This window comes from Meleagris gallopavo, chromosome 3, assembly GCF_905368555.1.
Source record: "Meleagris gallopavo chromosome 3, MGAL_WU_HG_1.1, whole genome shotgun sequence".
NCBI classification, from domain to species: domain Eukaryota; kingdom Metazoa; phylum Chordata; class Aves; order Galliformes; family Phasianidae; genus Meleagris; species Meleagris gallopavo.
The window spans coordinates 33,659,756-34,813,188 of record NC_139406.1 but is presented as its reverse complement, the minus strand read 5'-3'; the positions used below and the strand labels follow the sequence as shown (position 1 = coordinate 34,813,188).

General features: G+C 38.1%; 10 protein-coding genes and 4 long non-coding RNA genes across 30 annotated transcripts in view; 6 read left to right on the top strand and 8 right to left on the bottom strand.

The window, feature by feature from the left end:
* Positions 1–119,565, top strand: part of LOC100549719 (dynein axonemal heavy chain 5-like) — a 150,791-nt gene extending 31,226 nt beyond the window's left edge. For 2 of the 6 annotated variants that reach the window (XM_085220604.1, XM_085220602.1), the window contains exons 27-77: positions 464–667; positions 1,136–1,216; positions 1,299–1,703; positions 1,841–1,959; positions 2,867–3,003; positions 4,115–4,277; positions 7,292–7,403; positions 7,726–7,854; positions 9,090–9,289; positions 9,392–9,545; positions 10,205–10,471; positions 10,662–10,790; positions 11,223–11,438; positions 13,012–13,158; positions 15,318–15,490; positions 17,413–17,591; positions 25,639–25,826; positions 26,977–27,171; positions 31,299–31,433; positions 32,433–32,622; positions 34,745–34,962; positions 35,824–36,135; positions 40,403–40,492; positions 40,590–40,826; positions 41,347–41,514; positions 44,103–44,309; positions 45,292–45,621; positions 47,676–47,882; positions 47,970–48,212; positions 48,805–48,959; positions 51,159–51,823; positions 53,013–53,293; positions 53,637–53,852; positions 56,581–56,748; positions 63,432–63,650; positions 66,002–66,178; positions 70,256–70,450; positions 71,300–71,455; positions 71,723–71,905; positions 77,596–77,766; positions 78,178–78,556; positions 79,692–79,963; positions 81,231–81,395; positions 84,672–84,939; positions 89,809–89,930; positions 90,620–90,967; positions 93,957–94,145; positions 101,581–101,713; positions 112,193–112,401; positions 117,342–117,563; positions 118,863–119,565. In XM_085220604.1, the coding sequence (XP_085076730.1) occupies positions 464–667; positions 1,136–1,216; positions 1,299–1,703; positions 1,841–1,959; positions 2,867–3,003; positions 4,115–4,277; positions 7,292–7,403; positions 7,726–7,854; positions 9,090–9,289; positions 9,392–9,545; positions 10,205–10,471; positions 10,662–10,790; positions 11,223–11,438; positions 13,012–13,158; positions 15,318–15,490; positions 17,413–17,591; positions 25,639–25,826; positions 26,977–27,171; positions 31,299–31,433; positions 32,433–32,622; positions 34,745–34,962; positions 35,824–36,135; positions 40,403–40,492; positions 40,590–40,826; positions 41,347–41,514; positions 44,103–44,309; positions 45,292–45,621; positions 47,676–47,882; positions 47,970–48,212; positions 48,805–48,959; positions 51,159–51,823; positions 53,013–53,293; positions 53,637–53,852; positions 56,581–56,748; positions 63,432–63,650; positions 66,002–66,178; positions 70,256–70,450; positions 71,300–71,455; positions 71,723–71,905; positions 77,596–77,766; positions 78,178–78,556; positions 79,692–79,963; positions 81,231–81,395; positions 84,672–84,939; positions 89,809–89,930; positions 90,620–90,967; positions 93,957–94,145; positions 101,581–101,713; positions 112,193–112,401; positions 117,342–117,563; positions 118,863–119,084 (10,650 nt within the window). In that variant the 3' untranslated portion in view covers positions 119,085–119,565. Of the gene's footprint in view, positions 1–463; positions 668–1,135; positions 1,217–1,298; positions 1,704–1,840; positions 1,960–2,866; positions 3,004–4,114; positions 4,278–7,291; positions 7,404–7,725; positions 7,855–9,089; positions 9,290–9,391; positions 9,546–10,204; positions 10,472–10,661; positions 10,791–11,222; positions 11,439–13,011; positions 13,159–15,317; positions 15,491–17,412; positions 17,592–25,638; positions 25,827–26,976; positions 27,172–31,298; positions 31,434–32,432; positions 32,623–34,744; positions 34,963–35,823; positions 36,136–40,402; positions 40,493–40,589; positions 40,827–41,346; positions 41,515–44,102; positions 44,310–45,291; positions 45,622–47,675; positions 47,883–47,969; positions 48,213–48,804; positions 48,960–51,158; positions 51,824–53,012; positions 53,294–53,636; positions 53,853–56,580; positions 56,749–63,431; positions 63,651–66,001; positions 66,179–70,255; positions 70,451–71,299; positions 71,456–71,722; positions 71,906–77,595; positions 77,767–78,177; positions 78,557–79,691; positions 79,964–80,329; positions 80,520–81,230; positions 81,396–84,671; positions 84,940–89,808; positions 89,931–90,619; positions 90,968–93,956; positions 94,146–101,580; positions 101,714–112,192; positions 112,402–117,341; positions 117,564–118,862 lie in introns of those variants that run through there. The other 4 variants (XM_085220605.1, XM_085220606.1, XM_085220607.1 and 1 more) reach the window with 4 other exon arrangements.
* Positions 119,566–121,878: 2,313 nt separating this feature from the next.
* Positions 121,879–135,826, bottom strand: CAVIN4 (caveolae associated protein 4). Its single transcript, XM_003204890.5, has 2 exons — positions 134,660–135,826; positions 121,879–123,958 (listed from the first exon to the last, which is right to left on the bottom strand). The coding sequence occupies exons 1-2, from the start codon at positions 135,068–135,070 to the stop codon at positions 123,296–123,298; spliced, it is 1,074 nt and encodes a 357-aa protein (XP_003204938.1). The 5' UTR covers positions 135,071–135,826; the 3' UTR covers positions 121,879–123,295.
* A 152-nt stretch (positions 135,827–135,978) lies between these two features.
* On the bottom strand, positions 135,979–254,554 carry TMEFF1 (transmembrane protein with EGF like and two follistatin like domains 1). Of its 2 annotated transcripts, XM_085220600.1 has the most exons (10): positions 254,083–254,552; positions 185,244–185,353; positions 180,538–180,667; positions 172,824–172,850; positions 159,853–159,949; positions 146,744–146,892; positions 145,703–145,768; positions 142,069–142,192; positions 137,757–137,915; positions 135,979–136,835 (listed from the first exon to the last, which is right to left on the bottom strand). In XM_085220600.1, exons 1-10 carry the CDS (start codon positions 254,264–254,266, stop codon positions 136,751–136,753), a joined length of 1,131 nt encoding a protein of 376 aa, XP_085076726.1. In that variant the 5' UTR covers positions 254,267–254,552; the 3' UTR covers positions 135,979–136,750. The 2 variants fall into 2 exon arrangements, with proteins under 2 accessions (XP_085076726.1, XP_085076727.1); XM_085220601.1 differs by lacking the exon at positions 172,824–172,850 and having other exon boundaries at positions 254,083–254,554.
* Positions 254,555–258,236: 3,682 nt separating this feature from the next.
* LOC146544660 (uncharacterized) lies at positions 258,237–296,695 on the bottom strand. The gene is made up of 2 exons (XR_014882386.1): positions 295,779–296,695; positions 258,237–282,921 (listed from the first exon to the last, which is right to left on the bottom strand). It is a non-coding gene; the product is annotated as an uncharacterized LOC146544660 (long non-coding RNA).
* A 3,694-nt stretch (positions 296,696–300,389) lies between these two features.
* SLC39A6 (solute carrier family 39 member 6) lies at positions 300,390–319,769 on the top strand. 4 transcript variants are annotated; one of them, XM_019613895.3, is made up of 11 exons: positions 300,390–300,722; positions 300,809–300,887; positions 301,145–301,878; positions 303,152–303,332; positions 303,600–303,769; positions 304,775–304,987; positions 306,378–306,447; positions 307,658–308,035; positions 311,591–311,671; positions 313,959–314,149; positions 314,863–319,769. In XM_019613895.3, exons 3-11 carry the CDS (start codon positions 301,153–301,155, stop codon positions 315,013–315,015), a joined length of 2,163 nt encoding a protein of 720 aa, XP_019469440.1. In that variant the 5' UTR covers positions 300,390–300,722; positions 300,809–300,887; positions 301,145–301,152; the 3' UTR covers positions 315,016–319,769. The 4 variants fall into 4 exon arrangements, with proteins under 4 accessions (XP_019469440.1, XP_085076723.1, XP_019469439.1 ...); XM_085220597.1 differs by lacking the exon at positions 300,809–300,887 and having other exon boundaries at positions 300,390–300,569; XM_019613894.3 differs by lacking the exon at positions 300,809–300,887.
* Positions 319,770–320,280: 511 nt separating this feature from the next.
* On the top strand, positions 320,281–322,378 carry ABITRAM (actin binding transcription modulator). The gene is made up of 6 exons (XM_085220599.1): positions 320,281–320,424; positions 320,499–320,550; positions 320,843–320,972; positions 321,762–321,838; positions 321,911–321,980; positions 322,049–322,378. The coding sequence occupies exons 1-6, from the start codon at positions 320,367–320,369 to the stop codon at positions 322,181–322,183; spliced, it is 522 nt and encodes a 173-aa protein (XP_085076725.1). The 5' UTR covers positions 320,281–320,366; the 3' UTR covers positions 322,184–322,378.
* On the bottom strand, positions 321,990–381,619 carry CTNNAL1 (catenin alpha like 1). The gene is made up of 19 exons (XM_085220596.1): positions 381,375–381,619; positions 363,961–364,150; positions 357,040–357,227; positions 350,031–350,150; positions 347,427–347,516; positions 346,957–347,127; positions 345,895–346,095; positions 343,169–343,255; positions 339,907–340,065; positions 338,151–338,243; positions 337,691–337,841; positions 332,216–332,253; positions 329,191–329,241; positions 328,937–329,091; positions 327,511–327,559; positions 326,309–326,365; positions 326,055–326,174; positions 323,671–323,754; positions 321,990–323,570 (listed from the first exon to the last, which is right to left on the bottom strand). The coding sequence occupies exons 1-19, from the start codon at positions 381,498–381,500 to the stop codon at positions 323,409–323,411; spliced, it is 2,292 nt and encodes a 763-aa protein (XP_085076722.1). The 5' UTR covers positions 381,501–381,619; the 3' UTR covers positions 321,990–323,408.
* A 43,971-nt stretch (positions 381,620–425,590) lies between these two features.
* Positions 425,591–431,614, bottom strand: LOC116216503 (uncharacterized). The gene is made up of 2 exons (XR_014882385.1): positions 431,207–431,614; positions 425,591–429,775 (listed from the first exon to the last, which is right to left on the bottom strand). It is a non-coding gene; the product is annotated as an uncharacterized LOC116216503 (long non-coding RNA).
* A 16-nt stretch (positions 431,615–431,630) lies between these two features.
* On the top strand, positions 431,631–464,147 carry ELP2 (elongator acetyltransferase complex subunit 2). 2 transcript variants are annotated; one of them, XM_085220594.1, is made up of 22 exons: positions 431,631–431,796; positions 431,877–431,955; positions 433,537–433,622; positions 435,334–435,484; positions 436,727–436,804; positions 437,897–437,961; positions 441,748–441,814; positions 442,742–442,876; positions 443,773–443,868; positions 445,632–445,735; positions 446,884–447,015; positions 447,491–447,640; positions 450,694–450,882; positions 452,882–452,951; positions 455,142–455,237; positions 455,366–455,423; positions 459,558–459,630; positions 460,086–460,272; positions 461,835–461,956; positions 462,394–462,536; positions 462,890–463,003; positions 463,848–464,147. In XM_085220594.1, exons 1-22 carry the CDS (start codon positions 431,665–431,667, stop codon positions 464,002–464,004), a joined length of 2,484 nt encoding a protein of 827 aa, XP_085076720.1. In that variant the 5' UTR covers positions 431,631–431,664; the 3' UTR covers positions 464,005–464,147. The 2 variants fall into 2 exon arrangements, with proteins under 2 accessions (XP_085076720.1, XP_085076721.1); XM_085220595.1 differs by having other exon boundaries at positions 431,638–431,796; positions 445,635–445,735.
* A 32,514-nt stretch (positions 464,148–496,661) lies between these two features.
* GABBR2 (gamma-aminobutyric acid type B receptor subunit 2) lies at positions 496,662–941,553 on the bottom strand. The gene is made up of 19 exons (XM_085220593.1): positions 941,126–941,553; positions 837,890–838,027; positions 756,846–757,016; positions 728,670–728,771; positions 722,252–722,317; positions 715,550–715,741; positions 713,936–714,172; positions 682,982–683,042; positions 656,932–657,012; positions 653,902–654,052; positions 653,318–653,450; positions 642,631–642,738; positions 626,831–626,953; positions 533,857–533,967; positions 522,888–523,112; positions 517,829–518,011; positions 516,153–516,282; positions 506,404–506,521; positions 496,662–499,084 (listed from the first exon to the last, which is right to left on the bottom strand). The coding sequence occupies exons 1-19, from the start codon at positions 941,438–941,440 to the stop codon at positions 498,919–498,921; spliced, it is 2,811 nt and encodes a 936-aa protein (XP_085076719.1). The 5' UTR covers positions 941,441–941,553; the 3' UTR covers positions 496,662–498,918.
* On the top strand, positions 784,907–813,248 carry LOC146544659 (uncharacterized). 2 transcript variants are annotated; one of them, XR_014882383.1, is made up of 6 exons: positions 784,907–784,979; positions 785,094–785,185; positions 788,090–788,118; positions 793,513–793,817; positions 802,364–802,534; positions 810,666–813,248. It is a non-coding gene; the product is annotated as an uncharacterized LOC146544659 (long non-coding RNA). The 2 variants fall into 2 exon arrangements; XR_014882384.1 differs by lacking the exon at positions 793,513–793,817.
* Positions 909,391–914,009, bottom strand: LOC146544658 (uncharacterized). The gene is made up of 2 exons (XR_014882382.1): positions 913,880–914,009; positions 909,391–910,769 (listed from the first exon to the last, which is right to left on the bottom strand). It is a non-coding gene; the product is annotated as an uncharacterized LOC146544658 (long non-coding RNA).
* Positions 941,554–947,067: 5,514 nt separating the features above from the next.
* On the bottom strand, positions 947,068–991,602 carry GALNT12 (polypeptide N-acetylgalactosaminyltransferase 12). 3 transcript variants are annotated; one of them, XM_085220590.1, is made up of 10 exons: positions 991,027–991,600; positions 979,049–979,218; positions 978,182–978,371; positions 974,784–974,969; positions 972,367–972,484; positions 966,949–967,125; positions 964,470–964,601; positions 958,102–958,215; positions 951,326–951,481; positions 947,068–948,832 (listed from the first exon to the last, which is right to left on the bottom strand). In XM_085220590.1, exons 1-10 carry the CDS (start codon positions 991,407–991,409, stop codon positions 948,695–948,697), a joined length of 1,764 nt encoding a protein of 587 aa, XP_085076716.1. In that variant the 5' UTR covers positions 991,410–991,600; the 3' UTR covers positions 947,068–948,694. The 3 variants fall into 3 exon arrangements, 2 of the variants coding, with proteins under 2 accessions (XP_085076716.1, XP_085076717.1); XR_014882381.1 differs by lacking the exon at positions 947,068–948,832 and adding an exon at positions 955,290–955,446 and having other exon boundaries at positions 951,337–951,481; positions 991,027–991,602; XM_085220591.1 differs by lacking the exons at positions 947,068–948,832; positions 951,326–951,481 and adding an exon at positions 961,155–961,213 and having other exon boundaries at positions 991,027–991,602.
* Positions 991,603–1,000,106: 8,504 nt separating this feature from the next.
* ANKS6 (ankyrin repeat and sterile alpha motif domain containing 6) lies at positions 1,000,107–1,040,319 on the top strand. Of its 4 annotated transcripts, none has more exons than XR_014882379.1 (18): positions 1,000,107–1,000,564; positions 1,003,250–1,003,749; positions 1,007,320–1,007,364; positions 1,010,597–1,010,801; positions 1,012,826–1,012,932; positions 1,014,535–1,014,683; positions 1,019,778–1,019,982; positions 1,020,647–1,020,696; positions 1,021,713–1,021,916; positions 1,023,687–1,023,852; positions 1,024,489–1,024,658; positions 1,027,476–1,027,665; positions 1,028,989–1,029,105; positions 1,030,760–1,030,827; positions 1,031,985–1,032,101; positions 1,033,004–1,033,100; positions 1,036,531–1,036,638; positions 1,039,666–1,040,319. XR_014882379.1 is itself a non-coding variant. In XM_085220589.1 (18 exons), the coding sequence occupies exons 1-17, from the start codon at positions 1,000,218–1,000,220 to the stop codon at positions 1,036,575–1,036,577; spliced, it is 2,784 nt and encodes a 927-aa protein (XP_085076715.1). In that variant the 5' UTR covers positions 1,000,107–1,000,217; the 3' UTR covers positions 1,036,578–1,036,608; positions 1,039,666–1,040,319. The 4 variants fall into 4 exon arrangements, 2 of the variants coding, with proteins under 2 accessions (XP_085076715.1, XP_085076714.1); XM_085220589.1 differs by having other exon boundaries at positions 1,036,531–1,036,608; XR_014882380.1 differs by lacking the exon at positions 1,036,531–1,036,638 and adding an exon at positions 1,034,474–1,034,804 and having other exon boundaries at positions 1,000,108–1,000,564.
* Positions 1,040,320–1,153,433: the final 113,114 nt, after the last annotated feature.

Here is a 1,153,433-nt window from a genome sequence, read left to right as displayed (position 1 = left end):
CCTCATCCTGTCCCTACATGCCCTTATAAAAAGTCCCACCCCAGCTTTCCTGTTGGCCCCCTTCAGGTCCTGGAAGGCTATTATAAATTTCCCTGGAGCCTCTCTTTAGACTGAAGAGCACCAGCCCTTCCAGCCTGACTGTAGTACTCTACTAAAGAAAGGAAGACCTGAACATTTATATAGGAGGTGGAATCAGCACACCTGTACTTCCATGTGTTACATATTTGATTGAAGTCATTTGAGGATGATTAACAAGGAACTCCATGTGGCAATTAATTTTTAAAAATTATCATTAGCACTAGAGCTATAGCTCTGTAAAAATGAAAGCTAAGAGGAGGGAGTCTCCTTGTGGATTCTTCCTCTGCACTTTTCTATTTACTCATAGAAGTACCCACTGTATGTGTCTTATTGTGCATTCAATAATGTAAAATAAAACTAATGTATATATGTTTATTCTTGCTAGGCTGAACAATCTGTTGCCATAGAGTTAGGTGATGAGAACAAATTCACCAGGATGTTGGCACTGAAGCCTTTCGACAAGCAGATCATCGAGCATAAGGATGTAAACAAAGTGGTGATTCAACTAAATACAGTTATTTTGTCTCTCAAAGCTAGAGCATCGGATCTTCTGAACTGCTTTTCTGAATTTTCAGGCATCTGGAATAAGGTTAAATACATATTTAATGAAATATGTAGCTGTATTGTGAAATCTTCTAAATACTATTGCAGGTTTCATAAGGAGACTGTGCTCTTTGGGAAGCATTAGTTGTAGTTACTGTAGGTGAATGTCTCTGGGCTGGATAAAGATTAATTTTTTTGTAACTGAACCCATTATTTAGCCCATTTATTGAGACCCAGATGGCACTGAAGCTTTTACCTCTGCAGAGACTAAGGGATATCCTCATCAATGTCTGCATTTGAATTATAGATAAATTTCAAATGCTTTAATGAGTACTGTAAAAAGAATAAGAATCAGGAGAAGCAGATCAAGTGAAACAGCTGGAGCTTAATGCTTATACTTTGAGCTCTTTTAAGAGGGATTACTTGTGTTTGCATGGTACATCAGACAGCTGAGTCTTGGATAGATTAATGCAATACCAATGCTAAGTAATAATTAAAATAAACTTTTATTTAGGATCCAGAGGAAAAAGTGAAGGAATTCATAGAGACTAAACCAACAATGGCTGAATTCCAAACTCAAATTGGATACTTTTCTGTAAGTATCATGTCTTTAATAAGAAGGAACTGTTCAAAAAATTGTAGTGAAATTAAAAATTGATCACTTGTACTTTTCTTAGCAATTAGAACTGCAAATCAGAGAACTGCCGAATCACTTTGTTCTGGAATCAGTGGATATTGCGACAGAGTCATTGAAAATAGCCCTTGTTCAGGAGTGCCACTCAAGACAAAGAACATTTGGATTAGCTTTGAATGAAAGGTCTGCCACAGACATGGATGAAATTTATTCATTCATCGAAAACCTTAGCAAGAAATTAAACAGGCCTATCCATGACCTTGATGATGTACGGGGAGCAATGGAAGCACTAAAGGAAATTCGAGAGAATGAAGTTAAAATTGACATGACAGTTGGACCTATTGAAGAATCTTATTCTGTGCTTCAGAGATACAATCTGCTTTTTCAGGATGGAAACATGGAAAGAGTTGATGGATTGGCTTATGCCTGGAAGAACCTAAAAACACAGGTATCATTGGTGTACTGTTAATTTCTCAAATAACACCTAAGCAGTTATTGTCAGATAATTTATGTTGAAATACTGGAAATTTCTGTGGTTTCTTTCTTTTTCCTTTATGCCTGTTATTTCTCTTTGTCTGCATTTAGGCACTGCAGGTTGAGGATTTGCTACTGAAGGTACAGCCAAACATGAAAACAGATTTGCTGAGAGGTGTTCAGAGATTCCAGACTGATACTGCAGAGTTTTGCAAAGACTATAATGAAAAGTAGGTGAACTGTGGTACAGTACAGTTATGCTTAATTAGTGATTGTTCAAAATGGTGCATTTAAAGGGTTAAACACATCACAGTGTCAATGCTGATATGAGAATTGATTAAAAAGAGCCAGATTTCAGAATAATACAAGGTATTCTTGCAGCCACAGATCAGATTGCACAATTGCCGTGCTAGAGTTGATTCTCAATACAGATCCAAATTTGAAGTCTTTGAGGCGTTCCAGACACAACAAAGCACTAAAGCATATATTTTAAATACGTAGGTAGTGCTTTGGAAGTTAGCAGAGATTCCAATTCCAAATGTTTCTAAGTTCACAGATTGCTCTTTACAGGAATGTTTACTTGGACTTTTTAAATTTAAATTTTGGAGTACTTGTGCTTCATTACACGCTTCCGTTCTAGCAGCTAGTGTGGCACAAAGAAGGAAAAGACCAAAATTTGGTGATCTGTTGTGATTATGTGTGATAACACACATGCTTTTTATGTGTTTTAACAAGGAAATTAATGTCAGCTACTGAGTCTGGGCATGCACTGCTTGAAGTCATGCCAGTTCCCTTTTTAAGAATATAATTTCTTGTTTTACAGAAGAGAAAGAAAATAACAAAACAAAACATTTGTAGCTTTTTTTACTGTTTTTCATATGTATTGGTAAGCTGGAGCATATATATTATGACGAAATATATTGTGTTCAGATAATACTCAGTATGTTGTGTGGGCATGCATTTTCTCTTCTGGTAACTATTGTAAAAATTTCTAGAAAAAACAACCCAAAACATTAAAAAATGTTAAATACTATCCAGTAAATTGTTGAAATCCGTGTTCTGTTGTGCTTCTTCATGAAACCTGCATGGCTGATACTTGTACTTAATTGGAATTTTTTATTTTTTTTATTCTTGTAGGGGCCCCAGTGAAGAAAATGTTCCTCCCCATGAAGCAAGTGAGAGATTACAGCTCTTTCAAGCTAAATTTGATGAACTGTGGACAAAGTATATCTCTCTTTCTAGTGGGGAAGAATTATTTGGTCTTCCTGTTACAGGTACTTTCTCAGAAAATGTAGACACCTGGTCCAATAGGCTATTTATATATATATATATATATATATATATATATGAGAATATTTTTTGTCTGGGATCTGTGTAATGAATTCAGTGCCAAATTCATCACAGCAAAAAAAAAAAAAAAAAAAAAAAAAAGGAAAAAAATATTTGCAGTAAATTTTAGTTGTATTCCTTATGAGTTAAGTAAAACAGTGTCTGTCAGCCTGCACATACATAAACAAGTGGAAAATGAAATGCACTGTTCCATGCATCCCAGGAAGGGTGTATCTGCTTAGCTCTCTTGCTTTTTCTGCCTAGAGTCAAACACATTTCCTCTCTGCTTTCCTTCATATCCAGTTTTTGGGAATATGTTGATTAAATACTTAGATTGTTCCATCACTGGATATATAATTAATTCACTAGGATTGTGCAACTTGTCTATAATATACTTATGATTCCTAATCAGACACACTTCTAGTTTTGGATGCTACCATATGAACTAAAGTGTGATAAGTACTTCAAATTGTATGTACTGAATTCAGTGTTTTCTTGTCTGAAGACAGAAATGTGACATATTTAACTAGAAAGCCTCACAGATACGATAGAAACTAAGCAAAATGTTTCAGTTGAGGGGATCTTTTTAAATATTTCTATTGCCTAACATATGTCAAGCATCTTTTTTGAAAGTAATTCCTCTCCCCCACCCTCTTCAATCTCTGCCTCTTAATTAAATAGTGCAAACTGAGATGGGGGATATTTTAGTTCTAGTATAAAACCACAATATGCTCTTTTACCTTTTTGTCTACTTTTTCAACATTGTCTCCTTCATGTAGGTACGTGCAGTATCTTCCTTGTAAGATTACATTATACAGTTGTAAGGAATGTTAATTAAAAAAACCCACCAATTTAAATAATTGCTGTGCTTTAAAATCTGGTGTCCTTACATAATGCAACTACAAAAGTTTGCCTTTATAGACACTAAAAAACTGCAAATCTGATTTCATACAACTATTAAGTATCCATTTTAGAAATATGTGGATTTTTATGTTCATGTATATAGTTGTACTTTACTTACCATTAACGATTTTCACCTTCTAAAATCTGAAACAGAGTATCCCGAACTGCACAAAATTAAACGTGAGCTTTCATTGCTTCAAAAACTTTACAGTCTTTATAATTCAGTTATTGCTAGTATCAACGGATACAATGAAATGCTTTGGAGTGATTTGAATATTGAAAAAATTAACAACGAACTTCTGGATTTTCAAAACAAGTAAGTTGCTGTTTGGTGATATACATACTGTTATTTTTTCTCACTTGGTGTTAATTATCTTGTGAGAATTATCCTGGGTGGAAGAACTATTTTGAGTTACTTTAAACTCAGGGTTGCTTAAGTGCTCAGCACAAAGGTTTTTTTTTCTACTCTGCTGGTGAAGACGCATTCAGTTTTGAACAGCCCTGGCGGCGTCTGCAAGATGTCCTTGATCCAACTCATTACTCCACTGTTCATCCAGAGGCAAAGACTCCTGAATCAACAGGATTTGGCTTGCTTTCTCTTGGACAACTTCCTTTGTATTCTGATTTCTGTCCCTAGAATATGTACAGAGTTGCTAGAAAAGAAAAGATTTTTGTTACATGCAAAAGTAGAGAATAGCTGTGAAGACCTTAAGCATCCATTCCCTCAGAACAGTCTCTCTTTTGCTATTAATGGCAATTACAAACTGTACATCGGAGACATATATGTTGAAAGCAATTATGGAATATTTTTATCATATCATCTAGCGGGAAAGAAAGATGTTATGGTTTTCTTCTAGTGAAAGATTCTAGTGGATTAACTGTTTTCAGCCTTTTGTTAGATTTACATAAGCCTTTTCTTTATCTTTTTATGCAGTGGCTCTGATCACTTTCTCAGTGAATTCTGTCAAGGCAAGTTCATACTCAAGATAAAGACCCTTCTCTTCTGCAGGTCCTTTCTTCTGGAACATGCATAGTTCAGATCAGCTTTTGATTTTGTGTTCAAAATTTAACCTGAGAGACACTTGAGTAACTTCAGGTGTATTATTCAAGAGATCAAAACCATGCTTTTTATCTCATCCCAAGTCTTTGAAAAGCATGGAAACATTTTTTTTGTGTGTGTGTATGTGTGTTCAGACTTTTTAGTTGTATTTTGTGGTATTTTGAGCATGTGACCCTTTTATCAAGGGCCATTTGTGTAGACATTGGAGGGGTGTGGTAGAGATTTTTTTCCTTTTTTGGAAAAAAAGAATGAAGTGCTTTTCAGATTCGGGGCAAAAAGAACTCAGTTTTTTTTTGTGTTTTTTGTGTTTTTTTTTCGTTTTTTTTTTCATTTTTTTCTTTTTTTTTTTTTAACAATAGTAAATATATGTATGTAAAATTTATATACTTCTGCATTTCAATAATACCTAGAAGTCTTGGTTTCATTTCAGTAGAATTCTCATCTTGTTTTCTACAGTTACTTATTTTTCATGGAGTGGCATGACTTTTTTGTTTTCTTTTACTGGAACTACTCTAGGAAGCCACTGCATGGCAACATTTTTGAAAGTTATGTGTTTCTCTTTGCTTCACGTGTCTTTTTTTTTTTTTTTTTAACCCCTTCAAGTGCTGAGCTATCTTTGGAGCAGGGAGATCACCAAGAAGCAATAAACATCTTTTATAACAGTGGTTTAACCCAGTGCTATCCTTCCTTTGGCAGGCTTGTTAGCGTATTGAATCAAGCTATTGTCTTTAATTCTGGAGAGCTTTAAACAACCCACAGAACTAACTGAGAGAGTAGTGAGATGGTATGTTGTGTTTTGAAATGAGCAGGAATACTGGAAATGCAGTTAGTTTTTTCACATAATTCTAAATATCTGCGTAGTTCTTCAGTTTAATGTTTGCTAATTCTTTTAAAAATAGTATAACAGAAAAGATTACCATAGGAAGAAGAATCTTAAAGATGACTGTGGGTGCAAATAATTCCACTTTAAATAATTTAAATAGTAATAAATAATAAATACTTTAATATAAAAAGGAAAAAAAAAATAGAAAAGGAATGTGATGAGAAACACTATTGAAACTTTACAACTATATGGAAATTTCCCTTTATCTTTTACTGTAGTATAACTTAAAGAGAATGTCAAGTAATTCTAAGAATGTAATTTAAACCTGATTAATGGAATAGGTTCTTAATGTAGTACATATTTTGTGGAACTTGTTGTTGGAAGTTATTACTGAGATCAAAACAAAGGAAAATGTTATTTGTATTTAAACGATCATCAGTTTTCATGACCAAATGAAGAGATTCATTTTCCAATTGCTAGCCTAAGAAAACCATTGTAAGAAAGTTTCTTGTTGTGTCTCAGCATAGAAATAGCCTCTCAAAGCTTTATCCACACATCTGAATATAATTTTCCATCTGCAGTACTTTTTCTCTAGCACATTTGATATTGTCTATTGTTGGATTCAAGATGGAAGAGTACAGAGATCATTGCAGTGCTATGACAGTATGTGTATTTTATCTACCTCATAGCTGCAAGCAGTGAAGAATTCACACGTGCTCCGGTGTTGTGTAACAGATCCGTTTGATTTTGAGCTGTAAAAAATGAAAAATGTCGTTGGAGGGTCTTTTTGATATGGATTGGATTTATGCTGTATCTCTTTTCTGCCACTGAAGTGTAAAAGAACTGCTGTCAGTCTTTGGTCCATATCTTTTTAGATGAAAATTGCCATAACTTGTTGGAAGTAAACGGAGCAGTGACAATTCATCATGCTAGACATTCTTCATTTTCATTTATTTTTCACATTGAAATCATTCATAGAGGAAGACTGTTCTTTAAACATCTTTCATACAAACTAGGTGTAAAATAGGACTTATTTGATTGAAACTGAAGGATTTTTTTCTGCCTACAGGCAGGTCAGTTTTGTTTTAAGGTGTACTTTATTGAAAAAAATACATGCTTCTTAATCATTTATAAAAAAAGAGTGTATTTTCAATTTTTAAATAAATTAACAATACCATAAAAGCTTAAGTTCAAGCATGAGTTTGCAGGTAAAATGATCATTCTTTAATTTAACTGAAATGGAAACCAACCCAATCTAGTGTGAGTTTTTCCTGCCTTTAGCAGTGTTTCATGCCTGCAGTCAGAAATAATCAGCTATATTTTATGTTGCCAGCTTGTAACTGGATTTTTTTTTAACTGGTCAGAAAATGGGAGTGTATTGTACTATTAAATGTTGAATTGTGGTTGTGGGGAATCAAATATTTCTTCTTTTTTGTTCTTTTTAAAGAATTCGTAAGTTACCAAAAGCTCTGAAGGAATGGCAAGCATTTCGAGACCTAAAGAAGAAAATTGATGACTTCACAGAGAGCTGTCCTCTGCTTGAAATGATGGCAAACAAGGCATGTTCAGCATAATGATTTGGAGATAACATTAATTTGAAAAACTCTATTTATGACTTTACTGTCACACTGTAAGATGCTTTCTGTAATTCTTTTTTATAGATTAAAGCAACTTTATTTATGACAAAAATCTAGCTGGGATTGGTCACAGAAAAGTAAACCAAAAAGCTTCGTAATGAGATGAGGAAAAACTGTTAATGCTTTCAGTGGAATGGAAATCAAGATTCCTTTATTTAACAGATAAAATAAAAAATATGTGATCATTCTAGTCCTAAAATAATAGTTTTTAAAAACCTTTCCTAATTCTTATGGACTCTTCTAGGCAATGATGTCTCGACACTGGGGAAGAATTGCACAAGTAACTGGACATCGCTTTGAGGTTGACTCTGAAAATTTCTCTTTGAAAAACATAACAGATGCCTCCTTGTTAAAGCATAAAGAAGATATTGAGGTATATTTACTTTTCTGTCCTTTTATCTAGTCACCTTTGTAACCTAAACAAATTTGGCATCAGAGAATTTTTTTGTAGCATGGAGTTTGGTAGCTGATATCAGCAGTGATGGTGCATTTACTTCCTTTTATCCTGGAGAAAGATGAAATGAATAGATAATATTAAACTAGTCCCACCATAGAAGGAATTCTGTTGTTTTGAGAGTAGCATGATTCTGTCACGCTTCTGTTTTAAGATCTGCTTACTTATATTTTTTTAAAATTCCTTTTAAATGTCCCAGCAGAGAGAAAAAGTGGCTGTAAGTGTAATCCTGCTAAATGCTTGAAATCCTTGGAACACAGTAGAAGTAGGATATATGGAATTAAAGGGACACAAAGTTCATTTGTATTTCAAACATATTTCTCAAGGGAGCAGAGGAATGAGGATTGTGTAATGTGCACAAAGATATTGCCACATTCATTTTATGCCATTGTCATCTTTTGCAAGGATAAATTACAGCTAAAAATAAAGAAGGAAAACCCCAACTGTTTCAATCTTCATTTTTATTGTGAATCTGTTTTCTAATCCTTCTGTAGAAGTGACCTGATTTATCTTGTTCCAATTCTAAGAGAAAAACATGAAATCAAAACCAATCCAGGCAAGAATTTAAGCCTTTTAAAAGGATCAGAGTGGCAGCCTTATATTCAAAGGAAGATTTTAAACCTGTAATGGCAGTCAGTACATTTCTGAACCTGAATCTTCAGGGTACTTCGATCTAAGTACTTCTCCTTTTTTTTTTTTTTTTTTTTTTTTTTTTGCCAATGTTACAGCATTCTTGTCCTCGCTGTCTTCAAGAAGTAGCATACATTCAAGTTGCCCACACACTCTGCTCTTGGGCTGTTTCCTGATTTTGATTGATAATGTTTATTTTCCCTAACAGCCTCAGTAGATATATTGGACTCCAAATTTTATTTTGTTCAGAGAGGCAAATTCTGCATCCAGATTTACTAATTGAATTTTCAGAAGTATAAGGTGACTGAATGTCAACGATGATGGAGTATAGCCCATATGATATTTCAGTTGCCAATAATTCTATAATATAAACCAGTGTTGTAACTTAATTATTTTGGGGTTTTCATACATATATTTTCATTAGCTAAAGCTCACTCTGAAGTCAGAATCTAGCTAATAAATTTTAATTGCTTTTACAAGTGTTTATTGTAGTATTCTTTATTTACTATTTTAATCTTACATAGGATATCTGCATCAGCGCTGTTAAAGAAAAGGATATTGAAGCAAAATTGAAGCATGTCATCAGTGAATGGAGTACCCATGCTTTCAGTTTTGGCCAGTTCAAAACACGAGGAGAACTCCTTCTGAAAGGATCGGATACATTAGAGAAAATAGCTTTGGTGGAAGACAGTCTCATGATATTGGGGTCACTCATGAGCAACAGGTACAAAAGTTAATGTATGCATATATGGTTTAAATCTAATGAAAACCAAAAGTAAACAATTATATTTGACTTTTTTTTTTTTTTAAATTCTTGTTTGTACAGGTATAACACACCATTTAAGTCCACTATACAACACTGGGTCCAGAAGTTAGGCAATACAGCTGAAATAATTGAAAACTGGATTGCTGTACAAAACCTCTGGATTTACCTTGAAGCTGTGTTTGTTGGCGGAGACATTGCAAAACAACTACCTCAGGTGTGCTGATTTATAACTATACGTGAAAGACAGTATGTTGTGACAAGAGGTTATCCACATCACAGTTCACTTACAAATGTCTTTGATAATAAAGTATTGTGAGTTGTTCACAGGCAGGCTAGTAGAAATTTTGCCAGACTGAGGTCTGTCTGGTTGAACTGCATAGAACTTAACGATACCTACAGGAACATAATTGTTTATAATTTAGGTTCAGCTGTCCTTGTCAACCTGCAATATTAGTAAATCATATGATAGATAGTGCAGGGTTCAGTACTACGTAATGCAAAACTAATTTATCGTGTCTTTCATATATGTAAGTTTGACTTTCTCTGTATTTGCAGATGATTGTAGGCTATAAGTTACATGATAAAACAATGGCAGCTCTTCTGTATGAATTCCGTGTGTCTAGGACTCAGTCCCTAAGTCCCACAAAGAGATCCTGTGAGACTTGGGCAGCTGTATGTATGGTAATCTCTCTGAACTATTGCAGTCTCTTCAAAAGACTGCTATGAATTTCCATGATGGTAGATGAGAAAGATTTAGGAAGTGCTCTGACTTCTTCCAGAAGAGAAACTCTTTAAATTTTAAAAATTGACAGATATGAGGGAGAGATAAGACATGTTTTTTTTTTTTGTTTCTTTCTTTCTTTTTTACTTCAGGAAGCCAGAAGATTTCAGAACATTGATAAATCATGGCAGAAAATTATGCAGAAAGCTCATGAAACATCAAACGTAATACAGTGCTGTGTTGGAGATGAGACTTTGGCACAGCTATTGCCACATTTGCTGGAGCAATTGGAAATCTGTCAGAAATCACTGACTGGTTACTTGGAGAAAAAGCGGTTAAAATTTCCAAGATTTTTTTTTGTGTCTGATCCTGCTCTTCTGGAAATCCTTGGTCAAGCATCTGATTCCCACACTATTCAGGTACAAGTAAGAAAGCAGTAGTGCTCTTATGGTCAATATTAGTAAGTGGTGACTTTTGTTATTTAGTCAAGTGAATTTTTTTTCACCTGTGGAAAATCTGCAAAACCTTCTAATACATAATTTAAAGGCAGAATAAAAATACCATATCAGATCAGTTTGTGGAGCTTTTTATTTTCTGGTTCTATTGCAGGCACATTTATTAAGTTTGTTTGACAATGTTAACCGGGTTGGATTTCATGAAAAAAACTATGACCAGATTTTATTGTTTGAATCTCAAGAAGGAGAACGGGTCAATATTATTGAACCAGTTATAGCTCAGGTAATGGCAGTATATATTGCACTTTTTCATGACTTGATTTAGAATAGATTTATGTTGTAATGGCAAACAGTGTTGCATCATATTACTATTTGCCTACCTGAATGAAAACCTTCCAGTGTGAACAGCGTGATCAAGGCCGAAAAGGACAGGACAGTTGTGTCATTCTGTAACAATTACTTTAGCTGTTTTTTCTGCAACACTGATATGAAGTACCAAATCCATCACGCATAAGAGCATGCAGAAAGGCAGTGGAGCAGGGAAAGAGGAATCTTTTAGATTAGAGAATAACAAAAAATAACAAAGAGAATGGTAAAGAGGGAAATGGGAGTTTGAAGGACTGGGGGTGGGGAAAAAAGTCACGCAGGTCTTTTCTTCCTTGTAAATTATTCATAAACTAATTCTTTAAAAATACTTTCTTCTTTATTATTTCAGGGCAATGTGGAAATCTGGTTGGGTCAGCTGCTGAATGGGATTCGGAAAACAATCCACACTATCATTAGAGAGGCATCAGTAGCCATTAGCGACTCAGGTTTTAAGCTGTATGACTTTCAGGCAATGTTTCCTGCACAAATAGGACTTCTGGGAATTCAAATGATCTGGACCAGAGATGCAGAGAATGCATTGAACTGTACCAAAACAGACAAAAAGGTAGCATTTAATGAATCTCTGGGGATTAATTAAAGATTGTTATTTGGATCAGTACATATTGTGAAAAGTTACAAGTAATTTACAGCAAAAAGCACAAAATACTAATTAAGTAACCAGAATAACAAATAAACTAACGGGAAAGCAAATGATAAAATGCGTTACAAGGTCACACCTCCTCACAGATTGCCCTGTATATTCCTTAAAATTGTTTCTAATTTTGTGATTTTCTCTATCGTTCTGTCAGCACAGTCAAACTGAGAAGCGATTATTTGGGAATACGGTGAATCTCACGCTATTACTTTCCCCAGGACAGATTTGGAAAGAAATAAGAAATAATTGTACTTCATCAGCTTTTGTCTAGTGTAAAGTGACTTAGAATTTTCAGTTTGTGAGCTGTTTTTTTACAGGGAAAGGAAGGAATGGAAACTGTTTTACGAGCTGCTGTTTTAATCTCAATTGCTCAGAGAAGCTACTATTAACACCAAGGGTTATTAATTTAATAACACTGAATCTATGAAGTGGGAAGGAAGGAATATAAATGAAAAAGTTGGAAATAACTGTTAATCAGGAATATACAATGAAGTGGGTCTGAGAATTAAAAGCACCATCCTGAAGTAAAGGAAAAGTGAGGAGAAAGGTGCTATGCTGTACTTTCATAGTTAATTAAAACAAAGACTCTAGACTGTGGAAATGACCATTTAGTGCTGCCTTTTCTTGTATGAAATTTAAAAAGGGCACAGACCTGCTTTTAGTCCACTCCATTTCATATACTAACTAGACTCAGATTCTTTTTCATTTCCTGGAAAACAGTATTTGTTGTCTGGGGCAATCTCTCTATGTGTGTTTGGAGGGCAGGGAGATTGTTTAGCTCCATTAGTTTTGAGGTGGTTTTAGCAGCTTATTCTCATATATAATATGAGAATATATTCACAGGAAGCTAGTGTAATCCTTCTCTCACATATTTATAACAGGAATAAATATGAGCTGCTCTTTCTGACACCTTAGCACTTTGTGATTTTTTGTGTACCAGGAAAATCACTGACAGAAACTGATGGTGTTTACCTAAGTCACTGTTATGTAGTTATTTTTTATTTTTTAGATTTTGTAACAGAATCTGGTGCCACATAAGAAATTATTATTTCAGCATTAGCGTTGAAGATTACAGTACATTTTTTATCTTCTCTGGTTAGAAGATGGGATAGATCTCTAAGTTCCTGTTCACCTCCGAAGATACTGTTTGGGTGGATGTGCAATACCAACAAAAGGTTGATGGTTCTGAAAATATACAGGGATGCAATCAGCTGAAGAAGTGTCCAATCTAGGAATCAAATCGTATGTGACATGTTCACCCAGAAGCATAACCATATTGCACTTTGTTGGGCTATGACTATATATTTGGATATATGACTATATATATATGCAGCCCACATATTCAGAATTAGGATTCCAAACCTAATAAATACAAAGCAAAACAGACATTTCATGGGATCAAGGTGTTTGCAGATGTTTTTTTTTCTAAACATTGGGAAAGCAAATTGTGTTTATGTTAATATGACTGTTCTTGCTGTGTAAGGTAATGCACGCAACAAATCAGAAGTTTTTGGAACTTCTAAATGATTTGATTGACATGACTACACACAGTCTAACAAGAATGGAACGCACAAAATATGAAACTTTAATTACTATTCATGTACACCAGAAGGATATCTTTGATGATTTGGTAAGTTTCTGAAACCCATAAGAGACTTTCTGTATGCAAGCTTTTGCACCTACAGCTTATAAACAAATCTTACAATGTGATCTTTGTGAGTAGCTCTGACATTAGTGCTGTGATATTCTATTCTATTCAGTTTCATTTCATAGAGATGTCACACAAAGATAAGGATGAAGTATAAATAGATAAATTCATGGATTAAGACTTAGCGCTCTTCTGGTTTTTAAGTGGTTGTTGATTCTCCTGCACAGATTCATTGTTAGGATTAATATTTCTGAATTAAGATATTCTCTTAAATTGAAAATTTATTAAATTATTTAAGTGAAATGTAAGAAGAAAAAGCATGCCCTTAGCAATTCTATCAATTGTGTGATTTCCAACCTGAGCTCTGTGTTGATCTAAGGTGACAGTTATTTAAAGATTAAAGCAGTGAGGTTCTGCATGTTTGAAAAAGATAGCAACGATACCCAGAATAGATGTTTTGATGTTTTTTTTTGTTTTGTTTTATAACTGAATTGCATTTAGATAAGTTTTCTGAAAATATGAAACTACAGTCATAAAAATGGGAGTAAAATAACTTTTGAAAAGTCTGCATGTTGCAAAGGTCTGTAATTCCATACAGCACTGTTTGATTTATGCATATATATTGTACAGAAAAATAAGAAATGCATGTGTAGAGAGAAAATCATAAAGAAAAAGTAAAAGTTAGAAAGAAAACTGCCAACTTCTAAGTTAAGTGTGGAATTTTATTCTCTCATCATAATTTTGATGCATTTTCATCATTATTTTCTTAATTGGGCATTTCATTATGAATGAATTTAATGCTGTATTGTGATGAAATTACAAATTGAAATAACAGAAAATGGGATAATTTTCAAGGGCTTGTGTATAAAATAGAAAAAATCAGGAACAAGCCCAAAACTGGGGAATGGACTGGTTCATCCCTCCTATCAAAACATTCTATTTCTTGCTAAGCATGTTTTTTTGTTGTTGTTGTTTTTTGTTTGTTTGTGTGTGTGTGTGTGTGTGTGTGTGTGTGATTGTGAGAAAGCAAGCAAAGTGGTTGAGAATTTGGAACGTTTTCTTTATCTTAAAGTCTTTCTGTTGTCCCAACAACCAGGGCCACACATTCCTCTGGGGGCTAGCGGTTTGAGATCATGTGTCAAAAAAAAAATAGAATGGCCTGGGTTGAAAAGGACCACAATGCTCATCCAGTTCCAACCCCCTGCTATGTGCAGGGTCACCAACCACCAGACCAGGCTGCCCAGAGCCACATCCAGCCTGGCCTTGAATGCCTCCAGGGATGGGGCATCCACAGCCTCCTTGGGCAACCTGTTCCAGTGTCACCACCCTCTGTGAAAGACTTCCTCCTAATATCTAACCTAAACCTCTTCTGTCTCAGTTTAAAACCCATCCCCCTTGTCCTATCACTATCCACCCATGTAAACAGCTGTTCCTTCTTCTGTTGATATGCTCCCTTCAAGTACTGGAAGGCCAAAATGAGGTCTCCCTGGAGCCTTTTCTTCTCCAAGCTAAACAAGCCCAGCTCCCTCAGCTTGTCTTTCTAGGGGAGGTGCTTTAGCCCTCTGATCATCCTCATGGCCCTCCTCATGACCCTCTCCAAGAGCTGCATATCTTTCTATCTTTCTTGTATCGGGGTCCCAGGCCTGGACGCAGTACTCCAGATGGGGCTTCACATAATGAAACATCTATTAATTTGCTACAGCTCTGAACACGTGTGGTAACTTTGTCCTGAAAAATACTAAACAGGTGCACAGACGTATACAGCTCATTCCTTCTTTGTCCAACATTTAAAATTTTATGAGTAATGGAACCGTACAGTATAATCACTATTGCTAAATAGTTATTTTGATTAGGCTCCCTGTTATTGTTCTTTGATGTCTTTTTAAGACATAATCAATAATTTCTAAACAAAATTCAAAGGAAAATCAAAGTGCTTGGAAGGATCAGAAATGATGAAACTAAGTTATAAAGGGGTTTGAAAAGAACAATGTGTGTCTTGAATCCTGACTAATTCTATGCTCATTCTTTCACCTCTTGAATTTATGGTTAGCAGATGTTTCTTCTGTACGGAGAACAGAATTTAAGATGAATTTATTATATTGTTTGACTTCTGTATTAATGTTATTTCTCTTGCATCATAGGTCCGTATGAACATTAAATCTCCATCTGATTTTGAATGGCAAAAGCAATCTCGGTTTTATTTTCTTGAAGACTTGGATAAATGTGTTATCCAAATCACGGATGTAGAGTTCACCTACTGCAATGAATACTTAGGATGTACAGACAGACTCGTTATAACTCCTTTAACTGACAGGTTATTATAAAAAGATTACAATGCCTAGTACTTGGAGCCTTACTTGTTTCCTTTAACTTTCTTGTGAGTTGGAGCTCTTAGTCTGATTTGCAATACTGTGCTGCAGTATTGATGCTGAACAGCAGAGGCCAGTGCTCATATATAATTTAGTTAGGGAAAGCAGGCACCCCATGGAGAGGTCCTGACTTTTCTTTTGAGTGTTTGCTTAGGCTATCTATGCTGAAGTAGGTATTGAAAACTTACCTGTGTTCAAGGTGAATATAGGTGAACATAATACCGATCACTAAAGGAGAGTGGATCTGCAGTGTGTTGCTGCTTTCAGTCAATTAATAGTTGAATGTGAATTTGGGATTATGGCAAATAATTAATTTGAAGTTATTCTAGGGAGAAATCAGTAACTCAGGAAATTGCATCAAACAGCCAGTAGAGATATAAATTTAAAGCAAGAAACTGAGAATGACAAAACTGCAAACATGGGGAAAAAAAAACAAAAAACAAACAAACAAAAAAACAAAAACAAAAAAACCCCAACACTTTTAAATAAAATTTAAGGACAAATTCTTATTACTGGAGAATTATACAGTACAGTACAAACTCCATTATGTACATATTTTTCTGAAGTATTTGATAGTGCTTCACCATGGCAAGAAGCAGTTGTATTTGTGATGCCAAAGCTTGTTCTTTTAAGTGTAGATAGGAATGTCAAAATACTGTGTGTGTTTAGTTGTTTGTTATGTGAAGAATAGCTGCATACTGCTAAATTGATGCAGAATTGCCTCTGTGCTCTGTACTACAAGATTTTATTTACAAGTGATATTTTGGATTTTTGCCAATTTCTGAAACAAAATTTTGTCCAGTAAGCTGCTTAGAGAACTAAAATCATTTACTTGGATACCAGGCTTTTAAAATAAAACACACATCTGCCAAATTCTGTATATATACACTAAAAATTCACTTGATTTCTGAAGAGAATGAGTCTTTTAAGTGAGCTTAAGCTATAATAAGTAAATCCCAGAGTTGTCTGGGGTTACCTGCAAGATCCAAGCAGAGCTGCAGAGATTGGTAGCTATCTACTGAAAGAGTGTTTGAAGCAGGGATATTTTCTAGTGTTGGCGTGGGAAACTTTACGCATTGCGTGAAAACAGAATTTATTCCCCTCAGAAAATTTTTCCACTTTAATACCACTATATGGACTTACATGGGTTTATGATAATTTTCAGGCAGTGACATTTAAGCTTTGCACTAGTCACCTTGGAATCAAGTGCTGTTTGACTAATGATCTTGTGTTCAGAAACATTCCTGAATCACATGATAAATATACATTTGCTATCTTGCACGACTGAAATTGAGTGCTCCTAAACATCATGTCAGACACAGACCATAACATGGCAATTACCAAAAAGAAATGCAAGTGCTCTTTCTCAGGATTTGTACTATTCATGGACTTACCACAGTTTCAGTAGCAGAACAGTTAGGAATTATATTTTTTTCAGTTAACTGAGCATCTGTTAACTGTTTACTGGCTTATGAGGTGATAAAGCTTTATTACTGCTATTATGTTAGAATGAGCACTGTATTATTTTATAGGAAATGATACTGGTACCATTTGTCTCTTCCCAGATTTATCATAAAGCTATTGAGTATCACAGTGCTAACATTGTTGGACATAGGCTTACTGGAATTTTAGAGCTATAGGTTAGAACAGCAGTCATACTTCCCCATTTAGTAGTCTCCATACTATTTGGGGAGGCTGTGATCTAAGCCTGGAGATGTCAACACAGGATTTACTGCAGGGAAGCACACTCATTTCCCCTTTCCCCCTTTCCTCAGCCCTATATAATACAAGTGTTGTGGTTACATTAATGGACTTCAAGTAATTAAGAGTAGAAAAGGATTTATAGAAGTCTTTATTCTTTTCCTAGATGTTACATCACTCTGGCACAGGCCCTAGGCATGAGTATGGGTGGTGCACCTGCAGGACCTGCAGGGACAGGGAAAACAGAGACAACTAAAGATATGGGCAAATGCCTGGGAAAGTATGTTGTTGTTTTCAATTGTTCAGATCAAATGGACTACAGAGGATTGGGTCGTATCTATAAAGGTAAGAAATAATCTGACTTGTTCATTTTAAAATCATATGTTTCTGTCTCCTCACTAGTGACTTAGAAGTGATTAGTCAAATATTTCCTTCTCTATTTCCTGTTATTTCTAGATGCATATACGCTTTTTTTGATGTTTGATCGATTCTTCTTGTACTTCTTTTTTTTTTTTTTTTTTTGCCTTCACTCTTTCCAGTCTTTCTTAAATTCTTGAGGACTTCATCCTTGTTTTCTTTTCCCTTTTCATCCTTTCTACTGATTTTATTTATGCAACAATTCCTGTCATGGTTTTATGATTTTTGGTTATTGGTATTCCACATCATAATATCATGTAGTGCACTGGGAGTTAAAGTGTTAATGCTCAAGTTCCGGGTACCTGTCCAGAAGAGAAGAACTACATTCCCGAGAAGACTGTTCGCTGTGTTGTTGTCATTTCTGCTCAGGGTGAACAGATATAAGGCCTTGGTAAGTCATCTGACATGCTCTTCTTTGTCAGGCTCTCCTCCCTGCTGCTCATCCAGACTACACATCTCACCTCAGCTTTATGGTCAGGCCTATCCACCTTTCGGACACTCTCATTATATTTGACTTATTAACTTCAATTCTAATTATGTTGTATTATAGAGTGTTATCTTGCATTCTGATACCATATTTAGTAAACTAGTTTGTTCTCAGATCCTTGCCTCTATTTTTAATTATTTTGGGGTCCCATTTCCCTTTTCCGGAGGCGCGGATTCACGAAATCCATCCTCTCTCCTAGTCACGGAACTGGGCCGAACCAGCCCATAAACCGTTGACAATTCCAACCACCCTAAGGGAGAGTATTCAGCCCTCTCTTTCCCAATTCACATCAAACAAGAGAACAAATCTACAGTTCAGTGACATTGTACAAAGTAGGCAGACCAGCACAAAGTGCTGTACTGTTTTATTTCAAACTCGAGAAATTTTTTGAAACTTAGAAAATGAGACAGCAGCTAATGTGATGTTTTCATATTAAACAGAACTTGGAAGTCAGTTTTGCAAATCAAATTTGCAAAAAATTGGATCAAATGATCCATTGTTTGTGAACTCCATTATGCCTGTTTTCTTGTATGTGGTTGCAGTGGGTTATATGGACCCCAGAACAGCATCATTTTCTGTAAATGGTGGACAGTTAAATAAAAAACAGAAGGTATCATGAAAATAATTTTCACTATTGTGACATTTCCTGAAGGTTACAATATAATCTGGAGATCATTTCTATTTTTATTAAGCCAGAAATGTTGGCCAAAATGTTAATTGAAGTAACTTTTTTCTTTAGTTTTCTTTGTTAAAAGCTTAAGAGTATCCAGTTAAGGTTTTCTAATAGGGATAAAAAACACGTAAACTATTGGATTAAGATGATTTTGCATTTAATTGTGAAAATATTTTCCATTTTTCTGTCTTCCCTGTGGCCTTACTAGGTTTGTGTAAGGCTGAGTTAAATCAAGCTGACCAGTAGTCCATATTTAAAAACTGAGATAAAAGTAGTACTTGTTTTTGCTTCATTGGACTTCGTTGTTTTTTCTCCTAATCCTTTTGATTCTTTACAGACATTTTTTAGGCCTCATTAACTTGCTGATTTTCTTTAATGACAGTATCAAAAAAGAAAATGGAAATAGGCAGAACAGAGAATGAGGGAAAAATATTGATCTATTTGCCAGGTTCCTCTGATCGTGGCTCTGAAGTTTGTGTCTATCTGTGTTCTGCAGAATGTCTTTCTCAATAAGTGAACATTCAAAAACATTAGCAATGTTTACAAGAATGTGAACGTAGATAAGAAAGAATTATTCTTGCTTTGTCTGCCTCAGTCAGCCTCCATCCTCTCTCTATTCCTGTGAACCATGAGCCGGGACAGAAGTGATCAAAGATGCTGGTATATCTTAGCCTCTTTCAAGGTGAAGAAAGGCATTCATTGCCTTGAAGAAGGCTGAAACTGATCCTTTGGAGAGCGGAAGACAGAATCCCATTGTCACACAGAGATGCGGTTAAAAGTTCCCTAGAAGCTGATGACTTTTGTGTTGAGTACATTACATTATTATAGTGCTTATCCAAGGTATATACTGTGTATTTAACCAAGGCCAGATCATCGCATATGAAGATAGAAAACAGTCCCCTACTGATCAGGAGCTATGGAAAACTGCTCATTTATGTAGTGCCAAACAAATGCAGAAAGATTTCTAAGCTAGAGATTGAACTACCTGCACATACAAATACTTTCAGTATTTATAGGTCACAAATTTCTCTTGTAACTTCCAGATCCTTGAGCCAATTTTTAGTTGGATGACTTTTATTGTATATGTGAGAACTTGCAAATAGGATTATACACAGCTTTTAGTTTACCCAAATTATCTTGCTTCTTGAAAATAAACAGAAGTAGACTGGTACCAGTTTGCTTTCTGGTTGAGGATAAATATGTTAGTAGTTCGAAGCGCAGTCATTTACTGGGTCCATGCTGTACCTGCAACCATCAGTCAGGAGAAGGAATGTTAGTTTGGTTCTTCTTGAAGTGAGTTTAGCTTTGATATCACTGAGCTGTTGTCTTTTTCCTCTCTGCTCCTTTTGTGAGTTTATCTTCTTATACTTCCATATTTTTTCCCAATTCCTTGTTGATTAAGCTGTTACTGATCTCTCTACACTCAGCAATCTAACCTCTGTGTCATTGTGTTATTTCTGCCTTCTTATCCTAAGCAGTTTGGTAGCTTATCCTCTCCCAGTTCTTTTGAGGCAATAGTGACAACCGTATCTTTTTATTGTCATCTTTAAGTAAAACTGGGCACAATTTCTACATGTAAGAAAATGAGCAGTTTTAGGGCTCAAATTCCCTCATCTGCTGTTTTTCTGTGACCTGATAATTTTCCACGTAATATTGTTAAGCTAAGTAATGTTGTATAAGGTGTCCTTGTTAATCTGGATGGCTCATTTAATGGCATGCCAGTGTTAAATATGAGTTACAAGAGATCAACAGATTGGTGGTCAGATGACCATGATGCCTGTGAGTATCATATCATCAAATGGCCTGGGTTGAAAAGGACTCCATAGATCATCTAGTTTCAACCCCTCTGCTATGTACAGGGTCGCCAACTACTAGACCAGCTGCTCAGAGCTACATCCAGCCTGGCCTTGAATGCCTCCAGGGATGGGGCATCCACAGCCTCCTTGGGCAACCTGTTCCAGTGTGTCACCACCCTCTGTGAAAGACTTCCTCCTAATATCTAACCTAAACCTCCCCTGTCTCAGTTTAAGATCGTTCCCCCTTGTCCTATCACTATGCATCCGTGTAAACAGCCATTTCTCCTCCTGTTGATATGCTCCCTTCAAGTACTGGAAGGCCAAAATGAGGTCTCCCCGGAGCCTTTTCTTCTCCAAGCTAAACAAGCCCAGCTCCCTCAGCTTGTCTTTCTAGGGGAGGTGCTTCAGCCCTCTGATCATCTTTGTGGTCCTCCTCATGACCCTCTCCAAGAGCTGCATATCTTTGTATCGGGGTCCCAGGCCTGGACGCAGTACTCCAGATGGGTCCTCACAAGAGCCAAATAGAGGGGGACAATCACCTTCCTTTCCCTACTGGCCATCCTTTTTTAATGCAGTCCAGAGTGCCTCAGTCAATTTGTAAGTGGTACGTTGGCATACTTCTCAGGAAAATTGACTAGAAATGTGATAATGGATCTAGCTGAACAGAGTGATCTTTTCAGCGTTGATCAAGCTATTGTGTGTTTGGGGAAAAAAATGATCCTACTTGGGTCAGAACAACTTGGTGCAATGGAATAGGCTTGGAGAAGAGTGGCTGGAAAGTTGCATGGCGGAAAAGAATCTGGCTAGTGCTGGTCAACAGCCAAATGAACATGAGCCATCAGTACTCAGGTGACCAATGGCATCCTTGATTATATCAGAAACAGTGTGGCAAGCAGGACTAGGGAAGTGGTAGCCCTGTTGTATGTGATGCTTGTGAGACTGCATTTTGAATACTGTGTGTTTTGGGCTTCCTCACTATAAAAAGGATTTTGAGTTGTTTGAGTGCAGAGAAATAAGCCTAGTCCCTTCCCCAGATTCTGAGGAGTAACTGAGGGCATTGTTTAGTCTAGAGAAGAGGAGGCTGAGTGAAGACCTTATAGCTCTCTACAGCTACTGGAAAGGAGGTGCGGCAAGCAAGGTATCAATCACTTTTCTCAGATGATCAGTGATAAATTATAAGGAAGTGGTTGTGCCACAAGATGTTTAGATTGGACATCAGGAAGAATTTCTACACAAAGTGCGTGGTTAAGTATTGGAGTAGGCTGCCCAGGGAAGTGGTGGAGTTGTCATCCCTGTAGTTATTTAAGAGATGTGAGGACAAGGCAATAAGAGAGATGGTTTAGTGATAGGTCTTGGTAGGTCAAGGAGATGGTTGGACTTGATGATCTTAAAGATCTTTTCCAACCTAGACATTTCTATGATTTTTGAAATCATTTCTGAAGGCCAACAGTTATTTTAGGCTTATGGTTGCAGCTTGGAAGGGCCTGGCTTGGAATCACAATTTTTGGGTTGAAACATCTTTAACATATCTGATATTTCTCGAAGGATAGATGTGTTATCTCTGGGGAGGAATTGAGCTATTTTTTGGTTAATAGGAGGAGAAAGGTCAGGAGGGGAAAGATTCTTTGTTGCATGTTTGTGGAAATTCTTTCATGCAGGCTAACAAAACTGTTCTTGTGAAATATATTGCACTTTAAAGAGTACACACTGAGAAATTCTTCAGAATTTTCAAACATGTCTATGATAACCTTTATATTCCATCACCTTGTTGACTCAGAAATGAAGTTTTGTTTCCCTGTTTCTCTGTCTTCCTGTCTCTCTTTATCTGTTCACAGCCAGATAATCTAGCTGAGATATCCGGGACCCGGACTTCTACCTTTGATAGCTTTGATTTTTAAACTTGAAACACAACATAGGTTCTGATAAACTAGTGATTTGAGCTGGAATAGAGGTAATGCATCATTCTATTGAAGAGCAAAGAGGAGTTTTCAAGTTTTATATTATATCAAGTTCAATATTAAAATTGCCCAGGAACTGCAAATCAGACATACTTTATCACTACTGCAGAAAAGTGTCTGTGAATACACTTTAGGAAACCTTTCTGTAGTTGTCTGTGAATGAATATAAAAATCATGTTTGCTTAGGTTCTGTTTTTATAGAGTCAAGTAACTGCTGTGTTACCTGAGGTGCCTTTTTGTGATTTGATGGTTAATGCAATATTTAATGTAGGATTTGATCTTTATCTTAATTCAGAAGGTGAATACATTCATATGGAGCTCTGCATGGTCTGTGCTTTGGCTAGCCAGGATTCTGTTTTAGTGGAATTTGCTCTGAATTTCATCACTCCTGTGTGCTCTGCACTCTTAAAAGAGTGCCATTTCAGCGCAAAATAGAATTTATAGTTGTCATGATTAATTACTGCACTATCGCCCTATTTTTAGGTAGATGGAGTGATGTATGAGGCAGCACGTAGGATATGGACACCTGGCTTGCTGGGTCATCTGTCAGAACAGGGGTGGTTGTGGCAGGCTGCAGTTTTTGAGTGTGGGTTCTTAGTTCATGTACTAAGCAACATAGCTATGTTGTAGCATTCAGAGGTTGGGCCACCCAGCTGTGACTGGCCAGGAAAGGAATGTAACACTGCATGGCAGAGATACATTTTTAAGTCTCCCTGAGAGTACAGAAGATCGGGTGTGCCATTTCTTAGACCCACTTTGAGGACCAGGATATCTGTACTGATTTTATTCTTAAACTTAAGGAATAATCTCTCTGCTCTTGGTTTTTATATTCTACTTTTGCCCCTTTTCCGTATTTGATTAGCATATTATATTCTCTGAGTGGACAGAAATTAATGCCCATATGACAGAGCACAACAAAATTGAATTCTGTAAGCTGTTTTACAGTGGACAGTTTGCTTGCTGTGTTTTTTGCTTGGATGTTTGTGGGGTGTGTATGTATGTTTTTGTTCTTTCTTTCTATTTTTATTTTTATTTTTAAAGTGATTTTTTCTTAAACACCACCAGAATAAAATAGTTTTACTAGAACCAAATAACTCAAAGCTATTGAATACTGATATTGTCTGATTGTAAGATTTCCCAACTCCATACAGCAGATGGCATTACAGTGTTTTTTTCCTTCCCTGAGGAAAATTGCTTGTCTAAAACTGAACTTATATTATCATCCTATAGAGAAAGCAATTTCAGAAAGAATTTGATATACAGATAGTAAGTATAGGAGATGTTATGATATGGAACAGAGTCGCTGTTAGAGAATGTCCAGATTTAGGTCTTTTCCTTGTTGCATCCCAAAGAGCAGGTATTACTGTTTAATAAATACAGAAGCAAAACCACTCTTTTTTTTTTTTTTTTTTCTTTTTCTTTTCCTACCTGTTCATAATAGTTATGCAACACATTTGTAGCACTAGTTCAGGTGCTCATCTAAGACCTTGCTGGAACCATGTGGTAAGAAACACTGATCAGCTGTGGGTTTCAAGAAAGACAATTACAGTGAAAATTCCTGCATAGGCTCACTAACTTTTGTCTTGCGGTGTGGCTGTGGAATTAATTTTAGGGGATTACATTTTCACCAGCAATGAACAAGAGTCTGCATGCTGTGCTTGTAAAATCTGCACCACCGGAAGTGACCCACTGTTCACAGCTGCCATGATGGCATCATTGCTAGGAAAATGTTGCGTATGCAGTCCATCTTTCATTGGCTCAAATGGATGGAAGTCAGAAGGCGCCAAGTCTGGACTGCATGGTGGGTGTGGTAGGACAGTCCAGCCAAGATTGGCAGTGTGCTCCATGATCTTCAAACTGGTATGGGACTCGGTGTTATCGTGTTGCAAGAGAAAATTAACTGCTTCTCTGGCCTGACTGCAAGTTCAAGCCTTCAGAATAGTCAGCAAGATGATGATTTGTCCGAGTTCCAGAAAATCCATAAGGATCACCCCTTTCCTACCCCAAAAGACAGTGCACATCACATACCCACTGAGATATGCTTCCTGAACTTTTTCTTCACTGAAGAATTCACATGTCATCACTCCATAGACTGCCATTTTGATTCTGGCTTGTAATGGTGTCACCATGTCTTGTCACTGGTAACAATGTGTGGCAGGAAACTGTCACACCTGTATTGGTCAATAGGTCCCAAAAAACTTGCATATAGTTTTATTTCTGTTCCTGTGTGATCATTTGTGGGAGCCACCAAGGCACAACCTTTGTGACATGCCAACATTGCCACTATCATTTGCAATGCTGTGAAGCCATTATTCAGCTCAATCAACAGTTCTCTGGTCATAATCCACCAACCTGAATGGCTGAACTGATTGAGACACTCTTCATTTTGTTGTGTGACAGCTGTGCATGGCTATCCAGAATGTGGCTTGTCTTTCGCGTCACTGTTGTCACTGCTGAAACGCACCACCCCACTGCCTCACTGTGCTCACATCCACTGTTTGTTCTCCATAAACATTCAGCAAGTGTTGATGAATGTCTGTGGGTGCCATTTTTTTCTGCATGGAGGAATTCAATAACACACCTTTGCTTCATCCACACTTCCATGTCGGATGCCATTCTGTCAGACTGCCCCTCTGCTGCCTTCTGTCATATGGCAACAACATATAATGGGATATTGGAGGGAAGGTTCATCCCCTACTGTCCTATACCATGATGTCTTTAACATCATGGGACAACATGATAAAATAGGAAGGATTGCTTTTGGAGCACCCCTTGTATATACAATATTACTAGATGATTACCACCTTATGGTTACTGTAGAAATGTAAGATTCTTTGAGAGTAGTTTTATTTATCTTTCTTAGAAAGACTAATTTTTTTCTGAGTATCATTACAGCCTAATTTATTTTGAGTTTTTATTCCTCATTTTCTTCTGCGTTAATATTCTTTGTTTTTCTCATGTTACATTATGTTATATGGAATATATTTTACATGAAAATTCTTCTCACTTGGTCTGATACACTGTTTTGAATCAAATATTTTCCTTGTTTTCTCTTACTTAGGTTTAGCCCAGTCTGGTGCATGGGGTTGCTTTGATGAATTTAACCGCATTGAACTTCCAGTTTTATCAGTAGCTGCTCAGCAGATATATATTGTACTTCAGTGTAAGAAAAATAAGAAACCTCAGTTCATTTTCACTGATGGTGACGTTGTTGACATGGACAGAGAATTTGGCATATTTCTGACTATGGTACGTATATATGTATATAAATAATGTTAGTGTGGAAAATCTTTCCCATATCATTGTCCATAAAAGTATCCCTGATAAAATCACTGGAACTCTCTTAGAAAACAGTGAGTTTGAATAATAATTTTCTCAAATAATGATATTTTCGCTTGCCCATATTTTTAACTGGTTCTTAGGACTTGATTTATGCAGTCATAACTACATATTTTAAGGTTTTTTTTAGTTCAGTATTTGACAGTTTGAGATTAAATCCAGCCATCCAATATTTTTAGTCTAAGTCTATCAAAATAGAACAGAAGTAATTGGCTATTGGAAGGACTACTCTAGATGTTTCAGTCAGTATTTCACCACTTCTCAAGAGCTTTTAACTCCAATTTTTCCCTATGACAGCATGAAGGAAGTCACCTTCACTCTGATTCACTGACCTCCCTAAGATTTATCTTTGGTGCCTGTGGACTGGATTGTTTCTGTCAGTGCAGGCGGCAAAGAAACAAGAAAGTGTAAGAATGCCATAAAAGCTTCTTTGTACTCCCATCTCCTTAGCTTAGGCTACATATGGACAATTTGAAATTAAAACATTTTCCTTTATTCTCAGGTTTTCTATATTTGAAACGGTGTTAATGTTGTCCTTTTACTTTGGGGAAAAAAAAAAAACAAACAACTGACAAATTAACTTGTGACATACCAAGTCTAGAGAAAATGTTGTTTGAAAACTGCTGGAAGAATTTAAGAAGTTTCTACTGCATAGCCAGAGACTACTGTTCTCAGAGCTGACCCGTATGGTAGTCATAGAGACTTCTTTAGTGAAAGATCGGATGGGTCAATTGAAGTTAAGAAAGTAACTTTCAGCACTGCAATGCTATCAGGACCCTGAGGAGCTAACTGTTTAAAACAGTTCCAATATAATGTGTAAGCGGTTGCCTGTTTTGATCTGTGTGTCTTAGGCATCTCAAAATACCATATGTGATACCATGTACTTCATGAACTGCAATATTTGGACAGTTTAGTAGTAACGTGTAATTGTAACATGCTTCAGTTATCTGGTGTGATCTGGCATGTGCACCTGTGTTTGCAAAATAATTACGAAAAAAGATAAACCTTCCTATCCTGCTGTCATCAAGCAAGATTTTATTTTATATTTTTCATTTCTCAGAACCCTGGCTACGCAGGACGACAGGAGCTTCCAGAAAATCTGAAGATTCAGTTTCGTACAGTTGCTATGATGGTGCCTGACCGTGGCATTATTATGCGAGTCAAGCTGGCAAGTGCTGGTTTCCGAGACAACCAAATCCTTAGTCGAAAATTTTATACACTCTACAAGCTCTGTGAAGAGCAGTTATCTAAACAGGTAAAATAAATATTTGTCCAACTCTAAGCTGTCACTGGAAGGGAATGTGGAGAATATATTTTCATGGAATATATAATTATTTTGACTCTCAGAAATGTAGTCATTTTTTAAGGTTTTCAGTTTCAAGTTCCAGCATCAGAATTTGAAATTATTGTGTTATTTTTAGTTTTCAAACTAGTTTGATAGGATAGGAAGTTTAGTTTGTGATTTTAAACAGAATGCAGATAGTGATAAAGATAGGATGAATAGTGTACAGAGCTGTAAAGAGCTTTGTAAAGGACAGTTTTTTCAGTCTTCTCACTTACAAAGGCTAGATGTATTGGAGAGACAGTGTATGAATTTTAAATAACTGAAAACTGCCTGGTAGAAGCAAAGAACAAAGCTGCATTTAAGAGCAGAACTAGTATTTATCTTTTGAATGCTGAGTGCTGACTGTCCACTAGAGGGTCTCGAAGAGAAATGATACGAATAGTAGGTAAATTGCAGCTCAAATGAGAAGCCTGCTCCTCTTGAATCCTAATGTACCTGTACATACCGACTGTGTTCTCCACTATATTAGTCCACATCTATACCACATATTTACCAAAGACTTTGTTGGCTTCTGTGTAGAAATCTTCAACTACACCGGAATGAGATGGTAAAGCATCATATTGTCCGTATTATTTGAGAAGTAAAATAACAAAGTATAGATTTGGATTTTCTCATTCTTTTTCCATCCCTTGGTGATTTCACTGTGTCAGTATATATTGCCAACCAAACTAGATTCTCATTTTCATTTCTCTCTGGTTTCTTTTTTTCTGAGAGAGTTTGGCTCACCGGCTGCATGTTGTAGACTGTCTTCTGAAGAATCATATATTCACTACTGTCTTTGTAAATTGCCCAAGGTGATTCCATTTAGCCTTCAAATTAGTTTTTAGGCAATCTGAATCACCTTATATCTGTAGGGTATTGTAGCATCTATTTGTGTTAATTGATTTGTTGCTGTCCATCTTACTCCCTCAATTCTGTCCATGTTCATACATTTAGTAGTTATCAGGCTTATGGGCTGCATTTCTGAGAATAATTTTCTGAGGCCTCTCTCAAGCGGAATTTTTGGACATTGTTTAGAAAAACTTGTATAAGCACACAGTTTCAGCAGTTAGCAACGTAGATTTTCTCATGCATGTTGAATATGGACCTCTCTTTTCCCTCAAGCTTGTTTGTAATAGGATTAAAATTTCTCATTGTCTCAGTTTTTGTATTCATTTTGTCTTGGACATGTTTGTTTCCTCCTCTGTAGATGAGGCATTTGTGCAGGCATCACAGACTTCACCATCTACCTGAGCAAAAGTGCATTCCTTGTTTCTTGATGTCACACTGGAACTGCATAAAGGGAACAGTATTGGAACTATTGCACAGGCACACTTTGAGAGAGTGCTTAAAAACAAACCTGCCAAAACCACCAACAAAATCACCAACCTTCCCCTGCAAAACAAAACAAAACAAGCCCAAAACAGTCAACCAAGCAAGCACCCCACGAAACCGTATTGAGATGTTTTCATAACACTCACACAGTGAATCACTGAATGGCTCTCTTACAAGGGTTCTTGTAATGTAGTCCTTAGCTGAATCGAGTGAAACTTCCCTGAACAGGTGACTTCTGATCCTGTGTGATCATTACTGTGCTCAGACACAATGATCCGTTGCTACTGACTGTCTTAACTGTATATAAAATTTACTTTGATTGTCTCGTTTGTTTACAGTTTTTTTTTGTTTGTTTGTTTTGTTTTTTTTTTTCTATGTGACCATTGCTGCATCTGCAGAAAGTTTCTGTGTATAGTTATTTCTGCAGCAGAAACTGCCCTGGAGTTCTGGAGACAATGGGATTCTCCACTTAGCATGTTAATCAACATACTGAGTCATATAAGTGCTGCCTCTCAGTTGGCCTAGGTGTAGAGGGAACTGTTTGAAGGAGTCTGTCTTAGGTCAGTCCTTTGTCTCATCTACATTGATGCTAGCAAAGGCGTTCCTTACTGTTAATGAATATAATTACCAAGTATACTGGTTGTGCACACAGGCACAAATCTGAGACCCAGCCACACAACAATGATACATTTGAATGTTACCCTTTCATCGCACTTAATAACTTAAATTACATAGTTCTTATTTTAGCAGCTAGTGTATCCGTGGAAAACAATCTCCTGTGTGAATTTATAATTCCATCAGGACTCTCTAACATTTCTTCAGTAATGACCAGAGAAGCCTGCTACATTGATCTTTGGTCCTGGCAGTTTACTTCATGCATCATGATTCTGTACTCTGCAGTAGAAGCCAAGAAGCATAGCTTTGTACAAAACCATGGCAATGTGCTACTTTGTCATGCCTGTGCCTCTCAGAAGCCCTTCGGACATCCTGCTCATGTATAAATTATATACAATTATAAAGTCAAAGAAGATTTAAGTTTGGAAGGAGTCCTGTATCCATGCTGAAATAGGCTTAAATATATCCAAATTGCTCAGCACCTCATCGAGGTGGGCTTTGAGTATCTCCAAGGACAGAGACAGCACAACCTCTCTGGTCAAGCTGTTGAAGCGTCTGACTGCTATTGCAGTGGACGAAAAACTCTTCTGATATTGAACAGGAATTTCTTGGATTTCCATTTTTGCCTATTGCTTGTCGTCACTTGGCACCACTGAGGCTGTTTTCTTAGCTAAATAATTTGCTGTAAATATTTGTGACTCTCCTTAACATTTGCAATTGACAGACAGCATGCACTTTCCCAGGCAGTCTGTTCCAAAGTTTGATTTTCCTTATGGTCACAAAGTTTTCCATAAAGCTATAAAGCTGACTTGAATCTCCCATGCTGTAATTAAATACATTGCTTCTTTTCCTATCTATTCCTTCTGCTTTCCTCTTTGCAGAAATTGTTTGCACATTGAAGACTTTAATTGTAACTCTAACTATGTACTACATATTTACTCCTCCTACTTATAAAGCAAAGTTTTTTTTTACTTCTTCATGATATAGCATGTTTTATATTTGGCTAATATCTTTATTTTCTAGATAATCTTCAGTGTAGGTTCGACTACAACTGTGGAACCCAACTTTTGGGCACAGTATGAAAGTGCCAACTGCAATGGAAAGGTCTTTTTCAACCTTCCCAAAAGGATTGCTTGCATTGTTATTACCTTGTATAATTGTAGATTTATGTGACTGGTGAATCTGTGGTTTGAGTCCCATGACGCATACTTTCTTTCAGAAAGCTTTCTGCATCTGATTCATTTTCACCTCAATAAAGAAGAGTTTTTCCTCTCTTTTTTTTGCAGTTGGGTATCATCTTCCTTGCAGTATTTTTCACTTTTCTTTATTTAAATTCATCCTCTGTTGATCATTTGTTGAATTTTCTCAGTTATTTTGAATTGTAGTTATGGTATTTTTTACCATCTTGATATCCCCTACAACCTTAATGAGTAATAACCAGTTAACTGCTCACTGCTGAAGTTTTGAGTAGTACTCAGTGTGTTGTTCCAGTTTGTCAGTGATAACAATTGTGAATCCAACATTAAAAATAATTGTATATAGGTTAGAAGATATCTTATTTGTGGAGATACCTCAGTTGCTATGAAAATAACAGAACATGAATTGAGATTATTTATAGGATAAGATAGGCTTATGTATAAATAAATTGTACCTGTATAATTTCAGTGCATTCTTTTTATATCAGCAAGTGATGGGCTCTTTTAGTTACCAATCCCAATACCCCACGTGTCGAGATAATAGCAGTTCTTACGTGTGCAGGTAATGAAAAGTAGTCTGAAGACTTGTGGTTTACTGTTTGTGTATCTGACACATTATGAATTTAGGAAAATGATAGAAGCAGCAGCTTTGTTACAGATGATGCATGAATGTGGTAGTGTACCACCAAAAGGGAGACTTGGCAGGCGTTGACATGCAACACTGGAAAATATTTTCAGGATGAGATAGCAACAGAGCTGGAGTTTCAATTTAAAAGATGAAAAGCTGTGAAATTTGTAGTATTTAAAAGTTCAATATCTGAGATTTCTTTAGTTAATATACTTTTCAGCCCCTTCTTGATATTGAATTCTTCAGTGTTTGTGGTACCAATTGTACTTATATATCATTTCAAGGTTCACTATGACTTTGGACTAAGAAATATCCTGTCTGTTTTAAGAACACTTGGAGCAGTGAAAAGATCTAATCCCAAAGAGCCAGAGAAAACTGTAGTGATGAGAGTTCTGCGAGACATGAACCTTTCCAAACTGGTATTGTAACACTAATGTCTTTTCCAAAGCAGTACTTTATTAGACTTTGTGAAGTGCATTATGCATTTCAAAAAGCTCTTTTTCTTCAGCAGCTGGATACATTTCATTTTTTTCTACTAGATTATTTATTTTTATCCGAATACAGTTATAGTGAGAGCACTATTTCTTAAAGAGAGGAAAACACATCAGAAACATTAGGTGGAGAAATAATCAGAAATATCAATGTTCTAGGGGACTTGACTTCTTACTCTAACTGCCTTTTGTTTTTTCTTCTTTCTACCCCATCAAGGGAGAGAAAGGAAAAATACATTGTGTTACTTTTTTAATAATGTCATAGAAGATTCTTAATCCTGAGTTTCAATTTAAACATTTTTTGGGAGTCTGTTGTCTTTTTAGAATATTATAAGAATTACAATGAATGAAGTACCTGGAAGCAGCTAACACTTCCTTGTATAGTGTAGTTTGTCTTGTTATCACTATTTAAAGTATTAATCCTTTCTTTATATTGCTGTAATTGAAAGGTTATAGCATATCTAGAGTCCATGTATTTACACTGGCGGCCAGTCCTGTGATGGGAACCAATTACACTGTTTCTGATGTTAATCTGTTTAGCTCATTGGTACATGCAATCAAACCTATAGGCATGCTTCAGTGATTTACAGAATGAAAAAGATCATAAGAAATCTGAGGGAAAATACAATTTTAATAAATCTTTCTGACTTGTATAGCAAATTGAGAAACGTGTGTGATTATATTGATACAAACTGCATTATAATGTTAACATTTTTATGAGCCTTAAGTATTTAATTTAGAAATTGCTACTTGTGATTGCATTGTATGAAATTCACTTAATAAATCAGATGTGTAATATTTACTTTCGAAAATACACACTTTTCTACTACTGTCTTTTAAATGGCATGTTCTTGAATAGTGTTTACAGCTCTAATAAGAATTTCAGTTAATAAATAATATGTTTCCTCCCTACTTTATCCTTGACAGGTGGATGAAGATGAACCTTTATTTATGAGTCTCATTAATGACCTATTCCCTGGAATTACTCTGGATAAAGCAGTGTATCCTGAACTACAGTCAGCCATTCAGAAACAAGCAGAGAAAGCAGGGCTTATCCATCATCCACCGTGGATTCTTAAACTCATTCAGCTGTATGAAACTCAACGAGTCCGACATGGTTAGCATGAGAGAAGAGGTTTTGAGGCTACATAAAAGCAATAAAGTTTTTTATATTATCTGTACAGAGTGTAGATTATTTTCACAAAAAATGTATTTTGAAATTGGACAGATGTCATTTTTAAAGCTTATGTGGATAGGAAAGTATTAGGACTCTTTATCACTGTGCAATGCACACAGTGAATTTTTAGCTTTGTAGCATTACATTTTTATGGGAAATAAGAAGGTAGCCTTCAGAATGATTGAAATTTCTGTAGTACAAGTTAAAATGTAGAATATTTGTTCAAATTCAGAGATGTCTGAATTTGTTCAGTATTCTGAAAATCACAGTTGCTCTCAGTGGTCAGTCCTGAAGCTTATGTTTAACGTTACTGTGAAGTAGTGATACTGAGAAGATTACAAAAATAATTACTTAGGTCTTTAATTTCATAGATTCTAGTAGGCATGCACTATAATAATTCCAAGTGCTCTTTTTTTCAAATCTGGTCAGTGAGTCTGAGAAGAAATAAGCCTTCCACCTGCTTGAGCAGAGAGTTTGGACAAGATGGCCTCCACAGGTCCGTTCCAATGTCAGGCTTTCTATACTTGTCATGTTTATAGTCCACAAGAGGCTGTTGAATAAAACCCAGTCCTAAGAAGAATACCAAAGATGCTAATATGAACAGGTTTGCCATTCATAGTTGAAAAGAAATATTCTTCTTTTGAAATGCTTTCCAAGACTCTTAAAAATCTAGGCATTTTAGTCTATGAGGGAGAAAATATGAAGTAGCAAAGTAGCAAATCTACATTGAAGAAGCCATCCTTTTTATTCTTTTAGCGTGACAGTAAGTGAACAGTAAACTCAAGCAAATGGAACAAATAGAAGGAAATACTTGCTCACATATAGTCTGAGAGCTAATGCCTCAAAAGATTATTTCAGATTATGGATTAGATGAAGGAACTAGTAGTTAATACTTGGTTGAGTATATAATTTGCATCCAAACTGCTGGGTTCGGTGTTCCATATCAAATTATAACACTGATACAGGAATCATAAAAGTTTCCAGGATTTAAATTGTGATTAGATATACCTCTTGCTGGAAGAAGCTGTTTGAAGAACATCTCCACAGCAAGAAGATCCATGGGATCTCTGTGCTTTCTCCACTGTGGCATTCTGTCTAAATGCCTCTTTCCATGTATGCCTGCTATTCCATTGGTCATGCAGCTCCAATTGACCTAACAGTTAGATGCCAGGGCTTTTTTACTGCATAGTCTTGCTCATATTGGAAAAACACCATTGGATTTATGGATCCCCATAGGATTTTACGCAATGAAGAAAAATCTGTAAAACGTGGTTCCCCTTGGTTGGAATAGAGGCAATGTGTGCAAATAAAGAACCCACATGCACATACCAGGCATTCTGTATTGTGCAAGATTAGGACTGTAATTTGGGTTTGATGTTCCTTCATTCTATTGAAGATGTTTATAAAGCCAGCTAAGGTCTGTGTTGTCCATTTGCCACTAGGATTAACAGAAGTTACCAAGCTTCCATAGAAGGCTTTGGAAATTTCATTCTGAATGTTCATTTGCTTTTGAACAGACTCTGGAACTCTTAAATACTTCATGTAGAAAATAAACTAAAGAAGATCAGCTGTAGGCTTAATTTATTGTTGAAGACATGCTTCCTTAGACAATACGCATATATACTGATGAAATTAAAAGTGTGCCTACTATCATTATTTTTGTAAGAAAAAATGTATCATTATAGTCAAGAGTCATTGTAGATAGATGCAGGTGCATATTTTAGTTTTATGTGGTTCAGAAAGATTTTCTTGGTTTAGTGTATGTTGGGAACTACTCATTAAATGCATTTAGAAATTACTGGTTTTGTTTACCACCAGTCATGTCAATGTCATTGCATGTGAACATCAAAAGGCAGTTGTGTTTCCCAATTACAAAAAGGAACAGAACTGCCTGAGGGAGAATGCAGACCCACATAGACTTGCCTGTCATAATAGGCCAGGCATTTATAGAGAAACATCTTTTTTGTATTAGCTTTTGGATAAAACAAGGATTGCTAGTGGAAAGGATCATTAAATAGTAGCATGATATTTCATTTTAAACCATGTTTGTATTGTTTTTAAGGTATGATGACTCTAGGTCCAACTGGTGCAGGAAAGACCAAATGCATTAATGTTTTGATGAAAGCAATGACAGATTGTGGTGCTCCTCATAAAGAGATGAGAATGAACCCAAAGGCAATCACAGCTTCCCAGATGTTTGGTACCCTTGATGTTGCCACAAATGATTGGACAGATGGCATTTTCTCTACATTATGGAGAAAAACTTTAAAAGCAAAGAAGGTAATGGGTATTCTATTGTGATAGTTAATAAGGGCATTTATTGTTATTTCCATAAGATCTCATTATCTGTCATTTATGTGAAAAATCTTCTGTTACAAATTCAAATGGGAAAATGCAGTATTAGTTTTGCTTTGTATCTGAATAGCTGAATGTACCCCAAAGTCAGAATTATGTGTGTATGCCAAAGAGAAATGTGCTTCCCAAGCTCCAGAGGTTCCAGAATTGAAATATATTTTAAGAGTTTTGCTTCCTTCTGTAATCACGTAGTCCTACTGTTCAAATTCAAAAGCAAGAGCTACTCATGTTTTGACATGACAAGAAAGGTAATATTCTCCTGTCTGATTTTATGTCATTACTTCTCTATTTCCAAATCCTTTTATTGCACCTGCACATGAAGTTTCACTGTGTAATATAACACTCAAATCTTAAGAAGTTTCAGTTTTATTCAGTTCTCATTTATACAGTAGGAAGCCTTATATCAGAAAACTAAGTAGCATCCCATGAGGAGCATGTGCCTTGTCTGACTTAATTTAACTGGAAATGTTTTAATCCACCTTGATGAATGATGGGTTTGCTAATGCTTTTTTGTAGGAGAGAGGGAGAGCTTTATGTTTAGAGCAGTCCAAACTCTTGTTTTTCACAATTCTTTGATTTTTATTATTATTATTTTTTTTAATGTGGCACAGTTTAAAAAAAGAAAGGTTCAATCACTCAGCAGTTTATGAAAACTGCAGTACATACTGAGCCAGTCAGCAGCAAATTATGATTTTATATCCAAGAGCACATCCTCTGAGATTAAATGTCTATTTTTGATATTTTTGGTCAGTTTACATGAAGTTGCATGTGTGTCTCTTTCTTTAGGGTGAGCATATTTGGATAATTTTGGATGGGCCTGTTGATGCGATATGGATTGAAAACCTGAACTCAGTTCTGGATGACAATAAGACCCTGACTTTGGCCAATGGAGATCGTATTCCAATGTCCCCCAGTTGCAAAATTATTTTTGAACCTCACAACATTGACAATGCTTCCCCAGCAACAGTTTCTCGTAATGGCATGGTCTTCATGAGTTCTTCAGTGTTAGATTGGAAGCCTATTTTAATGGCTTGGCTGCAAACACTGCCTAGTACATACTCTGATGTTCTTTGGAATTGCTTTAGTGCTGTATTTCAGGTACTTAATCATTTTAGAAAAAAAAAAATGACATTCCTTATTCTTTATTAATGATGCATTGTTTAATCCTAAATGTTGTTTCGATTATTTACTTGTGTTTATTTATGTAATAAAATAAGAATGAAGGATTTAAAAACAAAAAAAGATCTCTAACATTAGTGAACAAGTGAGACTATATCAGATGAATAATCTGGATGTTTTGTTTTGTCTGCGTAGGATATTTGGCAGTGAATTTTTAAATCCATGATTATTTTATGGTGATGTCAAAACAGAAATGTTCTTTTTGTAATAGTTACTGCAATTTTAGTTCTTGTTAGGATACACCAAGGGAGTGGATATATTTATATACTTTTTTTTTAATGTGAAAAAGTAAGATCTAGAAGAAATTAAGCTTCATTCAAGCTATTGTAATCTTTCTCAATTTCAGTTGTAACAAGAATGCATTTGGTCCCTTATTTATTTTAATGTATTTTTAAATGAGATGTGGTAGCTCAAATTAATTGAGGGTGATTCGATGCTGTGTGATGTTCTAAACTTCTATAGAAGTGACTGCAGTATCCCTTCTGATTTCATAATCTGTGCATTTGTTCCAGAAGAGATTTTTGAGATGGCATCTCTTTGATACATTCTGTTACTAAGTTTGGTTTGATCAATAGATATGCAGGGAGAATTCAGAACATTCTTTCTCTCTATTTTACCCTAGCATACTGAGTATTTCAAAAGTTTTCATTAGTATGATGGACAAGAGCCCTAAAGAATAATCTTGGCAGTATAATTTTTTTCAGTTAGAAAAAATTACTAATTTTTCTTTGAAAAGGTTTATAGAAATAATTACTTTTTAATCTTTCAGCTCTGTAATCTTTTGATTTCCTCACTTAAAATCTGTGGAACAAATGCAGCTTGTTGATATCTCTTCTCTCCCCATTTGCTTTCTTCTTCAATCTTCTTGTGTGAGTTGAGTCAGATTTCACCAAGGCTTCTCCTGTAATATCTTTTTTCTTTGCTGGATTTTAAAAATGCTGTTTATAATGAACTTTGAGTGACATTTTCAGAAAGATTATTTTTGTGTTATGTTTTGGAATGCCTAGAATGCTAACAAACGTCTTCTCACAGATATGTTTCATTTTAATGTCTGTTCACTTCATAACTGATGTTTAACAAGCTATTCATTTTGTTCTACCTCAAAAACATAATGATATGACATAGTATTTACTGCAGCAGAAAGAGAATCAATTCTGATAATGAATTTTAAAATATGCTTCCAAAGTGATGTATATGTGGGTCAATTTACTGCTTCTTTGCTACAGTTCTGTTTATATTTTTTGCTAAAACTTGCTCTGAAAATATAATAACATTTAAAATACCCAAGCCTGAAGCAATAGCAATAAAGTCCTGAAAAATATGTATTTTATTAGATTGAGAGATGAAAATACAGTGAAATATGAAGTTAATTCTGTGCTGAAGGCTGCATTTGGAGCTATCGAAATGTAAATGAAAGCTGTCATGCTGTCAGCTTTTTTTCACTCCTAATGAGCTATCTTTGCTGCTCACATAATAGAAGCGATGACAGTGATTTTACAGATGAGGGTGACGCTACTTTTGTATTCAGATATCTCTTTTCACAGTTAGTATTTCCCTCCATGTATAAAAAAATGGATAACTAAATACTAAAAGAAAATTTGTGAAATAAGGTGCTTTAACAATGGTGTCAAAGCCCAAATACAGAGCCAAGTCAATTTAATGCTAGTATTAAGAAAAGCACATATATAAGCAGCTTCCAGATATCTTTTTTTTTTTTCTTCTTCTTCTTTTTTTGAAGAAAATGAAGATTAGGCTGTAGATGGAAATACAGTAACTAAGGAGAGTCAGATTTAAAGCATACCTATAGAGGTCTTGTGAAGACAACCTAAATTGGAAAAATTAACAAAATTGAGTAAGATACTTGCTTCAGTAATTCCAGTTTGCTTAAAAAAATCCCCAGTGATCATATTTGGTAATGAAAATAGAATTTGTTGTTGAAAGCCTATATACTGGACAAAATAATCATTAATAAAGGTAGAGCAAATAGCAGTTATGTAGGAGGAAGTCCCAGAGAATAATAGTTATGAATTAATGTAAAGAGTTTAATTCTTTTTATGAATAGTGAAATATTCCTGCAAGATACTAGCTTTTATGTAAAAGACAGCGATAAAGTGAAAAACAAAACAAACAAACAAACCAAAACAAAAAAAAAAAAAAGAAAGAAGCAAGGCTCCACCCTTATTGTGAGTTAAGATTATTTTTGAGTCCTTATTACTTCCATGGCATGTTTTATACTGGTCTCTGTGCTTCCTTCTCAGTAACATTCCCTGCTTGAGAGTAATTTCAATCACAGAATCATAGAGTGATTTCATGTTAACTTCCATTGCCTTCCAATGTCTCTGCTCTCTTAAAGTTATAGTACCATTGTTTTTTTAAATCTGCAAATGTTTCTGCTATCTGTAATCTATAGATCTTATCTGATTGAAATAATTATCCAAGACAGTTTTAAAGAATTGAAATAACTAACATAATTAAATTTACATTATTTTTTTTTAAATTTGATCACGCTCACTTTTTTTTTAATTTGATCACACTTTTTTTTTTTTTTTTTTTTTTTTTTAACTTTTATTTTTAAAATCTGTTATCCTGGATGCCTTATTGTCCTGTTCTAGGGAATTCCTAAAGTCCTCAAAATACCAGAGTGGACAGATACGACATCTCTTTCCATCCATGTTAAATCTCACCCTAATCACATCTGGGTAAAGGCTGCCATTACCTCTGGAGCGCAGAGCTGCATACATAATCCAGACTTTCCTATCTTTAATATTTAAAATTCTGATGTTTAAATTACTATTAGAAATGTTAATAACTTAACATAATTTAGTTGTTTTTGTCAAAACTTTGTGAGCATGTTACCAACTTCTTGTCCTAAAGAGTATTTCAGAGTCTTGTGAGTTCCACAGGAAATGGCAGTGGGATATTTTCTCATACAAGTTTTTACCATGTGATTTCATTTTTTAGTCTTTTGAAAGATAGCAAGTTCCTGATCCAAATTGTTTGCAATTTTTGTTTATTGAACATGGCCCAACTCATTTTTCCAGTCCTCCATCCAAACAAAATATTCTAATACACAGCTAACTCATGCTGATTGCTGTCTAGAACTAGACAGATCCTACTATCTGTCATATATTGTTTTAAAAATAGTAATAGTAAAGTGCTATTACTATTAGTGTATAGTGGTAAAGGTGTATATAGACCTAATGCTTTTCTTTTTTTTTTTTTTTCCCATAAACTCAAAGAACAAGGATAACACAAACCTCACTGGCATTTTAAGTAACATAAAACTCCTGGTGAAAACAGAGCTCCTTTAAATACAGACAACTTTGATTTATGAAATATCTTTATTTTGAGTGTCTCAAACCAACTATTAAGCAATTTGAGGTTCTCAATGTGACAGTTATCCTATTATACAGATGAAGAAGCTGAATCTCAGAGAGACTTAGTTCCGAGCTTTTAAGGTCTTTAGAACAGAATCTCCCACACTGCTTGCGTGTAGGTGGCAACTGATGTTTTAGAACAATTCTGCTCTTCTTAGAGTGGACTTTACATCAGTTTGCGACTTTGCTGAAGATCTTACAGAAAACTTGAGGCAGGCACAGTAGCTATCACCATGGAATAATCTGGAAAAGTCTGGATTAAATTTAAATTATTTGCAAAATTCCCTTTGGATATTTTCATAGTTCTACAGAAAAGAGTGTATTAGTTTAAAGAGGGTTAAGTACATTGTGGTACAGTGAGAACAGATCAGATATAAATTTATAGTGGTGAGGTCACGTGTTACATGCATATCACTGCAGCAGTTTGAGTACGTCTGTCTTCCCACTATACAATTGGCAATGGTAGATTAAAATCTCCAGTGGAGAGCAGAAATGGCAGATTTTTGATGTAACTGAAAAGCAATCTTCAAATTGCTCTTTAGAAAATTGCTGTGCAGCTTATGTGAATAATTCTGCTGGCTGTGGTAAATCAAATTTAAAGTATATTTTTGCTAGCCAATTTTCTTGTTTTGTTCACATATTAGTAATTCCAGAAATGGGGAAAACATTTGTTAGAAACATAGCGGAGAATATTGTTGAAATTAAGAAATTGGCCATGTCTAAGAATGAAGCATACCCTTGAAACAGAGAATGAAGCATGCCCTTGAAACAGGGAAACAGATTCCTAAAATGATATTTTTCCTTTCCAGGATATGATCAATTTTGTTTTCTCTGCTGTGACACCAAAAATGGCAGTCTTAGAATGTATGTACATCAAACAAGCTATTGACCTTCTACAGGTAGATAAGACATCAGTTTTTCTATCTGTCATTCTGTTATTTGTGCTGGGATGTTGTCCTGGGATGGTGGTTGTCACATATTGCATCTGCTTTGCAGGGCTTATTATCAGATCGAGATGAAAAGCAGCTCAGTGAGGAATGCATTGCTCGCTTGTTCATATTTGCTGTAATGTGGTCAATTGGAGCTCTTTTGGAACCAGATGACAGGTTGAAAATGGAGCTGTTCCTACGAAAGCATTCTGCAGTGAAAGAACTTCCAGCTGTGAATGGAGAAGAAACCATGTTTGAATTTGGTATTAGTACCAGTGGCCAGTGGGAGCACTGGTCAGAGAAGGTTCGTATGCTGTGACCTGATAAGCTTTCTTAATGAGTATAAAAGAAAGATGTATTTGGTAAGAGCCAGATTATTTTATCATTTGAAGCCCTTCATAATTCAGTTAAGGAGATTAACCCTATGAACTGCTCAAGAGTTTCCTTTTTGAACTACTTTTTTTTCTTTTCTCCATAAATATCTTTAGTGGAGAATGGAAACACACATTTAAAATAGCTTTAGAAAAGAAAAAGAAAAGTTACCTTAGGTTTGTCTGCTGTCTGTCACCCTAGTAACCTGTCTAGCACCCAGCAAGAAAAACCTATCTTCATGTAATAGAGAATAGTGAAATGAAAATATCCCGTTAGTATACTAACATCCTTTTACAAAAGCTTGGCAAGGTACTGCTTGGTTATAAATCAATGCTTAGCTTTTAGGAAGAAAGATTTTGCAAATGTAGTGCATTTGTTTTTGTGTTCTAATGTAGAGTGCCTGTGTGGCAATGTACAAAATCTTAAACATTTTTCATAACTTTCTTATGCAGGTCCCTGAATATATTTACCCTAAAGATTCAGTACCAGAATATACTTCCATTCTAGTTCCAAATGTAGACAGTGTTCGAACAGACTTTCTAATGTACACTATCATGAAGCAAGGAAAAGCTGTTCTACTAATTGGGGAACAGGGAACAGGAAAAACAGTTATGATTAAGGTAGGTGGAATGGAAAAACGAGTTATATCTTCGTATGATAACATTGCAATAAAAATAATTGACATTGGCAGAAGTGTTAAATTGAAGTGAAAGATCAATGCCTCCCACTGAGGCATTTTTCCAATACTCACATAGTCTACAATCAAAAAACCAAAAGTGTCTGTGCTTTAATACAAAGGGTTTATTTAAACTTTGCTAACCATGATCACAAGGTTGTGTGACTCGTAAATGCTCTTCTATCTTTCTTTTCTTAGGAGAAGCCAAATTGCTGATTTTGCTAAGGAAATATTAATTCCTGAAAGATTTAATTATTATTATTTCCATTTGCTTTCTCAGTGGTGAAATATGTGAATTGATTTTTTTTTTTACACGCTTGTTGCACCCTTGTTGCATTTCTTTACAAGCCACACTGAAAAGAAATAAGGAACGTCCTTCTTTACTTGGGATAATATTTCAAAGGGGAAATTTAGTGCTCAAAATCTGCTCTTTTATTTTCCTCAATGGAAAAGGTGAACTGCTCTTTCTGTGCAAAAAAATAAAAACACAATTGCTATTAAATTAATGTATGTACTAATGACATGTAAAAATTAGTAACTTACTAAGACAATAGAAGACAGTAAAAAAAAGAATGAGCAAACAAATTTCGCATCAAACTTGAAATCCATTTTTAAAAATCAAAATGTTATGGCTTTTAGCATGGTTTCTACAATTTTCAGGGAAATATGTATACTCTTTCATCAGTGAAGGATAGCTGCATAAGCCTAACTACTGTTAGGACAACTGAATTTACTATACAAGAATCTGTGCCTCTACTGAAGGATTTGTAGAGGCTTGCAAATTAAAAAATATTTGAAAAACACTGGCCTAAACTGACCTTTGGCTTTCGTAAAATCTGGAACTATTTTATGTCCTCCAGGAATGTGCCTTCTGAGCCCTGACATAAAGTGAATTGTACCAATGCCAGTTGCCATTAATACTACTTTTTCAGCTCAGCTGTTGATGCCAACATGCATGCCAGTGTAATGTCAACTTCTGTTCTTGGCACCAGCTGGAGAACTATTTTAACGGAGTGCACAGGCGGGGTCTGGATGGTGGTCTCGATATTCTGCATGCTGGATTTTGGCCAGATACTGGCAACCTTGATCCTTCAGCTGCCATTCCTGTCCCTAAAAATAATTGGAACTGATTCTTGGGTGTTGCTTACCTAAAGTCTATTCTATGGAGCAGAGCATGTTCCTTACACATGGGAGTTTAGTGTCAAAAAGTTCCAGTAGATATTTGATCTTATTTGAAGTCAAGACTGAAAATTAACTACCCTTACAAATGTTCCCCTTCTGCTTTCTCCTTCTGTAGAATTTTGCTTTTCAGTACCTTGAGAAGAAGAAATTTCCAGACATAAGCATCTACTTTCATAAGGAAGTAAAAAGATTTAATATAGAACTCTTCAGGTACTAATCTGAAGGCTAGAGTAAGGCATCAGTGTATTAAATAAATAACTTTTTTAAGATTTTTACTTTGCACTCTGTATTCTTAATTGGCGAATTGCAAAAGAACTGAATTTGACTTGAAACTTGCGTGACAACATTGAAAATTGCATACAGAATCTGATAATTAACTAACTAAAATAACCTAATTGAATAAACTTATTTTTCAAAGATATTTCTTTGCACAGGTGTATATTTAGAGTGGTTGTGGTGAGTTGGCCTTGGCTGCTTAATCAGCAATGATAGAGGCTTCCTTTTATGACATACCAAATTCTCATTATCACTTCTATAAAGATAAGAATGTGAAGGATATTCAACTTTGTCATCATGGTGGGAGAACTAAATCCTTAACAGAAATAATGTTGGAAATCCGGAATTTTTAGTACTAATTTATGTCCCAGGATTCTTACTAAACAAAACATTTCCCTTGTTTTATATGTATGTCTTGGTATGACTCCACAGTTACTTTTTTAATTTTATTTATTTATTTATTTATTTATTAAATTTCGTTATAAAACCACTCTAAATAAGAAGAATGAATCTCTTGTTGTTTCAGGGCATTAGCAGCTGCTGTGGGATTTGTATGCATTCATAAAACCCAAGGATTCCTTCATTAGGAGAAGATAAATATCAGTAAATTTGATCTGTGTTTAATCTTACACTACTCTTCCTTTACTCTGCTTTAGTTGTTAGGTATGGTGTTATGATGTAAGTGTAAAAATGTTTTTTTCACTCATTCCTTGAAGACTGCTGTAATGTGATTATTAATAACTTGAGTTTAGAAACCCCTCAGCAATTACTAATGCAAAATTTATTTGCATCCTGAGTTGTCATATGTTTATTTGTTAAGACACTTAGTGTCTAAGTATTAAAACTTTTATACTTAGAAACTTTATAGAAAACATGATTGGAGAGTTTGAATTTTAGGTGGGAGATAGTATATTTATTTTAAATAAACTGCTGCTTGACATTTTAAAGTTACTAGCAGGACTGAGGTTTTGTAGATGTTTGATTTTTGCAGGGCAGCTGGGCATCTCTGTTTCCTGGCAACTGAAATAACCTGGAGTTACCAATTTAATTTGCTTAGAATTGCTTATCTTACAGGATTACATGAGCAAGTATGATCCTGATGTTCACTTGTCCAAGTGTCTAAACTTTTCTTCTGCAACTCTACCAAATATGTTCCAAAGGAGCATAGAAAGTTACGTAGATAAAAGAATGGGTACCACTTATGGTCCTCCAGCAGGGAAGAAAATGACTGTCTTTATTGATGACATCAACATGCCCGTGATTAATGAATGGGGTGATCAGGTAAAAGGAAACTGCTTACATTTGAGAACTGATGGTCTTATCATTACTGATGGAAATAGTGACCTGCAGGTTTCAGAGGAAAGAAAATGTAGGAAAAAAGTATAATATGGACTAGATCAAATATGTCTCCTAAAAGCAATTTCCCCAAGGTAGTTTTTCTGTGGGTGATAAACTTCGGTGTCAACCCCAAAGGATTAGTGCCAGCATCAAGCCATTTGGTACAGATATTATAGATTCTAAATCTTTTGTTTTCTCTACAGACAAAACCTGCAGAATTTACAAACTATCCGTACTAAGAACAAGTTTGAGAAAAAATGTATGCAAATCCAGGTAGCAAACAGAAATTCTTTCCTTCCATCCACTCTGGACTTTAAAATACAGTTATTATTAGGTGAAATCTAATGCTACAGTTGACACACAAGTCTAGTGAGCTGTTTGGAGGTACTAATAAATGAATACTTTATTGACCTGTACTCCAAAACTGTGACTCTAAAAGACTTGCTGAGAAAGTCATATTCCTCCACATAATATAGCTCTGTAATCCTGTTCTTTTGCTACCTTTATACAGGTGGAAGTGTGACTATATTTTGTGTTGTACTAACCATTCTATGTCACTCATCTATGTGCCCATGTCAATCTGAAAAAATAGTCTGATAGGATGTAACTTTAAAGTTATGCATTTTTTTAGATTGATATTTTGGAAACTGAATTGGATGCCAGACCTCATGTTCACTACTACTTAGCTCACAAAGTTTAGATGCAGCTAATTCACTGCACTGGGGCTCTTCTTACTATTTTGTATAACTATAAATTGCTAAATGCCCGACAAAATACCTGAAATTCAGAAATATGGGAAATGTTTCCTTTTGATTACTGATTTGTTATATTATGTTTTCTCTTTTTTTTTTTTTTTTTTTTTTTTTTAAGTGGAAAACCCTGAAATACTTAACTGCTCCATTTCTTTTTTGGGGGGGATAACTAGATCACCAATGAGATTGTAAGACAATTGATGGAACAGAAAGGTTTCTACAACTTGGAGAAGCCAGGTGAATTTACGAACGTGGTTGATATTCAGTTTGTAGCTGCAATGATTCACCCTGGGGGAGGTCGGAATGACATCCCACAGCGCCTGAAACGCCAGTTCACCATCTACAACTGCACACTACCTTCCAGTTCATCTATTGACAAAATATTTCGAACAGTAGCTGAAGGCTATTTCTGTGAGCAACGAGGTTTTTCTGAGGAAATTTGTAAACTGGCTTCTGCGTTAGTATCTACAACACGAAAAGTATGGCAAACAACAAAAGCAAAGGTAAATTTATGTCCATTATGAAGTCTTTGAAGCATCTGACCATGACAAAATATTAAGACCCAGTAAAAGTAAAATTTTTTTTTTTTACTGCCATATGTGTTTATACTTCACAAGATACCTGTAGATATAACTGTTGTCTGAAGTTCCCATTATCAATTTTTTAATGTAAGTACCTCACTATTTGTCTAACAAAACTTAAGCATAATACAGAGAGCGTAGTTGATGAGAGCATTTAGATGTCTTCTATTTGAGAAAATGTCAAGGGCATAAGGAAGCATAAATTAAAAATCAAACAGGAATCTTCTAAAAGGATGTTTAGAATTATGAGAAAATTTAAAGATCTGACCAAGCCAATTTCAATAATTTACCAGCAGTCCTGGCTATCCGGGGAGGTCCTTGTTGACTGGAGGTTGGCAGATGTGGCCCAGTCTACAAGAAGAGCATGAAGGAGAATCCAGGGAATTAGAGGCCTATCTGTCTGACCTTGGTACCAGGAAATGTCATGGAGCAGATTGTCTTGAATGTCATCACATGGCACATATGGGACAAACAAATGATCAGAAGCAGCCTGCATATGTTTACAAAAGGCAGGTCCTTCCTAATTAACCTGCCTGACTAACTAACCCACTTAGTAAACGAGGGAGACACTGTGGATGTTGTTTACCTGGATTGTAGTAAAGAAGTTGTCATGTGTTTCCTTAGTATTCTCATGTCCAAGCTCATGGCTTGGATAGGTGAGTTCTCTAGGTAAAGAACTGGTTGGATGGCTGGGTTCAAAGAGTCATAGTGAATGGAGTTACATCCATTTGGTTGCTGATCACCTGTAGTGTTTTGCAGGAGTTAATATTGAGCCCATTTGTCTTTTGGCTTTCCAATTAGCTGACAGAGCTGATCTGTTTGGGGGTTGGAAGGTTTTGCAGAGGGATATGGATGGGCTAGGCCCATAGGATGAGTCCAGTTGTATGTCTAGAAAAGGACTTGAGGGTGCTGGTCAACAACTAGCTGAACATGAGCCAGCAGTGTGCCCAGGTGTCCTAGAAGACCAGTGTCATTCTGGCCAGAAATAGTGTGAATAAGGAAGTGGTTGTCCCTTGTACATGTCCACTGTGAGACTATGCTTCAAGTGGGCTCCTCACTATAACAAGAATATTTAATTTCTTGAGTCTGTCCAGAGAAGAGCAACAAAACAAGTGAAGGGACTAGAAATCAAGAGTCATGAACACTGACTGAGAAAATTAGGACTGTTTAGCTTGGAGAAGAGAAGCCTGCGAGGAGACCTCATCACACTCTCTGAACAACTACTTGAATGCAGGTTACAGCAAGGAAAATGTCTTTTTTTTTCCTCAGGTGAAATGAAAAGCTGGATAAATGCATGGAATGAAATTTGGAAAGTTAAAATCACAGCATAGAGATTCCCTTTTTTTTTTTTTAGTAAAAAAAGTGGAGGAGGGTAATGGAAAGGATAGATGTGAGTTTGATGCATAATCTGTTGATGTAAACTTGGCTTATATAGAGAAATAGTGAGTTCTAGTTTGAGTCTTCTTAGTACTAGTAAGTTTTGGTAAACTGTTCATTTTTTTTTCGAATCCTCTTTCCTCAACTTCTTCTCTTTTGTATGTGTGTGTGCTTTTTTTTTTTTTTTTTTTCTTACTGACTTCCTCATGTAGTCTTGGAAAGGATGAAAAAAGAGTGACAGAAATGATTTGGAAGAAAGAGTAAGAAAAATGCCACAGTTCAAGCAATATTGATGTTCTTACTGTGGCCTTTAATGCCATTGTTAACTAACTTTTCTTGACTACTCTCCAGTCTGTATTACTGGAACCTGAAAGATTCAAAGAAACTTGTGTGAAATTTATGTGAAATTAAAGAGCTGGTTATTAGTACTGTCATTTCTTCATTTTTACCTTTGCTTTTCAAATACCAAGTGTGCATTTCTGCTAAGGTGCAATATTGATGTTGAAGTTTGTGAAAATACACAGTATTAATTTAAGTCTAACTAGGAAATATTTTTATTTAGTAGTTATTTGAACGTAGATTATGATGTTCTTTTTCAGATCTTACCAACTCCAGCTAAATTTCATTACATCTTTAATTTACGAGACCTTAGTCGTATTTGGCAAGGAATGCTAACAGTGACTTCTGAAATCTGCCAGAGCATCAGTGTTTTGGTAGCCTTGTTCCAGCATGAATGCAGACGTGTTATTGCAGACAGGTTCATCAGCCAAAGTGATAAAGACTGGTTTGAAGTTATGATGAAAAAGGTAGGTAAATAGCATTAAAGTATTTGCTACAGAGAGGGACCAATAAAATGTTTCATAATTAAAATGATCCTTAATGTATTGTTGTAGACTGCTGCTGCAGAACACGATCAAAATCTATTTGAAGATGGATCTACAGAATTATACTTTGCAGATTTTTTGCGTGATGCCCCAGAAGCGACCGGAGATGAACCTGATGATGTAGAATTGAAGGCTCCTAAAATTTATGAGCCTATTCCATCTTTGGATTATTTGGCTGAAAGATTACAAATGTTCATGCAACAGTACAATGAAAGCATCAGAGGATCAAAGATGGATTTAGTATTTTTCAAGGTATTAGTGCTTCTAGTTATGTTATTACAAAACCACCTGGTCTTTTGCACTTTACCGATGCATGTGTTTTAAACTCTTCCATCAGATTATTCTTGGAGATAGCTCAAATGGCAAAACATGTATCCAGTGATCCTTATAGATATATAAAGATAAAAACCACAGTTGAATAAGAAATTTCTATAGTGTACTTGTACTTTTGGCAGCCTACTTAGACTGTAAGTAGCTCACCTAAAAAGTTGGAGGAGGGTGTTAATCTGCTTCCCTTCTAGTTTTCATCCAAACTCTTAAGGAGGCATATGTTTGATTCTGCTACTACAAATATGACATATGACAGCGTGTCATATGATCTTGATACAGAGATATTTCTCCTGGACTAGGTCTGCTGGTCATTGAAGAAAAGGGAAATCTCTTGTTGATTCTGTTGAGTACAGGACTGAGTATTCGGCAGTTGACTTCAAAGAAGGCCTCTAGCTGTTGTGAGACAGTTGCTCAGTTATGTGCTTTTAGATAAATATACACTGTATTATTTTTTATACCTTAACACCCCCCCCCTCCCCCCGCTCCCTTTTTTTTTTTTTTTTTCAATACATAGGATGCAATCACTCATTTGATTAAAATATCACGGATTATTCGTACTCCACAAGGAAATGCGTTGTTGGTTGGTGTGGGTGGATCTGGAAAACAGAGTCTGACCAGACTAGCATCACATATTGCTGGATATGAGAGCTTTCAGATTACTTTAACAAGGTAACACAATACAGTGTCCATAGATATTTCCTATAGAAATGAACTGCAAACATGCTTAAATCAATGCAAACCTGTCAAACATTTTATCCCTTACCGTAAACTTCATTTTCAACCAAAATCACCTGTGTAAATCGGCAATCTGTAGATGACTGACCCTGGGTCTTTGTTTTGGGGCCTTTAAGCCATTAAGTCTTCCTTTCCTTCAGCATTTGAGTTTGCAATGCATGCTTGTAAATTCCCGCTAAATCATTTTACACTAAAGATATCGCTGAGGGAAATAGTAACTTTTGTTACAGATGTCTACGGATCCAGATCGATTATTAGAACTGTTACTATTACTTAATAGTGGGTAGTACTGAAATTTAGTAATTTGTGGAAACTGAGGAGAAGAGAGGGGAACTGTTTATCTATCTATCTAATCTATTTGTTAGAGCCCTGTATTTTAAGTTGCATTTATTTGGTTTCTTTTCAGAGGGAAAAGGAGTCAGGGGGAAGATGAGTAAAGACAGATTAGGAAATAAGGTTTCCTCTGTCTTTATTCTGTAGATGTTGTTTTGAAACAGTCCCTGTCATTCATGATTAGAGAACTGGAAGAGATCTTTCCAATTAATTATTTGTCAGCGTTACCACTTAGTTGCCTGGAAGGTGTTCATTTAAATCTTCCTGAAGCAACTGGGAGTGTAATGACTGCCCTTCACCTGTTTATCTTTTTAAATAGCATTTACAGGGTTAAGAATCCATGATTGGCAGTGCATATTTCTCTGTTTCTGAGGGTGGATAGTGATAGGACAAAGGGGAATGGTTTTAAACTGAGACAGAAGAGGTTTAGGTTATATATTAGGAGGAAGTTTTTCACTTGGAGGGTGGTGATGCACTGGAACAGGTTGCCCAAAGAGGTTGTGGATGCCCCATCCCTGGAAGCGTTCAAGGCCAGGCTGGATGTGGCTCTGAGCAGCCTGGTCTAGTGGTTGGTGACCCTGCACATAGCAGGGGGGTTGAAACTAGATGATCTTTGAGATCCTTTTCAATCCAGGCCTTTCTATGATTCTTTTTCTCTTTGAAAACTATGGAACATTTTGAGAATTTTTCACTTGTATGTTCTTATCAGAATACCACAAATCACTGTAGTAATTATAGTTCACACTAGCAAATCAAGCAGTTAGATTGTTGCACAATTTCTACAGTACTTTCATTCAAGGTATTTGTAGAATTCTGTTAGATGGAGCTGCAAGGGCACTAGAAAATTTTCTGTATGGTATATTAAATTTCAAAACAGAGTTTTGTTTTCAAATAGTGAACAGTGTGTTGTCTGTATTACATTACATAGGACCCTTGGAAATTAACTGATTTCAAAGAATACAACTTTCTAATTCCAGCAATTTAATAGTATAAGGACGCAATGGACAAATTCCGGTGTTTTATTAACTTTACTTTACTTTTCTTGATATTTCTCAATCTGAATCATTAATTTGCATGGCATTCATCAGAATCATACTTCAACTGTATCTACAGTAAACTACATCAACTGTAAGAGGCATAAGGAATGAATCAACCCAAGTAATATGTTCAATATTACAAATATTGACAATATAATAACACAAATATCACAATAGAAAACTCCGTTGTGGTTATTCTTGTCTCTTAATGATTTTATTTAACTTTCTCTTAATATCTTTGAAAGATAATACATCTGTATTTAAGTTTAGCAGCAGTGGGCAACAGAACCTACTTGACAACTTTATCCAGCTATACTAACCTTCAGTTTGAACAAAGAGCTTAAGACTACAATCTGCAGGGATGCAAAACAGCTGTATCATGCATATGTTAAAGATAGCATTACTCTTACATTTTATTTTCTAGCACCTTATTCTATTGGTTTCACCTCCTCTCCTATGATTTATGGAACCAATCATTCACTTTGGGAAAATATTTAATTAAAAAAATCCCTGAAAAATGAAAGCAGAAGATACAGTGTCATAGTTTCATGAATTTTTGTTATCAGTAGTCAGCATCATAACATCACGTTTTTCCCCGTTAGTCACAGAATCGGGCTGAACCAGCCCATAAACCATGGACATACAGTATTTATTTCATATGTAGAATTTTATCCTGCCTAAAAAAACTGTGCCGTATGAAAGGTATTTCCCAGAATGATCTATCATTTTTCTTCTCTCTTTCTTTAATCCTTTTCTGTTCCAGAACATATGCCACCAATAACCTCTTGGATGATTTGAAAATCTTGTACCGCACTGCTGGGCAAAAAGGAAAGGGCATTGTCTTTATATTCACAGACAACGAAATCAGAGATGAATCTTTTCTTGAGTACCTGAACAATGTTTTGGCTTCAGGTGAAGTCTCAAATCTTTTTGCACGAGATGAAATAGGTGAAATCACACAAGATCTGATACCAGCAATGAGGAAAGAGTATCCAAAGCGTACTCCCACTGGTGAAAATCTTTATAATTACTTTCTTACTCGAGTTCGCAATAACTTGCATGTGGTACTTTGTTTTTCTCCTGTTGGGGAAAAGTTCAGAACACGTGCACTCAAATTTCCAGCTCTGATTTCAGGCTGTACCATGGACTGGTTCCAGCGCTGGCCTAAAGATGCTCTTGTAGCAGTTGCACAACATTTTTTAGTTTCCTACCCAATAGAGTGCACAGATGAAGTGAAACAAAGTGTTATTAACACCATGGGAACGTTTCAAGATATTGTAGCTGAAAAATGCGTTGAATACTTTGAACGATACAGACGCCGAACGTTTGTTACTCCAAAATCTTACCTGTCCTTCATTGGAGGCTACAAAGCTATTTATGAAGAGAAGTTTGCCAGTGTTGGAAGTTTGTCTGAACGTATGAGAACAGGTACTGTAAATTCTGGCTGTGTATTTTTTTATATATATTTATTTTTTAAGTTAAGAAGAATCTGAATGTTAAAGAGTTAAATCTTACATGTCTAGAGAGTTAGCTTATGGACTTGAACTGTGAGCTCACTTTCATTTGGAAGCAGGCTGTCCTATTTTCAGCTTTGTTGTGTATGATTACAAAACATATGGAGTTTTTGTTTTGAGGAACTTTGTGAATATTGCATATTGCAGATGAGTGTTTAAAATAGCACCAGTTAGCAGCTAAAATACTAAAATACCTAAAACTCCTGCTTCTATGTGCCTGTATGCCATAGAACTACTGGCTTTCTAGTCTTCACATTTAAACATGCTAAAATTAAATCCAAGGGAAAATATGTAATAATCAGGTTGAGTCACTATGAAGATTATTTTTAATAAACATTATAGAGCATGTGTAAAATTACTAAAATAGTGCACTGCATACACAGTTAACAAATGGTTTCTGAAATTGAATGGTGTTTAGAGCTGGACATAAACTTAAATCATTTCTTCTCCTACTGCTACCAACTTCAGAATAGTGCTATTTATACATATCTGCTTGGATAGATAGATGGTGACTGGATGGCTGGAAGGAACATTTGTGCTTTTTTTTTTTTTTTTTTTTTTTTAAGGTTAGAGAGATTTACATGATTTGTATGCATGCATTTACTAATAAGGATTTTTATACATATAGATACATGTAATTTTTTCATCCTTTGATAAAATTTTTGAAATATTACTCAAGAATCTAGCCTCCCTGATCATCTGGATCTTTATATGTTTAATGTAGAAGCTCAGCCTAATCTCACCTTCCCTTGCATTATTTGGGATGTCAGGTTCCTCTTCTCTGTTCTGTGGATCTTAGGAACAGTTTAGTAATTCATATAGTCTTGTGGATTTCGCACTGCTTGCATTTTTTAGCATCTCTCTCACATATAAAAATATAAATAAGTGATCAATGACAGATTCTGAGGACTTTTATCCATAAAATAATAATAATAAAATACATGAAATATTAAACGAATATTAATCCTGCTTTATCTAGGTGGGGATCACTCACTGGCATTTCTAAATGTGAATATAAGTGACTTATTTTCAGTATCCAGATCACTTCATTGAGATTTTTCTCTCATGTGCTCATATTGCTACATGGAATTTATTCTACACAGGTCTTGCAAAACTGATGGAAGCCGAGGTTTCAGTAAATCAGCTTTCCAAACAGCTGGTGATGAAGGAGAAAGATTTGGCTTTAGCTTCAAAAAAAGCTGATGAAGTTTTATTGGAAGTAACAATGAAAGCCCAAGCTGCTGAAAAGGTGAAAATGCAGGTGCAAAAGGTAAAAGACAAAGCTCAGATCATTGTGGATGAAATCGCCATTGATAAAGCAGCAGCAGAAGAGAAGCTTGAAGCTGCAAGACCTGCTCTGGAAGAAGCAGAGGCAGCCCTGCAGGTCAGAATCAAAGATACTCTGAACATACATGTATTTTGCAATTGCTGTTTGTGGAATATTGTGGTTGAAAAAATAAAATAATAGGAAAGGGATAGGAAAGCAGCGACCTGGTAGAAAAGAACTGAAAAGCAAGGTAGTAGAGTGGTAAGATAAGAAGTATCTCGTCTACCGTCAGGTAATAAAATGAATCAGTGGAATAAGCAGACTGGCCTTTCTGTAGTTCTACTTCTGGGTCACTTGCAAAACTGAAGCAGTGGCATTAAATATGCAGTCCCCTGCAAAACATCTTTCTCTATCATCAAGTAATGGCTTAAATAAATTGATTATTTTCTTCTCTTTACAGACAATAAAGCCCTCTGACATCGCAACTGTTCGCAAACTGGGTAAACCTCCTCACTTGATAATGCGAATTATGGATTGTGTGCTACTTTTATTCCAAAGGAAAATAGACTCAGTAACAATTGATCAAGAACGCCCATGTGTGAAGCCATCATGGACTGAGGCTCTGAAACTAATGAATAACTCTGGATTTCTTGGCATGTTGCTTAGTTTTCAGAAGGTAAGGAGTTGTTAATTGCATTATTACTCCCACAGCTATCTTAGATATCAGGTAAAATCATCCTCATATTTGTGTGTTATATCATCCACAGAACAAAAGGACATGGGTAGTCTGAAACACATTAGGTTTTGTGCATTTATTGTTGCTGATAACTGTTTTCCTCTCCATTGTCATGGTTCCCTATTTCAGCACTTTCTCCTGGACCATACAGTTATGATGGCAGACACAATTATTCCAAGCACTGAACCAAATCTTGAAAAGCTTGATTGTATCTTTATTCAAGCAGCTCTTACTTCTCAGTAGGAATTTGCTAAAAAGTGTTCACTGTTGATTTTTTGGTTGTTTTCTCATCTCTAGAGAAATGGTCTCCATCTACCAGACCTGTTTGCATATAAAATGCCCCAGAACACCATCTCCCAAATTGTTTGATGGGGAGGAAATACAAAAGAGAATGAAAATCCTGCAAAAATACAGAGCTACTGCAAACTTTTGGAACTATTATATTAGAATAGTAGTAAAGCACAGAATGATCAACCAAATGAAAATAATAATAATAAATATAAGTAAATAAATAAATAAATAAAATATATAAATAAAAATAATAAAAATAATAAAAACGGATTTTTATTTCTTTTAGGGGCAAAAGCCTGCCCTATTTACACCAAGATTCTCTAGACTGTGGTGCAAGGGAAATTTCTTGCCAGGGAAGAGAAGATGTACCTAGACATGTAGCTAGACCAGAAGAAGACCTGGGATGGATTATGGAATGGCAAAACTGGGGCTCAACTCCCAACAAAGCAGGTTTTGGCAAAACCTGTGTTTTCTGCAATGTTGCAGAAAACTGTTAATTTGTGCATGGATTCTTAAATCAGCTTCAGCTGTGCATTTTGCTGATGTCTTTTTAAGCTACTGGAGTTCTGTTGTGCAGATGTGGCTTGAAACTGCTACTCTTGCTATCCCCAGGAGTTGCTTCTCCCTGTGAGCCATATTGACATGGCAGCATGTGGAATACTTGTGCAGTCTCTGCAGATAGACTCCTTCTGGGGCTGTCAATCTGGCCACTTTTCCAAGTGCTGCCTTCTCTAAACAGATAGAGGAAGTGAGTTCAAAGATAATGGGGATCAATTATACACTCCTTACTCAAGCATATGAGGTTTCCAGTTTTAGCACTTATCTGTACTACATCTTCTTGCTGGAAGTTCGGAATACATTTAACTCTATTCAGAGCAATTTGAACAGCCTCAGTAAGGGTAAGCTCCTGCTGGAATTCATACTGATGAGTGTGACAAGGAATTCCAGATTCTATCTATCCCTGATGAAGTACTTTCTATGTCATCCCTTTGCCTTATTTCTTGTTTCCAATATTGACCATATGGGAGAAGTAAGGCTGTCATGTCTGGAGTTCTGAGTATACTGTACTGTTGGGTTTTTTTGTGAGATTTTTGATATTTTCTTATTTTTGTTATGCAAGGAAGATCAGTGGAAGAAGAAAGCTCCTTGGGTTTAAAATTTGTTCCTGAAAAGGAAAAGAATTACATTTGAATAGGATCTTAGGCCACTGTTGTTTGGTCTTTGCTGCACCCTTGTTGGCTTGCTATTTTATAATTTCGAGTAGGAGAATAAAAAAATGAAAATGTTTATCCAGCATTACTCTTCATATTAGCAAATATCATAATTAGAACATCATAATGTATGATTTTAGGAATAATGTAATTAATGTCTTTGTTATTATTATAGTAGCTAGGGATCAGACAGGTATAAGACTGTCCTTTCTGATCTATACCTCCAAAAAAAAAGGGTATCTTGCTTGATGCTATTAATGGAGGATCATTTTTAGATTCATTGCAAGAAACATGTTAATACATTGCCAATAAAAGGAAGATTCTTAATGCTTCTGTTGTTAAGCAACTATTATTACCCTGTATAATCTATTCTACTCTCTATATTGCTTAAGGAGATGAATTCCATTTTCTTCTGACACTTGTGTAATTATAGATTAACCACCGTCATCAAAGATCTGGCTTTTCATACTCTCTACAGAAGGGAGAAAAAAATGTAAGATTAGAATAATGAAGTGAAAAGCTGAAAGAAATCACATTTACAGTTAAGGAAAAGGCATGGTTTCAATGAAATCAGTGTTACAGAAATGAAAAGTTTCACCTTTTCCCTTTCCCAGGCTTCACACTGAACTCCCTCTGTTTACACTATGATTTGTATAATGTCATGGTGAGCTGGTTCAGGGAACTTGCCTAGGAGAAAACAGAACACTGTTGTGTGCTGTCTTGGATTTCTATCATATTGGCTTCCATACTAGCTTACTGAGAGCATTGAGATCTCATTAAAGATGTGGCAAGAACAGATCTTGAGGCTGAAAGGGAAAGAAGGTGCAGAGAGCTGTAATAGGAGTTAGACCAGCTTAGGTTGTCAGGAGCTACAGATGTGAGTAATATCTCTAAATATTATGGGCCAAATAAATGTATGAAATGTAAACTCTAGTCAAAGTTTTTTCAGAGGAATTAGGAGCTATTTTTACTTGAGTTCACAAAAAAACCCCAACAACTAATCTGTCCTTTCCAAGAGTAGAAAGCACTGTCTGTGTTCATGAACAATGTCTAGTTCATTTCTTTTGTAAGAAGTAGTAGTCATGTTTTTAAGAATAAAAGTGTTTTGGTGAAGCAGACTTTATTTTAACATCCATTCTCATGAATAATTTTTCCTTTCTGTGTAGGACTCAATTACAGGAGAAATTGTGGAGCTTTTAGAGCCTTATTTGGACATGGAGGATTATAATCTGGAGATGGCTAAAAAAGTGTGTGGAAACGTAGCAGGTCTATGCTCATGGACACAAGCAATGGCTTACTTCTATGGTATTAATAAAGAAGTCCTTCCTCTTAAGGTATTTCATATTATTAATTTCATTTTTCTGGGAGGTAACTATGGTTGAAGGCAAAAAATGTAGCAGTATTTTGGCTAAAAAAGATAGCGATTTGCAAGAGATTCTTATTTCTTCATTTCTTCAATTTTGAAGTCCAACACTGAAAAGTCAAAGAAGTCCTGCCATTTTTTCCCCTTACATAGCTACACTGTTGCACAGTTGCTACTTGTCTGCATGCAATCAATTTTCAGTGGGAGCCTTCAGCACACAGGTTCTTTATACAACTTGGCTATTGGCAAGTGAAAGTTACTATGTCTGTCCTTGACCTTGGTCCCAGGCACCACAGTTTCAAGAAAATTTCCCCTCTGTCTTATTGGCCTGGGAAGGAGCATGTTTGTCATGGCCTTGGGAGAGATCTTTCTTGACAAAGAAGCATTCTTTAGTGAATTTAGCTGGAATTGAATTATCCAAGAAAATTTCTGAGTGTCAAGTCGCTACAAGTGATTGTTTATGTAGTATGTAGTCACCTGGCACAGAATTCTTTAGGAACAGTGAAATTATTGTAAAATTAGAGTAGAAAGGAATCAGCTGCCATTATCTGCACTGCTAAAGATAGTTTTATTATCTTCGAAATGTTTAATAGATGAGCATATTAAAAAAAACCTGAATACTTACATAGTGATTTATAGTAACTGCTTAAATTGATAATTTTATTGTTTTTTTTTTAAATACATACCAATCAGTTATGCTTCCACAGTATTTATGCTCAGTCTCTTTTTGTGTAATTCAGTGTATCCACTGCATATTCAAAAGTCTTCACATGTGCTTTTAGTTTATCTGGATTGATCTAACTCAAATTCATTAAAACGTAATATTTTTGATCCAAATAGCCATTGACTGTATTTTTGTGATTTATATTTTTAAAAACAATAGAACATTCTCTAATGAAAATAGAATCTGATATGCACCTATTGAGATCTATAAAAGAAAAAAAAAAAAAAAAAAAAACCAACTAGGGGAAATACTGGCCTAATGCTCAGATGCAACTCTATGAAAGCTGTGGAAGTGCTCTTGCAGTTTTTAATTATACATGATTTAAAGTTACATATACATTTATCTTTATATTTGTATATTTACATCTTGCCACACTGGAACAGATACAAAGCTAAGCATGTATTTCTTGGCAAAGCGATACCTATTGTCAGGTATGGCAATAGTTTCCATTATTTTGAAATTGGAGATAATAGAGGAAGGAAAGGTTTACAGAAGATATTGTGGGAAGCAGTGGAGTGATGCTAAGAAAATAATTGAAAATAAGTGTACAATTAGATTTCATAAAGGACTAGCACAGGGTAAATCATCCAGTGCTAAAAGCAGGTTTACTGAATGAATTAATCAAATTGCTTTATCCTAACTGCAATTCTAGGACACAGACCCTCTTCAACACTTGCATAATCCAGCCAATGTAATTTTTAGTTGCATCTTAAATGGGACTCAGTGCCTCCTTAATCTTAAATGTGACACTTTATGAAAACTGACTAATAATGACTTACATTTTAGTAATTATTGTGTATAAGCATGCAAAAATGAATTCTTCCCTTGAAATCATTACCTACCTCTTTAGATATGTGGCTTGCAGCCTAAGTATCACTACTCAGAGTTGAACACAGTACAAAAAACAGTGCCTGCAAACATAGTGCAGTGTGGTTGTTTATCATAAAGCAGCCACCGTTTATTTACTGCTTTCCTGTAGACCCTCAATATGACCATGAGCAGTTCCCCTCTAGTTTGTTAACCAGTCAGCAAGCCTGCTGAATTAACCTGATAATTCTGAAACACCATCTTCTGTTTATTCACTAGTTGAAGAAAATAGCAGTAGAATGAGGAAGCCCTGGCTTTAGCTGTGACTGTGCTAGCATCCAATTAAAATAAGGAAATAATTTCCCTTGGAGATGTCTCCAGAGATTTTAATTAAGATCTCCTTAAGCTGTAATGATGATCAAGAAAAGTTTGTCTGTAGTTTATAAATTCTGTTTGATATGGGGAATTGTCCCTATCACATGCTGCTTTAAATATAGAACTTTATTGCCTTTTCTGCTTTTGCTTGCCAATGTTGAACTAAAACCCATAGGAGGCAACAACTGGAATTTCACCTTAGGAGGAACAGTATGAAAATTTGGTGCCAACCATTTAAATAAGAGTGTGCTTGTCAAGTAAATACCCACAAGTATTTGAGTATGAATTCAAGGAAGTAATTTATGTGAAGAGGGTGGAAGGGAGGATTAGATCACCTGTAACAAAACAGGTTAGAGTCAGGATATGTAACTTGGAAAGGAAGAAGTGAAGAATCTTTAATAGCTATTGAGGCTGCATAAAGCAGATAAGAGGCAGGATCTTGATGCCTTTCAAGGTTTTTTTAGTTCCCCCAAATGGCCACTGATAGTAAAAAATAGAGGACAAGATTTTATTAATGTCATTTTGCACAGATCTGTTTGCATGTATGTATATGCGTGTATGTATGTATGTATTTTTATGTGTGTGTGTGAGTAATAAATTTTAGACATGAAGAAAAGCCATTTTTTTTAAATGTCTGCAAAACCTATATATGTGTTTGCTTCTCTTATAATGTTTCCCTAAATTATCTCTGAGTCTAACCTTCTCATGATATTGAGCCTCTGATCAGGATGATACAAAAGCAGTGGGCCATCTGTGTGAAAAATCAGCAGTAAGCTGAAGCAGGAGCAGCTAGAGATTGCACTGCATGAAGCAATATCAGCCAGGTACCATATACCCAGGGAATGACTGCAAAAAGGAAAAAAGAAAAAAAGACCAATGTGGTCATCCAACGCATCCACAAAGCACTTCTAGTAATGTTTCTTGTATTTACTGAGCAATAGCTGCTCTTCATGGAGATCAGGTGCTGTTCTAGGCATTTCATTCATGAGCAGAGATAGCATTTAACAATATGAAGATTTTTATCAAATAAAGCATTTTTATTTATTTTTATTTAAATGCCTTCCTGGATCAGGACCAGTTATATTCAGTGGTAAGCAAAATTGAATTTGCAGTGAATAAGTGAGGAACTTGAGGCTATGGCAATGCTGATAAATTAAATAGTGTGACTGAACTTTAGACACTAGAAAATGAGCGTCTATGCTGTTAAATTGTTAGAATGGTCCCTAGTGTGTATTTGATCCTAGCCAGACAGCATTTTCTGAGTGGTCTCTGGGCACCTCTCAGGAGCTAGCCTGGCCAAAGAGCCCTTCTGCAGGTCTGTTTGCATGCAGTGTGATATTTTAGAGAATGGAAGAGTTTTACATGAGCTGCTTACTCTTATGGATTTCAGTGCCAGAGGAAGATTCTGGACATGTTAAATTTAACAGCATAGCTGTGGATTGTAATTACTTGTTTATTTTTCCAGTATTTTTGTGTAATGCACAAATGTTAAGAGGGGTAAAATCATCTCACCACCTGCTATGAAGGCCTCTTAGGTGGCCTCTTGGAATAAGGCAAAGTAGCTGCTCAACAGTTCAGTCTGTGTCAATTAATGACACTTGGCCTGTGCAGACAGATGTGGGGTGGAAGATGCAGAAAGACCAAATGAGGCACTGGTTGAAGCAGACATGAGGGTGTTGTGTGGTTCCTCACAGTGCCAGTGGCAAGGAAAGGCCAAAGACATGGCTCTTGCACAAGCCTCCAGGTGTTCTCATGTGACCCCCGTATCCAGGAGCTTGCAGTGTAGTTCTCATGTCCTCAATCCTCGTGATTTATTCACATAAAATCCATTTATCAGGCTTTCACACTGCATCCAACTGGAACAAATTCTGAATCGTTGCTTTGCTGCGTGACTCAGAGAGATGAAACGAAGGGTATGAATCTTGTTCGCATAGCAATGTCACTAAAATTAGAAAGGCCGCAATGGTTCTTTGTGGTTGGGAGACACATTTTCTTTCCTCTGTTAATTGGCTGGAAATCTTCATAAGAAGCTTCTTGTAACTCTAATAGCCTTCTTGGCAGAAAAACTTTCCTTCTGCTCTCAAGGCAAAACTGTACAGGAAGCTGCCAGCCAACGTGCTAGTGATGTCTATATGAAAGCAGTGTTTGTACCCATGTAATTTTGAAACATGGAATTGGAGAGAGAGGCAGAGTGATGATTTCCAGGGAGAACTGAAGCAAGTAGTCTCTGCCTTGGGGAGTCACATATATTGGTCACCCAGGTATACTAGCATTCATTCTTTTGCAACCAAGCATTGTTCATCACATATGATTAAGCATCCTACACATCAAACCAATACCAAAATGTACTAATACTTTATTATTACCCTAAACTTAGCTGAAAACCTTGGTTAAACTGTCTATAAAATTACTTATTATAATAAGTCTTCTGCTAGCAATCCTTGTAATGCCTAACTAATTTGGGGATTTTCCATGTTAGAGTGCAGTAGATTTTTTCTTTACATTCATCTGAAGTGTTTCTTAGTGAGATTTATTTATTTATTTTGATTGTGCCTACATCTTCAAGGCTGGTAGCCTTTTAGGAGCTTTTAAAAAGTAGGAAGTTTTATTCATATTTTGTACCTTTCTGTGCAGTTTATTGCTGTGTGGAGATATGGCCTTTCATATTTGTAAGGCACCACCACTTGTGTGTATCAGGCATTCTTTTTCACTATGGCTCACTGTGTATTCCTATGGTAAATGCCAATGGGAAATATGAATCCTCACAGCCAGGTTTAATTTTCCTATTCTTTCAGCTGTTCTTCCCAGCTTTCCAATGATATTTTTCCCTGTGTCACCTCACCGTTTGTAAGCTGTGATGAAGCAATGCATCATAACTTTTTTTTACTCTCATTCTTGGCTCTCATGGATTCAATGATAAAAGATGATCTGCACCAGAGGAGGAGGCTAGGTGGAAGAGAGAGGGATGCTGCAGTGTCCTCTCTGGATCTCAGTAAAAGATCCAACAACAAATAGCTTAATAAGACAATTGCTTTAGTAAGACAGAACAAAAAGAGGGGTATATGATAGCTTTAATGACCAAAAGAGAGCGGTCTTTCTCCATGAACAGGATCTGCTCTGCATGGCACACCATGGGAAAATTCATCTAGGCTCTGTCCAATGTTGCATGAACATGGAGTGCTCAGTATCTGAAGGGATATAAGATTTACTCACTACCTACACTTATGCTTGTTTTATTGGGGCATTTTTTTTCTTAAGACATCTGTTGTCATTCTTTTCTTATTGGGATCTAGAAAGGACCCTGCTCCATCTCTTTGCCTTCCTTGGTGTTGAGCAGAGGAATACTCCTGTAGTGTTTAAGCTTTTCCAGAGAGTCCAAGATTCACTAAAAGTAGTATCTGAGATTCTGAAATCTGCTTAGCTGAGTCTTATCAAGACTCACTGGTTTGCTGATTCAACAGTGTCTGTCTTTAGGAGATGTTCTTTAATATGCACCTCGAGAAATAAAAGTAGAATAAAAATATTTCAGCATCTTTACATGATAGATATTTTATGAATGGTCATTTTGCTGGCTTATCTCCATTATAAAATATTTGTTTATCTCTAGGATCTGTCAGCAGATGCAGTGGCTACAGTAAATTATATTTTTGCTGATAGTGCTGTTCTCTGCAAGTGTAACACTGAAGTGTTAAATTTGTGCTTCAATGATTATTGCAAATACGCTTCTCTAATTGCTGGCAGACCTATCTTGAAACACACTGGACTCCATGCTCTTTTTTATCATGCCTAATCTCAAAATGGGATTTGGTTCCTCTCTTTTAATTTTTTTTCCTATCCAGTGCAAGAATTTGCAGATTTTAGTGTAGTTCGGTAGGAATTAAATTTATCTCTTTAGTCAAGATTTAATGTCAAGAACCAGCCCAAGGTTATACTGTTTACTAGAAGTCATCCCAGAGATTCCTTGCTATGCTCTGATGTGATGTGAGATTCAAGTTTCATATTTGTAATAAAACATTTTTACAGATTCTTAGTTTCTATCTTTGTAACTCTTAGAGCAGGAAAAATAAAAATGCATGATATTTAAATATTTAGGTGCTTTAAATATTCAGAGCAAATGAGAACAAAGTTTACCTGTAAGTGTTTCATAAGCATTTTGTCAGTTTCTAATCTTTCACAAACAAGTATTTGGAAACACATTCTGGATTCACAGAATATATATATATTTTTCTTAGTAGTAATACAGAAATGAAGAGGCCAAGTTTTAGAGATGTCAGCTTATCATTCAAATTTTCATAGACACACATGAAATGTCTTTAGTCTCCACAGGAGTGTTTGTTACATTTTTATTGTAGAAGTAATTGATGAGGAAAGAAAGAAAAAGATTAGTTTCCATTATCATTGTTATTATTTTATAATCTGTGAGGCACAATCTTAATTTTCTTTTGCACTGAGAAGATATCACAGGAAATATTGTATGCAGTGCCTCATATATCTAGTATACAGCTATTTCAAGGGTATTGTGCTTATAAACCATTAATCGTTGTGTGATTAATGGATCATTCTGAAAATATTATTAAAACGTTTTAAGATTGCATTGAATAACAATAAAAAGGAAAAAAAACGTTTTTATCTTGTATATGTATTATTTTTAGAAATTCTCAATACAGTACAGTATATGCCACTAAATGAATGTACTTGACTTGCCAAATAACAAGTATTAATGACTGTTTACTTTGAAATGCTTCTAGGCAAATCTAGCCTTGCAAGAGGGAAGACTTGCAGCTGCCCAAACTGAACTGAATAATGCACAAAATCAGCTGGATGAGAAGCAGATGGAACTGGATCAAGTACAAGCCATGTATGATGCTGCTATGAAAGAGAAGCAGGCCTTACTTGATGATGCCGAGGCTTGCAGAAGGAAGATGAACAATGCCACAGCTCTGATAGAAGGCTTAGGTGGAGAAAAGGTGCTGGCACATTAGGAGTATAGTTCTAGCACAAAGTTGGTCCTCAGGTTTGATAACAAATATTAACAGTGCTGAAGAAATTCAAGGCAAGGTGATGTCTTGATATCATATGACACTATATTTTAGTTACACGTGGGCTTTTTTCTTTTTTTCTTGAAATCAGTGTATCTAACAAAGTAAAAACCATTTATTGTGTTAGCCAAATTCTTACATATAATGATCATATAGCTTGTATTGGGATAACGTTCGAAATGAAAGCCAAGGAGCCAAATTCCTTTTAACTTTACTAAGAAGAGGAATTAGGCTTAACCTAAATAATTACCCTAAAATATTCATAAGAAGGATTACTCTTTTTTTTCTCACCAACTATACAAGAATAGAAATTTGAAGCTTGACTAATATTCTGAATTATATTTTAAGTTCAGATTGCTACTGAAACCTTTTACAGAATTATGGGCTAATCTTTATCCTCTGTGCTAAGCTTTAAGTTTTACTTTCCTATGCAGATTTTTATAGCTTCAGCTTATAATAGAACCTGAGGGTTTCCAGAAAAAGCGGGATGGTCTTTTTTGTAATTGGCTGATTATTTGCTTTGAGAAGTCCTTGTTTGTAATCACACAGAATCAAAACTGATGAAAGCCTTGACTTTCAACCACTGAATCCTGTAAGATCTCAAGTGTTTGTACAGATGTGCTTCAAAATGTTTAGTCCAAAATATTAGATGCTTTGGCCTATTTTTGATTTCTCAGGACATTATCCAATAGAAGTTGGAGTATCTCCAAAGATAGAGATTCTGCAGGCTCTCTTGGCAACTATTCCAGTCCTCGACCACTCTCACTGTCTTTTTGTATATTTGAACGGAATTACCTGTATTTGAATTCCTGCCCACTGCCACTTGTCCTTTCACTGGGTACCATTTTAAAGAGTATGGCACCATCTTCTTTGCAATCAGTCATGACATATTAATACATTGCCAGAATTCCCCCCAAGAGTCTGCTCTCAAGCCTAAATAGTCTCTGTACACTCAGACTATTCTCATAAGACAGAGGCCCCATTTGGGCCCTTTGCTTAACTCTCTCTAATGTGTCCATATCTGGTCAGCTAAGACCTGAGCACAGTAGTCCAGAAGTGCTCTCACCAGTGATAACAGGAATAATCACCTCCCTGGATGTGTTTCCAGCAGTCTTCTGAAGGTAACCTAGAATGCTCTTGTCCATCTCTGCTGTGAGCATTTGTTACTGTCTCATGTTCCACGTGGTTTCTGTTAGCGCCTCCAGGCCTTTTTCTTCCCAACTGCACTCTAGCTGTCAGTTCCAGCTGGAACCATACTGTTGCATTGAGTTTTTCCTTCTCAGAGACTACCAACACTTTCCTTTGCTGAACTTGAGATTCCTGTTGGTCCATTTCTCCAGCCTGTTGAGTGCTCTCTGGATGGCAGCCCTTTTATCAAGTGTGTCAACTTGCTGAGAGTGCACTCTCTTCTATTTTCTATGGGTCATTCATTTTACCCCTATAGGAGTGATATTTGTATTCACTTTGTCCTCAGGAGTTTCTCTCAATCGTAGTGACCTTCCAAAGACTAATGGCCATCCAGAGATTTCAGATGCAGAACTCAATGCATTCCAGCTGCTTTCTCACAGAGGGAAACTACTTCTCACTGTTCCAGCCTGTCCTTCATAACAAGCCTATATATGTGTTGTAGCACTGTGATTGTGGGAACTTTCCTGCTGTGTCACAGTGATTCCCATGAGATCATGACTCTAGCTACTTGCAGACCTCTGATTCCTTGTTTGTTCTCTGTGCTGTGCACATTAGTGTATGAGCATTTCAGAGAGGAGTCCAGCTGTGCTGATTTCCCAGAATCAGTATGAAAACCATCCTGGGGTTCTGTCTGGTAGGCAGTACCTTGTTTATGTAGATATGCTTCAGATGGTCCTCTGTGTTATTGATTGTTAGGTTTCTACTGTATACATCACTCTACGCATTTTATTTGCCAGCCTGGTCCTTCAGTTCCTCACTGATTATTGTGTGTCCTCTCCCTCCCTTTCCATTCCTTCTTTAAAGGCCCCTCTACTGGTTTGGCCAGCTTGTTGGCAGAGATACTTATTCCCCACTTAGGTGGCTGCCATCTCTTCCAATAAAGCTTCTACTTCTACTTCTGAAAAGAACGATTTAAAGAAAAAAAAAGAAAGAAAGAAAGAAAGAAAGAAAGAAAGAAAGAAAGAAAGAAGATATTTGTGGTTCAAGAACAGTCACCTACTTGAAAGAAAGAGAGAGATTCTGAAATTGGATCTTCATGGTTAGGTTTGTGTCTGTTTAATCTAACTTGTTTATAATATTTTTACACACAGCTTCGTTGGACTGAAAGCAGCAAAAACTTTCAAAATCAAATTACTCATTTAGTGGGGAATGTCCTTTTGGCCACTGGATTTCTCTCCTACTCTGGACCTTTCAATCAGGAGTACAGGAATTTGCTGCTCCATTTGTGGAAGAAAGAGATGAACAGCAGCAAGATTCCATACAGTAATGTAAGTGTTCATACTTTGTTTTAACTTTATTGCCTTGCAGAGAAATAATGTTAAGAGCAATCAATTCCAGAAAAATACTTAATTGAAAAATTATCTATGGGCTGTCATATTCCATCATATTTTTAATAAATAAAAATTCTGAACAGTTGACAACTGAGCTTCTAAAAAATTCTCTTAAGACTTTCATGCATTGCAATATTAGTGCATAGGAAAAGGCCCTGGCAAATCTAAGTCAGAGAGGCTACCTGAGATCTGCTGTTCTGGAAGGAAATTGCATAAAATGGAAATTAAGTCAAAATTAGCAGTTTAGAACAGATCTACTGCAACACAAGGGGTTCCATCAGGTAGTCAGATTTTTCACCCATAATCATGTTTTTCACACATACCCTGTTGCATCCGTGATTTCAGTCATAGAATAAATCAACTACATCTAGCATTTACCAAAAGTAGAAAATACCTGTATCAAAGAGAACACCCATTGTAACCATCTCCTTCAACTTTTTAAGTTATCCTGTTATAAAGGTTAACTTCTATGCCCCTAGAGTTTTTCCAGGCAGTCTCCCAAGTTAGGCTCCCAGGACAGTGAAGAGATGGAGAGATTAGTCTGTGGCTTCTGGGCTAGCTGGGAGTTATGCCCCAGTCAACCACCTACCAGCATTTGCCCTATTTCCACTTTTACCACGTACAGTCTCATGTGTTGCCATTAATTTTTTTTTTCTTTTTCTAGATATCCACTTTTCACTCTGAACTGTGAATCTAAAATATAAAGAGGGAATTTGGAAGAAGGGTTTTTTTTTGCATCTATTTCATATTTCTGACAAATTCCATCATACATTCTTTAAATTACTGTTCTTAATAAGCAAAATTGTGAGCAGATGAAAATAGAATAGGAATAGAAGTTTCCATTATTTTCTTTTAGATTTATTGAAGTACAATGTTTTAATAATCTAACTTGCTACAAAATATCTGTAAAATGGAAACAGTCTTTCCTTTTTCAGACTTCACATTCCATATTTAGTCTTCATGTAGCTAGATTTTTGGTCAACATAAAAATACTCTTACACCCAATAATATGATAGACTATTACACATTTTTTATCAGAAATATTCCCTCTGCATCCTTATATGTTAGCAACCAATACTCTCCTGTTGCACCCTCTGCTGTTTCCTCACACTGTTTAATATAATTTAACTTCAAGTGTCTTGTTGAAACTATTAGGTTAAAAACAACCTCGTGTTTTTAAAAACTTGAATTTACACCAGTTCAGCTTGCTTCACTTTAAACTGTTAAACCGATGTAAGCCTGTCACCAGTAAGGTTGTTCTTTGTGAGTTTATACAGCTTCCCCTTAAGTGGCCCAAGTCTGTGCAGATATAGGTGGCCTAAAACGCAGCTGAAGTAATGACCATCATGGAGCTTCAGTTCCCTGAACACATCATATACTCTAATAAAGTGAGCAACCTCTGTGCCTGGACTACCGTACAGGGCAGGCTCCTTTCCTTGAAACAACGAGCAACCTGTGTACACCTGTGGCTGCACCACTACAAATATGTTGAAGGTAGATTACTATCCCTGCTGCATCTTATTGTCAGCTTCTTGGGGGATTTGACATTTAAAACCTATTTTAGGGGGACTGCATAGCCACAGGAGGTTTGTCATGCTCCTTATCTCATAGAAGTTATTTGTGAATCTTTTTTTTTCTTTTCTTTTCTTTTCTTTCCTTTCCTTTCCTTTCCTTTCCTTTCCTTTCCTTTCCTTTCCTTTCCTTTCCTTTCCTTTCCTTTCCTTTCCTTTCCTTTCCTTTCCTTTCCTTTCCTTTCCTTTCCTTTCCTTTCCTTTCCTTTCCTTTCCTTTCCTTTCCTTTCCTTTCCTTTCCTTTCCTTTCCTTTCCTTTCCTTTCCTTTCCTTTCCTTTCCTTTCCTTTCCTTTCCTTTCCTTTCCTTTCCTTTCCTTTCCTTTTCTTTTCTTTTCTTTTCTTTTCTTTTCTTTTCTTTTCTTTTCTTTTTTCATTTATCCATATGGTGGATAGTGCTTCTTATAACAGTGATTGACTTTGAGCTGGCAGAGTAAGCCTCACAGCCCAGCCCAATATATGGTATGACTTATGAAGATTAATGATTCTGACTTGCCCAGCAAAGCTTTTTGAGAGCTCTAGATGAAAAGTAATACGTAAGGCCTGGATGGATTTATTAATAAAGTACCAGTCACAGTGCAGTCTCAGGCAAGATTCTTCACCAGTGTGCTATGGGACTTATCCTACATATCTTTAATCCCAGGGAGGCTCTTTCTCAAACCCAGTGTACAAAATGTTCTTAAAAGCTGCTTACCTTGGAGAATATCTGTCAAGATTCCTGCTGTTTCACGATAAGAACTTGGATATATAATGTCTATAAAGTACAAGAAAGAAGGACCAAAATTTTGCCTCTGTGAAGATGTTTTGACCGCATTGCTACTAAGCTTCAGCCTTCAAAATTTGAGGAATACTTTTCGATTATTTTTGTGCTGCTCATGTTTATGCTTTTTTCCTATGGACGGGCTAGACACAGAATGTCATAATTAACATGAGTTTCAAGCCGTAATTACCATTCTGTTTAGATAGCTGCTGTTAAAGATAGAATTATGATTTCAATGACAGTATATGGAAGAGTGTTATAATTTTTTTCGGCAAATTAAGTACTCACAAAAGGCAGCAGATGGGCCTCTCTTGATACTTCACACCACAGGAAAAAAAAAGCTGCTTTGTAGTTCAAGGAAGAGGCTTGACATCTGCCTTACTTTGTCACAGACTAACTGGCTGTGGGTGTATGAGTCATTTAGGCATAACAATTTAAAGAGAGCTGTTTCAAATTAGCTGTCTGTTCGTGTAGCTAGGCACTTAAATAAGCTAAGTTTCAGAGTTGCAGAGTGGCTGAAACTCCCTACTGCAGTAAAAAAACAAAGAACAAAACAAAACAAAAACCTAAAAGCTGTTTAGATGCTACTCAGCTGCTTAGGATATTAAATATGACTTTATGTTCCAGTTGCTGAAAATTTTGGCCGTTACATTCTTTTATGTTCTTTTCACAACTGGAAAACAAGCTTTAATTTTCTCTGTTTTCTGAGAATAATTTCTGTTGTTTCATTCAGATTTTTCAACAATGAGAGTAGAAAAAAGAGAGTCAAAAAACCTTCTGAGTCTTTCAACCAGTGGTATTACTAATTTAGGATTATCACAGGTCTGACAGTACCTGAAATCTTGTTCTAGACTTCAGCTGCTACATTTTGTGTGTGTTTTTTTTTTTAAAGGTTTATAGGCTTTCTCTTTCTTTTTAGACAAGTTTGTAGAGAAAGGTTAAAAAATGAAAGTTCTTGAGTGAAAAATGAAAGGAACAAATATAAAATATTCAATTTTATTCTTTTAAAGCTCACATCATTATCATGATACTTTGAAAATATTTTTGAGAGCTTGATTTTCGATTTTAGATACTGTTTCCCTCACATACACATTTTTGAGAGGTCAGTCAGTGTTCCTAGTGAATAAAATGAAGCAAGCTGGTTGTTAGGTACAATCAAACTTTAGGAGAGTATATGAGCTGGGAAGAGTTTTGACCATAGCAGCAATATTTTTCCACGATAGCCCATAGTTATGGTCTGTAACATGTTTTTTCTTTCTCCACAAGCCACCCTGTACTCATATACGTGATTGGAGGGCACTTCATAATTTTATGACAGGAGGAAGCTCTTCTGACCAGTATGACCCTCATGAGGTAGCAAGAAAAGAATTTGGCAAGATCTAAATCAGCTTGCCATAAGATACTGAAGTGTCTTCAGAGTTTCTCCAACACTATTCCTCTCTTTCTTAGGTGCCATTCAGGTGCCATGTTAAGAATTAATGGACTTCAAAATTCAAATGGAATTCACTTTTATTATTGCCCCACTTTAAAATGTTTAGGCTTTGAAGAAAGAAAATATAAACAATTACTACCAAATACATTCCATCATTCATTGTGAGCAGAATAAGAAGGCAACCCTTCCACTGGCTATTTTAATATAATTCCTTCAACTGGTAGTAATTTTGTCATTACATATTTTCTATTAGGACTTGAATCTCACCAGTATGCTTGTTGACAATGCTACAGTCAGTGAATGGAACCTCCAGGGTCTTCCAAATGATGATCTTTCAATTCAGAATGGCATAATGGTCACCACAGCATCTAGATATCCTTTGCTGATTGATCCACAAGGTCAAGGAAAGATCTGGATTAAGAATAAAGAAAAGAATAATGGACTACAGGTAAATGCTTCATTTACTATGGTCTTGCTAGGATTACATTTCTGGTCAATCAGACTCTAACTTCATCCCTCAGTTTCACTTGGACTAAAAAGATGCTGTTATTGTTGAAACAGATACACCTATTTTACAGCGGAGCTAAAAATGCAGTGTGATGAGACATAATATACTGTTTAAAAACTGTGTTATATGCCTCTAGATATTTTAATTTTTTGAAAAATTGTAATTTAATTATTTTAATCTTAATCATTTTTCGAAAAGTAGTAGTGCCTGCAAGATGAAGTCTTCATTTTAAAAAACATATCTATCCCAGTTTGTTTTCTGGTAAGAAGCACCCCCAAACCATGTCATAACAGATGCTTGGAAAGACTGTTCAGTTCTAATCTCAAAGGCTTACATTAAATTTATTAAATTTATCAAATAAATGAAAAATAATCAATGTGATTCTTAGTAAGTTTAAGACTTGATATTGTGAAATGGAAACTGAATCGGCAATTCAGTATCTGATATGGAATATGGAAGATTGATACTTGACCAAACACTATTGATACCTGCTTTACATTAGTGTTTCAAGCATAAATCCACTAATGTTTAAAAGGTATTAAGAAAATACAGTAATAATATATATAGAGAGATAGTAGATAACTAAATATTCAGATAACAGTAAAGAAAACAAGCAAGAGTGATCCCCTGTTCTGTTAAGCTTTATGGTTCCTTCCATCTTCCAACTCAAGACATTCTATGATTCTATGATATCGTGGGATAAGTCTGATTTTTGAAAGCTGCAATACATTTTGCACTGTTATCAATGTGCTGATAAATGCATGCTATGTTGTGAACCAATCTTCCTAGGTTACAGCTATGAACCACAAGTTCTTCAGAAGTCATATAGAAGACAGCCTGTCCCTTGGCCGACCCTTGTTAATAGAAAACATTGGAGAGGAACTCGATCCTGCTCTAGATAACATCCTGGAAAAAAATTTCATAAAATCTGGTTCAACACACAAAGTAAGATGAATTGTGAACAATGAAAGTAAAAAACAAACAAACAAACATATAGGGCAGGTGCTGGGTATCTGAAAGTCTGGATGATACGAAGATTCATATCTTCACTATGCTTAAAAAGATAAGCAGTGAACTCATGAGTTTTCTTATTCGCTTAAAAAGTGTTCATGAAATAATAATGAAAAAAATTTAATCTGTTTTTTTGTGGATAAAATGACTTTTTCTGATTTTAGCTTTTAAAAACTAGGTTGTTTTTGTTATTATTTTCAGGTGAAAGTAGGTGACAAGGAGGTAGATCTCATGAAAGGGTTTACCCTTTATATGACAACGAAATTGGCTAATCCTGCCTATACACCAGAAATCAGTGCAAGAACAACAGTGATTGACTTTACTGTTACAGTGCGAGGGTTGGAAGATCAGCTCCTTGGTCGTGTCATCCTCACAGAAAAACAGGTATGAAGTAATTTGCAAGATTTGTGTAGAGGAAAGACTTGTTTGCACCATGAGTGTCTTGGCTGAAATAAAATGCAAGAACAAAAATGCCCATTTAAGTTTATTTTAGTGTTTTTTTTGAAGGATGGTGTGGAGCTGGTTCTTAATTGAATTGAAGGACCTAAACATTTGTTGTAAGATCTGGCATTGGAAAGAGAAAAAAGAAAATTATTCATTAAAAATACATCATGGGCATATGGGCATGACTTACATAAAGCATTTTTATTCCTTCATATACAGCAAATGCTCCTCTTTCAGTCAAAAACATCTTTTATTTCTGAATTCTTTTTTAAACTTAATTTGAATTACATGAATAAATGCTTATGAATTCAAACAACTTTTGCCAGCAAGCTCGAGTATGCAAGAAGATATGAAATTTTTAAGGAGCCCTCAAAACAGACTTGACCCTGCTTGTAATCAAATTTCCATTGATTATATGGAAACAAATATAAGAAAGAGTATTTTCTCATAGGTGTTTCTCAGAAATTTAATTTCATAATACAATATTTTAGACATCCTCCAAAACAATTCCTGTTCTTAAGTCATTCCTATTTCTTTCTGTATGTTCTAATTTAACTGACTACCCAAAAACTTGGAGGTCAATTCATCATAGACACTGGGGACAAATGTGGATTGTGGTTTGTTTTTTTTCATTTTTATTATTTTATATTTTACAGTGGCAGTCAGCCAATAAATACATTATATTGTTCTAACATGAAATATTTGCTTATTTTCCCATTAAAATGAAAGCATGGAAGTTGTATATTATAGCAAATGGAATGCCTTATATATTTCAAAATGAGTATTTCGTAATTATATTTTTGGTAAGAAAAAGTAACAAATTTTGGGTTAGCAGAACTGCTGCTTTCAAATTAAAAAGAAAAAAAATTGGTTTGCACAAAATAGTTTAGACTAGGTTACACATGAAAATGTCAAGGTAGGTTTTGAATATCTGAGACTCCACAGTGTCTCTGGGCAGGTTGTTCCAGCACTCTGTAGCCCTCAAAGTAAAAAAATTTTCCTCAAGTCCATGTGGAACTTCCTATATTTCAGTTTCTTCCCATCGCTCCTTGTTCTGTCACTGGGCAAAGCTGAAAAGAACCTGGCCCCATCCACTTTACTCCTGCCTTGTTGGGAGTAAAAGCCTAGTCATAAGGGAGATGTTTCAGGCCTCTAATGATCTTTGTATCTCTCCATTGGCCTCTTTCTAGAAGTTTTCTGTCTTTCCTGAACTGAGTACTCCCATTATAGCCTTACCAGGGCTGAATAGAGAGGGAAGAGAACCTCCCCCATCATGTTGGCCATGCTCTTTTTAATGCACCTTTGGATTGGATACCATTGGCCTTCTTGACCACAAGGGCACACTGCTGGCTCACGGTCAGCTTGTTGTCTACCAGAACACACAGGTTCCTTCTTTGCAGAGCTCCTGTCCAGCAGGTCAGCCCCTAACCTGTACTGATGTATACGATTATTCCTTCACTGATGCAGGGCTCTGCACTTGTGCTTGTTGAATTTCATCAAGTTCCTCTCCACCCAACTCTACAGTCTGTCCATGTCTCACTGCATGGCAGCACAGCTTTCTGGTGTGTCAGCCACTCTTCCCAGCTTTGCATCATCAGCAAACTTACTGAAGGTGGACTCTATGTTTTCATCTAGGTCACTGATGAACAAGACTAGACCCAGCACTAACCCCTGGGGAACACTGCTAGTTACAGGCCTCCAACTAATCTCTGTGCTGCTGATCACAAGCCTCTGAGTTCTGCCAGTCAGCCAGTTCTCAATCCACCTGAGTCCACTCATCGATCTCACACTTTCTAAGCTTATCTATGAGGATATTATGGGAGACAGCATCAAAAGCCTTGCTGAAGTCAAGGTACACAACTTCTGCTGCTCTCCCTTCATCTATCCAGCTTATCGTGACATAGAAGGCTACCATAGAATCATGGAATCTTTTGAGTTGGAATGGATGCTTCAAGGTCATCTAGTCCAACTCCCCTGCAAAGAACAGGGACACTTTCAGCTACATCTGGGTGCTCAGAGTCCAATCCAGCCCAGCTTTGAATGTCTCCAAAAATGGGGCTTCCACAACCTCTCTGGGCAACCTGTTCCAGTGCCTCAACACCCTTTCTGTAAAAAGCTTCTTCCTTATGTCCAATCTAAATCTCCCCTCTTTTCATTTGAAACTATTTCACCTTCTTCTATCACCTCTGAGCCTGCTAAAGAATCTGTCCCCTTCTTTCTTATGGCCCCCCTTTAGATACTCAAAGACTGCTTTCAGGTCTCCCCAGAGCCTTCTCTTCTCCAGGCTGAACAGCCCAAGCTCTCTCAGCCTGTTCCAATCAGTTCCAATCCTTGGATCATGTTTGCGGCTCTCCTCTGGGCATGCTCCAACAGGTCCATGCCTCTCCTGTACTGCAGACTGGCTGCAATATGCCAGGTGAGGTCTCGTAAGTGCAGAGTAAAGGGGCAGGACTACCTGCTGGCTACACTTTTTTTGATGCAGCCCAGGACACAATTGGTTTTCTCATAGGCTGTGAAGGCACACTTGCTGGCTCATGTCCAATTTACTATCCACCAGTACCCCCAAATCCTTTTTGCATGTCTGTGCTCCCTCCTTACATCCTTCAGCTTGTAATGATAATGCGGGTTGCCACGACTCAGGTGCAAGATCTTGTACTAGGATTTATTGAACCTCATGAAGTTCACCTGGACTACTTGAGCCTAGGTCTCTTGAATAGCATTGTGACCCTCAGGCATTTTGACTGCACCACACAGCTTGGTCAAGATGGTCAGATAGGTCAAGTATGATTTCCCTTTGGTGAATCCACGTTGACTACTCCTAATAATCTCCTTTTCTTCCACTTGGATGGAGACAACATCCAGAATAAGCTGCTCCATCACCTTCTCAAGGATGGAGGTGAAGATGACCTGCCTGTAGTCCCCTTTTTGAAGACTGGTGCAATCTTGGCAGTCCTCCAGTCCTCAGACACCTCTCTCATTCTCTACAACCTTTCAAAGATGGTAGGGAGTGGTTTGGCAATCACTTCTGAAAGTTCCCTCAGCACTCATGGGTATGTCCTATCGGGGACTATGTATTTCTGTGCATTGAGTTTATTCTCAACCAAGGAGAAGTTTTCCTTTCCCCAGACCCTCTCTCTTATCTCCAGGGTCTGGGATTTCTGAGGGGCAGTCTCAGCAGTAAAAACTGAAGCAAAAAAAAGTTTTCAGTAACTCCTCCCTCTCAGTGTACTTCATTATCTGAGAAGGCATCTACCTTAATCAGCAGTTGGCTCCAGTGCTTAACCCATGTGATACCTTCAGGTATGTCCTTGAAGAAGTCATTGTTGGCTTTCCTAAAATGCAGGGTTGCAACCCTACTTATTGCCTTGTTTCTTCCGTGTCAGATCCTGAACTCTGCTATCTTATGGTCTGCAACCAGGGCTGCCCCTGGCTTTCACATTCACAGCAAGTCCTTTGTAAGAACAAGGTCCAGCAGCACACATTTCATTATTGGCTGCTCCACCACCTGCATCAGAAAGTTATCTTCAGCTCATTGCAGGAACTTCCTGGGCTATATGTGCCTGGTCATGTTGTTTTTCCAGCACATACTGAGGCTGACTGAAGTCCCGTATGAGAACCAGTGCCTGTGGTCATGAAGCTACTTTCAGCTGTTGATAGAAGGTCTCATCAACTTCCTCCTCCTCATCAGGCAATTGGTGATTATAGATCTCTGATGAGAGAAGAAGGTTTCAATGTCTTTTCAAGACAGAAATGATTTCTCATGGCCTGCAGAAAAGCTTCTACTTTTAAATGCTCAGATAAAAAGTGGTGCAAGTACCCTTTAGTCGTGTTGTTTTTCTTTTCCTGGACAAAACCGTTACAGAATTTACACTGAATGTATATAGAAATACAGGCTAGAAATTATTTAATGAAAAATATTCATCCAGTGCAGTGTATCAGCCAAAGGGAGCTGCAAGGGTAACTATTTAGTATTAGCATTAATTACTGCGCAGGGACATCGTTGCAAGTGATCCACATTTATTAAGCCATTCCATTTAGCAGATATGAAGAAATCATGGTTATTCTGTCTCAGTAAGAAATGAATGTCCTGCCATGGATAGCCAAGGGAGCTCTGATAAATTTTATTCAAAGAAAAGACAGAGCATTAACAGAGAATCTGAAAAGCAGGTTTTCTATTAGAAACAAGAAGATGAATTCATGATCACTGAGCTAAAGAAGTAATAGATTTAAGGGACTGAGACATTCTTAATGATTGTTACAGTGATCAATGAAATACATGATCAAATAAGTTGTGTTTGTTGTTGTTGTTGTTGTTGGTTTTTTTTTGTTGTTGTTGTTTTTTTTTTTGCTTTAAAGATTGCTCCTCTAACTGTTTGGAAAAAAATATATCATCAGCATCTTTTTCTACTTTGATAAATAAATTGCTGCCAATGTTTGGGTTCAGAGCAGCCAGTCTTTATGTTACAAATGTGGTCATGAAATCCACTTGCAAGCAAAAGCTTGGCACCTGATATATTTGCTCATTTTTTGGAAGATACGCTTTAAAATCTTACAAATAGAATAGGTAGGGTACCTGTTCTTAAATAAGCATGGCCATAAATAGAATTTAAGCACATATGTAAATGCATATGTAATTATTCTGCAGAACTGGTTCTATTGTGTAATTCTAACCTTTTTTTGTGCGTTAATGAAAGAGGAGAAAATGCAGAAATGATTGAGGCTTTAGTTATTCTCTTCTTTTAGGGCTCATTTATTTGTAGCTTCTACAGAGCTACATTCTATAGCCTCAGAATATATTATAAACAGATTTCCAAATCAGAAGTTTGTGAGAGTGAAGAAATTTTTCAGTTCCTCTCTGAAATATAAGAGAGCTTTCCCTGTACTCTATAACTTCATACATCTCCTTGTTCTCTAACTTGTCACTTTGACAAGAATGAAAATAAACCAAAGCTGTAGGTTTAGGCAGGTATTATTAACTGCCTTTTTCTTACAGGAATGTTGACTTGATTGATTAAATAAAGCAAGGGTGTCTCTAAGCTGTGGAGGACTGTGCAATGCAGATGCCTCATTTCATTTGGCATTGTGTTGATTTGTCTGTTATTGTCACTTGCCATCACCTGTCTTGTAGAAATTGCATAAAAATTTCACATCACATAGATAATAATTGTTGTAGTATTTTCTGTTTTCTAAGCAGTGAAGGAGTGTATCTTGCAAAGTCACAGGATGATAAAAATTAGAAATGGAATAGGCCACCCAGTCAATTTCCTTAAAATGTAAAATCAGTCCATACAATGCATTTTTCAGTCCTTTGTCTGATTTAATTTTAAGTACTTAATTTAATGTGGCTTTTATCATTTCCCATTGGAAGCTAGTTTCAGTGCTTTGCGCATCTTACTCCGAGGAAGCTTGTTCATGTAATTCTGATGCATATTCACTCCTCAGTATGCAGCATTAATCAAACAAATATGGTATACATATAAATCACTCTAGCGTATAATGATTCTGTATTTTATAGAAAAAGTAGGAAACCCTCCAATTTCTCATGCATTAAATCAAATTTTCTGTGTCATTTTACAGTTTTTTGTTTTTTGTTTTTTAATTAATGAAAATGTTTGATTTTCTGAGTACAGGAACTTGAGGCAGAAAGAGTCAAACTGATGGAGGAAGTGACATCTAACAGGAGGAGAATGCAGGAGCTTGAAGATAACCTACTCTTTCGCCTAACGAGTACAGAGGGCTCTTTGGTTGAAGATGAGTCTCTAATAGAAGTCCTAAGAATCACTAAAACAACAGCAGAAGAGGTAAATTTTGAATACCTTGCAGATGCATTTTGTAATTGTAATTTGAAGATTATCTCTGGAAATATATTTTTTCTGTTTTTACTTTCCAATTTGCAGTTTCTATGCAGCATTGTACTTCGTCGTAAATAGTAGAAACTGTATCATTGTCCATTATAAAAATGTTGCAAAATTAAACTATTACCTGGATAATTTCCTATATTCCAGACATACCTTCCAAGTGTTCATTTGAATCAAATCATATTGTGCTTGGTGTTTGAGCACACGAAGACACAATTGCTTCTGTTGAAACACCAACAAAGCTTGACTAAAAATACCAATGTGATCTTAATCAAGACCTTTTCCTATTGCTTGTGCAGCATAAATTACAAATGACATGACTAAATCTGCATTGTCTTTTCAATTGATTTTAAGGTCAGTGAAAAATTAAGCATAGCAGCGGAGACAGAGGTGAAAATCAATACTGCACGTGAAGAGTATCGGCCAGTTGCTTGTCGTGGTAGCATTCTTTATTTCCTAATTGTGGAAATTAGCTTAGTGAATGTCATGTACCAAACATCCTTACGGCAGTTTCTTGGCATTTTTGACCTGTCAGTGGAAAGATCTCAGAAATCTCAGATCACAGGAAAAAGAGTGCTGTATATAATTGAGCATCTCACCTATGAAGTCTTCAAGTATACAGTTCGAGGGCTGTATGAAAATCACAGATTCCTGTTTACATTGCTGCTGGCGTTGAAGATTGACTTGCAGGCCAAGAAAATTTCACACAGTGAGTTTGAGACACTGATCAAAGGTAATTTCTCCATAAATATTCTCTATTTGCATGTCTGTGGACTAAAAAATTCAGATTTTGCAGTGCTTACACTAGCAGTATGTTCTATCCATTAGGAGTGGTGCTTTTTACCTGGTGAGTGAATACATGTATATTGCAAAAGAGAAGTTTACGATATAAAATTTGCAAAACAAACAACGTAGACTATTTGTTGTCAAAATAATGCTAAAATGAGTTTATTTGTTAAGTTTTATGTTTGATAAGAGGGAAAAAAAGGCTGTTACTTTGCAAAAGACAGTGTAATTTTCCCTTGCGTGCCTCTTTTTTTTTTTTTTTTTTGAGTTGGCGCATGCTTTCATCTGTGAGCTTGGAGACAGTCAGCAAAATCTGTTTTGATTGCTGGTGAGCAGGCATATGAAGGCATGGGTACTTTGTACCACATTTAAGTGTGATTGTAAAAGGAAAGTAGAAATTTGTTGGACATTGTAAAACATTGCTATGTATCACCTTCTCTACATTACGCTACCAGAGCATGTCACTGCTAAGACACAGTGACAAAATAAAAATTTTGTAAAGTTTATAAAATTCTTGTGGAGGCAGACACTGTCTCTGAGATAAGCTAAGCACAGTCACAAATGAAGATAAGTTCAATCAGGCTCTTGCATCCAATTATCTCAGCTTGCTCAGTGAACACCAGTTTAATATTCAACTGTGACTCAGTGCATTCAAAGTACAAGTGGGCATGATGGTGGAATGGTGGGTGAGCTGTTGAAGTTTCAGTCCTGGAAATGAACATACCATGTACTTTGTCATTCTGTTGTGTAGGTAAAGGGGGGCTGGACTAACCATAGATCCTTTCTACATCTGAACAGAACACTTGGGTTTAAGTATCATAGAACAAGTATTGCTCTAGCTTTCCAGATAGAGGAAAAGAAACTCAAATAATACTGAGATATCAGCTTTGGGAGGCATTGAGACCATTCATTGTTCATTAAATAAGTATTCTATGCGTAATTCTAGGTCTCTGTCCTGTTTTACAAAGATTTTTATCCCCCAAATAAAAAAATCAGTATTTTAGGTTACTTGTTATTTTTTCTGCTTTAACAATGTTTTGTTCGTTTGTTTGTATTCCCCATATAATTCTTTTGCTTTGCAGGAGGTGCCAGTTTGGATCTAAATTCTGTGGAACCGAAACCAAAAAAATGGATCCTTGACATGACATGGCTCAATCTTGTGCAGTTGTCTAGCTTGTGCCCTTTTAACGAACTTCTGGTACAAGTTGTTAGGAATGAGAAGGCCTGGAAAGCTTGGTTTGATGCAGAAGCACCTGAAAAAGCTGTTGTTCCTGATGGGTATGACAGCTTACTGGATCAATTCCGTAAGCTTCTCCTTGTCCGTAGCTGGTGCCCTGATCATACTGTTGCCCAAGTAAGATATGCTTTCCTATGGTGTTTATGCTATGTGGCATCTCCTCTATAACTACTAATTCTAAATTATGTTGAAAAAAAAAGAAGATATGATTATATCTCCTCTCCTCTCCTCTCCTCTTCTCTTCAGATGCACTGAAAAGTAGTACTTCTGATTTTGCAACCACTTCTGATCTAGTGGTTGGTGACCCTGCACATAGCAGGGGGGTTGAAACTAGGTTGATCTTTGAGGTCCTTTTCAACCCAGGCCATTCTAGATTCTATGATTCTAAGATTCTATGATTCTATGATTTTCTTCCATATCTCAGCTTTACGCATTACATGTTGTAATATCACACTGTATTTAGGGGCACTATTTTTTTTTCAGAAACCTTTTCTTCAAGAGAATCCACGTGGTTCCATCCTTCTTCCTTTCCTATACTTCAGCTGGTAAAGGAGAGAAATATGGGAACTCCACTTTCCACAGTCTAAACAGGCCAAAATAATAAAGCTGCTACTGCTCATCCAGCAATACTTACATCGTCTGGCACAACCACCTTTGAGAAAGAATGTCTCTGAACGGTGGTTTCAAATACTGTAATTATTTTAATTATTGAGGAAAGAGGAGATACTTTTCTATTACTATATTCTTTATCTCTTCTTTCCCTACTGTCTTTCCTAACACTATAAAATTTCACCTCTTTTCAGTAGGACAAAAGTCACAGTAGTGGATATCTTATTGATGGATGTATTTTTTCTGAATCTGGCATCTGGCTCAGTCTCCTTTGATCTTGGGTGTTTCTTTCCATAATGCACACGTCAGTTAGTTGTTTGCACAGTTGGAAAATCATGGCTTTCACGAAAATCTTTCATACACCTTAGAAAAAGTCCTTTATAACTTTATAACTTAGAAATCCTTTTAGAAAATGTCCTTGAAAAGAGGAAAATAGAGGCATAAAAAAGGCTGAGACTTTTAAGACTACGGTCTGAGCTGTATTTATTTTTTGTAGAAACAGATACTAAGCATAAGAAACTTGAATTGAGTAACCACTGGATAGGGGAACTTCTGTTTGCATTTCCAACATATATATGTAAGACTGTAACTCAGTCAGTTGAAAAATTTGTCCACTCTGCTATGCTGTAGATCCAATGTCAACAATACTTGCTCAGAGAAGCTAATGGGGCAGGTAACCAGCAGCTCTTTCACTTGGCTGTCTACCAACCCTGTAAATTAAAAATAAAATATTTATGGTTTTGGTAGCTTAGTTTTGTTTTGATTTGTTTTTCAGGCTCGACACTACATTGCAGAATCCCTTGGTGTGAAATACGCAGAAGGATTTATACTTGAAATGGAAGCAATGTGGTCAGAAAGTGACTGCCGAACACCTCTGACATGCTTTTTATCAGTGGGGTCTGACCCCACTGAAAATATAGAACGTCTTGCAAAATCAAAGGTATCCTAAACCGAGTTTGCTAGAACTGATAAAGACATTTAAAATGTCTCTCTGTTGAACTAGAAATGTTATTTCCATGTTTTATGTCTGTTCTAGTGGTGAAATTTTTATTCACACAATTGTTTTCTGAAGTTAATTTTAGACCCATTGCCAAAATGAATATTCTGAGGAAATGAAAACGTTACTTTCCTGCTTTTTCTGGGTGTTTTATTCCAATGAGCCCTCTGTCTTCATGCAGCAGACCAGGATACTCCATTACTTAGTGAAAACACTTAGCTATAAGAACAAAGCATTACTTGTGGTGAGTGCTGCATCCCATTCACTGCAGGAGATCACAGTAAAGACAGTTACAGGAAGAACAGAAATATAAATAAACAATATAAAAATTTAGTGATAGACAAAGTGATTTTGGAGACCCTATCCAATTCACTTGAAGGATAGATTCAACATTTCTTACAGCACTCTTTGCTTTGTGTTTTATAATTCACAGTGTAGACTGTGAATGCAAATATAATTGTCTTGAGAATAAGTTATTCACAGTTGTTCTCCATAACTTTTCATCCTTGATAGAATATATCTTCATTTACAAGTGCAGAATTTTTTACACACTTAGTAAAATTCACTTGCAAAAGTGAGAATTGCACACAAATCTCTGGGTTATTAATTAGAAAGTTCAGGTGCTCATCCTTGAAAACCAGGCTTCTCTTATTTTATTTATCTGATTGTTATATGGAATGTTTAAAGTTAGGATCCAACTCTGGCATCAGCGCTTAATGTTAGGAATCTTAGGTCAGGTTGTTGACATGACCTTTGTCCCAAAATCAGAGAACCAGCCAATGTATCAATGTAGGCAAGGGAAGAAAGGTAGTTGGTTCAGCAGGATTTTTAGACTCAGTGGAAGCAGTGTGTTGGAAGAACAATATTTTTCCTATTCATAAAATACTGACTGCAAGAATATTTATAAGTTGGAAATGAACAATTTTTGAGTCCCTTATATGTTAGTTGTTTCTGACTGGAGTATGTTTTGTTGTTTTTGTTTGTGGGTTTTTTTTTTTTTTTTTTCATGGCCTATGGCATGAATACCAATTTGTGTATCAGTTTTGTGATGGTGTTTTCTGTCACCTATTTTGCCCTTCAACGTGCATATCCTGCAAATCAGTTTCCTAGATAGGTACTTATGCTCTCTCTGATAGGAGTTATTTTTTGTAATCAATAAAGAGAGGTGCCTCTGAAAGCATTTCAGAGCACATGATTGAAATGTAACTCTGTCTTGCATCCAGGAGCTGAGCTTTTCTATCCCACTGGCCATGTATGGAGTGAAGTGTGCTAAACTCCCCACAGAGTCTCTTGAAGTCAGCTGGTCACTTAAGTCGGAGTCACTGAAGTCAGCAGTGGGGGGAACAAATCACTCTCCAATTCTGTCAAATCCTAAGCAAGACCTTAGTCAGTCTGGGTCAAATGCTCATAGAAACTGTTCTCTAATTCTGGCTGTCAAGAAAATAGGTTTTCTTGCCATTCTGAGAGTGTATTGCAGTGGGCAGTCTTAAAATGTTTTCATGTTTTAAGGAAGCATAGATAGAATAATAATAAGGCTGAAAATGATATTAACGACATAAAACAATTATCTACAGTTGGAAGTGTTCAAATTAATAACCAGAATTTATCTTTCACTCTAAAACTTTATTCTTCAGATGACCACTTCTCAAAAAAATGGAAACATTAGCTGTGACTCCTGAGCTGTATAATCAGCCTTATAAAGCTAGCTAGGTCTATTTTAAAACTAGTTGGATTTATGTCCCCAGTGCTTTCACTTGTACTTGAAGTGAAAATTCAACTTTCTGAATTAAAAAATGAAATTCACAACGCCTAGCATTTTAACTTTATTAGAAATAGATATTTTAATTGTTATACTATTTATTTCTTATTTGGGGATTGATGCATAGAACCTTCAGCAAAACTGTTAGGGACACTGGGATGACTAAAATTATAGTAATTTCATCAGCATTAAGATGACACTGATATACTGGTATGACTCACTATTTACAGAAACATTCTGTAGGCGAACATTTTGATAAAAGTCTTTTAGGAGGAATAAAAGAAGAACAGTCTGTAGTGAAAAAATATTTTTTCCTTCTCTTGATGTTTCTATAACCTTTAATGAGTGTACATTTGAGAAGTAACATTGCTAAGAGGAGCAAATTATGAGCTGATGCTTTGTTAAGGAATACTGAGCTAGCTGAATATCTATGCAGTCTGCAGGGGTGGTGGTAGCGTCTGACTTATAGGATTGCCAGCTGTACTCAGATACTCCTTAGAAAAGAGAAAGACTTTGTTCTTCTATATGTACCTTCACAGCTTATTCAGCTTTGCTTGTTTCACATTATTTAATTTTCTTTCTTTTGGCTGGAGTTTCATTTTCATACTGATCTGAGAGCAGGATATAACTACTTTCTAATCTTCAGTGTTTTCTTCTTAAATCTTTTTCCAGGATGAGGAGGATCATATACAGTAGCTGTGTTTATGCTATTCAGTAAAATCAGGTCAGGACCTGTTCACTGACCCCAAGGCGAAATGACCCATCACACCCTGTGTCCATATGGTTAAACTTTCTTACCTACAGCCTCATCCACACTGTTTAGGACTGGATGACTTTCTTCCTTCAGTTTTGTTTCATAATGGCAGTCCCTAGTAGGAAAACTTAACATTAACCTTTGCAGCTTTTAGCCAGATGAAGACAGGCCCAGACTGGTAAGTCTTTATGAAGCTCATAGCTCATGGCATGAGGGATAGTCAGCTGTATGTCATGGGCTGGAAACTATTCATGAAACTAAGTCTTTTCATCAATTCTCTTACCTCCAACTCCATCTGTATTTAGAATGTATGTGGAATAATGTATTCAAATGAATTTGGGAATTCTAATTTTCCTGGTTAGGAGCCAGGCAGCAAACCTAAGTCAGGGGATCGCTTATTAACAAGTAAGGACAGTAAGAAATATAAGCAAGAGGGAGTTTTTTCTGCATTTTGTTTACAGAATTGTGTAGTCCTAGTAGCAACCTGGCCAGTTTTTCTTTTTCAGATCCCTTCCTGAGGTCTTCTTTCATCTTATCCTTTTCTGTTTTCTCTGTTTTGATATAATCAGTTCCCACTGATGTTAGTGGTTTTCCTTGTGGCACAGTGTCACTATCTATTGGCTTATAGAAGCAGTAAATTATGTGGCCAATCATTGCAAAAAGCTATATTTTAAAAATTCCAAATAAAAACTTTTTTACTTTCCAGAATATTCCCTGTCGTGCCATTTCAATGGGTCAGGGCCAGGAAGTCCATGCAAGGCGCCTGTTAAATCAGTGCATGCAAGACGGAGGATGGCTCCTTCTACAGAACTGCCACCTTGGCTTAGTGTTTCTTAATGAATTAATGGACACCATCACAACAACAGAATCAATGAGTGAAGGTTTCAGGACCTGGATAACTACAGAGGCTCACCCAGAGTTTCCTATTAATCTTTTACAGTCATCTATCAAATTTACTAACGAACCACCTCAAGGTAGGAAACTATGCTTTTCTTGGGGGAGTGTAAAAAAGAGGGCTTAATTTTATTTCCTCTCTGTATCACTGAAATCCACACTATGTTTTAATCTTTATTCTCTCAAAGTGCTAAATACAGCACTTTGTAAGTCGGTCTTGCATTGTGTAAGGCATAATTGTTTTGGGGAGAAAATTGACTTTGTTTTGTAACAGAAATTGATTGTGTTTTGTTGTTTGGGTAGACCCTATGGATCTTGACAGTGGAACTTTCTTAAACTTAGTGCATGCTGCCACTTTTTTCTTGCCACCCTGTTGACCAAGGATGCAGAGGAGAACTGATCTTGTGCTCTTCTGGGCAATGAAATTGAAGGACACTTCTGAACACTTGACCTCAGAGTCCCACACTGCAGTACGTAGCTGTGGCTTGTTGCTTTTTCTTATGTCATCTGGCAGTGCTGCAAAGAGTCTGATCCCAGCATCCCTCTTATTGCCCTTCAAGTATTCGTTGATTGCCCTTTAGCTTCTGTAACCAACAAGAAAGTAAATATGAACTTCTGGTGGATCTGAATACAAGGGTTTACTGAAGAACCAGTGAGGTTAGAGCTGCTATGCAATATGATTGTTTTAGACTTTCTCATGTTCCAAACACTTTCTTGTGTTCCAAACACCTCAATGCTTCTTTTGTTTGGTCTTGATTTTCCTTCCCATTTGAGAGAACGCTGCTATCCAGGAAGCTCAGACAGAAAATCAGCAGAAAGTCAAGTCAGCTTCATGCTGTGTAGCTGCATGCAACAACTAGCCTTGAACATTACTGGCCTAAGTCTATGGGCATCCATTGGTATTTGTGTCCATGCATCTCCACCATCTTCAGGACCTTGCTCTATTCTGGGTTGTTTTCTCCAGCTAGGATATTTATCTTGCATTTTTTTGCACCCTTAATCTGCCAATTTCCCCAACCTTAGTCTACATGCACAAGCGCAGTGTGTGACCAGCTTTCTGACTGGTAGATCTAACTTACATCGTTCTGACTTGCATCATTCTGACTCACTCTGTTTTTGTAGCCTGTACCAATCACAGCTACCAAGTGACAGGTTTGTGCTTCAGAATTCAACTTTTCAGTTTTGGGCAGGCACTATCTCATGTATGCACACACTACTGCCCTTCAGTATTCACAGTTTAAATTGTTTTTTACATATCTGTTTTTGTAGGTCATGCACTCTTAGCTCCAAGCCACATTTATAGATTTCTCCTGTTTCTCCACATCTCCTTTGCATGCCAAAAGTGGACGTTGTTTCTGAAGGGGGAAGCCTGATCATTACTAAGGAGAAAATGATGATGACTTCATTTGATCTGCTGGCTATGCTCCTTTTAAGGTTGCCCACTATCTGATTTGCCTTATTTGCTATGAGTCCTTTAGCAGACCAGGCATCTGCAATAACCTTGAGATGCTTATCAGTAGGACTCAGGCAGTCATATCTCATCATATACAAAGTATGAGATTGTTCTGCCACAAATGCAGGACTTTTCTCTTCTTGTTGAACTTCAGATACTGTTTGTGAAGTCTTCAGCGCTCTAAAGATCCATCTGAATTGCTGCTCTGCTATTTAGTATGTGAACCACTCTTTATTATTATCTGCAAATTTGTTGCCTTTTATCTCCTTGTTCAAGCAACTGATGAAGACAATGAACAATATATGTCCTTGGTGTACTTGGCTTTTCGGTGTCTGCCAGGAAACCATAAGCCATTGATTACTTACTAATCTTTGAGACTAGTAGCCAACGTACTGGCTTTCTATGATGAAATGATGGGTTTACTGGATGAAGGACAGCAAAGAGTGTTGTTATCTTGACTTGAAAAAGGCTTTTGATACTACCGCCTATAGCATCCTTAGAGACACACTAATGAAGTGGGGATTTCACAAGTGTAGACTGACAATTGTATGAAGTGCTAGGCTCAAAATGTTGTGGTCAGCTGCACAAATCCAGCTGGAGAGCTGGACCCTGGGGGTTGATACTGGGGCCACTAATATTTTACATTTTCACTGATGACCTGGACAATGGGAGAGAGTGCACCCTCAACAAGTACATACAGATGATACAAAACGGTAAGAAAGCACTGATATATCAGATGGTCATGTTGTTGTTCAGTGGGAGGAAGACAGGCTGGAGAAATGGGATAACAGAAATCCGTTGAACTTCAACATCGGGAAATGCCAGACACTGCCTCTGGAGAGAAAGAACTCCATACACATATACATGACGGGTCCATGCAGCTGCTAATACAGCTTTGCAGAGAAGGACATGGAGCTCCTGATGGATATCAAGCGGAACATGAGCGAGCAATACACCCTTGGAGCAAGGATGGCCTGCAGCAGTACTATACTGCTTTAGGAAGATCATTTCTGGAAGGCTGAGGGAGGTGATATTTCTGTACTGAAAACATGCTGAAAGAATATCTAGAGTGGTCTGTCCAGGTCTGACATATGGACATATGGACATATGGACATATGGACATACTGGAACAAGTCCAGTGGGGGGTCGTATTCAGATACTGAATGAACTACAGCATTTGACGTATGAGGAAAGGCTGAGGGATCTATGATTGTTTAACGCTAAGAAGGGAAGGTTCAGAGACACCTCATCAATGCAAATATATATGTGATAGGAGGGAATAAAGAAAACAGCATGACTTTGCTTTGGTGCCAAGTGAAAGAAGGAAAGTGATGGACATAAGTAGAAATCCAGGCAATTTCTGTATAGAATAGAAAAAAGAACAAGTGTAAGGATGGTCTCTGTATGACTGGAACAGATTGTTCAGATTTTTTAAAGACTCCCTCCTCATAACCCACCTGGACAAAGTTCTGAGTGACAAGCTTTGGCTGATCCAGCTTTGAGAAGGAGTGTTGGGCAAGGCAATCTCGAGAGGCCCCTTCCAGCCTCACCTGTGTGGTGTAGTTCTGTCTGATATGAGATAATCCATCTTTTCTTAATCTCTAACCTATAGCTGTCCTATTCCTGACTGCCCCTCTCTTACTCAAACTATGCTGCTGTCTACAGGTGTCATTTTTATATTTATAGGAGCAACTTACCATGCTGCTAATGGTGTATGATGGGGAAGGGCTGTATTTGTACATGTCACTCTGAAAGTAACACCTCCTATTTTTTTCCATGGAAACTACAACAGATAAAAAAGCAGAATAGCACTATTTGATAGAGCAAAATCTCAGGTATAACACTATTTTTCAACATACTCAACCATCAGAAGGTGGCCTGTATTTCATGTCTCTGTCACCACCACTGAAATGCACTACCCACTACCTCATCATGTTCACATCATGTCCACTGTTTGATCTCCGTAAATGTTCAGTAAGTGCTGATGAATGTCAATGGGTGCCATTTTTTCTGCATGGAGGATTCAATAACACAACTTTGCTTCACATGCATTTCCATGTCAGTTGCCATTTTGTCAGACTGCCCCTCTGTCACATGGCGATATTGGAGTATTGGTGAGAAGATTCAACCTCTACTGCCACACACCAACATCCATCCTTGATATAGCAGGCCAACATAATAAAGTAGGAGGCATTACTTTCGAAGCAGACCTCATGTTTTGAACTCTAGCATAATGAATCCTCAATCTTAACACTTACTCTGTCTTGTAACTCCCTCATCTTTGACTGTGTAATGCATTAACTTGCCCTGCATTTATATGCATGTTAGCACTGATTTCAGTTAATGAAGTCAGTGGGGGCTGAAAATTTGTATCCAAGGTCAAATTTAATCCCTCAGACACTTAAAACTCTTATTTCAGTATTCATCCTTTGCATATTAGTAAGGTTTCTAACCAAAGTGTTTGATTGGAGTGAAAGGCATCCTTTCTCAGTGTACATACTTCATTCTCAAGAGCAGTTAGTCAGTCTCTTGATAAAAATTTCTCATCTCTTTCTCTTCTCCCCCACCCTTTTTTTATTCAGCACTCAGCATATTTTTGATTGTGCTGTGACCCCTCCTTATCATTCAAATCATAAATCCTATCAAATGATAAGGGCCTATAACTCCAAGAGGCAGTTTTATAATCCAGGCTATAGCCAATTTACAGCTTGCATTTAATAACAGAAATATGCCTGGGGTAACAATTTAAGTCAGGATGAAATATAAACAGTTGTAGTTTTCTGATACTGTCCCGCTATGTTCATAGCATGCTGTGATAATACGCTTAGTTTGATGAATTCCTATTAATTTTGGAGCTTTACTCTGATACATGTTGAAAATGCATTTGCTGGAATAGTGTTCTACAGGATCTTTGTGAAGTAGGAAAGAAGCACAAGGGCTTTTATTTTATCATTGGAAGTACTATGACCTCAGTATTCTATTTACTGCACTAGAAATCCATCTTTTTAGATTTGTGTTAAGCTATTTAGGTGGAAGTTATCATAGTAGGGAGTGAGTAACTCATGCTTGGTGTTGTATGGCTAATAAGAGACTCGTTTTATGTGTAATTATTGAAACACTCTTGGATGTTCAGTGCTGTATTTCATTTTACATGTTAGGTGTCTTTTCTATTGTTCGCCACTGAATAGCTATATTTGTATTTCAGTTGTGACTGGTAACATTTAGAATAAGTGTAAATTGAGTATAATTCCTTCTGTGTGCCAGAATTTAACACAATTTGGTCTATCGTCTTCTACCTGAAACAAAATGTAGTTGAACATTACCTGGCATGACCAGCTGAAAAGATCGTTGCTACAGAAGGGTTATTTGAAGCTACATATAAGATGAAACTGTAAATTGATGGAGTGAATCCTGTTTAACAGAAGTTGGAATTATTGGTTCCATACTTTTTTTTTTTTTTTTTCTCATCTTTTGCATTTTTATACTTATTTTCTAGGTGTGAAAGCTAGCTTAAAACGAACTTACTCTACTATCACTCAGGATCACCTAGAAATGAGCAACATGCCACAGTGGAAACCATTACTATATGCTGTAGCGTTTCTTCACACAACTGTTCAGGTTTCAAATCTTATTTCATATTCTTCTGTCATGAAGCCATGTTCATTTGTGAATGCACCTGTTAGTGAATGAAAAATATATTTAGATGTAAAGTCTGTGTTAGCAAATCAGTACAAACATTGTGGTCCAAATGACAGCCTGAAGTGTACTTGACTCATCTTCTTGGTGGAAGTTTAGAATGTGTGAATATCAGACACTGCCTTAGGATCCACACATTGCTAGCTGCATCTGTAAATGATTAGGTAAGAAGCAGCTTTTGCTTCCAGCCCCTACGCCATGCAGGGACTTCAGTGTTATGAATGTACCCAGACTGAAAAAGAACTATAAAAAATTACTGTGGCCAATGTGGTTTGGACATCCTTTCCTAAAACAGTACTTTCATTTCTGAAATTCAAAAATGACAGTTCTAGACTCACAGATGGACTACTTTAAAAAGGGGAATTCTTTTCTCTGTGAAAATGTTTATATTTCTCTTCTTTGTTTATCTGTCTCTACTGGTGATGATAAATGAAGAAAAATATTTAATTACTAGGTAATTAATCAAGCATTTGGACTCGTGAGTTATGTGAAGAACCATTTTTTAAAGTTAGTGGAATACAGCCCCAGCATATTTTATGTGTTCTTCTACACTCAACATATTCTCCAAAATTACAATCAGCCTTTTATGTTTAACTCTACCTATCTTGCAGGAAAGAAGAAAGTTTGGTCCACTGGGCTGGAACATTCCTTATGAATTTAATCAGGCAGACTTTACAGCCAGTGTGCAATTTGTTCAGAATCATTTGGATGATATGGACATTAAGCACGGAGTGAACTGGAGCTGTGTTCGCTATATGCTTGGAGAAGTGCAGTATGGAGGCCGTGTAACTGATGACCTCGACAAAGCTCTGCTGAATACATTTGCGAGAGTGTGGTTTGGAGAGCATATGTTTAGTGACAAATTTTGTTTCTACAAAGATTATGTGATTCCAAAAGGGAAAACAGTTGAAGACTATCTCCAGTACATAGAGCAATTGCCAGTGATTGATACACCTGAGGTAAAACATTTTAAAGTATTAAAGAGAGGTTTTGTCAGAGAAATTATTTTGTGGAGCCAGGAATGTATAGGCAGTATTAACAGGCAGACCAGTGTGAGTGCAATTGTAGTTGGTGTCTACTATAGGTCTGCTAATTAGGAAGACAAAATAGGTAAAGCCTTCTTCAAGCTCTCAGAAAAAAACCTCACATTCATGTGCTCTGATCCGCATGGGCAAGATAGTGAATTCAAGACAGGACTGTGAAGATGATGGACTGAAGCATCTTTCATATGAGGAAAGGCTGAGAGAGCTGGGACCCTTTAGCAGGAGAAGAGAAGGCTCATGGGGGATCTTATCAATACATTTAAATACCTATTGAAAGGGTGTAAAGAAGGCGGAGTCAGACTCTTTTCAGTAGCGTTGTTTTCAAATAGTGTTATTGTGCTCTTTGTATCTGTTGTAGTCTCTATGGAAAATAAATAGATTTTACTTTCAGAGTGACCTACATACATGACCCAGTGTGTGTATACTGCAGTGGTCACATTAATTGCAGAACTGGGACATCCTGCTCTCTCTAACACAGCTACATGTGTTGCAGTTAGCTAAAATTGAAATGGAAGTGAATGTTATGAGTTTCTGTCTCGTTGCTATTAAGTTGATAAATGCCTTTATGGGTAAGTTCTATTAAAATTAAATAGGCAGGATTGAATAGAAAAAACTGATTTTCTATTACTGATAATGTGCTAGAAAGGAGGCTGAGAACAATCCATGCTCATAAAACAAACTTGAAAAGGTTTGAATCTCTGAAGGTAGTGATAGCACATGCAAGGGCATCTGTGCTGACAGAGAGGCACCTTTTACCATTGACTTTTATGTAAATTGGATCAAATCCAAGAATGCAAACATCTTTTTCTCCTATAGCTGTCACAGGTTAGGAGGAACATGACTACTATCTTCAGTCATTCTAAAATCTGTCAAAATTGCTCATGGAAACTTTAACCTCTTAAGCTACTGGTCTTCTGTTCCACAAAGGATATTGTGCTAGTCAAAGCACAGTAAAAAAGCAGCGTATCTTTTATTTCCTCTCCTTTCTATTTTTGGTTGAAAAAGAAAGACTGCATAAGTCTGATTACAGCATCTTTGCTCTTTTGATGAAATTTCAACCTCTGATCAGAATAAACACTGACTTCTGAAGAGGGCTATTGAACTCAGAAATTCCTTTGAAAATGACTTTGATTTCAGAGGGGTGTAGAGTATTAGCAATTGGGTTTGAGGTTTTATCAGGCTAAATAAAAACCAACCAATAGAAATGCAGAATCTAGCATCCCTTTTAAAATCAAAATTCCAAGTTTTGAATCACAGAAAATGAGAAACTCTGTTTCTTGATTAATTTACAGGACACTGGTCCACCTGTTGGTTTGGTACTCTGATTTCTCAATACCTCACGTGTCGCTCTCATGAGCACCTAGGATCAGAGGGTCTTTTGCTTTTAACACCCCTGTCTTTGTCAATGTTATGCCAATTATGAAATTAGCCCTTGGATTAGCACTGCAGCAATTTACATTCACTATAGCAATGTTGTGTTTCTAACTTGGGCTATAGCACTGCCATAAAATCTGCCGGAACAAAACCAACAAAACAAAGCCTTATTCTGCAAGAGCAGAAGCAGAAAAGCGCATATCTTCAACTGTGTGTATCATTGCATGCTGATAAAAAGTGAGTGAAATAAAGTGTATTGATATTTTTGCTTTTTGTGTCTCTAAATATACAGATTGAGGTACCGCTGTCTGTAAAATGTGTTAAATCCTGCCAGGAAAATAATTATATGCTAGTTATGATCCCACTTTCTCTCTTGGGCAGCTTTAGGTCTGCACTGTCTTCTTTGTGCTGCTGTAAGGGTCAGTTCCACAGCTGGTGTAAATCAGTGCAGCTTTGCTAGCTTTGACACTGTTGCAGCCACTTCTATCCCTCTCCTCTAAGTTTCTAGATATCTAAATATAAAAATACTGCACATGGCCCTTTTTCCTCCATACTCAGAGTGTGTAAGTATTTATCAGTAGGAATGTCTTTTTAGAAGATGCTAGTTCTAATATTATGCACAAAAACACAAAACATGAGAACCACGTTGCTTGGCTTCAGTGCTTGGTTTAGTGGCAATCTTCCTCATTGCTGGATTAGTGGCTCAGTTTGTTAGAGGTAATTAATAGCTATAATTCAGTGAGGGCTTGTGAAATAAGTCACAATCCAATTCCTCCTGGAGAAAAGCTGCAATCAACCTGACAATTACAGACTTACTGATATTTCAGCAGAGGTTTGTGAGAAAGCCATTATCATTCAAACAAAGGGCAGCTTTGCAGTAATTCTGTGCAAGCTCTATCTTAAATAAAATTATTCAATTTCAAAAGAAGTAGAAGTAAAGAATAGGAGAGTTAAACCAAAAATAGCTCAAAACATAAAATGTCCTAAATATTATCACCAGTCATAAAATCTCTAGGTCCTTAAACTGTGAGCTGTTTTCTATTCTCTGAGCTCCAATGCTTTGTAAGCCTAAGAGACTGTGTGAAACAAAATGCATTAAAATGGCACTTGGTCTGATTGATAGGGGCATCTACTTGACCTGGTACAAAAGTAGTAGATCTACAGAGGGAAAAAGGTAGTGGTGAGAGGTCAGCGTTTGCACATGGCACATTCCCAGCAAGCTCTAGTCTGATCCAGTGTGTGCACAGCATGATCTAAACCCTGCTATATGGTGATAACCAGATAGTTCAAAACCACTCTCATCATCTGAATGAAAACGCTGTTGTAGACTTAACCTATGTTAATGTTTCTGTATAATTTGTGCTTGCTTCTTGGCCAGTTAAATGGATGTACTTCCATTGATTCTCTATTATTTTAGAGGGCTGTGGATTTTCTTCCTTGTTTATCAGTATCAGTGGGTTCTTTCACAGATAAAATTTAGAAGGAAAAATGCATTTCTCCCCTATATATTTTTTTTCCTTTTTCCTTTAAGGTATTTGGTCTGCACCCTAATGCAGATATAACTTATCAAACCAACCTCGCAAATGAGACACTGAATACAATAGTGAGCATCCAACCCAAAGACAGCAGCAGTGGAGGAGGGGAGACCCGAGAAGCAGTGGTGCAGCGCCTTGCTGATGAGATGCTGGAGAAGTTACCTCCAGATTACAACCCCCATGAGGTATATGCTCTTTTGATGCAGATGTTTTGTGTATGTGTTTTATTGTGCTTCTTTCTTACATTTAAATGTCAAGCGTTTTAAAAAGCTCTTAAATTTATTCATAGCGTTCTAGAAGACTGTTTGGGTTGATCATCTAAATTATTCTTTCATCAGATATATTGCAAATAGCTCAGTCTGCTGAATGAGCCACCTTGACACAGAACAGCTATCAGAAAGTCCTCTCTTCCCTCAGTAGATTAGAGGAAGATACCAGTGCTTTTATTTAGGGCATGTCCAATAGTCTTAGGACCTTGGCAGTATTTACAGTATTCTATTCTACAATTCATGTTACATTTAATATGTCTTCTATAAATAGCTGTAATAATTCAGTATAGAACTTCTCTTTTCCTCCCCCTCCTGGCACACTATTTAAATTCACAACTTTTCTTTTGTGAGTTTATCTAGCATCTTTCCCCATATAGTTATTTTTCCAGCTGTTCATGCTTGTATATCTCTTTTCTCTCACATGCCTATTGAGCAATTCCCAGTGGGAGTATTTTCATCATTTATTTATAGAACTTGTTTCAGGATGAAGTCAGCTTTCTAGTTTTCCTGTTGTTGTTTAGTAGCAGATAAGAAAATAAATAACTATGATAAATAGCAAATAAAATCAAAGAAGTGTATAATTATTATTAGCAACTATTGATTTAATACTTTTAATAATTAGCACCTTGGATCTATGCCTGTAGTCTACATGTTGGATTGTTCTCCATCCTTTTCCCTTTTCCTTCACATCAGATTTAAGCGGATTCACTGAACTAATGTCAAGTTTGGTTTAGTTCCTTAGAATTTTGTTCTCAATTTGGAATAGTAATTGAATGTTGAATACGTGTGTAGCTTATATAGTTTTGCCATATTTGTAATATGGATATTAAGCTATTTTTCACAAGGTATTTCCCAAATCCTCAAAATAGGAGGAAAATTTTTTTTTCCTTTGCTCCTCTTGAAGAATTTATAATATTTAAGAAGTTGTCTAGAATGTATAATTTGCTTTTATTGTGATCAGAGGATATTCTTGCACTCATATTCTATGCTTAGGAAATTCGTGCAGAGTGTTTTAATATTGTAAAATGCACCGTACTTGTTTCATACAAAATTCACTTCTATTTCATTGTTTGAACAAATGACTATTTTTGTCTTGCATTTATTCTGTTTAATTGTGATCTCGTTCACTCTCATTAAACCCTTGGTTTCATTCACTCAGATTGTCCATACAAAATGTGCATAGAATTGGCTTTTCCTTTTCTGTCACATCCTCACAAATCTTAGCTTTGCAGTCAACCAGCGATGGAGTCATGGATGGTAGTGAAAAACACAAAGCCTGGAGGGTTTTTTTTTTTTTTAAGTTCAGCCTTTCGTTTAACTTGTCTCTCTTTTGGTACCCTATCTGGGTACAATACATTCTTTCCTATGTGAATGTATTAAAAAATAAAAAATAATTATTTTCAGTGCCATTTCATCATCCAATAATAAGACAAGCTATTATCTTTTTTTCATGACCTGCCAGGTGTACATTCAAGATTTTATTTTCTCATAAGCAATCATGTCTATAATGATTATCACAATTAGATAGTTCTTTGCTTCTGTATTCCTTCTCTGACATCTCTAATCTTCAATTTGCTTGAGAGATTTTCTCTTGATTCAAGTAATAAGATTCACATTGTATCAGATGAGCCAATATTAGTTATTAATACTCTTAAATTATGTCTCCCAAACCTTTCTCACATTTTTTCTAACAAGCATAGTCAGAAAATGTCCAGTTGGATCTGCTTTTTCCCTCTGTCTTTCTTGTAAAGGTATTCTGAGCTCAGGGGGCAATTTTGTTTCATTATCTTATTAATAAGTGTAGATACTACCTCTTCCTGGTGATTTCTAGTTTTCTCAGACTATGCACATCTTGATATGTGAATTGCACTTCTCTTTGATTAATCACATCACTGTATTTGAGCACCATTTCTTCACATTGCTGATGGATGACACAGAACTTTTCCACCATCCAAAAAAAAAATATTTAGTTTCTCTATCATGGTGATGATGCCTTTGCTCTAAGTATCTGCAGAATATTTCTGGTCATTAGCTTCAAGTTTATTTTGACAGTAATATGTTCTTCTGTACATCTCTTTGGTTGTGTCTGTGGCACTGCAGCTTCAGATTCTGCCTCTTCAGTGTTATGAATTTTGTAATACTTGTTTTGCAGTTGCTGGTTCTTCAAAATTTCCTTTTTTTCCTTAACTAAAAGATTTACCTTTTTTGTCATTCTTTGTATCTTAAAACTAGTTTGGGTCTTCAATAATGCTTTCTTTGTCAGAAGGGAATTTGCCTTTTCTCCCACTAATCCCCAGTATGCATTAATATATGGTGCTGGAGTGTGGCCATCAAACGTTCTCATCTGAATTTAAGTTCTATTATTTGTAGAACTTTGTAGAAAGGGTGGAGAGAACAGGAGTAAGCTGTAAATCTGCATTTGTAAGTGTCAGCTTGCATAAACTGATAAAAAGAGAATACATAGAATCAAAGAATCAATCCTAGAATCACAGAATGGCCTGGGTTGAAAAGGACCACAATGATCATCGAGTTTCAGCCCCCTGCTATGTGCAGGGTCGCCAACCAGCAGACCAGGCTGCCCAGAGCCACATCCAGCCTGGCCTTGAATGCCTCCAAGGATGGGGCATCCACAGCCTCCTTGGGCAACCTGTTCCAGTGCATCACCACCCTCTGTGTGAAAATCTTCATCTAATATCAAACCTAAACCTTCCCTGTCTTAGTTTAAAACCATTCCCCCTTGTCCTATCACTATCCACCCTTGTAAACAGCCATTTCCTCTCCTGTTTGTGTGCTCCCTACAAGTACTGGAAGGCCACAATGAGGTCTCCCTGATGCCTTCCCTTCTCCAATCTAAACAAAATACCAAGATACCACATAGATTAGAATACCAAAAGTAAAAAAAGAATGTTCTCTAACATATAGCCAATAATTTTGTTAGAGCAGAAGGGAATGGAGAGATTTCAAATGTTCTTTGAGAGAAGAAGCTACAGATTTTAGCAGAACTTAGAATACAATAAGTGAAGGAGAAAAGTGAAATTATGCTCACAAGTATAAGAAGTGAAATGAATGATGCAGTTTCTTTCTGTGATATTTGAAAAAAAGAGATTGAGACAAATTCTGTTGTTTGTCAGTTTAAGTCAACATTTGGTCATTCAGGACATTACTACCTACTAAATCAGTTTAACAATCCTGAAACAAATAAAAATGATCTACTAAATGCTAAGAGACTGAAGGACTGTGTCAAAAAGAGTTCTTATGCACACCTCATTGGATAAAAGCAGCAAAGGAAAAACATTTAGTAGTCCTAGCAGTGCCATTTGCTTTCTTTTAGCAGAATATTGAGTTCCAGAAAGGCCATTATGTGGTAATCTTCAAAAATCTTGTTATAGATATACTGTCAATGCAGAAAAGAAGTGAGGAAATGAAAGAATTAGGAAACAAATGAAAGTAAGTAAAAGCAATTTCTCTTCAGAGAAAGTGGTAGGTGCCTCTGCAATCTTTGTCCAGTTCTTGTGACTCCAGTAAGAAAGTGTAGAGTTCATTTGTTTGGAGTGAAAGTCCCAATGTTGTAGGTTAGTGATGGATGGCAGTGAAACCAATTGTCTGCTGACACAGAGCTCTGGATGTACCTTCTCTTGATACAGTGTGAAATACAGGCTGCCACACAAGGGCTTTCATTTCCCAAGTATTAGCCTTTGATGTGCATGGCATTTGCAGTTTCTTTTGTTATGTTCTTGTAGTGATTCCTCTCCACAGTCGCACAACTGACCAAATGTCAGCTCAAAAGCCTATAAACAAGTCACTTTTGCATGCTTTATCAGACTCCAATATGACCCATGTGAAGCTAAAGCAAAATAAACCTTCCACCTGACCTAAAACTGTCTTCAGTTTTCTCATTCCAAAGGCAGAGGCAGGATGAAGCTTCTGCTTTCATAACCATTTTTGCATCTGGATTTTGCTTCTTAGAGAGATCAGTGGTAAAATTATTATGTCCAATCAATCCATGCAAGTGAAGATGGATGCAAGAGTAAATGTCAGCCTGTCACATGCAGAAATTTATAAGGAAAGCATTTTCTTGTAGCTCTGAAAAGCAGCTTACTAGGGAACAGACATGGAGACATTCCAGAAATATTGCACTTCATTAGCTTTTAACCCCGTAACAATGTTTTCTTCCTTAAATGTTTTCATAGTCATCATACCTTATCCTCCACTAAGGCTAAGATTACATTAGGAACTACTGTATGGCAGTTGGAGTTCATCTGAGGACCCCAGCCTGCATTAAGTGTTTTACTGGGGAGTTTGCTTTGGTCTAACTCTTGTCTGGGTCTGTAGGCTGAACACTTACCAGTGGCTGAACTACATCAGACTCACTGAAGCATACCTTTTGAGTTAGTTTTGAGTAATTTGAAGTCAATCCAGTTTGTACGCCTGGAATCTACTTATCAGTGCAGTATTTTGGCTAAAACAACAACAAACAAATGCAGAACATTCCTCATCTGAACTAAGGTGCCTTTGATTTAGTTACCAGCCCCGTCAGATACAGTGGTCATCTGACACAGTACGCAGTGGCAAAGGAGGTCAGACACAAAATGTGCACAGAGGAGGCTCATACAGTAGAAATACGCACTGCAAAATCTTACAGGGAAAACTATTAAGATTATGATTTTATTTCCTTCTTTCTTTATATCACCTCGTTTTATGTTAGCTGACAGCTGATTTCATGTTGAGAAGGAAATGTAAGTGGGCTTTATGGAATTAGTATATTAATCTCACAAAGGCTATTTTCGTTAGTGAGTTTTGTCTTGAAGTTTTTTTTCTGTCAGTCAGGATCCATCTCTTTATGTCATAATAAATACAGCACTGGCAGTAATTCATCTGATTGCTTGATAGGAATTCTAATACAAAATAGTCAATCATACCTCCAAGCTGGTATTTAAAACTAATCTTACCAGCAAGGTTTCCAAGAAAAGCACTATCTTACACCTAGTAAATCTCAGTGCAGATCAAGACTGATTTGTACGCAACAGGGTCATAAGTATGTCATTATTTCAGTTTTTATATCTAGTTATGCTTAGTGCTTCAGGCTGAGTGCTGTGAATTTATCTAGGATGGATTAAATTTTTTTTGCATTATTGGGTTGTTCCATTTTTCAAAACATTGCAGGTATTTTTAGGTACATAAAAAAATCAGATGTGTTTGGTTTTTTTTCCCCTGAGAATTCATTAGTTAAACTGTGCTGTTATCAATGCAGTAATATATTAGAATGCTTATTTTATCTTCTCTTTGTAATTTCTTAAATTACAACATTTTGGAAAATAACACCTTTAACAAGGTGTTTCATACAGTTTTCCTTCAGATAGGAAAAGTTTCTATTCTAAATTATGCCCTAAAGGAACACACACTTTGCAGGCTAGAAAAAAAAGTTTATTTCTTATTTAAAGCACAGAATGCATAAGATGTACTCTGTATAATTCCACTCTTATTAGTGTTATGCAGTAGAGATCTTCTAAATATTTCAGAAAAAAGAATCAAACTTTTTTTTTTGGTGTGTGTGTGTGATAAGTTTGGCTGTGAAACTGTCAGGAAGCAGCTTTCCCTGAATTTTGTCTGAAAAAAATGGTAAAGCTAGTTATATAAGCTATCCTCCCAAAAGTTTATTGTCCCTAGTCTAGTCTCATGATAGCTGATTTTAGGATTTTTTTTACAGGAAGAAATACACTAACTTAGTCACTAAAATGAACTGTCAGACTGCAAAGCATTAGTATAATTGGCTAGCACCTACTTCTTGGACATTTTGTCTGACAAACTCATGGGACTTTGTGATTAAAATATAATGAATAGCCTTCCTGATAACCGTCTCCCAAGGAGAATAGCATACAAAGTTAAAAATGTATTTTCTTCAGCTTAAGGTTGAAACTTGCAGAATGGAAACTGTCAAAGCATTTACTCATTTATACTAGCAGTTATAACTACTCAACTACTGCATTATATTTATCCTGCAGAGATTTGCTACTTGGTATAATAATAAGGTACGCTCCAATAGTGTTTCCTATGAGTATTGCACATAGATATATGACTGTATCTGGGAAAATACAAAGCAAAATCCAGAGGACTTATGAGCAAATTTTGTGGTTTCTATTTGGCTGCAGTAGAATTCCAATTATATTCTGTTCTTTCAAAGTAATAAACTTTCTTTCTTCGTCATCTTTTGTTAGTAAGCTCAAAATAAGCTCAGCAAGTCCAGACAGCAGGCCAATGCCTTTCTGAAAGATGAGTTACAACAGGGGGGAAAACACTTGAGAGTCTTACAGTCAAGAATTCTCTGAAAAGCATTATACTATATGAGCTGTAGCAGACATGATTTCGAATCATTGAATCATAGAATCATTTGAGTTGGAAGGGACCTTTACAGCGGCCCTGCAATGAGGAGAGACACCTACAGCTAGGTCAGAGTGCTCAGAGCCTGGACCTGACTTTGAATGTCTCCAATGATGAGGCTTCCACCACCTCTCTAGCAGGCTGTGCCAGTACTTCACTACCCTTCTTGTAAAAAAATTCTTCCTTATGTCCAATCTAAATATCCCCTCTTTTAGTTTGAGACCATTTCCCTTTATCCTATCACAAAAGACCCTGCTAAAGAGTCTGTCCCTTTCTTTCCTGTAGCTCCCCTTTAGATGCTGAAAGGCTGCAATCTGGTCTCTCTGAAGCCTTCTCCAGGCTGAACAGCCCCAGCTCTCTCAGCCTGTCCTCATTGTGAAGATTTTCTGGCTTTTGCTACTTTTTCTGTGATATGTCTTTAGGTAACATAGACAATTCAATTTTGAGAATGTTCTCTGAACACTGTGTGATACCATTATCCTTGAAAATTAAGAAGGCCAGAAGCTTCTACCTACAAAATGGTGCATATACTGCACTAGTTTTTATATTGTTCTGTTTTTGTATATCACTCTGCAGCATTATTTCAACCCAGCAGGGCAAGTAGAGCTGAGAATGTTCACCTAGAGCATGATCTGGAAATACAGAATTATCAGTAAGCACCCCTTTGTGATTTTCTTTTTTAAAGATCTAAGACTCTGTGGCCTAGCAAGGACTGAAGGAACTGCTGTGTTCCTTCCAAAAGAGGGAACTTTCCTTCATTAGACTGATGGAGCATCTCCTTTTGGTAAGCTGATGAGTCAGGTTGTGCTAAATCTTACTGCTGGCACATGTCTTGCCTGACCATCTGTTAAATAAAGAATTATTTTTTCTTGAATTATGGGTACATTTGAAAAAAACAACAATCTTTTGCTTTCAAGTTACTGCATGGGAAACAAGAGATTAAATCTTACAGAGTTTCACTATTCCTGTTTAGGTGAAAGCCCAGCTTCAAAAGATGGGAGCTATTCAACCCATGAATATATTTCTCCGTCAAGAAATTGACCGCATGCAGCATGTTATATCAAGTGTTCGAGCCACACTGACTGATCTCAAATTGGCTATAGATGGTGAGTTGCAATGTTAAGAATGATACTAATTAAGCTATAATTTTTTTTTTAATTACTAAAGGCTGTTCATGCTATTTTACTAATTAAATATTTTTCCTTTTTTTCTCTCCCTTTCTCCCTTTTTTCCCCCACTTCTCACTTTTTCTTTCTCTCTCCACCAATCCCTTTCTATCTCTTTGTCATAGTATAGCCTGTATAAATTCCTGTTTGCATCTCTAAGGACATTCCACCTTAATTTATTCTGTCTGCACATGTCCAGTATTGCAGTTCGATGTGTTCTGCAGTATTACTGTGCTTCCATAATTCTCTCTGGGATCTCTACAGAGCTCAGAGGAGTTGAATTGTGTGATCAGGGTGTGTGCCAGAATTATTTATGAAATTAAGCAGAGACATGATGATACTGAAGAAGGTACAGGCATTGCTGCTAAGTAATTGAGAGACAGAGTGGTCAGGCCAAATGACAAAGATTCTAATCTAAGATGGGATTTGTAATTTTCATGAAACTGGTCAAACCAAATAGAATGTCTCTAAATGGAATCTGAAGTGAGTAGGAGTGCCAGTCAGAAGAGAATGACAGGGTTCTGCTTCTGGCCATCAAAGGAGGAGGCAACAGTGCTCTGTCTCTCAGAGACAGGAGAATTTGGCTGAAAATCAGCAATGCTGAATGCATTTAATATAACTCAAGTGTGCTGATGACTAGAAGCAGATGGAGAATTTGATCAGGAGTGAGGGAAAAGAAGGAAGGATGATATCACTGTCTGCTTTTTGATTTCACTTCCTATTTTGCTCCTCTGTAAGAGTTAAAATATCCAGGAAATATCTTATAATGTTGCTTGAATGTTGCAAGAATTAACAGTAAATCAAAATGACGCTGGATGGGTTCAGTTCCAGTGGTTAAGATCTCACCCAATTCTCCTGTTCTCCAGCAAAGAGGTAGGAAATACCTGACAGAGAGCAAGCTGTCCCTGCAGGGAGAAGGTCAGAGTGCCTCAAACGCATCCCTTCTGGTACAGATGGCAGTGCACTGATCTGTCTAGCTGTACTTTCCAGTACAGCTAATTAGTTTCCTTATCCTGTAATAACCTATGCAGAGACCAAGCTAGAAGTAACAGTTGTCTTCTATTTCAAAATCGAGCTCAAGGTTCCCCTGTATATATGCATAGAGTCCCTTTTCAAGTAAATTAAAATAATGATTTCTATTCAAGAAATAATTAATCTTTCTTTGATCAAGACAGTCTCAAAATGTACAATATTATGCAGACAAGTGGTGAGTAACATAATTTCTTTGCACTTAGTATTCAGTTGCACAGTGGGCACAGTTCTCTACCAGGTGCTTAATCAAGTTAATGCTGTAACTTTTGTGCAATCCTCTAAAACATTATAATTTCTCAGGGAAAAGCAAGTTAAAGATAGTGAGAAATTGCTCTGAAAGCAAAATGGGATGTATGGTTAACAATACCTATTAATGGCTTCTGGCAGATTCATGATGCATCAGGTGCATGCCGTGGTGTGTTAATTAGGGGATGGAAAGAAAATGTAGGCTCTCTGTCTTGCTTCAGCAAAGGGGAAAAATGCTCTCTCTTGTAATAGATCTCCCAAAACTAGTCAACTGGAGCATCAAATCATCTCCTGTGCTCCTCTTTCTCTACACTGATGAGCCTGCTCAAATAAAATGTGTGCGTTTTGACATCTGTTTCTGTCATGCATCTGGCTCTGGCATCATGAACCCACTAAGACCCCAGCAGCTGCTTATAGCAGGTCTAAATTTTCAAATAAATATTGTTTCAGATTATAGTTTCAGTCTTCACGTACAGTGTGGCTTTGTAAAAGGAGGTCTGACTATTTATTTCTGCAGGTTGGATGTGAATAGATAGACTGTTGTTTTCTTGTTGCTCACTGTTTTATTTGGGGAAATACAAACCCCCCTCAGTGAGAGTCTGTGTGTTGCTGAACATGAGAGATGCTGAAGGAATTAGTAGAGCCAGCTTTGTTCCTCTTACTGGAGGGCAGATTAACAGTGTTCAGCTTTTGGGAGCGGTGAGGATGCTCAGCATGTGTCCAACATGTTTGTTGGCAACCATGCCAAAGCCTGCATCATCACCAGTGAACTTTGTTGCCTGGAGGGCTACTTTTTTTGGATCAGATTGTAATAATTAGATTGGAGCTGCACTTTGTACTCTCAGTTATGTCCCAACCAATAGTTCTGTTTTAATTACTTATTGATTGCCCAGAATTTATTTCACAGTTGGTGTAATACAGAGTTTCACATGAATCAGAAAACAGCAGTGATGATTGTCCTCTCAAGTGACCTAAATTGAGACTGTGCTGCAAATAGGGGCAACTGTTTAGAGACAAGGAAAGAGAGCTGTTTTCTCATCTTTTCATCTGGGGAGTAGTGAGGCATGGGGATTGAACCAAAACTCCAGATCCTAATGGGATATGAAGAGCAGATCTTAAGCCCCTGGCAGAGTGACAGTGTTCTTTGCAGAGCAATATAGAAGCTATAGAGTTGCTGTGTACGTGCCTTGCCTTCTTTTTGTGGAAGGGTATGTACCCCTGGCATGGCACAGTAACTCTGTAGCTGTTTACTAGGGACTGAGCACTTTCAGCCACCTCTGCCACTGAAGACAGTGTCCTTAAATAATAAAAGTGAACAGTAATAGCCTAAACAGTTATTTCTAGTCTCTGTTGCAGTTTGAGTGCAGGCAAATTTCGAGTTAACCTATCTGTAAGATTGGAGTGCAGGGAGGTCTGCATGTACCTCCATGCACTGAAGTAGCACTGGTAAGTGTCTCAATGGCACATATATGTGTCTTCTATCATTGACGAAAGTGAGGAGAGAGATTCTCTGAGAGTTATCCTTAGTCCTTCTTGAGTGGGTGAAGATGCCCACCATGTGTCTAACATGTTTGTTGGCAACCATGCCCAAGCCTGCATACCACCAATAAACTTTGCTGCCTGGAGAGATACTTTTTTTGATCATATTGTAATAATTAGATTGGAGCTGCACTTTGTACTCTCAATTATGTCCCAAGCAATTGTTCTGTTTTTGACTATTGATTGCCCAGGAAGTGGGAAGAGAGATTCTGTGATAGTCATCTCTAATTCCTCTTGAGCGATTTCCAGTGGAGCATGCTAGTAGTAGTATTGGAAGTTGATACTGAATCCTTTGCAGTGGAAATAAAAGCAGGTTTTTAGTGTGTTTTATTCACTGCGTTTTTACCTGCTCAGTTGTCTGTTTAAAAGCCTGTAGTGGGAAACAAATGCTTACCTCATTTATGTACAAGTATATCTAGATCTTGCTTTGATCAAAAGTCTGCATCCACTTGGCATTTTTTTTCAGTAGTGTATTCAAACTAAACCTTTACAACTGCCTACCTCATGAGAAGTTGAAGCCAGGTACAAAACTTTAGATTTGTTATACTTCCATGTCATATGTATGTGTATATGTATGTATGTGTATATGTATGTGTATATGTATGTGTATATGTCATTTGATCACGGAACTCCCATTATTATTTTTGCAAAGCTTGCAGAGTAAGATAGATAAGTCCCTTTCATGTTAACCATTTATCTGAGAATGCAAAAAACCCTCTAAAAGCTTTTACTATTAATATATAAAGATTTGTTTTCATGACTTGCTGGCCTGGGCTTTTTATTCCATTCATTTTACTTGGTACAAAAGACAAGCATTGTACAGGTAGCACTGGGAGTCATAAGCCATAAGGTCAACACAGAAAAGAAAGGAAGTGGAATCAATAGACGTAGTAACTTCAGAAGTCACCATAGCATCTGCCATGTAGATGTTCTATCAGCCTTAAGCAAACTATCCATTGCAACTACACTATGGCACTCACCATGTTACAAAGTTAACTTAAATTCATCATGTAATGCACACAGTGCATTGCCTACATACTCAGGCTTCATTTGCTTGATTTGATCTCAGTCATTAATTTACTACCTTATTAAAAACTTAATTACCTGCTTGTAGCTCCTCACTGTCCTCATACTTTCTTGATAGCCAGTGTGTTTGCCTCAGGTATTTCCTTATTGTCATTCATATGAGAACGTGTTGAAACACCAAAGACTTCACGTGGACATAAGGTAACACATAGTCCTGCATATATAGTAGGAATTTCTTAGAGTTCCTAGATTCCATACACAAACTCTTGTTAAGTCCCTGGAAGAATGAGGCAGATTCACTATTTTTGAAATTCAGAATACTGTGGTCTTTGTAGTAGTGTTTTTATCATGATGCTGCAAGTAATTTCTGTTCCTTGTACCTTACAATGGGAATGTAACTGATCTCCAAAAGAACTAGGCAATAATCTACTCTGCTCTATATAGTGAAAAACAGAAGCTTGGGAAACAAGTCTTGCTGGAGCGCACAGGAGAGACAGCCTCCAATGAAAGGAAAGAGTTTCTTCTTCCCACTGGCTGCAAAGATGAGAAGAGATTAAAATTGGTGGATTCCATTTAGATTAACAATGGTTTAGAACTGCTAAGACATAGAATTTTAGTTCGGCTTGTTGACCTTAGTCATAGACTTTTGGACTGAAAGATCTCAGGCTCCTACCTTACTGATCCTTACAGTGTGTGTGTAAGGCTTGCTGGGATCTGTGTTCCACTTTTGGATGAGGATTTTATCTGAAGATAAATAAGAGCACTCAGTGAAGATATTCATGGAATACAATACTGGGAAATTCATTTGAGGAATGGGAGGGATGAGTCTAATGTGTCCTAAGTTGTCGTTACTTTTGGCTCTCATCCATTATTTAGTTCTCATGCTCAGTGCCTTCTGTTGTCTTTTGCAAAGTGTGGCATATTGTTTCTAGACCTCTCAATAACTGTAATGTATGCTTGCTGGACAGGAAAACATTTTGTTTAGAAACACATTCAAGAGAAAATGCATAAAACAGTTTCCCTGCCTGTTCTATTACTCTAGCTTACGGTAATGATTTGTGTTGCTTTTTAGGATGTGCATATGTTCAATTTATTGATATTTATTTTCTGTCTTTTAGTGGATGTAGACAAGTGTATTTGGTACTGGAGTAAGTTTTCAGAACAGCTTGCAAGGCTAGGCTGTATGAGGCTACTTTGAAATTTTCTTTCTACTGACTGAAGGAATTTGCTGTTGCAGAAAACTGTGTATTTATATATATATATATATAAATACATATATATATATAAAAAGCCAAAAAAGAGCATGCAACTTAAGTTTCTTATTTCATCTTTCCTGAGTTGAAGAATTAAATCAAAGTATTCTCTACCAGAAAAGGAAAGTATGAAACAAACAGAAAGTAGAACAAGACAAAGGTTGGGTGCGGCTGGAGAGAATAATAGTCTAAAAGTAAAAAATGAAGAGTGTGTTATCCTCTGCAGGCTTGCCTGCCTGATTCACTCTTCCTATTCTGGGGACCAGAAGCAAAAGGAAGTGCTGAATTGTTGAGTGGCTCAGGATAAAAGCAGCACAGTGTAGTTAAATGAGCTTTGAGAGCTTCCTGGGAAGCATCTCCAAATGCTGAAGTTCCCAAGTGCTGCAAGTGAAGAAACAGGGAAATAGGAAAGATTGTCTGAAGCAGAGAAATTGATTTCTTTTAGTATAGCAGTAGTGGTCAGTCTGCTCATAGGAACTTACTACAACTTGCAAAGAAAAGATCAGATTTTAGGTGTGGAAAAAAATATATAACAGCTTTTTTTTTAATTATTTTATTTTAATCTACTCTGTGTATGTAGTACCTCTGGGTAGAATGATAAATAATGCATTCTTTGAGGAAAGCACCAGCCAGTTAGCTGATGCCATAAGGCAGAAATAGAAGAAGGCTTATAACGTTATGAGCAAATTGGGATTTTCTCCTCTACACATTCAACAGAGGGAGTTGCAACTTGGTGACAGAGACAAGGAATGAGTGTCTGGTCCATCCGGAATGATCTGACATTAACAAACCCAGCGGCTTGGGACATAGGCTTCAGTGGGGATTAAAGGCTGAAAAGACCAACTTGCTGTAGTTGTTACAGTGATAGTCAAGAACAGATTGATGCTCACGCTGAGCTCTCTCCTCTGTGTACTGTTAAGACTGGCTGTACAGGACAGTGCTCTGCCCAGATTCATTGTCTAGGAAGTATTGTTCTCGAGGGATGGTCTCCAACCCTATTATAATTGTGACAGCCACTGGCAAATTGTACTTGATGGAAAAGCTAACTCCTTCTCATCTCATTTATATCATATATAATTATTCTAGTTTTCTTGATTCACATCCTGTGCCTGTGGAAAGAATCAGTCAGTGAACTGAGGGTTATTTTGGTTCATGCTGGAGTTTAAGATCTTTCATTTCTAACTTTATCCAGTCATTTGTATGGAAAATTCATAATTTCTAATCCAGATAGAGATTTTCCTAAATGTAAAATTGAAAATGTAGATCCAAACTTTACAAATCCAAGCATTTTCAGATAGGCGTGGTAGTGGAAAGGACCAACTACGTGAAATAATACAATTCCTGATATAGTCCATAAACATCATTATGTCTATTGAATGAGTCACTCTAAATACAGATCAGTTTAAAAGAACAGACTACTTAATTAGCAATAAAACTAGTAATACTCAGAACCAAGTAGATTGATTGAACTCATTTGCTATATATACCAATTGGTTAAATTTAGATGTGATTTGAAAAAAGACAATAAATTTAGGGCAATGAAAAAATTCTGATTCCCAAGCTGCATGTACTCTGTGGACAGTGTAGTTACAGTAAGTATTGTTTTGGGAGTATCAAAATGTCCTAACATCTTTAACTGACCTGACCTTCCCTCAGCCATTTCAGATGAGATTTATTCCATTCAAGAGAGGGAATACTGTAAAGTAAAACCAAAAATAATTCAGTTATTAACAGCTGGCTTGATTCATAATACTTTCCAGCCTGTCACATTAAGTTCATAGGACATTCAGTTTCTTCATATGGTAACCAGGGCTTTGATCTTCTAAGAAGTTAAAGGTGAGAAGCGCGTGGTGTTGTACTACATACTCAGTTTATCAAATACAGTTTTCCAAATGCATTTATCACCCTTCTCCAAAAAGATACTGTTATTTTTCTCATCTGCTATCAATTTCATTTCTGACAATTACTTTATTTCTTACATTTTTATTTTTATCAGAGTATTATAGCTGCAGGAATGCATCCCGACACCCACAGATGTCATTCAGTGTGCTGTAGTGCTGAAATTCAAGCACTGTTTGCCTACTGCCAGGGCTGACACCCACTCACTAGGAATATTTATGCAACTATATGACTGAGGCCAGGGCTGTGAACATACCTCACCCTCAAGAACTCTTTGGCCTAACGCTCTCAGCAGCTGCTCTGAGTCATAACAGGCAGCCATCCTGAGAGGTTGCACCACACTTTGAGGCAGACTGGTTTTATGTACATACAAGAAAAGCTGCAGCCTGCCTGCAAGAATTGCAGAATGTCAGGTATTGGAAGGGACCTCAAAAGATCATCTAGTCCTGCCAGAGCAGGAATGCCTAGGTTAGGTGTTAATATTTATTGGTTTTTGTTTTTTTTTTTTTCTTTTGAGATCAGTTCAACAAGATATATTTAACATTATATCTAAACAGTTTCCTTTTCAGAAGCTCTCAGTAATATTTAGAATGCATTCAAAACTGTAGAATTCTATACACCTGTAATTTTCAAGGAAATTAAAGAACCAAGCAACAGTTAGCAGAGGTAACACCACTGGAACAAGACTCCAGATGATCATTCTTAGAAATCTTCCTCTTTCTGGGTTAGAAACTATTGTGCTCATCTGTAGATACGATTCAGCAGAGAAACATATGGTCTCCTGAACCACGTGTCATCTACACCTATGCTGAATAAACATTCCTCAAGTCTTTTCATAGAATCAAAGACTACTTTGAATTAGAAGGGACCTTAATGATCAAGTTATTCCAAACCTCCCTGTCATGTGCAGAGTTGCCACTCAGTAGACCAGGCTGTCCCATCCAGCCTGTCCTTGAATGCCACCAGTGATGGAGAATTCACAGCTCCTCTGGGCAACCTGTTATGCTGCCTCACAAACCTCTGAATGAAAAATTTCCTCCTGATATCTGATCTGCATCTCACTTCTTTTTGTTAGAAACCATTCCCTCTTGTCCTATCTGCCCATGAAAAATGTATGTCTCCTTGCTGATTACAAACTTCCTTCAAGAACTGGAAAGCCACAATGAAGTCTCCCCAGAGCCTTCTCTTCTACACACTAAACAATTCTGGCTCCCTCAACCTTTCTTTGTAGTAGACATGCACCAGCCTTCTGACCATCTTTGTGGCCCTCCTCTGGATCTACTCCAACAACAATGCATCTTTCTTGTACTGGGGGCCCCAGGCCTGGATGCAGTACTCCAGATGGAACCTTGCAGGAGCAGAGTAGAGGGAAACGATCACTTCCCTCTCCCTGCTGGCCACACCTCTTTTGACGCAGCCCAGGACATAGTTGGCCTTCCAGGATGCAAGTGCATGCTGCTGGCTCATGTCCTGCTTTTTACCCACCAGGAACTCAAAATCCCTCTTCACAGGGCTGCCTTCAGTCAGTTTTTCTTGCAGTCTCTACTCATGTTTGGGATTGCCCTGATCCAAGTGCAACACCAGGTGCTTGGCCTTCTTGAACCATGTTCTATTTGAATCATAGAATGGCTTCCCCAGAACTAGGAAGAAAATGTGGCTCTCTCATAAACCCTGTTTCAGGAGAAAGTTGGCTCTATCTGCCTGAAAAGAAGAATGAACCAAAGATGAAAGTGTTATTTCTCAGTTCAGATGGCAGTGATTCCGAGGAGAAGGGGATTCTGTTTACTTATTTTCCGCTCTCACTAAGGTTACTCTGAAATTGAAGCCAACATGTTTTGCATGATTTGTTTTTCACTTTTTCTGCCTCCAGAGGACTAATCAAGTGTACAATCTAATACTACATTTTTGTAGGCAAAGAAGAGATGACACAGAGTGACTTCTTCCTTAAATGTTTGTGCTTAGCGTTCTATTAGAGATGGTTTATACCAAATGAGGATGTTTACGAATTGTATAAAAGACCTTTTACATATCTGAGAACACAAATGTGAACCTGACTATGAAGCCATTACAGAGAATGCAGAATAGCTTGATATGTTTGCTAGTCTGTACTGCTGTAGCACTTTCTAATATTTGGGGTTTTGTAAAAGGTGATTTTTCTCATAGCATTTGCTGTATAGAAAGAGATGCATGTAAATAAGAGCAAGTCACTTGTGACTGTAAGGGACATAGTTTATTGATGGGATTCAATATGTCAGGTAGATGGTTGAACTCAGTGATCTTGAAGGCCTTTTCCAACCTAAATGATTCTATTATTATCTGCTAGAAAAAAATGAATATTTGACATATAGTTACAAAGCAACAGACTTGCACACTATTATACATGTGTTTAGAGTAGCTACTGCATTCACCTAAATTAAAAGCTGATGTTTGGTTTCTGGATATTTTCCTCTTTCTCCTCAACTGGGAACCTGCCATGGAAGCAAGGTATTTGAATACCTGCTTAATACAGGCCTCATTTCCATACAGATATGTCGGTATGGGCAAGTGCAGCTCATCTTTACAGTCACCAAATAACCCTTCTGGCAGTAACAACAGTTGCGTATATAATGATGTAGTGAACACTGATATTACAGGAACATATAATCAGAATGGGGGCTATCAGATCAGTTTCTCAGAAGATATTCTATCCTGTCCTATCCTATCCTGCCCTATCTCGCATCTGAGCCATGTGCTTGCTGTCAGTACTGCTGAGAGTACAGACCGGTAAGATGTAAGAACTTTTGGCACATGGAATGGCAAGTGTCATATAATAATCACATATTTGCCAATATTTTAATGGAGACAACAGTACTATGCATGGATAATATGAGCATACACTGCCAAAATATATAAAAACAAATAAATCTTGCCTCTAGCTTTATTCTGCATACTCTTTTCCTACTGGCAATCTTGATAATGGAAGTGTACAAAGTTGTCATTAATAGCAGTGCATTTCATGAATATAATAACTGTCAGTACATGCTGAGGATATAGATGAGTTATACTGTATATCTCTATCATTGATCATGTACTTGGGAGCTATTAAAATATATTAAAAAGTTTTAAATAATTAATCACATTCCAAAGACAGTGTCAATATAATGAATATAAATATTGTATGTGAAGGAGAAGGAGTTGTTTAAAAAAATCCTTATTTCTAATCAAAATAACAGAAGAAATATCTTTTATCTTGTCACATTTCCTTTGAATCGAGTCTTATAAATCTGTGCAAATTAACTACACACTGATAAGACTTTGGTGCAACAGGTGTGCAATTAAGGGACAACAAAAGAGGGTTTATTAGACTCAGGATGTCATTTGAAAATTTTAATTGCCTTTGTGAGCCGGGGGAAAGTTCATTCTGAGTGTTTTACTTATCTTCCAGGAACCATAATTATGTCAGAAGAACTGCGAGATGCATTGGATAGTATGTATGATGCCAGAATTCCCAAACTATGGTTTCGGATTTCCTGGGAGTCTACAACTTTAGGATTTTGGTTTACTGAGCTTCTTGAAAGAAACCAGCAGTTCAGCACTTGGCTCCTGGATGGCCGACCAAATCAGTTCTGGATGACAGGGTTCTTTAATCCACAGGTAGGTCTGCTGGATTGATACAGCTGATATGTAATAGATTACACAGTAAAAGAACTTCAAGCTAACTCCATCATGACTATCCTGAGTATAATCTAAATGCATTTTTAGCTTAAATATAACATAAATTAAGTTCAAAATCTAATGATTTTTTTGCTTGACAAAAAATGACACCATGAAATAATGGAATGCCCCATCCCTGCTTAAGGCCAGGTTGGATGGGGCCCTTGGCAGCTGAGCTGGTGGGGGGGCAGCCCTGCCCATGGCATGGGGTGGGCTTTGAGGTCCCTTTGAACCCAAACCATTCTGTGGTTTGATGATCTTCTGATTGTTTTGATTGCAGGATAGAAATGGCATTTTTTCTCCCATTTCCACATTTTCTGTTTTTATCCTCTCCTCTGCTACACTAATCTGTTTTTCATTCATTGTGTGAAAACCCCTTAAAGGACAAAACAAAATATGGTTGAAAACTTTGACGTAGGGTAAAGGGATCTGGATTTCACTCTCAATCCTTGTAAATCAGTTCCTTGAAATGGAAGGCTTGTTATTTATACCACCCCAGGCTTATGCCGGTCTTGATCCGGAGAGCCATATAAAACATACAGCCTCTACTCTGCACCCCAAAATAAAACACTGATACAGAGTGAAAAAACAAACAAACCAAAAAAAGGGAACAGCTGAGAGCAGAGTTAAAAGAGGTGAAGCACACTTACTTTGGTGATGTGCAGATCCCCTGCACAGATAACCACATTCATTAAAGCTTTTTGTGATTCACAGATGTTTATGGGAACTCTGAATTGTGGAAGTGAGTCATTGAGAGAGCATCCAGCCAACAGGTTGCCGTGGAGCCTTAGCAAAGAGCTATTTTAAAGATGTATTTTAATCTCAGTACTTGTTGGCAATGCAAAAGCTAGCTGAAACAGCTGCCTCGAAGAGGGAAAGCAACAGTGGCAAATATTCTTTAGTGCTACTGCTGAGAAATGCTCATCTATCATCTAGCCTGTCTGTCAGCTGTCTGCCCATACAACTTTAAAGCACAGAAGCGTGCTTATAAAATCCCTGAGTAAAGGGTTCCCAAGCAGAAGTATGAAAGAGAGAAGAAGTGGTTTTAATGAAACAATTATGCTTCTGTACTTGATTTGTTAAGAACACTAAAATATTCCTAAGTAACCATTGCAATGATCAGGTTGGATGCAATCCTGATGGGCTCTGGCTTTTGTTACTACTTTCTTTTGCTCTACAGATGAGGAAGAGCTGACACAGATTTTGTATTGACTGTTTTAGCTGGCTTTGTTTTTGCTGTCTGGGGTTGTGTCAGTCCTGAAATTTGGCCAGCCTGGTTGAGGCATTCTGTATTTCCTTCGGATCCATGTGTCTGGATTCCTCAAAAAAGCTGCCAAGTAATCAGAGTAAAATGTCCCCAGACAAGTCACGATTTAATATAGCATAGTAAGTGAGAAAGCCTCTACAAATTCTAAAATTAAACACTTCATGACATGTAGTTCCAGAAGTCCCTAAATACATACTGTGCAGAGAAATAAAAGTCCAGAAGAAGATCTGTTTACCTGACTTAAACAACCATTGGTGCTGACAATCACAGATTTCATAATCAGATGGTTATTTCTGTAGTCTCTATTTTCTGTAACCCAGCTGTGGGAACATTCTACAGGAAATTTGTCTGAACAAAGACATTTTCTATTTAGCTAAATATTATTTTTGTTAATAATGTTACTGTGCTTAAAACCATTATTTCAGTGTTAAGAAAATTGATTTCCATCTTTTCAAGCAAGCTGAAGTGATGAAGTGCTGGTTCTAATGGTTTAATGTCTTGTTTGTAACAGCTGAGAAACTCAGAAAAAAATCCTTTCATTTGGGAGAGAAAATGCAGCTCCTAAATAATTTGTAATTTGCCTACTTGCATAGATCTCACTGCTCACTTTATAGTCAATGGGTAAATGCCATGGGTAACAGAAGACAATAAAGTAGATTTATAGCACTGGGAAAATGAAACACGCCGGCAATAAGAAAAAAAAAAAAATAGGACCTGACTTTTCTTTCCTTGGATTGGTTATATACTGGGATCAATTCAGTGGTTGCACAGAAGTTAATTTTTATTCATGGTGATACAAATGAGGGCAGGCTGAGGCTTCTGTGTGAAAGAAAAAGTGATTCCCTTTGTGATTCTGCATTGGGCTAAGACAACTGCCAAACAAAGAGTGCCTCCTGGATGTAGTCCTCATCCCACAGCGCTACACATCTTCCACTTCTATCTTCCCATTGCCTTATTGTGCCGGATACTGCTTTATTGCTTCCTTGTTTGCACTGCTCTATCCAGCTGCTGTCACTTGTCCTATATGTGGATTATAAACCCTATGAGGCAGAACTGTCTTTCTGGTTGTAGAGTGCTCAGCGTAATGAACCCCCAGCCTATTTCCGAGAGCCTGAGATGCCAAAGTAATGTGAATACTAATAGGAAGATGAAGCGCAATGGCTCCATTGCTCAGAGCCTGCTTGATTCCATAGTAACCCTGCAATATTTTGCTCTCTGTAGGAAATACAAAATAAGTGACAAACAAGGAACCCCACAAGCAAGGTGAAAGAGATTATGTGATCTTGGAAACAATAGACATTGTTTTTTTTTACTTCTTGTCACAGCTTCCATGGGTGCCTGATTCTGGAAGGTTCAGAGTTAGTATGCATGGGTTGTTAGAAGGCAAAGGATCCAGTGTTTAGCAGACTTCAGTGAGTAGACCAGGGAGATGTTTGGGAAAAGGCAGGTGAGGGAAAGTAGAAATCATCTTCTGCAGTTCAAAATTTTAGCAACTTCCTGACTCAGAAACAAAACAACAACAAACAAAAAGCTCACCCAACCAAAAACAAAACAAAAAGCAACCCTTCAAAAACCAAAATCAAAACAAGAACAACAAGAAAAAGCAACTAACCAAACAGGACGAAGATACTAGAAATTAAAACAGGTTTCAATACTAGAAATCAAAACTGGGGCTCCTTGTTTCAGCTGCAGGCTTTAACACCATCTGGGATTCACTCTAATGGGAATATAGATGTTTCAAGTCCCACCGCAGAGAACATATAGGTTCAGCCATCTCTGCAAGAAGAGTCTGCTGACTAAATCTTATCCCTGAAGTCAACTTACAGATCTGAGCTTTCTTTTATATCTGTATTTCCACAGAGCCTTTGAACTGATTCCCTTAGAACAGTCACTGTTCTGTCCTGTCCTCTTCCTGCTCTTCTCCCTTTCATATTTGAGTAGATTTGGGTCTGGTGGTCCAGTGAGGCCTTCTGGCAATGAATAATGTGTGTTTTAAACTAACAGTACTTCATGCTTCCCCAAATTAAAATTCCACAAATTAACTACAAGGATTCTGCTTTCATTTAATGGCCATTCTGATAGAAGAACTTGGCCTTTAATCCTGTCTCCCTTAGCAGTGTGCAAGAGTTCTTAACTACTTCAAATGCAATTACAATTATCTTTGCTATCACAAAAGCTCTTTGCAATACTTGTCCTGGGGTTCCTGGAATGACATTAATGAGAAGCCACCAATGTCACTTAACTGAAATATCCAAGTTCATGAATGTCATCTCATAATGGAAAGGGTGCTGGGTTGCTGGGAGGTGCTAAGGCCTGCAGCAAAAGCACCAGGCTCAGCTGTCGGATGCTAGCCCTACACCAAGACCATGATGCTGCTGTTGCTGCATGTAGTTTCTTTTCCTTTCCTTCAGCCTCCACTATGAGTTGATGAATAAAAGCAAACTAAAAATTTTAATCAATTCCTTCATTACTACTGATTTCTTAGAATCACAGAATTGCTCAGGTTGGAAAAGACCTTAAAAATCATCTAGTCCAACTGCAACCTAACCATACTACTCTAACTCTAACAGCCCTCTGCTAAATCATGTCCCTGAACACCACGTCCAAACAGTTTTTAAACACATCCAGGGATGGTGACTCAACCACCTCCCTGGGGAGCCTATTCCAGTGCTTAACAACCCTTTCTGTAAAGAAGTTTTTCCTGATATCCAGCCTGAACTTCCCTTGGCACAACTTAAAGGCCATTTCCCCTCGTCCTGTCACCTGTCACCAGTGAAAAGAGATCAGCCCTGCTCTCACTGTAAGCACCTTACCAGTTGTCCTCCCAATAAATCCCTCTTGTTCTTTTATAACAGAGAATGAGTTTCTTAAAATCATAGAATGGTTTGGTTTGGAAAAGACCTTTAAGATCACATAGTTCCAATCCCCCTGCTATAAGCAAGACATCTCCCACTAGACCAGGTTGCTCAGAGTCTCATCCAGCCTGGCCTTCAATGCTTTCAAGGAGGGGGCATTCACTGGGCTGGGCAACCTGTTCCAGTATCTATTGCTGAAATGCTGAGTGTTCATCTTGCTGGTGTCTGTAGCAGTATGCCATGTAAGTGCGTTGAAGCTTTGCACTGAGTAGCAGCTATGTTTTGCCCTGCTGACAAGGGCATTTCAGCAGTTGATTACAGGATCCCAGTTTGTATTTCCTTTGTGGTCTGTAAAAGGCATTGGGAATTGTTGACTGAAAAGCATTTTTACAGTGTTCCTACAAGGAAAGGTAATATAGCGCATGAAAACGTGGTATTATTGGTGCCTCAGCAATTACCTGCATTTAAAATCTTACAAATCACATTTATTTGCTAGCTGTGTAAGCCTTTCTCCACTTCGGTGGAGGCCACTTTGGTGACTTCTTTGCCAACACAAGCATAGAAAGTGTATACAAATGCCTGGCACTGGGACAACATAGGAAAGCACTGGAGTTACACCACTGAAATTAGTTTTATACGTAGATGAGATTCTGTGGGTTGAGGTTTATACTGCTTGTGTCACGACTGTATAGGAAAACAGTTGGCAATGGGTGCGTTCAAGCTTCTTCAAAAGCCCGTATCATATTTGATCTCCTCAGGGATTCCTCACTGCCATGAGGCAGGAGACAACACGCTCAAACTTGGCAAAAGGATGGGCACTCGACAACGTTGTTTTGCACAACGAGGTGACCAAGATGATGAAAGAAGACGTGGCTGGCCCACCTCCAGCTGACATTGGTGGGGTCTATATATACGGCCTTATCCTCGAAGGGGCTGGTTGGGACCGCAGGAACAGCAAACTGGTCGAGTCAGCACCAAAGGTAAAGACTGATGGATCATCACTAACTGGAGTGTAACATGGTGTGTTCAGAGAAAACCAAAAAGTATTCCGAGTGCTTGCAGCATATGTTTCACAGCAGGTTGTAAGAGGGTAAAATAATAGCAGGACTGGGAAAAGGACTAGGTGTTTACCCACCACAGCAGACCAAAAAGCCTCTGTCAGAGGATGAGTTTGGGAGGTCTGGGCTCCTTGGCTTCAGGCACTGAACTATATCTGAATGAGTGCAACCCATGAATCCTTTGGACTGAGAGTGTGGACCCTGTCACTGTTCTCAGAATCCAGACCCGCTCTGATCGCAGTGTTTAGGTGACTAGAAGTCCCTGGCACTGCTTTTGAATTATTGGCATTAGTTCTGGACTTCTGCTCAAGTTATTCATGTATGAACTTACATTTTGCCGAGGCAACTGAGCACATTTAAAGCCTAGTTAAGGAGCAGTGATTGCATGCTCTGGTCAGTGCACAGGGAAAGCTGCCACTGTGTGTGCTAGCAAAGTTTTGTTCTCCCTTGAAAGTGGAGTCGAGGCCATTGCTCTCCGTAGGTAAAACACTTCTGTACCTTCTGTACACTTCTGTACCTGGCTGAGGGCAGTGTTTTCCAAACCAGATCTTGCCAGTGGCAGTTTCTGGTACTTATTTCCTGCTTTGTGAAAAGACATCCTTCATGTATGGTGTCTGCCATGTGCTCTGGCATCATCAGCAAGAGCTGTTGATTTGAGACCTTTCTCTGCCTCTGCTAATGAGTACTGTGTATTGCTAGAAGACCAGAGGGATCTCTTTGAATATAACGCAGGAGGCACCCTGGGCCTTTGGAGCTCCACTGCCAACAACATAGGTGTAACAGGGAGGCTTAAGGAATGCAGATGGGCCTCTGCAGCTCCAGCTTTGCCATTCAAGGAACAGGAGGTGGGGAAAGAATGGGGAACACCTCCTAGAGATGAAAAGGAGCAATGGGAGCAAAGGGAAAAAAAGCAATGGTCTCACTCCCTCCTAGAACCATGCTGCCATTTTTCATCCTTTGCCATGTTGCAGCTTTGCTGGTTTCTCTTACTTTCTGTTCCTTCCAAGGGTCCTGAAGTCTGCTCTCTCTGAGCTGCCAGTAGCTTAAAGACAGATTGGGGTCAGTGTAGTAATGAGCACAGGGGTTGGATTCTTCTGTGTGCTTCTGCTGAGGGGCTGCTGTTTTTGCTGCAGTCCACCAATGAGTCCAATGCCAGCATGCTGGAGTTTGGACACCCTATCCTGCTAATACTGAACCCAGTGTCTCTTTTAACATTTTCAGGTGCTATTCACAAGTCTTCCTGTAGTCCATGTGTATGCTGTCAGCACAACAGCATTACAGGACCCAAAGAAGCAACAAGGCAATGTGTACTACTCCTGTCCTGTCTACAAAAAGCCTCGGAGGACAGATCTGACATACATTTTCTCTTTGTACCTGAAAACAACACAGAATCCTGATCACTGGACTTTACGGGGTGTGGCACTGCTCTGCAGTTCAAAATGAGGACCAACAAATAGCTCTAAAATAAAAAAAATAGCCACCTAGGAAATAAGCTTGCAGCCAGTAGGAATTCCATTGTTATTTTCAGAGTGGTGTGGGAATTAGCAAGTGAGGTACAGAGATCGTGTTAATCATACATAGATCAGTTTACGCTCTTCACAGTGAATACACCTAAATGTATTTAACCTGGGAATGTGAAAGGGAAACAGGTACAGCAGCTGTTGTGGAGCAGGAATACATTCAGCTAGTTTGCTCATACGGGAAATGCTAGGGAAAACATGCTTATGCTTGTGATAACTGCTCTAACATTTATGGTGGTTCTTTTGTAAATGCTGTCCTTTCTTCCTAGTATAAGTCCTACTCACAGTACATTATGATTCTTTTTAAAATCAACTTTGTAGTTAAAAGCTTATCACGCATAGCATTATTAAAGCAGTAATGATGAGTGACTTAAACTCATAATAAAACTTCATCCTTTTCTGCACATATGTGAATGTATTTGATTTTCGCATTTGTAAACTTGCTGAGTGGTTTTACAGATGGATGCTGCTATTTCCTTGAGTAGTCCATTGTATATTGAAATAGAAGTGAGTTTATCTTTGCACAAGTTACTGCTTTTGCACGTTAGCTCATTACCAAACATATATCCCATTAGAAGGAAGATGCGCACACACCAAATTCTTAGTGAGAAGCAGTTCTGAAACCCTTCTCAGAGTAAACATACCTAAACACTGCTTTGGCCCAACTAATATTTGCTGTATTGGTGTTTGTATAATCGATGAATATAAAGATGTTATAATTATGAAATAAACAAGAGAGTTTGACAAAGCAGATTATAATAACAAAAAGAGAATAGATAAAACGCTTACCTGCATCCTGGGCTCACTGCAAAACTCCAGAGGAGGGATCTCTAGAAGAAACCCTTTCCCAGTGGTAGTCAGCTCTTAAATGGGTCTAGGAGAGGTGGAGCCAGGCTCCATCCCTTCTGGCAGCACAGGTGAATTGCCTTCACCTGTGCTCCTGTGGCTGATTCATTGCTCACCTCAGGTCAATCAGAGGTTCAGGCTGTGATTCAGCAATTCCCATACAGCTTACTGCCTTGAGTCCTGCGGCCTCAAACCTCTCAACTGCATTTTATGCTGTATTTTGCATTAGTCTACGTTGAGAAAAAGAAAGAAGAAAAAGAAACAATATATATATTTTTAAAAGGTAGAGGATACAGGAGCCATTTCTGGGAGTAGATTCACATGAAAAGATTGGTGTTATGTTGTCTATTGTCACCTCTGCAGTTTATGCTATGATTGAAGGGTGACTGCTGCTTCTCTTAATAGACAGCTATTGGCCAAAAATGTGTTTCACTTTTTTTCACTAGCACAAATTCAAAGCAAAATAAATTGCTGTTGGATGTTCTGAAAGAAACAGTGAGTGCTTCATTACTCACTTTTTTTTCTCCTTGTAAGCACTTGAAATCTTCTTTTCAGCCACTATCTAAGAAGGTAGTTCACCTTTCCCCACACCCAGTTTCACTCTGCTGTTAGCAGCCACAGGATTCTTTCCATGAGGAAGTTCGATATTCACAGTCCTACCCACTATTAAGCAGAAGGGGCCAAGTTTCTTCTTGGAAAACCGAGCAGCTGGAGCAGGATTCCTTTAGAACTTGCTTTACATGGGGTGGAGGTAGGATGGTCTTACCCAGTGACACCACCTGTTCCAAATATCTGCTCCAGGCCTCCTGCAGCACGGCTGTATGTCAGCGTGTCAGCTGACTCCACTGAGAATTCTGCTTATGGGAAAGGTGAAGAACTGGGCCTCCAGATCTTTGCCTTGCAAATCACGAAGAAGGTAAGAGAGACTTCCAATGGGGAATGCCTATGCTGTGGTATAGAAAATGAGGATTTAATCTGTAGAGTTCTTCCTGCTTCCTATCTCTTTGAGGGGTTATGGTGTTAATTTTAACCTCTTGGTGCATGCAAAACTCATGCCAGTGACACAGATAAAGCTTAAAATGAAGAGCATATGTTGAGTTACTTTGCACACCTGAAGTACCTACTACTTGTTATGAAAACAGTAAATCCTTTGAACAACTGAAATTAGAACTGCTCATTAAAAATATGTATGCAGTTGAGCTTATGTGTTGTGCTTCATGGAAACTGCATCATTTCCTTTCTTTGTCAAGTTGATTAAAAAATTAAACTCTGTGTAAAGAAAATCTATAGGTGCATGGTTCTAGCACATGGTGTCCTGAAGCAGAATAATAAAAAAAAAAAGATACAACACAAAATGATAGCTTCTTTGATCCTTTCATTTCAGCAACTAATGCCTATTTTGTCAATTCAGGAAGGCCTCAAATCTCACAGAGCAGAAGGCAGGTGATACCCCTGGGGAACCAGACTAATGGTACAGGGTTCCACTACAGGCAGAGACAGTTCTGTATCCAACAGGAAGAAGACCACGGCCACCTGCTTCCAGAAAATTCTGTAAAGTAGTTGAAAAACAAAACCTTCAATGTATCCCATCATTAAAATGTCTCTTTCCCTTTACCATGCAGTGAAGATGCACCACTGACAGTTGAAAAAGGTATCTTCCTCTGCCTGTTTCCCTCCCTCATCCCATTCTGTCCCTCCATGCAGTGGCATTACTCCTTTCAATCTGACAGCTCAATTTGCTTTGAGATGCCATTAACTTGGCATAACATTGACCCTTCCCAATCAGCATTTCTTAGTTATTATTGCTAAAGCTCTTTCACTTAAAATGTGATGTCCACCGGACTAAATGAAAGAAATGGAAGGCAGAAGAGTTGAAATCAAACTAATTATATTTAAATTCTAGATTAACAACAGGGAGTCCTCAAACAATGTATATAGATAATCAAGTTACGCTCTGCTGTTAAAATGAATCTGAGATATTAAACACATTGATACAGCTTTTGGCACTATCGTACAGGTTTCGCACAGACAATAACGCCTGACGTCGCTGTAGGTAAGCGCTTTGAAGGCAATGCCGTTTCAGAATGAAGAGAGCAATGCAGTCCAGCAACTCATGTCTGCATAGTGGCCATGTTTACAAACATATCTGGTTTCAGGACACTGAGGGTTGCAAATAAACAGCATTCCATACTCCAAAGGGTGTCCATCTCGTAATCCCTGAGGCTGTGGCTGTCCATAGTGATGGTGGTGGGACACAAAAAGCTGGGTTATGGCCCTTTACTTCAGCAGCTTTGTAGAATAGATTTTAATTGCAGTAAAGCTCAGAAAAACCACACAGTCATGGAAAACAAAACAATTCTCTTGTCTGGTCAGCTACATTCATAAACCCTATTATCCTCTGGATAGAGTAAAAATTCTTAAAAAGATCTTGAGGGAACAAACACAAACTCCAGTTTTTATCTCTGTTTATCCAGAACCCACACATTGATTTTATTCCTCTTTTACTTTTTCATGCCCTTGCATTTCTTACTAGCATGTCTTTCCATAGCATGAGTATAACTCATTCTCTTTTCCTCCCGGTATGTCATATTTAACATCCTCTGCTTTATTACTCTTACTCTATAAGTGCAGGAAATACCTTGCTTAAGCCTATCAATCCTTCCTCTTCCAGAACTCTAGAAATAACCTCTAAACACTTCAGAATCTTCTCTTTTCCACTGAGAAGAAATGCAAAAATCCTATTATTCCTCCTATGTTTTCTCCCACCCCGAATAAGGCAGGAATTTCCTCCTGCTGCTGCAATGAAGGCTCTAAAATGAAAAGATTTGTACTGCTGAATGGACATTTTTCATAGAGCTCTTCCTTCTGCTAATATGATGTAATAACGTCATTATCATTTTCTGAGTCAAAGAATTTGTATGAGATTATGGAAGATATTTTTATAATGTTGTACACAAAACTGAAGAGAGTAATTAGGCTGTTTAAATGAACGCTAATTCAGTCTTGGAAACAGAGCAGATTTCCATCTCCCTTTGCCACATTGCATGGGTTCTGTATCGGCTAATGCTGGCTGCTGGCACTCTCTGGGGGCAGTCCCTATGTTCAGCTGGTGTGGCTTCGCTCCTGTCAGGACAACAACACTACAGATACCCACGTAGGTGATAGAACAACATCAATACACGTTTCATGATAGAACAAAAATTCACACATTTTTCTAAAACTGAGGGCATACAGCCTGTATTCTCTAGTGTGCCTGAGGACAGTATGGGGTGTTTGTTCATCAATTCCTTACAATGATTGCTTCAAGTCTAGCAAGGGGACATCATCACCTCCACCCCCTCCTTCTTTTCCTTCCTGCTTAAGCACCACTTCTGGGATCGTCATCACTCCTCTTTCAGCTGTCTGGGCAGCACCTCTTGGTGTGCTGTTCTTGTCTTTCTTTACCTTCGTGATCACTTCTGTGTAGGAGATCTCCTCAGTGAAGGGCTCAGCGGCTGTGAGCTCGGTGGCTATGTGTACACCAGCCTCCTGACTCCCCTCCTGGCCCTCAGCTACCGTTCGCTCTTTGTTTTTTTTGTGGATCTTGAAAGTCTCCTTTGTCGGGGCTGCCTGTGAGATGGTTTTCTTGATCCTTATCCCAGATTGTTTCAGTCTCTCTCCTGACTGTCTGATCCTCTCCCTCCTTTCAGGGGTCACGATTCTAGTTCGAAGCCTGTTTACCTTCTTGCCAAAATTTTGCCTCGTCTTTTGGATATTTTCTCTTGAAAACGCCTTTTTGATATCATCTATGCGCCTCATGCCTGATTTCTTGAACTGAGCTGCTTTGCTCTCTTCAATATAGTATTCTTCATCAGAAGACAGATCATCAGGTGGGAGGAAATCATCCTCGAAAGTTTCACCAGCTGTATGCTCTTTGATAACAGAGAGAGATGAAGGGCACTCGGTTTCCTCCTGTGAACGAAAGCACAGAGTCATCTTCCAGCAAGTCTGTTTTAAAAGGGTTGAGAGTGAAGCATTCTGTTGTTGGCTTGCAGTGAATTACTGCTAACCAAATTGCAACTTTGTAACAAAATAAGGTAGGGTCATACTATCTCATGTAATCTTACAAGATACAAATGGCAGAAGAAGCCTTTGGCAAATTCTATAAAAACATTGTACCTAATCAAAATTTTCTTTTCAGAGTGGCTCTATCTAAAAATAATGAATGCATGGCTTCACATTTACTACTCCCTAATGGTTTTAGAGCAGATGTGTCCAGTTCAGAGAATCATAGAATTGTTCAGGATGGAAAGGACCAGTAAGATCATGTAGTCCAACCATCAATGCATCCCCACCGGGCCCATTGATTTCGTCCCTCAGTGCCACATCCATACAGTTCTTGAATACCTCCAGGGACAGTGATATCACCACCTTTCTGGGCAGCCTGTGCTACTGCCTCACCACTCTTCATGACAATTATCCCTAATATCCAACCTGAACCTCCCCTGGCACAACTTGAGGCTGCTCCCTTTTGTCCTGTTGCTGTTACCTGGGAGAAGAAGCTGACTTCACTTTCCTACCTCCTCCTTTCAAGTCATTGTACAGAGCAATAAGGTCATTCCTGAGCCTTCTCTTCTCCAGACTGAACAATTCCAACTCCCTCAGCTGCTCCTTATAAGCCTTGTGCTCCAGAAGATTCACAGTTTCATTGTCCTTCTTTATGGTTTTTGAAGCTGATACGCCTCTCTTATTTCTCACCAATAAAAGTAAAATATCAAATAGACAAAATAGGTACTTGTGCTTGTGCCAGATCTACCCTCCTGAAGAGAGGGCTGCAGCCCTTTATCACCATGAAGATAATTGCACATTCTTGACAAATTAGAACTCAGTGAACATTTCTGATGCTGACCAGAAAGGAAAGGACCCTAACATATTAATTTATGTGTGCTAGCTACACAAGAGGTCAAAGTCAGTAAGGAAACTAAACATTATTCAGTAAACCCAGTTCCACCCAATTCTCTCAAGACATGCACTATGAACTTGTCTTGCTCCATCTGGGAACACATACAAGAGTAATTTACAGCAAGCACCTCTCGTTTCCATGGTTGGCTCGGTAAGTAATATGATATGCTGCCTGCTTGGAAGTGATGAACTTCTCATGATACCTTAGCCCTAGGAACTGATGTAGCCCCTCCAGAGGAAGACTGATAAAAGCTTAAAGCTCAAAGATATGCATAGAAATTTCCAAAAGCTGTAATCAAACAATTTACCAAAAATTGCTAAAGAATTAAAGATGTGGAAAAAAATAACTTGTGAAAATGAAACGATCCAATAATCCAGTTTATCTGAACAGGAGAATCTCTCAAGAGAACAGACCCACTTGGCCCCTGATATGAAGCCTTCTGTCTGTACAGACTTCAGAGATGTGTGGCTCAGTGTCAATGTCACTTCTGCCTACAGCTGCTGAGAGATACAAAGTGGAAAGCCTGCAACTTGCTGGAGGTTCATGAGGCAGACATGGCTGATCCTTCCCTACCAGCTCTGTCCATGTTTTCGCACATCCTCTGTTCCCAGGAGGTGCAGCCCTTCAGGTGCAGATGTACAACACTACCTAAAGCTTCTGCAAGCTGTTTCCCATTTGCAGTAACCATTTCAGCTGCTTTCTGAGGCCTGCCAGTGTCAGCTCTATCCTTGCTACTGTAATCTCAATTCAGAAAGTAGGAGAGAGATCAGGAACTGTGAGTCACAAGGAATGGTCACTTTTGCTGTATACTTTACTGAAAACTTTTCACCCCAAAACGGTAGTTGTCATTTTTCACAGAGACTTGTTACTAGAAAGTCATGTTTAATGTTATTGTACAGGCTAATAGCACTATGTAAAATAAAATACATTAAACTTTTTTGCAAATAGCTTTGGCTTCATTAAAAACCCTCCAGTAAAATAGTTGTTAATGCTTACAAAAATTAGGAACAAATTGTGTTGCATTGATTACAGTGGAATGTTATTCAACTCATCTGTCAAAATCAGCAGGAACAAAACTACAATACTTTGCTAATAATCATCTGCATTAGCATGTGCAAATTAACATTAATTACATAAAGACTTCTATATATAAACATAATCCCTTCTTTTCTGAAAATGAACTAAAACACAGCTGGAGAACAGTTCCTCAAAGTTTCTAAATTACAGCTCACTCTTTCAGCTGAAATGGTAACAAAAATATTTCCATAATGACTGTTTGGAAATTTCAATACGTACAGAAATAAATACAATATGGTAGATGCAGAATGCTGTACTTATGAAGGACACTTGTTAAAAAAAAAAAGAGGACAGAGAGATGGTATTTTGTCTGCAGTAGTTGGACTGTGTCCTCCTCCAGAAGAAGAGTGAATGTGTCTGTACTTTTGGACAGCTGTTTCCCAGAGCTCTGCAGCACTCAGCCTTACAATCTGCTAGCTGAGGAAGAGTGCTTTAACTTTTACAGGTGTGTGTTGGAATTAAGACTTCTGAACAGTAACATCTGAGCTAAGACCCTATAGACTGGACACAGCAGCTGGAGTGGCTAAGTAGCATTTCTCATATCCTGTGGATGCTGACAGCGAGCTTTGCCAAGGCTTTGATGTTCCCTTTTCCTTTGGTTTCTGCACACATCTTGCAGAATCCAATGTAGGAAGACTGTAAATTAGGTTGAGGTTGCATCTCTTCTCCAGATTTCTGGATAGAAGATGTTAGCAAAATGGAAAGTATTAGTGAAACGGCATTATATCTTAATGAGGTTTTGTAATAGAAATACAGTGACTTAGTAGCTATGGGAGAGCTTTCTCCTTGACTCTCTCCTACCCTATCCCTCAAGCACTAGGCATACTCTATACCCCTTATCAGTGGGGTAAGGAGAAGCCATGACCTTTAATTCACAACAGAAGGTTTTTGAAAGGCCTTAGTACAAGTCCTTCTGACAGGGCTTTTGCTGTTCATGCTTTTCCACCAAAAAAATAAGGGGATATAAGGGCATTAAAATGGATGTGACCAGTTCAGCTTTACTCTCCTTCTCCTTTCTTGTTTGTTACACTTATCCTGGGTTTCAAACAGATATTTCAAAGCCCAAATGGAGTTTCTAGAGAGGGTAAAAAGGAAAAAATGAGCATTGTCTTATATGCTACAAACTTCATAAAATAGTTTTACACACTCTTTTTAAAAAGCCTCAAAGTAGAATTCTAACAATTATAAAGAGAACCATTATCAACACTCAACAGTTACTCAGTTTCAATTACAACTTTATCAGATTTTTTTTTAAATACAAGAAATAATTGCAGAGAAGAATAGAATGACCAAGTAAAGAATTATGATAGTACCTTCAATTAAACAAACAAATGAAACAATCACACACACACACACACACACAAAACATAAAACGTGCAAACATGTATGTATGTGTATATACAAAAATCAACATTCAAAATCCTAGAAAACCTATAGAACTCCTAAAGAGCTCCTAACAAACACATTTACACCAAAAGTAGAGAGGAGAGACAGCGGAAACCTCATAAATCGCTGTCATTGTTGCACAATGGAAAGGTGATGGAAAGAGAACTCAGCCTTGGGATGTGTGGCAGGCAGTGTGCCACTTATGGTATGGCTCCTGCACAGCTGGGACTGATGGTCACCTGGCAATAAGGAGTCGGTGCACAGAGCAGCAAAATGGTGAGAGGCCAGCCCCTGCCTGGTCTGGAGATGCTGTGGTATCTATGACAACCTGAGATACAAATGACTGGCAGCTGATAAGCAGGAAACTGTATCAAGAAAACATATTAAAAAAATCCTGGAAATTTGCATGTTAAATGAATGAGTTGTTATTCAAACCAGTAGCCAAGGTAAATTGCTAAAACATCTCCTTGTAACCGCTCTCTAAATCAATAAGAAACTGCTGATGAATAACCAATGACAAATCAATCTGTACTTTTACTCCTATTCTAACAGTTAAGAGTGAAGCTTTGTATATCTCGAGTGATCCCTTCATTTTTCCTGCAAATATGTCATTTCAAAATCTCTGCTATCAAGGCAAAAAGCTGCTCAAAGGAGGGAGAAATAGGATTATCTTAAAAGGGCATCAAAGGGATTTTATCAAGTAAAGTAGGAAGGGAATAAGCACTTCAGCACGTAGGACTTTATGGCCAAGTGCTGTTGCTTGTATTTAGAATTACTTTTACATAATGAAAAAGCAGCCTGATCAGAACAGACAATCCCTCTCATTTCCTCTTCTGTGAAGCCTGATATGCATCCCTTTTCTTTAAATTCTGTCAGAAATTCATTAATTTTGCCAGGACAGTAAAGAAACCCAGCTCATTCTCTCATTATCTGAGTGCAGCAAGCTCCAGGCTACGTGTTGCTGCCCAGTTGTACCCCAGCACGTGGAGAAGCTCTTGGCTCCATGCCACCACACGCTGCATAAATGGACTACTTGCAGCTCCTGAGGAAAATCAAACCTTCACGCTCACTTTGCTCTTATTTTATGGCCTAGAGAAAACTTCTGCAGGACAGTCAGCAGGTTTGCAATTTATCTGTACATACCAAATATTTGTGAGTGGAGGAGAAGGAGTGTTCACAAGAGGTGATGAGACAAACAAAATATGTTTTGTAATGTTTTCATTCATTGTTCCCTCACAACATGACTGCTCTTGCAAGTTACTGCAGAGGGGCAGTGCTGTCAAGTACAGAAACCCAACCATTCATCACTAGTTGCTGAACTTGTCTGCCCAAGCAACCATGTCTCCCCACAAATTAGCCTCTGGACTCCCTTTCAACTCAGTGGAGGGAAGAGGTACTTATCAAACAGAAACTGCATGGAGAAGCTGATATCTGCAGTAGGTCAGACAAATCAGCTTCCATGAATTTCTTTCTATTCTCTCAAAAGGAGTCTGCAAGCAAACATCTGTGTTCCTGATGTCCAACACCTGCTGCAGAAAGAATGCCATTCCAAATTTTGAAATTCCTGTTCATGGTTTCAGATATTCCTCACTTCTAGGTCTGCGCTGTCTTAGTCAGTGTTATTCCTGTACTAAAGGAATAATTGCAAGACCCAGCTCTTTTCAGCAGTGTTGAGAATTTCAGTCCTAACTGCTGTTATCGGGGTCAAGTCCATTTATTCTTAGAATTCTTCAGGAACAAGGCAGATTACTGAAATATATGTATTCTCAGTGGTCAGATACAGCCTTATGTCCATACATCTTTCTGGGAAGCCTCTAAGACCATGGGGAAGAGGCAAGCAGACTCATAACGCAGCTGCATTCTCCCACTGGTTTGCTGGCCAAACCCAGATAAAGACCTGAACCACAGCATCCAGTGTGAATGTAAATTTGGATCTGCTGTTTCCATCGCTCAACTTTAATAGGTGGAGAAAAATCAGTGGCAGCCCTTAGGAGAATGACTGCCCATCTCTTGTTAGGCACCTCCCAAAGGAATGGGTCGAAAGGCCCTGTTTACATCATGTCAGGGGGTATGGAGATAAGTATGCTGTGAGCACATGGTCCTGTGAAACAAGTAACCTTTCCCATTTTAAGAACATAAAAATGGCCCAGCAGCTGCTTTGTCTTTCTTTCTTTTTTTCCCCTGTTCTCTTTCTTTGAGAACACATCCCTAGAACTATAGTTTTCCTTCAGCTGGTTGAGCATGGTTGATTTTTCCCCCTCAAAATCACAGGTGATTTATGATCTTCCCCCAGTGTTTCAGCACTGCCTCTGCTCTGCCAGCCTGGCTGTTCACTGCATTGCACAGGGTGGCCCAGACCTCTGACCTGAAAGGCTGAATCCCACACTGGAAACAAAGGATCCTTGCTACACTCTTTGACACAACTGCTGTTTTTTTTTTTTTTATTCTCTGTAATTTCAGCCAAGGCAATTACCTGTTTCAGCTGTAAAAATATTTATATATACACCACAAGACTTGAATAAAGGCCCTGCGTGTTGAGACTTTGATGTTTGAGGTCTGTGCTTAGCAAGCACAATTAGTCAACCCATGCTATCTCTTGTTCATTAAGTTTTCATGCTCCATTTTGATAGGAAGAGGTTATGGACAGAGTTCATCCCCTCTCCCTGTGGAGTCAAGTAGAAGACCAGGCTCTTATGTCTCCAGCACTAAGAGTCCATCCCTGGTTTCTACTCGTTCAATTTACAGCCACTTCACATCTTTTTGCCAGCGTTCTTTACTGTACTTCTAATCTCTGTCCCAGCACATGCATAGAATCATAGAATGATTCTGATTGGAAAGAACCACTAAGATTATCAAGTCTAACCACCAGTCCATCCTCACCATGCTCAATGACCACGTCCCTCAGTGCCACATCCACACAGTTCACGAACATCCTCACCTCTCTGGGCAGCCCATTTCAGTGCCTCACCTCTCTTTTGCAGAAAATTTTTTTCCTAATATCCAACCTGAACCTCCCCTGATGCAACTTGAGGCCATTGCCTCTCATCCTGTAGAAAAGGCTGACTCCCACCTTACCACAACCTCCTTTCAGGTCATTGTAGAGAGTGCTAAGGTTTCCCCTGAGCCTCCTCTTCTTCAGATGAAACAATCCCAGTTCCCTCAACTGGATGAATGGCAACCATTCTCAATCATCTTTTGAGAAATAAATATATCCTTTTATGTCCTTCTCAAATCATGGGGCCTACAAAGACAAACTATCAGCGTGGGCTTCTGCTAAGTAGTGGAGCTGACTGTGCACACTTCAATTACCACTGCTCTAGCTCCAAAGATAATTCGCTTTCTTTTCTATACTTTTTTCTCTGGACTGACAGGCCATCACTTTGAGCGTATTTTATTAGCAACTGCATCACATTCTGTGCCAAGACCATTTACAAAAGTAGCATACAGTTGACAATGATGTCTGAAAAGCAAACTCTCTTAGAAACCTTTTATAAACCACGCGTCCCACAAAACAGTCCACTGCTATTTGTTCTTTTTCCAGATTGTCTGCTAAGAGCTGAGACATCAGATACAAAAACAGGAAAAAGAATAAGCTCTGCCATGTTTCTGTAACACATAAAAAGAATCACAAATGGGTTACCTAGAACAGTCTGTTCTTGGTGAGCTATTTAGCCTTATGGCGCTAAAGGTTTTGTTCTGCAGACAGCTGCCTAGAGCCTCTCCTAAGCTTGCCCTTCTCATGCCCAAATGACATCAGATGAATGGCAGTTGTTTCTTTTGTCTTTTTTAAATAGAAGCATTATATTCTCTACCTTTTAAGTCACGCTGACCCTCAGGTTTTTCTCAGCATAGGCATAATTGAAACTGTGTGCTGACAGGGGGTGTTTTTATGCACCAGGTCCATCAGAGCCCATGTTTGCAGCCTCACCCCTTGAGCCTATTACACCCCTACTGCATATGGAAGTGCTTCCTCTTCAGATTTTCAGATTATTGTCCCCATTTCAAGTTTACCATTTTTAATGTCCAGATAATCATGCAGCAAAAGGACAGAGGCCAGGAAAACCTCTTCTATTTTAATCTGTTTATGTATAATATGAGTGTTCCACACAAGGCTTCATCTGCTGGCCTCCCACCAAACCTGCAGTGGGGCAGTCCCCTCAGGGGATGCTGAAGACCAGCAGCTGTAACGTGGGCTTCCTGGAAGCTGCACATTCACATTCAGAGAGGAACTTGCAGAACATGAAAGAATGTAAATGAAGCAAGTTCTTTCAGGATTAAAATTATTCAGAAATTAGCTATTTCTGAATAATTTAGTCAGAATGAATCAAATTGTGAGGTGCTCTTTGACTGAAGAGAAATGACAGCTCTCACAGCTGGTTATTCAGAATAACACGAACAGAGGTGAACAGAGACCTGTACAACCTATAATGTACTCTGCGTATCTCGTTATACTCTGAGGACAGCTGGCACGCTGGAGTCAAAGACATCTCTAGAAAGTCTGACGTAACCAGGCAGTTTTAATGGTGCCATCAACCTGGACAGGAAAGCTGCCTGCCAATAAATCTTTTCCTCAACTGCATGGCCTTTTAAAAACGAATGCTCACTTTCCCCTAATCATTATCCTCACGGATGATCATTTCGTCTCTTTTTAATGTGAGGATATTTGCCAAATCTTTTCATCATGGCCGAGGTCTCTTGGGAATCTCCTCCAGCCAACGATCCTTTTCAACCTGCCTGCTCCTTCCATCAATGATGTGATCAAAGCCATCCACTTGAAAGAAAATCTTTAGGATTTAATTGGTGTTTCCTTTTTCCTCATAGGCCAATGTTCTGGCAGAAGTTAAAACTAAAACCCACAGGAGCATTCCACTGTGGCTACACATGGGTCACTGGCTCCACCACAGTGTCCCAAATGGCTCATAAAAAAAAAATGTCACTACAGAAGAGCTGTCACTCACAACCTCCAAGTAAACAACTTGGTTCCATCTATTTGTAAAATACAGTGAAGGGAGTGGGTGCCCCACACTGACTCACCAGCTATTAGCAGACTTCCCCTCATGGTAGCCAAGCTTCCGTCATTCAGGTCTTGGCAGTGCAACAGTGCGCTTACACCAGTGTAAATCAACAGTGTGAAAATGACTATGCTTGTGTGAAAGAGTCTTTCAGAAGTGCATTGGGCATTAAAACTCCATCACGCTCTTGAATACCTTGCTTTTGTGGAGCAAAACAGTTCTCCTCCTCCAGGAAAGTGTTAAATGTGAGACTGCAAAGGCAGCAGCATATAGTGCTCCTCTGCTGTGCATGAGGGGAAAGGTTTCTTCAATTCACCATATGAAAGTGATGGAAGTTACAGAGGAATTAATTCATGTGCTCAACCAGTCCTTAACTACCGCAGAAATAGAAAACTAGAAAGAGAGAAATCCTAAATTCTGTTTGCATTCCTGAAAAGTTCCAATTGAGGGTTAAACGTATGGAACATGGTGCAGGTTGTTCTTGTCCAGCAAAATGAGCAAAGATTCCAGAGACTCCACTGAAGGTGATTATCACAGAAAGTACACATGGTGAGAGCTGCCTTTGATGTGAAAGGTCTAAAAATAGCAACAGTTGTTCTTTACAGCTATGTGTAGATCTATTTCCATAACATTTTACTAAAAGAATAAGTGACAACTCAGGTCTTTCAGAGGTAAAAATTGCATTATGTCATGAATACTGTTTTAAGAACAAACATTTTCAAAGCATCGACTTTACTGCAATAATTATGCAATAATATATAAAGGGCTATCGATGAAATGGCACTATGCCATTAATCAGGAAAGTCAAAGATATTTATTATCTTTAGATGAGAAAAGATATGCAAGGAAAAAGCAGAATTGCCTGTTTGCTATTCCATCATGATAGTGCAGCTTGCAATAATTGTAATAATTGGCTGAATTCTGCCCACACTTTCTCCTGTGCAGCCGCAGTAAGTAATTCAGTCAAAAAAGCTGGGAGGCACAATTTGGCTGCATATGTTACTAACATTACATTAAAGAAGCAACATTCCCTACCTTCAGCTTTTACATTTTAAAAAAAAAAGCTATTTCTTTCCCAGAACTGGAAAATAAAATAGTTAAGAAAGCTGGATTATGCATAAGAATTTGTCAGCTAAATATTCTGGTGAATATACTCACTGAAACAAGTGGACCCATTAGTGCAAATAATGTTATTTATGAACAAATAGTTAGAAAATCAGGGTTCAAGACAAGGCAACGGGAGCACATCATGTTATTCACAAGGGCTGACATTCTCAAGACTGCCTAATGATGAATACGACTTGTTCTGAAAGAAGCTTTGGGGATTCACTGGTATGAAGGAGAAACTATGCTTCTGGCAAAAGATAAAACACTCACACTTTCTGTAGAGGAACTGGGAAGTTTCAGCAAATGAAGGATCAGGCCATTAAACAAATGAGTTTCACAGCACTTGCTTGTCTGTGACAGATCCCATGAACTGCCTGCACTAAGGGCTCTGTGTACGGGTGTCAGCAAAAGCCTGCCATTTCATGAAACTCCTCCTCAAATACTACCATTTGAAAGAACAAAGAACATCCTGGAATGAGGAATGATGAAAGAGTGTATAATTCACTCACCAAACATGATTGGAAGAACTGTGCTGTAGGAAACCATTGCCAAGGATAGCAATGCAAGGAACTATTTGCTGCAAGGAAGACATTGTGGTTCTGAGTTTATACACACAGTGCTGCAGACTGAGACAATGAAGAAAGTCCCCAAGCAAAAGCTTGGGTAACACTGCAAGTTAAATACACCATATGTTTTAAAGTTAATGTTAAAAGAAAGACACTCTAACAGAGAGCTTACAAACATTTGTTTGTTATTTGGTCTTCTACCTAATACGGTGAAAAAAATATGAGAGATGAATGTCAGGCATGGTTTGTATGACAAGATTTACAGGACCTGCCTCATATTACCTTTCAGAGAGGCAACAAATAGTCCTTGCTGATCTGCAGTTAATCTTACACTACTGGCTCTGAAACCCACCAACACTAATAATAGACTGCACGCACTGCCTCCCATGGGCTCTGCTGAAAGGCATGGAGAAGTGAAGCTCAGTGCTGAAGAAAGCATAAAACCACACTCCTGCTGGACAGGCTGCACCTTTTGGTTCACCATGTGATGCCTACCCACAGCTACCAAGGAGATGGCACAAAGACAGCACAGCAATGGTTATGACAGACAGGTTATGATTACCTGATAGATCACAACCCGGAATTTGTTTTTCCTCAGCATCTCCTCTTGCTTTGTCTGCACCTTCCGTACGTTGGCGCTCTGCCTTTCCACCCGCGCACGTACTTCCTTCATGGTGGAGCTGACCTTGTGGGTTTTCTCCAGCAGCTTGTTTACCGTGTAGCCAGTATTGCCGTGAGCTTGGGCAAGCTTTAAGATATCGATCTGTATGGTCTTGATGGCATTTTCCATCTCCCTGTGCCTCTCTTCTATTCTCTTCTGGCTCGCCTGCACGCTGTCCACGATGTTGGCCACTTTGTCCAGGACCGTCACGATGGTGTATGCCGCGTCCTGCTCTTCCTCGTCCTCAGTGACGCTCGACAGGCGGTTTTGGTGGAGTCTGTCAGCCTCCAGAGTGATCTCCCGGCGCTCCATTTTGCCTCTCTTTGGCAGGAGACTTTTGTCTGAATGCCCTGCAACCACTACTGCAGGCAACCGGTGTGACAGGCGGCCTCGGCCATGCTGAAGGGTGGGAGTGGAACGCCGCTCCCGGAGGTGGGTCAGATGCTTCTGCACACCAAATGTCCACACACGATGGCTCAGATGCTTTCAGCAACATGAAACCTCTAAAATTAGGAAGCAATGTCTGGAAAGGAGCACACATTTAAAGGGTCACGCTTCTGTGCTGATGAAGTTATTAGCGTTAATCCAGGGAAGTTAAGTAACTTACCAACTAAGCAGGCGAGCAAACTCGCATATTTTAAATGATCTACTGGTGTTTTTGTGTTCCTGAAGTGCTTGCACTGATGGAATTCAAACAGCACTCAGGAAAATGAGCACTGGCTGTTTTTGGAGCAAAACAAACTTCAGCTCTTCAGCTGGCTGCAATTGCCACGTGAGGTAACAAATAAACACACTAAACCAGAGGCAATATCGTGAAAACGCTGTATTGTGACATGCTTTTCCAGTTCAAAATGTTGAAAGCTTTTTTTTTTTTTAATTGAACAAATTATTAAATCCTACATGCAAAATTCTGAAAGCCTAAACTACATGTTAAAACAGCTGAACACGTCCTATTCACACTTTATCTCTGGATCTCTCGAACAACAACTAACAGTCTATTAATATAACTATGACCAGCAGACTAATTTGGATGGACTTTTCTTAGCTCTTGAAAATACTCTATACAAGAGCACTAGTAATTCATTCACTTTTATTTGTTCTTTTTTGTATTTTTTTAAATTATTATTTATTTGAATCACAAACACTATACAATCTGCATCGTAGGTGTTAAAACATGTATTTTCTTTAAAAAAGTTTAAGAAGTATTAAAACAGCTTCAGTAGTGATAAAGCAGGCTTTATTCCAATTATTTGTGTTCAATTATTCAACACCAATCTTTACAACCCCTAAATCTACCAAGACCTACTTCTTTTGGACCTGTGCCATCTGCTCTACCAGGCAACTTCCCAAATTAAGAAATTCATAATTTTGCCCTTTAAAAATAAATTGTCGGAATCATTAATGAAGATGGCAGTGCTTTGACCCAGCCCACGTTTCATAAATATGTTACAACTACACACAGCACACAGCTTCACAGTTCATGCGATAGGCAGTGTCTAAAAAATCAGTTACTAACTTTCAAAAACATTTAAATATCTACGGTATTTAAACACAGTGTTTTCTAGTTTCTCATAAGAAAAGTAAGCTGTAAACATTTTTACCTTTAGTTCATGCCTTGTTTGCTAGGTAATGTGGACTTTTTATTGTTGGTTGTTTTGTGTTTGTTTTTTTTTGTTCCCTTTTAAATCTACAACCATTGGTGGAATAAATCTGTGTTCCCAAAAATATTACATTCCATGAATAAAGCACAAGTCTATTATATAACCATGTGATACAGATACAGAAAATGAACTACTGTATTCAAAAACAGAAAAGCAAAGGTACTAAAACAGTCCATAGCTGTTAGAGCTGATGCTTTCAGAATACAGACCAACATTGTTACACTAAAAATGTTCAAAAATAAGGCCTCTGAAATAAATATTTCCATTCTTTAAAAAAAGATATAATAAAAATGTACATCACATGGTCAATGTAGGTATAAAAATCACTAAGTTAAACCATTCTGGATGATGTATCTGAAGTAAAATGGCCTAGGTTTTGCTTCTGCCGACGTCCTCTATTGTTTTTGGGGCATTTTCTGTTTAAAACAAAGAAAGAAAGAAAAAAAGACAAATGCTTTAATATATACCATATAAATTTAGACCTAGCAATAGTGAATTGACTTAACAACACCAAAGAGTGTAGGAACTGTGCTAGCTGAGTGGACATTCCTGCTGTTTGGTACCTGGCTGATGGTTATGGATATACGTGGGACACTTAGTCACTGAGAAAGGAGTTCTGCTTAACTTGAGAACCAAACCAGCAAGGTGCTATGCCCTTCAACCTTGATTGACAAATGCATGTATTAAGGTGAATAGCTATGTTGGCTTTACTTTTTACAATTTCATATTTAAAATCCAGGGGATGTTAAGACTGGATCAATTGGCCCTGGCAGTGCTGAACCTCCAGGTACTCTGCTGCTTGTTGGAGCTCCCCTGGCAGAGGCCACCTCTCATCCCCTTCCTGGGGATGGATACATATCTAAGAAAGAGTTATAAAAAAGACAGCAATTCTGACCAGGAAAGGACTTAGTCAGCCCACTGGAGAGTGGGCAATGCAAGATATAACACTATTTACAGCTGAACTGCAGGAAAACAGCAATGTGTCAACCGCTCTGGTTTCAGCGGGGGAGGGAGGGGATGGGGAACCATATCTTCTATAAGATAACATCAAAGCTTGAATAACTCCATGAAGGTCTAACACAATAGCTGACCTTCTGAATGTTTCAAGGCTGATCTCCTCTCATGTGTAGCTGTTCTGGGGATTCAGAGAGGATGCAGGTGGTTTGCAAATTGAAATGAATGTGTATTTTGTGACAAAAAGAGTAATAGATATCTTTTACGTGAGTATTTGAGAGTACTTGTTAATGCACATAAAAATCCAGAGGGGAAAAGATTTAAATATAGAAGAAGTATATAAGCACAATGTGTAATTTTTCACTCCTTTGGCTTTTACCCACCTTGTTATGCACATGACAATTGCAACTATAATGGCAATCTGTACGGCTCCAATTATTGCTGCAATAAGGACATGCGTAAGCTTTTGTCTACTTGGGACAACATAAAGAATACTAAAGTCTGTCTTTTCACAGTGCTGTCCAGTATATCCTGATTCACACCTGAAAAAGAAAAGGAACATTTAATGGAATACGTATTTTGACAGCAGCCCAGTCATTTTGTGGATGAAAGGAGTCCAAGACTTGGGATGAAAAAGCCCAGTAGTCACATCAGTGACAGCAGGAGAGAAACAGCCTCATCAGTGCTATCACTGCTGCTGCAGCAGCTCAGGTCACATCACTTTTCGAAGCCTAAAATGAAATTTAGAGAGCAGAAACACAAAAGAGCCGAGATTCTGCCTGTTCTGTGAATGAGTGAAGAGGTTTGGATGGTAGCTGAGAAAGAGCTGGGGAGAAGGTGGAGGTATGGTAGTGCCTGGGTTGGAGAAAGGTTTGGATTTCTGGGACAAGAGGAGAGGCAGAAAAGGTAGTCTCTTCTGTCCTGGATAGTGAGACACCTGGTTTGGCAAAATAAGTATGTGGGGTGGTTGTTAAGTTGGGGCAATTTTTAGGAAAAATAAAGCAACCAGACGGAACAAGTAAACAGACTAGATGAGACACAATGCAGTACGCTCAAGGAACTTGGCAGCAGTGTCGATATGAGCATGGAGTATAGAGAAGGAAGAAAAACCTTGAAAAAACAGGGAAAAAGGAAAATGCCTTTTGAAGCTGCAGCTTACTGATGTGGAATCCTGCAAAAATTATTGGACAAGAGCAGCTTCAAGACCCCACCTGCCGTGTCTCCAAACTACAGTCTTTTCCAGTTTTTCTCTTCACTATCAACCTCTTACCCTGAGCCACCAGGAATTTCAGGGTAAATCCGTTTCACAGAGGTCAGGTCATCTCCCTTGCTGACTGTGCAGAGGTCAAGGAGACTCACAGCTGGCTGCTCATCCAGATGACTCTCACAGTCCCCTGAGGGGAAACTGAGTTCCCTTGCAGGACGCTAATGGGAGAAAATCTGATAACCCCTGACTGTTTATGTGAGACTTTGTGGAAGAAGCCATGAAAGTTGGCCAGAGGTGGGGGATGAACAGCAGCAAAGAGAAGCAGCTGCTCTAAATGGTATCTTGCCTAAGCAAACCAGCAACTAGCTCAGTGAGAAACTCAGCAGAGACTGCTCCCAATCAATGACACATTTGTGCAGTGATAGTGACAGTGAGGTTTGCCAGTAATGAAGGTGGCAATGATAGAGTACCCTGGAGCACCTCATGTTGCAAGAAGAGAGAGGCTGAAGCTCAAAAAGGAAAGAAAGTGCTGGAGCCTGCAGAACCCAGGGCTACCACATACACATCCCTGAGCAAGGGCTTTTAATCCCTCCTCTTCTTGTCAGTGTAGGTGGGGAGAACTACTGAAAACTCTCAGCTTTCAGGTTGAAGTATGAATTCGTGAGTGCTTGTTTTAAAGGATCACTAACAAGTGCACGAGTAACAAGTTCCTTGTACAGCTATCCTTTAAAACCAACTGATGTGAGCACATCATTAAGGATACAGTAGAAAGCTGGAGAATTACCGCCACAGGCACAAAACCATTCCTTTTATAAAATGGATACAACACAGACTTGGTCTCATCCACACAAAAGCTTTGTGCTAGGGTTAGTTGTTAATTCTGTTTGGAGGGACAAAATAATTAGTTCCTAGACTTTCCTGCAACTGCTTAGATGGCTCCTAAACTCCCTTTCTGTGCAGGGATAACTGCTGGGGTTTTCATGTTCATATCTCCAGCCATGAGCAGCTATGTAAGATACTTATGTTCACATATGAAATAAGCTCCAGTAATAGCAGAAAAGCCTCAGCATATTGTAAGTAACCCTGGTAATGGCTAAGGATTGGAAAGGAATTGGGAGAAACGTGATTACATAGAAGAAGGAAGAGGAGAGGTATCACTGTTGATCATGCAAGAAGAAACAAGAAGAAAATGGTCTTCTTGCAAGTGAAGAGGATTGAATTCTTCTTTGCGACTTTGCTTTTATTTTTGTTAAGGAAAATAACAACAGCCAAAGTGTGATCAATGTGAGAATTGATTTATAGCATGAGGCAAAACAAAGCAAAGGAAGCACAAGTAATTCAAAAACATTTCCTATGAAACACTGAAGTGACAGGAAATTATTTCTAAGAAATACTGAATGGAAATTTAGGACTATTGAATTCCTGCAAAGCAGAACTCTTTGTGTTAAGAAATGTGTTGGTAGTGTGGGTGAAGTAGTAGGCGATAGTTTAAGCTGCCTGGTAAATGGGCAGAACAGATTTTAAGGCATTCTTCTGCATTAACATAAATCATGATAAACTTAGGTCAGTGAGAATTCATCAGACTATGCTGATCGGTCAATTAATGGAATTAGCAAAATGAAGATTAGATTTCTTTGCAAGGGATGAACTCTGCCTTCCTGAGGCAGCCTGCCATAAGGGCACAACTGCACTGCACCAGGGAGGCAGCAAGAGACAGATCAGATCCCAGTTGTGCAAAGACTACTAAACTGAGAATTGTGCAATTTACTACTACAAAGCCTTCCTCCAGTCTACCTGGTGGCAGTTCTGGAGGGCTGCTGTACAGTGACCATAGAGATTCATTGTTCTCAGTGAAAGCATAAGTCAGATCTGCTCTGAATAGGTATTTTCAGCAGTTTTGCAGGTCATCTGGTACATCTCATACACCATTCTTTGGAAATAAGGACCGTGAGTATTTAAATAGCCAAGCAAGTCCAAAGGACATTTGGTGCTTCAGGCTGAAAACTGACAGGCAGAAATTCTTGACTGCAACCCTGTGAGGTTTGCTGTGCTGTGCCAAATGCTGAGACTATTTCGGCTTAAATAATCAACCATTTAAATAAATAACTGAAAGTAGTAATAGTAAATGTAATTATAAAATAGAATTTAAAGAGGCAGTATATTAATTAAAAGCATTTAAGACATTAATTATCCGTACTTTAGATTAACAATAAATATTTAAACAATTGAATAGTAATTGAATTATAAATAAATAAATGACTATTTATAATAGTGCTAACCAGAATAAAATTCTGAGAAATTCATAATGTTTTTTTTGAAACACCGCTAACTTGAATATTTTGCAGATAAATCCATAATAAATTGTAATAAACACAACTCTGGATCAAAAGAACACTGTACTCAAATACTGCTGCCCACCAAGACAATGTTGGGGATGTAACCAGATAAACCAAAGCATGTTATCCTCTCTTGGTTTTGGCCAAAGAAAAGAGAAAAACAAATACAATCCCATCAGAGAGTTGAAAACAAGAAAGTGTCTCAGGCGGGTAAAGGAATACAAGCTTTCAATTGGTTAAGCCAACGGCTGGAAACCCTTACTGTGGAGAAATGTCTCACTTGATAAAGGTCAAGGGAGAAAGTATAAGACCTCATGGATTTATAGCTGAAGTTTCCAAAGCTAAGGATAAATAGCAAAGAGAAATAGCATCTTCAGCTACATTATTCTGGAGGTACAAATTTGCAAGATAAAATTCAGGAGTGAAAACTCCAAATAAGTAAGGTACTACATGTTATTAAGATGTAGCTGTTTTCTTAAACACATTTTTAAATGATTTCTTAATTTTTAAAGAAAACAAGACATAGGATTTAGTGACACTTAGAGAAAAAAAATACTTGCTAGCTAAGGAAATAAAAAGTTCACATTTCTTGGGTAATAGTAGCTTAATACTGAGCTGTTAAATAATGCTGTAGACAAAAAATGTGGATAAAGAATATCTTGCAATTTATGCCCTCTAAATAAAACATATTATTGTGAAGTAGGCAATAAATATTGAATATAATATTGATACTCCAGAGAATTTATGCCAAGAGCAATAAGATGTATAGATAACGCAAGAACAGATTTAGAGGTCAATAGGGCAATTGCAGTCAGACAGAAAAACCATGCAAGGAACAGGCAGTGGTTTCTAGGTTTTGCTTTTCTCTTGACAAGATCTAGCAGCTGAAAACAAGGAACCAACACTAAGGCCAGAGTCTTCAGAGGGATTCAGCTTCTGAACCACCTTGCATTCGAGCAGCTGAGTCCTTCCTCCGAACACTGGCTTCTGCATGACCACTGCAGCTGTGTGCTGCCCACAGCCCAGGCATGTGGCTTCTGTGCCACTGCTTAAGTAACTGCAAACAGATACATGCTGTAATTATGGCTAAGGAACATTCTGATTAGGCCTTATGGCAATTTCAAGCATATTTTGGAGGCGTTCAGGACTTACCGGCAGGAAGCCTTCTGAGTGGAATAAATGAATTCACATTTTCCATGTATACAGTAGCCATTAAAGCTTTCTGAACAAGGTATGTGGTTACCAATATAAATGTCTTCTCTTTGATCACTGGCGTCTTAAAAAAAAAAAAAAAAAACATAAAAAAATATAAATGCTGTACAGTATTTATTAAAAAATCTCAAGCAAGAATAGTTGAGAAACGCCCTGAAAGACTGATGGTGAGTAAAGAAATGCAGAACAGTGAAGCAAAGGCTTAAGGGTGAAGTTTCAGAAACACCTGCCATTATTTGGCAGGATGCATCACACTGAAAAATGATCCTCAGAGATATCCTAATATTCTTCTTATGTGAGCTTTCTTGAAAGGAGAAACGTATTTTTGATAGAAACAACCAAGTGAGGTAAGATCAGAAGTTTTGTCAGTGTCACTGTAGCACAGAGCAAACACATAGATACATAAAGCCCACTCCCATGTCTAAACAGAAGATCTGAAGGGTTGGAAAGAAACTAAAGCACATTTTATACTTACTGGGTAGAAAATTCTGTTCTGACTGGTATCACCAGTCATTACAGCTGAAATCAAACACATTACAACAGCTGTCTTCCTACAGAAATTCCTTTTCAGAGCAGGAATCTCAAAATACTGCAATGAGCTTAAAATACCAATTCTTTTAGAAAGTGTAATGATTCTGGCTGGAATGGAGTTAACTCTTTCATCACCACAGCCCCTATAGTTCTGGGTTCTGAATTTATAGTTGAAGTAGTGTTGATAACAAACCAGTATTGGCTGTTGCTGAAGGAATCTTGCAGAGCCAACAGGCTTTCTCTTTGTCCTACTCATCTCTGCTCCCCTTGAGCAACCTGGGGGTTTTCAAGAGCTTTGGAAGGGAGAGGACAACAGTCCCAAGGTGTACAGAAGGATATTCTGTACCATAGGATTCCATACTCAGCAATAGAATAGGGGTTTTGTCTTCCTTCCCAAAGTGGCAGTTGTTCAGAGATTGGTGGTATTGGTCAGCTTGTGGGAGATTGTGAGTGATGGCCTTTGTATCACTTGCTTTATTCTTTTTTTCTCCTTCATTTATTAAACTATTTTTACCTTGAGCAATTATTTTTTTCCTCACTTTTGCTCTTCCAATTTTCTCCCCTGTCCTCCTGAAGGAAAATAGTAGGTGAGTGAGCAACTGGTGGGTGCTTAGCTGCTGGCCAAAGCAGCCCAGCAGAGGAAGGCATTCCTGTTTGCCCAAGACCTGCTGCATCTGTCACTATCAAAAGTTGCATACATTTTATACCATTTCCCCAAAAAATTGTTCTGTAAAGAAGTCTTAAATACAGAAGTTGGTCTTTTGTAATGAACTTCTCTAAAGCGCAGGGATCAAAAGATGTGGTTGTAATTGTGGAATTATGTTCATTTCTAGGCAATAGACTGTAGCTTCCCAAATACAAGATTATAATGAACTGCAGGTGCAAAGTAAAAAGGGTCTGTGAAGAAGAATTCTCCTACACAATCACCGATTATTTCAAATAACACCAAAAAGAAAGAGAATGCGTTCATACACGGAGAAAAAAATTGGAAATGCATGCTGCTGTTTTAGGTTTCCCTTGAACATTTTCTGGAATATTAAGAAAAAAATTATCTAAACATTAGAGGTTTCAGAAGCCTCTAGTTTCCTAATAAGGAAACCTATTAGTTCAGGCTGTTCTTCAAAGTTACAGAAGACTTGACACAAATGAAAGTCATAGCCTTATATTGACAGTACACCTGATACTGCTCTGTTGGAATAGACTACATGGTGGTATGTCCAAGAGAAAGAAATTGGGTCATCCCAAAATTGTTCCCTCCCTCCTCCTCCAAGCAGTTAATTACTGTTGTATCTATCTCAATCAGGGGCTAGTAATAAGCAACATACATTAGTCTGTCCAGATGGCTGTGCTTGTCTGTTCTTATTGTATGTATGAATGCAGAAAGTGGGGCCCAGTGACAGATGCATCTCCTGGAAGGCAGCCAGGTAGCCAAAACTGCCCAAGCCGAATGTGGGCTGAGCAAAGTAAAATGGACATTTACCCATCCATTGATGGGAATCAATTTTTAACGTGAGAGGTCAACCAGACTTCTAAGTGAGAGATTTAACTGGTGTAGGAAAAGTGATCAATTAAAAAAAAATTAGATGTATTACCAGAAAGAAGAGGCCTGCGCAGCAACTGAAACTGATGTCCGTCTTAGCAGGACAAAAACAGAAATCCAGTTGCACCAGTGAAGTGAAATCATCCTGATTTAACTTTAGGTAGATACAATAGGTACTGCAGGAAGAGGAGACCATCCTGGCCATGATTCTAAGGACTGAGAGATACTATACAATCAGAGGAGAGGGTTTAACAAGAGTAATACACAGGATTCAAAAGTAAAATAGATAGAAGCCTGTTCTCTTCTGTCATTCATAGTACTTCACTTCAGGCTTTCGCTGTCTAAAAAACTTGACTACCACATTAAAAAAATTAGAACTATTTTTTTGCACAACACACTCCCTTCTTGCACATCATTTGCTGAACTTGAGACTGCACAAACTATATATTTAATCATAATTATTATATGCAGTTCTCTTCCCATTTACTTGATTTTAAGGACAATTTATGGGCAAGGAATAAAAGACAATAACTTCTTCCAAATAGGAACCAAAAGTGGTGTTTTATCAATCACATAATAAGATGTATATTGCATTTCATACCTTTTATGCCCCCACAATGTAAGTGAATATTGACATTACATCATTCCAATTGGTACTTAAAAAGAATGAAAATAAAAGAATTTGTGAAAAAGGAAAAAAGCACAGGGCTTTTTGGCAATGAATGGGTTCTCAAGATGAACACAGGGAATGTCTAAAGGCATGGTTGAATGCTTTTATTGTGGGTGGCCATGGGAGTGCAAAACAAGTATAATGACAGAAAAAAATTAAAGGTCAGTGCTAACAGAGAAGGTAAAATTGCTATTATCTGTGAGAGAAGAGGAGGCAAGGTTATCACCTATGCAGATCTGCTCTGAGAAAGCCAGGTGTTTTTCCTGGACAGCAACACTTTCAGCAAGGGCCGTGAGAAAAAATGAGGTGCTGACATATAAAATAATTCAGCAGAAAGTGAAACTCTATCTTCTTTTGTGTATACTAAGGAATTAATTCATATAGGTAAAACGTTTCCAACCAATGTGATTTAGCATTTTGGTTTACATAAAAGATATCAAAATGACCAAATACAGAATCTGCTTTTTTTTTTGCAGATGTTTTCAGAAATGAGAGGGTTGCAGGGGGCTTGTGTAATTTCATCTGTTATCTCAGAGCTTGATATCTTGCAGTAAAGGCATTTTCACAGCACTTGGCAGGGGTCTAATCCTGTGACTGTTGAGTAGGGGTGGTAGCAGCTGAGCATCTTGGAAGAATACAGCAAGGCAAAATTCACAAATCCTGCACATCTACTTCATGCCAGCCTTACAATGACAGTGCTGCAAGAAAGAAGCTGTTCACAGGTCTGTTTTGGCTACAGAAATCAAAGCTACAAGCAGATGAGAAAAGACCTGCTCACTGTCTTTTCTCATCTTGGGAAACCACAACCAAACAGCACAAAGGCAGCACGATACCTTTCACCTCTGGCCGATACTGCATGCCGTCGTCTTTCTTTCCAACTGCGTTTGTGTCATCTGCTTCTAGATGATAAATACATGCATGGATAGCTATTAGGAAAAGCTTAATTCCAAGCCACTGCATACACATCACTGAGAATAACAGTCAAAGAAAAAAGTGCAGTACAAGCACATACACTCGCATATTGTTCCTCCCATCCAACCATGGCAGGAGCATGTAGAGTCAATAATCCCAGACTCTAGCCTAACATAGGGCACACCTCAGGCTGTAGGTTTTGAACTTAAATCTCTTCCATTATATGGGCCTAGGTTATTTTGGTTGAGATATATATTCTTTTTCAAACTATTCAAATTACAGATTTTGTAACCAGCAAAGGGATGGTGGACAGCTGTTACTACAACAGGAAGGTCCTACAGGCAATTCACCTTGATCTGACTGACTGAAACTAAGACTCCAAAACTGTGGATGCCCCCTCCCTGGAAGTATTCAAGGCCAGGCTGAAGGTCCTTTAAAGGTTCCTTCCAACCCAAACCATTCTATGATTCTATGATCAACAGCACACATGGCAGTAGTCTGAGGGTTTTAGTGTACCTTTCCAGCACTGGAAAAGGGAATGGATAAACAGCAACGCAACTGAGGCCCAACTTTACTCACCTTGCAACTATATTTTACAGCCACCAGTAGCAACAGTGAGCATTTTCCACATTCCAGTATTCCCTTTTCTTTCCTACTTCTAACAGTACCCTCATGTAGGGATATTGCTTGCGTTCTCCTATAACCTTTTGTTATCTTTTCAGGTAATAGCAGCCAAAGGAAGAAAAGTTAATGGAAGTATACTACATCACATATATGCAGTGTAAACATACATTTATGTGGGGAAAACTAAAATACAGATGGTGAGTTCACTGATAGTGAGGAGAACTAAAATACAGTTCACTGATATCTGTATCAGCCAGTTCTAATTAAAAATGGAAGAGCTTTACCTAGCCTATTTATTTCAGAATTTACATTTGTTGGAGAAATAAAATTAAACCTACCTGAGCAGTGTCCAAGATGCCTGATGTCTATCTGCTCTTGCCTCAGACAGGATGCTTCTCTAACAAAGCAGGGGTTGTTATAAGAACTTCCATCAGAAGCACAGACAGGATTAAAACTGTATCCACTGCAGTCTATATTGCATACGCACCTGGAAATTGAAACAACAAAATTGACATCCAGAAAGCAAAGAGTAAGTAATGTTGAGTCTTGAGCAAACAATAGCTAATATGTTAATACCAGCCTCCTTCTGTCGCATGAGGATTCTGAAGAACTTGCTGATACCCCAGGTTTACAAGAAGAGTTTACAGAATCATGAATAAGTACCTCAGTGTTCTTTTTCAAAATGTATTGATATTTCTAGTTTTACAATGAGAACAGTCTCACTGATTAACAACCAAAAAAAGATGACACATTGCTAGGAAGATTCACAACATGAATAAAAGTATGTTTGTTGTTTTTCAAGAATTCTGCTTTTTCAAAAGCAAATGAATATTCCACTTTTTGGGGGGTGTCGGGATCCCTGAGGAGAAGCAAGAACAGGAGTTCCATTTCTGTTAAGCATTTAAGAAATTTTTTTTTTTTTATTTCAGAGGCTGAATGCAATCAGTATACTTGGACAACTGTGTCATTTCAACAATCCATTCATTCATATCTTTAAAAGTTAACAATGCAATTATTATATTGCATTTAAAACAGGATTATGTGATCTAACTATTTCATGTTACATCCACGTAATACTTCAGTTGCTAGACAAAGCATTTTCTGTATCATTTGCAAGAAGAGATCATAAACAAAAGTCAGGAAAAAGACCTACCATGTAGCAGGCTGCTATTGACCCAAACATAGTGGAGACCAAGACTTGTCTATGGCTGAGACTTACTCCTTTTTAGTTAGACAGTTCTGCTGCTCCCCCCAAAAAGTTCTGAAATTTGGCGTGTGTAAATGGCACTAGAAAACTTCCAACTTTCCAACCCCAGACTCTTACTTATTTCAGTCAATATACTACTTTTTATGTGAACCTCTGTTTTTTATTTTTTTAAATAAATTTTCATGTCACTCTGCAAGGTCCACAGAAGCAAGTGGTGTGGTTGCAGGATGGAGGAGGCAGGGGTGCTGTGAGAGCAGGATAGAGATGAGAGCTCTGCATCCTCTGAGGAGGACACACTGTCCTCTCACCAGAAACCTCCACACGGGACACATGGTCTGTCTGACTGCTGTTAGCGTAATTTGGATTCATTCTTGTAAGACACGGGGTGGAAAAAAAACAAACACAAGCTAGCTACATGTCAGGATTTTTAAGTTCTTTCCAGCTGTTCCAAATACAATTAAATGATTAAATAAATGTGTGTGTGTGCCTCAAGTCAGTAACAAATCTTGCAGCAGAACCTATTTCCATACTTTTTCTCTTCTCTCTTTCCATGAGCATATTTTGTTTCTTTTGTTATTTTTGGCTTTAAAGCTACTACACTTCCCAGTAATATTTCAAATCTGTAAACCTCAGATTATTGCTAGACAAACGAGCATCTCTAGCACAAACAGATTTTATGTGCATCTACAGACAATTAAAAACTGCCCCAGTAATGAGGCTATATACATCTTAGGGAGCTACCTCAAAGTTGTCTTGAAGCCCCTAGCATGTTACATTATTCTTTTTCTTACTAGAAATGGGAACTCAGCATGGTTGTAAACCTTAGACCTGGGAAAGGAAGTACTCTTTAATTTACATGCTCCCACCTGACTTTAAGCTCAATAAACCTAATGAGAGGTTTATTAGGATTTAGTACATGCAAATAAAAGGCTCACAGCTCAGCAGTTGTGTACATTTATTGAACCAAACTAAGAGAGAGCTAGTCCTCATTTGTGTGGCACTGGCTGTGTGCTTACTGATATCTTCCCTCAGCCATCAGGAATCTCTTCTACACCTGCATGCCCATCCTTGTCACATTTATTTATATCTCCAAGCAAATTCCATCTCTGTTTCTGTGTCCAAACAGCTCCACTTCTGCCTATAGTCATCATCCAAAGTCTGCAGCACCACAATTACTGTTAGCTCTTATCGTTGCTGGGGACAAACAAGGTGACTTTTGAAAATCATTTTTCCTTTCTCAAGTTAGTGTTGAAAGTGCTTGGAAACTGCTTAAATTTTCAAGCTCTGTTTAGTTCAGACTTAACACCTAGTGTTAAATGCATACTTACTTCAGAGTGCAAAATGCTTGTTCTGGGGGATAGTTGTGAATTCCTGTCTTCTTATTCTCAGATTACTGATAAACACTCCCAGCCTTAACTCCAACCCCGTAGCTCATGTACAAAAATTTATTTCAACATTTAAAAGTCTTACCTAGATGTTGGAAAAGAGGGGAAAAAAGGAAAAAAAAAAGCACAAAAAACCAAGAGCTCAGCGCTGTCCCTCCGCTCCCTGTGAGGAGCTGCAGCCGCCATGAGGCCTCCCCTCAGCTCTGGGCTGAGCCAACCCAGGGACCTCAGCTGCTCCTCATACCTCTTGCCCTCAAAAGACCCTTCCTCATCTTTGTAGCCTTCCTTTTTATGCTCTCTAAGAGTTTTATGTCCTTCTTATATTGTGCCACCCAGACTTGCACACTTGTGGTGAGGCTGCACAGCGTAGAGCAGAGTGGCACAATCCCTTCCCTTGGCTAGCGAGCAATGCCAGAGTATCATTGGGTAGGTCTTGACTGCCTTTCTCTGTGAAGAGGTTGGGCAGAAGGTGGTGCTAGTTCTTCCTCTGATGCTTTTTGCTATTACCAACCACTACTAGCCAAGGTGCTTGCAAATACAGCTGAGGTCCCAGGGCATCTCCCAGCACAGGCACGCCTGGTTCAGGATCTGCCCCTGCTTCCAGGATCATCCCATCCTCCTTCCAGCCCTCTTTCTCCTTTCTAAGACCACTTCCTTTTAGGACCCCTTTCTCTCCAGAACCTAAGCTTTTGCTTTCCCATTCTAGACTGTCTGCAAGAATGAAATGCACCATCAAGTTCCTAATTGATGACCTCGCCTCATGTCTCTTTATTAATTGGAGAACTCAGGACACGACACTTCCACTTAGCCTGTATTACCCCAAATTTACAAGCAGTTCGTGGTGGTTGCAGCTAGCAGGTAGCAAGCTTCTGCTCAAGAGTTCAGAAGTTTCATACATTCACTCACATGCACATAGTTATCTGCCTGAGGCTGTTAGCTGCTGCTTGCCTATGTCTGTGAGGCAAAATGATAACTCAGACTTTCACCTGGCAGTTCTGTTAATTGTAGAGATGCTTCAACCAAGCTGTCTGGCATGTAAAAGTAGGCAATTTACATTTACTGCTGGATAACGAAGGGGGCTGACATACTTCAAAAATTAAGATTATTGTGCTCTATTATTCAAAAGCAAAAATCTGAAGCCTTTCAGAGGGCTGGAAGGGAATGAGTTAAGGCTTTGGCTGGGGCATGATGGCATGAAGAGAAGAGGGCCTCTGTGGATGCAGCTGGTTATCAGAGAGGGAGCCAGGAGCACATATTAGGAAAGCACATGTGGGAGACTCTGGGCTGGGCATCAGGCAGAGGTGAGTGGTTTGACAGCATGCCTTCCAGCCCCAGCCCAGGAGAAGTGAGTGTAAACAGGAATGAAAAAAAAAAAAAGGAGGTAGGAGCATAATAAAAAATTGTTTGGCATGTTTGATACCAACTTGCACAGCCTGAAGTCTCCATGGTACTGCCTCATCTGCTATCTTTCTTCCTTTTCCTAATATGTCAAGTGTGAGCAGACTAGCAGAGGCCCACATTTCCACATGGTCCCATCCTATGAACTCAGCTTAAGGGACTGAACTTCCCAGTGAAGCTGAAATATGCTTTTGGTAGAAAACATGAAACAAAAAATGTTTTTAAATACTTGGTGTTTGCTAAGGAAGGTAAAACCATGGGAGAATGAATTGCTGCTCTGATGCTGTATATCGAAAAAACAAAGTTGGCAGCTGAATTCCTGAGAGAGGACAGGCTCACTACCACTGTCCGAAACCTAAAAGCAGCTCAGGAAAGTATTGTAAGATTCCCAAATGAGCCTTCTGTGAAATGCAGAAAATATGCTACATCCCGAAGTCAGAAAGCTACAGAGAACAGGACAATGGCTTGATGCTGTAGCAAGGACAGAAAATCCAACCACCTAAGGGTAACTGACCACCACCATGGGCTGGACTCCTAAAGTCAGGCAGACGTCAAAGCCTAGGACAACTAAACACAGCCCATGAAGAGGTGTAAATTATACACCTTGTTGATTTCAGCCCTTATTTTGTTACTTCAGGTCAGTGGCTTCCTGCTTTTGATTTTAACACCTTGTGCTTCAGAGGCTTTCTTTGCTTTTCAGTCTCCCAAATGGCAATACACCATGTGACCCTTCCTCCCCTTCCTTTTCCAGTAAAATAGCAGTGCAGTACTTTTCAGTGAGAGAAAATACATGCCTTAGCCTCTTGCCTCCTTACCCAGGACATCTGAAATTAAAAAAAAAAAATAGAATATAATTCTATGTGAACTCATCCCTGCCATGAAATGTTAGATAGTACAGTTAAATTACAGGGGAATGATTTGCAATAGAACATAATTTTATAAAGCAGGAAGCACTGGAAAGCCTATATCGATAAGGTTTAGGTTAAGATATTAACCACATTAAAAAAAAAAAGGTATTTCTAATAGAATTTTCCACTTTATTTCTACTCACTTAAAATATGTATTAAAGTACTATTCTGCAACTATTGAGACAGCATTACAGCTTTGATTCTAGCTTTTCATATTTTTAACTGATTTTTAGATAAAATTTTCATTCTATTTTTTATGGAAAAGAAAAGGAGCAAGATGCATTCAATTATGAGGTGTGCTTTGTGCATGTGCCTTCTGGTAAGCAAGTAGCTGCACGCTGAAATTACAACGTACCAGAACAGACATTTTAAGAAAAAAACAAAACAAAACAAAACAAAAAACAGTGCCTATCCTACAATACTTTATGTAATAATAGAAAATTACATATGGAAACTCAATCCTTGCATGTGAAATTAACCACAATTGCTTAGACACTGCCGTTTTGACCCCTTGGTATATTTTCATAAATGTTAAAGGTTGGTCCTATTCTGGATGACTGCCACAATCCTAGCTGCCCTGTGAGGATGTCAGTCATAAGTAACTGCAGAACAATATCTTGCTTATATGCTTCTAGTGTGGAAAACCTGATGTTAAAATAGCTTTCATGCTGAAAGTAGCCAGAAAATGCAATGACAGGACAACTGTGGCTGAAGTGAACTCCTAGTCTCCAGAGCAGAGCCAGTGACACGTCGAATCACATGTGACAAGGCTCAAATATGGATAGCAGAGAGGTTTGAGTCCTGTCTCTCAAGCAAGTGCCATGCTGACAGGTATGCTTATGCCTCACAAGTGATCTCACAAGGGAATCAGGAATTAGGAAAGAAAACCCTAAATTTTAACTAAGAATAATTATTCAAAAATTATTATATCAAAAGATTGCAAAAATGTTAAAGCACTTTTAAATTCCATAATATCATTCTCTTAGCTCTCAGTCAGTTATTCCTGAGAAACTTCCAGGAACCATTCTCTAAAGTCCAGCAGTGGTCCAAGCATAAATTACTGATGCTGATAAAAGCAAGTGCACAGAAGAGTGTGCATCAAAAATAATTTTAAAAAATGCTCTGCAAAAAAGGCTTCCCTGTTCTTCCAGTTGATTTTTACAAAACATCAGTCTTACTTTAGACTTGCCAAAGCCGTGCCTTGTTGAATAAACTGATCATCATATCCCAGCACAGGTTGAGAGAATGGCAAAACTTTTGATCTACTGTTAATTTTGGATGTTTTTGCACCACCACCTGGGGATTCCACAGTTCAAGCCCCACTGCTGCTCTCCTGTTGGCTTTTGTATATGCTTGCCAAATATGATCCTGCTTTTCACTCGTAAGAAAAATGAAAAGCTACCAAGTGGTGCCTTCTGCCTGACGTGTGGCTGCTCGGTGCAGCTTTCAGAAGAAGAAAGTTAATCACTTAAAGAGCAGCCACTTAACATACATTTCTACTAAGAATAACTTAAAAGTGTTTGATGCTTCATACCAGAAAGAAGTGAATGAGTGCTTTCAGTTTTTGCTGTAACAGCTTGCTATAGAAGTCATACTGGGATAAAAAGAGTCAGAGCACAACAAGAGTTTTTTCAAAACCCTTCCTATTGGTTTTCAAGCCAAGAGGCTTGAAACGGGTACTTAATTCTCCAAGCTGATGTCTTGCTGGAGACGGTTACTACTTAGTGTCTCTCAATTTAGGCCTGAAAAGTCAACAGGACATATCCAGATGTTTTCATGATGCAGTAGGGTATACACAAAGAAACTAAATTTTGTCACTTGTCATCAGAAAGCTGATGTCCTAAGAAAGAAGTTCAGTTTTCTTGTGAAAATGTGCTTTTGGAAGTTCATTCATTATATCATTCATTAACACCATTAGTTAAACAGAAAAGCATTTGAATATCAAGTGGTGATAAAATTGAACCAAGCAACAATAAAAAAAAGGTGCTTTCAATAAATAAGAAATGAGAACGTACCATTAATTTATAAGAGGTTACTAGGTGTAACAAGGAAAACTTGTTTAGTAAAATGACGTGACATATTTGAAACAAGCTCAGGCTGTAAGAGCACTTGCTGTTATCAGTAAATTAATTAGATCCCCAGAGACCACAACACATTTCAAGGCTCCTTTTCCTTTTCAGGCTTCAAGGGGCATGCAATTTCTTGGAAGTTCTGGCTGCTTAATAACTGTGACAGATTTGAAGAAAAGAGGAAAAACAGATTTGTGGAGTGGGTTTGACTGCTGGGAGAGGCCAGCCATTCCAAGTAGAGGGCAGGCCTTTGTGCCCATGTGGGATTTTCCAAGAATGTTTTTCTGGATGGGCATCATGGGGAGTACTGCTTGCCCCTCCTTTCCAGTAATAGAATACAACAGTAAGCATTCCCAGCTACTCACCTATTTATGACACATCTGTTTACAAGTATAGAATGAAAATAGCAGAATAAAACAGCACGTGAGATGCACACAAATGGATAAATGTAAGCTTGATGGAATAAATTTAGGTGAACAGAAATAGCTGGGGTGTTGCAATTGCAGTTAAGAAGATAACCAAGTGTGATAAAGGCAAATGAAGGATTACCTTTCGTTTGATGTTCATTCCCTTGTGTGCAATTCTCTCCAGATGAAACGTGAACTAAGAAAACCTGGGTTTCAAAGTGATTTCTCTACCTATTCAACTAACGTTGAATATTCATTATGTTTTTTTGGCGTCCTTTTTAAAATCCCTTTTTAGCACCGAGGAGATAAGTGCAAGTGAAATAGATTTCAATTCTGCAGGCTTCTCTATGCACTATTTGAACACCCTCTCAGCCTTTACTTCTGCCAGCAAAGTAGCACACCCTTTAAATACCATAAGCCTCAGCTACTTTCCAGCCATCCCTTCACCTCCTACTTTAAGTTTATGGCTTTCTCTGGTCACTTTAGAAATTAAGTCCCTAATCACAGTGAGCTTCTAGCAGCACATAGTGAATGATGCTTGTTCTCACAAGAGTGGCCTAACTCTTCCTCCATCCTCAAATAATATAAACCTTCAAAGACTTGGCACGCATTGCTGCAAAGATCTTTAAAACATACATTAAAGAAAAACAAGCCTGGATTATTATCCACTAGAACCTATTCAATTTCTTATTAGTTAGTATAACGAAGAGATCATTATACAATTCCTTTCATATCAGGATTTACCAGAGGACAATTGTACATAATTCACAACACAACTGCGAATTGTATGTAATCCCATATAAAAATCATAAATCCCTTGCTTAGGTTGATTTCCTTTATTTGTGTTTGTTTTCTGCCACACAGAGACTTAGGATTTCTGTTTTCTGCTGGACCAGAAAGCTGTGAACTGTGTTCACACAGGATTAAAATACCATTTCTCATGAATAGCAGCATGTAATATCATACCCTAAAAAGGTCATAAAATGTTGACTATGGTAACTGAGTGGAAAAGTGGTCCAAAGAGGCAAGTATGAACAAGAGTGCCATAACTTCAAACAGACCAATCCTTTCCCTGGAAGATTACATAGAGAAGAGAAAAAGCAGGATCTCATGATGTCCATATTGCTATTCCTAACTGTCAATAATTATACTTTTGAATTCCTGTTTTGGCCGTTGTGAAAACACACATTATATAAATCACGTGGCTGTTGAATCTGTGTGGCACTGAGATGCCTATTCTCTCAAAAGTAAATGTTGTAAAATGTTAATCTCAATAGGTTTACTTGGGGATCAGTTGTTGATCTTTATGGAAAAAAAAATCCACAATATGAGTCAAAATAGATTTTAGACAGCGTAGCACTCATTATTAAAAAAAGACTGCATATGCTCAGAATCTCATTTCTGTATTTCCTATGTTTATACTTTCCTGAAGTTACAACAATGCCTTCAGACGCTTACTAGACGCCTCATGTGGTTTAGAAGTTCTGTACGAGATTTACATTAAGTAAATCTATCTGAGAAAAAAAATATCTCAGTGTCCTTAACAGCCACAGTAGTATAAACATTGGTATATACTGCCTTTGTTGAAGAAAGATTTAAGTGCTACACCAATTAATATGATTGTGCAATCACATTTATGAATTTATTTTACATTTATACTGGATTAGTATGTGTGTTTCAATATTTATTAATAAACCATATTCTGATTGTGTACTGATAGGGTAACATGATCTGTAACATGACCAGTAGAGCTGAAAAGCCCAGTGCGCGCCAAGACGAAACTGCCAATAGAAAACTATATGTTTCTATCACTTCCCTACAGGGTTAGCTCACTTGCTTCCACCACATCAGCACTACTCTTGGTGGCCCCAAGCTGTGTGTTGCCATCTCCAGCCCCACTTCTCAACGGGAAGTCATTTATAGTTCCAAATTCAGGCAGAAAACACACACCACCCCCATGCTGCTTATATCTTTAGGCTTCTGGCCTGACTGTTTCTTCCACAAAAAGTTAAATTTACCAACCTCACCTGTCTTTTTTCATTCCCTTACTACAAGTTTTGTACCATTATGCTGCTTCTTCTAAGTAACAGAGCAAAGTTCTGACCAGAGAGACATTTTGATGGTCAGGACAGAAAGTGAAGTACAGACAGACCAGTCTCATATAATGGCTTCTCCATGAAGACTGCAATGCATGACTCAGTTTTGTTGGTAAAAAATCATATCTAATCTATGTGAAGTCTGTTCTCTGCAGGCTGTTGCTACCTACAGAAAGGTACAGAACAAATAAGGCATAGTAAGTCTTTATGTATCTTAAGACTAGTGCATTCACTAGTGATTGTTAATGGTCTTTAAAAGTCTGTCCATAAAGTCAAAATTATTTGAAATACTTATAAGTTGTATGAGAAAGAAAAAAAAAAGTATATTTCTGTGACGTTTCCTCAAATTGATTCCTTTTCACATTTATATAAGGAAATCTTATATAATATACTAATTTGCATACACTTGAACATTAATTTTCTAAGTATGGAATGCTGTTTATGACAACCATCTGCTCAGACTTCACTTCTTTCTCTTAGTCAGTCCACTTAAAATTAACATCCACAGTTTTTGAAAAGGCAATGCAAATGATAAAGTTGTTCATATTTTTGCATTCAATTTACCATGCATTGTAACCACTTCTGGTATAGATAATGTTTATGAGAAATCAAACAAAATGAAGATACAAATCACAAATGCTGTGCAAAGCTTTCATTTTTCAGACTATGTATGATCTTGTATAATAGAGGCATATATTGCAATTTTGATCAGAGACAGCTATCTTACTTCAATGCTTAGTCTAAAAACTAAAAACTTGTAACTGTAAGAGGAAGGATGGTTTAAGGAGCAACTAAAAATAAAATCACTACTCCACGGTGACACGGAGTACACCTCAGCTGCATACAACTGCACTTGTTTAAATTTGTTTTTAGAAAGCACTGGGATTTGATAACTACACAGAATCAGAGGGCTAGAGCACCTCCCCTACAAGGAGAGGATAAGGGAGCTGAGGCTCCTCAGTCTGGAGAAGAGAAGGCTCTAAGGAGACCTTATAGTGGCCTTCCAGTAGCTGAAGGGGCGTTACAGAAAGCTGGGGAGGGGTTTTTTATAAGGGCATGTAGTGACAGGACAAGGAGAAATGGCTTTAAACTGGAAGATAATAGATTTAGACTAGATATTAGGAAAAAATTCTTTACTGTGAGAGTGGTGAGACACTGGAACAGGTTACCCAGTTAGGTTATGGATGCCCCCTCCCTGGAAGCATTCAAGGCCAGGCTGGATGGGGCTCTGAGCAACCTGTTCTGGAGGGAGGTGTCCCTGCCTATAGCAGGGGGTTGGAACTAAATGATCTTAAAGGTCCCTCTCAACCCAAACCATTCTGTAATTCTATGAATCACATAATAATTTTGGCTTGAAAATATGTGCAGAGGTCAGCTATTCCAAAATTCTGCTCAAAGCTAGTAAAGTTGGACCAGGGTGTCCATGGCTGTGTCTTATCAGGTTCTGATCACATTCACTGGTCTGAACTCCACAGCTTCATCAGACACCTTCTTCTGGAGTCTGACCACCCTAAGGGAGAAATGTTTTCCATTTATCAAATTGGAATTTCCCATGCTCTGACACATCTTTCACCTTTATGCTATCACTGTGCAACTCCAAGAAGAAAGAACTTACTTAGACATCAGCAAGTCCAACTACAGGTATCAGAAAATGCCAAGTAGTTGCTACCACAGTATTGCTCCTGTTCCACTGTAGAAATAATCCTGTAGTTTTCACTTAATGATGTAATTATTTTTTGCATAGGACTGCCACATCTTTTGAGATCCAAAAGACAAACCACAGTCCATATGAAGTAAAACTGTCTTCAGCTGAATCATTCTGTCACCAGGAGAAAATCTGCCTGTGCTGCACTCCAGGCTGCTGTGGCTGCCCTGTTGGCAGGACTGGGGATTTCTCATTAGTGCTAGCTCATTTATCTCAAACCTCTCAACACTTTGTGGCATAGATGTCTCCCCTTCCACTAATTTACTGTCTGTCCGCAGGCTAATAATTTTATCCATAACTTAGTTTATTCATGAAATTGTAGTGCAGATGTCATTTCACATCTCAGGAGCACTCAGAACAGAAAGGAACTGATGTTTGCAATTTCTCAGATTGCAGCGTTTGGAAAAAGGATGCAAAAATGCATAATTTTATATTTACCATAAGTCTTAGATTGCATCTCATGAGTATGGCTTGAGATTATCTACTGAACAGTAGGAGACAGTTCAGTTAACTCATTCAGTTATTATCTTGAAAAAGAATCCTCCTAAAATGCCTTTTCTAATCACACCAATCGTTTTAGGTGTTTTAACGCCATGAAGTCCAAACAAGGGTTACCCAGACCTAAGAAATCTATCTGAATTAACATTTCAAAATGAAATTTTTGCTTATGATTCAATAGATATCACCCCGTTATGCCAAAAACATTACAGTGGTAATTCTCGTGGTTTAAAAATGAAAAAATCAGTAGTATATTTTTATAAATAGTATATTTTTATTACATTGAAGTGCTTGCATGGTTTGCTAGAATTGGGAGTGATAATGGCAGTAATACAGCACAAACTTATTCTATGATTCTATGGATGTCCCCTCCATGCAAGTGCTCAAAGCCAGGCTGGATGGGGCTTTGGGCAAGTAGGAGGTATCCCTGCCCTCTCTAGAGGGTTGGAACTGCATTATGTATTAACGCCCCTTCCAACCCAAACCATTCTAGAATACTAAGAAAGTTAAATAAAAATATGTCAAAATGAACCTTGCATAGGTAATCTAAGGTAGCAGGGCCCTACTTAGTCTGAATCCAAACTGACTGAATATCACTAAAGGATATACTCGTCAAAGGTAATGGGCAAAAAATGAAGTCATTTAGGTTGGAAAGCTGACAAAATTGAAAAAAATACAGATCTGACAAGTTGTAAGCAAGCCTCATAAGAATATTTTCTAACTTTTTATTATTTTCTATTTAAATATCTTCACATATTTTTTCAAAGAGCACTAATGAAATCTTAAAGAAAAAAAAACCACAACAAAACACTCTACTTTTATCAAGAAGGGGGAGCTTGGCTTCATTTATATAAGCAGAACACTGGGGAAAAATCTTCTACTTTCTTCAACTTTATCTTCTCTTATGGATACTATGAAGCCACAGAAATGCAAACTCTACCTGTATAGAATGAATAGGCAATCTTTTACTGAAATTGAATGCTCGAGAATTGATTTTCCAAAGCCAAGAGCACATCCCAGTGCATATAACAAACAAATCTATACCCATCTTGACAGTCATAAATGAAGCAGACCAAGGCAATACTGCAGAAAATTATAATTATTATGAAATATGGCTACAGTTCATTTGTCTCCCCATAAAAGAGCAAGCCTACTTCGGTGGTATGACATTTTAGGAAACCTAAAGTATTGGGCCACTATTCATGTGTACTATTATCATTTTGTTTTCACTTGTATATTCAAGATCAAGTTGTAGCATACATCTTGAATATTAGTGCTAAACCGCCTTACATCCTGAGATTTCCTTATGCTGATATTTGAGAATAAAATCTTGTGAACTTATGACACATTATATGTGAAATAGATCCCAGCTAGAAGATAAAAGAAAAGTATGCTTCCCACAGTAATACTGTACAGAAAAGCAGAACATACAGAAAATAGTCTGAGATGAATGATAGTATTTATTTTGTATTCTTGTGGTCTGTGTTGGGTTTTCTTTTTTTTTTTTTTTTTTCCCCAGAATGAAACAAATAAATATTCTTTCATTGAAAAAATATTTGACAAAGATTCTCCAATACGTTTCTGCATTGCTTTCCTCTCTATATCTTGCAACTGAAAAATAATTTTTTCTTCACTGCCACATATCAAACACATTATTATTGGACAGCGTTAAAACTTTTCAATTAAACTCAATTAATAGAAACAAGCATAGTCAAGATAATCACATACTTTTTCTTTTGTTCATTGACATTGTTAAGGAAAACTTGTTACTTACCCAACATTTTCTGCATCTTCATCACACTCAGCCCTATATTTGCAAACTCCACATTTTGAGTGTTTTCTCTGAACTTCTGTCCCAGATCCTTCATACTCTAAACAAAACAAGGTACTGTTAGCAGAAAGCGTGACTTCTATATTAAGCTCTGACTTTGCCTGCCTAAATTCATTTACCTTCAACTGTATTGTCAGCAGTTACCATATACTTACACTGGAGCTATAAACCTTAATAGAGCTCCCTCTTTCAAAATCCAGCAATTGGAGGTTTGTAGAACAGTAACAATGACAAGCATCCCAAAAAACACAACTGCTTCATTGATTGTCTCTTCCTTTATTGTTATTTCATTGTATTTATTCTCACTTCACCAGACACGCACGTTACTTACGTTACTTCTCACATTTTTTCTCCTTTTTATTTTTGATGACAGTCTTAGATTGTACTCATCTCTCATACATGTGGTATATTTTCTAGATTGGTACAAGACTAAAAGAAGAAAGTAATCTTAACAAGAAAATGGGACGAATGCAATGTCCCTAAAAAGTAAAATTTATACCCCAAATATTCTGAAAAACAAATGCACGTATCTTACTGTTGGCATAGACATCAAAACTCTTAGTTGAGTAAAAGAAATACAACTAAATGATAATTGTTTCAATACAATATTTTCTTAATATTTTTTATTTTAACAATGCAGTAATGGAGAGCTTGGAAAGAAGAAAAGGAAACAGAAATCTGCAGAGGGAGTCAAGAACTTCAATATACATTTGTGTAAGGCTGACTGCACAAGGCTGTCGAAAAGAGATCTAAACAAAGTGATTCCCTTCTCATAGTTTCATATGCTGAAGCAAGAGGAAATCAATCAACCATCAACAATTAAAAACTTGCTATATTCTTTATATTTCAATAGAAAAAAGGAATCCACAACAGTCGTTCCTAATCTTCCTCGATCTTATCTGAAGGGAATCTTTCCCTCTATCTGTGGGCTGAGCTTATATGGAAAGCACATGGTTAATCTCTCGACTTCACTTCTGTATAAAGCATGGCGCTCATTTTTTAAAGATGACTACCTACCCAAAATGTATTACAAAACTACATCACCGTAGGAATTCTATCACCACACTTACTAAATTGCAAAGAAAGTAGTTTTCTTTTATTTTTTACAGTTACAGCTTATTTATGTTTAGTTTTTAAATTTTATCGTATGCCTAGCATGCTAATTTTTAATGTTATTCTGCACTGACCATTCACCAAAGTGAATGCATTACCATTCACTTTATTATTCATTTTATTCCTCAATGAGTTCTCTTCAGAGACAACAGTCTGTTGCAAAGAGAGAGGCTGGCATCCAAGAAAGATGGTCAAGATCCTGGACACTCGAGGCAATAAAACCTTGCCTGCTTGGGCATATCATTAGCCTGATCAGTTCTGATTTGCACACAGTCCATTTCAAGGCCAAGAGTCCATAGAAAAACAATAATTTCATAAGGATTCTTTAACATTTATTGATTTCCTAACTTACATTAGATGTGCACTGTGTGGATTTTGTGTCCTCTATTTACTTAGACTTTTGTGAGATATTGCCTTTGGTTGCAGTGGTACACCTCAAAACCACTACTTTATATGAACTTCTTTTTTGAAAAAATAAATGGATAGATAGATTTTATATACCAGAAACTGATGATGACTGTCATTAAAAAAATGTGCCTCTCTCCCCTACCCCCTTAATTCTATTTTCAGTTGATTATTCCACTTTTCCATTCTATTGCTTTGCTTCTGACAGTTGCCAATATGAGAGGCAACAGCTCTCTAAATCATCACATTTATCCTTTCTCAAAATATCTGTACGTTACTTCTCATTGTTCTAATGACAAAAAATCAATATAAAGATATGAGTAGCCCACAAAATTCTTTATCAGTCATTTTTGAAGCTTTTAGGTGCAAACCAGACAGATCTGCAGATTACAAAACATCTGCCTTTGACATTTGGTCCTTAGTAACCTTCTGCTGTTCTGCTAGGATGGAAAATATTTCATCATTTCCTATATGAACTATCTGACTTAACTTGAAATACAACCAGAATGCCTTACAGAGCACTTTTGCTGCTCTATTAGCATTTCAGTATTCATAAACGGTAATCCACAACTACTAGGTAATTGTTTCTATAAGCTGTTCGGTGTGAACTTCTCTCCCTCCCTGCTAAAATTGCTTTCTCTATCTTCAATATTTTTTGCTTGTTTTAGAAAAAATGTGGTCTTCTTTTCTTAATTAAAATATGCAAATCCTAGTGCATATAGACTTATTTATCTGTACTTTATCCTGTTTGCACATAATAAATACATGCAAATCACAATTACCTGCACCTCAGGTACTGTTAATTTACACCTGTCAGGATGAAGTGTAGTGCAGATGAATGCATCTTGATACAACATTTCCAATTAGACAATGGTCATCTGTAATTTTTAGAAGCTTCTTTCATTACTAGCTGCATGATGTACCAGCAGCATGAAACACTGTGTATAATTTAGATTGAAGTCCTTCAAGAAAATGCAACTTTTCCCATCAACACAGAATATATAATAACTGTCTTTTCAGCCTGAATAGGTAGCAGACACATTCTGTACCCAACTTGTGTGCTGTTAAAATAAGTTCACCCATTAATATTTGAGGGCAATAGTTCCTCTGTTGCGAGTGTCTCCAGATTGGCAATGCACCTCTTGACAGATTGCCTCTCCCTTCTCCTTTCTTCTACATATTTGATTGTTCCTGAATAGGTTATAGCCATTAATTTTAATATTCCAATCAATCAAATCTTCCCAGCAGGTTTCAGTAATACCAATTAGGTCAAAATATGTTCCTAAACGAGCAATTCAAGTTCTTCTTGTTTATTATGCAGGCTTCTAATGTTGATGTATAAATGATTACAAAATTTCTTCTCCTCACTTTCTTTGGTATCTTGATTAATTCTGCTCTTGACATCTTAATTTCATGTTGAGTGAAAGCTCATTTTCCCTCTCTTTTCAGTTTCCTTTAGTGTTTCGGGTCAGCACCTCATTAATACCTGTCCTTCAAAGAAATGAGGCACAAGGATGGGATCTGTGACTCCCAGTTGTCTGAGCTGCACTGTCCACTAACACTTCTCCTTGAGTCATTATTTCCCTGCAGAAGTTGGCCAGCTCCACCTCAGGAGCCTGCAAATGGACAATTGCTCTGGAGGAACTGGCCAGCAGTAAATTGCTTCCCTTGACAACTCATTTGTGTGTTCCTACAATTGTAATACCTCTGGCTGGAAGAAAAAGTATTGATTTGTGTCAAGGTGAAGTTTGGACTGCCCCCAGGCATGGGCAGGAAAGAGAGCTTTGCCGTCATATATTTATCACTGCTCACAGTGAAATGGAAGGAGCCCATGGAGAGCTGTGGCTGCTCTGTAGCCATGTATCTATGCAACAACAACTCCCAGATCTGGGGAAGATCTTCTGAAAATCAATTCCTACCTGTATTTGAAGTACAGAGATTTTTTTACTGATGTGCAACCTCATTGAAGACAACTAAAATCAAAATGATTCGGGAAAAATAAGAAGGGCCACAGCAAATCCTATTCTGTATCCTTAAGATACCTCCTGAAGTCATACTAATCCCGTTGGTATGCCTAGCACTGAAAATTCCTCTCCTAACTACAGTCTACAGCATCACATGATATGGGTGGCAGTTCACTCAACTGTTCAGTAACTTAACCTCTCCTCCATTAATTCTTAGGGCAGCGATAATGATGGACTAGTTAAAATGGAGATTATTCTCATAATTTAAAACAAGGGTGCAAACTTGCTCTTTTGTCAACAAGTTTACATTTGAAGCAAGTGCAACAACTAATTTTAGCCATCCCAAATTTCTGGCAAGCAGTTTCTTGATCAATCTAGACCAAGCTGCTGGCTTATGCAAAAGTATTAGTTGCCAGCTGGATCAGGAGCAAAGCCTAGCTTGCTAGTCCAAGCTATACCTTGCTGTGCAAAACAGACAACATGGTGCAGCTGTAAGTGTGCTCCAGGAAAGACTCCAGCCTTTGAAATTCCATTTTTGGCATTGAAGATTTAATAAAAGGATGTCTGGACTATTTATCTGTGAGGTGCTTGAAGAGGTTGAGTTCGAAGTTGCTATCTTAATTGCAGGCCAGCCACGGCAATGTTTGTCGAGTTGTTATTATAATGATAGTGTGTGCAGAACTTGAGGATGTGCAGAAGCAAATGATTCAAGGCCACACATTGCAAGACTCCCTACCACCACTGCCTTTGTTGTTTCTCAGGTATTTTACACATTTGGCAATGATAACTTCTATGCATAATGATGCTATGGATAACAGTGGGGAAAACTAGCAAGAGCTGGATCAGCTCTCACTGCAAGACCCTCTGGCTAGAGAATATAAACACCAATTCACTCCACTGTCTTTCTTCAAAGATGGCCAAACTCCTTTTTTCTAAAGACACAACAGCTTTGGTGTAAGCACTAGGGAAATTATGCACGAGTGGAAGATGATAGAAAATGGAAAGGACAGGAAAGTCACTAGATGTCAAAGAAGATGTCCTGCAATTTCATAAAGATGCCAAATGTAGTTCTGTGAGCCCTATAAAGTCGCATAAGAAGAACCTGCTCTCATTTCTTATCTGTCACCCTGCACAAGAGCCAAGAAGAATCTGTCCTTCTGAGCCCCAGATCCCTGCATCACTGTGAACAAGCAGTAGCCCTTCTAAAATCCCTGCTAAGGGCAAGTTCTCATCGACACAACACCAGAACATGCAAGCTCTTTGTCTCTGTGTTGTTGAACCTCTGGTGAAATTATAGTAATTCTTGCAAGTTTTAGTTCAGTGGTAATTTTACCTACTGAGTATAGGACCTCAGAAATAAATAGAGCTGTTGGAAGTAACATTGATTCTCAGTGACAAACCATGTGATGGAATCAGCACTTACATCTCTCTAAATCACTCCCCATTATAGAAATATGCCTAAAAGACATGATGTTACCTCCTATCCAGGGCGTTAATCACCACCAAGCTCCTGCAGTCATATTAAAATACATTAAAATACATCAGTAGTATTAACAGAAATTTAAGAAAAAATTATTTGAGGTTCTAAATGGTGTCTGTTTATACCACCCTGACTGTGTGACAATTATTGGATAAGTGTTGTCCCCAATGAGGAGAAGGAACAGATGGCAGCCTGCTAAAAAGCACATACTGTATATCAATTTATTAATTACTAAATGCAATCTGCTAGACGTTCATCACAAGATACTTTCCCTATTAGGTTTCAGAGGGATTAGAAATTCAAAACAAATTATTTTAATAATAATTAACTTAGCTATATGTATTGCAAGCATGTTATTTCCTTAGCATAAAAGCCTGAAATGATTGGGTGCCATCTGTCTAACCACTACTACATCTTTTTTTTATATATCAAAAGTGCATTCTGCTTAGTTACAGATATTCTCTGAACAACAAGAATAAAAAATTAATGTAATGGGCATAGCAGGACAGTTAGACATGCTACCCTTGAAGGTTTCTTACTAATCAACAGGACCCGTCTCTTCAAGGACACTGATGCGTCTCTAAGAAGCTGGCTTGAAAAGCCACTGACATTTGTTAAATGTGTGGTGTCATTCATAACAGATGCTAACAGTTTTCAGTGCATCCTTGTAAAGGCCTAACTAAATCACGAAGTGAATATCACAACCAGCATTTGCTGGCTTTATCAAATCAAGAAACGAAGGGAGAAATGGAGCAAGGAAGAGAAGAGCCTTTACTTGCAGGAGACAGAAGGAACTGCTCAGAAGTTCATCTTTAGCAAAAGACAGGATCTGGGGACTCAGAAGAAATAAGGTTCTCCTTCAAAAGTTATTGCATCATGTCTGTGTGCCAGATGGAAAGTACTACCAAAGAAAAACCTTTCAAATAAGGACTACTGCCAGATGAAAGCAGATTATCTTCGTCCAATATCCTTGGAAAAAAAGAAAAAAGAAAAAAAAAAGGAAGCATCTTTGACTTCAGAAAGCGTTCCTTTCAGAATCAGTGGGACAACACTTCTTCTAAGAAGATAATGTGTAAAGGTAAGTCTGAGCAGAATTTAGAGTTGTTGGTAAAATTTACAGTTGTCTCACTATTACTTGGGCAGTCAACATGATTTTAAGAATATTGACAGAATAATGAATTAAAACAAGTCTGATCACTGAAGTCATTTCAGTTAAATGACAGGGTTTCTGCCTGGCTAAGACTCCTGGCTGCCAGCTCTATGCATAATGAGCAGGCATGAGGATCACTAAGATGATTGCTCCTCTATGGATCCTCTCAGCTGTATGAAGTTATGCAACTAAGGAAAAAAAATATATATTTTGACATGCAAAATACTTTGAAGGAAATACTGGAAAAGCCCACCCTTAATCACATTCACGTATTCTGAACTTTTTGCATGGGTAGATAGAAATAGGACAAGGGGGAATGGTTTCAAACTAAACAAAGGCTTAGATTAGATGTCAGGAAGTTCTTCACTGAAGTTCTGAAACAGGTTGATAAAAGAGATTGTGATGCCCCATCCCTGAAGATGTTCAAGGCCAGGTTAGATGGGGCCCTGGGCAAACTGAGCTGGTGGGGGGCAGCCCTGCCCACGGCAGGAGGTTGGAGCCAAGGGGTCTCTGAAGTGTCTTCCAACCAAAGCCATTGTGTGATTCTGTAAAACCTATCCAAGTTAATCTTCTGTAGGCTGCTTTACTGGGTCAAGACCGTTCTTTTTATTGGGAGAACATCGCAGGTTCCAACAGTAATAAAAATTTTAAAAGGAAAATTCATGTTGGAAAAAAGAAAATGTGGCATGTGAGCAAGCAATCTATCTCCTTTATGAATGCATGACAGTTTGTGTACATCAGTTTTTGTGCCCTGATCTATCAGTTTTGGAACTACATTCAACAGGCCGAAAAGCAATTTACAATTTGCTACTGGCAGAGACGAACATGAATCTGAGACTGTGACTTCTCTTTCACCAGTTCTGCCTCAAATAGTAACAAATCACACATTAAAGGAAATGGATCAGGAGTCGTTCTTATGAGTGTGTATTCTTCAGGGCATGGCCATTGCAGAATACAAGATTATAGCTCATGTCTTGGGATTCCACAGTCATCATCAATTAAGCAACATTTTTAGGGCTGAATCCCACTCTCTGATACTGTTTTCTATAGGGGTGAAACATAATGGCAGTACAACGAGATTTTTGAAATTTCTCTAATTTCTGAATTAACAATTCATACTCTTCCTAGAAGTGGCATCAAGATACTCACTGCTACAAGTAATCAACAGCTTGTTTTCATAACCATAATTTTTATTATGCTAATTGAAGGTTCAGGCTTCTGGACTGAGCAAAATGAGTGATTTTAATTGCAATTCTTTATGAATACCATGCCATCAGAGCATAGGAAATGGAAATCACTTACTGACAAAGTCAGAGGGCAACTAGACAATTGTGTCACCCTTAGAAGTGATAGTCTTTCACCTTCATTCAATTGTACTTAAGAAATTCTCCCACTCCTAATTCTTTTGCTGAAATCTCCTGTCTTTGTAAAAATAAATATGATTTGTGAGAGAATGTGGATCAGTAGTTTCAGAATTTACAGCATTTTTCTGACACATGACAACTAAGATTTTGTCTGAAGTAATCTTTGAGCAAGAGGGTTTTTTTCCTTTTTCTTTTTCTTTTTTTTTTTTTAAATCAGTTTCAAATGCACTTTTTTGACATTAAAATGAATGCATTCAGTATCACTCAGCTTTGGAGCAAGAGGGAAATTCTGCATGAAGTCAAGTTTCAGAATCATTAATGAGCTTGCAATGCATCTGGAAAATGAAACAGAACAATGTGAACCACTAGCACAAGTCTCAGCTGCACGGGAGGCACACAGCTAATTTAAGCAGTGCAGACTGTTGCCAGCAGATCTATAGCAACAGATCCTTTACCAATACTTTCTTTCAGATTTAAAAATCTACCAGCAAATGGTACATCTCCTGCATATTAGTGGCAGTGCTTCCTGAACACGTACAAGCAGCTGCACTCATCCATTTGGTGCGTGCCAGCATCGCTGGTGTGCGCACAATCCCACTAATTGCGTGTTTAAGAAACACAGCAAATACTGATTCTGTGATTAGCATCTGGAAATGTAAATCCTAAGAAGAAAACAGAATTTTCTAAACAATTATGTTCACTCACAGAATCCCGCTCTTTACCCTTGCATTTTTCCTCTTACAGTTCTTCTCACAAGCAGCATCTGCACTCAACAGGGCATATAAATCCCTGAACTTGTTTCCTATCTGTGCACCCTTAGCCAAGAGTCTGCTATGAAACTGTAAGAATGAAATGATTATTGTATCTCAGCAAGCCCAGGTTTCCTTTGGAAGAAAACAGAGAGGACTGCGCCAGGAAGGAACTGTGCCGTGCTCCTGTCAGTCCTGTAGCTGGTCTTTCTCTTGTTGGGATCCCAAACAATGCTCTTTCAACTTCATCTGGTTCAGCAGCCTTTCTAAGGTTTGTTTTATTCCTAAATTTCCTTAGCTTGTAATAAGTCTTTGATGTTTTTAATACCTCCTTGTAACATTTTTACAGTTACTTGAATAATGGAATAAAAACACTTCCAGATATGAAAACACTCTGAGTACAACAATCTTGATTTTTTTTTGGCCAGAGCAGAGTTTGATATCAAAACAACAGTGGGCTCCATTCTTTGAAGGGTTATTCCCAGACACAGAAAATATCTCAGTGCACTGAAGACAAGGTAGAGGAGTATGCCCAACACAGTGACAAAGGGGAGACTGCAGCAGCAATGTTTCATTGCATCATAAAGAGAATCATAGAATTCTTAGACTTGGAAGGGATCTCTGAGGGCCATCTAGTCCAACTCCCCTGCAGTGAACAGGGACACCACAGCTAGATCAGGCTGCCCAGGGCCTTATCCAGCCTCACCTTGAAAGTCTCCAGGGACATGGCATCAATCACATCACTAGGCAAAAAGTTCCAGTGCCCTATCACTCTCACTGTATAAAGATTTTTTACTTATATCCAACCTAAATCTACACTCTTTGAGCTTGAGACCATCTCCCCTTGTTCTGTCACAACAGACCCTGCTAAATTCTGTCCCGTTCTTTCTTGTAGCTCCCCTTTAGATACTGAAAGGCTGCTCTCAAGTCACCTCACAGCCTTCTCTTCCCCAGGCTGAACAGCCCCAGCTCTCTCAGTCTGTCCTCATAGGAGAGGTGTTCCATTCCATGGATAATTTTTATGGCCCTTCTCTGGATGCGCTCCAACAGGTCCATGCCCCTCCTGCACTGAGGATTCCACTTCTGTATGCAGTACTCCAAGTGATGCCTCACCATGGCAGAGTAGAGGGGCAGGATCACCTCCCTCACCCTGCTTGCCATGCATTTTTGATGTAGACCAGAATACAGTTGGCTTTCTGGGCTGTGAGGGCACATTACTGGCTCATGTTCAGCTCCACATCCACCTGTACCCCCAGCTCTTTTTTGGCAGGCCTGTGCTCAACTCTTTCATCCTCTAGCTTTTAATGGTAATGGGGATTGCCTTGACCCAGATGCAAGACCTTGCACCTGGATTTGCTGAAAGTCATGAGGATCACCCGGGACCATTCTTAAGCCTGTCTAGGTACCTCTGTATGACATCCCTTCTGGTGTGTTGACTGCACTCCATAGCTTGGTGGGGTGTTTTCATAAGCAAACTTGCTGAGAGTGCACTCAACCCCACTGTTGATGCCATTGATAAAGATATTAAAAAGTGTCATCCCCAGGGCCAATCCCTGAGGGACATCACTTGTCACTGATCTCTATCCAGACACTGAGGCACTGACCACCACTCTCTGGACTTGATCCTGCAGCCAGTTCTTCATCAAACAGTCCACCCATCAAATCCATATCTTTCCAATTTGGAGAGAAGTATGTTTTGGGATATTGTGTCAAAGGCCTTACTGAAGTTGAGATAGATGACATCAGTGGCTCTTCCCTTGTCCATTGATGCAGTGACACCATCATAGAAGATCACTAGGTTGGTTAAGCAAGATTTGCCCTTGGTGAAGCCATGCTGGTTCTCCCATATCACCTCTCTGCCTTCCATGTGCCTTAACAGAGCTTCCAAGAGGATCTGCTCCATGATCTTCCTGGTGAGACAGACAGGTTGGTAGTTCCTGGGATCATCCTTTTTACCCTTTTAAAAAATTGGTATGATGTTACATTTTTTCAAGTCACCAGGCATTTCACCTGATTGCCACAACTTTTCAAATATCATGGAGAGTGGCTTGACAACCACATCTTAGGAGTCTGGGATGCATCTCATCAGGATCCATAGACTTGAGGATGTTCAGGTTCCTCAGGTGGTCATAAACCTGATCTTTGCTCACAGTGGGAAGGATGTTGCTTCCCTGATCCCCTCCTACCAAGCCAAATATTTGAGGGCTGTGTGGTGAGCATTATCAGGAAAGACCAAAGCAAAAAGGTTGTTAAGTACCTTAAGCCTTCCCCTTGTCTGTTGCTACCATCCTGCCTGGGGTACACTCTCCAGGACTTTTCTTTTCTGGTTGAGGTACCTGTAGAAGCCTTTCTTGTTCTTCTTGGCATCCCTAGCCAAGTTCAGATCAAGCTGGGCTTTGGCTTTCCTGACTCTATCTCTATGCAGCTTAGCAGCTTCCTTAAACTCTTCCTACTATCATGGGAACACTGCACTTTAGACGCTACATGTGTCTAAAGCAAAGCAAAGGAAAACAAAACAAACAACAACAAAAAAATCCAGAAACCACGACAGGTGGGAATTACAATTTTTTGTGATTTAAAATATTTTTCTGCCTGAAATTAAGAATGATATCCAATGTTTTTCATAGTAGACAAAAGTGAGGACACTTCAGCTGACACAGAGAAAAGAGCCAGGTAAGTGAAAGACTAGTGTCACAAAACTGCTGGAGGAGGCAGTGATAGAGTATGCTGCCCCTTTTTCATAGAACACCCAGACAGTGTAGTTACTCACATGGGGTGAAGGGATTCGGACTGAATTTATTCCATTCTGCCTGATGTGAGCAGGCACACATATTCCACTCCCAAGACAAGACACTGCCCACTGCTGCAAAGCAGCCTGAATAGTCCACCAAATCTGTTCAGCAATGCCATCCTATTTTGCATAAATAATTAAAATTCAAGTCTCGACTAACAAAGCCTCCCTGAAGAATGTATCCTTCCAACCTCCAGGCTGTCTCCTTCTTCCCTGTCCCTTTGTCCCAGGCTCAATGAATATTTTAACTGAAAGCAGCTACAACAGTAGAGGCCAAGGGAGACGCAGTTTAGGACTCTTTTACCAAGAGATTGTGGGTTCAGTCTCCTGCCCCAAACCAAGCAACAAATGTATTTGAACTTGTATCTTTCATTTCATCACTGAGCAGCTTAGCCAACAAAAGACAGCATGTTCTGTCCTACTTTTCTTCAAACTTTTCATAAAATTACCAGAGAATCTCTGCATCTGTCAGTCATCTATTCCAGACCAACACAGTAAAATTTACAAGAGACTTTAACAGAGATCTTTGTATCTGATTAGGGAAATACTAGAAGAATTCCCAACAGCATTCAAGCAGTTCTAAAAACTGTAGCAAAAACAAAAGTCAGACATGGGCTAAATTACTGTCATCTGTCTCCTCTATAAAGTACAAGCAACTCTCAGCTTGCAGGAGCAGCTGCAGAGAATAACAAGCTAGGTAGCAAAGTAGAAAGCAGAAAGATCTGATCTTGCTACCCACTCCAACCCTAGAAAAGCACCAGAAGAGTCACTAGTGCAGGTAACAAGAGGCAGTGCTTGAGCAGGAAATTGGTTCCAATACTTCAAACTGTGTTAGAAAGGTGAAGGCAACTCAACGTCATGTCCTTGGAGATAGGAACTCATGTGAGCTAGTGAAATAACTCTTCAGACCGCCTTAGTGAGCACCACTTGCTGCATTTCTCATGGAAGCAACTGGGCTTGGGTTTGGCCCCACATGCTGCCCATCTACCTGTGCCTGGGCTGTGCAGAACTGATGTGGTGAAAGCAGGCATCATGAAGCCCCTTGCTGGTCATACAGGCCATTAGGAAATAGATACGAAAACCTAAGGCTCCTGAGAGGTTTGAGGGAATATTTTGTTTGGGTAATGTGCACTTAAATCAAGTTGTCAAACACAGTGACTTGTATATACTTCATCAGTATGCACTGCAGTGCTTCAGACAAACTAAACTCAGAAGCAAAATGGCTTTCCTGTGTCTTTACCTATATCTCACATTTTTTGTTCTATATGTATTCTTGCTACTAGCATCAGAGATAGAATTAAGTAAAATCATGTGTTTTTTTGATCATTGGAAGAAGGTTAAGATGTGCTCAAAGACAGGAATGCTTCCATTAGTACCTGCTGTGCTACTTGCCTTCTTTGAATACATAGCTTTGAACAGGAGCATTTAAAATATTCGTTAAAAACATATCATACTTTATATATCTCATGCAATGTGTTTGCCAAGGATAAAGTGAGAAATTGACATTGCAGGCACTGAGGAAATGAATGCAAGAAAACAAATTTATTATGAATAGACATTTTCAAGAGTGAAATAAAGGTGAAATACAGTGGTTTAGTAGAGATCTAAATAGCACACTACATCGCTGGCAATACTGTTTCAGCATGCATGAAACAAATGAAAAATGATGTAGGTCATATCTGAAAGAACAACATTAGTCAAATGCACACTACAAAATATTTCTGCAGAAATACTGTTCTGAGAGACTCAGAACACAGCATGCAAGCTTGTTTTTTAGTTGTTAGTTTAGTTGTTATACCTTTTCCTTAATTCCTGAGGCACAGCAGCACCTCACATAATGTAGACACAGATACATATATACTAAAAAACAGCACATGTAACTGGGGTTTAGTACTCACCTCCTTCTCCTGACCCAGAACCATTATCTGGAAAGGAAACAGAAGGAGAGAGGAAAAAGAAAAAAAAGAAAGCAAATGAAAATATTGCTCCAGGAGCAGCTGTTTGTTAGCAACTTGTCACTGTAAAACATTGTGCAGGTGTTACATTTCATGAGCCAGCTGTAAAAACAAACATCTTGCATAAAGGCTGGCATCCTCTCATAGGGTTTGTCATGGCCTATTGTGTCAGGACAGTTTTTATTCGAAGAGCAGCAATGCTTGGTATTGAGCAGCTTTCTTAGCCTTTTTTCAACTGTGATAGCTTCAGAGTTGTTAAACCTAAAACAGATGAAGAGCATACAGCCTGATTTTTTTTAATCTGTTTACGAAGGAAAGTAGGTTTACCCTCAGCCCCCTAGCCCTGAGAATGGCACATGAAGGAGTAATGCATAAACCACTTTGCTGCAAAAGCAACTGATCCTGAAAGTAAAGTTGGTTTAGGTCATCTACCTATAAAATAGCTCTTTTCAAGTGAGCTAATCACTTTGTGTAAGGATGCTCTAACAGCATAATTATTTAATTGGCATTAGGTTGACTGGATTAGCATCAGATGAGTGACTTTGCGTAGCTGCATCCCCTTTGCATTAATAGTTTGAGTACCTCATCACCATCCCGGGTCAACTCACTTCTCTTCAGAGCACTGTGATGAGGGTACAGGGATGTGCATCCCACTGTCCTCAGCTGGTGCTGCCCTTTGGAGTCACAGATCTCCCTTGGTCTTTCTTCGCTTAAGGGAGGTGAGAGGAGAGGCTGGGATGGCAATCGCTGCCAGTAAACTGCTCCTCTCCCTGGTTAACTTAGCCTTCTGAAAGATGAGGAGAGCTGCAGAGCACACACAGTGCTCATCCCACACCCCTCCTTTCATGCCCAGTCTGATGGCAGAGGAGGTAGCTGAATCTACTCCCACAAATCCAAAAGAACAAGGAGAACAGAGAGAGGAGGGGGGTTTGTACTCCCACCTACGAGCTCATTGCTCACATCAGAGGAAGAACCAAACCTCCATTTGTTCAGTTCCTCCCCCCCCACCTCTTCTTTAAGCAGCTATCTTTCTAAGAATAATTCCCTCTAATGCGTGGAGGAAAGTGAGAAATTCCACGTTACTGGGTCACTTTGCACATTAAAAATAATCTCCTGTCACACAGAATATCAGCAAGAGAGACTTTTCCCTAGACTAAATTCTCCTTTCTTTCCTCCTCTACCACTATTCTCCTCTACCATTATTCTGCCTAACAAACTGTGCTTAGTAACTTACAGAAATAAACGCAAAAACAGGACTCATGTTCCACCCGTAGTGACCCAATTTACTGACAAAGCAGACAATCCTGTATAAAATGTGTTGAATTGCTGAAAAAAATGCTTTATGATGTGTTAGTGCTTCATTAAGAAACTTGAAGGAGTGTAATTTACTTATATAATGTAAGTGTATATGCTTCTTTGAAGTGGTGAAATTGTGTCCTGAGCTGTTTTCAGGGGAGGAGATGCTGACCTACAAACATGAGAAAGCTCAGTGTGCAGTTCTTACAAAATCCAAAGGCTAAAATGCTTCAGAGGAACCTGAGTCGCTCCATGCTTACGTTGTTGGCCCTCACTCCCCAGCACACACCCAGCCTGAGGCAAGGAGCTACGAGAGCCATTTAAATGACAGAGGTGATGCTCAGCAGCGTTGGGCTGACCTGTGGAAAGTCTGCAGGCAACTCTGTGAAGAGCATCCTAGGAAAGGAATGGATACATTCTTTACTTGCTGGCCTTACAGATCTCAAGGTATCATTAAATTAAAAAAGTGGTATCCTGTATAACATTTGGCATCATTTTTGAGTGCTTCTCCCTGAGCCGGATGCTATGTTAGCATGTCTGTGTCCAGCGTGCTATACCAAACTGGTGTTCCTTTGTATTCCTGAGCCTTGGCTAGGTTCTCCCAAACAGCTGCCGGTTTTCAAAGTAGCATTTTCTACAGGCTTACTCAGATAAGCAGTCTTGCTCTTCTCAGGCCCTCAACCAATGCAGAATTTCCAAAGATAGTTTCCATGCTGCAGGACCTGGCAAGAAGAACACTCAGGCAAGAAAGCTGGACAGAAGCACCATCCCACCATCCTCAGCTCAGTAATTAAAGAGAGATTCCCAGTGGGACCAGCTTTTAACTTCAACTACCATGAAAATTGAACCGGCTTCTTCCTTGCTTTTGGAACATGCTCCAAACAGCTCCAAACAGAAGCACCAATGACCTGCTGACAACTTTAGAACAAGCAGACCCTTCTACTGAACCACATGGCCCAGCAGTGCCTTCAGAGCAAACTCACCAAATCCTGCTTGCATAAGAGTATGCAAAGAAGTGCCAAAAGGTGGCACCTTTTTAAGGTCTGTGTAAGAAACAGGTCAGTGGCTATTGTGTCATGGGCAGAACTAAATACCTCTTGACACATCAGAGGTAAAACTGTATGCATTCTCCAGGAAAAAATAATAATAATAAAAAAAAATCTGATGTATTTGTGGAATTTGGGTACTGCAAGGATTAGCTGACCGTTGAGAAGAGATTTCCAGCATTTGAACTTTGGCACTCTGGAGTTATTATACCCTTTATACCCAAGACCTGGATTTTCTCCTAAAGCTTTTGGGATATAGCTGGGTGTTAGGTGGGTGGCATGTGTTGGTTTTTTTTTAGTACAAAAACAGCATGTGCCACTTCCTTGCTAAGCAGATCTTGGTCTTTTGACACCAGCATTCCCAGAACTTCATTCCACAAATCCCAGATAATGTCAACTATTTTATTCAGTTGCTGTCGATTACTCATCCTATTAAGCCAAACTGGAAGACAGAAAGGGCAACTGCTCTTTCTACCACAATCCCCTGCTAGCTGGCAGCATGCAGTCTGGTTTTCCAGGCCAATACAGACCTGAGCAATAAGCAGCTCAGGAGGGACAGGGCAAACTTTCTGCCATTTAACCCTGGTTACACAGGATTGCTTCTGGGTGAAGAGCAGGTGCATCCCCACCCACAAAGCAAAGCAGCAGCAGATCAGTTAACTCCCCAGGCTGTGATCCAAAGGCCAGCATTTCAAAAGACTTCTGAAACCATCATAACCTGCTTAAAGCTGCCAACTAGAGTGAAACCAAATGCAGTGCCACCCCCAGGTCCTGCTGCTGGCCAAACACATGGGGACATTTGCTGTGCTGGGTGTCAATTCAACCACCCCACGCACCCATCAGCTCAGACCTGCTCCCACAGGGCTCCCATCCCCAGGAGCTGGGGTTCTGCTAGCAATTACCCCTGGTTTTGAAATCAGCAGCAGCTTTTGGGAAGGAATACTGACAAGTCTAATTGTCAGCAGCTGCAAGCCCACCCTCCCCCCACAGCTGGAGAGAAGCTGTTAATCTGTGCCTTGCCAGGCTGCACATAGGCAATGCTGGTTTATCTTGATGTCTTCTGGGGAAAGCATTTGCTATCATTTGATTCTTGTAGCCATTCCTGATAAATTATGGCATGCAAAAGAAGTTCAGAATATTAAATTCTGGAATGTGTTGACATGGTTTGTGTAAGCTTTGTTCTTCACTTCCAAACCATTTCCTTTCCAACGACAGACGGTGATGTTGTGCTGTCACCAGCTCTCCTTGAAGGCTGGACTGGAAAGCTCCTGCGTGGCACTGAAGCTAGGACTGTCTCAGTCAGCTGGCAAAATGCACACCTGTTTTTATAGCAGGTTTTCAGGTTTGTTACAGCTTTGTTGTAAAAGCATCAACAGTTATTTTCCCATTTTCTGAATCTAAAAGTGAGCCGCCTTGAACTTCTTCCACATCTCCCTCAAAAGGATTAAACTGAACTTATTATATTTCTTTTCAGGACAACGTGTACATCTAATTATGCTTCATATTAAGCCCTCTCACCAATAAATAAATGAATAAAATTCAGGGTAAGAGTTTGATTACTTCAGACTGAAGAACACAAAGTTTAAGCCACTTCTAAGAGTATCACTCCTTAAATCTAACAGAGCCATAATATCTGCAAATAATTAGTTTTTAACTTTAGAAATCTCAACACAGAAAGCAATTGACTGTGCCTTCCAAACCATACAGTATGCTGTATGAATACCCTGTAAATGTGGTATGTCAGAGACTGTGTCATGTGGTTTCATTTTCATGTGCATATATATAGTGTAAAATTGACAGCAGTCAAAATGCTGGCTTTGTGTATGAGCTAACAGGAACACACATTGGGAATAAATCATACAGGATTATTTTGTATTCACTGAATTAATGTATTTAAACCAAGCAATAAATTCACAGACAGATGGAGACAGAAGAAATCAAGGGTCTAGGTGATGGTTCTCTCTTCTCCTCTGACTGCGTCCCTCCCTGGCTTCTTAACCCCATTCTAGCAGGCCAGTTTGGGATAACCTCTTGTAGAGGAACCTCTGGTAGCATAACCAGTGTCAGTGTAACACCATCCCCTATGAGCTGCTGAAGGCCTCATGACAGCAGCTAGATGGCTGATGCTTTGAGATAGCAGCAATCCTGGTATAGGCCTTGCCACCTCCCCATGCTCAGTGCTCCCATCCCTGCATTTGTCAGTGGGCTGAACTGCAGATGGGAAACTGATCAGAGAGAAATAAATAATCATATAATCACCAGCTCAGCTGCCCAGGGCCCCATCCAATCCGGCCTTGAGCACCTTAAGGGATGGGGCACCACAGCTTCTCTGGAAAACAATAAGGAAAAAGCTGGGCTTGTGCTGTGTTCTAGTTCACAACTAGAACAATCCCACAGTTGGCCATCCAGCTTTTGCTAGGAGAAGGCCAATAAAGCACAAGGAAAGGTGGAGGAAGATGGGAAATGATCCCAAGAAGTACCCTTGTCAAGTCCCTTACATTACAGCCCTATTCCTCTCCACCTAGACTCCAACTCGACAATGCCTTCTTTATGAATACAGGTTAATTTGCTTGACTTTTAGCTAGCTTAAGGCTACTTTAAGATATATTTAGGTATTAAGCAAAGAGAGCACTAAAGCTGCATTTCACTCATTTTTCCAGTATCTCTGTATTCTGCAATGTGAGAATTGTATTGGCTAAAAACCATGGACCCTCATCATCCATAGCTCCTGCCAGGAGTGTTTAGGCATATAAACATCTTTGTAAAACCAGATATTTGGCAAAAAAAAACAAACCAAACCAAACCAAAACAAAAAAACCAACCAACCAACCAAATGAAAAAACAACCATCCCTACATAGAAAAATGGGCTTTTCAGATGTTGAGACCTCCATATGCAGTCCCCAAAGCTTCAGTCATACATTCTCTTATAATTCTCTAAAATGTCATCTTAACATCAAAACCTGCATTTTATTCACTCCTAACGCACCTATGATTTCCTTTCTTTTTTTAATGGTGCTTATTTTAGGATCTTGCCACTCTGATGGCTCCTAGACAAAGGAAATAAATATATAAATAAGCTGTTAAATCACCCATGACTGTGAAAAATTATTCACAGTGTTACCTGTCAAGAAATACATCTGATTAAATCATTCTGTGTACTGTTTTCCAGTGCTGTATCCTCAGAAGGCAGCAGACCCCAGCAAACGGGAAGATTTTCATTCTTGTATGAGCTTCAGAGCTCTCACGTACTTAAAATGAAATAGCTCTTACATAGCCACTGGGGGAATTCCTTGCTGTTGTCTTGTGTGCATCCCTCCAGGATAAAGCAGGCCTTTGCTTTGAAAAGCAGATTCTGATAGAAAAACAGTGAGTCTCTGCTTGGCTCCCAAAGACATCCCCAAACAGAAGGATTTTCACAGCAAATTCCGAGGCACTATGTGAAAAATAATGTGAGCCTATAAAGGATTTTTCCATTCAGGCATTTTATCCTAATATATATATAGATATAGAGAGAGAGAGAAAGAGGGAGAGAGATATGCTACAGATCAAGAGTACAAATACATTGACTCCACAATGACCTATTATCACCGGCAGGGAATAGGCTGGTTCCAGAGGATGGCTTTTATGATCCCATTTTCTCAGATCAATCAGAGTGTACCAGACACTCTGGGAGCTGGTAGAGCTGCACTGACTGGGCCACTGTAAGTGCAGTACAAAACCCAAATGGCATCCCTCGTTTCAGAAATGTTTTCAGTACTTTCCGCTCAATTGTGTCTCAGCACATCTTGATGTATTACGCTAAGTGCTAAAAATTGCACTGCATTTCCTGGGCTTGAAGTGGGACATAAGAAAAAAGGAGAGAAAGGCTACAAAAAAATATCTCAGATTAGCAGAGCAATGTTGTAATTGGCTGCCAGCAACCTGAATGTCTTTCTTAGTAAGTGGAGCAGAGTGCATATAAAATTAAAAAAAAGAAATCCACATACTTCTCGGATGTTGTTAGTGGAATACATGAATGCTCCAAAATGTTAATAGATCTTTTTTTGCTATTTCTATGTCTTCTGGAGATAATTTATAGGTGGCAGATTGAGAAAGAAGGTAACATTCCATTAGTGTCCTGTGGTCTGCTGGAAGATTCATCTGCAGCTCAGCCAGGCACAAGATGCTATAGATCATTTTGGACCTTAGTAAATAAAACCACATCTCAGTATAGGGCTGTGCTGCAGATGAAGGCATTAGAGCAGTCTATGAAAACACAGCTACCCTGCATTTAAACAAGCCATCTCTGAGACCAGCAATAGAACAGTAGCAATGAACTTGGCCTAAATAAACTGCCCAAATAACTCCCCTCGTTTCCAGACAGATGTTGCAGATACCAGCAAGTTCAAGGCTGCTGCCTCTAAATTGTCATTGGTATCTATAATTGACAATGCAAAGCTGGGCAGGAGTATGCACCTGATCCATAGCCACACTTTGTGCTACCATGGAGATGTAACCTAGTCACTACTAGTAAGATGAGAGATGTTCCACAAGCTTTTGTTTGTTTCTGTGTTATATATGTATATACATATATATGTATATGAAAGTATGCAGCTGTTTATGCTGTTAAGCCATATAGTTTAATTCTGGACAGCCAGCCATTTGTTTGACCTCACCAGCTTTGAAATCTTACCAGGTGTTCAGAAGACCTCTGATACCTAAAGCTTCTATGTCCAACAGCACATTGCAACATTCAGGACAGAGATAGTGAAAACTTGTCCTATGTATTTTAAGTGTTGGAAAACCTGTTTTACATGCGTGGAAACACCAGCCCACCAGAAATGTGAAGTACAATGATTTTGTAAGAGTTATGCATATCTTCAAGGTCATGACCAATGTGCAATTAGTAAAGATGATGGTTTGGTTGCAAGTACAGTGGTAATCGGGATGATCAGAATCCGGTTTTGGATGTCACACTAATCCTGTACATTCAAAAAACGTACATTCTAAAGACATGAATAATCTGGAATCTGTTCAATTTCACTGTGAGCCTTTTGAATGAATATCAAGGTTCCCTGATACATACATCAGAAGCATTCACACAGCATTTTCTAGATAAAGTACTTCTAGTTTCAGTGTTCATTTATTAACCTGTTAGGATATCAGAAAGTATATCAGCTTTCTTCTCTATATTTCATTGTTAAAGAGGACTTGTGGTTTGCACATAATTTCACTCAACAAAAAGCATGCAAATGAAAATCTCTAGATTTATGGGAAAAACAAAAGAGCTGATCATATACCATCATTCATTGGTGACGAAGAATGTTTTACGTACCAGAGTAACAAGGTCCCCTTGATACCATTGTTATCTCTTTCTGATGCTTGCAAGCAGCTCTCCTGAGGAAGCATTCATTTTGGTAAGTGTCTCCATTTGATCCACAAACAGGAATATAGTTTGTGTGACACTGAAAAAGAAATTACAAAGTAACTCACTCATACAAAAGCACATGGATCATCTCAATTGCATGTTAATGTATAGGAAGAGAGATGTGTAAATATAAAGTTGCCAGCAGCAAATTATAATTCTTATCACTGAAGGAAAATTATTTCACTGTATATATTCCTTTCAGATCGCTGAAATAATAGTCCATCTCCATATGGACTGAGCATAGAAATTCAGCAGGAAAGATTAAAATAACTAAATAACTCTGGATCTCAGAAATGTCTAAAGGGAATATGACAAACATCTACAATCATTTGAAAGATAAAAGCATGGGACTCAAAGGGAACTCTGTTGATCTTTTTGAGCAAAGAACAATCTTTCAAGGGAAATGGAAGACAACCACCATTAAATTTATGAGTATCATGAGTGTTATACATGGTCAACAACTATAATACTTCTTTTGTATAGCTGTACTGCCAAATTTTGAGTGCAACGTCTAAAGCAGGTACAATTTATAAGAAGAAAAGAAGAAAGAAAAATTGATCATTTGGAAAGGCTTTGGCAGGAGCAGCCTGTTTTTTGCTATTTTCTTACATTCTAAGAAAAATGGATTATATATCTCTTGTATGAATAACATGTACAGAAATGCAGTGAAACAGACTAAAACAGCCAGTCTGCCAGTGCCTATGAGTGCTACATGCTCCCTGCTGAACTGAGTATCCAAACCCCACCTCGCTGTTTGGAAGAAAACACATTGCCCTGTTGCGGCTTCAGTGGTAACTACAGTTCTAGACATCTTCTGCATCTTTAGAACTTCTAGGCAAACAAACAAACAAACAAAAACACCGAGAAACAATGAACAAAGACACAGACTAGCTGCCAAATTTCTTAAACATGTGAAGTGTATTATCAAACTGAGAAAGTTCAGCCAGTGACAGAAGGTACACACAGAAATAACAGTGGTAGTTAAGCTAAACTGCTCCAAAGGGACAGCAGCTTAGAGATACTATTAATGGTAAAGTTACTGTGTCATATTTTAAGCATTCAGGTTTCTATCCTGAGGATAGAAAATTAGAGATAAAGTGATATCTTTTTTAATACGTTGGTAATTCTTTAGTGAATTCTAAGATGCTAAGATGCAAGATTACTTGCTATCAATATTCCTTATTCTGTCTTACTAAAGCAGTTACCCTATTAAGCCATTTGTGGTTGAACCATTCTTACTGAGATCCAAAAAGAACCCTGCACCACCTCTGATGCAGAACACAACTGTCAGGTGTTGATGATTTTTTAATCCAGGCTTTGCAAAATGTCATACAAACTGCAGCAAGAGACCTTTTCAGAAGTTTGGTAAATGTGTTCTCTCCCTCCTCAGTTATAATAAAAAAGGAGTTAACCTTTTTTATGAGTAGGCCTGCTGAAAGTCAGGATATCACTAAGGTCAGTGAAACAGAGCACAACGGCATCCTCCAGCATCTCTCCTGCAGTCTGATCTATACATTTGTTGCTGGAGAGTCAAGCTCCAGTATCTCACTTTACATTAGGTGACTTTGTGAGAGAAAGCCCACGAGGTGTTCAAAGAGGTTACGGCCTGCAGTGCTCATGCTGCCATGCCACGATATGTGTTTCAATGGCAACATTGAAATTTCGGAACTTGTTTCCGAAGGGAATCCTAGGAGGAAAAGCAGGACTCATTAATATTTAAAGTTTTGGAAGACCAAATACTTAATAAATGCTGCTGGGCTAGGAATGGCCATACATGAGGAGGAAGAAAGAGTAAGGAAAAGGGAAAAGTAACTGAAATCTCTATGCATTTTCCTGAATACAAGGGAGTCTTTACCAGCCTTTGCCTTAAAAATAGTCTAAGTGTAATAGCAATGCCTCTTTCTTCTCCAAAACTGTCTGCACTCAGGCAGCCAGGGGAGCCAAATCCTGCAGCCCACAGCCAGTAACAGTCCTGCCCTCCAACAGGAGAAGCCTCAGCTGACCAGCAACGGACATGAGACTTTTAATTAGGCATCTCTCTTGCTAAAGTCAGTTTTCCTGAAAACTGCAGTTTGAGGAAGGAAAGAAATGTCTTACTGAATCAGACCAGTGGCCAATTTAGCCAAATGTCTTCAGTTGCGGGGAACAGAAAATTCTGTTCAGGGTTACCTCTGCATTTACACGCTGTAGGCACCTTACAGCTCGCAAATCTGATTTCATCATGTGGCAAAGGGGAAAAAAAACACACGTTCTACAGCAATCACCAAATTACTCTGAAAGTATAGTCTGAAGTCTTCAGAAGTATGCAGCTGCCAAAGTTTTACTGATATCCATAAGATTTTGGGGTTAGCCTCTTCTCAAGTGTAACTAGCAATAGGACTAGAGGGAATGGCCCCAAGTTGCACCAGTGGAGGTTGGATATTAGGAAAAATTTCTTCTCCAAAAGAGTGGTCAAGCTCTGGAATAGGCTGCCCAGAGAGGTGGAGGAGTCATCGTCCCTAGAGATGTTCAGGAAACATTTAGATGTGGTAATGAGGGACAAAGTTTAGCAGGGAAATATTGGTGGTAGGTGGATGGTTGGACTGAATAATCTTAGAGGTCTTTTCCAACCTTGGTGATTCTGTGATTCTGAGAGCAGGATTAGATCCCTGCTTCTTCCTTCCAGTGTTGGTTTAGTTGAAGCATTGTACACAAATTTCTTTAATTCTTTTGCACAGTCTTGTGCTATCAGCAATAAAATTAGCTGGTCCTCATACAGATTTGAACACAGAGAACCCAACAGTTTGGGCTGAGTATTCATTGCCTGGGGTATTTTGGTGGACCTAGCTTCTGCTGAATAACCAAGTTTGAAATTTACACAAAGAATTTAACCTGGTATGCCTGAAAAATATGACACCTTCTCCTCATGATTAGGCTTCTTTCTTTAAATATAGGATAAATTTTTCAAGAAGTACACATAAACTTATAATTAGCTTTAAAATAGCATTGGCTTTAAAAATGAGCTCCTAAAGAAAAACTATCAGCTTATCACATGAGACAGCTACTTATTTTAGCCCTCCTGACCTGGATATTGGGAGGTTATAAAATTTACCACCTACAGAAAATAAATGAAACCTTTGCTTAGCCTAGGGTTGAATTTCTTTCCATTTTTAAAACCATTATTGGGTTTTGATTTTATTGTTTTTCATAAATAACAGTTACAGCAAGAAGGAAGACTGATAAATAAAATTCTTCTCCTAAGATTTTTTTCTCACTTTAAAAGGCAATCAAATCTCATTTTTTTCTAGGGGATGCAAGCTGCAGGATGCCCTCAGTGTAGGTACCCAACTGAATGACACTACATCAAAAGCTAGCTCTGAAAGACCAGGATCCAAAACTGGAGTAAGATCAGACACACACAGTTGCTATTCTGGTTCCCCTTGATTTATTATTCATTGGAAACAGAACACAAAATTATTTTCAATGCACTGAATGATAGCCCACTCTAGCGCTGATTGGTAACACTGCTAACTCTTGTAGTTTTACCAGGAGTCTCAATATTTGATACCTTTGTCTTGGATATAAATCATAAATTTAAAGTATCTCATGAACATCATCAGAGGGCTAGAGCACTTCTCCTACGAAGAGCTGGGCGTGTTCAGCCTGGAGAAGATTCCAGACAGACCTCACTGTGGCCTTCCAGTACTTAAAAGGAGCGTATAAACAGGAGTGAGATCCAACTCTTTACATGGTCTGATAGCAACAGCACAAATGAGAATGGTTTTAAACTAAATAGAGAAAATCTAGATTAGATGTCAGGGGGAAATTTTTCACTCAAAAGGTGATGAGGCTCTGGCACAGCTGCCCAGAGAAGCTGTGGTGCCTCATCCTGGAGGGACTCAAGGCCAGGCTGGATGGGGCCCTGGGCAGATGAGCTGGTGGGGGGCAGCCCTGCCCATGGCATGGGGTGGGGCTGTGTGGACTTTGAGGTCCCTTCCAACCCAAACCATTCTGTTATTCTATGATTCATTCTATGATTATTCTCTTTTCTCTAAAATGTTCGGGGTAGGATTGCCATGATAGTCACAGAAAGTGTAAACTACAGGCATAAAAATCAATGGAGCAAATTGAACTTCTTATTCACTACTTTTTAAAGTTCATATGTTTTTTTAAAAATCAATTCTCACCACTTTTTTGTTTTCCTGAGTGGGAATAATTCACTCAATAAACTCATTTTCATTCAATAAACTTTATGACCACTGCTGGTGATCCTGTTACTATCTCATTTTCACTGCCCACTCAGTGTCAGAGTACATTTACATACCTTTGCTGTTTTTCCTGTTTGGACACAATTTAATTTAATTCTTATTATTGCTGTTGCTGTTATTATTTTCAGCCTGTGAGTATTAAAGGCCTGTGACTACCAAAAGAAGTAAATGAAATTTGGGGAGCGTGACTGGAGGCATCCTCTACCTATAATCCAGCTCTGAGTTGATTAGCAGACTGAGCTACAGATGTGGTGCCAAGCTCACCATCTCCCCAGGCAAGAAGTATGGGAAGAAAAATAAACAAGTTGCCTCTGGATTTTCCAGAGTCTGACACAAAAGGCAAATGGAAAAGTGAGCGCTCCTTACCTGGAACTGACAGGCACATTTCAGGCCATCGCCCTCTTCCTTACACACTCCCCCATATTTACACGATGATTCATCACACACTTTTACATCAGATTCTTTTACATTTAATTCTGTGAAAAAAAGTAGAGAAAGGAAACAGAAATTGAAACATGAGTAATTTTGAGGACTGTAGCCTCCTCCTCAGTGGCAGCTTCACCATATCGGTCAGCAGCCACAGCTCAGCTCCGCTTCACCACATGAGGAGCTGCCCAGCAGTGCCAAAATCACACTGCACACCCCCTCTGCCAGGGATGCCTGAAAACAAACCACAGTGTGTTTAAACTATTGTAATTTGCTTGCACTCTAGGAGGCAGAGTAATGAACCAGAGCCCTTCTGTCTTAGCTGCTGCATAAAGCTATGGCACAAAATATAACTCCTGCCCCAGTAAGCTTGTAACAGTGGTACAACCAGCAAACTGGCTTGTGCTGCATAGGGGACCAAGAGGCTGACACATCAGCTGCATAAGTTATATTTCCTAACACAACAGCTGCTTATACAGTGTCACATTTTTAAAGTGTATATTCTTTTGAAATATATATTTAATTTCAACCATATATAGGAGAAAGAAGAGTAGAAGGCATGGGAGGGATAATGGAAGGAGTCAGCGTTAGCCCAAACGTGACCTCGTGGCCTCAGTGCAGTGGTGCTGCTATTGCTATTGATCACAATAAAAAGGGGAAAACAGTACCACAGGCACTGGGAAAATCCACCGCAAATGTTTAAGAGTGCACTGAATGACAGACCTCAAAAGGATGTTCTGTGCTTGGGCTTGAGTCAGAAACTTGAACACTCTACAGCAACACAGCCCACTAAGAGATTCAATGACAGCAGTAGCTTTTAAAACGATGCCTGTAACTTGTAATAATTGTAATAATTGTTCTCCACAGAGAGCTGGCTTAAACAAAACACTAATACCAGCCATTCAGAAATGGGGACATGTAGGTCAAAACCAGAAGAGAGTAATTCTCCCTGCCACTTGCAGTCTGAAATAGGAAGTCGCCCTCCTACTCACAGTACTGACAAACACTTTGGTTTAGCAACAGCAGACACCATCCAAAACTGCTCCCGAGGGAATATATAGCATTATACTTCCCTCAAATTCATATTAATAAATATCTATTGCATAAAAATGTATCTCAAATGATACAATGTATTATGTTACAATGTATTATGTACCTCCATATTTAACACAATGCAACAGCATATTTTTCCACAGAACTAAAGCTGCAGGGGTATTACAGCCCAACACACGTCCCAGTTGCAATCCCCATGTTTTGTTAACTGCAACAAAAGATTGAAAAACTATTGATTTTTTTTTTTTTTCATATATGTCCATCACTCCCAAAGACATAAACGAGGAGGGCAAGGCATGTAACAATGAGTAGCCAGATATCGTCGTTGCCATCACAACCCCGTGCACGTGTTCTCTTTAATGCCACCATTTATCAAGTGTGATTGCTATGTTGTAGGACCCGAGTTAATGTGACAGAACATTGCAGCTTTTCAATTTAGTGTGTTCATAATTTGCTCCTGAAGGAAACGTGCATTTCTTTCTCCCTGTGAAGATCTGCTCTGTGAAGATGAACAAACTATCAAGATTAATTAAGAGGAAATGATTGTCATATCTGAAAGAAGAATCCACATTTTGGCAATACCATTTTTCAAAGAATGTACTTTATAAAAGGGAGTAACCAAGCCGACAAATTACAGTGCTAACAGCTTTTAAATTCCTCTTCTCAGGAGCTCAGAGCTCTGAACAGATGGGGGCTCCCCATTCTTAACTCCACTCCTCTTTAATTGAGCTCACAGTACTCTGGTGCTATGCACTCTCCAACATTCCGTATCACTGGAAGCAGTCACTCAGCAGCTGCAACTTGTGCTTGAAATCCTGAGGTCTACACACTGCCCAAGTGCCCAAGCAGCTTACTGAAGACTTTCCCCAGTCTCTGTATTCTCCCAACATAAGTTACAAATCACAGCATGGCTGAGGCAGGCAGGTCCCAGCCCATCTCCAGCAGGGCCACCCAGAGCAGGGTTCCCATGCCCATGGCCAGGTGGCCTCTGGAGATCTTCAAGGAGGAGAGCCCACAGCCTCTGGGCAGCCTGTGCCAGTACTCCAGCACCCACAAAGCACAAAAGTACTCCAGGTGTTTAGGCAAAACCTCCTATATTCCAGTTCATGCCCATTACCTTTGGCATTGGGCACCTCTGAAAAGAGCCTGGCTCTCTGCACCTTCCCTTCAGGTATTCATGGACATGGATGAGATGGCTGCTCAAGGCTGAGTATGCAATGAATTCAGGATAAAACCTATCAGGAGATAGAAAGATGATGGTGGAGAATGATTCCTTGTAAGCTTCCCTCCTCCCCAAGAAACAGACTTCATTTTTTAAAAAGTACTCAGGAGGAGGAATTAAGATGACAGAAACAACACAGTTATAACTCTGTCACTTAATTTTCTTAGAGGACTGCCTTTCTTTCTATATAAATCATAAATACTGATTACAAGCTTTTTGCATAAGCAATAAATCCCTAGCAGGAAAAGTAACTCAGAGACTTGGAGGCAAAGTGATTTTCCAAAACCGTATGAGAGACAAGATACCCCGGTGACTGGCTCTTGAATGTGACAGATGAACTTTATTCTCATAGAATGGCATCTAATCCCTGCTTCCATTCAGCAGCAAATTCAAGCGGCAGTAAAATCAGAGCTCTGACATGTGTATGATTATACTCGACAAAATCACAAGCACTGAGAAGTGTAGTAGCCATAATGACTTCCACATCTATAGCGTTTTGCTCAAAAGTGAATAAATGAGAATGGATGTTAAGAGGAGAAGTGATGTCTTGCATGTCTGAAATAAGCTCTCTCTTGAATGGACTCCCCATGGAGAAAGAATTAAAATGGAGTTTCTGCGATTATTTCCAGAAGAATGGAATGATTATCATCATATGTGAGAATAGACCTAGAAATGGATGAAGATCACGCAGCAAATGGTCTAAGATAATTTCTGACATGTTTCCTTAATACCTATTGCAACTCATTGCCTAGACTTTTAGCAGGTATAAATAAAAGGAAGCCTCACTATGATTCATTACATACAGGGGAAATACTGTAAGTAGGAATCTATCAGCTCCCAGGAGAAAATTAGCGCAATTAAATCAAGCTTCCAAATTTATGATAAAATTTATCTCCACAGACCTGAAATGAGGTATTACAAGTGACTTGCTGGTATCTGTTCAACCAGTACACTTCCATGCGGGGTGAGAAGGGACTTGTGCAGAGCAGGCTGCAGGCATCTGGCTGCACCACATCCAGGTCTTTTTGGTGGTTTTTTTGTTTGGTTGGGTTTTTTTCCTCCCCTTTTGAGAGAAATTTACTTTGTGACAATGTAACACATTAGTAAAAATAAGTAAAGTCTTTTCCACTTTGTCTCCTTTCAGAGAATTCAGAATACAGCTCAATACAAGTAGTTGGAGAATGGCTTTTTCCTGTGACCTCAAAGTGCACTCTCTGAGGCACAAACCTCTAGCACCAAGCTAAATTACATGTGTCAAAATTCTGAACCTGAAGATGAAATCCAATTTGTAATTTAAGTACACCACATGTGTTTCTTCCACCTGAACACCCAGAGAATAAAATAAAATCCTGGATGGGCAAATCTAGCAGCTTCATAAGCAATTTGTTTTTTCAAAACTCATGGTTCTCCTGGGGTTGGCAGCTGCACATGGTGACGGTGAACGGATATAAGGAAACAAAGAACACCCTTCTCACTTGGAAGTGAGTGTAGGTGCGGGGGTACAGGCAGTGCTTCCAGCTTCAGCTGAGTACTTCATCTGAGGCAGGAAAAACATTTTGTTACCCCATTGATTAAACAAATGAATTTTAAAGAATAGCTGGAGCAGGTCAACATTTACCTGGAAAAGAGTGTCCAAAGGAGAAATTATGTTATGTGAGGGTACACTAAAGTCCACAAAGTATACTGGAGATAGTACTGTTATGACTGGATGAGTTTTCAGCATCACAGATGAAAGTCAAAATCTGCATAAGTTCTACTACGTCCTTGACCTTATGACTCTGGAATGCCTTCTCTGGGTGGTGATTTTGGCAAACTACTTAGGAATGATTAGAGTGTATTGGGGGGAAAAAACACCAAAGAAACAAAAGAACACTTTCCCCTTAGGGATTATGAAGGTGAGCTGTTCATGTGACAAGTACAGTAACAACCTGGGTTTTAAATCTAACTCTCAAATAAAGCTTTACCTGCCAGTCACATCCTTTATCCCACTCCAAAGTTGACACTCAAGAGTCAAGCTTATACCTCAGATGTTGTTGTGTACAGCTTGTCCACTTAAATCACAAAGGGGACTTTGAGAGACATCACAAGCAAATAAAATTACTGCAAAAAAACATTCCCCCAGTATTTTGGATGCCTTTCAGACATCTTTGCTCGTCTTCAGCTGCCAGCTCAGAACAAAACAGCACTGCTCTCCCACAGATCCCACCAGTCCCATGAAGGAAGCATTATGTTATTCTCTATTTTACCAATAAATGCAAGTTACAGCCATATATGATGTAACTTGTTTCTATTTATTTCATTGTTGCTCTTCAGCTCCTTGTTGGTTCCTGCTTTGGAATGAGAAGTAATGGCCTTAAGTTGTGCCGTAAGAGATTCAGGTTGGGTATTAGGAAAAAGTCTTCTCATAAAGAACAGTAAGGCAGTGGCACAGGCTGCCAAGGGCGGTGATGGGGTCACCATCCTTGGAGATGTTCAAGAACTGTATGGATGCAGCACTGAGGGATGTGGTCAGTGGGCATGGTGGGGATGGGCTGGTGGTTGGACTTAAGGTGATCTTAGAGGTCCTTTCCAACCTTAATGATTCTATGATACTACACCTTCTACATCACTTCCACCCATTAGCCTGTTTTTACAGCTCATCCACTGGACTTTCTATGTGCCTTTCAAAACATCGGAGCAACATTCAAGAGGAAGCATGCTTCTGCTGCGCAGGTTGAAATAGGAAATTTAAGGAGAAAAACAACTCTAAAGCAGATATGACTGCAGAGACACTAAAGAAGCAAGGAGCAAGCCCTAGCAGTGTCTGAAAAGTAGAGATGACTTTACTCACATTTTGTTACTGGAACAATGCGATTTGCTAAGAATAGCTTTTTTTCTGGAGGCTTTGTGCTTCTTTTAAGATAGCAAAACTGTACACTGAAGATCTAATTCGTACAGGAAACATGAAACAGGAACACACAGTCTCTCCTCTTGGCTCTTCGCAAGACAAAGGAAGCAAAGGCTATTTTTGATACCACTGGTATGCAACATTCACCAGCACTTGGCTGACATCATTTTTCTCAACTCCTGTGCTCTGTTTCTGTAGCAAAAAGCAAAAGTAGAAGCAAAACTCACCAAATAATGTAAAGTTCTGAAGGTGAAGTGCCGTTCCACTTACTTCATGACTGTGTGGTGAAGGCGGTTTATTTTGAAACAAGCCAGCACGCAGTGCTCAGATGCGTATGTGTATACAAACAGTTCTACAGGAAAGAAAGCCCCAAGGTTTTGCATCACTTTCTTTGGCACTTACCACTGATGCAATTTTAGGAAAACATCTAGTATTCACTCCTGTCTTGTCTCCATCTTGTGTTCATAAAGTGCTTCACTAAGAGGCAGTTCATCCTACAAGACTGAGTGAGCAACCACTACTGCAAGTCCCTGACTTAGTAATTGATGAACAGCTCTGCATTCGATTATCCATTCCACTTTAGACTAGAACTAGACTAGACCAGAATAGATTATAACACTTCATTTGGAAGGGACCAACAAAGATCATTTGATCTGACTACTTGGCAACTTCAGGGCTAACCGAAAGTTAAAGCACGTACATGAGTGCACTGTCCAAACACCTACTGAACAGAGGCCTGGGGCATCAAACACTTCTGTGAAGGTTGTTTTTTGCTGTCTCCCATCAGTTTCAACAACTGTGGAATACAAAAATCATAGCAATTTGCATACTAGATTTATAACTGTTGAATCTCTTCTGAGGTTCTGTTCTGTGACTATGATGGAAGACTAAGGGAGCAATCAGACCTCTTAGACAAACTTACTATTACTTGTCCAGACAGATAATACTTGCTTGTGGCAGATAAGGCAAAGCAAGACACAATGGACTGTGCTATTTTGTTCATTTGAACAAGTTATTCAAATTCAGGACGAAAAAATAGAAATAAACAGAAAATTCTACATTTTCATTCCCGCTTCCATTAGAAGAAAACAATTCATTGGAATAGATTAGAAGTTATATGAGAAAAAATAAATGAAATACTTAGAATACTTAAAACCCTGACAGTTGTAGTCCAATGGAATTAAGGTCCTCCCAGACTTTTTAATTGATCAATGAATGGATGATTTGGGTGGCTGATAGCAAATCTGCTGCTTTCGAAGCAACCTTAAGCAGTACTATAGAACTAGTAAAATCTGTTTTGTTGTCTTGATGCAATATTTAAGAGTCAATTGTGCAGAAAAAAATGCTGTACTTTGGCTCTTGAGAATGCTAACTGAGCGAATAAAGCTTGAAATATTTCTCTAAAACTACTTTTACAAAACTGCATTAACATTTGATTGCTTAAGTGCAGTCCAATTTACCTAGGATGATTATACTTTTACATTTCCAGTCACGATAATCTCCTTCTAAAACACAGAGAAAACGAATGCATACGTGTTGCTAAAGTAATTAGTATTCTTGCACACAATAGGAAACCACAGCAAATTTTAACAACTAGCACTCACACAGCAAGGTAACAAGATTGGCTTTGAACCTGAAAGTCTCCCACACTGCAATTATTCGCATTGCAAGTATGCCTCAGACTAACTCTATTCAGTGTGAAAAAAAGTGAGGAAAGTGTCAGAGTGATGAGTGTTTGGATGACAGTTCTGTCAAAATATTGGATTCAGCCCATAGTGCATTTCTGTTTCCATCATACAAAGAAAAAAATGTATTTGTAGAGAAAGTTGAGGCACCTTTTGTTACATTAAGAGCTTTGACAATATTTCAGAAATTATGTATAATCTGTAGGTGAGCATTTCAGCAAATGGTACAAATTGACTAGCTGTGCAACTGCTTGGAGACAGCCAAAGATGCAGTAAGAACGTGAAATGTTTTTTTCTCTCGGAAACATATTTGTTGGTATCAGGGTCAGGTGGTGCAGCAATCTGGCACAGGGCACAGATTTTGTATGTGTTTCTGTTAGCAGCCACCCGGGACACTGCTTTCAAATCTTGTCTGCAAAGCAGAATCTCTGTCTTACTACAAAAAGTAGTGAACGTGATTATGCAAGGCTCTTACAAAGAAATTAGCATGTCACTGAATATTTTTACATAAAATTAAAAATATTGGGGGGGGGGGGGAAAAACGCAACATGGTCTTATAGCATATTTACAGGAAGATTACAACAGGTATTACCAATAGTAGCCTCTAGGGAAACTATTACTGTGCAGAGCAGTGACTTCCCAGAGCGTCTCAGCCAGTTTCCTCCAACAACTGTTGCACTCACTGGGCATTTTTGGCCAAATCTGACAGTGGTTGAAGCCTGAGACACTGACCTCCTTACAGGTTTATGAAAAATTAGTGGCTGCTTGGAAAAGGTTCCACATTTATATTAATTGGAGGAGCTGAGAGTACGTATACCAGAACAAGGCTCATGTGATCAAACCATGTGCGCACACGGAATGAGCAGTCACTGTTCTCTAGTAATGATGCCATTATGGTCCCTACGGTCCTTTGTGACTTGGAAATTGAAATCTGGATGATAAAAACACACTGAAACACATGTATTTTTAGGTGATGGTAAAATCAGGAATATTTCAACCAAAGATAGCTGTAGAATTAGTTTTCATGGGGGCTGAATGCTTGTAATAAGACTACTTCAGTATTTGTTTTCTAAAATTTTGAGATATTCCTACAAAATAAATGCCCCAAAATTTAATAGAGTAGCCAATCTCTAGGGACTGTGTTCCCTGTCATGGCTCTATCCTATGCCAAATATGACTTCTCAGCTTACTTTTAAGATCTGAAAAGCAATATTCTACAGCTGGTGAGAGTTTTACTTGGATTACCAAGGAAATGCATGGGATTACTAATGTGTTGCTGAACACCACTGCCTGTACTTATGGAGGCACTCTGATCAGTTCAAAAATAGTGCTTTTACACTTCATCAGCCCTCTTCAACTAGCAGGACTCCTATGAATTTTTTTGTTTGCATAAAGGAAACTGTTGACTTCTGACTGTTGTGTAGCACATGTATTACATGGTCAGGGGGAAAATATTATTTGTCCTCATTCTCTTAATGTCTACTTGCTCTCTTTCAGTCTGCGCTATAGATGGTCATATATCTAAAATATTTCCAAGTGCCTTGCTGTATCTCTTCTGCTGTATCTCTTCTCCCCTGATCGCCAAACTAGGGCTCTATGCCTGATTTCTAGCATCATTCCCAGTGCAGGAATCAAGCAGGCAAGCACACTGTTCCTAGGGAAGTTATAGCTTTGTCTTCCTGAAGAAATCTTTCCATGCCTAATTACAAATGAAAGTGAATATTTTAGTCAAGTTCATTAAGGAAATCAGAGAGTTATTTCCTAAGCATATAGACCAGTGACAATCTATTCAAACAGTCCCAAACAACACAGCGCTCACTGACACCTTGAGCAGTGTAAATCCCGAAATCTTGAAGGCCTAAACAAAGTAAAATGGCGTCAAAATCAACACCAAACCAGATAATTACCCTCCATGCATCACAGAGAATTTATTCTTTGATCTGTAGGTGACATGTAACTCAGGTTGAAACTCTGGTTTTGTAGCTGAAACATGAGCTGAAATGAGTGAAAGCTCAAGCACATCTGAAAGCATGTCCCTTTACCATAAGGCATGTATGTTTTTCTCACTCTTGAGCTCTTATCAACACAGGCTTCATTCAGCATCATGGAAGTCCCAACACAAAGATGGAATGGTTTCCACTTTCCTGCCAGGGCACAAAAAATCAGTAATTTTTAAGAAATCAGTTATTCCACCCCATATTTAGGATGTGACCTCCTAAATAAAGGGTATCTATCATTTTACCTCTGTGAAATTTGAATACCAAAGTATGCATAAAATGAAAGCATAAACCTTTCTGGAACAAAAAAGTGTGCTTAAAAATTCAGGCTCTGCACATAGATTTACACTTTCCTCTAATGAAAATTACAGAAGTTGCTTGGGTCCTGTCTGTTTGTTTTATTTTATTTTAAAGACATTTGGGAGCCTGGGAAATCAAAAGTGATTTGGTTTTTTTTTTTAATTCATTTTTTTTTAAATAAGTAATTTCCAAGGATAATGAAAACACTAGTGAAACCAACGCTTCTTCATGGACCTTTGGAGATGAACCAAGCCACAACACTGAGAAAGATTGTATAGCTTCAATCAGATTATTATGCAGGATCTGCATATTACACAGTTTATCAGTGACTGCAAAAAATACTTCACGGGGAAAAATGGAAATATTTTAAAAATGCAAAATGAATGTATACATGTATACAGATTCCAAAGTCAGTCTTTTCAGTAATTATATTTTCAGCGTTAATTATTGGCTCCAATGCTGCTCTTCTCCCGTTCTTCTTTCCCATTATTCTAAACATTTTTCCTTCAAGAATAAAAAGACAAAAGAAAAATACCTGGAATGCCAAGCCCTTTCATTTCTCAGATGTAAAGCCAAGAAAAAACAAGTGTTTTTGGCCGATTTTCTATAGTGTACATAGTGGCTTTCAGTGAGGAACTATACTGTTTGCAGTGACATTTGCCATTTATCACATAATTTATGGCTTCAGTCCTGTGAGCACTTGGACCAAGACTTAACCTTGAGCATCTCTATGATCTAAATAAATGAAATGGAACTTATCATGTGTAAGATTAAGAATGTCTTTAAGTGCTTGTAGGATGAAGGAACTTTTGAGGACCTAATTTTTATGCAAATAATAATTAACTTGATTAGGGCTTTGGTCTATTAGAGACAAATTAGTAGAATTAATTATAATCTGGAGGAGTATTTTAAGTTGCCATTTATTCTTATATTTGAAATCATCCTTTAAAAGTTGCAGAAAATATCTGACAAAGAGTTTTCAGATAGTGTATTAATCTGCCCTTAATTATTCACTCTCTAAGGGGAAAATGCTGCTGTCTGCAAGATGAGTTGATAGCAGAAATCTAAAACATGGCCTCTAAATAGCTTAAATTTTAAACATTACTCATTACTTCCAGTCATTATCATTAGCAACTACGTGAAATATTGCAATACCTAGAGGCTGCAACACAGATCTGATCCCCCTGCTGAAAGGCATGGATAACAGCCAGTCCATGACTTGCAGCACAAGCAGAGAAGTTATAGAAACTATGATACAAATTAGACATTATCATGCCCATTTTGATGGATGAGGAAGAAAAGCAGAGGGAGATAAAATGATTTATCAAAAGTTACAACAGAAGGCAAGGCAAGACGCCACATCAAGTTCATCCAATTGCTTAGCTACCAGCCTTAACCACCTTTTCTTTAACAGAAACACCTTCAGTATTACTACTAGAAAATGATGATGGTAACCAAAAATAAAGAAAACATAAACAATTTAAGGAATAAAATGAACACTGGCTCGTGAAGGCAACTTATGCAAGCTAAAGAGCTATGCTGCTGTATTAAAGCAGTTCATGTGACTCATCAGCTCTATCCAAGTAGCTTATAATTACTGCTCAAAAGTCATGGGATGGCTCGACTTGGAAGGGATCTCAAAAATCATCTAGTTCCAACCCCAGCTGTGTTCCAGCTGTATGGCTGTGACAGAGTTTAATGCAGATAGCACACCAGCAGTGTGTTTCTCACTCCTCCAAGGAAAACTCTTGTTTACTCGGAAACATGCAGCACACGGGGCTGCTTCTTGAGCAGAAGAGCATGGGAAAGGTGGGAAGTCCACACACACTTTTGAGGTGTGTTTTGCCCCAACCAGGGAGAGACAGAGGAGAAAAGAAGACTGGAAAGGAGAATATAGATTGGGCTTAAACCAAGAACAATACCTTTCTTCAAAAAGGAAACAGCTCTCGCCCATTCAGTTTTCTGTGAAAGAAGTCATAATTTCCAAGTACCAGTATTCTGATGGCAACGTCTCATCTCCTCTCTCTCTCTCTTTCCAGCCACATGAGGTTCTCCAGGAGGGATCCATGCCTCAGGTAGCTGTAAGAGAGATCATGTCTGCAAGCCTCTGCTCCTGGTGTTGCTCAAGGCTGACTGAACATGTGGAGAAAGCTGTTGGACTGGGACAGTCCAACTGACACTTTCCAAAAACATAAATTACCTGCCTTCTGACGGCAGTGAATGTGACTAAGATTTCTGAGAACACCATGAGACTTTAAACTGATAATAAATCTTATTTCTGAGTTCAGAAGAACGGAGGAACAGAACAAACTTACATGTGAAATTCTTAAACACACGCATAACCCCCCCAAGCTGCTGAAAACATGGAGAATAAAGATCCAACTTAATGATTGAGGCTGTGGTCACAGAACAGGAAGATATTCACCCCAGGACAAAATTTCAAATCTAATTCAAGTTAGCAGTGACTGAAACCCATCTGGAGGAAGTTGATTTGCCTTCACCAGAGAAATTCAACAAAACATTTCCCACATCTCAAGCACCCATGCAGTGCTACTCCTGCAAACAATTTAGGCAGCTCTGAAGAGATCGACCATCATCCCCAGTCTAATATCTGAGCAGATAGATTTGTGGATACAAGTAACACCATCTGTGGCGATGCATTTAACACTAAAAATGCCTGACTGCAAAGATATTTTCAGCATTGATAAAAACTGACAGAGCTGAGACAAAGAAAAATCTTACAGAAAACAGTCTTCTTGCAATGATAATGATTAGGGACTTTTTGAATAATCTTAGTCAAGCTCTTTTAGCAAGATCTTCATTAATGCTGCTGACTGATTCCTTGTATGCCGGATTGCTGAAGGGCCTGTGAAAACAAATAACTGGAAACATCTTCCCTGCAACTCCCAAATGCTGCTCACAACAGTTTCATATAAACACAACCTTACTTGTAACCAGGTGAGGGAAATCAGCAGGGCCTCCTGGCCATCTCTTACATGTTATATTCTGCTCCCAGCAGCTGTAAATTCAACACTTCACTGAGCATTAAATTTACTCTCAAGAAACATTTTCTAAGAGAGGTGACAGAGTTATTGCGCTGTTGTAGCTGTGGAGGCAGATGGCAGTGTGCCAAAACTCCAAGAAAATTTTAAATTAGAAATCTGACCATCTGCTACAGGTGGAAAAACAAAGGTCTTCACACTCACTCTCCTCCCTTAATTTTGTAATTTTCCTGCTACTGAAATGCACGATGTGGTGTGCAACAGATGCCATATGTTTCCTGACTACTCCTTATTTGCAGCTGATAAACACTGGAATGTATTAAACAAGAATGAATTCCTGAATCTCTTTCATAAGTTGCATTATGCTACAATATTATTACTCAGCCTGTATCAAGTAGGTTGCCCAGAGAGGTAGTGGATGCCCCATCCTTGGAGACTTTCAAAACCAGGCTGGATCAGGCTGTGGGCAACCTGATCTAGCTGTAGATGTTCCTGCTTATTTCAGGGGAGTGGGACTAGACGACCTTTGAATGTCCCTTCCAACTCAAACAATTCTATGATTCTAGTTCATCGAGTCTTGGTGTAGGACTCTTCACTTGCTTTTGTTGAACCTCATCAGGTTCCTCCCTGCCTAAGTCTCCATCCTGTCCAGGACCCACTGAATGACAGCACAACCTTCTTGTGTGTCCATCACTCCTCCCAGGTTTGATTTATCAGCAAACTTGCTGAGGGTGGACTCAATCCTATGCTCCAGATCACTGATGAAGATGTTGAGTAGTCACTGATGAAGGTGCTGAACAAAGGCATATATATAATAAGGCATATGTATTGTATGTAATTATTTTTATTATAAAATTAAAAATATAATTATATAACATATATAATGAAGCATAAATATTGACATTAAATTTCAATTGTATATGTTGTTATAATCCCTTATGCGCTATTTAACTCATCACTTTGATTCTATCTTGTCTATACCAAATGGGAAGAAGAACAAAACCTCTCAGCACATCTAGAGCCATCTACTGACGAAGTAGCTACTTCAAAGGTCAAGCTGCACTTGACAATATGGAAAAAAACTAAACTAAACTAAACTAAACTAAACTAAACTAGAACAGATTTTCACAGCAGATGAAAGACTTGCAGATGGTTCTGAGGCAATAAGACCAGCCTGTGGCCACCTTGTTCTTCGTAAGTCTCTGCTTCTCTCTGCACAATACTCTGTGAGGAAATGCTTTGTGCCTCTGGGTCCATCAAATGCACATATTTAAAGCAGACCACTTCTAAGGGCCCCGGGAACAGGCTGAAATACCTCCCTTCTCCAGTACTGGAGGATTCCAAAGATACCATAAGGTTGTCTAAATCCCAAGCACCCTATACCTCAGCCCCTTTCACGCACAGCAAAGACATTTGTAATGTCCCCCAGGCAGCACTGTGTTTTCCAGAATGAGCTTTGCAGTATGAAGATGCAGCTGATGCACTTTGAGCATACTAAAGAATTGCTAAAATGGTTATGAACAGACCAGATTGATTGTTTAGGGACAGAGAAGTCACGTTTCCACAGCTGTGACCTTTTAAGGATTACTACAGAGAAATACAAAGGAAACTTAGCCAAGTTTTATTTTTAGTGCATGGCTTTTATAAACAGATCAAACCTGATATGGCATCCTGATGGGTAATTATGCAGTCACTTTATCAACCTTGCACACTTCATAAATTTCTCTCACCTCTTGCAGGTTTCCCACAAAAGCCCTTTGGGGGCTAATCTCTTGGTGGTTTGGCTTTCGTTTAACTAAGGCCATCTGAGGTCTTGATACAATAAGATATTAAACACATAAATCTGCTATTTTGCCATCACAGGACTTCAGAAATATTATTAATAGGTACTCTGTAATTTAGAAGATATCTGAGGGACTTTAAAACTGATGAAAATATATTTCAAAACCAAGGTAAATAATAATGCAGTTAGATCAAAGTAGAGAAAAGAACAGACAATAAGAGAAGTGGAAAGAATCAGCAAAAGGATGGCAGAGATTATGAAAAATAAGAAAAAAAGTCTTGGAAGGCTTCAGTAACTACACTGAGCTGCCCCACATTATAGGAGTTTTTAGTATCACTCAGTGACCATGTAGTGTTTTCAAAATTGATTTCAAAACATAAATGTAACATCTTTATTTTAAATTTAGATTGGAGACCTTCATTAAAACGACTCAGAAATAGGTGCATTAGATAATTCTAAACACTCACTGTTTAGAACAGCGTGAGATGTATAAAATCTTTTACCCATGTCATGTAATTTTACATTTTTTCTTGCATGACCTTCCTCCAAGTTGGTGCACAGAGTTTACAAATAGACATTCAACACACTAAGATGAAAGCCAAATGCTTCATGTAGAATGCCATCATACAACACTCACTGGGATGCTCACGTAAAAACTTACTGCAGGTCTCTGAGGTTGTCTTGTTTTCCATGCCCAAGCTAGACATTCAAAGGACAGCAAGTAGCTCATCTGCTACATGTGCATGAAGTAAATCAGCCCCAGGTTCACTCTTGCAGCATGGAGGGGCAAAGGAACACTGGACCAAACTTAGAATCATGGTGTGGGTTGGAAGAGACCTCAAGGATCATTAAGTTCCAAAGCACTTGCCAATTGCTAGATCAAGTACTAGATCAGGTTGCCTAGCATCCCGTCCAAGCTGGCCTTGAACACCTCCACGGACAGAGCATCTACAACTTCTCCAGTTAGCCTGTTCCGGCACCTCACCACCCTCTCACTGAAAAACTTCCCTCTGACACTTAATCTAAATCTTCCCTCCTTCAGTTTAAAACCATTTGCTCTTGTCCTATCACTATCTACTTGTGTAAAAAGTTGATTTTCCTCCTGTTTGTAAATCTCCCTTTAAATACTGGAAGACCACAATGAGATTCCCTTCTCCAGACTGAACAAACCTAGCTCCTTCAGCCCATCTTCATAGAAGAAGTGCAACAGCCCTCTGATCATCTTCATGGCCCTACTCTGGTCCCTCTCCAAAAACTCAACGTCTTTGCTGTGCTGGAAGCCCCAAACATGGATGCAGTACTCCAGATGGGACCTCACAAGGGCAGAGTAGAGAGGAACAATCATCTCCCTTGCCCTGCTAGCTACCACTTTTCAGATGCTGCCCAGGATACCATTCCAGGCTATAGGCGCACAGTATGGGCTCACATTAAGTTTTTAATCTACCAGGACCCCTAAGTCTTTCTCAGAAGGGCTACTCTCGAGGATTTCTTCTCCCAGTCTGTGTACATATCTGAGATTACCCCAACCCAAGTACAAAACCTTGCATTTTGCTTTGATGAACCTCCTTAGTTTTACGTGGGCCACCTTTCTAATTTATCAAGGTCCCTCTGAATGCATTCCTTCTTCCTGATGTATCAACTGCACTACTCAGCTTGGTATCATCAACGAACTCAATCATCTATATCACTGATAAAGATGTTGAAGAGTCCCAAGACAGGCCCCTGGTGGACATCACTCATCATTAGCGTCCACCTGGACATATAGCCATTGACCACAAACCTCTGGCTGCGAGCTCCCAACCAATTCTTTATCCACTGAATTGTCAACCCTTCAAATCCATCTTTCTCCAATTTAAAGATAAGGATGTGGTGAGGAACCATGTCAAAGGTCCTGCACAAGTCCAGGTAAGTGACATCAGTTGTGTTCCTTTTGCCCACTGATGCCATCACTCCATCATACAAGGCCACTAGATTGTTCAGGCATGACCTTCCCTTGGTGAAGCCATGCTGGCTGTCCTGGATCACCTGCCCATCCTTCATGTGCCTTAACATGTCTTCCAGGAGGATCTGTTCAATGATCTTCTTGGGCACAGAGGTGAGTCTCACTGGCCTGTAGTTCCCTGAGTCCTCCTTTCTCCCTTTCTCATAAATAGGAGTGCCATTTCCCTTTTTCTAGTTACCGGGGACTTCACCACTTCTAAGTAGTTCAGAAGACATGAAGCCCATGACACAGCTAAAGAAATATGTTTTCAGTTACCATCCTTTAATTCTTCTTTCTAACCACTGAATATTACATGCAGTTGTTCTGCATTGCTCATCTGGATGGCATCCTCCTATGTTTGGAAAAGATCTTTAAAATAGCATACCTCAAAGTCTTTTTCAGAGTTCACTTGTCTTCTTCTCATTTCCACCTCTATTGTAAAGTGATGTGCCTCTTCCCCATTTTGGATGTATTGAAAAAAAACTTTTGACAAAGTCACATTTCCATGGATAATAGAGAAATGATCTTGCATTATAAGGCAACTGCAAAGATCCATAATTTAATGTTAGCATAAAAAAATAAGATATAAACAAAATGAGCTGAAAAAGTCCACTTTTAAGAAGTACAGTATATAAGTCACCAACTTAACAGCATAACAGTGGTGGGGAAATTTTATTTCATATTATCTGTGGGCAATCCCAACTTTTTTTGTTGACCTCTTATCCTTCTTTTCTTAGGCTTTCTAATTTTCATGTTAAGTGAGGGTCAGCTTTCAACATGGAACTTATAGTTAGCTTTGAGGTACACTACCCTCTGTAAGGGAAATTGGATCAGGGTGGGTATTACAAGAAGTATCATCCATATTCAGAATTTGTAAGTAAATATAACAATTTTAAATGAAATAAATAAGAAGCTGCATAAAAGTAATTATAGGTTATTGAGGATTATTCAAATGCCTTACAGTTTTAAACCAACTAGGGGAGTCATTGTTATTATGAACAAAGGCAGAGAATAAATACGGTGGTAAATCTGATGCAAAAAAAAAGCAATCATATAAGAACAATTACGCAACATAAGTCTACTTCATGTAGCAAACTCATAACAAGTGATAGGTCAGTAGATCTGTCTTTAGAAACAATATTGATAGTAAATAGAGTGTATTACATTTTCTACATGAGTGGATTTAAATGGGGCTCCAAAATGTCTTTTAAAAAGTTATTGAAAACAAATCTAACATTTCCCTTCATCTTTTGAAATCTAATTCTCTAACATTCTCTTACAGCAGAGATACATACAATATTGCACAAAATTCAGATATGAAAACATTACTTCAGTCATCATGGGAACATTTCCTACCTTTCAGAATGCCTGGATTTTGTATTTCTTACACCATTTTTTCATCATTATGCCATTTATGCTTCCTGTATCTGATATTTAAGATTTCTATTAAAGGATCAAGTCTTGTGCTCCTATTTTTTTAAAGGCAATTGAAGAGGACTTTTTCAAGGATGCTTAATCAGTGCATCTTTATTATTTATGCTATATCTTCTCTGTTAATGTGTTAATATCTTTTTGCATCTTCATAACTATCAATATTTTCTATGATAATCACAGATCTATGAGTAGGACTTATATTTAGTATAAACTCCATCCTCTGTATTTGAGTAAGTGCCCCAGACACATTTGAACTCCATAAGAAGGAAATGTGAGGATACAAAACTAGCATGTCTCAGTACTCTCCAACCAGTCCTGTAGACTGGACAACCAACATTTCATGGTGGCACAAGCTGTCATGAGCGCTTCTGCCCTGCTCTCTGGGTGCTGAAGCAAATGTTTTACCTCACCAAGAATTCCCTGTGACTTCTACAGATCATGGAAAGAGATGATGACAGGCTTTGGAACACTTGGTTGTTGTCTTTTAGACTACTTCAGATCCAAAAACCGTTATGTGAGGGTCCCTCCTATAGACTGTACATCACCCAGGACAGTGGATATGACAGAAGCAGTGATGAATACTACAGACTAAAGTGTTACGATTTTTAAATAATATTTAATATTGCTGCAACAAAAGTAGCATTACAGGATTGCAGACAGATTACTTTCTGCTGTGGATGCCTAAATGCTCATACGATAAAGGGCTTCATCAAAAATTCTAAATAACCTAATGCACCAAAGGACTGTCACACAGAGAAATAATTGACCAACACAAAGGAAACAGGGCACAGACAGTTGATTTTGACATTAAGGAAGTGTCGCTAGTGCAGCCACCTGTTCCTCTGTCTATTAATAAATGAGTAGAAAGACATATGAATAATAAGGTGAAAAGATTGTATGGTAGTATCAGGTTATTAACAGCGTTAGAAGAAATGCTGCAGAGAAACATGAAGTTGAGTGACTGGGATATAAAAGGGCTGATGTTATTCAATGCAGATAAATGTTAAATAACATATATAGAAAAATCAAACTTTTTATATGTATACATATTAACAAAAGATCCTGAGACTGTTATTACCATTTAAGAATATAACGCTGTCATTGTAATAGACAGCTTTTTAAAAATGTCAGCTCCAAACTTAACAATGATTTTAAAAAAAAGTAAATTGTATGTTATGGATTATTAGGAAGAGAACAAAGAACACTACTATAAACCAAAGAACACTACTATGCCACTATATAATCTAGAATGTACCCTGCCTTTTTAATAATGTGTGCTGTCTGGTCCATTATCACAAAAAGGATGTAGTAGAATGGAAACAAGTTCTGAGAGGACAAAAGGGAGATGAAAAGTATGGAACAGTTCCTTGCAACATAATTTTTTCCTTTTCTGAGATATTCCTGAATATATAACAAATGTCAACATTTTTTCTGCAGCTGCTCTACAATGTGACCCCTGTTGTTTACAGTTGTAAAGCAGTAACAGACATTCAAGTGAAAATCACTATATAGATAATGACATTATTCAGTGACTTTGAATTGGAGACTGGAAAACTCTTCAGAAAAATTCCGTAAAGACTTTGAGTTTTGTGTCACAAACTGAATTGGAAGGCATGATCTTCCAAATTATCCCTTGTAATTTGTGTTTTTGTCCACTGAGTCTCACATTTTCTAAAAAGTCTGTCCATTTTTCTTCTGAGATAAAGACCAAACCCCAAACCACTATTTCTATTCTTGTTCTACCAAATACACTCCTACAGCCCTGCTATGACCATCGTCATCACTCAGCACAACTCTGAGAAAAGCATTTTCTTGGCACAGATTTTAAAACAGAAAAACAATCCTTCCTAAGGAAATAATCCATGTCACTTTCTGGTCTCCTCCTGATATAATTTTGGAAGAATTTTGGCTGCCTACCAAGAGGAAATAAAATAATAAACTCAAACCTAGGGGTAGCGCACCATCACCCTGCTTCTTTAATCATGCAAAGCATCCAGATAGGCTGCTCAGATCTAGAATCCTTTTAATTAGGCTATTGGCTACTTTGGTCAGCCATGTCTTATAAATATTTGTGTCAGTCAGTGTGCTGATAAGCAGACATCACAACCCTTATCTTTCCACACCTTCCCCACCAGGAGCCTGACACAACCCATGTTGGTTTTCTATCTCCTCTGGTTCCTCCTAACTCAGGATCAGATCCTCACAACAAGAAGACAGACATATAGCCTTTTTCCAATATGCTGCTACTTGATAGGGCAATGGAAAGAGCAAACACAAATTTTCCCTTGCAGTACTGATTGCAACTTGTCAGTGTGACCTCCCAAAGCCGGCACTGAGATTTTTGACCAGAATGAATAGTGACAGGAAAAAGAAGAATGGTTTTAAACTAGAAGAGTGGAGATCAAGATTTGATACAATCAAGACATTCTTCAATGTGAGGGTGGTGAGGCACTGGAACAGGCCGCCCCAAGAAGCTGTGGATGACTCAGCCCTGGAAGTACTCAAGGCAAGGCTAGACTGGATGGGGCCCTAAGCCCCCTGGTCTAATGGAAGTGGAAATAAATAAAATAAAATAAAAAATCTGCTCTTATTTCCCAAGGCAGTGTTCAGGATTTCACGAGAATTTCAGTTGAGATACTGCATAATACTTCTTAAGTATAGCTCAGATACAAATTAATATATTTCTATAAAAAAAAATTGTGAGTATATTGAATAAATATAATTTTCCTTTTCTCATATATGTGGAAATTGAGGTCCAAGAAGGTTAAATGGCATGCGCAATGCATAGTCAAAACATTTAAGTCAAATTGTTGCAAAGTATTTCCAAACATTCCTTTGATGCTCTAGAGGAAATACTTGTAAATGGAAATGGCTCTTACTGTGTCCAACCCAAACCATTCAATGATCTATGTATCTAAGACAAAATAACCAGACTTGTGTTGTATGTGTCTAATAGCTTTAAGAACACAAGCCTGTTTCAAGAAGATAACCCTCTTTAGAAGTAAACAGAGGTACATTTGAGGAAACATCTGTACACCTCAAGTTTTCTCTGTATTTCATCTCTAAAATGGAGTCCAAGTAGCAAGGATGAAGAAATTATCTCAGCACCACTTTTCAGTGTAGGTTACTGTTGTGATTGGAGTATGATTTAAAATTGTAGGACAGAAAGTTGTAGAACAAAGAATACTAGACAATAGGACAGGTGGACCTATGAGATTTCTTTGTATAAAAACCCACCCTAAATGAAGCCATTTGAAATCTTCGGTATAAACAGCTTTTAGCCCAGAGGACAATTTTCTGAATGCTTGTAAGCACCTGATGACAAGGAGAATAAAACAAATAATGCTTCCTCAACCGTAATGGTAAAAGAGCTGGAGAGATGTTAAATAAAATTCTGTGACATTCTGTCGGGGGATAACAAATGCAATGCTATAAACCCTTTATTTTTTAACCTCTTGTTTTTGAGAGGGGCCTTCCCTCTGTGAGCCCAGCAGTGGTAAAGTCTCTTGACTAGCATTAGAAGGTGGCACAGTAACAGAATAAGCAACAAGAGCAGAATGGTGGTGGATCACTGGGCCACACAGGAGCAAATGCTGAAGGCTCCCCGCTGTCCAGAACCCCTGGTACCTGGAATGCTCCCCTACTGTCCTCAGTCAAGAGGCAGAGCTCCCTCCAAGGAAACAGACTCCTGGAGTGCTGGAGAAGCACTGCTTGGATATCCTGCAAAGCTAACATCAGGAGCTTCCCAGGAACTGTAAAGTCAGCACAGAAACAACTGGACGCAACAGAGAGCACTGAAATAAATAATGCATTGCCTTTATTTTTTCGGCAAACTGTTGGAGAAACATTCCATGGGGAATGATGGAGCATTTTTTCCTTCAGTTTTGAAGCTGCCATCAGAATGCATACGTATCTGCACATGTATTTTGCAACCCTAATATCAAAAAGATCCCTTTCTAACTACTTGCATTTCTTGAACATTAAATCATTTATCACGCTTTTTATCAGGAAGTGCTGGGGAATATTTTAATACCCAATAATATATATATTTTTTTTTCATTTTTTCCTATCAGCACAGAAGTTCAGTATTAGTCTGCTTTTGGGTTGCAGTGGGATTTTTGAGAGCTCTGTCTTCCCCCACTTACTCCCACTGACTTCATTAAAAGAATTAAGAAAACAATTGGCATGTTTGGAGAGCTTAACATAAAAGTATACATGACTGAAGGGGTAAGCTATTGAGCCAAATTTGGAAGGTGCATCCACTTACAGTAGAAATATATCTGGCATCCTGGTAACATTTATTTCCATATTTAACAGCTTGGGATGGGTGCTAGACTGAATTTTCTTTGTAAAATATAGGGATGGATACCACAAAGAGTATCTTGGATGCTCCGCTCTGAGAAAAAGTGCCAAAAAGTGCAGCAGTCCATTTCAAGAGCATGAGTGTCCCACCTTCTCCATTTATATGTATGGCTACATATAAATCAAGCAAATACAAATCATGCAAATAAGCTGCACCATTTTAAAAGCTCTAAAATGCCTGGTTTAGTGGTTGGCAACCCTGCACATAGCAGGGGGGTTGAAACTAGATGATCACTGTGGTTCTTTTCAACCCAGGCCATTCTATGATTCCACGAAAATATATGGCTTTGAATTCTATTTTTACTTTCTCCTATCTTAGACATGGAAACAAGAGCAAGCTTTCACAGATGCAGTGAAAGGAAACACTTTTGTCTCCTTCCTCCCTTTTGGTTCATTCTTCCTCATCCTCAGTAGGATTGGGAATTTGGGAAATTGGGATTCTTCTTTGGGGAAACATTCTGCACTCATTTCCTTGCCTAGCACTGCACAACTGAGAACAGAGGCAGACAGAAACTGAGGAAGAATTAGAAAGAACAAGTATTTCATCTCTTACCACATGGGTAACATTCAAGGGAAAGAATTAACTAGTCCTTATCAAAGGCCCAAGAGTCTGAAGAAGCAAAGGTCATAATTATTAAAAGGCTGAAGTGGATTGCACACTTCTCCAAAAGCTTAAGAAGTCTTTGCACTTAAAAAAAAAAAAAATTACAAATCATCACAATGCATTATAACTTGACCCCATCTAAATAATTCAATATTCACTGTGTCTGATGTAGGGCAGTCTTCCATTGCAAATGTATTAAATCCAAATTAATTAATGTTGAAACTTGTTCTTCAGTATATTAATACATTTGCATTTAGCATTTTTCCCACTGAAAATACAGGTATATTCCGATTACATACCAGTCTCTCCCAGGGAAATCTAGCCCTTCATTACAAGGTGTTATGTCAGCAGTGTATGCAGCTGAAATCAGAAATCTCATACACAATTATATAAATGGTAGTACTTGCTCAGGACTAGAAATAGCAGTGATATCTGTCTGAAAAATGAGATGTTTGTCTAAAGCTCTGGAGACTTCAAAGGCAGTGTTTATGTTCTTCAGAGGAAAGAATGACATTCTTCAGAAAGTTTCCTAGTAAGAACTTCTGCTTACTCCTAATTTTGGACTCAGATACCATGGTAGCAGTGGATGCTTCGTAAGAAAACTACCAAGTAGGTGTTCGAGTAAGTGACTAGGATGTGCCCAGATATCAAACATGGATTTAAGATTCCAGAGCCATTAGTATCCAACTACTGAGTTTTAATACCGCTCAATCTTAGCAAAGCAGAACGAAGTTAGGAACAGTTTCTTCTCTGAAAGAGAGTTGAGGCAGTGGCACAGGGTGCCCAGAAAGGTGGTGGAGTCACCATCCTTACCGCTGTTAGAAGCTGTGTGGATGTGGCACTGAGGGATGTGGTCAGTGGGTACCGTGGGGGTATGCTGACAGTTGGACTAGATGATCTCAGTGGTCTTTTCCAACCCTAATGGTTCTATGAAATTTATCCAAGTTATCTAGAAGCTTCTACGACATTATCAGTATTTAGCTTCACTTGATCACTGTCACTTAGGAATAAAGCCAAGAGGTACCTTGGCACACCGTATTTAATTCAGCTTTTTTTCCAGTTTTAAATGTGACAAACTATTACTCCTCCGCATACCCTAACTATAGAAAAAAAACCAGTTACTGCTGCCAACATTATTAACAAGAATTATCCAGCATTACTGTTAGAGGCTTGCATAGAAGTCAGGTTACTCAGGAAACTCCTCTAAGGCTCTGTTTCAACATACAGACCGTCGTTTTACAAACCCATATACAATTTACAGACTAAAAGACAATGCACTTAGGAGGATGAGACAAAGAAGTGGTGAGGATGACGGTATCCCTAAATTGCCATGAATGAGGGAGGGTGAGGACAGAAGCCTGAGATAAAACAATGGTACAAGAGGAGGGATTGAAGAGGGCTCCCTGAAGAGAGCACAACAGCAAGGTGGTGGTGCAGGACTCAAATACGAAATCCAAGCATCTGGCATGAATTGCTATTTGCATGAAAGACAGGGAACTAAAGGGGATTAAATGAGTAGATGGCTCGCAGTTTGCTATCCTGCTTCTTCTAAAAGCAGACAACACAGGCAGCATTGATACTGCCTAGCTCTGTTGAGGCAAAAGCTTTCCAAAATGTTATTCTAATCGTTCTTTGCAAGAGAAACTTAAATTCCAATTGAGAATATTGCATTGGTTCCATTTAATAGAAAGGAAGCTTGCCAGTTCATCCATCAGCAGAGTTATAAAGCATGTCCTAGGGAATTTCCAGTGGGAACAGAAGTAGGGCAGCCAAAAATCTGTAAATAAAATATGAAGAAAGATAAAAACCCCACTACTTGAAGGGCAAGACTTCACTGTGATTGCAATATCAGGCTTTCTTAAAAGAATGTGGTTTTGTTTCTGTTTTTGGCTTTGTTTTGTTTTTTTTTTTTGCTTAATTGTGCAAAATAATCTGTGTTGGGTGCGAGAAAAAGAAAATAGATTTGTTGTTGTCAAATCTTAACAAAGGGACCTGTGCTTCACCTGGTGCAACCAGAGCAGGCCCAGAAAGAGCTACAGGACTACAATACTGCAGCTCTTCTCTTAGTTTTCCCAGAAGATAGTATATGAAGAACTATTGTGAAAACATTGCAGAATTCCACATTTCCATGTGTATAAGGCAAGAAACTTAGAACAAAGTTAAAGGTTTCTTGGAAACACACAAGTCTGGGTAAAGCAATCCTTAACAAATGAGATAAAAATGTAGTTTTTTGCAAATAATGAATCACTCCTTGTACACACACTGATTGTGTGCAATGATTTTGAAAAGGAGCAGGTTCCTTTCAGATAAACCTCAGTCTGTATTTCTCAGCTTATGAAATATTAGCGAGTAGCACTGACAGTGTTTTGCCACACACTGAGATACTGGAAGCTGCTGAACTGACAAAGAGGACACCGACTGCCTCTTTGTTGCTTCTGAAGCACAATACCTGAAGCCACGAAATATCTGTCTCCATACAAATTGCCTTGTCAAAAGCAAGGGCTTTTTCCTTTTTCAAAAAGTATAATTCACAAAATGCTTTTAAATTGTAGCTTTTCATTTCCAATCACATTTAACTGACTCATCTGAAAGAACTGTCTGTGAACAACAACTTATTTTCTTTCACAAATATACAAGGCTCTAATATTTTGGCTTGGTCTTAGTTTACTGTACTGTAAATACAAAAGGAAGGGTTAAACCGAAACAACCACATGCCTATAAAATCCCAAGTTAAATCCATCAGGATTGCTTATGTTTATCTGTAAATAAAAAGATTTGTAGACATTAATACATTTTTAAACAAAAACCTATCATTCCAGTATTATACTATTATACATTGTATCTCTTAATTAGAAGGGAAAAGCTTACCATTTTATTTCAAAAATAAGGAAGCATTTTTGCTATATTCATGAGTGCAAAACAAATCTTTGTGTTTTATGATACAGAATTTACCCTATTATAATTACAGTAAAGTGAAAGAGATGCCTCTTTCTTATCTTGGGTAGATTACTATAATCTGATTGAAAATGCAATAGGTTTTCTATTCTCCATTTTATCCAGCTCCCCCAGCCCATTTCCTCAGTGTTAATTTGGAGTGCCATTTACAAATCTCTATTTCTTTATAAAGCTATCTTAACACAAAAATATAAAGGATAGCATTTTTGGAATAGTCTATGCAGCATGAAAATGACTCAAAATGGGGTTAGAGTACAAACAATACCTTTATTTGTGTTATCATGCCAATTATCAGGCTTTTGCAAATGCAACTAGAATTTTATTCAGCTCATGTCCCTATTTCTCAGGGCTGTGCATCAGACATTGCATTTTGTCCATTTGTGTAGTGCAGTGTAAGCCACTGCAATATTTATTGATATAAAATGGTAATATTTTTTTTTCTCATGATGGAAAACAAGAACATAAATTATCTGACGTTTTCTACAATAGCTATCAGATGTTTCCTAATAAACAGATTATATTAAACAATCACAGGCTCTGAAAAACTCATCATGTCGATGGATAAGGATGGCTCAGTAGGCATCCTAAATTTAAAATAACAGAGGCACAAACCTATGTTCTGCCAGTTGGCCATTGCTGTCGCCACAGTCTATTTGCATTGCAGCCGTGTGTTCACGTAAATTCAGGAAACACCCAAGCTATTCTGTCCCTTCCTACCACAAGAGATAGAATCATAGAATAACAGAATAGTTTGGGTTGGAAGGGCTCTCAAAGCCCACCCATTCCTACCTCCTGCTGCCCCCCATCAGCTCAGCTGCCCAGGGCCCCATCCAACCTGGCCTCAAGCACCTCCAGGGATGGGGCACCACAGCTTCTCTGAGCAGCTGTGCCAGCACCTCACTACACTCTGAGTAAATATATTTTCTCTAACATCTAAGCCTCTTTTTGTTTAGGATCTACCTTTCCAGCCAGCATTTGCCACGAGCCTAGGGGAAGAAGAATGAGGAGGGAAGCAAACAACAGATAATGCTTTACCAAACAAGGGTAATACCATCCATGCTTTTCAAATCTTGCATTTTGTAGTGCATTTGGCCCTACTGAAGTCAATTATGCCTGAACACAGGAGATGGCCAAATCTGCGGGTTGCCTTTATGTCTGCAGGTTTGGTGCACTGTGTGGTGCACTGTGTGGCTTGTGATGGCCAACAACACATCCCAGGTTCGCTTTCATGCTCCCCAGAGTTTCCAGGCATGTTCAGTATATGGTCTTCCTGATCTACCCTTGACTGAGAAGACCACATAATCTGACATGCCACAGTCCCAGTGCAGCAAGTTGGGTTCCACAAAAGAGGTTGGGGGCTGAAGCAGGACCCTCCTCCCTCCTGGACAACTTCAACAGCTGACAAGAAATCCTGGTTGAAAATCTGGGAGACTCCAAACTCCAGACTCCAAAACCTGAGCCATTAAGATCTTCCTCAGCTGCTGTTCAAAGAGGGGAACAGCAGCTCACGGGCTGCAGTCTACTTGGGCCACCTTCAAAGAATATCTGCTTACAGCTGGGACTAGCAATAAATTTCATACAATTACTTTTCCAGAACACATTAACACCTTTTTTTTTTTTTTTTTTTTTTTTTTTTTTTTTTTTTTTAAGAATATATCTATTCAGAGCTTTTGAAGTCATCTGTCTGGATCTGCTGATTCCTATACCTCACAGTCCCAACACTATGTAGCAAAACTTAAGATTCAACCCTCCAGTGTGTTTCAGGTTCAGCACAAACAGATAAATGTGTTTGTGTACTTTGGTGTAAAATACTGATGTGTTCAAAAGGCAAATACCAGCTGTAGAGATTTGTTGAGCTGGGATAAGCCTGATAAATTCATTTCCTCCCTCCTCACCATATTCAAAGAAGAGTACCCATAACATAAACGTACTTTATAACATTTCCCCTTTCTTTCTGTTAAAATAAACTTTGTTAGAAGTTGCTTTTAACTTTGAAATATCTCAATTAGTTTTGCTTTGTTTTCTTCCTTTTCACTGTCTTATAGCACATTATACATGCCTGATGAAATTACCAGTGGTCTTTCGCAATCTTGATGTGCTGTCAAATGATACCAGTATCACCGTAGCAGTAAAATATTTTCTTTCAGAAATGTTAGCAATACCATGAGAAACACCATTTATAAGGAGTACTTTCAGGAAAATTTAAGTAAATGCTCATCACTTCATTCTTACTTTAAGTTCTCTTAGGAATTTTTTAACTGACTGCAGCTGATCTTTGAGATAACACAAAAAAAGCATTTAAACTGAGAAAATAAAAAAATGCTAAGCTCTATTGCGAGTATGAAGTGGAAAAGAATTGCTGTCATTTGATCATGCTGCTAATAAGAGAACTGTAAATCCTGCATATTTTACAAGATCCATTTTAATTAAAAATTAATAATGTGAAAATCCAAATCAAGATATATATCTCCACAATTCCTTTCTTAAAGGTCTATTTTGGTTTATTTCGTCTACCTTTCTTTCTCTATCATCTTTCTCTATCCGCATGATATTTTTTCCACAGTCTTTTTTTATTTCTCTTATTACATTTTTATTTGCCTCCTCATGCTCTGATACTGTGCCCTTATTAGTTAGCTTGCTCTGTCTCCCACTTGTAAGGCAAAACGAATATTAGCTAACCTGCATATTCCCAGTGGCTGATTAACTGGAAGCCACAATAAAATGACTTTGTAAAGGGCAGAACTGGCTCTCACAGGTATGCATGGAAAGAAGCACACAGGAAGGAAGAAGCATCTGGAGGCAGTAGGCTGATACTTGAAACATGACTTCTAATGTTAAATGTGAATTGTACATGTTCTGGGAGGAATTCTTTTCCCTGAAATGTGACTTATTTTGTGACTACAGGACTACAGAAATATAGGGATCTTAAATATGAATTCTAGGGGTCTGTGAAAGACAAATTTGAAAAACACCATTGAAATACCTGAGATAGAGAAATCTTTATTTCTCTCTTTTTATATAGTGCCTGGGAACTTACCTGCAAAAAATCAAAGTTATTTGTGCATTTAATTGCAAGAAAAACTGTAATTTTCTAAAAATCTAGACCCCTACAAAATGAAACAGATGATCCAAATTAGTACTTTCTGCAAAATTTTCTTTTTAAGACCTTTCACTGTGATTGAAACAAGTTTTTTATTTTCCCTTACTGAAAAAGATAACTTGAATTTTATATCTTCACTACACCAGTGGAGACATATTCAGGAATGTGTGAACAGGCACACTCTGCAGTCACCAACACGTGTCCCATAAAGATACCATACAAATTTGTTGGGTATTAGGAAATGGTTCTTCACCAGAGGGCAGTGGGCATAGAACAGGCAGCCTAGGGCTATAGGCATGGCCCCAAGCTGCTGGAGTTCAAAGAGCATATGGACATCACCCTCAGACATAGGGTTTAAATTTTGGGTGGTCCTGTGTGGAGCCAGGATCTGCACTCGATGGTCCTTGTGGGTCCCTTCCAACTTTGGATATGCTATGATTCTATGATGTCTTGAAACAGCTCACTAAGCTGGGGTGTGCCAAGAGCTTGCTTAGATATATGATTATCTGTGTATGTCTAACATTTCTTCCCTCTATGACAGTCCTACCTTCTAATTCCCAGACTAAGCTCTGACCTCTCCCCCCCAGAGGTATGAGATGGAGAAGCAAAGGCAGCAGGTCTCCATGAGCGGGTGAAGTTACTGCTCTGTTTCCTTTCAGGAAGCACCATCTGCTACTTCAGCCAAGAAACGCTTTTAGCTTGTTTGACAGAGTCAGATGGCATGAACTTCGCCTAATATCCTGATGCTAGCAGTACATACCAGGGATATCCTGCTGCTACCAAGATATGTGTGACCCACTTGCAATGAGTGACCAGAGCTAGAAAGAAAACACACTATGTAATGCCTTGAGTTTGGGAAATTCAAGGAGAATCCTAGGAGAAAAAACCACTTTCTCTTGTAACACAGTCACTTTGATGCCCACATTGGGTATCCAGGAGATTGCATGGGGCTTAAAGATACAGTTTAAGTGCAGGTAGCACTTAATGACATGGTAGCATATGAAAGGGCATGGTGTATGATTAAATAGCAGGTTTAAATATTTAAATTATTGGCTGTCATACCTTGATACCTATACTTGCTGCTGAGTAGCAAGAAGGGATGTTGCTGTGACCACTACTGAAGTAGCCCCTTCGTGTGAGGTACTTCTCATCATTTTCCATATGTAACAAACATGAGGCAAGTTTCAGCCACAGGTCACGCAGAACCACTCAAGAGGTCCTGAAATTTTATAGCCCTTGTGCTGACAGGGTAAGCCAGCAAGTTGCAATTGTTCCCAGTAACGTTGGAAATTCTTTGTGCTGAGGGATGAACTTATTATCTCACATAGTAGACGTGACAGTCACGCTGTGTCTTGGAGTGCCTGCTACAGAAAATGCCCTGCCTGTCCTGCCAGAAGCAAAAACACCCATTCCAGGGCAGAAATCACAGAGAAAGTACTTGCTGTTCTCAACTGAAATGTGATATTACAACAAACCTGCAGCTTACAGATTGTCTTGGTAGCATAAAAGCTGTTGTCATATCTATAGCATTATTTCCAAGCCTGAGCTGTCAGACCTTTCTGCAGCTTTCCTCATATTAAACTCCTTGTTTCAAAAACACAAAGATGAGGCTTAACAGAGACAGATGAAGAAGTACACCGGAAGCAAAACTCGCAGGTTCAACAATGTAGGAGCTATGACTAGGACCCCATTTGCTTTTATTAGATCAGACTGTCTCAAATTTCAGTCTTCCAGAGTGACAGAACAGGAGGGTCTGCAATATAAAAACATTTGCTCTTAAGGACTTGCTGCCTACTACACATTCCCTCGGGGAGACGCCATTTCAGACTAGCTCTAGGCTGGCCCTGCATACTGACTTCCACTTCTGCAGCACGGTGGGTACAATCATAAAATGGTCTGGGTTGGAAGGGACCTCAAAGATCATCTGGTTCCACACAGGGTTGCCAACAACTAAACCAGGCTCCTGCCCAGGCTGCCCACGGCCCCATCCAACCTGGCCTCCAACACCTGCGGTGATGGGGCATTCACAATCCTGACTTCATTTCAATCCAGTTGTCTCTGAAATCGATCTCACTCCTGTTTGCCAAAACCACTCCACACAGAAAGCGGGTACAACAGGAGGTTCCCTTTGGATCAGGAGCACATTTCTGAACTCAAAGGCCAACTTCCAAAGCAAGCTCTCAGCCAATAGCCTCTCTCTCCAAGTTTCAGTTAACTGCCTTCACTGGGCCACCCCAGCTGCCCTCCCTCTCCCAGGAGATAGCCGCTTTCCTCTGAATGGTGGCCTGCCTGGGAACAGCTTTCATTCAGTTAATAATGATTTTCCAGCTGCAATCTATGCTGTCAGGAAACATCAGTTCTACAGTGAGAAAGAAAAAACAGGAAACACAAATATCTCTAGCTGCAGTGAAAACAAGGGATTTTACCTGTGCTTCTCCAAGTGTCAGGATTTTTATTATATTTTAAGACCTTTCCTTCAGAAGATCCAAAACAAAACTGGTACAGAAGATGATGCAGAAGGTCCTTCTGCTGCTCAGTCTCTCCACAAGCAGAAGGGATTGCAACATTAACAACTCTGTGCTGCTGACTTGCTCCTGGGAAGTTCATCATTTTATTGGCACTCTTGGATGCTCGTGACTATAGAAACGGATCAGAGAAACTGCACAAGTTCGAGAAGCAATCCATCCTGCCTGAATGGCAGGTATTCAGACTAGAGAAGATCTATTTGTGTCCATTCATATCCTCATTCAGAAGCATTTTTTCATCTCTAAACAGTATTTGTGACAAGATCATTAAAAAGCCAAATAATCAACGCGTAAGACATTTAATTCAAAGCTCAATCAAGAAGTACAGAGGGAGGTAAATTATGTGATGTTTCTTTCCAGGGAAACCCTCTCCTACCAGCAACTGATTTTCTCTACATTTTTGTACGAGTGTTCACCCAGAACTCAATAGTAGTTCTTCTCTGAGGATTAAAGACACATCTGCTTTCATGAGCTACTTCACCTCTTTGTAGCAGAATGCACAGCATTTGATTTCAAGAAAGAGAACGCGTTCAGAGAATGCTTTACTATTAATTAATTTATTTATTTAACAAAGAACTTAGAAGATGAAAATCAGTTTTTAAATATTAAGTACTGTTACCCCTGTGAGGCATGGAGTGTTTACAACCTAGGTATAGGGAAGAAAGCCAGAAAATTCTGAAGGCAAACCTGAGCAAAAAAAGAAGTTTCAGAAAGGATGAGATGGAAGTAGCTGATGTAGATTGTGTAGGAACCCCTCACAAATCTGAGTGTGAAAAAAGCAGAGAAGGATGTAAAAATGAAAGAAAAGCTAGTCAGTTAAGCTTTGCTAAGAAAAGATATGGACAGCAGAAAAGAGGAATGATTTAATGCTAGCTAACGTGATTACTGAGAACAAAAGGTCTCTTATAAATATACTGTGGCTGTGAAGGGGAAGATGCACCAGTGAGAAATTATGACTATTAATAAATAAGGGGAAAGACAATACAAAAGATTGCAATAAAGTGGCTGATCACAATGCCTATTTTTACAGTCCCAAGTCGTTGATAGAGACATGTTTTTCTAAAAGGTACAGGCAATTAGGAAATCAGTAGATTGCAAACAATGTTTCCAATAGATGAAAAAAATATGTAAAAAGTCATTTATGCCAGTGACTTAGGATAATTTCATCAAGGAACTCCTTATCAATGAGTGGTGGTTTTTAGCTCTACAAAACTGGACAGCATCCATGAAGTAATAATGTTGTTTTTGTTTAGATCAGTTTCTGTTTAGATGCCATTATCAGTTGCACGAAGCCACTGATAAAATACATATATATAAATAAAGAAAAAACAGAAGTACATCAATTGGTAATGCTGAACGTCATCCTGTCTCAATAAATCCCATTACCGTTGTAAAACACAATTAGTTTTCAAGAGTCCTGTGGAACATATCATTGAAGATTTTTAAATCAGTCTCCTAATACAGATCAAAACTAAACCAGAGGAGTAAATTTGCATTTGATAAAGTACAGACAGGATAATGTAATATTAGACATGCAGAATAAGCGTTGAAGATTCTGCTGCCCCAGTGAGCTCAGACAATGCTCCCTCCCCACTACCAGCATGATGCCACAGCTGAAACCCAAGATTTGAGCATGTTTTGTGTTTGCCAGTTGGCAGCCAGATGCTGTGGCAGACTAAAACACATATCGGATTTCTCCATCCAGTGACCAGACACACTGCCTATGCTGCCTGCTGTTGACTGCGACAACCAGCGGCAACCCTGCCAGGCATGCCAAGGAATGGGCATCCACCTTGCAGCAGCTCAACCAAACTGATAGTCACCCCTGGTCAGATTTGCAGATACAAAGCAGATAATATAACACAATACGATCTTACTGATGCCTCACACCAAAAAAAATCCAAGGAGCTAAGAGGAAAACATTTTAACTGCAGGTTACTACAGACTCTTAGTAAAGAGGAATAATAGCAAAACTTCAAGGAATTCAGAAGCTTGCTCTCTGACTTTTTCATTCACTCATCGAAGGAAGACCAAAAATAGTGGGAATTACTTGAAGCTGCTAAGATACTGAATTCTATCCACGCAGGGGAAGATACTGTGACCAAAAAGCACTATAAAACAGAATATGAGAACATTAATTTGAGTTCACTGTAATGAGTTTTAATAACTGAACTGTGATTTCTTAATGTAAACAGAATTACAATACATACAATGTGATTAGGATATTTTAGAGCATACAGAAAGCCATCTACCACTGAACTAAAAGGCTCCAAGTCAGTAAACACCATACAGACACAACAGTCGTGTCCTGGGCTAGAACACAGAGCAAGCAGCAGGGGAATCAGCTTCATCCCACAGACGACCAAATATGTGAAGCCAGAATAAATCCCTGGCATCTGTGTGTCTGAATTGCCATGATTAATTATTAAAGCTCCTTTCACACTGCCTGAGTGCCTATTAGTGGCCTCAAAGTACAGATGAAAAGAGACTCCTCTCCCTGAGCCCACGTGTGCTGTGACCATGAAGAGCTGTGGAGCAGGTGAGCAACACACGGGGTGACCAGGGCAGGCCTGAGAGCTGCCTCCAGTTATGGTACGGGGGAAGTGCAGAAAGAAAACAAGTCTTTCTTCCTTTGTCTGTCTGAAAAGAAGCAAGGCTTCTTACGAATGGATATAATCAGTGACAACAAACTGAGGCCCTTGCAGCCTAGATGAAGGGGAGATGAGTGGATGAGGAGGGGAAAGGAGAGAGTGAGTAACAGCAGTGTCAGAGCAGAGATGGGAGTAGGATGACACAGAAAGGAGCTCATTTGGCTAGGGGAAGAGTAAGGCAGGTCTGCAGACATAAGAACAAAAAATTTAAACCAGAGGCAGTCAAAGGTGTCAGCACAAGGATTGAGAGGGAAAGATAATAAGGTCCCAGTGATGGGGCAAGGACAGGGATTCTGACAGCTGCCTTTCGCAGGGCCTGACGTGGGAGGTGCAGGTGTCAGCAGAGACTACCATAAAGAGAAACAAGAGCCGGCACATAAATCTTATTTCCTCTGTTTGGGTAGGAAGAAAAGGCCAGCTGGGGTAAATCTTTTTTAGGAAATAATTATCAGGATTTAAAAAGCCCCTAAATGTGTAGGCCACGGAGGTGGCTGTAACAATGTGGAATTGCAGATACAACACACCAACAGAAGAGAGAAAGAGAGCTCCACTGTGCTTCCTGAAATTAGGTTTAGCGAGTTTTATTTGCACTTAAACAGTAATAGCAAACTAAGACCCACACCCACATCAAGCTTGAAGAGATCCAGATATGTGAGGTACGACAGACTGCTCACAGGGGTTCCAGTGTGGAAGAAAAAAACCTAGTCACAAACTTCTACAGATGACTGACGTCCCCTATATCCATGCAGTATTGTCTGCTGTAATTCTCAGAAAGATCATTACCAGAAAGTGTTGAGATCAGCAGAGAAAAGACACCGTATGAGAAAGAAAATTCAGGTAAGATAAGGATACTTTGTGGGAAAGAAACACAGTGAACATAAAGCACATAGCGTGACTGAGGGTTTGACTTGAGGAAATTGAAGCATGATGCTCACGTACAGGCAGCTGCGGGCAGATGGACAGATGGACAATTAACTAAAGACAAAGAGATCCAGGAGAAAACAAAAGTTTGGTTGGGGGAAGAAGGCTGTTCTCCAAAAAACCCACTTTTTATTTTTATTTATTTATTTTTTTTAAAGCAAAGGGGCATGTTAAAGTGATCACAAGCAACTACAATGAAGTAATTAATAACAGGTCTGAAGCTTGGTTGAGGCAATTTGTCCACATCATTCAAAACCTTACTGAGAAATCCACAGAGAAGAATGTAGAAAAGTAGTGTATTTGAACAAAATAAGGGGAAAATTGAAGCAATCTTTAAGGTATCAAAGACCAAAAGGATCTGTTACAGGAAATACTTGAGTGGAGGGGAAGGATTTTTGGAGGACAGAAGAAAACAGTGCCTGTTCTGTACAGGGATAACACTAAAGGATAAAAAGGAAAAGCAAATAAAGGAATAAGAAAGGAGAGAGGAGAATTAATAAATAAAAGGGCAGCAAAGGTGAGAGAGAGAAATAACAGCTCATGCTTCTAAATAGTTATAGCATCAGTCCTGTGGCTAGGAAAAGGAAAGAGTTTTATGGGAAGAGAAAGGAGACAGAAAGAGACCAAGCATGGGGAGAAAAACAGCTGTGGTTAATATCTGCCTACTCTTTGAAAAGCAGCATAACCTGGTAACTGGATCCTGAAAGAAGCTGAAGTGATGGACAGGAGAAAGAGGCTGCAGAAGGCAAGCTGTGATGGAAGAAAGAAGAAAAAGCAGGTCAGTATTTTCAGCAGTGAGTCTCAGGGTGGTCTTGAGATATCTTCTGGCACAAACCAGGTTTGGATGCTTTGAGCAAATTGTGCTGTGACAGGAAAATGGTAGCCCAGAGTTAAAGATAGAACAGAAATGAGGCAAGATGTGAATTGATGGAGCCAGGAACAGCAACTGGATGGATGTCAAGGCTTTTGATGGATGGGAGGTCACAGAAAGGCCAGGTGGGGACAGGCGGGTGGAAAGAGGATGAGTGGTCTGAGGAGAAAGAAGGCAGTGGTCAGAAAGAGGGAAATTCGCTGCTGGAGGGTTGGGGGAGACAGCAACCCAGCCTGAGGAGGGTGTCAATGTGTCATTTGTTCAGCGCTTCATGACCCCATGTCAAAGGGCAGGACCCTTAACTGCACAGATATTAAAATGTGTGGCAGATTGAGGTTTTAGGTGATATTTTTTAAAAAATTCTCCTTGGTTAAAATAGGCATTTTACATTCCTAATTTTTCAACAACCTAATATTAAGTCGCATTAAAACACACACACACACACACACACACACCTCCCTCCAAAAAAAAAACAAAAAAAAAAAACAAAAAAAACAAACCAAGTTTACATCTGAAAAAGATTGACACAGCCCACTTTAAAAGTCTCACAGCACTTTGAATGTCCTCAAGTTTTGGTGTGAATGAGTGAATTTTTTTTTAGGACTTTCACCATGTTCAGTGTTTTCAGCATTTACTATTGTGTCCTTTATACTTTTGCTAGATTTCCATTGCTATTCTCTTTATGCTCTTACTAGATTTCCATTGCATTCTATAAAAAGCTTGTCTTGAAATTTGGTATCTATGCACCTAGCACCTTTTTTTCTACAGAGAAGATGTGTTGATAAAACCTCTTGTCATCAAAAAAGTAAAATCTGGATACTGCACACAACCTCCTAGTTGCCTTATTTATAAGGAAAGTGAGCAAGCGGTCTCCCTAAGAGCATCTACGAGGCTCGCTGCTATGTTTCAATCAGAGGACAAGTTCAGCATGGCATCTGTCTCCATCTCTCAGCAGAGATGTGCTCAGGACAGGTGGGTGAGCAGGAGGATGCTAGGAAGCTCAGCTGGCATGTACGAGACATTTCAAACACGTGTAACTTGATTAAGCCATGGTTAAACTGTCTATTAGGATAGAAAGACATCTGTTAGAAGAAGGTTGAAGAAGACACAGGAAACACATTCAAATCTGCCGTTTTCTTCACACAGTTTTTGAATTTTAGCACTGCTCTAAGTTTGAGATTTAATCTTCAAAGCCTCATCTTTAAATACTGGCTGGTAAAAAGCAAGAACTTTGGACTCCAAATTCATAGCATGGTTTTACAAATGCTCTTTTCTGTTCTTGTTTACCAAATGCTAATTGCTTAACCGAACGCTGAATTTGTTTGGCAACCCTTTCTGGCCTTTTTCTCATAGTGCTCAATTTTTTGAGCCACCTCCATTATGTTCACAAGCGCTAACATGCAGACGTTCAATCCTGCAAGTAATAACACAGCAAAAATAAAAATAACCCTCATGATACACATTCCTCTGAACAAAGAGGAAGATGTTGATCGGTGACTTCACAGTTCTGTTTTGCCCTTTCATACATTTCCATGGGCTGGACTCACCTTTCCTAGCTTCGGGGTTTTTTTTGAAAAGCTCTCCCCAGTCCAAGCCATTTGTCTAGGTGTGAAAGGAGCCAAGATGTGAAATACAGAGACATTAAAGTATTCATGGGTAAAATTTAAGGGAGGCAAACACCATACACATCACTAACGTGAGGTGATGGTGGCAGGTGGGAAGGAGGGGAAAAAAATAAAAAAAATCATGAACAACTCAATTTCCTTCTAATACATCCATAAAATTCGCCACAAAAAAAAAGAATATCAAAATATGGCAAATTCCCCAAAGTAAAATTAAACTTATGCTTCCCACTTACACAACCTAGAAAGGGCCAGCAACTCCTTTGTTTTCTCTAGGAGCCTAGCTGATGGTTGGCTTGCCTACATTGGAAAAGCAGCAGCCTCTGCAGAAGCTAATCACTGCAATCACCAGCCATGTCTTATCAAACCCATACATGGGAAGATCTGTGTCTCCTATTTGAAAATTTAATTCCCTTAAAAGTATACATTTCAGTCTCAGGACATCAGTCACATCATTAAACCTATTAATAGATAAGCAAAATGCATAGCAGATGGCCTGTGCAGACAAGGATTTTAAGGCACGTTGCAAGACATTATGTCTTGTCTTAGAATCAGCCAACAATGACCTGGAACACACACTTGTGAATTTCCTATGTTAGTAATTGCAGCAGTAGTGCTGGCTATGAAGCATCAATTAGAAATCTTGTTGAAATATTCTAGTTTTGGTCAAATCAGAGAAGGTCAGTGCCCAGGCAGCTCTTGTGTACTTTCCTCATGCCATCAAAATACCCCAGAATAGTCTCCTTATTAAACTGATAGTTTAAAATATCTTTGCATAAATGTAAATGTTGGCTTTAAAGAAAAGTATTCAAGCTTTTTTGGAAAAGTCAGGGTGAATAGTTATGAAGAAAAAGAAAACAAAACATTTTGAAGAATAACGTTCAGTTTTTCAAGTGGAAATTAAAGTGCTAATTTGAACACACTGTCTTTCTTTTTATTGTTATTTCTATTATGCAAAAGAAAATTAAATTATAACTTGTATACAGGGGAGACATTTATAATTAACTTATTTTCCTGACAGGTTTATTTTTGTATTATATCTAAATATTCATTTAAGACTAATTCCTCTCTACTCTATGTTATGCTAAAGTAAATCGATACAGAACACTGGGAAGGGTGGGGAATGAGCCTAATAATCACTTTTTGTTATTTGCAAAGAGGGAAGAGCTTGTCTGGTTCATCATTTCAGCTGGCTTTTGTATTATTATTTTTTTAGGAGAGTCATAATTACTACTTAGAGGAAGACAGTTGTATAATGGAGAGTACTCATTTCACAGTCTTATTCCTTTCTGAAACACTTTCTGGCATCACAAGTTTCAAATTGCTCTAAAAAGACCCCGAGGAGTTCATTTATTTACCATCAAAGCTAAAGGAAAAAAAAACTACAAAAGCAAAAGCCATCCTTAGCTTAAAGGGACAAAGCTCTGTACATTTTGAAACTGTGAGTACAAGGACCCTTGTTAGACTTTACTCATCTCAAATAAATGAATTCACTGGAGAAGTTGCTTTGTAAAAAGAAAAAAGTAACAAATTCATAATTAAATTGTCTTGTTTTCTTTGTAGTTATTTTTAGCAAAACAATTCTCCCTACTCTTCTCCCCATCTCAAGTCTGATGATCTACTTGATATTCCAGCCCTGGAGATATTTAATACCTTCCAGGTCACAGAGTGATCAGAGAAGCCCACTTTTCCAGCTCCCTGATTCCTGACAATCTCCAGTTTCCAGAAATAAGAGTACATGTTTCTTTCCAGCTACTGTTAGACTAGAGAGCAAAGTAGGCTTCCTTAAGAAAGATGAAGGCAAAGAAAAATGGTAGCATTATCCATTACTGCCAACATCAAGCTTATAAAAATGTTTAGGCAAGCTTTCCATATTGGACTTAAAATAATGAGATGTTGTTTAGAGATAAAAGTTAAAGTTCCGTGCATTCGTGTTTGGATTCCTACATTCCCTAAGCTTTCTTGGCAATTATTGACCGTCTCTTCTGATCACGTACTTCTAGACCTGAGCCTTTCAAAACCTCATTATCTCAAACCTTGTCAGCATCTCTGGGCCAACATTTCCTTTTTAATCGACAGAAAAGCAACTGAGAGCATGAAGAGCTAATAGTGCATCTGAGGAGAAATTACTGCTGCTGTGCTTACAACAAATGGGCTTTGTAAAAGTGTCTTTGCTTAATTTATTCTGTGTTTGTAGGTCCGTATACTTCATTTTCCAGGCTTTCCTGAGGGCTAATTTTTTTTTTTTTTTTAAGTCTTGACAAAGTGGCTGACTAGCCAGAGATATAAGCTTATTCAAATGTTAAAATTAAGATGCAATATCCATATCACACCTAGCTATTACAACTCCAGGTCTTATTTGTTGTTGGCATTTGTTGGAAGTACTGGACAACTTTCTCATAAAATGTAGGGGATGGATTAGTATGCTTGGAGATCAATTCACACCAATTACAGAGGAAGGCTGGGTGGTTTTGAGTCTCTCTTTGCTCCTGGGAAGCCTAAGCAATATCCTAAGACATGGGTTTACATGCAGCATGGCTTTCTGTAGGCCTATCTGGCTGGTTATGTTACTTTGAACTGTGTCTTAATACGTTCACTTCTTCCATGTTCTACTTTCTTCTCATTTAAACTGATTATATCTGTATTGTCACTTTCCTGATAGCGCTCGAAGAATTCTGCAGGAAATATTGATTTCTGTCTGCTGGAACTGACTTGATGGCAAGGCTTTGTTCCCCCTCTGCCCCCTTGAGAACTGCACACGTGCTAGCTTCTTCAACAGAGATGCAGACAGGTATTCAAATGATGTGCCTGTTTGCTTTCCATCTGTCTGAGCGAGTGTTGTTGCTGTTGTTTCGCAAAAACTATCCTGATTCTGGGAAAATTCAAGCAGTGGCCTCTGATTAGGTCCTTCCTGTGAGTAGGAGGATCAGCTCAGTTTGCTGAAGCCAAGAAAGCTCAGGAGAGCAATCTTGTTTTTCTCCGGCAGAATGGAAATTAAGGCTAGGGCAAGCTAATCAAGAGAGACTGCAAAATAGATGCAGCTTCTTACACAGACAATTCTTCATCATCACTCCAAATAGTTCAGGTTAGGTAGGCCGATGATGTTGACTGTGAATGAAATCACACGACAGCATATGAGGAATGAAATGAAGTGAGCATGCTCTCACCTTTTTTTTTTTTTTTTTTTTTTAATTACTGTTTTTTTAATGCCCATCAACAGCTTTATGATGGCCAGCAAACTCAATGCTATTCTCTGGTGAGATTACTGTGACTTTGTGAAGGGTAACTATGATTGTAAAATAGACTTGCAAAGCACTTCAATTAGAATTATTAACAGAAAATCATGTACAGAAATCCATGACAATTATTGACTTCTAATTCAACAATAATTGTAAATTGGGAATTCTGTAAGGGCATTTTTAATGAGCTGCTCTGATGTCTATTGCTGGCCTGACACCATTCAATCCTTTTATCAGTGATCTGAGAGAAAATATAGTCTTTATCTGAATTAAGTTCACAGGTCATATAGCACATGAAAGAATGAATGATGAAGGAGACAGCCTGACCTACAGTGTGATCTATTTTGCCTGGTAGCGTAGGCTTGTTCAACTCCTGAATTGTGTTTAAAACCACAATGCCAAGTTGTAGCAATGGCAAGAAACAGACAAAGGAAAAAAGAAGTTGTTCACATCTACAGGACAAGAAGCTTTGTCATGGTAAAGCTGGCTCAGAAAAGGATTTAGACATCACAAAAATGAGTCTGAAAATCTGTAGCTAACAGGAACTGACACTCCTTTACCCACTTCCCCCAAAAGGGAAACCTTGTTAGAAGTCTAGGACAAGAAGTAGGGTGGAAATCTGAGAAACAAAAACCCTACTGAAGTGAGCTCAGTGTAGCTGGTTAGCTATGCACTGATTCCTAGATCAAAAGGCACAAAGATCTTGACATGATTTTCCAAGGTGATGTTAACTACTGCCTCATCTTGTGCACTGCTACAACAGTAATCCCATCTTCATTAAGAACCATTTGCATTTGTTAGGAGAGAACCCCAATTTTAAATACTGATGAAAGAAGTCTTAAAGATTTCCAGTTTTCAGAATTATTAAAGTTCAGCAATGATGGACACAGCTCCTTAATTGCCTATTTTAAAATTACCATCGGGTACAGCTTAAAATTCTCCCCAGTTAACTACCAAAAAGAATTTGTCTTCATTGTTTCTTTACATCATTTATCATTTGGCTTTTCTTGAATTTAGAAGGAAATATTTACTGAATGCTTATCTGAGTACTTTTCTGGCCATTTCCATTACCATCTCCGTGTGGTAATGAAACATCATCTTTGTTAGGGGTTTTCTTCATCCTTTTACACCTTGGGAACAGTCTGTGTTATTCTTACCTCTGCTGGGCATCGATTTCTTCTCATTTGTCCTCTTGTTTCCCTTATGTACATGCTGTTCTTCCTAGCATTGAACTTATATCATGCTCCTTTTTAGTTCCATGACATATATATACATACAACTGTGTATATGGATATACACACCCTAAATAGATAAGGTGTATTCTTGAAGTGGATCACAACATAAATATTCCTTGATTCTATGACTCCACACATGTATACATGTAAATAAAAATTTTAAATTGACTTCTTAACGTACATGTTAGAAGCTTTAATTTACCTGTTAACTTCTGCTTTTCTTGCCCCAGCTCTACATTGTGGGTGGATAAATATACTTGAGCATTTGGTAAAATATACGCGGAATTTAAATTTAAAAAATATATGAATGCTTGCTAAAAACACTTTTTCCTCAGAGCCTAACTAGAATTATCAGCTTTCTGAAACTGGCCCTTTTAAAAGCTTGAGTACGTATACACTAGTGAAAACATATTCAGTGCTATCAGATCTATGCTTTCCTTACATTAATAACATGTGAACAAAAATGATTATTTGTACCTCACCAGCAACTGCTTTTGTGAGGAGCTGCTTTTCTTCCACAAAGGGCAAATCTTTTCTGTGGTAGACAGCTCAGGCTGGGAAACTGCCCTTAGTTTTCAATGAGAGACAATCTCAAACCTATTTTGCATGGACTCTTTCATAGCATCAATAACATTTTCCACACGCATGCACGACCACACAGTTCCCCAGACCATGTGCGTCATCATCGCCTGACGGAGATTCACTCAGGCAGAAGAGAACCCCAGCACCCTGCTCCCAGCTTTCCCCCACCACCCTCATGCAATGCAGCCCAGGTTCCTCAGAACCCCTCAGCCACCTCAGCAACAGGCCATGCTCACCAGAGGTTCTGCTGAAGGCCCGAACAAGTGGCGACCTCCTAGTTTAAAAAGGCCCTCACTGCAAGAAAGACATTGAGGCCCTGGAACTTGTTCAAAGGAGGGCAACAAAGCCGGTGAGGGGTCTGGAACACAAGCCATATGAGGAGAGGCTGAAGGAGCTGGGAATGTTCAGCCTGGAGAAGAGGAGGCTTAGGGGAGACCTCATTGCTCTCTATAACTTCCTGAAGGGAGGTTGTAGTGAGTTGGGGGTCGGCCTCTTCTCTCATGTCGTTAGTGATAGGACCAGAGGGAATGGTTTCAAGCTACAGCAGGGGAGATTCAAGCTGGACATTAGGAAGTTTTACTTTTCAGAAAGGGTGGTCAGGCACTGGAATGGACTGCCCAGGGAGGTGGTGGAGTCACCGACTGTGGGGGTGTTCAAGGAAAGACTGGATGTTGTGTTGAGAGAGCTGGTTTAGTGGGAGCTATTGGTAATAGGTGAACAGTTGGACTGGATGATCTTTTAGGTCTTTTCCAACCTTGGTGATTCTATGATTCTATGTTTGTAAGGCTTACCTCAGACAGCCCTGATGCTAGGAGCAGAGAAACACTACTCTAGCTTAGTAGTGCTTTAGGATTTTTGAGGACCTCAGATTCTCGCATTAGAACAAAGCTTTTGCAGACACATGCAAAAAGAGCTACTCTCAGTCTTCCTCCACATCTTCCAGGATGTTCTGTAACGAACAGCTCAGGACAATGGTTAGAACACATCTGCAGACATTTAGGATCAATTAGACCTGTCTAACTTCCTCCCTAAGATTCCAGCTGAGAAGCTGAACTGATTACAGCATATCAAACACCTGGGCAGAAAGACGGCTACTGATAGCAGAGAGCACTTTGATGTAGGATGCAAAAGGAAAACAAGGGTTAGCTGCTGGGAGCAGGAACTCTGAGCAGTTTTAAACCACTATTGAGGAGCAGATTTGACATCGAGGAGAGTTAACCAATGTGGAAATGAACCCGAGGACCTGATGGATTTCCATGTCTTTGAAAATCAAGATAGAAATGTCTCTGTAAAGAATATGCTGTAGCTCAGCCAGAAATTATGAGCTTTTATGGGGCTTACTGACTGAACTAGACCGTGTGCATGCTCATCGTGTGTAAATACTGAAGTACTGCATGTTTTTATTTTAAAGTATCACTGTAGTAGTCCCCTCTGGCCTTAAAATTAATTTTCATGTTGTTTTTTCTCCATTTTACATTTTTTTGATGATTTAAAAATGTAACTCCTCCAGGCTTAAGAAAAAAAGTAATATATGCACACGTTTCGAATGACTCTTACTACAGCTTGTGTTTCTTATCCAACCTTAGTCTGAATTACACCACATAAGAGCTTCTCAATATTCAAATGCTGTTATTTTCTGGACAATTTTGCTGCTCTGCAACAATGCTCTGTTTCTGTTTCCCTTTACTTTTGAATGCCAACCTGCAAAAACCCAGCTTTAAAGTATTACTTTCTGTGAAGGACTAAGGTAGAAGAAACATGCAAAATTCTTTCCAATTCCCTTTGAATTTGTCTTTAAAGAGATAAAGTAGCAATAAAATACTGTGCAAATTTTAAAAGACAGAAAAGCAGTCTTTCCCCATGAACAATTAGTTTTACAAGGTCATTTGAAAACCAAGTAAGCTATAAAAAAGCTTCAGATGCTTTTGCAATACTTTCATTTTTTAATCATCCATTTAACACAAACTGCATTATATCATTCAGTAAGTATCTTTCCACATATTCTGTTGACAACTGAATTAATCTAGTACTTATATACCAGATACAACGATTTATAGAAACTGGAACTATATGTTAATTATCTAATAAATAAAAGCTCACTGGACAGCTGTGCCATGTAGTTTCTGCAAAAATATGTTCCCCCTGAAGTAGTTAGTAGACTGGCTATTTATTACATCATGAAATGATAACATTAGAAGGAAGAGTCAGAGAAAACAGATGCTTTACTACCTATATTTGAAAACTAATTTAGTAAACATTTTGGTATTCTTTTTTTTTAATTACCATTTTTTTCCTAAAGAAATCATTTGCATTTCTTCTTAAGCAAACAACACAGTTTTTACACAAGCTCTCTGTGAATACTTGCCACTCACAATTATTCACAATTCTCAATTCACAATTCTCTAGGCCTTGCTTTTTTCCTTACTTACACATACAAATATGTAAAAAAAGAAAGTAATTTTAGTACTTTGCAAAACAACAACAACAAAAAAAATGTAGACAATAACAAATACATCGCACCACAAACACAAAATATTAAAGTATTAAATGTGCTATTTTGAAATATGCCATCATACTTTAATCCAAACCTGTTTGAAAATCTGGTCTCCAGTGCTCCCATCCCCTCCCATAAATGATATTTCAAAATTGAAGATCTGTGATTTTTGTTTCTGGACTGTGAGGAAGAGGTCAATGAACAGCCTGACAGTTTTGCGTAGAGTATGAGAGCATTAAAGCCCTCTTAGAAAAAGCCTTCAAGGGGACACACGTCTGCTCATTCACACTTTTGAGGAGGCAGCGGCACTATTCTATGCCTGGGAAAGTTAAGGTTTAGACTGATGTAAATTTTGACTTTGTACTTTTAAAGAACTGACAGAATGCTCAGAGTATAGGAACAGGCGCTCTGTAGTTTCAGCTAGAAATAGCAGGAAAACTTGCCAAACTCATTGCTAAAATCTTTGCTGAAACTGGTCTTGAAATGTAAAGAAATCTGTTCACCTAACACTACATGCAGAGTCTATTATTTATGGTATACCAAAGGGCAACTGAGAGGCAGGGATCCTGAGCACCTTCAGAATGAAGAGTCCACATCTCCAAGCCAAGGCAACTCCAGTGACGTTTTCCAAAGGGGATCACCATAGTGAGTCAAACCAGTCCGAACCTCGCTCAGTTCTGGAGCAGAAGGAAAGACAGACAAGCCTAAGGAGGGAGCAGTTCAGTATGGCAGTGGTGGACAAACAGCTCCAAAAAATCCTATCTGACCAAACACCATCCCTGTAGAATCAAAATCAATTTCTGCTGACTGCTCAAAGCACTTGTATGTGCTTCATGCAGGGAACCATCAGTAAAAACAGGTCATGTAACCTCATACCACAGCTTTAGCAGGACTAAAAATGGCACTCAGGGTGGCTGAAGCTAACAATGATGGATCCAGGAAAACCCTTTGCTTTTTTATTCATCCTGGACTGAAGACTCTGTTCAGAGAAGGACATGAGTGTCCTTTCTCCTTACTGTTCCTAGCAGTAGGAAATAAAAAGTTGCTTGAAATTCCTGTGTTCTCATGATTGCTGGGACTTGCAGTTAAATATTTAGCACCAAAAAAGAAAAAAGAAAAAAAAAAGTTTTTGATATAGTTTATGAACAATTGTTGGTCTTTTCTCTGTCATGAGAAACAAAATGTAGAAATACAGGAGTATAAAATGAATGCAAAGAGTTCTTGGAAGATGTGAGTTCCTGTGTAGGAAGAAGACAACAGGACGCTTAGCCAATGCAGAGCATGACTGAGCACACAACCATTGGGAAACTGTCCCTGGTGTGGTGCTTGTGATGTCCTTGGACCTGGAACCAGCACAGGGAACTGGGAGAGCTCCACTCACCCAGCTGGAATGAGCTGGGTGCTGTCAGGCAGGTGCACACCACCTGAGAGACAGAGAAGCCTGCTGCTCCCATATTTCTACCCATGTCTGCATTCTCCTACTCCTCAACTTCTGCTCTACTAATAAACTCATTAAGTATAGCAATATAATCAGCATCCAATTTTCCCCAGGGGACGGAGAGAGAGAAGGAAAGGATCCCACATGACAAATGCTCATGCTCTGCTTAATGCACTATAGGTAGGTACTCACATAGCACGGCTGTGGACTTGTTATAACAACATATTGGCAGAACAGAATTAGGTGAAAGGTTCCTCTTTATCTTTTCAGTCTCTAAGCCTGCTATGAAATAATGCAATATCGCTAGGCTAAGGAGAATGCTGTGCATAGGAGGAATCTGGGCAAGGGAAAGGGTATCAAAAGCAAGAGAGCTGAAAAAATAAGAGCACAGATCCACAAGAAGAAGAAACCAACAGAATGCTTAGGAAGTTTCTGATGTCTGAATTGTGTCCACTGTGAAAAACTGGAAATCCTGGCTTGTTTCTCATGCACAGGAGGGCTGCAGAGGACAGTATACCCGACGGATTCAGCTCTGAGCTGCTTCCCAAGGGTTGCAAGACCATTTCTGCCAGAAATATTCTTGCTGAAGAAAATACACTATTCCTGAAGTAGTAAAGCTGTTAACACGCTGTTTCTACAGGAATAACTCTGTTAGCATTAGCAAACTAGCAATACTGGCACTGTTCTAATACTGCTGCAACAGGAGAGCATTTTGTATGGAATGCCTTTACAGGGACGAGGCCATCTAATTTTACAAAACCTGTATACATAACACATACACACTGTGTCCAGAACTAACCCGCTCTATCCAGTCACTTTTGATCAGTCAGATCCTTGCAGCAGTCATAGCAGCTCAATGTAAGAAGCTGAAAGCATAAAACCCCATGTTGACGCTCAGCAGAGCATAGAAGGGGGCAAGTGAAGACTTGCTTCCACTTTCATAACTGTCTGAACCACTCTGCCCTTAATCCCAGCCTGGCAGCTGATTTTCACACAAACCCTTCTTTAACAGTGGTTTTGTGCATTTTCATACATATATATTTCTTTTTACAAGTGCAATTATTAGGGGAAGGATTTTGAGACACTGCTCATACACAGATCATTCCTTGCTCACTGCCTGAGCTCTGTGAGACCTGGCTGCCTTCCTGTAGGAAAGATGTTCTGCACAGAAAGTATGCTCCTACACCTTTCCTGTCATATCTAGCTAACTAACCTCATTTCGCATTGGTAAATATAGCACATAATAATGTGAAGTAATAGCAAAACATATCCCAGCAGAAAGCTATCACTGGGGATTTTTTTAAGGTGTCACACAGGAGACAATGCAGCTCTTTTATTATCTTGAAATCTCCGAGCAGGTTTTTGCCAAACAAATCAAGCCCTAGCCCTCAGTGACTCCTACATCCATCCATCCATTCAAACCCAAACACCGCCCAAATGTCAGAGCACTGAAATCATGTCATGGAACGCCTTTGCATAAAAATCACTGCACGTACAAGATAAGGACAGCAACACAGCATTTGCTTTGTCTTTCTCCTAGTACTGAGCAAGAATTATGGAAGCAAAGTACGACCCAGATGACCTAGTGCTATAACAAAAAAAAACAGACACTCATCACAACATTGTCTTCCTATCCGCTTCCCGAACAGGTCAGCAAAGGTCCCCCAGAACTAGCAGGCCCTGCACTGGGGCAGGAAGGTGCAGACAAGGCAGGAATATTCAATTAGAAGACTTTCCGATTAATCCATTCCTGGCCTGTGCTGTGCCTCGGGCAGCACACCAGTGTACTGTATTTCCCTGGAGGACCAAGGGAGAAACCATGCCTCTCCCTGTATTTAATGCATGGTTTTCAAATACAACTGTAAATATTAGCTTTCACAAAAGGGTCTTGGAAACATTTATTGTAATCCGTTTTTCTCCAAAAACGTTTTCCCCCAAAACCTGTATTCTATTACACCTGTACTACACAACAAGATCTATCGTTTTTACTACGTCACCAAATCAAAGTGATACCAATAACATTTAATTAAGAGAAACACTAAATCTCTGCAAACATCCTGTGAAAATAATAATCCTTTCTGAATTGTGTCTTTCAAAAACAATTTGCATATTTAAACTCTATAATATACTTCTAAATACGTAAATAAACCCCAAGTGTTGGTAATGTAGTGATTTGAAAACTTATATCGGGATATGACATTTCATCACAGTATCTCTTGCAGTTGACAAGATAAAAGTTAATGAAGACCAGTATGTTTACACTAGGCTTAGACAGTGTAAGAATGTAATAATTTAACATTTATCATGTAACAGTAACTTTGTAAAATAAATAAATAAATAAATAAATAAATAAGAGAAGGATATGAATTATTTGTTGAAGTTACAGACACAGAATTAAAACATCATTTGTGCATTTTTCCATAAAAACTACAGGATAAAAACATAAGACTAGGCAACTGTGGAATGATCTCTAAATGAGCTTATAAACCTCTGTAGTATCACCCTCATTCACTCTGTCACGAAGTCTAGGAATAAAGTCAGAGCATGCAGAGAAAAACCTGACAATACAGCTTCATTCTTTTCAACCAGACAACACAACACAATGTTCCAGTGAAAAATCTCAACTAACAATTATTAATCAAATGTCATGAATGAATTAGCTGTGAATTATGAATCTTAGAATCACAGGGGTTGGAAGGGATCTCTGGAGATCATCAGTTCCAACCCCCAGCTAAAGCAGGTTCCCTACGATAGGTCACACAAGTAGGCGTCCAGACGGATCTCCATAGAAGGAGACTCCACAACCTCCCTGGCCGACCTGTTCTTCTTTTATGAAGATTAAACTCAGTTCATTCATGCTCCACATTTTAAATTCCAAAACAGGACAACACCTGTTTTTACCTTTCAGACCTGATCCAGTCATTGTAGATTGGGTCCAGCATCTCACTGATTTCATTTTGCATTTGAAGACATTTCGTTTTCTGAAATAAATTAGAAGGGGATTTCAAAGGTACCAATAAATATTAAGCAAATAACTTAGGCTTGCACCTTTGAAAATCTCATGAATGATAAATCTATGGAATCTACTGTTGTATAAAAATATGATCAAGATAAGAAAGTACACGTCTTTGAGGTTTTGTTGGCTTGGAGTTTTTTTGTTTGTTTTTTATTTTTAAGTATTATTGATCTAATATCCAAATCTGCTAAATCTGAAACAGTATTAAATCCTTTTGAAAGCATCTTTATTTTAACATACCAAAGCAGCTGAGTACTACAGCTCTGGTCTAACAACACAGTTAATAACATAAGTATATGACTTCAGAATTAAGCACGTGCGTATATTCAGGATTAGGGGTTTAATCTGTCAATTTTCCTCATGGTCTGTTAAACAGAGGAGTACAGAAAAAACACACATATATATATTTCTAATTGGAAACCACAATGACTGATGAAACTAATTAAATAAATATATGCTAACAGTGGAAGGATTGTTCTCATTGTTTTTTGTTCTACGGAAGACAGAAAATGGAAGAAAGAAATTAGCTTTTGATTATTTTCCCCCTCTTGCCTTTTAGTTTTTTCAGTGGAGTTTTTCCTCTAGAACGTTCAGTTCATTGCTCTTTCTCTGATGATAATTTCCCCTCACTAACTAGTCTGTCATCTAAATCCAAGACTTGTCCATCTCTCAAGGCCATATCTCCTGTTCCTTTTCCGGCACCTCCTGTGCTGCCCATGCCCCTCTTGCCATCCCACACCACCATGATCCTCTGTCCCCAGACAACCCAGCTCTGCTCTTCAACAGCAATGAAGAACTGCTACTCTCACCCTACGACCTTGTGTTTTTCCCTAAAGTCTAGCAAGACCTCTTTCCTTTCCAAGTCCATGTCTCAAAATCCCCTTTTAGGTATTCCTTCTGTTCTTGCATTTGCCTCTCCCTCTTCCTTTAACTTTTACTTTGAACTCAAGCAATTTCAATCTTCATTGACTTCTGACTGAAGACCTCTCCCTTCTTGCTCCTTTTAGCCTACCTCATCCATTTGACCTAGACTTAGTAATGAACTCTTCCTTCTGATCTTTTAATCTTTGAGTTCCTCTTCTCCATGAATAAGGTTTCTCATTCTACAGAGCTGGCTTTGCCATCCTGCCCCACCTTTTCTGACATCCAGCCAATTACCCTCTATAACTCCTCTTAGATACTAATCTTCACTGGATTCTTCCTACACAGAGAGACAGAAAATTTCATTGCCTCAGAAAGCTTTTGCTTCTCTTACTTTCCGGCTGCTCTCTCTGTTCCTGACTCCACACACCCAACTGTGTACACCTATCTCAGTAAGGTGTACCTACTCAGCAAGGTATCTGCAGTACTATGAAGTTCAGCATGAGATGAAAACTTCACCAAAAACAGGGTGAACAATCTGGCATTTGACCCACTCTGATCTCCTTACTATCAACATCCTCTTCCTGGGCAAATGAGAACACCATTACATCTTATTTTACAGTCCTTGTCCTCACCCGCCTCACTATCTCCTTCAGAAAAGTCACTGTATTTTTCCACACACACACCTTTATATTGCTCTGACTGTGCCCTGTCTTGCATTCACCTTTTTGGCAGCATGCCTTCTTGGCTGAGAGGAAGATTCTTAATGAACTGAAGGTACAGAAAGGGAGCACACAAGTGTAAACACAGGCTACAAAGGGGGAGAACAAAAGCATTGCCTGGGCACTCTGGTACAAAAATGGGAAAGAAAAAACCCAGCTGGAGCTATCAAGGGACATTAAGGTTAGAAAGAAACAATTCTTTGGGAATGCCATGTGCAAGTTGTTCAGGAAAAATGTATCTCTTGATGGATGGGGAAGAGAAAGGCAGCAGGCATCAAAGAAGAGGCTGAAGCACACTGTGTCTCTTTTGTCTTACAGGTCTTCATAGCCTGCTCCCAAATCACAGCAGGTGTCAACACCGTTCAGAAAAAAAAAGGACAGCCAACAGCAGAGCAATAGATTTGAGACTCCTTAGAAAAATCAGGTATGTTCAGCTCCATCTGGCCAGATGGGTCTCACTGGAGGATCTGAGAGGACTGACTGATGTGACGGTGAGGCTGGTGTCAATTACCCATGAAAGGCCAACATTGTTCTATCTTTAGGGAGGTCAGGGAAGAGGACCTGAAGTACAGTCAGTCAGCCATTCTCACCACAGCCCCTGGAAAACATCCTCTCAGAGTCCCTCTTCCAAGACAAGGCTAGTAGAAGCAGTCAGCATTCATTTGAAGGGCAGATCATGCTCATCCCAGCTGACTTTCTTCATGAAGGAAGGGCCTGAAGGGAGAGAGGAGGCAGAGGAATGCTTCATTCAGACCTCTGACATCATCTCTCACAGCAGTCTCTTTTATTAAGCTAAGGAAACACAGGTAGGACAGACAGACTGTTGGAGCTGGGCTGGAAAGGGCAGTAGCAGAGGACACTATGGCTACTGTGTCCTCAACTTCCCTGTAGCCTGGGAAGGCTATTTCCATAAACACAAGGGAAAAAGCTATATGCTTCCAGCCGTGCTGCCAATCAGCCACCTTGCTGAAGTGGAGAGAGCTCACACCGTTCTTAGAAATAGCCTGCTTTGTGCCCTGGGTTTCGTACTCATGAGCCAATCTGGCAGATGTAGATCTTGTAAGTTCAGGTGATGAAGCAGACCCCGAGAGATGCTGGGTTTGAACGGGTTAGGAATCATTAATCATTTCTATTTCTTGTTTGATTAGGTGATTAAAGTCTCCCACTGAGCCTGTTTCCAGAGAGGCTAACCCTGAAAAAAGAAGATTCCTCTGAGATAAAAGATTTATATTATGTTTTGTTTGGAGTTGTTTTGTTTTTGCCATCCAAGGTGAACCTGATTGCTCTTTTTCATTAGCTTGCATGCTTTTCTGATTTAATCCTGCTTTTTTTTTTTTTTCCCCTACAGCTGTGTTGTGCTTTCTTCGCTTGTTTTTGCTCCTCAAAGAAGATACAGTAAATTTAATAGCTCTGTGAGGCTTATGTACTTTGCTATTGTTTTGACTACATTATCACCACCGTTTAATGATAATGTATTCTCAGTATTTTGTTTGCCAAACATGCAACTGTTTTTAACTTGCAATAACTGCATAAGCTCATTAAGTGCTGCTTCCCATTATGTTACCGTATTACTTTACAGGTTTCAAGTTTGTCAGTGAAATAAGAAGTTTAATTGCTCTTTGATTTCAGGAAAGACGGTGCTTAACATCTTGCATTTGATTCCTGCCTAATGTTTTGCTGCTTCAATCTCTGTCTATAAAAGCTTTCTTGCACTTAAATTCCTTTCTTGAAGATAAATTCTGCCATGTGGAATAGCAGAAATAAAAGTAAGTATCTTCAGTGGAGTGTAACATGAAGAACAAAGCAAATTAAAGAAGAAAATGAATCATACACGGTACTTTCATGCTGGCTATGTAAGACTGAAAATGGGAATAAACCTTTTGTGTCTGACGGTCTTCAGTTACACCAAAAGTCTGCAGGAAATTTCTCTAGTAACTTGATCTCATGGACACACCACAGCATTTTCATCTTCAGACAGATCAGATCTTGAATCCACAAAATTTCTGCCCATTATGCAGAATCATAGAATGGCTTGGGTTGGAAAGGACTTCAGGGATCATGAAGTCCAAAGCAGGGACAGAGCTGCCCCCCATCAGCTCAGCTGCCTAGGGCCCCATCCAACCTGGCCTTGAGCACCTCCAGGTATGGGGCACCACAGCTTCTCTGGGCAGCTGTGCCAGTTCCTCACTGCCCACTCAGTGAAAAATTTCCCCAACACCTGACCTAAATCTCCCGAAATCCACTATTTCAAGGCAGTGTTGGAAATCTATAGCCTAACACATGTTTGCAGCCATAACGATTGCAGTGTATTTTTCTAGGTGTGGTGATGGTTTGGAAGACAGCTCGCTGGTACTGATGGGGACTAGTCTGCAGCTCTCCTCCTTATCTCTTCCTGCTCTCCACCTCACGGCACTGTCACTTCTGGTACGCATCACAACAGACACGAAGCCACTAATAACACCAGGAGAAGGTCAATGCAGTTGATAAAGAGTCTAAAGCACGAGACTTACATGGAGCAGCTGAGGGAACTGGGATTCTGTCATCTGGAGAAGAGGAGGCACAGGAGAGACCTCATCGCTCTCTACAACTGCCTGAAAGGAAGTTGCGGTGAGGTACAGGTTGGCCTCTTCTCCCAGGTAACAACAATAGGATGAGACGGAATGGCCTCAAGTTGCACCAGGAAAGGCTCAGGCTGGATATTAGGAAAAACTTATTCCCAGAAAGAGTAGTGAGGCACTAGAATGGGCTTCCCAGGGAGGGGATGGAGTCACCCTCCCTGGAAGTGTTCAGGAGCTGTCTAGATGCAGCACTGTGGGACACAGTTTGTGGGCATGGTGGGGCTGGGTTGGGGGTTGGACTTTGTGATCTTAGAGGTCTTTTCCAAATTTAATGATTTTATTATTGGTGGCCCATTATGTCCTAGTGAGGGGACTTGGCTGACAGTGGGGTTTGCTGAAGGTTGAAGTGGGCTAAAATCTGTGGTAGGATGCACAGCCAGCAGCAGGAGGGTGAAATCATGGGCAGAGGCAATTTTCGGCAGGACAAGGGAAAATGGTTTTAAGTTGAGGGAGGGGAGATTTAGATTGGACATCAGAGGGAAGTTCTTTACAGAGAGAGTGGTGAGGTGCTGGAACAGGCTGCCCAGAGAGGTTGTGGATGCCCTATCCCTGGAGGTGTTCAAGGCCAGGTTGGATGGGGCCCTGGGCAGCCTGGTCTAGCATTGAATGGGGAGGTTGGTGGCTCTGCATGTGGCAGGGGGGTTGGAGATTCATGACTCTTGAGGTCCCTTTCAACCCTGGCCGTTCTGAGATTCTGTGATATCCTAATCTGGACTGTTTTTCACATTTAAAACATAAGAATAATAAAAAACCCATAACTTTCCCTTCCTGTAAAAAAGCTCTGTAAAAGTGCTTTCCGGTGTTACTATTCAGCTGATTTTTTTCTACAAAACAAATAGCATTAATATTTGTTACATCTGTATTATTTTCTTTTCCATAACTATATACATATACTCTTACCTACCCAAGGAGAAAAGGCTGCACACAATGTTTTTGCAGGCTCCTTTGAGAGGAAATTTCAGGAACATTCTCACAAAGATGAGCAAGTGATGAGAAAGCAGTTCTTACCTATTTGAGCAAATGAGTCTGACCACCCAAGGACAATCCAAAGCATTCACATTTCCCAACTTCTGAACAACTTCTTGGGCAAAGGCAGAGTTCTTTAACTTGAATGCCACTTGCAAACTCCTAAACTGAAATAATACATAGAACTGGGACTGCGTGTTTAGTTAACACTGCGTAGCATCTTCCATCCTAATATCCTGTTTTGTTTATAGCACTCAGGCTTGTTGCTTAAATAGAAGATTTCCAGCCATGCTGTTCTTAACAATCAAACCAGAGCACATATTTGTTTTTTTGGGGCTTTTTTTTTTTTAAGCAATTGTATCACTTGTACCATTAAAGGCACTTGAGATTTTCCATGTCCTTACATAGGAGCTGAGGCACAAGCTGGAGTGATGGAGGTAAATTTTCTAAAGCTCAGACCATTGAATCCTCCTATGAAAAAATCCATCCAATCTACCTGAAAATGTAGGCTGCCAAAAGTGGCTGGAATATGCTTGACCCCAAGACTTAACAGAGAGATAGGGATTGCTGGGTCTTTGCTTTCATGTCAGTACATAGCAAAATTATCTGTTTTCATGTGCCTGGTTCACATAGGAGAACTATTTTCAATGGTATCCATTAAGCCATTAATTCAAGTGAGAAGTCTCTGCCAGTACGTAATGATTTTAACCTTTCTCACAGCTATTTAAAAAATCAGCCAGCCATGTGAGATTTCTGAATTTTCCCTACTTGTTGGTAGGGAGAGTCTTTTTTTTCTTTTTTTAAATAAAGGGAAGTTATGATAAGCCATAACAAAAGAGTAAACTAAATACTCCAATAGAAGATTCCAAAATTAATTTTATTTGTTGCAATTCTAATGCCCTTGTGCAATGCTAGACAAGTTACTCAAAACAGACTTTTCAGACATACTCAGCAACTGGGGATTTCTCATTGCCTGACTGGATTTTTCCCCACCCTCAAATAGGATGTAATAACTCACACCAGTGAAAGCTGTTCAGTAGTGCTTTCTTTTTGCTAACATCTAAGTTCATGCCCAAATTTTATTTTATAGAAAATGGCAAGGCAGTTTTCAGTCCACAGGTGACATAAGACATTTCTGAAAGTACATCAAAGTTTACTGATTCTTTTCTTGAAGAGGGAAATTTCTGAACACAGGTTTTAAGAGCAAGATATTCTTATAATAATGTCCGTAAAAATCTATTTTTTCCACTCCATTTTTTAAAATTAAGCTGCTTACTATGTTTTTTAAACAAAATTTGGATTTTCACTGATAAGAGATTGTTAAGCAAATAGTACATCAGATCAAAAAGAGGATCATGCTGAGAATAGGCTTCAGTGCAGAAGCAGCAACCAGAATGACATTGGAGATATTCTCCAGCCACATGGACAACAGACTATCAGCAAAGGCAGTCAGCCTGCATGGCAAGCTCCTTTCTGCAAATAGTACCTCGCTATCTAAAAGCATGGGAAGAAATGCCTATTTGTAAATGAGTTATAGAACTTTACTAGATATAGGAAATGAAACATGGACTTAAAAAAAGAAAAAAGTGAGTTATCTAAAAGAGAAGACTAAAGGATGTTGCAGTATTTGCATTCTGAAAGATTTAATCCCAACACTGATTGTTCTACAGCTTTTCCAAGAAGGAAAGAACAGTACAATTGAAAACTTACTTAGAGGGAATCATACCCCTCGATCTCTATGGTTTCTTCTAGCCTACATAAAATTCAAGAATTTATAAAAATACCTTAAGCAGTTGCTGATTTCAAATGAAACACAAGGTACTTTTTTTTATTTCCCAAATATTATACTGAAGCCAATTACAACAAGAGTATTTTCCACGCAGGAGATTGAAATGTAACTGTTACCAAATTAATACAAAAAACTCAGTTTCCTCTTGTGTTCCGTTTCATTAGAATCCCTTAATGGATCTATAAATTAAAATATTACTGCCGTGTATTCTTGTGATACACATGCCTATGTAAAAATAGCAATGGAATCCTATTCTGTATACAGAGAATGGAAATAAATTAACGCTTGTGTAATATCCATGAAACATAACACTCTGAATAGTACTGGAGAATAATTAGATTTGCATATACTCTCTCTTCCGAACACCCATACACTATACTATTTAGGGATGATTTTGAAAACCATAATTAAACAGTCAGGAAGACCCTGGAAAAGTAGCAGAACCACCAGAACCATAAAAGTCACAGGGAGAAAACAAACAAACAAGCCCTTGGCCGCTCATTTGGGCTACTTAATGAGTTCTGGTAATGCCAGTAAGTTATGGATCGGCAAAGAGCCGAGTCATAAGCTCTGCTGCTCTAAAACTTCAACAACTGCATCACACTTTTAACAAACAAATCACTGTTGACGACTTGTTCAGCTTACCGAAATGCATTTACCTCCCAGAGAGAGACTTGTCAGCTCAATCTATAGTTAATAATTCCTTTCTGCCTGCTCGTTTATCCTTCCCAAAACGCAAGGAGAAATATGATTCCCGAAGCTTCTGCTTAGCCCCTCTGACAGTCTCAAAGGGATTTTCAGGGGCTGGGAATTTATCACTGTGCTACAGTGTGGGATCCTTACTTTGTGCCTCGTTGCCATCAGGATTGCAGGTACAAAGAGGGCCTGGGTGAATGATTGAATGTGACCAACGCTGTGATGGCCAGAATCTGGGACAAAGAAATGCATTCTCTAAAATACAGCCAAGATGCTGCCTCTCCTCCGAATACGTTCATCGATCGCATCAGCTCTTGTCGTGCCACTCATGCAGCACAAAGCAGGTGGAAATTATTCGCTCTTCCCCACTGGGGATTCCCTCAGCAAATGTAACACCGGATTAGCCAGCTCATAAGTTGTCTTCCCAAGGTTCCCAGGGCTGAGGAGCACAGCCCGTGCCAAAATGCACCCGGTGTCAACTCACAGCTCTTAAGGGAGGCTTCCTAATTGCCATAAATTAGCTGCTGTTACTTGCTTTACAGCAGAGAAGCAGGAAAGTGGTTGGTTCTCATTTTGCCCTCAACTGGAAGTAGCAAAGGACACGCAGGTTTTGTCAGCATCCTCCAGTGCTTGGAGAGGAGCCCCTTATTCCTGCAAATCCAGCAGTCAGCCCGCAGAGAGGGGGGGCACATGACCAGGATCACAGATGCACAACTGTATCTGTTCTGAATCATCTCACTTCTAAGGCACTGACGGACCCCGTGCTGCAGCCATTCTGAATCTAACCCACGTCTTCTGCTCGAACGTGGGGCCACGGGCATCCTCAGCCCTCTTCAACAACATTGTGACCCTCTGAAACAACAGAAAGATACTTAATAAATACAGCCAGGGGAAACCCCTGTATGTAAATAGCCACATGACTAAATTCTGCCCTTCATCTCACACCCATACAACTGAGAGGAAAAAAAAGGCCAATTTCAGCCTCAAGGTAAACAACTGGTGATGGAAGTAGAGCTGCTATTTACACCAAGGTTGAGCCTGATGCACTGGAGCTACGTAAACACAACTCAGCACAGTATCAGAAGATATTCTGACAGGCTCTGCAAAATTTTAAGGTAAAACTGTCTCTCTGCCTAGGAGAAATACAGGCATTCAAGTCTATCCCTTTGCTATAGATTTTGCTACAGCTCCTGTAAAAGTCTATGGAATATCATCAAGTGTCTCTGCAGTCTTAACCAGTACAGCCATAAGGAACTAGTACTTGCAGGCTCCTCCTGGTTACTCTATCAGATAAATCTGTTTGTTTGTCGTTTTATACATAGATAAATCATTATTATAATCTAGTAGCCCCTCCTTGATATTAAGCAGTGATTAACACTCAAAAAATGCCTTAAGTAGGGGGTTTTACTCCTCTGGTTACATGGTCGAACAGTCAGATCCTTTCCACTTATCTTTATAGTAATATTTCTCCAGGCAACATTTAAAAACAAATAAACTAAACTAAACGTATAAATAATAAGTGAAAGAATTTGGGCAGTATGTTGACATGATAAACAGGAACACTCAACACTTCACTAGCTGTTTACCAAACTATCAAGAAAAACAGAAACCATATAAGAAACAAAATCGGAGGACAGTATGGCATCACAGTTTCCTACCTCTTTGACTGCGTTCAGAAATAAAGGACATTACTCACAAAGGACTCAGAAGAGCAGTTTAAGGCAGCTTTCTGTAACAGAAGAACCACGTTGCAACCTACTTCTTTCATGTGGTTTTCTGAAGTAGAAGAGAGAGACTTTCTAGACTGCTTATTTCAGCTACCAGCTCTTACAGAAGTCCCTTTGCTGCCTCAAGCTTCAGGTGGGATCCATTGCCAGGTCTCCACCTGTGTCAAGCCTCACAGCTGCCAGGCTCGGTCCTAATGCCCATGCACATCATCACCTCCCAGGAAGCCTAACCTGTGCCTGATCCTTAGAATTCAAAAATAGAAACAGACGTGGAAACTGAGCACAGGAGCCACCTTTTCTTAGTCTTCTCTATCTGGACTTCCCATGAAATGCCTGAGAAAAGTCAGAGCGATTTTGGTTGTAAGGATGGCGTTATGCTGAACTCTTTCACCCTGAGTTACTGAAAGGGACTAAGGAAACTTTTTCAGGATTTTAATAGAAATAAATATTTATTCCGTAAAGTAGCACTGGTCCCTTTTACGTAATCTTATTTAGATTAATCCAAGTCCACTGTATTATGACTGTAAATAGCATATAAATATATGCTACCAATAAATAATAAGTAATGGGTAATCTGTGACTCAACAGACTGTATATTTGGGGGAAAAAAATTGTGAAGAAGGTAAAATAACTTCACACTTGTACATTAACTCGTATTTCCAGGTTTTGATACCAAACAATTTCATCATTATGTTTATATAATTTGGGTTTGTTTTGTTTTGTTTTTTGTTTTTTTGTTTTTTTTTGAAATACACTGCTTTTGATTAGGTTTATCCAGTGTTTAACAAAGCATTATATTCATCTCTTTTGTCTTCTGTACGTCAGCCCTTTTATTACAGTATAGTATCTTTTTGTTTTAATGCCGCTCTGTTGCGGATTGCCAGCTCATTAATTTTTCTGCTATAACACCCAAATCCCTTTCCTGATCAGTGTGCTGGATGATTGATTCCTTGCTCCCAGACTAATTTTTTACGTTGGACTGCATTTACCATCTGGTAGATAAATCACCCAAAACGCTCAAATTCTGAGCCTGGTTCCACAGTTCCTCTTTGTTTGCTCAGTCAGCAGCGTGAATATCACTTGCAAATGTGGAGGTTGTGTTCTCTCACCTGGGTAACTCTTCTACATTACAGACAGGGGTTTAACAAAGAGCACCGAGATAATTATATACCTCTTCTCACTTAACAAGAACAAACAAAAATAAGGCAGCTGTTCTCCATATTTTCTAGCCAAAATTTCAGTTTCATACCTATGACAACTGCAAGATTCTGATGTGAGAAAGACTATTTGTTACAGCTCAGAACTGACTGCACATTTCAATCATATATGCATATTTCCACAAAAGCATTCCATGTAGACATACAAACAAAGGGACATCCTTTGCAGATAGCCATGGGAGAAATACAATTAAACATCCTTCCCGATCCACCTTTTGTACAAGAAAAAAAAAAATTCTCTAATCTTAACTTGAGCCTGTCTATTTTATTTTCACTTTTATAACCCTGAAATTCCAGTCAAGACAGGAAAAAGGGACTCTGCCTTACAGAATTATCTAGGTAAAACTATGTGAGAAATGGAGGATGAAGGAAAATCTATCCTAAAACACCATGTTTTAAGAAGGTGACAGCTCATCTGCCCACCGCTGCACCTGGTATTATTGCTCAGGGGGACCCCATTGGCTTTTCTAAGGATGTTTTGTTGCTCCCCTCTGCCCTGGAGAACCCACCTGGCACAATGAACTGACCTCTGCCTCTCCCACAGGGATGAGAGAGAGGCAGCACACAACCAGAGTCAATGCTAATTAGCAAAATGTAAAGATTTAATTAGATCAGCGCTTCCCTGAGTTTTAAAGCAACAAAATAGTAACTACATACCAATTTTTATCAATCTATCTATGGAAATGCCTGTTGAAAATGCTGTTTGAGATGTCTTCATCAACCAGCTACTGACTTTACATCTTGGCCCTGAGACTTATGGACACTTTAATGATTAAAACTTTTATTTCCAAAAGCTTTCCCACATTTTGTATGCCTAATCTTTTTTTTTTTTTTTCTGCATATGCACTGACACATTTGGCTAGCCCAGACCTCAAGCTTTTATGCTGCAGTTGGGAAGGTACTTGTTTGTACTAACATTTTAGAGAAAATTCAGCAACGTTTGCAAATGATGCTTATCTAATCATTCATTCTTGGTAGTTATGTGTGAAACTGTACGTGCAACCATGGAGAGCAAGTCAAACTCCCGTGAAGTACACCAAACACCTCCCTGTGCTTCAGGTTTTAGTAGTGGGGCACTTTCTCACCTGCTGCTGAAAGGGGTTTTTGGGTTTTCTACAGTCATATGTGAGTAGATGTGACAGCAAAACCTCACTGTGGGCCAGGTGCTCCTTCTCACATCATTAGATGCCATGTCATAGGAATTCAAGCAGTCTGAGGCAGGTTTTTTCATCTGCAATAGGCTGCTGAAACAGGGCCGAAATGTGCCAGTCTGGGAAATAAGCAGGGCTGGGCCCGGGGTGAGGCAATCAGAGTTCTGAAGGTTAAGCGTTTCATCCCAAACACACCATAGCACTCAAGGGCAGATTAACCGGAGCCAGCCGCCTCCATCTGCTCTGACACCGGTCCCATGTGGCTGGGTGAAGCGGAGGAGGCCCCGAGGCCTTGCCTGGAGGAGCTCAGCTGCCACCCGCCAGCAGGTCGAGCGCTGAGAAGGGGCAGCCCACCGCAGCCTCACGCTGTGCCTCCGGAGCAGACTGCAGAAGCCATCTCACAGCCTGAATGTCCTTACGCTGTCTTGCCAAGCACTCCTTTTTAAGATGTTGATGCGTGCAGCAAGGTCCCAGCCTGGCAGAAGTTGGCTGTTGTAGCTAAGGAAAGGATAATTTCCCTTCAGAAAACTTACTGACAGTTCTGTCTTGTTCTTGATTTTCTCCTCTTTCATTTCACATGTTTTCCTGCTGGTCTTAATTAACGCTATTTCTGAGGCGTGGATGAGGATCCTGCCAGCTTGAACACTGTTATATAAAGTGACTGTTTCAAGACTGTAATTGCAACTAAATTTATTTTTATAATACTAAGTCAAAAGAGAGGCATTACGGGGATTTAATTTTATTTTGAACCTGATCCTTTAAACACTGTTGCTGTAACACATAATCTATTACCAGAAAAGACTCGTCTTTTCAGTCCTTAGAAATTGTTGCCTATAATTAGAAATGAAATTATCCTAAAATAAATCCTGATTTGCTAGTTAAACACCACCTCCTCACAAAACCACACTGTGACTAGTAAGGCAGTTGCAGAGCAACTTAAAAAAAAAAAAAATGGAGCCTTGGAATTGGTTTAATAATAACTTTGTATCTAGAACAGAGGCATGCACCTCTGCAAAACCCATGCAAACCCCTGCTCAGTGTCCCAGCCCTACCCAGTTGGGCCTGGGGACATAACGGGCTCAGAAAGAATTCCTCTGGTCACCTTGCTGGGTACTCAATGAGCTTTGCAGGCATCATGCCCCAGCTTCACATAAAACAAATGTTCCATGGTAAGAATCTTAGAGGAGACACAGATCTGACCCTTTCTTTTCATAAATAAATACACGCACTGAAGAACATATGACCTGTGATTCCCAAACAAATAACTAATTGTGTTACTAGGTATCTACCTAATAATGAAAGATTAAAGAATTCTGCCCTCAGATCCTCTTGAAGCCAACTGTGAAGTAAATTGGAACTAAAGATATGTTGTAGTTGTTCATCAAGACAAAGAAGCAGATAATGAGGTTCTTCAGGTAATTTTAATTTCATCAGATCACATTTTGATTGCTGAACTTACCCCTAAACAATTTTTTCTGTATCTTTTTATCCTTTCTGGAGGAAAAATATTACAAAAAGGAGAAACATTTTATCAAGAAATGGCTTCAAATAATAAAATTTACTGTGGTTTTCTTTCGTACTATATGCTTTTCTCTACACTCTAACAATCTACAGAATACAACTCCACACTCATGCTTTTCCTTTTTTTCTTCCCATGTTTTTCCTGTATTTCTAAAAATTCAAGATGATCTAAGAATAAATTACAGCCATTAGAAGAGAGAATTATTTAGTCTATAGCTGATTATTTATTTATTTTTAATTGTTATTATCTAAAGCTATTCTTGTGATAGAATTATTTTTATTTATTTATTTATTTTTAAAAGAATAACAAACAGAATTTCCTTGGCCTTTAGCTCTATTAGATATCGCAGATAGCTTACAAAAAGACAGGCTTATTCCTCAAAAACATAACATATCCTCTATCACCACTTTTGTTCCACAGCATCTGTAGGGTCTTACCAGAAAGGATAAGCTGTCATCTCTACAGTCAGAAAAATAGATCCTTTTTCAACGTCCCTGGTGCTCATCATTTTTTCTTCCCAAAAAGTTACATCTATAGTTAATTTGGAAATTACTTCTCCTATATCCTATATGGACACATGCCAAAATCTGGTTATAGGATGGAAAAGTCACAAGCACTTTCAGCTTGCTGATCAGTGATGGAACACGATCATCTCTTTACAGGAAAAAGGAAAATCCAGCCTCCTGTCAATATCTGTGCTATTCTCTGCCTTTCTCCTTCTTCACTCAAAGACCCTGACCACAGATTTTCCTTTTTCCAAATCCAAGTAAATATTAACTTTTCCCTTTATCCAGTGCACTGTCAATTCTAGAAAAAAAAACCAACCATCAGACTCTAAGTACAAATGCTTATCCTTACATCAACAGCAATAAAAGTGCCTGACAGCTCTTAATAAAGATGGTTCTTGTTTTCCCTGTAACAGGAGTTATCAGGAAGGTCTCGGTACAGAAGGAAGGTTCTCTTGGCAACATTTTTCATGACAAATATTGCTGCTCTTTTCTCCATTTCAAGAAACAGTAAAGAAATTGGATCCCATCCAGTCTCTTCAGTCAAGCTTCACTTACTCCATAGCAGCCTCAGTTCCCACTAGTGACAATGATGGAGTGACACCTGTTATGAGATGATTTTCTGTTATTCTGACACTTTCAATTCCACTTTAATTACCTTTTCACTCTTAATTCAGCATAAGAATCTGCATCGCAAGGACATTCCATGGCTAAATAATTACACTATAGGGAAAGAAATACGTGCATGGTGTTCTCTGAGTATTAATTTCTCTTTTTAATCGTTCTCACTTTTTTCTTATAGCTGATTTGTATTCATGCCTTATGATAGTTTCTCAAAGTGATATGTAACCTGACTGAGTCTAGATCATTTACTTCAGAAGTTCAATTGGCACAAACACATATCACAGTTTACTTGGCTTGACTGTTGTAATTCATCTGCAGGAACATAAGTCATAGTCTCAGATAAAATAACCAATTATTCAAGTCCCATATACCATTTCAGATCAGGTTTGTCTATGCAAACAAACAAACAAACAAGACATGTATTACTTAGAACAGCTAGGCTAATTTACCTGAACTTGCATCCCCAAACCATCCCCTGCTTTTCCATTCTTGCCAATCTGACTTCACACTATTAACACAAATTGATTTGGTCTTGTATAACGTAGAATGACGCACTAGAACCAAAAACCCCACTTAGTTAATCTTTACAACAATCAAAGAAAAAAATAAATAAATAAATAAGGCACAGAGTATGCCTGTTCCAGCAGTTAAGCACAGATAAAAGCCAGGCTTGAGGCTACATCAGATTCTGGCTGACAGAGTCACGCAGAGCTCAGGCACAAACAAGGGCGAGCTCTGGCAACAGAGAGCGTCTGAGTGTTTATGTCATCCCACATTGCTTTCATGTGGACCAGGTGGACTGGGCACAGCTTTATGTTCTTCCCTTGCACAGTAGGGACAGAATGGATCCAAGCTTCGGATAGTGCAGAAGCCTAGACTGATAAAGAGTGTATACACAACTCATTTTGGCCAACCCACTCTTCAGCTCAGCTTTTCACTTTGCAGAGTAGATGTTATCAATGTGAATAGCTTTAGACTCCTGCCTATCCTAAAGAAAAAGGTGAAGTACTCAACTGCAACAGCTCATACATAATAGATAACACATCAGAAAATAGTGATATTTTATCCTGGTTTGAACTCAAAAACTGCAATTAGCCAATAAATGTAGACAGTGTTTTTGAAAGAGAGCCTATCCTGGATGTATCCTAGATGCTTCTGAGATTGAAAACCTTGCAAAGGCAACTGAGTAGTCACAAGCACCGAGTTTGTGCCTCAAACATTGTGCTCCTAACTCTAACAGATCCTTGTTTACTAAGTTTTTGGCACTTACTTTTTAAGCTTCTCAGTGTCTCATCCTGTTAACTATCAAACAGTTTTGGAAGGAAGGAGACATAGCAAAGGCAAGGGCCACGCTCAAGGAGAGAGCAAAGCAACATATTTCAAGCATTGCTACTTTGGTTTGGCTTCAGTGACCTTTGTTTTTACCACTTCCTACAATCCCCACAAGTTATTAAGCACTGAACAAGACAGCAGCCCTAGCAGTCCACACACAAACTACAGATGATGTGTTATTCTTCACTGCTGGTCCTTGATTACTGCAGGTAATTTAAAAAATACATTATTATTATTATTATATAACGTATTGAAAAAATACGTTACGTGCACCACATCAAAGTAGTAAAGAGATGACTTGTGCAGATCATTTTTTTCTTAATACGTTTATGCTGTGCCACTTCTGCTGACACAGCAATGATAATCTTGGGGATCCTTGCTATGGTGCCTGGAGAACAGACTTGATACCATCTAACAAAATAATGGAAATAAAGAGTGCCTAATTGAACAACCTCTGCTGCATGACAAGGATATGGGGAAACAACAATATCAGCAGGAGAGAACAAGGACAAAGACTTTCAAATTCTGAATGACGGCAGATTCATCAGTGCTAGAAAGCAAACAAGAGGAGAGGACCAAACAAAAAAGAGATCTTTTTTTATCTATGTTACTACACGCATCTCTAGCAACAGTGACAGAAGACATATTTTAAATGCACTGCTCCCTTGTTGAGTTTGTGCAAAAATCAACAATTAGTGTAATTTCTCTCCTTTGTTGTTATACTACTTGGAGTTATTATCATGTTCTGGGGATGTTCCTGCCTTATCTGCATGAGACTGCCATCTCCTGTTGCTCTTCCTGCTCACCTTCTGTGCCCTTCCCAAATCTTCTATCTCTAAAGCTCTGCTCACACAAGGAGCAAGCACGCAAGCACAAACACATTTTGAAAATGTACATAAACGTGGCTAATTCTTGTTATCCCTTGTGAGATGTTCCCATTCTCAGCTTTCTATCTTTTCTCATGCAGCTTCCTCACTCTCTCCTTCTCATGTACAGGTCAACCGACACTTTCCGCTCCCATCCCTTCTCAGGGCCCTCTTGTTGCTCAGCATCACGACACTTTCAATCCACTTCTGATGTCTACTCTTCCTTTCTCATCCTATCATAATGCATGAATTTTGCTTGTGCTTGCTGTACTCCTGATGTTTCACCAGTTGATGTTCCCTGCTTCACCGCTCTCTTTTGTCCATTTTCACATTCTCTGTCTAATTTACTCTGTGAATTATTCCAGGGTAGAAACCATTTTTCTAAAGCATACTGAAACTTAAGGTAATGTGTATGTGATAAAGGATTGCTCCCCTATAGCTTTCTCTGCTGTTCTGTCTAAAAATTTATAAGCTTTTTGACAGCTTATAGTTCTATGCTCAATAAACAGCGCATCATACTCTTCACTATCACCCTACACACAGGATGGATACTTTCCTTTGTCCAGCTCCCCCCCTTCCTCTCTCTAATCAGCATTTTCCATCTACTTCCATCTTCAAGCTATTTCAGAGACATTATGATTGTTCCAAAGAAAGACTTTAATGCTCCTCAGAAGGGTAATCCTGTGGAAGACCACGTGTCCTTTACTTTTCCTTGGCCTTATCCAGTCCTCAATAAGCTATTTTGAAACAATTTTATCTTTGCAGACATTGCTCAAAGAGACTTTAAGAAACCAAGGGCAGCATATGGCCTATAAGACTCATAGGAGGTGTGTGAAATCATCCCAACAAGCATATATGATCACATAAAGGAAGGAGCAGCTGAAGTACTTGCCAACAGAGATATATTGCTGCTAACTGGAATCCCGAGTGCTCAAATTTAAAGCAAATCTTACTGCAATGCACTGAATTTGGGCAGTTGCTATAAAATGAACCCCTGTGGCTGCAACACACCTCACACGGGGGATCCATCCAGACTGAAACTGAAGAGTGTAGCGTGGAGATTCCCAAATGCATCTTATAAACTAAATCTATCTTATACATCCTTTCCCAGTCCCTATTAAGAACAAGACTGACAGACTACCAGAGCAGATAAGCAGCTATCACACCATCCTGCTTACAGCCATTGAGTACCAGAAGCGCTGCACAAGATGACTACAAGTAAAGCTGGCAATAAGATAACACCTCTAAAACATCAACCCTAACATTTGGTGCCCGTTCTCTTTTACAGAAACAAAACAAAACAAAACCTACATCCCACCAACTTCTGTTTCATCCAGCATTCTAATTAAAATCAAGTTATTTCAGTTTTCTCACTTAGCGAAGTAGGGACCGACAGATAAACAAATGCACAGAAGTCCACATCACATCACCAATTAATGGCAGCAATGTCCTAATTCTCTGTTTCTTGCTCTAAATGCTTGATTATATGATCCTCCCTTGGCCAGTGATGATGCCATTATATCATAATTTAACAAAAGATGGAACTGCAATGCCTGGGCAGAAGGGAGAGAAACAAGGCTAGAAAAGCCATCTGAATTTTTATGTTATCTGCCTATGCTGTCCACCTTGCAGTGCTCTTTTGCTACAGCAAACTCTTTCTTTAGCAACATGCTCCAGAGGAATTAAGGAGAGGACTTCAGCATTTCCTAACAATTTAACAGAAAAAAAAGGTAGCTACATAACCGAGTGGTGAGGAAGTGCTACAGCCTCAGGGACCAACACAAAAAGTTTAAGAAACTGCTCCAGGGCATTCGGTCAACCTGATACAAGCATCAACATGACAAAGTAATAGTCAAGGTCTGGATTCTGCTTCTCTGAGCACGGGAAGTAATTATGTGAGTCCCAACTTTTGAAGAAAAAGCTGTCACAGAGTTCTAAATTCGTTGCTCTGTGCAAATAGCAAGCGGTGCAAGGCAGTCCACTGAGAACTGCTGATGCTCCACGTGTACATACAGGGAAGTCATCTCTGGCAGGGAGGGACCTACCAGGTAAAACTTAATGAAGCGATACTGGGATAAGCAAAGGGAAAACCTGCCCCAGACATCACATGTTGATATCAGGCTCTTTAAAATCAATGTGGAAAACCGAAACATCGCAATCACGTGTGAACCAATTACCACACAGCAGAACCCGACTATTGCTGCCTTTTTAAGCAGAATTTTTCTTCCACGTTTTTACAGTGACACCGCAACCGGTGCCTGCCATACGTGTTGTAGATGGCACGTATATCTGCTTCTGCCTTTTTGTACTTGATGGTGTCAGCCTGGATGCCCTCTTCCAGCAGTGTTTCCTGAACAGCAGTCTCCGCACATCCCACATTGTCTTAGAAACTTCCTCCGATGTTTCTGATATTTCACACTCGCCCTCGCTGATTTGTGCCCCTGCTCTGCTCCAAAGTCCCACACGTCTCTGACGGCTGAGCCGCTAATGCCGGCGACACATTGACCTATTAACCCCTCCTAAAGAACGACCACAGTATTTCTGCAAACACAATACAAAAGTCGGGCAGCCGCGCCGCGACGGCGTTGCGGTACAACGCGCGGACGACCAACCCGGATGAATTCGGACCAAATAAGCACACCGAGTGCGGGCGGCGGTGCGGTTTGTTCCCCACTTTGTCACGGTTGCGGTCCTTTGCCTCGAAGACGGAGCTCCCCGTGCCTGGGCTCAGTTCTGCGCCCGCTGCACACAATGGGGCGGGCGGCACGAAGCCGTTCATCGCCTCGGAGAAGGCACGGAGCGGCGCTTCGGCCCTTTGTGGGGAGCGGCGCTTGGGAGGGGGGGAAAGAGAACGACCTGCCCTCACCAGGAGGGGCTGGAGGGGAGAAACGAGCCCTGCTAGCGAAACGGAAACTTCATGCGGTATTTACTTTGCCCCGCTTTACAAACGCCATATCCCTCCCGATGCACGACAACGCGCTGCTGTCACGCCAAACCAACGCGCTGAAACCGCGCCGCGCCAGCATCTCCCCATCTGTCTATCTGTCTGTCCATCTATCTCCCCACGCACGGAGCCAACCCCATCCCAGCGGCGCTCGGCCGCCCGTCCCTCGCCCCGCGCAGCGCCCAGCGGAGCCCCCGGGGCAGCGGCTCCCCTTTGTTTTCCTCCGCGCCGCTCCGCTCCCCCACGTGCACGCGTGGGCAGGGCGGCGCGGTGCTTTACCTGAGCAGTTGCCGCCTTTCCCTTTGCCGCCGCCCTGGCACTCGCCGGCGGGCAGCGGGTGGGAGGCGCGGGCGGCGGGCAGCGCCGAGAGGGCGAGCAGCAGCAGGGCCGAAGCGCAGCACAGCCCCCGCGGGGGTCCCGCTCGCGGCGGCGGCCGGGCGGCGGCCGGGCTCTCCGCCACCATGGCGAGGGGCGGCGGGGGAGCGGCGGGATGGCGGCGGCAGGGCCCGCAGCCTCAAGCGGAGCCCGCGGCGCCGCCCGGGCGGGACCGTCCTTTCTCCGCCGCGCCGGAGCGCACCTTCAGCATCCCCGCGGGGAGCCGCCGCCGCCGGGCAGGGCCGGGCAGGGCCGGGCAGGGCGCTGCGGGACGCGGGAGAGGTACCCCGGCCGCGCTCCTTTGTGCGCGGCGCCCGCCGCTCCGCCTGCAACAAAGGGAGCGGAGCCCGGCGGTGCGCTGCCGCCGCCGCGCAGGGGGAGGAGGAGGAGGAGGAGGAGGAGGAGGAGAAGAAGAGGGGGGGGAGGGGGAGGAAGGAGCGGGTGGCACACGTGACGGCAGCCCCCTCCCCCGGCCGAGGGGAGCGAGGGGCTGCGCGGGAGGCGGGGGGAGGACGGCTGCTGTCCCACCGCGGGGAGCGGCCGGAGCGCTTCGCTGCGAGCCGTGGGGCAACGACGGGGTGCGGAGCCCCGCTCGCTTGGCGGGGGCGTTCCTGCAAAGCCGATGGCTTGGAGTCGGGGCAGGGACTCTTAATCCAGAGCTTTTAACCTCCTGCGTTGTTTTTTTTTTCCCGGTCACCTGCGCTCGGATGCTCGGCGGTCGGCAGCGCAGGACGGGTATCCCAAGAGCCGGCTCAGCGCCTTGCTGAAAGTTGGGGGTGAACTGACAGCGCCGTCACCATTTTTACATAGGGAAAGCGCAGACAGTATCTGTGCCTTCAACATGATGTGGTTTTTTTTTCGCTGTCACTTATATTGTATGCAAGTTTTTTAGCCCTCTGTGCAAACCGTCCCTTTGAGGCAGAGAGCTGCCCGTTTCTCTCTGTTGCTGCTGCTGCTGCACGCCGCCTTCTTGCCCCAAGACCTGTGTGGTGGGACCTAAGAGCAGTCTGCCATCAGAGCAGCCCCAAGTAAGGTCACAAACACAGCCACGGGTGCAAGGAAGTCAGGCTGTTGTCTTTTAAAATGTGATGATGATCTGCGTCCTGGACCACTAAGACTGAAAGAGAGGTTTCCTTCTAGCATACACAGAGCTCAGTGCCGACTGCCTCTGCCATGTAAACGTTTTTCTGTAATTATTCGCTCCCTTTGTTCGCTTTGATGCCAGTTGTCAGCAAACCCCCGCTCCTCAGTGAGGTGCAGCACGTTAACCTGCTCTGCTGGCACCAGGCGCCGTGCGAGGTTAGTTAAAGCTTGCTCAGATGTCTGCGTGCTGCAATCTGCTCTGCTAAGTGGGCAAACCCCTTGGATCATTAGGCTGTGGGGCTGGCACAGAACTCGTGTTTTGAGGCTAGCACTTTTTTCTACTGCTATCATAGAATCATAGAATCGTAGAATCATAGAATCATAGAATCATAGAATGGCCTGGGTTGAAAAGGACTACAATGATCATTGAGTTTCAACCCCCTGCTATGTGCAGGGTCACCGACCACCAGACCAGGCTGCCCAGAGCCACATCCAGCCTGGTCTTGAATGCCTCCAGGGATGGGGCATCCACAACCTCCTTGGGCAACCTGTTCCAGTGTGTCACCACCTGTGTGTAAAAAACTTCTTCCTAATATCTAACCTAAACCTCCCCTGTCTCAGTTTAAAACCATTCCCCCTTGTTCTATCACTATTCCTGGTCTCCTTCTATAGTTCTGTGACCGAGAGTTTGAATACAGTTTGAATTCAGCTTTCTTCCACACACAGCTGACATGAAATATAACATTTTTTTCACAGATTATTGCAATGAATGAAGTCTCTGCAATGTCTCCTCAGATTACTTTTTCTACATACGGGTAGTATGCTTTGTATATGCCCAAATCATAGCAATGTTCTGGGATCACGCTGTGAGCAACTAATACAGGCAACTACTTCTCCTTGTCTGTCATTCACAGTCTGTAATAAAAATGCTTTTTATAAATGCTTAAGTGCACGACCTTATTTTTTCCATTATTGAATTTCATCTCATTTTTTGTCCTTCCAGTTCCCAACATGATGTAGTCACTAGAAGGCTGAGCCCAGAGAGTGGTGATGAATGGAGTTTGTTAGATCTAGCTGGTGACTGAACACAAGTGGTGTTCCCCAGGAATCGGTACTGGGGCCTGTTGTGTTTAATATCTTTATTAATAACCAGAGACAAAGGGATTGGGTGCACCCTCAGTAATGGAGATGACACCAAGCTGGGAGGAAGTGTTGACCTGCCTGAGGGTAGGAAGATCCTACAGAGGGATGTGGACAGGCTGGATTGCTGGGCCGATGGCATCCTAGCTTGTGTCAGAAACAGTGCAGCTGGCAGGAGCAGGGAGATGATATCTCTCTGTACTTAACTCCAGTGAAGCCATGCCTCAGTACTATGTTCAGTTTTGGGCCTCTCAATACAAGAAAGACATGGAGGCCATGGGAGTGTGTTCTGAGATGAGCAATGAAGCTGTGAGGAGTCTGGAGCAAAGTCTTATGGGGAGCAGCTGGAAGAACTGGTATTGATCAGTCTGGAGAAGAGGAGGCTTAGGGGAGACCTTATAGCTCTCTACAGTCACCTGAAAGGAGGTGGTAGCAAGACAAGGTTGGCCTCTTCTTCCAGGTGGCAGTGATAGCACAAAAGGGAATGGCCTCAAATTGCACCAGGGGAGGTTCAAGTTGGATATTAGGAAAAATTTCTTCTCAGAAAGGCTGTCCAGGGAGGTGGTGGAGTCACTGTCCCTGGAGATGCTGAAGAACCATGTGGCTGTGGTACAGAGGGACATGGGTAGTGAGCATGGTGGGGATGGATCAGTGGTTGGGCTTAATGACCTTAGAGAATTTTTCCAGCCCTATTGATTCTTTGGTTCTATGATATCTTGGAGATGTTCTGAATCTCATTTGTCCTGACAGTCCTGCCCAGAGCATTCCGGCTTTCATGCTTATGCAAATACATGGAAATAAAAATTCTTGGTCCCAGGACAAACTTTAAGAAACAGTAATAGTGACTTTTCCCAGTTTACACTTTCCCCTTCCAGGGCTACGTGTTGTCATTTGCAGTGAAATCCCAGCTGAATTTGCAGCTTTGTTTCAGTTCCCCATCTCTTTCAGCTTAACTTGGCAATCCCTGTGTGGCATCACATGAAAGCTTTCAGCAAGTCCACACAGACTGTAAGTAAATCTCATGAGGTTTGTGGTTATTTGGTAGTTGAGTGGTTTTTTTTTTTCTTTCTTTCTTTTTTTTTTTTTTCCTGTTGTTGCTGTTGCTTTTTTTCTGGACTCCTGGGATAAAAGCTAGAAAAGCCATGCCTGAGTTTTGCTATCTGTCTGGAGACCTCTTTAGCTCAGCTTTAAGTGAGTGATACAGTCACGCTTGATTGGCAAATTCACACTGTGCCAGCTGGCTATTCATTCTTATTCTGTTCTCTGATATATATATTTGAAAAAAAAAAAAAAAATCCCAAACCCCCAAAAAACTAAAAAAATCTAAACACTTTCCTGCCAACCAAAGTAAAAGAGCTCTAGAAGACTTTGAACAAGCTGCTTTCGCAATACACATTTCAGGCTGAGGGAATGCCACATCATAGAAATGACAGCTCTGGTATTTCTTTGAGATCATGCTAAACTCTGATGCATTTGGTACCTTTCATCTTTGGCAAGTGAATACGACTTTATTGCAATTATACAACAATTCAACTTCTGCTCAACTCCAACTGCTCTCTTGCGAAAGGAGAAAGCTCCACAGATTGTCTAAAATTGTCATCCTCCACAAGCTCTTGAACACAAACAGCAGTTTTTCAGTCTGCTGCTGGTACATGTAGCATTTCTGCTCTCCCTTCTTTTTCTCCAGTAATTTTAAGAAGATGCACAACCAAATGGATGTGGGCAATATGCAAGAGCAGAGAGAAGCTGCCAGACCGGTGAGGGAGGTTGCATTTGCTAGAGATCTGGAAAAAAGTATTGACATGCGGAATCAAACTCCATAACCCACATAAGGCTATAAAGCAGGTATGTTTATTATGGTGCCTGGTGCGAGAGGGATAACTCCTCCTAACTCACACACTCACATACCAAAACTCCAAATCTAAATATGCACAGGATTACATAAACAGTGGGCTGTGCTTGTTTAAACAATTCCGAGAACTCATCATAAAATTCCAATTATGTTGGGGAAGTCATTATAACATGTTCCACCTCCACACGCATGCGTACTGCTCTCTGGTGGTTGTGGGCGAGGGTCTTCAAGTCTTCCTCATGAAGGCTTCCCAGTGTACTTTTCACCTTTGGCTCATCCGATGGTCTACATAACCGCAAGATTGCTATAAACTAGTTTACATCCTGGTCCTTACAGCAAAGTTCTTGCTGTGTCAAGTTATAGGCTACCACAGAGTTTCTGTTGCTGTTGTGTCTCTCTGCCTTTTACAGGTCAGTCAGTGTAGATACATTTAATTGTGACGGCACTGGTTTATTTTATCTTAGGCTACAATATGTAGAAGAAAGATCTGTAGTTTACTGAAATCGTTACACTGTTGTCTGAAGCCCCATCCACCCCAGTGCATGAGGCATTAAAATCCTGTCCTTGCCAGTCTTACAAATCTCAACTTTCATTCTTAGCAAAAATAAAAAATCCAGTTCCTGTACTTGTGAAGAAGATATAAAAAACGTTAACAGTGTAAACTAATTGTGTGTACAGAGTCCCAGCATGGCTGAAGAGGGCAGAGCCCTCTGGGCCCACCAGGTCCCCACCCCGCTCCAGCAGGGCTGCCCAGTGCAGGATGCCCAGGCTTGTGGCCAGGAGGTCTGGAGATCCCTGAGGAGGAGACCCCACAGCCTCTGGGCAGCCTGTGCCAGTGCTTGCTCATCCTTACAGCAAAACATTGTTTCCTGATGTTCAGATCTCAACTCCTGTGTTTCAGTTTGTGACCACTGCCTCTTATCCTGAACCAAAGACCTTGCTGTCTAACCAAATCTGGAGTCAGCATCAAGACACAGCAGTCCTCTCATGCAAACTGTTTCATTTTTGAATTTCATTAAAAATGCTCAGTTTGTCCAATAGTTGAAACCATTCATTTGTCCACATTTTTTTTCCGCTCTTCCTCGATGCCCAAAATTGCAACTGGTGCCTACACTCACAACTTGAAAACCAAAAGTAAGAATGTTCAGTATTTTGACCTCACTGCATTCTGACAATGTAAAATGAGTGCAAAATCAAAACAAGGATGAAGAGGTTATGTCATTTAGTGCCATATATAGTTAATTAGCTATTGAACTTCATATTCAATTGATTCACATAAAAATTATTTTTCAGCACTATTTTCTCTGCATTATTCCTGTGTGCTTCAGTAATCCAGCACATAGTCCACAATTTAGGGCGGGGTCCCTATGTAACACATAGGAATCCATCCACACAGGTTTGTGTTACCACAGCCTGCCAGGCCAACACCAGTTTGGTGAAGTTTCCTTGATTGGAAGATCCTTACTGAACTGAAAGCACATTCAGCAGGGTGCTTTTTCACTCCACCATGTCCATACTGGCCTCAGAGCAGTACTTGTCCTATGTTAAACTTTTGTATGTCCAACTCTTGACCCAGAACCTTGATCAAGCAATTCAGATATCAAACACCTCACACAGCCACTCCCATCCCATTTGTGCTAATCGTGGCTCTGGGACAAGTGACACTGACTGTGGGATATTGGACATTCTGCAGATCCCCCATCTAATTCCCATATTCCTTTTCCAACACACAAAGCTGCCCCAGTGCCTCACCAAATTCTGAGGCAGCAGCATCTCCAGGTTAGTTGTTCTTGGGAAGCTCTTGGTTTGCTCTGTCACTCTGTATGCTTCTTACACATCTCTCCTCTATTTCTTCTCTCTATTTCCCTTTTCTTCCCCTAATATTTCAGATGTTTACCAACATATTTTTTCTTCTCTAATTTTCTGCTTTTCACTTTTCCATTCTCCGTGGTGCCAGATCTTTTTCTCTTGCAGTTGTGTTGCCTCTTATTTCCCAGAATTTATTTTTTTTTTCAGCTTGAGGACTTCACTAAAAACCCATCTGGGTCAACAAGATGATTTTTAAGAACGATGATAGAGATACATTTCTTCTCGTATCCTGTCATTCTCATTTCACCTCATCCCTAATGTAACAAGTCCTTGTTCCCACACTGGCCTGCTGGCCCATACATGTCACTGAATTTGCTGTCACAACATCCGCATGTGAATCAAGAAATATTACTGAGCCCATTCTGCACTTTTCCATGTTGATTCACATGGGAAAGCTGAGACGCAAAGAGATTATTGGGGTTTCTTTCTACCCGTGGGTTGCTTTGTGTCATTTTTCCAGCAGTAGTCATGGGATGCAAAGAATTCCATAGCCTCTTCAAAACAAAGTGTTTATCCTTTAAAACCCAGTTTCAAATACATGATTTTCCTTCACATTTTAGTTCCTCCTGATACCAGTGCCTTTATTCTGAGAAGTGTCAGGAGCAGCAGTGGAAGCTGCAAAGATTGCCAGGGAAAAAATACGTTTGCCTGTTAGGTGTGCCCATCTTGCACTGTCATTGCACATGCATTGTTGATTCTCACTAGTCCATTCCAAACAATTTTTCTCCTCCTTTGGCTTCTACAATAAAATATGAGCTGTCATTTAGTGACTACACATCTTCACATATTCAGATCTTTTATTCTTTCCTCCTTGATCACATTAATCTTTTTTTTTTCTTTTTTTTTTCTCCACAATTTTCTCTGTTCCTTCTAATTTGTTGACACCTTTTTCTTTCTAAGAGATATTGCCAGACTGAAACTACTGATCAGTGAAAGTGATTTGTGATTTCCAGATGTTGATAAATGCTTTTGTCTCTTACTGATTGGAACTGTTTCAGTTCTTAATGAATGTGGACCCCAGTGAATCCTATCTAGACTGCAGATAATTCACAACACAGCAACCTATATGCTCCTAGGGGTACCAGGAAGGTCATATATTGTTCAGTTCTGCAGTTGCTACTGTATCCATAAAACAATGCAGATTTCTAGTTCCTCTTTCAGCTTTTGGCATCTTCAAATGTGGAAATACAAATATTCCACTGAACCTGGGCTGTACTGTCCCAACAGCTTTCTGTATTCTGAATCAAATGGGTATTTAGGTTTTTTTTTGAGTATAATGAGTTGCCAATTATGCCCTTTGCTTCAAGAAAACCCTTCATGCTGTTATCTGCAATTCTTAATCAAACTGTAAAAGCAGATTAAAGAGTGACATGAGTTATGCTGCAGTTAGCTGTCTCCAATGACAGTATGTTATATGGTAGAATGTTCTCAAACATTTTTGTCGTGGGGCTCTGTAATTTCAGTTTTATTTTGTTTTAGTTTCTGTTGCAGAAGCACACAGGCGAATGCAGCATACTACTTGTCAGCCCACTAAAGACGTGTGGAAAGGGAATATTACCTCCCTCTGCTGTGACAGCGTGTAATTCAGAATTGCATAAGCTTTTCTTTATTGCTATATTGCATTGCATTTCCCAGTCTAATTTTCTCCAGCCTTCTGCTGTTCTCACTCTCTAATTTTGCATAACTTTTCAAAACATTAACTATTTTTGTGATGCTGCAAGTTGATTTCTATTGTTACAAAACTGCATTCTTATCTATGGCTATATTTCTCTGGCTTGTGCTATTACCAAACTGCCCAGCCTTCATTTTCTTAGTTGTTTTAATGATGTTTTACACAAAAGAAATTGATTATGTTGTTCTTGCACCACATTATACATAATGCTTATAAGCACAGAAGCAATTACGTTATCTTTATGTTAATATGAAACTATACAAATAGAAAAAAAAAAATAGCCAAGGATAATGCAAGACAGAAAAGTTGTGTTTTTTTTTAACGTGCACCACAATTGCAGCATATAAAATAAGAATTAAGCAAGGTGCCAGCTCTAACTTAATGCATGCTCAGGTTAATGAGAGATTAGGTCTGGAATAATGACATTCTTAAATGATAACATACTCTTATCTTGTTTCCCCACAAAAATTCGGAAAGAATTTCCAAATCTCATGGAAGCCCAGTGTGTGCCCATTAACATAGTAATATGCTTTTTGCAGTGGAGCACATCACTAAGTATTTGCAAGCCATGACTTATAAATGGAGGTTTATTGGATTTCCAGAACCTTGTGAAATCTCCTTTGGTGGATAATAAAGGCAAATGAATAAATTTCCATAGGAACTTGTCTAATATGATTACATTTGTATCAAGAAATATGAGGCTATTAGGGATTTAAACTGGCCACAGCATCAGCTCTCCAGTTCTGTGCATTCCTGTCTATTTCCTGGAAGTTTTCAATGTAAGAACAAGGCTGTTTGTGGTGAGCTGTGGTGCTATCTGATGAGTGAGAGTTAGTGCCCTTGGAGAGGGCACACCTGGAAATATGGCACTTTTGCCAGACAGCTAATAGTGGTTTTACAGTGAATTAGGATGAATCATAGAATCATAGAATGGCTTGGGTTGAAAGGGACCTCAAGGATCATCAAGCTTCAACTACCATGCAGCAGGCAGGGCTGCTAACCTCCCCATTTGATACTAGACCAGGCTGCCCAGGGCCCCATCCGGCCTGGCCTTGAGCACTTCCAGGGATAGGGCATCCACAGCCTCTCTGGGCAGCCTGTTCCAGCACCTCACCACTCTCGTAGTAAAGAACTTCCTCCTGATATCCAACCTAAATCTTCCCTCCTTCAACTTAAAACCATTTCTCCTTATCTTGTTATTATCTACCCTTTCAAAGGGTTGAAAGTTGACTTCACATTGGTTTGCTTGCCTTAGTAAATTTCTATCTGAACCAAGCATTTCACAGAATCAGAGAATCATAGGGGTTGGAAGGGACCTTTGGAGATCATCAAGTCCAAACATGTGCTAAAGCAGGTTCCCTACAGCAGGTTACACAGGTAGGTGTTCAGGTGGATTTTGAGTATCTTCAGAGAAGGAGACTCCACAACTCTCAGGGCAGCCTGTGATAGTGCTCTGTTACTCTCACAGTAAAAAAGTTGCTCCTTCCACTGTGCAACTATAGTAAGTCTGTGAATTCAGCTTCAAGCTTCTTGACAAAGTGATTTAATAAGTAGTCCCTTAATATCGGTAGTGAAATTTCTACCTGGCAGAATAGCAAATGAATGTAACTTTCTGCTTGTAGCACAGATCACTTGATTTAGCGAATCATATGATTCAACTGCATGTGTCCATGCCACCTGCCTGAGTTCCCTCTCAAGAAATTTTATTTTTTTTCCCGTAGAAAGATGTATTGCTCAAATTTCCTCAAAGACCACCTGCTCCTGGCAGATAAGAAGTACTTGCTGATTAAAGATCAAGCTACTTTCTCAGAATACCCCACAAGTAGTGGTGCGCTGGCGATGAGGCTCTACAACAAGGCTTTTTCTGGCCACAGGGAGGCCACAGGCCTTTCCTTCTCTCACCTGTTCTGCCACCTCATGTGAGCACAGACTTTGTGTCTCCTAACGTGTCCAAGCATCTCGAATATTTGCCTGAGTGTAAGAACCCATCTTGTCCTTTTCAGAAGGACATAGCTGGTGCAAACATATTCAACATTCAGGGTTTGTTTATGCTTCTGAAGAAGCATTACTTTATATTTTATCATAGAAAAGCTTAGGTTGGAAGAGACCTCAATGCCCACCCAGCCCCATCCTGTGCTGTGGGCAGGGCTGCCCCCCACCAGCTCAGCTGCCCAGGGCCCCACCCAACTTGGCCTTGAGCACCTCCAGGGATGGGGCACTACAGCTTCTTTGAGCAATCTCTGCCAGGGTCTAACCACAGCCTCAGTGAAAAATTTCCCTGACATCCAATCTTAATCTATTTTAGTTTAGTTTAAAATCCTCCCCCCTTGTCCTATTAGTAGCTGTGGTTAGAAAATGTGGTAGGAAATGTGGTAGAAAATGCAGGAAGCAGGACGATGCAGATTCAGTAGGTTTTGGAGGATAGTATCAATTACACACAATTTTCCTGTATGGAACTTATGTCTGTATCACAAATGCTTCTGAAGCTGCAAGGTTCAAAGAAGTACTTCTCCCTGCCCTGGGATATGGGTCTTGTGTTGGGAAGTGGCACTAATTGCTTTTAAGTGGGGAGCACGCTTAATTGGCTGGTGTATATCAATCAGTATGAAAGCACTGACTAAAACTGTTAAGTGAGATGTACTACATCTCATGTAGAGGGAAATGCAGATATTATATGATTATTCAGTCCTAAGAGATGCAATTAAATGTTATTTTTATTTTATTACATCTCCTGTCTGTGAAAGACATGATTTTGTGGATGCCGACGTGAGTCATAGTTAACTTTCAGAGTATCGTTAATCCCTTTGTTCTTCATCAGGTCATGTATGCAACTGAGGCTTGAGAGGATGAAAGGAGTATTACTTCACAAGATCCTGAACTTGCTATACTCTTTGCTATTACAAAGGGAAAAATTGAATTGCATCAGGGCTGCAAAAACTGCAGGCATTGTGCTAAAAAGGCGTTTTTTTTACCAAAGCACTTTCTATGCCCAGTAGCATAATATGTAGTGGTCTTATTGTTGACACAGCTCTGGATATTTATATTCCTTCTGGAATAGCACAACATGATTCTGAATGTCGTGTGGAGATTGACAATAGGATTGCTGCTGAGAAAAAGAGAACTGGTTCTGGACTGTGTTCTGAATTTCAATCTGCATGCAATGAACTTTCATGTGGAGGCTGAGGGGAAACGAGAAAAACCTTGCTTTTATCAGCTGAGATGAATGTTATGGAGCATTTTTTAATCTCTCATTGATTAGTGACCAGTAGAACTGAAATAACTTCTTTTTAAAATAACATTTAAATGAATATGCAGTAATGAAGATAAGATGTAATACACTTTCAAGGCTGCATTCTTGGATAAGAAATGTTTTTGTTTATTCAGCATAATGTTTTAAATTGAGCGAAAGGAGATTTTGCATTTTTAAAAATCTATTTTTATCTCTTCAAAGGCTTGAGGTGTTTGAAATGTGCAACATCTGTATCACTTACATACACTACTTGGAAATACATTTTAGTATGCAGGAAAGTATGTTTTCCAGATAAATGTATTGGTTCCAGTATCTCAGCTATGCATCTGGCTTGCACCAGCTGTGGATAAGGAAGATATTGCTCAAAGATTTCCACAGAAGTGTCTTTGTCTTCCTGTACATACAATCTTTTCATGTTATACCCACTTTTAGCAAGAATCAGACCCTGGGAACAAATGGTAGAAAGGCTGTCAATGTCTCCTTATGCTGTACAATATCATAATTCCTCCAGTATAGGATGCTCATATCACTGGGTTGAGCTCAGTGCCAAAATATGGTCAGTGTAATCAAGGAGAAAACACAGACAGTGTTCTTACACTAAGAATTGGGGTGCTTTAATGTTATTTCCAGAGCGTGTATGCCCTTGTTCATAGCCTCTTCACACATGAAACTCCCACCCCACCAGGACACTTTCCATTCTTCATTCCAGTCTATACATCCTCTTTCAGGGTAAGACCCATATGTTGAGGTTGTGCTTCTCCACATCCTTGCAGATATGAAAGAAGACAGGCTTGCCACCCAGAGAACTGAAAAGGACAGATCAAGGCATACATCTGAGAGGTGGGTTTGATGTTGCTTTCCTACCACTGTGCACCGCCAGGCAGGCTCAGAACCCAACTTCTCTTTGCCTATTGGAAACCTACATTATCTAGAGCAGCTGAAGCCAGATCCTCCACTGCCTTTCTAAAAACTCTCTGCAAGACAGATGGTGGTCTAGGAAGGAAGAGGAAGCCTCATCTGCCATGCAGGCCTTTTTTTTTTTTTTTTTTTTTTTTTTTGAGCAGAGCAGAGCAGAGCAGAGTTTGAAAGCTCCTTGAAGGGCAGCTTGACAGACTGGCTGAGATGCCAGCCATAGCAAGGCTGGCACAGCAAGAGGCTCTGCAACTGGTGCTTGACAGAGCCTCCAGTTCTGACAAATCAGGATTTGTCACATCCTTGATGTATTTCAGTTTAAGATTCGAATGAAAGACTGTGAGAAACGTTGTAGTCATTGTGATGATAAACAGCACTGTGCATGTGAGCATGTGTTGCCGTGTATGTTTGTAATTTGCAGACTGACTCCCGTAGGTGATAAGCACTAGAAAAGTATCACTGTCTTGGTGGCAGATATTTTCTGCATTATTTTATTTTTCCACATTATTTCATTTTTCAGAATCTGCACCCAATAATCTGCTATGTGGACTTGGCTTTTTGCTTTTCAAAAAGATGCTGCAATTACCTACTTGAAAAAAATCTCAATTTCCCTTAGGTATTTAGAAGTTTATTTGAAAAGTAGTTTTAAAAAGTCTTGTTTTAATTTGTGCTTTCTTGGAGGAATGATGTGTAAGATGTCTCCACAAGAAAGGATTAGAACTGAAATAAAAAATTAATAAATTAATCTTTATTTTTGGTTCCAAATGTTCTTGTTTTTATGACTAGAGAAATGCACATGAATTACTAATGTTGAAAAGGCATTTTTTCACTAGAGGAGAGAAATAAAGCCATACAGCAGTACAATAGCATGATGTTGCTATTTCAAATTACAGAGTGCTTTGTTAGGGAATAGATCATCTTTTCTACACTACTAAATTTTGTCTAATTACACTAAATGTAGTTAGACAAAGGAAATGTAATATGAACTTAAGATAAATGTAATATGAAGACACAAAAATAGGCGCTTGTTATACACAGGCTCTAAGACATAACTAAAAATTTGTTTACTTGTGAGATACAAAAAGCCAGCCTCATCTAGAAAAAAAGCATGATGCCTTTGGAGATATCATGCTACGCCCATCAACATCCTCCCATGTCCAAGCCAGGATCTACTAACTACTGTGTATGTAGGCAATCACTGTGTACAGAGTACATACTAACATACAAACTGCTCCAGAAAACCTCATCAGAGAAGAATAAGTAGAAGAAAATATAGGAATGATTCTAGGAGTTAAGCCCTTGGACTAGAACTAGGCTTAGCAATATTTTACGAACAATACCAAATGCTTTGAGACCCAGGAGACTCTCATGCTCTGAAGAGCAAAGGACCCAAAAGTTTTCAGATCTGGGCTCTGTGGAAAACTTATCCAGCTTTCTGATGTCTAAGTGTTGATGGCTCACTGAACTCCTCTACAAAATGTAATGCTTAGAGACTACTTCATTTACTTAAAATAAAGTTGAGATGAAGACTGTTCTAACTAGCATAGAAGTGCAACTTCTATTATAGTATCTTCCCACCACCTTTCAATTGTTCCTAACTATGGTATATTAATTTATTCTGGGTGGTAATGTTCCAATTAGGCTTTCAGCACAGTAGCTTTTTCTCTTGAAGTGAATCAGCAAGCTCTGTTGCATTATTTTTAAACTCTGCATGATAAGGTAAGAAGTGGTGAGACCTGTATTTAAGATAACCAGAATTTTCCATTATAAAATGTCTTGCAGCAGTATTTAAAGAACCATTGTTTCTCCATGATTTACACTCTGGTGCCAGGGCTGGCTTTGAAAGACATTCCTTTTTTCTTTTTCTTCTTTTTTTTTTTTTAATCTTAATTAAAACCAGAAAAGGGCAAATTACCAGCTTCCAGGCCCTGACATTTTCCACATAGTTTTTTCATCCAACCTGAAACACTAGCAAAACCCCTTAAAATGCCAGAAAACTGCCTTTATGCAGCTCCAGAAGGAATCATATTCTTAAGCTTGGGACCCCTCTGAAGCGTGAATAGTCATTAAAGATGATAGAGAAATGCACTCTAGGATTGCATATCTAATCCAGTCTAAAGCAATAATGTAGATGCACTCAAGAGAGAGTAAATGGCTGGATTTTCTGTGTCTGAAAGGTGTTCTTTCTCTACAGGGAGCTTTGCTGTGCTTTCCTCTGCAGGGAGCTGTGTTTCCAGGAGGAAGATAATGAAAATGCAATACTGAGCAAAGAACTATGGCAGCAGAGCACTGCTGCTATTCCCCAGGTGACCTGGAGTGCCCAGGAGCTGTAGAGTAAAAGTAGGGAACAGAAGAGAAGAGCTGCTGGTGCTTACAAGCCAACACTACATCATAGAAGATATCAGTCTGAAATTTGCTTTATTTATTGAGCATTTATTAATAGTGCGGTGTGTGAACCTGAGGAAAGCAAATGGCAAACTCCTGAGCTTTATTCCCTGCTTTTGAGAGAATAGTAGGAACGGGATGGAGCACGCTATGAGCTTACAGAGCACTGTTAACTCAAGCACCCTTATCGATCACCTTGTAATTTAGAACTATGTAGCACAGTATTATTGATTTACCTTCTAGAAAGATCATCATGTTTCTGTTAAAATCAAAGCCCAGCATCTGGAAATGCAAACATGCTGCAGCAGTAGCTAAATATTTCTTCAAATTTGAGAGAACTATTGCAGTATCTTTTAGCCTGAGCTCTGGCCTAAAGGAAGTCATACAGACTCAACCCAGACGGAAATGATCAATCTTTGCTGCTAATTAGAAAAATACCTATGTGATCTACTTATAATTAGTCGCATTACAAAAACATTAGCAGATACATTCTCTAAAGGGCCTTGATAACAGAAAAGCAGCCACACATAGTCTATATAGACACATATTTTCCCGTTTGCCTGGAACGGTATCTTCCTGGATTATTGGCTCCTGTTTTTAGCATTTCCTCTCTCCGCACGTTAACTTTTCCAGTTATTCCTGTTGCGCTCACATGCTGATGTCTACCCATTATTTACCTTATGGTGATGCTTTGTGAAAAGAGGGAAACAAGGCATCACAGCCTTTTATTTCAGCAGCTGAAAAATGATGGAAAAGCATTCCAGGCAGAAACTGATGGCTTTTTTTAACAACTTTTGGGGTGTTTTGCCCTTTCGGGGTTTCTGAAGAGCATTGCTTGCAACTACTATAGTGCAGCAGACCTCCCTTCATGGTAGCAGAATCATGTTTGAGTCAGACTTTGATCTGCTTAATTTTTTGGGTAGTACATTACCACATGGGCATGAAAAATCCGTTCTCCGTTTTGACAAGATACTTACAGGATGACAAAATTCTGCTGATGTCCGGAGTGATCCTTCATCTTTTTCCCCACATATTGACTGTCTTTTCAGACTTGTGTCAGACTATGACATAAATGTAAACATTTCTACTGTCTTCTGTCAAAGCATTCAAGATTTGACTTTCCTGTCTAGTTCTGAATTCTAACAGGATCGTATGTAGGGGGCTGTATATGTTACTTAATACCCATGTAAAGGTAACTTATCTTGAGTTTTGTATATCAACTGTAGGATTCTTGAGCTATAATTCACCACTTACAGCAAGACCAAAGAATTTGAAATACTGACGTGTGAATGTGGGTGCCCAGGGCTGCTGGGCTCCTCTGAGGGGTGAGGCCGGGGCTGCCCTGTGCAGGGCCCAATGGCCCCACCATAGGGAATGGGTGGGACCCACTGCCAAGATGGGAATGCCCTGGGGAAGATCAGGGAAGAAAGAGCAAAATGCTGCTTGACAGCCAGGAAGAAGAGAGAGAAGCAGCCCCGCAAGTCTCCAAGGTAAAAGATGAAGGAGGAAAGGAATTGCTTCAGGCAGAGGAGCAGAGATCCCTTTGCAGCCCGTGGAGGACACCATGGTTGAGTAGAGATCACTCTATAGCCCTTGAAACACACCATGACAGAGCAGGTGGGTATTTCCCCAAGGAACTAGAGCTCATGAAGAACCAACACTAAAGCAGGTTTAATCTGAAGGACTGCAGCCTTAAAGAGGAACCATGCTGGAGCAGGGAGAAAGCATGAGAAGGCAGGAGAACAGAGAAGAGATGTTATGGACTGACCACAGCCTTCATTCCCCACTACCCCTTTGCAGCTCATAGAGAGGGAGGCAGAGGAGCTGGGAATTAAGGGCTGAAGCTGAGCCTGGGAAAAAGGAGGTAGTAATGGGAAGGTGTTTCATCTCTTGTTTTTGTTTCTTACCATCCAAATCTATTTTAACTGACAATAAGTCAAATGAATCTTTCGCAAGTTGATCCTGTTCTGCCCATGACTGTAATTGATCAGTGATTCTCCCTTGCCTTGTCTCTACCTACAAGCTACTCTCAACATATTTTCTCCCCCTGTCCTGTAAGGAGGGGGAGCAGGACAGAGCAGCTGGGTGAGTGCCTGGCAGATCAACCCATCTGAACAGCAGACATCCCTGTCTGAGTACAGAGTGGTAACCAGAAAAATTATGAAGCTGAGAACTGAGTCATGTGCTGTCTAGCAACCTGGGTTGAGGTTGGTTGCTCTCTTGAGCCTATGACTAGAAATACAGGCACTCTGAACAATCCAAGCTCCAGTAGTGCAGAGCATCTGAAGTGTTTTGTTATGAAATAAAGAATATTTTGAATTTTTCTAGCTGTAGTTCAGTCAAAAGGTTTAGTGTTTGTTATTGATGATATTAACAAAGCTTGAATAAACACATTAAAACTCTTAGAAAACTTAAGAAAAGCTTGCAAAAGCTTTTGGTGAAATCCGACAGTTTCCAGAAAAAAAAAAAAAGAACTTTAGACAGGCTTTTTCCATTCTTCTATGACAGGAGAGATCAGTTGTGGTTGACACACAATTTGTGGCTTGGTGAAAAATTCAAGAGCAATTCCTACACTGGAACTGCATGGATGTGACTGAAAGCTGACCAAGAAGAGCATGGAGTGCTCACCAAATGCTCAGCAGCTGGCAAACACCAAGCCCCTCCAGCACCCATCTGTACGCCCAGCCCACCCCGATTTCTCAGTATATCAGGAGGACCCCAGGGAAGCCACTGGTTGTCCTCTCTTTATGAAATACATCTGGATTTTCTGCAGCTCACGGTTCCACAAGTAAACAGCATGCAGGTGGCAATTGCTGCCCTTCTTCCAAGGCCTCAGAGGATTCAGTCAGATTTTGTTTACCACATGCACAAAATTGTTTGCATCTGTTTGCTTACTTTATACTTGACAGTGTTGCAGCTATGCTGGAAATCCAGCTTTTATATTGGTTGGATACTTCTGAATCCTCAGCGCTGAGTGTGAAAAATTATAGTGCTTTTGTATGAGTCATCATCAGTTTTAACATTTTAGATCAAAGAAAGCAAAACCATCTGGATTTTGTGTCTTACGTGACTTACAATATTATAATAAATCTACTGTCAGTTCATGCATACTTTAAGAAAGTTATATAGGCTTCTGTGGGATTTAGGTCATATGAAGTACAGTTTTCTTTAGCTATTTCCATCTTCCTGCTTCAGAAATTGATATTTGTGTATAATTCTGCATAGATTAGTGTGCCTTTTTTCACTGGATGTGGAATGTCAATCATCTCTGTGTTCAGTGCGGGTAAACAGTTCTGAAATTTTCTGTGGACTAACATATGAGACATTGTACAAACAATCTCTTCCATGTCCTGTCTAAAACGATCCATTTCTTCCAACAGTATGGATATACATAGGGCTTTCTGTGAACTAAGAAAAAACTTTGCAAAAGTATTTCATATTCAGAGAAGTAATTAAGCACTTGTAGCTACATGCAGGGAGTACATTACTGTAGCTACTGCTAACAGAGTATAAAACTTCATTTTAACAAATGAGAAGTTAGTCCAAACTGAGCAAAAAGTGAAAAAAGATTATTGATATCTGAGGCTAAACTTTGATGGTAGCCAATTGGTCAGCAATAACAGCTAGCATTTCACATACTTCCTAAATGAAATCCTACTAAGCGGGCAAGAACTAAGGAAGGATATGAAAAATCTCATTTCTCTATTGCTGAAATTTAAGTGATCAGAATCAATTGTTAGTAACTGCACACAGCAAGAGAAGTAAGTGACCTCTGATGGATTTCATTGGTTTGCTTTTTTCTGTAGTTGTGAAATTCAGGACTTAAACACAGGATATGATATCACTTAGGTGCACAGATTGTTACCGACTGCCATTTCAGCTACGTACATCAAAAGACTAGTTTCTCAGAGCTCAGCTGGTAATTAGTACCAGAGTTACATATAGAGTACTGCTACACTGGTAATTTGGATTGATCCTGCAGACTGTTTCACACGCTGTTAGGCCATTTCTTTTCCGTGTCACTCCTTAGTGGTAATCCACATCATTCTTCTGGCTGTTGGACCAGAAAATTGTTTTCGTTTCTGTGAATTGTTCTAGTTTCTACTTTCAGCCCCATCTCTGGTAATTGGTAAAAGAGAGGAAGTGAGTTTCTAAGATTAAGTATGGTACCTGATTTTACCAGGCATGTGGTGCATGATAATTTGGTTTGACAATGAAGAGAGTTGTGTGGACACATAATGAAAATGTATCCTGGTACTGCCCAGGGGTACATTCCTAGCCCATAGTAAATGTGAGATGCTTTCACTTGGAGGTGAACCGTCTTCTGTTTACCATCAGGTAATGTGAACAAGCATCGCTGTCACAGAGCAGTTGTTGCCTGATAACTTCTATCCTTCAGTAAATTGTTTCTGGACCTGTAATCTCCTCTCCCAAGGGTATAGCTGCTGGTTCCCACAACTATCAGCAAAACCGTATGTAGCAACAGCATTCATTCTGCCCATAGCGCTGTCAGTTAGAGCAGGGAGCTGGACTCTGCTCTTCCAGCTGTCTTCTGCATGCTCTAAAGCTTGTGATGTTCCTTGAGGTTTTGAGTAAAAGAGGCTGCACAACATGCTCCTTTTACAGCACTTTGATATAAAAAGGTGTTCTGCACCAAAGTTTTGAGTATTTTCAAAGAAGGAAAATACAGTATATGGAAGTGAGGGTCTTATAGATATCTCTACTTGGAAGTGAGGTATCTGAATTACCTAATGAACACCAGCAAACTGTGTGCAGCCTGTGCATTGCATCATTATGTTTGATGCTGGGTTCTGGCCTTGAGTGCATCTGAGTCCTTCAGAAAGGACTGGCACTTCTGCAGGCCATGTCCCTTTCAGTCTCCACAACTGCAGTTGTATGAGAAATGGCACCGAATATTTCTGATTTGCGGAGAATAATAGTCATACTTTAAAGAAGGAGTGCCTTCATAATAAAAATATTGTTATTGACATTTTAAAAGAAAAGCAATATTCACTTGAGAGCTGAGAAGCCGGCTATAATGGTTTTATTAAAACTCACAGCATGCTGAACTCATTGCTTTCAAAATGAGAGTCCTGATAGTGTATATGGACATTAGAAATTTTTTTGTGCATGTGAAAATAAAGAATATTTTGTCCCTGTACTAAATGATTAAAAAAAAAACCAGACAGCCAGCTTAATGAAACTACGAAACAACTGTTCAAACATTTCAATAAACAAATATAGCTCCTCTCATTGCTCCATTCTTCCACTGGCAAAAAATGGGAAATTTTGAACATTTTTTTCACTCATGAAAAATAATACTGTTTTCTTTGCTTTTATTTGCTTTTGATCTGTTTTGTTGTTTTTTTTTTTTTTACTTTATATGCAAATCCATGGTCTTCTGTAGTAATGTAGACTTCAGTTTGAGATCTAACACTGAGTGTTTTATTTAGGACATGAGAAGACAGAAACTAATTTCTCAGAATGTAACAGTTAAACAGCACACATTTCTGTGACTTTCTTACCCATAGCCCTTCTTCGAGTGTTTATTTTTCTCTCAAATTATGGGTAGGCCTTGTGCATTTCCTGCCCAAGAATATTCTGTACGAAGATTTAAAAGTGCTTTGTCTTGCACTTCATTTCATATATATGACAATAAATGCCATAATCTTTTCTGGAGGCAATGGGAAGGTGCAGTGGAAGGTCTGTACAATGGTGAGAATATTCTGACAGCATTGCCCAGCCCTCATTTGCTACTAGTTTCATACCACTCTAATTTTTCTAAGACTTAAGCATAGCAGTAGAATAAATTTAACGAAGGCAAGCAAGAAAACACAATGTTTGTTTGCTAATGATGCCATTAATCATTACAGAGCCTGTGTTACATTGACAACTGCAGCACAAAGCTCATTTCTTGAAGAAAAATTTTGGTATACCAGATATATCTTAGCACCAGCTAATCAACTCTCATAGAGATTTTCCCTTGATAAGCCTAGTACACTGCATTTCAGAATAGAGCTGAGGATCATTCTTTGGCTACGTGACCTGCAATGGCACAGCAAGCTTCATCTCTAGATGATTCTTTCTCCCCTCGCAAAAGTGTCCCCTCCTACTTCTGTCCCTCAGTGCGTGGCATCAGCTGGCAGAGAGCTCGCTGTCAGAGGCCAAAAATGTGCAAGGAGCACATAACAAACAGCGCTGATAATCTTAGGCCTCTGCTCTGGCATTCACTAATGAGTGTGGATGTGGCTATAGTGGATACTGAAGGAGTCCTTCTAGATCTTGGATATTTCACATATATTTATGTTATGGCTTTCCCCCTAATTTTTGATTGAGTTTCTATTGCTAGGGAAGAACTTGGATCAGACTAGGATGAAATGGTGGATTTTCATGTTTCTTTTGGTAGTTCAGTCATCTTGAATCAGACTTTCCTGGTTCTGCAGGGTATTATTTGTTATAATGCAAGGAACTCGACCTAAACTCACACATCTCTCTTCATCTGCACTCCATTCATACTCTGACAATGTCAGCAGCAAGAAATTGTGTAGGAGATTGAATTTTTCTATGACACCCTGCCTATTGTCCAGTGCCTGCTCCTGGGATCTAGGGTGTTTTCTAGATACTAGCAGAGCAGGGATTCAAATGCTGGTTGCATCCAAGGCTTAAATGTGTTCCTACAAAGATATGTGAGGATGCTAAAGCAGAATCCATTTGAATGTGCTCATGGATTTTGAGCCTTGGTTATTTCATGGGTCCCTCAGTCATAGGTCAGAGTTAACTACTTTTTACTCTCTCAGCAGTAACACTGGACTTTGTCCTTGTCTGGGTAAATCACACTGGTGGTTTGTACAGCAAGTGGCATTTTGGTTATAATTGAGCTACTGCAGCTGTTTGTGAGAGGTCTTTGCAACCATCTGTTAATCAGACAAGCTTTCAGAGGCAAGGGTAGCGTGAGATATTCCCTTATGTCTGCACAAACTGATCCCAAGCATACTGAAGTCACTGAAAGTCTTTTTATTGATTTTTGGTGCACTTTGGGTTGGACCTCAGGTATAGCTCAGTTACAGCAGACAGCAAGCATGGTTGCATGTATTAGTCATGTATGAGGTTGCAGTATTAGTCATCAAGTACTGTTGATACTATGTATAAGTAATGGATACTGTTCTATACCTTCTTCCCAGTGAAATTACATAAATGATAAACCATGCTTTTTTTTCATTTCCACAATACTCCTATTTCATAGTAATAAAAATGTAATTCTCTTTCAAAGCCTACTGGACTTTCTGACTCAATGACATTTATCAGTAACAGTGCTTATGTTGGCCACAATATATCATTTGTCACTTTTAAATATTCTGCTTCCACATTTTATGCTCTGCTTTGTTATTTTCTTGATACTTACCAAGTCTGCTTGCTTTACAATATTCAATATAGAGAACTTGCACAGTATTTCTTTTTTAAAACTCTTCTTATTATATACAGATTCTCTCCTCTCACACGTACATTTGTTTGATTTTCATCACTGCTGTCAAGCTTGTCAAGAAAAATAATCAAATCTGAACCAGAGATTCAAGCTGCAGATATGCTGTAGCAATATAGTAAATCACACTCCACATACATTTTGGTAGGTAAAGTCATGCCTACTGTTTATCCTGTAATGCCAAGTGGATTTTGATCTTCCTAATCACTATCAGGCATGGCAATATGTGTGTACAACGTGGTTATAGCAGAGCGCTGCCAGATGCTTCTGTCACAGAAAGGGAGAACACAGACCACTGTTGGAAAAGTCAGTATGTTATGTCCCCTATTATCTTCACGATTAACCCAGATTGCTCCCCAGCCCCACTAAAAATTGTGCAGGAGCTGCTTTCTTTCCATAACCTTGCCTGGGAAGACCTCACATTCTGTCTTCTCTATGTTGCTGCTCTCAGTAGAAGAGAAAAAAGAGCAACACCAGAATAAGTCAGAAGCAATTGCCTTTTCCTGTTGCCACTGCAGTTGCTCTTAGAGAGAAATGGCTGTGAAAAGCAACGCAGGAGAAAGAGCTTAGGAAAGACGACAGAGAGCACACGGCTCTGTAAAATTTAGGATGACTTCATCCTTGGCTTAATGTTTAACATCTTCTCCACTTCTATTCTTTGAAAGCACATGGCAGCTGACTCCATGAGAGCTCATTCCTGCACTGACTCCTCCATCAATCTCTGCTCAGCTTCAAAGTATGTGAGATCCTTGAAGAAAAGAGGGTTAGAACGGGCAGATATAAAAGGCAGAGTGCTGGGTAGGTGAGACATGGGAAGGAAGCAGATGGACAAAGGAGGGAGAAGACTGAAATACAACCACTGTTTCCTGTAATCAGTGCCAAAAGCTCCAGAAGCAGTGGAGAAAGACTGCAGGGTTGTGAAACATGGAAGTGACAAGAAATTAATTTGCAAAAGGAAATCATCTGTTTCAAAACTTCATGAATATACAATTTATAGTTACTCAATGATACACTAAGTTCTTCTAGAATCTCAAATGCATCTATGTTCCAACTTCTGATAAGAGAAAATATGAGGTATCACTACCCACAAACACAACTATCTCCTAACTCTGCAGGCAACACCAGAACAAGTCAAAAGCAGAGACCGTCCCTTTTCTTTTCTGTGAAACAGCATGTCAAGAGTGGAATATGTCGTGTCCCAGCTTTCAAGCAACACAGGCACAGCTGAGGTGCTGCTCACAACCTGCAGCTCACTGTTCTTTGCCTGTACTCTGGTACCAGGGCTGCTCCTGCTAAGTTAAATATTTCTATATGTTACCACTGTTTGTTGCTTCTTACAAACGTTCATTAAAGCATCACTTTCATCAATCTTTTAGTGACCTCCTCTGGACTTTTCCAAATAGAACATTTATCTTCTTCTTCAGGATCTTAACTCAGATGCAGCATTTGGTTAGGGTCAGTTATTGTACCTCAGTTCTCATCTGCTCTGAAATTCGTATGCTCCACTTTACTTAAACTTTACTTTTCTTACTTTCTTCATTCTGAAGCATTTTGATTTATTTTTATGTCTAGTTCTAAAGAGCGGAAATAACAGCCATATAATTCAGATACTTTCAGACTACGTTTGCTTATTCATCTTCCAGAGTCACCTGTTATTTTAGCAAGACTCTGAGTAAAAACTATATTCTTCAAATTTCATTCTAAGTATTATGTCACAGAAAATATTACAGAATAGCAGACTCATTTCTGTAAAATGACTTAATTCGGGTTATTTTTCAGTTCACAGTGTTTTTTACAGAGCTGTGTTTGGAGGGTACAATTAGATAAATAAATTTCCCTTTCTATGCTACAAGAAGCTGAGATTATTCAATTTTTGCTCAACTATTTGAAATGCAAAACTCTCTTCAGCAACTACTTAGGAATTCGATGGCACTTTCTTTGTACCCTGCCTGCATCTGCCGTTCCTCATTTCATATATTCTGTCAGAACAGACGGGATAAGATGAGCTGCTCTTCAGCAACACCATTTTTTCTTACTTCGAAACAGGGAATATAGATATTTTGAGAGAACATAACGAATATGCAACTTACTACTTTTTTTTCTCCTCGGTAACCATATAGCCATGTCTTTCAGCCAAACGCATATCCACTATAACAGCAGTCCACTGACAGACGCTAACAGACAGTATATTATCTTGAGCAGGGATAATCGTGGTTAACAATATTAATAGCAATAATTAATACGAAGGTCAACACAGTGTGCAAGTTTTTAGCAATGCCAATCTTTAGCCTGTCAGGAGATTAAAAAAAAGTCCAATAATAGCACTGGACTGCTGCCCTGAGGAAGCCATAAAACATTACTCCAGAAGGGAAATCAGGGAGACTTGGCCTTAGATTCTGCTCATGGAAAGAAATAAAGCACTTCACCCAGGGGTGGAAACGCCACACTCTGCAGTGCATTTCTTCCATGGAGACGGTGTTAATAGAGATCTGCTGCCAATGATCCCTGGCCAAGAGTCCAGGTGTGCCGGGAAAACTTTCTCCTTATCCACAGCCTTCACTCAATCTGTCTTAATTTGACAGGATTATTAGGCTCATAGCTATAGAAAATAAAAGTGCTTATGTACAAAGACAATGAATATTACTGCTTAAGATTTATGAGTCTCTTTCAGGAAAAGGAGAACAAAGTACCATGTTCTTATCCGAAAAGAAATTTGTCAATTCTCAGAAGTATAAAGGGCTTTTTCACTTGCTTACTGTGGATTATTTAACTGCTGATCTCTTTATATGGACATATATATTTTATACATGTATGTTTGGGTTACTAATATGGGCAGAATTCCAGATACAGTTTAAAAAGTTTTCTACAGAACAAAAAAAAAAAAAAAGGAACAAAAATCCGTTGGATGTATTTTGAGATTTCTTTAAAATAAAGGGGAAGGAGATTCTGCCACTGAGCATTACAAATGACTGGGTAAAGGTCCTACTTATTAAGCTGCTTCCAAATATCTTACTAATGACGTATACCTAGAGCTTTTTCATTATTATTATAACTTAGTTTTTCAAATGTCACAACGTGATATGACCTGCTAGAAATAGCAGCTGTGTGATTGCTTTTCTAAGCAACATTTGTGAAGCTGTGGTTGCATTTCCATCATTTTAGCTTCCAAATTTTTGTGACATTAGTTAAACTTCCAGGAAGTTTATATGTTTTCCTGGATTTTTATGTACTATATGCCCAGTCTTACTCTAGATCACCAGTGGTTTGGCCAATAAACATAATCAACATATTAAAATTTTCAAACAAAGTAAAAACTGATTTGAGTGTGGTTTGTGAATCTACGCTTCAGTTTCTTCTACTTGGTTTAGCAGTCACCAAAATAAGACAAGTCCAAATTTATTGTGTTGTAGTGACATAATGGATTATGTTAAATAGAGCTTAGAAAGATAAATAGCAAAAATTAAAGAAAACCTGTGACTGTTAAGATATGCTATAGCAAATAATGAAAAATAAATGAGAACGTAAAAAATGTTCAGTTATATACTCTCACAGAAAAATAAAAAAGAAAAAAGAAAAAGAAGAAAAAGAGGCAAAGGGAGAGAGCATAAAGTGATTTAAATCTGATTTTAGGTAGGTATTTCCAATTCCTGGCCAACTTGACAGAATAGCTAAGATGCCAGACACTAAAAATAAAACAAACAAACATAAAAATCCGAAGTACAAAGGGATAACCCTTCAGAGAGACTAACTCTACATTCATTTCACACCTTTAAATATTTGAAGCACTCAGACACATCATTTTAGGTTGTATCTGGACTGTAATATGAAATACATCTTTTATTTTGTATTTCAGTTGTTCATATACTTCATTTGTAAAGAATAATCATTTTGACTATTACTCAACAGTAATTGTCTAATAATGCTTTGCTTCATTTTTAAGTATTTCACATAAAGCTTTACTGTTCTTGGTGTGGAATTACAAATGTTGAGTTTGGGGCTAAATCCAGTCTATTTGATGAATTGATACGACCCATTATTACTTTTTCATGTCTTGAAAAATGTGATGTTTTAGAACAAAGTGATCCACATTGCAATGAGGAAAAAAAATGTGTACCTCAAAAACGTATTATCACTGAACAACATCAGGATGCTACAATTCATTTATAAATAATGCATGAAATTGCCTCATTTGAACAATTTCCAAATCTGTCACGGTGTCACAGTCTCTGACCAAGTTATTTCAGGCATTCTATGCAAGGAGAGTTTAATGCTTTTGATTTAGATGTGAGACAGAAACATGCTGAAATTGCCACATAAGCAATTACAGTTTAGCAATAGCAATATGCAGTTAAACTGCAATTGAAGCAGTGTGCCCATTGCCAGTCTCTGTGTGTCCCACTGGCATGATGCTAGGTGTTCCCAGTCTCTGGAAAGGAAGATACGGCCAGCAGATACCACAAGCCTCTTGCTCTCTTCGCTGCTCACTTGGTTTGTTGCTCACTTTTGGTGTCCTCTCTTGGGCCAAGTCATGTAGGCACCCTGTGCTGGTTTGGCCGTTTGATCAGCTCAGGGAGTGCCATTTGTAAGAACAGCTGACCAGCTTGGCTGTACAGACTTTTCTCTAAAACAAAGGCTGTATTCTGGTTTTCTCTGTGCTGAAAGAAGTGCAGTTTTGTTTATAACATCTGTGGCCACCTGCTACGTTTTCCCCTGAGCTTCATGAACGTATCATCTTGATACAGAATGTACCTTCAGTCAGTTTGTGGAGTCTCCCATCTTGTAGATATATAGGTATCTGGACATAGCTGTGGGCACCTTACTCTGGATGTCCTTGCTTGAGCAGGGAGTTGGCCCAGTCTCTGCCAGTCTCTGCCAACCTCAGCCATACTGTGACCTGTGTCCATCTCCTCTGAGACTTCTTCCACTATGCGGTGGAAGGAAGGAAGGGAGGAAGGGAGGAAGGGAGGGAGGAAGGAAGGGAGGGAGGGAGGAAGGAAGGAAGGAAGGAAGGAAGGAAGGAAGGAAGGAAGGAAGGAAGGAAGGAAGGAAGGAAGGAAGGAAGGAAGGAAGGAAGGAAGGAAGGAAGGAAGTCTGTTCTTCATGATCATTGTACCTTTATTTCACCAGTAACTATCATCTTTGAAAAGTCATGGCAGTCAGACATAAAATTGGTGGTGTGCAACATCAGGACAAGAGGCAACAAGCAAAAACTGTGACACAGGAAGTTCTATACAAATATACAGAAGAAATTATTTACTTTGAAGGTTACAGAGCACTGGGACAGGCTTCCCAGGGAGGCTGAGGAGTCTCCTTCTCTGGATACAGTAAAGATCTGCCTAGATGCTTTCCTGTAACCTCCAAGACAGCCTATATTTCTAAATCAGTGGTCATCTCTAATCCAGACTAATTTTCATTTAGGCCAAACAGAAACTATATCTAACAAGCAAAAACATTTGTTGCATTTGTCTGAGGGAGTAGAAACTAAACCTAGGAACTCAATTTCCCCTGTTTACGTAGTCCTCTCTAGTGAAATTTTCTGTTTGCCCAGCTCACTGATGACTGTTTTCAACATCCTGTTATCCTCTGGCTTGTGGTACACCATTCTCATACACAGACAATGAGACTCCCGGCCTCTGTTTCAGTTTATTCAATTTACTTCAATTATATTTCTACAAAACTTTCTGCTTGCCCTCTAACAACAGTTTGTCATTTCCCCCATCCAGTTCAACTTGGACAAAAGTTGAACTCAGCATCTTTTCCCTAAAACTCCCCAGCTCCTACTTTCTATATCTAATAACAGGGTTTCATTTTTTTTTACTTTAAATACCATACTGGATCATAGTCAGGGTTGAATATGACAGTGATCATCTTCAAATGCAATATTTGAAGACCTCTAGCTTCCTGACATTAACCACCAAAATATAAATCTTCCCTTTACTATCTGAACTCTATTAAAAATGAACCTTTTTGACCAAAATGTGATATCTCAGGCACACGAAATTGGCAGGATATTTTTTTTCAAAGAGTTTCTGTTTCTTTCAATCAACTGGCCAATAATCATATTTGAAAATAATATAGAACTTCACTGTATCTTAATAACAGAGACAGAAATGTATCACATCTTTGCCCTTATAGCATTCTCCGTGAGTGCAGCTTGGTAGTTCTTACACTGGTCACAACAGGTGAAGGGAATTCTACCTACAGCCTTCCTCTCTAATGTGAGAGAACCTTGCTTGGAATGATTAGTTGAAGAAAACTGAAGTGCAGGTATTAACTTCAAATTAATATTGCTTAAAAATTAATTGGAGATGTTAGTGCTGTTTTTCTCCTTTAATTAACAATGTATAACGCAACTTTAACTGCAAGTTAATTACATTATAAAGGCAGAAGATATCTTCTGGAAGCTTTTGAAGTTTTTTTTCTCTTGCTTTGGGGAATTAATCCCTTTAGTATTTATAGATTATCTGCTTAAGTTCCTCATATACTATTATGAGAATGGAGCTCAAAGTTTAACTATTCTAAGAAATGTAATGCTTGTAAATTAAACATGTTCTACTAAATCTTAGAGACATTAAAGTGAAAAGACATGTATGGAATTTCAATGTGATTTTGGCTGGCATGCTAGAAAAACTGGACTTTAACTGACCTCAAGAAATGCTGTGTTGAGTAAGATTATCAAATTTCTCAGACTGAAAATAACTACTGTACTACTTTCATGAAAGATTTTGATATTGACAGGAGACACCTCCTTTCTGTCTGAAGAGGAAGGTGTGAAAACTTTCCTATTCCTGATCCTATTCCTATTTCTATTCACCTTCCTAGACTTCTCAAAGGAACAAGCTGACTCTTCTCCTCTTGGTTAAAACAGGAAAGACGCCTCCTTAAGTCCTTGGTGTTCAGGTTCGGCTGGCCACATTCAGAGCCTTTTCTTGAAGGGGGAACTCCAAAGATGTGGCTTTTGGTGTTGGCCACTAATTGATATGAATGATGCAATTCACATCTCAAAGAAGCTTTTTCAGGCTTCTTTCCTGTTCAGTAGATACATTTCTTTGGTTATACATCAGCAATAGTTCCAACTGGCCTGTGGGCTGGATATTCACCTGTACAGAAAATAGAAAAAAGTTCACTCCCCAAATCTTCACTTTGTGATACAACTGTCTAACTCTCAGAAACAGCTCAAAAGGGGACAATTGATCTTAAAATTCATTTTGATTTAACCAACAGAGTAAACCCAGACATCCATAAAAGGCCATAAGCAGGTCATAGGAAAATCTATTGCATTCTCTCAGAGAAGAAATTTTAGAATGACCAGCAGAGACAAAAGAAAAGTAACAGGATCACAGCTGCAAATCTGTTTCCTTTAAATGTACAATATGCAACTGAATATTATGAATATTATGTGAATGTTGTCTGCGTTCTGAGTGCAAAGTTCAAACATAAATGTTGAGTTGTAGAAGCTGAGAAGTGGAGAAATAAGTATTTAAATTCTCTTGGACAAAGAGTGAGAAGCAAGCCTATGTCAGATTCTCTAGATGACATCAGCAAATCTAAAGAGGAAGAAGGTTGACCTGAATGCACACTCACTTTAAATATTGGAAATGGAAGATCTTGACACATTTTGTTGAGGAAATTGATGAAAACGAGTGCTTCCCACAAGAGTTTCTGAAAAGTAATTCCTATGAACGAAGCTGAAAGAGATCCATTCTTTTTTTGTATATGCAAAGAGATAAATACTATTACTGAGATGCTTATCCAGATAAACCTTTCCTTTAATTTCTCTAGACAGACTAGATTGCAACAAATGCAAGACTGTATTTGATGGAACACTAGGCTCTGAGAGAGGTTCAGAAATGAAGACAGATCTTTTTCCATGCTGTCAGGACTCTTTCTAAATTTCTGATTCCACTTTTGAGAAGCTTGTATGATAAATAATGCTGCAAGGTGAAGTAACAGATCAAAGAAAACTGATGATACCCCGCGCTTGCAGAGCACTTCTATAAAACTGAAATATTATGGACTAGGTGTGAAGCATCCTCCATTGAAAAGGGATGATGCCTGCAAGGAGGCATGTAGGCAGCTATGACTTTCATTGTCTTTGTCGAGCCCCCTTTTAAGGTGGAAGTTTTTACTACTCTGTATCTGAAGCTACATTGAATGAAAAAGGATAAGGATTAATTTTGTAGCTCTACAGAGCTGATTTTACCATTTCCAATTGCTGGTAATTTGACTGATACGTTTCCTATCTTTATCTTAGATACTGCGCAAGATTTTTTTATACATATTATTCTGCCCGTGTTTATTGGTAATCAAGGTCATAACTATCCACTAGAGGTCTCTAAACAGGGTGGATAGCAAAAGCTTCAGTGCATCAAGTACAACTGAAACTTAGAGGAACCAATCTGAGATTTGATTGCATAAAAAAACTATACTTTGAGTATACAAATGAGGTAGTTCATCAGATGAATCAAATTCGCATAAATTTTGGTAGCATAAAATTAAAATCTGGACTCAGTAAACTTAGCTCTGATTATTTCTGGATAGATATAAGGAAAAGACAAAATATAGAGCTAACAAAAGTAAAGGCTGGGTGCCTTAATACTTACAGATGACTGTACAGTCACAGTAAATACACGTACAAACATTTTATTTGCTGAGGGGAAAAGCCAGAACAGAAGAAATTCTAGGATTATGAATGCAATTTAATATTATTTACCTCATTTTAAATATTAGGAGTACATCATCAGAGATTCAAAGGGTAAAGCAAAGGAAAAAAGTATGATAGCTTTAAATTCAGAAGTAGAAACATTAACGAAAACAATCAAAGGAATTTTATTTTAATTAAACACCTGCAAAAAAAAATAATGAACTTTCTAGTAATTTGTGAATGACACACACGATCAGGTGCCATTTTTTTGGATTTTGTAACATTCTCATTGAGAAGAATCCAGCCATAAATGATGAAATTAATATGCACTTGTACAAACTGTCAGTGGCAGTGTTGGATTCAAGTGAGAAATGTGGAAATTTACTCACACACTTTACTTTGCTGCAAGAAAGAATTACTAAATTAACACCAATTTTTACTTGACTTTTTTGAATACAACTTCTTGATATTTCTATTACAATAGCCCATTTATCACTCGCTTTCCCTACACTACTTATAAACCCTCATTTCCACATTTATCTCTGTCCCCAAGCTACATTCCAATTTACCAGTAAGGTTATTTGGAGATATCACTTCTACCCTTTAATCTCTACAAAACTCCTTCACTGGCTCATCTCTGTACCACAATAGGGGTTCATAAAACTTTTGCCTTATGGAAATGAGATAAAACAAAGCAGCTGATACTGATTTTCTAGATATGTGAATATTGAAGAGAACCAGATTCAAAGGAGTACTAATGCTTCAATTTTTTATTTAGAAGCATTATTTCCTATAAGACTAGGAAGAGGATGATGTTAAATGAGAGTCAGATATGTAAATACCCATGAGCAAGAGGACTAGAAAGAATGGAGGTTATAATGCTTGAGACCCCTCCTCAGACTTTCTTCCACTCGTACTGATTTTGCCTATGTAACACTCAAATGGATTACTTAAACTTTTGGCCTAAAATTAGTTAGGGTATGGTTACGTCCTGCCTCTACTGCCACTTTACAAAAGCAATATGCATACTTAATCTGTTTCAATATCTACCTTTTCAGTTTCCTGATTCAAGTTTAATGAAAGCAGTATGTTTCATAGTACTTGTACTGACTAAAAGCAAAATTCCTATGTCAGATATTGCCTTCCACCCTGTTTACTGGAATGACAGATACAGTGCATTTTCTTTTCCAGCTTAACCTTTTGAAAATGTCGAAAGAGAGAATAATTTGTATTTCTCCTTGAGTTACATTTCAGAAATTAGCTTTTGAAAACAGTTCACTGAAGCAATTCGCTCTTATGTTTCAGGGAGAAATAACACATCTTTTTCTGTCATCTGGGAAGTTCAGAATTCAGTGCTCTGAGGGTTCCCTTGGTCTCTTACATTTTTAGCTTCAATCAAAGCTAAACAGACAGAGACAGTCAATCAAATCCCTGCTTAACTTTTACAATAAAAGGAAAAATAAACATTGAAAGGTCCTGAAGATTACAAGTTCTGGAACCCAAAGCAATGAAAATACTGGGAAAATGTCAACTGGATTTTGAATTTAGTGAATGGGTTAAAGTTAAGCACATTATAGTGAACGCTGAATATCAGCAGACATTTCCAATTAACAAGATCTATTAATGTGCATTTTCTTATGGGCAGAAAGGAAAAGTTCACCTCTGTAATTAAAACTTGACTAAAGTAGACAGAATGATTTCAGTAAATGAAAAGGAATAACATCACCTCCTCATTCTCCTACAATAATTAATTTTTATATTTTAAGAAAATTTTTAAAATACTTGTGCATACAGACTGTAAAATCCATAATTGAAAAAAGTGTAAGGGAAAATACCATGAGGTCCATTCTAGGGTAAAAATACTTTTCTACATAATAAACAGTAAGAGCTGAATTTTTGGAGAATCACAGAATTGTAGGGGTTGGAAAGGACCTCTAGAAGTCATCTAATCCAACCCTCAGTGAAGCATGACTGAGCCACAGAATGGGCTACTTGGATACCTACAGCTGTCTCCCAGATAGTTATGTCAGATAGATGCCAGTAGTCATTTCACTTAAGCACATATGTATCTTTGAGACTCTAACCCTAAGGAGGCAGAGAAAGGCCTGTCCAGACTTTCTGATACACCCCAGTGGGTTACTCTCATTGAAATCTATAAATTATGTCCATACTGTCTGAACACTTTTGAAAAATAACATCTCACCCCTCTGAATATTTCCGTGTCTCAGTGTAACTGGCTATTTGTCCCTCACCAATTCTCTAGGCCAGTGTATTTACATTTGAATGGGACTATCGTGTTTAATTAAATAGAACTGAGGCTGATCTGGTGACCTTAAACAGGACGCTGCAGGGAAGAAAAATGCGTTCAGTGTATCAGACAACAAAGCAACAGTGCAGAAGAGAAAACAACAAAGTCGCATTCTAGGTGAAGCAACATTATAAGCTCTATCTTTTCCAAATTCTGTGCCTCTGTAAACAACAAATGAACCCAAGAAAGGGTTTCTCAGTGAGTGAATTTGAGGCTAAGAGTTAATAATGTTTATAACAGCCAACAGAAAACTATTTTTTTTTCATTTGTATTAGTCTCCAAAAACTGGTGTGGCTTTTTTAACACAATGAATCTACTTAAGTAATGGTTTAGAGTAATTTAAAACTGCTTTAGTTGTAAAAAATGGATTCATTCAGGTATGAACGGTGCTCCCACTATTCAATACTTATCATTAACAATATAATCTGAGACAAAATATTTTTTATCTGCTCATATTTCATACAACTTCTTGTCATCATTTGCTGTTCTTTTACTTGCTACTTCTGGGGCTAAAAACGCTACACATTTAGCTTACATTTTAATTTATCTCAGGCATATTTTTAACACCCTTATCTCCTAGAACTACAGTTCTGACATCTACTGTGTTTGATTCTGTATTATATTACTTCACAACTGTCAGACTGATATCTAGCAGCTAGACACTTGATTGCCTTCCTACTACAGTCTAGGTACCGGTACATCCTTCCCAAGTGTTCCAGGAATCACAGATTTTGTATAAAATATATATAAAGTAAGAGTGCATTTCTGGGTAACACAGCACAGTGAACACCCAGAGGATTTGTAAGGTACTAAGGTGTTTTCCTAAAGATTGTTATGGCCTCCTCATGACAGTAACCTGCCTAAGTTCAAGGAGGCTGTGGATGCCCCATCCCTGGAGGCAGTCAAGGCCAGGCTGGATGTGGCTCTGGGCAGCCTGGTCTGGTGGTTGGTGACCCTGCACATAGCAGGGGGTTGAAACTGTGTGATGATTGTGGTCCTTTTCAACCCAAGCTGTTCTATGATTCTATGATTCTAAGTTATGCCAGTGAGCTACAGTTATTTTACAGTGATTCTATCCATTATATGGATAGGATATAAGGCAGCTCTACAGTTTCTTGACAGCATCATGACAATTACAAAAACCAAGTCCTGTCATTTGGGAAATCCACTCTGTATTCAGGTTATTGTTATTGCAGTTTTATTGACCAATATCTTGTCACGACATTAGACAGAAATTGTTCATTATGATGCATGGACTGACAAGTGTAGCTCAGATTTGTCTAAATGTCAGATTGATTTATAACAGACTGCTATCTTCTTAATCTTTTTTTTTTTTCCTAAAATTTATCTATCAGTAAACTTAGCATCTTGGTATTAGAAGAGTAAATAGTGGAATATATATAGAGAGCTTTGCCAAGGATGTTGATGATATTAGTTTCAGAGAGAAGAATAAATTACTATTTGTTCTGATGGGGGCTGTACAACAATTAATTGTTATATTCACAGATACAAAGCAGCTTCCAAGCCGCATTTTTTTTCCTTTTAAAATTATTGTTTATGCACGGCAAGTCATGTTTCAGTGGACTAAGCAATGAAGAAAGTTTAAGAACGTTTTCTTTGTCCAACCTAGAAGCTTTCCCTTTTCAATTTGTGCATAATCTTTATGAAGAGTCATTGTTTATTAATAGTGAGAGTAAAGGGTGCTGATCACAGTGAAGATGAAAAGTAAGGTACAGAGTGAATATGTTACTGGACCTGTTCCTATTCCCCACAGACTTTGTAAATAGAAGAGGAAGTTCATTTTCCCCACGATCCATTCAAACATTGACTTCTGTATGAAATGAAGATCCAGGATGCCTTCTTGATATACATGCAGTGCTATCAAGTATCAAGGGTTTTGATAAACCCCAATCAACACACCATACAGAGAAAATTACCATTTTTGACAGTTTATAATTAAGCCAAAATGTAGATTTTTTCATAATGGCAATAGCAAACCTATCTAATCCAATGACTATGTTCTGCCGAGCTTCCAAAATATGCAGTTGATCATGAAGGAACTGGAGCTGCAAAAATCATATTTTCATATTATAGAAAGCACTTAAACTGAGTTAGAGGCTTCCATTCCTTCTATCACAATGCCTAAAAAGTAATGAAGCTATTTTGTTAACCACTTTTCAAGAGAAAATAAGCTTGCAAATTTTGAAAATATAGTTCTAAAAAGCCATCAATATTGAAGACAGGCAGTATGGTGCTTACTTTTAATTTGACAAGGCACCAACGACTTAGAAGCTTCTGAGTCCCAAACAAATTATTTTTTCTGGAAAACAAAACAAAACAAAGCAAAAAACCTTCCATTCACACCAGTTTACCAGAGCAATTTTAGCAAAATTTTCTTCAGGAAATGTTTCTTACGCCCCCCAAAATAACTCTAAAAATACTTTCTTGAAAAGAGAGCTTAAGGAAGACACAATAGGTTTAAAATGAAACAGTAAATGGTGCCAAAAGGCACTAAAACTGTGATTTACATAAAAATATACAGAGAAAAAATGACAGCAGTACTGAGAATTGCAGATACGGATTGACAAACTGTAAGACAGCAGAAGTATCTTGGTAGAAAACTGAGTTGGAAGAAAGAGAAGACTGCTTTGTCTCTTTTAGGGAATGAGATCCGAAGTGTTAGGTATGACTTGTAAAAAACAAAGAAAATCAAATTTTAGGCATTAACAAAGGAAAGGGTCCAGATTTCTGCAGGAATGCCATATCTAATATATTAAGGATTGGCAGCAGCCCTTTTTTCTTCTTTTTGGTGGGCAATATTTATCTCTTATTCAGAAATATAACTTCAAATCTGACAAATTCAGTATCCTTTCTCAATTTTTGAAGTTTTCAAACATACCATCTCTTAAGGGATGCTCTTCGGTTTTTGCTTTTGATTACTATTTATCTACAAGGAAGTTGGTAGGCTTGTTTAAACTCTCTGCTTGTCAGTTCCTAATTATGAGTTTTTGTCTTGTTAAATCTTATTAAAATGTTTGTATACATGTTCTTTTCAGCATTTACCTGATTCAAAGTTACTATTAGATTTTTCCACAAAAAGACCATAAATATTAAAAATATTTTGTCCAGAATGTCTAAAATTTAGTTTAGTTTTTTTTTTTTTTTTAAATAATCTTCAAAACATCTATGAATAGACACAAGGAATATAGTGAACTTAAAATACTGTATTCTAAAAAGTAAAAGACTTTCCAGTAATGAATATGAACAGTATAATGAATGATAGTGTGATTTTGTGGCTGCATACTCAGCTTCCCATCATTAAAGTGAATAGTATATATGTAGAGAACAATAATTATTGAGAATCTGCCCCTACTTTGTGCCTCAGAATGCAGAGGGCTTCTTCTTACCTGCCAGCAGCACAACACTATAACCATGCTTTACAAAGCTACCTAGAAATTAATTAGGTATTACTAACATGCCTTTTATGCAGTGTAGCATCTTACAGTGTGGGACTCTCTTTCATTCTTATCTTGTGCCCAAAGGAAAGAAGGCAGTTGCACACAAAAGGGAACATTTGGGGTATTTTCAAGCCTGTAAAGCTTAATCTCTCAGGTTTTTTTCCTTCCAAAGGAAAAAAATGTGTATACAAGGAACATTTATGTTGTATTCCAGAATGTTAAATGCATAAAAAAGGCTCAGATGAAGAAATGCCTTTCTTAAGTACCAGAAAGTAGTAAGAAAATAAGATCAGCACATTCAGATCATAGGACAAAGTTATCAGGGAAGCATCTGCAGGAAATAGTACAACAACCAGTACTCTACATGCAGTGCTAGAAAAGTAGAATTGCACAACAGTTTGGGTTGGAATGGCTCTCAAAGCCCACCCACCCCACCTCGTGCCGTGGGCAGGGCTGCCCCCCACCAGCTCAGCTGCCCAGGGCCCCATCTCACCTGGCCTTGAGTGCCTCCAGTGATGGGGCACCACAGCTTCTCTGGGCAGCTGTGCCAGCGCCTCACCACATTTTGAGGAAAGGATTTCCTTCTAACATCTAACCCAAATATCCCTTCTTTTAGTTTACAGCCATTACCCCTTGTCCTATAACTATCAGACTGTGTAAAAAATGTGTTTTCCTCTCCCCTCAGGTACTGGAAGGTCACACAGTGAGATCTCCCCAGGGCCTTCTCAGCTTTTTGTTTCTTTCTATAGGACCCTCTACTGATCTATGACTGCAGCATCAGCAATTGTGCAGGTTTTATTGTGAGTCCAGAAATATATGACAAAATGTGAAATATGATCCAGCAATATCTGTTGTTCAGCTTTTCAAGTTATTTGAAAATGTCCATTTTGAGTTTCTGGGGCCCATGACTGGAAAAAACAAACCAAAACAAAACAAACCAAAACAACCTGAAAACAAATTGTTGTATCTCTAACATCAGAAAATTACTCTCATTATTATTTTATTCTTTAAACAGCATAGACTGCTCAGACCTGCTTTTAGCATTCAGCTCACTGTTTTTTAATACTTATGATCAGTGCATTAGTGATCCTTGGCCTGCTCTATTCGTTGCTTACTTTTGAAATGCTAAGCTGCATGTGGATTAATTTTTTTTTTTTTTTCTTTTTTCCCCCTCTGGAATGGAAAGAGCTAGAAATATATTTTAAAGAGATGAGCATGAAAATTCTCTTCTGAAGAGATGATTAAATAAACAGTATGTTAGGGCTCTAAAAAAACTTTACAAAATAAAATTAAATATGGAGTCATAAACAACAGCTATTTATTAAGCCCTCTCTACCAAATACATTTCATATAAATTCTTACATCTCTCCAATCCCTTCTGAATGACCTAAGCTGTAACTTCTTAGGAGACAGAGCACAGAGAATACCTGAAGGCTTTTCTGAACCCACAAAATTTGAGTTAGTGGTGTGAGACACAAAAATGATGAAATATCTTTATCCTTTCCCACAGCTGTACTTTTAGTTAAAACTTTCTCCCTGGAGAAAAGGACTTCTCTCGCTTCAGGTTTCACTTTTGTTCCATCCTTTCACCAACTGCAATAGTTAGTAACGTTAATCCTTGGGTGTTGGAGCAATGGCTTCAAGTAAAGCCTTAAGGATCTGAGCCAGCGAAAATTCAGAGTTACTAGAGCTCTGCTACACTGTATTAGCCAAAATTTCCACCATCCTGAGGTCAATTAGAGCAGATGGTATAGGAAATTGATTTCAGACATTTATGGATCTCTAACCCAGGGATACTGGAAGGACGATCTTTTCTCAGGGCACCACTTACCAAAGCAACTGCTTATTAGCGGGAGGTTCAGAGACTACAACTGACTTGTGTAACCACTACATCATTTTTTTTTCTTCCCTGTTAAAAATATTCTGGTGATTCTTTGAAGAAAATAATCTCTCCTAAGTTTTAGATGATGGGAAGAGATGTGACCATATGGTCATTGAGTATGTAATGCTCACAACCTGATTTACAAGGCACACTGAGAACTGTCACGGGATGATTTGTCATCAGTGCAAGTTTTGCTTTCTAACAAGAAATTAGAAAGCATTCTCTGAAAAACAAACAAACAAACAAACAAACAAAATAGCAAAAAAAGTCATTTGCTGGATGCCTAAGCTTGACTACTGTAATTTATTTTATTCTGATTTCTTCCCATGCAGCATTTCTGTAGCAGATCTCAGTGCTGACTGCATTTTGTATTGTGGAGAAAAACTAGTGGAACAACTCATCACAGCCAAAAAAAAAAAAAAAAAAAAAAGTTTGAACAAAAATGCTTACATATAGGAGAGTTCTTTTGCTGTCACTCATGCTCTACTTCCAATTTTGTTTCTCTGTTTTACTTTAAAATAGACATCTTGAAAACATAAATGATTTTGGAAACAGTATTTGCTATCATTATGGAGAGTTTTGTTATTTTTTGGACGTGAAAAGTAGTAATGCATTCTTAGTAACTTTGTGCTGATTGTGAATAGCATCTTCCAGTTGTACCACAGCAATAAGGTTACTCTGGAATTGTGCAAAGCAGTTTGCTCTCTAAATGAAGAAAAGAATCCAGGTGACTTTCTTACAACAAGAAAATTTAAAACTGAGTAGTAGTAGAGAACAATCATTCTGTTTACCAAAGGACAGAGAGCTGTACCTTCTGGAAGGGAGTGTTAAGAACTAAAATTGCAAGCAACAGTTGAAAGAGAAGAAAGAACTGCAGAATTTGACAGTTATGGCACTAAAAGTAGCCATGTACTTACATGCCTGAGGCAAATAATATTGCTACTTAAAAGGCTGAGTTAGGAGAGCAAGTGTTAGCTATAGCTTCTGGGCTATCAGATCACCTGAAGCAAGTTAGAATGAAAAAATCAGTGCAGCACAGCATTCAATGTGTTATCAGTGCCCAATAGCAGATATACTGCCTACTGAGCTGGGGTTTTGTTGTCATTGTCTAGCAGCAAGATCATTTGTTTTAATGACCTTCTGCCATCATGTAAAAGCAAAAGCTCTTTTGATTGGATGTGAGGTAAAATTAAAGGCTAATTGGTATTCCACTGACAGTATACAGTAGGTACCTCATTGTGCTGCTGACAAGATCTGATTGATGCTGCTTCAAGAACATACAGGTTTAAAGGAAATTAGTTTGATAGGAAAAGAATTGCAGCACCAAATTTTTGAGTTATCTACTAGTGTTCCATTTCACAAGAGATATTATACCATCCAAATTTAATACATACCAGGCAGAAGAAACCACAATGACAAAAATCCTGAACATTATTGTGGCATCTGTCATATGCTGCATGATGTTATCACGTCTTTGAAACAAGTGCACCTGAACGCAGCAATAGTTTAACAAGAGTGAAGATTTCTGAGTACCAGTTCATCAAAACAGGCGAGTCTTGCGGCCAACAGTAGGCATTCTACACAGAGATCCTTTTTCCTACTAGAAGTGTTACAGGAATTTCTGAATATTAATGCTGGGCTGCTAGACATCCAGAAACACTGCACATGCCACATAGTTCTGTGTTGTATTTGCAGTAGTGTAGAACACTGTTGTGTTAGAAGAGATACAGAGTTTGTCTTGTCACGCACAATTAATACAACACATTTTGGACACTGTCTACCCTGCAGAATATAAACATGAATTTGGAACATGCCCCAGGACCTACTTAATGCATACACTCCTCTTTCTTTCCAGAAAGCTCCAGAGAGAAATGTGGCAACAGTTTTAATGCATAGAATACACTGCAAATGCTTGTGACGTAGGCCTCGTGTCATTACAAGGTTGCTTTAGGTATTACCTTAACTGTAGCCATAAAAGCTTAATTCATCAGTAGTTAAACTGGTATTAAACCAGTTTAAAAAAAATATTTTTAAATGACAGAATGTGTCAAAGAGAAAGGTGGTCAGCCATAAATCCAATACTGCCTTCAGCACAAATGGAAGAACCACAGTAGAGGTCACTGATGCAATCTTTCTTTTGTAAGACACTGCACTTAAAAGTAGAGACAATATGCTTCTACCACAACCCTCATTCTTCAACATGAATTTTCTCAGCTCAATCAGAGCTGCTCAATCTTACATTGTTATCTCAAGTAAAGAAGTGAAGGCAATGGGTGTCATAAAGCCCAGTGCTATCTTGGTTAGAGTTGCAGCCCTGCTGTGCTGACTAGACCAGCTCTTATGGGATTCAGGTTTCTGTTCACACAGTCAAATAAGCAAAACAGGAACAGACAAAAGAGGAAGATATTACTTCTGTGTGGGAACTACAGCTATACATATTTGGTTATATAAATATTTGGTTTTTTTTTTTTGACAGAATACCTAACCTTCTGTGTTTTAGAGACATATAAAATGTACATGTTTGATGATGTTGGATCTCTTAGGCAACTTTCAGAAGTAAATAAAACTCTTGACTCCAGATGACAAACTGTACTCAGACACTTAAACCATTTTATTCCTAAGGCACAAAGGAATAGAATCTCCATCCTGGGATACCTTGTATTTATGTTGTAGTTTTCACTGTGAAGATATGTAATAACTTATGCTACTTAAAAGCATGTCACGCATGAATAAATACTCTTATTCTCTTGCTTAATCATCTTTCAGTCAATAGCATTTAAATTAATGTATAACATGATTTACATTGTGGACACTCAGTCTGCCCAGTAAGTGGCCTCTGATCTCCCGTTCCTCCAGCTGCTGGCACCTGGACATGTAAGCTCCCCAGGGCCATTGTTCCACACCAGCTGCTGGAGCCCAGACCCCCTCTTCCACGTATGCACACACTGTGAATCTCTCTGGTACCTGCCTCCTGAATCTCTGGGTCTTTAGTTGTCTCATGTAACACACATGCAGACAGGCTCTCTGACAGCTGGTCCCTCGATCCCTTGGGACTTTCCAGTACCTGTTCTGGACCTTCTGGTTCTTCCCATAGCCAACACTCACAGTGTTTAGGTCTCTCCAATATCCAGGCCAGGTCAGAACCAGTACGTGGCTCTCAAGCCTCTTATCCTACTATCCTGCTAGTCCGGCTTAATATTCACTTACAATTACACACATGGGTGAACACATCAACACAATATACATGCACTCAGCTCCCTGAATATGTCACTGGAATTTCATTGTCTGTCACTGCCTCTCTGTGCTCATGGAGATGAGTCTCTAATCACACAGCTTGTCACACAGAGCTTATACAATGGGTGGGGGTTTTTTGTGTCATTGTTATGTGTCATAGTAAAGTTTAACAATTTAGAAATTACTTTTTATTTTTTTACCTGTTGGCGTTATTTTAGTATAGCAAATCATTTGCATTTTCTCCATGACCGACTCACACTAAAATTGGGGCTTTTCTGCTGTGAATTCCAGTCATTTTCATCTGCATTCTGTACTGTTATTCTGGATACATCAATAGCATACATCAACACACACACCAATAAACAGAATCAAAACTACTGAAAAGAAGGATTGCAGCAGACCCAGACTGTAAAGTTCTTCTTTATAAATACCTGGTGATCACATGCTCAGTCACTAGGAGCTCTTCCACTGATCTCAGCAGCTGTTGGATCAGGCTAAAGGTAAAAGGTGTTCTGTGAAAAAAAAAATATATATATGGTGTAACCTTAATATTTTATTTCCATTCTTTAATATTTTAATCATTTCAAGGCTTATTCTTTTAAAGTGATTTGTAAACAGCTCAAAATGACATGCTTCAAAGATTTGCAAGAAAATGACTTGGGCCAATGCCCTACCCTAGCAGTTAGCTCTTCCCTAGACCCTTGTGCATTTAAGCACAGCACAAGAGGATCTAATGCTGTGCAACTTTTAAATTACTACTTCTTTTGTTTTCCCTCTTTTCTTATGAGAAGGAAGAGGAAAAGTATTCTTCGAAACGAGAACAAGCCACTACAGAGAGACAGGAACAGAGCAGAAGGCCCTTGCAATACTTACATAAGGAAACTGTTTGTGTACAATGCTTGTTACCATGTCTGCTGAAGGACGTATGCTTATTTATGTTTTGTTATTGCTCTGCACATATGCTAATAAAAACCACCAAAACTCAGCTTGCAGGTTGCTGAACATTCGCAGCCATATGGAAGCCATAACCAGTGATACTATTTTTTTCTAGATATAATGCTACGTATTTTGAAAACCAATAAGGAACACATAAATAAAATTAATGATATGACTACATTAAAATATAAGACTTAAAATATGATGCCATCAAATATGCGGTTGTTAAGTAGTTATTCGGTGTGCTACCAGACAGAGGAACATTTTGCAACAGGAACAGAAGGGATCATGGCTTTGGGGATTCCTTTACAATTTTGAAATTCTATCAGTAGTATACAAGCATTAGTGGAGATTTTAAAGAAACTACAGAGAATCACAACAGAAATAATGTGATAACAGCTGTGTAGCTTGAAACAAGTATGCTTTGGAACTTTCAGAGCAAATGTAATATTTCTTTTTGTGTAGCTGTCTAACTGAAAAGTTAAAATGCAAGGAAATGTCAGCCTTTTCAATTTTTAAGAAACTTTCAGATAAAAGCTGATATGTTGAATATTTTCTAAGAGGAACCTCAGCATCACACTCAAAATCCTTTCCCTATCCACCTATCATCACCTCCATTAAGTGTATAACATTGGGCTCATACAACACATTTTTGATGAAGCCCTGCAACAGCTAGAAATTGCAGGCATGTGAGAGACTAGAACTGAATTAAAACAGTCAGCATCTCATTGTTCCCAAAATACTACGGTTTTGGGGGGATCTGGAACAGGCTACCCAGAGCAGTGGGCATGGCCCCAAGCTGCCAGTGTGCAAGAAGTGTTTGGACACCACTCTCTGACACAGGGTTTGAATTTTGGGTAGTTGTGTATGAATCCAGGAGCTGGACTCAATGATCATTGTAGATCCCTTCCAACTTGGGATATTCTATGATTTTGTGATACATACTTGGCAAAACAATCAAGAAGTTTTGGAACAACATTATTGCCAATAGTTAAGCAGGTTATATTACCACTAAACATTTCTAATATAAATGCAGACTAGCTGGGAAAATAATTGTGATATTCACATGTCCGGGTAGGAACAAACCATCTGTAGGGACTGAGCAGTTGGCTAAGGAGTTAAGTTCACTGTTTCTCTACAATTCAATGAGAGCTCATTAACACTTCCTCTGATACAGCTCACACACTCCTTTCCTCACCTACCACTCACTGTTCTTGTCTCACACTACAGCTATTTAATTGGTTGATGCAATTGGATTAAAGATTTTGCTCATATTGACTACTGAAACAACCAACTGTTTGAGGCTATGCTTAAGGTTAGAGATTCAAGACCAGATGAGGCCTGACAGGTCCTTAAGTCTTTTTTTTTTTTTTTTTAATTGAAGGCCTGTTATATAAAACAACCACAATCTAGCTCAGCTAATGGCTGTTAATGGACTTTCTGACTTTAGCCAGAATAACATCTTAGCTACATGAGTACTATAGTTCAATTATAAAAGACATAATTGCTTGCGGAAGGCAAGCTTGCTTTCAGCCTGCTGCACTGACACTTAGAAGCCCTGCTCCTTGTGAGACTGAATCACCACTCCCTTCCCTGGGCTCCACAGCAGTTATTGCGTACATCCATTGTACTCCTCCTCATTCACCTTGTTTCCAAGGTGAAAAGATTGTTGCCTCCTGGAAGCCTCTCCAAACAGAACAAACAAAAGTGGCATTGAGGGTGGTCCTTCCCATCTCTGGTGCACCGTCGTGGAGGTCTGGAGTCACAGGTGGCGTTAGAGCTGCAGGCACACAACGGATCAGAAGCAGTTGAGGTGCCGCCTGATTTGCTCTCCGCTGTATCTCTAAATAATGTCTTATAATGTGTTATACATTCATTGAACAGTCCACAAGGGACACCAAGATACTTGTTTTATGTAGCCATCGCTATGATTTATATAGCTAGGTGTGGTCCAGAGCTCCTGGCTGGACATGTTTTCAGAATAAATCTTGAGACAACAACAAGAACAAAGACAATTCAGGTGCTTTGATTTTGGCATGAGGTAAACTTACTGAGATAATTTCAAGTATGATAAAAGAGATTTGGCTTCAAGTTTACTGCAAATAAGTTTGGTTTTTTTAAAGGATTGTTTTTACTACCCCCTTTTTATTATTTTTTTCCTCAGCTAACTACTCAAATTAAAATAGGAAGGAAAGGATAGTGTTTTAGCACTGAAGACCATTTCCCTGTGACCTAAGCTCTGATGCTTAAATCTGTAAATGACCTTGACAGGATGTGAGAGGAGATAGCAGATTTGACACAATGAAACAGCAGGAGACAGCACATACATTCAAGAGGCTGGAAAAACAGGCTTACCATTCAGCATCTGTATTTGGAAGTAATAATAGTAATAATAAATTATAACAAACAAATGTCTAACATTAGCAGCTTAGGCATAAATGTTATGTCACTGCAGCATCATAAAGGCTTATGGTCAGCAGTATTCATGCAAAGGGAATTCGCATTAATGAAAAAAAACACATCCCTCCTCCATTTTGCATCCTCTTGCTCACCCACTGGGGAAAAAATGAATAGGGCTGAGGGACACAGTATTTTCTCCATACTTCAAAGCTAGTACAAGGAATAAATTGCCTGATCTGCTGCTGTTTCTGGAACTGTTCACAACCCATAGCTCCATTCTGCCCTCCAGTCAGCCAAACCTTTGAACAAACATGTTTAATTCATCCAGGCTTGGAGGCATTAGGTATGGAGATCTGAAACGTGAATCATCTGACAAGCCAGGGGCACTGACAGTGGTAGCAGAAAACAGAAGGAGAAAGATGGCTGAGAAGGAACTGGATGTTAAGTTCAAGCTGCTGGCAATCAGCCAAGAGACACAAAAAAAACCTCGTATTCTAAGGCTGGATTTGGTACTACCTTCACACTCCAGGAAGCTGAGAGGCCTTGGCAATTGGTGACATGGGGGGGGGGGCAGATTCAAAGCCAACTAGGATGCGTTAGCAGAACGGCACCCAGTGCCGCAGCAGTATTAATGATGCAATGGCAGAAAGTACAGTTCTGGGAATGGTACAGGAAGAGAGGGGAAACACCAAGAGCCTATATATAAATGTTTTGGGGCTGCAGTCACTTAAGAGGGGTATTGCAAAGCAGAATTTGAGAAAAACAGGGCATCTATCAGCTTGCAGCAAGTTTCAAGCCCTTCCTGAGTGACCTCCATCCTTTCTTACTTTCTCTGTTCACTTGTGCATGAAGAGCAGTTTTCTTCTGCCAGATCGTTAATTATAATGACAGATTCAACCAGTGTTCACTGCAGTACCCTTGTGTATGTCACCAAAGAGTGACACTGCTTTCCATTTACCCAGGCCTTTTGCTTACAGCTCATCAGTCAATTTCTACTCCACGAACCAATTTCTCATCCATACCCTGTGCCAGTCCTCTTTGAGGACTGGGAGTCCTTGTGTGGAACCACTCCCAGGAATCTCAGGAATGCTGTTCTATCTGGTGCGTTTTCTTACACAGCAAGTATGATCAGGTATTAGGAAGAATTTCTTCTCTGGAAGAGCAGTGAGGCAGTGGCACAGGCTGCCCAGGAAGGCGGTGGAGTCTCCATTCCCGGCGGTGTTCAGGAACATGTGGATGTAGCACTGAGGAACATGGGTAGTGGGCATAGTGGGGGTGGGTTGGGGTTGAACCAGATGGTTTTAGTGGTCTTTTCCAACCTGAATGATTCCGTGATTCCATGGAATGGCTATTAATTTGAGTTAGTACTGCTTAGCCTCTTTTCACCTCAAGGCCCTGGGCAGCCTGAGCTGGTGGTTGGTGCGTGGCTCTGCCCACAGCAGGGAGTTGCAACTGTGGGAGCTTTAAGGTCCTTTCCAACCCAAGCTATTCCGTGATTCACCACGCTTGGCTCACTTTAAGTCCCCTTAGAGCATTCTGCACCTCGCAAGGAGCAGCCCGACCACTTGCACACCCAGTCACGCTGTCAGAACCAAGGCTCCCCTCAGCACACAGCCGTGCCCGCAGCCCACGCCCAGCCTTACCTGTCCCCCAGCCCCTCCCGCCCCCGGCGCCCGCCGCCGCGTGACACCGCCCCGCTTGCCCATTGGCCGCCGCACCCGGAAGGGGCGGGGCGACCGCTGACCCGCGTGTGCGTCGTCTGAGGGGCGGCCGCGGGTGCGGGTCTCGGCGGCGGCCTGCTGGCTAAGAGCAAGCCGGTGCCGCGGCTTCCTCCTTCTCCCCGGTTCCCTTCTTCCGCAGCGGCCGAGCTGTGGGACGGAAATCGGGTAGGCGTGCGCTCGCTTCTCTTCACTGCGGGGCGGGGCCGGCAGCCGCGTGGCGGCGGCTCGGGGCGGGGTACCGCCCGCTGAGTTGTGGCGGAGGCGGACCGCGTGCCTGGCCAGAGGAGATGTGCGACAGCAGCGTGTGAAGCGTCTGAAGTAAGTGCTGGGGAATGCAGAGTGCTTGCCTTGTTGGTCAGCCAAGAGCAGTGAGAAATTAACGTTGCAGGGTTTGGCCCCATCAGGAACTCAGTTGGCACGGCTGTGAGGATGCTGTCAGTTTGTCTCGTGTTAGAAAGCTGCTTCGGGCCGAGCTAAGCCGAGGTGAGCTTACACCCCGAGCAGTGACTGTGGCCGGGCACGTCGCTGTGGTGCGCAGCTCCGTCTGTGCTGCGTGAGGATGGGAGGGCGCTGTGTGCTGGGAAGTCTGTATGGCTCTTCTCTGGGTACTTTGGTAACTTGAGCAAGGCTTTTTTTGCCAATTCTGGAAGTATATTACAGATTAAGACGTCAGTTTTCTGCAAACTGAGAAGCTTTTTTATTGTGTTTTTTTTTCCCCCCTCCACTTAATGCCTAATAAGGCACTGCAATGGAGAGTACAGTGTCTGTCACGTTCCTCGTGTCGTTTTTCATACTGTTGTGTGAAAGTTATCATCGTGGAGTGGAGACGACTACTGTTGTGCAGACACTGGAGAGAACTTTTCCAGAAAAGGCAGCTGGCATTAACGATGACTTGGCAGGATTGAGACAGAAGCATCACCTTCAAGAACTTTTTAATCGTTATGGAGAAAACAACTCTCTGACAATTGAAGGATTTAGAAAACTGATCCAGAACATAGGGATAGATAGAATGAAAAGGATTAAAATAGATCATAACCACGATCATGACCATGACCATCATCTTCATCATAACCACATTTCCTTGAGTAAAAACTCTGAGAAGACTGTTTGTCCGAACCACGAATCTGATGCTAACAAAGACCCCAGGAACAATCATTCAAAGGAACCTCATAAAGCAGAGAATGCAGACCATCAGCACAACTTTGTCCACAGTAAGAACACTGTCAATGAAATCACTGGGTCGATCAACACTACTCCCACAGACGGCAGTTCTGAACTGCAGAATTTGGAACCTGCAGAAGGCAAGTCTGTTGCTCAAGTAGGCCTGGCTGGCTCTAACACCATTAATATCACAAATGGAAGCAGTACGAGTTGGCTTGCAAACACCAAGTCAAATGAATCTCATGTTTCTCCGAAGGAATTGGAAAAAGGAAGCTATCTGTATTCCAAACTTAAAAACACAAATACCCAAGAGGTGAGATGCTCTGTTGTGTTTTGGGTCCATAAGCCGTAACAATGCTCCTTACTTACTGGGAGCTTAATGTTTAACTGGGTCCAGGCTTTATAGTATAACTATGTTCATAGAAGAAACATGGAAAATAGCTTTTCTTAAACCTTAACTCTTTGGCCTGAAAAAGTGTTATGCTCAGAAAATACATACACTATCTCATTTATGTAATACTCTTTTCTTAGAAGGAAATGCATGTTTATATTATATATAAACACAAATTTGTTTTTATATACTTATTTACTTACTCTAAAATATGCAGTGACATCGAAGAGCTCTATTTAGGCAAGCATATACAAATTAACAATACTCTGTAGGAAAACTCCCTTTTACTTCATGCAAAAACAGCAAGGGAATTTCAAGTATCCAAGGCACTGAATACTCAAATACTGCTTTCTTGAAATGAATTTCTTGCTGTGTAAGTGCAGCCAAAAACCATGCGCATGTGTGATTGTGTCTATAGAGCTTGTACTTTTGTGCACGAGAGCAGGAAATAAATACCATGTGCCCCTGATCTGGAAATAACTGAAGAAAAGTTTGCTGCCAAATGATGCCTGTTATTTTAAGGTAGTGAAAAAGAGTGCTGATGAAGTCAATCATTTTGTTGTAGACAGTTCTGTTACATGATCTTTCTCCACCAAGAGCTTTAAAAAGCAAGTGTCCCTCTGGAGTGTTAATTGTGTGGTTATTCTAGTTAATTCAGAGCTGTGCAGCGTTTGATTAGTGGGTGCTTTATTTGTGAGTAATTGTTGCATTCTGCACAATCAGAGCAGAAGTGCTGCTGTGGGAATCAAGGGGAGTACTGAAGCCTGTAGGTCATGGAGTGGAAAGCTCTTTGCTGAGGGAGGTGTGTGGTGGTAGTGCTCTGTGGAAGACTTTCCACGGTAGTGACATAAAACAAAGCTTAAGAACTTTTGTATTACTTCCTTATCCAGCCTTTAAAACAGAGTCAGAAGTGTTAGGTTTTTTCTAATCTCAAAACAAACCATCTGTCCTCCTTGTGCTGAGAATGTGTGATAATCACACATCATCTGTCAGCGCTGCCCAGCTCGCCTTCTGGGCCAGAAGAGAGGATAAAGGTGTAGTTCTTACTGAAATGATTTGTTATTGCTTTTTAATTACTGTCCGTGTAGCTGTGGTCACGTGGGGTTGCTACCGATTTCAATTAAGATAGGAGATGCAGTCATTTTAAGATACGGTATTTTGATTCTGGCTAACCTTAAGAAATGTCTTTCCACAGTGCTCCAGTGCATCAAAGCTGATGCAGTCCCATGGAATAAGCACTGAAGTATTGTTGTCTGCCACAGAATTTAGCTATCTCTGCCCAGCTCTTATTAATCAGATTGATGGGAAGTACTGCATAGTCCATGCGAGTAGCGAAAAAGCTGAAGCTCCTCCGAAAGGTTATTCTCTGCAAATAGGTAGGTTATTTTTTTTAATGAGGAATAAAAGCCTGCTCAAAACCCATATATGTTATAAATCTCAGAAATGTAGTTCAAAGCTGAAAGAAGCTGATGATTTTCTTTTAGGGCCTCTTATCACATATGGACCGTAAGTCTTTATGGCCCGCCACTTGCTAATATCTAATCAGATGATAAGAGTATTTGATTTAAAATAATAATAATAAATTTAAGCAAACAACATCTCGTGTAGCAGTTGTTTACATTTTCTTTTTCTTCTTTTAACAGCTTGGATTGGTGGCTTTATATCCATCTCAGTCATCAGTTTCCTTTCTTTATTGGGGGTTATACTGGTACCTTTGATGAATCGTGTGTTTTTCAAATTTCTTCTAAGTTTTCTTGTGGCATTGGCTGTGGGGACTTTAAGCGGAGATGCCTTCTTACATCTCCTTCCACATGTAAGTATTAATTACTGCTTCATTAGTTATTTCAAGAGGGCCATACTGACAGCTGGCTGTGTCTACTGGTGGTGGTTTCATTAATTAACATATGCTAGTAAGATAGATTATTTAATAGAAATATTTTTTTTTCCTCTTAATAACTTCCTGTTTGGAGCTGTTTGTATTATTTCTGTCAGTCTTATAGTGTAAACCTTCACCCCCCTTTCTCTCAAGCTGTATCCTGTTTTCTCAGCCTTGCATGCTGCCAAATTGCTCACAGTTTGTCGCCCACAAGAATTTTGCATAAATGTTTTTCTAGTCATTATTGCAGTGGCATCTCTTTTTCCTCTATCAGTTTCATGAACCTTATAGGCAGCAGAAATAGTTCACTGTGCTCTTTAAATGGGGAATAGAAAATCAACCGTTTCATGTTGTCAGACATGTATGTTGATTGCTTATCCGTTGTAATGTTTTTTTTTAGGACTTTAGAAATGTTCAATTCTGACTTAAAAACAAACAAACAAACAAACAAAACATTACTTGATAGGCTTTGAAATGTTCTGTTACTGATAGGTAATACGGACAATAAAATTGGAATATGATTGCAACGTTTCTAAATTTCTTGAAGCTCTTAATCACATTTCTAGATCCAGCTTCCAGATAAGATGTACTAAACAACAGGTTTCAGAGCTGTGAGTTCTTTCTGTTCATTTCTGTTAGTCTTGAACTTTCCGTGTGATGTCCCTGAAAATCTAAATGTATGTGTATGAATGTGCATGCATGTGTGCATTATACCTGCAAGTAGCTTCACTGAGAGAATGAAGGCCAGGACTGTTCTCAGTAGTTTCTGTCAAGAGATTTTCCTTGTAATTGCTTGAGGTTGTATCCTGAGCATTTATCCCATTCTAAGTGCTAAATCTGTACTCAAGATTTGAGGAAGAGAATGTACAGAGAGCTTTGTATATTTCTTTTGTTGTCAATTCTTCTGAATATAATGATTTCCCCTCTTGCTTCTCCCTTTAGTCTCATGGAAACCACCACCATCACCACGAAAAGGCTCCGCTTGAACAGAACAAAGGTCCTCTGTTCAAGCATCTTGTTTTTCAAAGTACAGAAGAGAGTGCTTACCTGGATTCTACATGGAAGGGACTTACAGCGCTGGGAGGCTTGTATTTTATGTTTCTAGCGGAGCATTTGATCACTTTAATAAAGCAGTTTAAAGACAAGAAGAAAAAGGTAGAGAAACGATTAATTTGAATTTGTTGCGTTGCACGATGACTTCTGAGTACACTTTTATAGAAACAGAAGGATTGTGTATATTGTTATTGGGTATAGTAGCAATTACTGACTAGATTAGCACTCTGTTCTATTTCTCTTGACAACATTGATGCTTTCAAACTAGACAGTGGGTGGTTTGGTTTCTTTCATTTGTGTGTGTTGTTTGTTTGTTTTGTTGTTTGTTTGTTTTTTTTTTTTTTGGTGGTCATGTTTGAGAAAAGCTCAGAACTATCTCCTTAACCAGACAGGTAGTATGTGTGAATTGTTTAATAAGCACACAGCTTTGTTTTAAGTTAGAAATTTGAGAAGTTATTGTTCATTATTGATTTCCTTCTGACTTCTCAAGGAGATTGTAGGATTGTCTAATTCTTAAAATTGTTCATTTAAATCTCATACTGGATGAAATAAGATGGTCTTGTGTGGTTACTGCATTACTGCTGAGGGAGCCCTTCTACAAAATGGTAAGGGTAGCAGTTGCTCCTTAGGCAGCTTAGCATCTGACTGCACTGCAGAAGGTGACAGAAGGTGATATCTTTAGATGGCATTCTGTTTGAAAATACCATCTTGAAAGTTTCTTTACTCTCTCCCGAAATGACACTGCAACTTCACATTACTATGCTGTGTTTTATGTGGAAGGTGTAAATAATAATTGATTTCAGTGAGTTGTAGGATCAGCAGATTCAGTGCAAAAGTTGTAAGCTCTTTTTCATGGATCCCAGCTGATTCTGTTGGTGTGGTTGATACTGGAGTAAGTGAAACTAACTGAGTGACAGGATCACTTCCACCATTTTTAGTTAAATGTATTCACAAGGAGATGATATGAAGAGTTACAAGCAAAGCTGTTATTTTCTGTATACTTGTCTGTCAGACACTGAGAATGGATTTCCTGTTGGACTAAGGCACAAGGCTTTCTAGATAGCCAGTGATTATAAACTTCTGTGATACTGATGTTAGCAAGCAATGAATAAAGATTTTTGTTTGGCTTTTCTTCAGTATGCCAGCATTAAGCATTACACTGATGTTACAGATCTAGCAGAGTAGTTCTCGTTCAGCTTATTTCTGTGTTTTTTACTTATCAAATGAACCCTTCTTTTTAGTCCTTTCACAGAAGTACATGGTGTTTACTTATTCATGTTCATTTTTTCACTCCTTTGGAGCCTGGGGAACTTTTGTCTTTTTACTGTACTTAAAAGAGTTTCTAATGTTCCTCTTCTGCCTCCTTTATATGGCTTCCATGTTGTCCTCTTTCTGTGCAGGCTGCATAAATGTTGTGAATATAGTATTGCTCATGTATATCCTGAAAAATAAGTAAAATATTCATAACTACAGTATTTTCTTTTGGAATAAGAAAAAAAATGAAGATGATGGAGAAAGTAAGAAGTTTTCAGCGAATGAAGAAAAGTTAGATACAGATGATCGTAAGTCTCAGTAATATCACTGCACAGTTGTTCTTGTGCAACAGCACAGCTTAAAAAAGCACTGTATCTGATTGATGGCAGTTTATTCATTTGATTCTTACTGTAGGTTGAATCGCTACCTCCTTCCAACTTATTCAACCATACCTAAAGAAGGTAGTGGATTCAGTTTAGAAACGAGTGTTTTGAAGTCATTCCAAGCTCTACTGGCTATGTCTGTTGCATGTGTAGATGTACCTAATGACTTCTACACTTCTGTTAGACTGCTAGATGTTGGATACAGAAGTCTAAATAACAGACCATGCATATTTAAGTCCATTTTTTGGGGGGGTTTGAATGTTTGTTCTTAAAGTTGATAATCCATAATCCAAGATGTTCAAGTACTTCATCTGCAAATGGTCTGATGTCCTGAAATCATGTTGCAAACAAAGCCACGCCTCACTAGATATTTGTAGGCTCTTGTAGTTAAGAGCAGCTTCCAGTTTTTTTAGGAGGTAATTTTCTGTCTAAAGAAAGAGATCTCAGCAGTGCAGGAAAAGAACTGCAGGCAAGGAATGTAACAAGACTGGAGTTTGTCAGATAAAGTAGGCAATGTTAGCGTGCTGTTAACGTTCATATGAGGACGCTTCACATTGTGTTTATATTCTTGTGTGTATATTTTCAGGTGCTGAAGCTTAACGAGTTGTGTATATTAATTATTTCTGTACAAAATGCAGGGATGTTTGCCAGAACTTTGCATAACAATCTTGTTCTCTTGCGTTCTTACTCTTTAGCCCAAAGATGAGTTAAAATCATATGCATTTCAGTCTTCTTTGTTCTGAGGCAATTGAACTAACAGCTCTCATGCTATGAAATTTGAACATAGTGCCTTATGCTGTTGTACTTAAATTGCACTGTGTCTTAGATGAAAAGCTTTTTTTATTCTTCTTTTTTGACTTTTTAGGAGACATTTGTGACCACAATGTATGGGACTGCTTTAGTATTAGGAGACAAAGTAAAAGATTTGTATTGTTATGACATAAGAATTTTCCCCCAAATCTGATTAAATCAAAAATTGGTTGTGGAAGTATTTGGTATAACACACTGGGTTATCAACTTCAACTTTCAGACTTGCCAATTTTTTTTTTATCACTTATTCAACTTGCTCATTTTATCTTTGTTTCCTGGATGACTTTAAAAATATATAATATTATGCTCTGGGTTTTCGTAACAGGGTCTGAGGGCTATCTAGGGACAGACTCACAAGATCCATCGCCCTTCATTTCTCAGCAGCCAGCTGTGCAAGAAGAAGAAGAAGTCATGATAGCTCATTCTCATCAAGAGGAGGCTGATAATGAATATGTATCCAGGGGCTGTAGGAACAAATGCCATTCTCACTTACACGATACTCTTGGACAGACAGATCATCTGAGTCACCACCACCATGACTACCATCACATTCTTCATCACCATCATCATCAGAACCATCATCCACACAGTCACAGTCAGCGCTACTCGCGTGAAGAACTGAAGGATGCTGGAATAGCAACTCTAGCGTGGATGGTGATAATGGGAGATGGACTGCACAATTTCAGTGATGGCCTAGCAATTGGTAAGTGGTGGTTTGAACTCAGCAGTTCTGTCAGGTGTGATTGTAGCCAGGTGTTGCTGCCATGTGTCTTTTTTGCAATATTGTGGTAGTTCTTTCTCATACTTGTACAGGTCTTCTGTGGAAGGTTAGTAGTGCTTTTTATGTTCTAGCAGTGTGTCAGTAGATCACTGGTTACCAACTGTCAGAAGAACAACTCATGGAGAGGATATCAGTAAATCAATGTATGCTGCCTTTATGCGGATTTCTGCTTCAAGAATGTCTCCATTAACTGTAGAAGTATAGAATAAGTGCATTTCTTCAGGCACTCAGTGTCCTGAACAGATTCAAAACAAGCTTAGTCTCTCTTTTTGAGAAAATGTTTAAAAAGTATTTTTCTCAAATACTGATCTTGCTCAACTCAAAATCTTGCTCTTAGTCTTTTTTTAATTTCAATGAAGTTTAATTATATTAAAGATGGTACAGTGTTTTTATAAATGAAATCAAAACATTTTCCTTTTTGTTCAGACTCCTTTCTTTCCCTTTATGCATTATAGTCTTTAGTCTTTTTTGACAGAACTTTAACTAAAAGGCCTTTTTTGGTATGACAAATGAACAGATGAATGTTCGTGTTTTGGTCTCCTGGATTTGACCTTGGAGTCTCCTTCTTTCTAGAAGGAAAACTTGATGGTAAAACTAAATTATAGAAAGTGAAGTTAAATCAGTAATCATCCTTAGTTCTTATGCTATTCTTTTATGACCTTGAATTCAATGATTAATGCTATTCTGCGTGCTGGTTTTGTTTTGTTTTAGCTATTGGATTGGATTCGTTACCAGCCTGTACAGAGTAATGAGGAGTCAGTTCAGCAGGAACAGTCTTTCAGTAAATTTTACTGCATAGACAAGTCCATTCTTGTTTGAGCAGAAAGCTCAATGGTAACTGTTTTCTCACAGCAGTATTTGCAGTAGTTCAGGTTCAGTCAGTTCAAAGAATAATGTGAGAAGAGACCTTCTGATTTAATCTTTTATTTTTATTTCTTTATGAAAGTTGAAGTGTGGAATGTAAATTTTTCTAGCAGATGAGTTCTGAATGTGTGGTAGAAGGATTTGCATTCAAATTACGTGCAGAATCAATTATCTCTTAGCATTTGGGAGGTTTAGAAAGGAACTATGATTTAATAGTTATGAAAAGAAAACTATGAGAGGCTTATAAAAGCTTATTGAGCAAGTGAGAGCAATAGCCTTTAAAAGTTCTGCCATGTTCAGACTAATGAAAATGGAGATTATCTTTTTTTTTTTTTTTTTTTTAAGTTCTGGATGAGTTTGAAAACCACCTACTTGATGTTTTGTCCATACTACTTATATAATATTTCTGCTTATTTATATGAAGATGTAAACATCTTCTGTGAAGATAAGTAAAGGGCTTTCTGGCTAAACCTAAGTTTGTTCATTTCATGTGATTTGTGATTTGGTAACTTCTGTCAGTTACTTTTTCCCTTAAATCTGTTGTGATTATTATGTAGCAGTGAGACTTAAGTGCTTTGATTTCCATCATGGGACACTTACACTGACTAGCCTTTATGACATTATGCTCTGTGATTTGAACTTTTCTGTATAGCTTCAACTAAGTAACTAACATGCAGAATGCTGTTTGTTTCCATACTAACCTTACCTATATTTTTTTCTTCTATTCTTTGAGAAAAGTGATGAGTCAAATATATTTGTAAATACCATAACACTATTAAATCAACTTCTTGAGGGGGAATACCATCAATCAGATTCATTAGTGTAGTATTCAGTTTGCTGAAAATGTGTTAAAATACAGTCAGTGAAAAATAAAAACAAATATTCCTGTTCTTAAGTTTCTCTTTTGGTTGTTATGTATGTATGCAGTATACAGCTTTCTCAACTGCTTAGGTAGTTGGTAACACAGTCAGGTTTTGTATGGTTTGCCTTGGTGGCCACAAAATTAGATTTTACCTTTTGTGACTTAACTGGACTCTTGTATTTTTACTTCCTTCTAAGTAATAAGTGATAAGACTGAAAACATTGTATAAAGGCTGTAATGTAGAGGAATTCCTAGATTATTGAGGATGCAGGCGTGAGAGAAGGTAATTACTTTCTGCTTTCCTTATCTACTCTCTTCAGGAACTGAAGCCAAATTTAATTCTGATGAGGTCTCTTGTCTTAAGAGATAACTGTAGCTATTCTGTCTCTTTCAAAATCTGACTCAGAAACTATAGAGCAGTATTTAGAAGAAAACAGATTGATGCATAGAGAAGATTGATAGTTTTCACTAATAGCCTCTTTAGCTAGTCAAGTAGCAGTAACTTGTCACTTACGTGTTAATTACTGTGTAGACTGCTATGACTAAGTGTTTTGGAGTGCTGTGTGAAATACTCCTGTTGAGGTCTTACATCAAAATAGCTTTAGTCTTGCATACTGCAGCTCACTGAATTGAACTTGGAAAATAGAACCATAAAATTGGATGCTCCTCGGAGGTCACTTGAAACACAGTGCTTGGAAACACTCAGGCCAGTCAGGGATATGCATAGCCACGCCTCGGAAACTTCCATGGACAGATGTTTCTCCCCTTCTGTGGCCAGCCTCTTCTGTTCTTGCACCTCTCACTTAATAATGAAGGTTTTATTTATGTCTAGCCTAAAGCTCCTGGTTGTAATTTGCAGCCTCTCTGACTCATTATCTATCACTGCTTTGAAGAGCTAGGCTCCTGCTTTTGTATCTGCACTGAAGGTGGCTATGGGCTGCTGTTTATTCTAGTGAAATAAGTGGAATTTAAATATGCACAGCTTCCTCAAGCTTTTAGACCATGTGCTGTAGGCGTCTGGTCATCTTGTAAGCCTACGGGCAGTATGGCAGTATTCACATCCACCTTGAGCTATCTGTTTTAGGCAGTATCTCTATGCTAGATCAACTGAGCTTTGGTGGTCTCCATACCATCATTGAGGAGGACTGCAAGCAGTGGACTTCCTTATGCAATAGCTCTGGTTGGCAGGTCTGCCTCAGACATCTACCCTGTGTGAGAGGGAATTGCTTGCCACTGAAAAGTTTTCTTCCCATTGTGCTGGCCCTAATCTGACCGTCTGAAGTGTTGGGTGAATATTTCTGGCTGAGCAGAACTCGTTTTCCTGGTAACTGTTGCCAGAAGTGACAGTTTTTTTTTTTTTGCCTGGGTGGAAGGTGCTGGGGTACTGGTGGTGAGATGGGCTTCTTTCCTGTGCTCTCACACCTGTTGTAGCCATCCCTCTGCCAGCCCTACTCCTGGATCTCCTGCGTGCAAGCAGCTACAAATGACTGTACTCCTCTTTGCAGCATGGTATTGGGCTTATTTCAGAAATCAGTGAAACTTTGTTTGCTTTAGAGGATTAGAGGGCATTATGTTGCTTTGGGGTGACATATATCAATCTTAAAAACTTCAGTGACACTTCTAAATGCTTACTGAAACATAAGAAGGTTGCAGTGAGAATAATTGGATGTCCTAACCTAATAAGCAGCTGCAACTGTGTCAGCACTTGATGACTGAATATGACCTAATGTCTTTTTTCTGTCTTTCTGTAGGAGCAGCCTTTACTGAAGGCTTATCAAGTGGTTTAAGCACGTCTGTGGCTGTGTTTTGCCATGAATTACCTCATGAGCTAGGTAAGACCTCAATATTTCAGTATGCTGCAGCCACCTAGGTACTCACAGGTGCACTCTGGGGAATTGTAGGTTATTTTATTCTGTTTTACGGTACAGTTTTTTGATAAGTCAACTTCAGCCATATCAGACTATTTACTCAGTGATACTTTTATTTAAAATAAAGTTTATGAACTGCATTAATATTCCTTTAAAAAATCTAAACATCTCTGCTACCATGTTTAATTCTCTTGTAGTTATTTACAAATTGTTCTGCATAGTTTGTAATTCTTATTGTTCATAGCACAGATAGTGAATGGCAGGAGAGTGCATGTTAGTATTTGCTTTTGTCACGTCTGTTTAATTTTATTCTCATGTGCTGTTGAAATTAAGATTACAACTAGTCAGAATCCTTTCTGTGTAATACGTGCTGCTTTTCCTTTTAAGTCTGACAACTGAGGTAGTTCCTCACTTAAATTAGAGCTACTTAAAATATTCTAAAATGCTTTCTTTTTTTAAGTCTAAGTGATCAAAATTCATGACCACAGTTTCTTATAGGAATGCCTGTAAGCTTACTGTTATGCACTGCTCCTGAGAGTAGAACTTGACTTTTTGGTTGAGCTCTGGAGAAGAAGCAGCTCAGGGGAGACCTTATCACTCTCTACAGTTCTTTGAAAGAAGGTTGTGGCGAGGTGGGGGTTGGCCTCTTCTGTTACTATCAATAGGACAAGAGGGAATGGCCCCAAGTTGCACCAGGGACGATTGAGGTTGGATGTTAGGAAAAATTTCTTCTCAGAAAGAATGGTCAGATGCTGGCAAGGGCTGCCCAGGGAGGTGGTGGGGTCACCAACCCCAGAGGTACTCAAGAAGCATTTAGATGTTGTACTGAGGGATGTGGTTTAGCGAGGAAGTGGTGATTTGGTGATAGGTGGAAGATTGGACTTGGATAATCTTGGAGGTCTTTTCCAACCTTGGTGATTCTATGATCTCCTTTCCAATTGTTGAAGCATTTTGAACATGTAACTGATAGTTCTTTCTTAGTCAATGTAGTCTTACCTGGTGTACAGAATGAGGAAAGAACAGTTTGCTTACGCTTCTTAAATTGGTTGAATCCTCTAGAAAGTGGACTGCTCAATTACATTTAATGGAGCTTGTAAACCAGCATGTATATATCAAACTATTTATTAAATGATACATCTGGCTGTCTGTACAATCATGTTATAGAAATAAATTACTTTCTCTGGAGAACATTTGTGGTTTTATGGCAGGGAAGAAATTATCTTGTTCATCTTAATATAAATTCCGTATGAATTACACAACTTGTATTAACTACACATACAAGGTGTCATTAATACAAGCATACAAAATAAGTTCATGTTACACATCCAGTGCTTTGGATTCAAATGTTGTATTTGCTTTCAGACAAGAAATCTTTCTAAAATTTAAATCCTGCTATTTTGGCCAACACGGAAAACTTACTGTGAATACCTTGTTTAACCTTGAGAACATGGAATGAAACAAATTGGGCTAGCTGATGTTAACTGGGAAAGAAATTGGATGGTATTGTTCTTAATGCTAAGCAACGTTCATAATGTTACACCAGTTAATCTTAATTGTATCATCTTGTGGGAAAAGCTGTTGTAACAAACTTCTCAACTCCACTTTGGAAACTGCTTTTAATTATTTTAACTGGAGAGAAGTTACTTTTTTCTTTTTTTAATTAGAACCAATTTTTTTTTTTCCAAATAGTAAGCTTGCAGTATTTTACTCTCTTTTGTTTAGATACATTATACTGATCTTAGGACAGATTTCTACTCTGAATGATGGGAGATCTTTCTAGCTGGTAACTGATAGGTCTTTTAAACAAAATTAAGGCTTTAAGGGTTACTTACAAATTAGTGAAGACTCCCTAAATTTAAGAAAGCTACAGTTAAAATACTAAGAGAAGTTAACAAAATAAAAGGAATCCTCTTGGTAGCACTGATTTAATCAAATAAGTGGGAATGCTTTTTTTTTTTTTTTTTTAGGAACTGCCTTGGGGTGCACGTACATATCAGGTAGAGCAGTACGTTGGTTCAAGTACGAACTATACTAAAAACTTTTCCTTTCAAGAACCATGATCATTTAAGGCTGTGAACTTGTGTTGTTCTTGGATACTTTTAATTGTTTTCCCACTGTTTTCAAACTTCATGAAGAAAAACGTAAGGCAAATGACAACTTAATCACTTAATCTTACAAGAAAGAGAAAATATGAAATGCTGCAATAGCTTCCTGGGGGTGTAAACTTCTGTTCTGTTTTCTCCTGCTGTAGGAGATTTTGCTGTACTTCTAAAAGCTGGTATGACTGTCAAGCAAGCTGTGCTTTACAATGCCCTGTCAGCAATGTTGGCCTACCTTGGAATGGCAACTGGGATACTTATTGGTCATTATGCAGACAATGTCTCCATGTGGATATTTGCACTTACTGCTGGCTTATTCATGTATGTGGCGCTTGTGGATATGGTAAGTGGTTGTGTTTATATATCCTGTGTTACACATAGCATAGTGTATGAATTGATATCAATTAAACTTTGGTCATAAATTATTCTAATCTCTCTTCTTCAACATTTTTTTGGTGCTTGAAGGTACTGAGAAGTGCTCAGTTAAATGTCCAGCTGCAAGATTGCTTTTAGTTAGATGACTGTTGGTGTAGAGTGTAACAGATGGTGTGCAACTTGTAGTCTTGCTGGCTTTTTCCACCACCAAATGTAGTTTGGATTTTGCAGCAAATCATTAGTGCTTCTTTTGGTGAAGCCAGGATTGTATTAAAATCTCTCCTGTATCTCAGAATTATGTTTGTAGAGAAGGACAAAGTGCTTAATGGATGTTCATGGAAGATTAAGTGTCGTTTTAAGAATAAAATGCTTGGTGTGGCTTGATGAAATCAGTTGATAAATAAGCCAGCTATTTACTCCAAGTATAATTAAGGCATCAGCATAATTATCATTAAAACAGTAATTAGACCACTACCGACTCTGTGTGTGTAAATAGCTTATATGAAAGTATACAGATAATATTACTCATGTTGAGTGACACCTGATTCATGAAGTAGTATTAATGCAGCCAACAGAAAAGTCTTGAGGGGTAAGACTCAGCCACCGTGTGCCACATCATTGAAGAACTGTTCTAAATGACTGTTTATTTTGAAGGTATTTAACACTCTCTTGTTTGTTTAGGTGCCTGAAATGCTCCACAATGATGCTAGTGATCATGGATGTAGCCGCTGGGGATACTTCCTGTTACAGAATGCTGGGATTCTCTTGGGTTTTGGGATAATGCTGCTCATCTCGGTGTTTGAACATAAAATTGTATTCAGTATAAACCTGTAATTTTGCCAGGATAGAGATTGGTGTTAAGTTATAATTGGTAGTTGGATTTTTTTATTCCATAACGGAGGGGTACGCTTGATATAGTCTAGGTATTTCTATTGGTGTGTTTTGTTGTCGTCCTTGGGTCTTTCAATCTCCAACCCTTTTCTCTCCCATAGCAATGAGAACTGTAAGGATTTTCACTCTGAATGTAGTATTGCATACGGTACCATGACAAGACAAACTCAGTAAGTCATAGTGAGTGCCAAATCTATTAATGCAGTGTCTCCTGTGGTGGGGGCCAAGGTGTTTTTGTGAATTTATTTACTGTATGTAAATATATGCAACAGTGGCTTTTTTTTTTTTACTTCATGTTTTTGTTGGTATAAAGAAATAAAATGTCAGTGGTTCTTATTCTAGCACAATCAAAACCAGTGAACAGAGAGCACAGTGAGCAGTGTAAAGCAACAAAGACATGCAGCAGGTAGTGTGGATTTATACTGGTAGAAACTGATCTCCGTCCACTTTGTTCAGGGGGGTGGCAGATGAGCTCACTCCATCCTCTTGGTGGTGCTTCTCCTTGTGGATTCTGTTTCCTACTCCAGTTGGTTTCTACTGCAAATGATTTCATGTGAAATTGTTTGATTGAAGTGCTTGCAACAAGTATGTTTCACCTGTTTCTTCCCCACTGATAGGAGTTACTCTTCACTGATCCCTCAAATTGGCAAGAACAGTACAGCTATTACATTGTAAAAGTGTTTCTGTAGCTGTAGTATACTTGAATAACATTAAAGAGATTTTTAAAGTAGTGTTCTATCACATTTACGCTGCCTGAAAGGGTGAAGTTGTATCACAGATTTTGATATCGTGGGGAGTAGTGTTAGTAGTCCTTTGCTACAACAGCCGCCTTGATTTGTTTTGGGAAATGGGATGACTGGGAGAGCTGAATTCATCTAGTTCTGCATAATAACATAAGATAAACGTGTGCTTGCAGAACAATTACATCCTTTCAGCTAAAGCTGGAAGACCCAAAGAGCAAGCTTTCTGACAGGTGTATAGAGATGCAGAATATGAAGAATAACCCATACGTACATGAGTGTGTGGTTTGAGCTTACTGGCTATGGTCTTAATATCTCAACCACCCTGAAAGTATCCGTAGGAAGGAAAGATGGAAAGGCCAATTGTTTAAAAATAAATAAGTAAATGATACTCTGACAAGGAGAATCCTGCATTTACGGTGTTGCAGAATTGGCAGGAAATGCGAGCATTACATTATTGTGTGCCTCAACTTTTATATAATAAGATACGCTATCTTAACTCGCTTACTTAAAACCAGAAATAATCAATTACAATTTTTCTCTGATTCAACTTTACCACTGCTTCAAATCTTCAGCTGAGTAAAAAAACTTGAACGAAGAGGAAGTATTTGATGATCCCATGTCTGACAAGTTAAAGCAGTCTGGCATATGGTGGTCTGTCATTAAAATGAAAGCCAAAACTGTCACATCAAAAATGGGTGTTTGGAATGAATTGAAAGATTTGGTTTTTGTTGTTTGTTTCTTTCTTTCTCTGGTTGAGAAAGAATGTATGCAGGCAGTGGGCTGTTACCTCTTTTTTTTTTTTTTTTTTTTTTTTTTTTTTTTACCTCCCTTCAATTCTTTACTCAGGTTAACCGGGCAGATTTATTTAAACTCCTTTCCACAGTGATGAAATACTGCTCTATCAATGTTTCTCGAGCAAGCCAAAATAATCAGCGTAGATGTGTTAAGGTTTTGATGCCAGTGCCAGAACTCATACTGAAGGATTAAATAAGAACAGATTTTTTCAGACTTGTGTGGTGAATACTTACCCTTTATTTTTTTCAACTCTGAAATAAGCAATGGCTTGAACTTCATTTCTGCGCTTTTTTAAAAGGTCAGGTATCAATCACTCCATAACAGTGGAAAATCACAGAAGGAAATTAGTGTGCTCAGTAAAATATTTACAACATCTGAATTGGAAGCAGAAGAACGAGCAAATCAAGCTCACTTTTCCTGTCCTGCAAGAGGTTACATATCTAGAAGTTGGGAGAACTGTGCTGATGATTCCTTTGCAACTTTTTCCTTTGAAAGCAGAGTGAGCAGAGCTTGTTATCATTCTCCAGATTGCCTGATCTGAAGGGACCTCAGCCTCAAAGGAAACGCTTGTTTCTTAAATCTTCCTGTAGTCAGCATTTGGCCAGTGTCTTTGGAATAGAATTTGTCTTGTTTCCTTTGAAGTCAGGAGGCAAAGGAAGGATAATACATCCTAAGGGGAGTGCTAAGGTGTGCTGGAGTCTCGTCCAACTCCAACAAATCTGCACATTATGAACCTGAGCAGTTGTTAGGAGAGAAGGACAGGCTTCTCTTTTAGAGTGCTCATTTCATCTCTAACAAGAATACTGACAAAACACAGGTGCATCCTTTCCCTTCATCAAGTGCTTTACCTTTTTTTTTTTTTTTTCTTCTTTTTTTCTTTTCCTTTATTCTACACTTCTGCCTTCTGGTGAACCCTCTGTACTTCCTTCAGAAGCTCACCTCTGAGCAAACAGCAGAAAGAGGCTGCCAGGAGTCCTGCAGTTCGTGGTGCAGAGGAACCATACTGTGGTACAACAGCCATCTGCTACATTTTTTTTGTAGCATCTCCTTGATCTGCCATTCTTTGCTTCCTCTTTTTGCTGGTTCTCACAGCAGTCTTATTCTCGTGTTCTCAAGACTGAATTAGGAAAGTTACACATATCCCACCTGTTGCTTCCCTTTCTTCCCTGCTTATAAACTGTTAGCTCACTTGAACTTGCTCTGAAGAGAAAGTAACTCCAATTTCTTTTAAACAATCTAAATTCTTGTGGCAGTTTTGCCCTTACCTGTTAGGACCGCTTCCAAACCATCATAGCTAAAGCTGTGCCTACAGCCCCACAGCTGATCTTTCTCTTTTCTTTGCTACCCCAAGTGTTTGAATGTCATCATCTTAAACTCCTAGTAAGCTGTTCAGTTGCTGGCATGTGCACATCACTGCCACCTTCTTCAGAAAAACAAACAAATCTAAAAGAACACTCCCATCCCCTCACACCCCCCTGTCAAAACTGAAGCTTCCACGCCTTGACCAGTTGGTGCCTTCTCTACTGACCTTTAACCTGAGTGGTCCGTCAATCCAGATCTTAGAACATGGCCGCTCTTCTCCTCTGAAAGTCTCTTAGTATTGCAGAATTGCAGTATCTGACTTTGGTTGTGCTCTGTCCAAGCAGGTCTTGCCTTTCCTGGGGCATTGGCACCGGTTATTGTCAGAACTGATGTGCTCCAGTTCTGGCTTCTGCATTGTTTCTCATGAGCAAGATGTGTTCCCAGGCAGAACACTCGGCAAGTCTTCTCTCCCCCATTCCTCTGAGCCTCTCACAGCTCTGTTACATGCATAAATACTGGAGCCTCCTGGTGGGTGCTGTAGGATTTGGGCACTATGGTTGTCTTTTGCCTTCTGCCCTGCACCCTCAGCCATCAGAGAAATTGGACATACTCACTTCCTTGGTTGTGAGCTATTTCAGATGTGAGTGGCTCCTGACTCAGTTTGCTTTGAATTTTTGTGGTTTCTGTTGGCCTACAGCCTTAATTGCTGAAGTCAGAAGTACTTCTCTCGTTTGTGTGGTAGATGGGAGACAGGAAGCAGACATATGGCTGAGTGTCCCCTATGAGATGTTTAGATTGGTGACTAAACAGCTATAAATCCACAGCTTCCGGGCTGTGCTTCCTGTGAGTTGTTGGCTGGCTTGCAATGAGAGAAACTGACATGAAAATATCTGTGGATCAAAATATGTTACTAATAAACCAATGTGAAAAATAAATCTGCCTGCAGTATGTGTGGGGGGAAGGAGGGTGAGATGATGAGCTGACAGTGAGCGCTTGGGTTGGCTTGGTGCTCCAGCACATTCATCTCTGGTGGGGTGGTACCAGTGACTGCAAAGCACTATGTGAGGAAACCGAAGATGGTCTGAAATGTGCTGTTTGTAGCAGTGAGGTGACAAAGCTGGCCCACGTTTTCATTTAGCAGAAGCAAAGGTTCTACTTAAAGGTACTTGCAGTGAAAGTTCTCATGCTTTGACAGAGGGATAGAGCAGAGTCTCTAAGCCGCCTTTTATTTTTATGCATTGTTGTTTCTGAGCAGCTTGTGTCTGCCTGTTGTGGCTGATAAATGGGAGCACCTTTTTTTGTGTGTCCTTGTTAACTACAATACAGAGCTGAGCGTTGAACGCAGCTGTATCCATCTTATGTAGTGCCTGTGCTGGCCTTGGGCAAACAGAGTAAGGAAGGGTGGATTCTAAGTATGTGGCACAATGAAAATCACTTTCTTCTTAAGCTTTTGGCTTGTATGTGTATGTGACATCAGTCATGTGCTGTCCTTACTTGCAGCTAGAGTTTCACTGCACATATGCCAGTCCTTGCCTGAGTTCTTGGCCTGCCTGGGTCAAGCAGCGTTGCTGTTCTGTATTGATGGGGGATGTTGTTGCAGGAGCACAATGAACTGTGTTTAAAAAGCATTCAAGATGTAAATCCAAGTGGCTTTTCTGCTGCATGAATTCAGAGTCAAATGTAATTACAACTTCTGTGGATACCTAGTTTGTTCTGTTTGCCACAAATAGAAGCAGAAACCATGTTTTCATGCAATTGTTCTTACTTGAAATGTTGTCTTGGTACATTTAAACAATTATTTTAGCTGCCATTGTATTGCTATGTGCCTGATGGAATAAACCACTGAACAAAGTGCTATTCCTTGTGTTTACTTGGAAACCGCACAGGGTTTGGGTTGGAAGGACCCTCAAAGCCAAGAGTCCCATCCAGCCTGGCCTTGAGCTGTGATGGGGCACCACAGCTTCTCTGGACAGCTGTGCCAGTGCCTCACTGCCCTCTGAGTAATTTCTTCCTGACATCTAATCCAAATCTCCCTTCTTTTATTTTACTGCCATTACCCCTTTTCCTGTCACTATCAGACTTTCTACATGGTCTATTTCCCTCCTGTTTATAAGCTCCCTTTAAGTAACAGAAGGCTATAATGATGTCTTCCCCACAGCCTTCTCTGCCCTGAACATGCCCAGCCCCCTCAGCCTGCCTCCATAGCTCCAGCTTCCTGAGCAGAATCGTGCCCTCCTCTGAACCCGCTCCAGCAGCTCCTTCTCGTGCTAGGGTCCTGGACGCGGTACTGCAGGTGTGCCCTCACAGCGTTAGTTCGTTCTTCCACTTTTCCCCGCCTTAGGAGCGCACTTTTAATTACGCGCGATGGCGCCACGCATCCACCACAGGGCGCCGCTCCGCAGGGCGGGAACCGCTCGCGGGGCGGGGCTGCGCGTGCGCCGTGCGAGCGGCAGCATGGCGGCGGCCGAGGCGTGGGGCGCGGCGCGGTACTTCACGCGCTGGTACAAGGCAGGTGCGGCGCGGCCGGGCGGGCGGGATGGAGCGTGCCGGGGCGTCACCCTCACCCGTGTTTGTGGCCTCTCGCAGACGTGAAGGGGCGGCCGTGCGAGGACTTCTGCGTGCTGCAGCACTCCAACAGGCGAGTTGCCGGGCGGGGCGCGGGGTGTTGCTTCCCCGGGCCCGGCGCCCTCTGGCGGCGTTGCGCGGTCGGGGCGGCCTCAGGGCCGTCGGTTCGCATTGCGCTGCCCCCGCCGCTCTGTGAGGGGGTAGGAGTGACCCGGGGCCCGATACCCGCAGCTGAAGCTCGATTGTAGGTATTTATTTACTTAAAATGCTACGGGTACGGGCAGAGACGGCGCTGGAGCTGCTCCTAGCTCTCGGGGGCATGGCTTTGCACCGCTACGGCACGGTAACTGTCGTTCCTGTTGCAGAATCTGCGTCATAACGTTGGCAGAAGCCCACCCTCTTCTTCAGCATGGAAGAACAATTACGAGCATTAATTACCAAATCAGTCCCAACTGTAGCAGGCTTCAGAATAAAGTCTCTGGGAAGTCCAAAAGGGTATGTGTGTGAGGCTTTCTGATTTGGTTAGTTCTTATCTGTCTCTCTCTCACTGCCTGGGACCCTCTTTCCTTCCCAGATTGACCCCTGGCAGTGACCCATCCTTTTTATTTTCATCCCTCTGCAGGCAATTGTATTCAGACTTGAGAGAGAGACCCCAAGCCAGGGGTTACAGTGCTCTGAAGCACTGAGGAGTGCCAGTGTTGCTCAAACTGCTGCTAACAGACTCTGCTAAATCAATTTTGTAGAGTATACAGAGACACTTAAATATTCCTTCATAGATACAAAGTTGTTTTCATAAAACGCCAAGGATTTGGAGATTGTTTTGTTGGCTTTTTTTAATTGCAGACCTCTGGTCTGTGACAGGTGAGAAAATGAGGGGAGATGGCCTCAAGTTGCACCAGGATAATTTTAGGTTGGATATTGGGAAAAAACTTCTTTACAAGAAAGGGTAGTTAAGCACTGGAATAGACTCCTCCAGAGAGGTTGTTGAATCACCATCCCTGGATGTGTTTAAAAACCATTTGGATGTGGTGCTCAGGGACATGGTTTAGAGGTTGTGGTTGGACTTGATTGATGATCTTTAAGATCCTTTCCAACCTGAGCAACTCTATGATTCTCATCCGCTCCTGTAAGGAAGTATAACTATGGAGCCCATAATGACCTGTAGCTATTCTCCTCCTTACTTTGTTCCGTAACTTACCAACTTGCATTGTTACTGATGTTTATGAAACTGTAAGAAGAGCTGGATAATTAGAAACATATATATATTTTTTTCCCCACATGCAGGGAGCTCAGTTTTTAACAGAACTTGCCCCGCTCTGCAGGATATCCTCATCAGATGGAGAAGAATATACCATTTACAGGTAAAGATTTGTACACCCCCACCCCAATCCTGACATACTGTGCACGTTTACTGAGTCTGAATACTTTTGCAGTTGTATACGAGGGCGACTGATAGAAGTGAATGAAAATATTCTTAGCAATCCAGCACTTCTGCAAGAAAAGGTGAGAAGCTTTTTAGCTTTTAGCCTTTATTTTACTACTTCAGTGCTAACATCATTCTTCCATTTTAGCCATCAACTGAGGGATACATTGCAGTGGTTCTACCCAAATTTGAAGAAAGCAAGAGCATAACTCAAGGACTTCTGACACCAGAAGAATACAAGGAAGTTTTACTGAAACGTCAGAATTCTTCTTCAGGAAGTTAATTATACAGGCAGCAGCTGTGCTTGATGCTAAATAAGCTGCTTTTACATTTTTTTTTTTTTTTACATTTTCACTTTCATGGCATTGAAAGGTCTGTGTGTCTACTTATAAAAGTGGAACTTGACATATTTGTTTTATTCTTGTATGGAACAGTCAAAATAGTTTGTAGTTTGTATATTAAAATCTGTTTTCTCTCACGGTCCTAGTACTACAGATTTTTTATATAAGCACAGATCAGTTTTGGAGAGTGGTTGTGTTCCAGGGACCTCTTTGCTCCTGGCTCAATGCAAACATAACGCATAGAGAAAAAGCACAATTGAGCTGTTAGGTAATTTAGCCCCATGCTGTATTGGTTTGGCTTGACAAAGGTGAATTGAAAATAAAATGCAATAGGAGCCTGCCTACAATGAACAGATAACCTTGAAAACAAGCATTTCACACCAGGTTACATTTCCTAGCATCCTGAAGTCAAATAATGCCCTTTTTACAGAGGTTTCTCATAATCAGTATCTATTTACTTCAATTCTAAATGTAACTAAAGTCTATATGTAATGCTTCAGTGGTTCTACATGCAATTCAAATTCTGCTCAGTAAAGTTTAATCATAAAGGAAGCAACAACTGCCATCTACAGATAGAGACAGTGAAAGAAAAAGGGTTTCAGTTAAGAGTCTTAATCACTTAGAAGTACACTTTGGAAATAGGAATAATGTCAACAAAACTAAGATTCAGTGTCAAGCTCTCCCAAGAGTGTTTTTTCTTAGGACTGAACTTCACTGTAGTATAACTGTGAATATTTCAGTGCTTTAGGCCACAACCTTTCAGACTACATTCCTGAATGGGCCTCATAAATCCATAGACTGAATTGGGCCAGAGAGGAGTTTACAAACATCAGCAGTAGTGTTACATAGAGCACAGGGTTCTTTACGTGAAAGGTCTGTTAGCAGCATCTTTGGGTTGAAACATTCATTAAGACATTTGTAAGCATTAATTACAAAACCAGTATCAATAGTGAGCGTAGGAAATTCATTCACATTATGAAAATACATAATGATTACACTAGTTGGTGCTGTCATTGTTAAGTAACGGGACATCTATTAGATGTGACAAAGGTCAATAGGTTTAATTCAAATTAACCTGGTTTGACTTTCCACAAATGAAAGCAAAATTGAAACTTCAGCAAGTGTTATTTTCCCTAATGGAGCTTCTGCAATTTCTAAGTGCTGTAATTACTTGCTCTCTAAAAATGTCATTTTAGTTACGTGATTTTCCAAAGACTTGATTCCAAACATCTCCACTCTCCTTTCTGGAGCATGTGCATTTGTATTGGTTCGTGTTCTGCCTTCTTTCCACGGGGGAGCAGGCTTGAGATAGCCATTTCCTGCTTTGTTCTGTATACAAAGACAACATATTGTATAAAGCAAGCAAACATACACAAAAACAAACAAAAAATCCCAAGTTTAAAATACTGCAGACAGACCAAGTACTCACCTTTCTCATTAATTTGCTGCAAACTGGAAGAAGTTGACATAATAGAGTCATCACATTCCTTGTTTTCTGAATGCATGCATCAACCTATACAAGACAGTTACTGCTGAGTAAGACCATTAGGCAACATGAGATGAAAATCTATTTTGAGCTTGAAATGAATACGAAGGACAAACACAAATCCAATCTTTTCTAGTCTGAAGGTTTTGCCAGCCTGCTCAACTTCCTGTAGCGTTCATCATGCAGCAGTATCCCTTCTGTTAAACCAAGGCACGAGCTGTGAAGAAGGGAATGATGCACATCCCAGGAGAGGGAGCTAAAAATAATATTAAGAGAGTAATGTGTGTGTCTCAGAAATAAAAGCTCTCACTATTTAAGTGTGCTTCATCACAATTCTTCATCTGTTGTTGTTTTTTTGTTTGTTTTTTTTTTAAAACTTCCTTTTCAGCATGATTTTAGAAAGCAGTGCATCACAGAAGCCTTACTTTGATACGAGTTACATTAAAACTACTCAATTATTGGAACTTAAGCCTAAAGCACAGCACAGATCATTAAGTTTAGGCTGTCCAGAAACATTAATTTGATAGCCTTTAGCACTATGTACCTATAGAATCTGGAGCTCCCATTTAGTCTAGCTAGAGCATGTGGAAGAAACCGAGCAACAGCCCTCAGGTGCTCAGTTTGGGTTTGATTCCTCTGGATGGTGTGGCTGGTATCAGAACTGAGCTGCTCCTCCTACAAATCTCTTACGGAGCTAATCGGAAACAACAGCCAGGCACACAGGACATACCCTACTGCTCTTCTTAAGAAGTTCTGCTATTTGCTGCTATCGTTTGTAGACCATTGTTATCATGGTAACAGTGCAGAAACTTTTATGGCAACTATGTACAAGTTGATGTAGAGCAAGTAATAAATTCTAGGCAGCTTAAGATGGACTCTACCTTTGGAGAAGCAACATGCATTTTAATAACAGAGTATTTGGGGATTGGAATTTATGTTTATCTAAAGCATCAATTACAAGATAATAACTAATTATGACAATGGCAGTACAAATTACCTTCATTAATACACTTTGAGCACTGAAGTCTTTCCTTAGTGAGTTACATTTCATACAGCTCATATTTCTTCAAATAAAGTTGTGTGTGTCACAGTAAAATAAATACCATCTCTCACTGAGCTGATAATTCTTAGTTTCACTATTACAGATAGGGGGTAAGTTGAGGAAAACTCTGAAGATCCCTGACAAAAGTCACCAGCAGTAAAAAGTAATACACAGTAATGGCACCCTACAGACAGGAGCATTGGTGTCTTGGGAAACATTTCTAACTCAACCAAAATGTTAATTTTGGTAATTTAAGAAACAGAAAAGATCTTCCCTAAATCCTGTTACACATTAATTCCCCAGCTCACATGATAAGCTACTGGTAGGAAAAAACATTGATATTACAGAATCACAAAATGGCCAGGGTTGGAAGGGACCTCAAAGATCATGAATCTCCAACCCCCCTGCCACATGCAGGGCCACCAACCTCCATATTCAACGCTAGACCAGGCTGCCCAGGACCCCATCCAACGTGGCCTTGAACACCTCCAGGGATGGGGCATCCACAACCTCTCTGGGAAGCCTGTTCCAGCACCTCACCACTCTCATAGTAAAGAACTTCTACCTGACATCCAACCTAAATCTTCCCTCCATCAACTTAAAACCATTTCCCCTTGTCCTGATATTAATGATATGTCTGTGGCCAGTGGGCTAATTATATAAAATATGGATATCCATGCTCCCTAAAGAAAATAGTCACGAAGGCCTGAAGAGTAATGCTACCCTAACTATCCACCTGCATACTTCCATGTATACCGGGTGCCAGCTTGTCGTATTTTGCCTCTCTTCAAACTCTCAGCATGAATAATGGGGACAGGATAAACTTCCTTGAAGCCCCTCTCTGCTAATGGGAAAAAGAGTCCAGAAAACAATTGCACTGGGGCTGAAGAAGATCCCTTCTGACACAAGATTCTGCAGTGAATGGCTGGGGTTACAGTTACCAGTAAAAATGGGAGAAAACATTCTCATTAGGAGGAACAGTTCTTACTGTTCCTCTATACTTCTCCCATTAGCTTCTCGAAAGATGTGAAGAGCAAAACAGTACTTCAACTTGAGGTAAATTCCTCTATCCTCATAAAGAACAGCAACAATGAAGTACTGCATAGCAGAAAAGCTTAAATGCTTCCACAACATTATATAATTTTGTATATCTTAAGTTTTACCTCCTCCTGTCAATCCAGGAAGTTCATCTGTTTTGTATTTTATCAGGATCATAAACTAGTAAGTCTCTGTATTTCAAAACCTGTTAGATTTTATTTTCAGGCATAGGTAATTTTTATTTTACCTTTGTAAAAGTAGCGCTTTTACCCTGAACAGAAGTTTTTGCTGTTATCTGGAGCTGCTTGCATATGGGGATCAGTTTTTCAGCCTCCAACAGTAGCAAAGGTTTGTCATCATCATGTACCTGAAATGCATTTTAGAAAACAAAACCACTCATTGTTACAGACTCACTACTAAGTTAATGGAGAAAGCAACCAGCTTTTAAGCAGTATCATTGAAGCCATAAGCTGAATGCCTATCCTAGTTGCCATACATCACCTGATCAGAAAAGACTTGAAGAGCTGAAGCAAGCTTAATTCCTTCTGTAGCAAAAATCTGAAAGAGAAAAAAAAAAAAAAAGTGAAAAAAAAAAGCACCACAGAAAATGAAGCTTTTTCATTTTGCTTCAAAAAATAGTTTATGAAAAAGTAAAAGAGTAACAGGAAATATTTGTGACAGTTGCACACATTTGTAGTTTAAAAATTTGCAGTGACTTTTGAAGTAAAAACACTAGAAATTGTTATATCCCCATGGCAAAATTGAAAGGTTTTCCCTTTACGTATGAAATACCTCCAACATCTAATTGGTTTTGCACTGGAGCAACTCACAAAAGTTTTGTGGGTAGATGACTCTCAGACGTATTTGTTGTGACCAGTCTCCTGTTAAATGTTCACACATCTTGGTAATGTCATTCTACGTTCCCTTATTTGGTTGCTTCTTTTTAGAATCATAGAATCATTAAGGTTCGAAAAGATAAGATTAGGTCCAACCTTCAACCCATTCCCCCCACGTCCCTCAGTGCCATATCCACACAGTTCTTGAACACCTCCAGAAACAGTGACCCTGACCCCACCACCTCCCTGAGCAGCCAGGCCACGGCCTCACCCCTCTTTCTGAGAGATTCTTCCTAATATCCAGCCTGAACATCCCATGGCACAACTCAAGGCCGTTCCCTCTCATCTTATCACTGTTACCTGGGAGAAGATGCCGACCCCTACAATGCCACAACCTCCATTCAAGGTCATTGTAGAGCGTGATAAAGTCTCCCCTGAGCCTCTTCCAAACTCAACAGTTCCAGTTCCCTCAGCTGCTCCTAATAAGACTTGTACTTCAAACCTTTCACCAGCTTCATGCCCTATCTTCTTCCTCCCCTAGAATACCATTGCTCAGACTAGGATGGAGTACTTGTTAACATCATTAGGAACTGAATTAAGTGACATAGTGAAGAAAACTATCACATTAAAGGCAACTGTATTTCCCACTTGTAACAGGAATCTCAGTTTAAGTAGCGCTGTCTTAATTAAGCACCTACAAGAACACTGCAATGTGAGCTTTCAGGAAGTACCAGAGTTATGCTGCTTAAAACCTACAGCTGACAATTTTTGATACACTGTATTGATGTATAAAGAATCAAAGTGTTAAATTTGCATTCTGTTCTTCATTCATAATCCCTAGCTTCTACTTTGTTAAAAATGTATTACCTCTGCTTGATGAAATAAATCTTGAGTAGTTTTCAGAAGTCCTTCTCCTCTGTGGGAAGCAATGAAAACAGATTACGTGCCACGTAGAGACTGCAAAATATTTTGCCTGCTACATGCACAATTTATACTCCCTCACACACAGAAGGGGAGAGGAGAGGGGGTGACTATACAGACACATCTGTAGCAGCAGTAAGCAGAACACTATCCCTAAATCCTTGTAGGATATTTTGTACTGTATCTATCCTCTTGATAGAGGCTGTCTACATCTCTCAATATGCCTCACATAACTCTTAAATAAGTACATGGCATTATAAATGTAAAAAAGCATTTCTGAGTATTTAAAAAGCAGCAGTCAAAGCTTTCTTAATAGAAACCTGCATGTTGTAGTAGCCATACATTCTCAGCAGCTAATGTTCCAGCACTTTCCTTCCATTCTCTTTGAATGAAGTGTACACTGATACACTCTTTGATGTTTAGGTTCTGAAAGGGAATCTGATTTCATTTATTGATTAGAAAAGAGGCTGCATGCTCCCCTTCGCCTGTGCCAGAAACTAAGCCTCTGTTCTATTCTTCAGTGAAGCATTTCTGCAACACATAAAAGGATCTGAAAATCACAAGAATAAGAGAGGATACGCTAAAATCTTAGCAACTACAGAATATGACTAACTATCAAAAGCAGAAAACCTACCAGCAAAGACAGTGAAGTACTGAATATTCAATTTTCACAGTTAGTTAAAAACAGTGACTAAGTTGCATTTGAACAGTGACAACACGATGCTTAAGAATGAACACAGAGGGGATAGGGTGAAGCAGACCACAAGCAGTTAAGTCATAAAGGCAAGTAAAACCCAAAAGTGAACTTGTACAGAACCAAATAATTCAGCTACTGCTTAAAACGTTTTAACTGAGCATTCCATCCCAGAAAGCATAACCTTTGGTCTTCTACTTCCTAAATTCTTTACAGAGACTGACACTGCATAGGCAAATTTCAGAACACCACCTTTCAGTACAGCAAAGATCAGCAATCCTTATCTATAGTAATATACCCATTTACTAATTCCCTTACTTTTGAGAATATTTATGAACAACCTTATTAAATATATCTCCTGCCTGAAATCTACAATTAGTTGTTCTGCCTACAAAACAGATATTTGGCACTTAAACAGAATCCCCACTAATTCATTGTATTATTGAACAGCTTAGAAATGTCAAGTAATCGCAGAGCTGTAGAATCACCAAGGTTGGAAAAGCCCTCCAAGATCATCCAGTCCAACTGTCCATCACATTAAAACTAAAGCATAAGGTTGTAAATTAAAGCTCCTTTCTGTGTCCTAATACTTGTGCTCTGAAAATAAAATTCTTACTTCTTATGAACAGTTTTATTTCTCTTCTCCCCACTGAAGCACACCACATACATTGTCATTACCTGGTGAATAAATACATGGAGTAGGCCATACTTGACATGCCTTGCCCATGTTGCACAATTTCATTCTCTTGGTCCTCCCATTTCTCTGTCTCAGAATCCACCTCAGATGTGAGCAGATGCAGTTCTAATCCAAGTTTTGCAATTTTTGCCTGTTCCTGTAAACGTTAAGAATATTTTATACATATGAAAACATGTTCTCCAGACAGGAGAAAAAAATAATTGGAAGAACTTTTACTAAAACAATAGCATCTTACCTCAGTATCTAGTTTGACTGGCTTTAGTGTTTTCAGATTTGCATTATGCTTCTGTTTCAAACAAAAAAAATAATTTTTAATAAAAAGAATTGATAATTATTTTTTCTAACAAATGAAAAGAGATGGCTTTATACTTCAGACTTTGCAGGAGAGTTCCAGCAGTTCACACAAACTTATTTACAGAAGCTGAGAACGTGTTCTGATTTGCACGTCCTTTTGAAATGGAAAGTGCAGCCAGGGCCTGTACCTCCAGACACAGGTTTCAAGGAGAAGACCTCTTCCACAATTCTCAGGCTTGTGCCTCTCCTCTATCGCCTCTCCTCTATCTCCTCCCTCATGCAGTACCATCTTTTCCTTTTACCTTCAAAATCCTAAGCACTAGTTACTGTTGAACAGTCATAATCAAGTACAGCTGCACTGATTTTCCCAACAAATATCACACTGCTGTATCAGTGACTTGAGACTAGCTGAACCTTCCAAGCTGAGCTGGGGTACATGTAAATGTTGGCATGACAACGTAACTGATCCTTCCGTGTCAGTCTGCTGAAGTAGCTGGAAATGAGTCTTTGAATTTTTTTTTTTTCTTCCATTCTCTTATTTAAGTCTTCAGCTATCCAAAATATGTCTGACTGCAAGCCAAACACTGGCTCAGATTAAATGATAATTAGTGGTACTGACGTGAGCAGAATATCCAATACGGCAGAGCTTGCAAACCGCATAACAGATAGACACTGCAATATAGCTGATCTGTTGCAAATTAATTTGCATGTTCAGAGAAAGCAGCAGTTCCAGGCTTTTGCTTCATGTGCTGATGCTGTCACTGTGCAAAGACAACAGAAACTAATATGGGAGCCATAGTCCACACTCAGAAACCACAGTGGAGTACAGGGAACTGAAGAGTATAAAATTGGTGTCATAGCTTGGAGAGGTTTGTGTGAACCACTAGAGGAGGTTGGAGGACAAGAGTGCAGAGTTGGAATCCTTGCCTGAGGATCTAAAGAGAGCTGCTATTAATTAGTGGGAATACTCAGACAAATTAAGCCAAGGAATCCCTGACAGAGGAAAGTGGGAACCACCACCCATTGTGAGTAGCGTAAGAAACACAGCTCCAGGCGTGGTCTCCATCTCTGACTTGAGGAATCTAAGCAACAATGAAATACTGCTTTTATGTTTCTGCAGCAGTTTGCTGCTCAGACTTCAGCTGCTATGCCATTTCTTTTTCCTATCCCCACATTTTTAATAGCTCTGGATCTTCTCAATATCTACCCAGATGTAATTTCTGCCAATGTATTAGAACAAATGGGACAAGCTGTTCTCATATCAAAGGATTTTGAAGAAAAAAGTGCACAGGCTGATGCTCCTAATTGTGATTTGATTATATTTTTACAGATGCAGTTCAAGAAATGTCAGTTTCAAGGCAGACTCTTGAAGAAAAATACAAAGCCAAGCTAGATTTCTATCTACATACAAATTTTGGACTACAAGGTCTGGGAAAAATTTAAGCTTCTGAGTGAAGGGCATTCAACAAAATCAGCACATGACTTTATCTACAAGTAACTAAAGAAGCCTCAGAATGTTTGTCATATTTGTAGTTTTCTCCACTCTAGTTTTCACTTTCTCTATTTGAATAGAAAATTTGGTTAAAAAAACCTAAAAATTATCTGAACATTTGCTTTCAAACCATGATTTGAAAGCTAATACTATAGAGAAAAATACACAAGTGCATTAAGTGCTACTACTGCTCTGTCCTCAGCTAGGACATTTCAGTCTGGGATGTCATTTGTAACCAGCAAGCAGCACAACTGCAATTAAAAATGTAAAAAAAAATGTATATTAATTAGATCTACAGGAGCAGTACAGCTTCCATGCAGGGACAGCTTGGGCATCAGCCATAGAGGGCAGACCAACTCCCCCAGCTCCATGCATCTTGGAGAAGATCCATGCAACCTTTTAGAGACAGAACTGTTTAAATCTTGAGGACAACATTTTTCTGAAAGCATCTTTAAAAGGCATATGAACTGATATGTGGGAAAGTCACTTAAAGCATCTACGTTTTGGCTGAAGTTCAGAAGCTACGTAGCTCAGCCAAACCAGGACAAGCCCACAGGGATGAAAACCCCAACAAAAGCCACTGAACCAATCTATTTTTTCAGTCTCAGTATTTAGTTTTGTAACTGTGAAGTTCATTCATGCTCACTCAGTCTAAGACTATACCCTATTTAAACCCGCAGACTGGATTTATGGTGGGTCACTCTCTTTTCAAGGGTCAGAAGTAACGTATTTGAAGCCACAGAATTGCACAACAGCAGGAGATGGAGACAGGCATTCACTTCACACCCAAATTCCTCTACACCAGAGGTTGAAGGAGAGAATGAAGAGTGAAACAAGCTAGAAAGTGCAGTAAAATCTGAGATCACTCTTCCCCTTTTTCCTCGCAGCAAAAAGATTCAATATGTAACAAGTGAATCAATGACTGATTACAAGGTTTAAGTTTCTTAACACAGAGTTGCTCTCGGAAACAATGTAATACCAATTAGCGTCAGCTAAGGATATAAATTATCTCACAACTAAACCTCTGCACTATAAGCATTCAGGATCAAATACGGAAACAAGAATCCATTATTTGAGGAATTAAAAACATGCTCATACATATCTAGTATCTATTTGTTCAAAATAGGTCAGTTCAGACAACCATGCAAAAAATTCAAAGTACCAAGACTTATCTTACAGTGCACTGCAGTGTATTCTCACTATTTTAATAGTGACAATGCATTTATTATTACACATCATTAGTGTTAAGCATGTGGTGAAAATGTCACGTTAATAAACAGGGATTAAAGCTCACCTATAAAGTAAGTGATTAAATTGTGTGATTAATTACTCCAGCTTTCTGTGTTTTTTGTTTAGCCAGCAAGTCAAGGTGTACGTTACCAAGGTATTGCTTTGTCCTCATTAAATGCAACATGGAAAAGCCAACTGGTTAGCAGTATATGATGTAAACAGAACAGTCTCAAGAGCAACTTACCCCTGGTCTAGGCAGTGAAAGGTAGACACGCTTCTCTCCTAGAAGAACACACATATTTACACCAAAATTCATACGCAAAATGTAATCAGTAGGACTGCATGACTTATTTCAGCCTTCCTCAAGTTTCAGTACTGTATATAAACGTGAATGACTTACCTGTAACTCTTTGGATATTGCAGAGAATTGCCATTCTATCTTACGCTTCCAGAGAGACACACGTCAAGAACCTCTTACTGTTTAGATTTTAGCTCTCAGTAACTGGCACTTAAATATCTGAACAGCTTCACTCTTTCAGATTTCTAGTCCCCAGCATGCAATCCTGACTAAAGAAACTCTCTCCAGTGACTGAGCAGCTATCACTACCTGTGCCAAATACTGTGGTAGTTCCACGTAAGGCTTTCCTTGGCCTCAGATGGCATAAAATTTGCAGTAGGCAAAGCCACTAAGGAGAGATATCTAAGGTCTGTCTAAAGTAACAGCAATAAAACCCTCACATTATAATGTATGATGTGTATCCCATCTGTACTGTATTTTATAAAGTAAAGAATTCTATTGCATTTTACACACTTGCTGAATTATTTCCTATATCCCCCAGGTTCTCAGTCATTCTAAGTTCAAGCAAAGGAAACAGAGGAAAATATCCTCTAGGCATCAACTGAAAACGGATGAGGTTTATTGGCAGGAGGCAGTGCCACAGCTAACAGCCTACAATTAAAGCTCCAGTTATCAGATGCTTTAGATATCTGTAGTTACATTTATTCAAACGTAAAGAGGAAAGCCTGCTAAACAAAAATTAAATAAAATTCTTACAGCTCATGAAAAATAGAAGTTGTTTGAAGAAACAAAGGGCTAAGATAATGGATATCACTATCACGTTTGCTTGGAGATAACACAGCTGGACAAGGAATGGACAAGTAACAAACCATCATTACTATTTCCTCCTCTTGCATCAGCTCCTATAGAAATTCCATTCTGAGTCTTCTGAAGATAGTTGTTATGCATTCATGATTTTTCAAAGTATGTTCTTTACCTTCTGACACCTGAGCTCTGTGTCTAGGCAACTGGCTTATTTCAAACAAAACTCAGTGAATTGACAAGTATCCCTCAATCCACTTGACAAAGTTGGATTCTTCCCTTCTGAGATCACCTCTTCCTTCTTCACTCAGTTTTTAAAAAATGAAAAAAGAGCTATCAGGGCACAAACTGCCTAACTGTTTTTCTTAGAATGCAGTTTCTCAGTTTAATTTCCCCCACACACACCAACATATCACATTCCTCAATAAAGACTGACAAAAGTGATTTATCACATTCTCTGTATCAACACATCAACTAAAGGGGATATAACAACGTATGTAAGAAGTACCAAGAAAAAAAAATAATCTTAAGTTTGAACTGCAAAAAAAAAAAAAAAAAAACACAACTCTCTCTCTAGTAAAAACCTACTGTGTCCTATTGAAAAGAAAGTTCCAAAACCCAGAAAGCTTTGACATGAGATGAATACTGAAAGGAGAGACACACAAGAGAGGTGAACGCACAGAATTACGGCAACCAAATCAAAGGAAGAAGAAAGTGAATGAGAAACAGTGCTTTCCTTCTTCTACCAATTCCCCTCATTTGGTTTTGGGAGACTGAACTGTTGACTATATTCAGCAAGATGATGATCTGACTCTATTTCTTGAGAAAAAAAAACAAAACAAACAAACAAAAAAAACACAACGCATTCTCCCCACCCCCAAAAAAGACTCATAGATACTGTTCTTTACAGAGCAGACCAACACAAGGCAGAGATAATCTGCCTTCAACATAAAATAGATCTGCATTGGTATAATAAACCAAATTCAATATTTGGTTTCCATAACAGAAGGCACAATTTTCATGTATTTAATTTCCATATTTTAGAAGTTAGATGTAGACTAAAATATTAGAAGATTCTGTCATGTTATGTTCTTTCTGTCATTCATTCCTGCCTGCGTTTATTTTCTCTAATGTTTTTTTTTCTGGAATGTTTAAGAAAATCATTTTTTACTATTCCTATATACTCCTTACATTCCACTTTCTTATAGTTCTAGTCACATTTTTCCATCCATAATTTCTAAATCTTAACTTCTAAATGTTGCTTTTGATCTCATTTCTCATCTGTAAGGATGGCTTTGCCTTTCTAGAATTCTGATGTCTAAAGTTAGGAACTGCATCCCCTATTCATCAACTTTCACAAATCTTCCTTTCTGCCCACCTTTGTTATCTCCAGAAATCATTCTCGCATTTATGATCAAGTTACAAGGAAGGATACAATCAGAGGAGTATTCACATTATTTTTCAACATATTGTAACCACACCTAAAGGGGGATGAAGACAGGCCAACACTGGATCAATAAAAGATACTTTCATTAGGCGATTCACCTCAAAGTGCAAGAGCCTCAAATTTAAATGCCTTGTCTAAAACAGTTATCTTGGGCTTTCTGTGTAGTCACTGGGGAGAAGGCAGCCACCCTCCAACAACAGAACCAAATCTCCTCTTTTACATGAACTATCTCTACAGGTGCCCATCGCTCCCCTTAGCTCATACCAGATATACGATATTTCAAAAGACATGCAGTGTGCACGAAGGGCCTCCTCACCACTGTATTAAACGGTGGTTTTGGATTAAGCAAAAGAAATTCATATCTATCTCACTCTATAGCTCTGCATAGCAGAGAGAGATAATAGGCAAGGAGTTGATTAGCAGAAGACAAGTTTATACAGTGAGAATCTACAGTAATCATAGAAATGCTTGTTTTATTAGATGTGTCCAGCACATTTAGTTACCATTCAAATTTTGCCTCTTAAACTGTATTCTGTACTCTCTAACAAAGCCAAACATTTTGGTGGTACAAAAATACAAGATTTTAAGCAAAGGAGAATAAAATATACATGTACACACACACACACACACACACACACACACACAACCTTCTTACTGTAATTCTTTCATTACATGCCATCACAGTTCTACTATAAATAAAGCACTTTATACTGTCGTCTAAAATAAAGATTTTTTTTACCAACATCAAGACAAATAGCATGAGTTAAAAGAAAATAAAGTCTTATAAAATATTGTGAAACTCCACTTCATTGGAGAGGAGAATGACATTCACAAAACCTTTACAATCTCTTTGCAAATAGATATTTTAGTCTATTTTATTAATTGGGTTATCTGACAAGAGTTACTTCTTGTCAAAGAGTTAATGTCAAGAGAAAATAGTGCTCAATAGGGAAGAAAACTTTGTAGAAGACTGGTGGATATAGTAGATCGAAGTTACTTCTAAGGAGATAACTGACAGTTAATATGCAACAACTCAGATTCATAGGGAGAGCCTTTAGCAGGCTGGGCCATGAGACAAGAAATAGAGAGACAAGCATCCTTCTGGTAACACAAAATGCAATGTAGCTAAAGCAATATAAAGTATACAATGCATGCTTAATATTTTACCTAGAGGAATGTATGAACACTACATGCTGAAGGAATGACTGAAGAAACAAGAGACACTGAGACAGACCCATCTGCCTATACCCAGCAGTCTTCATTGTATTCAGGCCTAAGCATACACTAACAGGCTCAGCAACAACTCCTCATCTTCTTCTCTCTCTTTCAAGCAACAGTATTAGGGAAGCCTTGTGAAATAATGTTCTAAAGAGGCTAGAGAATATCAGTTTGTGGAAAACGTCTTATCTGCTGTTATCAACATTCACAAGAGAGTGGAAAGTTACAAACTACAAGGAGGTGCTGGGAATACACTGTGCCACTTCAACAATTGTTTGTTTTGAAAGCCAAGTGTATGTTTCCCTGTGGCTGCAAGGGTCTTCTCTTGGTAATTACAGTAATACTTACATGCATATAAACATACATATAGAAAGGTTATCAGTCGTTATTGCATAAATGTGAAAAAATAAATAACAGAATAATCAGCCCTGCAAATTCCAAATGGATTACAATATATTAATATTAGTCTAATACTATATTCTTATCACATTCTATAAAATGTAATGTATATTTAGAGAAAATTAATACATCCTTGGCTCCCAAAACAAAAAAGACACTGGAAATAAAAAAGTCTATCAATAGCATCTCTGATTTAGTAGATTATTATGTATTTTATATAACATTCCAGAGCAAGGTGGAAGAAAGAGATAACAATCACATATTTCCTGAATTCCCAATAACATGTGCTACCCATAGTTATTGTAAATCCAGCCTGAATTTCATCACCTTTTTCTTTTACAAGCCTTCAGACTCAGACACACATTCACCTAGCAGCAACCAGCAGCAACAATGTGAGCTATTACTGCCCCGCAGTTTCTTGTTCACTGATCTCACAACAAACTGCCAAAGAAGTGCTTGTGTGATCAAGAATAGAAAGTTAAGCAGCCAAGATAAACTCTAAAAATGATAAAGTTTTCTGTTAATAACAAGTTGAAGTATTATATCATTGATAAAGTGTCATCTAACCTGAAGAAGGATTTACTTTTTCCCCTGTATCTTAGGCACAAAAGCCTGAAGTCCCTGTATTTAACTAAATTTGAACTTCTTAACCTGAGTGATTTTCTTAAAAATACAAGACATTCAGAATTGTTATATCTTACATTCTATCTGTACGCAATTGTACTTTAAAGACTGAAACAAACACACAGCCACAAGATGCATGTCAGGCTACATTTTGGACATCATTTGGAAAAAAAATATTTTTGATAAAAATATTAAAAAAAAAATAGCTTCCATTTATCGAGAGAACCTACAAGTAAACACACATCTGTTTTGCATAATTCCCCTGTTCCCTTCTACATGTTGTACAAATACCAGTAAACTTACCAACCAGAGAAAATATCCCAAGATTGTGCAGAGTCATCAGAGATTCCATCCAGGAGAAAGGACAGCAGTTTAAAAATTAAATAACTACATTCACTACATTGTGAAGTAAATACAACACAAACTGACAGAACAGAATATACATATGTATATGTATTAGCCAGAAAAAAGGAAAATAAAGTAACCATGCCACTCAATTAATGTGCATCTTGACTGTCATTAACTAATATGCCATAGTCAAACCAAAAGGTGGGATGAAAGTCTACATCTCTAACACGTGGGCACCACTGGCAAAGAGCTGTGCCAAATATTTGGAGTACTTGGAAAAGTTCAATTTTACAGGAACTAATCACAGTGCAAGAAGTTAAACATACTTGATTTCACATAAACCAGGCCTTTACATTTCTGGCTATCTTTTCTTTGAAAAAAAAAAAAATCCAATAAGTGCTTCAATTTGACATCTGCACACAACCAATGTATTTGAGTATTACCACTTAGAATTCACACTGCTGTAAGGGATATGGGACCAGTTATTGTGCTGCTCTTAAGAAAGCAGTATTTCTTAAATTACAGCTAAAATTCTTCTTTGGTTAGGAAACTACATTTTTTTTATTTTTATGTAGCATTCTTACCTCTTCTTCCTTCGAACACATCATTGATTTCTCTTAACAACACTGACATGTCACTCAGTTGAGACTCCCAGGCCTCACAGAACACCTCAAGATTTTCTTTTGCAATCTTGCTAGATGGATGTAATGCTAGTGTTTCTGCAGCAGAAATTATCTGGACAGAGAATAAAATATTTGTTAGTGGAAGACATCTTGATAAACAGCACTGCACGTGAATTAACAAATGCATTCATAGGAAAAACACAAAACTTAAACTGTCACTATGAAGTTTTTGTGGCGTTTTCATTTGACACATGCAAGTTTGACGATCTTCCTTGTGAATGCTTTTAGCTAACATCCAACACTGAAATGCAACTATTCTATAGGGTTACTTCAAATAGTTCAACATGATGTCTCCAGAAAGCTCACGCAAGTAATTTTTAGCTATGCCCAGTTGAAGTGACCAGATAAAAGCTGAGCATACCTGTGGGCCAGTGACCTGGAAGGTATCTTCTGCATGTATGCAAGTGATCTCAAGGGGCTCTGTTCCAGAAACATGCCTCAACAAGCGACACATCTAAATACATTTTATTTTTAAATTTAAAGAGAAAAAGAATGATAAATGTATTTTTTCATTAGTAATGTCTTCATGATTAATGAAAAAAGGCACACATGCGTGCCAGCACACGTACAATAAAGTTACTAATAGTCCTATTCAAAACTTACAGGGCACCTCACAGCTTGGTGTTTCTCAGGAAGCATTTAAAATCAGGGAAAAAAAATCCTGGCTTAAAAGGTATAGAAAAAAAAAAAAATCACCCAAAGAAATAAAAATCGTAAATAAATAAAATCATTCCAAAAACAACAATCGCATACATAAATAAGTAAATTAATAAAGCTGAATTTAATCAGATATCTATAGAACTTGGGGAAAACACAGCAGAGATGATGTCATTATAATCAGCTTACTCAGCAAATACCAACTATGTGGAAAATGGAGGCTTTCGTCATCCAGAGATTTTTAGTTATCTTTGTATGATCTTGTTTTTCTCAAACACAGGGAAGAAAGTAAAAGACTGTAGGGGTAGTAAAAGGTAGTCACTTTCTTTTTTTGGTATTAAGTTTAAGAGTGAACTTTGGGCTAAGAATGAACAAAGAATTTCAGATCACAAACAGAATTTAAGACAGAAATAGTATACACTAAACTACCTTGTCTGTTATTGGAAATGCTCTAAGATGCACATATAATCACAGTTACTCCTGGAAACATAACAGTGTCTCACTAAAAGAACACCAATGAATCACTAATACCAACTAGAAACAGGGGGACACTGAAACTGAAATTAAAAATGACCAGAGTTGATTTCTTAGTCTCTGAAGTTCATAAAACTGTCAAGAACTCAAGGATATTGTTTATGTATATTTATATTTCTGGAATAAGTCCTTAGGCACCATTAAAACCCCAGAAATAGCACTAAATATTTCTGATGCAGAAAACTCAACTCTTCTTTGCTTCATCTGCCTCAGCGCTCCATCTCTATCCTAGCAAGACTTGCTCTCACATCACGTGTGTTTCTCCATGCAACTCGATACACCTGCTTAACCCACACATCACAAATACAGCAGGCTGAAAAGCAATCCTCATCGACTTGGAGAGGAACAAAAAAATACATTAAAAAAAACAGACACCTATATCTTAGTCTCCTATTCACATGCACGAACACTGCCATACAAAGCTGTGCGTGTATCAATGCCAAGCATCCATGAAAAAAGAAAAGATTTCCAGTAAACTTCTGACTGACAAAAAAATAACAAGATCATCAAAACAGTTAAGTTCATTGGATTAAGAAACCTAACCTTAAATTCTCTTTGTTCTTAAAATGAGTTCTGGGTTCAGCTATTGCTGGATGCTTACTGCTTCAGTAAAAGGCTATAATCTCTAGCTAAATCTAAACACTACTTTTTCATGAGTATTTCAGCCCTAAATTACGCATGCATATAACACTGAGTCAAACAATGAGTTTAAATTAGACTCAGGAGGAGAACAGACTGTACTGTGGCAACCATTTGCCACAGCAACACACCTGGTTCAGACCATAGCAAGAACAACACAAAATCCAGCAGTATACTAGGAAAAACTAGATTTAAACCAAAACAGGCAAAAGCCTTCCTAAAGAACAGATGAAGATAACCCAGCTATTCATTTTCACCTATTAAAGTCAAAACAATTATGAACTCACCTCAACAAGTTGCTCTTTCTGCTCTGATAGCTTGCAAGTATATTCCGCTACAGCTTCCAGATTTCCTTCTACTCCTGTGATTTTTAATGCTTTGAGAACCATATGATCTGTATGGTATTTCAGCAGATCTGCTGCCAAAGACGTTGCTGCACTGTGGACCTCGAATAGCATTAAAAGAAGGAGAGAGACACTTAAGAAAGAAAGAAACATAGCCAGTACCAAACCAAATCCCTTTGAAGATGCAGCTGTTTTCCAAGAAGCAAAACGTATACTGCTATACCAGACAGCCTAGGGCTTTAATTCTTCAACAATTATTTAAAATACAAAGATAAAATCCACTACACTTAAAAATAGCCCACCCAAAGGTAAAGAGAAACAAAAGAGCAGCTGGGTAGAATCAGGATGTGTGATTATAACACACATGCTTTCTGATGATATCACAGATGGAAAAAACAGGTGCATGAATTTGTGGAGCACCAAGTTCAGCATAAGTACAACATAATAACCACTCTACTTCTCATAAAGAACGTACATGAATAGAACCAGATACACTGTATCTGAATTTATAATGCATTGTTTCCACCAATATAATACATGTTTCCATCACTAAATTGCCAGTGACCCAAAGAAAAGCTTGAAAATAATCTACTGGCTCATTACACAATCTCAGGAAAGTCAGAAGCACCCGTTCTAGAAGAAGCTCGAAGCCAGAACTAGGTTCTGAAGAAGTCTCAAAAACATGCCGCTAACAAACAAGGAGAAATTCCCTGTGAAACATAACCCTAAATCCATTCACATGGAACAACTGAAATTGTGTTCTGAAGGACTCTGCTTGATGAGAGCAACTAGCAACAGCTGCTGCTACTTCTGGTGACTAGTCAGTGGATTTACCTGTATCCTGTAATCAGCTCAATTTTAAAAACATGGGTAAAAACAAACAGAAGCCTGTTTTAGGAATAGGAGAGCTTTCTTACGACTGCTGAGTTTCATAGTGTTACATTTATTTTACTAGATTGAATGGAATGCATAACAAACATGGCTGTTCAAGAAGATGATTTTTTCAAGCTCTTGTAAACATAAAGAGTTTGATAATGTGACCCTCGTGGGCCTTGACTGTGGATGAAAGGGAATGTTTTCTAAAAACATTAGCAGTTTTCTTCCCCTCTGGACTTTGTTTTCTCTCCTTCTAGAAGTATTTCCTATGCAACTCAGAATTAAGAGGTTTTGTTTATTTGATGCATATTTCATATATTTAACTTCTGAAAGGAAAGCAGCTCCAATGAAGAGATATCTGCAAATTGCAATGTTAAAGTAGGAGCAGGTAATTTTCATTTACATATAGAATACAATAGTGATTACCTTTTCATTAGAGATTTTTTTCATCTTGATCTAAAACAGAAAATTATTTAATTCTGTCTCAGAATATCAAGCAGGAAAACAATCTTGAGGAAGGAAGGTACCCCTTGTTTCTTCCATAAAGTGACAGGAGATGGGAAAATACTACTTTTAACATGGCTGTCTATTCTCAGCTACCTAGCCTATTAAAACGTTTTAACTAGTGTCACTAAACATTTGATTTCATAAATAGAGAGCTTGTTTGTTGATACAGTACAGCACCAGAAGTCAAGGACTAACAGGACAGTCTTCAAGCACACTTAAGAACATGGCTATGTGAAGATCACTACAAATTCGGTCACTACAAGGAACAAAGGAAATGACAATACTCTAAATCTGCTTCTACTGATAGCATAAATCCTGTATGTTTTAAGAAGCTTTTACTAAGGAAGCTTTTATTCTCCATGTGTCACAAAAGCAAGGTATACAACACAGCTTGGGGTTGTTTAGAAATCCAAACCCACTCAGTTTGTTCCACAAATTCTAGAACAGCTTACTGCACTTTCACCTCACTTTTAATATGGGACTAAATTGTAGGGCATAGATAACCCAATGTTTTGTACTCCATCTCTGTTGCTGGCTTACAGGAGATAATTTTCTTTTATTGATACCTGACAAAACTATTTAAGTGTAATAAGTATGTAGTCTTTGCACGACATTCATAAATAGAAATCTGTGGGCAGGACATTATGGTAAGATTTACATTTAAAGAGCTGGAAAAAAAAAAAAAGCAAGGATATTAACAGTTTCTCTTACATACTATTTGCCAGATCCTTTAGCTTTATAGTCTCTGTAATTACATATCCACATACTATTTTCACTGAGAACCCTTCCTTCTCATTTGCTACATAGGAATGCCATTACCCCAAATGGATAAAAGCAGCTGAATATCACTCTGGAAAAGCTTTGCTACTGACTTCCTACATAATGGTGACCAAAGAAAAAAAGTTTGTTAAGGAGCAAAGTATACTCCATTTTCCAGGAGCCCAACAGGTAACATGACAGGTAAGAAAATCAGCAGAAAGTGGTTTGTTAGGCAAGTATTTCCAGCTCAGATCTCAGTCTGAGCAAGTAAACCACACCTCTCTATTAATCTTTGCACTGCCCTGTAGCCTAGTATAGAAACCTTCACTGTCCTCAGTGTTCATTTTGCTATCTGTTTAAAGGAATAATAATAGGAAGGACTTTAAGAGATATGTGAATGCTTTACAAATGTTTTGGAAGCTGCCAGAAATCAGTAATTCTGTATTTGGCTCAAATCTGTGGAACAGACAAGGCACCAGTGCTCTCTATTAAGTGAGAGAAGAGGGAGAAGGTAGGATCCTGATTAATAAACACAGTCAATCCCATGTGTCAAATGAGGCAGCTATCCCATATTGCATGTCATGATTTGTGACATCTAGCATGCTTGCATTCAGGAAAAGAGTGATTACAACAAACTGCCAACTGTCCAGAAAAATACCTGAGTATAATGCATAGCCATAACACATTTTTGCTATGCAAATACACACATAGAAATGAACAGCTAAGGTAAGTTTCAGCACATTCTAACAAGAAAAGGTATTTAAAATAGGGACGTGTGCTTCCTCAAGTAAAATTTGGTTACTACATTTAAAGTAACGATTATACTTTCAAATGCATTTTTATTTGATTGCTGTCAGCATTAGCAAAGAGCCTGGATATCCAATAGATTTCTAATTAGTTACAAGAAAGAAGAAAGAATATGATTGCTTACCAGCTCTCTGATGAAACTGTGATTCAGCTTCTCTAGCCTCTTTTGGAATAGGATCCTATTTTACAATTTCATATATGAAAAGTACAAAATGCAAGGTTTCCTTCAGTTTGTGCTTGTTTGAACTGGACTTACCTCTCTTTTAAGCTCATTCATACATTGGCATGTTTTTAAAATGGCAACTTCCAAGTCTTCCATGAGATCCTTTGTCTTCTGGTTTTGCTAGAAGTCAAAGAAAACAACCAGACAAAACATTACACAAAAAACCAGCAGATTCCACCATGACACATTACTTTGTGAAAAGACAGCTTTGTATTTCTAAGAGTAATATTTTCATTTGCATATCCTGTGTAGATTTTGCTTTTAGAATTCCTTGATGGAATCTAAAAATGATACCAATGACAGCTAATTGACTGTTTGGGATCAGCAGGGATTTATTTCTGAGTCATAATGACACCTTCAGAAAGAGGGTTTCTTTATTATTAAGAACTTACACTTTCTGTCTAAACATCTGAAAGTAGATTAACAGTTTAAAAGGTTGTTGTTTTTTTTTTCCTATTTAATGTCAACAACACCCTTTTTAAATAAAGTGGTACCTAAAAAGTTATATAAAATGTTTTTACATTGAATTACAAAAAGTTATCTTCTCTGTAAGACTTTAGATCTTTGTCTAATTTAAACAAATACATTATCTTCATTTTGTTCAATTAGCTTCTAGATGGAGTTCCAAATTTGGGAAAGAAAAAACAAACAAACAAACAAACAAAAAAAAAACCAACACTATCTATGGAATAACCCAAATGTCAAAGGCATACAATGGGAAAAATTGTTCCATAGAAGTAGGTCTGTACCCATCTCCAAAACCTATTGAAAATAATTATCCTAGGTGGGACCATTAAGAAGCCCACAGCTGCAAAGATATGAGCACCTCAAGTATAAATTATGTAGTAACATAAACACAAAGTGTCTGCAGATAAAGACAAGCGCACTCATTTTTTTAAAGGAAAAAAAACACCAAACCAATGTTATCATTTCCTCAGGTATTCTTTAAGTACAGACTGCCTAAAGGTATAATAAAATCACTTTTAACATTTTAACATTCAATACTCACTGGCCTGTCTTTTTTTATTCTTTTACCAATTTACTTAATATGCACACTGTAACTCCTTTTATGTATAATTATTTTCCTTTTCAGTAAACACAACTGAAAAAGAATTTTCTAGTTCAAATAAGCCCACAGGAAAACGTAAAACAGGACACTACTCTATATTGCCTTTGGATTTTATGAGCTTGAATATTTGCAGCAAAGATTTCAGAAATATTTATAACTCAATCAATAGCATTAGATTTTCTGGTGTGTACCAGCTCCTTTGCACTGACACAGAGGAATACAAACTAGCAGGTCAATGATGCTAGCTAGCCTATGATTTAAAGTTGATTTATGTTTCAAGACACTTCTGTTTTAAAATACACTCTTCAATGAAGATTCAGTTACTCTGCTGCTGAAGGGAAGTATAATGGGTGAAAAGGGAGATAATCACGCAATCTAAGAGCTCTACATATCTCTCAATTCATGCATTCCAAGGTATTTTGATTATCAACAATCCCACTTGAATTACATTAAGCTCCTCTGAAAATATTCACCCTCTGACAAAGCTCTAAACAGCAGAGCCACTTCAGCGAGCTGGTAATGTTTCACCTGCTCCCTGAGACTTCAGTCTAGCTAAGCTGCATTATTTATTAGTTTAAATATATAATACACAAGCCCACGTGTGCACACTCAAGCATTTTCACAGCTCATATACACGCATATTTTTGTACTAGGCTCTCATTTCCATCATCTGAAATGCAGCATGTAAAATCTCTAGAAGTGATGAGTTTCTCCAGCAACACAGCTTAGAACTACTCAACCTAAGCAGTTTTAGCTTCTTATAGTTGCTGCATTCTATGCAATAAACATTCTAGGTGTGTCTGCATAACAGTCAGATTTATATTCTCTTCAAACTGTTCCACTAGATTAAGAACAACTGATGGATGCATCTGATCCAAAGAGGAGAAAAGGAAGAAAAATGCTTTCTCAGAAAATAGATTCAGTTTTAATGTAACTTATACACATCTGTCATTCTTTTAGACTGTTGAGATTTCGTGCTATGCATTTCCTCAGGAACAAGACTGAAAGCAAGTCAGTAATAGGAACAGAAATTGCATTTTCCTTTGCTGCTTTTCCTCCCCCTTTAGCATGTGTTTTATATTATCTTCAAGGAACAAGGTTAGGCAAATGACAGAGACAGACTTAATGTGCTTCTTCACAAAAAAGGAAAATTGCCATCACTGAAACTTTTAGAAAAGGCTGAACAAAAATTCCCAGTAAGTCTCTTCTCACTTGTCTTCCCTCCTCTCTAGAAGGCAAAAAAATAGTCAAGTTTTATAATATTTCACTTTTCAATAGTTTAAATGTTTTCAGTATTCTGTTGAAAACAAGAAATACAAGCTGTGGTTACTGCCATGGGATCGAGACAACTGAAGTCTTTGAAGGAACCCATCAAAAGGCCTTGCCGTTCAAGACTGTGTTTTGACACTTCTACTAATCTTCTTATTTCTACTTAGAGCTTCATGAAAACCAGTCCACCTTCAATAGCATAACTTAGGAGTCAATGAATGAGTGAAGCGATATCACTAGGGGAAGGTGAAAACAGTACTGAAGCTAAAAAAGCATAGTTACAAACTCTGGCTTCCTTCATCAGCTAACTTACTCTGAGGAATACACACAAATCTCTCTTTCTAGACCAAAGGATATTTGGCATTAAAAACTTCTTTCCAAAGTAGAGGTGAAAAGATTTACTTTGCTAAAAAGCTCTTACAGCTTGCATCCACACTGAAACCAGCTGCTCTAGTTCCATTTTAGCCTGCTTAGACAGCTCCAAAATGTGTTCTCTGTGCTCATGACTGGTATAGGCAGAATCTGTGAAGTCCTCCGTATGTTCCAGGATAACCTCCAGCATTGTTGAAAGATTCTCTTTTGAGAGAAAATAAAGATTCTCACGAAGACCCTCCACCTTATTCTGAAAAAGAAACACATCAATTCCTTGCAAATGTATTTAGTTTTACAGTTGTAAAGCAGAAGGCAGGTGCATCATTTCACATTTTATTTTTCTCTTCTGTGTTTTTTAGTATTCATGTATTTTCAAAGTAATCCAATAGTTTTCTTGTATCAGACCTCTGGTGTAGGATGTGGGTTTCTTTAAACAAAATTACTGTCCATTTATCAGAACTATCAGCATTGTTTTCCTGCAGTCAATAAGAAGCTTTTCAGTTAAGCAAGCTTCAGAAAATAGCTGTGTATTCAGATTTCGATTGATCTTTACAAGCTTTTCCACAGCCATATGATCAATTTTGAGTGTGTTTTTTTAAATATTCACATTTGATATATTGAGAACGGAGGGAGAGAAATCAAGTGTTACTCAGATTCCAAGAAATAAGATATGGTTGTTAATTCATTGAGCAACAAAACACAATTTCAATTCATAATATTTTCTTTGAATGCCAGTTTGCTCTTTTGAATTTTTGCATGAGTGTTTGTATGCATTTTAAAAATGCTAGCAATTATGAAGCAAGAATTCTTTATCATAAATTTTAAAGAAGTTTGATATCCTGGTACTTTATTCAACATCAAAGGCATTACTCCCTCACAAAAAAACAGGAGGAAATGTGAAATATCAGAAGGCATATCTTGGCAAAAGCAATGAAATTATCACCACCTTCTGATGGATTCTCTTACATTCTGAGACACTTATTCAAGTTACATTGCTGAAAAGATGCTACTCTACCATTTAGAACTTAAAAATAATAATAATTTTTTAAAAAAGATTCTAGTTGGGGGTAATTTATTAAGCTGTAGAAAACAATACTCTTTCCATTCTCACCTTGAATTCTTTGATTCCAGTATATATACTGATAGGAGCCACTTCATTTTCTCCATTTGGTCTAGAGTCAGTTACAATTTCTATTACCTGTTCCAAAGCTAGTCTCATTCGATGAAAAACACCATCTTTGTTTATACGAGCAGATTCGCAGTCTGGATGCCTAAGACAAGTCTTCAAAAGAAAGCAAATTAAGTATTAAGAAGAAGACAAATGCAGGAGTGAGATGAATGCTTCCTGCTGAAGCAAGTCGGAAGAATGTGTTAGAATACAAAACATTCTTCCTGTTAAAACGCTGTTAAATAGAACTCATAGAATTTTTCAGAATGTAAAGATGTTCCTCTACTCATTTTATAACCTTATACCTTTGAGTATGAAGTTTAAAGTGAGGTTGAGAAAGAACAGACAGCTATCCTGCCAGTTGCCATACTCTGATTTATCTAAGTTGTGTAGAAGTGTGAATTCTCACTGACCTTTGAAGCAGTTAACAGCATCATGGTGCACTTCTCAAGAACAGCCCTAGATGCTGCCATTCTGGCCTTTTTCTTCTCATCCTTCAAATCCTAAACAGCAAAAGAAAAATGATTTGAATACTGCATAGTAACTAAAATGTTTACTGCTTATGAGACTGGGAAAAAAAAGACCGTCTTGCAGATGGATGGGTTGTAAGAAAGCTTCTTTATGATGTCTAACAGGTGCTATTTTAAGCTTAGCTCATGATCTAGAACTTGCTTTTCAGAAATATTTTAATTTATGTATTTATTCTTGGCACTACTCAAGTCAGGTTTCAAAGAAGGAAGATGTCAGAGATACAGCATGTGCTAATTGGGTCACTAATTTCTGTATCCTTATCATATAGCATTATTTATAGAGCAGGAAAGGAAGCAAAAAGCACAAGCAAAAAACAAAACCTATGATTAAAAATAGCGTCTGAAGTGGTGGGGAGTGGAAGGCAGAGAAAGAGAACACCGACCTTTCATTGCACTGCAGAGAAGGAAATAGAAAATTAATATTTTATATATTGTTATATTTACCATATACCAATAATAAAGAAGATGTTAATATGCTTAAAAACCCATTCCTCTGTAGAAAGCATTGAATATAGGAATTTTCCAGGAACTCTACACAGTGAGGGATATACTGCAAAACCAAATTTTACCTCCAGAGAAAGTCAGCAAAGGAGAAGAACTTAGAGTCCAAAGTGAGATTGGGGTGGGAGGGAGGTAGAGAGGACAAGATTTTAGACCCTCAGCATAACAAGAGGAAGGACTTGGAAAGCTTAGGATCTTTCCAACACCAGTAAAGATAGCTGAATGCTTTAAGAGTATTATGAAACGAGTAACCAAATGGTACTTCCACTGAAACCAGGTCTAGTTCTCCTCTCTGCCAGTTACCCATGCCTCATACTTCTTACTATAAATGGACACAGCTTTTTCTCAGATCTAGTAACTACTTTTGATCTTATTGCTATTAGGAAGTATAAGCTCCTAATTATACAAGTTTAGAAAATTTAACTCCTAAGCAAAAGTGCACTGATTTGCTGTTTGTACGTCCATTTCTATCAAAATAGTGACATGTATTGTGTATCAAGACTTACTACTCATCCCAAAATATGGAAGGTAGAATGGAAGAAGTTACCATTAGCTGAAAAAGGAACAGTTTACAGGATGGAATTAATACTACATTAAAAAACAGATAAACATACACACAAATAACCAGATAAATCAGGCTATTTTGACATTTTTCAAACAATCTTACTTAACAAGGACAGAAGATCTTGAAGCCTGAGGTGGCCAAGTTTTAAACAATAACTCATTTCAGAGTTCATTTATGCACTGCATTTGGACAAATCCAATCACACTCAAGAGTTTCCAACATACTTATATTAAAGAAAAATATCTTGAGGGATGTTTTCCTCCCAATAAAACCACACAGCAGCCTACACACAGTGTAGCACACTAACCATAACCCTGACAGAATTTTTAAGAATGTTAATGAGGTACTCTTTCCAAAACAATCAAGTAGACAAGGAAAAGGGAGAGTGAAAGCCCAAATAATACTGAAATACAAAAACAGTTGAATAGAGCATCACTTACTAGCAATACAGTTTTCTTTTTTGAAGAAACAACTGCTATGAATTTGAGAAAAAAAATAAAAACGTTCATTTCCAAGCAGGATATCCTTTAGTAACACATAGCTTTTCCAGTCCTGGTTATTTGACATTGAGCAAGTTCTTCACAGATTCAGGACACACAGACAGTAAAAAGAAGTGTTACATGTTTTCAGTAAAATGCTCCAATGTCCTATCTATCTCAGGGATGTTGTGTCAAGTTACAAAAAGCCAATTCTATATGCATGATGTTGGGCAATCTTTTTACATAAATCAAATTCTGAATTTTGCTGAATATTAGGAATGCAATCAGACCCTGGCCCAATTCTGAATGGGGGATTTGATTGCCCAAGGGAAGCAACCAGAGCTCAGAGCAAAGGTCTTAAGCCTCAGCAGATCTTTTATTTACAGGGAAAGTATCATTCAACAGAGAGGTCTTTTTCCCTGATGAAGTGAACAACAAAGATGAGAACAGTCTCTTTGTAATGAGGAAAAAAGTTTTGAACAAAATCTAAAGGAAATATTTCAGAATAATGAAAAAATTTAAGCAGATGCTTTATTGGATGTAGAGATTTCAAGTTTTGAGTTTTCTGAAGCCACTACTCTGTTTTCAAATGTTTCACTATGTGCAAACATCAAATGTTTCTGTCAAGAAATAACAGACAAATTCCCTACCAGAGAAAAAAGCCAGAAAAGCTAAAACCAAACAAATGAAGTTAAAGCATGTCTCAGATAATACACACACAGGACTCTGCAAGATGTACAAGGGAAAATACCCCAACTGAGTTTTAAAAAAGAAGAATGCACTTTGTGTGGAACAAAAAAAAGAAATGTGGGTTTCAGAGACAGAACACCACTATTTTTTGCTTTATAATAGTTAATGATCACAGAAGAACAAAAATCTTCTAATAAATCAGGTGAAAAGTGATACTTAAAGCATCTCTCATAGCCTTTTACTAATACTTACATTTTGCCTGTCTCCAGTTAAATGGGCAAATTCGACCATTTCATTTCCAAACTGGCTGAATATTTGCACAAACTCCTGGAAACTACTGACTTTTTCTAGCTGTTCCATAGTTGCAAGAACCTGAAAGATAAGGGAAAAAACTGCAGATCATCAAGATACCAAACAGAAACCATTATTACTAATTTAGGAATGTTATTATTTGTGAATGCTTCTAAACAATATCATATAAAATGAATGGATTTCATTACAATTTAAGTACTAATAAACCAAAAGCTGGAAATCAAACTTTAAATTATTAATCATGCTTCAGTCAAAATGTATTACTTATTTTGAACACTCAAACACACTTTCTTCACTCTTCTCAATATTAGGAGCAACAGTATTGCAGTATTCAGTTTCCATATTTAGAAAAATATTCCTGCCTATTACTTTTATAAACACAAGTACTTAAAAATTATATGCTAATAATACATATATTATAATTCTCAACTTTAAAGTTCAATTTCAGATGCATTGTTTTCAAAGTCTAAAGCCATGCTTGCACAGTCCAACAAGTGTTTTATGACTGACAACGTGCATGAAAAATGAATTCACAAAAGAAAATTTTAAAAATTTAGAAATGAATTAATACAGCTTTATGTTTCCCGTAACAGCTGAATTTAAAATAGTGGCAATTTTTTATTATTTCTATATAAAGCAAAGTACTAAAGTTGTAACAAGCTCTTACTGAAGGTTTGTAGGAACATGTGAAATCAGCATTTTTGCAAAAATTCAGCGAAAACTATCACACAGGTTATAAATTATTGAAGCTATCTTGCTGAGGGCACTACAGTATGGTTTACAACAGACATTAACACTGGAGTAATTCAGGTTGGATGTATAGTATAGAATCCCACAGTGATCTTTCAAATCCAACTGGCTTCAGAAGGAAAGACAGTTAAAGTAGTTCTTTGTTGTGTCTTAGTCTGAAGATAAGATAGCCCATGGAAGTTTAATGAACTGTACTTAAAAGGGAGAAACTTCAACTCAGTTTTTCATTTCTGTGCCAGAAGAATTTTCCACTCAAGTAAAAAGCAGCCTCCTTTGTGACAAATTTCCCTTTCTCTGCAACCCACAATCTACAGCAAGTGTTCCATGCAATACTAGACTGCATTATCAGTCTGAGAGTACTACATTATGCAGCCAATTCCACAAACACTGCAGAAACAAGAACTTTCATTATTCAGACATTGAATCTTTGTGTGAGCAAGGATGCAAAGAACTTAGAAGGAAGCCACACTACAATGAAGATATGAAAATGGCTGTATAAGAGTAAAAGCAGAAAAGTGAATGTGGGAAAGGAAAAAATAAAGTTAGGGTCCAAATTTTTTATCCAAAAATGAATAAAAATATATAGGTCAATCCAAAAGTAATGCTTCCTATTTATTTCCATGAAAATGACAACAGTTACAAAGAGCACAATAACACCATTTGATAGAGCAAATTCTCAGCTACAAAACGCTATTTTTCAACATAGTCACCAGCACTGGACATGCATTTGCACCAGCAATAAACAAGAATCTGCATGCTGTCTGTGAACGTAAAACACTGCACCAGCAAAGGTGACCCACTGTTACTGAAATGCACCACTCCCTGCCTCACTGTGCTCCCATCCACTGTTTGGTCTCCATAAATGTTCAGCAAGCACCAATGAATGTCAGTGGGAGCCATTTTTTCTGCAGGAGGAATTCAGTGACACACCTTTGCTTCATACACACCTCCATGTCAGACACCATTCTGTCAGACTGCCTCTTTGCAAAATGTAGCAATGTTGGTGGGAAGGTTCAACCTCTACTGCCATACCACCAACACGCACCTCTGACATTGTAGGCCAATGTAATAAAATAGGAGGCATTACTTTCCGAGCAGCTCTCATATAGGAGTAAATATATTTAATCCTTCTTGGTTTAAGCAATTAGAGTATTCCATGAGTATGGTTTTGGTTGCAAGAAGCTTCCATTTCAGTTACCCTAGAGCAAATGTTTCTGTCATGACAAGTCTTGTCAAATAAAAATTTCAGTGAAAGCACACATTCCCATTACTGCTAACAATTGTAGACATTTCAGACATAAGTGATATTCTAAGGAACTACACACAGAAAGAGTATAGATAGCCCTAAATTATCTAAAGCTTATTCAAGATCTTAAAATTCAAAATATCCATTACATCTCCAATTTTTTTTTTCATTATTATTTTAAGATGAAACACACAGATACTAAATAAAATGTGAGGAGTGGTGCTCCTTGGGGGTTTGCATTGGAACACTATTATTTAATGTCTTTGTCAACAACATAGACAATGACACTAAGCAAGTTCGTGGACAATACAGAAGCTATGTGGTATAGTCAACACACTGGAGGACCTTGACAACGCTTGAGAAGCGGGCCCATCTGAATATCATCAAGCTGAACAAGGCCAAGTGCAAGGTGCTCCAGCTGGGTCAGGGCAGTCCCCAAACAGAAATGCAGAAAATGGATTGAGAACAGCTCTGGGAAGGACTTGGGGGTCTTTGTTGATGACAAGCAAATCATGAGCTGGCAGTGTGCACTTGCAGCCCAGACAGCAGAGTGCATCCTGGGCGGCTTCTAAAGAAATGTGGCTAGCAGGTCAAAGGGGATGATCGTCTCTCTCTGCTCCACTCCTGTGAGGCCTAACATGGAGTACTGTTTTCAGCTCTGGGACTCACAGCATAAGACCATGGAGCTGTTGGAGTGGATCCAGAGGAGGACCACCAACATGATCAGAAGGTTGGAGCACCTCCTGTGAAGAAAAGTAGAGGGAGCTGGACTTGTTTAGCCTGGAGAAGAGAAGGCTTCACAGAGATCTCATTGTGGCCTTCTACTGCTTAAAAAGGGGCTACAGAAAAGCTGGAGGGGAACTTTTTCCAAGGGCATATAGTGATAGGTAGTGACTTAGAGCTAATATAGATTTAGATTAGATATAAGGAAGAAATTTTTCACTATGACAGTGGTGAGGCACTGGGACAGGTTACCCAGAGAAGTTGTGGATGTCCCATCCCTGGAAGTGTTCAAAGCCAGGCTGAATGGAACTTTGGGCAACCTGGTCTAGTGGGAGATATCCCTGCCCATGACAAGTGTGTGGAACTAGATGGTCTTTAAAGTTCCTTCCAACCCTACCCATTCTGTAATACTATGAAAATGTACATTTTCAAAATTCAGGGTTAAAGTATGTAACAGAAAGGTCACGTTTCTATTAATAATTAAATTAGAATTTAGTATTTCACAGCTCCTGCTGCTCTATGAATGTCACTCTTCAGACTGAAGTCTTAGGCTGACATCACTTCAGGGCACTTCCATATTTTTATCTAATCTGCACAGGATAGCAACACCCCCGCAGTCACTTCATTACTCATTGTTCTGGTGCTCCTGATTTGATTGGTGACAGTAAGTGGAGCAAGATGTAAACTTACTGATGAGGTGACTAATTCTGATAGAGAATGAAATAAATTGTGAAAGGCTGGAAAGATATGGGCACAGATTTAAGAAATATACATCATCTAAAAAAAGAGATGGTGCAGAGGATGCACAGGCAGGAACAGAATCATCAGGATTATCAAGCAGAGATTGCAATTTTGCAGTATATCACCATTCTAGAAAATCTCAATCAGAGTCTATGAATCATTTTTCTGTCTTTCAGCATTTTTTCACTCAACTACTCTTGATTCATGTGAGGAAGATGATTATGACAAAAAAAAGAAACTGTTCATAAACCTTAAGGTGCAAGTCCACGGGACCTGATGAGATCCATCTAAGAGTTCTGAAGGAAGTGGCAGATGAAGCTGCCAAGCCGTTACTCATCACATTTGAAAGGTTATGGCAGTCTGATGAAGTTTCCACAGACTGGAAAAGGGGAAACATAACCTTCATTTTCAAGAAAAGAAAAAAAGAATATTCAGGGAACTACAGGCCAGCCAGTCTCATTAATGTGCCTGGCAAGATCATGGGAGCAAATCCTCCTGAAGGCCCTGGGAGGCACATGGAAAATAAAGATGAGGTAATTGGTGGTAGCCAATATGGCCAAATACACTCCAAGATGAAAATGCAGCTGAGATGTTTTTGACCAAAAAGCCAGCATCTGCTCCAGCTGACATAAATGATAACTTTCTTTTGCCTCTCTATTCTCTACGCCAAATTATACTACACCATCTCTGATTATTTGTACACACTGCTTAAGAACCTGCCCACATCATCTCACAGTCCATGCCCACAGATCATCTAAAGTAAGATCACACAGTATTTGTGGACACTGGGGGATTTGGTCCAGCCAATAAGGGCTCATAAAAGGCAGCTACTGCTTGACCAACCTAATCTCCTTTTATGATTGAGTGACCTGCCCGGTGGATCAGGGAAAGACTGTTGATGTAGTCTACCAAGGATTCAGCAAAGCTTCTGACAGTCTTCCACAGTATTACCCTGGAGAAGCTGGCAGCTTGTGGCTTAGACAGGTACACACTTTGCTGGATAAAGAACTGGCTGAATGGCTAGGCCCAGAGAGTGGTGGTGAATGGAGTTAAATCCAGCTGGTGACCAGTCATGAATGGTGTTCTTCAGGTGTTTGTAATGGGCCTGTCCTATTTAATATCTTTACTTATGATCTGGATGAGGGGATTGGGTGCAGTAAGTTTGCAGATGACACCAAGTTGGGAGGAAGTGTCAATCTGCCTGGGGATAGGAAGGCTCTAGAGCGGGAATCGCATAGACTGGATTGCTGGGCTGATGCCAATGGGATGAAGTTCAACAAGACCAAACGCTGGGTCCTGCACTTTGGCCACAACATCTCCAGGCAATGCTACAGTCTTAGGGCAGAGCATCCAGAAGATGTGTGGAAGAAATAGACCTGGGGGTGCTGATTAGTGATCAGCTAAACATGAGCCAGCAATGTACCCAGGTGGCCAAGAAGGCCAACAGCATCCTCACATGTATCAGAAATAATGCAGCCAGCAGAAGCAGGGAAGTGATCATCCCCCTGTACTCAGCTCTGAAGAGGCTGCACTTCAAGTACTGTTTTGGACTGTGTTCAGTTTTGGACTCCTCACTACAAGACAGACATTGAGGTCCTGGAGCATGCTCAGAGAAGGGCAAAGAAGCTGGTGAGGGATCTGGAGCACAGCTCTGATGAGGAGCAGGTGAGGGAACTGGGATTGTTTAGTCATGAGAAGAAGAGGAGCAGAGGAGACATTATAGCTCTCTACAACTACCTAAAAGGAGGTTGTGGGGGTTGGCCTCTTCTCCCATGTAACTAACAATAAGACTAGAGGGAATGGCTTCAAATTGTGCCAGGGAAGGTTTGTGCTGGTTATTAGGAAGAGCTTCTTTGAAAGAGTGGCCAGGCGATGGAATGGGCTGCCCAGGGGGGGTAGTGGAGTCACCAGCCCTGGGGATGTTCAAGAAACGTTTAGATACGGTACTACTACTACATATTTAGTGGAGTTATATTGGTGGTAGGTGGATGGTTGGATAGGACGATATTGGAAGTCTTTCCAACCTTGGTGATTCTATTACTCTATGATCTCTCTATCATAATTTCTTAAAGAAAGAACTACCTTGCTATCCATCATACCATGACCTGACACAATTTTCAGAGCATCTTCTCAAATAGTATGCCTGTATAATGCACCAACATTTGTTTGACTTGATCCTAGAGAACTCCTTTACTGGTTCCATAAACAGACACAGACATTCTCAAACTCTTGTAGTATGTATAGAAAGTAGAATGCAGTAATACTCAAAGAAAACCACAAAGACTAGGTGACTACAGCAATCAAAGTAAGACACACTTGCTTTGGAATATGACTTCATTTTATATTTTGTAGTACTTTCAAAATCAAAACTTGTTTCTGCACTTACGCTTATTGTATTCATATCACTATCATATTTGGACATTAGTTGTCTGAATGGCTGCAGACAAAGGGTTCAGGAAAGACAGCAAAAAGAATCAAATACACCGCTCTGCTGCAAGAGAAGACCAGGCTGCAAGTAACAACAGAAAATTAATATTGATGAAACTAACACTAATTTGACCAACCACTGGAAGAAGACAAGGACACTAAGATAGCAAATCAGTACTCCTAAGCCTCAAGCCAGACTGAAGCAAATACTATAGGCAGTGCAGTTTCCAAATCTTGGGCTTGGCTGTCTTGCACCTATAAAGCACAAAATAAAGCCTGTCTGGAAAGTATACTGGGAAGAAAGATAGAAAGCATGAGAAGTCAAAAGAAGAAAGGCTCTACTCCGGACAAGGAGTTAAAAATTAATGACAAAAAAAAAAAAAAAAAAAGAAAGAAAAAACAACTCATCATTCTGAGGCTTACATTTTACAAATGCATTTTTCAATTTATTTTTATTTCAGTACATTGGGCAGTGCGGCAGAAATATCCTATGGTCAAGACAGTACAGTACATGAAGTAGATTTTATTCAAAGTTTAATGGCCTTCATGCACTATTTATATCAGCTAAGCAGTTTTAAGCTAAGTTTCAAGACATAAGCTGAACTGCAGAAAAAACTTTTAATCTGTAAGACCCAGTGAACTACCAGCTGTGCTTTTAACAGCTCTCCTCACAGCTTTTTGTCATAGATAAATTCTGAATGGTATCCTCGTCTTGTTTCTGACAGTAGAAACATCTTCTTTGCCAAGGAGAAACTTTTATTGGCTTTTTAACTGACAGATAAATAAGCAGTAACACAGCTTTCTCTTCAGCATATTAAGTCAACAGACTAATATAGGTCATGTAAAATGTAAAAAGTCATAGAAAATATTATTCCTCTTTATTCATAGCCATCCTGCTTTGGGTATTTGGTATGTAGGCATATGTAAAATATACATTTTTACCTCTTTATTTTGCATTTTCCCCTAGAGATGCAATGAAAATACCACTTCATCTAGTAACGTTCTTTTGCATTAACTGCACATATCAGTTAAACAAAACAAAAAAAAAGAAGCTACAAATACCTTGTTCCTAGAAGTTATTATTTGCTTAATAACTACTCTGTCTGCTAACACCAGCACTTTTGTGACCGAAGAAAGTAACAGCCTTGCAGCTTTTACCACGCCTGTTTTGTCCGTAAAGATCGTTATGTGGCTATCAGATTCGGGATGATCCAAGCTTGCTACATCTGTAAGCTGTGCAATTGTTTCACCTATAGGGAAAAAAAAAAATAATTATCATTTCATACTATTTCATACTACTCTGTGTTATTATTAGTACTTATGAGGCATTCCAGAGCAATCCATGATTCCTTTTTTACTTTGTTTTGCTTCCTTTTGTTGACTGTTGGTGGCACCCTCTCCAAATTGAAATCTGTATGATTCAGTACTGCCCCATACATCCATCTGTATGTAACACTGATTTTCTTAGAGTGGTGTACAAATATTTAGGTGGAAGGGGTGGAGTTACAGAGTTTCAAATGAGAAAACAGTCGTGGAAAATACTCCAATTTTCATAGAAAAAGTCAAATCAATGTCAACACTTGCAGAACCATCCCACTAAGGGAATGGTATGCAGCAAATAAAGAACTACAAATTCTGCTTTCCAAATTTCAATTAGCATTTCCATAATCTGTTGATTTCATATTTTTGTAAAGTTTTCTATCACAAATCATGATTCTGTGAAGTTTAAAGAGATTAAAAAAAAAAAACTGTATAATTTACAGGTGAGAAACATTACAGTGAGACTACTGTGCTTTATGTTTAAAGGAATGCCAAACAGTACATTGTCAGAAGAGAAAAAAGACAATGAAGCACCGATTTTCATTTCACGAGCATCTTTTAGTCAACTATCATTTAATATAATAAAAGTTAAGGAGGGCCATTTGACAACTTTTATCTGTATTGTGATTAAGAAGTTCATAGTTCAATGCAAACAATGAATCTCCTTGTCTGAGAAAATCACAGGACTCCATCCTGCTGAATCTTCTGGTGTACCCTAAGTAATAGTGCAATAGAGGAAAGGCACAGAGCCTTTCCTTACTCCATAGCTGCATAAGGACTGCCAGAAACAGTACTCAAGCAAGCTCTAAAATAAGGCATACTTTTTATTAGCATCCAAGACAAGATGATTAAACCACAGCTCACTTGCAAATCATCCTTGAAGAAAGAACCTAGGACATTTGATTGAGTTCCCTGGGATTCATCTCCAAACCCACAACTAAGATAATACTCCTAAGCGTATTAAATATTCACTTCAAAAATCTGACAGTCAGAGATCCCACGTGAAGAACTTGAGAGTGCATAATGAACCTGAAAATAATTTATAAAAACTCTACACAATGTGAAAAAAAAAATTACAGTCCTTCAAAACATGGTTCCATGTTTTGTAGTATTTATGGCTAAACTTCTCTCATCTGATAGGTATAGTCCCTTGAGCTCTCAAGTTGTCTGAATATGTATTGGCCTATGGCAAGGAGCTTCCAGGTTAGGTTGTAAAAGCAGAAAATAAAAAAAATAGAAGTAAAATGCTTTTCATAACTGAGGAAAAAGATGCACAACATAATTATCCCATTTCTTACTCTAAGTGATTCACCTTCTTGAAGATGAATTACTGAATCATAGGTGAAGCAGAAAGTCATACAAAGAGTAATCAGAGAATGTAGACAGAGCTGCAAAAACTGCCTGCCAAATGCTCTGGGCAGCTCTAAAAACTAGTGACTTCTGACAACAGAACAAACGATTTCTTCTCTGCCTACAGTTCTGCAGCTACTGGAGTAGTAATGGTGACCTGAGAGTAAGCTATGAGGAAAAAAAGTTGTTAGTGTAATATGCTAGGGAACGTAGCTAGGCATACACTTGTCATGTAGAGGTGCCATGACTAAAAGACTGGCAAATTAGGGAAAATTTTCTCACAATGACAGAAAGAAGCAATTGTCACAGCCTCTTCCATGAAGGGTTAACAAGAAAATCTGGGTAGCTATAAGACCAGTTGACCTTACTTCAAGAATATTATTAAAAATCATCCTGGAAGGCCTTACCATATGAAGGATAAGAAAGCAATTGAGAAGAGCAAGCAGACTTGCAAGGGCGAATAGTCACTTAACAACCCAAATACTATAATGATGACACCCTCTCTAGATGTGAAAGTAATGGACGTTGTGTATCTTGGCTCTATCAAGGTCCTCGATGTGACCTCTCATAGTGTTCCTATCACTAAGTCACAAGATATGAACTAGATAAGTGAACAGTTAGGTGGATAGAAAACAGTCCTGATCATGAAGCTCAGTGGTAGTAATCAGTGACATAAAATTTCCCTGGCAGCTGGATACCAGTGGCATCCCTCAGGGACTGACATAAGAGACCGAAAAGGTTCCCTGGCCAATCATGTTCAGCAAGTGTGTGAGCAATACCAAATCACGTGATTGTCTGATGTGCTGGAGCACAGGGTTGAGAGAGAAAGAAGGACTGGCTGGACAAGCAATCCGACAGGAAATTCATGAAATGTACTTGTATGCCTAAAAGGCATATAACTTTGTCCTGTATTTGGACCAGTGCAACACCATACAACAGTACAAACTGTGATCAGCTGCCTTACAAGGAAGGACGTGTAAGGATCCTGGTAGATGATAGGTTGGAGATGGCAAAGAAGTCTAACTGCTTGCCAGGCTGTCAGCAAGAGAGTAACCAGTAGGCTACAGAATTGACTCAGCTCTTATGCTTGGTGCCTGTGAGACAGTATATGGATATCATGCCCTGTTTAGGCCTCCTAGCCAAGAAAAACGTTGACATAGTGGAGCATGTAACAGGAGAGGCTGAATGAAATGAACTTGTTCACTCTCAAAGAGAAGGCCACTGGCAGAGCTCAAGGATGTATACTACTGTCCAATAGGCAGGAATAGAAAAGTTGGGGACAGACTGTTCCCAGAAGTGCATGGTGATAGGACAAGAAACAATGGATGAGATACAAGAAAACGTTTTTTCAAATACATGGGTGGTCAAACATTTCACAGTATACAAGAGAAATTTCAGTGTCTCCATTCTTGAAAACAAATGCAATTTCCAACATGTTATTTTGTGATTCTGTGTATCCATCTCAAAATGCTGCTTTTCAACGTATTTAATTTATTCCTTCTCTGTACTAAAAGGCAAGACAAAAATAGGAGAGAGCTATCACTTCCATTTTACTCCATGTCTTCCTTGAGGGTTATGTAGTCAACTGGCAGTGAGTACTGAAAATGTTATGACGCTAACTCATTCTTGACATGTGTTTTTTCTTCTAAATTAACCAGTCTCTCCTTAGCTTTGGGGAACAAATACCACAGATGGACATCTAAAAACATGATTCTTTGAGTTATATTCCACTACTATACTGTTACTGTAAACACTGACACACTGCAGAAATAATGTTAGGCAGAATCTGCTACATAACCCTCCTCAGCACTTTATGATTCTTTTTAAGTAAATCAAATTACAAGATTTATTACAAGGAAATTGTCATAACAAGTCTGAAACACTTGAGATCACCGATTACACTCTTCACAAGAGTCAGATACAACACATCATCCTTCAAAGCCTTTGCAGGATATGCAATTGATTTAAAGACTCTCTACTTTTCTTAGCAATAGAAATAGTTCTAAATCTTCTAGGGTTGAGATCTATCTTCTATGCCATCCTGGTCTCAGATGGGATGGAACTGACTATCCCTTCAGAGTGTCTGATATGATGCTACATTTTTGTTTTATGAGAAAAACAAGACTGACAACACACAGATGTTTTAGTTGTTGTCGAACAGTGCTTAAGGACAGTTCAGCTTCTCAGCTTCTTGTAGTCCTGCCAGTGATAGGGGTTGAGGAGGCACAAAGAGGCGGGAGTGGACAGGCAAGGGGATATTCCATACCATATGACATTGTGCAAAAATCACCTTGAAACACAGCAGTTGGCTGGCGGAGGAGCCACTGCTTGCAGACTGGCTGGGCAATGGTAGGTGAACAATTGCTTGTTCAAACAACTGTGTGGTGCTTAGCTACCTGTCGGGTTAAACCACAACATACATCTACAACACTTCCCTTTTATTTTTGAGGCATCGTCTAATTTATTGGCTAAAAGGAAGTATTAACATCTCCACAACATCCTGTCCTAACCAGCTAAGGGCTTTCTGCTGCCTAGGCCATCAGAATATGGCACCTCAACACTTCAAAACCAAACAGACATGAGAAATGTGTGCTTTAGCTGCACACAAATTTTCATTACAAAAACTTCGTTTTCGTTATAGTAAAATGTTCACAAGTGCAGAAGTAAGCTATAACTTCACGTGTGAAATCCCAGACTTAACTTTATTGTCAGTCCTTAATCTAACATTACTGACAATACTTCATCAACATATATGTAATTTTACAACACAGAACATTTTCTTTAGGGACAGGAAGATCATGGCAGGTCTATTTCTACTTCTTCTGCTTCCTCATTGTGCATGTATAACTAGAAACAAAGGAAAACTTTGTGACCAGTACAATCTCAGTCAACAACCAGTCACTATTTGTATCATAAGGATATTTTAAAGAAGGCTTCTTCTCCTACTTTTCCCTTTATTTTACCCTTGCAGAGATTTAAAAAAAAGAAAGAAAAAAGTTCACACTCTCCTTACAGAACTCAATACCTTAGGCAAAACTACAACTTCTCATAAAATCCTTCTTATCCCACGAGAAGAGTTGGTGCACCACACCGTGTTACATGGCTGGCTGAAGTTTTTGTGGGAACCTTACGTAAAGCTTTATGCTTGCTTGTTACATGTATTGTAATGTATAAATCCAGTATGTAACATTGACATCTCCAGTATTGATGGCTGATATAGAAAAAGAACAAGGAGCTGACAGTTTGGGCTTTTTAAACTAGTCATGTTCAAGGATGAATAACATTTCTATGATGATTCTTCTATACGTGTTATTATAGGATGTAACTCTCCAGAAGATTTTACTGGCTTGCTTCAGGATAGAAAAGTTCTTCAAAATGGCACTCAGACAACTGTATCTTGAGACTATTTAGATGACAACTATCCATAAAAATGTGTCTGCACAAAGGACTCTCTAGCCTTGTTCAACACTTAACAGTCCACGGAGTTACACTAGCAAAAAACAACCGAATAAAAAAATCTAAATCAAACAATAACATGTATGATATATTGAATATTCCATGTAAGTCTTCAGTTAGATCTAAAACACATAAGCCAGAGAGTAACTGACCCGTGCCAAGGGCAATTTGAAACTTGACAGAAAAATAAATAACCTATATCCCCTCTCCTCTGTACTTAGGGGGAGAAAAAACAACACAAGAAGTATAACCATTGGGTGAGATAAAACAGTGCAGCCAGAGTATTTTTAGATTCTGAGCTCCTTCTGAATAAACTGATAGGAAGGAGTTGAAAAAAGAACTTAGCCACAAAATAGCTGGCAAGTCAAGAAATAGATATTCACATTGCACTGGTCTTTTAACAGCTGAGATTATCAATGGAAACTTTCGGCTTGTCAGCATTTTACTTGGATCTTTGAAGAGAAAAGACATGTTTTACATAACAAGTGGAATGTTTTCAAATTAGGACATTTCTGTTTGCAGCCAAGTTTACTGGAGCGGCCATGAAACTTCAGCCTGAAGTTTATCTAGAATAGTCTTTCAAATCACAAAAACAGTCCAGTGTGTTTCTTTGCTACTCATTGCTGAGGAATTTCCAGAGGATTTCTTATATTACTATGCTTAATCTGTAAGCTTTTATTTTAAGTACAAAATCAATATTAACTGCATATGCCAAATACATTAACGATACGCATCCCCAAATTTTCAGGCCAGCACAAGGATTAAGCCAGAAGAATGCTAGCCAAAAAGCAAGATCCTCAGGCTTTTGGGCTTATTAAAAAGATAAAGAACAGAGTAATAAACAAATGAAAATAAATCTCACAAACACCCACAAGTCCACTGTTTATCTTAATAGACCAATTACAGTGAGCTGGTCTTGGAGTACAGCTCCTTTTGGCTGACAAGCCATTAGTGTTGAAGGAAGGCTCATTTATTTGTCAGAACAGCTGGAAGCTCAAGATAGACTTTATGCTTCCTGTGGCTTCAGGGAGACAATCTGTCATGCCGGTAGGCACTTCTGCCTGCTTCAAGCAGAACTTCCCATTATCTAAAAGTATATCAAAGGAAAAAAAAAAAAAAAAAACCACACCCAAGCACAACAATATTCATTTAGGAAGTCTAGTAAAACATCATGCAATGGGCATATCTGGGAATGTGGTCTCTAGCACGACACTGAATTGTCTTACAGTATCAGAAAATATAACCCACTGTTTCCATACAGGGTGGCTTCTGGGAGAAGGACCATGACAATAGTCAACTTGATCCCTCGTCCACACTTCAAATTAAATCCATACACCCAGCAAGTTTGTAACAAAAATGGTATCCAGCAAAAAGAGAAATACAGTTTGATATTTTCATTTTACTGAGGGGAGTCGTCAGATGAATGATGTGAGTCATCTTACTGAGTGCTGATGAAATTCGGGTTGACACTGACCTTCATTCAGACATTCAGATTTAGAATGCAGTGACCTCAAATTACTTTAAATACCCCACTGTTTTAGCTTGAGAGCAATAAACTCTGGACATGTTCTCTCAACATTCTGCTCTTTGTTTCTAAAAACATAATAATAATAAAAAAAAATAAAACAGCAGTCAGGTAATTCCTTCTGGCAAAAGATCAAAGCCACCACACAATTCCATTGTCTGCTGATTAAATGACAACAATTTAAGCAAGCGACCAAGGTAACAGACTATGCAGAAGAGAGTAAAACAATTAAATAACACACTAAAGTTCTTACATTACTCCAGACAATACAAACACTGATCCAAATAGGGCACAAGTACAACAGGTTACAAATTTCATGAGTAACTACGTACCTGCTCTCCTTGCTTCAATGCAAGCAATATTCATTTCTTCTTTCAATTCATGATTTTCGTTGGCGATTGCTTCACCTACTGTAACAAATCTTCCAACTGCCAGGTTAACTGCTTGGCCCACTCGCTGAATTGCCTGCAGAGTCTTGTCAGAACGCTTTGGTTTATCCTTGTGGTTAATAAGAGTAGTTATCTGTGAACAAGTAAGAGTCAACTATTAGAACACTATACAAGATGTCTTTTTAATATTGTTGGTAAGTCTTGAGCAGAACTCAGAGACAGTTTTTTAGTATACTAATAAAATACAGAATGGAACCACAAGGTATCATTTAACTTGTTAGAGAAGAGGGAAAAAAAGAGCATAATTAAATTTGCTCATCTGCTACCATCTCAGCTTGTTCCAGATCCAAAAGAATTGAGGGAGTATTTTCCTCCTAAACTGCCTAGGTTCTCCTACCTGTCAAGCCTATTGTAGAACAAGAGCATAAAAGCTGTGCCTGTAATGCTCATATCACACCCAAGGAAAATGCAGGAAACAGTGTAAGAACTGTTCTGCTTCATAATTTGGTCAATGTCCAAGGCCTTCAGCTAAGATATCACTTTCTAGAAAAAAGTTTCAGGTGTGAAGATTTTACTGGGGCTAGGTTTGAATGACAGAAGCTGACTTACTCATACTAGCAGTATCAAATACCTTGGCAGAAAACACTGCACCACCACCACTTCCTCCTCTCCCTAGAAAAGAAGAAAAAAATCTAGAAAATACTAAAAATGTTCCCAATAAATAGTACTACTTTATTCAAGAACTGCTATGGGAATTAAGAATATTTTTTCCTAGAATAAAGCATCATTATAGAAACACATCATCTACTCAGTACCTTCTTATATATGTTTTCCTCTATCCCACTTGTACCCAAACCACAAGCTCCAAAGGAACGCCACTTTCTACTGTTCACACAACAAATCTGGCCCTGTAAGAGTCCTCCAGTTCACCAACCTCTCTCCTCAAAGCCTAAAAATCCTTAATGACTCTCCAGCAAAATGACAGGTTAAGATGAAAACAAAATCCTCTTAGAGAGTAAACCAAGCATATATCTCAACACCTTCAGATTCATTCTAGAATTGGAGTGATATTACCAAAATGGATTAATTCCTCCCCTCCAATTATCATTACTTCATCAGAAATTCAGATTGATGTCAAATGGATATGAAAATCACACAAAAAACTGCAACATGCAGTTTCCAGAATTCTTGCATTGTGAATGCTCTTCATACAGCAAAGTGTCCAATACCCAAAGGTAATCTACCAATCCCAGCAGGCCAGTACCTGACTGACCACAGACAGGAAGAGTACAAAGAGCATTAGCCCAAATGCTGTGAAAAAAACAATTTGCTAGAGAGTCACAACTCTGTTTCCTCAACTGATATTTAAGCAAACAGCAACCTAACATTATGTAAACAAAGGACTCAAACACTCATTGAGTTAATGACTTTTCAAAAGTATGTAGAATAACAAATAGAATACAAGTTGGATGCACATCCTGTCTGCAAGTCTGCCTCCCACAGCATTTCATAATAGCAGAAGTTTAAACACGTTCTGTGTAACCCTGAAAAAATGCATACAAAACTAACACTGCAGAATGAAAGGAATCCCACGGTCTGTTACAAATCTTCAAGGGCATTTTAATCCCATATGTTACTGTAGAGGTATGTAAATGACAAAAATCACTAAGATGACACTTTGAGTTAATCATTTTTAAACGTTTTTAGAAACATTTTTATTTCAGACATGGGTGAAGTTCACCTCTTTAGCACTCTCTTCATAAGGAATCATCAGTACTGCATGATTTCAGACAGAGAGCCCCATCATTCCCATTATGTAAGCTGAAGCAAGAAACAGTAGCATGTACCACCACCAGCATCATCTAGTCTGTAACACACACTGAAGTAGTTTGTAAGTGCAGGTAAAGCTTTACAGATCTTTCCTGGAATAAACAACACCCAGATGGGTAATATAATTTCTTTGGGACTAGCTACATTACGGCCACTTGAGTAACAACTGTAATGTTAGAATGGAATAAAACTCACTGACCAATAGACATCAGTCAAGAGGTCTGATACACACAACAACTCCAGGCAATGCTACAGGTTTGGGGCTGAAGCACTATGTGGACAAAACAGACCTGGAGGTATTAGTTGACTTTCAGCTGAACAAGAGCCAGCAGTGTGTCCAGGTAGCCAAGAAGGTCAATGGCATCCTCCCTTATATCAGAAATAGTGCAACCAGCAGGAGCAGAGAAGCGATCACCTCTCTGGAATCAGGTCTGTGAGGCCACACCTTGAGTACTGTGTTCAATTTTGGGCCCCTCACTACAAATTGAGGTCCTGGAGTGTGCCCCAAGAAGGGCAATGAAACTGTGAAGGGTCTGGAGCACAACTCTGATGAGGAGCAGCTGAGGGAACTGGGATTGTTCAGCCTGGAGAAGAGGAGGCTCAAGTGAGACTTTATCGCTCTCTACAATAACCTGAAAAGAGGTTGCAGCAAGGTGGGTGTTGGCCTCTTCTCACAAATAACTAGCAATAGGACTATAGAGAATGGCCTCAAATTGCACCAGGCGAGATTCAGGTTGGACATTATGGAAAAAACGTAATGGAAGAAATTCTTTGCTGAAAGAGCAGTCAGATGCTGGAATGGGCTGCCCAGAAAGGTGGTGGAATCACCGACCCCAGACGTGTTCAAGAAACATTTAGATGCTGTGAGTGACGTGGCTTAATGGGAAATACTGGAGATAGGTGGACAGTTGGAATAGATGATCTTGGAAATCTTTTTCAACCTTGGTGGTTCTGTGATTCTATATCAAGATATAAATACCTTCATGCCTATTAAAGAGCTATCAACACTACAACATTAGATATGGCAAATGCAGCCTGTACTGATACAGTAAATTTTGCATAGAAAAATAAGAATATATATAATATATATATACACATATATAAAACACCCACATTATATATATATATTATATATATATATATTTATATATATTAATATTTATATATATTTAATATATATATATAAAACAAAGTAGCAGACAGCTCTGAAACAGGAACAGGTAATTCCTGCTGAAAGAAGTAGGTAGAGAAATCTAGGAAATATGTATCAGCTAAAGGAAGAAGGGCTGTGTTTGGTTCTAGAAACATGAGTAAGACTGAACGTAAAATCCTTAATGATGTCAAAGGAGCAAGAAAAGTTCTTCACATATAGCAGATTGGGTGGCACATCTATCTGTGAAAAGCATTGCTGGGTATGCAAGAAGAATGTACAATTCCGAGAAATATCTCTTCCTTCATAAAGTGGTAAACATGACAAGATATACTCAGATATATCCCCTATTTAAAACAAACTTATGAAAAAGCAGAGGCACAAGCTACTGGAGGAAATTAATTTTAATGCTGTATTTCAAACCAATAGCTGTTGCAGTTTCAGACTTTTTCAGTGAAGACTTAATCAAGCTTATAATTTAAAAATCAAGCAATAGTGTTTAAATACGTTTCAAATTACAAAAAATTGCTTTTTCCTCTACATCACTGCAACCTGTGGCCCAGCCAATGCAATCAGACCATAACTGTTAATTTTTAAGTAAGAAACCCCTGCAACTCCAAGAGCATTACCTAAGCTCTGCTTTAAACTTAAGGCCTCCCACATATTTAATTCTCTACATACCATATCACTCAGTTACTAACACTTGTGGTGTCTGGGCAGGAGTTAACAACTGCAGAGATTACCTGTAAGCCTCTCCGAACAAGAGAAATACGTTACATACTGTTTACTTAAGAATTTACCCGCCAGGTGCTAGAAAGGAAACAGACCTTTCAATGATGTTTACATTCTGTTGAATAAGAACTCATACTTTTACATGAAATACTTGTGCGAGATTGAGATGATCAGCTTAAAGATTGTGTGATTTCAAGAAATTGTCAGTTACAACCCTTAGTATCTTGCGGAAAACAGCCTGTGGAAAACAGCCTTCTCCCCCACAACATTACTGGAACAAACATATAGCCATAACAGACCAAGCTGTACTTGATATTTAAGGAAACGAGTTCAATTGTGGCAGTTTCCAAGCAGCTGTTTTCAAAGCTTTTGGAGGGCTTTCAGATATGGCATTTAAGTTGTTATATGCTTCATGCACAGGAAGCATCATGGCAACATGCTTCACTAAAAATATCATAATGCCTATTTATTATCAGTGTAATTAAGTCTTGCATGACAGAATGAAGTGATACTTAAGAGACTGGGTTTCAGGAAGTGTTTATAGACTACTATATATAAAACCAACGGAAATGTAGCTATTTCACAGCCATTTCCACAAACACAGAAGTTAAACTGGGAAATTATGTTGGAAGGTACCTTACATACCTCCTCACCCTGCACGCTGTACGTAGGATGATTTAGACTTACGTGAGTAATGTTTGTTATTGCCTCACCTTATCAGTTTTCCTGTTAGAGCAAATACTTACGGTATTTTTTCTGTAAAGTGAGGATTAGCTATAGCTTGTAGCAAACTTAGATTAACAGCTCATCTTATAGATTGCATATTTTCACCTTTGCATCTTCCATTAATATCATATAGGTAGAAAATATATTTTTGAAATAAATACAATAACAGCAATGGAAAGCCTTTGCTAAGAAAATGCAATAGCACTGCATACTAGGCAAGAAGATATAAACACAACAGGAGCATGCCGCAAAGTAAGGTTGACAGGACACGTAAAAACTTTGGCCACAACAGTCTCCACACAGCTCAGACTTTTATTAACTCATATTAAGCTGGGAGCTAGAGGAGTGGGAAATGACTTCTAATATTACTTTTGGGCACTGTATCTCATTAGGTTTTATGTAACTCCCCAAGGACAAACAGACAGGTCTTCTGGTTCATTCAGCCAGACAGCAGCAGACATTGCTCTAACATCTACATCTGCTACAGAATACAACCATACTTGTAGGAGTGGATGTCCTGTGCTCCTGCAAGGCCTACAAGCAGAACTGTCAGGAAAGCTTCTCATCACAGAAGACAAACCTCAGGGAACTCAAGAGGTGGATAAGGAAGTACTACCTGCTTACCTGTCCTAGAAATTGTCTGCCAAAATCAGTAATCTGTCTAGGCATGAAGAAAAATCTTACTATTTTCTAAGATTTTGACCACTCATCTACAAAATAGCCACATACACACACGCACCTGGCTTTTTTTTTTTTTTTTTTTTTTTAAGAATTAGAAGGCCTTATCTTCCTACTCGGGTTTTAACTGTAGGAATTCAACTCTGAAAGTTTTCAAAAGCTAGAAAAGATTCACAAAAATGAAATTTTGGATGCTGCTAGAGAGCACCCAAAGGAGGTTAAAGGATCTTGAGGGCAAGAGGTACGAGGAGTGGCTGAAGTCCCTGTTGGCTCAGCCCAGAGAAGCTCAGGAGCTCAGGGGAGGCCCGATGGTGGCTGCAGCTCCTCACGGGAGCGGAGAGACAGTGCTGAGCTCTGGGCAGCTGGGGGTTAGGGAAATTGTCTGCACCAGAGGGTGATGAGCATGGAATAGGCTGCTGGAGTTCAAGGAGTGTCTATTCAATGCTCTCAGACATACGGTCTGAGTTTTGGGTGGTCTTGTGTGAAGCCAAGAGCTGGACTCAATGGCCTTATCTTTCCAAATCTAGATATTTAGTCTAGACCAAGTCTAGATATTTAGTCCTTTCCAAATCTAGATATTCCATGATTCTATGAAATGCTATTGCATTAGCTACTGATGCACTAATTAAATGTAGAAACCCATGTTCTACTTAGCATTAAAATAGTATTTGAAACATCTGTCTCTGCTTTATGAACAACTGAAACAGAACATTTTCTTCTACATATTGTTCATGTGTATGAAAGGACAACCAACCCCCTCTTGCACAGACCTCAATACATTGTACAGGGCCTCAAGACACTATTTCTGTAAAGGAACAGCTTGCAAGAAGCAATACGATACTGCTACCATATATTTACATATATTCCTCACACTGCCTATAAACAGGATGCAAAAGACAGTACAAAAACTCTGCATGACCAGAACACTGAGTTTCCTTTACACTTAGAATCATAGAAACATTCGAGTTGGAAGGGATCCCTAATGGCTGCCTGGTCCAACTCCTCTGCAATGAACAGGGACACCTACATCAGGCTGCTCAGAGCCCCACCCTGCCTGACCTTGAATGTTTCCAAGGATGGGGCATCCACCACCTCTCTGGGCAACCTGTTCCAGTGCCTCAACCACTCTTACTGTTTAAAAAAAAAGGTTTCTTATATCCAATCTAAATCTCCTCTGTTCTAGATTGAAACCATTTCCCATTGTCCTACCACAACAGACTCTGATAAGGAATTTGTCTTTTTTTTTTCTTATATCCCCCCTTTAGATACTGACAGACCGCTCTCAGGTCTCCCCAGAGGGTCTCTTCTCCATGCAGCCCCAGCTCTCTCAGCCTGTCCTCCCAGGAGAGATGTGCCATCCCTTAAATCATTTCTATGGCCCTCTGGTCATGCTTCAACAGGTCCACATCTCTCCTACACTGAGGACTCCACATCTGGATGCAGTACTTGCAGTACTGAGATTGTTGTAGTTGCATCTTTATATGAGGGCTTTCCAAAAACATCTTATTGCTTTTGTTTAGCAAAAGCCTTCAGGAAAGCAAATGAAATAAACCACTTTGACAACCTGTAAGCTAATTCACTTATCTGCAGGCAAGTGCTTATAGGAACCTCTGGCAATCTTTCACATGTAGCATCTGACAAGCTGATGGCTGATAAGCCAAGACTGGACAGGAAGAAAGGATAATCCAGGGTGGGCAGTGACAAGAAGAAGCTGACAAGCAGCACAAAAAGAGCCCTACCAAATCAAATTGCCAGCCTACCTAAACTAGTGTCTCTAACAGGGGCTAAACACGTTGGGTACCTAGGAAAAAAAATCAACAAAAACAACCCAAATAGAAGAATAAAACAAGCAAATGAGATACATTCATCGCTATGTTACACTTGTATCAAGAGTTTTGATTAACTACAAATTGTACTTTGCATTTTAAAACAACATTTAAACTTGTACTTCTCATGCAAAACAGCTTCACATGTAGACAATATTATTTTGATGGGGGTCAGAAGAGCTCTCTACACTCACATCTCTTTCTGATCTAGGCTTCAAAACTTACCTCAGACTTCTGTAAACTTTGCAAGGAAAGACAAGAGTTCAGAACTCCATATTTGAATACACACCTCAGATAATTAGCTTCATTACTATACACTTGTTACACATTCTTGGAATTGTTTAGAGAACAAAAGGATTGAATTCACAGATGTACTAATGCAGGGAATGGCCTTTCTTTGTGCTGAATGCACTTTTAGAAAACCAAGAGTCCTTTAAACTTCAAGATTCAAACCCAACACCATTTGGAGAAGTAAAAATAGTAAAGATACAGATGAACTTGTTCAGTTGTGATGTAGTACTTCTATGACACCAATTTATTTCCTCTAGAGTGTTTCGGGAGCATTTGAGATTTCTCCACCCCAAACAAATGAAAACTTTGGTTTATTTTTTTTTTCCTATGTGATTAAGATTATTTCCAACTTTAAACTTCTTTTTTTTTTTTTTAGAAGTTGCTAAAAAGAACTCTGCAGAAACAGAAGCAAACAACACAGCAAACAACAGACAATAGTTTTTGCAATCCATGGACCCATGCATTATGTGGAATTGATAAATATCCTAATAATGTTACTAAAATAACACTGCTGTAAAGGAGAAATTCACTTGCTTCGTAAAATTCAGTTTTCACAAACTCCCTGAAAATCGTTGATTCAAAGATACTTGGCAGAAAATTGACACTCCTGCCATGCTCCTTTCTCTTCCCCCACCCCACACAGAGCAGAGGAAGATAAGGAACCCTGAACAATGTTCAGCAATGCTTGACCACTGATCTAACAACACTGAAGTTTTCACTCTTTTTGTTATACGCCTTGCAAGTCAAACAAGTGACTTATCTTCTTGCCCAAAAGAAGGTTTCTATAAAAACCAGTGACAGTGGGGAAGATACGTATTTTTAAACAACTCAAGTTTCAATTTCATTCTCTTTTTGAAAAGTCACGTGGAAGTTTAGAATGAGATTTCCACTTTTGAGCAATTTGACACTTAAGTTGGGAAAAATAATTTGTTTTAATTCAAATTTAACCAATTTCTAATGTCTAATTTAACATTTTCTGACTAAATATGTAAATCAAGTGCCCCGAACATCATGGTATATGTACTTATTTATCCTAAGATGTATCAAAAAATAAAATGGCCTTTAATGCCTTTGCATTCTAGCAGTCACCACACAGAAATTTTACTGAAATGCACAACTTCCTCACTAGGAAAGTGAATTTGAGCTAATGAATGCAATAATTGGTCTTAATGGTAGAGAAGCCAACAACAACTCCTGTTGCTCTCCAGTTCAGTACCTTCTAACCTGAATGGGTAGATTTCAAAAATACGACTATTACCTTTTTTTCATTCTGCACTTGAAATTCTGGGCATAAGCAAGCTTGTTTTGTTAAAACAAGAACATCTCAGATGGGAGCCCATCATTTAAAGTGTACTTTCAGATGTGGTCAAAACAGATGCAGACATTTTCAGCACCAGAGAGATGCAAGTCTCAGAAATAACTCAATTTACAAACATGATCAGATAAACCTAAAACCAAAGACTGAATGCCAAATAATTATTGTGGCTTTCTTGTCTAACTTGCCTCTGTTAGCTCATCTAAACCTCTGCTGCCTGTGCAAGCAATGCCTGAGACACCTCTGATCTTCTTATTCAGAAAAAAGCCACTGTTGGGGAACTAAAAATTCAGATATTGTAACGTAGGATGTAACACAAATACCACACTGATACTGTCTGCAGTTGAGAACTCTTCCAACTCAAGTTAGGACTGGCTCCTGCAGATGTGGAAAAAGTTGCTTGTTAGCCCCATAGGCAGCTTCACTGATATGAATGCCAGTCACACAATGCCTTATACTGCATGTTACAGACAGGATAGTTTTTCAACTCTTCTTTAGAGGAAGCTACCTTTGCAGTTCTTTGGCATACCACTTCAGTTCAGAGCAACATCTGGTACTGCTTCTTGAAAAACTCGTGGTAGTCTAGGGATTAACAGAGAAGTACAATGTACTCTGGAAAAGGCTTTGCATGTAACTATTATCCACTTAGAGAAGTGTAAACAACAACAGCAACATAAAACTTGCATATAATTTAGGAACCATTATCTGAAGAGCTCACGAGCAAATTACATTTAAATATTCTTCAATTTTACAACTGAAGGAATTTCAAAACATAATAAACTCTGATAATGAAAGGGCACATTCCTTACACTGTTTTAACTTCTACATTTTAAATCCTTGATAAGTTGGGACAGAATGTCCTTTCCAAATGGCTTTGATCCCTGTGAATAAGAAAAAGGCATTTACAACACTGAGTTACTAGAACTAATTTTCAGCTTTGTTTTTACTTGAAAATACGTGAAGTGTGGTTATAAGTGGTTACATTCATTCTGCTTAATACAAAAAGTCCATATCAAAGTGTTGCTTGATGACAAAATTAACCATGTAATATTTTTCCATATAACTCTGAAAAAATCATAGTATTTGCTCATATGTTTTTTGCAACTTGTGTTTAGGAGTTATCCTAACATTTCATTATTCATGTAATGTATAAAAACAAGAAATCATCCTGTTCACTATACAAATTATCAATTAAAAAATAGGACCAGATTCTACGTTACTGCTCAGTTATCCCACGAGCTTTAAACAAGGCAGTACAACTCAACAAGTAGAAATGATGAGGCTTTACCTAGTAAGGTTTACGCTTTGCAATGCAGAAAGCAATGGTCTCGTATTACCATAGAGCAATTTTATTAATCTATAATCAGAACTGTTTGCAATCATTCATTCCTAATTCATCTGCCGGGGATTTCAGTGCCTAATCTAAAACCGTCTGTTAACAATGCTGAATAGCAAGAAAGCTGCTCTCATTCTTTATGTGCAGGGCCATTGTGAGGCAGTTTTGATATAATACTCACTCTGCTGGAGAACTACAAAAATTTGCTTAATCTATAGGAAAGACGTTAATCAGATCTTACAATTGTAAAAGATAAGCTTCCTTTGAAAGAGAGCAGCTGATTTTCAGCAAAGTCACTATGAAGTATCTTACTTCAATTACTTGAAATGTTACAGTAATTCATTTATGTTACCAAAGCTGAATATCACAATGGAGGTGCTAAGCTGAATTCAAAGCCAGTTGCACCAGTTAAGATTTCATGTGGTAAACGTTCCAATGCAATTTTCTTTGTAAAGCAGAATGTCATTAGTGATACTAATATTAAAAAACTAACGTTACATTAAAAAAAATTCACCTATTTAAAATATCCTAAGGTATTCTTATGCTCTCAAATATACCTTAAAAACCACAACTGTAAGCAACTATCTCCCTTTCACCGATTCCTAACAACCCAGCTTCAACAACTAAACAGCTGTCAATTAGGAACAAGCCTCAGTGATGAGAAATCTGCAACAGCATCAGCCCAGCGATGCATCTGAGGCTGTGGTACGACAGAATTAATCACAGGATCTACAGTCAGATGATGAACTCATGTGGTTAACTTTCCTGCATAAATCAAAGAGAAAAAAGCAGTCTCTTTAAAGGGCATAGAGTACCTAGGGTAGAGTGAGTAACAGCTGAATTGCTGCAAGCTTCATTTTCCAGAAAAATGTATGTTTGTATAGAATAGAAGATTCATAATACAAAACACAAAGTCATAAATTAATCCAAAATACCTATGGAACCAAAGGGAGGAGACAATGAGTTAGTCACTAATTGAATCTAATGAGGTACAGCTCTGTAAACAAGCAGCATACCACATGCTTCCAGAGTTAACAGCAAAGTTAAAGTGTACAATGGCAATCACTGCACGCTTTCTCTGCACTACTAAATTCTGTTTAGTTTAGCAGGAAGTTTCCTTCACTCAGTACAAGTTACAACATAAGCCTCCACACAGTAATTCATAATTTTATTACTCAACAACAGTGCCAAGTCTACACTGACTACCAAATTAATTCACACGGAAGAAAATCCTGGAGTTGCTCAAAGCTTGTGAGTTGGCAGAATTCTTAAAGTATGGAAAGAGAAACATTTGTACCCAAGAAGCATTTTAAAAGGGAGCACTCATTATATTTTTTCCTCCCTCAAGTGTACTGAAGAAAGTAGTAAGTTTAAGACAAACATGGACTACTTTACTTTTTCCATCCTCCAAGAAGAGCCGTAAGGGACAACTCCCAGTGTTTGGCACCATATTGCAGCAAGAAGAGTCAACAACACAAGAAAATGTTAAAACCTTCTGGAGAAGAGAAAGGCCTAGAAGTATCCCAAACATGCAGCAAAACAAGGCAGGCAAGGAATAAGTCTCTCGGTGCACCTGCTGCATGAGAAATGCAAGTAAGCCGAAATGGAGAAAAGCTCAGACTTTTTTCACATTCAGGAAGCAAACAAAAATAAACATTCATTAATTTTAGGAAAGTTGTCCAAGGAACGTAAGAGACACTCTTCTACCTAATCTCTAAAGCATGGATGTACAATGTTTGGCTTGCCTGGGATGCACCAAGTGAAGAGGAATTATCTTTTGCTACATATAAAACAGTTAATGGATATAATTAACAAAACTTAGTTTTTCATTTGTTTTATTTAAAAAAATAAATAAATAAAAGTGGGGGATTGGACATGTAGGAAAAAAAGACAATATATTCAATATGCAAAAATCTCAGAAGTATGTCTGTAAATGAGCCCGTAGTCCAATACAATACTACAACTCCAGACTTTTGAACATTAGGTTACATAAAAGACTAAAGCATGATGCTGAGGAAAAGCAGGATTTTTTTTTCCAGTTTTTGCAGACTAGTGATAGAAAGATAGATTCTAAGAGTGCTTTTGGGATATAACAGTTTTACAGTCATTAGTAAAAACCCATGAAGACAAATCCATGACTGAATAATCCCCAAGACTACTAGATGTGCTTAGAAGAAACAAATATTTGTTAAAATGTGTCACGTGTGTTACTTGTCACATAAGTGACAATAGAACCTCTCACATAAGTTTTGGCCAGTGCTGGCACCGTCCATGCATGCGACCCCACAAATAAGCCTTATGAAGCAACTTTGCCACATCCTGATAAAATATTCTTCAGTAAGGCCACAAAGATCCATATCCACATCCACGCTGCAGAACTGAACATGAGCTGCTGTTCCACATTTTGCTGCTACTGGACACAAAACAGCTTTCCCAAACACAATATTAGTGTACAGATAACACTCAATGTCATGCAAAAGTAGCACACTGAACTCCGTGGCTGCAGCTCTACTAAACCTCTCTCTTTGACTGAATATGCTTATGCATTCCATGCAGAATAACACCAGTTTCACTAAACAAAGTAATTTACCAGCTCTTATAGTCGGTTTCTTCAGGAGTATAAGCCTGATACAATCAGTTATTGATTCAAAGTGACAGTAGAAGAGGCTATGAAAATGTTAGGTACAATGAACAAGAACAACTTTATATACCATTCACTAGTATTTCAAGGAACACAAAGATGTAACAGATGATATCAGCTTTTTCCATGCAACTTCCTACTTAAAAGTAGATTGATAGTTGAGGTATAGAGGTTGCCTGATGCTTGTATATCAATACAAAAGATGAGGCAAACAGAAGTAATGAACACCCAAATAAAAATGACATGATGGAAAAGACTCAATATGTGGTGTTTCTGAAGGGAAATCTTGCCTCACAACATAACCAGAGCTCTCTGGAGAGGTCACGGATTATAGGGCTAAGGATAGACTCTGCTTCCTAGTTCTCTTTCAGCAAAGACCATTCAAAAGGTTTCAATGAATGAGGAGAAAGATGAAGTAGGAAGGCAGAAAGTGAATGATCGCTCATTGTAACAGAGGGAGATTACCAATAGCAGTTTCACAGAAACCTTTGCTGGAACATGAATTATTCTACACTATCACAAAGAGAGAGGGGTGATAAGTTTGTAATAAAACAATGAAAGTTTGCTAGTGATCCCAAGTTATTCAGGGCAATAAAGATAAGATCCAACTATAGAACTGCAGATGCATCTTACAAAACCAACCACATAAAAATGTCAGACGAAAATCACTAAAGTGATACAGATGCGAAAATACAGTCCTAGCTTTCTGTATGCAATGATAACTGACCATTACTCCTCAGCAGCACAACTTTTTTCAGTGCAATATCTGGCATGAAAAAACATGCAATCTGCATAAGATGAAAGAGACTACCAGATGACATCTAGTATGGCTCCATACTCAGCCAGGTCCAATTACTGCATGTTGCTCAAGGTCTTGCCCACTGAGAAATGCAGGTTATAGACTTTCTGCACACATCTTCCACTGTTTGAGTACTGGGACAGCAAAAGAAAGCCTTTTCCTATATCTCAGGTTTCCCATATTCCAATTTCTGTCATTTTCTTCTTGCCTATCACCATGCATCTCTAGGAAGGACCTACCTTCACCATATCTGCCTGACACGCATAGTTGCAGACAACAGCAAGCTCTGCCATTAGCCTTCTCTGCTCAATGGAAAGCAAACATGCTTCCTGTAACCTCTCCTATGTCATATGTTCTCCTAATGTCCACATTTCTCTTTTACCAGAGAGCCCAAGAGCTGTTTTCCGGATGCTGGCAGAGCATTATGTACATAAAAATGTAATGTTTACTGAAATGGGAGTAATTTCAGAGAAACCAAGGAAACAATATCATAGTAAAGAACAGGCTTGTTTTTTTTCCTTCTCAAGGCACATACCACTGGCTGTTTATTCAGAATCTGAAACTGACAAGAACAAATCCAGAAATACTTGACTGATTTTTTTAATTATTTAAGCTTTGACTACATTGGCCAAACAAATCCCCAAACCTCTGTCAGTATCACCTACAACAAGGAAATTGGAAAATCACGTTCAGTAACATGTGGACACAACATTTTCCAAAGTGCCTATGGCAAAATGCACTGCCTGAAGCTGAGGAGTTAGCTGCTATCCCACAAGTCTGTACACAGGCAGGAAGGTTCCCTACAACTATGAGAAGTGACTTTCTTTCAGAAACCAGACAGAGCTCAGACTTCCACCTCTGAACTTTTTCAAGTGCCTTACTCTGAAGGTTCACAAAAAAAAACTGGTCTACAGTTTGTCAGAATGCTTTCCTGGAACAGACCCACCCAGACAGGCAGCTGAGAAGATGCCTGCTTACTGCTAGACTGGCAAGCAGGTACATACATAATGGCAGCTGAGGAAGTCACTGGTGGAGCCACATCCTGAAAAGTGCTTTTTCCCTGTCTTTGCTTTTCCCCGACCATTTTAAATGACTTGTTATTAAATGAGTCAGCACTGACCGCTTTAAACACCCTTCCTGACTTACGTTGCCAAAAACTTTCCATAGAAAAATAAAAACCAACTTAATTAGTCTGGAAATTGCAGCAGCAGTGAAGGAGATGTCTAGATTTTAGAACACTGTGCCACTTTTCATGTGAAACACGGAACTAAAGGCGCCCAACGGGGTTTGACCCATAAAGCCATATTTTCTGAACTGCGTGCCAAATGCTTTGCACAATATTGCAGAATAATTCCCTCCACAGCACAGATATGTAGATAGCTAAAAAGAAAGGTTAGCAAACTGTGGCTAAAGTCTACAATCTTCTTTTGTCAGTTGTGGAGCTATTAGAAGAGGTAAGCATGAGGCTAAGAATAGATCTAAATAAAAAGAAGATCTAATTCAGCTCTGTAAATACTAACTTTTCAGAAAAGTTTATTCATGAGCATATCCAGTAAAGAATCTAAGGGTAGCTTCTCCAATTGGGAGAACAGGAATCTTGTACCACTGCTGGTAGTAAACATACTCTGACACTATGTAGTCTAAGAAAAGCAAGCGGAAAACTACCATTAAAATAAATGCTGAGTAAGAGAAGGTAGTCAAACACATTTACAGTATGACATGAGTTAAAATAAGAATCAATGCAGGGAGTTTGGTGGGGTTTTTTTTGGCTTAATAAAAGATTTAGATAAACAAAAGAGGCTGAAAGTGAGACTACCTCTTTTAGAAGCGGTAGTGAAAAGCAGTAACAACATTCTCACTTTTTTTTCAGTTGCACGCAAGTATCACATAGCACTTCCCAGCTTTTAACAAAACTGTCACCTATGAAGTTTACTTCAAAGCATGAATAAAAATTCCCTTTGCAAGAGTATTTTGTACAAGCACAAAGCCAAAGTCCTGCACTTGCTGAAGATACATAGCTTATGCAGAATATAGGAAACAAATTATAAGAGATGAAGCACTATTTCTGCATAAACCCTCAAACAAAGACAATGAGATGCCTACTAAAAAAAATCTCCATGAAGCAAGTACGGAAATAACTGAAACCTGTACAATAAGTAGGGCATTGTATCAGGCCAGTTTAGGGAATTACTACTGATACCAGCAGTAACTTCAGCCTGAATCTGAACGGAGCTCAGCACTCATGCTCCAAGGGCGCAAGCTTGTTCCAAGTCAGGAGCACTTCACTAGAAGAACAGTAAGCTTTGAGTTTTCAGAAATGCTAAGACATCTTCCTAACATAGTATTAATGAAAGATGTTTAGCATATCTGGAAGAGATGATCATAGGTTTTGTGGTTATTAACATAGGCACTGCCAACTATGAGGGATGCTCTGAAACTAATGCCTCCTGTTTTATTCTGTTGGCTCACACATTAGAGGCTGATGTTGGTGATATGGCAGTAGACATTGGACCTTCCCATCAACATTCCATTACATTTTGTTGCTGTGTGACAGATGGCAGCAGAGGGGCAGTCTGGCACAATGGCATCTGATATGGAAGTGCATACAAAGAAAAGGTGCCTGAATTCCTTCATGTAGAAAAAACGGCACCCAGTGACATTCATCAGTACTTGCTGAATATTTATGGAGACCAAACAGTGGATGTGAGCACAGTGAGGAGGTAGGTGATACAATTCAAGCAGCAGCAACAGTGGGTCCTTCGCTGGTGCAGATATTTATGAGTGTGGCACGCAGGCTCCTGTTCACTGCAGAATTAATGGTTGTAACTATGTTGAAACATAACTATGTTTTGCAGCTGAGAATTTGTTCTACCAGTGTTAATGTGCTCTCTGTATCTGTTGGAGTGTCCATGGAAATTAACAGGAGGCATTATTTTCAGAGCAACCTACATATATACACAAAGGTACAAGACAACCTCTACTAAGGAGTATTCCAGAATAAGAACGTGCGCCTCATCACAGAAACCTGTCAAAAGGAGGGATTTAGCAAAAGCTGTTAAGCCCAGCCTTGGCAACTGGAGAGGTTTTTGTTTGCCCTTAAGCTTCCTAAAAGGGATCTCCATGTTTTACATCTCTGTTGTTTCATGAGTAGAAAGTTCACTGACGTGTAATGAGGCTCTGCCACAGAACAAGCAGCTGAACCATTGAGGTGGGTTTCACTGAGCTGATTGGGATAAGAAACTACCATAAGTACAGAACCACGGTTACAACCCTCTCCGATAGGCTGCCCGTGCAAAACGGGGCTGACTACGGCGTCTTTCCAAGAGGACTGCCACAGTACAAAGGCAATTTCGCATCACTACGACTAATGGAGTTTTTGTACTGCCGCTACATGCTGCGAAAAGGTTCTGCACAGACGCACAGATCGGTTTAAGTAACTTTTACAATCCACATTCAAAGTACAAAAACGCTATCAAGCAAACATCGTACATGTTACTTTCATTCAGTTTCTTCAAGCAAGAACATCTTTATTGGGCATTCCAAACTCCAATTTTGCAACTAAGGACCAAATAACAAAGCCGACCGAAACTGTTAGCATACAAACACTCAAAACCCGATTTACCGCTTCGAGCTCGACCAGGACCGTGCGGGACACGTTCGGAGGTCACAGTTTACAGGTTATTTAACTTCTTAACATTCAAGCGCTACCCCCGGTGCGATGAGAGCTCAGATCGATGCCGCCCCGCGCAGCCAGCTCCCGAAAGCCGCCCGCCCCAAACGCGCGGAGCGGAGCGCCAACGCCGGGCGGGACAACCGAGCGCGACAGTCCAGACGGCGGGGAAACCCCGCGGCCGCCCCTCAGACCTCCGCAGGGCAGAGGAGCCGAGCCCCGGCGTTACGCAACGGCCCCGCGACCTTGCGGGGAGCCGGACTGCGGGAGGGGAGCATCCCTCGTCCCGGCCCCCGCGCCGGGACGGAGCCGCGCAACCCGCGCGGGGCCGGGCAGCGGGAGGGCGGGAAAGCGCATTTCTACCTGCGACACCAGCGGCACCAGCGTCTGCTCCACCGAGCGCGTGCGGATCTCCAGCCCCGCGTCCGCCCCCAGCCCCGACGAGGACGACGAGGAGACGCCGCTGCTGCTGCACGGGGACGTGGCCATGGCGGGAGCCTCCGGCTCCCCGCTATCGCCCCACGCTCCCTCTCAGCCAAACTCCACTCCCGCCGCCCTCTCGCCCGTTCTCGGCGGCCCCCAAGCGCCGCCGCCCCGCCCCCTGCCGCGCCCCTCCCCCGCCCGCCGGGACGCGCGCTCGGCCCCCCCACCCCGCCCGGCGGCCCCTTCCCCGCCCCCGGGGATAGGATTTAAAGCGGCAGCACTCGACCCCCGGGCTCCCTCCCGCGCCCCGCTGGGCCGGCTGCGCCCCCTTCCCCGCCCATCCGCGGCCCGCAGCAGGCCGTGGGTACCGAGCCGTGCCCTGCGGCCGGCAGGACGGGATGCAGGGGATCCCCGTGCGGCTGTGGGGATCCTGAGCGGTTTGGGGTTTACTGCCCAGCGGTACCCGCGGGGACGGGAGATGTTTGTCCTGAACGTGGGCTGTTCCCAGAGAGCCGCTGCGGTTTGGATCTTGCTAAATACTGCCTTCATGCGAAAGCAGCTCTTGTGGGTGGCCGATCAGCACAGAGAAGGCAAAAGTACTTTCAAAGGAATAAAAGTTCTTTTATTATTTTTTTCCCCTTTTCTGGTTTTGGAATGGGCTAAACTCACTTCCTAACACTAGCTTATAACCTGTATTCAAAAATCATCAATTCACGAATGCTTCCTTGTCTAATTTGGGTCTACATTTGCTACAGCCATTTCTCATACAGGCATGAGGCATGTAGAAGTGCAATAAGTTTTTGATGCTATTAGGTGGCATCCAAAAGAGAGCTATAAAGACAATGAAGGGTCCGGAGGGCAAGAGATATGAGGAGCAGCTGAGGTCCCTGTGTTGGCTCAGCCCAGAGGAGCTCAGAGGAGCTGAGGGGAGGCCTGATGGCGGCTGCAGCTCCTCACAGGGAGCGGAGGGGCAGCGCTGAGCTCCGCTCTGTGTGACAGCGACAGGGCCCGAGGGAACGGCATGGAGCTGTGTGAGGGGAGGGGCAGCTGGGGGTCAGGGAAAGGGTCTGCACCACAGGGCGGTGGGCGTGGAACGGGCTGCACAGGGCTGTGGGCATGGCCCTGAGTGCTGGAGTTCATGAAGAGTCTGGACAGTGCTCTCAGACACAAAGTTTGAATTTTGGATGATCCTACGTTAGGCCAGGGGTTGGACTCCATGATCTTCATTGGTCCCTTCCAACTGGGGATAGTCTGTGATTCTATGAATCTGGAGATTTCCCATCATCCATTGAAGAAGGCAGTGAAAGAAAAACTTCAGTTGGAAAATATGTACATTAGTACATGCAAACATCTAGGGAATGCTGAGCAACCCATGGATCCATCTCCCACAGAGATGACTTGGCACCACCTCAGCATCTTTGTGCTCTGTGCAGTGCGATCACAGCAATGGAGCTGCAGGAGAGCCAGACAAACTCTCTACTCAAACCACAGACCCTACACTCACCATTAACTCAGAAGCAGTAAACTACAGACATCCTGCAGGTGAGCCTAAAAAATCCCCCAGCAATATGCCAGGAGATAGAAGAACAAGAGCCTTCTTCCTTTGGTCTGCTGCACTAGGCTCAGGTGGAGTGCCTCAGAGGGTCACCATAGGCCCTTCACCTCCAGATGAAGACCTAATGGAGGTGGATCTGCCTCCAGGACAGCTGGCCTAGAATGACACCATTGTGCCAGGGCTCCCATCAGTGTGGTCATAGCAGCGACACTGAAGGTCCAGGCACCCAGCTCATTATCTACTCCACAACCTCCATGCCTAGAATTAGCTGGGAGGCCATCTATTAACATCCAGTAGGCTTGCCTGTGAGATGGCTTCCTTTCCCATCCCCCATCGCTGCTCCTTATGAAGGAATTAGGAAAAGGTTCTTCAGTGAGAGAGTGGTCGAGCCCTGGAACAGCTCCCGAGGGCAGTGGGGAGGGTCCCAAGCTGCTGGAGTTCAAGGAGTGTTTGGACACCACATTCAGACCTAGGTTTTCAATTTTTGATGATCTTATGTGGGGTCAGATGCTGGACTTGATGATCTCTGTGGGTCCCCTCCAACTCAGGACGTTCTGTGGTTCTATGTCTATGCAAACTTGTGGAAACAAATTTAGAAAACTTAAGAGCTCTGTGGCACAAGCTACCAAGATGCAAAACAGCTCTCATCCAGCACTGGGGAAACTTAATGTAGCACCATGCCCAAGACAACAAGGCTTGCCTAAGGTCCAGGCTGGTAAATCACGATGACTCCTTAGTTACCTCCTCAGCTCTGGTGATTTATGTTTGACTGCTCAGGGTTCAGATGACACAACCACGTAAATGTGTCTTTGGCTTTTTTTACATTGTTGGATCAAGAACTTTGTATCATCTTCTGTCTTTAAGAAGATATCCTGTTCCACACAACCCATTTTTCAAACCTTGACATAAGATGAAGGACAGCATTTGCTGTCCTACAGAGTTATCCATATTTATTAAAGAAGAAAATTGCCAGAACTGCAAGTACAACCCTAGATAAAGATTTGACCCTATTCCTAGTACTTCAGGAAATTGCTTTCCAGCACGATCTCATATTTTCTAAAATGACATCTTATATAACACCAAATGTTATAGGAAAGAACCAAATGCTTAAATCTACCACGTAGAAAAACATCAAAATGATGGTGTAGACTTGAAATAAATGCTAGTCATGTTTTGATCAAAGTGGGTTAGAGCACATTTGAGATTTCTTCTTGTTGTTGTTTCCTCCCAAATACTGTTCATTGTATTACATACTATCTCATTATTTTCCAGGTCATTTGATTTTCTTTTACACCTTACTCAATACTCAGATTCTCAACCTTTGCAAACAACTGTTATCTGTTATGTTTTGGTAGAGCACCTAGGATAGCTGTGGTTGCAGCCTCCCCACAACTGCAAGCTGACTGGGACAGGAGATTTCTGGATTATGTACGTAAAGGCATACACTTCAAAAAAGTGCTGGTAATACAAGAAAGAGAAGTACCCTCCTTTGCCCTCTTACCCTCTACCTTCTTCTACTTAAAAGCTAAATTTCTTCCATCAGAATTAATTCCTACCCACTGACTGGTTTTTAAATGTTATCATGATATAAATCACGTTCATTACCAACATCTACAGATGTAAATCATAGATTCACATTAGAAATGAACTAGAAGCACATGCACGTGTAGGTGCATAATCGAGTATGATCAGCTAAGTCTGTGTCACTTAGTTTCAAAGACTGCTGTCTGTCTTCTTTAATATAGTGGAAAGGTCAGACCTCCTCTGTCTGATAGACTTTTTTTTAATTCAAAACAAAGCTATTAGCAGAGGTTAGCAGTAAATATTTAACTTCACATTGAAAAGGAGAACAAGTTTAGTATAAAAAAATAGCAAAATAGCAGTTTAAAAATAATTTTCTACACTATTTGGACAAATGATAGAAACTTTGCAGTGATTTTCAGCAGGCAGAGGTCCTATTCCCAGTCTACAACTCTCTATCCATGCTTTCATTTTGTTTTCACTAAAGAAGCAACATTAGCAGGCCGTGCTAGTGACTGTATTATCTAGTTCTCCCACTTTCTTTCTCTGAGTACTTCCAGATTAAATATGGAATCTACATACTGTGCTTCTGAATCCTGCCTGCTGCAATAGTTTTAACTGAATGCAATTGAATAGCTATAGCATGCCTCAGACTAACATCTTTGAAGGCATCTTGAGGAGATCTTCAAACGTGATAGCCTGAAGCCTAATTGTGCTTTTTAATTATGTTAAGACAGTTTGAATGAGCCAGTGTGATAAATTACAACCACACCTTTGGCATGCCAACACATACTTCTGAAGGAGTACTCTGAATTTGCACTGCACAGCACTAGCATGTTTTGCATGATTGTTTTCATGTGATGGGTTCAGGAAAGCAACAGTCCATCAGCCCAGAAAGAATGTCCTTGACTCCCATATGCGAGGGAGTACTGGCCACAGCACTTTCCCCACATCTACTGCCTTTTAGCTCTACTTTTCGTCTGAAAGGCATTTGAAGTATAAGAATAGAAGACAATGGTAACTTCATAACTTTGCTAGTGATCAAAGGGAAGGAAGTGATTCATTCTTTCATAGCATGAACATGGTAATCTGTTCCTCCTTATATTGTTTCTAGACTTCACTCAAGGATGTGACACCTTCTGCTTCTCTGTCCATGACCTTACACAAGCTCAGGTTCCCCCCACAGTGGTTAAAATAGTTTTCCCTAGTCTAACCCTTCATCTTTTTTATTTTTTCCCTATCTATCAGAAGCAACTTTTGTAGGAGGAAATATTAATATCCAGCACAGTAGCACAATGCTGAGCCAAAACTCTATCTTTCCTCTAAAGTGATATCCCCCACACCCCGACAGTGACAATACTCCTGAGAAGCAAGGATGCTTTGAGTCTTTATGCACAGTTAGGTATCTGACTACGGATGCTGGGAATTGCATGAAATTACTAACACAAAAGCTTATCTTATTCCACCTGCATTACAGCTTGTCCCAAGAGGTTTCTGTTAGCCCCAGTGTGATGAATCTGCTGCTACCTTCCAGATAAGACGTGTGTTTCCCAAGGTAAGATCTGTCACATTGACAGTTAAAACAGTGTTTTTACTGATCAGGTCATTCTGAGGTCATGATGGGGGCAAAAGCTTTTTCCATTGGAAGAAACCTTGTGTCTAACCCTTAGGAAACAAGTTGTCACCCTTGGTGTGAGAGTGCTGCAAAAGCATGCAGCAGAGCAGATGCCATTTAACCAGTCCAGACGGGTTAGAACCTGTGTTTTGTGAAAGGGAGCCTAAAAGTTTCTGGCCACAGAGAGCAGTAGGCAAAAAACTGCAGGGAAAACAAGGAAGTACTGGCAAAGACCAGCTGATGGGATCAGAAAACTTTTCAGTAAGTTTTGATAATGAGCATTTTTCCACACATACTTACAAGTAATGAGATAACACATAGAAATTGTCTAAATTAATAACACTTTAAGGGTGAATTCCAAATGAGGGTAATTGCTCTTTATCCTCCCATGGAGAAGATCCCAAATATCCAGAAGTGAGGAAGCAGTGCCTCCACTGCTTTCTTATCTTGCAGTTGCCATCTGGAAGGCAGAGCTGAGTGGGCTGAGTGTCAGATTGCTCACCTTAAGCTCCTTTTCTTTTTCCTCCAGGTGAGAATGAAGTTAGAGCAGTGTGGGAAGGAAAAGCACTTCAATCATCTTTCCAGAAATCTTCTCTAAAATTAAACTTTTCCTCTGGTTACCTCCAGTACTTTTTATAACTTGAAAAAGTCATTTTTTTTTTCTATTTCAGTGCAGATGATTTAGAGCAAAATTGTGAAATCAGTCATTTTAAAGATGACTGAAATTTTTTGGCTTTTGAGGAATATCAAGAGACAAAAAAGACAAGAATCACTTGCAATTACTGATTAGTAATGGATGTAAACTCCAAAATGCATTACATTTCTTTATAAAGCCAAAAAATCTCTTATGTTTACTTCCTACCCTGTAGTAAAATACCTCACTTTACAAAAACACCTCACTTTACAAAAAAAATGAGATTTTTTTTTTTTAAAATGGAGAATTATTTTATGTGACTATATATTTACTGTACGTTTTTTGTCATTTTGTGAATTACTACTTTCAAAGTATGAGTATAACACTTATTACTGGGACTGTTAAGAAGAAGGAGATATAAAAACAATGTGTAGAAATATTCCAAGGATACAGTTAGTGTCTATTTTTATTCAGAAATCTTGCATGCCTATACAGCCAGAGGGTGATTTCAAACTGAGGCTCTCTTTGCATTTATGATGTGGTAGCTGCCAAAATCTTCAGCAAGTAAAAGTTATTTGGCCGTGCTGCCAAATGTGATACCCTTCTGAAACACTTCTGTTTGCTATGACTCTCACAAGAGAAATGCCTTTTGTTTAAACATTCAGCTATCAATAACCCACCACGGCTTGACTATTGCTTTTATACAGCACCTGAGAATACAGTTACTCCTGCTTGATCTCAAAGAAGTGTAAGAACTCATTGCTGATTATAAATCCGAGTGTATAATAGAATCATAGAAATGTTAAGGTTGGAAAAGACCTCTAAGATCATAAGGTCCAACCACCAACACATCACCACCATGCCCATTAAACCACGTCCCTCAGTGCCACATCCACATGTTCCTGAACACCTCCAGGGATGGTGACTCCACCACCTCCCTGGGCAGCCTGTGCCACTGCCTCACCACAATTTCTGAGAAGAAATTTTTCTTGATATCCAAGCTGAAGCACTCCTTGTGTAACTTCAGGCCATTCCCTCTTGTCCTATCACTAGTTACCTGCAATGAGCAGATCATTTTTGAGACTATATATACAGCACAAATTACCTGTGGCATAGCTGACATAGCGAAGCATGCAAGAATTTCAGTTAACTGATCAGAACTAAAGGGAGATAGCTAAAATCAGGATCTGAAGAATATGTATCACCTTCTCACTGAAGTTTCTTATTCTCACCACTCAGAATTGTAGCCAATGTGTGTCTGAGGCAGGGAAGAGTAAAAGAACAATTTCCAATCCTACAATATGTTTTTATTTAATGTTTCTATGAGGCTTTATGGGCAAGGAAAGATCTACAGCTGTGGATACTCTGCTGGAGTTGTACAAATTGTCCACTGTAAGACCTATGCTTTTGGCTTTATATGAATATGCTAAACTTGAAAACTTCGGTGTGGTTCTCTGACAGGTGTTTGTCTCATAAATGATTTAATTTTCAGAAGAAATTGCAAGATTTGCAATTTGCTTTGTCATAATGGAATGATTCTTACCCTTGCTTTGTGGAAAAGACCCTTCTCAAGAAGGTGGAATGCTTACATGGATGTAAACAGGATGGGACAGCCAAGAAAATGCCTTTTGTAGTCTCTTACAGAACAATTTGCATAAATTTAATGGAAGGATAGTTTACTGAAGACTTTGTTTGGAGATACTTTGTAGAATTTATTTGGAGACAAACAACTAAATTTTCTGAAACCTCCAAAGAGAGTATTTCTTCAGAACTTAGCATGCAGGACAGATGTGAGGTACAGGAGTAAAAGAAAATGGCAGGATGAAGGGGGGCACAACAAGTGATGTGAGAATCCCCCCCGACTGCAAGAAGAAGCTAGATGTTAGCATTCTCCAGCTGCACGAACTATCTTCACAAGTCTTGTCTGTCTGACAGTCAGGGACTTTTGGCTTTCCCACACATATGAGATACTGCAACTGTAATTGAGGGTGGTAATTTTTTCCTTTATTTATAGTTTTCCCATGTTGCCCTTTATAAATGTTACTGGTACATGGACTTGAGCCTAATGTTTACTGACACTCATGTGACAGCTTTTGGAGACGAAGAGTCCCATCAGCTTAGTTTCAGCTGTGAATTTGGCCTTATTTCAAAAGGGACATCTGAAAAGCACAGTTTCATCTTCAAATGTGAGTAAGAATTACTATGTATTTTTATAAAATCATGGCCCAGGAATGGTGGAGTACAGGACCACTGTATAGATTTATCAAGAACTTAATGTACATTTCAAGACTCTCCATGCTGCTGTTACTTATCAGGGGAAATGTGCTCCTACAAGATCAATTTCTGGATAATAAACCATAATTTGTGCTTTTTTTCTTTGTAGTCTCTGAGATTATTCTTTTATATATTTGCATTTTTCGCAGGACTAGAGCTGAGGCTGATTACATCTAGGATCCTGTTCTAAATAATAGCTAAGACATTGATTGTGGAAGAAGGTATGAGCAGCCTCACAGTACAGTGCAATCACCCCATTTGAAATTCCTAAGCTGACATATAGCTCAGGATTGGATGAATCTGCCATAGAATTTTTTTCTCTGTTTCAAATCTTCTATAATGCTAGTACGAAGTGTTTTTTTAACCATTCCTGTGGGCTATAAAATAAATATAGAGGATTAAAGGCTTGAAGAAATCTCTAGCCTGCAAAATCTTTAAGAGAATTTGCCACCTAGCAACAGCAAGGAACATGTGTCTGCTTAGAACAATCAGTGATTGTGTGATTCAGAAGAAACCTCCACAGTGCTTATAACCACAACTGTAACTTATGTAGGAAGGAAAAAACGCAGCAAAAGACTCAGGTTTCATCATGGACAATGGGATTTCATTACCATAAGAAGTCCCTAACAGGGTGACAAATAATCAAGACTAAAAAGAATGTGTGAGACTAGCAGAAAGGGAAACAATGACGTTCCTATTATAGCAGTGGGCTTTACAATAAGTGATATGTCAGCTTTTTCACTGGGAATTGTGCTGAATAACTTAGTGATTTTAATTCATCAGCAAATGAATACTTAGATTAGAAGCTCTTTTCTTTTCAAATTTGCATTTACCGCTTAGTCATGCAATAAACATCGCATTCCTTGAGAAGTTTGAATTATTTGCATATTATTTCAAATGTACTCTTTTTCAGTGTTCAGGATTCAAAAATACAGACACTCTGCTAGTTTGTATGTTAGAATGTAGGAAAAATGTGAAAAATATGAGAGGAAGCATAACTGCCGCATACTTGAGCAGGGTGGCTACAGAATCCCATTGGTCTGCATTTTATGATGCTAAAGAGATAGTAGTAAAAATTACACAGATGCTAATGCACATGGATTCTGCTCAGACAGCTCTCATGTGTAAGAATGCATTTCACTGGATATCAGATATCCCAGTTGCTCTGTCTTCCTACCTTTTGTTTCTTTCTTAGAGGAAAGAAACCAGGGATATCCAAGGACATTGTGCCTTTCACACCTCACAGACCTCTGAACTGTTGATACTTGTTAAGGAATTTTACCCATGTGATGCTGTTAAATTAGCCTTGATCTGGTAAGATAAGCTGAATATATTGTTTCAATATCAGTTATTTTTAGAACATGGCCTGTGACTTCTCAGTTACAAACCAGTTTTAGCCCAACAAAGTCATTGTTAAAAATCATTGCTAACAAACTACTTTTAACCTTAAAGATAGATGATGTATTGTTCCTAAATTAGACTACTTTACTATTTGGAGAAATCACTAGCCTAGCCCCTTACAGGCAGCTGCTAGGACTCAATTCTGTTTCTGGCAGCAGGAGAGTACATGCTGGAGTATCAGAATTGGAGCAGAAAATTGTAAGTGCAGCTGAAATGGAAAAGGAAGCAGCAAGCTATTGCCAAGGGAACACAGGGATTTTGGTAAGGGAACTCATTCTATGAGTTTATACAAAATACAAAAAGTTCCAGAACAGATAATGTAAATAATGGAAAAATACTGCTAAAAGTATTTCACATAACTGGGCATTTATACTGAACTGCTAGTGATGTTTCAACCTGTCACAATATAGTCAGGCCCTAGTAGGCAAAAATTTCCAATGGGAAATGAGATATTTAAGCAGTAGGGTGGTAATTGTGGTCTACTAATGGCAGCCCTTACTTGGCAACACTTCCACTGATGGAGATCAGTGCACTGGCAAATGAGGACTGTACGTTCAGATATGCTCAAGACACTGTGGATGTTTTGATAACAAGAGCAAGTTTGCAAAACACAGAGGGAAATCGCTGCAGAGTCCAAGTCCCCCTGCTTCACAGTTAATCTCTTCCAGCAACTGATTAGAAAGTGAAGTCTAGTGGCATGTTTTGGTTAAGGAGAATGCAATTTTATAATCAAATGTTCCTTTGGTCCCAATTATTTGCAATCATAGTAAAAGTCCTGCTTCTCTGAAGACAAGAGAAAGACAATAAGAAACAGTTTCTGTTTTCAGAGATCCAGACTTCTCATCAGCTGCTATTCAGTCCACAAGTGGCCTTTGGATTCCCAGGACCTCATGCAGAGTTTTTACCTACATATATGTAGAGGTATTCATTTTGATTTGAGCTGCTCTCTGTCTGCTCTAACACTGACATGCAGGACAGGGATCCCAACCCTTTCAGCAGGACTTGTGCTACAGCTGTGCTTTATCTACTCTGCCTCCTTAGAACTGAGGACTGAGGTGCTGAGGGAATGCAGCAAATAGGATGATATTTCTTTTAGCTCTAACAGAGCCTGTTCTTGACTTTGAATGAAATCTGATTAGGATTCCAAGAAATGGGTGAGGCAGATACAAGAAGACAAGGGGAAAATATCCACACTGGCCAGTGCAGCCTTGCATCCCGGTCACATACGCAGCCTTCAAAAGCAGATTGAATCCCTACCCAGCCAAATTCAAAAGATGGCTTTGAAACTAGATTCCCTCTTCCCATGTGAATGCCTGGCTGTGTACGTTTTCAGGACAGTGTCTTGTTTTGAACAAGTCTGAGACAGGTTTTGTCTTCACTCTGGTACAAAGACATCCTTGTACTCTTGCAATACTTACCTAACTCTAGGAAAAAAAAAAGATTCAATACCAAATTTTCAGCACCAATATTTTACTTGTATACTTGTGATTTGCTTTTTTTTTTTTTTTTTTTTTTTTTTAACATAGAATAGAATTGGAACTAAAACATGTGATGTGGAGCGGCACATAATATGTTGAGCAATATTCCTGCAGGTTTACTTTTCTTCCAAAACAAATGACAGAATCGATAAGTTCCACATCAGAATGTAAGTGTTAATGTGTCCTAATATTCTTCTCAGTATCTGGTGACAGTTTAAGACACGCTCTTCCCTTTAAAAACTTTCCTATTGGAAATTGAAAGTGTATTGTTGGCTTCATACATCATTTTAGTTCCTTCTCTAAAAACTTTCCCTTCAAAAGCCATATCTGAAATATGAGTTTCAAAGAGTAAACCATTCACAGAATCACAGAATCACAAAATGGCCAGGGTTGGAAGGGACCTCAAGGATCATGAATCTCCAACCCCCCTGCCACATGCAGGGCCACCAGCCTCTCCATTCAACGCTAGACCAGGCTGCCCAGGGCCCCATCCAGTCTGGCCTTGAACACCTCCAGGGATGGGGCATCCATAATCTCTCTGGGCAGCCTGTTCCAGCACCTCACCACTCTCTCTGTAAAGAATTTCCCCCTGACATCCAACCCAAATCTTCTTTCCTTCAACTTAAAACTATTTCCTCTTGTCCTGCTGTTATTTATCCTTTCAAAGAGTTGACTCCCATCCTGTATATAGGCTCCCAAAGGCATGAATACCACTCTTCTAACAGAGATTTTGTGTATCTGGGCAAATTACAATAGACTTAATATACGTGATGAAATTGCATTATATCTGTGCAGTTTGTATCATACTGTTACTTGTCTTTTCATACTGGTACTTATCTATTCATATTCCTTCTTCATTCCTGTTGAAATTTACAACTTGAGACTGTTATCTCTAAGGAGTTTATTTTCCAGGTTATACAGAGCAATACGCTTATATGGTTAGAATCATCAGTTTTCCTCATTTTTAATAGAACAAACCTGCTTTTAATTGGTGCTGTTGTACTTGGTTGCAGTCCTGTAGCAAAGAAGAATAAAACCCAATGAACTGTATTGCAACCTTACAGTTTCTTCATTAGGATCCCACTGAATGAAGCTCTTTGGTAAGAGATCTTCAGTCATCATCCTAAAAGTGTCCCCATGAAAGACAGCTGTTTGTCATCTCATGAACCCTCTGGGAACAATCACAGGCCAATAAAAGGCTTTTTTGTTAATCTCTACATTCTATAGCCCAGCCTCTTCTAGTCTCACAGTCTCCCTTTCAGAAACTTCTTTCAGCTGTAATTCTTCCAATCATCTGATAACATTCATATTTTTTGAGTTATTCTCTGGTTGGCTATTAGAGGAATTGATGTATTAAATTCTCCAGCATTTACTTTCTATAGATTCCAGCCTCAGAGAGCATCCCAGGACAGAAGTCACGTGAGTCACACATGACCTCATACTACTCCAAGAAAGAAATGAAATGCATGATTTAGCTAAGTGCACTAATGATTTCTGGTTGAGACATGCTTCTGTGTATAATTTTATCCTTTTCTGATGGATGATAGACAAGATTTTGAAACTGGTAATTGAAGGAAACTTAGAGGAGATCTTAGCTGAAAAGGTAAGACTATTAAGTTCAGCCTTGGCAGAAGACAATAGAGGGAATTATGATCATGGATAGAAAAGCTAAATTTAGCCCATGCCTTTCAAATTTTTATCTGAGATCAAGGCTCTATTGTTGATACTTGTCTTTCTTTATGCTAAGCCATAAACTTTAAGTGAAACTCTTCCATATTAAAAAAAAAAAACCAAAAAACTGTATGATTCAAAATGGACATTTAAGCCTTTCATACTTTTCTAAGCCATGCAGCTCTTAAGCCTCAGCCAGTTCATTGCAAACCATACAGTTTGAGAAGGAATTCTTCAGCAAGATTTAATTTATTCAGTGGAAGGATTCAGTGTTTTCACAGACACATTTAAAATATAAGCAAATAGCGATAACTGACCATCCTCTGTTCCTCATCACTAAAGCACAGAGGACATACATGCAAGACAGCCTAAGAAAGACTTCAATATCCAAACCTTTCTTTTTAGAAAAAATATCTGTAAAACATTTAGCTAAACTATAATTTGAATATATATGGATAGACTGGAGCTTGTTGCTCATGAATAACACATAGAAAGGAAACCTCCACTATCACCATTTTCAGCCTAGGAGTTAAATACTTGGTGAAAGCTGTGAATCATTAAATTTTATTCAAACAGAATCCTGTGACAGGCTACATTCCCAGATAGTCCATGGACAGGAATCTTAATGTTAATATGTACGCAACACCTTCGTTCAACAAAATAAAGAAATATTGGGTTAGGTTACTATTTCTAGTACTAAATTAAAAGCTGATGGTTCATGTAAATGCCACAGCATCTGGAATACTCGGAAACTATGCTACATTTATGGCAAGGAAAATCCAAACTAGTCAGCCTTTTAAAATCTGAAGTGTCTTTGTGCAGCTGTATCTATTTATGTAGGAGCAGCGATATGGCACAGGTACCTGTGATATCTTAGGGAAGACTATGAAGAGCATTTGTGTTTTTTACTGACAACCTATCAAGTAACTGATAGCAACCTGACACAGTGAATGTCACCTATTTCTTTTTTTTTTTTTTAAATATTAAGCAAGATTTCCTCAAATTTCTTGTACTCAGCTACTTGAAAGCTCAAAATCAGCCTGACTTTGTTGCTTATAGACACCTTGGAGGTCTCTTTTACTTGGTTGATCTTTTATCACATTTCCACAGTGAACATTTTCCAAAGTAAATTCAAGGTTATTTTCAACAAACATTTCATAGTGAGACTGAAATTAATTTTATGCAAACATATCACAGATGGCACTATTTGAATCAAAAGGTGTAGAAAATAATGCATAAAAATGGATGTATCAAATTAATTTAAAGTTAGATATCTACAGGGAAAAGTGTAGTACCTATCCAATACCCCATTCAAAAGATTTTTTTCTGATAAAAAATTATGAATCCTGCAAACACTTCCGCGTAGAGATTGGAGTGACTTTGTTAATGAAACATAGCAAGAAGTATAAACCCGCAACTCCCAAGCTTCTCTTCCTTATTAATTTTCCTTAAAAAAGATTTTAAAATCTCTTATTTATCTAACCTGTATTTTTTTCTCTGTACTCTATAATGGGCAACATTTATCTCAAATCTGAATGATGCAAACATTTTTTAATAAACTTAATTTCATTACTTTTTATTGTCTTTGTTTTTTTCAATATATTTTCATGGATCATGTCATCCAACAACACAATATGAAATACCTAAAAGCTTGCTGATGAAATCTCTGTTATTAGATTATTTCTCTGTCAGTTTTTACATGAAATGAAATTCACTCAGCATAACTGAAATATTAACTGGTGCAAAAAGACTCTTGAGGAGCTTTGCCTCAGGTGTTTCCCTTCCATATCCTGATCCAGATAACCAGATAGATAACCAGGTAATCCATCACTATCAGCTGATGAGCTGTGCTGCTATAATGTGAAGTGGGAAGAAACTTGCGTGCAGAGTGCTACTGTATTCTCATTGCAGTGAACTGATTCTGGTGCTTACTCTCTTCCAGGCAAAGCTTTCAACATCCAGCTTGGTTTTTAATATAAACATTACTCAAGTTCTACACATTTCTGGCTGATGTTAACTGTAACTACTTCAGAAGAGGTATACTAGGTTTATTTATGGTTGTTGTCAAGTTGCAAATGAAGCTTATTTGTTTACTATAAGAAAATTGACATAGCTTCTGCATATTTTATGTAGTTAAAGCTCAGGAGTCCTTGTAAATGATAAGGTATCCTGTACTTTCCAGTTAAATTCCACTTCCAGTCCTTACACAGTTCAGCTTTGCAGTTACCATTCATGTCTTGACTCTGCCAAAGTAATGCCTTTTTAAAATTCTAATGTGAGGGAAAAAAATAGCTTTCAGTTTTAGCTAGATTTTTTGTTAACCAAAATAACAGTTTTCCATTCCTTTTAAATGAATTTCTCAGGCTGGTGCAAGGTGACCTGTGGAGTTAAAAGTATGGAAATAAAACAAAAAGTCTTATAAATTAATGTACAAGATGTTCCAAGAAGGCAGTCCGAGTTCCGAAGAGAAGGAGACAAAGAGGACTAGTGAAGGGTAAAACACTGTGCAGACTCATTTGCAGTTCTACAGTGAATGCCTTTATGTGACTGGTGCCTTTCCGCTCCTTCCCAAAGGGAAAAAATCTCTAGAAGAGAGTGATATTTAAATTATTTTTGGCAGTTCTTAGGAGGAGGATGCAACTAGTACCTACAGCAAAAAGAACTAGTAATTTAGGACTAACTTAGAGAAATTTGTTTTTCCTTTAACTTCTTAAAGTCAAAACTTTTGTTGTACAGAACAGCTAGATATTTATTTCTGTCTCTGGTTTACAAATTGAGTTGCAGGAACATGAAGAGTTTGATTTACTTAGGGTTTGGTTTTACAACAAATCTGTAGCCGAGGCAGAAGCAGAAGCCTCAGTTCTCCAGTCTTCTGTTCTAACAATTAGATTCACTCTGTGGTTTTATTGATATGTATATAAGAGCTCATGTTTTTTTAACAGATAACACTCTGGATAGCTAGGAAGTGGCTCAAGTAGAAGCTGAGTCATTGGTACATGATATTTTTAACTGGCATCATCAACTCATCATCTACTCTATCCAGAATCTATTTGGCTGTACCTTTCTTTTGCAATCCATCCATTTTTTTCTATTGCTATCAGAGAGCATTTTTAGTCTTGTCTGTGTTATGCTCCTGTACTAAACTAAAATCTCTTACGATATTCTAATAAATTGATTAAGGGAAGATGACCTGAGGGTTACATAAGAGGCAGCTAAGAATCACGTATAAATGAAATACAATTCTGTCTGCAGAGGCAAAATGTGCCAAACACATTACATGCACAAAAAAATAGTGTGTGTATAGTAGATGGTTCCTTAATATATGCATTAATAATAAGATACAAAGATGTTACAGGCTTACTTTTATGCTGACTGGTATTAAGGTTTATGCAGTGGGAAACTATATCAGCCTGAAAAATGGTAGACATTATTAATAAAGTCTTGTTGTTAAAAAATACAAGGATCACAGCAGAGACAAATGATGCTGATGACAGATGCATAGAGACTGAACAGAATGGCAGGGTTTTCTAGTTGCCAAGCAGATTCAAATGTTGACTAATATAACAGTTACACTTCATTGTAACTCAGTGTTAAATGGAAAAACTCTCTTCAAACACTTGTGTTGTTGGATCTCACGGGGAGCCGCTCTGATCCTCGCATAATACAATAACATGATTTTATTACACTAAACCAACAGAAACCCAGGGCAGATGCTTTTCACAAAATGATTTCTCTCTAAAAACAAAATAAAACAAAACAAAACAAAAAAATCCTAACCAGAACACTGGTTTTCAACCTACATAAAGGAGAACTGTAGCTGAACCACCCTGGGAACTCTGACTCAGTTCTCCTTGTTTGAGAGGGGAAGCAGTTTGCACCACCCTTTTTCTTGGCACAGTCTGCTTCCCTCTCTCCAACTCTGGGATGCAGCCCAACCCACTGACCCATGAGGCTCTTTACATTCTCTGGCCACATCAGCAAGGTCAGACCAGACCACCACCACCTCCCTCCTGCCTCATGTAGGATAGCAGGTAGTCCTTACTTTTCTGTGTTGGAACAAAAGGATTCCAAATATTTGTGCAAATGTTGACATTCTAGATGATGTTTTTGCTTCTTGAAATAAGTTGAAATGTTACTAATTTGACTAATCCTTTTTGTGAGTATACTGTTACTGTTTGGCACATTTTCAGCAGTTTCAATACGGTGAAGACTACTGCTTAGTTTATCTCAAATGTACTCTGTTAAGTGTGCCGGAAAAAGTGTACATATCACTTAAGTGTATCAAATATAGTTGATGAGACTGAATGTGTAGAGAAGGTTTTATGTGTGCCCTCCCAAACCTGATCTTCAGTTCTGGTTTACTGGTTTTCACTTCTACTCATTTGTGGAACAAATTAAATTGAAGGACACACTCTCATTAGTCATACTTTAATTAATTTTTAAGTAAAGCATCAAGGATTCAGCTACTGATGTGGCACTAGTCCTTTGTGTCACTAAACATCACTGCAGCTTGGTTACCTCTCGTATTATTAAATATACTCCAATCATGTAAGTAGCCCCTTAATTACAATGACATCTCTTCCATGAAGAAATGGTACTTAAAAAAAATTCCATATTCTGCTTCTCGAGGTTACTTTTCATTCACCCCTCTCTTTTGTGCGGTGCTTCTAAGAGCCCTGCTTTCTTAGTGCACAGATCACTAAATATTCTGCTGTGGCTGGATGTAGGAGGCATAATGGTAGCATTTAGTTCTGCTGCTGGAAGAGTTATACGAGATACAAGAAAAAGATGTTATGTGTTGAATAAAAAACATTGACTTCAGGCTGATAGACTGCTAGGGGAACTAAAAAAGACTTGGGAAAAGACTAAGATGCGATGTTCCTTTGATTAGGAAAACACATAGCAGAAGACGTAGGGCAGCAGTTGCAACCATCACCTGAAAAAAGCACGTGGGATAAAGAAGAACTTCAAAAAGAACAGTAGGCAGAACACTATTTTCACCAACACTAAAACAGAGGATCATGTTCAGCCTGGTCTAGTGATTGGCAACCCTACCCATGACAAGAGGATGAAACTAGATGATCTTTGAGGTCCTTTTCAACCCAGACTATTCTACGATTCTCTGATTTTCTGATTCTCTGATTCTATGTATCATGGTAGTTTTACTAGTACTTTTATTATTTCTGTTACAATCTGAAGAAAAGTCACACCTGGCTAAATGGCAGAGACTTAATGAGATCTTGAATAGATCTGTATCTGTGAAGTGTGAACTAGATGCTTTGGGGAAAAAAAGACAGGGAGCAAACTTGGCAGGCAAATATTCTTTAAGAGTGGAAAGAAGCTGTGACTGAGAAAGCATCGAAGGATGGGTTCCCTGTATCTGAAAAGAGAGAAATGTGTTTCTCCATAGTGGCAATTAAATTTGTCAGGGAAAGCAGATGTATAGTAAAAAAAAAAAAAAAAAAAAAAGAAAAGAAAATGTAAAAGAAATTTACATATGCAAGACCAAAAAAAAAAAAAAAAAAACCATAACATTATTTGGAAGCTTCCCTCTCCACTGTGTTAGGACACCATAATGCCTCCTTCACTTCTCTATAGTCGCTTAAGAGAGTGTTTCTTTAGAACATTTCCTGTCTACTGAAGAAAGAAACCTATTTTTATGTCCCAGTAACAAATACAGTTAAGTATTAGTTTTAAATTATTATATTTCTTCATTCTGTAGAAAACTATGTAATTTTTGTTTATTTATTTGCATACCAGTCTGAAGATCACATCTCCTATTCATATGAACCATATCTAGATCTATAGCAGATCTCCTAATCTGGCCCAAAGTTCTGTAAGTTGGAGCTCTACCTCTGCAAATTCTTTCTGTTTTCCTCATGCTCGAAACACTGGAAAAAAATGCTGCAATTAGAACTAGATCCTGTGGTTCCCTGGAATAGCACTCTGTTTCTGAAATTAGCTTGAATTACCATGTAGCTGTCCTCCACTTAGTTGAATCCACTCCATTGCCTTTTCCTTTGGCCCTCTTCCTCCATGAGTCCTCCTGAGGTCTCACTTTCCTCATTCCAGTCTTATCTCCAATTGCTGTTTACAGGGAGGTGATCATAAAGGTACTCTCCAAGGCTCAGATTTTTATTTGTTATTTCCATTGTTTCTTGAAAAGTGGTAAGCTAAAATAAAATCCTTTTCCCTTAGCTTAACTATTCTGTGGACAGATTGCTAAAAAATGCCATGGGTATGGCAGTGACTTCATGTTTACTGCCATACTTCATGTTTACAGATTAAACTGTAAAGTTTTTGACATGCTCCATAAAAAATGTCCCATCAGTTTTGTCCCATCAGTTTTTCTGTTTTCATTATAAATTGTTTCATACCGCCATTGTGAACATAAAAAGAAAAAATCAAGGGAAAAAATGCTGAACACACTATCTGTACTTTGCAGCAGCTCTGGATAGTACACATGACAGAAAAACTGAAACAAAAAGATTATTGGACAGTAGATACGTATATGAACTGCATCAGGGTTGTTTTAAATCACTAATTTTGGACAAAAGTTTTCTTCTCTAGACATATCCACTGCGATAGTATAAATTATCAGTGCTCTGGATATGTTTTTGAAAAATAATGCAGAAATTAAAGGACAGTTATCAGATGTTACCAATTCACAGATCAAATTACTTTCCAGTTAAACTCCAATAAAACATATCTAAAAAACCATCTTGTACTAAAAACAGCTTGATTCCTTTTCTTTATTTAAATTATCCAGGCCAAAAAAAATCACTTATTTTTCATTGGGAAATTTCAGATGTGGTTGACTTGAATTGAGACATTTTGGTTTGAAATACTTTTATTTGTTAGTGAAAATTAGTTTGAGTCAGACACTCTCCCTTCTCATTAAGCTGACACTTTGCACTGCAGAAGCCATGGGCAACAGCCAAGGTGATCTGCCTGAGAAACTCAGATCTTTGGGAAGAATGTGAATACCGCTTGCACCTGAGGTATTGAGGTAAGGCCAAGGGACAAGTTGATTTCAAGTCAAGATGGAATTATATGTTTTTACATTTCTAAGCTGAAATTTTTGAATTGAAAATTAATAAATAAGTATTTTGTATTTTGGGTATTCAAATGGGAAAGTAGGCTGATAAAACAGGTCATAATGCAAAGTGGTGGACTAGTCCATAGAGACTCTGCATTCCAATTTTGCCTTAGAAATACAGCAAACGGCCAAACCTGGGAAGGTAAAGCTGGAATCCTGACCCCCTATGGCCTAGTGTACTACTTTACACCATAACTCATTGTTTTACATCAGCCTACATTCTCACATAGAAAGACAAACTTCATATCCAAAGCAGTGACAGTCCACACATCTTGTTTGTTGGAAGAAGCTAGCAGTATTCCATATACAGCAGGTCCCAGAGGGCCTCAGAGTACTTCGGAATCATCAGCAAAGAAGTTCTGTTGTTGCTACAAGCAAAAGAATCCTATGAAAATAATTTATCTTGTTCGAGGATATTACTTCATAATTTAGCCCCTACAGCTTTCTTCATCTTCTTCCAAGGCTTTCCCATTTCTATATTTTTTCTGTAGTAGAGTGATCAGTACTCTGAGTAATTTTAGAGCATTTACATTTTGGTTTATGTATATTCTGCTCATACAGTATCAGAACAGTGCACGCAATACAAAATAGCAAAAGCTTTAATATATATGAATGAAATGTTATGTAGAAGAATTACACCTCTCAGCTCAGTGATATTTCTGAGTATTTCACTTTCAAATATGTATTTATGCTATTAATGACAACTGTCTAATCTCTCACTGAATCACATTTTATTTTCCTTGTTTCCAATCAGCTAACCCTTCAGATTCCTCTTCTTAACCAAGACCAAAGTCACTATTAAGAATCACTGTCTTCCCATCACTGTCTTGCACAGAGTCTCCACATAGACGTGCTCTTGTCTGATATAATCTGTCATTTTTATTTCCAAGGACACTGGTTTCTGTTTCTGTGAAGGACAGAATGTTAACAAACTCTTACTCTTGGATGTGAGACATTGACTTCTTTCTCTTTGAATTATCTATGTTTTTCATAGGACTTAGGTGGTGAAAGGTGATTGATACTTTCCCAGGTTCGAAAGAGAGACAAAAAGATAATGGAACTGTTGAGGGGCTGACTGGGATAAGCCTCGGGAAGGTCTCATGCATCATTGCCAAAGAGAGGATAGGTGAAGTTAGATAGAGTGGAGTTCAGCATAGAAATGGGTTGCGGGACAAAAAAAGTATTTAAATGTGGATAAAAACACCTTTTAGTGTCGTTCAGAAACATTAAAACCTCAAGGTCACTGGAAGAGCAGTGGGGGATTTTGATGCATCTCTATGGGTAAACTTGGCTGTTCACCCAACTCTTGCCCCGGTTTGACCTAACACAAATATTGTGCCACAGCCTGGTGTACGCTGGAGCAGGGCTGTCACTGTGGAATAACACCTTCCCCAGGTGACACCAGAGGAAGGAAGAGATAAGGGCCATCCTGCAGCCCTTATCCCCTGCAGCTGATATCTACTGCAGCCATCATGTCCTGTGTGGTTGCAACAGTCCCCATGAGCAGTTTCTTCCAAGTATGCTGACTTTCAGCAGAAATACAGGCCCACGGTCCATGCTACAAGGCATGGCAGCTCACCTGGAAAGGCTTAGGGGTAGATCCAGGACTGCTGAGGCTCCTTCATTCCCTAGTATAATACAGGGGATGCTCACACCATGAGGGATGAGCACTTGGCTGGGGAACATCTTGCCCACAAGCACGGAAGAATGTCTCGGTGAATTTGTGAATTAGTGAGTTAATGAGGTAGTGAATTAGAATCTTAAAAAGTTAGATCAGTCCATTAAAAGCAAATTGAGTCCTTGTTTGAATTTTATCTAATGAGCTCACAAACTCAATTTTGATTTACAGAGTACGTTGTTTTATAAATGTGAACGGTCCAAACCAACCATGACATTAGGAACTGGCAGAGTGTGCTGGAAGGAGACAAGCTGCCTTTGTTTTCATGTAAGGATGTGTGTGCTACTGGTTGACTGGTTTAATTTTACATTCACTATTCTTCCCATTTTGTTATTTCTTTGCTAGTGTCCAAGAGTATTTTTCCCAGCCATTTTTCACTACATGAAATGTACTGATATTTCATAGGAGCATAATTTGCTTCTGATAGGTAACTCTGCAAGCACATTGAAAAAATTTCACTCACTTCCTTTTCTTACACTGTGTAAATGTTTTTGAGGATTTAAACAGAATTTCCCTCCAAACAAGGGACAACACAGCATGGGAAGACAGAATAGGAAATGATGTGACCATACAGTGACCAGGGTACTGTCCTGAATTCTTTTCAAACATATTTCTTGTAGCTATCTAATACTCTGGATGTTACACAAGATCCTTCAGATTTCTGGGGAATGATTACCACAGAGCCCACCCTTATTTTTGACATTTCTGAAATTAACTTCAACTAATCAGAGGACTAAGAAACACAAAGAGTACTGAAGTTTTGCTTTGCTGAATACCATAACTACTGCTACTATGACAGAGAAAGGAAACAAACACAGGTCTTTGGATTCTTTGGGGATAGGGCCCCGGGACATTGAGGAGAAGTGTAACTGTTTCCCAAGCACTCGATGATTTATGCATTCAGATAATTTCCTCTAATATATGTACTTTGATTTTTTTTCCTATTAAGTCTCAAACTGCTATTCATTAGTATTCTGGTCCTATTCTGAAAATTCTTACAGGAGGGCAGAAATGTATAAATACTATTTTGGAGTGAGGCTTGTCTTATCAATGATGATTTTTAAGATTGCTTAATGTGCTCCTATGTGATTCCAACGTACTTCTTCCTACAGTTTAATACTTAGTCATAAATTTAAATTAAATTTAAACCATAATTCAAACTGCAAGTGGCAATTCTAAAAGAGCATTTGAGCATCTGTTTTAACAGTACTGTTCTAGTCTGTTTTAGTATCATTCTTTAGAATACTGGATTTTTTTTCCTTAAAGCTCTTCCTACTAATTCCCTGTTGTGTCACATTGTCATCATTTTTGTTTTACAGAAATATATAATCTTTGTGTAACTGAATTCTGACGGTACACTGACAATACTTAAGAAGGATCTCCAGGTTGTAGCATTACTACTTACCGTTGTCCCTTGTCTTGATAACTGATTCTGCTAATTGGTTAAATGCATGGTGTAACTGTTCAAAGCACCACGAGAGGTATGTGTGAAATCACTCATCTCCCATGAGACAGGCAGCTACTGCTCTTCTACCTTACTGATACAGCTGAGATATGTGAACCTAGGATCCCTGCAGGAAGTGCTCAGCTAAGACAGTGTTGATAGTCCTCTCCTCTACTTTTGTAGCATCTGAACTATACTCATATGTTCTTCAGTCAGCTAGAGGTTATTTCCCTCAAATCCTGCCTATTTAAATTTTCTTTTCTTTTCTTTTCTTTTCTTTTCTTTTCTTTTCTTTTCTTTTCTTTTCTTTTCTTTTCTTTTCTTCTTTTCTTTTCTTCTTCTCTTCTCTTCTCTTCTCTTCTCTTCTCTTCTCTTCTCTTCTCTTCTCTTCTCTTCTCTTCTCTTCTCTTCTCTTCTCTTCTCTTCTCTTCTCTTCTCTTTTCTTTTCCATGGCTTCTGAAACTGAATCTTCTAAATGAAGATTCTTTTCATATAGGGAGAGAACGGGGAAGAGCAAAATGAACAGCTACTGTGACAGATAGGCCAATAACATCATGCAGACAGAGCAGAGCAGCTAGAGGCAGCCACATCTTGATGTGACTACTCAGCATCTGTGACAGTTTGCTTACATCTGTCCCACTCTTCTACCCTTGACAGCTTCCAGCAATTCCTACCGTTTACGTAAAAGAAAATGTTTGTGATGAGATAGCTTATAATTCACACTGTGTGAACAGACTGAAGTACAAGAGAATAGGAACAGGCTACAAAGATAGGGAAGGATCTTGAGGGCGAGATGTATGAGGGGTGGCTGAGGTCCCTGTATTGGCTCGGCCCAGAGCAGAGGAGCTGAGGGGAGGCCTGATGGCGGCTGCAGCTCCTCACAGGGAGCGGAGGGGCAGCGCTGAGCTCTGCTCTGTGTGACAGCGACAGCGACCCGAGGGAACGGCATGGAGCTGTGTGAGGGGAGGGGCAGCTGGGGGTCAGGGAAAGGGTCTGCACCACAGGGCGGTGGGCATGCTGTTCAATGCTCTCAGAGATATAGTCTGAGTTTTGGTTGGCCCTTTGCGTACCCAGTAGGTAGGAGTCTGGATCCCTCTGGGTCCTTACAACTTGGGATATTCTATGATTCTATGATTCTGTGAAATTCTAGCTCTTGGATCCTGGAGTCCTGATCTAAAGTTGAGATATCTGAAAGGTTGCTGTCCATCAGAATATGAAAAGTATAATGCCTATTTCACAATTGAACACTTTTAACATCACTTTTATGCTGTTAGAGATCCAGGGACTCCACATGTATAATAGCATAAGAAAGGGAGGGGAGGACTCTGTAACTTCAGTAAGTGCCACAGCCATGGGAAGGGGCAGTGGCTCAGTGCGGCCTGCAGGAATGACCCCGTTTATCTCAGATGTGGTGGGTGGGAGGAGTCACAGGATGATAGACTTAGTCTGGAAGGAATGTGCTTTCAGTTAGGCTAAACTTTTCACTAGAGCTCTCAAAACTTAAATATTACTAATTTTACTACCACAGACTCTTCTTGCTGTTTGGGTTATGCAGTGGCAGCTGTGTTGAACTTCTAGCACAGCTCTCTGTGTGGCAAATTCCAGGTGATTTTAGTGGAATCCTTTAGTGGAAGGATTAGGAGACTGTGGGTTAAATCTGGCAGAAGCTGATGATGTTTTCTTCTGAAGCTGGAAGAATGAAATGGCAATTTTTTTCACAGGGTAAAACAGCTTCTGTTGAAGATTTTGGAAATCTGCCACAAGGTCTATGCAGCAGCTGTTTTGAAGTAGGGGGAAATGATGGAGCTGGAAATTGTGATGAACAGCTGCAGAATTATTTTTTACAGCTGTCTCATGTATTTTTTCTTTTTCATACGCGTCTTTTTATTTTTGTGGTACTTATGGACAGTTTCTCACAATAAAATGCCACGTCTGGGTCTGGGGCATGGGATGAACACTCAAGTGACAAGAAGATTGCATGTTTTTTGCAATGAGCTGACTGGAGAGCAGTTCCACTTGGCTAAGAAAAAAACAATGACTTTACTGTGCAAAATACGTAAAAGAAGTAAAATTGCACTTTTGGAAGACCCTTGGTCATTGATACTATCGAAGAAGATTCAGGAGGATGCAGAATCATCGAATCACAGAATCATAGAATGGCCTGGGTTGAAAAAGACTACAATGATCATCCAACCCCCCTGCTATGTGCAGGGTCGCCAACCACCAGACCAGGCTGCCCAGAGCCACATCCAGCCTGGCCTTGAATGCCTCCAGGGATGGGGCATCCACAACCTCCTTGGGCAACCTGTTCCAGTGTGTCACCACCCTCTGTGTGTATGGAGCCAAGCTCTTTTCAGTGGTCCCTTTTGCAAGGACAAGTGGCAATGGGCTCAAACTGGAATGTAAGAAGTTTCATCTGAACACCAGGAAGCACTTCTTGCAGGTGCAGGCGCAGAAACCTCAGCGTATAAAGTGAACCTGCTCAAGAATTACGCAATAAAAAGACTTCTAGTAAAAAAAAAAAAAAAAAGTGCTCAGTCACCAAAGGCTGTTTGCCATCATCCACACCTTCATCATCTTTAAACAATTCAAAGAGTGCATTGGAGAAATCTTCACCTAAGACCTAGAGGTGAATCTAGAAAACAGACAAGTTTTTAGTCTCCTTTCAGTGTCACTGCACACAGTGAATAAACTTAGAATATCTGTGTACTCTCATGACAAGGTGAAACATATCCTGAAATTTCTAGACTTTCTGGTCTACAAGAACTTTTTATTATGTAACTTTCATATCAAGAGTTATCAGTTACATACTTTGTTGTACCGCACAGAATATGATCTGAGCAGTTAGATGGAAGTATTGAATTTATTCAGACAGATACTAGAATATTCTGCTTGTAAGCATGTATTAAATATGACTTCTTTTGCTAATGAGAAGCTTGAATCATTTTTAAATCACTTTACCATCATGCATATATGTATATAATTCAACAAAACAAATACTTGAGGGAAACCACCATCCCTAACTCACCTCTTTAGTGCCTGTATACGATTCCATTAGATAGAAGGACATCACATATAGCTATATTTGAAATTTTAAACAGAATAGCAAAATCTTTATAGAGATTATTTGAAGGTCTTGGAAGTAGAGCAGAGCTTTTCTGGGAGACAGCTAATATATCTTTTTTTCAGCAGCAGCTGAAATTCTTTCCATATGAAGTTTGCTATGAAATGAATGAAATTTGGGGTTCAGGATTCAAGCACTCAGAAATCTGTGTAGGAGTAAGCACTCATTATACATCTCTCATTTTTAGTCTTTAGAAAAGAGAAGGAGTTTCCATTTTGTAGTTTTTTGCAAAAAGTGCTTTACCTCTGATGTCTCTGAATCTCAGCCTTTGTCCTGGCTCAGAAGGATCCCAGATCTTTCAGTTCCCTCAAAAGGTCATAATTCTCTGTGCAGTACGTGGGAGAGAATACATCACTGACAAAGTAAGCCCCTCAGTGGCTGAAGTTCTCCTTTATTTTTAGAATGCTGAGCCTGCTATGAAATTTCCATAAAGTTCTTGAAAAGTCAAAGCTTGAATTATAGAAACCAGAAGGGCTGGTTTGTTTCTACCCTTCCCACAGTACACTGCATGTTTGCAATAAAACATACTGACTTCAAATAGCATAACTTTTCTGTTCATGTAGCTCTACATGAAGCCTTTGAAAGGTTTCTTTCTTGCATGTCATTTCCCTCACTATATTACAAATGCAGAAATGAAAGTGTGAGAGAGCATCAGTCTTTAATAGGCAATGGCTCAGATAGATACAACTCCACACCCATGACTTTATATTTCAAACATGCAGCTCAGAAAAACAGAAAAGGGTATTCTTTCCTGACTTAACCTTCAGGTATTTTTACAAGATTTCATTCCGTCAGGCAGACCTCCAGTCTAAAACAAGATTTAGTCTGCAATTTGGTTGGTTGGTATTGCTTGGCCAAGCTCATCCCAGTAGGTTTTGATTATCTGGTTCAGAGTTCTCCATGCCTTCTGACAAGTGAGTGAAATAAAAAAAGTCCCTTAAAACTAAGAACAGAGTGTACTCACGGTGAAAAAAAATTTCTGCCAGGAGGGAGTGCTGGCACTTTTAAGTTCTCATCAGCCATCAAAGACTAGAGTGCATCAGAATTTTCCCTTTTTAAAATATCATTTAAACCTATTTCTGCTTCGCTAAGCCCAGACAGAAGCAGACTCACTCAAAATATGTTGTCACTAATGCTACAGCTCAGATCAGAATTATGTTTTTGAAATGATCCTCCTGGTTGTGCCCATTTACTACATTTTTATTTGCATCACAGAGATATCTTGGAGTGTTATGAACTGGGTCTTCCCAAGGTTCCTAAGAGCAGCTTCCTTTTGGATGAAACTAAACCAAACCATGTGAAATGTGCTCCAACCACTGCTGGGTACTCATTCCAGGTGGCCAGACAAAGCAAATTTTATAACTGGGGAGGGAATATGATGGGACACTGTTATTTAGCAAAAAATAGTGCTGCATTCTTCTGTCTCCACTAGCATTGAGGTCACCCCTGGTAAAACAAAGGGACAGCTGGATGTGCGCGTCAGTTATTTCTGGTTTCCGGAACAATTATTTTGGATTATAAGGAGCTGGGTGCAAATTAAAGAGGCATATAACAGTCTTAATTCTTTTTTAGAGTTAATGACTAGACTGCTAGCCCTAAGAAGGGTAAACAGGAAGATGGAAGACATCTGTTCCAGCAGAATTCGTGAGCTGCATTGTTTTCAGCATTTGATCAGAAGAAACATTCAGACACTTCATGTTTTACAGAAGCTCCTAGAAACTTCTGAAGAGACTCTGAAGACTAGCACTTACAGGAGCTAGGAGATCAAAGCTATATTCATGTCTTTCAAAATACAGAGCCTGTGCTCTGGTTAAGGCAGATGTGAGACCTATATGGTTACAGAAGAAAAGGACAGGAGCTCATTTGGACCTAATTCAGTCCAGAGGCACAGAGAAGTATAACGAAATTAAACATTTCAAAACAAAATTATGACTGAGACTGTAAGCTGTTCCCAGTGGATAATGTTGCACCAAAATTTCAAATCCTGTCTGATTATGTGCTCTCAAGAGCGATTCTGCATAAGAGCAAATCTTGTTTTATGATGAGTCAGAAGGAATGAAGTTTTCTCTGCAAGGATATGTGCAGCTTCTTTCTGCTTCTCTAAAGAGAATGGCATGGTTTTGCACGGATGGCATTTGGTGGAAACCAGGAGGCTGCAGTACCAGGAGATGCAAGAAGAGGGATTTCTTGCCCAGATGGGCCCAACTGTGTTAAAACTACTGTGAGGATGTAGGAGAGCATTGTGCTAAAAAGATCATTCCTCATAGCTTTCACAGGGTACAGTCTTCAGTGTCACAGACAGATTTTGTGGTATGAGAATGCATTTCAGAAAATCTCATTTATTTCTTTTGGATGCATGAGTAGTGAGGCTGGCACTTCCAGGCTGTTAAGGGCTGAGGACCGTGCAAGGTTCTTTGCCCATGATTTGCAGCACAGTCTCACATTTAATACGACTTCAAAGAGGTTGAGAAATCTCAATCTTCACATTCCTTGAATAGGCATCTCCACTAGTCCTTCTAGGTGCTTAGTAACTAACAATCTCCTTATCTGGCTTGCTTTCCTAAAACAAATTTTTAAAGGCAGACTTGTGGTTGGTTGTTCTACGAATCCTCACAGGTCTGCGAGTTACAAACCCTCTCTGATCATTTGTTAATGAGTCATTAGTAGTGACCGTCTGTTAATGTGAATAAATCACCCCTTCTTAGTCACTCTTTGTCCAAATAAAGTCTGTTCTGATAACAAAAATGTTACAACCAGCCAAGAATCGGTGAGATAAAATTAGAACTGTTCTTTCTCAGGCCTGCCACAAAAACAGGGCTTAGCTCCCTCTGACTGTGTCTGTCTGATCCTCACTACAGTCCTTTTGTTTTTTCTCCTTGTTTCAGTTCATGATATTTATCCATTCCTACCCTTTTTGTCTAACATTGCATGATTGTATTTCAGTAGGACTGTAACGTATTTGAGTGGCTAGGAACAAAAGGTCAGCACTTGTTAGCTGTGTAGCTTTACTGAACTGTGACTTTCCACCATAAAATTGGCACAAGGTGACTTTCCACCATAAAATTGGCACAAGGTCATTTTAAGATTTTCTAAAGTTTCGTTAGCAAGGAGGAATTACCTATTCATTTCTAGACAAGGTTAAATAGCTGACAACAGCTACAGGTTAAATATTAAGCCATTGGTCCTTCCAAGTAAGAAACGGTAGTTGTCTTCAAACCCAACTTGAAACCTGGCACTGGTGCAAAACCACTTTTAATCAGCAAAAGGGAGTTGTAAGCATCTTCAGCCAGAACTACACTTTCTTGCACCTTCATATAACCTGGTAAGAGTTATAAAGGCACAGTTCTGACTGTCATAGATTATGGTTTGAAAAACTCAGAATATTTTTTTTTACCAGTGTATATTCAGCAGGTCTAAAGATGCAATCAGATGAGGTGGCTGAGCTGACTTCATATTTAGCTATTGCTAAAAAACAATCTCTTCTCCTCTCCTCTCCTCTCCTCTCCTCTCCTCTCCTCTCCTCTCCTCTCCTCTCCTCTCCTCTCCTCTCCTCTCCTCTCCTCTCCTCTCCTCTCCTCTCCTCTCCTCTCTCTCCTCTTTTTTTCTCTTTTTACTTCTGTCACTTTGACGCACTCAGCTGGCTACTCTAAAAATTGCATATTTCCACACTAGCCCAGGGAAGAGCTTGGGACCACAGGATGAGAAGGATGGCATCAGTGACAAAAGGAAGGAGAAAGAGAGGGAGCAGGTCTGTGAAACACTGGAACAAGTCTGCCCAGAGAGGTGGTGGATGCCCCATCCCTGGAGATAACCTTTAAAGGTCCCTTCCAAGTCAAACCATTCTGATTTTATGTCTGCTCCTCTCAGCTCCTTGAGTTTCAGTATCAGCATTGTCTATTCGATCAGTCTAGACCTTTGGTGCTCTGCAGTTGATTGACAATGGACAAAAGTCTCCATAGTGTGAGCATTTAGACCTAGATTTAATAAAACATGGGCTCCTGGTATTTTGTTATGTTTTTGTCTTGGTGCTGATATAGTTGTTTTTCAGAGTTTGGCAATGGTTAGGATCTACATCTTACTGCATTAGGGTCTACTGGATTATTATTATCATGAAAACCTTGAAAATATGAGCAAAGTTTATGTCACTGCTTGCAATAGTAGGTACCATAAGGAGTAAAAGCTGTCTTCATTTCAGACAGGGACTTTGCACTTCTGGAGTGTGGGATTCTGTCATTTAAATATTTATTTTTTATTTTTCCCTCAGATGATACTGAGCCCAGAATTGCTACCCTAAAACCTAGCAGTTTGCTGCGTTTGGTCACCAGCCATTTCTTAACCCCTTTACACACCCAGGACATGCTTGCAGCTCACTTTCTTGTTTTTCCTCGCATGGTTTTTCGGTCTGCCTGAATTACAGCATATGATGCCTGACCTGTTGAACATTCACCTGGGTGAAAGCATGTGCCTTAATACATTACCCAGCTGTACTACCAGCCCCAGACCATAGCTTACTCTAGCTTACTCTAGCTTACTCTAGCTTAGTTCTCACAATGCTCTTGGCAGTGTGGTTCAGAGCAGAGGTAAGAGGCCAGGCTATCATTTCTATTGGTGGCCACAAGCTACATTCTGCATGCTTCATGGCTTGAATGAGTAAATCATGAATAGAGGCTCAAAGGTAATGGTCAGGAGATGAGAAGAAGTAGAGAATGATTTTTCTAATTGCGCTGAACATATGAAGGCTCAAAGTCACATGTAATTGACTGACTCAAAGTCACATGTGTTACCTTACTACAGTTGTGTTCAAATCCACTTTCTGAAGGACTGGAACAGGTTAAATGACATAAGACGGTCAAGAGGAAAAATAATAAGATGCGCTTCAGCTCATTTATATGGTCCCCCAAAACATAGTACTGACTGCATGAGTCCTCCTAGTATCCATTAGTTCAAGCTTTCATTTACTTAAACTTGCACTGAGAAGAAGATAAAAAGAGAGAGGAGATAAAAAAAGAAGAAGATTAAAAAAGAAGATAAGAAGAAGAAGATTAAAAAAGAAGATAAAAAGAGAGAGAGAAGCACTGGCCGTACACTTTGTGCAGTGGGAAAAAAACTAAAAACTTACTTTTGTAGTTTTGTAAACAGCAACTATCATAGCAAATACTTGCCTATTAATGTTATTTTTCTATTGAGAGCTCTCTTTTACTGTATTTTGTAGACTCCAGTGCAAGAGAAAGGCTGCAATAGGTGCCTGAGGATGCACCTCTTTCCAAACACTGAGACGTCCTGTGATGTACTCTGAACACATCAGACTTGGTTCTGGGGTGGTGATCACAGCTCCGTGACTGCTTTTTCTGAAGTAATACTCTAATTCATTTAATAATGCAAATATGGTCCCAGCAGTGTAGCTTTACAGCATACTGACTAATCTCTGCCACGGCAGGGTGCTGAGAATGAGTTTCTGTGGGAAGCTGTGGATATGCATAATAAACAGCTTATCCCCAGCAAAATCTTTTTAATCAGGAGTCTTTCTCAGATCAATTCAGTTAAATGAGTTCACACATCATAAACAAAAGAGTTCAAATCTCTGATCTGGAAAAAACACCGTGTCTGCTCTGAAGTTAGTCAACATTGAAACAAGTTGGCATCTTGGCCCTGAATTAATTCACGCTATGCTCGTGTGTGTGACAAAAAAACCTACGTAACAGTACTGTTGCCTGTTAATGTACTTAGAATATGTGGTAATACTTTGTGTACACATGCTTCATTTTCTCTCTAGTAACTTTTGAACACAAATGCCAGACTAGGACTCTGTATCTGTCAGGATTTTTCAACTAAAATTGAAAAAAAAAAAAATGGAGAGATGTTTCAAAAAAGAGTGTTTCCTGTAGGCTTGTAGAATTAAGTTCAGAAAAGAGGGAGATTGCATGTATAGGGAACATTCTGAGTGCACTTTTGAAGCAAATTTCTCACTTTCCTACTCTTGCTGTGTATGACTTCATGTCATGGAATCATCTTCACATGTATGAATGGGATTCCTCTCAGATGCAACTGAACAGGGAGCATTCTCCAAGGATGTTTCACATGCACTTCTGTCATATATTGTCATGCAGTCCATGCAACAAGATAAACGGTGCTGAATGCTCCCTGATATGTGGATGGCTGAGACTATGATGTCATGTTTCTCTCCATAGATCCAGCACTGATAGTCTGCAGATGCTTGCTAATACAGACCTAGCCACCAGTGCCCTCGCCTGAGGGTTCACACCTTATTAGATGCTGAGAAATCTAGTCTTCTACAAAATCATGACTTTCATGATTGCACCTTCTTGATGAGATCAAATGGCTTCCAGTCCAAATTCAGGCAAAATATCTGTCAGACCAACAAATGTTCACAGAACTATGAGTTTAATAGGAACAGCTCAGCTTCCAATATTGAATTTATATGAAAACAACTGCTAGAAAAACTTGGCCTTGGAGTGTGGACCATTGTAGTTGGTTCTTGTACATTAAAAATCATTTCAGCAATAAATTTTAATCTTTGGGATTTTGTATTCCCTCAAGGATTTGCAATCAAATATTACAGCACTATTAGACAAGAGAATCAGTAAGTAAAAATGACAGTTTTGCCTTTGATGGCCACCTTGAGTGTCAAGACTGATAACCTTTTTGAAATACAGGTATAATGCGAATATAATAGAATAATCTTTTATTCAGAAGATCATTACCAAGGAAATGAATCTGTGTTTCCTTACATGGCTACTGGCCTGACAGTATTTTGCAGATATACTCTGAATGCAGGTGTGCCTTTTCCTTATTTTTCTGCCAGAGACAAAGTAAGTCCCAGTGAGAATAATGATCTAAATTCCCCATAAAGATAGACTTGGGAGGGTAAGATTTGTTTTTCCCTCGACTGTTTCTATGTAGCAGCTTATAGAGGTCAGAGCAGTCAGTCATAAAAATTCAGATGCTATTCTGGTTAAAGTTACTTTGTAAAAGAGGCTGGAAGCATCTTCTTTCATTTTTTACTTCTCTACTTTTCTGAAGTAGGAAAGATAAGCTATATTTATGCCAAAGATGCAAAGTAGATAAGCAGAATCAGTTCATAATTTTTGCCAACTTCTAACATTTCAAATACTATCCCCCTAGAATTTGACATCAAACGAGTCTTGCAAAAATAAGTCTCTAGATGTCATCCCTTCAGTCTTTCATTGCATGCTATGCGTCTGGGAGAGGGAAACCCCATAGCAGAACATCACAAATGTTGTGTAGATGTACTGTACATGCACAGCAGCTCCCAGTTTGGGGTGAAGGCATTCCAATCTTGCCATGGAAATCAAGCATAGAAAATCTGTTTCTTCTGTTAAAAGCGGTTTTTGCCTGGGTTTTATGGGAATAAGAACATGATCCATATTTTCTCACATAATTATCCAGTCAAAATTTTAATCATTACAAAGCCATGACTGGATTCTCTGATGTGTGTGTTTCACAAAGAAGTCATCACAAAGGATGGCTGGCACAAAGAAAAGGATTATCCCACTCTGCTCCTCAGCTTCACCTCAAGCATCCTTCAGGTGCCACAATATGAGAAGGACGTAAAACTATGAGAGATTGTCCAAAAGAGGGCAACAAAAATAGTGACGGATGTACGAGGAGCGGCTCAGCCCAGAGGAGCTCAGAGGAGCTGAGGGGAGGCCTGATGGCGGCTGCAGCTCCTCACAGGGAGCGGAGGGGCAGCGCTGAGCTCTGCTCTGTGTGACAGCGACAGGACCCGAGGGAACGGCATGGAGCTGTGTGAGGGGAGGGGCAGCTGGGGGTCAGGGAAAGGGTCTGCACCACAGGGCGGTGGGCGTGGAACGGGCTGCACAGGGCTGTGGGCACGGCCCCGAGTTCAAGGAGAGTTTGGACACTGCTCCCAGACATATGGTCTGATTTTTGGATGGTGCCTGTGGGGCCAGAAGTTGGACTTTTATGGGTCCCTTTGAATTTGCGATATTCTGTGATTCTATGGTTCTGTTATTAGTATGGAAAACATAGAATAGTCTGTTGAAAAAGTAATAAAAAGAAGTCTAAATGTGGTAACAGTTGAATTCATAAAGTTAAAAGAAAGAGAATTCCCCTGGTTTACCTGCTGGATGTCCTTCCAGTGTTTGATGGCAAACAGAAACTTGGGCCTATTTTAGAAGGTCAGATCTTTTTGCCTGAAGTTTTGACCAAGCTATCTGGCACTAGACCTCCTTTCTGTTGTGCAACGTGAGAGTGTATGCAAGAATTATATCAGTGTATCACCTAATACAATGTTGTGCCAGTGAGAAGCAAGGATGTATGGGAGAGACTACAAGATAATGCTAAAAAAACCAAACCAAACCAAACCAAAACAAAAAAATTAATCATAGAATTCAAACCTGTTTTCTTTGTCTTGGTGTAAAATCAGTTTTGAGATTTTCATAATAGGGAAAATTAGTTCATAAGTACCATTTTAATTTTTCTACCTAAGCACAACTATTATCCATTTATTAAATGTGAAAAAAATGGGAAAGAGACAAATGGAAATTATTTCTGGTTCCCTCATTCAATTTTTCCACCCACATAATTGGAGATACTTTCAAGGGAAAAGGGATTTAAAATTATTATTTTGTGGATATGATAAATCATAAAGTGGTCTGAAAGTAATATCCACTTTTAGGAGCTATCTGGAAATGAAATAGGTTGTTAAGAATATTTCTCATAAAGAGATCACCTGATTTTTTTTTTTCACTGATGTTTGGCAGAGCTAAATTAAATTGTTTGGAAAGATGTCATCCAATGTAGCATCATTTGTAAGCTGCTATTTTTCTCTTCACAAACCTACATAAACCTACTGTCCATGTAGCTCAAACTGTCATTGCAGAATAAATCAAAGACATTAATATATGTCTCCTGAGGGCAGTGTATATGCCAAATATCTGCACTCACACAATAGATAAAATTTTATCATTGTCAAGATGCAATGAGATTTAAGAGTGTGCCCAAAAACTTTTTAAAAATGATGTTATTTATTAATATGTTTAAAGACTGCCCAGAACAGAGAAGGTGCCAGAAGTGTCAGACAAGCCTGAGAGGTTGCTGGTGCTCAAAGGCTGAAGAGGAAAACTGATCCCCAGATTTGATGGTAGGTGGGGAAGCAAGTACTGCAATTATGAATCTGGGAGCAGGGTTGGTGAGAGAAGAAACAGGGGGAAAACAATTTGCTGTTGAGTGAGCACTGAGGGATGATCTTCCCAAGAAAATTCTCAAGTCTAGTTCATGCCTTCATAAAAGTGATATCTTTATAATGTCTCACAGTTCTTAGAGGTTTTTGGGGAAATAATCTATCTTCACAAACTGTGCTCCATTTTTAATTTATTTTCCTAGGGGCTCAAACTGAATCCCATTTGGAATCCAACAGAACCACGCATCCCAACCTCTATCATTTTTGTAGAATGCAAATGCTGCCTACTACTATGACCTGGACAGCACTTCTGGAGGGAAGGTTCAGGTAGCATGGAACAAGAGAAAGAAGAAACTGTCAAAATCTGTGTTTGGACAGCACTAATGGCTGATAGCAGTAAGTGCCCTGCTCACTGCTAGCTGCAGGACTCTCAGCTCTGCCTTTGTGCAGTGCCTATTTCTTCTGCAAGTTTTCTAAAAGAATTTCTTTTAGATAATTCTCTCTCAAATGATCTGAAAAACATTGGCCAAAGACAATGTGAAGAAGGCAGCGCAAGCATAATAGCTTCCACACTGTTTAGTAAAATGAAAAAAAGAGAACAGTGTAGTTAGAGCATTCACATTATTTTAAGAAGTATCCTTAAGGTACATTAATCTCAAGAAACATAACATGGCAGTATATTTTACGCCTGGCTAGCACCATACGTGACCCACCTGTATCACGTGTCCTACTATGGACATAGGAATGTGGATATTTTAAAATCAGCATTCCTTAATGAAGTGTGCACAGTCTGCCCTATCTTTTACTGAATCCTGGTAATACCATGTGTTTGGTGCGTGCAGTAGAGTCCTAAGTTTTGAATTAAGTGTACCCACTGAGTGACAGAAGACACAACAATGGGCGTTAGCTCTAGAGGAGAAATTGTGTTTGTCTTTGAAATATCTCAGATTTGGTCCAACTTTTTCAAATTGTGAAAGCAACTAAACATTAACATTCTAAAATAGCCCCATTGCTTTACTGCCATAACTCATTCTCTCTGCTTTCTTTTGTGTTGAATATGAATTGTATGCTTAATATAGAAAACTGCGCTGTTCAGAAGAGGAAGCAATTTCCAATTATGTTTTTCTCGTAAGAAAGTTATTAGAGTGATAATGGTTCATATGTATAAACTGGAAAGTAATTTTCATTGTGTGATTAAAAAACAAAACCAGACGGTCCAACTAAAACAACCAACCAAACAACAACAACAACAACCAACAAAACACAACCACAAAAAAAGGCTGATCATTTCTAAGGGGTCTTTCCATTAACCTGTCTGTAAAACTGTGGGATGTTAATACTTGGCACTGATCTCAGGCTGGGATGCATAAGGCTTTGGCTAACAGTAAGGAGTAATGACAAACTTGAATCCATATGTTCTTATGCTCTTTCCTTCCAGTTCTTTTTTTGCTGTAGAGGATTGAGTGTATGGAGTGGCATTCTCTCCCTTTCTCATACAGTTACACTCAAAATGTTCTGCAAAGTCTGTAGTGCTTAACACTTTGAAATCATAGCAGTGACTGTGCTACACGCTATGAGCTGAACCACAAACACATGCAGAGCCAACTTTCCTCTGCCCCTGGAGTCCCAGGAATTTCTCCCATGTCCCTAAAGAACTGATTTGGCCTCTCTGTTCTTCACCAGGGGAAGGTTTGGCAAAAGCGTTGTCCCATTTCTTTCAAAGATGCAACCAGACATATCTAACAGCAACAACAACAACAACAGCAACAAAAAGAAAAAGAGAAAGGGAGATCTATTTTAGGTAATAATAATATAAAAAACGAATAAAGATAAAATGTTTGAAATTTTCCTGGTGTTAATCGTAACAGATGGTAGAAATCAATTTGCCATTAATTTACTTTCATGTCAAACACTCAACGTAATTAAGAAAAGTGTCATCTAAACTTTCAAATTAAAATTATGTGTAACACAGATTCCTCATTATCATACTAATACCTGTGAAACGCTGTTTTCGGTTTCAAAGCTTCACAGCCTTTTTAGAATCAGACTTCAAAGCCTTCTGGCAGGAATTATGGGTAGGAACGTTAGGACTTAAAGCTAGATTTCTTTAATATTATCCTTGAAGTGGGAGCACTTGTTTCAGTTGTTAATTCCCTTTTCTAAATTTCACACATGCAGCGAAGCGTGACTATCAGTGTTACACTCTGGTTACCATTTGCAGGGTACCTGCACAAATAAATAACAAGCGTTACTCTCCCTAAGCCTAACAGAAATTGTCCGAATGAATCACAGGCATGATTTAAAACCATAATCCAGTATACATCTGTGGGTTTATTCTGGAAGAAAGCTATTTGTGTTAGTATTAATTACTGCCAAATTAGAATAGAGAAACAAATCTGATAGAGGAAAATGCATTGTGTGCCATTTGCTTTTTAATTGTGCCAATACCTAATCATCCTTCCGTAGATATGAGACATCAGGAAAAACTCTTGAGCTGTTTCATTTTATACCTGCTTTGCTACAAAATTTTTCCTCTGTAAGCTGTTACATTCAACCATGTTTTCAGCATTTCAAGCTATGACAAGCTTTTCTTTCTTTTTCTTTTTTTTCCCCTGTTTTTTTTTCTTTCCTGTTTAATCTTTTACAAACTGATCAAGAAAAGAGTTCCTGACAGTCACCATCCTTTTTTTTTTTTTTTTAATATGAGTCATCCAACCCCTCCTGTGTCTGCTGCTGGACTTCAAAGCAATGATCTCAGGTTGTTACATGTGGCTTACTGATAGCATGTTGGACATAGGATTAGTTGTTTCAGCTTGATGCCACCTGATGACCTGTGAAACAGGAGTGTGAGAAAGAACCTTTTTTCCAAGTAATATTTTTCCACATAAGTCATACCTCTTTAGAAATATTAGTGCCTCACATAACAGGAGAAAATGGTAACAACTTCTGTGAGTGGGAGGGAGGATGAGCCATGCAAAAATTCTTTCTCATTTTTTTTTTTTTTTTTCCAAAAGATTTGAAAATCCTTGCATCAGCTGAGGAATAAGGAAGAAAATCAAAGAGTGGGGCAAAGAACAGAAAGGCTATCATTCTTCATTAGTAAAGAATATGTGTGCCTTTGTAGCACAGCAAAAAGCAACTGCTGGGCAGAAGCTCTTCTCGATGGGAAGAAATAAGGAGATCCTCTTGCCAAGTTTTAAGAAAATTACCCATATAGGGTTTTGACCAGCCTGTCAGTGGGAGGCCAGAGACAGCCTGTGTTGACTATTCAGAAGGAGCTCTGGAAAGTTTCTAGGATGTATCTCAGAGCATTGGGTGACTTGGTTTTACATAGCTGATAACACCGACTGGTCCCAGGACTCCTGAAATCCCAACACTTAAACAAGCAGAAGGATTTAACTTCTACTTTGGAGTTTAAATGCAGTTAAATTTTGTCACTAGCAAAGTTATACCTCAGGTGCTGTAGTAAAAGCCATGAGGAAAGTTACCACATATGCCACTGTACACATGGGATATGGTTTAGTTTATATAGTGGCAACACCAGCAGATTCATTGTTCAGAGTATAACACATAAGACATCTTTATTGCCTCCTTCCAGACCTCTATAAATGATACTTAGCTCAACAAACCAAGTTTATTTTAAACCAAACTACACTCGAACAAAAACAGAACAAAACCTGCACTTCTTAAGTACCACCAAAATGACTCCTATGAAAACAATGCTTTTTATTAGAAGTGTTAGTGTTAAATGTAAAAATATTTGCTTGACCCAAAATGCCTTTCTGTCACAGCAGTAAGTGTCCAGGCAGAGCAGCTCAGAATTGCATCTTCACATGTCTTTGTGTAAGGGGGCACTTACTCAAACAGATCAAACATCTCACTGCTTAGAAATGGAGAACACTGGTGTCACAGATACCACCTACTTGGTGTATGTATAATGACAGAAATCAATGACTACTTGAAAAAAGTTACATTGAAAGTATGGAGCTACTTCTGAGAGCTTGACATGATGGTGCAAATTTGTATTAGGCATGAGAAGCTTCAGAGACACAATGACACAGGGGCCATTCAGTACCATTGTGTGATAAGCACTCAAATACCTGGACCACTGAATGCAAACCAGGTCTTAATACATTATAAATGCTTCACTTCTATCAACTGTCAGTGAAATGGGAATGCAAACAAATATGTGATCTTGTGCTTTAAGGAAAAAAACACAACTGCAGCTAGCCTCAAAGGAACTCTGCTACCTACTTCTCTTGGGCTAGATATGGGAATAGCACAACATCTCATGATAAAAGATGCCAGATATGAAATTCTGGATCTTATTATGTGAAGAAATCATTACAGACAATAACAACATTTCTGACAGATAAGGAGCTTCCTCATTTATGAATGTTGTGTCTTGGCTTGGTTATTATATTAGTTTTTTCTAGACTTAGGGGATTGATCAAAAACTCAGGCAAAACTTTCTATAGCAATTTAAACAACAAAAAAATGTACCAACCTACTTTATAGCTACAGGCATCAGCTCTCACATGCTGAGCTGACAGGGCAGAAGGGTTTGCTCAGAAATTTGAAGCAGAGACTGCAATCTTAAGTTGCATTATGCTATTGGACTTCAGGTCACTTAGTGTCTCATGGGATATCCCTGTGCATATCGCTAGCTCCACGGGAGGACAGCAATGTTGTAGCAGGAGAAGCAGAAGTCAGAAATGCAAAATCTTCCACTGTGGTCCCATTTCTACAGAAAGGAAATTGGGAAATGTCCAGGAACTACAGCAGGGATGGAGCATCCATAACTTCCCTGCAGAACCTGTTCCAGCTTCACCACTCTCACAGGAAAGAATGTCTTCTCTATATCTAATCTAAGTTTTGTAGTTTAAAAAGAATCACAAATTCTCAAGGGTTAAAAATGTTGGCATCTCAGAAAAGCAAAATGGAGAATAATTTACACAGGTAGGAGCTGGAGAGTATCTGGAGAAATTGGATCTCATTAAAGCTGCCACCATGGGATGCTGGGGTGTTAAGCAACACAGACAATTTGGAGAGTTCCTTGCTTTCATAGAATCATAGAATGGTTTGGATTGGAAGAGGCCTTTAAGATCACCTTTTCCAAACCCCTGCTATAGGCAGGGACGCCTCCCTCTAGAACAGGTTGCTCAAAGCCCCATGCAGCCTGGCCTTCAGTGCTTCCAGGGAGGGGGCATCCACAACCTCACTGGGCAATCTATTCCAGTGTCTCACCACCCTCATGGTAAAGAATTTCTTCCTAATATCTAGTTTTAATCCACCCTCTTCCAGGGTACCATTTTCAACACCAATCTCTGAGGAATACAACTCATCAAAATATTTTAGAGTGAGCTTTTGTTCTCTCGGTAAATACAAAATGCTGTTTGGTAACAGAACCAAACTCAGCCAGATTTTCAAGATGGAAAGCATTTGTCATGGACTGATAGAAGCAAGAGACTAACTAAGTATTTGCTCAGGCATAAAAAAAGGTTGATAATCTGGAATAAATTATTGTCTGTAAAGAAGTCAAAATGGGGAATATTTAAAAAAAAAAAAGAAGTAAGTAGGATAGGAGATGAGGAAATAAATACTATATCATGAAAAAAATTGAGGCTACCAGAGGGCAGAATATGAAGAATAGGTCACGGCTATGCTTTACTTGGTATCTCACCTTTCAAAATTTTGCATGGAATTTAAAGTGATATATAAGGATACAGAGAGTTTTGTTGAAGGATTTTAAGGAGAAGTTTGGAATCAAAATTTGAGGAAAGAGAACTGTGTGAAAGAATAGGTGATTGGAGAAGACATGCCACGTGTAACAGAGAGCAGAGAGAACAAGACATGAGGATTTCTGTGAGAAAGCATGACGAAGGAATTGCCCATCTAATGCCTGAGTGGAAACAGCAGCTCATGTCCAACAACTCAGCACCTTTGCAAGGGAGGTCACCCCTGGTTTATGATGCTTAACTTGGACTTGGAGCCTGGCTTCATGTTTCAAAGTTGTGAAAACTTCAAACTTCTTCAACATGCCTGTCCTATAACTCAAAAGACAGTTTATCAGACATCTTCTTGTCAGTAGAAGCATAAGCTAACTGAGGCACAAAATGTAAACCTTGAAACAGATTAACTCAGACTCCGAGATTCAAGGGGACTTCTGAGCTGAAACGTGATTCTCCTTTTATGACTAAAGATTGCCATATTGCTTAGCTATGAAGGCTAATTTATTCTGAAGCCATGCATAAGATTTGTTTTGCTGGTGGATGTTATTTAGCTTTCAGTTGTACTCAAAATGAAGCAGATTGTCAGTAATGCAAAATGCACACTACATATGTAATTAGACACCAAAGTAATTTTTAAAGTTTTAAAAGGCCCAAATATGACTCAAGCTAAAGGCAGAATATTCATATGATAAGGTATTTGTAAGAATCGAGGTAGGACATAAAGTAACTACAAAGAAATAAATGAAACTGCAACATCAGAAAGTATGGACAAAACCACAAGTGCCAACCCTACCCTGTGTATTCAAACAAATAGGCTGTTCATGCAAATAACTTCAATAATGTTTTCACTTAGAAGAAAGCAGTGATGTGAAATAATGTAAAAGCCCTGTTAGTCATCCTTTATTTACTAAAGTTTGTTCCGTCATATTGTCAAATTGCATCTAATGATCCCTCTTCAAAAAACAGAATAGCATTCTGGACAACAGGAAACAGCAATATGTGAAATGATATTGTTGAAGAAAGCAGGAAAAAAACACAGTTATTTTATCCAGAAGAAGACGATCTGTCTCTCGTGCTTGGAAAGATCTGGATGCAATTATTTGTCACAAAAGGAAGAGAAGGGAAGGAAGGGAAGGGAAGGGAAGGAAGGGAAGGGAAGGAAGGGAAGGGAAGGGAAGGGAAGGGAAGGGAAGGGAAGGGAAGGGAAGGGAAGGGAAGGGAAGGAAGGGAAGGGAAGGGAAGGAAGGGGAAAGAGCACTCCCCCCCCTCACCCCCCCAAAAAAAATACAGAAAGGAAAAGCTCAGCTCATGAGGCATCCTATCCATTCTTCATATTTTGTGAACACCCACCTAAAATATGTGCCATTATGCCATTTGTTTTTAAAACTGCAGCATTGGAAAAGGCAGATCATACTTCTAAAATTCATTAGGTATTTTTATAATATAATCTGGCTACAGGAAAATATCAAAACTGAATGATGTCATAGTTTACCAGGAATACTGAACACTTGTTCAAGATAGAAATAAAACGCCATTTTCTTTCTCACAGCCTAGAAGCAAGCCTGCAGAAGATGTAAATGGTCAATCTGGCTCTGTGGTTTTATAATTTACCAACCACTATTCTAGCTGTTTTTATACCATATTATAAAGTAAAATGTTAGTTGGTTGTTTTTTTTTGTGTGTTTTTTTTTTTTTTTAAGTTAGTCATTCTTTTTACTAAAAACTCTATAAAGATGACTAATCTGTGTTGCAGTTAGATACAGGCTGTGATAAAAGTCCAAGTAAACAGCACAAAATGGTATTAGCTCCAGAACAAATGTGCCAGTTTCTTTTTCACTTTTCCTTGAGGCTAAAGTCTCATCCTTTCTTGCTCTTCTTATTATTATGCCCCGGTATTCAAAAGGCAGCATTGTGCTACAGGTGACAACACAGTTGATTAAGCTTGCAATGTGTTCACACTATTACAGGCTATCTTGGCATCTGCACTTTTCCTTTTTGCCTGTACGTTGCCAAATCTTGGTGACCTTGGGTTCCTTTCAGTCTTTCAGAGCATTCCTCTGCTAGAGAGTTGTGGTTAAAAAAAAGGAAAGACATCCCCATTAAGAATAAGGTTGCACTGTCTGTCATACATCTTGTGAAAACAGCTGAACTAAAATTTCTTGGCTTCCCAGGGTTCTGAATGCTTCCAGTACAAGTCAGGTAATGAGTAACAACAGGCAAAACATTAGGCAAAATGCCTTTGGGAACAGAATAATGTAAAGCCATTCTCACAAAGTACTAAGCAAGAAACAGAAAAGTAGAAGTTATCTTAGCAGCTCATCTTTGTTTCTTGATTTGTATATATTTTGGGGTGACTTGACAGAAATTGTAAAGGAATGTCTGGGGATAACGCACAGCTCCCCAGCTCAGCATAGCTGGGTTCTGTATGAGGTATATGTGCAAGTCTTTGGCTCACATCTGTCAGTTCTTTTCTTCCCCCCTTATGTAAGCACAACTAACTTACACCATTTAGGAAAGTTGGTATATTCTGAGAAAAGCAAATGTGACAAAAATACCTTGAAGTGGGTCCCAGGGTCTTCCAGCCCACAGCTAGTAGGTTGGCTCCATGCTAGGTTACAAGCAATTTTTAAGTCTCTGTGCACCAGCTCTCTAGCATGGATCCTGAGAGAAGCATGTATAAATGTGAAGAGCTGAGAAAATAGGGTTGAAGAATCTGTCATCTGGGATGTGGAAAACACAGAGCGTGTGTAATGGAGTGCTGGCACAGGTTGTCCACAGGCTGTGGAGTCTCCTCCTTGAAGATCTCCAGAGGCTGCCTGGCCATGGGCCTGAGCACCTTGCTCTGGGTGGCCCTGCTGGAACTGGGCTGGGACCTGGTGGGCACTGCCAGCCTCAGCCGAGCAGTGATTCCTTGAGAAGAAACTGTTCTGTAACAATGTCAGAAAGAAAGACCCTGAGGGATGGTACAGGGGTCTTCCTGGATGTTATCTACAGTTGAATTTGAACAGGGGCACGATAGGCAGTAAGAAAGACTCCTACAGGTCTATCAGCAGCTAAGGAAGGGAAATGTAGACCTGCAGCTGACTGGGGAAAGGACTTGACACTGGCATATCCTCCTTCTCCAAAGCCAATGAGGTCAAAAACTGAGATAGTATTGCTCTTCTGGACCAGGGAGTTGGCCTGGCTACTATGTGAAGATGAATCCATATCTGGTGCAAATAAGGGACAGGAACAGAGGATGTGATGCAGGTTTCCTCATCTGCAGAAGATGGTCTGAATCAAAACAAAAGTTTTGTTGTTGCACTTTATATGGGAATGGAAGAAACATGAGAACTGGGGCTGTAACTATGAAGAATATTACAGTCTAATTTGCCAGTAATTTCTATGTGAAATGACATCATTTTGTGTACTTAAAATAAGGTAAAGATTCACTGCAAGCTTGCCTAATTTTGGTTATGTTGACAGTTAATGCAGCACAACAGGCTCCCTACATATCATTACTGCTGTCTGGGCAAAAGTTCACCTCATATTGCTTCTCACACGTGAATTTCAGTGCGAACTACAGGCTTTTGTTGGCATACACTCCTTTTGCTTGGTTCTTCAATAAAAGCCACATGCTTTTTACTAGCACAGACATTTCTTTTGCCCTCATTTTCTAGACACTCCTACTTCAGTATTCTATTTCTTTATACTCCCCACTGGAAATGTAAGGAAAAATGAAACAAAATAACTTGCATAAAAACATATTAGCTTATAATGCCAGCTTGATTTATTCTGCATGCAATTGTCCAAATGATCAACCAGATACTTCTTTCACGGTTCCTACAATACATTCCTTCATACTTTCCCCATTTCATGGTGTTTTCCTGATGCAAACTTTTTCATTTTTTTCTCTCTTTCATCCAGTGATTCAAATTAACTATGTCACTTGCAGATTAAGCTGAACAAGGCAGGCACAAATCCTCAGAAGTGCTTGGGCAAATGAATAGAAATTAGGTTCCTAAGCCATTTTTGGTGATTTAGACCTTGGTCTTAACATTTCTCTTCACCTCCTCAGCAGCTGTTTAGACAAATCAGACAGGTTTCCTCACATGTGATGGTAACAGACTGAAATGCATGGTTTATGGCTTTCTGCATTTCAAAGGTAGAAAACAAGAATAATAAAATAAGGAAACCTGTTTAATGATTATTTCTGATATTTGATGTCTACTATGTGGCTGTTTAATGTTCTTTTAGCTATGTACATTTACATCTGAAAAACATCTGTGCAATCTCATAATTTTGCATAAAGAAGAATATCGACATGAAATGTACTGGTTGATGCCTTATATTAAAACATTTGATCAGCGTTCAAAGAGCATGTTTTTCAGAACTTTCAAGCACTGGAGAGAGGCTGAATTCCAGCTTTGAGTACAAAGCAGAATTTATCACCTTAAATCTGAACACATACCAAAAAATTCCTGTTCTGTACATTGGAGTTTTCTATATCTGAAATACTTTGACTTACCACTGGGACTTTTTTTCCTCATGTTTAGTCAGTATGATTCTTTTCTAAATCTTTTTTTCATCAACTACTACTATTCAGTCATATTTTTTTTAAGTAATACTTAATGCAATGTGTGGTTGTTGTTTTCTTCTTCTAAATGAGGAAGGAGAGATATGTCAGGGAAATGCTACATATATACAGTAAGTATTTGCAAGATATTTTTCAATAATGTGGAACTATTTCCTATACAAGTTAACACAAAATTTGAGTGCAGAATAGGATTTTTACTAATCCAAATTGGACTTCTGAGTATTCTGGGTTATTCGTTTTCTCTCTCTTTTTTTTTTTTCTGGAATATATTCTTCTTGTAGAGCTTCTGCTTCAAAAACATAATGCATAATCAGTTTGATTATGTGACAAGCTGTTTCATCCTTTTTTCTGTGTTTTCCTTTTTTTTTTTTTTTTTGCCAGGCAATTTTCTAGGTTGTGTTTGCATTACATCTTCCTTTTTAAAAAAAACAGAGATATTTTCAGTGGAATTTCTTTCAGCAAGCAATTACATTCATTGTTTGAAGAGCTAATTTTGATGATATTTCTAAATAATTAGCTTCCTTTTTCTTCAGAAAATCAGAAATATATTTAAGCAGTGGGAATGTAAGGCATTTATAGAATATTTAAAACACATTCTTCAAGAAAACAGGAAATAGTTATCATTAACATTTGTTCAGTTCACTATCTTTCACCAGCATCATTCAACTTTCAGTCTTCAACAAGATGAATTAAAGGAGAAATTATGTCTAAAAACTTATTCCAAACATTTAATATGAACTCTATTCAACTGATAACATCTGCTTTTTTTATCTTGAGATTTGAATTTGAAAAGGATGCCACAGGCTTACATTATACTCAAGATACAGTGGCAAACTTAACTTTTGTTGAATGTAGGACCAACAATTCCAGAATCAATCAACAGCAGTTAAACATGAATCTTAGGAAAATGAAGTCTGAACACAGAATTGTAATGGATCCATTCAGTAACATCAGGAATTACACTTATTCTTGATCACTTTTGGCACTGAGTCTGATATATGTAGGTTCAAGGGAAAGCAATCCCATTAAGAAGTTGGTTAGTAAACCCAAGAATTAGCATTCCACATGCACTGAAGTTCCTTCAGAAGTGGATAACATAGCTGGAAGAGAAGGAAAAGTCTGAATTTGTACTTAAGATCTATATGGCAACTGAATTGTTACTAGGTGTTGCATAGGTATTGCCTGTGAAGATGCCAAATAATTTAAAAATATCTTTATGTTTGGTCACTGCTTCTTATTTATTTTGGCAGTGCTCTGGTTCTGATCTGTCAGTTGAAGCCCTGGCCCTCTAGGAGCCATCAGAAGTGTCCCAACTGTGGAATCCAATTTCCAAAAGTTCTAAATATTTGCAGTCAAGGACAAAGCTGATGGGTCCTGGGCGTGGTTATCCCACCCTCCTGGAAACCACATAGATCTTCCACATTGGTCACTTCCTCACTGAAGAACTACTGCACTTCTGACAGGAAATCGCACCCTGGGAAGAAATTGTAGTTTGGAAGAGGAATACAATAACACTCTTCTGCCTAACAGTGATATTGTAAGGAAAATTATAATACATACAGTTTTCCTGACATTCAGACACTCTGGTAATTGGAATCAGAATAAGATCTATTGCCACAATATAACTAACAATGAGAAAATGAAATGTGAAGAGTGAAGAGTGAAGAGCTTGGTGAAGAGCTGCCTCATTCACCAAGTACTGTTCACCCAGGTTGCTATTGGACAGAAGCAAACTAAAAACTAAAACTAAAAATAGCAGGCAGTAATTTGAGTATGAGGTAACTCTGTTAATGATTACTTCGTAAGGCATGTATACAATGAAGACAAACAAAGATAGGTTAAGTTCAACAACCACAAGAACAACTAGGCTACTAGCTGAAAAGTACTTGGCTTTGCTAGTCTAATAATGCTTAAATCTGTAGAATTAGACTGCATATAATGTAAACTTTAAACCTAACATGATTGCTGCTTTACACAGTATCTTGCAGAATGACCTGTCCATTATTAGATGTGGTGTTGCACCAACTTCAGTTTAATCTACTGAAAATCAGATTTCTTCTCAACATATATTCAGTTAAGAATCCCGCCAGAAGATTTACACCAAAGGGGGGTGGGGAGGAGTGGGAAAGAAAAAATATTTTTATATGTATTTCTGAAATGTGAGGAAGTTATTTTCTGGGAAAGAAAACAGCAAGGGCAGATTTGGATTCAGTAGGGAAACTGATATGAATGAAGAGTGGCAGTTGATAACAAGCCTAGAATACATCCTTTTCCTCCCTTGTAACATCACTGACTGCCAGCACTACTTCCTTACAAAGTGTATGTTCCTAAATACGTGTTGGCTCTGCTACAGTTATATGTCACTCTAAATTTGTCATATGTTATTTTATAGATGTTTCAGTTTTCAGGCATAAGAGAAGACCCTTTAAGAATACACACACACACGCAAAAGCTTCTTGGCTTAGACGAAAGGCTCAACTAGTAAGAATGAGGACTTGGTCAGATGTATGAATTGCTGAAAGTATGGAAGAAAATGGGCATGCTTAGGCTGATCTGAACTGAGATGGCCTCTGCTTGCATTGCTTTTTAATGATTACTCTGCAGTCCTGTTACAGTACTCCCCACAGGACTTGCAAGACCAAATTCTGTGCTGATTTATTCCACTTAGGGGACATCATCAGCAGGAAACATTTCATGTCGCAGAGGAATTCCCAACCCATAGGTGTCTTGGAAAACATTATGCCTATGTCCACAACAGCAGCCAGACCCAGCTTCATTCCCACAACAGCAAACATAACTTCAGCTTTTTGGCAAAGCCTGACCTCTTCCTGCCGGAGCCCTGACTCCAACCTTGTCAGGGAACACTAAAAGGGGGCTGCTGTGCAACTTGGCTGCTGTGTAACCATTCTCCAGATGGCACTTGCCCATTAAAGCATGCTTTAATGACTGGATCCATGCATTTTGTACAGAGACATTTCTTCTCTTAGCAGCCAACATTTCTTGTTGTATCTTGTTTCTCATCAGGGAAAAGCTGTGCCCAGCTGCAACATTTTTGTGTCAGGTTGCCATGCTGCTGCCAGCCATTATCCATGAACATGCAGGCACACTGGGAGAGAAATGCCATGCAGGAGTGTTTTAAGGTCTAGAGGAGTCGGTGTGCAGTGCAGAGGCTGCTTCCCCTGCACACCTGCTTCTTCACCTTCTGCTGCTTCTTTTCCCACTCGACTTCTCTCTGCACAGCCAGGAGAGCTGTCTGCTCCCTCTACCACAGGCTTCCCAGCTTTGCCTGTTCAGAGCAGCTTTAATTATTCCAGGATATTGCAGGCAATCCTTGGGGACAGGAGGCACAGGACATCTGTTGGCAGTCACAGAATCACAGTGTGGTTTGGGTTGGAAGGGCCCTCAAAGCCCACCCATCCCTACCCTCCTGCCATGGGCAGGGCTACTCCTCACCAGCTCAGCTGCCCAGGGCCCCATCCAACCTGGCCTCAAGCGCCTCCAGGGATGGGGCACCACAGCTTCTCTGGGCAGCTGTGCCAGCGCCTCACTGCCCTCTGAGGAAATAATTTTTTTTCCCAAAATCTAACCTAAATTTCCCCTCTTGTAGGTTAAAGCCACCCCCCATCCCCCCCTTGTCCCACCACTATTTTCTCATTTTCTGTTTCAAAGTAATACATTTATATCAAGCTCCAATCTTTCCATTTATTTAGGACAGATACCACGCAAATAACACTAGAATTTTAGATCAGGTTTTTTGTTTGCTTGTTTGATTTTTTGTCTTTTGATCTGTCTTGATTTGGTTTCAATCTCCTGGGCAGAAAGGGCAATAAATATGTGAATAAATCACAAAAGAAAAATGTAATGGATGGAGTTCTTTAATCTGCTATGATCTGTCTTCTGTCTTGAAAACTAGGTGTACTCAGACACATTCAAATCACCCCATTGTACTTCCGCTGTTGCTTAGTTGCAGATTCCTCTGATTTCTACGGCAGTTATCCAGAACATAGTAATAATCTGGAATATTAAACACAGTCTGCAGGCAGTGACTTAGTTTTGTAATTCTTTCTTGCACAGATGTGTCTCTGGGGTGTGTTCAGAGATGGGCAACAAAGCTGGTGAAGGATCTGGAGTACAAGTCTTATGAGGAGCAGCTGATGGAATTGGGATTGTTCAGTTTGGAGAAGTTCAGGAGAGACCTGATGGCTCTCTGTAACTGCCTGAAAGAAGGTTGTAGAGAGATGGTGGGGGGGGGGGTTTGCCCTCTTTTCCCAGGTGATAGCAATAAGATAAGAGATAATGGCCTCAAGCTGTGCCAGGAGAGGTTCTGGCTGGATATTAGGGAAAATCTCTGCTCTGAAAGAGTAGTGATATATTTGGAACAGGCTGCCCAGGGAAGTGGTGGGGTTACCATCCCTGGATGTGTTCAGAACCATGTGGATTTAGCACTGAGGGACACGGTCAGTGGGCATGGTGGGGGTGGGCTGATGTTGAACTAGATGGTCTTAGAGGTCTTTTCCAACCTTAGTGGTTCTATGATTTTGTGACTCGTATTCTCAGATATGACAGGTTAAATCATATTAACATCCATCTCCAGGGACTAAAAGATCTAGAATTCTTTAGGAGCAGGAAGCAATTTCTAACATGCAAAATGTGAAATACTGGGTGGATACTTCACACAAGCATCTGAAATCATTCTTAGAGATGTAATCAGAAGGTGGCAAGCTAATAAACAAATTGCCAAACAAGAAAAAAAAGAAACCTCTGCCCTCCTTGCACCCAATCTCACCTGTGATTAACGTAGCTATCTTCTCTCTGTAAGAAACATGCATTTGTTGAATGAAAGCCTTCAGTCCTAGCAAATCCTTTTTACATATCTGTGCACTCGTTTCGGTGTACAGGCAGCCACACCTGGATGCACACAGTCGAAAGCAAACAGAAACAAAAGGAGAAAAGTTTTAAACTCTCACAATACCGCAGGAACCAGCGAGAGTTTGAAGACAAGCAGAGAAAATAAAAAGAACTTCCTTTTCCCCTTGTGTTTATGCCTCATTTCCATGCCTGCCACCAAACGGGCCAGGGACGACCCAACACTCGACCAGCTCTACGAGGAGCGCCGGCTCGGCTCTCCCGCACGGCCGCAACGCCAGCGCCGCCATCCGCGCAGGCTCGGGGAGGCCACCGCAACATGGCGACGGGTCGTTGCTATAGGAACTGCGCCATGCTGCGCACGTGGCCGCCGGAAAGATGGCGGCGCCCGTCTCCGTTTGCCATGTTGCCTGCTGCGCCAACCGGGTGGGCGGCGGGGCCGTATCCTGGGGCCGTGAGGGGCTCCTCGCCTTTGGCAGCTGTCGAGACGTCATACTTTACCAGCCGGCGGTGAGCGGGGTGGGGAGGCGTGGTGGGGCCGGCCTGGCGGCGGAGTGGCCTAACACCGGGTGTTTCTCCTCATCCTGCAGGCCAGGCGGACGGTGGCGGCGCTCCGCGGGCACGGCGGCAGGGTGAACTGCGTGCGCTGGGCACGGCGGCGGGACGGCGGTGAGTAGGTGGAGTGGGAGGCCTGCGGGGCCCGAGCAGCTTGGTGGTAATTCCAGGTTTTAAAGTTACTGAGTGCAGTTCTTGAAGGCACGTGTTCTTGTCTTTAAGCTTGTAGATAGCTTCCTGAGGAAAGGGAGTGGGGGTGCTGGTCAGACTGCTATTGTATTGTGCCTGTGTTTGTTTTTTTTTTTTGGAGAGAAGTGTTACTAAGCACTAAGGTGAAGCCATTCCTTTTTAGTAATGGTATAAACTGGTATCCTTTCAAATGGTTGCACTTACATGTTTTCATCGCAACTACTTTTTTTTTTCTGTATTATTACTATTGTTTGTGCCTATGTGTGTGTCTTTTCTTGTTGTGTGGTTTTTAAGTAAAACAAATTGTTTTCTGAGAACTTGGCAACATATAGTTATAAAGGTTAGAAGAGAACTCTAAGATCATTTAGTCTAACTGTCAGCCCATCCTTGCCGTGCCCACTGCCAATGTCCCTCAGTGCCCCATCTTCGCGTTCCTTGAACATCTCTGTCCATGGTGACTCCACCACCTCCCTGGGCAGCCTGTGCCTCTGCCTTACCATTCTTTTTGAGAATAAATTTTCCCTAATATCCAATCTGAACCTTTCCAGGTGCAACTTGAGGCTATTCCCTCTTGTCCTATCACTAGTTATGCAGGAGAAGACGCTGGCACCCAACTTCCTACCACCACCTTTCATGTCATGTCATAGAAGGTGATAAGGTCTCCCCTGAGCCTCCTTTTCTCTAGGCCGAACAATCCCAGTTCCCTCAGTTGCTCCCCATAAGACTTGTGCTTTGGACTACGCAACAGCTTTGTTGCCCTTCTCTGAACATGTTCCAGGGCATTGGCATCTTTCTTGTAGTGAGGGGCCCGAAACTAAATGCAGTACTCAAAATACAGCCTCATCAGAGCTGAGCATAGGAGGGATGATCACCTCCCTGCTCCTGCTGGTTGCACTGTCTCTGACACAAGTCAGGATGCTATTGGCCTTCTTGGCCACCTGAGCAGACTTCTGGCTCTTATTCAGCTGAGTGTAGACAGTACTCCCAGATCCTTTTCCTCTATGCAGTTTTTACCTGCCCCAAGTCTGCAGTATTGCATGGAATTGTTGCGAGCAAAATGCAGGACCTGGCACTTAATCTTGTTGAAGCTCATACAGACTGAAATTAAGTTTTCATGTGAAGGTTCATGTTCTGTGGGGTCATAATTTTCTTGCTTTCTTCTTGTTTTATTTATTGGTTCTTTCCTATCCCTCAAAAAGACAAACAGATATTAAATTACTCTGTTGCATTTGAGAATCTTTTCAGAAAGATATCCATCATATTTATATGAACTGTTGAGTATTTCTAAAATTCTTCTCTGTTATTTTGAGTAATTCCTTTGCTCTTGAGCTCTCACGTGCTGTGCAACTTTCATGACTCATACTTTATTTTAATGGGATCTTTGTGTATAATTGATAACTGTGATAAGTAGTTACTTATATAAGTAGTAAACAATTTAACTGCTTTGTGTTGCTGACTGCTGTTACAAAGTAAGAGCTCACAAAAGTTGTGGAATGTGTTTTTTAGCAACTGAAACAGAGTTAGTTTCTGGTGCATCTGATAAAAAGCTCATTCTCTGGGAGTGGAATGGGACAGGAGTTTGGAATGATCAGGTAAGTAGAAATATCCTCCTTTTAAAGCTTTTTTTCCCCCCCCCTTCTTCCTTGTTTTTTTTTGTATACCTCAAATCATCTGTTATTTGTTTTGCCTGTAGTTTTTGTGCCTCTTCATTGTACTATGACTGTTGAAGCTCCATGTGCATCTCCTTCAGACTGTGATACTATATCATGCAATGATTTAATCTAAATGTTTTCTTCTCTTCTGTAGTTAATCTTTTTTGAAATCAGCTAACCAGTCATCATGTGGATTTGTCTAACTTGTCTAAAATATCCTATTTGTCTGATTCTGAGTCTTCAGTTTTCTCCTCATCTTTTCTTTAAACTGCCTTAAAATCTTGATACTCTGAAGTTCATTTTTAGTACATGTTCTCTGTACCCTTCTTTCTATTTTCTTTACATTAATTTTTAGTGGCTTCTGATCCATCTGCATGACAGTATTTATACATAGGCAGTCTGACAAGGATGATACATGAAGTAGGATAGGTATTTAAAAAAATACTTGTGCAACAGTTGATTTCAATCAAAAATATTGATACAAGTAAAAAGGCCTGCTAATTTATTACTCATACTGTAAAAATGGAAGGGAGAAGATAAAGTGTGGCATAACAGACTTCAGAATGAATTGAAATTTAGAAAAAGGTGCAGAATGTAACTTATTTTTGAAATCTTGCTTATTAAGCACTAGCTTGTGAATGGCTTCAGAGGCTATCTCAAACTACTTTAGACTGTGTTTTAAAATGTATGAACATAGTAATGCACTGGGGGAAAGTACCCATACAGTAATCATTATCAGTCTTGTTTATTGGAGGAATGTTTTTGGAAACAAATAATTTCTGTTTCTCATCTGTTGTAACTTTTATATATTGATGTAAAATAATTTACAGATTTATTTAGTAACTTTTTCCATTAATGTGCACAGCCTCATTTAAACATTTGAAAAAGAATGTGACTAAATTTGCACATTTAAATTACAGTTCTATACTAGTGTACATTAAACAAGCAAAGTTCTGTATTGAACCAATTAGAAATGTTACTAGGACTTACTAAGCTATCTTTTGGAAAGTGATGACAATTTGGATAAAAGCTAGACTTCTTTTAGTTTGAGAATTAAAAGCTTCTCATTTTGCTATTTGTATTTACGAAGAGCGGATTACAAAATATTAATTCCCTAAGAAACTTAAGTCTAAATTCAGAGATTTGGGTTTTGTCAGTATTTTAAAGAAGTCTTTGTGTGAAAGCCCATGAAACAGAGCTGCTGTAGCTGCTACTTATTCTATTGTGTTCTCTATTTTGCCTAATTTGCTAAGGTTCTCTGGACTTTTGGGAGATGTCCCGTAGGGCTAGGGGCATGAGAATGAGAAAAAGGAAGAAAAACTGCTCACCCTAACCGAACTTCTGTCATATTTCCAGGCAGCCTCAAGGAAAGGTGAAGTTTCTCTAGTGCACACAAGAGAACTTGTCAAGTTCATGCTCATTACTGCTGTATCCCTTCTCTGTTTTTTATGGAATGTGTTACAGCTTAAGCATAGCTTGGCAGAAGCTCCACCACCATAAATGCAGAATTTGTTTTCAGTACCAAGGGTGGTTGTTTCTTCTTTTTTTTTCCTCCTTTCCTTAAAATGTTTTTAAAAGTTCTCGTGGATAATTTGCTGGAGTTTAATTGTGCTTGTTTGTTTGACTCTGTAAAACTTCCTTATGTTTTCAGCTTGTGAAAAGCGTTCCTCTTGAAGGCCATACTGAAGCTGTTTGTGCTGTGGATGCTATCTACCAGTCAGATGAACCTGATTTAAATCTGTTAATAGCTTCTGCAGCATCTGACTCTACTGTGAGAATCTGGTCTCGACATAATTCAGAAGGTAGGGTTTGTTTTTTTTTCTTTTATATTTAGAGACAATGTTTTATTTTGTTTTTTAATTGAAAGACAACATGCTGGCTTAATAAAAATGATGAATACTCATCCACTGAAGTTCTTGGCTAAATACTGACATCTCCTAATGCAACTACACTGATTTCCCTTCAAGCTTTGGTCAGACTACATTGGTTTTTTGAAAGCTGCTTTGGGTCAAATTTGTTCCTCAGAATGACTTATCTCTGTTTTTTATCAGTGATGATTTGGCTGAACTTAACAGCCTATTTTTGATTTGTATTCAGAATCTGATAATCATTTTTTCTTGTAACATGGGGACAAGCTAGCTCTGTGTGTGCTTATGTGAAATAAAATTACTTTGTAAAATGAAGCTGGAATGAGAAAAGTGAAGTTAAACTTGTTATTACTGACTTGAGTCCAATGAAATACAGGATAGTATAAGCCTTTTGAACTAGGCTTATTGTATGGTCAAAGAGAATAATTAGGATAGATAATCTAGATTTAAAGTGTTACTTGTCAAGTTGTGTTGATTACATCTCTCCCTACTTTCTTTGCTATCTGGTGTACTGAGGATTTCCCATTGGCTTATTGAGAAAAGTAGTTGGGAGTTGCCAGTCTTCAGGCCCATGTTCTAGAAGGCATTTCTCATGCTCCTAAAGGACACCCTGATGTCCTATCCTTTCCTTTTGGTCTTGCTTTTGTGGGTTTCAGAGGCAGAAAAAACAATTTCTTTTTATTTCTACTTCTGTAGGAAAGTTGTTCTGCCATCCTGTTTGTTACTCTGATCTCAGTGGCTCACCAGTTTAATCGCTTCCTAGGATCTCAAGGGTGATGAGAAGAAGGCTGGATTTGCTCCTGTATTTATCTGCTTTTGTAGCAAAGAATTCAGTTTTAGCTTTCTGTGTAGTGAATGCTTTTGCCACTGGATGTAATTTGAAATATTTATTGCTTCTGAAGTGTTACTGGAGGGAGCTGTACTGCTTTAATACTTGATGGAGAATAGTGACTTATGTTGTAATTTGGCTAACTCTGGATGGATTGCCACAAGCCCACAAAAAATGAAATTGAGGATAGTTTTCACTCTAAAAATCAATGGCTTCTGAAAAAAAAGGTCTTGCAGCTCCTTAAAATAAAATTGAATAGGAAATTGTAACTACATAGTATAAAAAGAGATGGCAGTGTAACTGTGGTACGATGAATGAGTTCAACAGTGTATGTTCTCATTTTTCAGTTAAATGCATTGAGGTTCTGCAGTTTGGAAATGGATTTGTTATGGGTGTTTCCTTATCCTTCTTGCCCGGCAGCAATGGTAAGTACAGCAGCGTATCTTGAATATCAGCGCAGGAAAAAATAAAATCTAAAATTTCCCACGTGTGTAGCAGGTTTTCATTTAACCAACTCCTGTGCTATATGTTTTGTTTCCTAGGGAATTAGCTTAAACTTCTGCCTGTACTCAAAGACTTCAGCTGAATTTTTCTAGGCAATTAGAATAATACTGGCTGACTGGCATTTTCAAAGTAGTGCTCAAAATTCATTTGTTAAAGTACTGTTAATGACTTTTTTTTAAATGAAGTAGCTGACTTTAGTGAAACTCGGAGTTTTGTTATCTGCCCTTACTTCAGAAATACAATTGTCTAGCCCTGGTAACTCATTTCTTCATAATTATTTAATTTGTTCCTTTTCTTTTACTATTCCAATCCCTTGCAATACTACTTCGTCTTTAAGATCTAAAAGGACCGGAGCAAGTGTTAACTATTTTTCTCCAGCATCTTCTGTCTGCCTTCTTGCATTTTTCCCTCAGTCTTAACTTTGTTGTGCTCGAGTCAACAAACATATGTTTTTTTGCTTGCTTCCTAGATAGCTTCTGCAAGCTATCTACTGCTCAAAGCTTGAGTAGACATGTAACAATGCTTTCATATTCTTACATGTAGTAAGTCTGTCTTCGTTCTTATTTGCTGTATAATAATTGTGTCCATCCATTTATTCATTTCAGTTGATCAAGGACTCAAACTGTTTTAGTTGTGAGTCATTTTGTTTTGCTATTCAGTTGTTTCGTATTTAGAGCAAATGCTGTTTATTTGTATTAACTTCATTGCTATCAACACAAATCTCTGATGCTTGAGCTTTCTGGAGATGTGTTAGCATGAAGAAAACTATTCAAATTAAACATCTGTCGATATTATTATGTGCCAAAAGAACTTCTGAGCTTTGTGTTCCTGAAATACCAGATTTTCTTTCTTACAATATTAGTTATCTGATTTAGAATACATTAAAAAAATGGTATCTGGGCCCACTGTACATTTGTATTATTTTATTACTTTTTCTTATTTATGTTATTTCTCATATCCTAACACTAAATTTTGTAAATTTAGTAATGAAGACTTTTTTTCCTCATTTTTAGTACCAATACTGGCTTGTGGTGGTGATGACTGCAAAATAAATTTGTTTATACAGCAGAATGGTCAGGTAATTACAGCTTTTTGTCTCTTGCTTAGAACATTACACAGTGCCTCTTCTCATATGTATCTTTTTTTTTTTTTTTAAATTCTTCAGTAACTATTATCTGTCTCCAGATAACAATCGTACACAACCACCTCTGTTCAAATAATTCATTCATTTTCTAGGTAATGATGAAATGCTTGTACAGAATGTTCAACCTGGGTCCAGTAAAAGTGTTTTTCCTTCTAATATTTCCCTATGTGAAGAAGCCTGTAGTTTTTGTTCCCACTGACAAGGAATAGCTATGAGTGTCCCTGATTACTCAGTATCCATGCGCTGAGTGTTTCATATGGAAATGTTTTTTTTTCAGTCTGTGAATTGTTGCAGTAAAGCTGATATTTCCATCTTTAGAATTGTATTTTTGTTGTTAAGTATGCTGTTTGTGCTGGATGTTTCTGAATGACTAAATGAGTATTTGAAATGATATCTGATATTCTCTTGGCATACACATTTTTCATGTATTACTTGGAAGCTGACAATACTTAGTCTTCCTTATAGTTAAGTGTTCCTTCTGGTGCACTACAAATGAATTATCCTCTTGCATCTGTTCAGCAGTTTTGTTAGACCCTAAAGAATGTGTTGCATAACTGTCTTCCAAATCAGAGGTCAGTGACTCTTCTTTCTTCTTATTGGTCCCATTAAAAAAAGTTGAACAACCAGGGACCCTCCTCCGAGGCAGGAATGAACTTACCAATCAAAAACCTTAACTGAAACCAACATAAATAGGAACCACTCATTTTTCTGCTCAAATACAGTCCCCCAGGATTTTTGAAGAATAGGCCTTTTCAGGCAGATTAAGCTTCCTATAGATTATTCTGCCTGTTCAGGCAGTCATATACAAGAAGACTTACTTTTTGTCAATAAAATAAGTGCTTCATCCTTTTATTTCTTGTGTTCAATGATATCTTTACTGCTAACCAGGAAAATGGAGTCAGTTTCTAAGTTTTTTTCTTTTCTTTTTCCCCAGTGTGTAGCTTATGAGTTAAATCAGTTTAATGGCATTCTCTAACTAGCAATGGCAGAACGCCACTCATAATTCTCAGTGCGTAGTAGTGCTAAAGAAAGACACGTGCACCAGGTGTTGTGCAGCTAATTTTTGTATTTACAATCTGCATCTTGTTTTTTTTTTTGGATGGCTCAGATTAGCAAACAATATGCAGTTTAGCTGTCCAAAATATTTATAGATACAGACCTTATTTTGCCGGTTGCTGTATGCTTTTTGAGGATAACAGCATTCTTAACTGCAGTCTGTGGATGGATCGAGGAAGGTAACTGAAATAAGTTAAATCTTCAGCTTCATGTAAGCAAGTTTATACTGCTGTCATTTTTGGATGTAGGGAACATTATTCATGTAAAAGGTGTGGAATTCTGTGTTGACTTTTTTGTTTTCTTTTTCCCTTCACACCTTCAATTCTATGAAGTATTTTCACATACCAGCTACCTTGGCAGAGATGGAATTTAGAGTCAGTCTCTGTCCCTCTCTCTCTCAGTGAGATGAGGCTTCTGTTTGGTGTCTTAACTTTCTGAAACGTGACTGTTGTGACGTACTGTGAAAAGTACATATTTGATTCCATGTAGATTAAAAATGCCTGTATGGTACACTACAGCTATTAACACAATGAAAACATCCTTGGAGTTTCCTGCCGTAAATTCCTTCCTAGCTGCTAAACGGAGATTCTCCTCTTCAGTCAGATTCTCTCAGATCTGCTGACATCTTTTATGGTTTCTGCCATAAAAGCTCTTTTTTTAGAGTTATTTGAAGGAAGTGTTGTTATTGTCCTGCCACTTTTCAGCAGAACTTGATGTTGGAGAGAAGTTAAACCTGAACTTCTACATTCTTCCTTATGGTAAGGTCCCATAGCTCAGCTCTGTAATTTTTAGAAATCTTAAGTAAGACTATGAGTGCAAAGGTAGAATATGAGTTGGCAATGGGACATACTACAACAATGCCATCAGAGTTTCATTAATCAGAGGAAGGGTGAGACATCTTCAGGTTATTTTTTTTTAGCTGAGTCAGGCTGCTTTTTGGGTAATCTCATGAATTTGACAGCTGAAATATCATTATTTGTAAGCTTGATTTTTGAAATGGGGTGGACAAACTTTAAGATCCTCTATTTGGACATCCCTTAGAGTGTTTAGTAGAAAGAAAACAATTTCTTTGCTTTTCTGTGTTCCTGAAAGAGGCTACTGATTTATAAAAGTACTTAGGGTAAAATCTTTCAGAAATCATTTTATGTCTTCCTGATTGAGATGTTATGGTCCTGTGAAGGGGAAGCAAAGCAAACCTTGCTATCAAAATAGAGCTTTAAAACGATGCCCATATGTTGAGCTTGGCTGTTGTAAGAAAATTTGATTGTGTATATTTAGTGTTTTCCCTCAAATAATTTGCTTTGGTTGAAAAGCGAAGTAAGAGAACCAAAGATAATTTGGCCTCTTTCTAATTCTAAGAAGATTGTCAGCTGGATAGAGGAGATAAATCACATCTACTGTCTGGCAAAGAAAGACTTGGACCTCTGCAGCCTCTTATACCACCACTGGGCACTACTGAAAAGAGGCTGCCCTTGTCTTCTTTGCACCCTCTCTTACGGTACTTGTATACAACTGAGGTTTCCTTGAGCCTCCTGTTCTGTCCCAGCTCTCTCGGCCTTTTCTCTCTGAAGAGGTGCACCAGTCCCTTAATCATCTTTGTTATCCATTGTTGGGCTCTGTCTAGGAGTTCCATGTCTTTCTTCTACTTAGGAGCTCAGAACTGGACATAGTTCTCCAGGTGTAGCTTCACTGGTTCTGAGTAGAGTGAAGGGATCACCCCCGTGAATCTGCTCACCATACTTTGCCTAATGCAGCCCAGAATACCATTAGCTTTCTTAGAGGCAAGGGCATACTGGTAATTTATGTTCATTTGGTGTCCACCAGGACCCCCAGGTCCTTTCTGGTTGAGCACATTCTGGAGCCTGGGGCTATTCCTCTCCAGACTTTGCACTTTTCCCTTTTGACATTATTGAAGTACCTGTCAGCCCTTTCCTCTGGTCTGTAAAATGGGAGTATTCCACCTGTTACAAATAAAAGTATACTACTAATGAAATTTGTCAAAGGGTAATCTGGACTATGTCATTGTCACTGTGAATCTCAACTGTGTTGGGACTATGTTTATGAAGGGGTATCTATCCACAGATACAGTTCTTAAAGTACAGCACCCTTTGAAACTTAGTTAATAAACTTGAGAGGTAGGGAATGTTTCTGGTCCCTTATGTAATTCTTATGGTATCATATTCAAAGTTAATTATGGAAATAAATTTGACACGTCTGTATTTTTTATGCTCGATCTTTACCTGTATTCATTTTTTTTTTGCATCATCTGAAGCTGCATCTGCTTTGCATCATTATTTACTGTGTCATCTGCATTGTGTTGTTGTTTGTTTACCATTATAAGCACAATTTATTTAAAATAAATAAATAACAAGCAATCAATATCATAGAGAGTCTGTAGCATGTTGGAGGTGAGCTCCTTCAATTCTCATGCTTTTCTGCTGGTACATGGGAAGTGGCATAGTGGAATGTGTTCATGCAATGATAACAAAACCAGGAAAGCCTATTTAGAATATGTCAGTAAATAACAATATTTAATAGCAGCTTCTTTTTTTTCTATTTCAAATAATAGAAACTGTAAATATAAACAAACTTGACAGCTAATTGACCTTATGTGCATAGTAATTGAGTGCATTTTTGTATGATGTAACAGGCATTTTCATTCAGTTTCAGAAAACAGTAATACTCCCTGGCCATGAAGATTGGATAAGAGGCGTTGAATGGGCGATCTGTGGTCAGTATGAGAGATGAATGAAGTGAAATACTGGTTTAGTACCACTGCTGCTGTTTTACCACCCCAGCTGATGTTTTTGGCACACTGTGGCTTCTAAGCTCGTGTGGTTATGCATTTTTTTTCCTGAGGTGATGACACAAATGTTAAAAATCAAGGTAGAATTTTGTGTCTTATTAAAAACATAAGAATTGTTGAACCAATATCACAATTATTTATCAAGTTATCAGAATTGCCATACAGTAAGATTGATGCAGAACGTACTTGAGTTTACATCTCTCATTTTATTGTGATTACTTCAAGCCTGTTTACCTAACAACTGCCTAATGCAAATAGGAGCTTTAGGAATTTGTCCTCAGTATGGTGATATCTGTGTCTGAGTGAGAAATAGTTTGCCTCTTGTTCAGGACAGAAAAGCAGTACTTTTCTTCTTTCTCCTAGTGTGTAGTGATGGCTTTTTTTTTTTTTTCCCTGTAAGAATAGGAGATTGAGGAGAACCTATGTAGATGCTATCAAATATTTCTTGTAGTGGACAAAATAAAATAGAAGGCATTAGAGGAATCTATAATCCTGAAGGAAGAAAGGGAGGAAAGAAGTTCTTGAAAGTATTAGATTGCTCATTATCAGAAATTTGGATAACAAAGGCCATAAGTAATAGGGAAGCATATCTGTGGTTTTTAGCACAACGTTTCTAACAGGCAGGGAAATGTTCATTGTCAGTATGATCTAAACTAGTGGAGAGCGTGAAATGTTAAGATGAGTTGATGTTGAAATTAACCAGCAGTGTTGATACTTGTGCAATGGAAAAAATGAGGGTATATTGTAATGAATATTTGGAGAGATGGTAAGTTAGTCATGGTATTTATTTATTGCAGTGAAAATATGGCTTTTTTTAGATTTATTTATTTATTTTTTTTTTAAACCAAATAGGTGATGATCTATTCTTAGCAAGCTGTGCTCAGGATTGTTTGATAAGAATTTGGAAAGTGTGTTCAAAATCAAAGCAGTTTTCAGAAATTGAAGATGATACCATCAGACTGAAAGAGAATGTTTTTACTGTTAAAGGTAGGTAAAAGCTGTAAAATTCTCTTTTACAATTGGTTGTGTATCTGGTAGTGGTTTTGGGAGGGTTGTCAAGAGGATTACTATCTCATTTCTTTTGTTTCTTGTATTTAAAATAATCAGAGACCAGTTTAACTGCATTATTTTATTCAGCTATTAGAAAAAGTTGAGTTGCTGTTTTAAAGCAGCAAATATGTAAAAAGTTAATGACGTGTTCCAAAAAATGATGAAGTGGTGAGAAAACTTAATATCAACCTATATTGTTACATGTATTCTAAATGCACTCCATAGTCATGAGATACATTTGTCTGTGGGAGACATGCTGTTATGTAGCTCCCCTCCCGCTTAATGACATATTTTAAATTCAGTGCTTTAAAAGCACTGAATGCTTAAACCTTAGCAACGGATTGGAGAGAACAGATAAATATGTGCAGGTTTACTTTGTGTTTATTTAACATACATTTTGAGCAATCTAAAGTCATAAGCTTGCAATTTTGACATTAGGAAGTATAACATCGCTTGTATGATGATGTATGTAGAAATTGCTCATGAGACTTGCTACAAATCCTAATTCATTGTTGCATTTGCAATAATTTGGAGATACAAATATGTCTAAGTGTATGGGCACAGCTGATATTGGATGATTTATTTCAGAATTCCTTGAGAGCTTTCCAGGAGTTCTGTGATGCCACTGCGAGGCAATAGATGTCCTGTTACTGTCAACATGATATGCAGGCCTTATGGCAAAGTATGTTTTCAAGGATCTTTTCAATGCCAGAAGGCTATTGAGATGGTGATAAATGATGAAAGCAGTTGATTTATTATTGAAGATATCAGAAATGGTCTGTTTTTTTTCTTGGCTTTTAGAAAGAAATGTGCTTTTCTCTGATTTGTGGTAGATACTGATACAACGTACGCAATTACTTTGGAGTCTGTGCTGGCTGGCCATGAAAATTGGGTGTATGCAGTCCACTGGCAGCCTTCCTTTTCCAAAGGTAAGCTGTTACCAAGCATCTAGCAGTTATGCTAAGCATTGTATATATGAAGTAGAGTCACATCTGTTTATTGTGTTTGCATGTTCACTTGTCACTGTGGACTACAACAGTGTTTGAATTTTTCAACTGATGTTTTACCAGTAAATATGTGTTTTGGCTGAATGTGCCACAATAGCAATCTTAACGGCACAGATCTCTCTGTTGCCTAATGTTGTCTTTCACTTATGTTTTCTTTTGTGGATGAATTAACAGAGATGTACTTGTTTTATTGTGGTTGATTTCCTATTTACGTAATAAAAAATAATTTATCGTCATGAATTAATAGCTCTAATGTTTTCTTTTGTTACATGCATTTGAAATGTATGTTCTTTGGAAGGTCAGTATTAACTTGAGTGCTCCTTTCTTCTTCTTAGACTAGAAAGTAACAAATAGCAACATTTGGAAGATAAATCTTCAGTCTTCCAAACGTTAACTTAACATGCCATGAATTCTTGAGTGTCAGGTTCCATTAGCTAGAATGTAGCTTTAAGGTATTAATGTGGGCTCTCATTGAAGATTGTTCTTTAATTTTACACCTTGCTCTAGTCTTTTTTTTTTTTTTTTAAATCCTTAAATTCTGACAGCCTTGTTTGCAGTATTGATTTGTTGGTGCATGTCTGCCTAGTATGTAAGGGAATGAGATTCTCAGTTTGTTGTGTTTGCACTATCAAAAGGCCCTTGTGGATTTGTTGTTCGCAGACCTTTTTCTTTTCTTTAGTTTGTTATATCCCTACCTTATTTTTTTTCTTTTGGACAGCAGTACAAGAATTTGCCTCTTAAATCAAGATTTATGCAAAAAGCAGGCTTGTAAATCTTGCCTTGCAATAAAAAAATTGTTTTATTGTTAGATTATGTTTTCCAGATACCTTGTATCAAGCTTCTGCATACATACAGCTGCTTGTGTTATGTGGCCCTTCCCAGTCATGGTACTCTGAAATAGATCTTCATGTTCACTAGAGGCAGGCTGATTGGAGAGACGTATTTCAGGCACTGCTTATCACTTGTCAGTATAGAACATAGAAGATCTGGTGCTGACTTAAGATACTGCCTCAGAAGATGCCCACTAGTGTCTTTAGGCTCCTCAAACAGTTCTCCTAGGCAATTACCCAGCACCTTTCCACTCTGACTGTGTTGGGCTGTTGCCTTGAGAGTTTCATTATGTTCTAGGGTGCTATTGGTGCTGCTATACTTCTTACAGGGTGCTAGTGTCTACTTAAATTCCATGAATCTAAAGCTGAGTTCGAAGAAAAAACAAACAAACAGAAAAACCAACACATGGTGAATAGATGTGATGATTATTATTGTTGGCATAGGGATTATTATTTTGTTTGAAGCTGGAAATTCAGTAAGAAGTTGAGGAACAGAACCATGAACTTCTGTGTGGTCTCTCTTGAAGCTCTAGCTCTTCCTCCAAATAACCTTTTTTTCCAGTGTCAGTTTGAAGTGAATAAACAGTAGAATGTAGTTGTTTGAAGTGAATAAACAGTAGAATGTAGTTGTTCTCTTGTTTGTGTTTTGCATTTCCTTTTGGATTGATGGTTGAAAAATACAGTGCCTATTAATGAACACTTAATAAGAATGTAATACCTATTAACTGTGGCATCTAAGTGTTGCATTGCACGTCTCTTCCGCTGAACAAATTTGAGTGTGTTTAGATTTCAGTAAGAGCAAGTTCTTTTATTAAAGCATTCTTAGATTGTAGAGTTATCTTTTTCCTTATACAGTAGGTGGCAGCATGCAACAACCAATGAGGATATTGTCTGCATCGATGGACAAAACTGTGATCATCTGGGAACCTGATAAGGAGTCCGGAGTTTGGCTAGAACAGGCAAGTGTCAGTCTTTTCCACAATACAAACTGTATTAAAACTGTCTCTCCAGCACTGTGGGTGTAATGGAGGCAACTAAAACTATAAAATTATGCAAAAGAAAGGTAGCAAATTTTTCTTACAGAGTACGCATTCTAATGCTGTGCTGCAAGTAAAACATACTTGTCAAAAATGATGTGATGCAGCATAGCTTTTATTACTTGCTTATTATGTTATTAGGAAGTTTGTCAGAATAGTTTCTGCTTAACTGTTACTATTCATAGAAGAGCAAGTCAGGTGCAGTATAGTAACACTCATGGTAAATAGAGGAAGAAACCACCCAGAAATATTTATAGTTAATCCCTGTGGGAACATGCACCCAAGCAGTTCCTGCAGAGCAGCTAACACATGATTCACAAGCCCTGTTTTAATCACAGTAACTTTTTCATGGGTGTTGACATTAGGGTTTTCCTCCATTTGAGCTGAATACTTTGTGTTTCAATGTATTATGTTGGTTTTCTAATGTGGGTCATCTTAAATAAACAAGTAATAAAACCCAGATTTATCTAATGCTTTGGTAGATGTCTCTGGAAGAGCACTAGAAACATATTGCAGTAGTTCTGTTGAATTTGTTTGTGTTACGTTACGCCAACCATTGTTTATGATTTTTCCTATCACAAAGGAAGTTCTAATGCTCTCCTGGGGAAAAGAAGAGAAGTATAGTAGTGATTATAATTTTTCCTCTGTTCCATTGAAAAGCCTTTCTACTTGAAGCATGGAGTAGTACGCAACAGGATAATCGTATAGAGATGCTGATTGTTGTTGTAGTTATGCCAAAATTTACAAATTTCAAAGAAGTAATTGTGCCATTAAACTTGTACTAAGTTGTTACTTTTTTTTTTTTTAACTTTCCATTTGCATTGGTTGGACCTCAGATTGCACGATATCCCTTCTGAGGTACTTGTGATGGGAGACTGTGTTAAAATGGCCTGCAGCTTTAATTCCTATGATACGTTAATGCTTAATTTTGCAGTTACCCAAAATGTTTAAAGAATATTATTTAATACAAACTCTTGCCTATAACTAATTTGCATCTCATGAGATTAGGGTGACTTCATGTTAACTGAAGGCCATTTTCATGGATGTTTTGTTTCTGGTCATTAATTCAGGTGCGGGTAGGTGAAGTGGGTGGTAATACCCTTGGATTTTTTGACTGCCAGTTTAGTCCAGATGGTTCAATGATCATTGCTCATGCTTTTCATGGAGCATTCCACCTTTGGAAACAGGCTTCAGTTAATAAGGTATGTTATTTGTTTATTTATTATTACTAGTTCTTATCATTTACTAGCTCTTGTCATTTAGTTGTATAGTTAATAGAAAATATCAGGTGTAACACTACAGCTTAAAATTAATGATAGAATTGGTCCTTCTCTGAGTATAATATTCTGCAGAAGCCTCACTCCTGCATAGGGAAGAGGCTGGAATTAACCAGAATATAAAGCTATTGCCTCTGTGTGGGATCCACAGTCATTGGAACAACTTGAGCACATTTGTAATTGTGCTTTCCTCAGAAGTGGTACCTGAACCACTTACACTATTTTCTTCTAGGTTGGGGCAATAAAATTGTATTGGTGTCCCTGTACCTACTTTGAGATCTAATAATATGCTATTTTTAAATGTCTATTTTATTTTTTTTTCCTAATCACTTTTGTTACAATATGCTGATTGGTCAGTTGAAAACACATTGCTTCTTTGATGTCTTTAAATTTTTAATAGAAAGAATGGACTCCAGAAGTTGTGATTTCAGGACATTTTAACAGTGTTGAGGATGTACAGTGGGACCCAGAAGGAGAATTTATCATCAGTGTTGGTTCTGATCAAACTACTAGATTATTTGCTCCATGGAAAAGAAAACATGAGACACAGGTATGATCTTCAAAAATTTGTGGGGTTGGTAAAGGCTTGCCTTTCCTGAGTTTGGAATAAGTCCTTTGAGTATAGTTTTTATCTTAAATATCCTCAAGCCATGATATTCAAAACTGCTTCTGTAAATGTTTGGCTTAGTTATTCAGTATGTGTTGTTTTCACTTTAAAAATACTAGTTGCAAGTTTTAGTAATCACATGACTGATTGCTGTTTCAATTGCTGAGTTCACCTCTGGGTTACCTTCAGTTAATGTTCTCCTGGGTTCTTAAAAACAAAAACAAAAACCAAGCCCTGAAATAAGTCGTGCAAGAGTACGTGCCTGATTCTCATAATCATCTTTTGCTCTTGTGTAATGCTTAGCTAAGCACTGTGGAGGATGACCATAAAGATACTCAGCCTTGTTCTTTTCCCACATGCTCTATCTAAGCACATTTCTCACTCTATTTCTATTTTATTTATTTATCTATTTTTATATTATTTTCTTTGTGAATGTGGCTTTTACCAGAATGACTACCCACCACTGAGCTGCGTTTGGCACTTATTCCTTCAGCTGATCAGGAACAGTTACTCCTGAATAACTGTCTTCCAAAAGAAGTCTAAATTTTGTTGTAAGGAAACCCTGTCTGGGAATGCTGCAGTTGCAGTTTCTCACTGATCATTCATTTTGCTAGCCTGCAAACACAGGATTGTGTTGTTTTGTTTTTATTTTCTTGACAGAACGTTCCATTCAGGAAACCTCCAGAAACTAGAGCACTGAAGTCATGTAAGGTCCTGTGCTAGGGGGGAGGTAAAGCGTAGCTGTTACCAGAGAAGCTTAGCTAAGTCACTAGCATGAACAGTTCCTTGTTTTTTTGTTCTTCCAGACTACACAGAAGTGGTAGCAATCCCAGATCAATTTGTAAGCTTTTCTTTGTATTTTATGAAGAGCACCTCCATTTGTTTCTCTGCCACTTTTCCCTCATCTCCAGGCTGGCAGGTGCAGCAGCTCTGTGGAAAAGATAGAATGCTGGATTTGGCATATGGAAACAAAGTCCAGAACTAGCATGTTATGTAAGCTGACAGCATTCAAAACAGCTGTCAGTAGCATATTCTCTGTGACCTACTGAAGCACCACTTCTCATTATGTGTACTGTTTGCTAAATATTTGTCTGGAAGAACTGATCTTTACCTATGCAGCTGTTCCTCTTATCTCTGAAATTTTAGAATTAGTGAACTGATTTAGCAGAATAATTCTTATCTAAGTGAATTGAATTATTGTACTTCTTCCTGATCTGACAAACAGCAGCCATCTGGCTGGGTAGACCACATGTAAAGTCAAGTGACACCAATACTTTTTGCTATAGGAGAAAGCTGTAGTAACCTGTAGGTAGGGTGAGGTGTAGGGTTGTAGTAGAAATGGGTCATGTGAAGGGGAATGGAACACTAGGCAATGCAAGCTTTTAAAATGCCAGCCTTTCCTTACCATACTGAGTTTTTAGCATCTGAAGAATTACAATAGATAACATCTGATATTTGTCTGGATGGTTCAGATATCTATTAAAAGTTAAATAAATATTGAGCTTTTTTACTAAAGAGTACGTAGTGCTAAAGGCAAATTATTATCCCTTAAAATTTCAATTCTGATATAGTGCTGTGTTCACATGTCAGAAATAAGGAATAATACATAACTTGAATTTGTCATGCAGACTTACTCCTAAAATTTACTGGGAGAAGATTTTTGCGCAAACTTGCACAACCCTCCTTCTGCTTCGGTGTTTTTTTTGTTTGTTTTTCTGTTTGTTTTTAATTTTATGTACTGTATTTTAAAGTAAGCAAAGATTTACCCAGTGTAGGGAAAGGAGGGTTTATTCCAATTTATTGCACTATTAGCTTTTTTTTTTTTTTTTTTTTTTTAGTAATTGAGTATTTTTTTTTCTAATTGGAAAATATCGCTCTTTTGGTTCTCCGTAAGGTTCCATTCATGTTGCATAGAAAGTTTAAAAATGAGATTTGAATGAATTTTTAGTGTAGTACAGGAAATTTAGAGTCAGCATAATGCCTGTTTGTGTAATACCTGGTATAATATAAATTCTTTGACTGCAGTTTTTCAGGGACTTTAATACTGAGGTAATATAAATTCTGATTGAATAAAATTACAACTAGCAGAACTAAAATTAATTCAGAAATATACATCAGCTGAAATATACTATATAAATAACAACAAATGATTCTCCCTAAAAGTTTTTTCATGACACTGCATTTGCTAGAAAATGAGGTTTCTTTCTTTTAAGAATCTTTACTTTCATATATAGAATAAATACAATTTTTTAGGAAACCAATGTGAACAATTTAATATATTCTTGCTAGTATTCTTTGCTTTGTGTTACAATTAAAAAAATAGATCTTACCCGTTTAATTTTTGGTTAGCTGTTGATTCTCTTTTTTGGGTTAATGGATTAAAGTATGAGGAAACTAAAAAACTGTTTCCAATGAAAATGTTTCTAAAATCATCAGGGTTTTCCAATTGTTTTTGTAATAAGGAGCTATTTTGGTCTTGTCAGTTCTTGTACATCTTCTACAAAGTGATTTTGCTAATATTAGTTATGGAGAAAATACAGGAAGTGGGAACCTATTGACGGCAATGCTGTCATGCTTCAGGAAAGGCAGATGAAGGAAGCAGGTACTTCTTGCTACGTTCTTAGGTCTTTCAGAGCTATGGTTTTGAAAGCAATAAATAGTATGCAGTCCTCCTTTTTTTAAAGCAACTCGTGCCCTTTGCTTCAAGGTATAGCATGAAGAAGTTTCAGTGACTAGTTTGCCACAAAGGTAAGCAAATGCCCTAGGAGACTTGAGAAGTTACCCCATTCAGTAATTACGAGTCATTTGGTGGAAGAATGGGAGTTAGTTGACATATGTGAGCATACACCAGTTTTATAAACATTAATAGAAGGTTGTTAGCTTTCCTTCATGTTAATAAAGTCAGCAAGGAATGTATTAATGCTTTTTTTACATCTCAAAATCTTACTGCTTCTCTGATTAAGAATTGTATTTTAACTGCATTTCTGTTTGTGTAGGTAACCTGGCATGAAATAGCCCGGCCTCAAGTACATGGGTATGACATGCGTTGTCTGGCAATGATTGGCAGGTTTCAGTTTGTGTCAGGAGCAGATGAAAAAGTGCTTCGAGTTTTTTGTGCTCCTAAGAATTTTATAGAAAATTTCAGTAACATCACTGGTATTCCAATGGAGAAGCTGTGTTCCCATGTAAGTATTTTAAAGCAGTTTTAAATGAAGCCCAGCCCTTTTCCATGTAAATGATATCAATGCTTTAGAAAACATCAAAATGTAACGATACTGAATCTTAACTTTATTTCTCCTTCCTCTGTGTGCTTTTTCAAATATATTTCATGATGTTTTCATAGAACCACTAAGGTTCGAAAAGACCACTAAGGTCATCTAGTCCAACTGTCAACCTATCCCCCACCATGTCCACTAAGTACTTGAAATAAAACAAGGCATGTTGTCTGAAGATTGTTAAGAATATGGGTAAATTAAAAAATAAAAATAAAAAAATCAGCCCAAGTAGACTAGTGTATATATTTGATGATTTGAAAACGAACACTAATGCCTGACAATGTGCTTCTTCTTAATTTGAGGGTGTAGTAGTCTTCTTTATATGTAATTATTATTGTGTGGTTTTGCATTGTTTTGTCTTGGTTTTTTTTTTTTTTTTTATTGTATATTTGGAAATAGAACCAAGCACCAAGCTTTCAGCACTGCTGTTGGTAGTTCTAGACAAATATTTATAAATATGTATTTACTCATGCTTTGTTTTCTCTTGGCTGTGGAAATCTTCTTGTGAGGCTAGTAGATTTCAGTTCATGTAGGCCTTAGCTGTTGTATACAAGTGAGCGTTCCTCCTTGGTGGAAAGATAAGACTTGCAGCATTGCTATCCTTTGTTTGCTACTCATTCACTTTAGGAACTAATTCTGATTTTTCTTTGCATTTTGTCAAGCAGCCCTCTTTCAGAATTGTTTCCTTTTTGCATTTCTAGCTTAAAAGCAATGTTTTCTGCGTAGCTTCTCAAAACAGATTAGCCCTTCCATTTTGTTTAACATTTGAAATGTGTAGGATAGCAATCTATTAATTTTTGGTAGCAAGAAGTTACATAAGTAGCTATCTATTGCTAATTGTGTTAAGTCGTTGTAAGCATTTGTACTGATGATGTTGTACAAGTAACATTGTGCTTTTATAATGTTGGCAGATGTCATTATTTTACTTTTATGTAGACTTGCCTTATCAGCTCTTCCTCTGAATGCTGTGTTTTGATCTATGATATCACAAAATGTCTCATACAGACTTTGTCTAAAGAGGAAGGCTTCACAAGCTGTAATGATACAGATACTCTTAAGCAGCTTAATTGAAATAGTTTTGTGTGAATACTTTTCATTGGTGTGTAAGCTTTGTCTGAACTTTGTTCAAATGCCTTTCCAAAGAAAGTGCTTAAAACCAAACAGACCAGCTTTATATTCAAACAGGAGGACGAGCAGGATTACATGCAGTTCAAACCTATTGGCTTGTGTTATACCTTACGTTATAATCAAGAAGCATTTTTGTTTTAAAAGCCACTTATATATGTCAGTGTCATATGTTTTCTCATCAAGTTATGAATGTTTAAATAAGTAACATCTTATTCTAGGCCGTCACCTAAATTTTAAGTCCAGTCTTTGTTCAAACTTTTCAAACCCTTGAACAAAGGAATTTTACAGTTGTTAGATCTAAAGCTTTTCTATCTCTGCACGAAGGTCCTGAAGCTCAATTCCTGTCTAATTTTTGGCCATGTATTCCACCCACATCTCTGTGTTATGTGCTAGATTGTGTTGGAAGTCATGGGCAGAGACACTCCTTTAATTCACCTCAGAACAGACTACTTCCCAGTCCTATTGCATTACTGACTGCAGTGCTCTCAGCTGAGCCTTATCGTGTGTGTCCTAAATAAAATTATAGTTGGAAACCTGAATGTAGAAATAAAGATACATGTTTTACAGAACTTTTGTGCTGAGGCCTTAGATTAAGCTTTTTTTTTTTTTTCTTCATATTGTCTCAGGTGTGCTGTGGGGTGAGTTGGGAGTTTTCCAAAGCCTCCCCTTCACTTCTCTCTAGAAAAGTCCCTGTTTTCACAGGGATTTATTAACCTATGGCCTTTAAAACTTGGTCCTACATGACAATTTGTGAAACTTTTCTCTCTCTTTTCAAATTCAGCAATCTTCTGACCTTCCAGAAGGTGCAACTGTGCCAGCACTGGGTTTATCCAATAAGGCTGTTTTTGAAGGTATGGCTAATAAGAAATAATAATGAGAAGTGATGGTGCTTCACGTGTAAAGCTTTTTTTTTAATAATTTCATCAATGTTTATCTTTTTGCTTGGTCTCACAGTGAACCTGACTGTAAGTTTATAAGTTAGAAGTAAAGTTGTGCAATGTATTTATTTTGTCTGGTAGCACTTAAATATGGCACTTAACAAAAACAGTGAGAACAAGTGAGAATCCTTTCTTGATTCATCCCTTTCTGTGCTTTTGGCTCCTCTCCTAAATATTCCGTAGTAAACCTTGTGTGAACCCCAAATGCTCATTCCTTGCCTCCCATGCTGTGACCCACATTCTGTAGGTAGTAACCCAAGGCCTCTCCTTGTTGTCTCCACCTAGACGTGAGGCTGGGTTGCATGCTTGAGGTGGACCTGGAAATATCCGGGGCACAATGTTACTCAGATTCCCCAAACTGCAGGTGTTCTTATGTTGTTCCCTCAATCAGATTGCTGACAACTTCTAGCAAAAAATAATTGATTATTATTAAATAAAGCTAGGTTCCACATTATTAAATCAGAGCTGTCTGCTGCTGTTCCTTGTTTCTCTGTGAAATAACAGTATCCTTGACCTCTAAACTGTATTCTGGAGTCCTGCTCATATGCTCCTTGGACGTTAGCACCCCTGTAGAGGTTGTAGAAGTAATGTAGTTTTAAGTGGAATTGGCCACATTTTTTATTCTTTTCCCATAAGAATAGACATAAACCTTTTGTAGGTAAATGACACTTTGTGAAAGCATTGGAGAAGAAGAACTGTTTATCTAACGTGAAGAAATGTTCTTTCAGTAAAGGCTGGAGAGACACCAGATCATATTAATGGAGCGGTGGTGGGGACACCAGGAAGGATAATTGTTTGGAGTGATAACTGTAACTGAGCCATATCTTGAGACTAGGTTTGGAAATGGGAAATCTGGTGTTTGATAAAGCATGTGGTAAAAATATATTTTAACTGAAATCTACAAATTAGGTTGGACCTTTTTTTTCCCTCTTTCCTGCCTAAACTTTTGTCAGAAGGTATGAATTAATAAAGGAAGTATGTGAATGAGATTTTATCTCCAGGATCTTTAATGTTAACATAGCTAAATTGTCCTAAAACCTATTTGAGAGGAAAAATATCCTTGTTGTACATGAAATAATTTATTTTGGCAAAAATCTTTTTTTTTCTTCTCTTTCATAAGGCCTTTCACTAACAGAGGGAAATAAGTTCGATATTCTAGAGTATCTTCACACAGATAGCAATAAAGTTCAGTTGATTTCATGTGCCATACCCAGCAGTAGCACTATAAATAGAAAAGCTGTCAAATTTCTGTGTGTTGTCCATATCGTCCACCAAATGCTATCAGCATTGATAGCTTAAGCTAAAGTTCCATGGAACATTGTTTTTGCTCACTCTACAGAGGAATCTTACAGTGAACAGCCATCAGGAAGTATATAAGTTAGATAACTGCTACTGATTTTTCTTTTTCTTTTTTTTTTTTCAAGGAGAAAGAAGGCAGGATGGATAACAAAATAGTCTTGCTGTTCTTCTGAATTCTCTGTACCTACTTTTTTAAACAGCTGTATACAAAATTTGCATTTTACAAAAAAGCACTTTACCCCAACTTAATATCTTAAATATTTCTTTCAAAGTGAAGGATAGAGTTGAATTTTAATGTAACTGAATAATTTCAGTTAGTACGTTTGCCTACAGCTACAAAGATTGAGCACTTGGCAGTTTTGCTGAAGTTTGCAAACTGTATGCAGACTTCTTCAAGCATGGCTTTTCATGTAGGTGTCTACATGATTTGAAATTAAACCTTGTTTCTTTAGATTTTTTTACTTAAATTTTCAAGGAGGAAAATGATTTAACACTAGGGACACAACAGTTTCAGCTCCTATTGACTGATTCTTTGATATATCAAAGTCTCTTTGGGAATCTCTGAAAGAGACTCTTGACAGTGAAGAGGTCAATCCCAGAGTAGAACTAGTCCAAAGGTTGGATTGTTCTTTTCAAAAGTCTTCTCAGTGTTACGTGCATCAGAATCACTGGATTCTAATGTTTGTATTAACGTTGCTTGGATTTTCAAAATAATGGAGGGTTTTCCCTTGTATAATACATGCTTATGTTTTCTCTTATGTCAAATATGTTCTCTACAGCTAATAAAGTCCTTATTTTGAATAGGAGATATATCTGCTCAAGTAGCTGAGGATGAAGAAACGTTTAATACTATTTCTAATCAGTATCCTGAGATATATTTTCAACCCCTGATCCTTACAGGTATGAGATTATTTTCTATTGTATGAAGTGGAGAATTAGGTTTATTGGATATTAACTTAGAAGCATAGTTTAGATGATTGTAGATTATCTACTGCCAAATTTAAATACGTTATGCAAATGTCTTTTAGAACCTCCTCAAGAGGATCACTTGCTGCAGAATACATTGTGGCCTGAAATTCAGAAGTTGTAAGTTTTTTTTTTTTTTTTTTTTTTTTTCCTGTAAAGCTATTGCAACATTAACATAGTCTGATCTCATAACTCTGCCTGACTTACTACCTGATTTGACCCTGTACAGCATATATCTTGTAAAATAAATATATGTATCACAAAGATATGAGTCTGAAGAAAAGGGCAGGAATTTTTTGCTTTCTTTTGCTTTTTGGCAGACTGTGCAGATCATGTCTGTCTTTCTGCTCAGGATGTAGTGCTAGTATTCAAGGCTGATGGGAGAAATAAGTAACTTCCTCTCAAAGCCCAAGGTAGTTGTCAGATGCAATAGATGGAAGCAGCAGCTGAAACAAGCTGTGGTTGGTGGTAGGGCAAGGGGGTGAATGTGGATTAAGATGGTTGCAGACCCAGTTTGGGTATTGAATGCTGATAGACTAAGTTATGGTTCCAAATAGGTCACGCAAATAATTGTTCTGAGGTTGCAGGGTTTTAGAATTCTTCTACTGTGTTTTGTTCCTTCTTTTTCTGAGAGTCATCCAAAGTATTAATTTCATAACAATTTGCAAATGAAGTTTCTAACATATTTGTTCCCTCACGGTCTCAGTAACATTAGGCTACAATTGCTCAAGCTTCAAAGTTTTCTTGAGCTTCACCCAAAAGAGCTGGTCTCAGTTACAAGTTGTTGTGTGCTAACCTTAGCCAAAATTTGTTTTCTTTACTTACTGTCAATTAGATCAGCTCTTTGAACCTCTCCGGGTGGTTGCAATTGGCAGTACCAGGGAGTTGATAGGAAGTGGAGGGGATAGTGGAAAAACGTCTTAACTGTAGCTTTTGCATGGCTGTTTTAAGTGAATTTAGGTAACAGTGCTGCTCTGGAAGCAGAGCTGTGAGTTGGAAACTGAATATCTACATATATTGGGCAGCATTCTCATTTCTGATCTTGAGTATACAAAGGAATGAGTCATTTCAAGTTCTTATGTATTTTCTAACGTGAATCTCTTGAAACAGTAGTCTCAGGCAGAAGCAAGAATGTTGAGTATTTGATGACTACGTTTACCAATTTTATGGCTTTGTTTGGGGAGGGGAAATGGAAGAGGAAATATTTAAAACACAACAACAACAAAAAAAACCCAACATTTTAGGAAAGCTGTTTGCAAATTACTTTCATTTGACTGAGTAGGAGGTTTTGTTGGGAACTCATCTTTATGTTCAGCTGGGCAGTTAATCTTCTTTGAATACTTTTAAACGCTTTTACACCAGGGAAGCTGGCAGGAACTAGACTGTGTCTGTATGTTTTGTAATTACCAACGATTACATTAAATGCTTCTCCTGTGCATGCAACGGCTGCTAATGCATCTGCTTTATTTAACTAGTTTGGTGGTGATCATAAGCGGTGAAAAGGGGCCAAGGCCAAAATTTTCGTTTGTTTGCCTCTGACACTTTTCAGTGTCTAACCAAGTGTTTATTGTTGATATTCTGTTACAGGAGTACTGCTTATCAACTCTCGTTTAGTAAAATATCCTTTATTTTATGATGGCTCTCAGGTGACTTATCAGCAATTTTTTTCTGTTTTTAGAGAAACTTTTAATGGTAGCGATTCCTTTGTGTAAAGGAAACAAGATGCAAGCTGTCTTTCAGATTTTTTTTTTTGTTCAGGATAATCTTGAAAGAAGTAACATGAAATTGCATAATGCAGATTTCGAGTTACCATGGCAGCAGAAAAACAGCATGAGGAACTGACTTGCCAAAAATAGCCTCTTTGTTATTGACATTTGTGTATTCCCAGCTCTAGCTCAGCACCAAATTTTGAAGGATTAGTGTTCAGTTTTGATAACTATTTGGTTGAGTGGGTTTTAGCATGAAGAACTTGCTGAATTTTTTTTACATAATCTAATAACTTTAAGATAAAAATATGATAAATCCTATGCGAATATGCTAATCCTTATCCTCTTGGAAAATTACCATAGAATGTATATATGCAAAATGTATGTTTTATGTAGTACACTTGGAAGTCCTGAGACATCCTTTTTGACACTAGAAAATTACAGTAATCATAATCATTTGCCTGGCAACCTTGAACGTTCATTCGGCTCACCTGTGCATAAAAAAAGTTATGAATTACAAATTGCTAAGGCAAAATGGCTTGTGGCTGGAAATGTCATTTCATTATTCATTCATACAGTTGCTTCACTCTCCATTGTAAAGCCTTTTTTGTGCTGCATTATGTAACGAAGGGATGGGATTGAATGCGTATGGGTGGAGAGAGGGCTTGTGACTGGGACTTGCTGTCTTCATCTTTAATGAAGTCACACCTCAGTGAGTCCCTGCTTGTACAGATGCATTTTATAGTTTAGTTTATTTTTTGGGGGGCTAGAGGGAGAGTTTATATCTTTTTGGGCCTTCCAGGATTTGCATGAAGCTTATTGGCACAAATTGTCACTTGTTCAGGATGTTGCTCTAAGCTTTGGGGATTGTTCCTGGGGAGCGAAGTTGTAGCTGATGATTGTCCATCATCGCTGGGGAGGGAGGCACCTTCTCCTTGATCAGAACTCTGTTCTGATTTAGCTCTGAAGAGATGAACAGTTCTCCAGATAAACTCCTTTGGGCAACAGTATTGCAAAGACTTTGTTATATGGGACTGATGTTCATGGGATTTTACTTACAGCCAAAACAGCCATCTGTTTAAGTGGCAAATTACTGTCTGTGTCTGTTGAATAGAGTAACTGCTGGGCATATCCCACAGACAGACTCCCACATTCATGTCTGAAGTTTGGGGACGTGCTGGCACTTCGTGAAGAGTGTGTACAGGCCTTCTGGGAAGAGAGAGACTGGTGGCTGCTTAATTGGAATGTTAATTTGCAAATCTAATTGTCTTATAATGGTGAAGCTATTAATTTGTGTTTTCCCCTCACCCTTCCCCCAGAAGGGTTGTCATCATAATGTTTACTTTAAAAGTAGATTTCTGAAAGTTGTCTTATATTGGAAACTATTGAAAGTCAAGTTTTTAAAACTGAAAATATTATTCCATTAAAAGCGTATTTTCAGTGAAATTCAGTAAAGGAGAAACAGCTTGTGGAATAACTTGTGAAACAAAGCCAAAGTAACCACAGACTTATATAATGTATATGAGATAAAATATTGCAGAGTGTTTAACAGCAACATTTTGATCTTCTGTATGCAACTTTGCTCTTATTAAACAGAAGCATTAAAATACTCCTCCTTAAATGAAAATAAGACCTAAGACAGCATCTTTTACAAAGTCACACAAGCATAGGTCAGACAGAATCACAGAATACCCCGTCATACAGAATAAGGGATAATCAAGTAAATAGTCTCTGAGCATAAGGTCATGAGGAGTAATAAACAAGCCCTGATACCTCTGTACTTAGTGGCACTGAAAACAGTGTCCTTACGTTGTCGTTGTTCAGGAGTGATGATGGGAAAGCTAGAAAACGGGGAGGTGACTCCAAGTAAGGCTGGCCTCATGCAAAGATTGTTTAACTTTGGAGATTTCTGTGTTATTCCTTAAATATTCCTGTTCTTGATTAGATAAGTGAGTTATGTTGCCTAGGTTTCATCCAGAATTCTTACGGCTTTGCTTGGAACAGAAAGTGAAATGCTTGCTTAGGTACTATAAATCAGTACCTCCCTCCAGCAGCTGGTATTTAGCTGATATTTTTCTACTGTTTCAAGATGTTTCCAACTTTATTCTGCTTCTGATCTCTTCTGTGACTGATAGTAGTTTGTTAGCCTTTGTTTTTCTTTTGTGATTTTAAAATATATGGCTTCTAATTTTTATTGATAGCGTTAAAATTGTTTTACAAGAAAATAAGAGTACATTAAATGCTGTCTGCTTTTAGTTAATAATTGCAGTAGGTTTTGCATTGCTGAGCATTTAGGGCTATGAAGTGTGCTGGAGAGATTCATCTGTAGTCAGTTCCTAAGCATGAAAGAGTTCATGCAGGTGTTTAAATTGAATGCAGAGTATTATTAGGATTTATTTGGAATGCGAAACAGAAAGTGTTGTTCATTGAAAGATGTTCCTGGTATATATTTTCATTTTTGCAAAGGGATTTACGTTAATATAAAAACCCTAATACATACTGCAGAAATGTCTGTGCTGTGCTAAATAGCTTTTGAAATTTATTTCAGGTATGGACATGGATATGAAATTTTTTGTGTTGCTTGCAATAATTCAAACACTGTAATTGCCTCAGCGTGTAAGGTAAGAAAAGATTCTAGCACCATCTAGTGAAAGGTGCTGTCATATTTCTAGGACTGACAGAAGAGATGTCAAAATTCAGTTTGCACTGTATCTGCTCTTTAAGTTAATGTGAAAGATTTCTTATAAGTGGCAGTTGCCTTGCAAAGGTGAGATTGAATACAGAGATGTTGTTGTTCAGAAATAATTATGTGATTTGTTTAAAGTTGTTAGTGAGAGGAATTCTAACAAACTGTTATTTATAACATTTTTCTAACTGACACATTGTCATTGCTGGTAGAATGCAGTGAAAAAATAGTGAAACTTTGTAGAAGAAACTGGACTGTAACTCCATTGTAAGTCATAAAAAAAAAAAAAAAAGCCCCTTAACATTTTGGTATGTTGAAATGTGTGATTTTTATATTTGCCTTATTTAATTCACACTGACTTTTTTTTTTATTTTTATTTTTTCTCCACAGGCTTCCAAAACAGAACATGCAGCAATTCTTTTGTGGAGCACTTCTTCGTGGAAGAAAATACAAAGTTTGCCATTTCACAATCTGACAGTTACTCAGCTGGCATTTTCACCTAATGACAAACTTCTTTTAGCGGTGTCTAGAGACAGAAATTGGTCACTGTGGAGGGAAGAAGCCTCATCAGAGTCAGGTAAGGTACATGGGATGGATTTACACATTTGAAGGCTTTAAGATTTGTTTAGTATTTTTGGCTTCAAAGTATTTGGAAGATAATTGGTAAAATATTTGAATGGACACTTTCCTTACAACTATTAAGTATTTAATAGTGGTGTGCGTTCCTGTAGCTTTAGGAAGTGCAATTAATAGTGTATAGAAAAACTATAATGGGAGTTAAAATGTAGAAAATGCTGTTTGTCTTCCTGCCTTTTGCTTGTGGTTGTACATTACAAATTTACTGAAATCAAGTATATAAGCTGGAATGCAGTGTCTGAATTTCAAACTGGTATTGTGTCATGCAAAACCATTTTCTTGGTGTTCTGCACCATTAGAAAATTGTTATTACATTGGTGTGTCCTGCATAGTACTGCCTTGTCCCTTTTTGCAGGGCATGATGCTCTGAGGCTCTTGACAGGATTAATTTCTGTCTTTTGTGTGGCTTTCTTCTAATCCTACACAATTGATTAATTTGGCTGGCTGGCTCTGTCTGTAAAATAGAACTGATGGTAAAGATTCAGTTGACTTTCTCATTAGGACTTTAAGCCTTGCAAAATCGTAAGGAGATTGCTATTGAACATGAATGGATTCCTTGAACAGATGCTTATGCTGAAAACAATTATCATTGCACCATTGACTTAGTAAGAGCCCAGTAGTGTTTATGTGTTACAAGGTTACTGAGCTCTATAGAGTTTTCTTACAGACTTGGCAGTGAATTTTCACCCTGTCACACAGTGTCTGTGTTCTGGCTTGAGATTCTGTTCTGCTCAGACTTTTATTTTAAAGCCTGGCATATTGTCCAGAGTAGTTAATATTTTGGGTTAAAGAGTATGAATTCATACAGAAAGTAGAGGAAGCCCTTTTTTCATCTATTCATCACAAACTTTTCAGTCTATAAAACATTGTTATTAGTATAAAGCAAGACTACTTCTATTGGCATCCCAATAAATGCAGTTATTCAACATCTATGTTCTGAAATGACAGTTCTTTCTAATTAGGAAAAGCATTCCCAAAGCTTTGCTGTCTACTAATCAGATTTACTGCCTGATTTTATGTGTGGTGAAACCGCAGCTTATCTTGTTGGGAGCAGATTAAGCTTTGGGATTGGATCATTGTGATTTCAGCTCTTGGGCCTTTACTGGTAACAACTAGAATCTGTAGTGGGTTGCTGGGGTGTATGTGTACACGTGGTAAAAATTGCACTATACTAAAGCTTTTGAAGTCAGTGTTTTTATTAAAAACTTGTATGGAACCTTGATACGTAATGCTTGAAATGCATTTCTCTTGAAACAGATAAGCGTATGAGGGAAACTGTTCCCAGTTTTCATGCTGTAAGGACTGAGTGGTGTGGTCTTGGATAGGTACTAATTATGTTCAATTGATTAATGTTGGGAAAAAATACTAAGTACCTCCTAAGTACTTTAAAGATGAGTGTAACGGCATCCAATTATTCCTGCTGTTCATATTATTCTTAATTATTCGAGGTACTTCTAGCAAACAAAGTAGTTGAAGTAAAGGTTTTTCTTTGTTTTATTCCAGGACCAGTTTTCAGTTGCTGTGCGCACACAGACAAAAATACAGCTGTTCACAGTCGAATCATTTGGTCTTGTGATTGGATGCCAGATAGCAAATATTTTGTTACTGGCAGTCGGGACAAAAAGGTAATTAATGTAAAAGGAATTTTAAAAGCCCAGAATTATTTTAAGTATATTTAAGATTAGCAAGTGCTGTATTCTAACAGACTCATAGTCTATAAGCACTAAGAGACTATAGTGTATGTTACCTCAGAAATCAGGGAGACTTTCATATGCTGGATAAAGTGCTCAAATATGTATGTACAAGACTACGGTCTTTCTCCTGTCACAACTTCGCACAGTGAGATAAGCATATGTCACAAACTGTCGTGGGTATCTACTTAAGGTTTTATTGAATTTTCATAATATAATCTGTATTTGTTATTAATATATTTAATGCAGTCAAGCAGACTTTCTAAGCAGTTGAATCTTTGCAGGGAGAAACTTTTAGGGATCATCGCCTTTGTTCTGTGCTCTGGGAGTATTTTAATGGAAGGACTCCTAGATGATTTTCTTTTTCACAGGTCATCATCTGGGGTCAGTGTGATTTATCTGTGACTACTGAAGGCAGTGTGTTGGATTCAATCAAACCTCGTTCAGCAGTACTGGATGCTGGAGATTCTGTTACTGCCGTTAGTGTCAGCCGTGTGCTTACTCCTGATGGAAGGTATTGCTGACTTACATAGTGCCATTCTGAGTTCAATTTGAAATCAGTATGTATTTCCCCTTTAGTAATTTTGTGTGGCTTAACAGCTCTTAACATTTAGCTGTCAAGTATTTGACTATTTGAATTCTTTTTCTTGCCTTAACCTATTTTCAGGTGGGGGGGAGAGGGTTCTAACCAAATGAATTTATGGATTTCTGCTTTGTTTGTTTTTATGGAGGTGCTTTGATTTAAACTGATTTTTTTTTTTTCCATGAAAAAGTATATATTAATTTGAAGGCTGAGTTGCAGTGCTTTGTTTGAGTGCTTAGAATTCTGCAGTTCTCTTAGAATTAATGCAGTTGTTCTCTTTATAGGTATATTGTTGCAATAGGCTTAGAGAATGGGAAGATTAACTTTTACACATGGAAGCAGAGTGGGCAAGAACGATCAGTAGCTGACTGGACCAAGTGTGTTGAGATGGATAACAGGTATATCTTTTGAAGTATTTTAGGAGCAATGAAGTGTTCTTACCAAGACTGATGGTACTGGAATTTTTTTCTTATGTTATAAAAAGATATGAAACTGCTTTATTTTCATACAAATTTGATATCCTTTTAGGAAAAGACTGATCTCTGGAAACCTGCAGATGTCTTTAATCATAATCTGAAAATAAAAAATAAAGCTTTTTTTAGTGTTAACCATAGAGCAAGATGGTAGAAAATATGGAATGGTGGAGGAAAGAATTACTGAATCACTATCTGTATACATTTGCAAAGAATTTTGAAGTAGATGACAAAGTTTTAAAGAGCAGCTTATAGCAAAAACTAAAGGAATTGTAAGCTAAATGTGGTGCTGCTATGGTGACAGTAAGAGAAACTCTACAGAGGGACATTCAATATTTAATTTGGAACATTTTCTTAGATTCTTTCTCTATGTATTGACATTGATAGTATCAGAAATGAAAGTTGATGGCGACTTTGGCCTGTGTACTTGAAGTGAATTTGAAAGAGATGCCAAAAGACAGGAATTCACACACTAAAAGCCAGAAATCTGTCCTATCTTGGTAACTGAGATGCTAGATCTGCAGCCTAACATGATAAAACTTCAAATCAATAACTGTTTAAATAATTGATGACCGTGAAGATAAAATGTCACTGGCATTAATGGCCCTGCTTATTTTTAAGAACTTCATACCTGCTGATTATCGCAAGTCAGCTTTTCCTCAGTTGGTAGAGTTAAGCATACTAATTATATAAATGTTGATGTTTACATTCACATACCCAACTGTGCCTTGACATTTTGCAGTTACGTATGGATTTCTTTTTTTTGCAGCCAAAGCCACGTTCTTGCTGTGAAACGTTTGTGTTGGAGACATCGTGAGGGCAGAGCTGGACATAATGATCAGAACAACAGCGAGTGGTTGCAGCTTGCAAGTTGTGGAGCTGATCACTGTGTTAAAATATTCAATGTCAACAGATTTGCTCTTTAACAGAGACAGCAGGCCTGTCTGTGCAAAATCAATTCATGACACTTTTTCAGCTTTGTTTAATCTTAATTGTTTTTGAATTGTTTTCTGCTGTGGAAAGTGAAACATCTGAAATATAACTTATTAAAACAACTTTGATAATTGGAGAGATTTTTCTAACTCTGCACTTCTGGGAAATGCGAAGTATTTATATATTTTGATTGGTGAATGTCCTGGAGATCGGGGATAGGAGGTGTGGGATATGGCATAGAAGAAGGTTAACGAGACCTCTTTGTTCACTGCGAGTCTGGAGTTGGTGGGAGGCAGCCAGGAGTTGGGTTCTTGCATGCTTGGGTTGACAAGTGGAGTATGGAATTGTTTGAAACACCTTATTCCTATTAAATGCAACTGTCAGTTAGCCTGTCAGTGCTGACATTGTGTTTCAGCATCTGCAGGTAACCAGAGATCAGAATTGACTACACACCTCTCCCTGACACCCTTCACAACGTTTATTATAGTACCTGTCCGAGTCTTAGACCAGCTTACTGTAGAACATGCATGTCCAATCCACTGGCTGCATGCAGACTGGCATGACTGGCAGTGCAGCACACCCTGCCTTGCTCTGCTCTGTAAAGGTGGTGGCTCTTCCCTGCAGAGTGACCCTGGGCATGCACCCAACACTAGTAACACTGTGTGAACTCAAACAAGAACACAGGGAGGGCAGTGCTGACTCAAGTGATGACAAATAATTGTATGCATTTTGATACACTGGCTAAGCACAGTGCTCTGAACAGCAAAGAATACGCCGTTGTGCTTTCCGTTTTGATAAAGGAGTTTGAGAATAGATTTCAAGATGGTAAAAAAAAAAAATCATAAATTTGTTTGTGACACCATTTTCAGTTGATATAAATACATTACCTGCAAATTTCCAAATGCAATGTATAGAGTTGTAATCAGATATTCAACTCAAAAATCTGATATTGTTTTACAAAAGTCTAGTAGAGAGACATCTCTTACAAGAGAAAAATACCTTTCACTTCACAACCACACCTTATTCATGTCATTGCTTTTTGGCAAATTTCTTTGGGGTGGGAGGGCAAACTCTTTTCAAAATAGTTATAATTTGGTTTAAAGGTTTTTATATATTTTAGCTTTTTAGTTTTTTTTTCAAAAAAAGATTCTTTAAAATGTCTTAGGAAAATAAAATCTTTATTAAGATGTTTTGCTGTACTCACTCCATTTATGGTACCCAGTGCTTCCTCCAGCTTGTATACCTGAAATTGCTCAAAAGCTTATCTTGTCACAGGAATTCTTAAATGAACACAGACTGTACCCTGACAAAAGACACAATGTTAACGTTCATGAGGTTTCATTGAACTTCATTATATGTCACAATTTTAATTTGATATCCTACCTTCAAATTGCGTTAAATACTAGAAAGCACTTTCTAAAAGTTGCATGTCTTGCCATACAGGGAAAAGCAAAACAGCCTATTAATTGTCCCTCTTGTATTTTATGCTATCACTGAACAAGCTTTATTTATCAATACCAATGTTGTTAAATGAGCATCAGCTATTACATGATTGAGTAATGCATTCCTTTATATCTGGGATTTTTGTAACTCAGTCATATTGGAGAGTTTCTCATTGTTCCAACTTAGATGCATCAGATCAATTTGTTGATCTCCTCAGTTCAAATGTTTGCAACAAACACTTTTTATTTAAGGTAGAGATGATCCAGAGACCAACGCACAATAGTCTTTTATAATGTAAAATGTTTTGTTTGTCCAAATATCATCGCTTTACTATGCATTTAGTTGCCATTTGTTTTTTATCATACACCTCTATCTTTTCAGTAGATCCACTACAGTCTTCTTAAGTCAGCAGCTGGGTAACAAGTTGGGCGTTGACTTCATTTCCTCACCTAGTAGCAGAGAATTTTTTTGCTTCATGTAAGTGAATGTGAAGGAAAAAAAGTAATTTTAGAGGTTATTTTTAGAGGTCATTTTGCAAGTAACATTGGCTTCCTAATGAAGAAGGCAGTTCTCTAAACAGCAAAATAATACATTTTAAGATTACTATGGAAGTATCTATAGAATTTCTAGGTTTGTTGTTTTTTTTCTTTATTTACAAAAAGAAAGGGGGGGAAAAGCAAGGATTTTCCAGATGTTGGCGATATTCATTCTATTCCATTATCCTTGTTTTATTGGTGTTATAAATCCTGGTGGAATAATGTGCCACCTTGCTGTATTTCCTTCTTTCTGCAAAAACTTGATTAGAATTTTCTACAGTTTTTGCCCACTTGAATGGCTGTCACTTTTGTTTCTCTCATGCTTTCCCCTTGTGCGTACTTTACTGAGAGACACTATTTCATATACTGAAATAGTGCATCCATTCATACATGCATGATTTATTACAGAAAAAAGTTGTGACTTCAGTCCCGTTTACCTGACTGACCTGACCATGGTCATGTTTGCCTACAAAGATCTCTTATTTCTGCATTTTCTCCTGTACTGCCTTGGTGGTCTGTCAGTGCTGTTCTCTGCTTTCAAGTGCCATGCCTCTTTCCATTCCAACACACCCTGTTTTTTTTTTTGTTTTGTTTTGTTTTTTTTTTAGGAGGGTGATTGTTTTTTCACTGCTCTCCTTGAATGAAATCTCTAGTTGCTCTTGGGTACATTTGGAAGATAGTCAGCCTCTATATTTTGCAAGTTGCAAAATCTTTGTTGCCATTTAATAAAAATTTAAAGTTAAATTTAGTGTTTCTGCCAATATATCTTCTCAAGACTGTCATGTAAGCTGTGCAAGCTCTAGTCTAAGAGGCTCCAACTTTTCACAGCACAGCCTGTTATTGCATTTGTTTTCCCTTAATGGGGTGATCACATACAGCAGTCAGAAGTGAAAACTTTTATCTGGAATCGCAATGTTCCCCTTCTTTGCATTATTCTTTCCTGCCAGTGCTTAGGTTAAGCTTAATGATGCTGTGCTAGTGATAAAAAGCCACAGGCAAATGGTGCATGTCAAAATACACACATCTACAGCAGCCTAATCCTCCGCATTGCATTTTCTAACTCTGATTAGAACTTCTGAGTTTGTTTTCATTTCTGTCATCAAAATGGACAAGGGCAGTGTGCTTATTTTAAATCCCAATGCTGCAGCAGGATGCAAAGCTAATGTGACATCCCTTATAAACTGAGGCTCTCCATAGTACTACTTATAATTTACTGTCCTTTTTTTTTGACCAACCCTTGCTTCTGAAGTGTGCAGAACTGGGTCTGTGCAGGTTTAGAGAGCTAAGCTGCTTAGTGCCTCTGCTGTGCTGAAGTGTTACTTCCTGAAGTTCCTGGGCTGATTGATGTACGCACTTCTGGAGCTTACCGTTAAGTAATAGAGTGCATTTAACGAAAGGTTGCCATAAATGCTAAAGCAGATGAGATCTTGTCACACAGATTTAGGCCCTTAGCTAACTGCAAGTTTTCAATACTTTCTTTGTGGTTATGTATGTTCATGTTCCCCTCCAGCCTGACCCCAAGTTGCAGATCTTTATCTAGATGCTGATTTTCCCCCCCCCCCCCCCTTCTATCTTTACATTATAAAATGCATGGATTTTTACCTTCAAACTTTCTCCATTTGTGACAGACTGGGGTTGAATTGAGCCAGTGGGTTACAACAACTTATAAAAATATGGACACTTGTAAACCAGAAAAAAGATTGGATCAGGGTAAAAAACTTAAACTCATTTACAAAAATGTAACTGCAACTGACAAAATGCAAGCACTCACCTCATGTTTGCCTGTATGTAATTCATGCTTTGTCTTTTTTTTTCTTTTGTGACGGTGTTTATTGCAAGATAAATGGCTTGCATTGAACGAAGAAAACGAAACAGTTTACTGGATTTTTTGAATAACACCACTGTAGCATTATCAACTTTTAGCCCAAAAATCTCAATTCTAGGAAGCAAACTGCTTTATATATTGCAGTTGTTGGGAAAGTTTCCAAATATATGGGTTTTGCTTGGTTTCATTTCTTTTCCTCCCCTCCAATCCCTTTTGAAATATGGGCTGTTGAATCTTTCTGTATCAACTCCAGGCAGAAATACATATCAAAAGCCCGTAATTATCCCAGTCTGAATCTGCAGTGTCTGTTTTCAAATGTGATGCACGATAGTGCTTATTCCCAGTAATTTTGAGTTGCAAAGTTAGACTGCTGCTTTATCTCCTACCTGGTTCAAAGCTCCAAGGAAATGTAAACCAGCTGTGCCAGCAGTCTCTCCAAGGTAACCCATTCAGGAACACCTGGGAAACACATTATTAGAAAGGAGATTGAAATGTTCTGCAGCAGGAAATCTTGAGTCTGGCATCTTAAATGGATGAAAAAAATGTATTTTTATCATAATATTACATAAAAAAAACATGTGTTTTTATCAATAATGTATTGAAGTCTTTACTGGCTCTTTGTACAGGAAAAAATGAAAATAGAAAGCAGTTTGTAGTTTCTCCAAGGCTTTTTCTTTTGTTTTAGTGACCAGGCCTTTGTGTGCCTTGTACATTATGTTCCATATACAGTGCCACTGAGAGTTAGACTTAAGGGAGTAGGATTGTCTTGTCTCAAAGAGGAAAGATCTGTGAAAAAGAAAGCAAGAAATTGTGTGAGTCTTGTTCATAATTAGATCTATAAGCAAAAAAGCCATCTTGAATCTTTCCAGCCAGAATGTAGGCATCCTCAGGTCTGTTTTGAGCTAAAGAGACTGGCTTTTGTGGGGAGGATGTTATGGCTTGCACAAAGACCTGGAGAAACTGAGCTTATGTAAAAGGGAAAGATGCGAGGAGCTGGTGTTCAACATGAGGAGAGCCTGCCTGGTGCTTGCTGCACAGTGCCACCAACAGTGAGTTTTGATTGTGCCTATTTTTCAGTTATGAACTGGGAAAAATAAAGAAGTTTCCACTTTACGCTGAGCTTTAAAAAGAATGCATATGTATTCTGTTTTTGTCTGTCTTACAGTCTGAAACTTCAGAAGCAACAAGAAGCTGGTGAAAAATGATTCTGGAGCCTTCCCTCCACTTCTCCTCTTTGGAGATTTTTGCCTGTGTCAACTCCTGGTTTTCCCTTGTTCTTCTGCTACCTTTTTAATTCATTCCACAACTCCAACCCGTTCAGAGATGTCAGCACTCAGTCATGTTGGAGAGCTCTCAGTTTCTTGTAGCATCAGAATAGTTCTGCTTTATTGTGTTCAACATACACCTTATATGCCATTCACTTACAAGCAAGAAATTCCTGTCCCTCTAATCAGTTCATTGGCCTAGCTTCTCCCAAACAACAGTGATAAAGGATGAAAGATTTCTTAAGTGTGATAAGATTAACAGTGCATACAAACAGAACCTCCTGTTTGCCCTTAGACCCCAACAGATGCCACTTGCTCTGTCTTACACTCCAGACTACCAAGGTTTCACAGTGATAGGGTCTATCAAGGAGTCTGATAAATTCTTTGGAGACTGCTCACAGTTACATCTTCACCCATACAGATCACAGCATAAACCCTGTACTCCAGTGACATAAGCTGCCTCCCTACTGCTCATCACCAATCATGAATTTGAACCTGGGGAGAAAAGCGGAACTGGGATTTTTCAGTTACATCTTTATGTATTTGCATCATCCCATGGCTACAGAATTCAGAATCCAGGCTGTGAGCATCTCAGCGGGATGGGAAATTTTATAGAATCATGGAATCAGAATAGTTTGGGTTGGAAGGGGCCTTTAAAATCACCTAGTTCCAACCCCCTGCTATAGGCAGGGACACCTCCCTCTAGACCAGGTTGCTCAAAGCTCCATCCAGCCTGGCTTTCAGTGCTTCCAGGGAAGGGGCATCCACAGCCTCACTGGACAACTTGTTCCAGTTTCTCACCAATCTCACAGTAAAGAATTTCTTCCTAACATCTAGCCTAAATCTTTTCCAGTTAAAAACCATTTCTCCTCATCCTATTGATGCATGCCCTTCAAAAAAGCCCATCCCCAGCTTTCCTGTAGGCCCCCTTCAGGTACTGGAAGGCTGCTGTTAGGTCCACCCAGAGCCTTCTCTTCTCCAGGCTGAAGAGGCCCAGCTATCTCAGCCTGTCCCTACAGGGAAGGCACTCCAGCCATCTGATCATTTTCATGGCTTTCCTCTGGATCTGCTCCAACAGTTCAATATCCTTATGTTCTGGGCATGCCCAGAACTGGATGCAGTACTTCAGGAGGGCTCTCATGAGAGCAGAGGGGCAAAATCACTTTCCTTGACCTGCTGGTCATACTTCTCTTGATGCAATCCAAGATACAGTTGGCCTTCTGGACTGCAAGTGCATATTGAATCATCAACTGACACCCTCAAATCCTTCTTCTCAGGGCTGCTCTCAAGCCATTCTCTGCACAAGCTGTATCTGTGCTTGGGATTTCCCTAACACAGGTGCAGGATTTGCACTTGGTCTTGTTTAATTTCATGAGGTTAGCATGGACACACCTCTCAAGCCTGTCTAGGACCCTCTGGATGGCATCCCTTCCTTCTAGGGTGTCAACTGCACTACTGAGCTTGGTGTCATCTACAAACTTGCTGAGGGTGCATTTGATCTCTGTCCACAACACATAAAAAGATACTAAATAACACTGGTCCCAGCAGTGATCCCTGAGGAACACCACTTGTCCCTGGTATCCAACAGGACATTGAGTCACTGACTACAACTCTCTGACCACGGCTATCGAGCCAATTCCTTATCCTGCAAGTGGTCTGGCTCATGGTGCTGCCTCCAGAAGATGAGGAGGCCAACTCCCACTGCAGAGGGCTCTTGGCTCCCTATGTGGATTACTGGCACTCATGAGTACAGCTCCCACTCTTACCTTGTGTGATACACTCTCTCAACTTGTGTTCAGTGGCATTTTCAAGTTTTGCTAGCATCATCATTTTATTTTCTGCAATAATTCATCTGTGCTGTAATGCAGTGATGAAGCTGAAAATGATCTCTCACTCATTATAGAAGGAGTAGATCAGATGGCAAATCACTCAGCATAATAACAGGGACCACCCAGTACCACAGGGGTACCAAGCAGACACGCCGTGGATGTGAAGTGCTCTCAAAATCCTCTGTGTAATAGATGCATACACAATTTGGCCAACCTTCCTGCTGTACCCTTGCAAGGAAAGGGGGTGCTGTACTGTGTAATCAATGAATGTAAAAATGCTATAATCACAAAGCAAACAAGAGAGCTTAGCTAAGCAGGTTATAATAACAAAAAGAGAATAGATAGAATACTTACCCACATCCTGAGCTCACTGTAAAACTCCAGAGGAGGGATGTCCAGAAAAGATCCTTTCCCAGTGGTAGTCAGCTCTTAAATGGGTATAGGAGAGGTGGAGCCAGGCTCTACCCCTTCTGGCAGCACAGGTGAATTGCCTTCACCTGTGCTCCCATGGCTGACTCATTGCTTGCAGGTGATCAATCAGAGGTTCAGGCTGTGATTCAGCAGTTCCCATACATGTGCCTAAGGTAACTGCTGTGTTATAATAGTGTCACCTGTATATGGATTCTAGGTGATCCAGCTACAGCAAACAGAGTTTTCACTACAGAGGAACAATTTCCTTTTGAACGTGCAAACAAGAATTCTCAATTTTGTGTTTTTTTTCCTAAGCTTTTCCTCACTCATTCCTTTAAGAGGGTGTTTTGCCTTCTCATTCACTTCTCCATTCTTGCAGACTCCTAAATCCCCATCCAATCCATCTTTCTTTGCTCAATGTCCTCTTTTCTCTTCCTGTTGTTCATGTAAGGTAATCCTATTCTTTTTAGTTCATGATCCTAAGGGAATGTATACATAAAACATATAACATCCTTTTAGTACTTTATCTTCTGCCTTCTGTATCTCTGCGTATGATTCCTCCTTCACTGGGTTTTGGGTTTTGGTGTTTACCCAGCCTGTCCGGTCTCATTACCTCCTTTTTCCCTGACAGCAAATTGCTAGCAGCATATGTGTGAGCAGCATACCTTCTTCTCTTCCTAAAGCATATGCTTTCTACCTGCCACTGGAGAGAATTTTTTTCCTTGACAAAAGTGAATTGACTGCAGTCTCCAAGGGAAGCTCTCCGAGTACTTTTCAAGATAAAACAATTGTTATGTTTGCCTTTCCATTTCATAATCTCAGACAGTCTCTATCCTAGGAGTCTTCATATAAAGATGTACGTCTTTGAGAGAATATCAGTACTCCACAGAAACTCCTTTAAGAGCTTACCAGTCAAACCTTTTGTTTTGATGTGGCAGGCAGTCCTACATGTGGCCATTGCATATCAATTCTCCAGATGCTAAAAGTCATCACTGCAGTGTGCAGAGAACATGGAGATCTGTTGCAGGTTTCTCTCTGCAGAGGGGACTGAGCAGGATCTTTGAAAGAGCTGCAGTGCAGGGAACAGCCTGAGACTCCTCTGCATTGCTGCGTTGGTCTTCAGGGTGACTCTCAGACAGACAGGGGCTGAAGATCTTACTGTTGATGGTAAGAATCTATCATGGGTATATTGGTCAAACTTTTGCTTTCTTGTGTTCACACCAGTGTCTCAGACGTGGCTGTGCATCCAGTTAACAGTTCCAGTTCACTAAACTCACTGTTTGAGATAGGAGCTGCTCTTTGCCTGCTAGGTGTTGGTTCAGACAGACACACTGCCTCTGTGGTTATAGCTATACAGCAGAAGAGCATGTGAAATGTAATCTGGGAAGTGCGTTAGGCCAATAAAAAGGTGCAAGTGATGTTTTTGGTTTGCTGCTGCTATGAAAAGATCAGTTTTAACTGTTTCTACACATCAAAAAGAATATGAGTGTGTTTGATTGTGTGAGAAGTAGCTCGTAACAGGAGTTACATCATACCTCAAAGCAGGAGCTACACCTGGGATGTGAAATTCTGCAGTTCTCATAAAGTATTCAAAAATGCATTTCCATAAATGAGTAGCACTGAAAATTGCTAGCATTAATCTTTTGTTAATAAAAGGAAAAGAAAAGAAAGGCACTCTCCATGTCTATCCAAGCATCTGCTCCAAAAAAGGGTCAGCTGTGAGGTCAGATTAGGCTGCTCAGGTCTTCGTCCAGTCAGATCTGAAAATCTCAAAAGATGGACACTACGCAGCTTCCCTGGACAATCTGTTTCAGTGTTGACTGTCCTCATGCTGAAACTGGTTCTTCTTACATCTGCTCTGAATCTCTCTTGGTTTTGTTTACGCTCACTGGTCTCCCTGCAGTGCACTGCTGTGAAGATCTGGGGCTCCATTTTCCTTGTGGTTTCCTCTTAGAATTCTGCTATCAAGTGCTCCAATTTAGAAAATCTTTCCTATACTGGGGATCCCAAAACTGGACACAAGATCTTGCTTAAAGATTAGGTTATGCTATGCAATTTCTGCACCTAAAAGGCCACTCCTATGAAGTGCAAGTCTGTCTTTCAATCGTTAAAGTTGGAAAAGACCTCTAAGATCATGAGTTCTAACCACCAACCCATCCCCACCACATCCACTAACCACGTCTCCCAGTGCCACATCCAGATGGTTCTTGAACACCTTCAAGGATGGTGATGCCACCACCTCCCTGGACAGCCTGTGCCACTGCCTCACCACTCTTTCTGAGAAGAATTTGTTCCTAATATCCAACCTGAACCTTCATTGGAGTAACTTGAGGCCATTCTCTCAATCCTACTGCTACATGGGAGAAGAGGCCATCCCTACTTTGCCACAGCCTCCTTCAACCTCCTTTCAATCCTTGTTGAGAGAAGTAATATCTCCCGAGCCTCCTCCCTTCCAGACTGAGCAATCCCCCTTCCCTCAAGTTATGATATTTTCTCCTTTACTAAGACGTACTCTCTACACTGTGGCAATACTGCATCTGGAGAAAAAAGACCTCCCTCCAGAGTATCTAAGAAGTGTCCTTGAACTGTGTTTCCATCCTTCCACTGGGCAGAAGGAAGAGCCAGTTGCAAACCCTATTATATATATAACCTGGGGTTTCTAGCCTAGCCATTTATTTAGGCTCAGTCAGGGGCTGACTGCACTACACAGAGGAAATGGCATATTAGTGGGAAAGCCAAGCAGCCCCTCACAAGTTCTGTATGAAAAATAAACTTATCTTCTGAATCAGAGGAAAATAAATGGGTACTATGTAAAATGCTTAAATATGGTCATTTCACCGAAAAATTGGTGATATATTATTTTAATATGCCTCAGGCCACCAGGTGGCAATATAAGAAAAAGGATAAACACATCTCCTGAACCTGCCATGTATATGTGAAAAATCAAAATAAATTTCAGATATATTCAGAGACAGGTATTTCGTCTCCTCCAAGTTGTTTAAATGCAGTGTTTCAGTGATAAGCATTTCTTATAACAAAATGCTGATTCTGAAAGCAATTTTTTCTGGTTTTGTCCTGCAGATGGGAAAACATCCATACAACTTCAGAAAATGATGTGCACCTCCTAATCACAATGTCCTATCATCTCTTATATAGGCATTCTTCCTCACCCCAATATCTCTATTTGAAGAGGATGTAAAATATTGTAATTTTCTTACTTTGATTTGCTGAAGTGAAAAAGGGACTACTTTCCTGCGTCTATTTTGCTGCCTCATTGCAGCATGTCTTGTGTTTTTTGATTGGTTGCTTAACCACACTGATGCCCCAGAAATGACTTCATTAGCTGGTGAAGTCCCATGCAACTCCTGAAGGCAGTGGCAATTTGAATTGAGTAGTGGCCATATGGATTGACATGATGAAGATCTCTCAAAGTCCAGCGATCTATGGTTCAGGCATATGGTTTGGGGTGGAGAAGAGAAGGCTCTGGGAAGACCCAATAGCAGCCTTCTGGTATCTAAAGCTGGGGGGGCTATAAGAAAGAAGGGGACAGACTCTTTAGCAGGATCTGTTGTGTTAGGACAAGATGAAATGTATTAAAACTAAAGAAGGGGAGATTTAGGTTGGATATAAGGGTCTGAGCAACTTGATCTTGCTGTAGACGATGCAGTTCATTGCCAGGGAGGTGGAATAGATAATCTTTAAAGGTCACTTCCAACTCTAAGAATTTATGATTCAATGAAATAGTTTTGAACTAAGAGATTTAGATTGGATATAAAGAAGTTTTTTACATTAAGGGTGGTGAGGCACTGGCTCAGGTTGCCCAAAGCAGTGGTGGATGCCCCATCCCTGGAGACACTCAAGGTAAGGCTGGATGGGCCTGTGAGCAACCTGATGAAGCTGTAGGTGTCCCTGTTCATTGCAGGGGCGTTGGACTAGGTGACCTTCAGAGGCCATCTCAAGCAATTCAATGATATCTTAAACCAGAGGAAGCATTCATGTGCTTATTAGCTGGATTTCTTTCTTCTCTCACGGATTTGTCCACCAAGGGAATTCCCCAGCTTAAGTCTGTGCCATGTGAAGAACCAGCTCCTGTTTGTTTTGGACATTAAAATGCCTGCTTGTTCTTCTCTATAAGGAAAAAAGAAAAAAAAAAAAAGCCATTTTCCACTGCCTTCATGTTGTTTCTGATGGGATACTCCACCCATGGGTTTCTTTTCTTTTTCAGGCTGAGCAGACCTACTGTAGCTGAGTCTCTCTTATGGTATCTGTGCAGTTCCTTTCATCAGTCTTATTGCCTCTTCTCTAGCACTACAATATTAATAGCAATTTAAAACTATTACTTTCAGCCTTTTCATTTATTAATATTTGCCTGGGAGTGTCCACTAAACCAAACTGCTTATTTTGATGTAATGACAAATGTTTTTTTTGTTTGTTTGTTTTTGTTTTAAAACAGAACTTTATTTGAAGCGGTTAAAGCACACAGTGTGAGTGTAATGCTGCCATACTTGCACAATATAGAAGGAAATGACTATACCTCCTGAGTGTGTGAGCAGTACAGTGACTTAAGTTTTTTCCATGTTAACCAGGAAGATCTTTTATAAGGCAAATGAAGTGTGAAACAGTGCCTTGCTCCTCCACAGCTCACTCACTGCAAGGTGTCTAAAGAGGTCCTCTGAAAGCAAGTAAAGCCTTGCTGGTCTTGGAGAGCTGTTCTTCTCCTGCTGGAGTACTGAAGTAGCCTGGTCAGCTGTAAGACATCAAAATGCGGTCTACTCACTGTTATGGAAAGTCATGTAAGAAGACATTATGCGCTTGTCTCAGAAAGAAGCGCCCAATTTCAGCCCACAGGTGTAGCAGAACCACAGCAAATGGAATTTGATGGAATTTGGGGCTGGGCTAGAAAGTTCCATGGTAGCACAACAAGGTTCTGTGAAGCAGGACACTTGCTGTTGAGCTGTGTTTCTGTGTAGGTATGGGAAAAAGGTGAACATATGCTTTTGAGGAAGCTCTTGTGTCCTTTCTGTGTTCCAGCAGTGCCATATGCACTCTCTGAGTCACTGGAATGAGGGAAGCATTTTCCTTATAATATCCTGTCGAATCCTGCACAAGGCTGCCCATGCACAGGTAGAGATTTTCGTGCTTATACAAAACCTTGTCTGAAATGCTCTGGAGCCTACTATGTTTGCTTTCCTTTTAGGTGCTGCAGAGAAAGTTTTGCTCCTCTGGGGAAGCAAGCCTGACAAGGTCTGCCTGGTCTGGTCATCTAAATATGGGGCTTGGGGTCATTCTTCAGTGAGGTCTTTTCTTTGCAGACATCTCCCCATCCTGCAGTACTGCAGGTACTCACTAGTCAGTGATGTCTGGAACTGGCCAGAGCTACTGACTGTGGCACCATCCCCGTGCTTCAATCCAGAAGTTGTTTGACATGTCTTGTGGCAGCATGTCTGCAGACAACACTTCACTTTGTCTCCAGAAAGCATACCATGTCACAGCCAGACACACTCTTTTTTTTTTTTTTTTTTTTGTCATCAGCAGTTGGCTAATGCGAACAATATTCACTTCCCAAGTGGCACAAATATGCAAATCAACCTTTCATAGGCTAATGGCCATATGAAGCTTTGCTAGCTGGCATTCATGACATGTGGAGACATGTTGATGCCGGATGCTTGCAGGGTTTTGGCTGTGCTGTTCTCATTTCCAGGAGGATTGTCAGTACCAGGCTATTTTGGGTGATCCACTGTGGGCCCGGATCAACGTCTTGTGCTTCTTTGAAAGCATCAGGCAGTGGCACTCCCCTGGGTGTGACAGAATCAGCTGGCCCCTGCATGGTGTCATGCTGTTGCCTAAAGCTCCCGGCCTGTCTAGCTGCTATAACACTGCTCAGACACTGAACTAATGTCATGTTGTGACATCTCTGAGAGGTGGAAGTCTTTCAGGATGCAAACAGAATAATGTATCGTTCTTGGCGAAACCTTCTGGGGAATCGTGTTGTGAAGGGATGAGCAAATCTGCAACAAAGTCATCGGATTCTCTGGTCTTTTCAAACTACAGTGTCACCGTAAGTAGAATTTTATAATGAGATGAAGGTCAGTCATACTGGTAAACATGGAACTGGCAGACTTGGTATTTTTACGGGATTGCTATGAGCCCTGAAAGCCCTGACTTGATGGTCTCTGCTTTAATCCACCTGTGTGTCCTGCTGTTGGTGAGATCATGTTTGTTCCATGGACTTCTATTTTAAATAGATGAGCTGACTTAAGGTACCCACTGGAAGGGCCTTCACTGGCCTTTCTGACAACACATACAAGTATTCCAACACCAGCATAACCGCTTTGTTGCCAAAAACTAATCTAATTTATATCTATATTAGCCCCAAAATTTGTGTAGCTAACAATAATCAACTCTAATATCTCTTCGTGTTTGTCTATTATTGTCCTGAACCAGATTCATTTTCTATTTTCTTTCTTTGAAAAATGCAGGAGGGGAAGCAGAGGCCATTTTAGTGATCAATATTGGACTATTGAAACTAGCTGGAATTTGATCTGCCATCAGAAAAACAGAACTGCATTGTTGGTTTTCGGCCGTGACTCGATACATATATTAATCAGTGTGCTCCCCAAGACCTTTCATGCATTCTGCATCATGTTAGAAACATTAAAATATTAACAAACTTTGATCCCAGTGCAGCTGAATGCTCACTCAGCTCTGTTTTTAAGCTAGAATGCACTCAGTCTTCTGAGTTCATAGTAAACTCCAGAAACCAAGCTGAAAGCAGAGCACCACCATTCAGCAGCATCTAAACTCCTTGTTCAATTATTTAAAAGCTGCTCTGAGAGCATCTTTGGCAATGTGTTACAGATAGTTGTTGGTAGTACATTTCGTTAGGCTTTTTTTCCACAAAAAGAGCATCTCTCTGGCCCTCACCATTTCTTGTGAATGAGCTCATTATAGTTTCTGTGCAGCAATCCATTTGCCTCATTCCTTTCAGTAGCTTAGGGCTGCCAGAGCCCTTCCTCCATATATGCCATGAGGATGCCACCTTAAATATTTTAAATATTTAAATCACAAGATAGCTTGTAGTTTTCCCAGACAAAATTAACTGAGATTAACTTTTAGGAAATTAAGGAGGAGAGATGGATGTAGGAATGCACCTTCTTCTGCCCCTCAATATTTCAGCAGCAGCATTAGGCAACAACCAGCAAACAAAACCTTCCTCTTTCTCCCTCACTGCTCCTTCCAGGGGCCTTGGAAGTGGCTGCAGAAAAGCACGTGCGTGAAGAAGACAAATGGGATGCTGCCAGCCCTGCCTTTTGCACCAGGTCTTGGGGTGTTCCTGTGTGGGCTCTGTGCTATGGCTGCACAGGGCTGGAACAAACTGCCTATTGGCAATAGCAGCCAGCCTAGATTCCCCAGCATCTGACATGCTAGAAAGCAAAGGAAGGTATACACGCCTCTGTTCCTTTTTTATTTCTTTTCATCTCCCCTTCCTCATCTCCCCATTTGAGGCTGGTTTTGCTGTGTCTAAGGAAGTCTGGAGTATTTCTGAAACTTCCTTCATTTTGAAAAGGTCTCCTGAAAATTTTCCACTAGATACGGCCATGTGAAATCACACATCAGAAAGAGCTCCAGTGCTGCAAAGTGACATGCTCATCATCTTTACATTTCTCTCTCTGAATATCTTCCAGCATTCCTCCTTTCCATTTCAGCAACACCCTTGCTCAGCCTTAATTGTTGCTGCTTGTTGATCTCTGCACAGCACATATTTTTCAGGCAGCTTTACCACTGGAAGCTGAAATATCTGTTAAGGATGGCAGAGGAGGAGCTGAGGAACATGGGCACATCTGCGACATGCACTTAGCTGGTGGTTAGGGGTCCTCAAATGACCAGGAGCTCTGGGTTTGTTTTCCTTACTTTGTGGCAGCAACTCTCATCCTCCAGCATGAATTTTCAGACTGTCAAGCGAACAGTAAGAAGCCCTTCTCGCTATGGACTGGCTGTGAATTGCATGACAATGAAACCATAATTAAAACATGCAATTCTGTGCCTTTTGTTGTCGCTGGCAGTCAGCTTGCTAACAAGTGACTTTGGTGACCCCAAGTGCCAGAAAGGCTGTGAGATAATTAGCAAAGGGAGGAGATGTGGTAGGGGAATAATATGCACATCTCCTGTCAGCTGAGCTGAATGCTGACCATAGCTTCTCTACACTGGTTTTCTTTTCCATCAGTAAATTTCAGCATGTCACTAAGTATCTGTTCCTCAGTTTCTCTCCAACAATATCCCTACTCCTGCATCCAATTTGTACCTCAACAGGGAGACTAATTGATTGCAGTTTACACATTTATTTTCTAAAGGTGACTACAAAGTGCTTTATTTAAAAACTATGGTTTCCTTACTGATGATCTTACAAGCAGACTTGCTTTTAATTACAAAGCATACCTCCTACCACAGAGTGATGAACAAGCAAGCTAAAACTGCCTGAACAAACCAAGCAACATTAATTAAAATGTAAAACAGGCCACAGCAATTAGGCTGGAGAAAAAGTACCTAAAATAATAAAAGTCCTTCCTTGCAGGTTAAGCTATCGGTCTCCATTCAATTCCCAGCTGTGGGAAGAAGAGTTTTTCCAGTTTGGTTTGGCTTTATTAGCAGCAACAATCTAAGAGTAATCATAAAAACATATGCAACAGCGTCATGTTCCTGTCATAGGCTGATTAATGCTAATGGCAGCAGATTAACAAAAACAAGGAGAGCACAGTTCACCTGGCAGCATGGCTTGCTATAGGCAGGATGTCATTTGTTGACAGGTGGCTTGAAGCGTGGATAACTCCAGAAGCAGCCAGGTGCTCATGCCAAATGTACGTGCACTGTGTCACATACTGAAATGCAGAACCAAACTGGCTGGAAAAACCAAATATCACAAAGTCCCAGCATGGCTGAGGCAGGCAGAGCCCTCTGAGCCCATCAGACCCCAGTCCAGCTCCTGCAGGACCACCCAGAGCAGGGTGCCCAGGCCCATGGCCAGACAGAGTCTGGAGATCTCTGAGGAAGAGACCCTACAGCCTCTGGGCAGCCTGTGCTAGTGCTTGCTCATTTACACAGCACACAAGTGCTCCTGGTGTTCAGATGGAACTTCCTGTGTTCAAGGTTGTGACCACTGCCTCTGTTCCTGGTACTGGGCAACACTGAAAAAAGCCTGGCTGCACCTTCGTTGCACCTTCCTTCAGAAATGTATAGACATCAACAAGATCCCCCTGGGCCTTCTCTACAAAAGCTGAGATGTGGAGGTTCATAAGGTAAGTCGTGGCTAGGGTGCTTGGGATTCTCCCTGCTAGGGTGCCACAGTTCATTACCAGTGTGCGGCAGAATGTCCACCATCTTACCTAAAAGAGGGGAAGCTGAGGCTAAGCCTGGCAGCAAGCTGAAGTCAGGCTGGCAGGTCAGAGATATACCTACTCGTGCAAAAGGCAGACCTTGCAGGGAGGAGAGCAGATGTCACGGCAGCAAAACCTAATGCATGGCTGAAACATCTCCCCAGGCTCTGCTTCTCAGAGAATTTTCCCTGCAGGCCTCTCTCTCCAGCAGAGCTGAGCTGCCTCTTCTCTCTGGGAGATAGCAGGGGGCTGCAGGTTAATGAGCTGCACCTGCTGCTGAAACAAAGCTGTAATTATTCTGTGTTTTTCCACGGAGCTGGGTTATTGGGCTGCAGGGTGGCTGTGGGGTGTTGTTTTCCTGGGGTGTGGAAGTCGAAAGGCTGTGTTTGTGCTCTGGGTAAGGCTGCCAGAGAGAAACTAGGAAGCTCCATGTTTATCAGGGCAAAGGACATGTGCAGGTACTTTTGCTTATGGCTTTTTGTGTCCAAGTGTTGCCTGTAGACTCACTCAAGCCTCTGAGAAATCCAACAGATACTTTGAAATGGGATTTTGTGGAGAATTATGGCAAGGAATTTGGGCAATTCAATGCCCAGAGGCCAGTGTACACACACTGTGTCAGATGTTGAAATGCAGAACCGAAGGGGCTAGGAAAAGCAAAAATCACAGAGTTACAGCACGGTTGAGGTAGGCAAAGCCCTCTGGGCCCAGCAGGGCCACCCTGAGCAGGGTTTCCAGGCCCATGGCCAGGTGGAATCTGGAGACCTCCAAGGAGACTCCACAGCCTCTCCGAGCAACCAGAGAGGCACTGAATTCTTATGCTTGATAAAGGTATAAGGGCTGACAGAATAAACACGTCAGTGTTTCTGCTGTATTTGTTCTGGAATTAGGAAAATTGTTTAAAGTCACTTCCTAATATAGGGAACAGACAGGAAAGATAACGGGCATCAGTATCTGTGTACACTAGCAAATAACTTGGAAACCAATATTGAGTACTTTCTAAAGCATCTTTCATGCAAACAGTAACCTGAGCTGTTTAAAATAATCAATGTAAGCTCAAAACTCAGTAACAAAAAAAGTTTACTGCTAGGAGAGCATCCTGCTTTTTCCTTAAATGTTGATGCTGCTGTGCAAATAGTTAAGTCATACCAAATAAATGAGTATCTCCAGATACACTGTTAACTAACAGAAAATAGAAGCTGAAAATTGTGGTTGGGAAAAAAACTGATGCTCTTGTAGGAAAGTACGAAAATGTTTCAATTTGGAAGATTAAACAATGCTTTGTTTTAGTGCTGGCTGATGCTGGGGATGATGGCAGCATCTCTCCGCTCCGCTGCACATCCTATTGCCCAAGCACGTGGCCCAGCAGCATCCTGGATGCGACATGGAGCTGTTGTGCTATTAGCAGTTTCTCCCTGCTCAGCAGTGCTTCTTGGCAGTGAAATTGTCTTGCTCTGCGACAACAAAATCGATCAGCAGCCTCCTCTGGGGTCTCAACGCCACATTGCTGCTTACACTACATAAACTAATTTGATATTCTTCACCATTCTGTTTTGCTGCATTGCTAGTAGCAGTTCTGGATAATATTAAGAATGAAAAATTGGGGAAGTGAGGTGCTTTTACAGACCTACTAGACAGCTCCAGATTCACCTTTAAGCCTGCTTCTCCTCGAAGTGTCTATGTCACAGTGAAAGCCCTTGATATCAGTGTGAAATTGCATCAGTTCATTATGCAGGCAGGAAACCTGCCTGTCCAATGTCCATTTAGGCCGAAACAAGTAGTTTCCTGAAATACTGTAGAAATGCAGATTAGCATCCTTTATTGGAATCATTTGACACCAAATTATTATTTTTTTATGCGTAGTCAGGGATTGGAGCTGGCAGTGGCTGTGCCTTTGCTGTGAGTGAATGAGAGATGCACTGGGTGCTTTTTATTTGGGTCACTGGTAACATTTCATTTTCACAGCAGAATATTTGATTATATATTTTTTGCATAATGAAGCAGTGGAAACCCACAGCAGTCCTCCCTTAGAAAAGACAGCTGGATGATACATATTTAAATAGCCTGAATGGGCTTTCCTGTAAGCATTAAGCCCAAGCAGGGAGCTGCCTTCTCCTGCCCAAGCCTGGGGCTGGAGTGAGGCCTGCTGAAAACCGTAACAGCTCTGTAAGGAGGAGAAATTGAAGGCCTTTCTTGCACTGCAGAGGAAGTTGCAGGTAGGTAAGTTATAACTAAGTGTTTGGCAGAACCACCTTCCTGCAGCCTGGTCACAGCACTGGAGTAATGCAGGATCCAGCCCCCGGCCACCTCTGCAGTTTGCCTTGAGCTCTCGGGGTGGGAGAAGTTGAAAGCAAGCAGGTTGCATAAATTCATAACAAAAATGAGTATAGTGAGGTTGCCACACTTCTATTTCTTCCTCTGGAGGCTGAGAATGAAAGATGCGTTTCCAGTAGGCAGGGAGTGGGTGTGTGAGAGCTGCGTGTGTGCTCCTGTTCCCACCATCTGGTAAAGGGTGAACATTTCAGGGGAAAGTATCCTGACAGCAGAGTTCATCTTGGATTAGCAAATCACAGGAAAACCATCCATTTGGTTGCCCTGACTTCAGTGACTGAAGAATAGAATAGGGAAGGAATAGATAAAATGAATATTGTCAGATCACCAGTAGCCAGAATTGCTGTCAGAGAGAAGATAAAATGCACGTGGGCTGTAAGAGAAAAGCCAAGAGGGTCTACTGAGGGCCATGTGCAGGTGACACACCCCTATAGCCACTCAAGCAAGTGCCCTTGACACAACAGAGGCTTGATTCAAAGTGAGCTTCTTGAATAGGGGGATGATTCCTAGGGGAAGGGTGAGAAGAAAAGGACACAAACTGAAACACGTGAAATTTGATTTATACATAAGAAAAATCTTTATGGTGAAGGTGGTCAAACACAGGAACAGGCTCCCTGGAGATGTTCTGGAGTCTCAGTCTTTGGAGATCTTCAAAAGCTGGCTGGGTGTGGCGCTGGGCAACCTGCTTGGAGTGGCCCTTCTTGATGCAGGACATTGAATCAGACAACCTTCAGAGTCCCCTTCTGACCTTAGCTGTTCTGTGAAGAGAAGGATTGGACTGCTATCTGGTTGTGGAGGAGCAATGGGAAGAGGATTGGAATGGCAAAGGTATGACCCTACTTTTTCTGCTTCTGTTGAAGCCCTTTTTTCAAGGGTAGGACAGAGAAATCAAGTACAGCAATGAGCTCTGCAGATGTGAACAAGTTTCACAAGTAATGTGCATGGAGTCCTTTGTTTTTACTATGCCTGTGATTTAACAATAACTAATGAAGAGCTTCGGCGCTGTTTTAATCAATGACAGCAACCTACTTACCTGGTAGAAGAAGCCACAGAAGAGGGTTGGCCTGCGGAGTCTGAGTGGCTCTCAGTGTGTGCAGTACCATCCATCTAAGGAGCCAGCTGGGACCACCCGTCAGTGGTGGCATGGCAAAGCAGAGCAGCACTACTAGCTGGGGTGGAAGATTTGTGGCACAAGCAGTTAATAACAAGAGTATTTATGGCCAGTGTAGGCCTAGCTAGTGATGGACAGATGAGTCAGTTTATCAAGATTAGCAGCCTGGAGCATCAATTCTGATAAGACTTCCCTATCTAGGTGGAAAAGGCAGTATTTCCTCTGGGACAACAGATTGATTTGTGCCTTACATAGATTTCTTTGTGCTTAGGCATCGAAGTACTACAACCAGGAGCAGGTCTGGAAAAGGACACAGGCAAGTTTCTTACTCGTCTTCTTTAAGATGCGGATGCTCTGTTTTTTAGGACTGATTAATTTTTTCCATGCTGAAATATTGTCTGTCTTGTTTTCCTTTTCTGATTATGTAAAGCTCATTTATAGAACTTCTGCCTTCAGCTTGTACTTGAGCCCCCAGAAAACACAATTCAACTTCCTAATTTCTAGGTGGAAGCTTTTAGTGCCCTTTCAGAATTGAGCCAGCCTTATTTCTGCCAATCAGTACCCAATAGGAGAAGTCTAGTCTTTCTAAAAGTCATTAGTTACCTTGTTTCTTCAAGTAGGCTGTTTTTCTTGTGTGAACCAGTCCATCAGTTAAACAGTGATTAACCCCGTGTTCCGCATTACAAATTGACCTTGAGTTCATTTCTTGTCACAAAGTGAAGCATTACAGAAAGCAGCTAAAGTTCTCCAATATCTTAAAGGCCAACATCGTCTTGAGTCATTTTGTGACAACTGCAATTGCCTGAAGCATGAAAACAGACACCTCACAGCTTAGCTGAAGCAAGCTGAGACACATGGTGTTTTCAACAGAAGAGACCTCGATTTTGGTAATAGTTCTTTTATGCTTATTTTCTAGGGTCTTCACCTATGCAGGTTTTACTGCAAAATTTCCAAGGTATGAAGGGTCAATAGATCACGAGAGGGTGATGGGTAACATTTAGCAGGGCTTGAGAATTGCTAACAATGGCTGAGGTTGGTGTACATGTTGTTACTTTATTCTTTTATATTTTGCCCTGAGAAAAATGTATTTTACCCTTAGTCCAGAAGCTTGGATAACTTTTAAAATGCTTATTTTAGGTGTAGTTTAAACAGCAGACAAATTTGTCAGTAAGCTACTTAGCTGAAAACTTTCTTTAACTGCCTAATTTGCCATGTGGTGTCTTGTTAGAAAGCCTAAACAGAGTGGATAAGAGCTAGCTAGAACTGCCAACATCTTTGCATAAGCAGAGCTTATTTTCCTAAATTTGAAAGCTGCCTAAGGAAGGTACATTCTTTCTTGAGAGTGAGACCTGCTGTTCTTAGAGATGAGGGTTAACAGCACAGACACAAAGCAAATAACAATGTTAGAACTGTAAGACCTAGCTTCCTGTCCTTCTGCTGGTGGAACTTCTTGATTTGAGGATGCTGAGCGCTATCAAAGCCGCCTAATGCATGTGTGCTGTAGCAGCGTTGTGGTTAAACAGAGAAAGTTCTGTCTGCAAATATATCTTCCGAGCACCTCCTGCTATCCAACATTTCTCGATTTAAAGGTGATTTAGGCTGGGGAGAAATGTTCTGGAAAACAAAGTGTGTGAGGCACTAATTGCCCTTTAAGTCCCTCTCCATTTGGTGTTTCTTTTTCATTAGTTTCACTGGCTGTTCCTCACCATCCCTAATGAACTAGCTGGAATCAAGTGTGCTATTCACCAGCTGTTGAAGGAATTAGATGTATATTCTGTTATATACATTATGGTACAACATCTTTAAAATGCAGTAGAAGAAAACATCTGGGCTCACATACCTCAGTAAATGTGAACGGATGTTTAAGGAAAATCAGCTTTGGTAATTCAGGGGTCTGCCACCATACAGAACTCTCCCATCAGCTCATCCTGTGTTGCAGACTTCTGCTCCGTTCTCTAGATTTGGCCGCTCTAAGTATCTGTAGTGACAGAACCTAAAACTGGTATTTTCATGTAATTTAGAAGTCTTCCAGCTGTCTGACAGACTGTTAGGGAGGTGAGGATATGTTATAGACCTATAAATACTCTTGTAAGAACAACAGAAAACCAATGTCAATTTTCTTCTCCCATTTGGCAATACTCCAAGCATTTGCTGTCTAAGAATATCAACTTTTTGCAGCAAATTGGTGCAGTGAAACAGGCTAGGTCAATTTTTCTCATTCCCTCAATGACTGGAAAAGAAAAAACAGAAAGGTTGCTACCAGACTATGGAAGATAAGGAGAACTATGAGATGAGATTAATGTTTCCTATAACATGCCTCAGGCAGTAATAAAGACAACACATTAGATTTTAATAAAACATCAGCAACAAAAAAAATATCTGTTTCATTTTCCCTTAATGTAAGAGAAAATTGAGACAGGCAAGGAACAAACCATCTATCTGACATGGTGAGATCAGTTACCTTGCTGGTTCACCCATGCTTAACAGAGAAACATGTATTTGGCAGGTTTTGGGACTGGAAAGGTCTTCAGTTTGAAGGAAAGATAGATTTAAAACTTTTTAGGCAAATCTAGCCATAGTCACCATATAATCACCTAGTCTTTTGTCTTGTGGTTATCTCTGCTTACTGCTATCTCCCCAGAATTTTACTGATGCTCCGAACCAGAAGGGAATCTTTTCTTCACAGCTGAGCTGAGGAGGTCTGCTCCCCAGCTATCAACATGGCAAGCATGGAAGAGGTAAAAGAGAAGAAGAATATAAATTAACAGAATTCTCCATGCAGTAGAAGCTAAGTCGTTGAGGACCAAGAGTACTAAACCATGAGTGACTGCTTAAGTGGTACCTTTTGAGGACAGCAGCTGAGGCCAATGACCTAGGTAAAACCCAGGCTTCAAAGAGCAGAGATTAACTGACATAAGTCTTACTGTTTCTAACTGGGAATGCAAGTAACAGAATCACCTGCCTGCTGGACTAGCAGTTGGTTTCTCAGGGGATTATGACCTTGCATTAGCAGCAAAATGCCCTGTTAATCCCTCCTTCAGGAAATGTTTCCCTGTTCTGTATAAGGATGCAAGCGCATTAGTGGAAAATACACATATGTACACAATATGGATCCCTCCAGGAGCTGGTTGTAGGCATGCAGCCTGTCCAGCAGCCATCCTAATCACCCAAAGCTCCCTAGCTGCTAACACCTGCATCATAAGAGCTCCTGAGACCCATAAGCCTACACCACTTGCTGGTGCTCATGGATGCACATCTATGCTGTGGGCTCTCCAGCTACAGGTCTTGGACCCCCTCCCTGTCCAGCAGCTGGCCTGGGATCCTCTAATCTCTAGACACCTCCTCTGCTCATGCCAAGGTATGCCTCAGCTGGCCTCCAGGCTCCACAGATCCCTTCCATAGCTGGTTTTGGCTTCCTGGTCCCTCCAGCAGCCAACCCTCACCCACGGCTCTCTGCCATCCAGCCCAGACTTGTAGCTGCTGCAGTACCTCTCACCAGTGAGTCCAGCCTGATGTTCCCTGGTGATCACACAGAAATATATCAGTTGCTTTTATCCCTTCAATCTCTTTTTTTTCCCCCTATGCTTATTCCTTGATCCCTCACTGTTCTTGACTATTCTTCCACATAAACACTCCTTACAGGGGCTTGCACAATCTCCAGATACTATTTCCTTACATACCACGTAGAGTCCCACACCACAGGCAGAAACTCCCTCCTAGGCTGTAAGATGATCTGGAGAACCTTTCCTGCTGAACCTCATCCTGGGACTGTGGGCTGAGCATCCCTCAATGAGGAGCCAGATCAGGGTGCTCCTCTCTGATTAAGCTTATGGGATTCAGCTGCTTTCAGCTTTGTGTTGTTGGAGATGGATCCTCACAAGTTAATTGCTTTCCTACAATGCCAAGGCAGTGATGATGTCCGGGTGTTCTGTTTTTCTCATTGAGTTATTGGGGTTTCCCTGCCAGTCATCATGGAGATGGTTTTTTAGATGCATAATCTAAAAGACGTCACACAGAAATTTGGTAAATGAGTTGAACAGCTGAGTCTTGGTAGCAAAATTAATTAATTAAATAGATAAATCTAAATAAAATGACTTGCAGAACTCTGCTTTTATAGGAAGGCTGAACATCCCCAGCTGTCCTTGCAGTTAAGGGGAGGTGAAGCTAATTAAAATTGCTCAGGGTTATTGCCAGCAAAATGGCACGGAAGTACTGCATTCATTATTTAGTAAGTTTTGTACTCTATACTCCACCACATAACCTTACTATTATAAATCGTAGTATACTCAAAGAACAGCTAAAAGAGCTTGTTTTTTTTGCCATATGTTCATTTCACATTTGTTTAATTCTTTACTCGTGAAGCTATTTTTGGTTCACACTCTTAAATTAAAAATGAAATTGGCCTATGGATGCCAATTTGAATTTAATCATTAAAAGAAAAGCCCAACAAAACACAGAATAAGGGAAATTTATAAAAGAAGAAAAATGAAAGCTATTGATAAAGTTAGCTATAAATCTAAATTGTAAATACTGGTATTAGTCACTGCACGTTTCTCCTCTACAAAAATAGCAACAATTTATTAAAAGAAAATGTATGAGCCTAGATTATCCTGTCAAAAATTCCATGATAAATGATAAATCAACATAGTATTTATTTAATATTTCTCATCTGCTTGTGAATATGCGATTATTTTGACCCTGAACATAGGACTCTGATGTTCCAAATTCTACACTATAAAATCAATGTGCTTAAACCTACGCAACTTGTCCATACATCTGGGCAGCAGTTTCTGATTTAAAGCTTTGGCTTTGGAAAAATGTGGAATCTTATTCTATACTTAATCATTTTCAGGAAGACTAACTGCTTTTCTAAAACTGCTTTTAATACATACAACCATACATATGTTTTCTCCCTTCTCTAGACTCTGTTTTGTTTTACAATATGCCCTTGCCCTGCTTTATGGTTTTCCATCTGGGATCACTGAACCCAACTCCTGGTCCCACACAGGACTACTCAAAACCCTGTGTCTGTCTGAGAGCACTGTCCAAATGCATCCTGAATTCCGGCACTCGGAGCCAAGCCCACAGCCCTGTGCAGCCCGTTCCATGCCCACCACCCTCTGGTGCAGACCCTTTCCCTGACCCCCAGCTGCCCCTCCCCTCACACAGCTCCATGCTGTTCCCTCGGGCCCTGTCGCTGTCACACAGAGCAGCGCTCAGCGCTGCCCCTCCGCTCCCTGTGAGGAGCTGCAGCAGCCATCAGGCCTCCCCTCAGCTTTTCTACTTAGTTTGCATTGAAAATAATGCCTCCTATTTTTTTCCATGGAAACTACAACAGGTACAAAGAACACTATAACACTGTTGGATAGAGCACATTCTCACCCACAAAACAGTATCTTTCAACATAGTCACCACCATTAGCTATGCATTTTCACCAGCAATGAACAAGAGCCTGCATGCTGCCCTTGTAAAACTGTGCAGCGGTGGAGATGACTCTCTGTTGCTGTTGCCACTGCTGAAATGCATCACCCACTGCCTTACTGTGATTACATCCACTGTTTGGTCTACATAAACATTCAGCAAGCATTTATGTCAGTGGGTGCGAGTTCATCTGTATGGAGGAATTCAATTACACACTTTTGCTTCATCAGCACTTCCATGTAGGACACCATTGTGTCAGACTGTCGCTCTGCTGCCATCTGTTGCGCGGCAACAAAGTATAAAGGAATATTGGAAGGAAAGTTCAGTCTCTACTGCCATACCACCAACATCTGCCTCTATGACATTGTGGGCCAACACCATAAAATAACAGGCATTGCTTTTGGAGCATCCCTCATTGTTTTTGGCTCTTCTTGTGGTGCTGTGCTTACTTTTCTTGAGTCCTCAGGGACAGCAAGTTTAGAAGAAAGGGTTTGCAGTGACCCAAATTCTTCACCAGGAAGACTTCTGTGCTGGGAGCAGATGCCCTTCCTCCAGTCCTAGGTTACCTGAACAGTCTCACCACTTTCTTGTATTGGTGAGCTAGCAAGCTGTACAACCTCCTTTTCATTTTTAGACATTTGCCACATGGAGTTGAGGCTTGCTATCATAGAATCATAGAATCATAGAATCATAGAATCATAGAATCATAGAATCATAGAATCATAGAATCATAGAATCATAGAATCATAGAATCATAGAATCATAGAATGGCCTGGGTTGAAAAGGATCACAATGATCATCTAGGGTCACCAACCACCAGAATAGGCTGCCCAGAGCCACATCCAGCCTGGCCTTGAATGCCTCCAGGGATGGGGCATCCACAACCTCCTTGGGCAACCTGTTCCAGTGCATCACCACCCTCTGTGTGAAAAACTTCCTCCTAATATCCAAGCTAAACCTTCCCTGTCTCAGTTTAAAACCATTCCCCCTTGTCCTATCACTATCCACCCTTGTAAACAGCCATTCCTCCTCCTGTTTGTAGGCTCCCTTCAAGTACTGGAAGGCCACAATGAGGTCTGTCCGGAGCCTTCTCTTCTCCAGGCTAAACAATCCCAGTTCTCTCAACCTTTCCTCATAGGAGAGAGGCGCTATTGCAGAACCAGCTTTAAAAGAGCAAGACAAAGCACTTGGTTCCCAACTTGTTAGTAACTTCAGTAGTCATAATCAAACTAAGTTCGCATCTGCCCAAAACAGCCCAATAAGTCATCAGTCATCATGCATTTAATGCACATAATGTAGCCCACATCTAGCAATAACAAATCTGCATCTCCTGGTTTATATCTTCAACAGATTTTGTTCTTGGGGATTCATGCCCTTTCACCTGGCAAGGAAGTACTTGGGCAGCTATCTGACAAACCATGAGGCGGACAGATGTGTTTGGTGTTTGTGAGGAACAGTTCTGGCCTCTAAAGAAACAAAAAGTGCTGAAAGTGAATAGTCAAGAGAGATGCAGAGGAGAATTCTTAGGGCTTGAAGCCAGAAACTCTCAGAAACAGGACTGAACTGAAAAATAGGAGGGAACTAGGTAGGACAAGAAAGAATATTGTAATTTATGGGTAGCCAAATAACTGCCTGACAGGTGCAAAAGCAAGTTAGCAGAGTGTGGGATGTTTTTAAGCAGAAAGGTTTGTTGTTGATGAAGAACAGTTCTGCACACAGTGACTGAGCCTGGAGCCTTGCCAGAATGAAGGCATCTGAGATGCAGAACTTCAGCAAGAAGGGATCCACGGCACACTGAGCCACTGATCTGTGTGTTAAATATAAAGCAGACTACGATGCACAGAGCAGTGTGTTGCATGATGTACCGCAGACGTCAAAATAAATCTTTGCCAAATGCGTAAACACATCCCTGAAAGGCATGTGATAGGTCACTCTCCTCGTCTCGTGGAATTATGAGACCTTTTAGTGACGTACAGACAGAAAATTTCTCTGTCACTGACACAGGACCAAAACACCTGCCTTAGACAACCATTGTTTACATGGTGCAGCTTAAAGCATCACGTATCAGTGAAGAAAATATGCAAGTATATTGCAAAGAGTGGGGGAAAGTTTGCAACAAATAACATCCCTCTGGCCAAGAGTGTCTATTCATCAAGGGGAGTCTGAAAGAAAACATGACTGCAGCATCTCACCATGGCAGCTATGCCAGGAAAGAAGAGCGCAAGCTCATGTGGTATATCAGAGTCAAGTGAGATGGTAGAGTAAGAGGAAAGTATATTTGAAGTAATAAACTGGTGACTGGGATTAGCAAAGCTAAAAGATGGCCTCATGCTTTGGGATAAGGATCACTGACGATGATTATGATGATGTGATGAACTTCCCAGCCCAGAGGGAAGATGATGCTTTCCAAAGGGCCAGATAAAGGCTGGGATGGACTTTTGGATGAACCCATGGTCTCCATAAATCATTCATTTGTGCATTTCCACTTATAAACATTGTGCTTGTCCTGTCCTTAATTAAAGGAAATTAAAGTTTTAAATTAAAACTCACAGAAAGCCCAACTCCTTTCCTTAAGGAGTTTTAATGTGTATAATTGCAGAACAGTATGCTGTAAACACCATTTCCCTATAAGAACAGAAAAAGGAAAGAATAAGATGAAAAGTCATTATTTGCTTACCAGTATAGTGCTAGCAATGTGATGTTAATACAATGAAGTCAATGCAACTTTTATATAGAATAGATTAAAAGAATGGAATATCAATGAAAGGATAGCCTTAATCCAAAAGAGATAGAAATTTATGAGAAACATCTTTTCATCATTTTGAATAAACCATACTGAATTAATTTGAGCAAGGTTGTCTAAATTCTGATATATTCATAAATGTTTTTATACATGCCAAGCTGAAGTAGGTCCTGATAAAAGGAGTGTCTTCCTGGTCTCTTTCTATATATGCAGCCAGAGCAGCAGAATGATCATCAAAGCCATTGGCAAAGTGCATAAGCAGAGATTTAATTCTCAGAATTGCATTTGGTTACAAAACTTTGAGAGGTCTTTCTTTATGTAGAGCATCCTACTGCAGCATCAAAATATGATGAACCAAATTCACAGAATAACAGAATCGTAGGGGTTGGAAGGGACCTCCAGAGATCATCGAGTCCAATCCAATTAATAAAAGGAATTCATTATTACTTGAAGTCTGCCTATGACAAAGTCTGGGACTGAGTTTTCTTTTTAGAATGTGGATTTTAATCTATGTTAATGTTCCCATCAGCAGGGTAAGTTAATGAGGCCCAAGCTCATTTTATTATCTTTTATCTGTCTGCAGCTCTAAACTCCTACCCGCATGGCCTGAGTTACGCACTTTGCATGTTGGATGAGGAAAGGCAGTTTGTATTTGAGCATTTGCACAGCACAGACGTGAGTGCTCTGTGGTTGGTGTTCTCCATATGGGGAAGTTCATTTTGTTTCTGTCTTGCTTGAAAACAAACAAACAATATATCAGCAACAAGACCATAAAAAATAGCAGCAAATAAGGGATATGAAAAACTGTTGCAAGCATGCCTGCTAGAGCTGGGTGTGCATTTTGTCTTTTTAGATGACAATGAGCGGTTACTGACTGCTGACGTAGGCTGGAAAAAATAGAAAGCTTATTTAAGGGAGGTTGTATTAAAATAGGCACTTTTTAATGCTTGAAGCTATTTTGATCACATTTGGGTCTCCTGAGGAGAGTGCTCCTTCTGACTTCTCAAGTAAGGTCTGACAACTTTTTCAGGATTTGAAGATATCAGATATTCAAATATTGGTAAAATCTACCCGGAGAACAAAGGAAGTGAGACATGGAGTTGAGCTGGTAGAATAGCTGAAAAAGATGCAGGAAAATACATGACAATTCATTCAAGCCTAGAAGTAGAGAGGAGGCAGCAAGTTGTGGAGTCACTATCCCTGGAAGTTTTCAAGAAAAAGGTAGATGTGGCACTCAGCAATATGGTTAAGAGTGGCCACAGGAGTGGGTTGATGACTGGAGTAGATGATCTTGGTGGTCCTTGCAACCTTAATGATTCTATGAGTCTGGCTGCCCTGGAATCACTGCTCCCATCTAGTAACCCAACAAATAAGCCAACTAAACTACAGTAGATGTCTTCAGATTCATTAGTTGGCCATTCATAATACTGGAATGAGGCCAACAGCAGTGTGCTGTGAGCAAATGGCCACAGCATGAAGACCGACCTGTGCTGGCCACAGCCTAGGGCAGCCCAAACCAACATCTCAAGGTAACCCAACCCTGGCTTTGTTCCACAGCTGCATAGTCATTTAAATCTGTGATATATCTTTTTTTTTTTTTTTAATTATTATTATTATTTTTTAAATTATTTTCATTTGTCTAAGTAAAATATCTGTGAAAGTTTGGTAGCAAGTACCACTCTTATTTATACACAATGCAATTTATGCAAGAGGGTACAGGGCTGCTGCTGCATAAACAAGCAAGTGAAAACCAATTAGCCTCTGAATTCCAGTATTTTGTCTAAATGCATGTGTTATGCTTGGCTCTGATGAAGTCAGTGTTGGCCATCTTCTTGGGGATGGTGAAGGACATGCTTACAGAGATCCCTTTCTCCTTTCTCCTCTTTTCTACCCATTGCTCTTTCCCTTCAGTCAACTAATTTCAGCGCCTCGTTGTAAGGGGATTGAGTAAATTAGTTGCAGTTAGCAAAGCTAGTGGCTCAAATCATCTGTTAAGAGAGGTTACTGATGTAGTGTACAGGCAACCGGGATGCCAGTGCCAGCAACCCAGCACAAGGCTCCAGCAGTCTTCTCCCCATCTCTTCAATTGCAGTTCTAGTCCAGCAATGCCCTCATGTAAGCATGGAGCAGAAATAAGTGTAGCGAAGCATGAGCAGGATCCCAATGGGCTCAAGAGGCAGAGTGCTCTTGGAATTCATTTGTGAATAGTATTCGTGTACATTAAAGTAATGGGTATAAGTGCCATTCACCATATCTACTGATGGAAGAGGCAGTCAGTAAATATGAGAAATGAACTCAGATAAAAATCATGATATTTAAAGCACTGTAATAAACCTGTCAGTCTTCTCAGAAAGCAAGAAGCAAATCTCAATTAAATAAGACAGTGGTAGTGAGAGTGAGCCCACCAAGAGGCAGGCCTGGCCCATCCTTTGGGCTGATAGCAGCAGGGTACTGTGGAAGGGAAGGGACAGGTCCTCCAGCACCTAGGCAAGCCTGAGCAGAAAGGACCAGGAACACTAATCCAATCTTGGGGAGAAACATATGCTGTATTGGCATTTGTGATAAATGAGCATGTTCTCAAAAGAGATTTGATTATAAAACATCAAGATGTTATGTGTTTTGAAAAAAAACAGAAGAGTCTTTCTTGCTCTTCCCTCATCATCCTCAGTGCCATCAATTATTTTTGAAAGTAATAAAATTTTTTTGAAAGTTTCTGCAAAATTGCTAATTTTTTGTGAATTCAGTGGCACTGTCAATGATTTTAGGGAAAGTGTACTTGCTGCAGACACTCAGTGGTTTGAGTAAACTTACTTCCTTGACGTCTTCCCCTTACTTTCTTGACCTCTCAGAGCAATGATTTATTTTGTTCTTATTTCCTATTATTCCTGAAGCGCTCTAAGTTCCTCACATCCTTCCACCATTTTTGGCTGAATGTAGAACACAATAGAGTTGTTCTACGCTTTTTTTTTTTTTCTTTTTTTCTTTTTTTCTTTTTCTGAATGAGCTTTGATGTATCTGTGTGAGTTTCTCCTGCCATCTGGTACAGTGCATTGAGATCCATGATCCATGCTGCTGGTTTCACACTCATATTTTCTCCTTAGCATGTGTTCTGCAGCACTCCTCAGTTGCATCAGAAATCTACAGGAAACACATTTGTCATGGCTCTCAGTTCCTTCATACTTCTTGCATATGCAGGTTTGAGAGTTCTACTGTTAAAAAAAAGCAAGTAAAATAAAATGCTCCTTTCTCCACCTCACTCCATGCACCTACCCTCCTCGTATGCTGCCATGAGAAGAGATGGGTTTAGGACTCAAAATCTGTGCAAAACTGGATGAAGAGGTTTAATGTTTGCTTCATGAAACATTTGGTGATCATCCTCATAGCCTTCTCATTCTCTGGAGCACAAGGGCTGCTCCGAAGGTAATGCCTTGATTATGTTGGCCCGTGACATCAGAGGTGGATGTTGGTGGTATGGTAGTAGAAGTTGAACCTTCCCATCCATATTCCATTACATTTTGCTCCTGTGTGATAGATGGCAGCAGAGGGGCAGTCTGGCACAATGGTGTCTGCCATGGAAGTAAATGTGTGTTACAGATTTCCTCCATGTGGAAAAAAATGGCACCCACTGACATTCATCGATGCATGCTGAATGTTTATGGAGACCAAACAGTGGATGTGAGCACAGTGAGGCAGTGGGTGCTGCGTTTCAGCTGTGGTGGCAGTGACAATGAGTCACCTCCTCTGGTACAGATGTATGTGAATGCAACATACAGGCTGTTAATTGCTGGTGAAAATGCTTAGCTCGCATTGGTGACTGTGTTGAAAAATAGTGTTTTGTAGCTGAGAATTTGCTCTATCAAACAGAGCTGTTGTGTCCTTTGAACCTGTTGTTGTTTCCATGGAAGATTACAGGAGGCATTATTTTCAGAGCGACCAATGTATATAGCTAGAAGTTTGCCTCAGCTTCAATAACTTACCTAAAAAGTTCAATTTTTCTTCCTTCTCCTGAACTCACACTTTCTATGGTGCAAGAGAGAATAGTGTACATATTTAGTTAGGCATGGAAGTAAATATTTGGAATATATTTAATATATGCTATTTTCCCATTTGAAAAAGGGCTTAGACTTCACTCCTGAACAATGCCATGATTGTATTTCAGGACAGAAACCCATTTATCTGTTTTCTCTAGATGTGAACCCTTCAACTACATGGATTTGTACTGTGACTTTTATTACAGTGTGGTGTTATAATAGGATTTGTCCTTCTCCAGGGAAGGCTTTTATGTAAAGGTATATATACATATATATATGCATATATAGAACAGTTCTGCTGTAGGGTAAGAGGACACTGAGTCCAAAAAGCTAGGTTTTCTATATTTTATTCATAAAAACAGATTTGCAACAATTTATTAAAAATTGATCTCATGCAGTATAAGGTTATACAAGAAATTCTTCATTTACATTTTATTCTGGCAGTTCCAGTCTAGTTTAAAGCATTTGTGCACTAACATCATTGGAAAATGCCATTGGGGCACAGCCTCTTCATAAATTTACAGTACATTTTTGCTGCAGTATAAAAGAACAGAAACATTAAATAGCTATATTCACTTGGTTGGTCTTGTTATCTGCAGTAAAGTAAAAAAAAATGTTATGGGAGAAACTACAGTATCATTGAGACAAAGAATGTACTGCATGGTTTAAACCTAATAAACGTCACACAGTCAGTATTCACGAAGTTACAGACACACACACACACTCACCTCCAATGGTCCGATACTTCCGATTTTTTTTTTCCTGCTAAGTTGGAATAATATTTCTACAGAGATCTTTGTGTATACATTATATACAATATTGTATTTTTTTCTCTTTTTAAAAATTAACATTCCTTTTAAAATAAACCAGGCCCTGATGATATTAATAAAGCAAGAGAATACTGTCAACACACATTGAGTGACGTCAGTGTTTAGTGCTTAAACAGAGTAATGAGTTCTATTTTATCTGTGTTTATACTTACATGTTTTTGTTCTAAAAGCTACAGATATTTCCATAACCTCTCTTACCGTATGTGCCAAGTGAAACATTTTGTGATGCTCCTGATTGTAAGATTCGGATATATATTCACATCGGTTTTGGCCACTATGAGGTGTGTTCTATTTTCAATGGAGATATATGCCAGCTCATCAAAGCTGCAGTTAAGTCCTTCAGCTAATGGACCTTTTTAGCTGTGCTTTAGCCATGGTTAATTTGTAAACCTTTGTAGAAACGTCATTCCCAAGGTCTGGTCTGAGGTGCACAGGCATTGGTCAAAGAGGACTGAGAGCCCAGTGGATGCTTCGGTATTTTCCCCCTGCTCCTAGCAAGCAGCCCTGGCAGAGAGATGCCACATTTCCAGTTCCTTGGAAAAAGAAGCTGCACTTGGATCTCACCTGTGCCTGGAGGCTTGGCTCCAGAGCTGGTCCAGATGGTGCGCCACTATTGTTCCTCCTAATTACTTCGGTTCAGGGGATAGAGCTAAAGTGTAAAAACCATGCTTTTGAGTTGTTTTTTATTTTTATTCTTTTTTTTTTTCCCCCTCTCAAGATTCAAATGAAATATTCTATTGGTAAATTTGATCTGTTTTCTCTGTTGTCTGCCGCGACTGTCACACAAGCAGGTACGAAGCAAACATAGTGTATGGCCACATCTACATGCTCTGCAGGTGTTGCCTGCAGCGGCAAAGTGCTGTGCCCTAACCCCCCACCCCCAGTCCACTAAATTATTTTTATTGTAATTATGTGTGACATAATTCAAACAAACTATGAAAAACAATCCATCCTGTGACATTAAGACTTTACTACCCAGCTGTCCTCAGCCTGAGGACTTTTCTAGGCAGTTTAGTACATTATGGTTGGTGGTGCTTGCTCTGAGACCTCATTAAACCGAAGCTGCCGATGGCCAGCAGTGGCTGCCATCCTTGGAGAAGGGCAAAGTACTGTGATTCCATCAGCAGCTCTCTCCTGTTGTAACTTCAGCCCTGCTCGGGCTTCTTGTACCGTTGTTAGTTTGAGGTGACCCTGCAGTCTCAATGGCACCCGAGGAACCATTTCTCACATTCCTTCTTTCCTACAGAACATCATCCCTGAAATGAAAACAAGCAAGACTAACCAGTGCAGAATGTTTCCAGCAATTTAACACAACTCTTGTAAAAATGAGTGTATCTATTTCAATAAATACATTATAGCTCAATCACTGTATTTTTCCTTACATGGATACAGTATAGAATTGCATGTTCTCAGCAGCCACGTAAAGCTCAGTGACATTTGAGTGTTTTTCCTAGAGTCTTTTTTGCAAGATTCGTATTTCCCAGCCTCCTTGTTGCTAGTAGAAATTTGGGAAGAAATGTTTTCAGTGACTTCTACGTGAAGAAATAAAAACTCCATGAATAAGGCTACAGATCAAGCTCCTCGCATCCTCCTCCTTCGCCTTCCCACATGAGCTACCCTGGCACTCCTGTGGCGGTGGCCTCAGCAGTAGTTCCTCTGTGCTCAGAGCCAATGTCACGTGCTTGTAGCAGAGTTCTATGTCGGATGTTTAGACCAGTCTTTGAGTACTTAAAAGCAGTTCAGGAAGCACTGATCTCTCCTTCCTACAGCCCAGAAACCATCACTCGGAAGGAGGGTGGCACGTGCCTGTGCCGAGGGCTGGCGCTGGGGCTTACACAGGGGCTGGCACAACTCGCGTCAACTCCTCCTATGGAGGGCAGGTAGGCATGGTGGAGGATGGGCAGCTGCAAGGACAGCCGACGCTGTATGCTGAGAGAGACAGAGGAAGAGAAGTGTTAGCCAAGGGAAAATCAGAGAATCGCAAAGGTTGGAAAAGACCATTAGAAATCGTCTAGTCCAATCGTGAGCCCATTCGCACCGTGCACACTAACCATGTCCCTCAGTGCCACATCTACATATTTGTCAAACACCTCCAGGGAGGTGACTCCACCACCTGCCTGGGCAGCCTGTGCCACTACCTCACCACTCTTTTGGAGAAGTTTTTCCCAATATCAAACCTGAACTTCCCCTAGTGTAATTGGGGCCATTTGCACTCATTCTATCGCTATTACCTGGGAGAAGAGGATGACCCTCACCTCACTACCACCTCCTTTCAGGGAGTTGTAGAGAGTGATAAGGTCTCCCCTGGGCCTCCTCTTCTCCAGAATGCCATTTATTGTCTGCTTGAAATGTTTGCAGATTGCTGCAAGGATATTTCCTGCTGTTGGGATAGAGAGAGTTAATGCCATGAGTGCCGCTCTCACTGCTGTTGAGTGATGCCACCACCACATTATTTCCCTCGGGAGTCTTTCTGACAGGCTAGACATGACACAAGAATCTAACGGAGCCTTCTCAGCATCCCACTGCCTTCTGAAATTCCCAGGCACTTTCAGATTAATTATTTGACTGCTGGTACTGGAAAAAGGGAAAGCCTTAAATTGCAAGGAGGGCATATGGCTTAGTAATCCTCTGCTCCTTGCAAAGTGATCTATTGCACGCACAGCACTGGCTATCTGCACAGACACGCATGAGGTCACAGACAAATCTTTAAGCCATGCATCACTTAGCACAAGGATGTCAGAATTAAAGATGGCATTTTTGCAGCTCCAGCTAAGGCAAATACAGGTGCAGAGAGGGAATGAGTTCAGATTGCTGGGTTGTTCCAAGTGGTTTGTCTTTGCAGTTTAGGTCTGCGCTTTTAAGGAGCTGACTGCTCTCAAGTTCCCACACAGTGCTGTGGGGCTGCAGTCTGTTCCACCACCTACAGTGAAATTCAGCATTTAAGAATCCAATTTTCCTAGAAAACTGACGTCATCATAACTGTTAGGGTGCTCTTTTTTTTTTTTTTTTTAAGGGGCACCAAATCATGATCGTGACCAGCCCAACCAACCCCTCTCCATGCAGAGGACAGAGCCATGACAAGGCTCTGCTCACCCCATGCTCTGGATATACCAACACCTCCCACAAAACCAAAACCCAGTTGAGGTTTGTCAGTGCAAGAGATGGTTTTATTCATTGAGGTGATATCATAGCAGGACTGTTTCTGCATTTGGAGGCATTTGCTCTTGAAATAAGGAGGGATTTTTTTTAAGAGAAGACAGCTGTCAAAGTGATAGCTGACTGAAGGTCAGATTTTTAATTGCAGAAGAAAAATGCCCCCCATACAAGGAATAGGAACTGTTCAACAGAGTTTTAAATATACATTTCCCTGTAATCTTCCATAATTGCTGTATAGGCGGACCCTTATGAGAAGTATATGTTTGGAAGCTTGCCTTTGGATAGCCTGTCTGATTCAAACACTTCTATTCTTTTTGCCCTGCATTAGGAACTGGAGGCAGCTACCACAGCATCCACTGCAGTTCTCAAGGACCAAGCAGTAAATCTATCCAATTCAAAGAGAAAGAGATGCAATGATACTTAGCCTCTTTACTACAGTACTAAGGCTTGCTGTGGGAGATGGGGAAGAGATGGGGAACAGATGGGGAAGAAGAAGCTGCAGTCTGTCTGGCCAGGAGACTCTTCCTCAGGATCTTTTCCACCACAAACTCTTTTTAAAAGTTTACAGCAATATTAACCCCCAGCGATTGTACTGCTGGTTTAGTATCCTTGGGATAAACCAAAATCCACTCATTGTTATTTTACCACCGTTCCTGACTCTTTTTGGTGGTATCAATGAACTCAGACCTGTTCCCAAGGAGTGCAGAAGGGGTACAGCTTGCTGCTGCCATGCACTGAATCCTTATTAGCCCATGGCTACAGATTGTAATTCTGCCTCTCATTGCAGGGTCAGGCACAGAATTGCCCTTGCTTATTTTCCCACCGGTGGAAACACTTACTTTGTTCGACTGCTACAGACTTTTCACTAAAGAGCTTTTTAAAGCTATTCCAAGAGAATCTAGTTGCATAATTATCAAGTGAATGGCTTTCTTCCACCCATTTAAGTGCTAGCCGTAGCATGGACAAAGCATGTTTATTTGGCTATGCACACGGTGGCTGCAGTGGGTGGCAAATTTTGCTTTAACTGTATTTAGAATTTACTTTCACTTGAAAACTTGGTTCCTGGAATTGAAGCGGAGGAGGGTAGCCTGGAGACTAGAACACAATTAAGAACTTAGGCAAGACTCTTGGGTAGAGATTCATAATAATAAACATCCAACAATCAAAAGTAACCAACCAACAAACAAAAAGTGCTATTTTCTCCTCAAGTGAAAGTAAATCTTTAGCCTTGCCTCACTCTTCATGTTTTCTTTCTCTTCCCCAGTATTGATACTTTCCCTCCTCCTCCACTCTGCCAGATTTGTCAATACTTTCCAAGTATCATGCACTTTGTTTTAGATTGGCTGTACAACACAGATATGTCAGAGCGTATGGTCAGGTAGATAGGGACAGGAATGGTGAGTACTGGTGCCTTCCTAAAATCACTGCAGGAGGCAGAAAGTAAAGGTTCCACACACAGGGCAATTACTCATCAGGGTGTTAGAACAGCACACATCCCCAGCTATGTACAGAATCGTCATTTATTAAGAATAAATAGATTCGAGCAAAAGCTTGCCTGAAATTGCATATAGGAACACAATGCAGTGCAGGTTACAGAATCACAGAATCATAGAATTGTATGAGTTGGAAGAGACCCTTAAAGGTCATCTAGTGGAACTCCCTTACAACAAACAGGGACACTTACAGCTACATCAGGTTGCTCAGAGCCCCCTCCACACTGAACTTGAGTGTCTCCATGGATTGGACATCTACCGCCTCTCTAGGCATTCAGATGGGAATGCTGGGCATGAAGCTGCAAAGGCAGCAGCAGCATATGAAAGATCTTTTGGTTCTGCAATACAAAACCACTGATGGGATCTATTTGGTAAGAGAGGAAGGTGAAATAAATGCAGCCACAGTCAAACCTCTTAAGATCTGCAGGAGTGTATGAACTGAGATAATTTCAATCGATTCTCCAGCCCATTGATGTTGATCTCTTTGCAGCTGCTGGGAAGCTGGAAAAGTTCTAAAGCTCCATAGTAAAGCAAGATACTGTATTAGCAAGTAAACTAACCAGTCTCAAGCCACTGCATTTTTACAATGTATTTGAGTAGGGTAGGATCATATGAAGTACCATCAGCAGAGAAACTTCACAAAGGAGACACTTTCATTCCAAGGCATTTGGCTGTAATGCAATTATCCAGTCACAATCAACATTTTTAATAAGAATTTTTGGTTACTAACATTGACAGAACTGGCCCCAACAGGATAGCTGTCTGTGTTTTAAATGCTGATAAAAACAAAATTTTAGCTCAAAAACATAGGCAGGCTGAGGGAGCTGTGCCTGGAAATGAGAAGGCTCTGGAGAGACCCTCCAGTACTCCACAGGAGCTTATAAACAGGGGGAAATCAACTTTTTAATAGGTAGACAGTGACAATAGAAGGGGGAATGATTTTAAACTAAAAGAGGGGACATTTAGATTAGATGTCAGGGGAAATTTTTCAGAGGGAGTGGTGGAGTGCTGGAAGATGTTGCTCAGAGAAGCTGTGGATGAATGCTCCATCTTGAAAGTGTTCAAGATGAAGCTGGATGGGGTCCTGGGCAGTCTGATATGGTGCCTGATTTAGTGGGTGGCAACCCTCCCTGTAGCAGGGGGGTTGGAATAGGATAAGCTTTGAGATTTCTTCCAACGTAAGCCATTCTATAACTCTATTACATGGGTTACACAGTGACTAGCTGCTTTGGAGGTTACGAAAGTAAGAACATATAGGAAACAGTCTACCAAAGTGGCAGCTTTTAGTGGGGTCTGGCAGAAATCTATTAGTTTTACTCTGTGCCAAAAATTAATTAATGTAATTTACGACTGATATGATGGGACAACATGCAGGAATGAGGGTGCACAGAAAAATACTCTTAGGTTACAGAAGATTTCCCATTGAATGTGTGGCCACAGTACAGATAAGCTGCCTGATGCGACCTTTAGATATTAAAGCACTATCAAGCTGGAATACAAATAATATACCTTATAGCACACTGTAGTGATAACACAGGTACCAAAGTACCACACGCACTTACGGTGCACCTATATTTTTGAACAGGTCACCTGCCCAGGGAAAAGAATGGAAGAAACAGCAAATTTTACATGGCACTGTGAATAACCAACCAGCAGGAGAGGGAGTGAGAGGCAAAGGGAGTTGTTAAGCACCTACATTCACATGGTAAGGCTTCGCTCTAATCATAGTCTTAATTTTCCATAGGTGCATGGATATAAATGGATCTTAGTCAAGGCAAACCCAATGTTTTTCATGATACGATAGAATACAAAAACTATTCTCTCTGCTCTACAAGAATGTTCATAATGAAAGATATCAAATCTCCAGAGTGTTGTCAACAAGACAAAGTTAGGGTGCTTTTTCTGGAGAGGAGGTATGAATTAACACTTCTATAGGTAAATTATACTGTTAACGCCCTCCTTTCTTCGGTTTGTGGCAAAAAGGAAATAATTTATTCAGTTGTAACCTCCAGCTCTATTCTTAATAATAAGAAACAGGTTCAACTAAAGTTATAGGGTATGTAACTACTTCTCTGTCACATACTCTGTGTACACAGGGAAATGAAAAAGCACAAACTATAGCTTATCTTTAGGACTTTTTAAAATAAAAATGCTATATTTAATAAACCTGGAAGGCCAAAAATGCTGCCATAAAAGTTGGAAAAAGAGCATGTATGAATAAGGATGTTCTTTAAAAACACAAAGTTTGGAAAGAGATGAAGAGACGGGATGATAAAACCCTGGTCCTGAAGATTTCTGTGCTTCTCTTGGGTGAGTCCATTGAGCCTGAACTGTGCAGCTCTGGTAAACCAAAGTGCTGATGCATCCTCAGGGAAGACCTGACCCTCGGACATGGCACAGACACAGCTCTGCAAGTGCTGAACGACACTGCTCTGATTTAGCAGGACTTCACTAATTACTTTCCAGAAATGTCAGTGACTGCTCAGATTTGTGCTGACCTGTTTCTTAAGACCTTTAGGAAATCTCAGTCTTCTCATCAGTCATTGCTAGCCTAGAGGAACTTCTGTGTTCACCAAGAGGCTAAAGGCCTTTTTTATTTTTTTTAATTCTGTATCAGGAGAACTAGATTATCCAAGTATCAGATTTTTTCTTAGTATCTCTCTTAAGTCACATGTAGGTGAGTGCGTTCATCTACTCAAACTACGTTATTTCTTACAAATGGTGCTGGAAAAAGACACATGTCTAATAGCTAAGCATTAAGGCACTCTGCTGACCTCCTGAAGTCTCAAGAGCTTGCTCAGTGAGGGCTCTGTTTTTGTGAAATAACAAGATATTTTTACTGATGGGGGCTTTCGTGTGTGTGTGTGCACACTTATGTGAAGGTTAGTTTCTCTACAGCTCTGGATTGTTCATTTTTGTGCAGTGTCAGAACACAGTTAAAACTCCATGTGTTTTCGTGGACCAGGTAATATGAGGCAATAACTGCTATAGGAAATCAGGTTTGCTGACACTGATGTAACACATGACTCAGACTGGTAATTTTTTTAATTTATTCTGTTTAACAAGCTTTTAAGTTGCCCAGGTACCAAACAGGAGTCTGACAGCTCTCAGCTCAGATTACGTGCCAACGTAACTAGGATACTTTAGGGAAAGAGTTTATTTTAGGTCCAAACAAGCATGGTGCTTCCTTCATCTTTGTCCTGCAGCAAGACTTGTTGAGATCTTAGAGAATCATATCAAATCATACCATGGAATCGTAGAATCATAGATTGGGTTGGATTGGAAGGGACCCAGATCACTGAGCTCCAGCCCCCCGCCATGAGCAGGGCTGCCCCCCACCAGCTCAGGCTGCCCTGCGCCCCATCCAGACTGTCCAGGGGTGGGGCACCCACAGCTTCTCTGGGCAGCCTGTGCTAGTGCCTCACTGCCCTCTGAGTAAGGAATTTATTCCTAATATCTAATGTAAGTTTCCCTTCATCTAGTTTAAGCCATTCCCCCTTATCCTATCACTATCAGACCGTGTAAAATTTCCGTCCCCTTCCTTCTTATAAGACTTCCTTCAAGTACTGGATGGATGCAATGAGGTCTCCCTGGAGCCTTCTCTTCAGGCTAAAAGAGCTCAACTCTCTCAATAGGAGAAGTGCTCCAGCCCTCTAATCATCCTCACCGCCCTTCTCTGGACCCACTCCAACAGCTCCACATCCTTCCTGTGCTGGAGTGGGGCCTGGACAGTGTTCTTCAGATGGGGCCTCATGAGGGCAGAGTAAAGGGGGACAATCACCTCATCCTCCCTGCTGGCCACCCCTCTTTTGATACAAAGTGTAGTATATGAATTTATTATATAGGTTTCTGGAAAGCAAAGCTGATACCATAGGACCCTCTCTCCTCTATGACTCTAACTGGTGCTTCGTGCCATACTCTGATTCCAGACACACTATTATTGTTTCTAGTGAAAAACTTTCCATGCCCTACTCAGATTCAGCTGCTATGGTAACACTGAAAAGCTCAAAGACTGTTTCTGTTTCTAGGTTAGGTTAAGACCAGAACAATAAACAAAAGACTATGCACATCATGAACCACTATGGCTTGTGTGTGGAAAGACCTGCACTGTTGACAATAGTCATAATGTGGGTGTGTACCCATGTTCATCCTCATCTGTACTTTATGCTGGTGGTTAGACCTCGTACAATGGGTGTTTCTGACAAGAGAAAAAAGTACATTAGATTGTTTTGGTGCACTGAAGGACTTAGTGACTCCAACATCTTTTGATTTTGGTGGGGATGGTGAACTGGAAGCAAGGAGGCATCACAGGACAGCAATTCTGCCTGCTGGTTCTTCAGGAGGTTGCCATTCACACCTCCTGTGCTGATGTTTCCTGGCTGGAAATGATTTCAGTGAAGGCCTTTTCATAAAAACAATTGAAAGAGAGATATAGCTTTTGATAAAATGTACTGATCTTAATTAATATTTTATCAGCAGAGTGAGTGATGTCCATGATGGAATTTGTATTTCAAAAAGTGTGAGCACACAAGCACATGTATACATGAAAGATTGCGGAGTGTCTCTTTCTCTACCGATACATAACATCATGCTACTTACTGTTCTGGAGAGTTGATGTCTTCTATAGGATCTTTGCTTGTTCTGGAAGGGTCTGATGTGCCCCATTGTGCTGGTGGATTTTGATCAAGATGATTTTTCAAGATTGCTTTCTCACCATCTAGATGGATAAAACATTCAATTTTATTTTAGTGTGACCAAGTGACCTTTGTAAAATTGGTTCATTATAAAGTAACCCAGATGTACATTGTGCCACAAAATAAACTCATTCTGCCTATATTGCAATATATGCTCAGGTTTCCCTGTGAGTCGTTGGTGCTCTGAACTTTGGACCTTCATTGAAATTATCATGAAGAAACAGAAAAGTAAAAAAATTCTCTTTTGTTCTTTTCTTTTTACCTCTCTTCCCCACTCTACTTCTCTCTTAAATATTTTGTTCCTTGCCTCTATGTAGCCCTATCATGCTCCTTCCCCTAATTTATTCTGTGAAAAAATATAACAGTTGCATCATCATATTGTCTTTCATTCAAATATTATTACCTTTCTATATTAAAAAACACTCTACTTTAAATATTTACCCAGAAAAACTGTAATTTCATCGATTTATGAAACTCCGGTATGCTTGATATCTCATAAGCAATTAAGTGCTGTCATTCAACTATCTACTATCTGCTATAATTTAGCACAGAAAAATCATTCATGTCAGCTGCACTGGCCCATGGATTGTCTGCAGGAAGGACAGCTAATGATTTCATTAAGCTTTCTTCTGCAGTCTTTTTTTGCTGCAGAGTGGTAACAGAGAAGATCATCATTTTCTCTGCAGGTAGCATCACTTAATTCCCACGGGAGTCTCAGGAGGCTGAGGCTAGCTATGCTGAGGTCTGTGGCATATATCCATCCCTCTGCAAGAGGAGAAGAACACAGCCATTTAAAGGCGGCTGTCTTAACTGGAGATCCCTTCTGTTCCTGCCTGCTTTTCCAATGTTTCCTGCTGTGTTAAGCCAAGGAAAGTTACAAGAAAAACATCTGAGTAATGAGGACAGTGCAGAGTTTTAATAAATAATTACAGAGCTGCTCCAAATCCATCACAGGCAGTTGTTTGCTACGCACACAGAAACAGTGGTTGCTGCAGGCCTTAAGGTAGCATGGAGAAGGACTCAGAGGTAGACACTAGAAAAGGACCCTGTAGGAACTGAATGAAAAAAATGGGCATGATTGGGAAAAGTAGGAAAATATCTGAAAAAGAAAACCAACAAAAATACCATGGAAAGCCCCGTCCATACTGAAGGCTTAAGCTGCATTTCTGCTCTACTAACACCAAGAAGCCCCAGATAACAGGGCATCCACCACCTCTCTGGGCAACCTGTTGTATAAAGCACTGGGATGGGATGCATGGAGGGGAAGTGGAAGCCCCATCCCTGGAGACACTCAAGATCGGGCTGGATGGAGTTGTGAGCAACCTGATGTAGCTGTAGGTGTCCCTGCTCATTGCAGAGGAGCTGGACTAGGTGGCCTTTAAGGGTCCATTCCAACTAAAATGATTGTCTGATAAAATTGAGATCCCATTACTTTACCAATGTACAAACTGAGGATTGTTACAGCTCAGAAGTGCAAAAAGAAGATTCTTATGTTGCATGGAAGGCAAGGGGCTGGAAGAGACAGGAGACAATCAAGGCACACAAAGCTGCTTCTGTTAAGTCAACAAAATGTCAAGAAAAGAGCTAAGGGATTCATGTGTAGCAAGAAGGGAGGTGCTTTAAGAGGAGATGTGACAGGATTCAGTGATGTGAAGGGAGGACAACAAGGACTCAAATCTGACAGCGGCTAAGATAAGAAGTGAAACCTATCATCTCAGGACAGCCTGAAGTTTGCTGGTGTGGCACATGCTGTCACAAGAGCTCAGTTTTTGTTTTCCATATATCATATTTCTACATATATTGAGCTTGACATTTGCATAAGAGCCTTGTGATGTCTATAAACAGACAACTAAAAAAACTCATTTCCGTGATTAAAAACAATGTCCAATGCTGAGCTGATCCAAGCAGACAATGAAAAATGCTGACTTGATAACAAAGACCAAAGTTAAAATTCAAATAATCCCTGTAAATAGGGATGGAAAAGGCCTGTTATTTTACCGTTCCAGGGCCCCAAGTCTTTTCGCCAAGATAAATAACTTGCAAAGCCACTGAAAGCACAACTCTTCACCAAATGACTGGAATATACAAGTGCCAGACTTTGGGAGTACATGATTTCAGGGATTAATCTGTGTTGTATGCCCCAGATGGATTTATTATGCTTTCAGTTGTGGTGTATGTGTGTGCGCACGTGTGTGTGTGTGTGTGTGTGTGTGTGTGTGAGAGAGAGAGAGAGAGAGAGAGAGAGAGAGAGAGAGAGAGAGAGAGAGAGAGAGAGAGAGAGAGAGAGAGAGAGAGATGGTCCCTGTAAAAAGGTGGGGGTTCTAGTTTACAGTAGAGCAGAAATTACATATTCTATGCCTACTCACCCTTTACACCAACTGCCTATATATCACTCTGTGTGTTATTCTTAATAAACCCTTTCCTACCACTCTTGCAGATGACTCTCCTTTCATACACTGCGTGTATTTCTGTACATACACAAGTTTTAATATTCCGGGTTAAAGAATACAGACAGAATCCACAGACTGCCACAATATTAAGACTTTTTTTCTATTCCTTATTTCTCCTTTCAAAATACAAAACAATAGTGTAATACTTAATCTCTGTCTAGAGCTTTGAGCTATTTGGAAAAGGAGGTGTTAGATATTTATTATGCAGCTATGGAAACGAGAATTACTTTTTTTTCCCCATTTACCTTTCATGTCAATAATGAAGATCAAGATTCTCACTTAGTAATATGCTTCCAGGAGCTGGAGCTGAAAGAAAACCCGCTATCTATCACCACATGCACTTAAACAACTTAAGGCTGGAGGAAACTGATTTTGTATAGATGAACAACTGAAAGAAAATGAATTAAAGGTAATGGCAAATATTTGAATCTCCTGATTTCTCTGAAGTTTAGCATTGCTGTTAGTGCTTCCCATCTTTTCTTCCACTGTTCGTTAAGCATGCCACTTGAAAAATGCCCTTCATTCGCAGGGTACTGTCTGCCATTGCAGATGCTACTGAATAAGTTGCACTCAGATGATCTAAATGCTTTCAAAATTGAATTTACATTAGCCAGAAGCAGTTTCTAAGTAATTTTCACCTTCTTAGACCTCAAACAGGAACTCAGAAGTCTGAATAAATGATGCCTGAGCACTTTCCATTCAAAAAACCGTAGGGGAAAAAAGACAAATAGATCTCAAGTGCTTCACACAGTACTCTATGATTGGTTCACTAGAAAACAAAACCTTCTACTCAGTTGTCAGCAAGAGTCAGGAGGCTTTAGCTTGGGACTTTTGCCCACCTGCAGCAGAGAAATGATTTTCAACTGCCAAGATCTGAGCTGCAGGGGCACATTGCGTTACTGCTGTGGAGAGGCTTAACCAAGGGATTAGCTGTTTGCCAGAGGTGACTCCCTCCTCAGTCCTGCCATCCCAGTAACTACCCCACAGCCTGGTTCCATCAGCATTACCGCTATATCTTTCATAAAATCCAACAATGGCTTGGGTTGGAAGGAACTTCAAAGCCCACCCAGCCCCACTCTGTTGGCAGGGCTGCCCCTCACCAGTTCAGCTGCCCAGGGCCTCATCCACGCCTTGAGTGTTTCCAGGGACGGGGCACAACAGCTTCTCTGGGCAGCTTGTGCTAAGCCTCACTGCCCTCTGAGTAATTAATTTCTTCCTTAGATCTAACCTAAAATCTCCTCTCTTTAAGTTTAAAGCCATTCCCCCTTAACCTTCACTATCAGACTGTGTAAAAAGTTGATCCCTCTCCCACTTGTAAACTCCCTTCATGTACTGGAAGGCTGCAATAAGGTGCCCCTAGAGTCTTCTCTTCTCCAAGCTAAACAAACCCAGCTCCCTCAGCCTTCATAGGAGAGCTGCTCCAGCCCTCTGATCATTTCTGTGGCCCTGCTCTGGACCCACTCCAACAACTCTGCATCCTTCTTGTGCTGGAGGCCCCAGGCCTGGGTGCAGTACTCCAGATGGGGCCTCATCAGAGCAGATTAGAGGGGCACAATCACCTCCCTATCTCCGCTGGCCACCTGTTTTGATGCAGTGCAGGATACCGTTTGCCTTCATGCATTTTAACAAATGCTGATCAGCTGTACACAGAAAGTACTACCACAGGTGCAATTTCTTCTGGGATTATGGAAAGCCCAGTTCTTCACATAACAAACTTTTGGTTGGCATTTGTACACTGTAGCTTTATAGAACATCTTCATTATTACACTTTAGTGGCAGTACTCCTCCATTGGCTTACAACTTGTGTCAGGACTGCAACTCACCCCACATTTTTCAATTCCACCACTGTTTCCTCTTTGCTAGTAAACACATTTTATGCTCCACAAAGATGTAAACATGGTTTAACGATGACTTATGAGACCTGGCAGATAACTTAGTCAGTTTAGTAAAGAACACCAAAAACCTTAACGCTAAAGACAGATTTTAAAAATTTACTGCATTTTTCCATGCTCCTGTTATTGGGAAACTAGATTGGTCACTTTCTGCTTTTTACGCAAACAGGATGGAAAGAAAGTAAAACCAAAAGACAAATCAAAACGCTCACACTATCTGCTGGGTACATCTGAAAAAGTTCTCCATAACAATGCCCACAGCACTCAGGAACTCTAATTCATGACTTCTCATAGACATGTTCGGAATTTCTTTTTAATAGACAGCCAATAGGACTCTTTTCTGATTTTTACTACTGTGAATCAGAAGAAACTCCATTTACTACAGATTCATTTCTGTGTAAGGAAAAGCAGAAACTGAACATCTGGCAGATTGGTCTCCCCATAGAAATAGAAACAACCTTTAATTTCAGGATTGAAATCTATTTGCTAGGCTTCATGGAAACTGGTATCTCAGTCTCTATATAAGGAAATAAAGAACTATATCTTTTCTTTAAAAAAAAAAACACATTCCTTAAAGCCTTGTACATCAGTGTTTTGGAAAGCCTTCCTTTGAATCTGTGTTTTCAGTCTCAAGCTTAATGCTTGAATAAAATCAGCTTCATATAAATAATGTTTTTCCCTTTACTGCAGATGAACTCTGTTTTGCTTTGCATTTGCTAGCAACACTCCTTTGAAGTCTGTTTTTCTTTGAGCTGCTTTTACTTGGGGAGAAACACTAAGAAACACCAGTGAGGTGACAACTGACAGTACGTAGGCATAGATGACATGCCAGTGAATGCTCCTGGTCCATTTACAGCAGTGAGTAAAAACCATCTCTGGCTCTAAACACAAACAACTTTCTGAGCAAGCTTGGGTGCCTGCAGTGAGGGAACTTGCATGAGTGGGGACCACTGCATGTCTGTACTTTGCTTCTTTCTGTACTTCACATAGTAGGGTTGTCATTCATTAAATTTTGTTATACACTGCACTGAAACACACTGGCAAAAGTTGCAATAAATGGAGATTTGACTGGAGGATATTTTATCAGTTTGACTTTATGAGAAACTCTCACTATATATGAATCATTCATGTAGAAATAATTTCATTTAAGGAAATGTCAGATGGAAGTCAAATAGAATATGATTGTAGGATTTTAAGGGTAACAAAATTAGCCAACCCAAAAAAACATGCAGTATCTTACCACTGCATTTTTCTTACAGAATCAAATTTAATCCTGATGCGCATGCACTTTCCACTTACTTATAGCTATTAGAATTTGTCCCTTGGAGAGGAGAAGTTCAGAAACTGATGAAAATGGGTAGAAAAGCCAAAAAGGAACCTCTTACAGTGGTTTCTTCCATTTATTTACTGACAACACCTGCTGTTAAGTGTTGTGAAAAGCTATTCTTAAAACCACGTGGTTGAGCTCCCTGTTATGGCACACAGGGGCTCTGGAAACATGGTGGCTGATGCCCTGTGCTGCAACATCTGTAGGGAAAACCCCAGGAAACACAGCCCAGGTTGCTCTGGCTCTGAGGAGGCTCTAGGCATAAATCCTGGAATATTCTTTCTTATGGGGTCTGGAGTATGCTTATGGTACCACAGCTAGGGAGCTATGGTAAAAAGCTTGAGTGTTCTAGCTTATGGCAACTTCTAGGGAGTGTGGTGATAACCTCAGTAACTTCTATCTGTGCAGTAGCTCTCACAGTAGAAATAACTTTCAGCCTTCCTAGAGCATTCCTTACTTATGCTTGAACACTGGCAGTCTGGGGCCATGACCATCACCCTGGGGATCCCTATTCTGTGCCCACCGCCCTCTGATGAAGAACCTTTCCCTAATGCCCAACCTGATCTTCCCCTGACACAGCTCCATGATGTTCCCTCAGGTCCTGTCACTGTGAAGGTGAGGGAATGCCCCATGCAAACAATTTATATGCAACTGGGGAAGCCATCTGAGGTCACATTCCGTGGAGCATGCTGAAAACTGCCTGACTGCACAAAGCTAATACAGCCAAAGATAAAAGCCTGCATTAAAAAAGAAAACACAAAATGCAATCAAACCATAAACAGCAATCCACATTTTCTTAATTGCTTTTCTTATATGGCCAGTTGCTATAGATATCTTGGGAATGTAATGGGTTTGTGAATAAGAGACGAGCATCCTAGATAATCCCTCTTTTTAAATGAGACCTATTGAATTAAAATGTGCTGTAAAGAAGGAGTCCCCATGCCAGCAAAGAGTGAGCTACACTAGGAGCTATTACTAGCAACAGCTAACTAGGGCCCCCAAAGTTATAAGGGGCCCGAGATCAGGCAGTTATAGGAGAGCACATCTGGATCTACATGCTCCGGTTAAAATCATGTAGCATTAGGCTCCTAAATCTGTATTTGAAGTAATTAGCAGGGGTGGGAAGGGATGCGAAGAATATAACCTCCTTTGGCACTCAGCTATAGGCTGGAAGTTTTGACTCTGGGCAATTTTTACAGATCAGAAATCTACTGAAGTGTGCTATGACATTAAAGTTTCATTAGGACTTGTTAGAGATGCATGGCATAAATCCTGCGTTATTATCTGTCCTCTGAAGTGCAGCACTCTGGGTTTGTGTAAGCAATAGCAACAGGGGTATGCTGCATTGCATGTGTGAACTTTTTTTAGGACAGCAAGGAGTTTTGCAAGGAGGATTGACACAGGATTCAGCCATGTCTACCAGATCAGTGGCAAATGATCTGCTACAATCTTTAGCTCTAAGTCAGCTGTTTACTTTAGCATCTCTCTTCACTGGATTACTACCTCTTTCTCAGTTCACACTTTTTACAAGGTCCAAACTAGGCAAGAACTTTGTCATCACCCTTAAAGCCACATTGGATGGGCTTTCCCAGTTGCAGATGGAGGTGACACATGTGGCCCCTTCTAGGTCATGATAAGAAAATATTAACATTTTTTGAAGCTTGGCGAAGTACCATCAGGGATGCATAATTTCAAGGTTCTGTACTTTCATTTACAGAAAGCAATATGAAATGCATGGCTACAGAAAACATAGTTATGTCAGACAGAGTTAGCTTTCCCGTAGCCGTAAGGCCCAGAATTTCTTTAAGTAACATTTAAGTGATGTCTGTATGCATCTGCACAGAAGCAGCGGTGACTCAGCGACATGAATACTCCAAAGCCTTATTATTTTGATTGCAATGGCAAATTTAAATTAAGCACATAGGTTGACTATTGAGATAAGATGCAGTGAGAAATACAGAGGAGACTCAGATGTAGCAAGGGAAGGGAAACAGGCAAAGAGAGAAACCAAAAAGCAGAAGACACAGGAATGGAGGGGAAAAAGAGCCCTATCATGAGTTATTTAATGTGGCAACTCAAAGGTTGGAGGTTTGAATATCAAAGTACTATGTAATACTCATATTTGGGGCATTTGCCCTCGAGTGTGAGACTAAGCTTTGGAAACTACTGGCTGGAAACTGAGATCCAGTTGTCCTCATCCCCCACATCAATGCCCTAACATACTCAATGCAGACATGACCAAGGAAAACCATCTTTCTCTCCCTCTCTTCCTTGAGCTTTATGCAGAAGGTCTATTCAGAAAACTATGTCCAGCAACTACAGTATGCAGGAGAATATCTATTCTGTAAGTCCCAATTGCATGTAATTCCAATCTACTAAGAACATAAAGATTCATTACATGAAGGTGTTCTTAGATGTATACTCAGAAACTGAAAAGTAGAAGATACCAATCAAGGGTCAACTTGGGAATGCAGACAATCTTGGATGCTGGTACTTAGAGCAGCAGTAAACATCATTGTTTTCTGTAGATGTAGTCACAAGTAAGTGCATAAAGGTTATATTTTCTTCTTGATTTCTTCACCAGCATCCTACTGCTAATGGAGTGCAACCTGCTGTGGGAAGCATCCTAAATTTACATCCAACGTATGCGTTGAGAGTCATTTTTGTCTCCCATATCTAAACTTAGATGGCCTGTTGGCACGATGCAATGTATCATTTCTGCTTGAAATATTATGATTTATCATATTTTTCTTGGAGCATCTGACATGAGTGGAACATTCTATGTGCTCCCTTTGAACACTTGGTAAAACTGCCTCATCCCACTCAGTGATGTTAGTTCTTGTTGCTGATCTCAGCCCAATAATCACACGCCTCCAGCAGCTATTTACGCTTTCCTTTTCCTCCTTGTCTTCCTTTCCCCCCTTCTGTTTTTTAATATTAAAAAGGACACTGGGAATCCTGTAGAGCTCTTCCATTTTTTTTCTTGCCAGAGTTACACAACCAAACATATACCCAGGCTAAAACAAAGAACGCCATGAGAACGTAACCTTTTCCAACTACACTTTCAATATACTTCAGAAAACACATGTGAAGTGTTGCTGTTGTTGAAGAATTATTTTAAAACAACTATATTCACAGGAGTAGCTTTAGTTTCACATAACCAATAGGAAACCTGAGCACAGCTTTGCAACTGTACAACTTTCCTATGCAAGGCAATTAGTTTTTTCATCTAATATAATATTCAGCTGTACAAAATCATTTGCCAAAATTCACAAAGCAGATCAATTCTACATACAGAAGTGGAAACTGGGTATCCTGGCTTCCACTTTATTGCACTATACACCAGATCTTATTGCTTCCCAAAAGTGAAATAGCTTTAATGGAACCAGTTCTTTCACATACATTTCTTTGGGGACCTATGCAAGAGACCTGGTAGAAACAACTTAGTAATATTTTAGTAGTCATGAAATCCTTTTTTTAATCAGTTCCTAGGGAAGAATTTTCATACATGAGTGCCTTCAATTCTACATTTAGAGTCCAAATCAGCACTGAAATATTTACATGCTTCTATTCTATGTACTTTATAGCAGTGTCCCAAAGCAAGATTTGAACATCTATTCAAATGAGCACATATTAAATTGGGCTTCCTGCTGTTGATGGCTGGCACAATTAACTCTTACAACATCTGAAGCATTGTATGACTCCATCCAGTACAGAAAACTTCTGAACACAAATTTGTTTTTAAAAGTTTCCTACTTCACCTTGTGTATTATACACTTAAGGCATACAGTAGAAGAGTACAGAAAAATAACTACTCAGTGAGTATCATACAATTTATTATATGACTCTGCATGCTTTCCATTACACAACCAAAACATTTGAAATGCATCTCACTAAGTTATGAGCACTCTGGAACCAATCCAATGAGGTTGGCATTCCAGTATTCAAAACCTTTTTGGGTTAAGCTAATAGATTTCACTCTCACCTTTGCTATCTGTAAAGTTCCGTATACTGAGAATGTCATTGAGATCCTGATAGTGGTTCTGCTTAATATATGTTGTTTTCTCAGGTGTGTCCTGAAGCTGCATTGTGACCTCTTCTAGGTCTTTGTCCAGCTGCAAAACAGAAAGAGTATGAATTGCCAAGGATCATTGCTTCAGGTTCCTGCAGTAACTGCATAGCTTTCTATAATTAGACCAGGAGCAGGTGGTCATGCAATCAGCACATAGTACCAAATACAGTTTTCCTATAGCATTACAACACTACCTCTATAAATCTGGCTACAGGTAGCAATGACAAAGCACACAGGACATACAAGAAAAGAAAGCTTCAATAGCTGATGGTTTAAGTAATTCCAGGTGTACTGCAGAATAAGGAAGAAATGAGTATTAAAATGCTCAGTCTGAAAACCTCTAAACTGATTATTATACAATGGGCACACATCACTGTAACTCTTTCGCCAAGGGTTTGGGATGCTCGCTGTGAACAGTTGTCTAGGATGTGACATCCAACTTACCTCCAGCTTAAACAAGTTTTAGAAGTGCTGGATTTAAATTTACATTTGTTCCTTATAGAACTTGGCTTTAGCAAGGTAAATAATCCAGAGATGCAGCTACTAGCTATGCTAAGACATGTTTTAAGTTGCTGTAACAATGAAATTCCTATTTGGACCTACAGGGTCCAAGTACTTAATTTAATCTACTTAAGTAAAGTCTAACAAGAGTATCAGGGCCATGTGTACATTAATACCTCTCAATTGCCCTCACCAGCCTTACCAGTGAGCACTGTCACAAGCCTTACAAGGCTCAGATGGGATCTCATGAGTTAGGAGGCTTAGTAGAAAAGCTACAGGAGGATATAAATGCTAAGGTAGCCAGTAGCCAGTAACCAGCAGGGCCTTCATAAAAAATTGCAAGGTTGTCACATGAAAGGCACCTAACCAAACTGAAGAACTACATTTCTTTAAACAGGGAAAGCTTTTGCTTTTGAAGTCCTTGATAGTCTGAGTAAACATCTTTTTGTTACCTAGGCAATTGTCCTTAGTTAAGATATGGATAAAGAAGTTATGGCTGAAATAGAATACCTTTTCTTCAAGGTATAAGAATACTTCAAAATACAGACAAAAAGAAAATCACTTTTTATAGTAGTTAGAGCAACTATGGATATCTTGTCACACAAAATGGACAGTCTTCACTGTTGATTTGCCATTGTTTGAAGTGTCCTGACCAAGGATGGACATAATGAAGAATACCCATTTCATAGCTTAAAGGGGATTCATGTATTTCACATGCGAACTCTTAGACTGCCAGCAATGGCAGTCTCTGAACTTGGCTGTAAATAGAAACAAAACAGCTCTTATGTGCCCTTGGGGCTGCAGGTCTCTTTTCCACTAACATGTAAAGGTCGCCCTTCTACCACTACAGCTGTATGGCATCCAGCATATCCATATGAGGCACCTGGCATAAAGAATGACAGGAAGTTTCATTTTAATTTGCTACAGCATAATTTCAATTTATCACATCCTCTAAGTATTGAATGTAATAATTAGCTATTCGTATAAATAATGTTTTCTATTATTTCAGTATTTTGCTAACAGGCAAAGACAATTTTTTTCCTCCAAAAGGTAGACAACATTTAAGCAGATCATCAAATAAGCAATACCTCTGTAATTTTCATTCTCAAGCGGTGGTTCTCTGACTGCAGTCCTTCTAGTCGAGAGGTGCTGGCCTGATTGACACTGGTGACTGATGTTGATGTTTTTGAGTCTTCTTTCTTTTGATTTTGAGTGAACTGAAATCTTCGGTTCTGTGTGGCTGCATCTGGATTTGTCCGCAGTGTGATGAGCTGAAAAGTTTACAAGCCTTAAGAAGTCCTGTAGAAGGTTTTGTGTTTGCAGCTAGTTTTTTTGTACCCCAAATACTCAAAAGATGTTCCTATGTGCCTTTCAAATACAAAGTACTGGAAAGTGAATAGTACTTAAGGTAATTTCTGAATCAATTCACAGAATAAGTAGAATTAGAATGATTTTGTAGAGGGAAGAGTTAAAAAAATTTACAAAATGACCCAGATTAGAAGGGACCTCAATGATCATGAATCTCCAACCCTCCTGCCTCAGACAGGGCCACCAACGTCCCCATTTAATACTAGACCAGGCTGTCCAGGGCCCCATCCAACCTGGCCTTGAACACCTCCTGGGTTGGGGCATCCACAACCTCTCTGGGCAGCGTGTTCCAGCACCTTACCAGTCTTGTATTAAAGAGCTTCTCCTTTACATCCAACCTAAATCTTCCCTCCACGAACTTAAAGCCATTTCCCCTTATCCTGCAGTTACCTAACCTTTCAAAGAGTTGATTCCCTTCCTGCTCATAGGCTCCTGTATAATCAACAAATATATAGATGTTATAATTAAGAAATATACAAGAAAGTTAGGCTAAACATGTTATCAGGCTAACCAGATTATCTCTAAAGAGGAACAGATAAAAACCTTACCCTTGTCCTGAGTTTGCTGAGAAGACTCCAAGAGGAGCAACCTCCAAAAGAGATTCCCATTGGTAGTCAGCTCTTAAATTGAGTCTAGGAGAGGTGGAGCCAAGCTCCACCCCTTCCGCTAGCACAGCTGAATTGCCTTCACCTGTGCTCCCAGGGCTGACTCACTGCTCACTTCAGATTCTCAATCAGAGGTTCAGGCTGTGATTCAGCAGTTCCAGTACCTAAACTCCCTTTAGGTACTGGAAGGCTGCAATGAGGTCACCCTGCAGCCTTCTTTTCTCCAAGCTGAACAAGCCCAGCTCCCTCAGCCTGTCTTTGTAGGGGAGGTGTTCCAGCCCTCTGATCATCTTTGTGGCTCTTCTCTGGACTATCTCTAATAGTTGCCTGTCTTTCTTGTACTGGGAGCCCCAGACCTGGGCGCAGTACTCCAGATGGGGCCTCACAAGAGCAGAGAGGGACAATCACCCCACCCCTCTTCTGATGGAGCCTAGGATGCCATTTGCTTTCTGAGCTGCAAGAGCACACTGCTGGCTCATACCAGCATAAGTTTTTCATTCACCAACTTGGAAAAACTCATTTAAAATATATTAGCCTGGACTTAATTAAAGATATATTTCAATATTTCATAAAAAATCTCTTTATCCTTCATCAATATCTTTATACTTTCAAAGAATATATTCTCTCCTCAAGAAAAACAAAAAAAAAAACACCAACAAACCCAAACCCTTCACTCCCCAAACACAGCTTTGCATGAAATTTCTTCTTTCCTACTGTTAGAAGTAACGTTCAAGCAAAGAGGCATGAAGTAGGAGTATTAACAGAAAGAATCCTAGGGGGATTGCACTCTGGAGATAACAGAAACTTAATTAGGTTTTAGGGACCAAAATAAAACAAATCTGTTCAAATAAATTCAATAAGTCACTTAAAAAAGGTTAACCTTAAACATATTTAATTTAAACAAATATAAGTAAGATTTAACATTCAGTGACAATGTGAAAATATCGCCTTGACATGAAGAGAGGAAGCTACTAGCGGTTCGGCAAGGAGGTGAGATCTTTTCAGAGTACTCTAAAGAATACAGAACTTATGATTACTTGCCAAGCATACACATATATTTATATACAAGTAGAGCTGAAGGAGCTGCCTGCCTTGAGAACATGGATACGATTTCATAAATCCAATGCTGCTGAATTGTCTGAAAAGATGAAAGGAGAAGGAAGTTTGGAAGTATTGTACAGTCACATTTTGTAGTATAGCCATGACTCATAATTGGTTCACCTTGTTTTTGCAAGCATGACCACTCCGCAGTTGTGGTGGCATGAAGTAAAGGCCTAAATTCTGATACAGACATGACTGATCTGACACTGAAGCAGTTCTTCCCTGACATGAGTTTGCAGACCAAATCTGTAGATGGAGATAATATGCTAAATTTGAAGACAATAAACTGCATTTCTTTAGGTGATTAAAGACACGCAGAAGGCTCAGATCTTAAGTGACCGCTTCACATTAGGTCTTACTTGTAATAATTGTTTTCAGGAATCCCATCCCTCTGGAATCCCCCAAGCCAATTGAACATCAATTCATGTAACCTGATGAGGTGCATCCCCAAGGACTGAGAGCTGATTGATATCACTTCAAGGCCACTCTCAATTATCTTTGGAAGCTGATGCTGATCAGGAGAGGCTTCTGAGCACTGAGAGAGAGAAAATGTTACAGATGTGTTCAAGAAAGTTGAGAATGAGGATCTAGGGAACTACTGGCCATCTGCCTTCACCTCAGTCCATGAAAGGTGGTGTAGCACATCTTTAAGTGAAGAGAGCAATGAAGAATTTGTCTCTGGTCTAATTCTGCTATGAGATTTTTTAGAGTCACTTGTGCTAACAAAACAGCAGTGCATGAGGTGGGCCTGGAGAAGCACAGTAATTGCCACAGTATATGTAAATATGATTAGGAAACTGAGAAGTAATGGAAAAATGTTATGTTTCTTTCACTAGTTTCCCTACGTAATTTAACAGCTGCTTATTCAGATCCATAAAAGGGCTATGGGGCAAAAATTGAATTCTAGCACTGTAAGACCTTGAGATTGCTGAAGGAAATGTATTTTACTTTGAATTGAAGAAAAATATAAGTACTCAAATGGCTCAAAAGCACATTATTGTTTGCATCTGCCTAACCATAGTTTAATAAATGAAGAAGTGCAAGCTTCCAGATCTTTAGTATCTTCTATGCTTGTTGAGCCTCAGGCTTAAGGATTTCACCAACAATCTTCCTATGTCACTAAAAGTGTACTGATTACATAATTGTTAAGAGGAGAGATTTGGTGCCCGTCTCACACTGAAGTCTTACCTAGCTGTATAGCTTGAGTGTTCTTGGTTACAATATTCTGTGGGGCCTGGACATCATGAAATCTAAGCTGGAGCACATTCCAGGGGAGAATGCTTGCCACTAGTCCTGCTGCAACTGTTGCAAAGCATAGCAAGAAGAAATGTAGGACACAATATACAAATGCTAGAAGAAAAAATGTCTAGCTGTAAAAGCACTCAGGTGTTGGATGGACATTTCAACGCCTGCTTCAATCTCTTTTTTTTTCCTGTACTTTGCCCAGTGATCATTTGTAATGGAAAACAGCTAAGCGTATTAGAACCTGACAATACATAGGATGGGATGAAGTACATTATGCTCAGAGGCTAGGGTTCATGTTTGCATTTTGAGCAGAAAGAGCTGGGAGTAAAAATGATGGCAAGGAAATTGGGAGTTAAAAGAAGGTCAGATGAAAGGGTTAAGAGAGGAAACAGGAAAATCATTTCAGAGCCTGCAGCAGCGGAAAAGGATGGGTAAGGGAGCATGAAAGCAAAGGGCAGAAGAGCATGTCACAGCATTAATAATATTTTCTCTTTGAAGAGACTTTCGAAATTTCGTGGAGATATTTTTGGCAGCAGAGCTTTAATATGCATTTTCATACAGCTTACAAACTTAAATCTTGCAGAATTTCAAAGTATTTTTCTTTGCTGTGTTTGGGAATTTTCATTAATTTAGAATGAAGTTCTGATTTTTCCCTAAGATCCAGAACAAGGTAATAACTATGTATTTGTAGGTATATAATTTTTAAGAATTGAACTGCAGAACTTGTAAATGCATCCAGGTTAGTTAGATCTGGAAAATGAATTGCTCTGCTTTGCTGTAGATCAGAAGTCGGATTCTTTTGTTTTTCTTTGCCTCTCTTTTTTCTCAGTGGGAACAACTGAGGTAAATTTCCCTTCTGAGAACCATAATCAGGGATGCCAGTTAGCACCAACACGTTCACTATAATTTGTTCAATTCTGCCACAAATGTTTTATCATGACTTAATTGAAAAGACAAAAATTCCAGAGGTAAGACAAGCATCTTAAATCTTGCCTTGCAAATGTTCCAGTCATCAAATTACATATTCATCTGACTTGGGGTGTTATGCTAGGTTTGTGCAAATCATTTAAAATGACCCCAATTGCACATTTTGCCACAAAATACAAATGCATTCTCCAGAACTTGTGGTTTAGCTAAAGTAAGCTTACGTAGAAATCACTTTCTTGTCATTTAAGGTCTATCACACTCATGCCTAAAGCTTAACTCTGCAAGTAAAATAATTTATCTTCCATCTTCCATCAACATATAATACACACATCCTCAAGAGTCCAAAGGACCAAAAAGAAATGAAGGCATATATTTTACAGTCCATGCCTCATTTAGACCTACAATATATCAGTTACTAAAAACATCTTCATTGTCAGCAACTGCAGTTTGCATACAGTTGTTTTTTTTTTCTTTTTTTTTTCTGAAGTGTTAATAAATCCTACTATACCACCATACTTGAGTATCTTAGAGGTTTCAATATAAGAGACACATGGTAGAGCAGATAACTGGACCTGTTCCTCCTTGATATCCACAAGTCCCACTCTCCAAAAAGTTCCTATTCCATTAAAATTAGAGAGAACAACCTTTGTGTCACCATTCACACATTCGGTAAAATGTAGGCATTAGGAATGAATGCATGCATTCATGTTCCTGTAACTTCCTATTTTTTCTAAAATCTCATGAAACTTGCTTCTTTGTTTCAGATACAGACAGGCTAGCTTTAGAATTTTCCCAGAGCTTGAAAAGTCAATGAACTTTTACACATGAAATCACAATTACAAAATGGAACAAAAAAAAAAAAAAAAAAAAATCACCATCCATGCTAAACAAATTCACTTACCTTAGGTACAAACACAAGGCAGAGAGTAATGGTACTGCAGAAAATTATGACTAAAGCAACAATGCAGAACTGCACGTTGGGTTGGTCCCGAGTAAGAAATGAAACAGCAGCACCAATAATGCACATAATCCCGACATTGTATACACTCATTCCGATGTATTTGCTGTCATTCAAAGCAGGAATGCTGACATTTCGTGTTTCCCAGGCTAAGAAACAACCAAATAACTGAAATGGTAGAAAAAAGAAAAAAAAAAAAGAAAAAAGATAGTAATTATAAGAAGAATTGGTTGACATCCAGAAAAAAGCATTGATTGGTGTGTAATGAATTTATCAGCTACAGCAGGTGTGCTTTCTAACTTGATAAATTTAGCATTACAATTTAGGGATATACACACACACTTTTTAAGTGATATCTAATTTACTTTTTTTTTTTTTTTAGGACAGATTCTATCTTTCACAAGAAAAATACAAAACTTGGAAGTAGTGGTAGTAGTAATGGGAACAACTTTTTCTAAATGTTTATTTTATACTTGTAATTATTTCTGAAGACAGACATTCCTCTTTATTTTCAAAGATTCCAGTAAAAATATGATGGGTGGTTCTTTTAGCTACTGTTAGCAGCTGTTCTCAGTAGACTCTTATCAATCCAGTTATTCACTGTATGATTATCATATACATTAATAATCAGAAGTGCCAAGATGTGTCCAATGCCAGATAAATATACAGTGCAGAAAGTGTCACCCTACTTGTTCAAAGTGCAATTACAATGTCTTTTATAATAGTGAGAGATGGTAATAGCCTTTCAATTGCAATTGTCTAATGATTTCTGGCATAAAATATTCTTGTGGCAGTTTTTCTTTTGCTTGTTTCTTTGGCATCTTCTTACATTACATTCTAGCCCCTTTTTTATTTGCAATATTCCTTTGAAATTCAGCAGGGGAGAGTCTTTAGGGTAAAGAAGCCTTCTCCATTCCTTGAAATTTAATTAGATTTTTCTACAACATGAACAACTGCAAGAAAATTGTTCAATTTCTTTGTCTCCCTGTATTCCACAGGGGATTCTGGCAACAAAGGAAAAGCATAAATGAACTCAAGACACTGTAAATAGGTAGCTGAATCAATGTCTAGGCAAAGCCCAGTAAGCATGTACAACGTGGTGGGTAGAATGGTAAAGAGTAGATAGTATCAGAAAAAGGAAGGACAGAGGAACGAACACCAAGACCCAAATCATGGTTCCTGTGCTATCTAGCTTTTTCTGAACATGCTATAAGGAAAAACAGGAAAGAAAATGAAAATGAAAACAAAAAGATGCATTTCCATTGACCTTGCTACACTTTCATCCAGACATCACTTTTGTCTATTGCCAATTCACAGAGAAAATCTATCTTAAACAACTGTAACCCTCTGATAATCCAGAAAAGTTAAGGTCTCTCATGATGCCACTTAGGGATTAATTACATTTTCCCAGCAAAAACTTATCTCCTGCTTTTTACCTGTGGGGGAAAAAAATAAAACTTTAAAAGTTTTGAAAGCTAACAACCTGGACTAGAAGACCATTTTCTGGTTGCAAGTCAAGCAGAAAAGAGTTAGGAACTGACAGATTTATGTTTGCTATATGAACTCAGTTTTGCCTTTATGTGCTTCCAACTATGGTAATGATCAGATATTAATAATAGTATATTTCCTTGATGATTTGTTTACTTTTTTTTTACCTCAACTAACAACAGTAACAAACCAAATAATTTTGGTTTGTGACTCATGCGCTTTGTACTTACACAGAAACTAGCAGGCTCCAGCCACCTATGTCCTTAAATAGACACTTCAATCCTGGACTGACTGCTGAACTGTCAGCCTTGCCTTCCCATTGCTGAGCTTTTCTGCTAATTTATTTAATTCTCTTGCCTACAGCACATATGTTGCCATGCCACACGTTCATGAGCAGTCCTGGCTGAAAGGCTCTGAAAGATATTTACTTTCAGCTTATGGAGTGTGGCAAACTGCAAATACACATAGGCAGAGGTGGCCCTTCCCAAAAACAGAAGCTGCATTTACCTTTGTAATACTTATGGAAGTCTTCCTTGGCTCCATTCTCACCTTTCTTCTCTCCATGTACTCCTAATGCTCCTGTAGGATGTGGTCATTTCCAGGGCCTTCCTTTTGCTCATAGGTCTTGTCATGGCACTAAGCTTGTTGGAGTTCAATAGACGTTTAGATGACACTCTCAGACATATAGTCTGATTTTCGGGTGATCCTATGTGGAGCCAGAAGTGGGACTTGATGTTCCCTAGGGGTCCTTCCAACTCAGGATATTCTGATTCCCCCTTCTTCCACTTTACCCATTTCCTCTTGTAGGACCAAAATCCATACCTACTCTAAAGGGATGGAGGTTAGAGGGTCTCAGAGTCTCTCTGGTAGGACCTAGACGGAGAAGCTGCTTACTGAGCTGGGTATTCTTGTGCCAAAGAAGCAGCTAATCCCCTAATGCATTTTCCAGATCCCCTCAGGTAACCGAAGTGATGCTTTCAATGAGGAAGGATGCAGACACCACTTCTCTGCTTTTGAGACTGGCACTGTGCACAAATGAAGCAGAGAATGTATGGCTTCCTCTACAGACTTTACAGATGCAAACTGTAGTCTGCATTGACCTGACTGCACTGGAGTCCAACACTGGCAAGGTCTTTTCTCAGGCAACAAGCGTATCCCTCCCAAGCATTCCAACACATCACCAGTTGCCTCTTCTGCATTCCCTGCACTCTTGCTGCAGAGCAGCTCAGCTGAGTTGCAGATTCACACTTTAGCAGTGCCTGAACTGACAACTAGGCTGAGGTCTTAAAGAAGTAGAAAGCATACCTGTGTGTGTGCATCTAAACTGTGTTTAAAAAGAGATGAGACCGTGACTAACTTTTTAGTTTTAACCCAGGGGCCTCTAACCATAGCAACTATGTTTACTGGACAGCATATACTTGCTATAATTTGTCTTCTGTTATAATTATTAATGAGAATGTTAGGGTTGCAGATCATCCCTTGCTCTCCCCCAGTTCTTCAAGATGAACACACTCCCCTCCAAAAGCATTATTCTGGGAATATGGCCAGCAAACCTAAATGACGCCAGCACTTATTACAAATAATGGGCATGAATTTATAGCAAAGGCAGTTATAAAGTAATTTAAAATATCAATTATAATGGAAAAAAGATCACTTGAACAGTATTGTGGGGGTTACAGTCTGACCTTCTCATTTATAATTGAAAACAGTATGGAAAATGGTTGAGTATCTTCCAGCTGAAAGGAAGATATTTATTTATGTGATAACGAAAGAAAGAGAGAGAGGCTCTTCTGGCAAGTGGGTTTCCTCTGAATGAAGCACTACAAATTTAAGAGCATTGTTTTTAAATGTTGTTGGCATTTGGAGTAAAATGTTTGCCTCAGAAACAGAACTCTCCTTTTCTAAAACTCATAGCTCATCTTTGAGACTTAAACATGGATAAAGCAGAGATTTTCCACAGCCTGCTGCCAGGATAGTGGTGATCACAGACATACTCCTTGTTTGCTTGTTAAGAGTGTTTGCAGAGCTCCACTGAGCTGATGAGATTCCTGTTTTGAGACACAGCTTTCCAGAGAGAACGTGATGCTTCACTTTCTCTCCACCTGCCCTTTTCACATTCTTCTCTGTTCCTGAGGCTCAGCCAGTGTGCAGAAATTAGTCTCTTTTTTTGACGGCAAAAGGTCTGAAGCTCCCTGAAATGATTTGGCTGAGGAATAGGATGTGGATATTGTTAGTGACAGGTCCACAGTTCTGTAGTTTTCTGACAAGTCTTCAAAATCATCGAACGATACAATCATTTGAGTTGGAAGAGACCCTTACAAGTCATCTGGTCCAACTCTCCTGCAATGAACAGGGACACCTACAGCCACATCAGGCTGCTCAGAGCTCCATCCAGCCTGATCTTGAGTGTCTTTAGGGATGGGACTTCCACCAACTCTCTGGGCAATCCGTGCCAGTGCCTCACCTCCCTTACTCTAAAAAACGTCCTGATGTCCAATCTAAATCTCCCCTCTTTTATTTTGAAACTATTTCCCCTTGTCCTGTTACAGCAGACCATGCTAAAGAGTCTGTCCCCTTCCTTCTTACAGCCTCCCTTTAGATAATGAAATGCTGCTCTCAGTTCTCCCCAGGGCCTTCTCTTCTCCAGGCTGAACAGCCCCAGCTCTTGCAGCCTGAAATGTTTGGGTCTCAGTGGCCCATTTCAGCTGCTCTCTACACCTGGTACCTAAACTGTAAGCATTAATCTTCCCCAGCTACATAAATCAACCTTCCCATTGTGCTTGGGGGCACCTAAGTCTTGAGGCTGCTGAGTAGTTTAAGGACTATTTGATGTTTAAAGCCTACTGGGATTAGCAAAGCAACTGTTTCTTTTCCCGGTGCTCCTGGAGGGCTCAAACTGGTAAGGCTTCTCGCAGTGCAACCACACAAAGCACAGCATCAGCCATATTCAGTATTGCAAGACAGCGATACTGGTGATCATTGCATGGTTTGGACAATGTGGCACAATTTTTAATTTCACCTAACCCCCCCAAGTCAAGGTTGTTTTCAGAAGCAGCTCTCAAACTTTTTTTCAAAGCTGTCAGTTTTTATGTAATGAGAGACTGGCTGTCTTAATTACTTGGGCGTGGGATGTTAGCTCTAATTGCTGCTGAGAATTTTGATTAAACACTCTTTAGAGAAGGCGTGCAAGAAACACACTGGAATGGATGGAGGAAGCCAGCTCCATCAGTGCTAAATGTGCTAACTTCAGAGAGGGACAGGACACATCTGTCCCCACTGCTTTATCCTGGCTCACTAAGACAGCTCCTCTCTGACAGCTGCAATTCCCCTCTTGAGGTTCCTGATGTATCCCATGTGTCACAGAAGGAGTTTGAGCAACTGAGGGCTATGCATTCTCTTATACAGAGTAGTTATCAAAAAGTTAGACAGCACAATTTTCTACTAAGCCTAATGGTCTAATTCAGGTCTCTTTGGGGATCTCAGCCAAAGACACTTTGAAAATGCAACTAGGAAGGCTTCCTGCATAGCTAAAACCATTAGTTTATAAAAAGTGCCTTTTCCCATATAGATCTACTAAATACATATCCTGTTAATGTAGAAAGCATAAATATTGTTCTGTGCATTCTAGGAAGGTATAGGCTGTACAGGAAAGATTCATTTGTTTTATTTGTGTTTGAGGGTATGCAGCTTCTGTTTGGCACCATGTTGATTTGGATTGTTACCTTTGCAGTAGTTGGTAAGCTGATTTTGGCTGTGTTGTCAGCATATCTAACAGGGCTATGAGAAAACTGCTGTATAAATTTGGGGAAAACAGTGCCTGAAGACAGTGGAGTAATCACTGCAACTAATGATGGAATTTTGGTCTTTAAATGAAATATATGAAGTCTTAGAGGATAAACAGGAAAATATACTGTTTGTGTTCACAGAGTTTAACAGGCAATCTAAGTTTTAAAAACTTTTTACCATCTAAACTGAAAGCTGAGAACTGAGTAAAACTGTTTGTAGCTGAAGTATAGGAAAATATTCAGCACTGCTTTTCATCTTGTTCAGCAGAATTACTGTTAAGTACAATGATGATTGCTTACTGACCCACAGCATGTATTAATACAATCGAGGATCTGGTTTGCTACCGGACTACAAAGACTGGCAGATGACAGGCAGGGGATTCCTTCTCCTCCTGTCTTCCTTCCTTCCCTGTGCTTGCCATAAACCTGTTTGTCTATATGTTTTATTTCAAAGTCACACCTGCTTATACTCTGATCATGGGATATGAAATATTAATGAAGATGAAGAAGGAAAATTTTAGTGAGGATATCAGATAATAGCAGGGAAATATCAGAGAAAATAAATCTTGCCGGAAGTCTTGCCACAGTCATACTTGCCAATAATGAGAGGTTACGGTTTTGGAAAGAGTGTATATTGGACCAGCCTGCAGCTTTGCAGCTAGTTACTGTATCATAGTAGCACTTACTGAGCTCAGTTGTGGATCACAGCCCTGCTGTGCTGCATAAAAACAAGCATTTACTTCAAAATCCTTGCAGCTTTTTTTTTGTCTTTTTCTGGCTTTGGTACTGGAAGATATCCCCTCCCGCTGCCCCTTATATAAAGGCAGTTCTGGACTCTGCCCTGCAAACATCTTTGACTCTGAAGCAATCATAAAATTGGAGCTGTGCGTTTCCATATTCATGTTTATTCACTACCTTCATATCATCCCAGATATAAATGTCAGTGAAATGGCTGCAGATTTTTTTCAGTGGGAGCTTTCCAAACTGCAAAAAGAAGCATGCTGATTTTTCAGGTGTTCACTGGAGAGCTGAGCAGCAAAAAACACTGTGCAGTTTTCAGGAAAATTTATAATAAAAAAGTGATTTTATTTTTTCTAAGTCAAGTTAGCAAATGGAAGGGCACATGATCCCCTCGCAGGTCTCCTGCCTTCACAGTCATTGCAGTCTGACATCAAACCACTGCTCCCTTCCCTGATGAGGGATGAGTCAGCCGTGTGTTTAACTCGTTTTCACAGAGCTGCCCTAGATACAAGGTACTAAAGGAAAGCTTCATATTTCTATTGAGCATTACAACAACAGCTAAATATTTTTTGAGTTGCGAGAGGTGACATCCAGCTATTCAACCAAAGGGCTTTTATTTTTTAAATGTGGTGGTAAAGTATGGCCTTGCACAGACTGAGCTGGATTGGCATCTGCAGGAAGCTATGGTCACCACACGTCCAGAGAAAAATTGTGTCTTTATGCTTCAGCCTTTCAAGTCAGTTAATAACATCTTTTACCTTCTTTCTCCACAGCATTTGACTTCCTTACATATAAACTCTGCTTAGTAATGAAACACTTTACAGTAACATCTGCGAGTAAGTATCCATTTAGAATAGCTTTATACAGTCTGTGGCAAAAGATCACCACAGATAATCACAGTACTGTAAAATGATCAAACATCTCTGACAAAAACGTGTTACAGCTAAGATATATTTCTTTCCTATAAAAATGGTGCTAAAAAACATATAAGGGTACTTAATCCCTTACTGCAATATCTCTAGTATTTCAATAAAACATTTTAAATTTCTTATGGACATAGGATGGAAAAAATCATTCTACAAAACCATATAGTAACGTATGCTTTGGATGCTAAAATACTGTCAATGTATGAAACAAAATGCTGGAATACAAATAATGAAAAGGAATTTGACATTATTTTCTTATCAGCCTTGTTAGTGTATCAATTTTTCTTTTCATCATCATGATGTTTTTGTCCTTAGCAAGGTAAACTAAGGACATCACTTTAAAAATTACGTATCACAAGTGGTCAGTAATAGGAGTTATAGCTTAAAAAAAAAAAAATTCTATTAATGATTACATAGTAAAACTAGGATTTGACATGCATAGCAACAGCAAAGTGGAAAATATACCTTGACTTTGACAGCCTGTTTCTCAGTAACTCAATAGTACATAATAATGATCTTACATCAACAACAGAATGAAAGAAACTTCCAGCACATAAACAATTTGAGTATAATGTTAACTAAATGCGTTAGGAGGAAGAGGAGAATCAAACTGTAACTAGTCCACTGTAGTTAATAAACAAAAGGGCCTAGCAGTCCAGTCCATCCTTAATCTGGAACTGCTCTTTGGAAAAAATGCTCACACTGCTCAGAAAGATGCTAATAATGCAGCACTGGTAAGTTTACAATATGATTTCTACCCGTCTTTAGAATATACAAAATAAAGCTACTGTTTGACTTCTTTGACACTGTCAGAAATCAAAATTAGACAACTAGGCCTCAGAACTGATGGCCACTATGTATATACACAGAGTGGCCTTACATCTGTAGGCAGCCTTTTAGGAACTGAACCTCATATGGGAAAAAACAAAATCCAGTATATATGATGGGACTTGGCCAAAGTCACTAAGTAGACAAATGTGAGGTACAAAGGCAAGACTCAGCATAGCAATCTTCCTGTTGTCCTCTGGTCGACAGTCCTCTATCATCAGTCCTTTATCATCAGTTCTAAGGAATTTGAAGACAATGATTGCAAAGCCTTCATGCAGTTAAGATGCATTTCCTTGTATCACTTCAAAGGAAAGTGAAGAACTATGAATCTGAATTTAAAGGTTTGCTTTGTTTAAATGTTTACTTACTTTAATACAGAAGAAACTTGTATGTCCTGGCAACCAAGGGCTTCCTTCACCTTCCCTGCCCCCTCTGCCCTTCCATGCTCTGCCCTAGCCTAAATGATTAATTCACTGCATCGGCACATTTAAGTCATGAGACTGGACGGTATTTATCTATGTGTTTAAACCACAGAGGAGAAGTACTTTTTAAGCTAACTCAATTTTTGTATTCTCAGTTAGAGACAAGAAGTAGTCACTGTGCACAATCTTGGCTCAAGTAAATCACTAAGACATTTTGCCTTAAATATTGTACTGTAGTTACCAATATTAGCTCTTAGCATACAGGATGTGAATTATAGTAGTAATAAAAATGATAATAACTGTTACAAACTGCAGAGTTTCTCATTAGATAAACCAGTATAAAATGATACAGTGACACAAGAGATTCCAGGATTTTTTTTGTTGTTTGAAAGACAAACTGTGCCTGGGGGGCAGAAATCTGAAACAAGTTTGGTGATGAGATTAAAAACATCAGTCCTGTTGTCCTCATATCACACAGGTGTATGTGCTCCAGGAGAGTAGGACACTGCAGCAATTATTTGACTGATTCAAAACTCTCTTTCATATATAGAAATTTGTGTAATAAGGGGGCACTGGAGTAATAAAAGTATATATTTTACTGATGGTTATGAAACACTGTGTGCCTGAAATAATTATGATGAGTAATGCCAAATGGCATTTGCAAACTTAAACAAACTGAGTCACACATCTTGTAGAAAGCAGTACGACATACATGACAACAAACCAATCTACGGCAATGACTTAATGAGAGCCAAAGTAGTTCAACTGCTGTCCAGAACAACATAAATAAAAAGGAAACAATTCAAACATTACCATTACCTGGGAATTTTTTAAAAAAATATTTAATGTTATTTTTCCTGTCTTCTTACTAACAAATTGCAGATTTTTTTTTGAAAATATTATAGAAGTTATTTTTGCAAAGCAAATAATTTTTTAAAATCCTTCAGTATCTTTTTTTTAAAGATTTGAATTTAATTTATTTGCATCACACTAAATGAACCAAACATACTTTCATGTTACTTTTTGAACAGAATAACAGAGAAAAATGTCTTAAGCCTTTATATGGTGAACAGTGACAGCTTCTACATGGGAGAACGTGAAATGAACTGTTCAAAATCTCTATGCAATGAGATTGGAAAGTAATAAGAATACAGTAAACCTGTAATTCCTTTTAACGTATTGTCTAGAAAAATTCTTGTATTCAAAGGAAAAAAACACTCATAACTGCAGAGTAGGAATTTACTGATAAATATATCAGAACAACAAACAAGAAAATATGCTAGGAAAGAGACAATAAAGTCAAATGCCTTGTCAACAACTGTACTAAAGGTCACATATTTGCTAGCTGTTTTACTGTCAGACTGCATTCCCAGTGCTTGCCCTCAGAACTGAAATGCCTAGACATGTGCTACACGTCAATGAATCCAGAACCACTTGAGCTACTCAGTAAAAAACGCTAAGATGCAGAATCTCTCCTAAATCCTGATCCCCAAGGTGTGATCAGGTATGTTCTCTCTTTTGGTCTCATAGCCTTCTTGAACATTCTTCTGAAAATAAGTGTCTATTGGGAAGTGGGAAGGATTTCTTGTGGTCAGAGATGACAGCCAGGAGGTGGAGAGACTCAGTGCAACTCCCTTCTCTGCACCACAAAGCAGCTGAGTGTATAGAATAAATTAAAAAAGCTCTCATCCCTTCCTATTGAGGTTTGTACTGCATACCTAAAGATCTTCTAGCCTGTTAAAAGCAGAGTGAAAACAAGCAGGACTCTGCAGCCTGGTAGCAGCCATTCTCTGTACAGCAGAAGACATTCTCCGGGCACCAGCATCTCACCATGCCCTGCTTCCCCACAGCAGCAGCACATGCCACGCTGAATGGGAGCAACTGACCCAGTCTTTGACGGGTGTCCCTCTGAACAGGCATGCTACAAATGCACAGAACAGATTGAACCCTTCAGGCAGTGTAAGCAAATGTTTATCTGGTTTTAGAATCCAGATGGGGCTTAGCTCAAGATAGGTGTTCATCTGGTCAGTGCTGTCAAAAATCATATTTTTAGAACCTTGAGGCTTAGGGTATGAGAATCTTTTAATCACCAATGGTCATTTTTTCTTTTTTTTTTATCTAAACTATCAAGGTTTCATATTGTTGCTTCCTGAATTTCATTCTATTAACAAAATATTTTATGTAGATGAGCCATTGTGAAAAAAGGGATGATTTTGATTCAGGCTCCAAACTCATCTTGCATTGAATCATAGGATCATAGAATCATTTGAGTTGTAAGGGATCCTTAAAAAGGTCATCTAGTCCAACCCCCCTGCAATGAACAGGGATACCTAAAGGGTGCTCAGAGCCCCATTCAACATCTCTTCTTGATGGGCATTTCCAATGTGGAGTCAAGTGTTTAGAATAAGGTAGCCCCACCCTTTCAGAGAACCTCGGTGGTCTGAAATAAAGTTGTCTAGTTAATAGACCTATCTTTTCACTACTAAATTTCTTGGTTGGCAGAATATCTCTAGTTTTCAGCTTTAGTTACTATTAGTGTTCTATTTATTTGATACATTTATGTATTCTCATACCCACATATAACCACTTAACAAACTTTATGAAAGATGTATTAAAAAAAAGCTTTAACTCACTCCCAGCCATCAGTAAAACAAATAGAATTCAGTTCAAGCCTATCAGAAAGTAGCTTGAAAGCAGCTTTTACAGAGTAAACTGTGCTTACCATCAGGAGCCCCTTATATGCGTAGACAATCCCAAGCCAAATTGTCATGTGAGTGTTCTCGCAGTGCTCCAAGATAGGTCGGATGGAGATGTCTCTGCCTGCAGGGTCCGGCTACAAAAATAAAGGGTGAGATATTTGGATATAGGTTTTATCTGTATTCATACCTCAGAGGCAGTTAATCTACACTCAGTAGCTTGAGGATGTGTAGAATATTCAATGGGTAACATGAAATAAAAACTTGTGATGTCTGTTCCATCAACCTGCAAAGGAATGGAGTAAAAAAGTAAAGACTCTGAGAAAACAGCTGCATGATAATTGACCAGATGAGGTCACCTCTACTGCAAACCAGAGAGAAAACATCCGAAGTCACTCTGTCTTTAACTGTGTCAGTCACATTTATCAGCATTAGGGCACCTATTTTTTTACAAAGTGAACAGCTTGAACACGCAGCCATGAAAATAAATGTACTTGAAGTCATCCTTCCTTTCACCTGCACTTCTTGTGTCACTGGCAAGTAGCTGATAAACAGTGTATGAAATACTGCTGTGTTTCAGATGTTTATTCAGTGATAACCATGAGCAAAATCAAAGACCATCTATTATGGAAACCACAGCAGCAGCTCAGTAGATAGTATAAATCATCAAAAATGTGGAGCAAGTGAGTGTCCGTGCAAAATTTAATATGGCTAGAAGTTTTGTAGATTTCCATTAATTTTGGAAAGGAGATTGTATAAATGAGCAGAATCAAAAGGATCTGCAGACTGCCAGGAGTGTTTGTATGAGGGAGAAGTTATAATTAACGCTCAGAGAATCCTGCAAGAACTCATCTTTTTTGTATCAAGAAAAAAAATAACATTCAACACAGAGGGGACAGGTACAGCTCCTATGCTGCCTATAATTAGGATATGGACTAGGTTAGAGTGAAACTGCTTCTTAATGGTGTGCATGCTATAGGAATACAAAGCACTTCTTACATGTGATTTTAAGAGATACTGTTTTCATTAGGTACCAGAGAATGCTCCTTTTGGTTATTCAGAGCTGTGTGCTTCTGTGTTGCTTTCAGAACAGGCTGAAATCCTGACAGCTATTTTTGGTTCCTGCTTTGAAACACTGGATCTGATCTCCAGCTCAAGTGAGATCAATGCAGATGCAGCTTTCTGTACCTGGGTCTCCCTGTAGGCTCTGCAGTTTCCCTTTGTGACGAACAACACATATAAAGTGTCTCACAGTACAGTAATGATTATAACATAAGCTAAGGAAAAAACACATTTTTACCAACTGAAATGCAGAATTGTGTGTGGAAGGACTTTAGAAAGATCTGAGTTTATTCTACAGCTCATTCTTGCTGCTAGTGTGAATTTTTCTATTGACCTCAGAGGTGACAGCATTAATGCCCAGCTCTCTTTTCTTCATTAGACATTTTAGATAGGAGACATTGTCCCTGACCTCATATAGCTAAAAAAATCTTACAAGTAAGGGAATAGACATGGGAGGAAAACTCAGCAAACAAGCTCGTGTTATGTGCTGCATGGTGGCAAGATTCACAACCTCCCTTGCAAATCTTGCAGCAGGCAGCACAACAACATTTAAAATCTATTTTTATCCTGGACTTATGTAGATACCCTGAGCTGGAGAGTAAAGTTCTTTCAAAAAAGGTTGCACAAAATCAAATAGAAATGAGGGCGGCAATAGTAACTCTCTCTGAGTTCATGCTTCTATCCTAAACAGCTGCTGATGGCTAGCGAACAACCAATGACCAAAGAACTCAAATAGCTGAAAACATGAAGAAGCATTACAACATTTAAGATACTACAAATGTTTGTCTGGGGACCAATAGAACTATCTATTTCTCCCTGAACAATTTATTTGCACAGAGGGGAAAGCCCACTTTCACGTCATCATTAACAATCTGCAGCGTCCAACCATTTTTAACCAGCTCCAAGTAATTTGAATTAGTCCAAACTCCTGTTGGATCAGCAATGGATAACCTTTTTATTTTCACTACGTGGCTACTCTCTGATGCAAATTTGCTTCAAAATTGGAAAGTCCCAGTTCATTACTCAAAACTGAAAGTCCCAGTCAGAAAAATGATGAAATGGAAAACACAACTTGTTATGAAATTGTAGTAGAGAGAACAGTCCCACTCAATTTCCTTAATAGGAAGATTGCCAGATTTTATAAGCCTATGATAATTTTAAAAATATGCTAATTAAATAATACAGTGTATCAAATAATCCACGTGAGATAAGTAAGTCTTGTGAAGTGCTCTGGAGGAATCAGGAAAAGGGAGAATACTGACTGCAGCATCAGCCAAATTGTACATGGGACGGCACTTCTCCAAAAGCACTTTCCAGAACCACAAGGTGGGAACATATTAAACCAAATGTTGTGGAGTATTTGTGCATTTGGAGCTAAGTGTCAGCAGGTAGGAGTAATTTTACAGTGCACCGACTTTGCTGATTACTTGTCGCTGCTGCAGAATGACATTCCTGGTGTACTGCTTTTAATTTGCCATTCTGTTTCTTCACTGATTTTGCATGAATTAACTAATCATAGCAAAAAGCTGGGTTAAAAAAACATATGATATTTTCTGATGTCAAAAGAATTTTTAAAAACTCTACAATTACAGCTGAATGGCGCACTTCACTGACCTCCCTAATCATCCACCATTTATGCACTTTGTTACCGCTTTAGAGAGGATGACAACATAAATGCTACCAGTGATTATATATGTACTGGAAATTTGCCCTTTCCTTTTATAGAAAACAATATAAATGCCCTTCAGATGACATTCTCAAAGCCTGAAGACCTCCTATCTTGTGATTAGGCAGAAGCTTTCCTACCTCTTCTGAAACCTAATAAGGTTTCTGACATTGATATCAGTTTCTGGAGTGTTTTCTGTGCTTGAGTGTAAACAGTTTAATCCATTCACTCCATAATGGCACACATGAGTTGTGTGCCAACTCCATAAAAATGCTTTTTTTATATGAGATCTGCTTGGTTTAGGAAGCAACTCAAGTCAGTAAACAGATAACCTACAAAATGATTTCCCCTTTTCATGCACTTTCAAACTGTTATTTGTTACTTCTGTAGTTTGGTTGCCTTTTGATTTTCTTTGCTCTTCAGTCTGCTGGTGGGCTGGCAGATCCTCTTCATTGGAGGTGAGAAATGGCTTAGGTGGGTACTGCCAGATGGAAGAGGAAAGCTTAAAACCATCTGGCAACAGCAGGGAAATCTGCAAGAAAGATCAGGGCAGGGGCAATGACAGAGATTGCTGATTGCCTTGCAAATTCCTGCACAATGTCAGACTAGCCCAGACACAACAAGAATCAAGTGAAAAGCACAGTTTCAGTGGAAAAAAATACGCACAGTGTGGTGGCCAGCTCTTCTTGCCTCATGCTGAGGTGTGCAAATATGGGGCACCCTGCGGCACTTTTGCCATCTGGGAAAGGTGTTGTTTGGTCCATATAAATAATGTTCAAGTCTCCTTTCTTCACCTAGAACTACAATTTCTTTTTCTCAGTGTCTATTTAATTAGCCAAAATCCATTTGGAAAATATTCTGCACAGTGAGAAGACATTTCTGTGATGGCAAATTTATCACAGAATCGCAGGTGTTGGAAGGGACCTCAAGAGATCACTGAGTCCAAACCCTCGATAAAACAGATACCCTACAACAGGTCACACAGGTAGGTGTCCTGATGGGTCTTAAATATCTCCATGACCTCTCTGGGCAGCCTGTTCCAGTGCTCTGTCACCCTCACCATAAAGAAGTCCTTCTGTGCTTTTTTATGGAACTTCCTATGGTCAAGGTTTAGGCTGTTGCTCCTTGTTCTATCACTATACACCACTGAGAAGAGCCTGGCCTCATCCCAGTTCATTGCTATAGCTACACATAGGTCTTCAAGGGAGAAGAGGTCTACGCTCCACAAAACATCCAGAAAAAGGTTTTCTGTTTGTTTCCAAAACGTCTAGCCCTCCTTGAGCACTTCTCCATGGTCATCTCTCAGGATTCTGCTGCAAGGACAGCAGATAATCACTGAACGAGATCTGATGCTGCTTCAAAGAATAGCTCACAGGTGAGGATCTCAGTAAGCTTTTTAAGATGCACTGCAGATTTCCAGTACATTTTATTATTTCTGCAGCTGCAGCTTCATCAGTAAGAAAATCAGAATATTAGGCCTATAAGCTTTTTCAATGATTGATATGGAAAATAAGGTAAATAGTTGCAGCTTCTGTTTACTAAGTTTAAAATGAACCGTGCAGTTCCCATCATATAGGAAAATATGGGATGTTATTCTTCCATCGATCTTCATATGCCATTCCACTCTCTGTTTTATCTTCCCTTTAAATGGCTTCCATTTAACTGGCATAATGACCGTATACTATCACTGTTCTGCAGCATGAATTAGACATCTTTGGCATTTTAAATTTGGCACACATAACAGTCATATGGAGACCAAATACGATTCCTTATCTGAAAACCCAGACTTTGCTAAACAAGAAGATCACCTTTACTTCTTTTTTAAATTAACATTTTTTGCAAGGATAATTATAGTTAGTTTTTACTGTAAATGCTGTATGTGCAGGTTGTAACAGACCTTCCTCTGTGCTAAACTACATATCCATATGTAAGGTGTACCAGAAAAGGATTTAAGCAGGTTTTATATTGGCCAGGCTCTCAATTGCTGATGAAAATAGAAAGAGAAGAAACACATGCTGTCTACTTCCCAGTTACTTAATGATTTGGGGATGTTTTTAGAGCAAAACAATGGTGATACGAAAAAGTGATTTGTGAGGAAATAGATCTTTTTGAGTGTTTTTTATTTGGTGAAGTCATAGCTTCTTTGAATTCAAAATAGCAAATGCAATACTGTGTTAGGGTAGCTCACCTAGAATGTCTTCCAATCAAATATTTGGTAAGCAACTAGCATAAAAGTATACTTATTTTTGTCCATAGCTGGGCTTGGGTTCATATACACTATGAAACATATCGTATGTTAACTGGTAGCTCAGCTGACTGCAACACTTACTTGATTCTTGCAATGCACTGACAAATTAACTGAGATACACTCAAGATTAACAGAGAAGATCAGTTCAATTTTGTAGTAGTCTAATGATTTTAGACACTGACTGATTTAAAGACTTTTTTTTTTTTTCATGTATTTTCTCTTTTTTGAGTCATGGGAGAATTTGAACATAGAATAGAAAATCAGCTTTTAATAAATGAGCAAACAACTAGCTGATGTGGTAAAGGTTGGGTTTTTTTTCCAGCATAGGAGAACAGACTCTGGACCAAATACCTGTCCTTACACGTGGATACTTCATGCCTCATGGAATAGAAATGCAAAACATAAAGCTTCTGAGCCCAAGAGAAGGTAAGGAGAAGGTTCTGAACAACCACAGTGGCCACTCCATCCACTGTAAAATGTGAATGCCAGATTTTCTCTCATATAGACTCTGAGGAGAAAATGCTTTTAGACTTGAATTTGGATTAGTTTTTCGGAGTGTTTAAATTTTATAAATTTGCAATCAGAAAATTTTAAGTTGTCTAAAAATGTTTACAGTGATGACTATGAATACACTTCGACAAGAGAGCATGCATCATCAGTACCCATCTGAATATCAACAATACTCATAAGAAGCACAAGTTTAGGATCGTTACATTTATTTTTCCATTATGTGAGCTAGAAAAGAAAAAAACTAATTTCATGAAATAGTTACGATGACTCCTGCCTCCAACCTCCAACACATTTTTACCATATAATAATAATCATGGCGCTATCAGAAATGAAGATATTACTGCATTTCTGTAGCTGAAGGCAGGAAATGTTATGAAGGTTAAGCAAATTGCCAAGGAAAACTGAGAGGAACTCAATCTACTGAGCCTTACATCTTTGACTTAAATAAGTGATCTTTCCTTCAGTATAAAAATTCTGACGTCAATTTTTACTCTTCTGGAGGTAGAAGTTTTCTTCATTAAATTTCTAACTAGAAATTATAATTAGAAATACTAATTAGAAATTTACTGGTAAAATTTTTGAAAGAAACTTTCAGTCTTTTAAAAAATATATTTTTGGAAGAAATAATGACTTGAAATTGCATTTGTGAATAATTTTGTAATTCTTTGTATATGTCCCTCTACAAAGTTATTTAAAGTGAAAATGTGTTACATTTTAGGTTGAGATTAACTTTTAAGACAGTATTATTTATACTAGTTATACAGCTTAAAAAAAATTACAGGTATTTCAAGTCAGTCAAAAACAACAACAAACTGTCTCTGTGTTTTGCAAAAGGTTTACAAGCCACAAGTGGGCTCTGTAGAACAGTGATGTGAAGCAGGTTGCAAGATTGGAGGTTTCCCACATGTATCTGAACACCACGGGAGTAAAGGATCTTTAGGTTGTCCAGGATGATTGCACGGTAGTTTCTGCTTTAATCATTTTCTTGTTGTAGTGAAATTAATCTCCCTTCATCAATGAATTGTAGGGCTGCTCTCATGGAGTTCTTCTCCCAGTCTGTACACATATTTGTGATTGCCCCAACCCAGGTGCAACACCTTGCACTTGGGCTTGTTAAACCTCATTAAGATCTCATGAGCCTACTTTTCAAGCCTGTCCAGCTTGAATAGATATTTGCCAGAATACCAACACATGAATTCCAATTTTTTTTCATCTTGCCACTTTTTTTTCTTAATTGAATTTTGTAAAACATAACAAGATGTACCATTTAAACAAAGGAAAAAGGAGTGCTAATACATTTTGTATACTGAAGGACATTGATTAGTATTACTTATTTTACTTCACATGCCACAAATATGAACCCAGGCCTATCCTTAAAAGTGGATGGTAGCAAAGAAAGACCGAAAGAAAAAGTAAAACACGTTAGATATAACCACTGTAATTCTTACTACCACAAAGCACTGAAGTCTGATGAAAGAGTCACAGTGATAACCACACTGTACTATCTTCAAAACAAATTTACTTTCTAATTCCCCATCTGCCTCTTCTACAAATAACTCCACAAAAGAGTAATAAGACATTCTGTATTAGTGTGATTGAAAGTTGATAGCATAAGAGCTATTTATAAGCCCTCGTATTGTGAAAATAGAAAAAACCCTTAGCAGCATTATTTATAAAATCACTTTACCTAATGACTTTTATTTTAGTGTGACAGCACTTCATAAATAAAACTGTTTGGATTGGGGGATTATAATAATAAAAATATTAAGGAAATTTTTGGCTCTCAAAATGCAGTTTCATTAAAGCTAAAATTCAAAACTATGAAGTAAACCAAATGAAAAAAGCCACAACAATAACTACAATACCCTGCAAACAAATGCAAACTGTCAATGAAAGGAAAAGGCAAAATTCTCTTTCTTTGTGGAGTGTTCCAAAAAACTGTGACTAAGTCTTCCTTCTCTGCACTCAGAGATCTGTTCAGTAGAAACTTACGTTGTATTATTTCCTCAGAGAATGTTGCCCCAATTATACATCTAGGGACTGGGTAATGAAATGTGTCTGAGTATGTGCATGGAAGCAGTGGGACAAGCGTTACAAAGACTTAATAAAGGACTCTCAGCAGCAGAACATATGTTTTTCTTTGAAGGGAGGGCAAAAGGCCAAGATTTGGAAGAAAAGCGGGTTAGACGAAGGAAGACCTTTGTTACCACCTAGAGTCTCCTGAGCTGCAGACTCCTCCAGAGATGTGCACTTTGTGATATCAGCTCTGAAAACTGAGGAAAAATATTCTTCCTTCCCTTTCTGCCAAGCTGCCCAGTACTCAAGGTGACAAATTGGATTTGTAGGTTCTTTTACAAATATTTCTTTCCTAACTATCTTTCCTGCTCCCCTGAGACCATAGAAGCCACTGGGGTAATTCAGTAGAGCTGGTAGAGTCACTCTCTGCTGAGGATTTGCTGGCAGGTAAGCTTGAGTTGTATGCAGGGATGTGACTTACTGTTCTTAGCGCTTGGAGAAACAACACTTAACACTTTCTATTAAATAAAATATCTGTGCCCAGGAGCCATAAATCTGCTCCTCCCAGCAAGAACAACTCTCAGGTCCTCAATTGTGTCCAGCTATAGGCCAAGGAGGGCAACAACAGCCCTCCTATAACTTTCTCATATTTTATTTGTATTGCTATAATTTCTTCAATTTACAAATTCTGATAATATTTATTACCATGCCTATCTGCATTGCAGTTCCAGTGACAACAAATGGATGCTGTCTTTTTGCAGGGAGTGAAAATCCCTTTCCTAAGACCATCTTAAAACATACAAATAAGATGTGCAAGAAGATATAAAGTCAGGTTGCATGACATTTTCAGAGGCAAATATCAGTTTACACCACTGTTCCTCTCTGCAAGCACTAATAAATATTTAGTTTCTGGGCTTCCACAAATGCAAATTATTATTTCTCTTCTTGACAGGACTTTTCATTTATTTACCCATTCTTTTATACTTTTCAAAATGCTTTGATGATGGTCCATCAATCCACTGCTGGAGGATTTTGCTGCCATTCCTGTGACTACTGTAAGTCATAATTCAGAAACTGCTGCATTATGCATAGGTCTTTCCTTTCTCTAAAATTTTTTTAAGTAAAACTTCAATTAATAAATACTAAGGCTAGCTTAATAGGGATCTTCTCATAATTATATCACAACAATTGTAGCAGATGCATCTCGATTCCTCCAAAGTCATTCTGGAATTGATATAACTTCCCTGTCGTAAAAGTTGTTCTATCTAAAAACAACTCTCAATTTCTTGTTGACAGCAAAATGTAAGGTACATCTCAGTATACACAAATACATGAAAACCTTCTTATCTCTTATAAGAATTTTGAAGATTTCTTTTACTTCTTCTCTTTGCAACTGACTCAGATATAAACATCGTTACACATCACAATCCAAAAATTGAATAGGTAAATAAATAAAAAAAGGTCAGGCCAACTTAAATCTTTTTATTATCTCCAAATATTTAGTTACTTTTGACCTTTTAAAACTGTTATCCTTATTTAGGATAACATAACCTTGAAATAAAAGGTTATTTTGAATTAAAAGGAGATTTACTGCAGTTAACAAAGGTCAACAGGAATATTCCTACCAAAATAATTCTGTATGGAGAAAATTATTGAGGTCAGCTGTTTCTTACATGTATATAAATCTTCATGTTTTTTGAGAAAAATGCATCAGTATCTAAATTAAGGAATATTACTACCAGTAAGTTAGTTGATTCATTTTTAAAAAGTAAATCCAGTTTCCACTTTTTCTGGAAGAGTTCTTTTGCAACTGCAGACAGAGTGCGTTCCTCGTTCAGCTCCATTCTGAGCCTGCTGGAAGAAGCTAATTCTGGAAACTCTGTTTAAGATGTGAGAATCGTTTTATACCTAATTCTGCCAGTTTGAGAATGCTTGTTTAGAGTCTTAACAGAGGATTTCCAAACATTCAAACTTAAGAGTTCAACAGATCTTATATTAGATCAAAGTGACAGCAGTGAAGAACCACGGATGTTTTCAAGAATTATGTCAGCAACATCTACAAACTAGAGGTGAGCACAGAACAGAAGCACACAAAGCATACCTTGATATTAGGTGGGAACCTATTTCAGCTGTGAATGACGTAGACCTGGGCAAGGTAAAATTACTCTTGGAATCTTAAACAGATGCCTTTCCTGCCTTAAGAAAGGAATCGGAAGGGAGTACTAAAGGATCCCACAGTTGTATCAGTGTTGCAGTTACATGAGACAATTTTTGACAACTCTCATTTTCATCAAAACACAGGATGTAAATTTCCCTTGCATTAATTTATGTTTGAAGTAAAATACCTCCTTTAGAAAAAAAAAAACATTCAGTGGGGGTGAACCTATATACCTCTTTCTACGCTGCCATAATGGCATTTCTGTTGACTATAAAAAAAACTGTCCCTCATTTTGCCCCTCTTTTCTAAAATGAACTTAATATCAGGTTCCCTGAGTCCTTTGCATATTTTGTCTACTGAATTGAAGTGGTATGTAACAGTACATTGTTTCTACTTAGATATTTACAGATTTTGGCCCTACAAATTGCTTGTTTTGTTTTGTTTTGTTTGTTTGTTTGTTTTTGTTTGTTTTTCATTAGACATATATTTAATCATTCCTTAACAAGTCCTATGTCTCTTCTTTGGATCACCTCCAGTTTGCCAGTATGCTTCCTCAATTCTGAAGAATGGGATGGAGCACACTGAACTGGTCATCTTCGCCCTGATGCCATAACAAGGATTAATACTACCATTACATGACAAGTGCCATATTTCTTTCTTCATTTTTGAAAACTTCTTAAACAGAGAAGTAAAGGTAATTAAAAAGCCATAGGAAAGACAACAGACAATTCTCAAGTCTTATTTATCAAGTATTTCTCCTGATTTGAAAGTGGTACTTGACATGGTTAAGATCCAATAATAGTTGAAAGTTACACGTTCCCAAAATGCAAAGAGAATGGCAGTTATAGAGATTTTTGATTTTTTCCATTACGTCTTCCTTCTACAAATAGCGATTTCAATGTTGCCACTTCTGTTGACGCTATCCAGAGCAAAGCAGGTAGTCCTGGGAATTTTTTCTCTCAGTTCAGTAAAACTTTTATGCAATATTTCTCTTAAATTATTTATCTACTTTCAGTAGCTGTCAAAACAGATTTCATTTAACACTAGTCTACCAAACACTTTAAATGTTGCAGGTGCATAGCTCTCGTATACAATACAAAAATTTCAGTTGGTAGGGAAGCAAAACAATGTGAAACAAAAACCATAAAATGCATTTTATATTTCCATAGAATTAGGTTTTTTTACTTTGTTAGCCTCCATATCATGCAGTAGATTTTCTTTAGCTTTTGAAGCATGTTTGGTGTATATCTAGTACAAGCAGGTAACTCAGAACTGATTGTATTATGGAGTGCAATTCCTATATCTTCTTGACAAAAGTAGTTCATCTGCTTATTTATAAGACTATGCTTCATTGACTTCCTGTATTAAAAAATCCAGCCAAGAAAAAATGGCTTATTTTCAAACTAAAGAGTTATCGGGAGTATAGATCTGTAACTATTCTCTGATGTTTTTTCATAATTCTTTTCCTATAGTTGTATATCAGTGTATATCTATAGATATATATTGTACCTCCTGATGTATGAACTTCAAGTTGTCTTAGTAGGCACAGAGTATTTAACCTATGCATCTTCCCAGTGCCAGAAGTTAATTAAAAAAAAAAGACTGCTTCAGGATCCACTATTGGCAACAAATCCTGGGGTCCTGCCAGGCCTCAAAGAATTGATTGGGATGGTTGCTTCTTCAGTAAAGTCATAGAATCATAGAATGGCTTAGGTTGGAGGACACCAGTCTGTAGTTGCATGAGTCTTCCTTCCTTTTACATCAGCCTGTTTCTACAGGACCCTGGCTTGCATGTCATTTGGCCCCACAGACTCATACACATTCAGACTTATGAGGTGATCTTGGACTTGCTCTGCACTTACACTGAGAGGGATTTTTCTCCCTCGACCCCCACCTGAAATTCTGGGACACAAGAGGTGTGGGAAGCCTGTGTAGCCTTGAAGACTGAGGCAGAGAACTTGTTAAGTACATCAGCCTTCTCCATATCTGAGGAGGCCAGTTCTTCATTTTCATTTATCATAGGGGGTACACTCTCCTTTGTCTGTTTTTCCCTGTGTATTTAAAGAGTTCCTTCTTATTGTTTTTCACATCCGTCATTAAGGTCAATTTCAGCCGTGCCTTGGCTTTCCTGACTCCACCCCTGCACATCCAAACAGCATCTCTATGTTCTTCCCAGGCCACTCCTCCCTACTCTCATTGCTTATACTTATCCTTTTTTTTCCCCTCAGCCTGACCAGCAGGTCCCTGCTCAGCCATACTGTTTTCCTGTCTTGTCTGCCTGATTTCTTATTCAGAGGGATGGAGAACTCTTGTACTTTCTGAAAGTCATACTTAAAGTGCTGCCAGCTCTGTTCTATTCCTTTGTCCCTAAGGACAGTTTCCCAGAGGATCTCATCCAGTCATTCCTTGAGTAGTCTGAAGTTTGCTTCCCTGAAGTTCAGGGTCCTGACTCTGCTTTTTGCCAGGCCTGTACGTCTGGATATTGTGAACTTGACCAGGGCATGGTTGTGACAGCCCACGCTGCCTCCAGTCTTAACCTACTCCGTGTTGGTAAGTACGAGGTCCAGCAACACTTCACCTCTGGTGGGTCAGTCCAATACCTGAACCAGAAAGTTCAGTGGCCTCCAGGAGTCTCCTGAATATCTTGCAGTCCTTCCAACCAGCCTCTGAATCTGCCACTTCTTTTTTTAACTGGCTGTACTTAGTGATTTTATCATTCTTCCCCTGATTTTTTTTAGGGATGCATATTACATAATTTTATTTTAGAACATGTGCAATTCTTCTGGAACCCTTTTAGAGCTGACATTAAAGCACTCAAAAATTTTTGCTCAGCACAGCTCCTGACAAGTTACATTTGCACCGAAGTTTTAATTTCTGAGATCAAGGCACTGAAAAGAAGCAGTGAATAGATCAGTGCCTTTGTTCTTCCATAAAGTTTCTTCCTGGTCACCAAAAGACAGGCAGAGGACTAGATAAGCAGAGACAGATAGGCAATATCAGCACTAGGACAGAAAGCCCTCTGTTCAGAGAAAGCAGCAGATTTCTGAAGGGTGACAGCTGGTGTCAGCTGGGTTTATCTGAGCAGCATTCACCTCCTTTGCAGTTTCCACCTACTGCTAGTAGCCTGTTGCAAGCTTCAGGACAAAACCATTCTATCTGAGCCAGCCAAGCAATTATTATGCTGTCACCACATTGCCTCTAAGGGAGCACTGTGACAGGGCTTTAGAAGAGGCAGAGATGTGACCTCATGGTGCTTTGTACTCCCTTGGAGCAGAAGCAGCCTGACCAGCCTACTAAGATTAAGCAGCATCTGTACGGCCCTGGGAAATCTCAATTTTGATGATGTGCTTTGTGAAGCTAAGGAAAATGCAGAATGTTGTGCTACAGGACTCTTAGCTGAACTTCCCCAGACTAAAACTACATAGAGTATCTACAGCAACAGCAAAACGATCAGACATGTTGGCTCTTCTGCTGGAAGAAGCTTTCTTCAAAGAGAAACTGAAGCTTCAGCTTGTTAATTTATATTAACTCATTTGAGGCTTGAAGAGCCAGTGGTAACAATTCGTAATCACTTGGTTCACTGTGCAGCAAAGGAAACATCTGGTAAATTGATCAGAAAATGAAACAGGACCCTAACACAGACATCAAGGATGGAAATAAGCCTTGGGAAAAATGCTGAGATTTGACAGAGCATCAGAATCTGAGCTTTTTTCAATTACATAAAGGACTGAAACCTTCAGAACATTTTGGTTCAAGGAAACAGTGGAGAAGAAGAGAAATGGTGGTGAGAATATTCCCTCTTTCCTGGCATAACTGAGCAGAGAGAGAAGAGGGGATAAAGCAGGAAGTGGGCAAGTTCACCTGCTCCTCCGGAGCATCTTCTGAGCATCTGCCATGCTCTGCAGCTGCCAGTAGGGTATGAACTGATTCAGAACAGTCCCATACATGGTCTAATAGTTTACATACGTAATCAACAAATAGAAAATAATTCTTCTGTCACATGATCATTATTTTTCTATCTATGGAGCAGGAATTTACTCTAATTGCATTAACACATCCTTTTTATCTTTCGATGAACATTTATAGAAGTGATTTTTCTTTCTGAAATGTTTGTGTAAGTAAATGTGTACTTCTATGGCAACAAGATCTGATGTTCCCACAATCACCTTGACATTATTTTATGAACACATCAGGCATTCAATACAACAAATTAAGCAATAGCAATTACTACTTGGAAATGAAAAAAGCCACATTCTTAGAAGGTGATTGATGGCTATGAAATTCAGCTCTATAGCAATCAGAAGCTAGATTCATCTTTTAGAAATGGGAGATCCTATCTAGGCAAAATACATGCACATTGTTTTGATCTTGACTTAACAAAAATGGCATCAGCAGAGAAAAAATTACCCTTAAAATAAAAATCTGTCTAATGTTGCAATCCAAGCAAGAATGATTGCTATTCATAGACGCATTTGTCTTCTACTAAGCAGTGCTAGGATATCAGCGGAACAAAGAAATGTAAGAGTTTGAGTTGATTTTGATTTTGTTAAAACTCCAAGAATTTCATATTGCACAGAGTGAATAACTGGCACAGTTTGTTTGCATACAATTTTTGGATTAGAACAGCTGTTTGTGAAAAATATTGAAATCATTACCAAAGTAAAGTTGATTCAAATACTTATATTATTATTTTCAAGATGAAAAACAACTGGGTTCTTACTTTAAATTTCCGGATTATTATATGTTTTCGTGTTTCTACCTGGGTTTATTATTAAACATCAAACAAACATGCTCCTTACAGACAACTTATGATAGCCTTCCTTCATTAAACAGGATCATTTTCTACAAATAATTCTCAGTATAGTTATTAGGGCACCATGTGGATTAAAGCATAGTCAAAAATTAATAAGAATATCTGAACCCAGTGCTTCAAAAGCAGGTAGTCTGCTTTTGCATGTTAATTAATAGATAGTTTGCATGTTAATTAATAGTTTAGTGCTACATGAACAAACTGTCACAATGTGGCCCTGTGCATTTAAATTTTTATGGAGGCATATTGTTATTCTTTAAATACTTCTTTTGCCCCAAAGAATAAAGTCTGTGGCATCTCGATTATTATATCTTCTAATTATGGCTAAATCAAAGGTTTTAATTTACAATGTAGTGTATTTATACACAATGCTTTCAAGTACTAAATGTTGTAGTCCCAGCATGCAATTTGGACTGAATCAAGCATCTGTGAATCAAAATATTCAGAGATGAATTGTTCACATGTGAATCAAATCAAACCTGAGGACCACGGCCTCCTGTAAGAAGCAATAGGAGCTGCCTCCAGTAGACTCTCATCCATATTGGCTGTGCAAATATGTTCTTTTGAATTAAAATTATATTCTCATTATCCAGATTCTGTAGTTTAGTTTCTAACCCCAACACACTTTCATAAATGTGACTTCTGATTCTCTCTTTAAATTGCACCGAGATTGCCAAAATAGTCTCAAAGGAATCCAATAGTTTTTAGCTCTATGGTTAAAATCATTTGCCTATGCCACAAGTTACAAAGATACAGCCCCAATACCATTTGTTGCTTCTGGATTTCTTGTCAGAATACTTAACATGATGGAAAATGAATGAAAATAGATACTCTATATATAGACACACTTGTGAGTGGCTATCTTCAACCCTACCATTCCAAAATTATCTAACAACTAGAACAATACAAATAGAAATAACAAACACACAGATGAAGGGCATGACAACATACTATAGTATCTTTATAGCAAAACACTTAAAAATGGCTTTAAAGGACAGGCAGGTGCAGGCTGTGTAAGCAAGTGAATTACTTTTGTGCATATGGACAATGGCAAACAAACAGACAATTATGTTATTAAAACTATGCATCCATGTGACTGTCCAGTAGGATTATTGGTCTTGAAAAAAGGGTGAAAAGGAGTATCTTTTTCTAGCTGCATGAGTAAGTACAAATTATGATTTTGGAGCCAGTAGCAGTGTCTAAAAATCGATCGCTGTAGTTGTTCATTCCCTGTCATCCAGCTGCCAAGGCTGGGAGACTACTTGTGCCTTCACCAAAATGGATGGGAATATTATTTTCACTTTAGTGACTCAGAGTTACAGCGCTGATCTTTAATATTTTCAAGCTTGACAGCATTCTAACAACTGCAACTGCTTTAAATTAACATTTATATCACATATGGGTTTAGGTATACATACTGAAATGAAGTCCTGTGGACTGAACATCCATCAGTGGATGCAGCACATTAGGTACACATTTGAACCACATCTTCTGACTTAGTCTCATTGAATATGAGCCCAGTTCTTGTCTTCAGCTTTGTGACTCATTCCCAAATTGAAATTCTGATCTAGACAAGTACAGAGCTCTGCAGGGAGGGAAGTCAATTCATACCATACCAGTCAAGAACCAGATTAAACCAAATCTTTTATATTATTAAAGTGTGAATGTGTGTATGTGTGGTTATAGCTTCATGACATTTCATATGATATACGTTTTTCTTTTTAATTAAGAGTAAATTAACATCTCACAAGTTGCAAGTTGAAAATTAGAAGTTCTACTTTAAATTTGTATTAAAAGTCAGAGTTATTACTTAATAACAAGATCAAAACAGAAAATCTAACAACCTACCAAAAGCTGTCTTTTAAAAACACAGGGATTCAAAATGTTTCTCTAAATCGCTGATTAGACATTTGTCTTTGGACTGATTAGACATTTGTCATGGCAACACCAGCCCAGATAGAAACCTGGAGGTCTTTTTAAGTTCTACCCTACCTCTACAACCACATTGTAAAAATTATGTTGTACAGTGACAGCCTAGAATCTTGTACGATAAGCCTGACTTGCGGGGGCAGCTCCTACATACCATAATACAAAACGACAGCTATTCTTTGCAGGTGTTGCATTCAACTATTCTTACAATACTATAGCATGCACAGATACATCAGTGAGCGCACAACAAGTCCAAGACTTACTGAAGATGGCCAGTAGTGAAACCAAAGTGTGGCATCTTCTTCAAAAGCCCAGAGTTTACACATTGAGCATTTAGTGCATCTAAGAAAAATTGTGAGCCCCCAGGATTTCTTCTTATGGATAATAGAGTCTCTTGTGAGTGGCAACTTTAGGAGTAACATGTAAAGTGCATACTTACAAATAGTGGATCTATGTCAAAACTAAAGTGCACAGAGAATAAGGGAGCAGAATAACATCTATTATGTTTTCATGTCTTTTTCACTTTATATCTGCATCTGCTATAGGAAAACTATTGCTCAGTCAACAGACTGTTGGGAGGGCAACAGGACATCAGGGCATTCCCATTTAAATATAATCCATCTTCAGCGAATCATGGAATAACTGAGATTGGAAGACATCTCTGGAGGTCATTTTGTGCCCTGTGCTCTATGTGGGGTCACAGAATCATAGAATTGTTTGGGATGTAAGGTTGCTCAAAGCTCCAACCAACTTGGCCTCAAACGCCTCCAGGAAGGGGGCATCCTCAACCTTATTGGGCAACTTGCTCCAGTGTCCATTATCCTCACAATAAAGAATTTCTTCCTAATAGCTAGTCTAAATCTACCCTCTTCCAGTTTAAAACCATTTCCCCCCATCAACTAAGGTCACCACATACCACTTCTCTTTAGTGGTGTGCAGAGTCTTTCTGAAAGGGACTCTAGGGATACCTTCTTTGCCCAAAGTTGGCCAAGCCGTACAACTGCAAGGGAAGACATAAGAGCTAGTAGCTTTCAAGCATGGGTTTGGTCTATGTTCAACATGAATTGTAGATATGCCAGTGGAATATTTTGTGCACAGATTTACACCAAAAATGCCATCTCTTATCTTCTGTTTGGTGTTCACATATTTGTCTTTTCCTCTAACATGTGTCAAAATTCCCCAAGTGCTGGATACATTGAAAATTTATGCGTGCTTTACATTTAACTTAAGCATTTCCATAGCAACCGTTAGATTTTGGGATGTTTTACTTTCCTCCTAAGGTACAGAATTTATTATTCTCAGAACAATTTCCCACGCTGTGTTTAGCCACATTCGTATGACTTGCTACAATTCAATTTTCAATAAAAATTGCCATATCATTTATCAGAATGAAGAGTTTTAACAAACAGATGGACTTTTACAACTTACATCTCACTGTTTAAACAACTAGTTCTGCACCAAATGGAGCTAATGAAGCCTGACTGCTTAGAAACAGTGTTTTTCATTGATAGATATAGGGGTTAGTTAAAGTTCAAGTCCCAGGTGTTCTTCAATGTCCTTCAGCATTCTGATGTTCTTTACTTTTGAAACAGATCAAAGATGTACCTTCCTCTATCTTTATATTTTTTTTCCTTCTTCTTCTTTCTGTTTTACTCAGATACTCTACTACTGGGAGAGCCTAAAGGATGAACAAAGTTACAGGAAGACTAATATCACAATGTTCACAATGACATGAAGATACGTAAAACAGATATAAGACTGTATGGTCTGTATGCAGAAGTTTAGATTAAAAAATTAAAGGGGCTTGAGTTGATATATGGTGCACCAAGCAGTTATGAATTGATGACCCACACTGCTGTTACACCAGAAACAAGGGCATCCTTGAAAAACTTCTAACAATATAAGTAATTCAAGTAGGAATAAAAACATCAAAGCAGGTAAAAAAAGAAGTATGTTACAAATAAAGGATAACTGTGGAGGTATAGAAAGATGATTTTTCTTGAAAATTTTCATTCCATTCTCATCTGCATTTGCCTTCCCAAATGCCACCTCTGTAAAGGATACTGGATTGGCAAGCTATTTTGTAGTTACAAGCAAACTTTCCACGTTTGGCTCCTGTTCTAGGAGCACAGCTGCTACAGCATACAACTTTTATACTGGTGTACCTCCACAAACAGACAGCATAAAACACAAATCCAATGGAGACTAGGTGAATGAAGAATTCAAATTTGCCATCAACTTGTACGCACATTACCTTCATTTTGTGCAGCAGTGCCTCAGCCAGGTGGTGAACATTCAGGCTTCTTATCCCGTCAGGCAGTAACCTGACACTTTACTTGCCTGATATGTCACACAAACCTGAGCTGCAATATAAACAGCAATAAATAACAGAGAAGTGGGTGGTGGCATATTTGCGTTTGCAACTTGTACGCTTCTTTCAACCCCACCACTTTCATCCTAGGAAGCAAGTGAGGCAGTAACGAGAGAGGAACTCCCAGTGTCCTAGCAGGATCCTGGCAGGCTCCAGGAGCTAACCATAAACAAACAAACAAACAAACAAACAAACAAACAAACAAACTTAACCCTAATGTAATTATCTGCTTTAGATGAAGGGTGATTTTAGCCGACTGAATTCATTCATAAGTTCAAAAATTTATCCTACTAAGTTTATGCTGTTCTCAAGATGATACTATTTTCAGCAGTCCAGATACAACTCCAGCAGCTTGAGTGGAGTTGCTACACCTTCATTCAGGCAGCAAAAATTTGATTTGCAATTAGAAAAAATAAATAAATAAGTAAATCAGTATTCAAGAAGAAATTCTGCCATTGCAATTAAAATGTTGTGGGACCTAGAATGAGTACATATCTGTAGCATTGAAACCATGCTCAGTTCATGGATAGAAATGTCAGTAACAGATTCAAAAGCAAAGACATTTCCTATGGTTTTCATTCTCAATCTGTAGTAAAATAAAACATCCTCGGGAGGAGGGATCATATGTGATATTCCAGAATCAAAGAGTCATTGAGGTTGGAAGTGACCTCTAGAGATCACTGAGTCTAACTCCACACTAAAGCAGGTTTCCTACAACAGGTTACATAGAAAAGCATCCAGACAGGTCTTGAGTATCTCCAGAGAAAGAGACTCCACAGCCTCTTTCTAAAAATCTAAAGATTTGATGGTTACTTTTTCTGTAAATAGTGGAATGAGGGAGAACAGCGCCAGGTATTCATAGAAATTGAGCATTTGGTTAAAGGGCATTCCAGGATATAGTATTTTCAGTTCCTGTTCATACAAACGGAAAGGCCATGGTATACTTTTAATAACTGAGATATAAGGCAGAAGCACATTTTATAAAAATGCATCCTATACACTCACAGAGTATTACAGTGAGGAGACTTCTACTGCTGCGATCTATGCTTTGAGTCCTCTAATTCACATAACACACTTTGGTTATTGCTGGCCTTCCATGAGCAACTGTCTGCCGCACAACACATACTGCTAACTAAGAACCAACGTGTCAGCTGTCACTGTCTCCTCTTCTGGTTCCCCTGGCCACTGTCTGTTTTCTGTCTGAGGGAGATCCAACCCCCTCCTATAGCTCTGAACTTTTCACAAGTAGCTGATCCACTTAATTCCTTGCATCCCTGGATTTTGCCCATTGGATACATTCCTTGTTTATGATTACTCTTCTTTCTGGTTGCAGGGGTGAGAACTAAACAGCCAGGTAGCTGCAATACTGAGAAAACATGGTTTGCAGCAACATCGCCTGTGCAGTATGGGGTGGCTCAGCCCATGGGAAGCCATTCCTTGTAGTGTACAGAAAAAGGTAAATAAATAGGTGAGAGGATATTGTAACACTAAGACTATAGAAACCTGGTAATAACTGCCCACAAGCACCCAGGGATCCCCAGGCCTAACAAGTTAAGACTGTTTAACTCCACAATTCCCTAAATGACGTATGTGTTCAACCCATCTGAAATACAGGCTTATCATAAAAAGACAGCTGACAGTATAATATGAAAGGAGATAAATGCTAACTGAAGCTTATAAACTGTTAATAATATACTATTTTAACTAACCAACCAAACAGTGGTAAAATGTCAAATGGGGATAAAGTTTAGGAAAGAAATTTCTTTAGAAACTCAAGACTACCTCAAGTAAGAGTTAATTCTGAGTACTGAGAAAAAGGCATGAATCTCAGCTAAAAAAATGACTTTAACAATAATTTCAACATTAATATTCTGAAACCGTAATGACTGCACAGCTTAACAGTAAAATAACCAAAGGTAGTAATTGTTTTAATATTTCAGTTCATGTTTATTTGTGGCTCAGTTCTCAGTCCTAAAGCTAAAAGCAGAAGTTCGTTTTAGCAGTAACTGGAATTGAACTTTAAATAATAATTAAAAGCAATTTCCTTGGAGGAGAATAGATAAAGATACAAAGCAAATCCTATTTATATCTACCATGAAAATTCAATCCCATCTCAAACACAGCCATTAGAAAATGAAGAGAAAATGGGTATATAGACACGGGAATAAATAGCAGGCAATTCTTTTAAATGTGTTAGATAGAGGGCATTCCATGAGACTATTCTCACCAGGACCAAAGACAACAAAATAGAACAATTAAGGCGGAGAAAACTGTCACAAAGATGCTTAAGGCTGCAATTACAAAGGGGACAGGAGCAATGGGTTTCAGGGATGCACATCCATCATTTTGCTATCACTATCTGTCTCTAGTCATCAGCTCTCTGTGATTCCTCAGCTCCCTCCTGCAAAAATTCCCAGTATGCACCTCTATTTCTGCAGCTGGGTATATGTACAGCATCCCAGGACATTCGTTTACCTACAACCTGTCCTATAATCAGGCCTCAGTATAGAATGATTCCCAATCAGCTCACTTGTTGGGCCTGACATGGTAACACTGCTTAAGCAGTGCCTTTCCCTCTGTATAACAAATCTTGTGGGTAAAAAGGTGAGGACTCCTTTCCTCTTCCCTTTCTCCATCTTATCTCATCTCTCAGGACTTAGGTGGAGGTGGGGTCCAAACTCTTCCACCTCATCAAACTTGAACCAACATTTTTCAGCTGAGTACTCTAAAACTGCTGGAACAGGTAAAAGAGAGTGTTAGAGAAACTGCCACCTCCGTGCATTCTCTAAAATGTGATGCACAGATGTCAAATGGAGAAGAGATTGTTTCTGAGGTGTCAATTCTATTAACTGTGCACTTTGAAATGGACCTAGTTCTCTATGTGGACTGAGCACTGGTGAATGAAATGTGAGAAAAGAGGGCTAGCCTGTGACAGGGAATATAGATTAGGAAGGAAGGAGAGAAGGGTTGAGGTGGTGTACTGGAATACAGAAAGGAATGGCCAAGGTTTGTCTCCACTCCTCTTCTACTTTTGATCTAGCACTTCATTACATGCAGCACAGAGCATGGTAAAAGTGAATTGTTGTATGACTCAAATAACCAAGAAGGTAATAAGATAAAGAGGCAGGACAGTCGTCAACACTTTGAACAATAGATCTCTATATTCTTTTAAAATAAAATTATCTTCAGTGCCTGCTTGTCCATAGGAAACAGTTTCATGTTTCAATGAAAAAATTATACCTCTTAACACATGTGGCCCTGGATGGTAAAGAAACATTTAACCTCATTTAGGACATCATCTATGTACTGAAATGTTTCTACTCACAAACCAAAGAGCAGAGAATCTCCAATATATTTTGAAGAATGATTGTGTTGTTGTATTTACAGGGTAGAGATCTAAGAAAGTGAGAGATTAAATGGATTGTCCATATTGTCAGACCATTATGCTAATCTGCTACAAAGAGCTTTAACTGGTCCTTATACAAAGAACCACAATAACCCATCTGCAACTTGCTTCAAAAAGTTTCCATGTTAGAAATGACAATGATTGAGCTTATATCAAAGAAAAATCTGCTGGGAAATAAATCTTCAGCCTTACAATTTGATATCTAAAGTGCTTCTGAGAACTGGTTGGAAAAAAAGAATGACAAATCCAAAGTGTTATGACAACACAGAAGCAGCATAAACTTCTGCTGTGATAGGAGCTGTTTCATTTACATAAAGAATTGACTTACTGCTGCTAGTATTTCATTTCACTTAAATGGATTTTAAATAGAATTATAGAAAAAGTCAGGTCTTCTATATTACTATTGCTGTTTTGAAATAGTATTCAGATCTCACAAAGACAGGTGTGAATCTGTACTCAAAGACATAACTTCTCTTAATTTTTTTTTTTAGTAATTAATAAGTCTCCATTGCACCACACCATGGACATAGGAAATGTCACAGTAGATAAAGCCCAAAGACCAGTTAGCTGACATCTGGCTTACAGAGGCATTTCACAAAGCATATGAGAACTTGCTGGATAACCATATTTCCAGAAAGAAAGACTAAAAATTCCTTCCCAGTAGCTGGAAATTTTATTTTGCAATGAAGGAGAGGAAAAAATCTTTATTATTTTTATAAAGCCTAGGGCTTTTATTATTTACTTCTACTGCACCTTTTTTCTCCTGTATATTTCTTACAGAAGTGAGTTCAACAAGTTGATTATGCATGGTCTGCAAAGTACACCCTTTTATCTTTTTAAAATGTGTTGCTAAAACAAGGACTTCGGTGTCAGTTTCCTTATGTCACGTAAAAAGAGTAAATACACTGGTCGGCTTTTCTGGCCATTAATTATTTTATATTCAACTGTCATATTACCCACAATTTTTTCTGAGCTTTTTGGAATGCATCTAAACCAAAGTCCTTGATGTGTTTTTTTTTGTTTGTTTGTTTTTTTGTTTTTTCCTCCTCTTATTTTAAATTTTTCTTTTATCTCTCTGTGTGTTCCTGCCTCACTATATTCTCCACTTTCATCACTACATACCACTGACATCTACCATTGTTATTAGTTATAAAATTGCTCTTCAAAATGAAAACTCCCAAACCATCAGATTCTTTTCTGCCCTTTCTTCAGTCCTTCAAAATTTTCTAACGATTCTCCTAAGTTTAACTGAGACAATTAACCCATAGTCAGTTATATATGTTTTTTCCTAAATAGTCACAACTACGTTTATGTAAGCTTCCTATATAACTGTGATTTCCATATTTATTTTAAGACATTCCATTGTTAGAAAAAAATGCAGATTTGCTCTATTACTTTCTAACCAGTGAGTTTATGAAGGTGATGCCTTCTGAGCTCCTAGTTGCTTTGTGAACTTTAGTAGCAAAACAAAAGCAGAATCCTCTGAATTCTATTTATAAAGTGTAATTTAATATTTCCACAATGCATCTTTGGTAACATGCTAATGATAGACTGGATCACTGGTTTGTGTAATACATATAAGTTCTTTCCTAGTTGTGACATACCTACCACTTATGCCTTGTGGGTAGAGAGAGAGAGATCACCTTTTGAAAAATATAAGCCACCTAAAGACACCTAAAAGGTGTACAAAGGCATTTTGCTTTCTGCTCTACTTGGTATGTGAAGCTCCAATGGTACCTTCACAGTGTACCACACATTGTATTTGCTAGTTACCCCTCTCTCTCCAAGCTTTGTGTTTGAAAGGAGGAGGTTTGTCCTAAGGAAATGTTTGAAAGTTTCTGTCTTCTTCATGTATGCCTATTAGAGCATGTGGGATATATTTAGTTTCTGTTTTTCACAACTGGATGTGATGACTCACACTTTGTGGTCGATCCTTACATTTTCAAAGTAATTATTCCTGTTAAGCCTCATATATTGAGGTTGTCAGTTAACTATTTCTTGTATGCCTGAAAAGATCATCAATCTTTGTAGAAACCCATCACTGGACAATTTGCTCAAATCTGTGCCAGTGTTATATGTCATTGAATGCTTCAATTAGTATTTTTGATTCTAGGTGCTAAATTAATGACATGATAAATCCAGGACTAAGTTCATCCCTTACGGGCAGATTTCCTACTTTAAAGCAAAAGTGAAACCTTCAGGTATCACTCTGTTGAAATGAACTCCTATATACTGGATTGTTAAAGCATAGAGAAGAGAGAATTTTGTATCCTGTTCTGCAGTCAACACAGATAAGCTGTATTTTAAATATGCAACGTGACAGTAAATGAAATCTGTAAGAATACCTCATTTTACACTGCTGGCTGGGAAAAAAGAAAAAACTCTACAGCCACAGCACATTGTCTTAAATCCTTCCAGACTGAGCTCAAATAACTACTCATAATAAGAAACTTACATCTAAATAAAATATGAATAGATCCATTAAAAAGTATGCAAATCTTAGAATAATATAATATTATGTTAAAAAAGCTCAGCATATTTATAAGCAAAGGCTTTAAACACAAGGGTGGAAGCAGAAGCAATACACTGTAGTACACAGTTAAGTGTTTCACAAGGGCGAGATGATACACAGTTCCTCATGTCAGAACTTTCCATGATTGCAATTCTCTCTCCGTGTGAAACTTTCTGTAGACATTTCCATGCTTACGTTAAGGAAAGGAAACAAACTTTTCCTGCTGCTTTAAGGAATGTTAGTTATAATCATAGTAGAGCTCATTTATTAGAATAAATCCTGTTTAGTGTGAAAGTTGGAGCTCTCTTGACATGGCTTAAACCTTAGAAATTTTCTCATCTAACTCTTACTGTGTTAACACTGGGTTTAAAACTATTTTTGAATGTTTCAATGCACAATTTTCCTTTATACCATGCATTGTGGGTTTACTGGAAAATCCTTGCTGAAAAGGATCAAGAAGCATCTAGTTTTACTCAGTGCTCTTACTGGGGTCAGCTATGAAATCAGACAAGTTTACTCACTCAATCTGACTTTATGATGGACTGAACAATCCATCTGGCAATCTGCTTCAATGTATGACTGTCCTCAACATGAGGAAACTTTATCTTAGTACGTAGCCTGAACCTCTCATTTCCATTTAAGCCATCTCAGCCTCCCACTGCACATCACTGAGAAGTTCATCCATCTTCTCAGTAACTTCCTTGTAGGTATTGGAAGGCTGATGCCGAGTATTCCAAAGCCAAACTTGCTTCAGTAGCATGTAATGTAATGGATGATAATTCTTTGCTTCGTTTCCTCTACTGCACAATTCTCAATAAGAGAAAAAAAATTGCACTCCAAATAAAATTGCAATTTTATTTGATCACTACTGATACAAGAGGTGCATGCATTCTCCACGTATAAACAGTAGGAATTTTAGGACCACAAACTGGCTCAGTCCTATTTTTTTTTTTTTCCCAGTGGATTTAAGATTATGTGTGACCTAGCTCACTAAAGAATGCTAATTTTACAATCTCCATTTAATATGAGTTATGGTTTTGACAGATGTGTATGTTTGTATGCTGACTGTGACCAGCTGATTTTGTAGGACGGATCTGCTGTGAAAGGCTTACATATGCAACAATCCTGGTGAAAACTGCAAAGCGGTTAAGGTTTATTCTGAAGCATCTACTATTGTTTATACTTCATCTGAGATCAAGATTTTAAAAGCTGATGTCAAATATGAGAAATGATCTATTTTATGCTGGTAAACCCAATAACTTCTTAAAATTAAATTCAGGAATTCATTTGAGAAGTACAATGAAAACTGTTAGCAACAAAGTTACTTAACTGTTCCCCAAAGGGCATGAATTCTCTACCAGTTTCTTTTTCACTGTGATGAGATGTCTTTCTGAAAGACACTGTAGACAAAACAGTACTTCCTGTTCTAAGCAGAGGAACTGCAGTCCTTGTTACTCTGACACTCAGATTGGAATTACCTCTGACACAAAGTATGATAACCTGAGAATGCATTTAAAAAAAAAAAAAAAAAGTTCCAAAGCTAAAAAAAAAAAAAAAAAAAAAAGAAAATAATTGTATTGAATGATCAATATTTTAAAAGAGGAGGAATTTGGAGAGGGTAGATGTTAACTCTAGACTGATTTTTTGTTCTGAAATGTGTGTTTAGCCTCCTACTAAGGCTCTGTGCATCCAGTCAGGACATTCACACAGCCCACAGCCTACTCTCACTGCAGGCTCCTGAGACCAATGAAAAAATGGACTGCAGGCAGAAAATGTGCTTTAGATCTTTATGGTGAACAAGCTGTAATTTCAGACCAGCTAGATGTGTGCAATACAATTGATCTAAGGAGATACAGTCCATCAGACTCTACGGAAAAGCAGTGGGTGTATGATGGAGACTGCTGTAAAGAATAGGACATGGGAGAGGACGTGGTGAGTAGCTCCCCCCAGCACCGCAATAAAGATAGGATGTCCTGCTGAAGGATAGGAATAAGTAGTTTTCCAATCTCTCCTCCAACAAAACAGCTATAATAACAATCACACTCAAACCTCTCCTAACAGAACTGAATTGTTCGGGTTGTTAGGTCGTTATTGACGTACAGGTGAAAATTTGAGGCAACTAAGCAAGATAACAACATAGCTTTACTTATCATTGCTCCCTGCAAAGAGAGAAAACTCCCACAGTCTGCAGCACACTCAAAATTCTGATGGAAGCTTCTGTTGGTTTTCAAGACTTTATGGCTCATTGCCTGAATTTCTAACTTAGAATTAGGCTGTGAGATTTTTTTAACCTTAGCTAATTCAAAGAAGATTTGCATCAAACATCCAAATTCGATCTGGATCAAATAGATTTTCCCCACTTTTTCCTCCTACCATGACTAAATAGTTATTTTCTGTTAAATAAAACATTTCAGTTGCCCTTAGAGAAAACATTGGTTCAGAAGCTTGCTAAAAAGATCAGTGCTAAAGAAAGCTTGAACTCACCAAACCAAGAAGAAAGGATGGCTTCATTCAACCATTCAGGCATTTACAGCTGAGGAGCCCCAGGCTCAGATCTCTCCTTTGTTTGAAGGGGATCTGAATTCCCAATTCCTACCACCCTAGAAAGTACCCCACCCTGCTGTCATATTGAGGAGCCCTCAGCACTTCACCTGTTGATAGTCCTTTACCATGTTAATACATGATGAATATAATAATGGTGTCATTAACTCACGTGAGCTCTGAGGTGTGTGCTGCCTGCCTACCCAGCACATGTCCCCAGCCACAAGGCTCAGACTCAGCTCTCATTTTTAGTAACTGTCATTTAATATATAATGAAACAGCCTCGAGAGGGAGGAGTGAAGACGCCTTTGTTTAGGGCGTTGTATAATCTGAGTGCAGGTACCTCCTCCTCAGTGTACATCCACCCTTCAATCTTGCAGAGGGTGGGTTTTCACAGAACTGAGATGAGTCCCTTCCAATGTGCCAAACCTCCAAGATCTGAGCAGCAGTCAGAGAGACACTGAATTCCCTTCCCTAATTCTTGGGTGCATCTGGCTGATCTTTTTTTTTTTTTTTTTTTCCTTCCATGAGACTGTTGGTGCTACGTCTGAGTTATTTCAGAGCATATTTCAGAGCAAGTGAAATTGCCCTTCAAAGTGATTCCCTTTTCTTGCTCAAACGCTTTGTCCATCTCTGTCATAACAACAAACATCATCAGTAAACACTGTTTGGCAAAGAACAACTAAAATGGCATGCCAAGAAAACTAAACATAAATGCAAAGAAAAAACAGCATAAAAAAAAAAAAGAAAGAAAGTCAGGAGGCAATGAAGATTTCACAAACAGAACTCCTAATAATAATAACAAAAGGGACACTGCAAATGTAGTCTTTAGGATTCTGTCCATGAACATAAGAAAGCATTGCAGCTGACACCCACCAGATGGCTCTCCATGCTGGAGCATTGCAGATTGCAAAAATCCCTTTTCAGAAGAGAAAGTAGCTTGTGCATAACCAAAATTACTCAGATTTTCTTTTGAATCTAAATATCCACCTCAGCTGCTGAACAGATGCTCAGTTGAGGAGAGAGTGCAAAGCCTTATACTCAATTCTATTTATTTTGAGGCTGTAATTTCTGAATTATTGTTCTGGATCTGGAGGGACTGTAACCCTGTGTTTACCCAACTCCATTTCCCTCCATGTCTGGGAAAGGGACGTATGCCTGAGTTTGCCATATGCTTGTCTATCATAGGAAATAATACATCTGAGGTCTTGTGCACAAGTGATATTCCAGCTAAAGGATGATATTATCTAACCTTTAAGCTGTTAGCTTACTGTCTGAAAGTTGCATTTCTCTTAAGGCTCTGGGCAGCCTGGTCTAGTGGTTGGTGACCCTGCATATAGCAGGGGGATTGAAACTATATGATTGTTATGGTCCTTTTCAACCCAGGCCATTCTATGATTAAAATCATATTGCTCTCCCTCCCTCTCCCCCCATAGCTATTTAAACTGTTTCCATGATTGCTCTGACAGGAAACTCCTGATCCTTCATCACAGAATACATTGTCACTCAATTGTGGTGTCATGCATTTGTAAGGTGTTGTTCTCTTCCCCATCTCCCCATATTTAAGATAACAATGATTATCAAAGTCATCACTTGGTTAACCAAATCTGAAAACAGTACAGCAGAGAAAACTATCATTATGCGAGTCCAAGCACTACTTTAAATGAAGCATAAAGCAAAACGCCTCACATGGCATCGACCTTAAATGATCATGCTTTTCTTTGCCATTTTGGAGCAGGACAGAGTCTTTAACTCTGAGCACTTGATGTTTTCCTGCCTCAGAGCATTACATCACCTTTTCTCCTCTGTCTATTTAATCAGATTTTAGCATTGAGAGAATCTTTTAGAGCTACAGCATTTGGACATAGTTAGGTTTGTTTCCTTTCTCATCTTTACTTCTCTTTTTGTATTGATTCTTTATAGTGTTGGAACCTGGACAAAGCAAGAGGACTTCCGAGTCTGGCATTACTTTTTTGTGAGGTTATCACATTTTCCTCATTTCAGTCTTAAACAGAGCAGCTGCACATGATAGAAAATGTTATCAGCAAACAAGCTAACAAAGAGATTAATTTACTGAGAAACCAAAGCCATTATCACAAAAATAAGAATATCTACTGATATTGTGGGATTGCTGTGAAATAAACTGAAGAGATGAGCATATGAAGAGATAAGCCTGGAACCAGACCAGAGGTGCTGTTGTTTTCTCCTAAAATTTGAACCCAACTTTCATAACCCAGAGTAACCTGAATCAAAAGTAATCAACCTCCTCAGTATAAAGTGTTACATGATATTGCTATATATGGAGTACATACATTTAGAAATACATTTCTATATTATCATTATATTATTTTTAAAGTAAGAAGGCTTCCAAACCCAGTGCTTAAAGAGGAGCAAAAACTGGCTGCAGCTGAGGAGCATGCTCAGGTTTGCGAGCTTCTACTGCTGAAGTCTCATTAAGTGCTGTGTTGTAGCGAGTGCACCACCAAGAACCATGCTTCTGGCATGCTGGTACTTCACGCGAGGAAGTTGAAAGTGCACAGACAATCTCCTGGGGAAGCAACATGATAGCACTCTTCTCCACTCAAGGATGCTCCGCGAGAGAATGTGGCCATGGCAACAGCACAGGGATGGGGCCGGCCTCCTAGGAAATACAGAGAACTCTCTTTGCCAAATAGCACATATGTCACAGATGGTGGTAGCATGGGCGACCCAGGAATGCTTTCTGCCAGCAGCGAGTGTGTTTCCACACATTCACCCAAGCCCACTCCATGGAGTTACAACTGACAGCGTTTTAAAGAAATAGCAAGATTCTCTCTCAGTATTATCTTGAAGTACAAGGGCTAAGGAAAATGCGGTAATTAAACTTCATTTATGTCCTTGGTTTATCCCTACTTTAGATTTATTTTATGTATCTGTAAAATACATATGTTCTTGACTTCACAGGCACTCAAATGTTTAAATGTTTTTTTATTAATTTTGAGATAGGGCTACCTAAGGAGACAATGAAAAAAGCATCGGTCTCATATTTTTTAAAATATGAAATGTAGAGCAGACTGCAGTGCCAGGAATGAGTTCATTTCTAATTTCAAAGAAGTACGGCCATGACCAATAATTTAATAATAAAACATACTCTTTTAAAATTAATAGGGCAATGAAGCCATCTTGAAAAAAGGCAAAATATTTCCAAGAATGGAGCCAAGAAAACCCTGAAAAGCATGGAAAATTTAAAGCTCACAATAAGATAACAAAAACCTCAAGGAGGGGGCTGACCTTCCTTATTTTCTATAACAAACATCCAGCTGGACTTGGGTTCATGTTCCCAAAAACCTCTGGATGTGGGTTGAGTTCAGACTCATCTCTTTCTGCCTTGAGGCATTTCTCTGCAAGGCTAATTCCATAGGGCAGAACCACAGAACATTACACTGAGATAGATTTTTTTTTTTGATGGCTAAAGACAGTTTTTTTTTTTTTTTTTTCTTAAACATTGAAGCTTACAATTTGCATAACAATTGTGCCGTGAAGCAGATTATACAGATACCTTGAATTTGGCATCTTTTTCTTGACTGCATTTGTTTTCCATCCTTGACAGTGACAGAGTATTTATTTATTTTTGTAGGGTCTCTGGAGAGCCTGAAACATAGTACTGTTCCCCCTCTCCTCCCCCATGAAACAATTCCAGCAGCAGCCTGATTCCTTTTACAATCAGGTCAAACGCAAAGAATGCAATATTTTAATAGTGGGAGAGGTTAATCCTGTACTAAGCACAGTTTTGTAATGTCATCAGTATTAGGCAGCAAACGTTATAGCAAATTACCACCAAAAAAATGATCAAAGTGGGGTTTTGAGCTCTGATCAAGTGTCACCCTCCAACCCCTTCCATTCATTCTGTCTCTGGAAGATGCTCTCACAAAGAAGAGAGCTGGAGAGTCTCCAGCCAACAGAAGAGTATCAGAGAGGCTGATAGCTGTCAATAAAACTGACGTTTACAGCAGAAGGAAACATGATGAAAACAGAGATACAGATGTGTGCAAATTACCTTTTGTATCCCAAAGAAGGAGATACAGAGCAGAGCCCTCCTAACAGACAAGATTTGCCTCATGATCCAGGAAGATAAACATTCAAAAAGAGGCTATCGAAAGCCTCTCATGAGCAATCCTTTCTTCCAAAGCAATGTTCCTTGAGGATACAGAAAATCAAGTGTACATTGATAATGTTTGCTTTGTAAAGGAGTCACGTGAGCCAGATTATCAGATCTGCTTCACTTACGCTTCACAATTCAGCCAGTAGCAAGGATTTAAGGACAAGACACATTTTGGCAGTTCGGGATTCTTTTGGTACATAACAGCTCATTATCATCACAAATACTGTGGTATTCCACTATTCTTACCAAAGCAGATACGTTGGCTGTAGTTTTCCTGCACTCTGCTTAGCTTGGCAAACAACTCCTTTAGGCAGTTGCTAATTAGCAGCCTTCAGCACTTAATTGCTACTTAATTCTGTTACTGCTGTAACTGATGCAGCCCAAGAATAGGGGAACCAGTCTGAGCCATGATCATCATGAATTTGAAAACAGGATTGTTTCAAAAGCCATTAAAATTAGATAGTTTTCTTTTTATGCTAATGCAGAACAAATGCAAGTGTTAAAATGTCTTAATTTTTTTTTGAAGACAGGTTTTTACCCCTGCAGCTTTAACAGACAGCCACAGCCATGCTTTGCTTAATAAAGATGTTTGATTCTTACCCTTACATTACAAAGAGTGCGCTTTTTGGTTTATAACATATAGCTTATGCACAGATAGAGAGTTTTGGGAGATGCCTCATTTGTATTTTACTTAATTATTGATTTAATACAGAACTAAACCTTGGGAACATGGATCTGTCCCCTCCAAGTGTCTGTCTTAATTGTAAAGCAGTTATGATCATAAGAAATGGTAGACTGGTAATCACTCACTTTTTCAGTGCAATTGAAAATCCCTGTCAGACATCTCTGAGCTTACTCTTGAAAAAATTATACTGTCATCCAGAACAATTATGAGTGACTGTTACCTTTTCCTGTCATTTAGAATATATTCACCATTCCCCTTTAGTTTTATCTCCTTGCTGGATGGAAGGATGAAAATTACCGATGCTCTCAATTGACACTTTCATTGAGCAAATTAAGCTTCCTGAAAACTGTTCTCTTAAATATTAATTTAATACTTCTGCAAGTATAACCTGTCCACACCCAGATCTTCTCATCTTCACTCTCTCCCACAAATATCTACTAGATGCAGATGGACCCTCTTTGTTATGCCCAGTGATGAGATTAGGATGGCCAAGCCAAAGTAGGTCAGTTCACACTTAGTGGGCATCTTTTTTTGGAAATTAGATCCCCATTGCAACACATGACTAGGAAGATCATTAAACTGAGCAAAACTGAAACTTTTTGGACATATTACTTCTGTGTTCTGTGCTAAAACTAATGTTTTGCATTTTTCTCCAAAAGATTGGAAAAAAGCGCAAGACATAATATAAATACAACACTTACAAGGAAGTATTCTTCATAAAAATTTTGAATGCAAGCTCAAGTTGCTACTCTGAACTTCAGCAAAATCTAACATTGTTAATTTTCCTACATATAGCCTAGGATAATTCCTAAACGAAACAACCTTTTCGTGTGCAAGACATATTTTAAATGAAGAAAATGATGCAAGAAAAGAAAAGAAAAAAAACCCACTCCAATTACCCCATATAGAACAATACCTAAAAAAAAAAATCTACAAGAAAAAAAATATCTTCACTAGTCAATGACAGTCTGATTTTGGTTTGAAAAATTAGAAGGACAGAATGGATGAGAATGGTAAAGAATCTCAGATTAAAGGTGTGGTCAATTACAGCAGGCTGTTCATGGCCTTTTCCAGGAGAATTTTGAATATCTCCAAGGATGGAGACTTCACAACTTGTTCTATGTTTGACAGCTTTCACCATAAGACAGATTCTTCTGATGTTTAAATAGAATTTCCTGTATTTCACTTTGAGCCCATTGTCTCTTGCTATCCTCTGGGCTTCTGGACTGAGAAGACTGTTTCTGCCTTCTTTACTTCCTCCCATCATGTATTTACACCTAAGGAAAAGATCTGCCCCAAACTTTCCCATCACAAAGCAAAACAGTAACTGCTTTGTTAGCATCTCCTCATAGATCAGATATGTTTTCTTCAGTGTTTTTGTCAGATTTGCTCCAGTACGTTCACATCTCTTTCATACTGGGCTCACCACTCCAGACTTTAAACACCTCCCTTAACCTAGCAGCAACGCTTCTCCTAATGGAATCCAGGTGCTGCTGCATTTGCTGGGGGGGGAGGGGGTGGGAGGGGAAGAGGGGAAATCTCTCTTGTATGGTATGAAATAGAGATAAATAGTTGCCTCTGACCAGTTTTAGGAAAAGCCAAGAAAAGTATTAGTCACAATCCAGTAATAAGAAAGGAAGAGCTTACCTTTCTGAAGACAAGAGCTTGCTGGAAAACTCCCCAAATGAAGCAATTTCCAAGTAGTGATGCTTCCATCTTGGCTGCCAATCCTTAAATGAGGTTAGGGAAAAGCTGACCCTGAGTGCACAGGTGAATTGCTTGTATCTGTGTTCCTATGGCTGGCCATGCCAAGGTGCTCAATCACTGGTTCAGGACGTGACCTAAGAGTTCCCTAACACCTCTCGTCACCTGTTCTTCCTAAAGTGGTACCACGTCTCTTTGATGCCTGTGAGGTTGTAGCCCTGCAATTGCACACACACACTTCTAATTATGCCTGTTTTTGTTCCATGCATAAAAGATGTTTCAGTGAGGTGCTCCAAAGTGCTGACTTCACAGGAAGTATGAGCGCTTTCTCTATAACACTTGATGAGGGTCTTCTCCACAGAGTTTTGTCACTGTCAGGCTCTGCCTCGTCCACTACACCCATCATACTTTCTTGCCAATGCAGCCCACCACTTCCAAGATGCTGGGTCAGACCATTTCCCCTCCCCAGCTCATTTTTAGTCTAGAAGTCTGCTCAGCAAACTACTACCAGATAGATGCTATTGCCAGAATACACATAAGCACTATTTTCTAGAATCTACCTAAGTACTAATTTTAACCATTTTCATGACTAAGTAGAAATCACATAAAGCTGGGCTGAAAGAAACCTCTCACCATATCAAACTCACCATAGATTGCTTATGCTATTAATGCAGCCTTGGAAATCTCCAGTGAAGGAGACAACACAGTTAAAACATTCCAGCACAGTCTGTCTCTACATTAACTTTTTCCTGGGATCTAACTTAACTGCCTTGCAGGTAAATTCAGCTAATTATTATTGTACTATCTGCGGAAGATAGGAGGAAATTCTGATTTCTTATAATTACAATAATCTTTTAATATTTCATTGTTCTTTTTATGATGATCTTTCTCATTTGTCTAGTGTAGAACAAAGGTGTTGCAGCAAATTAGCTAATCCTCAAATGTCCCTTACAAGACATTTTCTAAACCTTATGCCCCTTCTTACTTTCACCTTGTCTCTAAGCAGTTTGTTTTGCTTTTCCAGAATTCAAGGAGACATACTGTTCTAGTTAAAATGTCACATGTAAAATAAAACACCTCCTACCTGCCATCTTTCACATACAAGTATTGCATTCTTTTTTTTTTTTTCAGCATTAAACTGCAAAATTCATGTTTTGCTTGTGATCCACCACAATCTGCTGCCTTTTTTTTTTGTACATATTATCATATTTATTACAAATTTTCTGTTTCAACATTTTATTCTTTCTAATTGTAAGACTTCTTTCATGTTTATTGAATGTTATTTCATTGATTTCAAACCACTTATTCTAATGATCATGACTTCTGAATTTAATTACCTTCTCTTTTGTGGGAAAAGAAAAATCACAACTTTTTGAAGTCTATTTTGTGCTCATTAATGAAACTAGAAAAAAAACACAGGAAAAGTCTGCAAAGCATATTATATTAAAGATTTTCCCAGTTTATCAATTAACTACCTGTAACTAATTTTTCTTATACTGCAACAAGTGGGTGCACCCACCAGATGGCAATTTCATCTAGAACATTTCCCGAAGTTGCTTATGAGAATGTATGCTAATACCACATCAAAAGCCTTATTAAAGACCAACTATAACACATTCACTGCTTCTTTTGCTTCCACTAGGTCTTCTACAGTCAAAAAGGAAACCAGATTTGATTTGATATCAACATACTGAAGTTGGCTGTTTCATATCACTTTGTTATTAGCTGTGTGCTTACAAGTGTTATTTAACAAATTTCTTTCAGTAACTTTTTTGCTACTGAAGGCAGGGTGACTGTCCTGCAACTTATATTTTGTGATTCAAAGTGTTTTACAAAATACTGATTATTTCTGTCTATTCTACTCCTAAATGCCTGAGTTCAAACTCAGCAATTTATAATGTAAATAACATGTTATGTTTTAGCTGAACTACAAGTTTTTCATATGATGACAAGAACCTGTGTTCCCCATCCCTGGTCTTGTGTTTGGATTTTTGTTTTTTTTGTTTCTTCTGCAATTACAATTGCACTCTAAGCCTGTCTTGTTTCTTCGCTCTGTAAGAGAAAGCAATGAGGACTGCAAAGAGACATTTCTGATTTCCTCTGAATTAAATTCTTTTTCTTATCCTCCTTCAAAGTCTTCCTCAGGAAGATCTGTCTCATAATCCTTAAACAGAATTAGCAAAACAAAAGTAGTTTGCTATGGACTTATCTGCAAACATCCAACAACGATTAGCAAAACAAAAACACTGATTGTATGTTTTAGCCTTCATTTGCCAATTGTCTTCTCACATTGTGAGTGTTTAGGAATTTAAACCCTCTCACTGTTTGGACAATGCAGCCTGACATGACTGAACAAGAAATCCAGTGGGATCTCGCTGCAGCAATCCCAATTATAGATCAGTTGTTACCTCAAAACGTTTCTCATATTCAGCCTGACTAAGTGAAAGTATAGAGAGGAATCTGTAACTTCTAAAAGTCAACAGTTTTAATTAGCTCATTCACAATACAACACAGCAAAGACTTTTGAGAGATAATAAACTAGAAAGTGCTTCAACCTCAAGACAATATTGTTTACAAGTGTCATTCTCAAAAAACAAAACAAAAACAACGAAAAACAACGAAAAACAACTAATAAATCAACAAAGCAACAAACCCAACAACAATAAAAAAACCCAAAAATTTCCAGTACCAAAACATTTAACATCACCACAAAAAATCTGAGTGCTTTGAACGTATTGTGTTGTAGAATGTTTGGTGTTAACCATTATTCAGAATGGTGTGCCTTGACTCCCATTGTTACTCTGGAAGGATTAGGGAAGGCAAGAAACTTCCTGTGGTACAAAATCCTACAACTTCATCATAAAATCACAGGGTTGAAAAAGACCTTCCAGATCATCAACCTGAGCTATTAAGGTCCCATCACTAAACTGAGTGATGAGCTCCGCAGAGCTCTTCCATAACTCCAGTGATGGAGACTCCTCCACTTCCCTGGACAGCCCATTCCAATTCTTGATCACCCTCTGAAGAAGTTCCTCCTGAAATCCCATACACAGCTCCCTTAGTGTAACCAAAAATCATTTTCTGTCATCAATTTGTAATCTGAGAAGAAAGATTGACACTCCTCACCACAAACTCCTTTTAGGAAGAGAGCAATGAAGTCTCCCCTCAGACTCCTCTAGGCTAAACAATTCCAGTTCCCTCAGTCACTCCTCATAACTCTTGTTTCCTAGTCCCTTCACTAACTTCACTGCTCTTCTTTGCATAGGCTCGAGCAACACAATATCCTTCTGGAAGCAACAAGCCCAAAACTGAACACAGCACTTGAGGAGTGGACTCACAGTGTTGCACAAGACGACAGTCACTTCCATAGTCTTACTGATTACATTGTTTCTGACACTGACCAGGATGCCCTTGGCCATCTTGGCCACCTGGGCACATTGCTATCTCATGTTCAACTGGCTGTTGACCAGTACCACCTGGTCCTTTTCTGCCAGGCTACTTTCCCCAATGAAAATGATCTATCTACAGTTCCAGATAACAAAGTGTCAAATTCAATCAAAATGTATTCAAACAAGTTAAGTCACATTAATGACAGCTCACAAGCCTTTCCTCAGTCATGTTTCTTTGGCTTCAGATCTCAGACAAGTGATATAAAGATGAGACAGTTGATCAAAGTAAAATTTAAATGCTTGTGGCTGAGATTAGGGAGAAAAATGTAATAATTGCTAGATGAGAAAAGGCACCTCCCTGTTAACAGACACACACGAACCTTAGGCTTGTATGTGAAATGCTGTGGACAAATTGGAAGAAGGGTCTCCTTAAATAACTGTGCGCTGCTTGGTATACAGGTTGACAGAAAAGCTGCAATAATTAAGTATTCAAAAGGCTTTTTTATAACTAGAGCACTCAAGGATGCTTTACCACTTCTCTTTTTCAGAAAGGAAGTCCAATGGAGAGGAGGAAGATGGGGGTTTGAAGGAGTAGAAGTAGGAAGCTTGGCCTATTAGAATTTTTGAAAGAGATGAAAATTTGAATGTTTATAGAAGAAAATCTTACATTTCTGTTCTTTGACTTTCAGGTGAAGTGAAAGCTGGGCCAATATAAGGCAGTGGGTAACGTCAGTGTTTCCAAATGGCTCTGATCTCCCCAGGATTACACCATGGCTCTTATGAATAAACATTGGTGATGAAGAAATTCCACTTAACTGAAGCAATTGAAACACCTGAATTAGGAGCACAGGTGTCAGATACTCCCTTTAAGGCTCCTTATGAATAAGAATTCTTTAGATAAGGAAACTCAGATGGTGGCTTATCTTCTTATTTCAGACTTGCTTGCAGGTATGACACTCATTGCAAGTCAGCACAAACTCGGGATATAATCCAGTCTTCTCATTTTCCCTAAGTATCTTGCTATTTGTACCATGCTTCATTATTCATCTGATGATTAACAATGTATTTCCATGCAACTAGTACCTTCCTTCAGGTGTGTTTTGTTACAGTGAGGATATAATGAAGCTTGTATTCCTGTTCTGAATCAACAATCCCATTAGCATTAAACTGAAGAATTCAAGTTGTTAAAAGAGAGTAATATTTTAGAGGATATTACAATTGTACACTATAAAACACTGACATGTAGACTACTTGCCAGAGCTTGAGTTCAATTTTTATTACTTTGCACTGATTTGCTAACTTGAAGCTAATCAGAATATCAGTTCTGCTTACTGATTACTATAAATTTAACATCTAAAGGATGTTTTTTTCCTGTTGGGCAATGCAATGCGTCAATCTGAAACTCATGTTATATAAAGTCCTTTGATATTCCCATATTTTATAAATAGAGGCCACATAAATAAATTGAAATATTATGATCTGCAGAAGGATTTTAATGGTGCGGTAGGTTTCTTAACCTGCATTCAGTTACTTTAGTATGTCTTCCCTTTACAGGCATCTGATAAGATGGTGAGTTTACCAATGCATAGAGCTCTGAAACAGAACAATTGCTTCACTTCTGGAGTGCATATGTTCAACCTGATTCACCTCAGCAAAATCATTCTGCTTTTTCTTCAGTAACTCTCTGAGGAGTGCCTGTTCATGTGGAAACTGTACCATACAGCATCTCTATTGTCTGTATGTGCACACAGACACAAAACACATGTGGGACAATATATGCCTGTGCATAAAAATACGTATATAAGCCAAAGCGTACATGAAGAGAATTGCATAACAGTAGGTTAGAACAGAAGTAAACTGATTATCATTAAATTAATCAAATTCAGTTAGAATGCTAATATTAATAAGGAGCAATTCTGTAGCCTAATCTGTAAACAGACACTACTCAGAGCCTGTCCCTGGATGCTCTGCTGAACCACTGGATGGCATCAACTTATAACACAATCAGTTGCTGCTGCTTTTTATCTTTTTACAGTTCTACTGATTATTCTACCATTTGCAACTGCTTCATACAGTCACTGTACCCTTTATCTAAAATTCCAGTCCTGTGAGCCTATTCCTTTAGGGAAAAGTTAACACTAAGTTATTATCCTAACAGAGATACTAACTCTGACCTTATCACCACTTCAGTAACTGGTCTTAATTATACCATAGTATACAGCACTGGCTGCTCAATGCTGGAATAGAAATATTTTATTCTCATCTATATAGTTCATAGAGTGTAATAAACACTTTAAAGGTTTGTGATACCTTATGCTTAATAGACTTTTAAATGAAAATGTACTTTTAGACCATGAAAGCATGTACCTTTACAGGAATTTATTGGTTCATATCTGGCAATATCTACTGGTAAACTCAAAGGGGATATACCCAGTTATATTTCATGAAGAAGAAATATGATGTTTTTTGTTTGTTTTTGATTTCTGAAATTCAAATACAGGAACTTTTACTGAATACTTGTTTTTGTAGCTGTGAAATGCCATGCGACCCATGTTCAAAACACTTTCCTCCTGTTAAATTTCCAAAACTGTACATCTGGCCATAAAATTAATCCTGCCAATGAGAATCTTTGTAGAATGAGTTATTTATATGCACATCACATTCTGCAGGAATGGGGCCTTTATGGACTCAATTCTGCCTTCAAGTATATCTGAACAACTCCGTTTTAAGCTAATGCAAATTAGTAAGCACAACTGACTGCTGTTTGTATAGTTTGGCATCATTGAGAGCCTTCTTCTGAGAAGAGGAAAAGTGCTTGACTACAATGGCCAGATTGTTATAGGTAAATGCTGAAATTCACTGACATAGCTGTAATGCAGTACTTTCACATCTGTACATGAACTTGTACATACTATTCCAGCTATGCTATATTGTCACGTGGTAGTTGCATGGATGGCCATTGCAAATAAATTCTAAATGAAACTGACAGCATGCCTTACCTACTCCCTACAGAAATTACAAGCTTTTTTCATGACCAATACAAAGTCTACTACACATGACCTATTAGTAGGAGCTTCGTAGTTCCATTTCATGTTAGAATATGTAGTCTAATATACATCAGTATTTATGCCCTTATGCTGTCTCTACTTCACTTGAGAGCAGGAGTCAGCTTCTATATCTCTGAAATATCCAACAATGAGCATCCAGTAACAGTCCCTATAATTCATTTCAGGCTGTTGTAATTAAAATGAGATTTATTAGAGAAAAAGAATCAAATTAAACTTTAAGTAGAGTAAAAACATGGTTAGATTAATGTTGTGATAAATTTAACTCTCTAGGCCAGACTCTCACTCTTTTTTAAGACTGCAATTTATTAGATAGATAAGAAGGAATAAAAAAAACCCTGCATTTCATAAAGTTAATTTGACTAACAGCAATGCACTCCCAAGGATGGATCAAATAAATGATGATCCCAAAAGTCAAGGCTGATATGGAACATCTAACTTCACAGGTTTGGTGGCTAAATTAGTTATGTAGTTGTTGATAGAAATCCTCACATCCTCAACTGGGAACCAAAGCAATTAGTATAATGCAGGGGAATCTGCCTAGAATTTGGCAACAGGACAGTAAGATTTTCAAATTTTACCTCTCAAGCACAACATATAGATAACACTTTTTCTGTTTATATTTTCACCCTGAAAACCACTTCTCAAATACACCTCCTGAATTTTTCTTTAAAAACCAAGCTAAAGAAAGAAATGGTCCTCCCTTTTCACATAAAAATTGGTATCTTCGAGCACTGACCAGGGTGAGAGAGAAACTGCCTCCTAATTCATTGAGTAAAATGAAAAAAATAACTGTGAGATCAGTGATCAATCATCCATTAAGATAGCTTGTGTCTCCAATCCAATAATGCAAAGCGACATAATTTTCCAGGAGATAGAGAAATGTTCTTACAACAAAGAGCCAATGCCTGGTGATTAGGGCATTGATCTTTGAACGAAGAGTTTAAATGCTGAGGACGGAATTGAAGTGGGTGTCCCAATTCACCATCATCTTGTGTAATATGAAATATTTTGTTTTACAAGAAAGGGGCAGCTGTCACAAAGATTTTTTTGCAAGTCTGAGTTTACCAGAGTGAGCTAAACCTACTGATGTCTGGACTAAGCTGGTTAATAAGAGTTAATAAGAGAAAGAACACTTCCTTATTAAGTACCAGGGCAAAACAAGGTAAGAGTTTAGACCATTCTGTCAAGATTGAGACAATTCATCATGCATGTTACTGTTCTGGAAGATTTTAAAGCAACAAATGAAATACTACTGTCTTAGATGACAGCTGCAGAGAAGTCTTCAACAATTTGGGATTTAATTACATAATTCCGCTCAAGATCCAGTTAAGGTGCTTGAATTTGTTCTTTAATTTCAGTTTTTAATTAGTCTGTTGACCTTATGGTCTTTTTTTTATTTTCATATTGCAAATCAGCTAAGCAGTGCGGAACAGACTATTGAAGACTGCAATCAGCAATATTCTGTAGCCCCAAAACTCTCACACAAAGCCACAGGTCCTAACAGAAAACTTACTCTGCCCTAATTTAACTCAATTTGTAACTATGAATTCTAATATTTATGCACAAGAAAACAAGATATTTGGACTCAGAAAGCATTAGAACTGCTTAGTCTGTGTAGTACTGATTACTGAAAACATCAGAAGAAAGAAACTGTTTTTTCTGTCCCTAGAGGATGCTATGGTGGAGGGACAGACTCACTTTCAGTCTCCTATTACTTTATCCCATCACAGAATAGCAAAATCATTGCTGCTGCTCACACCTTCCAAATGCCACTAGGAAATGCCTGAAAGAATCTTTGCATACTCTAGGAGATGTCTGCACATATGTACTACTGGAATACTGGTGAGGTATTTAGGTTGCAAAGCAGATGCCCATTCTGCCCTGTATAGGGTTGCCACCCATCAGATCAGGCTGCCCCATCCAACTTGGTCTTGTACGCCTCCAGGGATGGAACATTCACAACTTCTCTGAGCAACCAGTTCCAACAACCCAGTCAGTAAAAAATTTCTTCTTAACAGCTGATCTAAATCTCCCCTCATATAGTTTAAAACCATTCTCTCTTGTTCTATCACTAGCAGACTGAAAAACTCATTTCCCCTCCTGTTTTAAGCCCCCTTTATGCATTATGTTTCATACAGGAGGACCACAATGAAGTCTCCTCAGAACCTTCTCTTCTCCAGGCTAAACAATCCCAGCTCCCTCAACCTTTCTTTATAGGAGAGGTGTTACATCTCTCTGAGCATCTCAATGGCCATCCTCTGGATCCACTCCAACAGCTTTGCATCCTTCCTGTACTGGGGGCTGCAGGCTTGGATACAGTATTCTAAATGGGGCCTCACAAGGGCAGAGTAGAGGGGGACAATCACCTCCCTATCCCTGCTGACCACCCCTCTTTTGATGCAGCTCAGAATACTGTTGCCCTTATAGGCTCAAGAGCCCATTTCTGGCTTGTGTGCACCTTTTCATCCACCAGAACTCCCCGAATCCTTTTCTGCAGGGCTGCTCTCGTTGAGTTCTTCGCCCAGTCTGTACACATATCTGGGATTGTCCTGACTCTGCAACACCTTGCACTTGGCCTTTTTGAACCTCATTAGGTTTATGTGGGCTTTGGATGGCTTCCCTTACTTCTGTGGTATCAACTCAGTTTAGTGTCATAAGCAAACTTGCTGAGGGTACACTTAATCTCAAGTTATTGATAAATCCAATGGAGAGATCTGGTCCCAAGATGAATTCCTGGAAGACACTACTCATGCCCAGCCTCCATCTGGACGTCAAACCATTGACCACACCCCTCTGGCTGTGACCATCCAACTGGTTCCTTATTCACCATATAAGTTCAAATCCATATATTTCCAATTTAGAGATAAGGATGTGGTGTGGGACCATATGAAAGGCAGTGCTTTTCCTTTGTCTACCTGATGCTGTTACTCCATCACAGCAGGCCACCAGATTGGTCAGGCATGATCAGCCCTTGGTGAAGACATGTTAATTGTTTGAGAATGCCTCTTTGTCTCACATGTGCCTTAACATAGCTTCCAGGAGTATCTGCTCCATGATCTTTCCAGGCACACACGTGAGTCTCACTAGCCTGTAGTTCCCTTGGTCTTCCTTTCTCCCTACCTTAAAAATGGGAGTGACATTTCCATTTTTTTTCCAGTCAACAGGGACTTCATCTGACAGCCACAATTTTTCAAATATGATGGAGTGTGGCTTGGCAATCACATCAGCCAATTCCTTCAGGAACCCTGGGATGCATGTCATCCAGTCCCATAGACTTGTACACATCCAGTCTCATGCGACAGTCTCACACGTGATCTTCTTTTATGGTGGGGGGGGATTCTGCTTTCCTGTCTCTCACCTAGAGGTTCAGGGATGTGCGAGATGTGAGAAGCCTGACTGCCTGTGAAGACTGAGACAAAGAACTTGTTGAATACCTCAGCCTTCTCCATGTCAGTTGTTGCCAGTTATTCCTTCTCTCTTATCAAAGAGGGGTACATTTTCCTCAATCTTTGTCTTTTAACAAATGTATCTGTAGAATTCATTCTTGTTAGTTTTCAAATTCCAAGTCAAATTCAGTTCCACTAATGACTGACTTCAGGTGATGTAGAAGAGTTCAACACAGCTAGTGTGCAACAAACTCTCATTAAGTCAACTGTGATGTACTTCTCAGCCCAGAATCAACATGGTCTCCATTTCTGCAGAGCTGCTGTAGCTAATTGAATGCATATTACTGTATATATTGTTCTTTTAAATAGCAGTGGGGTTAAATTCCTGCCTCTAGCTATGTGATGAGTATATCACAATATGTCATTGTGAGGTTCCAGATAAAATCCCTTTTTGCCTCAAAAGCCAGCAAAATGTTTTTCTTCACACAGCAAGGATCTCCTCCTCTCCATTTCTGCACAGGACATATTAGATGGAGGATGAGCAACAGTTTTAAAAAGTGGTTTCAGAATTTTGGCATTCAATTTTTAGGCTGGATTTGAGACCATTAAGGAATTATGGCCCTGTATTTTCATCTCAGCTATACAATCTTTCTCCTATATTATTTATATTGGGGAAGGGAACACAGATTAAAAACAGATTTATACAGAATAGACAGAGACCAGATTAAAATAGCCTCTTTGAATATTTTATCTACTCTGACTCTCGGGAAGGCTCATCTAGATTGGTTTAGTTATGTTGAATAAAAAATTACTTTTCTAAGAAAGCACTTTCTGCTTTCCCCCTCTGACCCCTTCAATCTCTCATGCTGTCAGTTACTTCTGGATTAAATCCACTTTACTCCTCAAATCTAAGTCCAGTGTGTCTGTTCCATTTGCTTGTAGAAAAACTGACAGAATTCATCACTCCATCAGAGAAGCTGTTTGTAGCCATCACCATTTCAGTGATACGCTGTCTGGTCTGGTGCTTCATCTGAAGCAAGTGGAACAGTTTTTGCTCCTGGTAGATTAGCCGCATCTCTCATTACTGCTGATGCTCTACTCGTACTTCCCAGTTGCATCAAAATTTAATATTTCAAATGCACCTGTCATACAATTGGTATGGTACTTAGTAAAAGAGGCCAAGGTGCACGGATCTTGGATGACATTTCAATTATTCTTGCCTGAAGACAAATCATGTTTTGTCTTTGTATCTTAAAAGAGGGGGCCCATAACTCTTAGATTTCTGCCAGCATGTATTCTTCTCTTTATTAAGTGTGAATTATTTATAAATTTCATAGGTTTTAATCTGTCACAGTGTTGAGCCATTCAGTGTAAAATATTCCATGCCCGCATTTGCTGAAAAAAATCCAGATAAATGCTATTACTTTTTTGAACACACATATATGGATAAGTACCAAGATGTTTATGAAAACAGAGAAATAGTATTTTCTAATTTATCATTTATCACATGAGTACAGTCTGAATTTACTGGAATTAATGTTTTTGAAAAATGAGAACAAATAATGAACAGTCACTGTGTTGAAAAAAATATATATATATTTGCTTCACTATTAGGTGTTAATTTCCCATAAAGGTCACAATGATTTTAGATTTAAGAATAATTTTTCTGTGTGTTTAAAATCTAAATCCAGAAAAAATAAGAACTTCATAAATCACAGAAATGTATTCATCTTGTCTGGGAAGGATTTCTTAACTAATACAATAGCTAACCTATTATAATGATTATAATAATGTCAACAATATTCTGATTACCATAATGACTACAATATAAATATCTTTGTAGCAGTGGTATAGTTTAAAAGGTGAGACAACACTTGTCATTTCATGAAATGAAAAGCATCTTAATAATCTCATCCAGATGAACTAGCTAATGGTGGTGACTATGTTGAAAAATACTGTTTTGTAGCTGAGAATTTGCTCTATTAAAGAGAGTTATTAGTACACTACAGCTACATTATTTGTATCTGTTGTAGTTACCATAGAAATAAATAGGAAGCATTACTTTTGGAGCGACCTACCTATGTAACCCCTCCTCCCATCAGTCAAAGTGGATGATACATTCATTTTTTCACTTAATTTACTATAAAAACAGTTTTCTGAACTATTTTTCTCTTTGCACTCCTCATACAGAATTCTGGTTGAATGATTACATCTAAAGACCTCAAATGTCCCATCTTCAAGACAAAGTTTCTAACAGTCTTTTTCTCTCTCTCATTTTAAGTCACTCTATAAGCACAGTGAGGTGAAGGTATAGATAGAAAAACAGATAATAGAGTCCAACTGGACAAAACATTTCAAATGACTGTCATTTTTTAAAGGTAAATAAATTGGACTCAAATAATAAATATACTTTTTTATAAAAATGCCAGAGGGCAGCTCACAGAGGGCTGGCAACATGGCGTCTAATGGCACAAAATGGTATGTTTTCAACTCATTACTCATTCTCTTTCTTTCACTGGCTGGGTTAACCTTTCACATTACTGGGCAGCCTGGGGATTGTTGACCATTTAAATACACTGGTGGGTGGTTATTTACACTTGGTAATTGCTCTACTGTACAAGTTATTCGCGTTGAATGTATAAAATTGAAAACTGCTCCTCTACACACTGAATACAACCCATCTAACAAGCACTGTGCAGCCTGTCAGGATGTTAAGTGTGGCTCTTTCTTTAGAGAAAAAGAAATAGTTGCAGACAAACTGAATTATCTGAGTTTCAATACATTTACAGGAAGAGTAGACTACTGAGGACCCATATGCCTTCTACTTGCATGTGCTGAAGCATCTGTTAAGATCATGTATTTGAAGGCAAGGAGATATGACACTGAGACTGTGTATTTATGTTCACCATTCCTGTATGAAGAGAATGCTAGAGAAGTGATACTACCAGTGTCCATATGGTGCTTTAGACTGGCAGCCAGCTTTGAAGTAGCCTCAGGTGAAATCTTGCAAGTGAAGTCATGTGGATAATTATTATAAATACACTTTGATACAAGGATTTATGCTGACCACATTAATGATATCAAGCTAAAAACTTGTGGAAGCTGCTCCTATGGCACCAACAACTGAACTGAAATCAAGAGTTACAAAACAACTACAACGACAAATCCTGAGATCCTAATAAGTATGAGCAAGGCTGAAAACACCAGCCTGAACTGATGGATAAACTGCACAGCTGTTTGTTATATCCTCCCATTTTCTCTTGGATGTTCAGTAACAGCTAGCAAAAGGAAGTTCTTTTGTAATTCTGAGATCCAAGTAAGATATGCTTCTTCTTTAAGAGGCAGTGGTTTAAAAACTTATTTGCAAATCATTTTGAATGCTGTGAGAATGAGAATTGCAACTTTAAAATGTGGAAAGCAAGAGGTAAGACTCTTATTAACCTACCTAACATAAGGTTTTTTCTCATGAAGAGATGTCTTTTTTTTTTACTTAGTTTGCAGGATGCTTTTGTATTACAGCACTCATTATTGGTTTGTATATAGAAATGGAACAAAAGTAACCTACAGGCTTGAAGTCTAAAAGAATAGGTATTTCTCTATAGAGAGCACAAAGAGCTTTAAATTTTCAGTGAGATCTTCTGATGTTAACTGAAATGTTCAACAACTACCTATGAGTAATGATGCATTACACCACAACTACAGGGCCAGAAACACGTACTGCATGCACAAAGCTGGAAATACATGTGTATATAATCCCTCCCCCATAATTTTCAGTACTTCAAGAAGATTTCTTAAAAATGTGGAGCAACCTAGTGTGACTTTGAGTGATTTGATAATAAAACGTTATCAGGGACAGAGATATTAAATACAAGAAAATATTTCATATAAAAAGTAATGTGGATAATGTCAATCCTGAGTCCAGAGAGATGGGAGAAACAAAATGGACTATAAACACAATAGTTTAGAACACTAAATCTATTTTCTTTCTCTGCTTGTCTGACCTGTGCATTTCCCATGAACGTGTAAGGTATTTTCCATGAAAAACATCTGTATTTACTCAAAACAGGATCCTTGTAGGCCAGAAAAAAAGCTTCGTCATGGCAGCCATTATTCTTCTACACATTGTGGATAAAGTGAGATGTAGAAAGAGTGGAATCCTAATAACTGAATTCCTATACTGAAGGCAAATTTAGTGGTAAATCAGAATATGTCTTTCACAGTGATTGAACTCTCTAAGGAGGAAGTTAGAGCAATTAGAGACGCAATTACAGTAAATCATCAGAACCAGATGGTATTTCATTCAAGGACTGAAAGGAATAATGTGAAAGAATGTACTGAAGAGGATATTTATTCTGCAGCTTACAGAAATGCAGGCGTCACTCTCTTAGCACAGTGTGCTGAATAGTCACTGACAGTTGTCCACTGAGCCTCTGACGAGAGAAGCAAGAGCTCTGGTCTCTGGGTCCTTGCTACTGCATAAGTATAGGAATTAACCTTATATTGTAACTTTTAAAGTCACCACATTTGGACTCTGGAGGAAATTTGACTTTAACAGTCAATGATTGCTACTGAGAAAACTGGTTTCAAGAGATTAAAATGAAAATTCACCAAGTTTACCACAACCTCAGATAGTGAAGTTAATAGAAATCAAGAAAGTATTGAATCTGTTCCTTCCTGAAATAGATAAGCCATCTGGTTCAAGATGGATCAGTATCTATGAAGTAAATATAAAACTCTGTCTAGAACAAAATGTGCCACTGCAAAGGGCCAAACTGTAGCCAATAAGTAATAAGGGTAATAAGTAAACAGGTGCAATGCAACTCTCATGGCCATGGTATGACACAGGATTGTTCAAAAGAATTTTGCTCCATTGTCAAGTAAGTAATGCAATTCTTTTGAGGTAAAGCTACTTTCCTGTGAACTGTCCCTGAATCTTTCTCTGACTGGGTTAAGTGTTTTATGGTTGTTGACCTTAGAGAAGTTTGTCTCGCACAGTCTGGAAGTTTGGTTTAGTTTTGTGTATGCTTTTTTAGCTGTTCAAAATTTAGCATAATCCCCTTGTTTGCAGTAGTGAAGAAAACTCTGGCTGAATATTGAGGCAATAAAAAATAAATAAATGGATGTAAATGGATGTATAAAGTTATTTATAAATCTTTCTAATTTACAGCAATGTGAGAGGCTTTTTTTGTGTGTGTCACAGTTTATCTATCACAATGAACAAAGAGAGGGATATCCAGGTAAATATTTGGCACTATACTGATGGTTAAGGACAAAACAGCCTGGGACTTATGATGGTAAGAATTAAGTGGACACAACACTGTATAGATATCTACATATGGCACAACACTCTGGTATTTAATATCAAATACGCAGAAAGTTTACTGGGTAAGTGATTGAATAAATGAGACTGATGTTAATATCTAGCATTCAGACATTCAAGGCTTGTAACAGAGTTTCAGTAGGTAGAATATACAGGATTTTAACCATATTTTAACCTTTAACTAGGCCAGCTAATAACTGACAAAACATTGAAGACGAAAACAAACCCTAAGGTAGAAAACACATTTTCTTTCTTTTCTGGGCATTTCTGCATGTAGCTAGCTCTACTGTACAGTCAGGAAACACTTGGAATAATCCAATGCAATTAAACCTATCCTTATGTAAGTTATTCTAAAAAACAAAACCTGCTTCTAAAGATAGCAAAGCTGTTCCTAAAAAGTCTTGGAATGAAAGACAGGGAAACTGTCTGCAAATCTAGTTGATAGATTAGTAAAACACTGATAGATACATTTTGAGATGATTAAATTTAACATGCTATCTGTCAAACAAAACCACAAAACCTAGAAGCTTCAGATCATTTCATCATCCATCAAGGTTGACAATACCTAAGGGATTTTTCTTCAGTGGAACTTCTCTGCTGTAACTCCCAACAGTATCTACCAAAAAAACAATCCCATTGCTGAGTGCCCAAAGTACAGCTGATAAATCAGTGTGGCAGTTAGTCTAGCTCAGTAGAACAAAACTACACCACTTTCATAGTATTCAGCAGTGTTCAAAAGGTTATATCCTTCAGGCTCAATAAAAATAGTACTCATGTTCATATAAAGAAAGAACCAGACAGTGCATTACTAGAGTTTGCTAATTGTAATAAATGTTTCAGGCATTAAAATACTACAGAGGACTTAAACTGTAGAAGGATTTACACAAATTGGGAGGATTGGACTATACTATACCAGATGTTACAGAAATGAGCTCTTTGCCTTCTGAAATCATTATGCCAATGCTAACTAAATCTCTGGAAAAAAACTTACTTTGGCTTGGGTAGTGTGAAGTATGAACAAATAAATAACTTCTATGACAGAGGTGGGAAAACTGAGACAAAAACTTAAAACAGCTAATACTATGCCAGCTTGTAGGCTCCAGCAGTTTCAAGGCACCCATCCACGGGCCTCAACAACACTACATATATTCAAATATTTCTAATTTTCAAGAACTACAAACTGGATAATGCAAGGTAACACACATAAACAAGTCTGCATTTTATTAATGAGAGCTAAATCAGAAGTCAAATTGAAGATTGCGCACTAATTATTTTCTTCTGAAAATCCTTCCTGGCACCTCAGAAAGAAATGCTGAATCTAGCTGAAATTTTTTTAGAGCATTTAGAAGAATCTATTAGAAATTTAGTACGTTTACTTTTTTGACTTATTCACTACCAGGGCTACAGAACTGGGATACTTCTGTGCTTTAATGGTTAATTGGGAAAAGTGTTTTTCTTTTCCAATATGCGATAGGCAGAGAATGGTTCTGCCACTCTTCTTCCAGACCTGTGACAGACAGTTTTAGATTACCTGATCATGGCTTAGTACATCTGTTCTCTGGCTTAGACCTCCCCTATCTCTGTTCAGCTCTCACTTTTTTTAGCTGGTAGGATGGCACACAGTTCACTAGAACTGTTTTATGGATCCTTTGCTACACTATAACTCTCTTTCAGGTAAGACTGCTGTCACCACTGGTCTGAGACTATAGATCCTCAGTTATCATCCACAGCATTTGTTCAGTCACTCACTAGGTGAAAGAAATATCATCAGCAGCTGGGTTAGACAGAGCTATTTGAAAGAGCTGTTCTTGAGACAAGAGACAATTCCACAGAAAAAATGATAAGAAAAAGGCCATGAAATTACATTCCCAGGAAGCATTTTCTACAGCATTAGCAGCTCTAAAGGAAAGGCAGTAATCTTAGTAGAGTATTGTTGCTGAAACGAAGGTTTTGATATTGTTGACTCAGAGTGAAGATTAGTGTAGGATGCTTGAACCCATGCCAAAAGATGGCTTAACCACACTTGAAGCAATTGCTAAACTGCTGCAGAAAATAGCTTTACAGTGATTGCCATGTTTTCTATCTTCAGACTCATAAACTTCCTACATAGTTTAGCCACACCTACTTTGGAAGGGGTAACACCTCAGGCTTAGGATGGGAAAGCCTCTGCAGGTAGGGAGCATTTCTATCACACTTACTAATTCAACCTGTGTCAACTCAATTGGAACAAAGCAGCAGTAGAGAAAGGCAATCAGTGTACCAAACTGGACAAGTGTCTGTGTATGGTGTCTACATTGCATGAGCCTTTGTGCTTCAGGCTAGTTCATAGACTATGAATTGGTACAGGCACAGTAGGTACATAATATTTTGCCAGTTCTTAAGCACAGTAGGTGTAGCTTGTGATTAACACTGTATGGTGTTTTTATTAACTGAAAACTAATATGCTGTACAGATGATTAGCAGCATCTTGTTTAAGTATACAGTAATATAAATCTTCTGGATGTAACTTAGAGCCAAAAACTGGTAGTGTCCTTCTCTCCTACCCCAACATTAAACATTGTAAACTAAACAATTCTGAAAAGCTTGGACCAAGAGATGGCAAGGAAACTATTTAATCTACTCTGAACATTAAAGTTCAAGTCTACATTCAACCCAGGTACAGAAATACAGCTCACTGCAGCAGTCATTGTAGTAACAAGAGTTGAATTTCAGCCACAATAAAATCAAAATGGACACCGTAAAGGAAACTGTGAGTAAATTCCAGATTTGGATGTTCATGTGTGCTCCTGGCTTTAAGAGAGGCAATATTACTGCTTATCTTTCAGGGCACTGGGAAACAAATAAAATTACTGTAATTCTTCTTGATTTTTTTTCGATAAATCAAAACTTAATTACTTCACAGATGGCAGAATGGCAAATGGAATGAATGCAGTCATCCTGCCTAGAAACTGGGTTCCAGAACATATGCAGTGAAATGAGATAGAAAAAAGGGCTGGCAAACAATAAATACCTATTTCCTGTTTGCTTTAAATAGGCTAACTGGTCAAGAGAAATATATAACTGATATTTATCCAAGTAAATAACAATTACACTGCTAGGTATATTGCTCCACAAGCAATCTCAAATAGAGGGATGACACTAAATTGGCTAGTAGAAGATAGCCCTCCATCACAATTTATTTCTTTCACATTCTTTAATCAGAATAGATTGAGGTAAGTAATCCTAAGACTCACTGATATTTTGCCTTATTGCAAGCCATGACACAGATCAAGCTTTTATTACACATTTAAGAGATATAAACAAAATATTTTTTGTTATTATTAAGTTTATATAGAAATGCTACTGACAGTAATTTGCAGCATTTATGGACTGCACGCACGAAATATTTGCCATCCATATTGAAAGATTCTCTTGTATTTCTTTGTGGTGAAGTTGTTAAACAATGACAACATAAAAGTAAACTATACTATGAATGTTTAAGGCATTTAAGGCAATATCAGCAGGCTAGCTAATGAGAGAAGACTGAAGTTACAAAAGTAATGTGTCATTTCTGGCTAAATTCATCAGACATGTCTACATGACTGCACAAAAAACAACAGATGCAAGTGAATGCTGAATTATCCTTAATCTTTAATTTAATCAGCTAGGAGTAATTATTTAAAACATTATATATTGCATGAGTTTGTGCCATGGCTACCAAAGCCTTCCCATAGAAGCCTACCACCTCCCTCACACTTTGCTTGAGGTTAGGGATGAGAATGTATTTAAAATTTACTGGGATCAAATAGCCAGTGTACAGCTTGTGCACAAGATGAGTGAAACAATATCTAATGCCTGAATTAAAACATTGCCTCAGTAATTTGCTTTAACTTCGTTTGTTACTGTGGTAGAATTCCTTAATTAAGACTGGTAAGTAGCTTCAGTTCTGAACTGCTGAGTGAACTTGGATGGGCTAAGTCTTGCACTGTAATTCTGCAATGAGATTTTGTTAGTCAATGTGAATGAGATATTTTTCACATTCCTTTTTCAACAGTGACAGCACTTAAATAGCTAGTCATGGGTCCCTTATAGTTATAATGGAATGGTAAGATTGACTGTAAAGGCCTTTTTTAATGATACTTTGGAATCTGAAGTGATATAATTTGTATTTATTTCTAACAGCAATTTTTCCATTTATGATAAAATTTCCCTTGGACTCTGTTGTTACCATTTCTATTGAGTTCAACAGATCTTCAGAATGAAATAAACTGTATATGCAGCAATTGAAACCTACGCATGATTCATTGAGAACAACACACTTCTCCTCAGCTGAACTTTCAGGTGTGGTAGAACTTTCAGCAACTGTAAAAACTTAATGGCAGGAGGTGACAGAGTAAACAGCGCAGAGATAAAAATGGTGCATTCCTGTAGAGATTCTGGGTGCTCAGCATTCATGCTCTGTAATCTCTGGGAACTCTGTGGGAAACACCTTTTAAAAAGGCAGATCACAGTTTTCAGTCAAGTAATAGTCACCCTCAATATAATAATTTATACATTATTATGAAGGCTTTGTCCTGCAGGAATTTCACTATATAGGTAAAAAGAGTCTGAGAAATATTAATGTCTGATTTCCTTAGCTATTAAATAGTTCTATTAGTGCTACATTTCCTCTGCATTCCTTAAATATTGTCGTCTGGTGGAGAAAAAAGCCTGTTTTTGGAAAGAAACGTATTTATAAATGAGTCTTAAAAATTTAGTCCCATTTAATCACAACCACAGTTATGCCAGTATTTTTAAAAATTCTAGACCTTGATCTTGGCAATTCTAGGCCAATAAATCTCACATTTAAGCCTGGCAAATGGGTTGAAATGATAAATTAAGCAGAATAAAAAGAGACCTGAGAGACCAGACTTGCTGGCATGATCTAATTGGCATGGGTTCTGAAAAGGAATTATCTTTGACTGTAAATAAAATAGCAGCTATGGGAGAATAAGTTAATATATTTCATTTAAAAATTCAAGTTTCTATGGAAGAAGCTACTGCAGAGCCATGAAGTGATGGGCAAAATACATGAAAAACAAATGAACCGAATAAAGATAATACCAACATGTACATGACACGAGGGGCTGATTTCAATTATCTGCTTTGGAAACCCATTATATGTGTGGTTTGAGTTTTTGTTTTCAGTAAGTTCAAAGACAGAGTGATTCACAGTACCTAAGTATCAAAGTATCTAAGCTAGACATTGAAATTCCCAGTGCAGCCAGTGAGGAATTTACATTTTCTCTGTAGTCCCTGGGAATTCATGCAGAGATGATTTAAGAGGTTACCAATCCCAGCTGCTTACCTCTGGCACAGGTTATTGCCACCGTAGCAGAGCTGGCAGAATGGATGATATACTTGCTGCAATTCCACACTCATATCTTAACTGAAAATCACTGCTGACTTCCTTTCAGCTTAATGACTTTGGTGGCACACTGTGGCAGCCAGAATGTCATTCTGTCACTTCTGTCAGAGAGCTGGAGAGCCCAGTAGGGAAAACGTGTGGATGTCTGGTGGCAGTCAATTGCCCAGGGAAGCTCCCAAAATTCAGCAGAAGCTGAATGAGGTACTCTTGAAAGGCATTTCAGTGCTCCACCAGTGTGGAAACTATCCTGTAAGAAGTACTAGCTGTACTTGGCACTGAGACTTCCCAGGCGTTTCACCCTTCATTCACACAGTGAATGAAGGCTTTGTGACCAGCACTTTGATCTGCAGGATCTGGAGAGCTAAGAAAGTCTTCTGCCACTCCTTTACAACAGGAGGAAGACTGAGTGACAGCAAACTCACTCATATTATGACAGCATATTTAACACTTACTTGTTTTGGAACCATAGTCAGAAACAAGATATAGTCTTCTAGAGACTTGAAATTTATTGAAGTTCACAATGCGAAAAATTTACAGTTTGGTACATTTACAGGATAAATGAAAAATAGAAAATAATTGTCAGCATAATTGGAAACACGAAGAAGATAGGGTTTAGAAATTACAAAAGAACGTACATTCTGGGGTAACAAGAAGAAGGATACTAATTCATAGTAATACAAAATTGGATCATAATGTCTTTTGTGGTTTGAATGCTACAGAGCAAAAGTTAAGACATCAAATAATATCTGGAGTACTACTTCAGTTTTCTCACACTGGTTGTTTGGGATGAAGAGTCCTTTTGGGGGGTATATAACTGAATCACAGTGCAAGCTCGCAGCAGTATTGAATTATAGTGCAAGGATGTAATGGTAGAAAGTCTCATTCCTGACTTATTCTAAGATCAAGGAGACATATTGGATTAAACATATTACTGTGAACTCCCATTAGAGATGAAATAGTCTGCAAAATCAGTAGATATTAAAAGTATTATATATTAGGCATTATGAAATAATGTCTTATACTAAATGATTTTAATAATTAACATGCATTATAGTATTAGGTCAGTTGGGTATTATGAATTCTATGCATCTAGATGTTTGAAAATTGTATTTGATACCTTTTCCAAAAGCTATTTATAGCTTAGGGGAATATTCTCTGAGCTGTGCAGTCCCAGATCTTCCATTTATTTATGCTAATATTTCTGAACATTCAAACTCCTTAGCACCAGTCAAGGCCTCTTAGTGTTATTGTTCAGGAGTAAGTATGCACCACGCATTTTACGCATGAGGTTATTTAAGGATATTTTAGGAAGAACTAAAACCCACAGGTTTTTAATGAAACAACTACTGATATCTTCCCTTGCAATACTGCACTGCAGAACAAATTTTCTAAAAGATATGTAACATTAGTGTACTAGTTGTAGTATTTAATTACATTATAAAAATAGGTTTTATAGGAGAAGGTGATATGTTTTGTTTGACTCATTGACACTTCCAGAAAAAAAACTATGGGTTTATCAACTCTTCATCAGTTCTGAAAAGGAGACAAAAATTTCAAATTAATGCAGGAGGAAAAAAACGTTCTCAGTTAAACTTAATTATTTAATGTATCAAGGACTATCTGAGACAAATGGATAGTTAGCACTCATGGATAACAAGTATTTTTCCTGCTTGCCTGTTGCTGGATTGAGGAAGACAAAACAACCTTAATATTTTTTATGATTGTGCATCTTACTCAGAATTGAGCTATAATTCTTCTTGTAGTACATAGGAAAATGTTTGTTCTGAAGATCAGAGAGATCTACAAGTGAAACATAGGGTTAGATCCTAGACATTGAACACATAATGCAATAAGATTGATCTAAGGAGTATTCTAACTGTAGCACTTTTTTAGATTTTGATTAGCTTATGTTTTCTCTCATAGTTTTTTTAAAATACATTTTATTTGTACATAATAATAAAGTAGCATTTTCTATTTTGGCCTTGTTGGCAACACAACTTTATCAATAGTACATTATCTAATGTACAGCAGCCCATTTCAGTATGGTGTAAGAGATGTTCTTGCTTAAAATACTCGAAAGGTCAACTTGTTGGCTAGCAGATTCAGCTTCTCTATCCAGCAGCATGGTCTGCATACTTACTGGAAAACCAAAGCTGCACTAATCACTCTGATTCAAATGCTTGTTACCTATAGAAGATGTTCCTTCTCCTTTCTGTAGTTTGCTTGCAGATCACTGTGGGCAAGAAATTTGCCTTAACCCAAATCTGTAGATATATAAAGCTTCATTCACCAAAACTACCAACAAGTACTATTTCATCAGTACTAAATCCATATGAAAGAATATTCAGAGAAATGTACATGTTTTTTAAAAATATGTAATGCATAATGCAGGTCACCACTGAGGATAATATGGACAGCTGCTCCCATCAATAATCTAAACTAGATTTTTCCACAGTTCTGTGATTCTGTGATTCAGTGTGGTTACAGTGGCATTATAAACTTGACTGCCCTTCTCCTCAGCTCTGTAACAATGCTGAAGACATAAAATCAGCCTATTATGATATTCCATTCCTTTCTTAGATTAATACCTAATGAAAACTTGTTCAGTCTCAAGAAGGTTGAATTTATACATCCAGGCTTACTCAGAAATTGCCAGAAGTATGTGTGAGAAAGTAAAATTTCTACTTTATTGGAAGCATTCCTGATGATATCTTTAAATCCATACAACTATAAAAAAAACCCAAAACTTATGAAAGCAATAGACCCGACAAAAGCAGCTTTGAGAAGACTAATTAACTAGTTATATAATATGAAGTTTGTGTTTTCTCAGTAAATCAATTTTAATTAACCATGAAATGGAATGCTAATTACTGTTGTCGTTTCATTTTAGACAGTCAAATCAGTTTCAGAATGGACTTCAGTGGATGTTACTGAAAACACATTTCAGAATCAAACATGTGACATCAAAAGTGTTTTAAACAAGAAATCATTCAAATATTATCCTGCAAGTAGTTAGGAAGATAGTTTTGGTCTGCAGCAAGATCCTGGATGTCATGTCACTGAAAGGAAAAGCCTCTGTGGCAAGGAGATTAACATACACAGGGCTTTAATTTTCCACTTAACCAGAATTTTTGCAGTAGACAGGGGCTGCATCAACACAGACTGGAAAAGCAAGAAGCATTTCTAGCAGAAGCTTCCTTCAAGAAATTTGGAATATTTTCTTGTACTACCACATGCATTTTCTTATCTGCACTTTGCAGCTGTCTAGCAGACACTAATGAGAGATTTCATGTTCATACCAATTACTTGAAATATTTAATGTCCTTCTTAAGGTGCATTAACACATCAAAGAAATGACTCAGTCCAAGTATTCCACAATGCTGCAAAGGAGAAAAAAAAACCATGTCCCCGCTTTGTGCTGTAACAGAAATGCCTTTGAGTTCTGCTGTAGCTAAGGCTATGCTGCCAGTTTTATTTTAGACCTTCATTTTTGGAGGTTGATAACCCAGGGCAAAGCATAGTATCCAGATGATTCTGGGTATTTTGTATATCAGGTAAATACTAAAACCTTACCCTCCTTAGCCAATTAGGGACATTTTTAGGTGGGCATCAGTCAGGATCTGCCCAAAAATCTTTGACAGAAGAACAAAAGTTGTCGCATGCAACTGATAGAGTTCTGCATTTCCACAGCAAAATAACCCACCCCGTGCTAAGGAAGTTAATTTTTTAAGGTCTGAGACAAATAATTAAACCTCTCTGTCTGTGAATATACTCTTCTGGAAACTATAAATCATCTTTCTCTGTAGGCTTTGTCAGAACTCAGTAGATAACATTCATAAAACATTTCAGTGACGAGTAATGTCTGGATGTTAAATTACATTTCAGCATTTAAAAAAAAAGAGTTACTGAAACAACAAGGTTCAATAGGAGCAATAGGAGAGAAACCTACAATGCATATAGCTTAGGTTGCTAATGATATATTGCAGTGATGGTGGCCAGTAGCTCTGGCAACAGGTCTCACATTTTTTGCTGTTTTATTTATTTATTTTATTTTATTATTTTTTATCTTCTCTGAAGCTGCTAGAAAATATATCCAGTCATCTTTACAATAATCTACGTGAAAGCTATGAAATCTGTGTATGTTATGTGAAAGCATCAGCTTAACTGTTTTGCAGTTTAACTTTGCATACTCTTACCTTATCCATTAATATTACTACTCGAAAACTCTGATAGTACAACTCAGAGTGGCTGGTTACATGTCACCATTGCCTACATGGCTGCCCCTGCTTAAGACTGCCTGCAAGCACAGTATTTTTAGTTGGTGAGAAGGGACATGATCCATTAGAGAAGGCAGCAAATTAACTGGACGGCAAGTGGTGAGCCCAGCAGGGTCTGTGTGAAGCACTGTTCCCTGCACCATGAGGTGCAGCCTTGCCAGTTTCCATTGCAAGAAATTACTGTTATTGTCATAGATTGTTGCTTGCTTGCAAAGACATCTTACCATTCGTACATAAACATTATCAGAATTTAGTGTCAATGTCCTTTAAAGACTTATTTGATCTGTTTCTGGTATGGGAACATCTTTAGCGGTTACATGAAATAAAATTTTCCTAGCTTGCACATTTAAGTGGCTGAGTTTTGTTCACATTTTGCTGCTTTACTCTTAGGTCTTTTTAAGAATCAAGAGTCAGCATTGGGAATAAATTTTTATCCTTAGCATATCTGGAATTATAATTGAAATTATTTGCATTTTTCATTAGCATTCTAAAAAAAAACCAACAGATGTGACGTGTACTTCCCATCTGAATAGAATGTTTATAAATAATGTTAGGATTGTAAAATCTCTTTTTCACTATTTTGAATTCCAAATCTTAAACTTAGGGAAATTAAAATGAAACTGTTAGTCTTAGAAAAATAATTTAGTTGAAAATATAACAAAAAAGGCTGCAATTGTTTTCATGGGTAACAGCTAATATTCATAATATCTGAGGCTTACCTTCCTTACCCTAAAACTGACAACTCTTTCTTTTATAGAATACATACTGCCATTCCATTTGAAAGCTTCAGTTGCTGAATTTAGAAGAAAAAATGTTGTTGTATGTGTAGCCTATTTATGATCTGTAGAGCATATGCAAAAAAACTTGTCTATCAGACCTTTTCCTCAGCTAGCACTACCTTAGACAAGAAACCATTAATACTGGTAGCTTCTCACTCCTAGGAAAAAGTGGCTGTTGGTACTTAATCTCCTTTATTTATCTTCTTGAGGTGAAACAGAGCTGAAATGGTCCAGAGGTGTGTTTTAATTTTGTTACTGTGCAGTTAGTGGAGTATCATGCACAGAATGAAGAGCTTCACTAAGTTTACTGGTAAATCCCTGTATCTTCATTCAGAACCCAGATACTACATTTTCAAACTGACAAAACTTCGGCAGAAAAGTGCAGCCCCAGAGGGAAACCACAGAATGATACACAATTGTCTGCAATTCCACAAACAGTCTTAGGGCTGAAAGAGGAAGAAAAATCTACAAATGTACTAAAGGAGGATTCTCAAATGACAAAATCCTGAGACTTCAAAGGATGTAAGGGAATCAGGAAGACAGATGGCTTTAAAATGGAAGAGAGTAGATTTAGACTAGATATTAAGAAGAAACTTACTGTGAGGGTGGTGAGACACTGGATCAGGTTGTCCAGTGAGGTTGTGGATGCCCCCTCTCTGGAAGCATTGAATGCCAGGCTGGATGGGGCTTTGAGCAACCTGGTGTAGAGAGGTGTTCCTGGCTATAGCAGGGGGTTGGAACTAGGTGATCTTAAAGGTCCCTTCCAACCCAAACCATTCTATGATTCTGTAATTGTATGATTCTATAATGTATATAAGTCAATACAAAATTTTTATGTGTTGTTCTACCCACAAAAAGACAGAGAAAGCAGATGTAAGGCACTTGCAGAGGTGATTAGGAACGTGAAATACAAGGTGATAAAAAGGTGAAAGTATCCTCAGGGTGTCTGTACTATTGATTCCAATAAAAGTCTGCAGGCCAGAAAATCGTAATATTGAGAGAAATTGTGGAGAGAGTGAACTAAGAGAATAAAATTTTTTGGTGAAATATAACAAAGCCTTCATCCCTCTATTATGTTGTAATGGGGACAACACTGCTTTCTAAAATAACAGATATTCAGCAACCAGAGCAGCTGATGAAATAGGAGTAGAATAATATGAAAGGAAATGACCATAAGATTGATAGGACTTTATTACTTAATTTAGAATAAATATTATTAGTGTAGTTATATGATGAATAAATGTGCTCTGGATAGTTGAAGTTTAGTCCCTTTTTAGCAAATTGCTGTTTTTTTTGACATTTTGAGCCAGATAATTGTAGTGCTGGTTTCCAATTGTTACTGTATCTTTACTATTATCCCTAAAACTGTTGGTCTGATGTCTGTTACCGTATCCTCAATCTACAACTCTGTGAGGCTGCCTTAAGTCACTACACATTGAAACAGGAAGAATGAAGGCATTCAGTGTGGAGAACAATCCTGTCACATAAAATAGATGAAAGAGATGACTCGAGTGAAATCTTCCAGTGTTCAGTTTGTGTGTGTCTCAGATGAAAATTGTAAAGGTGAACTATGCAAAAAGATGCAGGCACAGTGTGAGACCCAGCATCACACTGCCCAGCTTTGAACTGGTTGGTTTCTGCTTCTGAAGTGCAACCCACAGCTATCTAACCTCTCTCCAGTGCTCTTTGGAATGAGATTCAAAGCAGCAGCACAGTGAGCACTGAGCCACAAACATCACTCTAAGTAAAAACTTAATGAGTGAGGTGTGTCTTATACCCCAGCTTCCAGTCTGGGGCTTCCAGAAGATTAGCTATGCTAAAAAGTGGAGTCTATTTTGTATATGGAGAGTTTACTGCAACATTTCTGTACAGAAACTGTACAGACTGTGCAATTGCAGTAATCAGCACTTAAGTAATACACCTCTCAATGAAGACGCAGGGAGCTGAGTGTGTTTCTTCCTCTACTTAAGTGTAGTTTCAAAGTCTGATCTCTTGTGCTCTAGAAGAAAATTTGAACCACCAGAAGACTTCTAGTGCCATCCCCAAAACCTGCCATACTTCCTAGCAGAAACCATCTTGACATGCTCAGCAACAAAAAGAAAAAAAGGAGGTAGCACAGAAAAGGTAGACTGATCGGGAACATCTCAGATAGGACACATGAACCAAGAGCAGTTTCTGTACTTTCTTAAACAAAAGCATCTGTCACTGTTGTGTTTTCAGTAGATTTTACTCTTAGGATCTGAGAATCAAAGAATCATTAAGGTTGGAAAGTCCACTAAAACCATCTAGTCCAACCATCAATCCATACTGGTGACTGTTCTATACCACATCTCAGTGCTATATATATCCACATGTTTCTTGAAAATCTGTAGCAATGATGACTCCACCACATCCCTGGGCAGCCTGTTCTAATGCATCACCACTCTTTCTGAGAAGAATTTTTTCTTAATGTCCAACCTAAACCTCCCTTGGTGAAATTTAAGTCCATTCTCTCTCATCCTATTGCTCATGGGAGAAGAAGCCAACTCCACCTTGCTATCACCTCCCTTCAGGCAGTTGTAGAGAGTGATAAGGTCTCCCTTGAGCCTCCTCTTGTCCAGATTGAACAATCCCAGTTCCCTCAGCCACTCTCCATAAGACTTGTGCTTCAGATTCTTCGCAGTTTCATTATCCTTCTCTGGACATACTTCAAGGCCTCAATGTCTTTCATGTAGTGAAGGGTCAAAAACTGAACACAGCTCTTGAGATGTGGCCTCACCAGTGCTGAGTACAGAGGGATGGTCACCTCCCTGCTTCTGCTGGCCGCGCTATTTCTTATACAAGCCAGGATGTCATTGGCCTTTTTGGCCACCTGGGCATACTGCTATCTTATGTTCAGCTGACTGACAACTAACACCTTCAGAACTTTTTCCTCTGTGTAGCTTTTCAGGCACTCTGCCCCAAGCCTGTAGTGATATATGGAGTTGCTCCTCCAAGTAATTGAAATGTAGAACTCTGCATTTAGTTTTGTTGAAGCTCATCCTATTGCCCTCAGCCCATCAATCCAGCATATTCAGATTCCTTTGTAGGGCCTCTCTACTCTCTGGCAGATTGACACTTCCTCCAGCTTGTTGTCATCTGGAAAGTTACTGAGGGTGTACTCAATCTCCTCATCCAAATTGTCAATAAAGATATTAAGTAGATACTAATAAAGATATTAATACATCTTTGTATTAGACAAGTATAATTTTCTGAACACCTAAAGGGGTGGCCAGCAGGGACAGGGAAGTGATTGTCCCCCTCTACTCTGCTCTTGTAAGGCTCCATCTGGACTACTGTGTCCAGGTCTGGAGCCCCCAGTACAAGAAAGACAGGGAACTGTTGGAGAGGATCCAGAGGAGAGCCACAAAGATGATCAGGGGACTGGAGCACCTCCCCTATGAGGAAGGCTGAGGGAGCTGGGCTTGTTCAACCTGGAGAAGAGAAGGCTGCGGGGTGACCTCATTGCAGCCTTTCAATACCTAAAGGGAGCCTACAAACAGGAGGAGAATCAACTCTTTGAAAGGGCTGATAACAGCAGGACAAGGGGAAATGGTTTTAATTCTTTACAGAGTGAGTGGTGAGGTGATGGAAAAGGCTGCCCAGAGAGGTTGTGGATGCCCCATCCCTGGAGGTGTTCAAGGCCGGACTGGATGGGGCCCTGGGCAGCCTGGTCTAGTATTAAATAGGGAGGCTGGTGTTCCTGCATGTGGCAGGGGGGTTGGAGATTCATGATCCTTGAGGTCCCTTCGAACCCTGGCCATTCTGTGATTCTGTGATTCTGTAAAGGGATAAACGTAGAGAAAGTCCTGAGACAGAACAAGGGTGGTGAACTTTCGCTTAGACAGAGCACACACCGGTGCAAAATTTTAAGCACGAGTGATATTTAGATGTATGTAAAATAAGAGGCAGGGATCTCTAAGTGGAGTATAAGTACTGAAGAAGGTTTCAAGAATGTGTCCAAGTCCTTTTATCCCAAGATGAACCAAACAATAAATGAAAGATAATTCTGAGTGTTGTAAATAGAAAAGGTACAAACTATGGAGTAACTTATACATGAAGTCTGAATTAGTCAAACATAATAGCTGCACAGAGTACATATAGAACACCATAGCCTGTCCTAAAAGGCTGCAAAGCAAATAAAATAGCATAAAAGGAATATACAACAAGAAAAGAAAAAAATAGTGAATGCAAATGCATAAAATAAAGTAATGGATTAAAAAAAAAAAAAAAAAAAAGACCATCATTTTAGTTACAACAGCACTTTGGAAACTGACACAGGACTATATGCCATGTGAAGAGTATTCCACAGATGGATAGCATATCAGTTTTGTTTTCTAAATGCTTTTCCAGGAGTTTGCAAGCCTATCAAAAAATCAAAGTTATAAAATATTGTTTTTAATATAAGAATTTGTGAATTGTAGATCTCATTCATTCACCTTTGCCAGTTACTACAGCCAACCGTTGCTGCATTTATTTTTTTATATTCTTCCTAATTCCTCCTTGCATGCTCCTGACTGCTTCTCTTCTTGTGCAATGAGGCATACACATGTGTGCTGACAACACAGAAGACACTGTCCTTCTCATAATGTTGCAGAAACTTAACAACAAAATAGAAATAAAAAGCTAAGGAAAGGAATTCAGCTTACAGGCAAAATGATGAAGAAGATATTTGGCAGATTCTACTTCAGACAATTCTGTGCACTTCTTACGTACAAAAAAACATCCCCTGCAATACAAATGATCAGTACAGTTGAAAATTAGTATTTTAATCCTATTTAAGGATAGGACCATTATTTTTATGAAAGATTACAGGTGTGATTAGTATTCCTCCAACAGCTTGAATATTGTAGCAAACCTTCTGGTGTTCCTCCAAGCATTACTCACAACTCTAGTACTGAAATCTGGAGAATGCTTAAAAATTAATAATTACAATCAATATGTTTGCAGGTGGAAGGGACTAAACAAATACACCAGAAGAATAAATGAGAGGACTGTTAACAAGTCCGATTACATTTGCAGCAGTAGGTGATAGGCCAGTTCCCTATCAAGTTAGACTCCTAGGTCAGTAACTGTCACTGTAACTTTGTGAGAGGCTTTTCACCTTAGGCTACTACACAGGGTTGGGAAGTTCTGATCTTTCCTCTGACTAATTCTGGTCACTGACTCTGTTCACCACCAGCACTTCTTTAAACTGCTTTCTTTGACCCATTTCTTCCTGGCATCTTACTCTGGCTTGGCTCAGGCCTTCTCTTTGCCAGGATGAAGCTTCAGTATCAAGCTTTCCCAAATGTATTTGCTTCTTTTTTTTTTTCCTTTTTTTTTTCTTCTTTTTTTTTTTATATCTATGACCTGACCTGCATGGCTAACGGGAATGAGCTCAGCAGTCTGTCAGGTCTGACAGTTCCCCCAAGCTGGAGAAACAGACATGGTTCTTTCAAAATATATTAGACTGCCAAAAAACTATTAAAGACATAAAAATAAGAATCAAAATCAGCCCACTGGGTCCTACTTTCTAAGTGTGTTCTGTAGGATAAAATGATTTGTATTCTAAGCTGGGGAGACCAAACAGAAAAGCAAACTCTCTGCAGGAAAACAGAAATGTAGGCTTTCTTGTATTCATAGTTAAACAGAGCCATCATTCAGGAATTTTGCCTTTCCAAAATATGTGTTTTATTTAATCATATTATCTATACATTTCTCTAGTCATCTATGTGGTTTCACAAAATTTCGTACTAAAGAGAGTGAATGTGCTGATCTGATATTGCTGGTGCTTAGATTTGATTGACACATAGAAAACATACAGGGGCCAGGGGACACCTGAGTAAGAGGAAAAGGATAAGTGCTGTAAAATATCATATCTTAAAAATATCATTGGTTCAGAAACATCACTATTGTTGGGATGAGCTGGCAAAAGCAAGTAGCATAAATTCCATGTTGCAAGAAAGGATTAACAGACCTAGGATTATTTTTCCTTAACTGGGTGCTGCTTAGACTCCTAAAGTGTGGATAGGTTAATGGAATAAACGTAGCTAAAACTGTTAAATGTGGTTCTCTCTTCAATTTATCTATAACCTGGGCATCACCTCTACAACCAGAACACTTCTTGGATCACAAACTAGTCTTCTACTCTCAGAGATACTAAGCAGTGAAAAGTCCCAAGTGAATTATGTTCTCCCATTCAGCAGTGAGGATGAAATCAATACCCCTTCACTGTTCACATTATTCACTGTTAATAATAATCTTTACATAACAGCAATTAAAAACACATACAAGAATATTTATAAAAAAATCTGATTTATAGCACATTGAGAATATGCTTTGCCTGCAGCAGCCATCTGTCTGTGCACTTCACAACTCTGTTTTCTGTAGAAGACAGACTGTCATATGAAACGTTTCTTTATGCTGTTTATTTTGGGGTTCTCAGCTTGAAGGAGATAAAGTATTTTGTACATTCTTTTCAGTACAAGAAGGCATATCTGAAGGCTGACACATGAATCAAAGGCCTTTGGAAGGTGTTAAGCATGTACAAAAGTTTAAGTGGAAGTGAAGATCGGTGAGATGACCGTTAATGGCAGTAAACCCTTCCACACAAAGTGCCTTAGAGAAAGCTAATACTCGTGGTTGAATCTCAGTTTGCTGAGCAGAATAGCTTTGCCTCAACATCAGAATAACACTTATGTTCTGCCAGTTTAGCTACGGCAAAGGGGCCTTATTAGAATTTTATCCAAACAAGCAATATTCCTATGTACAAAAATATATTTTGTTGTTAAGATTTTGGAGTTTCATGAGAAGGACAGTCTTTCCAGAAGTAGGATTACATCTATATGCCTAATTGTTAACTACATGTACAGATGTATGAAAGGCAGGCCTCTAAGGGAAAAATTAAAAATGAGTTCCATATGTTGGTGGAGATCTGAACTCCACTGGATTTAGATGTTTCATAGAGAAACAGCTAGTTTTACAGCAATATGGTCAACTTCAAAACTGCAGAGAAACGAACTGAAACAAAACAAAACAGAAGGGTGCTGACTGATGAAAGAAGCTGACTGTAGCAGTGACCCTAATAATATTTGCAGTAGAACCACACTATGGAACAACCAGCTGGGCAAAATCTCTGAATGTCTCTGTAGATACAGACTTAAGGCAGCAGAAAAGGAAGTACTCTACTTAAGCAATTACAGGTATGTCCTTAACAGAGAAAAGAATGACAAACATTTGTCCTTAAAGGAGAAGTAACAGCAAGGCAAAAGAGATATAGCAGGTTAAAAGTGAATAGATAAAGAAGAAGGCAGTAATCTGGAAAGGAGACAGCTAAAAAAATGAAAAGAGAAAATGTAAAATATATACTGAAAGAGACAGAAACAGAGAGAAGAGGAAACCAAGGAACGAGGAGGAGGCAAGAAGAGCATTTCAGTACATATCTGAATTGATTCAAACCCAATAATTTATTTAACACTTTCACACCAATTTCAACAGGATTTGACTCAGGGTTATAATTTGAGTTCATTTTTCTATTAGACTTGTAATTGTGTGCAGTGAATGGAAGAGAATTTGCAGGATCTGGTTGTTTCAAGATAAACAGGAATGCTGGGCTGACAAGTCCAGAGGAAAATAATCCTGCCCAAATAAGCAAAAAAATGGCTCAGAGCTTTTTCTTGGTTTATGTGTGTTTCAGATGGCTTCAATAGGAAAGACTGTGCAGATGTGGTGAATTTATCTCTACTCCTGTGGTGGTTATGGGTTTTTTAGAGCACAAGTCCACTTAGGACAAGTTTTACTTGGGAGAGATGCAAGAAATGGAAGGCAACTCTGCAACTTGAAAGAAGCACATTCATGTTGAGATGGAAATGCATGCTATAGATATTATAAAGTGAAATAGGGCTCAGAAACTAACTTCTAGCTGTGCAGCAAGCCTGGGTAGAAGCTGTGTAGGAGGAAAGCAGAGGAGAGAGATAGTAGGCTTCATATAAGACATCTGATCTAGAAGTTGCCAGAGTGCATAATTTATAGCTGGACTGGTGAATCAAAAAAGAGTGTGGGAAGAGCACAAGCAGGCTAGACTTATAATAAAACTCACTGGAAAAATCAAGAGCTGTAGCATATTAATAGCATACGCAAAGCAATATCGATTTTCTACAAGTCACCTCAAAATATGTTTTCCTGGGGCCAGCAATTTATACTGGCATTGGGGGAGCTATACAGCACAGCCTACAGACTGCTGGAAAGAGCTTTGGTAAGACTGAGCTTCTGCACTTAGAGCCATTGTATTTGCTCTGCATCAAAGGAAACAATTCAGGAGATACTTTTGTAATCTGAGAAATTTTTAAGCAGAAGGCATGCTCTCTGGGTGTTCACTCTCTGGGTGTTTACCCAGTATATTTTACGACTAGAAAATATGTGGTAACTATATTAAGTTAGCAAAACCTTATATATCAATTGTCTTAGTGCCCCACACCCACAGATATTGACATAATGATAAACTGATAAATTAAATGGAAAAATAAGCATTTTTTTCTTGCAGAAAATTGAATATGCATCAAACACTTTTCAGAATTTTAAAAAGTCAAAACAAACAGAAGTGTATTTCTATATTTTCAGTATTGCTGGATTTTGGAAAGAAGTCCTGATAATAGACATCTGTTATATTCCAATTAAATGGAAGAAAAAAACAAAGAGGTATTTGTAGTTTGACTAAATAAAACTCTCTATTCATTTCTATTACCTACAGCTCTTTCTTTCAACAAGTAATTCCATCAGAATCAGCCCAGAGGCAAATAGAGCAGCCTATGGATAGCCCAGTAAGTGGTGATTCCAGCATGTTGAACGGCTTTATTCTGCAAAACTAACGAGGAAGGAGATCAGTCAGAGCATCTACAGCTGTTCAGCTGTACCAGCCAAAACTGAGAAAATAGGTCATAGAATCATTGACTATTCTGAGTGGGAAGGGACCCATAAGGATCGTCAAGTCCAACTCATCACATGAGAGACTATCACTGTTCTGTAGCTTGAAGACCCTAGAGACATTATCTTGGGTCAATCCACTCTCACTGGTGTTATAAAGTGATCTCATTACATTCAAATTTTATATAGGTCTGTAGTGATTCAGCAGAGGATTGGCTTACAGAGTCTATAATCTATATTTGATGATCCATGTAATTTCCAGTGACTGTGGTTCTTAGTAGTTTCTGAATTACTGTAGTAACTGTAGTTACTGACACTTTCTACTTATTACAAATGAGTTAGAAAAAAGAATAATAGAATATACCTTGGACTTCTTGCCAATTTTCCAACACTTTTCCTTGTAACACAGTACAGTTGTTGGTAAAAAAGCTTCCATTGGAGTTTTTCCAGGTGTTACCAAATTAACAACAATGCCACCTTCACATTTTTGCTTTCTGTAACTGTACTTCACCTTTGGAGAACTAAAGCACTCCTGTACCTTCCTCTTGACTGTCTCAAGTGAATATTTATTTTCCTTAAAGTAATTAAGCAAGTAATTAAAACAAACAAACAAACAAAAAAACCATCCATAACAAAACACTTTCCCTGAGTCATCTTCAATTTCTTAATGCAGTCTAGTATAAAAAGAATACTGCAGGAATCCATGTGTTCAGAAAAACTACAGTACAGCCACTGAGTGCGTGCTAGCGGCTGTACAGAATAGCTTGCAGAGTCAGGTCTTGAATTAACAGTATCACTGGGAATAAAAAAGATAGAAACCAAAAACCTACAGCATATGTTCTGAGGATCTGCTTTATGAGACGCAAACCACAAAATGCCATTCTGTGCTCTGAGTGTTAAGGAAAGAAATTTCTATCAGTAATTTAGTCTTACCCTACTTTTTTTTTTTTTTTTTCAGATGCTAAACAATATGCACAATAAACTTCACAGGTTGCTCTAGCCACACTGACGTATGAAGGCTCTCCGAAAGTAATATCTCCTATTTTATTATGTGTGCCCACAACATCTGAGGTGGATGTTGGTGATATGGCAGTAGAGGTTGGACCTTCCTACCATTATTCCATTACATTTTTACATTCTGTTACATTCTGTTGCCATTAGACAGATTACAGTAGACAAAATGCTATCTGACACGGAAGTGTATATGAAGCAAAGGTTTGCAATTGAATAGTTCATCAAAGGTGAAAAAGTGGTGATAACTATGTTGAAAAATAGTGTTTTGTAACTCTATCAAATGTTGTACTCTTTGTATCTGTTATACTTTCCAAGGAAATAAACAGGAGGTAATACTTTCAGAGCAACCTACATATTCAGTTTCACAATTAGACTCCTTCTTAGTCCCAGGAAAACACTTGCAAAGTACAAGTGCTTTCTTGTTAAAACATAAGCAAAAAAATGACACAGAAGTTCACTAACATAAAGGACAGCCATCTGAGCCTCAATATGGTCTTATTATTTTGATCAGTATGGTCAATATGGTCCTGGCTTGTATCAGGAATGGTGTAGTGAGCAGGACTAGGGAAGTAATCCCGGCCCTTGTACTCAGCACTGGTGAGGCCTCATCTCGAGTACTATATTCAGTTTTGGGCACCTCAATATAGAAAGGACACCGAGCAGGTCCAAAGAAGGGCAACGGGGCTTGTGAAGGGCTTAAGAATATGCCCTATGAGGAGTGACTGAAGGAACTGGGGCTGTTTAGTCTGGGGAAAAGGAGGCTGAGGGGAGACCCTATTGCTCTCTTCCAATATCTGAAAGGTGTTTACAGTGAGAGCAGGGTTGGTCTCTTCTCACTGGTGACAGCTGGCAGGACGAGGGGAAATGGGCTAAAGTTGCACCAGCTTATGTTTAGGTTGGATGTCAGGAAAAACTTCTTTACAGAAAGGGTTGTTAAGCACTGGAATAGGCTCCCCAGGGAGGTGATTGAGTCACCATCCCTGGATGTGTTTAAAAACCATTTTGTTGTGGTGCTCAGGGACATGATTTAGAGGAGGGTTGTTAGAGTTAGAGTAGTATGGTTAGGTTGTGGTTGGACTTCATGAGCAATTCTATGATTCTATGAAAGCAAGACCTAAGCAGTGGAAAGCTTTATAGGCCTTATTTATACCTTGTGTGCACACAATGAATTTCAGCAAACATTACACTGTATTCTATGAAAATAAGTGATAAATCTAAGATAATAGGGAGAAATTACAGATATTCAAAAAAGATGCAAAATATCAATCCAGTCAGTTTTGCATTTAAAGACCCAACATTGTCATTTTCTTGTGTCTTCAATGAATTGAGCCATAGTTTTCATTTATTATCAATCTACCTTATTCATTTTCTCATTCCCTTGAGAAACTACTTGTAGGCTTCATTACTTGATTTCTTCTGCTTCCCTGCCTTTGGCTCCATAGCAACCAAGGTAAAATTAATAGCAGAGAGGAAATCCCAAGCAGCCCTGAGACAGAATCTTAGGAAATTCACATTTAAAAAGGAAGATGTTAAAGCAAATGTGCTGCTTGATGAGATAACTAGTTCTGCATTAGGATTTATATGGTGTGAAAATTGCTAGTATACATGTATGTAACAGATAGTCCTTAAAACACTTCCATGCTCAGAGACCCACCAACCAGCAAGGTATCAGGAGATACAGCTTCAGGCCAGTAATAATTGAAAGCATTTGGACAACCCTCATTTGAAAAACAAAACTAAAGAAGCAAGGCTGGAGGAAAGAGGATTTTCACCATTTAAACAGGTTAGCATGGAAAATACATTTTAATGCAAAAATATCTTGAGGTGGTTTTGTTTGAACTTCTGCCTGACATATGAAGACACAGTGAAAAGTTCTGGTGTTGTCACAACTGTCATTGCCATGGGAGAAAATAAGACAAAAACTTTTAAGCACATGGTTGCAGGGAACAGTCTGAAATTTCTGTCCTTTTCATTTATCAGGCCAAGAGCTAATTAGTTGGCATAAATAAGAAGACTTCCCTCATGGCATATTAATTCACAACGCATATTCATGGGGGTTCCTACTCATCCTCTCAAGCATCTCAAACTGCCTACTGAGAGACAGCGTGGTCTGCCCTCCAGTACTGCCCTGAAGAAAAGTGGGTATAACACCACTTACTGTGTTTTGAAGTCTAATTAGCTGTTTGCAAAGAGAACTGAGGTCTGAAAAGGCAGATGAAAAGTGCTTCAGAAATGCAAAATATTATTATTACTATTAATAATACTAAAGAACATGCACCAAATAATTATCATAGCAAAACAGCACTGATAGTTTTATAAGATTCACAAACTATATGAAAAGCATGTTAACGAGAAATTAGGGGAATACCTTCATTTCCTTCAACAAAACCACTTAAATATCATCGTTCTTGGGTTTTAACAGTTCCTTTTAATACCACTGGCATTAAATATTATGCATAGGCTAGGTGACTTTTCTAAATAGAGAAAATAATATGGCTAATATTATCCAAATGACTCCATATTAGGTTAATAAATACTGAACGCTAATCAGGAGGTTTTCCAGATTTGCAAGCACTGAATTGGCTGGTCTCTTGAAAAACATGACCTATTTTTAAACAGTGATCTTCAAAATGCTCTACTTACAGTCTTATGTTCAAAGTATTAGGCTGCAAGGTTTGGAACAATCTAAATAATTGATGATCTCCTAATCAAAAGGGACATACATCAAAGAGAAAAAGCTACAGTTCTATTCATTGAAAGACTTAGGCAAACATGGAATAAAAGAAAAAGGAAGGTAGTGACTGAAAACATGGGCAAAAGCAGAATTAAGTCACTATTGAATCTCTTTCTACAGACCACTCCTATCATAAATCCCACAAATTGTTTATGATGAATAATTCAGTTGACAATACCAAGAAAAAACAAATCCCAAAGCAAACCGAATTTTCAATTGATATTCGTAACTCGTACTTTGAACACAGATCAGTAATAGCCCCATATCCAAGTATTCAAATGTCTAATATTTCCAGACACAGAGTTGGATAAAAGAATGTGGTTTCAAATGCTCAACTTATTTCACTTTGAATGTTTATAACTTTGTGACAAGCAACTTGACAGTTTGGAAATTATCAATTTCCCTACCAAAAAAATATAAAATAATAATAATAAAAAAATCACTAGCTTTATTTAAACCAGAAAATGCAGAATTAGGAAGAGGTTTTACATTAATAACTGTACACTGGAAAGAGTTTTGATGTGGATTAAATGGCTATAAATCAGGTCTAAATCAACACAGAAAAGTCACAAAATATATCCACTTTAGAATACACCTCTACTTAAACTGTCACAACTTTACAAGTAAAACTCAGGAAATAGAGGCATCTTAAATATTTCAGTACCAACAGAAGTAAAATATTTGTAGGATCTAAACTGTATAAAAATTAACTAGTATCAAGTTCATGTAGGTGAAGAAGATTTCTGATATAGGTAAAGAGAATACTGACAACAGTTCACCTTGTAGTTTTTGCAATAGATCTTTTAAGGCAAGACTTTTTAAATTAATATTTGCCAATTGCGATAAAATAGTCCTAAGTTCCAAAAAAAAAAACAACAAAAAAACTCCCCAAACTGTAACTTTAATGGTTAGACTTCATTAACCTTTTAGAAGGAATTCATTCCATTACCACTTTGATGTCTGTGTATAATTCTATGTGCTACCAGTGTGTCCTTGTGGCCAAGAAGGCTAATGGTATCCTAGGCTGCATTAAAAAAAGTGTGGCTAGCTGGTCAATAGAGGTTCTCCTGCTCTACTCTGCCCTGGTAAGACCACATCTGGAGTTCTGTGTACAGTTTTAGGCTCCCCAGTACAACAGAGACATGGAGCTGCTAGAGTGAGTCCAGTGGAGGGTTGCAAAGATGATGAGGGGTGTGGAGCATGACTGTTGGCTGAAAGGCTGAGAAATCTGGGACTGTTCATCGTGGAGAAGAGAAGAGTGAGAGGGGATCTTATCAATGCTTAGAAATATCTGATGGGTGGGAGTCAAGAGAAAGGATCCAGTCTCATTTCAGTCTTTTCAGAAGCAATAAGCACAAACTGAAACACAGGAAGTTTCACTTGATTACAAGGAAAATTTTCTTTACTGTGTGGATGACAGAGTACTAGCACAGGTTACCCAATGATACTGTGGGGTCTGCTTCTCTGGAGATAATCACTACCCACCTGGACATGATACTGTGCAAGGTCACCTTGATTGAGTGGGGTGATTGGACTAGATGGTCTTCCAAGATCCCTTCTTTCTTCAGTCATTCTGTGTGATTTTGTGTGAGTTATTTTTTTTATTCTTTCTCTTTGGAGTTGTGTTTTAGATATGTCCACCACAGTCAGTTTCAGTAGCCACATACTTTTGCTTTGTTTTCTTTACTGCCATCTGGAACTCTGAACCAAACGAACAGTGTTTTGCTCTGTTTACCTTTTTTCTTAGGTCACCCTTACCTCCACTCCCTTTTCTCATGATTTTCCTTAAGTAAGATCAACAGAGAAGGTCATGTTTTTTTCGTGCTCCTTGTGTTCTGAATGATAAGGCAGTCTTATAACTCAGAAAAGTTGAAAAGATAAAGTGTGAGACATGGAAAGGAGTACTTAATCAAACAATTTTGTTTTCTATGAACAGCTACCAGATACCTGCTGAGTGACAGACAAGCCAGAGAAAAGGGAGGCTTTCTAGTGTGATTGCTACAACCTAAGACAACCATATCCATAATTATTAATTTTACAACGTGGAAATCAAACCTTTTTTAGGAAAAAAATAATGAAATTTAATTTTGTACACTACAGGATGCACATATATAATAGCTCTTACTATGTACAGGTAAAATTTCCTGCAATTCTCCTGCACCTACAATGAATACAAAAAACAAACACAAATTTTCTTCTAACTAGAAAAAAAAGACTAGCACTTACACTCAGCACTTTCACTCATGCATGTTTTTCTCCTTTATCCCTTTAACTCACTGTCAGGATCTGAATAACATCGAAATAATAAGTGGCCACTTCCTCTATCTGCCACTCCTTTCAAAACTGGAAAATAAATAAAGATGTACACTCATTAGGACAAAAATGACTAATGAGTTACTAAGCTATTTTAAAATATAGCTGAGAGTCAGGTCTAAAATCAATTTTTATTCCCAGGCTTAAAAAAGGAAATAGTTACAAACCAGCCAGCCTAATAGATGGCTATTTCTCATGTATGAATTGTACCCACAGTCTGAAATTTTAAGCTCTGCCTATAAGAGTCTAAAGATCTACAAAATTGTGTTTTATTAAGTTCTTGAACCTTTACAATAATTTACTGGAGGAAAAGTTAGAGACAGACTAATGTTAAAAAATGCACACAACTTTGTCTCTTCTCCGTGATGAATGAGAACTGGATGTCTTAATTGACTTAATAGGGTTCTCATCTCCAACAAATCTGAATACAAAGATGCCTACTTAAACTGCATGTGGTTAACATTGAGGACTGTTGTAAGTGCAGAAATGCAAGACGTAAGGGGAGAATGTTCACTTACAACTCAGTCTCTTGGCTTGAAGCTCAGCCCATTTCCCATTAGATCTTAAGGTAGGCAGTATGGCTTTTCTCTACCTGCTCCAAAACATGGAAGATAATTGTTCTGTAATAAAAACAATTACCTTAAAAACGATGCCATTTTCTATGAATTTGATAATTGTGAGAAGCCAAAGCAATATTTGGTGGTCAACACTGGGTTCATTTGCCAACGTACTTACAAGTTTTCTTCAAACGTGATTGCTTATGAGAAACCAAAAATGGTTTCCTTCACCCCCTTTGCATGATTCATGGATAAAACTCCTGACACAAACTGGTTAAAAGGTGGCAGCTCTTTGTTGAAGAACTGGGTGTCACAAATCATTAAACACTTCTGTCACATAGTCTGAAAGGCCTTAATTCCGAATTTTGAGGAACATGTCCCTCTTTCATCAAAGGTTAAACAAAACTTGAGGAACAGTTTGTTGCAAGCATTGACACAAGTCTGTCACATTTTAAGCCATATATTTTATAATTTGTCTTGTCTAGCTTTTCCTATTAGTTTCAACAACATGCTGTGACAGTTTGATAGATTCAGATTTTGCAGTAACTCAAGCCTTCGTATATAAAATGAAAATAATTATTTAAAATAGCTTAAATATATTTACAGAAATATATAAAAAGGTTTTGAGGTTTCCAGGTGTGTATTAGTCTGTGCTGGGCTATGGAAAATAGCTGTGATCTAAAAGAGATTTTATTTTGCCAAGCTTTCATTTCTCTGCATTTTGTAGAGCCCTTTGCTTTCCTAGTCAGCAGCACCTGCTCTTTCATTTCCTCAAAGTAGGTCAGTAGTCAGCCATCAATCTTTCATCTTCATTACAGCTAAATCCTAAAGCCTGAGGCAAATGAACCATTTTGAAGGAGATGCAGTGATAGCTGTGGTACCCTGTCTCTTGTGTTAGCCATTTTCAGCTGAAAAACATCACAAAATCCAGATGAAGCTAGTCAGTCTTTATCTGGACAATAGCAGAAATTCAAGCAGTTTTCACAAGTTCTTTGTGATAATCCAGTGCCTAGTTCATAAACACAGTAACATTATATAATTTTCTTTATATACTTACTAAATTCTGAATTTCTACAGTTCATGGCCCCATTATTACCTCCTATAAGAAGACAATTCTAGATTCTTAACTAATGTAGTGTCTTCCAGCTTCCAATTATTCATGATTGCATGTGTCAGCTATGACAGACAGTTTTCATGCTTCCGGTCTTTATTCTTCCGTGAAACTCGGAGATTGTAATCGTACCACATCCTACTACTCATTCGGCAAATTTTACCATATGTGAACTTTTTTTAGACTGCTTTAGCAGGAGAGGTTTTTAATTTTTCCTATTAATCCATTTTTTTGCATGTACCTGTTTCTTTATGACTTTTTGTTTTTAATCAGAGGTGATCAGATTTAAACAAAATGCTATTACTCAAAATTTCCGAGTAAATTTGAAAATTATATTATTTTTGTCTAAAATTTTATATGTTTGTGCTGAACTTTTAAAATCTTCTGAAACAGCTGTTCTGTTTCTGTAAATCAATGAAGAACATTCAACATAAATACTGAGCAGTTTTCAAAAATAAAAATATCTGATAATTTCATCGGATACAAGCAGAAGCTCACTGATTTATTCTTGAACAGCAACAGACTTGGCAGGGCAAGGAAGACAAACTCAAAGATAACTCAAAGATAACAAAACACAATGGAAAGGAAGCCCGTATGAAGTGTATGCCTGCAAATGTCAGGAGGACAGGAGTGAATAGGATAGTAGGGGAAGTAATGACACTTTTTCTGGGAAGTTACCATGACGTAACAGCTCTACAAAGTGCTTGTACACCAATGCAAGTATGAAACACTGTCCTGGTCCTGTAACAAACAGGAGGAATTAGAGGTGTGCTGCAGTTGTAGGGCTACATCATCATTAAATATGATGGAAAACCTCCCATGACTGGAGTGCTGCAATAGGTAAACAGGAAGGAACAGGATGGATGGAAGGGAGAAGATGGAAAGTTGCCTGTTACATGAGATATCAATCACAATACACTGGGATCTGCTTTGAGCTGGATGATGAGACTGTCCAGAGCCCACAGGTTAAATTTAGAGAGCAGAACCATGTGGGGTATGTTGTGGGCATCTACTACAGTCTGTTTGATCAGAAATAAGTTAATAAGGCCATATATAGAAAATAGGAAAAAGCATCATGTTTGCAGGTTCTAGGTCTCATGCAGGACTTTAATCACCCTAATATGGGCTGGACAGACAACACAGGAGAGCAGTAACAATCCTGGAGAACTGTGGAACATATGGATGAAACATTTCTGATACAGGTGATTGATGATTCAATGAGAGGAGGAGTTCCTCTGGACAGAATATTCAGAAACAGGAAGGAAGTACTGGGGAAGGTGAAGTCTGGCAGTAACCTTGACTGCTGTGAGCAGGAGACAGTGGATTTCACGATCCCAAGAGGAGAAAACAAGGCAAATAGCATGGTAACAATCCTGATAGTGGTCTTCAGCCTGTTGAGAAGAATAGCAGATCCATGATACTGCAGCAGTGAACTTTTACTCCCAGCTAGCACAAGCGGATTAAAGAACATTCAAACCAAGTGGGCACACACAAATATGGGGAACGTGATAGGATGCACTCAGAAGGAATACAGGAGCTGTCATTGTGAGGCCACTTGATCATCTTTGAGAGATCACAGTGATCAGAAAATATCTCAGAAGAATTGGGCATGTAACTGCTACCTTCAATAAAGGCAAGCAGAAGGATCCAGAAAACTACAGCTCAGTTAACCACACCCCGTGAAGCTCATGGAGCGAATTTCCAAAGAACCTTTTCCAAACATACGAAGGACAAGAATGTAATTGGAAGCAGTCAACATAGTTGGTCTATGTTTGTCTAGAAAGGACTAAATAGGTGGACTGCAAGGGGGACTGAAAACTGACGAAAATAGCAGATTCTAGGCACTACGATAATCAGTAGCATGATGTTCAACTGGAGGCCAGGCAAGAGTGTTTTATTCTAGGGATCAGTTCTAGGGCCAATACTGTTTATCATCCTAACTATGCGCATGATGGGACAGAGCATATCCACAATAAGTCTGCAAATGATACAAAAGTAGGAGGAGGTACTGATACACCAGATGGTTTTGCTGCTACTCAGTGGGTTGTCAAGAGGTTGGACAACTGTTCTGACAGAGATCTAAAGCTGAGCAAAGGGAAATGCCAAGCCCTTCTTGGGGAAGAAGAAACCCCAGGCATCCACTTGTACTAGGGGGTGTTTGGCTGGAATAAAAGGGCACACACTGAAATACAGGAAATGCCATTTAAGCAGCAGAAATTAAACATGAGCTCCTTTTCATAATGAAGATAACAAGCATCGGAAAAGACTACTCAATGAAGATTGAAGAGTCCATCTTTGAAAATATTCAGAACACAACCAGAGATGGTCTTGAACACCCTATTCTAGGTTTTCCTGCTTTGAGCAAGGGTCTTAGATCAGAAAACTTTCAAATCCTTCAGACTCAGCACTTCCATAATTCTGTATTTAAGTTCTTTACTCTGAGTTTTCTTTAATTAAATAAAAATGAGTAAAAACAATGGTAGGCCTCTTCCTCTTCATGACATATTAGATGAATATATTTTCCCACTATAAAACAATTACCAAGTACTATAAAAATATGATATTCATGATATTCTAGGGAAAGAATACAAGCTGAATGTTGAGAATTACTTTCTAAACATTCCTCAATCAGTGTTCAAAAGTGCTATCTACAGTATGTCAAAACATCCCTCTCTCTTCTATGAAAACATTACGAAGAATAGAAATAAAATTAAATGAAAAGAGAACTAAAAAATTACTAACGAATTTCCCACCCTGGCATGCAACAGCAGTTGCACTTGCTGACAGAGGTCTATCTAGCCCAGTATCTGTCTCAAACAGGTAACTTACTGAAATGACTTGTCAAGGATCATCATTTTAACAGCTTAAAAAACTATTTTGATTATTTTTGATATGACTCCATATTTTCAGATTAATTAAATTAATATGAATTCTTATATTTAAAAAAGGAGCATACTGGCAAAACTGAAAAAAATATCCATCACAATCCTACCTTATCAGCAATCATTTCATCTTGCTCCAGCCTAATTCCTTCGTAATGTCATTTCCTCTATTGTTGCTTGATGATCTAGCATCGCACACAACTTTCCATCCTGAATGTATCTCCATAGCGTTTTAATGGGCTGTTCTTTATATTAGCATATACAAATTAAGAAAAAAATACTTTGCTTTAAATCTTTGCTCACAATGTTATTGTAAGAGTAAAGCCAAATGAAAACATAGAAGATATGTGCCTTAAACCTTTATAATAATTGCTGAAGAACACCTACAGGTTGGCAGCAGAAAATTTTCATTTTGCTTTTATCTACTGTATAAAGTTATGTGCTAGATCACTGGCATTATTTCAAATAAAAATTGCATAGTAAATTACTTTCTATTATTAGTTCTATAAATTTTTTTATGTAGGTGTTCTGTTCCACTTTTATTTGCAACTGTTCCCCAAAATGAGAAGGGACTAATCAAAGCAGTTAGATGAAAATTCCTTTTCTGTAAAGAGGTAAAGAGCACAATATAATCCTGTTATATAAAAGGGGGGAAAATCCTGGGATAACATCATTATCAGAACCACAGGTAGTTTCAATAATGTTTGGGTTCTATATCATTCCATACGCGATTCTTAAAATTCATATGAGCTAGGTTCAAGACTGCTGAAAGTAAGGAAGAGTACCCACTCTGTTTCTGTTGGAAAACAAACAAACAAACAAACAAAAAAACCTAAATATTTATTAAGCCTCTTTATTTTTCTCCAAAATTTTCTGTCTTCTGTAGTATCTAATTCCATAGTGAACATCAGAAGAGATTCTTCTAAACTGCTGAGAATTACATGATCTTTTATTTATTAACGAGGAATTATGGCAAAGGCTGGCATAATGGTTTTAAAATGTAAGAAGGGTATTTCCATAGGATGATGATTCTAGCCTTATAAACCTTGAAATGATATAGTAATAATAGTAAAGAAACTCTCAACTACTTTACATTCTTCAGTCTCTAAGATTCTGACTTGGGTCACAGATGCTGAATGAGAAAGCATAAAAATATTTTGAATAGAATGGAAACTTGAATAAAAAAGCAATACAAAAGATATTAGTACAACAAGAAACCTAAAGCCAAAATTTTATTTGGGAAAATCACAGATACCTTTTAATGTACTCAAAATAGAGGAGTTAATGCATTAAATATATATACATATATATATGAGAAGAAATAATATTATGAGAAAAATTAAATGGCTAACACAGCTTTTTTAGAGCATGTAGCTGAAAGAGGACTCTGAGTTACTTTAAACGTATCTGAAAACCAGAAAATGGGGCCCATTATATTGTTGGAGTTAAGGCAAGAAGTAAAGATGACAGAAGAAAGAATCACGATTTTCTCTTGAGGCAATACTGACAAAATTCCAAAAAATCTTTTCAGGGAACAGAAATTAAATACTCCATGGAGATTCAGAAGAATTGAAATAAAATGATACAACAAGTATTATACATCCTTGGGAAAAGTTTTGCTTCTTAATTGACTGTCCACAAGCAAGCCAACATCATTGGGCACCAGCACTCATGTGAGTACCAAACTAATAGCAGTTATCAATGACCTGCAGATCAAGGTGATTAACTATATCATTGCTAATGCTAATTGATATCATTAATGTTGTAACATTTATTGTATATTCTCTTTTCTCTAGGGAGAGAAGAATATACAGCAGGATGTTTTGAATACTAAAACACATAAACATATGTGTAAACATATTTTGCTGGACAGTTATGCCAGGGAAGGCTAATTCAGAAACAAACATGCTTTTGTAAGAGTGAGTAGATTTGTGATAATACGCAATTTTTGTAGAAGTGTTCATTCTAGTGCTTGGCAGATCTCCCCAAAAAGCTTTTTCACACTTACATATGAAGAATTTGATTTTTTTAAGAGTATGTTCATCAGAGAAGAAACAACTGTTCTCTCTGAAACTGTAAACAGTCTTTACACATAGAACCAAGGCAGCCAAAGGCCTTCCCTTAACAGCGCATGGGAAACCCATGCAGAGAATGGGCAAAAGAAATGCAATATGTATTCTGTGCTGACAATAGTGAGTTGCTTTTTGTTTAATTTTTTTTTTTAAATACAGTTTTCAAAATATCTGTATTTTCACAGCAAAACGCATTATATTTGTGTTTTGCAGATTATGGAGTATAGATAACTAAAAACTGAGGTGGTTTCAGTGCAAAGACAGAACATCTATTTTATGTGAGAGAGCATTACTTCATGGTCTAGCATTTCATAAAGGTCTTGATGGCCTGACTCTCACCACTGACTGCAGGACTCACTCATCACTGCTAGTAATGTGTTTCAGGACATGGTCAGGACATCCTGGGGGAAAGACATAACTATAACCAGACATACTGGGGATTGGCCTTCCCCATCAATTAGCTCAGTGACTGAAGGCATAGTTTTAAAGGAGTACCAGAATATTCAGGGTGTGTCTTTTCAGTGTCAGCCTATTGAACACCCAAAGGAACAAAAGAATTTTCTTCTCCCAAAGAAGCATTAATTACATCGGAAATTTTTTTCTCCTAAATAACTATTTTGGGGTAGGCCTTGATGTCTACGGATAAGATTGGCAGAAGGGTTTTATTGGCCTCTATTGCAGCCTCAGCATATTCTTGGAGTAATTCATTAGGCTTCATTTCATCTGTGTCAGCATCTGTTTCCTGACATAAGCATTAAAACCTGTCTTTCTTTGTGCAGTGGTGCATGCTTCTAAGAAAACAACAACAACAACAAGCACAAATGAACAAAACAAGCAACCAAAAGAACCCCAACAAAAGCTGGAGAGATGTTATAGAGCTAGAAAGGGCTGAACATTGACTGCTCAGGATGGAATGCAATGAGAAAGATCAATCAGTTCCTTGAGGCAGATTTCTGAAAATTTGTCTTAATCAAGCTTTGGAGTTTTAGAAGTTTCCTTGTCTTTCTTGCTTTTGATATTAAGAGCAAATCAAACCACTGACGAGATAGCAAAATGTGTTCCTGTCTGGATTATAATGCCTTTAAATCTTGACACTTAATATGCAGTTCAAGTAAAAAGGTGTCCAGAGAGCCCTGAGATTTACCTCTGAAAGAACAAGGAAAGCATGCGAGGAGATGAGCTTCTAAGCTGTTGTAATTGTGGCATTGCTGAATGAATGCTGAATATCCTAAAGCTGCATTGCTGCTATTTGATAGTTAAGCGCTGAATAAAAAGAATCAGTGGAATCCTTTAGTAACTCTGTAGTAGTTTGCAACCTTCTAAAGGGTATAAACCCAATACAATTTTGGCTATTTAGTCTACATTTGAATACATCTGAATGAATGCATACAATGTATTCAGTGTTTAAAGTGAAGAAATGCCACTGGATGTACTACAAACTGATCATCCTCAGAGAATGAACGAAACTATCACAGTGACTTCTGTATGAGCACTCAGGTGTCACTGATACATGATATGTCTGGTGCTTTTAAAGCTTATTAAGCTATGAATCATTTACTGGTAGTCTCACAACATACACTGAATTTTCAGTAGTGCTCCTACCAAAAGCAGTAAATGAGTGCTTTTAATTCATGTCTATATAATGACTGTACTGGTGTTATATAGTGCCACCTGATTTCCTGTCCTCAGATAGTCTTTCCTCTTAGGACTGAACATTATATCTTGAACTCCCAAGAGAAGAACCATAGGCTGGATTGCCAAATACAGTGGAAAGAATGGGACCTACTGAGCACCTTTGGTAGTTGAGTTCTTAGAACAAGAAGAGCTAGAGCAAAGTGCTCCTGAGGTGAGGATATGCTACAAGTATGACTGCATTACGACAACATGAGTAACAATAACTATATGTAAATGAACCCAGTGTCATGCTTCCATATTCCAGAGTAACACTTCCATCCGAAGAGCCATACTCCCATTCTGAAGTCAGTCTTACTCAACAGCACTAGCAGGTAAATGTGCAGACAAAACTGTTGAGGTTAATTGACTACAAAGATTTGTGAGGAAAGTGACTAAGGTGAGAGGGAAATATCACAGCAAATAGAGATAAACTGAAGTATCTGTAAAGTCATTTTCACTTTAAAACAATGGAACTACTTACACACTTTCTAGGGGCCTTAATTAATGCATAGAAATAACCTGAGAATAATTTTGACAGCAAAATCCAAAATTTTGTTTAATAACAGTGAAAAACAGTACACAAAACATAAGGAATAGGATGAATAATAGAGAACACTATCACATAGATCTTCTGAAATACACAGTATTCATCATTCTAACAAAAAGGGTGCCTTAGATTTTCTATGTCATTGGAAAGGAAGCTAGATGAAAGTGGAACTGTCTACCAAACAGAGAAAAGGAAAATAAGGATCTATAGCACATATGAAATAATGAAAGGTACTACAAAAGTAGATGGGAAAAATTCAATTCTTTTTCTTCCCTAAAAGAAAAATAAGGTATATTCAATGAACTATACAGCAACTTCTTCAAAACTGAAAAAAGTTCTTCACACAGCATATAGTTAGCAATTACAATGAACTGCAAGTTAGCAAGAGTCAAGAACAACAGACATTTATTGGATTAACAAAAGTATTCAAATAGTAAAAGTACAAAAGAGAATTGTGAGGCATATAAAACTGCATAGTTGAAGTCACTAGGTAATAGGAACTGTGGGTGAAAATGTAAGTGGGACAGATGAACACTCTACCATGCACAATATGCTTCTAGGGTCCACATCTGAAAGCATTTGTGCCAGTAAATGTTGCAAGCAAACTGCTGAAACATGTGAACTACAAGTCTGGTGTATGATAATAGAGCCTACGTTCCTAAGGTTGGTAAGCAACATTTCTTGGTAAGTAAATAACGGAGCCAGAACTAGAATTGCTTACTGAAGGGTAATAAACAAAAGCATGCCTCATTTTATTAAGTAGATAAAGCAGCAGCCATTCATCCTGCCATTTTGGAACTGACCCTTATTTCTTTATTTTTGCCAATTTGATATCTGTTTCCATGGAAACATAAGTAGAACTAGCCACCAGCTGAGTCAATCTCAGTTGCTGGCTCTCAGTCCTCACGTTTTGCTCTGTTCCCTTGGAAACTGATGTCACATCAGAAAGACAAGTAAACCAGCACTTGCTCTTTAATATTTAGTCTTTCTTTGGACCTCCTTTTGATCCTCTGGGCCACTGGAAGGTTTACAACTGACTTCCATGGTCATTCATTTTCATCCCCACTGGTATGGCTGCCAACTACCGGTGGGCCCCAGCAGATGCAAGTGAGTGTTCTCAGTTTCACCAACTTCTGGTGGGCTGCCTACTGTGAGCTACAGGGCTTGAAAACAGGCTACATATTTTAGGAGACATTTGGCTCCCAATGTCTGTAATATTTCAAACTGGAAGGAAAGAAACAGATGGGCACAATGATATTTAGAGAAAAAATTGACTAAAGAACTCCGACCAGCATTAGGCTGAGCACCTCCAAAAACTATTTCAGTCAATTATATACTTCATTTCATAATCTAGTTTTGACAATTTCTTACTAAGCCAGCTGTTAGCTGACTGAATATAGCCCAATACCACAATGTAAACAACACCTCTATACACATCTGTTTATGCATATGTACATATGTAGAAAGAGAAAAGAACATGATCTGATTGTCTCAATTCAGTGAAGAATCTGCATAATTCTACTTGAGCACATGAATTAGAACCAGACATCTTTACCAATCCTCTCACATTTTACTCATGTACATACAGATGCACACACATGCTCTACACTGTCCATACTTTCACAGCAGTGTATTTTCCAGTTCTTACAGTAACAGTTGTCATGATTGAATACAAGAATTAAAAGGGAAAAAAATGGTAAAAATGTGAAGTAAATATATTAAAATTCAGTAACTCAGGTTACTAGTCTAGGACTTAAGCACAATTTCATATGAAAATGCTACTTGATCTACATCCATGTAGTTGAATACCAGCTTTCATACATTTTTTTTTTTTTTTTTTTTTTTTTGCTTAAAAGCACACAAAGCAATTTTACATGAAAAAAAGGCTGTCTGAATGAAAGGTTTTTTATTTGGTGGCCTCTGCTCTTAGTTAACTGACCTAAATATTAGGATAGAGCATCATGCTCTCCTTGTACATGCTTTTAGCCTTTCTTTTCTTCCAAACCTAATATATGAACTCCTTTTGAGTTTTATTTACATCTCATCTGAGCTAGATCCACACAACACACTGAGCAGTGGCCTGGCATTGCTACCTTGAATTACTTCTAGAATTAAATGTTTGTTGAATTCACCTGCAGTCCAAATAATATCCCTGGAATTTTCATTTCTTTATGTATTAGACTTGGAGCAGGCACACAGAAAAGACTATCAGACACTCAGACACAATATTTACTCATTCAGTCTTGTTGCATTTATATCCACTTATTGAGAAAATCTTAACCTGCAGAGCTATTTCAATTCAGCTAACATTGTGATCAATACTTTGAAAGAAAATTTCAGGCAATTTAGTTGTTTTAAGCCAGGCTTAACACAAATTCTGTCTTAATCAAAGAGATGTAGAATGAACTGAATTTACCTAGTCTACATGTATGTTTCCTCTAGCTGAACTTAAAAGCAAAATCTAAAATCCTATCTACCACTACATCAGTAAAACTTTGCATAGAAAATGAGATAATAATCTCTAAAATTGCTGCTTAAGCTGAAATCAGAAAAGACCATTTCACGTTACATTGAAGCAAAGATCTGGGAGCTGGTACCTTCTCTAATGAAGTATCAGCCAAGCGATTGCAGTCAAAAGCATGTACGGCACCTACTTATTCCACCTAATGAATGACTGAGTCCTGACAAACCAGTGCTGTTAGTTTAAGGCTCTTCAAATAGCCAAATCAGGCTCCAGCCAGCAGACGAGCACCCACATAGCCACTTGCTCACTCACAATCCCAGTGGGACAGGAGAGAAAATAGGAAGAGCAAAAGCAAGAAAGCTCATCAGTCAAAATAAAGGCAGCTCAATAACTGAGGAAAAAAGGGAAAAAAAAAAAAAAAAAAGTGGAAAATTTCTACCAAACAAAAAAAACCAACCAACCAAATCACATAAATAAATAAATAAATAAATAAAGAAAGAAAGAAAGAAAGAAAGAAAGAAAGGAAGAAAGAAAGAAAGAAAGAAAAAATGGTGATACAAAGGCAATGTCTCACCACCTCTCACATGAAGGCTAATGCATAGCCAGTCTCTGGAAGACAACTCCTGCCACTCCTTCCTCCACCCCAGTTTTTATTGCTGAGCATGACTTTCTTAGCATGCTGCTGCACATATGGTAAGGAGTATCTCTTTGGCCAATTGGGATCAGCGCTGTTGGCTGTCCTCTCCCAGTCTCTTGTCCATCCTATTCACTGTGTGTGCAGAATAGTAAAAAGAGGTTATGTGAGTGCTGTTCAACATTAGCCCAAACACCGCTGTGCTATCAACATTTTTAGACACAAATCCAAAACACAGCACCACAGGGTTAATTCTATGACGAATTTTAACTCTGTCCCAACCAGACCCAGTTAATAATATCACACAGATTTTCTCTGCTTTGTTGTATGATTTTTTCCCCCCAAATACTCCCTGGCAAGTCCTAGCACTACAGGTTTTGATTGCTACTCAGTACATTTTCATGGAATTTACTAACACCAATTTCTTGCTCCAACATAGCACTGAAGTAACCAGTCTACCATTATTTATGGAAACTTAGGACTAGTTTATTCCCTATACAGCACTTACAAGCTCATTATATAAATTTCTTTTTCCAGATATTTTAATGTTCAAAAGCAGAGTTTTGCAATGTCCCTCCAGTGTTCTTCACAATCAGCCCATCTTTTTACTACCTGGAAACTTTACTATTACAGCTAAAATTTTGTCATTTATTCACTTCCTCTTCCATTGAAGAATACAAGAATACAGCACAGATCCCTGAAGGAATTACATCCCTCCTTCCCTAAAGAAAACTTTTAGGTATTACTGAATTCTGTTTCCTTGTTCTAAAATATTTGATGCCTGTTTGAAGGTTTCTCTCTTTTTCCATGGCTAGTTAATTTCCATAAGAGCCTTTGATGAAAAAAATTGTCATGTCCTTTCTGGAGACCTAGCAGCTTGTGTCAGCTTCTGTTCACATGCTTGCTGGCTTCTTCAAAGGATTTCACAGTTTTTGAATCATATGAATCATATCCACAAGTGCCATATCAACTCTTCTTCAGTGTTGTACATTTATCTCTAATTCTACTCTTGACTATAACTTTTATCAGTTGGCCTGTTACAGCATTAGCTCAAAGCCACAAGGTTTCCACTCTACCTTGAAAACTCGGCAAGACATTTGCAACTTTTCTCTCAGACATCAAAGCAGCTCTGAGCTTATGATTACGTACTGCTGTCAGTAGTTTCACTAGTACTCCTCTGAACTGCTTTGGAAAACAATCTAGTTCTAGTGCCTTATTTGTAAACAGTTTGTTCCTACCAGCAGCTCGTCACTCTTCAGTGAGTTCATCACAAGGGTTCTAGCATAGGAATCTCCATAAGCTCTTCAACAAACAGTTTTGCTGAAAAAAGCAGCAAAATAGTCATTTAATAATTCTACTTGACCCTGTTTTCTGCAAGTAATGCCATAGTATTCTGATCAAACATTATCTATTTATACTTCCTGGCAAGCTTCCTGCTCCCAATATGTAGATAAAAGATTTATTATTCATTTTTGTGCCTTTTGCCAGTTGTTTTAACCTTTCTTTCTTTATTGTGTTCTACATTTAATCTATCAGAGTTTATGATCCTTTCAATTTTCCTCATTTGGATACAACTTCTTCTTCTTCTTCTTCTTCTTTTTTTCTTTTTTAAGGATATCTTCCTGCTGCTCAACCATGCTGAGTTTCTCTATTTTCAAGTTCTATTTGATGTGTGGCAGGCACTTACTCTGTGTCTCCAATATATGTATTTTAATACTCTCTAGGCCACCTGCAAAGATTTAACTCTCTAGGGTGTCCTCTTTAGTGTCTCTTTAAGAGGCTTCCTCAGTGTTATGTTGTTTCCCTTTCTGAAGTTGAGTACCACTCTACCTATATCTACCTATTTGGCTGTTGTTGCTTCATCAAAGCTATTGAAGATAAGAATGTTTTATTTGTAGCTATAGAATAGCCCTTCACATATCAACACTTTGCAACAGACTCTGTATGCTATTCAGAATGAAAACAAGGGTTAATTCCCTCTTGCTGGGTACTCCAATCTGGTGAAGTGCGAAGCAGTCACTGCCCTGAAATAAGTTCACTGTGCAGCACCTTCTGATGTGGCACTTGTCCAGTTTACGTATGCATATCTTTGCTCTTGCAATATTTATGACTCCCTAGGCATATCAGTCAAAGCTGATCTTCTAACTTGTTGGCTTGTTATGTGTTGCTGATAACATTGTCATGCGCTTGGAATACATGGGAATTCCAAGTCATTCAATGAACTGATTAATTTGTTAATCTGATTTTACTTCAAGTTTTCTTTAATAGACAACACTACTCCACTACTGGCATGGCCTGCTCAACCTTTCCTTTTCCTTTTCCTTCAAACATATTGATGTTTTTTTTTTTTACTACAGCAATCTCAGGAAAATTCAGTGTGAAACTTTAAGTACTAGAAACATTCCATATGATTCCAGAATATTAAAATACTATGTTATCACATGGTTGAATAGGAGGAAATCACAGTGACAACTGTATATCTGGTACTGAGACATCAAGGAACAAAAACACTGCTATTCCAGATAAACAGATTTAAAATGTTGCAAGAAATACTGGCATCTGGCATGCAAATTATTGTTTTTTTTCATGAGTCTAGCACTAATCTAAGACCATTTTACTTTTGGGAACTATAAAATCTGGTCTATCTCCCCTAGTTCTTATTTGTTTAACATTATTATTGGTTACCTTCTAAAGCCACAGTGATTCAATCTGTGCCCACATCTTAGAAATCTGTTTTCCGAGCAAGAGGTGTGCATGACTGCATGTCTACACAAAGACTTACTGAACTGTAGTAAGTATGAAATTGAATTATGATATACCTGGTGCTCAGGGAGAAGTGATTCCAATTCATAAAAGGTTTTGCTATTTCAGACAATGGTTTCATTCCAAAGCAGGTGCATCAGTGAGAAGATGAAATGAGAGTGGTTTCCTAAATATTTTTGTCTTCTGATTGGATTCTCTGTGTCTAATTAACAGTAATACTCCTCAGAAGGAGAGCATTTATGATGTTTATCTTTAGAAAGAGGAGGAAGCTCACACTGCAACTCTCCCCTTAGGGGAGATACTATCAGAATCTTTCCTGCATACAGGTCACTGTTTCCATGATATCTGTAGCAATGCTATGTCCTTAAGAGCTGTAACTGCTCTGTCAGAATTATCTGAATTTGACTGATTCTAAATTTACTGAGCAATAGGAATAAATAGGCACACATATAACACCTTTGCATATAAATATTTTGTAAGAAACCAGAAAAAATCAAAGATGATTTGGAAAAGAAAGTAGGGCTCTGCCAGTGGGGCAGATAAATAAACACAAATTTCAAGTACAGCTTAGAAAGAAACTAATGAGAAAATCAGCAACTAGCCTCTTCACTGGTTTCTTCCGAAACATTAGCAAAAGAAAAAACATTACAGAGGATGTAATAAGAAAAAATAGATGAATAGAGTTAACATTATGGTTAAAAACCACCTTTCCACACTGCTGTTTGAAGCTGAGAAGCATTTTGTGTCAGAAAATGCTTTTGCTATTTGAGAATCAAGCCTACAGTACTCTACACAAAGATTATGTAGGAGGAACCTTATCATTCTTTTGTAGGAAACTGGAGTACAGCTACAGAACTTCTAAAGCTGTCCCTCCTTTATTCTGTAGTCTGTTTTAAGCAAAAAGTTTTCTTGCTTGTATATCAAATACCAGTAACTCCCCTACTGATGGCTGGAGGATCTGGATGCTCTAGGTTTCAGTCATTGTAATTTTTAATTGGATCTCTTAGAGCATTTGTAAATGTGTGTTTCTCAGGAAAAGCTGATGTCTAGGGTCTGGATTGCAGAGACCAATCTGAAAACTGACAGACAAACATGCCAGTTTACTTCTTGCTCCTGCCAGTGCCATTCATTCCAACAGAAGCCCTTTCACTTTCCTTTACACTTTTAGACACAGGCTGCTCATCTTCAGCTGTAAGACATATAAATAGTATATTTATATATATATACTCAGTACTAAATATAGTATGCAGTATATAAAAGTATAGATTGTCTTCACAAATTCAGAGAAAGGAATTTGGAGTTTTAAGAAGTACTTGATAATTTACTGGTGTTGAAATTCAAATAAACCATTTAGTGACTAATTTCTAACAAAGGACATTGATTTAAGACTTCTCACTTTGGTTACTTTCACTTATACTTTCCATTTATGAAAACACAATTAATAAAGACCACCTGAAAGTGTTAAATCTTCACACACCAAATGTACAACTTCTACAAAGAAAGTCAGTGAGTATTCATAATTAATACAGCACTCAAAACACCTTGATGCACAGAAATGGGTCATAGCTAAAATGATTGATAACACTCAGAACTTTGGAGTCTACACTCAGTTTAGTCTCTGCTTCTTAGATCTACTTTAACTGAGAGAAAATATGCCATTAAAATTGTTTCTTAGACACAAGTGGAATAAGAAATGTTTCATTTTCAATTCAGAAATAAAACAGAAAATTGCCTGCGGTAGTATTTACTATGTGATAAGGATTTTCCAAACACACAACAAACTACTCACGTAATGTGATAAGTACTTTCCAAACACACAACAAGCTACTCACGTAAGCTCAACTAAAGAGTTCACCGTTGCAGAATGCATTAAAAAAAATCCCTAAAATGAAAATGCAAATACAATTGTCTTTTTTTTTTTTTTTTTTTATAATAAGGGCTTTCTAGGACCTAAAGAGGCCTGCTTCAGGAAAATAAATTGCAGTTGATCTCATTGCTTAAATATGTATAATAATTTAAATAAGTAAAATAGTTTGATGGCAACATTTGCTTGCATATTACTTTTACTTCCTCCCCTCCCTAAGTCCATTAGCTTAAGAAAGCATTCTGATCAGTTTACAGTCACAACAGAGATTTCTAACAGAGAATCTTGGTCAATTCTATGCTGAGTATTTAAAATACAACATAGATTCATGCACGTATTACCCATTTTTATGTGAGTTTTCAAGATTTTGCATGGGCTTACCCAGTTCCCAGGGAGGTCCAGCTTTAAAACAGTTCAGGCTACTGGTGTGCAGCCAGTAGATCATAATGCCAAGTATGGAGAAAACTCACTAAGATTTTAGCAGTACACATTACACACTCGTAAGTTCAGATGTAAACTGAAAACTTTTAGAAATGCAATTACAATTACTTTTCAAATATACTGCATTTAAGGCTTGATAGTTTCACAGTTATTGTGGCTGTCTACAAAAAATCACTCCTGTAATTCTGCTAAGATTAGATATCAAGACTTTCAGTTTTGGTTTCCCTTTGATCAGGGTAAAAAAAAAATAATTCATTGTCAACAGGTTATAGGCCTGTTTGGCCCAACTAACTCAAGTTTTGAAATGAGCATTATTTAAATTAGATTTTGTAATTATTCATAATAGCATGTTTAGTTTTATATGCACAGTGAAACAGATACAGTGATGACTGAAATATCCTCAGTTGCAATGTAGTTGGAAGGTGGCGAAATAGACAGTCCTATCAACATGCTGCTATTGTTTTAAGCTCTGCAAATTTAGGGCACAAGTATCTGCACAAGACACATTTTAGTTACACTTTCCATTTTTATTGACAATCAGAATGGCTGGAGAGTCTCTTCAAAATCAAGTTCAAACTCTAGGAAATGATTGTGGAAACTTTTTTTCAGACTAAAATGATTTCTTGAAAGGCTTCCATGGCAGTTTAGGGTACATCATTCTAAGGTATCTTTCAGAAATTATATTCAAATAAAAAGTAAAATCTTCTCCTGATAAAACTTCAGAATTATACTGAAAAGTAGGAGCAAAGTAAAAACAATGGAAGAAAGCATCATATCTTTTCTTGCAAATACTAACACCACGAGAGAAAAATATTGTTCTTTATCTCACCAATTGCCAAGTACTGGACAACGGACTATCACTTCCAGATTATCCTCACATAATCTTCTTTTCACATCTTACTAGTTTCCATGTTGGGATTTATAAATTCTCAAACACAGCTAATCTACACACAAATAGAATGATGTTTCTTTTGTTTTCTTCTGGTTCTGTATCATTGCTACCATGGTTGTTTCTGCCAGGTCCTCCATGTCCAGAAAGCCTATTCCATTCACCATTGTTCCACTCCATTCCATTCTCCACTAGATACCTACCACATGCTAGAAAATCTGCACATGTGGCATTAAGCTATTATTTCCTCCCTACTGAAATCTGTAGCATGACCTTTCTGGGAATTGAGTTAGAATAGAAATAATCAGCATGTGTTTGCACGTGCTATTACTGAAAATAAATATAGAAGTAGCTAACATAATTCCTGAGCATCTTCACAAAGAATGCAGTAACTGCATTGTAAGCAGTGACTTTTGCATTTATCTTGTATGAGTGCTTACTGAAATCTGCTAATGGGTTCTGATAATCTATTATTTATTGCAACAGACTCTAATAGTGAGCCTTAGCAGAGTAGTCTCCAGTGTTTACAACACTTTCATCTAAAATCTCTCAGATGTGACAGCAAAGTAGCACCTTCAACCACAGATAGGATTTCTTTTGGTTGCAGTTGTTTCATTGCTATTTACTTTTAAAAATAGAACATTTGTTTCCCTCAGATGCATGACTTGCTTTCACATAAACTAAAGCATATAGCAGGTTCCTATAGAAAGCTGTAGATACACAACCACGAGTATTATTTGGGCTTGAGGACATACCTCCATGTTATACTTTTCCACTGTCCTTCTTAAAGGATCCACAACCTGCCAGCAAATCAAGATGCAAAGATCAATGAGTAGCATCCCTCCAACTATCACCATTAACTTCTGGTCTTTAATGATCTGGAGAGACAAAAAAAGAAAAAAGAAAAAAAGGGGAAATTCCCATGAGCCATGGATAGATACCTGTATAGCTTTACACAGAGAGAAAAAGGCTGCTAATAAAAAGGTATTTTAACAATGGATGGGGAAAAGTTTAAGAAATACTGAACGATGAAAGCAAGAAGACATAAATTATTTTAGTTCATTTCGTGGTTATTAGAAGTATCAAAAGTGCATTCAGACTTCTAAAGAAACTGGGAAATTCCTTAAATATTAATATTGAACTTCAGCATTAAGATTTACACTTGAGAAATTAAAAAATGTCTATCTTAGAGATCCACTATTATTTTTATGTATGCAAGTGTGGAAAAAATATTTGCAACATCTCTCAGAACAGTAGGAATCAAGCAGAGATAGAGTTTTTATAATGATATACAGTGTAGATCTTCTCATAACTTTCTTGGATCAGGAAAATATGTTTGCAAGGTACTAAAAGGTAAGTTCAAGATGTTTCATGTTTGTATGTGTGTGTGTGTATATAAAAAACTCTTCCCTCTGTTACCCAGGTAGTAGACAGAGATGATGCATTTTTTTCCACATTACAACAGTAAGATGCACTTAAGCATACGTAACTTAAATACGTTTTTAATTCTGCATGAATTGTATTTGAAAAGAAAAAAAAAATCTTAATAACAAGAACAGCACAAACTGTGTATTACAGTCTTGTATAGTTGTATGCCATCCCTATATTATTACTATTACTTTTAAACACATAGCTGCATAAATAAAATACATTATAAGTGCATTATTTCAGTTGCAAAGTTGTCAGCAAGTTCCAAACATCTGGCTTACGTTGATTTTATGTAAGTTTTCTTGTGCCTATGTTTCTGTGGTTTTTGTTGTTATTGTTGTTGTTGTTTTTTAATTAGTATACTTTTATTACTAATGAATCCCCATTCAATATTGAAAACATACTGTCAGATTGTTTTAGTACGGACAAACTCACATGTTTTTCCATGGTTAGTTTAATTCAAATAAAATATTCAAAAATATTAAGTCTAAGAGCCTTAATAATTTCAGTTCAATTTTATAAACACAGTAGGATTTTGAAATAAAGCCATAAGTGTCAGATAATCTTACTACAGGCAAGGCTACCACTCCTGCTTAGAATATTTGCATTGAATTCCTACTAAACTTAAGGAAAGGATAAAAATAAATGCAATTTGAAATAATGTAAAAGGAACTTAGAAAGTTTGCTTTTCATAGTATCTAATGCAATACATTCTTCATTTGGAAAGAAGTTTCTTCACTATTGTACATTACTCTATTAAGCTACGGGGTTATGCTGTAAATCATCTTAAGTAAATTAAATATAGAAATAAGGCTAGCAGTCAGAATGACTTTAAGGACTTGAGGCATTATTTTCATTTCTTGAGACCAGTTATTTACATCCATGTAGCTATCATCATTATGACCAGAAAGCTATGCTTTCCATGTTTGTATGAGTAATGAGGGAAAAAGTCCATCTCATCAGAGATAAGTGTGCTTGGAAGGAAGGGTGAATATAAAGATGCACCTTTCATTACATTTTGTATCACTGCTGAACAGTCTGGCAATGAGAATTTTGCAAGAAAAAGATATCTTGGTAGGGAGGTGGTAAGTACTGCAATGTATTTTCTCAGTATGGGAAAAGGAAAAAAGAATAGAGATTCTCTATCTTTAGTCTTTCTTAGGAAAACACAACTGTGTCTGACCGTTCAGTTCTTAATAAAGTTGCAGTCGAAGCTGAAATAAAGGCTGCTAATCACTGAGGTTATCCTCTGAAACAAACGTATATGCATTATTCATCTTTATCCAATAGCTCTAACCACGACATAGGTGAATCACACCTAAACGTTGCTCCAGATTTAAGTGGAGATTAAGTGAGAAAACCATGGGCAGTTAAGTCCAAACAGAATTTGGATTAGATGAGATTTGCCCACTTCAGTCCAAATCTGTGATCCTGAAAACAGTTCCCTCCCAGTAAAGTTAGAAGTGTTTTTACCAAAGCTGTTGATCAGAAAGCACCACAGAAGGCTTATGAGCAGGGGAAACCAGTCTTCCCTCAGCCCCTGCTCAGTCAGAGTACCTTTGGAAATGTGTTCTCCATCCTCATGCAAAGAACTACAGGCAGAGGGAGAGGCAGCCCATTTCCCTCTCTGGAACAGATTTAAGAGACAACGCCTTCCTTGCAAGGAAGAACATGACCTGCAAAGGAGCAATCATTCATCACGTTTAAAACCTTACACTCCACCTGCCCTGCTAATTCAACAAGCTGAGTCAAATTTACATACTCTTGTGAGTAATGTGAAAGGATGATAATCTTGTAAACTCATTTGTAGCTGCGCACCAAGGGTCACATTACCCTAACTAGAAGTTACCTACCATAGCAACTCCCTTAATCTGTACTGAATCCATGCAGAATTCACCTGTTTTACAGGAGCTTGTATTTTTTTCTAGGATCTTGCCCCCACTGAGATTTTGTTCAGAAAATATACATACCTATAAACCTGTGTATATATGTTTATGTAAGAATTTCACCTTTATTAGAAACATTATTCTTCAAGAATTACTGTTTTAATTAAAATGTTTCTTACTTTAACATAATGCTGTATTTCTATTGTAAGGCAAAGGTAGACTCCTTTCAAGAACTTACAGTATCTGTTTCTGAAACATCTGAAAAATTGCACCTGGGAGTTCTTCTACAGACCAGAACCAGATTTACAATTTGCTTTTCCTCCCTCTTAAATGGTTAGCTAGTTATTTTTATTGACAATTCTTTGGTTGGTTTTCCTTTTTAATTAACGAGGTTTGTTGTATTGAAGTTGGCTGTTGAACCATTACATGACTAGGCTCTCTCAATTGTCAGCAGGCAGAGAGAGAAACCTTCAAAAGAGAATCCAGCCTACCCATCTCAGTAGGACCAGAGAAATGACTTTTCTGAAGTGTGTCCCGAACTTTCTCCCCACCCCCTGCCATGAGTGTGCGAGGGCCATTAACTTCAGCCAAAAAAATGCATTTGAGTAACTCGAGGTATATGAAAAGAATCTACCGGAAATGTTTTTCCCTCTGCTATACTGAATCATAAAATTTCCTTATTAAAAAAAAAGCAAAACTCAAAACATCAGTTGTTATACTTTATTTTTCCAGTGAAAATAGTGAGCATTTCTACTGGGACACCTAGGACAAGTAAAACAAGAGACACACAACCCAATTTATACCAGCTATATTGATACTGAAATTAGAGTTGCTTCAGATGCAGATTTACTAAGGCCTGCAAATAGCAGTACAGCAATTCCAGAAGCAGAAGAGTGAAAGGAGACTATTAATGTCAGTAATACTGATAATCCACTCATTACTGGGTCAAAAGAAATTGTCATATCTGATACTATCACTTCCTAGTTAGGATCACATTGCTAATTGCCCTTCCTTGCTCATGTTCAGCTTTTGTTCGTAGCTGACCTTGCACTATTGTAGATGCTAATTCTTGGCCTTATTTATTTATTTATTTTTTTGGCAAGTATCTATTTACTTATTAGAGGAAACAGAGCAAACAGAAAAGCTTTCTCTTGGATACCTCTTGGAGCATTTCTTCCTGAATTTCAGAACAGGAAAGGTACATGAGAGCAGCTGTCCCTGGCAGCAGGTATTATTCATCCCTTACTTATGCCAGTGAACAAACTGCCAGGATGAAGGCAAGGGAAAGAAAGTCCATAAGATAACCTGAGGATGTGATCAGCACCACTGCAATGAGCTCTGTAAAACACAATGCTATCAATGCTGGGTGCATATTGAATGGTCTGAAAGTACGCTGCTGCACAAACCCAGTCTCATCCTGCTCACTACTTTGCAAAACTATTGAGGTTTGAGCAGACTCTTCACCAAAACACTAGATTTCCAGATATTTAATTATTTGTTTAAATAGGAGGCCATATCTATAGGTCTTAGTGGTGCTGACGGCGCTGAATTCTAATAATGTTACCTTTACTGGAAGAAATGCAGTAATTCAATTTGTCTCTTATTATGTGAGGATAGCCCTAGGATTAAATTAAATAAAACAGACAGCTTTTGTCTTTTGATGCTTCACATCTACCTCACTGAAACTATTTTAGACTGCAGAAAAAAAGAATAGCTTTGTATAAGAGCACTGTTGGGAAGAAAACACAGATGCTAACTTACGTTGGTGCTTCCTTTCCCCCAGCTATTTAAAGAGCTTTTCTTCAGCTTGTGATTAGCACTTTTGTCCTAACATGCATTTATTCTGCCAATGCCACTGGCATACCACTCGCAGCAATTGGTGATCTCCCCGCTCCACTCATAGGAAGCCCAGCTTTCTTTCTCCCCAGCCATCACTCCCACCCACCAGCACTTTTAAGTTCAGTACAACCACTCCCTGGGAAACACCAGATGTACCGAAGGAGTCTTGACTCAGATCTTGTGAATCCAACAGAATTTCTCTGACTGACAAAAGAAAGTCACGAGTAACTCACTTACTCCTTACCATCAAATATATCATTCTTCTTGCAGAGGAATGTTCTGATTCTTCTTCCCCTATTTACCCTCCCTCTAGCATACAGTAAATCAATCTTGGGAGAAATGCATAGTAACTAATAAAATACATTTTTAGGAGTGCTCCTGAGTCCTTGCTGAAGCCAAGCTCTCATACTGCAGCTTCTGTGAATAATATTTTCTACCATCTGTGGTTGGATAGGTGAATCTGTCTCATCCTGGCAGATCAACCCACTGTTATAAATGCCATTGCTACCAGCCTGGACTATATATCTGGATACGAAGCCATTTGTCTTCCAAACAAATTTCTTCATAACAGTAACTGGTAAGCCATTTTCTCTTCAGCAACACTGCTATATGAGCACATCAAACTCTTATCTGCAAACTGGTGGCTTAGTGACTGTGAAGATAAGTTCAAGATAGAAGTCCTTACCTTCCCTGAACTATGCGGTCTGATCATGGGAGATGTGATATCTGTCTAAAGCTCTGCGAAGAAGCTTCTGCTCATGAAATTCTCGGGGATTTTATCAAAATATCACAGGCTTTATTACTTGCCACAGCAAATTCAAATGTCCAAATGACTATTTTTTTTTCACATTTCACAACTTATTTTTGTGAGTTGTTTTGTTTGTTTTCTAAAGTACAGCCATTGTGCTCAGTAGGACCCTGTCCTCAACCAGTGTATGAAATCAACAGGTAATTTGGTAAAACATCAAGAAATCATTACAATTGCTTTCTGTGGTTAAGGCTAAGGCAAGCTTTATTTTGTTATTTCTTACCTTATTAGAAAATGACTTTGCAAATGTAGTCTTTTCATATATGACATAGACCTTAAAGCCAAACTCGCTATTTAAAACCAACAACAAAGACTCTTATATATGAACACTTATTCTCTTCCCAAGGATGCACCTTTAACTTTCACTAGCTTTTTCATGAATAGCTTTGGATTCAATAGTTCATTTCCTCTTGCCTTTAAGATTTACTTTGCTTGTTACCAGGAACATCACCTCCCTTTTGTCAGAATCAAGTATATTTGAATTTAAGGGAAGATCTATAAACTAACTCCTAAGTTCTACTTTTTTTTTTCTTTTTTTTTTCTTTGTTGAATACATAGAAACATAATAAGGCTGGGAGTATTTTTGTGTCTATTTACAAGTTAAGAGATAAACATATATTTTCTTTTTATTCAAGTAACTTAATCTTTGCCTGGTTAGAATTTAGTTCTGGTTTCTCTTATGTAGACCAACCTTTTCTAGTTTAGCTGACAGACATGTCCCTGACCTTGTGGCACTTAGTAGGATGAACACTTAGTGCAACTCCTTTTCAGCTGCTCCCTCCCTAAACTCTTGGGAAGGAATCTGTAGAGAGAGAACTTCTTCAAAGGATCTGTTTGCAAACCTTGCTAGATCTTACTGCATGAAATTAATAGTACTGACAGCAATGAATGAAGTCCTTGCAAGTCTGAAACCCAATGTTCCTCTCCGTTGTGCATGCAAACTGAGCAGCTATTATGCTGGTAGCCATCCTACCTCTAGTGTGGAAGGAGAAAAAAATATCGGTTTGTCTAGAAAAAAATGATAGAGTCTACAATGCTGGAAAAATGGATCTGTCCTTTAAGATAGTCTTTGTATCACATGAACTACCCTTTCATTTCTCCCAGAATGATTAATGGATGCCTTACGGTGGCTCCCTTCAATAAGTGGGTCAGCAGAGGTGGAATGGTGCCATGAAAGTGATGATGCAGAATCAGTGGTAGATAAGTGAACTTTGTCATATGTGGGCAAAGGGCCACCTATCTTCCAGTTATTAAAGCCATTAATATTTTAGAGAACTATTCTAAAATACATTCTTAATTTCTATTGTGTAATGGAATGAGAAAAAAAAGGACTATTGAAAACACATTATGCACTTGTTTCCAATAACTCCACCGTGTTTTTTTGACAGCTATTATGAGTATTTCCTATAATAGGTTCTATGATTAGTATTGGGAACACTTTCCACAGTGCAATTATAGTTTTAATGAGTGAATGCTAAAATTTTAAAGAACATACTCTATACAAGCAAGCTTTTTGACCAGCAATACACTGGTAGTAAAAAGCAAAGCTTAAGATATTTTACACTCTTAGAAGTACCTCAATTAATTTAACAAAAGATTTGCATATCTGATTATACATATATTTTTCAATTGCCTTCTGAGATGACTTGTAGTCTGAACTTTATGAGTTTTTCTGTTTTCCAGGATAATGGAGAGCATGGTACTACTGATAGTAATGGACAACTAAATACTGAGAATTTAGAAGAGACAGCCACCAGCATTTTAAAGCCTTGTTTCTTCCTTGCTGAGTCATGCTCAGAATAACTGCAAAGCATTTGGGCAGATTCACCTTCTCAGTCACTGCGTTTGCAAATATGTATGTTTTGACTCCACAATCTGCTGCTAGGTGAAAGTATTCAGTTAGAAGATGCCTTACTGTTTTTCTATCTCATACAAAAGACAGCAAAAACAAGCATAGGGAGCAGAAGGTACAATTTTTACAGAAGTTAGAGAAGAGGAAAGATTCAATAACAGTTTAGAAAAGCTATAAATTTCCCTGTCTTTGAATCTCAATTATTGCAATAATGCACTAGAGAATCCAAGAAATGATTATAATACTAACATCACTAATTTAACCACAGGGGGCATGTAGAATTATATAATAGCTAGTTTCACAAAAATCTTTTTAGATGGAAAAAAAAAAGGAAAAATATTGCAGTATTTTAAAAAACAAAACCAAATTAAAGAAATGCAACTTGACACTACTGGAAACAAATCACTCTTGATATATAAAGTTTTGGCAAAGAGCCTTAGAAATGGACATTATCATTGAGTTAAATTCTGTGCATTATATGTAGAGCTAGATAGGTCGTCTTCAGAGACATCCGTATTCCATTAACTCAGAAGGTCAAAATCATCTTTGAGAGAAATGAATCTGCTGAATCTAAGATTGCATGGACCCTTAGTATGGAGAAATTTCTACCAGGGACATGAATTCTCACTGCAGTGCTAAAAGGGATTCCAATCTTTAGGAAAAAAGTGCACAAAGGATTTGAATGGTTCAAAGGAAATGTTCTGATTCTGTCTGAGATAACATTAAAATATCTAGACTTTAATATTTTCCTTAATGAACAATTCTGTGGGACAGTATACTACATCGTTACCAAATAGCTGGGGACATCAATGCACTTGATTACATTTACAATCCAATTTCAAGCTATTCAGGAATAAACTGCCTCATACTGTATAGCAACATGCTCTCTATTTCTCTGTCATCTATTACTCTCATAACACTTAGGAATTATGGCTGTAGCACCATTTATGAATAGTTATGTTTCACACAGTTTTGTTTTCATTGCTACTGATATCTAGCCTTATAAAATTGTACCATGCAGAAATTTACATATATAAATTACTCCAAAAGTAGATTTTTCTTCTAGGTGCACAGTTTATTTGCTCTCTCTCTTTTTTTTTTTTTCCTTCTTTTTTTCCTATGACAGGAGGTTGAGATGTAGCTCCCCAATCCATATTTACACGAATGTAAATTTTAGAAATGTGATTCCTGTTGTTTCTTGGCTGTCATTTTGGCTGATCAGTTCTTAAAAAAATCAGGATGTTTGTTTAATATCTATATATAGATATTAGTATTTGGAAGCTTTGGAATGAAAATTTATAGTTCTAGCTATTTGTGGGAGAAAAAGTAATGAAATAATTTGGTTTCCTTTTATATCACTTCAGAAAGCACTGTATCTGTGTATGAATAACTCATGAAGGTCTACCTAAATAATTCACATTGCACTGTATGTATCATGGATTATTTGGTCCAGTGGCATATATTCATAATGGAAAAAAAATCCCATACATAAGCAAATTTCAAACTGGTGACATCCTTCTTAGCCTCAAAGAAAGACTGATAACACTGAAAAATTTCTTCAGTTACCCATGTGCTTGCTCATTTTCTGTAGACAGCTCCTAATACCTTCCTGTTCTTTTAGTATGGATACCCAAGGCAACTTTTTGGCTCCTGATACACCCCATTGCCTTTTCAGACTTAGGATCTCTTACATAAATACTTAGTGAAATACACGTCCACTCTAGGGGAAATCTAATGCACAGCTTTTTGTTATAGACACAAAAAGCTCTAGCTAGATTGAAAAAAAATGTTCTCACAGAATCACAGTCACAGAACAATATGAGGGCTGCTCTGAAAGCAATGCCCCCTATTTCATTGTGTTAGCCCACAATATCAGAGGCGGATGTTGGTGGTGTGGCAGTAGAGGTTGGACTTTCCTTCCAATATTCTGTTACACGCTGTTGCCGTGTGACAGATGGCAGCAGAGGGGTGTTCTGACACAACAGCATCTGACATGGAAGTGTGGATGAAGCAAACCTTCTGGCTATGAACATTCAACCAGTTCTTTATCTACCAAACAGTTCACCTTTCATATCCAAACCTCTCCAATTCAGAGATAAGGATGTGCTGCAGGACCATGTCAAAGGCCTTGCACAAGTCCCAGTAGATGACAATCAGCTGCCCTTCCTTTGTCCACCAATACTGTCACTCCATCAAAGAACATCACCAGATAGGTCAGGCTGTGCTGGCTGTCTCAGATCACTTCCTCATCTCACATGTGCATTTACTAGATCAGGCTGCCTACAGCCTCCTACGGTCTGGCCTTGAACTCCTCCAGGAACAGGAATTTCCATCTTTCTTGCAGAAGTTTTCAAATGAGGGAGTAAGATAGAAATAAACTGAAACGAGTTGTAAGAAGGCAGCAGCAGCAAATCAGCTTACAAGTGTGTGGCCTCCAGCTGCTCTCTTCTCTCTGTGTTTTTTTTTTTTTTTTTTTTTTTTTTCTTCCCCCAGGGACACTCAGTGCAGCTGCAGCTCCTCATAGTTTCATAGTTTCCACAGAGCTGGCACCATGGGGTAACAGCACACAGCCAGCTGCTGCCCACTCTGGCTGGAGGGGATGTTCAGAGCAACCCATGTGCTCTGCTCTTCAGAAAGGATACAGATGGCTGCTTGTCACTTCTGCTATTTCCATGCTTCTCCATTTATGGACCATTAAATGTAAGAACTGGGGAAGAGGGCTGACCAAACTTATAGTGGAGTGGGGAAGGCAATGAGCTAAAATGTTTGAGAATTCCTTCTCTACTTCACTTAGGTAATAAATTTGCACCTGAAATATGAGAAACCCTACAAATGCTATCTTTGTCTGAAAACTGTCTTCAGAGATTGCTAAAGCATCATAAATCATAGAATGACTTGGCTTGGAGGGGATTGTAAAGATCGTCCAGTCCCAACCCCTTGCCGTGGGCAGGGCTGCCCCCACCAGCTCAGCTGCCCAGTGCCCCATCCAACCTGGCCTTGAGCGCTGCCAGGGATGGGGCACCACAGCTTTTCTGGGCAGCCTGTTTTGGTGCTTCATCACCTTCTGTGTTAAAAATTTCTTCCTAATATCTAGCCTACATCTCTCATCTTTTGGTTTAAAGCTATTCCTGCTTGTACTATCACTATCAGACCATGTTAAAAAGTTATTCCCTCTCCTGCTTCTAAGCAGGTACTGAAATACTGCAGTGGGGTCTCCCCATCAAATTCCACCAAAGCCAGAAATTAATTACTTTCACCCTTTCGTCATTTAACTGTTGTGTATATGAGACCACCTATCTGAGAACTATTATTGCCTTTTTCATTATGTATTTTTTTCTGGTTAAGTGAAAAAGATTCCAGCAGAAAGCTCTCTTTTTTATTATACATGTACACGTTCAGAGCAAACTGACTGTGTGTGCTCAGTAACACTGGCAGAACATTAAGGCTGTGCTTGTGTCCTACAGTGCACATGGAGAACAAATGTACATTGTAGAAATGTCACTATTAGCAAGCTTTAGGTTTTCAATGATCGAGTTTTTAGCCATAGTACCAGCCTTTTGACATTTTCATGAGTCCATTCCTCTTAAAGAAATTGAAAAGAAAGAGAATTCAATTATATAGAGAAGTGCATGTATCAGCAAAAAGAACCCTTAGATCTTTGCCCACCTCATCAGCTTGTGCTAAAAGAATAACTAGAAGCTACTGCAAGTGGCATATATTTTGCCCATAGGTTTCACAGATACATAGTAATAGGAAAAAGTGTGGCAAAACTGTAAAACCTCCCTGTTCAACTTATATTCTCTGAGAAGAAGCCCACACTTCTCTGCACCCATTGCAGTCAGTTCTAATTTCATTTTTTTTCTTCCCTCTTATTCTTTTCTCCCTTCGATGCTGCTTTTCCCTTCTATTATATCCATATTTGTCCCTGTCTGTCTCTGAATTTCAATGGTAACTTAATTCTAAACCAGACCTGGCCCATCAGCTACAGTCTGAATCCCAGCCTCTGGCTCTTCGTTCTAACACACTCAGTTTTCCTGACCACTTCTTGCTGAGCCGCCCCTACTCCCCCATTCAACTCCTTGCTGTCTCTCAATTGCATTTTAACTCTTAGGGAATTCTTATCTAAATTCTTTCTTCCTTCATTTGCTTGCCAACTATTATACTAATTTATAATCTCAAGATTTCCCATATTCTTTCTATCCACATTCAGTTCTTTCAAAAACTCTTCGTAGAGAATCTGATTCCTTATGTTCAGCCCTCTCCCCCTTCTATGCCTTGTGGTCCCACAGTTCAAGTGCTAGGCCTCCTTTGCCATGGTAGAATTGATACAGCAGCCCACACAAGCACCTTTCTTGAAGATGTATGAACACCACTACCCTCTCCAGAAGTCTTTAAGGACTCATTAGATTCAACATAAGAAAATAAGACTGCCATAGACTAACAGCAGTCTGCCAGGCATAACTAAGTGAAGTCAAACCTGCAAGTCACTTTTCTCTTGTTGTTTTAGCTTTCTAACACTAAACTAGCAACTACATCTCATACTCAAAACTTGTTATGCTCTTTAAGCCTATCCAACCTGTGAGAAATGTAGAATCACAGAGTAAGTTTAAGAACAGAGAAAAGCTTACAACATATAATCAAATAACAGGATAGCATTGGCAAAACTACAGCACCACAAGTCTTAAGCAAGGATGCTGGTATGCAACTCTTTGTGCAATTATATTCAGTACATACCTGGTAATAATGCAATGTAAAGATATATACCATCAGAAGTCTACAGTGGTAGAAATAACTGTACATTTACAGAATTTTCTGTGGAAAATAAATATTGAATATCCCTCCCTGGATTTCATATTTAAAGGACGAAGTGCAAATAGGCAATGCTAAAATGAAGTGTGTTATAAGTAGGACAAGATTACCAAAGCAATACCAACAGTGAAGTATTATGCTTTCAAATATGAACTGCACATTGTGCAGCACTGTGGCCTAGATAATAATGCTTTATTGTATTCACCTTCAAGTGGACAAATACTTGTCTTTATAGGAGCAGAATATATAAAGTTTATGGAGTCTTTAAAAAACATTGGCTTGAATTTGTTATGTTCTGGTCTTTGTCGGAAGTGAACGGTCTGCTTTGTGTACTGTTTTTTTTTGTCACTATGTAGGACTGCTTGAAAGGCCCCTGACACCTGCACCTCTAAGGACAGCAAAGCTCCCAGAAAAAAAGACAACTTCACAACCTTTTACATTTCACCAGGACTGGTGTCTGCAAACGGTTCAGGCTAGCTTCACCAGCACACCACATGCTTTCCCATTACTGCTATTCTCTCTCCTCTTGCTCGCAGCCAGTCCTCCTCTGCTGGTCAGGAAAACATAAAGGCAGCCCCCACCACACACTGAGCAGATGTTCTGGCATCTAAACCAACAGTAAGGGGTCCTACCAAAAACAGAACTACCATTCACTGATGAGTGTTTTGCTTATTTTTAAGGCAATTTCTGTTCTACTTTCTAACATCTTAAAAAAAGTCTTTAAAAATAATAAATAAATAAATAAATAAATAAATATTTCCTCCTACTGTTTTTGTCATTTTCATTTAACAAAAATTGATGCCGTTCCACCCCTCTGTTTCAGATCCAAATAAAATTAAAACGTTTTTAATTTGCTTCCATTGAGTCCTGGTAAGATCAAAGATGGTAGTAACAGAGCTTTGGGAGTCTTGCGAAATGTGTCAGCTAACAGCCCGATAGCAGAAGGAGGGCATTCTGATTTCTTTTTTCTGATAAGCAAGTGGGTTCACAAGAGGTTAAAAACAAAAGAGAATTCTGGGAGAAGTTAATAAAAAACTTTACCTAATTCAAGACATGGTAAATCAATTAAATCTACTCTCCACTACACTTGAATGATGCTATAGTGTACTATTATTTAAAATTATATACATTTGCTCACAACAAGAGAAAAATCCACTCATTTCTTCACTCTTCATAAAGTTATGTTGTACATTAAGATAGGTGCTCAGCAAAAATTTAGAAGCAATCTTGCCCTATGTGATGAAGATAAATAGCTTCATCTATTATATTCTTCTTTCCCTCCCTTAATACTCACTCCCATTAAATGAAGAAGTAAAAATTTTCAAAAGCAATGGAGAAATATTTTTCTTCTGTGACAAAAAAAAAAAATCTCAGTTTGGAATGTTTTCCGATGACGATATCCAGGATGAAAAGCAAAAGTGTTGTATATATACATATAATGTAAGATTATATTAACATTTTTATATGGAAGTGGAAACTGAACTGACCACAGATGAACAGGAGGTAAAGTATTTAAACAATTTTGGAACTTTGCACACCTTGTACTGAAATGGCAGTCAGCTCTGACACGGCACAGCTAATTCAAAAAGCACTAGTGTGTGTTTTTTTTTTCTTTTTCTTGCAAAAGCTATCATGTTTTATTTGTCAGTTTAGAGATTGTTTGTGAAAATTTGTATTGTCTGTGCTTTAATAGACACAAAATTCTTTGTCTGTAAACTACATCTACTGAAAATGGAAATGTCTTACAATCCATAAGTAAAGAATGCCATGGTTTTGAATCAACTCTTAAATACAGTTTTATCTGTCTCGGGAAATCAAAGAGAAAATGCATGATTAGTAAGTATTTACTGTAGATAGCTAATTTGTTTTACATTTTCTTTCAAGAAAGCTATTTTTGAAGATGTATGCCTGTGCTCTGGACAAGATATCCAACACTGCAAACCAAGATTATTGCTTGTGGAACAATCATTCTTTACAGTTCACAGACCCAAATGTATTCTTTACTTAATCTCAATACATTTAATAATCCTGATACCCTTGATGCTTCCAGAATCACTCAAAGAAAAGAACTCATTGGTCAGCATCGAAACGACTGTTTATCCTCCTTACACTGCTACTGACCTTAAAACATTTTCACCTTTCAGTTGCAAATAAGCAATTGCAATCTGCCATTGTGACGGGCTTGTCAAGGAACAGGCACTATGCAGAACTTGAAGATGATGTTTAATTAACAGACACTGAGTATTATTGTGAAGTTGCAACTTGTAGCTCTAAAATTAAATGTTTTCTTAAAAACAACAACAACAACAACAACATAAAGTAAACACTTTGTAACAGTCCATTGAAGTACTGTTCATTCCTATCTGGAATAGCATATACTGTAAAAATGATAAAATTTTCAACACAATCAAATTTATTAAGTATTTATTATTTATTTTATTCATTAAGTATTATTTTATGTGTTGCACTGACAATATTTCGTGTAACCACGAATTTACAACGATTTGTATCAATATAGCTAAAAGCATATTTGCTATATAAAATTTTGTTTTTCAAGAGAGTGAATTTCTGCTCAGGCTTGGGTGAAAAGTCTAAGACTGTTGAAAAATACATGTTAGACTCTGGGAGCATAAAAAGATACATTACAGAGGGCTCTCTGCAGAAGTGCACAAAGTGTGGTCTCCAATTGCATCCACCCAGGGCATTCTGTTTCTAAGACTCTACTTAGAACTGTAATTAATTTTAAGATATTAGTTATTTACTCTTCTTTATTTTATAAATTGATTAATATTTAGGATTTCATTAACAAATATTTAAATAGACCTGACCTGATAGAATAGTAGAGAGAAAGATTTGACTTACTAACAGAAGTCCTCTAAGAAACTGAGCTAATTCTTCCTCTATTCATTCTAAAGAATGTTGTGTCTCTCAGAGACAGTAACTCTCTATACATTCCAGCTGTGGAAACAATAACACAGGTACTAACAGCAACAATAGCAACAAATTACAGCTCTTCAATGACCACACAAAGATGGGAGAGCAAACAAATAAATCACAATCCAAACCAAAGCAACAAAACCCTATCACAACAACAGAGACCAACCAACCAATCAACCAACCAAATCCGTACCAACAACAAGTTTTGGAGAGGTTTTGGATATTGTTTTACTTATTTTGGGTGTAAGTACCACTTACTAGAGTAAATATATTTAGCTGTATATTTGGTACTTCTACATTTTAGCAATTTTATTTTTCTGTTTCGTTCACATTTCTCTTAATGTTCCTCTTTACATCAACATGTTTTCTATTCTTCAGTTTCCTCACTTTTAATTGAAACCATGTGACCAAAGCACTTTATGTGTAAAAAGAAGCTCCATGGGAAAAGTAAAATGAACAGTAAAAACATGAAGTGTTGCATTATAGCTAAGCCTAGACCTAATCATTCATACTCTATATGAATCTATATTCTCATTCTAATATTCTACATTAGAAATGTATGAGATAACTACTGTGGTTTCTTTTTGATCAGTCAAAAACAAAGCCTGTGGAATTTCAAATCAAAATTAGAAACAGAAATCTACATAAGCAGTACTGTTGTTTGCCTTTTCCTACCAACCCATGAGAAACTTGCATGTAATACCTACATCCCAAATAGATATACAGGAAACATTTCCTAAGAGTTCTGAATCTGTAAGTCTTCTGAGTGCTTAAACCACATATCAAACAAGAGTGAGGACAGAATGCACTTAGGTCATAGCTGCTGCTTGGTTCCCACTCTCACACTATTAAAGAAGATCAAGAAAGCCCAAATATCAAACTGTTCAGGATAGTTAGATGTGACAGATGAACAGAGTCAGCAAACCTAGCAAACCAGAACATGTAACAAAACAGTTAGATAATGGTATTAACAGAGTAATGAGAACTTCCCCTCACCTTTTTCTTCATTTTTACATTTTTGAAAATGGCATGAACTCTCCATGTTTTTGCAAACATTGCACCAAATGCAGTTGTATATCCCACTGTAAGAATCCATGTTCGGACCTACAAAATATATATATAAAAAAAGAGAAAGCCATTTAATTTAATAATAATGTGGATATTATCATTTCAGCCACTTTTTTTTTCTCCCTTAACAATTAAGAACTACTCAAAGAACTTCAGAAAAATGTTGACATTTCAAAATCATCTCATTTATTGTCATCTCACTTTTATTTTCCTCCCTCCACCTCGTTTTCAAATATATGAATAATGAAATTGTCTTTTTTTCTCCCCACTTTTATTGTATTCTATGCTGTTAGAGGAAGGAACTAGTAGAGGAAAAAAAAAAGACTGAGACCATAAAAACCACCTGGGAAGCTAATATTAACAGCAACATTTTAAACAGAAGGGAACAGAGAAGTAGAGATATCATTTGGACTAAAGAGGAGGAAACTGTAGTATGTGAGGGATACAACACTTAATGCAGAGCCTGGGCATACTGGAAAGATATTAAAATTATTACATAGGTAAAAATGTAACAAATCCTAGGTTGGCAGACCTCAGGGCCAAGATCTGAATAAAAGATATTATCTGTAATATGGGTCTAAGATAAACTAGTAAGTTTAGCTCACAGAGAATGACAGATTCTAACCCTGAACTACCTATACGTGTAAGATATACCTATCTAGACATTTCCCTTATAGCTTGTTTCCTAAGGAAAACTGAAAGATTTTTACTAGAAAAAGACAAGATTAGTTTTTTCAAAGATGAAAATTAAAATGACTTGTTTTTTAAATAAAGTCAGATTGGTCAGGGAGGACAGATCACAAACAGTTTTAATGCAACGCCTCTCCCACCTCTAGCATCTGTGTATGTAGGTTGTTGTTTTCTGACTTGGCTTCAGCTAAGCCAGGGACTTTTAGAGTTGCAGCAAGATCTGCACAGCCCCCTCTAATCCCCTGAAATATTCTCTTTTCATTACCCTGGAGATGTGGCTATCTGAAAACTTTTCTGCCCTGATCAGACTTTTCTTTCCCGAAAAGGGACCAGAGACCAGAGCATAGCAGGTGGAAGACCATGCGAGAGGCACAACAGTGAGCTGAAAGCCTACAACTGAGCCTGGGCACCTGAAATACCATCAGAGGAGGGAATCATTTCCTTCTTCCTCTGGAGATGAGACCTGGGCTGGCTGTCACAACAAAGCACTGCACAAATGCAAACAAAGAAGTAAAAATAAAACGTACTGTACACAGCAGATGGAAAAACTGAGGGAGAAGCGATGTCTATAGGAAGGCAAATCTAGAAAATGGGAAAACAAAAGCTGTGTTTTGGCCATGTTAATCATGCATCTTAGGCCAATAGAAATGTCTTTTGATTTAAAAAAATCTGAGTTGTTGAAACCAGGACATTTGAAAAAAGGATATATATCTTTATAATGCTTAGATGAATTAGAAGCATATTTTGCCTTTGAAAAATTTCAAATCTGACTCTGGAAGAGTTTGAGATTGTTAGGACATGCATATAGATGACAAAGCAGAGATTGAAGCAAGATGCAGATCTTGGTGTCTAAGATAAATATTGGAAATAATGTAATTGTTTCAGTGCTAAGTACATACCATCGAGTGTTTGCCTTTCCAGCACTTTTGTTTTTGTATTCAAAAACTGTTTCTTTCCCCCCCCTCAAATTTTCTGTAGTATAAAAATTCTAGTTTTTAGTAAACAGTGGTGATTGAATATCAGGGTGAATAAGACAGAAAAGGTAGAACTCATTAAAAAAAAAATAAATGGCTGAATCACAAGATGACTACAGTTTCTTAAATAAATAAATAAATAAGTAAATGCATAGGGTCAATAATTGTGAATTAGTGAAAGTACAGATAGAACAGGTACCTTGAGTCTTGGGCAAAGAGGAATATATGTGAATGGACACTCAAAACTATTGTCTGAAGAGGGCATACGCCACCACAGTAGCTGTTACAGTACTGTGTTTATTAGAAAACATTGGGTTTACTTGTAGAAGACTGTTTAGAGGTTTGTATATGTATGTATGGTCGTTGTGGTTTTTCAGTTGCATAGCTGCTATTGATCCTGAACATAAAGCTCACTGATTACTGGCTAATCATGGCATTACCAAAATCAGTAAGACAACCCCAATTAGATCCAAGCCATATGAGTTTTGCCACCCACTAACGCTCTTAAATACAGCAGTAAAACGAACAACAATAAAAAAAAAGAAAAAAAAAAAAAAAAAAAGGAACAGATATTTAGGCTGGCAAAACATTACTTTTAATTTACTTAAATATTTTTTCAACTCTTTGCTCATTATCCATCATCATACATTATGCTAATAACTTCACTGTAGCCACAATCAGATCAGTGTCAACAGATTTAAAAAACACATTTCATACCAACATATTCATATTAGCCAGTTACATCTTTTTTTAACTTCACATGTACTGAGCTGTGACAATCATACTTAGCATTCAGTGTTTTTGCTGCTATTAATAAGTATTCGTTTCTTTTGTGTGCAGTTTAGTGATATATTTGGAAAACAGATACACAGTATTTTCATGTCTCTAAGGTGATTCTGATTTGTTCTTGCTAGAAGAATTCCTCTTGGGAATAGCAATAAATTCAATTATGCTCATAATATGTTTCCAAGTGAGTATTCAGAAAAAAAATATTATTTATATCATGTTCAGTTCAAAAAGGTTTTTCGTTTTCCTGATCTGAATTATGCAAATTAGAATAATACAACAATTGGCGATACTGGAAGCATTCTGACGTTCTGATGTAAAATTGCTTCCCTTTGAATTGCATTGCCTCTCAACCTTGAGCTGTCGCTGAATAGCCTATGTTCTGGGTGCAACTATTTGATATCTTCACAGAAATCAATCTGCACCTTCCCCATCATCTTGCTGTGTGAATGGTGAAGTGGTTATTGTTTATATATCTAAGCAAAAACTTATTTATGTTTTTACAATTCATTACCAACAAAATAACCCATACAGTGGTGAACAATGAGTCAGTAAAAGGGAGTTAGGTAGTAGTGAAAACATCTGAAGCATCCTGAACAAAAAAATAATGCCATGTGCTTTGCAAATATTGTTAAAAAGAAATAAAAGTATCTCTTTCTTTATATACTCTAAGAGCAAAGCACAGAAGCAAAAATACTATTTTAGGTACTGGCAAAAATCTGGGTAAAGAGTGATGTTTGAATTTAGATTAAATTGTTTAAATATAATTAAATTTTCTATTGAATTTATAAAATAAAGACACCTTGGAAAATTGACTGAATTGATGAAATGTAGCAGTTTCATAATTAAGAAGTATCACTTTTTCCCATACTGGACAACCAGTATACATAAATTCAGAACAACATACAGTCATGAAATGAAAAAGAATGACAGTGAAGGTGTTGAGCTCATGAAAGCAATAAGAATTTCAAATGCATTTGATCAAGAATTTAACTCCTCTGTTAAGCTGAAGGAAAACTAAAATAAAATATCTGAACATGCTATATATTTCTTTTTGTGTTGCAGCTTCATATTTACTATACCAATCTACTTGCCAATACTAAGCAAATAAGAAGATAAGAGTAAAGAATCAGAATGAATAATAATAATTTTTAAAAATATCAGCAATTGTTTTGTGTAAACAATTACAAACATCACCTCTCCAGATGCTTTATATTTTTTTTAATACATTATTTGAATGTGGGACAGTGAAACAATTTAGTTCTTAACAACTTCTTCAGTTTACAAAATTTTCCCGCAGAGGAATCATTCAAATTGTTGAATGCTTTTTTTTTTAAAAATTTTTTTTTTAATTATCTCAAGATCATAATTTTAATGATTTCTTTCAAATAAAAGCCTTATGCATTTTTATTTTTTTTTTTCATAAGACTTGACATACCCAACACCCTCCAGTTTCAATCTGATTGATTTTGGCAATAATCAGCCAGTTTTGCACACGCATCACACTGGAAATTGCAGTAAAAACAGGGTCCTGCTGCAGCTGTGTACTGGTGCTGAGCAGACTGGTAGCATTTTGGTATTAGATTTTGGCACTTTAAAATGACAAACATGAGAATAAGCCACACTGTGGGTTTAGTCTCAGAGAGCACAATTATCTTTAAGTAGACAATTCTGTTGATTTCTGTGGACTATTCATAGGCTTAAAATTAAGCACCTTCCATTGCTGGCAGACTAGAGACATGAGGGATAATAATGAACAAAAGTGTGACATCTCCACAAGTTTTCCCTGGGGCTTGATCCTGCTTCTATTAGCAAAGGCAAAATTCACAGTATGAGTAAAGGCAGGCCCTAGTGAATGGGTTCACTGAGTTGATTTTTATACTTCTCTCTTTTATCTCAAACATTTTATGACATGTGTTTGGTCTTTTAATTCATTCTTTAGAATTTGTGTGGCACCAGCACAATTTTACAAGTAAGTGACAATAATATTAGAGAATTGAATCCTGCTGTTTCCACATAAATTAAGTATAGTGGCTGTTCACATGCTGTGAGATCTCCTGTAGTGATTTCCTAATATATTTCATACCATTTTTGAGAATTATCCAAGGGTAGTGTAAAAGACATTATAATTGCCCTTGATTCTATGACAGGTCTTTAAAATCCGTTATTCTCCTACTGAAAGAGAGGCAAAATGTTCTAAAAATATTACCTTAATAAATTGCTGGCAAGGTTGTTGTGTATTTGCTTCAGCATATGAAATAATTTTGTTTCAAGGATTTATTCAGCTTTGTAACTTTTCCCTCTACATTTTTTTCCTCAAGAAAATGTCGTTTACTAAAATAGAAGCTGATCAGGCTCATGTTAAACTCAGTAATAGAACTGCCTTTGAATTTAATAGGAGTGAGATCAGTTGCAGATTAAACCACAGTTAGGACAATTATAGAATCGATTATACAGAAAAGGGAGATTAAAATTAACAGCTAGACAATTAAGAAGGAAATAAACTAAAGAATACATGCAAAATAAAAAAGGCCAGTCTAAAGTACAAAAAAGGCTATGATTTCCAAAGAGAAAGAAATGGATTAGGTGTCCAAATCCCTTTGCAACAGCATGAATTGAGTGTCTACTGTTTTTTTTTTTCTAACCAACCTTAAACAATTTGAGGAAAATAATTAGGCAAATATTAAGTCCAAAAGGAGGAATGGGGGAACCCAAGAACTTATGGCAATGTCTGAAAAGTACAAAGGGTAGGAATAAAGATTACAACCCAAACCATTCTATAATTCTACGATTCTATCAGCACTTGCTAACTGAATATAGGGATACATGTCAGTTGGTTGCCTAGGGTCAAGTCCAAGTAGATCTTGCCCACAGTATACCAAGGCAGCCCCAATTTTGAAGTGCTCCCACCAAAATATTTTCCTTCTAGTCAGTTCCCACAAAAATGGGTAAGCAAAGAAACCTCAAAGTGACATGGGTAGATAAAGAAGAAATAAAGAGAAATAAAAGTTGATATGTTCTCTCCCTCTACCTGTTTATTATATAGCTCCTGCTTCCAGAGCTTCTCTCAGCCAAATGCATGCCTTTCAGAGTTTTAGCAAATAGTCCAGCATTCCCCTCATACTGCAGTTTCCTCTCTTCCCTAGGAGCTCATTCTACAACCTCTTGCACCTGAACTTTCTCTCTGCACCTCACTGCAATTCCTGAATCTCTGCCTGATCTGCAGGTTTTCAAGATGTTTTGCCCATCTCATACCACCCTGCAACCCTGACCTTGCAAATGTTCAGGATTTCCCAAGAAAAGGTGCATGTGGATCATGGAATTCCATCTTGGATAGATGTTCTCTCAGTGGAATGTAGATGTGAATGTGAAAAATTACTGAAAAAGGACAAAAATTTGCCTTTCACACTACAACACAATAGTCAGATTTTAAGTGTTCGTTACCCACAATTAAGAACAATATTAGCAGACAAACCCTAAGTGCTTCTGAAGATATGGAAAAATTTGAAGGTGAATAATCAAAATGTAAAATACACCTCTGAGAAGTTAAGGTCTCTAACTTCTACTGTCTTTATGAATGTGCTCATTCTCAAGATGTCTGAATGAGAACACATGCTTAATTTAGTAACAGTATAGTCTGCAAGATTTAGATCCTTTTATGGAACACGTCTGCAGAAATCTGGAGTGCTCAGGAGACTGAAAGACAGCCAGTGTCTCCAGAACAGATATCTTCTGGAATGGTATGAATCCTATACTGACTTGTTCCAGTCACTCATGCAGCATACTCTCTAGGACAAAGTGGTGCAATGCATTGGGACCATCAAGACTGAGAAGAAGCAGAGATATTCCGTTTAGTTCACAAAACCTTTCTGCATAGTGGCTACGGGCACTTTACAACAACCTGAAGTACTCAAAAAAACTTATTTTCAGACCCATTTTAATCAGTTTTATAAAAAATAATATGTATTAACAACTACTTCATGCATCTACTTGAAGGAGATCTATAACAAAGAAGAGCTGACTATGCCTCTCCCAAGGGTCACAGGATCACAGAATGATGGGGTTAGAAGGGACCTCTGGCTCTATCTGGTCCAATCCCCTGCTCAGACATGGTCACCTAGAACAGAGCGTCCGTCATCTTTTGAAGATCTCCAAGGAGGAGACTCTACCACTTCCCTGGGCAATCTGTGCCAGTGCTCTGTCACTTGCACAGTACAGAAATGCTTCTTGATGTTCAGAGAGAAACCCTTGTGTTCAAGTTTTGCCCACTGCCTCTTAGTAGTATTTCAGTCTACATTAGATCGAACTTGCAAAGGCATTAGTAGTCTTAAAAGTAAGCATGAAATCCTCAGTAGAATGTGTCAACATTATTATCATGCTTAATATTCTATTTTAAATACCTCTATTTCATATGTCTGCTTAAACTCTATTCATAGGATATGCCACCAGCATTGGTAATTTTGAGTCTCTCTCTTCCATATAATGAATGCTTTCAATTATTTTCCACTTGCTTGCATTTTTCCAGTTGGCATCACTCTTGTTTCACACCCTTACTTCAAGCTTCTCTTTTTCTATGACACCATGGTAATTCTGAGATTAAAAACAAAGACAGATCATCCTCCTTCTCTCTCCCTACCTTATGTCTGAAGCAATTTATAGTTCAGATACGTACAAATTTAAATAATGTATTGCTTTTCTTCTTGTCTGTACAACCAATTATATTTCTATTAAGCAATACATGATGTAACTGTCACGTACTGCACTGACCACTCTTTCGAAATTTTCTATTTTGAATAGTTTTAATTCATGCAATTGAAATCTTAAATTTGACATCTGATCTGCAATTCAGACATGGAACTAAATAATACTATGTTTGGTATTATGGATTCCTATCATAAGTACACAAATTACTATGTATTTCAATATACTTGATTACTTTTCCGTAGAAAATGGAAGATAGTATCAAAATAAAAATGTGTTATTTTGAAAGGAATTACCTTTCAAGGAAGCACATAGTCAACAATACATATAATAGCCCTATTCATCAAATTATTTGACCGTATGATTAAAGTGCTTTGCTGACTCTCAAAACATTTAATACTTGGTTCTGGTTTATAGAAATCCTCCTTCAAAGGAGTGGAGAAAGGTGATACAATTTACCAAAGAAATTCTTTCAAATTTTCAAATGTAACTGGCATAAATTTACATTGTGCTTCAGTGTCCTTGGAATATTACAGAATAAAACATAGATTCAGGTATATTTAAGGACCTTCTATTAGAGTTATCAGCAAGTTATCAGAAATGACACTAATATAGAATGATCTCTATGTTTACTATATCTAACTAAGAAAGCATTTATCATGTATATACAGTTATTCTGCTGAGATCAAATAATTTTATGATTTTTGAAATATGGAAGAAAAATAAGGTGATTAGTTTGCTTAGAGAGAACAGCATTAATGATAGTGTTTTAGATTTGCATGTACTTGCAATGGCTGAATCAAAATTTTGATTTCCCTACAGAAGAAATAAAAATCTGCCCCTTTCAAAGTGGTTCTTCTTTGTGCCTAAGTTGTTCCATCCGTACCCACATATTTTTGGCTCAATAGCTTTTTTATGATAATTTTCCATTCTAGTTGGTCCTTTTAAAGACTAAATAACAGTCTTTCATTAAATGTGAATTTTATATTGATCTCTAATATGGTTAGAATATGTATTAAAAATCATGCCTTGCCAGGGAAATGAATGATCAAGAGATATTTGTACTGGTCTAATCCTATAAAAGTACTTCAAAGTACTCTTTACGAAACCAGTAAGCTTGCTGCCCATATGGAGAGATGGATGTTCATTATATGTTGCCAAGTGAACACTCTGTACTCCGCACTCAGTGGGAGTTTTTTGGGAGAAAGGAGAGACAGAAGAGTTACTGAACAGAAAAGTTAGTTTGTCAACCATATTTATGAATTCACCAGCATTAATTCAGTGTTTCCTAGATACTGGGAAAGCATTTTGCCATGTTGAATGGAAGCCATGGAAAGATTGCTTGTAGAAAGAAAATTGTTCATTGAAGGCTATCAGTTACCAGCTATTCCACTGAAAAAAAAATAATAACAGGAGGAGAAAATTTTGAAATAATTGTTTTGATGAGCAGAAGGTTGGAAAAAAATCCTGATAACTTGATTCTGGAGGTTTTTTTTGCATCTGTGATTCTGATACTAATCACTAACAGAGCTGGGATTCATACGATAAATCAACATCCATGTACACGAAAGCACAATCAGGAATGATTCCATAAAGAACTGAAAAACAGGAAAGGGAAGACTGAGGTGAAATCCCAAATTTTCAGCTCTGTTTACGTAAGATATCTGTTTAAGGTACACGATAATATTTCCTAATCAAAATTTGGCTTTGAGAATGTGGTATTCTGCTCTATCTCCTTTCTTGTGGATCAGTTAGGTAATGCTGATCAAAAGTTATTCAAGAGTCTGTACAAATCTTCTCCTCTAGTAGAGACTTTGGTTCTGTTAATCATCTTCTACGATAAATAAAAACGTCTTTAATTAAGATAAGGTGACATATACAAATTTACATTCATTATTTTTAAAAGAAAGATAAATGAGACAGAACAAAGCAACCCTCATTTAAATTTTGTTGCTTTTAGAGTATGAGAGTACTGGTTACGCTTTGAGAATAAAATCAGAGATAAATCAGCTAGCTGAAACATTATGGTTCATAGGATTTTGGAAATGATTGTTCATTTTTCTGTGGTTAGACTAAGCTGTTTCACATTTAAAGTAGGGATTTAAATTTAGTTTTACATAGCTAATTCTGGATGGAAACTTGTTCCCTGGAGCAGCTCTGTTCTGATCAGTACCTCTGATTCCTGCTTTCCTTCCTTCTGCTCTGCAACGCTTGGCTTCTTCAAGAGGAGGACGGTGAACAGCCTACTCATGCAATGGTCTACATGGTCAGGCAGTGAGGCCTTAAGGTATGAATGTAAGCGCTACACAGCTAAATAGACATCAGAACCTACAATCGGAACTCCTGGACATTAGATTTTTCTGCAGAGGAGGATGAGAAAAGAATGGGAATTGATATCAATAACTGGCTTCTAAATGAACACTTCTGATCCTTTAGAAGATGGTTCACACACACACACACACACACACACACACACACACACACACACACACACACAAAAAAAGATTGTAGTGGAAATGCTGAGTCACGGTGTGAAACAGTGACTGAACACCTAGTGGGAAGGCAGGGCCAACCCAGGGGAGCTCATGTGCATGCAATGCACCTGAGTGACTGGAAGGGGGTGCAGGCAGGATCCACCCCCTTCCAGACCTCATTTAAAGGTTGGCAGTGGAGGTGTGGGAATCCTTTTGGAGATCCCTGCCTACCTAAGGCCTTCCAAAGGTAAGCAGCTTTTTTTCTTTTATTTTTGTATCCATAGCTGCTGCATTTGGGCTTGCCCCCATTTGCTGCAGCCAAAGACTTTGTTACCTGCTATTACTGCTTCCCATCACATTATAGTGTTACAAAGATAATGATTAGATAAGAAGTGAGTGCTGGTATCTTCCACTTTGTATTGGTCCCTATAGATACTAAGCTTGGGAGAGGTGAACAGGATTTTCCTTTTGAAGACTTTGAGGAACCTCTTTCTATTCTCTATACAGAGAATTTGTGCTCCAGTTGCAGGACTGTTAGGCTTGTGTGAATTTCAAGTCTAGCCTGGAAATAGCAGTAGAAGTCTTTGAAATTCAGAAAAAAGAATGAGTAGAAAGGTTTCAAGCAGCTGTCATGAAGTGTGAAATAATATGGAATCTATAAGGAAAACATAGTAGCTTTGAAGATTTTTATTAGTTCTAATTTCATAGGTACAACATTTAAGGCAAAAACTACACGTGTAATTTCGAAACAAGAAGATACATTGACATTTTCAGTCTGAGATAAGTTCCTAATGCATTGGAAACTTTCACTAATAATAATATAGCTTTATGAATGTGTCAGAATTTGGCCCCAGAAAATATTCCCAGAAAAAACTAAGAGAATCAGTTATTAAAAAGAATAAAGCATCCAAATACTGAGCTCCTCCACTTACAAATCTAGTAAAGCTTTCTGCCAGACAATCTTAAATTCAAATGCATAGAATTACTTACTGTGCAGAGTGTTTCAAATGTCTTTTCAGACACAAAGGATCCATCAAGACCAAAAAGAAAAATAGATGCATAAGAAAGCATTCCTCCAAGGATAATAAGGTTGTTCATGTAGGGACTGGACATCTTTATTAATCTATGGACAAAAGATGATAGTGCATTAAAAAGAAGATTCTTTTAGAGCAATAAAGAAGAATTCTTTGTAACTTTCTTATAAATCTTTCTGTAGAACTATAAGCATGCACATTTGCTTTTTTATAAACTCTACTATTGTTTCAGGTTTTTGAATATTTAGTGAAAAGGGTATCCTTTTTTACCAATGGGTTAATTAGCTAGAGTAATGTTAATAGCACACAGTCAAACATAACTTTTAAAAAAATCACACTTTATGAACCTATAAAAAAGTTGTTCTAGCAGACATTTGTTTCAATATGTGTGTATATAACAGTAATTCTAACTAAATAATTCTAAATTATAATTCTTCCACACTTTAGATATTTTCCTTATGTAAATATTAATGGCAAACTCCACAAACTTGGCATTTAAATACAGAATAAGTCGAGACAGAAGTAACACAAATGCCTTACTTCTGATTTCTGTTTTTGATGTTAAAGAACAGGAAAGCACTGGCCATTATCATTCCTAGGATTGTGAGGGCTGAAAGGATGCTGTAGAGTGGTAGAGAGATCTTCCGTAGCTCCTCTTGTATAATTGTTTTGTCCTTTGGAGGTTCAAGTCCTAGAATTACAAGAAGGAATAAAAGGCTAAAGTTCAATCAAACGTAGAATTTCTGTTAGAAAATATGCCTCTCCTCAATAAACTATCTAGATATAGCATATTTAGCAAATGTAAACCACATTCCTAGCTGATGAAAATACTGACTTTGATAGACATGTTAGTCACGTTGATTGACAAGAAGGTTGGTATTTCTGGAGCAGATTAACATGATCTTTGGGAAAAACAAAACAAAACAAAACAAAAAAAACAAAACAACAAAAACCAAATGCGGAACCTTGTAAAATATATGCCTATTTTCATTTTAAAATGTAAATAACACTGAACTAACCATAAAGATTGCTAGGAGGTTATGCTTTTCTGAAGTAAGTGACAGAAACGTGAGTGGAAAACAGAGTACTTTGTTTCTCAGCATATTTTCATTACAAATGGGGTAAATTCAAATGGCCTTTCCAGAAACCCACCATACCTGCAACCAATGCAGAGAAAGCTAAAACAGACACAGGGCTGTGGGAAGTTGAAGCACAGGAGCAGGCAATTCCTAAATGTCAGAAGTCAAGCAGGCAGGGTGAGAAGGTCAACTTGGTTGAGCAGGGATCTTCTAGAACTATGTGAAAAAAGAAAGTGTATGGCTACTGGAAGTGAGGTTGGGTGACATGGGACAGAGATGTTTGCCACTTCAGGGAGAACATTCATGTGGCCAGTACTTTGCGAAACAACAGTAAGGGCATTTTTACATATGTTAACAGTAAAAGGAGGACCAGAGACAATATTGGTCCATTACTTGATGAGAATGGTCACCTCCAAAATAGGGATGGTCTTAGATATGTATATGGAATGGGTGACGAGAGGCTGGAGAGCAGCCCCGTGGAAAGGGGGCTTCTGGTTGATGGCAAGTTGATCCTGAGTCAACAGTGTGCTCTGGCAGCCAAGAGTCAACCATACTCTGGAGTGCCCAGCACTGCCAGCTCTGTGGAAGAAAGGATTCCAGCTTTGCTCTGTGCTGTGCAGCCTTACCTTGAGCACTAGGTGCAGATTTGGGTGCCACAATACAAGAAGAACATAAAACTATTAGAGAATGTTGAAAGGAGGGCAACAAAGATGATGATGGGTTTGGAGGGGAAAACATATGAGAAGCAGCTGACATCCCTGGGTTGGTTCAGCCCAGAGCAGAGGAAGCTGAGAGGAGGCCTCATGGCAGCTGCAGCTCCTCACAGGGAACAGAGGGACAGCGCTGACAAGTGGTGGCTAGTGAGGAGTGATGTTCCCCAGGAGTCTGCCTTGGGACTGGTGCTCTTTAACATCTTTATCAGTGATGTAGATAGTGATATTGAGTGCACTCTTTGCACATTTGCAGACAACACTAAGCTGAGTGGTGCAGCTGACAGGACAAAAAGAAGGGATGCCATCCAGATGGACTTGGGCCTGCTTTTCAAGCTTCTCCATGTGAACCTAATGAAGTTCAGTGATGCAAAGTGCAAGGAAGGTGTTGCACTTGGGTTGGGGCAATTCCAGATATGTGTACAGAATGGGAGAATAACTCATTGAGAGCAGCCCTTTGAAGAAGGACTTGTAGGTTCTGGTGGATGAAAAGCTGGATGTGAGCCAGCAGTGTGCTCCTGCAGCCTATAAGGCCAACAGTACTCTGGACCACTTCAAAAGAGTAGTGACCAGCAGGGCAAGGGAGGTGATTGTCATCTCTGTCTTCATGCATCTCCACCTGGAATCAACAGAAGAAAGATGTGAAGCCTTTGGAGTGGGTCCAGTGGAGGGTCACGAAGATGATCAGAGGGCTGGCACACTGCTCTTACAAAGAAAGGATGAGAAAGTTGGGCTTCTTCAGCCTAGAGAAGGGAAGTCCTCATTGTGGCCTTCTAGTACTTAAAAGGAGCTTATAATCAGAAGGGAGGCCTAATAGTAATAGGACAAAGTGGAATGATTTTAAACTAATAGAGGATAAATTTAGATTAGAAGTTCAGAGGCAATTTTTCACTCAAAGGGCGGTGAGGTTCTGGCACAGGATGCTCAGAGAAGCTGTGAGTTCCCCATCCCTAGAGGTGCTGAAAGACAGGTTGAATGGGGCTCTGGACAGCCTGATCTGGTGGGTGTCAGCACAGCAGGGGTGTTGGAATAGGTTACCTTTAAGGTTCCTTCAAACCCAAGCCATTCTGTTTAAGCAATCCTTGTGGGTTCTACCCAAATCAGGATATTCTATGATTTTGTGATTCTAAGCCATATGCCTGATTGAAAGTCAGCTACTGCTAATGAAAGTCATGTTCTGCTGAGAGTGTAGAGGAAGTCCACATGTTAACAGAAGGAGACTGGGGGTTGGAAAAAAGATGACTAGGAGATATGACAACACAAGCCACACCCTTGTTAAGGACCTTGGGAGTACTACTGGGCTGAACACTCTCTTTAGCCCTATTTCTTAAATGCCAACTTAAATAAAGCTAGCATTAGTATTTTGAAACTATATTTTCTGTCTAGCAGACCCCTCCCAAAAAAAAAAACAGTGACTTCCTTCTCATTTGCAAGTAAAGTACATGAGTAACTTTCAGGGGAGAGGAACTGGGGGAGTGGGAGATGAGGAAGAAATTTAAACATTATTGGTTGGTAGAGATGAAATGGATGACATATCTGTAGCTTGTTGAAATAATAAAGGATGTACATATATCAGTTTCCCATTATTTGAATGGAAACTATCAATACAGTAAAATAGCATTTTTTTTTGGTCAGATTTCTCCTGCTTTTAAGAACAGCTTATTTCCTTTTCTCTGTATACAGTTTCATAGGGTTTTTAATATCAAACAGCTACAACAGATCTCTAGACAGCAAGCTATGTCCATGTCATTCTTGTGCTTCTTCCCAGTTTCCCATCTTACCTTGGAACCTGATGCTGTTGTTGATTATTTCCAGCGTGTCAGCTACAGCATTGTACTCTCCCACCTTCACTTCCTTTCTTTCTGCAGAGAAACAAACAAGAGCGATTGTTTATGGCAACTCACATGTTCTCAATTATTTAACTGAGTTTGCCTTCTTTTTGACAATGTGTCAAAACAAAGAGAAATATGCCTGAAGTGCATGAATTATTAAAGCAGAATGCCAGTCAGCTAACATCATTAAAAGAAATATTTCTGATTCATTTTGAAGAAATGCAAGAGATTTTTAAGAACTCATTTACATAATCAGGAAATTGTTGTTACTGGGCACAGACATCTTCAGCTTTAAGATCACATGCTTACTTACTGGCTCACACTGAGTAGGACACTTAGTTGAGAGATCAGATATAGCTAAATCACATGTTCCGCTCTCATTTGAACAGCTAGCTTATCTTGCTTTAATGAGGCATTTCCCAGGGAAGTTACAGTGGAAGGCTCCAGCCTGTATGAAGTAGACTGGCTAGTTAATAGGTAACTGGGAATCTAATCTCTTACTCTGACTGGGAATTAGTACAATGACTGCAAAACATACTGCATTATTTAATCAAAATCAAATTGCAATTGAGCTAAAATATTTACTGTTACTTTCATGTGCATTTTATGATTATCATATATTTGATTTTCTTGTACCTAATGTAGACACAGCAACTTAATATGTTCAGATACTGCCTTGGCTACTGTTGCAGGCAAACATTAGTCCCAGCTTTTTGATGATATCTGGCACAAATTAATTTCTGCTATTTTGGTCAGTTTTTTAGTATTATAGAGAAGGGCAGAAACTTACTAAATTGTCACTTTTACACAAAAACATTTAACTTTTGATGTGAGACAAAAAAAAGCAAACTGGCACATTGGTTACAGTGTTCTTTGAGCTGGCTCAGTGCAGCCAAAAATTTCTCTATCTCTGGGCATGCACAACCCTATTTGCATGTAAATTCTGAGCTATGACCCTATTTGTGAGAGTGATTTTTGGGAGCTCATGATCTTGAACTGGATGCCCAATTTGAAAAGACTGTATTTTACCCCAAAGCCCCATATTAACCTTTCCTCCTTTCTCACTCAAAGCAATTCTGCACTCTTCATCTAGCAGCTAGCTCTATTTCAGCAAAATCTGCTGGCTGATTAATGTTAGTCCGAAAGCTCACAGGAAGCAAAAGCTTTCCTTATATAAACTGTACTACCTATTGTTAAAATTGTTTATGCACAATTGTACACTGGATTGCAAATCCAGCAGAGAAACACAGGCATTTGCTATATTCCCATAAAAAGCCAGAGGTTGTAGTTCTGGAAACTGATACACCTTTCACATGAACGTTGGACATTCTTAGAGAGGTCCTAAGACTAGTTTGACATAAAAATGCAATCTCCTGGTTTTCAGCAGCAATTTCCAAAGGCCTCTCCATAAAAACAACTTATTTTTGCATGTAGAATTATGTAGAGAGCAAAGAACATTTGATGCTTCCTGACACTGCCTGAAAATTCTTTGGGAGATACACACATATATAAATCTTTGGTAGTCTCAAAGAATGTTACCTGCATAGTTGTCATCTGAATACAAAAATAGTTACAGCTAAAACCTGAACAAATTCATTATTGTCTTTATTAGTAGCATTACAGTTACAATCTATGTGTCTAAAACTTCAAAAAAAACCCCACCCAAACAAAAGTTAGAAATTAGAGAGACAAATCTCAGACTGTGTGCCTATATCAATTTGCATATTTGATGCCAGACAGCCCACAGCATCTACTTATACCAGATGAAGAGGACATGCACCTTAGAGTCAATCTAGCCACAACCTTACAGCAACAGACTAAAAATCTGAAACTTCTGATGAACAGTGAGAAGAGTAATTGTTCCACATCTATTTTTATATGAGGCAGTTACTGGGATTTGTTTATATGAAGGATGCACATAATAGGTAGGGAAAAATACATGAATGACAGCCTAAACATCTGCTCACTGATGAAGGTAATGGAAGGAAGAATATTCTGTGATATGACATACAATGACACTGCTTTTCAACGTTTATAAATTCTTACACAGCTTCCTTCACAGGTAAAAGCAACACTGAGGATATGCCTATGATGGTAAGTGTAATCTAGTATAACAACTTGAAGTAGGCTGAAACTTAGACTAGGTTGCAGGAACTAGCGTTAATAAGAATGGAGATCAGTAGAGATATCTGGAGAAGTGAATATCCATAGTGTAAAAGCTGGAGATGAAGAGTCCTTGAGATTTAGATAACCAAGAGTGTAAAAAATACACAAAGTGCTTAGTACTGAGGAAACACATCAACAGTGATGGAATAAGGGAAAGGACCATTCGTATAGTGTACGTTGAGGTTTACTGAGGTCAAGAAATGCCATGAAGATTCCTGATATCTTAAGTACCTACATTCAGTGGAAGGTTGTCTATAAGGAAATAAACACCTATTTTCATTGGCAGGAAACATAAAATAGTTATATTGTGATATGTTTACAGGAGTGCTGGTATAGAAAACACAACTACAGTGTTGTGTTTTCTGGGTTTTCAGTTCCCAAGTACCAAAAACTGACCAGTGAGAAAGTCTCTTCCAAATCTTAAAGGAAGCAGAAAGTCAGCAGTATGTCTTGATGCTCTTTTGTGTAGGCCAACGTAGATAAGGATGGAACTGCAGGCTCCACTTCTCTCTACGCCATTCCCTCAGGTTCCCTTTAGAAATTCTGAATGATTCAAGTAAATACGCTGATCTTATAATTAAGCTCTTCTCTGTCAAATTCTATGTGTTCAACAACAAGACAGGGAGAAGTGGAACTCCTTCAAATAAATACACCAACTAAGTGCTTTTACACAATATCCAGAATACAACATGTACTTCTTTAGTATTTACATTATTTTAAACTTGTTTTTCTTCCATACTCAAAATAAAGAGACCATGTTGAATCTCTCCTGCACAGAATAAAATGGGAAACAAAAAATGAGAGAGAATATGTTTTGTGAGATGTTTGTCAATACTACAATAGCAAATTCATTTTAGAATTTGAATCCGCAGCTGTTCTTTCACACAACAACAGAAGAAAACATTAGCAACTAACCAACTCAAAGAAAACTTGCCCAGAAATATGTCACTGAAAACTATGTCTAAGAGAATTATTAGCAACTAATCCTTGCTATTAAATAATTGTCACAGAATAGATTACATTTATTACCAACATGAAAGCCTTTTGCCAACTAAGAATTGAACTACTCTTAAGAGTCAATTAGAATTCTTTCTTTGACATGTGTAATTACGAAATTTTATAGCCCACTTTAGACAACTATGGAAAAATTGACACACTACCACTTAATTAACTGGGCCACATTTCATAAAAGTAATAAAACTGATATTTAATTACATAACAGATCGTTAAACATTCTTGTCAAATGAAAGCAAAAATATTCCTGCAATGGACATCAAGTGAATAAACTTATCAAAATGCACAAGAGTATTGTGATTGCCAATATGACCGATAACCACTTATATGGAGAATTTCTAGATGAGCCTATGTTTAATTGCAGTTCTTTCTTCTATATGTCATAATTTCCATTTCTGTTACACTTTCTTATGCGTTTATTCACATCTGACGAAAATAGCTTTTAGTGAGAGGTATTTAAGGAGACAGAAAACATGAGGGATCTTTCTTAATTTCTTGCAATGCAAAAGAGGTGGGACAGATGTGCTTTCTTTGTTTTCTTCCATGGAGACAATGGTGGCTAACTCCTAAAAATGCAACGACTGTATGTATCTATGCACCTTTCAGCATGGCACTTACACACAAATGGTACATATAACTCTCGTTGTGATGTAGTTAAATCAATACAAAAATGTTCACATCTATATAATGACCAGTATAATTTATGCCTACAATAATCACAGAATGGCCTGGGTTGGAAGGGACCTCAAGGATCATGAATCTTCAACCCCCCTGCCACAGGCAGGGCCACCAGCCTCCCCATTTAATAATAGGCCAGGTTGCCCAGGGCCCCAATCCAACCTGATCTTGAACACCTCCAGGGACAGGGCATCCACAACCTCTCTGGGCAGCCTGTTCCACCATGAACTTCCCCCTGACATCTAACCTAAATCTTCCCTCTGTCAACTTAAAACCATTTCCTCTTGTCCTGCTGTTATCTACCCTTTCAAAGAGTTGATTCTCCTCCTGTTTATTGGCTCCCTTAGGAGTCAATAAACTCCTAAGGTACTGAAAGGCTGCAATTGGGTCACCTCACAGCCTTCTCTTCTCCAGGCTGAACAAGCCCAGCTCCCTCAGCCTGTACCTAGCTCCCTCAGCCTGGGCACTCTGAAGTTAAGCAGTTTCCAAAGGGGTTACAGAAGGATGTACATTGTTACATGCATGATTTAATGAATTTTTGTTTAGTTGATTATGTAAAAAACATGTATAGTCCAGCAGAATAAAGATGGACTAGCATTACTGTTGGCTCCCAAACCTCATTACTCTAAAAGATAATTAAGGACCTCAAAGTCTAATAGACATTATTTGTACTTTCTTCCATCACTGCAGCATTTTATAAAGTGCATTTGCAAACTGAAAATGCAAGCATGTAAGTAATTAGCATTCACTTACCTACAACTATAAATTTTTAAAGTAAACTTAATAAATCAAATATGAAAACCTTTCCAGGTGGGGGTCACTGAGGTTTCTCCTTTAGAGATCACTTAGGTTGTTCTCAACTTCAACAAAGCAGTAAAGAAGTATTATATCCGAAAGAACGCCTCTATGTCTCCACTTTAAATAGCTGTTTCCAAATTTCCCTCATTTGACATTCTTTTCTAGTTTTTTTGTTTGTTTGTTTGTTTTCTGAATTCTTCAATTCCAGTTTATACATCATACAGAATGCTGCTAGAAAAACAGTATATATACTATATGATAATTACTCTTCATTGCCATTTCTCAAGTCCTATCTTGCATTCATCTATAAAGCAAAACAGACAGAAAGGTTAAGCTAGCCAAAGGCCAAACTGTGTATGTCAGCCATAAAGCCAGGATAAAAGCTAAGAAGTCTTATCTGTGGGCTTATTTCACTACATTAGCACGGTATTTAGCCAACAGGAAACAAAAAGTATGTAAGCAAGCAAGTTCATAAAATGACATTAAGTGCTCTGAACTCATCAAAAATCTCATCCAGTTTTATAGCTCTAAAAGATTTTTCCATAAAAAGTTCAACCATCTGCATCCTAAATAGCTTATCAAAATTAAATTTGCTCATTATTTCTAACTTTTGTTTTTATCTTCCATATTTTATATTTGCTGCTTGTTTTACTTGTTAAACTGACTTCTAGCTTTGCTTAGCAATTTAGTAATGTAGTTCATGTGGATTTAAATTTATCTTAGGTATTTTTATATTACATATCAAAGTGCTGTATAACAAAATAAAAAAGTAATGACTTTGAGTTTAAAATAATTACTCATTTAAATCTGAATAGGTAACACCATCACAATACCGAAAATTCAGGACATTGGGAAAGAGATGAACAAATTTATAATAAGGAAGGCAGATAATTGATGAAGTATAATGATTGGTGTAGTGAACAAGGTATACAAAATCTACACTGACTCTTTGCTGCTTCCTAGGGTATTATTTGCTGATAATTTGAAATGAAGCTGTACATGACATCACAATTTTGGTTTTAGTACTTCTCAATGCCACAACTTCTCAATCCAGGCATGGATTTTTCTCCTTTCTGATACATTCGCTTTAATGATTTGATTAACTTCTCATAGACTTTATAACTTATCATTCTGGTTCCCAAAATTAATGATCTATGAAGTAATACAGGAAACATAGCTGCGTTTTTTAATGTGGTTATTAATCGGAGAGTACTGTGGTCTACAAGCAAAAGTTCATCTCTCTCAACGTGTTTATTTCACGTATCAGCTGGAATCAGCTTCCTCCCAGCACAGTCCCAAATCACTGTGCTTTTCAGTGCTTAAGAATTTACAGTGGGAAAAGTGTAAAACTACAGGCTTGTAGTTAATCTAATGGTACAGTTACTCGAGTATTAAATTATAACACCATTTTATTAACTGTGGTGTATTTAAGCACCTTTTCTCACACACAACAGCACATTTAAAGGAGTGGGTGTGCTATGAAACCAAACTGCTCACATGTACAGGCTGGGGCTGGTGTCCCATAAGACATCCCAGGAGGTTGCATAGTTTGAAGGCCCCTCCAGGCAGTGACAGGTTTGGATGTGGACACCACTGATGTGAAGAGAAGTCCCCTCTGGCAGCAGCCCAGGCCCCATCAGCAGTCCTGTCTGTCAGAGTCTCTCCAGGAGAGAGACAAACTGGAGTTGTGTGGGAGGCTGGAGGTGCCAGTGAGGGAGGCTGTGGCTACATTTTGTTGTCTCTTCAGTTTGATTTCAGAGCACTAAAGCACTGGAAACTGTGAGGCACAATTCCACATATACTGATTGCAAGATAACAGTCAGTAAACCATAGAAAGGCATTGTATCAATTTTGACAGTCTTTGAGACTTCCAAAGAAACTCAATGTGACAGACCAGTAATATTTCCAATTATCTTATCCAAAAGGAATAATTGCAATTATTCTCTCTTTGGTGCTCTGCAAAGCGAGTCTCAGTACGTATGTCACACAATATAAGGAGAGTTTGGCAGATGAAAGAATCACTGAATCACAGAATGGCTTGGGCTGGAAGGGACCTCAAAGCCCACCCAGCCCCAGAAACATACTCTGGTTAACTCAGACAGAAGATCAGTGTGACCTTTTTGCCCTCCTGAGTATTTGATAGTCTAGCATTTCATATAATTTTTCTCCTGGAAGTTCAGAAGAAAGGTTTCATCACACTTATCTAAATATGTTACTCATCAACCTGTAATTTTAATTTCATTTCACCATAAAGTAACACTTATTATTTACAGCTGAGAAGATGAATTAATAATAAAGACAATAACAACAATAACAACAACAGTTTCTTAGAAAGCCCTGGATGGTGGCTTCTTTCCTCAGAGCTGCTTTTCTTGTCATTCCAGTGATGCACAGCATAACCACTGACAGTGGCCCAGCCTGGGAACAGACTAAGCTGTCCTAAATAATGGAGCCAAATCTCTGCCACTATGTTTTTGGAGGCTGCTCAGATCTACTGAACAGTCTTCCTTTCAAGGGTTTGATGTCCCTTTCTTATTTAGATGATAACCATACACATATGCATAACATCACCATTATAGTGTTTTGGAACAAGGTCATTTTCCTTCCATGCAGAAAAACATTCCCACTTTCTGATAACCAGGCAGGGAGGAAACAAAGGCTCCGTTATCCCAGGTTATGCATTTGGATGCACACCTCCGATTATATGATCAGGGCATTCCCTCACCATCTGTCACTGCAATACTTCCTTCACTGTGCTCAGCACGTGCTGGGCAACCTCACAGTGGGCCATGTGTGGAGCTGGAGCATGTCTGCTCCAGCTGGGAGGTCAAAAAATGAGTTGCTGTGGCTTCTTTCCTTCATACTGCAGCCTTAAATGTTTTTCATTACATAGAGGTTTGAGTTGCACAGTTAGCATGCCTTAGATGGGGGGAGAGCAACAGCTGCCGTGCCTCTTACTGTTGCAGGATCTGAACGACTCAGTATATCCTTGCTTATCCACTTGCCCTTAGACCAGGTGGCCTGTGAAAACCCTGCAGCACATAAAGAGCTTTGAATGTCTTCCCTGCCATTTGGGGTCAAACCCAAAGGCAGGATTCCTGCTACCCATCTCCTAAGATTAAAAATAAGATTATCGAAGCAGAGTTGAATACATATCTACAAAGCTGTGAAATCTATGCTATTTTCTGTCTTGTAATTTGTAGGGCAACTGCAGTGTTTTTTTCCCCTATAAGGCATTTTTGACTCAGGCTGGTTTATTCTAGTAACTCAATTCAGAAAGAGCAGGGGAAGATTTTCAGGAAAAAATGTAGAGCATGTGCATAATATCCTGCATATGCAAGTGACCTATTGCTGGGATACAGGGAAAACTATAGAGGTACACAAGTAGCAATACTCCTGGAGAACACTCCTCAAGGTTCAAGTGCAAATGAAAAAGAGAGACACCAATAAAAGACCTATTAAATGCCATGAACATCAAGTCTTTCAACCTCCAGACATCCCATAAGAAGAAGTCTGCCTCTGGGCTTGGAGACAAATGGGATCACAGGTTGAATTTCCCCATCCCTAGGGAGCAATGCTCTCCATGAGAAACTGGCTTATCACTACTGCATTTAGGGTCGGTCAGCTCACTAGTAAGTAAGTGAGGATAATACTAACAGCTCCATAAAACCCAAGAATTGCATGATTCATAGAGTGAAGAAAGTGTGTTCAGGGGCACTGCTTCAAATTTTTTTACAAGCAGAAGTGGCTGCTAGATATTTCCTCTTCAAATTCTGTATTTCATATCTGTCCTTATGAGTCCTAAGATGCTAATAGAAGTTTGACAAGTTTGGGGCATCCTCCAGGTGGAGGAGTGTTGCAAGGACACAAGTACATGTGTAGAGGAACACCATGCCTCATGCACCAAGGCACTGGCAGACATGAAATCTTGTGAAATATTGTCAGCTAGAAAAAAAGACCATGCTCAATTTTCACATCTTTAAGAGATGGAACCAGAAGCTGGATCCAGTCATGGGAGTCTGCTGATCTAGAAAATAAATAGTGAGTTTGAAAAAAATAAATTAGTGTTTGAAATCTTCTGTGTAGAGCCCAGTGCCACAGCCCCCTGCACTGATATTTCTCAGCTCATGAATTTCCATTTGACATCCTTCTGTTCTGGACCTAAGCACGCGTGAGCTTTAAGTTAAGACAAATCATAAAATGTTTTGAAATGTAAGATGTTAGTTACAGCTAAATTGGAATGAATTCACTCTGACACACATTCCTCATGTTGTTAGAACTCTTTGCCTTCCTTCAGTTATTAGAAGTACATTTTAGTAGGATGCATTCTAGTCTTGAACATCAAAATTTATCACTGTTACTATTTCTTTAACTTTCTTTTTAAACTTTAATGGTGCTAAAATCCACAGGAGGAAACAAACTCACTATTTGCAAAAATATGCTCATTCAGGAAACGATATTGTTTAAATAACATGTATTTTAAATTTAAGTTGAATTTATATTCTAGGAGAGTGAAAAGCTCCAGCTGAAGCTTGTTAAATATCAGAGTTACCAAAAATGTAATTTTCCTTGTACTTCAGTGAACCTCCACTTGCTTTAACTTATTTCTCTAGCAACTCCTTTGTAATACTGAATAAAACAGAAAGGAGAATAAGGAGCCTACAGTAATCGCTTCTTAGCACTAATTTGGTACAATAGATATTTTAGTAAGAACAGAAGAAAGTGGTTTAGAAGACTGATTAGGTTATAAAGAACTAAGTGTTTTGAAGTGATAGTCCCTGATTTTATCTTTAATGATCGTTTCAGTGTTTTCCTAGAATAATAAGCTTCATTGTCAGGCTTCTTAATTTCAAAATCTGACTTATTTTCTACTTTTTCTTCTGGAGCTATAGAAAACAGTGTTGCATTAAGAGAAATTTCTCCTATGGAAAGCTACAGATATTAAATTCTAATTGTTCCAAATAATAAAAACTTTAATAATTAATATAAAGAAATTATGTAATACACTTGACAGACAGCTCTGGAATGAAATTGCCTGTCAAAGCACAGCGAGATCACATGGGCACTTCTACATAAGCATAACTTCATTTTGTGCATAATATTAAGTACGCACATGGAAGAGTTTCCAGACTTAGAGTTGATGTTGTAGGTACGGATAGTTTGAAAGACTCTGTTCTGCTCGAAAAATTGATAGCATAAATCAATGATGATTTTATTCTGAACATTTGCTTGTTTCAAGAGTATAGGATATATGCCTGTAGCAATGAAAAGTAACATAAGGAAAAAATCCTTGAAAAGCTGATTAAAGCTAGAAAAGCAGAAGTATACATTTTTCTCACTTATCACTGTATTTGCAGTATGACAGTGAAGAACAGCAGAGTCTTTACAATTGGCTGGGCATAAAAGACTGTATTAAACAACCCCTGCAGATGCACAAAATTGAGTAACATAACAAAAGTTATGTCATCAATTTTTCATTACAACTAGAATAAAAATTGGAACATTTCTACTGTTTCGAAAGTGAGGTATGTGTGTCCCTCTTTTGCTTTTTTTCTTGATATATTATCAAAGACGTAGGTGTGTGATGAGTAAGAAAGCTTAGGTTTGTTTGGAGTACGAGAACAAGAGGAAATCTGGAAAATGAGAATTTCAAAAACACTTCCAGGAAGAAAATATTTCAAAAACTCCCTGGAACAGTTGGCAAGGTAATACTATAAGATAGCTACCAAAGTCAGTTGTCCTTCAAACTGTAATAGTGACAAGCTTGGAAACCAAAACCATTAAACTGTGAGACGGGGATTTAAATCTTTCTTTAATCAAGTGAATACATACCTGAGTGCATACATATCTAAGAAATTGCAGCCAACCCCATGCTAGTCACAGCGTTCAATAGAAAATTAAATTATAGAATGTTTTAGGAAGAAAAAAGGAATTGAAGGGAACTGTAGGCCGTGCCACTCGTTTTATATATTTATCAGAATTTAGAAATGCAAGTACTTTATCTATTTGACCAGAAAACTTTAACCCCAAATTTTAAGATGCTCAGTGCAAAACTTTATTAGAAGGCAGCTAATTAAACTCATATACAGATTTTGTCTCTTTGCCTTTTTGTGAACAATTGCTTCTTATGTAAGAGCCTTTATTAAAAAAAGGAGCTTCCAATGGAAGTCATATATTCTTGCTATCCAGAAACAGGAAATGCAGCCTAGAGAATCGAAGTCCTTCTATGACATCTGCGTTTGGACTCCTACTTGCATGTTTGAAAATCAGGGGCCCTCAGATTCCAGTTAAAGTCCTTTTTCACTCTTGACACCTTCCTCATCTCCACTGTGCTACCTGTTCTGCATCAAGCACCTTCTAATTTTCCTGGAGGAGTGGGAACTGGAACCAGAACAAGGAGAGAGGAGATAATAAAGATAATAATAATGAAGAATAAAGACTTATGGCAACTTTAGAATGGTAAGACGCAGTTTGCCTGTTTCCAAAGCCCATAGAATTATCATAGAGTAGCTTTGGTTGGAAGGGACATCAAGGGTCACAAAGTTCCAACCCCCCTGCCACAACCCAGATCTGGTACTAGGCCAGGCTGCCCAGGGCCCCATCCAACCTGGCCTTGAACACTTCCAGGGATGGGGCATCCACAACCTCTCTGAGCCACCTGTTCCAGCACCTTGCCACTCTCTCTGTAAAGAACTTCCCCTTGAAAACCAATCTAAACCTTCCCTCCATGACCTTAAAACCATTCCCTCTTGTCCCATTTACCCAAGTAAAAAGTTGATTCCTTCCCTGAGCAAACAGTCAAAAAATATAAAGTGGTACTGTAATTTTTATTACACATGAAAAACGTTCTTTTGTAATTTTTTTTTTTTTTTTTTTAACTCAATGCATGATGTTCCCAGATTTCTGTTTCCTTCATGGGGTTTTCCAGACCTTAGAAAGATTGTATAGAAAATGCTGTAAAGTCTATACTACTTTAAGATATCTACATCTTACTGAAAAGAAACCAAAACCAACAAAATTTCTATATTCATTTTATAACCCATCCTGTACGTTCTTTTCTACTTTCAGTAGTTAATACTTTTGAAGTAGTCCAATTTCCTGCTTCTCTTTTCTTAATAGAAGCTTCCCTCTTTACACTCCATGCAAACTTTTCATTGAATTTAAACACAAAATTACCTGCTCTGAAACCCAATAATATGCTTCTTAATTATCTAATTCCCATTCACTTCAAACAAATGATAATCATTTATTCTATACCTTGACCTAGAACACAGTGTAATTTAATAATCAGGAGAGCACTGTACACATAATTTGGTGAAAAATCCATTTGAAGAATCTTGAATTTCTTTGCTTCTTTCATGAGACTTTTTCTTAGAGATATCTGTGTATGATTAATTTATATCTACATTGGAAAGAAAACAAGCCTCTTGAAGGTCAAGTTGCACAGAGTTTTCGTAACTAACTTTTGCTACAAGCATATCAGTCTAGATATATAATATCATTCTAAAATGATATTACTATAGCAATCTGAAATGATATACTATAGCAATCACTAATAAGAGGTCTATATCCAGTTTCAAAAGAACTATTTCCAAATCAAGTTATAATTTTCTCATAATATTTGGTTTGGGGTGGAAATAAATCATGAATCAATGAAAACAAGTTTTAATTATTATATGATTTTTTCTTTCATTGATAAAAATATTCTTGCAAATTTATTTGATTTCCAAGCAAATGAAAAAGAGTAAAACAACTTCTTACATACTCAGAGCTCTTACTCAGTTATTAGACAGCATTCCCACATTTAGTAAAATTTAATAAATATTCAAATATGTATTAGAAAAAAATGATTCTGCAGATGAGAAGGACTTTAATTATATTCTTATAGATAAACAGCATAATGCATTTCACTGCAGAGCTGTAGTTGTTGAAATATTTTGTGTTGATAACAAATCTGATGAGAGAGATGCACAAGAGTTTAGATGTCTTAGACCACCAGGCTGTAAATAGCAAAGTATTTGGCTTAGCAAGCATCACAAGGGGATCAAGTTAGTCACAGCTGTCTGTCTAAGGCATTGATCAATCACAGAAGTGCTTCCGGGAGCCTGCAAAGTTTCCAAAACCCAGATATGACACTAATGATTTCTGTATGAAATCATCATTTACAGTGCTAAATGCATCCTATCTGAGATGACACATCCTATAAGACTGCTCTGACACAACAGTCTTCTGCTAAAGCCACTGCACACAAGAAGGCCTCGCTTTTCCACATGCTGGGAAGTGGGAAGTCTCTAGCTCAGCAATCGTGTTCCAGGATAACTGAGGTTTGAAGTCATAAATACACATTCAAAATACTTTCTCACATCATTATCTGTTACAAAACTAATGCTTCTTTGTCACCATCCATAATGTCAGTCTAAGAATCAAAGATCAAACTTCACAGAAGTTATTTTCACCAGTGGATGGACCTTCCAATCCAGAGTTCAACCACTGAAAAGTGAAGAAATGCAACAGAGGCTGGCACTGTGATTAACAGTCTAAGCTGAAAGATTCATGGTTTATGGATGATATAATTGTTTGGAGTACTGTGCTGAGGGGGAATTCTAAAATGAACTGAATCTTAGATGTCCGCACTAAATAATGTGTCTTTCTTAGCAAGCATGCCTGGTTCTCAGATTTCCACATTGCATTTTGTTTAATTTATTCTTTATCCAAAGCAAAGCATTTTTGTGAGATCTAAAGCCAATAAAAAATAAGTAGCTGAAATTAGCAACTTAAACTTTACTATATGAGAAATCACTGTGAAATTAAAATATCCACAACAGCAAACTGACCCATACTTTGTCTAGCTCATTGTCATTACTGTGGTTAATCTCTCTTTCACAGCTATTACACTATTTCTTGGAAAAAGGTTTGAAGGGATTCAGCTTTTCAAACTTATTTGAGTACAGTGCATTCTTCTACCTCTCAATTAAGTTGTCCAAACTCATTTTCAAGATATTTAGGAAAACAGACATATTTAGAGCATACTTTTCTTGCTCAACTGTAGGTACATACCTAGCAACAAGTCTAAGTTTTAGTATGGAATAATCTGTGTCTCTCTTTACAGTGGACCACAGCAACTTGGTCAGATGTACATATCTGAACTTGGACAAGTGGATCCCACATATTGTCACCAAATTTCAAAAAGTTCTTAAATGCTTTAAAAAAAAAAATTGAGTACTTTTAACCTTTTTTTTTTTTTTTTACTTTTTTTTTTTTCCACTAAAAGGCTTAACTTTTCTTCTTAAAAATTGATCTTTTTTTTTCTCTGTTGGGTAAGCTATTTGACTTTATGGGTATCAGAAATGAGATGGCCTCCTGAGATGACCATCTTTCAAAAGAAGAGTGAAAGCAAACACATACTTAGAAAATTACTTCCTTCTTACACACTAATTTACCATGAATAGTAGTGTATAACTTGAAAAAAGTTAAAGAATAAATATTTGGAAGAAATGTTTGTAAAAAGAAAAAAATCAGAAAATGAAATAACAATTGATTGCAAAAACAAACAAACAAACAAACATGCTGTCTGCTAAAACTATATCAACTGATCTGAGCATACAAACAAGAGAAACTGAGTTAAGCCAAAGATGACTGCAGTTACACAGAGAAGTTTGGTCTTAGGTTATTTCTTGAAATTTCCTGCTACTTTAACTAGTTTAGTTGCTTATCTTCTCCTGGTAGTGAAGAATCCAAAAGGCCAGTGAATGCTGAAATTCAAGTTAAGGAAATTCCACTTCTTTTTCTAGTTTTGGTGACCAAGAAATGTGATGTAGCTTATCAAAAACCTGTGTACCAAAGTCAGACACAAACACTGGCATACTTGACAGTGCAAATACAACTTAGAGTCTACCCAGTACTTTTTGGTGACAACTAAGAGGAATTGTTGCCATTCCCATTCAACCCTGAGCTGAATGTCACTGTATAACTCCTGCAAGATACAGCAAAAAGCATTTCAATCCCCCAGAACAATGTGTGTGAGAGATCTGAAAACCCTTTCACCCATACTTCAGCTTCTGGACTGTCATTTTGTGCTTTCTTTGTGGTAAATGAATTATTCAGTTATTTACACATAGCAGAAAAGCTCCAGATATAAATACAGACACACTGTGAATATAGGATCAGGTAAGCATCTGAGAAATGGCCCTGAGGATCTACATTCTAAAACCCACATAAGGGATAAAACAATTCAAGTATTTTTCAGTGGACTCCATAATATTCAATTATTGAATAAAAGAATTTTTTTTTTTTTTTTTGGTCCAAACTTAGAATATCTTCTTTGCCTGGTAAGTACAGACAGCTTGGGAACAAAAATGAAACAGAGTTGTGATTCATTGGATGTATTATGCAGGCACCTTTGCAAACACTAAACTCTACACATTTTTTTATTTGTATCTCAGGGAGTGTGCAATGCAGCAGGCTTTAACATGCTTGGAATATTTTAGTATTTCTTCAAGGAAATAAGGATTTATATTTCATATGCCTCAAGAGCACATTTTTTATAATTGGATAGTTACTACTAAAAATAGTTCAGGGTTTTGGCTGCATACAATGAGATCAAAGTAGGCTGTAAAACAATATCTTAAAAATTAAAAATAGAAATAGCCTCAGATGAATATTTAAGACATGCAAAATTAGGTTTCTCACATTATCTGTCAGATTATAGAGTTGATTATTTGAGGAGCTGGAAGTCAGTCCTGAATGCCTGATCAATGTAGCATTTCAGGACCTACTCAGAACTTTACAGGGTTAGGCTCAGAGTTTTCAACAGTACTAGACTGTCTTCATAAAGCACTGATTAATTAAAGTATTTACACATACAGCAGTAATTCATCATGCTATAAGCTAGTGCTGATTAAAACCAGTAAGCTGGTCTTAAAACCTTGTGCACTCATTAAAATCAACGGTAGGATTCCTAAAGGCTTGACCCACTTCCAATGCAATCTGACCCAATTCCATGTGTTGTAGCTCCATTTGTAGTTTATCTGTTGATTGGGATTTATCCATCCAGCAGATCAGCTATTGATTTCCACACAACTGCACAATTTACAGAATCATTCCAGATGAAAAGAGAAAACATCTATTGTTCAACTTGTTTGTCCTTGGCCACCCCAACAGGATTAATTATCTGAGATCATATTTGGTAGATAAAAGGCTAGCTTGCCCTGAAAACAAGCAGTGTGGGGGAATAACTTTCCTGGCAGCTGCTTGTACTTCCTGACTACCACATATTGTTACCCAATTATTTTGCTAACATTTAATCTACCATGTATACAAAGTAGGAATTTTTCCTCTTATTTTAGACCTTTATGGGGTACCCACTTCTTTTTGTTTAGGCAATCAGTGGCAATTTCTTGAGCAGTCCACAGATGTCAGATATGGGTAATTCCCAGCAAACTTGTACCATCTGACAAAATGGAACACAGGAAAACATTCTCATCAAAGCAGGAAGGAGTTTACAATTTTTTCGGGGACTGTCATTGCTACTGGCCCTCTACAGAGACTGAAATACACATGCATAATAGTGACAGATAACATGCTGTATGTTATTTGTGACAACAGTGTATGCACAGTGCTACTCTAACACAAATTTAGCCAATTGCAAAGTTAGTGCTAAATTAATAATTTTTACCAAAGGCAGAGTTGAATCTGCTTTATAAGGCCTGGTATTCTTGCAGCCCCACAGGGGTTTGCTGTAGAAGGATAATAACAAAATGTTATGAAAGAATACTCTGAGTTTCCTCTCTGACAAATCTGTAGTTTGCATGTCTAGACCACCAATTCTATTCAGCCTTCTTGTATTTATATTAGTCAGGAAACTACTTATGAATGCTATGTGGCAAACTACTTGACTGAATTGGTGTAACATTTCAGCTGTGTTTCTGCCTCCATCCTGGGCAATATAGCTCAGGAAAAGAAGTTCACTTCCTTAATACAAAGTGACTCAAAGCCACTCTCATGACCTAATCCTTCACCAAGTTGGTTAAAACCAGGTCTCTGTCAGTATCAAATATTCCTGTCTTCTCATCTGGATCCTGAATGAAATTACATTGGCTAATTATAACTTTTAAACTGCCAGAAATTTTCAGCATTAGTTACGTTAAACTTTTAAGAATGAAAGGGAAACATTTCTTCGTGAGACTTAACCTTTAATCCTGTAACTGTTGACTTCCAAGTGCTTAGTTTACGGCACGAAAATGTCACTTTTCTCTCACTGACTCCCTTTCTCTCTTTTTTGCTTGTTTTTAATACTGGTTGCAAACCCAAGATGATGAAAAGAAAGCAAATAAATGGAACATATCTAGTCTTAAATAACACATTTTATAATATTCCATCCTAAATTCATTCCAAAAGATGAGAATAAATGCCACCTGGAATGAATACTGCCTGAATGAGTGTAAATCACAGATAGTCATGAAATTAATTATACTGCAATAAAGGATGCTGCTGAGCCACTTTGACACCTGTTCTCTTAGTCTTCACATCAGCGAGTAAAAAGCAAGAAGCAAGAGCTACTGCTAGGGCTCAAGAAAATCAGCTCTCCATTCTTTGGATCAGCAATCCACAGTAATCTGGAGCTCAGGAAAAGCACTGCACATTCAGGAGCTCAAACAAGCGTAATTTTAATGCATGCCAAGAGCACATAAGTGGCAGAAGCTGCTGGAAAGGGGCTACATACATTTCTGCAAGTATCTGCTTCCTGGCACAAGGAAGAACACACGTGGACTGTGAAATCTGAAGTTATCCTTCCAATACTTCTGCCCGTGCCCCTTGTGGAATATGATTTCCTACCAGGGACACAGCTTGAACTGCTTTGTATAGGTACATCTCTGGGTAGCAAATAGAGGTTTGAATTTTTTTGCCCTTCTTCTCTGTCCATGCAAAGCAGACAAGATTTTGCTAAACCAGAGAGCCCCAGGTCAATTATCACAAATAAATTGAACCTGACAGATCACTGAAGATAATTTTTTCTTCTTTTTAGGATCTCACATTAAGAAAGTATCAACGCAAGATTTTACTAGGCAGACCTGGGGATCTTAACACTGCTTCCACCTAGACTAATTTTCTTTTTTTTTTTTAATTTAGTAAAAGAGCAAAAAAAAAAAAAACCCCAAACATTCCCATTACTCCCATTATTCTGTCAAGATAATCTCCTCTGATGGACACAGCAAATGTCTAAGGTGAGAACAGCTTAGAGAACTGCTTGGTCTTCAAACACAAAGCTGAGGAAGATGCTTTTTTGCTGCTGTTTCATTTCACAAAACATCTAGCATTAGGATTAGCTCCACTGGGGGAAAACCCCTTTTGTATTTTCAAAATATCTAACTGATTTAGAAATTTAAGTCTTGTGACACAGTTGGCTTTCACCTTCAAATTTTATCTTGAATATTTCTAACATTTAGTCAGATTCTTTCATATATGTAGATAGATCTGAGACACTTAAAAAAAAATACTCTGGTTACCAATATTACTAAAATATGAATCAAGAAGGGAAAACAAGAGCAAAAGTCTAATTTAAGCCTAGAGGAGGGATGGAATATTCTTTTAATCTGCTGATCCAGTATATGAAGGGAGCAAAGGGGAACCAATTTTTTACATAATCTGATAATGATAGGACAAAGGGGAATGATTTTAATCTGAAAGAGAAGAAATTCAGGTGAGATGTTAGGAAAAAAAATCTTTGCTGAGAGAGTGGTGAGGCACTGGCAGAGCTGCCCTGAGAAGCTGTGTTGCCCCATCCCTGAAGGCACTCAAGGCCAGGGATGGGGCCCTGGGCAACTGAGCTCACGGAGGACAGCCCTGCTCATGGACAGGGATGGAGCTGGGTGAGCTTCCACCCCAAGCCATTCTGTGATTTTATGATTCAATGAATCTTTGTTCCAAGGCATCAGCAAAGCACTCTATACACATAGGGCACACGTACATATTTGTAACTGCAATCTGGGATTACTTCCCAGACCACACGTTTCCATAAACTCCACTGATTTCACAGCCAGCTCACAGCGTAAGTTACCTGCACCAGTAATTTTAGCTCTCACAGTACATCATCAACTGGCCCCAAGCTGTAATAGTCTTGGGAGGCTTTCAGTGATTAAAATAGGCACACAGTGCTGAAAATTGAACCTATAACACACAGGAAAACAATCTAGCATTTGGCTGCAGGTTATCGCTTAGAATGTCAGCTGAATTTATCAAACTCAGATATGAGCAGTTAAACAGCTTTTGGTGATCTATAGCTTCTGTATACAATTGCAAACCTAAATCCAACTTAACTTTTTAAAGGTACGAAAAGTCATGAACGATTTTTCAAAAATTGTGCTCTCTTCTCTGAATTTAAAAAAAAAAAAAAAACAAACAAACAACCCTTATGTATTGCCCTGCATGTGGCAGGGGGTTGGAGATTCATGATCCTTGAGATCCCTTCCAACCCTAGCCATTCTGTGATTCATTCTGTATTTACTGACCTTTTTGATTCATTCTTTGGGAATCTTTCATAGCCTCTCCCTTTTGAGGGGAAGCATAGACTAAAAGTGTGAACAACTTCTTCCTTTTTATCAGGACTTCAACAGTTTACTAACACAACACAGCATTTGCCTGCTGTCACATCACACAATCACAACCATGCTCCAAATGTCACATTAATAAAGTCAGGTTATAAAACTTTCTGCGCTGACTTTTTGAACTGCCAGAGTGAGAGGCTTAGTTCCTATTACTCAGAATGGGAAGCCTCTGCTTATTTTCTCTTTCTAAATGCAAGAAGCAGATGCTTTGTATTCAAAAACTTGTTTGAATTCCACATCCTCACAATTCACTCCACTTCCTGAGTGGATTCCTAAAGCATCCTTGTAAAAAAGGTTAAATTGATTGACCTACGTATGCCAGACACCTTGTTCTTCCTTATATTCAGAACAAAGAGTACAAATGGAAACCACTCAGGAATCTGCTTCCATCGGTGCTCTCAGCTTTCCCTTCTAACACAGTTCAAGACAGAATGTGAACCTATTCATCTTACCAGGTTTACAAATTACCCAACCTTGAACTAATCTTAGCTTCTTTTGAATGGGAGCAATAAATTTATGTTCAAACAAGTTAGCAAAATTCACTGAAAATAAGGACAAATACTTATCGGGGAAGTATCATAGAATGGCCTGGGTTGAAAAGCACCATAATGATCATCCAGTTTCAACCCCCTGCTATGTGCAGGGTTGCCAACCACCAGACCAGTCTGCCCAGAGCCACATCCAGCCTTGCCTTGAATGCCTCCAGGGATGGGGCATCCACAACCTCCTTGGGCAACCTGTTCCAGTGAGTCACCACCCTCTGTGTGAAAAACTTCCTCCTAATATCTAACCTAAACCTCCCCTGTCTTAGTTTAAAACCATTCCCCCTTGTCCTATCACTATCCACCCTCGTAAACAGCCATTCCCCTTCCTGTTTAAATGCTCCCTTCAAGTACTGGAAGGCCACAATGAAGTCACCCCAGAGCCTTCTCTTTTCCAAGCTAAACAAGCCCAGTTCCCTCAACCTTTCTTCATAGGAGAAGTGCTCCAGCTCTCTGATCATCTCAGTGGCCCTCCTCTGGACCCATTCCAAGAGTTCCACATCTTTCTTGTGCTGAGGGCCCCAGGACGCAGTACTGCAGATGGGGCCTCACAAGAGCTGAGTAGAGAGGGTCAATCTTCTTCCTTTCCCTGCTGGCCACCCCTATTTTAATGCAGCCCAGAACACAGTTGGCCTTCCGGGCTGCAAGCTCACACTCCTGGCTCATGTCCAGTTTTTCACCCGCCAGGACCCCAAAGTCCTCCTCCACAGGGCTGCTCTCAAGGAGTTCTTCCCCCATTCTGCATAAACACCTGCGATAATCTCAGCTCAAGAACCTCATTAGGTTTTTGTGGACCCACTTCTCCAGCCCATCCAGGTCCCTCTGGATGGCTTTTCTTCTTTCTAATGTATCAACTGCGCCGCTCAGCTTGGTGTCATCTGCAAGATTGATGAGGGTGCACTTGATGCCATCATCTGTGATCGATGAAGACGTTGAAGGTCCTGAGACTGACCCCTGAGGGACACTGTGATCGGTCTCCACCCTAGCATAGAACTGTTGATCACAGCTCCTTGGCTGAGACAAGCCAACCAGTTCTTATGTAACATGATTCAAGTCAGAAAGTGACACTGTGCCGTTGCAGTGTTACTTAACATCAGACATTTAGAAATAAAACTGTAAAAAAATAAAGATCTATCTCCTTCTAAATCTATTAATTACATATGCTCATTTTCTATTATCACATTTACAGAATTATTCTTCATTAATTTATCTACCAGATTCCAGCGATGACGTATGAAAACTTTGTTTTTATAGAAAATACATAATCTTCATCTTAGAGAACTAGGGGCCAATACAGTGCCTGTATGACCAGCTACGACTTGGAATTAAACTAGCACATAAAATGAGAGAATAAAACAGGATCATGATTAAATCACAAAAAGGAGGACTAGTAAATCTGAAATGCAATTCAGTTTTTTCACTCCCTTTGTTTGGATCTCTGGATTAATAATGCTCCTGTACAAAGTTTAGTATCAACGTCTGCAGCATATAATTCACAACTGCTGTTGATCACCTACACAGTGAACAAACCCATTTTCACTGTGTCTTTTCAAAGTGTTTCTTGATCATGTCATTTATCTGTGATAGATTTAACTCACCCAGTGATCTTCATTTTCTCCTAGCACTATGATAATGTTGCCCACCATCCTGGAACTAGGTCTCTATGGGAAATTTTGGTCAAAAGCTCTTCATTATAAAATTAACTTGGGGATCCTAGTAGATACTATAATTTTACCACTTCTCACCTACAACTGAACAAAGTTTATGTGCTGGCATCATCAGTGAGAGTTATAAACTCCAGAATCCAGCTATACTTCCCAGGAAAAACAGAAAAATTATACACCCTTATTGTTTCTTACATGAAATCAGCAAGTATTTATATTCTGAATACACATACAGTATATTCACATTTTGTTAAGCAAATGAAATACTGTCTCTATTTACTTTTCCCCAAAGTGTATACCTGACTATTCAAAGGCACACTTAAAATCTGGGAAAAAAAAAAAAAATACTCATAAGGAGATTTTGCTTTCACTTTGGTGGTATGCTTCTGAAGCAGAAAAATTTTAATTCCTGATTCTGAATATTTGACACCACGGTCTATGGATATTTGACATGATATTTCAAATCTGATTTTTCAATGTTGTAATTAAATATTTGGTGCCTGTTGAATTATATACTTTCAGCATTGTTCACAGAAAAAAAATCCACAGACTAGTTCTGAAGGAAATATACAAGAGAACTGATAAATGCAAAAATATTGAAAAGCAATTAATCGTATTATTTATATGAATTATTATGTAAGCAAGAACCAAAGTAGTCCAAGTCTACCAGACAGAATTTAAAATAATAGAAGGAAGCTACATAGGCATGATTTACACACTTCAATCCTACTTGTTTACAATTCAGCTTTACTTTTCCTTTTCAATCTATTCTAGCACCGAAGTCTTTTAGGTTTCCATGATATGCACACAGCAACAGTTGCCAGGATCCTCTTTCTGCTTGCACTAGCCAAAAGATTTTGGCCATCTACTTCAGCTACATGTTTGACAATGAGAATATTGCTTTTAATGGCATCAGTGGACAAAACCTCTTCATTTGGAAAGATGCCAACTTCAAACATTTCTTGGATATTTCAGCTAGACTGGCAGACTGCTTTTTATTTGCCAGTATGGTAGGAGAATAAAATCCAGTTACATGTGCTTTGTACCCTCTGCAGCATAATATAACATTTCTGGGTAACAGTCACATTCTATGCATTAGTAAGTAGTTTGGTCCCAACTATCCTTGGCACAATCTGTCTGCTTGCAAACCTAACAGAGGCTGAAAATGAGACATGTCTAGTGCGAATTTGGGAAAAGCCACATCTACCTTCAAAATTAACGCAGTGATTCAAAATCTTATTACAGCATGTCATACATACTGCAATTACACTCTAAGCTATCATGCACTGGTTTTCCCTTGCATCATTGTCTGCTTTTCCGTATCCAAAACGTTTGCAAATCTTCAACTCTTTTAAAGGGTAGATAACAGCAGGACAAGGGGAAATGGTTTTAAGTTGACAGAGGGAAGATTTAGGTTAGATGTCAGGGGGAAGTTCTTTACTATGAGAGTGGTGAGGTGCTGGAACAGGGTGCCCAGAGAGGTTGTAGATGCCCCAACCCAGGAGGTATTCAAGGCCAGATTGGATGAGGTTCTGGGCAGCTTGGTCTATTATTAAATGGGGAGGCTGGTTGGCCCTGCCTGTGGCAGGGGGTTGGAGACTCATGATCCTTGAGATCCCTTCCAACCCAGGCCATTCTGTGATTCTGTGATATAATCTCATTAGCACAAAGGTTCCCAGCAAAGATTTTGAGATAAGGAGACCTGGACAACTTTCCCTTTTCAACAATTTGGTTATCAGTTTGCAACCTGAAGGGCTTTCATTTTCCAGTAAAACATCCAAGTAGATTTAGCTTGAGCACTGCCCTTTGAATCTGTGGAAAGTGTTGCTCACTGCCCGTTTTCTCATTTTTGTACCATTCTGCCTTTTTAGTTCTCATCAGAATTGTCAGGCATGGTCTGATACGGTAGGAAACAGAAAATGAAAACCTTGAGTCCAACATGGACTGAGAGCTGTTCTTCTGACCTGACAAACGAGGAACAACATTTTTGGCCACGGAATCTTACTTCTCATATGTGATTACCTATTTACCCATCTTCTTTCTCTGCAGTGATTTATTGGTGATCTTTGCATCCTTTCATTCAAAACATTCATAAAACTATAAACTCTTGTAGGTGAAGAAATGACTGCTGAGGTACAGAACACTAATACCGATGATTTCCATCTATGTTAGGGTAATAAGCTACTAATATACTTAATATATGTGATGTTCATAATTACCATGAATTTCATTAAAAGAATTTGTAATACATCATTGATGTAGTCTTTTTTTTTTTCCTAGAAAACACAATGATTTGTATCACAGTTCATAAAAAACACTAATGACTGAGATACTTATCTGTCTCAAGCCTGATAGCACCTAACAGCTATAATTACAAAGGAAAAGCCCATTTACCAATCTAAGTATTGGACTTAATTAGCTTATTTCCACTATTTGGAACTTTCCCATTAGCCCATGATTTATGAAAAGTTAATGTGAATGCTTTGGAAAGCTAGCCAATGTTTTAAGATTATTATTTTTTATTTATTTTTTTAGGAAATGAATAATTTTTTACAGCACTGCCACAGTAATCATGAAAGAAGAAGAGAAAAATCTTTTAACAGCTGGAGTATAATTTATATTAAAAAAATAAAAAAAGAATACTTTCAACTATTGATCCTTACACTTGAATTTCTTACTTTTTTTAGTATAGTCTTCTCTTTTCCAGAATTAGTGAGAACAAAAGACAGACTTCAGATGTATCTTTGGACTATAGCTTGCATGAGAAATAATCTAGATCCTTCTCCTGATCTTCTCCATAGGATGTGTGGGTTACAATGAAAACAAACAAGCTTTTTCCTGCAGGTTGATGAGAAACATTTGGTTGATGATCAAAATCCTGGGTATGGGCTTGATTGATTGTGAAACAGCCATTATGTAACAGCAAGGAAGCTGTCTCCTCTGTTCTTATTGACCAAAGAATATTTCAGCTGGTTGTAAAACCATTGGTGTTAAATAGCAACTCTTGCAAGACTGAGAAACACTATAAACTCACATTTGAAAGGATGATAATAAAAATCTGTTTAAAATTAGCTATCCAAGACTTCAATTGCTCCTGCAGGTTACTTCCAAAGGTGCTTGTTCACCTTCCCATGATTCCACATCACATCATTAATGCACAGAGGGAAGGAGCCAAACTTCCTCCCTCTGGAGCGCACTAGCAGAGTGCAGCTGCCTTAGGCAGGATGCACAGGGCCTCCTTCAGACTTCTGAGGAATAAACACCTCTTGTAAAATCTCCTTGCAGTATTTACTCATGATTCTTTCATGTTGCTGTAAACACTACTACTACAAAATAATGGGAGGAAGAGGGGAAAGAGGAAGCAATAAATATTTATCATTAGTGTTGAGCAATAATTTCTAGATTATATTATCATGAGATGAGGTCTGCAAAAATTTAGTGGATAGAAATGCTTCAGGGAACATGAGTTAATAGCATCAGTTGTAGATGTGAAGACAAAAGCAACCCATAAGATTGCCTCTGTAAATTAGAATGAGTAATAAATCCCCTCAAGTGCATTGCTTTTCATTAATAATATTGTCCATACAGCAGACAATTTCTACTCTATGAGCATTTGCAATTTGGTCAGCAGAATTATGTTTAAAGTGATCTCCTGAAGAAAGAGTGCATGCCTCTTTCTCGTGCACTGAAAGCTATTTGCCAGCTCCTTCTTGATCCTGCTCTCATGAGACCAAACAAAAGCACTCTTCTCCAGTTTCATCTCTGATCAGACTAGGAACAAAAACATTAGCTGCATTCTATAAACTGTATAAACAACTACTGCATGTCTTCTATAAATCAGTATTTTTATTGAAAACTTGACGAAGCAAGCACCTCTTCCTAGCTGCAAACAACTCTTGACAACCGCTGTTGTCTGCAAAGAGAGTCTGCATTTGGGGTCTCTACTGCTGAGACCACTCCCTACAGAGCAGCTCAGGCTGAGTGGACACAGCAGGCTTGATGTGTCACACTGCAGGGAGTGTTGCCTCCAAGGGATGGGGCTGATGGTTTCTGTCCTTTACTTGCTGAGGGAGTGCTTTCTGAAACAACCTTTGGGAATCAGTTGCTGCATTTCAAAAGCAAGCCTTCAGAGAGCACAAATGCGAACTTGAAAGAGCTTAATAGCAAAAAATCTCTCTAAATAAACTTCTCTAATAGCAGAAAGCCTCTTTAGATTCAGTTTCCAAAAACAACTGCATTAATGACCAGGTGCTTAGCTGATCAGTACAGTTTTCCACCATCTGGCTGTTATAGATCAATAGTTTCTGCTGTATGTGTGTGAATTTTCTTCTAGGAAAGTACTTGGAAATATCTCAGACCACTAAGGGTTCAAAACATAGCATTTCAAGCAGGTAATAAAACTCATATTTACTAACTACATTGACACATGTTCAAAGCAGTTGTACAAATTTAAATTGTTCTACAATAAATGCAATTGATACATTAAGCCTGAAACTGCATACATAATTGTAAGGAGAATAAAATTGTTACCTACCTTGGAACTGCGTAAATTTGATGGTTCCCATCCTCTCTCCATTCCTGAAAACAACTTGACCCTAAATAAAATAAATAAATGACTTAAATGTTTTATAAATCTTAAAAAATGTAGTTTAATTAGAACTGCAATCGTTTTCCATTCACTATTAAAATCACCCAAGCAAAGGTTAAATATTGAGAAGAGCAGATTCAACCCAGACTGAATAAAATTATTAACATCTTAAAGCTTTCATCCACAAATTTCAAATGGCTTTACAAAGTTGTCCATTGTTATCACTCACTGTTCAAGGTCAGAAATGGAGCCAGTATCTGACGACTGTATTTCTCTAGGATAAAGAGTTATCAAGGATCATGCCAAAAAAGGATCTACATTTCATTCCTCATATGGATCTCCAAAAGGCTCTATAATTTATTTATATCAATGATTATGGATACTAAAAGCATTTTGTACTATACCAAATTTCATGTTCAAGTACTCTTTATAAATGTATTGTGTTTAAGACATTACGTGCTACATGTTGATACACTTCAAAATAATACTCCCATCCTTCACCCCATCTTTCTGACAAAATATCTTTTAAATTTTTGCCCTTACTTTGGCTATTTTGTGATGGAGTATGAAAGAACAAGTTTTCATTCATTTCAGAAATATTTTTAATATCTTAAACTTGCAGTGGAGTGCTGAGTGTAGTCATTGTAGACTGGAGTTTTATTCAACCCCTAGTTTTGATAATTATTATAATCTCCATTAATTTTTTTTTTTTTTTTTAGCAGACATCAGGATAAAAGAAACCAAATGATAAGCATCAGAGGCTACTATCTGTGCAAGTCTCTTTGTAAATAACTACTTCTGATCACTAGGGATTCAAAACAAAATCATCTTCAGCTTAAAGAAGAATGCAGTAAAAAAACTGTTAGTTTTTACCCTTGGTATAAAATCTGATCTTATACAAAGTGATTGTATCATCCTACTGATATGAAGTCAGTTCGAGTTTTAATAGTAGATAGGTTGTTCAGTCTCCTGCAAGGAACTATACCTACATGTGTGGTGCTCTCTACAGAACATGCATCCCACATTCCCTGCTAATCACAGAACACTGTTCCCTTTCAGTAAATATAGGAAGATATCCTACAGTAAATATAATCTACCTTGTGCTAAGGATTAAAAGCCCAAAATTTCAGTCTATGACAGAAAGAGAGCAAGACAAATTAACATCGGTAATATAGATTCTCTCAACAGCTACAGAAGGGCACAGGAACTGCTCCTACTGAAGTTTGGCCAAAAATAAGGTTTATCCAGAAGCTATTAAAACAGCTCAGGGAGGCAATGTAAAATATTAGCAGGCAGTTTGTGTGTGCACTTCAGCAGCCTTATCCAGATTTCTCTTAGTTTGGAGTAGTATTTAATATCCCTGGAGATGTGTGAACATAATCAAAATACAATTGCCTACTTGATTTAAATATGCAACAATAGAAAATATTAAAGAAAAGTCTTGTAAAATGTGCAAGTATCACTTGTTGCAGATCTACTGTCAACCCAGTCTCACACTCGCTAAATTCTTGGTTCTGAAGCCTGAGGATTCTATAGTTAATTTTTTTACTGTATGGATAAATTTTTTTTTTTATTAAGTTTCCTGGCTTTTACTTTATCTCTGCTTATGCTTTTGTTACAAGATTATGATATTGTAAATTGTACACTACTGGACTGCTATTTCTAGATAGCAACCAGCAGGAATTAATGCTATCATCCATGATGACTGTTATCTATGACTACCATGTATTACTGACAATATAATATACCAGCTCATGGATGTTTCTGGATTCTTAGTGCAAATGGTTTGCTGTGCCATCCTTGCTTCTTGCAATATCGCCCACATTGCCATTATCCAACAGGAGAGCCATATTTCATATGTATCTATTGACTAGAAAAAAAATATGTAGATCCTCATTGACTCATTTTGAAACTATCAAGGTAGATAAGGTCTGAATGTTCTGAATAAATTCAAAAATTTTGGTAGAATACAAAGAAGAAATTATATTTTTATAAAAATTGAATGATTGAAAAATATATAGATGATAGTGATGGCAGAGACATGGAACAATTCATGCGAAGTTGTCTTTGCTATCTGCAATACTATTCAATCACCTTCACTAAAGTTTACTGAATGTTAAAAAGTTAAAAATGCGTTACTAAAAGTAATAAAACTTTCTAAGTAAAAACTTATGTTCTGACATTGTCCTGTTTATTGTTCATAAACTCAAGACTTACGTTAAACATCCAGATACAAGAAGAAAAAAATTGAAATCGGCTATTTATTCCTCCTGTTATTTAACAAATAAACCTGTTCTCAGAGACAGATTCAACAATAAACACATCAACAAGAATCTTCTATGAAATCCCTAGTGTAACCCATGACAGTGACATCACCTATTTATTACCCACGCATCAAAACTGCAACCACAACCACAGCTACTGCTTGGTTCTTGGCTCCCGAGCAACGCATTGCTTCATAACAATATGACAAGAAATGACAGCATCTCAAGTAGCTTAAACCCCTCAAGATTTTAAAATTGCAGTGAGCTTAGAGGGAAAACATTCCTAGGTTTTTAGTGCGGCTTTAGGTAGCCCCTAAAGATACTGAAATAGTGTCTCTATTGCACTACTCAATTCTGCAATGTGGCAGAGAGGAGTATTCCTTAAGAATACTGAGGAATTATACAAATACCAATACCTTCATTTCATTTTTACAAATGTTAACTTAAAACAGGAATAAAAAATAAACCGAAAGAAGCATCTATTGAATAATTTTTTTAAAAATAATGGCTAGAACTAAAGACAGATAAACTGAGGGCAAAAAAAAGTAAATAAATAGAATAATAAAACATTTTATTTTATATTTCTTAATCTGATGCAATGCCTTAAAGAAATAAAACAACCAGTCTTTCAGAAATCTGTTTTGTAGAAATGATGGGCTGATTTATGGCATGAGAAGCGAGCTATAAGCTGATGTTCTTCTATGGACCACATCAAGTCATTTCTTTGCCATCAAGATAACATGCCGTAAGAGTTAACTAGACAGTTAGTTTCTTCATACTTGAGGCCCATTTAAAACTGAGTGTCTGAACAACAGCTATTCCTAAGATACACTTAAAGCCATAGCTTTACTAAAGCAAATCTTACTTTATTTTTATCTCATCACATACTTTCTACATGTGCCAGCACAGTTTGTGGTGTGACCCACCGTAAGAACAAGAACTTGTGAAATCTGGGTGAGTGTGAGCAGCCAGCCAAACTTTACCTTCCATCACGTTTTGGTGACATTGCAATAGGTGCTGATTAGAAAAGATATCAGTGGTTGTATGGATGAGATGCATTTTCTAAAAGAAAAGTAATAGACTAACTTCTTCGGAACATGATTCTCAGATTCAAACAAGTATTTCCCACTCATGTAATTATTTTACTTCAAGAGATGCAAAATATGGTCTGTCCTTTACCACCATTTCAGTCAACAAGAGAGTGAATTATGTTCACTTACGTCAAACCACATATTTTACTCCAGTCTTTTTTTTTTTTTTTTTTTTTAATATTTCTTTTGAAGTAATTTCCTTCACCAGTTGTAAATGTGATGCTTGAGTAAACACTAGTTGTACAACAACTCTGCCCAGCTCTGAGCTATGGACAAGCATGTCCATAGCAACAGCAATTATCCCTGAAACGCAGTCAGGAAGGGAAAACGAAGAGTATGGCTTGAATTCTGATAATAGAATAGAAGCTAAAGTAGCTCAGTCTGGCACAGAGTATTTGAAATACATTTAATTATTGCTAAAAGTTGTGCAAGTTTGTGGGGGTTTTTTTTGGTTCTTTGTTTTATTTCACTTTTTTTGTGAATCACTGAATCCAGCTACTTTTCTTCTAATATCTGACTTTTTTTCCAAAAAGTCACAGTGTTTTAAAATGCATTTCAAATGATGAAAAACAGAACTAGACCAAATATTTAGTGGCATTAGTCTCATGACTGCCACATACAAGAACACCTTCCTTGTTTCTTCTCTACACTGCCTTCTTCTGTGTGCTTCATTTTTAAAAGCCTAGCATTGATCTCTTTCCTACTTTTGCACACTTTGTTATACAACATAACTGCATTTCATCTCATTACTAAAATGACATCCCTAAATGTACAATCTTATTTTTTTTTTTTTTTCTTCCTGGAGTTGATGCCTTTTTAAGCCATCAGTCCTTTATTTGTGGTCAGAATAAGAGGTCCACAACAATCATCCTCTCATAATCATAAAATATTATTCAACATTAGATTTATTTTAAACACAGTGGACTTCCCCTGTCATTGTAGCACTGGAATTCATTTGTCTACTCTTGAAAGGAGCTGTTAAATGTTTTGGTTTTTTTTTTCTTGGTTGATATAAAGTAGTTATCTTTGCTATATTACGAACATATTAAGTTCCTTTCTAGCTAGGGAGCACTAGTATTTATTCAAATTTTCTTTACATTATCACTGACAGTTTTATTATTCTGCTCTGGACATAGGGCATGCTGATACTGAAATTTTTCCATTCCTCATACATTGAGATCCACAGCCAACACGACTCATTCATGTCTCTAGCTTCCTTCATCACTCCACAAAACAAGAGTTCAGAACATTTGTAACTGCTCTTCCAGTCGGGGACAGGTCTACACTACAACCATCCCTTCATTTATCCAGATTTATGTCTGCAAAGTGCCTCAAGTATGGCAAGCAGAGAAGTAAATAAACAGCATTTATTTCATGATCTTCCATATCATGCCTACAAAAAAAACAAAACAAAACAAAACAACAACACAACAACTACTTTAGCTCATGCATTTTTCAGTGTGCCAAAACCTTTTTGTGTTCTGCTTCATTTTTTCTCCATTGGAGAGTAATCCGGACCACTCTATATGGAGGTCATGTTGACATACAGAAGTAGTTGTCTTTTGAAATGCCCATAGCCTACACACTCATATCAGTTCCAAACTGAATGTCAATACTTTTTCCAGAAATTAAGTAACTCAGTCACTTGAGGATTATTTAGTTATACATGTGATATAAGGTAAAATATTTAAGTAAATGCCTGCAGAAATACCTCAATAGCAGTAGGATGACTAAGGCAGTTGAAGCTGTAATTTTTATATAAACACAATGCATTACTGTGAAAGAACACATCGGCAGGTCTGTTATTAAATTGTCCCTTTAAGCTTTGTGACATCTGCTGAAATGAAAGCACTCTTCTGATCCTGTAGTGTCCTTACTGGACTAAACTCACTAAGTCTAAGAGCTCAGGAGGGTGAAGCATTGCAGGGCAACTTGTTGAGAGCTTGCCAACATCCAAAGAGCAGGTACAGCCCTCCCACATTGCTCCCAGCTGCACAGACCTATATATTCCTTGTAGAAGTACAACATTCATCAGGTCCCTGAATGAGCTACTGTGACCAATTAAACAAGCAAGATGTATTTTGCGATTTTTAAGTTTGTGCTGAGAAGGGAAATGCTGTTTCTGAATGACTTTTGCAGTGCCAGACCTAGAACCAGCACAAAGGAGCAGCTAGGAGCAAAAAGCATGAATCTTCATTGGTCCCAGATGTTTTCTGGTGATTTTGGCAGTCCACTCAGCCCACTGCTCATGCCAACATAGATTTACTCACGCAGCATTCCTTATCCCTAGCCATGCCTTCCTGGTCACACACTGAACAAGCGTGATGTTGGCTTCTCCACATCTAGGTGGTGAAGAGCTAAACATTGTGATGCATAACCTCATTAGTAATCCAAATATAGAATCATAGGTCCTTTCCGACCTTGTGGTTCTACAGAATCATGTAGTCCAACCATCCTCCCATTACCATTGCTACCACAAGCTACTAAACCATATCTTGTAGCTCCTCACCCAGACACCTTGTGAACACTGCCAGGGACGGTGACTCCACCACCTCCCTGTGCAGGCCATTCCAGGGCCTGACCACTTTCTGGGAGAATAAATTTTTCCTTACATCTCTAATCTAAACCTCCTCTGGTACAACTTGCAGCCATTTCCCTGGGTCCTGTTTGTTGCCTGAGAGAAGAGGCCAAAGCCCTGCTCATCACAGACTCCCGTCAGGAAGTTGTAGAGTGCAACGACCTCTCCCTTGAGCCTTTAAAGACTTTTAAGACAACAATAGCCCATCAAGATTTAGCAGTGCATGTCTAATCTCACTACTGAAATAAATATCCTCCAGCTGAGGGCAGCCTGCACACAACTCTTTTCTTTCACGTCACCAAATTAGCCAGAGACAAACAGTCCTTGAACACAGACGGAGACAGGGTACAAGTCAAACAGCAACAACACTGACATCTTCTGTGGGGAAAAGAGGTAATTATCACCTCTGGAACAGTGAGAGGTGAAAAAAATTATAATGGTCCCTAAAACCAACAGTACTCTAGAATCCACGATTTTATATCCTCAGTCTGCTGAGGGTAAATTTTTTCTGGAGCATATAATTAAAGCAGATCCAGGGACTGCAGCTTTTCAAGCCTTAAGACTATTTTCAGGAGAGATGTTTCTGTCAAAATTTTCAGGATAAAACATTAAAATTTGAAATATTTTATGATCCACTGGATTTTTTTTCCTTCCTGTTTTTTCTTATATGACAATTTCTAAAAGACTCGGGTAACTGAACACTGGTCTCTGGAAAGCAGCAGTAGTAGAGCAGCTTAAAGAGCAGGTATGAAGCACAGCTAAAGATTTGGTCTTGGCTAACGTTTTCTAAATGAAGCATTACTACCACTCTCATCTAAATACATACTTGTGTTCTAGCTATAAAAGAGCAGGCATAAAATAGCAGGAAAAATGAATGTATTTACTTCTAAGCCTTAAGTATTTGTCTTCTCAACAGAAATTATGCTTGAAAAGTAAATGTTCGCAAATAAGTAAGTTTCCTGAACATGAATGCATGGGTTTTGGAGAGATATGATAGGAAAGAAGGAAGATAAACGAATGGAATAATTAAAATGTGCAAATGTTAATGAAGAGATGAAGACAACACCCAGAAATAAAAATATGATAATCATGATGGTGATAGAAAAGAAGAATGGAAGAAGTGCTCATAAAATCCCAAAACATTACAACTAGGAAGCACTCACTGAAGTTATTAATATTATGGTTGAAAACAGAAGACTCAGAGGCACTATTCATTTTGTTCCTTTGCATGCTCAGCAGGTGGTAAACTCGTAAAACTTGCACGGAGTGTGGATTACATGTTTGTTATCTCTCATATATTCCTATGTAGCTTCTTTTGTGATCTTTTAGCAGATGAACATAAATGGAAATTAGCTTTATCCCAGAGTTTGAGAGACATTCACAACTATTTAAATAGATTACAAAAATTGACTCAACATGAGTAAAGTACAAGATTAACAGATGTATGAGTTCTAATAAAAGTCCATCTGGAAATAAAGAACACATGAGATGTACAGAAGTGTCACTTCTTTTCCCTCAGAGCCAAAATTGTTTTGGGCAAAATGAGCCAGCAATTTTCATTAAAAAAAAAAAAAAAATAGCCTTGATACCTCGTATTTACCAACAATTTTTTTAACAACATCTGATACGAGTAGCACACGACATTTCCCAGTTGTGCTCCTTTAAAGACCTCCTGAATAAATAAGTCTCTAAAAAGTGAAATAATAATTAAAAATAATAATTAAGTTGACTAAAAAAAATGGGGCCCATGATCACTTTTAATCATGATAGAAATGACCAAGTTGGAAAAAAGGACAAATGAGGACCAGCACTTTAAGTCTCAAATTTAAGTCTGAAACCTTAGGTTTTCCTTCAGGAAGAAACAATCAGATGTAAAAACTTTGTGCGTGATGCATTCTGAATTTAGGATTAAGTAAAAAAGAACAAAACCCAAGAAGTATTGTAAGACCTACTATCATACATACTATCATTTCATCATACCGCCACTTAGGTCATTTCTAAATGAACGAGCTCCAGTTTCTTTGTTCACTCCTACCTCTAGGATTTTCTTTTTCCTCCCCCCTGTCCTTCAACCCTTTTTTCAATTTTCTCATTAGTTTCCTAAGAAAGGCTATCCATAAACAAGATATCTATATCTTCTGAGAGGATGCTCTTAACTGTGTAGAAGTGTGCCGCTAGTTCTTCCTAGTATTTTATTAAATGTTTACCACATTTGTAGCAGTCATTCATCTCATTTTTCAGGAAGGTGCAAGAATCAGACAGAGATTGGGAGAACTTACTTGGATGGTGTTTCTTTCCACTCAATACTGAGGCTCTTCTGTAATCAACTGCTCTTGGACAAAAGTCTGCTGTAGTTAGCACACCAACATATAAGCTCAGGCTAAGCTGTTCCATTAGATGTACATTTGGATGCACACATACAATTTCACATAACTATGCTTAAGTTTGTAACACAGCAGAAAATACAGCAATGGCAGCAGAGCAGCAAGGTCCTAAGCTGCATCAAGCGAGGACTTGCTCAAACACAACAGCTAGGGGCACAGAACTGAAGAAAAGAAACTCCTTCTCTTCAAAAGGCCTCAGATAAGCAAGGACCTCCAGGAAGACTCCCTTGCCTCCCTCTGCCAACTCCTAAATGAGGTCTGGGAATGGGTGGATCCTGGCTCCACCCCTTCCGGTCATTCAGATGCATTGCAAACACCTGAGCTCCCCTGGGTTGGCCCTGCCTTTCCACCAGGTGCTCAATCTTGCTTCAAGCCATGATTTGGCATTTCTGCTACAAGTTACATAGAATTTTATACAGCTGCATTTAAGTGACACATCACATTCATAGATTTTTTTATTTTTTTTTTCAGCACAGCAAGTCAGAAGCAGTGAACATCTGCACACTCTGTTTCACACACGGTGGCAAGTCCAAGGGAATACTGCTTTTGCATAATAAGGTGGGGTAGGAAAAAAAGTACATTCACATGAAAATCATGCAGGAAATCAAACAGTACTGCACTCGCTGGCCAGTGCACAGGAAGAAAGAATAAAGCAAGCACCTTTATGCTTTGTCACTCATATGGAGTGTGTTTTTATACACTTATCTAGGTTTATGATTAGCAGTTAGCAAAACATGATCACAACTGTCCTACGTTTAAAAGCAGGGCAATAAATAAATAAATAAATAAATAAAAACAGATATCTGACAAACTTTTTCACAAGCTTTTTTGTTGTGCTGGTTTTTTTTTGTTTGTTTGTTTGTTTGTTTTTAATGTTTTGGAAGCAAACTAATACTGAAGTTGTTAGTAACAATTGCTTCCACATCTGGTGGTATAACTGAGTGCTGACTATTGACATTTAGCCAGCTTCCAGAACTATGAAGGGGCTGTGAAGCACAAGCAAAATAATGCTTTCACTCTTTATGTAATCTCTGTGAGATACATGTGAAAACACTGATGTAAACAATTTGTCTTTTAGGGTGGCAAGAGAGAGGTAGAGGAAAAACTCTGTAGCATTGCGACCAGGAATTCAAATCCCTTTCAGCATGCATCAAATTTGAACTGCAGAGGTGATGTTTGGAGCTGTTCTTTTGAGGTTGATCAGTTTGATTTCAGTTTCTAGCTCTGTGTATATGTAGAAACATCATGATAGCATATTATATTCTACCACCAATGTTGAGTTTTTTTTTCTTCTGTTTTTGAAAAAATGAATCAGAGATGGCATAAAGACTTTAAGGACACCGTACTAAATAGCGATGTGTTCTGTTCAACAGTGTAATTTCAGATGATATTCTGAAGTAATTTCTTTCATTTTCTTCAAACTCCATTAATCCCAGTGAAGAGAACAGCAGCACAGGCTGTATCTCATTTGCTCTGACAACAACCCAACAGCACGTAGGAGTCACTACCTACCCTCTGCGTACTTCTTCCTGCTCAGCCTGTCACATCAGCTGAACACAGTACATTGCTTTGTTTACTACGCTTTTTCTAATGAGAAGCCAGCTTATATTATTAGTGAAGTCTTTGCATCCAAAGCAGAGCTCACAGACACTATTCATGTGCAAGCGCTGACCACAGATATCTTCTGACCACTATCCTTCAAAGTGACCAACTTTCATTCAAAATTCCCTTAATGAGAGAAAAAAAAGAAAAGAAAAGAAAAGAAAAGAAAAGAAAAGAAAAGAAAAGAAAAGAAAAGAAAAGAAAAGAAAAGAAAAGAAAAGAAAAGAAAAGAAAAGAAAAGAAAAGAAAAAGAAAGGCATACAGACCAGTCAGTTTTACAAAGCTGGTTTTATGTATGAACATCTGTAAGTTTTGGACGATTCTTGATACTGGGAGAAAAAAGACTATGGTAGGATACTGATTCCCAGTCTTCTATGGCCACTCTACACAAGGGAAATTCCTCTGTAGGCAGAAACATGAGCAGACGGGAAGGACAGGACAAAGGGGAATGGCTTTAGACTAAAAGAGAAGAGATTTACTTTAGATGTTAGGAAGAAATTTTGTTTACTCAGATTGTGGTGAGGTGGTGGAACAGGTTACCCAGCAAGGTTGTGAGTGTCCCATCCCTGGAGGCACACCAGGCCAAGTAGGATTGGGGCCCTGGGCAGCCTGAGCTGATGGGAGGCAGCCCTGACCACCAGGAGTTTGAAACTAGATGATCTTTAAGGTTTCCTCCAACATAAGTCATTCTATGATTCTGTGACTCTGTGATTCTAGTTTCAAGAGGAGCACAGGCAGAAAGAGAGTCAGTAAACTTGCACAGAAGTGAATTTAATATGCATCTCAGCCTTCGTAAGAGGCTCTTTTCATATTCAAGTCCTTGGAATTATAAAACTGAATAAGGTGGGTTTTCTGCTTTCATCATTCCCATCAGGAGACTGTGTCTGAATCTGAATTTCTAGCCATTTTAAGCTTTCCTCCAGTTTTTAGGTTCCAATTATTTTTGACCACATACTTATTTTTAGATTTACATTACAAATTGAACTACACAGTGTTTTCCCCTATGATTCTCAGCTGATATTTACAAAGAGAACTAGTAGTTCTTCTCTCAGCATATTAGATATACTCTAAGACATCACAGGGATATTTAAAAATAGCTGAATTATCTTTCCACCACAAAAGAAAACAAACAACAACAAACAACAAAACAGCAACAACAAAGAATCAACAACAAAATACGAATATTATATTTTATAGGATATAGGATTTTACCTATCTAGTCCAAAATACCTCAAGTACACAAAATGTGTAGGATACTTTATTTTCAAGAATGGAGGAATTGAAATTTGGCACACTGACAGTGAAACTGAGAAGAACCCTCTTGACTGATGATGCATGAATCTTGTACACCTACACTGTGTTTAAATGCTTCATGAGTTTATCTAACGGTGTAAGTTGCCTCAGGGCATACCCTTGCATTTTTCATTCCTGAAACTTCTCCAGTGCCTTACTGAAATCCCCAAGTTCTTACTGCATGATATTTTAATGGTCCTCTATCTTAGGAGTGCCTTTCAACTTCATGTTACCAACAAGTTGCATCAATAACACTCTTAGTGCTATCTGATGAGTTCATGAGCTGATGTTGGCATCTTGGTGAAACCACCAGAAAAGTTCCTTCTCCAGCCCTTTCAGCCCAGCCTAGGGCCACATCTACTATAGATATGTATTAGCTGCCTTTATTAGTAATTCTTGTGGCACTGCATCATACAGTTACGTCAAACTTAGGCAGATTTACTCTGCTCCATTTCCCATGCACACAGAGAGTCAGCATCTTGCCCATGAGGTAGAGCTGATAAACACACTGGGCATAATCCAAAGAAGAGAGATTCTGAACTTTAAGTCTTCAGTTTGATTTAGTATACATTCAGTAACATGTAGTGTGAACGATGTCCATCTTGCATAATTAAGTATTGAGGGGCAAGTGTGTATCTTGTCACCTGCTCATCAAGTGATGAAAGCTGACATTTGACAATTTGTCAGAAGGATATACTTCTGTTATTTAATAACTAAGAAAGTATATGACATTAGGGGTCACTACTTTTTCCCACTTTTACATAGTGGGAAAAAAAAAAAGAAGAAAAAGAAGAAAAAAAGAAATGTTAAGTAAAAAAAAATAAATACTGGAAAACAAAAGGAAAATAAAATTTTCCCACACTGAATAAGGACTTAAAACCCACTTTTATGTTTTAAAACTATTTCCTTTGAAAAGGAATATTGATTTCTTTTCTTTAAAAAATGTAAAAACAATTATCTGTATGTTTTTGAAAACATTTCATAAGTACCTGAAAAAAAAATTATTTGTCTATCCAATTTGTGTGAATCAGAAGTCTGATTCATGGTGGTACTATCTAGAGAATATCACTCAAAAGCACAAATAATTTTGATTGACTCATAATTGCACTTCTTAGAGAATAAAATGTACAATTGTAAAATTGCCTATCCATTTTTCTAACATTTATTCAAAAAGGTCTGTATTTATTTGAATAAAAGTTCGTGTTTGTTTCCTGCTCCCCCTAGATTAGTATCCTAACAGCAGTGTCCCTGCCAGTACCCCTGCATCATACTGAGTCGGACTGAATTGCTGTGAAAGCCCCAGCAGTGTGCAATTGAGCAAGCTGATGCCACGGCTATCAGAGGTTCAGCTCTTGCTAAAGGAAGTCCTTGAAGTTCTCTTGTGCAGAACTTGCTAAACTGAACCACAAGGCCACAATCTTTGAGGGCTAATTTGGTGACACGATCCTCACTAAGCACATTGTCCTCTTCTCCACAAAAGAGGAGATTGCCTTATAGTCAAAACTCTTCTGGGCCATTGTCAATATAGAAACTTGCTATCATAACAGTTTGGCTGTTTCCTTTAGCCTTGCGTCAAAGATCAGATCTTCAAGGTTCAAGAACCACTTTAATTTGAATGAAATGCAGTGGGGAAAAAAAAGTTATTTAAAGATACAGTATTTTTGATCTTCATAGAAAATCCAATAATACAAGTTCTAAATAGGTACAATAAATTGAAGCTCATGCTGACAGGTTTTTAATTACAGCACTCCTGCATGATGCTCCTGGCTTCCCAGAGAAGACAACATGGAGAAATACAGCAATAATATCTAGACAGTCTGAAGGAAGATAAAGGACAGATTCTATTATTTTCTGTGGCTTCTGTATCATAACCTTTTCCTTCTCTTGGTCAACACACTCACAATGAATCAAATGGAGCTAAATTTCTTTTTAATACTTTGACAAAGTGCACAATTTGTACAGTGGCAGCAGAACTACTATCCAAAGCTGCCCCTAAAAATCAATTACTTGTTTTTAATACTCATCATTAATTCTATATGCTAAATGACCAGCTGTATGGCATTCCTATTGTGTATGAAGTTTTCCAAAATAACTAATGAGAAGTCTTTTATTTCATCTATCTCAAGTGAAAGTGGTATTAGAATAAAAAAGTATTTCTCTGCCATCGGCATTCAATGAATATTAATGATGTTTTTGCTCTATATTGCAGTGATCTGACAATTGCAGCTAGGATACAGCATTAAAAAGGAGATTCTACTCTCTTTCTTTCTATCACTCATAAAAGGAATTAATTGTAAATCAGCTAATCCAAACAATTGCTTCTCAAATTAGATCATATTTTATCTTCACATTTTAAGCTGAAAAAATAGCCTCTTAATTTGCAGCAGAAACTATCTTCAAAACACTAATAATATGAACCTTTCAATTAAATATTTGTAAAGCTATTTTATGCACAGTGCTAATGCTGACTAATCAAAGTGTACATTATTAATGGGCAAGAAAGAAATCATTGCAATAATGGAAATCCAATTAGCATATAAATTATCTTGTTTTTAAGAATAACCTTATGAGAAGTATACCTCACAGATTGTTTTTCTGGAGCCATTAGAGCAAGTCAACTTCCTTGGACGCCCACTTTACTGTGTCTCCTGCTCAATTAAAAAAATATCCCTAGACAGCAACTAATAGGGAATGATTTGGAAGATTCAGTACAGATCTGGGTACCAGGTGGTACTGTTGGGCTATATTACTCTCCAACTAGAGAGAGGAATTTAGGAAGCTTCTGGGAATCAAGTCCAGCCCGCCTGCTAAAGCAGGTTCCCTAGATGTTCACATAGGTAGTAATGTAACTATTGATGAAGTTGCAACTAGTTGCAAACTTTTTCATATATAACTTCCAAGAAATTATTAAAATCCTATTTAAAGGGTATGTGTGGGAAAAACATTTATGTTTCTTGCAATTCTAATCTGTATTTGATCAACAGTAGCATATGAAATATCTGAAGTCTTCTACTGACATCACTGAAGTCTAACTGATACAAATTTCTGTTTCAAGATAGCTTTTATTTTGCCTTTTCCATCAAAATGAACCCAAATAATGGCTATTTTTACTTCAAATATGCACTGTCTTGCAGTCTTATTAGCAAGAAATAAATCAGAGTTTTTCTGAACCTCTTTAAAATTCATTCTAGAGGAAGTCATTTCACTGAGATTTGAATCATGGAAGTATTCCCATAGCAAATAATGGGCTAAATATTCCAGATCACAACTAAGAAAGAGAAGAAACTTTCTTATTATCTGCTTTCAGTGAGAAGGATGAGCCTTTTAATTTTGTATGTGGACCACCATAGGCCATTGTAAACTCTTTGTCCAAATGAAGTGCATTTTACATGTGGTCACATATTTTCATGAAAATTACAGTGGAAAACAGCTACTGTCCTTATTCAACAGCAAATGAAGATTATGATAAGTTATGAAAGCGTATGTAAAATCTAGTATGTTGTACATCACAAATCTACTGAATGCTACATACAGGTGAGGAATAGGGGCAATGGTGGACAAAGTTTTTTCCATTTTCATTGTTCCTATTCAATGAAATCACTGTAAATTCTAGGCACTCTAGTAATCCAGAAAGAAAAATTATCTAGCTGCTAGTATGCTGTTTTTGTAATGCAGAGTTTTCACTAAAATCTTTCTTTTATCAGAAATCACAAAAGAATAACGCCAATTATTGCTTGAGATGAAACATCTTTATCTAAGGAAAACTTGGTAGGAAAACCAAATTGGTTTCAAATGCACACCCTTCTATTGGAGCTCTATTTATTTTTGTGCACAAAATGCTAAAATCCTCTTGCCAATAGATACAATAATACTATGCTTTTTGTTTCTGTGTATACTAAGACAAATCAAGATTGATCAGTCAGTTAGACTTGGTGTATCTCAGAATGGTTCTAATCAGGGATATGTGCTCTCAGTTCACAACTTTAGTCCACCTCATGACGAATTCAATATACTTTTGTTGTAAGCCCTTCATGCCTTCCTTTCTACTATTTGTCTCTTTTACCCAATGATGTAAAAGAAAATCAATCAAACAAAAATTTGTAGCTCAACAATTGAAATAAACAGCAAGTTTACTGTAAATAGAACACATTTATATGAATTACCATATTGAGTTACTTCTCTACTACTTTCCCCATCTCACAACAAATGAAGACCTTTAGCAAGCACCAGATCCAGCAAGAATTTCAAGTTTTTCCAAATCTGGCTGCTCATTTAAATGTGCCACAAATGCAAGAAAGTTTTTCATGCGGATACGCTACATGAAAAATCATGCATTAAACAGAAAGGTCATGCAGATAGCTGTTATAAGGATGTGCAGCAAAATTTAAATTTTGTTGGCTACTGGTTGCACTTCTAACAGAGTCCACAGCACTGGGTGCTGATGTTGACCCCAGAAATAAAATCATCCCACCATTCAACAGGTAAATTAACACAGCCTTCCACAGCACATCCCTTCATGGAGATCCAGAAGTGGTACTTAAATCAGAGCAAGCCTGAGCACAGCTCAGTACCATGATTCAGATATGACAGCCTAAGGCTACAGCTGCTGGGTTATTTTACTTGTACACTGAGCAACAACTCCTCAAGAAAGCACTTATTTGCAGGCTCCCCATTCTCACCAGCACTCAGCTTACTGTCCAGCACAGAGGGTTTGCTGATATCACAAGACTGAAAAAGAACCAGTGAGACAAAATGGAGAGAAAGAAAGAACAAACCTGAAACAAGAAAACAATACACTTTTCTTAAAAGATAAATAACCTTTTCCTTTCATATTCTGGATCACTAACCTGAAGAGAATTTTGACCTCTTCTATTCAAGCAAACAGTGCCATTTGGTTTCCAAGCAGGTTTTTCTTATTTTGTTTTCATGTTTTTTAGTAGGCCATATGGGAACATATGCCGTTTGAAAAAAAAAATGATGGTTTGAAAATTAAATCATCTTTAAACTGGGAAATTTGGTCAGATTGTAGGTTTTTTTTTTTTTTTTTTTTTTTTTTTTAAGTAGACAGATTATAAAAACAGTATTTGCCAACAACTTCCACAAAGTAGCATTCAATATGCAGATTTCCTGCAAGAGTAGCAGGGACAAGCTTCTTTTTTTCATCTTCTGCATTAACTCTTGATAACTTATTTTTCAGTTTGGAGGGTACTTTCCACTTTACTCAGACTCCAACTAAAATTTTCTTATGATTTGTTTAGGCTGATTCAAGTAGAACATAAAAATATCAACAATAGGACTGTCAGTGGTTTTGGGGAAAATTTAGACATATCCAAAATTTGAAGAAAAAAATCAGTACTTTTTTAATGTTAGATGTCTGTGATTAGTGAGTACAAATGCATAGTAATTACTGCATGCTTTAGAAGTACTATATAGCAAATATCAGAATTGCTCAAATGTCTTGTTAATGTTAGAGATGCACTGAAGGAACTTTATCAGTAAAGGTATCAAGGACTTTGTAACCTTCTTTACCAAGAGACCACATAGAATCATGCAGGAAATGATGCCCACTCTTGCTGTCAGTATTAGTTCTACTCTTCTGAAGCTATTTATAAGATTAAACAAACAAAAACTCCTGCCTTCAGGAACATGGACAGCAAAAGAAGTCAGTGTTTATAGTGATACAAGGCATAGTTAAACAAACTAGAGTGCAGTCAAAGGCAACAATGAAAATCGTAAGGTGGGGAAGTGAAAGTGCCTGTGTCTGTCAGAAGCTGTCTTTGCGATGCCATGTATTGAGAAAATTTCTCTCACTCACAAACATTGCCATTCAAGAAAGATGTGAATTAATAAAATTCAGGAAGGCACAGTAAAAAAAGCAGCTATTGCCAACATCATGCATGTCAAGTACTACTTCCTCTCTCAAATCACACATTTAAATAAAAGTTCTGCTCATTGCCACTTTTTAACACATGCATTGGTACAGGAATTTAAATCTAATTAAAGACACAGGGATTAATTTCCTGTCAAGGATTAAGATCTTTCTATCTATCCAGTACTGAATAGCAAATAAAAAGATATATTGCCACAAATATTTGAAGGAAGCACTAAAGAAAAATGCCTTTTCTTTTAGCTGCTGCAAAGATAGTCAAAGGAGAACTATAACAGGAGAAGCAGATTAGATCTACAGCACAAAGAAGGCTGGGAGATAGAAATATGTCTTCAATAAAGACTTCAAACTTTGGTCATGACCACTAAGGTTCTGTTGCAAGTACAGAGGAAAGAGAAAAAGACAGTGCCAACATGGAGTAGAATATAGATGGTGTTCAAGAACAAAACATGCACACAGGTCTTCAAAGAAGTGTGGCACAATGTCTGCAAAGCAAACCATGCACATCTGAATAACTACCATCAGTGTTTAAACAAAACAGATAGTGTACATTATGAATATAAACTATGCCTTATTTTTGCTGTGAAACAAATATCAAAGCTTAAAGGGACCTGAAATTAAAGTTGTATTTACCTAAGAGGTTGTGGTTACTGCATGGAACTTTTTTCATTACTTGAACTGGAAGACAATTGAAACAACAAAAACAGAACAGTATGAATGTAACAGAGATTAAATACTTCATTATGATGAGAAAAAAATCTTTTGTTTGAATGAAATTTAGTAATTTAGAAAAAAATACTTTGGTAGAAAAAGATCATCATCCCTCTTTTTTCACCTCCTAAGTTCTCATTAAAGCTGAAGGGAATTGCTGTGCTTCTGATTTTTTCACTTGTTCCCCTTTCCATATGCAAGTCCGTGCTGAATGGATTACAGTGGTGATTCACAGGGCACTGGACCAAGATTGTTCCTGGCTACTACTTCCTATGTAGTGGCAGGCATCACTGAACATTGTGGAAAGTGGTCTGAGACATATTCATATGAAGGATGGAAGAGAAAGTAAGATTGTAGTACTATATTGTGGTTGCACCAAATAGGACTTCACTTTTATTGCCTGTTTCCATGATTTGTATTATCTTAAAAAGCATTTGGAGAACTAAAAAAAGAAAGCCAACCTAACACTACAGCTTTTATTGTAATTCTGTTATTTCCATTTGGTACTACTTTTATAACTGTTAAGATAAAAAAATACATGCAGTTTGCAGAAGTAAAGCATGCAGTATCTCTGATAACATCATCGTTTGGGTTGTAGCACTGCACTGCATGTCATTCAGAGAAGTGAATAGCATGTCATAAACTAGATTTTCATCTGTGACAAGCCCCCCAGGCTGTGGCATGCCTTTATTGAAAAGCCCAAGTCTGACGTGCCTTTAATTTCACTGAGATGCACATTAAAAATTGTATAATACTCACATTTCATATAGCAAGTTTATTCTTCTCACTGTTAGCCTTTGTGGCATTGCAAAACAGCTCCACAAAGAGAAGTTCCAAACATTAACTATCTGAGGGAAGTGTTTCTTTTACTTGGACACAGATTATCTTGCAAAACAAAGAACTTACTCTTTTAAGACTTGATTCAATACAGCCATTTACCAGCCCATTTGGAATACACGTGCTTAATATTCAGTGTGCTCTTAAGCACTTCACTTAATCACAGCCTAAGAGAAAGAGCAGTATAAACAGTCTGAAAGCCTTGGGGAAAATACGTTGCATAATTCAACTATTCTACCCTCAATATTTTAAAGTATCTCTATTAAGAAGTAGAGAAAGAATATTCTACAGTTTTTAAACACCTTTTTACATGTCTCATCTTCTCTCCATTTTACAGTGGAGAAAAAAAAAGCTGTTTTACATTTGTAAATTGCCAATAGGAAAGGTCTTCCATCTCTGCTGTAATATTTATATAGAATTCTTTCTAATATCACCCCCTTTTAGCACTCATCATCAGGTGAATGTTTGACCAACTTACTAATTCGTCAAAATGGTTAGTCAAAATACCCTAAATGTATAAGGCAGATGATCTGATTACCAGAGTATCCTATCTCCCTTCCTGCGGAAACTCTACAGATTTATTTCAATTAGAAATGTAGTTATATATATATATATATATATATATATACATATATGCATATATTTAGACGCACACTAGAAGTTATCCAAGTAGATCAATATTCTAGGAGCTTCTCTGCATCTTTACTTGCCTGAACATTTTTAACACCTGACATTTACTAATACATTATACAAATATTTCAGCCTAAAATGCCCCAAATGCTCAAATATTAAAAATAAAAAAAAATCTAAAAAGCAATAATTGAAGAGATCATTAGGTTTTCCTTCCTTTCTTCCTTCCATGTATATTCTACTTGCAGTTTCTACAGCTACAGAAATTTATGAGCCTAGCTACTCACATGCCACTACTTGGGTTTTAGAGGGAAGCATGCTTGCTATTCATGATCTACAACACTTACTTTTCCACATTTTCTGACCCACATCTATTTCTATATCCACATGGATTTCTATTCAGTCTCATAAACTTTTACCTGTAGCCCAGAAGCAGCTCAGATTCACATTAGAAGTACTCTGGATCAGGTGGCATCCCTTCCTTCACAGCTATGGGTCACCTCAAAGTGAATAAATGGTTGCTGCTCTGTCCCTTGGGACTTAACAGCTAAGTTTTGGGAATACACTAAAGCAGAGGAAAAGCTTAATTTGATCTTCTGCAATGCCAGGAATTACCTGCCATGAGACAATGGTGGAGAGAAGGTGGTAAGAAATAGAGAAGTTTTAAAAGTTAATATGAAAAATAGTAGGAAATAGTTTTAAAACTTACTGTGTAACTATCTAGAAGAAATGCCAGTGTAAAACTTTAACTTTGCTGTGTTTCACTAACATAATTGCAGGCTGCAAGAATTCTATTTTCAACTAGAGCACCTCTCCAAGGAAGAAAACTAGTTCATCACAGAAGTCATGACTGCCAGAAAAGAGGAGCAGTGATGTATGAAAGTATAACCCATTGAACATCAGACCTGACAACCTCAGAGCATCTCCAGGCTAAGTCAGCTAATAACACCATTTTTAATATTTCAGCTAAATTCATAATACTCAGCAAAATTCTATAGTCAAGTTCAGAATATTTTTGCCTTAAGCTGTCATAAAGTTTAACAGCAGAGTGTATGTTAACTGGTGAAGCCAAAATCTCAGAAGTACTGAATATGAACCGGGAATTAAAATAAAGTATTACATCTTTATTTTTTTATTTTTTTGGCAAAAAGGAAAAAAAAGTACATTGCAAAATATTTCTTAGGGGAAAATTTTGTTCTTTGGTGCACAGAAAAACTCCCGTCACGCTAAGTTCCAATTTTTATAATGTTAATGTGGGTCACTTTCACTAATGACAAAAAAAGACTCAATTTGATAAGCTTTTTTTAATTGACCATTGATAGGGTAACCTAGATGAAAACAGAACATAAATTAAAAGAATGCCATGCAACTATTAAGCAGTGGAAAGAAGTCATCCAATTAATCTAAATCAATCTATCTTTGCAAATATTACGGAGTATCCAAAACAGTAATTAAAGAATTAAAAGAGGGCTAAAAGGATAAAAAGGATGAAAAAGTAGGAACTACCTTTATATTTTGTTCATTCCTTAAAGAAAGTGACTTCAAGCTTTGGACATATTTAGAAATATATTTAACATCTATATGTTTTAATCATTTTTTAAACTCTCAATACTTACATAAAGCCAAACAGATGTTGAGATTTTAGAGTAGTATGATAACAACTCTACAAATAGCAAAAGACTTATTCTGAAGATTTTCATAAAGTGGTTTATGAATAGTCTTCCTATTGCTTCAACCTCCATAATACAATCTGTACCCACTCTGAGCTTCCTCTTTTATCTCCTTTCCATATTACTATTTCGTATTTCCAAATATCTGATGCCCAATTAAGAATTATACTTTTGTGCCAAAAGAATATGTATAACCATCCAGCACAGCGGATCACTAAAATATTCAGCATTTTTATAATTTACAAAATCTACATTAGAAGTTACAGCCTTTTATAGGCATCAGTAGATGTTACCTTGTAAATTGCTACACTCTACCACATTATTTCAACTGCTTATAGTTATTTGATATCTGAGTCATGTAATTCCACACAGTACTCTATCTAGCGCCATTCTCCAAATGTGCTTGAAAAAAATCATGTCTAATCATTCATACAGCACTACAACTATCAGCTCTCTTGAAATGTATTCATCAATTCTAGAAAAGCTTTCTTTTTTAAATTTTCAGGATTTTAGAATAACATTTTAAGCTATATCCGAAAGTTAAAACAGTTTTCTAGGTAAGGACCTCCTCCTGCTCACAATGAAGTTAAAAGAGATTTGCCACTGACTGCAATAGGAATGGGATAAAACCAGTAAAATCTTACTATATTTTGCCTTTACAGTGAAATAATGATAAAACATAATGTCCAATAAATGAAGTTACAGTAATAATACTAAAACACCATTTTGCATCTTTATAGCATTTATGATCCCAAAAGAGTCCTGGTGTAAAGCTAGTAAATAATATCTTCCTTATCTATGTGAAATCTCAGGGAAAGTTTTAGGTATACAGAATAGAATTACTGGAGCTGGAACAATCCCAAGGCAGCAGGGCTAACATCTGTTCCAGTGGAAAATAAAATAAGATCTGCAAATTCCTCAAGCACTCAGGAAAATTCAGTTTTATACAACCATGAAAATATGTTCTCTCTACATTCATACTGTTTTTTAACTCTAGATTCATAGTTGAAAAGTATTCATATCTCAAATTCTGAGCTAACTCAGGCTCTTCTGTGGTGTTCAATTCTAGAAAAGGAACAAGAAGGCAGGTAGAGGGAGGAATTTGCAATCTGAGGCTGATGCAGGATAATTAATCTTGCTTCTCCAACCACTGAGCATGCTGAGAGCATAAGCTGCAACTGAAGTCTGTGGTATGTCTGGTAAATTTTATTCCCAAGCCACTGGGCAGCTGAGGGTTTGGGCATATCCATGGAAGACATCTTTGGTTGTAATTTCAAATGGAGCCATAGCAGATAGAAGCAGTAGCATCTGTAAATTCACCTTATAGTTCTATTTCTTCTCTTAGCAACACCAAATGCAGGAATTACTATACCACTGGAAATCACTGTTACTACGGAAGGTACTTGATTTGTAGATTTTTTCCATACGTGATTGCATCATCTGCAAATCTCTCACCTGGAGTCAATTCAGCTGTGCCCATACCAGACTCTATTTGATTCATAGACCATCTGCCAGCTAACCATAAAAAAGCTTATTTGGCTCTCCAGGACCATCATGCTCCGTCTAGTGAATACTTACATGGCCCATCTAGTAAACAAATGGCCCATACAGATGTGTCTATATCAGACATATTTCTATGGAATGAATATAATTTGTTAGAGCTCTACTCTTCAACAAGGACAGTAAAATCAGCTTCAAGAAAAGCACAGCCAGGTGAGATAGCGTTCTTTAAACTCTATGCACTATTAAATAAATCAGAAGGTACACTGCAGAATTGAAATTCAGAACTGCTTGGTGATAGAGATTATATAAAAACCTTCTAGGAAATCTGTCCCATTATATTTTCTTAAATACACTTTTTTGTACAGTCTTCAATTCCAGACTTAGGGTTAAAAAAATATGAAAAGAAAAGGTAAGAACCATAGCTACAGATTTGATCCGTCTCTCAGGACCACCCCATTCAGATCCCTCTTCCTGCTGACTCTTCCTCCACTCTCTCCACTGAATATCTCTTGGTGAAGACACAGTCTTCCTCTCCTCTCTAGTACAGCAACCTGGCTTTGCTTCTCCCTGCTGCCCAGGCTCACAACCACCTTTACACAACTTGTAATATCCACTTGGCATACTCCACCTCATTATGAATAGTTCTTCCATGAGTGGCAGGAAGTTTCCACTTTTTCACGAGGTTCAGTATTGCTCTTGAAGGTGATAATACTGGAAAGAGGCTTGAAATAATTTTTACCTGTGTTATGTAATCACGAAATGCATAAAATTATTTGCCATAATTTGAGTTTGCTATAATTTAAGTTTCATTCTGAACAGTGTTATGATTTGAAGCAGCACAAGCAATTTGATTTTAACTTTGAGACACGTATTTAACTCATTTAAATGAATGATCAAATCCACAAAAAATGCTAAGTCTATGAGCCATTTTTCATCTTCAAGTTCAGGCACAAATTTTCCTTTTGAGTCCATTAATGACTGGATTTCATTTTGCAAATCATAAAATCTTTTTAGTATTTTACCCTGATTTAGATACTTCAGAAAAGTAAAGGACGCCCTCTTAATCAGCATCCATACTTCTAAGGAATTCCTGGAATTGGTGATGATTCAATCCATTGGACTTTATGAAATTCACAGCTTTGATCGTGATTTGCACAACATTATCCATTTTTAATGCTTTTGCGCATAAATTTTTTTTTTTGATGTTATGAAGCAGCAATACTTCAGCAAATGTCAGTTGCTGGCAGAAGTTGCATTATCTTTTATTAATTAAATAAATCCCTCTTTTTTACCAGCTGTCATCTGGGCACTACCAAGAACTATACCAGATAAGTTGACAAGGATTAAAGAAAAATACTTTAATGTAATTTTTAGTGCTTCATACAGATCAAGAGATTTAGTAATTTGAATGGCACCAAGGACACTATTTCTTCACTGACATTATATTCATTATCAATACCTCTAATAAAAATGATAAGCTTAGCCACATCTGTATCATCAGTACTTTCATCTATCACCAAAACATGAAATTTGAAATTAGCAATTTTACTCTCCTGATTCTTTTGATAGATTTTCCTATTTCTTCAGACTGAGGAAGCTGAGAGATATTATCCAGAGCTTAGAAAAGATTTTATTAGCTCTGCTGTAAATGCATGTTATTCATTTATTTTCATCAAACATCTGCCTAGGAAAATGACAGATGCAGTAATAAGTGTTCTACAACTTCACACTAAAGTCTTTTTTATTGCCACCTACTATATCTATTAAATCATCAACTGTTGATTAGCTTGAGGGCTAATCTTGAAATGGCACTGTTAATCTCAGCTTTCACTTTAGAAAGTTTGTGTTTCCTTCTATATGCAGTTTCCTAATGAGCAAACATTTTTTATGATCCTATGCTAACTTGTTTAACAGCTCTCCATTTTGGTGGACATTTATTTCCTAACCAAACTGGCTCAATCAAGAGCAAATAATCCTCCAACCCACTGTATCACTCTCAGTTGCTCATCTGAGTTGGGTAATGCAGTGGAAGGGAGTAAGAAAGTAAGAGATTCACCACATTTATTTTCACTGGGGGAAGTTAAGATTCAAGGTTAATGTAGGAGGTCTTTCATACAGCCAGACCCCAACTTCTTGTGCTACACAAGAAATCTTGTAACAGGAAGAAAGTTCTGAAAAAGGAAAAGGAAACAAGGCACTAAGTTATGACTGATTCACACTCATAACCCATGTGGTCAGGTGTGGAAAAAACTGAGATCTGCTAGTAGTGGGGCAGGGTTATGAGCACAAGCGTGTGTATACATATATATGTATATGTAGCTTTTTGATTGCATTTTCCTAGCTTACTGAAATTCTCCACAACACTCAATTATGTATAATGGCCCCTTTTTAAAGTGTTAGGTATTACATTTCACACTAGACCCTCTCCTCCCTCCTTTTATGAAATTAAATGTACTTTGAAAGAACAATCTTATATTAATAAGGAGCTACTTTATTAAAATTTCTGCCCTCCCCCAACTCTTTTACTGTCTTCTCTGCCTCAGCCATGGCAAAAATAAATAAATAAATAAATGAAAAATTAGACTCTAGGTATAAATAACTTGAGCTCTGATATGGAACTATTAATGCAAAATTGACTGCAGTGATCAATGCCACTACAGAAATGCTTGTCAGACACACCTATTAAGCATAAATTCTCTTAGCTAAAGTCCTAATTGATTCAATTTGATTCTGTGCCACAGAACCAGGTATTTCTCAATTTGACAAGTCTAAGGATTGTTGTTTTTCCCAGTGAAATAAATTTTCTATGCCATGAAGCAAATACTTCCTTGCTGATGCTATTCTGATGCTAATACCACCAATATTCCTGAAATACTTTGGACAGCACAGGGGCTGCTGAAGCCTGGAAAGTGGATGCAGACTGCTAAAATCAATCTTCAGAAATAATCAGCATCAACACACAAAATGAACTTCGTATCAATAAGCATTTCCAGTTCTGAAACATGACTGGATCAGTTTGAATGCAGGATGCCATGGACAAGCATGAAAGCTATTTCATGGCAATGCTTTCAATTCTTCAGCAGCTACTGTGATGGAATTTTATCATACTGTACTACAGTCTCTGACTGACATAAGAGGAAATATAACATTGTATTTAATTTTCTTTCTCCTTCACTGTAATTCATTTTTAAATACACACAAATAATAGATACCAATAAGGATGAGAAATACATTATCGATTCCGAATCACAGACAACAGCAATAAACTCAAGCAACAGAATACCCTACTGGAACAGAGCACAAATGTCAAAGATTAAAGAGATTATAAAATTGTAAAAATGCTTTTAAAAGTACTTTTTAGAATAATGCTGTATTATCCACTAAAAAAGTATTAACAATTATCTCCAACACATACTGTATTTTTACCACCACCTGGCTATACTATGGAACACCTACAAACAGCATATTGACAGCAAATGTGGTATTTAATATATCTTTCCAAGCATAGTCAACATTTTTTTCCTAACAGATAACATTTTTGCAGTTCTAAGTTTACTATGTAATCTTCCATAGTCCTTAAAAAGGGAAGAAAAAAAAAAAAAAAAAAAAAAAAGGGGTGGTGGTGGGGGGAATGACTTATTTTCCTACAATTTTCTAGATGAGTTTAATTCAATAAGCACTAAATATGAGTGCTTCCTGAAAAGACCCCTGAAAGACAGCTCTAATTCTTCATTAATAATCAAGCTTCCAAGTTTTATTATGCTACTACTACATTAAGTAAATGTAGTTTTTCTTTCCTTCATCCTTTAGGAAAACAATCTTGCTTTAAGATAATTATTCCAGCCTGGAAAATACTCTTTATTTTTCACACATACTTGATGTGTACCTTATTGGTAATATCCTATTTACTGCTGTGTGATAGACAAAAAGACAGATAGAAAGATAGATAGATCTCACAGATAAATTTTGTTTCTCATCACTTCATCACTCAGCACTGATTCAAAGCAGTAACATTTCAACAGAAACCTCTATAGATACTCCAACTCTAAAATACCTCCAGTGGATCTGTCAGCTATACAAGGGGATATCTCATACATCTAAAGTGGCTCAAAATACATTGTACTTCTTATCTTTCATTTTCTGACACTTCAGTTATCAGAAAGAAGATGTTATTTCACAAAAGGAGACATATTTAGCCAGGAAACAGGTATATGGTGGTTTATAAATCATGCAGGTGACAAGGCTGCATCCCATTTACAAAACTGGTTCTATCTTGATTAAGAAAACTGGGGAAAAAATGTCCAAAATCCTTTACGAGATCTTTGTTATAGTAACTCTCCATAAGTGAGTGTTTTGGTAGGTACATAATTAGGAAAAATTTAAACTTAGTTCCAGATCAAAAGAACTCCCATCTAGGACATTGGTAGTTGCAGTCAGACCATTCTAACCATGAACTTATTCAGCCTCTGTGGATCTGGCTGCAGAATTAGAACATTCAGATTAATAATATTGTAGGAGCATCCCCTGCAGCTCTTTTGTCTATTTGTATCGCATTTTTCATCACAAAAGTCTTTTTATTTGTACAACAGTGTCTGACTTACCTTTTTTTTTAAAAAAAAAAAAAAAAAAAGAGTAGCAGATAACTACATTATTGCTTCCTGATAAAACACCAGATAGTACTTCTTTCCTTGCTCTGTATTCCAAATACACACATTTTACTGTAAGTTTGATAACCTCAGTGAGAATATAATAAGAAAAGGAATCATTTTTTTTAGGGAAAAAAAAACGTCTGGAGAAAGAACAGAACCTTCAGCAATGTTTAAAGAATAGCTATAATGTCCCTCTCTACTCTGCCCTCATGAGGCCCCATCTGGAGTACTGCAGTCAGGTCTGGGGCCTCCAATTCAGGAAAGATGTGGAGCTGTTGGATTGAGTCCAGAGAAGGGCCACAAAGATGATCAGAGGGCTGGAGCACCTCTCCTACGAAGACAGGCTGAGAGAGCTGGGCTTGTTCAGCCTGGAGAAAACCTAATTTCAGCTTTCCAGTATTTAAACGGGGATTATAAACAGGAAAGGAATCAACTTTTTACAAGGGTAGACAGTGATAGGACAAAGGGAATGATTTTAAGCTCAAGGAGGGAAGGTTTAGATTATATGTCAGGGAGAATTTCTTTACCAAGAGAGTGGTAAGGTGCTGGAACAGGCTGCCCAGAGAGGTTGAGGATGCTCCATCCCTGGAGGTGTTCAAGGCCAAGTTGGATGGGGTTCTGGGCAACCTGGTCTAGTACCAGATCTGGAGGTTGGTGACCCTGCCTGTGGCAGCGTGGTTAGAACTTGATCCTTGGGGTTCCTTCCAACCCAAGCCATTCTATGATTCTATGATTCTATGAATTTCCTTTCTAACCATGATTTCTGACAGTAAAGCAGAACAAACAACATCAATGAACTGAAATTCTGATGTGTAAAAGAGGATTACTCATGTCAAGTCTTCAGGCAGTAGCATAAGCCATTTTCTAAATCTTGTTTCCAAGAAAAAAAAAATTGATTAAAAAAACAGAACAGAAAACTGGAAAAAAAAAAATCTATAATCAGGAAGTGGCACCCACTTCACTCCCAGCAAGTCTTTTCAAACTTATTAACAAAACAAAACAAAACAAAATTAAACAACTAACCTCCATCACCGCGAAATGCCACACAAATACTGGGTAAAGGGAATTCTGATATATGATGTCACAGTGTTTCTGATATCATGTGCAAAGAGAGCATATGAAAGATGACAGTGACCATGACAATGATTCTTAATAGATTCTGCATTTTCAGATTCTTGTCTTCACCTTCTTCACTTTCCCCTCCTAACCATTAAAACATACTTTACTGCATCCTGGGATAACATTTTTGAATACTGATCAGACTCCTCTCATTTCTTCTTTCAGAAATTCATTTTATATTTGGTGTAGATTATACCCAGTAATAAATGAATGAGCTTTTCCTGTTTAAAATAAGTTATCAAAAATAAACTGTAAAAATTTTGTATTTAAGTATTTTTCTGGAAATTAAAATTACATTAAAATGTGATCTGCCACTCCCAGACCTAAGGACTGCATTCCCATTAATGTGTTAAATTAGGTCAAAAAGGAAAGCAATGTATTAGACTGAAGAATTTAAAGTTCAAAAATATTTCTGGTAAGTTTCAATCTGTTCCTTTGACTTTCTGAACAGTGTAATTCAAAACTTTCATGTCTGCTTTGAAATTCTTCTTTCACTTTCTAGAAAACTTTATGTATTGTTTGTTCTAATTACATCTTAAGGAAGTCTATCTGCTATAGGTTTTCTTGTTTTCTTATCTTTTTGATTAGAATATTTTTTAGAACATATTGTAGGAACAAGAAGCATGATCCTTTACAAACAAGAAAATAGAAAACAAACTTAATATACTGTACTTATCACTATGTACTTGAACAAACAACACAAGTATAATCTATATTTTTCAATGAATTAGTTAATGATTACACTGCTAACATAAAGCAAATGCCAGATTTGGTCGCGCATTGTCACAGTGACTTGGTAAAATACTCTTAAAAAAAAACATTTTAGAAAGTGATTCAGACAAATATTAAACACACTGAATAATCTTGCAGTAATTTCATTAAAAATGGAACATGTAAAGTACATCAGCATGGTTGAATATGGTTGGTAAATCTTTGATTCATTCCTTCCCTAAAGGGATGTTCACATTTGAGTTTTTGCTAAAATTAAGATAAAAGAATCTTCCACATCTTAGAGGTGCTGGTTTTTTTCTTTCTTTTTTTTTTTGTTTGTTTGTTTTTTCTTTTTCCTTGAGGGTGAGGGGCAGTGATTTAGCCAGTAGAGAGCAATTAAATAGTTTTAATGACATCTATCAGTTTTAAAATAATGGGCTTCCTGGACTAAACAGCAGGCAAAAAAGAATAAGATGGTAAAAACAAAGCTGTGTAGCCAAAATAGAATTTCATCCACCTTGAGAGATGCTGTGCTTGAATTAACTCAGGACATACATGTCTGAGTCCCCATAGAGTCTGGTTTACAGCTGTCACTGACTGATTTATCAACAATGTGGTTTTGTTATAAATGCAAAATACTTTTACTATAGCCTTCAGCTAAACAAAACGTAAAAAGAAAGCAAATTTTGTACTGTATTTGCAACTAGATTCCAGTACTACCTCGCCACACAATTGCTCATTAATTACAAATCCTAAATTAGTTTCAGTTGTATTGTGATACAAAGCAGGTTTCCTCAGCAGTTAACAAGGACACCAAAAAGTTGAGCCTGCACTCATTTTTGATATGTACACTTTGACATTTCCTCCTTGAAACAATCTGTGACATGTATGACAACCTTAGTTCTGCTGCTTCAAAATGTTTTGAGGTTAACTGATTTCCAAGACAATTTAAATTAACTCAGGGATAGAATGTGACAAGCAACTGCACAGTAGCAGAAATGATGCCAACTTTCTGCATGCTCTTGCCATAGAGATATTCCTAAAGCACTGCTTGTATTCACCACTGAATTACATGTTTCTTCAGAACTCTGATTTCCTTATCTAACCATGTTGCAGGCCAACATGCTGCATTAAAAAAAAAAAGGATGCCAGAAGCTTCTCTCATTTGCTATAACTACTGGCCACCGTGAAGATCATCCTCCCTAAAATGGAGCCTGCTCAGCTCTCTTGAAAGAGAATAGCTCTGCACATTCTTGAACATGTGTACTCCTTCAAATTCTGACATCTCATAGACAGTTAAGCAATTTTAGGGCTACATTCCTTAGTGCCTCTGCTAAAAAACAGGAGCAGTGTCAAAGAAAAAGTTACCATGAATTTGCAATGGTGTCACTGAAAGAGTTAGATTAGTATTGCATGTGATTATGTGTGTTCAGTCATAACTACCAAGCTTTGTACTTGACTGTGAAAAATTAGAAAATTTAAAAATATGTAAATACCTCCTGAAATATAATGGTGGATGTTTTAGGATGTACAGCACTGGAGTTGGAGATATTAGCGTACTATATAGTGCACTATAACCTATTACTGAAAATAAAAGATGTGGGAAAATAGGTGTTTTCAGTTTGCATCCCAGGTACATCTTAACTACAAAAACTCTCACTTGAAAGGGCACTGCAACTTACAGCACTCATGGTTCCCTTAAGACCATTCTGGGTTGTTAATTCAGATCACATCAATGCTTAAAAATTTGATAACTGAGTAATTAAACAGTGTCATCTCTTGGCAGCAGAAGACAGGTAATAAGCAAAGCATCCACTTTAATTGCAAAGATAAATTAGGAATCTCTGAAAATAAAAGAAATACACACCTATCTTTCTTTTTCAAGAGTATTTTAAATGCAGTGCTTACTGGAGCTACTGACTTAAAATCATGAGTTCCCTCCTCCCCCAGAAATTGCTGCTTAGGACTTACTGTTACTCCGAAGAAGTTCGTTTCATTCATAGCATCCAGAAAAATTTTGCCAAGTTTGTGATTTGTGTAATTAAAATCTTCAATTTTTTGGTGCTTGTTGGTGGCATTGAGATATTTCATTGCACGCTGCAAGGTCTTGGCAATCACCCATATTCCATCATAGGCGTAACCATGAAATTTGCTGGATTGTCCATCACCACGCTTTGCGTTGTATTCCCTTTCATATTGTTGTGGAGTCTGCAGAGGAGAAAAATTTCAGTTTTACTTCAATATTTAACATTTCACTGATTGGTGTCCATACAGGACAAGGGGGAATGTCCTTAAACTAAATGAGGGAAGATTTATATTAAATGTTAAGAGGAAATTCTTTACTCAGAGGGTGGTGAGGCCCTGGCACAGGCTGTACAGAGAAGCTGTAGATGCCCCATCCCTGGGGGAGTTCAAGGCCAGGTTGGATAGGGCCCTGAGCAGCTGAGCTGGTGGATGGCAAATCTGCCACCTTAGAATTCAGTTACCTTTAATGTGCCTTCCAATCCAAGCCATGCTATGATTCTAGGAAACCTGAACCATAAAGTGCATGCTCTAGTTTAGATAAATGTATCACTAACATGGAAAAGCAAAGCAGGAATTAAGAAAGAAACGGTAATTCCAAAAATGTGTGCTGTCTATGTTACAAAACTGATGGTGAGGCCACGAGGGGGATTTAGGAGACAGAGAGACTGAAAAGTAGTTCTGCTTCTCTGTATGAAGGACAGCTTTATTTATTTTGCTTTCATACAGAAGGCTTTAGTTCAATCAAAACTATCAGCATGAGATGCATACTGGTGAGCCATAATGCTAGAACATAGAGTCTGTATCCCTGAAGATAAATGCTCTGATTATACTCTATAGAATAATACAAATCAAATGATCTTTACTTAAGTAACTACTTGCTTAATGTGCAATTATTTGAGTTGCAATTTGCCTATATTTTACAAGTTTACTATGCTCTTTACGATGTGCTCTCTTATGATGAGTTGCCTTTTCATAAAGTTGCCTTTCCTGCTCACTCAGCAAAACATGAAAAACAACAGATGAAAAAATGATGAAACATAGCAAAATCAAGCATGTTTATTCATTGATGAGAGTTTGCAGGCATTTATACTATGATAAAATGTTATGTACTTTATGGAAATACTATATTTATATGTTTAAAGGAACCCCCTCCAATTCAGAGAGGCACAAATAATCAATGACATCAGACATTTGCAGGACTAGGGATAAACATAAATGTTTTCTATTCTGTAAACAAAAATGTTAATTTGCCATAATGCAACATGTGATATTGAAGACTAATTCAAGCTTTATTGTGTATTTATCTGTAAGGTCCATAAAGGGTAAAGACAACAGTATTTACGCAAGGGACTTTAGAGCTTTTAAGGAAATTCTCCCTGGAGAGAATTTGAATGGATTTTTAAATATTTAAGAATTGTGAATCAGTGGAAGAAAGAGAATAACAATGATGACTGCCAACTCTCTGCAGAAACACCTTGTAGTTTGGCCTACCTCCTCTGTGCTTTACTGTGCCAAGATGCTTGAAGACCATAACAAATTAGTAGGAGGAAAAATACTAACCCTTCCTGATATGGTCTTATTCATTTTTGAACTGAGAGGCTCAAAATCCACTCCAATATAACCTTCCATGGCTGCAAGAAGATTTTTGCTGAGACATTGTGAGGAATTAATCCAGGATTCCCACCAAAGGTTTTCATACCATCCTGGGATAATCCACTGATATTTGCTGCCATACATTTCTTCAACATAAGCCTATAATGAAAAAAAAAATAGAAAAGGTATTTTAATAGACATATTAAACATTTTTTAAAAAAAGTTTCTCTTCATGGTTTTTGTTTGTTTTTCCCTTTAATAACAAAACAATGTCCTTACTGAAAGATAAAAACATATTTAGAACAGTTCAGAATAATTGCTTTCTAACAATGAAGACTCCTTTCTTGAATATTTCTGACTTTAGAACTAAGTTCCTGAGGAGAGAATTTGATAAAATCTGGTTTGTTTTCAATAGATCATTCACTCAAAAGCAGAATAGAATATTGAATTCTAAGACCAGGAGAGAGGAGGAACACTGGCAGAAGGCACCTTGTTTCCATCAGAAATTTTACATAACACAGCTGTTACATGTGTGGTAGGGCCACATTTAAGCTAAATTTCACCAGCACATAAACCAGGGTATTGTCAAACAAACAAACAAACAAAAAAAAAATTGGAGCTGAGACAAGATGAAGTCTCAGTGTTGCAAATATGAGTGATGTGACTGAGATAAAGTAGAGACCACAAGAACATTAAGTAAGCACTTTCTTCTCTTACTCTGAGGAGTAAGAATCAGTGGTAACCTCATAAAGCAAGCAACCATCAGTGACTTTTTTTTTTTTTTCAGTAAAAAATTTCTTCTATTCCATTTAGATACTGAACACCACCCACTGTACTTTCAGTTACTGAGATGATGGTTATCTCCTTTAAATACATAGCAGACACATCTATCAGGAAACAGACCTACTCAATAAGCACATCTGCTGATGTACCTAAAAGCAGATCTATTCAAAATAGATATTCTATTGTGAACAGTGTACTAGGATGAAGTCAGAAAATTTTATCTCAGATGTTTTTCTTTTGACATTTCAGCCAGACTCAGTTTCAAAACAGCAGTTTTTGTGCTTCTTTGTTTCTTAGCATAAGCACTGTTGGAGATACAAAATATACTTAGGAAATAAAAAAATCCGGTTTTTCAAAATACATGGTGTAACATTAAAACTCATAACTGGAAGATCTCTAACTTCTTACACAATCTTTACAGCAGGACAAAACAATGAGACTAAAACGAGGAAATATTAGCTATTCTGAACATAATTGTTTTAAAAAGATCATTCCAAGAGTCTATCAGATATATATATATGAATAGCAAAAATTACAACATGGGAGATCCTCCTAAATATATTAATACCCAAATTAAAATTGGGCTTTAAATCTGTGGAAACTATTGTATTTCTGACAAGTCAGTTTAGAAATCTATTGTGCACAAAGCAGTTCTCTTTGGCCCTTGGTCACAGGACCTTCTGTTCAGCCAAAATCAAATTTCATGCATTTGTACACAGTGCTGCTCAAAAGAGCTCCAGCCTGAAACCCACTGTCTGCCATCTCGTATCATACTTATTCCATAATTCACATAAATTGCTTGTCTTTCTCATTAATTTCATCCTTCCAGAAATATATTTGTTTTTGTCCTCCTGTGATACCTTCTAAAGAGGTCCAAAAGAGTTTCCATTTCAGTACTAGATGATTCAAAGTCTTTCAGTGATACAGTTTCTTTTACTTACCCGTTTTCAAATCACAAAGGACACAAAGTAACACAGAGTGGCACTGTTTGAGAAGTGCAGTCTTCCACAGTTTCCTCTGCTCTACACAGATGAAGGTATCAAGCCAAATATTGCTGTAAAATATTGGCTCTGAACTATACTGAAATCAGATCTGTTGGAGTTATTCTGTTTGCAGGAGCACTTGAGCCTTTTTTCTTTATAATCTGTCTTGGGATGATGACTGAAAACTAAAAGTTTCCAAACGGCCAAAAATTCCATCCTGGAAACATGGAATCATTCCCAACAAGGCTGCCGTGAAACTTTCACATGCCTGCAAGAATTTGATTAGATATCTAGATAGTGGTAAAGAAGAAAGAGCTGGAAACTCTTCCTTTGAGGTCTGATGGATTAGTAGGGTCAGAAGGGTGTGATGGTCTTAGGAAGCCAAACAGAGTAGGAAGAAAATAAGCTACTCCCGAAGTTGAGCACCATGACCATGCAGTCACTTTGTCAGGGACAGCAAAGTTAGTGTTCAGGCATTTCCGTATGTTGTTCCAGAACATTTTCTGTTTATTTCAAAATATCTATATGTACATATATTGCCACCATTTCCTCCCTACTGATTCTGCTGCATGGAGATGATTTTGATGCTTAAAAGATGTGTCTCCTTGACTCAAAATACATGGATCTTTCTTGAGTTATTTGCATGTACAGCAATTAACTCTCACAGGTTTTAGCTTCTAAGAGGAAGATTTCTGTGCAAGAACAGGGCAAAGAACATGCATGTTATGCCATCAGAATAAAAAGTAGTTATGGTGTCTTCCCCAAACTCTCCTGCATGTGCTAGGCAGGCAGTCCTGGACATATATTTTTTTTCTCATTGTGAGAATGATTTTGGTATTTTTAGAAAACTTTTCATTCTTGTTTGAATCTATTAAGAGATGCTTACTTAGGACAAAAATTATCCTGTAAATGCAAAGTGAGGTGGAAGCTCTAGCTCAGCACTTTGAACACATACTTTGTCACTGTCAAAAGCTCGCAATAATAAACAGATCTACTGTCCAGAAAGTAGCCAAAGACAAGGTGGGATGAACAATGAAACATTTCTGCACTTACAGTGGGCTTACTTATAGATTAGTTGATTACTGAACCAAGTTTTAAAATTCATGTTTTAACTGAGCCTTATAGCAATTTGATAAAGCAGCTTTTAATAATTTGACAAACGAAAATCTAATTTCTAAAAAGGGTATTACACTTAAGATTTGACAAGTTATTAATATACAGTAAGTTTAAATAAATTCTTTTATTCTATTTAGGACATAAGGAAATCAAGTCAGAAGACAAATAGGCACCATACACTTCTTAAAGAGACCATCGTTATTAGTCGGTTTTAGCATAAACCAATTATTACTATTATCAATAACTGTGAAGTGGTTTTCCGCGTGTCTGCAGTGATGCGGATTCATCTCTTTGGTTGCTGCATACTACAGGCTGACATTACTCAAAACAGGATGAACATACTCGTAAAAAGCTAAAGGTTATCACTGCTGGTGCTGATTGTGCATTCATATGCAAATGAAAATCTGCTTCAGTTACTTAAAAGAAAACAGAAGCAACAACAAAACACACTTCAATCTGTAAGGAACCATTTTTACACACTTCAGAATATGACTGCTCTTACTCAAGCTTTAGCATTTGCTTAAAGGAACAATTACATTGAATGTTATTAGAAATTTATTGATGAGCTAATTTTTGGCTACTGCCTTATTTCAAATTTCCTGATATCTAAAACAGAGCACTGCATATTCAGTGATCATTTAAAATGCTCTTTTTCAACAAGTGAACAGAATGCTATTAGAGATGGACTGGAAGGAAATGTGTACTAAGCAAGCCAAAAAAATTGTGAGAAATAACAATGCCTCTAATTAGACAGAGAGAGGCAATGTTCCTTTCAACATAGCAGATCTGAGATCTGGAATCAAGTGGAAATCAAAGAGATGAATTACCTCAGTCTCTGTAAGAAATCTTTCTGTGTGTAGCCAATGAATTCTGGCATTCTGTGCAAAACTGGCTGCAAAACCTCACTCTTGTTGTCTTTCCACTGTGCTTCTGTCACGTTCTACATCCCACCTCTACAAGAATGGCTATAAACTTCTGAACTGCAATGAACCTCCATCTGTTTCTCATTAGAAATCAGTGGTGCCTTTAGTTCCAAAACAGAGACTCGGCAGTAATACTCTATCAGCTCAAGGAGACTGGAGTCCAGTTCTTCTGTATCACAAACGCTGATTAAACTTTGCCTACGTTATTATTGTTTACTGGTCAAGTCACCTAAATCTCAGTCAGTGACCTATACATAATATTAATTTTTTAAATTGTCTTCAGACAGATAATTATAACAGCTAGACATTAGTCTAGTTTGATTATTGCTTAAAGGTGATGTCTTCGAAAAATTCCCTTCAGCAATTTTTTTTTTTTAACTTTTTTTTAATGCAGAATTTGAAGTTTTCATTGGGTAAGTAGTGAAGTTATATTTCAATCCAAATTCAAATGATAATCAGATGACATCTGTCCAACACAGCTGAACATTTGGTTTTTGAATTGTTCAGTTCTGAGCAAAATTCCCTAATTTTTATTCCACAAAAAATATCACATTCAATCCACTGAGGTGAAAACAACATTAGAAAGCTAAGATTTCCCATAGATTTTAAATTGCTAACTGCTTTTGATGCTAGTGTTAAACGAATTGCTCTGCTTATTTAAAACATCATAGGAAACACCTGCTAACATTCACTTAGGCTTGAATTAGTGCTGTCATGTTTTTAAAGTTCCCCTCTGAATTAGACTGTCTTTTAGTCCATTTATCTTTGAGTTACGTGCTATGCATCTTCTGTGTGTGTACACCTGTGTGTGCAGGGAATAACCAGGTAAAATGAAAATGAGCATATAGAGGTCCTGAGGAAATTTCACAGCATATAATTTTAGGATACAGCCAGAAAAACAATATAGACATTAAAGACTTTCCAATCTACAGAAATCATTCTATTCTACAAATAGTATTCATGTCATAAGCACAATCAGAAATGAATATACGTCTTTTTCCTCTGATACAATAGAGGCTTTCTTTAACAAACCTAAAGCGTTGCTCTGACTGACGTAAACTACCTTGCAAAATATAAAAGAGAATCACAAACCTGTCCGAAGTTACACGTGGGGGAGGGGGTCAAAAAACTTGACATATCTAAGTTATTGTGCTCTTAGACACACAGCTGTAGAAGTGCATGAGTCAACGATATATTTCATGACTAGTAGCAAGCTTACTGACATATTGTAGTGCACTAGTATATAAATGACCTACTTTGAACTGTCCTCTCCTGCTGGAACTCTCATATTAATACATTTATACAACCATAAATACATAATCTCTTGGATTTTTCCAAGCTACAGAAAAATCCACCTTATTATTTCTGACATTAATGTACTTTAGAAGAAGCCTTCACTCCTGGAACTTGAATTACACAGGCTTCTCCAGTTAGTATCTAACAGCTGCTGTGGCAAGCTGCAGCAGGCTCTTGTGTGCAAGATAGATCTACCATAAATCCTTCAAACTAGAACAGTAAGGACAAGAGGACACCCTACCCAGAGAGGTTTCTAGGATTTCTTTAGCATCCTTTTAGGTACACAAACATGCCACAAAACCATAGAGGAAGGCAACAGCAGACTAACTGCAGGAGCCTTAGTGAGGTCAGTATCTTGTCTAGTACTGGGTTGGCAGACAGTTGTGACCAGAATACCTCAGATGGGCAAACGAAGCCCAGCTATCAAAGATCTGTGGAGGATACAAGCCACACAAGGAGTTGTCTTTATTGCAGGAATGGAAAAATAGGAGATTATCTTTGTCAGTCTATTTAAATGCTGGAACAAAAAGATCTATATACCAAGACTGATCAGAGATGAGAAAAATGAGAAAGAAATAATGTTTTCCATTTCCTTTTGGATGCACAGATTCATAGATATTGCTCCTTCCAAATATACTCTGCAATATCTCCTTTCCAAATTTTGCCAGCAACTATAACTGCTGAATAACAGCCAACAGGCGAGGCACATAAAGAACCCAGATTTTGAATGTTTGCCTTTCTTTCCTTTGCTAGGATAGGTAACTTTGTCCAAGTGAATATCAAAATACCAAAACTAAAGTCACAAAAAATCTGCCTGCTTGTGATTCATTGTGATTTATTTATTTACTAAGCAGATACAAAAAAGATCCACGTTTCACTCCTGCTTGTGCATGTTTGCAGTACGTTCAAATACACACAAATAGATTGTGAAGATATATATGATATATATGGTGAAATTACACATACTGGTCTTACTACAGTTCTTTTACTTCACAATCTTTTTTTTTTTTTTTACAAAATAGTATCTTCTGTCAGTAAGAGTATATCAAATGTACAGTAGTAAGAAAGTAAATGATGATTGTACAATTAACAATACTTTGGGTAGCAGAAATTTTAGAATTGTTTTGTTAGCCCACATAGGAACTGCTTAAATTTTTAATTCAAAGCAAAATATGCAAAAATACATACATACATACGTACACACACACAGAGACACCAGAACACAACTACTGGACATAATGCAAAACTGGAAGTTCTCTGCATCTGTTGCTACATACGTATAAGTGTTTCTCAGGACCTGATATGAAAAGAACTGCTAAAGTTCAATACAGTATTTAATTCCATTAGAGGAAAGCAATAATGAGAAGCTAACCACGAAGGCTAAATTCCTCGGAAGTCAAGTGCAAAGTATTTTATTGAAACAGAAATGAAGCTAAGCATATGTAACCTCCCTTGAAGCTAAAAGTCTTTGCAAAGCTGAACCACATGAAGACATGCTTATACTCATATATTTTTATATAAATGTACTATATTTTTATTCTGATATGAAATTAAACATATTTACTTACACAGCAGAAAACTTTCACAGCCATTTCCTCATCAAACTGGCCAAGGATGATCCGAACGTCATTACCCTGTAGATTAAATAAGATGCAGGGAAGTTAAATACTGATGCAGCCTTTCCAGAAACAACTTCAGCTGGCCATTGAAATCATATACAGAGTTGGAACAGATCACAGCTGCAGACAGCAAAGTTCATTCAGAATTATTGCATTTTCTGCAAGTTCAAGATCTTGAAACTCTGCAAGAGGGCAGCTGAGGTGTCTGAAGAAAATTATTAAGCAATAGAGCCAATGAGAAAAATAAATGTAATGTTTATCTTGTCAAATATTACTATTCAAAACCACTGCATTAGCAAATATTCTTTTGATGTCTTGCAACATTTCTTCTTTTATTATTACTATTAAAAACAGTTGAAACTACATACTTTTTACTGTTTATACAAATTAATAATGTGAAGAAAAGAGAACTGGGATTCATAAGTGAGATAAAATGTGTTCATATTATATCATCTTCAGAAATTTTTAAAGGTTTTATTCATTCAACATTTCCTCTACACTCACTGTAACACATTGTCAATCCCCCTTTTCCCAAGTCCCTCCACCTCCACACATTAAAAAAAAAATATATATAATCACACCTTGTGAATCTATGACTAAAGTCAAAAGACATTATTTTACTTTCATACTTCGCAATACATTAACATAATATTACTAAATTCAGGAGCATATGCAGCAAAATATTCCTTCAGGAATTAGGTTGCTATTCTTTCACATGTGAAAAATTAAGGGTAACTTCTATAAAACAGAAAACAAAAAAATTACCTGGGTTCTCAGTAATAGGTTGAGCAAATGTGATCTGTCATTTATTTTATAAAATACTTTATTACAATTACTAAGAGCTCTTTCCCTCTCTAAGGAACAAATGAAACAGATGATTCACTGTGTCTTTCAGTGGTGAAAACAATTCAGCTTTAATTAAATCAGTTTATCAAAGATTTTCAATTTAGGTAATTTGTATGTTTATTTTCTGGTCAGCATGAAATATTATGATGAACAATGCAGAAAAAATACTCTAATGCTTCTGCAATTCAGTGCATGAAATCTATGTAGGTTGTTCCAAAAGTAATGTCTCCTGTTTATTTCCATGGAAATGACAAGAGACACAAAAAGCACAAAACACTTTCTGAGAGAGCAAATGTTTAGCTACAAAACACTGTTTTTCAACACAGTCATCACCATTAGCTAGGAATTTTCACCAGTGATGAGTAAGAGCCTGCCATTTCTTTCTGCATGAAGGAATTCAATGACACACCTTTGCTTCAGTGACGCTTCCACGTCAGATGTCATTCTGTCAGACTGTCCCTCTGCTGCCATCTGTCTCATGGTAACAACATATAACAGGATACTGGTGGGAAGGTTCAACCTCTACTGATATACCAACAACATCTTCCACTGATGTTGTGGGACAATACAATAATATAGGAGGCATTAGTTTTGGAGCACCCCTTGCATATTAGTCTTAGCATGGTCATAAAATAATAAAATACACAACATGCTTTGTTCGTTCTGAACCTATGCATTTTAAATAAGTATACTTTAGTTTTAAAGCCAGCCACAGATTGATAAAGCAATATAAATCTTATTGAAATAGATTAGATTCTTTTAATACAAATCTAGTGAGGTCATGTGAAACTAAGCAAGCAAATCACACGAATTATGCTCATTGACAACAAGAGTATTACAGTTTTTCTGTAAGAACAAATAATAGATTTAGGACTTATGTGGAAAAAAGGCATGCATCCACATTTTCTAATATTCAAATTGTAGCAATCATTTTGGTCACTTTTGGAACTCTGTCTTCAAATTGCTTGACCTCCTTGAACATAAAACTACATATTTAATATGAGTAGGAAAAGTTGGCTGAAAAAAACAAGTGACACAGCAATGAATTATTAAAATTGAATAAATTACTTGCCATTTTTTTATTAACACGATGAGAATTAATTTTAAGAAAACATTATATGCACTGCCTCATATTTTATGAACACCAGAGAGAGTAGGCAGGGTGTAGAGGAGTGAATGCATATCACTACTGCTCACTGGCTGTACAACACTGCACAGCCTTTTCCTAATCCTCAACCTGATGCTCCCCTGGTATGGCTCCATGATGTTCCCTCAGGTCTTGTCACTGTCACCAGAGAGCAAAGCTCAGCTCTGCCCCTCCGCATGCCCATGAGGAGCTGTAGGCCACCATAAGGTCTCCCCTCACTCATCTTAACCTTATAAGGAATAACCATTTAGAGCATTGGAAGGAACTGAGAACCCACACATGTTCAGTACTGGCCAAAAATGGATCCAGAAATGTAAAGCTGACATTCAACTAAAAAAATGGCTGGAGTAGGATCCAGTAAGAAAAAAAAAAAAAAAAAAAAAAAAAAAGGCGTAGGGAAAGAAGAGACATCAAATAAGGAATCTGGGCAATGAGTACATACATGGATTAGATGAAGGGGGAGCAAAAAGCTGGGGAGGTAACAGCAATTAGGATTTTCAACACTACAGCAAATTGTAAGCTTGATAGTTACTAGAACAATTAGGAAAATTGCAGTCTCAGAAAGCAAGCTTTTCTCAGGAGAAAATGGAAGAAGAGTACAGACGAAGGCGCCTAGAGTGAGATAAGAAATCAAGGAAGCATAATGTAGCACAAGGTAAGCAAGAAATTTTGAGTTGGACTTTCAGTATAACTCAGGGATACTGCTGTGTTAAATGGAGAGTATGAGACCGTGGAGTCAAGCTGCCTGGGAGTATCTGGCATAATATCTTTATTTTTTTTTTCCTACAGATTTATAATCTATAATTTTAGTTGGTTAGTCAAGTAAGGGAAACGATAAGAGATTCCCATTCTTTACAAACCATGCAGATATCAATACAATGATATATATGTAAAAGGAAATCATTTAGGAAAGTCTGCACAATAGCTCTTCATCTTCTATACCTAACATTTTTCCTCCGTGCGTGGAAGATGAAGAACATTCAGTACGATAAATAAGTTCAGATCCATTTGAAGCAAGGATTGGGTCTGGTCTGCTGACTCTGATCTGTGGAGATCCTGAAGCTTCAAATTCTTGTGGCTGCACATAACTCCTCAATAAATCAGGTAGATTTTTTATTTTTATTTTTTTTTTCCATATGGTGAAGGAAGGCTGCAAAGCAGTTTATCAGAAGTAGGTTTTATTTCAGTGGTCATGGCTCTGAACATATGTCCGTATTATAATCTTATGTAAAGATAAACATCAGACACTGGGACATAATTTTTTCCTTCCCTTAGTCATATTGTTAAATCAACTATTATTATTTCCTCGCATATTTGCACTATTTCTTTACATCAATCCCTTGAGAACTGATGTAAGTTAATGCAGCACAACTCTCATGTAGGGTTCAAAGGGATCACCCAGTGGAGCACAGCAAGTGCCAAGTATTCTTCTCAAAGAGTTCTACATTGATTGTATAGAACTAATGCATACCTGACAGAATGTTTTAAGTCATGGAACAGGGCAGGTGATCAATTAGATGATTCAAAACATCATGGAAGGAAGGCAACTCAAAAAACTGTGCTTACTTCAGAAGACAAGAGTTTAGACCATTTGCCCTATAGTGAGCTGTCATAGTTATTCTTCCTAGAATAGAACAGCTGCAACATCAGCATTTAAGCTTTGCCCCTCAGTAAGCAATACATATGTTTCCACACTTTGAACTGAAGTTCAAAAAAAAAAAAAAAAAGAAGAACAATAAGATTGCATTTAACCATAGCTGTAGAGGACTCACCATAAAAACATATTTTATAAAGACAGTCCTAAAAGGAAATCCCTCTCCTGTTTCCTTCTTCCTTACAGGTGAGGATATTATTCATCCACTAAATATGAAGTGTTTTTGATACTACTGGCAGCTGGCACAGTGAACCCTGAAGAGAGTGCGAGTCAAGATATCTAAGATGATCTATTGAGAGATGAAGAAAACATTGCCTACTCCACTGCAATTTTTAATACTCCAGATATGAGGCACTCTTTAACCTCTTCAGCTTTTGAGTTCCGCACATTATGCTGGAATAGGCTATTTTCTTTTTTCTTTTTCAGCCTGCAGAGCTTTCCTCCTGCAATCACATTTTAATCTGTCTCATTTCTAATGAATAAAACCACATTGTTGTATTATACAGCTTTCCAGAGAAGGATTGCTACAATATCTCATCTGTCAGGAAGAGTCAACGCTTTGGCAGGCTCTTTAAGAAATATCTAAATTGCACTGCTCAGATACTCTGTCATATTCTCTACCATATATCTAACAGTCAAGATGTTATCAATAAATTTACTCTTAGCTGGGTAACTTTACCTATACAGGTATCCATATGTTCTGCCTTCTAAAGGCTTGGATGTCCATTTGCATAACTACAGGTGAGTCTCTAACTTAAGCTATGGAATTACTGATAGAGAGGGTGAACTAGGGGATTTCAGCTCCCACCAACACAACACTCTGACAAATCTTGATATCTATGTAAGCGCATGCATGTCACTCAGTTAGACTGAGGCTGCATCCAAATCTATCCTTGGCCTAAATTTTAAAAATTTAATTAACTTTATTGTTAAATGGAGATCATGTTTGATCAGCATTCAAAAAAACCTACTGTATTTGGGAAACTAGAAGCAAATTATTCCATTGAACTTGAATTCATATACTGCAATTTTTTTTTTGTCTGGAAGCAGAAGTGTTGATCATTCAAGAAGATGATGCATGCTTAGAACCTCACAGCATATTTAAGGTGACGTACAAATGCATATCCTTCAACATCCCCTTCTCTGAGCTACAAAAAATGAGTTTTAACAATATCCTTAAGTGTAAATTTACTTTCTAACTGTGATTTAAAGAAATTGGAGTCAATATGTAGTAAAACTTAAGGTGTTACTGTGGAAAATATAAAAGATATCATAGTAGATATTTCTATTTTGTATTGCACAAACATTCATTTCATTAATTTAAATGTACTTACAGAAAGAAAAAGTATTTCATGTTTGTTTTTCATCACAATAACAGTAAGCAGCCACCAGTTTACTTACAGTAAATTTATATTTCCTTAAAGGAAAGAATGAACATTTTCAGAATTGGACAGGTAAATTGTGCCTGACATGTATACCTAAGGACAAATGACCATATAAAGAATAAGTGACTGTATATATATATGGTTATTAATTTTTGTAATTAATGATTTTTAAGAGGAAACCAAGGGATAACTTTAATATAGTTTGATAGATTAATCTGATCTTTCCTATAGATTAAGATTAAGATTTAGATAGCTGTCTTTGAATTTCTTAGCTTTCTGATACCAGGAGTTAAATACCTGGCCAAAAATGTTGACTTTGCTGATAACACATACTGGAGTCTTTTCAACAAGAGATAAGAAATACAAACTTAGACCAGACAGCCGTGAATATATAAACATGATGTTTATCTAGTTATACTTTAAGCATTCGAGCTTGCATCTCTATTATGCAAAAATAATAATGAAGCCTTAGTTTACCATGCTTCTGACCTTTTCCAGTTAATCTCAGTAGTGGCCTAAAACTATATAAGCTGATATCTTTGTTTAGATTTTAGTATTTAAATAGTGTTCCATTTATTAGGTTTTTTTTTTCTGCCTTTCTACACATATTTAAATATCTGCAGGGTTGAGGCTTTAATTCTGTACTTTATATACCAGATGCAAGATAAGATTTGATTTTCACTATTTAAAAATGCTTTCTCTTGCAGCTTGAATATTTTTTTATGCTCACATGCAGTGTAAGATTCATATCTCCAAAGTCTAATTCATGATTGGTTGCACTTCATAATATTGCTAAAATATCGTTTTAATTTGAGCAGATGCCAAGAACCTAAAAAATTATTACAATAAGAAAAAGATGTTAAGATGTTATATATATATATATTCTGCTACCAAATTTAACTTTCATTTCTTTCCTACAATTCATATGCAATAATGCAAATGATTATAAGCAAATAATTCAATCTAGAATGCAATGAAGTTGATGCAAAGATACTCAATGCTTTCTCTACATATAATTCAGCTTAAAAAGGCTCTGAGTCTAAAACTTAAGAACTTTCTCACATATATGACTAAGACTGATGCTTTAGGTACAAATAGTAAGCCAGCAAAAACTTGTTTTACTTTCTGTCCTATCTGGAACTATAAAAACCTTTATTACATGAACATTTATTGAATTAAGCAGAAGTAGGCCCTCAAAATGCCATTTGTTAACCTTATTAACTACATGCTACAGTATTCTTATGCAAATTTTCATTTATTATTCCTCTTCAGAGGAAAAAAAAGTCAAATGTCACAACATAATCAGTACTTTATTTCTCAAGCAGCAGCACATACCTTAAGCTTCTTTACACTTGTGCAAGGGTCATTGGAGAAACTCTCAGTATCTGAAATTTCAATATCTTCACCATACAGGACACCAGTCAGATCATTCCTCACCTGTCAGAAGTCGAGAAAAAGGCAAACTAGTAAACCGAAACTCAGTGAGAAGGAAGCAGATGGACTATATTCATTAAGCAATGGTTTAAACGATGATATACTTGTTCCAATTCTTTTCAATTTCATTTGAAAACTGATCAAGCCCCTTATTCTTTTACCATTATAATCTATCAATCAGTCTACTGGATCAAAAGCTTTTATTACGTATGATGAAAAATGCATAGTGGGTTTCTGCTTTGCAACGTGGGGGAGGACAATGCTTGTGAATTTCCAGTGGTTCTAACACCAGAAGTTTTCATGCAGCCAAAGCAATTACTGAGACCGTATAAAGTGGAAAGACTCATCAAGAAAACTCTTACATATTGTTGATTCTGTGGATTGACTTGAAAATCTTTGCAGTTGGCCCTAGAGGGCCAATCTAGTGCATCTTGCTTAGAGGTTTATAAAGCCTAATGAATTCCTCTGAGTCCTCTTTCTTTCTTACAACATGCATGTTTCCATGGAACAGCATGTTTTGCTTAAAGGTGACATAAGCAATCGTTATAAACAGATTTTCTCATCTATTTTATAGTGGCAAGTCTTTGTCCTCTTTGAGCTGCCTAAGAGCACAAAGAAGCCAGAAAACACAAAACAATATGGTTACAGATTTAGGGTGTTTTTCTTATTTTCTTCTCCTTTTTTTTTATTTAACTACTTCAAAGTTTTCTATCTTAATCACTGATGATTTTCCTCCAGCCACACGACTCCAAAAACAGAGCTTCACATTACTATTCCTAATACATGAGCAAAATAATTTTAGCTGGAGATAATATGGTTACAGACTGAAGTGAAGAAAGAGGCACTCTGATATTGGTTTAATAAAATTATCACCACATCACCACATTTATTTCATTGATCGTCTTTTTTGTTTGTAATAATATCAGAAACAAGAGAAGCAAATCACAGTGTAAGAGAAATAAAGAACAAGCATCATATAAAAACACAGGAAATACAATGCTTGGAAAAGAAATATATGTGACACTGTATAGGAAAACGTAGGACTCTATAAATTGTTTGCTGATACTTTCCAATAACCCCCTGTATAGAGCTGTAGAATTATATCTTTTAAATCTCTCTCCTAACAATCCATTTCCTTAACCTCCTTTGAAAGATAAACATGCACACTGAACAATCAGAAAACATATGGTATCTATTTTCGTGGACAAGAAAAAAAAATGGAAATGGTATATACATTATACAATAGAATATGTAGAATGCAATAGAATCTGTAGAATACACAATAGAAACTTCTCCATTAGAATTTAGATAAATGTAAAATTTATATTGTGAGAAAACATTCTGGTCATTTGAAAACAAGACCCAAGATTTGCTGCATTTCCCCTGCAGAAAGCCTATCAAACTCAGGATATGCAGTAAAATTTAGAGGGTGCAATGGAACATGATTTTTGACAGGTGAGACGTCTCAGTTCAACTGGAAGCTTTACAAACTCATCTCTTGATTATCCTTCTGCTTTTCTTTGACGATTGTAACTGTCTCACAGATCTATGCATGTTAGTGATTCTGTTGGGCGTATTTTATATTTGTATACTACTGAGAAAGAACAATGTAACTACTTTTGGTGCTTTACTATTAGATTTTAGCACAGTTCTTTGTTAAAAGGAGGACATTTTGTACTTTCTGAAAATTTTCCTTTAAGATGCTCGTGTCAAGTTTCTTGGTTGACTGATGAAGTACATCCTAAATAACATTACTAGAATTACTATTTATTGTCTTTACGGTTTTGAACTAAAAGAGGGGAGATTTAGACTGGATATACGGAAAAAGTATTTTTACAATTAGGGTGGTGAAGAACAGGTTGCCCAAAATGGTGGTGGAAGCCTCATCCTTGAAGACAGTCAAGATCAGTCTGCTCTGAGCAGCCTGATCTAAGTGTAGATGTCCCTGTTCATTGCAGGAGAGTTGGATGAGATGACCTGTGAGGGCTCCTTCCAACTGAAATAGTTGCATGATCGATTCTATTATTTCTTTCCCAGCCACAGTTTCATCATAACACTTTTAGCCATGTTTCCAAATTATATTTTGTTATATTATTGTCAGTTTTTTTTACAAGGACTAGGAAAAGTGGACAGATAGACAATTACTTTATTAACAGCTAATCAGCATTACAGAAGTAACAGTCAGAATGTGTACGCCAAGATTGGAACTATATCCTTCATCCTATTGTGATGTTACAGTTAGCTTTTAAGCACAGTCTGTGAAAGAGTACTCACTGACCAAAACAAACGAACGAACAAACAAACAAATAAATAAATAGTTATTCTCATAGTATACTGGTAAAATGAGTGATGTTTTCGTTTCGTAATCCCATTAGCTGCTCCTTATCACTAAATCACAGAATGGCTTGGGTTGTCCTTGTGAGGGACTTTAAAGTTCACCAGTCCCAGTCCTCTGCCAAGGGGCAGGGCTGCCCCCCTACCAGCTCTGCTGCCCAGGGCCCCATCCAACCTGGCCTTGAGTGCCTCCAGGGATGGGGCACCACAGCTTCTCTGGGCAGCTGTGCCAGCACCTCACCATCCTCTGAGTAAAGATTTTTTTCCCAACTTCTAACCTATTTTTTTTTTTTAACTGTTTCAGTTTAAAGCCATTCCCCCTTATCCTATCACTACCAGACTGTGTAAAATGTCCCCTCCTGCTTATAAGTTCCCCTCAAGTACTGGAAGGTCACAATGAGGTCTCCCTGAAACCTCCAAGATAAAGAAGCCCAATTCCCTCAACCTTTCATTATAGGAGAAAAGTATTACCATACACTTCATTCTTGATACAAAGTAAAACTGTGTTTCTGAAACAGATCAATAACAATTGTAATACCAAATGAAAATAGACTTCTGTTGATCACAGTTTAGCTAATATTCAAAAACTTCCTACTTATCATGAAAGTTCACTACAACTATCACATGCTGCTTAGAAGAAGTAGATTCTTCCTTTGTACTTTCCAAAGGTATAGGCATACAGCTTGTTATTTCTAACCCATAGTGTTTAACCTTCTGTTATAATCAGAGAGGTGGTTTTTTTGGTTGAAGGCTTACTTTTCTAATATTTTCTCAAGGTGGTTTTTTTGTTTGTTTGTTTGTTTTTTTTTTTTTTTTTGTGAAGAGGTTTCTAGTAGTTTCTGCAATCTCAGGGAGACTGGATCAATGTTATTCACTTGAACTGACCAGAATATAGCTGATTCACTCCTACTATCTTTTTGTCAAATTAGATCATAGAAAAATGATAAAAATTAAACAATGTTAAACTAGATAGGCTTCAGAGGAAGCTACAAAGCTGACACTTGATGAGAAAATTTATGCATTCACACTGTGCTAGAATTAGTTCATAGACTTTGCAGTTGAGGTGTTCATTTCTTCTAATTGAAAGGGGCTTTCTTATGAACCATAATGATTTTATTTTATTATTATTTTTTTTTTCTGAGCAACACTTCTTTTAATTCTGCTATTGAATATTTTTTTTTCCTCCTGCTCTATCTTTTGGAAGAATAAAACACTGAAAGAGCTCTTGGATTTCCCACTGAACTAGACTTTAAGCTCCCAAAAGGCACAGTTTATTGGAGCTGGTGCCAGAGAGCTAGAAACTCTTCATTTCACTGCCACTATCGAATATTGCCTGTTTTGTAGAAGAGTTTGTTGTGGAGATCTTGCCAAAAGAAAAATGCTTCTCCTTCCATTACCACAACCAGATACCCAGATACTGGGAGATTCATAAGAATTTACACTGCTGCCATTGTTTTTCTAAAAAGCTTAATGTTTTTTTTTTTTTTTTCCCCCCCCCTTTCAATACTGTGATCACTCATCTGACAAATCTAATCTAGTGCTTTAATCTCAGGGTATTTTTGCTATATTTTTCACTCTTTGCTTTCTACTTACTATGTCTGTATTCTTTACCTCCTAAATATTCTAAATATCAGTTGACACTATTGGAATTGATATTTCACTCTACTACATTTTTAATAGGTATAGTCATCTTCAAAAATTTTTAGGGGATAAATATGCTTACCCAGAAATAAGCTCCAAAAAAAAAGTTTTTTAAACGCATGTAAGGAACACAGTTGCAGGAAAAAAAAGATGGCCCTTGAGCTTGAGGCAAGGGATAAGACGCAAGGGAACTGGTTTCTATTCCTCGGTCTGCCAGAGCTGTTCCATGGTACAGCTCATGACCTAAATAAGATTTTAAAGTTTGCTACCAACTTTGGCTGTATTTCTTTTCTCAATGTGGACGGTAGCAATACTTGCCTACCTCATAGCTGCTGTATCAAATTCAGTGATGTTTGAGAGGCAAACAACAAAGTCCCTGACCCTGCACCTGTGAAGGAAGAAATACAGGGGTTTTGAGGAGCCAAGAATTCACATTGAAAAGGAAGAAATGAATTTCTTTAATCTCTAGAAAATTGAGAGAGTAGACAGAATTACTAAATGGGCTGTACAAGCAATCAGTCTAGATGAGACCAAACTACAACATTATTATGGCCTGTATCAGGAAGTTTATGTATGGGTTTACGTTTAAGGAAAGAAAACAAATGTTGGAAACCATATGGGTAGGCTGCTCCCTAAGAAAGAGGAAAGCAAGTGCCATTACACACCAACTGGACCAGGGGCTTCCCCTGCCAGGGCTCCATCTCTCAGTGCTGTAGTGAGGGGAGAAGGACAGGTTTGGAGACAACCATCATTTTCTACCATGAGTCTAGACCATCAGACAAATTCAGAGTCCAAGGTAAAGCTGGAAGCAATCCACATGTCAGAGACAGACTTGGGTCTGGTGAAAGAAAGCTGGGTCATATATAGTTGGTGGTTGTTGGGTCGGTCCATACTGAGAAGACAGATCTGAGGACAAGCTGGAAAATTAGTCTGTGTGTTCGCGTCAAGGCACAGCTGTGATGGAGACAAACATGAGCACTTCTACAGAACAACTGGGGCAGGGCCTGGAGCATGGGGAGATAGGGTTGGGAGAGCCCTGGTCTACTGGTCAGGTGCAGAAAAGGGCTATTGGTACTTTCAGACCGCTAACACTAGATTTCAATTGTTGGCATGTTTTTGACTTCCTGTATGAAACAACAGTGACACACATACTTACTATATTTTAGGTGGACAGATATTACTGATTTCAGTGGGATTATTTGCACAAGCATGTTCTCACCAGAAACACGTAGCTAGTATCCATTTTGCCACAGTACTTCATTTTTATCATGACAATTTTATCCCTCTTCCTCACAAAATAGTAAAGAAAGGAGATATTCCCAATGAATAATCTAGTGGTGATAGTTTAGATTCAAGTGTCTACACTGATTAATATTTCAAACTAGGTTTCACATTAGACATTTAAAGGTATAGTTTCCTCATTTAATCCTAACTGCTAGCTACAAAATAAAATTAGTAATTTTTAGATTAATCATACTACTTTTCTTTTAATGGCTATTTTCAACGATCTTTTGGTTCACTGAAGCTGCATGTATGTACTGCAAGCTAGGTCCTTATTGTTCAGGGCAGTCTAATCCTATCAGATATTGATCATAAGGGATTTCTAATAAAAGAGAACTAGTCAGATCATATGGATTATGCAGTCAGATATTTTACTAAGATTTTACGCTGCAGAGATTTATACTATGTACTTTAAAATGTAGTATTGTCAGCATTACAGAATAGAAACGTATATGTATAAAATAAGTGCATGAATTAAAATGAAATAAGCCATATTTTATCATTATGTTGACCAAGCAGAAATTGCTAATAATTGTAATGGATAGATTACATCTCAGGATATACAAGGTGTTATAAGCAAACATTACTGATATTTCCATAGCGATGAAATATCACTCACAATTAGAGGTTTAGGAGAAGAGAGATTGTGCAGTGCTAATACTTCCCATTACTCTTAAAAATAGGATAAAATTGAGGTATTTCATTGATATAACATTTGGGATTGTAAGAAAGAAAGAGCAGGTAGAACCTAATTTTGAGCAAAACAAAATCAAGAGCATGGATAAACTGAAAGAGTAAAATATTTTAGATATTAGGAATAGAGACACACATCATGAAAAATATATTTTTTAAAAAGTATCTTTTTGTGCAAAAGAGAAATACCAATGGAAATGCATTGGATTTCCCTTTTTGTTATTGAATGAGATTTCACATAAGGCTTATAGAATACCTTATATCTGATGCTTATTTAAACATAAGTTTCTATAAAGTCGAGATAAAATATTATAATTTCTCCCTATGTTCACCAAGGTAGAAAATTTTTATTCTTATGCTTTTTGGTCACAGAAGATAACAGTAACAGAACTCGCATGTTATTTCCAGTAGCTGTAATAAAAGAAAGGAACAGTAATTAAGGGCTGTTTTTGTAGGGGAGAATGCCCCTCTGCTGCCATCTGTCACATGGCAACAAAATGTAACGGAATATCAGTGGGAAGGTTCAACCTCTACTGCCATACCACCAACATTCGCCTCTGATGTCACAGGCCAATATCATAAAACAGGAGGCATTACATTTCAAGTAGCCCTTGTAAAAATAGTTTAAGATTTCAGGAACACTGATTAACAGAACTGAAGAAGCAGTCATACACAAAACACAGTTCTGGTTCCCTGAATGTGATATTCCTTCTAGAAAACTGAAGGCTGTAAGGGTTCCCGAATAAATAGAACAACCATTTTTCTAGAAGTTTATCAGACTTGGCTCCTACAGATTGTAGACCAAAAGCAAAAGGTCTGGAGGGTGTAACATTATACAGTAACAGTTTTCATGTCAGGTATTATGAATGTAAATGGGGCCATATTTAGAAGAGATTATTTAATAATTTGCAAACCAATGCCAGAAGTACATGTAATAAGCAGGGAATTAGAACTGCTTGTTTGTTAAAGCAAGTGAATATAATAGGAGCACTGAAAGTTGGTGCAAGCAGACGTGCAACGAGGACTGCTGATATTACTGGAGGGGATACAGAGGCAGAGAAATAAAGGCATTCCATATTGTTGTCTGTGTAATTAAAAATACAGTATGTAAAATATAGAATATATCTTCTGACAAAAAAAAAAGTTTTCACAACTGTTAGTGTATGTGTTTTGATAATAAAAACGACTTTAAAAAATTATTTTTAAAAATGTTTAGAATACATGGGAAATCTGCTTTACATGTGTGATTTATCTAATACAGATAAGGAAATATGGACAGAACAAGGTGGAAAGTATCACACTATCAGAAAAAAAAGTCACAGCTTAGAAAAGTACCATGAGTTTCTTCTGAAGCACAACCTATTACTCCACTCTCTGTAGTGTACACCACTTCTGTAATGGTTTCATGAGGAAAAGAAACAGTGAATATTGAACCAAAGTTATGGACTTTCTCAACACTACCTATATTATTACAGGTGGACTAAATATAGCCTATATCAGCAATTTCTACACACACATATATTTCAAACATATTTACTACTCAGAGTTACTTAGGGGGAATTCAAACAGAGAAAATTGAACAACAGTTATTAAGAAAATGTTATAATTATGAAAAGGTCTATGATGTATAACTATAAAAGAAAGTGTTTTTATGTAAAATTCTCATTGATCCCCTTACCTTCAAAAAGTGTTATTAGGAAAAGGTCAGAAGTGTGTCCTACTTGCATAATTTCTTTGTCCAGCCAAACATCCACTGAGGGAGAACACACAGGTTGTAAAACTACCTCTTGGCTTGTAGGAGAGATTAGTACAAACTATGAGTTTTCTGAAAAGCTTGGAAATCTTTATCAACCTTGGAATTTTTTCATGGTTGTTTCAAATAATCTGGGTCAAGTTAGAAATTTTACCATGTGCTCTGTTGCTGCAGTTACTTCCTGTACTGGGCTTATGTGGCAGGGTTTTGCAGTGGGGTGGCTGCAGGAGTGGCCTCTGTGGTGGCAGTCTAGTCCTGAAGGATGGACTCCACGGTATTAACTCATGTCGGAGAAAGTTCTGGAGAAGCTGTGGGAAATCCCCACAGGATCAGTTTGGGAAGGATGGCACCCTGTGGGAGGGACCCCACATGGAGCAGGGTAACAGAGTGACCATGAAGAAGCAACAGAGATTATGGACAGACCACAGCCCTCATTCCCTGTTCCCCTGCACTGCTTGGGGCAAGGTGGGTAGAAAAGGGTAGAAGGTGTTTTTAGTTTGCTCCAGTCTGTTAGCAACAGCCAATAAATTACAATAGTATGCCTTATTTTGAGTCTATTTTGGACATGACAGTAATCGTCGAGGGATTTCCATGTCCTTATCTCAAACCATGAAATCTTCTTCCATTGTGCTTTCTCTCCCTTTTCTGTTGATGAGGGAATTGAGAGAATGGAGTTGTGGTGCTGATCTACCGATGGGACGGAAACCACCACATTTGCTAATGGTTTAATTGCATCAAACTATGTCAGTATTTACAAAAACTTCAGCTTTCAAGAGTCAATCTGTTACCAGCTGAAATCTATGAATAGAACATACAGTAGGGAATTTAAAAAAAAATGAAATGTTTACCTAAAACAAAATTCAGTGTCATTTTGATGAAAGGGAAATTATAGAAAACATACCTGTAAGAACACAGACAATAGGAAATTATTACTATTTCAGTAATCCTTCAAAATAGCAAACCACGTTTCTCAGACTTCCTAAATGCAGAAAGGTCAGCAATATCATGCTAAGGTTTAATTCTGTACTCTGCATGAGCTATGGGAATATTTATCCTTATTGCAATACACTGCAGTATTTGGGCCTTAGGCTCTTTTGGGGGTAGAAGGACAGGCTTGGATGAGATTTGAGAATAACACAACAATTAACTACCTTTTGTCACTGGGATTATTAACTGAATAAAACCTAACTTACTGACCCAAATTCCTCTTTTCTACACTTGTTAGAGCTACTGATCTGATCTGTCAAAATCCTTCAGCATTCACTCTCTGTGACAGATATCTTCACTTTATTACTTTTTATAAAGCGGAGAAACAAAATATTTTTACATGTATTTCTGAAGCACAATCTTGTTTTGTATCCCCTCTGTATTCTTTCCAAAGAAGGAATGTGAATCTGGTTATAATTATTGGCATCAAGAGTTTGCACTCATTCATCTACACTGCAGATAGCACAGTTATGAGACTATGAGGAACTGAGATACTGTCAACACTTCACAATAATCTCCTTCTTTCTCACTTTCAAGCCCACAATCCAAAAGGTTGAAATCCAGTTTCAGTAGCAAGTACTCACAATGGGGACTACATCCCTTCCTTTAGATCTCCTCACATTATACCTCGCATTCTTATTAACACAATTAATATCCTCCAAGCTAAATGAATTGCTACACAACCTGGGGAATGTGAGGAAAAAAAAATCTTCCCCAGGCACCCTACACAAAAGACTTTTGTAAATACAGTCTGTAAAGTACTGGCCCAACCAGTTCTCCTTAAAACAGAAACAATTTATATTTCATCCATTATAGCACTCATGTCTATATTCTGATCTTTTATTATTCTGATATTTTACGCTACTTTGTACAGCGCTGTAAAATTTCTGATAAAACTTGATAAGCTAAATTATATTGTATTGTAAATTATAAATTGTATTTATAAATATATAAATTTATATATTATATTGTATTGTACAAATACAAACAAATACAACTACCGTCTTCTTTTTAAATTATTCTGGAAATTAATTACTCAGTGAAGTAACCTGTGACAAAACATTACTCCAGAGTATAATGTCATTCATGGAACATTCATGGAAACTCTACCAGCAGGCACAGAAGTAAAATCTTGAAAAGACCCTGTATTAAGAGCTTAATGCTATGGTGAACAAATGAAACCATTGTACAATACATTTAGTCCAGCTTTACTTGTACAAAAGATAAATCCCCTTAAAAGTATTTTCATCAATTGTGGAACAGACAATATTGAGAACACTGAGTACGAAAATGGGTCTTTGATGACTTGGTCCTACCAATGGAGTACACAGTTCCATTCAAGACTACTGTACTTCCTTTAAGATGATTCTTGGGTAAAAACACAGATTTGTTAAGAAACTGAAGCTCTACCAGGTTGTGCTTAACATATATCAAGAAGCTGGTAGTAAGTATTGAATCCATAAGGCTAGCAAAATGCCCTTTACAGCCTAAATACTTAATTCCAGAGAAAATAGAAACATAACAATATTTTGATAGCTAAGTCAAGATACTACTGGCCAAAGATGAAGTTCCAGTGGTAGTGATCTGATTCAAGCAGAACGTGGCATACTATTGCTGTATAAGGTACTGCCAAAAGCAATTTAAGATCATTTTTAGAACCACTTCAGACATGCTCTCTCCTAAGGACTAAAATAAAATTTCATTGATGTCATAGAACAAGTCAATAACTTATATGTATGTTCACATGGAAAATGTCCAGATAATAAAATAATACAAAGGAATCTTTTTATCAAGAGATTGATTATGTATTGCTATTTTGTAGCATAAAGTATGCAGAAAGCTAATAGACAATCCAAAATTATTTCTGATGTTGAAATAAAACAGAACTACAGATGTTCAAACACTTTGAACATCTCCAAATCTTCTACATCTTAAAGCAGAATATTCATATATGAAGTTTTCTATGCCAGAAGAAGTAGGCCAGGAAAATAAATGGTACAGTATTAATGCACTTCATACAGGCTTCAAACACACTGTAATGTAGGATTTGCCCTAAATAAGAGATAAAGATCCAAACATAATTTGATCTAACTAAAGTAAAAGTAACCAGCATGACTCATGTCATGTCAACATTCTTTTTTAGGCCATCACTGCATCCATCAGTACCAATTAAGGTTTTTAAAAAAAAACACAATTTTTCCTCCATTTTATCCATTGAATCAAAATCCAGAGTTTCTTGACTAGTCAAACACCTATTTGAGGAAGAGACATTAACCTTAAAAGCACTGAAGTATCAATTTCCATAACAGACATCTAGGCAGAAGGAAGCAGCAACCATGTTGGAGTTGTACTGTATGGAAGCTACACACTCATCTTTGACTGCTGCTGCCACCAGATAAGGAGAGCATTGACCGAGATCATTCTGGAAGATTATAAATCCTTTTTCAAACCTCACCTCAGTCTGCCTATTAGTGAAAGCTTTCTGAAGAAATGTCTTGTTATTATGTTCTGTTTCCAGCGGAAAAAGAGGAGAAGCAATTCTAGAAAATGTCAGAAAGGCACATGAAATGGAATTGGATTACATGTGCAAAATTAATGACATCTAACATTTAATTAGCATCATAATGCCATCTATTGCCTGAGGAAAAAGGATAACATGAAAAATAAAGCTGAGAAATTCAAGACTAATAAAAGAAATCCAACTATATAATACAATTCTTTACTACTGAAAAGTATTCTCAAGAAGTGTCATGCACTTGAGAAAAAATCCAATTGTACTTTTCAGGAAGCTCAAGAAGTTCTCCTCCTGTCCCGTATAAGTAATGCCAGAGCTGAAGGATGCTTAAAGGAGTGAGAGAAAATGTCACTATAAGTCTGCAACAGAAAAAAATACTTAATGTTTAAATGGCACTCCATGGCAGAAGGTGAGATACAGTGATTGCTGTAACCTCTGGTGAAGCAAGTTATAGACAAAACTATTATTTTTGCTTCCAATCCTTTTTATTCCCCCCTCCTCCGCTGCTCAAGAACTGATAATGGCACTGGCTGTTACATTGCTGATTCTCTGAAATTCAACATGAAACGACTGTCCTCTGCTGCAGACTTTGGAAAGCCAACACTTCTGTCAAAAAAATCGCACAACTTAGACAAAAGCCACAGTCACATTCTTTTTGGAAGGTTACTTAGATAAGCAAGTTAGTTAATAGCTCAGATAATCAATGCAAGTTAAATTAATACATACAGTTAATACTCCAGTTAATACATACACTAACTTTGCAGGCTAAATTAAAGTAAGCCAAAGCAAGACAAAGTAACAGCTCGACTAGACCATTTTCATCATATTGTCTAGGACAATGACACGATTAAGCATTAATTCAGAGTTTGGGGATTATCCCTTAGTCCTCCAACTTTAAAGAAAATACAGAAGCTGTATTAAACAGCTTTTTGAATATTGAAGAAAATCTTGCACCAACATTTCCCACAATGTCCCGTGGCTGCTATTTCACACTTTATTTACTTCACAATCCTCAGAAGGATGCCATATGGTGGTGATAATTTTCTGCACTTGAGCTTCTCAGTTTGGTTCGTGTACTTCCTCCACTGAGATTTCAATTGTCAGCTAAAGATGGGCTCCAGTTACCTGTGAAAAGTCCTTTTTGACAAGAAATTTTCCCCTGGCTTTTGTACACATCTTTTTGAACACTTTAGTGCTTTCATTAATTGCTCTGGCTTTTTCTCTTCTCCTCTAGCAGATCTCAAGGTTCTGAAATTTTTCCTTCTAGCATCTTTTTCTTGATCTCTCTAAATCATAACAATTCTTGGTATATATTATAATCAGGTTCTTTATAAATAAATTCTACAGACCATTTTATATTATTCTGAATGGGATTCTGAACAGGTATTATGTTGCATCTCAGCACATTGTCTTAAATATCCTTACTTCGTGGGTCTCTTACAGCAATGTAGTTAAAAATACCACTGTGGCATCTTTTCATTTTATTGACTTCATGGTCTCTCTTCCTACAGAAGAATCCCCCAGAGTCACATTAATATAAGCTATTTGGTTTAAGAAAGTAAAGCCAAATTTATCCATTATTTTAATGGAAGTTCTCTTTTCCTTCCTTGTGTAACAAGGAATGTATTAAACACAAATGATGCAAAAATACAAGTAATTCATCAGGACTGTCTGAGATGAAATCCCTAATACAGTATGGAAACCAGAGGGCAAAATCTTCAAGGCTGCCTGAGCATTACTTGATTAGTTTTATGCTATAATTAAGCAGGAAGTTCCATTCTTTGTCTTAGTGCAATTGGCTAGTAACCTGAGGTGGTAGAAATTATGGCTACTTGTTATGAACTGGGAATCATGTCCTTGATCATGTGTGCTTTGTGTTGTCACAGCCCGTTCTATTTCAGTATTAAGGATTACACTTCGAATTCACAGATCACATGGAATCAGATTTCACTCTTCTGCATCCCCACAGAGCTAACAAAAATCTGACATGAAAAAAATCTTCTGTACCTTTTAGGCATATGTAATGCTTCATTTTACCTCTCTGAAAATAGGGAGAATACATGTGGCATCATTAAGGGTTATGAATTTATCTCATCAAGGATTGAGTAAACTTTTCTGGTAGCTTGATAGAAATTTCAGATCATTTATTACATGTTTTTGGTTCATTTAAAGGATATATATATATATATTATATATATCTCTAATTTCTGTTCTGAAGTTAACTGCCAGTGCATTTCAGTGAGGTGAACAATTCTGAAAAACTTCAAAGGAGCACACTAGAATGGAATTAAACAAAATTCTGATCCTTTTGAAATCATCCAGCACTTGCATCTAGACAGCATATTAAGTATAACAAAAGCCTCCACAATATAATTCTGCCTCATAATTTTCCCTACCTTCATATATCAAGAATATTTAAAGTTAAAAAAAATATAATAATAATCCCAATAACTAAAATAATTTTAATTAAAAGGATAATGACAATATCGTACTGTTAGCTGCATGCAAACTGGTCCAGATGTGGTTGCATAATGGTCACCTGAAACTGGCCTTATAAAATGTCAGATACCTTTCAAAATGCACTACAACTTCAGTATTCCAGTATCTATTCTAATTCCTCTACAGTATACATTCTGCACTAACTCAAGATGTACATTTCTCCTTTACACATGAATGAGACCAAGAAGAATAGGGAAGAAACCCATTAGCCCATCAAAGAAAACACAGTCCTGCCAAGAAGAAGCTATCATGTATTGGGAGTCAGGGGGAAGGCATGTAAATTTTTTAGGAAAGGTTCTTTTTTTTCTTTTATTTTTTTTAAACATTAAGCTGTGTAGACATTTAAATTTAGAACTTTTGAAGCTGCAGCCTGAAGAGTTCTGTAATGTTTCACCTATTTATTAATTTCAGAGCTCAGAGACTTTGTTGGATGTCTGGAGAAGCTTGTTTCCGTAAAAATAATGGCATTCAAAAATGCCAGAAGTATAGACGATATGACAGGAGATCACCATGATATTTCTACTGGAGACATTTCACCATTTCTACTGACCACACATCACTAATTTGCAGGAATATCAATCCACTGACATGGAATCAGACTCTAACTTATATGAGCACATCAAATTAAGGGGACAGAAAAGTTATTACTGACACTTTGGTCTAAAAAGGTATAATGGAGATAGGAAAGGAGAGGAACTTCCCACATGCACTCCCTCAGCAATTCCCTAGGTCACCACCTGCATTTCTCCTATGTTTATCCTGAAAGAGAAGAGAAATTAAGAAAGTGATACAATGTTGTGCTACTCTTAGTTTCCTATACTTTCTCTAGACTTTGATATAATGAAGATTAATAGATTAATTTTCTGCTTTACACAGGGAACTTGACATCTAAGTGCCTTCACATGATGTCTGTGTCATGGTGGAAAATGAGCTCACAGTATCTGAGTGGAGCTATTTACTAATGCTATTTATCTCAGTCAAAACAAAACATACAGAAGCAGAGCAACTACCCAGAAGCTATGCTGGATTGAATGAGTACTTGGATCATGTAAAGGGTAGAGCCCTTATTATTAACCTCTGTAAAATTCATGATGCACAAACATAGTCGCTTATGTCAGGGCTCTGACAAAAAAGGTTAATTCATCTTCGATTCATAATAGAGACCACTGAAGAAAAGTAAAGTGGCAGCAATAGTCTCATATATAAGACAGACATAAAGCACTGTGTTTGATTTTCTGGACTGCGGGAATTTCCAAGATATTTTTCAGTTAAGGACAAATGAGCCTTGCCAATTCTTTCAGACAGCCAGCAGAAACATGAACATATAGAACCAGAACAAGATGCAGCAGGAACTAAACTGCAATTTGTTGCAACACACGCAAAGCTCATGAACAAGTTGAGGGTGCCACTATCAACACTTGCATGTCTTTCCTAAGGGTACTGCGTGATCTTTAGATAACTATCTGACATAAGAACAGAGTAAGGACACAATATATTGAATATTAGCTAAGCTTACCATCTCATTTTTATTTTTATTTATTTTTCCATTAGAATAAACTGTAATTGGAAGTTCAAATATTTTCTTTCCACCTCCCAATAGAATGTCTTGCACATCCTATGGGATGTGCACATCTCACTTTGGAGACAACTGTTCAATGGCCTCCTTACTTAGCCCTACTCACAGCTAATTGGGCATACTTGAATTCACCAGCGCTTGTCTGGATTGCAACATGGACTGAAGGCAATTGGTGCACACTTGCAAAAACAGATACTCTTCAAGAGATACACTTATAAAAAAGACGTATGTTTTAAGTACTTGGAATTCCTTTGCAGTCATTTCCCAAGACTAGAACTAGCCAATTCTATCCAGTTTTTCCACTAAGAGCAATCCCAAAATAAATAAATAACTAAATAGAAATTCCTCCCCCCCAGAAAACATCACCTGAAAATTCAGAGGAAACCATACCATAAGATTGATTTGCAATTTGAAAAAAGGCTGCAGTAAATTACCTACTTAAGGACATTTTCTAACTCCAGTCTCTTTAGTCTTGCAGACAACAATACATAAAATACAGTAAAATACAGTAAGATACATGTTTTAATGTGTATCACTAGCCATTAGGACAATTGTCACAACAATTAGTGACAAAAAAAAAAAAAAGTAAATTTGCAAGCTTTCTGGTACTCTTGAGCATGAATACACAGCAAACAACAAAATTATGCCTCTATGAGAGTTTGCAGTATTTTTCTTCAGCAAACAAAGAAATCCAGGTTTTGACTACATTTTTACGACAGAGCTATTACCAGGTTTCCATATTCTGAACTTTTCACAGGCATCCTATCTGACTCTAATTAGGAAAAGGATATCCTTCGCTGATTTGTACCTCAGTGTCCACATTGCCAAAATTAGAATAAACATCCTTAGAAAATAAAAATAAAAAATCTTTCTATCTACTTAAGATCCACTGTTGAAAAATACTGACAGCTTTTGCTTCCCTGGTAGGCACCAGAGCATGAAGCAGTGATGGGATGTATTGGGCCTGGGATGAAACTGTGAAGTTAACTTTCTTCACAGTAGACCATCTCATGCTTTAGTTCTTGAATTAAATTTCACAAGAATGAGGTCTATCATACAGAAAAATGAAAATGAATGTGTATTCAGTACTAGCCAACATTTTTATTTTAAAAAGACATAGAATTCCTACTGCTACACCAAATTGTGAATTACTACACATGGTAAATAGTCATTCAGCAGAAGTGATACTCTTACAAGAGGAATAAAAAAAATCACCAATTTAATTGCATATAACACATCCTATGCGGATATGTTAGGCCAGTAGTTGCTAGTTACTCATTTCAGACAGAACTACTTGATTTGTTGATTTTTGTCATAAACTTGTATTAGCTTTATATAGCAAGGTGTTTTTCCTTTTTTTGGGGAGTGGAGCTGCAGGAGTGGCCTTTGTGAGAAAAGATCAGAAATTGCCCCAGGTCAGCTAAGAAACAGTTCCAGCTCAGAGTTCCTGAAGCCTTCTTTTTTCTCATCACCCTGCAGCTTGTGCGTTTGACTTCTATTGTCCTCTAACAGAGGATCATAGTCTGAGAGGGAGACCCTTGTGGTTCCTAATTTAAAACTAGTCAATGTAAAGCAGCAGGAATCTTCAAGATACCTTTTTTTTGGGGGGGGGGGACACACCTCAACTTAGGATGAGAGGTATTTACTGGCTATAAAGGGAACCTAAATGATCAGCTTAGACTAGACACCACTGTTTAGATAGCCAACACTACACAAAACAAATCACAAACAGCAAATTCTGCTAGCAAAGGGTACACATTCTGGCCTCTGTGAGACAATTCTGCTTGCACGTTCTCAGTTCTCATCACTAAATCTGAAGCACATAGTTCACTAAAGCTTAAGCACATAGTTCACACACCTTCAGTGCAGTGAATAAAGAAGACATCAAGTCTTCTTTAGATGATGGGAAAATGTCTGTTTTACCAAATTTAGCCAGAATCAATCTTTTTGTAGTTTTGATAAAATTTGCCTAAAGGTATAAGTCAACATTACAAGAACCCTATCTGAGAAAAAAAGCTCAATCAAAAGTAAATTTAAGAAATTGATGGGAAATATTTTCTATGGAAAAACAAAGAAACAACAACAATAACAAAAAAAAAACCACAGCAGATCAAGTTATGCAAAATATTTAAAGGACATAGTGTTGAGGCTAAACAAGGCAGTCAGGTCTGTGGGGATTTCTTTAGTATTGTATCTGTAAACCTCACAAAGGAAAAGTAATTCCAAAGAGAACAGAAATGTTGAAAACAAGTTTCCAGTTGAAAGGGTGTTGACAAGTTGCTGGGTTTTGTCTTTGACAAGCATTTGTATTAAAGTGCTTAATATTCATATAAAAGAAAGCATTAATGAAACTATGAGCGATGGAATGCATCACAGAAACCTAGAGAGCAAATAATGTGGATTTTCATTTCACACATTTCATTTTTCAAACTGGAAAGTGAAGCAAAGCTGGTTTAAGGACAGGCCTCAGGACAAATTGTAGAAGACTGACAAGGGTAACACAGAACACTTGTCTGCTCCACCAGTGCAAGAGCAAACACTTTTGTAATCATCAGACCTGACAGAGACAAAATCAACAACAACAACAACCAACCAAACAAAAAAACCTGAGGTTTTACTAAGCTGTAGGCAAATTAGTTTGCTAGCACACTAGAACATCTTGGGCTGAAATTAAACAAATAAATCTAAAGGGAGGAAAACGAGCGGAAAGCAAAAGAAGAGCTGAAGGGCTGAAGGCTACACACTATACTGCAGTGTATCATAATGAAATGATAATTCATATATTTGTTCCTCTTTTTCTTCAGGGTATACCATTACAGTGTGACGCAGACAACCCTGAAGTTTCTGGAATGGCAAGGAGTACAGTTTTTCAGTATAGCTCTGAAAAATATCAGAGCTGGGAACTTTGCAAGCAATACACTACATAAGCAATTTGTATCTCTACTAGCCTAGGGGTCTCTGAACTCTTATGAATTTTTACTATGATTGTCAGGACTGAATGCAAAACACTATTTTAAAAATGCAGATATATACAATTTGTTCTAAGCATTTTGAAGCCTTATATTCCATCTCTGTATTAGTGACTTTGATGTTAACACAGATTGTTATTTAACAGTCTTAGAGAAGATGTCTTGAAAAGACATGTAGGCTTCTTCTAGATGAAACTGAGCAATGCCATCAGGCAGAATGTTTCTATACAAATGGCTTGGAGGAAATGACAATACACTTTTCATTGATAAAGGCGCTGCAGCTGGATTCTACAATCTCTTCCTCTTTAAAAAATATTTAATACCTCATATCAAAGATCACTGTAGGTAAATTAAGTGTACAGTTGATCATACAACTGCACAACAGCAGCAGGCAGAAGAATCAAAGAGTGGAAGTTTTCAAATTGAAGTTGTGACAAGATTCAAAGCTCAGCGCAAATGAAAGGAGGAAATCTGGCCAACTTAGATCAGAGAGAAAATATTACCACTTCTTACTTCAGGACTGCAGACAGGACTTTTTGTGCTCTCTGCTTGAAAGCAAGTGCAACTGGGGATGAGAAAGGTTCCAAATTCAAGAAGAGGTATGTCTTATAGAGGAAACCTTGCTTCTATCGGAAGCCATGGTTTCAGCAATCACCATATAAAGCACCTCTCCTGATAACTGCAAAGCTTCCTCTTTCCCACACATATAATTTGAGCAATATATTTTCCTACATGCTTTTTATTTATTTATTAGGAAGAGAGACTGCATCCTGGGATATGCATAAGACATGACACAACAGTTTCCCCTAGTTTCTGACACCTGTTTTTCTGTCTGATGTTTCTTCCGTCTGCGATGGAGTTGTACTCGATCACAAAGAACTGTTAAGGGAGACTTGCCCTGCCCAGAAGAACCAACTAACATCATATAACTTCTTGTCTCTCATGGTGTAGTTTTAGCTTTTCTAGACCCTATGTAGATTAGGGATGCAAAATGCATCAGATCAAATTTTCAGTGTGTCCACGTGCTAAAAACAAAGTTACAGTAAAGAAACTCCTGCTTGAGAGATGTTACTGTGACTAGAGAAAAAACAACATCTGCTCATTTTCATCACTCTAACAACCGCCAACTCAACATCCACCTTAAAAATAGTTTTGTAAGTGAAATGAGTGAAATGCTCTCTATAATGCTACCTAATGCTATTCTGGAATCCTTCTCCCTCTAGTACATGTGTTATTTGCAGAATGAAGTACAGGAATTCACCACCCACCTTCCTCCCTCAGAGCAGTACAGAGCAAATACAAGCATTACTTGTTGTGGATTTGTTTCAGAATATCTGGATACAATCCTTGTTTTCCACCCATACTGTACCCTTCTCAAACGGGCAGTGCTCCCATTTATTGCAGTAGAAAAAGTAACTTGGAGTTACTGCCAGAAAACAATGCAGATGTCTGAGGCTTTACTGATCAGGGATCAGTCCTAGTGGCTGGCTGATGTGGTGTGAATTACTTTGAGAAGATTCAAACAGAGCGGAACAGAATACAGAACTTCCAGGTCCTTGGTGAGTTCTCGAAAGAGAAGATAAGTTGAAAATATTATCATCTACAGAAGCAGGGCTGCTAGAGAAATGATTGGTCTTCAATACCCACAGACTGTAGCAATAAGGTTTAGATGACTCCTGAATATACAGAATCATAGAATGTCTTGGGCTGGAAGGAACTTCAAAGATCATCGAGTTCCAACTACCTTGCTATAGCAGTGTTGTAAACCACTAAATCAGGCACTAAAATAGTTGGATTTAAAATACACAAGAATCTCTGTATTGTCTCTTGGATAAATTTCCCAGATCCTTGTCCTTTGTTGTTTTTTTTTTTTTAAATCTCTGAATCTGACATCATGAATGAATCCAAAAGAGATACAAACATCACTCTTCAAATCACGTAAGGAAGAAGAACAAATAAACTTTGTGTTTCTTGGATCTGGGGAAAAGGAGTCTAAACATTTTTACTGATCTATCCTTACCAGCAGAATTAAAAGATCATCTAGTATCAAAGCAACTGCAGGGAGATCTGGAAATTAAGATGAAAGACACTGCCAAAACATTTCTAATGAATTTAATTCCTATTTACAGCTTTCCTCTATTTGTTTCAACAAGTATATAATTTACCTTTTGACTTTTACAGAAGGAGTTGTCTCAAGTCCTCTTTAACTGTATTGACAACAGGTGCAGTTTAGAAACATATGTGCTAGAAGTGTTCATGTACTAATTCAATCAGGGAACACCAACATAATGTCCAAGTAGCCTGTTTGATCTGGACTGATTTGTGTCAGTGGACAAGGAAAGAGATATTGATACCATTCATCTTCGGTAAGGTCTTGGCATGGTTCTCCATAACATCATTCTCTCCAAATAGGAAAGACATGGACTTGGATGGGTGGACTTGATGTTTGGTGGATGAGGAACTGATTGCAAGATTGTATACAAAGAGTAGTGGTCAATAGGCCATAAAACATCTTACAAATGCAAATCTTAAATTAATATTAAAATATTGCAAGCTTTAGCTGTAATATTACAAATGAAGGAGTTCCAGGAGGAAGTGAATTTGAAAACATCGCCCACATTTTAGGTTCTCACAACAGCTGGGATCTGTGAAAATCCAGGAAAATCTAGGAGGCTTACCATGTATCCTGTACTATCCCTTTTTGGATGACCATTGCAACTGGGGGAGGTGCTTGAGTACTGGAGGAATACTCCCTCCTGTTTCCAAAAAAAGGAAAAAAGAAGACACAGGGAACTACATTTTTGTCAGCCTACCTCAATCCCTGAGAAGATGAGGGAACAACAAATTCTGGAAAGTAGATGGAGGCTGCCCATCTAGAAAGCAGCTTTGCAGAAGATGACCTGAGGGTGCTGCAGAACTAAGCCATGAGATTAGGAAACAGGAAACATCATCAGATAGCGGTTTCCTGCATTTCTAAGTTTTTTGATACAGGTGAGTTGCTCAAACTATTCCACTGATCTGCAACTAGGATGATTTCATCAGACAAAATTTGGAACCCTATTCCAAGATATAAAAGTGACTAGAAAGCAATTATTATAAAAAACATTAGCCTAGTGCAAATCACTGAGGAAAAAAAGAAAAGAAAGAAAGAAAAAAAAAAGGCTCAGAATATGCCAGTGACAAATAAAAGTTCTTAGGAAAAATGGTAGGTATGAAGAATGCCATTAAATTTGGTGAGTCATATCTCTCAAAAGCACACTCTCATTCAGACAAGACATTCAGTTTAACATTGTAGGATACTTTTCACCTTAAAATGCCTCTTTTCTTTAGCTGAGTTCACAGACTGTTTTCTAAAAATGGAGACAAACATAGGATAAGATTCTGTCTCTCAGATTTCTCCCTGCTATGTCATAATCCTGTGACTTTCCCATAATCTCATGACTTCTGAATATTTGTCAAAAACCTGGACAACTATGATAAGTCTAATATTTTAGCAGTGTTCAAAATTTCTAGAAGTCACAATATAACTTTGGCTTAAGGAACAACACCAGTACAACACATGCTTAACTTCAAGCAGTTTAAGAGATGTATTTTCTTCTTGATGCCAGATTAGCTTTCAAATGGAATGGATTCTGTTAATTTTTTTAATACTCTTCCAGGAAGGTTCATCATTCCAAAAGGCATTCCATGGATTTTATCGTAAACTCTGAAAAACCTTGAATTTTAATAAATTGTTTCAAAAATACTTCTTTCCGTGAACTTATTCTCTTCTGAATTAGGCAATATTATATTACCATATTATCTTATGTGCACAACTTTTAAAACTTATCACAGCACTACTGATTTTAATTTTAAAATATCCTACAATTTCTGATGAATGGAAGATAATTAGACCTCCAATCAAAACACTGGGGTTGGAGAGAGGGGAAATGCTTGCTAGTTAAATAGATAAACCACTGTTCAAAATCTTATTTCATCCTTGTATTCTCATCTTATAAAAAATAACAAAAACAAATGAAAAACAGTAAAGCCCCCCAAACATCAAAGCATAGCAAAATCTAAAAAAAGAAATATGATGATGCAGTTATATTAGCAATATGCAATTCTAATGTCTGTCACAACAAGCACTGTCTTGGACCATTTTTTCAGTATATCTTAATAGCAATTTTATTTGTATTCAGATTTGTCTTATTTTCAGGTACAGTGATGATTATTATATTGTATGCATTAAGAAACTCAGCTAAATGGAATCTCTCAGTCATGAACCATTAAAGGTCTGCAGGCTCAAGAGAAGGTACTGATCATTCCATTGCTTTATCTGATATTGGAAATACCAGTCTGTCTCATATGCACAATCAGGTTTAAAGATAAAAGTGGTGAGCACTTATCTTAAAAAAAAAATCTTGTTTGATTTGGTTTTGTTTAATGCAACTGAAGTTTAACAAGGATGTTATCAGCTCAAGGAAATCCTGGGGCTACTTAGGCTGATAGTTGAGTCTACCTTCAGTGCAAAATAACACAGATACAATGATTAATTCCCATAGTACAGCATTGCATGTAGCTGCAATTCTTTACCAGGTAATGTTGTAGCCTCTTTTTTTGGTTTGTTTGTTCTGTTTTTGGAAGCTAACAAAAATGGATAATGGGAAACAGAAGAAAAGGTAAAAATTATTGGTTAAAATACTACTGCCGTAAGAAAAAAAAGTTTCTTAGCATGTATGATAATTTCACAAGAGGACAAAAATACACTTATGCATGCTCTACCAAAAATTCCAGCAAATGATAACTTGTATTTCATAAGCCTAAATGTCTTTACAGATTCTAAAGTTACCTATTACAATGGATGTCTAAGTCTCTTTACATTTCTTTGTCATTTTAAATTCCTGCAATGACTTCTACCACTTAGAAAGAAACAAGTAAATATTTAATTTCTCATATATATGGATAGTATCCGCAATATTAGAAGAAACAACTTTTATAGGCTGCCTATGGAGATTTTAATTTTTTATCAAATTATAGAAAATCATAATTACCAGATAGAAAAGGGAAAGATATTCTTCTTCACAAGCTCAGGAGAATGTGAAGTAAGCTGTCCCTAAAATTTTATCCTAGCAACCAGGCAAGAATCTGAAACTGAGTGATATGATGGACATTTTCAGACACATTTGTGCCTCTACTAAGAGGATTATCTCCATATTTTCTTTTTACTAAACTCTCTGGAACTATTTTGGGGAGAAGATCTGGGCTTTTGAGAAAAGGAACTTGTAGGATTTTGCAAAGGGAAAAAATGAACAAAAAAACAAAAATGCATTAAAGCAGCTTAAATACAGATTTTGTTTTACTAGCACTTTCACATCAATATTTTATAGCTTTCAAGGTATGCAACTAGTTTGGTGAAAATAACAAACAAAGAAACATTACTAAGAGATGGTATGAAAAAGTTCAGCAGTTAAACAATAACATTTATAATGTCTGTTTGCCTGCTTTCACTTTCTTCTCTCTATGCCTTTTTCCATATACTTGACTGCCTCCTGTCTCACATCTCTTGTATCTGTGCTTCTACATTACTGCACTCTATTGTGGGTACAGGGCTCCTCCAAGGATGAAATTACTAGATATTGTTTGGAGCTACCAGCTTCAACATTCCTAGTATCTGGTAAATTTTATGCTTTCAAGCTCATCCTTGGAGAAAAAGTAATAATTTCTTTCTGTTCTACCACCTCTTGGAAATGCGATGGAGGCTGGAAGTCTCTGTTCTTTCTTCAGAAGCCTGAGAAGTCAAACAACACAGTCACACCTTGAAGTCTCCACAGTTTGTAACTATAGCCACCAAACACTGGTGCTCAGGCTTGCTTTATGGCTAAAGTTTGAAAGGTCACCAGATACCTAATTTCCTTCCTCTGCCTAATCCTTCTCTGCTTCTCTGTAACTATCTCATCTTATCTACTTATCCAACTTCTTATTGGAAGTGACTACTAATTCAGATCCTTGTTTGCAAACTCCATATTGAGATTGCAAGTCTACAACAAACTTCTAGATTAACTTCCGGGTAAACTTCTAGACTTATGTCCTGCTTTCTCTACAGAAATAGACACATACTACTTGGATAAGGTTTGCTGTTTACTAGCAGCTTTTCTTTATAATGATTTTCTTTTTCCTAGTATTATATTCCTAGGTTAATTTTTATTAAAAATTGCTATATGATTTCAATTTAGGTAAAATGGATTCTGATGAGCCACAGATTTTTAAAGTAGATGTCACTATACAAAATACAGAACAAGAAGAAAACTTAGGAATATTAGTCATGTCAGCCAAAAAAGTAGCATTTTGTCCACTTACAAGGGAAATTTGGTTTTAGTTTTTTAATATTTTTAGATCCGTAAACTCAGTGAAGATGGTGATAGAATCACACAGCAATATTTTATCTTCCATTTTTTATATATTTTAATCTCTTTCATTAAATTACAGAACGCTTTTCATTTCTTCTGTCTTTTTGAAATGCCACCTACACTGATAAAATTACATTAGGATTTCTCAGTATTTCCAGGAAAAAGCAGAGAAATCACATAAAGAGATGACTATTAAGAAGTACAGAAAAATAAAGTCACTTAAGATGAACAGAATTTAACTTGTTTTAAAAACATTCCTATTCAATATTCTCAGTGGGAGGGAAATATATATTTAAAAAAAATGGAAATATCATGAATATAATACCAAGTGGAAAGCTAAATGCAAGTTTATCGAATTTTAACATGACAGAGGTGTAAAGAGAAACAACAGAAGACAAACTAGAAGTGTCCCATCTTAAAACACTGAAGTCTGAATCCTCCTTATTGTACAAGTGCAATTAAGTAAAAGTTTCCAGTTTGAAACACACTTTGAATGTACATGAGCAAAATGAGCAATATGTAGGAAGGAACAGTAGAATACAAAGGCAAATTAGAATTACTGATTAGCAAATACAGCATTACTTGAAAATCCTAAGATGATTACACTTTTCTGTTTCATAGTCATGTTCTGAAACCTTTACATCTGCAACACTGGCAGCTCCCAACATTTTTCAGTCATTGATAGCTAAGCGTGACTTCCTTCTCATGACTTTTCACACAAAACCATGAAATAGAGAAAACACAAACCACAAGAACATCACTTGGTTTGTATTCAAAATACAATTTCAAGCAGTTAGCACTGGAGAGTGGCAGAACTAGAGGTTCCTGCAGAATCTCCAGTCAGCTGAAAGCTCACATGGGAACTAGAAACTGAATGTAGTCAGGACTTTTCTGAAAACTGTATGCAACACCCATAATTCTTCAGGGATCATAAATACCAAAGCTAGCCTTTCTTTGAGCAGTAGGTTGGAACAGACAATCTCCTGAGGTCTCTTCCAACCTAAATTATCCTATGATTCTATGCCATAACAAACACTTAAAACTGAAAATCCAGGAAAAAAAACAACATTTTAGAATCTCATTTATAAACCTTCGCCATAGGACCATTAACTTTTGAAACAGGTTCTTCTCCCAGAGGATGAGAATAGCGCAGCAGTCCAATAAATCTAGGTCACAGAAGCACAATGGATATGAACTTGCCCTACTTAATAAACAGAACTGATGAAGTTTGTATATACCCTTATACCAGGAGGACTTATGCAACTGAAGCATTAATCCAATGGAAGGGACAGTTTTAATTGTACAAACATATGCAAAGAATTTGTAGAGGATACCGATAGTGGGTTGTACTACTGACAACCATAGAATTCAGGCCACTTCAAAAATCATTATCAAAAGGATTAGAGCAATGCCAAGAAAGGGAGCTCCAAGTCACTCTACCTGTATCAGATATACAGATCATAGAATCACCGAATGGTCTGGGCTGAATCATCTTTAAGATCACCTACTTCCAACCCCCTGCTATAGGCAGGGATACCTCCCTCTAGACCAGGTTGCTCAAAGCCCCATCCAGCCTGGCCTTCAATGCTTCCAGGGAGGGGGCTTTCACAAACTTGCTGGGCAACTGTTCCAGTGTCTCACTAACCTCATAGTAAAGAATTTCTTCCTAATATCTAGTCTAAATCTACCCTCTTCCAGTTTAAAGCCATTTCCCGTCATCCTGTTGCTACATGCCCTTATAAGAAGTCCCTTCCAGCTTTCCTGTAGGCCCCTCTCTGGAAGGCCACGATCAGGTCTCCTTGGAATATTCTCTTCTCTGGGCTGAATTAGAATTAGAGTAGTCTAGTATTTTATACTTTTTCATTTACATACTATTCATTTTAAAATCTTTTTCTGCTTGTCAAGATTAGTCCAAATCCCAATTCTGCCTCTGCAAAAGTGCTTCCAGCTCTTCTCAAATGGGTACCAATTGATCATTCAGTAAACATTTTATCTCTCCCACTGTCTAGAAAACCATTTGACAGAATCCCATCCTTCTTGTTTGACAATGAGCCACTGATAGTGGCTCTTTGAAATTATAATTTCGAGACAGAGGAGGATAAAGCATACACACTTTTTGGCTGCTTTTTACCTCAGCACTCATTTTCAAAACATTCAACTGATCTGATGACAATTAACCTTGGTGGCAGGAATATTGGTCAGACAGTATCTTTCTCATGATCAAGTTTCTCCAGTTTTCTTTAGAAACAGTCATAAAGTATCACATATTACTCTATCTCCTTGAGACCTGTTATTTTGCCTTCAAATGAAATTAGTTTGCTTTACATGATTTATTCTTGACAAATTCATTTTGGCCATTGTTTAGCATCTTTTTATCTTCTGTGAAATTCTCAGTGGATTATCTGTTCAAATATCTTTCCAGGAATTTATTTTAGGCTGACTGGTCTATAATTCCCTTTATCTTTATGTGGATTTTGGAAAGACAGACAAAAAGGTCTCTTCCCTCCCCATGCTTATTATTCTTGAATTCTCAGAACTCATAAGGGAGGAATCTAAGATTTCTTAAGTACTTCAGAGTGAATTAATTGTGACAGAATTTGAAAATATCTGATTCACCTAAGCAGACTCTAACCTGTTCCTATCTCTCTTCACTAGTTTTAATTGTATTAGTGCTCAGATCACAGTCAGCCTTTTTTAATGAATGATGAAAAAGAAAAAAAAACAAAACACCAGCTATGAAACTGACATTCCTCTATTAGTTTTGCCTCTCAAATAATTGGCCAACTCACTCCCTTGTCTTGCTCTAATTAATTACTTATAAGATGTTTTCTTTTAACTACTTTATTGTTAATGCCATGCTAAAGGCCCTTGCCCCATAGTCTCTTTCAATTTCTATGAGCAAAATGTTGCTCAGGGTGAAACTCTGATTTGGGGGTGCATAATACTTGATCATATCAACTCTAGAGGCTGCAGTCATTTTTGTCTCAGTAAGTTCCTACAACTCTTTCAACCATACACTTAACAGATTTTCTCCCTCGGTGTTCAGACTGATGCTTAAAATAAATCAGAGCAAGAGAGGAACAAGACAAAATTAGATTTATTCTCTCTTTTAGCTGAACCAAGATACAAGCTTCCTTCAAAACTGTACACTTTGGCAAGTCAAAGAGTATAAAAGAATCCTTTGCTAGAAAACAATTGCGACTTTTTTTTGCACTTGGGTGCAACGATTTGGGTGTAAAGAAAACAAAAGATATTATGGGTAGTTTTTAACTATTGTTAGTGACATAAGCCCCAGAATGGAAATAAGTTTACTCAGTATGGCAGATACCGCCTAGTACAACAAAGCCAAAAAAGACTGAAACAGAACGTCTGTTTCTTTTTACTTAGTTGCTATTAATGGAAGAACTAGCTATTTGAAAAAAAAAATCTGCAAAGCTTACCTCAGAGAACCTTTGTACATCCTGGGTTAAAGTTCCTACTCTCTTCCATTGGTAATACTTGAGTAACTTCAAAATTGCTGGATTCACTGCATTATCAGATGGCACTGTCCGGAAGAAATAAGGATATTTTTTCTTGTCAGCCAACTCTGGAGTTGTTGCTGCAAATGAAAGCTGAAAAACAAAATAAAACAAAACAAACAAACAAACAAACAACAAAGAAAGGAAAGTCACAATGAGTCATCTGGCAGCCAGAAGAAAAACTTTGTTCTCAGTGCAACAAGACACAATCCTCTAGTAGTACCTTTCCTTACTGTCAGGTACCAGAAAGAGAATAATTATAACAGACAAGACTGCAGCACTGTAACTTGCCTGGCTCCCTATCTCTTTCACTGAGTAAGTTCCCTGTGATCTGAATGATCAAATTAGGCTAAGTGTCAGATTCTACATATGTGAAAACACCAGAATTGGTACAAGGCTGGAGAATGTTCATCATTAATAAAAGAGGAAATTTGTCAACACAAATAACAAAACTTTACTGAATTCTTCTGCCCAAACTAAAGGCCGCATATTTTTAGGGAAATGATTTCCAGATAGTGTTATTTACAGAATACCTGCAAACTGACTTTCTGAAAATGCTCATATTCCTATAATATTTGCAGTTATTTTCTCCAGTATTTTTAAAGCTGTTAGGAATGAGTTTTTCAAGGGTTATTTTTTATTATTATTATTTTTAATAGCCCTGCATAGCAGCTGAGGATTTTTTAAAGTACCAATTTAATGCAAATTGATTTGACTACCAAAAATATGCTTCTTAAGACAGATATGTTATATCTCTCAAATTCAACAGAGTCAAAAAGTAGAGGTGAATTCAAGCATATGTAAGAAAGCCCATTCAAGTGTTAAGTTTAAATTTTCTTCAGTCAAGCTTCCACATATTTATGCTAGAAACTCCGTTTTGAAATTCATAATAGACGGGTTTGATCTGAAATAACAGCTGTCTTTCTTTATGTTTATAAAATCTGGAGACTGGCAGAGATAAGACACCATTCCTTGATTTTACTCTCACAAAGGACATATGCATTGCTATAACCTCCCAAGCCTGAATATAATTTGTTTTCCTAATTAAAAACCCTGAAATCCAAACAGCTTAAAGTGTGCATAACTGGACAGATTATACTTTACAAAGAGAAGATGTTTCCTCTTCTCCTGACAGGAGCTAGACCTTCTACTTCCATGTAAGTCTCACGTAAAGCATTTTCAGCATAGAAACTGCTCTTCTGTTAGATTTCATGAAGAAAGTACAATATGAAGTACTGTCATATTGTGATCTTGATTTTTCAAAACCGTACTGGTTGGCTCACTCAGCACTTTGTAATATCTAGTAATTAGCACTAAGTTTGTGAAAGCTAATTTCAAGAGAAAAAAATGAAGGTCTTCAAGGTGGGAGCACATAGCTTTTCTGTCTAGCCTTGTAGTGCTGAACATCATTTATGTCTTGCACAATGAAAGGAGAAATTGACTTCAAAAATCCAGCATGAAGAGGAATGCCTCTCAGCAGCACGGCAGCTTGCAGCTTGGTCACAGCAAAGGACTTGCTTTTCAAGTTATTATGGTTTGGGATCGAATGTAATTTGTTTGATCCTTAAGAAGAAGAAATAAAGAGCAAGGCTGAGGTCACAGTGGTAATAAGCAACATAGACAAGGCTCATCTCATTCAGGTTCACAGATGGAACAGGACATTTTCAGAAGAAAAATATAGAAAGCCTTAGTGAGATGGCTTTAGGGGGAAGATCTGTGACAGAGGCAAATAAAATTTAAAGCCATCCTTTGAAATTCTAGTGTCTTAAATAAGTGCTTACATTAGGATCTTAATTGCCCAAAGTACTTTAGAAAACAATGAAGTGAAACCTTACGTATCTTCATTAACCAAAGATAAAGACTTGTAACTTAGCTTTCTCAGCTATGTAGTGATGGGAGATGAATTCAGGTATACATGTAATACTAACAGCATCTAAATTACAGAAAAATATACCTTGTCATTATCTTCTTGAAGACAGATTTAAATAGAAAATAGAAAAAAATTATGCGTATACAAGTCTTGGAACATTAGATAAGTTCCAATATAGGCTTCTCTTTCCCACCTTACAAATACCATGGTTGGTCACACTCTGCATCACTTTGCCATTTTAATAAGACACTCAAAAGAGATGGAACAAAAACATGAAATAGTTATGTCAGTTCATCTTCTTTTTTCTTTCACATAAAATAAGTCAGTGAAAATATCAAACTTCTCATAAAATAATCATACTGAGAGTTTGGGAACAAGCAATGAAATTAATCCAACAATTTCCAATACTTAGAAATACAGAGTCATAGAATGGTTTGAGTTGGAAGGGATCCCAAGGATCATCAAGTTCTAACCCCCTTGCCACGGGCAGAGCCACCAGCCTCCAGATATGGTACTAGACCAGGTTGCCCAGGACCCCATCCAACCTGACTTTGAATACCTCCAGGGACGGAGAATCCACAACCTCCCTGGGCAGCCTATTCCAGCACCTTATCACTCTCTTAGTAAAGAACTTCCCTCTGACATCTCATCTGAACCTTCCGTCCTTGAGCTTAAAACCATTTCCCCTTGTCCTATCAGAATATTCTACACTGGAAAGGATGAAGTAGGAAAAATGAAAAAGAAAAGCCACTGTATGTTTTAAAGAATTGTAACTAAAAGATCATGTTAATATGGACACAAAGAAGACTTACTGGAAAAGTATGTGATATAGCACAGGCCTCACCAGTGCAAAGCAGAAGAGCAGCGTTACCTCCCTTGATCTGTTGGCCATGCTTCTTTTGATGCAGCCCAGGATACAGTTGGCTTTCTGGGCTGAGAGGGCAGACACTCGGACTGGATAGCCGCATTCTTTTTGGCAAGGGCTTTCTACTTACAAGGATCATGGCTAGACTTGTTGTCTGGGAGGCAGCTGGTAGGTGAGCTGGCCTCCTGAGTGGGGGAGACGCTGCCCTCCCTGCTCACCCTGCCTGTACCAACTGCTGGTCCATGCTCTTCTGACATGCAGCACCCTGTTTGTGATGCTCCCGGGAGCTGCGCGCCCTGGAAACAGGCTTTATATGTATGGGGATTGGATGCCATCATCTTCTGGCTCTGCCAACACCACATCAGAGCCTCTGCCGCTCTTCCTGAATGCAGAGGAGCTGAGGGGCTTCCTCAGTCTCCCTGCACCTCTTTTTGTGCTCCTTTCCCACCTTTTTTCCACAGGTTTTTTTTTGCCTTTATGAAGAGTCCTTTGGTGCAAGTCTCTTGAGGTTTTTGACAAAATGACACTGTCCGTGGGCTTCTAAAACCACTGCTGGCAGTGGACACTAAGGCTGGACCTTGTATTGCTGCAGGCAGACAAGCATGAAAGCCAAATTGGGTTGACTTACTTGTAGCAGTTAGAACTAAGCCCAAGAGGTGGAGAGTAGGAGTTTGGTGGGGATAGATGGTCTGTTGAATTTCTCAAAGTATTGGAACTAGTCATAAATCATCCTTTGGGGTGCATGATGTTATTATTTCATGAAGAATTATTTAATATAAGCTGCTGAAGATGTTGGTCAATGCCAAACTTGAAGAAGGGAAAATCAGAATAAAAGTTTATTTTCACATTTCAATAAAACATAGGGCACACTGGACATCTATCAGGTTATATATTATAATTGATATATACACAAAGGGTCTCTGTGCATATGTTTATGAAAATATATAGGAAAAAAATATCACGTAAGAACTTAACAGATATCCATTTCAGTTGTCAGAAAAACTGAAGCTACTTTCAGGTCATCCTTAGGAAATCTTTCTTTACAAAATCTGTTTACAGTTTAATACGATTTGTGAGCAAATGCTTGAGGATTTAACATGAGTGTATTGAAGGAAACATACAAGCTATGGCTCTGGCAGAGATTTCAGATATCAAAGAATTTAAAACTTTTAAATGGAAAAGAAGATCATATTTACCATTCAACTAAGAGTATTAACTATAGTTCACATTGAGAATCAAATAGACAAAGATTTTGAAAAATAAATATTTGTATCTAAATAAAAGCCATCATTTTTTAAGGCAGAAGAATTTTTACTGCCACAATTAAATCTGCTCAAATTCACAAATGAAAGAAATAACACACTATTTCTGACTTTTAACATGATTCATATGCAGTCTTAAGTTCATAAAATTTAAGATATTTTTTCTTTAAAAATGTTTGGAAATCTTCCAAAAACAAAGAACTCAAAGAGATGAATTCTGCTTTCACAGAAAATATGTATATAATCAAGCATTACTCCACAGAACTCAAGGAAGTTTCTTTGGCTTCATGCTGCAAATGAAAGTATAATTTGATAATGCTGAGACAGGAAAGGATACTATGTTGTACAAAATTATGACAAATGCTTCAGCCTAATATGACAGATGGCCAGGTTGAGGAATTTGATCTGAGGAATTTTGCTGAAAAACTGAAAATTATAGCCAGTATTTTATTAAGAAGCTGTTGGAGCCAAGCATGCATTTTGATAAATTAATTTTTCTCCAGGAAGGTGATACTTTCTGAAACAGGAAAGCATTATTTTATACGAAAATCCATACAGCTTTACAGAAGGGTCTTGGCAAATACTAGATGCAGAGAGATGGAAAAAAAAGTTAAAACTAAGTGTAGAAAAGAACTGATCTGTACAGAGGAGTACAGGCTAGCTTTGTAACCCTATATCAATCTGAAATGAAGCATGGTAGATTAATATCAATCTAAAGCGCTATCAAGTTGAAACAAGGATGTTCATATTTTGGTCAAGTAGGAGTGCATTCCCCTAAGGAAAGCCAGTACATAAGCAGGAATGGTAAGAGGATAAACTCTTCATTTAAGAAAATGGGATGCAACACTAATGAAGTCAACAGGACTGACTAGGAGTTGTGTAAGAGGAGAGAGATCTGGCATAAAGTTAGAAAAGAAAACAGAACTATATAGAGTGTGTGTGTATGATGTATAGAAATTCAAAGGTTGGAAACTGGAAGACTGAAGCAATTCTATATTCCAAAGAACTCCAGAGAGAAAGGAAGCCCCAGAAAAGGGAAACTGTTTTCTGATGATTGGCTGTTTTGCTATCATAAGAAAGTGTTTATATTAAAATGTTGTTACTATATTAATACACAGATGTCTAAGAAAAATAAGAGTTCAGAACAAAAAAAAAAGTCACCCTAACCTAAGGCAACAAGTCTGTTAAGGACCACAGTTATTTACAAGGGCTGTATTAGCTAAAGAAAATTAATAGCAAAAAAAAGCATCAGCACAGTTACTCCATGTACATAAAACCAATATGTCAGGAAATGCATCCTCCTGAAGAAAAAAGGAACCAGTGGAGCAGAGTGGCTAAAGGAACACACCATCTCAGATGGCAAGTACCCCAGCAGCTCAGGAGACCCTTGCCTTCTGGCAAGAGAAGCCAGAAAGTCTGATCTTCATAATCCCAAACTAAGAAGGAGGTGTCACTCTACAATGGAAAAAGCTTTGAAACAAAGCTAGACACTACGCGCACAGAGTATTATACAATGAAAAAGATTTAAATAAAGGAAAATATCTTAGTTAATAATAGGGTGATCTCCCTCTAATAAAACACATCTGCTAAGACAACTGATTCATATTTCCAAATAGTAAAATTGGGTTATTGATCACCAGAGAGATTAGCTTAATTTTCTTAGACTTCTGCACTGTGGCTTGTACAAGTGTTTTATTAATGAGCCCTAGAAATTTAAATCTGCCTCTGTTGCTGAAAAACAAGACTTGATAGAGAGTGTTGTATATATATATATCACATATAAATGACAGATAATGCCTGTATTATGTTGATAAATCAACACTGCTAAATAAGATAAGCACTGCTGATTCAATCGGTCAGTAGCAGCATTTATTATCATCATACCTAAAGACTGCATGCCATGTTTGTTTTGTTAAGATGAAATACTCTCTGTGAACATTGAAAATGCAAACAACTATTTCCAAAAAGTATGCCGAATGTCAGAAAGCTGCACAGAAAATACTCAAGCAATGATGGGCTTGCACATACAGAATCTTGTAGGAAAATTACAAGGACAAAACTTAGTTTGCAGAAATGAATAATTGTGGCACCATAAACCACTCTCTGCATGCCTTGCCAGGAGCTCTACAGCTTCAACAAACCTGTGCCAACAATAACGCTTGAATTGAGCATGTGATTCAGAGACAGGAAATAGATTGAAGCCTAACCATTAAATCGTATTGTTGATTGAACAGTAACTGATAGAATAGTTATGTTTTATAATAAATACTGAAAGACACAGAATGTAAAGATTCAGGTTAAATATTAATTTAGTATTTAGAGATTAACAGTAAGTTTACTCTATAAACCACCATGCCTTGAAGTGATGATTCACTACTATCAAATTATCTTGCCACTAGACAAGTTATGAATGTAAGCTTTAATATAATAACAGTACTTTGAATAAGAAAACAGGCATATAATCAAAAGAGAGCCTTAAAAATCACATGATACCATGCACAAAATCATCATCTAATCTATTTTAAGGAGTGATATGAATGAAAGATATGTGGAAATAATTTTGCAAAGATGGTCACAAAAACCCACATGTTTGAAAAAAAATCCAACGATACTAAGCACAGTGACTTCCTTGACAGAGGAATTGCACAGATCTTCAAAGTAGTTAAAGCAACACACAGTAGTAATGATCAAGAAACAAAGGTAATGTTTCTTATCAATTTGACTGGTGATATGTATCTAAATACAGAGATTAAAAGAGCTGGTTCTTAAATGGACCTAGGAATCAAATTGCAGTCTTCCTTACTAGCTATACTGCAATCCTAATTCCCAGTAGAACAGGTGATGCACTAATATAAGCAGAAAGGAGGACTAAAAAGAATTTATAATAAGGAGTGGTGCTTTCCAACAGCTACAGTTTTATCTGCCATCAGTACTCTTAAGTGTTTACTGGGATGAAATCTATGGAGACTCCATCGTGCTTAAATTCAGAAGATTTCATGAGATTGTCATAACACAAACTTCAGTGCTCTGAGAGATGCAACTAACATAAAAAAAATCTGCTGTTAACTCTGTTGTAAGGGCTTCCACTGCGACATTTAGAAAAGCAAAATGAAAGTCTAAAAGAAGCCATATGATGGTTCACTAGCAAATAAAAGGGCAGGAGGCCTTATCCAAGTGGGAACATAAAAACCCACATAGTGTAAAACACACTGGACATGAATTGATCTCGTGGATGAACATCCATCCCTTTCATCACCCATAACACATTACTCATCTGATTAGAGCTTCTCTTTCTTTTAAAATCAGATATTTTGCCAAATACTCCTGCCCAATATCATCTGCTGTTACCTTCATTAATTTGGTGGCTGAAATTGCTTCCACTGACTGCCTCTTGGCACCTCGGAGTTTATAGAAAAAAGAACTTTTAGCTGGTCTCAGCTTGGAAGGCACTTGCCTGAATTCTGGTGGCATTCCAGTGAACTAATCCAATCACAATAAAATTGACATTCAGTTGCATGCTGCTCTGGAGACATTTCAGGAAGCAATTCTGACTACTGAATGAATCAATATTTTTGAAGAATAAAACTGGTTTAGATTAAAAAAAAAAATAAAATAAAAAAAATCCGTGGTATGAGTAGCTCACAACTGAAAAATGTGTATGTATAGATTTATGGGAAAGAACCATTCAGTCGTGTTTGCTTCCAGATTAGAAAGCCTGACATAAACGACATGGTAGGAACTGCAAATGTCTGAATGCAGGAAATCAAGCCAGATGACAAAGTTTCATCTTTCAAATGTTAAGATTTCCTACTCCCATAAAGTTTATAGGTTATGTTTAAAAATGATATAGAATTGAACTTTAGATGAGAGGAGTTTTTGTTTTGTTGGTTTTTTGTTTGTTTGTTTTACTTATCTTCAAGTAATGGAGAGGCCGAACAACACCGAAAACTGCCATAAATGGATGGATGGACGGACAGAAGGAAGGAAGGAAGGAAGGAAGGAAGGAAGGACGGAAGGAAGGGAAGAAACTTACTAGACATTTTACTTCACCTGTTTCTTAGAAAGGGATTTTAAAACTTTACTCTATTGTTTGCACCAGCCAGAGTCTATGTTTAAGAACTTCATAGAAAAAACAAACTAAAGGAATTCCTAGAAGAACATTTCAATATATGAATAATAAGTAGAGATATTAGTGTTCAAAGCAGAATAAAGATAGTGAACAAATCCAAGTTCAAATAATGTGATTTTGATTTCCAATAAATACTGCCTAACAAAGCTAATAAATTCACCTTATTTCTGAGATATGCCAAAGAATTATATCATTATATCATCATGTCCAGCAGTTCAGCGGTTAACAGTGCAACCAATGAAGTTGGAAGTGACTTTGCCATTTATATAGTGTTGAAGTAGATAGCCAGCTGAATATGAAGCAGAATAACCATCTCAAATCATACCATATCTTGATTCTTGCACTATTTATGGAAAATAACTTTTATCCTCTTTTCATTGCATATCTCTTCTGACCATTCATTTGAAAAAGTCTAGTATGGCTTGAAGCAGATGTCAAAAAAAAAAAAGGAAAAAATCTGGTAATCATGGACTGCTTTTTCTGCTCTTTAGACAGTATTTTCAAATCTATATGAGAAATAAATCATTTACACATAAAACAGGTGTTTTACTTATTGCTGGAGGTGTATCAGAGCACTGAAATCAAATGTCAGGTCTACTGAGGTTGCTGCAAAATTTGTTTTCATTTCTAAACAGGATAATAGACTAAATCTTTCAAGCATTTTCATAAATGGAACCGCACTGTGAGAGTGCATTGTATATCTCTGTCTGTCACACTCAGTTGCTTAGCATTTGGCTACTGGCCTGGATTATACAAGAATAGAGCTTCAAATCCCTGCTATGCTTCTATGACAGCATTATTATTTATCCCAAATTATACAGTCCCCTACTCTGTCCACTCTATTTACCTAGTTTCCTGGTCTCTGGTCTGTAAGAGATAATTCTAAAAATTTAGTGCAAACCAATAAGTTTGCAAATATTTCACCTTTGACAAAACAGGCTATGTTACAATAAGTCATAAAAATAAAACAACCAAGCAAAATAATAATAATAATAATAATAATAATAAAAATTAGATTCAGACCTATTCACCTACTCACAACAGTATGCTCTTGGCTGACTGCTCAAAATGACAAGGGCTGCTCTGAAAGTAATGCCTCCTATTTTATTACACTGGCCTACGATATCTTAAGTGGATGCTGATGGTATGGCAGTGGAGGTTGAACCTTCCCACCAATATTCTGTTACATTTTGTTGTCATATGACAAATGGCAGCAGAGGGGCAGTCTGACAGAATGGTGTCTGATATGGAAGTGCATATGAAGAAAAGGTGTAGAACTGAATTCTTTTGTGAGAAAAAAAATAGCAACCATTAACATTCATTAACACTTCCTGAACGTTTTTGGAGACACATTTATGGAGAACTTCTGTGGATGTGAGCACAGTGAGGAGGTGGGTGGTACGCTTCAGCAGAGGCAAGAACAGTGAAAGTGTGTCAGCTCCTCTCCTGCAGATACTTAGGAGGGCAGCATGCAGGCTCTGGTTCATTATTGGTGCATAAGTAATGGTGGTGCCTATGTCGAACAATAGTGTTTTGTAGCTGATAATGTAGTACCATTGTGCTCTTTGTTCTGGTTTCCATGGAAGTAAATAGGAGGCATTACTTTTGGAGCGATCTGTCATTCTCTTAGCATTGCTTGTTTGGCAGACTTCATCCAGATAACACATATTAAAACTACAACTGTCCTGCTTACATTTGGACTTTAAATAAGATACCTATTTTATTATTTTCCCCCCCTCTAAGTGATGAAAAGTAGGAAAAAGCTTCACCAGTACAAAGATATCTTAATTGTAGAATATGGGTTGTCATTTCGTGTGAACAAATCAGCACTCTATTAGAATCAGGAAGAAAGATCACTGGTGAAAGCTGAGAATTGCCAATTTCCCTAAAACTGCCTTAGGTCTTTTCTATTTTTCAATTGGCCTGTATGGCATCTGAAGAAAAAGAGAACACAATGTCAATTCAGAATTTACTGAAATCCTTACAATTATCCTTTTTGTACAGCCCTAAGTCATGAATTAGTAGCTTGTTTATTCATTCTTTCTCTGCTTTCAAATCTAAGCAAGAAATGCCATGTTTTTCAAGCCCAAACAGGCGACTTCCTCACTGTGCAAAGTAGGGATAAAGATGCTGTTTGCTTTGCATGGAGCAGCACAGCTTATAGATGCCTCATCAGGTCCCGGGAGTGATAGCACAGCACTAATTCTGCACACTGCTTGGACTAATTTGCTTTTTCTTTCAGATCTGTAACTTTTCTAATGTCTCAGCACTGCATGGTGCAGTCACAACACACTAGGAGTACTCAGAAAGAAGTCCAACATCATTTTCTTGCAAATATACCTTCTCTAATCACAGATGAAGAAGAGTTACACTACTGAACTCAAAGGGCTTGCTGGAGATGTTGAAACACAGACTGGCAAAAAAAATCTGTGAACTTTCTCTGCCAACAGATGCTGCCAACAAAATAAGCCCTGTTTCCAAGGAAAACGTTTTTTTCCATGCCCAACAGCAAAGTCATCCTGGTTTACATTGTCACTACAAGCCTTCTGCAGAAATGCCAATCACAATTATGATTATACTGTATTTGGTATAAAAAACATCAAATGTATGTTCAGTCCTGTTCTAAATAATAAGCAAGATCGCATACACTTGATGGTTTTCTTTATTTGAAGTACACAGAGATTTTATGAAGATGTTTTAGACAGAAAGCCACACGTGCAACACCTTCTAGAAATGTATACACCCTGGAAAAGTTCATTCAGACCTTTTCTGACAATCTAAATCACAACAGCCCTATGCTGTGGTTTCTAATCCTGAAATACAAATGAGTACAATCATTTTTCATGAGGCTTTATATCTTATTTTTATAAGATAAAAAATGGCAAACCATCTTGGTTCAAGTACAGTTACAAAACAAAAATCCCTTCTGAATGCCATTGGCAAAGTGGAACAAGGCATACGCATTTCCTCCTGTACCGCTGCCTCCTGGACATCAGCTAATTGTTGCCTGAGTAATCCTCAATGTGTTTCTCTCAATACCTATGCCTTGCAGGTCACTTCAGCGGTTACTACTAATTTAATAAATGTTTCTTTATGTCTGCATTTGAGTTTAAGTACAGCACTTGCCCCTGGTCTTAGAATGCATTCTGGGTAGAATCCAGTAACATTATCTACACCATTTAAGATTATGTACACTTCAATTAGATCTCTTAACCATTTATCCTTCATTCTTGCCATCATCCCTGTTCCTACAGGCTGACAACTGAACGTTTTATCTAGACCTCATTAGCTTTCTTTGTTACTTCATAGCACTGTTCATGACAATCCCAACTATTCCTGAAAATAGTCATTACTGATCTGCTCTTTTTACCAATTATTTCCCACAACTTCCATTCGTCCATTCAGGTCAGATAAAAACTGAACTAGACAACTCTACAGCCATAGTTAATACTAAACCTAACATAGCCTTAATTTTTTCACACACGAGGAATATCTCTATGTTTTATCTGGCAAGGAGTCAGGAAAGTGCTTAAGAAAATCATTTAATTTTAAATATTTCAGGATCTATATTGATTTGAGAGAAGTTACTCAGATATGAAAACTCAGTACGTGCATTATAGTTTGGTAGTGCTTATTAGTTTTGGAAGGCCAGCTTAAATATCTTACCTAATTTAATCTCATGTAATTTATTATTTACTACTCATTTCTCAAGTGTGGTGATTAAGCTGTAATTGCTTAAAGTCACTTGTCTCTTCTCAACCCTCTTTCTTGTGATGTAACATTTTCTGAATTATGGTTTGTTTTTATGCAACATATTTTACAAAACTGTTTGTTTTACTTTTTTACTTTGCACATTTTTTTTTTTTTTAAGTATTTATCTTATTTTATGACTTCGTCTACTTGGTCTTAACATTTTATAGACTTTGACTTCTGTCATTTTGGCTACTTTTGTGTTTCTTTTTCAAACACCACTGTTGGACATATTCCTGCAAAGTGTGAACTTATTTAATGTTTTTATTGCCTATACATAGGACAAACCCATGATGGAGCAAGCACTGGATAGGACAGACAGGACAAATAGAAAGCATTTCTAACAGAGTTTACTACTGTAATTCCAAATCAGAAAATATAAATTATGAGCATTCAACTGAAGATTTCAGAAATTAAATGGATGCTCCGAATGGCTTTTCCTAATTAATTGGACTTTACTCCATGCTAACATATATCAGTTAAAACACTGTCAGTTATATCAAGAATACGAGAGATGCACTAACGACCTGTACTAATGTATTGTGCTTCTGGGTAAAGAATAAAATAAGATTAACAATATTCACTGTGTATTTTTAACAAGGAAGTTAGTCAAAAATCCTCTGAAATTGTGTAGTTAAGTCTTAACTGAACAGCAACAGTTACCTGCTAAAGAGAACTATGCCTTTAGATTTTAGACTGTTGGTGTATTTGATCACTTAACTAGTAACAAAAGAGAAAGTGACAAGTGACAGTAGGACCACCTGTTTGTTCAATAGAGCAGAAGTGCTTATTCTAATGTACATACGGTATCTCTGCAGCAAGTTCACAGAAAAACCTAGAAATTAATATAGCATTCTTTGCTTTGCTTTCCTAAATCTGGTAATCATATTCATGCTGCTCACTATCTACAAACTACTGCCAGTTTTCATTTCTACTGTACTAATAGATTACTTTTTGTCCAGCTTGAGTCCTGATTTTCCCCTTGTAGACAGATTCTAATTAGTCTGAGCAGGAAAGCACCTACCAGAGCACAGATAAGGAGTGCTCAGAAGTGGCCAGCATGGAGACTGCCTCCTGATCCATTCCAAAAGAGGGCTCTGAAGATAAGAAAAAGCAGGCAGGAAATCCAGCCAGGAAATAAGCAGCAGTGCAAGAAGAGGATAAGAGATTGTGAGATAGATGGACAAAGATATGACAGAATCAGAGAGAAGTTATTCAGAGCACAGGAAAAGAAAGACACACTGAAGGAGAAAGAAAAAAAAAAAAAAAAAGAGACATGAACAGTGCAAACAGGTATGGTGGACAAATGCGGTGAACATACTAATATAAATCTTTCCAAGAGGAATTTTAGCATTTGTAACATGCTGAAAGCTAGGCTTTGCAAATGCTTGAGCTGATATACGTAAAGGTAGGCATCTAAGCAGACGCACGATTATATGCCCCTGTGTTGAACTGAAGAATGTTGCAGGTCTGCAGCCAATGAAAAGCCAGTGTCATCTGGACAACAAGAAGCAGTATGTTGAGGGTACTATGTGCATTTTAAGTCTTTTCTTAAGTCTACCAAAGGAATATTACCTCCCAGCACATTTACAGTGGAGTAAAGCTTCAAATTTTATGTGACTTATATTGGTGTATCATAACTTGTATTGACTTGCCTATGTAAACTTTGAGGTGAGATGAGTCACTCCCTAAAGGCATCTACTTCTCACCACAGTAGGCACTGATGGGAGACAACAGTGACTACATCAGTTGCACACACCCACACTGCACTTGGTCAAATGAATCCTGTACAAACTGTCAGATGTATATAGATATTTAAGCATATGATGAAGCAGTGAGGCACCTAGAAACACTTCAGCCTCTTAGCCCTTCAGGATTTGTAGGTATTTGATTTCTTTGACAAATACTTTGTAAAACTAAGTAAAACGGTTGACAGGTGCCTAAGTTCTTCAAAAATCATATTAAAAGAGAAATACAGATGTTATGAAATGTTCCAGTGGATTCATATCTTCACTATCCAGAAAAATTCTTGTCATAGTGCTAAAGTTGAATCTTCACTGTAATTTATCTCAGACTTAAAAATAATTGAAGATTCAGGTTAAGTGTCTCTGGATAGTCTTAACCCTGTCCTTACTACATCTTTCATAACAGCTTAATACTTTCACTTCTACACAGACAACCCAAAGCAATGGTGCAACGGTTTACATTGTTGAATAAGATGTGCCATCTCAACTAGTGATTTTTGTAATGCCGTTGAACATAGCCTCACCTCCTCAAACAATCTCACTCTATAACCAGAAGCTCATTTACCTTAAACTTCAAGCAACAGGCAAACAAATCAAAGCCCATGTACCTGCATCTGCTCCTTTTAAGTTGTTGTACTCTTGTACGCATGGCTAATGCTGGGGCAAACCTCTGGTACACACAAGCCCAACAAAAGTCTGCTGGTAGGCTTCATCTGAAATCACCTCTCTTGGGATGATGTCACATCGCATCACTGGAATATGCACAGGTTTCTGCTCCCATTACCATGCAAATATTGCATGACAGTTAAGCTGTTGTAAATAGCTATGAGTTTTCTGCAGGTACTTATTTACAAAAATACAAGTGCAACGCAAATAAAATCTAAGAGAAAATGTATTTTAAAGGACTAAATAAAAGAATAGGTAATACAAATTTATCTCACACCTTACTCCACATTCTCCACACAGTACAGTATAATTGTAGGGAAGAGTTACTAAACAAATACTACAAGCAATCCCGGTCCATTTCTCATTTGGGGAGTCGGACACAATTAATCACTATGACAGATGAAAGTGAAGCAGACGGGTACAAGTAATTCTCACTATTCCTAGCAGAAAATGGTGCATTACAGGCATAGATTTTCCCTTGAGATAGCAAAAAACACAACCAAAAAGACAAAACAGAACAAAATCTTAAACTCGGGCCATTGAAGTGCTGTGAATTAGTCTATACAGAAAATAAAATAAAATAAAATTGGAAATATTACACTCTTGTTCTCTGCTTTGGCTGCAAAATATGTTGATGGGTCAAGATGTCATTCAAATCATACTTGCTTAAAGTCATTTTGTGTTAAAGTGATGCCTACTTTCAAGTTACTGATCAAACGGAAATGGAATAATCATTTTGCTGATGAAAAGAGGTTTTTTTGTTTTTTTTTTTTAATTCACAGAGTAGGTAATAATTCAGAAATTTGGACACTAGTATTACTGATGCTATTGAGAACTCATAAGCTACACATAATGGTTAATACACATAATTTTCCTGTATTGACAGCCTACATCTGTCATTGCCAGCAAACTTGCTCATCTATTCAAGCTGTGAATCTGCAGGATTCAAATCAGCATTGTGGCTGGAGGAGAATTGGTCAGGAGGGGAAAGAAGAGGGGAAGGACTCCAAAGTGAATGTAGTTATTTCTGGGTGTTTGTTTCTAGAAGGTAGAAAATTGTTTCCCAACAGCTGTCAAAGAGTGAGAAGCCACTGCGATTTGTTGAGGCTGAAGTTAGGAATAGATATGTACATTCCTTCATCCATATGTCTTACTACGTTTCCCCTTTCTCCTGCCATGCAACACATTAGCTTCCTTGAGAACCACAATATGCACATTTCATCCTTCAAACAGCCATACTTCTATCATTGTCATAACCTCAACTTACTTCTTCTTGAGCTGTTCAGAAGAAGAGACAAGAATCGGGAGTTATTCTTTGAAGAGGTGGAGTAGAAAGCTCATTTTTGAACAAGATGCTAGGCAATTAAAAATGCTGGAGATAACCACAATGATTCATCTTCCTAGCCTTCATCCCACTAGCTGTGTAAGAAGCAGATACCAAACATCCTTGCATCCTGACACAGAATTGAGGTGGCAAACGATCAACAGTAAGATTGCCCTTTACTGGTTCCCCCAAGATTCAGTACTAACAGAATATGCAAGATGCCTCCACCGATGGGGCATCCACAACCTCCTTGGGCAACCTCTTCCAGTGTGTCACCACCCTCTGTGTGAAAAACTTCCTCCTAATATCTAACCTAAACCTCCCCTGTCTCAGTTTAAAACCCCTTGTCTGATCACTATCAACCCATGTTAACAGTTGTTCCCACTCCTGTTTAAATGCTGCCTTGAAGTACTCTAAGGTCACAATGAAGCTTCCTGTACCTTCTCTTTTCCAAGCTAAACAAGCCCAGTTCCCTCAACTTTTTCTCACAGGAGAGGTGCTCCAGCCCTCTGATCATCTTAGTGGCCCTCCTCTGGACCCGCTCCAAGAGCTCCACGTCCTTCCTGTACTGGGGGCCCCAGGCCTGGACGCAGTACTCCAGATGGGGTCTCACAAGAGCCGAGTAGAGGGGGACAATCACCTTCCCCTCCCTGCTGGCCACCCCTTTTTTAATGCAGCCCAGAACACAGTTGGGCTTGTGGGCTGCAAGCACACACTGTTGGCTCATGGTCATATACATATAAAAATCTCCGGAGTCTTCTAATTTACACAACAAGCTCAACCCTCTCAGCCCCTCCTCACATGACAGATGACCCCAGTTTTCCTCATTACAGTGGCCCATAGAGGGACTTGCTCCAATGTACCTGTTTCTCTTATTCCTGGGAGCTGAAAACTTGACAAACCACTCCAGTTGTGCTCTTGCCAGAGTCAAGCAGAGAAGAAGAACCTCAGCCTCCTGGTGAAGCTTTTCCTAATGCAGCATAGGTACTGTTGAACAGCTTTGCATCAAGGGCACATTGCTGGCTTATGCTCCATTTTTTTTCTCCATCAGGAGTCCCACAACCTGTTCTGCAAAGCTGCTTTCCAGCCAAATGCTCCCCAGCCTATAAGAGTAGATGCCCAGGATCTCTTTCTCTTCAAGGGTAGGACTTAGCATTTCCCTTTGCTTAGCTTCAGGAGATCCCTGTCAAATCTCCAGCATCTTGACATGGCAGTACCAACCATTTGGTGTATCAACCTCTCCTCTTACTTCAGTACCATCTGCAAATCTGCTGAGGATATGCCTGTCCCATCCATCATCTTGATCATTAATTAAGATATGAAGTAATACTGGCTTCAGTATCAACCCCTGTATAATCTTTCTAAATATTGCATGTGTGCTTAAATTCTATACTTTCCCCTTGTCAGAATATTTCCAATAAAAAATAAATTAAAACAAAAATAAAACTAAGTAAAATAAATATGACTTTTGAAATATATTAAGATGCCAATCAAAGTTGAAGGTCCAAAGCAAGATAATCTATTTTGCTCATAGCCAACAAATTGATAACAAGCAAATGCATTATTTTGTAAGAATGATGCCCTACCCTATTATTCATACACAGTTTTAGAGAAAATATCTTCACTAAATCCAAACTGACAGCATTCAGCCTCAATCTTTTTTATTGTTTCTGTATATGCAGTTACTTTTAAGTATTTCAGACTCAGGTATCCAGCTTACTGTCACACTATTTAGATGGCTGCCAATGAAAAACAAACAAACAAAAAAAACAATAGCATTATTTGAGTCACGCAATTCCAACACATGATTTCATGTATGTGAATGCACAAAACCCACAAATGCGGTTATCGCTTCGGAACTCATAAACTACCATCTATGTAATAAATGCAGATAAGGCAATAGCTTTAGGTTTTACCTAAAATAACCAATAGTGCATTTGTTATCATTTCACTTATCTTCATGAAGCCTGAAAGGCAGCAGCAGTCTATGGGATAGATGGGAAAAAAAGCATGTGACATTCAATTCAGGTTGTTAACAAAAGTAGGCAAATACACGTGCTGAGGTTCACTGTGCTCAAGCTACATGCTTTAATTCCAAGAAAGCTTGAGAACACGTCAGAGGAATGGCTGCACAGGTCAAAGCAAAGATGTACACATCTGTTTCCTTCACCAGATGCACACCTGCTGTAAAGTAGTTGTCCCCTCTTAGCCAGTGTCAGAGACATTCCCAAAGAAAGCTCTTTGTGGCTCTGAGTTTTGCTTGTATCTTTCCAATGTCTTTGTATTCACCTCATGCTTTTTTTCGTCCATGAATTTATCTAGTTCAGCTGATATTTGTTTTGGCATGCATAATAACTCACTGCAAAGAGATCCATAGCTTAATCACACGCTACATGAGGAACCATCTTTTCTAGTTTGTTCAGAAATCCTATCTTTGTTCTATGTGGAATCTTTCTCACTTAGAAAAGAGGATAAAACTTCAACTGTAACATAATTTAGTGAAGACAAAAAAGAGAGAAAATATCATACTTAGATCCTTTTAAGAATCCATGATTATGTTCTGCATGCAGTATGTTTTTACTAAACATCATAATTTTCTTCTAGAATAGATGCACTTTTTTTCTTGTTCCAGAAAGATCACTATGAGAATTATAAATTTGTCAAACTAGAACTAGATAGATAAATATCTCAAATATTAAATATATCTTCCCATTGCTGTACTGTGTGAAACAAAGCTGTTTTTCAGAGTGAGATACCATTGTGTATGGAGTGCCTATTGGCTTTGTAAGAGTTCACAAGAACTCATGACCAAGAACGGGAAGAATTGTCTACTTTAGCAAACTAATATGTTTATTATGTGCTATTATAAGCAATATTTGTAGTTGTTGAAAAAGACAGGATTTCAAAATCTGAGTACAGTTGCTTACCAGTCCAGAGACTGGTAAAAATGATTGTGGCAGAGAGGGTGGAAATATTCTTTTTATTACTACAAAATGCAACGTTTGTAGATAAATCCTGTTTTTTGACCTGTTACACTTATAGATTTATTGGTAATGCTGTATATCCCATTTATGACATTAGCGATGTGATCATTATTTACACACTTCAGAACTTAATGCGTTAACAGCAACATGACAAGTTAAATACTCTAGGACAATTGGCCAACTGACATCTTTAAAGGTTTATGTTCTATTTCTAACTCTTCCGATGCTCATTGCAGTTCCCTACACGGATAACAAGCAGAAGGTGGAAGCTGTTGGCATAACACGGCAATTCTGGCAATTCTTAGTTGGAAGCTACATCTTCTAATCCTCAGGCTGCTTTCAATTATATCAAGATAGGAAATTGCATGGAACTGCTCCCAAGATAAGAATTTTATAAGTGGCTCCGTTAAAGCACATCCTAGCAATGAACAGAGTATAGGCACACTGGGATCCATCCCCCTTCTTTCTTGACATTGCAAGGACAACTGTGTTATAAAAACAAACACAATTTTTTCATGGAATTAAATTTATCAGTTGGTTTACCAGCTAAAATAACTACAGAGACTTTCTAGAATTATTCATGCTTTTTCTTGGAAATAAGAATTCACCAGAGCCAAGGAAAGATGGACAGAAGCAAAGAGGCTGTGAATTCTGTGTGTCAGGGTCTGCAGCTGTCACAGACATTGCTTGAAAGTCAGCACTGCTTGCAGCCATCAGGAGCCCTGCAGTTCAGAGTTCAGGGGTGTTACACAGCCTGTCAGACAGCCAGCAATGCTCCAAGCTGACATTAATCACCTGCTTTGGGGCGCACAGCTGTTGCCAGCAGCTTCAGCAAGTTGGCAGTGCTAGTACCAATTTATTTCACTTTCCAACAAATGCTGGCATACGGGTATTGCTTATCATTTCTAAGGAGCTTTTTGCCAGTGCTATTAGCTTTCACAGTCAGCTAGGGCAACAGTAATGGGAGATTTAAGACATTTTAAGAACACTTCTAACGGTGATGCCGAACAACAAAGAGTACCTTTGGCTACAGTAAGTGTGCATACAAACATTGCTAATATGTTGGCAACTTTCCTAATAATAACCAAGTGCCTGATACTACTTACATCTGTGGAAGCATTAGTCAGTGCTTCAAACACTACTACTATGTCAACAACAAGTATAGAGTTTAATGAGTAATTCTTATAATATTAGGAGATATTCTGCCAGAGCCCTGTGCTGCAGCTAAGTCCCTCAGCAGGGTACATTAGACCAGACTCAGCGCTGTGCTAATAAAGTAACACCAATTTTGAGCAACGTGGAAATATTGAAAGCTACTCTGCTGGGATCACAGAGAGAGGCTTTACTTTTGAATACTGAAAAAAGTCATTGACACAGATGAGAGACAGTCAACAATTTTAATTTAGAAATCACTGTAATTACTCATGAACTTGTGAGTAGATTTTTTCTATTATTTTATTTTAAATTTCACTTGAAAACAAAAAGGGAAACGCTCGACACCTATAAGATGTGGAATTGTTCCATCTTATCTCAAAAAAGAGACGTTAAAATGAAATCATTCCCAAAATATGACAGCTATATTGCAATTCAGTCTCTGAATCCTGTAACACAGAAATATGTTTTACCATCATTCTGCTAAAGAGCAGGAAAAAACCTGCCAAATCCTTGATTAATCTCAAGTTTCACCATGCCCTCAAATTCTATGGGAGAACTTCTGAAAATTTTTCTTTTATTAGAAGGAGAAACTTTTCTCCAAATTAAAGAAAATCTATGAAATATCTTACTTCTACTCTTTTAAAGGGCAAAGGTGCATCATCTCTCATTACCTCATTTTGTATTGAAAATGTTTATGCATTCTCTTCTACATTATTTTGGCTAAGTTTGGTTTGCAATTTATATACTACACATTTAAGTATGTGAAATTAACATTAATGCTCTGAGACGTATTAAGGTATATTATCAAATACATGGTTAAAAGGTAAATCCATTCTTTCAAATTGTTGAGACGTCAACAGACGTTGAAATATACAATTTTACTGCACAGCTGTGTGCTAAAAGTAGTTTTCGTTTCCTGCCACTATCGATACCTTCATAAACATGAAGGACAAGTCACGCTAAACCAATTAGATTTCTTTTTCTTAGAATAAGGAAAAATCACTGTGCCTGAAGGAGGAACAGAGAACCCCCACTTGTTGTTAACAAGACTTCTGATGTTCTTGCATGACATTTTCTAAGTAAGATTTTTAAAAGTATCACAAGCACCGTTTCTTTGGAATATAACTCACTGGAAAACTACAACAGAATATTAGTCATGACAATTTCATAGACTGGCATACAATCTATTCCAGTTTCATACGTACTATTCCAGTTTTGTTATCTTAAGAGACAGAAGAGTAGAATAACATGTAAGCTATTATATTTCCCCACAAAAGTTCAGAAAGGACCTAAGATGCAGAAACATAATTGTAGAATTCAGAACAATGGTAAATGAGAGAGATGGTTGTGAAAAAAATAGAATAAGATTTAGTAAGGAGAAATGAAAAAAACCTTCATAGCCTTCAGGAACAATTAAGTTCACCAAATGTATAAAAAAAAGAAAGGTTTAAAAGCAATTTGTTTGTAATGCACAGGTAAAAAAAGTTGTGATCACCATACCACATCATAGAATGGCTTGGGTTGGAATGGAATATAAAAATCAAGCCCCAACTCCCTGCCATGGACAGGGCTGCCCCCACCAGCTCAGCTGCCCAGGGCCCATCCAACCTATCCTTGAGCGCCTCCAGGGATGGGGCACCACAGCTTCTCTGGGCAGCTGTGCCAGCACCTCCTTGTCCTCTGAGAGAAAAATTTCCCCATGACATCTAATCTAAATCTCCCCTGTAGATCATATAATAGTTCAGTTCACAGTTTGTGAATCAGTAATGTCATGCTACAGGAAAAAGGGCTACAAACAGGACTGCTTTCTATGGGAATGGAGTTTGTCATCTACTCCTGGTATACATTGATTCAGCAGCATTTTGCTACTGGGAAGAACCAAAGGAGAAGAGGGTAGTCAGTACTTTCATGCTTCTTTCCAAAGGTTATCCCTTGAGCCAACTCAGAAGTTCCAAGAGCAGAGTAATGTAAGTACTGTGACTTAAAAAACAACAGGTAACAATTGGTGGCATATAATCCATATAATCTCCCTACTGCAGTATAAAAGTAGATCTCAACTGTCGAATCTTGTTTCAGCAACTGCGATCTGAAGAGTCCAGGGAGCATGTGCCCCAGTAGCCCAAAACTGCAAAGTATTCCCAATGCAGTTTGTTAAACTGAAAACTTGCAGTTTAGCAAAGCAGTTTAGGCATCTCAGGCATAGGCCCACACATGCCAAGGGGTGCCTCAGCTGGCCTCCATGCTCTACAGTCCCTTCCACAGCTGGTTTTGACTTCTTAGCAGCCAGCCTCAGACCCTGGGGCTCTCTGCCATTCAGCCCAGACTTCTAGCTGCTGCAGTATCTCTCATCAGCCTGATATTTGCTGGTGATCACACAGATGCACAACTGCATACTTGCACTTTAGCTCCCCAGACACGGGTCCAGTGAATCACCATCTCTGCTCAAGCTGTTGGTACTCAGACCTCCCTACACATACCTGTGCACAGAACAGGGAGTCCTCACTCAGAAAAAAATAGTTTGAGATCAGTCAAAGGGTCATGGGCCAGCACAGGGCATGGACAGGGAAGTGTACTGACAAGCAATCCATTCACACACAACCATCTCTTCCCCAAATTGCCTTAATCCCTCATTTTTGCTGCCTCTCGCTCTTCCTCCAAACATCCCTTAACAAGTCTCATGCAATAACAAGACACTTCCTGCATACCATATTGTACTATGAATCCTTCCTTATAATTTCTGTAGCTCTGTTTGAAGGTGCATATCTTTCCTCTGAAATTAAGCAATAAAGTTCTCTCCATAGTGGCAAAACCTCCCAATTTTGTTGGCTGCAAATTTTACTCACACGTATGCTGTTCATTCTCCTAGGTCACAAAGATTGCTCCCAAGTACCCCAAAGAAGAATGAATTAACTTTGAATCAAACAAGGGAAAGTATAATCATTAGGATAATCTTCAATCTTGTAGTTTGCATTGGAGGAATAAGATTCAAGTTTTAGTCCTCAGGACTGTATTTGATTCCACACTGCAAACAAAATAAGCAGGGTGTTTTTATTTTTAGCAGGTGACTAGCTTGAAATTCAAGGAAACTCACAGCTCTTACCCAGTACAAATGCTAGTGCGTATAACTACTGAGTCAAAATAATTTTTGATGTCTTTTTCAGTGGGATGTGTCCTTAATTGCATTATACAAAATGTGTCCGCCTTGAGAAGTGGATATGTAATTTTCACCAAACTGTAGAACAGCCAACACACTTGCGGTTTGGGGAATCTTACTGATAAGGTGATATCTTCTGGCTTGAAATTCTTCAGAAGAACAATAAATCTGCAGATAGCATGCTTTTGGTTCCAATGAGTTTTAAAGGAGACGAGTCTTGTTTGTGGCATGTCAGAGGAGGAATAATAATATGAATTAAGATCTGACGGACAAACTGAATTATGTTCATTGCTATTTTGAGGAAGAATGATTTATAGGGATGGTCTACATAACTTTTTGTTTTTTGGGATATTCTGAGTTATCTGTTTATTTACTACTGGACATAAATGGTTCAGTTGACTGGTGTGCCTTTCTATCTTTATCTTTTACAAGTAATTATAAGAAATTTACCAAGTATTTAGCTTTGTTAGTAGGTACATTAATCATCATGCTAAGAAAGGTCATTTGATCTTTGATATTTTATTCCTTTATTTGTTAGTAGTAATGTGATTTTATAGAAGTAATGATTTTTTTAAATTATTTTTACAGTTGGAAGTGGGCTTTTTCTTCCTTTTTTTTTTTAATTTTACTTTTTAAAATCTTTCTAACTTGAGTGCTAGTAATTTCCTGCAATAGTATAATCATCAGCAGTAGTCAATGAAGAGAACAAAAGGTACATAGACAAATATGAATCATTTTTTATATTAATTAATTACAAATGACTAATTAGAGTATCCATTTATTTCATTTTGTGGCACTAAATCAAATGGTCCACGTGTAAACTACTACTACTACTACTAGAGTGCTTCTAGCATGGGTACGAGTAGAGCCAGGCCTCAGAATGCTATTTGTTAGCTTTCAGACATACACAGCCTGGTGAGGATAAAGAGAATTCTGTCTAAAATCCAGTGGCAAGATCTGTCTCGATTTTGCCTAATTGCTTTGTAAGTGCTACTGAGACAGGAAATGTAACTGCTACAGCAGTTGTAAAATGAAAGGAAGAGAAGGAAGATGGTTATTGATTCTATTTTTAAGTATGACAAATGCACTCATGTAGTACAATGATGCAGACGTTCAGAGACACCAGAATGGAAATAGTAATAGTACAGTAGAAGAGCAGACTTGTATTATCTTGCAGTTTAAGCTAATGACATCCACCCTAGATCTACACAGTAATAATAATAAAGCAATGGCTGAATAACTTGTAAGATTTTAAAGTTGGTAGAAGTATCCTCCTAATAATATTTCATGTACCAAACATGCTTCTGAGATTTTTTTATTACATTACTGTTTAAGACAGCTATGGTCCTGTGAATTCACATAATTTATAGGCTGTCACTATTTTCCTGGGGGCCCTTTGGCTGGAGAAACATAACTAACCTTATGGATAGCTATGCTCCTCCTGAAGGGCATGATGAGATGTGGCACTGATCCAGCATAATGCCAACAAACCATTTCCAGACACAATTCAGAAAGGCTTTCAAACACAGGGAATCTGTCTACTGGAAACAGATCATAGACTCCACATAGCTATAGCAAAATGTTTCTTCTCAATAGTTTACCTGTGATTAATCTTGTCTTACATTGAATAAAGGTATTTTAAATTAACATGTGTTATCTAAAGAAACCAATTTTAGTAGTTAGCCTATTAAATTTTGTCTGCCCTTGTTGATGGAGATAAATAGGTCAAGAAAACAAATTGTCAATACTACTTACAGTACTACCAACAACGAATACTTTAAAAACCGACTTGTTCACTTCCTCCAATAAAATAAGAGTGAAAAGAAATCACAGTGACATTCTCTTGTTTTCCCTCCATCGTACAAGGTCTATATTTCAAGCCTGACATTTGGGAAAAAAAACCAAAAACCCACAAACCAACAATACACAACTGAGAATTCATTTTTGTACGGAGAATGGAGTTTCTTGAATAATAACAATGCAGGAACTGAGGCGTTAAGTAAGACACCAAATATCAAACATGTTGCAAGTGAATCTTGAGGGCTGACAGCTCTGTTCAGTCCATGCCTCCAGAGCCAGTGGCAGCTGACAAGCTGGGGCTAAAAATGAGTGAGTTTGTGTAAAAAATGATACCCACTGACTAGGGTGATGACTCAAGTTTGTTAATCGCTTACTAAGAGTAAGCTCCTAATTAACAAGTTAGAGTGAATGTACTTTTATGGTTTTAAAGCAGTTACCAAATTAAAAACTTAATGTCAACTCCTGAATAAAAAACTGTCTTTAAAAAAGCATGTTTTTTTTTTCTTCATTTTTCCTTAAATAATGTTAATTCAATTTCAAATTAATCCTTACATTCCTAACTTAACATTACTTAACTAGGTTTTGGAGACTTCTCTTAAAATTAGAACTCCTCTCTCAGTGGATGGTTACCCTATTTGTGAGCTCACCAGGTTCAATTCTGCAAGGCTGACGAATGAAACCTGACTTCTTCACACCTCCTCCAACTCTCAGATCTGTCAATAGCTCTTGGCAGATTCAAACACGAAATTATTGTCATTTCAAAGCAAATCTGTCAGTCCTAAATGCTCTGCTGTGGTAGTTAGAAATCACAACAAAGTGGAAGAACCTCAGAAACCATTCACTGTTTCTCCTCATTTGCAGTGTCCTCAGGAGCATCGTTTTCAGCAGAGAAATGCAAGAGTAACAGACACATGTACTATCAGATTGTTAGTTCCTAATCCTGCTTTGCAGATATATGGTCCAGAACATACTTATGGCCTTCGTCTGTCAGTACGGAGTATGTGAGGAGAGTTAGATGCCTCAGGACATGCATTTGTGTATTGGTGATTAGCCCATGAGTACAAGTAAGTATGAAACTGCCTTTCTGTCAGGATTATGCCTACCCTCTGAATAAAAGTCTAGTGGTCAGAATTTCCAGGATGTATTCCACTTTTTAATTCTAGGCGTTCACATCTTCCTCTCCCACCACACATCATAACCACACTATGTACACAATGCAGGAAAAGGTCTCCTGGTGACTGGAAAGAAGGTATTCTCACAGGCATTTTTAAAAAGGGTAGAAAGGATGAGAACTAACAATCTGTCATCCTTATCTCTCTTCTGGGGAAGATCATGGAGCAGATCCTCCTGGAAGCTATGCTAAGGCACATGGAAGAGAGGGAGGTTATATGAGACAACCATTACGGCTTCACAAAGGGCAAGTCCTGTCTTACCAAGCTAGTGGCCTTCTATGATGGTGTCACTGCATCAGTGGACAAAAGAAGAGCCACTGATGTCATCTGAACTTCAGAAAGGCCTTTGACACTGTCCTTCATAACATCCTTCTCTCCAACATGGAAAGATGTGGATTTGACAGTGGACCATTTGATGGTTGAAGAACTGGTTATGAGATCAAAAGAAGCATGACCAGCAGGCTGAGGGAGGTGAGCCCTCTGCTCTGACTCGATGAGATCTCTCCTGGAGTACTGCATCCAAATTGTTGTGGTTTAGCCCATCATCTAGCAGAGCACCAAAAAGCCTTTGACTCACTCTCCCCTCCAGCGGCACGAGGGAAAGAACTGGAAAAAAGCCAGAAAAGGAAACTAGAAACAAAAAATGCACTGACAACAACATATATATCTGCAGTACAATTACTTACCACCTGTTGACTGATGCCAAGCTAACAATACAGCTTCCCACCAACCAACAGGTTACTAGCATCATAAGGTCATAACGCCTGCCAACCAATGCCCAGCAAACTCTGAGCAGCAGCTGCCCCTCAGCCAACTTTGCATAGGTTTATAACCTTCTCCATGGTGTCACATGGTAAGGAGAACTCTTGGCCTGATTCAGCACCTGTCCTAAAGAGATACCTAAAGAGAGACTAAGTAGAGTACCTAAAGGAAGAAGGTGTCAGACTCTTTAGCAGAGTCAGTTGTGACAGCACAAGGGGAAATGGTTTCAAACTAAAAGAGGGGAAATTTAGACTGGATATAAGGAAGCAGTTTTTTACAATAAGGGTGGTGAGGCACTGGAACAGGTTGCCTAGAGAGGTGGTGGAAGCCCCATCCCTGGAGACACTCAAGGTCAGGTTGGATAGGTCTGTAAGCAACCTGATCTAGCTGTAGGTGTCCCTGTTCATTGCAAGGAAGTTGGACTAGATGACCTCTAAAAGTTCCTTCCAACTCAAATAAGTCTATGATTCTAATATTACAGCAGTTCAAACACATGTATCCACAGAGGTGTCCATCTTGGCAGCATACCAAGTTAAACAGGGACACACCAATGAGCTGTACACAGAGATCTCATGACAATTTGGTTTCTACAACATTAGTGCTGTGTGTTCAAAGCTTTCCTATATCAGACAAATAGATGCATTCACTATCCTATACTTGCATTATCTCATAAAATTTACACAACTTGTTTCATATTGTAAATGGGTTTCTTTTGCTTTGAGTGAGCTAAGATGATCAGTTAACTAGCTATTCTGAGAGAAGGGAAATTTAGCCATTAGCCAAATAACATCACCTGAAAAATATGGAAAAATCAGTCAATTTTCATGCATTGCAGGAATGGAACTATACTCACTAAGTGACACATAGGAAGAAGAAATAAAATGTTAACCGAAACAGCAGAATAGCGTAAGAATAGAAAGGATTTTTACAAATGCTATAAAAGGAAAAAGATAGAGTAAAGACCTTATTGTTTTGACAAGAGAAATTTATTTGTAGTTTCCTACTGTGAATTGGAACTTGGTGCAGCGCACAAAGCAGAATTGGCTGAGAAGATAGAAAAAATAATTTGAGAAGAACATTAGTCAGTGGCTGTAGGCTTCCTGCTAAATGAGGTTAGAGATTTAAAAAGTATTTTTCCATGATGAAAAAAAAAATCATTGCATACACAGAAGAAAAAGAAGCTAAAGAAAGTCATATAAGCATACAACAGCAGAAATGATCGAGGGAATGAGGTCAGGTATGAGAGAATAGTGTAACAGGAACCAAGTCAGATAATCATACAGTGGGCTGGAAAGGATTTAAACAGTTTTGGTAGGCAGAGTACCCAATTTGACTAGATAATCTGTGAAGCATATTCAAGGAGGAAAGATTTTTCAAAAGTCATGAGCTGAACCTTTTGCACTACAGTGAAGGAAAAGGTGAGCCTCTGTCTTCTTCCTCCTTACATTCACCTCCTCTGTGCTTGAAACTTAAGATCATTCTTCCTTCTCACTCTCCTTGAATAACTTAATTCCTTTGGCCTTTCTTTGCAGATCAAGTTTTTAGGACTTGATAATCATCTTCACTGCTCTGAACAGACAACCTTGAAGTGTTATACTCAACTACAGACACAGGCTTTCTAGAGGTAGAGTGTGTATCCCTCTCCCGCTTCATACTTCCCTTTGGACTTGTTCTGTTGGTCAGAGCTTATCTAATTCTGCAGGCTTTATTATATTGGTACCTTCAGGAAAGTAATGAGAAGGGCAAAAGTCAGGCAGCCCTCGATGGCTCAAGTTGTACTAACTACCTGAACATACAACAACAGAGCCAAAAAAGCTCATGAATTTGCTATTTTCTTGGCTCCTCAAGGATGTTCACCCACATTACTTCAAAAGCCAGTGTGTTTCTTGCTGCCCTGTTGGCATTTTTATTCCCACTTTTAAGTGTTTCAAATTCCTGACTTGCTTTTGTCAGTGAAACTAGCAAATTGAAGAAAATTTCCCAGACGGCACTTACTGGTATGCAAACCTAACTCAGGGGCTACATGGTACCTCCAAGCACAGCAAGATCAGGAGATGCCCTATTTAATATCCCATACACATTGCCATCACCTCAGGTGACACCTTGGGTGTCAGAAGCAAACCTTGCACTTTTTTTAGAAATTAACTAAAAGGGAGAGATAAACTGCTAAATGAACAGAAATAGAAAGCTGAATAAGAAGTCATTTCAACTGATTCCAATCTACACCTGATATTCTGTGAAGGAGAACAAAAAAAATTTTCTACTTTTCCATTTTTACATATTAACTCACATTTTTTGCAATTTTTCTTATGTAAGCTGTATGCAGATAACCAGTGAAATGTCAAATATTGCATCATGAAATTTAGATGACATGTATGAAAAATGTATATTTTTATCACTCCTATTTATAAGCACAATCATTTTGGCAGTATATGAAGCAAGATTTGCAAGCCTAGTTAGTTTATATGAAAAATTATAATTTGTTTTCTTCCAACAATAGAAGCCTACACTGAATGTGCAATTCACAACCCTGGGCAATCTCTGGTTCTAATTATCCACACCTTTCTTGAACTTTTGCCAGAATTCAGCAAATTTTCCATTACTAGGTTTTTTTTCTGTATAGTTGGATAAGACAAACTACTTTATAAGAACCGAGTGCTTACTAATACACAGAAAATATACAAAAGCAGCATGTTTCAGATGAGCAGCATTATAGAAGTCTGAAAAATTGTTTTAATGTAGAAGACCCAAAATGACGTGAACAGAAGAGTGCAGTTACAAATATACGGAAGGTGCTACTGCATCTCAGCAAAGCAAAGGTACATTCCCCTTGATCAGAAGCAGAAAATCAAGTTTTGTTTTAGTGTGTATTTTTTCATCTATTGGAAAAGTCAGTCTATTCCAAGTGAAACATGACAGAACAACGCTAAGAACAGATGTTAACTTCCCTCAGTTTAAAAGTACGTAGTGAGCTAGTGAGTAACAGCTGGTTTCTCTCTGACTGTGTGTGTGTGTGTGTGTGTGTGTGTGTGTATATATATAAAACCAATTAAAGAAAAAAGAAACCACAAAAGAATGTGTCAAATATTTATCTTAGCTACCAGTTTTTCACTACAAAAAGAATAAAGAAGATTGCTATCAAAATGGCTTAAATATAATCGGTGGTCACAGCAGACAGCCTCAACAAAATGCCCTAATTACTGGATATTTGTTTGAACACATTACCCAATGTAATTAGTATTACAGAACACATTTATCTGAATGTGTAAAAAGGATAAATTTTCTTTAATATATTTCTATCTGATGGTGCAAGAGAAGTTTTTTGTTTAAATGGTTTGGAATTACCATGCATGTTTCACTTCCCCATCTGCCTGCAGGCATGAGTTGGCATTTGCTCTACTGCAGTGTCAGTGGCAGCCTACTGGGCTGCCATCAGGCCTGCATAGGATGTAATGTCATGTTAGGCCAACAATAAACACAACCAGATCTTTAATTAAAAAATAGGAAATGCAAAGATGATAAGCACTTGTAAATTGCACACACACACACAGTTTCAGTATAATCAGTACTTTTTGGTACTTTTGGTACTTTTTTGGTATGCTTTTTTGGTGTTTATGTGGCAGCAGAATAGGCTTTTTCATCCTCCCTATTCTCCTTCTCATTCTTGTTCGCTTTTAAAATAAATTGCCACTAAAACTAGTGGACAAAAGTAATATTGGCTATTACCTAAGGCTGAGGCAATACACTGTCCATAAACTGCAAGCCCCATTCTTAGCAGGGGAACTTCTGTGATTTCCTCAGTGCCTACAGCATACTTGAGATTTTCAACAAGTGTAACAAAATATATGTTATTTCACAACATACCACATTTCCCATGACTTCATATTCTTTGGCATAAAACACTCTGATGGGAACAGTACATTTAACTTTCAGGCATCTCATGATGTGGGAAATTTTTCTGTCAAAAAAAAAGGCAGTCAGAGCCATGTTAAAGGTTTGGATTTAGCCTGGAAGTGCGATGCATACGGGGCGTATACTGCTCCTGATATTTATCAGAGTCAGATCCTTATTTGTGTTGTCATTAGCTACTGCTGATGTAAAATAAATACATATGTATATAACACAGACAGAGGGTGTGTTACAAACATTATAAACACCCATCTGTGGTCATTAAAGTGCAAAAACAGTAAGCACTGAGCATTGCCCTATGCCTGCAGTTTGTGCTGCATCATGACCAAAACACTCAGTGCGTGGATGGATTCTGTTCTACCTGCAACATCCAACCCTGAAAAGGCTGTGCACACACACAAAAAAAGGAATGTGTGCTTCTTTTCCTGGAAGTCACCAGTCATATTGTGTAATGATGTCAGCAAGGGCATTACCAATGTCTTAGAGAAATAAATGAACAAAATGTGGTATCATATACTTGATTTCATAAGGAAATTATGAATATTCACTTACATCTACAGGATTGAAGTATTAATGGATATCTATTAATATTACACTTACAAATAACCAATTGTTGCAGGCATGAAACTTCCTGGAAGACTACAAAATGTAAGTATATAATGTTTGGACTTAAGCAGATTATCCATCTCCAGAATGGAGACCTTTCTAAAATGCAAATATTTTTAACCTATATTTTAATATTCAAAATATTTTTAGTGTTTAATAGAAGGTGAGGTTTTTTCCTTTTTCTTTCTTTCTTTCACTCTTCTAACATTCTCTTTACATCCTCTTAATGTAAGGATTTATATATCTCTGAAAAGGTTAATGCACAGGGCTGCAATGCATTTTCTTAATGCACTGAGCCAGTCAGATTACAGTCACTTGCATGTGTGAAATAATGTATTAGTATTGATGCCCTCTGTATTACTAGTGGCTGATAAGGAGAAAATTATAAAGCAGCTCTTTTCTTTCTACACAAAATTGAGGAGCAGACAAGTGAGCAGTTTAAGGTTGCCAGACCATGGGGAAATTAAGGACCTGAGTCAATAAGTAATAAACAGTTGCATTTAGGTAAGTTTCTGGTGGTGCAAATGTCATCCCTTTTAATGCACATTCTGGCACATTAGCTGGTTGCTAATCACCAGTGGTGCAGTACCTTCAAACTATGCATTAAAATACCTTAAAGAGTTGCGAAATTTCAAGTTTTAGAAACTAAAACGAAAAGCTCTTAGGATACAAGGATTGCTTCACCTTTTCTAATTTGTTTGTTTGTTTGTTTTAGATTTTCTTACCTCAGTTTTTACGTTTTTCCTTTCCCTGGGAGTCTTTCAACTACCAGTTCATTAGGCAACAATGATTTTAACTTCTTTTTAATCATAAGCAATGTGTTTGGCAAAGAATATCTCTAATAGTTTAGCTCTCACTCAGAGCCTTCTTTTGCATTTGTCTCAAATAATGTTGTTTTGTACCCATAAAACATATTCTTGAGGATGCTGATATTTCTTGTGGCACAAAGTTTTCACTGAGAGACAGAATTAATCATTAGTCTTTAATTTGTAACAGTGGCTGGTAGGTTAAAAGATATCTAGAAAGTAGTAAATGGACACTAAAAGATGTTATGTTTGTCAGTTACTGACAGCCCTTTTGTCATTGTCATTTTTCATTGTCATTTGTCAAAAAGCTTATTTGGAAGATCTTACTTTCCCCTGTTCCTTCCCCCACCCAAGCTGTCTCTTTACAAAGTCTCTCCTCATTTTCCAAGGCTATCCATGATCAGGTTTTGCTCATTGCAATAGATGTTGATATGTTACCAGAAGAACAATGAGGGCACATTGTTGCTATACAAACATTATTCCTGAAATATCCAAACTTATAATAATAAGAAAAAAAAAATAATAAAAAAAAATACAGACTATAGAAATCACTGTTCCTAAACCAATCTCACCTCTTAATTCTGAATATTTTAATGCAGCCAAGACTGTATAGTTAGAAAACATAATAAGGATTGAACATATTTACTTATCTGGTTTTTATTCTCTCAGTAATGTGTTTCAGCAGACACTGTCATACGGATACATGCTCAAAGAAGAATTTACTACTATATGATTGTGCATACCTTCTACAAACTAAACTACTAGTAGTACAACTTGTAATTTTTTGATCTTGGCAGTACCTATCATAGAATCAGAATCATAGAATCCTTAGAATTAGAAGGGACCTCTGAGGACCATCTAGACCAACTCCCCTGACTCACTAAAATAATACCTGATTTTTTAGGAATAAGAATCTAAACATTTCATACCAGCTATGCAGTATACCCTGTTTAATAATGACAAACATAACATGAATTAGGAATATGCCCTGTCAGCAAAAAAAAAGCAGTATCCTGAGATGCATTTGGCAAAGTATTGCCATCAATAAATCAAGGATGGCAATGCCTTCACTCAGCACTGATCGGGTCACAGTATTTTGTACAGTTCTGGAATCCCCAGAACAAAAGAGACATGGGCATACTGTATAGAGTCCCACGAAGGGCAACAAAGATGAATGGATTGCAGCACCTCTTCTATGAGGGGAGTCTGAGAGAGCTGGGACTATTCAGCCTTGAGAAGAGGAGACACAGGGGGACCTTACCAACATGCTATCAATTTCATACCTAAAGAGAAGATGCAAAGTGGACAGAGCCAGGTTCTTTCCAGTAGCACTTAGTGCTAGGAGAAGAGGTAGTGGGCACAAACTGAAACACAGGAGGTTCTCTCTGAGCACCAGGAGCACTTCTGTGCTGTGTGGATGACCAAGCACTGGCATAGGCTGCCTAGAGGCTGTGGAATCTCATCCTCAGAGAACTCCAAAAGCTGCCTGGCCATGGGCCTGGGGACCCTGCTCTAGGTGGTCCTGCTGGAGCTGAGTTAGGACCAAATGGGTGCAGAGGCACTAGCCTGTCTCAGCCATGCTGAGATTCTGGATGTTTTCTATCACCGAATTGTAGAATCATAAAATGTTAAGATTTGAAAAAAACCTGTAAGGTCATCCAAGTCCAGCTGCCTACCCAATCCCACTGAATCCACTAAACCCATGTCCCTCAATGCCACAAGATGTCCTTCTGCTGAGGACAAAACTGAGAGTGATGGGATAACCAATGGCAATTGGTCCATGAGAGACATTTCAAAAATGCAGAAAAGTAGACATATGGGAGAGTAAAGCTCCTTTGCAGCTTGGTCTCCACATGTCCATGCTCTGGATGCAGCAGTTCAGTCTTTCTCCAATATTTTAATAATGTTGTACACAACATAATGAGAGAGATAAGTATTTTAATGTAAGATTAATTTTCAGGTAACGGTTTCATTTAGAGCTCATAAACTTTCTAGAAAAACAAAATTTCTGTTAATTACCTCAAGCTGTGATTTTACCTTTTTTGTCTGTTGTGTCAACAAGAAACATTCACATTAGCATTTGAACTCTTACAGCTATGCAAAATAGCATTTTGTTTACTTTCAGATTTTTAATATCCTTCCTCCACCTTCTAATCTATTTGTCATTTTTTCACTGTTACCAAGACTCCCAAGAAAAAGAAGATCCCACAGTAAAAGAAGAGCGAGTAGTAGACAGTCTTCAATTTCTGCATAATTTAGTCTTTTATGAATACACTTTTTTTTTTTCCAAAATATAACAATGTGCATCACATTTTAAACTGGCTGATGACTACTGAAATTTTAAAATACAAGAAACAACATGAACTTCTCAGATCATCTGTACTGCATCCAACTTAACCCATTTTCTTATGGAACTGGACAAGTTTCAATTAAATATTCCAAGTGACACTGAGTTTAAATGACCACTGTGCTCCAGTGCCTAATTATGTTTTCTGTTAAGCCTTTGTATGTGATTCTAATTTGCTAATTTTACTTTCTAGACACAGGGTACATGACATTCTAAAGGGCCCTACTTAACATCTTTTTAGGCATTTATACAGGCACAGATGAACCATCTTTTAATAGGCACATTGATTAAGCAAATATTATGATGTACTTTTCACCAATGTACACGTGCCTAAGACCACAGGAAAAAATACAGAGAATTTTGAAAGCTTTTGAGAAGACATGATATTCTTGGTCATACAACACTGAGCAGCAGATCAGGTGAACTCTTCAGATTCCTTCAGATTCAGAAGTCAAATTATTCTCAGTTTCAACTGAATTGTTTTCTAAACCAGCTCAAAGAATTGCAATTCTTAAAATTACTTCATTCAGCGCATAATTTCTTACTTCACATTCTCTTTTTCTAAATAATTGCAAATCATTCCAAAGCATACCCTATTGTAAACAGAATTAAGAAGCTTCCCTGGCAAGTAAACTTGCATTAGAATACTAAGGATAGACCTTTAAATCAGTATGCGCCATCATGATTCTGAGTTTAAGTTACTTGAATGAAAAACGGCTGGGTGTATACTGGAAGAGGAACTCTTCTGGTGAATTCTGGAGATTCTTTAGGATGTGATGAAATTCAGTGTTTTCAAATAACAAGGACTCAGAAATACCTGAATAGTACTGAATGCATTAGCAAGGGCTTTCTGAAAACAATTCAAGAAATTTTCTAAAAACCACCTCAGAAAATTGTGAACTTAGAAAACTTTTCTCACTGAAGCACTGAAGCATGCCTTGTACTTCCTTCAAAGCAAACGGCAAGTGATAACAAGGCTAGTCTTATCTTGAAATTCAAATGCTCTCCCAAGACATGATTGCTACTTGCTTTTTCTTTGCTGCAGTTTCTTTGCTTCCTTATTTATAATAAGGAAGCGTTCTGAGAAGCTAGGCAGATTCTTAATTGAACAATTCTGGAAGATTAGGTGAGGGAGAGGGACAGTTATTTTCACTAGTGATATTCAGTGTTTCTGGTCCATACTTTCTACCAAAATGAGAAGAGAGGTAAAATATCATATCACCGACTTCTATGCAAGTGTAAGAACTCTCATTTTCCTCTGGAGGTATTCAAGGCCAGAATGGATGGGATCTTGGGCAGCCTGATCTAGTGGTTGGCCGCTCTGCCCATGCCAGGGGGCTTGGAACTAGACGATCTTTAAGATTCCCTCCAACCTAAGCCATTCTATGATTCTGTGATTTACTTATCATTTGTTTTATAGTCATATATATATAATACGTATATAAACTGTGATAGGATCATCATGTGTCTTCCTGTATGTTCCACTGCAGATACTTAAAATCCTCTAGAATTGTTATACTGCAAATGTTACCTAACACTCTTCTGCCTAGACTTCTTTTAGCTCATATTAAAAATCTAGTTTCCATGAAAACCCTGCTCTACTATTAGTGTAAATAACAGATGATAGTGAGCTGATTGTAAAAAATATAAATACTTTGCTATAATTTTGGATCACTTTTTTTTTTTTTTTTTTTTTGGTACTTTGAAACAAGATTATATATAAATTTTATGGGATACACCACTATGGAATTGCTACTATGCCAGAACGAACATTAACAGTGAAAAGTGACAGTAGAAAACAATGAGATTGGATTACTAAAAGAAAAAAGACCATGCAGATTTCCAATGTATGCCACAAAATTTTTAACATAGATTTACATTTTTTTTAATAGACTTGAAAGATTCTGGTTTGATTCATAATGACCTGTGTATATTTGTATAGAAAATAGCCGCACTCATGTACAAAAATAGGAGGTGAGGTATAGGGTAATAAGGTGTATGAATTAGGTTAAGCATGGGCAACATGCATAAGAACTACAAATTAATTTTGAACACACATAGTGCAGTGCCAGACAGCACTTCCAGCTCAAGTCTGTAACACACCAAAACCATCCTAAGGTGACTGAGCTAATGTAGCCTGTCTCTCAGTAGGAAATGATGCATGGGAAAAACTGCATGCTGACACAGTCATCAAATAGCTGTGCCATTCCCTGCCACACAATTATCTAAGTCACAGCATTCCTAAGATATTTGAACCATACTTTATTTTCTTCTTTTTTTTAGATGTCTAAGATAGAGAGATCAGAAAGTACCTTAAGAAAAAAAAAAAGTGAATTAAGAAAGATGCAGGGTGAAGTCATACTGACTTTTGCATCTTGTTCTAAACCAACAAAAGGAAGGAACAGAAGGACTATCAAGCTTACAAGACAAAAGACAACAACAACGAAAAACAAGCAAAACATAAAGAAAGATAGCAAAGACTGTGGCTCATTGGAATCTATGGTGAGGGAAATCCCCTTACATAGAAAGACAAATTCAGGACAGGGATGCTGTGGAGAGAAGATATGGCTTCAAGGAAGAGAAGACAGGTAGGTCTCTAAAGAAAAGTCAGCAGGAAAATTTATGCAGTGTGAAGTCACAGCCTTCCAGGCTGATTGTATCTCATATCTCAGGGGACAAAACCAACAGTCACAGAACAGCCATCAATTCTACCTGTGAATTTAATATAACATCTTATTTTAATTCATTGGTTTTGCTTCTACCTTTAATACTTCATTAAGTTAAATCTAGATGATGATGATGATGATGATTATTATTGTCATTAGCTGTCTCAGCTTAAGGGTAGCTGGTAGATGGTGAAACCACTGTGCTGATCCCTTTCTCAGGTTGTAGTCGTGGTTCAACTACTTGAGCCTTTGTTTCCTCTGATCTTTAATAACTTTTGTAATATATAGAATCATATACTGGCTTGGGTTGGAAAGGGCACAAAGGATCATTAAGTTCCAACCCACCTGCCACAGGCAGGGTTCACCAAACTCCAGATTCAGTATTAGACCAGGCTGACCAGGGCCCCATCCAACCTGGCCTTGAAACAGAGTTGTTGAAAGAGTGATGTGGAATGAAGTTGCTTAATAATTAAGAAGAGAATTTCAAACTGCAATACAATATCTGTATTACGCTTATAGTGTTTTTGAACTTCTTAATTTGTTATAGATCCATAGAGATTTGAGATACCGAATGTAAAGGAGTTTAAGACCTTTCCACCTGATTGCTGTTGCTGACATATTACATATGTTGAAGGGATACTGAGAGAAGTTACAGCTTTTTCTGGAAAGAGAATTTTGTTGTAGATTCACTTTCCATTTGGGTAGATTTCCAACTCCAAGCCTTCTGAGTGGTTTCCACTCTTCTGGTTGAAGGTGTTGGAGTGGATGACTGTAAGAACTGCAGCAGTTACAGTATTAGTCACGAGTTTGCAGAAACAGAAGAGATTACTGTGCACTTATTTTTTGAGTTAACACAGTGTCTGATACCCGTTTCTATTTTACTTTATATCACTGTTCACAGCATCATCTTGCTGGCAGTTGAGATCAGAATAAATCACTCAGGAGGAGGATGCTGTCACCAAGATGCGACAGTAATGAAGAAAGAAAATAAATAAGAAATAAATGCTAGACATATTAGTAAAGTTAGGCTTCTGCTTTACTAACTGAAAGAAAGAAGCTCCAGAAAGTGACAATAATAAAGCGGTGTTTAAAGAGAGTAGTTAATTTTTTTCCATGTTGATACAAGGAAATTCACTAGGAAACATACTTCAGAGTACATCTGCTGCACTTGGAGTTTTCTATCCTGAAAATCAATATTATTTAATTTCTAAAATGAGGATAAGGTGCATGAGATAAAAATACCACATTTTCATTGCTACCCTATGTTCCAAAACTAATCCTCAAATAATATTTCAGTATTCAGTATTAGATTTACTCAATATTCCACGTAAGAGCAAAACATAAATTTTCTAAATATGATTTTCTTTTCAATATTTAATTTATATTCATCAGCTAGTGCCATATATAAAACAAATAAACTAAGGAGGAAAAATAAAAATAAAAATCAAGGAATGAAACGCAGTCTGCTGCCTGATAAACACCAGAAGACAATTCAAGAAATTCAATGCCAGGCTATACATGACACTCACTCTTTTTCTATTCATAAAAAATAGTGACATATTACGAACTAAAATTTGGAGTTTGCATTACTGCTTTTAGAGTCTATGCTTACTATTTTCTGAAGCCAGTGAAGTCTAGTTTTGAATAAAGAAAAATATTAGTTTTTAATTCAATTGATAGCTTATAATGATATTTTGAGCCAATAAGTTTTATTGTTAAACACAAAATAAAAGCTTCAAAATGAGAGTGCCTCAGATTCAGGAAGCAATAACCAGCTACGTAACATAAATAAGCAGTAACACAGGGAATCAGAAGTGGGGTTGTTGGGGAGTATGGGTGCTGTTTTGTATGTAAGAGTGGGAGCAATTCAGAAAGCAATTCTGAGATAAAGGAAGCTGGTCTCTGGCAGATTAAAGCATTGCTGCCTAGTTTTATATAGGACACCATTGCTTTCTTTGGGCTGACACTTATTAGGTGGAACTGGCAAATTTCTTTGTTTATGGCAATTAAAAGACACAAAGTTTCAATTCTGGACTGTGGAGGCTTGGTTGACATGAAGCATAACTGACCTACCCTAATTTCAAGACCAGTACTTTTTCATTTTACTTCATGTGCATTTGCAGAATCATAGAAAGGAGAACCCAAATTTATGCATCAATCAGCACCAAAGTAAAAAGTAGTACAGGTCCTAGTATTGCAACTGTAATAAAGAAATGACAGTTTGAAAGAGAACTCATTAGAATAAGCCATTTAAATGTCAAAGAAGATGGTGAAGAGAATATTTGTGAAGAAAGTAGGTTACAAGAAAGACATGAGCTTTGTAGAATGAGTGTAGCAAAGAGCAGCGAAGACAACCAGTGACTGGAATATCTCTCACAAGAGGCAGAGGACACAAACTGGAACCCAGGAGATTCCATCTGAGCATTGGGAACAACTTCTACACTGCTCCTGATGAGGCTGTAGAATCTCCTCCTTGGAAATCTTAAAAGCCACCTGGACATGGGCAGCTGGCTTTAGCCGAACTTGTTTTGAGCAATCTCTGAATGTGTTTTCCAGCCTCAGTTGGTCTGTGACTATTACAAGAGTGACTGCAGTTGTCAAAGGCTAATATTAACTCTATTCTACAGCAATGTCAGAAACTTACCAGAGAGTATCAAAGAGGTGGCTAAATTTTTAATTGTTTTCAATTTATAAATCACAATGTGAGAAGTACGTACATTCTTAAATCTGAATCTATAGATGTGTTTTGAGGATTACCGGATTAAACAGCTTGTGATATAAAAAAGGCTAGTGTAAATAATGATAACAGAAAAGCATGAATTTTTTTTTCCTCATAGAGACCTATATGGTGTTCTAAAATAATTCAATGCAATTAAGTTTTCACTTTATCGGAAATCAACTTTAGTAAAATAGAGTAAATACAGAAAATGTCATCTGAGATGTGGCTAAAATTTTGGACTTCCAAGCAAAATTTAAATTTTCATTTCTGAACTTGCAAATCTCAAACTCCTGTGAACTCCATTGATTGCTTTATCTCAGTAATAATCATAGAACAAGTGGGTACCCTCAGAAGTTCAGTCTACGTAAAAGTCTTAAGATGGTGAAAAAATAAACTCTTCCTACACAAAGATCAGTTACAATCACCGTAATTGATTTCTCTTCTAGACAACAACAGAACATGTCATCCCCTACCACATCGCTCCAAAAATGAAGGTGTCGCAAAAACCATTTGCAAATAAAGTAGACACGTTTTCCCTTGCTGGCTGAGTACTGGCCATAGAAAAGTTAAGAGGCTTCGCAAGAATCAAGAGGAGTGCAGAGGGTCTTCACTGGCAACAGGACGGGAAGTTTTCCTTTGCTCCATTCTCCAGGACAGCTCTGTTCCTGTGACTATCACTCCTCATGGAGCATTATGGAATTGTGCACAAGCCTGACAGGCCAAACGCTCCCTGAAGATAGCACCCAACTGCCAGTTTTGGTGATCTACGTCCAGAAAAATCAAGCTTTGATAATCATGAAATGATTTGTTGGCTAGAATATGGGAAGATTTAACAACTGCTACTTCAGCTGCAGTGATTTAAATTCTCATTTAACAGACTTGGTTCTGCAATGCTACTTTTATCTTCTAATTTAACATGACAAAATATTCAGTCTACACCTCACAGCTGCACAGGTGATAGTATAACAAGATGCAATAATTACATTTTTACCATCTCAGTTGTTATTAACACTTGAGTTCAAAGCTATATGTAGTTTTTAGCTACTACTTTCAGAATTAAGACTGCAGTAGGTGAGAACATCTTTGCTAGTAACTGCCTTCTAACAGCAGAGATTTTCTGCACCAGTTGTGTGTTTTTTTTCCTAACTTATTTGCTAACAACTAAATTAAAAAAAAAAAATCAGCATTTCATATAGCACTATAAACTACATCAGAAATGTTTTCATTTCCACACATCGTTTTCAGATCTCTAGAAACTGTGAAAGCCATAATCCCTGCAGATTTCTCTGTCCACACAAGGCATCAAATTGCACCATAAATATTTTGATGTTCTACAGGCACATGAATAAGCTAAAGATGGACATATCCAATGCACATTGATAGCATTTGTACGCAGGAAATAATGTCCATGTAGCAAAACCAAAGAAAACACACAGCTTTATTTAGATATATACCAAGATGTGCTCTTAAACACCAAGCACCAGGAAAGATTGTAGTTATGATAGTTAGCCCCTGCAATACCCTACTGACATTCAGTGATAGCCAAACACTTCAGCAAATATTAAGAATTTCTAGAAAAACACCACAGCACGAAATAGCACACAATGTCCTTATGGCACACTACTTAGATCCATGATGTCTCCCTACCTAAAATATGTTTCTAGTTCTCTTTTGCCTATTCCATCTCAAAAATGAGATAGTCAAAACAAAGCAGGTATAGGAAAGGGTGCCAAGAACAATCAAAAACATGGAATGATTGCTATAGTGGGATACTAAAGTAGCCAGAGATGGATACAATTGAGTTTGCAAACTGTAAGAAAACAAAAAAGACTAGAGAATTGGTTGAGTGAGAAAGCAAGTTAGGGGGAGGTAATGTGAGAGAAGGACAATAGTTCTCCAGATTCACCATGCAGTTCAAGTGAGCTCTTTCAATATACATTTAGAAACCCAGCATGTCAAGATTACAGTTAATAAATATTAAATTAAAAAAAAAAAGCCAAAGAGAGATATTTCTTATACATCTCTTCATCCATGCTTTTATATTCCCACATGAATAAAAAAAAGACAAATAATACAATTTCAGTATCAAATACATAAAACCTTGGCAAGATGTCATGGCATTCCACTTCACTTTTTTTTTTTTTTTTTTTTAAATACATCTTCATTTAATATAACTGCTTATACAAAAGAAGATACTATTAAAGCTGTGAAAAGTCCCTCCTCACAGAGCAAAGAAAACAGTGCTTTTATTTTCTGCCACAAAATTTGTGGTTACCTAAGTTCATTTCAGAATCACTTAATAACATAGGCTATCCCATCCTCCATTTCTGTGCAGGTTCCAAAACTAAGTAGAAACTCTCCGATGCCATAACTAAATCAGATCCTCTAGAGTTCAGAAATATGTGACTATTACAGCCTTTTCATAGGAGATAAGTTGCTGCATTAATGTTTTATAGAATTTCAGTCAAAGGGCAAGTTCTCATTAAAGGAAAGTGGAGTAAAGAAAACACATTTCAAAAAACAATTTGCTTCTTATGTGAAAAATGCTTTCACACCATTCAAATTAAGGTTTTCTATTGGAGTTTGCTCTTCTCTTTCAATTCTATAAAAAGAAAAATTACTGAGGAGCAGCTGCTTGTTCTTCAAGAGCAAAAACCTGCACTATCAATTCTATTTTTCTTGCTATCTAAGCATTTCCCTTTCTTGACTTTCTTTTTAAATTCATTTGGCACTAAATACAGATTTAAAAAAGAAACCCAACATGTTATATTTTCGACACAATCATGAAAGTGGCTTAACAACAGAGTAAGACAAAATAATGTTGACATATAAAAGCTAACTCACCCTAAACTAAACTTTTCATATTACTATACTCTTAAGCGATTTGATAGTGATCGATTTGTTGCTGCATTTATGTATTTATTTTTATTCAGTAACATTAATGCAATCTCTATTGAAACATCCTAGGGCAATTTAAGACTTGTGCAACCCATGCATAGATTTACTAATGCATTAATATGCTAATACATAAATAATTAATACCCCAGTAGTGCAGCTTGTTTTATTCCTAATGCTTCTGTAATGCAGAAAATACCAAATCTCTGTTAATAAATATTTTGAGGCAATGAAATTAGGAAAGTTCATAGATTCATTGTTTCTAGCACAAACTCTTTTCCTTTTAGGTACCTTTTTTTCTTCTAATTTTTAAATGAGATGGCATTTATTACCAAATTTATTCTGGTTTATGTTTTCCCCTGCTTTTAGTTCAGCAGCTCTTACTCATCATCTGTCTTGAAGGATTAAGTTCTTTCTACTACTTATAAACACAGATTCATTATCTTTTAATTGAAAGTGATGATACAGACAATGGTTATTGTTTTCCCTATGCTTCTTGGGTCAGTTTGTGTTATTTATAGTGTTAAATGTTATCACGTACTATTGTATTTTTCCTATAAATAGAATATACATTAATTTAATTGATTATGGTTTTGCCTAATAACTCTTTTGTTCTTTGAGATCCTCTCCAATTTAAATACAATTGTTCTATAGGTATGCATCTACTATTGTAGAAAGATTGATTCCCTTCAGTTCAAAGAAGAAATAAGGAAGTTATTTCTTTAAGATAGGAGTGCAAACACTTCCAAAAGGCTTAAAGCTCCAAGACTGTAAAATTAAGGTCCATGCCTTATGCATTTAAAAGAGCTAATGATCTGCATCAACTGTGAATGCATCAAATTGCTGAAATGAAATCAAAAAGCTCTATTTCTATTTTTACCACAGTCATTGACAGAATAAAGAGACTAAAAGTAGTGCAACATTCATGAATGATTTAGTAAAAGGAGAAGATGCCGAGTGCATCAAGATCCAGACGTTAGTATTTGTCAGCCAAATGGGACAGAAAGATTCATATTAATGAACCTTGAAAAACAGCTGAAATAGAAAACGGAAGTGCTGCCAACGAGTTTTTTCATCATCTATAGATAATACAAATGCCTGATATGTTTGTCTCATATTTCATAGTATATTTTCTTCTGTTTACCATATCCTGTCCTATTAGATGTAGAAAATATCCGACGTGAAAGAAATAACCGTACTCTGACCAAATGTATAGCCTAAACTTTTCCTTGAAGAATTAAGCACAATGAATGCATCAGACTCTTCTGCAGAAGTCTGACAGTGAAACAACTGCCTGCCATGCACTGCAATAAAAGTGACCTGACCATGTAGAAGGGTAATAGTTAGTAGAATCCATCTTTTTTTTTTTTCTTCTTTTTTTTCTTTCCTCTGTTGTTTTCAAAGGTGAATTTCTAAGACCTATCTCTAGATTCTCTAGTTTGGCTCAGATAACCTTAAGCAGGTCTCTTAGATTCTGGGGGGTCAATTTTTGTTCTGTTTGTATTTATTTCAAAAATGGCCATCAGAATTACAAATTATATTTCAAAAGACTGTAAAATTAATTACTTGGAATTATAAAATGTCAAAACTAAACTGCTGATACAAATAGTATGTATGACATAGTATGCGCTTATTGAAATTATTTTTATCATGTCAGGCTCAATTACTTTCTACAGAAGTGCTCTGCCAAAGATGCTGAACTGATCTGAATGTAGTAAAATCATTTGAAACCAAAAATACACTAAAACTCATCAAAATCTGTTGCAGAAAGATCTGTAAGTGGAAAAAGTTTGGCAGAGTCAATCAAGCAAAAGCAGTTCAAAGTGTAGTATCAATGATACCAGCATAAAGCAAATTCCATGGCTCAGAAAAGGGGAAACACAAATGTCTGAAAATTGAGGAAGCAAGGAGAATTTCAACAAATTCTTAAGAAAATAGCAGCACAGTCTATGATGGATAATTTCAGGAACTAACACCATTAATTTATAAGAAAGTAGAACCTAAAAACTAGATAACAAAAACACCTGAGGAATGTCTCCGTTTTCTTTAAGGACAAGTTAAAACCTGATGCAAGGATTCCTTTATATCACTACTAAGATATTCAGCAATAGAAGTAGATTCTCCAAATAATACAATCCACATCAAGATTTCAGAAATTTGAATGGGATGATTTGAAATGTGGTCAGATTTAATAGAGTGGTTTTGGAAGGAAACTCAGATAAGTACCTGCAAACAAACAACACAGCATTCTGTAGGTTCTTTATGAAAACAACTAAGATGGAGAAACATCTGGACGCAGCCAAGTGAAATATCAAATTTTATGTAAAATTACTGCAGTGCAACACTAAAGAACAATCTCCAGTATTATGAATTCAATGAGTGTTATGAATTTCTTGAATCTAACAAGATTTGCCTGTAGATTCATAAGGTACATCAGAGGGACTAATTGTTGTATCTAACCATGATAGTTCCCTGTTCTGAGTTATCTCCTAAAATGAAAGAAATCCTCAAAGAGAATATCCATTACTCAATTTGCTTTACTGAATCAACAGACTGAAGACCAAATTACTCCACTTTCACGAGCTTTAGGTACTAAAACAGTATTAGTTTTGGCCACATAAGTCATTAATGTCAGTGAATAATTGCTTTCTGGGTTACCAAAGTGATGTGATTTGTCAGTTTAAGTGCATTATAACTAGCACCAAGACAGAGTCCATGGTTTTTATCCATATTCACTTGTGTTGCGTGCTAATTATATGGCGACAGAAATAGAGTACTTCAAAATAGCATGCTTCCATTTGCATCTTCCAACTTACAAGGCCTATTTTTCTACATTTCAATTTTTTTTTCCCAGGGTATCTGAGGTGCCATCATTTCACCCCCTCCCAAGAAGCTTGACAGGTCTTCATTTAATACCACAGGAACAGTCACTTGATAGAACACAGAACAACACAACTCTATGGAGGGAGAGAATCTGGAGGAAGGATTATAAAAGATGAGCTTATTCTGGATCACTGTGAAGCAAGTAAGATTTTTAATTCCATACATCATCTTATTTTGGGCTAGTTGAAAGGTCTTAGTTTGATTTCTACTTCTATTTCAATGCTATAGAACAAAAAAATGAAAACAAAAATACTTTCAAAACAACAGGCTTTTTATTTATAAAACATTGAAGCTACTAATTTCAGTTCATCCATTTTGATCTCCCTCAAATGACTTTGAAAGCTTTTCTAAATAAATACTTAAAACAAAAAAAAATATTCACACAAAATTCTATAGCATTCCTCCAGCTTTATTTAATTTCAACACAACTGCCTGTTCCAAAGATATAAGTTCCTCTGGTCTGCTCTTGAAAAAACTGATGGCCAGTTGGAAATTTCTGTGATTCATTCAGTGATATTTAGAAGTTCCTAGTCAGGAAACAACCCACTTTTATTTATGTGAAATCAGCTTCACCATAAGGCCCCTGAGTTATGGTAAGCAACTAAGTAATGCAGCTAAATCACATGAATGTGGATTAGGTGGAAAAGAAATTTATTTATGACAGAACTGAACCTGAACACAGCAACGTTACTTTCAAAAATGAACTTGACTTAGCAGGAAAACTGCAGCTTTAAAAGAGACATGAAAATAAGACTTAAAGATAGAGAAAGAATGAAAACATCCATAGCTAGAAATGCAACATGCCAGAGAACAGAACTGACTTACAAGGAAACAAAACCTACCAACCTAAATAAAATGAGTGGCTATTCTATAAAACCACACTTTCAACCAGAAATTCCAGACTTTTTGGCAAGCACAACTAAAAACTAAGAGTCAGTCTGCAGATGACAAAAAGATTATTATGCTAAAAATACAAGATGACATTTCCTTGGTTTCTTTGATACCAAAATATAAAAGCAGTATGTTTTTTATATGAGTAATTTCTGAGAAGGGAAACCAAAAGAGCAGAAAATCAAAACTGATATTGTAGCTTATCCAGTTTAGTAAAATAAAACTTTTAACAAATATGAGACAAGAAATAAAACTGTGTGGCTTATATTTTAAAGACTTTCAGAGGAATCCATAGAACAGAAAATTCCATGTTTGCTCCAAAACTAAAATTTGTAATGCAAACAACTGAAAAAAATACGAACAAAAAGTGAAAACAAGTATGTGAAATCTAGCTGGCTGTATTGAGAATACATCATATTGTAGAAAATTTGAGTTTTGAGTACAAGTGATGCCTTATTTTCATCAATACTGTGGATGTTTCTACAAAGAAGATTTCTGTTTGCATGTGAAACAGCTTTCATTTGACTGGCACTTCCAGGTGCTGTTTAAAAAAAAAAAAAATACTATTAACTGGAAGTGCAAGCCGTAGAAAACGTCCAGCTCCTTGCAAACACATTTTAAAATGAACAACATGCTGTAAGAGGTTATGTAGTGCTTTATTGCCTCGCATGCAAATGAACTCCAGATTTTTCTCAAATACAAATTCAGAAACAGTTTTCTGTGACATTCCTAAATTAAAGAAGATATTTTGACTAGAAACTGAAACACTAAAAAATAAGGCTGAAAAAGTTGCGCAGATAGAAGGCGAATTTGTATCATAGAAAAATCTCCAGCATACTGATATGATTAAGCATTCCTAATGAGCTAGAAATTCAGACTAGTCACATGTGGTATTTTAATTTCTCTAAACTTTCTCTGTGGAAGAGGGAAATGCTTTCTGAAGGCAATGCCTAATTTGGGAGCTGATCTTGTCCTAGAGAGGGCAGACTCTTGCTCTCACTTTCTGCACTGACCACAGCCAAAAATAAGAAAGATTAAAAACTAGCATCCTCCTTAGCTTAATTCCACTTTAAACTGGCACATGTAAAGACTGGCAAGAGCTATTACTTTGAAGAATTCAATATTGTCCCAAGTATAGCACTATACTAAAATGTTTCAAGTTTAACGAAGGACCCATGCTATCAGTTAACACAACAGAAGCCTTCCAACTAAGTGATCATTAACCAGTGACAAGTTTCATCAAATGGTGACTAAAGGACAGTGCAACTATTTTCTTAATGAGAAACTAGTATTAGAAACTTTGTCTTTATATTTGAAAAATACTTATTTGCAATTTACTGAATCCATTACAAAGCTTACAAATGGTTTGTACAATATTACAATGTCTCACAAGTGAAGGCACTGGAAATCACTTAATGGGAATTCTAGCACAAAAGTCTGATGTACAAAGAAAAATTCTAAATGACTTCTATACCATCATTTTCTTTTCTTTTCTTTTTTTTTTTTAAATATGTACATATAACAACTTTGAAAAATTCCAATGGAAACACTTTCCTCAAATCACTTGTTCTGAAATTTATGCAAACTTAAATGAGAGAAAATCCATTTATTTCAATATCTGATGAGCTTCTTGATCCACAGAAGAGTTAAACCTATAGGAGATTACTTAAAAATCGGCCTGAGCAATAGAAAGGCAATGCCAGATGCCTGGGATGAGGTTGCATATCCTCACCACCTCTGAACTTCTGCCTTACTGGGAAAGTAAAGGTCATCTAAATAAAGACTAACCAGAAAAATATTTTGCTTTTTTTTTTTTTTTTTTAGGAACTGATGTAGATGGCACACCTTGTTAACAGAAATTATTTGTGCTCTTTCAGTAAGAGAGAGAATAAAGGAAGATGGAGAAAAGCAAGAATAAATTAGAAAGAATAGAGAGTCAGATATAGGAATTAATCTCAGAAGCTCTAGATCATATCTCTATTTGAGGATGAGAAGTAACAAAGAGCAAATCGTGCACAACCTCTGGAAGATTAGCTTAGGTAAATATCCTAGCTAGCATCATTGGGTGGGCATGGATGTGAACTGAAACCAAGTTATAAACATGCATCCAGGAAAGGTGATGGCACTGACCTCTGATCTGTGGCAGTGGGATTGATCTCTGAAATAAGCCTGCTTCAATCCTGGTCCTATGTATAGGACCATATTTCAATGATAATTTTGTCTTAAAGCTTTAAAAAAAAACCTACAAATCTTAAGCATAAGCAGTACAGCTAAAAATACTTCAAAAATATAGGAAGCTAGATCTGGAAGGCTTGAAGTAAGGAAACAATATTTCTTGGCCAGAAAAAATCATCTTCCTTGTGAATCAGTCACACTATCTGAATAATAACAGTCACGTTAATGACTTTTAAAAATAATCTCTCCAGACCTCTGATCTCGCAACTCAAAGCAGCAGCAAATCTTTCACTGAGAGAAAAATCAGTCTTACCACCATTTCCTTTTGTGCAATTTATATTTCTCTCTACAAACTGTTGCACAAAATCTTCCACTGGGTAATGTTGAAAGTATTCCCTTTAGTTCCCTTTTGGAAGATAACCATGAAAACTGTGCACAAACAAACACCATGACTCTGCGCTTTCTCCCATGCCCTGCACTACTTAGGAGGAAGCATACAACTTCTTGATTCACCTAAATAGCACCTAAGTAGCTCTAAGTACAGACTAATGAACATCCAACAAAACAGATCAGCAGGGCTGGTCACTGAGTTTTGCTCCCAGCAAAACTTATATGCTTATCATTATTTGCTAACACCCAAAATCTAAAGGATTGAATGTGTGCAATTCTCTCAGTTCTTCCATTTACCTTGAACTGAGCAGACAACAAATGTCCTTATCCTCTAAAGGCAGAAAAATGCAACATCATCCCCAGCATGGACATTATGGTCCCAATTACACGTTGCGTGGCTACGCCTGGAAGAACGTGGGAGCTGTTTGATGTTCTTTTGTCTTCCTCAGTTGGCAGACAATAAAAATCTGATATATGAATTCCCCTATTCTCGGTTAATCTAATTGGGTCGTTCACTCATTTTAAGTGCCAGCATTAACTGTTCAATGATCCATTTTTGGAAAGAAACTGTGAGAGGAAGTGGAACCTTAGTACAGGAGGAACAACTGGGAGTTCTCAAAAGCAAAAAAAAATACAGAAGAAAAAAATAAATGAGAAACAAAGGATGAAATGGAAAGAAAATAATAGAAACACCAGGGAAAAATAACAATAAAGAAGAAAGAGAGAAAAAGTCTAAAATCAGTGGTTCTAGAATTGACTGTTTTTCAGTTCTTCGTGACATTCAAAGATGTTTCCTATACATATCAGTAGTACATTTAAATATTATTATTTATTAACCTTCTTAAGTATTTCTACTCAGTTCACTGGAAATCCTGTAGTGGAGAGAGGATGTGAATAGTCCAGGGGCTGCCTACAAAGATAGAAGCCAGCCTTCTCATGAGATGCATTCAGTCCTAAGGCCTAATGCACAAGGGCATTTTAATTTAAGTGTAAAATAAGTTTCAAATACGTTTACAGTGCTCTGGGCACCAAGTCAGGCAATGAGTGCTTTTCACAACAAAAATACCTCCCTGTCCGGAAAATGCAAAAGCAGAGACGTAATACACGCTTGGCCTTCAGGGGCAAGTTAAGATAACTGTATAATAAAGAATTTTCATTCATCTGTGATGAGAAGGCTTGCAGGACAAATTAGTATTACTATAAGTAGTTATTACTACTTATATACTATTAATATTACATTATTATTACTACTGTTATTGTTACTAAAAGAGGAGTGGTGGCTTTGCAGCATCTGTTGCAAAAATCTTTCCTACCAGTCATATTGCTGGTACAACAATAATAGGATTTTTTAGTATTTGCTAGTGAATTCTTCTTGTGCTGACAGCACAAGTTAGAGAATAGTCAATGCTGCCTAATAAAAGAGACAACAGTTCATTAAGCAACAAGAAGAAACTGAGCCAAATATTTTAACATAACTGACTAGCAGGCATCTTTCAGGTGTTATCTATAAGGAAAACTGTGAAGGTGCAGACAGATTTCAATTCTAACACGCTGAGGTACTAAATGATAGACACATAAAAAGATACATATTCTTTTACAATTCTGAAATTAAACGTGTTCCAGCAACCAAATCCAATCCAGATACTGCAGAGAAACAAGGGTAAATGAAAGATTTCTCACTTCACATTCACATTAAAAATATTCTTGACTTCAAAGTTTTGCTGATTATTAAAGTGAATGACAGCAAAAATAGGGTTCATCTTGTTTGTAAAGAAGGAAGGAGAGCAGTAATTGTCAAGGGAGTATCTCTTGGTACCTTTGATAGCAGAACTGAAAACTTCCACTGAAAGTATTAAACCGAAGCACTGCAAACAAATCTGGTGTTTGAATTAGAGTGAAATAACCTTTCACCAGAAAGTACAGCTGAGAAAAAAATGGAAAACATACAATATTAGGGTGAAAATTGGTAGAAACAGAAGAGAGAAAAAATCATAATTTATATTAAAATTTTCATATATTGAAAATTTATATAAAAGTATAAGCATCTGAGCCTATAAACAAGCAGTATTCACTCAGTACTTATACAGCAGGTGTGGGTAAAAGCTTTCTAAATTTTTAGGATTAGATGAAGATCATCAGAAGTAGCTGATTATGAAGGATCTTTATAGTAATATCAATCCAAATTTTATCTATATCTATATCTGTGTGTGTGTGCGCACATCTGTGTATTTAAAAATAAATGAATAAAGATGATGAAGTTGTAGACGCATAGAGAGATCTAATATTTCTGAGGAAATATCTGAAACACCCTCAACAGGGAGAACCATAGTACAGATATTGGGCTTTTCTTCCTTTAATCAGAACAAGGGAACCTGTAAATACTCAAAAACTCTCACATACACACATCGGTAAATATATCCTTCTTCATTGGGATCTTGTAATAAATTAACTCTTTAATTTCAAGACTTAATCTGGTTAAATCTCTATTCAGAAACAGTAAGAGTATTTTTGGTAAAATAACTGAAATTAAATTAGATTTCTATAAATCAGTACTGAAATAACAAAGTGGGGAAAAATCACGTGTAATCTTTCCTGACTCTTTCACATAGGAGGTTCAATTTCCATAGCATGCAAAGTATTTCTATAGTCAGAACAAACCATGTGTTTTCTTTAACTTACTCTGGAGAAAAAATAAAAAATTAAAGAAAATAATAATCAGTGAAAAACACAACTAAAACATCCTATATAAATAAACTCTGCCCCTAAAATGAAAAAGCAAAATCTACATAAAAAGGATAAAGTTGCCTGCTTTAAAAGTGCAAGAAGATGACAAATATTATTGATCTGCTTCGGTACCCAGTAGGAAGCATAATGTTACTTTTCAGATGTGATTTTATTTGCAATAATGGTATATATCATAATGCAACTGACTAAAATTCACTTGAAAGTCTTTGAAATAAAAATAAATTCATTATTTTTGCTAGTACCTTCATTGTAAAAACAGCTACAATACCCCACTAACCCTCCTACTGTAGTTAATATATGATTGTTTTAACAGTAGATGATGAAAACTAACAGAAAGCTTTTAAAATCTCCCACCTATACAGTAAATAATTCACCACTAGTGAAGCCCTCTCTATACACTGTTTAACAGTCTAGATAGATATCTTCTTTGATATAAACATTGGAAAGTAATGCAGAGAATAACCACTATAACTTGGTTTAAAAAGCCCGTGACTCTTTCAACAGAGGGCACAAGGAACAATGCAACCTCCTTGTTGTCACAACGGTTGTGAAAGAAAGTCACAATATGGGAATATACAAGAAAACTACTTTATTTCAGACTTCCACCTCTGCCTATCAGCTGCATGCTGTCAAGCAGTCCCTACTTGCTTAATGAAAAGATAGAGCATGTTACAAAGCCCAGATGAGCACAGAAAGTACTCATTCCCAGCTCCTCAGGAAAGGCAGGAAGGAGAAAGTTGTTCAACACTTCCCACATAACCTCAGCAACCTGTGGTTTTCCTGAAGCGAGACATGCCAAAGGCTTCCAGTAATAGCAAAGTTCACACAACACTGTGGGAATGGAGACTGCAATTGTCCCACAGAATGAAAATGTCTCTCCAAACATGTTTGAATTTTTCTGATTAAGCTCTGAATTCCATCATGCTTAGTACAATACATCAGAAAGCTGAGAAACATTATCAGCTCTCAGCACAAAATCAACTTCTCTAAATCTTTGTTTGATCTCAGAAAAACTAAAGAAAAGAGAAAAAAATTCAAGTTGTTATGGTTTAAAACTTTCCCAGACAGTTGCATCATTATTTTCATAGATTTAAATTTTAAGCCCTTCTAATAAATTTAATATTTCAATCCTCAAAGCATTCTTTCTAAAGTTTCTAGAGGGTAGATAGGCAACAGATAATCCACCTGTGCTGGAATTAGAAGAACTCTATTATTTTTTTCCTGCACTTTCTTGCATTTGCTTTACTAAAAACACAAAACCATACATTCAGTTTATTTATCAAAACCATCCAAATTATTCCAAATTCACCAATGCTGAATCCTTACGTTTAACCTGAAAAGAACATATAAAGGTTGGAATAGTTTTATCAAATTTACTACACGTGTATCTTGCGTCAGGAAAATGCCTTTATTGCCTTCACATTAAGGAACTTTAGATCCCATATATGTGGGTGAATTTAAAGGGAGATCTTAGAATCATAGAATGGCCTGGGTTGGAAAGGACCACAATGATCACCTAGTTTCAATTCCCCTGCTATGTGCAAGGTCACCAATCACTATCACAAGACCAGGCTGCCCAGAGATCACACTTGGAAAATAGTGAGAGTTAGAGAAAGGTTGGAAAAGATACAAATAAACATTATTAAGATGACCAAAAGCATGAAATTCTTAAAAATGTATTTCTTTATCATGGCCTTCAGGAAGAATACATCACATCTAAAATGAAGAAAAAAAAAAAAAAAAAAGGAAAAAAAAAAGATTAGAAGCATTTCCTTTCAGCACTTGTCGTTACAGAATGATACACCAGAATTTCTTCTTTTATTAAAAATTACATCACAGAGTGCAGGACTACAGCTCAGCAGGGACTTAATTCCTCTCCCTGTAATCACGCACTAAAACCAACATGCAATGAGAAAACTAAACAACAGTGAACAGGCTAAATTTGCAGTGTGAATTGATGTGGGCACTCCACACGTGTTTGCCAAAATGACAGCTCTGAATGGTATCTTTTCACTTCCTGCCTCCTTATACTTTTATTATATTGACTTACTAAATTCTGATTTCACTGTTAGACCACTGCAGACCCTCCTGAACCGGGATCTAGACTTGGAGAACTTAACAAGCAAAGCAGCAGCACAGACTTGTGGAAATGAGGAAGAAAAGGTGCTCTAATGGGCTTCGAGCGTATTCTGTTCTCTGGCACACTGGAAAAAGCAGATCCAGACAAGTATCCTCAGATCAAAACCAAAGCCACGCTGCCTGGAGAATTCATAAAAGTAACTGTTGAAAATATTAGTCCAATGTAAATTTTGTTGATTATTTTCAGCTATGAGTCATAGTTTGTGTCTTTGCAAGGGGTAGAAGTGAGGGAAAAGAAGTGCATTACTCAGAAGTAAGATAAATTGATATTTCGATGGAATGTTATGGCTGCTACTGCAAAGTATAGACATTGCTGTCAGAGAATTTGATGTTACTGTGCAGAACACCAAGAAATTCAGTTATATTTCAAACTATTTGTATGAAAAACTTCAATACCTGATCTGCTTGCAATTTTAAACCACACATGCACTATCACATTCTCATCAGCTTACTTATGAAACAGAAGTCTACCTACAAGTTATTGCCTAGTTTAAAGAGACGGATTATCATTTAAAGTAAAAACAAAATAAAAGACAGTCTCCATACACAGAATGAACTGTGTACAATAAGCATACAGTCTCCAGCTTCTCTTTTTGTGATATATCAAGTACATGCAAAAAAAAATAAATAAATAAAAAATAAAAAATCACACCACAAGGACAGAGATCTGCTCCCTGTTAGTATATAGAAAAGAAATTAGAAATTGCTAAATACCACAATTTTGGGGATCATCTTCAGCTAGAACTACAAAAAACACTCCAAATCTGAAAAAAAGTATTTAAAATATATACAATTCTGCTTTGTTCCATGCACAAATAAGAAACTACTGCCTACAAGATGTTAATGATGACACTAATAACGCAAAAGAGAAAAACATGAGAATTTAGATGAAAATATTAGCTTAGTTTCAATATCAGTGATCGTGAGAAGATTATGGAAGAAAGAGAAAGGAGATGAGTTTAGCAGTAGTCAACTGAAACATGATTCGTAACTGAACATGGACAAAGAAGACAGAAGGAAAAAAAAAGGAAGATGAGAAAGATGTCACAGAACTAGAACTGGATTGCATGCTGCTTTTAGGAACCATATTTGACCAAAAATACATCGTGTATCTCATCACTGCTGCTACCTAAGGAGTTAAAAATTTTGCTGGAAATGAGTTTACCATTGACCCATTACAACTGAAATGTTTGACCACATTCAAAGAAGTAATCAAACCAACCAATCCACCAAATACATTATCAGTAGAGCTGAAATCCAGTAATGTTTCTAATGATGACTCTCCACATGCAATAATTTTTAATTAAAACATGCATGTACTTATTGAATACTACTGGAAACACATATGCCTAAAAGATAAGCACGTAGTTAATATTTGCTGAATCAAGATATTATGTAACAAGTTTATTTTTATCAGATGTATAACAAGAGAATAATGTTAGAGATATTCTTGAATTTGAAAGCTACACGTGTGACTTCACTGACAGCCTGGCTTCCCTGACTTAAAAATTTCCAGATGTCATGGTTTATTAATGGGAAAATTACAAAGATAGACATACCCTTTATTTGACTAAAAGGAATGAATTAGGGGATAGAATAATACCTCCAAAAATTCTGTGACACAACACACTGCGTTAGAATAAGAGATTCATTTTTCTTTTAGCTATTAAATTGCATTGCTCATACATTGGCTTGTCTGATAGAGGCAATATTTTGTAATGGCTAGAGAAATGGGAGAGAAATTGCAACAGAATAGAAATGAGTTGTATTTCCTAATCATTCTCATCTTTCTGTATAATTTTCAATAAGTGCAAACACTGTACCTTGATTTACTCACTAAGAAAACAAAAAACACTGGAATAAAATTTCGGCATCTCTGTATATCAGAATGTGAGTGTCTGGCAAAAGATCATGTTGTGAAATTGAAACTTAGTAACCAACAATACAGCATGTGGATGTTTCAAATCCTAGCCTTAATTATAATTCCTTTTTAGTTGCATGTCAATGATGCCACCAACAAAGCACAATAGAGCACTGTTTTGTGTGCAGCACGTGCTTACTGGTATGTTTAAATGGGGACCTGATATCTGTTTTGGACATACGTGCCCAAGGAAATGAAGCTTAGTTGTCCAGGTTATTTGTTTATAGTTATTTGGTGTTCTCCAAATCTCAAAACCAGAAGTTTCCAGTAAATTCCAGCATAAATACTCAGACAGACAGAGGATGAAGCCCTCAATGAGAGAGAGAATTATTCACTTATGTAATGCCACTTGCAGTATTACTTTACAGAATTAAAGACAAATTCAGGGTAAAGGGGAGCTCTACAGATGATCTAAGTTCAACTCCCCACTCTAAGCAGGGCCTTCCAGTTCAGTACAACATACAATCAATTTTTGAGTGTCACTGTGAACAGACTCCAGAACCTCTCTGAAAAGTTGATTCTGGTATTTAATTTTTTTTAAAAGACAGGGAAAAAAATATAAATTAGAATTTCCCAAGCTGAAACTTATATCCACTCATCCTATCTCCACTTTTGCTACAATTTCCACCAGGTACTGTTCCAGGCTTTCACCATGCAATCTTCTGACCAGTATAATTATACTAAAATATAGAAAGAGTGAAAAAATTGTACTACTCCTTTCCATTCTATTCCACTGTTGGAAAATATAGAAAAAAAAGTTTTTTTTTTTTTTTTTTTTTTGTGCTTTGCCTTTAAAAAAAAAATTCTGAAAACCCACATGACTTTCATCAAATAGTTTTCCCAAGAGCAACAAAGTCTCAGTTTGTAAGTACCTATGCATTAAAAGATTTTTCAGCAGCAAGCAACTCCTAAACAGATTGAGACACAAAGATGAATGACTGGAGACTGAAGCTAAGCAAAGTCTGACTGAAAATACTTTGAGTGAGTGCAATTAATCAATGGAACACCTCACTTAAGGGTACGCTGGATTCTCTGCAGAACATTTAAATGAAAATTGAATGTCTTTTACAACAATATGGTCTAGCATAGCAATAAATTACTAGGCTGTAGAAAGATGTACACTAGATACAAAAATTTGACCTGTGTTTTAATTGGATATCATACTAAATGTCAGAGTTGCTTTTTTTCTGGCCCAAAGATTTTAGACTGTGCAAATAAATTATTTTCAACTTCTACAAAACAGCAGTTCCAGTAAAATCTCATAAGATCCAGAGTAAGATTGTGAAGAACCTCAGTTGGGATAAGCTCTGTGTGAATAGATATACCCATATTATCTCATTTTCCATCACTACAAATATTAGGGGTTCCGCGTGCAAGATGACTCTCTGGGCTTCTATAGATCCTGGAGCAAAATAAAATAAAATAAAAATAAAATCAGAGAAGCCCAATAGTTGCTCTGTAGTAGTATTTGCCAGGCACGGATGACAGCAGAAGACAGCATCATCTTCTCATTAGTTTGCTTCTCCTGCTGCAGAAGAGAACAAGGATCCACAGTGCACCTGCAGCTCCAGCAAGCTGTGTGAAATCAGTGAGCAGTGCAAAACATTCAAACGTTTCAAAAGATGATTTCAGTTTTAATTTAAAATTAAAAAAAAAAAAAAAACAACAAACCAATAGGATATAATTCCTTCCTCTCTCTTAAACTAATGTGAATTTCCTCCCTGCCTCCTCGCAGAAGACAAACCCACAAGAATAAGTTTTTCAGTTGAAAATTAAACATATTCCATTACCTCAAAAGGCCAAATATTATCTTTACTGGAAGAAACTTGTCTGTCTCTAGACTGTCCTCCAAAATAAGGACAGAATGATTCATTTTTTGTTGCAGATTTCTGTCCAAAGCCAAGTTCACCAAATTACTATGAGATCTGAGCAAAGAACTTAGTTGATCATGCTTATTCCTTTTATTCTTTTTTTGCAATTACTTTATCCAGTGTACTGTTAATATCCGCCAGAACTTCATTTTATACAATTTCCAGATGAATAATTTTCTTCTAATACCTTCTCCTCAATTTAAGACAATAAGTAGCTTTCTCTTATCTAGGAAGGTTTTCTGATATTTTTTTTAATCACACACACACAAAAAAAAAGCATTTATTTTAGCATTTTCCATGCTTTTCATACAACAGTTGATAAAACTTTATTTTTCTACAGAAAATAGCTGTGTTCAGTTGACTAGCAGATAAGGTTGGACCAAATAGTTTTAAGGACCTGTTGTGACATTATATTTATGACATGCCATATAACTGCCCCAATTGCATCTTCTTTAGAAAACTGAAGGTAGATTTGAAAGAAAGCTTCACTTAGTTGTTCTAATTATTGAATATCTCTGCTACTGAAATATGTATTCTACTTATAACCTTATCTTGTCTTGTTTTCACGTGGAATAATTCAGTCTTTACTTTTTCCCCTGAAGTCTGAAGCTGATATCAAATGTTCTATAAGCTTCAGGAGACAAAAAGTCACCATCATCTGCCTGAGAATCTCAACATTGTATGAGTGTCTCTGTCAATGGGTACATTAAAAGGAGGACGGCCAGAGGTGATACACCCGCTCTACTCTGCCCTGGTGAGGCCACATTTAGACTCCTGTGTCCATTTCTGGTCTCCTCCATTCAAATAAGGTAGGGATCTCTGAGAAGGAGTTCAGCCACAAGAATGATAAAGGCCCTTGAGCATCTCCTGTATGAGGAAAGGCTGAGTAATCTGGATCTGTTCTGTCTGGGGAAAAGACTGAGAAGGGATCTAATAGATTTTTATAAATATCTAAATGGAAGAGGGAGGCAAATGTATGAGACCAGGTTCTTTTCAATGGTGTGTAGCAATAGTACAAAGCGTAATGGTCTAAAACTTGAACGTAAGAAGTTTCATACTAACATGCAGAAGAACTTATTTACGGTAAGGGTGACAGAGCACTGGGACAGGTTGCACAGAGACGTTGTGGAGTCTCCTTCTACAGAGATATTCATGAACTGGCCTATCTGTGGGATCTGTTGTAGGGTACCTGCTTTAGCAGGGGGTTGAACTCTCATGAGGTCCCTTCCAACTCCTGTGATATAATAATTGGAATCTGGAAGTTGTTTTACTGCATTTTAGCTATTTGCATAGATCTTCTCTTCTGAAATTATGGGCAATGGCAATAGATATAGAACTACTTCAAAAATTCACCTACTCATCCAATAATTTTGTTTTTTTTTTTTTTTTTGGAAGTGGAGTTAGGTTTTTTTTGTTGTTGTTTGTTTGTTTTTTTTGGAAATGCAGCATTCTACGGAGATGACAGGCTAATTATCTATCAAGATTATAGACACTTCAGAGATGTTGCTATCCAGAAAAGTATTTTCCAGGAGAGATGAGTACGATATCCATTAAGACACGCGGTTCTCACACTACTCAGGATCACTCTCTGCTAATGACTTGTTTTTAATTTTCTAACTTCTGCAAGACAAATGCCTTATGAGTGACTACTTAGAATCTAACTAAAAAATTATTATTTTTTTCTTGAACAGAAATTATTTTATCAAAGCGAGACTAGTTTGACAGGAGATAATTTTCACTAATCTGTATGGGTTGTTTTTCCTCTATCAACTCATTACTAGTCAAGAGGTGCAGAAGAAGGCTACAGGGGGACCTTCCAGAATGGACTTGAAGGGGACCTACAGGAAAGTTGGGGAGGGATTTTTATTGTTTTTAAGGACGTGTAATGATCGAATGAGGGGAAATAGCTTTAAACTGGAAGAAGGTAGATTTAGACTAGATATTAGGAAGAAATTCTTTACTGTGAGGGTGGTGAGACACTGTAACAGGTTGCGCAGAAAAGTTATAGATGCCCCCTCCCTAGAAGTATTGAAGGCCAGGCAGGATGGGGCTTTGAGCAACCTGGTCTGGGTGAAGGTGTTCCTGCCTATAGCAGTGCTGGAACTAGATGACCTTAAAGGTCCCTTCCAATCCAAAACATTCAATGAGTTTTTGTACGATTCTATACATTGTATGTTTCATTCTCTAGGATTTATTTCAGCCTATACCACCTTGGACTATTCTTTATAGTTATCCAGTAGTCCAAGATATTAAATGCTATCTCAGTCACAAGATCTTTAACCATTTTCTCAGGAGACTTAAGTACAAATCTATTTAGAATATGTTCCAAAATATCCAATCATCTATCAGCCTCACAGGTTGATACATTCTGAGTTGCAGAAAAGCTTTAACAGAAAAGTCTTCAGCATTTGTTTTGTCCTTTGTGTGCCCAATACAGACAAAAAGTACACAATTATTAAATCAACACTTCTACAGTTTATACAGTTACTGACAATAGTTTCTTCCTAACAATGAAATAATGTCATTGCTATATTTCCTTTCATTCAAGTCTTATTATCATCCTCTTCCTTTCTCTTACCATCATAGAACAAACAGAATAATTTAGGTGAGAAGGGACCTCACCTGATTATCTGGACCCAAACAAATCCAGAATTTGTTTGGACCAAATTCCTACTCAGAGCAGCTTGATTCACATCAGATTGCCCAGGATCTCATTACATTCCAAATCTTCCTATCTTCTAATTTCTTTCAGATGTTATCACTTTCACCTTTTTGTTTTCTTGGTTTCATTAAATAGCAGACAGTAAGCCAGTTATATTTTTGTTTTGTTTTTTAATCATGGAAGATTAGATTTCTGGTTACATATTATTATCACAAATAATTCCAAATTATAAATCTTGTAAGTTTAAACACTGACATGTTCAAATACTCCCTTTTTGTTGCTGCTGTTTAATTTATATAACTTAGATGCTAAGAATCTTTTTATACTTACAGTAGGACTTTGACACATTTCATACAGACTGAAGTCCTCTATTGCACATCCTTATTTTCCTCTGTATTTATCACTGCTGCTTATCACTTGAGCTCATCAGCTTGTTTTCTAGTATGATTTGATGATCTACAAACATCAGGAAATAACTTCATACTGATTACTTGTTTTATGTTTCTCTAATCTGACAGTAATCCCTTAAATATTCATTTTCTTTCAAGAGGTCACTGACAGAAACAACAGAAATGCTATTTTTGAGTGCTCCCTCTTGACTTTTGCCCATTTGATCTTTCTTAAAGAGGCTGCAACTGTAGAATTCAAAACTCCAGTCATGCCAATCTTTCCAACAAGATTAAAAAAAAAGGTTGAATTTATGATTATAGACAAGCAATCATATTTCATCTCACGTAAAACTCAAGAATAACTAAGAGAAAAAATGTCTCAACCAATTGTGCAAAATATCATGATTGTTCATTAAACAGGTACACATTCTCTATTCCTTATGTTCCTTCATAATTACAGAGCATTCAGCTTCTCACCATCATACTCAACCTATCTTCCCCAGAGTTTCTATCAGTGTGCTCCACATAGAAAGTAGACAGTTTCATTATTTTTGCACATTTCTACTTTCTCTTCTTTAGCTTTCAGGCTTGACAGGATTTTTTTAAAAGACTTTTTAAATGTTACTGCCTAACATTTTTTTTTATTTTATTGTTACAGCAGTTTGATAATGAACTAACAGGTCCAAGAACTCTGCTTTAGAACAATAGCTTTAATACTTTAGTAACCACCAGATTCCCTCATGCCAAGAGATGCTAAAAGGTCCAGTTACCTGAATATAAATGCTATTTAGTTTCTGGAAAAGTGCTTATTATCAGCTTGGAAGCAGTATGTTTTCAGCCCTATGCACAGTCTCAGGAAAGCAATTTTTCACTGTTTGAGAATAATTTTAAGGGTACATAAGCATATATCACATGCTGCACACCTTTTAATATTAAATATTAAAACTGTCAGAAGTTTTCTGAAATCCATTTGCTCTGACAACTTCTCATTCTCTTGTCAGTAAACTCAGTAAGAAGTTATACTCTCTACATCCAGCCTCAAAAGGACACATTTGGATCCAAAAATGATCATACAGAACTGAGGCAAACAGCTACTTTCCGTATGACCCAGAAATAGATATAATAAGCAATTCTAAATGCTTATTTTAATTTCACACTTCTTTCTAGTGTAAGCAATTATTTTGAATTACTAAGAAGTAAAGCACTCTCATTTCCACAGTTCAAGGAAAGTACTGGAATTGACTTTACTATTAAGACTCTGTTTTCTTGAAAGTCATTGACTTTATAGGATTTTTTTCTGCTGGAACTACTTTAGGACTTGTCTACAAAATGGCAACAGACAAGAGGTTTCACAAATCTGCAGCTCAATGCAAAAGTGATACATAAGCTATGTAAAGTACTCCTACTTATTTCCATAGAAAAAGCACAGTAACACTATTTGATAAAGCAAATTCTCAGCTACAAAACACTTCTTTTCAACACAGTCATCACTATTAGATATGCATTTGCACCAGAGATGAACAAGAGCCTGCATGCTGTGCCCATAAGTGTCTGCACCAGTGGAAGTGACCCACTGGCACTGTCACCACTCCTGAATTGCACCATTCACTGCCTCACTGTGCTCACATCCACTTATCTGATCTCCATAAATGTTAGCAAGTATTGATAACATCAATAGGTGCCATTTTCTCCACAATGAGGACTTCAATGGCACATCTTTGCTTCATGTGCACTTCCATGTTAGACACCATTGTATCAGACTGCCTTCTGCTGCCACCTGTGTTGCACAAAAAGGAATTGTAATGTAATATTGGTGAGAAAGATAAGCCTCTGCTACTAGACCACCAACAACCACCTCTCACATTGTGGGACAACATAATAAAACAGGAGTCGTTACTTTTGGAGTAGTCCTCGCATTAGAGAAAATTAGATTAACTGCTACATTAAACCTGTATACAAAGACTGCACTATCCCTAGTTTAGAGATTACTCCCTTCTCTCCAGTAGTTACAAAAATCATTACCTTCTCCACAGGCAAAAAGAAATACATATATACAAACTGCAGCAGTGTGATGAAATAAATAAGCTTTTTGGTAGTGAAGAAAAAGGAAACGGAACACCTTGGAAAGACTCTATCATTTAGAAATAACTTGAATCTAAAATTAAAAGTTTCATTTGCCAATAATGCCAATGACTTCAGAATTCTAACGTGTGAAAGATAAAACCATCTCTACTGTTTTAAATGTAACAAGAACTGCCATAGCTCAGCAATTTCAGAATCACAAGGTCATAGAACAACAGGAAGCTCAGGAGATCATATAGTAAGTACATCCTCTTACTCAAAGGAGGGTCAAATCAATGTTATTTGCATTATTAAGTCTTTGTTGTTCAGAAATACTTATTTGCTCATGGAGTCACATTCAATTCAGCTCAGAGGTTTATAGCTCCCTGTTTCATTGTTATTGATCTTAAAGCCTGAAGAAGGATTTGGAAAGGAAACAGTAACAATAAATACATACTGAATTATATAGGATTAAAATAAAATCAGTTCATCATTTTTAGTTGATGAATAAATCTGTAGTTATTTCAGCCAATCATTGTAATTTCATTACTATTACTTCAACTTTCTTCGCATACAGAAGGAAAACCAAAATTACAACTGTGGGTTACATTCAGAGAGTCACAGTACAGCTGAGACAGGAAGACACTTCACAGACTGTCATCAAGCCTGACCTCACTGCTCAAAGCAGAATCAATACGAGCAGGTTGCTTAAGGCCCCATCCAGTAATATTTGCACATATTTTGAAGAATGGAGTTAGAGTTTCTCTAGTTTGGTCGCTATTACAGTGAAATGGAATTTTTTGCATTCCAGTTAGGGCCCATGGCTTCCATTTCTGCCACTGGCACCATCCTTTATTTTCTTGCCCTCAGCAGGTATTCATAACATTGATGTGATCCCCTTGAGTCTTCTCCAGGCTAAGAAGTCCTAGTTTTCTCAGTTTCTCCTTATATGAGGGATGCCTTATTTCCTCTATTGTCTTTCTGGCCTTCCACAAGACTCACAGCAATATGTCCCTGTCTTTCTTCTACCAGGCAGCCTAGAAATGGACACATCTCTCTAGAATCACTTCCACAGTGGCTGGCGGGGACTTATCTGTGCACTGTGAACACAGTTCCCATTTCTTATGGCTGTAGATATTTGAAGTATATTTCTATCTAAAAATATTAGATACACATAAGGTTTACAGTTTGTAACCTCCAACCAGAATCTGAAGGCATTTGTCCATGAAGGAAGTATGTTTTCAAACTTTTAAGCCATGAATTGTTAATAATCAACATCCTCCTTCAAGAGAATGAATATATAAACTAACAGATAACCCCACAAAATAATAAATATTGCCAAACATCAATATTTTAATTTTTCTCGATTTCATACACTTTTATAAACAGTCCAATATTCTTAGCTCTGATCTACATGTTGTGTCATACTTTTTTAGTGTCAAGCTTTACGTGTTTTACAAAGTAAATAGAGGTAACTGCCATAAAAAAAAATCTGGGGTCTCATAATTGTTTGGTTGTATATACTCAAATCAGAGTGCAGGATCTAGGAATTAGCATTGCAAGGTAAGTATCTTCAAAATACTTTCTCTGAACTTGCCTAAAGAAAGCTTACAAAACATTACAATCGCTTTTAATGTATGAAATATTAGATCTTGTATTTCTAGACTGTATGGAATTCTAATAGCTAGAAGATTTTTGGTACATGTAGAGTACTTCCTCATGATGTCATGACTCTTTCTGCGCATCTTTTACTAAAATAGTGAACAGTGTGATCATAAAATTTAAAATTAAGGTAGTAAAGAATCACGATACTGATTTTGGTAAACATTTTTCTGAAGTTTGATGATTCTATGTAATTAATCCCTAAATTTTATAATACTCTTCTGCTTCAAACATTTTTAAAAAGAAGGTTTCCCTTGCTAAATAAAAACATTCTCCAGTCACGGGTTCCATTCAGGCAGATAATTTGACTGCCTTCTCCTGAACCAACTTAAAAGAATACACTATCTTCTACATGGACATAAGTTCAGACAACTCAAATCTTTCAACTTATGCTGAATAAAACATAAAGCTGACAAGATCAGTCACATATATATCTTAGGAGATACACTTTATTCCTCCATATATTGCCTAAAATCTCTAAAATATGCCCTATACTATAATCAATAAAACAGGTATTTTCTGGTTCTGTCCTTACTATGTGTTTATATTGTACAAGGTAACTTGAAGGAGCACAGGGAGTAAAAAGACAGTGTTAAATGAAATTAGGTATCCCAATATCTAAAAATTAAATATAGCAAAATGCAACTTGTGGAAGCTAGGCCCCAGAAGCGGGCCCTTAGCTTCTTTATATCATCAACTGAAAAGGAGGTGGTACAAAGTGTTAAAAAAAAAAAAAGTGTTCTATGCAGGCCACTCCGAAAGTAATGCCTCCTATTTATTTCCTTCAAAACAGTATTTGATAAAGCAAATTCTCAGCTACAAAACACTATTTTTCAACACAGTCATAACCATTTACTGTGCATATTCACCAGCAACAAACAAGACCTCTACATTTAGTGGTGTGACAGCTGTGTGCGGCCATCTAGAACACAGCTTGACTTTCACACTGCTGTCACCACTGCCACCACTTCTGTGGGCTCACATCCACTGTTTGTTCTCCAGAAGCATTCAGCAAGTGTTGATACATGTCAGTGGGTATCATTTTCTCCACATGGAGGAATTCAATGCCATATCTTTGCTCCACCCACTTTTCCATGTCAGATGCCATTCTGTCAGTTTGCCCCTCTGCTGCTATCAGTCACATGGCAACAAAATGTAGCAGGATATTGGTGGGATATATCTGCTGCTATACCACCATCTGCCCGCGATGCTGTAGGCCAGCACAATAAAATAGGAGGCATTGCTTTCAGAGCAGCTCTTGTATGTGTTTAGCCATATGCTAAACTGTGCATATCTGTACCTCACTGCAAAGCAATGCTTCTAAAAGCTTTGTGCGACCAGAAAAACAGAGCCCGTAAAGCACAGTGACTCCACAGTCAACTGACTACGGCACCCAGGTGAGATTTTGACTTCTGTAGGAATAACCGTAAAACATCAATTTTCTGTGCTCTGACTGCATTATTCCAGTAGTCATAAGTACCAGCACCTCCTTACCATTTCATCTACTGGAAATGTCTTGAAGAAAGACAGTGCCTTTTAATAGCAGAAGATGACCTTATTCAGTAATAGTGATCTGCATTGGCTCGAGCGGGTCTCAGTAGCATTCACAAAAGCAGGTTCATACATATCCAGCAAATGGAGCCAACTAGGACAAAATGGAGCTGACTTGTCTATTTAGGCATTTGTAAAAGCAGGCAAAAACTCCATGAAGGAGATTTTTATTTTTTTTATTTTTTTTCCAATCGGTGTTCTGGTCTTCAATGTGCAGTGCTGGCTTAAATCCTCTGTAGAAGCATACAGCTTACACTGTACTGAGCCTATAAAGCTGTTAAAACATCTTTGAAGAGATTTCTCCAGATGGCTATTAGATTGCAGAGCAGGAAGAAAAAAGGGATTTGGCTAATAACTTTTCATTTTGTTCATTACAGCCACTTCCACAGCAGCCGATTGTGATTGTAAAATTAGAACTGGAATTTTATGTACGGCGATTAAGCAGAACAAGCAGTTGCAGCATGATGAAAGAAATATATGGTTTCAGAAATACCTGGCAAATACTCATACTCTGAGAGCATGAATGTTTTTTTTTTTTTTTTTCCTTCAGAATAATGGGTTACAGAGTCAGTAGCACTTTAGCTCACTGTACAACATATAGGCAGTTAAGTGCCTTAGAATGGGCCTCAAACATAGATGGCATTCTGGGGATGGAGGTGGTTAAAGCCAGAGCAGTGAGCCATTCCAAGAGGAATGCATCTGAAATCCACCCTCCTCGGGGCTTAGGCAACAGGGCTTTGTAACTTCATTCTCTCATGGACCTTACTGTGTTCTGAAAATGCCTGCACTTCACTGTACTTCACCCTTCTCAAGTAAACCTGGAATGTGGCTATGCTTATTTTTCCATTCTAATATCGATTAAAGCACCCAAAGAGAAGTGGAAATTCATCCCTTCTCTCCACTGACACAGATAGTCACATATAGCATAGTTTTGTAAACAGACACCAAATAAGAAGCCAAAGTGCCATTTTCAATCCCCAGACACTATTTCCACCAGGCTAAGAGCTAAGGTAGGACACTTAAGGATAGTTTTCTATACTTTTTATATTCTTGGCAAGGCAGAAGTTCTTCCTTCAAAGTCCAACAGCAAAGGAAGTGAAAAAACAATAATCATGATGACAATTCAGAGAAGTGACATCTGTTTGGATCTCACTTCAAATTTTTGAATAATGACTGTAGAAATTATGGTCTGAAATACTGGCTCGAGCAGCATTAGCTGGGATCACATTCCTTCTGACAGAGCCAAGCAAGCTGTGGAGGTCACTTCCACTCTTCAGAAATGTGCGTACTCTGACAACAAGTTTATGAGATGAATGCTGGAACTGTGCCTCAAGATGTGTGTATATACTGGGGGTTAGGAAAATTAATTTTGTATGTGGCACGTCTGATGCTCTGTGAAATTTCTGAGATCCACATTTCATTTTTCACCTAGGGAGCTGAGGCGATAATGTTACACTTGAGGGTGAAGTTTTCCTTCTGGGAACGCCTCAGAAATTTGGACTTTCAGGCAACAAATTTGGACAGGATTTATACAGTCTCTTGGACATGCAGCTAAGACTTCCAGAATAACACTGTCAGTCCAAATATCCTCAGTCAACACGAATCATCAGATTTACTACAGAATACTTTTCCCCCTTTATAGCTACACTAAGGACTATTATACTATTATGTATGAACTCATTTATGGTTGGAAACGCAGGGTGTCTTTGCAAGGCAATATATATTATAATACCATCTGCAAAGCAGTAGACATTTGAGCAACAACATTTAAGGTTTCCTTTTCTGGTTCACATAACCAGTTGAGCCACTGAACTAACTATGAAATTATAGCCTAATGGTTCATCTGCAGGAACAAACATGAACTTTTAGATATAAAAGCACATGCTTACTGCTCAAAGGAACAGACTGCAAGCCATGACTAATTGGCAACTTGATGCTTTTAAGTCCTCCTAGCAGTGCCTGTAGCAAGGGGAAACTAAAAATAAGGCTAAAAGCAACAACAAACCACAGAATATTTGTGTAAAGATTGTTAGGGAGCTTGTCTAATATTCTAATTATATGAACAACAATTAAAAAAGCTCCAAAAAACAAACAACCTTCCTTTAAGAAGAATGTAAGTAGGAGAACCATAAATCACTTATGGTCTAACCATCAGTGAAGTGAATAGGAGACATGTCAAAGTAGCAAAAACACATTTGTTATGCGGGAATACTTATGCCATAATTGAAGGTATGTCTCACTCAACCTTGAGTACAACCTCTGCATAAAAATGACTGCGATAATTGCAGTTGTAAAAAGAAGAGTAGCTTGAGGTCTTGATCAGTAAAGGTGGATGTGTCAGGAAAGGAAAGTCAGGACCTCATGGTTGCACCTTTCTGTCCTTTCCTCCAATAATAGGAAAAAAAGCTTCTGCATTTTCTCTTTTCTTCCCAAGCTACAAACAACAAAGACACGAGTTTATCACATTGTCAAGAAGACTTCAAAAAGCAGGGACAAAATCACATTGGTCAGAAGAGTTTTTACATTGTCAACCCAAATAAGTCTTTATTGATGTTAAGGTTATTGTCATTAATCATTATCAGATTTGGTGACTGCACCATTACAGAATTTTAGTAGCTAAGATGCAGCTGTTTGAAAAGACTGCATGAAAGGTTAAAAAAAATCATCTTAAAATTTGCTTATAGACAAATTTCTTCCAAAGTACAAGTCAGTAGAATATAGAATCACAGAATGGCCAGCATCAGAAGGGACCTCAAGGATCATGAAGCTCCAACCCCCCTGCTACATTCGGGGCCACCAACCTCCCCATTTAATACTAGGCCAGGCTGCCCAGGGCCCCATTCGATCTGGCCTTGAACATCTCTAGGGACAAGGCATCCACAACTTCTCTGGACAGCCTGTTCCAGCACCTCACCACTCTCTCTCTGTAAAGAACTTCTGATCATGTAAAGTACTCTGATCACACGAGAATTCTGACTGCCAGCATCAATATCCACAAATAAACATACAGGCCAGTATATAAGAGCAAGCTATTGGATCCATTCTTCTCTTTCTGATTTGCAAATCAGATTCTTTTTTCTTCTTATAAAAAAGTAGAATAAGATAGGGGGAAGGTGAAGAACCAAAACAACTGGAAAGCAAAAAAAAAAAAAAAAAATCACAGGAAAAAAAAATTTCCAAAGCAGCTGCATATGAAGCACCAAGAATGGCAATATAGCCACATTTCTGAGAGTTAATTCTGATAGTGTAAGAAAAGCAACCACATTTATCTGAAACACTGCCCAATCAGCCATAGACTGAGCCATCAAAAGGAATGAAGACAGTTTTAGATAATTCTAAATACATATGCATGTACATATATACACACAGCTGTGAGAATAAGCACCAATCTTAGCCTTCTTACCTTTCTACATTTGCTTTTCACTTTGTTAACAAGAACTAAATATAATACTGATAATCACTAGTGCTTGCTCAGTCACACTGATTTGCTCAGTTGGATTTAGAGCCTTCAAATCAGAATCAATAAAAAACTGCTTACCTAAACAAGTCTTAGGATTGATTGTTTAAATTAAACAATAGATGTTTAGGAAAATAATTTACTTAGCATAATTATATATAAATATATATGTGCTATAAAGGTATAAGAAAATATTATGAATGATGCAAATCTGTCCCACTTTGCCAGAACTAACCTTTTCCTTGAAACTACAGATCTTCTTAAAGAGAATAATGGATCCATTTTGGGAGTTTGTTTACAAATGCAAAACCCCAGCATCCAGATTTGGTTTCTAATAGTAGACTGTTTGAAACTGAGTCTGTCACAGCCCTTTTACAAGCTCTTCTTTTCCAAATGGTTACGACAAAGAACATTCTTGCTCTGTTCTAACGAACAAATTAAATCTTTCTTTATGTCAACATGGCCAAGTTTGATAATGAACACAGCTCCCAAGCACTTCTTCATGTGATAATTTAGACCGCTTGATTGGAGATCTTTCACTCCCCAGTCATATATTTTCTTGCTTCATCATCTGAATTTTGAAGGATTTGGACAAATTCAGAAGCTGTGCCATTAATCTTCTTACTTTCGGGAAGCAAGCTGACATAATGAATCCACCCCTTGATACATACTGTGCCCTCACAGCAGCTTAATTATAAGTAGCCAGAGAATTTCCCTAGCCTAGGGTTGTACCATAAAGTAAACAAAGCTCTTAGTGGTTATAATGTCAATCCTTCTGCAGCTTATTAATCAGCCTGTGATATGCTGTACATCAAATAACATTGTCTAAAGGACCCGAGCAAAATACAGGAAGATGAGAATGAGAAGTCGCTGAAGAAATGCTTTTCTTTGTCTTTGAGAATTAAGAATGGAACATAACAGTTTACAGAGCTCAGAAATCTCAGGCTACTCAATTTGTAACAATGAAGAACACCTAGACAACACAAGAAATCAAAGTAAATCCAGATTTGGAACTTCAGTTAGGAATTACAACACAGATAGTCAGGAGGAGCTTTTCAAAGACAGTTAACAAAGTTATAATGTCTTCAGAGAAGAAAAAACCAAAACACTTCGAATCAGTTAAAGTTTCTATAGTTGCGAGTTTTCAATTTGAAAAGAATATAAAAAAATACTTTTATTAAAAGTCCATGCTGAAGAGCTTGTGTAATATATTCCTGTTATCAGTGTAACCTTGGGACCAAGCCTTCCTATTCCAACTATGGATTATTTCAGCACCAAATTTATATGCTGAGATGGGGGGGAGCTTTTAAGATGCCATGATCATATCTATTTTTCCTGACTTCAAGATTCCATTTTTGGTATCTTTGATAAGTATAGCTAAAGGAAACAAATGTAATTCCAAATCACAATAGTTTCGGTTAAAACATAAGTTATCCCTTGTTTTATAGACCTCATTTATTGCTAGTTGAGTTAAAATTTAGCTGATGCCAGGCAAAAGCAGACAGCAAGATGTAAAATGTCTCAGGAAATGCTCTAAAGGTATGGAACACTGAGGATACCAAGAATTAAAATTGGTGCCATACTCAGGAGAAAGTAGGTTAATTTGCCACGTGACAAAGGTTTTCTTGTCTTAAAATAGAACAGTAACAAGAAAAAAAAAGAAGTAAAAGAGAATGAAATGAAGATACGTATTTAAGATTGTGGGCATAACAGTATGAAGTAAGTTTTATCACACTAATTCTGACTTGACGTGGCAAAAGCACACAAAGTAATCCATGGGCTTTCCCAGGTAGCAAGAAACAAGTCAACAAGCTGGTCTTGTAGAACTCACCCAAAGCTACCTTCCAGAACCAAAGCAGTCACTAAGCATAGTGCATATGAAAATTACCAGCTCACGCTTTACAAAAATTCTAGGTTTGGTGAAAGTTATCAGAAGAGCTACATTTGGTAGCGGGAAGAAGCTGGAAACTAAGTTTCTGGAATATTTGAAATGCTGCATCAATACAATTCTTGGATTAAATTAATATTGATGGCCAAGAAACTACTAAAAAGTGTTCCAGCTATGGTATATTAAGGTAAGTAAGATAGTTTATAGATAAGGTAGGTTATCATTATACCTTGCAAAGCAGAAGAATCATACACAGATGAGCAACCATTTAGGATCTAATCTCCCTAGCTTTCAGATAAGAAATATACAAACAAGATTTGTGTAAAGTCAGACACAGAAAAATGCAAAGATGAGTTCAAAATTCAAAGTTGCCCAGAAACTATAATAATTATCCCACTCAACAATGAGAGACTAAGCCAGGTTTGTGGGTCAGAATGTAATAAAAGCAATAGGATTAAAGAATCAAAAGGTGACAGGGTTGACCGAACTGAGAACAGAGTTAAAGATTATCATTAATAGGATGCTAGTATCACACAGGTACATGCCCACAAATCGTATGTTATTTCCCAGAGGAAGTCAACAAGAGACATGCAAACCAGCTATGAACTAGAAGAAAATTTAGCAGAAATACTACCCAGTGTATTGGACCATACAGGAAACAGATATTAGACAAGAAATTTAAAAAGCACCATAAAAATAAAATAGGTCTGAACAATAAATCAGCATATATCACTAAAATAAGAGTGCCAAAACAGGAGCCCATTTTCTCAAGAAGCAAATCTTAGGTCTGTCCATTGTATGAGGGCAGGAAGAAGTAGAGGAAGAGATGTAGCAGGTACTTGGCTTTGGTTACAAGAATCACCTCTAGAAAAAGCAGCAGCAAGCAGAAATAAGCCAAGAAGGAGACATGAAAGAAAACAATTTTGTTGAAACTGAAAGAAACTGCTGCAGTAGCTGTAAGGGACAATACTGAAACATTTCTGTAATTGAACAAGATGCTACCAGGTGGGTCCATGCTAGCTGAGGGGCTGTGGAAGTTGAAGGAGAAAAGATTTCAACTGTAACTGGAAACAAAGAAAACTAAACAGAAGACTAGTGATGAGACAAGGCTTTGATAAAACTTAAGTGGGTAAAAAAAAATCCATACATTATGTTCTACAATAATATATGATTACATTGAATATTTTTAACATATTACCTCATCATTTAATTGAGCACCCATATTACCTCATCATTTAATTGAGCACCATTAAAACATAAGATTTTATGTTTGAAAAAACATCAATTTTTTTTGTTGAGTTGTTTAAAAAAAAAAAAACAAACAACACTTCAAGAGGCTGTATAGATTCAATAAGGAGTAAAGGGAGGAGAGGGAATACCTGATGTGCTCAGAATCAAGTGTTTTCCCAAACCCAGAGAATACTTAATGGTACAGTGACACCCATACCTTTCCAGTGCCATCACTGGAGACCCTGGGACCAGAGCTGCTCCACAGAAGCAATCTGAGCCCAGACACTGGCAGAACATCAGTCCACATTAGTCTCATGCTGCTTCCTCTGATTTTTCAGAAATTTTTCATTTAGCTCTATCATGAAAGACATCATAGAAAGCAACTCTGACAGTGTTTGAATAGGAAGGGGTAAGTATTCCCCAGCTGCTAGCAGCTGGCAGTAAGGATTTTGTGGCAAACCTGCAATGCAGATGAAGCATTTCCAGACTTGTGGAGAAACACATAAGAAATGTTTCTGTGCTGCAGTTCTAGGCACAGGTTGTCAAAGAGTTAGGCATATCAGCTGCTGTCTAGTTACCATCAAAGACTTCAGAATCTACTGATCTTAAGAAGGAAATCTTGGAAGACAGCAAATATTACTACCATCACTCATTTGTATATCCCGAAAAACTTCAACTTCATTGCACACTTTATTAAAATATCTGCTGTGCAGTATGTGAATAACTGTCCAGAATTTTTTGTTGAATTGACATTTAAGACAGCCTACTTTTTCTTCATGTTTTCTACTTTTTCCCCAATTCAAAACTGAACACAGGACAAAGAAATAAAGTGAACAAAATGAAATAGTAATATGAGATGCATGTATTTTATGTTATTTAGAAATAACACGTGGTTCAGGCTTCACCAAATAAGCTAAGTGTGAATGCCTTAAACCAAGAATTGTTTTAGAAGAAAGCAAAAGGAAAGTGAACTGATTTTGTTGTTCCAGAAACAGATTTTCAGCAAATATAAGTAGCTAACATCTTTTTTTATCCATGCTCTGGTACAGGAAAATATGCTAGTCTTCTAGATTGAAAGTGCAATATATGACTATCTCCAAATTTAAATCTTACATAGCTATTTTCTATTATTTCAGTGAAACAGATTTAAAAAATACATATCAATACTCCATAATTAAGTTATTTGTCGTTTTTTTTTTTTTTTAAACTTTCTCTGTTCCTCAGGTCATCATGCATTCAGTTCACATTACTGATCCAATACTAAACAAAAGGGAATGAACTGATATGGAAAAACATCTAAGAAGAACAAAAATAATAGAAAAGATATTTTCACCTTCAGAACATTCAGATCAGAGTTAGACCAAACATGCAGATTCACTGTTTGATAGCTCTGACCTAACTCTAGAACTTTCTTGAAATACTTTAGTTTACATTTTATGTAATGAACTGATCTTGCTGACTTCAGATCAAAGGCAAAAACCAGAGCGCATACTGCCAGTTGCTGCTTTATGCAGCAGTAGAAATACAAGACAAACAAGATGAAAAAGAACAGCTAATCATATTTAAATTAAGTGAACACTGGATGGAAGCCAATCTCAAAGAAAGCCAGCTTAAGCCACTTCATCATGCTGTAAATGACTTTCATACATGTAAGCAGAAGACAAAAAGAAGATGAAGGAAAGTCCTAACAGATCTGGCAGTGCATCTGGTACAGAGGATGCATACCTTTTACCATACTTCAGCCTGGAAAATTTCCCGAACTTTCAATTTGAACTTTGTGGATCAAATTTCTGCAATTAGCAAAGATCTAATGCTGATATCTCCTCTGGAGTACAACTGAAGTACTAGAAATAAGGGTCAGTGATTTTACCACAGAGAGAGAACTTCCACCACAAGTTAATTGTGCCGCTCTTCGCTCATCTCCACGGGTGCACTGTAACATTCATTTCTCTAAGTTAAACGATAGATATCAAGTGGGATCAAGTGCACCCTCAGCAAGTAGGCAGACAAAACTAAGCTGAATGGCACAGTTGACACAATAGATTGAAGGGATACAATCCACATGGACCTGGACAGACATGAGAAGCATGCCCATATGAACAAAATAAGGTTCAATAAGGCCAAGTACCAAGCATTGTATGTGTGTCAGAACAATCCCCCAGATAGGTGTACAGACCAAGAGAAGAACTCACTGAGAACAGTCTTGCAGAGAAGGACTTGGTGGCCCTGATACACAAAAAAAGTGGACAAAATCTGCAAAGTGCACTTGCAACCCAGAAAGCCAACTTTACCCTGGGCTGCCACAAATGAGAGATGGCCAGCAGGATGAGGGTGCTGACTATTCCCCTCAGTTCTCACAAGGCTCTATCTGGAATACTGTGTCCAGGCCTGGGGCCCCCAATACAGGAAGGATGCAAAGCAGGTCCAGAGGAGGGCCGTGAAGACGATCAGAGGGCTGGAGCACCTCTCCTATGAAGAAAGGCTGATGAATCTGGGCTTGCTCAGCCTAGGAAAGAGAAGGGCCCAGAAAGATCTCATTGTGGCCTTCCCGTACTTGAAGGAAGCCTATAATTAGGAGGGACACTGACTTTTTACATGGGCAAGTAGTGATAAGAAAAGGATGGGATTGTTTTAAACTAGAAGAGGGGAAATTTAGATTAGATATTAGGAGGAATTTTTTTTTATTTTTTATTTTTTTTTTTTTTTAAACTCAGGATATCAAGGTGCTGGAACACATTGCCCAGAGAAGCTGCGGATACCTCATCCCTGAAGGCATTCAAGCCCAGGCTGTACAGGATCCTAGGCAGCCTGATCTAGTGGGTAGCAACCCTGCCCATGGCAGAGGGTTGGAACTAGCTGATCTTTAAAGATTCTTTCAACCGAAGCAATTCTGATACACAACTAACTTTCTAAGCCTAAGTCTGTTCTACCATGCATATGTGCGTGCTACCCACAGAGATGCAGTCTAATTAGAAGGCATAGTCCCACTGATCTAACTCCCCATGCATTTTCTGCCCCAGCAGCAATTGCACAGCTTCAGGAGGGCCACATCAATAACAGCAAAGTTCCTGCTGGCAGCTTGTATCAAAAGGAAGTTTGCAGAACTAAAAGGTCTCTCTACTTCCAAACATAGCAGATTCTCTCTCAAATGAGGAGAAACTTCTTACAAATCTACCTGAAGGTCAATCCTGCTGCTTTTTCTCCTTGTTCAGGAGCTCCCACGCATTTCTATGATGAAGAGAGCTAAATCACAAAAGTGGGACTAGAATGTCATCAGGTTTGCACCTTACATAATAAGACCTCAAGAGGTATTTTCCCTAGTATGCTTTGCATGTTAAAAGTACAACAGTAGCAAAGAAAGTCTATAAAATCCCTAAATCTCAGGAGATTGGATAAGAAAATGAAGGAAGGAGAGAATAAAAAACACAAACTGTGAGTTGAGAAGCCAAATGCTCTAATGTTGTGGTGCACCGGGTCATATTCCAATGGGAGACAGGCCTGTTCAGATGGGATTGCCTGTCTCTCATAGATAGAAGGAGCTAATCTTCTTAGCCAAAGACTACTTTGAATGCCCTTTTCATTCCTCGGGCTAACAATACATGGAAATTGTGCAGTGAAGGCAGAAGTAGCAAAAACTTACTGTGCTGGAAGAAATGTGCCAAGGAATGTGAAAAAAGTTTGTTTTTTTTTTCCCCCCCTCAAATGTTTGAGGCCATACCAGAGTTCCAAGTAACTAGTCTAAGGATTTAGAAAATCTAGACATTAATGAGATGAAATCTGACTCAGTGGTCAGTGTAGAAGCTTCCAGGCTGACTTGTGTTATGAAGGTGTTAAAAAACACTGGTAATAGCCCGTATTAACACAGTTTGATGAGAAACAGAGACAGTAAAGTGCAATTTTGTACAGATATATGCATCTTACACTTCTACACACACACACACACACACACACACAAGTCCTGCTTCATAGCCTACTGAGCTTTATTTCTTTGCATTTTCTTTCCACTTTCTTTTAAATTGCCTTCTCAGTGTAATCAGTCACATCTCTATAACAGCAGCTGGACAAGAAGCAATGCAGGTCATAGCTGGCTAGAAGTTATCTCCATGCTCATGTCACAGCCTCTCTTTCATTCAATTGAATCTCTCTCCCTAACAGCTCAGTTAGGCAAAAATATATAGAGGCTAATAATCTTTGGGAATTTTTTTATTAAAACCTGGTTGCAATTGGGCAGCAGTCAAATTATTAGAAGTGACAACAAAAATCACAGCAGCCTTGTTTCAGTAGGAAACCTAGGATTAGAAGCATCAGAGATTTTCTTTAATACCAGTAGTCTTTCTGGTAATTCAGACATAGGATCATGAATACTTACAGATCTACAGGATAATGAAACGGATCTCAGAATAGGCTCTATAATACTCCACAACATTCAGTTAGAGAATTAAAGGAGTTTCTTTTTCTAATAAATGAACCTCCTATATATTAATATGGGAGACTTATTTGCCAGAAGTCAAACACACAGAGCAAGCTATACATTGCAATTAGTGTACCTGCAGTTTTCTTTAAAAACATTCCAATGTGAAGCATTGAATCCGAACCATGGTTTGTTATGTGAATGCCATTATGATTGAATCACTGAGCTGTAACAGTTACTTGTCTGGAAGCCAGAAGTTACAACTAGAGTACATTAACTATGTGGAAGGAGGATATCTCAAGGAAGCAATAAGAGTTATACTCTGGTTCTGGAAGAGGCTTATTTCCTGACTCAACAGAAATAATAGAAGTAGACTACAAGGAAAAGCAAATATCACAATAGAGGAAGAAAGTCCTCAAAATGGAAGGGTTCCACAAATCCAGAGAGATGACCCACTTGGTCAAAATCCTCATCCTGGTTAGAAGTGAAAAAGAGCAATGAAAAATAGGTGAAACAATCAATAGAGACTGGACTCTTTTGATAGAATAAGAAATTTACACTTAGAAATTGAATAGAATTTCAAATAGAAATATGAACTGTAAATAGCCTGAAATAGGAGAGAGCTTAAATTGTGAACTATCTTCTTTTTGTACAACCCGGGCACTATCAGGAATATGTACTTCAGCATGTAAAATAAAAATATATAATTGCTCATTTTCGTGTTACTGCAGATACAGTTAATGATTCCTCTTCTCACTGCTTAATGGCTTCAAGTACACAGCGAAAGGGAACGTGGATAAGATGAATACTGAAGAATTTGATATTAAAGTATTCCCCTTTCAACAAAACAAATGCATCACTTAGACTGCCATGCCTTTATGACCCATTCCCAGGCAAACAGAGTACTTTTAACACTTTATAATCAGAATACCAAATGCTCAAATCGATTGCACGCTGCAGATCAGAGCTGCACAAGCAGTCTCCAGCCTGCATTCAGAACATCGTTCAGCAGAGCTCTGTTTACAGAAACACAGGGATAGCTCATGAACAAGCTTTCAACCTTCCAGGTTTGAGAAGCTAGGGAAATGTGTGGCTGCACCTCTCCTTCTATGAACACATGTACAGAAATAGTTTGCAGGTTGCATCACCTTGCATACCTCAAAATCATTAAGGATGTTTGCTGTCTAAAACAACTTGTGCTTTTCACAGATACAAAGAGCTTCATTAAAAAAAAATCATTACTTTTGTTACAGTAAGAGATAATTGAATCAGCCAGCAGTTGAAGACAACCAATTGAGAACAAAATCTCCTGTTTGTTGCTGATCATAAGTAAATAAAAATTTGTCAAGGAAAACTACATTCTGTTTAAAAATAGTGTGGAAAGAAGACAAAAAGGCACCTTCACACTGAGATTTCATCAAAGCTCTGATGGTCTCTCATTTCACACCGATGCAGGCCACCATGAACTCAATATTATCAGTGAAGTCAGAAACGTCTTTACCAAGAGTATTCAGTAAGGAGAGTAGAGACCAAAGCTACCTTGCAGAAGTTTCTCCCTTTCCTTCCCATCATCACTATTATAACATTGTTTGAGTAGCAAATGCAACTTAACTTCCAGTACATTTGTGTTTCTGCCTTTTACTTGTTGCTTGTTATTTAGGATTTTATTTTATTTTATTTTTTACTGGAGAGAGTAGTGAAGAAGTAGAAATGAAAAAAAACTCCCCCACAAGGAGGAAAAGCAGTCATACAGAAACTTGGAATACACGGCTAAAAGGCTTCCAGGAAAGTTTTCAGGTATTCAGTCTGGTATCACAATTGCTAACAGAAGTAATTTTTCAGGTGTTGTGTTCTTATTCTTTTCTTGCCAGTACTCTTAGTACCATCCTGCATTTCTCTTGCAAGAAAGATTCACTTTCTTCAATCACAAGACAACTACATAAATCAAATCAAATGTTCTTGCTAGGGTTAAGAGCTCAGTTTTCATGAACACATGCAGAGCAGAACTAGAGTTGTACATCCAAATGCAAATTCTCTAATCCACAGTGCTATGTCACCTTAGTCCATATACACTCTTTTTCTAGACTGTAGTATAAGATGATATCAAAATGGTCACACATTCACTAAGGTGATTTTGCTGTGATTCCTTGAGGTAATGTTTCGAGTATTAATGATGGGAGAACAGTCTCATGTCTTACTAGGAAGCTGATTATAATTTCTCTGTTTTCAAGAATTACAAATTTCTATTTAATGTCTGTGCAAGTTACATCTTTAATCAAAGATGTTCAACTGGAGGATCCTAATGAGTGAAAGGATTTGAACTGTTTACTCATTACCTTATACATGCTATTTCTGCTAATTTGTATACATGAGTACTGCTGTTCCTGTTTGACACATTACTTCCACAAACCTCACCTAGACTTGTTCCACTGCAGCTGCACCATCCACTGAGCCTCACCACACTCCCCAGCCATGCTCCCATTTGTGTTTGTCATTCAGTCAATCAATATATAAAAATCTGCCACAAAGTGGAATTATGCCATGTGAGGATTGATCTAGTGCCTGCAGGACACTAAGTCCAAGAAACAGAATCCCCTGGTATACTGATACCGTTAATAACATTTAGAACTTAGTCACAGCCGTAGTTGTTAAATACAGAGAAATAAATGCTGTCTGCTAGTAATACTTTATATCATAATACATATATTGACAAATTCAGACATTTAAGAGCAACTAGAAGCTTCCTAATTGCCTTTATTTATTGACTGAACAACTGCATTAAACAATTGATTTTCAGACGCTAGCAAGCAGAACTTCAGTAAAAAGGGAAAAAATTTAACAAAATGAAATCTTATTTCTTAAAACATCCTATATCAACTGGAAGTTCCATGTGACAAATTTCCAAATAACAGAGCTTCAGCTTTCATTATAGTCCATAGACTAAGGCACTTCTAAGAGAGAATGGCAAATGATAGTTTCAGGCTCCCTCTTCCTTTCTCTGCTTTCTCCAGAGATACACTATTATTTTATTTCCACAGTAGAACTGCTATGCTTTCACGTCAGAAAAAAATCCAAAAACAAAGAAAAAAATCTGATATGACAAGCACTGCAAACACAGTTAACAAGCTACTTTAATTACCCTCCTAAGATTTTCCCATTTGTACTCTGATCATCATCTTCACAAACTTAATTATGCTTCATTTGTTCATTCTACACTCATCTCAGTAAGTATTCCAGGTGGAAAAGACGTGTCTTTTTGTAAGAGGAACCTCAGGTAACTATTATATATTGTTATTTTTCTACATAATATTTTTTTTTTTATCTTTGGGCAATATGGAGTAAGAAGTCAGGGCTATTTCACAGCTGAAAAGTAAACTTGCTGCCTGAACAGACATCAACCTAAAGATCATCACTGAGCAGATGACTGAAGAAATGAAGAAAAAATCACAGCGCTATCATTTGCATTTTAAAGATTAGTATTAATAAATTCTGGTTCCTCAGCAGAAGAAACCTTTCCACAAACTTGACCTTTGAGAAAGTCAGAAAGAACAGCTGGGAATAAATGTGCTCTGTAAGTCAAGTACTGAAATACTTATGCAGTTACTACTTACAATTTATGCACTGCTAACACTTTTAAAGTCAATAGGAATTATTGCATTATGATTGAGTAGAAACCGTGTAAACCCTAGCGTATCATAATTTAAGGACTGATGAGTTGTTTCCTCTAACTTCAGTTAAGGCCTAGATTTGCTCACCTAGCATGACCAAACTTAAAGTTTACTTTTTGAGATAGATCTAATTAATTTTACTCAATCTGCTGAGATGCAGAACTGTTGCCCCATATTCTCATGTTTTTTTGAGCACAATGTCATGTCTTAGAATCTAAAGCTACATAAAAGTGGCTGCTCTTTACACACTGACCTTCAAAACTGTAGTATAGTAAAAATCACATAGGATGTTAAGTTTAAAAACCTCAAGTGCTAAGTTTCTTTTTTAAAAAAAGACAGAAGCACAAAATAGTCAGCATTTCAATATAATACAATCCATGTCTTACCTGAACCAAATTCCATCCTTTTAGAGATTCAGCAATGATAGAGGTAACAGTTGCACATACACCACCAAAAACCATCAGATGATTAGGTCCATATTTTATTGCATCATAAAAGGCTTTGAGTCCTTTTGCATTGTCACACTGGGGAAAAAAAAAAAAAAAAAAAAAAGAGAGCAATGATTACTACCACAAATGACATTTAGTAATAAATAAACTACTGGGGTAGGGAGAAGTTTGAGGGATAGCAAATAAACTGTATATATTATAAAATCTTTTGGCACAAACATTAAAAACTTGAGCACTCTGCTCTCGAATGCTAACAGCCTGAAAAAAAAATAATTAAAAAAAAAATCAAGAAAAGCATTCCTTACATCATTCAAAACCTTGATGTTTTCTTTCTAAGCTGGGATATCTGAATTGTGATATTGCCTTCAGACAAATAATTTAAAAAAGAAAACCAAAAAAATGTTATTGAAACTTTTTCTGCATTCAGAAATACCATCTCCCAAAGCAGAGTTTGGAATATAGCACTAGATGTCAGTAGAACTTCCACAGTTGAAGGAAAGTTTGACACCACCTCTTGTGCCTATTTGTAAAGCAAGCTCCATCTAAAGTAACCACTCCCTAATGGCCCCCAATCAACACTCTGGATATATATGATATTACCAGTCAGTCCAAAATATATACAAATATAGTTGAGAGCCTGTCATTTAGAAAGACAACACAAAATTAAAAGTCAAAATGATAATCTTTTAAAGTGCTAGGAATTAACCCATCTGCTTTCACACCACACCATGCTTTGAATAGCAGACTGGACTAAATGACCTTTTCAAGTCCCACTGAAAATGAATGCTTCTGGGTTTCTTTGATAATTAATTTGATTTTTTTTTTTTCTCCAACTGCAAACAATAATATATTTAATTGAGACCAGGACTGAAAGCAAATAAAAGATAATGTTAGTCAGTACTGAAAAACATATTTCAGTCCTTGATTAGGATAGTACCAATCACTCATAATAACTTATTCAGTCCTGGCTTAATTCCTGAGCTTGCAGAAAAGCATTAATAAAACATGCAGCTGAAGTTCAGAATTTGATTCCAAACTGTTTTGGAAGTCAGTCTACCAAAGGCTCTAATGGTATCTGCCATTGCTTCGCAGTAGTAGCTATACTCCTTCATTGTTGGTTTGTTTTTTTGTGAAACAATATCCTCTGCCCTCTCTTTCCTCCTGCAGAAAATCTTTTCCATTATAATCTTTACATGAACTATTGTACACCAACGTCCAATGTTTCATTGTAACAATTCATTAAAACAGTTCATTTACTATCAACATCCAAGTACTCATTGTTTAGTATTCAGCTAAGAGAATAAAGATTTTGCATAAGACATTTGCAAGCTTACATTAATCTACTTACTGAACTGATATGATAAAAGAAAAAATATTCTATTTGGGAGTAACTTGCAAGAATAGAATTACTGCTCTTACTATTCAGAAGGATACAGATTACTACTGCAGAGGCTTCAAAATTGCATAATATAGTACAGCTTTTTTTTCTTGTTAAAAAAAGAAAAAAACAACAACATTTGGTATGGCAGAGGCTCCCTTGCCAGTTTGATGGATTGTTAGCAAGCTCACAATATGAAGGAATCAAGTTTGCGATCAGGCACTACCCTCCATCCTTACTCCCCTATCTTCTACTTAAAGATCAGTTTATTCCAAGTGCAGCTAGATTGCTGTACTGCTACTTTACTTCTATAAGCAACCAAGGACAACAGAGCTTTAAGAATATGAACTTATCTGAAGTCTTTCCCCTCATCCACCCATTCCAACCTGCAATGACATTACTTTTTTTCACATCAACTTAAAACCAGACAATATTGTTAGTGTTTGCGTTGACAATAATCATTTTAAGAAATACATACATGAAATAAGGAGAATGTTGACAGTAAAATAACAGTTGGAAACTGTAGCTCATGAATAAATTATACATGAGAAGTTATGAAGAAATAAAGTTCTGCATTCTAAATAGCAAAGACTTACAGTCTATTACCTGAAGTAAAATTCACACTAGAATTTGTCCTTACATCACAGAACACTGAGGCATTCTTTAACTGCTATCTACCTACAAAATATTTCTCATTGCAGTGAAGCCACCTTATACAGTTTTAAGGATGCCAGTGGGTCGATTTGCTGGGAGGTTCAGAATTGCTGCTATATAGACTTTTTCCATTCTTATTTATTTTCTCTCTGTACATTTATAAAGATCCTTATATGAAAACAACACTTCCCCAGACACAAAACATTTCTCTCGGGAATACATTTAAAAGTTTTTTTTTCCCTGGACAATCAATAGGCGTACAAAGATCAGGCTTAGTAAGATTAATTATTGCAATAGAAAGATAATCAAAACAAATGGAAATGCTCACCAGTTTTCTAGGCTCACAAACTCCACAAGAAGCAACCTCCAGAAAAAGATCCTTCCTCAGGGGTAGTCAATCCTTAAATGGGACCTAGGAGAGGTGGAGCCAGGGTCCACCCCTTCTGGTAGCACAGGTGAAGGCAATTCACCTGTGCTCCCATGGCTGACTCACTGCTTGCCTCAGGTGGATAATCAGAGGTTCAGGACATGATCAACTGTTCCCATACACTCCTCTATCAAACTATTAAGATTTGCACAGCAGAGATATGTTAACAATCAGTCCAAAATACATACAACAATGTGTGAGGTACTGCTGCCTGAGACTCAGTTACAAGCTGTAATGCTATAACATGATGGAAAGTACAGTGATAATAGTGGGGTAGCAAAGTCTTTGGCTACAGCAAGTGAGGACAAGCAAAAAGGCAGCAACTGTAGATGCAGAAACAAATGAAAGATGATGCTTACCTTCAGAAGGCCTGAGACCTCCATGAGGATACCCTTGCCTCCCCCTGCCAACCCTTAAATGAGATCTGGGAAGGGATGGATCCTGGCTCCAACCCTTCTGGTCATTCAGCTGTATTGCATGCACCTAAGCTCCCCTGAGTTGGCCCTGCCTTCCCACCAGGGCTCAATCTCTGCTTCGAGCCATGACTCAGCATTTCCCCTACACAAGAATATCATGTTGTCACCTTAGCACATTCATACTGACTAGTTTCAACTCTCTGCCTCTTAGGCTACCGCAATTAATTACAGGAGTCATCTATTCCTTGATCGAAACTGCCAAAATTGTTCAAAATATGCCTCAGAGATGAAGAAAAAGAACCTAATACTGTAGTTGGCCGCAACTGGACAGAAGCAAGAGAAAACGAAAAAAAAAAGATAAAATTGGGAGAAAACAGACTTTCACATTTGTTTAATGTCACATTTCACAACACGTATCGTATATAACATTCTTCCTTGCAAGCAACTGAACAGTCTGTCACAAGAACTAAAAAGTAAACATTCAGATAAAGTTAATAGCTTTAAGGAGCCAGAGAGACAAGCTGTTACAAAGGCTTCCTCCTGTCTCTTGTCTGAAGAATGTATCCCCAAACCTTTTTACAATGCAGCCTTTTCAGAGATCCCAGACCCTGTTGCTGCTTACCATCATCTATTTTCAAACCCTAACATATGCCTAAAAGTGGGCAATGTTGTTGAAGGGCAACCAGATCAGGCACCACAGAATTGCCGACCCCATAACCAATCTGAATTGCCCTCATCAAGTGACTATAACTAGGTTCAGGAGCAATGCTATGCAGAAATCTAATTACAATACAACAAAAGCAGGCATAAGAGCCAAAATTCATAGAAAAAGGTGGAGACTACAGAGTCCTGGCCTCATGCAGATGACAAGAAGCTGGCTGGGTTATTAATTTGAGCATGACTAACAGGAGTGAAGATGAAAGAATCCCTAATAAAAAGTCAAAAATTGAAACAATTAAAAATATCACCCAAAGGAGACAGTGCTGTTTTTGCTCTTCCACCTAAATTGACAATAACGTCTCTATTTTACTGAGCTGAACTGCAGCCAGCTCACTCTTTGACTCATGTTAAAAAAGAGACAGACGTGCTGTATGGTTGAACTTGACTGCACGTTAAAACAGCATGGTTGCAATGCATTTGGCTGGAGAAATTTATTGCCATAATTGTACCTTCAAGTACACGTGATTTAGTGCATTACAGATTTTTCTTTGGAAGAAAGGGTTTGAATCTACTTATCCCAAACATATTAATTGTTTTGCTCAGCCTCAGTCAAGAGCTGGAAATAAGACGTGTACAAATAGAAAATAAACATATTAATGAATAATTATATTAAATGTATCTCTTAATGCACTGATGTGGTACAGACAATTGTATATGGACAATTCTCACTGAGAAACATCAGGACATCACCAAGCAAGATGTGTGAGGAGTTCTATATCTCACCGAGACAAAGACTTATTAATATCACAGATGGCACCTCTCAAAGTCATAGTTCCCATTTCCAAGGAAACAGAATCACTTATTTTAATTAGGAAAACAGTCAGATGAATTACTACATAGGAAAGGAGTTGAATGAATTTGAGGACTGAAGTGTTAACCTTCCTGAACCTTCTTTGAAGGAGTCTGGCCAATAAAGACCGTCATCCTCTACCAAGAAAGAAATCAGAATAAACAAGAAGAACATCCTGCCTGAAAGGTGACAGGTGCACAAGGACAAGAAACCTCTCTGGGGAGTACAGTATGGCAGCCAAAATTAAAAGAAAGACCTTCTTGGATGTGTCCAAAGAGTAATGGCTGCACAGAACCATGGAAAAGTGCACAGCCCTGAAGCCACAATAAGCTGAACAGACTGCTGTCTCCTAGAAGGGCTGCCTGGCAGACAGCAAGATACCAGGATATACTCTCAAAGCCTCAGAGCCACAAGAGTGACACAGTGCTAATCCTCAGTGAGGAGAATGGGAATTTGCATGAGTCTGATATTTCAAGTCTGCTGATTCCTATGGCAGTGACAGGTCTGAACATTTACAGGATTAGGAGGAGAACTGGTACCTGCAATTTAACTTAGTTAGATCTTCAGTTTTACAAATAGCCATGAAAATGCTTGTGAATTGATGTATGATTATATTCAGATTTCTCATTACTGGATGCCCAGCTATTTCTCAGTTAGCCATATTCTAGCACAACACTACTTGCTGCAGTGAAACAAACCCTGTGCAATTGTTTTGGCATCTATTAAGCTTCTGAATACTTAGGTTACAGATCCCTTATGGTGAGAAGGAATAACCCACAGCTGTCATCTGCATATTGAAATATCAGACTTTTTCAAATGATATGAGAGCTTTCAGCAGCACTCTGCACTGAATACCATCAAAGGGAAGCAAATGTTCATAAATATCTGATGAGACCTCTTTGAACAGGGAGAACAGTTACAAAGCATTATTTCTATCCTTCACAATATCTTGCTCAGAAACTAACTCCACATTAAGCTGAAAGAAAAGAGCTAAGAGATGAAGAACACCAAAATGATTTTCATTTGGTTTTCATTCAATATTAAAGTCATCAAGCAATACTGACAATTCAGTGAGGAATGCATGGAAACTGTTCTGAGCTGTACCAAATGTCAGCCAAATTAACATCCTATGCATGGGCTTACAGACAGGACATGGTTCTCCCAGGGAACTTTCACAGCCCAAAATTACATTTGTTATTTTAATTGCTCTGGCTGGATTTTCCTTCCATAAGTTTGTTCAGTGGCTCTTGAAACCACCACTTTGACATCCACAACATCCCATGACAATGCAATTACTGACTGAAGGAAAAATAGCTTCCTTGTATTTGTTCTAAAACTCTTCATGCCATGCTAAGTACCAGTGAAGCATCTTGTCATCAGACGTTACGTTTTTTTTAAATTCACAAATATATGTAAACAAATTGGATTCACTCAGAGATAACTAAAAAAAAAACCAAAACCTAAGAAACCCCACGAACTTCCAAATACAGTCAGTGATGTTCACAGAAGCACAAGACATTGGTGGCTACCATAGTGTTCTGGGAACACAGAGTTAAATGCTTGCTACGTCCTTACATGCAATGGCTTTCAGTACTCTCTGCCTGATCCACTGTTCCTGTGTTCTCTATTTGAAACACATCCCACAGCTATATTTACTTCTTTACCTCAAAACTGAAGTCAATTTATCCCAAACTGCAGACACTTCTACATGATTTCTCTATCATTTTAATTACTAGCAATCAGATTTCATTCTGATAAAGGAGAGAACACAGCAGAGAAGGAATTAATTCACTCAGCGAAATATTTCCCAGTAAATTAATCCTCTCAAATTGACATCTTTCTATCTGTCACACTTTGGAACTTTCCCTCTATATCCTGTTACCTTGCTTGCTGAACAGGGAACAGTTCACAGCATTACCACGAAGGGACTGCTGTTTAACATCCCATTTAATAACATCTATTTTGCCTCTGGTACCACCTGTTTCTTCATAAATCACTGGGTCCACAGCAATGGTGACAACTAACTATTTTGTCACCACTTTCTCTAAGACAGTCTAAACAACTTTTAAAGATTTACCTTCTTTCCGGCGTCATTTACTTTTTTTTTTTGGTTCACTACTACTGGAACCTGAATCCATCCAGCAAAATAGATAAAAATTTCTTGTCTCTCCTTATAGAAGGAGTCACTCTGAAAGTAACATCTCCTATTTATTTCCATGGAAACTAAAACAGATACAAAAAGCACAATGACACTTTTGCTTTTAATAAAGCAAATTCTCAGCTACAAAACACTATTTTTCAACAGTCTCCACCAGTAGCTACACATTTCACCAGCGATGAGCAAGAGCCTGCATGCTGCACTCATAAACTCTTCACCAGTGGAAGTGTGACTCTATTGCTGTCACCACTGCTGAAACGCACCACCTACTACCTCAAGGTGCTGACATCCACTGTTTGGTCTCCACCAGTGTTCAGCATGCATTGGTGAATGTGAATGGGTGCCAGTTTTTCCACATGGAGGAATTCAATGACACACCTTTACTTCACCTGCAGTACCACGTCAGACACCATTGTGTCAGACTGCCTCTCTGCTGCCATCTGTCACACCAGTAAAAAGTAATGGGATATTGGTGGGAAAGTCCAACCTCTACTGCCATACCACCAACACCTGCCTCTGATGTTGTGGGCTAACATCATAAAGTACGAGTCGCTGCTTTTGAAGGAGCCTTCATATTTGTTCCATTTCTCTTTTTAAGTTACCTGTTTTCATTTATATAGCTTATATTTTCTGCCTTTTTATTAATTCCCTTAGAATATAATATTTACATAGGATGACTCCAATTTAAGCACTCCAATATAAAATAGAAGAGTAAAAAAAAACCAAACAGATAAATCCTACACAATCAAAACCAACTCTGCCTAAGTTTCCACCAAGATTAAATGTGCAGTAAATCCAGAGATGAAGCTGACTTCCTCTTTTTGCACTAATTGGGGTTCAGCTTGGAAGTTAAAGCCTTTCCTCAAAGAAAGTTGAAGTCTTTCTTTGATTTGTAACTGTTACACAGACAAATGTTCAGAAGGCCTTCAAGAAACATTTTGAATGATATGAAAAGGCACTCTTTCAATTATGTGACTGTATTGTGTTTGCATGGAAAGTTTTTGGGAAGCTAGAAACCGTCTATAGATTTCAGTATATGCATAATTACCCCACAACCCCTACATCTTGCAGGAGCACTTCATGGTTTTAAGGCAACGTCATCAACAGCAACAATGAGAAGCAACTTCCCTCTAGGATTTACTCCCCCTCCAGATAATGGGGATTCTAAATTTGTCTGTTACTTCTCTCTAATAGGATTCTTCAGCTTAATTTCAACTGACTATAATAATGCCTTTTGTTTACAGGATGATGACTCCTTCTTCAGCAGGTCAAGATGCATTCATAAACAGAGATGGTTCACTGAACCCAAGGATCCTACTTTCAAATGCCACTCTGCTTCTCCTCTCCACTGATAAGCCCTTACGAGTAATTTTACAGGGCCCTCTGCATTATTTTCTCTAGCTGTAACAATGTGCAAATACAGTAGTAGGTCTGTGCCACAATGAATTTTGAAATTCAGGTAACACTGACCAAGATTTCTCATTCTAAATGTCTCATTAACATCTCATTTTGAATTGCTAATGGAAATCTAACACTTGGGCTGAAGCCTTAGAGAGATCCTATTGTGCAAAATGTGCAATTAGCCAGATCCCTCACTATAACTCATTGAGTTCTCCTGGATTATTCTGCAGCTGGGCCCATCATCTAACTAGAATGAAATTGGTGTTGACTGAAATATTCCTGGGCCAGAGGGTTTCTATAGCATCTGCACTATGTCTGATCATCTATAATATATAGTTCATTCTATTTAACTCGTTCCCTTCTGCATCGATCCAGTAACACTACAGAAAATATTTTTACAGATGGTTCTAATTACCAACATAGATTTAAAAGGGTAAGTGTACACACACATAGTACTTAGAGTTTTTTCCCAGTATCTTCCAAGCTGCGTGTGGACATTTGTATTCACATATTTATAATAAAAATGCAAACAAAGCAAACCTAAACCTTAGTAAGATCCATTTTTTTCCTGACATCCCAGTGCTCAGACACTTACCAGATATTTTTGTATAGAATCACAGAATCATTCAAATTGGAAAAGACCACTAGGATCATCCAGTCCAATCCCCAGCCCATCACCACTACGTTCACTAACTATGTCTCTTAGCACCACATCACATTTTTCTAACATTTCTAGGAACAATGACTGCACCACCTCCCTGGGCAGCCTGTGTCACTGCCTCACCACTCTTCCAGATAATATTTTTTTCCTAATATCCAATCTGAACCTCCCTGGTGCAAGTTAAAGCCATTACCCCTTGTTCTATCCCTAGTTACCTGGGAGAAGTGGCCAAATATCAACAGGGAAACAAATATTTTTCTTAATTCTCCTTTTTCCATCCTGTATAATCTAAACTGCTGTTTTGTTTTATGGAAATAAGTGGAATTATGGAAAAGCACAAAAGTTTGGAGGTATTGTGTAGGAAAATGAAAATATCAAAAGATGTTTTAAAAACAACAGTAACAACAACAAATAACACATCCTGTTCTTGAGAATAAGGTGGCTCAATTTTCTCAGTTTTTCTAATTTTTACCAAAGTTCAATATCACAGTAATTTCTAATAAAGCAGGGAATTAATTTTAATTATTAATCAAGACAAAAATATCTCTGTTCTTTACTTGCAGCAAGAGGCTTTTTAAAACTCCCTTAGGAAATCAGTTGTGTTTTGGCATTTAAGTAACCACAGAAGGTGCTAATTGTTTCAGACACTCAAGCCCCAAGATCATTATCACTTAAATTTATTGATGCAAACTACTTACTATTTTGCTACCTCACATTTTTTGAGAAAAAGACATGCAGTAGTAGATTTACAAGGTGTTTGCCAGTTGCAGCTCAAGTACAAATTAAATGCTAAGGGAAATACTTTTCTCAGGCTCAACACAGAGCCACTAATGTCAGTTGTACAATTTGGTACTTACCTTGTTGATTCTTTTTCTTCCCCTGATTCAGTACAATTTATTTGTTGACATTTTTTAAAATAAACTCTATTTTCATAAATCATTCCAGATTTAGTCATAATCAGTTTAAATATATCAGTTACTTTTCCTTTTGTTCCATGAATGACGCCATTTTAGAATATAAGAAAAAAAGATAATAGAAGAGGGCTCAGAGGTCTGGAGCATCTCTCCCATGAGGAAGGTTGAGGGAACTGGGCTTTTTTGGCTTGGAAAAGAGAAGGCTCCAGGAGACCTCATTGCAGCCTTCCAGTACTTGAAGGGAGCATATAAACAGGACTGGAAATGGCTGTTTATGAGGGTGGATAGTGATAGGACAAGGGGGAATGGTTTTAAACTGAGACAGGGGAGGTTTAGGTTAGATATTAGGAGGACGTTTTTCACACAGAGGATGGTGATGCACAGGAACAGGTTGCCCAAGGAGGTTGTGGATGCCCCATCCCCGGAGGCATTCAAGGCCAGGCTGGATGTGGCTCTGGGCAGCCTGGTCTAGTGGTTGCACATAGCAGGGGGGCTGAAACTAGATGATTATTGTGGTTCTTTTCAACCCAGGTCATTCTATGATTCTATGATTCTGTGATAAGTAAAACGATGTGTGATCACATTTGAATGTATGTTTTTTTTCTTCCATTTCTAGTGTGTAAACACTATAAAAGAAAATTTTCAACATAAACAAAAAAACAAACAAAAAAATCAAAACCTTTGCTTTTACCAGCATTCTCATTTTGATGCCTACTATTGACAAGATCAAATTTGTTCCTTTCTGTATAGTACCGTGAACAATGTACTACCTGAATGCAACTAAATTCAATAAGATATCAATTAGGGGTTAAATGCTTGTCCTTAATCATGCCTCGATGATTTCACAAAAACACTGTACATTACAGACTTTGATATACTGAAAGTGACAAAAGTTTTAACTGCAGCTACGCTCTCTGCAATATGTAAGAGGACACAGAAGAGAAAAAAATATAGAAGTCCAAATTTATAAATAACAATCAGGAAGCTCTTGCAGATGGAAGAAAATGGAACTGTACTAGAATAAACCATGTATAATAGCAACAATATACATTATTGTATGTCTGACATCCCACTCTTTAGTAATAAGCTACAGTGAAACTGAGTTTTGGGAGTGCAATGATATTTTGAAAAATCACTTGACCCTCAATGATCAGTAAGAACAGGTTGTGAGGGAAGTCTGATGAACAGTCTCTCTTATCCATAACCTACTCACTCCTGGAAAAGACTGATTTTATAATGGTTAAAATAAATAAATCTTTATTCTAGATAATGTTATGACATGAAATTAAACATTCTTAGTGTGCAGAGATGTGGTAAAAGATCTCTAAAGTAACTTTCTGGTTATGAGTATTATGTTGAAATAAAATGTGCCTTCATCATACAGAAAAAGGGTCTCAGTGTGTGCAACTACAGAAGTTTCTAATTAAACAATCACTGAGGAGGACAAGAAGAATAGATGACTCCGGGAGCCTTCAGAACTGCTCTGCCAGCAGTTGATTACCTAGAAAACATGAGATCTCTTCAGCTACCACAACAATATCTACAGCTTTCTTGGGAATATATTTGAATTCTAAAACAGTTCAGAAAGCATGTGGTATTTTTGAAAAATAAGACCAAACTCTTTTCCTTTAGATGAAAATCTTGTTCATGAAGAGTGCTAAGTGGCACAAATTAGGTAGCACCCAGAATGGATATTTCTGAAGCCATATTGTTTGAAATTTTTTTTTTTTTCCATAGTAAGAATTTTGAAAACACTTAAAAAAGGCTTAACAAGTTAAGAATGGTAAAAATAAATGTCTTGACCCAAAGGTTAAGAAATTCTGATATGATATTCTTCACCCTATCTCTGTGTTTTAATTAAAATAATTATATGTTGTAAAACAGCTTAACTTTGCCTACAGTGAAGTAAATGCTGCTGAGATATTTTATTTAAGAAGGAATAACGTGTGTTCAGTTGGATAAGATACCACTTAAGTTAGCCTATAAAAGTCAAATGAAATTCATAATATGCTTTCATTTGACTTACAGTATCAGAATATGCCAACTTACAATTTTATAGAAGTCTTAAACTGCACATGGACAGAGTGCATAGGTATTTGCTAGGTTCATGTTCCCTTTCCCCAAGGACTTTTTTCCCAGCCTGGGTGAAAAAAAATAAATAAAATTGAATGGTGGTTTAAGTTTGTCTTAATTCAGCTTAACATACTGGATTTCTGTATTAGGTGGAAAATTCCTGTGGTGGCTACAGTACTCTAGAACTTAGTGACCTGAGGATCTTTATGCAGTGGAAATTTTTACAAATTACATTACTCATAGGAGAACTGCACAATTCAAACAACTTATGATTATTGAAAATGTTTTGGAAAATTGGGACTTTTTAATCAAAGGGTAAGAAATAGAGAGACATCCTGCAGCAAAAAGTTCTCCAGTTCCTGAGAGACTAAACGTGCTGTTGGTCCAAAATTACTGCGACTACATTGTGCCATAATGGTCTATTATCCATTTCCTACACATGCATTTTCTTTCAGAGTTCAGAATGAAGGCGGAAAGCAACAGAGACCTCCCAAAGGGATCAAATAAATTAACACAAACTTGAGGTGTTGTGGACTCGGCTCCAGCAAATGAGTAATCTTCAAACGGCAGGGAGATATTGGAATGGAAATAAAATTTAAAAGGACTCAAACTTCACGCAGTGGCCAGGGTTATCAAAAGTATGTCATCAAGCCTTCTATTTAATAACTTGCCCAATTGGTTTGAGCGTTCCCCTTTTAAATGTTCACCTTGATCTACTGTGAAGGGTCAAGAGTGCAAGAGGTACGAGGAGAGGCTGAGGTCCCTGTGTTGGCTCAGCGCAGAGCGGAGGAGCTGAGGGGAGGCCTGATGGCGGCTGCAGCTCCTCACAGGGAGCGGAGCGGAGCGCTGAGCTCTGCTCTGTGTGACAGCAACAGGGCCCGAGGGAACAGCATGGAGCTGTGTGAGGGGAGGGGCAGCTGGGGGTTAGGGAAAGGGTCTGCACCACAGGGCATGGAACAGGCTGCACAGGGCTGTGGGCATGGCCCTGAGTGCCGGAGTTCATGGAGCATCTGGACAGCGCTCTCAGCAATATGGTCTGAATTTTGGATTGTCCTTTGAGGGGCCTGGAGTTGGACTCAGTGATCCTTATGGGTCCCTCCCAGTCCGGGATATTCCGTGATTCTACTTTAGCTTTATATGCCAGGAAAATAACTGAGATTAGGAGTCACCTCAAAAACAAGGAATGGTCAATCTGTCTTAATTGTGAATGCAACAGGACTGCAAACGGACACATTCCTTTAACGTCAAAGCTACACAAACAAGATATTGTCTTGGTGCTGCAAATTGCAGTAAAGAGCTGTTCCTATCTAAGATCAAGACAAGAGTGCAGATTGCCAAATAAATCCTGAACATTTGCATTTAACAGTATGATATGTGATTTCTGTAAGCAGAATGACCAATGATCTTCCCCTTTGGAGTATCTACAGGGAACTTTAATTAAGCTTGCTAAAAGCTCAGCATTACTCACCTTAATGCATCAGCTCTTGGGATTTTCAGAAAAAAATAAGATGTGGATCAGAAGTCAAAGAGAGCTGAGCTGTATACAGGTGAAATTCCCATAGAGTACATAGATAAACCTGCATTCACTCCCAAGTCTACCAGCTGTCTCAAAGCAAATACATTCAGTGCCAGTCTGGAAACTGCAAACAACCCATAATAAGACCTGCTAGTTTGTCCAGCTCATCCTAATAAGATCTGCCTTTCTTAACTACTTTGGTTCACTTGTTAATGTGTTACATATTTGTGACATACCCACAGCAGACTGATTTGTTCTCGAACTCATTGCCTGCTTTCCATCCATGATCTGCTCTCTGTAATTCCAAAAAAAAAAAGAAAAAAAAAAAGAAAAAAAAGAAAAAAAATTGCTTTATTCCTAAGATATCATTTATTATGAAGTCCCCAGATGAACTCCCTCAAATATGTATTAGTAAATCCTGCTGCTTTTTGTTTGTTTGTTTTAATAACTCACTTCTACAGCAAATCTCATTGAAACGCACCAGGAAGAACTTCCAAACCAGTAAATCCTCTGTCACTTGTTTAATTACCTTCAGAATGTGGCTACATTTGGCACCTTGCTGATTGCTGCTATTCGTTTAGCACTTAAGGCTCTGCTAGACACTGCTATTCTTTAGGCAAGTGCTTGAGTAGAGTTTATGGTTATGTAAGTTGGCTTTTTGACTTAACTAAACTCTACTAGACTCTAAATTGAGAAACATTACTAAATTGTCATAGTGGAAGATTCTCAGACTAATTTATTACCTGAATAGACAAACAGATCCGTTTTTTTATCTGCTAATAAGACCTCCCTGCCTTAACAATTATTTTGCCAGACACAGTCGTAACTTGCCCAGACAAAAAAAAAAAGAAATAAAAAGAAAATACCAAGCTACTTGAGGACAGCCTGCTTTCTGTTACACTATGTACTCCAACAGATCTAAATTGCTTTAAGATTGCACAGGGAACTGAGCAGATTCTTGACATCCCTTTTCCAAGTATGTACCGACTGTCACCCAGAATCTTAACGGGTTGAAATGGTATCAAATGATAATAGGATGATTTTAATCATTTTGTCAAACACAGCTGACACTACACTGTCAAGTTCTGTAAAAAGTACTTTGTAAAGCTCTAGACCTATTTTATTTCTTGCTGTGGCATCATAGAGGGAAAAGGTGTGAATGACTCAAATTTTTTCTGGTGGTTTTTTTAGGCGACAAACTGAAGGTGAAGTATTAAATCAACAATGACCCTGCCCAGGGAAACATTTCTTAAAATAAACTAGTGCTCTGAATACTTTAATAGATTTCAAGAATCTTGCTTAAAATATGACATTCCAAGTGCCCCAACGGGAGATAGGAGGTCACTGTCATTAACTCTTCTAGTACAAAAAGACCATGCAATAAAAGAGACCTAAATAGGTTTACTATTGGGTACATGAACTTCCATAAAGATTCACTGCTGTGGAAAACAGTGGTGGTGCAGGAGGGACAGATAACTTCTATTCCAAAACCAGTAGCAAAATGCACACTTGTACCAGCAAGCTTGTATCACGGTTTCAGGAAACAAGTTTTGATAGAATATGAAAGCAGATGCACCATAGTTCTGCAACGGAGTTGGCATCATAGCCACAAGGAAAAATTTTTATCTAGAGCATGGTTAGAAAATCTGACCTGGAAGCTACTCATCCACAACTGTGTGAGGAGAGCTTATGTGAGTGGCTCCCAGTTCAGGTAAAGTGGGTTTGACTAGTTACAGTGGATATCAATAGTTCAAATATGAGTCTACTAACTCCTCAGTGAGGCAGATGAGAAAATTTCACATTATCCTTTCTATTTTGGCAAATCACATATACATACACGTGTGTGTTGGCACATATGTGCATGGGCAGGGGTAGGAAAAGGACAGCAGCTTTACTGACTGCCACAGATCTTCCTGCAGTGCTAATTTGACTGCTATGTATTAAGGGTGAACAACAATACAGCAGTCAAAAGGAGATGCCCTTTCCAATATCCCTCTTATCTTGCCTTTAGGAAGATGATAATTTACTGTCAGACTTCTACATATCCAGCTTTTAAGATGAAACCCACAAGAAAAGAAAAAAATCCACTCCACTAATATCTTCAAACAAACAGAGCTGGAAGAAAGCTCACTCGCTGAGCTACTGCGCATGTGCTGATAAATAGCATCTCAGGTACTGGTTTATGAGAATAGGGCCAGCTCCTTCCTTAGCCCCAGTGGAGACTGCATTCCCTAGTAACAAAAAAGCCAGTAAAACTGAGGGACAGATTCTCCCAGTGCCTTCTACTTACACTGCTAGAGGTAAACCAGAGGGAGACTGAGCAGAGCAGAGGCTTCCTTCCAGTGTGCTCAACATTTACTTTCAGCTATTACATGAGTTATAAGATTGGAGACTCACACCCACACTGAAGAAGAAAGGAGACAGGCAAAGATTTTATTAATCATAAAATGCACAATATTAACATGGATTTGGGTGGCATATGGTGTGCTGGCATGCAAACATGTGCCTGAGCTGGGAAAAAAAAAAGGTGTTGTATGTCACCCCAACCACACAAGCTTATTCACTTTTTTAAGCTCAGCTTACCAGAATTTTTTCAACAGATATCAGTTAGAAGTAGATATGACAAAACAACTACACCTCCAGATTCCAGAACTTCTCATACTTTAAATTCACTGTGATAACAAAACACTGTTGAGGCAAGGGAAAAGTGAAAATTTGTCCACTGCTTTTTTCATGGTGTTGTCATTACTTCTGTGAATTTACTTTAATTCATAAATTATGCACAGTGTGTGTTCATGATAAATATTAGAAACAAATAAGAACAAATTAATGAAATAATGAGATCACTACAGAAAAAAAAATGGATTTACTAAAATTAGACTACAAGAGTTATTTGCAGTATTACTCCTCTGAGAAATTATTTTTATATTTTTATATATATATAATACATATATTTTTTTCAATACACTTAAATGAGGCTTTTTAGTATTTAAGATTTGGCATACAGACTAGTTATAATTAACATTTGAATGATGTGGAATAGAGAATTACACAGATTAAAAACAGAGAAAATCTTACAGATAACAAAGTATTAGTTCTTCTTTTGACTATCTCCTGACTATTTAAAGGAGGCTCTTTTTTGATTGTTTGTTTTAATTGCTTGTTCATCACATCCATCAGGTGTGTTATAAGCAACTTTATATTAGTCACCACCATATTCCTTACTGAGTAGAAGTAATTTGCATTCTAATGTGATTCTCTATCACTTACAGTGAACTTGCTTACACCTTGAAATATCATTTAGCAGTCTAGTTTGGTTTTTCCATAAAAATATTTAGCAGCATGAGTTACTGTGCTGTTTCACTTTCAGTAAATGTTTAATGAGACCTTGATTACCAGTTTTTAGGGTCCACTGAAAAGGATGCTATGATTTTTAAGGCCTTTTCAATAAAAACATATGTAAAGCCAAGACAATCTTACCAAAGACCAGAGTACATTAATCTGAAACGAGGTATTAGCTTAGGATAGGAATAGTCCTTTTTTCAAGAAATCTCATTTTATACTGTATCTGTATTAAATGTAACCCACAGATTATACTGGATTTTGCAAAAGAATGCAGTTGGTACTTATTTGTATTTAGAAATAATAGATCAGAAGTGATACTGGCATAGCTTTAATCTATTATAAACAATTTAATTGACTGCCATTTGCAAACAAGCCCCATTTTAAGACACCATAGGGTTTCTGTAAGCATTCCTATTAACATTACTCAATCGTTCACTTCAAATTTCAAGAAAATATTTATGATTGAATAATGTTGTCAGAAATATATCTATTCTGTGTGAAGAAAAATGTTTATTTTCTTGGCAGGATTATTTTGATCCTTTTTCATTTAAAATACAAAAATCAGATATCGAGGTCCTGAGAAGAAGATATTATTCTTCAATATACATGTTGAGACAGAGTAATGCTCCTTTTAACTGAAAGAAATTCAAGACACCTTCAACAGAAAAGCAGAAGGATATCTTGTCCAAACACACCTTGGTTCTGGAGGTTAAAACATTCTTGCAAGAAGCAAGACTGAATTACTTCAAGCTGAGAAGAGACAGAAACATCAGACTCTAAATATCAGCTAACATTGTAAACACAAAAGTCAAAGTCAGCTAACCCTCCCTTTATGCTTAGTCTAGCCCCTGACGGTCAATGCTTGTCACAATAAACCTTTTCAGACTCAAATCTAAATGCAGTAACTCTTTGAAGCCATTGATTCCTGAAAAGAGTTTGGTGATGTACAAGCATAAAATCCTATTCTGATGTAATGGATTTATACCCTCAGAAGCTAGCAAAGCACAGAATATTAGGTTGGAATTCAGTAAGCTATCTTTTGATTCAAGAAGGCAAAAACTGAATGAGCAAAAGTGAACAGCAAAATGTGGAGCCAAGTGAAAAAGCAGAGAAGCCAAAACTACACCTTGCCAGATCTCTGAAAGTCACAGCTTTTTCTTTCGGGGAAGTTGTTGGAACAGCAAGCTGAAATGCTCTGCTAATAACTCATTTACCTAAGCTCAGCCAAGTCAAATTGTTATGTTGACATACTGGAGAGCTGGGCTGCCATTCAGCTTGCCTCCATAAGCTAAAGGCTTCTTCACAGGATCCTCATGAACTTCATTAAGGCAAATCCAAAGTCTTCCACACAGGAGAAAATAACTCCATGCAACAGTACAAGGTGGGAAGCAGTTGGCTAAGTAGCCAACTCTTAAAGAAAAGGAAAGTGGGAGTCTGGTGAACAAGAACTTTGAAATGAGTCAGCAGTAAGCCTATGTATCAGTGAGTGAAAACTGCAGGCTCAACTTCATTATCAATAGCACAGCCAGTGATTTGAGGGAAGCCATTGTTACCTTCTAGTTCTCATTACTAAAGCTGCATTGAAGTTGTACATTCAATTTTAAACTTCCAGGTACAAAACAAATACTGATAAATAGGGGAGAATCCAAGAAGACCCACAGAGAAGTTCATGGAGCACATGATGCATGAAGAATAGCTGGACTCCTGCAGCTTCAGGAAGGAAGAGAAGGCTAACGGTGCCTTGGGAAGCAATCTTACAGTTCCTAAGTAAGGGGGGATACAGATGGAGCCAGGCTCTTTTCATAGGTGATCAGTGAAAAACCGGGAGTGCCAAGTTGCAGCAAGACAAATTCTGGTTAGATTCAAGAAGAAAACGGGTACAACAAATATCAAGCACTGGAACAGGTTACTCAGATAGCCTGGAAAATCTACATCCTTTGAAATTTTTCACACTTAACAGGACCAATCTGATGTATCTTCAGAATTGGCCCCGCTTCAAGCAGGATGTTGGACCAAATAACCCCCAAAGGTCCTATTCAATCACAGTTATTTTATCATATTTCAGTAGCAATTAGCCACAAGAGCTGAAGCAAAGAAAACAAGGCCAAGTCATTCTCTTAACACCATGTCCTGTCACAGCAGCCTTCAGTGCAGTACTCATTCTAGCTAGTCAGGCAGTAATTCCAGCATAGATGTAACAAGACCTGCACAATCTTACATAGTACCTACGAGCTCTGAAAAAAGTGTTTTCACCCAGTTTCCATGATGGAGCTATGCTGTTCATGGCTGCAGGGTATCCTAGACTATCACATTTCTCCATTGCCAAGAAGAATCAGTCTTAATTGGGAAAGCTGTAGTCAGCTTTGGCTAGCATCACTTGACAGCAATAAAAACGTATACAAAATACTTGATAAAGAAGGGCGCTGTTAACTTTCACATAACAACAGTATGATTTCTGGCTCTTGTGAGATTTTGTTTGAAATCTTCTCTTTTGTTTTGATTTTTTAAATTGCATGTCTATCATGATTTGCTCTCGGCTAGGATAAAGAGCATTATTTACAAATTGCTATGGATTGTTGAACAATTAACTAGAGCAATTTCAAATGTCTCATTGAAAACTTATTCTTTACTTTAAACATCATTTATTTAAGCAAGTTATGTCTATGTTTCTTCATTTTGATGCACTTTGTTAAGCTCACCCAGCAGTTCCTAAGAGGTGAGGAAAAATACAACATGAAAATATTTAGATCAACAAAATACTGGAAGCATAACCTTTTGCTGAAATCTCAGGATAATTCCTTGCAATACAGGGTTTGCAAAAGCTGAGTAGAAAGTAATGATAGTAATTTTCCTTATAATCATTTAAATGAAAAACTGGAATACTATAATCTTTTAAGGTATTTATAACTTAATGTAATTACCACTTCCTCTAGAAAACACCAGATTGTCTAGGCTGTATTCCTGGAAAGAAGGCATCTGCTAATCTTGGTAAACAGAGCAGAAAAGTGGGATCTGATTGAGATTAAACATTCTTAATATCCAATCACTGCTTTTCTCAGGACCATTCCTTGAACTGGGGGAGGCCCCAGAAGCTGACAACATATCCTGTGCACTGTGAACCAAACTCCTGTTCCCCATCAATTCAATCCCCAATCATAGGTGCACAGCAGAGCTGCTACAGGTCAGATGACATACAGAAACCTGCAGCTACATGAGAAGTAAGGCAATTCATGTGTTTTGGCATTAGGATCTTGTTCAAGTGAGAACATGGAAATATAGATTTAAGAGGCGTGGAAATGGGAAGAGGAATGGCTGTTTACAAGGGTGGATAGTGATAGGACAAGGGGGAATGTTTTTAAACTGAGACAGGGGAGGTTTAGGTTAGATATTAGGAGGACGTTTTTCACACAGAGGGTGGTGAGGCACTTGAACAGGTTGCCCAAGGAGGCTGTGGATGCCCCATCCCTGGAGACATTCAAGGCCAGGCTGGATGTGGCTCTGGGCAGCCTGGTCTGGTGGTTGGTGACCCTGCGCATAGCAGGGAGGTTGAAACTGGGTGATCATTGTGGTCCTTTTCAACCCAGGCCATTCTATGATTCTATGATGATTCTATTTGGAAGAAGTTATTTATGTAGAAAAAAATTATGGGAACAGAGAGATGGTGAAGTTAGAAAAGGTAAGACCTGAAACAGTCCCAGCCAACAAGAATGGTATCTAAGGAGCCTGCACTAGAATATCCTTCCTCTAAATAGTGACTGTGAACCTTTGTCCTTCAAGGACAGCTTTCATTTGAATGACTTCCTTTAAGTAATCAAATGAAAAATTATTTTGCTTTCCTACCATCTGATTAAGATAGGCAGGCAAATAGCAGATGACAGTTTTGTGCTCACGGATGTACCATTACTTAGAGTTCCCATCTCTTCCCTGAGTACTTCATAGCCCTTGCATCACATCTGTCCTGAGACACCCTAATTATTTTACTCCAATCTTCCTTCACACTCCGTTGAAAAAATCTTTCCCCATTCATGCCTTCTGCATCCTCTTACCCCATGGCCAGACTTACTTAATAGAACCCAATTAAAACTAATTGTAATCATAATCCTTTCTACTGGAGGGTTACAGAAATAAGTCTGTGCTTTAGTCATATCTCCCAGCTCCAGTAATCCTGAGCTCAGACCTATGTCAAACCCAGCTCTCACCTTATCAGTACTTCTGTCCTGCATTCCCACTGACTACCAGCATCCCTCTTCACAGGGTACAACCTGAGATGTCCACATAATGAGATGAGGAATGGAGGAGTAAAGGGCATGTAGAATTAAAGAAACTTGGCAACTTGAGTTTAAGTAAGAAGACTGCACTTAGCCCAAATAGGATTCTTAACATACCAGAGGCTGGGTGTATTACTGCAGCAGATGTACATACAGCAATTATCCTCTGAGAAGCTACTTCTGTGCTGGACTTTGAGAACCAATTAAATACTTATTTTATAAAATAGCCTTGCCATATTTCTAATTTGGATATCTACCAGACATCGTTTTTTTTTGTTGTTGTTGTTGTTTTTTTTTTAAACTGAGCATTCAGTATCATTTTCACTTGAGAGAACACCATGTATGTTACCCCATTATTGTATACTCTGTTATTCAGTGTATTTTATGCAAGCCGTTTTCAGAACTAGCATTCTCAAATGCTGGCATTCAAATAGGAAGGAAATGATCCAACACATTGCAGTATCGGCGTAGAAAATGTATTTAAGGAAATTTGCAATTGAAATTTTCCTAGTATAAGGAGAAAAGTAACACATGCTATCCCTATGCTTTGTATACTATTACCAGCATGATCTCTTCCTTTCTTCTGTTTTCCAGTAAACTTGAATGAAGATGTTAGTCGCAAATATTCATGGCATTAACATGCTTTCTTAAATGTAACATACCTGTACTGATTTGACTGATGAGTTATCCATGGAAGATAATTTAGGAGGTTCAGTAGAAAAAGTATATCTCATATTAGATGCCTCCTCTTGCTTCTTCCTCGTTTTTTCACTGTCCACAAAAAGAGAGAGATACGAGCCCTTGCCTTAATAGACTAGGGCAAAGCATGTCTCTCCATCTGTCATCAGACTGTTTCTTCAACAGAAAAAAAACAGCAGCAGTAGCCGTTAACAGCCTCCATACAATATCCCATAATGATCAAACTATAGGACCAAAGAGAGAGAGAGAATAACTGACACTTTCTGGTATGTCAGGAATAGCCTACTACCGATCACCAACCTAGTGCATATAGGGCAAGTTAAAAACTAAGGATCTAAAAGAATTTAAATTAACTAATTAATTTAAAATACAAGCCAGGAGTACAGCCAGGCTACAGAAGGGCAGCAGAAGAGTTCTGTAACCCCAATCTCATAGCCCAGCCTACAGTCAGCAACGTATGAATTTCTTTCATAGAGTCATAGAAGTGCTCAGGTTGGAAAAGACCTTTAAGATCATGAGGAGGAGATATTGCATCCCTGATTTTTTTTTGTTGACTCCTAGTTTTGCATTAGGCCATACATTTCATTTTTCCTATGTTGCAAATGATTCCTTCCTGCAGTGGCAAGTCCAGTCTCTAGAAGCAATGTTTTTTTGGCACAGCCACAGCACCACACAAGAGATGCCCCAATTCCATGTCATCTTTCCCAGATTCTTGCTGGTCTGCAACTTCTCATCTAGCCTCTGCATCCTCAGCTGTGCTCAGATTGCAGGTTGCTGTATAAAATAAGCATGATTAGTAAAAGACTATTCAGCAGCTCTATGCAGTCCCTGCAGCAATGGATTCCACCAGGAAAAAATCTGTGAGAAAATTTAAAGCAAATTCATAGACTGCAATCTGGCTAAAATCCAGCCCTTGGTTGCTAATACAGTGTATTCAAGTCTCATAAAGTTATGTATAGGATCTTGATTCCTTTCTACACATAATATTGCCATCAGTAGATATTAGAACAAATATTCTTCTGACCCCAGAGTAAAAGATGAATTTCTGAAATTCCTAGCATTTTTAGTTAATAGTAGTGGTTAATCACTGACAAAGTTAATCCCTGTTCACATTCACAAGGAAATAGTTTATTTCTACCAGCTACCCTTTGCATTTGAAAGGTATCGATTTTTACAGTGAATTTTAAGTTTCCCTTTTCTAAACACAATGCTTTTTATCACCAGGAGTCTGCACTCTGAGTTGTTCAAGGTAACAAAAATCCATTTTAGCCTATTATAGAACATTGTTTATGAACAGTCAACAAGCACCGGGAAGACCAGATGCATTCAAGCCAATAAATCTACTGCTTCTGTTCAAAAAGTATTCCAAAATCTTTTCAGGTAAGACAAAAGGGAGAATGCAAGGGGAAATGACACAGAAACCAATATCTGAAATCTAAGTGATGAACAAAGTCATGAGTGGGATGAACTACCACCAGCCATTATTCCATTTAGTCATCTTTAAGAAAGATGGTAGGGAGGCAGACTGAGCAGTCCGAGGAACCTGAGAGACTCAAAAGATTGAATTTCACATTCAGAGCCATTCCACTACCATCTCTGCACATATGGAAGCTGCAAGAGCCTGACCAGACTAGGCAAGAATCAGATAGCATCATCACTGGAAATGTGATACTGCCACTTTTGCTACTTTTGGTTAAATTCTGAACACATGGAAGTGGCATGTGGAGCTCCTGCTCTCCCGTGTCTACCTCTGTCACTTCAGTGTCTTATGTCTAGTTACATTCCCCTCACAAGCATAAGACCTTTTACAAAATCACTGTGAGCCTATCCTCAAAAGGGCAAAGTAAAAGCAGTTTGTCAGGTCACTGAGATTTCCTCTGAGGGCAGTCTAAACTCTCATCCTCAGCAGCAAGGAGAAACATAGTTTTTTAGGGTGAAAGTCATCCCATAGATGCTTTGATGCTTTTTTGAGCCATTACTTAAAAGTCTTGACACATACTGAAAAATACAACATTACAGCAAGCAGAACAAGTGTAAAAGCTAAGGTGTTACAAGAACCCTCCTGTTCTCCTGCCGCCCATGCCCTTGATGCAGCTGAGGGCACAGCTTATCAAAATGGCTGCAGCTGAGCTAACAGCTTGCTGCTGATGGGAGCAAGAGGGCCTGGCTCTCTGATCCTGCCATCCTCCCTGTACATCTGGTTCTGACATGGCTGCACTTATATAACAGCAGAAAAGTAAAGAGGCAATTTTTCCCCCCACCAATCGGAGGAATACATCAGTTTACCCTGAAATCAGGGAAGGAGAACCGGGAGGGAAGGTTCACACCACTGACGCACCATGGGAAGGGAAAAAGTAGAGGCAGAAGAATTTCCTGTTCTGCAGCAGCAAGCTGGGAGCTCAGGCTGGCCACACCATGAGTGTGCTCTTGATGATAATTGCAAAAGTGCCTACCTAGTGAGCTTTATAACAAAGGGCATGCCTTTGCATCTACTCAGGGCATGCTCACACTTCTCTTATGCACTTGCTGATTTTTTTTGTTTGAGTGCTTACACACACATACAGCCTTTCAATTTACGCCTTCTACTTACAATCTTACAATTGCAATCAGTTTAAAAATAAATGTTCCCTTTCAAAACACAATCCTCTGGCTTTACTAAGCATCCAGCTTGGCATCCTGCAACCTGTCACTTCTAGGTATCACTGAAGAAGGGCATTCGACTGCCCTTCCGTTTAGCTTGACCAGTGATTAAATACGTTGTTTCAGCCAGACCTGTGACTGCATACAGATCAAATGTGCAGTTTGTGGTAGCCATTAACATGACCAACAGTAATAGAAATTTTTCTTTCTGGCAGCATTTCTAAAAACTGCCGCGTGGACTGATTTTTATGTTGTGGTTTTCAATAGTTCTTTTTAAAGGCAGTTTCACGAAGAATTCTTTTGATATTACACATACTCGCCTGATCTTCTTCTTTACAGCAGTTGTTTGCTACAATAATTCCCCTATCTTCACAGCTCTTGGTTCTATCTACATTAATTTTAGTAAGTTCAAAAGTAGGCCATGGAAGCAAAATGAAGTGTGGGCAAAGTGCAAAAACTCTTCAATAGTTTCATTTAATTTGACATATAAAATAAATATGGATTTTATTCTGGGGTGTATTGTCATCTTCAAAAGATTGAAAATCCTAGAAAGTCATTTTATTGGGTCTTTGGTTGGTGAGTTTTAAGCAATAATTTATTTCAATTAAATGACAACATCTTTTAATCTCAATGAAATGACTTGGCAGTCAAGCAGTTCTGCCTTTAGAGCTTTCATACATTTATTCATTTGCCCAAATTTCCAAAGACTTTAGAGTTCAGTTGAAGTTTCATCCTGAATTAATGATTTAAAGAAAGCAATCTGTTTCATTACAACATGGAAGGAATGAAACAAGATGAACATTACAGGGAACAAGGGTAATGTGGTAACTTCCAATCTGAAAAAAGCAGATACAAGCCCACTGTAATTGCTGGCAAGTGCACTTCCATTTGCTAGAGTTAAAATTAGCCCTCAGTAGCTATGATTTTTGTGTCAATAAAACTGGAGTTTCCCTTGGAAACAATGGCATATCATGAAAAGACATTAGTGTCTTTTAAACAAGTGAAGGTGTTAAACACTGCTGACACACTTTAAAAGTATCTCTGTGCCTGATAGATCATGTTTAATGTCACTCAGTTGTAAAATCAGGCAAAATAATTAAACCCACTATTAGGTGCCTGGCCTTGGCACCCACAGTGATTCAGTCATTTCTAACAGGGCCTGTGAGCACATGAAGTTCCATTTGCTTACACCATTCTGTAGCAAACAGCTATGACGTGCTACCATCCTCCATTTTTGAAGTTCTTTTGCTGGCACATCACTGGTAAAGTAACAACAATGCCTGAAACTTTCTGGTAATGTTTTGTTTTTTTGTACTTTTTTTTCCTCCTGTTGTATTTTTTTTTATTTGGAAAGAGCCCTAATAGCTCCGTTTTCTATAAATGGATGTTTTCAATTGGCAGAGGAGCAGCACTTTGACACCAGGGCATTGTTTCTCTATTCTGATTAAAATTGTTCAGCTAGAATGCATCAGGAGCTGTTGAAGTTTCCTAACAGAATTTATTATGTTTTCCTTGTTCAGACAGCAGTAAAAGGAAGTTGTAAGTTAAAAAAAAACTAAGCCAGCCAGTCAGAGAAGCATTTCACATTATTAAAACAAAAAAGCCACATAAAAACAAAATCCTGACCACATTAAATATTTTTTTAATGCTGTATCTATGAACTATTGATCCTAAGTTTAGTGCACTACCCCAGCACATCCCAAGAATGTGTATCAGAAGCATAAATAGATTTCAAAACGTGCAACAGTAACATCCATGAAATTCTTTACTGTGCCATAAAATAAAAGGCTTTTAGAAAGGCTCTTTGACCACATCTCTTCTGCTCAATGCACAAATACACCTCCACACTACTTAGCCTAACAGTCCAATTTCTATTCTGATTCACACATCTGTCACAAAAAAGGAATTAAGCCGATACACCATGAATTCTTCCCATCCCTGAATCTGGGATTTATCTCCACACTGTGTCTGAAACTGAGAACTGTACAAGACTGAAATCCTGAAAAGCGCCAGGTTTATTCCATAAAAAATAAGAGGAACAAGAAATAGGAACTTAGGTAGCATGATAGTTTGATGTTATAATTTACTGATGAGCTATTTTAATCATAGAGAACTTGGTACCATATTTAGAGGAACTTTTGCTACACCTGAATAAGCAGTGGAAAATGATCTAGGGAAAAAACTTATTTCTAGACTCAAGGTGGTCCAGGTAGTAGACAGTCCTATGATATTTTGCTTTAGAAGAGAGAACATGGTAGTATGAGGCAAAGGAGGAAATAGTCATCACCTTGAGAAACTGCTATGGAGCTTGGAACTGCGACAGATCTACAGTGTTTTGCTAGCAACGAGAAGCAGCTGCAGTGTAGAGAAAGGTGCAAAACATCCTGTAAGCATGCTGAAATGGAGTTAGACCAACCACTGGGATTCTCACATGGGTGCACACATAATGAGCTGAATTAGAAACTGCGATACTGATTAACAAAATTAAACATGTATGGTTTTAACAACCCTAGTAGAAGCTTTGTGGTTATTTAGACATTGGGCTTGCAAACCAAAGAGCTTTAGCCTCTGAGTAATCATCCTCTCCATGTTCAGCTTGTAGAATACGTCAAAAATTTAATTCTGTACAATCCTAAATATTCTCCCAATTCTCTGGTGTTCACAGCCCTTTACTACACTGCCAACTGCAGCATCCAGAAAACTTGCACACAGCTGAGCAATGAGAAGGTTTAAGGGGCATTTATCAGCACTGCTATCTGAATGGCAGTGGAATAAATTGGGCCATTCAAAGTTCAAAATTATTTTATCAGCAAACTCTTATGTACACCCTTACAATATAAACCAAGTAATTTGGAAGAGGGAAGACAACAGCTGATAGAGGCTGCGTCCATACTTGCTCCCCTTAATGTTTCTATTGCCACTGACATGCTTTATTTGAGGGGGAATGCATCTGAACTGTACTTTAAAACACAATAAAACGTTTTTAGAATTGTATGCATTTGATATGCACCTTTAGTGTATTCCAGCCTTGTAGGCTAAGAATATTAATATTTGTTAAGAAGTTGATCTCTTCCTCAGCACAGTGTAAGACTGACAGTATTTCACCTTGGTTGATTTTATAGCAGGTACACTCTATCAATGGCCATAATATATAATATTAATTGAAAATATAAATAGACAAGTAACTGCAAACTTTACAAATGGTGAGGTTACATTTACTCACATATCTTGACATTCAAAATATCTTACATATTCTAATTACTTTTCCTTCTGAACAACATTTAAACGTCTCCAGAGGTTTCGCTATGATTTACAAATATATCAAATTACATTCAACAAATCTCAGTATAGAAAAATATCGCTATCTCTGTGAGTAGCTCCAAACTGATGATTTCAAACTTACTCAGACTATAGTGAAAGCATGTTTTCTCCTGATCATTTCCCAACAACAAATTACATTTGTTTTTATACTCCTTTAGCTTAATACTAAACACGGATGACATCTTAATGAATAATTTCTTCAAGAGCACTCTATCTCTCACATCAGTCACTATATAAGTCAATTTTTCTCCCATAGAGAAACAAGCAATCACTTGGTTTCTCATCTGCTATCACATAGCACCCATGGGGCCACCACAGAGAAGGCTTATTTGTGCTTTAGCAGAGTATTAGATTATTTTGTTTGGATCAGACATTTCATTAGGGGCATTATTTTTGCTTTTCTTACATATTTCTGTGCTGCTTAGTTTCCATCAGCTGAAGAAAAGCTGCAAATCAAAACCACAGCACTGTTCCATACAAAGCCCAGGTGTAGCATATATTCCATAGCACAGGTGCTGTTGCTTACACAAAGCACGTAAGCAAAGCATAAATACAAAAATAACTTGATGGAATCAAGCCTATAGGGATTGAACTTCAACGACTATCAGTTCCCTAGTATCCCAACAAAGTAAGCTCACACTAATACCTTGGTCTGCCCTTTAGTCATTCTAACATTCTTTAATTCAGTGAAAGATCATGCTTCATAAATGGCACCATGCTGTTATCTTCCTTGATGTTAATATTTCTCAGTCTATTCTATAGCTGCACCATAACTGCTTGTGAATGCAACTCAGACACTGTAGTTATATATAAATTTTATATTGCTTACTTCTCTTGATCTAGTTAGAAAAATATCTACTTCAAGTAGGATGGCGCACCACAATGACTGTTGCTAATAAAACAGAGAAGAAAAGAATTGCCCTTCCCAAACCTTCCACAATGAAAATCTGGCCTTTTTAGCCATATTAATGCATTGAGTTTTTAAGAGTATGATTACCTGAACTCTTTTTTTTCCATTTGAGAAATTTCTTCAAATATAATGTAGCCCTTCACTGCCATCAAAATATCTAAATATATATATACACACACCACGGTATTTGTCATTTAATCTTACAAATCCAACACATTAAGTCCTTTAGCTTATGGTAGATTCTGTACAAAATGAGGATACGTACTACGATATGCTGAAGTTGATGGTCAGCACTTTGCAAAATATACAGATTAATATGCCACACAGTAATTATACATCAATCTTTTGAACAGGCCTACACATCAGCTCCATCATCCTTAAAATTAAGGACTGAAATAATACTATGACTAAGACTGTGTGCACGCCTCACTGCTAACAGCAGAGTCCTTTCTATAGCAGTTCTCAGAGTTCTGCTGAGAAATACTTAAGCAGCAAATAGATGTGCTGACCTCTGCACGCCCATTCAGCTGACCTGAAGGCAACCATTTGAATACATCCCTGAATGAAAGTTCTAAGTTCTTCAAACAAGTGACAGCCTTTTCTCTAACAAAATCTACTTTGGCACTGAAATTGATATATTTATGTGAATCTTAACTACATTGCCATTATCCACATTTACCTAAACAAATTATTTTTATTTATAAAGAGCAATGTGAAGCTCAGCTCCACAAAGACAAGTAAGGTAACCCACTGCAAAGGTAAGGAAAATGGGGTAAGATATGAACCAAATCTCTTTTATTTGTCTTGCTTGATTTAACAATTTGCTGTAACTGTGTCTTGTCTCCTTGAGTTTAAAGCAATGCTTATACCTGTTAATACTGTGAACAGTAAACAACAAAGAACAGAAGGTTAACAACTTTTGACATGATTCAGATTCAACATTCTCATGAAATTGTGCTATAACAGACACCATGTTTCACTGTCAAAGCTTATAGCTTATAGTTTAAGCCCAAATTATATTTAAGAATATAAGTTCATAGTTAAGTGTTTTACATAACAGTAGGCTCAAAACTGGCTTTGGTATAGTTTTGCTAGAGGTCAGACAGGAAACCTGGATAGTAAAGAAGCTGAATATCAAATATTTGCCACATGCAACCAACATATTGCTCAATCTAGAGTTAACACAGAACTGTTTAGCTGAAAAACATTCTCATCTCTGAGTCATGCCTGCTACTTCTGATTTTTATTTCTCCCCAGTTCACACTGCTCCATTACTGTACTTTCAGTACAACAAAAGTGATCAAGAGCTTAGTAATATATATCAATATATTTTTTTCCACACACACAAAAAAAACCTCTACTTAACCAGATTATTAAATTTTCTTTTATGTATAGAATATAGGATATTTCAGTTTTGTTTTGGAAATACTGGAGCAGAAGATTACTTTCAGTTTTACCATGAAGTTTACACTCTAAAAGATTTGAGCATATGCTTATAACAACATCAAGCATCTGTCCCGTAACTCCAGACTAAAATTTCTATCATGAAAAATAAGAATAGACTAGGTAATGAAACAACAGACTAAGTGATATCTAGGTATCAAAAATAAGTTTCTTGAAGCTGAATCACAGTTTCTTCAGTAAGAGAGAAAAAAAATTCCTCCCATTTTTGTGGTTTACCACTAAAAGAATATTTTTCACTTATAGTTATTATTAGATTTTTTTTAAAAGGTAATTTTATTATTTTTTTCATCTTTTTCTGTGTTATTATAGAAGATAACACAATTAAACAGCTTTATTATGGTTGATTATGCAAGTTTATTTTATCCCCCTCCATCTTATAAGATTAAGATCACCTAATTACTCATTTGGATTAAGACTTCTTGATTTACAAAACTGAAAAAATGATCTTTAGTTTGCTCACAAAAAACAATTCTGAGGTTACGCTATAACAAAAGAACACAGCTATGCCAATGGTAACAAAATGGAAAAAGGACAAAGATCTTTTCTTCACTAAAACTAGTGTCCAGTTAAAAACTGACAAATGAGCAAAGGGACAAGATAATTAACACCTATTAGTTCACATTTTGGTCTATTAATTACAATCTTCTTCCTCACGCTAGAACATTATTAAGAGTCATTCTATTACAGCAGTACATTTGAGATCTGATGCAGCCTTCCTTACAAGTGTCATTTATAACAACTAGATGTACTGCAGATGTAAAAAGACCCAGATCAGATTACTGACATTGTTATATGTAAGACTACTTATTCACAGCAAGAAAAACCCTTTGTAACCTTTTTTTTATTTCTGTTTTTTGTTTAAGTCTCAATTTCAAATCTTCAGAAGGTATTACAGATTTTTGTTACCTTTACATTTCCACACAGGGAGAGGACCCTTCCCTGCAGCAGACTCCACATGTTATGAAAATGTATGCCACAATCTCTGAATACTTCTAAAATTTCAGAAACGAAAACAAGTAATAATTTTTAGGCACGTGTATCTTACATTTCTAAGTCACACTCCTTTACTCATTTCTGCACTCAGCATTTACTATATGCATGTATTTAGTTCCACACATCACACACCCAATGTCTCTTTCTTTCTGTCTCCATCTGCATCTTGTTCCAGTTTTCTTGTTTCTCTGTAAAGTGTATATTCTGAATAATGAGAATTCTCATTTCTTGAAGACAGGCTAGAATGGCATACAGTATCAGTATAGGTACTTCATGAGGTAGACACCGAGCATTACACACATTAGAGATCAGATACCGGACACTTAAATACTATGATTTCAATGAATCATAGAAGCATTTTCTTGGAAGAGACTTTCATGGTCAAGTTGAACCATCAACTTGACCTACCAAGTAGCATCACTAAACCATGTCCCTTAATGCCATGTCCACACATCTATTAAATACCTCCCAGGTTGGGGACTCCACCACTTCCCTAGTCGGCCTGTTCCAATGCTTGCCCACTCTCTCTGTGAAGGCATTCTTCCTAACATCCATTCTACACATCCCCTGGCACAACCAGAGATCTTCTTGCTTTCAATCACTTGCCACTTGAGAAAAAAGACTGACACCCACCTTGCTGCCAACTCCTTTCAGGTAGTTGTAGAACACAGTGAAGCCTCCCCTCAGTCTCCTTTTCACCAGTTCTCTCAGCCACTCCCCATAACTTTAACTTTCTACTCCCTTCCACAGCTTCATTGCTCTTCTCTTCAGACATCTGAGCAACTCAGTATCCTTCTTGTAGTGAGGAGTCCAAACTGAGCATAATACTCAACATGCAGTTTCACAGAGCTGTGCAGAAGTGGAAAATCATTTCCCTAATCTTGCTGGCCACATTATTCTGTTACTGGCCGGGATGCCATTAGCCTACTTGCCACCTGTGCAAGTGAAATGGAGCACATTGCTGGCTCCATTTCAGTTGGTTGTTGATCTGCACCACCAGGTCCATTTCTGTCAGGCAACTTTCCAGCCACTCTTCCTGAGGCCTACACCACTGATTGAGGTTGTTTATGACTCAAGTGCAGGATCCAGCATTTAGCCTTGTTACTGAACAAGTCATGCAGCTGGACTTGGCCACAGATCTAGCCTATCCACATCCTTCTGCAGGGCCTTCCTGGCCTCAAGCAGATCAAAAGTCTCGCCTAACTTTATAGAATCATAGAATTATTTGAATTGGAAGGGACCCTTAAAGGCCATCTAGTCCAACTCCCCTGTAGTGAAGAGGAACACCTACAGCTAGATCAGGTTGTTCAAAGCTCTATCCAGCCTGACCTTGAATGCTTCCAGGGATGCAACATCCCTCTGGACAACTTGTTCCAGTGCCTGACTACCCCTACTATAAAAATCTTCTTGCTTATATTTAATCTAAATCTCCCCTCTTTCTCTATGAAAATAGTCCTCCCTGTCCTATCACAACAGACCCTGCTAAAAAGTCTGTCTTCTTCTTTCTTTTAGCCCCCCTTTAGATACTAAAAGGCCACTCTCAGGTCTGCCTGGAGCCTTCTCTTCTCGAGGCTGAACAGCCCCAGCTCTCTCAGCCTGTCCTCACAGGAGAGATATGCCATCCTTGGATCATTTTTTTGGCTCTCCTCTCGATATGCTCCAACAGGTCCATGCTTCTCCTATACTGGGGACTCCACATCTGGACACAGTACTACAAGTGAGGACTCACCATAGATGAGCAGAATCACCTCCCTCAACCTGCTAACCATACTTCTTTTGATGCAGCCCTGAGTGCGATTGGGTTTCTGGACTGCTAGGGCACATTCTTGTCTCACGTCCATCTTGCAATCCACCAGTACCCCTAAGTCCTTTTCATTAGGGTTGTACTCTTATCTTACATCTCCTAGGTTGTACCAATGGCAAGAGTAGCCTCAACTCAGGTGCAAAGACCTTACACTTGGATTCACTGAACTTCATGAGGTTCTCCTGGGCCCACTGATCAAGCCTATCTAGGTCTCTCTGGATGGCATCCCATTTCTTGGGTGTGTTGACCACACCATACAGCTTGGTGATCATGCTCCATGATCTTCCTGGCATAAAGGGGAGGCTGACAGGTTGGTGGTTTCCTGCGTCATCCTTTCTACCCTACTTAAAAAAGGGTGTGACAATGCCTTGTTTCCAGTCAACAGGGACTTCACCTGACCACTATGACTTTTCAAATACTATTGAAAGCAGTTTGATGAATATGTCAGCCAATTGCCTCAGGATTCTGGGATGCATTTCATTGGAACCCATAGACTTACAAAAGTGCAGGTTCCTCTGGCAGCTGCAAACCTGATTGTTGCTTACAGAAAACTTTCTTATTCTTCCTTATGCCATTTGCCAAGTCCAGTTCCAGTTGGGCCTCAGCCTTTTTGACCCCATCCTTACACAGCCTAGTGGCATCCCTATACTACTCTCAGGTTACCTGTCCCTGCTTCCATCTTCCACTGTGTGCATTTTCTTCTCGCTCTCCAGTCTGACTAGCAGCTCTTGGTTCAGCTATGCTGTTCTCTTGGCTTTCTTTCCTGAATTCCTACACCTGGGGACATAGAGCTCTTGTGCCTAAGGAAAACTTCCTTGTAGATCCGTCTGTTCTGCTCCCTTGTCCTCCAGGACAGATTTAGAGGGGATTTTGTTGACTAACTCCCTGAAGAGCTAGAATTTGGCTTTCCTAAAATTAAGCTCCCTGATTTTACTCTTTGCCTGTCTTAAATCCCTCAACAGTGTAAACTCCACCACTGCCAGCCCACTGTAGTTTTCCAGTAGCATCCAACTCATGCAACCTAGTCTCGGGAGCCTGCTTTGGCAGAGGAGTTGGACTAGATGATCTCTACAGATCCCTTCCAGCCCCTACAATTCTGTGATTCTGTTCATTTCCCAACCTGAGTGTGTTGCTCTTGAGGCACTTCAGTTGGTCAGCTGGTCTTTTAACTTCCCTAGGGACAACTCCTTAATTCCTTTGGGGTATTTACTTTTAGTCTCCCTGTTGCCTTCATCATCATAAGATGCAGCAGGTTGAGGGCCCCCACTAGCATCTTGTTCCTTCAACTTAGCTATGCCATTCCTTACCCTGTAGGCAGGGGCAGACTCTCTATCAGCCTCTTCCCCCTTCAAACCTAGTTTAAAGCCCTGTCAATGAGTCCAGAGAGCACCTGGGCCAGAATCCTTTTGCCTGTTTGAACCATGCAGATCCATCTGAGGCCACCAGGAGCCAAGTAAACTGCCTCACCGTGTTAAAAAAAGAAAAGAAAAAAAAAAAGCCAAAATTCCTGTGGTGACACCAGCCTCTCAGCTTGTAGTTATCAGTTATCAGATGAGTTTTCCTAGTCCTCTATGTGTCCTACCCTGCCACTGAAGGGAGAGAAGAAAACACCTGTACTCCTGTATCGTCCACTAACCTCAACACCTTTTGATAGCCCTCATGCTTCTCTCTGTGTTTTCATCACTGCCAGCCTGAACTATCAGTAAGGGGTAATAATCAGAGGGGTGAATCAGACTGCAGAGTCTCTTGGTATCATCTGCAAACATAATGAGGATATGCTCAATCCCCTCATTCAGATCATTGATAAAAATATTAAACAAAACTAGCCCCAGTACTGAGCTACAGTGAGTGTCACTGGGGCTGGCTGCCACATCAGTGGCAGCATCTGTCATGTTGGATATAATTGTACTGTGATTAAATAGCATGGAGCAATTTCAAAACATGAATTAAGAATTTCAGTGAATTTAACAGTAAAACTGTAGAAATGCTATGAATTTATTGGTACAGTTACTCTGAATATCTAAGCTTAAGTTCCCCTACCACCCTTCAAAAAACAAACAAACAAACAAAACTTTTACTCTGTTTGAATTATGAAGATGTGTCATGGTTTTATGATTTTTGTTATTAGTATTCCACATCATCACATCATGTAGTGCACTGGGAGTTAAAGAGTTAATGCTCCAGTTCTGTGTATTGGTGATATTTCCAGGATATCTTTCTCAGAGGAGAACTACAAATCCCTGAAGACTTCACTGTTCCATTTCTGTTCTCTGTCCAGAGGGAAAGATAAAACGAGGCACAAGTTGCAAGACAGCCCCCTTTCTTCTGCTCATCTCCGCAGTGTGTGCTCCCTCTCACCTTCAGCATTAGATGAAAGCCTTCAGTTTTGGCCAACGTCTCTGTCATTTTATTTATAAGCTTCAATTCCAACTTTATTGTGTTAGTTGCCTTATCTTGCATTCCACTACCATATTTAGTAAATTAATTTTCCCCTTAGTTTGTTACTGCTGTTTTGTTTTTATGCCCATCTCCCTACCTTTTCCCTAGCCCCCTCCCCCCATCTCAGAGCAGATGTCTGTTTTTCCCTCCACCCCATTAGTCATGGAATGGGCTGAACCATGACAGAAGGCACGGGAGTAATTTCTGTTTTTGCAAACTACAAAAACTTTTTTTCTGATCTGTGCTACCGTTCTTTATCTGTTCAAGATATAGAAATTAGGTTTTATGATCATGCATTTCTTACTGATCTTCTACCACATTATGTAACATAAAGAACATATAAGTTTCTTGGACAAACTGAATGGCTTCATTTTACCTGCTGCAGTATTCTAGATACTTTCCAGCATATTACAGCTTTAAGAATTAAAATAATGAAGCACTAACATTTAACAGAGCTTGGTGATGCACCTTGAAATGGGTAACAGAAAGACCACGTTTGGAACTCACAGCTTGGAAACAGAGGGGAAAGTACTTGAACAACTGATTACATTTAGCTATAAAAACATTAAATACAATTTTAAAAGTTAACTATTCAAATGTTTCCAAGTATAAACAGTAACTCAAGGAATACTATATGCATACTGAATCACCACCTTCAAGAATAATTAACAATATATATATCATATATATATTATAATATATAATAATAGTGCAACAGTTGCAGAGAAAGGCTTCTAAAATAATAATGGGAATGGATAGCTTATCTTAAGGAAAGGTTAAGCGAGCTTGACTTGTTTATACTTGAAGATAAAAGGTGCAGAGAGTTGTTTGTTTCTTTTCCACCTACACCATGATGGAATTCAATGAAATTAGTAACCTAAACTCCTGATAACTTTTATTTTTACATTCTGAATATCCTGTATTTGAACTGAATGAGTTTAGGTCACAGCTAATTATTTACTTTGTGACTTCAAGGATGGAAAATAAATTTCCCTTTTGAGCACCCTTTAGATTTTGGACATCCTGAAATATTTCCAGAATATATAAGTTTATCAGTCAGATCAGATCTGGCCATGCATATGTAGAGTGTGAAGCTTTCAGACATGGTGACTAAAATTCTGAATTGTAGCAGGCTGAAACCTGAAGTCAAAAGCATTTAGGTAGAATCATGTTCATGACACAAGAAGATGGCACGAAATGAAAGATCTGGAGACAGAGAAGATAACAGTGGAATCTTATTTTATACATTTAAGGCACTAAAATAGTGTATAAAAGAAAATTTTAACAAATTCATCTAGTTTCACAGCGTCAGATATTAGAACGCTGCATCCATTACCTGAAAAAGCAATTTGCATACTTAAGTGATGTGTGTGATTCAAATGCACAAAGATTTAAACACAAGGGCCTTTCCTCCCATAGAAGATAAGCAAAGCATACTGCAAACACCAAAGCCACTCTATGCTCTCAGCCTTCCTTTTAAGCATCAGTATTATTGTGAACTTTTAGTGTATGCTTTTCATTTAAAAATCATATAGATCAATTACAGAGGCATAGTATTAGTATGTATTTAATTATACACTGATTACAGCTGCTATACAAATGTTTCCGTGAGATGTGTTCTTAGGGATTCTGTGCAATTGCCTTGACGTAGGGATTTGCTCTTATTGCGTGCTGGTAATAGTCTACTTCTAGAAACATCCCATTTATAAAATCAGTTTTAATCACAGAGGACTGGTTGGCTGAACAGACATGCTGTAGTTATGTAGTAAACATCACTCCTACAAAGTGAGCTAATATTTATGAATGATTGCAGAAGATTTGTAAATATAGGGAGCTTTTCCCTAACCCTTTGTCCTAGGGAATGATATACATGAGCTCTCTATCACAAAGCAACATCACAGAAGCATTTATTAATGAATTACTGACACCGCAATTGTTGCAGAAGCGAACTCGCATTCTGTTTTCAATGCAGAATCACCTGGTATACACTTGATATCAGCTTCTTATGCATACAGAATATCTTAAAACGTTTTGTGATAATGTCAAAATATAGCTGCAGATAAGTCACAGAAACAATTCCACTCACTGGAAAAATCATTAGAAAAATCCCAGCAGTTGTCATATCTTACGTTTTAATGAATTGGTTCTTTTCTTGTTTGCTTTAATTTAAAATCCAGCATGAGATACATAATAAAATGGAGACACTTCTACATTCTGTTGCTACATTAAGGTTAAGAAAAAAATATGCAAATAAGGAATTTCAAATTGCTTTAGAGACCACGCAGGCAGGCAAGATTTATAAATATGAAAGGAAGTCAGCCCTGGTGAAAACTCCTGCAGTTCCACTGACATTCTTAATAAATGTGTATTTTTAGAACTGCATCTATACCACTGCTGTTAACTCTTTGGCACCCATATAGTACAAATGCATTATTCAATGTAATTTTTTCCTAAGTTCTGTTCTATTTACTGTTTTCAGTGGTTTCCTTTTCAAGAACTGAGTTGCTGGTTGTGATGATTCCTCTCACTTTACTAAAAGAAATTAAAGTTTACTACCATTTCAATGCAGTTGACTTTTCTTTTACCAGTAATTCACCTTCCTTCACCTCAATTCTGTTATTGTTTACCAATTTGAGTTTTGCATTGACTGAAACAAGTGAAACTCAGAATTGATCAAAGTGACCTCAGAAACAACAAGGTCAGAAAGCTGCCCTAAGGAGCAGATCCTAACAGAGGTGTTAGCACAGATTGTCTCCTGACCAAATGAATTTTATGTGGGGAGGTTTTGTCTTACCTATAACAAAAAAGAAAAATGAAGAAAAAAAATATTTTTAATCCCTAAGCATTGAATTCTAAAGCTGCAAGAAACCCTACATCTTTCCCTTACCTTTATTTATTGTGTGGCTTCATAAATGTACCAGCTGTTTTTAGCCCACCTATAGAAACTCATCCTCTCTTCCTGTCTATCATCCCATTCAGAACCCTTCCTCTTTGTGAAATGTCAAAGGTGTACTTTAAGCTTGATGAAAGCAAGTGACCAAATACCAGATCCAGGTTAGAGCTCTTGGATTTAGCAGATGAGACAGTACCACAAGCTCAGCTATGCAGCAAGCACTTGGCACACATGTGCTGCTTGGCCATGTGCTTGCCCCCAGATTAGCCACAGCTGCCTCTTCTCAAAGTGTTAGGGAATATAAGGTAGCTCTAAAGGCTGAAAAGGGGAAAATTCTGATTGTAATAAAAAAAAAGCTTGAAATTACATTTATCATGTGTATGCAGAGATCAGGCAGAGGAGCACAGGACCCTAACTTCCAGGACACGGGTTTTTTAAGGTATTCTTTGCACAAAACTGCTCTTTCTAATCAGATTCTGAACATTTAATGAAAATGACACTTTAGTTACTCTTTTTCTCCATAATTATTGGTTTCTAGGGGGAGAATAGAGTAGTCCAGTGATACAGAAGTTACCTGAGTACTCATTGAGCTTTTTCCATTATTTGTACTACAACTAATTTATTAGCATCAAAATCCTGTAGTGGCCTATCTGGCTTTGTAAAATAAATCAGTAGAATCATAGAATCACAGGGTATGTTGTTTTTTGTTTTTTTTTTTTTCCACTTTTGAACAAATATACTTTGCTTTAAATCGGGAAGGTATGATCAACTTCTCTTAACTGGTTCTATGGAACCTCTCAAAATAGAAATACATACATGAAATTAATCACGGTGGGAAGTAGAGAAGTTTCCACAAATCAGTGCAAAATAAGAATCTACAGCACAAAAATCCCCTCCAAGAGGGGGAAAAAAAAAAAAAAAAAAAAGCAGTGCACCATAATTATTTTGGACTTTCTATATGCATTCTGTCTTGAAATTAATTCATATAAAATATGTAAATTTAACACAGGGTTGTGACACAGACGAAAGTCAAGAGAACCATAATAAAATTTCCAAAACCACCAGGTTCCCATTGGATCAGTGCCTGAGACCCTCTTGGAATATTTTTCAGCAAAACTTTTTGACGACTCAAGTTAAGTCTGTGAATGTATCCATTCTCATACTATGAGAACACCTTAGATAACATCCTTTATTTTTCTTGGGAAAGATTTCAGTTTTCATTGGTATTTAGAAATATCATTTTCATCACTCTTACTAACAGTTCAGACACCTTGCTTTCCTCACTGCTAAGTGGTGCTTATGGCAAGGAGTACCTTCATGCTCTCAGACTACCTACCTACAAACCAACCAGATGCACACATTCATTGCATTTACAGAGAGGAAGGAGAATGACTGTGATTTTTTTTTTTGCAGGTAGGGGTCTGGAGAAGAATCAGCATTTGCACCTTTGGGTTACTTCAGTGTTTTTGTGGCATTGGATGTTGTGATCATGCATGAAAATAGCAGTTTCATTCATTTACCAAGTAGTGCACTGCATCCAAATGTAGAGCCAAAAGAAAAGCACTGTAGCAGCATTTCCTCTCCCGTTTCTGAAAATAATTTCCTTGCACACCTTTTTCTTCCTGCCCTACAGATTTGTAAGGGGCATTGAACATTTTTTTCAAATGAAACCTTGCAGTGAAAACAAAATCCCCGTATTTCCCCTCTTGCAGGCCTGGACAGGAGGAGTTGTATACGCTTCCAGTCTTATTGCAAAGAAAAGATCATAGGATTTAGCATAAGATGTGCAACAATGTAGCATCACACCCCACTCTGTGGTGGTCATAGGCAGGTCATTCAAAAAATAGTAATAAAGGAGGTGTGGAGTTAGGGGTGTTAAGTGTAACCTAAACTGGTGTTATGGGTAACAAAGGCAAAAATAGAATTAGTTTAAAAAATAGCCCAGTACCTAACATGCAAAGGCTATCACATATAGAACATAACCTGCAACTGCAGAACAATGAACAAAGGTAGAAATGTGTGCTAGCAAACGTAAAAATGACTTCAAATGGATTCTACAGCAAGGAAGATGAATCCATCAAGATGAACATCATGTTCCTCCCAGCAAAGGGCTACAGATACTGACAACTTAGTGTATTACCCTGTGCCTTATGGCCAACACCAGCGTAAAACTTCCCACCTTAGGATCCAGTTTGTGATCCAGAGGAGCAGTGGACAGGCTAACTATAAGCCAAGAAAGGGGCAGAAATGAAGATATGCATGTAATAATTTTAAGAGAACCTATCTATAGGGCCCATACTACTCTAATTTGAGTTGCTGGGTTCCTGGATTCTCACGGCCACCTTTGCATGCCATAGATTTGTAGGAAGTACAAAAGAGAATTTCCCATAAGAGACAGAATTTTACCAAAATCTTTGTAAAGAATCGGTTGCATACAGCACGTGTTTTGCAGATACAAATGATAATTCTACAGCGTATGTTCATCTATGTATAATATAAATTATATAAGGAATTGTATAAGGAAAACAGCATCCCAGTTGAAGACAGGGAACTACTGCAGAGAGTCCAGTGGAGGGCCACAAAGATCATTAGGGGCCTTTCACCCTTTCAGCTTTTCACCCAACTGCACTTTTTTCCTTTGAGCAGGTATGCATGCAAACTGCCCCTAGTAGGAGGGATTCCTCTAACAAACAAACAAAAAAATTGAAATAAACCATAATTGCAGAATTATTTATCAGCAAGAGAAAGGTATAGGTATCTTTTGAGTACACTTCATTATAGAAAAAGACAATCCAAATGCAGGTAGTTCATAGTCACCTAGTTTCAGAATACACATAGACTAGACCCAAAATCAGAGAGGATGCAATGCGCAGATAGTCTTTTATCCAGGTGCTACAAGGCTTTGAATAACTTCACCTGATGCAAGGTGGTCAATTCTCCTATATGGCTGGCTGAATAGTTGACAGTCCAATCAATAGTGCACTACTATTGTTGGCCAGTACAAGGTACTGTAGAAGATGAGGTATTGGCATGGGTTGCCCTGGGAGGTGGTGGAGTAAACATCTCTGCGGGTGTTCAAGAACTGTGTGGATGTGGCATTGAGGGCTGTGGTTAGTGGGCATGGTGAGGATGGATTGGTGGTTGGACTAAGTGATCTTAGTGGTCTTTTCCAACCTAAATGATTCTATGATTCTAAGCACTGATGCTGTTCTCCAAAACACGCTGATCTATTTGCTATTAAACCAAAATAATTTCTTATAAGAATATGCAGGCTTGTGTACTTCAAGACTGAGCATTCTCCTCCTCCTGCCTGTTACCCATGGAGACTATATGCTGGCATGGTCACCATGGAAACAGTGGACAAACTTCAGATGTTTTTCACTGCTGCAGATAAAAACCATCTGCGTAGTTTTTCTACTTCTGGCCCTCGCACAACCAGTGTGGGCTCACAGCCACCAGGACACCACTCGTCACCCCCAGGCTGTGGCCCTGCAGCTGCTGCTGGGGAACAGAGCCAGCCTACTCCACCTTCACCTCACCAAAAACAAAAACAAACAAAAACAACAACAACAAAAAAAAAAACCCACAACCCCAAAACAAACACCACAACCCTAAAACACAACAAAATAAAACAAAAAAACACCCAAACTGATGGGTGGAACATTTCTGTTCCTTCGCATTCCTGCAGAGTGTAGCCATCTACTATCTCTCCAAAATCCCAACTTTTGTTTTTGAGATCTGTGACATGCATCCTTTCCCATCCTAAACGTCTTCAAATGTCACAGACAGATTTTACTAAAACACACCTCATCTTTAACCAAATAACTTTAATAACAGATAAAGAAAACATTACCCATATAATAAGGGAACTCCGACCCCCTACTCAAATAGAATCTGAGCTGTGATGTATAGACTCAGTTTTTACTAACAGAGAATGGATTTCCTAGGTCTCAACCTTGAAAATTCACTGTGGTATAAGAATTTTGATTTTTTTCTTAAATTGGAAACAAGCAATCACCATGAAAGGTCTTGTCTGTGAATGTTTGTCAATACTGAAGTCATGTTATGTTTATTCAGGTATAGGTGATTATGAACTTACAAACAATTTAGTTCCTGATACATGAGGTGAAAATTCAGAGAGCTCTCACGAAGCTGCACCGTTTCTCTTTGACTAGAAAGTATTTCTATTTTTTTTCCCCCCTTCTCTGCACTAGCTGAGATGACAGATTACAACCAGAAGGAATTAAACAATGGATTAAGTTTCTGCAGATTTTCCAGACAACACCAACTAGATGCTCTATTACACATAATGTCTGGTTTGGGTTGCTATTCTTATAGGGTTTTTAAGTTTTGTGTTTTTTTTTTTTTTTTTTTTTTGGGGGGGGGGGGTGGAGGGGGAGGAAGGGGCTCATTACCAGAAGCAGATTAGGAAAACAGGAGAACAGACACATCCTAAAACCCAATCTTTGGTGCCACTACAAGAATGTTCCCGTTCCGTGTATTCAACAGATTACATCATTGTAAGAAGCCAATATCTTCACAATAGCACTTCAGTTATGAAGACAGACATCTCAGAGCGTGCCTCCTAATTTCAGGAATCGTTTGCAACCCTGTTTTTATCTCTCAGTGGGTGGAAATGTACTGTTTAATTTACACGCATAGTACGTGCTTATGCTGACTGTAGCTTATAAATTGCTTTGATTCCCAACAAAACAGTGTGCTGAAACAATTTTCTTACATTTTCTAACAGTTAGAAGTTTCCTACCAATCCAGGGCTTGCTGCAAATTAAGGATGGCCCAAAGAGAGGGCAGCTGGTGTTTTGGAGAGCAGGAATTCCTTATCTGCCTGCATACAGCCACTTCTACATGCAGAACAGTCTCCAGCATGGTCCTGTCACAGGCTACGATTAGATCATTTTTTAATCATCCCTTTAATAAATTTAAAAATTTCTTTTTCTCCAAATATCTTACAATTTCTGTTTATAACTCTCTTCATTACATATGTGCAGCCACAACCCTCAGCTCCTTGATCTCTGACCTTACATTTCTGTATTTCCAAATATGAACAAACCCAGGATACATACAACCGATTTTATGCTCTATCACAGGTCTGGCATCAGTTTTTCTCTCTCTCTCTATCTCTCCCTCTCCCTCTCTCACACACACACACAAGCCAACTCGTTTGAAAGCTTTACCAGTTACAATTCGGTTTTCTTCTTATCAGTGACAATTTTTGCTCATGAATGAATTCCCAGAACTAGGGAAATTAATCATGTTCTAAAGGAAAAAAAAAAACAACAACTCCTGTATATTATTAAATAGACATAAAGCAGGAACTGCTCGGTACACTGAAATGCTCCTATTATTTTGATGTGTGTTGCTTTGATTGTGAAGCTGCTTTTTTAAATTAGGGTATAAGGTACTGTCAGGACAAAAGACTTCTCGACACACAACTTTGTCAGCACAAACTGTACTCTTGCCACATCTGACAAGTCAGCTTTTCCCTATTTCACACCATGATTTTGTTGATTTTTACCAATATTCAAGCTCTTAACTGACCAGTCTTCTATCATACTTCCTACAATTCTGGCTGAAATTAATATCAAGCTCACACGCTTGTATTTGTAAGAAGTACCTCATTAGGTGTTTTCCAATGATAGAACAAACTTCCTCCTCCAAAAAGAACTCCTCCATTATCTAGGACGAAACAAACATTAATGGAGCAGAACTATACAAATAGGTATACAAAACTTCTGAGAGATGAGAATTTTATAGATTTTTAGCAATTCCTCTATCAGGAAAAAAAAATCTACTTAATATAAACAGAATATAAGATCACCTTGCTTCTCCTCAAAAATATTCTGCCCTTTTTGTATTTGGATAGACTACTTGCGTTTAAAACGTTTGATGACCTAAATCATTGTTTATTTTCCTACAAATGTTATAAAATCTCTTCATTATTGCTTTATCTTGCCTTACTCCCTTAATTTTATCTACCAAGTTTCTTTCCACAAGTCATTTATATGTATATATTTTTCTAAGTCTCTGCTTTATTGTTTCATTCCTTCAACTTTGTCAGCTTTTTTTTTTCTCCCCTCTATTTTAATCAGAGAGTCACAGAATGTTTTGGATAGTAAATTATACTGCTCAGATATTTTTTTACATCATTTTTGAAAGTAAATGTGCTCATGTCACAGAATCACAGAATGGCCTGGTTTGGAAGGGCCCTCAAAGCCCACCCATCCCTACCCTCCTGCCATGAGCAGGGCTGCCCCCCACCAGCTCAGCTGCCCAGGGCCCCATCCAACCTGGCCTTGAGCGTCTCCAGGGATGGGGCACCACAGCTCGTCTGGGCAGATGCCAGAGCCTCACTGCTCTCTGAGTTAGAATTTCCTCCTGTCGTCTAATCTAAACATATCCTCTTCCAGTTTAAGACTATTTTTCCCATGTCCTATCACTATCGGATCACATTAAAAGTGGGTTTCCTTCCTATTTTTAAGGTGTGTTTAAGCATTTTATCTGGGCTGTCAGCAGTGTTCTTAAAGAAGCTCTAATTCCTCTGAGACAAATCTGAGGTTTTTCCCTGTTCCTTCTTAGAGTGCTACTGTTTCCTGACTCTTCTCTTAGTTACTTAGGAGTGCATCCACCTCCCCTATCAAATGTAGTTTAAGAAGTTCAGATTAGATGGTCTTTCAAACATATCCTCTCTAAGAAGTATATCCTGAAAAGTATCCAAGAGATTAGATTTTTCGTTAGATGTTTCAATACGTCAATTTTATCCTTTCAAGTAAGTGCTTTAGTACACTCACATACTTATTTCAATCTTTGAAAAACTGTTGTTTGGTTGTTTTTTTTTTTAAATAACATTAAATAAATCTATTGCTATTTAAAACAAGCTAGCTGGGCATCAGGCAGGAGGTGGGGACCAATTGCCTGTGCAACTTATTATATATATTCATATTTATTTTTATATATCAATGTATATAGACACAACTATTTTCCTCTTAACAAATAGTTTTATCCTTAAAAAAAAAAAAAAAAAAAAAAAAAAAAAAAAAAAAAGCAGAGAAGGGATGAGTGTGGGTATGATAACTACACACAGATGATTTTCCAAAACCAAAACATCATACTAGACACTCTAAGGAAAAATTTCCATCCAGATGAAACTAAGACAGTGACAATCGTGGAAAAGAAATATATTTTTGTGACAACAATTTTTCCTTTCCAGTTTGGAAAACATAAACTGAAAATATCATGTTTCTGCAGTTCTTTTGCATGTTTCTCAGGCCACAAATCAGACTAAGGTGGGTATCTCTGTCTCAGGACCTCAGAAAAAGAGAGAGATATAAGGACAGAAAGCTGATTTATGAATGTTTAGTAAGGCTCTCAAAGGAACAGTATAAATAATTCGGTCATAAGAATCATCCCATAATACATTAACAAATATTTTCATGAAGAGTAAACCCACCATGATTATTACCTTAAGTTCACATCACTAACAAACAGGAAGACTTACACCAGTGAATAACACAGTGAATACCTTTGCTTAGAACATGCCTCAAGACAACAATTCATATAATGGAAGGTACACGCAGCATAAGTATAATTAACTGTGGCTCCTCAATGCTCTTAATCAAGAATTTAAGTAAATTCTCTTTGTTGACTTCAGATCCCAACTTCAAAACATAATTGATTTTATTAAACTTGAAATTTGTTAGATTTTCAAATCAGTGAGACAGCCAGAAATCATTTGACAGCCAGAACTATCTACCTTCAAGAAAAGTCAATGCAAAATGTAGAGATCTGAGAGGGGAAAGAAAAAAAAAAAAGAAGAAAAGTGCGTTTGAAACCTTTCTGCCAAGATGTCGCTAGCTTTATAGCCTTTTGTTTAAATAAGTGGTCAGAAATATAAGTGAGAGCTCTAGTATCACAGAACAACATTTTCATTCACATAAACAAACATTGCAAGCACAGTACAATGGATGTTCTGTGCTTCTTTACCAGCCTCAGAAGAATGAAGTGCTCAAAACAGGTAGTCATGGGAAAACAGAGATAAAACATAAGCAGACTTTGGTCTGTGCAAGATTTGAGTCTCTGTAGGCTCCTAAAACAAATAAAAATCTTTCTTGAGTACACTAAGACCAGGAAGAAACTGAGTCCCAATAAGAGGACATGGTTTCCACCGATTCATTTGAGAGCAGTGCAGTTTAAGGACTCTAGAATCAGAAGTAAAGAGTACTGCATGTCCCCTCACCAAACTTAAATCCTGCCCTTCTGATACAAACTGTTCATCAGAAAATCAGCCCTCCCATGATGTTATTTATCCCACTTCTCTCACTCATGTCCCCCACACAGCACATACTAGTTGGTAGCTCTATTTATCACCATGTTTTTGTGGACGGGATACTACAATTATGTGCATCCTCACTAACCCAACCTATAAAGATTTATAAGTTTAAAGCTCTGCCCATTTATTTTATCAAAGATGAAGTCAAACATTATGGCAAAATGCCGCTTAACCGTCTATAGTGAAGAAAAGATTATTTTTAAAGATTCAATCTACCAGCCAGAGTTTAATGAAGTTTAATATCTGCACATCATACACAGAAGTAAAAGGATGGGAAAAAAGAAATCTTAAAGCAAAATAAGAACCCATACAAATGATTTAGTGATATTTTCCAACATCATTTATAGTTGATTTCAGAAGAAATATAGCCCAGCTTTACCAGAATTTATGAGGATGGATAAATGACCACTGGGTGTTGTTCCAGCCTCAAATTACACATTCTTTTCAGCCTAGCAGCGCCTCACTTGAGCCTGCTTTAAAACAGCCCTTTATACAATGCCTGAAGCATCCCGCACACTACATAGATTCTGGACTAATCCCTGACTGCTTTATCAATTGTTATCATGTCTACCAATCAGGTATCTTAAAATCAACTAATTTCAGTAAAGTTGCTTACACATATGCATATATAAACTATTGTCTATTCTACTGCAGTACATTGAGCCACATTCACTTCCTCTTCATCTGTTTGGCTCACTGATCTGTGTGGGTTGGAAATAACGCAGAGCTTTTCTGGGCTCCCTTATGTACCGTACAGGAACGTAGCAGACAACACACAGCTTACGACTCCCTCACTGCAGTAGGGCTGACATGCAGATCTGAAACCGAATCATTCACAATGGGATTGTTTACGATTGGAAATTCTACTTGCAACCTGAAATATAAGAAAAACTCACTCTCCAGTGAAACTTTTCTAGCACTGCAGAGAGGAATGATTTGTTTCACAGAAAAATCTTCAGGATATGGACTAAATCGATGCAGCTAAATGCTTTGTTTCAAAATTTGTTTTTAACATAAATCAAAACTGTACCTGGAGGGAGCACTGTGGAGAAGCAATGTGTGGGATGACTGATGCTGCATTTGGGGCTGCTGGTAAGGAGCAAAGCAGCACTGAATAGATCAGTATGGAACTGGCACAGGGAAAAAGAGAAGTGATGCACAAGCCAGCAGGAAAGGATATCTGAGGAACTATCTTGAAGAAATGACAGTTCAGCCTACACTCAACTATAAAAGTCAAAGGCCCTGTTTCCAAGCAAGTTCAGGTAAATAAACACTAATGGAAGTTGAGATGCTACCCTGGAAGACTTAAAAGCAGCATGCTAGAAAATAGCTGTTACCAGTGCGGTCACTGGAGGAATGCTCTTCTTTAATAAATTGCTGCCTCATCACATAACTAAATTCATTTTTGGACACAGGAGACACGTATTAACACCACAACTAACACTGAGAAAGCAATGGGCAGGGATGAGAAAGAATGGTTTGGTGTAAGATTAGGAATCAACCACAGAGAGATTTGAATATTAAAACTACTTTTGTATTTAAGTACACAGGCTAAGCAGCTCTGTATTAAGTTATATTTGAATGCTTCCCTCCCACACTTGATATACATTTATCCTCACCTTATTCTGACAAGAAATAAATAAATGTTTTTTTGCTGACAAAGTTCTTTGGCATGTTTTTAGTCAGTGAATTTATGGTAACAATAAACCAAGTCATCCCCAAACATATGGGTCTGAAGGAAGTTAAGACCTGAGAGACTGGCATGGAGCTGCTTCAGGGGAAGGCCAGGGTGGTGTTAGGGACAGGTTCTGCACCAGAGGGTGGTGTGCACAGCCTCAAAGGCCGGAGTTTAAGGAGAGTTTAGACACTGCTCTCAGACAGAGGGGATGAATGTTGGATGAAGCTGTGCGGAGCCAGGAGTTAAACTCCATGGCCCTTGTGAATCCCTTCAAACTGGGGATGTTCTACGATTCTATGATTCTCCTTTTACTTCTTCCCAAAGAGACGTTTCTACTACTTTACCCAGGAGCAGCATCTATTGAAGCAGTTGCTACAATCTGCCAATAAATAAATAAACAAATAGCATTTTAATTACAGTGCAGATCCCCAAGCTAGAAATCCCAGAGCTATCCATGCCTCTACAGACATCCTAATCCTCAGAAGGGTCTTTACATCAATCAATCTTACAAGCATTCCATGAGAACTCTTCTAGGGATAGATATTTCTATGCATATGTTAATACAGTATAGTTTCTTCCAGTGATAATGCAGACTTGTGACTTAGAACATCCAAGCCTTTAATCCATAAAAACTACAAAAGGAAAGAGGAGCAAAGCAAAATTTTCAAAAAATGTCATTCATTTATCTAATTCTCTTCCAAAATTTGAGAATGTAGGCTTTAAAGTTGCTTAACAACTTATTTTAAAGAATCTAAATCTCTAAATGTGTGCATCAATTATGTAAAATTGAAATAAGGGAGCACGCTCAGAACTGATTCTTAAAAATATTGACAACGATAAGACCGTAAGATAAAAGCTGCACTCTGGTTTGTAAAAAGGAGTTGCAGCATTTTTCCAAAGCACCACCATGTGTGTTTCTGTAGCTAGATCTCACAAATTTGATGGAAATACAACCTGTTTAGAAGCAAAAGGTTTTGCTTCATGTGTATGTTTATCTATTTGGAAAATACAGTCAAATCCAAATCAGTCCACTGCTGGATATGAAATAAAATTAACAAATTATTAACAAGAGAGATGTGTCTGAAAACTTGCTAGAGACAAGCAGTATTCATCTCTAAACTGGAAAATAAATATATATAATCAATCTCCCCACTGAAATACTGGAGCCTCAGGAATGCAATCCATGAGTTTCCTTTATACAACCCCCTTCATTTTCACTGACCTCTGACAAACAGAAGAAAAAATACTCTTATTGTAACCCCTGGGGTTTGAGCAGAGATCCAAGTACGTTACTGAATGGCAGAGAGCCATTACTGTCACCTGAAGGACAGTGAAAACCACATGTTCCAAACCGGTGCTTGTCCTGCATCTCTCACAAGAAACTAATTGTAAGTTCATTAGAAAATCACCATTCTGATTACTACCCCACTGTGAACCGAAAAACCAATCTTGCCCAAGTCCCTCAAAATTCACAAATTCTACTTCATTACAGAATACTTAATTTCAAAATTCATTTTTTTATAATCAACTGAAATGTTAAAGTTCTAAATATATTTATTTAAACACAAAGAAATAGCACCCTAGAATTCCTCATCTATTTCAGAATTACAGAACTAAAGGACCTCATAAAATGCTCTTATCTGCTAAATCCCCAGTTGGTGTATATTCACAACTTGATACCTATTACACAAATACAGAGATCTGACAGAGAAATCCAATAAGCCTTATTCTACACGTACCTGAAGGATCACAAAGTGAGGCTATGTTAGTTTTGCCTTTCATTCCAGCCAACCCCTCCTCCCCCCTTGTAGTTTGTCTAGAAAGCTTTAATGTTTCACTTCACTGCTTCCACTCATTCCCATTAAGCAAAAATTTTCTTTACTCTGCTTAATCCAATTATAAAGCAAATTGGAAATTAAAAGGTTAGTCAGGGATTAGGATGGGAGGAGAGAAGAAAAAAAGACTGTTCAGCATTTTGTGTTTCCCAAGTTTCCATTTATACCACATTTCTATCTATAAGCATTACTGCTAGCATGTATCACATTAGATCTAAGGTAAAAATCACTGGTTTTTGTTTGTTTGTTTTAATAACAAACTCATGCATTATTGCTGACATCTTCCTTATTTCATTTCAAAGGCTACTTCACATTCTTGGGAGGAAGAAACATCTCCAATGCTTACAGGCACAAAGTCAGTTGCTGGAATTCACAGAGTGATGCTGAACCATTTATTTATACAAACTAGGAGCAAGATTTCACCAACAGCCTGTGCTCCAGGTTGGAGGTGAGCGAGTCCAGAAGAATAGAAGACTGGAAGGTCAGACTTATCTCTGAAACAGAGAAGTTACCGCTAGAAGTGAAAGTCATGCATTATTGTACTTCTCCAGAAGATCCATACCCATAAGCTTATTGCATAGGCTTAAATTGGTCTTTCATAAATTACTATCTGCAAGGTGACCCTAAACATTTTTTTTTTCTTTGCAGCTTTCTACATATAGCTCATTCTGGGCAATACGCTGCAGCTCTGCAAACATTTTTCCATCACATTAGCTAGTATTGTTTCAGAATCAGTGCTAGTTTGTTTTCTAAGTTCATCTTTGTATTAGAGCATAATTTAACAGCCTAAATAGTCATTCTCAAGAGATGAAGATTTTAAACCCTAGCTCTACTCCTGAGTTACTGGATTATTTCACACAAGTTACTCAACTGCCAGTACACCTACTTCCCCACTTTATGTGCTGTTATCATCAAGGTTGGGTTCTCTCCTTAAGGGTATAAGATACATAGAAAAAATGCTATATATATGTAACTAAGAACTTTGCAGACTGTGCAACTCTCCTCTTAGAGTTTTCACATAAGATTGTCAAAGGCAAGTTGGGTGAGGAAATTTTGAAGCAGTAGCCAGGTTCCCCAGTTTTCAGCTAAGTGCTTCATATATTTTGTTTTATTTTCCCCAGTCTGGTTCACGGTTTCAGATAGCTTCTTACTTCCCAGGTAAGTCAAGGACATAGTCAATACGAAAAAGCCTGCTTCAATTTTTTTTTCCATAGGATCAGTTAAGAGGAAATTTTACTTTTCCAGAAGGCATGTAAATCTGGAAGGAAGGAAATGGTGCAAAGAGATCTTCACAGGAGTAGCACTGGTAAAGCAATTTATTTCATAAAATGGCTCGAGTTGGAAAGGACCTTAAAGATTATCCAGTTCCAACATCTTGCTGTAGGCAGGGTTGCCATCTACTAGATCAGGCTGCACAGAGTCCCATTCAAGCACTATGCACTGGTCAGCATGAGGACATAGAGTCGTAGAACAGCCTGGGTTGAAAAGGACCACAATGATCACCCAGTTTCAACCCCTCTGCTATGTGCAGGGTCGCCAACCACCAGACCAGGCTGCCCAGAGCCACATCCAGCCTGGCCTTGAATGTCTCCAGGGATGGGGCATCCACAACCTCCTTGGGCAACCTGTTCCAGTGCATCACCATCCTCTGTGTGAAAAACTTCCTCCTAGCGTCTAACTTAAACCTCCCCTGTCTTACTTTAAAACCATTCCCCTTTGTCCTATCACTATCCACCCTTGTAAACAGCCGTTCTCCCTTCTGTTCATACATTCCCTTCAAGTATTGGAAGGCCACAATGAGGTCTCCCCAGAACCTTCTCTTTTCCAAGCTAAACAAGCCCAGTTCCCTCAACCTTTCCTCATGGGAGAGGTGCTCCAGCCCTCTGATCATCTTAGTGGCCTTCCTCTGGACCCACTCCAAGAGCTAATATTGTGCTACAAACTATTTATTAAGAAGATAACAAAAAATTGTTAGTGCATAACATAAATAACATAGATAAACATAAATGCAGATCACAATTGTTTCCCTACATAAAAGGTAATTAGTTGACTGGAAATAACAGGCTTTTTCTCATATTCACTGAATGCAATCTGAGAACCTCACATAACATACCAGAGCCATCACCAGTAACACTAACAAAAGCCATAGACACAAAAAATTTCAAGGTTCCTTGCATTTTCTTTCTTTGATCATGTGATAGCTCAATGAGAATAAAGATACCATTCAGAAAATGCGAGCTAACACCTGGTCGTAGTCTATCTTCTAGAAAATAAAATCCAAAATGGTGAGAAATTTGAGACACAAAGGAGAATATTTAAGGTCTGCAAAGGCATGATGAAAAGTCTCCCTTTTTTACCCAAACTCCAGTTGCCTGCCAACAGCAATGAGAGACAGAAGTACAGAAACATTAATACAACACTGCGGGATCCACCATGGTACCTCAAAAGCACAGCCCACAAGTGTAGGAAACCAATGAGAATGTTAAGGCTGAGTTTATCAGGAACCAACATGCAGAACTTGACAAATTTTGCTAGTTTGAAAGCTTCTCAGAGACGAGCATCAACGGAAAGCAGAAGAAATAAAAGTGGGCAGAATAGAAATTAAAGCAAGAAGGTGCAACAAAGATTCTTTATGTGAAAAAAAAGAAAACAAACCTAACATGTAAAAAGAACCTATGCTGACATGATGCTATACGTATTTGCAAACAATGCTGCAAGTGTGAGGTGATGCTTTTGTTATTCATTGCATGTTGCTTCACAATAGCCATTATGGTTACCATTCAGCTCCGCAGCTTCTGATCAGATCAGGGCAAATAAAACTCAGTGTTAATTTGAATTGGGTCGACCAGACAAATTGATGGTGAGTCACCGCAAAGAATACAGTATAGCAAAGCATTAACAAAAGATGGCAGAATTTTATTCTCCCATCTGAGGTTGTATCATTATTAGGGTTTGGAATGTCTCCTTCACTTGCACTTCGCTGAAGGCATGCCATCTTTCTTGTGACTATGCTGTCCCAGTTCTCAGGTATTGTCATTCCACTGCATGGGGCGATGGGGGAATAATTTCAAAGCTGAAACTCAAGGAAAGAAAATCTTGGTTTTAAGGAAAAAAAAAAGTTACAGGAGGAGCACTCAGAATAGTTATCCAGGATAACAGCAGATTTCTGCAGAAGCTCCTGAAGAATACTCAGTTTCATATTGATCCATAGTGCTTTAAATCTGTTAATTAAGAAAATCTCTTCAGTGACACAGTGCCAACATTAGAAACAGTTTTCTTTACTGGTTTACAGGTAAGTATACATAAAAGATAATGTTTGATTTTGTAGATAACAGGTTTTTATTACTTTTCCACAATGGAATTGTTTGGTCAGTAGTATGAATAATTACTTATACTCATCAGGCATCGATGCTTATTTCAGAACAAGCACTGAACCTGCAATGAATGTTGTATTGGCAATGGATAGAGCTTAATATAAATAATCACTGCATCAACACTGTGGCCTAATATCAGGATGATAAGAAAACTGTCAGCAGGAAGGGGCAAAAGGACTAGTGAGAGCTCTAAGAATTATTGGAGCTTGGGTATAAGTATGAGCACTAAACATACTTGCTCTGCCATAGCTGAACCTTAGCAAAGAACTGAGTGAAGAAAACAAAAGAGACCCAGGGTCCATGGCAAGTTGGACATGAGCCAGCAATATGCCCTCACAGTCCAGAAAGCTAACTGTATCCTAGGATGCATCAAAAGAAGTGTGGCCAGCAGGTCAAGGGAGGTGATCTCCTACTCCTCTACTGTGCACTGGTGAGACCTCATCTGGAATACTCTGTCCTGATGTGGAGTTCTCAGTAGAAGAGAGGTGTCGACCTGTTGGAGCATGTCCAGAGGAGGACCACAAACATTATCTACAGAATGGAGCACCTCTACCCATGCTGTCTACCAGGACAGGCTGAGAGAGCTGGTGCTGTTCAGCCTGGAAAAGAGAAGGCTATTAAGTGACCTGATAGTGGCCTTTCTGTATCTAAAGAGGAGCTACAGGAAATAAGGGGACAGAATCTTTAGCAAATCACTGTGGTGATAGAACAAGGGGAAACAATTTCAAGCTAAAAGACAATAGATTTAGGTTAGACACAAAGAAAAAAATCTTACACAGTGAGAGCGGTGAGATACTGGAACAGGTTTACCCAGTGATGTGGTTGATGCTACATCCCTGGAGACTTTCAAGGCAAGACTGGATCAGGCCGTGGGCAGCCTGATCTAGTTGTTGTGTCCCCGTTCATTGCAGGGGAATTGGACTAGATAGCCTTCAGAAGTCCCTTTCAACTGTAAGGATACTACAGTTCTACATGAACTGGCACTGCTGCAACCCCTGTTCATAGTCTGGCTTCTTACCAGAAGCCTCATCAGTATTTCAGTTGAATGTGGGTTAAGAAATGCAGAGGGAACCACAAACACTGCCTTATTCTTCTGACTGTAATGAAGATGATTATTTTGAACAGCCAAGGGAAATTTTAATGGATCTGCTTGTGCTCACTTGAAACTCACCTTCAAAGTCCTAAACTAATTCCAATACAAAACCACAATAAAATCCTAAGTACCAAAAATCATTAGATTAGTTTGGTGGATACTAATCAGATTCAGGTACAGCACTTCTCACATCAGCCTCAGCTAAGCAACATGAAGTGCTAAACTGTAAGGTTACCTGGCAAAGGATGAGGAAACATTTTCCCGCTAACACTTAAACAAGTAAAAAAACCCAGCAGTGCAGCCACATAGGTGGTTTCTCCTTATATCACAGGAGATGACCTCATTATACTGCCACATCACTATTTTTGATCTTTTTAAGCTTTTCTTACACTCTTTTGCTAATGAAGCAAAAACATCTGTCACCACAAAAGCTGGGGATAACAACTTCACACGCTTATTTGTCAACCACCACCAAAATTCTGAAGCTAAAGCAGTACTATTAATACTAAAGCAAAGAGAAATTTAGGCTTAAAATATATACACACTTACTACTAATTCAAGGTGATCAGTCTGAAAGTGCTGAAAACAGCCTTTTCCAGGATGCTTGCTAGGTATGTCTCCTCCCACCCACAAAGCCCAGCTCCCGTTAGCTGCAGCTGCAAGCACTCAACACTTCTGCAAATCAAACACTTGGGTCTCAAGTCATCAAGCCAGAAAATGAGCACCACCTGTGAGAAGCTGCCTTTCTGTGCTGGTGCTGCATTAGCAGAAATGATTTTTCACAGCTGTTTAGCCATGACTAAGGCAAGGAGAGATTACTGTTTGTTTTGTGGAGGCTTTCTGTTGATTCCTAAAGAAAATAGTAAACTATTTACAAACTGAGGTTGAATTCTCTTAATACAGAGCTTGGTATGTGGGAAGGTTCTGCCAGACTTCCTCAAGCTGCCCAGAACCAGAGTGGAATATCTGAGGCAGTGTCCCTGCTGTCCTGGGGCTGGCCCATGTTCCAGGCTTTAGCTGGCTCTGTGGGGTGAGCCCACTCACTGCCTGCCCTTCTCCTTGAGGAGGAAATGGTACAATAAGTGAATTCAAGGCCATGGAAGTCATTTGTGTTTCCTACTTATGAATATCTTCCTATCTCACTGCAAGGCAGCACAGGTCAGAGCTGGTGCAGGCCATCTTCTGAGCATGGAGGGGACCCAAGAGCAAGAGCCCAGCTGGGATCCACTGCCCCCAGCAGGGGCAGGATGCCAGCTCACAGGCAGCTGTCTTTGCTTCAACAGCAAAACTGCACTTGGACAGCATCAAAGTTGTAAGCCTCAAGAATACAAGTGTTTCAGGAATTGCATTCGAGATGCAACAGTGACGAGGTAGTCATTCCCAGTCAGTGTCCCTCCAAGGAATATTGGTTGGATAATTAACCTGTGGTTTTATTCTGGGTGATGTTCTTCATTTCCATGTTTGCCCTCAAGGCACTCACGTTTTGATTTCTTTTGCATCCCTTTTGCCAATACTCTAGTCTTCCAGTAAGCTGTCCTCATAGCCAATCTGTAGAAATAATTCACAATGCACCCCAAGGACTACAGCTTAGTGTTTATCCTTTCAGAATTATAGTTGGAGAGGTACATGACTTGCACTTCTACCATATATAACCTTGCTGCTACCCAGTGAATTTATATCTCTGCTATAAATCTCTTGTCTCTGTCATTAAGTGCTGGCCAGTGCCTCTGGCCACCCACAGGAAGGAATTACAGTAGCAGAATTGGTCTTACTTCTGGCAATGTGCTGAAAGTAACATTTTCAGAGAAATTCTTTTCATTTTAAGTAGCTACTTGAAGCTTATGAAAGTAAATGATGTTGTTTACCCATTCTATTGCCAATCACTTTAATCATTCTCTATTTATTCATATTTAGATACAACAGAATTCCACATATAAGATGCACAATACACTCAGATTAATGAACAGCAAAGAATTATTTGTTGGTACTGGACTACTATCCTGTTTTCGTGAAGGACTTATTATTTCCTACAATACTTTTACTGGAATACAACCTATTTTCTTCAGTTAAAAGGTTTACAGCTGACTTACTGAGCACTTTGTAGGGTTTCATTTTATTTATTTTTTTTATATGTTGGTTTTTTTTTTGTTGTTGTCGTTGATTTTTTTTTTTTTTTTTTTTTAATAAGCTGTCTGGATTGCTTTTATGTTGCTTTCCCTTAGTCATCGTATCTCAGCCCATATTGCTAGGTAGCTAATGAACCAGTCATCCATACATTTGAATCTATTACTTGTTCTCCATTGCTTAAAGATCAGGTTTCCACCGGCATTATCTTCTGCCCTTCATGTCTCACCTGTGTTTTCAGATGCTAGTACATTTTTGGGCAGCTGGAATATAAAAAGTTTCTGGAAACTGGCCATCTCTGCTGGGTACTACTTGATTTGCTACAAGTGGCTTGGTGCTTACAATTACACTTTCAGCTACCTATGGCTCTAAAGGTTCCTTTGCTGTAAACAAGATAGTCCGTGTGTGGTGTGACATGAGCTGTACTGGAATGCTGCCTTTGCCTTCTGCTGGTGTTTTTCTCTAGTGTACTGATTCTTTCTGCAGGCTTTGTTATTCTGATCTGCTCCCACTTACCTATCTCACTCCATCTGGAGGGGGAAAAAAATGCCAGAACCCAAGATTTTGGCAGTCCTGATAATTCTTCTGCCTTGTCACTGTGGAAGCTGTGTTGCAAAGAGGATAAGATATTTTCAAGCTGCTGACAAGAAAACAGAGGCCCATTAAATATAATAATGCTTGACATGTTCTGTTGTTCATTATACTATCAGGTTACAATCAAGAATTTCCTCAGCCAAATGTTATAGTGTCAGCTGTGTTTGCATCTAACCCCCCTGGGGCCTTATTCAACTGAACTAATGTCATCAGCATTGCTGTGGCACAAGCGAAAAAGTGCAGAATGTCCTTCATAGCTATGTGAATCAGCCAAAAAAATAAATTTCTTTGCAAAGAGTTACTTGAAAGCAGTCAAAAGGGAGTCACCTAACACTGAGTTCCATTACATTCGTGATGGTAGCTTGTTAACAATTGTCAGTTAAGAATAATTTAATAAGGAGTGAAAAACCAGTGAGTTAGTACCTGTGAATTTACCTCTGTTTCTGTAAAAGTTATTATGCTGTTGATTCCATCTGATGATCATATGTTCATAATTTTAATGCTTCCACTTCCCTCAGGCTATCAGTTTGATTTCATTTTTTCCTGCAAAGACACTGTTGTAATATTTCTGCAGCATTGGTCTCAGAATCACAGAATGGCCTGGGTTAAAAAGGACCACAATGATTATTCAGTTTCAACCCCCTGCTATGTGCAGGGTCACCAACCACCAGACCAGGCTGCCCAGAGCCACATCCAGCCTGGCCTTGAATGCCTCCAGGGATGGGGTATCCACAGCCTCCTTTGGGCAATCTGTTCCAGTGCATCACCACTAATATCCTAATATCTAACTTAAACCTCCCCTGTCTTAGTTTAAATCTATTATCCCTGTCCTATCACTATCCACCCTTGTAAACAGTCGTTCCTGCTCCTGTTTATATGCTCCTTTCAAGTACTGGAAGGCCGCAGTGAGGTCTCCCCAGATGGGTCTTTTTCAAAGGGCAACCTGCATTACAGCATGAGGTCCTATGCATTTCTATGTACCATAGACATTTGTCATTGTAGAGTCATAGGCATGGTATGCCTCTAGTACTGATATCAAAATATTACCCAATTCATTCCTTTCTCTCCACTCATTTTGGCAGATTTTAACGTCTTAATTCTGAAACAGATGTTCAGCTCTTCTTTAGTTCAATTGATTTTTCTTCTTTGTCTCACAACTCCACTCCAAGAAGTAAGAAGCTCATCTTAGTTGAATTCATGTCTTCTGTAATGTGCATTTCACGTTTGCTTCTTCTTGTAAGGAAATCACTGTTTAATCCAGACATTGTATCAGCAGTTACAAAAATATCATGCAGTGGTAAGTTTTATGAATGATAGGATTGCCAGCATGCAGTTTTCATTTGGCATTTGCACAAAGTAACCCCAATGCATAAAGCAAAGATCTCACTAAGTTTCAAAAGGCACTTAAAATTTTGAAAACAGATTATTTACAATAGAACAGTCTGTCTGACAGTCATTCCTTCCAGAAATGAGTTGTTTTTTGACAAGCTCAAGAGGGATGCTGATGAAGTTATTTTAAACGTTTTTAAACTGACCTCAAATTTTGCATCTGCAGTAACGTTCATTTTGGTATGCTTCCAACTGGAAGGAGAAAATATATTGAGAGTCCCAAAAACAAGATTTACTAGACTGAAGTTAAAACTTTTTAGGCATAATCTTTCCTCTCATCCCCTCTCAACATTGTTAATGGAGAATTTTAGGTAGCCGAAGTTAGAATGAGTGTATATAAAAATATTTTTCTCTGAAGAAACACTGAAAGAGCAATAACTGATTCTTTAAGATGCTTCTATTGCTATTCAATCCAATCATCATGTGGTAGGATGAGGTTCAAGGTGTGCTGTCTCCTTGGCCCTCTTGTCTTCTGGTTTCAGATGGAAGGAGAGCTGAGTGCTCTGCATGATTTTCCAGGTTTTACATCCATACAGCCATATCACCAGTGCTTCACAGTATGAAGAAAACGCAGCCTGAGAGTGTAGTACTGTATCAGTAATGTTTGCTAAAAGATGTGAGTAGTCTCCTAATTGAAAATCTGTGTTACCCTTACTTACTGCATTACAAATTCTACAGAAACATTTGAGGAAGTAGAAGAAGTGTTGGTATTGTGTCTTATTTTGAAAGGAGCCATGAAACCAGTGCTGTGACAATTAATTCAAAAACATTTCTCATCTTGGAATTCCTATAAAGGTTTCATTTCTTTCAATAAATGAGAAGAATATAAGTTAAAATATGTGAAGACTGGTTTTGTCTGTTCTTTCCCCATCATTTCCTCCAGAAGCTGGAGTTAGAAGTCAGCAGTTTTAGTGGCTATTTAACTTTGAAATTGAGAAAACTATTTAAAAATCAGAAGAAAACATTTTTGAATATCAGTAGTTGCTATTGCATCAGAAGTATTAGTATCTTGAATATGAAGCTTTTTTTTTTTAAATATAGAAATTACTTGGCTAGTTCAATAAAATAAAAAAAAAATCAAACTGGGCTGAATTAGGTCTGACTTTTGGAGACATGGAAAGAGAAAAGATATGGAGACTGTTACATTTCAAGTAGAATCCACACCAAGCATTTGAAAACTTAGTATGCTTACTTTATACAGCAGAGAAGGTGAATATAGATACAATTTTTTAATGACATATGAAAATGATTTTATTTTCGTAACTAGCATTAAAAGTATTAATACCACACATTGATTATATTCTGGAAAGAAACAATGACTCAGCATAGATACCCTGAACCACTGGAAATCATCAAGATATTTGAGAGAGACATCTTCTGGGTCTTTTTCAATTTTCAACTTTTGTTCTCACAATGGAAACTGCAGGCAGGTCTGTGCTTCACAGCTTGGTCTTTTCCAGCTCAATGACTCTGAGTTGCAGCAGACTGTGTCCAGTCCCCTCTACCTCTAGGAATTTTTTTTTCCATTCATTTCTGTCATTCGTACTTTGGTCCCTCTCCTCCCCCCAACCCTTATTGCCTTGTACCCCTCCTGCTTTCTGTGTATATTGGAGGAAGGAAGAGATTTTTCTCTGTAAAAATGTCAGTTTTTCCTTTTGCTCTGAATCAGAGGAGGAAAAATTCTGAAGTACAATTTCTCATTCTAGTCTCTTTTCACTAAGAATTCTTTTGCATTAGTTCTTTCTTTATTATCATGGCTCCTGTTATTACTACTACATATGTTAATTTACTTTTATTTAAAATACAGGGCTTTTCCACATAGTTTTTTGTAGCTAGTTTTTAATTCCATATGCAGTTAATACATCAACTATTATCTCCTCCCCATCAAGAGCAGCTTATTATGCTCATTAGTCCATTTTCTCTTTCTACTTCTGTGCATTATGTTACAAAAAAGATCTGTGCACAAAAATACACTCCATCAAATACTTCCTTTAAGCCTCCTCCATAGGACACATACAAATCCTTATGATCCTGCCAATCTATTTAACTTTCTTTTTTGAACTAATTGTTTTTAGTGCTTTTCTGCCATGTCAGCTGCATGCCACACTTGTCATACATTTTATACTGTGACAAAAAAAATGTTGTTACTCAAGATAGATCTTATGAAACAGGATTCCAAGTAGTTATCACAGCATAAAGAACATTAGGTGTTTTGGTCATAATCTTAACACAAACTGGACATTGTCTCTTGATCCCATCTAATACTTCATTCAAATCCCAGTTCTGATCTGGTTGCTCACAAAGGATACATTTCTAAAGGAAACAAATATCCTTTAAGATTGTGTTGAAAGGAAAAGCAAGTAGAACGGGAAATCAGTATCCACTTCTGTATTAAAATAAGAGCTTTTTAATGTCAAATTGGACACTTAAAGAAAGAAAAAAGCAGTTGTAGAAGACAGCGACATTCTGCATACACAATCTTACACATGACTTACAAAAGGAGTTTGCGATAGGTGGCATTTACTATTTTCTTAATATCCTTTAAAACAGTGTATACTGTATGGAATGAGAATGGGTTCCACAGTTATTACTTTTGGAGTGATTAGTGATCTCTGCTTTAAAAAGGTATATCATGACAACATATTACCATTTAATTATGCAACTAAAATCAGATTTCAAAAGTAGTGAAGAATCCCCCACACTGTCTACAGCACCTTGTGGAGACCAGCAAAGTCTCCTTGCTTGAAAGGCAATTTGCATGCCCAGATACTGTGCAGATCTCCCCTCTGCTGTCATCCCTGTCACCAGCAATGTAAGAGACTCATGTGTTGCTGATATTCAAGACTGAATCCACAGCCAGAAAGCAAGGATGAAGCCAGACCAAAATCACCTTCCATTTAGCCTCCACAACTTAACTGAGCATGAAATTCAGCTTAATGGACAGGTCTTGCATCTTCACTATGGTAAAGAAGACTTAAACACTGATTTGTCAGATCTGTGTAATAGGGATTATGCTGGAAAGACTTCTTGAAAACATGCCATGTTTTTGTGGAACTTGTCAGAATAGCATTATTTCAGAAAATATCTCACCATATTTCTCAAACACCGTGCTATCATGCAGTTAGAGCGTGATATAATTAGACTGTAAGAGGGATGGATATTATTCCTTTCTGCTTGACACTGTCATACTGGAATCTGGAATACTCTACAACAGAAGACCAGTTACCAGAGCCTTTAGGAACTCAGACCATGCAGCCCAATGTGAAAAGGCTGAGAAAGCCGGACTTGTTTAGTCTGCAGAAGAGCAAGGTGAGTGACAACAGTGACTGCTTAACAGTACTTGAAAAGATAATGGTCTGGTGGCCTGGGGAAGCTTCTGAATCTCCATTCTGGATGCTTTTGAGATTTGGCTGACCAGATCCACAGCTGCCCTGTTGTCACATTGACAAGAGTGCTACTTGGAAGGGAAATTGGCTAGCAGGCCCTCAAACCAATGCTTCAGTGGTTCCTGTGAGGTATGCACAAAGCTAAGCAGATTCCATAACTGTCATATTTGAAAACAAACTCCTATCTAAAAGTTACATATGATACAGGCAGCTATTTATAGGTGTCCACATGCACTGTGACTCCATTAATAAAACTTCTAAAAATGTTTCCTGGCATATTTTTGCTTTAAAGATATTTTAGTATTTTTTTGTACATGTTTGTCCATTTAACACATCTGCTTCAGTCAGTTCAGCTCGTTTGAAAATTCTGTGTAATGACACAATTAAGGAGGGACACAAGATACTATTTAAATCCATAAAAGGTGCTAAAGAGTTTGAATGGTAGTCACACCTGAAACATAAAGGTACTCTGCCTTTGACCATCCCTAAAGATGTGCTTTGAAATATGAGCACTATCCGACTTTAAAAACTGCTTAAAATTATAATAAAATTGTTCTGAACTAAAACTGGAGCTTACACCCCTTCATTCAAAAAGAATAAAAACATATTGATAGCTTTCAATGGCAGTACTTTCTCTGAAGACTTATTCAGAGATTTACAGAAGTGGGTCACACACTTGAAGCCAGTTCTCATTTGTGTTTTCTACCCTCAACGGCTTTAACTTTCATTCTTCCTACAACTGTGTGTATGGGGGAGATAGGAATGATACTTATTTCGATTCACAGACTCACTTCATCTATCTACAGTTCAGATTTAAAAAAATAAACCCACTAGCTTAAAACCAAACAGCATACACATGTTATTGATAAAACAGACTAGAAAATATAAGAAGCAGCTGCACCGTCCCTAGAGACATGGGGAGAGGTCCATCATTTTTACATCTATAACTGCAGTACTACCCCTTGGAAGAAAACAAAATGTAAGTGCACAATGAAAAGCATCATTCCAGCAGGACTAAATGCTGAAAAAAGTATCTTCTCCCTACTCCTCCTGAGCATACTTCAAGATCTCCTAACATCCACATGAGTTAACTGAAAGTCTGGGTTGTCCACGGATTTTCATGCCACAGTACCTCTAAAGGGTAACTGGTAATACACATGAAAGAACTCTTTTGAGGGGGAGGAGGAATCTGCTCATCTTGTGCTATACACCATTTTTTAAGATCTGAAGAATACCAAAGCTACTTTTGATGGAACAGGCTTTTTTTGCTTTCTAACACCATGACATTTGAGATTCAGAAAAGAAGGAGGCGGCTGATGAGAAAGAAGCAAGGGTAAAATGGTACAAAGTGTGGTTTTAGGAGCAAGAGCTGATCCTGCCTGTAACAGTTAGAAATGGGTAGGTTGCTGTGAGCTGTCATTAATGATGACATAATGGAGGCTTCCTGCTTTACAGGGCATCATTATCATGGATACAGAAAATCTCAATTCAAGTTTTTTTTTTGCATTTTTCTTTTTTTTTTTTCTTTTTTTTTTTTTTTTAATTTGGCCAGTAAAGAGCTTGCTGTGCTGCACTGATGAAATCACAGAAAGTTCTAAAACCATGTTGCATTGCAGCTGCCAAACATAATGATGGAGTCTGATGCACAGCAGTTCATCTGGAAATTGCCAAGGGACAAACACACACACACACACACAAAAAAAATCAGTGCTATATTTGCAGTCACACAATTGCATGGTGCTTGTAAATGACTCCTTTTATATATGTTTTGCTATACCTGATTTTCAACTCTTGCAATTTTTACCTAAGTTATTTCAATGACAAACTTAACATTTTCTTTCTTCTCAGGCACTAATACCTTTTGGTATTTTCTGGTAGCAAGATATGTATACCTATGTTAGTAAAAAACAGCAACGTAAATGCATTTTTATTGGCTATATCATATAATTCATAAATGCAAAATCAGATATCCACTTGAGTGATGCAGGAGGTACATTTTATCACACTGCAATTCATTTATTTTTTCCCCAACTTAATCTGATGGGCTACTCTAATACAGAATGGGATCACAGTACATGATCCCACCCCTATCTTACAGATGACAGAGTAAATCACTACCTGCCGTAACTGAGTTTTAATTTGTTACAGCAGGAGAAGACAATTACAGGTCAACCTGTCAATGGAGTAATGAGAACAGCTGCAACTTGTTGACCATTTTGGTATGCTATTGCAGGACTAAGATCACTCCCCTGCTAAGCAGAAGCAGATGGCCAGGGTTGCGCAATTCTGCTTCTTGGTGCAAAGTAATTTGTTTTTTAGAATTTTTAGGTACATAAAGAAAGAAGATACAGGTAAGCTCTTCTATAGGAATCACTGCATATCAGAAATAGCTTGTGCCAATGGTACAGTACAAGAGTGGAAAGGAACATTATAATTGAAAATATAAAAGCAGAAAAGCAAGACAATGGAAAAAGCATGAAGTAGAAATGTTGAGAAATGCTGAGAACATTACAGGAGAAAGAAACTTTCACTTTTGTGAAAGTGATGAAAAATAACATTTGAAAACAAAATCCGAGGTCACTGAAAAAAGAAAATAATCCTTTAAGGCTGGTTAAATAGTTGTCTTTTACATTTTGTGTATTCAAATGAGGAAATCCAGAAGAAAATCTTAAAGTAAATGTTACTGCTCAATTCCCAAAAGCAAAGAAAACAATAAAAACATTTACCTGTGTCCTCATATATTTACATACAGGACCTGAATCACCTCTCTATCACTCTGGTTTGTTCAAAGTTCTCTTATTTTTACCAGCATGAAAAAGGACACTGCTGAATTAGAGAAAACTCACAGAAGAACACTTCCTCTACCTCAAATAACTGAAACTTTTTTTTCCCCCCTCTACTCTTCATAAAGCCTGTGATATTAAATATCAGCAAATCCTTTTGCTGACCACCTTAAATAAGATTTTTCTGAATTGTTTGTGTAGTATACTGAATAAAGGGTGAAAGTGCATGATATTATTTTTATATATCATAGGTTGCCCAAAAAGTACATGATGCTAAGAAAAGAGCAACTTTGGTGGTAGATTTTCAGCAGTCTACAGCTACTAATAATCTAGATTATTCTTTCTTTAAGTGTGCTGCATTTTCTGATGTGAGATTAAGTTATGCTGCTGTTTGGGCAAATGGCATTTTGTTAATACATTTGTTCAATTTTTTTTTAAAGTCAAGCAAGTAAGTTCCCTAAAATAACTTGTTTTAAAAGAATTTGTATTCAACATTGCTCATAAATAAACAGTGCTGAAAAAATCCAGTCATTAGTGGTGAGTGGGAAGCCACTAATTTCCTGTTGTAGGTCCTAAGCCAACAATTCCTGATAGTTTTAGGTTTTCATTTTTAAAGCTATTAAGATTAATCCTTTCAAAGCAAATAAAGCATTTCAAATGAATGTATGAAAACTGAAGTTCTTGATTCCGTAAAGAGCTTATGTGCTACTCACAATTTCAAAAAGAAATTAAAATTTCTCATCAATTTTGCTATCATTCACTATCAGGATCTCTAATGTTCCTCAGAATGAGACTACACTGTGAGATTAGGAAAGATGCAAATAAATCAAGATCCTTTATTTCAGCATCTTAGCTCCAATGTGTGACCTACACATTAGCATTAGTCCCTTGGTTACACTTAGCCATCGATGTAAGAGGCTCATCTGGCTACATGCACATTTGGCAAGCTCTTTCCAGACAGATGAATTTTTCCAGAAGGAGCTGTTAACCAAATATTTGTGATCTTTAGGCAATACTCACTGGGTCAAAAGTCCAAAAAGTTTTGCCTTCTAGAGTGATGCATAAGATTAAAGTTATGCTAAAAAAATCTTACTACTGTCGACTTCATGAGGAATTGCAACCCAAATTATTGCTGTGCGTTGAATTCCCTGTAGAGTGCTCACAGACACTAATCTCAATAATTCCTCTTGTACTATGACTTTACATAGTATAGCTCAAAAAAGCCTATTTATATTAAATTTGCACAGCACATGTCCAGGATAAAATGATCAAGTGTAATACACACTACATCTGGCTTTATTATTTAAAGACTAAAATGGGCTATAATGTAAATGTAACCTTTTCTATGGTTAATTCAAATGTGGCTTTTGGGGACAATGTATTGTCAAGAATATGGGAATTTTGTAATCACATATATATGTACACCTACACATAAGCACACAGAGATGGGGTCTACATAAAAAATTAGTTACCCAATAAAATATGTAGATACTTTGAGTTGTAAATACTTTAATTAAAAAGTTCTGCCTAACAAGTAGCAACTGGAATATTCTGCTTCAAGTCTTCACTTTAAGAAAATTGAAAAATATTGTAATTGAGTAGTACTAAGGCTTTATGTACAGTCTTATTTTTCTAACTCAGTTTTCTTTGCACATATGAGCCATCTGCTTGAAGGAAAATGGGGAAATGTCACCTCTAATAAACACACAATGCCTGTGAAAAATTAAGATTGTATTTGACAATGCTACAAAAGTACGAAGAAGACAAGTTGGGTGATGCTGATTATCTTCCAGATCTTCAGTAGATTTTCAACACCCATTAAAATATTCGTCTTCAAAGAATTTGTCAGGGGAAAAGTAAAGTGTGGTTATGTGGAACAAATTCCTTCATACAAAAATTCTTTTACATGGTTTCCTATCCAGGATCATCAGTATTTCAGCAAGACGAAGGGATGTTTTGGATCATCACATTTCAGATTGAATTTGAATTGATTATTGTTTACTTTGTGACAGTATTCTCTTATTTGACCAACATTACATGTCAGTTTGCATTTCTTATTGCCTGAACAAACACACTAAACGTTTTATTTTGAATCATCCATCTTGATAGGAGAAGGATATATGGACTTTAACAGATTGTGAAAATACAAAATTATGTCTGAATCTAGTTACATATAATGAAATTATTATAAAAGCATCAATTAAAAAGAATAAGTGAAAAGCTTGCTTTGGTTAAATAACGTGTTCCTTCAGAAAAGAGCATAGAACATAATGAATCTGCAAGGTGTCATATTGTTACAATGTCTTCAAAAACTACTCTATCATTTTCTAAAACCATTGATTAAATTATAAACTTCATTCTATAAAAGACTTTGTCTTTCTTAAACATTCATGAAAACTAAGGCTGTGTTAAACCAGCATAGTAGGATGAAAAAAACACTGAAAACCAGCTCTTGTTCCACATCATCTGTGTGTCTGCACTCTGCAATTCAACCAGAAAACTGAGCAGCAGCCTGTGGAAAGAATAACTTCTGCCCATGCAGGGTACCAAGTGAGATACACCTCACTTGCACTAAAATTGTTACCAAACCCACAGAGAACAACTAGGGAAAAGTTTCCCCTTGGCAAAGAGTTGGACTGAAAACATTCAATTTTAAAATCATACCAAACCAATCAGAAAATACTTGTAGAAGCAAATAAAAATGTGCATTCTTAAAAAAAAGAGATCCTGGACATTTCTAAAAAGGAAATATTAACTTCTTTTAAGAGAGCAGTGAAGGTGCTCTGGATGCTGCTGCTGCAGCATCAGAGTCGCCTTCTGGTTTTGGTCTGAACAGTAGGTCCTTTCTGCTCTATCTTAAAGAATCGATTATTCATTCCTATTCTCCTATCATCAGATCATCTCCAAGCAACTGAGAAATTAGGAGTTTCCCCATTGGTCACTAAACTCGTATTTTGACTTTCTGCTACCTGTCTTTAAAATTACAGCAGTCTAGAGACAATACCTACTTCAAAATACAGCATTACAAAAGTGTACAAAGGGAAACCTGTTTAATCAATGGATATATAGATGGGGGGTGGGTGGGTGGGTGTGTCCGTCCAGGAGCTTGGCTAACATAATTTATATTGGAGGAAATGAGAGAAAGTCACTCACCCTGTCCTGGGCTCACAAGATGAACTCCTGATGGAGTGGATCTCCAGAGAGATCCTTCCCCACTGGCAGTCAGCTCTTAAATGGGTCTAGAAGAGGTGGAGCCAGGCTCCACCCCTTCCTGCAGCACAGGTGAATTGCCTTCACCTGTGCTCCCGTGGCTGACTCATTGATTAATCAAAGGTTCAGGCCGTGATTCAGTAGCCCCATACAGAAACCTAATTCTGGTTAAAAAGAAAAAAATCATAATGAACTCAGAGCCATCTTTTTGTACCTGCTCACGTGTGCACTTAGAACAACAAAATATTCTGAACCAGTTCTTTAAAAATGCCTGAAGGTCTGAAGGCATCTCTGACACTTACTATTACTATTTTTTTTTTCTTACTACTATTTTATTTTATAGTAAATACTATAGTGCAGTTCTCTATAAATAGTATGCACCATACCATTATTATATTCTCTAACAGTATCAGTATATTAGACAGAAGATAATGCACCAATAAGTGCTCTATAAATGATGGGAAAAATATTTATTAACAAATGAGAGCAATGTAGCACATGCTTCTCCATAAACCTCTGGCTGTCTTGGCACCCCTCTGCCCATTACTTTACTCTCATGGGTGAAGAAGTAGCACTGGGTCCTCCTCTTAAGCTGTTTTGGCAAGCCTCTGTATTTTTCATTTGCATTAACACTCTCCATTATAAAATCCATTTCTATGGCGGGATTCTAAAACGTCATGCTAAGTCAGTCCCTGAGGAAGACAAATATCTTGCGTTGTATAGATCTGTACATAAAAACCACACAGATTAGTCTAATCTATGCAGATTAGATAATAAAAAATAATTTTCATAGCTATTTTGCTGAAAAAACCTGAACACATAACTCTTGGGCCTCACTTCCACCCTTGTCTACTAACACAGTATACACATCACATTCATGTCGTGCATCAGACTAAATAAAATGTAAGACTTCAGTAGGGAACAAATTGTCTTCTCTCTCCTCGTGTGCATTGAGCATCTTGTTCCTCTTACTTGCCTGCTAACATATATAGTTCCCCATCATACACACACTTCCATAATTCTGGCTTTTCAAATCTCTTCCTATCATACCGTATATTCATGGGATGCACCAGTTCAACACGGTTTGTTTATCCACATGCACTTGCATCAAAACTGAATCAATATAACCAAATTTTTGAGTAGGAAAACCTCTAGCTACCTTCTCTACGTGACAGAAGACACTCAGAGCTTTTTTTAGTAGCAGTCTCATACCTCAGCAAGAGTGAGAACACCCTGCTATATAAATGCATTACCGAATACTACAGTCAGTAGCAACACTTGGGTTTTCCAGCTAGGTGAGGGAATGAAAACTCACTCCCTTGTGTCCATCATATTGCATTGCTGTGCAAATGCTTTCCTAAGAACCTTAATCAGGTCTATCTTCAGTTGTCTCTGCTAGGAAATACTTAACTGCCATATGTCTTTCAATGACACAGGAGGCAAGGCGTAGGTGATTTCTTTTTTGTTTCAGCAGATTTTTGGTTTTCTTTGTTCTGAACCATGTTTTTCACTATCCATTCCTCAATGACACCAAGAGAGGACACATATTACTCTGTGTCCAACACACTATTAAGTACTGTTCGGAAGTAATGACATAAAGCAACCTTTGAATAACCTTTGTTTGTGACAGAGTTTTCATCAGTTACATGAACAGAGAAAAGTCTCCCATTTCTCCTATTCTGCTACAAATCTTGGGCAGAGGAGTTTAGGGAAGGAGGCTCTGGCCTTGAGTGTGTCTATATTGTCCATGAATCCATGTATCTCACTGTGATGAAGTCATCCAAAGTCTGCTTTCCACAAGGACACCACGAAAACATATGCAAATAAAAACAACCTCTTTTTCATTCTTAAAGGACATTCTAGGGTGCTGAAGATCGGGCACAAATAAAAACCTGCCCAAGATGATGAGGCAACATGAGACAGATGATGGACAAATGAAATTTGTGGAACATCATGATAGACTAATAAATGGGAACAGAGACACGGATATAAAAGCAAGAGTAAATACTAAAAGCTTACCCTGGGTCCTAATTTGAGATCGTTGTTCCTCTCCACTTTCCCAACCCCTGAGAACTTGGTCTTTTCTGGACAGAAATGGAGCCTTTTCCTTTTGGCTTGAGGAGCTGGGAATTTGCTACTCACAGTTGGAAAGCAAGAATTGTGATTGTCACTATGCAATCAGAACATTTTTCTTTTCATATGTGAAGTTCTGGTCCTATTTTCCTCAGAAAACAAAGGAAAATCAATGTAGTAGGACCTTTTTGTATCACAAAGGATTTTGCCCTTGGTTCCTAAAAAGATCTAACAACTCTATAAATGGACAAATGTGCCCAGCAGGTACTTCTTGAAAGACATGGAATTTGTAGGTATCAGGTAGCAGTAAAGACGTACAGGAAAAATGCATGTATCTATTCAGAACTTTGGAACAGAGCTGTATGCACCACAAATCAGGGTAGATGCAGAGAATCCCAGAAGAAATTAAGTAGGAAGGGAAAGAGAGTAGAGATAAAAGCATTTATATGTATTTACATAGATTAAGCTGGGCAAATTGACAGCAAGCCAATATACACTTACGGAAGTGGCTGACAGCAACTGATTACAGGAAAAGGAGGGGAGGAACATCAGAGATTTGCAAGTGCTTCTTGGATATATGCATCCATATAACAAGATAGAACAGCCAAAGTGAAGAAAGTGATTTTCCAAAGCTACAAAGAAAATCTGCTTAAGAAAGCATCACTTGTTTGGCCTGAGGGAGAACAGAAGTTAGATGACAGGTGCATGCTTTATCCCGTGAAAAGGGAAGAATACAGCACTAGAAAAACTAACTTTGGCTCTGTAGACTACATAAGCCTGTTTTTTTTTACTGCCAATTTCTCACACATAAGTCTAAGATACATCAAAATCAGAACTTTTGTTTTCAGTCCTCACAACTGTTAAATAAATCTCGAGACCTACTTTGCATGAAGACTTTGCCTACTCTTTTGAAGAAATCTGCTTAGGCTTACAAAGCAAGGTGGCTTGAAACCTTTTCTAGAATCTGTACAAGTAGCCATAGTCAGAAAAGTACCATCCCAACATACTGCAAGAGGAACAGCTGGGAGATGCTGTAAGATCAGGAACAGGCAACAAAGAGACCAGGATGATTTATTACTTACTATATTGAGAATGGCATACTCATTTTTTTGTTCATGTACTGACTTCTTTTGTGGCAATCTGCCGGTGCTGTGATTTGGCCATTCAAGCAAGTCATGTCTCAGCCCACACACTCTGACATTGCTCCTATCAACCTATTTCAAAAATTTAGATATCTCTACACAGACTCATCAATACTACTTCTAAATACTATGTTGGAATCCTTCTTTAGACTCTCTCTTAAAATCCTAAGACTAATGACATGGCTCTTCCTTGATTACTATGCTTAATGGAAAGTTCAAAAAAAATATATTATTTTAGACATCCTCTATCATGGCTAGCACTTCCAGACGTACCTGGGCATGTCTCAGAGATCCCTGTTCTTGCAGTGCAGCCCCTAATCACACACCAGATCTTCTTGCTCAGGAGAAACTGCCAAAGCCATGATGACTATCTGCAATCAAGCTTCTGTCTGAAGTTTGTGCTTCCCTATGGCTTGCTCTTAGTCGTTCTTGGTGGTGTTTTTTTTTAAACAACACTAAAGGAATGCCCAAGAACTGTGCTCATCTCTAGAGGTTTCAGTTCAGACTTACATTAACCTCTGTCAGGCACAGCAAAAGTTACACATTTATTTAGTACATTTATTTCTCAAATACAATGACTATATGAAGAAACAAAATAAAGAAGATACAGATGAGTAGGATACAATCTGGAACAAAAAGTTGTGAATATCTTGCTTGTTCAAAATGTCATCCTTGGTCTATCCCTCACTCAGATGCACTCTCTTAATTTAAAAGTATGTTCTTGATTTCATGTTGATTTCGTGACTTCATGTCATTTATACTACTGTCTTGTTATATCAGTGAAGGTGTATTAGTTAATGAATAGATTACACTGATGCACACGGGTTTTGATCCCTAAAATGCTAATAATTGGGTAAATTCCTACAGCATTAATGATGCTAACAGCATGCTGGCAGTTCCTCTTTCCAATTTCTCAGTGCTAGCAAAAGTCTCTCATTTGACCTTGGCAAGGCATTTAAATTCTCCATGACTGTGTTTTCTCATCTGTAAAATTAAGGCTATAATGCCTACCTACTTCACAAGAGGGACAATGTTAAATTGAATGTATTAATGCTTTAAAGTGTTTTCAGACAGCTGGATCAAACCCATCACAGAACGCAAGTTATTATTAAATTATGCTTCGCTCAGTTAAAGCTGTTACATTACTGTATCTGATTAAATAAGGAAAAAATATTCAAGTGACACCTTCTAGACTTTTTTTTTTTCAGATGAAAATGGTACTCTATCACCAGCCTAAAGATTAACTTGAAGGCTTACTCTGGAGAAAGAAAGAAGGCAAGGAAATGTAGTGATCCACATGTGAAGTGAAAGAATCCTAGAGAGGAAGATTATCAGGGCATTTAAAGCAACAGTAAGGTAGAGCAGTAGGCAGTCGCACCTTGTGCCCACTGTAGTACATCAGCTTCTGGCAGCAATGTGGTTTCCATTTGTCTCAGTGCTGGTGGCACTGGAGAGCACCCTCTGTCCCATCATGGCAAGTACTGTGTTTGGCTTCCGCTGGGAGTGGTGGAGCAGAGGTTGCACTGCTGTAGTCTCTTCCCTGGTAGAGCCAGCCAGCTCTCAGGCACAGCTCAGATACACCCTGTTCAGTCACAGCAGCTAATCCATTCACGACGAACGTGGAACATTAAGATGTCAGTTATAGAAAGGGAAGATGTGTTGTAGGAAGGTTGTTCGTACCTGATGCCTTGCCTATATCTCCTCTTGACCTGATGCGTGAAGCCTGGTCTTGTCCTGTGATCTCACATCAGGGTCTTGTGTGGGGGGAAGGGGAAGGAGTGTTTGGATCAAGAGCTGCAGGAAGATGAGAAGGGTTTTGGACAGCATGTTGAGGTGGATGTTGTACTGGTGTTGATGCCGCAGGTCCCAATGCCATCAAGGCATTTCTTGTGGATGACAAGGAATCTAGGAAAGTAGTGATTAACATGCATATCAGTGTGATTGACAAGCTATGTTGCTTGCTTTGTGCTAATGTATTGCATGGAAAACACCTAATCTAGGCATATCAGAATTAGCATATATGTTTAGAGTACAGACTTAAATCAGAGATATTTAACATCTGTCCCAATGAATAAAGAAAAACTGTTTGATGGATCTTTCTGCTCAATAAACCATAGAGATCAGATTTTGTCTTGTGGTGAGACATTTTTGATTAGCAGAATTCCAAGCAACCTTCTTTTAGACTGCAGAAAAGACCAATGCACTTGCTTTCCCCTTCATCCATCCCCAATTTATGAATCCAAAAGAAAAGAAAAATAATAAGTACAACATTTAGGATCAATAACCTGTTGATAATAACTGTGTGCTCCTGTTATTGTAAATGTACACAAACATTTACATTTACATTGTGTAAATGTACACAAACAAGGGAGATATGAACAAAATAATCTGAGTTTATATTGTCTAACTTCCAAATCTCCCAAGAAGATTGCCATAGAGGTTTCGAAGTCTAGAGTTTTGTACATGTGCCTTTTCTGACAATATATTGCATATATCAAAGTATCCATTCTCTTTTTTTTTCTTTTTCTTCTATCAGATCTGCAGAGGCTGGACTACATTTTTTATTATAGTACCAGTCAAAGATTATGTAACTTTCTAAAGAATTAAGCCACTTCAACTTAACATAAAAACATCGATGCCACATTTCCTTCCTTGAATCCCTGCAGAACTGATGCTGTATAAAATGTGTGCAGTAACTCCTAGGGTTAACACGATGTGTTAACTCTTATCTTCTGTTGGTATCACACTCAAATGCTCCTTCTCAATTTTCTTCTTTTAAACAAGACATGAATAAGCCTTTGCAATAGACTTCCTTTTTTTTTTCCCTACCTTATCTCTTACAAATCTATGTCAAGTGCCTGAAGATGATTTTATAATGATATCTCTTCTATTTATTTGCTTATTTGGCCTACTTCTAATTTTTAAGACTCTGGTATAATTTAATACACGATCATCCAGAATCACTCTCCTGCTGCCAAAAACTACTTGCATCCTCTGATTGAAAGATCAGCTACTTCCTTTGGCATTTTTATGCCAAATGTTATCTCTGGATACTCTCTCAGCAGCAGAGTTAACATTCTGCAGTCTGTTCCAAGTGAAATAGTACCTGTAAATTCTATCAGATGATTAACTGTGAGGACCTGAATAACCATATCTCTGATGGTAACCACGGAAATGCGTTTTTAGAATATCCTCAACTGGGAGATCAATAGCTGCATTATAACAGTTTTCTTGCACCTCTAAATTCAGTGACACTGCATCTTCTAATATTTACAGCTCCACCTTAACGTATCTAGTTTATGCCTCCCAGCTTGGCTGGCTGGAGGAACAATCATATGATTTATGTGTGAAAGCCATTTACCCAAAATAAACTATGGTAAAGTATGCTCAAAGGTACAGTATAAGACTGCCACTGTCTTGAGAAAATAAAGCATGTAAATTTGTATTTCATTTAGGAATAGTGGAGCAATCAAAGCTTCCAGTAATGGCTGGAGTAGTGGATTCAGTGGGCTGTTGCAGGGCAGTGGGCCATTTAAGCAGAAAGTTAATTTCCTTATACTGTACTTATCTACAGTATATAAAACATTTTAGATAATCATTTGGCTAATTAAGAAATTAAGCAGAAACAGTTCTGTGTGTGAAGGAAAAAGTGTAAAGAAGGAAAGTGAGAGCTAGGTGACAAAACAATTACTCAGAGTGAGAAGTAAGAACATCAAGTCATGAACAAGGAGAATGCAGGGGACTGATGAGAGAAGTGAAAGGAAGGGGAGGGAACTGCAGAAAAGGTGATCACCTGCTGAAGTGTAAAAGACTAGCCCCCTAATGCAGATCTTTCATTAATAGTGATTGAGATATAACTGTAAGGTTTCCATGTTCTACTACCCCTGTCACAATAAAAACCAGGATATTCAATAATTTACGTTCCACAGATTGACATATCTGTTCTGTAGTTTATACTGTTCCTCAATGAAAGAAGTGAGTGAATGGGAATAGCCTGTGCTGCATAACACAGCAAGTGCATTTATATTCCCTTCCACTGGCAATTCTCCTCAGAACACCCTGCATGTGGAGAATACAGAAGCAGCAAGACAGACCACCATAGTTAACACAAACCTCCTGAGCCTCTGAGACAGAGACCATGTCGCCAGCACTGCAGATAAGAAGCAATTTCAGTGACATCTGGTAGAATTCACCAGATGTTCACATCTGAATTCATGCTTGGTAAGACAGGAAGAAAGGTAGATCTTATGAGAAAGAGATGCACAACATAGAAGAACTGAGAAAAAGCGAAATTAATTTTGAAAGAGATGAGCAAAAAAAAAGTAGATCCTACTTCATGTGATCATTTCTCAAGCGTACTTTAGATTGTAAGTGAATTTAGATTGTAAGTGTCAAAAGGTATGTCCCCTTGTCAGCAATGAACAGAGATAGAACCTTTTATTTAAAATGAGGGAAACTGCCAAATTAAGACACATGCATCAAAGATCTAAAGACAGATTAGAAAAGTATTCCGTATCTTTTTCTACTGCTAAGGCTGGAACTCTGTATTTATCCATTTTGAATTGTATTTTATTTTTTTTCCCCCCAGTCTCTTTCTAAAGTTCATCAAGATCACATTAAATTTTAACCCCATTTCCTAGCTAACACCAGGGGAAAAAACAAACAAACAAACAAACAAAAAAACCCATTAACAGAAATCTGCAGTTCATGTCCTGAAGTTCTGTGCAGATGTCAGCTAGGAAGAACATGTTACATTTTTATTTTTAGATTCCAGCAGAAATGTTTGCAGGTTATGGCCCTGAGTTTTGTGGCTTCTGACTTTCAAAAGATTTTCAAATATATTGTCCAAAACTACCCATTTCCCTTCAGTAGCAATGGAGGTCATATCACAAAAGCAACTTGAAGCTACAGAACATAACTGCAAGTCATCTGGCTGAAATGGTTCCCAATCATAGGGTCATTGTTTTAAATTGCATTAGAAATATTCATTCTGCTTTATCAGACCTATTACTTACCGCGTTTTTAATAAACAAACCAAGGATCTGCTATTTCCACCAATTCTTAGCTTTGGAGAAGCAACCATGGGTATGGGTTCCAGCTATCTGTAGACATTCAGTGACCTGTAAGAGTTGCAATAAAAATTACCTCTCCTCCAGGCTGAGGAATTAGCAGCATCCTGTAACACAGAACTCTTTTCTCAGGCTGTTCGCTTGCTGGGGAGATCTTTTCATCTGCCTGTTCATTATTGAGAGTGCTTGTTTATCTGCCAGATGACTGTTGAAATACAGAGTGCAGGAGTAGTGAATAATCTACTCCTTCACTTCACTATGCTTTTCCAAAGCACTTATGGCCAAATACTGTTTTGTCAGGCATCAATTAACATTAATCAACATCAATCCATTTTCATTTCTGCTGTTCCTTCAGAATTCAATATATATGTGGATTACAAGAATGTAATGTCCTTTCCTGCATTCATTTCACTGTACACTTTTGCTTTGCCAGTTGTCTAGGATCTTTTTTTTTAAGCTGTACTATTTGACATTACTAAGACTTGGCAAATCTTCAGCTACAAAAGGAATAGGTTAGCATGCATAACTAGACACTTAAAATAAATAGTTAAATGAAATATTCAATTGTGACAAATTCCAAGCTATCTTTCAGGTTTCCTATTATACAGTAAACTTAGATTTCTCATACATAGTTCCTATAAAATGGTTTCTACTTTGGACAAAGCAGAAAATTATTAGTCTGTCAATACTTCAAAGTTCTAGACACCCCTGAAATTCTTTCAGTACATCCCACACAGGCTCAATGTTGCTGATCTTACTAGAGAATTGGCAAATCAGAGAATGGATGAGGATGAAAATGACCTACGAGGATCATCTAGTTTAATGCCCATGATCAAAGCAGAGTCAACAGAAGAAAGCTGCCGAGGACTGTGTCCAGTTGGGTTTCAAGTACACCCAAGGATGGAGACTGCACAATTTCTCCAAGCAACCTATTCCAGTTTTCATCCATCCTCATAGTAAAAAAAAATTAAAATGGCCAGGACACCCATGACCTTTTCTGCAAAAGCTGCTTCCTACCTGTCAGCTTCAGTGTACATCAGTGCCTGATGATATTGCTCCTTAGAGGCTGAACTGCCTAAGGTTCCTGTTTGCCCATTTCTCCAGACTGTCAAGGTCCTTTTGAATACTAGCACACCCATCTGGTATATCTGCCTTTTCTCCACTTTTGTAGTCACCTGCAAACTCGCTACAGCTATAGTCTGTCCCCATCACCCAGATCATTATTGAGCAATACTGGCCCCAGTATTGATATCTGAGTTCAGAAAACATTCAGTCTACCTTAATGTCCTCTTATGTAGCCAGTACTTCATTATTTCATGAGCTCCTTGGACTTTTGTATTGTTAGAAAATTATCATCAATGCTCTCCAGAAATCTCCTGCACTGCTTGTGCTCTGCTTTTTTGTCCTTCCAGAAGACTTGAGACTGACATAAGTACCCCTTGAGAAGAAGAGATGATAGCTGGTTACAGTAGTCCCACTTTAATTTCCTAATAGTGATTCACCAAATATCGTTTCACCTTCCCTTACAAACACTGTTTCAAAACTAAATTTTTATCTAAATTTTGCACATCGTATCTTCCAAAACTCTTAACTATCTTGGTAACCTTCTGCTGGACTCATACCAGTATGCCAATGTCTTTTACACAAGACCTCAAAATTGGTTCCTGTTAACATCATCTTGTGTTCCCTTTGTACAGAGCCCTGCCCTCTGTCATCAATCACTCCTCCAGTCTGGTGTCTGCTATAAACTTGATAAGGGAGCACTCCATCCCATGCTCCAGGTCAATAATGCAGGCATTAAATAAAATCAGCTCCACTGCTGGTTGACCTCTGAAGGACACCACTGCCAACTGTCTTGTCTTCTCAGTCCATTCAGTATAGCAAAGTTTAAATGTAAAATATCATTATTCTACATTTCTATTTTCAGAAATTTTAAAGACTCTTATCAAGTTCATTTTCATTGTTTATGAATAATTTACTCTATCGTACATGCTATTTCAGTGCATGTTTCTTCTTTAATACAATCAAATCTATACGAAATGCTTAGTTACCACGGGAAAAAGCAAATACTTCTCAAGGAATATGTTCTCAATCCCTTGCCACTGCAAAGAAGAAATCAAATAAAAAGTTTCAGATAGATAAGCTATCTATCTTTCAATAAGTGTGAAATTTTTAGCAAGGCACATTTCTTCAAATTCAAATATAAATATATTTCTTTATATAATAATATAAATAAAATGTCTGTTTGCACAGGTTAGAAAGACACTGTGAAAGGGCTTGCAGGCACTTGCCTTCTTATTTGATGGCTACGCATAACAAAGCTCTTTCATATTTTTCTAGTATCATCCATTCCAGGTATTCAAAACTCATGAGTCAGGCTCCAAAATATCATGAAACTGTATCTAATCATGATAAATTTTTATTGCCTATTTTATTTGCCTTTTGATTTCTGAATGCATTCTATTACCTTTTCAAGTTTCACCCTGCAACCACACAAGAGACTTCTATTTTTAAATGAAAGCATTAGAGAGACTTCCTGACTGATAATTCATCATACCACCTTCCTCACTGCTTCCAGCATTCACTTCAGAGATCTCTGCTACTTGCTTTCGTTGTTGTTTTTTCTCTTGAATGTGATGGAAAGTCTCCAAGACAGATAACTTCACTTACAAGACTTAGACTTTTTCCAACTTTCATTATGCTCCCAAAAAGCCCTTTTGGTGCAATTTGAAGTCCAAAGAAGTAAAAGTTGATTGGGAACAGCCTTTACGTAAGATGACATAGAAAGAAACAATTACATATAAAAGCTCAAACAAATTAAAGGAACTGTTTTCCACTGCGTAGTGGATAACACAAAAAGTAGATGAACTAACAGTCAAATAAGACAGGCAATTCTGATAAAAAATGCATATTAATCAAGTGCAGCCAGAAACCACAATCATAGAGTCCTAATTCTGATGTTTGGGCCAATTAATATTTAATTAACCCTAATAAAATGCAAAAGAGCAAAAGAGACAGTTTTTTGGGTTGGGGCTTGGATTTGCATTCTTCTTTTGGTTTGGATTGGTTTGGGTTTTTTTAGAGGACCTAAGATGAGTAAGTCTCCTGGATTGTCTTGATACCTGGGATTTACCTCCTTTTTCAAATCAGGCATCGTGGGGATTTGATCAGATGGATGGAAACAGTGCTTAGGATAACTGAGTGCCTATATTTCCCAGTTGTATTAGACTTTCTTCAAACAGAGGCATCCACAAGCCTCCAGTCAGCCTTATCACTCATCTGTGTATACCTTCTATTATTCCTGTATTCATATTTATGATGGAATAGAACACAGCTCTTATATAGATATGTATCACTGATCTATCTAATGTCTGTTTATAATACTGTACCTGCTATTTTGCATTTCATTTGTTATGCATTGCACTTTGATTTTAATGCATTTGCTTTCCTGATACATCTGCTCAGGGAAAAGGATTTTTAATTGAAAACTAAACTTGAACTCACTTGGAATGTGTGCAATTTAGCATATCATTTTATACTGTCTTACCAAATTAATTACATATGATTACATATGTGTGACAGGACAGTCTGAACTGTGGCTGAAATACTACAGTGATGGTAAACTACTAATTGCTAGGTTTGGCAAAGGTGATTATAATTAGGCTGTCAAAGGATCAGTGTCAGAACAGTCCTGTTTAACATTTTAATTTTTATATGGAAGGAATAAACAACCGGTTAATTTGCTGGGAATTTGCTGATGTTATTAAACTGGATGCTACTGAGAATACCAACAAAGACAAGAAAACAACAGCAATAACAACAATAACAGCAAGGAACTTAGTCTACAAATATGTTTAGAAAATAACAAAAGAGATTAAATTTTGAATGCTGCAAAATCATTAATTATCATAGCACACCACACAGTGAAAATATTCAGTAACAAAAATAAGTCTGAATGCAGTGCTAAAAGAAGTACTAGAAGCAGAAAAATAGACACGAAGTATCCAGAAGAGGTAAAGAAAAAGTACCAGATAATATAGAGATATTGGGAGGTTCCTCATGTGCAAAGATATAGTTCCACTAATGAGTTTAATTCTCAGACATTAAATAACTGGTCTCATGTCAAAGCACAGATGGTACCCAGGCACTCCTTTACCACACATAGACATAAAGGTATTTCTTGGACTAGAGAAGATCAGTTCATGGATAGGAAGAAGAAAGAAAAGTATGAATGCTCAACTTGGCAAAACAACTGGTCAAAAAGTTAATGGTCTTTGCGCATCTGAACAGTACAAAAACAAATCCCCATTGGTACGACCAAATACATCATGTGGATTAATTTGACCAAACTTAGATGGTTAAGCTAAATATTCTAGTTAATTTCTGTAGATAGTGGAAAGAAATAGCGTATTCCAGGACAGAATTTATCTCATCCTAAAGCAGACATCCATATGTGTGTCCGCCTTGACTATAAAAGCTGACTAGCTCAGACATACATATCTAAAAATAAATGTGATGAATCAGACAATATGTCACCTTTGTATCCATCATCACACAGTTCAATTCAGCTTTGCTGGGTCCTACCTATAAATTTAGGTCTGAGTTATGGGTCATGTCTTATAAAGGAAGATGAACATATATTTTATTTATTTATTTATTTAGGAGTTTTATCAGTCTGAACTATGAGTACTGAGGTAAAAGTGAGAATGAAATAATTCTGAATGACTATCTAGGCAGGATTCCCTCCAAGTAAAGTGTATTAGAAACTGGTTGTTTAAACAGAAATTAATTAATGCTTTAAAAAAGCCATCATTTCAATTAAAATATATATATATATATACCAGAAGTAATTATCTTCCAGAAGTTTGAATAAATGACTATAAAACATAAGAGGTCTCACAAAGAAGAGAAGAAGCCAAAAGCAAAAGGCAAGCTTTTTGGATTAAAAATTAGCCATAATCCCACAACCTTTCCTACAGTACTGCATAGGAATACACATTTACGTATAGAGACTATTTAGGTTAATTTAAAGTCAAAGTATGCACTGCATCTGTTGTATCATTTCCACTGAAAGAACTGCATATTTATTTATGCAGTATTCAGTAGATAAAGATTAATCTTTCACTGATACACGAAAAACTCAAATCTTAAAATATCCTCAATGTCTCATGCTAATGAGTGCTTTTGTCATCAGGGAGATGAGTTTAAAATTTCTTTCAAGCAAGAAAGGTCATACTGTGTTTCTGTTTACCAAGAAATCCAAAGCAAAAGAATTGCAGTTCAAACTCCTTATAGTTTGTGAATACAATCTGCCTCTCAGCATCATTCCTAGAAGGAAAAGTAAGTACTCTCTATATACTGATAACTCAAGGACATGCCAAAGTTTCCAGAGACATTTTTACCTTCACATGCTACTTAAAAACAAATAGGGCTTTCTTCCTAAATCAGATTTCTATCCCTGCTCTTCTTTGGATCTCAGCACGCCAGTAGGAATAAGAGAGCAATTTCTATGGGAACCATGCTTCTTCAGCATGAGGGTGAAGTAGGAGTCAAGCAGGTGAGCAGAGAACGGTGAAACTCTTCTGCTCTCTCCAGAAAGTAATTCAGTAAATGATGTAACTCCTCGAAGTTCAGCCTTGAAGCAGCAAAATAAACAGGTTATCACAATTGATAGAAAGGGGTGAGTTGAACGCGAACAACAATCAGCTGTCCAGAGATGACAGTATGATCTTAAATCTCAAAGATATGGCATTACATATTACAACAAATGAAAAACAGTATCAGTGACACTTAGCCAGAAATTATATAAGAAAGGACACAAATGGTACAACCTTGCAGTAAATTCTTCACCCTTGGAAGATCCTGAATAAAACCTGAATGTCTTTCGAAAGGAGATACTGCTATTCTGAGGGAGGCTGGTGAAATCTGGAATCACTGGACGGACAAAGTGAATGTTGTGCACAGGTTTGAGCTAAGCAAGTCAAAATATACCTATTTTGCAAATAAATCTACTGGTAGATTTTGGCCAAGTTAGGACAGGCAGCAGTAACACCAAAACTTAAAAGCAAAGAATTAGTGATTCTTGTTATAAGCGCAGCACATTCAGCCTACTAACTCTTCTACCAACAATCCTACTGTTGCCAAGATTTTATTAAAACAATTACTGACATACCAATATCCTTTTTAAGGCCTACATGCTTTCTTTTGCTTTTCATTCACCCAGTTTTCCTTGCAGTTTGGAATGCAGGTACACCACAAAAGAGAGGCTTTCCAGTATTCCTGTCAGATCTTCATGTATTTTCCCATATAGAAGGTGCTCCTGCAGTTCTCCATAAAATGTCTTAGTCCCAAGGCCTCACTGTGTCAAAAGCACACCTGTATTATAGCACCACAATGACTGCAGCTCCCAGAACAAACTTCGGATGAACGACCACCTGACTTACGTATCTTATCATTGCATTTTCTAACCAATCCACAGGTTTATATGTAGTATTTTTTTAACACTGTCTCGAGTTAAATTAAAAAAAAAAAATTACACTGAGGTTCATTATTCTGGCTATGGTAGTGGTTTCTTGCTATGCAGACCTTTTTAAGGCACATTTACCTCATCAGAAATCAATAAAAGAGTCCTTAGTGAAAATGAGAATCAGATCAAGAGCATTTTTCCTACGGTAATACAAGAACCTACATGATTGCTTTTATCAATAACGTTTTAATAATTTAATAGATATCATATAAATATTATAAGGCAATTCCAGCTACACATCAAATTCTTATATATGTTCTACAGTATAGTGAGGAATTCATATTTCTATTAATGTTGGTTTGGAACTGCAACATCACTGGGACAAAATGGTGAATGCAGTACAACACAACTTCAACATACCTCATACTAAAAATGAACACATATTTAATTGGACATCAAAACTAGGAAAAATCACAAAAACCTCATGATTTTCCTTAATGTATTTAACATCATTTTCAGAACTTTTTCCCCTGGACCCATTTAGCAACAAGCCCACTCCAGATTAAAATAGGAATAAAAATGCATTTCTCTGTTCTTTGTTCTGTTGCTAAATGCCTCTGGAGTTAGCCTGACTAGCTACAGACCTCACCTCTTCACATACAGAACTCTATTAACAACATCTGAGTCTCTGAATTTCTTGTATTTTAGATGGTAGCAAGCCACGCACTCCTAAAGGAGTTCTGTGCTTGGATATTGCATACAAGCTGTTAGGGAGGTGCTTTCTCCTGTTACTTCTCTTAAAAAGAGAACGCTGTGAAACACCTACTTCTTCGCGACATTTCATCAGCCTGCTGTTGATGACTCCTCTCTGTTGGATCCCTGCCTCTCCTGCTGACTGTGGGCAGATGAGAAACCACAGCGCGCTCAGAGCCAGGGGTCATGAGCTCTGGAACTGTAATGATATGAACCAAGATAATGTACACACTAACCACGAGCAAGAAAAAACCCCTGCAGAGGGAATCAAGGATAAGAGATGCGGGGTGAGGAATGGACAACAGGACTGAGTACTTTGCTATAATTCACATAGCAGATTTGGAAAATAAGCAGAATAAGAAGAACCTCACAGAACAGCGCTTTCTTCTCTTTTTTATTTTGGAGCCCTTTAGTATGTTTAAAATATTTACTGCCACTCTGTGTCAAACAAGAAAATGCTTCTAGTGAGATGGTATCAGCTAGTATCAGAACTGGATAGAGAGCATTTGAAATTGGAAGGAAATTCTATTTTAAAAGAAGATCTATGCCAAAGAAATATGAATAACCTTAAGTTATTGTGAAAAACTATTTATTTTTTTCACTTTCAATCAAGCAGTTTGCCTCAATCTATTTTGAAAGAAACTCTGGTTTACTTCTGCTGAATACTCTGTTAGTTAGCTAGCAGTGGACTGTTCTCAGAGCAGTTTGTGACGATGTCATACTTAAGTCTAGCTGCAAATGATTCAGAACTTAGTGAATTGTTGTTTTAAAGGAACTTGCTTTCAGAAGCAAAACAAATCCATGCATTGTTTTATTGCTGATTTACAGTGAAAGCTAAGAAAACTGCAAGATGTGCCTGAGAATGACAGCAGAATGAAGACATCACTGGTCATATTTCTTGAAGAGGCAGACAATTCTAAAGCAAGTCACAAATCAAAAGCATGTAAATTGCTCCAAGAGCAGCAGTATTCACCAGAGAGTTGGATTCATTCAAACAGAACACACCAGCACAAAAATGTCCACTAAAATTGCCCTAAATGAAGTATAGTAAATGCAGCAATCTTTCCAGAATCTGTTTATTCTGCCAGTTTCTATTTTCATTTTAGAATCTGAAAAGAGACATTTTATGAAACCTTACAATAACAATTATAAAATATACCTCTAAGTAGAATATCACACGATCAAAACACCTGTGAGGAGACATGAATGGAGAGGTGCAGAACAGTAGAAAGCAGTCTGTGAAAAATCTTGAGAGGGGTTTCCATGTTAGTAGGAACAGAAAATCCCAAACATTGAATTTCTCCATGAAAGAGAATTCTGGGGGAAAAGTATGTTTTGTGTTGTTGACAGAAATACTTAATCTTCATAAAGTTCCCTGGAGGCACTCCAGGCCAGGTTGGATGGGGCCCTTGGCAGCTGAGCTGGTGGAAGGCAGCCCTGCCCATGGAATGGAGTAGGGCTGCGTGGGCTTTGGGGGCCCTTCCAACCCAAACCATTCTTTGATTCTATGACATAAGCACATTCAGTTTCAAAAATAATATAAAAACTGTCTGAGCAGTATGATTTCCCAATCCATGTGATTTTGAATGAAACTGTGATATGTATACGAATGGTTCTCCTCACAATTCTCTCATTTTTATGCAAGAGTTAAAAACAAGTCCAAAAAGCAGGTTACGTTTTCCCAGAGTCACAGAATTCCACTTACAAAACTGCCCTATGGGGGGAGGCTGGTGCTGAGCTATGAAGCAAGGCTTTTGACAGCTCAGGTGAGGGGTGGCCTGAGTACCCTTGGAGGTTGCACAAAGGAGCTGCTGAGTTCTCAGTGCACCATACAGCTTTGCTGGTCTGGTTTCCAGGTTTGCTGGCTAGACATGAGAGACCAAAGAAGGAATTTTTGAAACCAATAAAGATGCAGTGGGGGTGGTGGGAATGGAGTTCTCAGGACCGTCTGCTGAAATCCCACTGAAACCTGGAGGTGATGGAAACATATTGTTACTACAGCTTTTTACATTAAAATTCCCTCAGACATCTAGGGTAGTCTGTAGCTGACGCAACACGGATCTCTACATAGGAGACATCTACATCTATACTAGCCATCTGAGGCTCCCTTTGTACTTCACAGAGAGCGATAAGCTTTCTCTGGGACACAATTCTTTTTATCTTAAAATAGTCACCTAAAATAGGTCAGATGAATTTTTCCACATAGAAGTGCCAACTCCTTGACAGCACAGGGCACTCTGCCTTGCTAGCTGAAGAGAGATACCCAAAACACAGACTTCAAATGCCAGGGCGGATGAACCCCAGCCCTGGCAGAGCTCTTCTGCTCCGCTATGCCTAGAAACACCTCCAGCCCTCATCTGGGCTGTCAGCCCTCACTGGATCCATCCAACTCTGCTCCAGTTTCTTACAAGTTGGAAGTATCGAAGGGAATACAAAAAATGTTTATCCCAAATATTTTACTTTATAACAGATGCCTGCATATATACTACTGATGTATTGAGGTTCATTTTAGAGGTCAACTTCAAAGGCTTGAAATAAATGAAAGGTGACACTAAGAAGTGGCAGTGATAAGAGTGAAAAGATAGGATTACATCAATGAGTAACAGGCTGAGTTATTTAGGGTCAAAACTCAGTAACATGTAAAAAATCCTTTCTCTATATGAGATCTCCTTCAGAAAAAGTTAACCTAACCCAACTGTTGTGTACCCTTTGTACACCTATGAACCTCTCCTTCACTGAAAAGTAAACTATTAGAATGAAAATGAAATTGGGTACCTTCCAGCTCACAAGAATAGCTGTTAAGGAATTTAGCCAGACTCATCTACTTACTCTTTTCTTAAATATATGATTGAGAAAACAAAGAGCTGTTGTCAGGAATCATAATAGTCCATTTGGAAAAAAAATAGATAATAGAACACCTTTACTTATTTTCAGTGAGGCCATTCTAATAATAGAGAGAGTGATATAGCAGTTTAGGAAAGCTAAAATTAGCATTTGACGAGTATTTTATGGCTGACAATTTTCATGCCTATGATAAGGTATTATGAAATGGTAGTATCTGAATGCAAAATACAATACCTTGCTCATGTGAATGTTTGATGACAAGAACTGACTTAGCAAATACACCATCCTTTAGTAACTCTCACTGGATATCTATTTACAAAAGCTTCAAAAATGCCATGTCATTTCCTTTTTCTTTCTTTTTTTTTTTTTTTTTTTTGTCACCACAAAATAATAATAACCCAACTGCCAGAAATATATCACCAAACAGATTTTTTTGAATGACAAAGACACTTATTGTGCTTGTTCTGGAAGATTGTTTCATAGAGCATCGCAGAGGACGTAAGTGTACAAGATAGTTACATGTTGTATGCAATGAGCTGCACACAAGAATTATTTTTTTTTTAGCTATCTTTTTCTTGTTTATGAAATAATGCTCTAATAAGTGATAATTATATTTTGATGTCCTTGCCAAACAAATATATATATATATATATTACTTGCTTTTAAGCCACAATACTTGTATATGTACAATCATGGAATCATCTAGGTTGGAAAAGACCTTCAAGATCATCAAGACCCACCATTAACCAGACCTACAGGGACCCATCACTAAATCATGTTCCTAAGTACCACATCCATACAGTTCTTAAATATTTCCAGGATTCCTAAATATAATCCAACAAGCTTAGTACAGACGATTAGTTTACTGCATCTTAAGCATGAATTAGATTTTTTTTTTTCTTATTTAGGCAGGATAATGAAAACAAGCACACATTGGTATTTTCACTGCAGAAATAATTTGCTTATTGCTGTCACTTTCCATGAATGTTCCATTGTTGTTGTGGTGTGGGTTTTTTGTTTTGTTGTTGTTGTTGTCATTGTGTTTGTTGTTTGTTTGTTTGTTTGTTTGTTTTTGTTTTTTAATAAGCACATAAAGGAATGCTTCAGATAAGCAGACAAACAACTATCATGTTATCGTGTCATTACAATACAAAGGAATCAGTTTACTACCAAAGAAAAGACAATCAACCTTTAAGTCAGACAACCTTTAAGTCAGGATATGTTGTTGTATCATCTGTGTCAGAAACAATATACATTAGGACAGATTCAGCCAAATGGCAAAATATAATCTGAGCACAAATCATCACTCTTCAGAAAATCCCAATGGTAGAGTTAAGCATAGCTGCATGTTCAAGCCATATCCTCACCACAGAGTGTGAATGTTTCCCATAAGAACAGAAAGATAACTCTGAAAGACCAAGACGTTGCTCTTAATACACCAGTCAAACTATTTTTAGAATTGTCTAAGCCTGTAAGAATCTGCCAAGTTGGTCACCCTGAAGATGTAAAAGGAGAACCTCCAGATGTCAGTCACACAGTCAAAGACAGAAATGAAGTGATACACAGACAGCTCAATTATACCTGGCCGCCCACCCCTACAGTTAAAAATCTCAAGGGAATAGTTTCCCTTATGACATGAAAAAGCTGTTCTACGGCTGAATTCACAAATCTGCAGATGCAGCTTTTCTGCCTTCCCACACCCGTACCAGCATGAGGACTTGGGCTCTGAAGAACCCAGGTCCATCCCTGCTTCTGTTAGAGGTGGAAATGCATCCCAGTGAGTTTTTAAGCTTTTATTTATTTATTTATTTATTTACACTTTTGTAACGTGGAAGTGCTTCATCATGAGTGTTTGAGGGATTTCCACTTACAAGGGATTGACTGTAATTGGAAGTGCATGTTAAATTACAGGAGCCAAAAGAAATCAGTCAATGCATGCATTCAGTTGTCAGCCACCAAGCTATGAAGCACTCTGCCGAAGTTTTCTCAAAGGCTTCTGTTGAAATAGCTTCGGGTCATACAGAGAATTCAGATAGTTCTTGCAAGATTCCTTCTTTTGCCTCATAGTTACCATTCACATGCGGGAGTAGTGAAAGGCCTAATTAGCTGAAATTAAAACACTAGCTAAACAAAAGACTGAGAACTCTCCCCCAGACACCCTACTGTGCAGCAGGACAATGCTCTCTCATGGGAAGCAGAGAAGGTGAATTGAAAGCCCCGGAGGCACAGGATGGAGTGCAGCCCTGTTCCCCTGTACTCATGAAAGAGGGGACAGTGCTCTTCAAGCCCTATGCAACGCTACATCCTGCATGATGTGATCTCTGTATTTTTCAACAAAATATAAAATAAAATAGTTTTTAATTTATCTTTTTCTCTTCCTAGTTAACTATGAAAAAAACAAAAACAGTTGATTATCCATCCAAGGAGCCAAGCACCTGTGTTTTCTACTTAAAAGAAAGTTAATGAAAAGGTTGTATAAGGGCTCTTACGGCAGATCTGGGCTCACAGCATTAATAAACGGAATCAGCTGTCTCACAGCCACACTGGCCCTGAAAGTTGATTAAATCCATGGACCTCTGCAGCTTGTCAGTAATCAGTACTTAAAACTCCCAACCCCGTGCTCTGCTCTCAGATCCAGGAAGAAAAATCAGAAATCTTAATGTCCCATTTTGTTAAACTTGATTAAAAATATATATAATCACAGATTTCTTGGATATTTCAATTCAAATTGTAGAAAACAGTGCAACAAAACTGAAGTCCTGCAGCTCAAATCTATTGAATACTCATATGGGCAAAATCATTTTGCAGTTATTCCTAGAATTAAAACCTAAGCCAATACAATGAACAAACAAACATCCCACTGTGTCACTCTAGTACCACTGAAATAGAAGCACTGTATATAAGCAAATACCAGAGGGTTTTAATTGCTGCCCACCAGCTCTCATATCCACAGTTTCCAGTTATTTAAGCTGAAATCTTACTGCAAAACTTCATATTTTTACATGAGAAACTAAGACATACATATTTTTCAGGACTACAATTACATTTCCCATAAGGTCTTATAAACAAATAAAAAAACCCTCCAGTTTTATTAAATGCAATTTACAAAACAGAATTTTTCTCAATGAGTATATACAGTCAATACATTTGCATTACATTATTAATCATGGCAGCTATCTTTGAGTAACTTTATAGCATATGTAACCGTGTTTGGTATATGTTGAAGTACTTGAAAAATTATACACAAGTGCTTATGAACCAAATGCACAATTAAAATTACATTAGAATTTCTCCCTTGAACAATTTTCTAGAGCTTCCAAAGAAGACATGGAATACCCTCTTCCCACTATATAATGCAGTGCAACCGTTATTAGTGCAATAACTTAATGGTAGTAGTATAGTTCATGTCTAAAGGATACAGATAGGCAAATATTTTTGATGCACTGCTTCATAACTTATCAAGCAATTTGCTACTGTAGAGGGAGCACAGATGCACAACTGCATACAAGTGTGCCTGTGTCTGAGGGCACTGCTCCGCACACCTCAGGAGTGGAAGACAAAAGCCAAAGTCAGTGTTGTTCCTTAAGAACAGGCTGGCAGTACCATATCACATCGATTTGTGGTTCCTTTCTCTTTACTCGTGCTCCCAGTGCGAGCAAAGCAAGAGAAAACTGCAAGTTCCCTGCTGTGGTCAGCGCCTATCTCTCAGCCTGAACTTTTTCAGACCACTACACAGTGTTCCAGCAGAGAGAGGCTGACCAGGAGGGAATCAGCTACACACCTGCACCCATTTACCTGCGTGTCGTGGAAGGAAACCTGGAGCTCATAGTTCTTCAGAATCCACGAATGCCTGCGCAAGTGCTGCAGGGCCAAGCGCACAGCAGGCAGGACACCCGCTGTCAAGTTCCTGCCATCGATCAGGCAGCTGCTAGGAAAGAGCCCCAGCAGGGAGAGGCGAGTACGATTCAGCTCTTCGGAGCCCCTGGCTGCCAGTAACACGAGCAGCACCAGAATGTCCAGTTTCTGGTTCCAGAGAACCATCGTGCTGTGTTTTTCCCTTTTTCTTCCTTTTGCTTTGCAGTTTTTTCCTTCCCTTCTGCATCCCGGAGGTGCAGGCCTCAGGCCCTCCGGTTGCCTGACATTCTGCGGCTTTCCTCTGCTTCACTCAGCTGTGGCCCTCTAAGAAAGGAGCTAATTGTTATTAAAGGATAAAGTCCTCTCTACGGCTGGCTTTTCCAATTTGGACAGTAATCCAGCTCACAGCAGTGCTGTGAATCAATACTTCACAAGAATAATCTCTAGGCAAATTGCTCTGCCAAATCTAATTTTAAACATGTGTCATTTTAAACATTTCTGTAGCAGAAATACTCATCCATAGGTAACAAATCAATAAACAAACTGGTACGATCCCTTTGAGAATGGATATTCGAGGGACTGATCGGTGTGGTTGTACACTGAACCACTTTCAGCACTCCGCACGCAGGCAGCTGGGAAGATTGCTTCGGTTTGTGTCATCTTGCACAAATCACATTTTCAATCAGCTTCAGATAGCCTGAACAGAATTCTCTGTGCTATGTATTGTTGATGCTTTACGTACCTCCAGTGCAAAGGCTGCGTTAGCTCAAAGCTATATATCCTTTGATTCTACTTTCCTCAGAACCTTCTTTCTTCTATTAAAATCAGTGCAAGTTTTGAGCGTGCACAGAATTCAGTCTGTCTCTCCCATGTACAGTCACATGTCTTGGAACAGGCATTCTCACGCATTGCCTTAGCTACCTCAGTACTTTCATCATATTATTTGCAGCTTTCCAGGTAATTCTGTTCCATGGGATGGAGAGTGTGCTGTGCACACAGAAACACAAAGAAAATAGTGTTGCCATAGAAAGTCTTTGCTGAAGGAAAACCTAATCTCACCTGTGGAGAAAGGAACAGATCAAGGACCATGGCACCAGAGAAGAACTTGCACCTCTGCTCTTCAGCACTCTCGGACAGCAACCAACACTCCCCATCCCACCTGGACACTGGGAACCCCAACACCTACTGGGATGCTGGTATAGGCAAGGGGGGGAATGCAAGCACCAAGTCCAGGGATGGAGAGAGGGGAGGAACAGCTGGCGTGGGAGGTGCTTGTTTATCCAAGGAGCAAAAAGCTCGAACTTTCTGGGAGGTCTCATTATGCACACAGCTGAATAGCAAATTGTTTTGCCATCATGTAGAAATGCAAGATTCCAAAAGAAATGCTCTGTGCCAAGCTGGAATGAAAACCCAGAACCTCAAAAGGTTTTCACAACTCAATAATCTGAAAAAAAACAAAAAACAAATCAAGGGGCTCACAGGCAGAAGTTTGATTTGATACAAGTCAAATTTGAAATAATATGTTTGGAGCCTGGCAATTTACTTTCTGAATAGTTGACATTTCAAAACAAAGTATTAGTTTGATGCACAAAGTAAGGTTTTTTTTAATTTTAAATTTTCAAAATACAGTGTTCAAAAACATTTTCAGGTCAATAAATTCTATTGAAACTGACGTACAACTAAAAAGCTTCAGGAGAAAAACTCCCAATGAAGCCTAATTATAAGCATTCTGATTTATAATTACAATCTATAAACTATGTGACATAAGGGCATGGAAATAAACAGATAAGTAAAAGTAAAGAGAGCAAAATAATACTGATTAGAGAAGCAGTGAACGTCTGCCTTGGGCCCAGGGACTAGCCCCAAGCAGAAGATACGCTCAATTTATTGCTAACTGTCCACAGTGATTCTTCTGCCAGTTCACTCATGCAACTGGGCGGGGAAGAGCCCAACCAGTTATTATTACTGCTCTCCATGCATTCTCAGGCACAAACACAAGGTGAAATAGGAATACCCAGTGTAGATCCCTTACTTGTTTTCATCAACATTGCCTGTAGCTACAAGACTGTCTGAGCCCTTCATCTGGGAAAAGAAATCCTGCTTTTCTTCCTGTACAAGGCAATGTCCAAACCAAATGTAGCAAGGTCAGAAATAATTGGGAGAATTCCCTCAAAATGAGACATTAGGACACTACCTGGGCACAACACTAAGTACGAAGCACAGACCATTAGCACAGCCCTACACAGCAACAATTTAACATAATACTTAATAGGCATATTCTATTCCTTATTCTTATGATTCTATAATGTAATTATTGAAAATATATCTTTTAAATATTTTTTAAACTCAAGATATATTTTTTCCATGATCAGAGAGCAAATGTAGGCCAAGATCTTGTTTAAATCCCATTTAATACCTCTCTTAGAGGCCTAAATAGGATTTGGTTGGTGAACAGTCCTTGGTCCAGCCTTCCTTATGAGAGTTATTTCAATATTGACTACACTAGGGGAAAGGAGGGGAAGGAAGGAGAAGGCACTCATACTGCCCAACCTCAACAGCTAAAGAGCTCTGACCTGCTCTCCTCTTATATCTAAAGCTTTTCACCAACTCAGCAGGGAATACAGGACTGTATGAGTCATAGCTTTGGCTCATCTTTAGGCAACAAAAAGCATGGTTTGAATATCCTCATAGGTGCTCAAAATGTGAATATCACGTCTCACCTTGTTCAACCCCTCCTGCCCCAGCCAATGGGTTTAAATTCATGAGAGAAGTGGTGTATTGGAGGCTATGAAATCAATTTCAGCACTAGATAGATGGACATAAATTTCAAGGGCAAGCATTTTAAGAAGCATCACCTAACTCTTTAGATATGTAAGTGGCTTCAATCTAGATAAGTGTTTTTTTCTCCTTGTGTTGCTTCTAGGTCTCCTAAGCAATGCCAAGTTTAACCCATAGCTGGCAGAGGAACCAGCAAGATAATGGACAAGTACAGCCTCATGTTATTTGCTTCCTTAAAATTTACTTCCTGAGAATCTCTCTAACCATATGATTGTTTCTTCTACATTATTTGTATTTCTAATTGATCCTGTCATGCATGACAAATCATGTCTGTATGTTTCATTTTGATGAAATAACTAACCACATTTCCATATTCACGGTTGATTGTACAGGTACAAATTTCAGTGTTAGAATAACATTTCCTGAGGTTTAATACCTAAAAAATACCTTTTATGTTCTTGTCACTCATTCAGGAGAATCTCCCGAACTTGCTACCAAACACAACAATTATGAACTACTGAGCCACTGAATCAAGTAACTGCATCTCACACACAGGTCTCAAACCTGAAGCTGAATTTCCACAATTATTTGAAACAGTAATCATTTTGAAATTTGATTTCAGTTTCAGAAAATGAGGTCATTTCATTTTAAATCCTGCTTTCTCCATTGTTTTGGGGGATTTTACCCAAGGTAGATCCTTGTTATTCAGCACAGTAAGGATCACTGTAGTTTTTGCAAGAGTTAGCTTAAAGCCTTAGGACGCAACTGGTGACCAGAGGACTAGAAGACTCATTGTTGGCATCTCCATTGTGACATCTACACAGACAAGCTAAGTAATTTTCAGAGAGGGAAACTGTAGGAGGAAACCATGCTCCCTTGTAGGAGCACAGTCCCCAAGAACTTAAGAGGGAAAAAAAAAACCTAGCATAAATGTCTCACCTATAGCCAATGTATTCCAAAGGCAAAAGGAGAAATCTTTTTGTGTTGTCTTCTTTATTGCGTTATCCTCTGTCTTTCTAGCATTTTTCTGAACCATAATTCACTTCAAGAGTTATTAGTTCATCTAAAAGGTTGACTGTAGTCTGTGTTAACTGTGTTAAAGGGTGGCTATATATTCAAGCTATATGTCACCTCATTCCTCCTACACAGAACATCGTCCCCCTTGAGAAACACCCATTAACATTTATAAAATACTCTAATCCCAGACTCAAATGTTAGCTTTTTCAAAGTAGGTTATCATTCACCCCTCTTGTCCCGGGTGTCTCTGATCTTGCTGCTTAATCGCTCAATGTAATTAGAGTACAGAGTGCTCACATATCCTGGGAAACCTCAGTAATGCACTGGAATCCATTACGATTTATTTGGATGGAAATTCCTGTTCTTATATCAAGACCAAACTTCCATCTGTGCCAAGAATAGCTCCAATATGGAGAACTATTATCTGACCTAACATATCTCAGCTTTTCAGGTATCCAGCTGTTCAGCTGAAACAATTCACCACCCACAGCATTACCCAAACAACCAGGTTACCTACTCCCACTGCCCAGCCAGGCCTGACCAGATTTGCTTGCAGCTAACCAGATTCACATGAAGACAAATGAAAACTGTGCTGCAAATCATAGTGTTTTGCTCCTCTCACATAGCCTGAAAATCTAAGCTCAGCTCCTTTCCCCCTTCCTCAGCATTGCAGCACACAGATCAGATTCATTTTCTTTGTGCTGAACAGTGGACTTGAAAAAAAAAAAAAGATAATATTAGTAGTCCATACAACATCAGTGAGATTATTCCTGCAGTAATCCATCAAGTTCTAGCACTCAAGTGCAAGTGGTAGCACTTTGAGGATGAGAATGACTAACTAAAAGATCCAGAAGAAAGACACAGGAGTGCACAAAAGAGTAAAAAACAAAGCAGCTTGGTCTGTCTAGTTCAATGCCTTATTTAGTTGCCTTAATCTATCACTTGCTGTATAAGAATCTAGAATGAAAAAATGATTTGTAGTAATTCTAAACTTTTGAACTCAGTGGACAGGGAAAATATGTTTTCTACCCTTCTGTTAACTTTAAATAATATAGCCATTATTGGAGAAGTCACCAGCAGAGCTTACATTCAAGGCCTGATACATGTCTATGGCTCCTAGCTACTGCAGCAGAAGAGAACAACAGGTACTGAGGCACTGCTGTTGTGTTGCTGTGACCAGACCAAGGGCTTCTGCTGGCACTGGAGCAACTCTTCTCTATGCCAACAAGGACAGAATGACGCCAGCCCTACAGACCTACAAACGTTTTATTCCACCATGCTCTCTGACAGATTAAAGCAAGCAACTACGAATGCCTTTGTTCAAGTGGCAAATCCAGCAATCTTTCTCACAGAAGCACATGGCATTTTCTTAGGTGAGTTGGCCTGCTGAAGTGCTGAACATCCCACTGCAAATCACTCAGACCTTTTGGAAAGCAAAACCTCAGCTCAATTCAGGAACCTAAGCTGAAACTTTAAAGAGAAAAAAAAAAAAACCAAAGCAATTTGTGGCTGGTACCATTAGCATTCTTTAGAGCAAGAGATGTTGAGAGGCAGGAAGCCTGACTAAGTTAGAAGATCTGAAATGTAAAACATCTCTGTATTGCTTTCTCTATGTAGTGGTAGCTAATAGTACGTAATTTTACTATATTACATAAAGTCTTCCTGCCACTAACACATACATTCAGACTAAATTCTCACTACCAACAAGGAATCCAGTCCTGCTTGCAATTTTTAGAAATGGAGGGACACTCTCTCATGCAATCTTTGTAAATTATTGAAACTCAGAGCTCTCATAATTCACATAGGTGAGGGGAAGGCAAAACTCAAGGTGTTTTACAGAACTTCCAAGTAAAAGGCAGAGTTTAACATATTTATACTGTCCATGTACACTGAAATATCCCTAGATGATGATGTTAAGTAACACAGGAGTGAATTTCTGAAAATAACAATGCTTGAAAAATATTACACGATTGAAAAATAATATGTATCATACTAGAGTGTTAAACTGTCAAAAGCTGTCACTTTATATAGAGTAAAAATTGTAAAGGAAGGTATGTGCTCTTTGCTAGAAAAACATTAAATTCCCTGTGAGAGTAAGAGGAGTAAACAGTGGAAAGGAAGTTAATTAATAACCCAAAAGAGGCCTCTTCCTACTTTTCCCAGGAGGAACTGGATGTAAAATGGTTTCTTAGACACCTGTTGTGTGTATGTATCTTCAGGTAATTCTGGAGACCAGCAAAGAAACTGAGACCTGCCTTAGGCAAGAAGTATCAAAATCAAAATGCACAGTTACTGGAAGGAAACAGAAGATTGAACAAATACCTTATTTTAAAGATAAGTCATAGTGATTCTTTAATTTTAAAAAAAATAATAATCTAAAAATAACCAAGACAACAGGATGGGTTCCTCCAATGGAAGCCGTGGCAAAATGATTTTCGCATCCACAGAAAGGAAAAGCTGTTACTGCATCAACAGAGCATAAACTGGAAATAACAATACGCCTTTAAAAGGTTTCTATGCAAATCAGAGAAAAGTTTTCCAGAGGATTTCAGGATTTGAGGGATCCTGAAGACAAGATTCAAACACTTACTCTAGTTCATAGTGGATCAGGCAAGAAACTCCAAGTGAAATATATGGCCTATACTGTAGATGCTGGATAATCCTAACGGTCCTCTGATTTTAGAACACGTTAATTATTTAAGAGAAGTACCATGGCTTTAGTAGGAAACATAAGTTTTCTAATCCTGTGCCTCAAACTCATGCTGTTCGCTTTCAGGCAATTAGTCCATTATCTGGGCCTTCATCTCTCCGGAGCCTCAGTAAGACAATTTGAACAGCCCTGCCGAATTAGCCCTTACATTCTAAGATCTTGGTGACTATTACTTTCAGAGAGGAGGTGGGTATTTACCTTTAATCTCTCAGCTTCAATTTTCACATTTGGAAATACTTATTTGGAAAATACTATGGATGAAATTGTCAGTACTAAAGTCTTACGATAATGAAAAGCTAATGACATGGAAATTGGACATCAATCACTGACTTGGCAATGAAATTACATGGTTATTCCAACACAAGAAAAAATATCTGAAAGAACAGTGTTTGGCGGTCAGTGTTTGCTGTTTCCACTCAGCAGGCAGCACAAACCAGCCCTAAATCCAGCAGCTGTTACCCACAGCAAAATCCTCCGCAAAGAGAGGCAGCCGTGGCTGGCAAAGAAGACTCTGTCGTCCCTCGAGCATAAGCAGCACAGCAAGGGGAAACACCATATGACTGCAGATACATTTCAGCTGTTCTCAGGGGCACTTTGTTCAAGTCAGAGTGATGCTGTGGCTGAACCAGTTTGCTTCAGGAGTCAGCAACTGGTATATGAATGTCAGAGCTAGGGAACAAGGAAACAACTGAAAATACTATTTCTAGCTCAGCTTCACCCACAAGTAAGACAACAGTGTGACTGGCTCCTAAAAGGCTTCAGTCTCTATTAATGTTTTAATTTCAATTTTAATATATGTATATAAAAAGTTATGTATCTGTGCCCTCTCAGTTTTGAATCTTGCAGTTTGAAACAGAGCTCCAGCAAGGGCTGCAACATACCCACACTCATCTCCACAGGATTGAGTCGCACCAGTGCTGACTGACCTCAGTGTGCTTCTCTGCTTGCCCCAGCTACTCCAAAAGTTAGCTGAGCCACAATGGATTGTGGTGGATTTCCTTTCTTAACTTCCACCACTCAATCATCTGAGGCAAAACTCTATATTCCAAGGTTCAAACCTTGCTAAGAAGAAGTATCTGCTGTCTAGTGGTGGCAATGACCTCCATTTGAGTTTCATGAAGGAACTATTTGGTTCCCACCTCCCTCAGCTTCCTCAAATGCATTGCTATGCTTTGCTATTCCACCATATGCCAAGAAAATTCCCATAAAGCAATGAAATTTCAAGTGGAGAACAAAGCTTGAGCCACAAATGCAACATTAATTCATTACGTCATTCATGTGAGATGCTGACCTGTAGCCTTGAGATGTGGTGCTATTTGTTGTCATTTCAAACAGCTGCATGTATTCAATTAAAACAGTACAAATATTGCACTGAAAACTTTTTCTGTGAATGCCATCATACCTCTCTTCTAGCTCCTTCCTCTCCCTTTTCCTATCACAAAATATTTTCTTCACAGTTATCTCTAGTATATTACACTCCATCTTTTCCACAAACCTGAGTAATTTACGGTTGTCGGTAACTGTTTCAGAGGACAGGGCCTTCCCCCTCTTTCTGCAAATGTAAACGGAAACTCCTTCCTGGATTTACTCAAAAAATTACTTTTCTGCGCTGACAGGGTGTGTTTGGCATTTGAATCAAAAGATTCCATAACAGTATGTTTTGCAGTATGCATGGGATAAATTATACACGAAATTGCAAGACATATGCCAGAAAATGATACATTGGCTTTAACTTCTCTGCAAAGATATTTAGAGGATATACATTCTGCAGGTCTGAGATCCACACCCAGAGGAGTGGGTGCTGTGAATACATGATTTCTCTCCTCTCTCCACCTACATCTTAGCATCAGTGGAGAAACCAGCATGGAATTAACATAAACGCTTAACTTTCAGATGACTCCCTCCAAGTTTACAAAACTCAAATGCAAAAAGAGGTTATATGCGTTAAGTGGAGCCATATTGAATGAAAGTCAAAGGGAACATCGATGGCTTTAACAAATACATCCATTCCATGCAGAACGCTGCCAGCAGAGTAGCCTGTGATCATTACCCATACAGTGTGACAACACAAGTATATCGTCAGTCTAAACTATCTGCATATATCAGAAAGCATCAAGTACTCAGTGATATTTAAAAGTAAGAAATTACCCATTAGATTCAACATATGCCAGACACAAGCTCACGATAATACCAGAGTCTGTCGGTTCAGTCTGACTTTTAGCCCTAATCTCCTTTGTATTCAGCTGGCTGCTCCGCTTAGAACAGATGACTAGGACAACACCTCACCTGTCCTATTTCAAGTTCTGCCTTAAAAATGAAAATAAAGCTCCAGAAAATCCAGCAATCAGAACACTCACAAATGATGTGAAGGAGTCGGGTTGTGTTTACGTTGTTATCTTAAAACAGACCTTCTGCTGCTACACCTGCGTGCAGGCCCAAGTCCTGGGAGAAGGCTGAAGCGCCACTGCACAGCTTGGATCTGGGACCCGTTCATGCCCTCCCAACAGGAGCGCTGAGGAACTGCTTGCCCTGGCTGCAGACAGAAGGGTAGGCTGACCCCAGAGGAGCTGGAGGTTGGAGGGCAGGCTCACCCACACGTGCTGGAGGGTCCTGATAGAGTTCAAGTTTCATCTCGGGGTACATCATCCATGTACAGAGTGTGTCAGGCTCACCCCAGATCCTGATTTACCACACTTCCCCACACAAATCCAGCTGCTATCAGAGTGACTCCAGCCTGTGCCTCCTGAGACAACCAGCCTAACCACCACACTGTGTGCATTTCTCTCAGGGGGATGCTCTCGCTTGATTCTGTGAGGGAAGAGCTGCTCAGGTGGCAACCAGAAGCTGACAGTCCTCTGAGGCCCAGCCACTGAACTCTATGTTTCATGCTCCTCATGGATCTCTTATTTTGCTCCACTGCCAGAAAATGCCTCTCGTGCTCCTAGACTATGTTGCCTATCCTTAATAAGTGTGTGTGACTCTTACTCCAGCATGCAGGAACAAGACATGAGTCAACTTTGTTGACAGCAGTCCTGAGTGGGCTTTTCTGCAAAAGACAGCTTTACTTGGAGGCTGAAGTTCTCTTTCAACATAGAATAGCTGGTAGGAGTGACCCAGACCAGTGCACAGCCTATACATCTTTTTTAAACCTTGAAGAAAGAAGGTCTTGCTGAAAAACACAGAGATTTTCATAGTAAAAGGAAAATAAAGAGAAGGCCTTTTTATAATATATCTATATTGTAACTTCTTGTCAGATAAATTAGGTGAGGCAGTTTCTCCTTAATTATAGAATAGAAGGCAAATATGTATTAAATATCAAGAAGTTTCCATTTTCCTTAAAAGGTTTTGTGGAGTTCTGTGTATGCATCATAGCCCACCCTTCTAAGTTCTTTAAAGGTATTAGAGTATGTTGCTATATAAAGATGAGATTACATCAGGATTACTACAATTTATTTGTAGTTATTAGAGGAAATTAAATAATCTCACCACTGTATTATGAATTTTCTTCTCTCTCCGTGATAATACACCCCCTTTAGTTCTGGAAGGTGTTTTTCAGGTCATTTAGACTCCCTTTGCTCTCCAAAAACAAGTGACAGCATCCTAACCTGCAGACACGACTTTCCTGGCTATAAATATTTAGATTCAAAACAAAATCAGCCTCTCTGTGCAACACCTGCAGCACGGATCCTACAGAGAAATCAGAAAATATATTCCATATTCAAGGGAAGACATCCAGATGCAGAAGGGCAGATATCCAACTTCCATTAAGGCCCTTGTCTTCTCCTACTGTGCCTCTTCCTCTAGTTTCAGTGAGGTCAGTTTTTGCATGATGCAAATTAAATACTATTGAAATGCATAACATTCTCTATTAGAAGGCTTAGCTCCTTATTTTAGGATTATTCTGCTTTTCTCCCTCCAACAGATGTGTGCCAGGATGCTTATGTAGATACCATCCTTCCCAATTTAAATGAAGTTGAGAATTGTGTGTAGTGTGTAGAGAGCCGAGCTCACTATTCTACAAGAAATGTCTTTACATTTTCAGCAAACTATAGTTACAATCACAGGGATTGGAAAAAGAAGAAATATTGTATCACAGTATTGATCCAAAGCCATAAACTATCAAGCGCCCTTAACTTCCAGGACCTGGTCCAAGGGCTGCTGGAATCAGTGAATTACTGCCATTAATTTCAATAGGCTTGGATAAGACTCCTTACAGATAATCACTCTTGTTTCTAAAATAACCTAATTACGACACTTTGTCTAAGAGTTTCATCTCAGCTTTGCTCCGGCTTTCCCTGAGATGGGCAGAACTACCTGAATTCACTACAACTGATACCAGATTTCTGCAGACATCTCCACCTGAGCTGTATTTTATTCACCAAACCTAGACAGGAATGTGTGAGCAAATAAAGCCCACGGGTCAGCAAAGCAGGGCTCACTGAACTGCACTGGGGTCATGCTCCAGACATATTCAACCATCAGCAGTACTCAAGTCAGAAGCCTCCATGTTTGCATATATACTTGCTGTAACCTGTGGTCTTATTTTGCACTGAAGATATCATTCACAGAATCATAGCTGCTTGAGATAACGGATTAAGGACTACAGTGAACTCTGAGCTTCCTTCAGCTTAACTGTGTTGATAAGCACTAGGAATGCCACTGCGGTGCTCAAGGGTTAGACACAGAGAGCAGCCCAAGTTGGGAAGCCCACTGCAATTCCGATGGTGGTCAGTAATATGGGCATTCCCATGCTCCCCTGTATAGAAACATAAGCAAACAGTATGCAGTTCAGCTTTGCCGGGAAGCCGCCTCAATAATGAAAAGAGATCTGATTTGTTTGTCTTTATAATACTCTCACAATTTTTCGTGAGCTTTTTATTGAAGTGTTACGTAAAGCTGCAACACAAACATCAGTTCGTAACAGCGGGTGATTTTGGAACTCCACGAGGGAGTTTCTGAATCACTGCCATGCATTTCCTAAATCACTGTCGTGCATTTCCCAGGCTCTACATCTACATAACAAACATTTCTCTGGCTGTTCAAAAACCCCGGGTGCTCAGGGTCCCACATTCTCTCTCCAAGAGCAGCCAGTGTCAAAGCACCCGTGAGGTCTTGGAGAGGAGCAGGTCCGTGGTTATATAAGGACAAGGATCTGGGCCCTCCGGGTGCATCCATCTATCAGCAGTCTGAGAACAGGCTGAGCACCAAGCGGGCAGCAGGAGGGAGCAGCCCTTCTGCTTACCATAAGACAAAAGGTAATGGCTGAGCACAACAAAAAAAGTTTGTGCTGCCATTACATATTTAAAGGCTGTTCCAGTTAATGTTCCTGTTCCATTGCAATGCTCCTTATGAACACTCATTTATTTACTTGTCACTATTAAGCGTGCAATAATGACCCTACTGCTCTCCAAATATATAGATTCGCCTGATTTAGCATTCCATAACCATCCATTTATTAATTGCTTAAAAGCATCCAGAGCCACGTAGCACGCGGGCAGCAGGATCCCAATTCTTCACACCCTTGGAGTACCGAACAGTAAAAATGCAATTTTTAAGGAACCGGTGTGCATTCCAGAGCCAATCAGGCAGTTCTTTTGGTTGCTCTGTACATCCTAACGCTGACTACCCTGCTCAGAACCCCAAATCTGTATGAACAACCGTGAAATATTTTGACTGCAATCAGGTGCAGCCCCTCATTGATTGGGATGTGTGTGCAGAAGGAAGGTTCCTGCTTCTCCACTTCCTGTGCACTCATTATTTTGCAACGATCCCATCCGAGGGGTGGATTTAAACAGAATAATGTCATGAACACGGGACTGGGAGAACCGTGATCTTGTTTCTCCCCAAGACCACACTTTATGAAACAGGTAATGCCATTCTGAAAATCCCCCAGAATTCTTTTCATTCTGATCGCAAAGGTACATTTTTAAGGAGACAAACGGCAGCTCGGGGCCGCTCCTGGTGCAGCATCCCGGCCTTCTGTACCCAACAGCACCCAAACGACACCCTCACTGCTACCGCCTCAAGCCATCCAAAACAACGCCGCGACAAATGTGTGTCGGTGAAGGGCAGCCGCCCCACACGGAGAGATTTCCGGGGCGACCTTGAGGACAGAGAGCCAGGACAGCCCGGTGTCACCGCTCTCCAGCCGGAGAGGGGCTCCCGCAGCACAGCGGGGGCTCTCAGCATGCATCCCCGCGCCGCACCGGGGGCTGTCGTGGAACGGAGCGCGGCGCGATTCACGCGGGGCGGCTGCCACCTTGAGGGCGGGCTCCGTATCGAGCCGGCATCTCCCTCCGTTTAGCGAAGTTGCGACCCGAACGGAGCGCGTTGGAGCGCCGGGTATCAACTTCCCTACGCCTCCGCCTCCCGCCCGCAGCCCTTCCACACCCCGAACTGCACCGGGCCGCGCCGGGGCCGGGCGGCCCTCAGGCATCCCGCGAGCAGCGGCACCGCAGATTTAACTCTTTCCGCCGATCTCCACCGGCTCGCTGCGGGCCGACCCCCGGAGCCCGCGTCCGGCACGAGGAAGGGAAGGAATCCGGATGGAGACAGAGCGGCCGGCGCGCATCTGTTGCTGGAGGCGGCGAGCGACCGCCGCGGGTCCGGGCCCCGCGGGCAGAACCCCTGCGGAGAGGCTCCGCGTCCTCCGCCGCCTCTCCCCGCGCGTCTCCCGGCGGCGCCGCAGCCCCCGCGTCCGCGCTGCCCTTGCGCCCCGGCCCCGCAGCGCCCCGGGACTGGGCGGCGGCGCGTCCCCGGCGGGCCCTACCTCCGTGTCGTAGAGGCGCAGGTCCAGGAAATAGGGGTTGAGCAGGGACTCGTTGCGGATCTGATCCATGGCCAGCTGCACGGCGGGCAGCACCCCCCGGCCGATCCTGCTCTTCTGGTCCTCCTCGGACTGGCTGAGCGGCATCAAGCCCATGATGGAGATCGGAGTGGTGGCGTTGGGGGGCAGCCCGGCAGCCCCCCGGGAGCTGCCCCGCGACCAGCCCCAGCCCGGCGGCACCCAGCCCAGGCACAGGAGCAGCAGCAGCATGGCAGGGCTGGAGGTGGCGGCGGCCGGGCTCCGCGCAGAGGGATGCATGCTGCTGGATGGGGGGAGGAGGAGGAGGAGGAGGAGAGCTGGGGAGGGGGGGCGGACGGAGCGGCGGGAGGGAGCCGAGCCCCGCTCAGCCCGGGCGCATCCCCCGGCGGCGGGAGGGAAAGCAACGCCTCCCGCTTCCAAGGGAGCCTCGGGGTCTCCTCTCTCTCTCCCCCCCCCCACCCCCCTCCCCTTTCTCTCTTCTCCCCTGGCAATAATCCTTCTGGCAATGGCGCCTACTCCTTCCCAGGTCTGCCAGCTGCAGCCACCAGAAGCGATAAATAAATAAATAACCCCCCCCCCCCCCCTCCCCGCTCTCTCTGCACCCTCCTCCTTTTCCTCCTCCTCTCTTCCCCTCCTCTCCCGGCGGCGGAGCAGGGAGCGGGACCTGCCTCTGCCTCCCCGCTGCGCTCCGCTCGGAGAGGAACGGCACCTCCGGGGGGGGGAAGGGGGGAGCGAGAAGAAGCCCTTACTGAGCACCTCCCTTCTCCTCCTCCAAAAAGAAAAATAAATATATATATCTAGAGAGAGGATGCTCCGGTACAATTACAAGAAAAAAAAAAAAAGGGGGGGGGGGGAGACAGTATGGTCCGGGGGAGCAGCGCCTTAATGTCGCATTCTCGGAGCCGGGGCACCCCCGCGGGGAGGAAGGTGCCGCCCTCGCCGCCCTTCTGCTCCGATGCCGGGCAGGGCCGGGGGACGGTGCAAGGCACGCGGCGAGCGCGCACCCCCCGCCCCCGCTCCCGCGCAGCACGCAGACACGCGCCCACGCCGGCTCGGCACCTCCGCCACCGCACACGCACACGCACACGCACAAACGCACACACACACACACACACAGAGCCTGGGCCATGGCAACTCCGCAGCTCGCGCACAGGAGCGCGGCGTTCTGCAAAACCAGGTTATTTCTGGGTTATCGTTTCTTCTCCCCGCAGGATTCCCGCAGCCCGGCAGCGCGCAGTGACCGCGCCGTGCCCTCCTCCCATCACGGACCCCCTGCGCAGCGAGGAGCCCCGTGGAGCCGGGCACGTCTCGGTGTGTGTCCCGCTGGGGGAACATGCAGCCCTGCCAAACCCGGCCCGGGGCATCTCGGGTTTTGTAGATACGCACTCACTGCAAACCCGGGATAAGGGGCGGCTGAGGAAAATGGGATGGTTTAGTCAGGAGAACAGAAGGCTCAGGGGAGACCTTACCGTTCTCTACAACTGCCTGAAGGGTGGTTGTGGTAGAGTGGGAATTGGCCTCTTCTCCCAGGTAACAGCAACAGGACGAGAGGGAATGGCCTCAACTTGTGCTAGGGGTTGATTCAGGTTGAATCTTAGGGAAAAATTTCTTCTCTCCTATTCTCCTGCACCCCAGGGAGGTGGTGGAGTCACTGTCCCTGGAGGTATACAGGAACCGTGTGGATTTGGCACTGAGGGATGTGGTGAGTGGGCATGGGTTGGTGGTTGGACTACATGATCTTAGTGGTCTTTTCCAACCTTTATGATTCTATGAAGGCCAACTTAATATATCCCATATACAACGGTGGCATCTGTGCCGTAAATTGGGAAGAATCTTTATAGATTAATAAATTCTAAGATCATAATGACGAGACCTTGAGCCAAAAGCCCTTAACCTGTCACCCCATAACTCTTGTTTCTTTGCAGCCCTTCCTGTGGAATGACATCCAACAGTGCTGACCTAAAGACATCAGTAAAGAAGAGGCCATCACCTCTCTTGATAAATTAATTCCGTCATTAGTGACTTTGCTAAGACGTGAATCAGATTCAGTACAAATTTGTCTCACTGCAGATTGCCAGCCTTTGGTGAGGCTGCCCAGAGAAGCTGTGGTGCCCCATCTTTGGAGGCACTGAAGGCCAGGTTAGATGGGGCCCTGGGTAGCTGAGCTGGTGGGGGGCAGCCCTGCCCATGGCGGGGGACTGGAACTGGATGATCTTTGAAGTTCTTTCCAACCTAAGCCATTCTGTGATTCTGTGATTCTTGTCATGTCTGCATCAAATTAAGTACTCCTGGCATTGCTGATATTCCCTCACACACATACGCTAATGTGTGCACACTCCAATAGCAAACCCCTGGAGGCAATGCAGCCAGGCTGTCCCAAGAGGCTGCCTCCCTGTGGAACCATCCACATTATGTCTTCAATGTTTTCTGCCTGAGCACGCGAGCCACTTTTTTCTCCTGTGTGCCTGATCTTACCTTGCAATAAAACACAGTGTGCACTCTCCATTCACACAAGTGGCCTGCCCTGCAGTTCGTCACCTGCAAACTTACAGTACATTATTTTCTTTCAGAAAATTGATTTTCGTTATACCAAGAACAGATCTTCCTAGGATCCCAACAGGAGCAGAGGGCACACTGATTTTGCATAACATTATTTTTAATCACCATTTCAATCCTAAATGAATGTCACCATTCTAAACTAGATCCGCAATAGGTTCCAAGCCTGTCTGTCAAATGCTGTTTCATGTGAAATCACTCCTCCAGAGCTGATGGAAGCCCCATCTCTGGAGATACTCAAAGTGAGGCAGGATAGGGCTCTGAGCACCCTCATCTGTAGGTGTCCCTGTATATTGCAGGGGAGCTGAACTAGATGTCATCTAGGTATGTCTTCCAACTCAAACAATTCTATGATTCTATGAGAGCTGAGTTCCAGCTCTTGTGCCCAAACTGTAAAGATCTGGAGCACTGCTGGCTGCCATTTAAGCTAACCAAAGCTGTACTTCAGATTTGGTCTATTGAATAATATTGCAATTTTGATTTTAATGCCTTTGTTGCAGTCTTCTCTGCCAGGAAAGCAGAGATGCTTTTGCTTCATGGTATGAAGATGGAGTAATAAAGGCTTGGGAAACACTGGGACACTGAAGCATTCAAGTTCCATGTTAAGAAAAGCTATGAAAATAACCTTTTTTCAGGCTGGGGACTTAATGTGGGGTAATAAATAAAGCCATATATTGAACAATGAGGATTAAGCTAAATAAGCCTTTCTAAATCTTTCCTCGGTACTCAGCAAGGCATGGAAAAGACAATTTCAACATCTTTTGTAAAAAGGAAAAAAAATAAAAATGCAAGAAATAGTTTATGATCAAGTAATTAGAGACAACACTGCAATGTAGGTGCACTGATGCTCTTTAGCTTTAATAAAGAACATCTTTTCCAATGCTTTTAAAGACTTCATCTGAGATCCTATCAAAGCTTTTCATACAGTACGCATATAAGGTTTCAGTAAGATATATACACAGTTATCTTCTGCAAATCCTCTTCTTTCCTGCCAGCAGCACTCAGGAATTTCTCCTTTGCGCCTAAAAGACACAGGTAGTGCCTCCTTTTAGATGAGAGGGCTAGCAGAGAATTGCACCAGACCTATTTTGAAAAATTATGTCAGACACAGCCTCCTTCACAGCCATCTCCTCTTTATTTTTCCTTTCCCCAGAAATCCCCAGAACATCTCGCTACCATAAAATCAGTACAGTGCATCCCCTTGGACGACATCCTCTAACACTGCATACATCCTTTATCTGCTATGCAAAAATATTTTCTATTCTTATTTGGTGGTCAACAGCAGGCACTGTGTCCGTTCATTCCTTGTTGGCTAAAACATCCATTCTCAAGAGTGGCAAACCCTGCTCACTCCCTTTGCTTGAAAATCAAATGCCACTTTCTCCTTTGAACGTTATCCAGTCGTGTCAGCATTTTAGTCACACAAGCCCCTCAGCTGTATTTCAGTATTTCAGTAAACAGTTCTGTCCAATATCTTCCTGTTAAATAATTCTTTCCACTTCCTTCCAGGTATTATCAAGTCTTCTCACAGTGTGTGCAGAGTTAACGCATTTTATTCCTTATGTATTCCTTCAATGTTCATGAATTTCAGGTCCAGATATCTGCGCTGCTGTTTTTCCCTTGACCACTTTCACTTCCGCAGCAAGTTAAATACCTTCAGAGGATGTACGAATTCAAGAAGACAGCTTTTCCCTTCCCACCAAGCAACGAGCTCTGCAGCTGGTCCTTTTTCAACCTGGGAGCCAGCCTGACGCCACATGAAGCATGCCACGCTACCCATCAAACCACAGCTCCATCCCTGGGTCTTCTATCTTCCTTTCTCTTGGTTTTGAAGACAGAAAAAATTGCATATGCATACCTAATCGTTTTCCTTTGTAAATGGAGGTGGAAGAATGCTGCAATGCTCTAATTCAGACTCAGCTACTGCTGCTGGAGCCAGCCACCAGCAAGCTGGCAGAGAAAGGGAACTCCACCATCCCCCTCTTCTTCCTCCCAAGGACTTCGCTGTCCTTCACAGTGAAGGACAGATTTCTACATCTCAGTCCTCAAACTGTACGTGGCATACTTTGTATTAGGATGATACATTCTCAGTATAATTAGCCACCTCTGTTCTGTATTTTAAAAATGTCCTGTTCTTGTTTTGAACTACTTGATGGCACAAAATGAAAGATGGACCCTTGAGATTTCCCTGTCTGCCATGCCAGTATCCCATTATTTTAATATAAGATTATCAATAAGCTTGAATTGCAAGTTTGGGTTTTACGGGTTCTTCACATGATTTGAAGTAAAGGGGAAAAAAAGAGTGGCTCCAAACACTCAAAATTTCTTAATACTCAAGAGTATTAAGAAACAGAGGAACGTCTGGCAGAAACTCTTTATTTCTCATTTTCAAAGAATCTTAGGAGACCAAAATCAGATGGAATATTAATTTGTGACTTAGACTTCTAATTTTTCCAGTTCTCCGAGACATTCAGCCTCTTCTTTGCTGAGAAGCCCAAAGTCTACAGTCCATTCCTCAGAGGGTAGCCCTGACCTCCCACTGAAAAAAGTCTCTGCACTGTGAATCAAACATGTGATCAACTCCTTCATCCTCCAAACTCAAAGCCAGACACTAATACAATTCCAGTAAGCAGAGAAGAAGGAAAGAAACAAGGAAAAAAAAAAAAAAGGGAAGTAGGTGGACTAAATGGACAACAACATACATGGAGCAAGCTGGTGATGCTATGACATTCAGTGACTCCTCTTGAACTGAACGTAAGCATGTTTGTGCAGCAAATATTCAATGCAGGCTAGTAGTTTTGCTGGCATAGGGAAACAGCTCAGTTGCATGTAACTGGAATCTCAGAACATCAATACGTCTCTCTAAACAAATGCAGAGTAGCAAGATGTACAGAGAACAATTTCCAATTACTAAATTTCATTTGCGTACGACCACCTGCTGATAAAATCTGGAAGTCTCAAAACTAAGAAAACCTCCTTGACCCTAATGGTCAATGAGCATTTTGTCTACAAGTGTAATTGCTGGGCTTTCATTAACTTATTAATGTAATGCAATCAACAGTCATGAAGGAAAAACAGAAATGAACAGAAAAACCTTGCTGTGTTGGTACACTTCTAACAGCTCTCTCATGCAGACACACAGCTTTGATTTGTGACTCCACAAACTGAACACAGTTGCTGCTAGCAGGTGAACAAAAGCATTAATGAGAAATGGGAACTTGAGAGAGCATAAAATAGAGCTGTCTTCTCCCAGCTGCTACAGAGATCAGAGCTTAAGAAATCAGAGGAATAGTTAAAAGAAAACCACTGACCATATGAAACAAACAAACAAACTCCCACAGTTGCCACGCTACAGAATTACAAAATATTTTATTAGTTCTAAAATTGATTTCATCAATCCGACCCACAGAGACAGAGCTTTAAAGTTCTCCACAAAAATATTCAATCTATGGGGTTTTTGATAGATCTTGATAGGACCTCCTGTACATCCACTACAGGAAGAAACGTTCTCCCTACACCCTAATCATATAAATAGATATGACAAAATGACATGAGCTTATGAGGATTCAAAGGAAGTTCTGTACATTTTTTGTAGAAAATAAGAACAAATAATAGAAGAAACCAAGACTTTTGAGGGAAAAAATGGTTGAAATCTTCACACTTCTATGCGTAAAACACTTCCAGCTGAGATAAGGAAGTCTCCCTTATGTGTTGAAACCATTAAATCAACACTTTAATGATGATAGTCAATGACCAAATACACTGACTGCTATACACACTACTTGTCTGATTGGGTAAAAGCAGACCCCACACTTAACAGCTGTAAACATCTTGTACTGGAGCAGATTAAAATCCATGTTTTCAATAGAACTATATGTGCTGCCATGAGCAACTTGTCAGAAAAGGAGATCCCAAGCAAAATGTGAGTTATATCTGAAACATTCTTTTTTAACTAATAGCAGCTGTATATCATGTTGGTAACTTATAAAAACATTTTTTGTTTACCCAGTAATTTTTAACTGACATTTAAATGTTTACAATTTAATGAAAATTATAGTTTCTTAGATTCATTTTCTCTAACTGTAATTTTGAAACAAATCTCCCATGTCTAAAGAATTGTTGCTAGGTTTGATCTTGCAAGTTCTATGCATGTTGAAAATCCACACAATGTTGAAGTAAGCTATGCAGTCTGGGACACAGCTGCACACTTAGATTCACATATATCTAAACAACTTTGCCCTGAGTTGTTGCCTTATTTCTTTAAGAAAGATGAGAAAAAACTACTTGCAAAATCAGCATTCTAAGCATGCTTAGAAACTCAACAAGTGCCTTGAGCAATTAAAATTGTCACAACAGTTAACGTACAGTATTGTCAAGCATGTGCAATCTGTATGCATCTAGTTTGTTATTTGTGCAAAAATATGCAACCTTTTCTGCCTCAATGTGCAAATCCACACTGTCTTCAGTGAGGGGTCTGTTGTAGCCAGTTAGGGGCAGAACTGGCCTATATTCTCCCTCTTGGTATTTAAAAGAGGGGGAGAAATATTAACTAGCATCTGTTAAAAGGCACAACTGCAAAATGTTTTAGTAGAAAAATAAACATTTTAAGTTATTGGCAGATAACATTAGTGCAATTATTTTGACTGCCTTACTTTCTTTCACACAGTAGATTAAAAAATACATTGTCACTTGTGAAAAGAACCTAAGACACTTCAGAAACAGTCATGTAGCTGCCAAATAAAGGGAACTGAAGAGGAGCAGGTTCTGTGACATGATATAACCACAGTACTTACTTAATGTAGTTCTCCATAATTAGTGCCGTTTAACGCTCCAGAAACACAAAATTTAATGCTTTTAAACTAATTACTGTCCTTCTCATATAAAAATATACCACTTACAGAATTTTCAAAAGGCTGACTATCAGCTGACTAGTAAGAGAACGTTTTCATATTCAGCTATATACTGATGACATCTGGATCAACTTCTTTCTTTGAAGAACCATTTTTGGTAGTCTGAATTGGAACATGGTCGTAATACTGGTGCTGGATTACCATTGTAGGAATTTGACTCTGCTTGTAAGCACTTCTGAGTTTGCATATGAAACAAAGTACCATCCTACAAAAGAGAGAAATAATTTTTGAATTTCAAGTCTTAAAAATTAAAAACATATCACTTTACTTCAACAAAATATTCGTAGTAAAATATCACGCATATCCTTTTCATGGGTTATGCAGCAAAACCAAAATGCTTACCTTGAGAAATGTCAAAAATCCTAACTTTTAAACTTATTTTGTGTCCTGACACTTAAGTTTGTAAAGGATATGCTTTCTCAGCTCACTTTCATTCCCTTTTGTTTCTACATCACAATACAGGCAGAGAAAACCAAAGTAAAATACATGCGTTACTTAAATTCAACAACTTAGTCTGCATGTAGCAAGCAAATTTAGTTATGGTTAGTTAGTTGCCTGTTTCGGATATATTTTTGGCAAAAAAAATTGCCATTTCTTTACAGGTTATATTTGTAGTGGAAAAAGCAAAAAATTCTAAGTGTGCCTCTTGCCTTCAAATCTCTGTGCAGTCAGCTGGATTTGCTTAAGGATAGCACAGCCGCCTAAAAGGCACAAGGCCTAACCACCCTGTGCACTCATGTTCCCAAAGAACATTATGTAAGGCCTCAGGCTTTCCTGTTACAGGAGTCTCCAAAATCGTTTTATCTCCAGTTCACATAGCTCACTGAAATCTAGAAGCACTGTCAACCAAAATACTGAGCTGCAATAAGGTGATGTAACCAACTGTGGAGAACAGGTGCTTCAAGAGCCTTTCTTAGGCCCAGGTGACATCCGCGCGCCTAACTATTTTCAAAACCCCTGATGGCCACCGCTCTGCTTGAGTGTAAGCTTGAGTTCTTTGAAAGTCTGCTCTTCAGTCCTCAGGAACGTTGCACTAATGGCACCTTGCTCCGTAGCTTCCAAGGGCCAGTGGTGTGTGCTTGCTCATGGGTTTGCTTGCAGGCTTAGCTGGTGAATGACTTTCTGGTTTCCATTTATGATAATTCACGTTTCTGAGTGGACTAATCAATATCTGCCTCACTTGCTTTTGATGCGGTGCCAGGCTGCTGGGAAAGCTGTTCAAATCTCTGATAATGCTACATCCCTGCCACTTGTTTAAGGACTGCTCTTCTAGTGTCTGACACTTTTCAACACGAAGCAGGAGAGATGCAGTACTGATACCTGGCCTATCACTTGCCTTGTAACATGGGGACCAATGATTTGGATTTAATGCAGCATAATAAGAGGAATCAGTGCAGAGCAGTAGATTCAAGTCACACAGAGGAACAACATGGTCATGAGAAAGAAAGAGGATTTAGTATCTGAAACTTAAGGAATTACTTTAAATGTGAATGGCTAGGAAAGCTGTGGAGCCAAATGTATTCCAAAACTGTGTTTTCTCAGTTATTTTTATGAAGTGACTGAAGTTCATCTAAAATTTGTCATCTTAGGAATTAATATATATGAACTTGGAAAATTTCATGAAGTCAGTGTTAAAAATGAAATACCATCGATAAAGCCAACATCTTAAATAGTCTTCCTCAATGAGCTTCAGTCTGGACTAGATTCAGTGAGGAGACAGTAATTTTCATGTTTTTCGTTAGAATTTACTCTGTCTCCTATCACCAGTGGAAGTATCCAGGCAAGAATTTGTCAGCTGTGTAGTCTGTAGAATTTAGATGCATTATGTAGAAACATTATGTAAATATACATTTTTGATATATTATGTGACCTTTTCCCTTAGCTGAATAATAACATCCCAGAAGCTGACCAAGGCCATCATTTTTCATGCAATTTATTTTCTCTGAGGCATTCAGGAACTCCTTCAGAGATTAAAACCTACTAACACAAGGTTTTCTAAGATGATGTTATGTTTTTTTAATACACTCCATACTTCTCAGCATTTCTTCTTCTTTGTAATAGGCATTTAAGTTGAAGAAGGATGGGATGTGTCCCATGGAGGGGCAGGAGTAGAGCAGAAGGTATCTTTTGATGGAGCATCAAATTACATAACTGCATTATGTAGCAGAAAAATCTAGAGAGGACTTCTGATGCTCATGGGGAGATAGTTGGCAGAGGAGAAGCAGCAGCTTCTTAAAAACAAGGAAGACTTTAAAGCAATGGTGGTGATAATGTAAATTATCAAGGATATATGGGGGTAAAAATACTGAGAAATAAAAGTTAACGAAAGGAGAGCAGAGGTTGGCTATCTCTAAGACTGGATAGAGAAGGGGAATGGAAATTCCCTTGAAACTACAGATGGGTGCTTTTCTTCCTCTTGCCCTTCTGTTCAGAAGGAATGTGCTTCAACTGCATGTTGCTGCTACCCTGTTCTATGTTTACATATTAAAAGCCAAGATAGAGAGTCATGCCTATCTAAACAAAATCCCAGTCCAAATGTAGGAGTATTTGTGGCCAGAATGTGAAGGTGGTAAGATGGAATTTTTTTGTTTTCTTTTTTCACCCTATCCCTTCCCCCCCAAAAAAAGTCAGCAGTTTTTCCTCCCACGTCTTCCCCCAAAGAAAACAAACCCAAAGTGTACCAAACAGGCACTCCTACCTCTCTGAAAGCAAACTTCTGGTTTTCAGGAACATGGTGAATATTTTCTTGACACAAATTCATTGTCAAATACTCAGTCCCTGCAATAACTGCTGCACAGGCTTCAGGCTGTCGAGTATTGTAGCGTATTTCATTATGGGATGTGTACTCAAAAAACTACAAATGCAAGAGAAGAAACAGAGGGCAACAGAGTAATTTCATATGTACACAAGAAAGTACTTATAGGAAAGAGATCCTAAGATACTGAAGTTCAACATATTAAAGTGGGTATTATGGAGAGAAAATCTTCCAAATATATTCAAGGAGCCTTAACTGCTGCTATTTGCTTATTATTTTACAGAAAATCAATCTCACCACAGCACTGATTTACTCTGGTAGAACTTAAGAGTGTATCAAAATGCTGAATAAATGCACTGGAAAACAGATGTTCCAACATTAAAGAACCTACCACATTTGGCTGCAATATTCTACTTTCACACTTCAGACCACTTTTAAAAAAGAGGACAGAAACAAGTTTGTAGCCTGATGTTATAACTTTTTAATTCAGCTGTCACAAAGCAATGTTTCTTTTAATTAAAAAGCTTCTCAATGAATAGTGCAAATGCAATTTGGTCAAGGTTCACATTCAGTTACAAAACAACTCAGGATGCACGGTGATGAGCATTTTACTCATGACATTTTAAGACATTATTCAGAACAAATCAGCTACAGCTGCTTTTAAACATGAGCAGAACTCTATTAAAGACAATTTATGGGCTTTGCTTGTTGTGCAATATTCTATAGAGATGTTCTGAGCATGCCCTAAACCATTGTTTTCTGCAGCAATTATGGTTGAAGCCTTCCTTAATTTTTTATTTGATTTTTATCATGGACAATTGCCAAATCTTGGACTTCATTAAAGAGAATAGCAGAATATGAGAGCTGTTTGTATTTAGCATGCTTATAAATAATTTAGACAACTATAGTGCACGGATGTGTGTTTAGAACAGATTTAGATTATGCTCAGTGGGGTAGACAAGAGTTTTATGTACCTCAGAAAATGGCTTGTTACCAATAGTATAGCTGCATTAGTGGAAAGCAATAAAAGGAGGAGGGAGAGAAAGAATCCTCTTTTGTTGTTTCACTCCTGAACAAAGTGATTGTAAAACAGTGTGAAGGGCACGATACAGATTCAGAAACTTAGTATATACTTGTGCTTACCAGGAAACCATTCTTAACAACCACTAGCTAATTAGCCTTGAAAGATAAACTAAAAATGGACTTTTAATGTAAGTAGGGCTGCATGATTAGCAAGTCTGCAAGCACATAGTTCCAGGTACCAGAGATCTGATCTAAGCTAAACTGCTGGTAGCCTTTTCATGAATGAAACCTCTCGGGGAATTTCTCTGCCAAAGTAGCAGTTGCAGCTGTACATAAGCAAATGCTGCCCACTGCTTGCAGAGCTTCACGGCTGTTTTCAAGGGCAGTGATGTAAATGATCCCCCTGAATTAACACTATCACCATCATTCAATCATAGGAAGTAGCAAATGAAAGTGATTTGAAAAAGCAACTTAAGCTTGAAATCTACCTCCTGACATAGCATTCAAGAGACTTTGATTTCCCCTAGAAACATATTGCTAGGACTACTCTTATGATGTAAACTACCTTACAAAGTTTGCTTTATGCTAGAAATGTCTCATCATCAACAAAAGTAAAACGTGGTGACATTGGCCCAGTATTTTACTTTCTGCTCCAACAAGCTGGTGCTCCCTATCCTTTAAGCCTTAGTTCATGAATTTTGTATTTGAGGATGAAGATCTTGCTTCTTCAGGCACCACAATAATCTGTGGGGTACTCATTTTAAAACTATGACTTGTGAATAAAGAAAAAGCTTCACAGCTGTTTGTTGTGTCTGGATGGATGCTGCAGGTCAGCATGCTTTCTGCTGTTGCTTTTACAAGGTCCCATTAAGAACTCTCCTCTGTAGTGGATTTATAAAGTATAGCAACACTTAGTAACATTTTGCTCTGAGTATCAGCCAAAGCCTGCAAGCTGCTCATGGTAGCAGATATATTAAAAGTGGATGGAGCAGCTACTAGATCAGAGCACTTCTTACTACTGAGATCTTTCCTCAATAGCCTCTCAAGGACTTCTATCAGATTTTGGTGGAGAAGAGCTAATAAAATGGATAATTTCTGGGTAACATTAAGGACTGAGGCTATGTTATTAGCAGACTCGCATCTCCCTGTCCAATGATTACACAGTCTCTGTCCTTCACCATCCTCATAGTGAGGAATTTATTCCTCATATCTAATCTAAACCTTCAGTTTTTAATTTAAAACTGTTACCTCTTGTCACTAGGTCTCACTTGATGAAGCCTTTTACGCAATGCCTGCCATTTCTGGGATTTCTAGGGGACATACCGTGGCTACATAAGGGTATGGTGGTGCAAGGATGGTGGCTGCCTCACCAGACTCCGGAACACAGTCTCAGCCCTCTTTATGCCTGGCTACCTACTGCTTGTCTGTGCACTGGCAAACACTTGCACGTGACAGGCACTTTCTGAGCAAACAAACCAGCAGTGATGTTCCCAAGTGTGATCCCCTCCTTCACAGAAAGCCAGGGACTTTATTAAGCTTTTTATTTGCCTCTATCCATTTGCCTTAAATGGGAATAGCAGGGGAATACTTTCAGGCACAGTAGGCTGCTTAATGGTCACCAATCTTCTTCCCATGTCAGGCAGGCTTCCTACAGCATGCACTTGTCCTTCTGTCCTGCTTCCCAGCCATACCAAGAAGGGCAATGGGCTTTACTGGTCTTGAATTTCAAAGCTCTCCACTCTCATCTACCCAGACAGACACTTGGACTAAACATCAGTAGCCTGAGGTTCAAGCACTTCAGAAATATATTCTGCATTTTTTGCCTCATATCTTCAACTTCTTGCTATAATGAACACACTCATTTTTAACCACTCACAGTTAGCTTTCTTACTACTTACTCAAAAACAATTCAAAAGGACCAGCAGGAACCCTATCCCTAAGGACATGTCATTGTGCAACTGGATTCAGGAAAAAAGAGCAACAAATTACCATGGATTTCAGATAGATTTCGGAGTGATTTTACTTTCTGAGAGATAACATTGGAGCAGAAACTGGACTTCATAAATAATCAAGAGCAGAGAGCTCTCTTCTCTCGCTACAGTGCACATAGATACTCAGAGGTCACTGGAGCTGGAGAACTGCTTCCAGTGAAGAGAGCTTTACTAGTTGACCCTTACATAAACTGTCACCTGCCACCATCATATCATGCCTACGGATGGCTGCACTGGGGTGTAAGACACATATGGTTGACCAAGTTAACATTCACTAGTGTTAAATTGTACCAAGACGTTTCTGGAGAATAACTTTCCTGAACTTTTCTTTCTCTGGAGAATAAACTTCACCCCTATACACCATGAGATAAAGTATGAATGTGCACCAGTGAGTACTGCCCAAGGAAGAAAGTGGTTAATTGTGGAACAAACACTGCAATTGGAGGAAGGAATAAGGAGAAGACTAGGGGAGAAAAGATGGGAGCTAGATGGGAAAAGGAAAGGCACTTGACAAGGAGCAAAACATGACCTAGTATGAGGACTAACTGCTGGGAGAAACTGAGGGGACAGACAGAGCAAGGAAGTCAGAGAAAGACTGGGAGCTAGCCAGTGTGAAACAGAAAGCACTAAAGCACTGAGTGGAGAAGCCAGAGCCAAGACACAGGGCATACAGAAGGAAACTGAAGTGAAGCTTTCTTACGAGCTAAAGCTGCACAGGGTAAAGATTGGAGTGACAAGAGCAGACTGGAGGAGAACAAGCAGAAGGGTTTAGGATTGGGATGGCAGATCCACTTCCAAGGATGAGACAGAAGATACCCATTGTCAGTAAGTATCTGCAAAACTCTGCAGTGGAGTGCCCTGCTCTCCTAAGTTTGCTATGACTGGAAGATGACCTGTCTTGCTTTCATCAGTTCCATCAGGTTAAAGTGGTGGATGTACGTGTGGAAGATTTGAGCATGGCAAAGGAATTCACATGACCAAGAGCAGCCTGTTGTCTTTTAAGAATGACCATCTGTAGGTGTGGGAAGTCAGGAAATGAAGAGAAGTATTCTGTAAGCAAGAAAAAGGAAGCGTAAATTCAGGAATCCTGACTTCCATTTCCCATCTCAACTGTGCATATAATTCTTGCTTTACTTTAGCTTCCTTCTGTTCCCACACCCATAGTTCTTCCTGCTACCCACTTTTTGCTACAGAACTGCTGCTTTCACCACTACTCATGACCCTCATTTGCCTGCTAGGTTAAGTCTTCCTATACATTTCCACTAAATGAGTCTCCAGAGATCCTGCTTCTTTCACCCTCACTCTTCAGAGCTCCTAACTGTCATACGTGCCCTGCCTGCCACTTACTATTCTACCTCTGTCCCAGATTTCTTCTGCCCTCTCTCACCTTGGTCCTCTTTCCCAAGCTCCAGTCAGTCCTTCCACAACTTTTTCCCAATTTCACTAATACTGTTGTTTTATCCTTCCTTCTGCAGACTTTCCAATTCTTGTATCATCTCTTATTTTCTTTTGGGTTTACACTGGGGACAACAGGTTTACACTGTTGTCAGGTACATTCCTCTTTCCTCCTGCTCCCTGAATGCCAGCAGAGGGAGCAGTAATTGCACAACTTAAGAGCATCACATCACTGCTCTCAGTCTGCTGCCTGCATCACAGGAATTTTGATGCACTGCACTAGTGCATCAGCAGATATGTGAGAGCATCAAAAAATCCAGTTATGTGATATCTTCACAGAGAATTCACAGTTCATCTTTAAGTGCTTCATAAGCAACTCTAAAAATGTCACCACATAAGGCGGCTTTTCTTACGAATTGTACTACTTTTTTGCTTTTACCTTCTACTCTATGTCTTTACTTATTTTCTCGGAGGGTGAGGAGGGAGAATGGAAGGGGTAAAACTAAAATCAACCTTTTGTTCAAAGAAATACAAAAAGACTCAACTCCTCTCTTTTCCGTTATGCTTAATGCAAGAAAATAAACTATAAATGACTTTACATGTGAGGAGGTAATCCCATAAATTTAGACAGTTCTCAGTCTAGAAAAGCAATAAACACCTCCTGATAAGAGAGTGGCTTAACTAGGTTTCATTTTCTATGTAGATGTAGAGACACATGCTCAACTTGGGCACAGAGCTGAACTGAGGTAGTAAGATGGGTTGGTGTGATGCATCTTTGAATACTTGATCCACATCTGTCACTACTGATATACTTTTGGCTTTTATAATACACAATTCTCTTCAGGTTCTTCCCTTCATCTTTAAGTCTAGGACAGAAACTTTATGAAAGTTAAAACAAACTACAGAAATAAACAATATTAAATAGTAAAGCAATAAATGTGCTGTCAAAAACAGTCTTCAGCTTGGATCTGAAACCCTGCTCTCAGACTGTTATTCATTTTAAAATGCAATTCACACTACTAACTTCCCCCTTAAGAGATTTATTTTTCAGCACTCAAGTTTTTTTCATTTTTTTAAAGCAGAGTTCAGAAAGAAAGCTGATAAAATGTTTGTGCGGCATAACCCTGGTCCTTTCCCATACTTATTTTTCCATTCTGAGACAAATGTTTGGATTAATTTCCTAAAAGCACAATTAAGCTGCTCAAACTATCACATTGTTACGTAGGCACTTGCTAAAAGAAAGTACAAGGGCTGCTCTGAAAGTAAGGCCTCCTGTTTTTTTTTTTTATGTTGCCTCATGACGACAGAGGCAGAAGTTGGTGGTATGGCAGTAAAGGTTGAACTTTCCCATTAATATCTCATTACATTTTGTTGCCCTGTGACAGATGTGTTACTGTGCTCTTTTTATCTATTGTAGTTTCCACAGAAATAAATAGGAGGCATTACCTTTGGAGTGACCTATGTACATATATCACCACCCCTCCCTTTAGAGGCATGCTAGATAGTCTAATTTGGGTTTGAAGCAAAAAAGCCAACAAGCACATCATATGCCACACATCAAACGCTAAACCCCAGTTTTAGAAGATGACTACTCAAAGCCATGAATAACAGCCACTGTAGATTGGCATTTGGTGCTCCATGACACTTTTACTGTGGCTTAATGTGGAAAGCTTTATGGGAATCTCTGTCATACAGTTTCCGTCTGTATGTAAAAAAATATTAGGAAGTATTTTCAGCTTACCAAAAACAAGAAAACAAAAACTAAAGAATTAGGAAGGATCTGTGCTCACAAGATTTTATAGCGTTAGCCCAGGAAGATGCTTCTGCAGATCAGAGTGTTGGAGACAGTGCTGTTCTGAACCTCGTGTGCAGTTAGATAAGAACAAATAGGACAAAGACACATGCAGGCAAAATTAGGTGAGGTTTCCAATGTCACTGAGAGCTTTGGCAATGTGGACTCTACAGAGAGCCGGCATGCCCAAGACCATTTGCAGACGAGTGAACATTGGCCTATAAAGCCATATAGCTTCACTACTGCCCTATTAACCCCTGCTAATGAGCTCTGTGTAGTGGCATGATTAAGAGATTCATGAATTTCCTGGTCTTAGTAGATACATCTTGATAACTATGAAAATCTGACCTCAGGATACATCAAAATTAATAGCAGCCAGAGGGAGAATCAAAATTAGATCTAAGATAATCTCTCTATGGCAGTATATTCTCTCAGCCCTACTGCAATGTTTTTTACCATACTTTTCATGTCAAAACCACAGCATTAGTCAAAATGAACATAAAAACAATGAACCTTACCTGATTTTGTCCCATGCCATGACATGGGTATAGTATGACCCTGTGTCCAGTTATTTCGTGTTCATTTGGAGGATTATAATCAAAGCAGAAGTTGGCCATTCCTCTGTTCTTCAGCTAATCAAAACAAAAGAATATGTTAAAGTAAGGAAAACACATCACAGTCACTCTACCACTGCTAGGCTGTGAGGTTTATAACCCAGAGCTGTTTCCCGAGAATTGGAATGGATCAAATCGATCACCTCTTTCAGACTAAAGTGAAATAAAACTGAGAGGACTGTCTTGACGTGGTCACTGAACCAGTCAGACACAAAGGCTTCCCCATGAAGGACACAATGTTCCAGGGTGTTTGCAAGTGAAGTAGGCAGGGGCCACCTCCTATCATGTTGAACTTGAGCAAGCCTGCAACTCAGGCAGAAGTCTGACATGTCTTTCATTTCCATTCCTGCAGGGTCTACCTCTTCAATCTTCTAACGAAAAGAAGGTTACATAGTTTTTTCAGTTTTTCAAATAAGAGATGTAAAAAGAATTTGTTCTCAAAAGAACTTCGCTACCCTCTTGAGGTTGAACAGGCAGTCAGATTTTAAGAACAGAAATCATAAAAACAGGTTAAGATTTGTCTTTTGAAAGAGACACTAGATATTACATTAAATGTTCTTTACTACTAGAGCTGATCTTTGACACAATAGATGTGTAATTTTTAGATATGTTAAAATACTAAGCTAGCTGATTTCAGAAAATCAGGCTAATTAGCAAGGACTTGCATTTAAGTATTCAGGAGTCAAAGGTAACTGAAATTAAGTGGAACAATGCCATAACAATTACTGAATCCTAGTATTACCCACTTAACCAAATTTAAAAACACATGGAGCAAAACAAGTTCTGTAAACACGCGTTCAACCTGAATGCCCCCATTACTGGGTGTAATTATATCAGAGACAAGAAAAGAACAAGCAGCAAATCTCAGAAGAGTTACTTCTGTAGGGTGCAATTTTGCTTCTCTTCACCAATAGCCATAATTATATCCTCAGTTCTCAGTGCAGAGAAAAAACAGACAGAATTGAAAAGCGAAAGGTTAAAACCAGCTAAACCCCTCAAGATTCAAACTCACCAAAGAACAAACCACAGAAATAAGAAAATTAAATACTTGCGCTCCACACGTGTTTTATTTTCCCTAACATCTCCTTTTATTGCTACCTGATGTCTGTCTTCCTCTGCTTTGTGCCCACTTCTGCTGTCAGGCAGCCACTTCTCATCACACGTCATGCTTTGGATGGGAACACACTAAGGATCGAGGGGAACCATAGTGCTACTATGGTTCCATGGCCTGGGGCTTCTCACAGGGCTGTGGCTATCATGCTTGATAGAGCAGTTCCAAAGTACACTACCACAAGCTGAGTAGCACCTCTGAGGTGACACACACATATAAGTGGGAGAGGAGGGAAATGGGGACAGCATGGGACAGGGGGCTCTAGGGTGATGGGCTGGAGACTCTTCCTCCCTCTCCCACCCTCTGCAGGGAGGTGTGCCATGAAGTGAATGTTACAGACAGAGAAAGAAGCAGGAGGCTGCAGCAGGCTAGACAGCCCTGCACTGAACAATCTTTATCCCCCCTGCACGCCCTTCCCCCTAGTCTTCCACCTGTCTTGGCAAAGCTATTAACAGGGGTACATTTGCCAAATTTATACATTTAAGACGGAAGGCCTTGTGTTTTAATTTCTCTTTAAACACATTACTGCTATGTATTTGGTGTAACTTTTTCATTAAAGGATATAGCAATATCCAAATTTGGCACATTTCAAAATTCATTCTTATTTTTAGCATGCACGTGCACCAGAAGTGAAATAAATCCTCTGGCCATTCTTTCTACTGACAGTGCTCCTTGGCTTAAAAGGAATATACAACTACTGCACTCCTAAGCTGTCAAAAGAAGATGGTTTATTTATCTTTATAACACTGAGGAAGAAGTACAGTTAAAACAAACAAAACAAAAACAGGGAAGAAAACACTTTTATAGATGATTTTCAACACACACCACAAGACAAGGCAATAATCTTCTGATGTTTTTATGATGTTTATATTCTGTGATAAAAAGTCAGTCATACTCACTTAAAAATTAGAATCGTTACCTCTAAAATTACAAATCAGCTTCTGTTGTTGTCAGTGGCTGTCCTCAGGATCAGAGGGTTTCTCATTAGTATTTTTAGCAGTGTATGACTTTGCTTGACAGTCTACTGACACTGGGAGGAAGATGATCGTAGCAAAGGACTTATCCTTGGTGCCCTTCCAGACAACTCAACGCCTTCACTATCACTCCAAGTGTTTGCCCTTCACTGTCATTCCCTGGCATTTGCTCTAGCAAGTGCCTTTTGTGGCTTATAATTTTAAATATCCTATTTTAAAATGCCATGCACCATCAGAACTATTCCAACAAGGCACAAGAATACTCTCCTATCCTTACACAATGCCCAACTACAGCAAACAAAATAGAAATGGTATAAAAAGTGTAGTAACTTAAGCTCTGCTTCAGATGTTTAAAACTCAGTCTGTATTCCTACAATGCTACTCCACATTCTTTCTCATTTTCTTTTTTTTTCAGGCATAAAAACTTGTGTACTGTGCAGCCATATTCCTACACATACACTGTCAATAATTCAGCTTGGTTCTTTTTAGGTTGTTTTATCAGACATGGATAGATGTTCTTTTATACACTTTATCAGGAAGCCTAATAGATGTTTAAGATATAGGGAAATAGTAAATAGTAAGCAGATAAGTGACCTGATCTGACACAAAGGTCTGAAAACAATTAGATTTTCAAATCTGATCATACCACCATTTATGCTAAGAAAAATCAGTCATCTGTTCCAAGGCAGAAAAAGTCAGTTTGTGAAAGTAATATTTTTCTCCCGTTAAAGAGAATATACAGTCTAAGTTCCTTTTACATACAATAGTTCTATCAAAATAAGAATCATCCATTATTTGTTAGAGCTATTTTTGTTCTAATATCCACTGTAAGCAAGTCATGCAATAAGAACAACATTTTCTCCTTGACTTACCTTAATTCTTTTGCAGAATGCTGCATTAGAGAAACAGAAGCAAAAGAAATGTTGATCACCTGCCCATTAAAATACATAGTTCAGTTCTAAGAAATTATGCTCATGCAGTATTACTGGCTATGCCTTTTTTTCCACTTTTATTTCCTAGTGAAACATTGCAGGTTTACTCTATAGTGACATTTAGTTATCATTCTGTTTGGAAGCTGAGGCACGTCATAAACAGCAACTATTGAGATGTTCAGCTCAGACTTCTACCTTTCAGTGCTTGGAGAAATCTAATCTGTTGTTTACTAATATCTGGACACTTATATGTAATTACAGCAATGCAACTGGCATTTTATAAATAATTCTTTACATTTTTCTTTTAAAGATTTATATGTTTCATATAATTGTAAGCCTTGCACCAACAATGGATTTTTTACATTAAAACTTCATAGTATTAGTTGATAATCACAGCCAGTGGAGCGCAGCCAACCTCTCTTTTCATCCACAGTATAGAAAAAAAATCTTCTTTGTTCCTTTGCTGTAACATGGATATTGATGCATGGATATTGATGCATTAGTAGTATGGGTTAGTATCCTGGACAAAGTAAGGCATGAAATTGTAACAAGCCAACAGCTTCACTGTATTGACCAAACATAATCTTTTACCTCAAAGGCAATCCCAGCAGTCACAGAGAACAATTTTACTGAGTGCTTGCTATTTTCAAATCATCTTTTTTAAAGGACAAAAGAACAAAGTGAACAATATTGTCAGATCTCTGTTAACTCTTTAACTGCAACTCTGAAAGAAGTACACAATACCAGAATACTGATGACTGAGACCCTCTGAATGAATCAATGACGTGATACTGTTGTTGCAATTCAGCTGCTCACCCCAAGAAACCTAGAACTGCACTGTTCCAGCCCTGGTGCTTATATAGAAAATTCTGACTTAAGTTAAAAAAGAAAAAATGAACAAGGAGAAGTAATATTGATGGTACCCCTTCTGAAAGTATGACTGTTCAGAATACTGACTGAAATCTGCACTGTGGTATTCAATAATTATTACTGCTAAATTCTTTTGGAATAAAGTGTACTCATATTACTCACAGGCATCTTATAATAATGCAATCATGGCTCGAGCAAAAATACTCAAAAATCTGTATGTTTAAATAAAGTTCTAGGTAGCTAACATTTTCTGACAACCAATCTCAGCAGATATGGTAAATACTTATTTAGGTATCAAGAAAAAAAATGATAGCATAAGGGTCTAATTGTCAGAGCATGGCACTGAGTTTCACTCAACAATTCTTGCATATATTTCAGTATCTGGTGGCTGACCTGTGGGTAATCTTAGAAAGATTTTCAATTTCAGCATAAAGATTTGCAGAGGATAAATAAATCCCCATATCCCTTTGCAGTCTTTTTGAACAATTAATAACCTCACACTAGGCAGAGCTATTAACAAAGCCAACACATTTAAACAGTCTTTTTGTGAACCAAAAAAGCACTATGCAAATAACACAGGAGTAAAGAATACGATCATGATCAGTGATTTAGTGAAGTTAACAGATGGGGCTCAATATCCACAAATCAGTTGAATCAGTCGGTGTCATTTTTGCACTATCACTTTCCTTGAGCGTAACTGTACTTTAATCACATGTTAAATTCTTCCTGCCAGAAAACGTATTCTCATTATGCTCACAAGTAGATGGCAGCATTTAAGAACTTTTTTTAGAGAAATATATAGAGCACACCTAAATTACACCATTGATACCTCCAGCAGCTTTGAATAAGAATTATTTTTTCCAGGCATTTTCAAATCTTTTCTTGAAGATGACAAAGCAGTTAATCTCAAAAAGACCTGCACCAATCTCTTCTCAAGACCAGTAGAATGTTATCACTACCACTAGTCCAAATTTTCTTTTGGCTGCTGAAGGGTGAAGGCAAAGGGAAGGATAAGGCTACTGAAATGCTTCTGGAAGATAAGTTTTGTAATACCTTATTGCTTTTAGTGTCTTTGGCCTTATCAGTTAACAATCCAGCACAAAACAACGCAACATGAACTAATGCTGTCTCTTTGAGGTGCTGGATAATGCTGGATACTACCTCTCATGTCAGTGATTGCACAGAGATACCAATTCAAGTGCAAGTTTAAAGACAAACAGAGGAGGGTGGCTGCTCTTTCAGAGGTTCTTCAGGGCTTTGCTGCACTACTTCTAATCAGTGCTTACTCAGAGGAAAATGTAACACTTCTGTATTAGGAACTTTCTTGTTCAACAAGTAACAAAGAGAAGATTGTGGGTAGACATACTTCCTATGTGTTTTTTATGCCCTCAAAGATGAGTCTTAATATTTTTCTCCTCCAAAAAAAGAACAGCATAGAGTGAGTAACTGAAGTGCAAATGACAGTAAACCAAGACTGTTGTGACACTGGCTGGGTGTGATGAATTGGTATTGGAATGCAGCTCAGCTAGATTTGCAGAGTGATTGAGCTACAACCAAAGTATTTAAAAGTCAACATGGCATTTAAAATCAAAAAGGTATTTCATATATCTTTATCAGGCAGAAAGGTACAGCCTTGTTCTCCTGACATGATAAGCAGCAGGCATATGCCATTTTTTCAGAGGAAGCAGGTATTTGTTTCATCATCTCCAACTTTCCAAATGAGATTACAGTAACATGACATACACAAAAGCTATAGTTCATATTTATTTTTAAGCTGCAAATAGTGTTGAAAATTGTTGTCTGTTGTCTGTTAAGAAATGAAAAGAGGATTCATACTGTGCCAGTGAGAATTGCTTATGAACCAACAATGTTCAAAAGTGTCCTCCAGATTAAAAATTAGCATATTGGTTTTGACACAGAGAATTCAGTATTATCTGGGAGCACATAGTATAAGCATTCCTTCTTGTCATCAAGGCATCAATTTTAATCATATAGAAAAATGCAGATACACATTTAAAAAACACACTGTTTCTATTTTCAAGTTGACATCTAAAAAAAAATCAGAAAACTTCAGTGGCTTCTTTTTTTATTAGTCAAGTTTTAAAGAAATTAGAAGATCATCCTTTGCTTGCCTTAACACTTGCAAGATGTCACTTGGAAGGTGCAGCTCATGGCAACATTACCTGTTCTCACAACCCGTCACAAGATTTCTTCAGTATCTCTGTGTATAAAGATTCTGATAGATAACACATTTTGAAGTTTACCGATTCTATCTTAAGTTCTATCAAAAACCCATGCTGTCGTTGGCATAAAAATACCATTGGAGTGAGCTAAAAGGAGCGCTCAGGAAACTGCAAGGAGACCCCCTTTGCAGCAACCACATACCATGCCAAAGAAGCCTGGTCTGTCCTCAGGTACATGAAGCTCTGGATACACATTCTCCAAGAACCACTTGAAGTCCTTACATTTCAGTTTCTCTCGAAGGAGTCTCCTCTCTGTCACATCTCCATATGGTTCCTAAAAAATAAATAAATAAACAAAAATAAAGATTAAAAACACAGAACAGATGCTCTCTTTTAAATTATCTGTTTACACTATTAGGAACCATATGCTCAAGTGATTAGTAGGACTTTTAACCAGGAAAAATTCCCATGTTTGAGCACTGGACTTGATTTTATTAGCTTTACATTCATTATCATTGACCAAAAAAAAAAAAAAAAAAAAAAAAAAAAGATTGGAATGGTGCACATAACATTTTAAAATATTTTAAAAGACTGAGAAAATTCCAGGAAATCCTCATGTATTCCTGAATACAATTTGCTGGACTAAGAAAGTGTAGTGGAAAATTTACTTCTTCCAGCTAGATAACTGAAAATCTCAAAAGCAGAGAATGAATCTTGAGAATTTATAATTGTTCCACCATCCATTTGCAAATTACTTATAAATGATGCTTTTTTTTTTTTCCATTTAACTGATGAAATTTGTGAAATCTGCCAAGGTTTCCTTAGACCTTCACTGTTTTGGGGCTGGGGAGTATGAAATCTTAAATTGCCAGAGAAAAACTTTCAGTGCAGACCTTTTCCTGCCTACAAATAGGAGCGTAGTTTACATCTTTTCATGTCTGTCTTCAAAATCTATCTTTATATTGACTGGGGACGTCAGACACTCAGGCATGATGTACTGCTCACACTCCCCAGACTCTTGCAGGTCACCTGACACACTCTTTATCACTCCAAAAATATATTTGCTTTTCTCAAAACTGGAAATATAACTGAAAACACAAAATGGATGTAAAACAGAGGCGAAGATGCCTGCTTGAATAAACAAACAGCATGACACATTAGCTCCAAGGTTGAACATTAATCTCAAAGCGAAACCTTACGGACCAAATTCTGCAGCCTTAGCATCAATCATTTTTCCATTATGCTGTGGAACTGAACAGTTGGGTTAGATGAAGTAAAAGTTTCTAAACTCAGCTGCCGAAGCCAGTGATGCACAGAATATTATGGAAACCACAAGGCATTGGCAGCAGCCTTGATACATGCAAAAAAACAAAAAACAAACAAACAAAAAACAAAGGCAAAAGACTCAGCTTAAATCCACTGTGCTACAAGCAAGCCAATATGCAAAGCTTATGTTACTAGCATTACAGGCATCAGCCACCTTGGACTTTACAAGAAAATCTGCAGCATGTATTGCTGTGTCCTCTTTGCATAAAACACAAGCAGAATCATGCCAGTGTTGCCTGTGAACTCACAATGTCTCCGGATACTCAAAACCATACTTCTCTCAATGTCAGACTCCAACAATAAAACCTAAATGGATTTTATGATGTTAAAGTAACACAATTATTACTAAAATATGGACTATAATAACCTAATTGCCTAGTTTAAACCAAAGTAACACAATACTAATGCTAACAATATTCAGTTCTTTGAAAAACATGGTGATTTGAGGAGTATTTTTTTTCCACAAGCATTTCTAATGGGATATGGGACATTTGCACACACTAGGAACTTACTGTCTAGTCTCTCAGTTCTGGTCAAGTGTAGTGAGAGGTGGATGTTCAGCAGCCTACGCTGCACAGCATGCTACTGCTCTCCAGTCTACAGGCCCCTCCATATAAATTTAACCAAACTACCAATTTGCCACACTTCTTTACTGCTCTGACCTATGCAAATTTCACAGTAGGTATCTTCTGAACTATTTTGCTAACAAATGATCTTATATTTTCTTCCGCATTAAAACTGTGAAAACAAATAAAAACTGACACTTCAAACATTCGAATAGGAACATTTTCATCCCAGATTCTCATCATTTTGGTCTTTTCAATACCAATTTTTAATTTTTTGTTTGTTTAAATTGAACACTCTGCAGCAGTAAATTAAACGTGGAAAATGTAAATTTGTCTTACAGGAATGCAAACTTTTACAATTATCAAAAGATGCGTGATCTTGCTAAAGATTATTAGCAAGGTGGTCACATAAAAATCTACTGTCCATTGAAATGTGTTGACTAAAATTCATTTACTGTGTTTCTGCTGTGTAATTTTTGAATTGATAGAATACTGTGTCACCTGTTTCTTGGAAGCATACTCTTTGGGCTAAAAGTTCCTCCTTACTTGAGTTATCACGCTTAACTTCATTCTTTAATTTATTCATCTATTCACAAGTTTAGCCTTCTCCTCAACTTACAGAATTTCTGATTTTCCAAAGAATTTAAAGTCTACATACACACTTATTTTCTGTTTGGGAAAATGTTTCAGAAGAAGTAAGAAAGAAATCTTTCACATTAAACATTAGTTAAATTAACAGCTAATTCATTGAACACAAATTCAACTCTAAGAACAAGGGACTCAACTTACCAAGCGAGCGTGTGGGTTTCGATGGTAATAAAGTTCTTTATATTCATCCATCCACACTTCAGCTGCACGTACGCTGTTTGCAAGAGCTTTAGATCGTGAGTAGGGAGCTTGTTTGGGGAAAACGTGGCCTACATGCGAGCAAGGGTGGATTTCAAGACTTCCTCCACACTGCCATATCTGAACAAAGAATTTCCATTATACATTGTTAATTTCAGTCTTTGCAAGCAGAAGGATACACATCTTTGCAAGGATAATACTTTCCTCAAGAATAACACAGTATAAGTCATGCATACAATAATTTTGCTTCTCATCTGGTGAATAAAACAATAAAAATAAGAAATGGTCTACAGTACTAATGAAGGTCTAAATGTTGTCTACAAGTCAAGTTACATAAGCAAGAGACATCTTTCTAGGCAAAATTATCATACAAATAGCCTTCTCAGAAAGAAATTTGATATTTATCAGGAAGTGAATCTTGCTTTGCCTGTATTCTTTTGGCAAGCTGACTTGACAAAGCTTGTAAAACCACTGCTTGTGCTTCCATTTCTACACTCACCATTTCAGAATACAGGTATGGGTGCTCAGTTATGAAATGTGACTAATCTTTAATAGGAGATCAGAAAAAAGAACCCAAGATTCAACACATAAAAAAGTAAACAAAGAAATTCCGTAACTGACCCTCAGTGTCCAACCGATATTAAAGGGAAAAAAAATTCTTCCATTTAAATCAGCGTTTCTACTTGCTGTTGAGGAAAGTACTTGAGCTTGCACATGGAGCTGTGCCCTCATCCTCAGGCCTTTCCAACCTAGGCCAGAAAATGGATGTCTGTGGAGTGAAGCCCCCAGGTGAGCACCCAGCAGGGGATGAGTCACAGCACACGCAGTTCTGTAATTACACTCCTCTACCCGAAAACCCTGGCCACTATGGCTTAACAGACCTTTTACAGTCCATCCCCACCACTCATTCCAATCCCAGCCTTGCTGTAATGAAAGCAGAGTGCAGCCCAGCCATTTAACACTGTGCATGAGCATGATACTGCAGGCTCTCTGATTTAGAAGGGTGCCAGAAACAAGGCTACTGAAATTTAGTCAGGTAGGATGAAAGGGAAGACACACTGCAATTGAACAATCTTGAGGCTATCACCAGTTGCTCTGACAGATTTTCTGAAGAAGCTTTTTTCAAGCTGGAAATCCAGGCAATTAATTCTCCTCGCTTACTTAACCATCCACACGTAGGTGGCTGCTCATTTTTCCTGAGTAAGGAGGATGGAGCCTGATGATCCTTGAAGTCCTTTCCAACCCAAGCCATTTTATGATTCTATGATGAGGGAAATTGGCTAAGATATGTTTAAGGAATGGAGAGGTTTGCTGGCTTTCTTTTGAACAGGAACATGATTAAAGGAGTTATGTAAGAAATCTACCATTCCATACTGACTTCTTAAACAACCTGCATTTTTTCAAACATAAGCCATGCTACAGCCATTTCAAAGGCCACTATGAAACCAACCATCGGCTCTCATTATAGGGTTTCCCTTAGAGAGATTTCTGTTCCAAACAATAGCTAACTTAAGTTATAACTTCCATATCCAATATTGTATTTTTTAAAGTTGAAATTTATCAGGCAAATATTGTCAACAAATATTAAGGTCCACTAAATTTACTGAAACCTATCCATTCCCATTTTTGTTATATTCCTTAGATGCATTTTTCATTGATGATTAGTGTTTTGATCAGTTTGTGTTCAACAAGAAAATACGAGCAATGGACCATAAAGACTACTGAAGTAAAAATGTAGTATTAAGAAAGATGCACTTTCTTGTACAGTTCCTTGATAAAGTCTGATTTAAATGGAATAAAAGAAGCTGACTACATTTATTAAATTGCTGCCAAAAAGAAAATTCCACAGCATCTGAATTTTCAGTAACTACAGCTCTGAATTACTCTAAGAAAATAACTGTAGGTTGCTAGGCAGTGCCAATTAAATTCTGCTTCCCTCATTAAAAAGGTTTAAAATTTCTTGTCTTCCCATTACAAGAACTAGGTGTGTTTTAGCTACCCAATTCTTCAAAAGACTTATTTAATTATTTTGAAAGAAAACATATTTCAACTTCTATATAAAATGAAGAGCTATAAAATAAAGCAAGGAATTCAACAGAGACACCAAATTCGATCATTATATGTTAAATAAATGTCCCTGGGGAAGTTTCTCCCCCTCCACCTCCTGTAACAGAGAAGCACATCAGATTTTATTTATATTTTGCCTCCCCATGTGCATGCAAATATGATTCTTTACTAGGTCTGGCAGCTCTCATAATAAGAGAAGCTTTTCTTTTTTCCTATCTCACAAAGAAAACGAGGTGACATTGGTTTTACTTTCACTTTCATCTTGATGCACACAGGCTATAAACATTTTTTTCTTTGCTTAACAGGAATGAATGCTTGCTTTAGAAAAGCTACAATAGCCATACAGCTATCCCTGTCCCTGCCAGGCTCCAGACAAGTGACCCAACTGCTGGGTCAACAAACGCCAAATAGGAAAAGCAAGTTGGCAGTCAAGAAATTAGTTTCCTGTATGAACTGCAGTCTCCATGGTGGTGTTTTAGGACTCTCTGGAAAGGAAAAAGGAAAAAATGCTACTCTCTAAACAAAGATAAGGGGACACAATCTGTTCCTAAAGCCACTCAGGCTATACATGCTGCGGGAGAAATTTCCACATCAGGACAGGAAGAATCAGTGCAGAAAGATTAGAGAAGAACCCAGAATATCAGAGGCATAGCAGCCAGGACTAACAGACAAGGAAATTTCAAGGAAAAGAGAAGAATTAGCAGTAAGTAATTTTGCCTTTTTGAATAAGTGTATTTTTCCTCTTGCTGCAATGGTGAGATAAAGGATAGGCTGTAGATGTATCAAACAGCAGCCCCCAGGAGCAAACTTACAATGCAGTGCCAACAGCAGGAAAACACTGCAACCAGCACATGTACAGGAGACAGAAGATGAGAGGGCATTGCTTTGCATCCCTTAGGAAGGAGACTTTCAATGCCCATTATGTCCATGAAGTGAAATTTTATCTAGCCAAATGGCATTAAGCAATCCCAAATCAAGGCACATTGACTCAATTCTGCATTCAGCACACACCCTCAATCTCTCTTAGTCATAATGCTTTCAGCCAAAGCTTTGTCCTCGTTGCACCTCTCAAAACCACAGAAAATTTCTTCAGTTTAGAATAAACAAATAGGAGGCAAAGGAGGCTTGAGAATGTTGTCTCAAGCTGAGGCTGTGTTTTCAGAGGCAAGAAAAATGAATTAATTCACAGTGGGCTTCAGTATTCCTGACCCCAATTTTTATGTCTGGCAGGTTCAGAAACCACAGAGACGAGAATTAGCACTGATTTATCCCTCTTGACCTTCTTCAGAAATGTGGGCAGCAGGAAGAACACACTAAAATGCTTTCCTAGTGCTCTGCTCCCTTCCACAAAATGCCTCACTGCAGGAGGCACAAACATAGAAGCAAAGCACATTGTCTGCAGTTTTGCTCCAAACGCCCAGATCCTTTTGGCAATCTGCACTGGTGAAATGAGTGTGCCCAGGTACATTTATTGGCCTGTGGAGCAGCTGCTATTACTCAGTCCATCCTGCTGCACTGTTTGTCTCCCAGAAGAGAACAGTTCAGTCACCTGTAGTCTGCACGGAGCTGGATCAGCCCAAGAGAAGAAAGTCCTTCTCTAAGCTGAACAGGCAAACCCACTGCTCACTCGTGTTCTTGTATCACATAGGGTCTATTAAGAGGGCCATCTTCCACACTTTCTGCAAGGACGTAGTGCAGGCTTTCCAGTCCCCAGCCCCACAAGCCATCTCAGAGACTCCTAACTCCTGCGGGCCAATGGGGAATCTGACTAGTGTGACTGAGTGATTACCCCCAAAGAAAATAAGTCTCTAGCCATAGAAAGATGAAACCACCATAATGTATACATCAAAGCAGACTGCACCAGAACTGGAGCCAGCTGTGAGATGCCTGCTTCAGAAGCTCACAGACCTCATAGAGGTGGGTAAGTTGCTTTGAGCCTCGGACTGAAGCCTCCTGAATTTTCTGATTGAGACAAGTGGGCTGCATGTTTGGAATTAAGTGTCAGAAAAAGTAACCTCCACATGAGAAAGGAGGCAAGGAGGACTTAGATTGTTGATCCTAGATGAGAATTCCCTTTCCAGAAAAAAACCGTGTCACTTCTGAATCAGTGCTTATTATCCTTCCAAGCTCTTTTCTTCTCTTTTTCTTTAGCTCTCTTTAGTTGGATTTATGCACTACAGGCCATAGGAGACAGGCACAATGGCCACATAGACTACACACCTCTTCTGTTAACAGGTAAAAGTCTAAAGCAAGGCAGTCTCCTGATGAGAAGGCAGTCCTTTCTCATGAGAAGGTTCTGTACTATTTATTCCTGAAAGCTACTCTTAGCGGTAAAAACAAACAAACAAACAAAAAAACACCACAAAACCACCAATCCTTGCCCTCCACAATCTGGAAACAGACAAAAATGCAAATATGACCATAAAATACATATATCTAGTGGGGGGAAAAAAAAAAAAAACCCACAAAAAAAAACACAAAAAAAACCCAACACAACAACGAAAAGCATGGATAGTAAGTTAGGAGCTCCCCACAAATCAAAAATGGCATTGTGGGATACCTTCTAAACCACCGCTGGATTGCTTCAGCAAGCTGAGTTGAACCATGTGCTCAGTGGGAATCAGCAACAGTTCATGTAACAGTGGACATGAGGAGAGCGTGATCACTTTACTCATCTGTCTTCATTGTCCCATATCTTCTTTTCCTTCACTGCAAATCCTTTCTATTCCAGCACAGCAATCTATCTGCTTCTTGCCTGATTCCAGATCCATCCTCTGGTGTGGTGCCGTTCTACAGTTCCTGGATATTTCCTCATTGTCTTTTATAACCTTTATACAAACTTTTCCTGATGTGAAACAGAATTAAGCCTTACAGAAGCACAGGCTTGCTCACCCTGTCCCACTGATAACTTCCATCAATTGCCAGCTGTTCCCTCTACCAGCTGCTACAGTGAACTCCAGCACCACATGTAGGAACTACTAATGTGTCTTTCCAACTATCTGCTTTAAGCCACAGAACATAAACTTCATACTCTAATGTCACACCACTGCTTACATTTTACGCTGACATTCCAAATAAAGAAATACTTTAAAAAGATGTCTTTTCAAATGGTTATTCTGAAGGAAAATATAGCTCTAATGAAACGTGAGAACGATGAAAAGATTAATGTAAATGCATACTGAAATATTCTCTTCTTTACATTCGCTAACATCACAGCCATCTTACTGAGTAAAAAGGACAGGATGAAACAAATAAGAAGCTTGTTTTTACTCTCACGAAAAAAAAGTCACTTACCCTAAATGAAAACTCAAGATTTTCTCCTCCCCAGACTTCCATTCCTGTGTCATATGAACCAAGATAATCAAAATACTTCTTACTCACAGAAAACAATCCGCCTGCCATGGTGGGAGACCTGTAAAAGAGAATAATAACTCTAAATTTAATTAAAAGAAAAGGAATTTAAAAACCAACAAAATGAGTTAGAAATACATTTTCACTGTCTATTTTCTCAGACTTCAGGATACAGAGTAAGAGGCAGCTACTGATCAATTAAGTATTCTACTGTGAGGCCATTTGAACTTAATGTTCTGCTAACCAAACTGTATCAGAAATGAGTTTCAAAATATATTAAAATAAAAACATCAATGAAATGTGAGAAGACAAACGTTATGCAAGGATAGATTTTTGCAACTGTAAATCTTTGAGACTGGTATTAAATGAGTTGCCTGTTACTTCAAATTACAGAACATATGTTCTTTGTGGTAGAATTATTTTAGTCAGTTCTGAAATTCTAAGTGCAGTATACTTATAAATTTTACTTAAGTTGTATGTAAACACAAACCTGTGCTTTAGTAATTAATAACAATATTCCTGATTCCATTAATAACAAGTGGAAAAACTCAGAAATTAGCTGATCAAAATTAAGTAAATGTAGCCTCAGAGAGATTTTTTCCTTCAAATATGACCTGCCCATCTGTATTTCTTTTAATTGTTTACTATCTTTGACAAAAAAAAAAGAAAAAGAAAAAAATAGAAGTCCAAATTGGAACCATTCTGGCAGGGCAATGCTTAAAGGGCACAAGACACAGATCAACAGCATGGTTAAAGGATGTACTTTCTGTAGAGTGGTGTATGCATCTGTACAGAAAATTGAATTTGTTTAATATTGCTCCTAATTGTTTACAGCCTCAGAAAATGACCCTCTTTAAAGTGCCAACCACATTATGCTGGTTGGAACTTAATTCACCTGACACTTTATGAATTTTACTAAATTTCAATTGATATAAGAATTAAAAAATGCTAGGTCTGCCATCACTTATTCTTAACATGTCAAAACTAATTTTACCAGCCATCTTTTTGATGCAACACAGTCTTATACTGTCATACGTTGTTTCAAAGAATGGAAAGAGATGAGGTGAGACAGAGAAGAGAAAAAGACTCCATTAGCTGTCAAGCTCTTCTGCCTCACCCCTCCTCTAGTCTTTCCAAACAGTGATACCACTCCCTAAGCACTGCTGCTTTCTCCAGATAACTATGCCACTCAGCTCAGTCACTGATCCACCTTGAAGCCTTATCATCATTTTCCCCTTGGCATTCCAAAGACAATTCCTTCTTGCTGGGAAGAAAAACATTGTATTTAAGCTAGAGGCTTTTACTTAAAAGTTTTTTTTTTAATATGCATATTAATGTATGCTGAAATAGTCTGATTTACTGTCTCACTTTTCCTATTAAAAAAATCCTGTTTTCTCACAGTTGAGGATAAATTCATTAATATTAGTGAAGCACAGGATATTATTATCATGATAAGTGACCTAGAAAAGACTGGGGAAAAAAAAATAAAAAAAAAATCAATCATTCTATATCTGTTGTAGGTTGTAAGATGACAACTTTTAAATAAAGAAAAGGATGTGACGTTAAAAATGCTGAAGAGGTGCTTCATTTCTCACAATGCACTGCTGAAATACAGCAACTTCCATGTCAAGTATAGCAGACCCTCAGCTATCGGGATTTTGTCTACAGTAAGTACCCATTTGCTAGAAGCACTCTTTGAACTTTCTTTACCTAACCTAAAATTCAATACAGGGTGATGAATAACACCTATGGATTTCAACTCTTGCAAACAGAATTAAAACCCACCATGAAGAAGACACAATCTCCTTCAAGTTAGTCCCTCAGAAACTATGGTGGGCAATGCTAAACCATTTCAACCCAAATGAGGAATCTGAAAACTGGTTCACCTTTGAAAACAGAGCAAGGAGCCACCCCTATTGCTACAGCAGAGAGAAAGTCTTCAGAATGACTTCTGTCTTCTTATTGGTTGACAATTTTTTTCTTCTTTTCATTGCTGACCAAGACATGTTTTGTCACAATGTAGATCTCTTTGTTTTGCATACAGGATAACCTCCAGTACTAATTGAGAACATACAACCCTTCTTTGTGCTGCTAAATGTCTGTTGGGAGTGAATCTACAGGAGTAAGTGATTACTTGTGCAATAAGGATTTCACACAACAGATTACAAGAATTTCAGCTTCTAGAGCAGTATTTTTCCTGGAAAGAAGCTACTCCAAAAAAAGGGAACCATACAAAATGCATAATTTCAAACTAAGTGGTAAGCACTCACAATATGTTTTTTCAGGTTCTGACACTTCCAACTGAAATGAAAAGTACTCACAACATTCACAGTTTAAGAAAAGGATGCATAAAAATTAACCTGATCACATCAATCTTGGACTTTCTTCGTTTCTGTTCTCTCTCAGGGGTTGTGTGCCACGTGAAGACCAATCTCCAGTCAAATCCACCAATCTGTGGCTCACCAGCATTTCCCAAGTATTCAAACGTATTCCAGTCAATAACATCAATAACAGGGCATACAACAGCTGATTCTTCTTCTGCGATCCTAATGGTTTTAAAAGAAGAAATAAGCACATTAGGAGAGAACATATTACTGAGAGAAGCTTCTAATAATTCCTTTTACTACAAAACTCAAAACCTAGAGCAGTCAAGAAAAGAAAACAATGGTTTTCTCAACCAAAATTTCTCAACTCATGCTGCAATATAAGGAAAAAATGACTACAAGAATAATCTTTTTGTTGTTGTTGCTGTTGAGGATGCATTAGGATGGACTCAGGCATCTGGCAAGGACCACACTTCCTGGACAGTGGAAGTGTGATATGCCAGATGGCTTGTGATTACATATCCAGCACCTGGCTCAGCTGCCATATTCAACATCACAATCACAACAAAAATGTCTGCGTTTTACATGTAGCTGCTTCTGAAGTACTTATAAAAAAGAGAAGAATGAAGTAGGATTCCTGGATCATATCAAAGGTGAAAGTGTGTAATCTTTTGTCATGATCATTACCATTCTCCAGGGACAAATAAGATAGCTCCATGGCCCTCAAAATCAGTTTTTCCTATAAATATGATAATCTGTAAAAAGTTACACTGAACACTAGCACAGTAATTTAAAAAGATGCCATGAATTCAAAACAAAAAAAAAGATTCACATCATATGATATTAGATCCCTAATAGTGAAAATATCATGAAGATGGCCTCAAAAAACCCTAACACTACAAGACAGTTAAAAGGACAAAAAAGATAGTTCTGCAGAATGACATCACTATCAGCAAGTCTGATCTAAAGATAGTTGAGATCTCTATCACTACTAGGAACACATCAGAGCAGAGGACATTCCTTGCAAGCAGGCTTTGGCAAGAAGATAAACTTCCTCCCATTTCTCAGTATCATTCAGGGTTTTCTGAATTCCTTTCCAAAAGTATTTGCCCTTAAAAAATGTAAGGAGATTCTTTGCCTTTGCCTTAAATTCTGGAAAGGACTCTTTTAGTACTACAATAGATCAATTCAAGCATGAACACTCAATCAAAGGCTTTTTTCCTAAATCACTCTTTAGTAGTCTTCTCTACATTACTCTTAAACATCTCTGGTTAGTTCAATCAAGAAGTGCTTGTTTGACTTTTGAGTCTTCTTTTAGCCCTGCATCTTCTGATTTATGCATTCCACATAAGAAGAAAAAATGAATGTGTTAGATGGTCAGACAAGACCTGATGTATCCATCATTCAAGGGCAGTTCGTTTCTCACGGGAATATGAAGCTCAAAATCTGCAGGCTGAACAGGGGGGTCTGACTCTGTTACGCTCAGCTCTCTGAAATTAGAGCAGCTTGTGGTGGTTAAATACTGCAGAGGACAGAAGTGGCTCCAGAGGGGTATTGTCTGAGCTGAAAAAGACTGCCTTAAACATGAAATGGTCCCTTCTTGTTGCCACCAGGGAAATACAACACAGCCATTTTCTTCTTTAAAATCCCCCACTGAAGTGCTACTTGGCAGTCTGCACAAAAGGGCTTAACAATATTTGTATATCTCCACTTTCACTTGCATAAAGGTTATGCACAAAGCAATGGGAAGGATGTAAATACAGAGAAAAAAAACTCCCTATCAAAAGTAAAAGAGCTTAGTTGATCATTAAGAGTGAAAAAATATATATTTGGCACATGATTGCAGTTATGAAAGGAATCAGCTAAGTGAAAAGTCATCACTTTTTCTGTAGAGTAAAATTTAACTAGATGGTACAATGTAGAAACAGATTACAACTAGAGAGATGGTTGCATTGCAAAATTCTAACACTGACATATTGCTTCCATAAATTTGAGCCAGTGCCATGTAAACAACTGCTCAGAGATGGACATTTGCAGCTAGAGCAAAAAGGGCATAGGTTCCAAGACACATCCAGAACTAACTTTTTACAGAAGGCAATGTATTACACTCACAATTACCTAAACTGTTTCTCAAGACTACCATCTAGTGGTTTGCAAAAAGAACGTGAAGACATTACAGAAATGATTCCACTCCTATACGCTGTTTTTTAAGAAGGCAGTCATTAAAATCATAGTTATTCTTCGATTTTTATACTTGTGTCATTCTTCACATTATCTGTACTATACAGTTAACCAAAATTTATCTGGAACATATCTATCGTGAAATTTAGACAAAAATAAGAATAAATACGACAATTTTAAGAAGAAAATAGTTATTCCAGATACAATTTCAAATGCAAAATGGAGTGTTTCTCTTGACAATCTCACCCCACTTTTGGGTAGTGCTAGATTTTCTAGCCTTTCTCTGAGGTCTACGATATCTGAGAAAGCATCTTTACAGAATGCAAATCATAACTTGAGGAAATGATTTTTTATTTATTTATTTTGAAATGTTTTTGAGAGAGTTCATTTCCTATATGCTGTATCTAAGTGATCTGATTAAGGTACTGAAACTGTTCAATAGTGATAGCACAGTGGGGTGATGCAGTGGAGTGCTCCACTGGCTGGATATACAGTAGGAAAAGCGTTCTCTAAAGAGCTCTTTGGGTACTGGCTATGTATAGGTAAGGTATAACGTAAATACTTTTACCATAAAACCAGTATTCTGTGTTCTTGGTTTTATGGTGTCTGGTTTCCTTTTTGCCATTTTTTTCCCCAAATGTATTTATTATTAATGGAAATTTTCTAAACTATGCAGATCTGCAATATAGATGAAAAACAACAGAAGTTCAAATTACAGTATCTCAGCACAGATGGTGTGCTGACATAACATTAATTCCTCTCTACTTTATCTACCCCTCTGATGCTTTGTATCACAACCAGATTGAAAAGATGGCCTAGCTCATCTTCAGACAAGGAAGGTGGAGTTTATTGACTTCTCCTTCAATCTGCTTCTGTGCACCTTGTCCTGAAAAAAAAAAAAAAGATGACTCAGATCATCTTTTGAGATGATCTTCTTATCCACCACTCAGGCTGATATCCCCATTTCTCAAGGCAGTTTCACAGCTAGGGGGTGGACTCTCCTCCTTGAAAACAAAGTTTTCACTCCTCTGAAGAAAAAATAAAAGCAGCCTGGTCCACACAGAAAACAAAAAAACAAACTCTTCATGCTCCAGACTTCTATTTTCTAGCTCTCTTTCAGGAGAAAAATTGCCTGAGGGACCAGACTGTGATAACCTCTGACAAAAGTCTGTGAAGAGTGATTTTTTCCCTGCAAAGCCAGAAACACGCTAAAATGACTCTTCGTACTGCCACAGCACAAAGTCTTGATATACCTTTCCAGAAGTGGTTCCAGCCAGCCCTCATGGCATTCACAGTGGCAGTCCAGGAAGGTCAGAATGTCCCCTTTGGCTACAGAAGCCCCCAGCAGTCGAGCTCGAACCAGTCCTTCCCTCTTGTTCGCACGAATAAGACGCACCTTGCGTAAGCCAGCCACATAGTTTTCCAAAGGCTCCTTTAAATGGTCTATAATGACAACAAAAACATATATACAGTTCTGTAGTGATTGGTTTATGGCATGTTAAAGAGCGCTCTTTCTTGATCATTATATGACATAGTTGGTGCTTTACTGTCTACACTAAGAAAGGATAAGAATGGACAAAAATTGGTTCCTTTTAAGAAACTGAATGCTTCATAGTTGCTCTGTTTCTCACTTCCAAGTTATTAATTTTGTCTCAAATGTGAAGGTTTTACCTTAACACAAGGTTTTATTATTATGAAGGTTTTATTCTTAACACAATTCACCTGTGATAGAAAATGACAGCACTGTTACGTGTTCCATAATTCACATAGAAACAGACAACTCAGATGCTCCTTACTATAACTGACACCAGTATAACCTTGGAGCAATTGAAAAGTGCTCAAAGGAGCACAGGTGGAATGCTCCAACAAGGCTGTAGTTATGCACATATGGAAGCATTCACATTACAACAAAGCAAACATGCCCCATTCAAAAAATGTGGTCCAGAACTTGAAATTTTCATTGGCTTCCAAAAGACAAAACATTTTTCAGCTAGATACCTCTGCTGCAGAATTTCATGGTGCATTACCAAAAGAGATCTATTTCGCCCGTGGACTAGATGACAAAAAAAAAATAGAAGGACAAAACAAAAATCAGCATTATTTAAAATTATTCTTTGTACCTTTGTCACTGTAATCATCTACAAGGATAACTTCTTCTAAAAGTATATCTGGAGATGTCTCAAGAACGCTATGAACAGTTCGCAGAAGTGTTGACCAAGCCTCATTATAGAAAGCTATCACAACTGAAGTTTTGGGCAGGCTATAGTAGTCATATTTCTTCTCTTTGCACCTGTAATCAAGGGGACAACATTTAGTACAAGTGCAAAAACACTTGTCAGTTTTTAGAAAACTGTTATCAAATGAATATTTCGTACCTTTAAATTAAGAACACTTAGAGGAACTTAACAAAACTGTGAGTACACAGAGTAGTCACGCAAATACCTTTAGAAAACTGGTCTTCCAGAATCAACTAAGACTAGAATTCTGCAACTCCCCAAATTATCTAAACAGAAAAGTAATAGGAGGCATTCTGGGCTGGTGTATACAGTAGTTGTGGTTAAAACACCCCTTGCAGACTATAGAAAGAAGAAAATAAGGGGAAAAAAAAAAAAAAAAGGAAAAATAAAAACACGAAGCATGGTAAAAACAGCATAAATTATTGAGAACCTGTGTTTTGGAAAATAAAACAGGTGCCAGACAGTAAAAACGTAACTGAAGAAACAGAAACATATAAAGAGAAAACAAACAAATACCAGTCATGTAACTATGAAATATGTACACTAAAGCATAACTTGGGAAGACCGCAGAACTGTCAAGATATAATAGTGAAATCACAAAAAAACAGTCTTAAAAATGCACAGTTTTGACTCTGTGGAGAGCCAGCACGTTTGCAAACCTTTGGATTAAGTTCCAGAATGGATTTCCTATATATATGTATATATATATACGAGCTTCTCTAAATGAACATAAGGATGCCAAGAGATTTTTGGATGAGCCAAGAGTATAAGGATTCCCCCTATTCTGAAAGAATTTTAAAATAATGACAGAGTTTTTAGCATGGTTGTTCCCCTTTCCCTCAAGTGCCATATAAAGTTTTATACCCTGCAACAGCAGCAGTTTAGAGACCTGAGAGGCTTCCTATGCCTCCAGCTTACTGCCTGGAAGATGAGAGGGGCAGAAGGACACATTCCTATACATTACTGGGTACCAACAGGTACAACAGCATGTAGGGTATCCCTCCAATCAAGACAGGTTATCAGTAAGTTGTCCAAAACACAATGAAGGAAGAAAGCAGAACTGACCAGGAGCAAGTGTGACAGCAAAATCCATGAGTCCCATTTACAAGAGGCAAAATTCCTCAAAACACACACGCACTGATATGAAAACTGCTAATCTTTAGCACAGCAAGACTACATTTACTGACTGCAATGCTGTTGTGATAATAACAAGATAATAAAAAGAGAATTCTCATAGATTTATTTAAAGATTAGGTAGTATTTATTAATATCTGAGGTGTTGTAAGAGAAAGTGTCTATATCTGGGTAAATAAATCTAAAATTACAATTCTCAAGAGAAAAAAAAAAAAAGATGTAGAATAATTTTGTAATAAATACCTGAAAATGAGGAAACAAAGAGGAGAAATGATAATTGGGTGGAGGAGGAACACAGACGTGTGCTTCTCAAACATGACAGGAATGCTATATAACAGCATTCATTTTACATGAGATATGCATGCATACACACACACACACACACACACACACATACACATTGAAGAAGAAAAGCACTTATCCCCCCAGGCTGCACCAATGCTAAGACATGCTCCACACAGAGGTGCCTCACACTCATGGCTGGTGACAGAAGTCATTTATTTTGCCAAATGTAACATTTTTTTTCCTCTAAGAACAATGAAGAAAAACCAACAACATGAATCCAATTTTAGAAATACATATTTTCTCTAGCCTACTGTAAAGCAATTATGCTCATTACTGCCAGAAAAAAAAAAAAATCCTGTTATATATCACAATCACTTGCACTAGGTAATTTCAGTTCATTTCTTGATGGAAACAAATTCTTGATGGATCATTACCTACCCATTTTAGAAAAATTAAGGAAAGAAGAAATAAATAGGAGAAAACCTCCAGGGGAGTTTTCTCCAGAAAATGTCTCAAAAAGATTCATGGAATATTAAAGTTGCATTCCCTTATGCGAAAAGAGAAAAGAAATCCAAAAGGTCTAAAGAAGCTTATAAGCCTAATTATAGATTAAAGACTTCAATGAATTTGCCTAAAAATCACATGCTGGAGACAGGAAACATAATTTGGCAGAGAACAAAGCAGTCCCCAGACTGCTCCTGATTCATTGTGCATTGCTGCCTCCTCCATCAAGTATTACTGAGGCTGCGGAAAAAAGTCAGCCTCTCATGGAGCAGACCAGAGCCCATATTTCTCAAGAAAGAGGCTAAAGTCAAGAAAGAGGTTAAGAGGAAAAGCATTTTGTAAAAAAGAGCGACTTATTATCAGCATGGCGAGGAGGAGAGCTGGCTCCTCAGGCTGCCTGTGCCTGCTCTCCATCCCCCTAACAGGAATGCCTCCATCACCTGTTGGCATACTCCAACATGCAGAGCAGTACAGAATTCAGCTTCTTACTGCATTACATTCATTTGTGGGGAAAAAACAATCACCAGATACGCACTAGCTAACATTTTGCAACTTCAAAAAAAAAAAAAAAAAAAAAATTAGAAAAAATTATCATTCAGCTACTGTGCAAAATTGCACGTCCACCTTGTAAGTTATTTCCAAGACACATACCCATGACTACCTTTCTACTAAACTGCTACTAGTCTCAAACACTGTTGCTAAAATGAAGTGCTCTTTTCCTTATCTTTCTGTATTGAAGGAAATTTCAGAGAGTTTTGCTCAGACTTAGGAAAGAATGCCATTGCGAAGATCACAAACCTAAAGCATTTAAATCCTGGAAACATACCCAGGTAAGAAAAATATTGTAATTCTCAGAAATAAAAACGTTTATAGGTGTCGTTGCAGAATAATTAAACAGGAGACATATCTACAGTAAACACTGACACCTAACAAGAAAAAAAGAAGCTTAAAAAAGAAAAGACTAAAGACAGGAAACTCAGTATCAAAACCGGTCATCTTCTCCCTTTTCCAACATCTACTTACAGCAGAACCATCTTCACAGTGCTTCTTCTGTATTCATCCTTGCAAGCTGCCAGATGTATTTTTATTCCCCATGTGTCACCCAAGTATTCAAGCATTTATTTTCTACGTGAATCATTTCACTCCTACTTTGGGTTATTGAGAAAAACAAACCCAAGTCAGTTACAATATGTCATTAAAATGACAGGGAAGATATAAGCTGGTGACAGTAGCTCAAAAATATGTTTTTGCAGCTAGAGAACGTATATTTATACTATCTATACTGCAAACTGCTTTCAGTTCCTCACTAAGGCCTGCGTTAGTGCTACCCCCAAATGCCCAGCACTGACCTGGCCCAGGACGGGTGCCATGACAGGAGCAGATTAACCATGCCTTATGGCAGCTACCTGAAGACCCAGTACTGTCCTTCAGCCAGCTCTGTGTGTCCACAAAGACAATCCCTCTCACCCTTCTTAGAATATTTATCCAGGATAGACAAACAGGCCCTTGTAGGCCCACACCTCTCCTCTGTCAATAGAGATTTAACTGTAGGGCAGATGCTTCACTTTCCATGGCTAAAGTTAACTGAGAGGAAACTACCCAGTTCCTACTGCTGGCTGATACACCACCCAGAACATTGCTATCACAACTACCAAACAGTTCATAGAAACACCCTGTAGGCATAAAGAAATGAGCTGCTTGTAAATTTGACATTTCTAAGCATGGAAAATAAACACAATAGGTCTGTCATGAATACAATATATGTCCCATACGTTACACAACTACTCTCTCATTACCTTATTCAACTACAGGGATTTGATTTTGTTTATACATACAGAGATAAGCACTATATATATTTATACATATATATTTAAAAACTCAATAAAATTTTAGAAGTGTGTATATGAGAGGGTATTGCTTCAGGAAAGCAGATGTCTCTTACTCAAGCTGATTTTGAAAAAAAAATTACAACACCTGGATCAGTCACTGAGAAAAAAAAAAAAAAGAAGTAAATTCTAATGGCATTCAGTCATGAATCTTTTTATTCCTAGATGAGATGAAAGAGAGGATAATGCAGGTACACATCTTTCTTTCAGTGAGCACAAACTTAGAACCACATTCACTGTCTTCCATCCCTCCTGGATCTCTCCCTACTGCACCTATTCAAACATATAACTTCCCCAAATAAAACCTAAAATAACGCAAGTAAAGATGCATCACTATAAATCAAACGTCTTGTGAGGTTTGGGTTTTCTCTTTCTGCATTTGCAATTTACAGTCTGAGACTGTGAGGCTGATGAGTTTAATAATTTAACCTTGGCATCTACTACGCTACAAAATTTTCTGTTAGTAAGCATTGCAATAGGTTATTTATTAGAAACTAAAGAGACATCAGGCAGGAAATGCCTAAACAAAATTCAATGGGCTATTCTGGAGAACATTTATGTCAATTAATGTAATTACTCAATTTATTTCAGTGTAAGGAGCTGTTCTCAGAGATGTGTATCTCTAAGCAGGGAGAGAGAGTGTGAACGTGTGTACAGCAGGCACGCTGCCATGACTTAAGTAGGGTTGCTGACACGCTTCGGTGCAAGACATTTCCAAATTTTATGTTCTACATGCCCAGCTACTCATATTTTAAGAAAAAAAAAAAAGTAAGTGAAAGTTTTCAGAAATTTGTTAGGAATACAGTCTGCTCACAAGCTATTTAAGATTTTGTAAATATATACTTCTCTTTTAGAATAGACAGACTTGAACATTTTTTAACGGAAAAAAAGGTAGTCTGCTGAAAATCTAGATGTTGCAATTATTCTCAGCTCTCTGCACCAATACATTTAGACCGCTGACATTTTCTTTTTATTTTTTTATTTTTTTATTTTTAATATGAATGCCCCAAACCATAGGGAAGCTCAAGATTCTTCTTCTCTCAAAAAGTTCCTAATTTGAACGTGGTTAAGGTGTGGAATTAAAGGGTGCCCATTTAGTGAGAAGTGTGCTCAAAAGCAGCACTTTGTTGGCTCTGAGAAAATACAGCTGATCCACACCTATGGCAACAGCTGGGGGCATCCAAATCCGCTTTCATCTTCTTCACTTCCACTCCATAAACTGCAGAAGTACCAATGTGAGAGCCTGCCAAGACAAAATGCCTCCCAAAGGCAGAGGACTAAGCTGCGCTGGGGCCCTGCTCTCCCTCTCCCTCCCCTCCAACCATGAGCACCTCAAGCTCCTCAGCACAACACAGAGTGCAGCCCTGCTTTCTGAGCCAACCTGCACTGCTACTCAGGCTGTGATCTCCTCCAGGATGAATCTGTGCTTGAGTGGCCCTTCCTTGTTCCTCCTTAGGTGAGTGCAACCTATGGATAAAATCTGTAAGCCAAAAGCCACACAGCTCTATTAAATCAAAATCCTAGATGTGTAAGCGCAAGGTTTTCAATGCAATTAAAGGATATAAATCAGGTTACTCTTATCTCCTCCAAACATCACCCAATTTTTCAGCCTAATATATTTTCTCAGATGAAAGCACCTTGAAGGAAGCGTCAGTTCTGCTTAAAAATTAAGAAGCCTCAAGGCCTCATCCAGACAAGGAATGCAAAGACTGCACTTGGTTCTGCACACCTCCTCACACCTTATGGAAGGTGTGTCTTGCCCTGCTTAGCAAAGAGAGAGCTGCAAGCTGCTGGTAACAGCCAGGACAGACAAATTAACAGGGCAAGGCCGAAATGAGTCAACAGGACAAACTAGGGATAGAGGTCAGATCACTCATCACCTGCTCCAGTCTGGAACAAACTATGATGCAAAGACCCCTTTACCCCCCCAGATCACAACACAGTCTATGAGGCTGTAATGCAATCAGGTCCTAAAATCCACAAATTCAAAAACATCCATAGGCTCACCTGTACACTTACATTCTCTACAGTCTTCTAAGAAACCTGTAGAAGTTCTGGCCCAGATTCTGGATGTCGGTAAGAAGGCATTTCCACATGATTAAGTGAGGAAAAAAATGTGTTTGTTATTGTTGTTCTTAAGTATTTTTATTTTGCTGATTTGAAACTATGTTACTCTTTTTCAAATGGTTACCCATGCTTGCAATCTTCTTCCAAATCTGTGAGACACACGTAACATTTGTACCAAGCTGTACAATTCCACACACATTCAAAAATTTACTTTTAGGTGAAAACTGTGATTTCACACACATACATTGAAAAAAAAAAATTACTTTTAGGTGTATAACTTGATTCAAGACAAGAAAAGCATTTTGCAAGGTAGTACATTAGCTGAAAGTTATTGTAACCATCACAAGCAGCAGGGTGCAGATGCACCTGGACTTCTGAGACACAGTGTGTAGTGAAATCACAGTTTGAAAAAAATTAGAGAAGAAAACGTCATCACTTGTGCTTAACTATCACTGATCTGGAAACTGTGTCACATTAAAACAAAACCAACTCAAACCAAGCAGTCATCTAGAGGTCAGAGGAAGCTGAAGAACTCTGTAAGAAGCTGCAAAGGAAAACAATCAAGAAATAACACTGATTTCTACTGGAAAATGCGGGAGGATGACTGTTAATTAAAAGCAAAATGATAAAGGGTCCTTACAACCCAGACCATTCTATGATTCTATAAAGAAAACTTGCACATTTTTAGGGAAAATAGGAAACAATATCTCAAAAATAGTAAAATATACAAAAATACCAAAGCAGAGTATACTAAAATATGAAAGTACGTGCATACAAAAATACCAAAGCAGTCATGGAAGCATCCCTGTGTTCTGTATTGCTACAAAACACAAGACTGCTGATTTAAAACAAACAAACAAAACAGTAATGCTGCAGATGTATTACTCCTCCATATAACCGCAGGAGGAAGGAATGAGTAATCCCAGTCACACACTGCTGTGTGGGTCCAAATCTACTTACAAACGTGAAGAATCCTGCAAACTAATGATAAAGTAATAACTAGAAGGTATTATGACCAACGTAGTTAAATAGCATTATAATTTCTGTAGTTGTTACCAATTATCCCCTCCAAAAAAAGCTTGGGGGAAAAAAAAAAAAGAAAAAAAAAAACAATCACCAAAATAATGACCATAACATTATGAAGATAGTAAAAGCATATACAGCTGCAAGTGTTTTATGCAAAACATTTGCCTGTACGTAGAAGTATTGTCTGTTTGGACTCCACTCAGCTGTAAAGCATGAACATATCTATAGCAAATGAAGCCTGCATGCAAATACTGCACTCACAAGGAAGGAGCAAGCCTGCAAGCTCAAGCTTCTGCAGATAAGCATGCCATGGAGTCCACTTTCAGTGCTGTAAAATGTGATTGCTGTTTTTTATTTGTCATCTAAAGATACTGTGGGAAGCTTGTGGGAAGCTTTCCTTTCCAGTGTGCTGAAGAGGAAAGCCCAGACTGCTATTGCAGCAGGTGAGCGAGGCTCCTGGAAATAGCAGCCTGCCGATCGCACCCAAATGCTAAGGTTGGAAAAGACCTCCATGATCACCTAGCCCAACCATCAACTCATCACCACAACACCCACTAAACCACGTCCCTCGGTGTCACATCTACCCAGAGCAGAAGAGGGAGAAAAGCCGGTCTCAAGGATTGCCCTGGGAATTTGCTAGCAAGATGGGTAGTCAATGGAATTGGGTGTTTACAGCACAGTAAACAAAAAAAAGCACAGTACCAAGATAGATTGTGTGAGACTCACATTCGAATTCAAGAATAGGCAGAAAAAGCAGTTTTCAAAGTTGGAAAAATCTTAGCACAACACTGTTGCCCATAGAATCATGGAATCATAGAATGGTTTGGGTTGGAAGGGACCTTTAAGATCACCTAGTTCCAACCGCCATGCTATAGGCAGGGACACCTCCCTCTAGACCAGGTTGCTCAAAGCCCCATGCAGCCTGGCCTTCAATGCATCCAACCTCTCTGGGCAACATGTCCCAGTGTCTCACCACCCGCACAGCAAAGAATTTCTTCCTAATATCTAGTCTAAATCTACCCTCTTCCAGTTAAAAAGTTAAAAGCCAATTCTTCTTTTTCTATCGCTACCTATTCTCATAAAAAGTCCCTCCTCAGCTTTCCTGTAGGCCCCTTCAGACACTGGAAGGCCGCTTTAGGGTCCCCTCGGAGCCTTCTCCTCTCCAGGCTGAAGAGTCCCAACTCCCTCAGCCTGTTCTCACAGGGGAGGTACTCCAGCCCTCTGATCATCTTCATGGTCCAAATTGGACCCAACAAAGAAGACTTGCAGGAACACACTATGACACTGAATGTGAAGAACCACTGAAGAGTTAAATCCAACCTGTTACTCCATAGTCCTATGACATATTTTGCTACTAGCCTTTTACAAATTGCACCATTTCATAATTCCCTGGCAAACTGTACATCCTTATTCACAATACTTTAACCAAAAGAGTACTTTTTCATAGGTTGATTTTTATATATATGCATGCATATTTGTACATGCATATACTTATAGTTCTAGCTGTCAACAGAACTAAAAAGCTTCTGCATGATGAAACAGTATTATCAGATGCTGATTACAAGCCAAGACAGTTAAAGGAAGCAGTAACTGTCTAAAGGAAATGACGGAAGCTATCACATTTTCCAGGTCTGTAATTCGAGAGAAAAAGAATCAGTTCTCAGAATAATGTATTATGGCAGTCTGTGAGAATAAGGAATAAAGACGTGAACATTTACATTGGCAAGGATATATTAGTATGAAAAACATCTCACGCTGAAGAAACTTTATAATAAAGTACATACAATCTGATGGAATTCATAATCAAATATGACATTATTTTGAGGGCTAAACTCAGGCCATATTCCTCTTCCTGCTTATGACTGCTGGACAAACACCTCTACAGCTTCCTTCCATCTTTTATCAGTAACTATTGCCACACTTCCGGTCTGATAGCAAGTCCAAGATGTACTACATACAACAGTGGAAAATATTTGTGCCACCTATTTCTGATAAAGCAACACCTTGTATCCATAATGTTGCAGAACAGGCTAAAGACTTACTAGTTTAGATATTTTCAGTCTTACAAGTCAAAATTCTCTGTGGCAGTACCTTCAAAATGGGTCACTGATGAATGTAGAAGGACATTAACATTAAAACAAGCAGAGGAGCATCCAAGGGTTGTTATCTATCTTTACTCCCATTTCTTTCCATCCCCCGATTTTCCTCGGGTCTAAATTTCAAGACTTGCCTCACACACATAAAAATGTGCTGGTACAGACCAAAAAGGCCACAATACAGTATCTGTTAATATCTGATGAATGCTTGATTTGAACTTTCCAGAGATGGACTTCCTTATACTTCACAGCACATGGATTCATGGAGCAAGGTGGTGGCTCAAGGTGCTTCATCCTCCTCATGCATCAAGCTAATAGTGCCATGGCTCAGCAACAGGCACCGCTCAGCAGCCTCTTTGTCTTTCAGGCCAAAGTGCCTGGAAAATGACATCAGTCCTTTCATTACAGAAATCATGCCATAAGCTGAACAGCATTGGGTCCAACAAGGTTTCTGTGAAACTTGACCAGCAACCCTTCTTCACTACAAAAAAAAGAAAACGAATGCTTTCCATCTTTATCCAGTTATTTATAAATGCAAGGAATTTTCACCTTACTCCACAGCTGTTTAAGGAACTCATCACAAGAAGACAACAGCACACTTTTTTTTTTTTTTCCCCTAATGAACTCCAGCAGGTTTGAGACATGCCATGCTTGGTAAAAGCCAGATTGACTCTATCTCAATAGATCACACCAAGCTACTACTAATTCTATTCCTTATCAGTTTCTAAATAACAAACTTAGGAGAGACCCAAGCCTTATTAGCACACAGTTCTCTGCCTCTCCTCTGAAATGCCACTTAAAAAAAAAAAAAAAAGTTGCATATTTGTCACTTTCTGGACATTAGGTACCCAAACAGTTTCACTGATCACATCTAGAAATGTAGTCTTCACACCACCTTGGGAAAGCTGAAGCATTACTACACATTTCCTATCATCACAGCCTCTCTCACCATCCCAGTGTTCATAAAGATCATTAAATTCTTATCTGGTTGGTCAAGCATTACCAAAATAAAACAAAGTAAACCAGATATTCCTTAGACTTGACATTTCAATCCATACAGCCTCTAATGGAATGCAAAGAATTTTTTGGCAGTACAGGCTTGTGGATACCTTTTTTAATGTTTTGGGGGCGTTTTTTGGACCTGGATCTCTTTAACGTTCTTCCCTCTTAAGGGAAGTAGTAACAACTTTATTGCAAAATTGTCTTTGGGGAAATTTTTTTATATTTGCTGTGGAAGTTAGATAGATGTTCTGTGATATTTCTGCCAAATTTAGATTTAACTGTGTGGAAATACACGAACAACTTCAGTGCACCAGTATATAGATACTAAAACAGTACAACACAGCCCTATCTTCAGAAAACAATTATCTCCAAGATTACGTCATTAACACTTTGCAATCCTTTGGCTTAGATATTTTATCATTTCAACATGCAAGTACTAAAATCAAAAACAGCACACCACCACAGCAAGATCCAAGATCCTTCTTATATTATTTCAAGAATCTGCCCCCTCTATCTATCTCAACAGCTCAACAACTGCAATCTTCCACTTCCTCCAGCAGAAGGTCTAGGAGAAATTGCAGTGATTTTTTGAAACAACTTAAACTCTTCCTGTAGAAACACAACGTAAGCCTCTGTAGATGCTATAGTCCCGTCTATAGACTGCTTCAGAAGCGACAGTATGAACACAGTATGAGCTAGCTAAGGTAAACAAGCCTGCTGTCAGGCTTGCAGTTACAGTAAAGAGGCCTTGCATTCACACTGCAATTTTTTGTCACTGTAAGATACATGTTTTAGATTGAACACTTGTAAGTAGAATTGAGTGAGCAGCTGTTCAAGACACAAACAAGAAAGAAATGTATGGCAGAGACAGGGCTCTGTCTTCTCCCCAGTTTCCTGTGACCACGAGCCCACTGCAAAGAAATCAACTAGCTGAGGTGGAAGGGACTTGAGTTGGCTGAAGGCACATACTCTAATTGGTCCCCTTTTCTCTTGTTTAAGGCTATCCTTCTCAGCAACTTTCTACTTGCTTACAGGATGAGCCACGTCGAGATGAACCTCTGAATCAAACACAGTATTTGCATAGGCCAGAAGCAACCATACAGACAAACTTTCAGCACCACCTTCACGACTACACCAAACTGTGGTTTGCCAACTCAAACCATCTGTCCAAGGTATCTAATCCTTATATTAAAGTTGCTGGTGCCATTATCTCTGGTAAACTGTCCCAACAACAAATTATCCAAGAACAAAGGAAGTGTGAAGTTAGATGGACTTTCAGCATTTAAGAGGGCACTTAGGTATCATGAAACAGCAGCACAGTCCCAGTAAACATGTACCTGAACTTTCTTTGTGACAGAACAGCCCAATTCACATTGTGTGAAGTACTTGAGTGCAGCGCAAAGCTGAATTCTGGGAAGTACAATATTTGTAGAGTTGGGAGTGGCTGGAAAAGTACACTGCATGCAGTGACCTAACCGGGGGACGACCGGGATCTGCGCGGTGCCACGGGAAAAGGCTGACACCACCCTGCAGAGATCAGCCTCTCTTAGACTGCGCCATGGCCAGCGCCGTGCCCTCGTCTGCCTTAAGGAAGAGATCAGTGGCACAAGCGCTGACAACTTCCAGTCTATGAGATACGCGGTGCTTTTAAAGCGGTCCGCGGAGAAAAACGATACTACGATACTGTACCAACAGCTCTTGAGTTTTCGAGGGGAACTGAAGGCTGTGCCCCGCTGATCGCCGCCACCGGACACCTGCTGGCCCGGGGCAGCCGCCGCACGGAGCCGTGCCGTGCAGGACAGGCTGGGCTCGGCTCCTCGCCCCGCCCTACAGCCGCCTCTCGGATCCCGGCGGTACTCACAGCGGGTTCCAGCGCTCGGGCAGGCGGCGGTGCAGCGAGATGCGGTCGCTCAGGTAGATGTTAATCTGGTGCCGTCGGATGCTCTCCTCCTGACGGCGCTTCTCCGCTGGGCTCAGCTCCAGCCGCACCGCCCGGCCCAGCTCGCCCAGCGCCCCTGGCTCCGCGTCGGGCTTCGCGTACACCGGCTTCCGCAGCTGCTCGGCGTCGGCGGGCGGCGGGGGTGGCGGCGGGGCTCCGCGGGCGGCGCGGCGAGGCGACGGGCCGTGCCGCCAGGCGAGGAAGCCGAGGGCGGCCAGCAGCCCCAGCACCAGTAGCGCGCTCCCGCCGCGGGAGCCCCGTCCCCGTTTGCCCCAGCACATCCCGCGGCCGACGAGGCCGGCCATGCCGAGCGGGTTGCGGGGTTGCGGGCGGGGCCGGCGGGGCGCTCTGCCGGACGCGGGCGCAGGCACGCCTTCGCTTCGGGCGAACTCGGCCAAGTTTTCGCGAACCTGCACAAGCCACGCAACTCAGCCGGCGCCAATTCCCCGCCTCGCCAGGAAACCCGCCCGGCTCCGCCGCCCGCGGCTCCTCCCTCCTCTCCTCCCCGCCCCGCCGCCGGCCGCCCCGCGGGGTAGGGAAACGTGGCGGGCGGAGCGGATCCAGTGGCAAGGCCTCGCCTTGGGCTGTGCTTCGTAGGGCAAGTGAAATCCAAATGTATTATCCTCATAACGGGCAGGCAGTTTCGTGACTTGACACAAGTCCTTCAAGAAAAGGATTTGGAGGTGTTAGCTGTCAGCTAAGGTGAGTCAGCAGTGTGCCCAGGTGGCCAAGAAGGCCGGTGGTATCCTGGATTGTGTCAGGAATAGTGCAGTCAGCAGGAGCAGGGAGGTGATCGTCCCTCTGTACTCGACTCTGGTGAGGCTGCACCTCAGTACTGTGTTCAGTTTTAGGTCCCTCACTACGACGAAGACACTGAGATCCTGGAGCGTGTCCAGAGGAGGGCAGCAAAGCAGTGAGGGACCTGGAGCACAGGTTGTATGGGGAACAGCTGAAAACTGGGATTGTTCAGTCTTGAGAAGAACAAGTAGTGATGAAGCACTGACACAGGTTGCCTGGGGCGGTGGTGGAGTCACTGTCCCCGAAGAGTTCATGGAACGTGTGTATGTAGCACTGAGGGACCCGGTCAGTGGACATGGTGGGAGTGGGTCAATGGTTAGACTAAATGATCTTAGAGATCTGACCTTAATTGATTCTGATTCTAAAGAAGCAACTTAGCATTTAGTCTCAACTTTGCAGTGTATTTTATACTTAACAAAGTCTGTGCTCACTTCACCCCTTAATGGCATTCAGCCCTCCTTCTCTAAGCTTCGGATCCTGGGGCCACGAGGTTATATAAGAACGAGTGGTTTTGCTGTTGAAAAAACACAAAAGCATAACGTAAGTGATGAATTTCCTCTCTCAAGAGTAGCAGGAAACTGAAACAGAGATTTTGAAATACTACAAAGACTGGCTGTCCTCAGCTTGTGGAGGCCTATGGAGATCAGCCATGCCAGGACTGGTCATACCCAGGGGAACAGGATCTAGCCAGCCCTGAGGTGTGATCAACAGAACTGCAGATTTCTGTGTGGTGCTAAGGGAGGAGAAAACCTGGCTGCCACTAGGCAGGGTGACAGCATGCCGTTATGAGCTGTTTTAAATTTTAGGAGTTAATAAATATTACATGTGGCAACAAACATTGAGTTTGTCAAGTACTGTTGGAGGCCTTGCTCAGGGCAGGAGGATGCTGAATAACAGTGAGTCATCCCGATGCTGGCAAACTACCAGTAACCAAGGAGTTTAGGTAGATTTGCAGATGAATGTGTATGTGTATAGATATATATATATATATTTTATTCAGCAATACAGTAAATCTAGTCAGATATACATAAAATCTTGTTTCAAAACATACGTACGCGTTGGAATAACTTAAGGGTTATGCATGTAAAAATGCTTTCCATCCAGCTATTAACTACCAAAATGCTGGACACCAAAACATATGTTGTTTAAACAGGAAGGCATATCTAGCAAGACAGTTGGGTAGCACCAGTGATGGCATGCCCAGCAATTGTGTGTTCTTGTTGCCTGCCAGCCTTTCTGAGCAAAGGCAGCCTTGGTATTGAGGTTACAGCAGGGATTCCTTAGTTTCTAAGTGGTGGAGATGTAAACCCTAAAGGTGCAGCCCACATATGTAAATTGGGAAGATATGGATTTGAAGGGTAGACTAGTGGATAAGGAATTAGTTGGATATTCACAACCAGAGGACTGTTGTCAGTGGTTCTATGTTCAGGTAGAAGCCAACGACAAGTTGTGTCCCACAGGGGTCAATTTTGGGATCAGTGTTCTTCAACATCGTTATCAGTGACATAGACAGTGGGATCAATTTTCCCCCAGCAGGTTTGCTGATGACAGTAAGCTGGGTGGTACAGCTGATACAATAGAAGGAAGAGATGCCATCCAGGAGGACCTAGGGAAGCTTGAAAAGTGGACCAACATGAATCTAATGAGGTTCAAAAAGGCCAAGTGCAAGGTGTTGCACTTGGATAATGGCGATGTCACATATGTGTGGGAGAAGAATTTGAGAGCAGCCCTGTGGAAAAGGACTTGATGAGGGTGCTGGTAGATAAGAAGCTTGACATAAGCTGACAGTGTGCTCTTGCTGCACAAAAGGCCAACTGTATCCTGGGTAGCATCAAGACGGGCGGCCAACAGGGCAAGGAAGGTGCTTTCACAGAGGTAGGAAAGGTTATAGTAGGTAAAACACCAGGTCAGCTCTCAGTGGTAATAATGCAATTAGGACATATAGCTGACTTTCTGTGGTTATTGTTGCTATGAGGAATGAATATAAGGCTAGTATGCTAGTTTCCCAGGAAGTATTGTCTAAGTACATAAATCTGAGGAAATTCAGGAAGAGAATGTACAGTAATGGTGTTTGTGCAAAAATAATTCAAGATAAATCATTTGCATCCACAAAAAAGTTTGGACAAGATGTAAAATATGTGTAATCAAGGACACCTGTTTCAAGCCTTTGTTAGAGTTTGTACAGTTTAATCAAGGTGGGAAGACTGAAATTTCTGAGCTGAAATACCTAAGGAATAAAGACACAGGGAAAACTTCTGCTCTAAGTGTGAAAAAAAAGCCCCAGAAAAAAAAATAGAGCATTAATAAGGTAAATGACTGTTGTACTATCCATAAAGCTTGTGTCAACATTTTAATAGAAAAATAACTTTTCAGAAATTCTGAAAAGTATTTTCCAGGTTTAATAATGAAATTAAAAAAAAATGATTTTGAGATTTTGTTTCAGATTAGTAAGAATATTTATTGAGTTACAAATTGTTTTGAGAGTTTTAGTTAGACAGAAGTAGTGCAACCGTATAATTAATATGAAGTCTACAGTTACTTTTCTAGGAAGATCTAACATGCCTTTCATTATCAAAATTAAAACAGAAGATTGGTGGAATAGTTAATACATTCGAAGGGTTTATTTTTAAAAAGTAAAAGTGTTTTGGTTTGTTTTGTTGTTTTGTTGTTTGTTTGTTTTTGTAAAGAAAGGAAACAAAGTATTAATTAAGCCTTTCAAAAAGCAGTAAAAGAAAAAACTAAAAAACAATAAGATGTAATATGTAACTGTCCATTGGAATTTGCATTATAGTGAGCATAATTGATGAAAATAGGAGAATATCTGTTGCTCACTGAAATAGACTGAGATAATTAGTTTACCTAAATTACTTGAGCTTGTTAGAGAAAAATCTATAAGTTGAATTATTTTACATGTTTACTGTTACTAAAAGTTATTCTTCCCTTATAACAATAATAACATGTATCATAAAAAAAAATATATAGGAGTATTAAGTTTTGCAAAGGCTTTAAAATTTACCTCATCCAAAGTTTTATTTTAAAATGTATTTTTTGTTGTTGTTTTTATTAGATCTGTACTTTTATTCAAAATAAAGCAAAATTAAAGACTGGAAATGGAGTGTAGAAAAGTAGGAACAAACAAGGAACTTTGAACAAACTCTGTGCTCAAATAGCTTCCTAAATTCATTCTTTGTGGGGAAAATAAAGTTCCAAAGAATGTCTTTCAGAATAACGCTTCTTGTTTCAGTAACAACCAATGCTTGGGTGTTCTCAGATAAAATGAAAAAAAATATATATCAGAGGAACACAATGTACAAATACATTGCAGGTGGATAGAAAATATGTTCAGGGAAAAGATTTAGCCAAATAATCAACCATACATTGAAGGTAGCTGTGGGCTGATGATGGGTCATTATTCACAGTCATTTTAACTGGGCGTAGAACAATATTACCCTGCAAGCTCTCCTGGTTCCCACCTTGACTGTTATTCTCTCCTTTACCAGCACAGGTGTATGCCTGTCCCTTTTTAAATATTATTAATCATAGCACTTTTTTTTTTTTTTTTTTTTTTTTTACCAGGGCCAAGGATATTTTTTCTAATCAATATATTTGTGTGAAAGTGTCATCATTTGGCACAGTTCCATAACGCAAGTGAAACATGAAAGGAGCCGGGTGCTCATTTCCCTGCCATAGGTCTATGTGAGAGATGGGTACTCAGCTCTTCTTGGTCCTGTGGGGACCCTAGTTTTATAGGGCAGCCTTTGTGCTAGGAGAGAATCCAGCTGCATTGCAAGGATGCATAGCACATCAGAAATTTAAAAGGAAGAACAGGGTATGGAGGTCTAAAAATAAAATTGGTTAAAAACACAGACTTAGTGAGTGAGATAGAAACCGTGAGCTATTTCAGGCATCTTGTACCAGACTGAGGAGTGAATGCTGCGTAATTCTGATATTGACATGTCAATAAAAACAGGCTGATTTGTGGAGTTCTGCTGGTACAATACCTCACCTGTACTGGTTTGCAGAATACAGTATATGCATATGTATGTCTACATGTACATGAACACATATACAAAATACCTTACTCGAATAACTATATGCAAGCCAAGGTAGCTTAAAGATAGTAAGGATGTGCATGCCAAAGACATTGGTCAGTGGATTACTTCCTGTGGGTATGTATTGTTGGTACATATATAAATGTTCTTTTCAGGTAAATAGAAAGCATGAACTGCAGACAGTAGACGAGATCCTTTATATGAAGTCATGGCTAGCAAGCTTGAGTATCAGGAACTATTGGAACAAAACTGCAGTTCTGTGCACACAATATGGTGTAACAGGACCTGTTACTGAAGGAGACTGTTCAAAGTCTATTGCTTTTTAAATCTGCTATCTCATACATTTTGGTATCGATGCAGTGAATTGAAATACCGGAATCCAAATAATTGTTGAAAATTTAATCAACACTGTTTCATATTCAGAAACATAGGTGAAGTAATTTCATCAAAAAGTTATAGCAGCTGTTGTAGTAGACAAAGTGGAGACCTGGTATACGTAGGTTGTTCTGAAAGTAACGCCTCCTATTTATTTCCATGGAAATTATAACAGATGCAAAGAGCACATTAATACTATTTAATAGAGCAAACTCTCCACTAAAGTAAATGAATTAATAAACAAACATAGTCATCACCCTTAGCTATGCATTTTTGCCAGTGGTGAACAAAAGCCTGCATGCTGCGCTCATAAAAATCTGCACCTCTGGGAGGTGCTGCACTACTTCACTGTGGTCACATCCATTGTTTGGTCTAATCAACATTCAGCAAGCATCAATGAGTGCTGATGGATGCCATTTTTTCTGCGTGGAGGAATTCAGTGACAAACTTTTGCTTCATTGACACTTCCATGTCAGATGCCGTTCTGTCAGACTGCCCCTCTGTTGCCATCTGTTGCACAGCAACAGAATGTAATGGGATATTGGTGGGTAGGTTCAACCTCTACTGCCATACTGTCAACATCTGCTTCTGATATCATGAATCCACGTAACAAAATGGGAGGCATTGCTTTCAAAGCTGACATCATACATGCTGTGATTAAAGAACTGGCCCAAGAACTCAAGGTGATATTGAATGGTGGAGTTAACCATAGTCATCCCATGCTTACCAAGGTTATTTCTGCTTCTGTGTCTGAAGAAAGCAAAATTAACTTTTATGAGAAGGTTGATACTGGAGAAGTATCTTCTTTTCTCTGATAATACTTCTAATATATGAATCTATTTTTTTCAGATAAGAGACTTCACAGAGAACATAGGCTAAAGATTTCAGTTCTCTTTTTCTCAGTCATGATTTTCTTCTGATTCACGAGTAAGGTCTTTCAGTAGAAAATAAGCCTTTATTCTTTGAATTGTCATGAAATAGTGCCATGAAATAATGGGGATTTCAGATGCCATCATCCCTAGATTCTCATAATGACTGAGTTAGCTATCTCCAGTTTTCTGGATTTCTTTGCAATAGATTTCCTGACTACTTGCATTTGTTCTTTTTTCAGATTTTTTTTTTTTTTAATGGTACTTTTACAGTCTTTGATATCATGTGATCCTGAATGATATGAGGTAGAAATTTGCTCAGGTCATTTCAAATAATTTTAACTTTGGTGCAATCCAACATTAACTTATCCAAATTAGTACATTGGTATCATGAAGGAATTCCATGTCAAAAACAATGTGTTTTTCACAGTTTGAAATACTTAAGTTGTTCTTTCTTTGCTGAAGAAATCAAGTCGTATTTCCAGGAGGAGCTGGTAGTACATCGCTATAAGAGTGTTCTATGTCTTTTAATTCATTTCAGAAGAGGTCTGATTATTATCTGATTCTCCATCAATAATAGAAATCACTGAGCAATTGTATCTGTAGAAATGCCTTGCATGCTGACTGAAGATAGCAATGATCATAATTTAACAACAATCAAATTTAGCATAAATAATTTTCTCTTTCATTTTGTAAGTATTTCCTATTCCTTATGAGTTTCTTAAAAGAAGAGTCGCATCTTTTTTGCTGCTAGGTGGTTTCTAATTGTATTCATTATATGTTTGTCTGGAGTTTCAAATCATTAGGATAATTTGGTAGCGTAATCATCAGCTACATAACACAAATTTGTATGATCAACATGTTCCATAACTTATCTCAAAGATAAACTGGAGTGATCCCATCACTAATTTGACTGTATTCAGGCATGCACTTTGATAAGCATGACCCAGTTTTCTTGAATCCTGAATAATGTATTGCATGAATCACTCTTGCCATTCCAATTTTCAAACTATGAAATCTTCAATGAAATTTATTGCAATGTCCAGTTTTATTCACTATGGTGAGCTCCTCACACTGTTGCACTGTAAGGATGGTTGTACTGGCTAGACCAAAAGTTTGATGATGGCCAGTGTCAGCATCTTGAAGCTTAACAATTTTTTTTTTTTAGCATAAATGCATATGTTAAATGTTTACATATTTTACATTATTTAACACATGGTATCTATAATGCAGGAATCATCACCGAATATTTACCATATCTAGGAATTTGTCTTTTCTGTGAGGACAAATTCACTGAGGTTCATTTTTTCTTTGCTGTGAACAGCACACTCCCAGTGTCCATAAGCAGTTGGTACTCATTTCCTGGAGTATTTCTTAAAGTACAACTTGTTGGACTTTTTGCCACGACAGCCTCATGATCTGCATTTCCCAGTGGATCAGAGGAAGAAGACTATGTAACATGGAAAGTATGGGTGCATCTAATTGAAACCAGCATGTCCTTTTAGTGACATCTAGTGTTTCACTACACTCCCTGCAATGTCTCCTAGTCTACCAAACCCTCCACCATAATAATTAGTGCCATGTTCTGCTGTTGAAGTCACAGATTTTAAAATAGAACAACCTGCTGGAGGCTGTAGGGGTGCATTAAGCACAGCATTGCTAGCAGGTCAAGGGATGTCCCACACTACACTGCACTGGAGCGGTCTCACCTTGAGTACTGTGTGCAGTTTTGTATGCCACAGTATAAAAAAGACATAGAACTATTGGAGAGTGTTCAAATGAGAGCCATGAAGATGGTGAAGAGTCTAGAGGGAAAGATGTGTGACGATCGGCTGAGGTCCCTGTGTTGGCTCAGCGCAGAGCAGAGGAGCTGAGGGGAGGCCTGATGGCGGCTGCAGCTCCTCACAGGGAGCAGAGGGGCAGCGCTGAGCTCTGCTCTGTGTGACAGCGACAGGGCCCGAGGGAACGGCATGGAGCTGTGTGAGGGGAGGGGCAGCTGGGGGTTAGGGAAAGGGTCTGCACCAGAGGGTGGTGGGCATGGAACGGGCTGCACAGGGCTGTGGGCACGGCCCTGAGTGCCAGAGTTCATGGAGTATCTGGATAGTGCTCCCAGACACAGGGTTTGAATTTTGGATTGTCCTTTGAGGGGCCCGGAGTTGGACTCAGTGATCCTTACGGTTCCTTCTATCTCAGGATATTCCATGATTCTCTAGAGGAAACTGTAGGGGCACAATACTGTATTCTTAAGTGACAAGTCAATTGTAGTTTAAGTTATTTCACCAGCGCTTCATTTTTTTCTCATTTTAGCTGTTGTAGTTCAGCATAACCTGAAAAAAGTTTCAGGTTAACTTGGAGGCTTAGAGAAAGGAAAGCGACTTAACACCAGAAGAGTTCAGCTTTACACTCAAAGTCTTTAAATGGAAAGACCAGCTGATGGGCACTATCAGGGTTGAAAGATGTATTTGTTAGGTGATAACCAAACCCTTTATTGCAGGAAGGGGGGAGAGAGACAGGAAGAGAGAGAAAAGCTAAGCAGGAAGGTGCAGGTACAATGTAACTAGAGTTGGGCTGGCAGAGAGCAGCTGGGTTGTGGAAGCCATGCTACAGAGCAGAAGAAAGGGTCTGTTTTTTCGGGTGAAAGACAGTTCTGTAATGAGGGCTTGCTGTGATGGCTAGGGGGAAGAACACGGGTACCACGAAGTTAATTCTTTGCGTGGAAGTAACCGCAGCACAAATACAGTGTGGAAAACAGCTGCAAGGACACAGATCCCCGACTAAGGGGCAGGAGCCGCGGACCCTCTTGCACCGGTTGGAGCAAAGGGCAATGCTAGCCCTTACGGCCCTGAGGAGCGCAGCTGAGGCGGTTTCCTTTCCCCAAGTCGCGAGCGCGGTCGGGCCGCCCTCGGCCTGCCTCCTCCCGCCGCCGGAGTCCCCTCCTCCACGCCGCCGCCTACCCAGCCGCCGCCGGGGGCGGGCGGGCACGGGCGGCCGAGCTTCTCGGGCCCTGCCGGCGCTGCCCATGGGGGAGTGTGGGGTGCCCGCCCAAGTCCAGCTCTTCCTCCGTGCCTGCGAGCAGGGCGACTGCGAGACCGCCCGGCGCCTGCTGGGGCTGCCCGGCGGCACCGCCGGGTCGGCGGCCGCCTCTGCCTGCGGCACCGAGGAGGCGGCGGAGCCCCGCGGAGAAACGGCCGCCGCCGCCCCTGCCCCCGCCGTCGCCGTGGACTGCACCGACGAGGCGGGCAACACAGGGCTGCAGTTCGCCGCGGCCGGCGGCCACGAGCAGCTGGTGCGGTTCCTGCTGCGGAAGGGGGCCTCGGTGCAGAGCACGAACCACTACGGCTGGAGCCCGCTGATGCAGGCGGCCAGGTAGGGGCGCCCGCTTCCCTGCCGCGCCACAGGCCCGGGGCGAGCGGACACCGGCCTAGGCGGCGGCCGCCTACAACCCCCGACCCCCAGGGCGGAGCAAGCGAGGGAGGATCTCGTAGGGGCTGGGCCACGGGGAGCTGTGATTGCGCTGAGGGGCCGGTCACCTGTCGACTCCCCAGATGACGACCCCAAAGGAGCCAAAGGAGTTGGGATGAGTGTTCTGGTCAAGTGCTTAGTTTCCTTTTTCCTCCCCTTCCTACGACCGCGTAGGTATGGAAGGGGCATGAAGGGGTGCGGTGGTTGACTCTTGAGCAAACCCAGTGCAGAGCCAAGGTGCCCGAAGCCTTCACCTGAACGTGAAAGCACTGTCTGCCCCTCGTCTGTTCAACCGTGCTTCATTTTCTGTTGTTTTCACATCTACCTGTTGAAAAAGCAACTCTGATATGACATAGATTAAAGTAAATGGAAATAATTGATTTCGCCTGGCTTTTCCTTCCTTTAATAAATGGAGAAGGATATGCTTAACGCTGGAGGATACACAAAGTGATTCCTTCGGATGTTAATGACCGCCCTGGATCTCTGTGCATCATACCGCTCTGTCATTCACTGCAGAGCTGCAGAAGGCTCTGGTATTGCTGCTGCTTGTCTTTGTGTTTATCTTCACATACAAGAATACTCTGTGGAATTACGTATTTTGCAAGATTTGAGGACAGTATGAATTGAATGTTTGATTGAGAGGTTTTTTGTATTTTTTTTTTCTTTCATAACATTAAAATACTTGGAAGAAAAGGATCTGTTTGAAAGTCAACATTCTCCTTTCAGTTAAAGCCCACAGAAAGTTCCCAAAGAATGAGTCACACAGCTGGTTTTCCAGTAAGAACAAGGAAGACAAGGTTCAACAGTTCTGTTATTTCATGAAGGTTAAGAAAAAAAAGTACCAAAAACATTTTTAGATTTTTTCTTTAATGAAAACCTTACACTCCTCCTCCAGAGAAAATAAACCAAATTACCATAGCCTGTTAATTGTTTTAGAGAAATGACTTGTTACTGTATGAGAAGTACTATAGATATACAGAAATCTGCAGAGAAAGCTTAAAATGCCAAACTTTTTTTTTTTAATGGATAACTAAAAAGGAAATGCAGACATACTTTTCAAACTATGCACATGTTGAGGTATCTGGCTGTGTTTAGTTCTCTTGAAGTTGGTGAGATAGCATGTATGTATAAAAGTAACCATGTTTCCAGTGACTGCAGGAGCTGCTGTAGTGATATAGGAAAGGAAGGTTACACCCTAAGCACTAGACAGCCTTTGGAGGCTTCGTTCTGCAACTGTGTGTTTTCTGCAAGGACACCAGGGAGTTTGGGTCCCATGTCTGCTCTTAGTGGCTGGTAGCATTCCTGGGGATTTCCTCAAGGAACAGTTGTTTCTCTTTAGCATGTGAAAGGAGCTTTCAGGATCAAAACTTGATTGTATTTAACCCTGCACACTCATATAGTAATGCATGGTAGCTGCAATGAGCTGTGCAGAAGTACATATCCTGTAAATGTTTTATGTTTAGTAAAATGAGAGATTACTTCTTCAGCTGAGGAGGGGTCTAAGGTTCCCATTTCCTCACTGTGAGCTAGCTGATTGAAGGGGTGGCCTGTATGATGTTCTTTCGGTGAAACCAGAGTCAGAATCCAAGTTCCAAATGTTTCACACAAGAAGAGGTTCTCTGTTCCCCCAGTGCTAAGTTCACTTATAATAACAGTGGCTACCTGCTACATTGCTTTCTAAGCTTTATGAGCACATCACATCAGTGTTCACTCACTGAGCCTTCTTTCACTGTGGGAGTTGGTTCATTTTTCCCAACTACAAAGCAGGGGATGATGCTATTACAAAAGATGAGTAAATCATTTCATATAACGGCCTGGCTTTTTTCTTTTTTTTCTATTTTTTTTTTCTTTTTTCTTTAGCATGGACTATTTGAAGTTTTTGCCTTACTCATTTGATAGTAAAGAGGGTATTTATTTAAGATCTTTACAAGCAAACTGGCTTTGATCCCCGACTCTGGTATAGGCCTTGGAATATAAGGTTGAAAATGACTTCAAGGCCTGTAGTTTATGGAAGCTATTCTGTTGATGTCCTTAAGCTAGCACATTGTTGCTTTGGACAGAGCTCTTATATTGATGTCTAGTTTATGGGCATGGTCTCTGGTGCATATGAAACATTTTAGGAAGGTACAGTCCTCAGCTGTTGATTGCTCCCCTCCAATAAGGTGATCATGGCCCATTCAGTAATGAATGCATTGAATAATAGAATCATGGAATCCACAGACTGGGAAGAGACCTTTAAAAGTCATCTAGTCCAGCTCCTCTGAAATGAACAGGGACATCCACAGCTAGGTCAGGTTGCTCAAAGCCTGGTCCAGCCTGGCCTTCAAGGTATCTAGGGATGGGGCATCCACCACATCTCTGAGCAGCCTCTTCCTGTGCCTGACCACTCTCACTGTAAAAGACATCTTCCCTGTATCCAACCTAAATCTACCCTCTTTGAGTTGCTTGTAATCCTCCATAGTAGGCCAGTCCTTTGCATTAGTCAGTAGGCCAATTTGGTAACGACATTTTTTGTGTTTGGAGTATGTCAGTTTTCAAAGTATGTCAGTAGCCTCTGTGATTATTTCATACCTCTTTCTTTCTTTCAAGGTTTGGACACCTAAGCGTGGCTCACATCTTGCTGGAAAATGGTGCTGATCTCAATGCACAGAACAAATTAGGAGCCAGTGTCCTCACGATGGCCTGTAGAGGTGGCCATGTCAGCATGGTAAAATTGTTGCTGGAATCTGGAGCTTATGTAGACAATTATGACCATTTTAGCACAAATGTGCTTAACAGCAGCAGAGATGACCTTCCTGACATCACTCCATTAATGGCAGCTGCACAACATGGACATGAGGCAGTGGTACATCTGTTACTAGACTGGGGAGCTGATTGCAATTACACTGTGAAGACTATGGGCTGGAGTCCTTTAATGCTGGCAGCTGTTAGCGGTAAGGTGAGCTTAGCACAGCAGCTCATGGAGAAAGGTGCCAATCCTGATCACCTCAATGTACTGCATAAAACGCCTTTTGAAATCTCTGTGGGCTTCAAGCACAAAGACATGAAGGACTACCTGGAATCTCTCACAACGATTAGAATTCATACAGGTATGGAACATCGTTTTTTGTTTGTTTGTTTGTTTGTTTGTTTTCTTTTTTCTTTCTTGAAGTTTTGATCCTGTATTTGGAAATTGAAGGAGTTAATTTGTATGTATGCTTGTGTTCTTTAAAATTTGTAACTGGACTTCTGAAAATGTTGGAGCAGGTGCACCTACCTTGGGTGAGGCAGGAATGCTTGGCTTCAGCAGATTTCTTCCACATTAGTGTAACAAAATTCCTGTCCTGCAATAAAAAGTATTCAGAATATTTTAAGTTTCTGTAATGTTTTCAACCCTTTATTTTTTTTAACCTTTAAAACACATGATATAGATGCTCATTTAGGAAGAAAATTAATAAGCATCTATTTAATAAAGGTCTAAAGAAGGAGCGACATAAACAGAGTAAGATACCAAAGAAAGGATATTACAAGCTGAGATAAAACTTAAAAAATACAAAATCTAAAAATATAAAATGCATTGTAGTGAGAGACTACAAATGAGTTCCATTTGTCTAGGTTTCCTGAAGTAACAAGAGAAGATAAAATGTCCACATTAAGGACAAGAACTCCAACACTGAAGGGCCTTTTTGACTGATAGCCGAAGGAAAAAAAAAAAAAAAAAAAAAAACACCTTGAAAATTCAAAGATGGAGGAATTTAAATAGCAAACAAGATATTGTGTTTAGTGGTGAAGTTTAGATCTCGAGTGATTTAGAAGAGTCACTACATTTCTGATGCTGAGGGAGGGGAATATTTAAATAATTTCAGGAGTTTGTAAAATTTGTAAGCAACCTTCTCCCAAACATGAATATGCCTGTATGTACACACAGAGTATGGTAACGCACATATAAACTAGATGAGAAGAACTTTATTTCAATGCAAACCTCAAGTAAAATGGCATTCAGAAATGTTGCTTTTATGGTGGTTTTAATTCTGCATTATAATGCACATATTATGCACTGAATGAGATAAATGAACTGATAAAGAAGCAGTCTGTGACTGTGCTGTTAATGAATATGTGATGGTATCTTTAGTCAAGAGAATTGAAGGATATAAAACAACCTTGTTACTAGATGATCTGAAGGCTAAGGAAGATGGGAGCAAACTTTTGACTGCAACATTTTTTATCCAAACTTCAACATTATGTTTAGTACCGCACAATGAACCAGAAGGACAGAACAGTATATTATTTGTTGTTAGTAGTTATTTTCTTTTTGAATTACTAAGTAAATTTGTATTCTGTTGACAGGATATTTTTCTGTTATTCTGTATTATTGTTACTATTCCTCCAGTTTCCTAGGTTTTTCTTTTTTATTAAAGGTAAAGGCTGAGCCTATTTGTTGTCAGCTGTCAATTTGAAATGTTACAAATGTTTTACACTAATTTTGCTAAAATATTGTGTATTTACTCATTTTACTTCTCCAGAAGTTTGTTTATGCTGATAGCCAAAGAGGATTTGTAAAAGCTGTGAGGCAGGATAGGCTTCTGGTTTTCTAACACTAGAGTTTTTGCAGTGAAATCTAAGGATAGGACTGACCCTAAGAAACCTTTTCTAGGTACTTCCACTCATTCAGCCATAGTGGTAGAAAGCTTCAGGGTGTGTTAGTCCACTTTAAGCTCTCTACAGCTTGTGATATCCAGAGAGGCTTATTTAAATCTTAGCTAATTATTTATCTGTTACAGTGCAGGGTAGATAACCCACAATCCCAGTCACCTACTTAAAGCTTGTTAATTTTTACTTAAATTGATTCCTGCAGGTCAAGCTTTCCTTGTGCTTTAAGAAGGAAGGACAGAAATCTGACACTTCCTTCTGCTTCAGCGAAGGTTTGAACTCAGTCAGATGCTGACTTCTAGGTTAAGTTTGGAGCAAGAACTTTCACACAGCCAGGCTACCAGGCAGTACTGGCTGACTGCTGACATTTGCTCTTGACCAGCCTTTGAGAAAGAGACCTTAATTGGTTACTTTACACAGAATCAGGCATCTGTGGGATTTGCTAGTAAAGTACCCTCTGTCTTGCCTGTGATCTTGCATGTAAGTTCTGTGCATGCACAGTTAGCTTGATGAGTCTTGAAGGTCTTCTGTAATCATTCAACTTAAAGGATGGAGAAGGTGTGCTTAAGCTAGAAGAATGGACTTGCATTAAAGCAGATGAGTGTTACTGCTACCTCAGCTGAGGGGAAGTTTCCATCAGCAGAAGGTTAGTAACTAATTGCAATGGAGAGGAGATTAAAAATATTAAATGTCTGAATAAATTTCCACAGTGATGTTTGAGTATGGCTTTAATCTACTCTAGCACTGCAGTCTGGCATATCCTTTGAAAGGCAACAAAAAAGGAACTTGTCTTCTGGGCCACTACCATACACAGGATGAATTGCATCCCAAATGAAAGTACCTCTCTTCTCTGGGGTGTTTTCAGTAACAAAATCAGTACTGCCCCTGCAGGCCTGGGTGTTGCCTGTGTACAGCCCCTGTCCTTGCTTCAGCTTACACAGGCGGTAGTCCTTCCTTCTGGCACCTCCTTGTGGTCCCCTGCTCCCTTAAGCTGCCTCTCTTCCAGACTTCGTGCATGCCAAGTACAAAGTCCTTTTCTCAACTAATCTTTTGAAATGTTTTCTAACAGTGAGCTTACGTATGGTTCCTTCTGTTAGCAGTTTCTTAATCGGAAGAAAACATAGAACCCACACAGTTTCTTCTGTTATTTCAGACTTTCCAGCAATTGCCTTTGTTCAGCATTTTCGAGTTACTTTTTTAGTCAAGCTATGAATGTTAACCTTTTCTGAATCAGTCCTGGGAGACCTCTCAACATCTTGTTTTCTTTAAAGTCTTCTTGGCCCATTGGCTCTAGTGTCAGTAATGCTTTGGAAGACAGAAGGAAATTTATTTTTCTGGTTTGAGTGGAAAGTGCAAAATATGTCACTATTTTTCCTTCATCTGATGCAGAATCAATGGTTTCAAAACACTGGGAAGGCATACAAAAGGAAACATTCTTCACTCAAAGTATTAAAACTGTAATAATTATAGTAGTTTTTTAGGTCATGATGATCTAGGAGTGATGGATTTCTATTAATGTGCAAATAGCATTTGATCATCACTATTATTTTTGTGACCTTCACAAGCTAACCTGTCAGTACTTGAAACAAAGTGAAAAAATGGATCATCTTACAGAACTCTTTTTGAATAACTTCCCAAAACAATCCTCTAGTATTTGAGTGTTTAGTGTTGTACAGAGGGTCTCACCTGACCACAGAAGCATACTGTGATTCTTTAACTGATACTTCTTCTAGGAAGGAAATACAGAAATTTCCTAATACAATTTCCTCATGGCAAAAAGCCAGTACCAGTGCTATGGTACTACAGTGTTTAGCCTACAGGTTTACAGTGTATACCATACAGGTAAGTCATTCTTACTGAAGGGAATAAAAGTTATCTGTGCATTCTTTGTTCTTATAAAATGTATATGCAGATATTCATTTAATAGTATAATTGTGCAGAATTCATTTTTTTTTAAGTTTTTGCTGTAAATTTTTACAAGAAATTTTTGCATTTTAAATATTGTTCATAGAAGTATTTATGCTTTTCAGATACAGAGAAGAGGCAACCTGACGTCTTTCATGCTTTGAAATTGGGTAAGCTGGCAGGATTTTTCTGCTGCCTGGTTCCTGTAACCACTCAGCATGCTTGTTTGCTAACATGGGAAACTGAAATGTGTTCTATTTTCATGACTGCTTTCTTCCTTTTCATTTTTAAAAATACATTTATTTCTGTGGTTTGAATATTTTTCTTCCCATTCCAACATGAGAAAATATTGGAATATTTTCTGGTCATGCCCTTCATGCCACAGTGGTGTGATTTAGTGTTTTCCAAGACTGTGCCATTTTAACATGACATTTTTTTCTTGTATACGTTAAGTACAAAAAACAGATTTGCTAATTTTTTGCAAAAAGCATGCTGGCCTCTACTCCATATGAGCATTGTAATTGCTATTAAAAGTTACTTCAAGAAAGAAGTGCTTCAGATCTTGTCTGTTCTCTCATGACGAAGAGTGACTTTCATGAGCCTGATTAATCTATTTTGTGGGAAACAGAAAAAGCCAGAGCTATCCTATTGATTTAAATTTGATCCAGACTGTGATGGGTTGCACTCCTGGTGACTGGCTAACTGCTTTCTAGTTACCTATTTATCTGCTCAAATATGGGAAGAATATTAAATCTTAGAAAATTAAATCTTACATCCAATGACAACATGAGAAGAGTCCCATGAGACCTGTGATAATCTCAGGAGAGATTTCCTCCTTTTCCTGTCATCCTTTCCTTACTTGGGCTAAGATGCCCCAGGAGTGGGGCTAATACAGTCCTGGTATGCACTGGGCTTAGTAAGCCTGTCTGGAGCTGTATACAATCTGTGGCATAGAAAATCTGATCTGGTGGCCTTCTAAGATGGAGTGACAGCATTGGTGGACAAAGGGAAGACAACTGATGTCATTTACCTGGACCTGAACAAGGCCTTTGACATAGTCCCCCACCACATCCTTATCTCCAAATTTGATGGGTGGACCACTTGATGAAATTGATTGAAAGGCCGCAGACAGAGCGTGATTAATTATCTTGTGTCCAGGTGGAGGCCGGTAACGAGCGGTGTCCCCCAGGGGTCTGTCTTGGGACTGGTGCTCTTTAACATCTTTATCAATGACATCAATGATGAAATTGAGTGCAGCCATGCATCAGCTTGCTGATGACATCAAGCTGAGTGGTGCAGTTGACAGAGTGGAAGGAAGGGATGCCATCCAGAGGGACCTCAACAGACTTGAAAGGTGGGCCTGAATGAACCTAGTGAGGTTCAACACAGCAAAGTGCAAGGGTTTGCACTTGGGCCGGGGGAATCTCAGGTATATATACAGACTGGAAGGAGTGGTCCTTGAGAGCAGTCCTGCAGAGAAGGACCTGGTTGTCCTGATGGATGAAAAACTTAACATAAGCCAGCAATGTGCTCTTGCAGCTCAGAAAGCAAATGGTATCCTGGGCTCCACCAGAAGAGGGATGGCCAGCAGGGACAGGGAGGTGATTGTCCCTCTCTACTGTGCCCTCATGAGGCCCCACTTGAAGTACTGTCTCCAGGTGTGGAGCCCGCAGTACAAGGAAGACAAGGAGCTGTTGGAGAGGGTGCAAAGGAGGGCCACAAAGATGATCAGAGGGCTGCAGCACTTCTAAGAAGACAGGCTGAGGGAGCTGGGCTTGTTCAGCTGGAGAGAAGAAGGCTGTGGGGTGACTTAATTGCAATCTTTCAGTACCTAAAGGGAGCCTATAAACAAGAGGGGAGTCAACTCTTTGAAAGAGTAGATAAGGTGTAATGGTTTTAAGGTGAAGGAGGGAAGATTTAGGTTGGATGTCAGGGGGAAGTTCTTTAATATGAAAGTGGTAAGGTGCTGGAACAGGCTGCCCGGAGAGGTTGTGGATGCCCCGTCCCTGGAGGTGTTCAAGGCCAGGTTGGATGGGGCCCTAGACAGCCTTGTTTAGTATGAAAAATGAAGGTTGGTGACTCTGCCTGTGGTGGGAGGGGTTGGAGATTCAAGATCCTTGAGGTTCCTTCTGTGATTCTGTCATCCATAGAGCACTGAAGGCTGTTTGTACTCCTGCTGACTGTGGTACATGCATGTAGAATTAGTAGGCTTCAGCACAGCCTCGAGTCAGTCAGATTTCAATTCACCTACTTTTCTCATACTTGTGAAACCTTTAGTTTGAGGTTTGAAAATGTTATTGCTGGGTGAGAAGTAGTTTTAGGGGAGCCAAAGCCAAATGAATATTAATCAGTGCATAGCTGTTGTTTTTATTTGTTTGTCTGTTTGTTTGTTTTCTAAAATACTTCGTTATAAAAAAAGCTTTGCTGTGGTAAGAAGTGACAGGACCCCAGAGTTCAATTCTGGAGTTTCTGTGGGTTCCAGGTTTCTGTTTAACAAAGTCTGTTTCTTTTTGCCTCTATTCCTGCAATAGTACATAGACAATCAGAGATCTTTTTTTATTCTTAGCTTCTTCCATACTTTTGTCTGCCATACAACATCAAAAAAAGTAAGGGAGCTGGGTGAATTTAAACTCTCTTCAGAAGATGCCCCTGACTAACCTCATACATTTTTTAAGAATTCCTTTTCCTCTCTTTATTATGATTTAGACAAAAAAATACTACCCATACTTTGCATAGTTTTTTGTAATCTTGGTGACTACCAGCCTCTTTTATGTGGAAATGTGAACATTAGGTTTGCTTTTAAAAAAGATGACAGGAATAATGCATTACTCTTGACGAAGGAGTAGGGAAGATTGGAGATTTAATTTAAATATCATAACCAGAGTTTAAAAAAAAAAGGACTCCTTTCTGAGTAGAAGAAAGTTGAGCACTGTAATGGACTCTTTCCCTAAGAGACTGTGGCTTTTCATTGGCAGTGGTTTTTAGAAAGAGAGAACCACCTTTGTGGAAGGTGTTATGGGTCAGTATGACACTGGATGTTGTTCTTCCTATTTAAGTAAAGGTTAACCTTCAACACCTTTCAGAATGTCTTTGTACTTTTCGATTCTAGAATTGTGGCTTTCTGTGATTTCTGTCTATGGAAATAGGGATCTTAGTCCTGCTGAACGACTGTGTCTCAGCATCACTGCTGTTTCCTGTACATCATCTTAGGACAATTTTATGGAAAATTTACCTACCCCACATGAGATATTCTGTTGTTTGTACAGCCTTTATGGCTTAGTTATGTAAGCCATTTCCAGTTAATGTAGGCCAATATCAACAAATCTAAATATGTATTAATTCACTGTCTGAGAAGTTATCTAGTGCTGATGTGTAAATTATTTTTTTATCATTGTTTTGCAGGCAACTTTCAGCTGGTTAAGGAGATAGTTGATGAAGACTCAAGTCAAGTCAATGTTACCAATGTTGATGGCGCATCTCCATTAATGATTGCAGCTGTAGCGGGACAGCTGCCCCTTGTCCAGCTCCTTGTTGAGAAAAATGCTGATGTTGACAAACAGGATAATGTTCATGGTTGGACAGCACTAATGCAGGCCACATACCATGGGTAAGTTAAGTGCTGTTAGGGTCTAACAGAAATTTCCATCTTCTTAGAAAGCCTACACCAAACTCAAGGCAGTCACCGTTGCTTGTGCCATTTTCTGGTCCAAAATCCAATCTTACAATTCCCCTCTTCAGAAGTTTTCATTAACTTTTCCAAAATGTGTTTACCAGAAAACTTGTTTTCTCTAAGACTGTTTTATAAAGGTCAGAAGTTAGGATGGGTACTTCACATGTAATCTTGGTCCTACAGTTGGCAATATTTAAATGCAGGAGGCTCCTGTATTCAGGTACTCCTCTTGTTTGTGAAAACAAGGACTGGAAATCCTTATAGTCAAAATAATCTTTGCTATCCCTTGTTAGAGGCAGCAATAGTTGGTGGGGTCATATCTGCAAGCAAGGTCTATGTGAGCCAAGATCTCTGAAGGATCGAGTTACTCTGTGTCAACGGTTTACGGGCTGGTTCGGCCCGGTTCCGTGACTAGAAGGGCGGAGGGATCCGCGGATCCGCGCCCCCGGAAAAAAAAAAGAAAATAAGGGACCCCGAAATAATTGAAAACAGTGGCAACAATCTGAGGTAAAACAAAGTAATTTACTAAATATGGTATCAACAGAATTTTATAAGGAGAGAGAATGTGAAATTGATGGTGGATCGGCCTTACCACAACGCTGAGATGAGAAGCGCAGACAGAGAAGCGCAGGCGAGAAGCGCAAGCGAAGCAGCGCAGGCAGAGAAGCGCAAGCGAAGCAGCGCAGGCAAAGAAGAGAGCATCAGGTGACCTTGCCGGGAGTTATATCTCCTCGCTGACCGCAAAGCCCCCTGGGGAAACGTAGCTGCTCTTCTCCTCTGGACAGGCACCCGGAACTTGAGCATCAGCAGTCAAACCCCCAGTGCATTGCATGATGTTATGATGTGGAATACCGATAATGAAAAATCATGAAACCATGACACTCTGTGTGCTCTGAAGGTGCAGAATGGGAAAGCAGGATGAAGAATACATTTTTAAGGAGTAGAAGAAAAGTAAGGGAAGAATGCTGAGGAGCTGCATTGAGAATATGCAGAAGTTTTGTTAGAAGACAAGAAGAACAATTGTTCATTTTAGGTTGATTTTGTTTGGTGCTTCTTCAGATAGAAGCACCAAATAATGAAGTGGAGATGCTGAGATCTGTTTGTCAGCTTCTGTGGTAGAGTTGGTGGTCAACTATTGCTGCTTAAGAACATTTGTTCTTTTGAGTTGGTTATGTGTGACAGTTTGTTTTTATACAAGATCAGTCTCGAAGAATTTTGTATTGAATATATTTTCCATAACTTTGCAGTCTGCTGACTTATTTTGTAGGCTGTAGTACAGTATTGGTTTTAATTTGCAAGGCAAGTCCTGCTTACTTTTTCAGGAATATGAGAAAGGAGAGGGATTGATTGGGATTGGTTGGTGAGTGCTGTTATGCAACTTGCTTTTATGAGCTTTTGCTAGAAAGTGTTTGTGTTATCACTTATTGCTGATCTTTTTGTGCATTCTAGACACTTCAAGGAAATATCTATCTCTAAGTGAAGACTGTCTGGAGTTCAAAATTATTTTTAGTCACTTTGGCTTTTATTATATGCAATTTTGTACCTGTTATGAGTATGAAGTTGTTTTTATTTATTGATGATGTTGTATAGTGATTTCTGGACTGACCTTTGTATTTCCACCTGCTTTTTGCCCAAAATTTCATTGGGAAATTGGCAACAAGTTTCAGGATCATTTCCAAAGAGCATCTTAAGAAACTATTTAAATTAGTTTTTTAAAGCAGACTTTCTGCATGCCAATTAGTGCAGTTTGTAGTAAGTAAAAAGTGTGTGACAAAGGAATCATGGGAGCTCTTGACTAAATTGGGGACAGATTTTATACTTGGTTAGCTGTTGCAAAGGTAAAATTGATCTGTAATTGAGGAGAAATTGTGTAAAAGGATAGAAATGAAGCACTGGTCTTCTGTCTTTATCTCTTTCTCTCATATAAGCAATGCATTTTTTTTTTTTTCTCTGCCTTGAAGAAACAAAGAAGTTGTAAAGTATTTGTTAAACCAAGGAGCTGATGTCAATCTTCGAGCCAAAAATGGATACACTGCTTTTGACTTGATAATGCTGCTGAATGACCCAGGTATGCTATTTCAGAGGGCACCAAGGAAGCATTTGTAATTGCAACATAAACAGATAAACTCTTAAATTCTGAAAGTTACACTGAGGTTCCTACAGATGATTGGCTGAGGTCCATGCTTTACTGGACCAAGTAAGGATACCATCTGAAAAATATTTTTCCTGAATTAATTGTTCAGATGGATAAATAACCATATAGGCTAATTGAGTTTATTCCTCTTGTTTTTGTTTTTGAAGGTGCTCCAAAATGTGATGTTTTTGTCATCAGATCCTGTTCAGTGTTATTTAATTGTTGCAGCTCGTCTGTTCTGTAGTGTCTTTAGCACTGAACTAGGAACTGGAGCTAGAAGTTTCCACTGAGTAAGCAGCAGTGTAGGGTCGGGACAAAGACAGTGCAGTCATAGAATCACAAGGTTGGAAAGGACCTACAAGATTATCTAGTCCAACCGTTCTCCCATTACCGTTACCACAAAGTACTAATCAATTTCACCGTTGCAGAAAAAGGAACAACAAATCTCAACAGCAATTCACCAGTTCACATACCTGAGTCTATTTGGAAAAATGTAGGTTGGCAAGCATCACTTCCACATACAAAACTAAGAAAAGTCACATGCTAGTCTTCAAATTGTTAGCTACAGGAGTGGTTGAGGAAAAGTCAGCATGCTTTGGAGAGACCTCAATTAGATTTTATTGCAGTTTGTTTAGCCCAGCTAATTTGGGACTTCATTGTTGATCTTACCTGGTACCTAAATTGCTTTCTCCAAATTTGAAAAGCCATAGTGCTAATGGAATTAGTGTGTTTTCTCTGTGTTTACTCAAGATGGTGTTTTTGGTCACTAGCATGTATCTTTGCTTTGTCTAAAGTTGATAACTAATAGTATGAAATTTTAGAAAATGAATACAGTGAATATATTTTTTAAATAATTAACTTCCTGTAGGACCAAATAGTTCATCTTGTTGCCTTTCAGAAAGAGGAATATATAGGTCAGTTCTGTCTGCCCTTCTGAAAGTCTTTCCTTATTTCTGTGTAAAACACAATTTTACAGAATATTTTTTTGCTTTCCTGTCCTCATCTCATGTTTGTTCTTTTTTCTGCCTCTTCCTTTGCTTTTTTCTTACTTTTTTTCTCTCTCTCTTTTTTTTTTTTTCTTACCATATCTTTTCAGTCCCTCCATTGTCCAGGCTGAACATCTCCTTTCTCTTTGGGATTTAATTTCAAGCTTCTTTTCTGCAACCTGCACTTGAAGAAAGAATGTTCATTTTTCTCTGCTCTCTTCTATGTCAGGTGAGAAAAGGGAGCACCACAATGCTGTTCTGAACTTATGCAGAGTACTAGAGCAGGCAGTTCACTTGGTCACACCACTGATTCCAACTGAATCATATTCCTATTTATACTGCTAAATATCTTTAGAGAGATGATGGTAAGACTACAGCTCATTGTGTGGGGAGAAGGGGTGGGAAACAAAGATGTCGGTACTCATCCGTACTGAGAGTTTTAGATTTATTATTAAACTTTAGTGGGAATTATAGGAAAATCGTTAGCATTATTAGTTGTGATTTGGCAAAGCAAAATAGAATAAAAAGTATCTTAATTTATTTCTTTTAGACACAGAACTTGTACGGTTACTCGCATCAGCATGCATGCAAGTAGACAAAGACAAGAATAAAATGAACAGCAGATCATCTTTGCCTTCTTCCAGAAGTAGGCAATCCTTAAATGTCCCAATGCTGCCAGATGACAAAGGAGGTCTAAAGGTAAATGGTTTTATTCATCCTTCATGTGTGAAGCAGAGAAGGTCATTTCAGAGAAGTAGTTTATAGCTAATGTGTACCAAGTTGTTGGGATCCTTCCCTTTCTGAATTCCTAATTGGCAGTGTTTCTTAGTTTTATGAAATGTAGTATATGTCCAGCTTTATTTCTCTTCAGGTAACAAGGCAAAGAGAAGACTTTTAAAGAAGAGTCAGCATCAAAGCACATTTCAGTGCCTAGAAGTAGGGGTGATAATTAAATAGTGGAAGGCACTACATTCATGAGTTTGGAACTGAATTTCCCTTATGATCCTAGTTTTAAATCATGCAAATGTAATCTAATTTTCACAGACTTTTCCTGTACTCAAAACTAATCTTCTCTTCTTTGGAATGGGATTACTGGGTTACTGGATTTTTTTTCTATCTATCTCCTAACACACTCAGAAGCTGCTTTTTATGTATTTGTTCTAGGTAGAAATTACAACTGTAGTTCTTTATATTTTGCTTCTATAGTTGACACTAGAAGGAAGAAGGGTGACGTAGGTGGGAAACAGAAATTCAGGTCATCTATTCAAAAATTCTGTGGATGTGTGCAGGACAGCCAAAGAAACTGAGAGGCAGGCTGTCTCTGTCATCTAAATGTAAGATTCATCATGAAGCAGTAAGCTTCTAGGAGGGTGGGTAGACTTCATTTAAAGCATGAATGGAAGTTGGCATTGAAAATTTTGAAGGTCATAGCAGACCTTTACTATGAAAAGTGACATGCAAGAGTGGAGGGCTTACATGTCCTCTGTGTAGAGCAACTGCAGTGCTGTATCCTTAACTAGAAATTAGCAATTAACCAGTAGCAAAAAACAGTGGATGCCATTTGAATAAGGATATTGTGACTTGTGTGATCTGTCCTCAAAAAAAGAAGAAAAAAACATATTAGTTTATTCTGTTGTTGTTGCTGTATTTGTTTGCTTAGGTGAACATGTTTTGGTGATTATATGCCTCAGAGTTTCTCTGCATCTGTGAACTCACAATTTTTACATAAACGTTACCAGAATCTTGGAAACATGTGTTAAATTCCAGTCTATTCCTGAACATGAATTTTGAAGATTATTTACAATTCTACTTTAGAATCTGTTCTACAATTCTTGAAGTGACAAGTTGTTATTTTCATGTGATTATCCTTTGGTATCAGTTTCGATGGACCTTTTAGGAATGCAGTTATCTAGCTTTGCCTAGTCTTAGAAATTGTGTAATGCAGATCAACAGCTGGTCAGATTACAACTCCTGCAGAGATATGGGGCAAGGGCCTGAATTGGAGTGATGTAGGATTTCAATGTGAAAGTAGAAAAAAAGTAATTTTGAGAGATTTGTCACTGATAACACTGATTCACATTTAATATATTTACATGTGTCACACCCCGATCCCTGGTTTATTTCACCCAGAGAGAAGACAGTCACTACAGTGTACTTTACTGGCACACCCTGTCCTATTCTTTGATCTTGCACAATTTCTCCCCTTCTTCAGAAAGTTGTGCTTGGAACCATACTCCACAACTTGTAGAATGTTTTAATATTTGGTCTCAAAGCAACAAAACTTCATATTATCTACAAGTCTTAATCAAGCACTTTTCCAGCAGAAATTGTATTCTATATAATTTTCCTGTGTGTGTGTTTAAACAGATAGATAGTTAGAAACCTGGAAGCCTATATAACTTCCTCTTGCTTATAATGCTTTATTAACTATTTTGTCTGATTGCATTTTCCACATCTTATTCTTCTTACAATGTTCGGAGAGTAAAAATGACATTCTCAGAGTTACTGGGGTGGTCATCAAACTCATCTTGCTTTTGACTAGTGTGCAAGGAGAATGCCTAAGTGAGGATCTGTCTTTTGCAATGGTTGTTCTTCCATATGGACAACTTATCTGCATGAAGCCAGGACTATAAAACAAACTGCCCAGAAGTTTTTAGTTAGTTATTTATGGTGACTCAACCAAAACATAAATTTTCTATCTAGGTCAATGCAAATGGCAAAACATGGAATCTTCTGAATCACAGGAAAAGGAAGAATGAGAGGGAACTTCAGGGGCCTACTTGCCTTTTTGTAAGGAGAACAAATGAGTATGACAGGAGCTTCCTTGACAAAGTTTCTAGTCTCCTTTCTCTCACTGTGATGAAGAAGATCTCATGATCTCCCTCCACATCTAGTTCTACTGTTTGTCTGTTCCTAGAGTCAGATTTTTTTTCCTCTGATCTAATCCAAATCTCTCTTGCTAGGTCCAATTTGATAGATTATTTTTCAATTATCAGTGTCCAGCTTCATCTTTATAAGAACTACATATATATTTAGATATCAAATTCTCCTCATCCTCTTATTTACTATTTTCTTACTCAGATTTCCTTGTTTGCAGGCTATGATTCCTAAACTTCAGATTATTTCTAGTATGTCTCTATCTGTTTTAAGGTGAGGTATCCAAAACAAGTAATGAAATTCTAACCTAGTTATGGGTTATAGGGTCCTAGTTATGTATCTCACTGAATGGTTGGAAACGTACCTGTTATCAAGCAGTAGGATTCTGTAGATCTGTTCTTACAGGACCTATACTTAATGGGATGATGCAACTCTGATTTCCATTTTTCTACAGTGCAGCTGTTTTGCTGCTTATTCCTTTTTATGTATTTTACACTTGATTTTCTCTTCTTATGTATCACCTTGAATCCTACTGAAAAATGTGAATTTATCAGTATCATTTAGAGTATCTGTCCAGATGTCTTACACAAACTATACAAAATAAATTCTGTTTCATCATTGCTTGTATTAATGAATATTTCCAAACTCATGTTTTATTCCGCTAAGTATTTTCTCCCAGTTTGAGAGTAAATTGTTGCCAATTTGTTTCTTAGTATGTCTTTTGGTCATGTTACTTTCCCTATATTATTTTTACTGGGAGCATATTTCCCTCATTCATTTAGAGTGTCGTACATGGAATAGTGATGAGCTTTATTAATGTCAAGCTATGTCAAATCTTCTCTTCCCTTTAGCTCACTTTAACCAGTTATCCTGACAGAGAGAAAGATTGATTTGGTGTGATTTATTTCTGACAAACCCATGCTAACTTTCTAATATTGCTATAAACATCTAAGGTATTTCTCAAGTGGCAGCACCATTTTTCTAATCTTTGATACCACTCCATTCTCCCATTGCTACTAGATCTCGGCCTTTTGATAGATGCTATTTTTATCTGTCAATACATTTTTGTTACTTGGCTTTTTTCAACCTAGTTTAAAACCCTTTATTCCAGCTTCTGTATGTCCATGAGACAAAAGGTTTATGGACAGGCCACAACCTTCTGCAGCAGCACACTGAAGACTCCAGAGCTCAGACGAGTGTACTCTAAGCCCAGAAGACAAATGAACCTCTCTGCTAGAATTCCTTTCTTGTCAGAGAGTAGTGCAGGTGTTCTGTACCGTAATGTAGTGGCAGCTCTTACTTTTCAAGTGACTTTGTGATGAGAGCATATGTTAAGAAATCAGAAGCACTGTAAAGAGTAGCAAGTATGAGAGGAACTTACATGTGATCTTTTTGCTCAGTGAAGCTATTTTGATCCCTTTACAAGCAAGCCACATTGTACAAGCTGTCCCTTTTGTAAGCTCATTGTTCTCCACATTAGAACTAGAGGGATTTTTTCACCCTTTGATTTCCTTTTGGCAGGTGAATAAATGCTGAACTCTGTGGTTTTTGTTTCTTTCTCAGAACCATTTGTCTCCATTGCCTTTTTCCCTCAGGTCTTTGTTGCTGAAAGTAATGTAGATCTTTATTAGTTATGGCTCCAAAGAGATACAAAGGTCTGAGTACTTTGTCCATTACTAATACTCTGTGCGGATTTTAAAATTATCTTAATGATCATTTGCTAGAGGGATTGATTCATGGACAATAAGTTTACAGTTTATATTGCTTGTTTCTACTTTATGACAGTTGGGAAGAGTTATATCAATAAGCAGTTGAAAATTATTAAATGCCAGGGAGAGAGAGGGATATGTATGGTGAGAAAAATGGCTAAGTATAAAGAGTAATCTACAAAAGTATGTGTCTGGACTGGACATTATATAAAGCAGTCTTGATGAAGTATTATAATTTTTAAATGACTAAATTTTTTAAGTGTTCCAGAAAGCAAAGAAGAGACTCTACTAAGAACTAATCAGATCATCTTTAGAATCTTGACTTATCTGGCTCCAAGCCACGTGAAGTTTAATACAAACTGTATGGGTCTTCTTAATATAAACTGTAAGTCCTGTGTAGCCTAGAGAAGTGTAACAGGGGAACCATCCTCCATACTGGAAGCATCTTGCATCATCCATCTACAAAAATACAGAAATCTGTAATCTATTTGGATAAATTCTGTTTTGAGAAAATTCAGACATTATCCTTATATACGATACCTACATAGGTAGAGGCTCCAGGTACAGTAGTCCTTAGGCAGTATTGTTTTCTGTATCGTTTTATTTCCTTGCCTTGTTCTTTGGCAGGCTATAGTCTCTCTCCAGTCTGGGAGTGTTAAAGTTATCTTTAACAGGTACAGAAGCACTATATGTATGGTGAATCTTGATTTTGACAGTAATACTGTCAGAACTCTGTTGGTTTGTCACTAATTTTAAAAATCTGAAGGAGAGGCTTCCATGCCACTCCAATAATTTCTACATATGTCTCTAAAAAGAAGAAAACATGCATTCCCAGTCATTGATGCCATGGTGCAGAGGAATGGACGGTAAAATTGAAAGTTTATTGTCAGATTAAGTATTTGCCATGTAGCTGTAATGATTTCTGGCTCAAATTAACATAGTATTGTTGTCTACTTCATCTTTTCAGTTAGTGTGCAAAAATATTGTCAGCTATTTTCCAAATGAAGAATAAGGACAAAGATTAATCTTACCTATGCCTGATGAAGAAGGATTCTGTTGATATTTGCAAATCATTTTAACACTGCGTTTGTAGTTTCGCTCTGGAACTCTTTTATCACTGCAGTAAGGATTACCTAATTGTACATTTATTTTCCTCATGCTTTTATTTTAGTTGGAACTAAATTGTTCTTTTTCCTTCTCAATCCAGTCTTGGTGGAGCAGGATGTCCAATCGGTTCCGCAAGCTGAAGCTGACTCAGACATTGCGCCATGGATTTTCTTCCAATCAGTTTGGGCCTTTTCCTGATGAACCTGAATCTTCATTAAATTCCACCATGAAAGCAGTTCCACAGAGTGACACAAACTCCTCTGGAACTTCTGATGCTCCCATGGCCTGGGTCACAAATAACACAGGTAATGATAAAGCTGGAGTTGTCTGATAGGAAGTGAGCTCTTATGGGATAGTCAAGATGATAGTATTTCTAGTTTATTAGTTCTTGTTTAGTTTAGTGTAGCTGATAGGTCACAAATTCTATCTGTATGGTATAGAAAGAGATACATTTGTACTCTTGTCTGTTGATGGTGCTGAATGTTGAGGACAACCTTCTTTCAGCAGGAAAATGCTACAGTAACACTGGTACTGCTTTGTAGCAGGCACCCTTAAATTTGTCAGGAATGGACAGCCCACTCAAGAATTGTTCCTATCCTCGATAAAATAATTTATATTGTAAAAATCAGTTTGTTTAAAAGCAATCTGAGAAAAAAGTTCAGAAAAGCCCAAATTATAAAGAATGCTTACCGAAATTGTACAGCTCTCTGTGCAGAAGTCCCACAGTTTGTAATGTGAAGAAAGACTACTGACTTAACTTTAATTTAGGTATGTGAGGCATCAGTGGAAAATGTGATTCTCTGCTTACTAAGGTTACAGCTGCTGAATGTTTCAGAATGGTTGTACTAGCTGATCGTAGAAATCTTTTTGAACTATGATGGTTCTATAGTTCTGTGCAAACAAAAGCTATCCTTAAGAATAAAAAGCAGGGGCATACAGACAATAAAACTTCATTTATGTATTTTTCAGGTGTAAACACTGCAAAAGGAGGGAAGGATGATGAATTATTGACGACCATGGTATGTTAAACATTCTTGGCATGTTCAGAAGATAATGCAGTTAGTGTTTCCTTGTGTTGTTTGTTTTGCTTTTGCTTTGTTTTGTGTTTGTTTTACACAATATACAAGTCACCATTACAAATAGAACTATCACTGGTTGGTAGTCAGTGGAGCGGAACTGACAAGCTATGATACATATGTTGTTTTATAGACTAGGAAGTACTACAAATAGTACATTATGACAGCTCTTGATGAATGTTGACTTCTTTCATGAGTTATCCTTTTGTATGATCAGCTATGAATTAGTAAAATAGATTGACTGAATGGCTGATTACTCACTGACAAGTGGTATGCTGTGAGGAAGACATGAAACAGAGTAATCTGAAAGTGAGAAATAAAGTAAACCATGAAATAGTTTGGGATGTATATTTATATTATTCTGTTTCTTCTTTTGTTGTGCTTTATCTTCAAGTTCTCCTACAGGTTACTCCATGGAGATGTCATTACATTTGGTTGGTGATCTTTTATTTTCTCTTTTAAGAAGATTGAGTAAATTTTGATAGGACTCACTGACAGAACTCCAGGGAACCAGTATCACTTTGCTGCTCTTTTCTTTTTTTCTGGTGAATACATGTAGGGCAGGAACAAACAGTTGTTCAGTATTTCCAGGTGTCTTATCTAGGAGATCAGAGAGGACAGCCTTACCAAGCATCCTGTTTGTTGTTTCTTTTGAAGTTGCTTGTTAACATTCCTGTTAAAACTGATGAAGAAAGGGACAGTTTGTGCCACTTCATGAACTGTAGTCTTTGTACTGAGTGAATGAACTTTCTCATGCCAATATGCACCTTGGATTCTGTCTGTTATTATGTGTTATGCATCTTCACAGATGGTACTTTTATGTCGCATTTCCATTTAATTTTGTTTAAAAATGCATTTGTCTCCGTCTTTTTATTTAACTTTGAAACAACATCATTAGCTTCCAGTAACGTTCTAAGAAGAATCTCATTTCTGTTTTCCTTTCTTTTTTTCCCTCTCAGTTGAGAAGTAGTGCTCCATTTACCAGGCTGCCTAATGATAAATTGAAAGCAGTGATCCCCCCTTTCTTACCACCCTCCAGTTTTGAACTTTGGAATTCTGATCGAACGCGAATCAGCAAAGATGGCAAAGCTGAACAGATGAGAACTGCCTGGCCACAGAGAGCAATCAAGCACGATTTTAACAGTAGCGGGAACTCAGATGTAGTAAGCAAATGAAATGTGTAAAAATAATACTGAGTGTTATTATGTCCGGGACGTGCTGGATGGAGAACCACATCAGTTCTGTGTTTAAAAATGATTTTGAACCTATTGTGTTAGCAATGTCTTCTCCTTCTAAGGTTTGCTTTTTAGGAAGAATACATACCTCTATGGGAGGAATGTAAATGGTGTGGAAGTTTTCTGTGAAATAAATTTGATGTTAATTGGAACAAATGACTAGCCATAAGGAATTTGCTGCAAACTGCTAAAGTGACTGTTGCTTCCACCCTTATTATTAGTTGCCAAAGTAAGCAAGTCATTCTAGTCATTCTAGTGTATCAGAAGCTGCTCTAGTTCTGAAGACAACCTGTGGGAGAAGAAGAAGGTTTCTCAGTTTTTTAGGAACTGGAAGTGAAGAAAAACTGCTGAGATATGTTGTATGCAAAAATACCCTGACATAATATGCTGAGAAGTTTAATAAGTGATAAAATTTTAGCTATTAATGACCATGTGACCTTAACAATCTTGACAACATTTTCTCTCCTAGTTGCTCACAGAGAAGACCCTACTTGCCTGAAATTGGACTCTAATATCCTAGTAAACTTTATTTTACTAGTCCAGAAGTGTATTTCCTATCAGTTCTAGAAATGTGACAGTGAAGACATTTTAGAATGATTTTTTTTCTGTCTTCCTGTTTTCGGTGAAAGTTAGATTAATATCACCAATAAGGAGGTTTAGGTGGAATGTAGTGCACTAGGGCAGACTGGATGCAACCTGGTTTAGAGGGTGGTGTCCCTGCCTATAGCAGGGGGATTGCAACTAGGTGATCTTAAAGGTGCCTTCCAACCCAAACCATTCTATGATTAGAAGGGAATTGATCTCAGGAAGGTAAGGTTTAATTTATCATCCTAAAAATGATTGTAGTAACGTAAATGGGACTTGGCTCACGTGTATAAAGAGATGAGCAAGGCATGTAAAAGAATACTAGCCACTAGCTACATTTCTGTAGGGAAAGAAATGAGAAATGTGTTACTCAGAGAATAGGAACATGGAGAGAAATATTGTAAATCAGAGCTGGAAGAAGTTATTTGAGTAACAAGTTAAGAAGCACAAAAATGCTGAGCTTCAGGAGTCGTATATCAAATGGTTGGCAGTGGCCAATATTGTGTAAGGAGAATTCAAGGAAGTTGCAGACATGGTTGAGCATTTGGATACCATATAGGTATATCTTTACTGCATCAATTAAAATAGTAAATGGTGCAGGTAGATGTTTACATTGAGGAGAATATGAATATGCAGCTGGAGGAGAGAAAGTTCATGTTGCTTGTTGCAGCTTCATTAGTAAGAAAGAAGGATATTAAGGCTGAGAAGGAGGTGGTAGCTGTTCTGTAAGATGGGAGAGACAAAAAAGGATTCTGCATGAAAGAAGTTTTACTTTTTTTTTTTTGCCACTAATCATAATTTTTTGTATATTATTTCTCAAGTGCGTTGCATCTGCTCATTTTATGTTGGCCAAAAGTTTAGGAGGATTAATACATTTATTATGATGTCATTTTTTTCACTGAAGGCATATTCAATATACAATATACATTTATATAAATAAAGATTTAAATATGTTTGTATAAATATATATGTATATGCAAAGAAAGAATATTTTGTATATCCTTCTGTTTCTTCACTGAAAGATCCTGAACTAAAAATATGTAAAATAGCTGTTGAAGTTTAATTTTTGTTTTGCTTGAGGAAGATAATTTTTTTTTTTTTTTTCTTTTTCAGACATCTGTTAGCAAAGGTACGAGACCAGTCAAATTACCAGCATTTGCAAGAAGACCTGCATCTCCTTCAAATTCTACCAATTTCAACCATTCTCCTCATTCTTCTGGTGGATCCAATAACATTGCAGGAATTAATAGGCATGGAGGAGAACTGCATAACAGATCAGGTACCATGATGCTATCATTTTTAATACAAAAGTCACTTGAACCTGATTCACCCAAAAAACAAAGCAGTATTTCTAATGATGTTGAAAGATATTAAACCTCTTCTGAAATCTCTTGCTGCACAATCAACATTTCTATGAAATGTTGGAACAGAGGTGAATACCTTTGGATACCTACATAAGGGAGCAAAAGCCTCTCATCTGTTGCAGAAGTCTCATAGGTTAACTCCTCTATCAGAAAAACTTTTTTATTTTATTGAATCCACTCATGGTGATTCAGATGTACACTTGTCCATTACAGCATGTATTTCATGGAGCTTACATATGTGGCTTGAACTGTTTCTGCCAATTGTAAAGAAAATATGGTGAAACAATGCAGGAAATGTATCCAAAGAGGATGAAAGTCAGCTGCATATGTGTGTGTGTACGTAAACAAGGTTGGCTCCTCTCCTCTCATGGCTGGTTTTTTGCTCCTTTGTTGAAAGTTGCTGAACAGATATGAACCTTAAAGTTCCCTCTTACGCAGTCAGTTCTGAAGTGAGATTGAATGACGAAGACAGGTGAATTGAGTATTAACAGACATTTAAAATTGATGATCTCAACTCTGTGTGTTGGGTTTTTTTTGTTTGTTTTCCTTAGGTGGCAGTGCAGACAATGTTTTATCACAGATTGCAGCCCAAAGAAGAAAAGCAGCAGGCTTACCTGAACAGAAGCCCAGCCAACACAATAGTCCAGTCCAGGCAACTCCTTCATCCACCCTGTCTGATATGCAATGTGCTCAAACAGTTGGTAATGGACACGTAGTAAAGGTACAAATGAATATAAGTTTTTCTGCTTCTAAATTCGCTTATTTTAATAGGTCACATGTCAGTCATGAGTGATTGATAAGTACAGCTGTGTGACATTGCGCAGCCTAAAATTAATTAATTAACTGCTATAGCAGTGGAAACTTTACAGCTTTACAAACCCTTTTTGTAATTACAAATACTCAAAGGATCAGACCTAATAATGAAGTACAATTTTGCTTTATTATTAATTTCACTTTGTTTTACAAGCAGTAAATGTAATACTTGATTTTGAGGTATATATGTTCTGTTATTTTGAATTCATATTCTTATGACTTCCATCCTTGACTAATAATTGAGGCTTGTGTTTTATATGTTAGTTATTCCTAAGCTTTCCTCTGAAGCTGAGGAAAGCTTCCTTCCAAACCTGAGTGAAAACTGTTAGATAATGGGAACCAGGATCTGATCATCCCAATAGTATACAGGTACTGGACCACAAGATGTTGTTTTTAAACAGTATAAACATCAAGATGTCATGATCAAAATCAGGTTTTGCTCACAAGCACTGGATATCTTATCTGTGCTGACTTTTCTGTGGATTTCCTGAAATAGCTTTACCCTCATGACCTGCCCATTTTTGGGTGTGGACTTTGAAGCTAAAGGCTGCATAAAGCAAAATTTTCAAGGATGAAGATGTAAAATCTTCAGACTCTGCACAGAGGCATGTTAGAGAGCAGCATCCTTGAAGAAGAAATTATATACTGTTGTGAAATGTGTGTTTGTTCACACAGGAAAAGTTTAAATTTCAGACAGCAAGAGAAAAAAAGCACGTAATTTGGAGTTTTAGTTCTGAAGTCCTTTATTCTGCAACTATTAGTACACATGACCAAGAGAAAAATTCAACTTTTTCTTGTGTAATCTCCAGAAAACTCTTTTTTTTTGTTTTGTTTTCTTCGCATGTTCATAAGATTCTTCTTAGAACTTTGCCTGAAACAGTAATGGCTGTAATGTAAAATTATTACATTTGCTCTCTTATTCTGTGATGTCTTCTATGGGAACAGTAAGGAGTAGGCATGTTTAATAAGTGAAATTTTGATGTTAAACAAAGTCACAAAGTGATTTAAAAAGCGAAATTTCAGAGGGCAACAGTCAGAAAAAGAAAAACGTGCAACTACCAATGCCAAAATAGTTTCCATGAACAGTCACCGTGCGATCTGTCAGCCCTGACTCTAAATGGACTACCAGTCATGTTTTAAAATTGAGATTAAGAGCTAAAAATCTATAACTCTGCTGGACTCCAAAAGCTATGGACTTATAATCTTTCCTTCCTTTCTACTCCACATAACTACTCTGCAGGTTATAAATGATCTGTCTCTTTCCTTCTAGTAGACAAAGTCACTTTATTATCCTCTTCCCTCCTTAAAGTCTCCCCTGCTGAACAGATACCAAAAGCTTTTTTCTTTCAGAGGTGGTCTGAACAATATATTTCTAATTAAATTGTCAGCAGTTGCTCTCAGCTTGTTTTTGTCTTGGAAATAATTTCAGAACTGCTTATACATCCAAAAAATCATACTTTTTTTCCTAGTTCCATTAGTTGGCCTATTAAGGTATAATATCTGTGCCTGTAAGCTTTGACCTGCTGATCTTAAGGCCCGTCATTACAACATTGCTGCCAGTAAGAAGTTTAATTATTATTCACACTCACAGTGGAAGATGTTAGGGGATAAAGAAGTAGTGAGTAATGATGCACTATAAATCATCTTCTGGGAATGCAGTTCATAACTCTATTTAAAAGATTTTTAAATAGAAGTTATGCTAGTATGTTAGAAATGCAACAACTCTTCAGTGCTCTTTGCTCAGATGTCCAGATGAAGTTAGGTTTACCCATCAACAATAAAACATATTTTTGGTGTGGATCTCACTATGATGTTCACATATCATCTCTGGGATGATTTTCTGGACAGCAGTGTCTGCTGGGAATACACAGTTACATAGGGATACACACTGGCTGCAAGACCTTAAGCAGCCCACTTTGTTGTAATAAGCAGCATAAGTGCTGAAAATGTACTGTCTGTAACCATTTTGGAAACTCTTGTGTCCTCCCATTACGATTATTTTGTCTAAATTTGGAACTGATCTAAAAAGTGCCATGCAGTTACACTGATCAATTTGCAAATGCTGTCCATGAGAGGAGAGACTGTACAAGACTTAAAGAAAGGAAACAAAAAGCTGAGTAATAATTTATAGGGTGATGTAATTTGTATAAGTGCAGACGATACACCAAAAGAAGAGCATTCTGCAAATGTCAAATAATAGACTAGAGAGAGAGAAATTTGGGGTTAGGTAATAATCAAGTTTGACGACTGTCTGCAAACTTTCATTCCAGTGAAGCAAGGAGTTTTAGTATACCTGCATGAAATGTTACTTTAAAACAGCATCTGATACACTCTGAGGAGCTTTAATTAAGGATTTTTTTATTTAATTAAAACCTAGAATAAAAAAGATCTGTGTTATGTTGACCTGAGTCAAAATAATGTCACCTTTTATATGCAGACTAATTATAATGCTTATGTAGAGAATTGCTTTATGAAAAATAATTTTCCTGTTCCAAAATTGCAGCCTTGGTACATTTATTTTCCTTAATGAATTTGAGAGAACAGACTCTCACCTGGAATAAGTCAGTATTACTCAACTGTTGCAACATGAATTAAACAGATACATCCAGTTGTGTCTACATGCTCTGCAGAAATGATTCTATGAATTGTAAATAATATGGAAACATCATATATAGGTAAATACTTTTTTTTTTTCTTCCCTAAATAATTATGTTATTAACTGTAGCAAAAAACAGAGATGACCAAAAGGCCTCCATCTGGAACTTCATCTACATCTAAAAGCACATCACCAACTCTCACACCTTCCCCATCACCCTCTCCGTCTCCTAAAGTTCACAACATGGAGTCCTCTCTCTCCTCTTCTCACAGACAGGCCAAGAGCAACGGTTCCAGCAGTGGTACTATTACAGAAGATGGTGAGTAGATCACTGCAATTACAAGTGATTCATTTATCAAGAGTACATAGTGTTTAAAACTATAATTGTACTGGTCTATTGTCTATTTGCATGAGAGTAAGAACATTTTCTTATGTAGAAAAAAATATTTTAGTCTTTTCTGCTTCGAAATTTGCATTCCAGCAGTAACAGTGGGTGTTTATCTTCCAAAAACTATGATCACTTCCAGTTTGAGGGAGATAATTGCCATTCTAAAGGTATCATAGAGCAAGTAGGCCACTTTTATGGCGTGTCCTTTCTTCCTCCATTTTCTGGCTTAAATATGTTTTTCCATCACTTACTAAGGGTAGAAAACTTTTCTCCAAATTTGAAGTTAAAATGTTTTTAATAAATTCAATGAAACAAATCATTACGAAAAGACAATTTTTGATTCATACCAATTTATACTTTTCCAATGAGATTATTTATTTTTAACTTGAATTTTTAGGTCGAAATTACAACTTCTACTTTAAAAGTCCTCTTGCTACAGGATATTTGGAAGTAGAATATCAATTACTTATTTTTTTTTTTTCTTCTGTTAACATTCCAAAACTTGAGAAAATTAGCATGACTCAAAATCTATTAAATAAGAGATGTGGATACTTTTATCTAGTTTCTGCAGAAACAGATGTCCTATATTTGCTGTGGTTGTTTTCTGTTTGTTTGTTTGGAAAGTGTCAGGATTGATTTTTATTTTCATTTACGCTAACTTTCTGTTGGCACTGTACTTCCAAGTTTACCCTAAAGGGAGGCGTTATTTGACCCACTTTCTATCCTCTTATCATGTCCTAGCTGTAACATATTGTACTGACAACTGGAGAAAATCCTTTCACGCTTCAGTTAGTGCCATTTTATAATAACGACTTGATAACAAAAAAGTTGTCAGGTTAGAAATATATAGAGAGGGAAATAACTGATTCTTGGAAAAGAAAAGGAATTCCCCAAGCTATCAGCTGTTATAATCTCATCTTGAGAAGCAGCGTTTTATGACAGCACCACTAGTGCTATGATACAGCAAGTTTCTTGCAGAGGTATAGATTGTCAGAAGCTGAAGTAATTCTGGGTTCGCTGTGTTTGTAAGCTTTTATACTTGAGTGGTCCTTTAATTCAAGGTCTTCTCTTATTGTTAGTTTTTCATCAGTAACAGCTTAGAGGCCTAGCAGTAATCAGAAGAGTAAGTTATGTAGTGTTAACTATTTCTTATTTCAAGTAAACTGAAATGAATTTCCCAGTTCATTTTCTTTGGTTATGGCTTGAATGACCAGTAGGCAGTGTGATTCAGAAGCGTGCATGGTTTTTTCTTAGGTAATCACTTGGTGGACCATCAACAGCTTTTTCCTATTCTGAGAACCAGTGACATAGAGAATCATGAAAGAAGAAACCACATGAGAGCAAAAGGAGGTGGTGACAACTTGGAGAAAGGTAACCTTACCCTACTTCTACTCCTATAGAACAGTACCAAAGAGATGCTAAATGTAGCAGAGCTCAGAGAACCTATGTTTGTTCAGACATGTAGATAAGGAGACTAGATATAAGTGTAAGAAAGACCAAACTTAGAGAAAAAGCAAAGGTGAAACAACTTTCAATGTGGGAATTACAAAATTGAGATGTTTCTGGTTTTGTTCGAAATTACTGTATAATACAGGAACAGGAAGAGGGAAAGAGGAAAGGAGAACTTGAAAATATTGTCTAAGTTTGATATGCCTCTACAAGTTAAGCATATCAAACAAATTGTCGAAATAAGAGACAACTGCAATTATCACTTCAGTTTTCTATGGGGTTTTCTGTGTAAACAAAAGACTTCCACAATGGTGAACAGAAATATCTGTCCATCTCAAGATACCTGATGTCTTTTGAGAAGCTTAGAGGGTGAAATTCTCATCCGTGTTTTTAAAGACAAAGAAGGAAATAAAACCAAAGTATATTTAAAATGGAATGGTTATGTCTTTGCAATGAAAGCAAGTTTACATAGGGTATGTTATATTAAATACAGTTTCGTTGTATAATGTTTTCACTCATGTTTTTTCACTTAGAAGGTGGTAACACACTGTAACAGATTGCCCAGAGAGGTTGTGGATGCCCCATCCCTGGAGGCATTCGAGGCCAGGCTGGTTGTGGCTCTGGTGGTTGGTGACCCTGCACATAGCAGGGGGTTTGAAACTAGATGATCTTTGAGGTCCTTTTCAACCCAGGCCATTCTATGATCCTATGATATGTTTCTATGATATGTTCTTCATTTTACATTAGCTTTTTGGTTCAGATGATAATTTTGGTAATACAGGCATTGTTTGTGACACCATAACAGTAAAAATCTTGAGTTCAGAGAAGTACTGTGTAATCAAGAGAGGTAATGGTGAGGTAATCTAAAACTGCAGTTGTTTTTTAACTAGGTAATCACATTTCAAAAGTGTTTTAAGAGTTGCTAGCAGGTCCTCGAGCTTTTAAGTCGATCAGACTTTGAGAGGAAGCCCAATATCCAGACCTGTTAGCCTGGGAAGGTAATCTTATGAAACTTAAATTCTGCTCAAGTTTCACCTTATTTGGACCTCAGCTATCTGTGTTCAAGACTGGATGTCAGGTGCTTGAGCAGAAGAGATTTGCATGTACCCTTCTTGTATCAATGTTTTCAATAAGTAAGTGGGTAGGTGCTTGCTCTACATTTTACCTTCTTGAATCATGCTATGGAAATTCCTCATTCAGTTCATAGACTTCTTGAAAAGTTTTGATGTATAGACAGCCTGATCTGAATCAGCCATCCAGGGCCAAGCACCTGCATTTTAGGCATTAAAGCTGTCCTCAAAAGTTTGTTTAGTTAAGATTGTTTTTATGAGGAAGAAAGGAGAATACAGCAAAAGGATTTTATCCTACCAAGGTATGACTGGATAGAATTACAATAAGAGAGTATTTTTACTTTTGATGCAGAGTAAATGTGATTGGTTTTATGTTACAGTCTGTCATGGTGTGGAATATATCACTTGATAATATGTCCTCAGCAGTTAACATTGCAGAGATCGATACAATTGATCTTTTCTGACCTTTTTTTTTTTTTTTTTTTTTTTTTTTTCTGACATTACAGATGAGCTGACTGGCATCCTTAAAAAATTGTCCCTTGAGAAATATCAGCCTATTTTTGAGGAACAAGAGGTAAATCTTTTTTAAAAGGTTTATTTTTTTGCTGTTTTAGAAAAAGTATGGTATGACACACATTGCATTAAAAGTATGATCCAAGATCTCAACTTTAATTTTTAAGTTTTACAACCATTTCTAGTTGCAAAAAGGACCTTGAAACATGGACAAAGTGATATTCCTAGAATTCTTCAGGAATGTATCAATGCCTTTTACACTGAATCTACATTTTGGTTATAGATGCCTCAGATATTTTTTTCTTCCATTTTTATATCCTACTTTCTCTATATATGTCCATATCCAATGGGGCTGAACAGTTTATAGGACGTGCTGTGTCACTTCTGAAATCACAGCTGGAACCTCACTTGCAGCTGGAGAACAGCAGGCTGTGAGTCTCTGAGATGGTTGTTTTCCCTACTTCATCTGCTATGAATAAGCAGAAGGTGATTTTAAACTGGAGAACTTGAGTGTTGTTGTAGATGAGACCTTTGACAGTGACTTACCTGAAGGATGGAATTAAAAAAAATAATTAGTGAAAATGAAAATAGTTCATTTCAGTGTTTAAGACATCAACAAATGCAAATAATCATTGCATGTTTATTTGTTGGAAGGCAGAGGGCAGTGAATGGACATGTAATAAATTGCTATTACTGTGGAGTTCAAGATTCAGCACCACGTACACTGGGCTTATTATTGTTCTCTAGAGTGCAAAGTTTCTCTCAGTATGAAGTTATAGATGTTTGTTTTTATCACAGCTTTGTGGATGTTCTGATACAGTACCAGTGATATATGAGCAAACCCTAAATTTTCCTTAGGAGGCAGTGAAAAAGTACACACAGTATTCTGAAAATCCAGCAGTGCTTTTAAAGGAGAGAAAAACCTTAGTCTGTCCAACAAACAGTTACACTAAGGAAAAGACTGTGTTTTTCTAAAGACCAATAAAATCCATGAACATTTAAAGTATATAATAACAAACAACTGAAGTATTAACAGCAGATTTAATATTCAACAGCAAGGTGGAAAAGTAGGTACCATGTGAAGCTGTCAATTTATTAAAGTTTTTTGCATGCACAATATGGAATATATTTCCAGTAATTTTATATAATTAAAAAAGAAATCTATCCTTCAATAGTGAATCTTACCTAGGTAAACACTTCTTCCTTTTTCACATGCAGGTGGATATGGAAGCCTTCCTTACTCTTACTGATGGTGACCTGAAAGAGCTGGGTATTAAAACTGATGGTTCAAGGCAGCAAATTCTGGCAGCTATTTCTGAACTGAATGCAGGAAAGGTACGTTTTGAAATATGGTACTTAATAAATTAATTCCAGGTTTGTTTGTATTGTTAATCGAATATATATTTGGAAATTCAATTGCAGATGTTAGCTAGAAAAGTGAAAGGAATGTTTTCCAAAGAAGACATTTAACATGCTTATTGAAGAATACCCTCTTTTCTGGTACCGCCTGTTCTATTTCATAAATTCTTCCCTAGTTCAGTAACTGCACTGCTCTTTTACAGAGTTTTACAAAGGCAAATATATTAAAAGTTGACACTAAAGCAAATGTTGGTCACGTTACAGTTAGTGAACACTGATTTCAGTGACACTAAGTTGAACATGATGTAAAATGTCTCCTTTGTTTTTCCTACCAATTTTTATTTTTTGTAATTAGATAAACGATCACTTGTCTCATTTCTCATTTATTTTTTTTCTGCCTTGTCACGTATACTAATGGTCTAGTGATGGTGTACAAGAAGCTCTGTTTGTGTCAAAGAGATTATGGACTGGAGAATCTCTTTAATTTGGACTGCTGAACTACTCAGCTGCTTTTTAAAGTTTCAGAGTTCATTCTCTCTGTAATATTGGAAGCTCACATAAACAAAACATAGTTCCCCAAGGTGAGATCAAAAGCAGCAGAGACAAAGCTACAAATTTGGAGAGGAAGATAATGCTCCATGCTGTTATAGCCATGAAGAAAATCCTGAAAATGCTTTTACTGCTGTCTGACAGTTTCAGGAGACTGCAAAATTTTCTATATACCTGCTAGAAAACAATTTTATATTATCCCTCATAATGCACTGTGACTCTGTGGGCATAGAAATGCATATTTTCCATGTTTTTGTGAACTTAGAATATTTTTTTCCTGAAACAGAAATATTTAATGTGGGCTTTTTTGTTTGTTTGTTTTTTCACAGGGACGAGAGAGACAGATTTTACAAGAAACTATACACAACTTCCACTCTTCCTTTGAGAGTAGTGTTAGTAACACACGGCCTCCTGGTCATTCCCAGAGTAAGTACTACCTGACATTAACTGAATGGTGTATCATTATTTCTAATTAATGTTAGTTATAGGACAGAATGTGGAAAACAAACTAGTTAACCATTTTCTTTGTTTGATGCATATCTGTGTCTTTCACTAAGATTGTAGAGAAATAAAAAAGAAGAGATATTTATAAGATCTGTGCAAACACTTCAATAGTATTTGAAAGGGGTGTAAGATTTTTGTTTAGCATTTATTATTATTGAACACAGAAAATGGATATAAGTATAGCAAAATGAAGTATATGATGAACAGCAGCAGTGAGAGGTGAGTTTCTGTATGATATAGGGTATTTGGTTCTTTTTTTCATAATGTTTATATGAGACAATTTCCTTTAGTGTAATCAAGTAGATCCAACGTATTTGAGGTTTGCAATTTAGTGTACTGGCTTGAACAGCTACTTTGATTATGTATTTATGTATGCATGCATTTATTTTGTATAGGTAATATTTTTATATGACTGCCTGTAGGTGCCTTGTTTAGTATACCTCCATTCCAACTACCAGTGTTAATTGCTAACCATTGCAGTGGCTAGCAAAACTAAAACTGCATTTTAAATTTTAGATCTATAATCAAAATGCATGGAAAGGTGTTCTGACCTACATCAGTTAAATACATTCAGCACAGTACACTTAGATGTTAAAGCTTTAAATTTCTGCCCTGCTAACAGTCTGAGCCAAAGACAAATACAAATCTGTTAATCGAGGTCAAGGAATAGGACGAAACTTATTCCTATTTGTATTTCTGGACCTATGTTTTAGCAGGAACATAAGGATCATAGAATCATAGAATCACAAGGTTGGAAACGACCTATAAGATCATCTAGTCTACTCGTCTTCTCATTACCACTGCTACCACAAGCTACTAAAAAGATATTGATGGCCTTAAGATATTAAAAAGATATTGAATGGCCTTAAGAAATTTACCCTCTTAAGTACCTTTACTTTCCTTCAGTTGCTTGTTTTTCACCTTGCATCCACTCACAAAATTACTACACTTTTTTTGTGGTTATGCTAAATATTTGAGGTGTTGTGTTCTTTAGCAGGCCTATGTAATGAATAAGTCCCAGTTGTTCCAATCTTAATCAGCTGAATATCATTAAATATGTGAAAAAAAGTTAAAACTGTAGTTACACTGCTGTCTTTGTGAAAACTGGTCATTGCTAAGGTAGTTAGCCAATGTGAGCAACTTCCTGGATTCCATATAGTTTGCATGACTGAAAGCTGTCAGGTATCAATGAATGCATTGTGCAGCTTACTTCCCATTCTCAGAGTAGTCAGCGTGTGTGGGAACTTCTGGATATCTCTTGATAACATTTCAGACTTGAAGAGCCTCTTCTGTAGGTATTACTAGGTGAGCAGAAGCCAATACTTGGAATTTGATAAAATGATGCATTGAACTGGAATTACTCAAGAACTGAAGAAACATACAGATGTAAATTGTCTTCAAGCAACTTGCTGATGTCTTGAAGACAGCAGAAATCAGTAATTGTGGCACAGAGCTGAGAAGAATGTTGTTTTGTAAGAATGAGGCAACAGTTGCTTCTGCTCATTGGAGATCTTGCTTTTGGATTATTGTGTGTGAGAGCTCCATGAAGTAGATTTGGTTAAGATACAGCAACAGAAGCAATAGCAGAGGAAGTGAACATGTAGGTAAAAGAAGTTTCCATACCAGGTAAGCTGCTTTTTATTTTAAAAAGTAGCAGTGGGACCTTTTCATAGTCTCTGGAACTTAAAGTAATTTCTAAGAAGGTGTAATATTTTAAAACATAAATCTGTTCTGAGTGAGATCCAAAATTCACAGCTGTACAGCTGTATCATCTGGTCTCATCTGACATTTGTGTAAAGAGCTACTTTCTTTCACATCTTTCATTTGTTGTGAATTTACCATTCCCCTTGTCCATTTTTGATTATCCTACTGGATCAGAAGTTACAGCAGATGATTTGTTCCTTCTTCACTGCCTCCATCTCACAGGTGATTTTATAGATATCTGTGATATTCTTCCTTAGCTGTGTTTCTTTTTCCAGATGGAAGCCTTGGAGGCTTCTTAAACATTCCCTATACCATAGTTTTTCTGTCTTCATTTCTTTTTCCCACTATATCCTTTTAGACTTGAAGATACCAGCCTGACGTAAAATACTCAAGATGTAGGCATATTGTTGACTTAAACTTGATGCAGTAATTGCTTTTGAAGTACCTTACCTTTTCAGTTCTCTTACCTTTTACTAGTTGCTTCGAGTACTTTGCTTTTTTAAGTACAGTGGAAGACTGAATTGGTACTCGTTGGAACTGTATGTTACAGCCCAGATCATCTACTGAGAGTGAGCTGAGAGCTTAGCATTTTATATTAACCATTCATACATTTTTTTTTTTTTTTCCTGTATGCCTAATTTCATATTAGCTCATTTTTATCTTCATCTGATTTTGTCTGCCTTAATACTGTCAGGTCACTAAAGTCTCAAAAAGTCCTTTATCCACTTCACTGTTTGCCTTTGTTTTTGTTTATGTGGGTAACTTAGGAAAATTTGTCGTTTGACTCTATATGCCCTTTCCCATTCATATGGGAATGTCCGTATAGTCCTCTGTGAAATGCTACTAGTGAATCTCTCCACTGTGGAAAGTCACTGTTTACTCTGACCTTCTGTCTTCTGCCTTCTTATCTATTCTTTATCCACACAAGAAATGTTTTTACTCTCTGGATTTCTTGTCTTAAGAGCCAGCCTTGGAACTTGCCAAATACCTTTTAAAAATTCAGGCATCAAGTGGATCTCTTCTGTGTATAATATTGTTGGCACCTTCAAGAAATTCCAGTAGGCTGATGAGACAAGATATTCAATTCCCTTTCTTAATTCTTTTCCACAACATTTCAGAGGTTCATTATTTCAATTTTTTGCTCATGCTTACTTTCCTCCTACTATTTGCCCTCTCTGTCTGCCTGTCTCTGCCAGGGTCTGTGTTTCCCTGGATCTCCACTGGAATCCTTGAAAAGATGAGCATCATTTTTTATCAGTTCTGTAACCTGGCAATATAAACAAGAATCTGCTCTCTGTTCTCAGAAGTTGAGCTGCTTAATCACTGACTTCCTCTAGAACTTGTGGCTTAGCAGTTTGTTACTTGCTTTGTGTATTTCTTTCATAATCTTTTTTTAGCAGTACTTCAAGTTAAGAGACCTTGGAATCCCACATAAGGAAGGCTTCTTTATGTGAAATGGGAACTTTCACAAGCTTCTCCATAGTAAATACACTTAGTTTTTGCTGTTAACTTAATTCTGAAGCTCTTATTGCCATCTAATAGTTGGATGGCATCATTGCATCTGAAACAGGTTACTTCTCTGAAATGTTTGAAAAATATATGAAATATTTATGCTTTTTGCTTGGTCTAATGCCACTGCTTTCTCTAGAGATCTTTCTGGACACATCGAGCAGTATGAGAAGAAAAGCTGCTTGATGATTCTCCCTTTCGTGATGTTGCTCATGTGGTAATAGTAGTATCCGACTCTTTCAACTGTGTCAGTGTCACTGTTTCATACCTATCACTGTGACCTCAGTATTTTGAGTAATTTTAAAAGCTTAGTACCTAAAATGGAGTGGCTGCAAGTGTAGCTCTGCTTTTATGAAGTTGCTAGCCTTTAGGGATGTAAAGAAGATAATGCATTGCAATCCCAACACATCCATAAGGCTCAGGAAAAAAAAAAAGAAAGGGGGGGGGGGGGGGGGAGGACACAAAACTAACTTCTTGTTGACTTCCTGACAAAAAAAAACAAAATTATCAGAAGCCTGTAGACCAATTCCCATCACCAAACTTGTGATTCTCTACAACTTCTACACTCTTCTCACCCAGCTTCAGTTCCCGAGAAAATGCCCCATTACCCACTGCCCAGGCTCAGTTCCACTTCTGCTGCCACTGGTGTAGGAACTGCTGGTGCTTTTCCAGCCTGGTTCAATGTATCAAGCAACAGAAACAGAAAAACATGCATATTAATGTTTCAAGAATGGAAAATAGAACAGCAGTAATTGTGTTTACACTCCTAAGAAATGCGGCAGAAGGAAAAAAAAACAATAGGAAGAAAAGGTAAAAGCAGTGCCATTAGTAATAAAGGACTGATTGCATAACTAACTTCATGCAGCAGGCTCGATTAGAGAATATACTTCAGTTTCTTCTTAAAGGATTTTTGGCCATTCAAACTCAATTGCTAGCTTTTAGAACCTCAGCTACTTTCTGATTGAGCACCTCCTGCTGAGGTCTCTGCTTCAGAGCTCTCTGTGATATTCACTACAAGAAAGTAGAAAAGTTGTCAAGTGTATATTGAGTTTTGGCAGCTGAGCTGTTTCAATTATAGTAAAGTTCACCACTGGGAGAGAGATTACTTTGTGCATCAGGTTCTGTGTTATCCCTGGGGCTGGCACTGAGATGTTTCTTCTTTGCAGAAAACAATAGGCTGTAACATATAATCGTTTTCTGTCAGAATGATATTGAGACCTTCCTTCTTGCCCCTGCCAATAATACCAGATTAGGTTGAATGTCCAGGCTGCAGGAGCTCCACATTTAAATCTGTGCCTGAACTACATAAGGCAAATGATTATTCAATATAAATAATGCAGTGGCTTCTGGACATGAAAGCCAGTAGAATTTAGGGCACCATGATTCTTATTCCTGTTCTGAACAGGCAAACAGTACTTGCATGAAGAGTGTTGTCTTGGTATCTTTATTAATGGAAATTAATTGATGATGTTCAGAAAACTCTGCTGAAATTAATTCTTTCCAAGTGTAAACCTCGAAGAAATTTTGACTTTATAATTTCCAAGGAAAAGAAAAGGCTTAACATTTTCCCCATGTGTTCTAATCACAACAGACAGGTTTATGGTCCTGACAAGAGAAACTGCATACTAGGAAGATGTTGCTTTTTAATAACCCAGTGGATGTTTCAAAAATAACAAATAAAATCAAAGTACTAGATTGCTGTTTCATCGTTCAAATATAGAGCAGATGAGCAGCCTGTGAAGGCATGAGGAAAGATGAACTGCTCTGCAGTACAAAAAATTCTGCTTCACTGAGACAGCAAGCAGCAGTATAAAGTCTGAATTTCTTCAAAAATTCTGGATTGAAGAAATGGTACTTGTCACAGGAAGTGTTTGAATTAGTATGTTCAGGCAATGTGTTTGCTTAGATGATTCTAGTAATCAGAACTTTTTGAATACCCAGTTGCCAGGACTGATGTGTAGGGGATTTTTTTTTGGTCAAGATCCACTCATTCATCAAAGGGCTGAACATAGCTGGCACTGATCTGCAGGTTCATAGAGATAAATGACATGAAAGGAAGGAGAGCTGAATCTAAATACAAACATAATACAAACATGCCAAATCAGAAATAAAAAGGTGAAGAAAGCTCATATGGGTTAAATGATATTATATGAAAAAAAAAAGAAAAAGAAAAAGAACTGAAAATAAAACGATTTCTTCCTGAAAAGTAGAAATTGATTCCATGTGCTAAATACAAAATTAATGTAAGGATGTGCTAAATTTCAGCCCTGTGATGTGAAAATGTAGGTAAGTATTTTGTGGAGTTCCCTTCTCCAAGTCTGAAACTTGTAACAGAATTTGCCACTGCAAAAATGACATGAAAAAGCAGGAGAGCATCCAAGTACACCGAAGAACATAGTCTTCTTTTTTTTTCCTAGGGCATTTTTTTTTATCCTAATTGTGGAAATATAAATAAAGGTTTCTTGGACATAATGCTAACTGCCAAATAGCTTAGTTTGCCTTCTAATATCAAATTTATTGAAATACGTGAAAGAAAAAAATTTATCTCATTATCTGCCTACGTATAACCTCATGCTGTCCTTCCCCACCTCCATCTAGCACTTTTGTTGTAGCAGCTGACAAGTATCATCAAGCAGTTACACTGAACAAAAGCATTCACTGAATATTCTACAGATACACATTAAGTGAAATATAACTCTGCCTATGAAATATGATCCCAGTCAAACTGTGATAAATATTTTTTTTTCAGTAATTCTGATCTTCCAGTTTCACCTTATGTAATACTGTGTGTTGTTTATTGACACATATTCACACATACATATCTACAGGTATTCATATAGGCATTTAAAAATGTGATGTAATAAAGTGGAAGAGAACAGGGAGCAGTTTGTGTATTTGCTTTCCACTTGAGGATCCAGAGTCAAAAATAGCAAATGGAAATTATCCAAAGGAGAGAGTTAGAGACATTACGAAGTAAGATATAAAAATAAGAGCAAAACTATATAGATATGTAAATGGAAAGGTGCGCATTAAGATAAGAGAAGGAGAAAGGACTGTGGCAGCAGATGGCTTTTCATACATTCTCTTTACAGGAGTGGGCTTAAGATGAGTAAAATGAATTACAGGGTCAAGCTTTTGGGGTCAGGTGTAACAATGAGACTGGGAAACGTGAACCTGTTTGTGGTAACTGTGGAATTTGTTGGTCTTCTTTAGAGTAAAGCTTTGAATCTCACTAGATGCAAGTTGTCAGATTTGTTTATTTATTCTTTTACAGCACCTGGCTGCTCCATAAAACCACAAGAAGCTGTTGCTCCTAAGAGGTAGCTACAGGAATAAAAAGAGAAGTCTGGGATCCAGATGAGTAAATCCAAGTATACGAATGAAACTTTAGTCCTTGGTACATCTGTATAGAACTTTATGAATTTATGTCAATGATTCCAGTCTTACAAGGCCTCAAAGAAAGTAATGAAAAGATTGCTTTTGTATTTCAACCTAAAAGTTGAATTGTTCAAAACTTCCATGGTTTGGATTTTAGGAGAAGAAAGGAAAGCGGGAAGAATAAGATGTATGTTTTCTTCTTAGTCTTCAGTGCCCAGAGATGAAGAACCCATAGGAGGCCCCTGTAGGCAAGATCAAGAGCAACAAAAGCATGGAAGAAGGCATGTAAATCACCAAATAGACAGTGTAATGGCTTCATGGGAAAGAATATAAAGGGAAAGTAATGCTGCATTCTTCATTAACTGAAATACACTTTATCTACTCAGTATTTAGAGATTAGAACAGTAAATGTAAACACAAAATACCTGTTTGTAAAAATAGCACTTTATTTAAGAAAATGCATTATATGTCATGGATATTTAAATATAAATATTGTTAAAATATTTTATATTGCCAATCTGTTGTTTTGAGAATAAAACCATTTAACTGATATTGGCTGTTTTTCTTGAACACTAACACTAGCAGATCCTCAGAATGTTTTGAGAACTTTTTGTTAACGTTTGAAAGGATTTGTACAGAAATTATGAGTGGAAGTAATTTTCTGTTTAGTAAATTCATTTTCTATTGATCAACTAACATACAAGTTACCTGAAAACTCAGATTCTATTTTCATTTTTCTGAAAACACAAAAATATTTTACTTGACCACTGTTTGAGATCAGTGTGCATATGGTGGTACTAATGCAGGTAAAGTCAAGAACATCCAGTGCAGAAGATTGATCTCAGTTCCCTCCACATCTAAAGATTCTGCCTTCCTCCTCCTCACTGTACAGGTTTTAGTGGAGTTTGGCAAAAAAATTGGTAGAGGTGTGCATGATGATAAATAGAGATAACAGCAGCAGTGAAAGCAATGATGCTCTGCTTTCCCTCAGGTTGCTCCAGGTTGGGCAGTTGATTCTGTGATGGCTTCATTGATTTGGCCACCTGGGGTACTGTGCCAAGGTGTCAAGAGCAAACAGCAAAACAGCTGAGCTGTGCCAGGGAAAAGCCAATGATGAGTGCTGGTTTGGCTTTTTTGTTACTTAGAGTTTTATTTACATTAAAAATGTCAAAACAGAGTAACCTTCAGAAATTAAACCTTTTTAAAAATACATGTTTAACTGTCAAATGAGTTAGCTGAGGAGGGAAACATTTTTATTAAGGAGAAACTGTATTACTAGCTCTTTAGAGGAAGATAGGTGAAAAGTGTGATATGGTATCTTTGCAGAGACTTTATGGAAGAATAAATAGAAGGGAATAAAAGTGGAAGGAAAAAGAAAAAGAAGAAAAGTGTGTTGGTAAAGTATGTCAACTGTGCTTGTATGTGTATATATGAAAATGTGAACTGCCTTTGAAAACACGTAAGGAACAGATGAATTCTGAAACATCCAGTGCTTCCCATAGGTTGCATGTGACACAAAAGCTACCAATCCTGTTACGTCAGTCTTCAGTATTAATTTGTGGCTTACTAAGTTTTTTTTCTTTGCAAAATGTTATACTAGTGCTGCAGTCCACATTCACAAGTGCTAATTCTGGCTGTGTCTGCTGTCATGCACTGGTGGGGTAGAGAGGTCTCCCTCTCTACAGGGCATTGTCACTACAGCCCAAATCGCCTCCATTCTTAACCTCTTTAGTATTTATTATTATCCTTTAGGAGTCTCCTGGATTGCTTGCAGCTCACCGTGTTGCTTTCTCAGCAGGCATCCAGGGGGCTGAAATCTCCCATCAGGAAGAGAGCTTGCAGATGCAACACTTCTTGTAGTTGAAGCAAGAAGGTCTCATCCACAGGCTCCCCTCGATCAGGCAGCCTGTAATAGATCCCAACCACCAAATGTCCTTTGTCTTGACCCTGGTTTTTACCTACAAAAAGTGGTGCAAAACAAAGGTTATGATCAATTTGTTCATTGCAGGCATTTGCTTGAACAAAAAGACAACCGAGAGACCAAGACCATCGTTTCACTGACCTGTCCTGATTTGTCAAAAGTGAAAAGCTGTTTCCCATTTGCTGTTCACTTACTGTGTTTTCTTCTGTAGTTTAAATGAAAATCTCTGTTAGCAAAGTTTGGTTTGCTTACCCAATAATGAAAAACGTCTTCTAAGATTTGTAGAATAATTAAACAGAAGAAGAAATAGTTCTTGTTCTGATTAGCCTAGGATTATGAACTTGACTAATCTGTAGTTGACAATCATAGGATGTCTTACTTAACAGAGTAGGACTGTGTTTTTGCAGAAAGCTCTTATAAGGTACTTGGAATTTCATTTTCATTTTTCCTACACTTTAAGCATTAATCAAGATCAAATTTTAAATAGAGATATTTTATTATCTGGAAATGATTCAAGCAGTCATCTGTAGTATTTTTCATGCTTCAGCAAATGCTTCAGCAAATGCCTCAGAAGCAAGGTAGCTTCTCAAGGGAACAACTTTGGTTTCCAGAGTGAAGGGGAACATAAAAGTTCTTACAAACAGAAATCTTTACTACCAAGATCATCTTAGTTTAGAATTGCTTGGCTTGTCTGGCTCTGACACTAATAGCCCCAAACTTGCCACTTCTAGATTTTATTTTATTGCGAAGCCCTCTTGGCAATACAAGAGTACACTTAGTAGAAACAGGCTTTGTCCATTAAACCTGAAACAGCTTCAGCTATATTTAAAGCTCATTTGGAATACTTAATTTCCAGACTTTCAAAAGTTTGTATTATTGAAATAAACTGTTAATGCAGTGTCCTCCTTAAAGTATACATCCAACTCTCTTGAAATAGGTCTGTCTGGTCTTGAGAGTGCCATACCATGTCTGTTAGTGAACTGGGGCATGGTTTTGAAGGTGATAAAAAGATAAAGGTGAATGTAGGAAAACAGCCATTCAAGACACTTCCTTATAAATGGTCTGAAAATATTGTGTGTTCTTGCATTTACCTCATATGCGTCTATAAGCTCTTGTTTTGATTAAGCCTAAGCTTTTTGTAGCACCACAAAATCAGTGGCCTACAATTAGATGGAGCAGAGTTTTCCATTTTGCTGAGCTTCAGAACAAAATCACTTTGCACAGAATAGCTAGGTAAATGCTATTGATTTGATCACTATGGGCTTGCTTTTAATTCCTCTCACTGGGTTCACATATGAATTCTGTATGTAAATTCTTCATGTACATTCTTTTTCAAGTAACTCTGCTGCCAGTTTGTTTTCAGAAAGGAAAGATGGAATAAAAGGAAAACAGATCACAAAATGTTAGACCAGTCAGCTCCATCAGTATTTGTGAGTGCAACCCATCAGGTCCCATGGATTTGTGTATATCATACTATATCTCCTGGATCACTGTGTAAGGATATTTTGTGGTCTGCATGTCCATGGGTTTTGCATATGTTTCTGCTAGCCCTTCGATGGTTTATAGACAGCATCTTATAGTGCACTTCATAGCTGTTTATCAGTTTTTTTAGTATTGCATTACTATTGTATTTGTAGTTCTCATTCTTAGGGCTTAATGAGTTACTTTTTAGCCTACACAGCAATCAATCAACTTTGGGGACTTCCTCCCATTTCCTCGGACAAAGTAAGTGAATAAATTCCAGCTAACCTTTGGGGGTGTTATTAGCATTCAAGCAATCCCAACATTGTAGAATCATCACAGAATCGTAGAGTGGATTGGTTTGGAAGAAACCCCAAGGATCATCAAGTTCCAACCCTCCTGCCGCAGGCAAGGCCTCCAACCTCCAGATTTGGTACTAGACCAGGTTGCCCAGGGCCCCAGTCCAACCTGGTCTCGAACACGAGCATCATCATGAAGTAAGTGAGGATCTATTTTAAAATGCTGAGACTTTGGTGAGCTCTGAATATTCTGAGAAAAAGCACAGTACGAACTGAAAACTGCAATACCCCATTACTCCCATTATCATTCTTGACACCACTTTGAGAAGTACAATAAAAATAAATTTATTCAAACGAATTCAGAGTTAGGAAAAGAGCTATAAGATCTAGAAACAGATAGCAAAGCCTGAAACAATAGAATGTCTTTTACTAGTTTAGCCACAGGTGTTTTCAGATAACAGACTGTGAAGTTAGGAACCATTAGACTAGAGGACCTGGAACCAATTCTCAAGCAAGCCAGTGACTCTAGGTGCTGTTTTCCACATAGCAATAACTACTTGCAGCCAAGCTCTTTCTTATTCCCTCCCCGAGGAGAGATGCAGCTTCTGAAGTATCCTGAAATTTTAGCCTTGCTAGCCAAGGTTAACGTCTAACATTCTTATTGTGCCTTTGTTCTTCAGATTTGGAGGACAGTGAGGTTCTCAGATTATGCTGTGCCCCTGTGACAGCTCCTAAATGTGCTAGGTTTTGTGATAGCACTGGTTAAAAACAGAAATAGTTAGCTACTTTTGGAAAAATGCTTACTGAGAAGCTCTAATGAAAGCAATGTTTTTATACTTTGCAGTAAATAATTCAGGTAGTTAATAGCCAAATATTGGCTTGATTTGTGCTGTGTAATTCCATCAACTTCAAGCCTCTATGGGTTTTAGTGCATAGAATGGTGACAGAATCCGGGCTCAGATAACTTAGAAATAGCCACCTATTTGTACTGCATTACTTCTCTATAAACACAGGTGTAGACAAGAAGACTGTAGGTGTGTTCTGAGTCAAGCAGCTGAAGGAGTTGCCTGTTGAGTTCTTTTAGACATCACTTAAATTTCTTGGAGCCCATCTTTCTGTTGGCATTCACTGTATTGCTGTTTAACATCTTGAAAGGCCCTGATTCTTTCCGATCTAATAAGTAGCAGAATTACAAATGTTAATAGCTGGCTTTTTTTTTCCATTGCCTTTCTTTTATATCAGATCAGAGAATCATAAAGAGCAATTCATACATAAATTTGGGAGGATGACGAGAACAAAAGATAACTAAGAAAAAACCACCACACAATCCAGTCTCTGACTTGACTGGATGTAGCAACATAACCAAACAATGATTTACCCTGTTTATTTTGTAGAGATTTACAAAACCCTTGTAATGTATTGGACGTTATATTTATGTTTTTATTTTACATCAATTTGGGAATACTCTGTATAAACAGTGTGTGACAAACACCTTCTTTCAGTCCAATGCGTAATGTAGGAAGAGCTGCACCCCTGTTTCACAATCATTCCTGGCTTTACATCAACTTACTTCTTCCTCACAGGCAGAAAAACCCAAAGAATAAACAAAAACAAAAGCCAGTGTTGATGTTGGGATGAGAAATTCATGCTATGCCTTTTTTCACCTGCTGTGGATGGTTTGCCATGTTGTGCTGAATTCCTTCAAGTGTACTTCCAAACAAATACTCAAAAAAACCCTGAACCTTCCATTTCATATCTTTAAGAAGACCTCTAACAAAGACACAACAGCGATTCCTTAGTTGGGGAAAGCATGATAAAGGAAAAAAAACAAATAAAAGCATTCTCCTTGCTTTTCCCTTTTTAAAATGAAAAAGTGTATATAAAGTTTTAAAATATGAATGAAAGCTCTACATTTCTAATTAAAAAATATACGTATTTAGAAATTTTGTATAAAAACACCAAATAAGACATTTGTACTTACAATTTCAAACAGAAATCTTTTCACCAGCTTTGTTGTTTTCATTCCATGTACCTGCTTTATTCAGTCTGTCATCCTTGTTTTTTTTTAGCATTCCCTAATGAGCTCCTCTTCCCCATTACGGGCTTATTATCAGAGCCAAGTGCATGTTGCAATCTGAATAATTCAGTTCACCATTGTGTTTCTTTTTTGTTTGTAAATTAGACATGTATATTTATAATGCAATGAGGCCTCACGTGGAGGTCAATGAATGGAAGAAGTATTTGTTTGTCTCATTAGGTCTGAATGGAAGAGTATGTTCTTGGCAATAGCTGTCATATGATGAATCTGGGAATGAATATGTGGCCAGGAGGGAGTAGTACATCCTGAGTTCTGCTCTTGTCTTGACAATGGATGTGTTGTGTGGTGTTGAGCACAACAATTATTTTTTTAGGTTAAGTTTCCCTTCAGAAATAGCCAGCTAATAATGTTATATCCTTAGTTAGGCGAAGACCATCACTGACAACAGAAAGCACCAGGAAGAATTACCATAGTGGTAAATTGCTCTTTGACTCGCTCAATATTTTCAAGGTGTTGAAATGAGAGAGCAGAAACACATGCAAGTGTAATGACTAGAAAGGAACACTGCAATCCTTCATGCTTTGGATCCTTCTCCTTTCCAAGGCTCATGATGAAAGCTGAGAGAAGAAGGTGATTGGGAATAGTCTGCCTGATCAACCTGATCCAATCATCATTACTTCTCTGGTAAAATGTCCAGATTAGTGGATGGAAGGACACGCAGCTTAACTTAAGTAAGAATTTTGACATACTCTCTTTACCCATAACTCTTACATCCACAATAGGACACTTCAGTTTGGCTGGGTAACAACTAGACAAGTAAAAAATGGTTAATCAAGCTCACATGGTAGTAGTGAATGTTTCTGTGGTGTGAAACCCACCACTGGCTAACTAAACTCCACCGTGTCACTCTCTCACTACCCCTCCTCAAAGAAACACGGCAAGAAGATATGATGAAAAAGAACTAAAATGTCCAAACAACAACAAGGAAATTGCTCTAACATGGGGCAGCTTCTGGGCTTTTCTCATAGAGAAAAACTTTGCAGCTCCCTGCACTACCAAAACCTCACTACATAAGCCCAATACAGGCTCATGCTTTTCCTGGTGGCCAGTAGTTAGAGGAATACCTCAGCAATCTGTCCTGGGAACTGGCTGTTCTAAGTTACTATCAGTGCCCAGAGGAAGTTATGCATATCTCACTCCTCAGGTGTGGAGGTGACACCAAATTGAGATACCACTTGACATTCTCAAGCTCTAAATAAATTTCATCCAGCTGGGCCTGCATAGAGTGTGGGAATATGTCAACAGAAACTGCGAGAAATGCATCTGGGGAGGAAGAACCCTGTGCAACAATATAGGCAGAGTGATGAGGCAATAGATTTGTGGAAAAGGACTAGAGAGCTGTGGTGGACATAAGCCAGCAAAGTGCTCTGTCAGCAGAAAAGGCCAACTTCCAGAACAGCTGTCTGAGGAGAGTAGCAGCAGCTTCACACATTGTGCAGAGGGGCTGCAGCCTTCTCCTGTCTGCAAGGTGCCACTACCTGCCTTGTCTCAGGCCTGGGGGTCTGCTGGCAGAAGCCTGTAACGCAGGGAAGGAGGTTAGTTTGTAAGCACATGGGCATTTTTCTCAGCTGCAAATTGCCACACGAGGGTGGTGAGCTGCTTCCAAACCACACACCCGAGACCAGGTTTAACAGATTCCCTTTCACTTTCTAAAAGTTCGAGCCTCCCTTGATCCTGTGATACCCTTATCGCGGGCACCTCAGCCTCCGCGAGAGCAGCCTGAATTATTCATGGTATTGACGGTGAGGGAAATTAACATTCCCCCCGCAGAAACTCCGAGGGAGCGAGATAACAGCGATCGCGGATGAGGTGAGGGCGGTACCACCCTCCGCCCACCAGGGGGCGCTGCTGACTCGGCGTTGGGCCCGGCTCGGGGCCGCCTCCTCCCGCTGCCGTCGCTCCTCGGGAGGAGACGGCCGGTGACGGTAACCCTGAGGGAGCAGCGAGGGAACGGGGCGATGTCTCCGTGCGAAGGGCCGCTGTGCCGTGCGTAGTCCTCAAAGCACACCACCGTTGTTCTGTCTTAAGGTCAGCCTGTGGGACGAGGTTTAACTCATCAAACCCCTCCGGGTTACGTGAATAACAGCTGGAGCAAGATAAATCAACATTTTTTTTTTTATTTTTTTAAGGGAGTAAAAATCTCTGATCTGCTTAACTTCCTCCAAATTTAGAGGTTTGAGGTCGAATCATTGTTATTTCCTGTCAAATGGTGCTGTGAAGTCACCTAAAATAATGAGATGTCACTTGCCTGGGTACATTAATAATTAGGAGGATTTATTGTAGCAGGCATCATGGGAAAGTTATGCTTTCCCATTAGATGTCCTTAATTAGAAAAGAATGTGTCAGATTTCAGATCAACGTGGGGGAACTACAACTATCCATTAAAAAGAGAAGGACAAATAACACAAGCGACAGCTCTCGCAGAAGTACAAAGATTTAAATACTTTATAAATTAAGGGGATTGAAGGTGCTCGTTTTCATCACTAAAGCTCTTTGACCTGTCTTCATCATCAAAAGGGTGCAGTCTCCAAGCTGAATTAAGCAACATAAAGAGCAAATGCTCCATATAATTCTGACAATAGACCATCTCAGCCATCAGTTACTATATTTTTTTATGTCTTTCAGCAGCATCTCCTTAGGGTGGGGCAGATTGCTTTGGAAATTGTTCAGCTGTGCTAATAGGAAAGTTTGATGGTGATAATGACATCTCTTGAACCACAAGAGCCACAGCTAGTTCAGCTAGTGGCATGATGTGGTACAGAAAAATGATTTGACTGTCTTTAGGTAAGAACTGGAGGTAGTTTTAGTGTGTGGGGATCATTACTGTAAATCCAAGCAGAATGAGGTGCCTAACTACTTGGCATGTTTAAGGGGTTAATTTAAGTACCTGACTTTTGTGGCTTCCTTTTGGCTGTGGATAAATTCCTCGCAGATCCAAGCCAAGGGTACTTGAGTGGCACACAAAAGCTAGAGAGCAAGTCTTAGAGTGCTTTCATTTACTTTGAGTCATGAATAGAAGCAGGTTACACTCATATTTCTGCCAAGTTCTTGGTTAGCAGACAGATGTGCACTTTATTTATGCAGCCTTAAAATCGTACTATGAATGACATCAAGAGTAATTTGAAGAAAGGGTACATATTCCCATGATTTATTTCAGCTTGCAAGGAGATGCTGCTCCAAGATGGGGAGACTAAAATTTTGCAGCATAAACCAACTGCTTCTGGACCATTGGATCTATTCAACCTACATCAGGTTATATTTGAAAGTTGCTATGAGCTAATGCATTTTTCGGAGGCCTATATGAAATCAGTGAGAAACATTGGACCAGTGCCTAGCTGACAGGTGGCCACATTACCAAGTTATCAGCTCATTTGCTACTCTTGATAAGTGTTTCATTAGGGCTGGTTTTGGTAAGAAGGCTGAATTTTTTTCTTATGGGGAACGGAAGTCTTTTAGCAATGAGGCTGAGCCATACAAACAGGGATTTTCAGTTTGAGTGACTGTTTTGTGTTTGAAAAAAAATATATATATATATTTAATGACTGTTTACCTGAGGCTTATTTTTGAGCACTAGTTTTGGATTTAGTATAAGCTTTGACCTTGTTTATCAGGGAACCAGATGGAGATAAGTGCTTAAAACTTACACATTCAGTGGGATTGAAAAATGTGTGTGTATTTAACTAGAAAATTAATTAAAACATAAACTGTAGGTAGAATTTCAGAGGCGTCATAAATGTCCTTTTGAAGTAGTGGGTGGAAGCCCTTTTTATTGTAAATTTAGCCTTCTCTTTTCTAAATTGAACCTTTCATCACTTATTATATCCTAAGAGAGCTGGGGAACGTGGGGTGTGTTCCAAGAGGATACATAAAAATTATCTCACCTCCATGAGTTATTAGCATGCAGCATTTTTGCTTTTAATGAGCTCAAATGAGAAATCTTGTACGCTAATTTGAACAAACTACAGTGTCTTACTCACAGCAAGATACCTCAGACATCAATCAGCTCCTGAAAGTTTGTTTGTGAGGTACTTCTGTAAGAATCTTTCATCCTGAAAGTGACACTTGAAAACTCTGCTGCAGATCTTGACAGGATTCACATGTGAATACCCAAGATTTGTGATGTATTGTTTTGTTGTGGAAAGGGGTATAAATATATTTCACTTCCAAAGGTAGGCCTTATGTGCTCATTAAAATATAATGTAATCTGACAATTGTACATATAGTTTTATAAATGAGATTTCAGAAAACCTGTAGTTGTTTTCAAACTTTCTCTCAGAAACCTCTAGGAATAAGTGAAGTTTGGTATGATAAAGAGAACATTTTATTCAGCTTTAAGAATTGGAATGCTTGCCTCAGAAAACTGTTATATAGGATGGCTACATGCCAGGCTATCAGTGGAGTTGTCTATTCTCTTCTATTAGTACTATAATTTTTAGTTCTAAATTAAAGTCTGCCTGAAGCCACAGATGAGTTCTTAGCTCACTGTTCTCTGAATATGGATACAAATCAAAACTGGCACTTACCTCATAAAGCTACTTTGAAGGTTAGCTGTCCACTTGAACTGAATGAAGTACCTTTGACATTAGGAAGGCTGCTGTGCTGCAGGGGCCTGCAGGCCTGTATCTCCAAGCACTTCAGAGTAGGAGAATTCTGCTGTATTATACAGTGACTGTTCAATACTTTATAATACAGGACAAATTATACTAGAGAAAGAGTCAAAGCTTAAAGCTAAATGATTGGCTGTTTATATATTTTTTGGCATGAAAGGGTCTTCACATGTGAATAGAATAAGTTTAGGTTTTATGCTTTTTAAGAATTTCTGTCACAAGAATTGAAATTGATGAACCACTATATCTGTTTGATTTTTAAGGTGTTAAAATACATTCCCTACTTAATTTTGCCATGCAATGCATTAAACAGATTATTTACTGTGGGCATCTTTTTCTTTGTATAAATCAGTTAATGATGTCTTAAAAATTGGAAATTCACTCATTCAGACCACTTAAGATACCAAAATTTACAGATAGGTGTTTTGAGAGATTATGAAATATACTTGATTTGATTTCATGGGACATGAGGAATGCTGAGTCAGTATCTCCAGAATAAATATAAATGTCATTTTTTATGGCTAGTCAGATGCACTTATGACCAAAGAAACTTCTCAGGACCAAGCACCTTCCTGTATACAGGACTCTCAGGAGTTTGTGTAATATTAACAGTGAAGATTAAAGAGCAGATAAATATGGATTACATTTAGTAGGTGTCTGCTATAGCCCACTTAATCAATAAAAACAAGTGAATGAGGCTACCTGCTAACAGAAGGAGCATCTCATTTGTAGGCCCTGGTCCTCTTGGCAGACTTCAGCAATCCCAGTATCTGCTGGAGGAACAACATAACCATGCATAAGCAATCCAGGGGGCTCCTAGCAAATACGGATGACAACTCCCTGACCCAATGATAGAGAAAGTGCTCTGATGGACCTCATAATTGCAAACAGGGAAGGGCTGGTTGAAGCTGTGGATATTGAAGGCTGAAACTTGGCTACAGTTTCCATGAGATGACGGAGTTCAGGATGCTGACAGAAGAGAGCAGGGCTGTGGGCTTCAGGAGAGCAGATTTTTATTCTTCAGTAATCTGGCATAGTCCCATTGGATAAGGCCTCGAGGGAAGAGAGGCATAAGAAAGCTAGTTGAGGTTCAAGGACTACCTCCCTCAAGCTCAACAGCCATCCATTGCACCTAGTGAAAAGTGAGGAAAAAAATTCAGGAGGGTTGTATGAATGAACAAGATGCTGCTGGAAGAACTCAAAAAAAGAAAGAGAGAGACTGTCTGAGCATCCAGATATGCTGTTAAGAAAGCATGGAGCAAAAAATTCTGGAAACCACTATGAAATTGACATGGATTCATCCAGAGAAAGTTGTGCTTGACCAACTTGATAACCACCTTAGATGAAATGACTGGTGTGGTAGATGAGGAGAGCACAGTGGCTGTTGTTTACTTTCAGTAAGGCTTTCAACACTGTCCCTCATAAGATTCTCATAGAGAAACTGACAAAATGAATTTTAGTCTGTTTTCACAATGAAGAAGAGATCTGCAAACTGGTACCAGGAGAAGAGTCATATAGTCATATTAATATAGAAGTGTTTTAACAACATATGTTTGCAGTCTTCTATAAAGAGGGCCTCAGACTGTAGACCAGATGAAGTGGTTAGGTACAGATGGGGGTTGGTTCAAATCCTGTGAGAAGTGATTTTAAACATCTGTCTCAATCATGTAGAGCAGGGGATGTAGAAATGAGCTTCCCAAAACACAGTGTGACAAAAAAGGGGAACATGAAAAGGATTTTGTAAAGAGCCTGTCTTCCTCTGTGCTGGTCTGTGAAGTCAATAGCTCCTTGCTCCTCAATGTGCTGGCCAAACGTGGTCTCCATTTAGAGGTGGTGGAAGTTGATGGAAACAGTTAAAAAGTTCCCAAGAGCTTTTTATCTGCCTGGCTATAAACATCCGTGGATATTAGCACAGTTTGTGTATATTTTTCCAATTACCATGGAAGTGAACATTGCTGCAGTGTAAGCATTTTTGTCCATTTGTCTTTTGAGTAAAACCAAGAAAAATAACCAATACCAGAACATTGAAAACATTGCAAAATGGCTAAGTGTTCATTACAGATTTCCACTTTGACCTATTGTAATGCTATGAGTAAGGTTCTCAGTATTTTGGCAGGTTTCATTTACCTGGTTTCATTATCATTTTAATCAACTGAAATTTCAGCTGTTTATTTTTCTTTTTTCTTTCTTTTTTTATTATTATTTTTTTTTATGTGCAATATAAATGTGATTGGAAGGACTGCAGCTTTATGGTGTATCCAGTAAATGGGGTCTGAATTGTCTTTACACATGAAACAGCCCAAATATGATTACAAATATGAACAAAGTCACCAAAGCATTTCCTATTCCACGTGATCGACAGGACTGAATTGGCTATCACTGTGCTTGATGACTGAAGCTTCTGCTTTGCATCCTACATTTTTTCAAAGCATAATGCAGTTTCTATTTCCCTGTTGTTATGATTGTGTGAGACAATTCCTAGCTTTAGAAAAGGCAGCAGCAAGTCAGGGCATTAAAATTAAAGGGGAAAAAATCTACACAAACCACTTAAGCACACTCATTATTATGGCCCTTGCTACCTCGGGCCACTGGAGAACTTATAATTTAGTCAGCATTATGCAGTTTGAAGTGTTTTATGTTCTGCATGGGAGCAGGCTGCAATTCAAATATCAGTGGCCATGAAAAATATGCACATACGTTTAGTATGAAAATCTCCAAGGGCATAACAGAAGAGACGGGCACATGTCGCTGCAGTGTGATGGAGAATTTCTGTGAATTAATCATTTGGACATAGTTTATCACCATTTTATATTTTGCCAGAGACACTTCCTCGCCATTTGTTGGGAAAACTTATTATACATGCACATCTTAGAAAGATAATAAGGCCAAAGCCTTTGATGCTTAAAGGCAACAGGCTTTGTTAGGTTCTGTTATGACACAGACAACTTCTCTACTGACAGAGCCATTCAGATAACAAGAGTAATTGCTTATTTTATCGAGTTTAGGGAATTGTGCTCCATTCTCCCTTCTTGCCTATTACATCTGCTATTATGACCCATCTTCTATCATAATTTAAGGGGAGTGGAGTATGTGCATTTTGAAAGCATTTCTTGAAAGAATAGAGTGCTGTATTTACATGTTTCCTTCATTATCTCAAGGTGCAAATACTTTAATGTATTCCTTCCGAAGAAATAGATCGCCATGCATGTGCATGCGTGCATCCAGTTATGTGCATAGGTGTTTACCATCTGCAGTGCCTAGGAGAAGAAAAAAAGAGCATTTAGTTCTTTCTTTATACTCTCTTCTGACTGGAAACAATGCCACTGTAACTGGTGTTAGTAAAACTACAAACAGAGCAATCACTTCTGACACTTTAGAAGACCTTTATTGACATCCCCAAACGTGGGGGGAATTTTCAAGTAAGTTTTCCACCTGTAAGACTTAATATGATCAAAGCTCTGATAGCAGCTCCAGATTACTGAAAATGAGGCTATAGACCAGATTTCAGCTCTTGGGAAAAAAAAAAAAAAAACTAACAAAAAACATCTTTAGTTTGATTCAACCTAATCCTTGCAAAACTGTATGAAAACTAGCATTGCAATTAAAAAATAGATTCCTTCACATTTTACATGCCATCCAAAGATTTTAAAAGATACAAAACCAAAATTTCAATATCATAAAGTGTTACTGTGCTGTACAGTTTTATTATGCAGATAGCCAATTTTCCTCACTTCTGAAGTATAAGTTTTGTAATATCACCAACATGCAAAATCAAAGAAGGCTCAGAGTTCAACTTCTGCAATGGTACGAAGCTATGCTAATATAAATAAAGGGACAACTCCCAAATGAAATTTGAGAGTTATATGGAAACCAAAGTGAGTTATAGCTCTTATGCTATATGAAAATCCAGTCATTTTCCAAAAGAATAATATAGAGGGCATTTCTGAGCAAATTTTGTCAGCTATTTTATGAAACAAAAGTTTGTGGTTTTTTCACCAAGTACAGTGGTGCACTTTTGCATTGCACAAGCACAAGCCAAGAGGCTGTGATTCACAAGCTAGAACTCAGCATTCTCCAACATCTGTTTTCCAGGCTTGTGTGAACGCCCTGACAGTGTCTGAACTCACTCACCTAGCATCACTGCTATCTGTTGGGTGTACTGGATGCCAGCTCCATTTCCCTGATGCTTGTCCTGTTTTTGTCTCCGTGAAAAGGTCTTGTTAATACATCCACCTTTGTGTTTGTCACATTGAAATGTGCAGCCAGATTCTTAGCTTTGCAAGGACCTTTTTGTCACCTTTTGAAGACACTCTGAGATTGGTAACAAATAAGAACTTGGCAACTGTGGAATGAGTAACAGTGAATTTTCCATAGCAGATATTCATGTGTTTGTCTTGCTACTGGTAGAGAAAACTAGGTTCTACGTCTCTGTGAAATAGCTGGCAAAACAGGCAAACTGTCTGGATTAATGTGCTCTGCTCTAATTAGATCTGCAAAGAAGAAATTGGCAGAGGGCTATGCTATGGTAGTAAAACTACACTTTTTTTTTTTTTTTTTTTTTTTTCCCCTCCTCAGGATGATCTCTTTGCATAGCAGTGGTTTCTATGGAAGGACCAACTCCTCTGGGCAAGCTTGTGACTAAACTGGGGAAGTTTTTTGCAGAAAGGCTGGTGAGGGGCTGGATCAAGATGCCCAGAGAAGTTGTGGATGCCCTGTCCACGAAGGTGTTCACGGCCAGGCTGGGATGGGGCAGCTTGATTTAATGCTTGATCTAGCAGTTGGCAACTCTGTCCATGGCAAGGGGGTTGGCACTAGGTGATCTTTGAGACCCCTTCCAATCTAAGCCATTCTATGAAAGTGCACTACTCTGCTTGGTACTTTGTCATTTTCAACTGTGGAACCAAGAGTGAGACAACATTTCTGTAGACATTTTATTCTTGGCAATGCAAAGGAGATTTATTTAGCCATCATATAGTAAAGCGGTTTCTTGAAACTGAAGGAAAGAGGATAACAATTTTAAATTTCCTTTCACAGATAGCCCATCTCTATTTTTCTCTCTAGGAAGTCTCTTTGGTTTGTTTCTTTACATGGCACAGCAGGTTCACCATGCACACTGGCTTGGGGTGTGCAGCAAATCTGACACACTGTGGATTCACCCAGTTTGCACTGTGTGCCCAGAGACTCCTTTCAATCTCATAGTGAACCCAAATTGTTTTATGGATGTGCATTTGTTGTCATTTGTGAAGGAGTTTTGTGCACCAGGTAAGTAGACAAAGCTACTACCTCTGCTCTGACCAACTGACCACTGTCCAGGACAAATGTCCAAATTCCATTTTACCTCTGGAAGCTTTCAAGTAGAACAAGAGCTCATAACTGAGGAGGATCAGACAAATGGCAGCTACATGGGAGCTAAGCAGATCACCACACCACACAGGAAGAGTGATGGAGAAGCACTTTTCTAGATAGGCATGGCCACTGATAACATAGTGAGATCAGACCGTGTTTGTCTCAGTTGTACTCTTTTTGTCTGTATCACATTCTGCACTATGTTGCTGGCTGCCATGCTTCATCTCCTAGGGAGTCCAGCAGCTCTATAGGTGTAGTCTATACAGAAACGCCATCACTTTGGTGTTTGCTGCTGTGTCAGAGTGCCATTTTATGGCAGAGCTGTTTCAGGATTGTCTGAAGTGTTGGTGATACTTTTCTGCAGCTGCCATTGATTTACCTGAAGTCATTTGGAGCACATGCTTCACTGCCCAATTTTCTCCTCTTCCTCCACTTCTGATTCAAGTCTGCCCCCCCCTTCTTTTTTTGTGCTCTTGTCAATCCATACTACTGCTTCTTTGTGCTTCTTTCTGGCAGTGATATTGAAGAAACAGTAGTAAATGAAAATTCATTCATGTTGCAGGCAGTGTTGGACCTGCCAGGGCTGTCCCTCCTGGGGTTCCCAGGACCACAGGGGAACAGAATGGAGGAACCCAGGATGGCATTTCCCTTCACAGTGCCTCTGCAGCACAGATCTGCGTTTCAGGGCACTTTGCAGCCCGTGATCTTTCTCTTTGGATTTAGACTTTTCTCTTTTTAGAAGCATCAATCAATGTGTGTATTTTGAACAGGAGCTCTGACTGTTTATTAGTTTTTTCTTTATTGTCATATCATTTCCAGTTTGTGTCACTATAGCCTCTCTTTTGGGCATTCAGTCTCTTCCAGGTTATTTGTTCTTTGCTACCCTGCTTCTCAATGTTAATTTAACCTCTGCTGGTTCAGAGTTCTAAACACATTTTTTATGTTTCATGGTTAAGATTTAGGCATTACATGTTGCTCCTTTTTCTCTTCAGATTAACTAACTGCTACTATATAGATGCTCTGAAAGATGGAAAAATCCAGGTCACTCCTATAACCTAAGCATAAAGACTGTGGTCTAACAGAGCATAAGGCCTAATAGAGCAGAAAGCCTGTGGTTTAACTCTGTTGCTTAATCGAGGTTATATATATTAATAACAGAAACTGCAAAGATAGCAGAAATTGCAAGTAGGGACAGACGAACAGGGCTCTGGCAAAAGTTATTTTAGACAGGTAGGGTAGGGGTTTTTTATTTCTTGGGACAAAGTATGAACGCAAGCTAAAATTGCAACAGCAAATAACCCCAGAGCATGGCAAGTTATACTTAGCTAGCATTAAGGTAATGTCATGTAGAAGCAGAATATTTGTGGTTAGCTAAAGTGACAAAAATACAGCTGCACTGATATTAATCCTGTGTTAATCTTGTAAAGAGATGGGATTTTAAGAAATAGAGGTCTTTGGGAAGGATCTACTTGCTTCTTCTGCATAGACCAGTTTTCTCCTATTAGGCATTAACTGAACTTGTTATTCTGATTTTCTTGTTGATAACCTGGTTAAGCAGGGAGCTAAGCTTTATTACTTACTTATCTGTGAGTTTTATGAGTTTATTCCAAATCCTTGTAATAGCCCTTACATTCTACTGATAACAGCTGCAGTTTTTAATAAGTAGCCAGTAATTCAGGGCGCGTTTTTAAAGATGCAGCTACTGTCTAAATACTTTTCCATTGCAATGTGAAAATCTACATGGGTGTAATGTGATTTCATAAAACATGGTCCTATCTTGGGAAAGGATAAATTGTATGCTTTGAGAGGACATGGTATAATGGTTTTAAACTGAAAACAGAGAGGTTTAGATTAGATATAAGGAAGAAATTTTTAACTCAGAGGTGGGGCACTGGAACAGGTTGCTCAGGGAAGCTGTGAATACCTTATCCCTGGAGGAGTCCAAGGCCGGGCTGGATGGGACTTTGAGTAACATGGTCTAGTGGGAGGTGTCCCTGCCCATGGCAGGGGCTTGGAACTGGGAGTCTTTAATGACTCACAATGTGAGTTCACAGAATCAAAGAATCTTTTGAGTTGGTAGAGACCCATAAAGGTCATCTTTGTCAACTCCCCTGCAATGAACAAGGACATCCACAGCTAGACCTGATCTTGACTGTCTCCAAGAACGGGTCTTCCACTTCCTCTCTGGGCATCTTGTTCCAGTGCCTCATCAGCCTTATTGTAAAAAACTTCTTCCTTATATCCAATCTAATTCTCTCCTCCTTTAGTTTAAAACCATTTCCCCCTGTTCTGTCACAGCAGATCCTGCTAAAGAGTCTGTCCCCTTTCTTCTTACATCCCCATTTACCTTCTGGTCACTTCAGAGTCTTCTCTTCTCCAGGTTGAACAGCTCCAGCTCTCTCAGCTTGTTTTTGTAAGCAAGGTGTTCCATCTCTTAGATCATTTTTATCTCTTTTCTCTTGATGTGCTCTGACAGTTCCACATCTCTCCTGTGCTGAGGACTCCATATCTGGATGCAGTACGCCGAGTGAGGCCTCACCAGCGCAGAGTAGAGGAGCAGGATTACCTCCCTCAACCTGCTGGCCACACTTCTTTTGATGCAGCTCAGAAAGTGGTTGACTTTCTGAGCTGCAAGAGCACACTGCTGACTCATGTTCAGCTTACCATCCACCAGTACCCCCAAGTCCTTTTTGGCAGGACTATGCTCTATCCTTACATCCCCCAGCTTGTACTGATAGTGGGGGTTGCCACAACTCAGGTGCAAGACCTTGCACTTGAATTTGTTGTCATGAGGTTCACCTGGTCCCACTGCTCAAGACTGTCTAGGTCTCTCTGAATGGCATCTTATTCATAAATAGCAGTTCAAAGTATAAGTATATTGTACATATTTTAAAAATATACTGTGGCTTGAAAGAGAGTATTGCAAGGCAGCATAATTCCATTCTGCAGAGAGCAGTAGTATAGATACATGTATTTAATGCCTTAAGATGAACCATATTAGTATTTCTACCATTATTTATTTATTTATTTATTTATTTATTTACTGTGGGGTGCAAACAGGAAAATGTTAATATTGAAAGTGCTTTGCTGTAGAAATAGGCTAAATTGAATCTGTGTAAATATAGACCCCACAGTTTTGAAGTGCTGTAATGTGGTACACAAGTTAAATTAGAACTGTAAGGTATTTGCAAGTTCTAGTTTTTCTTTTGTTGGTACAGAATACTTGTAATAAACTGGCCTCACAAAGGAGACTCGTATAGTTGAATGAGAATAGAAAGTAATATGTTTTTATTCTTCACAAAGGGGCTAATAGGATCCAATCCTGTTGTCATCTCTTAGCATTTATTTTAATGCTTCGTTTCTCCTGGAAGTGCTTAGGTGAGAAACATTGGTAGTGAAATGGAGACAGTTTGGGTAAATCTAGAAACCCCTGAGCTTACATTGCTGGACATCAACATTTCAAACTAAATAACTACTGAGCAGCATTTGCACTCAGTGGAATTTTTTTCCAATGGTGAAAGGGGAAGAATTTTGTTCTTTAAGGTGTTTATACCTCTGGTCAGTGTCTTTTTCCCTGTTCCAATTTCCACTCACATCACTATGCCTTTGGATCTTTTTTCCCTCCAGACAAATGCACTGCAGTGTCTAAAATATGCCTGTACCACAGTTTTGGTTGTTGTTGTTTTTGAAAAGCTGGTCACTGCCTCAGAGATTTTATTTTCTGTTATTACTGGATTCATGGTTATTGAATTACTGGGTTACTAAAACAGAGTGGTGATGAATATGGGCATGTTCATGACTTTTTCTCCCAGGAAAATGCAGTGCTAAAATGTGATTTCCTTTTAGGAAAGCAAATGTTGCAGGTATCTGTTAAGTTTCCAAAAGAAAGCAAATTTGGGACTTCCTATGCCTACAGTGTCATTTTAAAAATTGCAACATGGATATCCAACATAGATGCTGACATTTTATTTCAGATATCAGTCCTGGAGGAATTAAAGTATTGCAGAGGAAAATGCTATTTGATTTGGAGTATATGCCTTAGATTGTATTGTCTATAGTTTAACTGCAGTATTGGTGGGAGGATATTGCATAGCCAGCTCTTTCACATGGCTTTCCTCACAGCCTCAGCTGCAGAGGGAGGAAACAGAGCTTGAGGTGGGGGGATTTTCAAGATGATTAATGTGTTAGTATGATGAGAATGTATTTTATACAGCTGTACAAAATAAAAATATACAGGATTTTTTAAGGTGCTGCTGCTGTTATGGCCACTATCTGACCAAATAAAGATACTGATATTTACCCAAATGGAAGCTTTATTCTAATGATCTAATTCATTTCTCAGTTAGTTTATTGGCTATTCAAATGTCATTAGCATTTACTTCAGTAAAAAAAAAAAAAAGAAAAAAAGAAAAAAGAAAAAAAAGAAGAAACCTATAATCTCCATCCTCCCTTGATTTTCACAAAATCATAAGATAATAGAATATCCCAAAGTGGAAGGGATCCACGAGGATCATCGAGTCAAACTCCTGGCTCCATGCAGGGTCACACAGTATTCGCTCACACCATCTACACAGTGAATACATACTCCAGTTTGTTTCTGTTTTGGTTTCCTTCTGTTAAACAATAGGCAAAATCTGCTTGGTACAGCACAGTGTCTCTGTTACTTATTCTTAATTAGATTTCTTAAGAAATGGAGGAAAGGATAAACTGTTATTGCAAGTAGCTTGAAGAAATACTTTATTAACAGCAGGTATTATAGGAGAAGTGGCAATTCTTTGGTAAAATAAGAATATGCACAATTATATTGGACTGCTGTACTCCTCTATTTGATGCTTTTTGGGGTAGCTGGCTGCCAGTCACTATTGCTCCTTCACAAAACAAGGGAGGACATCACCCTGTTCCTGTGTAAGCCACAGAGAAAGGGGAAGAGACTGTTCAGTAGCTCTTCATTAGTGCTGGGAAGCTGATAAACCAAAAGGATTCTTCTCATAGAGCTATTCCGTGCTGATCAGGATAGGAGACACATTAAGGATTAACAAATTGAGTGAGTCTTCTGGAGAGACCATCTGTTTAGAGGATGTTCTTTGTCCTCAGTGTGACCACAAGATAACTGGATCTATGCGACACCAGTGTTGGTCTTTCAAAAAAAGCACTTGAAAACTGAAGGAAGTATCTTCATATCTGTGGGGATAGTGAGCAACGAGATCATTGATTTTTCCCTAGTGTTAGTCAGATTAAATAGATTTGTGTTTTACATTTGAAATATTCATCAAAAAAGGAATTTGAAAATTGGATCTTAATGCCAGCAGATATTATAAATAAATAAATAAATAAATAAATAAAAGGAATCAAGCATTTGGTGTTACCTTGCTTTTTTTCTATAAATTAATATCCCAAGATAGTAAAGAATATGATGATATTGTATAATGTAATAATGAGATATAGTGCATTATCAGTGATATCATTCAGAGTGTGCCTTTCCTTTTGTGTTGCAGAGGTTTTAGTTGTGAAAATCATAGTAAATTGCAAGGAAATTAAGCAGAGTATGAATAAATATTGTTAATAAACAAGATGTGGCAGCTTTAGAGTGGATGGTTTACTTGGATGTCCAGATTGCAGAGTGGTCAAAGTTTTCTTGTTCGTGGCAGATTACTGTATTCTTTGTGCTAAGTAGTGTCGATTTATGCTCTTTCTAAGTGTAGTATATTGCAGGGTGAGTGATTGGGGGAAGTCTGATACCTTGTGGGTGCTAACTACATGCCAGACACTGGAGGCTGCATGCAGCATAATCCTCTTGCAGCCGTCTCATTATTGGAGTTTTTTTATGTGAGAGTGAAGCAGAGCACATAAGCCAGAAAAATTTCTATTGAGTTTAGGGAATATTGACTTATGTACTGAGACGTTCACTTAATAAACAGAGTCAATAAGAGAGAAGACAACAGAGAAAAACCTGGGAATTACACTTTTACTATAGCTTTCATGACTCCAGACCATGTAGAGGGCCAATGGAAAGCTGACCTTTCCCTCTGTATGAACTATTTGGATTTGATGTAAAAGACTTAAAACTGTGGTTCAACCTATACAGGCTCTGTAGCTAAAAAGAGATGTGCTTTTTTCAGAGCTGTCAAACTGGTGCCATTCATAAGCAGTACATTCATACAAATTAATTTTAAGAGATGGAAAAAAGTTGAGTTTTCTCGCAGGTAATACATTTGGACTTCAACAATGTGCAAAATTTAAGAGCAAGTGGAAAAAAAAAAAAGAGCCATATTTTTTCCTTATATTTAATGAAGCACTATGAATTTCTGGCTCTTTGGGAAAGGTGTATTACTAAGAGTCATTAATGGAACCTGGGCTTAAAATACACTCAGCTGAATTGCTGACTGAAGAAATGTCTGTGTAAAACTTAATGTTTTCCTTTTTGTGAATATTTTAGAATCTTAAAAAAAAAAAAAAAAATTAAGAAGAAAAAAATCAGTGTTACACTTTTTACCATTTGCTTTAAAAAGGATTTTCCACTTGCTCATTTCCAGAAGGTCATCTCTGAGATGTACAAGCTAGCCCTTCATTTAGGTCTCTTCTTACATTCATATTTAACTTTCTTTCATTCTGTGGCCTTTATTAGCTGAGCTCAAGGAGCTTGTAGCACATTTTAAACAGCAACACTGGGAGGATGTAAATGCAGAATAATGTATCAGGACTCAAATTTGCATGGTCAAATGTCAAAAAAATTAGGCCTTCCCCAGAACCATGTCAAGAGAAATAACATAAGTGGCCAGCTCAACAGCAGGCATGCCATTATCAGTTAGTTCAACCTGTCATCACTGGCTGGGAGTGGAAGCAGTGGTCATTAGCTTTAACTCTGCCGGGGAAGGTTGCGCTTCCTTTATTTTATTATATATATTTTACGCCATCTGACAGTATTTCACAGAGCACCACAATGTTATGGCTTCCTCCTTGACAGGGAAGGGGGAGGTGCAGGGAAGGGAGTGGAGAGCAATCATCTATTGTCAGCTGGAGGGGGCAGGAATTGCATTGCCTATCGGATAAATACTCATTTAGAGTAATCACTTTATTTCAGCCCTGTAATGACATTAACAAGCTTGGAATACAGGGAATTACATGAGTCAGAACAAATAATTGAATATTCCACTGCTGGGGAATGCAGCACAAGTCTGACTTAATGTCATGCCATCTCTGAAGCCAGCACTAGCATGCAATTAGATAATAGGTTAAACAGCATATAATTGGCACTACTAGTATGAAAAACATACAATTAATTGTTAAGTTCTCACCTGCTTGTAACTTTCATGAAACAAAAGTATCTTGTATGTCTTTTTAAAACAAAGATATCCAGAGGAAACATTTCGTTTTTTGTTTTTTGTTTTTTTTTTTTTTTTAAAGAAAGAGAGAATTGGAGCCTGTATCTGGTAGGAATGATTTCAACAAGAAAACTTTGAAATCTTTTTTGTATATTTTTTGAAAATAATTTGATTGAAAAAAGAATGAGACGTATTTAATATATGACACCATATTCTATCAGAATTCACATCCAAAGAAAAAGGTCTCTACTTGTCTTTTTTTTTCTTTAGCACATTTGGTCCATTCACTTTTTTTTTGTTCCCAAATATTATTGTCTCACAAACCTGTGATCTCACAACAGTCTTTTTTTAGTCTTGGGATGTGATTAATAATGCAAGGGCCTTTTTATAGAAATATGCCAAAGTATTCAACGCTGTTCTGGGCACTGGCAGATTAAGGAGGTGGAGGAATCTTAATGTAAATAATTAACACAATGCCTCATAATCTATCATCATTTTGCCCAGAGAGGCTGTGGATGCCCCATCCCTGGAGGTGTTTAAGACCAGGTTGGATGGGCCCTGGGCAACCTTGTCTGGTACAAGATCTGGAGGTTGATGACCCTGCCTGTGGCAGGGGGGCTGGAACTTGATGATCCTTGAGGTCCCTTCCAATTCAAGCCATTCTATGATTCTATGATCAGTCTCTAGTTTTAATATTGGTCACATTCTTAAAACAACCCAAGTAAGTGTAATTTGGCCAGTTCCATCATTTTAAACATCAACTAACCTGAATTAATTCATTAGATTATACATTCTATGGTAGAATGTTAAGAAGAAACAGTTGCATATACTGTACGCATTGAATAAGTTGATAGCAGTTATCACAGGTAAAATAATTCCTAAGATATGTGCCAATTTAGGAAAAGACTAATGTTGGAGAGAAAGAACATAAAAACTGAAGCAGCATCTTCTCTGTGCCAGGCTTAGAGAAGATCTGAAAAATCATTGTATTATCTAACAGACAGTGTTAAATTTCCAACACATGAGCCAAACATGGTGGAGAACTTTTCAAATGTATTATAGAAGTGATCTTAAAAATTGTAGGTCCTGATAAGTGAAACTTTGCATGGCTAGCCTAGTCTCAGAGATCTGAGACTTGTCATGTTGCAGACTTATTTATGTTTTCTTAATACAAGAATACTGCTCCTTGCTTTCCCAAGATAAAGCATCATGGGTGATCATACTGTAGATTATCACTGGCATTTGGAATGTGTGAACTGTGTATTTGACAAGCCGGCTTGAACAAATGCTGGCTGTGAAGTAGCAAGCACAAGCTTTAGATTAGAAGGTAAGGTGAATATCTAGAGAGAGCTTAAGATGATCTTTGAATGGGAGCTGGGTACACTGATCATGTACTTGCGCAGCTTTTAAATACAAGAACCTTTTTTTTTTTTAGCAAAAAATTTAATGCGTTTCTATTAATTGGTAATAAAATTTTGATTATCACTTTTACTCAACAGCACAACTTCAACTAATTTTATTTATTCTACCAACAAGGATACCTACAAACCTCATCTCTCCATTTCTACAATACAGCAATTAGAGAATTGATTAATAATTGAGCTATTTAACAAAATCTGACTAAAATATTATTAATGTTTATGAAACATGGTAATTAATATTAGCAATTCAAACATTCATACTCCTTTACTATAATTTTCTACCTGTTTGTAGGTTTATTCATTTCGAGAAGGCAAGTTTTTTTAGTTTAATAGTATCCATGTGTATGCCAGGATTTTATATTATTATGCTGGATTGGTTTTACTTTGGAATTGTACCAGCATCTTTGAAGAGACAACTGAAAACATTTAAGTACATCATAGTAGAAGTTTGCTGAAAATATTTATAAACAGCACAAAAAACGCTAAGAGGTACCTAATGAAGAAAGGTAAATGAATAGAATATTTATTTCTGTGTCATTTCCCAAGGATTTATCAGGTCTCGGAGTGCACCAGCTTCCCTATAGTCAGTGCTAATCTGGCCAAACTGCATGATTTTAGGCCCAGCTGCTGTGAATGAAGGTCTTGGTGGGGTTTGTCCCCATTTTGCTTGAGAGATGTATTTATGATCAGCCCCTCTGACCCTTACTGTAGCTGTGTCAGTGCCTAGATATGTACCCCTGAGGTAGATGCTGATTTCTGGACATTGAAGCCTTGCTGTGGATTTGTTATTGTGAAAAGACTTGTCTCACAATCTGGACTCTTGTTTAATGTGATCACTACTACTAGACTACTTTTTTTTTAGGTACCGTGGGTTTGTGTCCTTACTAATGAAGTTTCTGCTTGACTTACTGTTATTCTCCTCTTCCTACTTCCCTTCCCCTAAGGAGCAGCCAAGTCCTGATGCTCCCTATTGTTTGTTTTGGACCTTTCCAAGCTAAGCACTATACTGCCTGGCCTCTGGGCTCTGCAAAACCTTTCCTCAGCCTTGCAGTCTGCACGAAGGACCCTGAGAGCATTCCCTCTATCGCTTACAAAACAGATAATTTTCTTAGCAATGTAGGATTGGACTTCAGAAGGCCAGACTGTACTTTTCTATTCATCCTTGTATGATTGATATGCCTAACCTGTCCCTCACAGGCACTTGTTTAAGAGATTCTGCAGCCTCCCAGGTGATCTTCACATCGTAACAGTTCTTGAAGTTTTGCCTTCTGCTTTCATTGAAGCTGGTTACTTTTTGTGTCCCTCTTCCTGTGTAGGATAGAATATTGATCATCATGTCTTAAAATATTTGTGGAGATTCTTTTCAGTACTTTTTTTTTTTTTTTTTTTTTTTACGAAGTTGAGCAAGATGTAATTCCTTCCATCTCTCTTCACAGGCCACATTACCTAAACCTCTCATCATCGTTCACCTTAGCACTTTCTCTCATTTTCTTCCTTTTAGGTACTCTGTCTTTCTTTTGCTGCTCTGCCAATCTCTCAAAGTTCTCAAAAATAAATAGTTTAAAGATCAGTTTCCTAAATGTTATGGAGTACCAGTTCCTCACTAGGGAACTCAGTGTCTCACCTTGTGAGATGATATTGGATAAGGTTCTATTCCTGTGGTAGAGAAGGCAAAGTGGCCATATTGAGGCTGAGGCAGCAAGGAAGAAGAGGTAAGGATCTCTCCATGTAGATGACCAACCTGATCTACTTCTGTAATTGAGTGGTCTGCCTTCTGGATGAGAGAAGGTTGTCAACGTAGACTACCTAGACTTCAGCAAAGCTTTTGACGCTGTCTCCCACAGTATTCTCCTGGGGAAGCTGGCAGCCTGTGGCTTGGAGAGATACACTCTTTGCTGGGTAAAGAACAGGTTGGAGGGCCAGGTCCAGAGAGGGGTGGTGAAGAGTTAAATCCAGCTGGTATTGGGACCTGTCCTATTTAATATCTTTATTGATGATTTTGATGAGGGGATTGGGTGCGCCCTCAGTAAGTTTGCAGATGACACGAAGTTAGCTGGAAATGTCAATCTACCTGGGAGTAGGGATCAGTACAGGCTGGATTGCTGGGCTGAGGCCAATGGGATGAAGTTCAGCAAGACCACATGCTGGGTCCTGCACTTTGGCCACTACAACTCCAGGCAATGCTACAGGTTTGGAGCAGAGTGATTGGAAGACTGTGGAAAAAGTGGACCTGAGGGTGTTGGTCAGCGCTCAGCTAACCATGAGCCAGCAGTGTGCCCAGGTAGCCAAGAAGGCCAATGGCATCCTTGCTTGTATCAGAAATAGTGCAGCTAGCAGGAGCAGGGAGGTAATCATCCTCCTATACTCTGCTCTGATGTGGCTGTACCTTGAGTATTGTGTTCAGTTTTGGGCCCCTCACTATGAGAAAGACATGGAGGTCCTGGAGTTTGTCCAGAGGAGGACAGTGAAATTAGTGAGGGGTCTGGAGCACAGGTCTTCTGAAGAGCAGCTGAGGGAACTGGGATTGTTTAGTCTAGAGAAGAGGAGACCTTGTAGATTACAAATGCCTGAAAGGAGGTTGTGGTGAGGTGGGGCTCAGCCTCTTCTTCCACGTAACTAGCAATAGAACTAGAGGAAATGGCCTCAAGCTGTACCAGGGGAGGTTTAATTTGGATATTTGGAAAAATTTCTTCCCCAAAAGAGTGGTCAGGCGCTGGAACAGGCTGCCCAGGGAGCTGGTGGTGTTCAAGAAACATTTAGATGTTATACAAAGGGTCATGGTTTAGTGGGGGAATATTAGTGGTAGATGAATGTTTGGACTAAGTGATCTTGAAGGTCTTTTCCAACCTTGGTTATTCTGTGATTCCAAGAGCAGACTGTTGCACAGTTTTTCAAATATGGCTTCAGTACAGAAAGATTGGCAGTCTCTTCTCAAATAATTTCTGCTAGTCTTCATAAACTTCAATATTGGTAATTTATTCTTCTCACATTTTTCTATTTTGTGGGTTTGATATTCTTTGATAATAATTACTTTTATGCAAGTTCTGGAAATGACTGCTGTTATTATGAAGAGGTAGACTATGCTTCCATTAAGAGAGCTAAGAGAGGAAGATATTCCCAGAGAGGGTAATTAATATTTCTTCATCCTTTTGTTTTGACTTTTTGGAGGAGAATTCACTTCTGTATACAGTTGCTACATGTTCTGATTTCCTGCTACTTCTCTATCTCTCACCTGCAGTAAGCAACCAAAGCAGGTTTGCTTTGCTGCTAATTTAGCATTCAGTGGACTAGTAATACATGTAATGTTGAGGAAGCCTGGAACAGAAAGTCTGCTTGCTGAAAGCATAAATGAACTTTAGCTTGGAACTTATAAATAGATGTGTATAGCAGTTCGATCTGAAAGATTTGGAGTGTTCTGCACTCATTTTAGGGCTGCATCCATATATGGTTTTCTTGTCTAGACAAGCAGCATTTTGTATTGTCAGATACTTCATGGGGCAACATTTAGTGCTTACTGTGAGAAGACACTGATGCCAGAAAATATTTCAGCATCAAAATTAGGTACATTTTTATATTGGTTTAAGTAGGACCCAAGAGGCTGAAGCCATCAGATTCTTATGTTCACTCTGCAACTTGTGGTTTCTAGCTGAGAAAGAGGAATAACGTATTCATATGTATACAATACGTCAGCAAAAAAGCCTATCAACTTAAAACAAAATAGTAGTCCAGTTACATGACACAAACAATGTGCATGTAATGAATAGAGAGCTCTCTCTGCTCACAGGGACTTTGGATACAGCTGTGAATAAGGACTAGAATTTTCACAGAAATGGCAGTTTCTAGACTGGCAAAGGGCTGGTGAGACAACAAACCTCCTTATGTATTTGCCCAGACAGATGTTTAAGAAGATGACATTACCAAGAGATCTGCATTTCTCTGGCATTTCTGAGGATGTGCTGGTTCATGGCTGTTCTGTATGCGAGTTCAAAGGAGGCTGATAAAGGGGATAAGTACAGTGTTTGGCTTACCGGCTCTTATATTTTTCTTTTCCTCCTAGTTTGTTTTTACATTTTTCTTGATCTTGAGAAGATTATTGAGAAGGAATTTTAAATTCTGTAGTTCTCACTCTTTCAGGTTGAGTGACTGTTGCAGAAATGCTGAGTCACAGCTTGAACCAGTGATGGAGCACTTGGTAGGAAGGCAGGGCCAACCCAGGGGAGCTCAGGTGTATGCAATGCACCAGAAGGGATGGAGCCAGGATCCACCCATTCACAGACCTCATTTAAGGGTTGTTAGTAGACTCAAATGTATCTTGTTGGAGATCCCTGGGTACTTGAGGTCTTCTGAAGGTAAGTAGCTTCTTTCCTTTATTTCTGTGCCTAAGGCTGTTGCATTTTAACAAATCCTCACTTATAGCCTAGGACCTTGCTGCTCTGCTGTCATTGCTGTGTTTTCCATTGCGTTACAGTGACCCAGTGTGTATCTTTCTAGGTATCTTTGATAGGTCATTCTTTAAAAGCCTGTTTATAAATATATTTCCTATGTCTGTATGTTAATGTGAGTAACTGCTTCTTCCGCTTCACGGATCCGTGCAAAAGCATGTGCTCTACATTTAGAAATGCTGTTTGGGAATGTCTCTAATAGCTGTAGGATCAATGGATTAATAGAGATTGTGGTGAGCTTATATGCAAAGGTCCACAAAGAATATGTTTTGTTGAGCACCTAACATCCCTGATTGTTCAGTGACTTCTACCAACTTTACAAAATTGGGTGTTAATATGAAGATTTGTCTTCCCTCTACTGCCCTTTCTGTCCTGAAGAGAAGTAGGAAGTTTTTCAAACCTTGATGGAACACAAGTAGCTTTATATTAATAAATACAGTAGGGCCATAGTCCTCATCCTTTTAACTTGTGTTCTCTTCAAATTGTGTTGCTAAAAAATCACTCCTGGCTGGACTACCCCCCACTTCCACTCCTCCCCCCTTCTCTCCTCCCCCCCCCCCCCCACACAAAAAAAAAAAACCTAGATTTCTATTAAAGTTTGAGTATATTAGTTGAAAGCCTGTATATGGAAAAACAATCAAACCAAAAACCTAAGAAGTAAACAGAAAAAAAGCTGCTACTACCTCTACCCAAAAGAACTATAACCTACTTAGCACTGATAATTTGAAAGGCTTTTTTTTTTTTTTTTTAATTAAGACCCCATAGACAACTGAAACCTTGAGTTAGGTGATAAATCATATTTTTTTAATTGATCCTGAAAGTACACAAAACACACTTCAGTGTTTTTTACTACTTAAAGTGTAATCCTTCAGGGCTACAGCCTTGTAGATAGCCATTGTTGTTGCTTTTGATACAGAGATTAAGAAATCCCAGCTCCCTTGCTAGAAGTCAATTTTTCTCATTAGAACGTGAAACCTTTTCAGGTCATTATGCTGAAGAAATTCAAAGACTTCTACCCATGAGTAGTTTTAGAATGATGTCCAGTTTTTCAGAAATTAGTTTCTCATGAACTCTATTAATTATTATATTTCGCAGCTGTATCTTTCTAAGTTAGCATTAAAATAATCCTTATGTTGTCTTTGCACAGTTTTGTTCAGCTGATTAACTCTAACTGGTTTATTATTATGCTAGCCATTTAAATTAACAATCTGCTACGAAAGCAGATAAATGCTTCACATGTTCCATTATTGAAGTAGTAATAGTTACTTAATTAGGCACAGCTACTTCAGTTTCCAATCTGTTCTTTAAGGATCAACACAAGACATTAATTTAAAATATTATTAACCAACAAATCTATTTAAAGAGATGCATTTAAGCAGACAAAAACAATGCTAATGATGAGTAAAACATGCTGTTTTACTTACTAAGCATTTGCACTACAATTGGTCTCCTTTCTAAGCAGCAGTGCTACAAACCTTCTAATAGTGACCTCTAATAACAAGAGTACAGCCTGATCAATTGTCCATTGACTTTCACAGGTAATGAACTAAGAACATTTCTCAATGCTTTTTTACATCATGTGGTTCTGAGGAGGGGGGAAAGTGAGGGTGTGGAAGGCCACACAGTTTCTGCCTTGCTATAAAGTTTATCTAGCATTTTATATGTTCTGGGATCTCCTGTGAAATGATGATTAATCATTAACGGTTATTTAACTGGCTGCTGCTTTAGGAATCTGATAACAGAACTGGTCATAGGAAATACAGCTCAGACAGGGAACAATAAAAGGACAGTCTGATGTATTGGCAAGTCTTGTTCTTAAACATTAACACTTTTACATGCTGAAGAAAAATAAAATGGAACTTGCTGATTCTGAATCCTTCTGCCTTAGGATTACTGCAATTATACCCTATACGTTTCCAGTGTATGCTGGGCTGCATTACCAAAATGGCAACTCTGACTTGGAGAAATAACAGCATGTTCTGTCTCTAGAATGTGAAAAACTAGGCTCATTAATAGGTTTAACATTTAAAGAGGAATTAACTCATTTTTACCATCCTGCTGATGCTGCAAATTTAGGAAGTTGTCAGTGTTGATACTTCCTGCATATATGCTCCTATCTTTCTGAAGCTAAGTGCTTCTATGAACATTGATTAAACATCATGCTAATTCTGCAGAATCGACATTTTACACAGTTTTTATAGGTGGCTAAGCCAAAGCATGGAGAATCTGCTTTGCCCAAGATTACACAACTGAGTTAGTACCCTTGAAAACACCGGAGAAAAGTAAAGTAAGGAAAAAGTATGTGGAAGCATGAAATTAAAAATAAAAATAAAAAAATTGCCTCAGCAACTGATAACGGGGAACCGTAGTTTACTGAAGCTAAAACATAATAAAATCTTGTCATAAAATGAAAGAAAAAGAAGTTAATGCTCCTTTGAAAACATAGGTATTGTTATATCAAAATTACTTTTGAACTTATCTCCATTAGAGAGAGTTGTAACCTTGCAGATACTTTTTCACAGTATGTTCTCTTTTATCAAACATCCCATAATACTTTAAGATGATTGGAAGCATTATTATTCACAATTAAAACAAAATGGTGCTTGTCAAAGTAAATGAACAAAGAACACTGTGATGCAGTATCCTTGACTTCTTTAATCCTGTTTATTTACACCCTAATTGCAAAAATTGATAATCCTTATGAGGTCACCTAAGTCAATGCAAATGAGGTTTTTACTGTATGTTTTCATATTGTAAATATTTATTTAGCTGTCCAAGTTATTGGAACTAATCACTGTAATCTTCCTGTAAAAGGCGGGTTTCTCTCTAAGAGCTTCCTGAAGGGGAGAAGAGTTATTTGTAGAACGTTTCTTTTTAATGTGTGTAGTTTTATGTGCACTTTGTGTAGTTACATAATTGTATAATGATGTAGTTGCATACTGTCATCTGCATGTATCGTGATATAATGTATCTGTATGGGAACTGCTGAATCATGGCCTGAACCTCTGATTGATCACCTGAGGCGAGCAATGAGTCAGCCACAGGAGCACAGGTGAAGGCAATTCACCTGTGCTGCCGAAAGGGGTGGAGCCTGGCTTCACCTCTACTAGTCCCATTTAAGAGCTGGCTACCAGTGGGAAAGGATCTCTTCAGGACATCTCGCCTCTGGAGTTTTGCAGCAAGCCCAGGATGCGGGTAAGCTTTCTATCTGTTCTCTTTTTGTTATTATAACCTGCTTTGTCAAACTCTTGTTTATTCCATAATTATAACATCTTTATATTCATTGACTGTACAGCATCGTAACACAACTCAACTCATTTGCTGTGTTTAAGCTGTGGATTGACAACTCTGAACCAAGTTGCAGTCTTCTTGAAGGTGCATGTGGAATATAGGAATGATATTTCTACACTTTCCAGTCCCATGTATGAGGTGCTACAGTGCCATTTTTAAATTGACTGAGGTAGAGAAAATCTTGAACGCAGAGATATTACTTTTTTTATGAAGCCTTTTATATATCTGATGACCATATGTTGCGTATAGGAACTGCTGAATCATGGTCTGAACCTCTGATTGAACATCTGAGGTGAGCAATGAGTCAGCCCTGAGAGCACAGGTGAAGGTAGTTCACCTGTGCTACCGGAAGGGGTGGAGCATTGCCACTCCTAGACCCCATTTAAGAGCTGACCACCAGTGGGGAAGAATCTCTTTTGGAGATCACTCCTCTTGGAGTCTTCTCAGCGAGCCCAGGACAAGGGTAAGCTTTCCATCCATTCTTCTTTAGTGTGATAACCTGTTTAGCCTAAATTTCTCGTGTATTTCTTAATTATAACATCTCTATATTCATTGATTATACACGCTGATATTTTTCAGGTATTTTTTATAAATAATGAATTAGGAAAATCATTAAATTTTTGTAATTCTTTCTGTCCACGTTTGTATCTCACAAAGTTGGACCAAAGATTCTTTAACCCCTCTGTTAGTTAGGCTTAGCATTTCAGTTACAAACATACAGTGTATGAGGTAAATTGTACTATGCAGTGAATATTAAAATTTATTTACAAACGTCAGGTTCTTATTCTCTCTGAAATATTTCAGTCTTCACTATGTGTAGCAGTGTAGGATTAAGTATGCTTGGACTTATGCATGTCTCTGTGTACAGTCACAGACAAATCTGTGAAACTATGGAAAAAAAAAAACTTTTAGTGAAAAAGATGTAGGTGATGCTTTCAGCCAGTTTCAGTCTCTGTTACTACATTGCAAGTGAAGCTGCACAAACAACTCAGACGATGGCATTGTTTGGTAATTGTGCTGAAGTAAAAAAAAAAAAAAAAGGGGGGGAGGGGTAACCATGATGGTAGGAATGTACTCACTCTGCTGTTCTGTGGCAAAGTTGAGAGTTCTGCATCTGCAACTTTGTAGTAAAATGCAGGTATAAACAATTGTATGATTCTGCAGAAGAGAACTGCAGATATTAAATAAGCTGAGAATACAGAGCATAGCAGTTAACCTATAGTGTCTCAAAGTCAGTTCTGCGTGCAGATATTTTAATGTAATATTTTGATGTTATTTGTAAGTTTATAAAAAGGCCTTCATTGCATTTACATTAAAATATTACATTTGCATGTTCGTGCAGAGATTATCATATGCAGTAGTATGCTCTCATTCTGCAAAGTAATGTTTTCAAATATTTAAGTGTTGAGGAGACAAGGTATGTGAGCTTAGGTTTGCCCAATAATAGGCACATAAATAGTTAAATATTAATGTCTGTGAATGTGTTCCTTTAAATCCTAAATGCTGCAGTGTTATTTGTGGTTAGTTTTTGGTCTCAATTCTTTGCTGGTAATAGCATTTCATTTCTTCCCCTTGACCAGTAGAAGGTATTCTGAGAACCAAACAGGCATGATGTTTCTGTTGTTACATATTTAAAATGTCAGGTGTAATATTCTTGCCATTTTAAGTTCCATATGCGGTGTGTTGGCACACGTTAAAATCAAGTGCCTGCCTAACAAAAATAACTTTTTTCCTTTTTTCTTCTTTATATGGCTTTTGAAACACAAACAGACAAAACGTTTCAATCATTCTCATTGCTGGTCCTGAAAGGTCATGAGGTCTGTGCTACCAGAAGTTATGCTATGCTTTTTGATGTTGCAACCTTATGTAAAGGAAAACGATGTATCATAAATATCAGCGTAAGCTTGACACTTAAATAAGAAAGCCATCTCCTTCTTGTTTCTCCTTTGAGAGGGTTGGGGAGTTCAGAGGAGAAGCTTCCTACTAAAATCCCCTGAAAAGAGGGGGATATAAATGAGTAAATAGGCATCAGTAGCATGTTGAGACATTGTGCCTTTGCAGAGGAAGCAAAGTTACCAGCTTACGCTTTTCTTCTGCTCATTTTGTTGCCTTTCCTACAAAAGATTTTGGTTTTTTTTTCTTAACTTGATGTGCCATAGATGGTACTCGTGGGCATGAGACTGTAGACTCTTTTCTCACCATCTCAGTAATACTGTGATTTGTTGACTTTTCTTTATCCCTTGTTGAAAACACCTGTCAAGCTGAAGGTCTGACATTTTGTGTTGACTCTGATCTGGTGTTGAACTTCTGGGCATCTTGTACCCCACTTGATCAGATGTGAGTTTTGCTGCCTATCTTAGCTGCTGATAGTTTCCCTTGCACAGACAGCAAGTTTCTTGAGAATGATCTTTGACTCATGTTGTCCTTTTTCTCCATCAATCCTGATGCAGCAACCACAGCAGCCTTTCTGAAGCTTTGGAGTGAAATTATCAGAAAGGGGTAGTGTGCATATGCTACAAATCCCTATCTCTACTATTTCATTATTTAGCAATGTCTTTTGTTCCTTGTGTATGAAGGCCAGAGCTGTTCAGACTAATTTCTAACATGTGATTCATTCCATGAATTGTTTGCAAATTGTTGTGAGTGCAAGTTAATTGTTTACAGATGTGCTTTATTAAATTGGCAATTTTACAAGAATAATCTTTGAGAGTGATTTGTTGAACTACTTGCTTCAGCTGTTCACTCTCTGCTGTTCATTCTTCATGCTGAGTGAGTGACCACTGCAGCTGCCTGGGACTGGATTTGCTTCCTGACTGAAACTTTCAAAATGGAATTGGAAATGAATAATATATGACAAATATGCATGTTCACACATGGATAGCCTGGTTTGCATGCAAATATCAGAATTCAGATTGTTCTTGGTGCTTTGGAGTTCTCTAGGAATGGCTTGAGAGCAGAAGCTCTTGTGCTGTATTATTTTAAGCATTCAAGCCACATCACTGCTAAGCATATCTCCCAACATGAGATCTTTCATGATCACGTGAATTTTAATTGTCTCTTTTTTGTTGCCATTGAGGATCTATATCTTCTATCTCCACCTCAACCTACTTAGTAAAATGGCCTTCTATTTTGTTGCATACAAGGAGATAGTAGTTTTGTTCCATTATTATCTGAATATTCAGGTAATAGTGGCAACACCAGAGATCACATGACATCTGACTGGTGAGCTTGAAGTGTTGTGTTGCTTTGTCTTCTGGCAAAGAGTTCTTTTGTATGGCCTCAAAGGAGAAATTTTTTAACATATGAGATGATAAAATGCCACTAATTAATTGAATCTGCCTATACCTTAAAAAAAAAAAAGCTTATCAGGAAATATATTCATATATAAAACCACATACATACACTTGTATGTGTGTATTTATATGTACATAGCATGATGGAGAAAACTAAGATGCAGCTGTTGTCCAGCCTTCATAAATAATTTGAAGTCTTTTGCTCTCTGTGTAAACATCTAACAGCATTCTCATTATATAGTGTTTCTTCCCTATATGTCAACTCTGATGGTTGTTGTAAGGGGCTGCTGGGATTATGGGGCTCGAAGGTATGTCATTGAAAGTATTCCATGTGCTCCTCAAGATTGCTGCAGTGTGGAGATTATAGGCTGGTATTTTAGAGATGTAAGCTGACCTTCAGGACATGGAGTCTTGGAAATGTTTAATCCACTGCAACTTCACAGTTGTTTTGCCTTGGAAGGAATTTTTCTGGCTCATGCCAAAGTCTTAAATCTTCAAGGGAAGTTTGTAGAAATTTTAATTTTAAAATTCTCTTCCCTTCTGTATGTGATCAGGTTATGCAAGAAGTCCAGTTTGAGAAAATGAGAGAGAAATGCATATTAAGAAGGCCATTCCCACTGCCTCTCTCTAGCAACTAGTAAGTGTTGTAGAGAAGAAAGGAGAGTGGGAGGTTTCAAAATCCTTGTAGCCTTTGCATCCCCGAAGCTGGGTGTAATAATGTCTGTAGAACCTCCTTCATCTTTCATAAAGGAGACTTCACTCTCTCAGTCGAGTCCTGCAAGTTTCACATTTTTTGACATCAAGATATTTTAAGTTGAAGAAAGTAACTGAGGCTACCCAGAACATCTGCATGCCACTTGGGAATCCTGTAGCCTCACCATATCTCTTTACTGAAGAAATTTGTGGTGCTTTACGTTATGCATATTTGTGTATGCATGCTGCCATATAATGCCTTTAATTATATCGGCATAAAGAGGAATACAACAGCTGTGAAGCATCAGAAGTTTTTGTATCATATGCATTCCTATCACAACTATCTGTTGACTCCTCGGTCTGCTTTTCCTTAGTACAGTATATCTATATTCCGTATGCAAATTCCACTGTGAGTGATTTGCCTGTTTTGTAAGCTAGACTGCACCTGTAACATGTGGGATTGAGTTAAAAATGACAAGCAGACAAGCACGAGGCACATTATCTTGACAAACTCAGCCTCCGAAAATTAGCCTCTGCCTGAATTATTAAAATAACAAGGAATATTTCACTCAGCTGTGGAGAAATGCTCCTAATTGTCCACTTTATCCAACTTCTTTCAGACTTCACGATCGGTCAATTTACGGTAGAGGCTTGCAAATTCCTGAACTCCCATTAGAGAAAAGTGCAACAGCAGTCCAACACACCCTCATTTATTTTAATAACCTGCCAAGAAGACATGAAAATGTTAAAGTTGGAAGGGTATAACATGACAGGAACCTGACTTGTCACAGCCACATTATAATCTAGTTAAACTACTTTCTCTCTGCCTTTCATGTCTTTTCAGGTAAGTGGAAAACTAATTGTCAAATTACTAATTTTGTTGGCATTAATATCAATACTAAGGCTAGAGAGGCATGAACAGATAGGCCTGTGGTTTTTCTTCATATTCAACTTGCACGTTGGAAAGTGTTCTGAAAATATAGGAGGATAAATCAGAGCCCAGTCTTTCTATCAACACTGACCTATTTATTTTAAGAGGCATTGAAGCTCTAAAAAGGCTAGTTAAAGTCTCTGATTCTATTATTATTATTTAATGCCTGAAAATCTTGTTTACTTCAGTCTTGTTTCCTTTGTGCATAACAGTGTACCTGACGTAACAGGGCCAGTATTCACATCTGAAGTATTAATGGCAGAGTCTGATCTTGTAGGAGAATACAAGAAACTGCACTTCTGAGAGAAAAATCTTCAACAATGTCAGGGTCACATTACCTTTCAAAATGGAATGTAAGTAGGTCATGCTTCAACTGCAGGCAAACTTGAGAACATTACTGCAGAAAGTGCTCAGGATGGCTGAGGAGCATGTTGAGAGAGTCAGCGATGGTTCAGGTGACTGGAAGGAGGGCCTGAGTGTGATGAACATGGAGACATGAATCCAGCTACAGGCATCCTGCTAGATCCTTACATATATTAACAGGCAGTTACTTGCCCAACAGGATGTGAAGGTTTACAGGTGTTTTCTGAAGGACGAACTGAATCTGTTACTCATGTCTTCTGCCCCTCTTTTTTTTTTTTTTGTGGTACTTTTGTGTTGGGATGTGTGTTCATCTATGTATGTCTTTTCCTTGCCCATATGATGATAATTTTTCTGGGGCATGGGGTTTGCTTTCATATATATTTGTGCAGACCTCTTCTTGACATCATAAATGGTTTCCTTTAAGAAATAAGCCTTCAGCTAAGAAGAATGTAATGCCTTATTAGGAAAAGAACCACAGTCTGTCTTTGCTGTATATGGAAGCTGTTCCTAAGGCTTTGCCTCTTTTTCACCTGGACTGAGTCTAAAGTACAATAGAAAGTTGTATTAACTGTCCTTTTTTGAAGGAGCTGAATATTCAGACTGTACAAACATTACAATTTTTTTTGTACAGTTTGGTACAATTATTATTTCTACCTTTTTTGTCTGCTGAAAAAAATCATGTGAATGCCTATTTCTACAGCTTATCAGTTCAGTTGTGCCCCAGCTGGAACCAGAACATGTATCATCAGAAGGCAAAAGTCTGATTGTATTGACTGGATTAATAAGTCTGGGATTGCATTTGTGTGATTCCTAATGACTTGGTAAATGTATTCTTGTGGAGAGTACTAACATGGGCAAAACCATAATAACACTGAGTTGTGCTAGTCCTGTATGAGACTGAAAAGTGAGACTTTGAAAGATTGCTTATGCCTTGGTCTTCATGTTTTCTCAGCATTCTGACTTTGTGCAAAATGATTTAGCTAGGTTTGGGCTGTGTCACAGGCTAGGCCTTCTTGTCGAATGTGGTGGTGCTGTAGTGAGCAGGAAGATGAGAGAGAGAGAAGAAGGTAGATCTGCTGGAGCACAAGTAGGGAAGGGCAAGGTAAGTGGTTCAGGGAAGTTTTCAGTTCGAAGAGGATAATATGGGTGGGCTGAGTTGATGAAGAGCAAAAGGGGAACTTGGGAAGTCCGATGAAAAGAAATGGGAAGACTAACCATCATCATGTGCAAGCTTGGGATGAGGCAGGCAAAGGCTATAAAGAGCAGTCAAGCAGCACTGAGACTGAGTCATACAAAACTGATTTTTCTGGTGTTGCTGGCAGAGAAGGGAAGGTTTCTGTAGTCCCCTGAGAATCGAATCACCTGGGAGCAGCTGTTACTGGGTTTCAGCCAGAGTGAAAAGGGAGCTACTTTATGACATGTTAAGTTGGCTTTTTGTATTGATTCCCAGCGACTGGTCATCTAGGCTGTCTGGAATTTTTTTGCTAAACCGTTTCCCTGTCTGATTTAAAGCTTTTTGAATAACTATAAATTAATAGAAATGCAATGATTTAGCATTAGTGACACTGCCTTTGTGTTCACATGTGTGTGACATACTGTTCCGTACTTGGTTCTCCCTGTCAGCAACCTGCAAAATATTTGACTGTGCTTTTTACTTTTCTTATTGTCTGTTTTAAAAATGTCTCCTGAAGTGGAGACGAGAAGACATCTGAGCATGTTTAACCTGCTATTAGCATCTATATTTTATGTTTGAAACATTTAAAAGCTTCTGTTTTAAATGAAGATAAACACATCCCCAAACAGCTATGCAATGCATGACACAGAACAATTGGGTAAGCATCAAAATGCTTAATAGATAAAACAGTCCTGGATGTGGTAAAATAAACAGGCCTTAATCCCTTTATAACTTCAGTAAATAAATACAGCTCTAATTCAGATACAGTTTTGCCTTTAGGTTGCTCTGTTCTGTTAACACCTATCTGTCAGCCATAATACCATGTAAATGAGCCACTCTGAGCCTTTCCCCTTACATCTTGTTTAATCCTCTTCCATTCTTCTAATCATCCTACACACAGAGGCCAATATCTATTTTCATCTAGCGAGATAGGATCTCCTAAGGAATTAAACACGGTTTCCACTTAACTCCACAGTAGGCAGAGGCTGGGCTGTGATCTAGGGCTTTAGGGACTTCTCGTAATGTGCTGGTGCTCGCTAGATCGAAGAATTGAGTTCTGGCTACTGGATTTTTAATCCTCCTGTGGCTGATGTTGGGAGCTCCAGTGATTTAAGATCTTTGATTACTCTGAGCTTGGCCCTTTGATTGAGTGAACTTCTAAAGACAGTGTGTGACTGTGATTTCAAGTTAGTGGTTTTAAGTAACTACTGGAAAAAATAGATAGGAAAAGCCCTGTGATTAAGATGCACCGTCTCTCTTTTTAATTGACTTTCTGAAGCTGTCTGATGCTTTACTCTCTAAACACAAAAGAGAAGCTGTCTGGATCTGTATTTGTTCTAATGCAGAACTCAGGTGCCACAATATTTGTCTGTAACTGTTTTCAGTGACATGCCTCTTAAAGCAGCAGACATTTCCAAAACATATTTCTAACAGTATATATATTAGAAGTGGCAGCAAATATAGCCTTACTACACAGGCTGAGTTGATATAATTTCAGTTTACAGTACATTTTCAAATAGTATGTATTTGCCAGTGGAACTGTACATACATAGAGGCAAATAGGAGTCACAGAAAGCTGCTGGTGCTGGCATTTTTAAGTATTAGCAGCTCTAGCAGTACCTGTTTGTGAAACTAAGTATAATGTTGTGATGCATCTAATTATATACCTGCAAGAATGTTGAAGAGCAGTCCATCTGAAGGAGATGGAACATTCCTGCCAAGACCTGTTATTGTTAACATTTGCCTTTTTCGAAATAAATAATCATTTTCACTAAATACAATTTTAATGTAGTGACCTCATTTCAGCATGATTCTTGAGGAAAAAGGAGTTCAGACTCAGGCTATGTATGTCTTAGGTGCATATTACAAGCAATTGTTTAAAAGGTGAGATAAAATACAGTTTCACTGAGAGCATTGCAGGAGCCTGTTCAGTTGTTTCTCTTCCTTCAGTGTCTAGTATCCCTACCTTGGGTAATAGAAGAGAAAGTATGGATAACAAAATTCTCTTAGGAAAAAAAGAAAGAGGGAAAATGCGGGAGCTAATTTGGCTTCTCCATTTAGCTCATGGATGAGCTGTAGAACTGTTAAGAAATATAATGAATGGAGAGATCCTAGATTTGTTTTCTTGTACCCTTTGTACTTGTAAGTGCAAAGGGAAGGTGCTTTCTTATATCAACGTTGTGGAATAGTCATTTTGTTCATATCTAAGCAACCCTTAACTCTTAGCACTCAGAGTTGAAATGGAAAAAGCTAGGGAGGGCATTGCCTTCCTAGTGGAGTGTTGGACTATGAGAGAACATAGAGAGCATGCACACTTCTTTAGAGTACTCTCCATTCCTTTTTTTCTCCCAGAAGTAGAACCCCATGAATACTGTTACATGTTCAAGAACAGCTCTTCTGAGTATATAGTACAAAATCTTGTAATGTAAATCTTGCCTTTGTCAAAGACTTTTTAAAATACATTTGGTTTATGCACTGTCACTTTGGAACAGCCTTATGTATTCTGTTAGTGATAAAGCTAGGGCTTCTGAAGTAGAGCGATGGCTGGGAATTGAATCCACTCTGATAGCTGACTGTGGGATGAGTTCTTATCTTGTTTTACTTGCCACTTAACTTTGAGGTAAAAGTTCACAAAGCATTATAAGAAAGATGCCTCTTTTGTTTAGAGTGAGTCAGACATACAGGATTAACCACAACTTTGGACCTGTGCAGCAATTATAAGTATCACTGCTATTCACTGGGTCTGTAACTTCATTTTGTTTATAGACCTCTGCGGAGACAGTAGCATCAGAACTTTGTCTTAAAGCAAAGACAGATGTTTCACAGTGTCCCTTCAACAGCTGGTTGCCTGAAAAAATATAAATGACACTGCTTTTGTGTACTGGCCTTGCAGATAAAGGGTTTCTTGTCTATACTTATACAGGACACTGTATTTTGCATATTTCTATCTATAAACTGTGTGTGATCATTCCTTGACCCTTATGTGTGTACGAATGCGGTAGCCACGGGAGGCGTGACAATGCTTGACAATTTCTGCTTTAGTGAAATAAAGTCCTGCTTGACTTCCATAGTTAGGACTTCTAGTGTATTCTTTTCACCCACCTAAAGAACACAATGACAGGTTTTTCTCCATGTTTCCCTCCCTTTTTGCCTTTCCTTTGTGCAGTCTGTTAGCTTATGGTTTTGGTTGCCTAACTCGCGGTTGTTTTATATCTTCTCATTCCCACAATTCTCATTCACAAGCTAATGTTTCCAGTCCTCCTAGACTTCAGATTTTGCATACAAGAATGGAAGTGTTTGATGCTGATACGCTTTTGTTCTATGTGAACATCCTCTGTAATCTTCTTGAGCAGACTTTAGGGAATACACAACTTTGCTTTTGCACTTGAAATTGGGCTACGTGAATATGCTAATAAACTGTACATAGGAGTTTTGGAATCCCATTTGTATAGTGTAGACTGTTCTGCTGCATTTCTGATGGGCACGTACTCGGTCATTTGGTATGCTTTTATGTGCGGACATGATGTGGCAAATCTGCATAACCAAATATTGAGCACTCCCTGTATAATCATTCATTAACTTTATTAAAGGTGGGATGGGACTGTATTGGGGATTAATTAGAAAAAGTGAAAAGCATAATTAGTAACATACTTTTTGTCTCTCAGTTTTCTTTTTCTCTGGCTTCTTTTTCCTGGTGCCCTAATTATTTCCTATCTTTTAAAATTCACTTTAATTTCAATTTAACTCTCCCTGGGCATGCAAACTTGACAAGTGATTTTTTTTTTTTTCTTCACGAGATTGATTGACAGCAGTTTCGAAACTGTCACAGTGCTAATTAAAACCTTGAATGTGTGTCTTTATGAAGGCCGAAACATTGAGCACTGCTCCAGTATCCTGGACCTTATGTTTTGAGGGAGGTTTTTAGTAGCTAATTTAGAGTCATTATAACTTGCCTTTCCTCAGGCTTCATATCCAGGACTCTCCTCCACACTTTATTTATCAAGAATTTAGAGCTTATGTTGACAGTGTGAGAAAGAGAAGCCCTCCCATCAGGCAATGATACGTGTTCTGTCCAGCCAGTGTCATTTTATGCTTTGTTTTCTCTGTTTGGTAGAGCTGGGCAGAGTTAACCCTTACAAACATGCAACACAGATTGACTCATGGTCCTGTGGAATACCTGGGGTTAGGGGTATGGTGGTCATACTTTAACATCTTAAGACCCATTGCACAACTGATTATAAGGAATCTTCTGTTTCTCATTTAAAAATATTAGTTGTGTAAGGTGTTGACTGCTGAGTGTTCAGGACTTCGAGACTGAAGACTTTCTGGAGGCAGGAGTGTTCCCAGAATATTAAGGAAGGCAAAACTGGAGGGTAATGCAAGTACCTGCCACTTGGCCACAATAGCAAAGACACAGAGTCATAGTCCTTGCATTCAGTAGGAATACGGTCATCTTCCTCTCTGAGATTGCATTAGAAAGTTTTCCAGAAAGCAGAGTGAGTTCTGTGGAGGCTGTTAGGTGTTTGCATCCCTCTTTTACAGCAACCAGTGGAAACGACTAACTGTGCAAAGCCATCTGAGATATACTCCAGCAGACATGCTACCAGACTTGGGCAGACAGATCACAATAGCTCTCTGATACTTCTCCCTATGTACAATTTGTTTCATACAATCTTATTTAATATAACAGTATTGTTACATGAATAAACTAAATGTAGTTGGCCTGACTACTTCATATTTAAAGGAAGAATCTACTTAAACTGCACAGAGATATTACACTAATCTCTATTATTAGCTGATACTGCTACTTTTGGTAGTAACTGGTAATAATCTTAATGAAACGAGCAAAACTTTAACAGTATGGCTAGAAGTTCTTTCTTCTCTCAGATGCTCAACTTCTGGTTCCTTAACTTTAGTAGTCTTGTTGTACTTATTAGTTCTCCAACTCAGAACATTGCCTAGATCCTGTTTTCAGCCATCTATGCGTACAGCAAGATCATCAGAATCACTCGCTGGAGAAGATGCTGGCTAGTAAGTGCCTGAGACCTCCCTGAGCATGATGCACTTCAAACTCAGCCATCTCATCCCGGAGCCTGAATATTCAACATAAGTCTGTTAGTGTGAGCGCTCTTACATGCTTCTACATGATCTTGGTGATGCTTTTGTTGTCATAATCTTCCTCCACTTCATCAAGGTCATCCTGCCTGTCTGTAGGGAAGGAAAGAAAAACACCATAGTGTGAAATATCTGCAGAGTTCAATATGACTTGATTGGTGAAGGATGATTTAAAAAAAAAATCTTGGTTGAATTACAGTGGACTGCTATAAAATGAGCATCTCCTCCAGCTGATGATCAGGGTGATCTGACTCTTGTTTCTACATTCCCCATCCCATGCACACTCTCCTTATACATTTGAAATGTATGTGTTCTTTAAATCTCCCATCACCCCTCTGTCATAGTAGTTTTCATGGGAGACACTGTTCTCCATTAATTAGTGAACCTATGGACTTTTTAGGAATCCATCACAAGCAGATCAGGGTAAAGGCAGGTGAGATGAAATGCATCGAACAGCGGAGAGCAACAAGTATATGAAAAATAGTTTAGCAAAATTGTTACAAGGAGCTAATGCAGTTATTCTTGAGTATCTGCTTTTACCACATAGACTCAGTCTTGAACAGAGTACCTATTGCTTACACTTCTGAATTTAATAATAGCACAAGAAATTGTATATTGGTGTCTGGTGATAGTTAACTGCTTGTTAGGGCAATGTTTGTGCCTAATTGCAGAAGAGAGATATGCATAGGTTTGTCCTCAATCAAGAGATGCTTATTTGAATTTTCTGTGCGAGGAGGAGATTATCAGGATTTGACTTCTTTTTACGAGTCTTTTCAAAAGAACTTGTATTAGTCCCTGAACACTCTGCGTCTGTTCAGATAGAAAAATAATGCAAGTGTTTAAATACTAAAATAAGATTTTTTTTCTTTCTTTTAAGTTACAAAAAGTTCTTTCAATAGAAATGCCCTGATTAACGTGTAGAAAAATACTCTTGCCCACAAATGCTTAAACGTAATATTATGGTAAACACATTAAAACATAATTAGCTAAATACAGGAGAGGAAGATGTTAGGACAGTGTAATGAACTTGTTTTGCATATACAGGAATAATCTTAGTTGCCATCCTTAGGGACAGATTATAGGGTTGTTTTTTTTCTTTTAAATGCTGTGTTAAGACAGAAGTTAGTTTTTTTTTTTTTTTTTTTTTTTTTTTTTTTTTTTTTCCCTGAGCAGGGCCTTCTTATCAGTGTGCAGACTCTGGAATTTCCTTTCTCTTCTTGATGGGTATCAGAGTGCAAAAGGTCCAGCTGATAAAATTCTTTAATGATCTGAAGGTAACTTTGGGAAGTAAAAGATATCAGATATTGGAGGATGAATGAACTATGGCTCTCTGTATAGTAGCAGTGGATTATCTTTCATACAGTGAAAGAAGTGAGCAAAATTTGAAGAAAAATGTGTTTTTATTTGGCTTTGTAAATCTGAATTTAAACAACATGTGCAATGGAGAAAATTGAGTAATTGGAGCCACTCTACTTTTCATTCTTCCTCAATTTTTTTAGTTTAGTGGTCTTGGAACAAAAAATTAGTAATTCTTTTTATTATTGCTATGGTTAAGGATCAGTCAAGTTTTAATCTCTGTTTTGCTAAGTTCTGTACAAACACAGAGTTGACAGTCAAAATAGACAAGTTGCAAAGAATGTGGAGCATAACTACAGGGAGGACCCATCTTGTCAATTTTGTGATTAATGTTAGAGATTAACCATTCATAAGCAGAAGCAAAAGGAATTTGGTTATAGTGATGGAAATGCGGTAAAAGGAGGACTCGAAGCATACATTAGTTGTAGTGTTGCCTTTGGTCATTGTAGAAGCGTCACAGATTCTGCCTGTAGCCCACTGCTTGGGAACGCTTTGTCTAAGCAGACCTGCGTGATGTAGAGCCCTGCATTATGTCCTGCTGGAAGGAGAGGAGACCCCTAATGTCCCAAAGGCTGTCAGACGCCTCCCATAGCTTGAACTGTTTTTCTAGTACTGCTACTAAATTAGTATGCTGGGCAGTTTGCTTGGACAGGTTGTGAAACACTCATCCTTGGAGAACTTCAAAAAGGCTCTAAGCAATCTGATCTAGTTTTGATGTTAAATGTGCCTTGAGATGTATGTTTGACTGGATAGGCTCCCATGGCTACTTCATACCTAAATTATGATGACCTATATTATTCTGTCATTGGGTGAGTAAAATCTCTTCGAACAAGAATTTTAATTCTTTTGTCTTGTAAGTACTTAAGGAGGCATGGGAAAGATGAGGCTTGGGTTGTCTCTAAGTGAAAGCACAGATCTTCAATGTTGTGTTTGAAGCAATTGTGAATACTCCAAAATGCATTGATATAAATGTACCTAATATCAGAGGTTATTTTGATTTTGTTTTTTGTGGATTTACCTTCATTTGGTGCACAGTTCTGCATTACAGATGATGTTTTATTTAAGTAGAATTTTGGTGTATTAAATGAGTTTCCGACAGACCTTAAGTTTCATAATCTGTTTCATAGGACATTTACTAACTGCTCTGTATGCCTCTTTTGGAGTTTCAAGAAAGATGTTTTGGCTTCCAGAGTTCTAAACTTACACCTTTCAATGCCAATCTAAAAAGTAGTCTTTTGGAACAAAACCAACAGATCACCTGGCAGTGTGTATGTATAATTAAAAAAAAAAAAAAAAGCCATGAAACAACACACAACTGTTTTAATACTCTCCTGAAACGAATCAGAAGAACTTTTGTGCTTTTTTTGCTGAAATAGCTTCAGGTTTTCACAATATAGCAAAGTTAGATCTTTTATTAAAAATTCTTCTCAATATTAAGCTCCTTGTTTCTTTGAAACCTGGCTTCTTGGTGTGCTTGTAAAATACTAAAGAATATATGTTATGCATGCAGACTACTAGATCTTTTTCTACCATGTTGTTGACTATAAGGAAACGTGGACTGCATACAGCATTACATTTCTAGTATCCTCATTCAAGCAAAAGGATACAAAATCTGTTAATCATTGGTTACATAAATACAATAATATATGTATTACATATGCATCCCCGTGCATATCCTATCTTTTTCTTAGTTTAGTTTTCAGGCTGGCTGAAACAGTAATTTCCTTGAGGAAAAGTACTTTTTTTTTCCTACTTTTCATCTAATATCTAAACAGTGTGATCAGATCCAACTTCCACTGAATTCAATGAAGCGATTTGGCCAACTTCATTTACCCTTTATTATAGGTTCTGGTGATACATTGACAATAATGTTTTAAATCTCACGTCCTATTCAGTGATGTTAATTGTTTATGGAACAGGTGTACTCTTATTGAGTGGCTGCTCCTAGATGGAGCAATGCGAAATGTAAGAGTAATGCTGAACTTTAGTGCAAGCTTGGTCACTTCAAGGTAACGCTGCTTTACTTTATCTAGTATACTGTCAGGTAAATTGCTTCTGGCTCTGACGTGTTTAAATGTAGCAGCAGCCATGTGTTCCAGTTCTTGATTATTACACTGTACCACTACTATTCCCTGTTCTGTGTGCTCTGAACAAGTAGCCTGTCATCTTGCATGCTAATTTAAATTGATAGCATTGACTCAAAGCAAGTGAGGGTGAAGACTTTTCACAATCACTGATCAACACTGTTTTTAAAACCTTTATAGATGTGTATGCATCTGCAAAGATTTTGTTGCACAGGTGACAGAGCACTGGCAGAGACTGCCCAGAGGGGCTCTATATTCTATTTCTTGGAGATCTTCAGAGATGCCTGGGTATAGACCTGAGTGCCCTGCTTGAGTAGGGGTTGGGCCAGATGAACTGAGAGGGTCCTGCCAACCTCAGTTGTTCTGGGATTCTGTGAATGAAAAGGCATGGTGAGGAGGGGTTGTAAGGCTCAGAGAATAGTGGTTAGCTGATAACAGTGTACCTGGAGTTGAACAACAAGAGAATCACAGAATGGCCTGGGTTAAAAAGGACTATAATGATCATCTAGTTTCAACTGCTCTGCTGTGTGCAGGGTTGCCAACCACTAGACCATGCTGCCCATAGCCATATTCAGCCTGGCCTTGAATGTCTCCAGGGATGGGGCATCCACAACCTCCTTGGGCAACCTGTTTCAGTGCTTCACCACTCTCTGAGTGAACAAACTTCCTCCTAATATCTAACCTAAACCTCCCCTGTCTCAGTTTAAAACCATTCCCCCTTTTCCTTTTGCTATCTAGTCTCGCAAACAGTTGTACCCTCTCCCGTTTATACACTCCCTTCAAATATTGGAGGGCCACAGAAGAGCTGCAGTGTTCTATTTTGGAACCTGTCCTTTAGAACACATTTCTCAGTGTCCTGCAGAAGGCAACAAAATGGTTGTTTCTCAGGTTTGCAAGTGAGACCAAACTGGTTGATGGTGACATACTGTACTTGCGGACAGAACTGCCACTCAAAGGCACTTGGATCGGCTTAGGGGATGGAGCAACAGGAATTTTATGGAATTCAGCAGGCCTGTGGATGAGTAGGGAGACCCTTGTGCAAGAATGCAGGTTGGGAACAGAGTGGTATAGGAGCAGAACTGCAGAGGGCTTGTACATCCTGGTGGATGCCCAGATACCCACCGAATAAGCTGGGCATAAGGCAGCAGTATTCCCTGGCAGCAAAGAAGGCTGGACTAATGCTTATTTTCATCAGTTCAGCATTCATAGATCCCATCTAGGTATATTATCCGGATCCCCCAGACGAGATACTGATACACTGGAGTAAGTTCAACAGAGGGATACCAAGATGGTTGAGATTGATGCACATGGCCTCTGCGGAGATGCTGCAGGGATGAGGTTTTTTGTAACTAGAGAAGAGAAGGCTTCAGGGGCACCTATGAGCAGCCTTCCAGTATCTGCGTGGAGGCCATCGTGAGAATGCAATTGAACTATTTGATGGGGCGCGTTGGCAAGGCACGTAACAATGGTCATAAGCTGGATCAATAGAATATCTGACTGGATATAAGAAGAAATGTTTTCAGCATGAAGATAGTCAATCTGAGGAGCCAGTTTCCCAGAGAGGCTGTGCCATCTCTGTCTTTGAATGTTTTCAAGGCAAGGCTCAGGAAAAGACCTGAGCAACCTGGTCTGATCTTACAGCTGGCCCTGCTTGGAGTAGAAGGCTGAATGAGAGACCTCTTGAGGTCCCTTCTAACTTGAATTATCCAAGGAGCCTATGTTCTTATCCTTAGAATCCTTTTCATAGCAGACAGTACCAGTTATGCCAAGTCTTTGTGAACAGTGTATGTGAAGCTTTCACCTAAAATTTCATCAAGTAATGATGATCTGAGCTTACCAGTAGACTGGACCTGGCTGAATTTTTTTGTCTTGTGGTTTTGGATCTGAATATTCTTGCTATCTATGTGCTTTCTTCCAAAGAGGGGGGAAAAAAAAAAAGTATTTTTAAAGTGTTGGTAATGGAAGAAGAGTAAATTTACCTCTTATTTGACTCCATGATCTTTCAGAGTTACTCAAAGAGGCCTGTGATTAATCTGGAATTTTTGTTTTCCAGCTGAACTTTGTCTCTTTTGCCCCTCAGCTGTGCACATACCCATTTCTTTTTTAATCTGACTCTGTAGTTATCATATTATTAAATCATATTATATACAAATATGTGACTGTCCTCTGTAAGGAGTTTTGTAAAGATGTACCATAAAATAACTTGTTTGATTTAATTATTTTATTGAATAATGGATTTAATGATCAAACAGATGTGAAAGTATCTGCAAAAGAAAGAATGACAACTGAAACAAATGCTGTCTCGCTTCCTGTCATGGTTTTCATTACTTGGTGTCAGCACTGATTGGCCTAAGAGCTGAAATTTTGTCCAACCAAGGATACAAAAAGATCTGTAATATTCTTCTTCAGGATCTCTCTCTTTCCCTTTTAGCTTTTTACACAAAATCGTGCAGTAGACATGCTAAATGGCAGGATGTTTCTTCTGTGGGCTAAACCTCAGTGAGGCAGGACAGTAGTAGAAATAGAAGGGAATCAGAATCATAGAATATCCCTGGTTGGAAGAGACCCACAAGGATCAGTGGGTCCAACTCCTGACTCCACGCAGGACCACCCAAAAAGGAAACCATATGTCTTGAGACAGGCACATCTTCTTCAACTCTGGCAAGTTCAGTGCTGTGACTGCTTCCCTGAAGAGCCTATTCCAGTGCACAGTCATCTTCTCAGTGAAGAATCCTTTCTTGATATACAATCTGATCTTGGAATGACACATTTCTTTGAAGATGGCACGTTTGCAGACTTCTTTCCCAGTGGCGAACAAGTAGAACCTCTTAGCAGAACTGGGCTTCAGAAACACTTTTTAAAATAGATAATTTTATTTCATATAGATACTTGAGGCACTGAATTATTATACATAATTAGTGTCTTTAAAACTGCTCTTAATAAAGAGAAGCCTCTGTATGGAAGATGTTTTAAAGGGAAACATCACTTTGCTCTTTTTAGTGTACTAGAAGTAAATTCTGTATTTGCTTTCTTACCATGTTCACACTCTGGCTCTGTAATAGGTTATATATTTCAAGTTTTGGGGGTTTTGGAAATGGGTAAGATAAAATGCATGTGTCACTTGTGGAGTATACTGTAGGTAGTTTACTTTGTATAAAAAAAAAAGCCAATAATTCACCGTTTTTCTTCTCCCTCCAAAATAATAGGTGACACGGGTTATTTATAAAAACACATCTTAGGCAAGTAATTCAGCCCTCAAATCTTTATATTCCTTTAAGTGTCATTTTTTTCCCTTAAGGCTGTTATCAAAATAATCTAAGTCACTTTCTTTATATTAATCAAAGAGTTACAGCACTTAAATTTGTAGTTGTCACTCATGTAGTTTGTGCCTAAAGCATTTTGAAATTGTTTTGTGTGATCTTTTCAATCACTGTATTTTTTTTTTCTCAGTACATCGTCAACATGCACGAAGAATGGGATCACAACTGTTATGAATTTCATAAGGTGTGATCTAATCTCCAAGGGTTTGAACAAAAATAGTTACTGTTTCAGGAGTTCTAGCATTCAGCACGGTCAGCTGCTCAGTCATGGAACGTCTGTCCCCAAAACCTGAAAAATAGCAGAAGTAGGCTTCCTACTCTGTTCAGCTAAGCCTAATGAAACCATCATGTTACAGATTAGTTTCTACTTTTCATAATGAAGATCTGTAGAAAGATATTTGCTACTTTGTGTATTTTATGTTGCAGCAAAATTCCAGGATCTTATTATGTTTTTTTGTTGTTGTTGTTAGATTACATTACTCACATTATTATCACTAGGAATTATTTGTTTATACAGTATAAACTTGAAAAAACAGTAATATATTTGAGAACAAACTTTGTGAAATAAATATTTTGTTTAAATAACAGGGACCGAAGAGAAAGATGAATAGTGCAATATTGCATTTGATTATTGGTTAGTCATGTGTAAAATGTGAAAATAATACCTCCAATACAGGCAAGTATAAACAGTTTAGTAATTTTAAGTAGCTTCATCAATTAACTAGGCGTTGAGGCCTAGCATGCTTACTTTTGTCTGTGTACTTTCTTAATCAGCTCAGACTCAACAAACAGGACTAACCTAGAAACTTAAGGGATAAATAAGAACAAAATATAACACAGCTTCTTGAATATAGGCTTTCTTTGATGACCTAGAGTTTTTTATTTTTTTTTTAACTGAGTGAATTTGTGAATTGAACTGTAATGCACAAAAACAAGGTATTTCAAGTCCCTTTTAAAAGGTCTGCTATACAGTCTTACACTGCTTAGTTACTAAATGCAGTTACAAAAGTTAACAGGGTCACTATTCGTAACAGAAATATGAAACATGTTATGTGGCATGTAGTGGTAGGGCAAAATAGACTATTCATTGAAGCTGGGTACCACTTCTCACTCACATCCGGGATATTCATCTGTGATTTGTAGTCTACTTTAGTTGCGCTGAGATCATTTTAAAACTAGGCAATATAATGAGTAGTAGAAAAAGGCCAAGAACTACATTTGAATTTGGACAAGTACACTGAAAGGAAGAAGAAAAGAAGAAAGAAATGTGTTCTTTTAATCCATTTTATTCAAGGAACAGCCAGAATTCTTGATAGTCTTCTCCACATTTTTGACAGCACTGACAGAAGAATGTGTTTTGGTTTGATGTTTTTGTTACAGTTGTTTTTTAAATCAGTAGAGCAGCAACTGGAGATTTCACTCATAACTGCAAAAGAATCAGAACAAGAGAAGGAAGGTAATTTTCCTCAAGTTTGTTTTTTTTTTTTTAATCAAGCTACAGGCAAATCTATACATGCCTTGAAATTTTTATTTAGTCACAGATTTTCCAGCTGTATTGTTGATAATGTATGATTAGAACAGTGAAATATGTATTTCTTAGATAAATTGGACTTTAGTTTTAATTAAAAGTAGGGTATATTCTACTAGCTTAACTGATAAGTTTAGAAATTTTTGGTGCAGTAATGAAAGCATAGGGCAGTTATGCTTCTAGACTCTTCCTGTCATAACTTCATATAAATATTTTATTTTTTAAAATTTTTAAAAATATTTTATTTGCGTCTCTTTTTTGGTAGTTAATTTGAATTTCTTCAGTAGGTGAGAAAGAGAGAAAATGTTCCAGTGAATATATTTAGTGGGGAAGAGGACAGAATTTAGCAGCGTTGAATTAACTGCATTCAGTAGGGGATTTGCATAATAGACTACTATATATTACCCTTGCCCCACACACAACCTCCGAGTGTTCTAGCATTTTTAAGAAAGGTATCTGAAGCCACACAGAACAGAAAGTTCAATAAACTAGCTTAGTTCCTCAAGCAGTAAAAAAATCAATTTTGTTGTTTGTTTTCTAAGCAATACTTGTGGAATTACACTATAATTATGGGCAAAGTATGAGAGAAGTTAACCTCTAAGGAACTGAAAATATGCAATTGCATATTTTTTTCCCCTAACAATCAGTTTTGAATTATATACAATAAACACAAATGAAACAAATCACTTAGTAGTTATTAAATTAAATAAAAGAAGAAAACTATGTTTTTATATGTGTGTAATAAGATGTATTCATCTTTAGCCTTTGCATGTACAGTGTGAAAGCAGAAATGTGTCTGTAATTACAGTAGTTAGTATGATTTGAAAGATGGGCCTTTCATATCATGAGTGGAACAATTTCCTAAGGGGGCAATGACCACATTGTTCTGTGTTTTATTTTTAGTAACCTTAGTAAGACTCCATAAAAGCAGCAACAACAGAGAGGACACAATCACATGTAAAGCCTGGATCTTAGATCAGCTGTACTCAGTAAGACTATCTAGGGGCTAGGATTCACAAAAAACTGACTGCTGTGGGATTTGCATCAAACTATACTTTTTATTTCAAATCCACACCCTCCAGAAGAAACGCAGAAAGGTTAAATGTGCTTTACTCAGAATGAACATCTTGCTTATTTGCAAATGTGAGGTCATGGATCTTAAGTGACCAGCGTGGGTTTGAAGGATTCTTAATATGCTCATGGCGCACACGTCAAAATTAACATCACTAGTAGGCTGCATAGGAGACACAGGTTCTAGACCCAAGGCTGTATACATATAAAGTCTGCTCAGCCAGTTTAAGTAGATGCTATCTGTTTTCCTAAGGTTATTTTGCAGAGGTAACATTAAACATCCGTCCTACCCAGGAATGGGCTGGAATAACTTCCAACCTCTATTCCACACAAATGCATTCCACACAAATGCTCTACCTACTGGGTGTACAGCTAGGTGCTATGTGTACAATTATCATCTTCTAACCCTCATGTTTTTTTGTGAATTCTCAGTATAATTAAGTAACCAAAGTGAAACCTAGCCTAGGGGTGAGATTGATACAGATGCAACCAGTTTGAAATTTTAGCTGAAACAAGTACTACACCTGCAGAGCACTGCATGCCACTCAGATAGGTTGCTCTGCTTGTGGCTGGTAGCAAAAATTTAGAGAACAATATTGGCATCACTGAAACCCTGAAGTATTTTTCATGTCTTCACATTTGGCAGCAAAAGTAGAAGGGTACAGGTGAAGTTTAAATACTTAAATTGTGGAGGGTAGCATGGCACTGAGTACTGAAAGCTAATTCCATGCTGAGGCAGTCAGGAAGGTTCCTCACTCCCATAGAAATTGTGCAGAACAGACTATGTGCTAAATCCCACAGTAGCAGGGTAACAGACCTGGATCTCCTCCTCAAGCTCAGTCTGCCTGCCCATCAAGGACATGTTGCTAGTACAGGAGCCAGGAAAAAGCTGTAGCCATGTGCTTGGATTTCAGCTGGAAACTGGGGATCATGGGGAAGTCTAATCCTTCTTTCCCTCCTGTCTAGTAAACCTGGTGTTGCTTTTAATCTTCAAGACTTCAGTCCATGTGACTTGACGGAAGAAAACATGCAATAATGGATAAGCTTCATTGTTTCAAGCAAACATTTGACATATGTAAAGAAGCAGACAAATCTTAGTGGTCATAAAGTTTTAAAAATCTTATTAGGTTTCTTGCTTGTGTTTTTAGAACTTACTCAAACTCCAAAAAGACTTTCACAGAATGAAAGGTTCACATGTACCATTCCTTAGCATTTAGAATTGAAATGACCTGCTCAAGCCAGTTCATCAATAAAAAAGAGAAGCCAACTTGCCTTTTTAGAGTTCTTAAAAGAATAAGACTTATTTTGAGTGAAACAAAACCACCCATAAATCTATGCACATATATATTGATCTTTCTTTCATCTTAAAAATGACTCTGTCCCAGTAAGTTGGCATATTTCATAAACAAACCAACAAATTATTGATCCATCATATACTCTAAAAGTCCTGTGAAGAATCTAGGTTGTTTCTAAGTTCATGCTGTACCTAAGGGAATGAGAAACTCCAAAATGAAAAATAGATACTTAAGAAGCAGCACAAATAATAGAAGATATATAGCTGTTTTTACTTCTGCTTAACCTTTCATTGTAATTCATTCTCTGTTCATCAAAACTATACTGACTGAGCTAATAAGTTATGTAGTAATATGGTTCTTTCCAATAATACCTAATAGCTACTAAATTAGTGATATCCCTGCAGATAGTTAATTGTTCCTTTTTGGCAAATACTGTGATAGTACAGAAATTGTACAAATTTAAGACAGCCTAGCATCTCACTGCTGAAAGTAACATCACAACAAGAGATGGATTTCAGTCACATGTCAATTAGAAAAGGAAATAATGAAGTAGATTGCAGGTGTATACTAAGATGTGAACTGCAGATGTGTGCAGTACTAACTTAATGGGCAACACCATGAACTGTTACAGACGGGCAGCTTTTCAGTTACTCAATCTGTCTTTCCTATGATGTTTTGAAGAGCTGACCTGATGAAAATCATCAGGAGCTAAACCATGAATGACTTTCCAGCAAGAGATATCAGTTAAGATTGCCTTTCAGAATAGCATTAGTTAGTGGTAAAATAAGCCACTGTTGGTGGCTGTTTATTTTGGTCATTGGGTCAATAACTGAATAATTACCTCTTTTAAAGACAAAGTGTAATAATAAGGCTGTCCAAAAGTGAGATACATATGCTAGAACTAGTTTTGCAAAACATCTGCCTTGGAGTAGCTGAAGTTTCTGTACTTAAGCAAATATTAGGAAAACAAGTCTTTGGACACTGTGGAATAAAGTTGTAGCCTGAAAAATCTTTGATCGCACCAGCTTTGCTGTTTGATCTGAAAGTCACTGTTCCTGCTGTTCTTGTTTCATTCCCACCTTTTCGTATTGCCTTCACCTGTGCAGATAGTTTCCTCCAATGGTTCAGAAAGCAGTAACTTTTTAAAAAACAAAACAAAACAAAAAAAAAAAAAAACAGTAAGCAAGCTGTAAACGTGTCTATCCATAGTCACAGGATTGGACATGAACCAGGGCAAGTTACTTGTTCTTACTCATACGATAACATAACTTCTGCAAGGATAGATAGTAACTATATGCACCTTCTATCTGTCCTATCTGTAACTTCTCATTTGTATAAAGCAAGTAATGCCATATTTTTAAAGCTTTTCTTCTATTTCATCTGTTCTGGGATGAACAGAAAGGCTGAAATGATCAATCAAACTTTTGGATAATAATGCAGGAATTGATTAGATATTCTCAGCATTGAGCTGAAAGAATCCTTAAGCAGCGTAGACAAGCCTTAACTTAAGCTCAAAAATTAAGTTGTACTGATCTACAGTACTCTGAATTAGACACTTGAAATACAAATCAGAGAGTCAGTTCATGACATTTCACCCATTACATCTTCCCCTCTTTTGCAATACTGTAAGATAGGGCTTCTTCCATGCACACACCTTGGAAATTTTTACTAATGGACATATGAAGAGCATTTACTTTGTGCGTTCTCTCTGTTTTATTGCAAAGACTGAGTGAGCAGGGGGAAGCTCACCTGCTCTAACTGCAGCTTTAAAGACGAATGGTCTTACCAGAATTTTCTGAATTCTTGTTCAACTTCAGTAACCTGTATATTAAACAAAGTCTCCAGTCTTTGTGGAGACTCATTCTACCACACTGCTGCTGAGGGAGTTGTAGAGAGCAGTTTCTGAGCTGTGACATGCAACTGAAAAAAGAAATTATCTGTTTTTGAGCTTACCACAAGCCTCAGCTGAGATTTGCAGTGAATTGTAGGGCAAACCTTTCTTAAAGCTGAATGCAGACTCATTTACTGAGACAATATGAAAAGCATAGAGACCTTTCAGACTTGCCTGAGTGAGAAAAAAAGTAGTATCTGAACAAGAAAGGAAGGAGTATAATCAGTATTCAGTCAGAGGGATACTCCTAACCCACCTCACCTAAGATCAAGTCTTCCCAAATATCAGTACTTCATATTCATAAACTTCACATACTTTATCCTTACACAAAAAGTACTCCTTAATTTTAAAAACAAAATTAGCAAAGGTGTGAATAATTCTGCCAATGAAATGCTGAAAGATACATTTGAAATGCATTTCTAAGAGAGTTGTAGTGTGCTCTACATTTATCATGGGCTATCTTATTTAGTTTTATGAAATGCAATACTTTTAACTACTAATTCAACGCACCACATTTAATACTGACACAAAGCTGAGACTGTTATTTAGATGTGTTTATTTTGTAGATTAAGATGTGAATGCATATAAATTTTGACAGTAACTGTAAGAAGAGTTTTCTGTCAAATATTCCTTCAAAAAGAAAAGAAAATTTGAAAAAAACTACAAAATATAGAAACATCAGATATGTGATAATTGTCTGGAATGAGATAGTCAGAAAGAGTAATCTATTTTTTGCTTGGTTATTTTTAAGAAATATTTTCCAGATAGGATAAATGATGTATTCATCATAGTAATAGCTATGACAAAGAATAAAGTTGTTGACAATTAGTTGCTTAACTGTTCATGGAAGACAGTTTGATGAAACAAAGCATACAAACATAACGATGAAAGTAATTTTGATGTTTTTAAGAACACTATTGAAGCATTATTGATACTAATCAAATCATAGAAGGTATGTTGCCAAAGTCACTCCCACATCTATGTGTGAGCATAGTTTAGAGAGTCTTTAATCCTGTCCTTAAGGAGAAGTTCTGTATAGTGTCAAAAATTACCACTTTTTTCAGATGAAGAAACAATAAATAACCTGGATGCAATGTGATCAGTTCTCCATTGCTACTAATATCTCGTAACAATGGAAATGTGTAATGTTTCCAGTAATAAATAATCACAGAATATCACCACTTGAAAGAGACCTACAAGGACCATAAAGTGTAGCTCCTAGCTCCTCACAGGACCACCCAAAATTCAGACCATGTCTGAAGGTGGTGTCCAAATGCTTCTTGAATCCCAACAGCTTGAACCTGGGAGACTATACCCATGCCTGACCACCCTTAATCTTAACCCTAACATTAATCTACTATATTTTTAAGAACAGAAATACAAACATCTTAGAAGTACTCGATAATGTAATAAGTTTAAGAAAATTGGAGTTTGACATTTTTTCATTATTATCTACCATGCTAATGTTAATTTAGGAAAGAAAATGCATCACAGTAAATAGTGAAAAATTATTGCTTCTAGCTGAATTCTAAACTCACACGGTACATAATACAACATGTATTGTAGATTAATTATCATTTGATCATTTAGAAAATAACAAGTGTTTTCAATTATGTTGCATAGCAATTTTCAAGTTAACAGAAATATTTAATTTTTCCCAATACTAAATTAAAAATTATGTTGAGGTATATGATCATAAGATTTTCTTCAGGAGGTTGAAGGATTCTTGAATGTGTCCCAGTTATTAAAATTTATATACAGAATGTCAGATGAATCTGAAACTCCTACTGTCTCTGAGGATGGAGAAACAGGGATGATGGATTCACAGCTATTACCTGAATACTAATTTTATATTTTTCAGGGTAAATTGTCTCAATCTAATGATATACAATTGCTTTCAAATATCGAGTTCACTTTTGATTTGGCAAACAGAAGTACCCTTACCTGATCTAGACACCTTTTGAAAAACAAATGTCAAACACTCCTGAAGGCTTGTTAATGAAAAAGATGGGATATAGAGTGTTTGTGAAGAATATTGTAGTGAGATGCTTCATAGAGCATACAGCTTCAGAAAGGTTGTGTTAGGAAACAGCATTTCATATCTTAATTACTTAAAACCTGTGGAATTCATGTTCACTTTAATACAACTGTAAGAATAATATTTTCTTGAGTAAACAGGCTTGCTAAGAATGCAGAAATCTGATAGACATGGATTCTGTAAACTCAAATTAAAATTTATTTCACTAGTACATGACAAAAGTTTTGTGAATTGATTTACAGAGCCTATTTGCATGGAACTGTATTAAGTAGGTATCGTTTAAAGTTTAAACTTCAGCACTGAATTGTATGTCTGAAGTCAAAGAAAACAAATGTGTGCATATAAAACAGTTGTATGTGCTGCAGTTGCAAAACGAGGAGTCTTTGGCAGAAAACTATTTGACAAGAAGAGGAAAACATAACACCTAAGGGATGCAAAACCAGCTGCATTTCTGGGCTGAGGTACAATGTCTACATCTTTGGGCTATGACTCAAAAATATAACATTACTCACAAGGAACACCTTAACATTTATTGAAAGTGGCAAATTGCTGAGTTGGACTGAGACCTTTGGAAAATTTAGAGCTTCATTTTGACCTTAGTTTAGATTTAGTGGCAATTCATTTTCCATATATTTTTATGATATGCTGATAGTTCCCTCCCACAAATCACTTTGTTTTACCCAAGTATTGTGCCACTAAAAAGAAGTTTAAGAAATTTGTTTACTGTCTGCTAGAAAAAACTAACACTTTGCTAAATATGCTTCTTTAAAAGTTTCCTGACCGGTTTTAAAAGTTAATGTTACCACTCTTTATTTTCATTGTCTTGTAGTTCTCAATGCAGTCCTGCATTCTCAAAATTGAAGTCACATCTGAGCTGATCTCCATAAATGTATACGAAATGTAATGCATATCATGATTGTTTGCAACAGTATCTTGCTACTTACATAGGATTTCTCAGCAGCACACCGATGCAGAAGAGACAGTGCTCAAGTTTTACCACATTGCCACATTGTGTTATGCTGTAGAAACCCTTTCTCTAACACTGACTTCAGTTCTTAACTGATGCCTACTTGACATCTCTTGAATGTTAGCCAACCAGCCTTCATCCTCTTATTGCTGCCCCATCAACAGGAGTTTTAGGACCAGAAATTGTCTTAAATCCCATAGTTTTTACCTCCCACTTCTCTTTTGTTTTAGTGGGCACTTTGTTTCCCTGAAGCATCCATTCAGAATTTGATCTCCTAGTGGTTAATCTCATTACAGATAATCCCATGTATTTAAAATCCTTCCAACAGGATAATCTTGTGAACTGCTTCCCTCTGATGCCTTCTCACCATTCTTTTAAGGTTGACTCATTTTGATCTATTAATGAATAGATCTCACCTACATATGTAGTTTTCCCTTAAAACTAACCAGATTTTACCGACATACATGCTTTATGATTTGCATTACTTTTTGTTAGGCAATAGAGAATGTTTTTATTGCTACTGGCATATATGAGAGAACTACAAGATAGAAAAATGCATTCATACTTGTGACAAGAAGAGGCACAGGCTTCTGAAAAAAGTACTAATATGTAGGTCGCTCTGAAAGTAATGCCTCCTATTTATTTCCATGGAAACTACAACAGATCCATAGAGCACAGTAGCACTAGCTAATAGAGAAAGTTCTCAGTTACAAAACACTATTCTTCAGTAGAGTCACTGCCATTACCTATGCATTTCCTTCTGAAGTAAAGAGCCTGCATGCTACACTCGTAATAATCTACACAAGTAGAGGTTACCTACCATCAATGTCATCACTGCTTAAACATACCTCCCACTGCCTCACTGCCTTCCCATTCACTATTTTCTTCATCAGCATTCAGCAAACATCAATGAATGTTAATAGGTGCCATTTTTTCCTGCATGCAGGAATTCCATGAGACCTCTGCTTCCTATGTTCTCCCATGTCAGACACTATTCTATCAGACTGCCCCTCTGCTGCCATCTGTCATACAACAACAGAAAGTAATGGAATGTTGATGGGAATGTCCACCCTCTATTGTCATACCACTAATATCTGCCTCCAATGTTGTGGGCCAAAGTAATAAAATGGGAGGCATTGCCTTTGGAGTAGCCTTCCAAAATTAATTAGTATTTATCTATAAGCTGTGAGATAGATATTGCAATTACTATATACTGTAGAAGTTTAGTAACATAGTAATATCACTGGAAATTATCTACATGAAAACTAAAATGTCATCTTTCAGTGAGTGTGTACAAGAATATGCATCTATACTTGCGCATGTATGTACATACTACACAAAAATATTTAAATAAGATTTTACACAACATTACAATTCCTTACATAATTAAAAATTAAGAGACAATTACAGTAAAAAAAAATAAAAGCTTGATTAATGCTAATAGTTCATTAAAATTAGCTTTCCTAGTATTTTATGCATTGTATTGAAGGCCTGAAAGTAAGTTGTACTTTTTGAAAGAAATCTTAACTGCGGTCTCCCAAATACATAGATATGGGAAATATACACAGCCTCTATATGTTATGGCTTGTTAAATATGGGTTTGAAGCTCTTTGAGATGAATCTACTTTCCTGAGTTATCTAAACTTTATCTAGGAACTGGAGAAATAGTCAAGTGCCATAAAGCATTGTGAAGCTTACCAAAGAATAAGGCCAGTTTTTCTAAGCAGAATTCTAGTTATTTTTACTCAGGCAATATCTTCAATTTTACTGGTATTTAATGGATCTTGTCAAATACTTGAAAGAAGATTCCTCCAGTTATTCAACAAATTAACATTATATTAATTTATTCAGTGAACAGCTACACAATTGGTCAAATGCTGCTAAAAGCTATTCACTGAATAGTGGTTTTGTTGAATAACAGTAATACTTTTTTAGTAATACAGTTGACAAAGACTACTTGAACAATTCTATTTTTATTGCATTAGAGATCTCGAAGACTTCCAGCTGAGCAACCACAGTAACTCAAGGTACACAAGATCATGCAAAACCCATCTGAGTAGTTCTTGGTAATATGGTGAACTGGGGAATGGTGCACATTTTGCAGCAGTTCACTCCTTAGAACATACAGGTGGTATTTAATTGACAGGACTGCTCATTCCATAGAAGAATGATCTGTTACTTTCAGCTACATAGTGTAATACTCAGCTTTTTTTTTTTTTTTTTTTTTTTTTTTTTTGGCAACCTAACTACATTCTCCAGGAGCTCCTGGAATCATTCTCTGTCATTTACAGGGCAACATGCTCCATTCTTCTGCTATTTACCCAGTTGTTCCAAAAAGTCAGTGGAAGCTACTTTGTTCCTAATGACTTTTGAAAAGCAAAAGTATCTCTGGTTGTTTAGATCCAGATTTAAATGTAGGACTGACTTCAGACTCTTAAAAAAAAAAGTGTCTTGACTAAAGCTGTTTAGAGAAAGATGCTTGGATCGTGGAAGAATTAGGACTTGTTACATCCACCAGATAAATTTAGAAACAGTGAAAAAAAGTCATCAATCAGAAGTACAATACCTCTGGTCCACTGTCCAGTAGATTTAAAGGGATAGGAACTGTGTGAACTAGCAGGATAATACTGGCCTTATTGACAGGGGAGTATGGTCCACAAAGACTTTTTCAAATGAAAAAATATGCATCTGTAAGTGTGAAAACTAGAATTTAGAATGATATAGCCCTAGAGCTCCAAGATTTGAGTGTTTCACTACAATGCTGAATGCATCTTAGGTAAACCACTGTATTCAGACCAGTAGCAGGTTTAATTAATCTATGCTAGTTCAGACTACTATTGCCCAACTATTCAGCATCATTCTTTCATTTGATGTGAAATACCAGGACTGTTCACATTTCCCTTCCTACTTAGTGCAGTTTTGTCTTGCCCAGGCTTCAGAAATTGACAGATTGCATTCAGTGCATCCAAGTGATATAACACAATCCGTTTGAACTACAACCAGCTTGTGGACATAGGTGGAAAACCTGGATTTAAAGCACAAAGCAAAATAAATATACTTTTCTGGACTCTGGATGCCTGCTCTGTCTTGTTATTATGCATTATGATCTACTACTGTAACCTTATAAATCTATTTAGTGTATAGCTTAAGCACATCAAGATGGACTGTCATCAGAAGCTGCATCTATAGACACACATTCACAGGCCACATCAACACTCACATTAAATTTATCCAGACAAATAAAAGCATCCTTAAGGTAGGGCTAAACACTCCAAAGGCTATGCTACACATATTTTGAGGTGTTTACTCTCGGCTAGTTCTATTCTGCTCCCATGATCTGAATGCCTCATTTCATCTGATGTGCACTTAAGTGTTCTCCTGGGGAGTATCTTTCAGTTAAATTTACTCCAAGTTGACTTTCCAAGACTTCTGCACAGTAAAAACAAAGACACAATAACTTCAGCGCATTAAGACATTTGCCTTGGAAGTGCATTCCTTAGTTGAACAAAACACTAATATAGACACACTTCTAATTGCTCATGGAAACAGGCTAGCTGTGTTTTAGATCTTAGATAGTCATGGAACCCAATTAAAGTTTTATTATATTTTCTCATTAAAAAAAAGACAAAAGCAAACGCAGCTTACAGAATTCCACTTGTTAAATTTTTTTTGAATAAACTTGCACTGGTGAAGGGGTTAGCAGAAGGGCAAAGTGAGATGCTTAGGATTTGATAAATATATTTATTTCACAAGTTAATTAAATCTGGAATTACAAATGAATTGGCATTTGTTTAAGTCCCAAAAGCATTGTATATATACTGTTAACCATAAAATGTATTAATATTAGCATCTCTTCTGAGCTGTGAAGCAGCATTACTAGGCTCAGGTACAATGCTTTATATGTTTTTTTATATATTATATAAAAATATAATTTTAATCCTCAGTTCTACAAATTTTGGTCTCTGTTGTTTGTGAGAAAATCCCAAATGATATGATGAGCAAAGACCTGTGTAGCATAACAGCTTTACTGAAAATATGTCCATGAGTTAAAACTATTACAGGTCAAAAAGCAGGCTTAGGAAGCTTTCAAGTCTGACCTAGTCATCTGCAGTACCTTTCCTCTAGATATAATTCAGTATCTGGAGGGCAAATAGTTTTTTATGCTACATACAATAGAACATGCTCTGAATCTCTTGTAGTGACTTGGAACTGAAGAGTAATATTTCAGTATAATAACAGGACATAATCAAGATGTTGTGACTTAGTGATATAATGAAGTTACCAGCATCACTGTTAACTGCTACAGAAGCTTCAGCAGTAGCATACAGCTCTACACCTAACATTTTAAACAGAATTTTGGGCAAAGACTAGTGAAACTCAATAATCTTTATCTCTAATCTACTGAAGTTTATTCCAGTGTGCTTTGCATTAGATCTCTACCTTGCCTTCAGTGGTAACCTATATTCCTCATCTTTGTAACATAAATGTTCTTAATGTTCAGCCCATATTTCATGGGCACTTGTACTTTGATTTGGCCTCTGTAACACTATAGCACGATGGAAAGTAAAGCAATAATAGCAGGGTAGCAAAGTCTTTGGCTATAGCAAATAAGGAGACAGAAATGAAGGGAAAAAAAAAAAAAAAAAACAAAAACCAAAACTACTTACATTCAGAAGACCTCAGACAAGCAAAGATCTTCAGCAAGATACACTCCTCTCCACTGCCAACCCTTAAATGAGGAGGCTCCATCCCTTCCGGTCACTCAGCTGCATTGCATACACCTGAGTTCCTCTGGGTTGGCCCTGCCTTCTCACCAGGTGCTCAATCACTGGTTCTGGCCATGACTTAGCATTTCTGCTACAGTATCATGCTTGCCAGTGTATTACTCTGTGTATGTGTGTAATTCCTCTGCCATATGAGACCTGGATTTTGACATTTCAACTTATGAGTGCTCTTCTGAGAAGTTCTTGCTATGGAATTCAAAAATAACCAACTAAGGATAATGAAAATTATACATCTTTCAATGTATGGACCTGCAATCTCTGTAAAAAAAAAAAGAACACATGCCTGTAATCAAAAGCCTCAGAGAAGATGGATTAATTGAGACAAACGCTGCCTACGAAGTCAGAGATTAGAAGCATATAGATAATAGCCCTGTCCCCAGAAGGCTTTATTTCAGCTGACCAAATCTAGTGAAAAAATAGTAAAACTGACAACAGATGAGAAAACAGTGACCAATGTCATCCTGTCAGAGATATGGTAAATTATTATTGAGATGTAGTGAAGTGACTGTTGTAAGAGCTGCAAGATGCCGGTATGGGAGTGCTGTGTACTGCCTCCTCCTTTATGAGAAAAAGAAACTGAGTTGGCACCAGGTTAAGTTCAGCTGAAAATTAAGGCAAACCTTTTAAATGGTGAAACAAACTAAGTTAATGAGCAATGTAGTCCTAGTCATCAAATCAAATCTGGCTACCATTTTGAAAATACCTTGTAGATGAATTTGCAGATCATGTCTGAGTAAAATGTAATATTTTATGTTAGGCTGAAATTTTTACTAATTCATTCTGGCCTTAAGATGTGTAAATCTCTGCTTTGTACCTTTTTGGCTGTATAGGGCATGGGTGTTCAGGTAGCAATAGGGATGCTCGAGAGACAGCAGGTCCCAGTGGCCTCACCACAGGGCATGGCTGGACTGCACTGCCAAAATGGCAGCACCTCAGGGAAGCATGTTTAAGAAAGGGCAAAATGTCACACATGTAGGAGAGCAGGGGAATAAAGAGACAGAAACAACTGATGGGGCACCAAGGGCAGAGGAACATGAAGAAGTGCTAGGTGGTACTAGGGCAGATATCTGTGCTACAGCCAGGGAGGGCTGAAGCAGATTACCTCTACCTTTGAGTAGAACATTTCTATACTACCTGCTAACTTAAACAGGATGAAAGTGACATCACAATTTTAGATTCAAGAAGTAATGTTGGTATAGATCTTAAGTGAAGGATGGTAACTCTGAAACTGATGAGATAACAGATGATAAGTTTTCCTGCCTGTATGATCTGGAGGCAGTTATCCAAGCTGGAGCCTGTAAATATGCATGGTATTGGTCTCTCTGCTGTTTTTTTGGAAGAGGTATTTTACTAATTTGCTATTGTGTTTTATCCAGGTAGAACAAAAACAGCAATGCTATGTGGGGAATTCAGATTAAAAAAAAAAAAAAAAACAGGAACACAGCTTAATTGATAGAGCAGCAATCTGATGAGCCATCAGTTAAAAAGGGAAAAAAACACATTTTGTTACTTAAGGTTAACTTTTATTGCTTAAATCCATACAGCTTCTCTGATAAGTGGCCACAGAAGTGGTTGTGACAGAATGTGTTCTGCACTCTGTCCACCTCTTGGGCATTGCAAGCAGCTGAGGAAAACCTTGCCTGGGTATGCCTGGCAGCGTGTTAGCCATACAAAGCTTTCCAGAGTCCTCAGGGAAATAGGTTTCTACATGTTCTAGGGGATGGCCTTCTGCTTTGCCTGGGGCTTCATGTCCTGGTTCGCTACCTATGTAGGTGGTGAATCTGGGATTGAAAAGATAACTCCTTTCAAGTGACAGTCTATATGTACTCGTGGACACCAGACTTTTATCTGGCAGGAATAGACTGGGGATCTTAGCAGTAGTTCTGAACAGTGAGCAGTACTGAGGATGTGACACTAAAGTTTATAGACCTAAAATGTGACATATTATGTTCTGACAACAGCCATTCGTTGTATAGTAAGTATGCAAGATGTCTACTGCATTTAACAGCTGTTCAAAAATTATTTTGAGTTTTCTGGCCCCTAAGAGATGAGATTAACCAATTAATTTACACATATATATACACACATGTAGAAGATATAGCAAAAGACATTCATGGATGTTGGAAAAAGCAGAAAAATACAGAAGATGGGATTTTAGATGATGGAAATGATTTAATGTGTAACAAATTATTACTGTGGACACTTGACAGTTTTGTCTTTAGAGATGCATATCTGACTTGCTTCTAGGAGATATGTTCAATCTCCAACTTTCATGAGTGCTAAAATCCAACAATTTTTTAATATTATCTGTGTCAGACTTCAGTGGTCTTTGAGGAAGAAAATTCTTTTTTATACTATAGCTCTTAGAAAAAGGATGAAGGAGAAATGTTCAAATAGCTTTAAGTGTATATCTCAAGGGAGTTGAGCTTAAGCCATCATTTAATCTCTGCTATGCTGAGACTAGAGGTATGGGAAGGAATTCTCATGTAAAGCAAAACAGATGAATTTGGACTTTTGTTCCTTTTCTGTGAGGACAGGATTATTCCATGCTTCCCATGCCACTGTGAAAAAGTAACTCACATATTTCGAGACAAAAAGGATGAAATCAAGATTTTTGCAGATAGGAAATTTAGTTAAAATAGAACTGCCCTATTCTAGTAATACTAAAAGGAATGATTTTAAAGGCAGTATCTTGGGATTCAGGACTGCAAATGTAGTCTTCATGATTCTTGTCTTTATTGAAATAGATTTCATTTTCTCTTCTCCTTCAGAGTAGTCTAGTTTTCAGTCTAGTATTTTAGTCTGACACTTTCTTGGGTTTAAGTAGATGACCTTTTGTAATCAGGTTTATGTAGGTGACTCTGCAGCCAGGTTACCATTTTCTAAGTGTGTGAGTTGTCACAAAAATGGATACTCCTTTGTTGGCTTTCTAACACACTGCAGAATTCCTGCAGTGTGGTCATGCTAGTGTGTGCATGTGTTCTCCCATGCTGATATGTCTGTGCCAGTCAATGTATATTATATATGAATATGTATTGTAACAAAAATGTATGACTGTATTTTACTGTAGTAAAACACAGCCCCTGAATTGTCAAAGTTATTTCTTCTGAAATCTGTCTTTGTGTTCTCTCTTCTGATTGCAGGAGAGCATTATTAAGATACATACTGTGAAATTTTAATTTTAAGAGTTTACTGGAAAACTCCTTATAAATGAAATATTCTTTGACAGACTATTTCAGAGAATTTTACTTAAGTAAATCTCTCTCTCTCTTTTTTTTTTTTTTTTCCCCTGAAAGCTTTTCAGGCTTTTCTAGTATATTCTTTTCTTTGATCTTCTTTTGTAATAACATGATAGTCTCACATTTCAATAGGGAAACTGGAACTAAAGTATACATGAAAAAGTCCATAACAGCTTTCTCGCTGTTTATTTCAACAATCTTAATTAAAGAAAAATCTAATCCTACAACAGACTTGTGATTTGCCTTTTCTTTGAAGCACAATTAGTTTTCATTCATATTCCTTGATGTCAGTGAGGGAAAACTATTGGTGGACGCATCAGTGCTGATGGGGCTCAATTAATACACTTTTTTTTTTTTTCCTGAAACGTATCTTACAATAAACCCCTGCACACAATGCACGTGCACACACACACATATGAAAGTAAGCTCTGCATTCACTCTGCCTGCAAAGCCATGTCTAAGTCTCTCTTGGCTGCTAGCCAAGGTCTCTAAAAACCCATTAAGGCTATTAGAGAAATTATTTCTCTTCCTTTGTGAGCTGGGTAAATTTCACAGTTATCATTGCAGGAGGAAATGAATTGGGAATATATCTGTCTGGGGATGATTGGCCCTTCGGTGGGAATTAAGCCAACTCGATGTAAAACAGCAGCTGTATGTCGATGCACGTACTTGCAGAAGAGAGTCAGTGGATGGCACTATAATATAACTATTGTGCCATAAACATCTTGGAAAATTGTAAGTACTCTCTGGCATTTGTGAGTAAATTCTTGTTTTCTTGCAATTACAGGCTTTATTGGAAATCAGCTTTTGCTTTAAAATTATATGTAAACCAATATTTCCCATGTGGTGTTCTTTCCAGATGCAGAAGAACTAAGCAATTGATTCTCAAAACACCGCAGCAGCAGCATGCACGGTATTGCATGGTGACCTTGTCAGACCACAGTAACAATATAAAAACATACTGTACAAATTCAGGAGATTTGCAGAACTGGCTAGATTTTGCCTGTATGCTCTGTTCTGCTCTGTAGTTTTTGCTTTTGAAATGATCAGTTCTGGGGCATTCTCAATCAGGTGGAATCTGAAACAGCAGAATTTCCTTTGCCTGGTGTGCTTTGGTAAGTACAAGTTAAGCAGACTGCCATGTGAAAGTTCACAAGAGAACTGAATTGTTTTTTTATATTTCTAAAGCCTCACTTTTCATATGTTATGAGCTGAAACTTCAAGTTTCTGCATCCCACATGTCAAATATGTGGTAGAACAAGTACAGTAACACAAGATAAACCTCAAACTTTGTACTCAAAAGATTTTTATTTATCAAGTGAAACAAGCAAGCTATGTTTCCCAGCTTCTTGCCAGTATTTGTATTAGTGATTTAGGAAAGGAACCATGTTTCCTCTTCTGGAGGAGGTTTGTTTATTTATCTTTTTGGGTTTTTTTCCTCCTTTAAATTTTGGCCTACTTTCTTCATCTGTTTATCTTCCTAGCTGCTGATGACCAGCAATGGTTCTGTGCATGGTTCTTTTACAGATTCACTATTAGGTGCTGCAGGTAACAGAATTATGTGGAGCGGCTCAAGTTATGTCTTGTGCACAAACTGATTCTGTAAGATTTTTCAGACCTGAAGCATGTTAATTTCTTACAGGGACTTTCATGTTTCCCAGCCACCTTTCATAGATCCACCCTCAACCGCTAAAGATTCAAAGGAGTAGGAGGATAACTGAGGAGGGAAGTCTCACAGAATGTAACCGCAAGTGAGTCTTTTCAGAGTGTATAAGTTTTTGTAAGCTATGTTATAAAACTTCCTATTTCATCTATGTCTGAGAGCATTATATTATCCCAGTACAAAAGGTCTCCTGTACTCCAACAGGGTGGGTTTAATAGCTAAAGTATATGAAATGAAATGTGTGAAGCAGTAAAAGAAAAAAAAAAAAAAAAGTAATCGTAAGTATGGCTTCTGCAATTACTGAGGTTTTCCTTGATACAAATTTTGCCCAGAATATCTTGTCATTTTTCTCTGCTTCTGTTCTGCCTTTTTTATTTTTTTTTCCAACTTCATTCTAAAAACATTTTCTTTACAATTCACGTATCCTTCCACAAAGAGTATTGGATAATTACACGTATTTTATCTTTCTGGTTCTCTGTCTGGTAACAGCACATGCAGTTTTCTTCAACTTACACTTTTGAAAAGGATAGTAAATCAGTGATAATTTCAAAAGAAGTCACCATGCCTGAATGGGGTATATCCAAAAGTTTTGAAGAGTTTTAAGTGTAAATGGACTGAATTGCTAACAAACCAACAAACATCTTGCTTAAAAAACAGCTAACTAGAAGCAATGCAGACTATTTTTTAAAAAGGCTTTGGAGGAGCTCTGTGTGGCTACTTGCTGATAAACCTTACTGAGTACTTGGGAAACTAGCTTTAATAACATTAAAATGCAAAAAGGAGTTGGAAGATAATGTACATTTAATCATAAAGTTCTGCAGAGCACATTTTGGCTGGTTAATGTCCTAAAATCTTTGAACATGTCAGCAAATGGATAGAGGAGGTGCTAAGTATGTCTTTCAAAAAGCTTCTGATAGGGTCGTAGGTGAGAGACTACTCAGCATTGCTAGCTCTTGGGGTTTTTTATTAAGCCCCATATCACCTGATTCTGTTTCTTTTAAATTCTTCATTATGGAAGTCAAGAAATGGAATGAAAAAATTTTGCAAAAAAAAGAGTTATATATAAACAAACAAACAAACAAACAAATAAAAGCAGTTCAGAAGACCAGGGATTACAGCTCATGGTCATGAATCAATCTAGCTCAGAAATCAGACATGAAGAGACGCAGAACAGTTATTATGTCTTAATATGTCATGATTTGTAAGCTATCGCGTGATTCTGTGGGTAGTGATGCATGGTTTTTTGAAGGTTGGGGATTGATAATATCTCTGCTAAAAGAAACCGAGTAGCCGTGAGGAAATGTAATATCATGGATCAAAAAGTAGCTGAGAGGCAGGAGACAAAGCATGAACAAATGGTCCATTTTCATCGTGGCAAAAGGTTAATAGCCACAAGTTTCTGTGCTAGGTCTGTTATTGTGTAATGTATTTATTAGTTATCTGGGAAGAGGAAGGAGAAATGAGGCAGCAACACATTTTCGTAGGTCACTTGTTAATCAAGTCCAGAGAAGCCTTATTGAATTTTGCATGGATGCAGTCAAACTAGGTAACTGTGAGGAACTGTAATATACTGAGTTACCGTTCTTTTTTGAAGAATAATTTTAAAGTAATTGCACACACACTCATCCAGCAGTGTGGTGTGTGGTTGGCAACCCTGCACACAGCAGGGGGGTTGAGACTAGATGATCATCGTGGTCCTTTTCAACCCAGGCCATTCTATGATTCTATGATTTATGGGGCATTAATAGAAAGTCCATCTTGGAAAGATTATTCTAGAATTGGGCAGGTTCAGATAAAGGTAATCAGAATGTTTAGAGACATAAAAATATCTGACGTGATTGTTTACCTGAGTCAGATGAAAGTAGAGTGATAACATATGTGATTTAAAAAAAAAAAAAAAAAAAGTGGAGCAGCAGAGAACAAAGATCAGGAGACTACAGATTTCCTTGTCTCCTAAGAATAAAGAGAGCACTTACCAAAAGTTGTCTATATAAATTGTGGAACTCATTGACTCTGGATGAAGATGAAAAATAAAGAGTGCTGCAAGCTTCAAAGAGGGAAGAGGCATTTATATGGATAACAAGAATATCCAGAGTTATGATAGTAATACTAAAAAAGAGTATTTGAAGGGATAAAACCCCTCATGCATCAGGATTTGAGGGAATCTATAACTAAAGGGATTAGGATGAGACCTTCAAGAGAGATTATCCTGCATCTGTGGGAGTTTCTTGTATCTTTCTCCAAAGCATCTGGTGCTGGCTACTGCTAGAGTAGTGTGTTAGACTTGGGAGGTGACTAGCTTGTGCCAGAATGACTGTCTGGTTTTCAAATATAAAAAAAACAAGGACATTTACTCTGCATCGTCTGTGTCATATTTCCACTGCAGTGGAGCTTTCTCTTCAGTTTAATACCATGTACTATGTCAATCTCATGTTTCCAATGCTGCAATATATGTTTGAAATCGTTGCAATGAAGAAGCTGTGTGAGCTAGTGGACACCTCAACAGGTTTTGAGAAATCATTAACAAGGGATGAAATTGAAGGGGAGACACTCACTGTTTCCCCGTTTTTCCAGCTGTAAAAAGGTAAACAGTAATATTTACTTTGAAGGAATTATTGAGGGGACTAATTGTACCTTGAAGTGATATACATAGTGTCATGTCCTGATTTCTTTCTTAAACGGTTTTTAGGTTAAATTCATTTTTGGATGTACTGGGAAAAATATTGAAAGAACCAGAGCGAAAAATATGTGGACTTTTTTTCAATATAATGAGAACGAATTGTACAGGTGGACATTCCTAGTTATACATGTAGTGGTTCAGTCCTGATGCTTTAGAACAATTTAGCTTTTGGTATCTTCCAGTATTGCAATTTTTTTTCTCAGTGTCTTACAGGAAGATGAGTAACATTCCAAAACCTAGGAGTATAAGAAAGTTTTCCCATGGAAATTATCCTTTTCCTTATATGAAGAAGCTGTGTGAGCTAGTGGACACCTCAACAGGTTTTGAGAAATCATTAACAAGGGATGAAATTGAAGGGGAGACACTTATATAAAGTTGAAGATAAAGACGAAGATAGAAAAGATAATATTAAGACGAAGATAGAAAAGATAATTCTTTTTACCATCATTGTTGATATTAGTTTTTTTTAACAATTCCTGTGTTTAATGTTTTTTACTTATGTTAAGACCCCTGTACTTCACGTGCTTCAGCTTAGCCCAGATGCCAATAAAACCCTACTTATGATTTTGGCTGAACTTAATAAGAAATGTTTGAAATTCCATGTAAGATCTAAATAATACTGCAACCATTTATTGCACCACACCTCTATGCAATTTTACAACAAAATAAGTTACTACTGACCAGGTAAGTTCTCTGCTTTCAGGATATCCTGAGGCTTTCTAGCATCCGCTACTTGCCTATGAGTTAATTCAAACCATATCACACCCAGTTGTACAAGATAATTACATTAATGAGGCTTTTCACGAATTTCAGATAGAATCTCATCCCTATAAAATAGAATCTACAAGTACAGTAGTATTCTATGAATTCTGAAGCACATGTTCACGTCTGTACTTTCAAGGGCTGCATTGTGTTTGTTTGTCTGTTTGTTTTGTCCTATCTGCTTTAAGATTTCGTGGTTCAAATATTCAGTATTAAGCACTGTCGACTTACACTGGATATTATGTTTGATTGCCTTCTACTTTATTCCAAAAGCTAGTGATTTCTGCTTTAAACATAAACATGCTGCCTTCATTTTGTTTAAGTAAAAAAGAATTATTTGCGTATTTTTATAAATGTGTGATTTTAGTGGATTATTTCATATACTAGTTTGTACAGTTAACTGCCATCTTTGTGAAGCAGTAGAGAAGTTTGGCAAATTGCTTCATAAATGGGTTATATATGGCATTTTTACAGTGACAAAATTAGTAAGACTGGAATTTGCCTCACTTCTGAATTCCTTTTAGCTCAGTGGTAAATTGAGGTATCACATTCTGTCTGGCAAAAACTGGAGCCTGAGAACAGTTTCACTGGGGTATATGACCTCTAAGCTTTAATAAAAATGTTCAACTCAGTTAACATGGCTCCACTCAGCCAATAGCTGGTGGCAAGGATTTTAGGGTTATAAAAACTGATTTGCAGCCACTTGTTCTACGACTCAAATAGTAAGTATTACTTATGTTATTGACATATACAGTCTTCAGAAATACTTGACTGCTTTTGAGAAAGCCTGTTAAAACCTCTTCTCTTCCTAGTTCTTTCACACGTTTGATGAAGCCAGATAATGTTAGTAGATTGTGTTGAAAAATGGCAGAACAATTTCTCCAAAATAGAAACAACTTCAAAATTTTTACCTTTAACGTGATATAAATAGAGCAACTTTTATCTTTAATCTTTTTTTTCCATTTGTGGGAAACACTACAGTCTCAGATGAAATAGCAACATCAAAATTATGCAGGCCTAACATGTTCTTTTCTCATTCTTATCTTTCTTCTTGCGATGAAATTGATAATATCTGTGATTTAGTCCATTCCTTCTTTTTTTTTCCTTTTACTTCTCTGCAATTTCAGAGCCTCTTACAGTTTGAGGAAGTTGCAGAGTAACAATAAATAGATTGAGTAAAAATACCTATTTCTCATTTATTTTATTTCAAATTGAGAAAAGAAGGGGAATAGTAGAATTCAAAACTCTTCTCCTGTCTGTGTGACATAATTCCAATTTTAACTTTTATTGGTAGATAGTTAAATTTTCTATCTGAAAGGATGAATCTTCTTTTTTTTTTTTTTTCCTTTGGTATTGCTAGAAAAATTTAAAGAGCTGTTTTTGCAGAGAAGCATTGAACTGTCTCAATGACAAGCTTCTTTGGTGGACAGCTCTTGTTCAGTGTGTACATGTATCACATTTCTCCTTTGAAATTCATGACATCTCCTATGGTATTTATGGCAGGTAGTATATTTCCCATGTAATTCTTTTAAAAATATGCTCCTCTAGCAACGAAGTCATCATCAACTCATAGTGTAGTTCTTTGACTGCTGGCCAATAGCCTTAGAATTAAAATAATTTTAATTCTATTTTCTTGAAGCAGAGTGAAGTCTCCTTCTTCCAAAAGGTTTTGATAATTATTCATCATGTAAATAATACCCAAACTGATACCACCAAGAACTGAAAGGAAAAAAATATGGAAACATTTTGCCTAAACCAAAGATTGGATGAAGAATGACATCTATGATCTCTCTTTAAATAAGTGAGAAAGTAGGGGTATAGAAAGTGTCATATGGTGTGTGGATGTTAGATGTCAAAATGTGTGCTTGGCAGTAAGCAGCAGTTAACTGCTATATCATGCAGTCATATCTTGGTTTCTAAAGTTGGGGTTGAAGAGACCTACAGCACAGATATCATCATGATCCTTGCCAGGACAATGTCCTGATTCCTGGAATTATCTCACAATACTATGGGCTGATTTACTTTAATAAGGATGTGCCTCTCAATGTTCTCTCACAGAAACCAGCTCACCTGCCGTTTATAATAGCATCTGCTTCACTAAACACCAGTTTTGAGTACACAGCTTGGAAAAGGCACAGCTACTAAAAAAAGCGGAGGTCAAAAATCCCTCCAGAAATGCCAATACAGTGATATTTCCTTTGGCAGTCACTTGTCCTGGCCCTTGTGGAATCTAGGAGCTCTGGGTGTCCTGAAAGAATTGGAAGGCCTTTAACCCTAGTTCAGAGTGTTGTTACCTGCTATTACCTTGCCCATTTTTCTCACGCTGATGGATGATGATTTTTGCCACGTACTGAAATCCTACTATTCTACACTTCAGTCCCATCCTCAATTCTCCCAAAGTATATGCCAGTGTATCTTTGTGCCACTTCGCTGTTGCTTACTGATCCTTTTGGACTTGGGAAAAACCTCTATTATTGCATTCATCTTTCTTGGGATTCTGTCATCCTATTTGTGGCTGATTAGAATATTTCAAAGTGTGTTCTATTTAACCAGCACTGTGTGTTTAGGTTGATAATGGTCTGACTGCTGTTTTCCAGTTTTGGAATACCATTAATGACTCACAGCAGAAAGAACAAACACAGAATTTGGTCTCCTGGTGTTGTTAACAACTGAAATACCTCATTCTGAGCAAAAACAATGTTGTTTGGTACAGAATATGTAGTTCAGACTTTAACATATTTCTGCTGCTTGTCTTTGTCAGCTAAGAGCACTTGTTCATAGTTCCCTGCCATAAAGAGAACTATCTTTTCAGCTCATTTCATCTCCCCAGTCAGAGCAAACGAGGAGTTCTCAAAAGTCAACATAAAAGCTTTGCCTTCTTGGAAACATCCAGTCTCAGTGAAGCACTATGATAAATTCCCAAACTACTTTTACTGTGAGGAGCATGTTTAAATCATGTCATGGAGCATGGCCTAGTTACCCATTCCTGATATCAGGTAAGCTGGCTGCAGAGCTGCTCTGTTAGTAGGACTAAACGGCTTGCACACTGAGGCATGCTGATTCTTCTGCTGTGCTTGTGGGGCAGTGCTTTCTTCTACTGCATCAGATATGAACTAATTTGGGGTATGCTCTGTGCTAATATTTGTTCACTTGCGCCATAGTCATACTTTTCATCACCTTAGAAATGGGAGCATTTATGAGTTGTGTCTCCTCTCCATCTACATGAATATCTTTACTGTTACTGCCGTTGGCTTCTTTGTTATGTGCAGAATTGCCCTGATTTGTCTGCAAAGTGGAAAGGACCTGTGATTTTTCTTGAGGTGTGGTACTCCAATTAAAAAACCATAAACTAAATGAGAGCTTTAATTATAATGGAGAACAGATTAGAATATTGTCATTTGCCTTGCTGGGGAGCCAAGGGGAGATTAAAAAGCCAGTGGCCTAAATTTATGTTATTTGTATTTCTGTGAGTCAAACCTCAATCATGTAAAACAGCCGTTAGGCCTATATTAATGGGAGAGGCCAAGAGAACTGAATCTCAAGGGACTGTTGCCCTTAGGACATGGTATGTTATGATAATGTGATGAGGAATAATTACCAAATGTGAAATATATATTGTCAAACATAGGAGCAAGTTATTTCTGACTGAAAATGAGGATGTGAGCAAGGTAGTTGATGCCAATCCAGCTATGCCTGGATTTCTAAAGGCATCTTCACTAAAACCAGCTGCTATGGCTCTGAGCTGGCCATCAGTTCTCACAGAGTCAGGGAGAGCAGTGAAGTGGTGTAAGTTTGTATTGTTTGTACTTAAGTTTTATCTTAAAACGTCCTACAGAGTTTTACATAGATTTATATTTATGGCTGAGATAATAGTAGCTGCAATGATAAAACACATCGAAAGGCAGTAATGACAAAAATGCAAGACTTTGCCAAATGATATTAAAATATGATGCATTTATATAAATATATACTATTAACATTGGTTATTTCTAATAAAATACGTGAGTGCTTCCTTCCTCCTCTTTCAAAGTGTGGTAAGATGTCTTTCAGTAGCTATTTCATGGTCTGTGTGCATGGCATTGTTTACATTAGTACGTTTGTGATGTGCAGCATTGGAAGCAGAGCATAAATTGTTCTCTGACAGCTTTCCTTTTGCATGCTTGTGTAATACCAGGCTGCAGCGCAGTCTTCTTTACTCTCCTTTACCTTGCCATTTGCCTCTCGGAAAAACATACAGTGTGTGCTGAAATATTTGGTCTTGGTTCTTCAGACAAAATATAGCCTTCTCCATGGAGTGGTCGAATTGGAAAGGGCACCCATAGCTTCAGTTAAAGGGCACATACATGGGTATATCTTGAAATAGAATGCCAGCTGGATTGAGTTCAGTGGCACTATTTTCATGGTTCACTTTATGCATGAATTGAGTATTTTGCTATATGAAACCTTTATTAGGAGTATGTGTAGAAAACCTCAGCCACATCTGCCTGTGAAAACTCAAGTGAAAGTATAGCTCAGAATAAAAGCTTGTCTAGCTCAACTGATGTAGAAGTCATGGATCAAAACCTACTTGTGATAATTAGGCAAAACTCAGTTTTTCATCTTGGGGCAGAAGAGAGATACTGCATTTGGCATTGGTCATAACCAACTACAGACTGAGAGCATTAGCAAATTTACCACATACCTTACTTGTGTTGCTGAATACTTGTGTTGCTGTCCCCTTAAGACATTCTTTATGGTAAGGGTGGCAGAGCACTGGAACAGGCTGCCCAGAGAGGTTGTGGAATCTCCTTCTATGTGGATGTTTGAGACCCATCTGGACGCCTACCTGTGTGACCTGTTATAAGGTACCTGCTTCAGCAGGAGGTTGACTCGAAGATTTCTTGATGCCCCTTCCAATCCCTGTGATTCTGTGATTGATTGATTGATTGATTGATTTTTAGGTATGGTATTGTTAGTATCCTCACAATTATCAGAGCTGCTAGCTGTGGACCTCATGTTCTATAATATCTGTATTCACACCACTACTGCATCGTAGGGTGAAACTGTTAACCCATTATATAAATGGATAACTAGTGTTGAGATAGGTTTGCCCAAAATCAAATAGGAAATTTCTAGCAGGGAACACCAGTGATCTTATACTTCAGAATAACATTCAAAGTACGGTTTTCTCTGCTTCTTTGTGTATCTGGCAAATAAATGTCTCCAATAAATTGCAAGAGAATGTTTCTTTTTTGTTATTGAACTGAGTATCTTTTCATCTTCCTCTGATGAAAAGTTCACATCTTGGAAAAGTTTTTGCATGTCACTGAAGGAAACATTGTAATACTTTGGGAATCTTGCTGTTAAAGAAAAATACACAAATGCATATCAACATTTTTAAACTCTGACAGAAGAAGTTATTATAGAATAGCTGGGTGAAGTTATCTTAACATTTCATTAAGAGCAAACGCAGTCCAGTGGATATGCCCACTCTTAAAAAGTAGTCACCCATTTTGGCTTGTCCAAGTGTGTGGATCACAGGTTAGACTTGAAATAAGTGAGCAATCAAAGTAAATGGGCTCTTCTGAGGAATACTGTCTTTTCATAAGCAAGAACTAGAAATACTTACTGGGGGGGAATTAAAGAATAAGCTTTAAATTTTGTATTTTTTATATGCTACAGGCCAAACCAGAAAGTTTTAAAGACTGTACCAAGTATGCACACCTTTTGTTTGCACCCACTTGTCTACATTTCCTTAATAAGTCATAGCTACATGATTTGAAATTAAGGGTTTAAAAGTACACAGTTATACACTTTCCTCTTTTCTCCTTGGATTTTTAGGACATAATAATTTAAGTGTGTGGGAGAGGTAAATTGTTGCCTAGATCCAGTCTTCATGTGCTTCTGGTATATGGATCCATTTTTCGAGTCATGCTGTAGATGCAGTATTTCGTTTTCAGTTTTCCAGAGTTGAAAAGGAAATAAAGCTTTTCTGTTCGAAATTCTCCCCAATGCTACTATACAGCTGAGAGGCAGACAGTGAATAAAGACATCATGAATTTCTGTCCAGAAACCTCTTCCTCTGTGAGGAAGAGTGGTAAAGCAACAGCTGTAGTGTATGCTTTGGTCTGAAACCATTTCTGCCTCAATTTGCCCTTAGGCCAACGTTAATTGCTGAGAAGCCAAAAGGTAGGAGAGCGTTTTCAGAATACAGTACTGCTGAAGAATAAATGCAGTAAGAAAACAAGATAAATACCCACTGCTAAGAAATGATGATTCTTTAGATTTCCTCAGCCAAGCAATATTTATCAGGTGCATTGATTTGACTAGCGGCTATTGGCAGTTACAAATGGATGATGACAGGAAACAAAAAACCACCTTCATTTGCCATAAGGGGGCTTTTCATTTTAATGTAATGCCTCTTGGAATTACCAGTGTCCCGACTACATTTCAAAGATTAATGAACATCATCCTGTCAGGTTTAATACATCACACTTCTCTAGTACACTTGGACAGGATACTGTTCTCATAGATTCCCAGAGTTTTCAGCAACACTTACAAGATTTATTTTTTCAAGACACAAGTTCTGAGAGGAACTAAATATTTAGGAGTTCAAAGGAGAGTTTTTAGTCCAATCTGGGTACGCAGTAAATACTCTAAAATGAATTTAGGTCTGTAAAAGCAAAAGCCTTTTAGAGTGCTGCAGGATCATACAGAAAGTTGCATATTGTTATGTTCTGTTCTCCTGGAAGTAGTCAACAAACTCTCATTTGACAGTGACATTAAATCTCATAGGTCTCCCTTATAAAGGTGAAATTGAACCAGGAGAATGACTTCCTCTTGTTTTTTTTTTTTGTTTGTTTGTTTTTTTGTTTGTTTTGGGTTTGTTTTTTTTTTGTTTGTTTGTTTGTTTTTCAATTTGAAGAGTAGCACAATAGGTTCCATGATAAACAGATTCCTGTTGGAAAGTTGGTATTCCAAAGTTGTCATGATCTAAGATTAAAATTATTTTGGTTCAACATATTTGTTTGATTGTCTGTAAAATCAGAAAGCACATACCCACAATTTTCTAGTGTAAAACACACTATTTATACTGATACTATGAAACAGCATCAAGTTTGCCTTCCTATGGAAGAGCTCTTTTTTTCTTGAAGCTTTCTAGACTAATTACCATTAACTATTACTTGAGTTTCTTTATATGTATTTCAAAATTTTTTAAAGGAAATAAGAAAATATTTGATATAGTTCACTAGAAAATGTCTTTCTTTCACTAGGGAATGTCCTCATATCTGAAATGAAATGGAGAGATTTTTCCTTCCTTGTTATGTCTTGTATGAACAGGGCTTGTTCATACTGAATAGGGAATAGGGAAAATTTGCTTTTACCAGTGGAATACTTCACAGTATATGCAAAATCTGGTCTTAGAAAAATAAATTCCAGTGGGTGGATATTTATCTAGAATTGTAATAAATATAAAATTAATTGTGTTATATGTGTGGTAGTTCAATTCAGATATAATCTGAATATGTCACATAGACATTCAGTCAGGTTCCTGTAAAAAATGAGCAAAGTGTTGTTTGGAAAACAGGAAATGTGAGAAATACAATATTAAAATTAATTTTCAAAATGATGTTAGGATTTTGATTCAGGGGAGATTTTCATGTCAAAGGTGCACAGAACACCTTCGATGCTTTCTTGTTTTGATTGGCAGAAATAATTACCTGCTGGTCTTCTGAAACAAGCGGACATAATTCTAGCAAAATCCTAAAGGTAGAAAGTCTAGTGCATACAGCTGGGGGAAACAACAGAAACTATGCATACATTTTTAAGAAAAAAATAAATATTGGCAAATACTACCAATAAATATGGAATTTTTGTCTCTAAGCAGTTAAATTAAGGTCAGATGTCTTATTTAAAACAGCTTTCACCCTACCACAAGTTTTTCATGGAGGCAGAAATGATTCTGTGCCATTGTGACACCAATGTTGTGTCTTCTACAGGAATCATGGTGAATCCTAATCTTAAATCTCTAAATTATTCCCAGTGCTATGATTAGCAGAATATAACTGCCCAGATGGATGAATATTTTGCTTCTCTGGATTTGTTGTTGTTGTTAGCATTACTTGTGCCACCAGTAAGAAAAGTCTATGATCACAACATCTAATGCAGCTAAAAGGAAACAGTCTGCCTTGTTTCACTTCAAAACAGTGAAACAGTTACTTTGTAACTAACAGTTCCTAAAAGTGTTTTGAAATTGCTGAGAAAATGCTGGAATTAACAAAAATGCCTGGCACTGAATTACTATCCTCAACAAGCTGTTTTGTGAGCTGGATAAGAAACAAGCTCTGTGTCCTTTGGCCACAACACTCTGCCTTAAATAAACAAAATTACAAATGGTGATGAGGTAAGGGATGAAAGGGAATGACCTCAAGTTGTGCCAAGGGGAGGTTCATGTTGGATATTAGGGAGAATTTCATCTCATAAAGAGCGGTGAGGCAGTGGCACAGGATGCACAGGGAGGTGATGGGGTCACCATCCCTGGAGGTGTTCGGGAGCCGTGTGGATGTGGTGCTGAGGGACGTGGTCAGTGGGCATGGTTGGGGTGGGTTGGAGTTAGACTAGATGGCCTCAGTGGTCTTTCCCAATCTTCATGTTTCTGTGAGATATGCCAGGGGGCACATCACACTGCTCACCTCCTTGTGGCTAATAGCACTTGTTCCTTATTTCTCTTGGACAGCATTGATGTTTTGGTATTTTTAGAATTTTTACAGTTTTCCCATTGAATTCCAGTCCCAGGTTATCAGCTGGAAAGTTAATGGAGAAAAAATGGATGAGAAAGAGGAATCTGACAGTGAGAATCAGTAAATGTAGTTTCTTTGGTTTCAGAAAAAGACTGATGCATCAAAATGTGACTTTATATATTTGCAGTATTTTTTTTTTTGAAACAAACAATCAATCAATCAAACAAACAAACAAAAAAACCCAACACACTAGCAGTTTCCTATTAGATACACTGTTAGATTTGGAGTCATTACCTGAGTGTTTCAGAATCTTCAGAAACAGCTCTGAAATGCTGTTTCATAGAATCATAGAATCATAGAATGGCCTGGGTTGAAAAGGACCACAATGATCACCTAGTTTCAAACCCCTTGCTATGTGCAGGGTTGCCAACCACCAGACCAGGCTGCTCAGAGCCACATCCTGCCTGGTCTTGAATGCCTCCAGGGATGGGGCATCCACAACAAACTTGGGCAGCCTGTTCCAGTGTGTCACCACTCTCTGTGTGAAAAACTTCCTCCTCGTTTTTGCAACGCTCACACTTTGCCTATGCAATTAAACTGTGTTCAGAACAAAAACATTCGCTGTCAGATGAGTGGTACCATGGGACAAAAAAGTTAACACACATAAGGTGAAACATATGAAGGTCCAAGCAAAAATCTTTTACGCTATGGGAACAGTCAAACAGAGGGACAAGTTGCTTAGAGAAACTAAGCAGTCTCCATCCTTGATGTTGTCAAGACCCAATGAGATAGTGTCCTGAGTAACCTGCTCTCACCTAAGAGCTGACCCTGCTGTGAGCAGGAGGTTGAATAGAGTACTCCTGAGATCTCTTCTGACATAAATGATTATCCATTTCATACATAAATGAATTTATATGAATGGTTCATACAGAAATGGGAACTACTAACAGTCCTTTAAGTTCTCATACTGTTTCAACTTATAGTAATTAATTTAAACATTTAACTCCTCACTTTGAATTTCTATAAAGTTTGAAAATATGCAGAGCAAAGTGACTTTTCCTCTGAGCTTTCTTTTATACTGAAAGCTATATTGAAAAAGCAAACAGAACTATCATCACAGGAAATAGTTTTTGTGAGTATTGGCCCATATAAGATAATGTTCGCAGATTTAGCTTGGAATAGTCAGCAGTATTTTTATGCAAGTTGAGACATTGTCGCCACTGCTGAAATGCTGCCTCATGCTGCCTCATTGTGCTTGCATTCACTGTTCAGTAAGAACTGATGAATGTCAGTGGATGCAATTTCTTCTGTATGGAGGAATCCAATGACACATCTTTGTTTCATGCACACTTCCATGCCAGACGCCATTCTGTCAGACTGCCCCTCTGCTGCCATCTGTCTCATGGCAACAACATGTAATGGGATATTGGTGGGAAGGTCCATCCTCTACTGCCGTACCATCAATGTCCGCCACTGATGCTGTGGGCCAATGTAATAAAATAGGAGGCATTAGTTATGGAGTAGCCCTTGTATATCAATTACTTATATCTGCACTGTGCACATCACTATGTGCTTAATGTGAGCAGTGACTGGAGAATACACATGTGTATAAGTGAGTTTCCTACATAGCTCTAATTAATTTGGCATATGTGACTGTGTCACTCTGATGAGGTGAGGCACTCGGTTGCTCTCTGCCTGTTCAATGAGCAGCCTCGTTTGCTCATGAAATTGACATTATGGCATTCTGCTTTCAGATGCATTATCCATCTTGAACAGAACATGAACAACATAAAAACGTAAGAAAATGATTCTTCCCTGAAAGATAATGCCACATAATTGAGTCTCTGTATAGGTTGTTTGGAGACAGTAACAAAGAAATGTAAAACAGGATCCCTGAAACTGGTACAGCTTGTAAAATCTTGTTAAGCCATGTTAAAAAAAATGCATTAATGCCCCCATTAGAAGCTGCAGTTTATTTATTGCATCCTATTCTTTAGCCCTAGTAGGCATAGGTTTTTTTTAATCTTCCATCCATCCTTCCCCCTCCCCTTTCAAAGTGCACTCATTGAACTCTTGGCAATTAGTGTAATTGAAATTTATTGACAATGCGGCTGTCTGCTGAAGCTTCATTGTTCCGAGTGCTTAGTGCACAGCGCTATTGAGCAATGCCATGGCAGTGTCAGACAGCTCATACCTTGCTCAATTATATCAATGGACCAGTGACTGCCAAAGGTTCCTTTGGGGGTACGAATGTTACTTAGTGATAAGAGCCTTTCGAAACAGAATCCCTGGGCCCCATCTCTAGTGGGAGATGGAAATGAAATATGTATTTCTCTGCTGTGGAAAATTAATGTAATTGGCTCCCTTAAAAAGCTTTGACAAGTTGACCTGTTTGAAATCTGAGGAGGGCTTATACTGCAGTATCACATTATCTCCAACATAAAACCCCTCCTTTGGTGGCAGTGACAGTGGGATAAAATGGAATTTGGATAGTAATATTAAACTTCAGCTCTATTGAACTTGTTCATATATTTTTCCATTTATAGCTGCAAGACAAGGTCTTACAGAGATCCCACCTTTTTTGTACTGCTGTCTAATCTTGTTTTTGTTTTGATTTATAATAGTGGAGGAGAGAAAACTATGTGTGACTAAGATCTCTGCATTTAGATTTACAACTAAAATGTATACTAATGGAAATTTAAATCACAAGGCAAACGATAGGAGGAGATTTGATTCCAGGTAATTCTGAAATCAAAGTTAAACTGTCAGACAAATTAATCAATGTATTCCTTACATGTGTAAATGTTGACACAGCAAAAATAAATAAGAGCTTGGCACAACTGGCCAAAACCAAAGATACTCAAATATGCATTTTATCATGTGTCTGAACATAAATACATACAACACTTCTGTGATTTTTCAGAATTAAATTACCAGGATATAAATGGTATTAATTTACAATGGACCAAATTCTTCTCAGACTTAAACATCATACTTTTCTACTATATTCACTGCAATGTGTTTGAAATTCAGAAAGAGTTGAACTAGTGACTTTTTGTTTCAGATAACATAATGACTTGACAATATTTACAATTTTTTTTTTAACAGGATATTAAAAAAATAAAGGCATTCAAATGGGGAACCTTCACATACAAGTCCAGTATTTTATAAAACTGTTATTTTTTAGCATTCTATTTACCTTCTTTTCAAAATTGTAAGATCTTATATTGGTAAGATAGAGTAATAATTATTCACAGTGTTAATTTGTGCATTAGAATTTTCTTTGTGGTTCAGCACATGGATGAAAAGGTACTTCTCTTATTCATGACTGTTCAATGATTTCCAGTATAGGATTCCAGTTCTCATATGTGGTTCTGTTGCTTGTCACCTTTGCAAACAATGAGAGTAGTGCCTCCTCAATGAGAGGAGGCATCTCTGGAAGACTGGAGAACCTGCAGTGGCACAATGCTGAGTGAGAAAAGGGTCTGATGGTAGAAAAGTAGGAGTTTACTATACCTGAGGTAAAGATGAATCTGCAGGGAAAAAAAAAAACAACAGAGATAAAAAAATAAATTAATAGTTACTGCTCTTCAAAACAAAACAGAACAAAGCAACAAAGCAAAAAAAAAAAAAAAAACAGACAAAACAAAGTGAGTGATTCTTCTTTAAACTGTGTGGAGGTAGAGTCTGTTGATTACTTTGTGATGTGAATCGGAGTCTACTTCTGCTTCTTTGCTTACAGTTGCCTCCTAAATTTGAAGAAACTGTTTCTTGGTTTTAGTTTAGATGCAGCCAAAATCTCTTTAAAATACCTTTGAAGACATAGAATACTATTACATCAGAATTAAAATTGTAGACAGGATTTGAGCTCAGGTTTGGAATAACCCAGATGATTCTTCTGCAGCCTATTGTTGCTCAGAGCTTAGGAAAATCTGAACTTGACGATACATTTATAGAGCTAAAATCTATAGAAGGGACTCTAGTCCTAAGTGTCCTTGTCATGGTTTTTATTGACATTCCATATCATAACATCATGCGAATGTGCCGTAAGAATTTTAATTCATCAAATATAAAGTGCTTCAACAGATACACTTCATTGTAAAAAAAAATCATAGTATGGGGATGGAAGGGTTGAAAAACCAAAATATCAACATTTGAATCAAAATACTTTTAGTAAATTACTTTAAATGAAGCAATAATAATTTAAAATAATGAATGTTTTGTTTTATTGATATTAGTGTTTAGTGTTTAGTGTATTATCACAGAATTTGTTTATTGTAAATTGTTTAGTTACTTGGAAGTTTACTTTGATAAGATTATAGAATTTTGCATACAGTCTCTCTGAATCTTGCACTGATTTCCTTGTGTAATGATCACCCTTTCGTTGCTGGATGGTGAACTTATTAGAAAAGGACTGACCCATTTTTTCTGAAACACAGGACAGAAAAAATGCTCGATCATCAAACTTATCCTGCAAGAAATCTTCTAACTGTGATCATCTTTGGTAGCTCCACAAAAGAATCTTACAGAAAATAAACACATATAATAATAGATTAATTACTTAAATAACTTCCTTTAATACATTAAACTTCCATGAATGTTGTGCATTTGATGGGCTTTGAGCTTTCATCATAACTTCACAAAACTTCTTTCAGAGTCTGGACTATAGAGTGATCATTCTGAATTGTTATTAATTGATGCAAGCATGAAATTATATGTTCCTCTCATGGATTCTTTTAGTAAAGTATTTTAAATTCATATATTAAAAATTAATGACAGTGTGACTGTAACCTCCTCTGAATGTGGGCTGACTGCAATCATTGCATAGAGAAAAATATTAATATATCTTTATTAAAAATATAGGCTTGAAATGCCTGCATTTCTGCTTAGAAAATTGCTCTTCTAAACTTCATAGTGTTGCCGTATGTTGAAATATACTTTAACTTTCTAATCAATATATTACTTAATACTTGTTTGAATAGCCTGTACTTACTCTTAGGAATCTGTACCATTACTATAAACCTTAGAGGATAACTGTGGTCTGAAACAATATATAGTAAGGCTGAAAGCATTTTAAAGTACTATTAATTTTTTAAATTCCCCCGATCCCACTAACATCGGATATTATTTTAGGTATTTTGTGGATTAATTAAAATGTCCTTGGCATTAGCAGCACAAGAAATGTATTTTTGTATGTGAGAGAAGGGCAGAAGACCAAGATGAAACTAAATCTAAAACTCTTGTACATGAGTACATGTACATCTGGAGGAAGAAAAGGATCCCCATAGCTCTAAACCTGGTTACATCTGTTCTAAAACCTCATAAATTTCTGCTTAGCAGTCCAGCTGGGCAGAATCTTAAAAGAACATCAAATAGATACTCATCTTGATAAAGCAATTATGTTGTCAGTTCCCTTGATCAGCATGAGCTTGACAAAGCATGCTCCAAACTTGTAATTTTAGCCTAGAGCTCACAAAACTTGAAGAGGTGATCTATGGAAAAGGATGAATTATCTGAAGATGAAGGCTTATATGAGTTGTCTTTAAGCACCAAATCCTGGCCTAGAGTTATTCAAAAGTTAGGTGGTACCAGCCCTGGGGTTTTAGGGAGAAAAGAATATTTAGGCAGTGAACGTATTCTTGCTCCCAGCAGACAACTCCACACCACAACTGTCAGCTGTGACATCTATCTTAACAGTATGGCAGTTTGCAAATTCTTTTTGTGTGTCATTCAACAATGAAGGCACTATATGAAATCCCAACCTTGAAGAGAATATTCTCTCTGACTGCCCAGATTTCATTCTCTCCATGTGGAGTGGGGGAGAGGCTGTCTGTGCCTCATGCGTTCCTGAAGATGTATCTCAGGCCTGAAGGGTGAGTCAGACTCCAACCAAGATGGATGGGGAAAAGAGTTAAGTAGTTGCACAGTAAAGATTAGGGAATTTTTTTTATTTCTTTGTGCTTGGACCACAGCTGAGCTGGTCAGCTAAGCAGTGCAAAATGTAAGAGAATCTGAACGACAGGAAACATGGTGCATGAATGTGCAACTTGTAATCATGAGATGTTTGTCTAAAAGAGCAGGATTTGGGGCTGAGTAACTTGCGTACTTAGGCTAAATTTTGTCTCTCAAACTATCGATGACAGTTATCACTGGATGTTTTGTTATGATTGACTCATCTTCTACCTGAAACTACAAAATAAATTCCCAAGAAATTTCAATTAAATATATATATATATATATATTTTCTAAACCAAAATCATTGAAATATGTGATTTTCACCGAGTTAAATGAAGTTAAAAATATTTATAGGGTCTACGTATTATGCTTTGGATCTAGTGATGCATAGAGTTCTGTTGAACCAATAAGGGATGGCAACTTGTCAGAGATACAAGTATTAGAATCAAATTAGTACTGCGTGTTTTGCTTGATGTTCTACTAGCTCACTGCTTGGTGCTTTTTAATTCTTTCTAGGAGATAAATTTGACACATTGAAGTATTGAGTATTCAGCATCAGGTTTCTGATAGAGCAAATGCAATCCCTTGGCTGTCCAAGACTATGAGTGGTTTGAAACATGATCAGAACGCCTGGGAGAAATCTTTCTAATAGGCACTAGAAAGTGTAGACATTTTTAAAGGATAAAAGCATATGGTAATCATACAAGAAGGTATTTCTATGAGAAATAATTAATATGATATATAGATAGTAGTTCTTTCAGATTAACTTTACTAGTCATTACTAGTTTCCTTTGCATTTACTTAATGCATTTCTTCCAAAGTACTTATTTTTTTGATAGGCATCATATTCTAATAAGACCAAGTGATGTGTGTAACATTGCTCCAGCATGTTCTCTGAAGAACAGGCTGAAAAGGCTGAAATACTATATCCTGTCATGAAAATATATATAAATAACTTATTGAAAGATTTAAGTCTGTAGAGTTTATTATAAAGGTATATTTTGAAAACTACACAGTAGAGCTGAACACTGGAATTTTTAAGAGCTCTTATCTTTTGACCTCTGTCACTGAAATAGATTTCTCATTTTAGCCTGTGCCTTTGCAAGCTTCCTTGGACCACTAGAGTAGTCTTTGGTAGAAGAAAATGAAAGAAACTCATAAAATACATCACATATTTTATGAGAAAATAAATGTTCCGTTTAGTGAAAAATAGGCAGTGTTTGCTTAGCAAAAGGTTTTGCCTTCTGAAGAACATTTGCTAATTTCATAGAATCACAGAACAACAGCATATCCTGAATTGGAAGGGATTCCTAAGGATCATCAAGTCCAGCTCCTGGCTCCACACACAGGCCCACCCAAAAAATCAAACCATATGTCTGAGAGTGTTGCCCAAATGACTGGTTAACTTCTACAGGCTTGAGGTTATGACCACTGCCCTGGGGAGCCTGTGACAGTGTCCGACCACCCTACAGTAAAGAATCTTTTCCTAAAACCCAGATTTGTTCCTATGGAGCAGCTATCCAGCCTCTCATCCCACATTCCATACACATGTCTAAGGCTGCCCTGTCCCAGGTGCAGAATCTGACACTTGCACTTGTTGAAATTCATCTTGTTGGTGACTGCCCAGCCTTTCGATTTGTCAAAATCTCTCTGCAATTTGTCTTCCTGTATGCAGTCTCAAGAATGAAGCTGTGATTCTCATTCATCTATCAGCCCTCTTAAAACCTGGACTAAGTCATACCCAGCAGCTCAGGTTGCTATAATTTTATAAAGACCACTGAGTGTTGTATGAGGCCTTTGGCCTCACTGTGTCTCAGTGTGACCTTAGATTTGAAAAGAGAACTAAACTTACATAATTCTGTTTTTGTCAGTCTAGCATCTGAGTTCTAAGTAACATAGCTCTAAAGTGATTAATCAAAAAATGGTCAAAACTTATCTAATAAAACCAGTTTCATATGGTTTCCTTGCAAATTATGTAATTAGATAAGTAGATTAATGATATTTAACTTGGGAGTGCCTAATCAAACTTCCAGAAGATGGATTATTCATAATTTGAGAATCAGTAAGATTTATATTAAATTCCTATTCTTCCTACAGCTATTTAAGATATCTTTGACTGAATTTGAGTAAATGATTCTAGCCTCCTGCTAGTGTAAGGACTGGCATTTTGCCCATTTCTACTTTGTCTCATGCTACAGATCCCTTATAGGTTTGTAAGTTTATATCCTGTTCTACCGTATTTAGGACAATCAATCAATCCAAAAATCTTAAACGTCATCACTTTATCTTCCTGCAGTAGTTTGTAGAAGTCTACAGGATATGTTGCTTGTGAAAATGAAAGTAATAAAAGACTGTGTTTTTAAAAAGTTTATCTGTATTTCTGTAACATATTTTGCAGGAGAGATTAGCAGTTTAGGTAATATTACATACTTTCTAGTATATCTGAGACAACTGATATTGTTTTTGAGTGTTTCTCTGATAGAAGAAAAATGAAAGTCTGACTTGTGTTTGGAGTTCTGTCATCCATGCAAGGATTTGTTTTTGTTTTTTTTTTCCCTAAGTTTTATAGTATATGTCTTCACTAGATTGTCTGAAATTTTAAATTTAATTCAGTTAAAAATGTTTTAGTCCTACTCTTAAGAAAGGAAGTCACAATTCTGATTGCATTGAGGGGAGTGGAAATAACTGGATTGGAGTGGAAATAACATTAGATTTTTTTGTGTGTTTTCTCCTCAGAATCACTAGAGAAATGGGAATAATTTTGAGAGAGGCAGGTATATTTTGAAATCCCAAAGAGAATATTCATGGCCATTTCTCAGTGTACAGGATTTTTACAGAAATTAGTATAAACGGTGCTGACTTGCTGAGTTGTGGATTACAGTAAAATTACTGATATTGTGTATAAGCAGTCTCACGTATGTAGGAAAACACATGCATATCAATATGACTAACCTACTCTGAAATTCCTCCATGTCACTCCATGGGAACTATAAATATGAAGTAGAATGACGTTAATCTGATTATTATTTTTTTTTTTCATACCAAAGGCAGAAAGTGGAAAAATGTCATAAAATCAGATTTTGTATGACTGTCACAACTTGTCACCTACGTAATTTATGCTGTAAAAATATGAATACAGCAGGATGCTATACATGATTTATAAAGATATAAATAGTAAACAGTGCTTGAAATATATATTTTTTATTGCTAGCTATTCTCTAACCCCATTGTGTAATGGTGAAAATTGAGCTCGTTTCACAAATTTTAACTTTTTGTTTCCTAAATCATTCACATTGGATAAGGACATGCTGAACTTGCAGACAACTGTGAGACCTGCTTTGTTTATGAAACCTAACAATCAGTTAAATTTAGAGTCATGTAAATACAGTCTTAGACTATTTGTAGGTGGCATTATTGTCATATTTTAAACCATGGAAATCTAGAAAAAGTAGGGGGTTTTTGACAGGTGATATTTTGTCTGTGAAAGAACTCTCTGGCTCTACTTTTGAAGAGAAACAATTTCCTTGGGAGGACATAGAAAAAGTGTGTTTCAAAGATGGATGGAGAAATAAGAGCACTATTTTTTAGGGGTGCAAATCTTTGAATGAGAGTGTGCTTTAAGAGTGTGCTTTACTTTTTGGATTTATATAGAGAATTACTGGTACATATAATATTAAATTGTATCTTCACAAACTGATACACAGGATGGTATTGATCATGAGACCTTTTATATCAGGGATAAATGAACATCTGAGTAAGCAGTGAACCATTCACATGGTTCCCCATGTCAATCCCATTACTGATTTCTATGCAAACTTTGTGTGCCTTTTTTACTCCTAAAGAGCAGATCTTGATTTTAGATTTAGACATAGAGTAATTTAGCTAACTATTGTTTCCACACTTTTTAAGCACATTTCAAACACAATACTTCTGCTCCCCCTAAAGCCAGTTTGAATTGTTATTGTTATTATTTTCTTTTTATTTTTATTTTAGTAGCAATGTCATCAAATGTTATATATCTTGGGGAATATTTTAATGTCACACTATTTCCATCTCTGGGTAATCATCTGTCACTTTAAATATTCGTGTCAAGTAAAGACTCCAAGTCCCTCAGGCCAAAATGCTCATGCTTTTCTGCAGTTTCTGCAGTAAATTAAGGCATATTAGGACTTATCTTCTCTTGCAATTTGTTTTTTATTCCATTCTGGCTGACGATGACCACCTGAACAGAACTTCCTCCTTGAAGTACCTAATATTTAATGGTTGTCTAATTTATGAAGGAGGAATAGACTTGGATGATAGCCTTGCTTTTGGAAGATGGTCTAAGAAAACCTCTCTTTCTTCTCCCATAACAACTTCTGAAGTCTCAAGTCTCTACACTGCTGCTCTCTGTTGACTGTTCCTTCCCAAGGAGAAATTTATAGATGAGCTTATTGAGAGGTGAAGAGAGAGAGGTGATACTAATAAGGGGATTGGTTACCTGAATAGAGAATATTTGCTTTCTGAAAGGGATTCCATGGTCTCTCTTTTCAGTTACCAGTCTTATTTTCCCATCTCATGTTAAGATACTGTGCAATTCATCACTAAGTTATGCTCAAGCTATTATTAGATCATCAGTGTCAGGTTCAATCGGTTACTGTATCTTTGTGGAGGTATTAAAGTTTTGTAGACAATGAACCTCGTGAGCCTTTTTAAAAGATGTTTTGTATCTCATCAGAGCAAATCCACCTCTGCAAAGTTCACAAAGGTGAAGACAAAGATTTGCAGGCCTGCATACCCCATCCTTCCTAGGCAGACTCTCTATGCCTGCTATTATATCATATAACTTGACTTGCAGTAAGTTTGGCAGAGCTGACATTTTACCTTACTTTGATTTTTGGCTTCTGCTGTAGATACCATCAGAGTAGAGAAACACTAGTCTCCATGCCCTTAAAAACATTTCAACTGATTCCCTGATGTCTCTTGTTTCTCAGTTTATGTGAAAGAGATAGGCAGCGAAGGTCACTGTAAAAAAAACAAGCTTCCTTTCACTTGCCATCATTAATGCCAAGTCATGCACATAGAAAAATTAATTAAGTTGCTGCATGAATATTCTGAAAAATATGTCTTCAGATACCATGTATTTTCATCACGATGCTGATTGTGCAGCAACCTTTTTCATACTGCCTTTACATAGTCTGTGACTCTTTCATGGAAGTGCTCACAGACTTGGATGCAAATCCTTAGGGCTTCCATTATCAGAGAACAAATCAAGACAAATAAGGAGGTAATGTATTTGTATTTTCTACAGGGAGTATTATAACATGCTTCTGTTGGCTGGACAGGTATTAGCCACTCTTCTCTAGATATTTCTCCAAATGTTTTCAGCCCAATCATTGGAAAGAGTTGATAAAAGTTTCCCTTTCTGGAAAACAATGAAATTGCTTCCTGACAGAGCCACAAGCTAGGTCTTGGAGCTACCATCTATAAGTGTACTAAGCATGTCTGTATCAAGCAGACATGCATACACTACCACTGAAACAGCAGTAGCAGTCAGGACAAGTATGTCCTATATCAGTATGTTCCTGGTCCTCTACATACCAGTTATTTCCTTCATTGATGGAGCAGGTTTGGTTTGTACAGTAAGGAAGACAAAATTAGTGTTTAGAACAGAGCTGACAGACAGGGTCCCATTTTCTAGCCATCTGTAAAAAGCCAGGTTCTATAGTATGTGATTTACCTGCAAAGGCCAGCTGGCTGGCTGAGCTAAAACTTGCTGCCATTTAGGCAAGTTGAGGGCAGTTGTATTTACCAACAGGGGAACAGGAGGTACTACACAAAGAAATGACAGGGTCCATACTTTTGTACAGTGCTTCTTTTAGGGCTTATTCATAGGTCCAATAATACTGTAATAAGAATGAGTTTTGTCTTCCAGAATAGAAACGAGCTTGCAAAGCCATAAATGTGCTCAGCATTCAGGATTTCTATGACTCTGTGGCTAATGAGCAGAGTGATTCTGCAGAACATTGCTACTGAGAACTCCATTTTCAACATATATGTTTAGCTCATATTTTGTCCGATTATTTAAACTGCGTAACACTTTAAAAACTGCTTAAAGTATATTAAGCATAGAAGAGTTTTTGAGATCTTCTGGAGTAAATATTTAAATGTATGTTTAAATTATTTTTCCCCTAGACCTGTGTGTGTTTTAGAGAGTTGGTTCACTGTAGTAGGTAATTATATGTCAGTTTGAATTTTTCCCTTAGGAGGTTTAAAAATGCTAACACTTACTGAAAATGTATTAAGAACCATTGTCTTCATTGTCTGAATATTTTGTAATCTGTCTGAGCCAATCTTCAACTTAAAGGTGGCTTATTTTGTACACATAACATCAAAAGATGTTCCTTTGGCAATGTTTAAAATATGTACTTTGCTTTTTTTTTCCCTTTATTTTTTCTACTGGCACAGTATTTTGTATGCAAAAATTATGTCAAGAGAAGATCTTTTCTTTAAAAACTTACACTTGCACCTATGCCTGAAGTCAAGAAAAGCATAGCATTGTTTATTTCATTAGATCATGCAGCCAATTAATCAAGATTTCAATGAGGATCGAGATGTAGTCTTCATTCTGTCTGCTTATTAACTTTCATTATGTGTAAATTTAAGGTGTAATTGTTAACAGGATGGATTATGCTGTAAAGTTTTTTTTCTTATAACAGCATTCCTTCACAGGTCCCCTTATTAAAGCATACCCAGGGTGATATATTATGTTAAGAAGGTTTAAAACATAAGGTGACAACGACCTTCCCTTTAATTAACTATGATGGAAATAAAGGTGAGAACAATGATGATGAAGCTCTGCTGGAGATCATAAATCATCTTCTGCACTGGTTAGACAGGACACAGCTACAAAAATAACCTTGCAATTCACAGGTTAAATGGCTCTTCCATTGTGCTTGCATTCACTATTTTTTATTTACTTACATACAATAGTCTTCATTGTTTGGCAGTGCAAAAAATGTCTTTGATCAACCAATGAGTTATTCTCTGAATATACTTGAAAATACATAAGTGTTTTGTTTGTTAAAATATTACTAAGTCTTCCAGTTTTTAAACAGCAAAGGGGTGTATATATATAGCACTGACAATTTGGGAGACTTCTATGTTTTCCTCCAGAACTCTACTGTAAAGGAGGGAAGGCAGAATAGCATTTTGTTATAGTTATTTGTTTCTCCTAATTATTCTTTGTTTTCTTCATACTACATGAGATTGCCAGTTATGTTTTTCACATTGTATAAATGGTTTCTAATTGCTTTAATTATGTTTAAGAGCATATCCCATGTTCTTTCCAATAAGACCGCTTCTTTTTCTAAACACTTCATGGTATCAGGGAGTTATAGTTCTATATTACTTAGTATACCAAACAGAGTTTGCAGTATAATGGGAACACTTAAATTACATTTAAACAGAAGTCATAAATACATTGACAAGTGTCAAATGCTGAATAATATGGTAAGCAAGGCTTTTATCGTCTTGATTATCAACAATGTAGAAGGGACATTGAGGACTTCTTATTTGAACTGAAATGTGCTGGATAATCCAATAAAATCAGAGTTTCAGAAACCTTCCTGATAAATTAAAAATTAGCGAAAGGACTAGAGAATATTTTAGTCTTTATGTTTTGTGTCTCGATTCTCCGTAAAGGTGTGCTTTACGCCTTTGAAAATGGTAAATCTAAACTTGGAAAACAGAAAGACTTGAGATTTTACAGTGTTTTTAACACTTTTCTTATGTTGTACTTAAAAAAAGCCTGTCAACATTTAAATCAACAAAAGCACCCTGTCCCCTTGAGCTGTCTGAAATATGATTGCATTCAGCTTTAATGCTTTGCTTTCTTTCCACACTGGGATGAGAAGGTGGCTTTATTGACAGTTAATGAAATGGAAGCCTACTAATTGACCTTGGATCAATCTCAGATTTTGAAATCAGGAATTTTGGGGGTTAACAAAACCTTCTTTCTTCACTTCAGGAAGTGGGAAACTGTGACGACCACACTGACTTACACTCTAGGAAAGGGTTACCCTCAAAGCACATTTACTCTCAGGATTTCAGCCAATTTCCCGATTTTGGGGATGAAGGATGTTCTAGACCTACCCTCATGAACAGTTTCCAAAAGTCTTGGAGTTCTTTCTTTCTTTCTTTCTTTCTTTCTTTCTTTCTTTCTTTCTTTTTTTTTTTTTTTTTTTTTTTTTTTTTGGTCCAGATTTTGTTGAGAACATTCTTACCAAGACTAGTAGTTATCAGGCATAATGGCTGAATATTTTGCATTACCTGTGCAATTTTTTTAAGTCATGGGCTCTCAGAAATTGGCCAAGTGGCTTCGAATGAGAGAAGCAAAGGGTAGAATAATAGCATGATTAGAGATGCCAGTAAATCAAAGCCACCCACCCAAATACTGACTAAAATAATCTGGACTAGAATATTATTAGCTCTCACAGTGCCGGTGGAATGGTAAGAAATTTTATTCTGAACCCTTCATTAAAAAATGGAAAAAACTGGAAGGAAAAGGAATTTGTAGTTGAGCGAGTGAAAGTCAAATCAATTTGACTGAGTCTTTTTAAAATCAGATTTTGCTTGGTTTGTTACCGTTTTCATTTTTTCCCATACTTGGTGCTAATCAGGCATGACAAATAGGCTCACCTTTGAGCACATTTTGCACTAATAATGTCATAAAGTAACTCCCTTTAATTGGTACCTCAGGCCACTGTCATCAAACAAGCTCATAAAAAGAAATTAGTGACAGCTTTCACTTCTGCTGGATTTATGAAAGATTTCTCACCTATGCCCAGCCGCTTTGTGTTTACATTGCTATTCTGGGTTTGACCTTTAATCAGAGAAGAAATACATTATGTTTTCCACAACAAGCTTTAATTCAGATATGTATTCTTGCAGTGCATGTTTATCATGAAAACTTTGCATTTAGAAAATACAAACAGCAGTCAGTTTATAGGCAGGCTTCCAGTTCACTATAATGTAGTAAATATGTTTTAGAGCCAGGTATGCTTTTTATTTATTTATTTATTTATTTATTTATTTTAAATTTGTAATTTATTCCACAATTTATATGTTTTTCCTTCACAAATTGTATAAGCAGAACTCTCATATGTGCTCATTATTCAAAACTGTTCACCCGATAACTTCTGTGAATAATTCTTGGTCTTGGTCTGTAGCTCATCCTCAAGGATCTCATTGTGAATATTTGATCATTGAAATTCCAGCTCAGTGACTCATCACCTAAATCATATGGTGTGCTTCTGCCAGGATGGAGGAACATAGCCTTTAATTTTCTACTTAATGATTCAGAAAGCGGTGAGCACTTGTCCTCTGAAAGTCAAGGCCCTTTATCAAATATCCAGAACTTGAGGTCTTATCTTACTCATTGGTTTTAGCAGATATTGGAAGTAATAGCTTATAAAAACAGAATCTAAATTCTCTCTCACTTTCTTTTTTATATTGATTTTTAAATTACATGCTCTAATGAATGCTCCTACTCTTATGTCCTTATGTCCTGCAAGTATTCTAGGCAATCAACAGATAAATTTGAAGATTTTCTAATTGCATTTTTGCAAAACATAGGATTTAATGTATCATAAATCATTGCTAATAGTAGCAGAAATTATTGCTAGGGTACTGTTCTACACATTCACAAATTGTAATTTGAAAATTAGAATTAATATTCAGATACACAGTGTATTTCTTTCTATTTTTATTTGAGTCCATTGTAGAATTTTTGATTTTCATTTGTAACAAATTTCTGAGAAAATTTAGATTTGAATTTCTGGATTCTACAGCATACACTTATGGATGTAACTCTAATGATTTTAGAAAGCAAAAAAAAAAAAAAAAGTCAATTCTGGTTCAGCTGTTGTTTTCCTTTGTAAAGAATAATAATTCTAATAATAATATGTTTTGTGTTATAAATTTTGTCAGAACTGTATTTGCCTTCATAAATGTTTTATATTAGTATTGGATATTGTTAAACCATAAAAAGATTAATAGGTTTAAATAACAATGGTTTATTTAGACTATATACAATGTCATAGTACTGGACCAATTTGGCCTCTTTCAAGCAACTTAACTTCAGAGGTCTTCAATACAACACAGTACGTAGAATAAACAAAGTCAGCCATCAGTGATGTGTTTTTTTGGTTCATATAAATATGCATTAAGATTTAGCAGTGTGTTTGGATTATAGCTTTCCACTGATATATAATTTTCTCTATATCTCGGTCTCTATAGATAACTTCTGTGTTTCAGGCTCTTAGGATTGATGTGGACCTAAGTACATTATGAGCAATATCAAGAAGAAATTACAATTCTCTCAAAATCCTAGTTCTTCCTAATTTACCTTCTTGTTATAATGAGGAGTTATTTTAGTATTTTCCAGTTTACCTATCTACCTGGCCCTTTCTTGTACAGATCAGTTCAACTTTCTAATACAAGTATTGTGACACTGTTAACCTCTAGAAGAGAATATACTCACTGTCAAAAGTGTGAGTGCACTATCCAAATGACAGGTTGGATATTGTACTGAATGTTGTTAATAGCACTTCATCCACCATCACTATCTTCTGTTTTATAAACTACCTGATGCTGCTGTATATCCTTACTTACTTTGTGGGTAAACTGTGTATCCTTCAGACTTAGACATAGCCTTAAGCACAATATATGTCTATTGTAAAACTGCTGATGAATTAAAGCATTTTGGACATGTTTTGCTATCATGTAAAAACATTTATCCATGTTTTTATAGGGAACATGTATATTTGAATAGATATTTTGGGAGCACTCCGCAGCTCACAGTATTCAGGAAGAATCTGCACTAATTTGAGACATTTCTAGTTAGATTTTAATGGTGTTTGGAGAAAAGGTGACACAGTGACTTTAAATGAATGTTGTAAAAATAGCTTATAAGTCGTTAGAAATTCAACATTAATATAAGTTTCATTATTCTTTTCTTTCTCCCTGTGGGTAAAACTTTTATGTAAAATGCTATCACTTGCATAGTTTATACTCAATAAAAGTTTCAGGCAATGCTTCTTCTTTTTTTGGGGTGGGGGGGAGGCTGTGTGCAAAAATTTGCAAACCAGTCAGGTACTGATACCAGATATGGCAGCAGACACATTTGGGAAAAAAAAACCTCTCAATAATGCCACAAAATATTATTTCCGAGTGTGCTCCGAGGTTTCAAAATTCAGCCTTCCAAATATAAGAAAAGTCAGTATGGAATAGAAACATCTAGTTTTTCATACTGAAAAATTCAAAATATGTAGTTAAATAACAGTTGCCTTTAGCTAGATGAATTCATTTGAATAAGTTCTTTCTCAGATCCAATAATTCTTGAGCTGTTTTTTTGGTTGGTTTGATTTATGATAGATTTAGTGAAAAGACTGAAATAGCTTAAGAAATAATATCTTCCTTACTGTAATAAATTTCCTTTTTCAGTGTTAGAAAAGATCTATTTTCTGTTGATCAGCATTGTCTTCAAACATGGGAGCCTGTCTTCATCTTCTAGCAAATAGAAAAGAACCAGTGTGGAAAGCTTCTGCTTTAGGCTGGGGGAGAGGAAAATTAAAACGAACAAAATTAAAATTAAAATTTGAATCCTCATCACAGGAAGCAGCAATCGTACTTATCAATATAGAAGGTGTATGACAAGCAGCTTAAGGATGTCCTCAATGTTTCCCTCGTACAAATTTAATTTACTTTGTGGGTTTCTTTATAGAGAAAGAGATGGAAGGAAATTGCCCAACATGGTGAAAAAGGCACTAACTTCCTGCAGAGCCACCAGACTGCAAAAGAGTTAATTTTACCTTAATCTACCCTGCTTCACTAAGCCAAATGACTCGAAAAGTTACTTTGTGCTCTTGCGTTCTCTTCTTCTAGTTTATTAAATTGACATTGGAAATATGATAAAGAAACCAATCAAGAATGCTTTGCTTTGTAAACAATGCAAAAACAGCACCATCAAGATTTAGAATTAGAGGGTGGTGCACTCGTTTCTTGTCTCAATTAATAGGCACAGTTCATACTGGCAAGTTGCAGTCTTTATTAAATATATGGAGAACAACATTTGTGCTACTTTAAAGGATTTACCTGAATTGCTCGAGGTGAAAAGGGATGCTCTAAAGTTAATATATTAAAATGCCCAATTTTCAGACATAATTCATTAGAGATTTATTATGGAAGCAGTTTATTTGGTGTGTTAAGTTAAATCAAGGTAAAATCTCTCCCATTTCCTCCTCTTATTGAATCTTTCAGCTGGGGCAGATGGCTCCTTAACTGCAGGACGGATGCAGCTTTGGGTCACCAGGGGAAAGATTTTTGGAAGAAAAAAACACCAAACAGATGGTGTGCATTCTTTTAAAATGTTTTCAAACATCCTGATGTGTCTGTAGGAGAGCAACAGCAAAAGAGGTAGCTATAGTCAGGACTATAGTAGAAGTAATCTTCAGAAGTTGATACAATGGCTCACAGATTTCAGTCCTTCCCTCTATTATGGTAGTATGCAAGTACAGGTGTGGCTTGTGCAGCCTAAGTAGCTGCAAAAACTACCTGAAGGAGAAATTCCTTTCTTCTAAAGCTATAATGCAATCTACTTTTCAGGTGCTGTCCAGAAAAAGAATATTTTCTCCTTTGATGTTTTTAATTACCCATACTTACGGTAATGCTTTCAAACTCCTTAACTGTAAGAATTACCGCCCTAAGTACCTAAAAATTATTTGCCTTTGATGAATGCAAATATGATAAAACATTTAAAAACATGTTAGCATTCAGAACTACAATAAACCTGCTTCAATGCTGTTTGCAGTGACTATGGATAATTTTTTTTTAACATATTGAAATTCACAGTGCACTTTCTAAAAACATGGTCTCCAAGTAACAGTTTAAGCACATTCTGCATCCCCACACTTGTTCATGCCAGTGACAGGATTTACATAAATAAAGCCGTTCATCCCAATGCAGTACCCCGAGTGTTCTATATCAAAACTACTACTTCATATCCATTATTTATAACCACATTTTTGCAGTTTCTGTATTAGTGCAGTACCATAAGGAAAACTCAAAAGACCGTTCCATATGCAAAAATTAAACACTAAAAAAATTTTCATTTTCATTTCATTCAATAAGAATGTTTAACTTTTTTTATTGTCACTGCTGCTAATGACAGCCATTGGATTGTTTCTCACATTTTCCACCTCTGGTAGGTTACGTACATCAAGGGAATCTTACCTCAAAACATAACTCAATTTTCTTTCTGGATATTTTCATGTGTTTGTGAAAAATACATGTTTAAAACAAAAATGAAAAACAAAATGCCTTCTTTAAATCTGCAACTGAAGTAATAAGTTTAAGTGAATTCAGTATTTTTACTCAAAGGTTGTGGAAATGATAGCCTTAATCTCTGCAAGTGTCAAAACATTGATGTGCGTCAAGAACATATGCTTTCAGTACTTAAAACAAGCTTGTTTTTGTGCCATTGCTCTGACTTGTTAGCTCTTACACTTTGATTATCTAGAAGGGTTGCCCCCCTCTACCATACAAAAAAACAAAAAACAAACAAACAAAAAAAAAAACAAGCAAACAAACAAAAACCAAAACGAAGACAGGCATAATTTCATCAGTGATTGAATGAATGCAGTGAACAGTCATTTCTGGCTGAGAAAGGCTGGGGTTCCTTCCATTGTTCTCTTGACAAATAGTGAATGTCTTCCCTTTCCACTGTCTGACCTTGACTAATTGTGGAGAATTGCTGCAGCTGTCCCTGGCTCATTCAGGGCTGCAACACAAGGGCTTGTAAGAAACTTTAAGCTGCCATCATAAAACTCCACTTTGAGGACTTCATCACAATGCATGGTGCCTACTTTTTGTTGCTGTTATTTAGCTTGTTGCTATTTACTTCCTTTGATAGCACATTTTATATTTTATAGTCATGCCGTTTTCATCTCACTTGCTTTTGTATATGTTTCAGAAATCTATAGATAGCCGTGAGAGCATTTCTAAAATGGCAGATAAAGTCACACAGAAAAACACTTATGTTATAAAACCGTCAATTAAATATGATATCAGAAATTATGCATATCTGGAAAGTAATGGAAAAGCATGTTCTTTTATTTTTCCTTCTTAGCAACACAATATATTGTTGAAAAAATTTTGTAAAAAATGTCAGTATGCTTATTTGGAAAATGCACAATGTAATCAGAATAAGAAGAACTTTGTGCATATTAACACAGGAGTAAAATTTCTGCTGCTTTTAAATATTAAGGGTAACTGGATATTTTAATAGTATGCACCAAAGCGAGCTTTAATGATTTTTCCTGTACAATAAATTTTTCATAATATAAATAGTGGCTTAAATGAATATTAAGATAATATTATATAGAATAGAAAATAGAACCTGGAAATTCTACTGCAAATTGCTTGAGAATTTTTATTATTTGTTTTATTTAATGGGCATGAAAACTTGCTTTGTGAAGAGGACTGTCTTTCAATGCGTCTACACCACTTTAGGTCACACCTAGCTGTTAATGCTGGGGTTAAATGGGACTTGTTTGAGTGGCAAACAGGTCTTGTATTTGGGTAAATTCCATTTATAGAGAAAGAGCAATTGTCTCTTTTCATTTAAGGTTGAACCTAGAGTTCCCTAAAGTTCAATTTGTCATCTACTGTGTCTATCAGTTAGGCTGTTTCAAAGACAAATACCTTTGGCAGAATAAGCAACTTTCTGTAAAAGTGTCATATAAAGTGAAGGGCCTTGTCTGCCCTACATATGTTGCAAGTCTTTCAAGAATAAAGAGAATTTCTGGGTTCTTGAATTGTCTTCATGCCTATGGGATGACTGTTGAGGACAAGCACATGAAATAAATTAAGAAAATCAAATAAAGCCTCCACAAGAAGAAATCTGCAGAAACACAAGTCTCAGATTAGCTGGTAAAATATTTACTGTAGAAACACAAGAATCAGATGAATTTTCAGAAGTAATGAGAATTTGGTAGTTTATATTGGCCTCAGAAGGCCTAAATCAGACTAGATTGTTTTATATAATATTTTAGTCCATGGACAGTTTTTTCTGACTCTGCCACAAAGAGTGTGACCCAGAGAGTAGAAGCACTTCCGTTCTGTTCATAAGATGTTTTTTTCCAAAAATATTTTACCATTTTTATCCATGTTGTTAGGAAGATCAGATATTGGCATGTTATTTACTGCATGGGAAGAATAGCAACTTGTGGCCTGAAGTACTGCAGACAAATTTGATTGCTATGGATTCCTGGTATTTTAATATATTGTTAAGAAATACTTAGAATTATCTTTAAAATATCCCTATCTCTTCCTTTCATACTCAGACCTGTACTGGAAAGACATTTAATGCCAGCTTGCAACCTGTCTGAAAACTTTCACCCGAAATTAAATTTATGTAATGAGTTGATTGGCTAAGAAGTCTGGACTGAATGAGACATTGTAGTCTAACTACTATGTCACTTGACTGCAATGCACAAGTTCCTCCTTGGATTGACCTGAAGGCAGATTGATGACCATATCTCCCTTCCCACCTGTATAATAGCTTTCTGACAAACTTTGATCCTTCTCTAACTTCTTATGTAATGAATATAATAATCTGGTGCTACTTGACTGCCATTTTTATGATATCTGAAAATAATTACCTTTTCTTTGAAACTTGGAATGGACCGTATTTAACAGTACCATGGTAGTCATTGAAGGTTGTACACTTGTATTTTTTATCAAAAGTAGAAAACAAAAATTCCTCTAATTTGTTGAATGGCAGCAAAGTAAATTGTATAGAAGGAGAATTTTTGTAAATGATGTAGTTGTTAATACGGCACCCCTAAAGAGCAGTCATGACATGAGGGCCTTGCTATTCCCATGTTTCTGGCTGAACTAAATACATGTGGCCACAGTGGGAAGTGCAGCCCAATTCTTTGGATTTACTCCTTAATAGGCTGGAGAGCAAGAAGAAAATGCAAAAGCAGTGGAAGCAGGGACAGGTAAGAAGTATAGAGATGCTTCTAGGCTGTGTGGGGATGGTATCTGGAAAGCCAAGGCCCAGCAGGAACTGGACTTGGTGAGGGGCTCAAAGAAGAATAAGAAAGGCTTCTATAGGTACATCAACCAGAAAAAGTGTCCAGGAGGAAATACTTCTGCTAGGGGGCAATACAGGCAGGCTAGCAACAATGGACAAGGAAAAGGCTGAGGTACTCAACAACTTTTTTTGCCTCAGTCTTCACTAGTGACTGCTCTAGATAAGAGCCCTTGAGTGGACGGTTCAGAAAGTCGGAAATGGAGGAGTGATGCCTCTCCCATTGAAAGTGAAGATCAGGTTTGCAACCATCTGATGAATCTGAACGTCCATAAGTCTGTGGGTCCTGATGAGGTACATCCCAGAGTCCTGAGAGAATTGGATGATTTAGCTGCCACGTCACTCTGAGTGATATTTGAACAGTCACAGGGGTCAGGTGAAGTCCCTGGTGACAGGAAAAAAGGAAATGTCACACTCATTTTTAAGAAGGATAGAGAAGATGACTCAGGGAACTACCAACCTGTCAGTCTCACCTCTGTGCTGTGGAAGATCATGGAGCAGATCCTCCTGGAAGCTATGCTAAGTCACATGGAAGTGAGAGAGGTGATAATGAAATAACCAGCATGGCTTCACTAAGTGCAAGTCATGCCTGACCAACCTTGTTGCTTTTTATGATTGTGTAACTGTGTCTGTGGGCAAAGCAAGAGCCACCGATGTCATCTGTCTGGACTTCAGTAAAGCCTTTGACATGGCCTTCCTAACATATTTCTCTCCAAATTGGAAAGGTAAGGATTTGTTGGATGGACAAGGATCTGGATGTGAGATTCTCCCCAGAGTGTAGTGGTCATTGGCTTCATGTCTGGATGGAGATCAGCAGCAAGTGGTGTTCCTCAAAGGTCAGTCCTGGGACTGGTGCTCTTAAACATCTTCACCAATAGCATCAACAATGAGACTGAGTGTACCCTCAGCAAGTTTGCAGGTGACATCTAGATGTGTGGTGTGGTCAGCATGCTTGAGGGATGGGATGCCATCTAGAGAGACCTAGACAGGCTTCAGCAGTGGGCCCAGGTGAAACTCATGAGGTTCAACAAATTCAAGTGCGAGGTCTTATACCTGGGGCATGGCAACCCTGATTTTACAAGCTGGGGAATGAAAGGATAGAACACTGTTGAAAAGGACATGAGGGTATTGGTGAATGATAAATGGGACATGAGCCTGAAATGGCCTTCACTGCCCAGAAAGCCAACTGTATCCTGGGCTGCATCAAAAGATATGTGGCCAGCAGGTTGAGGGAGGTGATCCTGCCTCTCTACTCTGTGCTGGTGAGGCCTCACCTGGAGTACTGCATCCAGGTATGGAGTCCTCAGACCTGTTAGAGCACATCCAGAGGAGGGCTACAAAAATTATCTAAGGGATGGAATAGCTGTCCTATGAGGACAGGTTGAGAGAGCTGGGGCTGTGAGGTTACCTGACTTTCAGTATCTAAAGGGGGACTGTAAGAAAGAAGAGGACAGATTCTTTAGCAGGGTCTGCTGTGACAAGACAAGGGGAAATGGTTTCAAATGAAAGGAGGGGAGATTTAGACTGATAAAATGAAGAAGTTTTTTACAGTAACTTGTGAGGCCCTAGAACATGTTGATCAGGGAGGTGGTGGATGCCCCATCCCTGGAGACATTCAAGGTCAAGCTGGATAGGGCTCTGAACACCCTGATGTAGCTGTAGGTGTCCCTGTTCATTGCAGGGGAGTTGAACCAGATGATCTTTAAGGGTCACTCACAACACAAACGATTCTATAATTCTATGTATATTGTGGCCAAGACTGACAATCTTGCAAATAAGTCCTCCAGCAACAATGCCAGTTTGAATTCTATTTGAATCTGCAGGTTTTTGTTTTTGCATGGCAGTGTGCTGCTGTCCAGCTTGTGCCAGCACAGATGTTTCAGGCAGTGAACTGGCTGAAGGACATATCAAAAACCAGGCAGCGAAGCTTATGCTTCTTCTTTCCATCATTTTATAGTGAGTTAAACATGATAAGAAGCTGGAATATACTCAGAGAGAAGGGATATTATGAACTCAGATCACACTGGCAATATGGCAGATGCAAAGCAAAGTTTTGTGCAGCAGCAAGTGGATAGTAATTGTGAAACATTTTGAAGAAGAAATCTTTAATCAAATATTGTTGCCAAGCACTCTATACTATGGAAACATGACCCTTTCTTGGATGATTTTAACTGTTGGTGCTTTGGATTTTCTGTTGTGCATAGATTAGGATTTGATTAGTATGACACCACCCTCCTGCTGTCTGTCTTCAAGCCTCCCCTGGCTGTTGATTTCAGGCACAGAGAAACAAGCTTGTTCTCTGCAGTGAGTAAGAAGTGAAACAGACCTTGCCTGTCTTTTGCCTTTTTCACTTCTGTCTGCTCAAGCAGCAAACTAAGGTGTTTGGGGGAAACAAGGAAGCAGAGTTGATAGCATTTCAGGACTGTGTTTAGATATGCCTTTGTAGAATCTAGGCTGTGCCCGTGTAGTACAAACTGAGTAATATCTAATTCAAGTTTTCCTGCTTTGTTTTCTCACAGTCTTAGAGACTTAAACCATCAAAGGGGGTTGCTGGTATGTGGCTGGGAAAAGGACTCCTTGAGATGCTTATCTCTTTCTTCTCTATAGAGCATCTTAAGAGAAGTATTGCTTCCAAGAAACTTCAAGGTCTAAGATAGGAGGGACAAGAACACAGAGGAAGAGACAGGGCAGCCAGATGAGTTAGAGATGACTTTTGAACAGGAAGGATTCCTATGAAGGTAGGACCTTTCTTTGTCCAGCATCTCTTTTCCCTTGTGTATCTCTTCATTAGCTCTCTTCATTTCTTTCTTTTCTGATTTTCCCTCCCTGCCCCATGCAGAGGGCTGAATGAATCCTATTGCAGCTTCTCTGATCTCCCCTGTCCATAGTAGGAAAGAGATAACCAGCAGAGATCTAAATCAGAGAAGCAGTGGACACAGGTAATGAGAAATGGTGAAACAATTACCACATTTTAAAGCTTGTCATGATGTAAATAATAAAAACAATAAGTATAATGCTTTTTAAAAATTAAAACTAATTTAAAAAAGAGGTTTTCTATGACTTGATTGAGAGCTGCCTGTTATTTTGCCAGTAACTCTCGCCTGCCTCTGGTTTTGAGAACCCAAATTCAGTCCTCGGGATTCTGGAGGAGAGCTGTAGTCTTTGTGCAGAGGGGTCCACAAACTCTCTAGTTATTTTTGGAAACATTTGTGGATAATATTCTGTGGCTGATTTCTGACATCCTCAGTGGGTTGAGTAACCCTCATGAATGCTGACTGTCTGCTTTACATATTCATGTCTTGTTTATGTTTGCGAGGAAACCGAGCCAGAATACCTTTCAGAACATAGCACAGCAGTTAAATACATTATTATTATTATTGTTATTATTATTATTATTATTATTATCATTATTATTATTGTCATTATTAGGAACAGTGGTATTAACTAGATAGGCTAATAACAGACTTTATGAGCTTGTGCACCTTGACATGTCTATACTATCCACTATCTGAAACATTTTAGAGCAGCTATATTTATCAAACAGAAGTAAAAAACAGAAAGATCCCATATTTTCTTGTCATTATACTGCCTGGAGTATTTATGGCATCCTACGCACAAGGGTGTATATGCATACAAAAGTAGGGATAACATGCGAAGAATTGCGGAAGAAACTAGCTAAACTACTTGATTTTATATGTACAAGCACATGGCAGGACATAATTTCAGCACAATGAATCTGTTTCTCAAAATTTCATTACCCAGAATTTCAAATAATGGCTTGCCTTTTCTTTCAAATAGGAGGGGAATTGGCATATGTGGATTTAATGCTTTCATTTCAGGAAAACAAAACATCAGACAGAGTTGAAGCGTAGAAGTGCAATTTTCTGAGTAGGAAGAGAGTGCTGCTCACAGACGGAAGACAAATTATTATGTGTCTGATTTCTGCAAATCTTGCTTCACGGGAATTGTACAGCCAAGCCAAGTGATGAGGAAGACATGCAAGGGTTAATATGATTTCTATTCCAGTGAGTTTTGCTTGCCATTATTTTCTTTTTCTTTTCTCCCTTTTAACTGATTCATAGCATAAAATCTTCCTGGACACCTAATTATCAAGCCAGCTCACAGTCACAGCTGTCTGCTTGGAGAACCCATTAGATGCAGCAGTTGAAGCCTCCATAATTCCCCAAACTTCCCGGTTGTGAATATTAAGAAAAGATTTTTACATGTCATATGCAATTCGGAGGTGGTGTGAATGGCGTTGGAAATGACGAGCTCTGAATGCTTGTCCATCACTCCATTCACTGGTTACAGGTGGTCTCATTTTCCACTTTCAGATATCGGCTAGCTATGACAGCAGGCACTTAATTTGCATGTTCGACAGACAACAAACGGCCCTGTGCATGTCAAAATAGGTGGTGATGCGTGACAGTTCCTACACAATACTGTCTCCTCTTTGCTTGACCTTTGACCTCCCTGCATGTCTTCTCTCACAGTCAGAAAAAAATGTACTTTTTGGCTTTGGAATAAATTTGATACTAAATTGATTATTTTCCTTTCTTCTTTTTATTCTTCTTTTTCCTCCTCCTCCACTTTTAAAGTATGCATGCATCCAGGCTTTCATCTTAACAGCTACGAAACTCTGCCAGAAGAATCTCATAAAATTTCAACGTAGGTAAGGAGCCAGGGCAGGAAGCTGCCTTGTTAAAATTCATTGTAGTTAAATTGCTTGAAAGTTCTTTGTAAATGCAAATGTAACCTTTAAAAGAGACCTTAAGTTGGGTTAATATTTGTTAAAAATAAAATTAAGTTTAAAAAAATAACAGAAGTTCTTTATGTTCATTTTTCCTCCAGGCGCTGTATATTCATCTCTATATTTGCAAGTTGAGTAGTTCAGTGCACGTTTCATCAGGACGTTCCTGCAGTGTTTTTATGGCTGCTGTGGCTTTTATTAATATTTAGTAACAAGAATCATGCTTTTTAGCATCATTAGAAGCACACTCTTAAGTTTGCAGTTTTATTCGAGTCAAAATATTGAGAAGTTACTAAAGTGCAAAAATGTTCAAATGTTGGCAGCTCTGTGTAGTTTAGTGGGCTGTTCCATGTTTGGTTCCCGACAGCTTTCCATGTGCGCTGCTTCTTGGTTGAATCACATGAAAGGGAAAACTAAGACGAACTGGACTCAAGCACAGCTCAGCATTTCAGAGTTCACCCAAGCACCTGAATTTTAATTCCAAAGACACATGTTCCCCTTTGTCTAACCAAGAGTGACCATAATCCTCTCACAGATCTTATCTGAGCTGCAGCTCTTGTTTTAATTAAGAATTAAATCATGACAGCAGATAATCACACCTCTGGGGTGTTACAAGATTTGAGATGTGGTTACATACCCAATACTCAAGAGTGTGATTATTCCACACTAACTCCAGCTCTACAGAGTCATCCTGTCCAGAGCCACAGTTATGAGCAAACCAGCAAAACTGTTGCTGCTGGCTTTGAATATTTGTCAGGACCAGCAGTGCACAGTGGGCTGATCACATGCAATAATGCATCAACAATCTTTTTGTTTTCCATTACCTTTTCATTTTCCTTTTTTTCTTTCCTTCCTCCTTTCTTCCATTCCTTCCTTCCTCCCTTCTTTCCTCATCTTGACCGATGGACTGCCAGAGAAATGTTTTAAGTATCTACCCACCTAAATCCTAGTTTTGTATGGAGTGGTGGGGAGAGGAACTGCTGCTTGCAGATGAATCAGTCCCAGTTTTAATTTCTAAGTGGTGCAAGGAAAGAAGTGCAGAAGTGTGGCCACTCTGTGTGGTTCAGAAGTGTGTGTAAGTGCTGGTTTCCTTCTAGCAGAAAAGTTGGTCAGGCAGAACAAGGTGAAGGGGAAGGTAGGACAGTTTTATCTCTTGCCAGTCATTTCTGAGAGCTCAGGAGGGCATTTAAATCTCTACCTTGCTTCTGTCAGCTGGCATTAGCAAAGACACCAGCTGAGGGAACAGATGCTTTTCTTCGAGAGAAACAGCTGTTTGCAGTGGCTACTCTTCGACGACACTAGTACTAATCTTCAGCTACTGACTGAACTGTTAGCTCTGCTCTAGTCCACTCAGATAATGTTTTCTGCAGGCAAATCTTAGACTTGGTAACCAGATGAACAAGTAGGTCTGCAATAATTAATGATATGAGAAGGTCTGGGGAAGAATCAGGCTCTCGGGCAGATACAGGCTGAGGCACCCAAAGCAGCTTACTCTACCAATCACTGTAAGAACAGAAATGCTTGAATCATAGAATCACAAGGTTAGAAAGGACCTACAAGATCATCTAGTCCCACCATCCTCCCATTATCATTGCTACCACAAGCCACTAACCCGTATCTTGTAGCTCCTCATCCAGATGCTTCTTGAACGCTGCCAGGGACGGCAACTCTATCACCTTCCTGGGCAGGCCATTCCAGTACTTGACCACTCTCTGGAAGAAAAAGTTTTTCCTTATGTCTAATCTAAACCTCCTCTGGTACAATTTGTGGCCATTTCTTTAGGTCTTTTTTGTTGCCTGGGAGAAGAGGCCAAACCCCTCCTCACCACAGTCTCCCTTCAGGAAGCTGAAGACTGCAATGAGGTCTCTCCCCTGAGCCTCCTCTTCTCCAGATGAAACAATCCCAGCTCTTTCAGCTGCTCCTCATAAGACTTGTGCTCCAGACCTGTCACCAGCTTTTTTTGCCCTTCTCTGGACATTCTGGGGCCTCAGTGTCTTTCTTGAAGTGAGGGGCCCAAAACTGAACACAGTACTTGAGGTGCAGTCTCACTAGTGCTGAGTACAGGGGGATGATGACCTCCCTGCTCCTGCTGGCCACACTATTTCTAATGCAGGCCAGGATGCCGTTGGCCCTCTTGGCCGCCTGGGCACACTGTTGGCTCATGTTCAGCCAAGCATCAACCAACACCCCCAGCTCTGTTTCCTCTTCATAGTCATCCAGTCACTCATCCCCAAGCCTATAACGCTGCATGGGGTTATTGTGGCCAGAGTGCAGACCTGGGACTTGGCCTTGTTCAACCTCATCCTATTCACCTCAGCCCAATGATCTTGCTTATCTAGTTTCCTCTGAAGGGCCTCTATACCCTCAGGCAAACTGACGCCATCTCCCAACTTGGTATCATCTACATACTTACTGAGGGTACACTCAATCCCCTCATCCAGGTCATCAATAAAGATATTAAACAAGATGGGCCCCAGTACCAACCCCTGGGGGACACCACTTGGAACGGGTCACCAGCTGGACTTAACTCCGTTAACCACTACTGTTGGGCACGGCCCTCTACCCAGTTCTTACCCAAAGAATGATTTACCTCTCGAGGGCACAGGCAGCCAGTTTCCCCAGGAGAATACTGTGAGAGACCATGTCAAAGGCTTTGCTGAAATCTAGGTTGTTTTTTTTTTTAGACTACATCAACAGCCTTTTCCTCGTCTACCAGTCTGGTCACCTAGTTGTAGAAGGAGATGAGGTTGGTCAAGCATGATCTGCCTTTCATGAACCTGTACTGGCTGGGCCTGATCCCCTGGATGTGACACACGTGCAGTGTGATCTCACCCAAGATGATTTGCTCTATAACTTACGGTAAAGTTGAAAGTAAGCAACTGTGTACACTGAGGCAGGGCTGAGATATTTGTGTGTGGCTGATAGCCAGCAGCCATTAGTCTCTTAGTGGAGCCTACCATCCCAGGCCTAGCACTCCACTAATGTGAAATTGTGAATCCCATTTGCTTGAGCCCAGGCAGCTCAGAGCAGCATGCTGCGTAGCAGTCCATCCAAAGAGGGTAGATTAGAGAATTATATCCTCGGAGAGATCAAGGTGTATTCACATAGGGAAGTGGAGAGGCATGCAGCTTATAACTACAATAGACTGTGTTTTTATTGATTTATTTTCTCCTGCAATAACCCGGCCAGAAGTGAATTAGATGGAGACACAGTGATGGGAAAAAAACCCCTACAGTGATGTGCAGAGTCAGTTCTTCATCTGCTGTACGTATTTTCATATGTACTTGCTTTGGCATGCATCCTGAGGTGCTCAGAATGGGTATTCTGCTTTCTCCATAAAAATCCACAGCTATAGTAAGTAATAATTCAAATAAGATGCCAAGTCCTGAATGAAGTCCAAAAGAATAGGGAACTGCTTTGTCAGAACTCCCTTCTTAACTGGTGCAACAACAAAGTCTTTATGAAATGTTATTCCTTCCTTCATTTTTGTGAGTAAAGAAAACAGGCCCCAATACAAGGTGTCACTTACCACGTTTTTAAAAGGTTTTTGGTGTTGTAGTAGTGAGTTCTGCAAGACATTCTCAATGTCTCGGCTGTAAGGTAATGACTTTTTTCAAAACTATGAGGGAACTAGGTCTTAGCACTTTCAGTGGAAACGAAGCTGGAAGACTTAGAGAAGATAAACTTAGTAGTGTTAATTCAATTAGTAGAAAGTGATATATTAAAGAAACTGAAAACAAGATTAGCCTAATTTATTTTCTCTTTAGATCTTAGGACCATAGATATAAGGCTTAAGGTTGTTTAAAATGACACCTTCATTGCAATGTCATACTTGCTAGCACCTAAAGCTCTGAAATATAGTTTAGTAGCATTTCATTGCTCCTGCATATGTTTTTAAGTGATTGTGTTTCATTGTGCAGTTTTGATGTTCATTAAAGGAGAATAAGTTTTATAATGTTATGGCCTGTTTACTACAATGATATATTTTAAATGTAAAATTTCTGGATAAATAAAGAGGAAAGGAAAACACGACAATTGCTTGTGAACCCATAGCTGACCTAATTGCATTTACCTTTCTTCCTCCTGTCAGTTCAAGAACTGTTCTAATAATTCTAATTTTTTTGTGCACTTTTCAGATTGTGTTTTCATGTAACTGATGGCTTTAGGAGAACTTGGAAGCTGTCTTGAATTTTCTGTTAATCTTGATGAGGTACTAGTATGTGGAAGTGAGTTGCCAGGGCTGTTTGCTCCAAAAAGGTGATTACATTCCCTAATAAACAAACAAATAAACAAACAAATAATATATGTGTATATATATTATATGGTGAAAGCTAGTAAAATACAATGGATTTACAAATTGAAAATGATTTGAACCCTCCTAAGAATGTTTAAGAAGCACTTCACTTTCCATATGCACTGTAACACAATTGTATCTCATTTCAGGTTACAATATATATTCCCTTTTAGGAGATCTGGAGTAGGCAGTGTTTGTCTAGTGTCCATCTCAATGGAGCCCAACATCTCGACTAAATTTAATCAGCAAGCACAGTGTCAAAATTTCAACTTGACCTCAAAAACAGGCCTGAAGTGCATTGCTTCATCAAAGAGAAAGATTGTTTTTTTAAGCTCCTCTGGTATAGCTGAGGTCCGCTTTCACTTGCTAAAATGATAACATTAACTCCACTTGTCTTTATTTATATATAGGCTGCAATTAAAGGAACTATGTTTGTTCCTCCTTCTTCTTTTCTCAAAGTATTTGACATAGAAACCCTGAGCATCATGCTCATTGTATGAAACCTACTGTATAAACACCTTGGCCAGCTGAATCTGAAATACGATCCAGAATTTGAATAAGAAGACTACTGTGTAAGGATGGGACTTATTTAACACATTTTAAGGTCTTGTGCTAAATATTTAATTTGACTAAGATCCATCCTACAGTCAGGGGAAAGAGTGTGATTTGTTCTTGGAAAGGGTCAAAGATGTCTGAGATAAATCTACCATCACCTAGTCAAGGAGTACATTCCTATCACCATTGTCTCAGACTAATACGAAACATTCAGATGGATGTTAGGTCATGTGTTGCACATATTTATTTTCATTATAAGTACTTGGTACTACTGTGTAACAACAATAAAAAAATTTCCTGAACACAATATGCAAGAGTGTTTGCAGTTATTGAATCTGAACAATTTGTTGGACTCCTATGGCTCAATTTACGGATTTAAGTGAAAAGTGTGAGAGATACAGTCACAAAATGATTAGTAAAGGTAGAACAACAGACTAAAAAGTAGCATTATTTCAACATATCTTCTAGGGTTTTTATGGTATCAGAAAATCTATTGATGTCTTTACTGTTATTCCCAAAGGAGATGGAAGTAGAGGACTTCTACCTCTTGGGGCATACTCCTTCTTTCATGAAGGGAAATAGATGCAAGTTTTACAGGCTGCCCTTTCCAACTTGAGATATCACTTTTTCACTGCTTACTCCAGTACTGTGGCTGACTAACCAAATTAAGAATATATAACTTTAACAATGTTTCACTAGGTCAATGGTTCATATTCACGTATGATAAAGCCAGCTCCAAGCTCAGCCCAGATCAACAGTCCACTTCTGAACCTTTACCTAAGAAGCACCATGAGTTTTAC

Coding starts and splice junctions, on each gene's coding strand:
- CAVIN4 (XM_003204890.5), bottom strand. CDS start 135,070: ATGGAGCGCCGGGAGATCACTCTGGAGGCTGACAGACTCCACCAAAAC. Junction 123,959..134,659: donor TCCGGGTTGTGATCTATCAG/GTAATCATAACC, acceptor TTTCGTTCACAG/GAGGAAACCGAGTGCCCTTC.
- SLC39A6 (XM_085220597.1), top strand. CDS start 301,153: ATGGAGAGTACAGTGTCTGTCACGTTCCTCGTGTCGTTTTTCATACTG. Junction 306,448..307,657: donor AAAGTTAGATACAGATGATC/GTAAGTCTCAGT, acceptor TTTTCGTAACAG/GGTCTGAGGGCTATCTAGGG. Junction 308,036..311,590: donor CAGTGATGGCCTAGCAATTG/GTAAGTGGTGGT, acceptor GTCTTTCTGTAG/GAGCAGCCTTTACTGAAGGC.
- ANKS6 (XM_085220588.1), top strand. CDS start 1,000,218: ATGGGGGAGTGTGGGGTGCCCGCCCAAGTCCAGCTCTTCCTCCGTGCC. Junction 1,024,659..1,027,475: donor GTAATGGACACGTAGTAAAG/GTACAAATGAAT, acceptor TATTAACTGTAG/CAAAAAACAGAGATGACCAA. Junction 1,033,101..1,039,665: donor GCCTCCTGGTCATTCCCAGA/GTAAGTACTACC, acceptor ATTCTTTTACAG/CACCTGGCTGCTCCATAAAA.
- ELP2 (XM_085220594.1), top strand. CDS start 431,665: ATGGCGGCGCCCGTCTCCGTTTGCCATGTTGCCTGCTGCGCCAACCGG. Junction 455,238..455,365: donor TCAACCCCTGATCCTTACAG/GTATGAGATTAT, acceptor AATGTCTTTTAG/AACCTCCTCAAGAGGATCAC. Junction 461,957..462,393: donor CTGGCAGTCGGGACAAAAAG/GTAATTAATGTA, acceptor TCTTTTTCACAG/GTCATCATCTGGGGTCAGTG.
- GABBR2 (XM_085220593.1), bottom strand. CDS start 941,440: ATGCATCCCTCTGCGCGGAGCCCGGCCGCCGCCACCTCCAGCCCTGCC. Junction 722,318..728,669: donor CAAGTGTAAAGAAGCTTAAG/GTATGTGCTGCT, acceptor TTTAATCTACAG/GGTAATGACGTTCGGATCAT. Junction 714,173..715,549: donor ATAAGACCATATCAGGAAGG/GTTAGTATTTTT, acceptor TCTCCTCTGCAG/ACTCCACAACAATATGAAAG.
- GALNT12 (XM_085220590.1), bottom strand. CDS start 991,409: ATGGCCGGCCTCGTCGGCCGCGGGATGTGCTGGGGCAAACGGGGACGG. Junction 978,372..979,048: donor AGATGATTACAGTGACAAAG/GTACAAAGAATA, acceptor TTGTCATTATAG/ACCATTTAAAGGAGCCTTTG. Junction 964,602..966,948: donor GAAACCCACACGCTCGCTTG/GTAAGTTGAGTC, acceptor TTTATTTTTTAG/GAACCATATGGAGATGTGAC.
- TMEFF1 (XM_085220600.1), bottom strand. CDS start 254,266: ATGGTGGCGGAGAGCCCGGCCGCCGCCCGGCCGCCGCCGCGAGCGGGA. Junction 159,950..172,823: donor TTCTGGGTCAGGAGAAGGAG/GTGAGTACTAAA, acceptor TGTTTTGTTTAG/AGTATGAAGGATCTGGGACA. Junction 146,893..159,852: donor GAAGATGCAGAAAATGTTGG/GTAAGTAACAAG, acceptor TTCAATTTCCAG/GTGCGTATGCAATATAGACT.
- ABITRAM (XM_085220599.1), top strand. CDS start 320,367: ATGGCGGCGGCCGAGGCGTGGGGCGCGGCGCGGTACTTCACGCGCTGG. Junction 320,973..321,761: donor TCTCTGGGAAGTCCAAAAGG/GTATGTGTGTGA, acceptor CCCCACATGCAG/GGAGCTCAGTTTTTAACAGA. Junction 321,839..321,910: donor GAAGAATATACCATTTACAG/GTAAAGATTTGT, acceptor ATACTTTTGCAG/TTGTATACGAGGGCGACTGA.
- CTNNAL1 (XM_085220596.1), bottom strand. CDS start 381,500: ATGGCCACGTCCCCGTGCAGCAGCAGCGGCGTCTCCTCGTCGTCCTCG. Junction 347,128..347,426: donor TGCTGTTAACTGCTTCAAAG/GTCAGTGAGAAT, acceptor TTTCTTTTGAAG/ACTTGTCTTAGGCATCCAGA. Junction 346,096..346,956: donor CTGGAATCAAAGAATTCAAG/GTGAGAATGGAA, acceptor TTTCTTTTTCAG/AATAAGGTGGAGGGTCTTCG.